The following is an 868,968-nucleotide window of genomic DNA, read 5'->3' as shown; positions in this document are numbered from 1 at the left end:
TGTCAGCGCCCACTGCTATTATATGGTTATACTGTCAGCAATTTCTGCAGTCAAACAGAAAAGGAGATTTTTTTTTTAAGCATTGCCAACACCTTGCCAGGCAACCATTTGTGATATGCACCATTTCATTTTGGAACCCCTGCCTGCATGAGACAGATCTACATTTGACACCATAACATTGTGATACTAGGAGACAGTATAGCTAGAGGGATTAATTTTGTTCTCTGCAGCAAACAGCATGAGTCCAGACCACTGTTTTCTGCCCAGGATTAGGGACATCTGCTGAGGGTTGGAGAGGAAATTGCAGTAAGAGGAGGATGATCCAGTTGTCATGTTCCATGTAGGTACCAACGATCGCAGGACAATGGAGGAGATTCTATAAAGTCAGTATGAAGAGCTCAGCATTAAATTGAGAAGCAGAACCTCCAAAATCATGATCTCTGGATTATTACCTAAATTGTGTGCATATTAGCATAGGGCAAATCAGATTAGAGAGATGAATGTGTACCTGAAAGTCTGGTCTGGGAGAAGTGGGCTCTGGTTCATGGAGCATTGGTACCAGTATTGCAAAGTGGGATCTGTACCTTTAGGATGGTCTCTACTGAACTGCACTGGGGCTGGAAGTCTTGTGAGCTGCATAGCTAGGGAAGTAGAGAGAATTTTAAACTAAATAGAGAAAGCAAGGGTTCAAATTTGGGAAGCTATGGTAAATCGAGGAGTAGAGACAAGGCAAAACAGAAAGGTATTAATATGGAAAATGATAAATAGACTGTGACAAAAAAGGATAGTGAGTACAAATCTAAGAGTAAGTCAATTGATAAAGCTACAGTTTACAAAAAAGAACAGAAGGATAAAAATAAAGGTTCTGTGTATCTGAATGCACATAGCATTTAAAACAAAATAAATGAACTGTAGGTTGACATGGATTAGTAACTGAATATTGAAGGATGCAGAACATTTATAAGGAACAGGAAGCTAGGAAAGGTGGAGGGATTTTCTGTTAGGTCAAAATGACATTAGTACAATGTAGAGGAATTAACTACATTCAGGAAACCAGGACATGGAAAAGGTTTGGGTAGAGATGAAAAATGATAAAAACAAGAAGTCACTTATGGGAGTCATGTCTAGGCCTCGTAACAGCAACCACATAGCTGGGTGGAGCTTAAAGAAATAAATAATGGGAATTTATTGCAAAATATAAATTCTTTATTCAAAGAGGAAGGGAGTCAGAAATCAGGAAACCACAAGCTAGATTGCTTAACATCTGTCATAGGGAAAGTACTTGAAAGCAATGTTTAAAAAGTTATAGCAAGGCACTTTAAGAAGTTCAAAGTAATCAGACAGTCAACATAATTTTGTGAAAGGAAATTCACATTTATCCAATTTACTGGAGTTCTTTGAGGATGTAACATGTGCAGTGATGAACTGAACCAATGGATGTACTGTGCTAAGAGTTCCAGAAGGCATTTGATTAGGTGCCACTTCAAAAGTTATGCAGAAATTAAAAGCACATGGAGTTGGGGCTGAGTAATATATTGGCATGGATTTAAGATTGGCTGGCTAATGGGAAGCAAAAAGTAAGCCTAAATGCCATTCCATGTTGATAAGAAGTAACAGTACTGTGCCACAGAGATTGTTGCTGGGACCTCAATTTATAATTTAGGTAAATCACTTTAATGAAGGGACTGAAGAGATAGTTGCCAAATTTGCTGATGATACTAGGGAAGTAAGTTTTGAACATGACTTAGAAAGCTACAAAAAGCTATAGATAGGCTGAGTGAGTGAGCAAAGATTTTCAAATAGAGCATAATGTGGAAATGTGTGAAATAGTCCATTTTGATAGAAAAGAAGCAGATTGTCCAGATGGTAAGAATTTGCAGTGTTCAGAGATACAGAAGGAAATGAATGTGTTAGTACATAAATCATAAAGGATGGGTGCACAGGCAGAGAGAATAATTTGAAAACTAACAGAATGTTATCATTTATTGCAAGAGGAATTGAGTACAAAAGTAGAGAGATTATACTTCAGTCATACAGGGAACTGGTCAGATCACATCTGGAAAAAGTCAACTAGGAGAAAGTGAGGACTGCAGATGCTGGGGATCAGAGCTTAAAAATGTGTTGCTGGAAAGTCTTCAGGAAGTTTCCTGAAGAAGGGCTTATGCCCGTAACGTCGATTCTCCTTCTCCTTTGATGCTGCCTGACCAGATCACATCTGGAGTCCGATGTAGACAATAGACAACAGACAATAGACAATAGACAATAGGTGCAGGAGTAGGCCATTCTGCCCTTCGAGCCTGCACCGCCATTCAATATGATCATGGCTGATCATTCCTAATCAGTATCCTGTTCCAGCCTTATCTCCATACCCCTTGACTCCACTATCTTTAAGAGCTCTATCCAATTCTTTCTTAAATGAATCCAGAGACTGGGCCTCCACTGCCCTCTGGGGCAGAGCATTCCACACAGCCACCACTCTCTGGGTGAAGTAGTTTCTCCTCATCTCTGTCCTAAATGGTCTACCCCGTATTTTTAAGTTGTGTCCTCTGGTTCGGCACTCCCCCATCAACGGAAATATGTTCCCTCCTGCCAGAGTGTCCAGTCCTTTCATAATCCTATACGTTTCAATCAGATCCCCTCTCAGTCTTCTAAACTCAAGGGTATACAAGCCCATTCGCTTCAGTCTTTCCGTGTAAGGCAATCCTGCCATTCCAGGAATTGACCTCGTGAACCTACGCTGCACTCCCTCAATAGCCAGAATGTCTTTCCTCAAATTTGGAGACCAGAACTGTACACAGTACTCCAGGTGTGGTCTCACCAGGGCCCTGTACAGCTGCAGAAGCACCTCTTTGCTTCTATACTCAATCCCTCTTGTTATGAAGGCCAGCATGCTATTAGCCTTCTTCACGACCTGCTGTACCTGCATGCTTGCCTTCATTGACTGGTGGACAAGAACACCCAGATCTCTCTGAACAGCCCCTTTACCTAATTTGATACCATTGAGGTAGTAATCTGCCTTCCTGTTCTTGCCACCAAAGTGGATAACCATACATTTATCCACATTAAACTGCATCTGCCATGCATCTGCCCACTCACCTAACTTGTCCAGGTCACCCTGTAATCCCCTAACATCCTCATCACATTTCACCCTACCACCTAGCTTTGTGTCATCAGCAAATTTGCTAATGTTATTGCTGATACCATCTTCTATATCATTTACATATATTGTAAAAAGCTGCGGTCCCAGCACGGATCCCTGCGGTACCCCACTGGTCACTGCCTGCCATTTCGAAATGGAGCCGTTAATCACTACCCTTTGTTTCCTATTAGCCAACCAATTCTCTATCCAATCTAGTACTTTGCCCCCAATCCCGTGCGCCCTAATTTTACTCACTAACCTCTTGTGTGGGACTTTATCAAAAGCTTTCTGAAAGTCCAGGTACACTACATCCACTGGATCTCCCTCGTCCATCTTCCGAGTTACATCCTCAAAAAATTCAAGAAGATTAGTCAAGCATGATTTCCCCTTCATAAATCCATGCTGACTCTGTCCTATCCTGTTACTATTATCCAGATGTGCCGTAATTTCATCCTTTATAATAGACTCCAGCATCTTTCCCACCACTGAGGTCAGACTAAGTGGTCTATAATTTCCTGCTTTCTCCCGCCCACCCTTCTTAAAAAGTGGCACAACATTAGCCGCCCTCCAATCCTCAGGAACCGACCCCGATTCTATTGAACTCTGGAAAATAATCACCAGCGCATCCACGATTTCCCGAGCCACCTCCTTCAGTACCCTGGGATGCAGGCCATCAGGTCCCGGAGACTTATCAACCTTCAGACCTAACAGTCTCTCCAACACCAAATCCTGGCAAATAGAAATTCCCTTAAGTTCAGGTCCTTCAGTCACTGTTACCTCAGGAAGATTGCTTGTGTCTTCCCCAGTGAACACAGATCTGAAGTACCCATTTAATTCCTCTGCCATTTCTTCGTTCCCAGTAATATATTCCCCTGCTTCTGTCTTCAAGGGCCCAATTTTTGTCCTAACCATTTTTTTGCCTTGGACATACCTAAAAAAGCTTTTACTATCCTCCTTTATATTCTTGGCCAGTTTACCTTCGTACCTCATTTTTTCTCTGCGTATTTCCTTCTTACTAATCCTCTGTTGTTCTTTAAAAGCTTCCCAGTCCTCCGTTTTCCCGCTTATCTTCGCTAAGTTATACTAAGTTATGTACAAAAAGCATTTGCAGTTATTCAGAAAAGGTTTACCAGGCTAATACTGGAATGGGTAGGCTGACGTATGAGGAATGGTTGAACAGGCAAAGGCTTGTATCCACTGGAGTTTAGAAAGTAAAGGGTGTTTTTAGTGAAACACAAAAGAATTTGAGAGGTCTTGACATTATAAATGTGGGTGCAATGGTGTCTCTGATGACAAAATCTATATTGAAGGATTATGGGTCAGCTACTCAAATCACAGATAAGGTGGATTTTTTTTTCTTTCTCATTGATATTAGTAAGTCTTTAGAACTCTGTTCCTGAAGAGGTAGAAGCAGAGGCATGAATCCTACCATATTTTAACAAAATATTATTTTTGGCAAGTTTCATGAAAGATTTCTTTCTGCAAAGTCAAGCAGGATTTCTTATGTTATCATTCCAAACTCACCTCATTAAATACCTACCCTGACGAAATGGCACCCCTCTTGTCCAATGCTAGTGTGGTTCTCCCATGCCATAATTGGAAACATTTGCAGTTATCCTGAGATACTATTATGAAGATGTGGGTGTACTGTACCTTTAAGAGAATTAGAATCAACAGAACTACCTGACAGCACCAAGTGTTCTGAAAAGAAATATAATGTAACATTTGGTCGAACAACTTGATTAGCTGGTTGCCTGGAAACAACAAAACAGATTTAAGTTAGGCCTATCGGTTTAAATTATGCCTCGAAAAATACCAAACTCCAATCCAGTTTGAATTTAATATATTGACAATCTTAAAAGCCAATGACACAATCTGATGCTTGAGGGTATAAGACTGGGGAAAAGTGAACAGTTGAGAGGAGAACTGCCAAGCCAATGACATTTGCCCACTGCCCAGAAAATAGCTCCCTTAAAAGGTACCTTTATCGATCAGTAACATGGAAGCAGGATCTCCAAGAAGAAGAAACAGAGACTGAAATACCAAGAAGAATGAAAGCTATCTGGTTTTGAGAAAAGACGTTTTGTTTTGTAAATCATAATCGGGAGTTTTATCGGACTAGTATTATGGAAGGAAAAGTAAAAGATAGCTTAGCGTAAGGACTTGTGAATAGTTGTTAGTTAGGTATTCTCTGTTATACTTTAAGAAATAAAGTTGTTAGTTTTTACCTTAAATAGTTCTTGGCCACTCAAATTCTTACAGATTACTGCACAGGATAAATCTTTTCTGTGTTTCTGGTTTTAAATTAAGCCGGAGGGTTTATCCTATGTTGTAACAATACCCTGGTATCCCTGGTGCAATCTTTGAAAGGCCATCCTGTTAACTGCTATCAGTCTGGAGCTGCCCTGGATGGTACGTGACATTTGCCCCAAACATGGCAGATAAGGGGAAATTGGGTTATGGAGATTCCAATGGTACAGGAGAGGGATCTCCTTTTCCTCCAGTACTGGCAGAAAAGGTACTACCAGCTCCTGACAGCCAGGTCTGAGGTTGTCTCTTGGGCCTTTGACGTTGTAATTGGTTGGAAGAATGTCCAACACTGTACGAAGAAGATCAATGACTTTCTGCACTCTGTTAGGGTAAATGCCATCATTTTCTCTCTGCTACCTTACAATCACTCCACCTCTCCTACTGTACCTAGTTTCCAACAAGGCTCAAGCTCCACCATTCTTGCCATTCCATGCAACATGTTCCTTCACTCAGTTTTACCCACCGAATCTCCCCTCCTACTAACCCTGCATACCTCTGAGCTCAGTCACTTGGGACACCTTGCTGCTTTGCCCCCACCTACACCAGCACTAACAGCCATGGCAGAGACTTGCATCTCACTTAGTCCTTCCCTTTCTCTCTTTCCAAGAGGAATCTGCCCACAATAAAGCAAAGAGAACTAAGATGGGTGGAAGGATATCCAACATATAATACCTCATCCCCAAAGGGAGATCATCCTGAATGTGACCATGCTGAATGTGACTGTCTGTGTCTGTGACTGTCTGACTGTGTCTTACACCCTGGATTGATGTCACATGATACAGTTAACTTACTGACCCTTTAACACAGAGTAGGCTCCCTGGACTTCAATGAGGGCCAATTTACTTAAACCCTGGAGACATGACCAATTACTTGCAGCACATGCAATGTTTTTGCCATGTAAGCTGCTGACATATGGTCCAGGCATGAGATAATTGTAGAAGAGTGCCATACAGCAATATGACCATCATTTTGACTGATGAATGAATGACAAGCTTCCTGTCATTGTGACTGTGAAAACGCAAAGCAAGACAGCAGTACTACTAATGTTTAAAATCTGGCTAATGGGCAAAGTGCAAAAAGGAAAGTTCAGGCAAAGCAGGGAACATTTGGGTAAGTGCTAAGTCAGAAACCCTGCTATGCAGCTTTGTCCAGTCAATGTGATACTGTGGTGCCCTTACAACAGCATTGCAATGAGAGATGCTGTGCACTCCACAGTGCAGCACTAAAGTACAGAAGCATACTGTAAATGGATCAGACATGTGTATGAGGAGGAAAAGAAGCTGGCATATGTTGGATGTCAATGTCCATGGAAGTATAATGCATGCACCTGCTGCTGTTGAAGTGCATCCTGATGATACCCAGTATCCAAAATGGAGGTTCAGACAAGCAAGCAACAACCTGGAATTGCCAAGCGCCTGCTCTGACTTTCACATTGGGAATTTTTTATTCACTAGTGGGACGTGTAAGTCACTGGCCGGGCTAGCATTTATTGCCCATCTCTAGTTGTCCTTGAGAAGGTGGTGGCCTTCTTGAACCACTGTATTCCACCTGCTATGGGTAGAGCCACGATGCTGTCAGAAAGGAAATTCCAGGACTTTGACTCAACAACAGTGAAGGAACAGCTATATATTTCAAAGTCAGGATGGTGAGTGGCTTGGAGGGGAAGTTGCAGATGGTGATGCATCTATCTATCTATATGTTGACCTTGACATTCTAGACACAAGTGGTTGAGTTTGAAAGGTGCTGTCGAAGGATCTTTGATGAATTTTTGCAGTTCATCCTGTAGATGGTACACACTGCTGAACATTGGTTGTGGAGGAAATGGTGTTTATGGATGCAGTGTCAATCAAATGGGCTGCTTTATCCTGAATGCCATGATGTGCAGGTGCCAGTGTTAGGCTGAGGTGAACAAAGTTAAAAATCACATTCCAGGTTTTCGTCCAACAGGTTTATTTGGAAGTGCAAGCTTTTGGAGCAGGTAGCTAGTGGGGCAGGCAGGATCATAGGACACAGAATTTATAGTAAAAGATTTTGGGTCCTATTATCCTGCCCCACTAGCTACCTGATTAGATTAGATTAGATTACTTACAGTGTGGAAACAGGCCCTTCGGCCCAACAAGTCCACACCGCCCCGCCGAAGCGTAACCCACCCTTACCCCTACATCTACATCTACCCCTTACCTAACACTACGGGCAATTTAGCATGTCCAATTCACCTGACCTGCACATCTTTGGAGTGTGGGAGGAAACCGGAGCACCCGGAGGAAACCCACGCAGACACGGGGAGAACGTGCAAACTCCACACACTGATGAAGGAACAGCGCTCTGAAAGCTTGTACTTCCACATAAACCCGTTGAACCTGCCATTGTGTGATTTTCAACTTTGCCCTGGATGAAATTAAGTTTCTTGAGCATTGCCCTGGATGGAATTAAGTTTCTTGAGTGTTGTAAAAGTTGCACACATCTAGGCAAGTGGGAGGTATTCCATCACACTCCTGACTTGTGCCTTGTAGATGGTGGACAGGCTTTGGGAAGTCAGGAGGTGAGTTGCTTGCTACAGGATTCCTAGCCTCTGATCTGCTTTTGTAGCCATTGCATTAATATAGCAAATCTATTGCAGTTTCTGGTCAATGTTAACCCTCAGGATGTTGTTAGTGGGGAGTTTAGTGATGGTAATGTGATTGACTGTCAAGGGACAATGGTTACGTTGTCTTATATTGAAGATTGTCATTGCCAAGCATTTGTGCAGCTGCATTATGACGTGGAATATGAACCTGCAAGTTAAAGAGGTGAAATACAGCATTAATGACAGTCATAATGAGCAATAATCCTCATTAATAGGCCTCTCGCTGTTCACTGGCAAGTATCTTGTCTCGAACTTTGTCCAGAATTTAGCATCAAAATGCAACTGTGGTCCTTACCATCAAGAAAGGCTTTGATCGACTTTGCACATGATTCTCCCAAATTTCTTACCATGGCCCAAATCATTTGGACCTAGTAAAATTCTGCCCAGAATCTTTAGATACTCTTAAGGTAGAGGTGGATAGATTCTTGGTAAGCAAGGAGTGAAAGATTATCAAGGGTATGCAAAAATGTGGATTTGAGATTACAATCAGATCAGGGCATGGTCTGATTATGGATGAACAGGCTCAAGGGCTGAAATCTCTAATCCTGCACCTTATTTCTGTGTTCATAAGGAACATATATTAGAAAGGAATTTTAATATATTCCTCTTGAAGAAAAGAGCAGATTTATACATGTATAGCACCTTTCACTGTTTCATGGTATCCTAAGCATTTCACTGCCACTGAAGTGCAGCCATTGTTATACTAGAGACAAACACAGCGATTTTGTGCACAACAAGATCACACAAACTACAGAAATAATGAATAGAAAGTCAATTTTTAGTTGAAAGAAAATTTTTCACTAATGCAAAACCTTTCATGATCTGAGGACACTCCAAGTGTGTTATAGCCAAGAAAGTATTTTTGAAGAGTTCAATAGCCCCTCATATATTACCTCCGATACCAGGGAAAAATTTTCTAGTCATTTTCAAATAGTGTCAAGATATTTTAAATCCACCTGAGAAGGAAATTATCCCATCCAAAAAAATAGCACCTTTAACAGTGCAGCACTCGCTCAACAATCAGCTTGGAGTTTGTGCTCAAGCACCAGGCATGCAAATTAATGTTCTGATTAACGTAAACGAGAGTTCTATGCACTGAACCAAAGCTAATTCTGTTCAAGAGATCCTCAGCTTGGGGAGCAGAGCGAATTCACCTGCTTCTCTTTCTTGGACTGAACAAAACCAGTTTACTTTTTATTCTCAAACTAATCTAGATTTTTTGGCTTATGTAGCTGATATTAATGTAACTAATCATGCAAGAATAAATGTATCAGACTTTGGACTGATTTTACTCGAGCTGCAATGGTTATTTCAATAGAGACAAAATATTGAGGCAGCAGGTAGCACTGCACAAATGCACTGCATAATAGCCCACTGAATTTTTCAGAACAAGGCCCAAAGTATTGATTAAACAAATGTGCTGAGCTAACTAAATATCATAGGCAATGTTCTGCAAAGCGGTCACCCAGTCTGCACTTCGTCTCCTCAATGTAGAGGAGATCCCCTCAGCACTTTCCCATGCAATTGCAGAAAGTGTAACACCTACCCGTTTACTTCCTCCTTCCTCACTATCCAAGGCCCCAGATACACCCCCCAGGTGAAGCAGTGATTTAACTTGACTTCACTCAATCGAGTTCACTCTATTTTCTGCTCCCAACCGGAGGGTATAACCTCAGTTGCATATTTTCAGGAGAGATGAGGAGCAATTTCTTCTCTCAGAAGTTAGTAAAACTGTATAACTTTTTATCAAATAGATGTTGGGTCATTAAGTATTTTCAAGGATGGAGTAGATAGATTATTTATTAGTAAGAAACTCAATTGTTTTAGGGAAAAGGAGAAAGTGAGGACTGCAGATGCTGGAGATCAGAGCTAAAATTGTGCTGCTGGAAAAGCGCAGCAGGTCAGGGAACATCCAAGGAGCAGGAGAATCGACGTTTCAGGCATGAGCCCTTCTTCAGGAATCCTGAAGAAGGGCTCATGCCCGAAACGGTGATTCTCCTGCTCCTTGGATGCTGCCTGACCTGCTGCACTTTTCCAGCAACGCATTTTCAGCTCTGTTTTAGGGAAAAGGCAAGAAAGTAGAATTGAGCATTATCAGATCAGACATGCTCTCATTGAGTCATAGAGCAGAATGGATGGGCTGAATAGCCTTCTTCTGTTCCCAATTGTAACATTTAAGAGGCATTTGGATGGGTATATGAATAGGAAGGGTTTGGAGGGATATGGGTCGGGTGCTGGCAGGTGGGACTAGATTGGGCTGGGATAGCTTGTCGGCATGGACAGGTTGGACCGAAGGGTCTGTTTCCATGCTGCATATCTCTATCACTCTAAGTCTAATTTATGTGTTTCAAAGCAATACTTTGGAATACAAACTGAAAGTTTTATTTCTGACCAGAAGAGGGCATTCTAGTACCATCATCAATGCAAGTGTGTTTGTAGTACTTAGGTTGGGTGGGGATGTTTTACACAAAGTTTGGATTTGTCCCAAGCTCCTTGTGAACAGTTTTACAGGCTGGAAATACAGAAAGTTGTACTATGACATAATCATGACAGTTGTAAATTTAACAGTCACTGTGACGTACAGCTGAAACAAGACTTCTCTACTTTTGTACTTGCAATAAAAGCCACCAATCTGTTTGCTTGCCTAATTAATTACAGTAACTGTAGATATTTTCTAATCAACATCTTCAGAGATGTTAATACCCCCTCCTGGAGCAGGGGAACTTGAAGACAGACCTTCTGGCCTAGAGGTAGGAACAGTACCACTGTGCCACAAATGCCTGTCTCTTTTGTGACTCATGCACAAGGACACCAAAGATCATCTGAACATTGCATTCTGTCTCCTTTGAAACAATATTCCTCTTTTCTATACTTGCAGCTAAAATGGACAGTTTCATATTGGCCCAGTTTACACTCCATGTGTCAAGTTTTTGTCCATGTAGTTAACTATATCCATTTGCAGATTCGTTTTATGCTCCACATAACTATTGCAAAATCCTACCGACAGCAAATTTGGCTACAATAAGTTTCCACTCTGCTCTATGCTACTACAGCTGTATCCTTGCCAGTACAAGATTGTTGATTTCAGTCTCCATGCTTGTTTCCTGTTCTTCAGCTTCAGTTGAAAAACAAGTGGCCATAAGTTTAAAGTTTTTGAATTTCCTAATTTTTTTTGTCAGATATTCACTTCAACTTTTCTGGCTACAAGTAGTAACTCTCCAAAGGACAAGGCTTTTAAGGTGGCCCAATTATTTTGCTCTGGTCCATGGACGTTCCAGCCCTCAGCAGGCAGCAGGTTAAGTATTTTAGTACTATAGACCACAAGAAGGTTTGACTTAATCTAGTGATCAATTTCTTTTCACGGTTAGAATTCTTAAATGCCTAAGGGTCCTATGCGAGAGCTGAGCCTTCAAATTGCTGTTACAGCAATTATTAATTGGTCACAAAATGGTGCTTCAAATTATTTGCCAAGTTTAGTGAGCACTTAACTGTTTGAGTTGCTGCATTTTAAAACAAACATAAGCTGATTCTATTGTAGACTCAGACTCCTAGACATTTACAGAACAAAAGGTCCATCATGCAACAAAGTTATGTATTTTCAAAGAAAGTAGATGGATTGAAATGGGTGACAGCAAGTGAGGGAATGTATTGCAGGAATAGTGAGAGTTGCAGAACATGAGCCTTATTGGGTGGCGGGTACAATAGCAGAGATGGAGAGTGTGAGGTGTCAGGGAAAGGGTGATGGCAATTGTGCTGGTACCACCCACTGTCAGCGCACACAGTCCCTCCCATTCTCAGTCTAAGGGATAAAAGCCAAAATAGGGCCCAAGGATTATGGTGGGCAGAGAGCACCTTACATTAAATTCCTTCTCTCCTAGCGGGGAGAGAATCCTTACCCTATCAACTTAGAAAGTATCATTTTACACACCGCTGCAACTCTCACAGTAATCCTGCTGTCAGTGTCATTGATTGCACACCATTTCCGACTACTAGCTGCAACCTCTGAAGGTATCAGTAGGTTGAACACTACCTCTGTGGATTAGTGCCCTGACCTGTCAGAATCCACCCTCTGTCTGTGAGCTCTGCAGCTGGCTGAGACTGAAACGCTGCTGAAAATGTGTTGCTGGAAAAGCGCAGCAGGTCAGGCAGCATCCAAGGAGCAGGAGAATCGACGTTTGGGCATGAGCCCTTCTTCAGGAATGAGGTAGGGAGGAGGGACTTGGGGGAGGGGAGTTGGAAATGCGATAGGTGGAAGGAGGTTAAGGTGAGGGTGATAGGACAGAATGGGGGTGGGGCTGGCGAGGTTAGGAAGAAGATTGCAGGTTAGGAAGGTGGTGCTGAGTTCGAGGGTTGGGACTGAGACAAGGTGGGGGAGGGGAAATGAGGAAACTGAAGAAATCTGAGTTCATCCCTTGTGGTTGGAGGGTTCCTAGGCGGAAGATGAGGTGCTCTTCCTCCAGCTGTCGTGTTGCTATGGTCTGGCGATGGAGGACTCCTTTCTCTTAAACCTATCTTTTACCTCCCACTCTACAATACTGATCCAGTAGATTCCCCTCTTAAATGTACAGCAAAATCAATTTCAAACCCAGTTATCATCTCCGGATGTCAAACTTTCTCTGTAGATTTCTCTAGGTCAATTTTGGTGTTCTGCTGCGCAAATTTCTTATAGACAGGTACCTTTCAGAGACCTATTCTGCCAGCAGGCTATTTCTTGTTGGCAGCCCTTTGTGGTTCTCCAGCTAACTGTTCATAATGGCCAGTTTTATACCCGAAAATATTGGATCATTTCATTGGTTTGATGTGATCCCAAACAGTAAAATTCAAATTCGATTGGATTTTGGTATCTGGGGCATAATTTAAATTGATTGGCCGAATTTGAATTTGTTTTTGTACCATGGCAACACAACTCCAGCTATTTGTTTCAACTATTTGTTACATTTTTAAATTGTTCAGCACATTCTGTGCTTCTCTAAGTCCTTGCTAATCTCATCCCTCTCTCTCTTAAATGTACAGTACACCACTACACCTTCATAACAGGGAACTCGAATTCTATGAGGTTCACCTGGCTCACCTCATTACAATCGCCGTAGTAATAACTGCTTTCTTTGCTGCAGACCTTATTGGGGCTGTTTTTAAACAATGACTGTCTTAAAGAGATGTTGAAACACCTTGGTAGTTAGAAAAGTAATTTTATGTTTTATGTCTGTAAAACAAGTATGTTATGCTAAAATGCAGGGTTATGGGAATAGAGTGAGGGGCTGGGTCAGGCTGGCTCTTCAGATGGTCAGTGCAGACTCGATGGGCTGAAAGGCTTCTTCCCGTGCTATGGGGATTTTATGAATCAATGTTGTGATTGATGGAGTAGTTGCACTACAGCACTCCTCCAGCCTCAGTTACAACAACACTGCCACTCAACCACAGACTCATTGCTTTATTTGGGTCAGTTGGACAATAGGAAATGTTTGGAGGGATATGGGCCAGAAGCAGGCGGGTGGGACTAACTTAGTTTGGGATTATGTTCGGTATGGACTGGTTGGAACAAAGGCTCTGCTTCTGTGCTGCATGACTCCATGGCACCAAATTTGGAGGTGTAGTGGATAGCGAAGGAAGTCACCTTGGACTATAGCGTGATCTTGATCAGATGGGCCAATGGGTTGCAGAGTGGCTGACTGAGTTTAATTTAGATAAATGTGAGGTGCTCCATTTTGGAAAGGCAAATCAGGGAAGGACTTATACACTTCATGGTAAGGTCCTGGGGAGAACTGATGAACAAACAGACATTGGGAGTGCAGGTTCATAGTTATTTGAAAGTGGAATTGCATGTAAACAGGATAGTGAAGAAGGCTAAAGTGATGACTGCAGATTCTGGAGATTAGAGTCATGAGTGTGGTGCTGGAAAAGCAGAACACATCAGGCAGCATCCGAGGAGCTGGAAAATCAATGTTTTGGGCAAAGGTGCTTCATCAGTGAAGATGGCGTGTGGTATGCTTGGTGCATTGAGTATAGGAATGGGAGGTCATATTGTGGCTGTATAGGACATTGGTTTGTGCCACTATTGGAATACTGCATGCAATTCTGGCCTCCCTGCTATAGGAAAGATGTTGTGAAACTAGAAAGGGTTCAGAAAGGATTTACAAGGATGTTGCCAGGGTTGGAGGGTTTGAGCTTTGGGGAGAGGCTGAATAGAGTGGGGCTATTTTTCCTGGAATGTAGGGGACTAAGAAGTGACATTATAGAGGTTTATAAAATCATGAGGGGCATGGATAGGGTAAGTAGACAAGGTCCTTTCCTTGGGGTGCGGAGTCCAAAATAAGAGATTATAGGTTTAAGGTGGGAGGGAAAAAATTTAAAAAGGACCTAAAGGGTTAATTTTTCATGCAAAGGGTGATGCATATATGGAATGAACTGCCAGAGGAAATGGTGGAGGTGGGTATAATTATAACATTTAAAAGGCATTTGGATGGATTTATGAACAGGAAGGATTGAGAGGGATATGGGCCAAATGCTGGCGAATGCAACTAGATTTATTTAGGATATCTGTTCAGCATGGATGAGTTGAACCAAAGGGTCTGTTTCCATGCTGTATATCTCTATGACTCGATAAAAGTCTGCTCAGGACAAGCTGAGATGAATAAGCTGCCCAGCTGATATCTCCAATTTCTGTAAAGGAAACACGCTCCACCACTTCAGAATGAAACTTAATTGCTCTTTTGAAAGAGTGATTGAAATACTGTCTCAAGATTGTACTTCCTGAGAAAGCTGTGACTGCAAGTGAGACTTGCAAGAATTTAGTGATTTGACCAGACATACAAGAACATCAAAGCAACAGACACCAGACCATTCTACATTTTACCTCTTTGCCTTCCAGAATGTTTTTTCAGCCAAAATATATTTTTTTTCAAAAAGCCAATCACTGCAGGTATGTCTATTTTTTTCTTCTCATTTCCTAAAGAATATGTGTGTGATCTGTGTGTTTTGGGAACATTTAGAGGAATATTTCTATATTATTAACTGTACACGTCAACCAATTATTGAACCTTTATTGAACAAGTTTTGTTTTGATAACAGATTTTATCAGCAAGTGTGTGGAGAACAGACACCTGGCAACTAAGGCAAGGACTGAATGACATTACAGGTTCTAAAAAGAGACAGTGCAAGATCGCAAACGATGACACATCCCTCCCTGATCATCTCAATGCCTTCTATGCCCGCTTTGAGTGGAATTTTGGCAGAGGGGTAACACCTATTCCGACAAGTCCTGACGAACATATCCCAATAGTCAATGCATCAAAAGTTAGATCAATTTTCCTTCGTGTGAATCCAAGAAAAGCGATGGGACCAGACGGAGTACCAGACCGTGCAGTCAGGGCATGCGCAGATCAACTGGCAGAGGTCTTCTCAGACATCTTCAACCTCTCCCTGCAGCAGGTCACTGTCCCTGCCTGTTTCAAGAGGGCCAACATCATCCCTGTGCCTAAGAAGGCTCATGCAGCATGTCTCAATGACTACCGTCCTTGCCATAGTCGCCGGGTGTCTGTCTGGGTCTCTAGTTTGGATTGGTATTGGACCTTAGCTGTCTTAATGGCTTTGTGAAGGTCATATTTGGATTCCTATATTTGCGTTGGTCTCCTGATCTGAAGGAGAAAGTGAGGACTGCAGCTGCTGGAGACCAGAGTTGAACAATGTGGTGCTGGAAAAACACAGCAGGCCAGGCAGAAACATCAATTCTCCTGCTCCTCGGATGCTGCCTGGCCTGCTGTGTTTTTCCAGCACCACTTTTTTCAACTCCTGATCTGAAGGCCTAATGCCTGGTTTTTGCAGGTTCTGTATGTCCTATTTCATCCAGAGTTTCCTGTTAGGGAACACCTGGATTGACTTCCTCAGTGTGCAGTCCTCCACACAGTTGCTGATAAAGTCTGTAAAAGTGGTGCATGTCCAAGGTAACTGTGGACTGTTTGAACATGGCGCAATCAGCCGATTCCAGACAGCACTGGCGTTGATCCTCTGCCTCCTCCAACCAGCACTGGACCTGTATCCGCAAGAAGGTCTCCTGCTTGAGCTTTTGCCTGTAAGCTGGGAGAAGAAACACGGCATTGTGGTCGAAGTTCCTGAAACGAAGGCGGGGGATGGCGCGGTAGGCATTTTTCACAGTGGTGTAGCAGTGGTTTAAAATGTTATTCTCTCTAGTGGGGCAAGTAATGTTCTATGGTATTTGGGCAACACCCTTAGATTGGCTTGTTTGAAGTTGCCAGTTACAATTAACAGGGCCTTGGGGTGTTCTGTCTCCAGGGTGTTAGTGGTGGCGTAAAGCACATCCAGAGCTTCCTCAATCCTTGCTTGTGGTGGTATGTACACAGCAGTTAGCATAGCAGCGGTAAATTCCCATGGTAGATAGAAAGGTTTACAAGTTGCCACTTAAGGCGCCATCTTAATACAAGCTTTTGATAAAGTCCCACACAAGAGGTTAGTGAGTAAAATTAGGGCGCACGGGATTGGGGGCAAAGTACTAGATTGGATAGAGAATTGGTTGGCTAATAGGAAACAAAGGGTAGTGATTAACGGCTCCATTTCGAAATGGCAGGCAGTGACCAGTGGGGTACCGCAGGGATCCGTGCTGGGACCGCAGCTTTTTACAATATATGTAAATGATATAGAAGATGGTATCAGCAATAACATTAGCAAATTTGCTGATGACACAAAGCTAGGTGGTAGGGTGAAATGTGATGAGGATGTTAGGGGATTACAGGGTGACCTGGACAAGTTAGGTGAGTGGGCAGATGCATGGCAGATGCAGTTTAATGTGGATAAATGTCTGGTTATCCACTTTGGTGGCAAGAACAGGAAGGCAGATTACTACCTCAATGGTATCAAATTAGGTAAAGGGGCTGTTCAGAGAGATCTGGGTGTTCTTGTACACCAGTCAATGAAGGCAAGCATGCAGGTACAGCAGGTCGTGAAGAAGGCTAATAGCATGCTGGCCTTCGTAACAAGAGGGATTGAGTATAGAAGCAAAGAGGTGCTTCTGCAGCTGTACAGGGCCCTGGTGAGACCACACCTGGAGTACTGTGTACAGTTCTGGTCTCCAAATTTGAGGAAAGACATTCTGGCTATTGAGGGAGTGCAGCGTAGGTTCACGAGGTCAATTCCTGGAATGGCAGGATTGCCTTACACGGAAAGACTGAAGCGACTGGGCTTGTATACCCTTGAGTTTAGAAGACTGAGAGGGGATCTGATTGAAACGTATAGGCTTATGAAAGGATTGGACACTCTGGCAGGAGGGAACATATTTCCGTTGATGGGGGAGTGCCGAACCAGAGGACACAACTTAAAAATACGGGGTAGACCATTTAGGACAGAGATGAGGAGAAACTACTTCACACAGAGAGTGGTGGCTGTGTGGAATGCTCTGCCCCAGAGGGCAGTGGAGGCCCAGTCTCTGGATTCTTTTAAGAAAGAATTGGATAGAGCTCTTAAAGATAGTGGAGTCAAGGGGTATGGAGATAAGGCTGGAACAGGATACTAATTAGGAATGATCAGCCATGATCATATTGAATGGCGGTGCAGGCTCGAAGGGCAGAATGGCCTACTCCTGCATCTATTGTCTATTGTCTAAGATACCGAGGTACAGATTCGTAAGTACAGATTCTTGAGAATAAATTAGAAAAATATAATATCATAGGAATAATATAAAAAATTAAAGGAAAAAAGTTTCTGAATTACTTCCACCCCAATCTGTGCTGCCATCTAGCCTCCAGACTAGCAAAGTAATAAACAGTAATTGGCATATATAGTTCACTTTCTGAACAAGGGGTCTACGAACAAAAATACATTACTTTTCCAGGGTCCTGTAGCCAATGTCCTTGATCCAGGCACTGCCTCTGCCGCAAAGGAGAAAGTGAGGATTGCAGATGCTGGAGATCAGAGCTGAAAAATGTGTTGCTGGAAAAGCGCAGCAGGTCAGGCAGCATCAAAGGAGCAGGAGAATCGGCGTTTCGAGCATAACTCTTCTTCAGGAATGAGGAGGGTGTGCCAAACAGGCTAAGATAAAACGTAGGGAGGAGGGACTTGGGGGGGGGGGGGTGGTGTTGGGAATGCGATAGATGGAAGGAGGTTAAGGTGAGGGTGATAGGCCGGAGAGGGGTTGGGGGGCGGAGAGGTCGGGAAGAAGATTGCAGGTCAAGAAGGCGGTGCTGAGTCCGAGGGTTGGGACAGAGAAAAGGTGGGGGGAGGAGAAATGAGGAAGCTGGAGAAATCTGCATTCATCCCTTGTGGTTGGAGGGTTCCTAGGGGAAAGATGAGGTGCTCTTCCTCCAGGCGTCGTGTTGCCATAGTCTGGTGATGGAGGAGGCCAAGGACCTGCATGTCCTTGGTGGAGTGGGAGGAAGAGTTAAAGTGTCCAGTCACGGGGAGGTTGGGTTGGTTGGTGCGGGTGTCCCAGAGGTGTTCGCATTCCCAATGCCCCTCCCCCAAGTCCCTCCTTCCTATCTTTTATCTTAGCCTGCTTGGCACACCCTCCTCATTCCTGAAGAAGGGCTTATGCCTGAAATGTTGATTCTCCTGCTCCTTTGATGCTGCCTGACCTGCTGCGCTTTTCCAGCAACACATTTTTCAGCACTGCCTCTGCCGCAGCCAAAGACCTCCAAGTCCCCAGGTCCATGCTGTGGGCTTACCACAGCCAGGAGTCCTCTTCTGGGCACTGTAGCCAACAGCCCGCTGGGTTCCTGAGTTCCAGACTCAGAGCCTTGTGCTGCAGCCAATGACCCACTGAGTCCAGACTCTGAGCCTACTGCTGCAGCTGATGACCCACTGAGTCCAGACTCTGAGCCTACCACAGTCAGGAATCTTTGCTCTGAGGACCACTGCAGCCAGCTGATTCTGCTCTGGCTTCCCCACGATGTCACAAACTGAAAAAAAAAGAAAAAAGAAGAAAAAAAACAAGTAAAAGCAGACAGAGTAGGTGAGCTCCAGGCTCCTGAGCTTAGGAGCCAGGTCACCATTTTGAAGAGACTGCTGTGAGAAGACCTGGTTGAAACTTTCAAAATTAGAGTAGAGTAAATACGGAGAAAATACTCCCAATTGTTAAAGAGTTTATAATGAGAGGGCACAGGTTTAAAATAATTAGTAAAAATAAGCAAACATGATAAACGGAAAACTATTTTCATGTGTGATTGAGATCTAGAATGCATTGTGTGAGCAACGTGGTATCAAGATCAATTGCAACATTGAAAAATGAATTAGATAATTGTTGAAAAGAACAAAGTACAGAGAGAAGGACCCACAAGAATGGTGCTAAGTGAGATAATTATTTGGGGAGCTGACACAGGCATGACAGTCTGATTCTGTGAACCCTTCAAGATACATGCACTTCACTGATTCTGGCATATTGGTCATCCCCGTATGTAATCACCATTATGTAGACCCAAAACTCCAGAATTACTTCCCTCTCCACCTCTCCATGTTGTTTGCTCCTTTAAGATATTCTTTGACCATTGTTCTTTGACTATGTGGTCAAGTATCTTCTTATGCGGCCTATATAATGCTCCAGTGCTGAATCTTGGTATATATTTTACTGTGTACATTATAGTTATTGTCTAAAAGATGAAAAGGATAAAATCCTTTATAAACATCAGGAATTGAACATTAAAATCAGAATGTTCTACTTCTGTTATACCAGAGTTTTGGTGAGACCTTGGTCTCCTTACTTAACGAAGGATTAAATGTTTTGGGAGTCAGTTTAAAGGAGCTGTGCATATTGATTCCTGGAATGAGCAGGTTTTCTCATGTGAAATGGTTGTATTGACTTGGCTTATTTCTTGACAGTTTAGGCATGATTTGTTTTAAGATCCTGAATGATCTTCAAATGGATTTGAAAATGATGGTTTCCCTTGTGGCTGATTCCAAAACAAAGGATTATCCTCTTGGGACAGTGATGAGGAGCAATGCTTTGAGGATTGTGTAACTTTGTCTCAGGTGGTAGTGGCAGGATCTTTGAATATTTTTAAGACAGCAGTCGGTAGGTTCTTGTTAGGCAGAAGATGTGGAGATTTTTGGGGGTAGGTGGAAATATGGAATTTAAAACACGATAAGATCAACCATATATATACTGAATGCTGGAGCAAGCCCGAGGGGGCAAATGGCCCATTCTGCTCCTATCTCGCACATTCATATGCAACTCTCTCCGATACCTGCAGTTTCTTGGGACATCAAAGGACATAAATATATTTCTGGGTTGAATAATTTAGACCAATTAAAGATGGTGCTTTGATTTAAGTGTTTTTTCGAGTTTCTCTTGAGATCGCAGAGAGAGCCAGTTGTGACGACCCGTCCTACAGCACTTGCCGTCACTGTTTATTGCAGACTGGTGGCACTGTCACTTTCACGTTTTTTTAATGTAGATATAGCAGACTGGTCTCCCATCGGAAAAAGGCCAACTTTGACCCGGCATCAGAGTACTGGAGCACACTGCAGCATCCAGCCAGGGTTCAACATCCTTTAACATGAGCACTCACAGAACACAGAGGGAATCCTCGGCACGGTCCACTGTACGTCACTCGTTTCCCAGATACGTCTCGTGCGCAGCCTGTCACGTGCCCCATGAAACAAAGCTATCCCGATGACGTCGTTCCGATGACATCACTGGGAGGCCAGCGGACCGTCGCGGGCTGCCGTCAATGTTCACGGCGGGCCGCACAATGTGGCGGCAGGATGTAAATCAGAGCGACGATGTGTTCGACGAGGAGGCGGATGAATTGCGGCCGTCCCGGAACGAGTGGAATATCTGTATGGGGCAACGGCTCAAGGTACACCGGGGCTCAGCGCCAAGTGTGTAGAACTTGCCAGTAGAAAGTGGGGTTTGGGCCTCGACATCGTCACTTTGTCACTGTGAAGGCAGGCCGGGACTGTACGCGTGCATCCCATATCGGTTTGTGCACGCGCCGTCCCAGAATACGCGTGCAGGTGATCGCGCGCGCGCACTTAGCTGGGCTGCAGCTGGTCGCGAGCTGCTGCGAGTTATACAGTACATCATGGAAACAGACCCGCCGGTCCAACTATTCTATTCCGACCAGATATTCCAAATTAATTTAATCACATCGCCAGCATTTGGCCACTATCCTTCTAAACCCCTCCTATTCATATACGCAGGGGAAAGTGAGTACTGCAGATGCTGGACATCAGAGACCAGAGTGTGGTGCTGGAAAAGCACAGCAGGTCAGGCAGCATCCGCGGAGCAGGAGGGTCGACGTTTTGGGCTATTGAGGAATGAGGGCTTATGCCTGAAACGTCGATTCTCCTACTCCTCTGGTGCTGCCTGACCTGCTGTGCTTTATTCATATACCCTCCAGGTGCCTTTTAAATGTCATAATTGTACCTGTCTCCTCCACCTCTGGCAGGTTGTTGCATACATGCACCACCTTCTGTGTGAAAAAGTTGCCCCTTTGGTCCCTTTTAAATCTTTGCCCCTCACCTTAAAGTTATGCCCTCGAGTTCTGGACTCCCCTACCTTGAGGAAAAGACCTTGGATAATCACTATATCTATGTCCCTCGTGATTTTATAAACTTTTTATAAGGTCACCCCTCAATTTCCAACATTCTATGCCCAATGTAGATGTTTAAAATGTTGGAAAATTATTAAATTATTAACTCAATTCCAGACAAATATATGCCCAGAATTTCAGTTTTAAATACTTGGTCTAACTTTTAAGTAATTATTTAACAAACTCCATATTTACCTTTCACACCTCAAGTCTACTTAAATCCCCAGATCCTGACCTGACATTTCACCAGAAACCAACACACTGAATGCATCATGGCAGCATTGAAACAATGTTGGCTGCTCAAATGAGACTTTGACTTTATCTACCCTTTCAAGTAGACTTGAAATATCCCTGTGGCATTATTTGAACAAGCCCAGGAATGTTCTGGCCAATGTTTATCCTTCGGTAAACACTTCCAAATACCATTTGAGTCATTCGACTTATTAGGTGCCTTGAGGGTGTGCGAGATCTTCAGTAAGATTATGTTTTTTTTCTAATTATTATTGTATCTGAAGATATCCAGACTTGCTTCATTCTGTAAAAGTGTCCTTTTTTTTCCCCATGTTACTTTACTGTATCCCCTTTCCCCTCCTTATTTCACTTTGTTCTGACTTTCTCAACAAGATAAACCTTTCAAATTACTTATAACTGCACTTTCGAATTCTCAATTGTCCAGCCTTTGGCATTTGATTCATCATGAAAGTTTGACAGCTCACTAGCCTGCCCATCCAGAGTCACTTCTCCCATTTGCCCCTCTTCCTGCTAAAATGATCAATTATTAAACTTGAACATTTTACCAGTTTAGATATTTATCATTAGGATCATTATGAAACACAAAAGATAATCCATGCCCCCCCCCCCCACCGCCGTGTCTCACTTCTTTTCTTTTCTCCATTTTAAACTATCGTCATAAACCATGAGCCCTGCCTCCTCCACCCTCTCCTTCGAGTGCAAGACGCTCACTAGTAAAATTAACACCAACTGTTCAGTTGCATCTGCTTCTTTCCCTGTCCCTGACCACCAAAACATGCTTCCTCTAAAGTTCCCTGTTCTAGCTCTAAACTTATATCTTCATTTCATTTCTTTCTGCCCTCCTATTCTGTGGCCCATCTCCCGCTCTCTGAATCTTGTTCTGACCGAGTGAGGAGACAGTGGTTGAGCAGTTGTATCACTGGATTAGATCACAAGATACCAAGGCTAATGCGTAGTGGACACCTCTTCAAATCCTACCTTGACGGCTGATGGAATTTAAACTCAGTTAATAAATCTAGAATCGAAAGTCACTCTTGTTAACAGTGACTGTGAAACTGTAATTGGTTATTGTAAAAACACATCTGGTTCACTAGTGACCTTTAGGAAAGGAAATATGCCATCCTTACCTAGTCTGGCATATGTTATTCCTGATCCACAGCAATGTACCATATATGCTTTCTTACGATTACATGGATACTATTTTTGAGAGGCTATAATTCATGCCTGTCAAAAGTCATACCGTATCATTAGCAGAAGCCCAACTGATTTCTAAACAAATACAGCAGACAAAAAAAAAACAAATTGTGGTACTTCTGAAAATTCAGAGCGGAACACAACAGCCAATGGACTGGCAGACTGGAAAGCTGGAGCAGGATGTGACAGCCAGCACACTGACTCATAAACATTAACCTTTACATCAAATATATGGAAAATTCCAGATTATTTGGTTAAAAATAGGTCGATTTTACATGAGATTGACTGTTACTCGAATGTATACAATAGTTGGCTTCTAATTTCTCTCTGAAATGGCTGAGCACGCTGCAAGTGGGGTAGACTACAGGTTTTAGCAATTGTGATGCCCACATCCCTTAAAAGAAAAGAAAACCACTAACGACCAACTTCTATTTCTAGCCCCTGTGTTAGCTAATGTTGTTAGCTGTTCCGTCTCCTCTTCAAATCTGCTGTCATCAACCCCTTCTCAAAATAAACTCTTGCTCCATTCTGTTCCCTTAATCACAAAAATTTTGTTGATTTCAAAGTCTTAAACATTATCTCAAAGCCCATGTCAATCTTTTCCAAGTCTCCAATGTTTAACCTGTACAGACTATTTTCCATCCCAGAACAATGTAATGGCCATCAGTGTCACAACTGACAGTGTGTTATAATGACCATGGTAAGCTTCAGGCCAAAAATGCATAAAAGAATATCTGCAGCTTTCGACAGTGTTTACCACATCATATTGATTGCTTGTGGGACTGCCCTTGCCTGGTTCCATTGTTATTTATTCAATCATAGCCAGAGAATTAATTACTTCTGTTCTCCTCATGTTTACCTCCTGAAATTCCATCATTAAACCATTCATAAATCTCATCTACATGCTGCCCGTAACCGGCATCACCTGAAAATTGTTCATATTCCACACAAGTTGAGAATACCCAGCTTTGCCTCACTATAACCCACACAATTCCTTTACTCTTTCAGATTTACCTTATTAGATGAACAGAAATTTCCTCCAGTTACATTGATCATAGAATTTAGGACTGTTTTTGGAAAAGAGATAGTTGAGAGGAGAATTGTTTGAGGTGTTCAAAATCATGAAGGATCTGGCAGAGTAGATTAAAATAAACTACATTAGTGGAAAAATCACAGATCAGAAGACACATGTATAAGGTAACTAGCAAACAAGCAATTGTGACAGTGCATGGTTAGGATTTGGAATGTATTGCTTAAGAAAGTGATCAAGGCAGACTGAATACCACATCCCAAAGCAAACTGGATTGTCTTCTGAAAAATGTATAGAGCTGCAGCGAAAGACAGGTGTGGCATGAGTGTTCTCTTTGCAGAGAGATAGCATGGATGTGATAGGCTGAATGGCGTCCTCTGCTGTAATGATTCTATGAACTAAGTGTTGATAACATTAAAACTGTTGTCTTTGGTGTTTACCACAAAATCTGTTCCCTCTCCCTGATCACCTTCTGAGGCTAACTAGATTGTTTACAACCTTGGCATCCTATTAAATCTTGAAGTGAGCTTCTAATTACATCCACTGCTGTAATATTCTATCTCTGCCCTGCCTTCGTTCTTTTTCTGAAACCATTATCCACGGCTTTTTTGTCTTTAGACTTGAGAATTCCGATGTCCTGGTCTGGCCTCCATCTTCCACCCTCCGGAAACCTGTACTTATTCAAATTTCTGTCTACATTGCAACACATGTTTATTTCTGTTTATCTTTATTCCCTGTACATACTGATTATGTCATCTTCTAGATCAGCACACCTCAAGTTCAATATTCAGATGCTTGTTCCCAAATTCTTCCATACCTTTTCCTCTATCTAGCTTTTGTAAAGTCTTCTAAGGGTATATGGTAAACTATTTAGGATTGGGATGATGAGAAATTTCTTTACCCAGAGAATGGTGAGCCTGTGGAATTTACTATCAAGAAAGCAGCCAAAGCGTTGTTTGTGTCAGATATGGCACTTAGGATATCAAAGGATATGCGGGAGAAAGAGGAATAGGCTTTTTGAGTTGATCATCAGCCACAATTATAATGAATAGCGGAGCAGGTTTTAAGAGTCAAAAGGCCTACTCCTATTACTTTCAATGTTTCTATACCTTCAACCCTATGAGATCTCTGCACTATTCCCATTCTGCCTAGTTGTACATCCCAATTTAACTGCTCTAACAATATGGAACCTCTGCTCTCGAATGCTAAGGCCTAAAGCACCATACCTCTATTTCTAACGTATTTCTTAAAATCTATCCTTGATCAAGCTTTTGCACATTGTCTAAATGTCTCCTTAGATGGCTTTGTAACTCTCCTGTGTGACTTAAAATGCAAGTTGCCTTAGAATGCTTTACTAGCTTAAAGGCACTACATAAATTAATTTGTTATTGAGTAGGCCATCCAGCCTAGAAAACTAATAAAATTATCAGAGTTCTTGATGGGAAAGTTGTGTCCTCTGATTCACTCTTCAGGTAGCATAGCCGTTACATTTCTGCACTCTGCTATAGCTGAGATGAACTTCATAGCTATTATTCATGCATTTGATGTAGCCTTTTGGGTATATGATGCATTGAATATCATGTTTCGTGTTATTAGTCAGCTGTTGTTACTGATTAGGTCACTAGTTTCCAAATATTATTTCTAGGAAGGCTATAGGGATGGGGTAAATGCTGGCCGAGAATCCACCTTACAGCGTGGCTTCAATCAAGGTTACCAAGAGGGTGTGAAGAAGATGTTGGTTCTGAGCCAAATAAAAGGGCTTCTCAGGTGAGAATATAACAAAAGAAACTGCAGTACGTGCTCATTTGTAGTTTTGCCTAATTATTTACAACAGATACCATATTTTGTTTTGAAAAGCATGCACACAAAATTTATAGCACAACTGGACTGTAGTCCACACATGCTGATTCTCACACAACCTTTTATTGGATTTATTAGTGACTATCTTATATTTATGATCCCTATTTTTGAATTTGCCACAAATGGAAGTGTCTTCCATTGGTCTATCCTAACAAATCCTTTCATAATTTTAAAGAATCATGGGAGTAGACTGATTGGAGTAGTAATTGGCTGGGTTGGTTTTGTTCTTTTTTTTGCGTACAGGAAATACATGGGCAATTTTCCACACTGTTGGATAGATTTCAGTGTTGTAACACTGCACAAGCTTGGCTAGGGGAGTGTCAAGTTCTGGAGCAATACTTCAGTCCTATTGCCAGAATGTTGTCAGGGGCTCAAGCCTTTGCAGTATCCAGTGCCTGTAACTGTTTCTTGATATAACATGGAATGAGTTGAATTGGCTGAAAACTGGCATGTGATGTTGGGGACCACTGGAGGGGGCTGAGATAGATCATTCACTCAACACTTTTGGTTGAAGATCGTGGTGAATATTTCAGTGTTTTGCACTGATGTATTGGGCTTTGCATCATTGAAGATGAGGATATTTGTGAAGCTGTCTCCTCCAGTGAGTTGTTTAATTGTCTACCTCTATTTATGACTTGATATGGCAGGACTGCAGAGCTTGGATCTAATTCTTTGTTTGTGGGATCACTTAGCTCTGTGTCTATCACTTGTTGCTTATGGTGTTTGGCACACACATAGACCTGTTTGGTAGGTTCACCAGGTTAACATCACATTTTTAGGTATGCCTAATGCTGCTTTTTGCATGCCCTCCTTCATTCTCCAGTGAATCAGTATTGATACCCTGGCTTGATGGTAACTACTGAATGAGTGATATATGGGCCATGATAATGCAGATTCTGCTCAGTATAATTCTACTGATGTTGATGGCCCACAGTCCAGTCTTCTGTTGCCAGATCTGATTGAAGTCTGTCCCATTTAGCACAGTGGTAGTGCCACACAACACAACGGAGGGTATTCTCAATGTGAAGGTGGGACTTTGCCTCCATAATACTGTGCAGTGGTCGTTTTTACCCAGTCTGTCATAAACCGATGTATGTGCAGTATTTTTTCCCTCTAGTTCCCTTGCCACCAGTCTATCAGCTATGTCCCTTAGGGCCTGACCAGCTCAATCAGTAGTGCTACTGCTGAGCCACTCTTGGCGGTAGACTTTGAAATCCCCAGAGTACATTTTGTATCCTTGCCACAGTCACTTCCTCCAAGTTTTGTTTAAAATGGAGGAGTATTGATTTATCATGCAAGGGAGGATAGTACATAATAATCAGCGAGAGGTTTCCTTGCTTGTGTTTAACCTGAAGCCATGAGACGTCTTAGTGTCCAGAGTCAATGTTGAGAACTCCCAAGGCAATCCCTTCCAGACAGTAGAGCATTGTGCTGCCACTTCTGCTGGGTCCGCTCATCCAGAGATCCTCAGCTTCATAAATACCAGAATCATGGAAACAGACCCTTTCGTCCACCTGGTCCACACTGATCACATTCCCAAACTGGTCCTATCAGTCTGCATTTGGCCAATATCCCTCCAAACCTTTGCTATTCACATACAGGTACTTATCCAAATGTCTCATAAACATTGTAACTGTAACAGCATCCACCACTTCCTCTGGCAGTCATTCTGCACACAAAACAAAAAAGTTGCCCCTTGTTGTCCTTTTTAAATCTTTCTCCTCTTACCTTAAAAAATGTCCACTACTTTTGAACTCCACCACCTTAGGGAAAAGACCTTTGCTATTCACCTTATCTGTGCCCCTCTTGATTTTATAAACCTTCATAGGATTGCCCCTCAACCTCCTATGCTCCAGTAAAAAACGTCCCAGCCAATCCAGCCTGTCCTTATAACTCAAACGGTCCATTCCTGGCAACACCCTGGTAATTTTTTTCCTGAACCCTCTCTAGCGTAATAATATCCTTCCTATGACAAAACAACTAGAACTGGACACAGTACTCCAGAAGAAGACTCACCAATGTCCTTTTGAACTTCAACATCATGTCCCAATTCCTACACTCAGGTCTGAGCAATGAAGGCAAGTGTGCTAAATGTCGTCTTAACAACCCAATTTACCTATGGTGCAAATTTTAAAGAATTATGAACCCAAGGTCTCACTACTCAAGGTCCAACCATTAATTATATTAGTCCTGCCCTTTATTGTTTCACCAGTCTTCAACCAATTCCTTTCAGTCCACATGATATCAAGACACTAAATACTGCCAAAGCTATAGGCCTAGGCAACATTCCACTGAAGACCTGTGTTCCATTGCTGCACTCGCAGCCAAGCTGTTCCAGTACACTTACAACCCTGGCATCCATCTGACAATGTGGTAATTGCCCACTCAGGTCCTGTGCACAACAAGCAAGACAAATCCAACTTGCCCAATGACGACATTGTTGTACTACTCTTATCATCAGCAAAGTGAATGAAGGGGTCATTGATGGTGCTGACAAGTAGCATTTGTAAAGGGAATAACCTGCTCGGTCACTCACTTTGGTTTCTGCCAGGGCTGCTCAGCTCCTGACTTTATTACAGCTTCAGTCCCATAACGGTCAAAAGAGCTGATGTGAAAGTGACTGCCATTGACATTGGAAGCAATATTTGACAGAGTATGACATTAAGGATCCCAAGTAAAACTAGAGACAGTTAGAATTGGTGAATGCTATCCAGGTTGGATCCATGCATAGCACAAAGAAAGGTCAATACTTTTCCTACAAAAGGTTAGAAGTTGTGATGTTTTCTGATGACTGTCAATTAACATTCATGCTAGAAAATGCCAGGCAATGACTGTATCCAACAAGAAAGAATCTAACGGTTTCCCCTAGATATTCAATGGCATTACCATTGCCGAATCCTGGACTATCCACAACATGGGAGTCTACCATTGGTCAGAAACTGAGGTGGATCAACTGTATAAATACTGTGACTACAAGAGCAGGTCAGAGTCTAGGAATTCTTCTGTGTCCGCAACGTCTGCAAGGCACAAATCACAAGTGATGGCATATTTTCCATTAACTGGATGGGTGCAAGTTCTAATAATACTGGACAGATGTACCTTCACCCTAGACCTGAAGTTTACCTGCTCCAGAGCAACTAGGGATGGGCAATAACTGTTAGATCATGAACAAATATAAATAAACTCGATGTTATCTAATACTTTGCCAAATGAACTTTAGATGACCTGAAAGGAGCAGCGATAATGAGCAACTTAATAATTCTGGCCTAGTTCAGAGCAGAGGTTTTCGGCAGGGGGAAATCACTGACAGCACCAAGAACTTCCCCGCAGTCTGGCACTCAGCAGCTACCCAACTCAGGTGAAATGCACTATTGTTTATGCTTGGAAGGATGCTGCATCCACTACTTTGAGATAATAGATCTAGATATTGTTTGCAGTCTGTCAGAGGAGAGAGTGGAACTACTATACTAGCTAGCTGCAGCTTGCAACTAAAATGTTACCTGTGTGGGTTTCATATCTGTTGATCTAAAAGTCTGCCTCAAAATTTAAATTTGTGGATGTGCCTAATGCCAGATTTTTCATATGAAAATATTTTTGAGACTTATTTATAATTTGGCACCTGAAGCTTGCCTTGTTTTGCTTCATAATGCCTATTTTTAATGCTCTTATTATGAAATATCTTGATCAAAACTCAGTATATTTTCTGTATCTACAGTGCCTTGCTATCATGGTTTCAACTGAATGGAAGTGATCCTAATCTCTTAACCAAAGTAAACCAACTGCTTGGTGTTGCTACCCAGCAAGAGGAACTTATTTTTAGAAATCTGTGTGTATCACCCAAAGAAGCCAGTGTTACTGATGTAATGGAATGCATTGAAGACATGAGTTTGGACACTCTGCCAGAGAAGCAGCCAGATGTGAACAGCTATACTGATGCTGCAAGTGAAATCTGGGACTCTGGCAGTGAGACTGGAAATCCTGACTCTGGAATCAACAGTACCACTTTGTCAGATCTGAGAAGCTGTAGGACTGCACCAGGAATTGAATCAGAAATGGTTAAGCAGCTCTGTCAAGACTGTGCCCTCTTGTTGAAAGACTGTGAGCTACCATCAGAAATAGCACTACATTTCCAGCTGCAGCCTTGACCCTTTTCAAAAAAGAATGTGTATTCAATATTTTCCAGCAACTTTTTGGGGCACTTATAACATGGTTTGATATAACCTGGTCAATGTTTGCTATCTCTAGAGAAAATTTTAAATAAAACCTAATAAATTATACAAATAATTGTACCCAATATCTGGTTGCTATGTGCCTCGGACTAGAGGAGGATATTAGGTCCTGTCTTTCTGATCCCTTCTCTGTGTTACACACATCTCTTTCTAAAATTCTTAGCTGCTAAGCACTTCTTGCTTTAAAGTGGTTTATGATCAGTTAAATACTTTCCAAATATACTATAACATAGGAACTGCAGTGATGAATTAACACATCTAAAGATCCCACAACAAATTGAAGAATAACTGTTGGTAGAAAAACCACAGACAACTCCCTGCTTTTTAAACAGTATTGTCCTATCCTTTACATCCACCAGAGGTAAATGTGATTCACAGTTTAACATCACATCTGATAGATCTGACAGTGCAGCACTCACTCAGTACTACACTTAAATGTCAACCTATAGTATAAACTTGTCTCTATATTATAGTTTAAACTGCTCAAAGTTTGGGAGAAGATTTGTAGCTCGGGTGCTCGTTGTTGTGGTTCTGTTCGCCGAGCTGGGAATTTGTCTTGCAAACGTTTCGTCCCCTGTCTAGGTGACATCCTCAGTGCTTGGGAGCCTCCTGTGAAGCGCTTCTGTGCTGTTTGCTCCGGCATTTATAGTGGCCTGTCTCTGCCGCTTCCGGTTGTCAGTTCCAGCTGTCCGCTGTAGTGGCCGGTATATTGGGTCCAGGTCGATGTGTTTGTTGATAGAGTCTGTGGATGAGTGCCATGCCTCTATCAACAAACACATTGACCTGGACCCAATATACCGGCCACTACAGCGGACAGCTGGAACTGACAACCGGAAGCGGCAGAGACAGGCCACTATAAATGCCGGAGGAAACAGCACAGAAGCGCTTCACAGGAGGCTCCCAAACACTGAGGATGTCACCTAGACAGGGGACGAAACGTTTGCAAGACAAATTCCCAGCTCGGCGAACAGAACCACAACAACAGTTTAAACTGCTTTGTACCTAAGCTTGCGTCTTGCCAAAAATTACTGATGTAGAACAATTTGAGTTGCAGAATATGTAATTTTCAGCCAGAAATAGGGTCAGTTCAGTAAGTTTTCAATAGCAAGTTTGCATTTATCAATAATATGTGGTAACCTATGTCAATTTTTTTAAAAAAGTCATATCATAGTCAGTGTCAATTTAAGCTGTGCTTAAAAGTTTTGCTGAAGGTACAAAGACAAGTAGGAAAGTAAGTTGTGAGGAGGATTCAAAGAGATTGGAAAGTGATACTACTTTATGTATCTAGTTTATGATTCATATGTTTTGGATTCTAACTTTAAGTTGTCGGAATAAAACTTTTAGGTTGGAGTTTAAAATGTTAAACGTGAAGAGAATGGAAAGCCTGTTCAATAAATTGGTAATAAACAAGAAGGAAATGTATTTCAAACATCTGGGAATTAGTGACTGTTAAACACTACCCTATGGTTATTTTACAAGGTCAGCAGAAAAACATTGGAAAGTAAGTGCTCCATTTCTGGTCCTCTCCGTAGAACTAGGGAGTCTATTCTTACCCAACAAAAGAATCTAACTCATAGCAATCCTGAGAGAGCCGTAAAACACAATTAGGGATAAAAATTATTCATGTGTGTTGCAGAATCAAAGATTGATTTTCAAGTTAAATAAATTGTTTGCACTTCTGTTTGAGTCATGCCAAAATCATCTATTTCTTATCCAGTTCCTTCATAATTGTATATGTTTCTATAAGATCCCCCTCATTCTTATAATTTCCAATAAGTATAGTCCCAGTCTACTCGATCTCAAGCCAACCCTCTCAGCTCCAGAATCAAACTAGTCAACCTCCTCTGTACCCCCATCCAATATTACTACCTCCTTTCTCAAGTAAGGAGACCCAAACTGTACACAGTACTCCAGGTGTGGCCTCACCAGCACCATATACAGCTGCAGCATAACCTCCCTGGTTCTAAACTCCGTCTTTTCAGCAGTGAAGGACAATATTCCCATTTGCTGCCTTAATTACCTGTTGCACCTGCAAACCAACTTTTTGTGATTCACATATAAGGACACCCAAGTCCCTGCACAGCACCATGCTGCAATTTTGCACTATTTAAATAATAGTCCATTTTGCTGTTATTCCTACCGAAATGGATGACCTCACACTAACCAACATTGTACTCTATCTGTCAGGCCCTTGTCCATCTACTTAACCTGTCTATATCCCTTTGCAGACTTTATGTCCTCTGCACACTTTGCTCTATCACTCATCTTAGTGTCAGCTATGAACTTTGACACACTACGCTTGGTCCCCAACTCGAACTCATCTATGTAGATTGTAAACAAATGCAGTCCCAACACTGATCCTTGAGGCACACCACTAGCCACTAATCACTGACCAGAAAAACACCCATTTATTTCCACTCTTTGATTTCTGTTCGTTAAGCAATCTTCTATCCATGCTAATCATTACCTGTAATACTTAGTACACTGATCTTATTCAGTAACCTTTTGTATCGCACCTTGTTTAATGCCTTCTAGAAATCCAGATACACCTCATCCATCGGTTCCCTGTTGTCCACCGCACTTGTAACATCCTCAGAATTCTAGTAAATTAATTAAACATGACCTGCCTTTCATGAACCCATGCAGTGTCTGCCTGATGGGATAATTTCTATCTAGATGTTTTGCTTTTTCTTCCTTGATTATAGATACAAGCATTTTCCCCAGTACAGAAATTAAGCTAACAGACCTACAGTTACCTGCTTTTTGTCTACCTCCTTTTTTCAACAGTGGCATCACATTTGCTGTTTTCCAATCTGCTGGAACCATGCTAGAGTCCAGCGAATTTTGGTAAATTACCACTAGCGCATTTGCTATTTCCCCTGCCATCTCTTTAGTACTCTGAGATGCATTCCATCAGGAACAGGAGACTTGTCCACCTTTAGCCCCATTAGGTTGCCCAAAACTACCTCTTTTGTGATAATGATTGTTTCTAGGTTCTCATCTGCCGTAGTCTCCTTGTCATCAATTATTAGCATGTTATTTGTGTTTTCCATTGTGAAGGCTGACACAAAATACTGCTCAACACCTCAGCCATTTTCTCATTTCCCATGATTAAATCCCCTTTCTCATCCTCGAAAGGATCAATGTTTACCTCAGCCATTCTTTTTAATTTTATATATTTGTCGAATCTTTTGCTGTTTGTTTTTAAATTCTGAGCTAGTTAACCCTCATAATCAGTTTTGCCATTTTTTTTTCATGGCTTTCTGTTGATGGTTAAAGATTTCCCAATCCTCTAGTTTCCCACTAATCTCTGCCACTTTAGCTTCTAATTTGAAACCCTTATTCATTTCCTTAGTTATCCATGACTGATTATCCTTTTTCCTACAGTCCTTCCTTTTTACTGGTATATACTTCTACTGAGCACTGAAAAGTTGCTTTGAAAGTCTTTGACGTTCCTTAACTGTCTCACCATATTGTCTTTGCTCCTAGTCTACATTAGCCAATCCTCCCTCATTCCCTTGTAGTCTTTTTTAAACACAAAATGCAAATATTGGATTTTACCTTCTCTCCCTCCATGTGTATTTTAAGTTCAACCATACTGGAATCGCTGCTTCTAAGAAGACCTTTAACTATGATCATAAGTTATTCCTGTTTCATTACACAGGACCAGATCCAGGATAGCTTTCTCCCTCGTGGGTTTCATCACATACTGTTTGAGGAAACTATTGCAGATACATTCCACAAACTCCTCCAGGAGGCTGCTTTAATCGACTTAATTTGACCAATTAATATGTAGAGTAAAATCCCCCATGATAATTGTTGCATCATTTTTACATGCATCAGTTATTTCTTTGTTATGTGCCCCTACAGACTACACCAATCAGTGACCTTTCCTCTGTTTTGAATTTCCACCCATATTGATTCATCCATATTTTCACCTATATCACCTCTTGGATGTCACCTTTAAATATCAGTGTCATAGAGCTGTGAAAACATGGAAACAGATCCTTTGGTCCAACTCATCCATGCTGACCAGATACCCTAAATTAATCTAGTTCCATTGGCCAGCATTTGGTAATATCCCTCTAAACCCTTCCTTTTCATATACCCATTAAAACACCTTATTGTAGTTGTCCCAGTCTCCACTTCCTCTGGCAGCTCATTCCAAACATGCACCACCCTTTGCATGAAAAAGTTGCCCCTTAGGTTCCTTTTATAACTTTCCCCTCTCACCTTAAACCTATGCCCTCTAGTTTTGGACTCTGCTACCCTGGGGAATAGACCTTGGCTAATCACCCTATCCATGCCTCTCATGACTTTATAAATCTCTATAAGGTCACCCATCAGTCTCCAATACTCCAGGGAAAATAGCCCTAGCCTATCTAGCCTCTCCCTTTAGCTCAAATCCTCCAATTCTGGCAATATCCTTGCAAATCTTTTCTGAACCCTTTCAGGTTTCACAATATCCTTCCTATAGCAGGGAGACCAGAAGTGAACATAGTATTCCAAAAGTGTCTTAACCAATGTGCTGCATAGTCTCAATATGTCCTTCCAATTCCTTTCAGAGAAATTGAGGACTGCAGATGCTGAAGATCAACGTCGAGAGTGTGATGCTGGAAAAGCAGAGCAGGTCAGGCAGCATCCGAGGAGCAGGAGAATCGATGTTTCGGGCATAAGCCCTTCATTCTGCTCCTCGAATGTTGCCTGACCTGCTGTGCATTTCCAGCACCACACTCTTGACTTCCAATTCCTCTACTCAATGCACTGACCAATAATGGAAAGCATACTAAATGCCTTCTACAATGTCCTATCTACCGATCTATCTGAGACTCCACTTTCAAGGAACTATGAACCTGCACTCCGAGGTCTCTCTGTTCAGCCACACTCCCCTGTTCCTTACCATTAAGTGTAGAAGTCCTGCTCTGATTTTCCTTTCCAAAATGCAGTACCTCTCAATCATCTAAATTAAACTCCATCTGGCACACCTCGGCCCATTGGCCCATCTGATCAAGATCCTGCTGTACTCCGAGGTAACTTTTGCTGCCCAAGATATCACCAATTTTGGTGTCATCTGCAAACTTACTAACCATACCTGCTATATTCACATCCACATCATTTACATAAATGACGAAAATTAGTGGACCCAGCACTGATCCTTGTGACACTCCAATGGACATAGACCTCCGATCTGAAAAGCAACCCTTTACCACCAGCTTTCAGTCTTCTAATTTCGAGTCAGTTCTGTATCCAAATGGCTAGTTCTCCCTGCATTACATGTGATCTAACTTTGCTAACCAGTCAACCATGTAGAACCTTGTCAAAAGTCTACTGAAGTCCATATAGATCACGTCCACTGCTCTTCCCTCATCAATCCTAATGGTTACTTCTTCAAAAAGCTCAATTGAGTTAGTGTGACATGATTTCCCACACACAAAGCCATGCTGACTTTCCCTAATCAGTCCTTGCCTATCCAAATACATGTAAATCCTATCCCTCAGGATTCCCTCCAACAACTTGCCCACCACCAATGTCAGGCTCACTCGTCTGTCGTTCCCTGCCTTTTCCTTGCCGCCTTTCTTAAATAATGGCGTGCACATTGGCCTGTAGTTTCAATTGGACATGTATCCTAGGATATTTAGTTCCCAGACCTGATCCCCTTGCAGCTGTGTCTCTCTGATACTGACGACGTTATGCATGCTAATTTCAATCCATCCTAAAAGATCATTTACCTTGTCTCAGTTCTGCATTTATTGCGCCCTTTTTTAGAGTTATCCCCTTATCTGTTGTGTGTGAAATGAGATTCCTCAGCCTTTCGGTATTCTCTGTCTTATTACTTATTTCTGGAAACTTCAATAACTTCTGCTGAGCCCTTCCTTTCCCCTTAAACATTTTTATAATTTTCAACGCAACTGATCCTACCCTCCCCACAATTTAGTTTAAAGCCCTATCCACAGCCTTAGTAATGTGATTCATCAGGATTCTGTGGAGCCTATCTCATCAGAACAGCTCTACCCTTCCTCACTACTTTCCCAGCACCAATGTCCCATGAATTTGAACCTGTTTCTCCCACACCAACATTTGAGGCATGCTTTCACCGCTTTAATCATGTTGACCCTGTGCCAATTAACTCTTGGCTTAGCGAGTAGTCTACAGATTATTCTTTTTGATTCTGTTTTGTAAATTAGCGCCTCACTGCTCATATTCCCCATGGCCTTTAGTCCCTTCAGCCTTAAGAATTATATGTAACTACATGAAAACATTCATTATGTTTCCCTCAATCACTTTCTGTGGTAGAGAACTCCACAGACTCACTACTCTCTCGTGAAGACATTTCTCATCTCCTTAGCCATATCCTTCGACTGTGACCCCTGGTTCTGGACACAATCATTTGGAACATCCTTCCTGCATTTATCTTATCTTGTGCTGTTAGAATATTATAGGCTTCTATGTAACATGCCCACCCCATCCTTTTAAACTCCAGTGAATTTAGTCCAAAGTAATCCCATCTCTCCTAAACAGATGCAAAAGAAAATTAAAGACTAAGTCAAAGCACATAAATAGAAAGGTAGCCATAAAAAGGGGCTGCATTTAAATGTTGGCTTGTTCTTTTTCTCCCTCAAGGCCAGTATTTTATCAGAATGTTCTGCTTTAATTTTGGTCCATACTGAATCCTCACTGTGCAGTGTACCCAACCATTTATAGCTACTGGCAAATCTGCAGTGTTTCTGCTGCCAGCAGTGAGAGGGAAGCAGTCCTATCATCTGAAGAAGCTGTTAACAAATACTTGTTAATAACTTCAATTACCCTTTAACACGGCTGGATAAGTTGCCTTTTCTGCCTTGTCATGTTGCAAAATCAACGGGCTGTTCAAACATTAGGAAACCTCAGAGGTTTGGGTTTCAGTGACCATTTGCCCCCAATCCAGCAACTTCAATCCTGCTGTGTTTAGTTCTATTGGACTTAAGAGTTATAGGGTCCATATGAGTAAAATCTCTGCTTGTTAATGCCATATATTACAGCCAAAGCCACTGGAAACAAAAATATGTGGAATAAAATGCATAGAGGTTGGTTTTGAAATTAGACATTAAATTTGGAGTCAAAGAAAAAAACATGAAGTAATCCAGTTTATACAAGGAATGTTTATAGAAAGGAAATGAATTCTAACTAAGTAGTTTAAGTAGTGACGGCAAATAAAGCTTCCTGTGCCAATAACGGACCTGGTTATAAGGATAATTTAGAGGCTTCCTGTAAAATCAAAGAGCTTTGCTTACCAGAGTTTTGTGTTCAGTTTCAAATTGCATTGTACTGGCATATTCAATGAATGGATTTGATGGTTACTGTGTTGTTACCCAGTTCCCTTTTGTTCCATTCAGTGAGAGATAAGAACAATGCTGAACATACAGCTCATTTCCTCTAGAAGTTTTCAGCCAATTGTCATGACTATCCATCCTCGTGCAGATTACTCACATCAGCTGTAGAGGTTAAAGCAGAGCTTGCTCAAATTCTCATTAGTTTATCTTGCATTTTCAATTATATGTCTTGTACACTATAAAAATGAAGATGATTGTTATTGGGGAATCAATATCTCAGTTGCACAATATCATTGCAGGACTTCCATGGGGAATAAAATGTCTAGGTCTAAACATCTCCAGCTGCTTCATCATAAGGTCAGAAATGGCAAAAAACTCTGTTATCTCACTTTTTAGATTAGAATCAATCTAAACATCAGGTCATAGACAGAGAACACAGGGGGCTAACACCTTCAACGTATTGTCTAGCTATCACCATTGTTAACAGCTAACCCAAGAATGCAACTTTTAAAAAAAAGGGTTTTGTGATTTACATATGAAAGAAGTGAAATTATCACTGTATTCTAACAGATGAAAGGCTTAACAGACAATCAATTCTTCAATGTATAATTTCAGTTACATCACACTGCAAATTTTTGCTATAAATTCTGTGTTACGATCGAGCCCTCCACAATCACCTGATGAAGGAGCGTCGCTCCGAAAGCTAGTGTGCTTCCAATTAAACCTGTTGGACTATAACCTGGTGTTGTGTGATTTTTAACTACATGGACTTCAGTAGACTTTTGACAAGGTTCTACATGGTTGAGTGGTTAGCAAAGTTAGATCACATGGAATGCAGGGAGAACTAGCCATTTGGATACAGAACTGGCTCGAAATTAGAAGACTGAAAGCTGGTGGTAAAGGGTTGCTTTTCAGATCGGAGGTCTATGTCCATTGGAGTGTCACAAGGATCAGTGCTGGGTCCACTAATTTTCATCATTTATGTAAATGACGTGGATGTGATATCTTGGATAGCAAAGGTTACCTCGGAGTACAAAAGGATCTTGATCAGATGGGCCAATGGGCTGAGGTGTGGCAGATGGAGTTTAATTTAGATAAATGAGAGATACTGCATTTTGGAAAGGCAAATCAGAGCAGGACTTCTACACTTAATGGTAAAGAACAGGGGAGTGTGGCTGAACAAAGAGACCTCGGAGTGCAGGTTCATAGTTCCTTGAAAGTGGAGTCTCAGGTAGATAGGACAGTGAATAAGGCATTTAGGATGCTTTCCTTTATTGATCAGAGTGTTGAGTAGGAATTGGGAGGTCATGTTGCGGCTGTACAGGACATTAGTTAGGACACTTATGGAATTTTGTGTTCAGTGCTGGTCTCCCCTCTATAGGAGGATGTTGTGACACTTGAGAAGGTTCAGAAAAGATTTACAAGGATGTTGCCAGAGTTGGAGGATTCGAGCTATAGGGAGAGGCTGAAAGCACGGGACTGTTTTCCCTGGAGCGTTGGAAGCTGAGGGGGTGATCTTTCGAGGTTTTTAAAATCATGAGGTGCATGGTTATAGTAAATAGATAAGGTCCTTTCTCTGGGCTGGGGGAGTCCAGAATGAGAAGCATAGGTTTAAGGTGAGAGGGGAAAGATCTTAAAAGAGACCTAAGGGGCAACTTTTTCATGCAAAGAGTGGTGCATGTATGGAATGAGTTGCCAGAGGAAGTAGTGGAGTCTGGTACAATTACAACATTGAAAAGACATCTGGATGGGTATATGAACAGGAAGAGTTTAAAGGGATATGGCAAATTCTGACAAACCGGACTACATTCATTTCAGATATCTGGTCGGCATTGATGAGTTGTACTGAAGGGTCTGTTTCTGTGCTGTACATCTCTATGACTGTATGTCAGGCAGATGAGCAGAGAGGGTGGAGTTGCCTTGCAAGGAAGAAATGAAATGAAATCGATAGCAAAAGTAATACAGAGTCAGAAGGTGTAGAATCTGTGTGGGTATAGTTGAAGAATGCAAAAGAATAAAGACCCTGATGGGAATTGCATAAAGACCTCCTAGTAGTAGTCGTGATGTGGGGCAGAAAATAAAACAGGAGATAGGAAAGCCTTGTAAGAAAGGCACTATTACAATAATCCTGGGGGACTTCAATATGCGGGTGCACTGGGGAATCAGGTTGGTAGCAGATCCCAAGAAAAGGAATTAATCGAATGTCTACGAGATAATTTTTTGGAGCAACGCGTGTCAGAGCTAACTAGGGAACAGACAATTCCAGATTTGGTGATGCACAATGAGGCAGACTTGATTAGGGAGCTTAAGCTGAAGCAACCCATAGGGAGCAATGACCATAATATGAGGAAGAGGGTGGAATCAGATGGAACAGTTGAGTAATGGTAACTACAAAGATGAGGAAGGAGCTGGACAGAGTTGATTGCAAGGAGAACCTCGCAGGGAAGATGGTAGAGTTGCAATGGCAGATATTTAGTGTCACAGAAATGTACAGTACGGAAACAAACCATTTTGTCCAACTCATCCATGCCGACCAGATATCCCAACCCAATCTAGTCCCACCTGCCAGATGCCTTTTAAATGTTGCAATTATACTAGCCTCCATCAGTTCCTCTGGCAGCTCATTCCATACACGTACCACCCTCTGCATGAAAAAGTTGCCCCTTAGGTCTCTTTTATATCTTTCCCCTCTCACCATAATCCTATGCCCTCGAGTTTTGGCTCCCCCACCCCAGGGAAAAGACTTAGTCTATTTATCCTGTCCATGCCCTTCATGATTTTATAAATCTTGAGAAGGTCACCCCTCAGCCTCTGACATCTAGTCTATTCAGCCTATTCCTATAGCTCAAATCCTCCAACGCTGGCAACATCCTTGTGAATCTTTTCTGAACCCTTTCAAGTTTCAAAACATCCTTCCAATAGGAAGATCAGAATTGGACACAATATTCTTGTGGGACGCACAGCAGAAATTCATCCCAAGGAAGAAGTAACATACTAAGGGTCCGATGAGGGCTGACAATGAAAGTTAGGGAAAGCATAAAAGCAAAAGAAAAAGCATATAATGTCCTGAAGATTGGTGGGAAACCAGGGGATTGGAAAACCTTTTTTAAAAGCTCTACTACAAAAGTAATAAGGACAGGACAGATGAAACATGAGTGTAAGGTAGTTAATAATATTAGAAAATACTGCAAGAACTTTTTCCCACATATATATATAGGCTAAGACAGAATCAAGTCTGGACATTGAACTGTTGAAAAACATTACTGAAGAAATAGTAATTGGAAACAAAGAAAAAGGCAGCTGGTTGGGTACATGAATAAAAAGGGTTTGGAGGAATATGGGCCGGGTGCTGGCAGTTGGGACTAGATTGGGTTGGGATATCTAGTCGGCATGGACAGGTTGGACTGAAGGATCTGTTTCTATGCTGGACATCTCTATGACTCTAAATGGCGGAGGAACTGAATAGTACTTTGCATCAGTATTCACAGTGGAAGAGACTAGCATCACAGAATTTCAAGATCATCAGGAGATAGAAATTGACATCACGAAGGAGGTGTTGGGTCAGCTGAAAGATCTGAAAGTGGATAAATCACATGTTCCAAATGGACTATACCTCAGAGTTCTGAAGGAGATTGCTGTGAAGATTGTGGAGACATTGGTGGTGATCTTTCAGGAATCATAGGAGTCAGGGAAGGTCCCAGAGGATTGGAAAATGGCTTATGCAACACCCTGTTTACAAAAGGAAGCAGAGGTTAGGGTGGCACGGTGGCTCAGTGGCTAGCACTGCTGCCTCACAGCACCAGGGACCCGGGTTCAATTCCCACCTCGGGCAACTGTCTGTGTGGAGTTTGCACATTCTCCCCGTGTTTGTGCAGGTTTCCTCCGGGTACTCCGATTTCCTCCCACAGTCCAAATGATGTGCAGGTTAGGTGAATTGGCTGAGCTAAATTGCTCGTAGTGTTAGATGCAGGGGTAAATGTAGAGGAATGGGTCTGGGTGGGTTGCGCTTCAAAGGGTTGGTATGGACTTGTTGGGCCGAAGGGCCTGATTCCACACTGTAGGTAATCTAATCTAAGATAAAGACAGGAAATTATAAAAAATGAAAGAACTGCAGAAGAACAGAAATTGCTGGAAAAGCTCAGCAGGTCTAGCAGGAAATGTGGAGAGGAATCAGAGTTAACGTTTTGGGTTAATGAACTGAGTAAGGGCCACTAGACTACCGAGAAATAGCAGATGGAATACAGTGTGGGAAAGTGTGAGGTTATGCAGTTTGTTAGGAATATTTGAGGCACTATTTTCTAAATGGGGAAAGGCTTTGGAAATATGAAGCGTAAAGGGACTAGTCCTAGTTCTGGATTCTCTTAAGGTTAATAAGGCAGTTTGAAAGGCATTTATTTCACGAGGGCTCGAATACAAGAGTAGAGATGTACTGCTGAGACTATATAAGGCTCTGGTCAGACAGCATTTGAAATACTGTGGGCTGTTTGGGCCCCATATCAAAGGAATGATGTGCCAGCAATGAAGGGGACCCAGAGGATGTTAACAAGAATAAGCCCAGGGGTGAAGGGCTTGTCATATGAGGAATAGTTGAGGACTCTAGGTCTGTACCCAATGGAGTTTAAAAAGATTAGAGGAATCTGACTGAAACGTAGAATATTGAGAGGCCTGCATCAAATGGATGTGGAGAAAATGATTCTGCTTGTAGGAGAGATTAGAACTCGAGGGCCCAGCCTTAGAATGAAGGGACATCCTTTTAGAACTGAGATGGAGAGGACTTTCTTCAGCCAGAGGGTGATGAATCTCTGGAACTAATTGCCATAGAAGGCTGTAGCGGGTGCATTTAAGACTGAAATAACTAGTGTTTCGATTAGTAAGGGGATCAAGCATTACGGGAGAAGGCAGGAGAATGGGATTGAGAAACAAAACAGCCATAATTGAATGGTAGAACAGATTTGATGTGCTGAATGCCCTATTTCTACACCTTTGTCTTATTTTATGGTGTTCTTGTAGCTGCCTATTCTGTGAAACTTCTGTACTTCCATCAAATGCTTTATCATCACTAAAGCTAAATGATATCATTTTCTCCTCTTCCATTTAATGCCAGATTCTGTCATGAAATGCTTCATTTATAATCTGCATTGTCAGACTGATCTTCCAATTAAACATTGTCCTGACTTTCTGTAACTATACGCTGGCTTGCTTTTTGTTTCACATACAGATTTCTTACAAACTGTCTATCTCTACAGTCTATTTAAGTATCACTCAGCACTGTCAAGAGCCTAATTCAGTTAACCCAATTGAATACTTCTTCACAATATATAAAACAATCATATACTTCCTGTCCAAATTACTAAACTGCATCACCTTAATAATATGCTGACTGCTTCTCTTGACCATTTCTTTCTGCCATTCTTTGCCTTTTTACCTTTGTGTGGACAATCAAGTTATATCACATGAAAGTTAGAACATTGGAATGCTTTTGATTTCTTTTTTATGTGATTATGTCTGCATTAAATCCTTCATTCTTTCTCCTCTTCAGTAATATCTTGTTTAGTAAATATAGTATTGATGTCTCTTGTTTTCAGTCAACTTAAAAAGGAATTCCATCATCTCCAAGTGGCTTTTCAGTTTTTAACCTAATTTGTGGAGGCTTTGATTTCACTCTCGAGTATTTCTGGCCCAACAAAATCAGTGTTACTTTCCTCTAGCTCAATCTTGCGAGGTTTTTAATTTTTGCACATTTTTTTCATGCTTTCTTATTTCATTATGCGTTGTTAATACCACTTTATCCTCAACTGTTGTTTTCAGTCATTTATACTGAGTGCCACTTATCTCCTTTGCTTTTGCTTGCATAAGATCCATTCTTTCCGATCAATCCAATCCTCCGAGTATACCACATGACTTATTAATAACTGTTTTCAGATCTTTTCTGCTTCACCTCCTGATTCAATTTGTATTTCCGCTCATTAACTTCTGTATTAATATTCTTCCTTTTCAAGAGCGACCAGATAGTCCAGTAACAGCAGGCATTATTTTGGAATGAATGTAAACATTGGTATAACCACAGGCAGGGTACATCTTAATAGTAAACAGATTAGTGAGAGGGGCTATGGATGGAAGACCTTATGGCAGAATAGAATATCAACTTTGGACGGTTATAAATTGAAAATGAAAAGACTGGCGCGGAGCACACATGGCGATGACCACCCCACCCCCGGAACCAATCTGTTTTCATCAGCGTTAAGTGAGGTGAATCTGATCCAAAAGGAACGACGCTGCTTTCCGAAAAAAGACTGGACACTCCACAAAACGCGCGACTTGACAACCCTCCTTGTGTAAAACATACACGTGACGCCAGTTAGGCGTCAGCATGGTTCCGGAAGTGTTCATCCGTGATGACGTTACACACGACACGCCAGTTCCGCTCACTGCACTAATCCCGCCCCGCCCTGCCCTTCTGACGAGCGTTGTTCCATCTTCCGCCATATTAACAGTGATCGGACGGGCGGGGCGGGGGCAGAGTCAGAGTGGCTGGTGAGCGATCTGCATTTAGTGGCAGTGGCTGATCTCTCATTTCTTCGGTGCCGTGACCGGTGAGCATTTCAATGTCCTGACGCCGTCTGAGGTCACGAAATGTCCCCGAGTTGACGGTTGGTCCCACTGCGCGCGACCCCTTCCTTCGGGTGGGGCGGGGGCAGAAGAGAGACCCCCTCCCTCCTCAACTTGTCTTTCCTCCAATTTGGTTGGGATGAGATGGTCGATGTGTTTTTCTCTCCCTCTTGGAGGGGTATTATTGTATGGTTCCCCCTCCTTTTTCCCCCCATTGTTTTGGGGTGGAGGTGATGATGCGGTTGCCTTTCCCGTTTCGTCTTTGGGATATCGTATTGTGTGATTTCCCCCTTTCCCACTGGGGATGGGGTATTTCCATGCACTTCCAAGCCCTTATCCTGTCAAAGGGGTTTGCTCCTGCATTAACTGGCTCTTGTCGGATTTTGAATTGCAAGTTTGTTGTTTGAATACGTTCTGTTTCGAATGGATGCTAGCAAGTAGGCTTAAGCATATCTCAGCTGCAGATTTCCCATTTAAATTCCATTGTGTGGAATTCGCATTTAACATTAATCTGTACTAATTTTCAGCATTCTTTATGCAGTTGAAGGCAGTTTGGCCTGAAGTGCAATTGCCTACAAGGAGGTATTCTATTTAACCATCTGAAGCAATGATAATATTTCAAGAGTACTCTATTGTAATAGTGTTAGGATGCCAGGGGGTCAAAAAAGTTTTGTTTTTTAATCAGTTTAGAGACCCATATGGCTGAAGTGATGTGCTCTTTAAAGAAAGTCTAGTTTGGTTAGATTAATTCTATAGTGTGGAAACTGGCCCTTCGGACCAACCAGTCCATACCTACCCTCTGAAGAGTAACACACCCAGACCCATTTCCACTCTAATGCACCTAACACTATGGGCACTTTAGCACAGCCAATTCACCTGACTTGCACATCTTTGGTCTGTGGGAGGAAACTGGAGCACCCGGAGGAAACCCGTGCAGACACGGGGAGAATGTGCAACTCCACACAGACAGTTGTCCAAGGCTGGAATTGAACCTGAGACCCTGGTGCTATGAGGCAGCAGTGCTAATCACTGAGCCACCTTTGGGTGTTTAAATCCAGTAGAATTAAACTAAGTCAACTGGATTGAAAATTGCTTTTGGTTTGGAATGAATCTTGGCCAAGACAAGTAGAACTGTGTTTGGTGTCTATGAATCTTTCCTGGCCACTAGAAGGCATAGGCTGTGGTTCTCTTTGTAATATACTTCTACAGCTTGCACTGACTGAACCTCATATCCAAGTCCTGACTTCACAACACTTCTGACTGAGGGGAGATATATTAGCAATGATACCAATATTATATGGTTTGGCATTTTGCTTGGCACTTGCTTTCTTTTGACAAGCTGTGATTAACTGAGCAGCTGCTTGTGATATACTCTTAATCTGAATAACTCTGGGTGAGAATTTATTTCTCTATCCTCTGCACTAATTCTGGTTTCTCCCTGAAAGGTATATAAAATGCAAGGTTGTGTAAATCCTGTTTGCTCCAGTTACCAAAATACAAAAAAGCTTTTAAAATTAAGTCATTGGCTAGATTTCATTGACTTTACCTGAAGAAGGGTTACACCTGAAATATTAACTTCCCTACCTCCTGATGCCGCCTGGTTTGTTGTGTTCTTCCAGTCTCCTCCTCGTTTACCTTGGATTCTAGCATCTACAGATTTTTTTTTCTCTCAAACCTAGATTTCACCTTTGGCATTGGCTTTCAGACTTAGACATAATTTGAAGAATGTCAAGGCCTTGTTTGGGAGATTTAACAGCATAGGTACAAGATGACTTTTGTCTGTCTTTAAAAAATAAGTAGCTAGTTCTCCTCCTTGGGTCTGGAACAGTTATGGACGTGTTTTCAAAGGTGTTCCCAAAATAATGAGATTAATTTCTAGCAATCTATTGACAATCCCTGGTTGGCCTTGAGAAGGAGGGCTCATGCCCGAAACGTTGGTTCTCCTCCTTAGATGCTGCCTGACCTGCGCTTTTCCAGCAACACATTTTCAGAAGGAGGTGGTGATCTGTCAAGTTGGGAAGCAGCTTCTAGTTTTTGACCTAATGATAGTGAAGAAACAGCAATGTAGTTTGAAATCAAATGCTGTTTTAATTTGGAGGATCATTTGCAGTTTGTTTTGCCATGCATTTGCTGCCCTTCTCTCTTTGGTAGTTTTGGAAGGTGCTGTGAGGGTGGCCTTAGTGAATTACTGCAATGTATTATGTATCCAGGTCTTTCTGTAAGTGGACACCGTTTCACTATCAAATGCCTTGTTATATATGTATTTTATAAGCATCAAACATCCCTGTTACTGACCTTGTAATGGAGGGATAGCTATTGCAGTAAACTGAATATTAAGTTTAGAATTCTGTTCTGACAAGCCCCCTCAGTAATGAGCTGGGCTGAAATAATTTACTTGTAATCACTTTTTCCCATTTTGCCTATCCGGATATAAACAGATTAATTCTGCATTAGATCCACTTGGTACCCCTACGGACAGGTGGCACTGCCTGTCACTGAAATTGGCCAAATGATATGATATGATGTGCAGAAATGTTTTCACTGATATATGCAATGCAGCGAAGTGTGGAAACCACCAGGTTCTCATCTGGCCATACTCTGAAGTGCTAATGAGATTCCTGACTGCAGTAGTGAAGTATGGCTGATTCAAATGTTTGGGATTATTGATCTCTCAGGTGGGAAAATGGTGGTCAGTTTCACAGATTGATTTAGTGTGGTGTCATTTGTCCCAGTTTCAATGTTCAAATAAGGGAATTTGAAAGGTGGCAAAATGCTTTCCTGTTGGTTTGAATATCCAGTTCTAATGGCGTCCACTGGGAGTCTAGACCACTGATGCCAAATGCAAGCATACAGCAGGAAAGATCTTTCTGAAGTGTAAAAATGTCTAATTATTGAAACCAAAAAATGATTCACTTAAATGCAGGATAGGTTGTTTGGAGGTATTTTATTAAATTCCTATGTATGTTAGACACGGCATGCCTATATTTCTCTCTTCAATGCCAGTGTAGCTGTATTGGAATACTTCTAGTTGCAAACACTTTAATCTTGTTTTTTACCTTCATGTTATATGACCATTGAGGATGGGAATACTTATGGAACTTCTTCCTGTTTAATTGTCCACTCTTGAGATATGGTCATGGGATGTAGGATTAGGGGAAAAACCTTAAGTCAGGTCTGCCAGTCATTCAAGATCCTAGTGGATCTGATTGTAGTCTCACTCCACTTTTCTGTCTGCTCTGCGTAACTTTGGACTCCTTTTTCCATCAAAATTTCTGTCTTGACCGTGAATAAATTGTGACGTAGTCAGCACTTTTTTCAGATGAGACTGCCACAACTGATTCACAGAATTCTTTATTCTCCTCTGGTTTAAAAGACTTCTTATTCTTACCGATCTTTTAATTATCTTTTTTACAAGATTGGCATCCATTTATCTATTCCCCTCAAGATTTGATTTCCAATTAGATCACCTCCCAAGTTGAACTCTAATGGCTCTGAGCCCAAACTGTTTCTCATTTTTCAATGATTCAGCCTTTCATCTCAGGAATGACTCAAAATCTACCTTCTCTAAACTACCAGCTCAATGTAATCTCTTCAGACAAGGAGACAAAAGCAATGTACTCCAGATGTGCTTTCACCTTTGACCTGAAGAGCAACAATAAAATTTTGCTAGTTTTGTTCTTGCAATGCAATACCAATGTTCCATTTACTTCCTAACCTTTTTTCTGTATCTGCATACTAATGATGATTTGTCTGACACCTCTGTCTGAACCACCAGGTTCTTAAATCTTGTGCATTTAGGAATACATTGCTCTTTGTTTACCAAAATGGACAAGTTCAAATTTTCTAACATTATGCTCTTATTTCTTCCTATTCTCTTAACTGCTCTTTGCAGTATTGAATGTCCTTCTGAAACTTGTTTTCCTGTCTCTTGGTGTGTTGAGAAAATTTGGCAATCATGCCATGTACCCTTTATCCAAGCTATTGCAATAGATTGCAAATAGTGGAGGCCCTAGCTGATCCCTGTGGCACTCCACTATTTGTAAGCTGAAAATATTCCCTTATTCCTTCTGTTTTATTCATGAAGTAATCATGTATCTATGTTAAGTCACCATGTGCTCTTAACGTACCTTTTGTGCTATCTACATTTTGGAAATCAAGCTAAAACATAATGTTTCACTTTATCCATCTTGCTCGTTACTTAATCAATAACAAGAATGAGGACTGCAGATGCTAGAGAGTCAAAGTCAAAAAGTGAGGCGCTGGAAAGGTACAGCAGGTCAGGCATCACTTGAATGGGAAAGGCAACATTTTGGGCATTAGCCAGAGGGTGCTGAGAGAGATGAGGGAAGTGAGGCTAGGCAAAGGTGGGTGGGATGGCGATTGGATGCAGCTGGTGATTTGTGATAAGTTGGTGGGAAGGGTGGACTGGATAGGTGGGAAGGAGGTTAGACAGTAGGTCAGGTCAAGAGGGTGATGCTGGGTTGGATCTGGGATGGGGAGAGGTGGTTTGGAAACTGATTACATCATTGATGCCGTGTAGTTGTAGAGTCCTGACATGGAAGATGAGGTGTTATTCCTTCAGTTGAGTGGCTTTGATTTGGTGGTGGAGACCCCCCAAAGTTTGCATCTCCTTGAGAGTGGAAGGGAGAGTTAGTGGTTGGCCACAAGGCGGTGGGGTTGGTTGCTAATCTTGATTTCATTTTCATAACTGTTGACTCTGCTTTCACCGATTATGACTTTATTGGTGACTGTGGAGTTTACACATTCTCCCTGCATCTGAGTTTTTGCTGGCTGCTCAGGTTTCCAGCCACAGTCCAGAAATATGCCGGTTAGGTGGATTGACCATGCTAATGTGCTCCAGTGTTCAGGGATGTGTGGGCTAGCGAGGTGGGTTACCCCATGGTAAATGTGAAGTTACTGTGATATGGTGCAAATCTGGGTGGGATGCTCTTCAGAGGATAAGTGCGGGCCCAATAGGCTCTTCCTTTCTGCACTAAGGAATTCATTTGATCTGTGATAACCTTCAATAACGAATTCTTCTAGCAGTAGGCTAACTGCTCTATGGTTGTCCATTGGTGGAGCTAAGCACCCAGTGGACTATGGAGTGTTGGTGCCTGATGGTTCTTCACAGATGCCCAATTTTGAACTTCCAAATTTGTTTTGAATTAGTGCTATCTATGAATATGGGTGAAAACATGTTGCCATGTCCAAGCCCAGTCCAGCAGATATTATCCTCTACCCTCCCAGCTGCACTATTGAACTAAGCTTGGTGATGGCCTTTGTCATAGTCATAGAGATGTACAGCATGGAAACAGACCCTTCGACCCAACTCGTCCATGCCGACCAGATATCCCATCCCAACCCAATCCAGTCCCACCTGCCAGCACTCAGCCCATATCCCTCCAAACCCTTCCTATTCACGTACCCATCCAGATGCCTTTTAAATGTTGCGATTGTAGTAGACTCTATCACTTCCTCTGGCAGCTTATTCCATACACTACCGTCCACGTGAAAAAATTGCCCCTTAAGTCTCTTTTTATGTCTTCCCCTCTCCCTAAACCTATGCCCTCTAGTTCTGGACTACCCCACCCCAGGGAAAAGACTTTGACTATTTACCCTATCCATCCCCTCATAATTTTGTGAACCTCAGGTCACCCCTCAGCCTATGATGCTCCAGGGAAAACAGCCCCAGACTGTTCAGCCTCTCCCTATAGCTCAAATCCTCCAACCCTGGTAAAATCCTTAAATCTTTTCTGAACCACATCTTTCCGACAGGAAGGAGACCAGCATTGCACGTAGTATTCCAACAATGGCCTAACCAATGTCCTGTATAGCCGAAACGTGTGTTGTATGACATTTCCTGGTGTATGGAGTCCATGTTGAGGATTCCCAGGGCTGTTTCCGGTTACTGCATAGTAACGTGGCGGGTCTGGCCTGATATAACAGCCAAGATGATGGAAGATCGTGGGTGGTGGTTACCTGCATTTCTGTATGAATGCCAGGTTTTACTTCTCCAGTGAAATTCACGCTCCCAAATTTGGCATAAGTTCGCCGTTTTGACGGGATGGGGAGGCTTTTAGCAGACCATGTCTTGGGCACAAGGATTTGCGTGATGTTTATTCCACTTGTTTTTCAAATTTGGCTCGTTACACATGACAAATTTGTCTGTCGCTGACCCACTTTAGATTGTGTAGAAACCCTTGGCGTCCTGCGCCCTTGACAGTTTCGATAGTCTATTTCTAAAACGAGCAATTTTTCCCCTTTTAATAATGCCGAGCTATTGCAGCTTGAAGATGTGTTGGTTGGGCGTGTTTAGCTTGCTGTGTAACAAGTTTACAATAGCTGTCGAGGGATGCTAATTGGAGATTTGAAGCTGAAACGATCAGGTTCCCGAGGATTAAAGCGACTGTAATTTGAATTTTGACAGTACACTGAAATTTTCAGTACAAGCTGATTTAATTGTTAAAATATTTTCATATGCATCTAGTTTGGAGGTCTTCAGCTTTAAGCTGCAAATATTTTTGTTATTGTCTCAAGAGATTTGCAGACGTCGGGTTTTATTGTCTACTCACTCGTTGCAATAGGAACCACACCCCAGTTTAAAGCATGCGTCAAGTAACAAACGCGTGCCCTCTGGTCACTCGAATCTTCGATTTGTGTTTTTAAAGTTTTAATTATGAACAGAAATGGTCTCACTGCAATTTGGCGGCATTTCTTGATTGTGTGTGTTTCGAGTCGACTGTCCCGATGCGGTGTGTAATGCAGCACGAATGTCCTGTTCTGAAATCTTAGGAATTGAACTCGAGCCACAATATTGGTCTTGGGGACAGGAAGTAATGTTTTATGACCAAGAAAATTGGAGAAGAATAAACTTGTATTTACAGAAATTTGGGCACTTTGTTTTAATGTCCCGTTGAGAGGCTTCATTTCAAGTGATTGCCAATCTTGCTTTTTACTTGTCTAGGGCTTTTGGGGTGACTTGACTACAGATTTTCCTCGGCAGAAGATTTAGTAGTGCGTTTGTAAATATGATCAAGTCTAAAATTCACTACCTTGCTGATTTTTGATTTGACCAAACGTCAAAACTTAAAAGAAACATTTAAAAACAAAGCCCTGGCCATCAGAACGAGTCTGACAGCATTAGTGGCGATTTCTGTTTCCCTGTGCGTTTCAAAGGTGTCAGACCCGCGTTTTGCAGACTTTTTCCAGCGTTTTGTTTCAGATTTGCATCAGCATGGTTTTGTTTTGCTTTTTAAAAAAAATTTTCAAAAGAAATCAGGCACCTGAGAACTTTCGAATCCTACTTCAGCTGCTTGTTATCGCAATCGCTAATGTTTCTGCTTCTATTACTCCACCTACTTAAATTATTTTTCAGTGAAAAGGCTCATCATTGTATTGTGGCAACTGTGATTCAATTCCAAGCACTCTGATAAAAATACACTTCGCTAAGGTAAACTTGTTCTGTGAATTAAAATTAGTATATGCATAGCTTGGTCTTCACAGAAGGTACACCATGACCGATCTCTTCATCACAATTAACATAATTGATCATTTCATTCTTTCTCTCTCTCCCTTGTGATCTCCAAATTCACTTTTTTTTTCAATGATCTTACATCCTTTTTAGGCCTTTCATCTGTTTTTCTCAATGCTGTTTTGAGTGCTCTGTATTGAGAACTTTCCTATTCATCAGTATGGTGGTCCTCCGTCTCCTCATCTTTGTGTATAATGGCAGATAACAGTTTTTAAAAAAACTAACTGCACAGAAGGAACCCATTTGGCTCATTGTCTGTGCTGGGTGCACTGAAGGAGCAATTCAGCTAGTGTCACTCCCCTGACCTTTCCCTGTAGCCTGCAAACATTTCCTTTTTCAGATAATTGAAATCCTTTTAAAAATCCTCTAATTGACACTGCCTCCACCATGCACTCAGACAATATATTTTAGATCCTCACCACTTGCTGCATATCACTACTGCTTTTGCCAAATATCAGCTTCCATGTGCACACTGGTGATGCCACCTCTGCCTCTGTCCTCACCCTCACTCCATGACCAAAACCATGCTGTTCAGACAATGTAGAAGAAACTCCATGTTAGCTATTCGCATGCTTGGCTGCTTGTTCACTTTAATGTATAATGAGTTTGAAACTCTGTTCTACTCTTTTATCTCCAAGCCAAATACATGTACTTCAGACTGTGAAAATATGAATTGAAAATAGTGGACATGGAAGTTTTGAGGAGCCAGAGTTGAGGCTTCAGGTTTCTTTTGTTAACTAAAAGAAGAGAGGCAAAGTGTAAAACAGTGATTTTGGTGCATACCATATTTCATTTGGTCAGTGATTTGCTTTTTAAAATCTATTTCCACTAAATCTGAATGAAATCTGGATCAATTGATAGTGATTGCATGAACTAGTGCTGCAATAGACTATGTTGTCACAAAGTGGTGCATACTTAAGTTTTTCATCGTTTTATCATTTACTAAGTTGGTTCGCCAAGAGAGAAGTAGTTGAGACTTTGCTAGAAGTTGTGGCGGTGTGACATTTAAAGAGTGGACAGATCAGGAGCAACTTGGATAGTTTTTGGAGATGCTTTTGGCTCTGCTTTCTCTTCTCATCTATAGAGTTTAACTTTGATCATAAATTCTCTCAAATACTGATGAAAAAATTAAACTAAATCAGTTTTCCTGTAAATGCTGTCAAAGATGCATTGCAATATCAATATAACTTGAGAACTATGAGCTTTTAGTCTATTCCTAGTTGGGTAATTCTTAGACATATCTTGTCCTTGATATAGCTATGGTTTAACAAACTTTTATCCTGATCATTATTTGCACATAACTTTTACCTAATTTGAGTTAAGTAACAGGAAGCATTATACACTATAAAGTTTGCAATTTAGGCAACATGAAAGGTTAATATCTAAATTCAAATCCAATCCAGACTGTTGGCAGGAAATTTCCAAACTGTACAGTTTTTTTTTGCCTAGTTCTTGACTGAGAATTCACTGCAATTATGCCCATTTGTATTTTTTTTATTGTTTGAGGCAGGTCACGAGATTCCAGCCGTTAACTGTTGTTTCTCTCTACAGATGCTTCCAGATCTTGAGTTTCTTCACATTTTTGTTTGTAAAATGACTGGTCTGTTCATCAGGAGTATGTATAACCTCAGCCTTTTTTGGTTTATGGAAAAGCAATCTGGAAGTCATCTGTTTTGTCGTTTCATTGGAATTTTTGTGAATGTGTCTTAAATATGATATCATCTTTCTGAATGCCGCTGTGGCATCCCTTTTTAGTGTTTGGTCTAGCTACAGCAAAGTGGTGTTCAGTCTATTCAAGGGTAGGTTGCCTCAGAGTTTATCACCGCAACTGAATGACTAGAGTCCCAGTGCAGATCCTGTTGAATTTCCAGACTTGGTGTTTGGCAATAGGATGGCATTTAAATTTTTACTTTGTATAAAGATACTCATTGTAAAGCTGCTTGTTACAGATATTGACGGTATAATCTGTAATGTGATGAAAGAGCCTCTTAAGATGTAGATTTCATAGTATTTGAATTAGGAAGTTTGCTTTGAAGAAAGTCAATCTCTGGAAGCAGTTTTAAGCAATGAGCATGTGGAAGGTTGGAGTTCAGAACAAATAGTGGGGCTAAGGGGAATTGTAGGTGGGAGCTGCTAAGAGTTTTAAGGAGGAGATTTACCACATTACAGCTGTAACCACTAATGCTAATAGTTTGTTCCTAAACACAGGTATAGGAAGACAATCACTGCTACCTCCCAAGCTGCAGAGCGTTCAGATGTCCTTCATAGAGTCATAGTCTTAGAGGTCTACAGCACAGAAGAAAAGATTTTCTTCTATCACGTCTGTGTTGGTCAAAAACAAACACCTAACAATCTTGTCGCATTTTCCAATTCTTGGATCGTAGCCTTTTCTGCCTTTTGAATCTTTTGCAGTTCAAGATATTTCACATCTTGTTTCCATATTCATCTTCAAACAAAAATCTAGACAAATGGTAACATTTAATTTTGATCTATGGAGATAAAGTAACCATTGTCAGAGAAAAATCCAAGTAAATTCACAATTTTCATTTATTCAAGTCCTCCAGGTTGTCAGCTTTATCAGCTCTCAATTTGGAGAACATTTGCAGTAGGAGTAGTGATTTTTGTTGTGAAACTAGCTTGCATGGTGAATTCTAACTTTTTTTGAAGTGAATTGATAAGATCTTGATTGCAATTCTTCAGAAGTGAGCCTTTTTTTTTTGGAAAAAAGCAAATAATGGTGGTAGTTGTCAGCATTCTCATTTCTTGTGCATCGTCTATTTTTCTGGCCTGTTTTGCCACTCATGTTTAGTTTCGAGTCACTACTATCTCATTTCACAGTACATTCAAACAAAATGCTTTTTTTAAAAAAAAAAATAGGTAGTACTTGGATGAAAAATATCTTTGGAAAGTTGCATTTATTATTTGTAGCTCTGAGAAGATGGTGCACTGCAGCCCTTGAAATGGTGTTCTTGATAAAACCTGGATTTAATCCAGTGATAAAGCGACAGCAGTATATTTCCAAGTCAGATAATCGTATTCCCATGACATGCAGTTCTACTCTAGAGTGGTGCTGGAAAAGCGCAGCAGGTCAGGCAGTATCTGCGGAGCAGGAAAGTCGACGTTTCGGGCAAAAGTCCTTCAGGGAGCCACAGGGTGGAAGATAAATGGGAGGGTGGGGTGGGGTGGGGTGGGGCTGGTGAGAAGGTAACAAAGAGTACAATAGGTGGATGGGGGTGAGGATGAAGGTGATAGGTCAGAGGAGGGTTAAGTGGATAGGTGGGAAGGAAGATTGGCAGGTAGGGCAGGTCATGGGATTGGTGTTGAGCTAGAAAGTTGGAACTGGGGAGAGGGGAAATGAACCTGGAAAGTCCACAATGCCCTGGTGTTGAAGTGTTCCGAGGCAGAAGATGAGACATTCTTCCTCCAGGTGTTGGATGGTGAGGGAGTGGCTGTGGAGGAGGCCCAGGACCTCGGCAGAGTGGAAGGGGGAGTTGAAATGTTGGGCCACGGGGCGGTGGTGTTGATTGGTGTGGGTGTCCCAGAGATGTTCCTTAAAGCGCTCTGTGGGATGGCATCCGGTCTCCCCAACGTAGAGGAGACCACATCAGGAGCAACGAATACAGTAAATGCTGTTGGTAGATGGTAGGTGAAACTTTTGGATGTGGAAGGCCTTGGATGGAGGTGTGGGCACAGGTTTTGCAATTCTGACGGTGGCAGGGGAAGGTGCCAGGAGGGGAGGGTGGTATGGACCTGACCAGGGAGTCAGAGGGAACAGTCTTTGCGGAAAGCGGTGGGAGGGAAATATATCCCTGGTGGTGGGGTGCAGTTGAATGTGGTGGAAATGTCAGCGGATGATACGGTTTATGCAAAGGTTGGTAGGGTAGAAGGTGAGGACTGGGGGCCTCTGTCCTTGTTACAGTTGGAGAGGTGGAGTTTGAGGGCGGAGGTGTGGGATGTGGATGAGATGCATTGGAGGTCATCTTCAACCATGTGGGAAGGGGACATTGTGGCTTTTAAAGGAGGAGGCAATCTGGCATGTTCTGTGGTGGAATTGGTCCTCCTGGGAGCAGATATGGCAAAGGAATTGGGAATATGGAATAGCATTTTCGCAGGAGGTAGGGTAGAAGAGGTAGCTTGGGAGTTGGTGGGTTTGTAAAAAATGTCAGTGTCCAGTCGGTCGTCATTCCTGGAGATGGAAAGGTCCAGGAAAGGGAGGGATATGTCAGAGATGGTCCAGGTGAATTTAAGGTCGGGGTGGAATGTGTTGAAGTTGATGAACTGTTCAACCTCCTCGCGGGAGCGCGAGTTGATGCCAATACAGTTATCAATGTAGCGGAGGAAGAGGTGGGGAGTGCTAACGACAGAAGATGGACTGTTCTACGTAGCCGACAAAGAGACCGGCATAGCTGGGGCCCATGCGGGTGCCCGTGGCTACCCCTTGGGTCTGGAGGAAGTGGAAGGATCCGAAGGAGAAATTAAGGGTGAGGACGAATTCAGCCAAATGAATGTCTCAGTGGAAGCGTACTGTTGGTGATGTTGGGAGAGGAAGAAACTGAGGGCTTGGAGGCCCTTGGCCATAGGAGATGGAGGTGTAGAGGTGCAGTTCTACTGTCATAATGTTGGCTGAAAGCAACTGTTAAGCTAAGTTTTTGGTTGAGTTGCAGCTGTCAATTGTTCATATGTTAAACACAGCTGATAGTTCAGTTTAGGGACACTAATCAAATTTGGTTTGGATGGTGTTGGTGTTTAACATTGCAGGTGTACCCGTTCAAAATCTTGTCCAACTTCAGGTTTGAGCCTTGTATATTGTGACCTCAAGTCAGTTGAGCCAACCTCTGCTCTACTTTAATCAGCATGATGCTGTGACTAGTTGAGATCAGTTCCTGTTGATATTAATCCTGTAGAATGTAGATGGCACAGTGTTCTGCAATGATGCTTTTGAATGTTAGTGATTACAACTGTCACTAACATATTTGGTTATTAATTTTTTCTTTTAAGGCAGTGGCAGCTTGAGCAATGAAAATCTGTGATTCAGTCTTGGCCAGAATACTATTTTGTATCAGCTGAAGTGGTGTCTGATAGCACATTTGTGATTCTGCTTATAATGTGCTTATGTACAGACAGGAACTTGTATGTTACTTTAAAAAATTTGACTATTTGTTTCCATAGGTTTGTCAGGCTGAACTGCAGGGTTGGCTGTTTCTACACAGTCGTACAGGCACTTTTATTTAATGCAAGATTTGATGACAAAGGTTGAATTTTCAGCAACATTTTAAAAGGGGAAAAGATACAGCATTCTGCTGTTGACAACTGTTTATTGTGATAGGTTATAAAACATTCACAGCTGTCAGACTACTAGATTGCAAGCATTGGTGATTAATATTAGTGTTTAATTTTGTGAAAAAGAATGCAGTTAAGGTGAATACCAATAAAACCTGTTGATGTAGTGTCTTTTAATTTAGTAAAGCTTTCCCTGGTGCTATAATAGGAAAAGATTTGACACCACAACAAAAGACTTTGGGGCAGTTACCAAAAGCTTGACCAAAAGTTGGCTTTAAGAATGCTTTTAAATTTTTATTTCCAAGGACAAAAGTTGTTGGAGACTATCAGGGAGACGGTTAGACCTTTTGTGGTGTAAAGGAAGTAGGGAAGGGCTCAAGGTGGATTTCTGTTGATCGAGTTTGGATATTGAAAACTCCGTTCTGAAGTAATGTCGAATCAACTCAACATTAGATCTGGCAGCACACTTGCAGAGAGTTAAATTTCTTTGGCTCTTTCTATTTTTATTTAACTTTTCCAGTATTTTGCTCTTACATAAGGTTGGGCATGTTTCTTGATGGAGAGCTGTCGGCTGAGGGAGGGTTTGAATGCTGAGCATTTCTTAAATGGGTGTGACTTGAAATGGCAGCCAGAATACACATGGGTGAATATAGTGGTGTTAGGGTTGGAATAGCAAAGATTTTTGGTTGGGACAAAAGATATAAAGGGTGACAGATTTGCCACACAACATTGTAATAGTCACTGTAACAAAGACACAAATGATAGACTGGGACAGGTAATTTGAGGTGGGAGGTAGACCATCTTATGATAAATGTCAGGTTAGCAGGTCAGCGTTGGATGCTGAGGTTCCAATTGCACTGGTTCAGCTTGAGATGGCTATTGGGTGGGATTTGAGCCTCAAAGATTGATTGTCTTCACAATGCTTATTTGGAGGCAACATTTTTTGAGATTGATGTTGAAACAAATTAAATAAATTTTACATGGCTTTGCAGTTTCAATGATGCTCCAATCTCCACACCAGAGATCCAGGCAATCCACTTGGTTGACAAACCTCCCACCACTGATCTGAAGGAACTTCTGTGCATAGGGCTTCTTTATCAAACCAATTGTTTTTTTTCCTGGCTTGAAGAACAGAATTAGACATGTGGAATTGCGCCACTTCCATGTTGCGCACCACCTTGACTTAGAAACCTCTGTTCCTTCATTGTCAGTGGATCAAGATCCTGCATCTTCCTTCCAAGCAGCACTGAGAATGCCTTAGCAATATGGACTGCAACAAGTCAAGAAGATCGCTCCCCATCACTGTCTTAAGGATATTGAGAACGGATAACAAATTCTGGCCTTGCTAGTGATTCCCACATCCTGTGGAGGGAGACTACAGAATGCTTCAGTACAGAGGTATTATGGTCTTCAGCATGCAAGAAGTGAAATTAAATGGTGGCCTTTATAGCCATGGAGATGAGCAGAAAAGGAAAATAATGTTGCAGCAACATATTGGTGCAGTTTGCATTGGAAGTAGTTAACAAGTTTACTGGGCTGAAGACTTTGCCTTAAGGATGCAGCTTGCTCAATTTTTCTTATTTACTATAAGTTTAGAAGATTTGCGAGGTGATCTGAGGTGGCTTGATGGATTAAATGCTGGGATGATGTTGCCTCATGGGGAATCCAGACTAAGCTTCAAAAATAAACTGTTTTCCTTTAGATAGGAGGCACCCTTTTAAGATGGACATGAAAAATTTCAGTTATCATTGTTTGGATTTCTCTTCCTTGCTTGCATTTGAGGCTTGGTCAAACTCTATTTTGAATATATTTAAATAGATCCTTGATTGACATTAGTTTATAGTAATGGTGATAGACAAGGCAGTCAAGATCAGCCTGTTCAGCTATGATCTTACTGTGTGATGTAGGCTTGAGGAATTGAAGAGCCTACTCCTACTTTGTTTGCTAATTTATAATGGATATGGATTTGTCTGAGTATAACTGGATTAGAGGTCTTTACAGTTCGAAGTAAATGCTACCATTCTGAAACTTTTGGTTTGACTCTTTTTTTTTTTTGAATTATGAAGTGTAGCTGAAGTTGCTTTGAATGACTTTCATTTCTGTTGTCTTTCATCTTCATGATGGCTTGTAAAGAAATGCAAAAGCATTAAGGAAAAGAGTATGAGTGATTTTAAAGGTGTGGTTAACGTAACTTGAAGTTGAGGGCTGTGGCCACGTGTAGGAGTCAAAAAAAGCTGTCTGAGGAGTTGCCTTGATAAAATAGGTGGTGTGACATGGGCGTATTCACATACAGGATTACAGGAAATTGCATAGTTTAAAGCAGAGCTGTATGGGGATATATAAATGAGAACTTGTCTTTGTGTTAAAGGCTTAAAAACTGGTATATCAAGTTACTCTTGAGTAAAACTAAGCACTAATCTTCCTTTATCTCAAAGATAGTAGGGGCCTTCTTGTAAGCCATGTATTGTGGAGGGAGATATGCATAGGAGCAATGATCACCAACTCAGTGCTGAGAGCATTGAGAGATTTGGCATTTGAAAGTCGTACAGCAATGCAGGGAAAAGAGGGTATGATTGGAATGTTAAACAGCGAATTGGAAGTGAGGTTGAGATGCAAAGGACAATTCAAAATATACATAGTGGACAAGGAGAACTAAGCTGTGCAAGTCTAAATTGAGAGAGCTCTGTTTTGGAGTAGAGGGGAAAGAACATTGGCTGGAAGGTGGAAACTAAGTCACTGGTCCAAAAGCCAATTTAAGTGAAATGGTGAACTGATATCAAAGTGGCAAAACAGCTGTAAGGTTAAGGTCAATGGGCAGTTTTGATATTTGTTCAAATTTCCAACAAACGAAATATTTCCTCTTTTACATTGGAAGCGCTGTTGCTTAGACTTCCACATGCAGACAAGACAGCTGATGACTCTTAAGATCATCATAAAAACTCTACTTCTCAAGTATCACGTTTTTATCGTTGAAAAATTTGTAAGTTTGAGTTAATTTGTGTAAACAGTTCCAGTAGATTAAAGCCCAAGATGTCACTATTCCAAATTCCTGTATGGTAAAGTCTGAAGTTATTCACAGCCAGGCAACTTGAGACCCTGGAGTACATCCTTCATAAACTGTACTGTTGGTCCTTTGAAAGAAAGTTGAGATTGACTGACTGGAACTGTAAAGTGAATCAATGTTGATATCATAATTGCTACTTAGTCACTGCACATTGAAGGTCATGTCATTACTTGCTGATAAAGATTTGTGTTAGACCAAATCAATCAAATCCACTTTTTCTGCGGTGTTAAGATTAAGGCTCCCCTTTAGAACAAACCGCAGTCTCTTCTTTTTTTAAAAAAAAGGTTTGTCATGATAGCTGAGGAGGTCTGTTTATAAAATGATCCAGCTGGCTGAAATGTTCAAATTACCAATTATTCTGCATCTTAACTAGAAATGAGCATTTCTCCATTCAACTTGATCTCTTGTATAATATGTAAAGTTCCTGTGATAGGGTTAACTCTAATTGCCATTTACTGAAAAAAAAATGAACACCATCCCAACTGAATCAATAGCATGCAGATCAAACCATTTGTCTTGCTGGCCAGTTTTTATTGTTTGTTAGTTACAAACACCACTTTAATTATCTATCCTATGGATTTGGAACTTGACAGTTGAACACAGCAAGTAAACTGAAGTGTCTTCCTGAAGTCCAGATAGATGATAAGATCTTGTTCTTTCCAATCATCTCTGTACCACCCAAAATCTCTGTCCCATTTATTAGGTCATGAGAATGGTGATGTAAGATGAACTTTACAGATCTGCAAATTGAGGGTTTAGTCTCATTATTCATTCTATAGTTGTATGTGCTCCCTTTTTTTTCAAAATATTAGGGTGTTAACAATTCCTGTGAAGTTTGTAAGAGTTGACAGATGGGAAATTTGAACACAACTCGTCCTTTTCCATATTCTGGAATGGAAAATCAATTTGGAGCCTTCATTGTCTTCTAGTAATTTACAATATTAGAGCTTTAAATCAAGTTTTCATTGAAATTAATCAGAAAACCACTTCCTAATTCAATAGGATGCTACTGGTGGGGCAAACTATCTGCATACACTAGACAGATTTTCCTAAATCATATTACAATCATGTCACATGTAGGTCTGCTGACTGACTGTTATCAAACAGCACATTTCTCTGGTTGTTTTGCAATGGGCAAAGTATTGTCTCTTCAACCAGCCTGTGTTTGGAAAATTTAGAACAGCATCCAACATATGACTGCAGCTGGCAATATTTAAGGTTAAGTTGTGGATGCCACAGTAATTTAAGTACAAATCTGAAATTCAAAGCTGGCCCATTGGCAATAATTGTAAAAGCTCATGTGGATCACTAACAGATTTCATTTTCTGAAGTATATCATTCTTACCTGGTCTGGTTTGCATGTGGTTCCTGACCCACTTGATGCAGTGGGTAGTTACAAGGCAATTAATTAGAGATGGGCAATAAATGCTGCCCTTGCTAGTGAAGCCCACATTCCATGAACAAATTTATTTTAAAAAACTTACTGAACAATCCAAACTGTTAAGAATTGCACTCACAATTCAAGATTCAGTTTGGTGTGTAATATGGTTCTCATTAACTAGAAGCTGCATTTAAAAGGCCCTGTCCTCTACAAGCAAGCAAACACATTCCAGCGTTGCACGTATTTAATTAAACAAAATTTTGGATGGCAGCTGTTCTTTGATTATTCTGTGACAAGGCTCAGTCCACTTGCACCCTCTCTTTTTTTGTTCCTTCCCTTTTTAAAGTTTGGTATTCTTGCATCTGACCTGCTGAGTTTGAAATGAAAGCTTTCTGATTAATCTTTAATTTTCGATTATTCAAGTTCCATGTTAACACATTCACTTGTTATGTTACGCAAAATTATTGTCTGCTGGGAACGTGTGCATAGGCAGCAGTATAATAGAAATCCCTTATCCACTGGAAGGGACTGTCCAATTTGTCAATTAAGAAACACAATATCAGGTCTGAGGCTGACAGTGTGTCCACATCCACTGGTAGTGTATTTACATGTAACAAGAAGTGAATGTACTTCAAAGCAATTTGAACAAATCAGTGCCAGCTTAAAATCATTATAGCCTCAGTCAAGCAATTCTTTCCCTAAGGGCATTGTGTCAGCCTACAGCAGGTGGACAGCAGCAGTTCTGGAAAGCAGCTCACTACCACCTTCACAAGAGCATCCAGGGACATGCAGTAAATACTGGCCAGCCAGTGATGCCCACATCCCACAAATGAATATTATGAAAATGTAATGTAATCTAATCTGACCTGAGTGTGCGCTGCATTGAGAAGATGTCGTTCATTTGAATATTAATGTGACCCTGCTGATCCCCTTGGCTCAATGTAAATGTAGTTTTCTAAGGAAGAGGCTGGAATTTCTCCTAGTGTTCTGGCCAAAATTTATACTTGAATCAATATTTATGATTACCAAATCTCATAAGTAGTTGCATTGCTGATAAACTGTATTATCTTGAGTTGTGAAAGATTTTATGGGGTCATAGGCTCATAGAATCATATAGCACAGAAATAGACAGTTTGATCCAACTTGTCCATGCTGACCAGTCATCCCAATCTGACCAAATCTTATTTGCTAGCATTTGACCCATATACCTCTTAAACCCTTGCTATTCAAATACCTGTCCAAATTAACATTAAAATATGTAATTGGACCCACCTCTGGCAGTTTGTTCCATACACTCGCCACCTTCTGTGGAAAATGTTATCCCTCAGGTCCTTTTTTAAATCTTCCCCTCCTCACCTTTAAACCTGTGCCCTCTCTAGTTTTGGACTCTCCCACCCTACGAAAAAAAGATTTTGGCTATTCATCCTATCTATGCCCCTCATTTTTATGAACCTCCAGAAGGTTGCCCCTCAGCCTCTGCTCCAAGGAAACCAGCCTCCCCATAAGTAAAACCTTCCAGTCCTAGTAACACCCTTGTTCAATCTTTTCTGCATCCACTCTCGCTGAACATTGCTATAGAAGGGAGACTAGAATTGTACACCGTATTCTGAAAGTGGCCTTCCCAATGACCTGTAGCTGCAACATGACCTCCCAACTCCTGAACTCTGACCTTTTTTTATTGGTCAGAGCATAGTGTACCAAACAGTTTCCCTCTAGCCTGACTACCTGCGACTCCACTTTCAAGCATGAACCTGCACTCCCAAGGTCTTTGCTCAGCAACACTCCCCAGTGCCCTACGACTGAGTATATATGTCCTGCCCTGGTTTGCATTACCAAAATGCAACACCTAACATTCATATAAATTAAATTCCATCTGACACACTTCAGTGCATTTGGCCCATCTCAGCTGTGGTCTTCAATAATCATCTTTACGATCTGCCTATTTTTGGTGTTACCTGCAAATCTACCTGTATATTCACATCCAAATCTATATAAATTATGAAAAGTAGTGAACTAGCACCAATACTTTACTTTCCTCTAATCCAAATAGCAACCCTCTACCACCACACTCTGTCCAACCTTCAAGGCAATTTTGTAGCCAGTTGGCTGGCTGGCTCCCCTGGATCCATGTGATCTAACTTCACTAACCAGTCTACAATGCAGGGTCTTGTCTACATTGATTTCAGCAAAGCATTTGACAATGTCTACTGCCGTGTCTCCATCAGTCTTCATGGTTTTTTTTCCCCTCCAAGAGGTGACGATCAAGTTAGTGAGACACTTTCCTCGCAACAACTTGTTCACTGATGTAAGGCTCATGGTCTATAGTTCCCTGGCTTTTCCTTGTAGCTTTTCTTAATTACTGGCACCGCCTTAGCCAACCTCCATAATATGAACACTCCTTTTTATTCCCCCCCCCCAGGAGGTCACTCTTTTTATTTCTCCAAGTTCCCGAGCTTCCATGTCTTTCACAGTAAATATTTGATATGAAATGTTCGTTTTAGTATCACCCATCTCCTGTTGTCCACACATAGATGGCCATGTTGATCTTTTAAGGGGCCCTGTACTCTCCCTAGTTACTCACTTGTCCTTAATGTATTTATACAGTCATAGAGCATGGAAACAGACCCTTTTGGTCCAATTCGTCCATGCTGACCAGATGTCCCAACCCAATCTAGTCCCACCTGCCAGCACCTGGCCCATATCCCTCCAAACCCTTCCTATTCATATACCCATCCAGATGCCTTTTAAATGTTACAATTGTACCAGCCTCCACCACTTCAGCTGGCAGCTCATTCCATACACGCACCACTCTGAGAAAAAATTGCCTGTTAAGTCTCTCATGTCTTTCCCCTCTCTCTCACCCTAAACCTATGCCCTCTAGTTCTGGACCCTCCCCCCAAGGGAAAAGACTTTGTCTACTTATCCTATCCATGCCCCTCATGACCTTATAAACCTCCTGTAAGGTCATTCCTCAGCCTCTGATGCTCCAGGGAAAACAGCCCTGGCCTATCCAGCCTCTCCCTATAGCTCAAATCCTCCAATCCTGGCAACATCCTTGTAATCTTTTCCAAACCCTTTCAAGCTTCTCCACATCTTTCCAATAGCAAGGTGACCAGAATCGCAATATTCCAAAAGTGACCTAACCAATGTCCTGTACAGCCGCAACATGACCTCCCAACTCCTGTACTCAATACTCTGACCAATAAAAGAAAGCATACCAAACACATTCTTCACTATCCTATCTACCTGCGACTCCACTTTCAAGGAGCTATGAACCTGCACTCCAAGGTCTTTGTTCAGCAATACTCCCTAGGACCTTACCATTAAGTGTATAAGTCCTGCTAAGATTTGCTTTCCCAAAATGCAGCACCTCACATTTAAATGAATTAAATTCCATCTGCCACTTTTCAACCCATTGGCCCATCTGATCAAGATCCTGTTGTAATGAGGTAACCTTTGCTGTCCACTACACCACCAATTTTGGTATCATCAGCAAACTTAGTAACTACATCTCTGCTCACATCCAAATCATTTATATAAATTACAAAAAGTAGTGGACTCAGCACCGATCACTTATAAAACCTCTTTGGCTTCTCCTTAACCCTATTGGCCAAAGCTATCACATCTCTTTTTTTTTTGCCCTCCTGATTTCCTTCATAAATATGCTCCTCCTGTCCTTTGTATTCTTCTCGGGATTCACTCAATCCTAGCTGTCTGTACCTGATGCATGCCACCTCCTTTTTCTTGACCAGAGTCTCCATTTCTCTAGTCAGCCAACATTCCCTGCACCTACTGTACTTGCCCTTCCCACTAAACCGAATATACTGTCTCTGAACCCTTGTTAGATCATTAATTAAGATCTCGCATTTCCTGACTGTCCCCCAATCAACTTTGAAAGTTCTGCTTAATACTAGCAAAATTGGCCTTTATTTTAAGTTAGAATTTTAACTTTGATCATATCTAGCAATCGTTTTAGAATTCTGAGCTTTAAAAGAATTATCACTTTCTCCAAAGTGTCCCCAACTAACACTTCAGTCACTTGCCCTGCCTTATTTCCCATCATAAAATCAAGTATTGCTCCTTTTGAGTACGTCCACATTAATTGAATGAGTTTTCCTGAATGTACTTAAATTCCTCTCGTCCAGGCCCTCAACACAGTTTTTAAATGTGCAGTTTTATTCTTTTTAATTTTCTGCTTGTGGTTACCACCCCTGCAATTACATCCTTGTCTGCTACTTGTTTTAAACCTTTAACATTTTTCTCTGCTTCTGCATACTATATTGAATGCAGGGTTATCCAATCATATTCCTGTGCTGCATTGTCTCTCCAATTACTACCTTATCAAACAATTCTTCCATGTATTTCCTTGTGGGAAGAGCTGTTTTTTGGTCCTCTAATCTGTTTAATTTTGTTAAAATTTCATTGGTGTTGTCCACCCTTTTTCTCTCTCCTCCTCCCCACCCCAGCCACTGTCTCCCCTTCTCAAAATGTGTAGCTCAACATCATCCTCTTGAGCAAGGAGCAATGAATGTTGACCGAGCCAGTGGCCTTTTGAAGGCAGTACATTATTTCTTCCGCCTTTTTTCTCAACTGAGGATTCCCCAGCACAGTTTCTTCTGGGACTCTACAGTCCACTCCTTCATTCCCAACAAATCCCCCATAGCCTCATGGCACCTTGCCTGAAACCACAGAAGGTGTAACACCTGCCTGTTTATTTCCATTGTCCTCTGTCCTTTATCCAAGGACCCAAACACAGGCTTTACCTGCACTTAATAGCCATCTGCAGTTGCTGGTCAGTGTGGTCTCCGCTGCATTTGAGAAACAAAGTGTAGACTGGGTGACTGCTTAATGGATACCTATGTTCTGCCTGCAAAAAAGACCAAGTTTCCAGTTGTCTGCCACTTCTTCACCCCTTGTTCCCTGGCCACCATCTCTATCTCAGGCTTGCTAAAGTGCTCCAATGAAGCTCTGTGCAAGTAGGAAGAACAGCACCTCATTTTCCACTTGGGAACTCTACAACCTTCTGGACTCCAAGATAGAGTTCAACAGTTTTAGGGCTTTGAGATATCTTCACCAATGTCCTTACCCCAACCCCCACATACCAGCTTAAAAATACGGGGTAGACCATTTAGGACAGAGATGAGGAGAAACTTCTTCACCCAGAGAGTGGTGGCTGTGTGGAATGCTCTGCCCCAGAGGGCAGTGGAGGCCCAGTCTCTGGATTCACTTAAGAAAGAGTTGGATAGAGCTCTCGAGGATAGTGGAATCAAGGGTTATGGAGATAAAGCAGGAAGAGAATACTGATTAGGAATGATCAGCCATGATCATATTGAATGGTGGCGCAGGCTCGAAGGCTGAATGCCTACTCCTGCACCTATTGTCTAAAAAAAAAACAGGCCTTGTTATTCTGTGGTCTGCTAATACACACTACGGCACAGTGGTTAGGACTGCTGCCTCACAGCGCCAGAGACCCGGGTTCAATTCCCACCTCAGGCGACTTTGTGGAGTTTGCACATTCTCCCCGTGTCTGCGTGGGTTTCCTCCCACAGTTTTAAAAAACCGTGCAGGTTAGGTGAATTGGCCATTCTAAATTGTCTGTAGCATTAGGGGAATGGGTCTGGGTGGATTGCACTTAGGCAGGGCGGTGTGGACTTGTTGGGCCGAAGGCCCTGTTTCCAAACTAAGTAATTAATCTAATTACTACCCATTAGCCACGAGTAAGTTTCTTCTCTCCACCCCACCCCCACCAAAAAGCTTGGACTGTTTCAATCAGAGTAACCATTTCAGCATTGTTTTTAGTAAGGTTCTAAATGACATTTTGGATGCTTATGGTTTTTGTTTACTTGGGAATTTTATGCATCTTAAACTGAGTAAGAATGACTGAAATGTCTGTTCTTTTGTTCTCCCCAGGACATTTTACTTCCATTTATTGTAATCAGATATATAGTGCTTATTAACTATTTAGTCATATTTTTCTAAAATGGGGTATTATTTCCACATTGCATGATTGGTTTTGAAATTTGGAGACACTTCATGCAAAGGCTAGTAAAAGTTTGGAAGCTAACTTTGAAATTATATTTTTACTATTTGAAGATAAGTGATCAGGGACAAAGGGTAAATGGAATTGTCATTAGATGGTGGAACAGGCTTCAGGATCGTCACTAATTCGTGCTTCATGCATCCATTTTCTGCCTTGTGCAGCATCTTTCTTTGTCCAACCATTCTCTCCCACTGCACCCCACCCCCACCCCACCCCTCTTTTTCCATTCTGGAGTTGAACTAGGGGCCGCAAGGGAGCTGGAAGGAAGGTATTAAGATGTCTTTATGGTCTTCACTTTTATTGTGAACATGCATCACTGATGTGACTAACACTAAAGGATTTGCCCCCAGTGTTAGACCTATATGCATCCAACTTGCATACTTTTGTTTCTAACAAGACATTCCCAGCTGTTCTGCACTCCAATAAATATTTGTGCAGTCACTAATGTTGCAATTTGTATGAAACTGCTTGCAACCTGTTGTGTCACAACTTAATATGCATTTCCCATGTTAATTTAAGCAAATGTTGAACTTGTTTTGTCATGTACTCTCGTACAGTGAGAAGTTTAAAAGATGCCACATTAAAGCACCAGCACCATCTTGGGTGCACAGGTGCCTAGGTACAGATTCATAATAAATTCTTGAGGGGAAAAGTAAAGAAATAAAATTCAGCATTACAGATCGTAGGAATAAGTTTTAAAAATAGTGTAAAGCATTTTAAAAGTTCAGAATTTTGTATTAAGTTCTTTTCAACCGATGCACACTGGCATTTACTCTCCAGTAACTGAAACCGACCACCTCCACGTGTTCTGGACCTGTCACACTTGAGGTGCCATCCTATCACCTCAGGGCTCAGCTCACTGATGCCACTGTACCCACATTTGCTCTGCAACTGGGAGTCCCTGCTCCGGGCCTACCGTGACTGCAACCAGGAATCCCACTTAGGCTGCAGATGTCCCTTTGCCACCATCTTGAGTCTGCTGCTGCCCTCCATTGCCAGAGGACATCTTCGCTGCCATTACCTCCAATTACAGGAGAAGCCGCATTACCGCTCCATGCACAGCCCCCTCCCAGCTGCTGCACCAATGCTGCTGACAGCAAAAAAGAAAACAAATGAGCTGGCAGACGAAGTGGTGGAGCCTGATACAGTTAAAACATTTAAATGACATCTGGATAGGTTTATGAATAAGAGTTGAGGGATATCAGTCAAATGCTGGTGATTGGGACTAGACTAATTGAGGATATCTGGTTGGCATGAATGAGTTGGGCTGCTATGACTGACCCTAAAGGGAAAAAACATGAAAGAGCAGAAGCAAAAAAAACTTCAACTTGCCATAATGCTGTTATAGCACAACCAAAAATTAAACTGTTCAAATGTAGTTAGCTGAATAGTCTGTTTTGGGTTTGAGCTTTCAATTTTCACCATGGTTAATTTATAAAGGTTTTGGTTTTGTCCAGCTGCAGTTTCACCCCTAGTTTGCTTTTTTATTGTTTTCTTAATTTCAGTTTAAGCCTTCCCTTTTTAAAAATGACAGGTTTCAGAAACAATACCTGATACTTGAATTGTTCTTGCATAGTTCTTGGCTGTTTAGAACTGCAAGTGCTGCCACAAACCAGGCAGGTGGTAGGTACCTGTATTAAATTATCTTGTTTTCTATTCTGGTTATTTTGCCCCCCGCCAGTGGTTACTGACATTTGATTCAGATAACTAAAGCAGTAATTTACTTTCCACTTTCAAAGCTTGAGGTTTTATTTATATTGAATCATATTAAACACCATTATGGTAGTTAATGTAAAATAGGAGACCTGTCAAAAGCGTGAACAGAATATATTGCATATGATTGAAGGCATGAGTTTTGCAGCAAACTGAAATAAGATTTGATTGCTTAATGAGAAGCTAGTTTGTTTATGGAAACGATGATGAGTTAGAATTCTATGTGGATAATTGGGTTGAAAGTTTTATTTGGTTTCAAGATTGAATAGACAAATGCAAATTGTAATTTTTAGTCTGACTAAAATCAAATTAGGCCATCTTTGTAAGTCTGAATAGAATATTGGGCAACAATTATAATGCTAATGCAGTTCATGGATGTTGCTGGTGTTGAGCTGTTTTACTGTAGTTTCCAGATGTCCTTATTAACTTCTGCATTAAGCAGAGGCCATGTTAAATCTAAATTGTGCCATATTTAACTTTATGGTTGCACAACCTTTTTTTTAGGAAGCTGTGCACTCTATGAACTGATGAACAATATTTCAAATAGACATAAAGGGTTTGTTCAGATGAATGCTAATCCAAATTGTGTTCTTTATATAAAGGGTTTCTCAATCTGTTGTGTAACAACTCACTGAAGCAGCATTTAATAACTTGTCCCTGTCTGTAATGTTGTCTTGGTTATGGAGGTTAGGAGGCTATTACATTGCTAATTTTCCTGCCCATACAAGTCCTCTGGCTTTGTTTTGCATATTTACTTTGTTCTACTCCCTCATATTTTAGGTGTTTTTTATGTGCAGAATCAAATACTACTGCACTTGTCCATCAAAGACTAAAAGAATTAGTGGAAGTTTGAGGCGAAATAGGAATCATGAAGCAGTCACAACAGAACTAATAGGTAAAGTGTATGACGTAATTATTTGTTTTCTATTCTGTCGAATGTCAGCTGAATTTCTAAACTGCAATTTCATTCACTGCTAATGACTGGGTGTTGTCAGACATCTGTGGTTGTCTTTGTATGATCCTGTAGACTTACAAGAATTTTGAAATGCAAATAAGATCTTTTCTTTGGCAGGAAATGGTTTCTCAGGGATTTGTTATTTGTGCTTGGCCTTGATTCTTCACCCAAGGTGGCTTTGAATAAATGTGCAGTCACAAGAGTTTAAAAAGTCTGTTGTCTGGGTCACCTGTTCAGAGAACATAATTCTCCTCTTCCCCCTCCCCAGTTTCCAATTCAATAATTTCATAGTTTTATCAATTGCTTTACCATTTCACCATTACCTTGATTACAGATTATTTTAATATTGACCTCATTAATCCCCCTTTCTCTTACAGAAGGCACTCTATTTAATAAAAGTATTTTATATTTCTAGCTGCTTCCTTTTTTTTTCTAGGTAACTAACAAGTAAAATAACAAGTTTATCAAGACTCTTGGTTAATCTTGTGCTTCGTCTCTACACCTTTCGGTATTTGTACAGTTGCTGTTACTCATCTACAAAATTTACTTTTAGTTCAGCCACTTTAAGTTTGCTCCTGATTTTGTTTGTTTCTTTAGGTGGAAAATTGCTATCTGTCAAGTTTCACATTTTGGTGATACACCTCTAGTCATAAAATGGCAGCAAACAAGACCAAAGGCCAGAATTCCTTGGCTCTCCATAAAGTGATTATGGTTGGGAGTGGTGGTGTGGGAAAATCTGCCTTGACGCTACAATTCATGTATGATGAGGTAAGAGTACTTGTCACATTTTTCTCAAACTGTGTTGAATTCTTTACCAGACAAATATTTTTGCATGTTTCTCATGGTCATAGAAATGTTCGGCATGGACACAGTCCCTTCGGTCCAACTTCATGCTGGCCAGATATCCTAAATAAATCTAGTCCCATTTTTATCTCAACCTATCCTATGCATATTTCCATCCAGATACCTTTTTAAAATGGTATAATTATAATCAGTCTTCTGGCAGCTCATTCCATGTACTCCTCACCCTCTGTGTGAAAAAGTTGCCCCTTTAGGTCCCTTTTTATATCTTTTCCCATGTCTCCTTTTAACCTATGCCCTCTAACTGACTTCCCCCACCCTGGGGACGATGCTCCTCATTATTTTATAAATCTCACCCCTCAGCCTCTGCCACATGGAAAATAGCCCCAATCTATTCTTTACCCCCAATAGCTCAACCCCTTCAACCCTGGCAGCATCTTTTGTAAATCATCTGTTCTGAACGCTCTGAGGATCTGTACCCTGCAGTAAATGTTTGGTTTTATTTCAAGCTACAGTTTGTAGTAACTCATCTGTCAGTTGATTTGTCTTTCTCAATTTCTTTTTGGTTATTGAGACTTTCGTAAGCTGGCTGCACCATCAGTTGGCAGAAATTAAAATATCTTTGAAAACCTATTATGGAATAATTGCATTAGTATAATTAAAATAACTTGTCATTTTCTACATGGTAAACATTTTCAACACAAAGATGAATCTTTTCATCTTGGTTATCAGGACAGGCTTGCAGGAAAATGAGCCCCCTAAGGGACACCCGTTTGTGTGAAAGAGGATTGGACCATGGTTAGTGTGGAGATGCAGCAAGAACTGTTAACTGTCAATCTTGGCTCATACTCCCTCAAACCTTGAAAATTCAATCTGAGTAGATAGGGTTGGTGAATGCAGTATAATTGACAGTCTCCAATCTTTTTATTTTGTTAATGGAAAAGGTGCAATATGTGGACAAATTCATTACACCTACAAATCAATCCTCACTCACTGCATATCATCAAAACCAGTGAAAAGATGTATGGCTGTCACTTTTGATGGTACCCAATTTACTTCTACTTAACCTGGAAGGGGAAATTGTCTCAAAATTAAGTGAAGCTAGCAATTGCTTTTTAATTTGCAGAAATTCATGAGTGATATTTTCCATGATCAGAATGCTGATGTTAAATCAAAAAGCTATTTTCTCTATTGCATAACTGAGTGCTATATGAGTTTTATTGCTGTGATGTGTTGCTGGAAAAGCGCAGCAGGTCAGGCAGCATCCTCTGAGCAGGAGAATCGACGTTTCCTGAATTCCTGAAGAAGGGCTTATGCCCGAAACGTTGATTCTCCTGCTCCTTGGATGCTGCCTGACCTGCTGTGCTTTTCCAGCAGCACATTTTTCAGCTCTGATCTCCAGCATCTGCAGTCCTCACTTTTTCCTTTATTGCTGTGATGCCAGGTATGTAGTTATATAACCAGCGGATTGTATCAAACACAGTCATCACACTGTACTAGCAAACCTTAATGCTTTATCCAACATCAGATGTGACTCTGCTATTAGATTCCTCCACCGTGCTAAAAATTGAACTGGAAGCTAATTTTAAGATCCGTTAGTGGGATTTATTCACTTGTTGAAAGCTACATTTTCACACAAGTGACTCTGTTCTTTGTAGGCAAATTAATTTTGTCCATATATGGCACCTGTTTCATTGCAAGAAAGATTGTACTTGTGTGTTGGTCCTGATGAATGCAAGATTAAAGGCTTCAACTTTGTCTTAATAACAACGTTTAAGTTCTGTACTACCAAACAATTTATCTAAATATTCCTTATTTTCATGTTTAAATCAACTATGTTGGGATATCCTTATTCTTGGCTTAGGGCTGATACTTAGTGGGCTGAATTTATTGCAAATTGACTGACAGGATTTTGGTGACGCATCTTAAGTGTAGCAAACCAAGCACAACAGGAATTAAAGTGGATGAAGTGCTTGCCTAAGACCAGGAGAAGTCGGAGTAGGCTGTTCAGTCCATTTGCTGTGGCATTAGGTCAGTTATTTTTGTTCTGTGATTTGATACAGCAGAGTGAATTGCCAGGGCAATTAAAAATCAGCCACATGGATGTGGGACTGAAGGAAAGCACAAGGATGGCTGATTTTTTTTCCCTTCTGAAGATGAGTGAGCCACTTTGGTTTTGTCACATGACAGCAACTTGGTTTTTCTTTGAAAAGAAAACTGAATTCTAATTTTCAAATTACTGTGATTAGATTTGAACTTCCTATACTAGCTATGTCCTTTCTCATGCTTACCAAATTATAAGGTACTGTCAAATGAGGCTCAAATTTTCACGATTCACTTAATGTTTTGATCCAACATATGTAGCATCTCTCATTTTATTGGCCCATATCTGGAAATACTACTTGCTTCATTCCCCTTCACCTGGTGCAACTGCTGTAAAAGTGTAAACAAGACCTTTAAACTTCAGTCTTTACTACACTTGTCTCCTTTCTGCCAACCATACCCTTTCCAATGAGATACAATAACTGGACAATTGTGATTATTTACAAAAGTGAACATTTTGTAATGTTAACCGATCCATATGATTTAATCCAAGGTGTATCTTTGTGATTTTGAAGCTCATTAACTGCCAAAGTGGAGTCTCATCCATGTTGTCATTTGACTTGCCCTGTCCCACCCCCCTCCCATTTTTTTTTGTGTGAAGCATACTCCACTCTGTTGTCCCAGCACTTGAGTTACATGAGATGTATGATGACATTTTTTAAAATCTGTTTTCTTTGTGCATCTTTTATCTCCAAGTTGTCACTGAGGTTGTCATTATATCACTTGCTGATTTTCATTTTCTTTTCCTTCTCCTTCTCTGCCCAACCACACCCCATTTTCCCCCTTCTTTCTGAGCCCTGTTCTCTTTCTAGTCGCAAGTGCTTAATCAAAACCCTCTATCCTGGTTAAAAAATGACGTTTGCTCTTGTTCAGACACCCCTGTTACACACACCTTCATATTTTAAATTATTTTGTCTTAAGCCTAGTCTGCACTTCTGTACTGGTAAACTGTCTCTTTAATTTATCTCTCAATCTTCCTACCACCCCCCCCCCCCCCCCCCCCCCTTTCCGCAAATATGCAGTGATCATTTTAACCATTTCTCTTCAAGTCCATGTTTTTGTGCTCCCCAGTCTTTTTAAATTTCAATTGGGTGAAAGCCACTTCCTAATCTTTTAAGGCACACATGCTAACTGCCTCTTGTCAGCATACTATTTGTCAAGTCACTGCCATAATTGACTTGCTCAACTCCATTACCTCTAGTAATCTTGTCTATGTCTTCTAATCCTTCTCCATTAGTAAAAATTTCACTATCCTGAGTTTAGATTAGATTACATTACAGTGTGGAAACAGGCCCTTCGGCCCAGCAAGTCCACACCGACCCGCTGAAGTGCAACCCACCCATACCCCTACATTTACCCCTTACCTAACACTGCGGGCAATTTAGCATGGCCAATTCACCTGACCTGCACATCTTTGGACTGTGGGAGGAAACCGGAGCACCCGGAGGAAACCCACGCAGACACGGGGAGAACGTGCAAACTCCACACAATCAGTCGCCTGAGGCGGGAATTGAACCCGGGTCTCAGGCGCTGTGAGGCAGCAGTGTTAACCACTGCCACCGTGCCGCCCAGTTCTGGGCCATGGGGCAAGTGACCTTTTCTATTTCTTTCGAGTTATCTTAAATCGGTCATTCCTGTCAACCTGACCTTGCAATAAAATGGTATTTTCCCCTTGTATAAATGGTTGATTTTTTTTTAATGCCATAGAGTTGAAACTGCATATGGTATCCTACTGGTTTCAAACATTGCCCTACTTTTTTTGTATGCAAGTCCATCAGCCTCTAGCTGTGTCTCAGCCAAATCTAGACCAAGTAGTGGTTCTGTCAGTGAAACCTATCCAATACATGGTCAAATCTTTCTGGAAGAAGTGCAGGGTTTTCAACCACTTGTCGGAAGCCAAATAATCTACTTCCAGCTGTTTGCCAACTTGCACTGGTTATTGAGAAATACAGTGGGCTGGGTTACTGACCTTTCACTTTAACATTGACTGTTTCCCTTGTGCAAACCGAACTCCCTAAATTTAAAAATCATTGTCAAGCTCTTTGAAATTTGGCCTCATGATGCAGTCCTACAGTCTGTTTTTTAAAGAATTTTTTTCTTATGAAGACTAAATGTGTTTACTTGCCTTGATCATGGAGGTGTTTTTCCATTTTTATTACTTCTGCAAAGATCCATTCATTTGAAACTAATGAGTCTTCACACAAGAGTGAACATAAGAACTGAAGTGTAAGGGAAAAACAAGCTTATTTATGTATTTTTGAGCAGGAATCAAATTTTGAAATGTATGACTGCACTTAATTCTAAAATGCTGGGGGGTTGGAAAAATAAATATCCATTCCAATTCCATCCTTAAAAACTTGTGTTCAGATGAGAAAGCCTATTATTGAAATGGTGGTTGTTCTTGTGGTTTACTTTTTTAGTTTGTTGAGGATTATGAACCTACAAAAGCTGACAGCTACCGGAAGAAAGTGGTGCTGGATGGTGAGGAAGTCCAGATAGACATCCTTGATACTGCAGGCCAAGAAGATTATGCTGCTATCAGGGATAACTATTTTCGTAGTGGAGAAGGCTTCCTCTGTGTCTTCTCTATCACTGAACAAGAATCCTTTGCAGCCACAGCTGATTTCAGGTGAATTTTATACAATGTTCAGTTTTTTTAAACTTTAAGGTGATGGCAACTTGTAAAGGAATAAATTGATGCAAGGAAAGTCCAGCTTTGGACTGTATCAGTTGGTTTTTCCAGTACGGGCAAATTATTCCGACTTCTAGTTATAACTGTGATTTTAAGATTTTGTTTGTTTTGTGAAATTTGAGGTCATGTGTCCTGTTCTGGATTCTGAAACTTGGATGGCATAGTTACAAAAGACTCAGGTTGCTTTATTCGGAAGAATGTGAGATATAGGCACCTGCAAACAATGACCTGAAAAGTTATATTTACAATGGTTAGAATTGGTTTCCAAGTCCCAGCAAAGTATTAGGAATATCACATTTGTTTTGTTAATGGTAACACCAAAGTGATCTTTTTTCCTTCCAAGACACAATGGAGTTTGACAGCAAGAATAGCTGAACAACATCCTATTTAGATGCAAAGTGTTTGTTTTTTTTTGAGAGGAAAATAATCCATGGAAAGCCATTGTAGCCCCAGGTTATTTCCGAAAACAAATTCACCAAACTTCAAGTAGAGGCAGCAAGACCCTTTGCACACAATGTTGAGATTGAAGATAAAATGATTTAAGATAATCATACAGCACAGAAACAAACCCTCTGTCTGACCATAATCCCAAATGAAATAGTCCCATCTGTATATGGTTGCCCCACATCAGGAATTGACTGGAAGAGGATCCCAGCAGGAAAGACTGTGAAACAGCAATAGCAGGAGTTTCTGGGAGTAATACAAAAGAAGCAGCAAAAATCCATCCCCAAGAAATAGAAACCTTTTTGGTACAGGAAGGATGAGTCAACCATGGCTGACAAGCATAAAAGTAAAAGAGAAAGCATATAATGGGGTGAAGGGCAGTGGGAAACTGGAGGATTGGGAAGACAAATAGAGCACCAAAAAAGAAATAAGGAGTGAGATTAAATGAGGGTAAGCTAGTCAGTAATACAAAAGAAAATGGTAAGTGTTTCTTTGGACATAAATGGCAAAAGTGGACATTGGGCCTCTGGAAAATGACAACAGTGGAGAGATAGTAGGGAGCAAGGAAATGGCTGAGGAGCTGAATAATTACTACGGTCTTTATTGTGGAAGACACAGTAATGTCCCAAAAATTTAGGAGTCAGTGCAGAGCTGAGTATAGTAGTGATCACCAAGGAGAAGGTGTTAAAAAACTGAATGGCCTGAAGGTGGATAAATCGCCTGGACCAGTGTTCTGAAGGAAATAGATTATCACTAACACCTTCTATATCTCTTTAGCTATCAGGTATCACTAGAATCAGGGAGGGTTCCAGAGGACTGGAAAATTGCTTATATGACACCCCTGTTTAAAAAGGGAATAAGGCAAAAGATGGAAAATTACAGACCAATTAGCCTAAACTTGACCGTGAGATCCTGGAATCCATTGTGAAGGATGAAATTTCTGAACATTTGGTAATCCATAAGGTAAAATGGGGCAAAGTCAGCATGGTTTCATCAAGGAAAGGTCATGCCTGACAAATCTGCTAGAATTTTTTGAGAAAGCAATGAACAGGTTAGACCAAGGACAGCTAATGAGTGTTATCCACCTGGACTTCCAGAAGGCCTTTGACCAGGTGCTGCATAGAGGCTGCTGAGTAAGATAAGGGCAAGGAGCTAGCATGGAAAGACGCTTGGCTGTCTGGCAAAAAGCAGATGGCAACCGGTGACACGTGGTGTTCTGCAAGGCTGTGTTGGGACCACAACCTTTGTAACTGTAAATTAATAATCTAGATGAAGGAACTGAGGGCATTCTGGCTAAGTTTGCAAATGATGCAAGATATGCAGAGGGGCAGGTGGTACTGGGGAGGCTGTAGTAGGATTTGGATAGGTTAGGGTAGGCAAAGAAGTGGTAGATGAAGTACAATGTATGAGGTCATGCACTTTTCCACGAAGAATAGAAGCATGGACTATTCATTAAATGGGGAGGAAAATTCAGAAGTCTGAAGCGCAAAGAGACTTGGAAGTTCTAGTCCAGGAATCTCAAAGGAAACTTGCAGGTTGAGTCAGTTGTTAGGAAGACAAATGCAATGTTGGCATTTATTTTGAGGGGACTTGAGTATAAAAGCAGAGATGTCCGTCTGAGGCTCTGGTCAGGCCACACTGAAGTTCTAAATTGGAGAAAGGCCAATTTTGACTATATTAGGCAAGAACTTTCAAAAGCTGGTTGGGGCAAATGTTCGCAGGTGAAGGGACTATTGGAAAATGAGAAGCCTTCAGAAATTAAATTACGAGTCCAGAAAACGTACATTCTTGTTAGGGTGAAAGGAAAGGCTGGTAGGTATAGGGAATCCTGTGATGACTCAAGAAATTGAGGGTTTGGTTAAGAAAAAGGAAGCATATGTAAGGTATAGACAGGATAGATCGAGTGAATCCTTAGAGTTTAAAGGCAGTAGGAGTATACTTAAGGGGGAAATCAGATGGACAAAAGGGACATGAGATAGCTTTGGCAAATAGAATTTAGGAGAATCCAAAGGGTTTTTACAAATATATATTAAGGACTAAAGGATAACTAGGGAGAGATTAGGGCCCCTCAAATATCAGTAAGGCGGCCTTTGTGTGGAGCCACAGAACATGGGGGAGATACTAAATGAGTATTTTGCATCAGTATTTACTGTGGAAAAGGATATGGAAGATATAGACTGTAGGGAAATAGATGGTGACATCTTGCAAAATGTCCATATTAGAGGAGGAAGTGTTGGATGTCTTGAAATGCATAAAGGTAGATAAATCCCCAGGACCTGATCAGGTGTACCCGAGAACTCTGTGGGAAGCCAGAGAAGTGATTGCTGGGCCTCTCGCTGAGATATTTATATTGTCGATAGTCACAGGTGAGGTGCCGGAAGGCTGGAGGTTGGAAAACGTGTCACTCATTAAGAATGGTGGTAAGGACAAACCAGGGAACTATAGACCAGTGAGCCTGACGTCGGTGGTGGGCAGGTTGTTGGAGGGAATCCTGAGGGACAAGATGTACATGTATTTGGAAAGGTAAGGACTGAGTAGGGATAGTCAACATGGCTTTGTGCGTGGGAAGTGATGTGTCTCGAACTTAATTGAAGAAGTAACGAAGAGGATTGAGGGCAGAGCAGTAGATGTGATCTATATGGACTTCAGTAAGGCGTTCGCCAAGGTTCCCCATGGGAGACTGGTTAGCAAAGTTGATCTCACGGAATACAGGGAGAACTAGTCATTTGGATACAGAATTGGCTCAAAGTTGGAAGACAGGGTGGTGGTGGCGGGTTGTTTTTCAGACTGGAGGCGTATGACTGGTGGAGTGCCACAAGGATCGGTGTTGGGTCCTCTACTTTTTGTCATTTACATAAATGATTTGGATGTGAGCATAAGAGATATAGTTAAGTTTGCAGATGGCCCCAAAATTGGAGGTGTAGTGGACAGCGAAGGAGGTTACCTCAGATTACAACAGGATTTTGATCGGATGGGCCGCGGTGTGGCAGATGGAGTTTAATTCAGATAAATACAAGGTGCTGCATTTTGGGAAAGCAAATTTTAGCAGGACTTCTACACTTAATGGTAAGGTCCAAGGAAGTGTTGCTGAACAAAGAGACCTTGGAGTGCAGGTTCATAGTTCCTTGAAAGTGGAGTCGCAGGTAGAGAGGATAGTGAAGGAGGTGTTTGGTATGCTTTCCTTTATTGGTCACAGTATTGAGTACAGGAGTTGGGAGGCCATGTTGCGGCTGTACAGGACATTGGTTAGGCCACTGTTGGAATATTGCATGCAATTCTGGTCTCCTTCCTATTGGAAAGATGTTGTGAAACTTGAAAGGGTTCAGAAAAGATTTACAAGGATGTTGCCAGGATTGGATGATTTGAGGGAGAGGCTGAACAGCTTGGGGCTGTTTTCCCTGGAGCATCGGATGCTGAGTGGCAACCTTTTAGAGGTTTATAAAATTGAGGGACATGGATAAGATAAATCAGCAAAGTCTTTTCCCTGGGGTGGGGGAGTCCAGAACTAGACGGCATAGGTTTAGGGTGAGAGGGAAAAGATATATAAAAGAGACCTATGGGGTAACGTTTTCAGAGTGGTACATGTATGGAATGAGCTGCCAGAGGAAGTGGTGGAGGCTGGTACAATTGCAGCATTTAAAAGGCGTCTGGATTCCTATATGAATAGGAAGGGTTTGGAGGAATAAGGGCTGGGTACTGGCAGGTGGGACTAGATTGGGTTGGGATATCTGGTTGGCATGGACAGGTTGGACCGAAAGGTCTGTTTCAGTGCTGTACATCTGACTGTGACATATTTGGAGTATTCTGTGCCCATATTTCAGGAAGGATGAACTGGTCTTGGAGCATGTTCAGAGAAGGTTCACAACAATGATCCCAGGAATGAGAAGCCTGTCCAGCTTCTCCTTGTAACTGAAACCTTTCATTCCCAGCAACATTCTGAAATCTCTTCTGAACCCTTTCCAGATTATGATGCTTCCTATACACAGGGCAACTAGAACTAGACAAAGGCCTCTCAAAAAGACATCACCAATGTCGTGTACCAGCTCAACGTAATGTCCCAACTCCTATACTCAAAGATCTGAGCAATGAAGCATTGCTCCACTCCTTAACCCTGTTGACATGGACATAAACTTCAAAGTGTTATGTACCTAAACCCCGAGGTCTCTGTTCTGCAACGTTACCCAAGGTCTGCCCTTGTATTACATTTTGGTAAAACAAGTCTCATTTATCCAAATTAAAGTTCATCTGCCACTCCTGAGCCCATTGACTCTATTGATCAAGATCTCGCTGTAATCTTAGATACTCCACTATACCACCAATTTTAGTGTCATCTGTAAACTTACTAATCTACTCCTTCTATATTCTCATCCAAATCACTTCTACAAATGACCAAAAGTGGAGCCAGCACTGATCCTTGTGGAACCCTTCTCGTAAGAGCCCTCCCAACTGAAAAACAGCCCTCCTCCACCACCCATCTTCTGTTAAGCCAGTTGGCAAGCTCCCCTGAATCCCATGTGATCTAACTTTACTAATTCGTCTACATGCAGGGCCTTGTCAAAGGCTTATTACTAAAGTCCAAGTAAACAACATTACTGTCCTCATCACAAGTTACTTCCTCAAAAAACTGAATTTGCCTTGCACACAGCCATGTTTTCTATCCCTAATTGGTCCTTGCCCCTCCAAATACGTATAAATTTTCTTTCAGAATCCCTGCCAACTTACTGTCCTCCAAAATCAGACACTCAGGTCTTATAGTTCCCAGATGTCACCTTTATATCTGTTAAGTAAAGGCACAACATTAGCCACTGTCCAGTTATTTGGGACCTCACCTGTAATTAGATGATTTGCATAATTGAAAAGAGACTAAGATCAATCTGCCTTTTGGAGGGGTGACTCTTCAATTTGTACCTTAGCTGTGCAAGTCAGTTCTGTGATTCGGAGTCACTTAGGTTGTGACAGCAAAATAAAGTCCTTGAGAGCTAAGAGTCAAATTGGTTCTGATAATGTCTAATAGATTTTTAGCTGTTATAACATTAACAATACTTCTGTTTAGAATAAAATTGTCTAAGCATTCTCTTCAGTTTACAAATTTGCTTTTTAGGTTTTTATGGTTTGCATTTCATCTTTAAAGTCCTGTAAGATCCTTTCAGTGCTTCACTAGAAGTTTGAATTTTTATTATTTGCTTCTAGGAGGATTTTTAAAATCCAGGATGGGAACTCTTAACCGTTTGACTTTTGGAAATTAATGTTTCCATTTGTTCAATATGTCAATATTGAATAACTTGCTAACAAATTATTGTACATGTAACTGTGTAATCTTGCTCTTTTGTATGGATTTTTGCTGTAGCCTTAACACCATGTGGATTCTTTTGAAATGTGCCACTTTTTTCACTAAACAGCTGTTATGATTAAATACTATTTAATGCTGTTGATTACTGGGAGTAAGCAGTTAAAATTGGCAGTTGGGCATAGCTGGACACATTTTTATATATCCATTCTATCTGGGATGGAACTTCTAATGGATGGTTCTGCAGCAGTGTGCTATGGCATTAAAGCTAAGGTGTTGGGCTTCTAGCTGTTGCTGTCCACTGTGAAACTTGGCTTTTTGTTTTGTAATCTCTCAAAGTAAATATAATTAGCTGAAGACCGTAGCATCTACTTGGCACATCTAATTGAAATTAGATGCGAACACTTTCTGCGCATGTATGTTGGGCCCTACCGTTGTTGAGGATGAGAATTTTGTCTTCTGTGTCTGCTCAATTGTCCACAATTTAAGAAGGGTTTCAAAGCTTTGTGATCTCACTTGTAGAAACTTTTCACCGTCTGTGCCTTGTTGCTGTTGCTTCTGTTTAGCATGTATGTGAAGGCGCTTCACCAGATTAGCGTCTCATTTTCAGGTATGTCAGGTACTCTGGATTTATAAAGTTTGTAAAAGAACATGCTCAGTGTTTGCCTTCTCACTTGATTTGAGGTTTAAGAAATATGCAGCTTCACTTAGTTACAGATTAAGTTTCCAATTCTGATGCACTCCCACTCAGTCATACAGCATGGAAACGGACCCTTTGGTTCAATCAGTCCATGCCGAACATAATCCCAAACTAATCTTATTCTGCCTGCTCATGGCCGATATCCTTCCAAACCTTTTCTATTCCTGTCCTTGTTGAAATGTCATGTTGTAACTCTGCCTGCATCCACAACTTCATTGGAAACTTCATTGCACATGCAAACCATCATTTTTTGGTTCTTAAAAATTACCCCTCATGTCTTTTTTTTAAAAATCTCTCTCCTCTATCTTAATGTCTCCCCTCGTCTTGAAATCTCCATCCTAGGGGAAAGGCACCTACCATTAACTCTGCCTATACCCTTCAGATTTTATAAATCTCTAAGGTCACCTCAATGTCCTATGCTCCAGTGAAAATGTCACAGCCTCTCCAACCTTTTTCTATAATTCAAAATTTCCATCCCAACAATGTCCTGGTAAATCTCTTCTGAGCTGGCTGTAGCGCAATATCCTTCCTTTTAACAGGGTGACCAGAAGTGGGTTCTCCTTTTTGACCAGTTTTGAACTACTAAAATTTTTATAAATTTTGCTCAGTTCAAGTACTACCGCAAATGAGAAATGGTGTCCTCCGTGTGAATTTTGGCCCTGGACTTGGCAAGAATTCTGTCATCACTGTTGCCATATCTATGTAGATTGGAAAGGGTGAAGTCATGTAGGTTGTTCCCTTGTGTTGGTTCTGTCACTTCTCTTGATCCTACTAGTATAAACCATAGTTTTGTGAAATGGTGTGGTTTTCTTCAGTTTGTTACATTTTGTCTTAACTTTGTCCAGCAGCTTGCTTTTTCCACTAGTAATAACACGAGACTATCCATATCTGCAGCATCTGATAATCCTGTTTTCTGGAGTTCTTCCATTCATGTACTGAAACTGAACTGTAAACTAAGTTGTAGGTGAATTTTGAAGATTATTTCTGTTCTAATGGATAAGTAATAGCCCTGATCATTATGACTTCAATTCTCTGTTGTATCCTCTGACTCTGCAAGGAACAAAGCTAGTAGTATTGTGTGTATTTCTAATTTTTTTCTGACTTGTGTCGAATTACTTGTATTCATGTTATCCTTTTGCAGGAGTTAAGACAGTCCAGTTTATAGATCTCTAAACTAACGTCAGTACAGCTTTTTTGACATAATACATGGGGGGGTTTTTAATGTAAGTTAGAATTTTACATCACTGATCCAATTTTCAAGGAAAGGAAACAATTCATTCCGCCGCCTTCGCCTCCGTGCCTACTACTTCAACTAAGACTCTCGCCCACCCTCTGACGACCCTTTCTCCTGCCTGCAACACACCCCATCCACCTGGACACCCCATGCTGGCCTCTTACCCGCCCTCGATCTCTTCATAGCCAACTGCCACCACGACATTAACCACCTCAACTTCTCCACTCCAACACCTCTCCCTCGGAACGTGCAGCCCTCCACTCCCTCCGTTCCAACCCCAACCTCACTATCAAACCAGCAGACAAGGGAGGCGTCGTTTGGCACACCGACCTTTACACCGCTGAGGCTAAACGCCAGCTCGCAGACACCACCTCCTACTGCCCCCTTGACCATGACCCCACCTCCCACCACCAAACCATCATCTCCCAGACCATCCAGAACCTTATCACCTCAGGGGATCTCCCATCCACCATCTCCAACCTCATAGTCCCACAACCCCACACCGCCCGTTTCTACCTCCTGCCCAAAATCCACAAACCTGACTGCCCAGGCCGACCCAATGTCTCAGCCTGCTCCTGCCCCAGCCCCACCGAACTCCTCTCTGCATACCTCGACATGGTCCTGTCCCCCTTAGTCTAAGAACTCCCCACCTATGTTCGGGACACCACCCACGCCCTCCACCTCCTCCATGATTTTCGCTTCCCCGGTCCCCAACGCTTTATCTTCACCATGGACATTCAGTCCCTGTACACCTCCATCCCCCATACGAAGGACTCAAAGCCCTCCGCTTCTTCTTTTCCCGCCGTACCAACCAATACCCTTCCACCGACACCCTCCTTCGACTGACTGAACTGGTCTTCACCCTGAACAACTTCTCTTTCCAATCCTCCCACTTCCTCCAAACCAAAGGAGTAGCCATGGGCACCCGCATGGGGCCCAGCTATGCTTGCCTCTTCTTAGGATATGTGGAACAGTCCATCTTCCGCAGCTACACTGATACCACCCCCCACCTTTTTCCTCCGCTAAATCGATGACTGTATCGGCACTGCCTCGTGCTCCCACGAAGAGGTTGAACAGTTCATCCATTTTACCAACACTTTCCACCTGGACCGTCTGACTCCTCCCTCCCCTTCCTAGACCTTTCCATTTCTATCTCGGGTGACCGAATTGACATGGACATTTACTATAAACCAACCGACTCCCACAGCTACCTAGACTACACCACCTCCCACCCTGCCCCCTATAAAAACGCCATCCCATATTCCCAATTCCTTCGTCTCCGCCGCATCTCCTCCCAGGAGGACCAGTTCCAAAACCGTACCACCCAGATGACCTCCTTCAATGTCCCCCCAGACGTAGTCGACGATGCCCTCCACCGCATCTCTTCCACTTCACGCTCTTCGGCCCTTGAGCCCTGCCCCTCCAACCGCCACCAGGACAGAACCCCACTGGTCCTCACCTACCACCACACCAACCTCCATGTCCAGTGTATCATCCGCTGTCATTTCTGCCACCTCCAAACAGACCCCACCACCAGGGATATATTTCCCTCCCCTCCCCTATCAACGTTCCAAAAAATCACTCCCTCCGTGACTCCCTTGTCAGGTCCACACCCCCCACCAACCCAACCTCCACTCCCGGCACCTTCCCCTGCAACCGCAAGAAATGCAAAACTTGCGCCCACACCTTCTTTTTCCCACCCCCCCTTCCTTCCCACCAAGGCCCCAAGGGACACTTCCATATCCGCCACAAATTCACCTGCACCTCCCCACACATCATCTATTGCATCCGCTGCACCCGATGTGGCCTCCTCTATATTGGGGAGACAGGCCGCCTACTTGCAGAACGTTTCAGAGAACACCTCTGGGACACCCGGACCAACCAACCCAACCACCCCGTAGCCCAACACTTCAACTCCCCCTCCCACTCCACCAAAGACATGCAGGTCCTTGGACTCCTCCATCGCCCGACCATGGCAACACAACGGTTGGAGGAAGAGCGCCTCATCTTCCGCCTGGGAACCCTCCAACCACAAGGGATGAACTCAGATTTCTCCAGTTTCCTCATTTCCCCTCGCCCCACCTTGTCTCAGTCAAATCCCTCGAACTCAGCACCGCCTTCCTAACCTGCAATCTTCTTCCTGACCTCTCCGCCCCTACCCTACTCTGGCCTATCACCCTCACCTTGACCTCCCTCCACCTATTTCATTCCCAACGCCCCTCCAAGTCCCTCCTCCCTACCTTTATCTTAGCCTGCTGGACACACTTTCCTCATTCCTGAAGAAGGGCTTATGCCCGAAACGTTGATTCTCCTGTTCCTTGGATGCTGCCTGACCTGCTGTGCTTTTCCAGCGGCACATTTTCAGCTCACTACTCAATATTGTCATAGCTGATTTGCTAATTGTAGTTGTACTTGAATGCTAGCTGTCTATTCCTCATATGAATGCATTTGTGTCTCAACATTAAATGGGCATGAAACCTCTGTGCTTTGTTGTTCTTACTACTAATACATGTGTTGTCTATTCACTGAACATGTGTTCTTGCCACGTAATTGTCCTCCTCTTCTCTCACATTCCCACTTTGTATTCTATACAAATTTGGATACAATACTGTCTATGTAAGCCTATACGGTAACATGGATAGGAAATAACTAAGCTACCATCATGAGTCCTTGTACCATTCCACTAGTTACATAATATCTTTAATTACAGTAGCAATGCCTGTGCTAGATTCTTGGCTGGATTTATCAAATCACATGCACTTTCAGTCCACTAGCCAGATGTTGGAGCTTTGAGGTGGTCCAGATTGACATAATAGACTGAGTTCATGTCACCTTTTTGCTTAGTTTTCTGCTTCTCAGCTGTTTATTTTTTAAATTTAATTTCCTACATGAAACTGTGTCTCTTCATTCAGAATGTATTGTGATCATCCTGTTAAGAGGATGGCATTGCAAGCCTCGAGTTGAAACATTGTCATAAAAAAAAAATCTGATAAATACTATATTCTCCAGAAGGCAGACATGCCATAATTCATTTAACCAACATTTTCCAATGACATTTTGTCAAACTACAAGAGGAACAGACTTAAGATTCCATTAGAATGATTTTAAAATATAGTAATTTGGACTTGTTCCAGGGAACAGATTCTTCGGGTAAAAGAGGATGAGAATGTTCCCTTTCTGCTTGTTGGCAATAAATCCGATTTGGAAGACAAACGACAAGTATCGGTGGATGAAGCAAAGAACAGAGCCGACCTATGGAGTGTGAATTATGTAGAAACATCTGCAAAAACAAGAGCCAATGTTGATAAGGTATCCCAATTTTAATTGAATGTAATACCTCAGTGGTGGTGTATACGGGTTCATTCATACTCTTTCAAATGTATCCCTTAAAATTTAAGTTTTTTTTGTTTCCTCTTGGAAAAATTTTCTTTCTCTGAATCATTAGTTGCGGCTTTGATTAATAGCACATGAATATGATAGGTCGGTTAATTTGTGCTAAACTTTTGAAATTCATAGGATGTGAGTGTCACTGGCTCGGTTAGCATTTATTGCCTGTCCCTAGTTGTACAGAAGGCAGAATGCTGTGGGTGTGGAATCATGTGGGCTAGACCAAGTAAGGATGCCAGGTTCCTTCCCTATTGGACATTGGTGAGCCAGTGAGGTTTTGTTTTACAATGATTCATGGTCATCAGTCTCTAATTTCCAGAACACTACCTGTGTCTCTGGATTAACAGTCCAGTGATAATACCATAGGCCAGTGCCTTCCCACTGAATTGCACAGAATGGGCCCTTTCTGAATTGGATTTAACTAGTGTGCAGTTTGCCATTGTCCAAGTATATTCATTAGTTTTTGCTTTTGAAGACTGACGTTACCAGTTTTATTTTCCAAAAACAATTGTTGTCAAGAGTTGTTTGACTTGAAGGAAGAAAATGAATGTACTGCAGCCAAATTTGCTGGTTTAAAAATAGGTGGAAACGCCAGCTGAGATGGATCCAAACATGATTGATAGTATGGTAACACAGATTTAAGTGAACAAAGTCTGGCAAATGGAGTATGATGTGAGAAATTGAGTATTCTCAATTTAAAAATCAACAAAGTAACAGTATATTACTCAAATGGAGAAAAAAACTGCAGAAAGCTGAAACACAAAGGAATGTGGGAGACTTGCGCATGAAGCACAGGATGAGTGCCCAGGTGCACCAGATAATTGAGAAAGCTAATACAATGTTGGCCCACATTTCATGAAGGTTGTAGTCCAAGACTAGAAAAGTCTTATTGTGACTGTACATAAGAATGCTGAGAGACTACATCTGGAGTATAAAGTCAAAAATCACAACACCAGGTTATAGTCCAATAGGTTTAATTGGAAGCGCACTAGCTTTCGGAACGCCACTCCTTCAGGTGGTTGTGGAGGACACCATTGTAAGGCACAGAATTTATAGCAAAAGTTTACAGTGTGATGTAACTGAAATTATACATTGAAAAATACCTTGATTGAGTTTTTCATCTGTTCAAATATCATGATAGTTTCACTTCTTTCATGAGCAAAGGCTAAACAGTTCAGTCCTCTACTCACTGGAACTTAGAATGAGAGGTGATACTTAAGGGGCTTGACACTAAATGCTGAAATGGTTTACATGAAGTCTAGGGCCAGAATGCATAGTCTAAAAGGTGCCAGTGTAAAACTGAGTAAGAACCAGGGTTGTTTTTGTCTCCCCCAAACTCTCTGGCAAGAAATTGCAGAGTCCTCATTATGTAACATTGATATACTTGATCAGTATATCAAGAGTTACAGGGAAAGGGCAGGAAAGTGGATGTGCTCAATGTTAGATTAACCACGATCTTCAAATGGCAAAGCAGCTTCAAGTGGCTGAGTGACATATTCCTCTCCCTTTATGGTGGTTTGGTCTTCAACTGTTGAACTCTTTTTTTCATTGAGAAGTCTTGGACACTTGTAAAAAGTATACCGGATCTAATCAAATGACTAAGGAATGTCACAGTACAAATATAACAATGGGTCCAAACAAGTTTTCCATAAGGAAATATTTACAAACTAGCCCATAACATTGTAGGCAATGGCCAACCTTGCATTGACACACATCAATTGAAATAAAATCAAAAGCATTCATCTTTAGATGATGGATCATTGTTAACATAAAAGGAAATATAGGTAGAGAACAATGTAGATGGATTTGCTTAAACAGCATGGCTTGAATGGAATGTTAATACCTCTTATCTTCAGTTCCTGATCATAATGAGCAATTTCTTGTCCACAAGCATTTTCCCTGCTCCTGTTCTCACTCCCCAGCAAAAAGTCCTATATCTAAATATACTATAAAGAAAATATTTGTTTTTAAATATTTCTGTACCTATATTTCCTTATGTTAAAAATGATCAGTCATCGAAAAAATAATGCTTTTGGTTTTATTTCAATTGATGTGGGTGTCAATGCAAGGTTGGCCATTGTAGGCACGGGCAATGTTATGGGCTAGTTTTTAATATTTCATTGTGGAAAACTTGCTTGGACCCATTGTAGTATTTGTACTGTGATATTCTTTAGTCACTTGATTAGATATGTAATAGGTTGAAGTTTCTAGACCCATTTTTCCTGTCGGCCTGCACTTTATCTCCTTGATTGTCCGATTTCCCTTTTGAAAGTCATATTTGATCCTACATCCTTCGTACTGAGGCTGTGCATTCCTGGAGTTCCTCATTTCAATCCATTGCTATGGATTGTGCACTCCAAAGTAACAATCCTCACTAAGGGGAGATAGTGGCAGAATAGTATTGTCATTGGACTCATGATCTAGGACAATGCTCTGTGAATTAAATAAAAAATCAACTGACATTACTAGAGCAGTGTATACAAGGTGTAGAATTGTTAGGGATACTAAAGGCAAATGTTGAGGTGCCAGATATTTTTTCATTGAAACTAGCATTATATGTGTTTAGGTTTGGATATTTTTCAATAGATAAAAACACAACAAATGGCCTTGACATTTCTCTTAGCCCAGAGATATCTGTAAATGAGCCGTTCAAGGCTCTTGTCTCGTAATTCCTGCAGTGTAGAATTTAAAATTACCTGAGATGAAGTCTCTTGGAGAAATTACCATGCTTAAGGTAGAAACAACATAATATAAACACTCTGGAGTATGTAAATACTGTATATTCTGTGACTCTCAATCCATCAAATTGTCTGCACTACTAATGGTTCACAGCTAGCAGATCAGGTCTATGCTGTGCAGTAGTAACTGGTGGGAAATTAAACATCTAACATGAGATGGAGGGTCTATATCCCTATCACTAGTGGACAGCCTAGCACGTAGTGTTAAAACAGAGCTGAAGTACTTGCATCATCTTCGGCCAGAGTGCCAAGTGAATGATCCATCTCTCTCTCTTCTGGAGATCCTCAGCATTACACAGAGGGCATAGTGGATTAGCACTGTTGCCTCACAGCGCCAGGACATGGTTTCAATTCTAGCCTTTGGCGACTGTTTGTCTGTGTGGAGTTTGTACATTCTCCTCATGTCTGCATGGGTTTTGTCCCACAATCCAAAGATGTGCATGTCAGGTGAATTGGTCATGCTAAATTGCATTTAGTTTGGTGGGTTAGTCAGGGGAATGGGTCTGGGTGGGTTACTCTTTGGAGGGCTGGTGCGGACTTGGACAAAATAGGCTGTTTCCATACTGTAGGGAATCTAATTTAATCTACATATGTTGGTCTTTTTGACCAGTTTGACTCATTTAATATGCTCAGCCCTGCCAATATTCCAGCAAGAGTTCTGAAGATCTGTGTCCCACTGCTGCACTCCCAGCCAAGCTATTTTTCCCCATTTTAATATTTGTCACCTCTTGAGTATGTGGGACTTGAACCTGGGCTTCCTGGTCTACAGTTGGGGACATTGTGCTACAAGACCCCTACCCTAAGTTTTCTTTTTTTTAAAAGATTTTTTAAAAGTTTGACTATTTTCTAACTATTCTGAACAGGTTGATTATTATACACCCCTGCTGCAGGTGAGACTTATACGTGGGCCAGAAGGCCCAGATTTAGGGACATTACTATTCTGCCACGAGGGCACGTAGCCAAGCTTTATTTTTTTCAGTCACACCTAGCAGAGAAGATTGGTCATGTGGATCAATCATTTCAGACCCAGGAGCATCATTGCTGCAGTTCCTCACTAGTAGCAACTGAGGCCATACTGCTGCTTGGCAATGTGCTTTAATCAGCGAACAATGTTCAGATTATTTATGATTCAGTTGCTGGAACAGTCCATCTCTGGAACAAATTCCAGGCTCTGAATTAAAGGCAAGTAAATTTTTGCAATGCAAATTTTAGACTATGATCATATACATTAGTGAATCAAGCTACCCTTGATGTTCAATGACCTTACCATTGCTGAACCCCCAGGATGTTGATAGTGGGGGATTCTATTGACTAGAAATGGAACTGGACAGCCATACCAATAAGTAGCAACAGCAGCAGGCCAGAGGCTAGGAATTCTGCCGTGAGTAACTTGCGAGTGCCCGTCCCTAATGCCTGCCCAACAACTACAAGGCACAAGTTAGGAATACTGTCCATTTTCTTGGTTTCTGGTCTGAATACGTAGAGCCCAACACTATCCAGGACAGAACTTGATTGGCATACCCATCAACATTGACATTTTTTTTTATCACAATGTGTTCTCTGCAAAATACCCTGCAGTAATTCACCACGAATTCTTAGCACCTTTTCAAACTTGTGACCTGTACTATATGAATGGACTAGGGCAGTAGATGCATGTGAAGACCAAACTTCCAATTCCCCTTTAAGTGAGACACCATCCTGTCATGACAGTGTGAATAGATGAAATTCTGGGACTCCCTAACAACTCTAGTTGTCCCTACACTGCAGACTGCAGTGGTTCAAAATGGCAGCTCAGCGAAACCATAAGGCAATTAGGTTTGGGTGATACATTGGGCTCGCCAGCAACACCACCCCATGTACAAAGAAAAAAGATGCTCTCTCAAACCTTTTTCTGTCATTAACTGCAATCATGCTTGATCTGTGACCAAACTTCATTCACTCACCTTTTGATACCTTGGTCAACAAATATTTTTTTTAAAAAGTCCTTTAAAGATGATCTACTGTTTGTGGAGGTATTTTAAAATGTCTGCTACTTCCTTTGCATGTAGAAGTGTTTATGACACTCAGCTTTTGCATCATTCCTGTACACTCCCCTTTGGCAGCCTGGTTGCCCAGGCCAGTGGAAATACCTTGTTACATTACTACCTTAAAGCTTGGTCAAATCATCCTGTGCCTTTTCATGTTACAGGAAATAAAACTAATTTGTTTGATCTTGACTTGTGTCCAGTTATTATTCTGTGCTACATTTCTTTCAAGATTTTTATACCCCCAAAAGGATGGGGCCCAAAGCTGTTCAGTATTCCAGGTGTGATCTAATCAGTGCATTGTCAAGATGAATCATGATTGCTACCCTGTTCCTGTAGATATAAAGGCTGGGTACTGTTCTTTTATGCATTTTCTGTGCTTGTAGCATTTAATGATCTCTCTGTACCTGTACTTCTAAGTTTCTTTGCAACTCCACTGATTTCAGCTTGTATCACTAAACCAGTATCCTACCCATTTTGCAACCAACCAATATAGATAACTTCACATTTGTCTGCACTGAAATTCATGTGTTACGATCATCCCCTAGTATCGAAGAAATAGTAGATTTGTTTCAGTTTGGCTGTTGGAAAATTTTGGATATGGGGCTTGCTAACCTTAAGCTATTAACTAATATTGTCAATAGTTGAGGGCCCAATACAAATCCTTGTGGGACACCACTCATAATCTGCCAAGTGGAGTAACTGTTCACTATCCTTTGTCAGTGAGGCAATTAACAGGTCAATAATTTACTTTCAGTTTCCAACTTGCATTTGTATAACATCTTGAACGTAGACACAATACCAAGATGTTTTTGTTGTCAACATTGGAGCTGATATTGGTGCTCCTGAAATCTGGACTTGCCACCTCACAAATCATGGGTGCAACTTTCCTTATTTTGTACAAATATTTTAAATCGTAAACAAGCTAACATGGAAAATTCCTTGTTTGTTTTAAACTGTGCAAATGTGTGACATGCATTCAATTTCTTTTTCTGCTATGCATAACTTTCAAGTATTACCCTGTTTAGTTCAGTGTCTTTCCTTTCAAATGTCAAACTTTTTCCAGTCACATTGTCCTTCTATATACAATTTATAGACCTTTTTCTTTCCTTATAGGTTTTCTTTGACTTGATGAGGGAAATACGTGCAAGAAAAATGGAAGATAGTAAAGAGAAGAATGGAAAGAAGAAACGGAAAAGCATAGCAAAAAGGATCCGGGAAAGATGTTGCATTTTATAAACTCTGCAGACCAAACAATTTTAGAAGTTTAAGCATACTAAGTATCTTACTTCATTCACTGTCCTTCAAAGTGATTGAAGGTACACTATTGTTTTACACATTCTGGTTTCAGAGCATGAATTGAAGCCAACTTGAGGACACAATTGATCAGGAAGTTTTAATGTGAATCCGAAGCATTGCTTTTCTTTTGCGATGTCAAGTGGTATCTGGGCTTCAGATTTCAATTTTTTAATGTAAAATACCATTGGGCGTTTCTTTGGGTTAATCATTTCAGTCGTCAAATAGTTAAACTGGTAACTCACTTCTCTCGCAAGGCAAAGCACTTTGTTAAATCACGTTTTGAATCTGGACTATCAGCATTTGTAGATTCCTATAAAAGAGCCTTTCATTTTTCTCTGGTAAAGACCAGAGCTGAAGTGTACTGCTATTTGGAAGATAACTAGTTTGCATCTCACAGAACTTTATCTTGCTGGATTTGCTCTTTCCTTTAGAGAAAAAGCACTGTCTACTTGTAAGCTAAGTAGGTTGCACTGGTTTTTCACCTCTGAATTTTCTAAGATACTTGTTAATAACAGCACTCATTTTTAACCCATTGCAAGCTGAGATATAACTTACTGCATTGATGGTTTAAAAATCTTAAGTATTAAGAGCAACCTGTAAAATTTAAGTGTTTTCCTTCTAAATGAGCTTACTTGGGGTTTTGGCAGCTTCAACTGGCCGCTTAGCATTTGTTTTGCCTTTTTTATGAATGCTAGTTATTGTAGCATTGCCAGTAAACTTAGACTATTGGTGCCATGAATTTCTAATGTTACCTGTTAGTCAAACTATACTTCCAACAGTAGAGTGTACAGCAGCTTGTTTACGTCCCAGTGTCACTCTCTGATATTTGCTACATTGAAATTAAATAGGGAAAATTCCATGTGCCTGTGGTGTCATTACTTTCCTCCCTACAATGTTCTAAACCAGTTTTTAGTATGAGTAAAAAGGTGTGGGATGTTTAAATAATTAAGCCTAATTCCTCAACAATAAATTACTCCTGTTGTTGCTGTACTAAATAACAGGAATGCATGCTGTTTTAAGCTTGCAGTTTTGTTAATTGGAGTAAAACTGGAATTCTCATGAAGTTTCATTTTTGAATTAATGTTGAGTTACTCGAGCAGTAGTCAGTAGTTTTGCTTTGCTGTTGGCAGATTTAGCACTTGACATCTCTTTCAGCCCCCTGGAATTTAATAAACTTGTTTTGGTCTTGAGAGAGAAGTTTGGGAAGCTTGACCATGAAACTACCTGGGTTAAATTATGATCTCCAATTATTAGATTGCAAATAGCTGTGTATTATATCTACACAAGTGAATGGGTTAGTTTTTTCCTTTTAGTCACAGATAGGATTTGATCATATTAGTCTTTGATTTCAATGAGCCGCCTCCTACCTATGGCCTCTTGAGAAGCTTGCACCTGCTGTGACAGCCCATATAAGGTAGACACCTTGGAGCAATTTTAACACAACACGCTCACTGGAAACTGATCAAACTTAATATTGGTTTTACTCCCCTCCCAATGGAAGGAAATGTCAGTGGTGCATAGCAATTGTGTGGTGCAAAACTAGTGTTACATCTGATTCTGTGGGTTTCCTGTAAAGCAGGTTAGGTTAAATTATCTTCCCAAACTGAGAAACAGAAGGTGAACTCTGTCAGCATGGGATTCCTGAAATTTATGATCAGTTGGGATGAACATAAGTTACTCAGATGTAACAAATTTTGATTATGTCTGTAATAGGATGGGGAAAAATTGGGATTCTGTTTGCTAATGTGCTAGACCTGCATGTAGATGGATTTCGCTGTATTTGTCATATAAAGTAATTGTAAGTGGCATTTTGAGGCAGATTCTGGCTTTTCAAATGAGGCACTAATGCACAGTAAATACACATGCATATCAAGCCAGGCTGTACTGTAGAAAAGCAGTGTAAAACTTGTAAATAGAAACTTGTCTGAAAATGCCTTAATTTAAAAGCTTTACAGGTTACATCCATCAGGAGTGTGGCAAATGAATTATGCAGACAAAACTGCAAAGAACTTCTTACTGTAATCCTGTAAAATGTGCCATATTTTGGGTCTAATAGCCCAGAACACAATTCAGTTGACTTGATATTTGGGGCTACCATCTTCAGAATTATGCATTTTGGTTCAAATAGTTAAACTTTTTTTTGTAACATATATGTTGTCCTTCAAATTATAGTACCCAGCCTACAGGGAGATTAGTGGGAAAATGAAAGAATGAAGATTTGAACTGTTGGGTTTAGAAATCCCCACCAACCAGCCAATGTATTCCCTTTCTATTGGCTGAAGTTTACTGACACAAGGAATTGAGACATGTTCAAAAAAAGCTGTTTGGATTCTTTAGTTTCAAAGGAATGCCAGGATGACACCACTAAATCTGAAGTGCTGGGAACCTAGAATGTATCATATATACAGTAATTTGTTCTGTTGTTTTTTTATTTAGGTGCATTGTTTGAATTTTGTCATGTTTTAAACTTTTTATTGTTGTGTATTTGAAAGTAGGAGCTATTTCCACTGTATAGAATTGAGGGATGCCATGGAGAATTGCTGCAAGGTATATGAATCTTGTTTTGAGCATAAGCAATTTGGACACTTTTTTTTAAAAAAAAATATTTTGTGTGAACAGTGCATAGCAGTGAAATTTGTATAGCAGTGTGAATTATAAGAATGAAAATAATTCTAACCACTAACATTTAGACTTGCAGTATATGTGAAGCCTGGGTATTATGGTGTTATGAAGCTGAAAAACACAAGTGTTAAAAGCTGATGCCCTTGCCCATAAAACATTTTAATTGTATGTTGAACCATTACAAAATAAAATAACACTTTTTTTACAGCATTGTGTTGTAGGCTAAACTTCTCTTTAGCATGGAGTAACACACTCTCTTTTTCAATCAGTGATATACCTAAATGATCAAACTTAACTACCACAAAATATCCTCCATTGAAGACTGACTCGAAGAATTTTAGCTTCGAGATAAGTGTTCTGATCCCGGCAGTGTAAAAATCAAGGTGTGCTTATTTCAGTAAGGTGGATAGAGGATAATGCAGTCACATCCTAGAATCTAGAGTACAAAATGTTTATTATAGCAAATTTTGTGAACAAGGTTTGATCACAAATGAAGAAGGTCCCTAATGAAGGGAAGGAATTTACATCTTTATATGAAATTTGAATTTTATTTATGATGATTATGTTTTTAAGAATACAAGTCTTTGGTGACCAAAGTGACAATTGAGTATCATCTGGGGGTGTAATTGGCATCAAAATTGTTAATAGAATGAACCACATGGAAAACCAAAATGGACGTCAGTCGGAACAGTGAAGTTGAACGACTTCCATAATTGTCTTGTTAGAAGGGTAGAACCATTTTTTTTTTTTGGTTATAAACAAGTAAGTAACCAAGAAAGAACCTATGAATTGGAAAATAAATAAAATGTAAAATGGTCAGGTTTTGGAGAGGATATTCAAAATTGAGAGGAATCAACAAATGCAGAAATAATCTGCAATATAGAGAATGGAAGAACAGACTGGATCCAGAGTTCTGGATCATTGAGATTACAGTTCAGGAAAACTGAGACAAGGAATCATTAGCACAAAACTTTTCATTACATAATAAAGGATTTCTATCCCCCACAGAAAACCCAGAGCTTGCTTGAGCAAGACAGTATTAAATATAACTTAAATCTAACAGGGTCCAAAACTTGTCAGTTATTTTACTTTCATTTTATAAGACACAACTTTAATGTAGTTCGAAGTGACATGTTAAGGCTTTTTGTCTTCCAGTCATCAGAACAAACACAATTTTCAGATAATATATACCACAGGAGAAAAGGGTGCCGAGTGACACAATCTTGGATAATTCAAAAACTTGCAAGGCTAGAATATATATTCCTCTTTATTCACTGAAGGTTGCAGTTTCCACATCTGAAAAATGGTCTGTTCTACACCATTCTCCCGGAAAAGTAAATATTTCAATTCTCGAGTTAAATAAGCCATTTCGTATTGCTGCCCATGCTGTGGGTATGGGACGGTATCTAAAGGTCTTTTGAATTTTTGCAGTGCATCTTGTGAAAGCAGCAGTGTGTACTACAGAATGTAGGTCGTGGAGGTAGTGGATGCTTGTGGATGTGGCACTGATCAAGTGGGCTGCTTTACCTTAGTGTCGAGCTTTCAAGTGTTGCTGGAGTTGCATCCATCCAGACAAGTGGAGTATTCCATCACATTCCTGACTTGTCTTGTCGATGCTGGACATGCTTTGGGGAATTGGGTGAATTTCTTGCTGTCATTTTCCTTGCTTCTAGCCTACTCTAGTAACCACTGATTTGTGGTGAGTCTAGTTGACTTTGTGGCCAATGGTAACCTTGAAGGAGGTTGATTGATGGTAACACAATGTCCAGGGTGGCAGTTAGATTGTCTCTCATTAAAGATGGTCATAGCCTGGCATTTGTGTGGCATCAAATTACTTGCTACTTGTCATCCCAAGCCTTGTCATTGTTTGGGTCTTGTTGCAATTGATCGTGGATTGCTTCCGTGTCTGACGAGTCTCAAAAGTTGTTGAACGTTCTCCAATGTTGAATGTTCATTTCTGACCTTATGATGGAGGGAAGATCTTGAAGCAGCTGAAGAAAGTTGGGTCGGATCTCTGATACTATTGTGTGGATCTTCTGCAGAGACGTCCTACAGCTGAGATGACTGACCTCCAACAATCCATGATCATCTTGCTGTGTCTGGTATAACTCCAATCAAAAGAGACTTTGCTCTCGATACCCTCTGATTTCAATTTTGTTAGGGTTGCTTGATGGTGATTATGTCCTTTAAGTCAAAAGCTGTTATATTCACCTCATCTCCGGTATTAATTATTTTTTGTCCATGTTCGAACAAAGGCTGTAATGAGGTCAGGAACTAAGTGGATCTGGCAGAACCTAAATTGGGAGTTACTGTGCAGTTATTGACCAGATTTAGCTTGATGGAGTTTTTGATAATATATTCCATCATTTTGAGTAGATTGATTTGGAACAGTAATTGGCTGGGTTAGATTTGTCCTGATTTCAGTTTACAGAACATAACTGAGCAAGTTTTCACATTGCTGGGTAGATGCAGTTATAACTGCACTAGAAGAACTTGGCTAGGAGAGCAACAAGTGCTGGAGCACAAGTCTTCAGTACTATTGCTGGAATGTTGTAGAGCCCATAGCCATGGCAGGAACCAGTGCCCCCAACAATTTATTGATATCACATGTGAATTGAACTGGCTGAAGGCTGTATCTGTTCTGAGGAACCACTGGAGGCAGAGATGGATCACTCTCACTTCTGGCTGAAGATTGCTGTGAATGTTTCAGCCTTTTCCTCATTAATTGTTATGGGCTGTATCATCATTTGAGAAGAGGATATTTATAAAGATTTCTCCTTCCAGTGAATTGCTTAATTGTTTTCCACCATTCACAACTAGCTGTGGCAGGACTGCAGAACATAAATGATCAGTTGGTTGTGAGATGCTGAGGTCCTGCTTGCTGTTTGGCACCCAAGTAGTCCTATTTGGTAGCTTGGTCATTTTGCCACCTCATTTTCAGGTATTTCTGGTGCTGCTCCTGGCATGCCATCTTGCACACTGTTGATTCCTGACTTGATGGTAATGGTTGATTTGGGGGATATGCTGAGCCAAGAGGTTGCAGATTGAGCCATCAACAGCAGAACTCCAGCACACAGTGCCTCATGGATGACCAGGCTTGAATTGCTGGATCTGTTCAGTCTGTCACATTTTAGTACAGCGATAGTACGCTGTGTGAAGGCAGGTCTCTTATCATTTAAGACTGTGTCTATTGGTCACTGTTAATACTTTCATGGGCTGATGCATCTGCAGCCAGCAGATTAGTGAGGATGAGGGCATGTACTGGATTGTTCTTTCCTCCTCACCTGCCGCAGAACTAGTGTAGCAGCTTTGTTCTTTGGGACCCTATCAGTAGTGCTCCTATCGAGCCACATTTTTGGTTGAGGGATTTCAAAATCTTCTACCAGAGTTCACTTTGCACCCTTGCCACCCTTTGCTTTCTCCAAGTGTTGTTTCACATGAAGTACCGATTCTTCATCTGAGGGATGATGGTACATGCTAATCAGGAGGTTTCTTCGTCCGTGTTTAACCTGAAGCTGAGACTTCATTGGGTATAGCATCGATCCTCTGGAAACCAGGGCATTTCCCTCCAGATTGCATACCACTGTGCCTCTACCACTGTGCCTCCACCTCTGCTCAGTTTGACCTGGTTGGACAGAATGTATCCAGGGATGATGATTGAATGGATATTGTAAGGTATTAGAATTGGGTTTTATGGTCCGTATACTTGAGTACAGAGATAAAGGAGTACAGTGAATAGTTTACATTCACAGATACGCCTTGGTAGAGAGTGCAAAACCTTAAGTCAAAATTAGAAAAATAAATTTAAAATGTCAACATGACCATTTGTTTTCAGTATAAAATAAAATTTAAGTTACAAATTAAAGACCTCTTAGCCATGGGCCTGCCATCGGTTTCACAGAGCTTTCACCACAAGGATATGCACTCTCTCCTGCTCTGGGCTCAATCTCTGTGCTGTTGTCTTGCCACTGACCACCAGCCATCTCACCACAGGCTGCCAGAGTACTGCTCTTAGCATCCAGTCGCTTCCACAATGCCACTGACTGCCAGAGTTCTGCCTGGGCACACTAGCCAACCACTCTGGACCCGCATACATTGCTGTTGCTGCCTCCACAATTCAGCTCCCTCCAGAATGCAAGGGGGGGGGGGGGGGGGGAAAGAGTTTTTTTTTTAAAAAAAAATTAAAAACAAGTACAGAAGAAAAGGGGATAAGCTCTGGCCCAGGAGCCCTACTCCTCCACTTGATATAATTCTGAGTATGACTGTTAGGCTGTTCCTTGACTAGTCTGAGACAACTGTCCAATTTTGGTACTAGCACCTAGATGTTAGTAAGGAGTACTTTGCAGAGTCGACAAGGCAGTTTCTGCTGTAGTATTTTCTGATGCCTAGGTCAATGCCAGATGCTCCATCTGGTTTCATTTCTTTATTGCGTTGAAGTGATTGATAAAACTCTGCTTGCTGGACCTTTGCAGATTGCATTAGAGTCAAACACGTTGCTGTATATTCGGAGTCATATATTGGCCAGACCAGGTAAGATGGCAGATTTTCTTACTCGGAGGGCACGGGTGAACCAGTTGGGTTTTCCCCCACCTATCATTTCATGATTTGTGTTATCAGTAGATCCTTTTTAACACACCGTTCCACCATCTGTCACGGCAAGATTCGAACTCTGGTCCCCAGAACACGAGCTGAGTTTCTGGATTAATAGTCTAGTTATAAACCACTACACCATCATCTCCCCTGTAAGTTCTACATCCCAAAGACTGGTTGATAGCAAACCGCATAGTTCTTTGTTTTGTTACCAATGGAATACAAACTCTTACTATCCAGCTCATGCTTGCAAAATGCCAAACATCCACAGTTCCAGTACTATATCCTAGCACTTGCTGAACAATTTTGAACACTAACAACAGATCTAAGATAATTGCTTGAACTTGTACATTCATATGGAGGGATTTCTAAGCTTCAAAGAAAAGGAATGCTTAGAGAAAGCAATCGGAGCTGATTTTGTGAACTATTCGACACCTTTTTTTCCTCTAGTATAAATTGTTGTGATCATTTGAAATTTGATCCTCTTTTTCCCCCCCCCCCCCCCCCTCCTGATGAGAACAAGATTAAACATTTGACAGCATATCTCTTTACAGCTTTGCTGAATGGAATTCTAAAGATCTTATCCTGTGGCTGAGATTTTGCTATCATAATAGTGAAAACAATTTTCCAAATTATTCTGTAAAACTGACAGCTTCACATTAATGCCAAAGATTGCTAATACAGAAATGGAGAATCCAACATTGGTCAGTGATTTCTAACTTCTACACAGCATGTTATGCTAAAGTCCCCATAGATGGTAATCTTTAGAAACCATTCCAATGATTGAGTTTTCTCCTTAAAGCAGCAATATCTTGCTTTTAAACTACCCTGAACAAAGTTATCTTGCCTTTCTGGATGATGCTGAAAACCCTACAGGTAAGAAACACTGGCCCTGGATAAACGTTATTTAAATTGATTCCTTTTTTAATATTCCAGGCTTTGCCAGCATCTAATGTGTCCATTCTGAAATGCATTTTGCTCTGTGACTTTTGTAAAAGTTGAATGTTGCGTGCAGTTTGTGAACGGAGAATTCTTATGGTGAAACACTTTTAATGGTTAACAGAACTGAACATCAGATTTGGAGCAAGAGATTGTCTAACAAAGCTATATGGGTGAAACTGAAATAAGATGATCATCTTAATGGGATTGCACTATAGGCCCTCCAGTAGTCAGAGGAAAATTGAAGAATGAATGTGTAGAGAGATGTGATAGAATAAAGAATGCTAGGGGATTTTAAGAGACTGGGACTGCCATAGTGTTAAGGGCTTGAATGGTGATGAATTTGTTAAATGTGTTCAGAAAAGTTTTCTTCAATATGTAGGTGTACCTTCCAAAGAAGGACCAAAAGGTGACCACCTCTTGGGGAAATAAGGCAGGGCAAGTGGCTGAAGTGTCAGAGGGGAGCACTTTGGGACCAGTGATCATAATTCCAATAGTTTTTAAATGGTTATAGAAAAGGATAGGCTTTGTATGAAAGTTAAAGTTCTTAAATTAAGTAGGGCAAATATAGATGATATAAGACAGGAAATTTTGAAAGTTGATTGGAGTAGACTGCTTGCAAGTAAAGGGATGACTGGCAAGTTGGGAGACATGAGTTCAGAGGCATTACCTTTTTTGAGTGAAGAATAGGGCTGGTAAGAGGGAACGATGGAACAATAAAGATATTGAGGCTCTGGTCAAGAATAAAGAGGGGTCTTATCAGATCTAGACAACTGGGGTTGTGAATATCCTGAACAGTGAGAGAGGTGTTGGGGCACTCTTAAGAGGGAGATCAAGACTGGAAAAGGGAGATATCAGAACACTGTCGCAGAAGAGATTAAGGGAGAATTGCTTTGGATCATCAATACATTAAGAGTGAAATAGCAGCTTGGGAGCAAATAGGACTCAAAAGATCGGCAGTGTGGAAACATGAGATTGGAGCAATAGTAGATATTTTGTTACTGTGGAGAAGGAAATGGAAGCTGGAGAATTCTGAGGAAATAAATATTGGTATCTTGAAAGTAATCCATATTACAGAAGAGGAAATGCTGGAGGCCTTAACCAGAACATAAATATGGATAAATCTTTATGACCTGATCTAGTTTATCCCAGGATATTGTGGGAAGTTAGGGAAGAAATTATGGGGCCCAGAGTAGAGATTTGCATCATCTACAGCCACAGCTGAGCTGCCAGATGACAGGAGAGTATCTGCTGCTGTGCTTTTATTTAAGAAGGGATATATGAAGAAGGCTGAGAACTATAGACCGAGAGTTTGAACATCAGAGTGGATTCTGAGAGATAGGATTTATGTGCATTTGGAGAGGCAAGGACGGATTAGGGATAGACAGCATGATGTTGGGAAATCATGTCTGTCAAATTTGATTTGAGCTTAAGAGGGTAGAGCGGTGAACATTGTCTACATGGACTTCAGTAAAGGCTTTGACAGGGTTCTGCATGGTAGACTAACTATAAAAGTTAGATCATGTGGGATTCAGGATGAGCTTGCCAATTTGATACAAAATTGGTTCAATGATAGGGGGCAGTAATAAAGGGTAGTTTTTCAGACTGGAGAAATTTGACCAGTGATCTTCCGCAGGCAATGGTGCTGGGTCCATTTTTGTAATTTACATAAATGATTTGGATGAGAATTTAGGAGGCATGGTTAGTAGGTTTGCAGAAGGCATTGACGAGGTTCCCCGCGAGAGACCAGTTAGCAGGTTAAGATCTCATGGAATACAGGGAGAACTAGCTATTTGGATACAGAACTGGCTCAAAGGTAGACAGAGGGTGGTGATGGAGGGTTATTTTCAGACTGGAGGCCTGTGACCAGTGGAGTGCCACAAGGATCAGTGCTGGGTCCACTTTGCATCATGCTCACATCCAAATCATTTATATAAATAAGAGGTATAGTTAGTAAGTTTTTGCAGATGACACCAAAATTGGAGGTGTAGTGGACAGCGAAGAAGGTGACATCAGATTTCAACAGGATCTTGACCAGATGAGCCAATGGGCTGAGAAGTGGTCGGTGGGGTTTAATTTAGATAAATGCTGCATTTTGGGAAAGCAAATCTTAGCAGGACTTATACACTTAATGGTAAGGTCCTAGGGAGTGTTGCTGAACAAAGCAACCTTGGGGTGCAGGTTCATAGCTCCTTGAAAGTGGAGTCGCAGGTAGCTAGGATAGTGAAGAAGGCTTTTGGTATGCTTTTCTTCAATGGTCAGAGTATTGAGTACAGGAGTTGGGAGGTCATGTTGCAGCTGTACAGGACATTGGTTAGGCTACTGTTGGAATATTGCATGCAATTCTGGTCTCCTTCCTATTGGAAAGATGTGAAACTTGAAAGGGTTCAGAAAAGATTTACAAGGAAGTTGCCAGGGTTGGAGGATCTGAGCTATAGGGAGAGAGGTTGAATCGGCTGGGACTGTTTTCCCTGGAGCGCAGAGGCTGAGGGTTGACCTTAGAGGTTTATAAAATCACGAGGGGCCTGGACAGGGTAGACAGAAGTCTTTTCCATGGGATTGGGGTGCAGAGCTAGAGGGCATAGATTCCGGGGGAGAGGGGAAAGATATAAGAGACCTCAGGGGCAATGTTTTCATGCAGTAAGTGATGTATATATGGAATGAGCTGCCAGAGGAAGTGGTGGAGGCTGGTACAATTGCAACATTTAAGAGGCATCTGGATGGATAAATGAATAGGAAGGGTTTGGAGGGATATGGGCTGGGTGATGGCAGCTGGGATGAGATTGGGTTGGGATATCTGGTCAGCATGGATGAGTTGGACCGAAGGGTCTATTTCCATGTTGTACATAGTCATAGTTATAGAGATGTACAGAATGGAAACAGACCCTTCGGTCCAACCTGTCCATGCCAACCAGATATCCCAACCCAATCTAGTCCTGCCTGCCACACCCAGTCTATATCCCTTCAAACCCTTCCTATTCTTATACCCTTCCTATTCATATACCCGTCCAAATGCCTTTTAAATGTTGCAATTGTACCGGTCGCCTCCACTTCCTGTGGCAGCTCATTCCATACATGTTCTACCCTCTGTGTGAAACAGTTGCCCTTTAGGACTCTTTTTATATCTTTCTCCTCTCACCCTAAACCACATCTCTGACTCTATGGTGGTACAGCTGATAATGAAGAAGGTTATCTAAAATTACAGAGGAATCTTGATCAATTGAGCCAATGGGCTGGGGAGTAGCAAATGGAGTTTAACTTGAATAAATTAAGGTATTGTATTTCCCTAAAACAAGGGCAGGACTTCTATATTTAAAGGTAGAGCCTTGGGTAATGTTGTAGAACAGAGCTAGGGGTTTTGGTACATAGTTCTTTGACAGTTGCATCACAAGTAAACAAGGTAGTTAAGGTGTTTAGTGCACTTATCTCAATTTGTCAGAACATTGAGCATAGGAGTTGGGATGTCATTGAGGTTGTACAGCACGTTGGTGAGGCCACGTTTGGAGTACTGTGTATAGTTCTAGTTGCCCTGCTATTGGAAGTTTATGATTAAATTGGAGAGGGTTCAGAAAGGATTTATCAGGATGTTGCTGAGAGGGTTTGAATTATAAGGACAGGCTGGGACATTTTTCACTGGAGCAGAGATGGTTGAGAGGTGTCCTTACAGAGATTTATAAAATTTATAGATAAGGTGCATAGCAAAACCCCTTTTCCTAGGGTGGAGGAACTGGAGGGCAGATTTTTAAGGTGAGATTTTTTTTGAGGGACAACTTTTCATACAGTGGTTTGTGTGTGGAAGTGGTAGATGCCAGTGCAGTTACAACATTTAAAAGACTTTAGATATATGAATAGGGAAGATCTGGAGGAATATCGGTCAAACGCTGGCAAGTGGAATTAGTTTAGTTTGAGAAACTTCAGCATGCGTGAGTTGGACTAAAGGGTCTTGTTTCTGTGCAGTATGACTCTATATCTCTAACTGTGGTCTCTAATGTCTTGACTAATACCCTATCTGTCCTCTTGGGTTGGGTTGTCAAACATTATACAGCATTGGATTGTATGGATTTCGACATCATTTTGAATGTTATGTCAATATACATTAATTGAAGACATCGTCTATTTGAACTGTTCATCTGAAAATATTTACTTTTTTAAAATCATTGCATTTAACATCAGCTGAACATAAGTACATTTAGATGCCATGCAGGCTATAATTTATTTCAGGATGTATTTGGAAAGCAATTTTAAGAGCACTAATTGGACACTAAAATGCCTGAGATACGTTAGTCTGTAGTCTCTTTAAATTGTTCAGGATGTGCAAAAATGCTAGGATTTCAGTTTCTTATTATTCAAAACTCTGATTCAGCCTCTTTCAAAATTAAGCTTTTACTTAAAAATAAATGGTATACGTGTAAACATTGGAAGGCTGCTAATGTTTTTAAAAAACCACCTGGTACAAAGTTGAATGTGAGAATTCATGGCTTCTATAGGGAAAATGTAGTTGGGAGCGAAAATGTAATTTAATTCATGCTCTTCAACTAAAGATGAATCTTAACTTTGTTTACAGATAATAATTGAATATATTTCCAAAAATAAGATATGGAATATTTACCCACATTGTAAATATGCAAAAATGTTGTAACTCCTGATGGCCACAAGTTGATTCTGTACCATAAGTGCCCTTCACAATTCTCACCTGTCTTGAAAAAAAATTTGCCGTTGAAAGATGGAAAATTAAAATAGGCTAAGCATCCACCAAAACACTTGGTGCCTGGATACAGGAGCCCAAAATGGAAATTAAGGTAGGTTCAACTTCTATCACTTTTGTGGAATGTCTTGCAAGCAATTACAAGAACTAATGACCTAAGTTTGATAATACAAGATATCTCTCCAAAAATTCTTCAGTCTGTATATTATGATAAGTTAATCTCATCAGTTGCATAAATTGCTGAGCAGTTAGAGATGCACAAGGTAAATAACAACCAGTGTGTAGCAAGTTCACAGACAGGAAACCAAGTTTAGAGCTACTAGATGTTTTAATTAGGGAAAATTTGAAAGCTGTGGATTGCAGATCATTGGATCTGTAGTGATTGTAAAGAGGTCAGCCAGGTGGAACACACAATGAGTTCCGTGATTGGACCAGGTTAACAGCCCCAATCAGGGAGCCCTGGCTGATGGATTAACAGATGGTCAGATGTTCTGTTCACTCTGAGGGAGCTGGATCAAGGACGCTCCATGTGTCAATAAAGGTGACTTGCTGATGGGATACCGTCTTATGTGGACTTATTCAGGACCATTTATTATCTAATTTATGCTCATCTGTAAGTATATGATTTGGACTTGATGGGAGTTTTTTAAAAAATTTGATCTTAGAAGTAGTAAACAGGTGGATTGAACAACTAGTCTTGGAATTCAATGCAAAGACTTATCCAAAGGGCAATTTGGGGCTAAATCGGATCAATAAGGATGGGGGATTGGGAATTCTGTGAGGTTCCAATGTTCAGGATTTGGATCACTGAGTTCAAGTAGGGTCAACAGAAATTGAGAAGGAAGTTGTAGGAAAAAAATTAACGGTGCAAAGGACAGGGCTAAAACTTTGATTGTGAGGGTAATGTGAAAATAAACATTTGACTATATAAATACTGAATTGAAGACCGAAGTTTTGTGATTTGATTTTGGAGGTAAGGGTTTGTACTTGAAAGAGAAGGTAATGTTAGTGAACATTATTCCTCACACCTTGCTCCCAATCATAACTCCGTTCCATTCCTTCCAGTTTCTCCATCTGCCACATCAGTTCCAATGTTGCCACATTTTCACAGTTGTCTTTGCATTTCTTTCTTTTTTTTCTCAAGGTAGGAATCCACCACACGTGCATGTGCGTGCACGTGTTGGCAAAGCTCTTAGCTATTTCTTGTGCTTCTACCCTCATTCACACTACTTACAGAACAAAAGAGTGTTCCCTGATTTTCAATTGCCACCCCACCAATCTCTGAATGCAAAAGATCATCCTGTGTCATTTCCACCACTTTCACTGACACAATACATCTTCCCTTCCCTCCCTTTGTCATCAGAAAAATATGAAATATTAAATGGAGTTACCACAGAATTCTACAACACACAAGGATCTCCATATAAGAAGTCACTCATATTGAGTGGTGCAGACTCCCCAGTATTAACAACAATGTGAGACTGAGCAAAAATAAATATTGGATTCGTCTGAGAAAGGAATGGTACTAATGAGTTTTTAAAATTCAAATGGGGCGTGGCCATCACTGGCTGGCCAGCATTTATTGCCTATCCCTAGTTGCCCTTGAGAAGGTGGTGGTGAACTGCCGCCTTGAACCATGTGGTGTGGAAAGATCAACAGTGTCCTTAGGGAGAGTATTCCAGGATTTTGACCCACTGATAATGAAAGAACGGTGATTATATTTCCAATTCAGGATGGTGAGCTGAAGGGGAATTTGCAGATGGTGGTGTTGCTATGTATCTGCTATCCTCGTCCTTCTAGAAGAAGTGTTAGTGGGATTGGAAGGTGCTATCTAAGAATCTTGGGTAAATTTCTGCAATCACTCCAATAGGTAGAGCACACTGCTGCTACTGAGTGTCGATGGTGGAAGGCGTGGCTGCTTGTGGGTGTATTGCAAATCAAGCAGGCTGCTTTGTCTTGGAGCTTGTTGAGCTTTTTGAATGTTGGAGCTGAAGCCATACAGGCAAGTGAGAAGTATTTCATCACAGTTGTGGCTTGTGTAGTTGGTGGAAAGACACTGGGGAGTCAAGAGGTGATTTACTTACTGTAGTATTCTGAGCCTCTGATCTACTCTTGTAGTCACTGTTTCTGGTGAGTCCAGTTCATGTTCTGGTCAATGGTAACTTATTCTTTTAAGAAAGAATTGGATAGAGCTCTTAAAGATAGTGGAGTCAAGGGGTATGGAGATAAGGCTGGAACAGGATACTGATTAGGAATGATCAGCCATGATCATATTGAATGGCGGTGCAGGCTCGAAGGGCAGAATGGCCTACTCCTGCATCTATTGTCTATTGTCTAAAATGCTGATTAGTGGAGGATTCGGTGATTGTAACATCATTGAATATCATGGGACAGTGGTCAGATTGTCGCAGCATGGTTTGGCAACTGCTCTTTTCAAGGCTGCAAGAAACCACAGAGTCGTGAATACAGTCCAGTCCATCACACAAACTAGCCCTCCATCCTTTGACTCCATCTATACTTTCTGCTGCCTTGGGAAAGCAACCAATATAATCAAACACCCTGGTTTTGGTCTCTTCCACCCTCTTCTGTTGGTCAGAAGACATAAACGTTCATATACATGTGCAAATAGACTCAAACAGCTTCTTTCCCTGCTGTTATCTGACTTTTGAATTGACCTCTCAAATGTTAATTCTTGTCTCTCCGTCTCCTATTCCTCTGTGGCTGTAACACTGTATTCTGCTACCCATACGCACTTTTTATGGTGCGTTTTGCCTGTATAGCATGCAAAACAACACACTTCACTATCTCAGCAAACGTGACAACAATAAATTTACCAATCTTATTGGGGATCATCATTGCTTGGCATTTCTATGGTTCAAATATTAAATTTAATCTGAATGAAAACTGGAAAACATTAGCCTGGTGGTGGGACCCTGGATGAGGAGCTCAAAGAATGATTTTTGAGAATTTCTTGAAGCAACACATTCTGGAACCAACCAGAGAGCACATTAGATTAGACTTGGTATTATGCAATATGGACAGGATTAATAAATTGTTTCTGAATAAAGGCTTCCCTCGGTAGTAGTGACAACAATCTGTTTAAATTTCCCTTTCAAATTGAAAGGAAAAAGATTGAGGCCAAGACGAATATGTTAAACATGACAAAAGGGTGACTATAACAGCATGAAAGCTGTACTGGCATTCCAGGCTAGGGGATAGATATAATAGAGATAGTGGCGATTGTTAAGAGGGTAGTTGAGAATTCTTGGAAGTATATTCCTACTATAAAGATGTTCAAAGGAAGGACCACCATCTATGGTTAATTAAAGAAGTTGGAGAAAGCATCACACTTAAGATAAAAGCATACAGCTGTATGAAAATGAGGGACAAGTCAGGTGATTGGTCAGAATGGCTCAGAATCACAAAGTGATTAATCTCAAAGAATCAGAGAAAGCTAGCTAGTAATGTAAAACTGGATAACAAGTGTCTAGTGGTATTAAAGAAATAAAGTCCTCTAGAGACTGATAATGAAGTGTTAATATAGATAAGGAAATGGTAGATGAAGACATTTTGCTTCAGTCTTCACCTATAGAGGGTACAAAAATATTCCAGTAATGCTATACATCAGGAAGGAGAGAGAAACTCTGCAAAATACAATTACAAGTGGTACTAAGCAAATCGAGGAATTTGCAGGTTGACACATCCTGGACCCTGTTGGACTTCCTCCTTTCAAAGAGGGTGTTCATGAGGTAGTAGATGTATTGGGGTTAAATTTTACAAAATTCTCTAGATTCAGAAAAAGTGGCATTGAATTGGAAAGTAAAAAATATTAATGTTCCTTTTGAAGATTGAGAGGTGACTTGATTGAAGTATTTAAGATACTGAATGGTCTTGACATGGTGAATATGGAAAGGATGTTTTTCCCTTTATTGGTCAGTCTGGAACTAGGGGGACTGTTTAACATTAGTGGTCATCCTTTCCAGGACACACAAGAATCTCTCTCTCTGAGGATTGTGTGACCTTAGAATGCTCTGCCTGAAAAGGCAGAGTTATTGAATATTTTTTGAGTTTGTTGAATTGAGCCTTAACTGGCAAGGGAATCGAGGCTTTTCAGGTGTAGTCCTGTGGAATTCTCTATCACAGGCTGTGGAAGTGAAGTTACTAAATATTTTCAGGAAAGAAAATGACTTTTTAGAAGCTGAAGATGTCAAGGTATGTGGAAAGACCAGGATCATGACATTGTAGCACAGGATCAGCCACAATCGGGTGGAGTAAACCTGATGGGGTGTATGGCCGATTTGTGCTTTGAGTTTCTAGATGGGAGTGTGGAATCTGAAACAAACCGGTCAACATGACTGATTTGAATAGGCTCAAAGACCGAATGGTCTACTTCTCCAATTTTTGTTTGTCGTCATACACGATCTCAAAAGGTAAAGCAAGTAATTATGGAATCCAAAATAATTGGCATCTGCTAAGGGAGCTAAAGAAGAATGTAGGGGCTATGTCTTGTTAAATCCCACCTTGAATACAGCAGAGTTTTGATCTCCTTTATTAATGAGGTAATAGTATTGTTGGAAGGTCAAATGAAGTCAATTAGGTTGATTCTTGGGATGAAGGAGTTACCAAATGAGTGAAGTCTATGCAAGTTGGCCTTAACTCATTGGAGTTTAGAAGGATGAGAAGTAATCTTACTGTAACATATAAGGTTCTGAGGGGGCCTGACAGGATTAATACTGAGGATGCTTCATATCATGAGGAAATACCATTTAAGGCTCATTGCAGAATTTCTTCTGAGGGATCTTAATCTTATAATTCTCTACCCTTGGTAGCATTGAAAGCCAAGTTGGATGAAATTGTGATCCACAATAGGTTGAGGGTTATAGGAAACAGGCAAAGTAGAATTGAGGGCACAATCAGTTCAGCCATGATCTGACTGAATAGTAAAGTGGGTTCAAAGCAACTGAACGGCCTACTCCTCTCTCCTTCTTCATCTGTTCTTATTCTAGAAGAGCCAGAAATTAAGATTGTTACCAGATTTTCTGCACAAGTCTAAATCCAAATGGAAAAGTTGCACAATAGAGTTATTGTGTTCACCTGCCTTTATAGCCAAATCAAAAATCTAGCAGCATGAATTTCTGAAGCCAAATAAGCATTACACTGCTGAATGTATTTGGATCAAAACGTCAAACACACCGGCACAACTCCGCAATCAAGAATTATACCTAAAGCCCCTGGTGGGAATTGAAGGCTAGTCCTTATTTTGAAAGCATTGTTCTAGGAGGGGATCACCAGTATTGAGATGAGGGAAGTTGAAGGCAATTGTCAACTGCATGATAGTATCGACATTACTGTATTGCTAGATTAGAGTGGTGCTGGAAATTCTCATGTTATATCCCATTCTACTTCCCAAAATTAAACCATGAAACTGTTCCATGAACGCAAGGATAAGATCGTGATTTTTCAACTAATTCTAATACCTTTCTCTCAACTAGGTTGGTCAAAGATGAATTATGCATGTAGACAACAGTGCACATTAGTATAGTCCATTCAGTGTAGACAAATGCCCCAAAACAGCTGAGGCATAAAGAATTTGAAATGGAGCTGTTGGAAGTGGTGACCAAAAGGTTAGTCCGGTGGGTTTTGAGTAGATCAAAATGAAGGAGAAATGGAAAGCAATTTTAGGAAGATAACTTGATCGTGGGCTGAAGTAGTATTTGGTAATTTTGGAATGAACAATGGAGGATGCACAAGACAATATGAAAATTAAGGGAAGAGTTGTAGGCCCACATAAATATAAGAAATGGCGTAACAAATTTTCAACTGGGAATACCAGAGCAAGAATGAGTGAATGGAACTTTTGGTTTTGGATAGGCAGCAGAGAATGTTTTAAAAAACAATGAAGTTTATGGAGGATAGAGAATAGGAGTTCATCAAGGAGAGCATTAAATTTGTTGAGCTGTGAGTTGACAAAGACGTGAATTAGTGGAGTGAAAGGTAATTTTATAGCAGGACAGTTAGGTAACCTTCAGAGAATATGTGATTGTTAAGAATTCAAAGCATTTGATTCAATTTGACTGTGCCCTGGGATGGAATCAGCACAGTAAGAATACAAAGTTTTCAGCAGGACTGAAGATAATGGCTTCAACTGAACCAAACTTTTTACTTTGGAGGAAACATTGACTTATCCAAGATTGGATGTCAGTCTTGCAATCTGAAAACCAACTGTTTGAGAGATGGTGAACAGTGTACTAGGCTTAATCAATGTACACAGGAAAACTGATGTTTTGTCAACTAAATGATGCCACGAAGGGTAGTATGCAGATGGAAAAAAGGAAAGGGTAAGAATAAGTCTTTGGGGAATTCTGAAGATAGTGTTATAAGGTTGAAAGTAGGGTTATTGTAACAGATCCATAGAATACAATCCATTGGAAGCTGGAACCAAGAAATGGTATAATTGAGCTCTGTGATGTAAGATGGTGATATTGAGGTAGGGTGTAAATGATCACATCAAATGCTGCCAAAAGGTTGTGGAAGGCAAGGTGAGATGATGCACCACAGTCACTGAGAATCTCATTTGAGACTTTATGAACACATTTCATTGCTGTGGCAGGCCCAGAAATCTGATCAGGGAAACTCAAGTGTGAAGTTGTGGGGAAAGTTGCAGATTTTGGAAATAAAATACATTTAGAGTCTGAATTAGTCCGAAAGGGTAGACATTTCAGGGGTGCCTCTTTTGAAGGATAAGTGGATGACCACAGCTATGAAAGGTACCTGAGAGCAGAAAGCACCTACCAGAAGGGGACTAGGTGGTCTATTGTCCAGTGAAAAATAGTTCATTGGAACATGTCACAGTACAAAATCAGCAAGAACAGGACATGAAGGGAGATGTGGGAAAGCAGGTTGGCACTATTGTAAGGGAAGGGATATTGTTGGATAATTGTGGAAATTCCAGAGAGTAGGAATAATGCAGAGTGGATACCCATCTCATTTAACAGTTCTTGGATGTAGAAAATGAGGTTAGATTAGATTCCCTATACTATGGAAAAAGGCCCTTCGGCCCAACAAGTCTACACCCACGACCTCTGAAGAATGACCCTCCGAAAAATAACCCACTCCGACCCATTCCCCAACCCTACACTATAATTACCCCAGACCAATGCACCTAACACTATAGGCAATTTAGCATGGCCAATTCACCTGACCTGCATGTCTTTGGATTGTAGGAGGAAACCAGAGCACCCAGAGGAAGCCCAAGTAGACATGGAAAATGTGCAAACTCCACAAAGTCACTCGAGATGGGAATCGAACCCAGGTCCCTGGCGCTGAGAGGCAGCAATGCGAAACACTGAGCCACTGTGCTGCCCCCTGTCAAAATTCTGAATTAATCTCTTGCCCTCTTTCAGTACATGCGAGAAAGACCTGCTGTCGGTTAAACATTGCAACAGTTTGCAGCAAATTTTCACTTTCATTTGTCGGCGTTCCTGTTTTCCATTTGTAACTGAAAAATTTGAGAGATTTAATTGCTTTCTGGATGCTCCATACTTCTGAGAGCTGGTGTTTTCTATTTGTCTAGTGAATGGAAGTGATACTTAAATCTACAATTTTATTGAAGCAACTTTGTGTAGGAATTAGAGCTTGATCGTGATCACGTAGCTAGCTCTGTTGGCCCAGCCAGAATTGAGCTATAACAAGGTTTTGACCTGAGGGCAATCGAGGGATAGCATTATATTTACAAGTGTCAGGATGCTGTATGACTTGAATATTCACATGGCATTATTCAGGGTAAGTTTAAGTGCTATGCATATAGTCTCTAACTGTACAATAAAATTGAATGTCTTTGAAGTTTCAAGTGAAAATTCATATGTAACTCTTTATTTTGATCATTTGTAAATATTTTAAGGTACTTAATACTCTTATGTTTGTAGAACAGGCAGTGGTATAGAGTCATAGAAATGTACAGCATGGAAACAGACCCTTCGGTCCAACCCATCCATGCCGACCAGATATCCCAACCCAATCTAGTCCCATCCTATATCCCTCCAAACCCTTCCTATTCATATACCCGTCCAAATGCCTCTTAAATGCTGCAATTGTACTAGCCTCCACCACTTCCTGTGGCAGCTCATTCCATACATGTACTACCCTCTGTGTGAAACAGTTGCCCCTTAGGTCTCTTTTATATCTTTCCCCTCTCACCCTAAACCTATGCCCTCTAGTTCTGGACTCCCCGACCCCAGGGAAAAGACTTTGTCTATTTATCCTATCCATGCCCCTCATAATTTTGTAAACCTCTATAAGGTCATCCCTCAGCCTCTGACACTCCAGGGAAAACAGCCCCAGCCTGTTAAGCCTCTCCCTATAGCTCAGATCCTCCAACCCGAGCAGCATCCTTGTAAATCTTTTCTGAACCCTTTCAAGTTTCACAACACCTTTCCGATAGGAAGGAGACCAGAATTGCACGCAATATTCCAACAGTGGCCTAACCAATGTCCTGTACAGCTGCAACATGACCTCCCAACTCGTGTACTCAATACTCTGACCAATAAAGGAAAGCATACCAAACACTGTCTTCACTATCCTATCTACCTGCGACTCCACTTTCAAGGAGCTATGAACCTGTACTCCAACACTCCCTAGGATCTTACCATTCAGTGTATAAGTCCTGCTAAGATTTGCTTTCCCAAAATGCAGTACCTCACATTTATCTGAATTAAACTCCATCTGCCACTTCTCAGCCCATTGACCCATCTGGTCCAGATCCTTTTGTAATCTGAGTTAACCCTCTTTGCTGTCCACTACACCTCCAATTTTGGTGTCAACTGCAAACTTGCTAACTGCACCTCTTATGCTCACACCCAAATCATCTATGTAAATGACAAAAAGTAGTGGACCCAGCACCGATCCTTGTGGCACTCCACTGGTCACAGGCCTCCAATCTGAAAAACAACCCTCCACCACCACCCTCTGTCTTCAACCTTTTGAGCCAGTTCTCCCTGTATTCCATGAGATCTAACCTTGCTAATCAGTCTCCCTTGGGGAACCTTGTCAAACATCTTACTGAAGTCCATATAGATCACATCTACTGCTCTGCCCTCATCAATCCTCTTTGTTACTACTTCAAAAAACTCAATCAAGTTTGTGAGACATGATTTCCCACGCACAAAGCCATGTTGACTATCCCTAATCAGTCCTTGCCTTTCCAAATACATGTACATCCTGTCCCTCAGGATTCTCTCCAACAACTTGCCCACCACCGAGGTCAGGCTCACCGGCCTATAGTTCCCTGGCTTGTCTTTACCGCCCTTCTTAAACAGTGGCACTACGTTTGCCAGCCTCCAGTCTTCCGGCACCTCACCTGTGATGATCGATGATACAAGTATCTCAGCAAGAGGCTCAGCAATCACTTCTCTAGCTTCCCATAGACCAGGTCCTGGGGATTATCCACTTTTAACCGTTTCAAGACATCCAGCACTTCCTCCTCTGTAATCTGGACATTTTGCAAGATGTTACTATCTATTTCCCTACAGTCTATATCTTCTATATTCTTTTCCACAGTAAATACTGATGCAAAATATTCATTTAGTATCTCCCCCATTTTCTGTGGCTCCACACAAAGGCTGCCTTACTGATCTTTGAGGGGCTCTATTCTTTCCCTAGTCACCCTTTTGTCCCTAATATATTTGTAAATACCCTTTGGATTCTCCTTAATTTTATTTACCAAAGCTATTTAATGTCCCCATTTTGCCCTCCTGATTTCCCTCTTAAGTATACTCCTACTTTCTTCATAGGCTTCTAAGGATTCACTCGATCTATCCCGTCTGTACCTGACATATGCTTTCTTTTTTTAAACCAAACCCTCAATTTCTTTAGTCACCCAGCATTCCCTATACCTACCAGCTTTCCCTTTCACCCTGACAGGAATATACTTTCTCTGGATTCTTGTTATCTCATTTCTGAAGGCTTCCCATTTTCCAGCTATCCCTTTACCTGCGAACATCTGCCTCTAATCAACTTTTGAAAGTTCTTGCCTAATACCGTCAAAATTGGCCTTTCTCCCATTTAGAACTTAGATTTAGAATTTAGAATTCAACTTTTAGATCTGGTCTATCCTTTTCCGTCACTATTTTAAAATGAATAGAATTATGGTCGCTGGCCCCAAAGTGCTCCCCCACTGACACCTCTGTCACCTGCCCTGCCTTATTTCCCAAGAGTAGGTCAAGTTTTGCACCTTCTCTAGTCGGTACATCCACATACTGAATCTGAAAATTGTCTTGTACACACTTAACAAATTCCTCTCCATCTAAACCTTTAGCACTATGGCAGTCTCCGTCGATGTTTAGAAAGTTAAAATCCCCTACCATAACTACCCTATTATTTTTACAGATAGCTGAGATCTCCTGTCAAGTTTGTTTCTCAATTTCCCTCTGACTAATGGGGGATCTATAATACAATCCCAATAAGGTGATCATCCCTTTCTTATTTCTCACTTCCAGCCAAATAACTTCCCTGGATGTATTTCAGGGAATATCCTGCCTCAGCACAGCTGTAATGCTATCCCTTATCAAAAATGCCACTCCCTCTCCTCTCCTCTTGCCTCCCTTTGTATCCTTCCTGTCGCATTTGTATCCTAGAACATTTAAGCTGCCAGTCCTGCCCATCCCTGAGCCATGTTTCCGTAATTGCTATGATATCCAAGTCCCATGTTCCTAACCATGCCCTGAGTTCATCTGCCTTCACCGTTAGGCCCCTTGCATTGAAATAAATGCAGTTTAATTTATTAGTCCTACCTTGTCCCTGCCTGCCCTGACTGTTTGAATCACTGCTGTTCTCAGCTGTACCTGTCTCAGATCGATCTCTTTCCTCACTATCTCCCTGGGTTCCCCCCCCCACCCCCCTTACTAGCTTAAATCCTCCCAAGCAGTTCTACCAAATTTCCCTGCCAGTATATTAGTGCCCTTCCAATTTAGGTGCAAATCGTCCTTCTTGTACAGGTCACTTCTACCCCAAAAGAGATTCCAATGATCCAAAAATGTGAATCCTTCTCCCATATACCAGCTCCTCAGCCATGCATTCATCTACTCTATCCTCCAATTCCTGCCCTCACTAGCTCGTAGCACTGGGAGTAATCCAGATATTAGTACCCTTGAGGACCTCCTTTTTAAATTTCTGCCTAACTCTCTGTGATCTCCCTTCAGAGTCTCCACCTTTTCCCTTCCAATGTCGTTGGTTCCAATGTGGACAATGACCTCCTGTTGGCCCCTCTCTTTCCCCCCCCCCCCCCCCCCCGTGAGAACATTCTGCACCCTCTCTGAGACATCCTTGATCCTGCCACCAGGGAAACAACACACCATTCTGCTTTTTCTCTGCTGGCCACAGAAATGTCTGTCTGTACCTCTCACTACAGGATGCCCCACACAATTGATGTCTTGGAAGCTGACGTATCCCTCATTGCATTAGAGCCAGTCTCAATACCAGAAAGTTGGCTGTTTGTGCTACGTTCTCCTGAGAATCCATTACCCCCTACATTTTCCAAAACAGCATACCTGTTTGAAATGGGTATATCCACAAAAGACTCCTGCCCTAGGTGCTGACCCCTCTCACCCTTCCTGGAGTTAACCCATCTATGTGACTGTATCTGAGACTTCTCCACCCGCCCCCCCCGCCCCACCACCCTTCCTATAACTGCCATCCATCACGTACTGTTGCTGTTGCAAATTCCTCTTGCTTCCCTCTGTCTCTCCAACAGATCCATTTGATCTGATAAGATTCTCATCCAACAGCAATTATGGCAGATATAATCCACAGTAATCCTTAAAGTCTCTTTAAACTCTGACATCTGACAAGAAGTACATATCACTGCAAAGGCCATTTTTGCTCCTTCACAATCTACAGACCCAGAAAATAACACTATCTTATTCCTCTACAAACACTGCCCGAGGTTAAATTAATAGCTCTGGCTTATATTTTAAGTTTAATCAAGAGACTTATCTCCGAAAACACATAATCAAGAAAGAATCCACTATACTCACTGCTGCAGCCTTTCTCTTGGACAGACTTAAAACAACAATTAACTTATCTGATTCTGTGCGGTGAACTTTGCCCAACAGTTCCTCCAAGATTAGTTATGAATTTCACTGTTTGTTACTTTTCCCAGATGCACTCCGATGTCCGGCGATACACTAATTCAAACAGCAAAGGCGGTAACTGTGCAGGTTCTCTCTCTCTCGTGCACTGTCTTCACCATGTGCTTTCTTTGTCTGCTCTTCTCCCTTTTAAACTGCTGCTGTTTTGACTTTTTCTTTCCAAAGTTCCAAATGAATGTAACATATAAAACAGTAATTGCTGCTCCTGGAATTTGATTAAATCACCTCCAACACCTAAAATACCTCAAAAAAAGGAGCAGCTTTTACAGCCAGAAATTTTTCCTGTCCTCCATCTTGGATTACCCACAATCTATAGTGTGTTCCTTTTGAAAAGTGGAAGTGATTTTTAAAACTTCTCCATTCTTGTTTTTAATAAGCAAATGAATATCTGATATTCATATTAGCATGAAATGATTCTTTCTCCATTTAACTAACATATTTTAATTCTATGTTTACATTTGAGTGCCCTCGTCTCTCCCTAAAACTATATCTTGGCTCAGTTTTGAGCAAAATTAACAAGTCTGAATTTGTATTATCTAAACTGGACATGTGGCCTTGTGAGAAATCCCAGTTTATGTTAAAGATCTGTATGGAATAAAAGATGCCTTTTTTATGAGCTGTATGACTGGGTTATAGCAGTAAAGAATGAGGTGATTACTTGGTTGTCAAGAGAATTTGCTGTAATGGAGACCTCTGTAGAAGTTCTTTTATACCCTATTCGGCAGGCCCTATTGGAAATCTTTACATTCTACTCTTTTTCCTTCCTATTTGTTAAAATTCTCACACTTGCCACTTTTTATGACTTGCTCGCTACTTGCTTATTATCCCTTCTTACTTTTCATGATGATTATTGTGACCCAGAATCAAAACAGTAACCATTCTTTGGAGGCTTGTGTTCATCTCTTTTCTGGATCATCAATGTATAGACACATTATTATGTACTTAGATCAAAGGCACAAATACAGATCTGTAGTAGAATGCACTGAACTTGCAAGAATTATTGTAAAGCAAGCAACAATACTGATCGTTACTGACCAAACTTGCCCCAGATTGCCGAAAAAACCCTACAATTTTCAACAGACAACTGAGCTATTAGCTGGGTTGGCTGCTAGTGCCAGGATCTTTGTTGTCAAATGGCTGCAACTGATTGAAAGGTGGGACCTACTTAGGTGCCTTAAGAAGGACCCTGATGAAGATTTTGGTCTACATTTTATCATTTGATGCTATTGTCAAGATTCCACACCTTGAGGTTCAAATTGATATGAGCTACAGATGAGATGTAAATGTAATCCATATGCTTCATGACATTTTCCATAATCTGAATGGTACACATTGAAAGGGTGTGACTGTGGTCACTGATCTTTGAACCTTGAATTTCACCTTGATTGAGGAGTTCCTCTCCAATTCTATAGATATGTGAAGAGAAGATGATGAATGGGGAAGTCATATGTAGATCCCTTGTAGTTCGAATCAGGTGAATTCATAATGGACAACAAAGTGATGGCAGACCAGTTAACAAATATTTTGATCTGTTTTCACTAAGAAGGACACAAATAACCTTCAGGAAATGTGAGGGTAAAGCATGAAGAAGGAACTGAAGGAAATCCTTATTAGTCAGGAAATAGTATTGGGGAAATTGAGATTAAAACTAAGTCCTCAGAGTCTGATGCTTTGCATCTGAGAGCACTTAAGTGGCTCTAGAAATAGCGGGATGTGTTGGTGATCATTTTCCAGCATTCAGTAGACTCTGGAAGAGTTCTCATGGACTGGAGGGTAGTTAATGTAACTCCATTCTGTATGAAAGGAGGGAGAGAGAAAATGAAGGAATTATAGGCTGGTTAGTCTGGTAGTGGGGAAAATGCTGGAGTTGATCATTAGATTCCCTACAGTGTGGAAACAGGCCCTTCAGCCCAACCAGTCCACACCGACCCTCCAAGTAACCCACCCAGACCCACTACTCTCCAACTAATGCACCTATCGCTTTGGGCAATTTAGCATGGCCAATTCACCTGACCTACACATCTTTGGACTGTGGGAGGAAACCAGAACACCGGAGGAAACCTACGCAGAAACCGTTAGGGAAGCAATAACTGAGCATTTGGAAAGCGGGGTCAGAATTGGTCTTAGTCAGCATGAATTCATGAAAGGGAAATCATGCTTGACGAATCTTTTGAGGATGTGACCAGTAGAATAGACATTGGTGAATCAGATGTTGTGTATCTGAATTTCCAAAGGCTTTTGACAAGATTCCACGTGAGATTAGTAAGGAAAATTAAAGTTCGTGGTATCTGAGGTAATGTATTGACAGGGATAGAGAACTTGTTGGCAGACAGGAAGCAGGGAATTGGAATAAGTAGGTCTTTTTCAGAGTGGCCAACTATGACGAGTGGGGTGCCATAGGGTTCAGTGCTGAGACTTCAGCTGTTCACGATATACATTAAAAATTTGGATGAAGGAATTGAATGCAAAATCTCCAAATTTGCAGATGACACTAAGCTGGGTGGCAGTGTGTGCTGAGAGGAGGATGGTAAGAGGCTGCAGGGTGACTTGGACAGACTGGCTGAGTAGGCAAATACTTGGCAAATGCAATTTGATTTGGATAAATGTGAGGTTATCTACTTTGGTCACAAAAAAAAGTAGGAAGGTTATTATTTAAATTGTGGCAGTTTAGGAAAAGGTAATGTGCAAAGAGACCTGGGTGTCATAGTGGAACAGTTGTTGAAGGGTGGCATGTAGGTGTGGCAGGCAGTGGGAAAGCTCATGGTATGCTGGCCTTCATAGAGCAAGAATTTGAATATCTGAGTAAAGATGTCTTACAGCAGTTATACAAGGTCTTGGTGAGGCCACACCTTGAGTATTGTGTGTGTATTGTTTTGGTCTCCTTGTCTGAGGAAGGGCATGATTGCTATTGAGGGAGTCCAGCAAAGGTTCACCAGACTGATTCGTGAGAGGCAAAAGTGAGGACTGGAGATCAGAGTCTAAATTAGAGTGGTGCTGGCAAAGCCACAGCAGGTCAGGCAGCATCTGAGGAGCAGGAAAATCAATGTTTCGGACAAAAACCCTTCATCAGGAATCTTTTGTTCGAAATGTCGATCTTCCTGCTCCTCTGATGCTGCCTGACCTGTGCTTTTCCAGCACCACTCCCCTCTAATTTAGACTCTGATTCCTGAGATGGCAGGACTGACAAATGAGGAAAGACTGGATCGACTGGGCTTGCATTCGCTGGAATTTAGAAGAATGAGGAGAGATCTCATAGAAACCTATAAAATCCTGATGAGACTGCACAAGTAAGATGTGGAAAGAACCTTCCTGACATTGGGAAAGTCCAGGACAGGGATCACAGTCTAAGAATAAGGTGTAAGCCATTCAGAACTTAGATGAGGAAGAATTTCATCACTCATAGAACATAGAAAAATACAGAGCAGTACAGGCCCTTTGGCCCTCGATGTTGCGCTGACCGAAGCCTACATAACCTACACTAGCCCAATAACCTCCATATGCTTATCCAATGCCCACTTGAATGACCATAAAGAGGGAGAGTCCACCACTGATACTGGCAGGGCATTCCATGAACACTCAACCCGCTGAGTAAAGAATCTACCCCTAACATCTGTCCTATACCAACCTCCCCTTAATTTAAAGCTGTGTCCCTTAGTAACAGCTGACTCCATACACGGAAAAAGGTTCTCACCGTCAACCCTATCTAAACCCCTAATCATCTTGTACTCCGTTGTGAACCTGTGGATTTCTCTCCACAGGAAGCTGTTGGAGCCAGTGCTTTAGAAATATTTGAGAGGGAGCTAGACAAGGCCCCTCTGGCTAAAGGGATGAAAGGGTATGGTGAGAGGGCAAGAATGGGATACTGAGATTGCATGATCATTCTTAATCATCTTGAATGGTGGTGCAGGCTCGAAGGGCTGAATAGCCTACTTGTGCACTTAGGTTTCTGTTTCTATTTTAAATTCAACAGCCAGAATGCTAGTTCCTTCAGATGGTCTTGTTTGTGCAAAGATTTTTTTAAGGTTTGAGAGTTTAGCTTCTGGGATCTGCATATATAGTCCTAGAGATGTACAGCATGGAAACAGATCCTTTTGGTCCAACTCGTCCATGCTGACCAGATATCCTAACCTAATCTTGGCCTATACCCCTCTAAGGCCTTCCTATTCATATATACATTTCAGATGCCTTTTAAATGCTGCAAGTGTACCAGCCTCCACTTCTTCGTCAGGCAGCTCATTCCATACACATACCACCCTCTGTGAAAAAGTTGCCCCTTAGGTCCCTTTTATATTTTCCCCTCTCACCCTAAACCTATGACCTCTAGTTCTGGACACTCCACCCCAGAGAAAAGGCCTTGTCTATTTACCCTATCCATGCCCCTCATAATTTTATAAACCTCAATAAGGTCACCCCTCAGCCTCTGATGCTCCAGGGGAAACAGCCCCCCAGCCTATTCAGCCTCTCCCGATAGCTTAAATCCTCCAACACTGGCAACATCCTTGTAAATCTTTTCTGAACCCTTTCAAGCTACTCAACATTTTTTCGGTAGGCAGGAGACAGAATGGCACACAATATTCCAACAGTGGCCTAACCAATGTCCTGAATAGACAGGCAGGAGTCTGGAAGAACACAGCAAGCCAGACAGCATCAGGAGGTGGAGAAGCTGAAGCTTTGAGTGTAACCCTTCAGGATTGGGGGTGGCGGAGAAAGGGTGGTGAAGTGGGGATAGGTGAAGACAGGTAGAGGGTACGACCTGGTTGGTCATACTTTGAAATAATGTTTGCTAAGCACCAGAGGATTTCAAACAGCAGTGCTTTAGAATTGTAGGAGGCGGCCATTTGGCCCATCGTGTCTGTACCAGCTCCTCGAGCTACCTGGCTAGTCTCATTCATTCACCTATCTCTGGCACCCTCTAAATTCATTGCTTTCAAATATATATCTTGCTCTCTTTTGAAACGTGCAATGGAATGTGCCTCCATCTCTCTCCGAGGCAGCATATTCCAAATCCTAACAATTGAGTAAAGACATTTTTTGTTATCTCACCACTAGCTGTCTTGCCAACAATCTTGCAATTGTAATCCTTAGTTACTGACATGCCAACTCGTGGAAACAGAATATTCTTCTCTACCCTGCCAAAATTGTTCATAATTTTGAACACCTTGATAAGGTCATCTCTTAATCATCTTCTCCTCTTCAGGAAGAATACGTACAGTTTCTCTTATCGTTCCTTGTATCTAAAATTCCTGATGAAAGATTTACGCCCGAAATGTCGATTCTCCTGCTCTCGGAAGCTGCCTGACCTGCTGTGCTTTTCCAGAACCACACTCTCAAATCTGATTTCCTGCATCTGCAGTCCTCACTTTCTCCTCCTCGTATCTAAAATCCCTGATTCCTGGTATCATTCTAGTAAATCTTTCCAGGGCTTTAACACCCTTCTTTAAATAACATGCTCAGAACTGAACATAAATATTCCAAATGTAGTCTGATCAATGATTTGTAGATGTGTAGCATCACTTCCCTTTTTTTTTCCTCTCTGCTTCTGTTTATAATGCAAGGATCCTCTAAGTCTTGATAACTTTTTCAACTTGCCTGGCCTGCCTTCAAAGAGTTATGTTTTCAAACCACAAAGTCCCTCTGTACACTCAAAGTTGTACCTTTCAGCTTGTATTGTTCCTCCATGTTCTTCTGCCAAAATGCATTGTCTCATCTTTCTCTGCATTGAACTTCATCTGTCAGACAGCAGCCCATTTGGCCAATTTGTCAATGTCTCTCTGAAGTCACTCAGCATCATCCTCACAATCTGCTATTCTCTTTAGCTTAGTATCATTTGCGAATTTAAGAGATTTTTTTCCCTCAGCACCAATCTGAAAAATGTTTATATAAATCAGAAAAAGTTAGGGTTGCAACATCATTCCCTGGGGTCCACCACTTTCTATTTGAGTCGTCTATACCTTCTCTGTTTCCGACCTTTTAGCCAACTTACAATCCACATTGTCACGTCCATTTGAAATATTTTGAATTTTCTGACTCGCCTGCCATGTGGTATCCTATCAACCGTTTTCTGAAAGCCCAAATATGTAACATCCACAGCACTACCCTTGTCTACTGCCTGCATCACCTCGTCAAAGAACTTTCAGTAAAATGATGGAGTAGGGCTTCTGAGCCTTCGGCTCACCACTTTGTCTGCTTTTCTTTTTGTTCCTTTGTTTTTCTTTTTTTCTTCTTTTTTAATTTATGTTACATACCTTTTAGTGAAGAGCTTGGGTCATGGTGACGATAGTGGAGAGAGGGCCCAGCAGCGTGGACTCATGGCTGTGGCAGACAGTTTGGATTCTTGGCAGATTCTCCACTGACGAGGCGTTCCTAGCACCGACTCATGGCTGTTACTGCAGAAGCAAGTTTGGTTTCACAGCAGTATCTGCTTCCACCATAGATTCATGGAGGCAAGCTTGGCCCTGTACAAGATCTCAGCAGCAGCATTGGTGTGGTAGGCCTGGAGCAGACCCATGGTGATGGCAGAGTCGAGTTTGGGCTCGTGCAGTATCCTGTTGCATTGGCAAGGTCCAGTGAGGACTCTGAGGTGAGGGCATCATCGGAGGCAAGATGGCACCGAAGATTGGTGACTTTCATTCCAGCAGCGGTGACGTGATGAAGGGGACTTGTGTCTGACCACCAGGCCAGTGGCAGAGCACTTATTAAGAATGACTGTAAAGTTAGACAATTTCTTTATTTCTTCATTTTACTACCTTTATAGTCTAAGTTTTGGTTTATTTTTCTGTTTTAAGATTGCACTGGAGAATGGCAGCACTATACTTTTTGTAAAACGTTACATGTGACAATAGATAAGTCGTCAATTAAATTTCAGACATGGCCTGTCCTTGATAAAGCCATGTTGACTGTCTAGTATTGACTTATTTTTCTCAAATATAGATTAGATTTAGGTTCCATTCAGATTTATTGAGCATGTACAGTATATAAAAATATAATGAAGTGTTTTCTTTTTGTGTTATATGCTCCAGCGCCACCTTTTAAAATACTGAATATAATGCAAGATTTTACTGCAATAGATTTCATCTTTCACTCCTCTTCTTGTTCCTCTTGCACTGCTCCTCAGGTTGCTGCTTTCCATAATCAGGAGTCTCTAACTGGCTCCATGATCTTGGTTACCTGCCTGCCATTGCCACAACTGAGACTGCTGTATCTGAGCTGTAGCCATAAGGGATGTGTGGGTTCCAAACCACCTGTTCCCCATCCGATGCTCCCCCAGGCTCTGCTGCCGGTCATCAATAGTCAGAATCCTCTGCCATCCTGTTCACCAATGCTTTTGCTCCTTCGGGCACCTGGGCCTAGCGCGCATTGGGAGTCTTTGCTCAGCCTACGACACTGGACCGAGGAAGTCAGCCCAGGACCTGCCCCTCGGTGCCTGGGAGCTGTGTCTGGTTTGTTTTGGTGTTGCTGCCATTGAAATAGTTTTCCTATCATTGATATCAAACTGACAATTCTATAACTGCCTGGGTTATCCTTTTGGCCCTTGCTTAAAAGACAGCGTCACATTTGTAATCATCAGTCTCTCAGGACTAGTCCTGTTCAGAGGGGCCAGGAAAATTTCTGTTAGTGGCTCCGCAATTTGCTCCCTTACCAACACCTTACCAATCTAGAATGCATATCAGGCCTGGTGACTTGTCTACTTGGAATGTTGCCAGTCTTTTTACCATCTCTTTATCTATCGCTATACTACTCAGTTGCTTAACATCCAACTTTTCATTTATGTCTTGTCACCATCTCCTAATTTGATAAAGACAGGCAAAGTATTCAATTAGTAACTCTGCTATATTCTTTGCTTCAGTGAGGAGTTTATGCGTCCCCCTCCCCAACAGCACCTTCCCCTGCAACCGCTGAATGTGTAACACCTGCCCATTTATCTACTCCCTCTTCAGTATCCAAGGGTGCAAACATACCTTCCAGATGAAGCAGCACTTTACCTGCATATATCACAACCTAGTCTACGGCATTCGCTGCTCACAATGTGGTCTCCTCTACAGTAGGGAATCAAAGCATAGACTTGGTGACTGCTTTGCAGAACATCTACATCCTGCCTACAAAATAGACCCTGAGCTTCCAGTTGCCATAGAGTCAGAGATGTACAGCATGGAAATAGACCCTTCAGTCCAACCCGTCCACGCCGACCAGATATCCCAACCCAATCTAGTCCCACCTTCCAGCACCCGGCCCATATCCCTCCAAACCCTTCTTATTCATATATCCGTCCAAATGTCTCTTAAATGTTGCAATTGTACCAGCTTCCACCACTTCCTCTGGCAGCTCATTCCATACATGTACCACTCCCGGTGTGAAAACGTTGCCCCTTCGGTCTCTTTTGTATCTATCCCCCCTCACCCCAAACCTATGCCCTCTAGTTCTGGACTCCCCCACCCCAGGGAAAATATTTTGTCTATTTACCCTATCCATGCCTCTCATAATTTTGTCAACATCTATAAGGTCACCCCTCTGACACTCCAGGGAAAACAGCCCCAGCCTGTTCAGCCTCTCCCTATAGCTCAAATCCTCCAACCCTGGCAACATCCTTGTAAGTCTTTTCTGAACCCTTTCAAGTTTCACAACATCTTTCCAATAGGCAGGAGAGCAGAACTGCATGCAATATTCCAACAGTGGCCTAACCAATGTCCTGTACAGTCGCAACATGCCCTCCCAACTCCTGTACTCAATACGCTGACTGATAAAGGAAAGCATACCAAACACACTCTTCACTATCCTATGAACCTGCACTCCAAGGTCTTTTTGTTCAGCAATACTCCCTCGGAACTTACCATTAAGTGTATCAGTCCTGCTAAGATTTGCTTTGCCAAAGTGCAGCACCTTGCATTTATCTGAATTAAACTCCATCTGCCACTTCTCAGCCCATTAGCCCATATGGCCAAGATCCTGTTGTAATCTGAGGTAACCCTCTTCGCTGTCCACTACACCTCCAATTTTGGTGTCATCTGCAAACTTACTAACTGTACCTCCTTATGCTCACATCCAAATCATTTATGTAAATGACTAAAAATAGAGGACCCAGCACCGATCCTTGTGGCACGCCACTGGTTTCAGGCCTCCAGTCTGAAAAGCAACCCTCTACAACCATCCTCTAACTTCCACCTTTTGAGCCAGTTCTATATCCACTTTAACAAACCAAAGTAGACAAGCTGGAAGACCACAGCAAGCCAGGCAGCGTCAGGACGTAGAGAAGTCAACATTTCGGGTGTAACCCCCCTTCAGGAATTTAACACACCACCCTGTTCCCTGGCCAATAGCTGTCTTGGGTTTGCTGCAGTGTTACAGCAAAGTTCAGTGCAAGCTGGAGGTACAACACCTCATTTTCCACTTGGGGACTTTGCAGCCTTCTGGACTCAATATTGAGCTCAATAATTTTAGGGTCTGAACTCCCCCGTGTCCTAACCCCCAACCACACACCAGGCCTTGTTATCACTAAGTCTGCAATTACACATTACCTGTTGTTAGGTAATGCTGTGTGGGCGGCATGGTGGCACAGTGGTTAGCACTGCTGCCTCTCAATGCCAGAGACCTGGGTTCAATTCCTGCCTCAGGTGACCCTGTGTGAAGTTTGCACATTCTCCCTGTGTCTGCGTGAGTTTCCTCCCACAATCCAAAAATGTGCAGTTTAGGTGAATTGGCCATGCTAAATTGCTCGTAGTGTTAGGTGAAGGGGTAAATGTAGGGGAATGGGTCTGGGTGGGTTGCGCTTCGATGGGTTGGTGTGGACTTGTTGGGCCGAAGGGCCTGTTTCCACACTAAGTAATCTAATCTCTATTACCAACTTGGCCAGATTTTTATCAACTTCTGTCCCACTGTTCTTCTCTCTCGTTGGGCTCTATCTCCACCTATCATTTACTCCTTACCCCCTCTTCCACCCTATCTGCTGCATATAAACAGACATTTTCCTAGCTACCATGAATTCTAAGGGTCACTGGACCTGAAACATTAACTTTGAGTTCTTTTCACAGATGCTGCCAAACCTGCTGAGTTTTTGAGCCCTGAGGACTCAACATGGAGTTCTCCGATTTCAAATAACCACCCTCCCCCTCCCTCTGACTGACCCTTCCTTCTGGCTACCAACAGATTCATTCCCCACCAGACCATACCCTCTACCTGTGTTCACCTATTACTACCTCACCATTTTGCCCCTCTCCCTATCCAAAGCCCTCCCTTACGGTCCCTTGATCTGCAGCTCCCCTTACACCCACTCGTAGCCCTGAAGAAAGGTTACACTTGAAATGTTGACTTAACCACCTCTTGATGCTGCCAGGCTTGCTGCTGCTGCTCCTCCTGCTTGTCTATCTTGGATTCCAGCATCTGTCAGTTTTTTTTTGTCTCTGAGCTTTTCCAGCACCTTCTGTTTCTGATTTACAGCATCCACAGTTCTTTCAGTTCTTATTTAGTTTACCCTGCTTGTTCCTTGTGTCCTACTCCATCCTTGGTTAACTTTTATTAATATGTTTGAAGAACATTTTGCTATTTGTTTTGGTGCAGCCTGCCATCTTTTTCTGATGCTTCCTCTTCGCTGCCTTTTTTCTATCCTTAGCCTCTCTCCTGCATTTGAAATTTCTGTTCTTGAATTCTATTGCTATTATTAGCTGCAGATAATCTTGCAGAATGATTGCATTACTATCTGTTCTGATCACAATGTGTCAGGCCTGCAGATTCAATGCACTAATAATTTTTTTCAATAGATTTGTGCCCCAATTCCTTCAATCAACAATTATGTGGATTTGGCAGAAGATTCACAGCTCCCAACAGCTAGTTGTCATTGTGAAAAGTTAAGCATGTCCTTGGCTTTCCAACTTTTTTAACTTGATGCAGTAAATTCTCACTCATATACTTTTATTTTCTTGGCAGAGTTTCTCTCTTTACTTTGTGGCAAAATGTAACTGTCAAATAAAAGGTGCTAAGGCTCAGCAACAAGTAGGATATTTTCAATTGTGAAGTATGAACCTTGATTTATGTGACTACAAGGGGCATGAACTCAACAGCAACTATTTTATGTAATGAATTTCAACTGCAGCCCAAGTCAAAATTCAACATGTGCCTGTGGCTACTGTTCCATTTTAATAAGGTGCTGTTTACAGTAGTTGCAAAAGAAATGTTATTTTTGGATGAAAATGGTACTTGATAACTTGAGCAATTTCAATGGTATATGACTATGTACTGTATTGTAAACTGGAGGGTTAATATGAAAATGAAATTGGATTGAGGCTTGTATTTATCTCTAAAGTGTACAATCACACTAAAGTGTACCTAGTAAATTTTAGCCTGGAAGAAAAGTTCTGTAACAGTTGAAGACATTTCACTGGAGTATATACTAATGACTAATCAACTTTGGTGCACTTCGGTAGAGTGGTGAGGGCATCGTGAGGATTTGGAGAAAGATCTGTGGTCAGTTGTGATTATTTCTATCCGCATTGGGATTAGAAAACACTTAAGGAATGTTTGCATATACAGGTAGCATAGCCTTAGAGTTGTATCGGACAAAAGTTCAGGTAATAACTGTCTCCCCACGACATATAATGGTGTTACCATCACAGAATCTCATTGACCAGAAACTGGAATGGAACAGCTGTTAAAATTTTGCAGCTACAATAGCAGGTCAGAAGCTGGGAGTTAACTCGCTTTGTGACTCCCAAAGCCTGACTACCATCTAGAAGTTGCAAGTCAGGAATATGATACAATAATCTCCCCTTGGCTGGGTGAATGTGACTTAACACTTGGCTCAATGCTATTCAGGACAATAGAGGCTATTTGATCACACTCAGTTACCTTCAACATTCACTCTTCTGACCACTTGTGAACAGTGGCAGCAATAGATGCTGGATGAAAGAGGGAAATCTGATGGATGCTTAGGGCTTAATGTGTCTGAAAACCTAAGATCCATGTATTCTTAATTTGCTACCACTACTTCCTTAAGCAACCTGAGAGACAAGCCACCTGACCAGATAATTTATCCACCCCAGCCAACCTTTCCAGTATTTTCTGTATTTCATTTTCATTGCATTATCTCTACCATTCACACTTTTATTGATTACTTTAATTGGATTAAATTTCTGTTCATCTAGTACTGGATTTCAGACAAGCTGGAGCAGTCAAGAAAGAAGTTACGATTAAATGGAGCTTTTTGTCATCAGCGTGCATGCTGAATGTACTTCTACATATTTCCCTAGCGCCATTATTCAAGATTAGAAATAAGAGGGAGCCCGGAATGCATTTTTGGGATTCAGCTGGTAGGAGAACCATTCGAATTTGTTGGGTGTGATCAACTGTGTTGAAGGATGGGGTATTATAGGCTGTTAAGATATCATTTATGACTGAGCATCAGGAGAAATTAGTTCCTTTCGCCTTGCAGTTGTTTAACGTGCTTAATCTCATGAACTGGAGCCTCCAGAGCAAGATAATGAAAAAGGACATTGCTAACTGGAGAGTGCAAAGTCTCATGCTAAAATACTTTGCAACTACTTTCAATGAACATATTTGACTAAACTGTGACAAAGTAGTGTCACACTAGATTCAACATTGGGTCTTTTAAGCAGCTTTAGAAAGATAGTTAATTTGTATTTTTCATCTCCTGCATTTGCAGTACTTTGCCTTTTATTTAACTAGTTCAACAAATTTTATGGTTTAACAAGTGGTTTCAAATAGGGAAATGTGGGAACTTGTAGGTACTATTGTTAGCTACCTAGCATAGCTTTTTAGGGGAAGATAAATACATAAGAAATATAGGGTTGTCTGAAACTTAAAGGGTTCAGAAAAGATCAACAAGGATGTTGCTAGGTTCAGGGGATTTGAGCTATGGGGAGAGGCTGAATAGGCTGGGCCTATTTTCCTTGGAATAGAGGCAGAGGCTTAGTGACTTTGAGGTTTATAGAATCATGAAGGGCGTGGATATGGGGGGGGGGGGGGGGGGGAGGTAGGCGAGTCAAAAAGTAGATGGCGTAGGATTGGTTTATGTATAGGAAGGATGCTGAGAGATACGGGCCCAATGGTGGTAAATGGGACTAGGTAAATTTTAGGATATTTGGTCTGCGTGGACGATTCGAACAGGAGGGTCTGTCCGGCTTGATCGATGCTGGGTGGATAGAAGGCTCGGATCTGTAATGTAAATGACTGGATGGTACAAAGAGCTGTAGCAGAGAAACACCATAAATCTTTGTTTTCATCATCCACTGTCGTGCTGTTAATCTACTTATATCCAATAAAAGTGGTCTCATTTTTCAGCTCTGTGTGTGTGTGTGTGTCATCTAAGTTTTACACGTGCATCTGGAATCAATAAAAAGGTTCATTCTCCCCCGCCTTCGCCGCTGGGTCACAGGGAGAGGACGCCTCCGCCGCACGCCCCGGAAGTGAACCCGAAGGAAGGTCACTCACTTGCTGGCAGGCTCCGGGAGGTGGCCATTTTGTGAGTCGGCGCAGAAGCGGCGTGTGTTGCGTGCGCGCACGCGCTGCGGGGTCGGGGACGAGCCGACGCTGTTAGAAAGAAAAAGCGGCGGAGAGAGAGAGAGAGAGGAGAGCCCGCGGCACTAACTCCGAGAGGCGGCAGGCCCGAAGCGTAGGCCCAGCTTCCCTACTCTCTTTTTCACCCCGAGGTTATTAATCCCCACTCCGCTCGCCTCCGGATCTGAAGAGTGGAATGTGCGGCTGCTCCGAGCGGATGGAGTGAGCGGCCCCCGGACCAGGAGGGGTAGGGGGGAGTCGCGGAAGTCAATGCCGAGTTCGGATACGCACGGCGGGAGCCGGGGTCGCAGCCCCAGCGGGAGGAGACACCAGAGCCAGAGTGGCCCGGCTCCGGCCCAAACCCAGGCCCGGGAGAAAGGCCGTTGCGCAACGGCCGCCGCTGTGGTCGCCGCCGCCGCCGCCGCCTCCTCCGCTCCCTCTCGCCCTTCCTCGAATTCGCGGCGTAGGAAACGCCGCAGGAAGCGCTCGGCTGAGAGCCGGGCCCAGCGGAGGGACGGCAAGTACCCGGTCTCCGCCGCGGCCGCCTGCTCGGCTTCGGGATCCTCGGCTCTGCCGCTCTCACTCCGCGGCCTGGTCGAGTACGAGGACGTGAGCTCTCACTCGGAGAATTTCGGATTCAGCCCCGCGTCTTCGGCTGGGCGCCGGGCCGAGCGCTCCCGTGACAAGGAGAGGCGGAGACGGGACAAGGGCAAAGAGAGCTCCCGCTCCAGGGCGGACGGCAGGGCCAAGGCTAAGAGCCGGAGCCGGAACAAAGCCGGGGCGGCAGCCGAGCAGCCGGCCCAAGGCGACAAGGAGGCCCGGGGAGGCCGTGGCTCGCACCGCACTGACAAAGAGACCCCCGCGGCTTACAGAGAGCCTCCGCCGCGGGCCTACCGGGAGGCCGACTGGGAGGCTCCGCGGGCCTACCGCACCTCGGCCTCGCCTGGGCCCCGCAGTCCGCCTTACCGGGAGCAGAGTCCGTATAGTACGTCTGTCCCGTGTTACCCGCAAGCTTACGGAGCCGCCTCCGGCCATAGCCCCAGCAGGCCCCCTACCTTCGAGCTGTACAGCCCGCCGCCGCCGCTCTTCGCTTTCAAGCCACTGTACAGCTCGCGGGAGTCGGCTTTACACGCCGGCTACACTGGACGTTCTCCCAGCCCTTACCCGACTTCACGCCGCCGCTCTCCCAGCTTCTCCCGGCATCTTAGCCCCTACGATTATGGCGGTCTTTCCCCCGCTCCCTACTCCACTAGCAGTCGGCGACGCTCGTCCAGTCCCTACAGCCGGAGCCCGGAGCTCAGGTAAGACCACTGTCAGTCTGTCTGTACATCTTCCATTATTATCATGTCATTTATATTTCTGAAAATATATCTTTAAAATCGATCTGAACTATATCCTGCGTGTATATGTTTCTTATGTATAAGTCTGAAGTATGTAAATGAAACATAACGTATGAAACATCGAACACTAAAGAAAAAATGTGTATCAAATGTCTTAAAATCTGAAAGATACTGTACATACGTTACGCTAAATTCATAATGTTTCTGCCAAATATTACAGTAAATGTTGAATAGACAATGTTATGTGTAAAGTAATATTACTCATAGTTGCTTTGTATAAAATGTTTGGAGTATTGCATAGTGGCTGCATGTCTTAATTTTCAAAAGTCTTGAAAAAGTCATGTTTTGTGACAAGCAAATTTGCAAATGATTTGAACACTGGGCTTTCTACCAGTAACAATTTTGCATTTGTGTTTTTATGTAACAATATTTGAGAGAGTGCGATATTCAGTACTGTAGTGAAATTGTTCTCATTAAGCTCGTTTGACTATTTAGTTCTTAATTCTCTATCAGCTCTTGACTGTTGGTAAAAAGAAGTCATCTTTCCATTTGGTATAACACTTGGAAGTATTTTGAAACTTCAACTCTAGCTTTTTGGTAGCCTGTGTATAATCAAGTACTTGATACATTTTTATGGAATGAAATTGGTTTGGTTATGGTATTGAATATTGTTTGTTAGGCTACCTGTCGCTGATGATTTGTTTTTATAATCTATTTCACAATGTATGATTAAAGATCAAATGGAAGCTTAAGCAACTGCCAGTCTATATAGTGATGAGCATGTAAGAAGGAGTGAGGCTCCACATGAATGTTCTGTCATTTTTGGGTACTGCTGTATTTCTGATTTGTACATGGTTCCTGATAGTAATTCCTAAGCTCTATTGGATAAGTGTAACTTTTGAGAACCATCTATCATTAACATTAATTTGTAAAAAATCTCATGCTGCTGATAGAAATGTATCTTGTTGTTCTGAATTTGGAGTTACATGTCAGTGTTTAAGAATGAAGAAATATGTTCAAAACAATTCAACCCATGAAATTTGTACATGACTAAATAGCAAGTAAAGAATATAAGAACTGAATAAGGCTTTTGTACTTCAAGAGCTTTGGGTTTGGAAGTAATTTGCTGCCTATTGTTTTGATAACCTGTAAAATCAGTTCAGAACAATATAGCAGAGGAACAGGCCCATCAGCTACCATGTCTGCACCAACCCGTGATGCCATTTCTAAACTAATCCCATGTGCATTTGTTCTGTTTGTATTGAAAAGTGGTTTCTCACATTAGCTGATTGGGCTAAATTCTCTGAAAAGTTTATATTCTTCTATATCTGAACAAATAATTAATTCAGTACATCATTATGAGGTGTGCAATCATTTTTCTACTTAGATGCCAGAAAAGGAATGTCAGAGGACAAAACAATAAACAAGTCTGCAATATCTTCCCCCAAACCACAGACCATCCTGACTGACATCACTGTTTCTGGGTCAAAATCCAGGAACTTCCCTTCTTACTATCATTGTGGGTGTACCTGCACTCCTAGGACTTGAGTGATTCAAGAAGTTAGCTCATCACCACCACCTCTCTACCTCTTGGCTATTAATATTGGCCTAACCAGCAATGCCCACATCCCATCAAATGATTTAAATGTTTGGATGTCTCAGCTAAAGGCAAATATTGTAAGTTTTAATTACTTGTGAAAGTTGTGCTTCAAATTCACATTTAATATTTTAAACTTACCATCTTGCCATATGTGTGTGAGGCTGCATTTCAATATTTAATAATTCACACTTATTACTGCAAGGAAATGACCTTATTCAGTTCTTATTAATGATGGATACACTTAAAATGATTCAGATTTTTTTTACGTTCAAATTACATGCTTTTTTTTTCCTTGAGTTATAATTATTGATTGTATTTGTTAAACCTATATTGATGATATGATTTATACTTTTAGGAGGCCTAAGTCACGGAGCAGAAGTCCCTATCATTCTAGACGATCGAGATCCCGCAGCAAGCACCGTGTATCAAGATCTCGTAGCCGGCAATCAAGCATTTCACCAAACAGTTTAACTTATAAAACCAGTCTTGCAGCTGAGCTGAGTAAGCACAAAAAAGCTAGAGCTGTTGAGGCTGCTAAAAATAATGCAAAAACTTCAAATGCACTTACTGTGACTACTGCCAAGGCAAGTAGCAATGCTAGTTCAACGACGACAGCCCATACATCTCAAACAAAAGATACAAGAGAGGCAAATAAGCTCAAGTCTGAGCGAGTGACAGTTTCCCCATTAGATACTGGGATCCAGGTTTCAGTTAAAAGTGAGAAACCTAAAGTCAAGGTGACTACTCAGGAGGTGAAAATAGATCTTGACTCAAACACAGAAAAAAAAGAAGCAACACCAATGAACATGGGGTCAAAAATCCCCAAAGCCCAACCGTTGAAAGTAGAATTAATCACGCCAAAAGAAAAGCTCAAACAAACTGTGCCAAATGAAGCTGCAAAGGAGAGAGAGAAGAACCCGAGTCTACAAACATCAGCTCTGCCATCACTACCTCTGCTCCCAGTGCTGACTAAAGAGGGACATGAAGAAGTGAGCAGGTGAGTGTTGCAAAACCTGATGGAGCATTCACTTATGAGATTTTGGAGAAGTTGGGACATGAAGTGATGAAGAATTGATGTAACTTTTGAGGCTTCATTGTTCTAATAAGAGAGCAGCCCTTTGTGAACGCTGTTTTTTGAAGTTAAATTTTTTCAAATTCTAAGAAGGAACATTTATGTAACCGTTTTATTTCTTTAGAACTTTCAGAAGTGGTCCAAGCAAATTATGTCAAAAGTGAAACACTAAACAAGTGTACTTAATTTATTCACAGCTGAGTCACTCAATAAAACAATTAAATGACTATTTGATCAGTTTTGGTGATGTTGGTTCAAGGATGAATTTTAAATAGTTTCTGAAAAGAATTTCCTATTTCTATGTTGGCATTATGCTTTGCCAACATTGGATATTAATTCAATGCAGAGGCCATCTATTTGCACATCAATAGAAACGCTGACACTTGATCCAGGTGACAGAAATAGGCATACCTGACTTGCACTGAATCAGTTTGTGCATATGTGATTTCCTGACCTCTAGTGTCGCTGGTGTGTGCTCATCAGCTGGTATCAGACCTTGTTTGTGCCTGTCTGTTGAAAATTCTGCTTGTTTAGCAGCTGTCTCTGGTGCATACCATCTACCTGCAGCTCTAAGCCCTTGCTGTGTCTTGCTCTGGACTCTGGCCTTTGTTAGCCCCATCTTTTATGCTTTCTGTCGTTCCCACAGCTATTGATGTACAAACAGCTCTTGTACACCTCCGTGCAGGAAGTTATATTGCATAAGGATGTGAATGTAGAGATGTGAACTCTTCTTGAAAATATTAAACAAGTAGTATGTAATCTTTCGAAGCAATTTTCTGGCTGACGTTTGTATGTAATGTCCATTATAAGATTTTGTTTTGGTAACTTTAACCGACTATGCTGCTTAACATTAAGTAGTCGTTGTCAAAACCAGTCATTGCCAAACTTTGATTTGGTTCCCTTTTTCAAGTCGTGTGCTATTCTGAATTGAAGCTCTGTCATGCATTCTGGGAACCCCCAATGGACAAATCCTATTTTTGCAATGCTTTGGCCTCCAGATATTGGACAAAAAGCCTTTTGGAATGGCTTAAGCATAATCTGATAACTGTATTCAGTGTTGTTGCAGAGAGGCATCAAGAAGTTGCTTTGACAAAGGGTCAGTTAGACTCAAAACGTCAGCTCTTCTCTCTCCTTACAGATGCTGCCAGACCTGCTGAGATTTTCCAGCATTTTCTCCAGCATCCGCAGTAATTTGCTTTTGCCAAGAAGTTGCTGGTACTTTTTGAGAAGATTTGTATGTTTTCCAAAGTGGAGAGTACTAGGTTAAGTTTCGTGGCACTGGGGTGGAGGTGGGTTTAGTGAAAACGTTGAGTAAAGATTTTAATTAAATCATAGTTTACTTAAGAGAGAAATCAGGAGAGCAAAAAGGGGACATAGTTTTGCAAATAGGGTTAAGGAGAATCCAAACCGTTTTTACAATACATTAAGGGAGAGAATAGGGCCCCTCAAGGATCAGCAAGGCAGCTTATGTGTGGTGTCGAGGGGATGGGGGAGATACTAAACTGTTTTGCATCAGTGTTTACTGTGGAGGAGGAGACAGGAAAATAGATGCTGACGTCTTGAAAAATATCCATATGACGGAGGAGGAGGTGGTGCAGGATGTCTTGAAACGCATAAAAGTGGATAAATTCTCAGGACCTGATCAGATATACCCTAGAAGTCTGGGGGAAGCTAGGGAGGTGATTGCTGGGCCACTTGCTGAAATGTTTGTATCATCCCTAGACACAGGTGAGGTGCTGGGAGACTGGAGATTGGCTAACTATTTTTGAAAAAAAGCCAGGGAATTATAGACTGGTGAGCCTGACATCAGTGGTGGGCAAATCGTTGGAGGAAATCCTGAGGGACAGGATTTACAGGTATTTGGAAAGGCAAGGACTGGTTATGGATAGCATGGCTCTGTGCATGGAAAATCATAGTTGAGGGTGTGATACTGGAAAAGCGGAGCAGGAGAATCGACATTTTGGGCACAAGTCCTTCACCAGGAATCCTGATGAAGGACTTATGCCCGAAATGTCGATTCTCCTGCACCTTGGATGCTGTCTGACCTGCTGTGCTTTTCCAGCACAACACTCTGTTAACTCTGATCTCCAGCATCTGCAGTCCTCACTTTCTACCAGCATGAGAACTCATGTCTCACGAACTTGATTGAGTTTTTTGAAGTAGTAACAAAGAGGATTGATGAGGGCGGAGCACTGGGCGTGATCTATATGGACTTCAGTAAGGCGTTCGACATGGTTCCCCATGGGAGACTGATTAGCAAAGCTATGTCTCATGGAATACTGGAAGAACTAGCCATTTGGATGCAGGACTGGCTCGAATGTAGAAGACAGGCTGGTGATGGATAGTTGCTTTTCAGATTGGAGGCCTGTGACCATAAGGATTGGTGCTGTGTCCACTACTTTTCATCATTTATATAAATGATTTGGATAGGAGTATAAGAGGTATAGTTAGTAAGTTTGCAGATGACACCAAAATTGGAGGTGTAGTGAACAACGAAGAAGATGACCTCCGATTACAATGGGATCTTGATCAGATGGGCCAATGGGCTGAGAAGTGGCAGATGGCGTTTAATTTAGATAAATGCAAGGTGCTGCATTTTGGAAAGGGGAATCCGGTCAGGACTTATACATTTAATGATAAGGTCCTAGGAAGTATTGCTGAACAAAGAGACCTAGGGGTGCAGGTTCATAGCTCCTTGAAAGTGGAGTCGCAGGTAGATAGGATAGTGAAGAAGGTGTTTGGTATGCTTTCCTTTATCGGTCAGAGTATTGAGTACAGGAGTTGGGAGGTCATGTTGTGATTGTACAAGATATTGGTTAGGCCACTTTTGGAATATTGTGTGCTGTTCTGTTCTCCTCTCCTCCCCCCACCCCAATAGGTAGGATGTTGTGACATGTGAAAAGGTGCAGCAAAGATTTACAAGGATGTAGCCAGGTATTGAGCTATAGGGAGAGGCTGAATAGGCTGGACTGTTTTCCCTGGAGGCTAAGGGATGACCTTATAGAAGTTTATAGGGGCATGGAAATGGTATTTTCTCTAGCGTGGGGGGGAGTCCAGAACTAGAGGGTATAGATTTAGGGTGAGAAGGGGAAGATTTAAAAGGGGCAAGTTTTTCATGCAGAGGGTGGTGTGTGTATGGGATGAGGTACCAGAGGAAGTGGTGAAGGCTGGTACAATTGCAGCATTTAAAAGGCACCTAGATAGGGCCAAGTGCTGGCAAATGGGATTAGATCAGATTAGGATATCTGGTTGGCTTGGACGAGTTGGACCAAAGGGTCTGTTTCCGTGCTGTGTATCTCTGATTCTATGGATTTTGATTTGGGAAGTTTATATTCCCCAATCATTCGTTCACCTGCCAAAACATTCTAATTTTTTAAAATGTTCAACGCGCCTGGTTGTTTTGACTTGGACAATATGGTATTCTAATCCTGAGAGAATTTCGCAATGCTGTTTCAACTTGTTTACAATCTGTTGTATTTGATCATCAAAGCTGTTCTGTTGCAGACTTTAATGTAACAAACAATGCAGTTAGATATGTTGGACATGCCCTTCGTAAACCCAGTCAAAGAAACATCAGGATTGAAATGATGTGTATTTTATTCTGTAGTTCTCAATTTTCGAGATTTAGGAATTATTCCTACTTGTATAATTAAGCTATTTTTGGGTTAAATTCTGTAGTGATATGGACCAGATTTGGTTTAGATAATGTGGTTAAAAATTGATTTCAGCTGCTATAATGTATTTGTAATGTAACATGGAAGCATAGATGATGAGAGAAAGAGTAGACCATTTGACCCCTTGAGCCTGCTCTATCATTTAGTTTGAATATTGCTGATCATTATAGTTCAGTACCCTAATTCCACTCATTCAGCCTGTCCAAATCTCACTGCTACATGTTTGTATCTTCAGTGCTGCTTAGCATGAAGTGCTATCATGCTTGTTGGACATTGTTGAGACAGATTTTGATTGGCTGGTAGCCTGAATATGAACATTCTGGATAGAATCCCAGAACCCTTGAGCGTTCATGCTAGGACTCCTTACTTTCAAAGATTATGCCTCTAAACATCTGACAGAAGCTTGTGCATAGACTCATGGCTTTAAGCACATTGCTGCAGTGAAGAGCCCAGTAGATCTTTGCAAATTTTTTTGAGCAATTCTTTGTATCCTCTTCAAAGTGGGGCAGTGTCAGGCTTGGTCAAGTGGGGGGGAATGTAAATGTTGAATAAAGATTTTCACAATCTGATTTTATTTGGGTATCTTATTTTTCCAAAACAGTGATCCTCCAAAGTTGAATGTTTATTGGATATTTGGGTACAGTGGTTTGTCCACGTTAATATCAAAAAAACTCAATCTTTTTGTCAGTTGTCTAGTTTTTCAATGTACATAACGTAAAGCTGTTTTTTTTTTGCTTACAGCCAGGACAGATATCATTAATTTATCTATAAATAGGATATTAAATCGCTCCTAGCAGCTTAAGGAATAAATACACCATCTGGTGTGCCAGTGAGGCATATGTGAGCAGGTACGACGAGATCTCTGCCAATTACTTATTTAGTGGTCTAGATTATGAAGAGAGAATTTTCACCAAGACCAAGACTTCTGTTCTGAACAGGTTTGATTCTTTCCGACGCCCACTGGCTGAGAGTGTCTTGCCAATGATTGTTTTTTGAACCTAAATATGAATAATGGCTGTATGGAGATCTTGACTGAAGAACCTCAAGTACTTGGAAGTATACTCCAAAATAACTCTTCGGAGAAAGCTAGAATGGAGGAAAATCCAAATTGAGGCTCTGGCCAAGTTGTGTCTTTGTGGATATCCTCTATCCTCTGGTGTTGTGTCTGATCTTGGAATGCTTGATTCTAACACTGGAAATAGTTGAGCTCAACACTGAACTCTTTGAATATTAACACATTGTGAAGTGCTAAAAGTAATTTTTTTTTTGTTGAATTTTACAACAATTTATGCCAGACCATTGGCTTACGCCAGTAACCCCAAGTTCTGGCATAATTACCATCAACCTAAGGATCAAACAGGTTCAATGGAGAGTGCAGTTGAGCATACTTAAAAATGGAGCAACCTGGTGAACCTGCTAAATCAGGCTACTTGCATGCCAAACAGCATGAGCAGCAAGTGATAAATAGAGCTAAGCAATCCCACCACCAACAGTTCAGATCTAATCTCTATTTCTGCCGTGTTTGGTAGTGATGAGTGGTGGGCAGTTAAACAGCTCACTGGAGGAGTAGGCTCCACAAATATCCTCATCCTCAATGAAGGAAGAACCCAACACAGTGCAGAAGATAAGGTGCAAACATTCACAGCAATCTTCAGCCAGAAGTGCCGGGTAGATGATCCATCTCGGCCTCCTCTGGTAATCCCTAGCATCACAGGTGCCAGTCTTTGGCCAGCTTGATTTTCTCTGTCAAAAAAAAATTGGAGGGATTGGATAGTGTCAAGGTTATACCCCGGCAATAGTCCTGAAGACTTGTGCTCCATAACTTGCCTAGCCAATTTCTTCTAGTACAATTACAACCTGATAATGTGGAAAATTAGTCCGCCATGTCTTGTAAACAAAAAGCCAGATAAATCCAACCCCTCTGATACTGTCCCATCAGTCTACTCTCAATTATCAGTAAAGCGATGGAAGATGTTATTAAGTGCTGTCAAGCAGTACCTGCTCGGTTCCACTCAATTTGTGTTCTGCAGGGGGCACTCAACCTCATTTGCAGCCTTGGTTCAAACATGGACAAAATACTTCCATAGGTGAGGTGAAAGTGACAGCCCTTGACATCAAGGTTGGATTCAACTGGATATGCCATTAAGAAACCCTAGCAAAACTGGAATCAGTGGGGATCAGGGGCCAACCTTCCGCGGGTTGGAGTCATACCTGGCACATAAGATGTTTGTGATTGTTGGAGCCAGTCATCTCAATTCCTGGACATCTGTGCAGCAGTTCCTCAGAATAGTGTCCTAAGTCCAACCAGATGCTTCAGATCACCTTAGATGGATCCGTGCATCTCTTTTGACATGTCGGAGAAGGAAAGTAACTTTGTGGACAAACTAACTTGATTTGAACAATTGTAATACGTATAAATAGTGTTGTTTGGGTATGTGTTTATCATTCTGTAAAAGAAATGGAGGCAGTCTGGTTGGAGCTTTCTTTTTTTTCCTCCTATTAATTATTTGCTCCATCGATGACCTTCCTCCATCATGAGGTTAGAAGTGGGTGTTCACAGATGATTGCACAATATTCACCATTTATGAGAGCTCTGAGGTCACCACATAAACATAATGGCTACAACAGCAGGTCAGGCTAGGGTACTGCAGCAAGTAACTCACCTTCACAAGTCAGGGATGTGATGAAATGTCTCCCACTCGCATGGATGGATGCAGCTCCAATAGCACTCAAGAAGCTTGCTACCATCCAGGACAAAGCAGCCCACTTGATTGGTACCACTTCCACAGGCAGCCATTCCCTCCACCACCAATGCTCAGTAGCAGCAGTGTGTGCTATCTACATGACACACTGCAGAAATTCTCCACAGGTCTGAGAAAGCATCTTCCAAACCCATGACCACATCCATCTAGAAGGCCAAGTGGAGCAGCTACATGGGAACAGTGCATCCTGCAAACTGGAGAAGAGGATGGCTGAGGTGGAGCACAGGGTCACAGTGGTGGAAGCTGATGCCGGTTCATCCAACGATAGGATCCAAGCCCTGGAGATGCAGGTCTGTAATTTGTGTTACCAAGTGGATGATTTTGAGAATAGGGGCAGGAGAAAAAACATTCAGATCATCAGTCTGCCTGAGGGTGAGGAAGGTGAGTGGCCCGTGGACTCTGTTGAGGACTGGCTTCCGAAATTCCTTGACTTGGAGGCTGGCACGAGAGGGTTGAAGATAGAGGTCACCGAGTCGCAGCGAGGAGATCGGGTCTGGGTCAACGTCCTCGACCTTGTCCTCTCCTGGTGCGGTTCCATCATTACCGGGATAAGGAGGGAGTTGAGAGAAGACTGATTCGGTAGTCTACTCTGACATATCCGGCGGTGCTTCAGATCACCTTGGATGGATCCATGCATCTCTTTGACACGTCGGAGAAGGAAAGTGACTTTGTGGGCAAACTAACTTAATTTGAGCAATTGTAGTAAGTATAAATAGTGTTGTTTGGGTATGTGTTTATCATTCTGTAAAAGAAATGGAGGAAGTCCGGTTGGAGCTTTCTTTTTTTTTCCTCTTTTAATTATAATTTGGTTTAAGTTATGTCTGGCAGTGATTGAGATGTACATTTTCAATTTATAAGTTAGGATATACCAAAGGATGGGTGGAGTATTTATTCCCCTTTTTAAAAAAAAATACATTGAGTAAGTATTTTGATCCCGTAGACACTGAGAATGAGGAAACGTTGGATAAAATAAATAAATAATTTGCTTTTGTCACCACTGTAGTGGACAAAAAAAATTCCAATGATAACTATACGTCAAGTGGAATGAGAAGAGGAACTTAGTGAAGTTCTAGTTACTCGGGCAATGATACTAAACAAAGCAAAACCAAAGAAACTCTGAGCTCCTCTCAGATCTTGATGACTTCTTCATAAGATCTTAAAAGAGGTGACTGTTGAGATTATAGATATATTGGTGTTAATTTTCCAAAAGTTCTCAGATTCAGCAAAAGTCCGTCAGACTGGAAAATAGTAAATGTAATTGTTGTTTGTCTCGGAGGGTAGTGTGACTTTGGAATACTGCATCAGACTCTAGTGAAACCAGAATCATAAAAATATTTTTAAGACTGAAGTAGCTCGATTGTTTTGCCTGATAAGAATCTAATGTTACTGGGGTTTGGTGAGAATGTGAAACAAGCAGATCAGTTATGATCTTATTGAATAGGAAAGTAAGCCTAGACCTATTATCAATTAATGCATATCCATGTTGATGCTGGGTGAATTGGTAAAACCATGTGACAAACGTTTTTTCCTGTTTCTATATGCCCTGTATGAATATGTTCAAGCCTATCTTAATGTAGACCTCATGGCATAATCACTTGTTTGTCTTTGAAAATTACATTCCTAGACTAGTTCACCTCTGACCAGAATGTATCCACTTGATCAGGCATTTCTTGAGCATGTTTGGGCTATCTGCCAATAACCTCCTTGAGCTGTTGCTGCTGGGCATTATCAGATGTAGCTTGCTGTATCAGCTCTGTTTGGCTATAACCAAAATAAATGAGATTGAAGATGACTTCATAAATCAAACTCTTGAGTTGGCAGTATCAACTTGGAGGTCTCGAGGAATATCTTTGTTCTTAGCTAGACTTGGAAGGCTGCACAACTGTAACGTCAACTGCAACTATGGTTTATGTTGGATCTTTACAAGTAGTTGATTTATTCTTGGGGTGCACTTGAGTGCGTTTAGTCATGTTGTTTATAGAAACAGTGTAACTTGAGGATTTAGCGCACAGGTGGATTAACTCGATATCTTCCATGTCTTGGTTGTTGATTTGGGGTTGGGTGGCTGTGCAATCAGATTTTGATGTGTCACATCCCACAAAAAGTTACAGCTTGTTCACGAGGATTTTTAACAGCAGTTTAATGACTGTTTTGGGTAAACATATGTCTTGAAAAATATTGTGTGGAAGTGTTAAATGACTCCATAATGATTAAGTACTGACATTTTAAAAGACTTTAGATCCATACATTAGATTTTTATTATATTCCAGCTTCTACCATTGTCCCTTGCGTCTGTTGCAAGTGATTTTATCTTGCTCTGCAAAATGTTTTGAAGTGATTTTCGTGTTAATGCTTGGCCGTCTGTGTGAATTCTCAAATGTAATTGGCTTGGTGGCATTCGTGCAGCTCCATGCTGGGTTATTCCCATTAAATGATGTTGCACTTGGTTGAGGATTGAATGAGTTAAAGTGTTTGTCATGGAGATGGCTTGATCTTTCGCTGACACATCCTTTCAACTCAACAGTAGTCATCGTCATTTTGCTACTGATTCCACCTCTCGGTCAGTGTATCTTGCAGAAGGTGTTGGGAATATTTCTTGTAAAATTACATATAACAAAAGGATGATTTCTCTAGCCGTGATATTGTTTTGGAAATCCCTCCACATATTTGACCCATAATGTTGTTTGTTTTCAACTTAGTCTATTGTCATTTAGAACATTGTCAATCAAATTGCCAGTTTAGAAATTAGAAGCTGCTGATGGCTAAAACTGGTATGTATGAGTGTACCGTACTCTGCAAATGTGAACTGATGTAAAGAACAGATTACATGAGCCTGCTCATGTTTTTAATATAATAGCATACTTGTGGTGCCAAGGCATACAAGGGCTATGAGCTTAAGTGGTGGGAAATGGGATTGAGTAGTTAAGTGCTTGTTTTTGTCAGAAACTTGCTAGGGCAAAGGGTTGAGTTCTGCACTGTAGACATCCATGATAATGTCTTGTTGTGAATGGTGAGCTGTGGTGAAAGAAATCATAGCCAAATTCCTTTTTTATATTTCTGCATTCGTGGGTTTGTTTTAAATCTCAACAAATCAAGAAACCTGGATGAAAACCAGAAATTAAATAGATTGGTCTAAATTTTGAGATAATCAAGTGTTTAGTCATATGACTGACTTGAAATGCAGATTTCATCTCCATGAGTATGAAATTTAGTGTCATGTAAATATGAGTGAAGAGTTATTTGAAGCATAAAATTGAGACTGTTGATCTTGGGGAAATAGATCCAACCAAAAGCAAAGTAGGAAATACAAATCTTCCTGAATGAATTCAGGATTCATATTTTCTTGTTTTGATGAAAACTTGATCGTGTTATGTTTCTAGATTAGATTAGATTACTTACAGTGTGGAAACAGGCCCTTCGGCCCAACAAGTCCACACCGCCCCGCTGAAGCGCAACCCACCCATACCCCTACATCTACCCCTTACCTAACACTACGGACAATTTAGCATGGCCAATTCACCTGACCTGCACATCTTTGGACTATGGGAGGAAACCCACGTAGACACGGGGAGAACGTGCAAACTCCACACAGTCAGTCACCTGAGGTGGGAATTGAACCCAGGTCTCTGGCGCTGTGAGGCAGCAGTGCTAACCACTGTGCCACCGTGCCGCTTCTACTGGAGTTCTTGCTCAGGATAGCATGAAAGAAAGCAAACAAGCAAGCTACTTTTTTTGAGAACAAACATCCTGTTTTCTAAGTTTTACTGTGAGATTTCTTTCATACAAAAGATAAATGATGGGTAAGCAAGAATGCAACAGCACTCTGTGTCTTATGTTGTCACTAGCAAGATGTGTAGCATCTCATAAGATTAATTAAAGACTTACACTGTCTGCTGTGAGTGGAACGACACCGAATATGGAAGGCAATTTGCTTCCATTTCAGTTTTCCTGTCTGACTATGCTTAGCCCTGGAATTGCTAATAGGGCAGGGGTCATTGGGGGACATCTAGTCAAAGCAATAAGTGATAGAGTCATAGAGATATGCAGCATGAAAACAGACCCTTTGGTCCAACTTGTCCATGATGACCAGATATCCTAAATGAATTTGAGAGTATTTGGCCCATATCCTCCAAACTCTTCCTATTCCTATACCTATCCAGATGCCTTTTAAACATTATAATTGTACCAACCGTCACCACTTCATCTGGCAGCCCCTTCAAATACCACCTTCTGTATGAACGTTTTAAATCTTTCCCCACTCACCTTAAATCTATGCCCTCTAGTTTTTGGACTCACCACCTTTGGGAAAAGACCTTGTCTGTCCACCCTTTTCATGCCCCTCGTGATTTTATAAACCTCTGTAAAGTCCCCCCTCAGCCTCTGATGCTCCAGGGAAAATAGCCCCAGCCTATTCAGTCTCTCCGTATAGCTCAAACCTTCCAACTCTGGCGACATCTTTGTAAATCTTTTCTGCATCCGTTCAAGTTTCATGGTATTCTTCCTCTAGTAGGTAGACCAGAATTGCATGCAGTATTCCAAAAGTGGCTTAACCAGTGTCCTGTAAAGCCGTAACATGATCTCCCAACCCAAATGCTCAATGCACTATATAAAGAGACTGCTGCTATGGCCCATAAACAGGAATCACTCTTCCTTTGATTCACTGAACAGACTGTCTATCGAGCAGCTAAAGGTAGGGCTGGATCTTCCTATGTGGTCGTCTGCCCAATCAGAAGCTAGGATGGCCGATTGAAGATAGAAGTTCATATCATGATGCCTCCTGGAAAATATTCAGCCAGAGTTGGCAAACTTTGAGCTGGATGCACCACCTTTCTCTGATTTCTCAGTGTATCCCAAATGAGCATAGGAATTGGGAACAGGAGTAGACCATTTGCCTGCTCTACCATTCATTAACATCACAGCTGATCTAATTACTCCACATTCCTGCCTATCCTGATATATTCACCCCTAGCTTAGAAAGTCTTGGACATGTGAAAATTTGGACACCCTAATAATTTAGGAATTTACTGACTGCTGTGCCGGGATTAAGGTTAGGGGCTATTTGGATCAGGTTTGGCTTTTTATTTGATCGGTTAAGTTAGGGTTTATTTGATGGGCTTGACATCCTCCCTTACCTAATTCTAAATGCTCTGAATAAATCCAGGCTATTGGAGAACAAAGTGAAAGCATCAGGATAGGCCTTTTTTGAACTACCAGTTGATGGATATACTGAAGACCAGTGCAGGACAAATTGCAAAACATTGACTCATTTGAGACCAAAGAGAATTTTTAATTTTGCTGTGCTGTCTCGTGATTGCTGACCAGTTAGCTGGTCAGAATTTTTGACCATTATTGTAATAAATTTTAAAAAAAATTCTTGCTTAAATCGTTATGTCAAAATTTGGGTGGAAGGCTTAAAAGGTTCTTCTGTGTGCAATGGTATATTTGCTGCTTTTAGCAAGCCCTCTCCACAATATTATCCATGGGGGCACTATGGTATACATAGCGCCATTAATTGCAAACAGAATACAAAAATAATTGATGCAAACTAACTAGCTTTCAAATTTTCGAATCTTAAAAAGTTTAACTACTGAATGCATTGGTCTTCTCATGCCATATTAAGAAACGGAATTGTTGCACCAGCAATTTCTACTTCAATTGAAGTAGACATCTCGCTTAGTGGCATAGGTTTTCTGCAAGCAGGCTGCAATGTGTTTTTAATCATCTTCAACTTAACAGTTTCTAATTTCCTGATTATTATCCCGGGTTGGCTAGGCTATTTGCATGGATTTTGATAGACTAACAGCCCTCAAAAGAAAACAAACAAAAACATGCTTTTACATTGCTACTTCCTAAAAGGTCCACAATGCTGTAGAATATAATCTGAAAATGAGTGCCCAACCAAAGGAGATTTTGGCAGGGTGAGCAACCTTTGTTCAATAATATTAGGTTTATATTGGATCTAAACAGAGGAAATTAAGAGGATTTCAGAACCTGGAGCCTTAGTGAATTGAGGCGTATTGACCTATCCCTTCAGTTTGACATGGCTGACCTTCTACCTCAGCTGCATTTTCTCTATGTCCATAATTATCTTATCCAAAATTCTGTCGATCTAGAAATGATGATGCTGTTGGAACTTGGGAAATATGGCAGTCAGTTGCGTGTGGAAAGATTGCTCTCTAGTGTGACAAACATAACCCAAATCGTCTTGAAATGGCATCTTGAGTATTGTATGGTATTGGCTTCTTTACTTAAGGAAGCAAGTGAATGTGTTGAAAGCAGTTCTGAGAAGAGACACAAGACTAGTATATCAAATGGCAGTTTGCCCACATTAGCCATTCAGTCACAGTTGTGATTTGCCCTCGGCTTGGCATGCCCTATAGGAAATATGGTCCCTTCGAGCTGAGAGGGGAATAGATTTTGAGAAAGTGACGTGTTTTAGTGAATTTGCCCTTTGTACAGGGGTACTCTTCCTCTTCGCTTGAAAGGAGAAACTGGGAACATTCTCCCAGGAGTGTTTTCAGATTGGGGCCGGTGGTTTTTTTTGATTTAATGAAGAAGGAAAATTTCCCATTGGCAGGACGGTGGGTGCTCAGTGTGGGACGTGGAATTGAGGGCAACAGGATAAAGAACCAAAGGGGGAGATGGATTGAAGAAAGTGGTATAAAGGACATTTAAAAGGCATCTGGATGGATACCTGGATAGGAAAGGTTTAAAGGGATATGGGGCCAAATGGTGACAAGTGGGACTAGATCAGTTTAGGATATCTGGTCCGCATGAATGCCTTGGCCCGAAGGGTCTGTTTCCATACAGTATGACTGTATTAAATACCCTTGATGACCGAGCATGCATTTTATTTGTGATAGAGAATTCTAAACTTTATTGTCCTTTGTATTGAAAATTTTTCACAGCAGCAGATCCTTTACTCTGCAGTTGTGACTCTCTATTTTGGACTTTTCCAAACAACAGCTTGCGTTCCACCCTTGTTTTACCAGCAAACTTGGATGCAGGCTACTCAACTTCATCAAATTAACTGATTTCTACTTAAGGAATATGAACTCAAAAATGATCTGTTTATTCCTTCTCTACTTTGTCTGTTAATCTACCGTCCATCCAAATCCAGTCTAAAGTGGGTTAGATTTTGAACTGTTGCACTTCTGGATTGCCAGTTATAGAGCTACTTAAGCAATTCACTTTCTCTAGACTACATTTGTATGTATTGTGCTATCATCTGCCCTATCACTAACGTTTGTCAATTTGTGTATCTTTGACTCAGGTAAATTGTGGAAAAAAAAAGCAAAATTCATGTTTAATAAATGGCTGACAAGACTTGAATTTATGACTGCAACAGTGCTAAACAGGCACTTTAAGTAATACACTGAAGTCAAAGGGAAAGATCTTTTTGAATGATCCTATCTCATTCTGAAGAGCTTGTTGACCTTGATTTTCCCAAGTTTTATTTGAATGGGGAAACATTATAGTAACATTTGATTCTCTCCTCTTGAGTCTGTGTTTTCTAATTACAGTCCAAAGGATGGCTTTATAACAAAGAACACAAAGAAGGATCCTGAACGGAAGACCCGGCACTTACTAACAGACCTTCCATTGCCACCTGAACTTCCAGGGTCTGATTTGCCATCTCCTAAAACTCCTGAAGAAAAGAAAGCACCTGTTGTGTCACAGATTAAAAAACGACCCAAGTGAGTAAAAATATTTGTGAGATGCTAAAGATCAGCCTTTTCCACATTATGGTAGATGATTCCAGGTATTTGTAGCATGGCATCTGTATGCGCATGAAAATGAATATTTGCAAGTGCCCTAGAAATTTAGATAAGATGGTTTTCTTGTGTGCTGCTTTTGAGATCTACATTTTTCCATGCACCAGGGATAATGGTCTATTTATTTTTATATCATGTATTCTCTCTCCAATTCTCAGGAATCAAACTTAAGAATTGTGTTTGGGAAAACTGATTTAATTTTTCTGACATTCCTTTCATCTCGTCCACTAGTAGATCTTCTGCATTGCCTGTAGTGACTTGTTTGATAGCATTTAGAGTTGTTATTAATTAAATGTAATGGGTAATATGTGTCAGTGCAATACTTGTATGATATGTACAGTGTGCATAGGTCTTATGCTATATAAATGTTTACCTTTCTGTTTATAAATGTATAATGATTTTGTAGATAATTCATTTGTTTGTGAAATAAGTTGAGCAAAGGATGGAATCGTTTGCAACGGAATGGATATAGTTGCACTGCTGTTACAGGGGTCTGAGTAAAAGAATGAAAATAGATTTTGAACTAGAAGGTTAGGAAAATGTTGGAAACTGACAATTACTTAAAAAAAAAGTAAAGCAGCAAGAAATACAAAAACACAGTAAGAACCTCCAAGAAGGAAGACAGTGGCTAAAATGAACATCGATTCCTCAGTCTCCGCCTCTAAAGAATCAATAATGGGAAACACTGAAATGACAAAACCTTAGACAAAATATTTGCTCAATCTCTATGTTAAACATTTTTTAAAAAACCCAATAATTACACGAGAAATTGAGGTGTCAAAGAAAACCTTAAATAATCGCTATTGTAGGAGGGGAAAAAAAGGCAAGAAAAACTAACCTGACCAACAGATGACAGCTCTCCTGGGTTTGATAGTTGCATCCTCCGCCTTTTAAAAATAAATGGCTGCAGAAATAGTAGATACATTGTTTTTCATGTTTGAGACTATCCTAGATTCTGGAAAGGTTCCAGTGACATGGAAAACCAAACTCTAACACCTCTTTTCAACATAGGAGACGACAAAGAGCAGGGCACTGGGCCAATTATCCTAATATCTGTAATTGGGGAAATTGCTGCCATACATAGGAATTAGTAGCAGTACCTTAGAAAACTGTAATACAATAAAGGAGAGTCCGCGTGGTTTCGTGAAAGAGAAATTATCTTTGATAAAAATGTTTGAGTTGATCTAACGAGGGTAGAAACAGCAGCGGAGGAAGTGAGGCATGCAGATGCTGGAGACCAGAGTTGAAAAATGTGGTGCTGGAAAAGCGCAGCAGGCCAGGCAGCATCCGAGGAGCAGGGCTTATGCCTGAAACGTCGATTCTCCTGCTCCTCGGATGCTGCCTGGTCTGCTGCACTTTTCCAACACCACACTTTTCAATTGTAGAAACAGCAGCACCAATACGCAGATTATTTGAATTTCCGAAAGGCATTTGATAAGGTGGCACATGATGTTGGGGTTAATACATTAGTATGGATTAGAGGTTTGTTAAACTTAGAGTTGGGTTAACTTGGTCATTTTCTGGTTGGTCAAGTATAACTAGCAGAGTGTTTCAGAGAAATGGGTGCTGGGATCTTCTTTAAATTTATATTGACTCTATTGCTGTAATGAGGAAAAAGTGAGGACTGCAGATGCTGGGGATCAGAGCTTAAAAATGTGTTGATGGAAAAGCGCAGCAGGTCAGGCAGCATCAAAGGGGAAGGAGAATCGATGTTTCGGGCATAAGCCCTTCTTCAGGAATCCTGAAGAAGGGCTTATGCCCGAAACGTCGATTCTCCTTCTCCTTTGATGCTGCCTGACCTGCTGCGCTTTTCCACCAACACATTTTTAAGCTCTGTTGCTGTAATGACTTGTATGAAGAACTTGGGCATTGAAACTAAATTTGCTGGTGATCCAAAGATAACAGTAGATAGATTGAGTGGACAGAAGTTTGACAAATGGAGTATAATGTGGGAACTGCAAAGTTCTTCAGTTTAGTAGGAAGAAGAGAAAAGATGAGTATTAATTAAGTAGGGAAAGATTGATCTTGGTGTTCTCATATGTGAATTAGCAAAGATTGCCATACAAGAACAGCAAGAAATTTAAAAAGGCAAATGGAACATTGGCTGGTATTGCAAGGGGAAATGGATTAGAGAAATATGTGAAATCATTAGTGCAGTTGTATGATGCATTACTGAGACTGTACCCAGTGGATATTGTACAGGTTTGGTTGCCTTACCAATTCAGTTGCAATGGATGTGCTTGCAATTGAAGTGATTGTGAAATGGTTCACTAGGCTGAGTTTTAGAATGAAGGACTTGTCTAATGAAGAAAACTTGAGTAACTGACTCTGTTGTGAAAATGAAGGGTGATATCTTTGAAATGTATAAACCTCTGAGGGGGTTTGATAGGTTGGGTGCAGAACTAGGGACCACAGTTTCGAAAGGGTGCCTCTTATTTAAGATGGAGATGAGGAGGAATTTATTCCATCGGGTTCATTGTTGAGTGGGGATGGGAGAATTACAAAGATTAGGCCAGGTTTTTTAATATGTTTGAGGTTGAGTTAGATTAATTTTAATCTGTGGAGGTTATGGGGTAAGACAGAAAACGCCACATCTGTATCAGCAATGATTTGATTAAATGATAGAGTAGGCTTTATAGGCCAAATGGCCTTCTCTTGTTCCTGTTTCTTTTGAAGGTGGTTGTGTATACATATTTGAGTTTCAAATAAATGTTTGTGGAACTTTCTTGCTTTACTTGTAGAGCTGATGTCAAAAATGTATAACAATAGTAGTCAAAGTCTGCTTAAATTGATTTTTTTCCTCAAACGAGTATTTTTAATGTTTATGAAGGATTATCCTGTTGTCATTTGTTTAGATGTGGGGCTGTTTGTCTCCATTAATAACCCTGTTGTGATGCCGCAACCTGTGCTAGCTTACTGCATTCACGCTTGTGCTGGTAAGTAGCAAGTACATTTCACTTGAACTGCAGCATCACCACCAAGACTCCCCTTATATCTTGACCAAACTGCTGGATTTCTGAGGATTGATGAGAAGATGATCTTCACCAACTAAGTTTGATTGGAGGAATGCTGTCAAGGCGAGAGATTTTGGAGTACAGGTGATGAAGAATCCTACTTGCACATCATGTTTGCCTAATAGTACCTTCTCACTAGTGCTGGCATTTAGGGGAGGAAAAGTTCTACATTCCAACTTCTGTGCAATTATCTCAGAAAGCTGATAAATCAATTTGTGGAAGCTACAGTAGCATTTCTTTTCGGTCAGTATGAGGAAGATTCTCTCATATTCTTCTGCACTGCCTCCTACTGATCAGTGAAGGCATGCTTCCAGAAACCCAATCTGTCTTTTGACCGTGTAGGAGAACTACAAACATTGTCTTCGAAACTAAAGAAATCCAAGGGAAAGGATATATTTTGCATAGACCTCAAACATTGCTGCATAGTTGCAACAATCCTTTGCAGTGGTTTGGAGACAGTCCTTCAGCTAGGTAAAAATAATGACTGCAGATGCTGGAAACCAGATTCTGGATTAGAACTGCTGGAAAAGCACAGCAGTTCAGGCAGCATCCAAGGGGCAGTACCTCGATGCTGCCTGAACTGCTGTGCTTTTTCAGCACCTCGAATCCAGAAGACAGTCCCTTCAATCTGGATTGCCATGAAGCAAGGCTGTGTGATTACACCAGCTTTCTTCACATACTGCAGCCTGTTTGTGAAGTCCTTTCCAGTAGGTTGTGAGTATGCTTGAAGCTTTTCAATCTCAATAGGCTAAGAGCTAAGGTGACCCTTCAACCTATCCACCACTTATATATGAACTGCATTTGTGGCCCCCTTGCAAGTGAGATTCTGACCATTCACAATATCAGCAAGAGCTGAACTCTCTACTAGCAAGTCCAGAAATCCTCAAGCACCTACCAGTTATTGTTAGTGATGGAGAGACTTGGATATTACTTTCTATATCTTGGCACCTACCTTTCTCATTTAGTCACCCTCAAAAATGAGATTCACAGAATCATTTGGGCCAGCACAGCTGTGTACAATTGTGCTGCTGAATTCTTGACGACCGAGAACTCCAAAACAGGGCAAAGCCTTTCAGCCTGTTCTTAACCATCATTTTTTGATAATGGGAGTGAGACTTGAGTCACCTGGCAAGCACCTGTGAGCATTGGAGCGTTTCCACCTGAAGTTTTTGCTTCATCTGTAAGGCAAGTGAATTCCACAATCCTCGCCAGTGCCAATTTCTCCACAACCATTATCACGCACCATAAGTTCAGCTGATATGCATATTACATGCGCACGCTATGTAATTTGGTTGAGATCCTGTTCTTGACCACAGCTCAAGGATGGTATTGAATTTCTCGGAAGTAAATGTTTGAAGGGGTCTCGGAAGATATTATTGAAAAGGGACTCATTGGTATTTGAGGAAAATGCAGTAAATAGTACCATGTAGCTTGTCTCATCCATCTAGCTGAACATATTTGGAGACTGACCCAAAAAAGACAAAAGTAGAAGGAGAGGGATCAGAAAGCTTTTCCTGAAGGAAATTCCTGTCCTGACTGTCCAAACACTTGTGGCTGCAGTCAACTGAGGGAACACAAATCATGATGCCTTACAAACAACACTTTTTTTTCAGTTCAAGGGATTGTCAAATAAACTTTTGATGTCAGATTGAACAAGCAACCATGATTGTCAAGGTTTGAGGCATTGGACTACTTGGGTACTGCAGCACGGCCTGGATAACATTCAGGCTTTGGATGAATGCAGTGTTCGTGCCAGCCTATAATCATTGAAGGGAGAATCTGACCATTTCCCTATTACATTCAATGGTTGCGAACATATCAGGTTTATCGTTAACCAGACACTTAACTGGGTTTGTCCATAATGCAAGAATTGGTCAGAACCTGGGAATTCTGTGGTGAATAACTCACCTGACAAGAGCAAGTAGAGGCTAACAATACTGTGATGAGTGTCTCACTTCTTGACCCTCCCTAATGGCATTATGGGCCAACCCACAGCCAGTGGACAGCAAGAGATCAAGAAGGTAGCTCACCGCCACCACCTCAAGGACAATTAGGAATGGTCAATAAATGTTGCCATGCCAGCAATGCCTAGATCCCACAAATGATTAAAAAAATGCCTGTCCATCCACCAGGAAACACAGTGGGAGTGTATTGGAGTACTTGCTGATCTTTTACAACGATTGGGTCAAAGTTCTGGAATTGCCCTGCGAACAGCACTGTAAGTGAACTTGCATCAGATTCACCACAGCAATTCAAGAAGGTAACTCATCATCACATCAATTACAAATATAAATGAGCTAGAGATGTTGACCTTGCTAATAAAACATCTCGCAAAAGGAGAAAAAAGGAAAATGAAACAAAAGGGGAAAAGTTTGTCAACGTGAATTCTACAGTCATTTAGCCACTGCCACATTGGTTAGCATCCAACTTCTGTATTAACAAAACCTGTTGTGAATGATGACTGTATGTAGCCTGTAGGTACTGTGTGATATTTCATATCTCATCATGCCCTTTTTCTTCCTCTTTATAATGGAATCCTGAATGACCTACTTGGAGTTTTGAATAATGCAATTTATGCAATCTAATTTGTAGCAGCTCAGCTTTCTAAAGACCAAATTCAGCCAAAATAGTGCACAGAATGCTTGTGATCTTGTGGTATGTTCACAGCGAAATAAATTGATAAGGTGTGCAAGTGTAAAGTTTGTTCATGAACAAAATGCAAGTTTTTGAATTGTGTTCTCAATAACACATTTACATCAGGCCGTATAGGGCTTGCTGTCTACCTAGGTCTGCCTCTGCTCTAGTGAGAATGTTCCCAAGAAACAAGCTACTGTTCAAAAGTAATTAGTCTATTAACTTACTTGGCATCCTTGATTGATTTCATACTTGTGTCCATGTATACCACTGTTTTATTTCATTCTTGGAATCTGGGCATTTTTGCATTTGTTACTCAACACTCCATGTTTCCCAGACTTATTTGGTGCTTTTCACTTTCTGAAGTGTGAAAGTTCTGTTTTTAGGAAGCTACTAATGATTCTTCTGAATTCCTTCATAATTAGATGTTAAATTACCAAAAAGGTATAATCATGAACCAAAAATAAGAATATAATATGGTACCGTCTCAGTTCTGATGCACATTTGTATTTTCAGACTTAATGCCCTTTCTGATTCACTGTCATTCAAATTCTATCAAATAAATTGAGTAAACAGCTTCTGTGGTGAGATTTCTTTCTTCACTTCCAAGTTGTTTTTCTTTAAGTCATCTCTTCTGTCTGCTTCCTCATATCTACCTTTAATTATCTGGGAATTTGTTTATTGCTCAGAATTCCATGAGCGCTCCATAGTGTCTTTCCACTTTTGGATGTGCAATATGCTCTCTAGTTCCTCATTTGTCCAATATATTTCAGTTGTCTGCTTCAGTATCAATTCTTAGTGAGCACATTCATCTACTGTTGCAGAGCCATGTCTCTCCCTTTTAAATTAATTTGTTTGCAATGTTTTCTTTGGTATAAAGGTTTAGGATTTCTTGAAATTATATTTTTACTTGCCCATTTAGGCTGTAATTTTAACATAAGTAGACTACAGATCTTTTGAGCTAATAATTTAGCATTTCAGCGTTCAAGCCATTTAAGCTTAGAGGTTGCATCTAAGAAATGAGCAGTCATTCATCTAGTGTGGCAGGCAATTCAACATAAACATGAGCAGGTATTTATTCAGATTAAATAAGGTATGAAAGATTATATTGGTGCATATCATAGAAATCATTCAAAGCATTTCAAAAATCAGTAATTAGAATGACCTTCGTGTTAAAAGTACTGAGTGCTTCACTGATCCCTTTGGCTAGATAATGTATTGTTTAGAGCTGAGCATTCCAATTACATGCCTAAATGTTACTGACTTTCTCATCTCAACTGGTCAGTGGAACACTCCCTTTTGATTATGGCTGCTGTTTGGAACAGCTGATCCACTGATAGGTAAGAAAGAAAATGAGCACTCCCCGTCACTGTTCTCAAGGATATACTAGATTGATGTGTTGCCATTTCCAGTCAAGTTAGATGAAAAATCCACAATACTGAGGGCAGAGAGCAGAGCTGTATCAAACTATTTCACTGCACTTCTGACAAAAATGGTGCTGTTGTCCACAAGGTTGTGAGAACTTGTATGAAAAACCAAGTTTATGGAAGATCAGCTGGTTCTCCTGGCTTTTTAGTTTGAAACAAGCAAATGCATTTGATCTGTGTGTTGGGTATGGGAGATTAACCATGCTGGATAAAGCCAGGCTCACTGAGCTTGAAGACTGCCTCTTTTTCTAAAACTGAAGAAACCCTTAGATCTACCCCAGATATCATTATCTGCATCCCTTCTCATTATGTCCTAGAATTGGTGGTCCTCTCTAGTCTGTTTAACCACGTACCTTCACACAGATAAATCTGTTTCTTCCATCTGTCATGAGTTATCACCTTATTTTGCTGCCTATCATTCTCAGCCAGTTGCGGGGAAGACCCAAGAAAGGCAAATATGAAAAGAGCAACTTTCTTTCAACTTTTTTCAAATGACAACAGTTTGAAAGAGCTTCCCTTGGACAGGGAAATGCCCTCTGAAGAAAATATTGACAATGTGTGAGATGTGACCCAGGGGGTGTTGAGTTTGTTGCTAAGTTTCTTGGAAGGCACAAGACCCTTCAGAGATCTGCTGAATGGTGTCACATAACTAGTTGTTGTTTAAATGCTGTTCTGTGTCAATCAGCTAATTGTATTGAACTGAATTGTATCATTATTGTTCACTCCAATTCTTTTGCTTATGCTTTTTGAAGTTTGTAATTGAAATGTTTTATTTCTAGAATCTGTGGACCTCGGCATGGTGAGACTGTAATAGCAGAAATTGATTGGGGTAAACGCTGTGTCGACAAGTTCGACATTATTGGAATAATTGGTGAAGGAACTTATGGACAAGTCTACAAAGCTAAGGATAAAGATGCTGGTAAAATTATATTCTTTGTGTGTTTCATTCAGTGAAATGCAAAATTAATTTTTATAAATGAGTGTTAATTTGAAGTAAAGATAATTTTGTTATTCTCTCAGTAAATTCCTACAGTTCTCTCCTTCCTTGATCATTCTTATACTTGAGTCACCCCTTCCATGGTCAGAAGGGTAACTTGTAACATTGTTCTGAGGCCTTTACCAATTCCATCTTGCAGCAGGCAAATTTCGTCAAAATGTCACATTAAAAGCCAGGTCCTGTTCACAACCTAGAAATTTGCTACGATATTAAGTTACACTGTTTTACAATTTAAAGAACTATGAAGAAAGAATCCAGTGGGTGTGAATATTACATTAGTTATGCATTTTCACTGTACAAGTGTTTTGTATTTTTGCTCAGACCTGAATGAGCTAAGGTTGCAAGTATTTTCCAATGAGAGGCAGACAAGAGTGCCTCTATTTCACATCCTCCAATATCTGGTATTTTAGATTTTTGTATTTCTCCTATTGTATAACCTTTTAAAAAATAACTTTTTTATTTTTACAGAATTTTATTCCCATTCAATGTTGGATGCACTTGCAAAACCAATATTTGTTACGCATCATGAATTGCCCTTGAACTAAGCGCCTTGCTGGAGCATTTCAGAGGGCAGTTAAGAGTCAACCTCATTGCTGTGTCTCACTTGCATGTAGTGAGTCGAGAGTACGGTGCTGGAAAAGCACAGCAGGCCAGACGGCATCCGAGGAGCAGGATGAAGGGCTTATGCCCGAAACGTCCATTCGCCTGCTCCTTGGATGCTGCCTGACCTGCTGTGCTTTTCCAGCAACACACACTCAACTCTGATCTCCAGCATCTGCAGTCCTCACTTTCTTCCTCTAAATTACATGTAGTTCAGGTCAAATGAGGACAACAGATTTCCTTCCCTAAAGGACGTTAATAAATCAGATGGAAATTGATAGTTTCTGTGTGACCATTACTGGTCACTTCAATATCAGATTTTTTAATTGTTTTGTTTAATTGAATTCGGGTTCCATTTCCTGCATGGTGGAATTTGAGCTTATCCTCCGATATTAGCCCCGACCTCTAGATTACTAGCTCAGTGATATTATTTGAACAATTTCCTCATCTCCTCTTGATTCTTTGTGTCTGCTGAATAGGAATAGTATAACACCTGACAGTTAAAGGGATGTGGAAGGAAATAATTGTAGGATACCTTGAACTTTACATTGCATGTGGTCACCTTTGATTTATTTCTCTCCTTGCTAAGTACACGTTATATGGAAGTATTATTCAGTCTACAATCATACCTATAGTCAATTTTTCATATTGTCTGCTTTACTGTCTTCTCTGGATAAACATTTATTTTTTATACATAGGTTCTAGCACTGAACACAACCAAGTAGTTCTATAATGACAATGTGTATGTTAACTTAAATTAAGCTCTTTTTAACATGATGGTTTTTTTTATCCCTCTTTACTTGTTTTGAGGCTTGAGCTAGCTTCAGTCCCAGGGCAAAACACAAATGGATAGATGGATTCAAAACTGACAGTTTTTAATAATTTGTTTAATTTGCAAGAAACAATTGGATTCCTTGGTGTCACCCATTCACCTGCCTCAGTGCTTTGACCCTGAGTTTAAGATCTGTGACCAAAGACAGGATTCAATTTGTCAATTTTTGCTGACAGGAGGGATTTTGATTTTCTTTAAGAGGTAATATTACTGCAATTTTATGCATGTAACTTCTGTTGGAAGAAAATATGTTGATATGCTTTATGTAACTGGAACAAAATATGTTTGCTGGCTGAGCCAGTTTTTTTGCCTTCTCTGGCTCAGGTGGAACTTGTATCACCAAGTCTCCGTTCACTCCATGCAAAGGTGCATATAACCCAGTATTTAGACAGAGTTACAGCCTCTGATAACCAGGGCTCTGTCTGGAATGGACTCCATTCCTGCACCTGACTCTCTAGTTTGAATGTTACTGTTAAGACAAAAGCTAATTCATTTGATCTTGGTAGGGTGAATCAATTAACAGTGTGCAATTTTAATCTTTGGTATCTTGACATGCAGGGTACACCAAACTGAGAGAATTAATAGATCGTTTAAAATGTTTGTTTTTAGAATGTTGAAATTATTAGTAGTAACATAATTTACTATTTACCCTTTGTAGGACGGAGGTAATTGAACATCAGTGATATATCACAAGACTGCAGAGACCGTAAAACTATAAGAAACTGGAACAGCTCAAGACCACTTGGTCCCTTGAGCCCTCTCAGCCATTCAATATGATCATGGCTGATCCAACATTCCTTATGTCCACTTTGGCCTCTTCTTCATAACCTTAGATTCTTGATCAGTAGGGGAATCAATCTTAACCTTAAATACACACAAGGACTTTGCCACAGAGAGCTGTGGAAACAAGGAATTCCAAAGACTCGCCCCTCAGAAGAAATTCTTCTGCATTTCAGTCTAAATTGGTACCCCTTTTTCTGAGATTATACAGTCTACTCCTAGATTTTTCTATGAGGTGAACAGCATCTCAGCATTTACCCTGTTCAGCCCCTGAAGAATCTGTGATTTTTTTTCAATGAGATCACCTTCCAGTGAGTAGGGTCCCAACTCTTAAGGCCATCCCACTTATGCAGGCATAATTCTACTGAACAAAAACAAAAATTGCTGGAAAAGCTTAGCAGGCCTGGCAGCATCTGTGGAGAAAAGTAGAATTAGCACTTCAGATCTAGTGATGTGAAGAAGGGTTACTGGACCCGAAACTTTAACTCTGATTTCTCTCCACAGATGCTGCCAGAGCAGCTGAATCTTTCCAGCAATTTCTGTTTTCTTCTGATTTCCAGCATCCGTAATTCTTTTGGTTGTTATCATTCTCGTGAATCTTCTCTAAACTGCCTCCAATGAAATAATGTCTCCCCTTAAATAAGGGGACCAAAAGTACCGTACTTTGTCTTCAAATGTAACCTCACCAGTATCTTGTCCAGTTGCAGTAAGTCTTTCCTATTCTTGTATTCCAAACCCCATCAAAGAAAACCCAACATTCCATTAGCCTTCCTGATGCATAAAGGTTTTGATGATCATAGCAGAGCACTTCTCGAAAACTGATGGACCAGTTGGATTTTTACAGCAATTGGGCAGCTTGTATTGTAATTCTATCTTGGTCCAGCCCATAAATTAGCAAAATGCTAGATTTAGCATGACGACGCCACATCATTGAATTAAAATTTACAGGTTTCAGGTTTAAGTCTAGGACAATAACTCTAGATACATTGCATTTTTCTTTTCACATGCACTGTTATTTCCCCCATTAAAGTAACAAAAAATGAAATAAATCTTTCAGAGCAATAGTATTGTTGTATGGGGCAATATTGCATTAAAAGTTAGAGTTTTTGCACATGTTGGATATTTGCTCACCAATTCTCAATTTGTCAGAAAATAACTTGATTCTTTGCGGATGTGCTGAACAATTGTAGATTATTTTCTAAATGTACATTTGTTTTTAGGTGACATGGTTGCTTTAAAAAAAGTTCGCTTGGATAATGAAAAAGAGGGCTTCCCTATAACTGCTATCCGAGAGATTAAGATACTAAGGCAGTTGCAGCATTCGAGCATTATAAACATGAAGGAGATTGTAACGGACAAGGAAGATGCACTGGATTTTAAAAAAGATAAAGGTATCTGGGGTGATTGGCATTTAGGATTTGGAAATATTTGGGAAAACTGTTTTGTACAGACAGTTCAAACACCATCTTAACACTGAATCCAGCACCATCACTCACCCGTACACAACATAAGGAGGACGTTCGTGCTCATATGGAAAAATCAAGTCAGTCCCATTCCTTCAGTTGATCCACGTGGCCCTGGGCGATTATCTTCTCTGAATTCTGTCTAATGTCCTTTGAAATCGTTAAAAGTTGCTACTTTTGTGAACTGAGTGTTCTAGAGCACACACTTGTTGCATAAAAATACTTCTTCATATTCCCCCTGCAATCCTTTCCCAAAATCCTAAATCTGTGCCAGTATCCTAAATGAATCATCTATGGGGGAACCATCTATCATGACTGTTTGCTTTCTGTCCCTAAATCCATTTTTTTTAATCCACTAAGATATTGACCCTACTTCATTAGCCTGCATTCATTCGTAAGTTCCAATTGTTCTGAATGAATGCACTGAAAGTCTTTGGTGTGTATACATTGGACCAATTTACTATGAGGCTTTGCATTCTATTTTACGTTATTCAGTAACCTGTTCTTGTGACGCTTGTTGTCTCTTTTCCAGTTGCTTGAACTTATTGTTTTCAGCTTGGGCATTTAACTAAGATAATAAATCTTTCATTTAACCTGAACCACCTTTTTCTGTATCACTTTTTCTACATCTTTAATCATCCATTGTGTTTACCGCCCTATGTTTCCACTTGTGTGAATATGTTTAGGCTGTATCTGAACTTTATGCCCCTTGGTGATATCCTAAAAAGTTGACATTTTAGCTGGTAGTTTATCTGATTTTGTTAGTTTATGATTTTTTTTATCTGTCTCTCATAGGTGCATTTTATTTGGTGTTTGAATATATGGACCATGACTTAATGGGACTCTTGGAATCGGGATTAGTGCATTTCACTGAAAACCATATCAAATCCTTCATGAGGCAACTAATGGAAGGTCTGGACTACTGCCACAAGAAGAACTTTTTGCATCGAGACATCAAATGTTCCAATATTTTACTTAATAACAGGTACTACCACAATCAAAAAGGCAACTTGGTTAATGTGCTCTTTGAATGAGAAATGCATATAAATTGAAATTACTTAGAAGTTGGAGATATTGGTTCTTTGGTTCAGTTTTGAAACCTTGTGTACATGTTTTGATTTTGAAGCCAAGTGCTTCTTGACAGTTTGTCATAACCAACAAGATGACACTTTTGGAGTGTAAGAAGAAAAATGCAATGTTGGACCTGGTGGAGCCTAGACTCACTTCATTAAGTTACAGAAATCTGCTTTGCTTTCTCATTTTACCTTGAAGGCATCTGTATTTCAAACCACAGTTTAGTGTTGCCATGGTGTATTACTTTCTTATTTAAATGCAGTCGCCCATTTCACTGTCCAAATTGAGACCCTGCTTCTAAAATACTGCTCTTAGTGTATCAGTTTCTGATGTAGCTGATTTTGCTGCATATGGGGTGGGGACGGGGCATCAGGTGCCTCATTGAGCTTGATTGATTTCTCTGGGCTTTGGTTTGCAAATCTGACCAATTTGTCTTTGAATTTTTAAATTTCTGTAAATTAGAAACGAGAAGAATATAGAATTGCACAGCACAGGAACAAGCCCTTCAACCTAGGGCGTTGTGCTGAACATGACCCCAAATTAAACTGATTTCTTCTGCCTGTCCTTGGTCGATATCCCTCCATTCCTTGAATATTTATGTGCTTACCTAACAGTCCCTTAAGCACCCCATCATATCTGCCTCAACCACCACCCCGGCAGCGCATTCCAGACTCGTACCATTCTGTATTTTAAAAAAATACTTGCCCCTCAGGTTTCTCCAATATTGTTTCACTCTACTAACAAATATCAGCTGCTTACTTTGTGACAGCCAATTTCTTATCCGTTTTTAGGCTTTTATCTTGAGTCCCGCCATTTGGAGTTTGCTTAGCAGTCTTTCCTGTAGAACTTTATGAAAACATAGAAATTCCTATATACCACATTGAGGCTTTCCACAGTCCATTTAGCCTGTGACTTAAGGGAGGCTGATGGGCAGGATTTAGTCCTTCTTAAACCATGAAGGTTCCAATTGTATCAGGTTATATAGGTGAGCCTTGTGTTTGTGTCTGGTCGTTTTTATTGTTTAACATAAAGGTTTAACATAAACGTTTCTTGTTTGCTTTGTGACAATGACCCTCACTTGCTTACTCCAGTTTACTGAAGTTGTTTCAGCATTTATCAACCATCAGGATTATATCCTCCATTTCAATGATTTCATCCTACTTGTTTGATGGTCGTTAAACCTCTCTGGACTGATTTGGAGATGTCGGTGTTGGACTGGGGTGTATAAAGTGAAAAATCACACAATACCAAGTTATAATCCAACAGGTTTAATTGGAAGCACACTAGCTTTCGGAGAGCTGCTCCTTCATCAGGTGGTGGAGCGGTGCTCCAAAAACTAGTGTGCTTCCAGTTAAACCTGTTGGACTATAACGTGGTGTTGTGTGATTTTTAGCTCCCTGGACTGAATCCAGCAATGAAAGATATCAGTCCAGTGAATATTTATCAGTAATAGTTGATTATAGTAAATATTTTGTGTTCATTTTCCATATATTTTATTACTAGTAATGAAAACATTGTCTCTTTTGGAAAAACTCCAACTTTTTGATTCTGAAGTACTGCTCTTTGAAATGTTTTTCTGACCTCTGCCTGTTCCTCCTGGTAGTTATGGCAGAGGCTTACAGTAGGTTCCTGCTTAACATTGACTTGGTTGACGTTCTTTCCCTTTAATGCTGCTAATAAAGTAGTCAACATATCCATTTAAAATTGCCAGTTTCATTACAGCATAGCTTGCCACGCACTTTCTTCTCTGTGGCCTATTCTGAGTGTGAATATCACCTTTTGCAGCAGCACTCAAACCTCAGATGCAGTACTTCTTCCCCTGCTATAGGCATTGCTCCCTGGCCTCGCCTCGCCTCGCTGAGGCTTTCTGTCCCATTTTTGCCTCTTATCCTTCATTCTAACCTTAGACCCTGGGGTTGTTTGTTCAGCATGTTTCTTCTCCTGGCCGCCATTCTGAACTTCTAATCAATTTAGTAGTAGGAATTGTTTGGTCTGTGTAGTCCTTGGATTTGGTGTTACCTGTACCAGTCACCTTCTGCCACTGGATGGAACTTGGTCAATCTAAATGTACTGTGGTGAGTAATTATGTAAAAATATCATGTATTCTGTCTCTTGTATATTTAGTAAGTCTTTTATTTTATAAGTTATTACCTCGAGGGAAGCATAATGTTGAACATGTATGATGCACTATTTCAACTTGTACATTGTTCTCTCTTGGCAGAAAATGTCCAAGATCACTGAGCATGGCTTGCTGACTGGGAGAAAATTAAATAACTGACTAATTTGACAATCCATTTCATAAGCACTGTGCAAAGCCACAGCACTGCAGCTTTTATTTCCTCTTCCCTTTGATATGGTGGGCATTCTTAGCAAAGCTGGTACTTAATGCATGACCCTAATTATCCATGAGGATTGCTTTGCTGAATTAACTAGATGACCAGAGCGTGGTATAGAATGGGCTGTACCAACTGTGGTAATTCAGGAGGTCTGCCTCCTCAGCTTACCACACTTGTGTGGAATGGTTGCCCTTAAGCTGCATGTAACTCTGTCTTTCTGATGGAGGGCAGATATGTTTCATTGCAGACTGTGTTGTTTCATACGCAACTTCTAGAAATAGGCAAGTCTTGTTACATCTGTACAGGTTTTGGTGAGTCCACACCTGGAACACTGTGTACAGTTTTGGCACCTAAATTCAAGACATCCACTAGCTAGTTTCTGGGAAGATGATGCTGACTTATCAACAGTGGTGAAATAGCTTAGGCCTTTATTCACTAGAATTTGGAGTGTGAGGTGTGATCTTATTGAAGCATGAACAATTCTGCAAGACACAATAAATGTTGAGAAGAAATTTCCACTAGCAGGGGATACTTAAGTTAGGGAACATAGTTGCAGAATAAGGGAACACTTGTTTAAAACAGTGATCTAAAGGAATTTATTTTCCTGGAGAATAGTTAATATCAGGAATTCATTATCTCAGAGTTGTGGAGAAGAGATCCCACTGAAAGTATTTAAAGAGAAGGTAGATTTTTGAAATGTCAAGGAGTTGAAGGCTCTGATTAGCTGACATAAGAGGTCAGATCAGCTGTCATCTTGTTGAATGGCATGCAGGCTTGAGGGCCTGCTCCTGCTCCTATTCCATATGCTGTTATCCTTGAACTCCAGAAGAAACCTCATTACCCAAAGTGCGACAAGCTTGTTTGTACTACACAAATTAACTGTGAAGTGAATAGTGCAGCTCAAAAGTACACAAAACCGCCCCATAATGCCTGGGAAAATTCACTCTGAAGAGCAACAGATTGGAGAGGAACCCCCCCCCCCCCCCCCCAACCTGCCCATTAAGTAGCATAAAGTAAATGAAAAGGAGCTCTTGTCCAATCACCAGTGAAAATCTCAGGAGGAGCCCCCTTAGAAAATATTCTCTGGTGCCCTATTGTAGTTACATTTAAGGAAAAAGACAAGCATTTGAAAGAGAACTGAGCAGGAAGGTATGGTTTAAATGCAAATGAGGAAAGAGGTTCAAATGAGCATAAAACATTGGCATGAATCGATTTGGCACATTTAGCTGAATTAAACTCCGTCTGCCATTCCTCAGATCCCATGACACTAAGCCTTTGCTGTCCACTGCATCTCCAATTTTGCTGTCATCTGCAAACTGACTAATTATACGTCTTATTTTCACATCCAAATCATTTATATCAATGACGAAAAATACCAATCCTTGTAACAAGCCACTGGTCACAGTCTTCCAGTCTGAAAAGCAGACCCTCTGTTTCCTACTTTTCAGTCAGTTCTGTACCTGAATGGCTAGTTCTCCCTGTATTCCATGTGATCTAACTAACCAGTCCACCAAGAGGAACCTTGGTGAGTGTCTCACTGACGTCCATGTAGATCACGTCCACTGCTGTTCCCTCATCAATCCTCCTTGTTACTTCTTCAAAAAACTCGAATCAAGTTAGTTAAAACAGAAGCAGTTTTTGACAGTTCTAGGTTAGAATGGGACTACGCCAGATTTACTTTGGGTGTTACTTAAATTTGCATGTTCAAGCCATTAATATGCTTTGCAAACCAGATGTTATGTGAGCATCCATATGTGTAGCTTCTTTTCATTAATTTGCACCATTATCCTTTAATTGTATGATTGACAGCTGTGACTTTAGAAGCATTAAACCTGGGTCACTCTCTGGCTTTTGTTCTATCTGAATATCTGTGCCCTGAGATGAATTAAGATATGTGATGTCCATTTTATAAGCTTTTGAAAATTTCTTTCATCAAGAATTTTCCTGTTTATCAAGTATGTTAAGAAATATATTCTAAAAAGGATATATTCAGCACTTTGTGAAAGCCAAAAATTTTGTTTACATATCTAGTGCGGTTTGTATGTTTGACTGTCGTTTTAGCCTGTGTACTGGTCTATGTGATTCTTTTTCCCCCTCTTCCTTTCATCAAGCTAAGAAATGGTTACCTCCTTCATCTCTACCTTCTCCCCCCCCCCCCCCCCCCACCTTTTTCTCTTGAACTTATTGCTCCTGCATTATTTCTTTGCTTTTTTTTTCTTTTTCCCCAGCACCCACATTGTCTGTGTGCAGGTGTGAGACACCATGAAAGACACGAGGTGTACGAATCTTTATTCAATTCCCACCACCAGGAAGAAACACCCAAGTGGCCAGTGACAAGCAGTGCCCTTTGCACAGGACAATGCTGCTGCATGATCACACAGTGAAGGGGAGGGCAGGGATTAAATCAAAATAGAGTTGGATGGGGAATTACTTCTCTGCTTGCTTGCCTCAATTTGAAAGATCAGGATCTCCCTGTGGTTATAGTTCATTAAGTGCATCAGTTGTTAAAATGCAATCAAACGTCCTTGATTTCTCCAAATCTGTTAAATTTGGCTTTTAATTGTGCATTCATCATTCTGATTTCGAGAGATGCTGATCACGCTAAACTCTCTACAGTATCTAGGACTGTAATTTTTATTGTCTTTCCTTAATGTATTTCTGTGTAATATAAAACTTCAAAGTTTGGGAGAAAAACTTATAAAACTTATACAGTTAGATTATAAAATGTTAAATAATTTGCCTAATGATGGAGTTGCCTGTTTGATGTATTGAAGATATTGTACTCATACCATATTCCAGAGATATTGTTAAACTGACCAAAGGTTGATTTAAAAGTATCATGAATTACATGTAATTTTCTCTACCACCAGGGGACAGATAAAACTTGCTGACTTTGGACTGGCTCGACTGTACAATTCTGAGGAAAGGTTTGTATATTATTAAGTTGAGCGTTTCATACTGGCTTTAAAATGCTTGAACCTTTTCAAGGATGTGACCCTCCAACATGTTTCATCTGTCAACGTGATTGATATGTGCAGTAATTCCCTCTTAACTTTTTGATTGGATGTCAACAAGTTAATGGGTTATGTCTGTTCAGTATTGCAAGATTAGCTTTAAAATCATTTCCTGCCAGGTCTGATGAAGGGATGCATGACCTGTTCGTCATTTTGGAGCACTCTTTCCTGCTTAACCTATCTAGTATTGCTGACCTTCCAACCTCTGTGGTTGGGCCTCTGCACCATACTCACTCTCTTGCTGGTGATCCTTCAACTTATGACTCCTGACTCACCCACTTGTTGGTTATTGTTCAACTCTCTTGCTTATTATTTCCCTTCCAGAGCTTTTGTTTCTGTTCTAGATACAGATCTCACCTGAAGCTGAAACTTCGGGGGTTATGAAAATTCATGTCCTAAAGATGCAGAGGTTGGGTTGGTTATAATTACTTTTTATTTGAATGAACTTCTGTGAATCAAACTGAAGTTGTACCATCTTCCTCTTGCTGCTGCTGAATCCTTGCCCGCAACAGTGATTCAGGCAAGGGAAGAGTTGATTGAGAGAGGTGGGGCATGGGAAATCTGGCATGTAGTGCTCAGTGACAGAGTGAATTGCGAGCAGAAGAGGTGGCAAGTCAATCAGGTGGTAGGAACATGAGTTTGAGACAGCCAAGGCTCTCAATTGGAGTGACAGCAGGAGGAATAGTTCACAATATCCAGGATGGTCAGAGTGAGAGAGATGATTAATTGGAGGTTTGGGAAGCAGGATTGCCAACACGTGGAAGCTATTTTTAACTAGAAAGTTAACATATTTCTTTTAACTTAACATCAGACTTCAGTGTTTCGTTTACCCTATAAGAATATAGCAATATAAAATATTTCATCTTACAGTTTGTGGAAAGTGATGAAATCAGGTTCATAATAAAGTAGAGAACTGAGCTGAAGGTAGAAAGTACAGGGGAAATCTGAAGAAGGCAATACATGAGGAAAAAAATATGAGACTGGATTAGGTCTCTGATCTGTCTAGAAAAGAGTTCTATGCAAGACTGGCTCTACCATGTGCCTAGTTCTCTTTAGTAGTCTGAGTATTTATAAGACAGGGAGAAAAGCATCATCTGCTCCAGACAAGATTTTTTTAAAAAAGTGTTAACAAGGTTGATTGGCCCCTATTAAACTGTGTATAGATCATGGTTCGTGCACACAGAATTTGTACTCCACGTCACATCCACGTCACATCACAGCACTCTTTGGGGAATCCTATTTCATATTGTTCCAGAACCATTTTGATTTGGATTCTGGATTAAAGTTGCAAGCATAGTGTCCACTCAAAACAGATTTCAATAAATCTGTAATTTATTGCAAAAACCTGCTGGCACACCAACCCCCCCCCCCCCCCCTAATCCAGGGCCCCAGTCAATCCTTCGAGGTGAGACAAAGGTTCACCTGCCTCTCCTCCAACCTAGTTTACTGTATCTGATGTTCTGTATCGAGGAGACCAAATGTAAACTCTGGACACGTTTCATCGAGCTTGTAGGAACTGAGCTGACCTGCCAGTCACTGCCTATTTTAATTCCCCTTCCCATTCCCTCTCCGACATGACCATCCTTGGACTCCTCTATTGTTACAGCAAATCAGACGGTAAATTGGAGGAACAATACCTCATCTTCTATAGCGACAGCCCAGAAGACTCAGCATTGAGTTCTCCGATTTCAAATAACCTTCCTTATCAACCCCTCCCCTCCCTTCCATTCCTCTGATTGATGCTTCCTTCTATCTACCAACCAGATTCATTCCTCCCATTGACTAACCAGGTCACACCCTATACCTGTGTTCACCTATCCCTTACCCGTCCCTATGTTCAGCTTCCCTTACATCACCCCCAGCCCTGAAGGAGGGTTATACCCAAAATGTTGACTTCTCTACCTCTTGGCAGTCCTTCCACAGCAGCTTGCTGTATTCTTCCAGCTTCCTGCTGTCTATCAGATAGTTACCAAGTTGCTCATCATATTTGGAGCAATATTGGCGATAATATACTTGTCTATACTTTTCCTTCTGCAATTGTAGATTTTCACCATATCTAAATCATTTATCAGTATTATGTTGAGCAAAGCGGATATGTTGTGCTTTCTTTCGATTGCCCATTGTTTTTGGTATTCTTTTCATTCAGAGTGGAATTTTCATTGGTTACATATATCCTAAATTGTATTTGCAAGAAAAGAAAATAATACTGCAAACTTTGTTTTAACTGGAACCTTATGAACCACCACTCCATTAACCGGCAAAAGTTACATCCTCCAAGTGTTGAAAGTTTGCTGTATTACCATGATCTCTCAGATGTCTGAGCAGTTAGTTGAGGGTGTAGTTGAATAGATTCTCTGTCGTTAAGTGTCATTTAAAACAAAGTTGCATGATTATTTAAGTGGCTTATGCGGTAAATAAAGTATAACATTGATGTGCATACACTCAAGATTCGAGTGGTGCCGGAAATGCACAGCAGGTCAGGTGGCAACCGAGGGACAGGAGAATTGATGTTTCGGGCAGGAGCCCTTCAGTAGGAACGAGGCGTGTATACCCCCAACATTCAGTTTCTGTTACTCCGTCTGTGTTTTTACATTGATTATGTGGACCTCTCGATCAACCGGAATATTTGATCAAATGTTACACTCCTGTCCTCGTAGGTTCCGGTTAATAAAAGGTTTGCTGTACATGTTTTCCAATTGAGAAACCAAGGCAAAATGTTAAGGTTCTTAATGCAGGATGCAACCAAGTTTAAAGGAAGGAGGAAGCATATTGAGCAGTTATGATTGCATAATGTCACTGTTGAGTTTTAAAAATCTAAGATCTCCATGAGAAAATGGTTTTCGAGTAGGAGACAGTATACTATACACTATAAGTGCCTCTGCACTTAAACATTTGAAGGTAATGCAAGAATGAGGATTATGTTGAAAACTACATTTGATGGAACTAAAATTGGAAATTAAGTACAGTTCAAAGTAATAATGGAAATAAAGCAGACACTGAAACAAGTGAGATTAGTGGAACTGCTATGTATGCACAAAAGAGGAAATGTTTACTGGATATGAGGAGCCCTCTTCTGAGCCCAATTAAAGTGCACGGTAGAAAGTCCTGTCTCGATGTTGGGCCAATATTAATGTGAGTGAATTTGGAATTTTTATGGAGTTTAAAATTGTGGGAACTGGAAAGTGTTAACTCATCTTTGTAAGAAATAGTCTTAATAGTTTTAACCTTGGGTTCTGGTGAGATGTCAGATGAAAGTTGAAACAACCACTGTTCGTAAAGACTCAACAGACGTTACAGAAATACGGGCTGAAGAGGAAGAAGCAAATGTGGGTGTATTTTATTGTGGTTGAGAGGTCCCGGTAACAGATAATTTTACTTTTTGGCCACTAATTGGATGTGTTTCTCTCTGTCATTATAACCGTTTATCTGTTTTGCTTAATTCACAATTTATTAAAATTTTGAAGCATTAATTCTTCTTTTATATTTTCTGATTACTATTTTAGTCGACCATACACCAATAAGGTTATTACTCTCTGGTATCGGCCACCTGAACTCTTGCTTGGAGAGGAGCGATATACGCCAGCTATAGATGTGTGGAGCTGTGGGTAAGTGATTTGTACATGTTGGCTGAAATAGCTGCACAAAAGCCTTTATGCCATCAACAAGTCATCTTTTATTTACATGATGCTGACCCAGCTAGCACAGAGCCAGCTCCTACGATGATAGAACACCTGATACCCAGGTTTATTTTTTAAATTTGTTTTGAATCTCCTGTTTATTCTTTTTTCTTGTTTTTTAACCACCACACTACTGCCTAACTGCGGTAATGCTTATTTTTCCCCAGCACCCATGGTGTGTGTGCGTAGGTGTGAGACACAGTGAGAAACACAAGGTGCACAAATCTTTATTCAATTTCCACCACCAGGAAGATGGGAAAACACCCGAGTGGCCAGTGACAAGCAGCGCCCTTCACATCAAAAGGCAATGCTGTGTGATCAAAACAGTGAAGGGGAGGGCAGGGATACCCAGGTTTATACCTGTCAACTCGGACTCCCTGATTGGACCAGATTAACAGCCCAATAAGGGAATTTATTCGGAGAGATTCAATTGGCTGACAATGTTCCAATCACGACATCTTCACCACTCGAAGAGCCCATTCTTCTTCTTGTAGCTTCTCCTGGGTATTTTTGCACTCTGCCTAGTTCCACCAACTGTGCCTTGGATACTGGCGACGTGTACCAGATTGTATCCCGCTCGTAGCACCTGGAGCATCTCAACTAAAACTCAATTTAAGGCAGTAATAGTGTTGAGGTTGCAACATTTGCTGTGTTTATTGTGTTCTGAGAGGTCTCTTCAATGCCAGACAGAGTGGGAGAGACCACAGGTTCTGACAGCCCTGCTGGATGTTCTGAGTATGTTTAGTTCCTGCCCCTTTCATGTAATCCACGTGCTTGTTCAGGAGTGCCTCACCAATCCGAACATTGTATGTCACAGGACCTGACCTCACGTCAACCATGCCTTTTATTCGTGTCAGGCCATTCCCATGGTCTTGACACCAGACTTTGTCCTGTGAAGTAAACTGTCTCTCTTGATTGGAGGAATCTTGTCTCCAGCATTTGTATTCCTGATGCCGTTCCCCTGATAGGTCTGGGATGATCAGATTTAACCTGGTACAGAGTCTTCTCCCCATCAGTAACTCTGCTGGAGTTAACCATGTAATTGCGTGAAGCATCCTACAATCAAACAGAAGCAAGGACAGTTTGTATCAAGTGAAGCTGTTGATGTTTTCTTTAAGCTGGTCTTCAGAGTTTGGAATGCTCTTTCTTCCAGATCATTGGATGATGGATGGTATGGAGCTGTCCTTAAATACTGAATGAGGTACTCAAATTCCCTGCTGGTAAATGATGGACCGATGTCTGTGACCAATACCTCCAGGAGCCTGTGTATTGCAAAAGATGCTATTAACCTTTCAGTCATTGTGTCCCTCTGTTTGACAAATAAACTTGAATGCACATCCAATTACTTTGAATGGGTTAAATGACTGAGGACAAAACCCGTGAAAGGACCAGCAAAGTCACCGTCTACATGATTGAGTCTCTGTCCGTCTCTGTCTGTCTCTGTCTCCTCCCCCCTCCCCTCCCCTCCCCCCCCCCCTCCCCTCCCCTCCCCTCCCCCCCCCCCCCCCCCTCCCCTCCCCCCCCCCCCCCTCCCCCCCCCCCCCTCCCCCCCCCCCCCTCCCCCCCTCCCCTCCCCCCCTCCCCCCCTCCCCCCCCTCCCCTCCCCTCCCCTCCCCTCCCCCCCCCCCCTCCCCCCCCTCCCCTCCCCTCCCCTCCCCTCCCCCCCCCCCCCCCCCCCTCCCCTCCCCCCCCCCCCCTCCCCCCCTCCCCTCCCCCCCCCCCCCTCCCCCCCTCCCCCCCCTCCCCTCCCCTCCCCCCCCCCCCCCTCCCCTCCCCCCCTCCCCCCCCTCCCCTCCCCTCCCCCCCCCCCCCCTCCCCTCCCCCCCCCCCCCCTCCCCTCCCCTCCCCCCCCCCCCCCCCTCCCCTCCCCCCCTCCCCCCCCTCCCCTCCCCTCCCCCCCCCCCCCCTCCCCTCCCCCCTCCCCCCCCCCCTCCCCCCCCCCCTCCCCCCCCCCCTCCCCTCCCCCCCCCCCCCTCCCCCCCCTCCCCCCCCTCCCCCCCCCCCTCCCCTCCCCCCCCCCCCTCCCCCCCCTCCCCTCCCCTCCCCTCCCCTCCCTCCCCCCCCCCCCCCCCCCCCTCCCCTCCCCCCCCCCCCCTCCCCCCCTCCCCTCCCCCCCCCCCTCCCCCCCTCCCCCCCCTCCCCTCCCCTCCCCCCCCCCCCCCTCCCCTCCCCCCCTCCCCCCCCTCCCCTCCCCTCCCCCCCCCCCCCCCTCCCCTCCCCTCCCCCCCCCCCCCTCCCCTCCCCCCCTCCCCCCCCTCCCCTCCCCTCCCCCCCCCCCCCCCTCCCCTCCCCCCTCCCCCCCCCCTCCCCCCCCCCCTCCCCCCCCCCCTCCCCTCCCCCCCCCCCCCCCCTCCCCCCCTCCCCTCCCCCCCCCCTCCCCTCCCCCCCCCCCCCCCTCCCCCCTCCCCCCCCCCCCCCCCCTCCCCCCTCCCTCCCCCCTCCCCCCTCCCTCCCCCCTCCCCCCCCCCTCCCCTCCCCCCTCCCCCCACCCCCCTCCCCCCCCCCCTCCCCTCCCCCCCCTCCCCCCCCCCCCCCTCCCCCCCCCCCTCCCCTCCCCCCCCCCCCCCTCCCCTCCCCCCCCCTCCCCTCCCCCCCCCCCCCCCCCCCCTCCCCCCCTCCCCCCCCCCCCCGTGGGTATTCATTGTAGCATACCTCTGGGAATCCTCATCTAATTGCAATTGTAGGTACGCATGACTCACGTCTAGCTTCATGAATGACAGCCCCCCTTCCTGTTTTACTTATGTCTTCCTTGCGAGGGATTGGATATTTATCCAACTGTGAAAACCAGTTCAAAAGTTGAAAGTCCCACAACGTTGAACCCACCTGTTGAGCTTCACAATTGGTGCAACTAGTGCTGCTCATACCACAAACTGTATTAGTTTAATGATTCTTTCACCTTCCAATTTTCTGTTTTCTGCTTCTACCTTTGTTTGGAAGGCAAATGGAACTGGACGGACCTTGCAGAATTGGTATTTAATTAGGTCTTCACTCAGACAGCCAGTTTCTAATTGTAAATTGTTGAGCCAATTAAGTTGGACCTCCCTCAACCAATTTTGCTCCATCTGGCTGGGGCCCAGCCTTTTACTGCAATCAGTGGTAACTGAATCAGTTGCTTCTCATCAGAGATTGGAACCTTTTAATCTATAAGGGTTTCCTGCTCTAGATTCTCAGCCTGGCTGAGGTCGTATGCAAGCATGAGGGTTGGAGTGAATTTTGGTCAAGACTAGTTCCACTATGAACTGGGTAACCACTTAACCAGACATTTAATTTAATTGGCTTTGGTTTAGATGTTGCTAAGCAATTTATCTGTTCCAAACCAACGATAAATAGACTTTAGACTCTCCTGGATACAAACCTATGAGTTCTCTTACTCAATTCAGGCCTAATACTCCCTTGCTATCTAGAACCCACATTCCAACAGTGGCCTGCGTTTTTGGATCCTCAAGAAAATTTTTAACCAAGCCTTGGCCAAACAGTTTTGTTTTGGGTTCTTGCTGTGGGCTGAACTAGGATATGTCCCAATTGAGGCTATGCAATTGTCTTCCTTCAAGTGATGTTTCTGACACTCGGTTTGGCGACGGTGTTCACTTCCATTGGTATACCCTGTAACTCATAAACTGCACTCGCCACATTTTCTCATGAGAATGTCACTTGCAGTGTCTGTTTAAAATCCAGTTGGGCTTCAGCTAGTAGGCAATTTTGCATGGTAACACCATTAGTTCTACTCTTGCCACTGAAATAATTCCCCAAAGGCCAGTATCTGTCACCAAGTCACCCTTTACATGTGCATAATGTGCACCCCTGTTTATATGTCACTCGGAGAACTCCCTTACTGGGCCTGTTAACCTCATCCAATCAGGGAAACTCATTGAGAGTCACCTGGTTGACCTCATTATAATCACTACATTGGCTGTCAGAAAAAAAATCAGAAGGAAGTGTTCTGTCATCTCGTAAACAACTCGGCATGTCGATACTCAAAGCTGGTATGCATGTAGGTTCTTAAAGCTAATATTTTATTTCATGCAGATGTATTTTGGGCGAGCTTTTTACTAAAAAGCCTATCTTCCAAGCAAATCAAGAACTTGCTCAATTGGAGTTGATCAGGTAGGTGCTCTTGTTACTAAAATGTCCTTTAATATTCAGAATTTGTGTTCAGATTTGCAATCAGTATTAATACTCTAAATTAATATCTGCCATTTTAAAAGAAATTTGCTTGCTCTGCATTATGCACCATTCTATATGGTAACCTTTGAGCTCCAGTTCACTTCTATTTCTTGATTCCTGATTTCTTCTATTTGTACTTGTTAGTGAATAAATACCAGAATGAGAATACAGCTAAATCTGTTACAATTAACAGCTTGAGCATCCTTCTACAGCTGCCTCACAGCGCCTGAGACCCGGGTTCAATTCCCGCCTCAGGCGACTGACTGTGTGGAGTTTGCACGTTCTCCCCGTGTCTGCGTGGGTTTCCTCCGGGTGCTCCGGTTTCCTCCCACACTCCAAAGATGTGCAGGTCAGGTGAATTGGCCATGCTAAATTGCCCGTAGTGTTAGGTAAGGGGTAGATGTAGATGTACATGTAGGGGTATGGGTGGGTTACGCTTCGGCGGGGCGGTGTGGACTTGTTGGGCCGAAGGGCCTGTTTCCACACTGTAAGTAATCTAATCTAAGTAATCTAATCTAATCTAATGTAAGCTGAGCCACAACCTTTATGATGGTATATGTATGCATGGATAACCATGTCCTGGATGAGTCAGCATTACCCCATGTAGTACATTAAAATACAGTTGCAAAAGCCAAATTGTCAGTTCTTTGTTGGAGTTGTCTAGCCATTTCGCCTAAATATCTATCTTAAAATTTCAGTTAACATTAGTTTAAATATTCAGTTTCAATATGAGTGCTTCCAAATTTGCTGAAACCACACTAGCACTTCTCATCTGCAGTACACACCTACTATATGTAAACTTTGTAACACACAATTTCGTGAGAATCTAAAAGTGCCTGTGAAAATATCCTGCTCAGTGCCTTGTATGTTCTTTTATATATGAGTCTGTATGCTTTCAAACATTTCCAAAAGCTGCAATTCATACAATTGCACATGCTTCCAGCTAAAATGTACCAAAGCATGATAGTTTATCAAATTACCATCCTGTTAATAAATGAATTTGTCAGATATGGGCAGGACATATTTTCAACATTATTCAGAGCAAGGGAACACAACACACTAAATTTTACAATTCCCCATACACACAGTTGAGCAATAATCACGTCCCAACACCAATCAGAGTTTTTAGTGACAATTGCCTAACTCCCTATCACCAGTTGCATTGAGAATGTGGTGGTAGGCTGCATATTGTCCGACTTTATCAACCACACCACTTGGTAATGTTCAAAACAAATAGTGAGTATCCACCTGTGGGAAATGTGGCTGACTATTAAATTATTGGCCAAGAAAATCGCTCTAAATGAGCCATATTCATTGCTGAGGTAGTATGTAAATCACCTCTTATTGGTCTCTAATACCCATCTGTTGGTTTCTTTGGTTTGAGCTGTTGATCTGCTCCTTCTGGTGAGGAGAATTAAGTGGAAATGTCATTTAGTAACAATATAGCTGGGGCACAACAAATTACATCACAACCAATTATTTGCCATGCAGCCATTCAAAAGCAACACAATGAGACCACAGTCTAGTTTCTGCTCAAAGGGACCTCTTTTTCACTGTTAAGCTACATAATGCACCTGACATTTGTAGGCATTGTGGTTCACAGTCTAGTTCTTCAATGGCCACAACTTTTAAGTTAGGGTCTTGTCCACTAGATCACAGGCACTTTAATTTGAACCTCCTGGGCATGCAATACTTTTATCTTACCAAGACAAAGTAGAAAAGTTTTTGCCAGCCATGTTCTACTTGTTGGTTTCTTAATGTGGGTGAAGTGGTACTTGGGATTTAAATACAAATGCTAGCTTTAGATAAGCTAAGGTTGGGAAACCTAATATGAAAGCAATACCACCTACAGAAAAACAGTTGTTAGCATTCAACTTGTTTCATATTTTTCCAATAGCCGAATCTGTGGTAGCCCGTGTCCAGCGGTGTGGCCTGACGTGATTAAACTACCTTATTTCCACACCATGAAACCAAAGAAACAGTATCGCAGAAGATTAAGAGAAGAATATTCTTTGTAAGTGTACTGCTGAAGACACACTTCGGAATCTGGGAGATTATTGGTGCAGTCTTTGTTAATCCTGTTCATACCACTGTGCACCTAAGAGAACCACCTTGAATTAGGCATCAGAAGTAAAAAGTTATTGCTTTTTAGGAAAGTTTTAAGTGGCTAAAAGAAAGATCTTCGAGAAAGTTTCAAAATCATAGAAGGATTTAAAGGATAGATAGTAATAGTTTCGATGAGATGGTGAATCTGTGATGAAGGTGGTTAGATTGAGGGATATTAGAAGACTGAAGAGGCAAGCTAGATAATCCTTAAAATTTACTGAAATATGGATTGGTTTACCACAGGTAGCTGTTAAAATGTGACTGATATTGTTTATAAGGGGTGAGTTAAGTATTTTTAAAGGCAGAAATATAAAAATATGGAATAGTCTAGAGAAATGTGATTACAGCAGATTGAAGAGGTAGTACTGATGAATTAACAGATGCCAATTTCCTGTTGTGTTTTAGAGACTAACTCTAGTGATATAAGGAAGGACTTAATATTGCTCACCTAATTAGGAAGCTTGGTTAGGTTTTTCGTGAATCTGAGAGAAAATCCAGTCTGCTAGGTAAAATGAGGCCAGAACTTTGGAAACAGAAACGTTTTCCATTCCATTTTTTCCACTTCCCCTTAGGAGTCTGATTCTAATCCAGATTAGATTTGTTTTAGAAAATAAATTCTGATTTATTTCCAGTTTAGAAGATGGTTAAATACCCTCAAACCTATAATCAATTCAGTTCATACATGTTCTTGACTAATCTAAAAGCCAATGATTGTTCTACCTTGCAGAAACTGAGCGCTAAATTTCAGTCACTTCCTCCTGTTTTCACTGGGTTTATGACCCTATCACTGAATTATAAGATGTTGTTTCCAGGATTGTCACTGATCTCGTCTCCTCTGAATATTTTCCCACCTCATTGGCTCCTAATCCAAATCTATCTGCTTTTACCTCCTTCCCAAAATCCACAAGTCGGTCAGGTCTGGCAGACTAATCATTTCAGCCTGTTCCTACTTTGAACATCTTTCTTACTATCTTAATTCTAGTTGTGGTTCTTTTGAAAGCTTTACATGAGTTTGGACCCTAGCTGTCACCTCTTCACCGTGGTGGGGGGGAAATGTGCCCACAAATCTTTGTCTATTATATTGATAATGTCAGCAAAACTACTTCCTGTTGTTGCCTAGAATTGAAAAAGTTAATCAGTTTTCTTCCAATTTCCATCCTCCTTCCACTTGGTCCATCTCTGACACTTCTTTCGACTGTTTTTTGGAATATGCTTTTCATGAATAATTCATTGCAAAATCTCACCCTTCACAGTTATCTTGTATTTGCCAGGATCCCATTCTCTTTTGCCCCTTTCCATTACATTGTTCCAATGATGCCACCTTCTACTGTGGTGTCTCTGACATGTTCTCTTTTATCCTCAACTGAGGATTTTTCACTGTTTTCCCACCACCATGGGTAACGGGGTCCTCTACAGTGCCTGACCTATCTCATGCACTTTTGCCTTACCCCTATCCTTTCTGCACTAGTCTCTGTATTCAAAGGATCGGTTTCTGCCATTTCAGCCAACTCCAGCAGCATACCACTACTAAACATATCTTACATTCCCCTCCATTTATCTGCATTTTGCAGTATCACCCTCTGTGACACTGTGGTTCACTCTCCCCTTGCTTTCAAGACTTCCTCACTCACCCATGCCACTTGCCTTGCAATCAGAAGAGGTATCACACTTGACCATTCACCTTCACCCTCCTGCCTGACCAGGCCCCCAAACATGTGATCCAGTGTAGTAGCATTTTACATCTACTTTCAATTTAGTAGAAACTGGTGACTGCATTATGAAACATATCCGCTCTAACATAAGAATAACCCAGACCTTCTATGTGCTTGTCATTTGAATGATTCCCCCTTGCTGTCATTGAGATTTCTGTCTTGGGGATGACTATATTATTCCAATGAAATCAGCACAAGTTAGAAGAATAGAGCCATATTTTCAGCTTAGTCACTTTACACCCTGTAGCCATCAGTATTGAATTCCACAACTTCAGAATATGAGCTCTGTATACCACTTTTTCTTACGTGCCCCAACCTCTCCTGGCCATGCCTTGATTGTGAATTGCTGGTTATGCCTTGAGCAGAGTGGACGCTTTTTCATAGGTAGTATTTTCACCCGTTTTCCATATCTCACTCCTTTACTATCATTGTTTTTGTCTTTGCGATGGGCGTGACCATCATCTGTTTCACTTCTCCTCCTCTCTGTCACTAACGTAAAACAATTATTTTCCAACTCCTTTCAGTTCCATAGAAGAGTCATACTGAAATTAAGCATTAGCTCGGCTTCTGTCTCAATACAGGCTGCCAGCCATGCAACCTTCTCATCCCTTTCTCTTTTTATATCAGACAAAGATTACCTGCACAAATACCTGCTCATTGCACTGAATGCCATAAGTTGTCACCTTTTAAGCTCCCTTAACATTTTTGTTCTTTTGTGTGAAATCCTCTGGTTGTTAGCTTTAATTAGTGTGGATGCATTCCTGTTGTTAAGATTCATCCTTTCAAAGGAGAGTTTGATTCCTATTTAATTACCCACGAGCATAGTGTATCCACATGTTTTTATTTTTTTTTGGTGCTTTCATAAGTTGGGAGGTGGCACCCTTTGTGCTTTTGTTTCCAGTAGAATCAGTAATATACATTTAAGCTGTGTGTTTGTGTCTGAGATTTCTGAAGATTGAGGTTTGGGTTACTTTTCCACTTGCAATTGTGTTTTTTCCAGTATTCCAGCAACTGCTCTGGATCTCTTTGATCACATGTTAGCTCTGGATCCCAGTAAACGCTGCACTGCTGAACATGCCCTTCAGTCTGATTTCCTGAGAGAAGTGGATCCTACAAAAATGCCACCACCCGAGTAAGTTGCTCTCAAAATGCTAAGCACGTTAATAGAAATTCTCAAATAATACCAAGATGAGAAAAAGGCCTATCTGGTTTGTATCAATTTTTACCACTCTAGTGCAGTAAATGCCAGTTGAGAAGTGCTCTGATCCATTCAACCTACTCTACAACTACAACTTAGTTGGCTTCTAAAGGAAGCCAGGGAGGAACTAACAGCTGCTCTGGGGATCATTTTCCAATCCTTATGAGATACCAATGGACTGAAGTTCTGCCAGCATTATTTAAAGAAGGTGCAAGGAATAGGCTAAATAACGAAAGACTGGTCAGTCTGACCTCAATGGTGGAGAAAATTATTGGAGTCAATATTGAAAGAAAGGATTAACTGTTAAATGAACAGACATAGATCAATCAGGAATACTCAGCATGGTTTCATTTAAGAGAAGATCATGTCTTCGTAACAGTTGAACTTTTTGAACAAGTAACAGTGAATGCTTGACGTTAGTGTAGTGCAATTGGTCGACATGGATTTTAATTAGGCATTTGACATGGTAGACTAGTCAGAAAAATTAAAGTCATGGGATGCAGTGAATATGGCGAGTTGAATCCAAAATTGGTTCAGTAACAGGACTGATTTATACTTAAATGTAGGAGGCATAATTGGGAAATTTGCAGGGAACACAAAAACTGGCCTGATAGATGATCAGGAAGAGGGTGATTGTTGATTGCAGAAAGATTTTGTTTGGTCAGAAAAGTGGCAAATAGAATTTAATCTGAAGAAGTCGGAGTTTTTGCATTTGTGGGAGGCAAACTAAGCAAGGGATTACACAGTGAATGAGAGGCTATTGACAGGGGTAAAAGGAAATGAGAGACCATAAAAGTGTCCTGTCCAAAGATTCTTGAAGATGGTAGGATAAATGGATAAGTTGTTAAAATAGGCATTTGGGATGTTTTCTTTATTGGGCAAAATTAGGAATGTAATCCTTGAACTATAAGACACTGGTTAGCCCACAACTGGAGTTTTGAGTGTAGTTTTAGTCACCATATTACAGGAAGAACCATAATCGCTCTAGGGAAAGTATGGGAGATTTAGAAGATTGTTGTTGGATCTTGAAAATCACAATTATGCAGAAAGATAGGATACCAACCCTAGCCTATCCATAGAGCAGAGGAGACTGAGGTGTACAAAGTAATGAAGAACTTTGATGCAGTTCAGAGAGAAGGCATGTTTTCCCTAGCAGCAAGATCAGTTAGCAGACGGTGCAGATTTAAGATGGTTAGTGAAAGGATTAATGCAGAAATGATACAAATGTTTTCACTTAACGGGTAATGGCTGTCAAGAATTCACTGCCCAGTTTGGTGGTGGAGTCTGAATGTGTCAACTCCTCTAAAAGGAATATCGATCTGCACCTGAAAGGCTATAATCTGCCAGGCCCCAGACCAAATGCTGCTAAATGGGATTAGCATTGGTGATTGGTTTATTGAGTCATTGCAGGCATGGACTAAATGGCTACATTCTGTTTTGTGACCTTTCTATGGTTTTATTTTTGACACTTTTTTTTATTAAGTGTTGAATTGTAGTGAGTTAAGCAGGCAAATAGTTGGTATAGACAGAAGTTTGGTCAGGGGTTGTCTACTGCTGCTTCCTGTTCTGATCTAAATTTTCTTCCCAACCTGCTACCGACAGTTTGTTGACATCTCTGATTTCTTTCCCTTCTGTTGTGAATATGCGGATTGTAGAGTGGTAGAGAAATGGTCATAGTTCCTGGAAAAACAGTGAAAGGACAATTCAATTTGTTGCACCTGTTTTCTTTGACAGGCATCAAATCCATTTTTAAAAATGTATTTTTATTATCGATCTCTGTCTGCAATTGACTTGCTTTGTTGCAACTTTGAATATATTAGTACAGATCCGAATCAGTATCTGTCTCTCCACTGTCATGAATTGATCACCTTAAACCTGTTCCTGTTGCCTCATCGATGAAACAAAATATGCCTTATAGATATAGTAAGCATTTTTTTTTTGGGAAGAGTTATTTTGTATCTCCATTATAAGCAAGAAGTTTGTAGTGGGGCTAAGTGCCTGAAGCAGTATTAGTTAGGATCAGCAATCTCAGATGACAGAAATTTGAACAAGGTTGATGAAGGACATATGTAACTGCCAGTGTTTATTGTGCTAACTGTAAGAATGTTGTCTCTTTGCAGCCTACCACACTGGCAAGATTGCCATGAATTATGGAGCAAAAAGCGGCGAAGACAGAAACAGTCTGGAATTAGTGATGATGCAGCACCTAAAGTTCCTCGTAAGGATTCTGCTTTAGGCATGGATGACAGCAGGAGCAACACACCTCAAGGCTTGCAGCTTTCTCAACATAAAACTCAGGGCAATTCCAGTATAGGAATAGGTCAGTGATAACTCTGCTTTCTGTTGGCTTCTCCCATTTTCTGTTGTGTCTCATGTCCAATAATAAAAGGGCCTGGAGTGTAAATGTATCTTCAGTGTGTCTCCACATTCTGTACTCCAAACTCAACTTAGTCTGTAGAATTTTTCAAATAAAGCATACTGTGGTCTAAACAACACTGGTGGTAGACAGTGAAAAAAAATCACTGGCACATACAAATCGTATCCAAGTCAAACGGTTTCTCAAGTCAAATGTTGAACAAATTCAGTGCCACATGACTGGATGAATTTTCTCTTAAGCAAGGTATTCCTCTTCCTCCTCTTCCTCTTCCTCTTCCTCTTCTTCCTCTTCCTCTTCCTCTTCCTCCTCTTCCTCTTCCTCCTCTTCCTCTTCCTCTTCCTCTTCCTCTTCCTCTTCCTCTTCCTCTTCCTCTTCCTCTTCCTCTTCCTCTTCCTCTTCCTCTTCCTCTTCCTCTTCCTCTTCCTCCTCCTCCTCCTCCCCCTCCTCCACTACCACCACCTCCTCCACTACCACCACCTCCTCCACTTCCACCCCCTCTCACCCCCCCAAACTCACTCTCTGGCCTTGTCTGTCTCTGTTGCTCTCTCTTGCATTCGTGCGTATGCTCTCTCGTGTTCTTGCTCTGTGCCTCCCGCCCTGCCGCTGTCCCTGTCTCTCTTTCCTGGATATTTATGTAAGTGTCTTCCACTTATTTCATTTGCACCTTTTTTGTTTAGCCCTTTCATAATTCCTGCCTTGTTTCATTGCAAGTGATTCAATTCTCTCCTTGGGGTTGGGCCTTCCTTCATGAGTCATGTTAATCCTCAGCTTTTTGGATATATAAACTAACCTCTCTTTGTGACTCCATGTGTCTTTGTAATTTATTTTGCTTGATTTAACTTGGTAATGCTGTCATCTCTTAAGTCAAAAAGTTGTAAGTAGAAACTGTGCCCCACTACAGGACTTGAACACACATCTGGGCCAACATGAGGGAATGCTACATTGTTAGAAGTCCTATCCTTTGAATCAGACATTCGATAAAGGTCTCTTCTGTGTTCATGTGTGCATTAAAAATCCCTTGCAGTATTAAGAGAAGAACTGTAATGTTCACTTGATATTCTCTGTCATCTAATAACACATTTACTCAGTTATACCTAAAAATGTTAGTTTTTGGGGGGATTTAGGCATACAGTTTGTTTTATACAGAGTAACACAGTATGCGTGGAGGATGCATTCAATTGCTTTCTTTATTATTTGACTTTGCAGTGATATTTCACAAAACCAGTATTCTTGCGCGGTCAAGAGACTCTTTAGCCATGTTTTGCAATCACTGTCAGTAAAGATTTTGACCTGCTAATTTGACCACTCAATAATACAGGAAGCTGTACGCTTATTTGGATTCCAGTTTGCATTTTCAACTCCTCTCTGGATGTCTGGTGGGTAAACAGGAACATTATTTTAATTTGAGCCAGAATTATAAAGCACTTGCTGCATTGTTCTTGAGATGTCAGGACACAACATGCAACTGATGCACTTGTACTGCAAGTACTGACATAAAGGATATCATTTTCATAAATTCCACGAAAGATTATTGTATGGATCTGTTTTTCAGTGCGCATCCAGCAAAATCTAGTTAAAATGTAACAGGACATCGTTTTGCTTGTTGCATTTGAGCTAGACTGCAAGTCATTCCAATTATGCTGCTTTTCCTGTTTGTGGTGTGCTGACTACATTACACAATGCATGGGCCAGAATTCCAATAAACTGCTTAGTTTTTTTTATTAAGGTGACATAAGGCATATGTCCTGTAGATTCAAGTTTAGATCTTAGTTTTGATTTCATATTGTAAGGGTCAGTCATAAAATGTGGTCCACTGCATTCACTTTTGCTAACAGTTTTGGTTTTTTGTTGATATCCGTAGTTGTGCTGGTTCTGTGTTATATTCAAATAAATGGTAAAACTAAAGTCTGTTTTTTTTTGTGAATTTGAAGTGTACAAAACTTTTAGATTCTGGCGTAAATTTACCATTATATTTTTATCATCGTATTGACCATGTTAACAGATAAAATTTGAGTTGTTTTCCCATAATTAGTGTGTTCGAAGCAGTGTAAAATGTTGAGCACAAACTTCAGGAAGAAGTATGCACACCTAATCTCCTACCTTGGAATAAAACTTTTTTCCCCAATATGAAACTCATGTTGAAAATTTGTAGCAATGAACAGGCTGATGGAGGCCATAGTTTGTATGTAGCTTTTAAACTTGGGTTTATGCCAGCTTTTAAAATGGGTCCCTGTAGAAACAGCATTTCTGACTGAAATTTCTATTCACCACAGCAATTTTATAGATGCTTTAAAGTTTGGACACACTTTCTGTATTTTACCCCATACTTGCATTATGCTGAGAGTGTTAGTTGCACATTTAAGTGTAAGAATTATAAAAATGTAAAAAAGTAGTAATATATCAGGATTTTATAATTCCCTAAGATTACTGGTGTGAAATGCTCACATTTTTTCTAATGTCGTCATTTGCCATGCAATGAGGCATTATTAAGCTCATGGGAAAAACTGGGTCTGGAACAACATTCTTTGGCATCGCTACTATTATCCATAGAATAAGTCTAAGAAATTATAGACCAGTTCTGTAAGAAAAGGAAGGAAAAGTAGTGGATCTTTATTCAAAGATGTAGTAGAAAACATCAAGAAACTGATATAATGGGTAGTCAGCACAGGTTTCAAAAATGGAAGATCGTGCTTTAACTGTTTCATATTCTTTCAAAAATGTAAACAATCATAATATACTTGCAGGCTGGCTACTTAATTTCAAAGGAGATTCAGTGTAACACTTCACAAAGAGGGAAGGGGGGGTGGAAATGATTAAGGAGGTCATTTAATACTTGGAAAATGTGTATCTAAGAGAGAAGGATTTAGGGTTCCAGAGACTTCAATCAGTAACAGCAGCAATGTAGGTTAATAATGCCACTTTAAAATAAAATGGCTCTCTAAAGGGATAAAATTGAGAAGCAGCAAGATTAAAATTTGTTTGGAGCACATTATTATAAACAGCTGTGGTCTCCATATTGTAAAGTTATTATCTCTGTACTGGAGAGGGTCAAAAGATATTTTCCAAGAATGTCCCAGAGCTGAGACTTTATACCTGTGATGAAATATTGAACAAGCTGACTTCTTTTCTCTTTTCTAGAGAAGATTTGAGCAATGACCTTGAGGGATCATTAAGATAATGAAAGGTATTTTCATTTGCAGAGTGGTGATCATAACAAGGACTTAAAAAAAAAAAGGTAGTTGCCAATAAATTCAGCAGGACATTCAAGAACAGCTTATTTTCTCCGAGTCCAATTGCAATGTGGAATTCTACCACGTGATATAATTTGTCCTTTGCCTTGGATGAGTCTTTGAAGTGTTTTATGTCATCTTGACATGGATATCTGGGGCAGTGACTATGATCAAATTCACCATATTCAGTCTATACAAATAATTTTCATTCAGTGACTTAAAAATAATGAAAACATTATACTGCCCTCTTCAGTAACTTGTCTTGTTAAATTAACTGCTCTGAATTCTGATCAAGAGCTGCTTTTTCTGGCCTTTCCAAACATAGCATCTTTTCTAGCAGATGCAACATTATTTCCTTCTATCTTATTACTCAAGTAGGGATTAGAGTTTTTGTGACAATCCACACTAACAAACCATGTTTTGTTTCGTGCCTGAAGAAAATTACTTCCTATTCATCAGATTAAGAATCCTTCATTGTGATCTCTTAAAACCTGAAATATACATTGCATTCTAAGGAAAAAAAATAGCTTTTTTGTAATCCTTTCTGAGAAGCATAATCAAAAAAATCTTGAAATGTAACAAATGAGATTTGAGATGAGTTTTAATTGAGGACAAAAGTAGAGTTAGGGATTTAGATTAAAAGAGGTAAGATCCACTTCGACGATGATATGCTATCATTCGTGAAGCACTGGGTAGGAGGAGGTATTATGTGACATGAAAGGCCAGAGTCAGCAGATAGTGAACAGGAAAAATGACGAATATGTATGTGATATTAGTAGCAGGACAGAGTGAAGTCTGTGAGGACTTAGAACACATTTTCTCCATGGTTTTATGTTTTCAATAAATTATTCAACTTCTGTGATGGTAAAAGTCATTCCTGAACAGAACTTAGTGCAGAACAGGTAATGAACATTGCATTTTGATGTGCTAGAATTATGCAGGCTGTTAATTGAAGCATTGAAAATATTGGATTAGGAAGTGGCAAAAGCTTCACTGGCAATGGACTACAGTAGAATGGAGGCAGGCTTTGATGTGAAAATATGCTATCTTGATGTTTGAATGAATTTGCACAGTTCTGGGTCAAACAAAGTACCAGTGGTAACAAAAAACCAGTATTATGGTGGGGCCAAGAATATTACCTTTAGTTAATACTGAAGAAGTTATGTTTCATATATGACTCAATTCAGTTAATATGGTAATGATTATATGTTTGAGAAATGAAGGTACAACAGCACTGATTTGCCCCACCAGATGTGGAAGGCAAGGTAAAAACAATGACTGCAGATGCTGGAAACCAAATACTGGATTAGTGGTGCTGGAAGAGCACAGCAGTTCAGGCAGCATCCAACGAGCAGTGAAATCAACGTTTCGGGCAAAAGCTAAGGGCTTTTGCCCGAAACGTTGATTTCGCTGCTCGTTGGATGCTGCCTGAACTGCTGTGCTCTTCCAGCACCACTAATCCAGATGTGGAAGGCAGTTCACCACCACCTTGAGCAACTCCGGGTGGGGAACAAGTGTTAGTCTTGCTCATGACGGTTGCTTCCCATGAAAGCCTTGATCAAATCTGGAATGTAGCCATGTACCTGTGGGTGATGTCATTAACGGACAGTTATACAATGAGGAACAATTAGGATACCTAGAATAATTCCATGGGCAACTTTGGTGTTTGCTAAGAGAGAGAGAAATTCTTTTCAGAAGTGCTGTGTTAGATCCTTTGAAGCAGTAGCTACCAAATCCATGCCTCATATGTTGATCATGTGGAAGATATTGGAGAGTCATTCATGTCAAACTCTGGGAAGTGGAGGAGAGATCATTCTTTACCTTGATTGATTTTAGTGTACAGAATAGGAAATTCAGAAGTAAAATTGTTTTCTTTTTAAGATTGAAAAATGATTTAGGATACAGTGTAGGAGCATTAAGAAGGGACTTGGATTCATACAATATTTTTCCTGACATTGGGATGTCCAAAAATGCTGGTATTTATTGCATAACTTACTGCCTGAAATGTGGTGACAACCAAATGTTTAGCCATGTTGATTGAGGGATAATTATTGGTCAGGGCATAGAGAATAATTCCTCTGCTTCTCTTTGATATTGTGCAATGGAATCTTTTTTGACCACTTGAGGGAGCAGGCAAGCCTTGGTTTGAAATTTTATCTGACCTTCCACCAGACCTCTTTCAGTATTGCACTAAAGTACTCATCTAATTTTTTTAAATGTTGAGATGTCTTAAATGGAACTTGAGACCACAACCCCTTTACTCCAGTGAGAGTGCTACAGATTGAGCCACAGCTGGCAATTGGGGGAAGGGAAAAGAAAGGATAAAGAAGAAAAAGGAAGCTTAAATGGTTGCAAACATGACTGCCCTTGCTAGGATGCAGTGTGTGTAGGACCAGATTTGGAGGAAAGCATCCTTAGAGATATGAAAGGAACAAAGTCATGAATGCAATGATAATTTTAGAATTTTTGATTATTTGAATTTAAAGGCTATGTATGCTGTTAAGTTAAGCTTAAGGGTGATGAAAAAACAGGATTTGTAAAGGTTTTGCAAAAATTTATAGCTTTGGTTATGGATGCGTTTGTTAGTTTGCTTGCCAAGACAACCTGCCAGCTCATGAGCAAACCAACAACCAAACAGGATTTGGTACGGGGAGAACGCTGGCAAGTGGAGCTGAAATGCGCATCAGCCATGATTGAATGGCGGAGTGGACTCGATGGGCCGAATGGCCTTACTTCCACTCCTATGTCTTATGGTCTTATGTGGTAAAAAGCATATGACAAGTTCAATGACTGTAGCAAAGAAAGAGATTAAAAATGTGATTATTAAGGAATTATTGAGAAGCAATGTGATTCGTGTCACTGAGGAAAAGGCCTTATAAATGGATCTAAAGGATCTTATGAATGCATATTCACAAATCTTGAAGATTAAAGGACAGATTGAAAAGGCTGTATGTGGTATCCTTCACTTTACAAATAGAGGTATAGTATTAGAACTAAGGGAGCTAATACTAATTAATATATTTATAAAATTCTGGTTGAGTCTGGCTGAAGTATTGTGGGATGATTCCTGGAACCATGTTTGTCGAACGATGTTCAGTCTACCTGAGAGTGAGGTATAAAATAAGTTGTCATATTGTTTGCTTTTGTAATGCAGTCACTGTTATTAATTTGTGCACAGCAAGATCTTCAAAAAAAAACTAAATGATCAGATAATTATTGTTTGATGATGTTGATTGAAGAAAGAATATTAGAGTAGAATCTAGAAAACTTTCCTGCTCATCCTTTGAAAATTCCTAAATTTATTTGTGCTCAAGCAGTGACTGAATCCTTAACTGGTTTTTAAGAAACAGGAAAGTAACATTAAAGGACATAATACACTGCAGTGGATTATCATAGGTCACTAACCAGTGGGGGGAGAGAAGACTAGTGATCACAATATGAAAAAAAATCTTTTCATCTTGCACTCATCAGGGCAATGTGCGAGAATGCCACTTTAAGGGGAAAAAAACAACATTTATGCTATATATGCAAACAATGCTGATTAGTTGGCAAATTAACTGTAATAGATCGAGGCATTGCCATTTGAGAATGCACAGGTTCGTTATGTCTGATGGTAAAGTATGAGGCTTTGCTTAAACTTTAAGCCTGTGCACAAAGAAGTGAGTATAAGCTTGAAAACTGCAGATCAGGCAATCTAATATGAATGGAGAGGTCAGGAAAAGGAAATATCACCTGGAAAGATATGGGTTATAAAGTGAAAGCAGCACAGACTTATTAAAACAAATTGTACTTAACTGTATTAATTAACCTGTTTGAAATGATGGAATGCAGTGGTCGAAGGCAATGTAGCTGACATTTCAAAAAATGGACTTCCAAAAAGCATTCGATAAAGTACCACATGGGCAAATCTGAGGTCCGTGTGATTCAAGGGCATTGGCGAAATGATTGGCCACTGGGCCATTGCACACTTTATTAAAATAATAATAATGACTTGGATGTAGATAGTGCATAACTTCAGAGTTGTAGATGGTATGAAACTTGTAAATATAATAAATTGTAAGAATACAGTAGCAATAGGTTTTAAGGGCACAGATGAAATCTTGTGTGAAGCTATTAATTTTGGTCGTAGGATTGAGAACCAACTTAGACTAATTTGAGTTTCTTGTAGATAAGAGACTTGAGAATATATATTCACACATATTTTGAAGATTAAACAACAAATTGAGAAGGCTGCTATAGATGCACATAATAAGCTTCACTTTAGAGATAACGATACAGTGTATAAAAATGAGGCAATTAATTATTTTTAAAACAGTGCTTGAGTCCAGCTAAAGTATTTTATGATGGAATCCTGCAGTCATGCTTTTGGAAGCATGTTGAAACTAAATGAGACTGTGTGCAGACCAGGATTGTTAGACTGTACCAGAAGTGACAGACTTTGGTTACATTGAGAGACTGGGGAAACTCTGTTTGCGCTCGACAGAGCAGAGGCAGTTATGGGATGACTTGATAGCGTTGTTCAAGGTTTGGATCCAATAAATAACACTGATTTACAATAATTGACAAAAGAATCAGAGCAACATGAAAAAATTAAACTGAAAGGTATGATCCAAATATATTATGAAACATCAGTTGAAATATATTTAATACTCTTGGGTTCTAAAGTGGGTATTATCACCTGAAGCTACAAGTTTGCTTTGTATTTCTATATTGCTATACTCAATAAGACCATTTTAGTTTCATTTTGACTTCTGTGCATGGTGCCGCGTTTTCCAAAAATTGTTTTACACGCTTTTAAGTGAAGCATTTAAAAATCCCGAGGTGAATAGTTCAGTGCTTTAGAAAACAAATGTACAAGTGAGGAAAAATATTGGACCATTGCCTAACTGCAGTGTCTTCTGTAACACCGGAAGGCAGAAACAAAACAAGTTTCATTTTAAGGAGAAAAAGAACTATCCAGAAAGTTAATGCATATGCAGATTTCTTTCAGAGTGAATGGTCGTTCTGAGAGAGAAGAACCTGAAACATCAGTGGTACAGTTTAGCTGGCTCCAAACTTTACACGACGCAAAGCTGTGTGGGAGCATGTACCGAGAGGAAAATGCAGAGACGCTTCTGTGTGATTTGGACAAGTTGAGTGGGCGAATGAATGACTGACAGATTATGTATAATGAGGATAAATGTGAGGTTATCCACTTTGATAGCAAAAACAAATAAATTGGGAAAAAGGAGATGCAATGCGACTTGGGTGCCCTTGAATTGAGTCGCTCAAAGTGAGAATGCAGCTGAAGAAGGCTAATCTTGGCCTTTGCATTGAAAGGATTCAAATACAGGAGCAGGGATGTCTTGGTACAGGGCCTTGGTGAGACCCCACCTGGAACATTGTGTGCAGTTTTGACCTTCTCAGAAGAATGTTCTGGCTACAGAGGGAGTGCAGCAAAGATTTACCAGACTGATGTTTGGCATGGTAGGATTGACATATGAAGAAAGATTGGATTGTTTAGGACTATATTCACCGGAATTTAGAAGAATGAAGGGAAATCACACCGAAACCCATAAATTCTAATGGAGCTAGACAGGTTAAATGCAGGGGGCATGTTCTCTGTCACCAGGGTGTCCAGAACTTGGGTCACCTTCTAAGGAGAAGGGGTAGGCCGTTTGGGACTGAGATGTGGAGAAATTTCTTCACCCAGAGAGTGATGAGCCTGTGGAATTTTCTGCCACAGAAAGTGTTTGAGGTTAAAACATTAAATGTTTTCAACTAAGAATGAGATATAGCAGTTGGGGCTAAAGGGATCAAAAGCTATGGAGAGGAACCAGGATCAGGGTACTGAGTGGATGATCAACCATTGATCATATTGAACAGCAGAGCCGGCTCAAATGGCCTACTTCTAACCCTATTTTCCATGCTTCATGACAGTCATGCAGGTGAAAATAAGTCTTGAGTGGCTTAGAAGTTAGTAGGAGAAAAGCTCCAGAATGGTTAATTGATGGAAGAAAAGTTTGAGCTCATGTTAAGAAATGAGAGCTGTGTTAGCAATTTTTTTTATTCACTAAGCTTTTTCTTAGAGACATTAACTAAAGAAGTTCTTATCAATTGAATGCAGAAGTTTATTCACACAACAATAAGCTTTTCAGTAGAATTAAGCTGACCCTTTGGAAGTTTGTGTGTTTGTAAGGTTATTGTTGAGGGTAAAAGAATTGAATCGTTATTTCTGATATTTGTAAGACTGTTTTATACTGACTTTTTTTTTTGTCTTTTACATTCAATGAACCTTTTTCTTAAAAGTTCAATGGCAATCTATTGTGAATATATTCAGTGACCCACATTAAACAATTAACAAAAAACACTTTTGGGCATTGAGCTGGGATTATAACAGGACTAACCTTTAAAAAGGTAGTTGAATAAGTATTTGAAGGAGGAAATCTACAGTGTGACTGTTAGCTCTCGAAAGCTATCAAAGAGAAGGTTAAGATGATTTAAGTCTTGTTTCTAGGCTATTTTCTGCGATATGTACATTCTGATGTAGTTTATTTGCAGATAGTTGGGAGGCTGTTACCTGTTTGTGTGCCTTGTTAGAAATTGGTGCTGTGGTGACGAAATTGCAACTTGCATCGCTAAAACATGTGAACCGCATTGTGTGATTATTTTCTCGTCTACAAGCGGTTTTCAAACTACAGTTGTGGTCTGTGGATCTCTAACTGATTTGCTCATTACAGGTTGTTCTGCTATAATGTGGCAGTTGTGTTCCTTTGCAACCTCACACTATAGAAAGCAATGCTATGGAAAACTGCTGTAGAGGATTACTATCAAAAGTCACTATACCCATTCTGTAGAAAGTTCACATTATCCAAGCAGTGTCCACAGTTCATCAATCACATTTTATCCAATTTGCGCTGATGAAATGTGCGTTATAGTGGAACAATCTATTTTTCTTGCTGTTAATCCTGTTGTAGTCATGTTGGCATGAAGAATTCCAGGGTCTACTGTTAATGCTCCATAGGGAGATGCTTCCTATATCAGAGCTCCTCGGAGGACTTGAATCAACCTGTTGATTCTGTTTCACTCTTAATAGCATATTGGACTTTTTAAATTTCATTTACCTGTTGTTGATTTTTATGAATTGATGCAATTACCCATTAAAAATCTTTCTTTTTAATACTTTTGGAGGAGTGTTCCAGACTAACTCTTTTCTTTGAGGAAAGCTGTTTCCTGATTTAATTTGAGTAGCCTGGTTCTAATTTGAAGTTGCATCCCTTGTTCTCGATCACTCCACAAAAGTTGTTGTACCACTTTTATCATTTTATCATAGGCTTTTTCATTTTACAATTTTGTTAGTATTAATAGCTTGATATTTATATAATAAATAGAAGCTAGACTTGAACTCTAGTGGCCTGTGAAGACAAATGGCTTAAGCCGTCAGTTCATATGTTCTTTAAATGCAGTCATTAAAGAATTATGTGTGTATTGCAAAAGTAAATTGTATCACTTAAATGGCTTCTGTGTGGTGGGTTGCAAGAGGCACAGGTTTAGTTTTATGCTAATTTATTTCTTTGGATTTGTAATGAACACAGACTAATGCTTTCATGGTACTCTGTGTGATTAACTGGTTTGTGTCTACTTTAAAAATGAATTCATTATGCAGTTAAAATTCTGTAAATTACTTGAACCTGTAGTCGAACTCATGACGAGACGAAAGGTTGACAGTGTAACAAATTAAGAGGATTTATTAAGTAATAAAGTAGTATTTCACAACCAAACGATAATTTACAAGGGTATTGAGGCTCTTTGCACTCCGGAGCAGCTTGGACACAGATCGCTACAACTTTTGGTCTGGTATAGCCTGACTGTTTTTCTTCTCACGCATAACTTCCTCCTCCTCCCCATCCTCCTCCCTCCACCTCCTCCTCCCTCATCATCCTCCTCCCTCATCATCCTCATCCTCATCCTCATCCTCCTCATCTGCGTGTGGAACCTTTTTTGGAGAACCTTTTCTCCCCCCCCCGAACTTTCGTGTCCATGATTTCCTCGTCTATATTTGGTAAAAGTAGTCAACATGCACCGTTGATAGCAATTGATGTGATCAATGTGCCATTCACAGTTATGTCAAAGACTATCAATGTGCAATCAATAGCTACGTCTTGAACTACAAAATTTAAGGCATGCAATCAATTTGGAATATAAACTATTTGTTAACTTCATTGCAATCAGCATTTAAGGGACGTGATTAATAATATGCGGAAAAGTCTCATTGTTAAACTACATTCCACAGAATCAATTTAAACTGTTCTATATTCAATTTAATAATGTTGGATAGTTCTAACTTTCCACCTTTTGCCTCTAAATGTCTCGTTTCATAAACATATTATCTCTCCCTAGCACGTTACATTTTCATTTATACCCAACTTGTTCCATTAATGTAATCATCTCTATGAAAACACAATCCAGCAGTTAACTATTTATTTACTTAACCCACAAGCCAAATACCTAAAATTTGTAGTACAAGGAAAACTATGCATAAATCTGTAACTATTACGTACATTCCTGTAGTGAGAAACTACCATCCGTCATTGGCAGATGACCGTAAACTGTAACATGCACAATTGACTGGATTTTTTGAATATTCATTGGTTTAGAAATACATTCTTACAGGCTGTGCAGCATGTCTATTATTTTCTTCCAAGAAAATTAAAATTGCATGGAAGAACAGAAGTAATCCAATTAGATCCTAAACTCTGCCATTTCTGGTGCTACTCCTTCCCCGCTCCATTTTTATGGGGCCTATTAAATCCCCTCATAAATTGTGTAAAAAAACCCAAAAAAAACTACCCTACATCTCTGGTATTAGGCTATAGTCTTGGTTCCTTGATTACGTTACTAATCAAAAATAAATATAACTAGAATGTTTTCAATAATTCAATATCTGCTGTCTTCTGGACTGGAGACATCCAAAGATTTAAATTGCAGTCTTTCAGACAATGAATCAGCAAATACTGATTCAAGATATGAAAAATGATAACTGAACTATTGACAGCCTTGATAGAGACGCTACCATTGTGTCATAAGAGCCTCAGCCCTTTATATGTTCTTGCTGCTATTCCTTTTTCCCATGGGCTTCGATTTTACACTTACCCTATTTATCCAACACATTTTGAAAGTCCACATAAAACAGCACTGCCTTCATTTGTCCTTTTGTCTCATTTTTAAAAAAAAGTGCATTTAGTCAGTTATTTTGCTCTACTTTTTTGATCAAGTATGTAACATTCATCCCAGTTTAAGAATTGGAAGATTTCAACAGGTGTGCAATTTCTTACTGTGAATATCTGGGTTCCACAATTCTTGTGTCCTGGAGATACAATTTTTAGTTTTCAGAATGTAATTTTTAGGTTTGAGATTAAAAATTAAATATAAATCAGAAGAAAACACTTGATTGAGGCAACTGGTAAACTGGCTCAATGTAATTGCAGTTTCTAAGTATATTTAATGATGCAAGAAGCGAGAAAAGATTTTAAACAATGGATAACCCATCCCTCAGTCTGGAATGGAACCAGAAGATGTGTGTTTTTTAAGCCACAAAATGGCCTGAAACGTTAACTAGAGATCTTTGAAATAGTCCTGCCTGATAATTTTAAATGACTTTCTGGGAGGTGTTAGTCAGTTTTACTTTGGTTGTTAGTTAATTGTACAGTTTAGATCCACGTGATATACCTAGTTTTCACTCCATTATGTGCTTTGTTTTCTGAAGACATGTTGTGGTTAATCCTTCACTTAATAAGCCCCCATACATCTCTGTTGGATGAAGGGTTGGTAACACCAAATCTACTCAAAGTAGTTCCTATCATAACTAGCTGCAAATTGTGGGAGTACAGTGTATATTTCACTCGATAAAAGAAATAGCTGCTTTCCATCTGGGAACTGCATAAATAATCTAATAGCAGTTGGTACATGAGGAGCTTTCATGGTGGGGCTGGCAAGTCTGGAGCAAGGGTCATAAACTCCATTGAAGAAAGAACTTATTCGTATGGGCTTAATCAAGAAGGATTTTTTTAAGGTAAGATAGTTCTTATTTCTGTTTGGAGTGTCCTGAAGTATACCATGTTGCCTCGAAAACAGGCTCTTTTGGGTTGAATTTAAATATGTCCATGGGTGCTTACAAAAGTAAATGGTCAGTAGTTTATGCAGAATGTGGCCTCAAGCTTGTGCTTGGTTTAGTGGCAGAGCACGAGGGGTAAAGAGGCCAGAAGGTTTGTGTCACTTGGAGATTGAGAAAAAGATGTAGGAGAAATCTTGCAGAAAAAGATCACTAGTCAGTTGCATTCTGTGCATAGTCAGCTTGTCGAAGGAAGAAAAGAATTTGCACAGAATACCTATGATCTGGGAAAACAGAGCTATTAGAAACCAACGATGTTCCTAATCTTCCATTTAATTTGCTGTACAGCAATTGAGAATGAAGTTCAAATTTGAGCTGAAAAATTTCAGACCATAGAAGATAACTTAGAATTCATAATTGGTCAAAAGAAAATGGATAGCTTTCAAGAACCTGATTAGTTAAAAGACTTGATCCTGGAAATTCATGGAACAAATTCCAGTTTCATTGTGGACAATTTGAAGTTGAACTCTGGGAAGAGGCGGGGAGGGAAGATGGTAGACTCTGTAGAGCTTCCGCCTTGGGCTTCAGGTACTTGGAAATTATATAGCTTTTTAAATTCTGATTTCTACTATTTCATATGTAGAAAGCACTTTTTTTTGTTTTATAGAACCATGATCCATCTTTCACTGAAATATTATCCGAACCCGAATTGTGGACAACAGTGTTTTGCATTTAATTGCTAAAATAGAAATGATTAGCTAGCATACGTCTTTGAAATTTATAAAAAAAAACAAAATTTCTGAGTTTCTCCTTCCATCCGATTTGATAACTTTAGAAGGGGAGGATTTTGTAACTTGCTCCCAATGTTTTACATGTTTCATGTATTTCACAGATTATATTCTATTTGGATTCAATTCTTCCACCATTCTCTAGACCCTTGCCATTCTGTTTTATTCAAAATAATTATCTGTCATAAGTGAGATGGACAAGGCTGCATTTATTATAATTGAGTTGTCCCGGAAAGATGGTGTAGTTCTTCTCCTTGATTTGTAGCAGTGCTTTGAGTCATGATGCTGAGGTCAGGTCCCACCTGCTCCAGAATTGTGTTATAACATGTCTGTACAAATTAAATTAAAATATGTACACCTGGATTGAACAGGAATAAGCAAAAAGTAACACATATCAGAGTTAGAGTTATGAAGTGGCATTGCAGGGAAATTGCTGGTAAAGGTGTTTCCATGCTGCTTTTGTCTTATCTTTTGTTTTTGATGATGGAACATTCAGAGAAGGTTCTGCTGCAGCAACTCTTGAGTATTTTTCCAAGATAAATATTTATGAATCTACATATTGTAGCCACCTTATGTCATTGTGTGAATGTGGTGTCCATTGGCAGTAGAACTGGTGAGCAAAGCTGCTTTGTCACAGAGTCATAGAGATGTACAGCATGGAAATAGACCCTTCAGTCCAACCCGTCCATGCCGACCAGATATCCCAACCCAATCTAGTCCCACCTGCCAGCACCCGGCCCAAATCCCTCCAAAACCTTCCTATTCATTTACCCATCCAACTGCCTCTTAAATGTTGCAATTGTACCAGCTTCACCACAACCTCTGGCAGCTCATTCCATGCATGTACCATCCTCTGGGTGAAAAAGTTGCCCCTGAGGTCTCTCTTATATCTTTCCCCTCTCACCCTAAACCTATGCCCTCTAGTTCTGGACTCCCTGACCCCAGGGAAAGGACTTTGCCTATTTATCCTATCTATGATTTTGTAAACCTCTATAAGGTCACCCCTCAGCCTCCAACGCTGCAGGGAAAACAGCCCCAGCCTGTTCAGCCTCTCCCTGTAGCTCAGATCCTCCATCCCTGGCAACATCCTTGTAAATCCTTTCTGAACCCTTTCAAGTTTCACAACATCTTTCCGATAGGAAGGAGACCAGAATTGCACACAATATTCCCACACTGGCCCAACCAATGTCCTGTACAGCCACAACATGACCTCCCAACTCCTGTACTCAATACTGTGATCAATAAAGGAAAGCATACTAAACGCCGCCTTCACTATCCTATCTACTTGCGACTCCACTTTCAAGGAGCTATGAACCTGCCCCCCCAAGGTCTCTTTGTTCAGTAACACTCCCTAGGACCTTACCATTAAGTACATAATTCCTGCTAAGATTTGCTTTCCCAAAATGCAGCAACTCACATTTATCTGAATTTAACTCCATCTGCCACTTCTCAGCCCATTGGCCCATCTGGTCCAGATCCTGTTGTATTTTAAGGTAACCCTCTTCGCTGTCACGGAATGGTGTGTAATTGATGTGGTTGTGAGTATATCTATTCCTGGCAATATGACCTGATCCATAATTGAAGCTAAGGAAATAGGGGAAATTGGCAAGGTAATATGGCAAGGTAATCAACTGTGCATTTTGTGGGAGAGGTTGAGAGAGAACCTGGGGTAATGAGCTAAGAGGAGAGATGGTGGGTTACGTTGCATTGGATGTTGAAGTCAAGAATTATTTGTCACTCACTACAGAAGGTGGTAGAGGAAAACTCTAAAGATTTTTGGGAGAATTGTCAGTAGGTATTTCAGTTCTTTCTTTGGAAGGGAAATTTACATTTTCTGTTTGTGGACAGGTCTTTATCTTAAAATCTTTAAATTTTGTCTACAGAGATTGTGGTTGCCCCTGAGCTTAACAGGTACCAATGATAGCTGGCTTTTCATGTAGTCTACAAATGCATCTCAACATTATTAGCAGTGAATTAGCACTCGCATTGACCTAGAAATTGAAACACATCAAAGCTAGGTGCACAAGAATGATCCCCATTCCTGAATGGATAAACTTGAACTGCCCATTATATTGGACCTCAGGTCTAACTATCACCACGTGCAGGCACCTAATGGGCATCCCCTGCTACAGCTGGAATCTGGTGATTAGTTGAGATGCTGATGGGTGAGGAGAGAGCTTAACAGGGTTGACAGGTTTGTGATGATCAGAAGAGAGGCTGATAATGCAGAAGAGCTAGAATATTGGATAACGAGTGGAGGTTGGGATGGGGCAAAGATGGTGCTGATGGTTGCGGAACGTTAGGAACCAGAATTTGGGATGGGTGGAAGATCAAAGTTTGTAAAGGTTGCCAATGGCAAGGGAGCATACAGTGGGTGGTTAGTATAATTTGAATGTAATTTTGGGAGGAGCGATTCTGCTCACTTCCCAAAAATGGTGTTTGAATTGAATAAAGTAGCCATGTTTAATAACTGGAAGTTAATTTTTAATTGAATAATTATTTATTCCAGGATTATTGCATTCGCCAATGTTAATAATGAACTGAAGACTTAGCAATCAATATAGACATACATTAATAGATTTTAAAATATTTCTCTGTCTCCTTTTAATATACGGAGGAACCTTGATTATTCGAACATAGATTATCTGAACAAGATCACATGGTCAAGATACTTGGCGACATTCGATTATCTGAACAAAAGAGAAATTCAAGAGTGTCGTTCGGATAATTGAGGTTCCTCTGTATTTATGCAATCAATGGTATCCCACCTAATCCTGAATTGAGTTCTCAGATGCATTTGGAGTACTGCTTACAATTCTGGTTGCCTTGCTATACAAAGGATTTTATTAAACTGGAAAGGATGCAAAAATGATTTACAGCAATGTTGACCAGACTGGAAGGTTTGAGTTATAAGGAGAGGCTGGATAGGCTGGGACCTTTTCCCCTGGGGCGTTGGAGACTGAGACGTGACCTTATAGAAGTATATAAAATTATGAGGGGCTTAGATAAGGTGAATAGCCAAGTTCTTACTCCAGGGTCGGGGAGTCCAAAAGTGGAAGGCATAGGCTTAAGGTGAGAGGAGAAAGATTTAAAAGGAGCCTGAGGGCCAACGTCTTCATGCAGAGGGTGGTATGTGTACAGAATGAGCTGCCAGAGGAAGTGATAGAAGTGGGTGCAATTACAACATTTTAAGTTACATTTGGACAGGTACATGGATAGGAAAGGTTTGGACAGATGTAGACCAAATGCAGGCAAATGGTACTAGTTCAGTTTAGAAAACTTGGTCAGCATGAACAAGTTGGACAGAGGGCCTATTCATGCTGTATGACTTTGTGGGGGAGAAATCAAATTGAATGAGGATTTCAGTTTTAACATTTTTAAAATTGTAAATAACTTAAGCCGTTGAAAGATTAGATAGCAAAGATTAGAAGTAGTGTTTACTGTGTTTGGCTTTTATTTGTTTAAGCATTGGAATCTTGTGGCTTAATTCCTTTTGTGAATAACAGGGATTTTGAATTTCTCTTTTGTGTTAACGGTCCTTTCGGGGATCATAACACTAACTTCCTCTTGGCAACCTAGGACATACCCTCATCCTAACAGTGTGACTCTTCACTGGCAGCCTGTCTAACAGATCCTCTATTTAGTACTCAATCCAGTATCCTGGCAAAGTTCCTTACAAAAACTTTGACAAAGACCATTTTGGCTAAACCTCAGTCATAGAGTCATAGAGATGTACAGCATGGAAACGGACCTTTCGGTCCAACCCGTCCATGCCGACCAGATATCCCAACCCAATCTAGTCCTACCTGCCAGTACCCAGCCCATATCCCTCCAAACCCTTCCTATTCATGTACCCTTCCAAATGCCTCTTAAATGTTGCAAGTGTACCAGCCTCCACCACTTCCTCTGGCATTCATACATATTTTAGGTCATAATTGACTGCACAGTCCTATGAAAGCCCTTACACGCTTTTTGTGTTTATAGAAGACCTTTTGTACTCTTTATATTTTCTATTCTTCCTTATAATTACTTAATTATTTTTTCTACTTCTCTCTGTTTGTACTATGAAGTCTGCATCTCCCTTGTGATATCAAGCTGAACACTTTTTCTCCTCTATACACAATTCCTCACCCCACAAGATCAAATTATCCAGAGAGCTCTAATTTTGGTTGATTACCCTTTTCCCCCCTGCGAATATATCCAGGCTGTGCCCATACTATCTCTTAAAAGGCCACTCGTTGTTCTATTGCTTTTTGTCCTCCATTACTACTCTGTATACAATAGTATTATATCACTTCCTGAGCTCCTTTCCTGAAATATTCTCCACATGATTCACTTCAGTCAATAGAACTGGGTATCCTTCCTCATTGAGCAAAGACGTTTGTCTGAGGTACTTAAGGACTTCCTCTCTCTCTGCCCTTGATACAATGACTTCTCCATTTAATATTGGTGTAGTTTGAGTCTCCAATTAACTCTCTTCCTCAATGAATTTCCTATATATCTCTTCTATTGCCTTACCACTGTTTGACCTCTAATGCATGCCAAATTACATTTTACCTACTTGAATGTTTCGCTGTTCCATTTGAATAGATTCTATTTTTTAATTCTTCAAGATATAACATTTCTAAGTTAAGTTTCTGCCTGACTCTGTCTTTCCCTATTTTCCTGTATGTTTTCTTCTGAGGAATATTAAATGTACAAGACTGTTTTAATGCACGTTCTCCATTATCGGTACAGCATGGAAACAGATCCTGTGGTCTGATCAGGCCATGCTAACCATGATCGCCAACTAAACTAGTCCCACCTGCCTGCGCTTGGACCATATGCCTCCAAGCATTTCTTATTCATGTATTTATCTAAGTATCTTTTAAATGTTATAACTGTACCCATGTTTGGAAGTTCATCCCACACACACCACTCTTTTTTTAAATCCTTCCCTTCTCACTTTAAAAATATGTCCTTAAAAATATGTCAATTCTGGAAATCTCCCACCCTAAGCAAAAGACACCTGTGATTCACCCTTTTTACTTTACAAACACTTACAAGGTCACCTCTCAGCCTTTTGCATTCCAGCGGAAAATGTCCTAGTTTATCCAGCCTCTCATCATAACTCAAACTTTCCATTCATGCTAAAATCCTGGTAAATCTCTCTGAACCCTCCCCAGCTTAATAAAATCCTCCCTTTTACAGGGAAACCAGAACTGGGCACAGTACATCAACAGTGGTTGCACCTCCAGTGCACCACCAGCATGATCAAATTTGCATTCCCAAACTAATTTAAACCATCCAATATTTTATTTGATTTCATGTAATTCTGTAACTTCTAAGTCAGTCATGTCTCCAGTATTCTGAGAGCCTTATTACAGAATTAGAACTTGGCTATGTGTCCCCAATTCTGTGTTTGTCCACCCTGCTGTTCAAACTGTCACCACTGCCCCCCTCCGCCCCACCCCAAAAGTCATGTAATCCTGTACATCATGATACCAGGCTAAAGGTTACCCTCTTTCAATGTGTTCCCACTAGTAAGTTACTGCTGAATACCTATTTCTGAGTGCCAGTGTTTGCTATTGTCCATGATTGTGGTTTCCATATTTACATATTGCACTTAACATTGTTATCCATTGTGCTTATCATAATTACCTGACATGCTTTGCATTATTACCCGATATGGTTGTCATGTATACCTATATTTACAATATTTAACTTTTGCCATAATTATCTGTTTGCCATATTTACTAAAGTGCTTGACGTATTTGTAGACGTCTAATCTTTTGTGAGGGTTTAATTCATTGCTGTTAGAGCTTTTTCATTTGGGGAGTTAATGAGCTTTTATCTTATTGTTCTGCAGGGAGTAAATGCACTGGACAGCCACTAAACCAGAATGACCTGGCAATTCTGCTGAATTTGTTGAGATCCAAAAACAGTCTCAGCCTAGCACACCTTGCTCAAATACTGAATATTAAAGTGAATCCTGAGACCCAGCAGCAACTCAGTACAGTTAACCTTCCAGCTGGAGTCCTGGCAGCAGCTGCTAAGCAGCAGCAAGAAGTAGAGAAGCCACAAGTATCAACATCTCTGACAGTTCAGCCCCCACCACCTGTGACTCAGCCAGCGCTGAAAGGTGAGCCTGATGCTACTCAGGCTGCCATCCAGAGCACACTTGCTGTTTTACTAGCTCAGCTGATTAAGACACCACAGCCAAAAGAAAAAGAAGTTGTTGCAGAGGCAGAGAGCACTGCTACTGAAATTGAGCTACCCGCTCAACCACCAGAACCTCTTGATCCTCCTGAGCCTGTTGCTGCTATACTTGGTATGTCTGCATGTCACCACTTTTCAATCTTGATTTATTCATTTTAGATAATTTACTAATGATTGTGGTAGTTCTCTTCCATATTTTACACAACCTGTCCTCCTGCAGATTTATTCTTTCCTCCTTTCCCTGATCCTTATCCCATGTTCCCATTCTTAATGTGCAAGATTAATCAGTAAAATTCACGTGATCTTGTGAAGTACCATGGCTGAACTCCGTCCAATCCTTGCATAAGTATTTTTTAATGAGGTTGCTAATAATAGCTTCAAGAATTTTGTCAGTTTTTACACTTTTGAGTGGAGACCAAATGGTAGGATTCCTATTGTCAGAATGAGAACGTGTAATGTGAGGCACCTTACTGGTCCACATAGATCAGTACATTGCTGTACCCGCCAGGCAATAGTGTCCCAATTGAATAATAGCAAAGCTTGAATGTTCCTGCCCCTGACATTGAGGCATTTGACCTCGTGTTATATCAAGAACCCCAGGCAAAATTGAAATCAAAAAGATCAGAGATAGCAAGAGAGATTCCCCACATATTGCAGTCATATCTGGCACAAAGGAGAATGATTGTTGAAGCCAAATATTCATTCCCAAGACATTGCTACAGAAGTGTTGTCCTAGGCCCCACCATCCTCGGCTGTTTCATCACTTCCTTTCCATGTTAAGGTCAGAAGTGCAGATGCTCACTGATATTTGCAGAATGTCTCATACCACTCTCACGCCATCAGATTCTGAAGCAGTCAAAGTACAATAAGACCTGGACAGCCTTTAGGTTAGAGCTGATGAGTGGCAACTAATGTTTATACCATTCAAGTGCCAGACAGTGATTATTTCCAATAAATGAGAGTCATGATCACTCTTTGTCATCCAGTGGGATTGCTAATGCTGATTTTCCAGTGTCAATGCCCTGGAGTTTATCAGTGACCAGATACATTTTGAACCAGCCACATAAATACTGTGGCTACAAGAGCATGTCAAGGGCTGGCAATTTTCAGGGATTTAACTCTTATCACCTGACTGCCCAAAGCTAGATCATCATCTATAAAGCACAAGTCCTGAGGTCTATATGGCAGCACCTTTCAAAACCAGTTGAAATCAATGCTAGGAATGGCATTGGTGTGCATGGCTGCAAGGCTCAGAGGGAACATTACTCACGTCAGGAATGATGGAGTACTCCTCACTTGCCTGGACGAGTGGGATTCCTGCAACATTCAAGCAGTTCAGTGCTATCCAGTTGCTGAAAATCAATGCAACTTTTGCTTGTTTGACTCTGCACCACCAACATGCAGTGGCAAATGTGTGCACCATCTCCAAGATGCATTGCAGCAATATACTGAAGTCTTTGACAGTACTTACCAAATCCAAAACCTCTACCACCCAGAAGGACCAAGGCAGCAGACATGTGGGAATACCACTATGCAGTTTATAGGAGACTGAGACCACAGATTTGAGTCCAGCTGTGGTGCTTTGCCCTGCTATCTTCTAAACCATGCACCATCGTGACTTGGAGTTATGGCATTCTTTTCTCACTATTGTGGTGAATCCTGGAACACCCTTCCTAGTAGTATTAAGAGTATAAGCACCCCAGATGGATTGCATTAATTCTAGAAGCTGTCTTACCACCATCTTTTCAAAGGTAATTAGATGAACAGAAAAAAAATACTAGCATTGCATGTAATTCCAACTTCCAATGAAAGAATAAAAAAGAAAAATGCTTAAGATTTCTGACAAAAACTTTTTCAAACTGTTTCTTTGGTTAACTGCATTTTATTGCAGTCTGTTTAGCTCTGTGATGAGGATCACACAAACTGATTAGATCCATCAATATATGTAATTTGCAATTGGACCTAATGATTTTGATTGTATTTGGAAGTGCACCAGATCAAATTGCTGCTTGCTGACTTAGTCACGCTTGAGAGTTATAAGAATATTTGACTCTATGGCTCCTGGAGGTGTTGACTAGTGTCTGAATCTTTAGTGAGATGTTCAAAAGGAATATAGTTTATTCTGTTCAGTAACCAAAAAGCTTTCTGACAAAAATCAAAGGTTGAGTATAAGTTCAATAGTGAACATTTTGAAAGCACATTTTATTCAAAAAATCAGTCACGCAGTCATAAAGTACAGGAGACTATTTGACCCATTATGCTTGTGCTTGCTCTTTGAAACAGCTATTCAGTTAGTCCCAGTTATATACACGTCATATGATGTTAAAAATTCTAATGTATGTGATTTCAGATTTCAATGATGACTCTACTAGACAGTCGGATCTTAGCATCCCAGACCAGTCGCCTGTACATGAACAACCTCGAATCCTGCCCCCAGACCAGAGACCACCAGAGCCGCCAGAGCCACCACCTGCTTCAACAGATGGAAACTTTCAGACAGAGGAGCAACACAGTGCCATTCCTTGCTCAACAAGTGATCCAACTGCAGGAGTGAAGGCAGCCCTTTTAGAGCTTTTAGCTCATCATCAAGCCCAGGAACTGGGACAGACGTCTCTTGACTATCGAGCAAGTAACCTTAGAACCGCTACAGAGTATGGGGATGGATTTGGGACATCCTGCTCATCTAATAACTTCAATAATGATGGGTATTCCAGCAGACTTGGCAGCAGTGGGGGAAGGGGCACCTTCCTGGGTAGTGCGGATGCTCCCAGTCACTCAATTCTGGATAATGTGTCGTCTACATTCACTGCTCCGTCATCTCTTGCTAGTAGTGCACATTTGCATTCTGGTTACTCGGATGCCTTTTCTAGCTCAGTGACAGGTTATGGAGAAGGGATTAGTTATCTCAGCAGCAGTGCTATGCAGTTTACAGGAGACAAAGACCACAGATTTGAGTACAGCCGTGGTGCTTTGCCCCTGCTGGGCAGCAGTGGAAGTAATCCAGCAGCACTATCTGAAAGTACTAACAGTGCAAATGTGCCTCTTGCCACAAAACTGCAGAATTATGGGTATGTTGCCAACAGACAAGAGAACCTAGCCACCAGTGGCCATCTTCACGGACAGAATTGGGGATCCCCTGGGCGTGGAGCAGGTTATTCTCATGCCTACAGTGGGCGTATTAGCACATCAACCATAGGAGGAAGAGGCAGAGGTTTACCATATTGATATACAAACCAGACTTTATAAAATATACATGAATGATACACTGATAAACAGCTGGGAAGTCTTCTATGTAGTTGTGGTTTGTACCAGGGATTTTTTTTAATGTAAAATGTACATTTGAATACAAATACAAAAGTTATTAGATTTGACAAATTTGAAGTATTCCATTACAAAACCGATTTGTACATGTGGGGAAGTAATGAAGAAAACACTAGGCTTCTCTCATGAACTGCAATATTTTTCTTCCTCCTCTGTTCTACAGTTCTGTTTTTTAAAAGATTATTTTTATGATTGTACATCACTTTTTCCCTTTTGACCGGTTAGACCCATTTGTATAATAGTTTTTAAGGGAATGGTTTTTCTAGGCTGGCTGACTGTTGAGGTACTTTGTGGCTAAAACCTAGCAAGACCATGATCATAAGGTTGGCAAGAATTCTGTACATTAAGTGCTTTTATGAGTTTGGACCAACTGTCTACTATCTGTGAGCTGCTCGACTCTGCAAGGCTCTTAAGTAGTGTGCTTTTTTTTAAAAAAAATCTTATTGGCAGGTAACTGTCAGTTCTTAAGCTTGGTGTTATTGAGGAATATGTGATTAATTCACATTGTATCTGAGCTAAAAACATCAATTTGATTTACCCTCTTTATACAAGGACAGCAGGTATGTGGTCCTTTTTTAAGAAAAAAGGTCATCAGAAGTTTTGAGTAAAGTCCATGCTAACTGAATTGTTGCCTTGTTTTGTAGTTCTACTTTTATCGGACAATTCTTACTAAAATGAGAAATGGAAAAATAAAAAGCAGCAACGCCTGGTTACTTCAGTATTTTTCATGGGTCTTTCAATTCATTCATTTCGGCAGTTTATTTTTGCCTATTATCATAAATAACTTGCATTACATAATGGTGTCTGGAAAAGAGGGCATCTTTAATCTATGTGCATTGGTGAACTTATCCCCACAATTGTGGAACAAGGTACTTCCTTCATCACAAAATATGGCAATGTAATTTGTATTGGTAGTTCTAATATGAAGCAAAGTTTTACACATGAGATGCCTAATACCTCGAAGGAATAAGGGCTTTGTAATTCAATCTTAAACCAAGACCATAAACCCACTTCAGTTGCACTGAGGCTGTTTTTAAAGGAGTTGTGAGAATTTGCTGATTTTAAAGGTATTCATTATCCATTATAATCTAAAGTAGTCTGAAGCAATGGGAAAATTGATTTGTACAGTTCATACCTATTCTCGGCATTTTTTTTAAACCATCCTTCAGCCAGTAAAAGATGGAACTAATTCTATTCTAATAATCCAATAAGAAATGGGCTTTTCATCTCAGAACTTTTGTTTTGCTCTTGGGTTATAAGAGAGTTTAATGCTTAGTGTTGAAGTTTTCCACATATTTGAATTGTCAAGAACTTCTAGTTAATTTACATGCAAATACACAATTGTTTGTGGAGGTTAGTACATTTTTCATGGGCAGGATGGTTGTGGGACAAAATGCCCCAGCCCTCATTCAGTGATCTGTCAAATATAGTCTATTTGGTCAGTCAAGCTTTGCCAGTCAGCTCTAACCATTAATACAGTGAACTGTCTGCTGTGTTTTACTGCTATGCTTGACTTTACAAATTTACATACTTTGTATTGGTTCAATAGCAGAAAAAGCATGCCCATGACTATACAGCAGTGAAAATTAATGCCAAATATAACACTTTACGCATGCCAAGTGGCATATTTGGCAAATATGTCAACTAAGTCAATTTTTATGTACCTAATTTCCAGCCATGCACTCACCTGGCATAAATTTATAAAATTATAACCCTATTGATCTCAGTGCTGTTTCACGTACACGAGGATGTTGCCTTTCAGTGGGAGTGAATTGTTAGCCGAATTGCAGATTTTCCAGAAATGTATGCAAGTTCTTGAAGCATTATTTTCCCTACTGACACACACAATCCTGTTATGATCCAGTTGTAGCCTGAAATAATAAATGTCCATTTCAAATTTATTTTGTACTCCATTTTCTGCTTACAGTAAGATAAAAGATCTCAGGTGCCCAACCATTACAGGACATTCACATTGACTTATGAAATAATGCTGTCTTGTATAGGAAACCTTGTTACACTTGTATAAATTGAGACCTGTATTTTTTTTAAATTTTTCACTGTTGTGCATAGAAGGTACAGGTTAGAAATCATTCCAGAATTGTAATATACTCGGGGATAAATTGACACATTCATATTTTAATTCATACCCAGGTGTAAAATGTTTGCTTTCCCAACCCAAATCAATTGTTTAATTTTCAAATTTTCAGGATGTTTTTCTGTTGACCTTCTTCATCTCCACTTGAGAAGAATTCAAAAAAAATCTATTTATACTGTAATATGTTTTATGAATACTATGGCCTTTTCAAAGAGTTTCACATAATTTGTTAAAAGATTGAATTCTGGCATTGTAATTTTGTATGGATCTGTAAATAAAGATGGAGATTAATTTCTGCAGAGCCTTGTTTGTCTGTAATCCCTATTTACGTTGGAATGGATTCTCCCTGAGCATGTCTGCCTGCAGAATATTGAGCTAAATAATAGCCAGCAGTTTAAATCCAGTTTTCCTGAACACATTTTTATGTACTCGGGAAAGATTTTATTGATGTTTATTTTATGTTTTACATACACCAGGATAAATGTTAACAATGCCACATTTCAAACCATCTCAACAATCTATGCTGCAGGAAGAAGAGGTGCTGATTAGTTGGTGTGTCAGCTATAATTGGCTGAGACAGTGCCATGTGGAAAGCACTGGGGAACTAAAAGCTCTGCAGCCACACGGATGTTCAGTAAGTGTTGTCCAGTCACTGGATCACAAAGCTTTTTTTTTAAGTTCAGGCTTTTTAAGGATTGACGATGGACTTATGAATGGAGTGTTAATGTGGAATGTTTTAGTGATAGCGAATCAGAAGTTTTAGCATTTATTTATTGTTGAAGAAAAGGATAAAAATATGCCAGGAGAAAGTTTTAGAATAAGGCCGAAAAGAGGAGCTTGTATCAGATGCCAAGAAATAGATATTGAAGGAAGTCTGGAGTATAGGAAGTGCAGGGGTAAAGTTAAAGAAAGGAAATTAAAAGAGCAGTGAAAGGGCTTGAAAAATTATTGGCAAGTAAATCTAGAAAAACCTAGTGACGTTTTTAAAGTGAGCAAGACGATCACTCTTGACAGGGACAATTATAAACCAAGAGGTAATTTGGATATAGAGGCAATTTTGGGCATGGTTTTAGATTTTTTTTGTCAGTTTTCATGTGAGATAATTGAGGAATATGAAATAACCCTAGGAAGGAAGCACTATGGGGTTTAGTAATATCTATGAAAGTGAATATGCATCAAGCCTAGAGGAAATGGATCAAAACTGCAAAGATATTTAAGGAAAGAGCGAGAGGGTCTGATCACCATGTTCTAATCCTCTCTTTACAGGTGTGCTAGAAGACTAATGAACTGCTAATGGTGTAGTGATAGTTAAAATGGGAGGGATACACTCAGTAATTACACCAATCAGCTTAGCCTTAGCAGTTGGCAAATTGGAAAATTATCTGGAAAGGCACAATTTGTTAACGGTTGGTCTTGTCTGATTGACTTGGATTTTATTTTTGAGGAGGTAACTCGTTCACGTTGTATGGATTCTAGCAAGGCTTTTGATGTGGCCGACATAGCAAGCTAATTAGGTCCCATGTGTTTTTAATTTTCCCAGGGAAAGTCGCAAATATCCTTAAATAGTTGTGTTAGATAGCAAGTTCACATCCTTTTGTTTTGTCACTAAAGTTGTTTCCAGTGGTTTTCCAAAGGGTTCATTGCTAAGTCCTCTGCTGATCATGATGTATATCAATGATTTAGATAGAGGATGCAATTAAGCAATTTGCAGTTCACAGGTCATATGAAAACAGGCTGTGTAGTTGATTAAAACAAAAATTATGGACTGCAAAAAGATTTTGACAGACTTGGTAAATGGAATTCAGAGCGGTAATGCAGAAAAGTGTGACCAGCAAGTGCATGTCCAGAGATCCCTGAAGGTAGGAACATCAAATAGGTAGAGTGGTATTTAAAAGCTTAGTGTATAAAAGGAGGTGAATTATACTGTAATTGTGCTCATGTAATTCAAACCATAAAAATGTAATTACTCCTCGGGTAAGAAGGAGATTTATGGTTTTTACAGAACTCAGAAGTAAAGCTGTGAGCAAAGATTGATTTGGCTGTTTTATTCTTTCTTTGGAACTGAGGTAGCTGAAGGATCTAAAATTGATTGACTTAGAAATTTTAGATACATTTTCCCTTACCAGAGCAATCCATAACCAGTACAGGATTACGGACTGAGAAAGTAAGAAGTGCAGTATTACACTTCAGTTTGGATGGTAAGACAAGATGAGCTAAATGGCAACTTATCTATGTATGATTTACGCATGAGCCAGGAAAGCATTGTGCTCAAAGTGGTTAATAATATGAAAGTGAAGCATTTCACCAACAAAGAACTGTAATGACCTTGGGAAAGAAGACAACTTGTGGTTTATTTAACCTCTGAAGGTCACTACACCTTGGGTGAGTTTGAGAAGGCAGTTTCTTCTTATCTTTAGCCAGTACAAGAATCGAACCTGCACTGTTGGAGTCACTACGTTGTAAATTAGCTTTCTAGCCCATTGAGCTCGCTAACGCCCAATTGGGGAAATAAGTCAACAAACTGGTGGCAGATGAAACGTTATGTCAAATATTGTATTGAAGGTAAACAAGGAATAGGTTAATCTTGATTCTTGTACTGTAAAATGGAACACACAGACAGTGAAATGGAACTGTTCTGAAGAAGTCATACTAGACTTGAATTGTTAACTCTCTCCACAGTTGCTGTGAGAACTGCTGAGTTTCTCTAATATTACCTCTGTTTGTTGCAGCAGACCATACTTTTGTTTTAATGCCTGCTGAGCTATAGTTTTAAGGAGAGATTTGAGACACTGCAACTGCTTCCACTAGAACAGACAAGGCTGAAAGGAAATTTAAAATAATTCTGCAAGTCTTTAAAGGAGAGAATGATAAGTTTGGCTATACTGTTTGTGATCAGAAGCTATCAATTTAAAATAAGAATGAAGAGAGATGTTACAAAGGCGTTTGATTACACAGTGCTGTCATGAAATATTTGAGGCAGAGATTCCAGAATTATTTAAGGGAAGAGTAGATCAATATTTGAAGTAGAAGATAAAGGAATATAGCAGATAAGTGGGATTAATTTAATCATAGAATTGTACAATACAGAAGACACCATTCCTCCCATTGCATCTGGTCTGACAAAAACTACTCTAAATCTGCACTGGTCTCACTTCCCAGCATTTGGCCCATCTCCTTGCATGTTATGACATTTCAAGTGCTCATCCAAGTACTTTTTAAAGGTTGCGTGGTTTCCTGCCTCAACTACCCTCCCAGGCAGTATATTCCAAATTCCCATATCCAACTTGGCCAGGTCCCTCATGACCTTATTCATCTCAATCTGGTCCCCTCTCAGCTGCCTTCTGCTTTAAAGAAAGCGTCCTGACCTTATCAAGTCTCTTTTTACCACTAAACTGTTCCATCCATCTGCACCCCCTCCAGTGCAATCACAAACTTCCTATAGTATGGTGCCCAGAGCAGCACATTGTACTCCAGCTGTGGCCTAAAGTCCTGTACGCTTCCAACATTTATGCCACATCCGATAAAGCCAAATGTCTTGTATATTGCCTTAACTACCCTATTTACCTGTCTTGCTACCTTCAAGGTTGACTTTAACAAATCGCTGACGCAAACATAATAGGTTGAGAGATCCAGTTCTGCACAGTACTGTACATTTCTATGGTTCTCCAGAGATAGTACCTCAGTCTAACTATTTTTTTCTATGCTAGGGCTTCCTTTAATCAGATACTTTCACTTCAGCCACCAACCTCTTGACATGATGTATCTGGATTTCACACTCCTATTGCAATGTGATTGAAAATTCAGAAATTTCTACATTTTGGCAAGACCCATAGAATTCAAGGGAAAGTAATCACACTGCTGGACAAATGTCTAATACAAAGTGGTGAGTAGGAGTTAAAGACCTTTTTTTACATAGCTTTTCTGAATATACTTTTCAGTGAGCTCCAATGATTTAACGTCTTATTTTCTCCATCTATGATAAATGATTTAGTCATATGTGTGATATAACAAAGAAAGGAAAAGGCTAATAGTTGGGAGTAACTGAGGAATGGATCACAGTGGTAAGTTATTTTGGAATGTTGAAAGGGAAGGAGAAACAGGAATGTGGTGGTGATATCCACCTGGAAGTGGCAGAAATATAAATACAGAGGTTAATTGGATGGACGATGAGGACAAGAGGAAGCTTATCATAGACTCATAGAGATGTACAGCAAGGAAACAGACCCTTCACTTCAACGACTTCATGCCGACCAGATATCCTAAATTAATCTAGTCCCATTTACTATCACTTGGCCCATATCTCTTGAAGCCCTTCCTATTTATATACCCAACCAGATGTCTTTTGAATGTTGTAATCGTAGCAGTCTCCAGCACTGTTTATGGCGGCTCATTCTATACACTCACCACCCTCTGTGTGAAAAAGTTGCCCTTAAATGTTTTCCCTTTCACCTTAAACCTATGCCCTCCCACATCCCAGGGAGAAGACATCATTTATTTACCCTATCTATGCCCCTCATGATTTTATAAACCTCTGTAAAGTCACCCCTCAGCCTCCGACACTCCAGGGAAAGCAGCCCCAGTCTATTCAGCCTCTCACTATAGCTCAAACTCTCCAACCCTGGCTACATCCTTGTAAATCTTTTCTGAACCTTTTCAAGTTTTGCAACAGCCTTCCCATAGGAAGGAGAGCAGAATTGCACCTCATTTCCCCTTCCCCCACCTCATCCTAGTTTAAAACTTCCAGCTCAGCACTGTCCCCTTGACTTGTCCGACCTGCCTAGCTCCTTTTCCACCTATCTACTCCACCCTCTCCTCCCTGACCTATCACTTTCATCTCCTCCCCCACTCACCCATTGTACTCTATGCTACTCTCTCCCCACCCCTCACCCTCCTCTAGCTTATCTCTCCACGCTTCAGGCTCACTGCCTTTATTCCTGATGAAGGGCTTTTGCCCGAAACGTCGATTTTGGTGGTCCTTGGATGCTGCCTGAACTGCTGTGCTCTTCCAGCACCACTAATCCAGAATCAGGGTGAGTCGTTCCTACTTAAATTAATTGATTCGTTATTTCATTATGAATGTTCATATGAATTTCATTGTCCTCAGACCTGTATACATGGGAATCTGTATACATGGGAATCTGTATCACTGATAACTTCAATAAACTGTCTATTGTGTTACTGTGGAATTTGCAAATTGGCAGTATGGTTGAACCTATACAAATATATTAGGCTTGGAACATTTGAAAGAGCTTGAGAATCACTTATTTTGTACATAAATAAAATAGATATGTTTTTCAGAGCTAATAATATTTTGAAACTTAAAAGTGAAATTGAACAGGTCAAAACCGAGAATAAAGAAAGTTCTGAGTTCAAGAAAGCATTTTTCTATTGGACATTGACCCAGAAGTGTATGGTATGCTAACAAACTGTTTTTCTCTCTGAAAAGATGGTGGTGTCATTTTTTTATACAAAACAAACTTCTCTAAGTTAGAGGAACATGTCATTCCTAAGCTGCTGGGAGGAGAGCAAAGAACTACAAATTTGGAATCATAAATTAGAAAGGTGAAGCAGTACCATGTGAGTACCATGGTACTGAACAATTTATTGCGATATTGCAACTTCAACATGTTCTTTCATCCATAGATTACAAGATTGATCTCTGTATATCAAAAAGTGTCATGTTAGAAAAGCACAGTTAGTCAGACAGCATCTGAGGAGCGGGGGAGTTGATGTTTCGAGCATAAGCTCTTAATCAGGAATGCTCTTCATCAGCTTATGTTAGAAACGTCGACTCTCCTGCTCCTCGAATACTGCCTGACCGACTGTGCTTTTCCAGCACCACACTTTTTGATTCTGATCTCCAGCATCGCAGTCTTCATTTTCTCCTGATCTTTGTATGTGTTGGTGGACATAAGGACCAATTTGAAATTACTGAACATTTAAGCTAATATATAAGGTTCCTCTTTCCATGTAAAAAACATCAAATACAAAATGCTTAGGAATTTTGTCCTGCGCAAGTAACTAGTACAGCTTCTGTTTAGTTGGAAGGCCTTCATCAAGTCTAAAATGCAGAGACCAGTTCAAAGGAGAGTGAATAAAAACAGTTTAGTGCTTGAATGGCAATGACATGCTACAGGTGTTTTAGTACAGAAATGTCAAATACTTTAATTGCAAAAGAAATGCATATTAAAACTGTTTGCAGAGTGACAGCCAAAGTTGTACAGTGAACTCTTACTAGTGATAATAGAAAACAGTAAAATGTTATGGCTTTGGATTCACGACTCCATGGGTTGTAACGTAAAAGTACATTTTCCAGTTACTAAGATGATCAATTAAATCTTTTTATCATTAAGGTATTTATGCACAGAAATCTGTTGATCAGGTTTCTTAATAAACACAATTATGGATTTATTATGAAAACAAAACTTATTCAAAAGATGTAATAAGTGGTTAATATACACAGCCAGTAATATAGAAGTATAAATTCTTAACCCTCTAAATATTGCCAAAACACACAAATAGTTGAAGAAATGAGAAAGAAATAAATGGATTCCTCGACAGAGATAGGCCTTCTGAAAAATAAAACAATCAAATGAATGGATTATTTTTGAGGGCATAGGCATAAGATGTTTTAGTGCCTGTTTCTGTCACGTAATGGTACATGATCGTCTTTAATCATGTATGGTTGACTCTGAAGCTTTGCAGTTACAGCTTGCTCAGGAAATAGTCATGGGATGTTTGTTCAATTGCTGTTTCAAGAAAACATATTGGTTTCGCCCTGAACCAATGCAGAGGGTTTTTATAACAAGCTTTCCTCCAAATCAGCCTGAGCCTCAAACTCCGTTTTCTTAGCAGACTTTTCTCCAACATATCTGAATGGAACAAGAATCCCAAATCAAAGCAAAATATAACAGATGCTGGAAATTTGAAATAGAAAGGGAGGCTCTGCAGACATTCTGCAGGTCTAACGTCATCTGTGAAGGAAGAAATTGAGTTAACATTTCAAGTCCAGTATGACTTGTCTTCATAAGTTTTCCAATTCCAAAGAAAAGCCATACTGGCTTCAAAATGTTAACTCTGTTTTCCCCCTCCACAGATGATGCCAGACCTGCTGACTTTTTTTGGCTCTGTTTTCATTTAAAACTCTCCTAAAAACATTCACTATTCAAAACCTGTTCCCAGCAGCATCTACAGCAAAGTAAGTAAATTATCGTGAATCATGCAATTTCTCTGAAGTCTTGTTTTTTCAAAAGAAAATCTCCTCCATGAACTTTATTTGCCTCTTTTAAAGAAACCATTTTGTCCACAAAACTTGAAATCAATTCCTTTCTCAACAATCCATCAACACTTAAGTCTTCCAAGCAATATTAAATAAAAGCAACTTTGTAACACCTTCACTCTTGGAAAAATGGAACAATTTTAAAAATACATTTCATTGTAGCATGTGGACTATATATATATATATATATAAAGATACATTCATACAGTCATTTTTCTTTACTGTTTATGTATAACCTACACAATTATCTGATACCTTTCTTAGTTACTTAGGGCTTTCAAACAAAGTTACATTCTTCATAAAGCTTTGGTGATTATATTGTAAAGATATTTCACACGGTAGTGAAAACAATGATAAGGCTGTAATAGCAAACTCCATCAAAATAGTCTGGTATTCTGATTTTTTTGTTTTTTTTATATAAAGACTCATGATCAGTATACATCAACATCTCTCTGTAGCCACGATAGATATATACTTTAAAATGATTAAGAGTCAGGAGCAACCTTTAGGATTTCTTTTTTCACCATAGAGTGTGTCTTCCAGTGTAAATTTAGTTTTCAAGAAAATTATCCTACTGGCTTCGCTATGGCTGATACTCCTATTGTAACGGAATCATGAGCATCAATAGCCACCATAAGGGGCTGAGTGAAATTTAATTTGGTCAGCATTGGTTCATTTATAAACATAGCTTTTAACTTCTGTCTGGCACTGCCTTGACCACACTAATTTGCCTTTTTAGTCTTTCAGTAGAGCAGCTACAGTGCTTAAATCTGGTACAAAAGAGATAAAACCCATGTATTCTCAAAAAAACTAATAGTTTCCTGTTTACATTTAGGAGTTTGAATTCCATGAATGCTTGTATGTTTGCTATGCTTGGCAGCACTTGTCTTTACCATACTGTATACCCTAAGTAGGCTGCTTATGCCTTTACAAATGCACTGTTTGCAATGCTTATAACCAAATTAGCTGACTGTAATTTCCTAAACAGACCTGGTTGTTCTAAGTGCTTGACGTCATTGAGGGCATATGAGATACAGATTTAGATGCCTAATAGATTTAGAGAAGTGATTACATAGAAGGATCAGTCAGATAAATGGAAAGCTAGATGAGGATGGTTCTTAATGCGAAAAATAAACATTTGATTGGAAAAGACAAATAAGAGCAAGTCAGAGAATGAGGTAACTCCTGAAGAATTAGATTACTTACAGTGTGGAAACAGGCCGTTCGGCCCAACAAGTCCACACCGCCCCGCCGAAGCGTAACCCACCCATACCCCTACATCTACATTTACCCCTTACCTAACACTATGGGCAATTTAGCATGGCCAATTCACCTGGCCTGCACATCTTTGGACTGTGGGAGGAAACCGGAGCACCCGGAGGAAACCCACGCAGACACTGGGAGAACGTGCAAACTCCACACAGTCAGTCGCCTGAGGCGGGAATTGAACCCGGGTCTCAGGCGCTGTGAGGCAGCAGTGCTAACCACTGTGCCACCGTGCCGCCCACACTCCACACAGTCAGTCGCCTGAGGCGGGAATTGAACCCGGGTCTCAGGCGCTGTGAGGCAGCAGTGCTAACCACTGCATTTATTTGAATGCAAGGGGTCTTACGGGTAAGGCTGCTGGCATGTTTGGGAACATGGGATTGGGACTTCTTAACTATTGCAGAAACATGGCTGAGGGATGGACAGGCCTAGTAGCTCAATGTTCTGGGGGTTTTAGATGTTATAGGAAGGATAGAAAGGGTGGAAAAGGACAAGGGGAATGGTGTTTTCAATGAAGGAAAACAGTACAGCTATAACTAGAGAAGATATTTCTAAAAACAATCATCCAGTGAAAAAGAGTTGAAATTAGAAATAAGAAAAATGATTACCTTGATGAGATTGTACTGTAGGCCCTCCAATACTCGGAAGGAAATTGAGGAACAAATATGTAGAGAGACCTCAGATATATGTAAGAATAATAATGTTATAATAGGTGATTTTAATTTTCCAAAGATTAATAGGGGCTATCATAGTGTAAAAGGTTTACATGGTGAAGAATTCATTAAATTCATTCAAGAAAATGTTCTATATCAATATATAATGTTCCTACTAGAGAAGGAGCAAAACTTAACCTTTTCTTGGGTATTAAGGCAGGGCAAGTGACTGAAGTGATAGGGGAACACTTTGAGGCTAAGGATCATAATTCTATTAATTTTAAAATAGTTATGGAAAAGGAGAAGCCTTCCATAAACTTTAAAAGGTTTTAATAGGAGTAAGGCAAATTTTAATGGTATAAGAAAATCTTTCAAATGTTGATCGGAGTAGACCGTTCACAGGTAAAAGGACTTTGGATAAGTGGGAGGCTTTCAAAAGTGTGATAATGAGAGTTCAGTGTAATTATGTTCTTGTTGGAATGAAAGATAAAACTGGTAGGATTAGAGAACAGTGGATGAATAAAGATATTGAGACTCTAGTCGAGAATGAAAAAGAATTATATATTGACAATTGGGTTCAATTGAATCTGTTGAACAGTATAGGTGTTGGTTAAAAACAATGACTGCAGATGCTGGAAACCAGATTCTGGATTAGTGGTGCTGGAAGAGCACAGCAGTTCAGGCAGCATCCAAGGAGTATAAGTGTTGGGACAGCCTGAAGAGGGAGAACAGGAAGGCTAAGAGGTGATGTGTAATAGCCTTGGCAGATAAGGTTAAGGATAATATAAAGAGATTCCACAAAAATATTAAAAGGAAGAGACCAACTCGACAAGGTTTTGAGCCCCTTAATGATCAAAGAACCTGAGGAGATGGGAGAGATATAAATATTTCATGTCAGTTTTTACTGTAGAGAAAGAAGTAAAGGCTAGAGAACTCAAAATAAATGATGTTTTGAAAACATTTCACATTACAGAAGAGGACGTCCTGGAGGTCTTCAAAAATATAAAAGTAGATATATCTGCAGGACCTGATCTAGAGTATCTCAGGACATTGTGAGAGGTTAGGGAGGAAATTGTGGGGGCCCTTGCAGAAATATTTGGGTTATCTATAACAATGGGTAAGGTGCTGAATGACTGGAGAGTGGCTAATGTGTCTTTATGTAAGAAGGGATATAAGGAGACGCTGGGAACTATAGACATGAGTCTGACTTTGGTGATGGGTAAGTTGTTAGAGATAATTCTGAAAGACAGAATTTATATGCACTTGGAGAGGCAAGGAATGATTAGGAATAGCATGGTTTTCTGTGAAGGAAATTGTGTCTCACAAATTTGATTGAATCATTTGAGGAAGTAACCAAGAAAATTGATGCGGACAGAGCAGTGGAAGTTGTTTACTTGGACTTTAGTAAACCCTTTGACAACATTTGTGCAGGATAGATGATTAGTAAGGTTAGATCACATGGGATTCAGGGTGAGCTTGCCAATTGGATATAAAATTAGCTTAATGGCAGGAGATTGAACGTGGTGGTGGAGAGTTGTTTATGGGACTGGTGGCCTGGACTGGTGGTGTTCCACAGGGATTGTTGCTAGTCTACTTTTGTTTGTTATTTATGTAAATGATTTAGATGACAATTTAGAAGGCATGGGTCAGTAAGGTTGTGGATCACACCAAAATTTGTGGTATAGTGGATAGTGTAAAAGAGCATCTAAGATTACAAAGAGATCTTGATCAATTGAGTCAATGGGCTGAGGAGTGGCGGATGAAGTTTAATTTGGGTAAATGTGAGGTCTTGCATTTTGGTAAAACAAACAAGGGCAGGGCTTACCCAATTAAAGTTAGGGCCTCGGTTAGTGCTATAGAACAAAGACAGTGGGGGTTCGTATTCATAATTCTTTGAAGTTTGTGTCTCATGTAGACAGGGTGGTTAAGAAGGCATTTAGCATGCTTGCCTTTATTGCTCAGACATTTGAGTATTGAAATGCAAAGTCATTTGAGGTTTGTACAGGATGTTGGCGAGGCCTCTTCTGGAGTACTGAGTTCTGGTCACCCCGTTATATGAAGGATATTATTAAACTATAGAGGGTTCAGAAAAGATTTACCAGGATGTTATCAGGAATGGAGGGTTTGAGTTAGAAGGAGAGGCTGGGACTTTTTCCACTGGAGTGTCGGACGTTATAGAGGTTTATAAAATCATGAGGAGAATAAATAAGGTGAATGGCAAGTGTTTTTTTGGTCTGGTTGGGGATTTCAAGACCGGGGACATACTTTTAAGGTGAGAGGAGAATGATTAAAAAAGACATAAGGGGCAATTTTTTTTACTGAATGGTTTGAATGTGGAATGAACTGCCAGAGAAGATGGCGGATGAACGTTAGAGATATTTGGATAAGTACGTGAATAAGAAGTATTTGGAAGAATATATACCAAATGCTGGCAAATGGGATTAGATTAATTTCGGAACTCTTGTTGGCATGGACAAATTGGACAGAAGGGTCTATTGCTGTGCCGTAGAACTCTATGACCCCAACAATGATAAAGCTTCAACGTATCGATGTGACGTATCGTTTTTTTTCAGTGATCTGGGATGTTTGTTTGATCATTTACTTTACCTATTCTTTTGACTACCCTATAAGCAACCCCCAAACTCTGCTTTCAATGATTCACTTTGTAAAATCAGTTATTCAAAAAACCTCAGCCCCTTGTTAAAATTTTGGGGATTTGGCATGCATGTCGATCTATTGTTTCCTGACTGTTTTAAATACTCTGTTGTTTGAGATCCGCTGCAGGCTTCTGTGAGCTGTTAAGAGAACACAGAAACATAGTCTAACACAGATGAGGAGGCAGTGGCATGAAGTTACTGGATTAGCAGCCCAGATGGACAAAGAGTTTTAATTTGTCGTCATCAGCAGCATTTCTGTGGCCTATCTTGCAGTTACAACTTTGTCATTTCTACATGAGTTCTTGCTCATGGAAGGAATGTATTTTTAAATCCTTTAAGAAAAATTACTTCCCTAAGAATCTTGTCTTTGGACAGGTTTTTTTTTTCAATTTGAAAGCACCTGGTGCAGCTAATCTCACTTAAGTGTCAAATTCAGCTTCTCCAAAAATTGGAACCAATAAACAAGCACCACACAGTTCTTATTTTGCTTGAAATTTTAAAAAGTTCAATCTTTGCAATCTTCCATTTTACAGTCGATATTTCAAATCGTATATATAGTCCTTACACGATTATTAAGTTGGATTTGTTTAACACTTCTGTGGGTTGAGAGATTCAGTGGTATCTCAGATACACAACGCTGCCACATGGCATGAAATCTTCTCCAAAAACAAATGTAAGAATTGTGGTGTACTCTACTGATTCTGAATGATTCAATCTTGAAATTGAGCTCCAACTAAAGTAATGACTGTATATGCAGTCTTTAGGTTGTGAATCAGTCAGTTTAGCATGAAGTCTTGATAAAGACAGATCTGTCATCTCTGGCCCCTAATCATTGTACTAATAACTAAATAGTTGTTATTGTTTGTACCTACAGCTATCTCACAATAAACTGCACCTAAATATGTAAGACAAGTGCTGCTTCTTCTTCTTAAGACTGATCGATACTCTACCCTCTGTCACTTAACACTGGACAGAACCTTAGACTCAGCATTGAACCTGGACCTTCTGGCCCAGCAACAGGGACATTACATCTGTGCCAAAAGACCCTTACCACCAAGGTGGTATGCTTGTTATTAAATGTATGCAGTAAAAGGTATGTATTACACTTGGAACGAAGCACCAAAGGAGGCAGTCTTCTTCCTTGGGTCGACGTTCCTGATGAACGGCTTACGCTCAAAGTCAATTCTCCTCCTCGGATGCTGCCTGACTGGCTGTGCTTTTCCAGCACCACATGCTTCGACTTTGATTTCCAGCATCCGCAGTCCTCACTTTCTCCCTGGACATAAAATAAACCACTTGTCTACTCCAAAGAAAGTCAGGCAAGTACCCAGTGTCCAGGTCAATATTGATCAATCTGTGAACATCAATCCTTACTGCACTGTTGTCTGTTGTAATTTGCTATGTGAAAATTGGCTGTCATGTTTTCTACAATAAAATACAAAAACTATGTGAAACAAATGAAAGTTGACTGTAAAATGCTTTGGAACATCCTGATGTTATGTAGATGTGGATATCGTCTCTTCGCATTTATTTTTACTGTTCATGCATTAATTTGAGCAGCATTGTGTAGCTGGTAAATGGAGGACGAACCACTAGGTGGAACCAGAACCTAAATTGTCACATTTGAAAGTGATGATGATAATATAAAAGATTCCCCAGCATGACAATAATAAAAGGCTATTACATGTGACACATGCAATTAGTGTGTGGAACTGCAAGGTGATACACTTTAGTAAGAACAACATTGAGAAGACAGTATACAATAAAGGACACAGATCTGGAGAGCGTGCTGGAACTGAGTCCTTGGTTTAAATGTGCAGAAATCATCCCGCCATCACCTCCCTCCCCTCATCCTCTCACCCACCCCAACCTCATAAGAAATAGGAACAGGAGTAGGCCATTCAGCCCTACAAGCTGTTCTATCATTCAATAGGATCATGGTTGATCCATGAAGAAGAGTTTATGCTCAAAGTGCAACTCTCTTGCTCTTCAGATGCTGCCTAACCTGCTGTGCTTTTCTAGCACCGCACTCTTTGACCGAAATCTCCAGCAACTGCAGTGCCCACTTTCACCCAACATTCCTCATGTCCATTTTCCTGCATTTTCCCAAAAATTCATGCTTCCCCTACTGATAAGAATCTATCTCAAGCTTAAATATACGCAAGGATTCTGCCTCCACGGCTCTCTGCAGCCAGAAGAATTTCCTCCTCATCAGTCTTAAATTGGTGCTCCTTTATTCAGAGACTATGCCCTGCTGTACTAGACTCTCCCACAAGGGGAAACATCCTCTCCGCATTTACCTTGGCAAGCCCCTTAAAAATCTGATACGTTTCAATGAGATCACCTTTCATTCTTCTAAACTCCAATGAATAGAGTTCCAACCTGTTTAGCTTTCAGGCGTAAGACAAACTCCTCACCCAGGAACCATTCTAGTGAACCCTCTTTTATCTACCTCCAATGAAATATCTTCCCCTAATTAAAGACCCAAAACTGCTCCTAGAACTCCAGATGTGGTCTCACCAGCACCTTGTACAATTGCAGTAAGACTTCCCTACTCTTATACTTCAACCTCCTTGAAATACATGCCAACTTTCCTTTAGCCTTTCTGATTATTTGCTGCTTCTGTGTGTGAGCTTTCTGCGTTTTGTGCACAAGTACACCAAGTCCATTTTTGTTGTTGCTTTCTGGAGTTTATTTGACATTTAAATAACGCTGTATTCTCCCTTCCAACACGAACCACTAAATATTTTGCCACATTATATTTAACTTGTCAGTGTATCTTTGCAAACTAAAACTTTTGCTATAAATTCTGTGTCTTACAATTGTGTACTCCACAGTCACAGGATGAAGGAGCAGCGCTCCAAAAGCTAGTGCCTCCAGTTAAACCTGTGGGATTATAACCTGATGTTGTGTAATTTTTAACATTTGTACACCCCAGTCCAACACTGGCATCTCCAAATCATCTTTGCAAACTGTTAGTGACTTGGAGGAAGGATGGAGCCATGTTGTGTAGGTGCTGGTGTTGGACTGGGGTGGACAAAGTTAAATATCTCTCAACATCAGGTTATGGTCCAACAGGTCTATTTGGAAGTACAAGCTTTCTGAACAGTGCTCCTTCGTCAGGTAGCTCCTTTGCCCTCCTCATTTTGACACTGTCCTCCTCCCTACCCCGCCCTCCTTCCTACCCCGCCCTCCTTCCTACCCCGCCCTCCTTCCTCTCCTCAAATCCCCTACCCCATCCTCATTCTCCTCTCCCTGTTCTCCTCCTTGCTCCCCCCAACCCCACTCTCCTCAGCCCATCCATCCCGCTCTTGTTCTCTATCCCCCCCCACCCATTCCGCTCTCGTCCTCAGTCCCCCCCCCCAATTCCGCTCTCGTCCTCAGCCCCCCCCCCCAATTCCGCTCTCGTCGTCAGTCCCCCCCCCAATTCCGCTCTCGTCCTCAGTCTCCTCCCCCCCCCCATTCCCGCTCGCCTCGTTTCCCCCACATACCAACCCGCTACTCTCACTCCCCCCTCCCCCTTCTTCCCCCTCCCCCTTCTCCCCCCCACCCCCCTCACCCCCCCACCCCCCACCCCCACTCCCCTCACCCCCCACTCCCCTCACCCCCCACCCCCCCCACCCCTCACCCCCCACCCCCCCACCCCTCACCCCCCACCCCTCACCCCCCACCCCTCACCCCCCACCCCCACTCTCCTCACCCCCCACTCCCCTCACCCCCACTCCCACCACCCCCCACTTGCCCCCTCCCCCCACCCACCCAGTCCCCCCTCCACCCACTCCCTTCCCCCCCCTCCCCCACTTCCCCTCCCCTCCTCCCCCTTCCCCTCCCCTCCTCCCCCTTCCCCTCCCCCCCCTTCCCCTCCCCTCCCCTCCTCTCCCCTCCTCCCCCTTCCCTCCTCCCCCTTCCCCCTCCCCTCCTCCCCCTTCCCCCTCTACCCACTCCCCCTTCCCCCCTCCACCCACTCCCCCTTCCCCCCTCCACCCCCCACCCACTCCCCCTTCCCCCCCCACTCCCCCTTCCCCCCCCACTCCCCCTTCCCCCCCCCACTCCCCCTTCCCCCCCCCACTCCCCCTTCCCCCCCCCACTCCCCCTCCCCCCCCCCACCCACTCCCCCTTCCCCCCCCACCCACTCCCCCTTCCCCCCCCACCCACTCCCCCTTCCCCCCCCACCCACTCCCCCTTCCCCCCCCACCCACTCCCCCTTCCCCCCCCACCCACTCCCCCTTCCCCCCCCACCCACTCCCCCTTCCCCCCCCACCCACTCCCCCTTCCCCCCCCACCCACTCCCCCTTCCCCCCCCACCCACTCCCCCTTCCCCCCCCACCCACTCCCCCTTCCCCCCCCACCCACTCCCCCTTCCCCCCCCACCCACTCCCCCTTCCCCCCCCACCCACTCCCCCTTCCCCCCTCCACCCACTCCCCCTTCCCCCCTCCACCCACTCCCCCTTCCCCCCTCCACCCACTCCCCCTTCCCCCCCCACCCACTCCCCCTTCCCCCCCCACTCCCCCTTCCCCCCCCACCCACTCCCCCTTCCCCCCTCCACCCACTCCCCCTTCCCCCCTCCACCCACTCCCCCTTCCCCCCTCCACCCCCCCCACTCCCCCTCCTCCCCCCCCCCCCCCCTCCACCCCCCACCCACTCCCCCTCCACCCCCCACCCACTCCCCCTCCCACCCCCCACCCACTCCCCCTCCACCCCCCCACCCACTCCCCCTCCACCCCCCACCCACTCCCCCCCTCCACCCCCCCCACCCCCCCTCCCCCCCCCCTCCCCCCCCCCCCCCCCCCCCCCCCCCCCCTCCACCCCCCACCCACTCCCCCTCCACCCCCCACCCACTCCCCCTCCACCCCCCACCCACTCCCCCTTCCCCCCCCACCCACTCCCCCTTCCCCCCCCACCCACTCCCCCTTCCCCCCCCACCCACTCCCCCTTCCCCCCCCACCCACTCCCCCTTCCCCCCCCACCCACTCCCCCTTCCCCCCCCACCCACTCCCCCTTCCCCCCCACGCACTCCCCCTTCCCCCCCCACGCACTCCCCCTTCCCCCCCCACGCACTCCCCCTTCCCCCCCATGCACTCCCCTCTCCCTCCGCCCCCATGCACTCCCCTCCCCTCCCACTCCCCCTCCCACCCATTCCCCCTCCCACCCATTCTCCTCCCCTCCCACTCCCCCTCCCACCCATTCTCCTCCCCCCACCCATTCTCCTCCCCTCCCACTCCCCCTCCCACCCATTCTCCTCCCCTCCCACTCCCCCTCCCACCCATTCTCCTCCCCTCCCACTCCCCCTCCCACCCATTTCCCCTTACACCCCCTCCTCCCCCCCCCCTTCCCCTACCTCCCCCCCCCCCCTCCCCTATGTGATCCCGGCCCACTTTGACCGTTGCACCTTTCCGGTTGTTCTGGGATACGGACCGTTGGCGCTCATTTCCGGACAGAAAATGTTGCGTTGGGCGACAGCTCGAGCGAGACGGTTCGGAACCGCGACAGGTGAAAGGGGGGGGGGGGGGCGGGGGAGGAGGGCGGTGGTGATAGTGGGGAGAGGGGGGGGGGGGGAGGAGGGTGGTGGTGATGGGGGGGGGGGAAGGGTGAGGTGGTGATAGTGGGGAGAGAGGGGGGGAGGGGTAAGGAGAGGGTAACGGTGGGAGAGGAGGTGGGGAGAATACGGGAGAATGTCAGAGAAGGGGAGTCTCGGTGGTAAGTGAGGGCAGAGGGGGGATCACACACGTCTCTCCTTAATCCTCTCCCAAAGTGTCAAGAGACGGGAGAGGAGAATGTTGGGGAAGGGAGTCTTAGAGGAGGGCTAGAGGTCCGAGAGGGGAGTGTTTGGAGGGGATAAAGGGTCGTGTTGAGCCACCACTGCAGACCTCATCCCTGGTGACATTGGCTGGAAGACAGTGGGAGAATATCTGTTTACTGCAGAAGGTGTATGGTGCGCTCCCCAATTAGTGAGAGCTCATTGAATTGAAGCATTAATGTAAACTTGGATATGATGTGTCCGGTATATGTGTTGGACTGGAGTGGACAAGGTCAGAAGTCATACCACACCAGATTGTAGTCCAACAGGTTTATTTGAAATCACAAGCTTTTGGAGTGCTGTTGCTTCATCAGGATATGAAATTGACAAGAATGACAGGAATCCAAGATTAGTGATGAACAGTTATTTCTCTGGATGGGGGTATAGATTTCCTCAGTGATCTGATATACGTTAATATCTAGCTCTTAATATACCGGACACAGTTTTACAATTTTCAGTGGATATGAAAGTTTATATGAAAACTTAAATTGGATGGAGAGTAGTGCATAACTAAAAGGACTTGAGAAGTCAATGGGATGGTTGGACAGGTGGCGGATGAAGTTGAATACAGAGTATTTTGAAGTGATTCAGTTTAGTACAGTGATCATGGACATTACAAAGGATTAAATTCTAATGGGTGCAGGAGTAGAGAAAGCTCGATGTATATAAATAATTGAAGGTGGCAGGAGGGGTTGAGACCACAGTTAATGATGTGTATGGCGTCTTAGTATTTATCAATAAAAGTATAAAATTGTGGAAGTCTCATTAAACCTGTCTATAAAACAGGTTCAACTAGAGCCCCAAACTACAGCAGGAAGTGAAGGATTTTGGGAAAAATTCAGAAGCATGTTAGAGTGGAACAGTAATTTATTGTCTTTTTAATTTATGAAAAATATATAGATTACCATAATGGTATGAGGAGTTTCAATTACAGCAAACCTTTTATTAGCCAGCACCTATGGGACCAGGAATGTGCTGGTTGATCAAATATTCTGGATGATCAAGAAGTCCCCATAATCAATATAAAAATACATACTAAGTAATAGAAACAATTACAGTCATCAGGCAGAGTCCTGATCCATATTTTATAGCGGTTGGACAGGCTTTAGGAAGTCAGGAGGTGAGTTGCTCACTGCAGAAATCTTTGGAGAAAGAAGTCACTTGTGAGCATGGTCTACAGGCCCCCTAATAATAACCACAACGTAGGACAAAGTATAGAAGAAGAAATCCCGACTGTCGACCTGCTTTCAGATAACTAGTCCAGTTCAATTTTTGGCCAATGGTAACCCTCAGGGTGTTGATAGTAAGAGATATAGCAACTGTAATGGCATTGAATGTCAAGGAGAGATGGATAGATTCTCCCATTTGAGATGATCATTGCTTGGCACTTCTGTCGCATGAATTTTACTTGCTATTTATAAGCTCAAGCCTGAATGTTGTCCAGATCCTGCATCAGTTTGGTGAGGACAACTCCAGTATTGAGCCATTGCAATTGGTTCTGAACATTGTGTAATCAGCCTTGAACATCCTCATTTCAGATCTTATGATGGAGGAAGGATTGTTGAAGAAGCAGCTGAAGATGGTTGAACCAAGAATAATACCCTGAAAACCTCCTGCAGTAATATCTTAGGGAGAGATAATTGATCTCCAAAAAATCACAACCAGATTCCTATTGACTTAGTTTAGCTTTGGTTCTTTGCTGTATTTGGTCAAATGTTACTGTGGTGTTAAAGGTGGTCATGCTCTGTTTTGATAAAAGCAAACTGTTTGACTAGCTTTGTTGAGTTATTTGATGTGTATGTGGACTTTTAATGCTGTATGATTATCGTACAGGTGGTTCTGCTATAATGTACTTTTCATTAACATGAATGCACTGTAATGTAATTGATGAATTGGGGACACTTTCTGAAGCGCAGACTTTTAAAATATGTGTTGGCTTTAAACACTAAGCACTGTTTAAACTGCGGGGTTGTACAAGAGCATAATCATTGCATCATAGAAGACCTACCCGTATTTAGATTAGTTAGCACAACCGAATTCTAACGCACTGTGGGTATAAAATTGGCTAAGAAAAGAAAGCAGGGGAATAATGATGAATGGTTATTCTTGAACCAGAGGAAAATGTATGGTGGTTTCCCCTATGATTGACATAAGGTAAATATTAATGAGCTGAACTTGGGCATATACAAACTAAAGAAAAAATAAGTAGTAATATAATCCAAATGGTATAATTTTTAAAAGGCTGCAAGAACGAAAAAAAGCTCAGGATGTACATACGCAAGCCTTTGATGCTAGCAGGGCAGACTGTTGAAAAAGCTTTCCTCATTCTTTGGCTTCATGAGGTGAGGTGTGATATACAGACTGTAAAACGACTTTGGCACTATGGTACAGGAAGCCATTCATCTGTGGCAGCAACAACTAATGTAGTAGTAGTAGAAGAAGACAAACAGTATAGTGAGGAAGATCAACATATATCTTTTCAACAAAGAACAGGAAGGAGTCCAGAACACTGCCTGAATAATCTGCTTAGAGCTGGTCAGGAACTTGCAGCGGAAATGGGAATATCCATATAGGTAGCAATACCATAGTTAGGACTAGGAAAGAAGTTCTCCACAGAGTATGGGGAGCTAATCATTGAGTTTCTGCTTTTCAATTTAAAGGTTATAATCTCTCATTATTACCTGAGCAATGTGAAAATTGGCTAAGGGTATATGAAATTAGAAAGATGAATAGATGGCTGTCACGCTGGTGTGAAAGAAGTGTGTTCTAGTTCTGATGTCTCTGGCACCATTAATAGGGAAAATTGGGATTGTAGCTTTGGGACGGTTGACATCCAAAGTATGTTGAAGCCAGTGTTCTTGTGAACTGTATAACTAGGGAAGTGGAAAACATTTTAAACTAAATGGTGAGGCAAGAATTTAAATGAAGGAAGATGTGTATGAAGGAATAGCAATGATGTAAGAGAGGAAAACATTAGATGGGAGATGAGCGTAAAAGGATGATAGGTAAGAACAGAGAGAAAAAAAAGTCAGAAATACGCTAAAGTAGATGTTTCTGTATCTGAATATGCATGACAAAGCAAATAGGGATGTGATTATAGGAGGTATGATTGATAGGTTTGCAGATGACACCAAAATTGATGGTGAAGACGAGTTATCTCAGAGTATAATGATCAGATGGGCCAATGGGCTGAGTGGCAGATGGAGTATATTTTAGGTAATTATGAAGTGTTGCATTTTGGTAAGGCAAACCAGAGCAAGATTTATACAGTTAATGGTAGGGCCCTGGAGAGTGTTGCCAACAAAGAGACCTAAGGGTGCAGGTGCATAATTCCTTGAAAGTGGAGTTGTAGGTCGATGAGGTGGTGAAGGCAGCATTTGGCAAGCTTGCCTTCATTGGTCAGGTCATTGTGTACAGGAGCTGGGACATAATGTTGAGGCTGTGTAGGATATTGGTGAGGCTACTTTTGGAATACCACGTTCAATTCTGGTCTCTTTGGAAAGAGGTTGTTAAACTTGAAAGAGTTCGGAAAAAATTCACAAGGATGTTGCCAGGATTGGAGGGTTTTAGGGAGAGGCTGAATAGGCTGAGGCTATTTTCCCTGGAGCTTTTGAACCTGAGGGGTGACCTTATAGACGTTTATAAAATCATGAGGATCATGGATAGGGTACATAAACAATTTTTTTTAACCCAGGTTAGAAGAATTCAAAACTAGAGGGCATAGATTTAAGGTGAGAGGAAAAACACTTAAAAGATACCTGAGGGGCAACACTTGAATCACACTGCACCTTGGAATTCTGTACCATTCTCCATTTACATAGTACTCTTGCTTTTTTTATTCTTCTTATCAACTTCACATTTTTCCATGTTATACTCCTTCCGGCACAATTGCCACCCTTGATTGACAGTGCTAATTCTCAATCTTTACCGAGCTTCCTATTGTCCTTGGAAACAGACCCTTCAGTCTACCTCATCCATGCCAACCAGATATCCTAAATAAGCTAGTCCCATTTGCAGCATTTTGCCCATATTTTCCTCAACCCTTTCATGTACCCATCCAGCTGCCTTTTAAATGCCGTGATTGTATCCACCACCACCACCACTTCCTCTGGCAATTCATTGCTCTGGCAATTGATCAAATTAAAGATGTAGAGAGATTCAAGTGTTCTGATGCGTGAGTCTCAAAACCTGAGTATGCAGGTACAGTATGTGGTCAGAAAGAATAATAGGATGATATTGTTTGTTACAAGAGAAATTAAATGAAAAAGTAAGGATGCTATAAATCAATTGTATAGGGAATTGATGAGACCACATCTCAAAAACTGTGCTTTGATTAAGGAAGGATGTCAATGTATTGAAGGAAGTTTACTTGATTAATTCCTGAAATAAGCAGATTGTTTTGAGGATATGTTGGACAAGCTGAGCTTGTTTCCACTGGAGCTTAGAAGGGTGAGGGGGTGACTGGACTGAAGTGCATAACATCCTGAATAGTCTTGACAGGTGTATATGGAAAGGATTTCCTTTTATAGGTTGGTCCAAAACTAGAGGGCTCTATTTAAAATTAGGGAACTGACATGAGAATTTTTTTTTCACTGAGTATTCAGCTTCACAAAGAAGTGGAGTATTGAAAACACTGAATCCTTTCAAAACCAATTAGATAGATTTTTTTTGGGGCAGGGGAATTCAGGGTTATTGGGATAGATGGAAATGAGAACTTAACACAAACAAATCAGCCTTGATCTTATTGAATGGTGAAATGAGCTTGGGCTGAATGACAGAATTTATTTAGCTCAGGGACGATCTCTGGAGAAAAACAGATAAATGAGACCTACAGTAATCCTCCTGAAATGTTAAATCTGTTTTTCTTTCCATTAACATTACATGGTCTACTGTATATTTTCAGCATTTTCTGTTTCTGTTTCAGATTTCTAGTGTTTGCAGTATTTTGTTTTGGTTGTACTGAAATGGCACCAAGTTGAAGGACTTCAGAAAGACTAGAGAAACCTGGGTTGTTCTTCCTGGAAGAAAGACAGTTAAGGGGAGATGGGATGCAAATCTTTGAAACTATGAAGAGTTTTGATCGAGTAAGTAAGGAAAAATGGTTTCTAATACCTGAAGAGTCAGTAATTCGAGGGCACAGGTTTAAAGTAATTGGTGTGAGAACCAGAGAGGAGATGAGAAATTTCTTTATGGAGCAAGTTATTGTAATTTAGAATGTGATGCTTGGAAAGGTGTTGGAGCAGATTGAATAGTACCTTTCTAAAGGGAGTTCGATAAATATTTGAAAAGGGAAATGATTTAGGCTTATGACAAGAAAGCAGGCTAGTAGAACATATCCTCTCACTTTCAGTAGGTTTGACCTTATCCCAGACATTTCTGGTAGAGACCAGGGCTTCAACTTTCAATTCATCCAGTGGATGACACCCATGAATTTGATTTCCACTCTACTGCCTGTATTGAAAGACCTTAAAACCCTCATTAAAAACAGTCACATGGCACTGCTATTGGTCTGCAAATCCTTCCACGCTTCCATTTCCATCTCCAAGAATGAGGGAAAAGTTACAAAAGACAACAGAGACTGACTGAACATCCTAGCATGAATTCCAATCAAGCAAGATGATTCTGAACCTTGTATTTGAAGTAAAAAGATTGTGAATGTTTGACTAGAAAGTGCATGAATTAATTATTGTGTGGGTAAAGCTGCATAGAGATGTGGTGAGGTAACCACTCAGAAGGGAAGGCTCCCAACCTTGCTCAGCATCCCATGCCTGACCTAGCGATTTCTGCACAAACATAGTTTGCATTTCACTTTCATTTTCAACCAACTACCATATCCTGTTGGTGTGGCCTCTGACCGTCTGAACATGTAATCAAATGATGAATAATTGTTAATGATGTTTGTCGTGAATGAGTACCTCTGTCAAGTTAAGACCTTTCCGTTGAATTACAGGTAGTAATGGAATTGGCTGTATATTAAGGTTAGAAACTGAATGTCTTTGTGGAGCAGTATCGTTCAAGGAGAAGAGGTGCTACTTGATTACAATTTATTGATCATCAAATGGTGCCAATTTCTGACCTTTCAGGTACTGTCAACAGATGCACCTGGATCCATTGCTTGGATCCTTTGATTAAGGAAAATACAAACTATAAGGTGCTGATATTTTCTTAAACCTGGGGTCGAACAGAAGGGTTATGGGAGCAGGATAGGTATATGTGGTTAGAATGATCTACTGATGAGGAAAGTAAATGCCAATATAGCTTAGTAGGACCAAATAGATTATTTCTGGGCTGTAACTACGACATATCCATTATTTCTTGTGTCTGACCACCCACATCAGGGTTTGAACCAATACTGGGGTTTAGCAAGATTGAAAAGAATATGCTTTGTTTGAGCTTGGTCATTTCCTAAGTTGGAACTGTTTGGATTGATGTCATATGTGGACCTAACCAAATTCCCAAATTCAGGACTGTACTTTAACCCAACATTTGGTTTAGCCCACAGCACCAGTTCTGCCTACCAAAAGTGGCCCACTTGGCACTCACATTCCATGCCCGGCTTCAAGCCAGCAAGTTGGGCTTATTACCAATTTAAAGTTTGAGATCGTTTTGGCCCCCAAGACCTCTAATCACTTGCTTCACTAGGTAAAAGTGCGTGGCAGATAAGAGTTAGCTATCCTGAGGGAAATTTCAGAGGGAACCAGCAACTGGGTGGTTCGATTAGTATTTCGCTCCTACGTGAAGGTCAGATGACTGATTTGTACATCAGGACTGTTATGGATCTCCACCAGAGTTTGGTTTTGCCTTGCCCAGGTATAGTTCACCATCATATCTGTTAAGACCCTGATGTTCATATAGTATCTGGATTTGCAAACAAACTTGTGTCAGCATTGTCTTAGTGATAGCACTCCTACTTAGTCAGAAGGCTATCAGGCTACATCTCATTCCAGACACTTGACTATGTGATATTAGGTAACATTCGTTTTGCTGATACTGACAGAGTGCTGTTTTTGGAATGATAGATTAAGTTGAAGCTCTGTTTGGCCCCTCAGGTGTGTGTAAAAGGTTCATGGCACTATTTATGGAAAGAAAATTGTGTTCTGTTCAGTGCCCCAGCCAATATTTACCCTTCAATCAAAATAATTGGAAACCAGTTTATATGGTCTATATTTCAATGATGTTGGAGAGACTGTTATACGCAGCTGCGTTTTTCTATATAACAGCAGTGACTCTACTTCAGTCATAGCTGTGACTGAGACTTATATGGGCAGGATTGGCAGCTCAACATTCTTGGTTACATGGTATTTAGATAAGATAGAGGGATAAAAGAAAGGGGGTCACAACATTGATGAACGAACCAAATATTACAGTAAGGAGGGATAATTTCTTGGAAAAATAGTCAATGAGCTCATATGGAGAAAAACAAAATAACAGAATAGATTAGAACTCATTAAAGCAGATTTAGAAATACAAATTCCATGAAACAGTTTTCTACATGTGCAATCTGAAGATGCATCAGTTTCTGCCATTTCCCTTGGCCCTCATCAGATTCAGTTCTTTCAAGTCTTTCTTCATTTTTCAGAGTGAGTGTTCTAAACAGAACTGCATGGAAACAGTTAGTATAAGCATCAAATAAGTCTTTAGCATTCTCTGGGACTCAGGATGTAGTTTGACTGATATCCTTGGGGAATTTTATTTCTTGAGGTTTTCTAATGATCCAGAGGAATCCCTCCCACCAGGAGCCAGTAAAACATGGTCTACCTGACTGGACCTTAATCACCTTGGGCTTGGTGTTGGCCACTGCAAAGCCCTTATGCAGAAGTGGAGAGGCACCCTAAATATTGGAACCTCTAGACTATTCTCTACTATGACAGATCGTCCTGCCTTCAACTCTTAGGGAAGAACCCCTGTGGCACAATGGCAAGAAAAAGGTGTAGGACTTGACAAGAAGATAATTTATGCAATAGCTAAGTAGTTTTAATACATTTTCTAACAATTTTTGAAACCCTTTAAATGGATGGGATCACCCATCTTATATTAATGCACATTATCAATGAGAAATGTCCTGTTTACATCCATTGTGTGTGCAGTTCACACAGTCGGATCAATGTGATTGTGCTTTGTGATTTTAAAGCAAATGTTCAACAGGATATTTTTGACATAAGTTTTGAGAGGGTCCAAAGAAATGGCATGTGTTTATTCAAGTCTTTATGTTCTAAATGCTTGTGTTTGTAAAAAGAATTGTGCAAAGATTAACCATAATACCTAATCTTGTGCTTACCAAATCATCCTCTGTGTGCCTTCGGCACCATTCTATAAAGTGCTACCACAGCCTCAATAAACCAGACTTATGATGAACGAAGATTGCAAAAGAGAGTCCATTGGTAAATTGCTAATCGGTAGGACCAAACCTACCACAAGTGCTTAAAAAAAGTGAATTGTCAGTAGGAAAGCTGTTAAGAACTTGGGTGTTTGAATATGGATTTTCTTACTAAAAAAGATGATGGAAGCCAAATCCATGAAGTAACAGAATGGCTTAAATGCAAAAGGGTATGGGGAACGGAGAGTTAATAGAATTTACGTGGATGACTCCATCTTTCAGAGAGCCAGTGCGAGTAAAGTGAGCTGAACGAACCTTTTCTTTGTTCTCAATCTCCATCAGGAAATTCTGCACCTTTACCAACAGGCAGTAGGGGATCATTTACCTGATTTACATTCTATCTAATTATTCTTACCCAATGGTGAAAGTCTGTATTTGACTTTTGCCTTCCGAATAGGATGTCTGCTTTCCAACTCTGATAATGCTACCCAATACTGTTGCTCGTAGGAATCATGAAACAAACCAAGTTTCACTCTGTCGTTACTGTTTCTCAAGGTATTGCTTGAACTCTTGTATCACCTGAGATTTACACTTGGCTGCTGATGCAGTTTGCGCAAACGTGTGGGGCACTTAAGCAGGCTATTCATATCCATGATATTAAGTGTGGCAGTGAGGCAAAATGAGCTTCAAGAGAAAGGCTGTAACCATTTTTTACTTTCTGTCTATCCTCTTTATCTGGCTGTCTGGCATCTAGTTCACCTGACTCAGATGTGACCTCTTGTTCTAACTGTGGCTCCTTGCTTTTATTTTGGTGGTCTGAGAAACCACTTCCTGAAGGATTCAGACATTACTGAAATGCTCAGACGTTTTACTGATTACAGCAGACTAAAGTCGTACTGTATGTAAACATTTTTATAAAATATAAACTACTGAGGGTTAGAACCAGTTCAGTCTCTATTGAACAAAGGAACACGCTAAATTAAATTGACAGCTCTTGTGGGATGTAATAAATGGATTTTGCCTCTGTTTTTGTTTATCAGCATTTTAGTGTACTTATTTTTTCCCTAGCATGGAACAGTGATAGTGTCAGGCTTGGCTCGTGGTCAGCGGTCTTCTCTGAGTCAGACAATCCTAGGTTCAAGATTCACTCTCAGACTGATCTTCACTGATTCCAATGTAGTATTGAAGCCGTTCAATTTTTTGGATGAGGTGTTAAAACCTGCCTTCTCGGGTTTATGTAAAAGATCCCATCTCACCGTTCGAAGAAGAATAGCGATACTACCTTAGTGTTCTTTATTGGATACAAAGTGCTTTGTCAGTATTACAATTGTGAAAAGTACATTATAATTTCATTTCTGTTCCTTTACACCTTTGAATAAGAGAGTTGTGACTACATTGTGACATGTACCTATTACCCACCTAGTTCTTCGCTGAGGTAGTGCTTCATCAATGTTGATGCAGGCTTTTGAATTATTCTAAAGTGAAGCAACCTGCAGTAATGACCTGTGCCAAATTAGTTCAATGGAGAAAATGTTGGGTGAAACAGACATTGTGAGTTGGGATGGGGTGGCAGAGGGCTGGATCAGCTCCAATGAGGGAGGGGATTGGAGGAATTCCAGGAAAATCTAGTGGTTAGAAATAACATAGAAGAGGATTTCAGCAGCAATTGAACTGTGGGAGGGCGCAGATCATAGAATCCCTACATTGTAGAAGTAGTTCATTTGGCCCATCGAATCCACATTGCCCTCCCAAAGAACAACCCACCCCCTACCTTGTCCCAGTAACCTTGCATTTCCCATGGTTAATCCACCTAGCCTGCATGTCCATGGACACTATGGACAATTTAGCATGACCAGTCCACCAAGCCTGCACAAATTGAACTGTGGGAGGAAACCCATACAGAGAGTCGCCTGAGGGCGGAATCGAATCTGGGTCCCTATTGCTGTGAGGAATCAGTGCTAACCACTGAGCCACCGTTCTGCAATGGGCAGTGAAGTATGGATGGGCAAGCAAGTGGAAGTAGGCGCTCTTAATAGCGAGGATATGCGGTTTTAACATGCAGTTAAATTGGGTTGAGGTGCAAGAACTTATGATCATCCAAAATAATTTTCTTTCAGTCCTTGATAATTCAGGTTCAGTGAGCACACTGATTCCCATATTTGGAGTGCCTTGCCTCAAAACCTTTATTATCTTGAGAGAAGATGATTATTTTGTTTCTAGTCAGTGATCCATATTACTTGAGCTGTTAGAGTAGGATTTGAACTCACTATTTCCAACTCTAGTGGAAGTACTGCCAACTGAACCATAGCTGGCACTTGCAGAACAATTTGATTCTTAAATTTCTGGCTCTTGTGTAGCGTTCTGACCTTGAGGCTTGGGGTTTTTTTGGAGGTTGGGAGAGATGCTTTTAAAAAAGTGCTCTTCAATTTTTATTTATCAGTCTTGTGCCAGCATGTTATTTATTTATTTCCTCCATAGATAAATGATGGCAATCACAATCCTATAACTGCTACATTTTTTATTTGATCATGGCATTTGAGCACCACTGTCAAGGCCACCTTTTATTTCCAAACCCTAACTGCTGTAAGAAAAGTGTTGGTAAACTGCCTTGAACTTTTATAGTCCATGTGGTGTGGGTACATCCATGATGCTCTTAAGAAAAGAGTTCCAGTGACAGTATATTTCTAAGGTTGTTTGATGTATAATTTGAAGAGGAGCTTGCAGGTATGCCTTATTACCCTTGTTCATTTTTGTTGTGTCTGTCTATTAAAATCATGGCTGAGCTTCTATCTCCACTGACCTTCCTGCTCTATCCTCATATTCTATGTTTTCCCGTCATGAAGACTTGACCAAAGGAGTAAACCTTCTTTTGTTGGAAGGAGGGAAAGAGGCCCTTCGGCCCATCATATCTGCAGGCTATCAAGCGCCTATATATTCTAATCCCATTTCCCAGCAAGTGACACATAGTCTTGTATGCTATGGTGTTTCAAGTGTTTATCTAAATAACGTTTAAATGTTGCAATGGTTCCCTTCTTTACCACCATTACAAGCCATGAATTCCTGGTACCCGGCATGCTCTGCATGAAAAAAAGTCTCCAGCCCCTTACCTTAAATCTATGCCCCCTGTTAATTTATCTTTCACTAAGGGAAATACTTATTCCAATCCACCCTATATATGCCCCTTGTAATCTTGTAGACCTCAATCATTAAACTTCTCTGCTCTAAGGAAAATAACCCCGGCCTATCTAATCTCTCTTCATAGCTGGAATGCTCCAGCCTAGGCAACATCCTTGTGAATCACCTCAGCACTTTCTCCAATGCAATCATATAGTTTGGTGACCAGCACTGCATACAGCATTAACTATGTCCTATACAGCTCCATCATAACCTCTCAGCTCTTGTATTCTATGTTTTGACTAATAAAGGCAAGAATCTGCTATGTTGTCTTAACAACCCTTTCCATCTGCCTTGTTGCCTTCAAGAATCTATGTACATTCAGACTAGGTCACTATCGTATAGTTCCTTGATTTATCCCTACTGCCCTTCTTGAATAATGGTACCACATGAACTGTCTTCTGGTACCTCTCCTGTGTTAGCTAGAATTTGAAAATTAACACCCAGGTTTCAGCATTCTCTTCTCTTGTCTACCGCAATAGCCTAGGATGCATCTTATTTGGGCCTGGGCATATATCCAACTTTGAGCCTGCTAAAACCCTAATATCCTCCTCCCCTTCTCCATGATAATTTGTTCAAATTTATCACAGTGTCCCTCCCTGATTTTCATACCTACATTGTATCTGCATTCATTATCAAGAAGAACAAAGTACTCACTTGAAACCTCACCAATATTTCCTGACCCCCACACACATTGTCACTTTGGTCCCTAATGTGGTGTATTTTACCCTGGTTTTCCTTTTATCTGTAATATACTTTTAAAATGCCTTTGGGTTATCCTTTATTTTATGATTTAGCCACTACATTAGAAGAAAGGAAGAGTCACATTAAAGAGGCAACAGCCGCTGGTGTGTTTTTGGTAACTGAGCTGTAACATCTGGAATGATTGAATGATGTGCGTTTCAAAATCTGCTATTTAGGAAAACATAAAATTACAAAACTTACCTGTGTGTATAAATACCAAGAGAGTGTTAGCTCCGCTACCAAGTACACCTATTTTAATTTGTCAATTGATTTCTTTGATCTCATGATTAAGGGAAGGTGATGTCCGGGTGATATAATTATTGGACTATTAATCCAGACACCCAGATAACATTCTGGGGGCCTGGGTTTGAATCCCACCAAAGGTGGAATTTGAATTCAGTAAATATTTGGAATTAAGAATCTAATGATGACAATCTATTGTCGATTGCCAGTAAAAACCCATCTGGTTCATTAATGTCCTTTAGGGAAGGAAATGAAATCCTTACCTGGTGACTCCAAACCAACAGCAATGTGGTTGACTCTTAACTGCCCTCTGGGCAATTAGGGACGGGCAATAAATTTTTTTTAGATTAGATTCCCTATAGTCTGGAAACAAGCCCTTCGGCCCAACAAGTTCATGCTGACTTTCTGAAGAGTAACCCACCCAGACCCATTCCCTTTGACTAATGCACCTAACACTATGGGCAATTTAGCATGGCCAATTCACCTAACCTGCACATCATTGGACTGTGGGAGGAAACCCATGCAGACACAGGGAGAATGTGCAAACTCCACATAGACAGTCGCTTGAGTCTGGAATCGAACCTGGGTCCCTGGTGCTGTGAGGCAGCAGTGCTAACCACTGAGCCACCGTGCTGCCCCCATGATGCCTCGTTAGCGATGCCATCATTCTGTGAATGAATAAAGAAAAAAAAATGAGATGGTAACATGTGGCACGACTCCAGAAATGTCATCTGGACCATCTTGTAAATCTTGAGACAAACCCAAAAGAGTTTTAGTACAAAAAGCCTTGATTTTTGTTTTTATTTGAAAAATAAACTCATATAATCAACAATTGGTTTAAAAATTTCAATCGAATCTTAGAATTATTACAACACAGAAAGATGTCATTAGGTCTGTCAGGTCCATCCTTGTTCTCTGCAAGACCAGTTCACCAAGTTGCAGTTTGCTGTCTTTCTCCTTGGTCTTCAATTTGTTAATCTAATTCCCTTTTGAAGGCCATGATTGAATTTCTTTCCACCAGCTTTTCAGAAATTGTGTTTGAGATCATAATCCCTATGACAGGCATGACTTTTCATTAAAATGTCTCTGGTGATCAGTTTGCTATGTTGACTGTGCTTGACTATTTGATGCAGATACAAGGAGCATTAGAATGTAAATAACAAGGGGCCAGCAATGTTACCAGTCCAGAATGATTTGGAGATGCCGGTGTTGGACTGGGGTGTACAAAGTTAAATATCTCACAACACCAGGTTGATTACTTTACATGATCATGTGAAAAGATCTTGAATAAATGAAAAGCACACGACACAAGGTTATAGTCGAACAGGTTTAATTGAAAGCACATGAAATTTGGTTAGATGAGCAGAGGGGATTGTAATTGAGAAAATCAATCTGGTGTCGGCCTTTCTGTGGGTATCGATTAGTCCATGTTTGACAAACCTCAAAACAACTGCCTTCACACAAAGAAGTCAATTGGAAGCTGCTGATAAGTATTCCTTTGAGCATTAAGCCCTTAGTCAACATTGAGCACATCGTTTATGAGCTTATTTGAGACCAATTGATGATAAAAGTTAATCAATTAGATAAATTTATCATAGCCAACTTTAGTCACTTAGCATTCTTTTAAATATCGCGCGCAAGCTGACCATCCATACAAAGCTACATTGTCTGCATTGGGGGTTCTTGCATTGCAGTGGCAGCATCCAAATTCAATTCGCACCCACCCCGGAGATGCGTCATGGTATGCCTGAACAGGTTGATGAAAAATATTGACATCCTTTACATTGTATATAAGCAATAATTCAAGTATAGTATCATCAAATTATATGATGAGGAAACTCAGATGCTGAGTTGATTGTAGGATCCTGAGGTATCTCATAAAGGATCTCCATTGTTGGGAATAATTGTTCCACATAGTTTTGTATTGTTTAGTTTGGATTGAAATTCAGTTACTCAATGACTTCCCTCACCATACTGTAGAAAGATCACCCAATACTCTGAGAAAATCACCAGTAGATGCAGAAAACCCTTCATGAAGTTCAACTTTTATTTGCAAACAAAAACTGTGGCAATCAGAAAATACCTTCCTGTCGTCTTCCACCCCTCTCCTGGAGCCTCTCCAGTTTATACCTTTCTAGTTCCGCACTTATCTGATTGCATTAGCATAATCAATTGTACTAGTTTGCTTTGTCTTTCTAACTACCATCTTCTGCTACAATGGTCTACTGCTTACACTTAACCTATCACATTACACTCAGGATTAGTGGTGCTGGAAGAGCACAGCAGTTCAGGCAGCATCCGGGGAGCAGTAAAATTGACATTTCGGGCAAAAGCTCTTCATCAGGAATAAAGGCAGAAAGCCTGAAACGTGGAGAGATAAGCTAGAGGAGGGTGGGGATAGGGAGAAAGTAGCATAGAGTACAATAGGTGAGTGGGGGAGGGGATGAAGGTGACAGGTCAGGAAGGAGAGGGTGGAGTGGATAGGTGGAAAAGAAGATAGGCAGGTAGGACAAGTCATGGGGACAATGCTGAGCTTGAAGTTTGGAACTAGGGTGAGGTGGGGGAAGGGGAAATGAGGAAACTGTTGAAGTCCACATTGATGCCCTGGGGTTGAAGTGTTCTGAGGCGGAAAATGAGGCGTTCTTCCTCCAGGTGTCTGGTGGTGAGGGAGCGGCAGTGAAGGAGGCCCAGGACCTCCATGTCCTCGGCAGAGTGGGAGGGAGAGTTGAAATGTTGGGCCACAGGGCGGTGTGGTTGATTGGTGCGGGTGTTCCAGAGATGTTCCCTAAAGCGCTCTGCTAGAAGGTGTCCAGTCTTCCCAATGTGCAGGAGACCGGGAGCAATGGATACAATAAATGATATTAGTGGATGTGCAGGTAAAACTTTGATGGATGTGGAAGGCTCCTTTAGGGCCTTGGATGGAGGTGAGGGAGGAGGTGTGGGCGCAGGTTTTGCAATTCCTGCGGTGGCAGGGGAAGGTGCCAGGATGGGAGGGTGGGTTGTAGGGGGGCGTGGACCTGACCAGGTAGTCATGGAGGGAATGGTCTTTGCGGAAGACGGAAAGGGGTGAGGAGGGAAATATATCCCTGGTGGTGGGGTCTTTTTGGAGAATGCGGAAATGTCACCGGATGATTTGGTTTGTGCGAAGGTTGGTAGGGTGGAAGGTGAGCACCAGGGGCGTTCTGTCCTTGTTACGGTTGGAGGGGTGGGGTCTGAGGATGGAGGTGCGGGATGTGGACGAAATGCGTTGGAGGGCATCTTTAACCACGTGGGAAGGGAACTTGAGGTCTCTAAAGAAGGAGGCCATCTGGTGTGTTCTGTCACGGAACTGGTCCTTCTGGGAGCAGATACGGCGGAGGAATTGGGAATATGGGATGGCATTTTTGCAAGAGGTAGGGTAGGAAGAGGTGTAATCCAGGTAGCTGTGGGAATCAGTGGGCTTGTAAAAACACCACCATCTTTAGCATTAGCTCATCTGTCACATGATTTAACCAGCCTATCATAATTAAAAATCACACAATGCCAGGTTATAGTCGAACAGGTTTATTTGGAAGCACGAGCTTTTGGAGTGCTGATCCTTCATCATGTGGTTGTGGAGTACTCCACAATTGTCATGTTCAAATTGATAATATCTATTAAAGTGTTTATACCATTTGGAAAATATCTACCCTCCCCATTTTTCTCATTATTGAACCTCTTTCTCTTCATACTTGCAGTTCTTTGTCATGCAGGCATTACTCTGACAGCTATTCTTCTTTTTCAAGTGGAATAATAGTTCCTTTTTTTGACATGTTTGCTAAATTGGCTCAGCCAAACATTACTGGTTTCTCTCACTGATCTATGAACTTGCTCAGGGATAGCATGAAGGGAACAATCCCCTAGAGGTTCTTTGTTTTTTATATCCTCCATCAGCCCTTTCAGTTTTCTTTCTCCCCTCCAATTTGTCCTATACTGTATGGCTGTTCACATGCTGTAATTTAAAATATATCTGTACAGATTATTGGTGAATGGGATTTTTGGCATCATGGCTGCAATGAATCAAGGTGATACATTAGTATTTGGATCAACAAGCTAAAAATATAAAATTGCAGACTGCTTGGAGATCGAAAGCTGTGCTCCCTGCTTCAGTTTATGTACAGTGATAGTAGTGGGTTAGCCAATCTGCCAAGAGTGCACAATTATCAAAAAATGATTTCACTTTTCAGAGTCCACTTGAGTATTATATAAATTAACATACCACAGTTTCCTGTACAGCTGGTTTCTGGTCAGGAATGAATGAATTTTGTACTCTTTGATCTTTAGATGATAGAGTCAGTACTTAACTGCTTCATGATGGAGCAAAACAAAACCTTGAAATTTTTGTGAAGAGCAGAGTCTTAATCATCTATTTTTTAAGAAAATAATTTAATTAGAATTAGCTTTGTCTCTTTCCCTTAATTTGCTGTATATTTGTTCAAATAAGCAATCACCTATTGTAGGAGCTAGTTTGAATGAATTATTGAACACATGGGAGAAACATCTCCAATGAAAGGTTGAGATCTTTTAAACTTGGCTATGCAAGTGTCTAATAATTGATATTTAGAAGTCAGTGACCTTTCAACAGTTTATAGATCCAAAGTGCAACTCATCTGAGATTATCAAATCTAGTTGTCTTAACATCCTTCGCATAAAATCCTTTTAATGTTGCTGTAACTTTACAGCGAGGCATTAATCATGTGACTTTTCTCACTGGACATGGTATTTATTTGAGATGGCTTTATTTCTTACTTGCTGTTACTGCACTAGGTGCTAACATATGCAGTAAAACAATTATTTACACGATTGCATGGTTATATATTCAATCTAAAAAGACAATTATAACTCAAAGTCTAAGAAATATTGTATGCAATTCTGTTGCTTATACCTCTCAATAGCCTGAATCTTCAACCCCGTCAACACCCTTCCTCATCAGGCTCTGGAAAACAAATCTAAATGTGATTTTTCCTTTTCGCAGCTTGGCTTAATGTCTTGTTGCAATTTGTCACTATGCCAAATTCAGTTTGTCATAAAACTTTAAATAACTTTAATAACATCTTCTCTCAGCATTTTTCTAAAGCATAAATATGCTTGTCTTTTCAAATTCTTAACAGTGCTTTACAAACATCTCTGCAGTTAAGGTAAATCTAACACCATTTACTGATTCATTCCTTCACCAGGTCATGGTCTTAACATTGTAATGCCATATGCCTAGAATGCATGTGGCATTACATGGCAAATAGTAAGATTAGAACTCGCACAGTAAATCATCTGGTGATGATTGCAGGATGTTTTTATTAGCACTTTTAAACTCTTGAGTAGCATTGCCATAAAACTGATAGGATGCTTTATCCTCAAACTAGTAATGAACTTACCACTGGGACAGAGTTAATACTAGTTACAATCAACACAGATTTCAACGTTAACATGTCTTTGGTAGGATTAATGAAGTGGGTTCTAGTATTGTGGAGTAAAGGTGTAGGTCTGTGAGCTGGGAGTCCAAAATTTGAATTTGAAGAGAAGTAGTCAACATTTCCAAGTACTCTTTTATTGTGTTTTATTTCAAGGAGTAATGAGGACTGAGGTTGAATGCTTCTCTATTAGCACACTGATCCCATTTCCGTCAAAGACAGTGGTGAACTTTGCTACAATCAGTATTTTTGTTGAAGAACTGGAAAGTGTCTTTCCTGTCTTATGTTCCACGCCTGTTGTTTGCTGCTTTTGCAACTCTTTTCCATCATGAAAAATGAATCTGAAGGAACCTGTATATACAGAAATCCCATAAGTTATTTTGAACAACTATTTTACCTAATGCTTTTCAAAATTAGTTGTTGATATTAGTAGCTTGGGGAGGGTTTGGTGTTTGTGGCATTACCATCAAGGTTAGCATTTATTGATTATCCCAAGTTGCCTTTGATAAGGTGGTGAGCCATCTTGAACAGTTGAAGGCGAAGATACTCTCCAGCGCAGTTCAGTAGGGTGTGTCAGGATTCTTAGGGGGCAAACATGATGAAACAAGGATTCATGTGCCAGGGATTATGTGCGATTTCGAGGGAATCCTGGAGGTGATGGTGTACACGTAAACTGTCAGTTCTTATCATTATAGATAATAGTTGTCACAGACCTGAAGGTTTTGTTAGAAAACTTGGTGAATTTTTGCACTATTCACATGGACACTAGCTAATTTGTGATGTGCAACTGAGAGATCATAGGGCTCAAAGTCAGTGTTGAAGATTTGCAGAGCAACTCCCAATTGTATACTTTTGTTTAATCACTACATCTGATGGGTTAGCGAAACAAGACATACCGTGGGATGTTTGTCATGGTGTCTCGGACATAAGTTATGATTCCTTGAGTATGATCATGCCTGCTCTTGCTTAATTGCTGTGGGACAGTCTCCCAATTTTGGCATCCCCCCCCCCTCCCCCCTTACCCCGCCCAGATGAAAGTAAGGTGGACTTTGCAGGGTAGACAAGGCTGAGTTTGCCATTATCATTTCTGATGCCTTGGTTGATTTGTAGTTGGCTGTCTGGTTTCACTTCAGAGGGTTTAGGCTGCAGAAGATCCCATTATAGTGAAGAACCAACAGCCATTTAGATGGGCATGGTATTAAAATCAGTCATAAGACTAAAGAGTTATGTATTAAAATGGGTGGTTTGTAAGCTTGTGTTCTGCAAGCCAAGTCATGTAGCCATTTTTACACTGTGATATGGATCACATTAGTTGGACCAGTCCTATCAGGTAACAATGAGACATAGTAAACAGAGACATTCCTGTACAAGTGTGGTGTGGGGACTCCCGCCCACCTTCCGAGGATCTCTTCGCCCACCTCCAACACACTGCATCCACCTGGACGCCCCGCGCTGGCCTATTACCTGCCCTCGACCTCTTCATTTCCAACTGCCGCCAGGACATTAACCGCCTCAACCTGTCTACCCCCTTCTCCCACTCCAACCTCTCACCCATCACAACGCGCAGCCCCCCAATCCCTCTGCTCCAATCCCGACCTCACCATCAAGCCAGCAGATAAAGGGGGCGCAGTGGTAGTCTGGCGCACTGGCCTCTACACTGCTGAAGCCAAACGCCAACTCGAGGACACCTCTTCCTACCCCCCCCCCCCCCCCCCCCCCCCATTACCAAACCATCATCTCCCAGACCATATAGAACCTCATCACCTCAGGAGATCCCCCACCCACAGCTTCCAACTTCATAGTCCGGGAACCCCGCACTGCCCGGTTCTACCTCCTTCCCAAGATCCACAAGCCTGACCACCCTGGCTGACCCATTGTCTCAGCAAGCTCCTGCCCCACTGAACTCCTTTCTACCTACCTCAACACTGTCCTATCCCCCCTAGTCCAGGAACTCCCCACATACGTTCGAGACACCGCCCACGCCCTCCAACCCCTCCAAGACTTCAGTTTCCCTGGCCCCCAACGCCTCATCTTCACCATGGATATCCAATCCCTCTACATCTCCATCTGCTATGACCAGGGCGTCCGAGCCCTCCGTTTTTTCCTCTCCCGACGTCCCCAATTGTACCCTTTCACCGACGCTCTCATTCGTTTGGCCGAACTGGTCCTCACCCTTAACAATTTCTTCTTCGAATCCTCCCACTTCCTCCAGACCAAACGGGGTAGCCATGGGCACACGTATGGGCCCCAGCTATGCCTGTCTCTTTGTTGGCAACATAGAGCAGTTGGTCTTCCATAGTTACACCGGCACCACTCACCACCTCTTCCTCCGTTGATGACTGCATTGGCGCCACTTCGTGCTCCCGTGAGGAGGTTGAGCAATTCATCAATTTCACCAACATATTCCACCCTGACCTTAAATTTACCTGGACCATCTCTGACACCTCCCTCCCCTTCTTAGACCTCTCCATCTCCATTAATGACTACCAACTTGACTCTGACATTTTTAACAAACCCACCGACTCCCACAGCTACCTGGATTACACCACTTCCCACCCTACCTCTTGCAAAAATGCCATCCCGTATTCCCAATTCCTCTACCTCCACCGTATCTGCTCCCAGGAGGACCAGTTCCACCACAGAACACACCAGATGGCCTCCTCCTTTAGAGACCGCAATTTCCCTTCCCACGTGGTTAAAGATGCCCTCCAACGCATACTCTTCCACATCCCGCACCTCCGCCCTTAGACCCCACCCCTCCAACCGTAACAAGGACAGAACGCCCCTGGTGCTCACCTTCCACCCTACCAACCTTCGCATAAACCAAATTATCCGCTGACATTTCCGCCACCTCCAAAAAAAACCCCACCACCAGGGATATATTTCCCTCCCCACCCCTTTCCGCCTTCCGCAAAGACCGTTCCCTCCATGACCACCTGGTCAGGTCCACGCCCCCCTACAACCCACCCTCCCATCCTGGCACCTTCCCCTGCCACTGCAGGAATTGCAAAACCTGCGCCCTCACCTCCATCCAAGGCCCTAAAGGAGCCTTCCACATCCATCAAAGTTTTACCTGCACATCCACCATTATCATTTATTGTATCCGTTGATCCCGATGCGGTCTCCTCTACGTTGGGGAGACTGGATACCTCCTAGCAGAGCGCTTTAGGGAACATCTCTGGAACACCCGCACCAATCAACCACACCGCCCTGTGGCCCAACATTTCAACTCTCCCTCCCACTCTGCTGAGGACATGGAGGTCCTGGGCCTCCTTCACCGCCGCTCCCTCACCACCAGACACCTGGAGGAAGAACGCCTCATCTTCCGCCTCGGAACACTTCAACCCCAGGGCATCAATGTGGACTTCAACAGTTTCCTCATTTCCCCTTCCCCCACCTCACCCTAGTTCCAAACTTCAAGCTCAGCATTGTCCCCATGACTTGTCCTACCTGCCTATCTTCTTTTCCACCTATCCACTCCACCCTCTCCTCCCTGACCTGTCACCTTCATCCCGTCCCCCACTCACCTATTGTACTCTATGCTACTTTCTCCCCGCCCCCACCCTCCTCTAGCTTATCTCTCCACGCTTCAGGGTCTCTGCCTTTATTCCTGATGAAAGGCTTTTGCCCGAAACATCAATTTTACTGCTCCTCGGATCCTGCCTGAACTGCTGTGTTCTTCCAGCACCACTAATCCAGAATCCGGTTTCCAGCATATGCAGTCATTCTTTTTACCTAGTTGAGTTAAGAGGTGTATGTTTGTGATGTTTCACTCAAAATAAGACTAAGTAAAGATTTGCTTCAGTGTCATCCTCCAACTAGCTTTCCAGTTTAGAGCAAAGTTTATGTTCCTGTATACCTTCTCCCATTTGACTAGAAGTTGAATTTGTGATGTTTTGGCGATGAATTCTAACATTTGTGCATTTATTTTCAGGAAATGTAAAACCATTGGATGGAGTTAAAATCCTCGACCTGACAAGGTAAATTTGATTTCAATAATATCAAAGAACTTCAAATTGGAATTTAATGTGGTAAGTGTTTGTTTCCAATTCTCCATTTACAGGGTGTTAGCAGGACCCTTTGCCACAATGATCTTGGGAGACCTGGGTGCCGAAATCATCAAAGTAGAAAGACCAGGTAATTGGTTTTGATTGAAGAATGTTTGCTTTTAGCAGGAAATATGTATGAAACAGGATTGATAATGTCCTTACGAATAATAGATTTTCGGAACATAAGACATAGCAGCAGAAGTTTGCCATTCACGTCTTTCAGTTTGGCCAGCCATTCAATTAAATCGTGGTTGATCTGATAAACCTCAACTCTACTTTCCTGTCTTCACCCTATCACCCTTGATTCCCTTACTGATTAAAACTTTGTCTTGAGCAGATATCAATAATTTAGCTTTATCTCTGTTTTGTTTTATGTTTTCTTTTGAATGTTTGTTTTTACCTTGTTACTTTCTTCGCTCCTTTACTGTGGGTTTGGATGGCTGTCATCTTGTCATTCACAATTTACCTAAATACATCTTTATTTCTTTACCTATTACCCACCCCTTTGGTTTTTGTGCCATGAAACCTTTTGCCATTTAGTCTCTATGACATCTTCACAGATATACGGTCTCTATTGTTCTTCCAATTCTCACTTATTCAAAAACTATCACACATTTATCAACCTTCAATGTTAACTCCTTTTCATTCTCTATAGAAGCTGCCTGACCTGCTGAATGTATTCAGCATTTTTGTTTTTATTTCTGGAAACGGTTCTTCTGCTCATTGCTGTTTGTGGACCTTGCTGTCTGTACATTTGCTGCCACGATTCAGCTGTGGCTACACTTCAAAAATGTTTAATTGATTGTAAATTTGGAACCTTCTCTTTGTTACACTTTTTAACATTGTTTTCTACCATTATTTGCATTATTTTTATGTCATTTCACACTTGTGTTGTTAATCACTTTTAGTTCTTTACTTCTCCTTTCCTGTTCTCCTTTCCACCCTTCTTCAGCTCTGTGTAAATTCACTTTCTTCCCCACTTTTTTGTATATCTTTTATTGCCTTTTCTGCATGTCCCTTCATTCTTCTGATTTTTAGCCTATTTTTATCTATTTTTCATTTTTCCTACCCCTTTCTTCTTCCCCTGTTACTGTAGTTCATCCCCAACTTACCTGTGTGTGCACTTCTCTTGATCTCTCGCCTTCAAATCTGACCGTGCATGACTTTCCTCTTTGCTGGAGTCCAGAGTACTTTTTCTCTCATTTGCTTAAGTCCTTGACTCCTGCGTGTGTCTGTTTTCTGTACCCAACTACTGTGGGTGTGCTTGTATTTTCCTTCTCCTGTATGTGTGTCTGTTACCTCCATTCCTGTGCGCATCTTTTCTTTACTCCTCCACATTTTTTGTGTGCACATGAGTGGGTGCATCTTTCTTTAATGATAGTTGCCAATAAAATTGACCATTCCTGTAATTTCAAATGTAGCTCCCTCTACTCAGGGCTGTAATTTGATTGTTTAAGGGATCATGTACAACTTCTACAAGTGATGTGAATGCAAAGGCTTTCCTGCCACTTTTCACTGTTGGACATGCCTTTCAAGCTGCTCTCATCTACCAACAAATTGGAAATCACTTTTAATGATCACCAACAAAGTAAAACAAAAAAGACCACAAAAATTCAGACATTTCCTTGGAAGAATTATCAATATAATTAAAAGGCCTAAACCTAGTTTGAATTCATTGTGCCATACCTCAAGAGTTAATGATTGACTTGAATGAGGACTTTATGCTAGTGTGAGATATTAAAAGCAATTATGATTGATGAGTACAATGGAAAAGTAAAACCATGGCAACAGCTGATTAGAAAACTACTGGCTGAAGTGGATGGCAGACACTTGTCATGAGGTGGAGAGAGAAAAGGCTACATATGATATGGTGGAGTTGTCAGAATGAATGAGGAAAGACTTTGTGCCAGAGAGTTTCAGGGATAATTCTGGTTGCGTTCAGAAGGACTGAGGATGAGGAAATTAGAATGAGCTAAAGGAATAGGTTAGGGCAATTTATGTATTGCTGAAGAGCAAATCCATGATTTTGCCACTTCTGTACTGTACTGTTCCAATACTTTCCTGCCTGGACTTATCCCCTTCAATTATTTATAAAGTCAAATTTATTCAAAACTGTGCTGCCTGTATCTTAATTAATACATCTATTAACCTTCTGCTTGCTATCAACAGTGTCTCCTATTCTACTGAAGTCACCTTATAATAAGAAAAACTCTGTTTGAAACTCTACCTCTATCCTTCCCTAGCCCCCTAAGAACTACATTTCTCCAACTCTGGTCTCTTGTACATCTGTATTTTCTTCACTTCATTAATGATGGCTGTACCTTCAACGATCTAGGCCCAAAGATCTTGAACTCCCTCCCCAAAACCTCTCCATTACTCAGTTCTTTATTTTTGATACTCATTAAAACCTACATCTTGCCTGGTGTTTTAGTTGCCTTTTCTAATTTGTTCTCCTTTAACTTGGTGTGTTGTTGTGCTGTGAAACAATTATAATATTAAAGGTGCTTTATTAATACAGATTGTTTGATTAGCTGCAGAGTTTTCTTGCATTCTCACCTGCCTTGTTTAACTGTTTCTTTCTCCAATTCGTTTTCATACAGCTTGTTTAAAAAATCTGGCGAGATACTTAATGTCTTGTTTGACCTTCTGGCCATTTTAAATGGATTGTTAAGAATTCCTTAATTATAGATTTTGGCATTTGGCTGAAAAATGGTCAGGCTTACTGACCTGAAGAAAGGGGGAAGCTATTTGCTGTAAGAGTGAGGTCATCAAGAGTGATGAATGACCTTGCTTCAGATTTGTATTTAATTTTCTCTGTAATTGTGACAAAGGGAAAGGGCACTCCAACTTTTAATAAAATAATCAATTAATCATTTTAATTCATTTCTCTGGTTTCAGGTGCTGGTGATGACACGCGAGCCTGGGGTCCACCATTTGTGGGAACAGAGAGTGCTTACTTCCTTAGTGTAAATCGAAATAAAAAGGTGAGTCTGAAATAATGTATGTAAAGTAGTTGTGTCCTTTCCTCTGTGGGATAGGTAGCTCAGTTGACTGGGTGATTGGTTTGTGATGCAGTGTGATGCCAACAGTGTGAATTCGATTCCTGCACTGGTGAGGTTAGCATGAAGTTTAGATCAGAGTGGTGCTGGAAAAGCACAGCAGGTCAGGCAGCATCCGAGGAGCAGGAAAATCGACTTTTCAGGCAAAAGCCCTTAATCAGGAATAGGATGCTGCCTGACCTGCTGTGCTTTTCCAGCACCACTCTGATCTAAACTCTGGTTTCCAGCATCTGTAGTCCTCACTTTTGCCGAGGTTAATATGAATGACTCTTCTTCTCAACATCCGTCTCATCTGAGATGTAGTGACCCAGTTGCTATCAATCATCTCTCTTTGTGATGAGAAAACAGCCATATGGTCCTCTGGGGATATGGTGACTTTACCATTATTTTTACCTTCCTTTAACACTAGATTTTAAAAAACTGTAAACAAAGGGTTGCTAAGTATTGGCAGTTACTGCAGAAACTGTGGTCACTAACCTGATCTATATTGCACTGCAAAGTAACAACCATTTGTATTTATTTGGAGCATTTAACATTGTTAAACTGTCCCAGCGTTTTTGCAATGGCTTTATAAACTAAAATTTGATACTGAGCCACATCACAGAACATTAGACAAATGACTAAAGACTTGACCATAAAGACAGGTTTAAGGAGCATCTTTGAGACTATGAGATGTAAGAGCAGACATGGTCCTTTTGACCCATCACATTTGCTCTGTCATTCAGTGTGACCGTAGCTGATCTCATGATCTTTATTTTTTTTTTGCCTTTTTAAATTACTTAATTTTAAATTACAGTTATCCCCTGTCTGGATTTCTAGCAGAGTAACGTTACTACCATGTCACCTTAAGTTCAGGGGAGGATAGAGAAGTAAAGAGAAGTTTAGAGAGAGAGAGAATGCCAGAGCTTAGGAACTTGGCAGCTGGACACATGACAAGTGGTGGTGATGATTAACATAAGGGTCATACAAGAGTCTGGAATTGGAGGGACATTGAGATAGAAGAAATTATGGAGGCATTGTTTAAAGGGATGAGAACATGGAGGGATTTCAAAATCAGAATGAGAATCTTAAAATTGAGGCATTTGTGACAATGGACCAGCACAGAACTGTGAGCAAATGGGTGATGGGTGAGCAGGAGTCAGTGTGAGTTAGGATGTATGAGGTTTATGATATTGTGGCTGTAAGGGATCATTCCTACAGTGCCAAAAAAAATCATTATACATTGGCAGCATGTAACTTATTGTTCACCATTTTACATTTTAAGATAGACTTAGTCAATTCAATTTTAGCATTGCTAACCTGCAGTGATTTCTGAATGCAGTGACCACAGGGACTTTCTGAAATATTTATTGCAGAAGAGAGACCAAATAAAAAGTGTGGTAACAAAATAATTTTGTCTACACTTGGGTTGACTACCTTTTAACAGTGTTATTGCAGAACTTTAAGAAGCTAAGTAGTGGATATAATGCAGTGAGATTATTACATCAATGTCCATGTGTTATTTATTTAAAGAAGCAATGCATTTTGGATGCTAGAAATCTGAAATGGATTCAGAAAATGCTGTAAATACTCTGCAGGTATGACTCCGTCTGTGGAGAGAAATGCATTTAACATTTTAGGTCACTGACTTGTGGTTATTTCAACCATTAAACATGAATTAGTTTTATTGATGAAGAAAAATGAATTTTTGAGTAAATTTTAAATCTGTAAAGTTTTTTTTGCATTATGAGGTAGTGCAGGTTGTGGATGAGGGTTGTGCTTGTGGATGTTGCATATTTGGACTCTCAGAACGGATTTGATATAGTGCCATGTGGCAGGTTGGTCAGCAAATTCGAAATATTTGGTATGTTGGGTCCTTTGCAGCATGAATTAAAAGTTGCCTAAAAAAATAGGAAACAGAAAGATGTAGATGTGCATTTTTCAGATTGGAGTCAAGTTGAAAGTGGAGTTCACCAGGAATTGGGGTTCATACCCTTGTATCTTCTGACTTATATAAATAATTTTGAAATGAGCGTTGAGGGTAAAGTCTCTAAAACTGTCGACGATCCTAAGCTAGGGAGAATAGTGGACTGTGAAGATGATGCTGAGTGACTTCAGAGACACAATTCGGCCAAATGGGGGCACACCTGGCAGATGAATTTAAATGTGGAGAAATGTGCGATAATGCATTTTGGTAGAAGAAGCATGAAGGGACAATATAGGGTCAATGGTACAACTTTGAGCAGAGGGACCTCGGTGTTCAGGTGTATAATAATTTGAAGGGGGCCAGGCAAGTTGAAAGGGATGTTAAAAAAGCTGATAGGATCTTTGAGTTTATAAATGGACGTGTAGAATGTAACAGCAAGGAAGTGATTCCCCATCTCCACAAATCATTGATCAGACCACATTTGGAATATTGTGTTCAGTTCTGGGCAACTTACTTAAGGAAGCCCTGGAGAGCATGCAAAGGAGATGTACTAGAACAAACCAAGGAATGAGGGATTTTAAATACAAGGAAAGATCAGAGAGATTGGGTTTATTCTCCTTATAGCAGAGAAGATTAAGAAGTGACCTTGTTGAGGTGTTCAAAATTATGAACAGTTTTGACAGGGTAAAGAAGGATATTCTGTTTTCACAAGTAATGAGGGGTCACAATTTCAAGATTGTCTGCAAGAGGACTAGGAGTGAGATGAGGAGAAACTTCTTTACACAGAGTTGTTAAGATTTGGGAGAGTGGTGGAGGTGGATTCCATAGCATGTTTCAAAAGAGAGCTGGATATATATTTGAAAGTGCTGAATTTAGAAGGCTATTGAAATTAGGCTGAAGAATGGGATTAACTGGGTAGCTGTTTTAGTAACTGGTATAGACATGATGGACCTCCCTCTGTACTGTACAATTCCATGATTCTGTTTGGTCTCAGTTTTCCCACATTAGGGCAATTGTATTTGAAATTGTTTAATTTTGGTATTTGCACTCCAAGGAACTGCAGTTAGACTAAAGTAGTGAACTTTGTAACAATGGCATGTATACTTCTGTAGCATTGCTAGAAACCCGTTGTAACAGCAGACTTATAGAATGATAGTGTCTAACCTCATGCTGTACCTGTCCTGGGAATGTTGATGGAGACATTGTTGAGAAAAGCTTGCCTTCAGTTTAAAACAGTAGAGGGAACTGTACTCTGTACCTAACCCTTTGCAGTACCTGTCCTGGAAGTGGTTCATGGGGACAGTGTAAAAAGAGCATGGCTTTCAGCTTAGGAGAGTAGAGTAAACTTTACTTCGGTTCAAAAGAATAAAGGAAGCTTTACTGTATAGTTAACCCTGGGCTGTACCTGTCCTAGGAATGTTTGATGGGGCCAGTTTAGTACTCTGTATCTAAGCCTGTGATGTTCCTTCTTATCCATGAAAGTGCTTGATGGTGACAGTGCAGAGTCAGTTTTCCTTTCAGTTTAAAAGAGTAGGAGACCTTTTCAGGTTATTACGCCAGTACTAGGACTATATTTGCAGTTAAACCTCTGTAATATTTGTAGCCAATAACTGCAAACAAGCTTTCGTAAATGTTGGCAGCTAAATGATTGTAACATCAATGTCTAATCCCTTGCTAATCAATTAAGTTGCATTTGAAAAACTTGGAGTTCAATTAGAACTACTGTAGCTCTATCTGATCTAAACTCAGCTCTGAAGGTCAGATGGAGCTGTAATTTCAATTTTATTTTTTAATGTCCTTTTTTGTGCATGGAAGAGGAAATGAAAGACTATTTTTTATTTAAGGAATGTTGTCATTTGATGTGAGCTTTATTGTTTGATCAACAAAGATTAGTAATGTGGTAGGGCAACTGTAAGGCCCATTAACAGCCATGTTTACCTCATTTAGTCCTTCTGACTAACATATGGGGGTTAGTGCCAAAATTGGGAAAGCTGTCTCATACTCCAGACAAGCAACAGTGGGTGGCATGGTGGCACAGTGGTTAGCACTGCTGCCTCACAGCGCCAGAGACCCGGGTTCAATTCCCACCTCAGGCGACTCTCTGCGTGGAGTTTGCACATTCTCCCCGTGTCTGCGTGGGTTTCCTCCGGGTGCTCCGGTTTCCTCCCACACTCCAAAGATGTGCAGGTCAGGTGAATTGGCCATGCTAAATGGCCCGTAGTGTTAGGTAAGGGGTAGATGTAGGGGTATGGGTGGGTTGCGCTTCGGCGGGGCGGTGTGGACTTGTTGGGCTGAAGGGCCTGTTTCCACACTGTAAGTAATCTAATCTAATCTAATCTAAACAGCCTGAGATAGTCGTACTTATGGAATCATAGCTTGCAGGCAATGTCCCAAACACTACATCACTGGATATGTCCTAGCCCACCAGCAGCACATTGATATACAATTGAGAGGCAGTTGCATTGGGAGTCCTCAACATTGACTTTGCATCCCGTGAAGTCTCATGGCTTCAGATTAAACATGTACAAGGAAGCCTCCTGCTGATTACCACGGACCGTTCTCCCTTGGCTGATGAGTCAGTAGTATTCCATGTTGAAAAACACTTGGAGGATGCACAGAGGGTGACAAAGGTGCAAAATGGACCCTGGGTGGTGGATTTCAATGCCCACCATCAAGAGTAGGTTGGCAGATCAAGTCCTAAAGGATATAACTGCTAGACCGGATCTGCAGTAGGTGGTGAGGGAAAAATCATACTTGACCTTATCCTTGTCAACCTGCTAGCTGCATATGCATCTCTCCATAACAGTATTGGTAAGAGTGCCCACCGCACAATCCTTATGAAGACGAAGTCCTAATTTCATATTGAGAATACTGTCATGTTTTGTGGCATTAATGGTACAGATTTGGAATAGATCTAACAATTCAAGACTGGGATCAATGAGCCGCTGTGGACCATGAAAGGAGCAGAATTGTACTGCAGGGCATTCTGCAATGTCATGGCCTGGCATATCCCTCACTCAACCATTACCATCAAGCCAGGGGATCAACCCTGATTCATTGGAGAATGCGGAAGGACGTTCCAGGGGAAGCATCAGGCATATTTAAAAACGAGGTGTCAACCTGGTGAAGCTCCTAAACAGGACTACTTGCATGCCAAACAGCATTAGCAGCAAGTAATGGACAGAGCGAAGCGATCCCACAACTAATGGATTAGATGTAAGCTCTACAGTCCTGTGACATTTGGTCATGAATCGTGGTGGATGATTAAACAATTCACTGGAGGTGGAGGCTTTACAAATATCCCCACCCTCACTGGTAGAAAATCCCAGCACATCAGTGCGAAAGCAAAGGCTGAAGCATTTGCAGCAATCTTCAGCCAGGCATAAGGGGTGGATGATCCATCTCATCGTCCTCCAGTCGTCCCTAGCATTACAGGTACCAGTCTTCAGTCAATTCGATTCACTCCCCAAGACATCAAAAACTGGTTGGAGGCACTGCCCAGTGCAAAGGCTATGAGCCCTGACAACATCCTGACAAATAGTACTGAAGACTTGTACTCCAGAACTTGCCACTCCCCAAACCTATCACTTCCAGTACAGTTACAACACTGGCGTTTACCCAACAATGTGGAAAATTTCCTGGGTGTGTCTTGTACACAAAAAGCAGGACAAAGCCAACCTGGCCATCAAATTACTGTCCATCATCACTAAAGTAATGGAAGATAACATCAACAGTGCTATAATGCAGCATCTGCTCAGTGATGCCCAGTTTGGGTTTCACTCGAGCCACTCAGCTCCTGACCTCATTACAGTCTTTGTTCAAATATGGACAAAAGTGTTGAGTTTCACAGGTGAGGTCAGAGTGACAGTCCTTGGCATCATGGCTACATTCAACTGGGTGTGGCATCATCAAAGAGCCCTGGTAAATCTGGAATCAGGGGGCAAAGTATTAGGAGAAAATAAGCCACTGGTTGGGAATCGTATCTGGCCCATAAGAAGATAGTTGTGGTTGTTGGAGGTCCATCATCCCAGCTTCAGATAATCTCTGCAGGAGTTCCTCAGCATAGTGTCCTATGCGCAACCATCTTTAGCTGCTTCATCAATGACCTCTGATTCATAAGGTCAAATGTGGGGATGGTTGCACAATTTTCAGCACCATTCATGGCTCCTCAGATACTGAAGTCCCATGTTCAAATGCAACAAGAGCTGGACAATATCCAAGCTTGAGCTGACAGTGGCAATTAACATTCACTCCACACAAATGCCAGCCTGTGATAATCTCCACTAAGAGACAATCTAACTATTGCCCCTTGACATTCAATGGTGTTACCATCACTGAATTCCCCAGGACCAACATTGTCAGAGTTACCATTGACGAGAAACCCATCTGGCTTTGCCAGAGAAACGCAATGGTGACAAGAGCAAGTCAGAGGCTAGTAATACTGTGGCGAGTAACTTAACTCCTGACTTTCCAAAGCCTCTCCATCATTTACAAGGCGCAGGTCAGGAGCGTGATGGAATGTTCCCCTATAGCCTGGATGGGTGCAACTCCAGCAAAACTCAAACCTTGACAAAGCAACCCACCTGATTGGCATCACATCCACAAGCATCCACTCCCTCCACCACCAACATTCAGTAGCAGCAGTGTATTATACAGTGTACTGTCTACAAGATGCATTGCAGAAATTCATCAATGATCAGCAGCTTCCAAATCTACAATCACCTCCAACTAAAAGACAAAGGCAGCAGATGCATGAGAGTATCGACACCTGCAAATTGCCTTCCAAACCACTCACCACCCTGACTTTGAAATGTATCACTGTTACTTCATTTTCACTGGGTCAAAATCATTAATTTTCCTCCTTAAGGGCATTGTGGGTCAATCTGCAGCATATGAATGCAGTGATTCAAGAAGGCAGTTCACCACCACATCCTAAGGGCAAGTAGGGATAGACAATATATGCTGACCAGCCATCAGTGCCCATGTCCCACAAATGAATTTTAAAAAAATAATTTGTGGGACATGGGCATTGATTCATTTACCAGTACAGTGGCTATGTTTCACATAATCTGTTTTGAATAACGTGCTCTTTATATTTTTCAGAGTATAGCAGTGAATCTGAAGAACCCTTGTGGTGCCCGTGTAATAAAGGATGTAAGTCCATTCAAAAATAATTTTTCTCACAATAATTTCTTAGATTTAGAGAAAAGAATGCAATTGTTTTCATGAATTTTGCTGGATGAGCATGTCAAGCTGAAGAAGATGGTAATTGAATCATGTAGCAATTTTCTCAGTCCTGACTTTCACACTACATATTGACATTCTGATAATGGTGGAGAAACATTGAGAATAGAGGAGGGAGGAAGCAGAAGATAGAAAGGATGACAGAGAAGTAGAAAAGTGAGATGGAGCAAAAATGAACTGGGGTGGGAGCTTGAGCAACAGAGGCACAGGGAAATAGGGAGAGAAGAGGAGGAGGAGGAGGAGGAGGGCAGGCTGAGAGAGAAGCAAAAGTAGTGTCATTCCTTAACACATTGTGTAGTGCAAATGTTATTTGCCTCTAATGAGCCCAAATCTGGATGGTGCCTAGATGAATATTGATTGGATAGTAAAATGCACATGGTTGGCGGAAGTTGAGGACTTTCATTTTACTACTTTATCTTACTTCACTATCTGGAGATTACCGTTCTTTCTCTGACACTGTGGATGACCAGGTCCAAAAATGTACATTCCAAAAAGCTCTTAGCTTTGCAGATGCATCATACTGACACTAACAGCTGCTCAAGTATTGAACCAAGTTCTTCCAAGAATCAGTTTGTTGCAGCAAAGCTGTATATTACAGCACAGTGACCATGAAGAGGTATGGTAAATATATGCTTTGTATTGTAGAGGTAGAACAGAGTTGTTAAAAGTACTGACCAATATAACTAGGAGATTTAGAATCTCCTCAGTTTAGGGAACTGACTCTGTGCTGGTTGGGCCACAGTCAGTGTGTTCCTGCTGCTGTTGGTTTCTGCCTTTTTGGGGGAAATCTGATTCCTGAACTGGCTGAATTATACAGCCAGTTTGTTGCCTGGTATTTCTTTTTATTGAGGACTGATTTTTAAACTGCCCGATCCACACATTCAATGTGTTTCAGGTGTAATTCAGTTCTTGTTGGGGAACTGTTGTTTCACAGACTGGTTACAGCCTGTGTTATTCTTAATTTGGGAAAAGGACAATGCTGATTTTGTGACAGGGCTTAGCCCTTGTACTCTGGTATTCTTTCTTTTTTTTTGTATGTGTTTTCACTTTTTTTTGGTGATTGGGTTGAGCCCCTGTGAGAAAATGCACCTTTCCAGATGAGCTGTTCCTGTGGGTAGGCCTGGCCCTTTGTTGGTAGACTAGGCCTCTGTAAAGACTGAGCATCTGTACTTGTGCTGGGAGGTGAGCATTTGCTGCACCCTGGAGTTCGGGAGTGGACTAAATCCCTGTGAGTTCACAGTACTTTACAATGTACTGTGTTCCTGTGAGTGGGCCTTGTTCTCTATGGATGAACCAGGCCTCTATGGAGACTGAACACCTGTGTGCTAGGGGGTGTGTGTGCATTTGCTGCCTTCAGGAGTGGACTCTGCCCTCTGTTGTGGACTGTTTTTGGCAATGGACTCTGCAGATTGGAGTGGACTCTATTTCTGACAATGCACTATGTATACCAGAGTGGACGCTGTTCCTGGGAATGGACTTTACATTTTGAAGAGAACAGTTTGTTCATGGATTCTGTACTCGAAGGGACTCTGTTTGTTGATGACTGACTGCCTTGTTGCTTGTTGGGTTTATCACCTACACTGAGGTAAAAACAATGACTGCAGATGCTGGAAAGCAAATACTGGATTAGTGGTGCTGGAAGAGCACAGCAGTTCAGGCAGCATCTAACGAGCAGCGAAATCGACGTTTCGGGCAAAAGCCCTTCATCAGGAAATGATGAAGGGCTTTTGCCCGAAACGTCGATTTTGCTGCTCGTTGGATGCTGCCTGAACTGCTGTGCTCTTCCAGCGCCACTAATCCAGTAGTTATCACCTACACTGTCTTGTGTATCCCTGCGTCTGGCAGGCCTTACTGTTAGCTGGGAGGCTCATAGGTCGTCCTGAAAGCTGTCACCCCGAGAGCCAGAGGGTGGGTAGGCAGTTCTGTGAACCCGAAGGTCGGTAGGTTGCTCCGAAAGCCGGTCACCTCAAGAGCCGGAAGGTGGGTCGGCCGTTCTGAGTACTGTTGTCCCAAAAAGGGGTAATCAGGATGGGCTGTCCTATCGGTGTTCGGAATTCTCTGCTTTCTGTTAGTTAACCGATGCTGTATCCATGCAAATATATTACCCCTAGCCTCATGTGATCTTTTCTTGTGTTAACCTTTGGAGCAGCACTTACAAAGTCCAGGTTTAAAATGCCTACGGGATTCCTATTATCTGCTTAACTGGTTGCACCTTCAAAGAACTCTAGCAACTTAGTCAGACAATATTTACTGTTTGTAAAACCAAGCTGACTTTGATGGGCTTTGTTGGACTTTTCTGAATGCCCTGGTGTTACTTCTTTAATTCTGGATTCTAACAATGTCCCAATGACAGATGTGAAACTAACTGATCTATACTTTCCTATTCTTTGCCTCATTCCCTTTTTGAATAAGGATGTTTGCATCAGCATTTTTATAATCCACTGAAACCTTTCCAGTATCCAGATAATTTTGGAACATTGTTACAAATAGATCCACTGTTTCTGCTGCCACTTTCTTTAAGATCCTAGAATATCGACCATAAAGGATTTGGGTTGATCCAGTTTGTTTAAATTTAACAAAAGGATTCCTAAAAAGTCCACATGCCACAACAGACTGAATCCAGAAATTAAAAAAAAAGGAATATTTTTGTCCACTCCATCTCAAGAAAGAATCACCACAACCACAAGTTCCAATACGCTTGAATAAAAAGTAGGAATGCAGACGCATGTAGGACTTGTCTGTCTTCAATCCCAGTAGTTTGCTCAGAACATTTTCCCTAGTGATGACATTTATTTTCGCTGCCCCCTTTTCTAAACCTTTGCATTGCCTATTACTGTTGGGATTGAACTAGTGTCCTCCATCATGTAGGGAAGTATAGCAGTCATTTATAGACAGCAAGGCTCTAAAAACAGCGATGCGATAAATGACCCAATTATCTATTTTGATGGTACCGCTCAAGGGCTGAATATTTTTCTGGATTCTTGAACACCAAAATCAGTCAGATTTAACAACTTTAAGATGCTTAAAATTATTTTGAGCATGCATTTGAGTTTCCATTGTGGCCCTGGAGGCTCCACGGCATTGTCAAGATGCTGGATGTGCAAATGCTAGGGCATTGTGTGCTCAAGACCCCCCTCTAGTGGTTGCAACTACACTGTGACATTTTGATTTAGAGGTTAGAATAACTTTGTACTGCATTGTATATTGCAGGAAAACAAAGTTTTCACATTATGGATCTGTGGAATTTTTTAGAAAGTCCATACAACCTGTGTATGCTTTGAAGATGAGGGTGGTTTTTCTTAAAACTGTGGCTAAAATGTCAAAAGAAAGAAAATACATTCAAGTGTGTATTTAATTTGAATGTTACTTATTTGGCTAATACAAAATCTAACTAGTGACTGCATTCCTACTTTTTTTTAATGCATATTGGGGCTTGTGGTTGTGGTGATTCTTTCTTGAGATGGAATGGAAGGAAACATTAATCTTATTTTTTTAAAAGTCTAGATTCAGTCTGTTGTGGCATGTGGTCTTTTTCATGAATTCTTGTGTTAAATTTATACAAATTTGCTCAAGATGTGAATCATTAAATCACTAATTTATTGAATTGAAATAGTGTAAAAGGAATAGAAACATTATTACTAGCTGCAAAGGAAACAAAGTGTGGCATAATTTTTGGGATCTTTATTTAGAGATGCTACAAAGAAACTGGTAAGCCATAGAAGACAATGTGTATAATTCGCATTAGTTACATTTTGGGGAAATTAGATGCTGTGCCAGTTATCTCCAGACCTGAATGTATCACTGTGAAAACCTGACACTTTTTACTATTATGTCCTTCCAATTCCACAGCTGGCATTCGTAATGTGTTAAAGGTCATTCTTCTCTGCCATGTTAGCCACTCGCCATCTGTGAGGACTTATGAATCCAGATGTCGTTGATTGCATTGATGATCACTAAATAGAAGAATTAGCAAGATCATTGGGCAGATTGCTTTGATGCTCATTCACATGGCATATTAATGCACACTAACATTTCAGTGGATTTGTTGGTAAAGTAAAAACAAAAACCAGTGTGCAGATGTTCTTTGCTCATGCTTTTGTTTCTTGATTTTTGGTTCTACTAAAAGAGGTGTGATAACATTGTGTGGGTTTTAACATTATGCTAACACCAACAATGTTCTGTGAAGTGGGGAGTTATGAGCATGTATAATTTAAACATTCTGAATCAATAGTTGCATGGCAGTGTAGAATGTCTGTATTGCTGAATATAGAGATATGTTGAAGCTTTTCATCTGCCACTCATCAGGATTACAGCAAGAATGCCAAATTTCAAGTGACTATGTATAGGAGGCAAAAAAATTACAGACCAGTTAGGAAGTTGATTCTGATCAGCTGAAGAGTTGCTACAAAGAAAGCAATGAGCAGCCATAGGTTTCTCAGATCAGGGTAATTAAAAAATGGTGCAAAGCTCAAACATATTCCTTTAGTTTGCAGGGAACAAATCCCTACGTATGAATGTTTATCACTTCTAGCAGGTATAAATGAACCAGTTTACAAATTGAATGATTATCCAATATTGTTTGTTAGTTGAGTTATTAATGCATTTAGGACTGTTCAACCCTTGGTATTGTTCAGCAAGTGCTGCCCAATCCAGAACCACATCTGACAGTAGAGGTTTTGTATTTGAATTTTGCAAGCATGGCCTGTTTGACTTCAGACTGCCCATTATGAACTCCTGAAGGAATATAATGTTTGATTCTATTAGCCAATGGTTTAGACACATGGCCTACATGCCTATCATTGTATCAGCACTGATATTGATGCACAATGTTGCTTAGTGATGTGGTAGGTAGAATACCCTTCGTGAAATATTCCACACACACAGCAACTGCATAACAGCTGGAAATTGATTACTTAATCTGCTGTTCAAATTTTTGGGGTACTTTACCTTTTTAAAGTAATTTGAAGTAGATTGGGCACTTCACAGACTCAAAAGTGGCAGCCTTTGACGTTGAAATAGAGTGAATCAAAGACTGTTATGAGAATGTGGATATCCAACTCAGATCATTATTTACGTTATTGTGAAAAGCTGCAAATGTGCCACATGTTGCCACTGTTAAATGCAAAAATTGCATGGAGTCAGGTGGTATATTATTCTCCATATAATTTCCAGTCTTTGACCTGTTTTTGTAACTACACTTTTTTTCCTCATCAATGGTAACCTTCAAGGTATTGATAGTGGGGTTTCAGGAATGGTGATGCTGTAGTATTTCAAGGAGAATGGTTAGATTTCTTCTTGTTGGAGATGTGCTTTGTAACTTGCTACTTGTCAGCCTAAGCCTGAATTTGTCCTGGACATGCTGTGTGTGGCTATGATTCAATAACTGAGAAGTCACAAAAATACTGAACATCCCTGTTTCTGACCTGGTGATACAGGGAAGGCCATTGGTGAAGGAGGAGAAGGCAGCTGGCAACAGGAGCCTTCTCCTCCAGTTGTTTAATTTTCCACCATCAATCATTACTGGTTGTTTGGAATCATTAATTTGATCAGTTTGCTGCGGGATCATTTAGTTCTGCCTATTGTATGCTGTTTCTACTATTTAGCATGTGTGTAGCCTGTTTAGCAGTCTTCATCTAATTTTTAGATGTCCCTGGCTTGCTTTAATGGGAAAGAGAAGAAATTGCTAGGCCATGATATACCAGATCATGGTCAAATACAATTCTGCTACTGCTGATGATCCACAGTGCCTCATGGCTGTGTGACCTTTTGCAGATAGATCTGTCCTGTTTAGCATAATGTCGTGCCAAACAGCACATGAGACTGGAACTTCATCTGTACAAGAACTGTGAAGTTTTAAGTGTTTTCATGAAACAATGGATCTGTGACAGGTAGATTGGTGAGGGTGACACAAGCAGGTTTTCACTGTTTCTCTAGTTTCATCACTACTTTCCACAGCCCTTACCTGTTAGATATGTCCATCAGTTGGGCTGTTGTCATACCAATGCATTGCTTGATGCTAGGTGGGCCGACTGGTCTCAGAGATTTTACCCGTTTTTAATTTATTAATAGGATGCAGGTATTACTGGCTGGGCCAGCATTTATTGCCCATGCCTGGTTGCAGTTGAGGTGATGATGGTGAGCTGCTGTCTTGAACCGCTGTAAGTAGCTCCACATTTCTGTTAGGGAGATCTACCAGGATTTTGACCCAGTGATGCTGAAGGAGCAGTGGTATGTTTCTAAGTCAGGATGGCAAATGGCTTGGAAGAGTACTTGCAGATAGTGGTTTTCCCATGTCTAACTGTCCTGGTCCTCCTCCACTGCAGAGAGTTTAGAAGTTGTTGTCTGAGGAGTCTTGGTGAATTTCTGCAATGCAGAAAGGTATGCAGTGTCGACACTGAGCATTACTGTGGATATGATGCCATCAAAAGGGTTGGTGTGTCCTGGAGTGTCGAACTTGTTGAGTATTGTTGAAGCTTCAGTCATCCATTTAGTTTAAAGTGGGATTTGAACCCCATGTTCCCAGAGCATTTGGAATACTAATCCAGTGACATCATCACTACACCACCATTTTTCCCAATATGAGTTTTACCCAGATGTGCTGTGTTTGGTATACTTCTCTCAGAATTCCAAAATGGATGAATGAGAATAACAGTAGTGCTTTGTAGTGAATGGTAGTAGGTGTTTATTACATAAACCTGGGAAGAGCATATTTTAAAGGTGTTTATTCCTAATATTGATATGGCTTAAACATTATCACTGTAGTCGAATCTGTGGCTAATCAGCAATATCTGATGGACACCAGTGCTTTGAATCTGTACAAATTGTGATAGCATTTTGCTGATGAAAAGATCTGTGGACTTATTCTGTTTCCAAATTGTGATTTTTTTTTGTGTAATTTATTAATGCTAGTTTAACTGCAGATGTTTCAGCCTCTTCCAGCACATTCTAAAACTGCCTCATCATTGTTTTCACCATCTATTATCGGAATAGTTACAATGAGGAAAGATTTTGGAGATAAATTTACCCAGGTATGGGATGAATTTAATGTACAGTAAAAGTCTACTCATGATGCTCAATTTTTCTTTGTGCAGAAAGGTTTTGAGTTCTTCACTAATTTGAGCTAACCTTGTTTAAAAAAGTTGTTATTTCAGTGCATTTGATGATCCAATAATTCAAAGTAAGCAGCAGGAAACAAAGCTGGGTAACTTGTAACATTTGGTATTAAATCAGAGTTTACCCCGATAATTCAAAGTTGAGAGTTCTAAATTACCCAGCTTTGTTCTCTATCTGACATTCTGTATCCACTATTATTTATAAAACTGACTAACTACTCGTAGCGGTTTTATTTTATTAAACAGCGGAAGTGCAACCCCTAAAAGAAAGGAAAGGAACTATGAAGATTGTTGGAGCTCAGATCCAGCTTTTTACTATTAACACAGATCAGTGGTTTTGAGGTTAAAGGCTCACCGATGACATGCAGTTCATTTAGTATTTGTTCCAAATGTGTTTTTCTCCATCATTGTTCCAATCTAATGTGTGTGGTTTCTAATAGATAAAATCTGTAACAAATTACAAAACATGCCTTTGATTTGTCCCCAACAGTTGGCATCGGTTTGTGATGTGCTGATTGAAAATTATGTTCCTGGAAAACTGGCAGAAATGGGACTGGGATATAGGCACATTCAGGACGTTGCTCCACACATAGTTTACTGTTCAATTACGGGTAAGATATTATTTGTGCTTGTAGGTCACTTATTTGTGAGTTTATTAAGCAATAATGCTTTAAATTCTGTAATTACTCTTTCAGAAATATTCAACTTGCATTTATATAGTACCTTTCATGACCTCACCATACTCCAAAACGCTTTGTAGCCAATGAAGTACTTTTTGATTATAATCACTGTCAGTAAATATATATCGTGCAAACTGTATTGTGTGTGAAATGAAACCGTTGTGAAAATGAAGTCTTACATATTGATCGGCATCAGTTACATAGCTTTCAGTTTTAAGGTATAGATTTTCTTAAAATGTAAATTTATGCTTCGTGAGTCTATTTAATAAACGTCTCCCCTCCATTTTCTTCCCCACCCCCCTTCAATCTTTTCTTCATTTTTCTTTGTCAGATTCAAATCAACAGAAGATAACACAGTGTTGCCCATAGTGTTTGGTGCATTTGCTGGGGTAAACATAAAGGGAATGGATCGAGTTGGGTTACTCTTCAGAGGGTCAGTGTGGACTTGTTGGGCTAAATGGCCTGTCTCCACACTGTAGGCAGTATAATAAAATGGAGGGCACTGGCCCTCCATCAGGAATGTTCTTGATGAAGGGATTATGCCCAAAACATCGATTCTCCTGCACCTCGGATGCTGCCTGATTTGCTGTGCTTTTCCAGCGCCACCATTCTTGAATCTGATCTCCAACATCTGCAGTCCTCACTTTCTCCCAGCATCTGTGAAGAGAAAGCAGAGTTAATGTTTCAGGTCCAGTGACCCTTCTTCAGGACTGATCATAGCGAGGAAAAGATGGGTTTATATGCTGAAAACAGTGTGGGGGACAGGTTTTATGGACTAGGCCAGGCCCCCTCAGAATATTTTAAGAAGTTAGCCTAGACCATAACTTTTTCTTATTTTAAAGGCAGATGTGAAGTGGGTTTTCCAGGTGTGATGCAACTGGTCAAGCCATTTGATTTTAAGCAAAACAGAATTTATTTAAACTCTGCAGTTGAAACATGAACAAACATAAGTGGAATTTAGAATAACTTATCTGTAGGAAAACTTAACCAATCAGTTACAACTTAACTAATTATCTGTTCCAATATGGTAAAATTCCATAAACACATTCTTTGGCAAAAAGGTAAATTTAAACACACATTATTACAGATAAGAGGGAGCAGCATCCAGAGAGATTTTAGAGGAAGTCAGAGGTTTCCTCTACTGAAACTTGCAACACTTCTGGACTGTAACATCTTGTGACTGTTACAGCTGAAAAAAACCTGAACTGGTTGTTAAACTCCCTAGACTCCTGGGCACCTCTGCTTTTGCTACCTCTACTCAAAAATACCCAAGGACAAAATAACCTTTTTAAAGTGATAGCATTGTCACAGAGGGGAGGGAATTAAATGATAGATGATAGGGCGGCACGGTAGCACAGTGGTTAGCATTGCTGCCTCAGCGCCAGAGACTCGGGTTCAATTCCCGCCTCAGGCGACTGACTGTGTGGAGTTTGCATATTCTCCCCGTGTCTGCGTGGATTTCCTCCGGGTGCTCCGGTTTCCTCCCACAGTCCAAAGATGTGCAGGTCAGGTGAATTGGCCATGTTAAATTGCCCCATAGTGTTAGGTAAGGAGTAAATGTAGGGGTATGGGTGGGTTGCGCTTCGGCGGGTCAGTGTGGACTTGTTGGGCCGAAGGGCCTGTTTCCACACTGTAAGTAATCTAATCTAATGAAACCCAGAGAGCAAGAAAAAGAACTGGTCATACAAAGGAATGGGTAAAGGTCAGCCTGGGAGAATGAATAGCTGTTAATGGGGACTATTAGTCGCTGGCAATGTGTTATTTGTAGGCAAAAGTGAGGACTACAGATGCTGGAAACCAGAGTCTAGATTACAGTGGTGCTGGAAAAGCACAGCAGGTCTGGCAGCATCCAAGCAGCAGGAAAATTGACATTTCGGGCAAAAGCCCTTCAGGAATTCTTGATGAAGGGCTTTTGCCTGAAACGTCAATTTTCCTGCTCCTGGGATGCTGCCTGACCTGCTGTGCTTTTCCAGCACCACTCTAATCTAGACAATGGGTTATTTGTGATAACAACCCATGTGATGACAAGGTCTAGAGTGTGGGTGTTAGGGTAAAGACATGAGAGAAGGTTCTGCAGCCCTAAAATTGTTGAACTTGTCCAGCAGTCCATTAAATTGCACAGTTCCCAAATGGTAAAAATGGTGCTGTTCTTCCAGTTTGCGCTGAAATTCGCTGGGCTACTGCAACAAGCCTGAGACAGATTTATTAGCCAGAGAACACAGTGGTGTGTTGAAGTGACAGGCAGAAGTTTGGTCATCTTTGCGGACAGAATGTAGGTGTTCTGCAAAGTAGTCTGCTCTTCATTTCCCCAATGTAGGGAAGACCACATTGTGAGCAGCAAATACATTGGACTATATTGAGTGAAGTGCAGGTAAATCACTCCTTCATCTGGAAGGCGTGTCTGGGGCTTTGGGTTGTGAGGTGGGAGGAAGTAAATGGGCAGGTACTACGCCTTCTGTGATTGCAAGGGACTGTACTGTGGGAGTGTGGGGAGATGTTGGGAGTAAATGAGGAGTGGACCAAGGCGTTCCAGAGAGAACGGTCCCTACGAAAGGAGGGTATGGAAAATGGGTCTAGTGCTGGCATCCTGCTGGAAGTGGCAGAAGTAGCGTTTAATGATTCTCTGGATGTGGATGCTGGTGGGCTGGTACGTGAGGATGAAGGAGACCTTATCACTGTTATGGGAGGGAAGGGAGGGGGTGAGGGCCGAAGTGTGGGAGATGGGTTGGTTGCAGCCTGTCAAGCACTGTGGTGGGGAATCCTTGATTGAGGAAGAATTTGGACATTTTAGAAGTTTCCTTGTCGAAATTGGTATCATCGGAACAGATACAAAGGAGTGAGAGGAATTAGGAGAATGGAATAGAGTCTGTACAGGAAACAGCATATGAGGATGTGTAGTCAAGGCAACTGGGTTTGTAGTGAATATTGATGGCCAGCCTATCCCGAGATTTGGAAACAGAGATTTTGAGTAAGGGAAGGGAGGAGTCAGAGATGGGCCAGGTGAAGGTGAGAGCAGGGTAGAAATTGGAAACAAAATAGAGAGGAAACTTTTCCAATTCTGGAAAGGAGAGGCAAGCAACACTGATGTCATTGATGTGCTGGAAAAAGACTTGTGGGTGGGAGCCAGAGTAGGCTTGGAACAATTAATGTTCCAGGTATCTCACAAGGAGACCCATGCAGGGACCAATTGCCAGACGTTTGACATGAAAAAGGTGGGATGAGCTAAAGGAGAAATTGTTTGGAGTGAGGACAAGCTTGGCTAGGTGGAGGAGGTTGGTGGTGGATGGGAACAGTTCAGGTGTTTTTTTCCAGAAAGCGTTGGACAGCCCTGAGATCATCCTGCTGGGGGATAGGCGTGTAAAGGGATTTCATGTCCGTGGACTAAAGGAATGGCTGGAACCCATTAACTGGAAATTCTGAAACAGATGTAAAGCTTCTAAGGAATCGTAGATGTGACAGAGAGACTGAACAAAGGGAGAAGAAAAATGAGTCGAGGTAGGAAGAGATGAGTTCTTTGGGGTAGGAGCAGGCAGAAACAATGAATCTGTCTGAGCAGTACTGTTTGTGGATTTTTTAAAGAGGGTCGAAGTGAGCTATGCAGGGTAGGGGAACTATGAGCTTGGAGGCAGAAACAATTGGGAGTGCTGCATTGGAGTATCAAAGGTATGTAAGCAAATGTGCCATTGTCTTTGCCTTTCTCAACTTGCATATGTTATTAAATCACTTCTAACTTGGAATTCATGAGATTGGCATCTGCCTCCTGGTGTTAAGCTCATGGCAAGTTCCAGCTGCACCTTCTTAATTTCACCAACGTATTTCTTCCTCCTATCAGTATGAAAGAGCATGTCCTTGTGGTCCTTCATAGTCCAATAGTAATCCACAGGAACGTGTCAATACAATGAAGTTTTTGAATATCTGGATGCTACCAATTCCTTCGCTTGTATTGCCAATTTTAAAATCCATCAAATTGCATGTTTAGTGTGTTGTTAATAATTGACTTGAAATAACTCATGTTGATTGTGACAAATGCACTCATGCTAGCTGGTCAGGAAACCCAGAAATTATTTGGCAAAAATTCAGTTAAATACTTTCTGACAACCCACTTATTTCTGGGTTTCCCAACACACAACTGGAACCCCATGCCGCTCAACCTAGACGACTGTATTCTGAAATTAATTAGCCAAAGATCCCTGATTGTAATCTTCCATGGTTGTTTATTCATTGTTGGTCTCTAGTGAAACCTCTTAGCAGGCTTCAGAATTGCTGCCCTGAAACAATATATACATCTATATGTACAAACAGAAGCCTTTTTAAGATTGACAAAGGAAACTAAAAATCTCTCAGGCTCAATTGGCACTACCAATCGTTTTTATTTTAAAGAAGTACACCCTGCATTCAATTAAATGGTTTAGCTCTGTCCTGGCACATTCTTTGCTCCAAGTTCTTTCAATTACCTGCAAATGAACACCTTAACTGGATAGAATGCAGGTTGAAAACAGAATCTTAATAATGTTTTTCACAACCAAAGAATATCAAGCTTCGCAGCCAATGAAGCCTTTTGAAATATAGTCACTTTTGTAATCTAACTAAAATGGCTGTCAAGCTTTAAACACAAAGGGCAGATAAGCATCAAAGAAATAAAGGAACAGGTCATCTATTTTAGGCACTGATTGAGGTATGAATTTTGGTTAGGGCATCAGGAGGCAATTCTTACTGTTTTTCTTTTCATAATGGTATGGGATGTTTCATACCCATTTGAGATAGCAGACAGGGCCTTGCTTTAATGTCTCATTTAAATACTGTTAGTGCAGCACTCCCATAGTTTGTAAAATATGTGGAGTAAATGATTGTAAAAAGCACAGCTTCCTTTTTACTAAGGTCATTCATTTAGCATACTGACATTCAGTTCTTTAACTGAGCAGTGCTGTAGGTTTAACGCACACCAGTGTTTGTTTCAGTCTTAATTCTGTTCAGTGTTTTGGAATTATAAAGTTCATCAGCAAAGTTTATGAAGAGTTTTGAATCTTAATGAATTAGAACAAGCTTGTTTGAATGGTTTCAGTTTATGCTGATCAAGTTGTATTTTAACTTGACGAATCGAATAGCTTTACCAAAATTCTCTGCCTCCTTTTGACTGAAGATAACCGTGGATATCCAGTAAGTATTTCACAGGGTCACCCACTATCCTGGAAGGTTCTTTCTGGAGCCATCTGAAAGTAGCATTGCCTGTGTGGTGTGTGCAAAATGCCCACTATTTTGCCTGCATCTGAATCACTACATGTGAAAATACTGTAGTTTGTTAGGGATTTCTGTAGTGATACCTTCTATTTCTTGCTCTAGCCTTTTGAGGCACAGCCTGTGGAACTCAGAAAAATAATAGTAATAATTACCTTTTACTGAGGTTTCTGAAGCTCATGTGCTCAAGGTATGAGTCAGAGTAGGAAAGTCAGGTTGTAAGTTTGCTCGCTGAGCTGATAGATTTGTTCTCAGATGTTTTGACACCATGCTAGGTAACATGAGTGGTGCAGTGGCTTTATGGGCGGCATGGTGGCTAGTGGTTAGCACTGCTGCAGGGACCCGAGTTTGATTCCCACCTTGGGCAACTGTGCAAACTCCCCACAGACATCCTCCCAGTGTCTGCGTGGGTTTCCTCCAGGTGCTCCGGTTTCCCCTCACAATCCAAAACTCTGCAGGTTAGGTGAATTTGCCATGCTAGATTGCCCATAATGTTAGGTGCATTAGTCAGGGGTAAATATAGGGTCAGGGGAATGGGTTTGGGTGGGTTACACTTCGGAGGGTTGGTGTGGACTTGTTGTGCCGAAGGGCCTTTTTCCATACTGTAGGGAATCTAATCTAATTTAATCTAATCAGCGAGCCTCCGGTGAACTTTTGGTGTTCTGTCCCACTTGATATTTATCTGTCTCGGTTTGTTGTGGTAGGCAATATTATTTCCGGTTTTGTTTCTGAGAGATTGTAAACGTTTGTTAATGGAGTTCCAGTTTGAATGCCAGGCCTCTAGGAATTTCCATGCGTGTCATTGTTTAGCTTGTCCCAGAGTGGATGTATTGTCCCAATCAAACTGGTGTCCCTCTTCGTCTGTAGGAAAGATTTCCTCAAGTTAAATACCACCACCGTTTGCTCAGTAATGAGTGGTACATTTGAGAGTGAACTGGACTGGTCCATGGCTTTGAGTAAGAATCATGTTCTATAAAAGGAAAGTAGATCATCAGTAAAACTGCATGATCATTGTGATCACCTGGCCAGTTCTCAATGATCCGAGGTTATCAGAGGGGCATTTTCCAAATTATTTTTCTTTAATGGCCTTGTGTATTTTTTCCCTGTTTTATTTCCCATGAAGCTACATATTTGGGGTTTTAAGGCTTAGGATGTATTTTACTCATCCTAAAAGATGCTATATAAAGCCATATGAATCTATGAAAAGATGCTATATAAAGCCATGTCTTTTTATTCCATGTTAAGTTGAGTACTGATTTTAATGGAGGACAATTTACAATAGTTTGATAATGTTTATTAATGCATGTACTACAAAGTCTTTTTCCAGTCTTTAATAGAAATTAAAAATTCACGCGAGTCATTTTAAAAGCTTGCTTTTAGAGAATTTGGGAAACCAGAAATGATTTGAAATTACAATAAATGTTATTTTGACCAGTGCTCAGTCTCCAGATAAAATTAAAACTGCAAGAATTGTAGTTGCTGGAAATCAGAAACAAAAATAGAAATTGCTGGAAAAACTCAGCAGGTCTGGCAGCATCTGTGGAGAGAAATTAAAGTTGACATTTTGGGTCAAGTGACCATTCTCAGAAAAAAATAGTCGGAAGCACAGTGGGCGGCACGGTGGCACAGTGGTTAGCATTGCTGCCTCACAGCGCCGGAGACCCGGGTTCAATTCCCGCCTCTCTGTGTGGAGTTTGCACGTTCTCCCCGTGTCTGCGTGGGTTTCCTCCCACAGTCCAAAAATGTGCAGGTCAGGTGAATTGGCTATGCTAAATTGCCCGTAGTGTTAGGTAAGGGGTAGATGTAGATGTAGGGGTATGGGTGGGTTACGCTTTGGCGGGGCGGTGTGGACTTGTTGGGCCGAAGGGCCTGTTTCCACACTGTAAGTAATCTAATCACAGTTCTTGATATGTTTATTGTGAAACTTGTTGAAAGTTCCATCTCCCTTTCAAGAATAGTGAGTTAAATGATAATTTGCTGCATCAGTTTGAAGTTTTTGAAGACTTGGAACTTGTGGTTTGACATAAAGAAAGGATTTAGTTATTTCAGCACAAAGTTAACTGTTGATGTTTTTCCTTTGTCCTTAAGGGAATATTGTGGGCTCTTGTAAAACGCATAACGTGCATTGTGAAGGACTTTAAGATGAGTAATCTGTATAGTCTGTATATTTTATTGTAGGTCTGGTAAAATTGTTATAGCTCAGATTTAAAATCATTAAACAGTCTAATCTATTTCACCAAAAAAATCATGCAAGTCAACTGATTGTTAGGAGTTAGATAACTGCAAGTTGTTTATGAAAAATAGGAACAACTTAGCAGATGCTACATTTGCTAAATGTCAAAATGTTCTAAAAGTTCAAAAATTCACAATTGACAAACATTCAACAGCATTTTTTCTTACTGTGACATGTAAAATAATGAAAGAATATTAACATAACAAAACTCACATTACTATAGTATGTTTAATATACCTCAAACTGTTTCACAAATGTGTAATCAGACAAAAAGTTGCAACTCAGCCAAAGGATGTGATATTAAATGAGGTGATCAAAGGCTTGCCCAAAATGGTAGGTTTTAAAGAGCATCCTAATGGAAAAAAGAGCTTGTTTATTTGTAAACATTTTATGTGGTAAATATTATGTAATTTATAAAGCATCAGAAAGAGATAGTGGGCCTTGTGTTACTGGGATCCTCTGCTCCATGTGAAACTGCAAAATCCATCTATAACCAAAAATAGACTTTGACCTCATTTAAATCTTATAGATTATGTTATAGAGATACCTATCCTGATACAACCTGGAAGCTGACCCCATTCTGTCCAATGGATGACCCAGAAACCCTTAAATTGACAGTCTGAAACCATCCTAATTCCTGTACTCCACCTCTATTCCAGGTTATGAATTTGGATTCAATATGTTATTCCTTAAGTGTAGGTGTGCATTCCTTTAAGGTTACAATTTCTGGCTATTAAAGATTAATTATAATAACAAAGGGTAACTTATGAGAGTTTGTCTATGATAGGATATCATACCTGAAGTGACAATGCTTACATTTTCTCCAATAACATAATAAACTGGGCATGGTTATCATGGCATTAAAGAATACAACAGGTATTTATTACAGCTGGTTGTTTAGAAAATATATGGAAATGTAAGATTCATGGTCATATATGTGAGCTAAACTATAAAATTACACAGCAGTCAATCATTTTCATCAGAATGTTCTTCCTCACTCATACGTGAATAGTTTGTCATTCATTAATTGAGTTTCACAATGAGCATCTTGATTGGTAGTGACATCATATGATCTGGGTTGCCAGCATATTCAATTAACCTTTGCTGACATTCAAGTATTTATATTCAGATTTCTAACTCTCACTCTTCCCAGTCTGTAGTTTTGATAATTCCCTACCTGTTCTCTTGTTCTTGTTTTCCATTCTCCTTAGTCTTTGGTGAAGAATGTCCTGTCATGTGATAGTTCAACAATTGGCTGCTGGTTCACATACCCTTCCAAGCATATGTTGTCCTTGGGATGGAATTCCTTTTTCTATTGGTGTTGCAGCAGTGTAATGCACAAATCTTGCTTTGTTGTTTGACACTTAATGAACATTGATTTGATGGTGAATGTCATATGTTCTGCTAGAGCCTTTACATGTGGATACGTCTGCTAGTGCATGACTAAAAATGTTTTGCCAGTGAACATTGACCTCTCTTTGTCTTGCAGAGGAGTTCCATGACACAAAGTTGGATTAAAGAGGGACTGTGTAAAATGAGACATTGTAGTCAGGGTAGTGAAACAAATTCTAGTAGATGTAATTGATTTTTTTTGGGAAATACCTAGCAAGTTTAAGAATATTGCCTTCACCAAGGGTCGTGGGGGTAACCATTGGAGGTAGAAAGTTTAAATATTACGAGGAATATCCTGGATTGTTTCCTAATTCTGTTGTGACACGACTTCAGGCCAATGAGATTAGACAGTAAGGAAAGGAGTCTATGAAAATGTTTTACAATTTAGAAATTCAGTTTTCAGAAGTAAGTTTTTAAGATGTAATTAAAAATAACGAAAGTAAAGAGAATGTGACTGTATTTTAGTCCATTTTCTTTAATGAAAATATAAGTGGATTTGTTATGTCAAATAGCCTACTCAGGATTGAACCTGAAACAATACATGTGTCTTACTATATGAAAGCAAAAGTATATATATGGAAATGGAGTCCACCTCTAGTACAGTTAATTTCGAACAGACCGTGGTCCTTCAGTGATAATTCATCTGAATATTTTGAGACAATTTTATAAGTGGTTCAAATTCCAATGGCAGATAATTTAAGTATTAGGAATATGTGGACTAAAATATTAAAGTTTTTTTATTGGCCAGGATTACACAAAGATGTGATCACGTTTTGCCAGACATGCCTTATATATCAGATAGCGAGGAAACACAAACCTGCAGTTAAACCTGCTTTAATTCAGATACCAGCTCTTGGAAATCCATTTAGAAAGCTTTGTGTAGGATCCCTGCCCTGAATTGGAACAGGAACCAGTATTTGTAAATGATTACGGATACTTCCTCGAGTTTTCCCTAAGTGGAGCCTTTACGAAAAATTACTGCGCAAGTGATGGTGGAAAAGTTAGTTCAGTTTTTCATTTTCAAGATGTGGATTACCCAAAGATACACAATCAGATCATGGTTCAAATTTTAGGTCACAAGCATTCTAAGAAATGATGACTAATTTGGGAATAAAAGTTATAACTTGGAAGTGCTGGTGTTTGACTGGGGTGTACAAAGTTAAAAATCACACAATACCAGGTTATAGTCCAGCAGGTTTATTTGAAAGAACTAGCTTTCAGAGCGCTGCTCCTTCATCAGGTCATTGTGAAGTATAAGATCGTAAGACACAGAATTTATAACAAAAGTTTACGGTGTGATGCAACTGAAATGAAAATGACCAGGATTGTTTGTTACGTCTCTCATCTTTTAGAATGACCATGTTGGTTTCAGTTCTTTCTTATGTAAATCCCAGAACCTTCCTTAAAGTTACGTTCTCAAATGAACTTTAACAATAGGTGCCATGTCATTGAAGGTGTGAGGTTAAAACTTGTCTCGATTAGAGTGGTGCTGGAAAAGCACAGCAGGTCAGGCAGCATCTGAGGAGCAGGAAAATAGACGTTTCGGGCAAAAGCCCTTCATCAGGAATAGAGGCAGGGTGCCTGCAGAGTGGAGAGATAAATGAGAGAGGGGTGGGGGTGGAGAGAAAGTAGCATAGAGAACAATAGGTGAACGGGGGTGGGGATGGAGTTTGAAAGGTCAGAGAGGAGGGTGGGGGAAGGTAGCAAAGAGTACAATGGGTGAATGGGGGTGAGGATGAAGGTGATAGGTCAGAGAGGAGGGTGGAGTGGATAGGTGGAAAGGAAGATAGGCAGGTAGGACAGGTCATGAGGGCAGTGCTGAGCTGGAAGGTTGGAGCTGGGGTGAGTTGGGGGAAGGGGAAATGAGGAAACTGGTGAAATCCACATTGATGCCCTGGGGTTGAAGTATTCCGAGGCGGAAGATGAGGCGTTCTTCCTCCAGGCGTCAGGTGGTGAGGGAGCGGCGGTGAAGGAGGCCTAGGACCTCCATGTCCTCAGCAGAGTGGGAGGGGGTCTTGAAATGTTGGGCCACAGGGAGGTGGGGTTGATTGGTGCGGGTGTCCCGGAGATGTTCTCTAAAGCACTTTGCTAGGAGGCGTCCAGTCTCCCCAGTGTAGAGGAGACCGCATCGGGAGCAACAGATACAATAAATGATATTGGTGGATGTGCAGGTAAAACTTTGATGGGTGTGGAAGGCTCCTTTGGGGCCTTGGATGGAGGTGAGGGAGGAGATGTGGGCACAGGTTTTGCAATTCCTGCGGTGGCAGGGGAGGATGCCAGGAGGGGAGGTTGGGTTGTTGCGGGGGGCGTGGACCTGCCCAGGTAGTCACAGATTAAAATTTGTCTGTCTGTGCCTCAATGTTCAGACTATTTCTATTTCTAAAAAAGGGATTTACAGAATCTTACATGGATTCATGCAGTTTTTGAGCAAAATAAAATTAATTCTGCAAGTACAAATTCATCCCACAATTTGTGGGGGGGGGGGGGGGGGGGGGGAGGAGGAGGAGGAGGAAGTGTGAATGTCTGAGTGTGTGTGTATGTGTGCGAGTGTAAAAGGGTGTAAGCCTGTGAGAGGTTGTGTGTTGGGGGTGTGAATGTGTGAGTGTACGAGAGAGAGATTGTGTCTGAGAGAGGGTCTGCATGAGTGAAAGGGTCTGTAGGGTGCGCGTGTGTGTGTGAGAGAGTGTGTAGTGTGTCATGAACCCAAAGTCATGGGTATGTAGGAGACTGTGTGTGGGGTAATGTGAGGTGTGTGTGTACAAATTTGTGCGCAGATGTGAGAGAGTGTGTGTCGTGCAGTAAGGCCACCTGTAGTGTGACATGAACCCAAGGTCCCGGTTGAGGCTGTCCCCATGGGTACCGAACTTGGCTATCAGCTCTGCTCAGCCACTTCGCATTGTTGCGTGTCCTGAAGTCCGCCTTGGAGGATGGTCTTCCGAAGATCAGAGGCCGAATGTCCCACACCGCTGAAGTGTCCCCCAACTGGCAGAGAGCACTCCTGGCTGTGATTGTTGTGCGGTATCCATTCATACAGCTTCCACCCAAAACATATTAAACAACCATCCCCTTCAGACAAGCCCTACGCTTACGCAGGATCTGTTCAGATGAAGAGGAGGAACATACCGGGCACTTGGTAGTACTCAAGGATGCTCAACTCATCAACTGCCAGTTCCAATGTGCCACAGCAAGAAACTTTAATGACCTCCTCAGGAGACAGACACAGGCTGCAACAGGCAGGGTACCCTTTGTTGTCCAGTACTTCCCGGGAGCCGACCGACTACACCATGTTCTTCACAGCCTGCAATACATTATCGATGAGGGTGAGCACCTTGCCAAGACCTTCCCTGCACCTCCACTTATCGCCTTTAAACAACCACCAAACCACAAACAGATCATTGTTCGCAGCAAACTGCCCAGCCTTCAGGACAGCAGCATATAACCGTGTCATAGCAGACGCTGCAAGATGTGTCAGAGTGTTGACACTGATACCACCATTACACGTGGGGACACCACCCAACATGTACATGGAAAGTACTCGTGACTGGGCCAAACATACCTCATAGACTGTAGGCAAGGAAGCCCTGAGGCACGGTTCATTGGTGAGGCCGAGCAGACACAGCCACACCGCACAGCAATTGCCAGCAATCTGGGACATTCAGCCTATGACCTTCGGGTAACCATCCCCCAAAATTGACTTTTGGGCAGGCGACAACACAAAGCAGCCGAGCAGAAGCTGATAGCCAAGTTCAGTGCCCATGGGGACGGCCTCATCCGGGTCCTTGGGTTCATGTCACATTACAGGTGGCCCTACTGCACAATACACTATCTCTCTCATGTGCGCACACATGCGTTCACGCACCACACATTACCCCACACACACTCTCCTACATACCCATGCAGTCATGCAGACCCTCTCTCATACACAAGCTCGCTTTCATATGCTCACACATAGACCACCCACATTCACTCCCACACATGCACCTTCTTACAGACTTATACCCCTTTAGACTCTCACACATAACATACATGCACTCTCAGGCACTCATATTGCCCCACACACACAACTCCACATGCACGCACACACAAGTTAGTGAGGTGAATTTGTACTTGCAGAATTAATTTTTATTTTGCTCAAAAACTGCATGAATCCATGTAAGATTCTGTTAATCCCTTTTTTAGAAATAGAAACAGTCTGAACATTGGGGCACAGGCAGACAGACTTTAACCTTACACCTTCAATGTATTATCTGGGCTGACATGGTACCTATTGTTAAAGTTCACTTGAGAATGTAACATTAAAAAAGGTTCTGAGATTTACATAAGAAGGAACTGAAACCAGCATGGTCATTCTCAAAGATGAGAGACATAACAAACAATCCAGTTGCGTCACACTGTAAACTTTTGCTGTAACTTCTGTCTTATGATCTTATATGCCACAACCACCTGATGATGGAGCAGCGCTCCAAAAGCTAGTGCTTCCAATTAAACTTGTTGGATTATAACCTGATGTTGTAGTAATTAAAGTGTTTATTTCATTTACTTATCACCCACAATCTTAAGGTGCATTGGAAAGATGATATCAAATTTGAGGACCTTAATTACAGCTTATTGCCAAGAGTGTCCTAATAATTGGAATGAAGGAATGCCTTTCTTGCTGTTTGCTATTGGGGGCCCTTCAAGGGGATCCACAGGAGCTAATCATTTTGAAGTAATTTACTGACTTGAGGTGAGAGGGCCATTTAAATTTATTGAAGTGAAATTAATAAAGTTCAGAGATTGTGCTTTCATTCTGTGTTTTGAGGTTGAGAGAAGCTGATCAAAGCACGTGAAATGGCTGAAAGGTATTTTGAAGGGTGCACAACAACGAATTAAAAAAAAAGAACAGATAAGATGGCCAAAGTTTGAAATTTTGTTGCAGGAGACAAGGTGTTAATGTTGTTACCTGTCTGGAGAATCATTAAAGATAATGTTCACTGGACCTTATCAAATTAAGAGCAGAGCAGAAAAAGCAATTCCATCCCAAGGACAACATATGCTTGGACGGGATATGTGAACTTGCAGCCAGTTGTTGAATGATGTGAATCATGTAATGATTATTCCAAACAAGAGGGAGAATCAGTGAGTGTTTCATGTTAACATGTTGAAATGATATTATGACTGTGACGATAGTCCGGAGACAAAATATACTTGTGGCAGCAAAGAAATAGTGATTGAAACAGAAGCATTAGAACAATTGGAGAATGAATTTGAAACTAAAAGTTTGAAAGTTGACTATCCAAAAATCAGACTGGAAAACCAGGAGGTGCTTAAAAAGAGAGTGTTATCTTCCAGAAAACTATTGAAGTGACTTATGCAGAATTACAAATCAATTTGAGGGAAAATAGCCAGGAAAAATGTTTGGTTGTTTATGATAATGTGGGGGATATGTTATCTTTCAGCATCATGCTTGCAAACTCAGTCCTGAGAGATTAGCTAATGTGAAGAAAGTGATGAAGTTCATAATAGACAATGATATTATTGAACCGAGTCACAGTATCTGGAGATCATTTAACATCATGGTGCTGAAACCTGACAGGTTATAAAGATTCTATCTTGATTATTACATATTTAATGTGATAACAAAAGCAGACTTTTATCCTATTCTGAGATCAGCGGATTGCATCGAGTGAATTGGACATGCATGAATCTATCACAAAGACTTATTTGCTATAAACAGTATTGTCGAGTTCTATTAACTGATAGAGCCAAAGAAGTATCGCCTTTTGAAGTACCAGATTGGACCACTTTGAGGAAAAGTCATGCTGCTTGGAAGGAATAGCACTCCAGCATTGTTCCAATGGTTAACTGATAAAGTCATTAAATGACTATGCAACTATATTGTTTACATTGACCTTTTGATTGTTTTCAGCAACCTGGAAGAACATTAACACCAATTGACTGAACTATTTGATCAGCTACTAAAGACCAATTTGGTTATAGATTTGGCGAAGAGAGTTTGCAAAGACAAAGTTGACATATTTATGCTACTATGTCGGACATAGCCACAAACAGATCATTGTTCGCAGCAAACTGCCCGGCCTTCAGGATAGCACCATACAACCGTGTCATGGCAGACGCTGCAAGCTGTGTCAGAGTGTTGACACTGATACCACCATTACACGTGGGGACACCACCCACCATGAGAAATCAAAGTTAGGCCAATTTTGGATTTTTCCACATATTGGACAAAATGTGAAATTTTACATTATATTAGCATGAGTGGTTTTTATTACAAGTCTTTTAGAACTACAGCACTGTCATTGCACATTTTATAAATTTGTTGAAGAAAGCCAGAATATTTGAATGAATGGAATGGTGTCCAAGACCCTTTGAAAACCAAAAAGCTGCACTGACAACTGCATTGATTTTAGATATGACTAATGATGAAAGGCCATTCAGAGTGGCTGCTGATGCTAGCGACATCAATGTGGGGTGTTTGTCTTACTGCAAAATGCTGAAGTGGGAACTGAACAATGTGTTATTTTTCAAGTAAACTAGCTGCATATCAGCAAAAATATTCTACAGTAAAAAAGGAGACATTGAGTCTGCAACTATTTTTGTAAATAAATCTGAGAGATGATTTCTGAATGCTAAGGAGTGTTTATCTGCATTTGGACAGTTTCTGCAAGTGACCAAGAAATTGGAGTTGGGCGGCACGGTGGCACAGTGGTTAGCACTGCTGCCTCACAGCACCAGAGACCCGGGTTCAATTCCCGCCTCAGGCGACTGACTGTGTGGAGTTTGCACGTTCTCCCCGTGTCTGCGTGGGTTTCCTCCGGGTGCTCCGGTTTCCTCCCACAGTCCAAAGATGTGCAGGTCAGGTGAATTGGCCATGCTAAATTGCCCGTAGTGTTAGGGTAGATGTAGGGGTATGGGTGGATTACGCTTCGGCGGGGCGGTGTGGACTTGTTGGGCCGAAGGGCCTGTTTCCACACTGTAAGTAATCTAATCTAATCTAATCTAATATGTTCAGAGGTTTTTTTAATTTTGATTAGAGGCAGCACCCATAGCCTGAAAAATGTTTTTGGGTTTCAGTTTGGCTACTTTAAGAAGTTTAGGTTGAAAGTTTGATTTGTAAAATAACTGCTCCTGACAAAGAGAGAGTTTCAGACTAGAAATAAGTTACTTTAGTGTAATGATTTGGACATGCCGGTGTTGGACTGCGGTGTACAAAGTTAATATTAACACACCACCAGGTTATAGTCCAGCAGGTTAATTTGGAAGCACTAGCTTTCGGAATGCTGCTCCCACCACCTGATGAAGGAGCAGCGGCCTGAAAGCTAGTGCTTCCAGATAAACCTGTTGGACTATAACCTGGTGTTGTGTGATTTTTAACCTTAGTGTAAGGTTTTTAGTTTTATAGTTCCAGACTAGAAATATTTGGTTAACAGCCTGAACATGTTATTTTAATCTGAGAACGTCCATCCTTCGTTGTTTGTAAAGAAAAAAAGTTGCATGAAAACTCAGTGAAGGCACTATCAGAGTCTCCAGTCTGGGACCTGAAGTCATAGTTAAACTAAGCCCTGTAGATGAAAGAAAGAAGTTAATCTGGTGTTGTAAAGTACTTTAAAGGGCTACTGTTGGAATTAATGGGATTGCATTATACCATGTGATTCAGAATATTAAATTTGTATTATGCACAAATAGTTTATTATATTCAGTTTTGATTTTCGATTCTTTTTGTGTAATAAAGTTACGCCCTATTGTTAAAACCACATCTGTTAGCGTTTCAGTGAAAGATCATCTTGCTAAAATATGACCTATCAAACCAGATTTCAGTTTGGCATCTGACTTGTTCTCCCATAACATCAACCGTAGAGAAATTTTCAGTATAAAATAGCTAGTGACGTCCTAAGTGTTAAGATCTTGTATATTCATGACACTTAACACTTGTTGCCTGAAGGTGCTCTGTTGACGTGGAAGGTGTTGGTTTCCAATTATGCCTGAACAAAACTGATAATGGAACTTGGTGCAGTGATCCTGGACCAAAATAAGTTCTCCATCCCTACCCATTAAACATTCTCAACTTTTAAAAAATGTATTAAGGATAATGTGTGCTTCCTTGCAAATTTCAAAATTTATCTTGGTCTCAACAAAACTTCCTGAAGTTTATTTCTAAAAAAAAATATATTTGACAACAATCCAGTGAATCTGATCTGCAATGTTTTGGCTGTTTAACGAGCTTGTGTCATGGTTTCATCTTATCAAGAAGCATTTTTGTTTGGAACAGTCGTGCTAGGAATAATTAGTCATTTAACATTGCACTGTCAAAACAGAGTCCTGGTTGCTCAATATAAATAACTTGAATTGCTTCTGTTATGCAATTCTTTTCTTCCAATGGAATTTAGAACAGGGTTGATCTTCCAATGATTATTGTTTGAGAAATCAGGAGTCTCCCACTGGATTTGGACCCTCGGCCTTTAGAGTTGGTATTATCTTTTCCAGCACAACTTAAGCTCATCTCTGGAAGCACCAGTTCAAATATTGGCAGTGTGTCTTTAAATGAAGCTGTAATGGTGTGTTAACATTTGCCAGAGTCCTTTTCTCAAGTAAACAAAATACGAAGTTCTCTTTATGTACTTAAGCCTTACCCTGTGTTTCTGAACTATGTCATTTTCTTTGTCCCTAATAGACCATATCCCATGTCTTACTACCCATTTACTAGTTAAATGGTGGTAGCAGATTTTCGTGTTACCGTTAAAGGTGTATATGTATTTTATACTGGATTAGTGGTGCTGGAAGAGCACAGCAGTTCAGGCAGCATCCAACGAGCAGCGAAATCAACGTTTCGGGCAAAAGCCCTTCATCAGGAATAACCGTATATGTATTTTAGTCAACCTGGAGAGAAATGTTCATATGGACTTCAGCAAATGGGACATGAATCCGCACCTTTTGGCCTAGAGTTAGGGGCACTACCAATGTGTCTCTTTTGTATTAATTCAGCAAATTTGGCAGCATCTGTGGAGAGAAAACAGAGTTAACATTCAGAACTGAGGAAGGGTAACTGGACTCAATGTTAATGCTGCTTGATGTCCACATGCTACCAGACCTGCTGAGTTTCTCCAGCAATTTCTGATTTTCCACAGTTCTTGGTTTATTACCTTTTTCTATTACTTTTCATGTTTACTGCCACCCTGTCATAATATTCATGATTTGCAAGTATTGTTTTTCTGTTTACTTCCCCTCTTGCTTTGGTATTTGGCTTGCATATAACTTGGAGAATTTACTTGATGTACAACATATACCCTCTTTTTTTTTTGTTTTGTCATCTTGTCTGTTTTGTCTTCCAAGGAATCTTGCTTTTGATTCCCCTGTCTTACCTCTTGTTGAAATATACTTAGCTATACCTGAAGTATCTATTCCTTCAATATCACCCATTGTTTCATTGCAGTTTTTCTGCTGAACTTTGGCTCACCTAATTTCTCAGCATTATATCCAGTAATGTTTCCTTCCTATTTGAGCGAACATATTTGTTAAGGATGAGGAGTGACAGATGGAGTTTAATTTTGATTAATGCGAGGTGCTGCATTTTGGAAAGGCAAATCAGGGCAGGTCTTATACACTTAACAATAAGGTCTGTTGAGTGTTACTGAAAAACGAAATCTTGGAATGCGGGTTCATAATTCCTTGAAAGTGGAGTCACAGGTAAATAGGATAGTGAAGGAAGCATTGGTATGCTTGCCTTTATTGGTCAGTGCATTGAGTATAAGAGCTGGCAAGCATGTTGCAGCTGTACAGAACATTGGTTAAGCTACTATTGGAATACTATGTGCAATTCTGGTCTCCTTGCTGGAGGAAGAATGTTGTGAAACTTGAAAGGGTTCAGAACAGATTTACAAGGATGTTGCCAGGGTTGGAGGGTTTAAGCTAAAGCGATAGGCTGTATTGACAGGCTGTTTTCCCTGGAGCGTCGGAGGCTTAAGGGTGACCTTATAGAGGTTTATAAAATGATAGGGTAAATAGACAAGATCTTTTTCTCGGGGTAGGAGGATCCAAAACTAGGGGGCATAAGTTTAGGGTGAAGGGGGAAAGATTTAAAAGTGACCTAAGGGGCAATTTTTTCACATAGAGGGTGCTGTGTGTATGGCATGAGCTGCCAGAGGAAGTAGTGGATGAAGGGCTTTTGCCCGAAACGTCGATTTCAAAGCGACTTGGATGCTGCCTGAACTGCTGTGCTCTTCCAGCACCACTAATCCAGAATTTGGTTTCCAGCATCTGCAGCCATTGTTTTTACCTCAATGCCAGAGGAAGGAGTGGAGGCTGGTATAATGACAACTTTTAAAAGGCATCTGGATGGGTATATGAATAGGAAGGATTTAGAGGGATCTGGGCCAAATGTTGGCAAATGGGCGAGATTTATATAGAATATCTGGTCAGCATGGACCGAAGGATCTGTTTCTGTGCTGTATAGCTCTTTGACTCCATGACGCTAAGTTCTTCTGAACACATTTCAGAAACTCTTCCTCTGCTTTCCCTTAAACATTATCACAATCAATTAAAATAATTAGAACCTACCAATATTATTAATTTATAATTATTACACATCTTATGTTTCCTTGCAGATTTATTCCCTATCTCCCTCTTATTGTTTGGAGATCTAGAGAATAAGTCCAGGTGATTAATTATGTCCTTTTGTTTCTCAACTCTTACTCAATGGATTCTGTTCTCTTTCCCCACCCTCAAGGATAGCGTATCTTTCAGCATTACAGTGTCTCCCCTATTTACATTCAATGTTCCTAGCTGAAATAACTTGCAAACTAAAACACATCGTTGGGTGTATTTAAAAAAAAGCTATAATATTTGAAAATAACTTCTTACCTGTACCTTTGGACTGACCAGTCACCATCTACAGAGGAACCTCTATTATCCAAATGAGATGGGCGCGCACTATTTCGTTCGAATAATTGATTATTCGGTTAATTGATTCAATGCCTCTCCTCTGGGGCTCGGAGTTTTCTGAAATTTCCTTTTCCGTTGCTCTGCTTGCTTTGTTCTGTCTCAGGGTTTGTTTCTGAGCAGACACACCCTTGTGTGTAAGGGACCTGCAGCATTGCTGAAGCCCTCGCCCCCCCCCCCCCCCCAACAGCAGTTCAAAGGGATTGACACAGCAAGCACTTGCTAAGTCCACTCCCTGTTCAGGCGACTACACAGCAGCACACTGCGCACCTCCCGCCCATTGTCCATCCTCCTGCCAGAAGAACTTTTCCAAGTTCTGTTTTCACCCTGTAAAATTAGCTTGGATTTGATGAATTATTTTGTCCATACCTTTCTTCGGTTTTGTTCAATCTTTATCTTAAATTTTATTATGTCATGATCAGTTTTGCTTAAATATTTCCCTGTGCATTTGTTCTCCATCATATTTTTTCAGAAAAATTAAAGCTTGTAGTTAAGAAGTTGCGACATTAGTCATATGGTAACGGTTTTGTGGAATGTTGCTGTGTGAAATTTTACTGCTGCATTTCTCTATAACAAGGATGACAAAATTGTTTCATTAACTTTGGAAAACTTAGAGATGTCTTGTCCTAAAAGACATTCTTATGAAGGCAGTGTCTGTCTTTCTGGTTTAGTATTTTGTATTTCCATTTTCTCTCAGTTTTTAACCTGATTTTGTGAATATTTACACAAATCCCAGTCTTATTGCTGACTTGGCTGTGCCTTGCTTTGAACTTAGTGATACCTGAGCTTGTTGCTTGGATTCATTCTCAAAGTTCAAATTGTTATGGACCAGGCCAGACCCCCTCAAAACACTTGAAGAAAGTAGCCCAGACCTGACTTTGTTAGTTGTGTTAAGCAGGTGTTACATGGATAGTCCAGGAGGGATGCAGCTGGTCAAACCACTTAGTTTTAAGCAAAACAATTTATTTACAAGATTACCAAATGAAGCACAAATAAAAGGGAACAGAATACAGAACTTAACTATGTGAAAACTGAACAGATTATCCCAACTTAATGATGTTGTTCCAAATACTTTTAACAATCCCCATAAACACCCCTTTGCACAAAAGGTAAAATCAAACATTGGGTCTTACAGGAGAGATGTCAGAGAGAGAACCAGCCTGGACCTGCTTCTTTGGGTTCAGCAGCTTCAAAATGGCCTGACTGCTTTCAGTGAATAGCCAGACTATCAAAATCAAATCAAACCAGCGAAAAGCTGAGGTGGTACAACTGGCCACTCCTCTTTGATTGTACGAGTGTTTTTTTTCCCAAAACGTTGAAAGCCTTTTTTCCCGAGGCAATATCTGTTAACTATAATCAAACTGGCCCTAAAACCCTTCAAACTTAGACTTTTTGGAATCTGTGTCATAGCCAAGGACAACATAACCTTATTAAAAGAGCAGCATTATCACACTATCAAAGGGATAGATAACACATCGGGCATTGGTTTTGTGTGTGATGTCATCATGCAGTGAGGCTAATGCAGCAAAATGAAATTTCACCTTTGTCTTGGAGTGTTCAAAAAATGGGAATGCAACTTGATCAATATACAGCTGATAACTGTTGTGGAAGTGAGTGCAATTTAATATATGGTCAGTTAGTCAGTAATGAGTAAGTCAGTAAGCAATTAAGCTGAAAACTTAAACCCTGATATATAAATAGAATAATGGTAGAGGCATCATAGTGACCTGAACATTTAAGGATTAAAGAAGGAAAAATCTAAGATATTCTGCTCTTCACCGATCAGCCAGCCTGTTGACTCTTTCTGGGAGTACACATGTGCAAGCCCCAGGTGAAAATGGGAACTGCCCTTTTTTGACTGATAAAGCTGAAATTCTTTGGTTTACAGAAAGATGGACCCTTGGCCTAGCAATTGTGCTTGATTGGCAGCAGTGGAGCAGTGTTCAACCTGACATGACCCAATTTCCCTGTATATCCAGGCTGCACCAGTTTGTCCCCTGTATAGTCCTTTCCACTGCATCTTCCCAGTACTAACCCCGAAACTCCATGACAGGAGCCTATACCCAGAAATATGTCGATAAATTCAAAACCACAGTATTAATGACACCTAGCTGTGGTACATTCTCACTGTTGTCCAGAAACAGCAGCCAGGAAATCTCTAAACTGACGATGGTGTGCAGTATCTGTAAAGGAACAGTTCTAATCTTTCTCCTGGTTCCAACTTCTTACAGCCTGTCTATCCTGGAAACTCTGGTCTGAAAGGGGGCATCAGGCCCACTTCTTTAAGGGTCCCATCTAAGTAAATATGCAAACTAGCTATTCTGTCGAGAGATGTAGTGAAAAGTCCAGTAATGTTCTCCCAAACCTCTTACCTTGCCTCATTTAAGAAGAATGTAAATAGAGCTCCAGTAGTCTTTCGGGGCCACAATCTCCATTAAGAAATATAAAGGGGTTGAGCAGTGAGCCTGTGTCATTTTTCATCTTTGAGCCTGGCAACTAAGCACAGAAGCAAGAAAAATCTCTTTGATATGTGGATGACGGGAGGAGTGAAAATGTGAAGAATTATAGAGCTGATTTTAGATGTACATATATGCACAAGTATTATGCCATTTTCAAGTTCAAAGAAAGTATAACTTAGTACAGATGGATTCTAAAGATGCTTACTTCTCAGTTTTCTGAAGAGAGATTCATGAATGAGTACTCAAATTTTCAGAATAAGGGGTCCAATCTTCTCATGAATGGCAAAAGCAGACATTGCTTTTTCTCTCCTTTCCTGTAAAACAAAAGAGCTGACAGGAGATTCTGGCCAGTGCTTTGGAAATCCGGAGCTGTGCTACCCTTCTGATGAGTCCCTCTGCATGGAACAACTGTGGAAGTAAGCCATATCCCCTTTCTCACAACAGTTTGTATCCTGTAATTTAAAACATCATACACAGCTTTGATAGCTTCTGTGCAAGGGTATGTGAGAGGTTATGGTGCTTGGAAGGTGGGTGATAGGAAACCGTGTGCCTGCTAGGTAAAGTGGCTATGATGCCAAATGGATAGGGGATAGGGTTCCAAGTGGGTATGGTGCTAGGTCACAAGGTGACAAGGTAAGTGATGGATTGTTCAGGGCTAGGTTAGCCTTGACATGTGATATTGAGTGTTAGAGTCATTCTCAAGGTTCCTCTTCTGGCTAGTTTATCCTTTACTACCATTGAATCATTTCAATTCATTGTTCACTGTTAATCACTAGCATGTGGTAATTAATTAACCAAATCTCTTCAAGTCCCCTATTGGGGATTGGTGAAATCGTTTGGTCATGTTACGTAAAGAAACCATAAATGTGTTTTTAAAATTGGGCCATGCAACCTGAAATCAAGAGGTAGTGTTGGTTAAATAATAAGGTCTGCAGGAGATGAATGACAACTAATAAGAATGAAAAACAGCAGTATTTATTTTTAGACATCGGCTGATATGAAAATGAGATTTTGGTAATTGAAATTTATTTCTCTTTGGCGTTGAAATTTATTGCTGGGCTAATGGGTACTTACCTGATCAATGGGCTAATGTTTGCTGTTAAAAACATATTGTTTAAATTAGGTTATGGACAAATGGGCCCAATGTCCCAACGCGGCGGTTACGATTCTGTAGTGTGTGCTGTGTCTGGCCTTATGCACATTACTGGCCCACAGGTAAGTTTTATGTCTTTGTTTGTGTGGTGTTTATATCTATCTCTGTTCATACTGGTAATTTGATTCTGGAGCCATGTGTTTTGATTGCTGTATTGCGCAGTAGGGGGTGCTGTCATGCTTGTAGCATTTAATGAATTGAAATAATGTTTAATTAAGATATATTAGTTTTATCAGCTGACTGGAATGTGAAATTCATTACCTTTTAATTATAGTGCTTGCATGGATGTAATGAAGGGCTAATTAACGTGTTTGTTTTGCAATGTACTAAAATATGAGTAGGCCATACACCCATACTTTGCTCCTACAGATGATGCTGCATACCATGAGTCTTTGTTTATAAAAGAAGAGGAGAATTATTTAACTATCTCAGAGAACTGCATAACCAGTGAATTCCTTTTTGCAGTGTAGTTGCTATTGTGCAAGATGCTAATTGGTGTACAATAAAGCTGTACAAATAGAAATTAATGATGAGTTAATCTCTTTCGATGGTACTGGTTAATGTGTGTGTGTTGGGAGTTTCTCTGTGTTTCTTTGTGTTTCCCTTTTTGTTCTGTGTTCTCAGTGTCCCATTGTTTCTCATGCCGTGGGATCTTTTCCATCCACATTAGCCAGCTGTTGGGGTCTCAGTTGTACATTTCATTTAAGATAAAATCTTTGATGCTGCAAAACTCCCTATGTGTTGAAGTATCACCTGGGTTATGGGCCTGGGTGCCATCTGTTGTTATTTTGTGATGGACTGGGTCTTGAGCTCATAACCTTCAGAGGTGACACTATCAACTAACACTTAGTGAATACACTCTGGGTGGATGGAAATTCAGCATGCTAAGAAATTAACAGATGAATGTAGATCCTAATTGAGTCCGAATAATGAGGTGTCCACCAGTCCCCTTGTTACAAATTCATTACCTGCTCTTCCAACATTTTTTATTTGTAAGTAAGCAATTGTTGTATTATGGAGCTTAACTCGTTTTGCTGTTGCATTAAATTAAGGGACTAAATTAAGTTAATAATTTGGCCTGTACTGACTGTAAACTACTTGCCCAGTTTAAGAGGGAAATGACTTTACCAGCATGTGTACTTAATGCCTCCAGGCCTCAGTTGGATATCAGTGTCTCTGGCTCCCTCTTTTGGAGCAGACTGCATATTTTGCCAGTTACTATGCAATACTTTAAAACACTGTACATTGGTCCTGCCACTTCTGCCAATGGAAACAGTTTTTCTTTATTTACTCTATTAAAATGAAATACAGATCCCAGAAGGAAAGGAAACAAAGTAGTGATCCTAATATTGACCCCTCTATTCTATATACTTCCCTCCATCTCAAAAACAATCAATTATCAGCATTATTAGGTTCACCTCTTCAACTAAAAGTAAGTACAGATTTCCAAGAAGTTCCATAAAGTTTTATATTTTCATATTATTTCTTAGGACTGTCTCCTTTGGAACTATCCCTAAAGTTTTAAATCTGGGAGCAGTCATTAAAAATGGAAAAATTAGCATAGTTTTATTGCCTTCTGTTTGTTTTTGTTCTTCATTGGACAACTTACGTAGTCATACAAACATAGAGATGTACAGCACGGAAACAGACCCTTCGGTCCAATTCGTCCATGCCAACCAGACATCCCAACCTATTGTAGTCCCATTTGCCAGCAGTTTGCCCCTGTCCCTCTAAATGAGAAAGTAAGGTCTGCAGATGCTGGAGGTTAGAGTCAAGAGTGTGTTGCTGGAAAAGCAGAGCAGGTCAAGCAGCATCCAAGGAACAGGGAGATCGACATTTCGAGCCGGAGCTCTTCAACATAAATGAGGCTGGGAGCCTCGGGGGGGGGGGGGGGGGGGGGGTGGAGAAATAAATGGGAGGGGGGTGGGGCTGGGGAGAAGGTAGCTAAGAGTGCAGTAGATGGATGGAGGTGGGGATAAAGGTGATGGGTTGGAGAGGAGGGTGGAGCGGATAAGTTGGAAGGAAGATTGATGGTGGGACAGGTCATGAAGACGGTGCTGAGCTGGAAGGTTGGAACTGGGGTAAGGTGGGTGGAGGGGAAACGAGGAAACTGGTGAAGTCCACATTAAAGCTCTGGGGTCGAAGGGTCCTGAAGCGGAAGACCAGGCAGTCTTTCTCCAGGCGTCTGGTGTGGTGATGGAGGAGGCCCAGGATCTCCATGTCCTCGGCCGAGTCGGAGGGGGGAGTTGAAATGTTCGGCCACGGGGTGGTGGGGTTGATTGGTGCAGGTATCCCGGAGATGTTCTCTAAAGCGCTCTGTGAGAAGGAGTCTAGTTTCCCCAATGTAGAGGGGAGACCCTACTCATACCCCTCATTATTTTATAAACCTCTATGAGGTCACCCCTCAGCATTCGACGCTCAGGGATAGCCCCAGGCTATTCGGCCTCTCCCTATAGCTCAAATCCTCCAAACTTGGCAACGTCCTTGTAAATCTTTTCTGAACCCCTTCAGAAAAAGAATGTTCAGCAACACTCCCTCGGACCTTACCATTAAATGTACAAGTCCTGCAAAGATTTGCTTTCTCAAAATGTAGCACCTCGCATTTAACTGAATTAAATTCCATCTGCCACTTCTCAGCCCATTGGCCCATCTGATCAAGATCCCATTGTAATGTGAGGTAACTTCTTTGCTGTCCACTACACCTCCAATTTTGGTGTCATCTGCAAACTTACTAACTATACCTCCTATGTTCATATCCAAATAATTTCTTTAAATAACGAAAAGTAGTGGACCCAGCACCAATCCTCGTGGCACTCCATTGGTCGCACACCTCCAGTGTGAAAAACAACCCTTCACAACCACCCTCTTTCTTCTACCTTTGAGCCTGTTCTGTATCCAATTGTATAGTTCTTCCTGTATTCTTTGAGATCTAATCTTCCTAACTAGTCTCTCACAGGGAACCCTGTCGAACACCTTACTGAAGTCCATATAGATCACGTCCATCCCTCTGCCCTCCTCAATCCTCTTTGTTACTTTTTCAAAAATACTTAATCAAGTTTGTGAGACATGATTTCCCATGCACAAAGCCATGCTGACTATCCCTAATTAGTCCTTGCCTTTCCAAATACGTGTAAATCCTGTCCCCCAACAACTTGTCCGCCATCGATGTCAGGCTCACCGGTGTACAGTTCCCTGGCTTGTCCTTAGTTGTTTAAATCTGTTCCTTTGACACTTATTGTTCTAGTTTATTGGCAGTGGGTTTTTTTTTGTTTGTTCCACTTCTTTCCCTTCGTGTCAACAAACCAAGACTAAACCTTAAGTTAACCTCGTGCCCTATTTGCACCTAAACAGCTTTACTTGTGTGATATTGGCCAACATGTTCCCTAACTTTTACAAATGCAACTACACTCTGACTTCAAACCATTTTGTAAAGATTCCATATAATCTTTCAATTGAACTTCTGATCCATCGTTATTGCTTTGTCAGCTACTAGAGATAGTACTTAGTATGTGGTCTCAGTATTTTACTTCTTACATTTCTAACATTATTTCAGAAGCACTATAATGGATCCTGTACATGCTACCTTAATCCTTGTTATGGTTGTCATTGATTGTTGCTACTGCCACTGACACTCCTCTATCTATACACTGTACTATGCAATCCTCATTTAGAGCTGACTGAAGTTAGTTCTATCCTTTCTGAAAACATTGCCTTTCCCTGGAAATTTCCTCCCTTTATCTATAAGTGTAAGCCTTTTATCATTACTCCATTTAATTCTTCCCTTGATGATGGGCTTAAAGGTGGCGTGAGGGGTACTCATTTAATCCAGCAGGTGGCATCCCTGCTCCCCTCCCTGCCTGCCTGCCACTGTGCCCCATAGGAATAATACCAACGCAGGGAATGGAATCAAATGGTCAAATTACCTTCTTATGTGGACATGCCTTTTAAAATACTGGATTAGTGGTGCTGGAAGAGCACAGCAGTTCAGGCAGCATCCAACGAGCAGCGAAATCAACGTTTCGGGCAAAAGCCCTTCATCAGGAATAAAGCCCTCGAGTTGGTGTTTGGCTTCAGCGGTGTAGAGGTCACTGCACCCCCTTTATCCGCTGCAGGCATCCTTGCAAGAGGATTCGCAGTAGGGTTAAAATCAACAAGGTAAAAACAATGACTGCAGATGCTGAAAACCAAATACTGGATTAGTGGTACTGGAAGAGCACAGCAGTTCAGGCAGCATCCAACGAGCAGCGAAATCAACGTTTCGGGCAAAAGCCCTTCATCAGGAATAAAGCTTTATTCCTGATGAAGGGCTTTTGCCCAAAACGTTGATTTCGCTGCTCGTTGGATGCTGCCTGAACTGCTGTGCTCTTCCAGCACCACTAATCCAGTATTTGGTTTTCAGCATCTGCAGTCATTGTTTTTACCTATGCCTTTTAAAATGCCTCATCACCCTGCCACTAGGATTTAACCAGTGGCAGGAGAAACCCTTCCCATGACATTTTTTTTCTGCATGGGTTGGTGATGTGTGAGGGCAGGCAATGCTCTTCAAGGTTCATTGAGCTTTAAGGCTCTGCTGTCTCCAAGCCCATCATCACCTTGTTGTGACCTGCCAGCTTGATGACCAGTGCGACTCGCAATCACTTCCTCAGATATTGATCCAGTGCCACACACCTCTACCTCAAAGTTGGTTAGCAGCTGTTTGAGGCAGGCCTGCCTTCTATCTGCATTAGGCTGTACCGTCTGCAGTTATTAACAATCAAATGCATGTCAAACGCCTGTGAAGCAGATGGTGTTTCCATTACTGGATTCCTTCTTCACCACCTGAAGTTTTAGGCAAGTGGAGAAATCGAGCACTTTGTGGAATTCATCTCCATGTCTTCAATCAGTGAATACCAGGTTATAGGAGAAAATGAGGACTCCAGATGCTGGAGATCAGAGTCAAAAAGTGTGGTGCTGGAAAAGCACAGCAGGTCAGGCAGCATCTGAGGAGCAGGGGGATTAACATTTCGGGAATAAGCCCTTCATTGCGTCTTTGATCCCTAATGAAGAGCTGATGCCCGAAACATCAACTCTCCTGCTCCTCAGATGCTGCCTGACCTGCTGTGCTTTTCCAGCACTGCACTGTCAACACCAGATTATAGTCCAACAGGTTTATTTGGAAGTACTAGCTTTCAGAGCGCTGCTCCTTCATCAGGTAACTAGTGGGGCAGGATCAAAGAACACAGAATTTGTAGCAAAGGTCACAGTGTCATGCAATTAAAACAATATATTGAATAAACCTAGACTGCTGTTCAGTCTTTCATCATTTAGAATGGGTTGCAGGTTTTGGCTCATTATTACGTAAATCCCAGAACTACTTTTAAGTCACGTTCTCGAGATAACTTAAGATTTTCTATTTAAAAAAAGTGACATCTCAACTTAATCAATGTATTGAAGGTATAAGGTTAGAGGCTGTCTGTATCCCAATCTTGAGTCAGACTGGTTCTGTTTCCAAAGTAAGAATTTATATAACATTGTATGGATTGACTGCCTGCAGGTTGTATGCTTTTTGAGCAAAAATAGAATGTTAACTGCAAATACCAATACTGCTTATGCAAGCGCACACACTCATGCACACTGTCACTCAAGCACATACTCACATGTACGCACACTCACACTCTCTCCCCCGCACGCGCACAACCCTATGGACTGTATTTGCAGGTACATTCCACTTTTGCTCAAAAAGTGCACAACCTGCAGGCAATGAATCCACATAACATTCTCTCAATTCCTACTTTGCAAACAGAACCAGTCTGACTCAAGATTGGGATACAGACAGAGTCTAACCTCACACCTTTAATACATTGTCTGAGCTGAGATGTCACCTTTTTTTTATAAAACCTTAAGTTAGCTCGAGAACGTGATTGGAAAAAAGTTGTGAGATTTACATATAAATGGGCCGAAACCTGCAACTCATTCTAAAATTTAAAAGGTTTTACAGCAATCAAGGTTTATTCAATATATTGTTTTAATTGCATGACACTGTGGTCTTTTGCTATAAATTTTGTATCTTATGATCCTGCCCCACTAGTTAACTGATGAAGAAGCAGCACTCCGAGAGCTCATACTTACAAATAAACCTAATTAAAAATCTCTCAACCCCAAGTTATAGTCCAACAGGTTTAATTGGAAGCATTAATTTACAAGGATGTTGCCAGGGTTGGAGGATTTGAGCTGCAGGGAGAGGCTGAAGAGGCTGGGGCTGTTTTCTCTGGAGCGTCGGAGGCTGAGGGGTGACCTTATAGAGGTTTACAAAATTGAGGGGCATGGATAGGATAAATAGACAAAGTCTTTTCCCTGGGGTCAGGGAGTCCAGAACTAGAGGACATAGGTTTAGGGTGAGAGGGGAAAGATATAAAAGAGACGTAAGAGGCAACTTTTTCACACAGAGGGTGGTACATGTATGGGATGAGCTGCCAGAGGAAGTGGTGGAGGCTGGAACAATTGCAACATTTAAAAGGCATTTGGATGGGTATATGAATAGGAAGGGTTTTGAGGGATATGGGCCAGATGCTGGCAGGTGGGATTAGATTGGGTTGGGATATCTGATTGGCATGGACAGGTTGGACTGAAGGGTCTGTTTCCATGCTGTACATCTCTATGACTAGCTTTCAGAACGCTGCCCCTTCATCAGGTGGCCCACAACCACCTGATGAAGGAGTGTCACTCCGAAAGCTAGTGTGCTTCCAATTAAACCTATTGGACTATGACCTGGTGTTGTGTGATTTTTAACTTTGTACACCTCAGTCCAACACTGGCATCTCCAAACCAAATAAACCTGTTGGATTATAATCTGGTGTTGTGATTTTTAACTTTGTCCACTCCAGACCAACACTGGCACCTCCATATCATTTCAATCAGTGACAACTTGCTCTTCCTTCCTGAGGAGCTTCCAATATCTGGGAAAAATTTTAACCCTAAATTTGTTGATTATTTTGCAACAAATTTCCTTTGAAAATTGGCTGCTTATCCATTTTATAATTTGTACCAACATGTGTCAAGCATTTGCAGTTCCCTTGGTTTCTTCCATAACCAAGCCTTCTTTTGCCATTGTTCAACACAAGTCTCCAGTTGCAATAAAAGCTTGAATTTATATTGCATCTTAAATATAATGAAAAGCTCCATTATTTTTGCATGAACATTATAAAGACAAATGTGACACTGAACCACAATGAAGATATTAGGTCAGACATGGCTAATGAAGTAAAGCTTAAGAAGTATCTTAAAGGAGTAAAACAAAGGAGGGAGGTTTGTGTCTTTAATACTAGTTAGATGCGAATGGAATAATGTAAGAGCAGTCCAAGCCAACGGGATAGGTACTGGGGAGGACAATCAGGTCAACCATGATTAATGTTGTGATTCTGTTCGCCGAGCTGGGAATTTGTCTTGCAAACGTTTTGTCCCCTGTCTAGGTGACATCCTCAGTGCTTGGGAGCCTCCTGTGAAGCGCTTCTGTGCTGTTTTCTCCGGTATTTATAGTGGCCTGTCTCTGCCACTTCCGGTTGTCAGTTCGAGCTGTCCACTGCAGTGGCCGGTATATTGGGTCCAGGTCGATGTGTTTGTTGATAGAGTCTGTGGATGAGTGCCATGCCTCTAGGAATTCCCTGGCTGTTCTCTGTTTGGCTTGCCCTATAATGGTAGTGTTGTCCCAGTCGAATTCATGTTGCTTGTCGTCTGTGTGTGTGGCTACTAAGGATGGCTGGTCGTGTCGTTTCGTGGCTAGTTGGTGTTCGTGTATACGGATTGTTAACTGTCTTCCTGTTTGTCCGATGTAGTGTTTTGTGCAGTCCTTGCATGGGATTTTGTACACTACATTAGTTTTGCTCATGCTGGGTATCGGGTCCTTTGTTCTGGTGAGTTGTTGTCTGAGCGTGGCTGTTGGTTTGTGTGCTGTTATGAGTCCTAGTGGTCGCAGTAGTCTGGCTGTCAGTTCAGAAATGCTCCTGATGTATGGTAGTGTGGCTGGTCCTTTGGGTTGCGGCATGTCCTCGTTCCGTTGTCTCTCCCTTAGGCATCTGTTGATGAAATTGCGAGGGTATCCGTTTTTGGCGAATACTTTGTATAGGTGTTCCTCTTCCTCTTTTTGTAGTTCTGGTGTGCTGCAGTGTGTTGTGGCCCTTTTGAATAGTGTCCTGATGCAACTTTGTTTGTGTGTGTTGTCCCAGTCGAATTCATGTTGCTTGTCATCTGCATCCATGAACACCAACTAGCCACGAAACGACACGACCAGCTATCCTTGGTAGCCACACACACAGATGACAAGCAACATGAATTCGAACACTACCATTGATTTTCCTTTTAGTCTGACCCAACCTAACGTGTTACTATTTCTTGCCTCTAGTGCTATCTGTCTGGACCTTGTTTCTCATTTTTAATGTTGTGTCTTTGTTCCCAGCCCGGTTATTTCAAATCCATTCTGACAGCATGAGCAAACTGCTGCACAAGGACGTTGATCCCAGCTTTGTTGAGATGCAGCACAAGCAGTTTGAATAAATTCTTCCTCTCCCAGAACCAGGAAGTCCCAATAGCCTACAGTCAGCAGGTCTCTTCAGCATGCACTCATCTGCTCTGTCATCTTATTTCAATACTCTGTAACATGAGCACCCAGGAAAAATCTAGAGATTGCCACATTTGAGGTATTTATTGCTTGTTTCCTTGATATCCCCCTATAATCTGCCTGCAAAGCCTCATTCCTCTTTCTACCTATATTCTTGGTTTTGATATAGACCTTGACCTCTGATTGTTCATCCACCTCCCTCCAAGTGCTGTGCAGCTGCTCGTTTATATCCTTGATGAAAGATGTTCTTGTGATCAAGCATGTCAGCGGCTACAGACAAATGAGAAGAATAATAGAGAATATGGCCACAGTCACATCGTATGTTATTTGAGACTTTGATAAGAGCTATGTTTCTGTGTACCGTGACAAGGGAAGAAACTTGATTGAAGAAACATGAAGTTTTGAGAAATACTGACTTGAATTTGGAAGGCAACAACACATTCAAGGAATAAATACAGTAAATATTGGGAATTCTCAGCAAGTTAGGCAGTGTCTGTGGAGAGAAAGAGTTAATTTCCCATCATTATAACATAGAAACAGAAGGTAACAGCAGAAGTAGGCAATTTGACTTGTCAAGCCTGCTGTGTCATTCAATATGATCGTGACTGATCATTGAGCTCAATATCTTAATTCCACCCTCATCTTGATCCATTTTGCCACAATAGCTATACCTACCTCCTCCTTGAACGCACACAATGTTTTGGCCCCAACCACTTTCTGTGGCATTGAATTCCACAGGCTCACCACTCTCTGGGTGAAGAAATATCTCCTCATTTAAGTCATAGACTCATAGAGTAATACAGCATGGAAACTCTTTGGTCCAACTAGTCCATGCCGAACATAATCCCAAACTAAGCTAGTCCCACCTGCCTGCTCCTGGCCTGTATCCCTTCAAACCTTTTCTATTTATGTACTTATCCAAATATGTTTTCCGTGTTGTAATTGTACCCACATCCACCATTTCCTCAGAAAGTTCATTCTATATGCGAGCTGCCCTCTTTGTAAAACATTTGTACCTCATATCTTTTTTAAAACCTCTCTCCTCTCAGCTTAAAAATGCCCCCGATCATCACGACCATCCTTCCTGCATCTAACCTGTCTCGTCCTGTTAGTATTTTGTAGGCTTCTATGAGATCCCCCTCATTATTCTGAACTCCAGTGAGTGCAATCCTGATGGACTCAGTGTCTTCTTAGATGCCATCCTAGGAATCAATTTGATTTAATTTGAATTGACTGAAGGGTTGTTGACCGCAAGCATCAAATCTGTTTCTCTCTATCTCTATATATACTGTCTGATGTACTGAGGATTTCCAGTATGTTTCTGGTTTTATTTCAGATTTACAGCATCTACAATATTTTGCTTTTGTGGCAACTTCAGGGACTTCATGTAAGGACAGGGATGAAGGAGTGATAGTAAGCAAGGAGAGAGGTGTGAATGATGTGTTCTTTGAGGAGAGGTTTGAGCTCAGCAAGTAAGTACAAGAGGAATATAGTCAGTACCTGAGAGATAGGGCCATTAATACCACCCAGTATGAGAGCCAGGAGGGAGGTTGTGAAATCAGCTGCTTAGTGGGAATAGAATGAGTGAACAGGAGGTGGATCTCACGGACAAGATGACTGAGAAAGAAACCGAAAGTGAAACAAGAAAAAAGCCAAAAAAGAGAAAATGCTGGAAAATCTCAGCAAGTCTGGCAGCATCTGTAAGGAGAGAAAAGAGCTGATGTTTCAAGTCTAACTGACCCTTTGTCAGTTAGACTTGAAACGTCAGCTCTTTTCTCTCCTTACAGATGCTGCCAGACTTGCTGAGATTTTCTAGCATTTTCTCTTTTTTGGTTTCAGATTCCAGCATCCGCAGTAATTTGTTTTTATCCAAGAAACAAAAGCCATATCTTTGATTAATATAATGTCTTCTTAAGCAGAAGGGGACCTGGTTAGTTCAGTTGGCTCAATAGCTGGTTTGGAATACAGAGTATTGGGTTAAATTCCCACCCTGGCTCAGGTTAGCATGAAGAACTGTCTTTCGCAAAATCTCCCCTCGTCTGAGGTGTGATAACCCTGAGGTGAAACATCTCTCAAATGATCGAGCAGCCTTGTGCTATCTTTATATGAAGCAGTCCCTTGGGATTGAAGGTGACTAGCTTCTATCTGATTTGATAAGTGCTAAAATGACTGGTAAGTCCAGAAGGTAAAAACAATGACTGCAGTCATTGTTTTTACCTCGTTGATTCTGCAGTCATTGTTTTTACCTCGTTGATTTTAACCCTACTGCGAATCCTCTTGCAAGGATGCCTGCCTTGAAAAAGTTTTCCTCCGCTAGCTTATCTCTCCATGCTTCAGGCTCACTGCCTTTATTCCTGATGAAGGGCTTTTGCCCGAAACGTTGATTTCAAAGCTATTTGGATGCTGCCTGAACTGCTGTGCTCTTCCAGCACCACTAATCCAGAATCTGGTAAGTCCAGAACATGATTACAAGACTCTGCCACATATGTGGAGATGGTGCTTGAAGGGTTGAGGTGTTTGGAAGTTTGTTCACTCTTTCTATCATCCCAACGTAATCTCTGTATGTTTCTGACAAAATCCATCAATGTGTTCAGTGCCATTCCCACTGCCTATTGGCAGGAACATTCCAATTTGCATGTAAGCACTGAGCATTAACTAACAACATGGCATTTAAAAGAAATTTATTTAATTAGAATCATTAAAATATGCAAATCGTTGGATTGAACCTCAGTGAAAAATTTAGTCAGTTACATTTCTATTTGTAAAGTCGCTAATGTCACACTAATGAATGAACTATATTTGCATTTCAGATGGAGACCTAGTTTAAAAAAAACACACTAGATGGTGCATTGCATAGCATAAATTTATGTCTGACTGTAGACAAACTCTATAGGCAATTCCTGAATTAATTGATACAGAGGATCCTAGAATGACTAGCATGAAAAGCACAACCTGATTTTACCTGTATGTGACCATTGCATTTATTTAAGGCACCTTAAAGGTAGAAAAATAGGAATATAAATTTGTGATGATGAAAGACATAATTGAAGAGATAATTTTGAAGGAGAGAAGAGATGATGAGAGAGTGCATTCCATTGTAGCCACCTCTTCTAGCTGAAGGCCTTCCATTTCAAGTAAAATTAGAGTAGTAGCAAATTGTGAAGGGATATGTTTTTAAAATTGGAGAAATTTGATGATTCACAACTTTTGTAAGTTAAGAAATTTCTCAACATTTCAGTCTGAAATGGCTATTTCTTTATCTTGAGACTCTGCTCCCTAGTTCTAGACTGACCAGCCAGGGATAGAACTCTCTTCGCATCTACTTTGTTGTGATGTCTCAGAATCTTGGATGCATCAGTGTGATCATTTCACATTCTTCTAAACTTGACCAAATGTAGGCCCATCTTATTCCAATTCTCTTCAAAGGCAGCCCTCTCTCCCATAGATCAGTCAAGTGAAACTTTGTTACGTCTACTGTAAGGTTGGTATATCCTTCTTTTGATGCAGAGACTGAACTTGATTGCAGAAAGATTTTCTAACATTTATGCTCCATACTTCTTGCAATAAGGCCAATATACCATTGACTTTCCTCCCCCTTTGCTATACTCCCCTGTCAGCTTCATTTTTTGTTATGTTACAAATTAGATTAGATTAGATTACATTACAAGTCCCAACAAGTCCACACCGACCCACCGAAGCGCAACCCACCCATACCCCTACATTTACCCCTTACCTAACACTATGGGCAATTTAGCATAGCCAATTCACCTGACCTGCACATCTTTGGACTGTGGGAGGAAACCGGAGCACCCGGAGGAAACCCACGCAGACATGGGGAGACCGTGCAAAATGTGAGACTTTATAAGTTGGCTATGTTTTAAACTCTCTCTTCAGTTTATTTCTCCTTGGATATAGGATTAATACTAGATCTTTACATGTTACAGCCTTGTTCAAAAACAAGGAAGAAATGCTTAATTATAATCCAGACCAAAATAAATTGACATTTGGAAAGGTAATAAATTATGGGAAGTGCTAATTCATTAAAGGGAAGTTGTTTAACTAATTTGGGCAAGTCATTTGCAACCGAAAGCATTAATAATTGTCTGTAATAATAGTGTGCTTGATATTATTTAAGTGGATTTTAAAAACGGCACTTGAATGATCAGAGAGAGGGTAGGGCTGATCATACATAGTGAAGGGAACTTGTGCTTGGAGTCTGAAGAGATAGGGGAGGCCCTAAATGAGTTTTTTTTTAAACTTCAGTATTCACAAGAGAGGTATGCTGTTGATAGTGAGAACACAGTGGACCAGGTTAATAGGCTTGAAAAGATTGATTTTAAGAAAGTGGATGTGCTGGAAATTCTTGGGAGGATCACCAGGGCCAGAACAAATATATCCAAGGTTACTCTGGGAAGCGAGGAATGAGATTGCTGTGCCTCTAGCGATGATCTTTGTATCCTCCCTCTCCACAGGAGTAGTACCGGATGATTGGTGCGAGGTGAATGTTGTTCCTCTTTTCAAGAAAGGGAGTAGGGAAATCCCTGGGAATTACAGACCAGTCAGTCTTTCTTCTGCAGTAAGCAAGGTACTGGAAAGGATTCTGTGAGATAGGGCATATGACTATTTGGAAAAATATAGTTTGATTAAAGATAGTCAGCATAGATTTTTGAGGAGCAAGCCTCACAAGCCTTAGAGTTCTTTGAGGATATGACGACGCAAGTTGACGAAAATTGAGCAACGGATATGGTGCATTTGGATTTCAGTAAAGCATTTGATAAGGTTCCCCATGGTAGGCTCATTCAGAAAGTTAGGAGGCATGGGCTACAGGGAAACTTGGCCGTCTGGATACCGAATTGGCTGGCCGAAAGAAGACAGCGAGTGGTGGTAGATGGAAAGTATTCTGCCTCGAGGTTGGTGACCAGTGGTGTCCCGCAGGGATCTGTTCTTGGGCCTCTGCCCTTTGAAGTTCTCATAAATGGCTTGGATGAAAAAGTGGAGGGGTAGGTTAGTAAGTTTGCTGATGACACAAAGGTCGGCAGTGTTGTAGATAGTATTGAAGGCTGTTGTACACAAGACAGGATGCAGAGTTGAGCTGAGAAGTGACAGATGGAGTTCAACCTGGATAAATGCAAAGTGATTCATTTTGGAAGGTTGATTATGAATACTGAATACAGGTTAAGGACAGGATTCTTGGCAATGTGGAGGAAAAGTGGGATCTTGAGGTCCATGTACATATATCCCTCAGAGTCGCAACCCAAGTTGATAGGGTTTCTAAGAAAGTGTATGATGTTTTGGCTTTCATTAACAGGGGGATTGAGTTTAAGAACTGTTGAGGTTTTGCTGCAGCTCTATAAAACCCTGTTTAGACCACACTTGGAATATTGTGTCCAGTTCTGGTTGCCTCGTTATAGGAAGGATGTGAGTGCAGAGGAGATTTACCAGGATGCTGCCTAGGTTGGACAGCATATCCTATGAAGAGAGGTTGAGTGAGCTGTGGCTTTTCACACTGGAGGGAAGAAGGAAGAGAGGTGACTTGATAGAGGTGTACAAGGTAATGAGAGGCACAGATAGAATAGATAGCCAGAGACTTTCACCCAGGGCCGAAATAGCTGTCATGAGGCATCATAATTTTAAGGTATTTGGAGGAAGGTACAGGGGAGATTTCAGAGGTAGGTTCTTTACGCAGAGAGTGGGGGTGCATGGAATACACTGCCAGCGTTGGTAGTCAGAGACATTAGGGACATTTAAGTAACTGCTGGACAAGCACATGGGCAGCAGTAAATTGAGGGGTGTGTAGGTTAGGTTGATCTTAGATTAAGATAAATGCTCGGCACAACATCATGAGCCGAAGGGCCTGTACTGTGCCGTACTGTTCTACGTGCTATTTGATAGACAACTGCACTTGTTGGAAAGTGAAAGTTCATGACTTCAATAAAGTGTTGTGACAACATGAAAAATAAAATTGACTAGTGAACTGAAAGCTGAGAGTAATGATGAAATGTTATTTGTAGAATGTGATGTTTCTTAGAGTTTTCTTCAGATTACTATTGTGAATAAAATAATGATCTGAACTTCGGTATGCAGGGCATAATTTCCAAGTTTACAGATGACATGAAACTCGGCAATGTAATAAACAACAAGAACAACATTGGAAAGCTTTAGAATGTAATGAAATGGACAGATACATGGCAGTTGAAATGTAACATTAGTGTGAAATAAAACATTTGATAAGAAAAATGAAGATAAGCAATAAAAATTCCTTAGTACTGTTTCAAAAGTAGGACGGGAGTAGGGAGATGTTGAGGTTCATATCCCTAAATCTTTAAACATAGCAGGACTATGAGAAGCCCTCTCAAAAAATTGGGATTTTTTTGTGAAATAAAGGCATGGAGTTCAGAAGGAAAACAAAACTACTAAGCATTTATGAATTTGGAAAGATTTGTAACTCCGGTTGTGGATGAGGTTGTAGATGTATTCGCCGAGCTGGTGTGTTTTTGTGCAGACGTTTTGTTGCGTCACTAGGTGACATTGTCAGTGTGTCTTTGATAAAGTGTTGGTAGTATCTATGTATCTCTGTTTTTTGGTACTTCTGGCTCTGTATCTGAGTGGTTTGTGTATGGGGTCCATTTCAATGTATTTCGTGATTGAATTCTGCTTGGAGTGCCAGGCTTCAAGGAATTCTCTGGTGTGTCTCTATTTTGCCTCTGCTCAGATGGTTACATTGACTTAGTTGAATTTATATCCCTCTTTTGTCTGTACAGTTGGAAATGAGAGTGTACTAGTCATATCAGGCAGTGGCGAGTTGATGTTTGTGCCCTCGTATGGTTAGTTTTCTTCCTGTTTGTCATAGGTAATGTTTTTCACAGTCCTTGCAGGGTATCTTGTACATAACGTTTGTACTGTTGGATGTGGATGTTAGGTCTTAAATTTTTGTGAAGGCCAATGTAACCATTCTAGCACAGGCAAAGCAGAGACTCGCCAGAGAATTCCTTGAAGCCTGGCACTCCAACTGGAGCTCAATCAATAAGTACATTGAATTGGACCCCATATGCAAACCATACAGATACAGAACTGGAAGTACCAAAAAACAGAGACACAGAAATACCAGGCGAAGACAGACTGCCAACACTTTATCGGAGATGCGCTGACAATGTCACCTAGCGAGGCGATGAAACATCGGCAGAAAACACACCAGCTCGGTGAACGAATCTACGACCTTATCCACAATCTGAGTTACAAATCTTTTCAAAGGCTACTGGCACAACACCCTCAAACGAGCCCGACGATGGGAGACAAACGCTATCTGTCTGAATGTAACCTGTGAACCACTGTACTTCCTGCGTGAGTGCTTCAGGAAATAGATACTGCCACCAAGTTTAAAATACAAACCACCCATCAGCAACCAACAAGCAAGAAGAACAGAACGGCCACAAAGTGCTAAGGGTTATGATCACAATTGCCCACAATCATCTTCACAAATATGAACAGGAAATTGGTGCCAAAAAATACTGTGCTCCAACACCGTCGACCTGGAATGGACAACTGCATTAAAACAAGCAATCACCATACAACAGCACAGTACCAGAACTAAGAAAGGACAAGCATGACAGGAAAAACTATCAAAGCTCTCCCACAACAATGATGCAAACAATGCAGAGATATGGATAAAGTTACAGACTCAGAGAAATTTGTTCTCTTAAGTGGACTAAGCTTTAACTACAAAGATGCACGAAAAAAACCGCTTCCTAGCAGCACGAGAAGCCATACAGAATCGCAACAGTCTGGAAGATGCTTCTGACTCTTTTTGATACTTCTGGTTCTGTACCTGAATGGTTTGTATATGGGGTCCAGTTCAATGTGTTTATTGATTGAGTTGCAGTTAGAGGGCCAGGCTTGAAGGAAAATACTTAAGTCTATTATCAAGGAACAAATAGCAAGGCATCTCGTTAGAAATTGTCTTGTTTGGCAGATGCAACATGGGTTCATGAAGGGCAGGTCATGCTTAACTAATCTACTGGAATTCTACAGAGACATTATGAGCACAGTGAACAATGGGGACCTAATAGATATTCAAAAGGCATTTGACAAGTTGCTGCACAAAAGATAAGATAAAGATGCAGCGTTTCGGGCAATGTATTAGCATGGACGGAGGATTGATTAACATGGAGCAAGAGTGGGGATAAATGAGTATTTTTCTAGTTTGCAATCATTGACTAATGGTGTGCCTCAGGGATTGCAATTATTCACAATTTATATAGATGATTTGGAGTGGGGGACCACGTATAGTGTGTCAAAGTTTAGAATAGAATAGAATCCCTACAGAGTGGAAACAGGCCCTTTGGCCCAACAAGTCCACACCCTCTGAAGAGTATCCCACCCAGACCCATTTTCCACACTTCACTATCCTATATTTACCCTGACTAAGGCATCTAATCTACACATCCCTGAATACTGTGGGCAATTTGGCATGGTCATTTCATCTAACCTGCACATCTTTGGATTGTGGGAGGAAACTGGTGCACCCAGAAGAAACCCACACAGACACGGGGAGAATGTGCAAGCTCCATACAGGCAGTCGCCTGAGGTGGGAATCAAACCCCAGATCCTTGGCACTGTGAAGCATTAGTGCTAATCACTGAGCCACTGTGCCACCTATTTGCAAATGACACTAAGATGAGTGGTAGAGCAAAATGTGCAGAGGACTGTCAAACTTTGTAAAGGGACATAGATAGTTTAAGTGAGTGGGCAACAATCAGGCAGATGAAGTACAATCTGAATTAATGTGATAGGAATAACAGTAAAAAAGACTAATGGTAAAAAAATGCAGAATGCTATTGTGCAGAAAAACCTGGGTATCCTTGCACATACATCACAGAAGGTTGGTTTGCAGATGCAGATTAAAAGCAAGGAGGTAATGTTGCTGCTGTGTAGGGTGCTGGTGAGGCCACACCTGGAGTACTGTGTACAGTTTTGGTCTCCTGACTTGAGAAAGGATATACTGGCACTACAGTGGATGCAGAGGAGATTCATTAGGTTGATTCTGGAGTTGAGAGAGTTGGCTTATGAGGTGACACTGAGGAGACTGCGATTATGTTCATTGGAATTTAGAAGAATGAGGGGAGATTTTATCGAGACACATAAGATTATGAAGGGAATAGATAGGATAGAAATAGAGACGATGCTTTCACTGGCAGGTGGAACTAGGACAAGAGGGCATAGCTTCAAAATTAGGGGGAGCAGATTTAGGACTGAATTGAGAAGGAACTTCTTCACCCAGTGGGTTGTGAATCTGGAATTCCCTGCCCAGTGAAGTAATTCATGTTCCCTCAGTAAATGTTTTTCAAGCTAAGTTAGATCATTTTTTGCACTGTAAAGGAATGAAGGGTTATGGTGAGACGATGGGTTAGTGAAGCTGAGGCCATGAAAAGATTAGCCATGATCTTCTTGAATGGTGGAGCAGGCTCGAAGGGCTGGATGGCCAACTCCTGCTCAGAGTTCTTGTGGTCTTGTTATGTATATTCTAAGAAACACAACAGACTATCAGACAGTCAACAGCCCTGACTAAGCAGAAAAGGGAACTGGACCACACTAACCACAGAAGAAAGGAAAACACTGGAGAAACTCAAAAGGGACAAGAACATAGTTATACTACCAGTAGACAAAAGAAGGATGACGGTAATACTGAACAGAAACCCGTACATTGAGAAAGCAAACAAACTACTCAGTGATACCACTACTTGCCAATAGGCGGTAATAGACCTGACCCCACAACTCAAGAATAGGATTGCCATGACATCAAAGCAACTACACAGCACAGGAGACATCAACAAAACAGATCTGCAAAAGGTGAAACCCGATGGATACAACACACCCTGATTCTACGGACTACCTAAGCTTCACAAAGCAGTAGCCCTCCTCAGACCTATTATATCATTCCCAGGGATGCCTACCGACAGGTTAGCCAAGGAGCTGTAAACAAGACTAAAACGCCTGACAGAATATTCCAACCACTCCTTTCACTTCTTCCAAGAGTTCCTTAACGTCATCAGAAATACCACAATAGAGGAGGACGAAATAATGAATTCATTTGATGTAACAGCATTCTTTACATCTATAGACATTGACCACTGCCACGTTATTGAACAAAGTGGTTACAAGGACACCTGACGACATCAACAAGAACAGCATACTTAAATTATTAGACCTATGCCTCACTACTCACTTTACATTCAATGGGCAAGTATACAGACAAATCAATGGCACACCAATGGGGTTCCTGATATCAGAACTGACAGCAGAAACAGAAATGCAACACTTAGAATGGACAGCCTCCCCACAATCCAACCCAAACTCTGGATCCGGTATGTAAATGATACCTTTGTCATCATTAATGTACACACCTTGAAGAAGCCCACAACCACATCAGTAATGTCCTCACCGGAATAAAGTGCACTGAAGAAGAGGAAACCAACAGCAGACTCCCCTTCGCAAACATGTTAGTGGAATGCACACCTACTGGTGAACTCCAGACCAGTGTGTACAGGAAGAACACCCATACAGACTAGATACTAATGATAACAGCAACCACCCCAACACCCACAAATGGAGTTGCATTAGGACACTACTTAAACGGGCAAGGATACACTGCAGCTGCCCAGAACTCCTGAAGGCAGAATAGGAAAACCTATTCAAGGGATTTAAACAAAATTGGTACCCGAAGAGCACGATCCTCCGGTAGTTGTGCAACAAACGTAAAGAAGAAAATGCTACATGACGAGACAAAGACATACCAAAAATGACAAACTGACGACTCAGACCCCTAGGAATGTTACTGGCCCACAAACCAGTAAACACCTTTCACCAGCTTGTCAACAAGGTTAAAGACACGACACTCACATCCAACAAGACAAACATTATGTACAAGATACCCTGCAAGGACCGTGAAAAACACTACATAGGACAAACAGGAAGAGAACTGACTATATGAATGCACGAGCATCAACTTGCCACTGCCTGACATGACTAGTACACTCTCATTTCCAACCACACAGACAAAAAAGGGGCATAAGTTCAATTAAGTCAATGTAACTATCCCAGCAGAGGCAAAATAAAGACACGCCAGAGAATTCCTTGAAGCCTGGCACTCCAAGCAGAACTCAATCATGAAATACATTGAAATGCACACAAACCACTCAGATACAGAGCCAGAAGTACCAAAAAAGCAGAGATACATAATACTACCAACACTTTATCAAAGACACACTAGGCAATGTCACCTAGCGAGGCAACAAAACGTCTGCACAAAAACACACCAGCTCGGCGAATACATCTACAACCTCATCCACAACTGGAGTTACAAATCTTTTCAAAAACTCCAAATTCAACTGCGACAATATAACTATCTTAGCACAGGCAAAACATAGACATTCCAGAGAATTGCTTGAAGCTTGGCACTCCAACCAGAACTTAATCAATAAATACATTGAATCGGACCCCATATACAAACCATACAGATACAGAACTGGAAGTACAAAAAACAGGTACATCGATACCAGGTGGGACAGACTACCAACACTTTATCGAAGATGCACTGACTATTTCACCTAGTGAGGCAACGAAACATCTGCAGAGAAACACAGTAGCTCGAATCCGTGACCTCATTTATAAATTGCTTTATAATTCTCAGTTGAAGTATTGTGTTAAACCCTCAGGAGCAGACTTCAGGAAATATGATGTGGCCTTATAGCGAGTTTAGAGAGGATTTGCTCGATTGTTACCAGGGATGAATAACTTCAGTTATGCGGTGAGAATGGTGATGCAGTGGTTGTTATCCTTATTACTGCTCCTGCTACCCCTGCAATAACAATAAGCATTTATATACCTCTTTTAATCTGAGAAAACATCTCTAAACCCTTCTCAGGAGTGTAAAATGAACAGTTCCACAGCACTGCTTATTTTGTTTGAGTTATAATCTCTCAGCATCCAATGAGTGGATGATGCAAGCCAATAGCCAGAGCCCCAAAACCTCTCAATAGAGTAAAATTGGATACCACGTTAGTTGAGGAGAAATTTGAACAGCTGACCAAAAGCTTGCTTAAGGAGATGAGTTTTAAGCAGTGACTTTAGAGAGAGAGGTAGAGATGGTGAGATATTTCGGGAGGTAATTTCAGAGGCCAGAATTTAGGGCTTAGAGAATTGAAGGCATAGTCTTCCAGCTTGAAATGTTTAAAACTGGAAGGAACAAAGAAGAGTAAGAGGAAATTTAGTATAGGCTCAGTGAAGAAACAAATTTTCTTGAGAGAATTGTTTTGATTTGGAATGCACTGCCTGAAAACTTAAGGGAGCAGATTCAGTAACTATTTTCAAAAGGAAATTTGATAAATGCTTAAAGCAAAATATTTGTTAAAGCTATGGGTAAGAAAAGAGGAAAGAGGTCTACCTGGATAGTTCTTTGGCATGGATGACCTCCTGTGGTGCACCATTCTATGATTCCATCAAGGGCTATAAAATGGAGTCATAGGATCACAGAGTCATACACCACAGAAACAGACCCTTCGGTTAAACTTATCCATGCTGTCTTAGTCTCCCAAGCTAGATTAGTCATACTTGCCTGTGTTTGGCCTGTATCTCTCAGACCTTTCCTATTCACGTACCTGTCCAAATGTCTTTTAAAAATTGTAACTGCATATGCATGTATCACTTCCTCTGGTGGTTCATTCCACACATGAACTACCCTCTGTGTGAAAAGGTTGCCACTCAGGTCTGTTATAAATCTTTCCGCTCTGACCTTAAAAATATCCCCCCTAGTTTTGAACTACTTACACTAGGGAAAAGACCTTTGCCATTCACCTTGTGTGCCTTTCATGAGGTTATATACCTCTAAAGTCACCCCTCAATCTCCTACGCTCCATTGAAAAAAGTCCCTGCCTATCCTTATAACTCAAACTTTCCAGTCCCAACAACATCCTGGTAAATCCTTTTTGAAACCTCTCCAATTTAGTAATATCCTCCCTATAATAAGGTGAACAGAACTGTATGCAATACTCCAAAGTATGTTTTTAAAAACTCAGTCACAGGTTCACATTTCTGCTGGGGTTTCAGAACTGTTTTCACTATGGAGCTGCTCTGAAGTGAGAGAATAAAAGACGTTTAAACAAGGATGCAAACTTTAAATTGCAAGAATTGGAAGAACAAGAGTCTTTGGAAATTATTAAATAAAAGTTGAGTACTGCAGATGCTGGATATCTGAAATAAAAACAGAAAGTGCTTGAAAAACTCAGTTCTGGAAGCATCTATGAAGAGAGAAAGTTCTTTCTTGAATCCAGCAATACTCTTCAAAGCATCTGGTTTTAATCAGATGTAGTTAATGTTAGGTTATTCCTGATATCTTCCCAACCTGCACATAAGCTGTTTCCATTTACAAACTTCCAGCAGTTCCACTCTTCCCACTGAGGCTGGCATGTCTAGTACAAGTATGCTGTACGATTGGTCAATGAACATATACCATTTCTGTGGAGGTATTCCTGTCCTGTTTTGGTAATGCAGTATTTGGTCATTGAAAGGGCCTGATGTTCAGTCACTCATGTGTGATGATATGCTTTGTGGTTACATTGCTATGGTTGGATGTTTAACATCTCAAAGCCATGTTCACTGGCAGGGAAACATTCAATGCAACTTTGCAAGTTCCTATCAAAGCCACGATCTTCTGGCATATCTCCTGTCCAACTTTATGTCACACTCAGCTGCTTCCTTCAGAGTCTCAGCTGCAAGAGATCTTGGCTCACCCCCAATGCTAGACTAAAGTGAGTGGAAAGAACCAACCTGTCTTGCAGATGTTCATTAACATGGTCACCTCACATGAATATTATATGCACAGACCTGCATATTCTTAGGAGTTGGCCATTTATATCCAGAAGTACAAAAGAAAGGACAGATGAAGTCCAACTGGTCCATCAAGCATGTCTTATGCTGGTATAGTGTAACTTATTTTTAATATCACCATTGTCTCATTAACTCCCACTCATCGTGTCACAGTTATAGCCGAGTAACCTGTTGGGAGAGTGGAAGAGTTGGAGGTAAATTCTCAGGGAATTGTGGCGACAGTGACTTGGCCCAGCACAGATCTCGTGGCAGTGGCAGGTGAGCCCCGATTTACTTTTCTGGGGCGAGCATGGGACCTGGTATTGGAATCCGCAGCTGCTACGTCTGAGGCAACATTGATAAGATAGATTAGATTCTCTACAGCATGGAAACAGGCCCTTCGGCCCAACCAGTCCACACTGACCCTCCGAAGAGTAACCCACCCAAACCCATTTCACTCTGACTAATGCACCTAACATTATGGGCAATTTAGCATGGCCAATTCACCTGTCCTGCTCATCTCTTTGGACTGTGGGACGAAACTGGAGCACCCAGAGGAAACCCATGCACCCGGAGGAAACTGGGAGAATGTGCAAACTCCACACACACTGTCACCCAAGGCTGCAATTGAATGTGGGACCCTGGTGCTGTGAGGCAACAGTGCTAGCCACTGAGCCACCATGCCACCCTAGGCCGAGTGATAAAAGATGCTTTATCATTGGTTGGGTCCGGCACTGGCGGGGGCGATGCGGTGCTGGAAGGGCATCATGTGACATCGATGAGCTGGATCCAGCAGTGAGGGATGTGACTCTGATGTTGTTGGGACCAGTGCAGGTGGCTACAAGGTGTTGCGGAGGAGAATCAGCAAAGTGCTGAAAGATAGCGCTTGAAGAGTGGTGACTTCAATGTTGTTTGGGTCCAGTATCGATGGATGTAAGACGGTGGAAGAGGAATGGCGGCACAGGGCTTCATTGACGATAAACTGGCTTAAGACTGATGCGCTCTCTTTAAGCATTTTTTTTAAATTTTGAAATTATTCAAAATGGCACTACATTGTGGCGACAGTGGAATAGCTTTTCACTATATTTTAGTGTTTTTCTCACTGTAAAATACACCTGACAAATCATAAATCATAAAATAAAATCCTGGGAAATGCTTCAGTTTCCTCAGTTAATTCCCAGTGACTCATCCACCTTCCATATGTAATGGTGTTAGCTTTACTGTCACTTGCCCAACTTCCCTTTGCATATCCAAGATCACATCTGCACGTGAGCTCCTTGATATGTCTGAGTAAAGAATGTTTGCATTGATAAGAAGTATTGAGATGGACTGTATAATCTGGGTTTTAGAAGCTGTGAAAGGAATCGTAGAAGTGAAACTGGTGAATAATAGAGCAAAACTATAACTTCAGGCTAAAGAAATAATTAGTAGACTGATATCTTGTAGCAAAATTCAAAGTGAGTATCACTTTAAAAGTTTCTACTCTCCATAGCATTAAGTGATGAAATGACCTCTTAGTTTAATGTAGTAGATGTAATTATCTTTGATACAGTCAAAGAAAAAGGTGCATATTGATTCATATGTTGAGGGTGCTATACCAGTGAGGATGTCCCACAATTGGATTTAAAGAATAGAGCAAGCTAAATGAACTGAATGGTCTACTTTTCCTTGCAATCTTAGGTGTGGCTCTGATATAGTCATAGAGATGTACAGCACGGAAATAGAGCCTTTGGTCTGACTTGTCCATGCCGACCAGAAAGCCTAAATTAATCTTGTCCCATTTACCGGCACTTGGCCCATATTTCTCTAAACCCTTCCTTTTCATGTAGTTACCCAGATGCCTTTTAAATGTTAAAATTGTACCAGCCTCCACCACTTTCTCTGGCAGCTCATTCCATGCACACACCATGCATGGAAACATTGCCCCTTAGGTCCCTTTTAAATTTTGCCCTTCTCACCCTAAACCTATGTCCTATAGCTCTGGATTCCCCCATCCCAGGTAAAAGACCTTGTTTGTTTGCCCTATCTATGTCCCCCATGATTTTACAGATTTCTATAACGTCACCTCTCAACCTCTGATGCTCCAAGGAAAACAGCATCTCTCTATAACTCAAACCCTCCAAACCTGCGACATCCTTGTAAATATTTTCTGAACCATCTCAAGTTTCACAACATCTTTCGTATAGAAGGGAGAACAGAATTGCACACAATATTCCAGAAGTGGCCAAATGAATGTCCTGTACAGTCACAACATGACCTCCTAACTCTCTTACTCATTGCTCTGACCAATAAAGGAAAGCATACCAAATTGTCCTATCTACCTGCGATTGCACTTTGATATTCCTCCTCATAACACTGTCTTTGTGTTCTTTAGGTTACATCAGCACACATGCTTCCACAGTGCAGTAAGCAGCTGGTGCTACTCAAGCGTGTTGTATGAAGCTCTTAAGCATTGTTGTTACGAACAGGAAAGGTTTTCTGTGATCCATCCAAGAGTGGCTTGATTATGAATCTGATTTAATTTGCCCTTCCTGTTGGATAGTATTTCTGACATGACCTGTAGATATAAGAATTATATTACTTTTGACCCATTATTTCTTAAAGAAGTACTGGAGATTCTTTTCTTTTGTCTGGGATCTTTCTGGTCTGAAGTGGGGACTGCAGATGCTGGAGACCAGAGTTTAGATTAGAATGGTGCTGGAAAAGCACCGCAGGTCAGGCAGCATCCAGGGAGCGGGAAAATCAACGTTTCGGACAAAAACCCTTCATCAGGAATGGAGGCAGGGAGCCTCCAGGGTGGAAGTAAGTGGGGGTGGGGGTGGCAGCAGGGGGTTGCTGGGGAGAAGGTAGCGAAGAGTACAATGGTGAATGATAGGACAGAGAGGAGGGTGGGGGAAGGTAGCAAAGAGTACAATGGGTGGATGGGGGTGGGGATGAAGGTGAGAGGTCAGAGGGGAGAGTGGAGCGGATGGGGGGCAAGGAAGATTTGTAGGTAGGACAGGTTATGAGGACATTGCCGAGCTGGAAGGTTGGAACTGGGGTAAGGTGGGGGGAGGGGAAATGAGGAAACCGGTGGAGTCCATATTGATGCCCTGGGGTTGAAGAGTTCTAAGGCGGAAGATGAGGCGTTCTTCCTCCAGGCGTCGGGTGGTGAGGGAGCAGTGGTGGAGGAAGCCAGGATCTGCATCACACATGACATCACTTCCGCCACCCACGTCATCACTGATGTCACACGCTCAGCATCCTCCGCCCCCCCCCTGCTGTGTTCGCCACCACTTCTGCCCCCCCAACAATGCCACTCACCTGCATTCTGCTGACATGCCCTCCCCACAGATCTCATTGTCACTATCCCTGTCCCCCAGAACTCTGAGGGGAACTCATGCCTCCACCCCCACACCCCCTACCATCAGGTTCACTCCAGTTACAGCCTCCGTCCCTACTCCCAGCTCCACACCTTCTCCAAGTCCTAGCTCCCAGCCCTGCCGAGTTTACACCCTCCCTCCAGACCTCCCCCTCACTGAGGACGAACGAGCAGTCCTCAGCAAAGGCCTTACCTTTGTCCATCTCCGCCCACGCATCAATGAATTTAATACACACCGTGACGTCGAACACTTCTTCTGCCGCCTCTGAGCTTACTTTTACAATCAGGACTCATGCCCACTTTCCAAGGACCCCTTCACTCATCTCCAACACACTCCATCCACCTAGACACCCCGTGCTGGCCGATTACCCGCCCTCGATCTCTTCATTTCCAACAACCGCCAAGAAGACATTAACCGCCTCAAACTGTCTACCCCCCCCCCCCCCTCGCAATACAACCTCTTACCCTCACAATGCGCAGCTCTCCACTCTGCTCCAATCCCAACCTTACCATCAAGCCAGTGGATAAAGGGGGTGCAGTGTTAGATTGGCGCACTGACTTCTACACCGCTGAAGCCAGACGCCAACACGAAGACACTTCCTCCTACCGCCCCCTCGATCATGACCCCACCCCCCCATCACCAAACCATCATTTCCCAGAATATACAGGATCTCAGGAGATCTCCCACCCATAGCTTCCAACCTCGTAGTCCAGGAACCCCACACCGCCCGATTCTACCTCCTTCCAAAGATCCACAAGCCTGACCACCCCAGCCGACCCATTGTCTCAGCATGCTTCTGCCCCACCGACCTCATCTCCACCTACCTCAATACTGTTCTATTCCCCCCTAGTCCAGGAACTCCCCACATATGTTCGAGACACCACCCATGCCCTCCACCTCCTCCAAGACTTCAGTTTCCCTGTATTCCTAATTCCCCTGCCTCTGCCGTATCTGCTCCCAGGAGGACCAGATCTACCACAGAACACACCAGATGGCCTCCTTCTTGAGAGACTGCAATTTCCCTTCCCACATGGTTGAAGATGCCCTCCAACATATCTCATCAACATCCCGCACCTCCGCCCTCAAACCCCACCCCTTCAACTGTAACAAGGACAGAACCCACCTGGTCCTCACCTTCTACCCTACCAACCTTTGCATAAACCACATCATCTGCTGACATTTCCATCACCTCCAAATGGACCCCACCACCAGAGATATATTTCCCTCGCCACCCCTTTCCGCAAAGACCATTCCCACCGTGACTACCTGGTCAGGTCCACACTTCCAACAACCCACCCTCCCATCCTGGCACCTTCCCCTGCCACCGCAGGAATCGCAAGACCTGCGCCCACACCTCCTCCCTCACCTCCATCCAAGGCCCCAAAGGAGTTTTCCACATCCATCAAAGTCATTCATTGTATCCGTTGTTCCCGATGCGGTCCCCTCTACATTGGGGAGACTGGATGCCTCCTCACAGAGTTCTTTAGGGAACATCTCCGGGACAGTCGCACCAATCAACCCCACCGCCCCGTGACCCCCCCCCCCCCCACCGCTGAGAATATGCAGGTCCTGGGCTTCCTCCACAGCCATTCCCTCACCACCCGACACCTCATCTTCCGCCTCAGAACACTTCAACCCTAGGGCATCAATGTGGACTTCACCAGTTTCCTCATTTTCCCCTCCCCCCACCTTACCCTAGTTCCAACCTTCCAGCTCAGCACTGTCCTCATGACCTGTCCTATCTGCCTATCTTCCTTCCCACCTATCTGCTCCACCCTCCCCTCTGGCCTATCACCTCCATCCCCAGCCCCATTCACCCATTGTACTCTTTGCTACCTTCTCCCCAGCCCCCCACTACCACCACTTATCTCTCTACCCTGGAGGCACTCTGCCTCTATTCCTGATGAAGGGCTTTTGCCCGAAACATCGATTTTCCTGCTCCTTGGATGCTGCCTGACCTGCTGTGCTTTTCCAGCATCACTCTAATCTAAACATCTTTCTCGTCTGGTCATGGTTGTTCAGAATCTTTCCTCTGAAAGTGTGAAAACATGAAGATGAGGTATGGGGACATCTCTGCAGATGATTATCTTAAAGGATATTTCCCAATGTCTTCCTCTTCTGCCTTACTCTCTACCTTCTTGCATTGCCTCAACATCTTTGTCTCCTATAGACTTAATATTGTGTCCTCCTTCCAACCGCCCTCTTCTATAGTCAACTGTATTGTGCAGGTAGTACGGCAGTGAGTGGGGCACCTGGATGTAGGTTATGTGTAGCCTCATGAATGCACCAGACTCTGCCTCCAAATCCCAAGAGGCCAGCAAGATGATGTGAAACTGCAACAAGGACTGGCAAAACACGAAGAATGGAAAGGAGAGAGTAGGTTAAAAAACACGGAGATGAAATCAAGAAACAAAAGATTTGTCAGAATTGTCCAAAGGTTTTTTTTTATTCATTGAGATAATATTTTAGTTACAATATACTGACAATCAACGTTGATCCAAAGAATTTACTTTGAATTAATTATGTTAAAGAAAATTTTCAAGATCTTTTGCATGATGCCTAAATCCACGACATTCTAATGAAATGCAGAACCGGTTTCCTTCTAACAAGTGCAAGGAGACCGATTGATTATGATAGTTGACACTTGCAGACCATTTTTATGGCAGCATTTTTATATTTTAGCTAACGATTCTCCCTTAACTATGTCAACCATATAAAGAAACAAGCAGCAACTGATAGATTTCACCTCATCATAAGTATAAGTATTTGGTTTAATTTATTTACATCTTTTCCATTAGGATGGTGACCCTGTAAGACCTGGAGTGGCTATGACTGATCTAGCCACAGGCTTGTATAGCCATGGAGCTATAATGGCAGGATTGCTGCAGAGAGAGAAGACTGGAAAAGGCCTACATATCGATTGCAATCTGCTTTCATCCCAGGTATGAAGAGAAGTTGCTTTGTTCCTTAACAATGAAATAAAATTTTCTGAGCAAAAGTGTTGTTTTGCAGAGTGTGGATTATCCATACAGTTAGGATTATAGTCAGCACCTAGTAACACCACATTGATCCATGTCGATGTGGGAGATCGTGTGTATGAATGTTGAACTGTGTGAAGGCGTTTTGATTTTGCTGTAGTGGGCTTCAACGTTCTGAATTCTTATTGTTGCTGGTCTGTATTTTAGATGTTCTCCTTTAGGTTTTTTTGCTCCATTTCTGGTTTAGCGCAAAATAGATATTGGCAAAACCTGTGAAGTTGGCTGCAAGTCAGCCAGCAGACTTTGTCCATCACGTGAGTGGAGCTCAGGGAAATTGTTGTAATTTACGGCATTTGTCTTCAAGGATCAAAAACAGCAACCCTTAAAACATTTCCACCAGAGGAAATATTTATTTACATTGGTGTGGCACGGTGGCTCAGTGGTAAGCACTGCTACCTCACAATGCCAGGGACCCAAGTTCAATTCCAGCCTCGGACAACTGTCTGTGTGGAGTTTGCACATTCTCCCCGTGTCTATGTGCGTTTCCTCCAGGTACTCTGGTTTCCTCCCATAGTCCAAAGATGTGCAGGTTAGGTGAAATGGCCATGCTAAATTGCCCTTAGTGTTCAGCAATGCATAGATTAGGTGCATTAGTTAAGCAAAATGTAGAGTAATAGGGGTAGGAGAATAGTTCGGGGTGGGATACTGTTTGGAGGGTCACTGTGGACTTTGTTGGGCCAAATGGACTGTTTCCACACTGTAGTGATTCAGTGTCTTTGTCTTCCATATCCCTTGTCTCAAATGTGTTGTTCTTTTAAATGTAGTGATGTGTTGATCAGGTGAGAGAATGGAGGGAACTTGATTAAATGGAAATACGTTAAAATAAGTCACAGTGGTTGCTTACACGTTCCCAATGATTTATACATTTTTCAAAGCTTATGACTTTGTAGTACTTACATATAACAGTTTTGAAATGATGTGGTCAGAAGGCTGTGGTTTCAGGTCTTCTCCAGAGACATGGCAACTTAATCAGCAATGACAGTTCAGTACTGTGCAGAGGCAAATGCTGCACCAATGAAGGTATTGTCTTTCACATGAGATGCTAAACAAAGGCCTAATCTGTCGTCTCAGGTGGATGCAAAAGGTTCCATGGGACCTTTGGTTCACCTGGAGTTCTGCCAATCTCCTGACCAATATTTGTTCCTTAATGAATACCACTGAAATAGTTGGTTACATTACTAGTTAATTACATTATTATTACATTATCACATCATTAGTTGATTGCTGATCCAGAACGTTGCACTACAATAATTACATTTCAGAAGATATCTAAGTGATCAAGCTCATGGAAGGGATATAAATGCAAGTATTTAAGGAACATCTATAATGCATTATACTTATTTATTTTTGTATTGAAATTGAACAAATTTGCACTTAAATAGTCATGGTATTTAATTTATTTTTAATCTAATTTCTCAATTATTCTATCTGGTTCATGCTCTCAATCTGTACTTGAATATAACAAAATTTTTTTTTCCAAGGAAGCTGGTTAACTAGAATTAGAAACCATTGCAAAGGTTGACGTAGTCGCTGATATTGTTGGTCATAAAGTGCTTGATGTGACCAGATTTACTGCATGAATTTGTGTTGAACTATTGTCCTTGTGTCAGACGGATTTGTGGGTTATTAAATGAAGATATGTTTTGCATATGCAAAAATCCACAACAAGATAGATGATGCGAGGTAGGATGTACAGTCTACGAGTGGTTCTGTTTATAAAGAGGTGATGTGGAGATGCTGGTTTTGGACTAGGTTGGACCAGGTTAGAAGTCGGACGACACCAGGTTATAGTCACACAGATTTGTTTGAAATCACAAGCTTGTGGAACATTGCTGCTTTGTCGGGTGAAGTGACAAAAGAGCAATGTTCCGAAAGCTACAAAGGGATGAACTATGTTGAAGGATAAAGTTCAGTGGTTTTGCTGAAATGAGATTTCAAGCAAGGAGGTTATGTTTATCCTTTCAATTTCATTGGTCTCAGCTGGAGTATTGCATCGGGAAGGATGTTAAACTCTTAGAGGAGGGTCAATACTGAGGGGAATTTTCAGTATAAGAACAGAAATGAGGGATTTCAAGCGTGCAAAGAAATAGAAAAGATAGGAATATTCTGCTTGGAGCAGGGAAGGTTAAGTGAAATTTAAGAATGGTATTTAAAATCATGAGGATTTATAAATCAATAGAAGTTATTTTTCATGGATATCGGACTATAAACCAGGGGCACTGATTTGAGGTAATTAGTACAAGACCTCGAGGTGAGGTGAGAAATGTTTTTAAGTAGTTGCGTGGAGGTGCATGTTAAAGATTTTTGGAAGTGGTAAAGCAATTGTTAACTTGGCTATGAAAGTGTGTGAGATGTTTGGTTGTGCGAAGAAAATGTTGAATATAAAAACAAGGCACTCATGCTAAACCTTCCAAATCACCTGCAATACAGCAGACTGTATTTGTAATTGGTTCTGAGGTCATAAGAGCTGCTATATGAATGCAAAACATTTTGTCAGTTCCAAAAAAGAAAATAGGTTTTTTTACGGTTTCATGCACATGGAGTTGAGTAACTGGCCTGTTTGAGTTTCTGTACCAAAAGCTGCTTTAGTGTATAGCACACTGTAAACTTTTAACCTTAGACAGATGTTATCGTCTTTCATGTTTTGGAGCTGGATGATTTCAAGTTATAAAAAGTCAGGACCCTTGAGCTTTTTGCATCTCAACAATGTCCTTTGGATGCTACTGGTAAATAATAAGGATGTGGGTTTTGGATGTGGTTTCAATTATGATTTTTCGTTTACTTCTTCTGTTGTGGTTTTCATGCTTCTAGGAAGTTTTCAATATCCTTCCTGTGTTTAATTACAACCAGGACTTCGATCACAAGCTTAGACTCTGAGAATATTACCATTTAGTTTTAAAACCTGTAACATTTAAAAGATAGTTATAAATACTTTTATAACTATAAAAAATAGTTATAAAAATAAGTACCATTCTACTACAGAAAGTAATTAAAAAATATAATTCAACAACACCCTCCATCTCTAATCCCAATACAGGCATTTTATTTTGCACTCTTCTTGTTTCTGAGCTATGTTTGGAGCTGAAAATATGTTGCTGGAAAAACGCAGCAGGTCAGGCAGCATCCAAGGAACAGGAGACTTGATGTTTCGGGCATAAGCCCGAAGAAGGGCTTATGCCCGAAACGTCGAGTCTCCTGTTCCTCGGATGCTGCCTGACCTGCTGCGTTTTTCCAGCAACACATTTTCAGCTCTGATCTCCAGCATCTGCAGTCCTCACTTTCTCCTCTGAGCTATGTTTCCCCAGATTCAAAAGTGTAGCCTCTGGTTTCAAGAAAAGATGAAATGAGACCAAATAAAAGAGCTAAATGGACAAGAAACTTACCTAGTCTTCCGATTCTACTTGAAGTGCTTAAATTTATAGACTTTTTTTATTTGCAGAGGGCAAAGAAACTTGGAGATATATGTAAATTTTTGGCAGCATTGATTGTATTGCTACCAGAAAATTGTGGTTTATATTACTTGTACCAGTTTATGCATGCTTAGATTTTATCTTTTCTACTTTTGACAAGGACTTAAGGAAGTGCAGCTGGATAATATATGCAGTAGGAACACAAATCTTTAAAATGGTATAAATAATTACAATAACATATATGTTTACATCTTGCAATGACCTTTAACTGCTGTCTGCAATCTTCAATTTTAATTTAGTCTTTGAATTTTGGAATACTGTGCTGTATTGTACAGCTAGGAATCCCCTCAATAAATTCCACTACCTAATGTTAGCCTATTGTTATTTTGTTTTCTGAGACTTTTCTTCCCTTTCCAGTAATGTGCTTATGTTTATCTATGTCATATTGTCCCTGTAAATCTAACAGTAAATACACAGAGATTAACAATGGGCTTATGCTGTTCATGCTTACAGCTATATATTATAGACAATGACAGGCTGATATTTTGATTTGTTGTGAAAAATAAAATTTGTGCTAACCACAAACTTCTTGCATAGTGAGTAATTCAGGCACATTGTGCCCTCTACTGCCAAGTGCTGCGATTCAGATAATGTTCAAATTCACAGTTCATCAATCATTTTTGTTTTGTTACAGTTTCCTTGGTGAGAAACCTTTGTTGCAATGTTACTTTCTTTACCCTAGCTGAGCAGCAGTTTGGCCTATTATTACCTTCCTTAAACTTGCTCCTCCTGTTCTGCTGGCCTAATAATTCAGCTGCAAATAAGCTGGAAGTGCATTCATATGGTGCAGGAGGAGGATGAGCAATTCTGAGTCAATTCCTGGCCACAAAATTAGAACATATGATTCCTGAATGTTATTCTACTGAAATGAGTACAAGAAAATGTTATTGTAGAGTTCATTCTGATAATTGTGTGCCTTTTGCCACATTCCTTTTTGTGACAGGTACAACATGCAGTTTAACATTATCTTATGTGTGCCTGTTCTGTGCTTTCTGTTCTGCTGAAATGTTCACTGTCACTGTGAAGTTGAAGAGTCATTCTTTGCGGTCCTATAATGGATCATGCTCAAAGGCACCACGACAAATTAAAGGCTGCAATTCTGTAATACAGATGCTTTGACAGAATGCACCCTGCATATTCTAACCTCTTTTATGTGTAATTTTTCAAAACTTGGAAATACATAGCCTTTTTTGTCTTTCCATTTTGGAGATGGGAGCAACATTTAAAATTTGTCTGTTTATTTGGATGCTTGATATTGCCTTGATTGAGGAGACAAAAGAAAAATAAAGAGAGTGTTATTCAGTTGGCAGGGTGAGACAAATGGTGTTCGCCAGGACTCTATAATTGGGCCTTAGTTTTTTTTTGTCAGTGATTTGTTGAAGAAATTGAAATATGTATCCAAGTTTAGAGTTGAAACTAAAGCTTGGGAGTTACTGCATAATTTTGTTTAGATATCCGTATAACCAGAAATTTAATAAAATGCTGTTAAAATATTGCAGAATTCTAAAAGTATGTTGTGCCTATAACTATGTTATGACTGCTTTATTTACGATCTTTTGTGCTGTTTTAGTTTGCTGCAAATGACTTCTCCTTACAAAACTTCCTTTGACAAACCAAGTTTTCAGCAATTGTACCTATTAAGAAAGTTCATCACAGATTCCAAGATGGCGGCGACCCAGCAAGTCTGAGTCTGTAAGTGGTCTGCCCAGGACTCAGGCTGCCCGCCTCCACCACACCTGCCAAATCATTTAAAATAACTTATTTAATACAGCTAGTCATTTTGCATCAAACTTGAGTAGTTTGGTGCTCTGTTAAAATGACTAAAGGAAAGAATGCTCGCAGCACACAGGAACTCCTCCCCCACCCTCCCCAGCTACATCAGAGGCATCCGCAGCCATGCCAGGGGACTTACCTACGGTGGCGAGCCTTGTTGCAATGATTTCCGAGCTCAAAGAGAAGATCAGTGCCTTCATTGAAGAGTCCAGGAGCAGGTGGGAATCGTTGTCAGTCGCGCTGCAAAAACACGACCGAGACATAGAAAAAATCGAACATCGAGTCGGAGATGCGGAGCTAAAGGCCGTGACCTCAGAGGCTGCTGCAGAATCAGCCGTGGGTCGGGTCCGGACTCTTGAACAGCGAGTCCGGGCCTTAGAAGATCACATCGATGACCCGTCGAAAAATGTTCGTTTATTGGGTCTCCCCGAATGGGAAGAGGAAGGCCATCTTGCAGTGTTTTTGGAGCAGTGGCTCGCTCAGATGCTGAAGCTGGAGGCTGGATCAGGCCAGGTAAGGGTAGAATGGGCCCACCAGGTTGCAATATGCAGACCTGGGTTGGACCAGTGCCCCCTGACTGGTCCTGTTCCAGCTTCAGTGCTACAGAGAGAAGCAAATGCTCCTGGAAGTCTCCAGAAATCTCGGGAATGATCCCCAAGCTATGACTTAGAAAGGATCTAAGATTATGCTGTTTCAGGATTTTTTCCCAGCTTTGGTCCGCAAGAGGAGGGCGTTTGATGACGTGAAGAAGCGTCTAAGGGATTTAAACATGCGATACTTCCTGCGCTACCCAGCGAGCTACGTTTGAGCCACGAAGGGTCTGTCTATAACTTCGGATCACCGGTGAAGGCCAAAGAAATTTTGGACTCTCTTAAATAGACTGTAAGAGTTAATTCATATGGTGAATGATGCTGTTCTGCCCCCCCCCCCCCCCCCCGGGTTAACTTTTATTTTCTCTTATTACCTTTATTGCTTAATATTATCTCCGGGTTGTGGGGGGGGGGGGTTCTACTTACAGGGGGTCTCGGACTTGCCTGGACAATTATGGTTAGTCATTCGATTAAATGGTGCACCTGGAATGTCAAGGAGAGTAATTTACCAGTCAAAAGGAAGAAAATACTATCAAGCCTCAAAACAGAAAAGGTTGATATAGCTCTTCGACAGGAGACACATTTACTGGATAAAGAACACTTAAAATTACAATAGGGTGGATTTGATCAGGCCTTCTTTTCTTCTTTCAGCTCAAAAAGTGGGGGAGTAGTCATTCTTATTCGGAAGGATCTCCCTTTCAAAATCCTAAGTCAGATAAAAGATAAATTTGGATGATATATACTGATTAAAACCCTTATAAATGGAGAGGAATATGAGATTTTGAATCTGTATTGTCCCCTGGCGCATCCTTTCAAATTTATAATGGAGGCTTTCTCCAAACTGATGGCTCTCTGGGCTTGTCATACAATTATGGGGGGAGACTTTAATTGCATTATGGACCCAGAGATAGACAAGATACCCAAGAGTACTGCGGATGTATCCCCCAGGTCCAAGCAATTGGCGAATTTGAATAAAGACTTAGGATTAGTAGATGTGTGGAAGTGCCTCCACCCGCAAGGCAGAGATTTCTCTTTTTACTCTAATCCACATAAATGTCACACTAGAATTGATATGTTTTTTGCCCCCTCAACCTTTTTGAATTCCATATCATCCTGCAAAATAGGTAATATAATAATTTATGATCACGCTGCTGTGTATATGGAAATCAAGGCTAGGAACAATGAGGCATCCCCCCGACATTGGCAAATGGATTCCTTCTTAATGAAGGATAGTAAATTTGTAAAATATTTTTCCCAAGAATTTAAAACTTTTTTGAAAATTAATTCAGGTACGGCTACTAACCCATCAATGATGTGGGAGACCATTAAGGCTTATGCGCGAGGTCTGATCATTTCATACTCGGCAACCCAGAAAAAACTAAAGGGAGAACAACAGCATCTACTTGAGGCTTGCTTAAAGGCAACTGAAATAGCGTATGTTGATAGACCTTCTATTGCTAAATTACAAAGGATTACAACCCTTAGGACAGCCTTGAATACCGCGCTAACCCAAACGGCAAAGAGGGAAATAGTATTTGCAAAGCCAAGATTATATGAATTTGGTGATAAACCTGGTAGATACTTAGCATTTCTCACAAGGAAAAAAAAGGCCCTCAAGCTATCACACCCATCAGGGAAAGTGCTGGTACTCTGACTCACGATCATAAAAGGATCAACGCAATCTTCAGAAAGTTTTATTTTGATTTGTATAAATCTCAGGATTGTGAAGATAGAGCCAGGAGGATGCAGTCCTTTTTTAAAAGCCTGGCCTTTCCGGACTTAACCCCGGAACAGGTATCAGTCCTGAATGCACCCCTAACAACCCAGGAAATACTTGATGCAATCGGGCAGCTTCAGAGCAGTAAAGCACCTGGCCCAGATGGATTTCAGGTTGAACTCTACAAAGAGTTTATAGGAGTATTAGCTGGTCCACTTATGGACATATACAACTACTCATATAATCAGGGCTGCCTCCCGCCTTCGCTGAAAGAGGCGAATATCTCCCTCATTCTCAAAAAAGGAAAGGACCTAGAAGATTGCGCATCATACAGACCAATATCCTTGTTAAATGTAGATTTTAAAATTCTTTCTTAAACATTAGCATTGAGGCTGGAGAGGGTATTGCCATATATCATAAAAGAGGATCAGACACTGTTTATCAAGGGCCATAGATCATCTAATACTATTAGAAGGGTTTTGAATGTGATTCAAGTCTGTCATCAGGAAAAAATACCAGGAATAGTACTTTCATTGGACGCAGAGAAGGCATTCGACAGGGTTGAATGGTCATACCTGTTCTATACATTGGAAAGGTATTTGTGAAATGGGTCTCAACATTGTATAATGATCCCAAAGCAGTTGTGATCACCAATGGATTAGGCTCGGATAGCTTCAGTGTGGGTAGGGTCTGCCGTCAGGGATGTCCTCTCTCATCGTTGCTATTCACACTAATAATTGAGCCACTAGCGGAAGCTATATAGGCTGACTCTAATATAATGGCCCCGAGGGTTGGTACAGGTAAACATAAAATTACCCTTTATGCAGATGTTCTCCTTTTTCTTACTAATCCTCTGATGTCCGTGCCTTGCTTAATCCAAATCACTAATATATTTAGTGCATTCTCAGGCTACAAAATTAATTTCTCAAAATCGGAGGCCATGCCGATGGTTGGCCTCGCTAGTATGTTCCACTTATTGGACGGATCTCACTTCCCCTTTCGGTGGTCTCTGGAGGGTTTCTTATATTTAGGTATTTTTAACATCCCAGTATTTGGCTAGCTATACAAGGTCAATTTTGTGCATCTGCTGGAAAGGATAAGGCAGGACCTTCAATGTTGGGGGGATCTTTCAATTTCCTGGCTAGGTAGAATAGCTCGAATTAAAATAAAAGTCTTGCCCCATCTCTTATACCCTATGAGAATTCTCCCGGTGATGCTGCTGAGGCCGACACTGCGCAAATTGTATGGTTGGCTGGGTTCTTCCATCTGGAATTGTAGATGGCCCCTAATTAAGTTAAAGAAGCTACAGCTTCCACTGGCAAGGGGAGGGCTGGATTTTCCAGACTTTAGGAATTATCAGCTGAGTTCCCTGTTAAGCTAGGTAAAGACAATGACTCTTGCTGGAAACCAGAGTCTAGATTAGAATGGTGCTGGAAAAGCACAGCAGTTCAGGCAGCATCTTTTTTGTTAAGCTACATAGCTGATTGGGTCTCATCTGACCCACAGTCAATCTGGCTGGACATTGAGGCTTCTCAAGTCTAGTGCCCTCTTATTAACCTCTTATTTTTAGATAAGATGAAAATCATTATGGATCACTGTAAAAACCCTATAGTATTAAACACAATTAAAGCCTGGAATATAATGTGGCAAAACGAGGGTAACTCACATAAACCATCCCCCTATACTCCTATAGTGGGGGCATGGCGTTTTCAACCGGGGCTCTCAGACGCCACATTCAATTCATGGAGGTCCAGGGGTATCTCCTGTTTAGGAGGTTTGTTTGAGGAGGGCGTTCTGATGTCTTTTGAACAGCTGCATCAGAAATTTGGACTACCTAATGGAGACCTCTTTCGATACTTCCAAATTCGAGATTACATACAGAGAAGACTATGCTATAAGATAGCCTTTATACATCAGATAGAGAACGTAGAATGTTGTGGCCAATGGGTGTACCCTTGGTCAGCACTCTTTATCATTTATTACATAATTAAATGTCGGAAGATATGGATTGTCTGCTTAGAACATAGGATCAGGAATTGGGGCTGCAAATTTCCACAGAAATGTGGGATGACATCTGGGAAAATGCCTGAAAAATCTCCATTTGTAACAGAACACAGGCCATTCAGTTACAGATACTCCATAGGACTCAAATAGCACCGGAATGATTGGCAAAATTTAGGGCAGGAGCATCTCCAATGTGTCCCAAATGTAAAATAGAGGTGGGCACTCTCACACACTGCTTATGGACATGCTATAAGATCCGCAAATACTTGACTAAAGTATCAAATACCTTGACAGAAATCTTGGGAATGAAAATTAGAGTACATCCAGTATCTCTCCTCCTGAGCTTCTCGAGCTTACCTTTTCTGGATGTGCACAGGAGGAAATTATTTTCCATTCTCTCCTTTTGTGCAAGGAAAAATATCTTAGTAAACTGGGTGGCTGAGGGCCCTCCAGGACTTCCGAATTGGCACAGATTAATCATGGAATGTATTGCCCTTGACTTCTTTACAAATATGGTGCTCCAAAAAACTGAATTATTCTATAAAATATGGCAGCCCTTCTTGAATTACATAGATACAGATATTTCGGCCATTTTGTCAAAGGCTTTCATCTCGTTGAGGCAATGGTTCTGGCTGGTCTGGGGCCCCTTGGGGGAGGAATCCTGCATGAATACGGGTTTTATTAAGATTTGATGTTAATTCATTCCGAGCATGTACTTCATTATTTAATTACTACGTTATCCTTTTTTTTCTCTTGAGTAATTTAAGATATTTGATCATACGCTCTGGTTAGTTATTGGTTAGATTAGTAGTTAGTTGAGTTTTGTCTTTTTCCTTTTTTTTTCCTCTGTGTTTTTAGTGTTATTTAGTGTTATTCCTGTATTTTCAGTAACCAGCAGTTAATTGAAGTCTGGTCCTGTTATAGGTCTCCTGCTGCTGCTGTAGTTACTCTGAACATAGTTTAAATTAGTTAAATTCAATCAATTACATCAGGACAAGATGAACTTCTATGGCTTCAATTGCTTATTGGTCACAGGTCTTCCATATCAAGGAAAGATCAAATCATTTTGTTGGAACGAATGAAAAATAAAATCATTAAATCAGCCAGATGAAGAATGGCTCATTTCCTGCCAATGGCACTGTGTTGCCAGCTCCAGTCACAAATTGCTGCTTCATTGCTCTAATTTAACAGATTTTACCTTGTGTTTGTGCAGAATCTGGAGCCAGGTTTTAGTAAAACGAGTATTGTGTTTGGCAAATTCTGAGCACATTATATTGCTGAAAAGAAAGACATGTTGTACTATTTTGTTTTGCACTCATCATGACAAATGCAAGGAATCCCAAATTCAAGCAATCACTGAAATTTAAGCTACAGGAGAACAGGGTGCTGATTAGTTAACAAGTTAACTCTGACCAAGGCATTGCCATGTCTTAGACCTCATGTTTTCTAATGATAATTCAAGTCAAGGGTGGTTTCAGTTAATCTTTATTGCAGCTTTATCTTTGGTACAGTTTCATTTCTCCAGAGCAATAAGGCGCCCAAAAAGTTTTGGAATGTCTTAACGTATGCAGTTTTAACTTAGAGCGCACATGCCTCCCCCCGGCCCCCACCCGCGTGTTTGCTATTGGCTAGCAATGTTGAGTTATCCCTTGATCTCTGGTACAATATCTTATACAGTTCAAATTTGCCTCAGTAATTTACTTGACACAGTTTAACAATTGATAGTCCTTAACCTGAAGGAAGTACGGCTACAGCCAGCAGTTTCAATGCATTTCCAATTAAGTTAAGGAATAGAGATGCTTGTCCCCCGCCTGATCCTCCAGGGTTTTCATTATGTTACCAGAATCTGTTATCTCCCTACAATGATATGGGGCTGCTTTCATTGAGACTTGTTTGAGTCTTTTCCTCTCATGTTTTTAGTGATTTTTTTTGTCTATAAGTGAATTTATAACTACTTCGGAATCTATGTCTATGATTATCTGAAGAATCTTAACTAAAACCTACTGATTGGCGGTAATTACCTGGGTTGGATTTGTCCTGCTTTTTATGTACAGGATATACTTTGGCAATTTTCCATATCGTCGGGTAGATATCAGTGTTGTGACTGTACTGTAAAAGCTTGGCTAGGGGATCGGCACATTCTGGAGCACAATTCAGTACTGTTGTCAAAATGTTAGGGCCCAGACCCTTTTCAGAATCCAGTGTCACCAACCATTTCTTAATATTGAATCGAATTAGCTGAAGCCTGGTATCTGTAATGCTAGGGACCACTGGAGGAGGCTGAGATATACCATTCACTCACTTCTGGTGAAGATTGCTGTGAATACTTCAGCCATATCTTTTTGCACTGTTGTGTTGTGCTCTTCCACTGTTGAGAATGAGAATAATTGTGGAGCCACCTCTTCTAGTGATTTGTTTAATGTCCACCACAGACTGTGCAGTCCTGCCATACACAGGACCGCATGTGGCAGGATTGTGGGGATTAGATCTGATCTGTCGGTTGTAGACTGGCTTGGCTCCGTCTATCATTTTCTGCTTATGTTGTTTGGAATGCAAGTAGTCCTGTTTGGTAGCTTCACTGGGTTGACACTTCATTTTCAAATATGCCTGGTGCCACTCCTCCATTGAACACTGGCTTTCTGGTAATTGTTGAGTGGGGGATATACTGGGCTGTGAGGTTGCAAACTGTGCTGGAATATACTTCTGCTGTTGATGGCCCACAACACTGGATGCTCAGTCTTAAGTTGATAGATCTTTTCGCGGTCTGTCCCATTTAGCATGGTGACAGTGCAACACAACACAATGGAAGATATTCTCAATGTGAAGGTGGGACTTTATCTCCACAAGGACTGTGGTTGATACTCTTACCAATACTGTCATGAACAGATGCATCTGCAGCTGGCCGTTTAGTAAGGATGAGGCCAAGTATGTTTTTTCCTCTTACTGGTTCCCTTATCATCTGCTGCAGACCCAGTCTAGCAGCTCTGTCCTTTAGGGCCAGAACCAGCTTGATAAGGAATGGTGCTGCCGAGCCACTGTTAGTTGTGAACATTGAAATCCCCTACCAGAGTATATTTTGCGCTCTTACCGCACTCAGTGCTTCCTCCAAGTTTTTTTCAACATAGCGGAGTAGTGATTCATCAGCTGGGGGAGGCTGCCATGTGGTAATGAACAGGAGGTTTCCTCGCCATGATATTTCATGGGGGTCTGAAGTCAATGTTCAGGACTCCCAGGGTAACTCCTCCTGATTGTGTACCACTATACTCCCATCTCTGCTGGGTCTGTCCTGCTGATGGACAGAATATATCCAGTGATGGTCTCTGGGGCATTGTATGTAAAATATGTTTTGGTGAGAATGACTGTGTCAGGCTGTTGCTTGACTAGTCTGTGAGCCAGCTCTCCCAATTTTAGCACTAGTCCCCAGATGTTAGTGAGGAGGACTTTGCAGGGTTGACAGTGTTGTTTCTGCTGTTGTCTTTTCCAGTACCTAGGTTGCCAGGTGGACTGTCCAGTTTCATTTCTTTGAGACTTTGTAGCATTTGATACGACTGAGTGGTTTGCTGGGATATTTCAGAGGGCAATTGAGAATCAACCACAACCACATCCTGTAGAATAAGAAACATTTGGCTCATCAAATCTTTTCTTCCACATGTGACCACTTGGCGTCCTTCTGTTTTTCTGTTTTCCTTCACCACTTACTATTGTCTTTCACAAGCAATTGCCTAATTTCCTATTTGTACTTATACTGTATTTCACTAACTGATTCAGATGTGTTATGACACTCATCGAGCAGGAGAGATTTGAATCCATGCCTTCTGGCCTAGAGCTAGGGATATTACCACTGCACCACTTGGCTTCAACAATAGTTTGAAGAAGAGAACCGTACAAAGTCTGTTTGTTACCCCTCTTCTTTAATTTGTTCTGATTACCTGAGCCCTGTCATTAATTCCTTGGTAACAAGATTAAGTAATCAACTCAGAAATAATTTTTTTTAACATTTAATTTCAAGTCAAGGCAATTTAAAACAGAAATTGCTGAAAAATCAACGGGTCTGTCTGCATCTGTGGAGAGAAATCAGAGCTAATGTTTCGAGTCCAGTGACCCTTCCTCGACTGAGCCAATCCTGCTATGGTCTGAACTCTGAGCTCCAATTTTGCTCAGTTGCATAAAGTGATTTGAGAGTAATTTTCAATAATGAATATAGGAGTTTTATACAAGTATTTTTGTTGATGGTTGTTGTTTTCATTGTTCCAATCAGGTTGCTTGTCTTACCCACATAGCTGCCAATTACCTTAATGGCAGAAAGGAAGCAAAACGATGGGGAACTGCACACGAGAGCATTGTTCCATACCAGGCAAGTCATTTATTTTTTACCTCTTAGCAGAACAAAATCTCTTCAAGTAACCATTTATAAAAGCAAGAATTTTAAACTTCTTTCATGAATGCTTTCATGCTGGATGTTCCTTGATGGTAACATGAGAGATTGATAAAAGTGAAAAATGGCAATGTTAGATATTGAGGCTTTTCCAGCAGTGCTTTAAGGGCAAAATCTTAAGAAACAACTTTTTCAAATAGTCAATTGACTAAAAATGCTGGAAGCACTTAGCTGTTCAGTCAACATCCATGTTGTAATGTGTTCATGTCTCCATATCTGTTTTATTAATCATTTTGTGCATTTACCACTAGTGGAAAAAACTACTGTATATACTCAAGTAAAGTCAATCTCATGTAAAAGTCAACTCTCTATTTTTGGCAAATGCCCTGGAATTTTCCATATATCTTGTGTGAAATTTGATCCTAGTTCTTGATAGATAATGGATCAACGTTTATGAATCAGTGTGCTGGTTGTCATGTCCCACTCCACATTTCCAGTCTGCCGGTTGTTCCACTCTGCACTCGGTCTTCCAGTCCGTTGGCTGTTTTGTTCCAGTCCGTTGGCTGTTTTGTTCCACTCCGGGTTTTCAGAATCACCATAATTTGTTTGTTTTTCTTTATTCATTTAGAGATTAGTTGGGCTTCTGCGATCATTCGGTATGAATTTTGACAGGCATGAATTTCAGCCCTTCAAAAGTACTATCCATGTTATAGTCAACTCCATAAAATTAACTTTAAAAGTTAGTAAAAAAAAATTGATTATTAATCAAGTATATATGATAGAATATTTAATCTGGGCTGCTCTTTTTGTTCTAATTGTCCTTCAAACTTATTCCACAGATCTTTTCCTTTTTGTCATTATTCAGAATGCTTGTTGCCTCTACAGCATATCTTGACATGGCTAACTTGAACTGTCTGTCCCTATGTTAACTTTATTCTTGTCACTTAACAACATTCACCATTTGGGCTTGCGATAATGAGATCATAAAGGGGATCAGGCTGAAAGCATCATCCAACCATTATAGAATCAACCCAATTTTCATTCTATTCCTTTTGTCAATAAGATGTGACTAGGTTCTACAATAGTGGCTTACCTTAAATGTATATATTGTTCTGCTTTTCAACTTTTTTTCTACTACCTTATTGAATGCCTTTTGGAAATGCAAATGATCTACAGTGGCTGGTTTCCCATTATCCACTCTGCTTGTTCAATCCTTATGGTTTGTCAAACATGACTTTTTTTTCCACAAAACCATGTTGATTTTGCCTGATTGTACCATGATATTCTAAATGTCCTGCAACTACCTCTTTAATAGTAGATTCAAACTTGTTTCCAATAAGAGATGTTAAACTATCTGGCCTTAGATCTTTTGTTTCTTCTTCCTACTTTCTTGAATAGTGATGTAACAGATGCAGATTGCTAATCTGCTGGGACCTGTCAAAAATACAGAAAAATTTGATTGGTTGCAGTCAATGCATTCAATATCTTTAGGAGCTAATTATATGACCATCAGATCCAGGGAACTTGTCATCTGCTAGAACTTGTGTCGAAGTTTTAGGAATTAGCAATTAAGTGTTAGATTCAGGATTCAGAAGTAGTTTCGGAAATCTGAGAAAACTGGCTTTGTATTGGAAGAAGATGTGAAGGCCTTGAATGAAGCCTAAGAGTGTTAATGTTCAGTGCAGATGAGAGAGGGGAAACTAAAGGCTCTCAAGCAGTTTTCACTTCATGCAACTAAGCAAAGTTGGAGCGCAGAGTTCAGATCATAGCAGGACTAGCTCAGTAGAGGAAGGGTCACTGGACTCAAAACATGAGCTCTGATTTCTCTCCATAGATGTGGACAGACTTGTTGAGTTTTTCCAGCAATTTCTGTTTTTGTTTCTGGCTCAGTAGAGATGGTTGTTGGTGAAAAGCTTGAGTTATGTTTGTGAATGAGTACTGGAGTGTAGTTTTGAAGTCCAAGGTGCTTAACACCAGGAAACGAGTGATGGACTGGAATGGAAGCACTCTTGAAGCACTCCATATCAGATTGGATCTTGAGAGGGAGGTTCAAGAGCAAATTAGCAGAAGTGAAGAATCGTGATTTCTTATGAAGTTTAATGAGATTTGATGACCTACTTTGTCATTCATATTTGGGAGAATTGCTGAGAAATCTGAGAGATCTATCTTGATTGTGTTTGCTAATTGGCTTGTGCTGTGGGGTGTTCTCACTCTATCGCCCAAATTAACCACATGTTAATTCTGGGTGTTGGAATAAGTTGTTTGTGTATTGTAGATTGTGTTACTGTTCTCACATTGTATAATAAAGTTTATTGTTGTTTGATCAAGCCAGAGAATCTTGTGGCTTTATTCGCTGAGTATGTCCCCTGAATCATACACTATTTTTTCAAAAGAAGGTCTTGGCCCCAAGCCAGACTGCAATATGTAATTGGCAGTCTGGTCTGCGATCACAAGGCTATAAAACATTTACACTAGTGACTTCTTTTCTGTGTCTTTTTCTTATATCCACTTAAACTGATTCTACTTGTTGACCTTTTCTCCTTCTGATACTGATATCATTGTTTATTAACAGCCACCTCCACACTTTTTTTCTTTTTCCTGTCCTTCTGAAATGCCAAATGGGCAGCATGGTGACTCAGTGGTTAGCACTACAGCCTCACAGCACCAGGGACCTGGGTTTGATTCCAGCCTTGTGCAACTGTGTGCAGTTTGACAATATTTCCTGTGTCTGTGTGGTTTTCCTTTGGGTGGTTCCGTTTTCCTCCCACAGTCCAACGATGTGCAGGTTAGGTGAATTGACCATGCTAAATTGCCAGTAGTGTCCAGGGATGTGCAGACTAGGTGGGTTAGCCATCGCATTTCCAGGGGACAGGGTGTTTGGTAGGGGTGGCGGGGGGGTGGGGTGGTTTGTTAGGTTTGGGTGGAATGCTCTTTGGCAGGTCAGTGTGGATTCAGTGGTCGAAGTGGCTTGCTTCCATACTGTAGGGATTCTAGGATTCTATGAAGTAACCTTGAATATTCATGTTCCTGCTATAACTCTTATCGCTATAACAGCTATTCTATCCACCATTCTAAATCGATTTATATTATCAAGCCATCTTGTTATGACAGTTTACTTAGATGTAGAGTCTGTAATTCTGCCCTTTTACCTTTTTTCTGACTCTGATCTTATTTCTTGTGCACCCTTAGTTCTTTCACCTGCTCTCAGTTTTCGATTATAATTTGAATTGCTATACAGCTTTGTTCTTACTTTCTAACTTTTCAGATTTATTCTTAGTGAGTCCACTATTCCAAAGCCCTCTATATAGCCCTTGTTATATGAAATAAGGATATTGATTTCAGAAGGGTTCAAGTGAATAGCGTTCCAATGGTCTATCTCCTATTTTCCCTGCAAGTGTTGCCAGTGTTTCATGAATTAAAGCTCCTTTCTCCCATAACAGTCTTTGTGCAACTCACTGAACACTCTTACATTGTTTGCCCTGCTAATGTTTTTATGGCTTAAGTAGCAATCAGAGATAATGTTATTCTCATATCAGCCATCATATGCTGGTACAAATGATCCAAATGTTTTTCACAAAGCTGAGCATTTAATACAGAGAGATGGACGATGTCATCAACAGTGCTATAAATAGCACTTGCATAGCAATAAACTGCTCACTCACAGCCAACTTGGGTTTTACCATGGCCACTCAGCTCCTGACCTCATTATAGCCTTGGTTAAAACATGGATAAAAGAGTTCAGAGGTAAGAATTCCCAAGGTGAGGTGAGAGTGACCACAAGGCTGCATTAGACCAGTATGTTATCAAGGAGCCTCTGCACTGGTTTGTGTCATATCTGGCACATAAGATGGTCATAGTTGTTTGCAGTCTGTCATCATCTCAGTTCCAGGTACCTCTGCAGAAGTTACTGAGGTAGTGACCTAGGCCCAACCATCTTCAGCTGCTTCATAAATGACCTTCCCTCCATCATCAGGTCAGAAGTGGGGATGTTTACCGATGACTGCACAATGTTCATGACACCTCAGATAATGAAGTAGCCCATTGAGTCCACATCGACCCTCTGAAGAGCATTTCGCCCAAACTCAATCCCCACCCTATCCCTGTAACCCTGGCTTTCCCATGGCTAATCCAACTAGCCTGCACATCTCTGGACACTGTGGGTTTAAAGGAGGGTCACTCGACATGAATGTTAACTCTGATTTCTCTCCACATTTGCTGCCAGACCTGTTGAGCTCCTTCAGCAATTTGTATTTTTTTCCCATGACATTAAATGGTGCGACTGTCACCGAAACTCCCACTATCAATGTCCTGGTGGTTACCATTGACCGGAAACTCAACTAGAATTGCCATATAAATACAGCAACTACAAGAAAAGGTTAGAAGCTAGGAATACTGTAGCAATAATTCACCACCTGACTCCCCAAAGCGTGTCCACAATCGACAAGTCACAAGTTAAGAGTGTGGTGGAATACTCCTCACTTCTGATTTGGTGCAGCTCCAAGAATACTCAAGAAACTTGACACCATCCAGACCAAAGCAACCCCCTTTGGCATCACATCCACAAACATTCAGTCCTTCTCCTACCAACACACAATTGCAGCAGTGTATACTATCTACAAGTTGGTATCTTGTATCTATCTACTGCAGAAATTCGCCAAAGATCCTCAGACAGCACTTTCAAAGCACACAACTTCCATCTAGAAGGCCAAGGGCAACAGATACCTGGAAATATATCACCATTAATTCAGTGTTGCTGGTTCAAAATCCTAGAATTTCCTCCCAAACAGCATTGTGGATCTACCTGCAGTACATGGACTGCAGCGGTTCCAGAAGGCAGTTCACCGCCACCTTCTCATGGGCAACTAGGGATGGTCAATAAGTGCTGGCCCAGCCAGTGATGGCTACATTGCATTCGTGAATAAAACAAAATAATGCTAACAAAGTCAAAGAACTGGTGCTTGTATAAATATGCATATGTAGCAAATATATTTTTTAAGTTAAGAATTTAACTTATGGGAAGGCTGATCAGAAGAATTTAGAAGAGCAGATTGGGACATACCTTCTAGGAATCCTCTGTGGTGTTCACTAAGACCTGATCTGATCTTGCTTTTTAACCTCACTTACTGCCCTTGTTCCCATAACCCAAACTCTGCTATCGTTCAAAAATCTGTTTATTTCATATTTGTATACATTCCATGGTTCAGACTCCACAGCCTTCATGGGAGGGAATTCCAAAGATTCATGACCCTTTTAGTGAACAAATTCCTTTTTACCATCTTTAAAAGTGGCACCCTTATTCTGAGACTCTGTTCCCTCTGTCTAATGAATGATATGCTGGCGAGTTAAATAACATTCTAAAGTGAATGTGTCCGTTATCATATTCAAAGCTTTTTGCTACAAATTATTTCAATTGCAACACTTATGATGACAGTTTAGATGTTGAATTGACACAAGGAAAGGCTGAGTACCAAATAATGCCAATATAAGATGAATAGCAAAATAACCAAAGATAGTATTAAATAGAGGAAAATATGCAACAATTATTAGGGACTTGGAATGAACTGTCTGAGTATGTGGTAGAGGCAGATACAATTGCGTCTTTCAAAAGGGAATTGAGACAAAGATGCAGAGCTACAGAAAACGGATGGCCTATTGGGACTAGCTTAGTTGCTCTTACAGAGACCCGGTAGAGTCACGTCAGGCTGGATGGCCACTTTCTGTGTTGTACCTATTCTGTACTACTATGTTAGAATATCAATAGCTTTCCCTTGATAAGTGATTCAACTTAAACTGCAGTCGCATCAAGGCTTTTATAAAGTTGTGTTTCCATTATACATAATAGTTAACTAAACATGGAGAAAATTGAATTATTCTGTATGAATTGTATGGCAAAATAGAGCCTTATTACCTGTTGATGATGCCTGAAATATAACTTTAACTTATCTCATTCTTCATGAAATGAAAATCTTTTCATTTATATCCTCCATTCGGACAAGGCAAATAAAATGTACAACTGGGAAATAAAGGAATGACTGTCTCAAGAGAGAATTTGTTTGGCTGCTATTGTACAACTTTCCTTTTAACACCATAATGGTGTTCTTCCATTCTTCCACACTTGCATCAGTTGTTTAACCTTGCTCTTTTTTAATGGTGAAGAACTCTCCATGGAGCCACACCACAAACATTTTTAGTCTGTGAGATCCTATTGCATCAGAAAACATTTTTAATCACAGCCTAAAACAAAGACCCAGAGCTTCTGACTGACTTTAGAACTGTTTTGACTGATGACAATCACAGGAAAAAGTACCCACGTTATTTGCATGTGCTTTCTTCGTTAGTCTTCTCCTGCTGGCCACCTATTTGAGTCTCCATTACGGAAAGCTGGAAAGAATTTGATGCAGTGCAAGGGGAGTGAAGACATGCTCCCATGATGCTGGTGTAGCTGGGAATATTTCTTAAGGGCAGTAGTGGACATCAAACTACAAGGTTAATTGAATGAAATTTTGGTAGCACTTTTCAGATACCTATTTTACATAGGTTTCTCATTATTTTTTCTGTTATTTTTAAATATTTAATGATATTCTTATATAAAAAGTCTTAGTATAATTACTTGACTGATTTTATATTCAGTGTTATTTATATTATGTGGGTGAGGTAAGTGGGTTGAAGATAGGGTGGCATATGGGAGAGCATGTATCTCGATAGGGTAACAAAGGCCATGGGGGTAGGTAGGCCAGTAGGCAAGTGGATAGGGTGGCATGTGTATGCTAGATAGGGTGGCTAGTTGGCGGGGAGTGGGTGGGGGAGGGGGGGATGTGGAGAAATTGCTTGTTGCGGGTGGGTACTGGGTTGGGTCAGATTCGGGCAGGGGAGAGTGTAGTTTGTATGGTGAAATTAAATTCTGGCTGGAGAGAGTGCTGTGCAGGATTCGGGATGAACCTAGAAGAGTGGGGTTTGTGGCCCAAGTTGGCATGGTTCAGAGTGGCAAGTCAGGGAGTTAGCAGTGAGGGAGCCAACAGGCTGAGTGTGGAGTAATCATTAGAGTTACATCAAAGATAGAGAAGTTTTTGTGGGTAACTAACAAGTTAAGTCAGTGGATCCTTCTGAATTTTCTGACTGTAATTTAGATTTAGAAAGTTTCTCATGGTTTCCCAATGCTGGATCATTGTCCATGGGAAGTTTAAAACTCCCAGTCAATTCCCAGGTCATCAAGTGTTTGAGGACCTCCACGTAATTCTGCTGTATGTTTCCAACCTATACCACTGCAGTGACCATCCTCTTGTCAGCAGATCTTAGCCAAAACTTCAATTGATGAAGCTTTCTTTGTTTTGGTTATGAATCAGTTGCAAAGGGGCCTCACTTTTTAAGTTAAGAAATTAACTTATGGGAAGGCTCGTTGGAAGTATTTAGATGAGCAGAATTGGGCCATACATTCTAGGAACTCTGTTGGGTTCACGAAGACCTGATCTGATCTTGCCTTTAACTCCACTTATTGCCCTTGTTCCCATTATCCAAACTTTGCTATCATTCTAGACTCTGTCATTTCATTTTTGAATACATGTTGAGGAAATCACATTAATGTTATTTTGAGTCAGCAAAACACAAGACTCATGACTCTTTAGAATTGATAGCACAGAAAGAGGCCAATAACCCAAGCAGCTTATGCTGGTGTTTATGCTCCATTTGCCCCTCCTCCCTCACCAAACTATATGAGCAGAACACTTTATGCCCTTTCATGGTTATTTATGATGTATAAATATATCTTAAGATATTCACCTTAACGAGTTTTCGTGACACTGAGTTCCACATTCTCACCACTCTCTGGTAAAGTTGTTTCTTCTGAGTTCCCTGTTTGATTTCTTGGTGATTATTCTTTATTGATATCTTTTCCTCCTCAAGTAGAAATGTTCTTTCTGTAATAACTCGTTCAGAAAGTTTACACTTTCAAACATACTTTGGATTTGGTAGGTCATCTTCTTTTCAAGAGAGAGGAGACCCAGGCTATTTGTCCTTTCCTGTTCGATGCCATCTTGGATTTATGGTATGATCCTTGTAAATCATTTTTGCATGTTGACTATTGCTTCTATTGACCTTTCTTAATCTAATGATCAGAACATTATACAATTCTTCCAAGTATGATCTAACCAACAACGCTTGATACATTGTTTAGTATTATCACACTATTGGGTGAGTGCACTGAAAATCAAGCCCCCCTATTCCTAGCATTGTCATAAAAGTTAAAATTTTATTTAAAAATACAAGATTCTTCAATTTATCTGTCTCCTTAGACCCAGATTGACAGAAAGCACGGACAAGGTTTCTGTACTTAACAAGAATGGCTATTTATTACAATCAATAGATTCTAGCAGCAAGGAAACAATTGTGAACTGTTGACATATGACTCGTCCTTTAAACATGAACACCTTTATAAAACTCCCAATACACAAATATGTAGACATACATGAAAAGCAATGGTGTTATGGGTGGAATGAAGACTGGAAAGGCTAGAAATGGTCCTTGTTCACAGGGTTCACTGAGGTGATCCTTTTGGCTTCTTGACTTTTGATTTTTTGCTCCTCAGTCCCCCTCTCTCCACTTTCTTGCAGGAGGCTTAGAGCGACTGGTTTACAAATTATAAAGTCCCTGATTTATTGGTTAAAAACAACAGTTTACGGCAATTCATCGCAGAAAAAGTTTTTTTTCTGCAGGCATTAAATATTTTTTACTGCAGAGGAAAGGACACCACCACCCCTTCCATCAGACCAAAGGCTTCCGGCAATAGTATTTATATCCCAAGTTGTTCAGCCACCCTGGAGCCAATCACATAGTTGTTTGCAGACAGAAAACTTCTGCCATCGACAACTACTCACAACTCCTCTGACCAATCAGCTATCTGTTTCTGGTCAAATCTCATTTTTTACACATCCTCTGGTGCCAGTTCATTTGCATCTAAACCTCCCCAACTGGTTGAACAAATAACTCTAAACAATGCTTATAAGAAATGCTGGTAGCTTGCTTTTTAAAAAATACCTCAATTCAATTCTTGATTTAAAACAGTCTTTTCCCATCTCAGTCTACAACCACAAATACAGGAAGATGAAAACATACAGCTTTAACAGCATAATTTAACAATCCTATCCCTGCTGGTTTACAGTTCATTTTTGGCCTTATTAAACTGCACCTTTGATTCAAACTGATGCAGTAGCGTAACCCCAGCCCCAGAACACTCAATTTGTCAAACCTCCTTTGCCTCCATTAATACAAATGTCTTGTGCAAACACTGATACAAAACAGTTACAGATAATTGAAACAACATCAATAACAGCTCCCTTCAATAAATGGAATTTAGACTTCTGAGTATAAAATTGTTGCAATGATCAAGTGCTTTATAGCATGCGATGGTTCCTGAGCTTGCTGTTCCATGAAAATGGCATATTAAATGAAGCAAATTGATCATTGATAAACAATGTAGCAATTAGTTTTGAATGAAACTTCACAATTTAACTAAATATCAAAAAGCTTTTATTTCTAGACCTTAAGTTGAAGTAAATTCAAAGGGTTCAAAAGATTAGCTTACATGTAGTTGATGGAGGAAACAGACTTGAGATCACATATCTATTTCCCTTTCTACTTATGCAGCTATGTATTACTGTATGTGGTACATTTCTCTTGGAAACCCAAAATAAATGTCTTTTTCCAGAAGAATTACCATTTCCTAGACTTCCTCCCTTGGGCTAAGTGTGAAGAGGGATCAAGTACTCATGTCAACTTGACGTACTATTTTCAGTATTCACTTACACGCCTGTTTCATATATCTCTTAATTAAATAGAAGACCTCATTATGACAAGATGCTGACAGCTCAGCATAAGTCCAATGAAATACATGTTGTTCAGCAAGCTCGCCACCATTTGGATCAATTTAGGATTTTATACTCGAAGTGATGGTGGTGATTCACAATGGGTGGATGCATTGTAATTGTGATTGACAAAGTTATGTCGTATGGACTTATTTTCTTTGTCTTGTTTCAGAGTAGACCTGTTTTAAACTATATCTGGCATACAATATTGCTGCGTGAAAGGAGGGTCTGCATTTCATAGTTCCCAAGAGAGATGAATTGTCTGCGTGCTTTTGGTTGCAGTTCTGATGTTCCAAGTTGTTTAAAAAAGTATCAGCTGTGCTAGAAACCACTGGATATATCTCTGAAGCACTACAAGACTGATTTCCAATGTTGGGTGCTTCTCTCTGCAAGTCCAGACAGAAGTCCACTCAAAATGTTTTAAGTTGCTTTGACCCCACAAAATAGATTGGAGTCAATGCAGTCAAAGGCCAGACAGGACTGCCATCATTACTTGAGACCAGAAGGTACATCAGTCCTTGACTTATGTGGTTGTTGTCATATGTTTATATATAAACTACTAGCATATTGTGTTAACTGTGAATTAATGATGATCATTTGGCACTTACTGTAGTTGTTGGAGCAACCAGTTAATGGTTGAGAAAAAAGAATTGGCAAATTATACTTTGGAAGGAAAAATGGCCACATCAGACAAGCTATATTTTGTTTAAAAAAAGACAAAAAATCATGTTTCAATTATGATGGAGAATAACAAATAAGTTGTGGGGAGAAACATATTTTGTTGCAGAGAACAAAATGCTTTTAAGTTGTCTTATTGGAAAAAAACTGTTAACCATTAGCTCCGATTTGCATGCTGAGAAACAACATAGAGCCAAGAAAGAAGTTATATTTTGTAGCATTTTATCAGAAACGTCTCCAGCTTCTTGTCCAGTTACATGTCTGCTGAAATTTTGCCTGCTTAGATACTGCCCAGCTTATAAATGTCAGTTAGCTACCACAACCTGAAAATTGTCCTCAACATATATGGAAATATAATTTGAAGAACGACTGCTTCACTTTTGATTAACTGATGTCCGTCGGGACAACATGCAACCTTACGTGCAAAGCCTGAACAATGCTTAAATCCTTGAGACTGGATAGGGAAAATGTGACCACTTGCCCCACAAGTGACACGTGAACAAAAGCTCAAATTGTGATGTAAACTTGACCAGCATCTTTGATCTGAGCTTCTGCCTGAGACTGGTGGCTTCATTACCATTCACACGGCTTCAGTGGAAGCAGTTGAACGGATTGTTAACTTCAATCTTGAACTACTTTTCCAGCTGTACGACTAGAATGGTTTTGATGAACAGCCTTTCAATTCGAAGTCTTATGTTTCCTTCTCTTCCAAAAACCTTTCAGGTGAATGTCCTCGTCATATGGCACTCTTCTATGTTACAGTGGTTGCAGACTAATTTCCCACCATAATTAGCAGTTTTGTATTGAAAGACAAGTCAAAGAGAGGAAGGGATATATCAAAATGTATCAAAACTGGTAAAGGCCAGGTGTCATGTAAGAGGCTATTATTTCACCTGAAATTCCTGTGGGGAGTGGAAGGAACTAAGTTAAATCTTGGGGATTGATGAGATGAATAGAAAACATTTAAATATAAGGAATGCTGGATAGGAGAGTGATGTCAGGATGAGGTGTCACAGGCATTGGGGATTGATTGTTCATGTTACCACTTCATATCATAGGGCTGGAGATTACGTGGCCTTGCTAGGTGTGTTTTCAGTGTGTGTAAAACAGATTAGGTGGCTAGCTCACCACTTTAACACCCAGCCCCAAAATCAACAGTCAACGCGCCACTTGTAAATTATTAATTACAGGGTAATTGAGCTTGTTAAAATTATGATTAGTTTCATAATTGCCCTGCCCACAGTGTAAAATAGTTGGTGTGGAGGAGGACGGTAGTGGGCACCCCACTTTTAAAATTCCTTTTAAAAGAAGGAAAGTATGGGCAGTACTATGTTTGGAGAGTGCTCTTTAGCCACTGGGGATAGCTCTGAGATTATAGTCCTGCCCCATCCCCACCCCACCCTGCCTATCTTTTTACATGCCTGTGATTGAAAACTTAACCCTTTACTCTCGTTGCATCCCTTCCCTAAGGTGGACATATGCTTTTGACCTAATAACTATGACTTGCCCCTCTTCACGGTTCCAAAGGATCTCCTTTGTGAGTCTGCTGCAGTCCCAGCAGAGCCTAAAAAAAGAGCTCTGGCATTGTTGGATCCAATGGGCATTTAAATTAAGCAGCAGCTGTAGGACTTCATCCCAATGGGCAGGCAGAAATCTCACTCTCCAGTACTTCAGTCTACCTACAGCATGTTATGACTGTGAGATAGGCTTCTTCCGAGTTCATCAGCTCACCACCAACTTTTCTTCTGTGTGGGGAGTGAGAAGTCCATTCCTCTTGTAATTTCCTGCCATTTGTTCATTCAAGAACTCAACACACGCATGAAATTTGTAGATGATACCAAACCTGTGGAGGCAATGGAGTTGGAAGAAGCATGGACACTTTACTGAATGACTTTACGGAATCCCTACAGTGTGGCATTCGCTCAATTGAGTCCACACCAAACCTTCAAAGACCAGTCCACCCAGATCTATCTCCCTGCCCTATCCCTGTAATCCTGCATATCCCACAGCTAATCCACCTAACCTACATACCCTTGGACACTGTGAGCAGTTTGGTATGGCCAATCTACCTAACCTGCATATTTTCGGACTGTGGCAGGAAACCAATGCAGACGCTGGGAGAATGTGCAAACTCCAAACAGAGGGCGGAGTTGAACCTGAGACCCTGGCAATGTGAGACAATAGTGCTAGCCACTGTGCCACCCTTTGGATGGAGTATCTAAGTGAGATAGTATTGCTAGATTTAATGCAAATTTGTGCCGAGCAAGTGGTGTTGAAATAACTGAAGATAAAGTTGATGGAGAAGCAATAGTGCAATTAATACTCAATATATTCAACCGCTCTAGACCACCATTAAACAAAGCTAACAAAATGTGAACTCTGCAGTCAAGATAGTAGGATACAAGTCAGAGAAGGTACTTCTGTTGCATCAATCTCCCTATTTTTGTAAAACTCACCAGGAGAAAAGCCATGAGATTTTATTGAAACAATACAATTTTACGCCACTTTCTTTTAAACTATAAACAGCAACATAAGAGAGCTGCTAATAATGTTATAAAAATCATCTCTCTGCAAACATTCTGTATCCGACCATAATCCTCCCAATGCCATACCTTTGTATTGGATCTCGATTGTCATGTATATGATTCCTTAGATCCTTTTTCAACAGCACTCTTCTATTGACTAACATCTAACCCATGGGGGGGTCTATTTTCTAAGTGTTTGTGTTTTTTTGTTAGTCTGTAGTTACCAATCTCAAGTTGTTAAATTTTGATACATATGCAGAACAATCTTTTTAAAAAGGTGCAATCGTGACAGTACAGGATATTGAAGAACAGGTTTTCACTTTAAAAGCCCAAAAGCTGTTTTGGCATAGTGCAGTATCTTGAAGCCTGGGAGAATGCCTGAGGATCAGGGAAGCCAGGAGTTAGGTAAACACATGGCAACTCTCAATTTGAAGAGCACTATCCGGAGTGCTTCTGGCCAGTGTTTCTTTTTAATAATTTCTTTATCAAAAACCTTTTGCCAATGTAAGAACAGCATGATTTAGTCACCACCATTATCAAATAAAGCATTTTAAGCAATCAATGTGGTAGGGTCGGATAAAGGCATCGTATTAATTAATGAACAGCTTGTGTCAGGCAGTGAAACAGTGAAAAAACCCTATTTCTACAAAGTCCACCCCCCCCCCCCCCCCACCCCCCCCCCCACCAAACTTTTCAAGGAAAACAGGACAGCTGTAATGCAAAGGATCAAAAGCAAAAACTGTTGGAAAGGCTCAGCAGCATCTGTGGATGAAATAGAGCTTCCATTGCAGGTTAATGTATCTGTCTTCAGAACTGAAGAAAAAAGGTAACCATTCTTCAGAACGTTCTGAGTTTCTCCAGTTAGTTCTGTTTCTTTTGTGAAGAAAGAAATGATTGCAAGAATTTTTAATCCAATAGAAGGGGGAAGACATAGAACAAACAAAAGGGAAGGTGTGTGATTGACGGGGAGGTAATTGATTAAATAATAAAATATTTCATGATTCAGAGCCTAAGAGTAGTAATGACTACAGTAAAGAAGGAAAAGTTGTGTTCAAATGAGGTGTAAATAGCTATGTTGTAACCTATCTGAATACAATATGAATGGATAAATAAATGAGATGACTGAATTTATCCTTCAAATACTCTCAATTTCTGAAAACAAGAGGTGATGGGCATGAGTCCTAGCTGTGCCTGCTATTTTTGGGATATGTGGAACACTCATTCTACTCCTGCTCTGGGACCCTCCCTCTTTTATTTTTCAGTACATTGTTGTGAAATGGAGGTAGTGCAACAGTATCAACAACTTATTCCATATCTTGACTGATGTTTGAGAATTGACAGAGCACTAATTGGCTGGTTTAGTTTTAGATTTTATTGTTACTTGCACTCAAGTATAGGAATACATGAGTACAGTGAAAACTGTGCAATGTTGCGAATCTCCGGTGCCATCTTGGTCACAAAAGTAGAATATAAATCAAAAGCAGAACTAAAAGAAAACCAAAAGATAAGAAAAATGTCCAAATATTAAAGTCTAAGTTTTATCTCCGTACAAGTGTTTGGAACCACTGATGCAGGCACACAGGCCGAGCCATAGCCTGAAGTCTCGGTGAGTCTACAAGTCTCTCAGCAATTGCAGGGCGGATTTACATTCTTGCTGCCGCAAGGCTGATATCTCCGATCGCTGGAGGAGCTTTGCCACTGATGCCGCCGCCATCAGTCACAAATGCCAGGAGAACGTCCTTCCTGCCACTGACGCCTCCAGTCACTGGGAGGAGCCATGTCCACTGCCACTGGTTCAGGCTGCCGGGTGGCTACCGCTGTTCCATATGTAGCCCACTGTCGCTGCCTCTGGTCATCAAGAGGAGCCTGGGTGGAACTGCATCCACCACCGCTGCTGCCTCAGACCGCCTTGAAGCTGCCACCATTCTACGAAATGGTCTGCCCTCAATGTTGTGCTGCTTCCACTGATTAAACCACTGCAAAGGGCTTTAAAGAAAAGAAAAATGAGGGGGGAAAAAAAAGCAGAAATAAAAACAAAAGCAGGGAGTGGACACGCTCCAGGCTGCGGAGCCTGCGCATGGACCTGCTAATCCACTGCCAACTTGGAAAAATTTGTCCTGCTTTTTATGATCAAGCAAAACCAGAGTTTTTGCAACATTGGGTAAATACCAGTATTAAAGCTGTACTAGAGCAGCTGGCTAAGGGTATGACTAGTTTTGAAGAAGTTTTCAGTACTATTGCCAGAATGTTGTCAGGGCCTGTTGTCTGTAGTACCCATTGCTTTCAGCTGTTTCTTGCTATTGCATGGAGAGAATCAAATTGGCTAAAGACTGACACCTGTCAGCTTGGGATTTCAGAAGGGTACCAAGGTGGATCCTCCACTCACCATATCTGCCTGACAAATGCTTCAACCTTATCTTTTATACTGATGCATTGAGTTCGTCCATTATTGGTTATAGGGATATTGATGAAGTCTCCCCCTCTGCTGAGTTATCCAACTGTCCACCACCGTTCATGATTGGATTTGGCAGGACCACACAGATCTAGATCAATAGGTTGTTGGATCACCAAGCTTTATCTTTCATTTGTTGCTTCTTTTGTTTGTCCTGTGATGTAGCTTCACCAGATTGACACTACCTGTTAGGTATGCCTGATGTTGCTCCAGGCATGCCCTCGTGTACTCTGCTTTAAACCAGGGAAGATTACATTGGCTTGGTCATAATGATAAAGTAAGGAATATACCAGGCTACAAGGTTGCAGATTGCTGCTGATGCCCACATTTCCTCTTCCATCGATGGATATTGATGTCTCTTACCCAGAGTATATTCTGTGCCCTTGCTGCCATGAGTGGTTCCGGTAATTAATGGAAGGTTCACTTGATGCTGTGAGATTTTTACCTCTCATTATAGAGAGCTCCTTCTTGATTCTGAACCACACTGCTCCATCTCTCGTGAGATGGTTTTGGTGGTGTCTGGTACATTGTATGATGTGATTCCACGAGTATATCAGGCTGTTGCTTGCCCGGTCTGTGGGACAGCCATCCCAATTTTGGCATGACCCCCCCCCCCCCCACTAGTAGAAAGGAGAACCTTGCAAGGTCGACAAGGCTGGGTGTACTTCCTGGCCAGGTGGTCTGTCTGCTTGAATTCTTTATGAGACTTATAATAGTTTTATGCAGCGGAGTGGCTTGTAAAAGTCAAAGCACATTGTTGTGGGTCTGGTGTCATATGTAGGTCAGATTATGTAAAGATGATGGATTTCCTTTTCAAAGGACATTTGTAAATCAGATGGAGTTTTATGACAATTGACAATGGTTTAATGGTCCATGTTCAACTGACTTTAATTCCAGATTCATTGATTGAATTTCAATGTAATGAGCTGCTGTGATGGGAATTCAAGCCATGTCCCCAGAGCATCTTTAAAATCCATTCTTTGTTTGTGGGGCATCATGGCTAGGCCAGTATTTATTGGTCATCTCTAGTTTCCCTTGAGAAGGTGGTAGTGAGCTGTCTGTTTGAACATCTGCAGTTCATTTTGTGAAGGTGCACCCACAATGGAGGGAACAGGGTGGGTGACTTCTGGGATTTCCTCCTATTGAAAGGACAGCAACATATATTTTCAAATCAGGATGGTAACTGACTGAGAGGAAAACATGCAAACAGTGGTGTTTTGTTGCCTTTTTCTTTTAGATAGTAGTGGTTGTGGGGAAGGATTAACCCAGGCCTCTGGATCGCTGGTCCAGTGACATTACTACCAGCTTGCCAACATCCTTATACTACATTCCCACCTTGTTTACTGACTCTTCAGTTAATACAGCTGGTGTAAAATCAATTTTCTGTGGTCATAAAATCTATAATGTAATGAAAATCGTGTGTATAGTTATTTCGTTTGGTTCTATTTTTACCTATTTTGCAACAATAATTTGCACACATGTAGTGCCTTTAGTTTAGAAAGTCACTTTAACATGGTTCACAATCCACAGAAGAAATGGACCCAAGATAGCAGAGAAACAAAGATTTTGCAGGAGTGTTCTTGGCATAGGTAACCAAACTTTTGCTTGAAGAGGTGGGGCTTAAAGGAGCCATGAGTTCCAAGATGGATGGGAAGTCAGAATTTCGAAAGAGGTGTTTTAGGGATGACAAAGTTACAGAGATAAGGATGGGGGAGAACATGGACAGTTTTGCTTGCTGGTAGAGCAGGTTGTGAAATTGGACATGTGCATCTGGCCTTGCACCCTACAGACCCTCCACACCGACATCAGCTTTTCATCTGCAATAAAGTAGCAGGCACGTGTGCCAGTTGCCAAATTACAGACTCAGTTGGACCGGCTACAATGATGTGAGCTCATAAAATTAATTCCATAATGTTGGTAACAGGGCTGGCATTGATATCAAAGATTATTTGCTTCTAATGGCCAGACGTGAAACAAAAGGAATGTGAAATGCAAACTCTGAATGTTGTTTTGCTAATGTGCCAGTTCTCCACAGTTTGTACCCCCCAATAAAACTATTAAGAGCATGTTTATGGTTAAATGTTGACTCATTGACATTATTTATTATGTGTTTTAAACAGTTTACAGGCAGATGAGTGAAGAATACATTTAATCTTCTTGTGGTAGTCATTTCTTCAAATATGGCATGATCACAAGTGCACTGTGGGAATCTGCATTCGTATCAGGCATGTCTTTTTGCTTAATTACTGACATCTGTTTGTTTGTAATATTTTTAACCCACGCAGAGTCCCCTGAAATTTCCAAGTATACATTCAAACACTTGTTTCATTCATAAAAGAGTGTTTAGCTGTTGCAACCAGATATTCAATTTGAAGTTACATACATCTGGTAACCTCCTTGAGAAATACAAATACCTTGGCAAACTGAAGCCGTAATTATCACTCATACTTATTTGACGTTGATTAATGAAGAGATTATAGTATAATTAAACCTTTACATTTTGAAAATATCAGAATTATTATGGTATGCTCTGTGTGTTTGTGACTTTTTGTTTCAGTTGTAAGATATTGATACATAATCAAATAAGATGGAAAACTCTCCTATGAGATCATTTACCTAATTCCTCTCATAAGTTCTAAGCTAGCATTTGAATCACAGGTTAAGCTGGTGTCACAAATAGTAAAAGCAGTAGGAGTACCTTACCACTTTTCCATGTATTCCAAGGTTTGTTTTTATTTAGTTTTTTGATTCTATCTCAGAGTGTCCTAGCTTGGGGCTAATCTTCCTAATTTCCTCCATATTAAACTGTCAAACTTTTGGCTCTGTTTTCACTATGACATTTCCCTATCAACCATACCTACATTGCCCATGCCCGTTAAAAGCATTATTCTCTCCCCAGCCAAGGCATTCATCTTCATTCCCTTAGTTCCAAGGCACATTGATTTGAATTAAAATGGTTTAAAAAAAATAGTCTAAGGATTCACTGTACAAGATATGATTGGACTGTTGTTGGACCCTGTTGTCTTAAGATAGTCTGCTCACTATTCCAGGATGATGTAGGTACACAAAATAAGCCCAACTTTTCTCTTCTACAAAGCTACATTCCGAGATTCCCTTTCACTATCTTCTGTCTCCTGAGGCAATAGTGACTGAGCTTGATATTAAGCCTGTATTTGAATGAGTATATCACCAAAGAACCCCAGCAAAACTGAACCTGGGGGAAAATCTCTCAACTGATTAGAGCCATACCCAACACAAGGGAAGATGATTGTGGTCTTTGGAAGTCAGTCATCTTTGCCCAAGACATGTCAGCAGTAATTCGTCAGGGTAGTGCCTTAGACCCAAGTATCTTCAACTGTTTCATCACTGACCTTCGCTCCATCAGAAGTCAGAAGACATGTTGGCTGATAATTGCACAATGTTCAGCACCAGTTGTGACTCCTTACAAACTGAAGCAGTTTATTCTAACGTGCAACAAGACCTGGACACCACCATCGCTCAAGCTTGTCCTGGATGTTGGTGAGTTTTCTGACCTCCTACCAGTCACTAATGTAGTTAGAGCAGAATGCCAACCCTCCATATGTTTTTCTTCACTATATCTGCCTTCCACGATGGTAATCCATACACTGCGTGGATGGGAAGCTGCTGAATCTGATTAATTCCACCAAGATATTCAAGGACATATTTCAGGATTTTCAGAATGCCTGAAATCTATCACATGTTTACCAAAGTTGATTTCCTATGGAAAGCTTAAGTCTAGGTGAAACTGTCAAGATGGTTAAAGAAAGCACGACAAGGACTCTCTGAGGGCTTTAATTGGGAGTTTTGATTTTGAATTTGAGTCCTGGGAGCAGCATACTCAGGATTATTGCATCAATTTTTTTTTAAAATGTGTGGAACAAGAACAGAAATGACTGGAAAAACTCAGCATATCTGGCAGCATCTGTGTAAAGAAAGCAAAGTTATTGTTTCGTGTCCAGTAACCCTTCAGAACTGATTGTAACTGGGAAACGGTTAGTGTATATGTTGAAGTTGGGGTGGAGAGTATGTGGTAAAGAGTAAACAATAGATGGTGGTGGTATCCAGGGAGAGAGTGTAAGCAGTTGGGTAGGTAAAGAAATGGGTAAACATAGCCTGGCAGAATGAATAGCTGCCAGTGGGGATTGTTAGAGCTGTTTGTGGCAGTAGCCCATGTGATAACAAGGCCTGGTGTATGAGATTAGGATAGGGACATCAGAGAAGGTGCTCAAGCTCTAAAATTATTGAATTCGATATTAAGACTACAGAGTTCCCAGGTAGAAAATGAGGCGTTGTTCTTCCAGCTTGTGCTGAGCTGGCCAGGGAACATTGTAGTATGTTTAAATGTTCGGCAACCAGAAGATCAGGGTCAATTTTGTGGACGGAATCATAGCTGTTTTGCTTCATCTCCCTAGCGTAGAGGAGACCACATTGTGAGCAGCGAATACAATAGACTCGTTTGAGTGAAGTGCAGGTAAATTGCTGCTTCACCTGGAAGGTGTATCTGGAGCCTTAGATTATGAGGAGGGAAGATGAAAATGGGCAGATGTTACACCTTCTGTGATTGCAGGGAAACATTGTGAGAGAATGGAGCAATGTTGGGAGATTAGGAAGAGTGAACCAATGTGATCTGGTAGCAATGATCCTTGCGGAGGGCTGATGAGGGGAAGGTTTTTGGTGATGGCATCCTGCAGGAGCTGGTGGAAATGGTGGCTAATGATTCTTTGGATGTAAATGCTGGTGTGATGGGAGGTGAGGACAAAGGGGGCTCTATTTTATTTGTGGGGGCAGAGAGAGGGGGTGAAGGCAGAAGTGGCAAGGTTGATAGGTCACAGGTGAAGGCTCTATCGACCATGGTGGTGAGGAATTCTTGGTCAAGGAAGATGGTAGACATTTTGGACGCCCCCTTATCGAAATTGGCATAATTTGCAACAGATGCAACAAAGCAGATAAACTGGAGAACAGCATGAAGTCTTTAAAGGAAGCAGGATATGTGAATGCATAGTCAAGCTAACTGTTGGAGTCAATGGGTTTGCCTATCCTCTGAAATGGAAACAGATGGTAAGGAAGGAGTTACAGATAGGTGAGAGCGGGATGAAATTAGAAATGAAACCTAAGTATTTCCAATTCCGGACAAGAGAGGGAATCAGCACTGATAATGTTGTTGAGGACTGGAGAAAGAGTTGTTGGTGGGGACTGGAGTAGGGATGGAACAAGGAATGTTCCACATACCCTAGAAGGAGACAGATACCATGCGGTTACTCATGGCCAGAACTTTAACCTGAAGGAAGTGGGGTGAGTTGAAGGAGAAGTTGTTCCAAGTGACGATGAGATCAATCAGACAAAGGAGGGTGGTGATGAATGGGGATGGTTCAGACCTTTTTCCAGGAGGAAAAGAAGAGCCCTGAGACCAAGCTGATTGGCAAAGGACTTGTAACTGGATTGCTCATCCATGTAAAGAAGAGGTAGCTGGAGTGGTGGCTGGAAAAAAAAAGTCAACTCATTCAACAACAAGTGTGGATCTAAAGTAGAGAGAAAATACCAGAAGGAGATATCTTGAGCCAGCAAAACATTCAAAACTCAGTCAACTGTGATATCATCATCTGTTTACAAAGAGCCTTCTGGGTGCAGATTAGCTTTAACAATCACTTGTGTACTACCAGAGCCCTACCAAGCACCTCAGGTAATCAACACAGTCGCCTCCATGTCAAGATGAAGTAAGAGAGAACCATTTATGCCATGCAATGGGAATCTAACATCTACATTAATGGTTAGACTGCCGAATCTCACTGAATTCTCCCACTATCAACATCGTGGTGCTCACTATTGACCAAAAACATAACTGGATCAGTCATATAAATACTTTGGTTACAAGGACAGGTCAAAGGCTGGGAATTCTGTGGTGAATAACTCACCTTCTGAATCAGTCTGTTCACCATTTACAAGGCACAAATCAGGAATGTAATGGGATTGTCCTTACTTGCCTGAGCTAATGCAGCTCCAACAGCTTTCAAAACTCGTTGTACAAAACTCATCGATCCAGTACAAAACAGCTTCATTGGCACCCCATCTATGATCTTGAACATATGCAACATAGTAGGAGACAGTCACATAATGGTGATGTCACTGGATTTGTAATCCAGAGATTTGGGTTAATAATCTGGGGATATGGATTCAAACCCTATCATGATAGCTGGTAGAATTTGAATTCAGTTAATAAATCAGGAATATAAATTGACACTACTGATGTCATTTTAAAAAAAATAATGATTCAGAGATGCCGGTGTACAAAGTTAAAAATCACACAACACCAGGTTATAAGCACACTAGCTTTCGGAGTGATTCTCCTTCATCAGACAATCACCTGATGAAGGAGCGTTGCTCCTAAAGCTAGTGTGCTTCCAATTAAACCTGTTGGACCAAAACCCGGTGTTGTGTGATTTTAAAAAAAAATCAGGTTCTCAAATGTCCTTCAGACATCTCATATCTGTCGTATTTGACAGATTGTCATAGGAACAACCTTGTAAAATGACCTACCAATCATGCAGTTTAGGAGCGATAGGGATGGGCAACAAATGCTGATCTTGGCAGTGACATTCAGGTCACATGAAAGAATAGAAACAACTCCCTGTACCAACAGACAGTGGGAGCAATGTGTGTATATACAAGATAAGCTGCAGGAACTCACCAAGCGACCTTGATAGTTCTTTGCAATCCCATGACCTCTAACACCAAGATGGTCAAGGGTAGCAGACGCGTGAAACTCCCGACACCTACAAGTCCCTCTCCAAGCCCCATACCATCCTATATCTAAGTCGAAAGTTCAGTTACAGCTCCCCCTCCTGCTGCTGAGTCAAAATGGTAAAACATCCTTCCTACCAGCACTGTGGGTACACCTACTCCAGAGAGACTGCAATACCCCAAGTAGGCAGCTCACCACCTCTTTTGCAAGGACGATTAGGAACAAATGCTGGCCTTGCCAGTAGTGCTCGCATTTGATCAAATAATAAAAAAAAACAGCAGCAAGAAGTAAATCAGTTATGGAGTGTCTTTTTGTGTCCAGAATGTCTGGAATTATTCAAGAGGCTGTTGGATTCAGTAAGTCTGGAAATGTAAGTTGCAGTGAAAAGATGATTGTGATCATCTAAATGGACACTTTCCTCAGTGTGAATCAGTTTGTCAGAAGCTGAGGTCTTGGCTTTCAGTTCAAATAGATTCTTAAAAAGTACCTTTTCACTATATGAAGAAAAACAGTGAGTACCCTCTGGAGTAAATAGCCAATGTTTATCAGTCAACCAACAGACTAACTGGGATCAAATTGCAATCAACCTTGAGGATGCTAGTTTTGTATTTTCATTGGATATGAGTGTCATTGCGAGACCATCTCGGATTATCCACAGGAAGTTGCAAGTAAATTGTCACATTAAAATGCTACAATCCACATGTTATAAGCATACCCATTGTTGTTAGAAAGGGAGAATCAGGACCTCAATCCAGTGATGAAGTGTGATGCAGCCCTAAGTCAGAGTGACCTGGAGAGGAACCTACAGGTGGTGGTGCTCCCAAGGTATGCTTCAACATGACTGTTTGCAATTGTGTTCCACATGTGAATATTCCTCATCACAGTACATAACAGAAAAATGGCAACAAGGTTAATTTGGAATTCTTTGATATTTTATTTGAGAAATTAGAGTTTTATTTTTGAAATTTTGGCACGAGGTACGTTTGGGCACAATGAGGGAATTTAAGACCAAGACAGATAACTGGTACAATTTTAAGCAAGCATTTCATAGTTGGCTTCAAATAAGAAATTAGGAGGTGGGTGTAAAGTAAATGTCTTCTTCATCAAGGTGTAACCAGATACTTCTGATGAAGTGTCTAATGATCATTATGAAAGAGACCCAGTCCAATGAAATACGCAGAAATTTGAGATTCTGGCCACCTATTACTGCATACTTACGAAACGAATTACACTGAGAGTTATGTTTGTTACATCCTATTGAAAAGCTGATACTCTAGCTTGGAGTTGCTTTAAAACTTAATGATTTAAACAAAGTACTCAAAGTCCCTAGTGTGCCAGTCTGATGGACTCAGCTTAACAGAAAACACTAAAGTAGATCTATTATTTATTAAAAATAAATAAATAGAAATTACAGACAAAAATCCCCTGTGAACCATCAATACATAACTGCCAGCTAAAAGTCTAATCCCTTTTAAAACTGTTATGTGTATACAGACAAACACTGGTGTTGTGGGTGGAGAAGAAAATACTAGGGAAAAACCATTCAATAGCACCAGTTCACAGAATTTGATGAGATGTTCATTTTGCTTTCCAAGGCCTTTTTCCCCCTCTGATTTCTTTTCTGGATTCTTCCACTTGTTGGTGTCAGCATAGAATCCCTCCAGTGTGGAAGCAGGCCATCTGGCCCATCGATACCAAACCAGTCCTCCGAAGAGCATCGCACCCAGACACAGCTCTCTACCCTACCCCTGTAATCCCACACCAACCATGGTGAATCCACCTAACTTGTACAGCTTGGATTGTGGGAAGAAACCGAAGCACCTGGAGGAAAGCTATGCAGACACGGGAGAATATGCAAACTCCACACAGTCAGTCGCTCAAGGTTGGAATCGAACCCTGGACCTGGCACTGAGAGGCAGCAGGGTTAACCACTGTGCCACTGTCAGATATTTGTCCTCAGTTTACATTAGAAGACTTTGGATAATTTCTGAGTAAGACTGGAATAAAAGACACTGCTACAGTGATATTGCCATATTATCTAGGATTATGTGGTGCTGAAGGAAGAAAGAAGTGTACAAGTTATGAAAAGGTCTTTGCAGAAGTATTTGCTAGATGACCAGGTTTGCAAGAATTCTCATGTTTCTTTTTGACACAAGCTTGATCATTTCTATTCTTTTCCAGAATAGCCCCACAATCTACAATCGATTGCTCATTTTACAAGTTTGTGTTTAAACACTCCTATGACAAGATTTAGTTTGCTGAAGCCTGATGTCAGTAGTATTGGATGTGAAAGTTAAGAGTTCAATGCCGGTCATGGTCATGGTGAAAACCACCAAGATGGTAACAGTTAAATAGTATGTGAGCAGAGGTATAAAGAGATACATTCTAAAAGGTGCATTCTTGTATCTAGGGGAGACTGTAGAGAAATTCCATTAAGATGATTTGCTTGAACAGGAAAACCAGGCAAGCGAAAGATATAACCCTGATACTCCACAGTGAGAGTCATAGTAGCAGCTACAAAGAAATGAAAATTCCCTAGTTTCAGAATCTGGAGTAAAGTAATTAGGATCTTTGAAACTAATCTGTCAAATCTCTGTCCCACCAATTAATTGGAGCTGGGAGAAAGTGAGGGCTGCATATGCTGGAGATCAGAGTCAAGAGTGCTGGAAAAGCACAGCAGATTAGGCAGCATCTGAGGAGCAGGAGAATTGACGTTTCAGGTATAAGCCCTTCAGGAATTCCTGATGAAGGGCTTATGCTTGAAACGTCGATTCTCCTGTTCTTCGATGTTGCCTAACCTGCTGCGCTTTTCCAGCACTACATTCTCGAATTAATCGGAGCTGTCTGTCAAAGTTCAAGGTACTCAGGTATGTTGAGAAAAGAGAGTCAAGCTTAAGGAAACGAAAGAAGGTACCTGCACTGAAAGAAAGAAGTTAGGTAGATTAATTAAAGATATGTAGGGTAGAAACAGAAAGACATTTTTGCTCATAATTTCCTGGGAAACATTACTTTTGTTAAATGCTCATTGGTGTTAAGAACAAGCAAATATCCCTTTGGATATAGATAATAAGTCATATGGGGAAATGATTATGTAAAAGCAAATATGTCAACAAGTCTATTAAATTTTAGATATTGATTATATTAGTTTAGTTATACACTGGGAAATTAAGTATGTGTGCTTTTATGTTTTATTTATGTGAGGAAGGAGTGTAATATATCCTAAGAGTTGAATAGTTTGTTACATTTTCTTATCTGCTACTCTCTCTGTTAGGAGGTATAAATAAAGTATGCTTCAACATAATTGCTTAAAGTAGAGTCCAATAGTCTTTTCTCAGTCACCAAATTCTCCTCATCCATGGAGTTAGGTCAAGAACTCCTGCGGATAACTAAAAAAATGTAGATTCCGCTACAATGTAGATCTCGTATCTGTCACTAAGAACTCTGTGATCAGATTGGATGAGTCAGTGGGAATAAAAATACGGTCTAGGGTTGACCTTGTGTTACGACACGGGTAATCCTCCCCCACCCCCCAATTTTAACCTCTAACACGGAAAAGATTTATCCTGTGTGGTAATCTGTGAAAATTCGAGAGGCCAAGAACTATCCCAAAGGTCACAATGTAAAGTAAAAATGAACAACTTTTTAACAGAGAATAATGAACTAACACCCATCTTTTACCTTCCCTTTCTACAATACTAGTCCGATAACCCCCACCCGATTAAGATTTACCAAACATTCAAATTTCAAAACAAGCTAACTGTCAAGTCTTCGCTTTGTGTCTTCCTCTGTCTACTTTTCTTTTTAGGGATTATGTTTCACAGGTCACTGATTGATAGATAAAGGTACCTTTAAGAGAGCTATTCTCCAGGCAGTCTGCATGTGTTGGTGGCTTGGCATCTCTCTCTCAACTAGAACATAGAACATAGAACAATACAGCACAGAACAGGCCCTTCGGCCCACGATGTTGTGCCGAACTTCTATCCTAGATTAAGCACCCATCCATGTACCTATCTAAATGCCGCTTAAAGGTCGCCAATGAATCTGACTCTACCACTCCCACGGGCAGCGCATTCCATGCCCCCACCACTCTCTGGGTGAAGAACCCACCCCTGACATCTCCCCTATACCTTCCACCCTTCACCTTAAATTTATGTCCCCTTGTAACACTCTGTTGTACCCGGGGAAAAAGTTTCTGACTGTCTACTCTATCTATTCCTCTGATCATCTTATAAACCTCTATCAAGTCACCCCTCATCCTTCGCCGTTCCAACGAGAAAAGGCCGAGAACTCTCAACCTATCCTCGTACGACCTACTCTCCATTCCAGGCAACATCCTGGTAAATCTTCTCTGCACCCTCTCCAAAGCTTCCACATCTTTCCTAAAGTGAGGCGACCAGAACTGCACACAGTACTCCAAATGTGGCCTAACCAAAGTCCTGTACAGCTGCAACATCACCTCACGACTCTTGAATTCTGGTTTCCCACCCTTCTACTCCCAAAGCATTGGATTGTGTCATTAGCTTTTAAGATTGTCAATATACTAAATTCAAACTTGATTGGAGTTTGGTATTTTTGGGTATAATTTAAACTGATTGGCCTAATTTGAATTTGTTTTGTTGTCTCCAGGCAGCCCAGCTAATCTAGCTGTTCAACCAAATGTTACATTGTTACCTTAATCAGAACACTTGGTGCTGTGTCAGGTAGTTCTGCTAGCTTTTATCTCTCTTAAAGGAACAGTACCCCTTACCTCCTTTATAATACTTGTAGAACAAGGATCTACGGATACCAAATCTGTGTATAGTGAGGAATGAGTGTACACAATAGTTTCCAAGGGTCAAGGTGTTGATGAAGGGGTGCTTGGCTAGTTTTCATTATGCCCTTGCTGCTTGGGAAATAAGTCTTCAAATTTTGAAATGGAATTTGTGTTATGATTATAGAGATATGGCCTATAATTATTGAATTACCCAGTGGGAAGTCTTGTGGCTGTGACTGAATTTCAGACAATCATCTGATGTTTACCCATTAAAAAGCTCTATGTATTTTTATTCCATGGACATGTTCCAGATGCTTGACTGCGGTGGTATTGAGCTGACACTTTGGAACCAAAATGATATTAAATACTCAGCATAAGACCACTCCTACCTGTAATCTTCAGAATGCTAATAAATCTGGATCAGTCTTTGCTTTGATGTATCTGCAACATTTGTTTTATGTTGAAGATTCAATTTAATTTATAAACACATTAAAATATGTTTGAAATATTAGATGAAAAATATATTCCATTCATGCTATAAAAGACACATGCTTCTGAGAATTTAATGTCAGTTTATAAGCTCCTTAATTTTAACATTTGAACCTAATACAACCATTTGAATCCCAACATTAAGCAAGACCTTTTAATCTGATGAATGAAATAAGCTTTCTGAATGCCATTACATGTGTAGTGGTAAGCATAATTGAAAGGCTGCGAATTAAGCATCCATGGCAGTGAATAATTTTATCATGAAAGAAAAACACATTTGGAAGCAGTGAAATTACTAATTGTTTAAGATGAGAAAGATATAAATGCTGAAAGTCTGAAATAAACAGGTAAATACAGCCCTGTTAGTTGTAACCTGCAAATCAAAGATGGCTAGTTTATTCTGAATCCTTTTCTGTTTGTCATCTGAACTTCAATCAATTCTTCCAATTAACCTCAAAAATCACCAACAGATTTGGCCCTGCCTAATTATATTATGGTTTTCTAAGTGGTCCAATATCATGACCCTAATAATTTATTATAATATTCTCCCTACTTAGATGTAAGGTTAACAGATCTGTACTTTCCTGTCTTGTCACTTCCTGATTTCCCAATTAACTGTGTCACATTTGCTAATTTCAAAGTGCAGGACTATTCTATAATCTAAAATTGATGTTCCTCTTGCTGTCTTTGTAGCAACTTTTAAAATATATTCTGCAAGTAAGGTGATTGGATCCAGGACATTGTTGGCCTTAATCTCGTTAATTTCTCAATACATTTTGCTAATTTTTTAAAAAAATCCTCATTCTCACCAGACCCTTGGTTTCCACTACTTCTCGATTTTATTTTACAACTTCTTGTATGAGGAAAGAATGCTTATTTAATGTCTTGGTCACTTTTTTTCCACTCTAAAATGAAGCCTTGCAGTGCTTCTTTTGAGCACCATTAAAGTGTATTGAAGAATTTCTCCAGAAGGTTTACGTTGGTAGGTGAATATCAACCATTCTGACCATCCCAGCAGTTCTGGTATTCTCAATATTATGTGGATGCTTGAAATGCTAACGTGGGTGACCACTTCAGTTATCTGGCATTGGAAACCTGGAATCTTGGGAGATTGTTTTCATTCCACAGCTTCCAATGGTAGGTGGGTGAGTAATCAGAGATTATGGACTTGAGATACCTGACAAAAGAACCAAAGAAATGGAGAGTGAAAATAAATGCAGTGAATTGTTTTGACCTGTAATAGATCTGAAAGTCTTGTGAACGCAAGTCTAATAATAAACTTCAATGAAATTGAAATATCATGAAAAGTAAAAAATGCAGGGCCAAGGATAAAGCATGGGCAAATAAACTCATTAGAAAGTTATTTCATAGAGATGGCATGAACTCAAAAGCCAATTGGCCACCTCCTGTTAATTTCATTGGTGTCTAGGAATTTTTTTTAATGGGATACAGGCATCAGTAGTTAAGACAGCGTTTATTGCTGATCTCTGATTGCCAGAATGAAAGTGATGGTGAACTGCCTTCTTGAACCACTGCAGTCCACGTGGGGTTGGCCCTTCCACCGTGCAGTTAGGAAGGGAACACAAGAGTTTGATCCACTGACAGTAAAGGAACAGTGATATAGGTCAGATTGAGGAGTGGTTTTTAAGCAAATGTGCAAATAGTTATGTTCCCAAGCAGTTGTTACCCATGTATTTCACAGTTAAAGAGTTTTAAAAGATGTTATCTGAAGACTCTTGGTGTGTTGTGCATCAGTGGGGAAAATTAAAAGTTGTGGTTGGCGGGGTGAAGGGTTGCAATCAGGTGAGCTGCCGTGTTCTCTGGACTGCACTAATTTAGGCAAGTGGATAGTATTCCATCACACTCCTGACTTGTGCTTCATATATGGTGGATGGGTTTTGGGAGTCAGACGGTGAGGTATTTTACTCCCAGCTTTCAACCCTGCATTTTTTAGCCACAGTAGTAAAATTGGTGGTCCAGTTCAATTTCTGGTCAACAGTAACCCCCAGGGCACTGATAGTGGTGATTTGACAATGATAATGTTGAGTTATTCATGTCGTTGTTTGTCAAGGGGAGATGGTTATGTTCTCCCTTGATTGCGATGGTCATTGCCTGATCCTTGAATGTCACAATTGTTACTTGTCACATCTCCTCAAGCTTGGGTGTTATCCTACTCTTCTCCATAGTTTCAGTACTCCTGTTCTCTGAATACTTTGTATATCCTTTAGTATTAATTTTCTTCAAATAATTATGTAATTTCCTTAAATTTATGGCTTTTATTCTTCATTGACAGTTGGTGACATATCTTTCAATATTCTAAGAAACTTTGCTAATTTTCTTTGGAAGTTTATTAGTCTGTTCTTTAATCATAAATTTAAGTCCTATCATCTTAGTCACATCTGGAAAATTGCTATCACTACACTCTTTATTTAATCTTCAAAATGTAAAGAAATTCATCTGGTTACATCTTAACCTTTTGTTGTATTGAACTTACTTTCACAAATCTCTTTATTGGTTTTATATTATGTCCTACCTGTAATACAGTAACTAAAACTATTACCAATGCTCCACCTGGAACATAATTAAGGTATTGTGCAAATTCACCATTAGCTCTTTGAACCTTGGTGTCTGTTAGAAAAAAAATACTTTCTGTGGTTTTGCTTGCAGCTATAACCAAAATTTTATTCCATTCAAGCTTTTAAAGCTATTACAGTGTTTGAGGAGATGTTTTTGGAACCTCTCACACTGCAGGATCAGAGCAAAATCTAGTTGTCTGGTTACGAGTCCTTTTATTGTTGGCCTTTTATTGTTTTCTAACCTTCCTTGTCTCTTTTTACATTTTGTGCCTGATCTATTTTATAAACGTAACTTCTCTTGGAGGTTTGCTTTCTTAGCCGCTCTCCCTCCCTTCTTCAGTTCCCTGCCACCAACTGGATCCATTCCTCCCATTGACCAACCAGGTCGTACCCTCTACTAGTCTTCACCCATCCCTACTTCACCACCCTGCTCCTTTATCTGCAGCTCCCTCCATACCCACCCTAGTACTGAAGAAGGGTTACACCCAAAATATCAACTTCTGCACCTCCTGATGCTGCCTGGCTTGCTGTGTTCTTCCAGCCTCCTACCTGTCTACTTTTGGATTACAGCATCTGCAGTTTTTTTGCCTCTTTCACAACAGTGGGACATCTCTAAGCCCTCTACAGCCATTGAAATGTAATTACCCTTGCACCAGCCAATTCTGATTTGGCAAGATACCAGCAGCAAAAAGACTGATCGTCATATAATCCGTTTCAATGATAGATTGATATTGTATGAGACATTGGGGGAGCTCTGTTGGAATTCTTCAAAATTGTTCTGTGAGGTATTTTGTATGATTGACTCATTAAGCCAAGCATCATCCACCCTAACTCTTGAATTTTCAAGTAACTGAGTAATATAATGATTATTCCTGATGATAATACTGAAGATATCTGAATTGATAGATCATAAGTTTAATTTTTGCAGTTAATAATTCTATAGGTTATTCATGAAACATTGTTGTGTAAGGCAAAATGTGTTTTTTTTAACAAAATTGTATGAGTTTATTGCACAATGAGAAACATTAGGCATATATATGTTAGTTTTGAAAAAGCTTAACATGAACAGCAAAACAAAGTTTCAGTATTTTTACCAGCAATACCCTTTATAGATTTACTCCGTTCCAATGTAGTTAGTATTAGTCCTATCTTAACTCCTTATATTTATTTTTTAACTGTTGGCCTAGATACTTCTGTCCACTTCAGATGGTCCCATCAGTCTGACACCTGGACCATGTCCATACAATATTTCTCAGCTTGGTGTCTTTGTAACATTATCTGTCCTTCTGCCCGCATGAAACGTTTCTTCTGAACCAAAATTTGATTCTTCTGTGACCAGTGTCTATTTTCTCAGTATATCATTAGAGTTAAACTTTTGATGTGCAGTGCCCACGTTGTATAAAAGAACAAAGAGTTATTGTTTGGAATTCTCATCCCCAGTGAGCATTGGAGGCTGCAAATTATTGAGTATGTTCAAAGCAGAGTTGCATAGATTTTTAATCAAGAAGGGAACGGAGGGTTAGGGTTAAGGTAAAACCTATCTTATTCAGAATAACAGAACAGTAAGTTAGAGGCCACATTCAGATCAGCTGTGATTTTATTGAATAGTGGAGCAAGCAGAAAGATCTTATGGTCAACTCATCTTACTACTTACGTTCTTTAATCACTGCTACAATGTACATGATTCATATGGATGAACAAATAGGGTGAGGATTACAACTGATTTATACTGGTGAATGGCGTGGTTAAAACTCAGTGGTTACATATGATAATACAATAGCCAGCTTTGACTGGTTGAACGCAAATTTTCTACACTGGAAAAGGTATGGTTCATATCTAACAGAAGGTGAATATAAAATTAAAAATACCTGCATGTTGTTGAGTCAATTTGTTACCAGTTTGGATTGGAGGCTCTGGGATATGATGAACTCAGACAGTAGACCATTTGTAAAGGAATCTGAAGTCCTATCTGCGAAGCAGAGCAGATGAAACATGAGCAGAATCTGAAGGATGTTTTGTTTCTTGCATTTTATGGAAGCAGCTAAATAGTGCTTCGTTTTAGCAAACCTAGATTGATAAGTCCCCGGGGCCTGATGGTCTATATCCCAGGGTACTGAAGGAGGTGGCTCGAGAAATCGTGGATGCGTTGGTGATTATTTTCCAGAGTTCGATAGATTCAGGATCTGTTCCTGCGGATTGGAGGGTGGCTAATGTTGTGCCGCTTTTTAAGAAAGGTGGGAGAGAGAAAGCAAGAAATTATAGGCCAGTTAGTCTGACCTCAGTGGTGGGAAGGATGCTGGAGTCTATTATAAAGGATGAAATTATGACACATCTGGATAGTAGTAACAGGATAGGTCAGAGTCAGCATGGATTTATGAAGGGGAAATCATGCTTGACTAATCTTCTGGAATTTTTTGAGGATGTAACTCTGAAGATGGACGAGGGAGATCCAGTAGATGTAGTGTACCTAGACTTTCAGAAAGCTTTTGATAAAGTCCCACATAGGAGGTTAGTGAGCAAAATTAGGGCACATGGTAGTGGGGCAAAGTACTGACTTGGATTGAAAGTTGGTTGGCTGATAGGAAACAAAGAGTAGTTATAAACGGCTCCATTTCGGAATGGCAGGCAGTGACCAGTGGGGTACCGCAGGATCAGTGCTGGGACCGCAGCTTTTTACAATATATATTAATGATATAGAAGATGGTATTCGTAATAACATTAGCAAATTTGCTGATGATACTAACCTGGGTGGCAGGGTGAAATGTGAGGAGGATGTTAGGAGATTACAGGGTGACCTGGACAGGTTAGATGAGTGGTCAGATGCATGGCAGGTGCAGTTTAATGTGGATAAATGTATGGTTATCCACTCTGGTGGCAAGAACAGGGAGGCAGGTTACCACCTAAATGGAATCAATTTAGGTAAAGGGGCAGTACAAAGAGATCTGGGTGTTCTTGTACACTAGTCAATGAAGGTAAGCATGCAGGTACAGCAGGTGGTGAAGAAGGATAATAGCATGCTGGCCTTCATAGCAAGAGGGATTGAGAAGAGAATCAAAGAGGTTCTTCTGCAGCTGTACAGGGCCCTGGTGAGACTACACCTGGAGTACTGTGTGCAATTCTGGTCTCCAAATTTGAGGAAAGACATTCTAGCTATTGAGGGAGTGCAGCGTAGGTTCACGAGGTCAATTCCTGGAATGGCGGCACTACCTTATACTGAAAGACTGGAGCGACTGGGCTTGTATACCCTTGAGTTTAGAAGACTGAGAGGGGATCTGATTGAGACATATAAGATTATTAAAGGATTGGACATTCTGGAGGCAGGAAACATGTTTCCGATGATGGGTGAGTGCCAAACCAGAGGACATAGCTTAAAAATACAGGGTAGACCATTTAAGACAGAGATGAGGGGAAACTTCTTCACCCAGAGAGTGGTGGCTGTGTGCAATGTTCTGCTCCAGAGGGCAGTGGAGGCCCAGTCTCTGGCTTCATTTTAGAAAGAGTTGGATAGAGCTCTCAAGGATAGTGGAATCAAGAGTTATGGAGATAAGGCAGGAACAGGATACTGATTAAGGATGATCAGCCAAGATCATATTGAATGGTGGTGCAGGCTCGAAGGGCAGAATGGCCTACTCCTGCACTTATTGTCTAGATGGGTCAGTTTTAAAAAGGGGTCCTTATGCATTAATTATGTGTTATGCCATGTTCTAGAATATTATGAACTTTGAGTGAATGGTTTTATTTTTAAAAGATTGATACAAATAGATGACTAAAATAGATGCTGGAAATTGTGGTTTTTGGCATTTGAGCTTCAGACAGTCTTAAATACAGACATTCACAACCATGCTGGAATTTGTAAATCTACTAATTTTAAGATGGATTTATAAATTCATTTAAGGCGCAAAAGAATGATAGAATTTTCGCTGGCCTGTCTCTCTCTCTAATGTCACCCTGGATAAAAGGGAACATCAAAACTCAATGCCTGTAAGACAGATGTGAATGGATCCTATCAACATTCCTTTGTATTATGATGGCTTCCTTCATCTAAACCATACTGGGTGAATTGCAAATTATTAAACAAAAACAGTACGTGAAATCACAAACCTCTTTGGAAAAAGAACTTGGAGATGTCATGTGATAAGGAAGCCATTTTGATGTTTGCTTTTAAACTCAGAAATAACTGACAGAGTTCCACTTTAAGGTATGTTGTTAATTATTTTGGCTGCTTAATGTCTTTAAGCTTATTCACAACCTTTAACTGGGATATCCTTTCATAGGGAAGGATTTTTATAACCTGTTTTAACTTTGGCTAACTGAGAACCAATCTCTAGAAATTCAACTACAAGAAACGTCACAGTTTTCAGCATGTTACTTGCTTTCAAAGATCTTCAGATTAATTAAGAAACTGCCAACTTGTCACAAAAGGGACTGAAATAATTGTCTGGAGCCGACATATTTGCTGCCTTAAATCAGATAAAAGATTCTTTAAATTTGGCCTCAGAGAATAGCACTGATGTGTATCTGATCTGAAGGTAATTTTCAATATTGTTGTAGCTACGAAGTATGGTTGAATGTGCGAGGTGAAATGGGAACTCTACTCAAAGCACAGCAACTGCTCAACTATTGCAACCCCCTCAATTAGTACCCAGCATAATGCCTTGTGTACCAATGGTCTATTCTTGATAAAGGGCTTTTGCCTGAAACGTCGATTTTCCTGCTTCTCGGATGCTGCCTGAACTGCTGTGCTTTTCCAGCACCACTCTAATCTAGAATTTGGTTTCAAGCATCTGCATCTGTATTTACCGTACCAATGGTTAAGCCTGTCCCTAATATGTGTAGGGAGATTCCATCTGTAGTGAGCCATTATTGGCTCCAAAACTCAGATGTCATTGGCAAAGAACATCTCAGTATTTAGAATGAGATGAGAAGTCTGCTTCTACCTGTGCTGAAGCCACAAGAGTTGTAATACTGAGGGGTGGTAGGCATGGAAATACTTATAATTGCACAGAAGAATGCATGTGGCTGTCATGTTGAAATGTTACTGATAGACTTTTTTTGTCTGGTGGTTCTTGGTTACTTCGTGACAACCTACCTTTTAGTTTATTTGCAGATGAATGGATGCGATACCATGCTAGTTAAATGGGGACACAATGATTACAATTCTTTCCCTGCTACAGCTGGTGTTGCCTTTGAGTCTAGGGTGCAATCTAAGAGTATGTTGCATTAATAAGCACATTCCTGTCATCACCATTTACCTCTTCATCTTTGTCGTTCTCCTTGAAATACTGAGTAGGATATGCATTGTGCCTTGTTTCTCTGACAAGGCCAAACTCTTGGGAAATGTGCAAATTTCATCACATCATGGCTATTTGGGATGCTTTCTTCCTGGTATGTACTGAAGAATGACTCCAGATCTAACTAAGCATATCTTCAGTATGTCACTGGTTTATTCAATCAGATATTCGTTGTGCTTCATAACCAGGCTTCTGGTCATCAGCCAAGTTTGTAGTGGCTATCCCTCATATTCTTTCAGATCCAAACATTAGTTATGGCAGAATGCAGTGTCATTGCAGCTGTCTGGGAATATTGCACATACCTGAAGATATATCTGTCTGTTATACTACAGTAATTGCATATTAGAGTCATAGCGATACACAGCACAGAAACAAATTCTTTGGTCCAACTTGTCCATGCCGACCAGATATTCTGTATAAATCTAGCCCCATTTTCCAGCTTTTGGCCCATATCCCTCCAAACCTTTTTTATTCACCTACTCATCCAGATGCCTTTAAATGTTGTAATTGTACCAACCTCCTCCAATTCCTCTAACAGCTGATTCCTTACATGCATCAATCTCTGCATGAAAAAATTGATGACCTTGCATTTGACAAATATTTTCCTGGTTTATCTGTGTGTTTGCATTGCTATTTGTCTGAAATCAATGGTATGCTGCACTATGGGACATCAGCCTGAGATACAAACCCCAGCTCTTGCTTATTTTGACAGACGATGTTGACATAATTGCCTACCCTGGAAAACCCATCAACTACCTGACTTAGGCATTTATGGGGCACTAACGGGGGTCATGGATACATCTTTAGTAACACACTAGAAGAATCTAGCTGCAAAAAAGTTTAGAATATTTATGAATTTAACAGTCACTAATAGTGTACTGCCACTACAGAACAGGAGGTATTTGCCATCATCTGACCTGACAATTTGAGCACAGGTGTTTCTAGATTACGAGGAAATTCAGCAAGTGCTTAGAGACCCTGTAGTGATACTATGAGCTGCAGCATCCTGCCATCTGTGCTATCCAACCTCAGGCCTTTCAAAACAGGCTTCTGGTTCTGCCAAGATGGCTGGACATCCAAGGTTTTATGTAAAGTAGGCAAGTTGCCACCTATTCTTGTATTTGAAAATCTTTCCAAATGTAAGTTCAAATTCAAATTATGAATTTAAAAAAAAAGTTTTTAGTCAGTGTTCTGTTTCAAAAATGTTTCAGTAACATTAAAAAAAACCCAACTTTTGGCAAACTTAGCTTAGGTACACTTGGTGATATTTTTGGGCAAGTGTTTGGAGTTTTGGTGTGAAGCGATGTCAGGGAGCACAGCACAGAGCTGTTTAAAGATCCGACTCAGTTGGAATTTAGACACAAGCCCTGGATAAGGGTGAAAGACTACCTCAGAGAGCTAGGTTGCAGCTCTGTAGCCCCAGCAGCGCTGGTGGCATTAGTGGCCAGAACTGAGACAGAAAGCACTTTCTAGATTTGACATCCTAAAATCCAAGCCAAGAGTAGAGATCTCATGGTTATGAGGTCTGTGGAGGGAAGAGTGTTTGTCCATGTGGAGAGCAACTAGATGTTGCTGTTGAGAAGTTGTTGAGAAGCATGGGGAAAGAGAAGATGGAGATAGGTAGGGCACACCCATGAGCGAAGACCTTTGGCTGGGGCTGCCCAATGTGGAAGATAGGCCTATAATACTGACACCCCTGCATCCTACGCAAGGCCCCCTGCCTAGTGAACTCCTCCCACCAGCCTCAAAATTGAGTCCATTTAAGGACCTCAATTGGGGTGAGAATTACGGTCACCCTAGTCCTTGTTCCAGGGGTATATAAGAGGGTGGCAGGAAGATCACCTTGGGAACTTTGCATGTCCCCTCTGCCTGCAAAATCACTGGCAGGAGATCCATAAAATTCTATCCATTTATTAACAATGGATGATTAACTTCGACCTAATTGCTATTTCACAGTCCAGGGCCAGAGGAGATAGAAGTTGACCATGTTTACTATTTTGTTGGTCTCTTCCAGTCTCTCTCAGCTCCTGTAAATATGAAGCTTGTTTCACAGAATTCACACAATAATTGTTCAAAGGGATATATGACACTCTTACTAGGGCACAGATAAAGCTGTCTCAGTCCAGATGCTTCTCTTTTACTCACATTGTAGTGACTCCACCATATCTAGTTTGTTTCTTGGTCCTTATCCAGAGATTAGTGCTGATGCCCATTACACTGAGAGCAAAACACATCACTGAATGTAGCAAGAACTATGTATGGTATAGCATTTTTGCAACTTTGAATCTCTGCCAGTGTTGTTTCAGTTTGGTAATTTGAATGAGGCTTTTTGGGCAGAGGCTGATGCCAGTGTGCTGTGGAAGGGTTGGTTTTGGCCTTTTGAGTCAACGTACATAAAAGTCAAGTCAGAAAGAATTTCAGCTGGTTTTTACTTCTGGGGTGCTTAGCAACAATGACTTTAATTTCCTTAGAGCAGAAGCTTCTTGAAATTAAAACCTTGAGCATTGAGTTGCTCACCCTTAACATTATAACTCAGTATTTCAGTCATTCACTTTCCATTTGCTCCAATACTTGATATTTCTAGTGTTGACTTATTTGGATTTAAATTGTCAGTCTTTCCTATAGAGTCTGATATATTTTGCTTTGAAACCAAGGAGAGCAAAGTTTTAACAGCAGCATCCACTGTTTGGGGGAAAAATGTATCAGCACTTTTACATGGGTGCTGTCATGCATATAGCAGTGCTCTGCTAAGGCAAGGATGAATGCTGCAGAATGAAAAGAGCAGTAAAACTGTCATAAATATTTGATTCTGCAGCTGATTCAGTATCTGACTTGAATCTTCCACATTTGTCTAAACTCGTGTTTGCTCGAATTTTCATTTTTTAAAATTTGATACAAGTTTAGGATAACCCCAGATCACTCACTATGTTTTACTGGAGAAATCGCCCTGCTTTTATTGGTAGAAATCATTATTTTATTGAAATAGGCTTTGTTAATAAACTTTAGCTGCATCTTGCTTTTAAGTCTCAGCTTCAACTACAAACAAACCTTGCTACTTTCTACTTTGTAGGCTTTTAAGACAAAGGATGGCTATCTTGTGGTTGGGACTGGAAATGATCGACAATTTTCAGTTGTTTGTAAGGTAAGTTCCATTTTCTTTTAACTTGTACATGCATGATGGGAATAAGTTATAATAAGACCATTTCTGTTTGTGTTCTCTGTGTAAGGTTGCAGTTGTCAGAAATTGTTCACTATGCCATTGTTAACCAGAGTAGTCTTTGCTCATGTGAAAGTTTGTTGTTTCAAGTTGCAGAATCCCATCCAAAGCTGCATGAATATTGCAACTGTGTCAGCAAGAGCTAATTTCTCTTAATGCTGACAGCTCACTGAACCACAAAGAACCCCTATAGAACTTGGTCTATCCAAACTAGACTTAATTACGCTGTTCCGAATATACACAATGGTCCTAATAAGCAAACCCCTTAAACACAGTAAAAATGAAACAAAGGCTTACAGGTTGAAGTTAGAAGGGCAGAAGGAGACAAAGTTTAGCAGCCTGTTTCCACACAGCCCACTGCTGCACTCCCTAACTAGTTCTGGACTGAACTGCTTAACTTAACTTCAGTTTCCAGGACTGGCCACTCCCCTTTCATTATACAGGTCACTTCTAAACATAAAAGCTTTGGTCTAAAGTCTCATCTGTTTACCTATAAGCAAAAAGACCTCTCAATACCCTTTTAAGAAACCCAACCATTTCAGAGCCCGGAGTGTTTTATGCCCCCTCTGAAAAAAATTAAGGACACCGTATCCTTGAGAAAAGGAGCAGCTTTTAGCAAAAAAGGACCAGCTTTGTGACAACAGCCTCAGAAGTACATCCCTGCTTTTATTTTCAAGTCCTCTCGAATTAAATGCCATCATTGCATTTGCCTTCCTAACTACTGACTCAACCTGCAAGTTTATCTTGGGAGAATCCTGGACTAGAACTCCCAAATCTCTTTGCACTTCTGATTTCTGAATTTTCTCCCCATTTAGTGAATAGTCCATGCCTCTATTCTTCCTACCAAGGTGCATGACCTCACACTTTCCCATGTTGTACTCCATCTGCCACTTCTTTGCCCAGTCTCCTAACCTGTCCAAGTCCTTCTGCAGCCTCCTCGCCTCCTCAATGCTACCTGTCTGGCTATCTACCTTGTATTATTTGCAAACTTAGCCAGAATGCCCTCAGTTCCTTCATATTGATCATTAATTTATAAAGTGAAAAGTTCTGATCCCAACACTGAGCTTTGCAGAACACCACTTGTTACCAGCTGTCACCTTGAGAAGGACCTTTTTATCCCCACTCTCTGCTTTCTGCCTGACAGCCAATCTTCTATCCATGCTAGCACCTTGCCTCTAACACCATGGACCCTTATCTTATTCAGCATCCTCCTGCACGGCACCTTGTCAGAGGGCCTTCTTGAAGTTCAGGTAGATAACATCCATTGGTTCTCCTTGGTCTAATCTGCTCATTACTTCCTCAAAGAATTCTAGCAGATTAGTCAGGCATGACCTCCCCTTGATGAAACCATGCCCTATTTTACCATGCACTTCCAAGTATTCAGAAATCTCATCTGTGACTGTGGATTCCAGGATCTTACCCATAACTGAGGTTAGGCTGATTGGTCTGTAATTTTCCTCCTTCTGCCTTACTCGTTTTTTAAGCAGGGGTGCTCTATTAGCGATTTTCCAATCCTCTGGGACCATCCCTGATTCTAGTGATTCCTGAAATATCACCACTAATGCCTCCACTATCTCTTCAGCTATCTCCCTTAGAACTCTAGGTGTATTTCTTCTGGTCCAGGTGATTTATCCACCTTCAGACCATTCAGTTTTTCTAGTCCCTTCTCCTTGGTGATGGCCACCATACCCAGCTCTGCTCCCTCACTCTCTTGAATTTCTGGGTACTTACTCATATCTTCCACTGTGAAGACTGACGCGAAGTAATTATTCAACTCCTCAGCCATTTCTTTGTTCCCCACTAGTATCTCTCCTGTGCCATTTTCCAGTGGCCCAATGTTCACTTTTGCCTCTCTTCTGCCTTTTACGTATCTAAAGAAACTTTACAGTCTTCCTTTATGTTGCTGGCTAATTCACCCACCTATTTAATCTTCTCCCTCCTTATTTCTTTTTTGTTGCCCTCTTTTGGTTTTTGTAAGCTTCCCAATCCTCTGGCTTCCCACAGTTTTTGGCTACTTTGCATGCTTCCTCTTTGCTCTTATGCTATCCCCGACTTCCCTAGTCAGCTATGTTTGCCTCATCCTCCCTGTACTGTGCTGCTTTTTCTTTGGGGTGAGTCTCTGCTGAGTCTACTGAATTACTCCCAGAAATTCCTTCCATTGCTGTTCCACTGTCTTACCTGCTAGGTTCCTCTCCCAGTCAATTCTACCCAGTTCCTCTCTCATGCCTCTGATTATATCTTCTCTTGCTCAAATTGCAGAGTAAATTTGATCATGTTATGATCACTGCCTAAGAGTTCCTTCACCTTAATCTCCCGTATCAAGTCTGCCTCATTGCACAACACTAAATCCAGTATTGCTTGTTCCTGAGTGGGGTCCATCTCAAGATGCTCCAAAAAGCCATCCTGTAAACATTCCACAAGTTCCTTTTCTTGCAAACCACTGCAAACGTGATTTTCCCAGTCCACCTGTATATTGAAATTTCCCCATGATCACTGTAACTTTGCTTTTCTTCCGCATCTTTTCTATCTTCTGGCGTTTCTTGCTCCCCAGCTCCCAACTACTGTTTGTGGGCCTATACATGACTCCAACTATGATTTTTTAAAATCTTTGCGGTTCCTCAATTCTACCCACACAGATTCTGCGACATCTGATCCTACTTTGTTTCTTAGTAATGATTTAATTTCATTTCTTACTAATAGGACAACCCCACTAGCCTATCTTTTCAATAGGGTGTATATCCTTGAATATTCAGTTCCCAGTCCTGATCCCCTAACAGCTATGTCTCCATGATGCCCACCACGTCATACCTGCCAATTGCAATCTGCGGCACAGGTTCTTTTACCTTATTCCTTATATTACATCCATTCACATATAACACTTGTATTAACTGTCCCTCTTTTCTTTGTCATTTGTTTGTCCAGTGTACTTCAAGCGTGATTGCTAACCCTTTCCAGATATTCTGTCCTATTTGTGTCTGTGCAGGAGATTTTAATAGGCTGTCCTGAGTTCTGCACTCTTACTACCTCTTTTTATTTGGGCCTTCTAATTTCTTCTATGACTGATGACACCTCCCTCTCCCCCCCCACCCCTCCCTACCGGCGCCTTTTATTTTAAAGCCCTGTCTACAGCCTTAGTTATGTGACTCACTAAGACTCTGGTCCCAACAGGGTTCAGATGAAGATCGTCCCATTGGAACAGGTCCCTTCTTCCCCAGTACTGGTGCCAATGACCCATGAATTCGAACCCATTTCTCCCACACCAATCTTTGAGCCACAGATTTACCTGCTTAATCTTTTTGACCCTGTGCCAGTTAGCTCATGGCTCAGGTACCTTTTTGGTTCTGCTTTTTAATTTTGCTCCTAACTGTTCATATTCCCTTAGCAGAACCTCTGCCCTAGTTTTATCTATGTCGCTGGTACTCATGTGGACCATGACCACCGGATCTTTACCGTCCCACTCCAAGTTCCTCTGCAGCCCAGATGAGATATCAAGAGGCATAAGTCAACCAACCCCAATTTATGGGAGCTGCTCACAGCTTGGTGACACTAAGGTAGATAAGTTAAAAACAGCACAAGCAAGGTTAGCATCAACCAAGCACAAATTCACTTTGAACCATAATTTCCATACTTGACCATAATGAAAAATAGGAGAAAGTGAGGACTGCAGATGCTGGAGATCAGAGCTGAAAAATATGTTGCTGGAAAAGCGCAGCAGGTCAGGCAGCATCAAAGGAGCAGGAGAATCAACGTTTCGGGCATAAACCCTTCTTCAGGAATCCGCTACTAAAGTACTACAGGTGAATCAGTATGTTATATTGGAAAAAATGTATCATTTAGGTAAATTTTAGGTCATCTGCACTTTATTGAATGAACCACCTTTTTGTCCATTGGGATTGGTGAAAGTACCCAGACAGCTAAGACAGCACTTTCTGTTACTCAAAGCAGTCTCTCTGCTACCCTATATTATAGTCCTGTCGGTTGGTAGAACTCCTCATATTTCCTTTCACCTTTTCATGAGCAAAGTGGTGAAAGGAGTCCCTGAGAAATGAATCTGGCACATGAATAATGTTATTGACATCACTGCTTCTGTCTTGAAAATATCTGGCTATTTAGAAACTTAAGTATATTATCACCATCATTGAACCAGTTCTTAGATTGATGCTGGAACTTCTCTGTCTCTTCGATGAGAAATCTTGATCAAAAAGCCACGTCTTCTGTCTAGCAAGTAGAAAGTTCTTCTTAGGTTTATAGCACCAGTTTCTAGACTAAGACCAATTAAAGTTCGATAGCCTCTTGTTTAATCAAATCCACCACAATCACTCTTTAGACACTTTGTTTCCTTTGCCAAATCTGTCCATGAATAAAGAATTTGGAAGGGAATTATCTTTCTCAGATACTTGGCTGCTGCAATTTGCAAATGGTTCATTGCCAGCAATGCTGTGATTGGAAACCAAGGATGGAAAGAATACAGAAAAGCTAAAGTGAATCCACAAGTGATGTGAGGGTAAAACGTAGGGTGCATGCAACTTGGTGTAATACAGGGTGTGTTAAGGAGTGAAGCTTTGAATGGGTTGGAGTTGTCGAGAACCACAGAGATGTGTTTCAGTAAAAACAAGGTTATTCCAAAGACACTGAAAACATTTGATTGTGTTTTATTGAAGCAGCTTCATGAAAAGAGGGAGAATGTGGGGTTCCCACTGGCTCTTCAGCCCACGCTTTAAATCTCTGTCACCTCCATTAAATACCTCTCTGGCTTTCTGTTCTATGTGATGCAAAATTGTGCATAAGTACTCTTTGGTTTGTAGTCTAATCACAAGATATAGCTGTTGCATTTAGTTGAGATTGCACAGAATTTCATCCACATTTATCAATTAACTATTTTCATTGTTCATTAGATCTTGTCCTTACCTGTACTCAGTCAAGATCCCAGATTCAAGACAAACAAGCTCCGTGTTCAGAACAGAAAAGAGCTTATTGATATCCTATGTGCAAGGTTAGTGGTTAATAATGGACATTGACTATGAGTTATGATACATATTTTGGTGAAGTAACTGCCCTATTATTATGGAAGACTCTGCACTGTTAAAAGCTTAATGCAGGAACATTTGAGTACAAGACATTATTCATATTTTTTTAAAAATCCCTTGGGACATTTTATGAAATGGTACACAAATAGAGGCTATGATGTGTAAATATTTTTCTTTGCTCTGACTACTTAGTTAATTGCTGCAGGCCTTGCCCCATGCACTATTAAAACAGTTGTGCTCTTGATAGTCAGTGAGGCTTTGTACCAAACAGAAGAGCAACAACCTCATTGAACTTCAAATTTCTTTCCCATTTAGAGTCATAGAGATGTACAGCATGGAAACAGATCCTTCGGTCCAACCTGTCCATGCCGACCAGATATCCCAACCCAATCTAGTCTCACCTGCCAGCACTCTCCAAACCTCTCCTATTCATATACCCATCCAAATGTCTCTTAAATGTTGCAATTGTCCCAGCCTCCACCACATCCGCTGGCAGCTCATTCGATATAAGTACCACCCTCTGCATGAAAAAGTTGCCCCTTAGGTCTCTTTTATATCTTTCCCCTCTCACCCTAAACCTATGCTGTCTAGTTCTGGACTCCCCGACCCCAGGGAAAAGACTTTGCCTATTTATCCTATCCATGCCCCTCATAATTTTGTAAACCTCTATAAGGTCACCCCTCAGCCTACGATGTTCCAGGGAAAACAGCCCCAGCCTATTCAGCCTCTCCCTGTATCTCAAATCCCCAAACCCTGGCAACATCCTTGCAAATCTTTTCTGAACCTTTTCAAGTTTCACAACATCTTTCCGATAGGAAGGAGACCAGAATTGCACGCAATATTCCAACAGTGGCCTAACCAATGTCCTGTACAGCCGCAACATGACCTCCCAACTCCTGTACTCAATACTCTGACCAATAAAGGAAAGCATACCAAACGCCGCCTTCACTATGTTGTGGCTCTGTTCGCCGAGCTGGGAATTTGTCTTGCAAACGTTTCGTCCCCTGTCTAGGTGACATCCTCAGTGCTTGGGAGCCTCCTGTGAAGCGATTCTGTGCTGTTTTCTCCGGTATTTATCGTGGCCTGTCTCTGCCGCTTCCGGTTGTCAGTTCGAGCTGTCCACTGCAGTGGCCGGTATATTGGGTCCAGGTCGATGTGTTTATTGATTGAATCTGTGGATGAGTGCCATGCCTCTAGGAATTCCCTGGCTGTTCTCTGTTTGGCTTGCCCTATAATGGTAGTGTTGTCCCAGTCGAATTCATGTTGCTTGTCGTCTGTGTGTGTGGCTACTAAGGATATCCTTAGTAGCCACACACACAGATGACACGCAACATGAATTCGACTGGGACAACACTACCATTATAGGGCAAGCCAAACAGAGAACAGCCAGGGAATTCCTAGAGGCATGGCACTCATCCACAGACTCTATCAACAAACACATCGACCTGGACCCAATATACCGGCCACTGCAGTGGACAGCTCGAACTGACAACCGGAAGCGGCAGAGACAGGCCACTATAAATACCGGAGAAAACAGCACAGAAGCGCTTCACAGGAGGCTCCCAAGCACTGAGGATGTCACCTAGACAGGGGACGAAACGTTTGCAAGACAAATTCCCAGCTCAGCGAACAGAGCCACAACAACGAGCACCCGAGCTACAAATCTTCTACCAAACTTTGAGCCTTCTTCACTATCCTCTTTTCCTGCGACTCCACTTTCAAGGAGCTATGAACCTGCACTCCAAGGTCTCTTTGTTCAGCAACACTCCCTTATACCATTAAGTGTATAAGTCCTGCTAAGATTTGCTTTCCCAAAATGCAGCACCTCGTATTTATCTGAATTAAACTCCATCTGCCACTTCTCAGCCCATTGGTCCATCTGGTCCAGATCCTGTTGTAATCTGGGGTAACCCTCTTCACTGTCCACTACACCTCTAATTTTGGTGTCATCTGCAAACTTACTAACTGTACCTCTTATGCTCGCATCCAAATCATTTATGTAAATGACAAAAAGTAGAGGGCCTAGCACCGATCCTTGTGGCACTCCACTGGTCACAGGCCTCCAGTCTGAAGAACAACCCTCTACCACCACCCTCTGTCTTCTACCTTTGAGCCAGTTCTGTATCCAAATGGCTAGTCCTCCCTGTATTCTATGAGATCTAATCTTGCTAATCAGTCTCCCATGGGGAACCTTGTCAAATGCCTTACTGAAGTCCATATAGATCACATCTACTGCTCTGCCCTCATCAATCATCTTTGTTACTTCTTCAAAAAACTGAATCAAGTTTGTGAGACATGATTTCCCATGCACAAAGCCATATTGAATATCCCTCATCAGTCCTTACCTTTCCAAATACATGTACATCCTGTCGCTCAGGATTCCCTCCAACAACTTGCCCACCACTGAGGTCAGGCTCACTGGTCTATAGTTCCCTGGCTTGTTTTTACTGCCCTTCTTAAACAATGGCACCACGTATACCAACCTCTCGTCTGCCGGCACCTCACATGAAACTATCGATGATACAAATATGTCAGCAAGAGGCCCAGCAATCACTTCTCTAGCTTCCCACTGAGTTCTCGGGTACGCCTGATCAGGTCCTGGGGATTTATCCACCTTTAACCGTGTTAAGATATCCAGCACTTCGTCCTCTGTAATCTGGACATTTTGCAAGATGTCACCATCTATTTCCCTACAGTCTATATCTTCCATATCCTTTTCCACAATAAATACTGATGCAAAATATTCATTTAGTATCTCCCCACTTTCTGTGGCTCCACACAAAGGCCGCCTTGCTGATCTTTGAACGGCCCTAATCTCTCCCTAGTTATCCTTTTGTCCTTAATATATTTGTAAAACCCCTTTCGATTCTCCTTAATTCTCTTTGCCAAAGCTATCTCATGACCCCGTTTTGCCCTCCTGATTTCCCTCTTAAGTATACTCCTATTTCCTTTATACTCTTCTAAGGATTCACTCGATCTATCTTGTCTATACCTGACATATGCTTTCTTCTTTTTCTTAACCAAACCCTCAATTTCTTTAGTCATCCAGCATTCCCTATACCTACCAGCCTTCCCTTTCACCCTAACAGGAATATACTTTCTCTGAATTCTTATCTCATTTCTGAAGGCTTCCCATTTTCCAGCTGTCCCTTTACCTGCGAACATCTGCTTCCAATCAGATTTTGAAAGTTCTTGCCTAATACCGTCAAAATTGGTCTTTCTCCAATTTAGAACTTCAACTTTTCGGTCTGGTCTATCCTTTTCCATCACTATTTTAGAACAAATAGAATTATGGTCGCTGGCCCCAAAGTGCTCCCCCACTGACACCTCAGTCACCTGCCCTGCCTTATTTCCCAAGAGTAGGTCAACTTCCTGGATGTATTTCCAGGAATATCCTCCCTCAGCACAGCTGTAATGCTATTCCTTATGAAACAAAATGGCGGGACATTTAGGCACCGTGTGACCACACAATGAAAGTATGGAGAGGTGGAACCTCCACCCAGAGCCATTCCATTATTTTGTTGATGTTACTGATATAATTGAACTCTCAGCAGTCTGCTTTGGTGCCCCAGTGCTGGTTTTACCTTGACCTTGAGGAAAAAGGAACAGCAAACATGTAAGTGGACTGGAAAGATAAGTAGATTGTTGATTTTAATATTTTTTTTACGGGCCTGATGGAGAGCAATTACGTCTCTAGGTTCCACAAGGAAACCTTGGAGCCCTAGGCTTCCTTCTATGACAGTGATCACCTATCCTGCTTCACCATTTACTTATGGGGTACTGGTCATTGGCCCTTTCTCCTTTTGCCCAGCTTGCAATGATTGTAGTTCAGGTCGAAGATGGGGCCTGTTCTGTTTAAATGCGTTGTGTATTTGTGGAAATATGGTGGTCTGGCACTTTGAGTCTGATCACATGATGTGATGATGAGGTCCTCGGCGAGTTTGGGCAGGAAATAGCTAAGTGCAACCTTACTGCCTGTAGAGTGAAAACCTCCATAATAAAGATCCTGCAGTTTAATACTTTGTCTTTCTGGAACATCTTAGAACTTAACACAAAATGAAAACTAACAATGGTGATAAAACTGTTTCAAGATCCACCTGGTCAGTTCAATAAAGTGAATTCACCTGTGGGGGAGGTAAACATTGCAGAAGAACCCTGCAGAGATGAATGGTGCAGAAAAAGCCCACCACATGCTCCACCCTGAAGGATCACTGAGTAAGGAGAAGTATGAACTCAAATAAAACAGGAATTCCTTGTTTTTAAAACGAGAAGAAGTAAGGTGGTGCTAAAATTTGCTATACGTTGTGCTATGCAGTCCCTTTCCATTTTAATGACAGCAAATGTTGGCACTGCGTAATCATTTGATTAAAATACCGAGAGCTGGAACTCCAACCCAGACAGATTCTGTTACTTTGTTCAACTTACAGAATTGAAGCAGACATAGTTGGCCTCCATTCCTATGTGTTATGGGGTAATCCTTTTAACCTATGCAGAGTTTGGTAAAGCCAGAGAAGTAGGGCTCCAAAACATATGAAAAAAAATTAAAAATAGATTCCCTACTGTATGGAAACAGGCCCTTTGGCCCAACAAGTCCACACCGACCCTCAGAGTAACCCACCCAGACCCATTCCCCGATCCTATATTTGCCCCTGACCAATGCACCTAACATACGTCTCCCTCTGGGCAATTTAGCATGGCCGATTGACCTAATCTGCACATCTTTGGACTGTGGAAAGAAACCAGAGCACCTGGAGGAAACCCATGCAGACATGGGAACATTGTGTAAACTCCACGCAGACAGCCATGCCACCCATACTGCTAAAACATTTTTTTAACCAAAACTACTGCCAATTGCTGAAATGTTCAGATTACACAAATACATTCAACATGATAGTAAATCTATCTCCCAGCTTGTATCAATTTTAAAGAAATATAGAAACATAGAAAATAGATGCAAGGGCAGGCCATTCAGCCCTTTGAGCCTGCACCACCATTCAATATGATCATGGCTGATCATGCCATCTCAGTATCCCATACCTCTCCCCATACCCTTTGACCCTTTAGCCGCAAGGGCCACATCTAGCTCTTTCTTGAGTATATCACAAGCATTGGCCCCAATAACTTCCAGTGGGAGAGAATTCTACAGATTCGCAATTCTGATTGAAGGAATTCTTCCTCATCTCAGTCCTGAATGGCTTACCCTTTATTCTTAGGCTGCGACCCCTTGTTCTGGACTACCCCAGTGTTGGGAACATTCTTCCTGTCTAGTCCCATCAGGAGTTTAAATGTTTCTATCAGATCCCTCTCAGTCTTCTTAATTCCAGCGAATACAAGCCTAGTCGAGCCAGTCTTTCCTCAAATGTCAGTCCTGCCATCCCAGGAATCAGTCTGATGAACTTTCGCTAGATTCCCTGAATATCAAGAATGTTCTTCCTCAGCCTAGGAGACCAAAACTGCAAGGTATGGCCTCACCAAGACCCTGTATAACTGCAGCAAGACATCCTTACTGTAATGCTCTCCTTCATAGTGAGAAGATTTGAGGATGCCATTGGCTTTCCTCACCGCCTGCTGCACTGGCATGCCAACTTACAGTGACTGTGCCACTATGACACCCAGGTCTCTTTGCACCTCGCCTTTTCCTAAACTGCCACTATTCAATAATAATCTGCCTTCCTGTTTTTGTGACCAAAGTGGACAACCTCACAGTTATTCACATTATAGTGCATTTGCCAAATATTTGCCTACTCAGCCAGTCTGTCTAAGTCACCCTGCAGCCTCTTAGCATCCTCCTCACAGCACACACTGACACCAAGCTTAGAGTCATCTGAAAATTTGGAGATTTTGCATTCAACTCCTTTGTTGTCCAAACTGTTAATATATGTTATGTACATCTGGGGTCCCAGCACTGATACCCTGCGGTACCCCACTTGTCAATGTTCGCCACTCTGAAAAGGGCCCATTGATTCCAAATCTCTGCTTCTTGTCTGCCAAACACTTCTCTATCCATGTCAATGGATACCATGCGCTTTAATAATTCCTTCCTGATCTCTTATGTGGAATCTTGTTAAAAGCCTGTGGGAGTTCAGATACACAACATCTACTGATTCACCATTGTCTACTCTATTGATCACATCCTTAAAAAATTGTAGAAGATTTGTCAAGCATGATTTCCCTTCAGTTATTAAATCCTTAATGATTTGACACCAACATTTTCCCCACCACTGATGTCTGACTAACCGTCCTATAATTCTCCTTTTTTAAAGAGTGGAGTTAGCTATCCTCCAATCCATTGGAACTCTTCCAGAGTCTACAGAATGCTGAAAAATGATCACCAAGACATTGTTTTCTCTAGGGCCACTTCCTTGAGTAATCTGGGATGCAGAGCATCAGGCCCTGGAGACTCAACGGGTTTTAATCCCATCAATTTCCCCAATATCATTTTCTGACTAATAAGTTAAAAAGCACACAACACCAGGTTATAGTCTAACAGGTTTAATTGGAAACACTAACTTCCACAAGTACTCCACAACCACCCGATGAAGGAGCAGCGCTCCGAAAGCTAGTGCTTCCAATTAAACCTGTTGGACTATAACCTGGTGTTGTGTGATTTTTAACTTTGTACACCCCAGTCCAACACCGGCATTTCCAAATCCTGACTAAAAAGGATTTCTTTCAGTTCCTCCTTCATTCTTGACCCTCTGTCCACTAGCATTTCCTGAAGATAACTTGGGTCCCTCTTTAGTAAAGACAGATCCAAAGTATTTGTCAACTGGTATACCATCTCTTTGTTGTCCATTATGAATTCACCTGATTCTAACTGCAAGGGGACCTACATTTGTCATCTTCAGTCTTTTTCTCTTCACATATCTATAGACACTTTTGCAGTCAGTTTTTATGTTTTGTACAAGTTTGCTTGCATATTCTATTTTCCCTTTGTCCTCCTCTGAAGAATTTTAAATTTCACCCAGTTTTTGGATTTATTGCTTTTACTGGCCAATTTATATGCCTCATTTTTGGCTTTAACACTGCTCTGATTTCCCTTTTTGGCCCTAGTTGAGCACGTTCCCTGTTTTACTCTTACGGCAGACAGGGATGTACAGTTGTTGAAGTTTATTTACATGTTCTTTGTCTGCCACTGTCAACCCCTCCAGTATCCTTGGTCAGTTTATCCTAGCCAATGCACGCCTCAAACCATTAAAGTTAGTTTCCTTTTAAGTTCAGGACCCTAGTTTCAGATTTAATGGTGTCACTCTCCACCTGAATGAAGAATTCTACCATATTATGGTCACTTTTCCCCAAAGAACCTACCCAGTCTGGGATGGCTTACTTTCTAGTTGGTTCCTCAACATATTGGTCAAGGAAACTATCCCTCATGCATTTCAAGAAATGCACCTCCATTGCATTGATACCAGTTTGGTTAGTCCAATCAATATATAGATTGAAGTCACCCATAATAGCTGCTGTACCCTTACTGCATGCATCTCTAATTTCCTGTTTGATACAGTCCCCGACATCACAACTACTGTTTGGTGGTCTGTACACAACTCTCACTAATGTGTTTTTCCCTTTGTTATTCCGCAGCACCACCCATGCTGATTCCACATCATCCATGCTAATGTCCTCCCTTACTATTGTGTTAATTTCTTCCTTAACCAGCAACTCCACCCCACCTCCCTTTTCTGAAAATTGAATAACCCCAGATGTTGAATTCGCATCCTTGGTCACCCTGAAGCTAGGTCTCTGTGATTCCAATTACATCATGTCCATTAATAACTGTTTGTGCAGTTAATTCATAATAAATGCTCCTTGCATTGAGACACAGAGCCTTCAGGGTCTTTTTTGTTTGACATTTAGAACATAGAACAATACAGTGCAGAACAGGCCCTTCGGACCTCGATGTTGCGCCGACCTGTGAACTATTCTCAGCTCGTCCCCCGACACTATCCCAAAATCATCCAGGTGTTTATCTAAGGATTGTTTAAATCTCCCGAATGTGCTGAATTGACTATATTAGCAGGTAGGGCATTCCACACCCTGACCATTCTTTGTGTAAAGAACCTGCCTCTGACATCTGTCTTAAATCTATCACCCCTCAATTTGTAGTTATGCCCCCTCGTACACGCTGACGTCATCATCCTCAGAAAAAGATTTTCACTGTCTACCCTATCTAATCCTCTGATCATCTTGTATGTCTCTATCAAATCCCCTCTTAGCCGCCTTCTTGCCAATGAGAGCAGGTTCAAGTCTCTCAGTCTTTCCTCCAGACCAGGCAACATCCTGATAAATCTCCTCTGCACCTTTTCCAATGCTTCCATATCCTTCCCAAGATATGGGGACCAGAACTGTACACAGTATTCCAAGTATGGCCGCACCAGCATTTTGTATAGTTGCAGCACGATATTATTCATGATATTATGAACTCAATCCCTCTGTGAATGAAACCTAACACACTGTATGCCTTCTTAACAGCACTACCTACCTGGGTGGCAACTTTCAGGAATCTATGTACATGGACTCCAAGTTCCCCCTGCACATCCACACTACCAAGAATCTTTCCATTGACCCAGTACTCTGCCTTCCTGTTATTCTTCCCAAAGTGCATCATCTTATTGCCCTTTTACAGTCATTATGAAATGGGCCCCTTTTTGATTTTTGTCTTTGATTCCTCTACTTTCCACCTTAATTTTTCCCTTTACTGTCCTATGTTTTTGTCCCCACTTTACCTCCCTCCAACTTCCTGTATTGGTGCTCATACCCCTGCACTAACAAACATTCCCCCAGGGCATTGGTTGCCAGGTTGTAGTGCTGCCCAGGTGCAGACCGTCTGGTTCATACTGGTCCCACCTCCCCCAGAACCAGTTCCAATGTCCCAGGAATTTGAATCCCTCCCTCTTGCACCATCCTTCAAGCCAGGTATTCATCTTAACTGTCCTATTCCTACTCTGGCTAGCATGTAGTACTGGTAGCAATCCCGTGTTTACTATCTTTGAGGTCCTACTTTTTAGTTTAACTCCTTACTCCCTAAATTCAGCTTGTAGGACCTCATCCCTTTTTTTTAACATGTATTGTTGGTGCAACTGGCTGCTCCTTTCCCTCTGCCGATACACCCAAAAATGTCCGCTCCGAGACATCCTTGACAAGGAAGGCAACGTACCATCCTGGACTCTCATTTGTGGCCACAGAAACGCCCATCAATTCCCCCTACAATTGAATATCCTATCACTATAGCTCAACCACACTTTTTCTTTGGCAGACATGGGTACAGCCGATGCTGGAGGTTAGAGTCAAGATTAGAGTGCTGCTGGAAAAGCACAGCAGGTCAGGCAGCATCTGAGGAGCAGGAAAATCAATGTTTCAGGCAAAAGCCTTCATCAGGAAACTTTTGCACGAAACGTCGATTTTCCTGCTCCTCGGACACACTTTTTCCTGCCCTCCTGTGCAGCAGAGCCAGCCACTGTGCCATGAACCTAGCTGCTGCCGTCTTCCTCTGGTGAGCCATCTCCCCCAAAATTATCCAAAACGGTATATCTATTTTGGAGGGAGATGACTGCAGGGACCCCTGCACTAACTTCCTACTCTTCCTCTGTCTGTTAGTCACCCATTTCCTTTCTTCCTCAGTAATTTTTATCTGTGGTGTGAGACCAACTTACTGAATGTGCTGTCCACGATTCCCTCAGCCTCACGGATGCTCCAAAGTGAATCCAGCTGCAGTTCCAGAGCTTTCAAGCAGTCAGAGAGCTGGACACACTTCTTGCACATGAAGGAGTCAGGGACATCGGAACGGTCCCTGAATTCCCACATCGCATAGGAGGAGCACGACATGGGTCTGGGATCTCCTACCATGACTTAACCCTTAAGTTTAACAACAGTAGCAAAGCGGAAGAGAAAATAGAGAAGAAAACTATTCACCAGTCACTCACTCACCTGCTGCCTGTGACTCCACAGTTAAACTTCCTTCAACTTCTCCTTTACCCTTGTGTCTTCAGCAGCTGCAGTAGTTTGCTCCTGCTCCAACTGTCTTATCTCTATGCTGATTGCCCTCCTCACCCAAGCCTAATATTCACTTAAGTCTACACTTAAACCTCCAGCAGCATTTCAAGTGTCCTTCTCAAAATGGCCACTCCACCGTACCTTGCCGCCTTTATATTCGCTCCTGGTCAGTGACTGAGATGACTCTTCCCTAAATCCTCCTCAGCAGCGCCCTCTGTTAGCAGTTAACAAAATTCAGGGAATTTGGAGACTTCTTAAATAATCCTATCAGAGACAGGCTGATAAATGGTTTAAAATATGAAAGAATCTAGAAGAGATTACTGACAAAATTTATCTAGGTTTAAAAAAAAGACAGAAAATAGCATTGTCAATGGAACTAGCTGCCAAGGAAGCTCAACAGGTAAGCTTGAGTATGAGAGTTCACAAATGGCAACTGAGTGGCAAGCACCAACACATACTCAAAATTATCATTGCTGGCATAAAGAAGCTGTCTGCAGAATTTGGAGTTAAAAGCATTCACATTGAACAGATGTGTTTAAGGAAGAAACATGAACAAAAAAGAGCAAAAGTACAGAAATTGATGGATAGGAAGAAAATCTGCACAATACAAAAGAGGCTGAAGAGCTGTTATTAAACATACTGATCATTGCTGCCAACACCAACCAATACTGGGTCACTTTCTTACTGCATAGCAAACCATTCAGATTGCAAGTGGACAACAGAAAAACCCATCCATTGATAAAGTGTGTAGCACTGCAGCTCTCAAAGTTGTTCTAAAACCATACACAGGTAAAGTGATGCTTTTAAGGGGTTGTATGAATGTTAATGTGTACTTATATGAAAAATTGCTTGAAAATTGTTCTTTACATTATTGACAAAGGAATTTTACAGCTTTATTGGGAAGAGCGTGGATGGAGAAAACCAAACATAACTGGGCTGAAGTAAATGGTGTGTCAGATTCTGAGACTGATCCATCACAAATTCTAAAGAAACATGTTTTCAGCCGATGTTTTCAGTGGAGATTTAGGAATCCTTGCAAACATCTGTCAAATTGAAAATCAAGGATGAGAATCGAGTAAAATATTGCAAGGCTGATTGAGTTTCTTGTGCAATGAAACGAAAGGTGAAGGCAGAATTAAAGAGGCGAGTCAAAATGGTGGCCCTTGAACCTGAAAATGTGTGTGTTTGGGCCACACCTGTAGTACCAGTGATGAAAAAAAGATTGATTGGTATGCAAATGTGATGATTTTAAAGTCACAATAATCTGGTACCATGTGCTGCGCAATAACCTTTGGCTTTAAATCGATGACCTATTTGCTGGACTAGCTCGGGGTCAGCTTTTCAGTACACATTTTCAGTAAAATTGAACGTAGTCAAGCCTATCTCCAGAAGATTGTAGATTCCAAGTCTCAAATATTTCACCATTGTAACATGTAGAAGACTATTAAAATACAAGAAACTTCCATTGGAATCATATCTGCATCTATGGTATTTGAACATGCCAGTGCATCAGATTTTGAGTGTATTCGAAGGAGTCCAGTGTTATCTGGATGATATTTTAGTCGTAGGAAAAACAACAAAGGGAATCTCCACAATTTCAATGCTGCTATACAGAGTCTTGAAGATTATGACCCAAGGGTGAGTAAAGACAAATATGAATTTTTAAATCTTCCATCAAATATTTAGGGTATGTCATTGATGCTAAGGGGACATTTCAAAATAAAAGCTAGGGACTCGGCAAGATGGCGGCGATTCTGTAGAACTGCTGTGGACAGCTCTGCCTAACAGCCAAGGCATACTGGTGTTTTTTGCCATCCCTGGCCAACTTATGTGGAACAATTATTAGTTTAAAACCTTACAGAACGCATATTTGTTAATATTTAGGAGTGGGAAGGATGCCAAAGGGAAAAAGAGCAAGCAAACAGCAGCAGGGAGCACACTCCCTACAGCACCTAGCATGCCAGAGACCACAGCAGCAGCAGCCTCTCCTGAACCTCCTGAGGACCTGGCAGACTCCGAGGAATTGGCTGCGACAATGGAGAGACTTACCTTGAAGGTTGGGGCTGCAATTGAGGAGATTCTTGGGGGGGGATTCATGCCCAGTCCAACCCATCGCATCCAGGAACTCTGGGAGCAGCTGGAGGGTCGAACCAAGGCCTCTGAAGCGGCGATGGAGTCCTCATGCAGTCAGATCCAGGTGCTGGAGCAAGAGTTGCAGGCTCTGTGAGGTCATAGCAACCCCGAAAATCGAGGTCAGAGGATAAACGTTCGAATTGTTGGGCTCGAGGAAGGTGAGCAACCAGTCAGCTTCTTTGAAAGTTCTTTGGGCCTTCAGATCAAGTCCAGCAGGCTGCAGATTGAAATGGCTTATCAGGTTACAGTGCACAGGTCATGGCCAGTGCAGTGCCCCTACCCGGTCCTAGTGCACTTCTACTCATATAGGGGCAAGCAAAAAGTAATAGAAGCCTCCAGATTGCTGGGAAAAGATCAGCAGGCGCTGCTATGCAAGAGGTCAAAAATCATGTTTTTCCAGGATTTCTCTGCAGCTGTAATTTAAAAGAGGAAGTCCTTCAATGAAATTAAAGAGGCTGACGAACCTGGGAACCAGAACTCTATGAGGTACCCCACAGTGCTCCGTTTCAGCCATGAGGACTCGGTTTATACATTTGATTCGGCGGATAAAGCTAAAAACTTTGTAGACATTTTAAAATAGATGGACTGGCCGGAAGAATGCGGTTAATGTCCGTCCTCTTTTCCTTGTTTCCCCATGTTTTCCCTTCATTTTATTCCTTTCTTTCTCCCTAATAATTTATTTTTTTGGGAAAAAAAACTTGGAGTATGTTGTTCCTTTTTTTATAACTGGATTTTATAATGGGAAATTTTGTGGATATTCTTTGTTGTCTCCCCTTTTTTCTGTTTGCTCTCTTTCTCTTTTAGTCACAAGTAGGGGTGACATGAAGCCAGGGGTGGGTGGAGGTGTTAATCCTTACTTTGTCTTTTTTCTGTTGGTTTAAGGATCATCTCCTTGTTTTTTTCTCGCCTAAGGTTGGTGCACAGTCTGGGTTTGAAGGAGCTGTGAAGGAGGGAAGGAGTAGGGTGAGTGTTCCTATGGACAGGAGGAAGATTCTTCCGTTCAGGGTTTTATAGTTGGTTTTCTTTGTAGTTTTTTGGTAGTAATATTGTTTGGAGTTATGATAGAGTAGTTTTTGTGTACATAATTCTTTGACTCTGAGTCTTTATTTACTTGTGCTTGGCGCTTTGTAAGCAGGGATTTCCCCTCCCAGGGGTTCAAGGATCTCTGAAAGAAGATATGGCTAAGTGTCTTATTAAATTGTGTGTCTGGAACATCAAGGGAAGTCATACGCCTGTTATAAGGAAAATGTGCTTTCTAGCCTTAAGAGGGAAAGGGTTGATATGGCTTTGTTGCAGGAAACCGATCTTGATGATGGGGAACACCTGAAGCTCCAACAGGGGGGTGATGTCTGGGTATTCTTTTCATCCTTTACGACTAAAATTAGGAGAGCGGTGATACTTATCCAGAAAAATCTTCCGTTCACATTATTAGAGCAGGTGAAAGATGAGCAGGGGCGGTTTGTGATACTTAAAGCCCTGATACATTGGGAGGAATATGGCATTTTAAATGTCTACTATCCGCTGGCACATCCCCTCAAATTTTTGATTTGTGCTTTCTCTAAGCTGAATGCCCTTGGAACATGGCACATTATATTATGGGGGGATTTTAATTGTCTTTTGGATCCGACAGTGGACAGGATGCCTTGTGGGTCCCCAATTATTTCTTCGCAGGCCAAGCAGGTGGCTGACTTATGTGAGGAGTTGGGGCTGGTGGGCGTTTGGAGATGTCTTCACCCTACTGGCAGAGACATCACCTTTTTTTCAAATCCATGTAAATGTCACACGAGGATGTGGCTCCCTCAGCCCTTTTGGATTCAATTATGGGTTGTAAAATTGGGAATTGATCATGAGGCGGTATATTTGGAGGTTAAGGCCAAGACTGAGGGGCTAGGTTTGTGACACTGGTGTTTGGACCCTTTTCTCCTTAAGGATTACAAATTTGTGGGATACGTTTTGAAGGAGTTTCAGGAATTCTTGACTATCAACTCAGGTACGACTAGTGGTCCGTCTATGCTATGGGAGACCTCTAAGGCCTTTGCTAGGGGATTAGCTATTTCCTAGTCGGCTAGCCAGAAACAACAGAAGGGGGACCAGCAGCGTCTACTTGAGACATGGTTGAAAGCCGCCAAGGCAGCGCATTTTGTGTGGCCTTCGGTGACTAAGCTACAGCGGATCACAGTCCTCTGGGCTGCCTTGAATTCAATACTGACACAAACCGCAAAGAAAGAACTTGCTTTTGCAAGGCAAAGGCTGTTTGAGTATGGGGATAGGCCAGGAATGTATTTAGCATATCAGGCTAGGATAAAGCACGCTCCCCAATCTGTTACTGCAATCCGAGACAGCGTCGGGGTCCTTACATACGATGCCAAAATGATTAATGAGGCTTTTCAAAGTTTTTAGGAGAAAGTGAGGACTGCAGGTGCTGGAGATCAGAGCTGAAAATGTGTTGCTGGAAAAGCGCAGCAGGTCAGGCAGCATCCAAGGAGCAGGAGACTCGACGTTTCGGGCATGAGCCCTTCTTCAGGAAGTCTTCTGAAGAAGGGCTCATGCCTGAAACGTCGATTCTCCTGCTCCTTGGATGCTGCCTGACCTGCGCTTTTCCAGCAACACATTTTCAGCTTTTCAAAGTTTTTACTCTGAATTGTATCGGCCTGAAGGTTGTGAAGACAGGAGTGCTAAAATGGAGGCCTTTTTTAAGACCCTGGAACTCCCAGGGGTAACCTTGGGCCAGGTCTCTCTTCTTAATGCCCCCCTTGACCGTTCAGAAAATACAGGAGGCAGCTAGGCAACTTCAGAGTGGGAAAGCGCCTGACCCTGATGGTCTCCCAGGTGAGTTTTATAAGGAGTTTATAGGGACTCTGTTAGGGCCGATATTGGAGATGTACAATCACTCCTATGTGCATGAATGCATACCACCATCTTTGAGAGAAGCTAATATTTCCTTAATTCTTAAGAAGGAGAAGATTCCTGAGGATTGTGCCTCATTCAGGCCCATCTCTCTATTAAATTCAGATTTCAAGATTCTGTTTAAGATCCTGGCGCTGAGATTGGAAAAGATGTTGCTCCATATTGTTAAAGTGGACCAGACAGGCTTTATAAAGGTGGTAAAAACAATGACTGCAGATGCTGGAAACCAGATTCTGGATTAGTGGTGCTGGAAGAGCACAGCAGTTCAGGCAGCATCCAAGTAGCTTCGAAATCGACGTTTCGGGCAAAAGCCCTTCATCAGGAGTAGCGTCGATTTCGAAGCTACTTGGCTGCTGCCTGAACTGCTCTGCTCTTCCAGCACCACTAATCCAGGCTTTATAAAGGGCTGTTGGTCCTCCAATAATATTAGAAGATTGCTGAATATAGTCCAAGTTTGTCAGCAATGATCGATTCAGGGGTTGGTGATTTCTTTAGATGCAGAGAAAGCATTTGACCGGGTTCAAATTGCTGTATCCATTTTATGTCTTAGAATGGTTTGGGGTGGGTGGAGGTTTTATATTGCCACCCTCTGGCTGCAGGGGTGAAGTTTGGGAATTTTAGGATTGATGGGGTAGTCATCAAGGCTGCCCCCTTTCACCGTTGTTGTTTACATTAGTGATAGCCGCTGGCAGAGGGCATTCGTCAGAATGTCCACATAACTGCTCTGGAAGTGGGATTGAGGGCACACAAGATTGCACTGCATGCGGATGATGTCCTTCTGTTTTTAGCGAAGCTGATGCTCTCTGTACCCCATTTGATACAATGCATCAATTCATTTGGGGCCATTTCAGGATATAAGATAACTATGCAAAATCAAAGGCAATGCCTTTGGGGAACCTCAAGAATGTGCCAGAAGTTGTAGATGGCCCTAAGTTCCCTTTTAAGTGGTCACAGCCAGGGTTCTGATACCTAGGCATTTTTATTACCCCCAAGTTTGCTCGGTTATTTCGGACTAACTTTGCTCACTTGCTCGGCAATATTAGGCAGGATCTCCAGAGATGGGAGGCTCTTCCAATTTCATGGTTGGGCTGAAGATCTCTCATTAAGATGAATTAAGACCTCTGAAATTCAGCTCTTTTATCCATGTTTGAACCAAGGCTATAATGAGGTCAATGGCCCTGGCTGAACCCAAAATGAGCGTCAGTGAACAGTTTATTGCTGAACATGTACTGCATGATAGCACTGATGATACTACCTGGGCAATTTTCCACATTGCCAGTGTTGTAATTGTATTAGAAGAGCTTGGCTAGTGGAACAGCAAGTTCTGGAGTATAGGTCTTCAGTACTATTGCCAAAGTGTTGTCAGGACCTTTGGGCTTGGCTCTATCCAGTGCTTCGAACTGTTTCATATCGTGTAAAGTGAATTGAATCGCCTGGATACTAGTATTTGTAATGCTGGGGACCATTGGAGGTGGCACTTCTGGCTGAGCATTGCTGCAAATGTTTCACCCTTATCTTTTGCACTGATATGTTGGGCTGTTCCATCATTGAGAATGTAGGTACTTGTGGAGTCACCTCTAGTGCTTTGTTTAATTTTCTAACGCCATTCACAACTGATGTGGCAAGACATCAGAGCATGGATCTGATCCATTTGCTGTGGTATCACTTAGCTCTGTCTGTCACTTGTTGCTGATGCTGCTTGGCACATAATTAGTCATGTTTGGGAAATTTCAGGTTGACATGTCATTTGCCTGTTGCTGTTTCTAGCAACGTATGCCTGTTGCTGCTCCTAGCATAGCCCTCTGCATTTCCCATTGAATCAGTATTGATCCCCTGGCTCGATGGACATGGCTGAATGGGGGATATGCCAGGCCATGAGGTTCAAATTGTGCTGGAGTATAATTCTGTTGTTGATGGCCCACAGTGCTTCATGAATGCCCAGTTGCTGGATTTGTCCAAAGGCTCTGTATTTGGCATGGTGATAGCGCCACAAAACACAATGGAATTTACTCTGAGTGTGAAGGCAGGACTTCATCTCCACACTTTACTTTTACCGATACTGTCATGGACAGATGCATCTGCAGCTGGCAGATTGGTAAGGATGAGGTCAAGTATGTTTTTCTCTCTTGTTAGTTCCCTCACCACCTACTACAGACCCAGCTGTGACCTTTAGAGCCTGACCAACCCAATACATCATGCTGCTGCTGAGCCTCTTGGTGATGGACATTGAAATCTCTCACAGAGAGTACATTTAGCACCCTTTTCACGGTCAGTGCTTCCTTAAAGTGTTGTTCAATTTGGAGGTGTACTGATTCATAAGCCAAGGGAGGTCAGTCTGTGGTAATCAGGAGATTTCCTTGCCGATGTCTAACCTGAAGCCATAAAACTTCATGGGATCCAAAGTCAGTATTGAGGACTCTCAGGGCAACTCCTTCCTGACTATATACCTTTGTGTCACCACCTCTGTTGAGTCTGTCCTGATGGTGTGACAGGACATATCTAGGGATGGTGCTAGTGGAGTCAGGTATGATTCTGAGAGCATGACTATATCAGGCTGTTGCTTGACTAGTCTGTGAGACAGCACTCACAGTTTTGGCGCTAGCATCCAGATGTTAGTAAGGAGGGTTTGCAGGGTCAACAGGACTGTTTCTACCCTTGTCTTTTCCAGTGCACAGGTTGATGCCAGGTAGTCCATCAAGTTTCATTTATTTGTTGAGACTTTGTAGCGATTGGATTCTGGCAGTACATGTAGGCCCGACTAGAAGAAGATGGCAAATTTCATTGAGTCATTAGTGAGCCAAATGGGTTTTTCTGAGAATTGAAAATGATCATCAGTTGATTGTTAATCCAGATTTTTTTTTATTGAATTCAAATTCCACCTTCTACCATGGTGGGATTTGAATCTGGTTTGCCAGAACATTAGCTGAGTTTCTGGACTAATAGTCTAGCGATGATACCACTGGGCCATCGCTACTCTGTCAGATGTATACATGCATTCCTTTCTTCAACTGCAAGGGCACGTAGTAATGCTTGCGTTACGGCTGCTGTGTATTCAAAATTTGCAGTGCTGGCCTTTAGACTGAGAAAATTAATAGATTAGGATGAGTGCAGTAGCCGCAATGTTGTAGTATGAAAGGTTGGTGTTCATAGGTTCTCCATTGATGCAAGAAAATTAATTTTAAGGGTGCGCACCAGAAAACTGAGCAGCAAAGGTGCCAGCTTGTCGTATCAAAGCTGTTCACTAACTGGCATAAATACCTACAGTGGTGCTACATACAATTCCAATCCCACACTTTGGTTGACTGTTTGGATGTGATTGACTTTTGATATCTTTAGGCAATAAATACCACTTTACAATGTCACACAAGAACAAATATAACAAAATTTTATCATAAAATAAATTCATAAATGTTCTATATCACAAAATCTTTTATTCTAGGGGGCAACAAAAAACTTCAGTCCTTTTCTTCTTCACCAACAGATTATAACCCGGACCACTATATCTTCAAAAATTAAGTGATCACATAATACACATCATTAGGGTCACCCTATTTAAACTCAGATATGCTGCTTTCAATCAGGTACTGTAGAAACTGGAGACAAAACTTATCCTGCTGTTACGAGTCTGAGAATGTTTCATGACCTGTGGTTGTGTCTAAACTGGAGCCAGGCTGAAATGGTAACCATCTTATTTCGGAGGATGTTCCATGCAAGTGTTTTCACTCCGCTGTCTACATAGACCGTGAGTGAAGAAGAGAGAGAAAATACTAATTTGACATTTAAGTCATTCATGTTTTCCTGCAAAAACTTTTGCAGACCATGTTGACATTACATTGGATTTATATTCCATAGGTTCTCAAATTGAGCCCACAAAGGAAATGTTTGTTTTGAAGGGGCTCCCTTGTGCTTTGGTGCTACCATCCCTACCCCTGGCCCCAGAGGCCTGAGTTCAATTCCCACCTGCTCTAGTGGAGTGTAACAACATCTGTGAAAAGGTTAATTAGAAAAATAAGTTAAATAAAAGCAACTTATTTTGATACAGCACCTTTGGCATCATAAAATTAGCAGAATCTTGAGTGTAATCAGACAGAAAATGACACTAATACTTGGAGGGGTGACTAAAAGCTTGTCTAAAGAATTACATTTTAAGGAGTGTAGAAAAAGGAGGAGAGCATGATAATGAATTTTAGCAATGAAATCACAGAGTTTTGACAACTGAAGTCACAGCCACCAGTGGTATGAGGCCAACCATAGAGCTATGCAGAGTTTTCTATGTTGCAGGTTGAGAAGAAGTTTGTGGGATATGGAGTGGAAATGCAATGGAGGGTCCTTTACATAAGGATGAAAATTTTAAATTTGAGGTAATGGGATCCATGAACGAATGGTGGTATCTTGGGAGTAACAGAATGGGATGAGTCACGATAGGGATAGGAGAACAAGGTGAAGGTTTATGGAAGTTGGGGGATGCAAGGCTGATCAGAAGAGAATTGGAATAGCTGAATCTGGAATTAATGATAAGGATTCGGATCGGAGATGACCCGCAGTCTGTTCTACGCAGAGTAGGTGCTTTTTGAGCTAGAGGGATTATGAGTTGAAAAAAAAAGTACAAATCAAACAGCTAGGACACTGAGGCTGTAAGTAGTCTGGATCAGTGGGAGACAGGGACTGAGAGTTGTTTGAATTCATGACAATTGCAATATGTTTATGCCAGAATGTTGGCATCACTCCAGCAATGCTTAACTGAATGAAATTGAGGAATCATTCAGGATTGGTCAAACAAGCTGATTACACAAGCACAATTTAATCAGCATCCAGGAACATAAAGTTTAAATCTCTGCCCTTGTGTCCTTATCCCACACCCTTGCATTTGTTTTCCAAATATCTATCCATGTCTCTTGAAAGTCTTCCACCATTTTCCACCATGTGCTCTCAGAACAAGTCCTAAAGAATTTCCTTCTCATGGCCCTCCTAGTTTCTTGCTGGTGCTGTTAAATTTATATCTGATAAATGTGGAGTCCTTGAGCAGCAGAAATAGCTTTATCTAATTTATCAAATATTTTTCCAGAATTGTGAACATCTCTTTAAAATTCTTGTAACTTGTTTTGGTTTACAGAAAAGAGGTCAGTATCTCCTTGTATTTAAATGCATCTCCCCTGGTGTGACCTTAGTGAATATTTTTCTCATCTTTTGCATTCTTTCTGTTCAGTTTGCCACCAGTGCACTCTCTTATGGACATAAGGTCTTGAATTCAAGCTCAACTTAAGATACTAAAATGTGCAATGTAGGCTGATGCTAAAAGAGCAGTGCTGCACTGTCAAAGTGCTTCCTTTCTAGTACAACAGAAACTAAAGTTTCATCTGCCTACTCAATAGTAACTGCACCTCATTAATATTTCACTGGATGCAGTTGATAAGGTTGTGAAAGGAGTTGAATAATTGAAATTAGTTTTTCCTTCTTTCTATTTCCTTCATACAATACATGTTGTCATCTAGGATGATAAATTTTTTCTGACTTTGCACTGAGTGCTGATTGGGATAGTTTAGGTTTACAGACCCTGATTTTAAGTCCATTTGGGTTAACTTACCAGAAAATCAGAGATTGTTGGCTTATAGATTCCTCACCATTATCCACTGCAAGCACCACTACTTGAAGTACTTCATGGACTCTTGAATCTTGTCAAATCGAATTTACCACTTCCCTTTTTCAATATTCCATCATTGATGCCCAACATTTGTATCCATCAACACACTGCTATGGCTCACCACCTCCATCACAACATTTCCTATCCATTGGCTGTTCATTTATCCTTTTTAAAACATCACAGTTTTCTGAAGTTGACTATTAAGAGAAATAAAGGGACTACTACAGGCTTTTAAACTGTTGAAGTTTCTTAGCAAATGATAAGGCAATCTGGAAATCCATTCAGCATTTGCAAAATAAAATCGTGAATGGAGGATTTGAGGACCCCAGTTTGTCTAATGTTCAAGTCATCACCATGGTACATACATGAATTGGCACAGCTGATCAGACAGATCTTCAAAGAAAAAAAAAGCACTGCAAATGTTGCTGCAAAATTTGCCGGAACAGGTTAGCAGGTTTTGCAGCATCTATGGAAAGAAATCAGAGTTAATGTTTCAGGTCAGAGCTGAGGAAGATTCACATGACTCGAAACATTAACTCTGATTTCTCTCCAGAGATGCTGCCAGACTTGCTGAGATCTTCAAAGCAATTAGACTGCTCGAGTCACTTCAGCTAGTTGGTATTCAAAGTATAAGGTTTGTAAATTTTCAAAGCTGCTAGCCTGGTTTAGTGGGCGGCACGGTGGCACAGTGGTTAGCACTGCTGCCTCACAGCGCCAGAGATCCGGGTTCAATTCCCGCCTCAGGCGACTGACTGTGTGGAGTTTGCACGTTCTCCTCGTGTCTGCGTGGGTTTCCTCCGGGTGCTCCGGTTTCCTCCCACAGTCCAAAGATGTGCAGGTCAGGTGAATTGGCCATGCTAAATTGCCCCTAGTGTTAGGTAAGGGGTCAATGTAGGGGTAGGGGTATGGGTGGGTTGCGCTTCGGCGGGTCGGTGTCGGCCTGTTTCCACACTGTAAGTAATCTAATCTAATCAAATCTAATCTACTCGGTTTAGGTGAAAGGGACTGCAGATACTGGAGATCAGAGTTGAGAGTGTGGTGCTGGAAAAGCACAGCAGGTCAGGCAGTGTCCAAGGACCAAGAGAATCGACGTTTTAGGCATAAGCTCTTCATACGTGAAACATCAATTCTCCTGCTTCTCGGAGCCTGCCTGATCTGCTGTGCTTTTCCAGCACCCCACACTTGAGCCTGATTTAGGTGCCTGCATAAAAGTTAACTTTTACACGGTTAATAGCCAAGGAAGAACACAGCATACATCTACTTAAGCATTTTAGCCAATAAGAAAATAGTTACAAATCTAAAAAAAATTATAGCTTAGAAAATCGACCCTTAAGTGTCAATTTAACAGCAGCTTTGAAAATTCCTGATGATCACTTAGTTCAAAATTGCAGTTTGAAAATATGTGTTTGAAATCTCTAACAGCCTGTTTCTCAGCTGCCGTTCGATACAGATTTAGACGTGCCCTTAGTTCCATCTACTATCCTGAAAAGTGCAGTTGGCTGAAATCTCAGAACTTACATAATATTTGCAGCATTCAGTGAATAATGCCCAATCAAAACTAGAAGCTTAAACTTTTGCCTCTCATCAAATAAAAAGTACATTGAGACTGTAAAACATAGTGTATCATGTTTCTCTCAATATTGCAGAGGGTCATCAGATGTTAAAACTATTAATGTCTTTGGGAAAGGGGGACGTATTTGTCAGTTCACTTTAGAAATAGTTGAGGATGTTAGCTTTTTACTGGTAGCAAATTAAATTGTTGGCAAAATATAAACTGCACCTGAACACTTTTTGCATTGTTAAACTGAATATTAATTAATTGACCACAAATTCAGTTTACTGTTTGAGGAAGGGTTGTTTTGCAAGTCAAATTTTAAAAAAAATGAATATTTGTTCTATTGTTATCCATTACATTTAAGTTACACAAAAAATGTAGCTAGCTCGTGTTTAAAAACAAATTACTGATGACAACTATCTTGATAGATGCTCCATTATGAAGTGAAGCCAGTTCAAGGTTTATTTTTTTTCTTTCTGATAATATTAATACTTGGAAGGTAATTTAAATATATTTTCTTCAGTTCTTTTGACCGTTGATATTCCTGATAACTTACTGCATATAAAAATCACATATCCTGCCTGATCTAACCCAACAATTCCACCATTAGCCAAACAAAAAACACAAATTACAGTTCTTGGAAGGCAGGTACAGTTTTTTTAATGTAAGAATATCTTCAAAATTAAGGTAAGTAGACTAGGATCTGATGAATAATTCACTGACCTACAAATTATATGGTTGTGGATATAAACAAAGAAGAAAGATACCTATTAAATGTTAACTAATCCAGTTATACTAATGGTTTTGCCTTTCACAATGATTTCTGGATTATAGCAGATGGCTGGTTGTTTTAAACTAAAATGTCAGTAGATGGAACTGCAGACCTTGGGATTTAGTAGGCTTTTCCTCCCCTTGTTGGCAGAGACACAGTTCTGGCAGCTAATGAGCCATTTTATAGCAAGTATAAAATTGTTAATTTTAAGCCGTGTGTTAACAATGTTTTATATTAAATTTGACCTGACCGTTACAATCTGACAGGAAGAATGTATTATCCTACTACTCCATGAGCTGTACTAAATTATGAATATTTTGCTTAATCAAGAATATGGTCAATTTGTTTCTCTTTGTTGCTATTAGCCAGAACAAAGGTGATTTTCACCAGTTTTCTTCAATAAATCCAAATAACTGGATAATTAAGAAAAAAACATTCTTTAAACTAGTGGCAAAATGAGTTATTAATTAAGATACAATGCAGATTTAAGCTGTAGGTCATCCTTCATCCTGAAATACACAGACACACACATACAGAATCAGTTTAAAGAACAGCCCTGCAGAGATACTCTGGCAGGAAAAGACAGTCAGCAACAAAACGTTCCTGTGGGTGAAGAGTTTGAATGCAGAAGATGGCATAAGCTAAATTTTCAGTCCTTTGATTTCCTGTGAATGAGATCCAGTTGCTGTAGGTAGCAAAGTATGGAAGTTAGGTTTGACCTCGGTTGTTGAATCGAGTTAACAATCTAGCCTTTAGTGCTTATGAGGAGATCAGAAATGGAAATTTCTGGAATGTTCTCAGGTCGCCAGAAAATACTTAACTGGGTTCTTAACTGCCTTCAGGGAGAAGGAGGTGTTTCTTAAAACTCCCATTTTTCAGGAGAGAAAGAATTTGTTAATTCCATCTTGGAGGTCCTTTTCCAACACATCTATCAGCTTCCAAACCTGTGGCAAAGTAGTGGAGAAAAGTCAGAGGCTGTTCCTCGGCAACAAACCATACAGACCTTAGTGTTTTCATTTCCCCAAGCCTGTTGTCCAACATATAAACAGACTGTCAAATCTACCTGAAAAGATTTGCTGGGTACTTACTTTTCAAATTTACTCACCTTTTCTCTAAGCAACAGGTCACTCTCAGTTGTCATGATCGTTAAAATTTGGAATTCCAAGAAGTCATGTGGTAACCCTTTGCAATCCAGTAATTATCTAAATGTTTTATCTTCCACTTTCTCACAGTTCACAAAAATGTGTTTTTAACACTAACACATTGGCTCACTGGTTGTTATGTTTCTTGGAAAAGTTGAATAATGGACACTGAAAAGTATAAAGGTTTTGAAAATATTCCTCTCTTTTGTTTCTGTGTTCACGATGAAGCATTTGTTTTATCCATGTTTAAACTTAACTTGATATAAATAGCAATATGACTAGGAAGAAAAGTTACCGTCATAAAAATGATAACTTGGAAGTTGCTGACAGCCTAACAGTGACTTTATTTTTTGACTCATCTAACCAGATTTTGAAGCACTAGCCTGCTGTGATGCTTATTGCCTTGTCACCTCTGTGGAACGATCAACCACAGCTTCAGCACGGGAGACAATAGATGGAATAAAGAATTGTGACATTTATTTCATTGCAGAGTCAGACAGAAACCGTTTCTATTTCAAATTTTATCTCCCTCTTTTTTTTCACCCTTTCATTGTTACTAGTTTCTCTTTCCTTCCCTGTCAGCTGGTTGCCATTCTCAACATTACTTCTTTTCATGCTCTTTGTCTCTTTCTATTTTACTTCATAGTTTAACTTTTCTATTTTGCTGAATGTTTCTTCCCACTCTCTTTGGTTTTTACTTTTTGTTTTCATCTTACTTCTAATTGCGTGATATTCTACTTCACACTTTGCTTCATCGTTCCCTTTTCACTTTCTGTTTCTCTATTTTCTCATTTTCCGTAGCTTCCTTTTCCTTCACTCTAACTCAATGTTTCACTCTCTTTCAGTCCTCTGTTTTCTCAATACTTTTTCCTCACTTGTTTTGCTTTTTATAGTTTTTCTTCCACTGGCTCAAAAATGTTATCTGTCTGGTGACATGATTTTGAGAGTAACATTGTTCACTCTCTAGTCAAGGGATGACATGTGCTATACGAAGTCCAGTAACTGTGGAAAAAAAATTACTTCTACTCCTATGCAAAATAGTTAAATGATAAAACAGAGATGCAACTGCTTTTTCTAAAAAAAAACTTCAGCTTTTGCTTAGCTCTGTTGAGGCAATTTTGGCAAAGTGGGTGGCCAGAAAAGTGCATAAAAAAGACTAGCTTTGTTACTGCCTTATAGCAGCATTCCTTCCATACAATGAGAAGAGTGCAATCATGTTAATTAAGAATCCACAATGATTACTGCAGCAGCATAGTCACTTTTTCGGTGTCATGTTGGCCACCAGTTCTATCAACACTGCAGAAAGTGAGACAGCTGCGAAGTGAGAGGATTACAGCTGAAACAGATTTAAATGTTTCCAGCAGAAAACAGCTCTTCCTGTATAGCAGCTTTACCTTTAAATTGTGAAATTTCTGGAATGGGATGTCTTTGAGATGTCGTCCTTCCCCCTGATACTAATGATGGTTTCAGGTGCTTTCTTGTCATACCTGTTGCTTGGCAGCAGTATGACATTGCTGCAGGAGTTCCTTAGAATTGGGCTCAAACATCCTTGGCTGCTTTTTCAATGACCTTCCTTCTAATAGAAAATGTCAGAATGGGGAATGTTTGCTGATGTTTTCCAGTGTTCAGTACCCATTACTAACTCCTCAGGTACTGAAGAAGGCCATTCCATATGCAGCAACATTTACCTATATGCCAAATTTCAAGTTTGGACTGGTATGGTGACAACTAACATTTGTGCCCAGGCAATGACCATCTCATACTAGAGAGAACCTTCCAATGACATTCATCAGCATTACCATAGCTGAATCTTCCATCCATGTCCTGGGGCTTACCATTGATAAGAAGCTTAACTGAACCTATCACATAAATACTGTGGCTAGAAGACCTGGTCACCAGCTCAGAATTATTTAGCAAGTAATTCACCTCACAGTAATGCAGCACAGAAACAGAACCTTCAGCCCAACGTGTCCTTGTCTAGCAGGTTTACTAAACTGAACTAGTCCCATTTGCCTACATTTGGCCCACATCTCTTTAAACATTTCCTGTCTTCATATTTGTCCAAATGTCTTTTAAATGTCATAACAGTACTTGCATCTACCACTTCCTCTGGCAGCTCATTCCATATATAAGCACCATTCTCCATGTGAAATATCTGCCTCTAAATGTCCCTTCTAAATGTTTCCCCTCTCATTTTAAGCTTGTGCTCACTAGTTTTGGACTCCTCCAACTTAGGAGAAAAGATCTTGGCGATTCACCTTATCTATGCCCCTCATGATTTTATAAACTTCCATAACGCCAACAACCCTCAGCCTTCTAAACACCAAGGAAAAATGTCCCAGCCTATCCAGCCTCCTGTTATAACTCAAACCATTCAGTCTCCGTAACATTCTAGTAAATCTTTTCTGCACTCTTTCCGATTTAATAACATCATTCCTATAGCAAGGAGAGCAGACTTGTATGCAGTACTCCAAATGTGGCCTCACCAATGCCTTGTACAGCCTTAACATGACGTCCCAGCTCCTGTACTCAGTGCTCTGACAATGAAGGCAAGCCGCCTTCTTCACTCTGTCTACCCATGATACCACTTTCAAGGAAGTATGTACCTGCACCCCTAGATCTCTCTGTTCAATAACACTCCTCAGAGCCCTACCATTAACTGTGTAAGCCCTGCCCTGGTTTGTCAACACATTGCATTTATCTAAATTAAACTCTATCTTCCATTCCTCGGCCCACTAGCCCAGTTGATCAGGATCCTGTTCTACTTTTAAATAAGCTTCTTCACTGTCCACTATACCATCAATTTTGTGTCATCGGCAAACATACCACCATACCACCTATTTTCTCATTTAAATGGTTTGTATAAGTGATGAACAATAGTGGGCCCAGCACTGATCCTTGTGGCACACCGCTGGTTACAGGCTTCCAGTCTGAACCTTCTGATCCCCAGAGCAATCTACCAATCATAAAGGTGCAAATAAAGATTGCGATGGAATACTGTGCAACTGGTTGCACAAGTGCAACTTTAACAACAACATACAAGTTGAAGCAGTTTGGCTGATCAGCACCTAATTCATCATAAAACATTCACTCCCTTTACCATCTGTATAGTTACATCAGTGTGTACTTTATTTGAGATGCACTGCAGTAACTTGTCAAGGCTATTCCAACAGCACCTTCTGAACCTGTGATGTCGAACAGACATATGAACACCACTTATCATATGTTTTTCTCCAAGTCCATAGCTCCCTATCTTAGATCTACATGGCTATTCCATTACTGTCCTATATCAAAAACCAGTAACTTCCATCATGACGGTATACTTACCTCATGTAAAATGTAGCAATTGAAGATGACAGTTCACAATCAGCTTTTGAAGCGTGGTTTGAGAGACGCAATAAATTGCAAGAATGTTCACATCATAAAAATAAATGTAAAATACAAGGAGGGCTGCTTGCTGTTCCTCATTGGACAGCAAATGTGCAGATGATCTAGAATTGGTTGCCTCTGTAAAACTAGAAATTATACTTCTGTCTTCAGCAGGTTCAGAATGTGTTCAATTTTTTTTGTGTTCTTGTATTTTGACTCTTTTGGTATAATAGAATGTTAATGAAAAGTCAAGAAGTCTTTACATTATGAAAGAAGGATATTGTTATAATGTAAAAAAGAGGCAATTCAGCCCATTGTGTCTACAGTGGTTCCCAGAATGAGCATTCTGCTTCATGCCATTCTTCAGCCTTCTCCCTGCAATCCTGCAAATTGTTCCTCTTCAAATAATCCAGCTGCCTTTGAGTACATACTCAAATAGAGCATTCCAGATCCTAATTACTTGCCTCGTGAAAAAGCTTCATCTCATATTGCTTTGTCGTCTTTTCCCAATTATATTAAAACTGTGGCCTGGTTTTCAATCTTTTTAACAGTGGAAACATTTCTCCAGGACTCGAGTTTTTTTTTCTTGAGGGCTACTGTTTGATTTTCAAGTGCCACTCTGGTTTTGAGGAGCTCCTTTCTCAATCTCATATATCTGCATTGCTATATGGGGGTTTTGGACTTGTGCAGAAGTGAATTAGGATACTTAATCAATATCCCAATTGAACATTTTGTTTAAGGATTAGCATGATGTGAACTCTATAGTGATTGGAACACGGTCATTCAGGTGGATAGCATAGAATATGAGTTCCTTGATTGAGATTGTTAATCTGGTCCAATCAAGGAGTCCTAAATGACAGACATAAACAGGAATATTTTGTCACTGGCCACTGGGGTGTTTTCCTATCTTCCTGGTGGTGGAAATTGATTAACGATTCGTGCACCTTGTGACTTTCACTGTGTCTCACACCTGTACACACACACCATGGGTGCTGGGAAAAATATAAGCACTACCGCAGTTAGGCGGTAGTGTGGGGGTAAGAAAAAAAAATGGAATATTAGGGGTTTTGCTCACTTTAAGAGCCAGCTAGGTCAGTATCACGTACAATGCATGTGTAAATAAAGGATGACTGGTGATGGGATACTGGACTTTGTGGAGTTATTTCAAGCTGCTTTAATTCAGTAATGATGCAAAAGAGGTTAAAATCCAGTTTCCAGAAAAAACATTCCAGTACATTTTTGAAATGCTTTTTCACCAATCAGTATTGTCTTTCAGCTATTTATGGAAGAAACCAGCAATTTGAGTCAAGTATAAATACTTTGTTTAATTTTATTCATTTTTTTTTATCAGTAGCCTATGTTTCGTTTTAACATGATGGTATTAAATTCAGTGGTTCAAAGTGATTTTTTTTTCCCTTCACTCAGTTATGGCAACAGAGTAGGAGCATCTTTGAGGAAATTCCTATCCTTACTCAGGCTCAATAACTTCCATATGAGTGAAACCAATGAAAGAACTTCTTCACAGGAAAAATTTGCATTGTGGTTGTGTTTATTACACATCTTTTAATATAACCAAGTCAGCAAAACATAGAGTCCATTAGACCAATCCAGTTAGTTCTGCACATAAACTATCTGTCATCCTTCCTCATTTAACCCTTTTACCCAAGTGTGTCCTTTTATTCTTTCTCCTTCACCAGCTTCTCAAATGAATGCTTTTTGCATCAAGTATTGTGTTCTACATTCATGCTACTCTTTTAGTAAAGACATAGAACGTAGAACATTACAGCACAGTACAGGCCCTTCGGCCCTCAATGTTGCGCCGACCTGTCATACCAATTTGAAGCCCATCTAACCTACACTATTCCATGTACATACATTTAGATGATCATTCTGAATACTTTATTAGATTTATCAGTGATTTTAGTATTTATGCCTACTGTAATTACAAACATCTTCTCCATGCCTACCTTTTCAACCTGTCCTCAGTCCAGAGATTGATGTAATCACATCTGAGCATTTTATTTTCTAAAGATTTCCTACCTGTATAGAGATTGGTGATCATTATAACCACTCATATTTGGTATTGATATTTCCTGTAGGTTAGGAAAGCTAAATTAAGGTGTAGTGATAACTGTTTTACTAACGTTATTCATAGATTATGTTGTTTGACAGCTAATAAACCTATGTCAAAGTTTATTTTAGTGCTAATCAACCACCTTTTGAAAATGAGATAAAATATGTGAACACGTGTGTGATTAAATCAGCAATTGATTTAAGATGGAAAGTGTCATCTATCAGTTTCCTGAAGGCAATAATATTTGGATGAAAAAAGAATTGAAACTCTAAAAACACGACCCTTTTGTTATCAGTAACAATCGATCAACTGCCAAGTAGAAGTGGAAATAATGAGTTTTGCCTTCTTTGAGCAATAGGCATGAGAATGAAGGCAAAGTACAAGTAATAAATGTAAGACAAATAAAAAGAACTAACTGCGGATGCTGGAAACTCAAACAAAAACAGAAATAGCTGGAAAATGTCAGCAGGTCTGGCAGCCTCTGTGGAGAGAAATCAGTGTCATCTGTTCTGAAGAAGGATGACTGGACCTGAAACGTTGCCTTTGATTTCTCTCCAGAGATGCTGCTGGACCTGCTGATATTTTCCACCAATTTCTGTTTTTGTTTCAAATATTGAATGTTGATTTTTATGGATTGTGAATTATGTTGGAGTGGGATCAGTCACAGCAGCTTACTATGCAGTAAGATAGAATTTTATGCAATGCTTTGTTGCTAATAGGTTCATGGTAAGTCAATGAGCAGCAAGATGGGAGAACACCAGTCATTGGACAAGAAGCTCTTCAGTTCCTTCACTGTATAATGTTCTGTCAGATGATTGGACCATGGACATGGACAGCACAGATTGAAAACCTTTTTTATAGAATAGAATCCCTACAGTGTGGAAGTAGGCCCTTCGGCCCAACAAGTCCACACTGACCCTCCGAAGCGTATCCCACCATTCCCCTCCCCTAATACTGTACATTTCCCCCAACTTGTGCACCTAACCTACACATCTCTGAACGCTATGGGCAATTTAGCTTGACCAATTCACTTAACCTGGACATCTTTGGACTGTGGGAGGAAACCCACGCAGACACGGGGAGAATGTACAAATTCCACACAGACAGTCGCCTGAGGCTGGAATTGAACCTGGATCACTGGCACTGTGAGGCAACAGTGCTAACCACTGAGCCACCATGCTACCCAAGCCAAGCTTTTAGGCTAGGCACTGTTCTTCGAAAGAGGTAGTAAATTCATTCCACACTTGCTTTTTTAGCATAGTTTACTAATTTTTCCTTTTCATGTACATATATCCAATCCATTTTTGAAAATTACTATTGAAACTGATTCCATCATGCTTTCATCCAATGCTTTCATAACTCACTGTGTAACTCTCCCTTTTTTATTTGCCAATTTTCTTCAATCCTCTGGTATCCTCTCGTTAGTAACTCCCTTGTCAGGACAATCGATGCTGTATTGCAAAAGGCTTATTTCCCTTACTGTCTGAGAGTTAGAACTCTCCAACCTTTTTTTAAACATGTATTTTTAATATCAAACTAATGTTATTATCATTTATACAGCCTCCATTCAGAAAGAACTAAAGACAGCTCCAGAATATTTCTTAAAATCAATATGAATTTGAGTTTCTTGCGTCCAATTTAGAAAAGCTGTTGAGTTTCACTTTAAATTGGAATATTTATGAAAGGAATGACATTTGTGAAGGATAAAATTAAGCAGTTTCATAAAAACAAATATTCTTGTAGGCAGTATATTTTTGCTTGCATTGTAAAATTTTGGTTCCATTCAAATCAAAGAAACATCTGATCTGGAAAATATCATCTCTCTCAGCCTCAGGGTTGAGTTTAGTTTTGTACAGAAATGTGTATCTTTATTTTATTGCTGGCTACTGCAAATTAAGTGATATACTGCTGTACAGTTTCAAAATCAGTACATCATGTCTAAACCACAGAATTCTTTTTTTATTTAGATTTCTAGACAAGACAACACAAAACTGGTTGGAACTGTTTGAAGGTAGTGGTGTACCATATGGTCCAATAAACAGCATTCAACAAGCTTTCTCTGAACCCCAGGTCAGTTCTTTGCTTTATCTTTACATAAAAAACTCGAAAATGGAATTGGAAGGAACATCAGCGAGATGGAAGATCTCCTTTGATGTAGGCTCTTTCAGTTTATTATTTAGAAAGAAACAAATAACAATGCCTAAATCAGCCAGAAAAAAAACTCTTTAAAAAAATGTTCAAGATGGCTGTTGTGCAATTGTCAGTTTTTTTAGTGAGTGCATTAAACAAGTCAGAAAAGTAAACCAGAAGGCTGAAAACCAAAAACTAGCTACAAACTAAATATCGCAAGCTTGCGGCAAGAAACTTCAGTAAGGCACAGTTACTTATGTTCTATGTTAAGTCTATAATAGTCTAATGAAAGTGTAACATGTTGATTGGTCTATGTTGCCCATGCAGATCTTGATGAAAGACATGATTGTTATGTTGGATTATGTGGCACGTTTGAGGTTATTAATGAAAATATGAAGTCAAGACCGAAGGAAAGTTGTCCCTGAACGAAAATGGTGCAATTAAGTCAAATCAAAATACGAGAAAATGATGAAATCTGAAACCAAAGCAAGATTTATTCAGCAAGTTAAAAGCCTCTGTGGAGAGATGTAGGCTCATTTTTGTGCAAAATTATGGAAAAAGTTAAAGGATTCAGCAAAGGTTACAAAAGTTTCCAGAACAAGTAATAGGACGGAGAGAATGGAAAGGGTCTTGAGTCTAACTTTAGGCATAGCAGATAGGGGGACAGCTGTGAGAAGAGAAAAGTCAATGCAGGACTGGGGGTGTTGTACTCAAATGCACATAGTATATAAAGCAAGGTAAATGAGCTTGTAGCACGGGTTGAAATTGGCAGATGATATTATGGAGATATCACAGAGACATGGCTTCAAAAGGATCATGGCTAGGACTAAATATTCAAAGATACACATCCTATTGAGCTGACATGCAAATCGACACGAAGGGCCAGGTTTGCCTTTTAGTAACAAATGAATTTAAATTGCTAGCAAGAAGTGATGTAGAGTTAGAAGGCTTAGACTCTGTGTTAGTAGAGTTAAGGAACCACAAAGGGAAAAGTAACCCTATGGGAGTTGTGTACAGGCCACTAAGCAGTATCAGGATGTGGGGAAGAAAATAAATCAGGAGATAGAAAGGGCATGTTAGAAAGGCGTTATTATAACAAACATGGAGAATCTTAATGTGCAGGTAGACTGGGAAAATCCGGTTCAGAACAGATCTCAAGGAAAGGAATTTGTGGAATGTGAATGAGATTGTTTTTGGAGCAGATTGTGGTAGACCCCACCAAGGAACTGGCAATTCTGAATCTGGTGATGTGTAATGAGGCAGTCTTGGATTGGGAGCTTAGGATGAAGGAACCACTAGGGAATAGTGACCATAATATGAGAGAATTCACCTTGAAATTTGGGAGGGACATGCTTGATTCAGATGGAACCATATTACAGTTGAGGAAAGGTAACTACAAACACATGAGGGAGGAACTGGCCAGAGATAATTGGAAGGGGAGCTTAGCATGGAGGATGGTAGAACAGCAATAGCAGGAGGTTCAGGGGCTAGTTCAGAAGGCAGAGCAGAAATTCATCTCAAGTAAGAAGAAATATGCAAAAAGGAGGACAAGGCAACTGTGGCTGACAAGGGAAGTGAAGGACAGCGTAAAGCGAAGAAAAAGCATCCAATGTGGTGAAGGTTAGTGGGAAATCGGAGAATTGAGAAACCTTTAAAAACCTGCAGGGGATAACTTTAAAAAGCAATAAGGAAGGAGAAGATGAAATGTGAGAGTAAGCTAGCTCGTAATGTAAAACAAATTGCAAGTTTTTGTAAAGATATCTAAGAGGTAAGAGAGAAGCAAGAGTGTGCACTGGATAGCTGAAAAATGAGGATGGAGAAGTAGTAATGGGTAATTAAGCAAATACATAAAGAGCTGAATCAGTACTTTGAATCAGTTTTCATATTGGATGACACCAGCAGCATAATAGAACTTCAAGAGTCAGGGGGCAGCGGGAGTTTAGTGGCCATCACTAAGGAGAAGGTGATGGGAAAGCTGCAAGGTCTGAAGGTGGATGAATCATCTGAACCAAATAGACTAAACCTCACAAGTCTGAAGGAGATAGCTGAAAAGATTGTGAAGGAAAGACCTTTCAGGAATCACTGAAGTCAGGGCAAGTCCCAGAGGCTTCAAATTGGCAAATGTAACATCCGTATTTAAGAAGGAAGGGAGGCAGAAGACTGGAAGCTCTAGGCCAGTTAGCCTGACCTCAGCTGTTGGTAAGATTGTAAAGTCAATTATTAAAGATGAAATTGCAAAGTATTAGGAAATGCATTGTAAAATAGGGCTTAATCAGCACAGCTTTGTCAAGGGGAGATGATGTATGACAAATCTGTTAGAATTCTTTAAGGAGGTAATGACTAAGTTAGATAAAGGAGAGCCAATGGACACCATCTGTTTGGGTTTCCAGAAGGCCTTTGGCAAGGTGCTGCACTGGAGGCTGCTAACTAAGGTAAGAGCCATTGGTGTTTGGGGTAAAGTACTGAAATGGATAGAGATTGGCTGACTGGCAGAAGGCAGACAGTATAGATAAAGCCAGTCACTAGTGGAATCCACGGGGTTTTGTTTTGGGAACACAACTATTTATGTTGTATATTAATGATCTTGATGAAAGAACTGAGGGCATTGTTGCTGCCTTTTATATGACACAAAGATAGGTGGAGGGCTGCGGTATTGTTGAGGAAGCAGGGAGCCTGCAGAAAGTCTTATACAGAGTAGGCAAAGAAGTGGCAGATGGTATACAGTGTTGGAAAGTGTGAGGTTATTCACTTAGATTGGACGAATAGAGACACACATTATTTTCTAAATGGAGAAAAGATTTGGAAATCTGAAGCACAAAAAGACTTCAGAGCCTTAGTTTAGTATTTTCTTAATGTAAACATGCAGGTTCATTTGTTAGTTAGGAACAGAAATGCAACATTAGCATTCATTTCAAGATATTTAGAATTTGAGAGCAGAAAATGCTGAGGCTGTATAAACCCTTGTCAGACTGCATTTGGAATATTGCAGGCAGTTTTGGGTCCTATATTTAAGGAAGGAAGTGCTGGCATCGGAGGGTTCTAGAGGAGGTTTACATGAATGATCCTGGGGATGAAGGGTTTGTTGTATGATGAATGGTTGAGGACTCTGGGTCTGTACTTGATGGGGTTGAGGTGAGGGTGGGTACGGTTGTTGGGGGGGTGGGGGGGGTGGGGGGGGAGGTGGTGGTGGTGGTGGTGGTGGTGGTGGTGGTGGTGGTGGTGGTGGTGGTGGTGGTGGTGGAGGAGTCTCATTGAAACTTACAGAATATTGAGATGCCTGGATAGACTGGACAAAGAGAAAATGTTTACACTACTAAGAGGACACAGCCTCATAGTGAAGGGACAATTTTGTGGAACAGAGTTGGAGAGGAATTTCTTCAGCCAGAAGGTGGTTAATCTGTGGAACTCGTTGTCACAGAGGGGTCTGGAGACCAAGATATTGATTATATTTCAGACAAGGCTAAATAGGCTCTTAATTAGTAAGGGAATTAGGGTTACTGAGGGAAGGCAGGAGAATGGGGTTGAGAATCATATGGACCATAATTGAATGGTGGAGCAGAGTTGTTGGGCTGAATGGCCTAATTCTCCTCCAATGCCTTGACATCTCACGGAATCCATTTCAGATATAGTACAACTTAAGTGTGCCTAAAAGGTCCACAACGCCACACCTGCAGTCTTTCTACTTTGCACAATGGGAATCTTGCAATCCATGCAGAACCACGATCCATGATCGTATGGTGGAGCAGTCAATCAGCCGAATGGCCTAATTCTAATCTTAGGACTTAACGGTCACATGGTCTTAAGTTTTGACACCTGAAATGTTAACTATGCTTTTATCCACAACGTCTGTCTAATCTGCTAAGTATTTCCAGCATCTTCAAATTTAATTTTACTTGAAGAACATGATGCACCCATTACAGTGCTGAATTTCCTACATTATTTCTGTACTTATTTATCTCTAATAACATTGATCACAGTAATGTTGTGTCTAATTATCATACTTAATGTTTTATTATTCTGACTGTGGTATTGCAGCATCAGTATTGCAATAGTTTTGTTTGGCAATGAGAAAAAGATCTGGAACATGGTGGATTTCTAGCTAACAATACTTAGGAGGGATATTTTGTGTGTGGACAAGCACTTACAAGGTTTCATAAGACATAGGAGCAGAAGTAGACCATTCGGCCCATCGAGTCTGCTCAGGCATGGCTGATATGTTCCTCACTGCCTTTTTCCTGCCTCCTCTCCATATCCCTTCAACCTATTACCAATTGAAAATCAGTCTAACTCCTCCTTAAATTTACTCATTGTCCCAGCATCCACCGCACTTTGGGGTAGCAAATTGTGTAGATTCACAATCCTTTCAGAGAAGTAGTTTCTTCTCAACTCTGTTTGACATTTGCTACCCCTTATCCTAAGACTATGACGTGTCATCTTAGAATGCTACACAAGAGGAAGCATCTGCTCCTTATCTATTTTATCCACACCTTTTATCATCTTGAGTTCCTCAATTTGATCCTCTCTCATTCTTCTGAATTCCAGAGAGTATAGACCTAAACTGTTCAGACTCTCTTCGTACAACAAACTCCTCATCTCTGGAATTAATCTAGTGAACCTCCTCTGAACGGCCTCCAATGTCACTGCGTCTTTCCTCAAATACGGGGACCAAACTGTACGCAGTACTCTAGGTGCGGTCTCACCAATACCTTGTACAGTTGCACCAACACTTCCATACCTTCATATACTATTCCTTTAGCTATAAAAGCCAACAATTCGCTTTCTTTGTTATCTGCTGTATCTGTGTGCTAGTTTTCTGTAGCTCGTGAACAAGTAAACCTAGATCCCTCTGCTCTGGAGCACCCCGAAGATAAAAGGTCGCCTTCCCTTTTTTTGACCCAAATTATCACCTTGCACTTATCCACGTTAAACTCCATCTGTCACAATTTGGCCCACTCTCCTAACCTGTCTCTATCCATTTATAAGGTTCTTATTTCCTCCCTGTAATTTACTGTCCCGTCTATTTTTGTGTCATCTGCAAATTTGGCTAGAGTGTCTTCTGTCCCTGTATCCATGTTGTTAATGTAGATTGGAAATAGCTGGGGCCCAAGGACCGAACTCTGTGACACCCCACCAGTTACATCTTGCCACCCAGAATAAAGCCATTTTTCCCGACTCTCTGTCTTCTATACATCAGCCAATCATCTGTCCAGGCTAAAACATTACCCCATATCCCATATGACCCCACTTAAGCAAGCAGTAAAGATTGCTGACAATGCAAAGAAAGATCAAGAAACTTGAGCAAGTTTTCTTTAAAAAAAAATAGATTAACTACTCAAGATTTTAGAATTATGAAAGGAACTGACACAACAGTTCATTCTGATAACGCCTTGAAAAAGTAGAGTATAGACTTTTAGGCATAAGTAGTAAAGTCTTGGAAACTAAAGTTGTGGAAGAAGTATAACACCAAAGATCGCTGAAACCAATCTGGTGAATGGGGTTGGGTGATGCTTGGATGTATTGCCGAGTAGAGAAGGAATTCATTGGTGTCATGAAAAGTATATTAGGTGAGGTTGATCTGAGAAAAAGGATCAGGTTTGTTTCAGTGGGCCCAATTTTAACTCTAAACTGAATTCACTTACAAAGTTAAGTTGGGCCCTTCGTTTTTAAAGGTGTTATCCTTGTTCCAAATGTTCTCCGCTTTCCAGTAACTGCTTGAGGAAGCTCACCATTGGCATCATCGTATAAAAATATTGAGGAAGATGTTAAGCATTTATTTCCAATTTCTATCTTTGAATATTGTTGTTTAAAAGTTGCACTGAATATTTCAGTGCATCTATACAGGGAGTTTGATTTTAAAATAAATCGGTTACCGATATCCATGATCATGATCCTCTCCTGATTCATAATCTGGTCATTCTGATGCATTATTAGACCAGAGTGAATGAATATCTGAAACAAATCTACAAATAGAAAAAAAAAAAAATTAAAATAAACCAACTTCTATTTTAAACATTGAAATTTTAAAGATAGCACGAAAAGAGATACTACATGTTTAACACGCCGGCCACTCTGTTTCTTTTTAGGAATCCACTGATAAAAATCTATGAAGTTTTTCTGTTCCATTTTGTCATTCAGACTTTTACTTGGCAGGCATGTGGTATGACAGATGTTGTCAAATTTCAGAGTCTTATATCTTCCATAGTCTGTTGAACCAGCATTTTTGTTGTTTTTGATTTAATCAGATGCTTTAGTTCCATTTCAGCCTTATGAACTCCTTCATGTACCCATTATAGTAAAAATAGTCAGAAAGTTTATAGTTGCTGTCACCAAGGATCTCAACTCAGTGCTCTTTGTTTCAATTTATTGTAACTCTAGTAAACCAATTGCTTGTACACTCACTGCCTACCAAATTGAAATCATGGAAGTGCATATTTCTATGAAATTGAAGGACAGATATTGTCTTCTTGACAACTTAGAAGAATCTAACTAACAGTAGAAATCTGCAACTCATATTCCCAGCAATTTTCTGGCACTATAATGAATGTAATTAAATGAAACGTAAGTATCATTTCTCATTGATAATTCCTCACCCATCAAATTAAAAACAAATTAGTTAATACAGTACAAACATCATATGATTGTAGTTTTCCTCCAGCTATCACCGTTTTCTTCACACAGGTGCATGTCCCTTTACAGTGCCACCAAAACCCTCAGAGTTACCACCTAACCCCTCTGTTCAAAATGTTCCTCTTTGTAGTGCCATTTGCTTTTGTAAGACTGTATTTTGCCCAATTATTTTTATATTTAGTTACTTTTTCAATGGAATTATCACGCCCCTGCTAAGGGCTAATAATATTTGATTATCTGCAGCATTTTCTCATGAGTTAAACTTTACAATAATGCACCATACCATTTAGCAGTACAATGAACTCTGTATTGGTGACCTTTAGGAGTGCAGTCAGAGCTAGGCTATGCGCAGACATGCTATCCACATGAATCGGACAAGTTTCGAGGGACTGATATAAAAAGACTGCATCCTATTATTAAGCATGAATAACAAAAAGTATTTGGGGACAAAAGGTTCCACCAAGTGGTAAAAAACAAAGTACTGAAACTCAGAAAGGCTTGTTCACCACACTAAGTCGAAGTGAGGCTCCAAGCACAGGTTTATCGTAGTCATCACAGACAGCATACAGCAATATGTGAAAGCTGGGCCAGAATACACACACAAATCTGCATCCGAATGTGGATGGAGTAGTGGAGTGGATAGACAAGTGCATCTTGTAAAGACTGTATCTTTTTATTTTACTTTGTTTTTGCTTGTGGACTGAATTGGGAAAAGCACTGTCTTAGAAAAAAAAGATTGTGGAAGAAATTGCTGTACTTTTAAGAAGCGGGTTAATGAAAATAATTGGAAGTTTACACTGTTGATTTGCAAGCTGTGGGGAAAGTGTGGAAGGAGTCTGCATGGCACCAGGTTGTGTGAGATTTAGCCAGCAACAAGTAGCTGATTGGTTTGGGCATTTGTCATCAGTTGTGAATGCCAAAGATCATTAGCCTGACCATAGCTGCCTGATTAGCTCCTCAGCAGGCGAACAGCTTATGGGTGTGAACCGTGCTCTGCAAATAATCTTGAGTAGTCATGCTTTATAATGGGATGTAGAGCATATGGACTGTTGGGAAGACAGCCGGTGTGTCTCCCTTTCCAATAAAATGCCTAAAGCCTGAAGAAAATAAGTTTATTTTCTCCCTCCATTTATTGTACCCTGTTGCTTTTAACCAATACAGTAAATCAAATAATTGTGTCTCCTGTGAAGAAGTGAGAGAGCCCGTAAGAAAATGTTAGAGAACTGGAGGACTTGGGAAACAAAAGCAGCATTCCATAGAATCCTGAAGTACTGAACTGTTTCCCCAATGTCTTTTTAACGTTACAACCATAACACCAAAATAATTTTCTTTGTATGCACGTGTGATTGTGCGTGCATATTTTAGACAGGGGGATGGAGTTATATTTCAACAGTTCATAGTTGTCCACTTGAGATTTGAATCTATTTATTTGTAATAAATAGTGGTTCTTTTTATGTACACAAACGTGATCTGTGTTTTCTATTGACCTGGATTTATCTGACAGATAAATTGTGGACTTTACATAGTTTAGTAAAGGTTTTCACTTTTGTGATAACACTGGGAAGGGTTTTAGATTAGATTAGATTACTTTAGATTACTTAGATTACTTACAGTGTGGAAACAGGCCCTTCGGCCCAACAAGTCCACACCGCCCCGCCGAAGCGTACCCACCCATACCCCTACATCTACATCTACATCTACATCGACATCGACCCCATACCTAACACTACGGGCAATTTAGCATGGCCAATTCACCTGACCTGCACATCTTTGTGACTGTGGGAGGAAACCGGAGCACCCGGAGGAAACCCACGCAGACACGGGGAGAACGTGCAAACTCCACACAGTCAGTCGCCTGAGGCGGGAATTGAACCCGGGTCTCCGGCGCTGTGAGGCAGCAGTGCTAACCACTGTGCCACCGTGCCGCCCTTGTGTGGCATGATTTCTAGTATGTTACTCCAGTGAGATGTGATAGTCTAGAAACATGCGTCACCCTGTGACCCTCATTCTGTCAGTCATGCTTTTAGAGTTATAGAGATGTACCGTATGGAAACAGACCCTTCGGTCCAACTCGTCTGTGCCGACCAGATATCCCAACCCAATCTAGTCCCACCTGCCAGCACCCGGCCCATATCCCTCCAAACCCTTCCTATTCACATACCCATCCAACTGCCTCTTAAATGTTGCAATTGTACCAGTCTCCACCACTTTTGCTCGCAGCTCATTCCATACACGTACCACCCTCTGCGTGAAAATGTTGCCCCTTAGGTCTCTTTTATATCTTTCCCCTCTCACCCTAAACTTATGCCCTCTAGTTCTGGACTCCCTGACCCCAGGGAAAAGACTTTGCCTATTTATCTGATCCACACCCCTCATAATTTTGTAAACCTTTATAAGGTCACTCCCCAGCCTCTGACGCTTCAGGGAAAACAGCCCCAGCCTGTTCAACCCCTCCCTATAGCTCAAATCCTCCAACCCTGGCAACATCTTTGTAAATCTTTTCTGAACCTTTTCAAGTTTCACAACATCTTTCCGATAGGAAGGAGACCAGAATTGCACGCAATATTCCAACAGTGGCCTAACCAATGTCCTGTACAGCCGCAACATGACCTCCCAACTCCTGTACTCAATACTCTGACCAATAAAGGAAAGCATACCAAACGCCTCCTTCACTATCCTATCTACATGCGACTCCACTTTCAAGGAGCTATGAACCTGCACTCCAAGGTTTCTTTGTTCAGCAACACTCCTTGGACCTTACCATTCAGTGTATAAGTCCTGCTAAGATTTGCTTTCCCAAAATGCAGCACCTCTCATTTGTCTGAATTAAACTCCATCTGCCACTTCTTAGCCCATTGGCCCATCTGGTCCAGATCCTGTTGTAATCTGAGGTAACCCTCTTCACTGTCCACCAAACCTCCAATTTTGGTGTCATCAGCAAGCTTACTAACTGTACCTCTTATGCTCGCATCCAAATCATTTATGTAAATGACAAAAAGTAGAGGGCCCAGCACCAATCCTTGTGGAACTCCACTGGTCACAGGCCTCCAGTCTGAAAAACAACTCTCCACCACCACCCTCTGTCTTCTACCTTTTGATCCAGTTCTGTATCCAAATGGCTAGTTCTCCCTGTATTCCGTGAGATCTAAACTTGCTAACCAGTCTCCCATGGGGAACCTTGTCGAACGTCTCACTGAAGTCCATATAGATCACACATGTACTGCTCTGCCCTCATCAATCCTCTTTGTTACTTCTTCAAAAAAACTCAATCAAGTTTGTGAGACATGATTTCCCACGCACAAAGCCATGCTGACTATCCCGAGTCAGTCCTTGCCTTTCCAAATACATGTACATCCTGTCCCTCAGGATTCTCTCCAACAACTTGCCCACCACCGATGTCAGGCTCACTGGTCTATCGTTCCCTGGCTTGTCCTTACCACCCTTCTTAAACAGTTTGTTTTGTGCGAATGACGTGTGTATTGAATTTTGTGTTGCACAAATGCCAGCTACATTTTTTTGTCTTAAGCGCTGCATTTTAAAATCACACCGTGTGTAGCTTTTCCATCTACCAAATGAAATGCCAGTATTGTACTGAGATGAATTAATGTTTTAAAATTTGAGCTTTGAGCAATATAAATTATGGTAATGATTCACCTGTAAAAGCATCTGTAATATAAAAGGAATCTTTGGATGCTCCATTGTATTTGGAATATTTACTTCAATGTTATCCGTAGCTCAGCAGTAACACTCCAGAGATTGAGTAGTTCTGAAGGAATGATGCACTGTTGGATGTGCTATCATTTGGATCAGATGTTAAAATGAGGCCCTGAATTTGCATTTTCAAGTGAACATAATACATTCATGGCATTTCCTGCAGGAGAGTTGCTTGGCAGGTATTTATCATTGATGCTTTATAATCTGTTTGTTTAACTCATTTGTTAGAATCTTGCTGTGTGCATTTTGGCTGCTTTTTTCATAAGTGACTTTATTTCAAACGTTTTTATTTGGCTGTGAATTGTTTGGGGTATCCTGACGGTGTGAAAGATACTATTAAACTGTGTGTTATTTCTTTGAAAATAAGATAATTTCTGCCTTTTAAAATTATTTTTGAATGGTATGAACTTATCAAATACAGAGGATGAGAGGGACTATATGTGTATGTCCATTGATCCTTGAAGACAGGTCGACGAGGTGGTTAACATACGGGCTCATTGCCTTTATTCGTCAAGGCATTGAATACAAAAGGAAATAGGTCATGTTGGAACTGTTCATAATGTTAGTTCGGCCACAGCTGGTGTAACATGTGCTGTTCTGGTCACCATATTATATGAAGGTTACCATGAAGGTCCCACCATTTCAACCTCACCTCTTATCAGAGATGTGGTGACTCTCATTTTAAACCAACACCAGTTGTCTCTCTTTAGTAAGGGAGCAGCCTTGTGGTTCTCTGGGACTATGGAAACTTTACCTTACTATATGAAGGATTGTGCTTGCACTAGAGAGAGTATAGAAGAGATTCACCAGGATGTTGATTTAGCTATGAAGAGATCAACAAGTTTCAGACTTACCATCGACTACTTTTTAATATCTGTCTCATTCTGAGACACGTGGATCTCCAACAAGGATGGGCACCTCAGCACCTCACCTGTACTGCAAACCCACGGTTAACCTCACAATGCTACACTTCTCTAGCTTCCACCCAAAACATTTAAAACGGCCATCTCCTACAAATAAACCCTCTCCATACACAGGATCTGTTCGGATGAAGAGAAATGTGACGGACACTTGGAAATGCTCAAGGATGCCCTCATAAGAATAGGGTACGATGCTCAACTCATTGACCGCCAGTTCTGATGTGCCACAGTGAGAAACCGTAATGACCTCCACAGGAAACAGACAGGGTGCCCTTCGTTCTAGGGTGCTGAACAACTATGGCATGTTCTTCACAGCCTGCAATACATAATCAATGAGGATGAGCACCTCGCCAAGACCTTCCCCACACCCCCACTTCTCATCTTTAAACAACCACCAAATCTTAAACAGATCATGATTCATAGCAAACTGCCCAACCTTCAGGACAACAACACAGCAATCACTGCAAGATGTGTTAGAATATCGACACGGGTAACACCATTACACGTGGGGACACCTCCCACCATGTATGCAGCGAGTACTCATGTGACTTGGCCAGCGTAGTCTATCTCCTACGCTTCAGGCAAGGATGCCCTGCGGCATAGTACATTGGCGAGACCGAGCAGACACGATGACAATGGATGAATGGATACTGCACAACAATCATCAAGCAGGAGTGTTCCCTCCCAGTTGGGGAACACTTCAGCAGTCTGGGACTTTCAGCCTCGGACCTTGGGGTGATCATCCTCCAAGGCGGACTTCGGGATAAGCAACAATGCAGAATGGCTGAGCAGAAGCTGATAGCAAAGTTCGGTACCCATGGGAATGGCCTCAACCGGGCCTTTGGGTTCATGTCACACTACAGGTGACCCCATGCACGATATTTTCTCTTGCTCGCTCTCTCTCACACACATTCACTCTCTCACACACTCACTCTCTCTCTCTCACTCTCACTCACTCTCACACACACACGCACACACCCCACGTAGATCCTCCCTCATATATAAGGTGTCTCTCATATGCACACACACACACCCCCTGCACTCACACCAACAGACACACCCTCTCTCACACACACACACACACACACACACACACACACACACACACACACACACACACACACACTTAACCAAGCACACACTTTATCACATGCACACTCCTACATGCGCACACATATGAGCTTAGGGAGAGAATTTGTTTTTGCAAAATTAGTTTTATTTTACTCAAAACTGCATGAATCCATGTAAAACTCCAAAACTGTACAGAGGGGTTGTCAGTCTGACATAGCATTTGGACACAGAATTCACACCTATTGTTTAAAAAGCTGAGCTATCTTGAGAATTTAATTTAAAAGAACAGAAACCAGCATATCCCATTATAAAAGTTTTAATCTAAGATTGTTTACTGTATCACATCTACATGACACTGGACTCCTTTGGCTATAAGTTCTGTGAGCATGATCTTCACCTCCACACCCACCTAATGAAGGCGTGGCGCTCCAAAAGCTAGTGCTTCCAAATAAACCTGTTGGACTATAACCTGGTGTTGTGTGATTATTAACTTTGTCCACCCCAGACCCACACCGGTACCTCCATAGATTGTGGTTGTTTTCCTTAGAACAGCGAAGTTTGAGGAAGCTCCTAACTGAGTGCATGAAGTTCTGAGGCATACAGACAAGGTACATAAATAAGGTAGCTGCCCTGAGTAGAGGGGTAAGTAACAAGGTAGCACAGTTTTAAAGTAAGGAGCAGGAGATTTAGCGGGTATTTGAGGAAATGTTTTGACCCAGAGCATGGTGAGTATCGGGAACTCACTGCCCAAAAGGGTGGCAGAAACAGGAGACCTCGTGACATTTTAAGAAGTATTTAGATGAACACAAGAAATGCCAATACATACTCAGGTAAGGGCTAAGTTCTGGAAAATTGGATTAGAATAGATGGATGCTTGATGACAAGCAATGGGCCAAAGTGTTCCTGTGCTGCAAAAAACCTGATGACACCTTGACTCTCAGATATCCCAATCAATGGGAAAATGTTTGATATGATTATGAAATATTTGATATGAATCACTATAAAAAGGGGGTGAAATTGAAGTAATTATACTGCAATCAGAAGGGTCAGGATTGGTCAGTCAAATCCAAATGATATGGGTACTGAGAGGTTAAGGGATACCCTAAATAGAACAACCAAATCAAAAGGGTTTGGTCTAAGTTGAATTGAATTGAGCAAAGCATGAGATTTTGCCTGTGATTTTACAAAACTATTCTTTTTCTTAATAAGTCTTGGTAATTTTGTCTTAGGTCAGGTTAAATTGTGGAGATATTTAAATCATTAAAACCAAAAAGGTGTTGTGTAATATAGACTAATTGAGAATTTTGTATCAGGGCACTCGGAGATTTGTTTTAATAAGCGGGTTTGTGATTCAGCCAAGTGCTGAGAGATTTTGGTATTTTTCATAAAATTCTAAAGTCTAAAAACTGTTGTAAGAGGGAGTGGGAATGGGAGCGATCTATAACTGTAAGCAATTTAACATGGGTACAAAATTGACATTGTGTGATAAAATATGGGCAGTCATGAATCAGCAGTCAGTTTTACATCTCTCCTGATCTTTGTTTCTATTGATCTTTTTCAGACTGTACATTGGAGTACTGTGCTCAGTTCTAGTTACTGTAAGACAGAGGGAAGTCTTCAAGCCATCAAAGCAGTCAAATGAACAGACATTAGTCTATTCCTTAGTTTGAAGGATGTGAGATTTGGAAAGGCAAGATGGGCTTGGGACGTTTTAACTTATTAAGACAGTTTCTAAAACGTGATGACATAGAGACACTTAACTTTGTCCTTGTTTGTTATGATCTGCTTGCACTGTTTGCAAAACCAGGCATTTCACTGTACTTAGGTACATGTGACTACAATGAATTAAACTGAAACTAGGACAAGGGCAAATGAGTTAAACTAATAAAAAACAATATTTGAAATGGCCTGTTGAACAGAGCGATGAAGTGAAAATCTGGAATGATTTAGGAATTAGCTGGAAGCAGCACTGGGAAATGGAGGGTTGTTCTAGGTGGATGAATCAAGATGGTAGAAACTGATTTTTCTGATTTTAATGATCATGTGACAAAAGATTCAGATTAATTTCTGGTTTGAAAATTTTAGCAGCCTCCTTCTGTAAATAATCACTAATATTAATATTTCTTTTAATTGATGAGAAACTGCTTTTCAACTAAGTTTGGATCCAGCATATCTAGTCTAGATCACTCTCATATACACAATAAAAATATCAGGGGTTTATGCCTTTCGTGTGAGATGTTTAACCTGTCAATACAGAACAGTCATTCTTCTATGAATTCACATATTCCAGTTATTTAGCCAGCCAATAAGTGATATGGTTTTCTGCATTCCTCGGGTTTTAGGATTTAAAACACTTACATTACCTTGTAAGATAGGGTTTATTTGCTGAGCCACAGTCAAGTGAAATTTTAGCATCTCATCTACGGCTGATGGCTAGTTTGGTTGAGATTTTGATGTTGTCCCATTGGGACATCATAGGTATGAAAGTTTTCTTTTTAAGAAACTTATATTTAGCATTTTGCAAATTTATGTAGATTCACTTGGCACAGGTGTCCCTCAGGCCAGTACTTGCATGTCTTTCTTCTTTAAGTAATTGAAGGCACTACACAAGATTTTGCAAATAGTCACCTACGGTGCTATCTGCTCTAGTAGGTTGATATAAGTCTGTGTAGTGCTGCAATAAAAGTAGCACTTCTTAGACTTCAGCCAGCACAGAGTAATAAAATCGTTAATTACTTGTTGGATTTGCTTAATAAGCAGCAATTGTGTTTACTATGCAAACTGTGTCTTCCATCTAACAGTACATGTGAATGTAGGATTTCTGGATGAACCCCTTAAATTTGTGCTTGTAAAGTGTTACAGCTGAGGGGTTGGAGAGTGCACTGTGTCTCTCCAGTTCCACCACTCCATTGGTCATGACCTAACTTTAAATACCTTGTGCAGTTACTGACATGACCAGTTATATTTTGATATATATTAAATTTAGAATAAAAATGTCTATCAATCAGTTTTCCTTAGCAAACAACAGAATTATTGATTTATTCTACAACAAGACTTGTTCGATAAAGATACAAATCAAATTAACACACTGTTTCAGATATGAAAGTATAAATATTTACCCTTCTATAACCATCCTATTAAACTTGTTCATAATTTTGACCATGTCTACACCTGATCTTTTCTGAAGATATTATTCTTTTCTGGACAAAAAAATAAATCCCAATCTGCTTTTACTTTCTCAATAGCTGTAATCTTTCAGTTCTGTATAAAGAAAGTATTGCGATTATATAGCACCTTTTAAGACTTCAGGACATTCCAAAGCACTTCATTTCAAAATTACTCTATTGACTGTATAAGTCATTGTTGCAATGTCAACAATGCACCAAAGTCAGTTTGCATGTGGCAAGGTCCCAGTGTGATCATGACCAGATGATATGCTTTTTGTAACATTGTTTGAGGGACAACTGTTAGAAAGGACATCTGGGGTAGCTCTGCTCTTCTTTGAAATAATGCCATGGAATCATTTACATTCATCTTAGAGGCAAATGGTCCCTTAGCTTAAGCATCTAAACCCAAAGATCATCCTTCTGATACTATAGGAGTTCCTTAGGACTGATTTGGAGCATCAGCCTCTGCTCTGGGTTTTGGAATCCATCTTGAATTCACAACCTTCTGACTCAAGAGCTGAGATTATGGCTAACTGAGCCACAGTTTCATCCTTGTATATCTTGTATCCACCTCTTCAGGGTTTCTGTTTTCTAATACGATGACAACCAAAATTGTACACAGTATTCTAATTATGACCTGTCCAGGATCCTATGCAATTTATACATTATCTATACTGTATATTATTTAATATAACTTTGCAATAAGTTCATGGTCCAGTTCAAACTGCTGATGCACAAATTATAGTATCTAGCCTTAGACAATAAGTTTTCCAATGGTGCAAGTTAGTAGTTACTGGTTTTGCAGATCTAAATGCTTGTGGCTTAAGAAATGTTCTTCACTAGCTCACTCTAGTTTGCTCTGGTATTTAGTAAAATAAATGAACTTCTCAAGTTCTTATTTAAGATGGAAGTTTACTCACAACTTAGAAAGCTGTCTCATCAACTTTTTACTTGGTGCAAATAGCCTGTCCAGGTAAGGGAAGATTAGAATATTAAAGAGAAAGGACAGGGTAATAGAGCAGATTAGTGATATAGGTAATGATCATCGGAGTGCTGGGAAGGGAATGCACATTTAAACATAAGAATGCACTAACAAATGAAGTTGAACAGGTAAAAATGGTTAAGACAACAATAGTATTGGTCTTTTATCTGAATGTGTGCAATGTTTGCGATAATATAGACTATTGACGGCATAAATAGAAATAAATAGGCCTAATGTGACAGCCATTGAAGAAACTAACTGCATATTCAAGAGTATTTAACATTTCAAAACAGTAGGAAGAAATGAAAATGAAGCAGCAAAGCTCTGTTAATTATGGATGAAATTAGTACAGATATGATCCCACCTGATGGTAATGTTGGACACGTCAAATCTGAGGGTAATATCTGTCTTGATATATTGGAAGTTTTAGTTTTGCAGTTAGGTTAAGTAGGGTGCAGTTACATCCACATGAGGCTGCCATTGAATTTTAACAAAAGAATATAAGTGTATTACACAGAATAAAAAAGTTATATAAATATGATAGTGTAGAAAGATCTTAGCATACCAGCAAAAAGAGAAGTTCAACTTTTTTGACAGCATTATCCTTTACAAACACTCAACCTCAGTGAAGTATCTTTCTAATCTTAATTCTTGAACTGTTTATGTAACTAAGATGGTTGCAAGCATTTATTTTCAATGGCTTTCTAGATGTGATCCTCTCTCTTTCTGTCTCTCCCTCAGATACTCAGATGTCCACTATTTCACTGACTTCTTGCTGAATTTTAGGAAATCCCCAGTCCACTTAAACTGCTAAAACTAGTCATTTCCAGCTGTGCAAACGTATACTACCATAAACCAAACTACTTACTTCTGGTATGAAGCTTTCTTCTCAACTGAAACCTGATTTTGGCCATGAGTCTGACTTTCCATGTGTCCTAACTGTCCAACTTTATAAACATTTCATCAATTAATTCCCCAGGTAGCTATCTCTTATGAGCTTCAGTCATATGGTTTCTTGGAAATGATGTTTGAAACAGTGTATTCAAAAATTGACTCCTATCTCTCTTTAAAAAAAGGCATCTTCACAGAACTAAATCAAAACCTCATTAACCACTACTTTAAGATTTAAATTCCCAAATTATAGTCCTGTGCTATAAACTTTTATCACAATACCTTAGAGCAAAATTGATTTTGACTTGGAAGATCAAGGTGTTGAATCAGTTTGGGTGAAAATAAAAAATAGCAGAAGAAACATGTCATTGATAGGAGTAGTTTATAACTACGCCATAACGCAAAATATATATCAAGGAATGGTGGCAGTTAGTAAGGAAGGTACTATAATTATGATGTGATTTTAACCTTCATTTCATAGGACAAATCAAATTGACAAAGATAACTTTGGGGTTGACTTCAGGACATTTTCTGGTGAAACCATATGTTGTGAAACCAATCAGGGAACAGGATTAAGTTAAAAATCACACAACACCGCAATCACACAACACAACAGGTTTAATTGGAAGCACTAGCTTTTGGAGCGCTGCTCCTTCATCAGGATATTTTGGATCTTGTGATATATAACAGAACAACAATAGTTAATGACCTAATTGTAAATGATCATCTGGAGAAAAGTTATTGAAGCGAGATAGAATTCCACATTCAGTTTCAGAATGAGAAAATTTGATCTGAGATTACAGTTTTCATTTTAACTAAAGGAATTGCTATAGTATGATAACAGTGTTGGCTACCATAAACTGGGAAAATGGGTTAAGAGGTAAAGTAAAAGAGAAACAGTGGCAGATATTGAAGGAAAAATTTCATAACACTCTAAAGATATCTTCGACTGAGAAGTAATGTTCATGAGAAAGTGATTCATCGTGCTAAAGTAATTAAGAATAGCATTGAATTAAAAGAAAAAGTCTACAATGTTGCAAAGATTTGTTGTAGGCCAGAAGATCACAAACATTTTGAAAGCCAACAAAAAATGAAAAAATAAAGGGAGAAGTTAGAATATCAGAGGAGTTAGAATAATTAGCAAGAAATATAAAAACAGATGATAAAAGGTTTCTCAATTATGTAAAATGAAGTGAAATAGCTTAAATAACATTAGGGCATGAGACAGGGGAAGTAATAGTGGGAGCAAAGGCAGAAACTTTAAACAAGTATTTTATATCTGTATTCATGATCATAGACATCAAAAGCATACCAAGACAAGTAGAAAGGCATGGGAGAAAATTGAAACAATTACTATCACTAGAGAAAGAGTACTAGGCAAACAAATGGATTAAAGGCTGACAGGTCCCCTTAGCTTTTATGGTCTACAAGGGTCTTAAAGGAAGTGATTACAGAGATAGTGAACCAGTTGGTTGTAATCTTTAAAAATTCTGTGCTTTATGTAAAGATCACTGCAGATTGGAAAATTACCAATGTAACACCCCTTTTCTGGAAAGGAGGAAGACCAAAAATAGATACCTGTGGGTACTTGGTTAATCTAACATTTGTCATTGGGAAAATGCTGAAATCAATTATTAAGGACATTTTAAAAAGTACAATGTAATCAAGCACACTAACTCTGATTTTGTAAAGGCAATCATGCTTGATATATTTTTTAGTCTTTTTCAGAATGTAAGAAGTAGGGTGGATAAAGGGGAATGATTATATATATTTCATTTGGATTTTCATAAGACATTTGATAGATGCTAAATTTAAGATTAAGAGTTCACGATATTGGGTTTAATAACCGGAAACAAAAAATTGGAATAAATCAACATCACCTGTTTAATCGATATCAATGACTTGGATGAAGAGAGAGAATTGTGACTAAATCTGCTGGTGATATGGAAATGGATGGGAAAGCATGTTGTGAGGACGACACAAAATCTGGCAAGAAGTATAAATAGGCATGCAAAAAAATTGAGTACAATTCAGGATAACATGAGGTTATTCATTTTGGTACAAAGAATAGAAAAAGCAGATTATTATTTAAATGGAAATATATGACAGCTGTGCTACAGAGGGTTCTGAGTGTAATCAGAATTTATTTTATTCTTTCATGGGATCTGGCCATCTCTGGCAAGGCCAACATTTCTTGCAATTCCTAATAAAAAAGGAGGTGGTGAGTTGTCTGTTTGAACCGCTGAAGTCCACGTGGTGCATGGATATCCAGGATGCTGTTAGGAGATGAGTTCCAAGATTTTGTAATATTGAAGAATTAGTAGTATAGTTCCAAGTCAAAATGCTGTGAGGTGGTGTATGTAATGCACATTATTTGCACTGTGTTGTTAGTAAATGGCATCAAGATGATAGGTCAGAACACCAAAATCCTTTGTGTGTATTTTAGTGCCGAATTCCAAACTGCCTTTTTTTTTAAAGGGAACTGCTACAGAGACAAAATAACTGAAGTTATTAGCTCAGTGTCTTGCTGGCAAAAATTCTATGGGACCAATGAGACCAAATGACTCCTAAAGGTGTCATAGAGTTGTGGAACATGGAAACAGTCCTTTTGGTCCAACCCATCCATGCCGATCAGCTATCCTTTCAGTAAAGGATGATCAAAATAACACAACACTACTTTTGTATAATAAAAAAAATGTTCTAATACCCTGTGACCATCAGTGGAACCAATGGGCTAGTCTCAACTAATAACAATGCTGCATGTATCAGTAAAATTAATGTAATATCAATATATAAAAATGTAATTTAATTTTGAAATAAGACCTGTACCATTCTTAGTGCTTTCACGGCTAATGTTAATGGCAGTGAAGTTTGACGGGTAAGTGTTGCCCTAGATGCAGACCTCCCTGTTTGCCACAGAGGCTGCTTTTTTAATCCACCCATTGCTGCAGCATTGCCAGTTGACAATCGGTTTCACTGCTGAGAGGTTTCTCTGCTCAATGTGTCCCATGCACATCACTGGAATTTTAAATTTTGATTGTGATTTTCTGGAATATGGAAAAAGCAAGAGATTGGACATAGCACACACTTCATTTTATGCTATTGAGAATGGCATGCTGTTGACAAAGTATCCCTCATGATTTGCCTCATGGAGGAAGTCCAGAACCAGGAATGCAATAACTCTATTCAGGCCGGTATCCTGTCACCAAGTCACTCTTTACTTACACTTGGAAAGTCCTTGATGCAGTCATCTCTGAGTGAACAGAATGACTGACATTCCTGTTCTTTTTTTTTGTTTTTTTTCTTTTTTGTGGGGCAGCTGGTCCCAAAATCAGTTCCCCCTTCCTCTCAGACACCTTCAAGGAGGAGAGTTCTTGTGCGTGTGCACACACACTGGTCCAGCTCCCTCAACAGCCAGCCCTCAGAGTGAATAGAACCCCTAACACTAATTTCCTGCTTTTATTTTTTTTTATTTAACCCCCACACTACCGCCTAACTGCGGTAGTGTTTATTTTTTCCCCAGCACCAATGTTGTGTGTGCAGGTGAGAGACACAAGGTGTACGAATCTTTATTCAATTTCCACCACCAGGAAGAAGGGAAACACCCGAGTGGCCAGTGACAAGCAGTGCCCTTCACATCAAAGGGCAATACTGTATGATCAAACAGTGAAGGGGGAGGGCAGGGACTAAATCAAAATAGAGTTGGAGGGGGAAATAATGCACTCCACTCCCTGCGGCACCCACCTCTCCCTGAACAACGCCAGGGTGTTGGTGGAGACCACGTGTTCCTTCTCCAAGGACACCCAGGCTCTAACGTAACCACGGAAGAAGGGAAGGCAGTCGGCCCTAACGACCCCCTCCACAACCCGCTGCCTGGACCTGTTGATGGCCAGCTTGGCCAGGCCCAGGAGTAGACCCACGAGGAGGTCTTCAGAACTGCTCTCCCTCCTCCGTACCGGGTGCCCGAAGATCAGGAGCGTGGGACTGAAGTGCAACCAAAAGCAGAGGAGGAGGTTTTTAATAAAATCAAAAAGGGAGTGCAAACGCCCACACCCAATATACACGTGGTCCACGGACTCCACTGCGTCGCAGAACAAGCAGTTGGGCTGGGAGTCCGCGAACCACCGCAATCTGCGGTTGCAGGGGACCGCTGCCTGCAGCACTCTCCACCCCAGATCCCCGAGAGAAAGGGGGAATGACTCCCGCGTAGAGAGCCCTCCACTGGGGATCCCCACTGCCCGGTGGCAAATGGGCATGCCAAGGCGTGTCCGGATGGTGGATGAGGGAGAAGAGGTGGACGGTGTGCAGCAGCAGTCTATACAGGGCCCGCCTTTTTACCCCCTGAAAGGGAACAAAATTAAAATTCTGGAGGCGGCTCAGGTTGTGGGGCATGGGCTCCCGCGGGAAGTATGGGACCTTGGGGCCAATGTGAAATTCCGTCCGGGCTGGGGTGAGCACGGACAGGATCCCACCGTACACCTGAGCGTCCTCCAACTGGTGCACCACATCGGGTCCGAGCACCGCTGTTTTAAGGGTGGCGGTAGCCACATACCGGACGTCTACCGCTGCTCTGCTAGCTATGTCCTGCGGCAGCAATCCAGCCCAGGCCCCCGGTACCCAGCCCGTCCCCGACCCTGGTCACCCTCGCCGCCACGGCCCTCCCCTCTGACAGCCCCTCGAACCCGCGAGTACGGAGGTGTGGATTCCTAAGCAACGGCTCCCTGACGACAGCCACTACTCCAGCCGGAGGGTAGGCGCGGCGCGATTCGACCATGTTCCAGACAGTGATCAGGTCCTGGTAAAAGACAGGCAGCGTCTTGAGGACAACCTCCAAACCGTCACGGTCGACGAACAGGAGCTGCATGTCGTAGTTGAGGTTACGCATCTGGCGGAAAAAATACGTCGCCAGGGCGCACCACCTAGGAGGAGGCTCGACATAAAGGTATCGCCGCAAGGTCTGAAGGCGGAACGTCGCGACCTGGGTGCGGATGCCCTCCTCAATAGGGAGACTCAGAACCTGCACAGCGACCCAGTGCATCTTTTTATCCCAGAAGAAGTCGACCAACGTTCTCTGGATGTCAGTGACAAAGCCAGGAGGAGGGACCAAAGTGACCAGCCGGTACCACAGCATGGCGGCCACCAGCTGGTTTATGACCAGCACTCGACTCCTGTAAGATAGCACTGGAGGTGAGCCGAGACTTTGGCCTCTAGCTCCTGCCAGTTGGCCGGCCAGGATTTCTCAGCCGGGCTGAGGTAGACCCCCAGATAGAGGAGATGGGTGGTACTCCAGCTGAACCCCCGTAACTCCTCCAGCAGAGAGTCCACCTGTCACGGACCAACCAGTCGTCCGGACCATTTGGCGGAAGACGCTGCTGAGTACACGGCCTGGCACTCGCGCATCCTCCCCAGGTCAGCCGGGTCGGTGGACATTCCTGTTCTTTTTTTTCTAACACCCATGGTGTGTGTGTGTGTAGGTTTGAGACACAGTTGAGAGAAACAAGGTGTACGAATCTTTCCACCACCAGGAAGTTAGGAAAACACCCGAGTGGCCAGTGACAAGCAGTGCCCTTCACATCAAAGGGCAATGCTGTGTGATCAAACAGTGAAGGGGAGGGTAGGGGTTAAATCAAAATAGAGTTGGAGGGGGAAATAATACACTCCACTCCCTGCGGCGTCCACTCTCCCTGAACAACTCCAGGGTGTTGGTGGACACCGCGTGCTCCTTCTCTAAGGACACCCGGGCCCTACATTCCTGTTCTTTTTTTTTCTTACTTTTTTTTTCTTTTTTTTCTTTTTTAAAAAATTTTTTTTCCCTTTACCCCCACACTACCGCCTAACTGCGGTAGTGCTTATTTTTTCCCCCAGCACCCATGGTGTGTGTGTGTAGGTGTGAGACACAGTGAAAGACACAAAGTGCACGAATCTTTATTCAATTTCCACCACCAGGAAGATATGAAAAACACCCGAGTGGCCAGTGACAAGCACTGCCCTTCACATCAAAAGGGCAATGCTGCGTGATCAAAACAGTGAAGGGGAGGGTAGGGGTTAAATCAAAATAGAGTTGGACAGGGAAATAATGCACTCCACTCCCTGCGGCGCCCACCTCTCCCTGAACAACTCCAGAGTGTTGGTGGACACCGCGTGCTCCTTCTCTAAGGACACCCGGGCCCTACATTCCTGTTCTTCTTATTTTTTCTTTTTTTTTCTTTTTTTTTTTCCTACCACATCAGTGCAGTAGTGCTTATTTTTATCCCCTGCACCCATGGTGTGTGTGTGTGTGCAGATGTGAGACACAGTGAAAGACACAAAGTGCACAAATCTTTATTCAATTTCCACCACCAGGAAGATATGAAAAATACCCGAGTGGCCAGTGACAAGCACTGCCCTTCAAACCAAAGGGCAATGCTTACATTCCTGTTCTTAACTGTCAGCCTGGTCTCCCTGATTGGTCAGATCAACAGTCCCAATCAGGGTGACTTTGTGAGAATCACTATATCCCTCCCCTTCTGAGTCTGAGGACATAGGCCTCTTTTTTTTCGTAGCTCCTCCTGGAGTGTTTTAGTATTGGGTCAGGTTTCTCTAACTCTGCCTCTGCTATGGGCAATATGTAATGCACAGTTGCTCACCTTTTGCATCTAGAGCATCTCAGAAGAAATTTATCCTGTTCTTCAGGCAGCAAAGGCATTGAGGTAGCGACATTTGCCTTGTCCATCTCCGGTTCCAAGATATGTTCAGCACTAGAGGGAGAACCTATGGGTTTCAGAATAATCGGAAAGGCTGTTGAGGAATTGGCGCACGTTTTGCGCACACACCATTTGCAAGTTTGTAGCTTTCACATAGCCCACATGCTTGTTCAGAACTGTTGCACTTTCCCAAACTTTTTATGTATCACTGAATCTGAACTTGGGTCAACTATGCCTCTCACCCATGCAGGGCCATTCCCCGTGGTTCCTGCACAAAACTTTGTTCCCTGAAGTAAACTGTCTCTCTCACTTAGCAGAGTCTTGCATCTAGCATTGGCGTTTCTGATATCATTTCACCCTGTCCAGCAGATCTGGGAAGATCAGATTTAACCTGGTGGTGAATCACTTCCCCGTTTGATTTTAGGAAATACTCAAATTCCCTGCTGGTAAACGATGGCCCGTTATCTGTAACCAACACTTCCAGGAGTCCATGTATTGCAGAAGATATGGTGCAGTATTTCTATTGTTGACCCCGAAGAATGAACTCTTTTCATGTCCAGCCACTTTCAATGGGCATCCACAGTGACTAAGAACGTTGTACCCATGAAAGGACCTGCATAGTCAATGCGTAGTTTACGCAGCCATTCCTACGAATGTGGGGGAGCTGCTGGTGGTAATTTTTGTCCTTGTTGGCACACTGTGCACTGCATCCAACCTCAGCCACCAGGCGTAACTTTTCACCTATATCTTCAATTCAGAAACCCCTGGATGACCCTGGTAGTGTTTAGCCAGCAACTTGCTCGGGTCCATCACTCTTACTCCCTATCTTAATATGCCATTCTATAGTGTGATCTAGTCTCTCTAAGTCTAAAAAGCTTTCAGGTCTGCTTGTGACCATCCTTTTGTTTCCCCCATAACCACCAGCTATTTCGGTTTTGCCAGGATCAGATCTTTCTGTGCCCAAAATCTGATATTGTCAGCTGTGACTGGAAGTATGTCCAGAAAATTTTAAACCATTATGATTTCTTCCAATAGCAGTACCACTGATAGAGTAACTACCATGTAAAATGTGCTCCATCGTCTGCTGAAAAATTGCACATGGCTGGCAATACCCCAGCTAGTCTCATATACTGCTGCAAACCCTTTTGGGTATTAATTGTAGCATATTTCTGGGAATCTTCATCCAACTGCAATTGCCAGTAAGCATGGCTTATGTCCAGCTTTGTGTAGGATAGCCCTCCTGTCTGCTTTGCATATCAATCCTCAATGGGAGGGATTGGGTATTTGTACAGCAGTGAAAAGCAGTTTACCGTTTGTTTAAAAGCCCCACAAAGGCAAACCCACCTGTCAGGATTCGTAATCGGTATGACTGGAGCTGCCCACTCGTAAACTGGACTGGTTTGATGACTCCTTCACTTTGTAGCCTCCTGATTTCTGCCACCACTTTTACCCGTAAGACAAATGTCACCAGGCAGGCCTCATAAAATCATGGAATTGCTTCCTGGTCAGCATGTAAGATAGTCTTGGCTCCTTCGATAGTCCCTAGAGCTTCCGAGAAAACTTCTGAATATTTAACTAGGACTTCACCCAGGCAGCCATTTTCTAATCGAAAAATGTTGAGCTAATCTAAGTTAATCTTATTCTACCAATTTCACCCCATTAAACTTGGGTGCAAGCCTTTTGCTAACATTAGTGGTAACTGAACCAGCTGCTGGAAGAGACTGGAACCAAGGTTGTACCCTTAATCTGCAAAGGTACTCAGTCTAGCTGAGTCCAGAGCAAATTTTTTTAATGAATGTTTTTGCAATCACTGATACAACCATATCAACCTCTATTAGAACCGGGTGTCTACTTAACCAGATGTTTATTTAGCTTGGTTCTGATTTGGACGTTACTAATCAATTTAATTGTTCCAGGCCAGATGGAGTTAGGTTTTCCAGGGTGTGCACTCTCTTGACCTATGAGTTGTCTTATTCAGTTTAGGTCTAGTGGGACTCCTTTGCTATCTCGAGTCCACATGCTGGCAGCAACTACAATGGATTACCAGATTGACCCAAAGAAAGGTTTAACTTTTTGGCCGAGGCTTGGCTTTGTTTTGGGATTTTGCTGTGGCCTGACTTGGAGTCCCTCCGTTCAGGATATGTCCTGAGTATGGTGGTGTACAGTAGTTGTGTCTGTGGAATTCAACGATGGAGGCATCTCTTTGGTTTAACAAGAATAAAACTCAGGGTTCATCCCCACCAGGATTTGTAACTCCTGAACTGATCAAGTGTTAAAGAGTAACATGAACACACAGAAACACCTGGAAATGACTCAGTGGCATTGAATATGATCCCTTTCTACAGACATGGAAAAGAGTCTGTACATGAATATACCTGAGAATAAGGTCAGTGACCACTCATTATTCTCATCATGGTAAGCTCATGAACTTACTGTCTGCCTCACTCAAGTGGTCCCCAGGCTCAGTCGGACTGGTGAGGGTGTCCCCTTCCAGCAAAACACCTTGCAACGCATATGCTTCACTTGCAACATTTCCCAATGATAAAGCCAGTGATAGTCCCTATTTGAAGTTGAGTTGTAGGTGGTTTTGCATGGTTACATGGTTAATCCCACATATCAAACAGTTTCTCAGCATCTCATTAAGGGTTAAACCAAAGTCATATACCTCTACCAGTCATCTTAACTTACAGATTCTCCTCGTTCTTGAATTACTGAGCAAAAGTGATAGCACCTCAGAGTAGGCTTGGGGCTGTAATATTCCTTAACTCTTGAATGGTTTTAGTATCTGGTGCCTGAGGGAAAGTTAGGCTCCTAATAACCGTAAATGCTGCAGGTCCACAAGCTGTCAGGAGAATTACTCATTCCTTTTCATTTGCCCAGAAAAATAATGCATTCTTTCCACATACTGGGCCCAATCTTCAACAGCAGGATCAAATGAGTTAAGCTTTCCAAATAAAGACATGATGGCAGAAATGCTTACTCCAACTCAAAGATGATATTTTTGAGCGAACTTCTTCAGTAACGTGCTTTTCTCTCATCACCAGAAGTAATTCCACAGAGGATGGTATCCCGACACCAAGTCACCCTTTATTTATATGTGAAAGTCCTTGACAAGGGGCTACAGTTCAAAATAAGCCTTCTGCAATTTAAGATGGAGATGAAAAAGAATTTCTTGTTTCAGAGGGTTATTAATTATTGGAATTCACTACATGTTGTCTATCTCAAGCGTGAAAATGTTCAGATTTTTGATTCACAAGAGAGCCAAGGGTTAGGCACAAAAGGAGTTGAGTTCACAATCACAGTCAGATCCACCATGATCCAGTTCAATGACTTGAGGGGCCAAATGGCTTACAGCTGTTTTTGTTTCTTATGTTCTCATGTTTACAGGTTTTTTTAGGTGAAGAATGTAGTTTAGATCCAGCAAACTTATTTATTGCGAAAGTAGAAAGATTTAGACTATCTTGAAATAACAAATTCCTTTACTGTTGACAGTCTCAGCAGAAACCTAAGTAAAGAATACTAAATAAAGAATAACTGATGCTCAAAGTTAAAACTTTATATTTAAATGAATAAAATTATATAAACAGGTTAACCCGCGACAACTCCCTAAAACTTAACTTTTTGATCAAGCTTTTGATTATCTAACCCCAGATCATCTTATGTGTATTTGTTGGTATTTGTTCCATAATGTTCCTGTGAAGCGCCTTACGATATTTTGTTACATTAAAGACAAGATATAACAGAATGTTGTTCTTCCTAACCCATAAAACCAATAAAAAGAAATGTATGACTAATTAGTCTGCAAGGTGAAAAAAGCTATGCTGTTAACAGGATACTGGAGCTAATGTAAAAGTTAAAGAATTAAATTAACCACCCATCCCTGATGTTAATGGTACTGTCCCTTAAGATGGGGTGAGTAATTTGTATTTTGAATTGTCCACCAGTGCCGAGCAGTGGCCTCCTTATATAATGGAAATTAGGGACCTATGATTTACGTAGAACCCTGTTTACTTTTGTCAGTAGGATGTGGTTGAAACCTGCATGAGTAGATTCTGATTGCACCATGAGCAATGGAAGAGATTCAGGACTCTAACAGTGTATTTTGAATGATTGTTGTATGTTGCCGCTGCAGTGGGTCTGGAATCACTTGTAGGTCAGGCCAAGCAAAGATAGCCAATTCCCTTCGCTAAAGAGTTGTAATGAGCCAGATGAGGTTTTGCGACAATCGACAATGGTTACATGGTCACCATTAGGTTAGCATTTTAAAAAATTCCCTATATTTATTGAATTCAAATTTCACCAACTCCCAGGTTGGCATTCAAACCCATGTTCCCAGTATGTTAGACTGCATTTCTGGACTACTAATTCAGTAACATTCATATTATGCCACCACCTCTTCAACTTCTACAGTGCAGTTGAGGGATGGGGTGGGAATGGGACAATTAAATGACAGATACTTTTGGGATCACACTTCTCTCACATTTTATGTCCTAAAAACAGCTTGTAGTTTGCTAGCTATATTTATTTACAGATCTCCCACCATTTATCTTTCACACCACATCATCCCATGTAGCAACCCAAGAGGAAAGTAAAATCAGGTTGTAAGTTTGCTGACTGAGCTGGTAGATTTGTTCTCAGATGTTTCATCACCATGCTAGGTAACATCATCAGTGAGCCTCTGATGAAGCGCTGGTGTTCTGTCCAGCTTTCGATTTATCTGCCTTAGTCTGTTGTGTTGGATGGTATGACATCCAGTTCTTTTTCTGAGAGATAGGTAAATGGCTTCTCAGAAAAAGAACCGGAAGTGATGTCACCCACCAAAACAGATCAAGACAGATAAATAGAAAGTGGAACAGGGCACCATAGCTTCATCGGAGGCTCACTGATATTGTTACCTAGCATGGTGACGAAACACCTAAGAATAAATCTACCAGCTCAGCGAGCAAACTTACAACCCTGATCCACAACCTGAGCTACAAATCTTCTCCAAAATTGCAGGAAAGTAAATTCCTGAGAATCCGAAGAGGATAGAGATATGAAAGATGTATGCTACAGAGTCAGAAGGTTAAGTACCCAGAAAGAATTAAAACACAAATATCATGAGCAGAAATGAGAAAGTGATCACATCTTTTACTTTACGATGTGCCATTGATTAATTGCCTCAAGATTTTCCTAACTTGCATTATGCATCCTCAGTCAGTGTATGTAAACAACTGAACACTCAACAATGAAAACTCAATATCATGCCTTTGAAATAGAAGGATGCATTAGATCATTAAGCTTAATATCAAGCTTATTTAAACTGATGTAACATTTGGATAATTCCAAGCCAGGGTAAAATATGTGAATTGTTCTTGATACATTGGTGTTTGGCTTGTGCTGTCTGATTTGTTTGTTTGGAAAATTGGCAACATATTGGACATTTAGCATCAAGCCTAAACAAGTGCTTTTGCACCTTTTGCTCTTCTGAGATGTACAAAGTGGAATGTCAGGGTCAGTTGGAAATAAATTATTTGTAATTTAAACCTTACATTCACTCAACTGTTGGCAAATGTTAGTGGCAATATAATAGTTTAACAGCAACATTTTTAAAGAAAACCTGGAAAAGTAAACTCAAGACACAACGATGCATATTTTCATCCAATGTAATAAACAATCTGAGGCTTGCTTTTGCTGAGTTTTATGGCTGTCATCCAGGATCAGCAAGCTAAGATTGAATGGCAATCCCTTGTTTACATTGTGAGCTTTCAGCCACAGCTGAAGTTTATTTTATTGTGCACATGTGCATGTCGGAAGACCTTGTATAAGCTTATGCCAGGTGGTCCTAATGCTGCATTAACTAATTGCATTTCCGTATTGAATAAAAGCTGGGCTCTTTAGCTCAGATTATGAACTTTGACTACTGCCCCCTCCTCTTGCTTGCTCTGAAATGGCATAGGTATGAAAACTACCTCAGACAAGTGTTTCTTATACTATACAAGGACCAAACTGGTAGTACAGCTACAAAGGAAGTTTTCAGGGATTGTCTTTGGATTTCTTTTTTCTAGACCTTCTAGAGGGCACAGAACATAAACCTACCCAATGGTAATTTAACCAAAGATGGATATTGATGCACTGATACCTCATAAATACTTGATGAGCTCAGTTACTTGATGAGAATACATTAGTTCAAAGGAAAGTGAGAGTTAACCAAAACCAAATGTGGGAAAAGAAAGTCATAAGTAACCATGTTTGAACTATGTAGTTTCTGAGTCCTCAGATATTAAAGTCTTATAATTTCTTCTTTTTCTTTATGTTGCTTTTTCCATCAGTAAGGCCTGTTTACCAATGATTTTTTTCTGGCAAATGTTTACGACAATTATTCCCAGTTCAGATTTGACCAAAAAAGTATGTTTTTTCCTTTACATTTTTTTCCTGTTTGCAGCTGTTCCCTGTCTGTGTATAAATATTTAGTTTAAAGTTTCTTAAATTACAACTGAAATATTGCGGGAATTGGTACCAATAACTTGAAGCAATTCCCTGGCACATATGAAGCCGACTTTGAACCCAATCCAGGCAGTTTGAATGAAAATCTTTCTTTTGAAGGCCCTTTAACGGTCCTTAGTTATGTGAGTTGTCCTAATTCAGCTTATAGAAAGCACTGGTTTTAAATTGGTTTTGAAGGTAGTGCAGAAAGCACAATGCCCAATTTGCAGCTTCATCTACACCTCATATTATTGCGACTGAATTAACCAAAATTAGACTAAATTGGTCAAATCAATTAAGGAAAACCACGATATATGTGTCACGGGCTTATCGTGTTTAGCTAACCTTATGTTATTTGTTGATTTAACAGAGTTGATGAAGATAGTGTGGTTGATATGGATTACATAAATATCTAAAAAACATTTGATGAGGTGAATATTATAGACTTGCCAGCCAAGATTGAGAATCAGAATCCTTACTGTGTGGAAACAGGCCCTTCGACCCAACAAGTCCACATCAACCCTCTGAAGAGTAACCCAGCTAGACCCATTCCCCTTCCCTATTACTGCACTTTCACTCCAGACTAATGCACCCAACCTACACATCCCTGAACACTACGGGCAATTTAGCATGGCCAGTTCACCTAACCTGCACATCTTGTGGATTGTGGGAGGAAACCCACGCAGACATGGGGAAAATGTGAATCAAACTGCATCCCTGACACTGTGAGGCAGCAGTGCTAACCACTGAGCCACCGTGCCCCCCCCCCCCCCCCCCCCCCCCCCCCCCCACACTTATGGAGCTTATAGAATAGACACTAAATTATTCCATGGCAGAAAATTATTTTTCAGAATGTAGGATTTTAGGACTCAAGATTTAGAGTTGCTGTAAAGCAGATATTGGTACTAAATTTGTGAACCCTGAAATTCTGAGGGGGGTTCTACTGATCTTCTATCTTAACCTCAGAGAGATGTTGGCAATTAAACAAAGTCCGGGTTATGTAGCAAATTGGATCCAAAAAGAAATGTGAATGCTGGAAATCTGAAATAAAAGCAGAAATGTCTGGAGAAATTCAGCCCGTTTGGCAACATCAGTGATGCTGGAAAAGTACAGCAGGTCAGGCTACATCCAAGGAGCAGGTTCCTGATGAAGGGCTTTGCCTGAAATATTGATTTTTCTGCTCCCCAGATGCTGCCTGACCTGCTGTGCTTTTCCAGCACCACTCTAATCTTGACCCTAATCACCAGTATCTGCAGTACCAATGTCCGCCTTGGCAACATCAGCGGAGAGCAAATAGAGTTAATGTTCGAATCCTGTGACTCTCCTTCAGACAGCCTGAAGAACTCCAGTTCTGAAAAAGAGTCACTGATTTGAAATATTAACTCTACTTTCTTGCCATAGATGCTGCCAGACCTGTTGAGTTTCTCCGGCAATTTCTGGGTTTTTTTCCTGGTTACATTGAGTCAGCATGTTTTTGTTAAGGGAAAATTTTGTCTAAGTAACTTGCTGGAGACTTTTGAAGAGGTAACGTAAAGGGTTGATGAGGGGAATGCTATTAATGTGGCATACATGGACTTCCAAATGGCAGTTAATACAATGCCAAACAACAAACTTATGAGGAATGTTGTAGGCCATGGAAGAAAAGGGACATTAGTAACATAGATACAAAGTTGACCCAGGGATAAGAGTAATTTTTGATAAGTATTTTTCAGTCTGGAAGAAAATCTGTAGTGGAATTCCTCAGGGGTTGTTCCTGGAGGCCTTGCTTTTCCTGATTTTAGAAATTATTGACATTTTGCTATGCGGGGAGTAATTTAAAAGTTTGCAGATGACTCAAAAATGAGAGAATTGTAAACTGTTAGGTGGACAGTACAGAACTTCAAAAGTACATTGACACATTGGTGGAGTAGGTGAATAGGTAGCAGATGAAGTTCAGTATAAAGAACTGTGAGGTGATGAACTTTGGTACAAAGAACATGGGGAGACAGTGTAAAATAAAACACTTTTAGATTAGATTCCCTCCAGTATGGAAACAGGTCCTTCAGCACAACAAGTCCACAGTGACCCTCTGAAGAATAACCCACCCAGACCCATTCCCCTACTCCATATTTAGCCCTGACTAATGTAGCTAACACTATGAGCAATTTAGCATGGCCAGTTCACCTGACCTGCACGTCTTTAGATTGTGGGAGGAAACCGGAGTAGCCGGAGGAAAACCATGCAGACACAGGGAGAATGTGCAAACTCCACACAGGCAGTCGCCTAAGGCGGGAATTGAACCCAGGTCCCTGGCGTTGTGAGGCAGTAATGCTAACTACTGAGCTGCCATGCCACCCAAAGGGTTTGCAGGAGCAAAGTGACCCGGTGTGCACATGAATCATTGAATTGAATCTTTAATCCATGAATCAGGACAGAGAGAGAAAGCTGTAAATAAAACATAGTGTTCTGAGCCCCCTTGATAGGGTTATAGAATACAAGAGAGGGACATTACGATGAATCTGTACATGACAGTGGTGAGATCTTAGCTGGAGTATTGTGTACAATTCTCAGCACCACCCTTTAGGAAGGGTGTGAATGCATTTGGATGGAATGCAGAAGAGCTTAATGAGAATAGTTTCTCATTTTGCGAAAGATTCTACAAGTTGGGACTGTTTTGTTTAGAGTAGAAAGCTGAAGAGGAAATTTGATAGAAGTTCTCAAAGTCTTGAGCGGTCTGGAGAGATAGATTGGGAGAAACCGTTTCTGGATTCGTGGTGCTGGAAGAGCACAGCAGTTCAGGCAGCATCCGAGGAGCAGTAAAATCGACGTTTCGGGCAAAAGCCCTTCATCAGGCATAAAGGCAGAGAGCCTGAAGGGTGGAGAGATAAGTGAGAGGAGGGTGGGGGTGAACTGCTGTGCTCTTCCAGCATCACTAATCCAGAATCTGGTTTCCAGCATCTGCAGTCATTATTTTTACCTGGGAGAAACCGTTCCCATTTACTAATGGATTGAGAACTGTTTGGTACAGTTTTAAAGTATTTTGCAAAAGGAGTAAATGTGAGGGAGGAAAAGCTTTTTTCACACAGCAAGTTGTAAGGGTACTAAGGGATTTCTACATTTCTTGGAGGTGTTGTGGGAGCAGGTTCTGTTGTGGCATTCAAGAGGGTACTGGATGATTATTTAAACAGAAACAATGTGTAGGGTTAGTGGGAAATGGCACTAAGTTAAAATGTTCAGAGAACTATTGTAGACAAGGTGGGCTGAAAAGCCACCTTCTGCAACATTATAATTCTGTGATTATGCAAAAGGATCCTAGATAACAGCAAGAACCAATTATCTATTCTATAAAATGCCCACATTTACCATTTTAGGTGACCAAGTATATTTTGTAAGAATTGTTTTTGCTTTTTCTTCCATTGCAATTGTAAATATTTAATGAAGAACAATGGCAGGACGTAAATCTGGAAAACTTATGAGATTTTTTTCCAATTTTCTTTTTGAACTGGTCTTGAGGATTTTCTTAAAACTAGCCCTGAGGTTTGATGACACATTGGGTTTGAATCCTGCTCAACTCCTGGTTTCTGTCATGTTACTACAAGAGTGCACTCATTACAGCTCCCAGCAACTCATCGGTGGGTGTATTTCCAGGTCATCTTGGTGCCTCACAGCAATATTGTGGTTATTTTGTGGTGAGGTGTTAGTGGCAACCCTTCACATTAAGGCCATATTCAACTCAGTGTGACATCAAGGAACCCTAGCAAAACTTGAATCAATGAAAATCGAAGAAAACTCTCCATTGGTTGGAGTCAAACTTGGCCCATCGGAAGATGGTTGTGATTTTTGGAGGTCTGTCATCTCAGCTCCAGGATATCTCTCAGGAGTTCCTGAGGGTAGTGAACTATGACCAACTATCTTCAGCTGTTTCATCAGTGACCTTCCCTCCATAGTCAGGTCAGAAGCAGGGATGTTTGTTAATGATTGCTCAGTGTTCAGTATAATTTGCAGTACCTCAGATACTCAAGCAGTCCATACTTAAATACAGTAAGATCCAGTTTTAGGCTAGCAAGTGGCAAGTAACATTCATGCCAGGCAATAGCCATCTCCAATAGGATACAATCTAACTAACACCCCTTGACATTCAGTGGTATTAACCTCACTGAATCCCCCACTGTTAACATCATGAGAGGTTACCATTGATAACTCAACTGGATTGCCATATAAATACAGTGGCTCCAAGAGAGGGTCAGAGGTTAGGAATACTGTGACAAATGACTCACCGCTTGACTTCCCAAAGACTATCCACCATTTACAAGGCACAAGTCATGAGTATGATGGAATACTTCCCACTTGCTCTAATGACACTGAAGTAACTTGATATGAGCCAGGACAAAGCAGCCCTCTTGACTGGCAATACACCTATAAGTATCCTGATGAAGGGCTTTTGCCCGAAACGTCAATTTTACTGCTCCTCTGATGCTGCCTGAACTGCTGTGCTCTTCCAGCACCACCAGAATCCACTCCCTTCACCACTGGTGCTAACGTCAGTATGTACTATAGCCAAGATCTTTTGCAAAAATTCACCAAACATCCTCAGACAGCACCTTCCAAGCACATGAGCACTCCCATCTCGAAGGCCAACAGCATCACCTACAAGTTTCCCTCTCAGCCGTTCACCATCCTGACTTGGAATTATATCACTGTTCCTTCACTGTCTCTGGGTCAAACTCTTGGAATTCCTTCCCTGTGAGCATTGTGGGTTAACCTACAGCACATGGCCTGCAGCAGTTCAAGAAGGCAGCTCACCACCACCTCTCAAAGGCCAACAAGTGCAAAAAGTGCTGGCCAGCCATCCGACAAGTGAATGGGGAAAAAAAGATGTGGCTGAGGAAATGTAGGAAGGCAGATTGATGAAATGTATCGAACTTGTTCAGTGGCTATTGACTGTATGAATTTTCAGTTGCTTGCTAACCTGTCATTTGTTTTTTTCTGATCTTGGATTCATTCTGAATACAGGGCATCCTTTAGTTGACATAAATCCTGTGGAATACAAGTTATGTTATGACCAGGAAGGGGATAATTCTATGTTTGGTCTAAGAAAATTTCAAAATGAGTTGAAAAACAAGTCTTTAGCAAGCAATTGCCATCTTTGTCGAGTGCAGGTGTTTATTTAGCAACTGTTCGGGAGGGAGAGAGAAACATTCTTTGGAAAAAATATTCAGCAGTGAGGGTAGCAGAAGGAATATTGCGTTCCCAATTAAATAATGTGAAACAGCTGCCCCCATTTTGGGGGCTTTGCCTTCCAGATTTTTTTTAAGGAAATAACAATTTGCAAATGTAATAACAATATCTCATTGACAAGAAGGCTTGACTCAGATACACAGGTGGACATTTCAATGAAGGTCTGCCAAAGTAAATAGTGAGAGACCATTCAGACAAGGCGCATGGTTCAAATTTCCTAATTTGTACAGGAAATGAAAGCAAGAGAAAGAGATGTGGGAAATTCAACAGAAAAATGACATATAATAGTTTCCATTAAATCCAAGATGATGAAAGCCTGTTGCTTATAATTAAGGAAGCTCCATATGGGAATGCCATCAATATTCAACACTCTGATTGAGCCTTGCTTTCCTCATCATGATTATTTTTATTCGCCCTCATCTGCCATTCTCACATTTTCAACAGTATATTCATTGTTAGTGTGCAAGATTCTGTCAACAACAATTTTTATTTATGTAGCTTCTGAACATAATGAAACATTCCAAGGCTGTTCATGGAAGAACTATAAAACAAAGTATGACACCAACCTCTATAATGATATTAAGTCTGTTGTAAATCACCACAAGTTACCTTTAATTCAGATACTTATTAAGAAATCTCACAAATACTGAAACAATGATTTAAACTTGATTGCGTGTAGCAACCAGAATGCGACCGTCAAGTAAACAAGTTAAGCCTCACAAATCATTAGTGATTAATGGTGGAACTTAGCCACATTTCCAACCAACAGTGCTTGTCCTTGTTGGTGTCCCGGGTACAATTCTTGTGAAGTGTTGTTCTTCGAAGTTCTGCTAAGGAAGAGTTGTGGTATTGAATTAGAGTCATACAGCACCAGAAGCAGATCCTTTGGTCCAAACAGTCCATGTCGACTATAATCCCAAATAAAACTCTTCCTACCTCCCTGCGCTTGTTCCATTTCCATCCAAACATTTCTTATTCATGTACTTACCTAAATGTCTTTTATATGTTGTAATTGTACATGCAGCCTCGACTTCTTTTAGAAGTTCATTCCATATAAAAACTGCTCTCTTTGCAAAAAAAATACCCCATGCCTTTTTTAATTCTTTCTCCTCTCACCTTAAAAAATGCCTCCAAACTTGAGATTCCCCCACCATAGAAAAAACACAACTGCCATTCACAAAATCTATACCCATCATGATTTTATAAATCTCATAAAAGGTCATCCCTCAGCCTCCTCTGATCTAGCGCAAAAGTCCCAGCTTATCACAATGTCTCCTTATAACTCAAACCATCCATTCCAAGCAAATTTCTGGTTAATCTCTTTTGAACCCTCGCTAGCTTAATAATATCCTTCATATAACAGAGTGACCAAACTGGACACAGTACTCCAGAAGATGCCTTGTCAACGTTCTGTACAAACTCAACATAACTTCCCAACTCCTATACTCAAAGGTCTGATTCTTGTAAGATTTTCATCCTTCAGGTCTTTGATATGATATTATTGATGATTCCTAAGAGTCCTTTCATCACAAACATTGATTACATTTCTGGAGACTTCAAGTCTATAGCTTGTCTTCTTATCAGAAGTAGCTTCCCTGCTTCTTGGTACATTTGGTGTTAGCTATCTGTTTAAAACAGCCTGTTCCACAGTTCACCCCTTCACTTCAGGACATTCCTACTGCAGGCAGTCTTAATGGCCCATTTGTCATGAAGCAGAAGGTTATCAACCAACATTACCTTCTCTTACCCAGGAAACATCTTGTTTATGTTGCTTTGACTCCTTCTTCCCAGGAATGGATAATTAGCATGTTGCTTTTAATAGCTTTTTAACCAGTTTCTCCTTGACCCTTTAGGGGAAACAATTTATTCCAGAAAGAGTTACTATTGAATCTTTAATCCATGAAGTTGTTAAACTTCTGAAATTTACATTGTCGCAGGCCAGGTGATTAACTTCAGCAATGAGATTGATTTTACTTTGTGCCTTAAAGGAGAAAAGTGAGAAAGAGAGACAGATATAGAGAGAGGCAAGGAAATCGTGGGATTTGTAAATAATGATGAGAAATTTAAAGACAAGACATAGATTGATTTGGAGCTAGTATAACTCAGTGATCACAGGCATGATAAGGGACTAGGACATGTTACAAAAAAAAACAGGCAGCTAAGTTTTGGATGGCCTCAAGTTTATCAATGCATATAAGAGACCTGTTGAATTTAGAAGTGAAATGAGCATGGATGGGGATTCCAACCATTGATGAGTTGAAATAGGAGAAAGTTTCACTGACGTGAAAATAGTCTTAATACTGGCATGAGTATGAAGTCAGAATCTCATCTTGAATTGACGTTGCAAATTGGCTAGCTTAATTTCAGCCTGATCCAGGAAAGAGAGATCGAATCGGTAGCCGGAGAACAAAGTTTGTTGTGGGAACTGAAAATATTGTCTTCCAAAATGTAATTGAAAGAAATTTCTGCTCAAGCAGTACTGGATGCCAGATAAATAGTTTTATCATTGAGCAACAATGGAGGAGTTGCAGGAGATGATGGGGAGATAGAGCTTGTTAGACTCATCAATGTTTACAGCACAGAAGGAAACCATTGAATACATCTCTTCTGCACCAGTCAACATCAGTCTCACTACACTAATGCCATTTTTCAGCTTTTGGCACATAGCCTGGCAGCTATGGCAAAGCAAGTGAATATTCTAACTGTTGTTTAATGTTGCAAGAGTTCCCGGATCCCCAGCTAGTTAATGTTATTAAGCTAATTAAGTAAACTAGTTAAATCTGGCTCTTGTAGCAGGGCAGGCCTTATTCTATAAAAGCAAAGCCTAAAGTGCTCCCAGTACATCGAGGAACTGGCAAGAAAGTCCAAATGCTGGGAGTTGAGCTGAGAGTGGAAGCCAGTCGAGGAGGGATGCATTGCTGAGTCTTGTTTCAGCCATTTTTGCAAGAGGATGCTTTGTGGTCGAGGTGGTGCTGGTTAGATCTAAGAGAGGCCTAGGCGAATGCCAGGCCTTGTTGAGGAGGGAAAAATGATAAGGGCAAGGTAAGTCTTTTTCCCTGAATTCTCAGCAAATTTTCAAAGGGGTGTGTGAGCAGCTGACGTTGTTACTCACATTGTACTGACATCATAGGTAGAAAGAGGACTAAGATCTTGCAGAGTGAATATAAGGAGTTAAGCAGGAGGTTAAAAAGCAGGATCCCTAGATTACTCCTGGTGCCACATGCTAGTGAGAGTAGGAGGACAGGGCAGATGGTGCAGGGGACTATTTTTGGATCATTGGGATATCTTCTGGGGTAGAAGTAACCTGTTCAAAAGGACCTGTATCTGCACCTGAACTGCAGAGGGACAATTATCCAAATGGGGGGATTCACTCGAGTTTTCTGGCAGGGGGTGGGATCCTAAGCAGTAGTATGATGAGAGAAGGTTGAAGCTGGTACAGAAATTAAAGAGAGCTAGTGTAATAGACAAGGCAGGCATGAACACGGCAGAGAACAAGGGAAGACTGATTAATTAAACATCATTTGTTTCAATGCAAGAGGCCTGACAGGTAAGGGAGATGAACTCTGGGTGTGCATAGAAACACTGGACTGGGATATCATAGCTATTACAGAGACATGGCTAAGGGAGGGACAGGATTAGTAGCTCCATGTTCCTGGGTACATATGAAGTATAGAAGGGGAGGCAAGAGAGGAAGGGAGTAACGTTTTTGATTCGGGAAAATATTGCAACAGTACTTAGCAAAGATATTCCGGGGGGGATGGTGTCCATTAATGCTTTATTCGTGAAACTGAAAGATAAGGAAGGGCTGATTACTTTGATGGGATTGTACTATAGGCCCCCCCCCCCCAACAGTCAGCAGGAAATTGAGCAGCAAATATGTCTCGAGATCATGGATAGCTGCAGAAAATAATTGTGTTATATTGATTGGGGATTTTACTTTCAAAACATAAACTGGGACTACCATAGTGTTAAGGGCTTGGAATGGGAGGAATTTGTTAAGTGTGTCCAAGAAAACTTTCTCAATCAATATATTGATGGCCCTACCAGAGAAGGGGCAAAATTCAACCTCCTTTTGGGAAATAAGGCAGGGCAAGTGCTGGAGGTGTTAGTGAGGGAGCACTTTAAAACCATTTTCATAATTCTATTAGTTTTAAAATAATTGTCAGAAAGAATAGGCCTGGTCCATAGGTTCAAGTTCTAAATTAGGGCAAGGCTAATCTTGATGGTAACAGGAACTTTCAAAAGTTAATTATGGGTTGGGCGTGTTCACAGGTAAAGAGATGTTTGCCAAGTGGGAGGCTTTTAAGTGTGAAATAACAAGAGTTCAGAGCCAGCATTTTCCTGTTAGTGTGAAGGGCAAGGCTGGCAGAAGTATGGAACACTGGATGACTAAAAATATTGAGCCTCTGGTCAAGAAAAAGAAGTAGGCATTTGTCAGGTATCAAGCTGAGATTGAGAAAAATGGATTGATGACTGCGTCCTTGTTTTGTAAAATCACATTTCAAATCATACATTGGCAAGTTCCCACTGATAAAATCTGGGAAGTCATTTAATATTTAGCAACACGTATTGTTTTAATAATTGGTTTTGTTGTTAAAAAAAGTCAGCATAACACTTTGAATAATGATGTTATAAAAATACCAGCAATTAGTTAATATAATACCACAGCATGTTGTACTTTCTTACGAGCTGTGAAATGTCATTTATTGATACACACATCTGCTCATTGTGTTGTGGTTAACGAGCTGTTTAAACTTTCAAGTGCAGTGTTAACTGTTGCACAGTTACAGTTGTGTATCATGACAAACAAGGATTGCTTCAGCCAATTTATGTGTTAGCTTGGCTCAGTCAGTAATCTTCTCGCCTCTGGGTCAGATAGCATGGGTCCACTGAAGGACCTGAACATCCTAGCTTGGCTGACATTTCACTGCAGCACTGATAGATATAGTGTAGAGCCAAAGTGGTTGGATGGCGTTAGGCTGAAGATCAACCATGATCTCGTTGAATGGTGGAATAGGCTTAAGGGGCTGAATAGCTTACTCCTGTTCCTTTGTGCAAATGCTGCATAAGCTATTCAACTTCTGCTTATTCAGGTCGAATCGAGAGCATTGCATCCTGTTGACCTGTTCAATATCCTTACCTAAGCCAATCACAAAGGAAAGCTTGAGTAGTTTACAGTTCATTTCTGTTTGAGCTCAGTAAATATAAAGTAACTGCTTTGTTTGCTCTCTTAAGGACCATTACATTGCTTCATTTTCACTGTACAGTGTTCTTTAAAACTTTTGAGGACAAAGTGCCTCACAAATGCAAAGCTGAGTTGAATCATAAAATGATACCACACACAAGGAATTAATTATTAATCCATCAGACCAGTGTCAACTCTTTGAAACATCTAGCAGTAAATCTCACTGCCCTCTTCTTTCCCTGTAGCTCTGCATTTGTTTCCTTTTCAATTAGATGTACTGTTCACATTTGTAAATTACTACTGAATCTGCTCTCACCATCCTTTCATATATATATAAACTCTCAAATTGATAGACTGATTTTATAAAACACAAAATACAACAGTGAAAGATAAGACAAACAAACACGAAGATCTCTGGGTGAAGAACAAGATAGAGAATAAGATGAAGCAAAAAAAGAGTGGAAATAATAGATATTAGATGGATAATGCAATTGGGAATATTGAATCTCAACATAAAAAGTTCAGAGGGGAACTCAGAAACAAGAGAAGCATAAGAAGAGCACGAGAAAACACTGACTTCTTAAAAAAGGAATCCAAACATATTTGATTGGCATATTTCATTGGTATATTAACAATGCAAAGGTGGTAAAAGGAAGAGTAGGGATGATCATGAACCTAAAAAGAGACTTTATAATTGGAAACTGTAACTAAGATACTAAATACGTTCTTTTTATCTATCTCTTCAAAAGAAGAATATGCTTCCAAGTTTCAATTGAAGAGGAGGTAGTTAAGACATATAATGGTTTTAAAATTGACAGGAAAAAGATGTTACATAGGATATCTGTATTTAAAAGATGTTAAGACACCAAGACTAGATGGAATGCATCCAGGCTACTGAGGGAAGTGAGAGTTGAAACTGCTGAGGCACTGTCCATACTTTTCCAATCTTCCTTAGATACAGGGCTGGTGCCAGAGGCTAAGAGAATTCAAAATGTTACAACCAAATTCCAATAAAGGGCATAAAGGTTAGCCCAGCAATTAAACTCCATGTAGTTTAATCTCAGTATTAGGAAAATGTTTAGAATTGGCAATCTGAACAAATTTCTGGTCTGTTGGGCAAATGTGAGTTAATTAAGGAAAACTAGTGCACATTTGTTAAGGGCAAATCATGTCTAACTAACGTGCTTGATTTTTTAGTGAGGAAATGGAGATGATATATTTGAGTACTTCCAAAAGCATGTGATAAAGTGCCATGTAACAAACTTGAGTAAAATTATAGCTCATAGAATAAAAGGGGCAGTAGCAATGTGGAAATGAAATTGGCTGAGTGACAGGAAAGACACAGTAATGGTGCACGATTACTTATCAGGCTGGAAAGAAGTTTATAATGGGGCTCCCCACGGGTCAGCATCAGAATACTTTCTGGTAGTATAATTAATTAATATAACTAAACCTTGCAGTACAAGACAGAACGTCAAAATTTGCAGCTGATACAAAATCTGAAAGTAATATTAATTGTGAAGGGACGAATATTAAACTGCAAGAGGACAAAGACTGGTGGAATGGGCAGACAGGTGATAGATGGAATTTAACACAGAGAAAAGTAAAATGATTCATTTTTGTAGGAGGTATGTGGAGAGGCAATATAGATTCAGGTTCAGTTTCCAGTTGCTTATGAGATGTGTCATAACATGTCTGAACAGGTTGTCTAAATTTTTTTAATAATGGATACGGTTCTAAAAAGAATGTAGAGAGGCCAGAATGTATATGGTAGATCAAGTTGAGAGAACTTTTTAAAATAAAAAAGGATCTTGCGCGTTACAAACATGAGCACACAGTACTTAATTAATTTTGATATTCCTGTGTGTCCATGTTTGTAACACGCAAGATCCTTTTTTATTTTCCTTGTTCAAGGATACTCTGTCCTTGATTTTTCTTCAGAGGGGTAATAAACCAGGCTGGGCTCCGATCAGACTAGTTTGGTACAGAGATGAAAAGGATTTTGAGACGCCTTTCATTTATATGTAAACAAATGGACTTTAGGCCAAAGTGGTCATGTTTTACCTGTGTAATGAAAGGAAGTGGTCAGCTCTCTAGCTGAACAGTTTAGTTCAGTCCAGAACTGGTTTGGAGTTCAACGTGAGCTGTGTGGAAACTCTTCTGCCCTTCTAACCTCAACCTGAAAGCATCTGATCCTTTTTGGTATTGTGTTTTAAAGGTCATTCTCTTATTTGGACTGTTGTGTATACTTGAAACAGCATACTTAAGTCTAGTTTGGACAGACTGAGTTCTGTAGGGGCTCTTTATCCCATACTGCATGTTTCATCATGTAATTTTGTGAATAAAGTTTTTTTGTCTGTTTTAAACCTGGTAGTCAACCTCACTAACTTAATCCGGGTAATTTTCACTGTATACTGTTGTGGTCTGGGCTGCCTGCTAAAGAGTGTTTTGAGTGGTCTGGCCTAGTCCATAATACTTCTCTGTCGATTCTTCGGTCAGAAATGCCTTCTCCGTTGTTGGTACCATTGTTATTACATGATTCTTTCTCTAAGACATATAGGAGGCTGTCAGAGACCGCAATTCTCTCTTGAGAGAGCTCTGGCAGATGGCAGCTTGCTCTGGGATCTTTGTCCAACTGCTCCCTTTTATATCCTTGATGACATATCAATATTTCGTACAATAGGATTGGTCCTATGTTGTCAAAGCCATCACTTTTAAATTTACTAAGTTTAAATTAGATTCCCTTTAGTATGTAAACAGGCTATTTGGCCCAACAAATCCACATCAATCGTCTGAAGTGCAAGCCATCCAGACCCACTCCCCCACCCCATATTTACCCCTGCTAATGCACCTAACACTGTGGACAATTTAGGATGGCAAATTCACCTGACCTGCACACCTTTGGATTCTGGGAGGAAACCAGAGCACTCCCAGAGGAAACCCACACAGGCACAGGGAGGATGTGCAAACTCCACACAGACAGTTGCCTGAGGCGGAATGAACCCGGGTCCCTGGCGCTGTGAGGCAGCAGTGTTAACCACCGTGCCGCCCACGAGTTCTTGGTATCTAAGTACCTGGTTCAAATTGATTGGCTAAATTCAAAAGCCTGTTGTCTTGGTAAAAATTGTTGCTTGGCCTGCTAACTCCACAGCCTTTCAATACAGATGTTTCAATTTGGTGCTCGATGTGTACTTGCAAACTTTCAAGCTGCTGCACTCAGACATCCATTTTAAATCACGAAGCACTGACGAAACATCATATTTTAAAGGGGCCACACAATGCTTTCTCTATTTTACAATTTTACAAACACCAAATTCTAACTTCCTGCCTCCTAATTTGCAATTACTGTACCAAATTTTGCAACAGCATCGACTTTTGAAAACTTAATTTCTAACTTTACATTTATGATCAATTTGATGTTCATGGTGTGAGGTGAGAGAGAAATCATTTTCCTACATTTAGCATCCAGTATCAAGTCATCACAGGCAGCATCCTCAGGTGGTAGTTTAACCTGAGGATCACCATGCCACAGGTGAAGGATGGGCTCAGGAAGTTGGGACCTTCGTGGCAATCTCAGCCGGTGAGGAAATTGAACACAGGCGGTTCTGGCATCACTCTTCATCGCAAACCAGCTGTCAGCCAAATGAGGTAACTGACTAATGTCAAGTATGACTGCGTAGATCTAGAATTAAGCTTCCTCTCTTCTTTGCTCCCCACTGCCCTGGATAGCTGCCAGCACATACACAATGGAAATATGACTAGCTCAGTCATTTTGGTGCATTGCTAAGAATAGGAAACAATTGCAAGTTTGTGCTGAACTTTATCTGTTATTTTTGGTTTTGGAGTGAGTCCACATGCTTGAAGAAATTAGTTGTGAAAACTTAAATTTCATGATGGCAAATGGTGAATGTTGACTGGGCATTGATAAGTGGTAATAAAAAGCACTTGCCCTTGGTAATGCTGCAGGCATGTTGCAAAACCCCAGAAACTAAAACATTGCAAGGTTAATAAGTCAAAACAGCATGACCATTGAAAGCTAAGGCTGTCTTAAAAATGTGTAAACAATCCCTTTGCGACAAAACACATGGTATAAACATCCTGAATTGATCATGATAAAAATTAGAATTTAATATTAAAGAAGCAATATGATTGTACTAGTGATGGATGACACTGTAGAATGTCAATGTTCAATATCATTCAAAAATATTTAAAAATCTCACTAACCTAACTTTTCCAGCGTGGATGAAGTTTACATCCAAATGATTAGAAACTGGTTTTGAATTGATAAGAATGCTATTTGCACCCAGTTGCTCATGGTTATCCCACTGAGAATAGCAATTTAATATTTCAAAGGCATTGCATTCATTTAAGTGTGGTGTCAGAACAGAGGACAAAGTTACTGAATGGCACTTCAAGTCATCAGCTCAATAGTGGCATTCTCACCTTTTAAAGCAGATTGTTCTGTGTTCAAGACCCAAGCCATGCAATCTTGGGTTGACATTTCAATTCAATACAGAGGGGGTATGGCATTGTCAGATGTGCCATTTTTTGGATAAGACATTCTGAAGTCCTGTCTGCCATCAGATGTGTAGGACATCTCATGATGCTAATCAAGTTAGAGGAGATGAATTTTCCTGGTGTCCTGACCAAACTTTATCTTTCAACCCATATCACTAACTCTGTGGCCATCATCTCACTGCTATTTGTGCGATTTTGATATGTGCAGTTGGCTGTCTCATGTGCTAACATTTACAGCGGTAACTGCACTTTAAAATTCATTGGCTCAAAAGCACTTTGAAAAATGTTGAAATTATGAAAGACAGCACGTAAACGCAGAATTCTAATTTTGTTTGGATCCTTGCCACATCTAATTGGAAAGGTGACTAAATTTAATGGACAAAAATGAAAAAGATATAAAGAAAAGACTTGGATTAACATACTGCATTTTACAGCTACTGGAGGACTAAAAGCGTTTTATCGGCAATGAAATATATTTGAAGTATAATCACTGTAGGAAAGAAGGCAGCTAATTTGTGCTCAGCATATTCCCACAGACCGCAACGTGATTATAACCAGATACTCTGATATTTTGTGATGTTGATTGAGGAATAAATATTGGCCAGAAGACTAGGGTTATTAACGCCCCTGTTTTTCTTCAAAATATGTCACTGGACGTTTTTGAGTCCACCCAAGCAGATAGACGGAGCCTTAGTTTAATGCCTCATCCATAGAGCAGTATCTCTGAATTTATCATGACAGATCATCTACATCAATACCGCTTGCCCATGCTATCTCCATATCCCTTGATGGCATTAATATGCTTTTGCTTAATTCTAATATTTATATAAATTAGGGGTCCTCTTGAGTCTGCTGGTCCAAAATTGGGAATAGGAGCCTGTAACTACACTAATAAACTGCAAATGCAAGATCTGTTCTTTATGCCTTGTAGATAAGGTTTTATGGATACTGGTAAATGAGCACAGGATTTGTTCTGCTGTTTTTCCAACTGTCTAAAATAGGAACATTTTCATTGCGGCACCCACTGCGAGCAGCAAATGCATATAGACCCAAACAGCTGACACAGATTCATAAGAACCAGCAAGAAAAATGCAAAGAAATAGTCATACAAGTAGAAATAATTTGGAGACGTCGGTGTTGATTTGGGGTGTACAAAGTTAAAAATCACACAACACCAGGCTATAGTTCAACAGGTTTATTTGGAAGCACTAGCTTTCGGAGTGCTGGTCCTTCATTAGGTGGTTGTGTAGAGTAAGTTTGTAAGTCTCAGAATTTAGAGCAGAAGTTTACAGTGCGATGTAACTGAAATTATATATTGAAAAAGACCCAGATCGTTTCTTTCATATGTAAATCACAAAACGTTTTTTAAAAGTTACAATCTCAAGTGCACTTTAACAACTGGTGTCATGTCGGCCCAGATAAGGTATTGAAGGTGTTAACTCCCTGTGAGGCTGCCTGTGCCACAATGCTCAGACTGATTCTAATCTAAAAAACGGATTTACAGAATCTTACATGAATTCATGTAGTTTTTGAGCAAAGTAAAATTAAATTCTGCAAGTATAAATTCACCCCACAAACTTGTATGTGGATATGTGCATGTGGGTGTGTGTGTGTGTGTGTATGTGTGAGTGTGTGGGTTGGGGGGTGTGGGGTTATGAGTGGGTGTGTGTATGTGTGTGAGTGTAAAGGGGTTTAAATCTGTGACATTGTGTGTGGGAATGTATGAGAGTGGGTCTGCTGACCTGTGCTTTTCCAGTGCCACACCTTTTGACTCTCTCTTCAGAATCTGCAGTCCTCACTTTCTCCTCGCGAAGAATGTTACCTCAAAGTAAAATGGGATCTTGATCAGATGGGCTGAGGAGTGGCAGTTGGAGTTTAATTGAGATAAATGTGAGGTGCTGCATTTTGGAAAGGCGAATCAGAGCAGGACTTAGAAACTTAATGGTAATGTCCTGGGAAGTGCAGCTGAACGAGGACACCTTGGAGTGCATGTTCATAGTTCCTTAAAAGTGGAGTCTCAGGTAGGTAGATAGTGAAGAAGTTGTATGGTATGCTTTCCTTTATTGAGGAAAAGGAGTTGGGAGGTCATGTTGCGGCTGTACAAGATATTGGTTAGGCCACTTTTGGAATATTGCATGCAATTCTGGTCTCCCTATTGGAAGGATGTTGTGAAACTTGAAAGGGTTCAGAAAAGATTGACAAGGATATTGCCAGGGTTGGAGGATTTGAGCTATAGGGAGAGGCTGAACAGGTTGGGGCTGTTTTCCATGGAGCATCAGAGGCTAAGTGGTGACCTTGTAGAGGTTTATAAGATCATGAGGGGCATGGAAAGAGTAAATAGACAATGTCTTTTCTTTAGGATGGGGGAGTCCAGAACTAGAGGGCGTAGGTTTAGGGTGAGAGGGAAAAGATTTAAAAGGGACCGAAGTAGCAACTTTTCCATGCAGACCATGCATATATGGAATGAGCTGCCAGAGGAAGTTGTGGAGGCTGGTACAATTACAACATTTAAAAGGCATCTGGATGGGTATATGAATAGGAAGGGTTGAGAGGGATATGGACTAAGTGCTGGCAAGTGGGACTAGATTAAATTAGGATATCTGGTCGGCATGGACAAGTTGACCAAATGATTGTTTCCATGCAGTACACCCCTATGACTGTACTCATGATGAGTGGTGAGAAAACAGCTTCACTATAATTTATATGTTTCAAATGCAGAATTTTCTGAGAGTCTTGCTCACTTGGAGGGTGCATTTCCCACAGTTTACTGCTTGGGATTTTCAAATGGACTTGTTTTAGATCTTTTGTAGCGGGATCAGTGTTTATCCTTCAGCCAACATTACTAAAGTAGGTTGTCTGGTGAAGCTCAGATTGCTGTTTGTAAAATCTTGCTGTTCCTTATTTGTTAGCAATCAAATTTGAAACCTGAAATGAAACCAGAAAATGCTAGAAATACTCAGATGGTCAGATTCTGTCAAAGGGTCACAAGATGTAAGCTTACCCTTTTCCTCTCTCAACAGATGCTGCCTGACCTGTTGTTACAGTGTTTTACCTTTTGTTTGGATTGAAATTAGTTTGGCAATAAAAGGGAGCTGCATTTATATGTAATTAGTTCTGTCTGTCAAAGGGAAAGTGTGTGTTCTAAGTTTCTAAGCAAATGGTAATGAGAACTTATAATAAAAACATTGCCAATGCTAGGATGCTGCAATTTACCAAAGTTTTTTGATTGTTCATGCGTTTCTTGTGAAGTTCGAGTTGATAATTGCTTTTCAAATATGAGCATTAAAAAAATCCTTAAAACAATTGCACGTGAAGAAACTTAATTTTTCCATATTCGTTCATGTGTCCATAGACACTTACAATCCCATTCATGGTAATTTCCAGTTGTTTCTTCAATGAGTTTTGTGTGTTTTTATCTATTCTATCAGGTATGATATTTGAAAACCCTCGAATTGAAAGGGGTGGGAGTGAGTGGTTCCCTACAGTTGATATTAATGTCCGTCACATATAAGTATTAAAACTCTGAATGGCAATCTTTAATTTGAAGGAAAGAGACTTGAGTACAAAATCAGGACTGGCAGTGTCAGAGACCCCATCTTTCTGATGGATGTTAATTTGAGATCCCAGCTACTCTCTCAGGCTTACCTGAAGATCACGTAAGTTCTTACCAGTATTGTGACCAGTGTTTATCCCTCAGCCAACATTACTAAAGCAGATTGTCTGGTGAAGCTCAGATTGCTGTTTTTAAAATCTTGCTGTGTGCAGATTGGCTGCCACAATCCCTATGACAGTGGCTTCAAATGTGCCTCACTGGTTGCAAAGTGCTCTAAAACATAGTTTCACCCAGTCCAGTTATCTATGGTAGATGGAGGTCAAGACATGGGAATATTTTCTTATTCATAACAAACTAGGAACTGTGGAGAAGCAAAATAATTTGGACATCTGTGTACAAAATTCACTAAAAGCTAGTGCCTAAATATAAAAAAAAGTAATCAAAAAAGCTAATGGAATGTTGGCCTTTTCCCCAAGGGAGTTGGAATTCATCAGGCAAAACATTATGGATAAGGAATGCGCAGATCAGGTTGAAACAGAAAGCACTCTATATATTCTTGAAGGATGTAACTCACAGTAGGGTAGCAGTTGATAATATTTGTCATTGAGGGATTAAAAACAACCGAGAAAATAGTCAAATAGCTTGAAAAGAAGATAATGTGCATTTTTGGCAGCCATCGTAAGGTCAGGGGTGGGGATATTTTCTGATGGTCAGTCTGTTTAAAGTTGTTGTGCCACACCCCTGGAGTAGGCAGGATGTAAACTCAGGCCTCCTGGCTTGGAGCTATGGCTGCTGCCACAATGCACATGATGTTCAACACTATTCACAACTCAGACACTAAAGGAGTTTGTGTCCATATTCAACCTGGCCTGGACAAGTGCGTTTTTATTTGTTCATGTGATGTGCGTGTGATTGGCTAGGCCAGCATTTATTGCCTATCCCTAATTGCCCAGCGTCACCTCATTTTTGTTGGTCTGAGGTGGTATAAGGTTGGACAGATTTGCTTCCCAGAAGGCAATTCACAAAATTGACAATTGATACATGGTTACTATTAATTCAGCATTTAGATTTTAATTAAATTAGCCATCTGCCACGATGCATTAAACATGAGTCCAGTGACATGATCACTACAGTGTCGTCTCCTCAACGCAAATGCAAGGCAATAACTATCTTAGATAGAACATAGAGAACATAGAACAATATAGCGCAGAACAGACCCTTCGGCCCTTGATGTTGCGCCGACCTGTGAACTATTCTCAGCTCGTTCCCCCTACACTATCCCAAAATCATTCATGTGCTTATCTAAGGATTGTTTAAATCTCCCTCATGTGGCTGAGTTGACTATATTAGCAGGTAGGGCATTCCACACCCTTATCACTCTCTGTGTAAAGAACCTGCCTCTGACATCTGTCTTAAATCTATCACCCCTCAATTTGTAGTTATGCCCCCTCGTACACGCTGACGTCATCATCCTCGGAAAAAGACTTTCACTATCTACCCTATCTAATCCTCTGATCATCTTGTATGTCTCTATCAAATCCCCTCTTAGCCTTCTTCTTGCCAATGAGAACAGGTTCAAGTCTCTTAGTCTTTCCTCATAAGACCTTCAAAGAGATTTTATCAAGAAACGGTTGGAGGCACTGGATACCCCAAAGGCTACAGGCCCTGACAAAATTCTGGCAGCAGTACTGAAGACTTGTGCTCCAGTACTTGTAACTTCCCTAGCCCAGCTGTTCCAATACAGTTACAACATGGAATCTACCTGACAATGTGGAAAATTGCACATAAGTAGGACAAATCCATCCTGGCCAATTACTGCCCCATCAGTCTACTCTCAATCATTAGTAAAGTGATGGAAAGTGTCATCAACAGTGCTATCAAGCAGTACCTGCTCAGTGACGCCCAGTTTGGGTTCTGCCAGGGCCACTCAGCTCCTGACCTCATTACAGCCTTGGTTTAAACATGGACAAAAGGGCTGAATTCTAGAGGTGAGGTGAGAGTGACAGCCCTTGACATTAAGGCTGCATCAAGAAGCCCTAGCAAAACTGGAATCAGTTGGAAGACAGTCATCTCAGCTCCAGGACATCTCTGTGGGACTTCCTCAGGGTAGTATCCTTGGCCCAACCATGTTCAGCTTCTTTATCAATGACACTCCCTCCATCATAAAGTCAGAAGGTGGGAATATCTCTGATAATTGTGCAATGTTCAGCACCATTCGTGACTCCTCAGATATTGAAGCAGTCCATATCCAAATGCGACAAGATCTGGACAATATCTAGGCTTGGGCTGACAGGTGGCAAGTAACACTCATTCGACACAAATGCCAGGCTATGACCATCACCAATAAAAGACAATCTAATCACTGCTTCTTGATATTCAATACTGTTACCATCACGGAATCACCCACTATTAACATAAGGGGGTTATCACTGATCAGAAACTGGACTGACCACATAAACGTGGTGGTTACAGGAGCAGGTCAGAGGCTGGGAATACTGAGGTGAGTAACTCCCCTCTTGACACTCCAAACCCTGTCCATCATCTACAAGGCACAAATCAGGAGTGTGATGGAATACTCCCCACTTGCCTGGATGAATGAAGCCTCAACAACACTCAAGAAACTTGACAACATCCAGGCAAAGCAGACCACTTGCTTGGCACTACATCCACAAGCATCCAATCCCTCCATCACTGATGCCCAGCAGTGTGTACTATCTACAGAATGCACTGCAGAAATTCACCAAAGATCTTCAGACAGCACCTTCCAAACCCACAACCGCATCCATCTATAAGGACAAGGCAGCAGATATATAGGAACACCACAACCTTCCAATTCCCCACCAAACCACTCACCATCCTGACTTAGAAATATACCACTGTTCTATCACTGTTATTGGGTCAAAATCCTGGAATTTCCTCCGTAATGACATTGTGGGTCAACCCACAGCAGGTGGACTGCAGCAGTTCAAGAAGGCAGCTCATCACTACCTTCTCAAGGGCACCTAGCAACGGGCAATACATGTTGGCCAGCCAGCAATGCCCATATCCCACAAAATGAATAAATAAAATGGAGAGAATCCAACCATTGTCACCATTGCTGAATTCTTCACTATTCAAATTTGTAATGTAGATATTTTTAGTTAAACTGTTCAGGCATAGAGTCAGAGAGATGTACAGCACGGAAACAGACCTTTTGGTACAACTTATCCACGCTGACCAGATATCCCAACCCAATCTAGTCCCACCTGCCAGCACCCAGTCCATATCCCTTCAAACCCTTCCTATTCGTATACCCATCCAGATGCCTTTTAAATGTTGCAATTGTACCAGCCTCCACCACATCCTTTGGCAGCTCATTCCATACACGTACCACCCTCTTGTGTGCAAAAGTTGCCCCTTAGATCCCTTTTATATCTTTCCCCTCTCACCCTAAACCTATGCCCTCTAGTTCTGGACTCCTCCACCCCAGGGAAAAGACTTTGTCTATTTATCCTATCCATGGCCCTCATGATTGTATAAACCTCTATAAAGTCACCTCTCAGCCTCCGATGCTCCAGGGAAAATAGTCCTAACCTATTCAACCTCTCCCTATAGCTCAAATCCTCCTACCCTGGCAACATCCTTGTGAATCCTTTCTGAACCCTTTCAAGTTTCACAACATTTTTCCGATAGGAAGGTGACCAGGATTGCGCACAATATTCCAACAGTGGCCTAAGCAATGTCCTATACAGCCGCAACATGACCTCCCAACTCCAGTACTCAATACTCTGACCAATAAAGGAAAGCATACCAAAAGCCTTCTTCACTCTCCTATCTACCTGCGACTCCACTTTCAAGGAGCTATGAACCTGCACTCCAAGGTCTCTTTGTTCAGCAGCACTCCCTAGGACCTTAAGTGTATAAATCCCGCTAAGATTTGCTTTTCCAAAATGCTCACATTTATCTAAATTAAATTCCATCTGTGACTTCTCCGTCCATTAGCCCATCTGATTAAGATCCTGTTGTAATCTGAGGTAACCTTTTTCGCTGTCCACTACACTTCCAATTTTGGTGTCATCTGCAAACTTACTAAGGCATGTTATCACACACCACTGGGATTTGAACCCTCTGGTTCAAAAGATAGAGATACTAGCACTTTCCACAAGGGTGCCCAGCACCCCCCCCAAAAAATCCTGGGCTGCCATTGAAAGAAGAGTAAGTGCAGCTGCTCTATTAATATTGAGAGTGCAAGACCTGATCAGAGGCTGGGCATTCAGTTGTGGAGTTTTACTGACTTCCCAAAGCCTGTCATCCTTTTACAAAACAAAAGTCAGGGGTGTGATGGAGTACTCTTCACTTGCTTGGATTAGTGCAGCTTCAACAACATTCAAGAAGCTCATCACCATCAAGCACAAAGCAACCTACTTGTTTAACACCTAAACCAACAGCTTAAATATTCACTCCATCTAGTGACTGGTGTCCAGTGACTGTAGTGTGTACAATAAACAAGATGCATCTAGCAACATACCAAGAATTCTTCAATAGTGCCTTCTATTTCTATAGCCTTTACCATTTAGAAGGACAAGAGTAACATACAACGTATGAACAATACCACCTGCAAGTCCTGTCCAAATCACACACCACTCTGACATGAGGCCTAGTGCTGGTCCTCCATCACTCAGTCAAGATCCTTGACTTATTTTGTAATAGCACTGTATGTTTATCTATGCCACATAGACAGCAGCAATTTAAGAAGACAGCTTATCACAACCTACTTATAGGCATCTAGCGTGGGCAATAAATGCTAGCCCGTCAATGATATTGAAATTACATGTCAAAAATGAAAAAAAAACTATGTTCTCTGGCTGTTAATCCTTCTGCCACTGAAAATGGTTTCTTTTCAGTTGCTTTATTATAACCATTATAATGTGAACACTTCAGTGAAATCACCTCTTAAACTTATTTACATTAAGGAGAGTAACCTCAGTTTTTTCACTTTGTACATGCTGTTATGAAGAAAGGTTATAATTATTATTAACAAAATGGTTCTCCACCATGTCATAACAATACACGTGTAATCCTTCACGCCTGGTACCGTTCTAGTCAATCTCTCTGTACTCTAAAGCCTTCTTCCAAAATGTGGTGTTTAACATTGTAAGCTATTCTCCATCTATTTAACCTCCTCTTTAAATATTTTCAGTGATCTAGCCTCCACAACTCTCTGGGGTAGAGAATTCCAGGCATTCACTATCCTCTGGGAGAATAAATTCCTTCGCATCTCAGTTTTAAAAGTGTCCACTTATTCTGTAACTATCTTTCCTATTGCAAGATTCCCCACAAGTGAAAACTTCTGTTCAATATCTACCCTACCGAGTTCTCATAGAATCTATCAATAAAATTACCCCTCATTTTTCTAAACTCTAATGAATAAAGGCCTATCCTGACACCTGGTTCTGGACTCCCCAGTTGTCAAGACCATCCATCGTATGTTTATCCTGTCTAGTCCTGTTAGAATTTCATCGGTTCCTATAAGATTCACTGTTCATTCTTCAGGTACTGCAGGTACCCTGGAGGTTCATATAAAGTTGGGATCTGTATGTGTCAAGTCATCCGGACACGAGTGGGCTACGGTGAAGGAAGTATGTTCTTTGTCCAGCTCCCTCGGAGGTGAGCTTATTGTTGAGTTCTGTTATAGAGAAATTCAGTGAGGAGCTTGATGGGATGGCATGCAGGAAGGTTTTGATAGGTGTCCACACACAATGAGTCCAGAGAGCATTGGGAAGGTGCCATCTCTATGAAGATGCAACGACCCACTAGCAAATCCATGAATTCACTGCAACATTTCCAAAAGCCTTCCAGAATATTTCCAGATGCTTTGTAGTTGCAAAATTTAACAAAAAGGTTATCTGCAATTCCTTTAAGGAATGGGAGTTTAAAGCCCAATTTGTGTCTTTATGCTTGTCAGCAGAATTATACTTGGTTCCCTGCCTGGAGCTGCATGCTGTTAATTAATGTTGACACTCTATCAGCTAGTTGGATTGTATGACATCAGGATAGCACTCCTTCTCAGTCTTCCAGTGCATGCCAAGGAGGCTGGCATAAGCACCTGTACAGTGCACACTAAGAAAGTGGTACTAGGCCTCTATGCCTCCACCACCAATGAATTTCACACCTCTGTCCCTATTACTAGAACCAAGAATTCCATACCTTTTTAAACAGCCTTCCCAACTTCTCTTATCATCTTCAAGGATTTTTGTATATGCAGTCCCAGATCTGTCTATTCCTTGTTTTCAAATCACAATATTTAGTTTATGTTGTCACAATTTTTCCCAATAACATACTTCTCTGTTAAATCTGATCTGATGTAAGTCTTTCTTGTCAGCAATCGGTTTGGGTCCTCCTGTATTCTATTGTTATCTCCTTCCTTATTTACGACAATTCTAAGTTTCATAAGATTTGCAAATTGAAATTATGTCCTATGGTGCCAATTAACTATATATTGAAAAGAGCAGTGATCTTATTCAGATTTCTGTACATCACAGCTGTGTGAACTGTATTACAATAATTCACCACATCTCTCTGCCTTTTATCCCTGAGACAATTTTATGTCCATGCTTCCACTGTCTCTTTAATGCCAGTAGGTTTTAATTTTGCTAATGTCTGTTCTGTAATACTTCGTCAAATGCTTTTTGAAGATCAGTACTGTATATATTAATAGCACTACCCTCATTGACCTTTTTTGTTATTTTATCAAAGAGCTTCATCAGATTAGTAAAATGTGAATTTAAGAATTTAGTCTGGTTTTCATTTATTAATAGTTCTTTTCCAAATGCCAGTTAATTTTATCCCTGATTATTTTGTCTGTTTCTTGCTACTGACATTAGCCTGGTCAAGCTGTAGTTGCTATGTTTATTCTTTTTATAATAGAGGTGCAACATTTGCATTCTCCCAGTCCTTTGCTACCGTCCCTACATCAAAGGAAGATTCATTGATCACAGAATCCCAAAAGTTGGCGATTAGGCACATGGTCTCCACACTGACCCTCCAAAGAGCATCTCACCAGAGCCATCCTCCTATCCTACCCCTGCATTTATTATGGCTAATCCACTTAGCCTGCCTAACTTTGGACTGTGAGAAGAAACTGGAGCACCCAGAGGAAATCCACACATACATGGGGTGAATGTGCAAACTCCACACAGACAGTCGCCTGAGGATGGAATCAAACCCGGGTCCCTGGTGCTGTGAGGCAGCAGTGCTATCCATCGATCCACCGTGCTGCCCATTGGAAAATCAGATGATTGTGGAGGCTGCACACTCAATTTCCACCCTTATTAGCATCCCATCCAGACTGGGATATTTCAAGTTTGAAAACTGACAACGTTTAAGTGCTTCTTTTCTTACCTTTATCTTATTCAATAGCCCTGCTGTCTCCCATTTTACTGCTATGCTGACAGCATCCTCTTTTTGAGTGAAGGCAGATGCATGGCGTTTATTTTGTACCTTGACTGTGCCCTCTGCTCAAGAATGCATACTTTTTGGTTCTTAATAAACCACATCCTGTCTTTGATTACCCTTTTACAATTTTTATGTTCAGAACAGATTGTTGAGTTCCCTTTATGTTAGTTGCTAATCTATTCTCAGTTTCTCTTTGCCACTCATTTACTTTGTTAGATCTCTTCTTCACTTCAGCTTAGTTCTCTTCTGCATTAGGAGTTTTACAATTGTCATAATGTTTCTCATCATGCTTCATTTTAACCTCAATAGCCATCTAGAGAGCTTCAACTTTTGTAGTTATTCCTTCATATGGGAACTTGCTGTGTCAATGCTGTACCCTAATTATCTCTTCGAAGGGTTCTGAAGATGGGTCACTGGATCTGAATTGTTAACTCTGCTCTCTCTCCACAGATGCTGCCAGATCTGCTGCGTTTTTCTAGCAATTTCTGTTTTTGTTGTCGTTGAAGAGTTCCTTCATTTACTGTTTTACCTTGAGATCCATCATTCCAATGCACCTGCGCTAATGGCAATGTGGTCCTCATCATTAAAGTAAACCCTGGATTATCCTGTGCTCCTCTGATTCCTCCTCCAACTTTGAACATCATACCTTGTTCCCTCTCCATGTCTCATTGAAAATAATTGTTATCCACTGCTCACTGTAGCTAAGTGTTTCACTGAGATAATTAGATTGCTTTCTTCCGTCAACCTCTGCATCTGATTTCAATCTCCATCTCAACTCAGTGTCCGGGTGTATCAGCATGGCTTAGTTTATATCTTTGAGTAAGAAGGTTATGGATTCGAGTTCCACTTGAGTGTGAAAGTGGCACTCCAGTATAATAATGGGTGAGTGCTGTACTGTCAGAAAAGTTGATGTTCAGATGAGCGGTTAAACCAAGGCTTCAGCAGCCCTCAGTTCGGTAAAAAGGAAGGGGACTTATCTTTGGTCTCCTGGCCAATATTTATACTTCATTTAACATCACAAAAACAGATCACAATTGTCATTACCACTTTGTTGTATATGTGGGCTTATTTGCATATTAGCTGTTTCATTTCCTACCTTACAAAATGCACATCAGAGTACTTAATTGGTCATAAAATGCTTTGAGATGCACTGAGGTCATGAAAAGTGCTATCTAGATGTAAGCCTTTCTTTGAAATAACAATCAAAAATAACAAACTAAATTATCGAATAGCCAGCAGCTCGATGACTATGAGAAAGATGTCAATCTTGATGTAAGCAACAAGCAGAAAGAAATGTCACTAATTAGATGTTTCCCTTCTCTACTGATTTAGTGACAAGTTTCACTCATCAGTAACTATTTAAAGTGTGTTTACCATGGGTTTCGATTTAAGATTATAGCTGTAGTTGTAGTGAAATCATGATGCAAGCCAGTTTTTTATATTGGAAAATTCAACATGAAAAATTGTAACAAGACCAGCAAATACTGCAAATTCATCCCCAGACCAGTCAGTGAAAAATCCAGAGTGTTGACATTTTGCCCTCTACCCTTCTTCAGTACCAGAAAGGAAGAGATGAGAAAGCACTATTGAAAATGGGGAAGAAAAAACAATAAACAAATGTTTGGAGGATGTGTTGGTATAACGATAAATCTTCTTACCTCAGAGAATTAATGAACAAGAATCATTAGAGAAACGAGCAAGTGAATAGGCAAAGATGTGGGAGGTCGAAATAAACGATGAATCAGTAGAAGGTGGAGAACATAGTACATCTGGAAATCAGCTTTGAGAGTAAAAGAAGTTTAAATTTAAAGCAAAGGACTGGCAAAGGAACCACTGACTACTTCTGCAACACTGATTTGTGTAAACCATTTTGCCTTCCTGATGGATGCAGCTGCAGTCTTCCCCTGGGTAAAGCCTGATTCCATCCTTGTGTTTGTGTGTCATGGTAGAGAGTTACTCAAAAATGTCTTTCACTGACTCCTCCTTTTCATTTGTGTTGCATTTCTCACCCTCTCTTCACATACCTGCCAGCTGGACTTTTACACTAAAATTAGAAGCAGAGAAATATAGAATGATTTTAGTATCTTTGGCTACTGATTCTTAGCAGCCATGAATCAAGCAAAAAAATGGACATACACAATTCATCTTCAGTGAGAAGTCATTAGTGCCTACTGAAAGCCAAATTGAGCCAATAGACATTCAATAAATTACTATGGAATTCTTTTCACCAATATTTTCAACTAACATTAACTATAAATTTTGTAATGAAATGTGTAGGTAAAGTTCAGAGCCTTTGTTATCTGCAGTTTGTATGCATTGGTGTTTTGTAAAAGTTAGACTAGCTAGAACTAGAGATGCATTTAGAGAAGTATGTGAGTTATTTAAGCATTATAAAATAATTACTTCATGGATTATAACAGTAGATTTAAGCCATGGTGATATGTAGTCTTCAAAAAATGCCTGGAATTTAAATAAATCATTTTAGTTAAATGGCATCAATCGTGTTCCAAGGTTGCTTAGTTACTGAGAACTAAAGCAGGACAAAAATACTTATGTTTTGGATTCCTCAGGAGTAGTGAGAAGCCTGTATTGTCAAGAAACATTACAAATCTGCAAGTGTCTCTGTAACAACCTTAATCACAACATATTAGTACAATGATTGTCAGGTGTGACTTTAAGCAACTATTCTTTCCTCTACTTAGTGACAAAGCTTCATGAACAATACACAATAAAAGATAACATTCTTTAAATGACTGAGGATAAATACTTAATTTTAAAACTTTAAAGTAAATATCACTCTCATTGTAATAGTGTTTGACATTCAAGAAAAAAACTTTCTAATCATATTGAATTGCAGTTGGTTATATCTATGAATGTGATTTGAAAAATCCACAATGTTTGCATAGTAAATTAAGAAATTCCTAATGGTTTGATCAGTACAATTTCCACTTGGTCACGAATATGCATAGCAATCTATCAGCTATGTTGTCTGAGTATTCCGATATTAGGCTATACTAATAAAGCCAGGCAAAGATGATGTACCAATGCAGGAGTTGAATAGATTTGCAAAGTTTAGAGATAAATCTGCTGTGAACTGTTCATTTTGATTTTGCAAAATAGCATTTGATTTTGGTTAAGTTGAAGAATTGGGAATGAACAAAATACATACACATTCCTTAATTATACCTTTTGTACTGTATTTCTAAATTTTGTTCATAGAAGAATGGATAATGGGGAACTATTACAAAATGGATGATTAGAGTATGCTGGACAGATTATGTTTATATGAATAGCTATTTTTAAAATAGTTTTTTTTAAACGAATAGCCGAATTTCTGAATCAGTTCAAGGAAAGAAGGTCTGTTGGAAGTAAACTCACTTAGAGTTTGACAAAGAGGGTAGGATGTTTAAAGGTGGAACTTAATTTCTTTAGCAGTTTTATATGGTAGTCATAAACATCTGCTGAAACACCCCGTATCTGTAGTAAAGGCATGCTTTCTTCCTCATTGTTAGTAAGAACTTTAGAGTAGCTTTTCCACTGTGATCCATTATCTGTGACACCATGCTTCCTCAGAAAATATTAATCCAAAGTCATTTGCAGAATGTATGGCATCTTATCAGAGTAGGAGAAAGTGAGGACTGCAGATGCTGGAGATCAGAGCTGAAAATGTGTTGCTGGAAAAGCGCAGCAGGTCAGGCAGCATCCAAGGAGCAGGAGAATCGACGTTTTGGGCATCAGCCCTTCTTTCCTGAAGAAGGGCTGATGCCTGAAATGTCGATTCTCCTGTTCCTTGGATGCTGCCTGACCTGCTGCACTTTTCCAGCAACACATTTTCAGATCTTATCAGAGTAGCCAGTTTCATTATGTGCATCCATTTAGACAATAGGTTGCTACTCTTTAGCATTCCACTACCCCCTCTGCTCTACTTCATATTTTTTTCTAACCCTTATCTACACATGTATGCTCATAAACTTAATTCTCCTACATATATGCAACTGTACAAGAGCTGCAGTTTCGTAAACTGCATTTATTTGTGTCGTGTCAGAGGATCGCTGCTCCCAGTCACCTGGAGCTGTGGGGCGGTGGGTACGTCCTGGTTCTCACCAGTTGGGGAGTGGTCTTTACCAGTCCCCTCAGAGGGTTCGTCATATCCTGCTTGGGGGGTGCTGCCCTCTTTTCTCCCCACGGCACTCTGTCTCTTCCTCTGGTGACGACCCTCCTTACGCCTGTCCTCACCAACCGAAGAGCTGCCTGTATCCTCCTCGTGCAGCTGTTGTATCCCCCTTTGCTGGGTTGCTTTGGGGGCCTGATGAGGCTTCCTCTTCCTGTTTGTTTTTACAGGAATCCATTCCTCTGCCTCCTTGGTTCGGTCCTCCTGCATCTGTCTTGTAGGATGGAGCTTGGATTGGCTGCTGCACCTCCCCACTGGCTGCCCTCTGTTTCATTCCATCCTTCTGGGTGCCCCAGACACAGTTCCCCTGCTGGTTTGTGGTACCTTGCTGGCCTTTTGCGGTCCATGGCTCGCATTGCCACCTCTGGCCATCTGTGCGCAGGTGGCGGCCCCTGGTCTTGGGCAGGCCTTGTACACGTGGCCCGCCTCTCCGCACAGATTACGGTTCTTGGTCTCTTTGCATTCCTCAGTCGGGTGGCCCTCCTTCTTGCAGTTCCGACAGATAGTGACCTTACAGTCGGCTGCCATGTGGCCTGACTTCCCGCAGGTTTGGCACACTTTCGGCTGCCCTGTGTACGTCAGGTACCCTCTGCTCCATCCGATTGCAAATCTGGAAGGCGGGTGGAGGATGTTCCCAATGGCATCGACCCTCAGGGTTACCCTGACCAACCGCTCGCTGCAGATCCCAAAAGGTCAACCACATTGGTGCTTTCTCCCTCGACCTGGACGTATCTTCTCAGGAAGGTCAGGAAGTCAGCTGCTGGGACGTGTGGGTTGTACATATGAATCGGAACAACCCAACTCCTCTGTGCAGGCGAAGACCTTCAGGAACTGCTCACACTGCTTCACATTCCTGAAGGTCACATCGAAATAGCCCACACCAGGGAAATCCTGCAGGTAGTACATGTCTTTTTTTTATTTCAAAAATATACTTTAATCATAAAATACTTTGATCTGTACAACTGGGCATGCCATACATATGTAAACATTCCATTTGTTTGCATACCGAAAACAGAGTAATCATTCCTATTTACACGTCTGTACGATTACATTTTTAGCTGAGGCGTCAGCAGAGCCCAAATGACTGCGCGGGCCCCCTGTTCTTCTTTAGGCAGACAGACGTTACACGGTGGTCTTTCCCCACCGTGCCTTGGCGCCAGCTGCCCCAAGCATCCCTCAACACGTAGTCCTGGACCTTGGTATGTGCCAGTCTGCAACACTCAGTCGGGGTCAACTCCTTCAGCTGGAAGATCACAGGTTTTGGACCGCCCAGAGAGCGTCCTTCACCGAGTTGATGATCCTCCAGGCACAGTTGATGTTTGTCTCAGTGTGCATCCCTGAGAACAGGCCGTAGAGCACGGAGTCCCGCGTCACGGCGCTGCTCGGGACGAACCTCGACAAGCACCACTGCATTCCTCTCCAGACTTCTTCTACGTAGGCACATTCCAGAAGGAGGTGTGTGACAGTCTCGTTCCCCCCTCCCCCCCGCGCAGCCGCTTTGAGGGCAGCGTGCGGTGCAGCTGAGAGTCCGAGCATGCATAAAGGATCTCACAGGCAGAGCCATTCTCACCACCAGCTGATGCGCTCCTCCCAAGACTTGGCGCCGCCCAAGCCCCCCCTGAACCAAATACCCAGCACCTTCACCCTGATGGCCACCTTTGTGTGTGGCTGCATCAAGCTGTGCGTGGATCCCCAGTACGCAAACACCAAGTGTCACTACGTACTGAGGTTCTACCTGTCCCTGGTGTTGCGAAGGATGGGCCTGGCCTCACTGCCACGGAACACTCTAAGTAGTTGGACCATTCTGTATCACCTGTCGTTTGTAGAGAAATGTATGAAGAAAAACACCTTTGACCACAATTCCATCAGGAAGGAATCAGCATGTAATGTCCTTGAGACCTTTCAGGAAAAGGAGAGGGCGGAACCTATCAAGTGGTTCCCTGAGCAGACTGTCAAAGTCATTTGGCAGAATGCCTCATCGCCAGAACTTTCCAACAAGCACCAAGACATGGCTTGGCTGGTGGTGAGAAGGGCTCTGCCTGTGAGATCCTTTATGCATGCCCAGACTCTCGGCCGCACTGTACGTTGCTCTCGAGGTGGCTGTGGAGGGGACGAGACTGTAACACACCTCCTTCTGGAATGTGCCTACGCAAAGGAAGTCTGGAGAGGAATGCAGTGGTGTTTGTCGAGGTTCGTCCCGAGCAGCTCTGTGATGTGGGACTCCGTGCTGTACGGTCTGTTCCCCTGGACGCACACCGAGACGAACATCAACTGTGCCTGGAGGATCATCAACTTGGTCAAAGACGCTATTTGGTCTGTCCGAAACCTGTTGATCTTCCAGCTGAAGGAGCTGACCCCAACTGAGTGTTGCGGACTGGCACATTCCAAGGTCCAGGACTATGTGTTGAGGGACGTGCTGAAGCTTGGGGCAGCTGCCGCCAAGGCACGGTGGGGAAAGACCACCGTTTAACGTCTGCCTGCCTAAGAAGAACAGGGGGCCCACTCAGTAAGTGGGCTTTGCTGATGCCTCAGCTAAATATATGGAAGGTAAACTTTTCTGACCTGTATACACGAATGATTAATTCCGATCTCTATATGTAAAGAAATAGAATGTATACATATGTATGGCACCACCAATTGTACAGATCATCAAAATATTTTATGAATAAAGTATATTTTTTGAAATAAAAAAAATGCCTTTAAGTGCAACTCTGCTTTCGATCACTGGATTATATTATTTTTGCAAGTTGGTCTCCCAGAACTTGTGATGATGATGGCAGAGTGATAATATCGCTGTAATCCAAAGTCAAAGGCTAATCGTTTGGGACATGGATTCAAATCCCACCATGGCAGCTGGTGGAATTTAAATTCAATTAATAAATGTGGCTTTAAAAGCTAAAGAAGATGCTTGTAAAACACAACTGATTCACTAATGTTCTTTAGAGAAGTAATCTGTCTTTTACTGATCTGGCCTGTATGTGACTCGAGAGTTTTAGCAATGTAGTTGACTTGTAAATGCTTTCTGAAATGGCCTAACAAACCACTCAGTTGTATTAAATCATTGTGAGGTCTAAAGGACTTGAAACTATACAGACAACACAGCATTAAACTAGGCACCAATGTAATAATGGCAAATGTGGTTATATCAAACACCGCAAAGTTAAAACTTGCTCATGTTTGGGGACTGCTGTCAGGTAGACTAGTCAATCAGCAGTCTGACATAGAATTATATTTTGACAGATAATATCCAGGACACTACCATCACAATCCCTGTTTATGTCCTATCCCAATTACAGGACAGACTCCCAGAGGTGGCGGCACAGTAGTGTACAGTCAGGAAGTCTTTAACAGTGACTGTGGACTCTATGAAGTCTCCTGGCATCAGGTTAAATATGGGCAAGGAATGCCCCTGCTGACTACCACCTGTCCATTGCTTTGCGTCCTCAGCTGATGAATCACCTCCGTTGCCAGATCAACTGAGGGTGGCAAGAGCATAGAATATATCCTGGAGAGAAAACCTCAATGACTGTCACCTAGAGTAGTTCAGCAATACCACTACGGACTTTACTGCCTGAATCCTAAAGATTATTGCTCCTAGTTTGGATCTGTGTTATGTGGTGAAGCAGCTGACAAGGGGGAAATGCTTACTTAACCTTTTCCCTACTAATCTAACTGTCACTGATGAATCTCTGCTTAACAGTGTTGGTAGTAAAGATGACCACCTGTTCATTGTAGAGGTGAAGCCCAATGTTCACAATGAGGAAACTTTTCATTGTGTTACGTAACCCTATCACAGTGCTAAATGAGATAAATTTTAACAAATTCATGAGCTCAAACTCGGCATCCATGGGGGATGGATATCAGCAGCAGCAGAATTATATTCAAGCGTAATCTGTAACCGACTGGCCTACCATATCTTCCACTCTCCTACTTTCAATAAGCTGGTAGATCAACCCTGGTTCAATGATGCACATGCAGTGTCTGACTCCCAGTGGGTTTGCTTGTTAGCAATGCCATTGCCTGTGCAGGACGAAGTTTGAAATTGCAGATTTGGTACTGATGACATGATCAAACCAAATTTACATATTTAACGTAGGACCCTGCTTCTTTCTAGTGATGTCCTGCTTGTCTACTGAATAGAGCAGGTTAATATCAGGACATGGCGAGATGGCAATGGATTTAGGAGAGATATGTAAGTACAGGTAGACAACTCTTTATCCGAAATCCTGAAATCTGAAAAGCTCCGAAGTCCGAAGGTTTTATGTGAGGTTTTTATCTCAATAACAAGGTTGTTTGGTGTGCAAACAGTTAACCCAACTCCACACCCACTCAATGCATGGCACTCAGATGCGATGTGTGGGGGGCGTGACCCAGCACTGGCAGGCCTCATTTCTGTCTTAGGGCCTGTTACTCTCACTAAGCCTGCTGTTCGGTAAGTTTTTTTTTAAACTTCACCGTTGAGCTGTCATTTATTCCAAAACTGGAAAAATTCCGAATTCCAAAAGCCAGCTGGTCCCGAGCGCTTCGGATGAAGGAAAGTGTACCTGTATTTTTTGCCCTCTTCCACTTTCCACCAGGTAAGAGCAGTTAAAATTGATTGCAGATTTCTCCATGAAGGATGTGAGGACTACAGGTGCTGGAGTATCAGAGTCGAGAGTGTGGTGCTGGAAAAGCACAGCCGGTCAGGCAGCATCCGAGGAGCAGGAGATTCGACGTTTCGGGCATAAGCCCTTCATCAGGAATGGGGCTTTTGGGACAGGGGGATCAAAAGAAGTGCAAAACCTGCATCCAAACCCACCCTTCACCTCCATCCAAGGCCCCAAAGGATCCTTCCACGTAGAGTCATAGAGATGTACAGCATGGCAACAGACCCTTCGGTCCAACGCGTCCATGCCGACCAGATATCCCAACCCAATCTAGTCCCACCTGCCAGCGCCCGGCCCATATCCCTCCAAACCCTTCCTATTCATATACCCATCCAAATGCCTCTTAAATGTTGCAATTGTACCAGCTTCCACCACTTCCTCTGGCAGCTCATTCCATACACGTACCACCCTCTGCATGAAAAAGTTGCCCCTTAGGTCTCTTTTATATCTTTCCCCTCTCACCCTAAACCTATGCCGTCTAGTTCTGGACTCCCTGACCCCAGGGAAAAGACTTTGTCTATTTATCCTATCCATGCCCCTCATAATTTTGTAAACCTCTATAAGGTCACCTCTTAGCCTCGGATGCTCCAGGGAAAACAGCCCCAGCCTGTTCAGCCTCTCCCAGTAGCTCAGATCCTCCAACCCTGGCAACATCCTTGTAAATCTTTTCTGAACCCTTTCAAGTTTCACAACATCTATCTGATAGGAAGGAGACCAGAATTGCATGCAATATTCCAACAGTGGCCTAAGCAATGTCCTGTACAGCCTCAACATGACCTCCCAACTCCTGTACTCAATACTCTGACCAATAAAGGAAAGCATACCAAACACCTTATTCATTATCCTATCCACCTGCGACTCCACTTTCAAGGAGCTATGAGCCTGCACTCCAAGGTTCAGCAGCAGTCCCTAAGATCTTACCATTAAGTGTATAAACCCTGCTAAGATTTGCTTTCCCAAAATGCAGCACCTCGCATTTATCTGAATTAAACTCCATCTGCCACTTCTCAGCCCATTGGCCCATCTGGTTCAGATCCTGTTGTAATCTGAGGTAACCCTCTTTGCTGTTCACTACACCTCCAATTTTGGTGTCATCTGCAAACCTATTAACTGTACCTCTTATGCTTACATCCAAATCATTTATGTAAATGACAAAATGTAGAGGGCCCAACACTGATCCTTGTGGCACTCCACTGATCACAGGCCTCCAGTCTGAAAAACAACCCTCCACCACCACCCTCTGTCTTCTACCTTTGAGCCAGTTCTGTATCCAAATGGCTAGTTCTGCCTGTATTCCATGAGATCTAACCTTGCTAATCAGTCTCCCATGGGGAACCTTGTCGAACGCCTTACTGAAGTCCATATAGATCACTTCTACTGCTCTGCCCTCATCAACCTTCTTTGTTACTTCTTAAAAAACTCAATCAAGTTTGTGAGACATGATTTCCCACGCACAAAGCCCTGTTGACTATCCCTAATCAGTCCTTACCTTTCCAAATACATGTACATCCTGTCCCTCAAGATTCCCTGCAATAACTTGCCCACCACCAAGGTTAGGCTCACCGGTCTATAGTTCCCTGGCTTGTCTTTACCGCCCTTCTTAAACAGTGGCACCACGTTTACCAATCTCCAGTCTTCTGGCACCTCACCTGTGACTATCGATGATACAAATATCTTAGCAATAGGCCCAGTAATCACTTCTCTAGCTTCCCGCAGAGTTCTCGGGTACACCTGATCAGGTCCTGGGGATTTATCCACCGTTAACCGTTTCAAGACATCCAGCACTTCCTCCTCTGTAATCTGGACATTTTGCAAGATGTCACCATCTATTTCCCTACAGTCTATATCTTCCATATTCTTTTCCACAGGAAATACTGATGCAAAATATTCATTTAGTATCTCCCCCATTTTCTGTGGCTCACACAAAGCCCGCCTTGCTGATCTTTGAGGGACCTTATTCTCTCCCTAGATACTCTTTTGTCCTTAATATATTTGTGAAACCCCCTTGGATTCTCCTTAATTTGATTTGCCAAAGCTATCTCATGTCCCCATTTTGCCCTCCTGATTTCCCTCTTAAGTATACTCCTATTTCCTTTTGTACTCTTCTAAGGTTCACTCGATCTATCCTGTCTGTATCTGACATATGCTTCCTTCTTTTTCTTAACCAAACCCTCAATTTCTTTAGTCATCCAGCATTCCCTATACCTACCACCCTGTCTTTTAACCCTGACAGGAATATACTTTCTCTGGATTCTTGTTATCTCATTTCTGAAGGCTTCCCATTTTCCAGCCGTCCCTTTACCTGCGAAGATCTGCCTCCAATCAGCTTTTGAAAGTTCTTGCCTAATACCATCAAAATTGGCCTTTCTCCAATTTAGAACTTCAACTTTTTGAACTGGTCTATCCTTTTCCATCACTATTTTAAAACAAATAGAATTATGGTCGCTCGCCCCAAAGTGCTCCCTCACTGACACCTCAGTCACCTGCCCTGCCTTATTTCCCAAGAGTAGGTCAAGTTTTGCACCTTCTCTAGTAGGTACATCCACATACTGAATTAGACCAATGTCCATCTCTGTATCTCTTGCACCCAATGTGGTCTCCTCTACATCAGGGAGACAGGACACCAACTTGTGGATCATTTCAGAGAACATCTCTGGGATAACCACGCTGACCAATCATACCACCCCATGGCTGAACACTTTACCTCCCTCTCCCAGTCCACCAAGGACATGCAGGTCCTGGACATCCTCCATCGCCACACCCTAACCATCCAACACCTGGAGGAAGAACGCCTCATCCTTCGCCTTGGGACCCTGCAACCACACAGGATTAATGTGGATTTCACCAGTTTCCTCATTTTCCTCCCCCCACCTTATCCCAGTCCCAAGCCTCCAACTCGGCACCGTCCTCTTGATCTGTTCCATCATCTTTCCCATCTATCCACTCCATCCTATCACCTTCTTCTAGACCTTCATCTACCTATTGCATTCTCAGCTACCTTCCCTACCACCTCCCTCCCATTTATTTCTCAGTCCCCCAACCCACAAGCCTCATTCCTGATGAAGGGCTTATTCCTAAAATGTCGATTCTCCTGCTGCTCAGATGCTGCCTGACCTACTGTGTTTCTCCAGCACCACACCCTGGACTGTGATTTCTCCATGGGAATAGTATGAAAATGTATTTACTTCAGTTATAAGGTAGTTAATATTCTTGTAGTTCAGCCCATACCGCTTTCTATTTACACTCAATTCTTGTGGAAATCACTGAATAGTCATGTCAACCAGGTTTCCACTGATAAGGTGAGTTAGTAACCAATAATACAGCTTACAGAAACTGACAATGGAATCGGAGAAGATGAAACTTGGCATGCATAATAGATCAAATGTAGGATCTTCATTGTCTTCTAACTCACATGTCATCACATCACATGTTTCCCATTTTCCAGTGTGGACATGCTGTGGTAATGGGTTTTGTACTTTGTATGCTCATTGTATACTGATGTTTTGTGTCTTGAACCTAAGTGATAGCAAAGTAAATGAGTATCCAATAGTATTTTTTTGTTAAAATAATTTTGATAAATTGGGTACCATTTTTTTGCCCCTGGATTTCCTGAAAAAACCTGGTGTGCGACTGCTTGATTGAAATGTGCATAACATGAAATATGTAGGCATAACATATCGAAAGCAATACAAAAGAGAGTTCGTATGGCTCAAGAAAGAAATTCTTTGAAAACCTGTGTAGTGACCCTTTGATTTTTGTTAACCTCACATACTTATATCTTTGTATATTATACAGGATTGTAGTAACATGATGTACAGACTGATTTGGGTCAATGAATGAGAAATACTACAGTTTAAAACAAATTATTTTTAAAAGATGGCCGAATGAGATCAGAAAGCAAATTAAGAGGTGGAAAATATGACGTTAATGGATTATTAAAGGACATAATTGTAAAATGACAGTGGTATGTAAACTTTAAGTGTGTTGAATTTTCTGGTAGAATCATATGATTCGTTTGATGATTTGGCCCATTTCCATTCAGACAGATCCTAAAATGCCTTGCCCACCTCTATTAGTGATATCCAATTGAATTTGAAATTGCATAATCTTTTGCTCACCTTTCCATTGAGAAGTCCATTCCATGTATTGATTTCTCTTTGTGTGAAATAGAATTTCTTAACATTGGTCCCAAACCTGCTTTTTACTACTTTGAACTTGTTGCCCGTTATTCAACTTTTATAATTTAATATAAAAACTTTTTAAAAGTTTCCATAATTTGGTGAATGCATGCATAAAGTCATCTCTCACATGCCTATTTTCTAGGCAAAGAAGCCCAACTTCATCACATTTTCCAATCTCAGACCTTGACCTTAAAGTAGGAGTTTTGTGGCTTTTTCTTCAGTGCTCCTTGAGGGGTTGAGGGGTTCCCTTATGTTGTAAGGGAACACCATTACTAGACACAGTGAGCACGGTGTCTAGATTCTAGAATGCATTGCAATCTAACAAGCCTTCCTCTGACGTTTGTTGTTTTGGCCATGCAGTACAACAAACCGCTTTTTATTGTTTCTGTTTTGAAAAACATGACATTTTACTTGGAAGTTGCCCAAGCAAAATATTACATGTGCAAAAATTACAATTCAGTTTTTGGCTACAAACTAACTGGTTCGAAAGCTACATTCAGTTCTAGTATTGAAACAAATCATATTATATTAATTGGCCGCTCCACCAGAGCCTACATTTGATTGCCAGTTCCACAATGGTAAATTGTGATTTGTGATTATGCAGGAAACCGTTGTTTCATCGTTGGAAATATTGTGGGCATTTCTGGTCTCCAGTTGGAAGCCAAACTTGCAGGGAATAAGAGTTGGCAATAGAATTACAGTAAATAGCCCTGATTCTCCAACTCATCTCATCGCCAGAATAGTTTCCCAATGGAACTGCATGCTTATGGAATTACTCCTATTGATTGTATTTCACATGGTTGCGCAATCCATCTGAAGGGGTGGGCACAGCACAGGACAGTACCTGATAAAGACAAGTCACGTATGTTCATTGAAGAAACTTCATAGTCTCTGTGTTACGAATATTGGAGTTAACAGCAGTTTCTCATCTTCAAGGTATTCTGTATTTATTTAAAAGTGTTATTCTTAACATAAAGTCTGACAATATTTGCACTGTAGCCAAGCATATCTGTGGTGCATATGATTTTCTATGCATATGCTTGCCAGTTGTATACTATATTAAGCACAGCAACTACCAAGAGTTTCAGAAGATGTTATTTGACTATATTATATATTGGTCATGGGAAATTTGTGCATGGCTATCAGAATTTCTAACTAAAAGCTTTCTGTGTCTTTATAATGAAATTAACTTTCCTGAAAGATATGCCACATACAACAATAGTGTACTGAAAACTGAAAGGCTCTTAGACAGGCTGATTTCCCAATTGGTTCAACTGACAGGCGATGTGTTTATCCAACAGCAGCGTATGCTTGGAACATTGGCATGGTGATCCCTCATGTTATATCTCAAACTTCGTGTGGAAACATTTTTTTTCACCGACATCCAATTACAACACTTGCCATGCAGTGTGGTGAGAAAGATGCATTTTCAAATTTCAGAGTAATTACTGTTTATTCCAGGTGGTGAGCCCATTTCTTCAGCTAGGCAGGTCATATGGTGTCAGTACACCTACGGTGTTATTAAGGAGCATTAAAGTCTACGCACACCAGACAAGATAGGATGCAAACATACCAAAACAGAAATTGCTGGAGAAACCCGATAGGTCTGGCACCAACTGTGGAGAGAAAAAAAAGTTAACAGTTCAAATCTTGTGACCCTTCTTCAGTTCTGAAGCCAACATAAATTCAAATTGATCTGTACCCCATAAACGGGAAGTATATTTTGACTGAACATGCTGTGGAAGTCATTGTTAAAGTGAACTTACCTGCACAATGAAATAGAAAGCAGGCTCCAGGTTTTATCATTGTTCTGACAAAGTTCTGAGTTGAAGAAGTGCAGGGGAGAGGAGACCAGGAAATGAAAGAAATTAGTAAGGAGACCATGCAACTAGATAGGTGTGGCCAATGAAGACTCAAGAATCTGGATCCAGTGTTACAAGAAGTTGAATAACCTTTTTTGAACAGTGAAAGTCAGTAAATGTATTTCCAAATGCCATATCCCACTAACTGACCCCCATGGAAATAGTGATAGTTGCCACCTTTGGAGTGGATCATAACTGAAGTCGTGACCAGCAGTGGAGCTGAAATGAAAGATACTGATGATATGTTGTTATCTAATCTAACTCCTCACATCTCAGCCACAATTCATACCACGATCTGTTCTGACTTACAATTTGCAGATGGTATTAGCTGGCAACTTTTATTCTTTCTCCTCCCCTCATCATAGCCCTAGTCTTATATCCTTTTCCTTCCTTTCACAAAGCGAAGAACTGCAACCCAGATGGGCACTTGAGGAAGATAAAATGCACAGAGCAGAAAGAAGATCCTAACTTGCTGTAATACTGTCAGCCACCAGTTTAGATACATTGAGCACACTTTAGAGAATAACTTAGAGGCAAGATTTACGTATGTCAAGATACTGGGCACATTGTGCAGCAACAAAGGCAGTTCTGTTGTTGAGGTATCAGATGAGACAGTGAGAGAAGGAGGCTGGTGAGTGTACAGCATGAAACGTAGTGAAAGCTCAGACTTAAAGTTACTCTCATGCAAACTCAACTTGCTGCCATGAATATTCCCCCTTCTGTCATCATAGTTGCAGAAACCATTGTTCAAAGGGAATGATAGAGTATCACAACAGTTTTGTAATTTGCCGCGAGCTCTTTGCTAGGAATATATGGGGGCTTCCTGGGAGTCTGGAAGTGGCACAGTGGAGCACATGCCTACTTTCCTTTTTCAGGATGGTGTGTCCACCAGAACCCTTACAGTTATCACTCACCAACCAACCCTGACTGCTGCTGTTAATGTGGCACAATCCAAAGCCAAACTTCTGAGATCACGGTACTAGAGGTTGTCCTGCAAGTCGAATAGTAGTCTCCACCACTGAAAATCATTAGTCTTTCACCAGACATGCTCCAACTACTGCATAGCGTGCATGCTAGCATTAGGGCAGACAATGACATATAAGAGAATGCATCAGTGCAAACAACTGACTTTTGTATGCAATTATTTAGAAATTTTGTGTGCAATGATTTTTTTCAAATGTTTATATTTTCTCCAAGAGAAAACAATATGGTTATTATTAGATGGATGTTTCAGGTATGGGACTGTCAGTGAATGGAAAATTGCTGCAGTTTTTTTTTCATGGGATATGGGCATTGCTGGCTAAGTCAGCATTTATTTACCCTATTTGTCCATAGGACTGTTAAGAGTCAACCACGTTGCTTTAGGTCTGGAGTCACAGGTAGGACAGATCAGGTAAGGATGGCAGATTTTGTTCCTTAACGGACATTAGTGAACCAGATAGATCTTTACAAAAGTTGACAAAGGTTACATGGTTGAAATTAGGCTAGTTTTAATTCAAGATGTTTTTAAAAAGATCAAAGTTCACCATCTGTCATGATGGGATTTGAACCTATGTCCCCAAAATGTTAGCCTGGAAGTTTGAATTACCAATGCATTGACATTACCACTACACAGCTACTGGAGAATTAATGTGGAGACAAGGGTTAAGGCATAATAGATGGACCTTGGACTTTTGAGTTGAATTGGATTTATTGGCACGTGTACTGAGGCACAGTGAGCAATACAGGCAGAAGCATGGTAACCTGAAATGGAAATTGAACTCACGGAGGATGAAAAGTCGCTCAATACAGAACGTGAGGATGGAAAATATTGAAGCTGTCTTGGTGAGAAAACATTTATAGTAATTGATGGGCCGATGTAGACAAACGTTTTAAATGAGAGGCAAGACTCATCAATTAAAATGAGATGCTGGAAAGAGGAGAAAGCAACAAAGCAGCCATGAGTAAATCCAGATTTGGTGAGGTGCAGCATCACAATGACACTTTGGATGAATGGTGGAAGACCTAGCCAGGCTTTATCAAGGTGGATGGTGACATCCTCCCTTGATTAGATTTCCGTCAATGCCATTATGTTGATTAAATCTTCCATAATATTTTACAGGATGTTACAGGAAGTGCTAGAAGGTATAGAAAAAATTCTGGCGAGGGAAACAGAGGGGTAGTAATAACTGATCCACTGGCAAAGACCAGAGAGTCATCATTTGAAAGGAATGTATGAAATAGGAGTCAGCTATTGGAGGTGTAGTGGACAGTAAAGAAGGTTGTCTCAGTTTACAATGGATCTTGATCAGATGGGCCAATGGGCTAGAAGGCAGATGGAGTTTAATGGTGCTGCATTTTGAGAAAGTAAATCTTAGGAAGACTTATACACTTAATGGTAAGGTCCTAGGGAGTGTTGCTGATTAAAAAGAGATCTTGGAAGTGGAGTTGCAGGTAGATAGGATAGTGAAGAAAGCACTTAGTATGCTTTCCTTTATTGGTCAGAGTATTGAGTACAGGAGTTGGGGTCATGTTGCGATTGAACAGGACGTTGGTTAGGCCACTGTTGGAATATTGTGTGTAATTCTGTTCTCCTTCCTATTTGAAAGATGTTGTGAAACTTGAAAGGGTTCAGAAAGGATTTACAAGGATGTTGCCAGGGTTGGAGGATTTGAGCTACTGGGAGAGGCTGAACAGGCTGGAGTTGTTTTCCCTGGAGTGTTGAAGGCTGAGGGGTGACCTTATAGAAGTTTATAAAATCCTGAGGGGCATGGATAGGGTAAATAGACAAAATCTTTTCCTTGAGGTGGGGGAATCCAGAACTAGGGTGCATAGATTTAGGGTGAGAGGGCAATGTTTTAAAAGAGCCCTAAGGGGCAACGTTTTCACGCAGAGAGTGGTACGTGAATGGAATAAGCTGCCAGAGGAAGTGGTGGAGGCTAGTACAATTGTAACATTTAAAAGGCATCTGGATGGGTATATGAATAGGAAGGGTTTGGAGGTATATGGGCCGGGTGCTGGCAGGTGGGACTAGAATGAGTTGGGATATCTGGTCAGCATGGATGAGTTGGATCGAAGGGTCTGTTTCTGTGCTGTGCACCTCTATGTCTCTATTTGGTCATTGTGCCTGCTTTATAATCCACTCAAATCAAGTTTCAACTTCTGTCCCATTCATTGGGCTGGTGAGCAAATTTTAGAAAGGGAAGGTTTGCCGCAGCAGTAAAAATACACTTTAGAAAAAATCAATTCCAAAGTAATGAGTTGATCATTTAATGAGTAATTAACGAAAATGGCCATTAGAAAGTGCCAACCAGCGGGATTGGAGAGAAGCAAACTCGCTCCCGAGTCCTGATACCAAGGAGGAGGATGAGAATTGGGTCTGACCTAAGGAGTTGGGTTTAAATACACACTGAACTTGATTTGCTTCGGATGGGACACATGAGTTGGCCTTGGTGAATTTCACATGAAAATGGGGTCACCTCCTCTCCCAACCTCTTTGTGGATAGATTTTTAGGGAATGTGTGTGTCCACCTCAGTCAGTCAGTGAGACATGCGCTCAGTCACTCATTTGGAGAAAAAGTTATTGATGAAAATGTTCCACTGAGACTTCGTATTGTCTCAGTACAGCTATGTAGAGCTTGCAATAGATTCACATTATCCAGCAGGCACTGGAATTGCATGATGCTGGTAAATGAAAAAATGCCAATTAACCCATTGCAGTTAAATCTAACAAAAAAAATGCCTTTACATATGTTGCAAGTTGCAGAGGTGCAGAATCTCTGATTCTTTGAATTTTCGCTATAAACCCTAAGAGAGAAATGCTTCAACTGTCAGCTGGTTCTTTTGCAATCATTGCAGATTGGCAAATTTGTATTTTAGATCGTAACAGTTAAGTCACCAGAGGTTAGGGTAGGGACCAGGGGAGGGTTAATATCATAGATTTGGGTTCATGAGTGCTAGATAATTTGAATTTTTGTGTACATAGTTCTGCAGAATGCACCTGCTGAGTGCCACTTGTTTTACAGATAGGCTTCACTAAAAGCAAAATGTACATGATATTTTGTTATATTGAGCTAAAGAAAATCAGTGTTGTAAAAATATTTACACAAAAATTATCTGCAGGAGTAATTTTGTTTCATTCATTTTTAACAATCTTCTTAGCACGATTTCACATGAAACCAATGACCCCAGAGAGCACCAAATGCTCATTGTTTCAATTGCTAAGAATGGAAGTGGGCAAGTTTCATCACCATGGCGATGTGAATAGGGTTAATAAGTTTTGACGTTCAGTTTGTGGTTAGACCAATTCCGGGTGAAACTTCCTAACCAAAACCAGTTCAGGATGTTTTCCTGAGAAACTTATTAGTTTTGTTAATTTAAAACATAGTTTTGTTCATTTGGTGCAGAAATTATCTTAATTGGCTTCATACAAGCCACTTCAAAAGCCCACCAGAATCAAAACTTTGTGAGAAAAGATGAAAGATATATTTGTATGCTTATATATTCAAACATATAAATAAGAATTTATGAAAAAACTTTATAACAGTGATAGAAAGTTGTACACACATTACCTGAGTATGCCCAATGCAGAGTTTTTGTCATCAAGTGGACACTAATGGGATGGTGTAAAGGAACCTTCCATGTGTGTCTTCACGGGAGATATTTTCAGGTATATAAGCCAAAGAAATAACAGCATGAAGGGAGGCCATTTGAACCAGGCTGAAGTACTTTTGTGGACTACTGTTTTTCCTCTTGATCTCATAAAAACCTTTGACCTTAATATTCTGCACTCTTCCCTGAGACGCCTCAGTAGTTTGTTTAAAATCTACCAGTCAGGCTGTATTTATCTGTCACAATGGGCAATGTGTGAAAGTTTTGCAAACCTTTATTATATCCCAAAAGGGGCTCTGATGATTGAGTGATCTTCTTCTCAAAACAGGTGCTTACATTTCTTGATCACTTACAGGTCCACCTGACAATCTGGCAGGCCTCAGGCATTGAAAGAAAAGGCTCATTTTGAAAAGTTTTTGCTTTATGGTGCAAAGAATGCAATAACCTTTTTGCTAACAGCCAGAAGCTATTAATGCTTTGCCCTTTTTGAACATAAAATGCATGGTGTTTTTCATCTTCTTACTCAGCAAATTGCCATGTGACAGGGTTTGCTTCATCAAATTGGAAATTTCCTGCTCTGGAGCATCTTCATTTACATATCTACCTGTCAAGTCTATCAAAGAAGAACTAATTTCTGCATCAGTCATCTTTGTAGTGATGTCAGGGTCATCATTTACAGCTAATAGATTTGAGTCTCCTTCATTCAAATCACCAGGAATCCCTTCAACAATTTCCTTAACTTCAACTGCAGCATGTTTTCTTCAGTAGAAGCAGATCTGCGGTTTCTAAAGCAGCACTGATGCAGAGTGAGAGACCCTGCATTCCTAACTTTGTTGGGTAAGCACAGCTCGCTGTGGTTTTTCAAGACATGTGAATTGCCTGTCTCTTTGCTGGGATTGTAAATATAAACCATGTTACACAGGAAGAACTCTGTTGTTCCTTGGCTGAGTCAGAAGCAATGGTGGGAACTGAGCTCGTAATGTCTTTAGAGGAAGAATCAAAATGACAACAGCCACAAAGAAGGCTTTTTGGCTATTATGTTAGTGCACACTCTCTGCAAGAGCAGGTCACCAGCTCCCATTTTGCTGTCCTTTTCTTGTAACCCCTTGAAAGAGGTTGAATCTACCTTCACTAAATTCTCAAGCATTGTAATCTGGATTGTAACCACTCATTGTGTGTAGAAAAGTTTTTCCTAATGTTCCCATTGCTTCTTTTGCCAATCACTTTAGATCAGTTTGTTCTGTTTCTCCACCCTTTTGTCTGAGGAATAGTTTATCTACTCTGTCCAGTTCCTTTGAATATCTTTACCAACTACTCTCTCAGTCTTCCCTTCTCAAAACAATACTTTCATCTTCTCCAGTCTATCCATAAAGCTGAAGGCTCTCATCCCAGAATCATCCGTATATATCTTTTTGAATCCCCTATAAAACTTTCACATCCTTCCTAAAGTGTGGTGCTTGGAATTGAATGCACTGCTCCAGTTAGTCTAGAGCAGTGCTTCATAACATTTCATTACACCTTACTTATTTTTAGTCACTGTGAAACTCATCTTGACAGTGTCCAGCTTTTAAGATTGTTCTTGGATGAAAAGTAATGAGATATTCAACTCCTGTAATGTGAGTCATATTGACATCTTTCAGGCAGATAACCAAATTAATTTCTTCTTGTGGTTCTGGATGAAGTGAACATTGATGGAGTTGAAATTTGTGGTTCACAAAAAGCTTGTGGCTGGCAAATGGATGTTAGATTAGATTAGATTACAGTATGGAAACAGGCCCTTCGGCCCAACAAGTCCACACCGACCCGCCACCCACCCATACCCCTACATTTATCCCTCACCTAACACTACGGGCAATTTAGCATGGCCAATTCACCTGACCTGCTCATCTTTGTGACTGTGGGAGGAAACTGGAGCACCCGGAGGAAACCCACGCAGACACGGGGAGAACGTGCAAACTCCACACAGTCAGTCGCCTGAGGCAGGAATTGAACCCGGGTCTCCGGCAATGTGAGGCAGCAGTGCTAGCCACTGTGCCACCATGCTGCCCATGTTCTGATGGCTGTGTGTGCAGAGTAATGCATCTTGCTCTTGTGAAAAGTGTCAGACTTTTAATCAAGGGGTCTTACTACCCTAAGGTCCTTACCTCATTTTGTAGGTATCAATTGAAGAAATATTTGTACAATTACTATTTTATATGGTAAATGCTTATTAACTATTTGAACAATAGTGTATACTGTCAATATCCTCCAAGCAAGATCTCATTACCAACTGGTCACTCCACAAGAGAATTTTCCACTTGATATCCTGTGATTGATTATGTCACATTTCCTCACTGCAGTTGCAATGTTCTTGATAGCTCAAGGTGTTGAGCCTGTGTAAACCTGTTTCATGACCCCAGGATTTCTGAATGCATATTACTGCATTCTCTATTGTCTACCTGGAATACCTACTTTAGCATGCCCTTCAACAATACATTATACTTATGTAATACCTTAAATATAATAAAATGCAAAGCATGAGACCAATGTGAAACAAAATATGACACTGTGTCACAAAAGGGGATAGTAGGTCAAACGAACAAACACAAAGTAAAAGCTGGATGTAGGTTTGCTCGCTGAGCTGGGAGGTTCATTTCCAGACATTTCATCACCCTACTAGGTAACATCTTAAGTGGGCCTCAGGTGAAGCAGTGTACATGATTCCTGGTTTCTATTTATACGTTTGGGCTTCTTTGGGTTGGTGACGTCATTTCCTGTGGTGATGTCATTTTCCGGTTCTTTTTCTCAGGGGGTGGTATTTGGGGTCTAACTCGATGTGTTTGTTGATAGAGTTCCGGTTGGAATGCCATGCTTCTAGGAATTCTCATGCGTGTTTCTGTTTGGCTTGTCCTAGTCGAAGTGGTGCCCTTCCTTATCTGTATGTAAGGATACTAGTGAGAGAGGGTCATGTCACTACATTGAACAAGCAGACAGAAAACTAGCCACCAGGATACATGAACACCAACTAGCTACAAAACGACATGACCCTCTCTCACTTGTATCCTTACATACAGATAAGGAAGGACACCACTTTGACTGGGACAATACATCCATCTTAGGACAAGCCAAACAGAGACACGCACAAGAATTCCTAGAAGCATGGCATTTCAACCGGAACTCTATCAACAAACACATAGAATTAGACCCCATCTATCGCCCCCTGTGAAACAGAACAGGAAATGACACCACCAAACCAAAGAAGCCCAAACATATAAATAGAAACCAGGAATCATGTACACTGTCTGGAAATGAATCTCCCAGCTCAGCGAGCAAACCTACATCCAGAACCTCAACCTGAGCTACAAATCTTCTCAAAACTCACTTAGTAAAAGTGGTAGCTTTTATGGAGTGTCTTAACAAAAAAAAAGAGGTGAAACGTGTAGGGACAGTATTGAGGCCCAGCTAAATGAAGGAATGATTAAAATCAGGAATGTGCAAACGACCAGAATAAGATGGATACTTTGGCTGGTTCTGGGGTTGGAAGAGGTTACAGAGATAGAGATGGATGAGACAGCGGAGAGATTTAAAAATGAGCATTGGAATTTTAAAAGTTTTCTTGACTAAGAACCAATGAAGGTTAGCAAGCACAGGAGTGATAGGTGAACAAGACTTGGTATAATTTAAGATTAGCAGAGTTTTAATGATCTCATACTTATGATGGGTAGAATTTAGGAGAGCAGCCAATTGTGTGCTGGAGTGGTCAAATTGAGAAGTAATAAAGATATGGGTGAATGTTTCAGCAGCAGATAAACTAAAGTGGGGAAAATAAGTGAAGTTGGACAATGTTACAGTGATGGAAATGCATAGCATGAATATATGATCAGAAGCTCATCTTAGGATCACAGATAAAGCCTAACCTGCCAAAAAAACTGATTAAATCTTAGACACTTTCGAGGAATGGGGATAGTAGCTAGAAAACAAAGTTTGGAATGAAAGTAATTGTTTCAGTCTTTCCAATTAGGTGGAATTTCTGCTCACCAAGTTCAGATTGTTGAGAAAGCGATCTAATTATTTAACAGCAATAAAGATGAGGAAGGGAGAGCTAGGTGCATGTCAAGATTAATGATGTGTTTTTGATCATGTTGAAGGGTAGCAGTTGGATAAGAATTAGAAGGGGGAGAGGATGGATCCTTGTGAGACACCAGTGATAGGAGAAAGTGAGGACTGCAGATGATGGAGATCAGAGCTGAAAATGCGTTGCTGGAAAAGTGCAGCAGGTCAGGCAGCATCCAAGGAGCAGAAGAATCGACGTTTCGGGCATGAGCCCTTCTTCATTTTTCACTAGACAATCACAATCCCTTATCATAAAATCACAACCCTATTTGCACTGAGATAACACCCGTAAATACATCTTTCTTGAGATCAGTCCTTCATTGCTTTCAACATAATCAATTTTCACAAATCTTGCATGGTTTCCTGTTGCCTACCCATTCTGTATGTTGTACCAATTAAAAATCTGTGCCATTCACAGCACTGATTCCCACTGTTGGTATTATCTGAGTAATATACAGTACTCAGTATCAATGTTATTAGCATCTGCAGCATTCACAGCACTGACCCCTAGTGTTATTCATTCTGCAGCATAACTGCAGTGTAAGTTTTTAAAACACAATAATTCTGTATAAGTAAGCACTTATAAATTACTTGACATGGCTGTGGACTGCAAATCCTGTCAGATGGATGAGGAAGACCTGTAGTTGCTAATCTTAAAAATTCCCTTTCCCTTTTCCCTTTTCAAAGTAAGTGACCTCAGCTCCTTGTCTGCAACCATTTTCCTGCTATCACCAAGATCGGGCTGTAATAAGCATCCAAACTGTAAATAGGTGCCTAATTTCTTAGTTGTCCTACAAGTTTGAAAAATCATCTCCAATTACAAACTACTCCAACCAACAAAGTGCACTTACTAATTTATGAGCACACAGCCTTACCAACTCCGACTGTGTTCCTGCAGATTTCGTTACATGACTACCTGCCTGCAAACAGCCTATTGCTATGTTCCAGCCATCGATAACCGAAACAACTATCCCTGCAAATGACACCTTCTCTGTATTAAGGGAGCATTGTTCAATGATTGGTTTTTTTTTACTGTCAGCAAGACGTCTTCCTATCTTTCATAAGTAGATTAGGTGGATTGGCAATGCTAAATTTCCCTGTAGTGTCCAGGGTTGTGCAGACTAATTGGCTTCACTATGGTAAATGCGGAGGTACGGGGGTAGGGTGGGGATGCCCTTCAGAAGGTTGGTGCAGACTTAAATGGCCTTTATATACACTGTCGGGATTCTATGATTCTAAGAAGTACACAAAGAAAAGGAAAAGAAGCACAGTTTTCTTGAATTGCTTCTATTATTTTACACTTGGTTTTCTTGCAGCATTGTACAGGAGTTTAAGTTTTAATTGCTAGAAGCTCTGTAATAACCATGGAATTCTGTCAACTCCTGCTGGAGCAGCATATACCTTTTAAAGTGTGGACAGCAATAAAGCCTAAACTTCAGTTCCAAAATCAAAGCTTGATGTGTATAATCCTGTAGTACATTTAATTTTTTTAAAGGACTTTAAGGTTGGCTTTTTGGTAAGGAATGAGTACATCGAAGAAGAAAACATTTGCTATGCCTGAGGTTACTCTAATTAATTTCTTTCTTAATTGACCTAGAGCTGCATTAACATAGATGCCATGAAAACTTGCCTAGCATGATTCTGTGAACTGTGTTATTGCCTCCAGGGAGCTAGCATTCACTTATTGTCTTTTGACATGATGTCACTCTTCAACCAACCGTTTTACATACTAAGTTATGTTAATGAGAGTTCCTGTTGTGACTGTAAAATTGAATCATTGAACTAGTTTTCAGATACCTAGAGAGCTATTTTTAGTGGAACCGTGTGTAGTTATAACTAATTCCTTAATCTAATACAGAAGCAAAGTTGGTTCGACCAATACATGAGTTAACCATTTTTGTGCAAAATATGCAGTACAACTTAGTTAATAAAGAATGAAATTATGGCTGTATAGAGTCTGGATTTAAGCTTAATAAATACCACTAAATTATCTGACTTTCCTGCAAATTACAGGTGTACAAATATTGAATGCAATAGACATGTAACTGGATGTGCAGATATTAAATGGTATTAGATTTGTCTATTGACAGATACCTTTTCAAATTTGTTTTAATTAATTTTATCTGGATCTATATTTTATACAGTAGATTCTTGACCATGTCCACATGGATTTCTTTGCCTTAGTTTGTAAGCCGCTCTGGACCAAAAGCAATAGACAAACTATGTCATAAAAATCGTGAGTGGTATTTTATGCCCTCACCCCACTGCATGGCAACTTTGTAGATGGGGTAGCTTTGAATAGCTTTCCTGTCCCATTACTAAATCAACCTTATTTAAGGGCCTCATCCTGCGATCCACTGGTGTTAAGTCAGTGGCAGGCATGTCTATTGCTACATGGGTTGCTTCGAGGGAACCACTGTACACTCATTCATTTATGTAGCTTGCCACATACAAATCTCCTTGTACATAAAACCTCACACCTATTTGTTTCTGCACCCACTTTAAAATTGTACTATTTAACTTACGCTGTTTCTCCTCATTCTTTCTTTTTGAATGCTTCAGTTCCCGTTTATCTGTGTTAGGTTTCATCAGTCCTGTTTCTGTGACTGTCAGACAAAATGTCAACCTTTCCTTATACTCACTAGCTTCTTCCTGTTCTATCACTGACTAAGAATGTTCCTGTTCTAGCAATTCTGAAATATAAAATGAGCAAGGGATAGTTTGTAGCCAGGGGAGAGAAGAAAATAAGTATGTACCTGTACCTTCTATATCTTGTGAATTAGAAGTGGGGTGATGAAAGAATGATTAGATAATTTGGAAATATCATAGGCTCAGGAATAGGCCATTTAGCCCGTCAAGCCTGTTCCACCTTTCAGTGAGGTCATGGCTGATCTGTGACCCAACACTATATACTTGCCTTTGGCCCATATCCCTTTATGTCTTTGTTTAAGAAAAACATATTTATCTCCGATTTAAAGTGAGCAACTTGAAGTAACTGCACGCAGGCCAGTATTCCATCACCAAGTCTTCCTTTTATTTGTATGTGCACAGTACACTGGCACATACAAATACACTGTATGTGCACATACACTGACAGATTGGAATCAGTCCCTGGTGTGAGGAGACCCTGAATCCTCTGTTTATATCTGTCAGCCAAGGCTCCCTGATTGACCCAGGTTAAAACCCTGATCAAGGTCTCATAGTCAATAAGGCCAATTTGATTCCAGTCACTATGCAACTGCTGTAGCCATTTATGAAACAGAGTTTCAAACCTCTGCCACCCTTTGTGTATGGAAGTGCTTCCTAACATCTCTCCTGAGTAGTCTGGCCCTAATTTAGTCTATGTCCCCTAGTTCTAGGATCCCCAACTGGTGGAAATAGGTTCTTTTTATCTACCCTGTCTTTTCCTGTTATTATTTTGAATATGTGGATCAGATCGTCCGTTTACCTTCTGAATTCCTCAAAACTTAACCAGTGAAGTTAGGTATCATTCTTGTAAGTCTACACTGTACTCCTTCTAAGGCCAGTATATCCTTCCTAAGGTGTGGTGCCCAGATCTGCTCACGCTACTCCATGTGGGGTCTAACCAGAATTTTATATAGCTGCAGCATAACTTCTGCATCCTTTATTCCAGTCCTCTAGATTTAAAGGCCAGTATTTCATTAGTCATCTTGATTATTTTCTGTGTTTGTTCATCCCATTTTGAAAATCTATGCTCATGAATCCCCAAATCTCTTTGAACATCCACTATATTTAACTTATATTTAACTATATTTAAAGCAACCGGATCTATTCTTTCACTGTCGAAAATGGGTAATCTCAAATTTGGTTACATTGAAATCTCAGCCACAGTTTTGCCCATTCATCTTGTCTATCAATATATCTTTGTGGTTTGATGCTTTCATCTATGCTGCCTACATTGCCACCTAACTTTGTATCATCAGCAAATTTGGATAAGTGACTGACTGTGCCATTATCCAAATTGTTAATAAGCAATGTGAATAATTGAGACCCTAACATAGTTCCCCTGGGACACCACTAGTCACATCCGGCCAATTTGAGTACCTACTCATTATTCTTACTTTCTGTTGCTTGCTGCTCAACCACTTTCCCAGCCATGTCACAGAAATTCCCCATAATACCATGGTCTTCTGCTTTAGATAACAATCTACTTTTGGGAAATCTATGTAAACAACATCCATAGACATTTCCCTGTCTACTACCTTAGTCCTCAACCAGTATCCTCAATGTCAATTCTTCTGATGTCACCAGTTGCCATGGTCTCAGAGATGCCCCTTCTCATGATGGCCATCACTGTCGTATAATCAAGCATACTTGTCCCAATCCAAATCTTTGCCATTGTTATTTATTATTCACATCTTTCTCTTGCAAGAAAGAGAAAGTATATCAGTGAAATATCTTGTGCCCCTGAAAAAGAGAGCAGAAAGAGGGTTGAGGCACAATATTAGTGCAAACATACAATCAAGGAATGAGAGTTGGCCACTTGACCTTTCCAGCCTGCCTCACCATTTAATAAGATCATGGCTTAAAATAATTTTATCCTCGACTCTACGTTCCTCACACCCCAGATAATCTTCCATCCCCCGGTAATCAAGCATCTATGTAAATCTGTCTTAGAAATACTTAAAGAGTCTGCATTTACTGCCTTTTGAGGAAAGGAATTCGAAAGAGGCTGAATCCTCTGAGAGTAAACTTTTTTCCTCGTTTCTGTCTTAAATGGGTGACACCTTATTTTTAACCTATGACCCCAGTTCTGGATTCTCCCACAAGAGGAAACATCCTTTCCACATCCACCCAGTCAAGTCTCCACAGGATCTTATTTGTTTCACTTAAGTCACTTCTGGCTCTTCTAAATTCTAGATGATGTAGGCCGAACCCTTCCAGTCTTCCCACATCAGACAATCTATTCATTGAGGTATTAGTCGAATAAACCTTCTCTGAATGTCTTCCAACACATTACTACCTTTTTATGACCAGCACTGTACAGTACTCCAAATGCAGTCTCACCAACACCCTATATTATGGAAGTATAACATCACTCCTCTTGGATTAAATGACCCTTGCAGCAGAAGACAACATTCTATTAGCTTTCCTGATTACATTCTGTACCTGCCTACTAATCGTTAGCAATTCATGCACTGGGACTCCTAGATCTCTCCGCATCTCCAATTCTGCAGCCTCTCACTATTTAGATGGTATGTTCCTTTTATATTTTGTAAGCCAAAATTTCACACCTACCTACATTATATTCCAGCTGCCAGATCTTTGCTCACTCACTTAACTTATAGATATCTCTTTGTCGACTCTTTATGTCCTCTTCACAACTCACTTTCCCATCTATCTATGTGTGATCAACAAATTTAGCTGCCATACCTTTAGTCCTTTCATCAAAACCATTTATATAAAATATAAAGAATTGAGGCCCAACACTGACCCGTGTGGCACATCCTGCCAACCTGAACAAATCCATTTATGCCTACTCTCTGCTTTCTGTTAGCTTGTCAATCTTTTGTCCATACCAGTATGTTGTCCCCCACACAATGAACTCTTATTTTCCTCAATAAAGTTTGACATGATACCTCATCAAATGCATTCTGGAAATCTAATTTTAATACATTTGCCTGTTCCCTCTCTTACTACTTCAAAGACCTCCAATAAAGTTGTTAAATGTGATTTCTCTTTGACAAAACTGTGTTGGCTCTGCTTGATTACCTTGAACTTATCCAAGTATTTTGTTATAACATCTTTAATAATACCTTCTAACATGTAAGCTAACTGGCCTGTTGGTTCCTGGTTTCTGCCTTCCTCTCTTTAGGCAGTGATGAGTGGGGTACTACAGGGTTCAGTGCTGGGACCCCAGCTCTTCACATTATACATTAATGATTTGTATGAAGGAATTGAATGCAATATCTCCAGATTTGCAGACGACACTAAGCTGGATGGCAGTGTGTGGTGTAAGGAGGATGCTAAGGGGCTGCAGGGCAAATTGGAAAGGCTGGCTGAGTGGGCAAATACTTGGCAAATGCAATATAAAGTGGATAAACATGAGGTTATCCACTTTGGTGGCAAAAATAGGAAGGCAGATTATTATCCGAATGATGGTAGTTTAGGCAAAGGTGAGGTGCAATAAAACCTGGGTGTTATGTTGGAACAGTTGTTGAAGTTGGCAAGCAGGGTCTTAAAGAAGGGTTACACCTAAAATGTCGACTTTTCCACCTCATGATGCTGCCTGGTGTGCTGTGTTCTCCTAGCCTCCTGCTTGTCTGCCATGGATTCCAGCATTTGCAGGGTTTTTTTGTCTCTAAGCAGGTGCAACAGGCAGTGAGGAAAGCTAATTGCATGCTGACCTTCATAGTGAGAAGGTTTGAGTGTAGGAGTAGAGATGTCTGGCTGCAGCCAAACAGGGTCTTGGTGAGGCCACACCTTGAGTATTGTGTGTAGTTTTGGTCTCCTAATCTGAGGAAGGACATTCTTGCTATTGAGGGATTCCAGTGAAGGCTCACCAGATTGATTCTTGGGATGTATTATGAAGTTGAAGGTGTGTACTGTACCTCTAAGAGAGAGTGAATGCTGTTCTGAACTGAGCTGACAAGGACTTATGATATGGCTAGATGGCAGTCTCATAGTGTGCTGTAAAATTGAAAATATGTAACCTTTAGCTGTGAAATGAATACCTGAGTTGGTTGCTGTTTTGACAACAATTCAAATTTCACCAAACAGTTTAAATTATGCCCCAGGCAACTAAAATCCAATCGAGTTTGAACTTCTTTTTGCCAACATCAAACCAATGAGACGATCCGATGGTGGGGATATAAAAATGCAGGCATTTTGAAAATTGCAGACAGAGCAACTGCCATCAACATAGATCCAAGAAATTAGGAAACACTTTCTGTCAAAGGTACCTTTTCAAATGAAGCATATTCACAAGAAAAAGAAAGATGACAACCCAGAGTGATCTGCAGCCGGAAGAAGATAGACACAGAAGACGATGGCTGCTGTGTGGTTTTGAAATTAAGTTGATGTAATTTTAATAAGTGTTTTAATGGAACAGCACAGAGTTACAGAGTTGGAGGCAGTAATAAGCAATTAAGAGAAAGGGGGGCTAAGTCTTGTTAATAGTCATTGTTTAATATTCACTTTTCACGTTAAAGCATTATATATTATATATTAAGAATTAATATTATTTTCTTTAAGTAGTGGAATTTTGGAGTTCTCTGTCACTCATATTTTAAGATTATGAGGCAAGGTTAGCTTTATTGGGTGTTTGGTTTAGTTAACTGAAGGGTTTACCACAGTATCGTAACAGATGGCAGGACTGACATATAAAGAAAGACATGATCAACCGGCCTTGTACTCTCTGGAATTTAGAAGAATGAGGAGGGGATCTCATAGAAACATATAAAATCCTGATGGGACTGGACAGGCTAGATGCAGGAAGAATGTTCCTGATGTTAGGGAAATCCAGAACTGCGTCACAGTCTAAGAATAAGGGATAAGCCATTCAGGATTGAGATGAGGAAGAATTTCTTCACTCAAATAGTTGTGAACCTGTGATTTCTCTCCCACTGAATGTTTGTTAAGTATATTCAAGAGGGAACTGGATGTGGCGCTTGTGACTCAAGGGATCAAGGGGTATGGAGAGAAAGCAGGAATGGGATATTGAAACAGCATGATCAGCTATGATCACACTGCCTGGTGGTGCAGGCTCAAAGAGCCAAATGGCCTATGTCTGCACCTGTTTTCTGTGTTTCTACGTTTATTTATAAATAAGTTATATTAGCTATTTTCCAAACTTAAAAGAACTTTCTCCAAATCTTGGAGAATTTTGGCATATTAAAACCAGTACATCAACTATTTCACCAGATACAGTACAACCATTGAGACCCTAGGATGAAATTATCAGGATCTGAGAACTTGTCAGTTCATGTTCTGATAATTTCCTCTGTATTACTTGCCTGATAATTGTAATTTTCCTGTGTTTCTCTCTTTCTTCCAATACATTGATTTACAGCTATTTTGAGGATGTTAGTGGTATCCTCTCTCGTGAAGAAAATATCTGTTCAATTCTTTTCCGTTACTAATTTCCCTCACACTCATTTTCTGTAGGGCCAGCACTTTCTTTGTTAACTCTTTTTTTTTAAGTCTGAAGAAAATTTTCCTGTCTGTTTTTATATTTTTGGCAAACTTTCTCATGTACTCTAATTTTTTCCCTCCTTTACTATTTTAATCCTTTACTAATTAATACTCAACCAATCAGTTGACTTGAAAATGTGTTGCTGGAAAAGCGCAGCAGGTCAGGCAGCATCCAAGGAACAGGAGAATCGACGTTTCGGGCATCAGCCCTTCTTCAGGAAGAAGAAGGGCTGATGCCTGAAACGTCAATTCTCCTGTTCCTTGGATGCTGCCTGACCTGCTGCGCTTTTCCAGCAACACATTTTCAGCTCTGATCTCCAGCATCTGCAGTCCTCACTTTCTCCTCCAATCAGTTGACTTGCCAGTCAGCACCCTTTTCTCTTGTAATATATATTATTGTGATCTTTTAGCAAGAGGAAAAGCTCCAGCAACATGTCTTTTTTTTCCTGCAATATTCAAGAATATAATCAGAGTTTTAGCATGTTGTATAAAATGTTGAGAAAAGGGGCGGCATGGTGACTCAGTGGTTAGCACTGCTGTCTCACAGCACCAGGATCCCACGTTCAATTCCAGCCTCAGGCAATTGTCTATGTGGAGTTTGCACATTCTCCCCGTGTCTGCGTGGGTTTCCTCCAGGTGCTCCAGTTTCCTCCCATACTCCAAAGATGTGCAGGTCAGGTGAATTGGCCATGCTAAATTGCCCGTAGTCTTAGGTGCATTAGTCAGAGGGAAATGGGTCTGGGTGTGTTACTCTTTGGAGGGTCAGTGTGGACTGGTTGGGCCAAAGGGCCTGTTTCCACACTGTAGGGAATCTAAAAAAATTCAATTTGTGGATCCCAGGTTTGGCAGTAGCATAAAAATTCTTCGATTATGTAATGGTGTCTCATATGGATCGGCACATGAATGGTGTTTGGTTCTTGGGGAAGGAGACCTTGGTGGATCTGCTGCCTCAAAAAAGAAGTTATATGATAAAAATCATTGTCTTAAACCTTCGTAGATCAATGAGAAACTCTGAAGTGATGCAAGGAACAGAAGACTCAATAGTTGTCAAGTACAGGGTCATTGCAGTTAAAAAAAAAGACAAGTTGAATGAGGAGGATGAGAGCAATTTTACCATATATAACTCTTATAGTAGAAGACAAAATCAGAATAACAATATTAAGCAAATGAATCATGATCATTTTCACAAAACACACACTTCAGCTGTAATCGCATCATATAGAGAATTGCCCAGCAGAGGAGAGGTGACCTCCTTGAAATAACACATCACAAAAAGGAGTAGAAAGATTGGCATGTAAGTGCCAGCGGCTTTCCCTCAGTTGAAAGAGATCATCTGTTTAGCATTGTGGTTTTCATTGTCTTTGCTGACATTGTGAGTCAAAGCATAATCAAATTTGATGGGTATATTGTTGCCATTTTGAACAATTAATAACAGGGAGGCAATTGCTGTTATTGTCAGTGCTTTCATGCTTCAAGCAGAGCATTGGATTGTCTTTTTTGTCTTCTCTTTGCGAGCCTTTAGAACATTAGAGTTCAGATGGGGAGATTATTTACGACTGTTCAGACACCCTGATAAATCCATTGTATTTTGTAGAAGGTTGAGCTGGTACAGCTGATCAGATGTTGGATCTCCTCACTGATGGTAGCCTTTTGAGAAAGGTAGCTGCCTGGCTTTGGGAAATGGTCAGTAAATAAGACAGCTTGTACATGAAAGGCTTAACTTACAGCGCAAGATTAGCTCCGACCATCAGGATTTAAAGGACCGTTCCTGGGAGGAGCTAACCAGTGTCCCATGAGATCTCCACTCCTCAGTGTCTATATTGATTCGGTGATTAATCTTAATGTCAGCAACATCCTAAGTTGAGCCTGATGTCTTACAAGAGACAACCATACATTTTGATATAATGTATTAGCTGCTAAGTAATATGTAATTATCCATTACTGCTTAATCAAGACTGAACCTAAGTTCTGCTGAGTATGTTACATGGGAATCTTTCCGCATTTAATATCAATAGCTTGAATAGTGGCAGTAAATCTATTCATATTATGTTAGCAGTGCAAGCAACTGAAGAATCTATCATTCAATGCAAATGGGAAGTGGGATATTTAGCTCACCAGGTGAGGTGTGATACTTGACTTTTGCTTTGGCATCATACATGTATAAGTGAGATTTCTTAAAAGTAGAATAAAAATCATGGAAAGTGACGTGCAAATCTAGTGTAAATTGGGTGGCAATGCTGCAGTCTGCCAACTGTTAATTATACATATCTATGGTGACCAGTTTAGTTTAGGGCATGGACACATCTGGGTTAAAGAAATTTCTATCCATGATCCCCATATTGTATAGTTTTTTTTAAACGGATGTTTAATCAGTAAGAGAATGGAGAAAAGGAAGGAAGATCAACTATGGTCTCATTGAATGGCAGGGCAGACTTGAAGGGCTGAAGGGCTGAATGGCCTACGTCTGCTCCTATGTTCTATGGTGTAAGAGTCATAACCAGGTTGGGGCTTGAACCTGGAGTATTCTTAAGTTGGGGCTTGAACCTGGAGTATTTCACAAATGCTCATTAGCACCAGGGGATCTTGCCTGCCTGGAGATGTCGATGGGTATATCACTCTTCATTACATCAGTCCATCTGCTTGAACTGTCCAGAGGATAAAGACTAATACATCTTGACAACTGTTATTTAATGTAAACATGTATTGTTTCCCCAAGGCAATTACATCACTGTGCTTCCAGAGGGAAGCAATGCACCAAGAATGCCTGAAACTGTGTACAAACTAAATTAATGAATGGTTGATCAATGCGAAGATCTGATATCATACATTAATACCTAATTTTGGTTATTACCTCACAGAAAGAAAAACACATTCTGTCCATTCAATGATAGCCCATAATTCCTGGAACATTATCATAAATCTTTACTGCACCCTCTTTAAATTCTTCAAACCATTCCGAAAGTGTGGTGCTCAGAATTGGATCCAGCATCCTAGTTGTGGCTAAATCAGTTTTTTTATAAATATTCATCATAACTGTTAGGCATAGAGTAGAAAAGCAACACTTTATAAAGCTCAGGATCCTTGTGTCTTTTGAACCACTTTCTTATCCTACCCTGTCACCTTCAACAATTTGAGTACGTATAGCCAATCAATCCCTCTTTTTCCAGCATCCCAGTTTAGAAATATATTTTTAGTTTATATTGTCTTTATTCATTCTTCTGACCAAATGTATCACTTAAATTTCTGTTTTAAATTGCTTCTGCTACATGTCTGCGCTTCCATCAGTCTGTTTATGCCCTCCTGACATACATTAATATGCCCTTTGAGTTCACCTTATTTTCAATTTTTCTGCCATTTGCAATTTTTAAAATTATGGCCTGCATACCACCAATATTGATCATAAAAAGTAGTATAGCCCTCTGAGGAACCCTGCTGTGAAATCTTTTCACTCTGAAAGGCAACTATTTTTGCTCTCTTTTCTATTACTCATGAAACCTTATGTCCACACTACCACTTTCTCTTTTATTCCATGAGTTTGAATTTTCTGGTTCTTTATCAAATGCCTTAGGTAGATCATAGACAAGTCATCACTATTTTCTTTATTGTTTCGAAAAACCTTCCCACCTCTAAATTGACTGGACTGTAACTATTAGGTTTATTCTTGCACCTTTTTTGAAAAAGGGTGCAGCGTTTGGAGAAGTTTGTAAGATTATATGGCCAATACTTGTATGATTTTTACCTTCATTTCACTCATCCAGTTTTGGTGATTTATCAATATTAAAGACGGCTAAGCTTTCCAGCAACACTATCAATTTTAGCCCATTTAGATGACAACTCTCTTCTTGACGATTACTTCAATAACATTTTTTCCCTATATAAGGCCTACCCCTAAAAATGTCTTTGGCCTTGCAGGATCTGCAAGATTGAATGGCCAGCCAATATGCTTGACTGCAGCATGGTGGCTCAGTGGTTAGCATTACTGTCTCACAGCACCAGGGACCCAGGTTCAATTCCAACCTCGGGTGATTGTGTGGAGTTTGCACATTCTCCCTGTGTCTGCTTGGGTTTCCTCTTGGTGCTCTGGTTTCCTCCCACAGTCTAAAGATGTGCAGGTTATTTGGTAAATTGCCCGTAGTGTCCAGGGATGTGTAGGCTAGGTGCATTAGTCAGGGAAAATGGAGAGTAATAGAGTAGGGGATTGGGTCTGGGTGGGTACTTTCAGAGGGTGGGTATGGACTCGGGCCAAATGGCCTGTTTCCACAGTGGAGGGATTCTGTGATATCTTTGGCTGCAGCCTCGCAGGTTAAATTTATACCATTCTGAAAAACTGTTCCTAGACTTTAAACATTGAATGTGTTTTTCTCTGTACAAATGCCACCAAACCTGCTGCGTTTCTCTAGTACTTGCTGCTTTTGTTTCAGATTTCCAGCATCTACAGTTTTTTGTTTTGAATTTATTGGACTAGTCAACATTTGTGGTGTCATTCTATCTTGTAGATTTATACAGTACCTTACACATCCTCAGGATGTCACAAAGTATTTCACACCCAGTGAATTACTTTCAAAATGTAGCTACATTAATATAGACACACTCAGATGTGAATCAATTTGCATCAATTATTTTGTAAACAAAAATAAGCAGTTAACCGTTTTTTGATGGAGTGTTGATCTGAATAATGACAGGAGGGACCTTTATCATCTAATTAATATTATGGACCAGACCAAACCCCCTCAAATATATCAAGAAGAAAGTGCAGATCCAAATTTTTTTCTTATTTTAAAGGCCAGTACCAGGCGTTGCATTCCGAATGGAATTCAGTTGTGCAAACTGCCAGTCATAGAGTCATAGAGATGTACAGTATGGAAACAGACAATTCGGTCCAACTTGTCCATGCTGACCAGATATCTGAAATTAATCTAGTCCCATTTGTCAGCACTTGGTCCATAACACTCTAAACCCTTCCTATTCATTTACCTAGATGCCTTTTAAATGTAATTGTTGTAGCCTCCACCACGTCCTCTAGCAGCTCATTCTATAAACACACCACACTTTGCATGAAAAAGTTGCCCCTGAGGTTCCTTTTAAATCTTACCCGTCTCACCCTAAACTTATGCCCTCTAGTCTGGACTCCCCCAAACCAGGGAAAAGACTTTGTCTATTTATCCTATCCATGCCACTCACGATTTTATAAACCTCTATAAAGTCACCCCTCAGCCTCTGACACTCAAGGGAAAACAGCCCCAGCCTATTCATCTTCTCCCTATAGCTCAAACCCTCCACCCTGGCAACATTCTTGTAAATCTTTTCTGAGCCCTTTAAGTTTCATAAACTCCTTCCTATAGGAGGGAGACTAAAATTGCATGCAATATTCCAAAAGTGGCCTAACCAATGTCCTGTACAGCCACAACATGACCTCCCAACTCTTATACTCAATGCTCTGACCAATAAAGAAAAGCATACTAAACACCTTCTTCACTATCTTATCTACCTGCGACTCCACTTTCCAAGAACTATGAACTGCACTCCAAGATCTCTTTGTTCAGCAACACTCCCCAAGACCTTACCATTAAGTGTATAAGTCCTGCCTTGATTTGCCTTTCCTATATAAATTAAACTCCAATCTTGAAGCAAAATATCCTTTCTTCTACACTATAATTAAAATACAACAAAAGAAAGAAGAAATTGAAATAACTTTATTGCAAAAATTAACAGAATAATAGATTACCTAACTACTAAGCAGTAACCATTCCAATGCAGTAACATCCCATAAAAACATTTTTGGCGAAGGCAAATTCAGGAAAATATATTGTCTCACATGCAAGTCTCCGGTCCGGGAGGAAAAAAGTCAAGAGAAATCTCTGAGAGAGAGAGAGAGAGAGAGAGAGAGAGAGAGATCATAGCAGGAAGACATGTATTGCAGCTTCCAAAGCCAACTTCAAGACCTCAGCCACTGCTACTGAAAAGCTAAAAATAAAAAGCCTGGTTTTGTGGGGGATTGACAGCATCCACTCAGGCTGCTTCTCTATTGTTTCAAATTTAGAAAGAAAATCTTGAAGGCCTCACAAGCTGTTCACTTTATGGGCTTTGAGTAGTCTGCTGTTCACCTCTCTCTCAACCTTTCTTCATAAAAAAAGGACAAAATACACCTCTTAAAACCATAGTATCATCATGCAAAGCAACCATGCAGTGCTTCAGAACAGGTAGCCCATGTCTCTGTTTCCTCTCCCTAACAGACTTAGGGAGGCAGATGGTGAGAAAACCTTCAATTAGGGAATAGAAATAGTGTCAAGAAATATGCATTAAGTAGACCAGCACTCTGACAGGGCCAACACAGGAGGAAGTTTGGAAAATGAGGATAACAGCATTCGACTTCTGTTTCTTTCATATGCTGTAATCATCCCTTAGGCAAGATTTTCACAGTTATTATGCTTTGACATACAGTACTCCAAATATTTCAACTGCTCAGTGAGAAGGGATGAACTGGCACCTCTTCTTCATTCACCCACTCCATAAGTTGGCAAAATAGTAAAAGTTTATTAGTTACCAAACATAGAAAGAAATATTATTGTAGCATTTGTACACACAGATTAGGAATAAGAAGTGAGTCCCAAACAAATATAGAAATTAAAAGGTAAGTGGATCAGTCTCTCTAAGTAATTTATGAAGTGTAGTAGTGGAGTGTTGATAACTCAGTAGTCGATTTTGAGATTTTTAACTTTGCAATCAGTTGAAATCCTTTTCCCCGTGTCCTTTTACGGGTGGTTGGCTGATAGTGCTCAGAGTGAGAGTGTCCTTCTATCCTGTTTCCTTCTAACTTGCTTGTTTGATGGTTGGTGTCTTGCCAGTGAAATTGAGATAGTCTTTTTACCATCAACAGTGGGGAAACAAGTAGGTGTCTCTTCGACAGTACGTTCACAGCACACTCGTACAGTACCAGAAACCCAGGTTCAATTCCACCCACAGGTGATTGTGTAGAGTGTATGCAGTCTCTCTGTGTCTGTGTCGGTTTCCTCTGGGTGCTCCAGTTTCCTCCCACAGTCCAAAGTTGAGCAGGCTTGGTTAATTAGCCATGACAACTGCAGGGTTACAGGGATAGGAAAGAAGGGTAGGTCTGGGTGGGATGCTCTTCCAGAAGTCAGTGTGGACTTGATGGGCTGAATGCCTTGCTTCCACACTGTAGGGATTCTATGATTTCAATTTGAAGTTTCCCTGACTCAATGGGTGTGGCATTCCTCGAGGTCTTCAAGACTAAAGAACACAAGAATTGAATTTATACGTGTAGTTTTCTTTTTGACTGCAGCAACCCTCTTTTATAAAACAAATTTCAGAATTGAAATTTTAAAATGTCCATAGTTCTTCAGGGTTCTGATCCATTGTCATTTATGCAGAGCATTTTTGATTTGACTCAAGTCCAAATATTTGGGTAGAGATTGGGTCTCATTAGACATGAGTATTGGTCACAGAATCAATGAACAGTCTTCTCCCTGATGGAGCGTCACCACCTCTGTCCTACATATTTCTGAATGCTGCAGAGAAAAGAAAGATTAGTTGACCTGAGAGGACCGTATATAGCCATGCATTTCCATGCTTTGGCTGTTGTACTAATCTTGCAATAAAGACACATCAGGAAAGCTGTCACACAAATTCAGGGTCTGAATTTGAGGGTTTTTTTTATGATCCACAAGGAAATTTTATCACCCATTCTACAATTTGCCAATTTCAATGGGTGATGGTACGAAGGAAATTGGCAGTCTCAGCTGTCGGCCACTAAATTTCCATCCATAATTGCCACTATTTCCCAATTTGTTCCTTCCAACTGCTACTTCACTCTGGCAGTGCTTAATCTTAGAATGACCCCTATTGTGAAGCCACATGAAAATATTTTATTTGCCTTTGTTTTGCAGGAAAATAAATCATTTGCTCAGTACATGGCAATACATGAAAGTCTTTTGCTCTTCAAAAAATGGTCCAAAAAGTGTTTGGACTTGCACAACATTCAAAGTTCTGCCTCTAAATGAGTATACTTTTTTGTTACCTTGTAGCATAACATTATTTGAAGCGAACTTTCCTCTAAACATCCTTACAAAATTTCCCATTGTGCTTTGATTTTTTTTCCCCAAGTCATCCTATACTTAACACATGATTGCATATGGAACATATTGTAATTTGACTATTGAATGCTGTGGTAGGAACAAAAGGTCTTTATGTCAGCAGACTGTGAGATACATTTGAATTTCTGGTTGTATCATCTAGTGTTTTCTCCAGGCAGAATTCTATCATTACACAAAGGAGGCAAACTGTAGCAATTGAATTCACTTGATCATTTGTGGAAATGAAGTTCACAGAAATTAAGTTCTAAATACAATAGGGTGTGCATAGGTTCTGAAAAACACAAAAAAATATGAAATTCTATTGGCCAGACTACCAAGTTACTCTCATGCCTTTCTCAATTTACTTGTCTAAAACAGGTATTAGGTGTTACTTAAAAGCCAAATTCATCCAGCAAGATTATATATTTGCAAATTCCCTTTCAAGGGATGGTGCTCTGAGTGGTGTCTCCCAATGAAAGCCATGCAACCCTGCAATATAGGATGCTTATTAAACCAACTTGTTTTGTCAGTGCAAGGGCAGTAAGTTGAGCTTTGATACAGAACTACTTTCAATTCTGTGAACAGATACTCAGCAGATGGCATGGGATGTATCATACTGCCTTGATTACAGTAGAATAGTGGCTTGATTGAATCAATAGCTGCATTAACAATATAACATTTGAGCTTGTTACATATTGAGTATGTTAGAAAGTTGAAGGAGGGAAAGCCTGTGGAAAAGCCTGTAAGTAGCAACTTAACATGGTAGGCATTACTGGCATTATTTGGAGTGGTTTAGCAGCTGATATTGAGGCACTATCTACCAGACAGAAGAGGTGAAAGTTCTTATTGCAAAAGAATACCTGCCTGTAACTGCTGTATTTAATTTGTGGTTAAATAAGCTGGAATTAATTTGGAGTCTAAAACAGGAACCCAGTATTTTCTTGGCATTGATCCAAGACTGTGTACAGATTTTCTGATTTTCGTGGCAGTACTGATTTTTATGGGAAGCAAAATAGCATTTTGTTTTGTTCCAGTTGCATATTTTGTAGGAATACGTAAAGATTCCAGAATTTTAGTACTGAACTTTGGGAACTCAAATAACAGAATTTTCAAGAATATAGTTTCATATTATGTCTACAGCATATAGATTATTGTTATACTTATTTTTAAAGTTAGGATTTATTTATGCCATCCATATCTTTATAACAATTTCAAATTATTGGGGTAATCTAAAATTCTGCACTGCTGGCAAGAATCCATCCCATGGTGTTGCAGCATTGAATTACCCTATCTCTGAGTTTAGCGATGGAATTTGCTTAGATTGCCATATGGGGCTTGCATAACATTGTAGTTTCAGTACACATATCAATATGGAAAATTAAAAATGAGATGAATCTTGAGGCAGCATGGTGGTTCATTGGTTAGCGCTACTGCCTCACAGTGCCACAGACTTGATTTTGATTCCAGTTTTGGATGACTGTGAGTGTGGAGTTCTCCATGTTCTCCCCCTGTCTGCATGGGTTTCCACCAGGTGCTCCAGTTTCATGTCACGATCCAAAGGTGTGCAGATTAAGTGGATTGGCCATGGTAATTCACACTATAAGTCCAGGGATGTGCGTGCTAGGCAGGTTAACCATGAGAAATGCAGGGTGGTAGGATTAGGGTAGGAGGGTAGGTCAGGGTTACAGGAATTAAGTAAGAGAGTAAATTGGGTACAGTGCTCTTCAGAAGATTGGTACAGACTCGAAGGGCCAAATGACCTCTTGTTGTAGGAATTCTATTACTTTTTCAAATTGTGAAATAATTATTAAATAGGATTATGAACTTTTTTTGTTGTATTTGTGTTTGCATTAGTGGTCATAAAACTTTGACAAGCAGTTTCATGTGAAATTTCCATTTCATTGCAAATAAATACATTCTATTTCTGTAACCATGAAAGAATCCAATTTATGTTGCCTTTTTTGCTCTTTTCTGTGAATTACCACTTTGCTGTGGTGGAGAGGCTGGAATGTTCTCTGGGTCCCATGAGTGTTGCTATCAGGTGTTCCCAACACTTAGTCAGGTCACCCATGACAGGAACGTTAGAGGGAAAGAACCAACAAGGTGTAATTCAAAACTTAACAGTGGAAGATATTTGTAGCAATTGGGAGATCACTGGTCATTGAGCTTTCCTTGCCACTGGAACTAGATCTATCTGTCATGATTGTAATGAGATCAGCCGGGTGGCACTCAGAGAATGAGTTCCCTGATTGGGGCTGTTAACCTGGTCCAATTAGGGAGCACTAGCTGAGAGATATAAACAGGAGAGTCACACCTACACACACACAACATGGGTAAAAAAAAAAGCAAAAAAGAAAAGAAAAAAAATAAACAGGAGAGTCCCCCTCCAACTCTATTTTGATTTAATCCCTGCCCTCCCCTTCACTGTTTGATCACGCAGCATTGCCCTTTGATGTGAAGGGCACTGCTTGTCACTGGCCACACGAGTGTTTCTTTGCTTTCTGGTGGTGGAAATTTGAATAAAGATTCGTGCACCTTGTGTCTTTCACTGTGTCTCACACCTGCAAACCCGCAACATGGGTGCTGGGGAAAAATAAGCACTAGAAAAAAAAGAAAAAAAACCAAGAATGTCAGAGGTTTTGTTCACTCTAAAGAAAAAGAATGATAAAAAATAAACAGGAGAGTCCCCCTCCAACTCTATTTTGATTTAATCCCTGCCCTCTCCTTCACTGTTTGATCACGCAGCATTGCCCTTTGATGTGAAGGGCACTGCTTGTCACTGGCCACTCGGGTGTTCCTTTGCTTCCTGGTGGTGGAAATTTGAATAAAGATTCGTGCACCTTGTATCTTTCACTGTGTCTCACATCTGCACACACACAACATGGGTGCTGCGGAAAAAATAAGCACTACCGCAGTTGGGCAATATTGTGAGGGTAAAAACAAAAAAGAAACTATGAACAGGAGTGTCAGAGGTTCTACTCACTCTGAGAGCTGGCTCTGAGGGAGCTGGGTCTGTGTCAGACACTCTCCACAGTCAATAAAGGGGAACTTGGTGACAGGATACTGGCCTCTGTGGAGTTATTTCAGACATGAATGGGACTAAATGCCGATTGGTCCTCTGGAGCTGAGGGGATGCATGCTAGGATATTAAAGGAAATAGCTACCAGGATGGTGGGTGGACTGGGAGTAATCTTCCAGGAATCTTTGCATTCTTGAGAAGTCCCAAAAAAAGGAAAAAAAGGAAAATCCTCCTCCAACTCTCTTTTGATTTAATCCCTGCCCTCTCCTTCACTGTTTGATCACGCAGCATTGCCCTTTGATGTGAAGGGCACTGCTTGTCACTGGCCACTCGGGTGTTTCTTTGCTTTCTGGTGGTGGAAATTGAATAAAGATTCGTGCACCTTGTGTCTTTCACTGTGTCTCACACCTACACACACACACACAACATGGGTGCTGGGGGGAAACAAAAACAACACTGCAATTAGGCAGTAGTGAGAGGGTAAAGAAAGAAAAAAAATAAACAGGAGAGTCCCCCTCCAACTCTATTTTTATTTAATCCCTGCCCTCCCCTTCACTTTGATCACACAGCATTGCCCTTTGATGTGAAGGGCACTGCTTGTCACTGGCCACTCGGGTGCTTCTTTTCTTCCTGGTGGCGGAAATTGAATAAAGATTCGTGCACCTTGTGTCTTTCACTGTGTCTCACACCTGCACACACACAACCCATGGGTAAGGAAAAAATAAACAGGAGAGTAAGAGGTTCTGTTCACTCTTAAGAGTTTTTAAAAATTCATTTGTGGGACTTGGGCATCACTGGCTGGCCAGCATTGATAGCCCATCCCTATTTGCCCTGGAGAAGGTGGTGGTGAGCTGCCTTCTTCTATTGCTACAGTTCACTTGCTGTGGGTTGACCCACAATACCAGTCGGGAGGGAATTTCAGGATTTTGACCAAGAGGGGAGCTTGCAGGTAGTGGTGTTCCCAAGTACCTGCTGCACTTATCATTCGAGATGGAAGTGGCTATGGGTTTGGAAGGTGCTGCTGATGGACTTTTGGTGAATTTCTGCAGTGCATCTTGTAGATAGTACACACTGCTGCTAATGAGCGCTGGTGGTGAAGGGATTGAATGTTTGTAGATGTGGTGCCAATCAGACGGGTTGTTTTGTCCTGGATGGTGTCAAGCTTCTTGAGTGTTGTTCGAGCTGCATTCATCCAGGCAAATGGGGAGTATTCCATCACACTCCTGACTTGTGCCTTGGTGGATAGATTTTGGGGTGTCAGGAGATGAGTTACTCGCGGCAGTATCACTAGTCTATGACTTGGTCTTATAGCCACTATGTTTATGTGGTGAGTCCAGTTGAGTTTCTGGTCAATGGTAACCCCAAGGATGTTGTCAGTGGGGGATTCAGTGATGGTAATACTGTTGAATGTCAAGGCGTGGTGGTTAGAGTGTCTTTTATTGTCTGGCATTTGTGTAGCACGAATGTTACTTTCCACTTCTCAGTCCAAGCCTAGATATTGTCCAGATCTTGTTGCATTTGAGCACGGACTCTGCTTCAGTATCTGAGGAGTCAGGAATGGTGCTGAACACTGTGGAATCATTGGCAAATATCCCCTGTTTTGATCTTAAGACAGAGGGAAAGTGGTTGTTGAAGCAGCTGAAAATGTTTGGGCCTGGGACACTATCCTGAGGGACTCCTGCAGAGATGTCCTGGAACTGAGATGTTTGATCCTCCATAATCACAACCTTTGTGCCAGGTATGACTCTAACCAGCAGAGATTGAATCCAGTTTTGACAGGGCTCCTTGATGCTATACACAGTCAAATGCGGCCTTGATATCAAGGGCTGTCACTCTCACCTCACCTCTGGAATGGCTCTTTTGTCCATATCTGAACCAAGGCTGAAATGAGATCAGGAGCTGAGTGACCCTGGTGAAACCCAAACTGGGCAGCGCTGAGCAGAGGCTGCTTGATAGCAACGTTGATGATTCCTTCCATCACTTTACTGATGACAGAGAGTAGATTGATTGGGTGGTAATTGGCTGGGTTGGATTTGTCCTGCTTCTTGTGTACAGGACATACCTGGACAATATCCACGTTGTTGGCTAGATGCCAGTCTTGTAACTGTACGGGAAGAGCTTGGTTCAGAGAGTGGCAAGTTCTGGACCAAATGTCTTCAGTACTATTGCTGGAATGTTATCAGGGCTAATTGCCTTTGCAGTATCTAGTGCCTCCAGCTGGTTTATTTATATCACGTGGACTGAATCGAATTGGTTGGAGACTGGTATCTGTGATGCTGGGGACGACTGGAGGAGCCGGCAATAGATCATCCACTTGACACTTCTGACTGACGATTGTTGCGAATACATCAGCCTTATCTTTCACACTGATGTGCTGGGCTCCTCTATCATTGAGGATGGGGATATTTGTGGAGCCTCCTCCTCCAGTGAGTGGTTTAATTGTCCAACACCATTCACGAGTTCGTCTCCACAAGGACAGTGCAGTGGTGGCTTTTATCTGTACTGTCATGGACAGATGCTTCTGCAGCCGGCAGATTAGTAAGGATGAGGTCAAGAATTTTTTTTCTCCTCTTGTTGGTTCCTTCACCACTTGCCACAGACTCAGTTCAGCAGTTATATCCTTTAGGACCCGACCCGCTCAATTAGTAATGCTGCTGCCAAGCCACTCTTGGTGGTGGACTTTGAAATCCCCCACCCAGAGTACGTTTTGCACTCTTGCCACCCTCAATGCTTCCTCCAAGTGTTGTTCAGCATGGAGGAGTACTGATTCATTAGCCGAAGGAGGACAGAATGTGGTAACCAGTAAGAAGTTTCCTTGCCCATATTTAACTTGAAGCCACGAGATTTCATGGGGTCCGGAGTCGATGTCAAGGACTCCCAGGGCAACTCTCTCCCTCCTGTATACCACTTCTATATATGTGTCGCCACTTCTGCTGGGTCTGTCCTGCCCATGGGTATAGGACATATCCAGGGATGGTAATGGTGGTGTCTGGGGTGTTATCTGTAAGGTATGATTCCGTAAGAATAACTATGTCAGGTTGTTGCTTGACTAGTCTGTGAGACAGTTCTCCCAATTTTGGCACTAGCCCCCAGATGTTGGTAAGGAGGACCTGGCATGGTTGACAGGGCTGTGTATGTTTTTGCCGTTGTCTTTTCCCAGTTCCAGGGTCGATGTCAGGTGGTCCATTCGGTTTCATTGCTTTATTGTGACTTTCTAGCGATTGATACAACTAAGTGGCTTGCTCAGCCATTTCAGAGGGCAGTTGAGAGTCAACCACATTGCTGTAGCTCTGGAGTCACATGTAGGCCAGACCAGGTAAGGATGGCAGATATTAGTGAACATGATGAGTTTTTTCTGACAATTGACAATGGTTTAATGGTCACCAGTAAACTCTTAATTCCATTTTTTCTTACTGAATTCAAATTCCACCATCTGCCCTAGCGGGATTCAAACCCAGGTCCCCAGAACGTTATTCTGGGATTCTGGATTAATAGTCAAGCAATAATACCACTCGGCCGTTGCCTCCCCACTGGCTCTGAGGAAGCCAGACTAGTGTTTAAGTACTATGCACATGTAAATAAAGGGTGACTTGGTGACAGGATACCGGCCTCTGTGGTGTTATTTCACTAACTTCTGTCAATGACTGTGTGTCAACTGATTTGCAACAGAGGTCCCATATTAAAACATATCCATCCGTAAGTGGGTAGTTGAAGGAAATCAACACCATCACCCATTCCCCACCCCCAACAACACAATCCCCGTGGTGATTGTTAAGAGGTAAATGGGATAGAATTGTGAAATCTGAAGTCCCTAGTTTTGGAATGGCACATGGACATTGGAGTTTGACCATCATTTCACTCTTGGAATAGGAAGATTAGATTAGATTAGATTCCCTACAGTGTGGAAACAGGCCCTTTGACCTAACAAGTCCACACCTACCCTCCGAAGAGTAACTCACCGAGACCCATTTCCCTCTGACTAATGCACCTAACACTACGGGCAATTTAGAATGGCCAATTCACCTGACCTACACATCTTTGGACTGTGGGAGGAAACCGGAGCACCCAGAGAAAACCCACACAGACATGGGGAGAATGTACAAAATCCACATAGACAGTCGCCCAAGGCTGGGATTGAACATGGGTCCCTGGTGCTGTGAGGCAACAGTGCTAACCACTGAGCCATCATGCCGCCGAACAAGACAGCATTTCAGCAGTTTGCTTTACGATTGAGCAGTCCTCTTCAAGATCTGCTCTGCTCACTGACCTGACTAGAAAATCAGATTCTGGATTAGTGGTGCTGAAAGAGCACAGCCGTTCAGGCAGCATCCGAGGAGCAGTAAAATCGACGTTTTGGGCAAAAGCCCTTCATCACGAATACAGGCTGAGTGCCTGAAGGGTGGAGAGATAAATGAGAGGAGGGTGGGGGTGGGGAGAAAGTAGCATAGAGTACAATAGGTGAGTGGGGGAGGGGATCAGATCCAATGGGTTAGTCTACTAGTGGTCTGAAAACCAAAGTCAAACTCATTTGCCGAAATCTCTTGGATAACAAGTAAGCAATTGTCAGGAAAGGAGAACTGTCCTTATTGCCAATGAACTCAGGCACTTCAACATTGATATTTGTGCCTGCAGGAAGCTCAAATAGTAGTAGAAGGGCAACAGATGGAGGAAGTTGCCAGTTGCACTTTTTTCTCGACAAAATACCCAAGGACCAACCCGGGATGCATGGAATTGGATTTGCTATCAGAATGAACTCGTCAACCAACTCTTCTCCCTGTTGACAACATCAATCACCTCAAGACTTTCCATCCACAACTTGTGAAGAATCAGCAGTCATGAGTGCCAATGTCCCAAACCATGATGCTATCGATGATTTAGTGAAGAGTTCTACTCCATACTTGATGTGATACTCACCAACATCCCTAAGGAAGGTAAATCATCCTTGTTGGGATCATTAGCATCAGAGTTGGAAAGGAACCATTGGAAAATAAATTGGAACTCCAACAGGATTCTCCTGCTCACAAAATGTACAGAACACTGGCTGGTCATCACCAGCACAATGTTCAGTAAAAAAGACAAGATTTCTTGGAGGCATCCACGATTAAAATCTGATACATGATCAGTGCCAAAACCATGCAATCTTAATACCAAGAGGATGTCCTCATTATCAAAACAATGACCAATTCAGACAACTGCTGGACAGACCACCAGTTCGTCTACTTCTCAATGTCCATAAAATACCACCAGAAGCTGCTGAAGATGAACAAACTGTTCATGAAAAGGTTCAACATTTAGTGACTTTAACAGCTAAGCAGGCTAGTGAGCTTCCAACAGTGTCTTCACCAAAATTTCCAAAGGATTAATTTTCATGAGTAGAGGAAATATGAAAAGAACTGAAGACAGCTATCACTTCATGCTGTGAAGAAACCATCAGCTACAGGACTAGTTTGATGAGAATAACCACATCATCCAAGAGCTCATCGACAAGAAGAGGAAAGGTCTCCGTGCCTGGCAAAATGACATTACCAACAAGGCAAATAGGAGAACTCATCAAACAGCAAAGGCAGAGTTACAAAGAAGAAATAATGTCAAGAACCAACAGTGGACTGAGAAAGTGAAGGAGTTGCAACTCCTTGCACACAATCATGGCAGTCGGGGCTTCTTCAGTGCCACCTAGGCAATGCACAGACCCAACATCCTTGTCCTCAAACTGGTGGGAGTAAGGTTGGAACCCTTGAGAGACAGAGTAGACAGTAGCCTTCGATGGAGAGGACACTTTAAATGACTCTTAAATTCTAGTACAATCATAGATGAGAATGTGTTTGAGGAAATCTCCCAACTCCCCATCAGAGGTGATCTTGGATTTGTAGCTAGTGTAGCAGAAGTTGAAGCTGCCATAAAACATGTGAAGAATGGAAAAGCCATAGGAATGGATGGAACTCCTGGAGATTTTCAAACTTGGAGGGCAGAGCTTACCTGTCATCTCCATCAATTGTTCCTCAAAAGGTGGGACAAAGAAGAATCCCTGATTGATCTTGCCTTGCCCTCATCTTCAAGAAAGGAGACAAGGTGGACCATGGAAATTACCAAGGAATCTACCTGATCTCTGTTGCTGGGAAGATCATCACTCAAATACACACCAGATGCCTATCTCTGAGGGAATCCTTCCAGAAAGCCAGAATAGTTTCCGACCAAACCATGGATAAATGGACATGATTTCACTGCTTGCCAACTCCAAGAGAAATGCTAAAAACAACACAAACCACTCTACATGACTTTCACTGATCTGACCAAAGCTTTTAAATCAAGTCAGTCAGGAAGTGCTATGGAAGACCTTATCCAAGGCTAGCTGTCCTGTGAAATTCATCAACGTCCTCCATTTCCTCCACGGCAAGGTCTCAGTGATGGTTCTCACTGACAGTACTCTGACAGAATCCTTTGAGGTTAAGGCAGAGGTCAAACATATTTAATTTCCCCCTTCCCACCCTTTACTCCATCTTTATTGCCAGTCTACTTCGCCTTGTCAAGAACAAGCTACCCGGTGGTGTGGATATTATCTGCAGGATGGGCAGAAAACTTATCAACCTCAAACTGCTTTAAATCCAAGAAGAGAATGTTACAGTGACCTCGCTCGTAGAACATCAGAATGTGGATGACAATTCCATCTCCATTCTTTTAGAAAAAAATCTCCAAGGCTTGCTTAAGGCCTTTGTACCAAAGTATTCACCTAAGTTTCAACCTCAAGAAGACTCGAGTCCTTTACCAGCCTGTCTCAGTGCAAGTTCCAGTCCATTCCTCCATTAAGATCAATGGAAAAATCCTCCCAAATGTGGAACATTTCCCCTATCTGGAGCACCATATCATATCTAAGGCTAACATCGATGCAGAGATCCAACATCACATTCAATCTGTGAGCTCTGACTTTGGATGCGAATTTTCAATGACAGTGGCATCCATGTTAATACCAGGATCCTTGTGTATAAGGCAGTCATTCTCTGACTCTTCTGTATCACTCTGAAACTTGGACTACCTTTGACCTCACCTCAAAGCCCTGGTGGAGTACTGTCACTGCTGTTTGAAGCACTTTCTTTGTATCAGCTGGGAGAACAGGTGTACCAATATCAGCGTCCTTGAAACAGCTAATAGCATCAGCATCAAGACTATGATCATCCAAAACCAACTCCAACTAAGTGCTTAGGATGCCTGAGTTCTGACTGCCAACGAAAATCACCTTTCTCAGCTGAAGGAAGGCACTTGAAAGAGAAGAGGACAACGGAAATGTTTCAAGATACCCTGAAGGCTTCCATCAAGAAATGTATCATAGATGTCAATGTGTCGGAGATCGTCGTTCAGAAGAATCTGATTTGGCAAAACCTCCTTGATGAAGGGGCACATTGCTTCTGGAACACCCTTTGGAAGAGGAAGTATGGAAGAAGAAGTAGAGAAAGGAATGCTAGTGATCTCAAAGTTAAGCACCACTTCCACCTCCTGGAATATCGCGGATCTAGGATCAGGCTCATCAGCCCTGCTAGGACACAGAATGTCCTAAGTGAACAGTCATACTCCTTGGCAAGTATACTGTTTTCAGCTGAAGTTATGTTTGTTCCATACGCTGTGTCTCGGACATTTATTCGTATTTAATGTCAACTTTGTAAGAACAAATTATACAATAGATCATTGACAGTAGGTGACAATTTATAGAAATTGCTGTAAAATCATTAAGAGAAATAATTCCATAATGTTAATGTAAAAGAAAATCTCACAGTGTTGATTAATGTACACTGCTCCTTGATAAATACCTAAATTAATTTATAATTGAAAACTCAACTATAGAAATGCTCCATGTCAGAATATCTTCTGATCAAGAAGGACAAAATATTCACCATGAAGCAATTTGCTGTATATAATTCACAATTTCAATTTCATTCTGAAGCTGGTTTTGGTGGGCTAGTGGGGAATCGAAAAGGGTGGGGGAGAGATGCTGTCTTGTCCCATACTTCAAAGAGAAACTGTGCATATTTTTCTATGTTTTTTTTGTAAGAAGCAACTTATTCACTTCCTGTTTGCTACACCCCATGCTGTTCCTTGAGCAATAGAACCACTTTGATTGGCATAACAAAATGGATGCCTGGGCAGCAACATTGTAGTTTCTCTTGCACTATGAACCTTTGATTGTTGGCTACCACTGTGCCCAGTCCATTCCCTACTGACATCGTTTTTGATCATTTCAGATAATACTTCATTCCAGTTATTTTTACTCACAGTGAGAGTATGATAAACAGGGCAACCGTGTGATCCATTTCCAACACCTCCAATCAAGGATTTGACATTGCTAGACCATTATTATCTCAAGTTTGTGAAGTTGTGCATTAAACAATTTTTGCTCCTTGAAGACGTGAATATTAAGAGGAAATATGATAGAGGTACTTGCAATTTGAAGGATCTTGCCACAGTAGACAGACAGAAACTGTTCAAGTTAGAGGAAAGCCAAAACCTCAGGACACTGATTTAAGGTGATTGGCATAAGAATGAAAGGTGTTATGAGGACTTTCTTTGTATGCGTCATGTTGTTAACATTTGAAAAACACTGCTTGAGAATGTGGTGGAGTCAGATTCAGTTGTGGCTTTGAAAAGGGAATTGGATAATTCTGAATAAAATCTGAAGAGAAAGAAATAGCATAACAATGTGGAAAAGATAGGGGTGGGACGAGCTGAATTACTCTTGTAGACCAGCACTGACATGAAGGGCTGTTGTGTTTGACAATGCTGTCACTTTAAAAAGATTTTTTTTGAAGAGAAGCTATAAAGGCAGAGGTAATGATGAATCTTGGGAGCTAGAAAGCTAATACATTTTAACAATGGAAGGGGAGTGGCCAGTTCTCCCAGTTCAGGTTTATCTTTTTTTTACATGTAGCAGTCACAAGATATGTGAGTACCAGAAAGGTTGCAAGCTTCAGTAAATGGTTCCTAACTGACGTTCTCTGAAGTTTCTATGGATGTTGTTCCCTCCTGCCTGTAAGAATCTGTATTTGAATTTACCTTTTTGCCAAGTGGTGTGTTTATGGGATATTACTATATTGGAACACTTAATTAGTTAAGTTACTGTATCGGGTTGGTAAAATTTTCCAATAGTTAAGTTATTCTAACTTCCACTTTCTTTTGTTCATGTTTCAAATGTAGTGTTTAAATAAATTCTGTTTTGCTTAAAGCTGAGCGGTTTGACCAGTTGCATCACCCCGGAACACCCACTTCACATCTACCTTTAAAATAAGGAAAAGTTAGGGCCTAGGCTACCTTCTTTAAAATATTTTGAGTGAGTCTGGCCTGGTCCATAACAGCTGTAACCACTCTATCAGATTAAAAGTCAAATTTGGTATTTATATATGTGTGATATACAGATCAACAAAGCACCATATTAGATCTTAGTACATCACAGCTTACTTTGTTTGTTCTTTTCACCTTTCATTCACTGAAACCTGGAAAAAGAAATCTCTACAGGGATTTTTGCTGTAACCAATTCAATACGTGATTTGTTTGGAGGTTAAACATACCTTTACATTGGTTAATACTTAAGGTTAGAAAAAATAGCTCTCATGAAAATGAATTTGTGTATTTATAAAATCCACGCATTCATTCACTCTTTTAAGTGACGTTACAGTTTCTTTGCGTATTTAAATAATCAGTGGAGCTTTTTAATGTGTTTGTAAGGAAGAAACAGATCCATTCTCTTTGGCTTGATGATGCGGTTCAGTGAGATGGAGGATGTCGTTTCAAAGATTAAAATGATCATCAGCCATTTCACAAATCTTTGGCATTCAAAACCATAGATAAAGTCTCACCTAAGTCTAAATAAAGCTTTTTTTTTCACAAGAGGAGGCACCCTTCAGAACAGAACGCCTCTTTTATGAGGAACAAAGGACAACATATCTGCCCCTCCTTGTAATACAATGCCATGTCCCACAGCCTATCCCAGTGGGCTGATTTTGCCTGGGATTTTTTTCCTGTCACTGTTCCAGGATTACATAAGACTTGTGGTTGTAAAGATCATTCACTAACTGCGATTCAAAAGTGTTCCTCCCATTCCCTCAGGCTCAGTATTTCAGCTGCAAACTGGGCTCCACCAAAGGTACTGAATGATTAAATAACGGCAAAAAGTTCATTGAAATCAAGATTGACAAACAAAAAGAATTTACTCCAGCTGTTGTATACTCGACAGAAGTTTAGTGAAGCTGTAAGTGCCTGAGAAATAATCTTTTGTTGCTGAGCTCTGTTTGGTCAGCTGTGTGCAGCATCAAACAAATCACCATAATAGTTTTGACAGTCCGAACATCTCAGCCATAACCATACATAGGATTTAGAAATCCTAGGACAAAATGCATTAAGTTGCCTCTTGGGTCTTGGTCAACCATATGTAGAAAGTATCATCAGTTGAAGAAGCTTGAGCTCCAGTTTTAGGACCTTGAGCAGCAGCTGGAGTCACTGCATTTGGGAGGCTAATGGGTGTGTGGACAGTAGGTGGTTACTCCGTAGTTTAATTTTGTGTAGGGAGAGAGGGAATAGTGATTGTTAGACTGTCAAGGAATAACAAGTAATGTAGGATTTTCCTGAGTGCATTTTGTACTCCAATTCATATTCAGTCTGGCTGAGGGCGATGGTTCTTCTGGGAAGTGTAGCCAGAGCCAAATCCCCAGCAGGTAGGATGGAATTGTAGAATGAAGGAAGAAGATCAGGAAAGCAATAATGACAGGAATATCCATATTTGGGCGAAAAGACCATACTTCTACAGTCAGAAACATTAATCCTTGATGGTATGCCATGCGGTTGTTCTCACAAGTATTTAGGTAATGGCAATGCCAGTTCATTGATTTCTATGTTATGGATGAATTTATCTAACATAATATTGCTAGATCAGTTGTTACACCCAAGTGTTAGTTTTTAATCCAGCTGGGTTAATCATAAATCCTTCATTGAGTAATTAGACTTGCTATATTTAGCAACGCTAAGAATTGCTTAATATTACATAATATTACATGTTGTTTACCAGCCTGCTAAGTCTCTTTAGCTGTCTTTGTATTGCATCCATTCACTGCATCCCCACCAGGCTTATCACCTCTAGACTTTGCAATTCCATACACATGAGATCATCAAAGGAGACATTAAGTATACGGGAAATGGAAGAAATTACCCAACTAATATTAATAAATAGATCTTAGTTTATCTATAGATCACAGCATTACTTATATTTAAAAGGCAATGATTCACAGACCTGTTTAAGGACTGATCAGGCAGGTATTTTCTGTTCTCTACCCAAGTATTTGAATTGACCTTTTGGACAACTTTGGACATCAAGGTGAAACATTCAGTTTTGGAAAATAAAATCACTTTTAACTTTGACATTCATTGTCAGGCTTGGTCACTTACAGTTCCAGGAGAGCACCGACAGCACTGACTTTACACTTTTGATTCTGTGCAGAAGATATATTGAAAGTTTTTCTTGTCAAGATTTCCAAAATCTTGCGAAAAATGAAAGGTGGGTATTCACTTTTGAGAGTATATTATTGAACATGATCAAACGAAGTATTGTGGCACAGAGATAGTATGGATGGGAATATGAATAGGAAAGGTTTGGAGGGATATGGGCCAGGTGCTGGCAGGTGGAACTAAATTGGGTTGAGATGTCTGGTCGGCATGGACCGGTTGGACCGAAGGGTCTGTTTCTATGTTGTGGTTCTGTTCGCCGAGCTGGGAATTTGTGTTGCAGACGTTTCGTCCCCTGTCTAGGTGACATCCTCAGTGCTTGGGAGCCTCCTGTGAAGGGCTTCTGTGATGTTTCCTCTGGCATTTATAGTGATTTGTATCTGCCACTTCCGGTTATCAGTTCCAGCTATCCGCTGCAGTGGCTGGTATATTGGTCTGTTTCTATGCTGTACATCTCTATGACTATGACTCTGAACCAGAAGCTCCAGGTACATGTCCTACTTCTGGTCCAAATGGTCAAGGAAGATGCTTTCCTAATGCAGTTGAACAGTTTGAGCATCAACCTGGAATTCTTTCCAAAGCATGGCAGTGGCAGTCAGTAAGAGCAGGAGTGATTTCTGCTCAGCAGTAATAGGCAGAAAATTGGAATCAACATTATCCATCACTCTGGACTACAACATGCATGTAAAAGTGTATGTTGCCTTAGCAACTTGGACTGCTTATTTGGGGTGGGGAAAAAGGGTCTAGTTCACACAGTTGCCTTGATGGTGTTATGATATGTAATAAGATACAGGCCTACAGTATTGGAGGTAGTAAATTAGCGTGGATAAAGAATTGGTTCCTGGGCAGCAAACAGTGAATGGGGTTAAGGGGTTCTTTTTCAGTTTGGTGACCTGTAACCAGTGACGTTCCAAAGAAACTGCAACTGTTTACAATATATATTAGTGATTTGAAGGAAGGAGGTGAATATACTGTAGCCAAGTTTACAGACAACATTAAAATAGGTAGAAAGCCAGGTTGTGAGAGGAATCAAAACATTTTACAGAGAGGTTAAGTAAGCAGGGAAAAAATTGGCAAGTGGAGTATAATGTGGGAAAATATAAAGTTGTTCATTTTGGAGGGGAGAACAAAAGAACAGAATATTATTTAAATGGGGAAAATTTCAGAAAGCTGCAACACAAAGAGACTTGTGGTACTTGTGCATGAAACACACATCGCTAACACACAGGTGCAGCAGGTAATCAGGAAGGCTCATGGAATATTGGCCCTTATTTCAAGAGGAATGGAGTAGAAGAGTAGGGAAGTCTTACTGCAATTGTACCACTGGTGAGAACACATCTGGAGTACTGTGAGCAGTTTTAGTTCCCTTACTTAAGGGAAGATATAATTTTATTGGAGGCAGGTCAGAGAAGATCAGAGAAGGGTCACCAAGATGATCTCTGGTATGGAGGGATTGTCTTATGAGTAAACAGGTTGGGACTGTATTCATTGGCGTTTAGAAAAATGAGAGGTGATCTCATTGAGAAATTGATTCTTAAGAGGCTTGGCAGGGTAAATCTGAGAGGGTTTTCCCTCATGGGAGAGCCTCAGAATAACGAAACTCCAATTTAAGACTGCAATGAGGAGGAATTTCTTCTCTCAGAGGATTGTGAATCTTTGGAACTCCTTGCCATGGAGAGCTGTGCGGCAGAATCATTGTGTATATTTAACGCTAAGACAGATGGATTGTTGATTAGTAGGGGAATCATGTCATTTGGAGAACGGGCAGGAAAGTGGACATAAGAAATGTCAGATCAGCCATAATCCTATTGAATGCTGAAGCAGCTTGTGGGCCAAACGGCCTACTCCTCTTCCTATTTCTTATGGTCTTGTGATGAATCAAAATGCTAGAGCTTTTATTGACACTTTTTTTAGGTCCAAAATGTGATTCTTTTAAAAGACAGATGGCTACAAAAGAACTGCAGATTTAAATTCACTGACTGGCTGGCAAGGTCCTGTGTGAAATTAATGGAATATTGCACATGCAACTTGTCAGGGAAATTTAAAATAGTGAGGGACTTAACAAGAAGTAGATATTGAGGATAATAATAAATCAAACACTGCAGATGCTGGAGATCTAAAACAAACAAAAGGGTCTGTGAAGAGAAAACAGTTAATGTTTTGAGTCAAGTAATGTGGATATTGAGAAAGCTGGCTACCTTTCCTCTCTTGGCAGAAAGCTATCTCTTGCCCTTAGTGTGTATCTACCTGAAATGTGAGTATTAATATACTGTAAAGGTCACACTCAAAGAAGTTTCCCCTTGTTAACCCTGTGTTTCAAGGTACTATCACTCAGAGTGCTCCAAGCCAGTTAACAAAAGGAATCGGGACAAAGGAGTCTCAGTCAGCCCACAAAACCCAGAATTTCAAAAATTGGCTATCTAACTCTGTGCTAACATTACTGGTAACCTCCACTCCAATCATTGCAAAGTTTAACAAAGTGCATTTTGCAAACATATCTTTTTATTAGCTTTGATCTTTCTGCGCTTACCTCTTAATTTCTAATCTGTGCCTATGTGTGATTCATTACTCATTTTTCTCAAGTTTAATAATGAATAAACTCACTCTTTTTGTTAATTCAAGAAGGCCTAATTAAATTGGCACCTTTTAAAACTTAAGTTTGTTTAGGTCTGGGAGAAAGGTATTCACAAGCGAATATATCATTTTAAAATGAATTTTGTTGCAGCTGACTGATTGGATGGGTGAATGAAGAAAGGGAGCAATCATCCTGCCTCATCCTGAGTGTAATAGTATGTAGTATCCCACCTGAAACCATAAAAATTGGGAGACCTTCCCTGGGGTTTGGTCATAACAAATGCTCAAAGCAAGGGATCCAACCCCTACTTTTGCCTTCTTGCCATACTTGTGCTGGAGGTTGTGGTGCTGTGAGTCAGGCCTGCCTTTGGACAGGAAGAAGTGAGTAAAACACTTCAGACAGGAAAAAATGAAAGAACTTTGCTACATAAAGACCATTAAAATGCTACCCATACTGTTGGAATTTCTTAATCATTTGGGAATTAATTGCTTACCTTTAGAGTTAAATAAAGGTCAGACTCATAGAAGGAGAGAATTCACGAAACAGGTCAGAGGCATTTTTATTCATTTTATTTGAGCAAATACAACAGTAACTAAAGTAGAGACTTTATTAATGATTGGCTCCTGTCTCTGTGGTTCAATATGGAATTTATTTTCAAGAATATTGTTTGGATTACAATCCTTTCTTTCCAATACTTGTTGGGTAACACATTGACTTCGCCGCAACCCTTTCTTCTTCTGTGCCTCTCTGTCATCTTTTCTTTAAACTGAGATTGTTCAAATTCTAGATTTTCTGTTACTCATTCTCTACTCTTGCCTTATTCTGTTCCTCCTGACGTTACAACCCTCCTCTCCAGACATCTACTCACATGTTCCTAGGAGAAAATCCTCTCCCACTCATTTCTCACGTTTCAGGCTCACTGAAGTCCCTTTGTTCTCTGACTGCTCCACACTGATTCATGTTGCCTCCCTTTTTTATACCATTTGTCATCCTTTAATGCTTTTGTTTAAAATAAAATGTCTTGTTTTTTGCTTCCATTTTTTTCACAATCATGAACCTTACATACTCATGACCACTACCGTTTAGAAGATTAAGGCCAGTAGACAGAGAGTAAGCCATGCGCCATCATGATATAAAAGTACATTAGTGTTCCTCATTATTGTCTAGTCAGAATCCTGGAACTCTTTTCCCATTGTGCGTCTACCTACACCAAATGGACTGTAGTGATTCAAGGAGACAGCTCATTACCACCTTCACAAGGGCACATCAGGATGGACGATAAATGTTGGCCCAGCCAGCAATGCCCACGTCCCAATTATGAATTAAAAAATGAAGTACAAGTGTCACGTTCAAGTTACAAGTGCAGCATCCCTCAAAATTATATTGGTCTAATGATAGCATTAAGCTCCTTGTATCCTGTCCCAACAATGACCAGGAATTTCCTTTGAACAGCTTCTCTATTACTGTGACTCACCTATACGATAGTGATGTCATACGTCAGAATAATAAAGCTCCAAGCCCTCATGTTTTAAACAAAACTCTGGTCGAGCGATTCCTACTGCACCAGTGTATTGCTGTTTCCCACATTGGATGTGGGTATCACCAGCTAGATCAGTGTTAATAGGCCTGAGGGCTGTTAAGAGTCAATCACATTGCAGTGGATCTGAAGTCACATGTAGGCCAGACCAGTTGAGGATGGTAGTTTCCTTCTCTAAAGGATATTAATGAACATAGAACATAGGACCTCGATGTTGCACCAACCTGTCATACCAATCTGAAGCCAATCTAACCTACACTATTCCATGTACATGCATATGCTTGTCCAATGACGACTTAAATGTACTTAAAGTTGGCGAATCTACTACCGTTGCAGGCAAAGCATTCCATAACCTTACTACTGTCTGAGTAAAGAAACTACCTCTGATATCTGTCCTATATCTATCACCCCTCAATTTAAAGCTATGCCCCCTCATGCTCGCCGTCACCATATTTGGAAAAAGGCTCTCCCTGTCCTCCCTATCTAATCCTCTGATTATCTTATATGTCTCGATAATTACCTCTCAACCTTCTTCTCTCCAATGAAAACAGCCTCAAGTCCCTCAGCCTTTCCTCATAAGACCTTCTCTCCATACCAGGCAACATCCTAGTAAATCTCCTCTGCACCCCTTCCAAAGCTTCCACATCCTTCTCATAATGCGGTGACCAGAACTGTACACAATACTACAAGTGCGGCCGCACCAGAGTCTTGTACAGCTGTAGCATAACCTCATGGTTCCAGAACTCAATCCCTCTATTAATAAAAGCTAAAACACTGTATGCGTCTTAACGACCCTGTCAACCTGGGTGGCAACTTTCAAGGATCTGTGTACCGGGACACCCAAGATCTCTCTGCTCATCTACACTACCAAGAATCTTACCATTAGTCCAGTACTTTGCATTCCAGTTACTCCGATCAAAGTGAATCACCTCACACTTGTCCGCATTAAACTCCATTTGCCACCTCTCAGACCAGCTCTGCAGCTTATCTATGTCTCTCTGTAACCTACAACATCCTTCGTCACTATCCACAACTCCACCGACCTTAGTGTCGTCTGCAAATTTACTAACCCACCCTTTTATAGACAATAGACAATAGGTGCAGGAGTCGGCCATTCTGCCCTTCGAGCCTGCACCACCATTCATTATGATCATGGCTGATCATCCTCAATCAGTATCCTGTTCCTGCCTTATCTCCATAACCCTTGGTTCCACTATCCTTGAGAGCTTTATCCAACTCTTTCCTAAACGAATCCAGAGACTGGGCCTCCACTGCCTTCTGGGGCAGAGCATTCCACACACCCACCACTCTCTGGGTGAAGAAGTTTCTCCTCATCTCTGTCCTAAATGGCCTACCCCTTATCCAGGCCTAAACCCTCATCCAGGTCTAGATGGATGGATTTTTCCAACATTTGTTTCATGGTTATCATTAAACTCTTAATTCTAGATTTTTGTTGAATTCAAACTTCATCACCTGCCGTGGTGAAATTCGAGCATTGCCTGTATCGCTGGATTAATAGTCTACCAATAATACCCAGAAGCGTTCGCTTTCATTAATTTGTTTATTATTGCAAAATTGTAGGCCATTTTTGTGCTGTAGAAACATAAATATGAAGAACTTAGTTGCAATTGATCAAACCCTCTTTATACAGGACTTTTGCAAGTAATTTATAGACAATAGACAATAGGTGCAGGAGTAGGCCATTCTGCCCTTCGAGCCTGCACCACCATTCAATATGATCATGGCTGATCATCCTTAATCAGTATCCTGTTCCTGCCTTATCTCCATAACCCTTGGTTCCACTATCCTTGAGAGCTCTATCCAACTCTTTCTTAAATTAACCCAGAGACTGGGCCTCCACTGCCCTCTGGGGCAGAGCATTCCATACAGCCACCACTCTCTGGGTGAAGAAGTTTCCCCTCATCTCTGTCTTAACTGGTCTACCCCGTATTTTTAAGCTATGTCCTCTGGTTCGGCACTCACCCATCAGCAGAAACATGTTTCCTGCCTCCAGAGTGTCCAATCCTTTAATAATCTTGTATGTCTCAATCAGATCCCCTCTCAGTCTTCTAAACTCAAGTGTATACAAGCCCACTCCAGTCTTTCAGCATAATGTAGTCCCGCCATTCCAGGAATTGACCTCGTGAACCTACGCTGCACTCCCTCAAGAGCCAAATTTGGAGACCAAAACTGCAAACAGTACTCCAGGTGTGGTCTCACCAGGCCCCTGTACAGCTACAGAAGAACCTCTTTGCTTCTCTTCTCAATCCCTCTTGTTATGAAGGCCAGCATGTTATTAGCCTTCTTCACTGCCTGCTGTACCTGCATGCTTACCTTCATTGACTGATGTACAAGAACACCAGATCTCTTTGTATTGCCCCTTTACATAAATTGATTCCATTTAGGTAGTAATCTGCCTTCCTGTTCTTGCCACCAAAGTGGATAACCATACATTTATCCACATTAAACTGCATCTGCCATGCATCTGACCACTCATCTAACCTGTCCAGGTCACCCTGTAATCTCCTAACATCCTGCTCACATTTCACCCTGCCACCCAGCTTTGTATCATCAGCAAATTTGCTAATGTTATTACTAATGCCATCTTCTATATCATTAATATATATTGTAAAAAGCTGCGGTCCCAGCACTGATCCCTGCGGTACCCCACTGGTCACTGCCTGCCATTCCAAAATGGAGCCATTTATCACTACTCTTTGTTTCCTGTCAGCCAACCAACTTTCAATCCAAGTTAGTACTTTGCCCCCAATACCATGTGCCCTAATTTTGCTCACTAACCTCCTATGTGGGACTTTATCAAAGGCTTTCTGAAAGTCCAGGTACACTACATCTACTGGATCTCTCTCATCCATCTTCAGAGTTACATCCTCAAAAAATTCCAGAAGATTAGTCAAGCATGATTTCCCCTTCATAAATCCATGCTGACTCTGACCTATCCTGTTCCTACTATCCAGATGTGTCGTAATTTCATCCTTTATAATAGACTCCAGCATCTTTCCCACCACTGAGGTCAGACTAACTGGTCTATAATTTCCTGCTTTCTCTCTCCCACCTTTCTTAAAAAGTGGTACAACATTAGCCATTCTCCAATCTGCAGGAATTGATCCCGAATCTATCGAACTTTGGAAAATAATCACCAACGCATCCACGATTTCTCGAGCCACCTCCTTCAGTACCCTGGGATGTAGACCATCAGGCCCCGGGGACTTATCAACCTTCAGACCTAACAGTCTCTCCAACACCAATTCCTGGCAAATATAAATTCCCTTAGCATTATATCAATTAATATTACATAATGGAAACAGGCCATTGAATCAAACTGGTGGGTAGAATACTATAGTGTTCATGCTCGTAGATTGGTAATCTCCAGCTTGGCACTTTGTGAGTTTTAACTTTTTTTTAGAAAGAGGGCCTAGTCTACAAAACTGGTTCCAATTAAACTGATTTAACTATTCACTAATGTCCTATAGGGGAAGAAAGCATTGTATTAATTACCTAATCTAGCCGTTTTGTAACCCTAGTCTCACACCAGTGTAGTTGAATCATAGTTGACCTCTGAAGAGGTCTAACAAATTATATTAACTTCTTCAAGTAAAAGGCCAACTACTACTAGGAGAACTAAAAAGGGCATATAAATACTGATGCCTTATTGATGCCCAGATTTTGGGTCTGCAGAAGATTAGTATTTCTAATCACTTGTTCGCATATCTCTCCAAATCCATTTCCTTCATCCATCTAATTAAATCTTACATTTGACAAACTTCGCTTGTCCTTTGATCAAAATATTTGCCTGCAATTTTGTACCTATGATCCCTCATTCTTAGTCCATCAATTGCTAAAACAGTCTTTCTTTTTTAAACATCCTTTCATGAGAAGAGACTGCCATTCTACCAGCCTGGAATGGATTTAAACCTAGTTTGTGGAGATGAAGGAACAGAGTTGCTGATTCACTCTAGTTTAAGAAATCATATTGGCTTCTAAAGTCATTCTAGGACACACTTTGTAACCTCAGCAGGATAGCAAAATTAACAACCCACAAATGTTCAGAGTTTATTAGAAGGACTTTACGTAGTTTTATGTTAATTTTTAGGTCAACTTATTGCATTAAAATGTTTCTTAGATGACAAAATACTTCACTAACTGTAAAGCACTTATACATGTTCTGAAATTGTGACAGATGTTGTATAACAGTACTCTATATGATCTTTATCAAGCCAACTGCAAAAATAACTTGTTTAGATTTCCTGTTAATTTCTGCAGTTATTTCTTGAAGTGTATTTGATCCATTCCCTCTGGATGTGTTGAACATATGTATATGTATCGCTCTTTTTAGTTATTCAGCAAGCCACTTGTAACAGAGATGGGCAATAAATAGACAACTGCCAGCCTGGCCCAAAAATAAAAAAAAGCTTCAAAAGTATTTAATAGACTGTCAAACATTCTGAGCATGTAAAAAAGTCTAGATTCTTTTGCATTCTCAAGATAGAATTTTGATTAAGTGTCGCCTTGAGAAGATGTCTGCTTTGTTCTTAATTCTGATTGTCTTCACTCTGTCATGCCCTGAGTGATGTGCTGTGGTAAGATGGGTGACAGGGAGAATCAGGTGAGATGTTCAACCAATCTTGTCCCAACACTGAGATCATTTCACAGCATCTTGAACACTTTTCTCAAGTGGCATGGCTAGGTTCTTCCCAGGCAGTAGTGAGTTCCCAGTTGACACTCGTTATTACTTCCTTATAGCCTTGTTTACAGCTATACACTATACACAGGGGCATATCTACACTATGTAAGTGTACCAAGCAGTTGTCAGCTCCAACAAGCAAGCATTTAACTATTTATTTTTGCTGTTCAATAATATTACAGTTGCTGAATACTAATACCCAGAAACTGACCTGGGCCAACTATGTAAATAATGTGGTCACAAGAGGAAGATAGAGATTAGGAATTTCTGTAGCTGTGCCCTGTGACTGAGATGATTGACCTATAACAATCACAACCATTTTCATTTGTTCTAGGTGTGACTCCTATTAGGGGAGAATTATCCCCCTGATTCTCATTGATACCAGCATTTCTAGGGGTCTTGATTCTACATTCAGTCAAAGGCTGCCTTGATGTCAAGGACAGCCAGTATCACCTCAACTCTGGAATTCAGCTCTTTTAACCATGCTTGAACCAAAGCTGTACTGAGGTCAGGAGTTAATTAGCCATAACAGCACCCAAACTCTGCACCCTTGAGTAGGTTATTGCTATTTTGGTTCTCCGGTATGAAGGAAATACCTAGTCAGGAACAGAGAAATTTGGGAGTTTATACACATATGTTTAAATAGTCTATGAATTCTTAGGCTTCCTAAATAAAGACATTGGTCTAGGTTTTAGACTGGATATCTGTTCTGTGCTGAATGTTATTTTGAGGATTTGAAACATGGAAGATTGGATTTCCTGAATATTCTGCTACCTTTAACTGCAGGACTCTTTCAATTATTTTTCAGCATGCAGCACAGGCTGATAGCTTGAGGAGTTCAGGTACATATGATGGAGGAGAATAAGAGTGATATCAAGGTCTGATATTGGTCAAGGTGAGGTGATTAAGAATGGTAGAGAGTACAATAGTGATTGGAAGGTATAGTGGTGACCATGAAGGGATAGTGAGCAGATGGAGAGGACAGATCACAATCTGGGAACATTTTACTGGTTTGCTTGTTGAGCTTGGAGGGAACACTCCTATTCGTTCTGGTCCACAAGCATTGCTGTACAGGCTGCAAAGAGTTTCCTCCAGGTGCTCCAGTTTCGTCCCACAGCCCAAAGGGTCCGCAAGTTAGGTGGATTAGCCATGCTGAAAGCTCGCCCCATAGTGTCCAGGGATGTGCAGATTAGGTGGGTTAGTCACTGTAAAACACCATGCAGTTTGGGTCTGGGTGGTTTGCTCTTCAAAGGGTCAGTGCAGATTCAGTGGGGCTGAATGGCCTCTTTCTGAATTGTAGGGATTCTATGAATGACGAATTCACTACCAGTGAGAGTATTAACTATCCATTCTTTCTCCATTAATTCTGTAAATGGGCTTGTTCAAGGAAGGTTGAGTTCATGTTTCAGATGTTTTGCATTTTAACCTCTGGTCTGACACCAACCCATCTTTTTGTTTTGGGAGTTGACATTCAGCCTGTGGAGTACAAAAGCAACGAAATCATGCTAACCCTTTATAAATCACGGCTTCACCCTCAACTGGCCAAGGCTGGATATCACTCATGGTACAGGATATCAAGTCTTTGGAAAGGGTGCAGAGAACATTTACTAGAATCTTACCATGACTGAAGGACTCCAGTTATGTGACAAAATCAGCAACAGTGGAATTGTTTTTTTAAGAAAAGAAAGGGTTATGGGATATAACAGAGGAGTGAAAAATTGAGAGATTTTGATAGAATTTTTAAGGTAAAAGTTTTTCCACTGACAGCAGCATTAATAAATAGCCGACATGGTTGAAGATAATTGACAAAAGAACCAAAGGACCTGAGAGCATTTTTTTTAACATAGTAAGGGGCAAGACTTGCACTGCAGTGCGTGAAAGCGTGATGGATGTAGATTCAGTCTTAAATGTTTCAACAGGGTATTGAATATATATCTGGAAAAAAAGTTGCAGTGTCTGTGGTGAAAGCAGGGGAGACTACTCAGATCATTCTTGCAAATAACTGGCATATGTATAATGGGCTGAATGGTCTCCTTTTATACTCCATGATTTACTATTAATCCATCAGCAAAAAAATAATTGCAGTACCTGTAAAGGTTGATACACCTTACAATAATGTGATCCTTTAGCAATTCATATCTACTAAAATAATAGCTCAACTTAGCTTGAGGAAATAAAGGATACAAATACCATGAAAATCATATTCATTTGCCGGAATGTGGTCTGCATTACAGAAGCTTCTGTAATGCCATTTGTTCAATGCACTGTGGAGCCATTTAATTTCTTGCACACTTAGTATTGCAATCTAGATCACTAAAGCGAATCCTTGAATGGCTCAAATGGTTTCAATAAATATTTTTCTTTGATCTGTGAAATGCAGCTCTGAGAAAAGATCATCTTCCCTCAAAGCTGTCTACATTGGTTGCATAAAAGGATTCATTTTCAATGCCTGTGTTTTCATGTCTGTTAAGAGCTGAGAAGTTCTGAATAGTCAGTCAGACAGGAATAGGTCTGCACTATCATACAGGATTAAATCATTGAGTGGATTTTGTGAAGTACAGGTCATAGTTTTCCAGCTCCATTGGTTACATTCTTGGATTACTTTGAACTTCTTATCATGCTGATAGTTCCTTGATTGTGGTAGGAAGGGGGATGGTTCTAGTTTTAAAGAAGTAAAATTTATTGTTCAAGTAATGTTAGAGCAGAATAATCCAATCATGGTTTCATTCCCTGCCAAAAGAAGCAAAAGCAATTAAACTCTAAGATCTATTAAATCATCCATAAAACAGCTTGTTGTTAAATTTCAATGCAGTTGATTCAAGTCAACATTTATCTGCTGAAATGTTATACAGCATACCATGCAGTGTTTTGTGCCCGCAGGATGGACCTCTCTGTCTTTAAAGGTCTTAGTCCCCTGGACGGAATTGGTTTGCTTTTGATAAATAGAGTTGAAGCAGTCATGATTTTAGGCATGCCACTTGGCCGACATTTGTTCAGTGCAGTTTGTTAGTATTCTCTTATGTTCTGCTGGAAGTACAGGCTGAACAGAATTTATAAATTAATCCTCTATTGTGAGGTTGCAAAAGCTGCCAAGGGGATCTGTGGCCTTATTTGCAAGGAATGCAGCAACTGTACTGATTTTGTGAAATACTAACATTCTTGGCTTCCTTTCCAAATCTTTCAGTAATAAGGCATTTAATTCCCTGAATAAATTCTTCTCCATCTATTGTTTCTGCCTGATGTCTGTTTCTCAGGTTGATGGCTGACCTAATGATGGAAGTTTTCCCATATGCAAAGTGAGAAAGTAGTGATAGGTTTGTGTGCTGTTTGCTTGTTTTGTGATTCAGAATGTCCCCTGGTGTAACATTTCTAGGTTGCATTGACATTTAGACAAATAGAAGGAAATGCCACTTTTATTAGAGCTCAGGCACAAATCCTGAGCATTTGCTCAAAATTAAACAACTTTCTGTAGAAGCTAAATTGAAAAGAACTCTTCCATTTCTATGTCACTGAGCCAAGACAGATAACCAAGGGTCTAATCTCTCCAATAGATTTTACTTAAAAAAAAGATTTCTATTGCAAACATGGGTTGTTTCAGACCAACTGAATTTCAGGTCAGAAATATCATCAGTTTCATAGCTGACATCCCATAAATTTGATTTTCTTAGTTTGCAGGATCACATTGGTGTGAATAGCAGAGGCTTCGTTCTGCATTGTAGCTGGGCTGTATTCCGAACCTGCCTCCTTGCCCAACCTGTGGGAGTTTAGGTTGGACCTGCCTTCATTCAGGGAGTTAAAAAAAGAATTGAGTGTGACCTAATCCTTAGAGGCAGCTGTCAGTGATGAGGGCCACATATGAAAAGTGATACAAGCCCAAGAGGTGATTTTGTATATATTGTCTCATTATTGCAATTTTACTGTTTGTCTGATCTCATTATACACATATTATATAAGACATTTCCTTCATTAAAAAAAGTGACTACATTTCAAAAAAATACTTCACTGGCTTTACAGTGTTTAGGGGATAACCTGAGGTTGTGGAACACCCTGTATATGTATAGGTTATTTATTTCACTCTTCTTAAGGGTATTTCTCTGAATGGTAATGCACATAAGTGCACATAAATGCAATTTCATAACCCTACATCTGTTAATGCAGTTAATTGTGAGTGACACTTAGATTCATCAATGGCAGAGGTCACAACCTGCATCTTTGCCATGATTCCTGAACATCTAAGTTTCAGAATACCATGAAGAGCATTACAACACTATGTTTTCTACCTTGGCTGAATTTTAAACTTCGGGTCAGGTTTCAACATTACTGTCCTCCCAAAGTTTCATAAGCTCTAGACTCCAATCTACAGCAATCTATGCTATCTAGATTCTTTTATTAAGGGACTAATGTTAAGACACCGTAGTTTGAGGTAGGCACAATGACTCAGTGGTTAGCACTGCTGTCTCACAGCACCAGGGACCTGGATTCAATTCCTGCCTCAGGCGACTGTCTGTGTGGAGTTTGCACATTCTCCCCATATCTGTGTGGGTTTCCTCTGGGTGCTCTGGTTTCCTCTCTCAATCCAAAAATGTGCAGGTTAGATGAACTGGCCATGCTAAATTACCCATAGTTTTGGCTATTAGTTAGGGATAAAAATAGGGTAGGGAAACTGCTCTGGATGGGTTAGTTTTCAGAGGGTTGGTGTGGACTTGTTGGGCCCACTATAGGGATTCTAATTCTGAACTGCCTCATTATAGATGAGTAACTTGCTATGTCACACATATACAGATGGAGCACGTAACTAGGTGATTATGGTAGGGTCTTTCTGCGCAATGCTAAGTTAGATCATCCATCCTTTCTACAACTTCTCTCATTTATTTTTCCGTGCGATATGGATATCACTTGTAATGGCTAGCATTCATTACTAATTGGCCTTGAACTGACTGGCTTGCTAAGCCATAGCTGTGAATGGTATAGTGATTGAAATGAGGTCAGCCAGGTGGCTCTGATAGCATATGAGTTCTCTATTGAGGGCTGTGAACCTAGTCCAACTAGGGTGTCTTGGCTGACAGATATAAACAGAGGTTTTGTGGGATCTGCTCAATCTCTGAGCTGGCTCTGAGCTAGCTGGGTCAGTGTCATGTATTATGCATGTGTAAATAAAGGATGAGTTGGTGATTGGATACCGGCCTTCGTGAGGTTATTTCAGACTGTTAAGTTTCAATGACATTGCTGTGGATCCAGATTCACATGTGAGTCAAACCAGGTAAGATATTGACCTGGCAGATATTGTATCTGGAAATTGTGGAATCAACTTCTGACTCAACTTCATAATATATTGGAGTACCTCCATCTCTGAAGACAGGCACTATTATCAAAAAGGAAATGGATAGGAACTAGATGACATATACTGTGTAAAATAGAGATGGAACATTGAAAGTGTACCTGCACTATCCAATATTGAGTGAAATAAAATTTGACATAACTAGAACTATAATAGTTTGTCAGAATTTACTTGACATGTTATGGAATGAAATAGTGTTGGAAAGTATTATTGTATTCATGAGGTGGGCAATGTCAAGCAGTTTATTTGGCCAACATATAAATATGATGAACAGATGGTCTTTGAGCATTAAATTTGTCAGGCAGTTGAGCAAATGTGATGCCAATTAGAATCTGCCTGAAAAGGTTTGTAAAATGGCCAGTTGGTTATACAGTTCTGGATCTTGTTCAGAGTTATCTCTTGTTTCGGTTGCCAATCTTATCCTGCTTTCTATAATAATCCATTTGAAGAGTGAAGTTTGCTGCTGTAGATTATTCATGGACAAATAGAAAAATTAACTTCCTAGACAACTGAAATTCCTGTGATGTAGATGACACAACACTGTACCTCAAATTTGGATACTGGACAGTTTTCTGAATTTGTTGCTTAGAAGTGACGTAAGTGTCAAAATGGTTAGCTTGACAACTGCTCACAAATGCTCACAAAATGGATTTGAGGTCTTTCCATACCAGTTTCACTTCCTGCTTTAAATATGCACTTTGGGATAGTTCCCATATGTTAAGTAACATTTGGGCCTATAAAGAGTCCTTGTTCGATACCTGCATAAACTCTGGTTGTAGCATGGCATTGAAATGCAACATATGTATTAAGTGCTCAGTGGCACTAGTACACCATCTGTCTTTGGCATAATTGAGCTTGGAGCCTGCCATTAGTCCACAGAAGCCAGTTTTAATATATTTGATGCCAGGAGCCAGCTTCTGGACACCAGGATACCACAATCAGAACTAAATAGCAGTTAGGGACTTAAAAGAATAGCGGTTAGCTACAAATTTTTGAGTGCTTTGTGCCAACGATAATTTAATTAGGAGAAATAAGTGTCCTTAGTCTGATATGATAATGGACTTGCAGCATAACAAAAAATTTTTAAATGTCCTCGGAAAGAATCTGCCCTGTTGTATATAATAGATGAGATACTGCATGTGCATCATACCATTGGTGATATAACTTGTCTATGAATGCAGCCAAAAATCATGTTGTCATCTTAAAGCAACTGTCTCCTCAGTGGTGCCAATAATCATTTAGATAGTAGTGTTTTTGAAAAGAATTTGACAAGACCGCAATGCTATGTCAGTCAGACAACTGATAGTTACATTACTTTCAAGGATCAGGAGTATATGGATGAAAGTTTGTAATATCAGTTCCCATTAGTTTTAAACGGAATGCTGTATTTTTAAATAAATACAAAATTCTGAATTTCTGCTACACACAGTACTTATCTTTGTAGTCAAAGGACACAGTTTAGATTAATTTATTATTGTGGAGAATTGTCCTTCAGTTTTGTTATGCATAATTTCACAGTGAAAGCAATGAACCAATTGTCATTTTATTTTCTAGTCTCCACACGTACTGTAGTTCTTAACCTCAATGTAGTGGTGGCCCTGTTGTTAAAATCAGGTATATTTACACACGAGAAAAAAAATGCTTTCAAGCAAAGCACCTTATCATTTTACCAAGGAACAATGAAAAAATGTTCTAGTTGACTTTGAAAAGTTTAGAGAATTACCTTAAATAAAAGAAATTATTTGAACTTGTTCCTATATTTGCCCCAAGAATATCAGCTAATTAGTATTCATATAGATTCATTGTATTGCATTTCATAAATTACTCAGATTCAGTAACTGTCATGGATGGTAAAACTCAGATTGTGGATTTTAAAGTTGGATCCTTTGTTGCGTTATATAGTTGGGGGATCAAAACCCTTTTTTGGGCTGAAGTAAGAGGGAAGAGAACGTCTGTTAAACTAAAAGTCTCCCTTTTGTTTGAATAATCAGATTCCACTGTCATACACATACATGCACATACACATGATTACACTCTCATACCACATTTGTTTAACTTATGCTTCTCACCATAAATGTAGAAAATAGGTAACAAACTTCAATTGACATTTTATTGTATCTATAAACATAATGACATCATTCATCATGTTGCATGTTTAAAAGCTATAAGCATGATCTTTGCCTGCCAATTAGCAAGATCAGCATTATCCATTTAACTTGTATTATCTCTGCACTTCCTGTGAGTACATGGTTTTCAGTTTAAAATTATTTCTTTGAAAATGCAGTGTAATTGGCTTTTTTAAATGAATTTAGTTGGGCAGATCAAGTGTTGTAAATATTGTTATTTCCTGTATGAGTCCACTTTTCCTTTCCTGCAAGAGCTTTTAGCCATTTGTGAATACCATATTATTCACTAAAATTACATGTGAAATTTTATTAAGAAGAAACTGATCTGATGCTGGGATCCTTCTGTACACTGCCAGTGAACAGAATCAGCTGGAGACAATCTGGAATTAAGTCTCTCCTGTTGTGTTGTATGAAAATTATTTCTGACACTACTTTCTTTCATTGGTCTAGAGACAGATTTAAATATGTAAGTGCTCTATTTAGGCCGGATATGTGTTAGACAGTCTTAACTGTTAAGAACAGGGCTATTGCCAATAAAAGCAACTCTGGATATCTGATCTACATTCGGTCTCAGTCAATGGGGATAAGTAGATGTGTTAAAATGATCACAGCTCTCCAGCTGTGATATTATGTGACATGTATCTTGCCATTTATAATCCACTGTAGTGTTTTTCTTTTTGGAAAGATTAATAGATGTATATTTTGTTTCCTGGAGGGTGGGGGAGAGAGAGGTAAGCCCTTCTATATCAATTTTAAAACACTCACTTAAAGCAGGCAATGAGATTTCAACAATCTCAGCTCGCACACATACTACTGGAACACTCATGATGGTCAAATATTTGCTACAAATCCCAACTTGTAATAATATTGAAACCGAAGCAGCAGAACCATATCATCATTCAACTTATAGTTATGCACTCAAACCAATTAGAATGAATTAAACTGTCATGTTCAGCCACCATCTTCTATATGGCGGAAGTAGGTACTGCAGATGCTGGAGATTAGAGTCAAGATTAGAGCGGTGCTGGAAAAGCGCAGTAGGTCGGGCAGCATCCAAGGAGCAGGAAAATTGATGTTTTGGGCAAAAGCCCGATCCTGATAAAGAGCTTTTGCCCAAAACATCGATTTTCCTGATTCTCGGATGCTGCCTGACTTGCTGTGCTTTTTCAGCACCACTCTAATCTTGACAACCATCTTCTGTATATCTAACCATGCCGTTGAATCTGGTACATTGCACAGCAAAGTTCATTGTCCCCTTCTGAATATTTAACCTCTCAGATAAATCTAGTAACTTGTAAACTAAAGTTCAACATGTTACTGTCCGGACACTTATTTGCCCCACTTGAATCTGGTGACTTCTACGTTATTAATAACTTCATTGCAATAGTCATTCCTGTTCACTTAAGTATAGAAATAAATGGTAAGGGAAGCAAGTCCCTATGGATCCAGAAGATTCTTACCAATCCTATTCTTCTGCTAAACAATTATTTTATCTTTTGCAAAGTTCATGTTCAAAGGAACTAACCAATTATTCTATTCTTTTCTACACACATATCTCTAAACTTCGGTGTGCTCGTGCTCAGTTAAAATCAAGTATAATTACACAAGGAAAAATAGAGTTTTACTATAAATATCTTTTAAATTGAACAGTGAAAAAGTGATCTCTGAGCTGACTTGGAAACATTAGGTCAGAAGTCACATGGCACCAGGTTATAGTTCAACAAGTTTATTTGAAATCACCAGCTTTTGAAGCACTGCTCTTTCATTAGGTGAAGTGTCGTAGGAGCAGCGCTCCAAAAGCTTGTGATTTCAAATAAACCTGTTGAACCATAACCTGGTGTTGTCTGACTTCTGACCTTGTCCACCCCAGTTCAACACCTGCACCTCCACATCGTGGAAAAGTTAAACAGTAAATTGGTATTATTTGTCCTTATTTCTAACCTAATTCAATGAAAATATAGCTAGATATATCTGGACATCTATAGATTTAGCTCCTGAATTATTGTCAGTCAGTGATAAAATGGGTTGAAACAATCTGAAAAGATGGATTTTTTTTTCTTTAAATTGTTGATCCACGTTCCTGATTGATACTGAATGCTTCAGAGGCAGATCCACACCACTTCAATGTAAATTATGTCAACTGGATAGCACTCAGCCAATAACTTAGTGTGGTTACAACCTCAAAGCAATAAAGTTGAATGTGTGAAACATGACCTATAACTTTTAAACCCATGCTAACTATCTCTTGAAGATAGTTTTTTTTAAAAATGGGCATTAGTAGAATCCTGTAAGTGAAAAAGAAAATAAAATGTTATAAGGAAAAGGCAGAAAATTGAAGATGTAGCACACGTAGAGAACAGATGAGTCATTGGCCACTTTCAGTGCTACAGTTTCTAAATTTCCATCCAGTATGATTTTGAGTTAATTTGCTTCCCTATTGATAATACATCTGTTCAGTAATGTCCCATTTATTCACACTCGTTTTTTCAAATACTGAGATGCCTTTCACTATCCTCACCTGCTGAAGAAAAACCCAAATATGATTAGACCTCTTAAAAATATTGTTTGCAAAAGTCTTCAGGTCAATTATGTACAGGCCAGGAGAATTCTTACCCCAATTGTTTATTTGACATCTGAAACAATATTGGAATATCTGAATCACCTACCAAGAAAACAGGCATTGAATTGTGTTGATTTAGATAGCTAGATGGGAAGTTTTCTCGTAATGTAGTTCTACATCTGACTGGGGGAAGCACCAGGGTTTCCAACACAGGGAAGAGCTTATTCACCAACCTTACCTCCTAATGACCATTCTTGGAACCCACCAGAGTTCCATTTATCCCAGGCCAAATTGATTCTTTCTTTTAGGCAGATACTTAGCACATGGAGGTTCCAACATATTTTCTGCCACGACTAGCTACCTACATCTAATTTAATCTTCCTCACCAGTACATTACTGAAGCAGACTACAGAAATTAAGGGCCATGCATTAGAATCTCACCTGCTTCCCTTACTCATGTCCTTAGGAATTCTAGGGTGGATCATTTCTGGCCCAGGTGTCCTGTATTCATTTATTGCTTTCCATTTCTTATGAACACATGTTTTCCTAACTTCTAAATTACTAATTCTCAAGCTAGTTTGAATCTGGAACTCATCCACAGTCTTCATTTGTGAAAACGATATGAGGAATGTATTTAACACATCTGCTATTTCCTGTACAATATTTCTCCTCAACTTGTCCTTTGAAGCATCTTTTGTTTATATTTGAATACACAAACAAAATTGACAGGCAGTCAGTTTGCCATCCATCAACCCTTTGGGTCATCAAGCTAGAGGACTATGTTGCCTGAAGTGTTATGTAGGTACTCATGCCCACCAGCACCGATATTGACTTGCCGAGTCCCGGGAGAGACAACAAGAAGAAATAGGTCAGGCATTGGTAAAACAAAAACTAAGCAATTCCTTTGCTCCTTAGGTGATTGAAACTAATCCAGAAGACTGCTCAGACCATGTATATAATACTTAATAATTTACCAACCTTTTATAAGACATGGCCTTCTCAAGTTAGGAACTCTTTGAAGGCATAAAGAGAGTCTGAACGTAGGCTCATTTTTTTGCCCTCATACTATTGCCTGCCTTCTTATCTGCTTCATGGCAACAATTCCTTTCAGTGTTTGGATTATGTGACTTCCTGATTCAGACTCTGAAACCTTAGCTGTGTTACTTACTTCCTCTCAGTGGGAATGTATGCTTCCTTTTCACAATATTTAAAACCAGTCTTTAAAATGCTTTACTTCTTTTTCCTTGGCTTTACAACTCTGGTCACTCACCTCCCAGATGACGTGCTCCTATCCCCTCAAAAGAGGTTTTTCCGATCCAGAAAAAAGTTGTCTCCTTCTTAGAGTCCATTTAGATCACACAATGTCACAATGCAGCATCACTGAAGTAAGGATCTCTGTACATTGTTTACTGAAACAGCTTTTTAATTTTGCAAACTGATTGTACATCTGCATAATGCCTGTCAAACATTCTCTCTTTTGTAGGCACTGAATGAACCTTTGAAGGATGTGTAGATCCATTTGATTGACATACAATAAGGCTTGGGCTTCCTATTAATCCTAGAGGCTACAGTCAACATAGCGAGCACAGGGTCAGCATAAGAGCCATCTAGATCAATGCAGAAATCATCCAGATGAGTTCAAAAAATTGGCAATCAGGACAGAACATGAATCATGATGCCCCTGTGCTCAAAAATCAGCAGAAACAAATTTCAAACCCATAAAGTTTAACTCTATGCTATCTATGGATAGAATCTTCTCAAGCCCTGGATAATTAAGTTGAAAAATTTGGGTGAATTGTGTTAAAGATTGAGCAAGGCCTTCTCAACATCAGGAACAACAAATTGTATTTTTCAATTCCAGATTTCAAGACAAGATTCTCACTACCGAGTGGCAATTATTATTAAAGGGGTTATTGCTCATCATCACCCCCATTATTCCTTAATGTTGCCGTCTAATAAGAGTTCTATATTCTGCCATCCACTGGATAGGAACTTGGCACTGAACAATCCTGACATGAAAGTCATAACAGTACCTGGCAACTCCAGCTCACCCCTTGTTCCTCCGTACCTCACATCCCCAGATGCCGCATCCATCATATGCCAACCTCTCCGCATCATCATGACACATCTCTGATCTATTGATTGTACTTTTTGCACATCAGTGGAGTACATTAGCACCTTATGTTGTGTTTTGCTGCAGTCACCCAACTTATGGATTGGACCACATTGTTTGTATCTCAGGACTGCTCACTCAGATCTTTAGTATTAATTCACTTAGTCTCTGCCTGGGTGCTCAGAGTCTTGACTTTTTACATTTTGGCCTTTCAGCTCGACCGTAAAGGATCCCAGTACTTCTGTCTGGCCTTGCTGTTTATTGCAGACATAAAGCCTTGTAGTCTGTCACGCTTTCCAGCAATTGTCAGCGAAGGGGGTGAACATTTTGCTATAGGGCTCTACTAGAACTGGTCACAGAGCTACTTCAGTCTTGAAATCTGCCAGTTGCAGATGTGCCATAGATCTTTCATGGGCTGCAAGCAAACGACCATGTTTCAGGATGTAAGGCCTTAAGTCATAATGAGCCATCTTGTCTTTTCCTGCTCATTTCCCTATGTTTGAATGTCTCCAATTCAAACAGATAAATCCTCGGACAGCACAAAGAGCTTTGTGAATTGAGAAGTAAACAGATCCGACTTCAAGGAATAGTCCAGCAAAACTACATATTTTATCAATTGGTCACATTCTGCATTTGAGGATTAGTGTAATATTTTTCTCATGTTAAAGATCTTATTAAAACTCAAAATCTATCTCACTCTCTTAACAGCTATAAGCTTCTAAGAATTGTGTTGAAATGCTTGAGATTGTCCTGCTAAATTATGGGCATAGGCTAGCAATTTATACACTCAGCAAACATTTTTAACTGTCTTCAGAAAGAAAATCCCACATTAGTGTGTAGTTATTTATATTTATACATGGCTTATGACTCTGCATTATAGTTTGCTAATCATAGCTGGTACTTTCAGAAAAACATTTTCAAAACTCATGAAAATCTGATTTGTACTCCTAAAATAGAACTGAATATGACTAGTCTCAAGGCAGTGTGCTAATTTCAAGTACAAAGTGTGACTGAGCGAAACATGGGGGCAAATCTTAAGGACCTTAAGGAATGGGACTGAAATAGAATGTGAAATTTTGATTTCCTGATGGTGGGTTGAGATGCAGTGACAAAGTCTGTGGCATGTTGGCAGTGTGTTGAACATGACAGAGTGCAGTGATTGGTTTATATTTTAATATATTTACATATAATAAATACGCATTAATATGAAAGCATTTTTAAAAAGTCCAACCCTTCGAATAAGGTCAATGGTGCATGGAAATCTTGTGTCATTTGGCTCACAATCAATTAGTAGTAGTGAGCAATTGTTGACTTTCTGCAATTGTGTGCAAGTTCAGTGGTTTTCCTTCTTAATTCTACAGCATAAAGTAGGGGAATGTTTAATTGTGTGGATGCCCAGGAGTGACAAAGAGAGTCAGTAGTGTGGGTGATTATGGAATGGGGTCGTGGACATGGAGCATTGGAAGAAGGAAAGGCCTGGTGACCTGAGTGTAGAGGGTTGGCTGCTGAGCGTGGACTTGGGCAATGTGTTTTAAAGTGCATTGTAGTTAGCCCTGTAGGAACCTGTAAATACAGCTATGACCTACAGCATGGATTGTAAACACAATGAACATTCAACATAGGGCAAACAAAAATATTCAACATTGTTTCGCCCATAATAAGTTAAATGGTCTTAACTTCCTGTAACCATCATAGTGTGCAAACTACAAAACATATCAGCATGTTTAGAGCTCTGGCTAGGCTAATCGTACCAAATGATAATGATGCTCATGAATAAAGTGGAATCAATGTAATGTAAAATATTTTTAAGTGTAACTTAATCTTGAGAAATATAGCCTTAGTGCTTTCAAAGTCTCATATTAATAGAAGTGGAGTTGGGCAGGATAGTAGGACCAGGTGATCCTCATTATTTGACAAGAAAATAAGCCACTCGTGGATGTAGCATTGTTAGCTGACGGTGGTTCAACCAATTAAAATATTTTCCCAACTGCTAAATTTAGTGTGTTTTGAATGCACATCGCTGGCACTTCAAATCACATGGACAAAAGCAAAAAGAGAGAAAGCAAAAGTTATGCACAGTTTCACTTACAACATCAGCAATGGCCCTGTGTTATCAGGATCTCAGCCATGAAGCCAATTTTCAGAAGGATTTAATGACTGTACATTCAAAATCACTGAGCATTTTCTCTTGGTGTATTTGCCATGTATTGGTACTGAAACATTGTATTGATGTCTGGCAATTGGAGTAGAACCTTGATTTAAATATAAGCAGAAAACTGTTGCTTCTTGAGGGCAGTATTGCTGACTTTGCAATGTGAGGAAACCTGGTCAGATGGGACTTAGGTCGTCAGTCAGCATTTGTTTTTTTATACTCATAGAGTTTTTACAGCATGGAAAGAGGCCCTTCAGCTCATGGTGTGTGCACCAGTTATCAGACATGCACCTAATCTAATCCTGTTTTCCATTTGTATGCCTTGGTATTTCATGTGTTCATCTAAAATGTTCTTAAACATCTTGTACCACATTTCAGGCAGTGAGTTCTAGATACCCGTTAACTTCGGGGTGAAAAATGTTTTCCTCAGATCCTATCGAAATTTCCTGCTCTTTACCCTCTGGTTATTGATCACTCTACTAGGGGAAAATCGTTCTCTCCATCTACAGCAGGATCTTGTCTATTCTCCTCAGAACTTAAGACTCAATCAAGTTCTTCCCTCAGCTTCTCTGCTCTAAGGAAAACAACCTATCTAGTCTCTCTTCATAGCCGAATTGCAGCCCGTGCAACATCCTGGTGAATCTCTCTTGCACCCTTTCTAGTGCAATCATATGCTTCGAAGAGTGTGGTTCTCTAGCTGTGGCCTAACTAATATTTTATACAGCTCCATCATAACCACATTGCTCCTGTATTTGATGCCATTACTATTAAATGCAAGTATCTCATATCCCTTCTTAACCATCTTATCCACTTGTTCTGCTACCTTTAAAGACCTAAAGCTACGTACACTGTCAGCCACTCTGATATTCCGCACATGGTGATTGGTGTCAGCACATCATTTGTGGCATTGTTTTCTTGTTCCAGAAGTTGCTGCTGTGCACAGGCGCCGGAAACTCACACTGCCGGTAAGAAAATTAGAGTGAATGTTTCCCAACATCAAATCCTGTGGTCCATTACTCTTCACAGGCTTCCAGTCATAAAAACACCTTTGAGACAGAACCCTAGAGAATCATAGAATCCCTACAGTGTAATAGCAGGCCATTTAGCCTATCAAGTCTATACCACCCCTCTGAACAGAATCCTACCCAGAGCCATGCTCCTACCCTATCCATGAAACCCCACATTTCCCATGGCTAATCCAACTAGCCTGCACCTACCTGGACACTATGGGCAATTAGGCAAGGCTAATCCACCTCTGGATTGTGGGAGGAAACCCACACAAATATAGGGACTGCACAGTGGTTCAGTGGTTAGCACTGCTGCCTCACAGCGCCAGGAACCTGTGTTCAATTCTACCTTCAGGTGACTGTCCTTGTGGAGTTTGCACATTCTCCCTAAGGTAGAATCGAACACAGGTTCCTGGCGCTGTGAGGCAGCAGTGCTAACCACTGAACCACTGTGCAGTCCCTATATTTGAAAGTCATTCAGTGTCATATCTTCCACCTTGAAACACGTCTTCCCTTTACTTTTCAGCATTCCAAAGACACCATTGCTTCCATGACACTCTGGTTCATTCCTCAGGTTCTGATTCTTCTCTTTTTTCCTCCAGAGCCACAGGAGGTGGGGGAGATACTAAATGAGTATTTTTCATCAGTGTTTAATGTGGAGAAGGACGTCAAAGATATAGAATGTGGAGAAATAGATGGTAACAGCTTTAAAAATGTCCATATTACAGAGAAGGTGGTGTCGGATGTCTTGAAAGTAGATAATTCCCCAGAACCTGATCAGGTGTACCCTAGAACTCTATGGGAAGCTATGGAAGTGATTGCTGGGCCCCTTGCTGAGATGCCTGTATCATCAATAGTCACAGATGAGGTGCTGAAGATTGGCCATTGGCTAACGTAGTACCACTATTTAAGAACGGTGGTAAGGAAAAGCCAGGGAACTATAGACTGGTGAGTGTGATGTCAATGGTGGGCAAGTTGTTGGAAGGAATCCTGAGGGACAGGATTTTCCCGTATTTGGAAAGGCAAGGACTGATTAGAGATAGTCAAAGTGGCTTTGTGCATAGGAAATCATGTCTCACAAACTTAATTGAGTTTTTTGAAGAAATAACAAAGGGGATTGATGAGAGCAGAGTGGTAGATGTGATCAATGTTGACTTCAGTAAGGCGTTCGACAAGGTTCTCCATGGGAGCCTGGTTAGCAAGATTAGATCTCATGGAATACAGGGAGAACTAGCCATTTGGATACAGAACTGGCTCGAAGGTAGAAGACAGAGGGTGGTGGTGGAGGGTTACTTTTCAGACTGGATCCCTGTGACCAGTGGGAATGCCACAAGGATCGGTGCTGGGTCCACGACTTTTCAACATTGATATAAATGATTTGGATGTGAACATAGGAGGTATAGTTAATACATTTGCAGATGACACCAAAGGTGGAAGTGTAGTGGACAGCGAAGAGGGTTGCCACAGAGTACAACGGAATCTTGATCAGATGGGCCAATGGGCTGAGGAATGGCAGATGAAGTTTAATTTAGATAAATGTGAGGTGCTGCAGTTTAGAAAAGCAAATCAGAGCAGGACTTATACACTTAATGGTAAGGTCCTGGGGAGTATTGCTGAACAGAGAGACCTTGGAGTGCAGGTTCATAGCTCCTTGAAAGTAGAGTCGCAGCTAGATAGGATAGTAAAGAAGGCATTTAGTATGTTTTTCTTTATTGGTCAGAGTATTGAGTACTGGAGTTGGGAGGTAATGTTGTACCTGTATAGGACATTGGTTAGGCCACTTTTGGAATATTGCGTGCAATTGTGGTCTCCTTCCCATCAGGAGGATGTAGTGAAACTTGAAAGAGTTCAGAAACTCTGGTGGGCGGCACGGTGGCACAGTGGTTAGCACTGTTGCCTCACAGCGCCAGAGACCCGGGTTCAATTCCCGCCTCAGGCGACTGACTGTGTGGAGTTTGCACATTCTCCCCGTGTCTGCGTGGGTTTCCTCCTGGTGCTCCGGTTTCCTCCCACAGTCCAAAGATGTGCAGGTCAGGTGAATTGGCCATGCTAAATTGCCCCTAGTGTTAGGTAAGGGGTAAATGTAGAGGTATGGGTGGGTTGCGCTTCGGCGGGTCGGTGTGGACTTGTTGGGCCGAAGAGCCTGTTTCCACGCTGTAAGTAATCTAATCTAAAAAAAAGATTTAGAAAGATGTTGCCAGGATTGGAGGATTTGAGCTATAGGGAAAGGCTGAATGGTCTGGGGCAGTTTTCCCTGGAGCGTCAGAGGCTAAGGGGTGACCTTATCAAGGTTTATAAAATCATGAGGGGCATGGATAGAATAAATTGACAAAGTCTTCTCTCCGGGGTGCAGAACTTGAGGGCATAGGTTTAGGGTGAGACGGAAAAAGATATGAAAGGGACCTAAGGGGCAACTTTTTCACCAGAGGGTGGTACATGTATGAAATGAGTTGCCAAAGGAAGTGGGTGGAAGCTATACAATTGCAGCATTTAAAAGGCATCTGGATGGGTAGATGAATGGGAAGGGTTTAGAGGAATGTGGGCCAAATGCTGGCAAATGGAACTAGATTAAGTTCGGATATCTGTGGCATGGATGAACTGGATTGGAGGGTCTGTTTTCATGCTGTACTTCTCTGTGACTCTATGCTTCCGACTACTGAGCCAACTTTGGATCCAAGTTGCTAACTTGCCCTGGATCAATGAGCTCTAAGATTCTTAATCAGTCTGCCATGTAAGACCTTGTCCAAAACCTTTATAAAATCCATGCAGACTATATCAACTGCACTGCCTTCATCCACACATGGTCTCTTCCTTGAAAAATTCAAATTTATTAGACACAATCTCCCTCTGGCAAAGTCATGCTGATAATTCCTGATTAATCCTTGTTTCTTCAAGTGGAGTTTATTCTGTCCCTCATAATTCTTTTCAACAATATTCTACCACTGATGTTAGACATACTGGCCTGTAGTTTCTTGGTTTACTCCTGCCTCCCTTCTTGAATAATGATACCACATTAGCCTTCTGTAGTCCTTTTGGCACCTCTCAAGTCTGCCTTTGGTATGAACAAACAAACATTGCTGCAGACTGTTGCTAAATGCTTCAAATTTCCTCAAAGATTATAATTTGTTTGGCAGAATGTCTTAATACGTTATGCTGATTGATTCATTTTTCTAAGTCATTAGATCAAAAGTGCTAATTTTTATTAGGTCTTGGTAGTACATTTAAAGTTTAATGAGTCCACTCATTAAAAATTAAAATTACAACGTGTCAAAAATGTTGCTTGCGGCTTATCTCCATTGCCCTAACTTGCACTGGTCCCTTTCCCTCACATTTCAAACTTCATGCCCCATGTACAAGTTCTCACCTCTGTACAGCCACCTTCAGTCTTTTATATCAGACAGATCTTCTTCACCACTCCAAATTTGGACTTTTTCACATCTCCACACTTGGCAATTCATTCTAAATGGGAGGGTCTTCAGCCAATTCAGCATCTTCTTTCACACTTTAATCCTCCACATGGCTTCTTTTCTGTTGCCTCCTCAAAATGGACCCTTTTGTACTTACTTTAGTTAACTTTGCTAGAGTTTGAGCACATAGCTTCCCAATGTGTTGTGTTTTTTGTGTCTCTGTAGGAATTTGACCACATTATTACAGCAGTAGGATGACTATAGTCCAGGTCTGCTCACAGGGAGCACAGCCTGGGAAATTGTGGGCCTCCAAGCCCTGCTTTTGCATCCAATTATTTCAAAGTCCATGCCACAATCTGTTAAAATTACTATAAAAGTAATGGTCATTTGCTACAAGTAGAAATGCTAATTACTTGAAGGTGAACCATATTTGCATGAAGTTGGAGTTATCAGCATACAAAACAAATATAGCTGATGATATTTTTCCAGAGGTTTCTGATACTGGCAGCTAAGTAGGAATAGTGGAAATGGCCATTAGGTCACTTCTTTCAAATTCTGTTGGCCGGGCTGCTGGTTTGTGATACAAAGTGACACCAACAGCGTGGGTTCAGTTCCTGCAGCAGCTGAAGGATTCTCCTTCTCACCCTCTCCACTTACCTGTGAAATGATAACCCTCATGTTTAACCACCACCAATCACCTCTGTCTAATGAGAGAACAGCCCTATAGCCTGGTAAAACTTTATCTTTACCTTATCTGATTGCAATGTTGGGGAAATCCCAAACCTTTATTTTGTGAATTAATGCAGTACTAATGCTTCCAATTTTAATCTCTGATATTGGTCACCACCACAACCAACAGCCCCCCTCTCCAACCTGTTCAGCAAATTCATGAGCACTTCTGGGCCTTTCTCTGTTTCAACATGGACTATTTTCAACTTGACTACAGACAGTGACATGACAGAATGGATCACCGAACCATTGCAGGACCTGAATGAGCTCTAAATAGCATTGGTACTAGAATTGTTAGGTGACCTTTTCTGCTAGATCAGTGTCCACGAAAAACTATTTTCTGGAAAGGATGAACTCACAGAACAACAGAGTGAGGCTTAGCTGGGTAACAATTTAAAACTCTTGTGTACAAATTGTAAGCAAAGAAATGAGTTTCTTTTCCACTGTCCAATATTTAAATGACTGGGGTAAGATGGTGGTCCACATGCTGTATAAGTTCTGTATAGTTTCTAAACCCTTCAGAGGTTACTCCCCACAGGTACTTTGAGAATATCAGCCACACTGGAGCAAGGCTTGACACAGCTAACTATAACGTCACCAAGACAAAGAGCAAATTGTGAAAGTTCAGAGCTGGCAACTCAGTTAGCAGAGTTAAAAAGACTGAAAAAGCTGGTGTTTAATGCATAAGGAAGCAAATACAGGGGAGAATGGAGACAAGAAATCATGGGATATAGTAAGCCACGAGAAGATAGATGGGACAATATCTACAGGTTATAGTCAGAGAGTCATACAGCAAGGAATCAGACCCTTTGTGCAACTCATCCCAATCTGACAAAGTTCCATTGGCCAGCATTTGGTTCTAAACCCTTCCTGTTCATATAGGAATCCAGACTTGTTTAAATGTTGTAATGGTACCCACCTACACCACTTACTCTGACAGCTTGTTCCATACACGCACCATTCTCTGTGAAAAACGTTACCCCTCAGGCCCTTTCTAAATATTCCCCCACTCACCTTAAACTTATGCCCCCTAGTTTTGGATGCCCCATGCTAGGAGAAAGGCCTTGTCTATTAAACAAATAAAGCAAACTTTAACACAGCCCATGGTGGTGGTGCATTGGGTTGAAATAATGCAGAGGGACTAAAAGATTTACAGAGAAATCTTTGATTATCCGGCATTCAGTTATCCGAATATTGGATTATCCGGCAAGATTGCAAGGTCCAGATGCTTGGCTAAACTATGTTATCTGGCATTTGATTATCTCGAATTCAGTTAACCAAACGAAATACTTCCCGCCTGTGTCCTTTGGATAATTGAGGTTCTTCTGTACTGTGAGGATCATGAAGAAGAAATGACAGAGAACATAGAGGAATATTCCTCGGTATACATGTCCTATATTTTACAAAGGTAAAATCACGAGTAAAATCCAGAATGGAAATACATACATGTCCAAGGTTTGATGCTATGACAGTCTGCATCTAAAAAAGTCAGGAACCGCCAAACTTATGACATTATATGCACAGGACAGGAAAACAATATTTCCATCAATTCATTTTGTCCTGGAATCTCTCTCTCTCTCATTTTGGACATTAGAGAATCCCAGTGATAAACATTAGATTACAGTGTGGAAACAGGCCCTTCGGCCCAACAAGTCCACACCGATCCGCCGAAGCGCAACCTACCCATAACCCTACATTTACCCCTTACCTAACACTACGGGCAATTTAGCATGGCCAATTCGCCTAACCTGCACATCTTTGGACTGTGGGAGGAAACCGAAGCACCCGGAGGAAACCCACGCAGACACGGGAAGAACGTGCAAACTCCACACAGTTAGTCGCCTGAGGCGGGAATTGAACCCGGATCTCTGGCGCTGTGAGGCAGCAGTGCTAACCACTGTGCCACCGTGCCGCCCATAAAGTAGATGTAAAGTAGATTGCATGATTTAATAAAGGACAAACAAAAAGTCATAACATATATTTGAAAAGTAAATTGTAAAGTTTTGCTATGTAAACTTTGAGATCTTCTTTTGTAAGTAAGTGTTTATTTTGTTTATATCTCTTGGAAATCCCAAATTGACCCACTCAGATTTGGACACCTTCAGCTGCTTAAATGCCCTTTAAAACAGTTTCAGGGCTAATTTCAGGACTTCCTGGATTTGAATAATAGTGGACCACATCTGAAGGTAACTTACTGTCTTATGTAGCACATGTCTCACTTTTTTCTTATTTGTTCAAAGATAGTTTGGTTCCTCCCTCGAGCTTTGCAGACAACCAAGGAAACTTGCAGCATTTGTGTTGAGTTAAGCTTAAGCTTCGTGACTAAGTTAAAGGAAGCTCTACAAAACTAAAACAAGACAGATCTGTTTCATTTTTGTCTCAAGCATTTTGTTGAGAATGCACAGGGCAAAGCCTTTCAATGACAACAGCAGCAAATGTTGAGATATTCTTTGCTGTTGTGCCTCAGGACTCTGCAGAACTACCGATCCACGCATATGGAATTTTTATACACCTAGTGTGTCAAATTGTGCTACCAGAGCCCCTCTGAGAATGTTTTCATTGACCTTGGTGTTGGACTTGATGCCTGTACATACAAAGAAATGTATCAATTCCTTCTTTTGTTGATTTCAGGCACAGGACAGTGAATAACAGCAAGAGAAATAATGGAACAGCCTACAAAAACACCCACTCCTGCACCCCGACAATACTAACCCCCCTTCCCTTTCACCTCCAACAATGCTCATTGCCTTCCTGCACCCCCTGGCAAAGCTCACCCTCACTCCCTCAGCCCCAACCCTTAAATGCTCACCACCCCCAGCCCATCCTGCACAGCCTACCTTGTGGAATCCCTGGCTTCTGTCCAGCCAATGCCTCAAAAGTCAACATTCCAAGTTAGATTCACAGAACATAAAACCATAGCAATAAGGTGGAAATATCAAATATAAGGGGACATAGGTTTAAGGTGAGAGAGGAAACATTTAAGGTAGATGTACGAGGAAAATATTTTACATGAGGGTGGTAGATACCTGGAATGCAGTGCCAGGAAAGTAATAGAAATAGTTAGCAACGTTTAAAAGAACTTAGACAGACATATGAACAGGCAAAGTTTAGAGGGATATGCACCTTGTTCAGACAAATGGTATTAGTTTAGAATGGCATCATCCGAAATGTTTTTCAGTTTGTTGTTATGGACCATGATTGAAATTGATACACTTGCAGTTTATGAGATGAAGAAATGGGTTTGGAACTCAGCTAGACTTTCTGGTCATGCATGATAACATGATCTGGTACCGCACAGCTGACTTCCCAGAGTAGGCTGTTCAGTGCACATAGATCATGCCACCAGATGACTAATTTGCTGAATGATCATAAGATGCTTTGTAGATGCCGGAAAAGTTTCATTAAAAAAAATTGATAAAACCATTTTATGTTGTTGGGTGGAAATAAACAGATAATGTAAATATTAATATGGAATTTGGAATTCAGGATGTGATCCGCAGAACTTACCAAGAATAAAGCAGACCTACTATAACCCTTACATTTCATCAGCTTCTAATCTCTTGTTTTTGTGTTAATGAGTTATGCGTGTTTGTTCCGACAAGGATGAACATTTTAAATGGAACTGGAAAACAAACCGTTACTCAGGTTTTTTGTATATCTGTAAACATGGTTCTGTGGAATTTGAATTGAGCTTTAGAACTTTTATGTTAATCAAATGCACAACAGACCAATCAGCATCTGAAGGGGAACAGGCAAGTTAACATTTTAGGTGGAGCTTCATTAAAACATTACAACTTTGGCATTTGCTTTTCATGTTTTCTTTGTGGTTTATGTGCAGAATGTCATTACCGTAGCTTCCTAATGCTTTGGAGCTGTGCTCATAGATACAATGTAGAATACGCTGAAAAGGAGGAGTTCTTGTGGCACAGTGGTACTGTCCCTACTTCTGGGCCAGAAGGCCTGGGTTCAAGCTCCATCTGCTCCAGAGATGTGTTATATCACATTTCAACGGCTTGTTTTAAAATATCCATACTACAGTGAGAGGAATAACTATGCCTCCTGCTGGTAAGATAGATAGAATCCAATCCAGGAAGCAAGTCATCACATCACACTTTTTAAAAATCAAATCAGGTGTTTTTTTTTCATAAAATCTCCTTAAGTTTATTTTTAATTTCAGAAGGTAATAGACATTTCAAATCTGCTAACCTAAAGTTAATCTTAAGACAGGACAACATATGTTCTATAATCAATATACAAGAAAATATGTGAAAATGGCTGAATTACACAAATTGTGCACTTTCAATTGAAAACTTCGGGGAATGATTGAGGGAATTCGAGCATACAGTTTACAATGAAGCCATATTTCTTGAATTATCAAAAGAACTTCTTTTGTTTCTCTATGAATTACCTAAATCCATCAATGGCACAGCAAAAAAACACACTTGCACACAAAATGACTAACAGACTCATGAATTCTGATTGAAGCATTATTCAAGCCCCTTTCTGAAGCATGTTGTATCTCAATAAGAGCACATAGTACCGGTTAAAGTTGGACTCTTTTGCTTATTAATTTATTATAGTTGGGCTAAATGTTCATGCAAAACAATCAATGAGTCCTCATTATAATTTGAACTAAAAATAAATTTTAGATATAAATCAGGACAAATTTGTGCTAAACTCATGCTTGCTACCACATGCTGTTCCAGCAGTCTCTAAAGCATGTAATAGTACATTCAAATCTCATCAATTGACTTGAGTCAGTACAGTCAAAAAAAAGTTTGGTGCGCCTGCTTGACTAACTGTCCTGTGTAACTTAAAATCTTAGCATCTGTAATTTATATATTTAGCTCTGAGTTAAATGTATCAAATAGAATTCTTTTAGTATCAGAGAGCTGGTTGATTACAGCCAGTGGGAACTAAAATAAGGATATTGCCATGTAAATGGTTAATATTGTTTAATTGAAGGTTTATTCAAAACACTGATCAAAGTATCCTTTCATCTAGTTTGTTTTCTTTAAATATTCTATCTAAAGATATGCACAGAACTACAGTTTGCCTTACTAACAGGGCTATTTTAACTAGAATGCCATGCAAATATAAATTACACATTTGGAGTTATTTGTACTCCTGATACTGTGCAGTGGTGTAAAACAAGGAAATATAAAATGGACAGTAAACCTAATGCCATTTTAAAGTAAATGATAATGATTAACAGTCTGTTTTACATTATTGCATAAAGTCAATTTTTCGCCCTTTGCCTGATGGATATTCAGTAAAAAACTTATTATTTGATATTATTGATAAAATTTGCTACCTTTAAGCACAATATCGATTACAGGGAACAAAGCACAGATAATCATCTAAACTATTGAGTATAATTAGCTAAATAGTCACAAGAACTAGTTATAGTCGTTGTCCTGCACACTCTGAAAGGAAAACATTTTGGGTTCTATTAGGGCTACTCAGATTGTGACCTCATTACAGTATTAGTTTAAGCATAGACAAAAGAGCTGAATTCCAGAGATGAGGTGAGAGTCTCAGTCCTTGATCTCAATGCAGCATTTGACCATGTGTGACATCAAGGAACCCTATCAAAATTGGGAATCAGGGCGAAACCTCTCCACTGTTGAGAGTCATACCTGGCACAAAAGAAGATGGTTGTGGCTATTGGAGGTCAGTCATCTCAGCTCCAGGACTTTTCTGCAGGAATTCCTTAGGTGTCCTAGGCCCAACCATCTTCAGCAGTTTGTCAATGACCTTTCCTCCATCATAAGATCAGAAATGGGGATGCTCATTGATGATTACACAATATTCAGACTATTCATGACTCCTCAGGTACTGGAGTCCATATCCAAACTGAGCAAGGCCTGGACAATCCAAGCTTGAGTTGACAAGTAACAAATGACATTTGCAGTGGTAAGTGCCAGGCAATGACCATCTTCAACAACAGAGGATCTACAATTATCCTTGACATCCAATGGAGTTACTATCACTGAATCCTCCACTTTCAACATTCTGGGGGTTACCATGGGTCAGAGGACTGACTATAGAAATGTTGTGACAACAAGAGCAGTTCAGAGGCGAAGAATCCTGAAACATGTAATAAATTTCCCAAAGCCTATTCATCATCTACAAAGCACAAGTCAGGACTACGATGGAAAATTCCAAACTTGTCTGAATGATTAGAGCTCCAACAACACCCAGGAAGCTTGACCACCATCCATGACATAGTAGTCTGCTTGATTGACACCACATCCATTCTCAGTCTATATTTCTGATGTTCAGTAGCAGCACTGTGTATCATCTGCAATCAAAGATGCAGAAATTCATCAAGGCTTCTTAGATAGCATCTTTCAAACCCGTGACAAATATTATCTAGGAGGACAAGGACAGCATATACATATGAACACCACTACCTGCAAGGCCCCCTCTAAGTCTCTCTTACCATTCTGTCTTGGAAATATGTCAGCATTTCTTCACTGTTACATACCAGAATCCTGGAACTCCCTGCCCAAAAGCATTGTGGTGTGCCTACACCAGTGAACTGCAGCAGTACAAGAAAGCAGCTCAGCACCACTTTCTCAAGGATAATTAGGGTGGACAATAAATGCTGGCCCAACTAATAAAATCCACATACAAGGAATGAATAAAAGAACTTTGGCTGAAAGCTAACAGTTGTGATGTTAGGGCCCTCATAATGAGGTTGGATTGGATTATTCGGTTACCATTTCTGGCTGAAGATGGTTGCAAATACTTCAGCTTTCTCTTTAGTAGTGATATGCATCTTTGAGGATGGGAACTTTTGGGGAGCTTCCCCCTTCATTTGATTTTTTAATTGTCCATAATCTTTCACAACAGGACGTAAATGTAATGCAGAACCTTGGCACGATGCATTTGTTGTAAGATTACTTTGGTCTATCACACCTCTCGTCCACTAAGGCAGGACTAGTCCTGTGTTGTAATTTTGACAAGTTGGGGCACCTCATATTTTGGTAAGCCTAGTACTGTTTCTGGTATGTTTTCCTGCAATTCAAATTTAACTTTGAGCATAGTCACATATGCACTGAATGATGATGGAATTGGAGCTACGAATGCAATTGCAAAACCTTCCTCCGTTACTGTGAAGAACCACATGCTCATTCACTTGTCTTTTTGGTTAAAAAACCAAAAAAATAATACATTTCTTTAACCTTTCAAACTCTGTTCCCTTAAGAAAGACATTTCCTCATAGTCACTACTCCCTGAATCAAGAAAAATGGAATACTGCACATGCTGGAAATCCAAAATAAAGATAGAAAATGCCAGAGACATTCAGCAAGTCAGTCATAATCTGTGGAGAGTGAAACAGACCGGATGTGCAAGTTGATGGTTCAATCCCAAGGCAGCGGCTGTTCCTCGAGTCCCAGTGCAGTGGTGAGATCATGGAGGGGTTTTTGGAATTTGGAGACTTGAATGAGGCAGTGACCAGGAGACATCGGAAGGTGATTAGGTGTCCTAGGTAATGTTTTTATATTGCCCCAGGTGGGACATGGCTTTGCCTCAGAGGCTTGGAAGGCTTTGGGAAGGATCAGGTCAATCGGGGCTTCCTCAAGCAAGCCCTGCAACTAGAAAATAGGTATAAAGATCCTCATCTCATGGATGAGGAAAGCCATCACCTAGATGTAGCTGCCAGGCTTTCTGAGACTTAGGAAACCCAGCCAACCAGAGATTCATTATTATACTTAAAATGCCAACTTACTTTGAAGCAGTTGGATAACTGCCTACCTCCCCACCTTAGTTAAAACCAGAAGTGGGAGTTTAGGAGGCTGATTTGGGTTAAGAATCCTTTTTTCAGGTTTTAATGTCCAAATCTTCTATAGTAACAGCGATGGGAAAAATGTATATGAAAGATGGTCAGAACAGGAGAGCGTGAGGGAGAACTGCAAAGTAAAATAACTCTTTTTTTGGTTATTAAGATCTTTTGTCGACTCTATTGATACTGTTTTATAAGATACTGTTCTTTTAAGAGAAACACTGATTTCCTGTAATGTAAGATTTAGGATTCATAGCAATCTCTTTATTCCAGTTCACATGGCTTTTTTTCAGCTTCTGGAAAGCATTTATGTAGTTTAGCAAATACTCTGGAGACAAGTCTGTTGACAATAATGTAGGATAGTGTTCACAGAGCGCAACCACATACCCTTCATTAGTTTAAAATGTGCACTGCCATAAAACAACTGAGTACTGCCATTCATTGAGGAGCCTGTAAATGAGTTAATGTGGTAATAAATTGGCCTAGAAAGCAAGTGTTAGGGTTCACGGAGGAGTGCAGTACGCTAATGCTTTCTAAGTCTGAGCATTTAGTTAATAAATGTTGTTGGTACGTGTTTGATCCTCGAACTTCTGGCAAAATGTCCACTTGAAGATTCTGCTGCCAATACAATATTTATGAATAAATATATTTTATTTTCAAGCGTGACTGCTATCGTTTAATTACATTGATTATCAAGTGCTTAGCTACTTAATTGATGTTTCTGATGCCTTTACTTAAATGATATGATTGCCTTAGATTTGTGGCATGTCAGCTAATTTTTCAGTCTCTGTGGAGGTTTTTGCAGAATCCATGTTCTCAGGGGGAAGCTGTGCATAAAATAGAAAATTAAGGCAATGGTGCTATATCCCTGTCCGCTGGCACAACACAATTTCATAGAGGGTGGTATTTATTAACCAAGTATTTCTTTATGCGAATAACCATGAATTCATAATTTAATTTAAAAGTTTGACATATAGAGATAACTGTATCTAACTTTATTATTTCTTTATTTTTAGGTAATACACAATGACCTCATTTTAGAAATGAACCATCCAACTGCAGGAAACATAACTGTTCCAGGTAGGCTGAAGGTCCCTCCTGTTTGTCAAAACACAACCAAGCTTCCATAACTGCTGTTCTTGTTAGTTAATTTCAGGCAATCTAACTGGCAAGGGAAAGAAGACCAGGAAAACGTTACAATGTTTATTGTATAGTGTTATGGACTAGACCAGATCCCCTCAAAATATATTAAGAAGATAATCTAGACCCTAACTTTTTCTTATTTTAAAGGTAAGTGTAAGGCATTGCATTTCAGATGTAATTTGATTGGTCAAACTACCATGCTTGAAACAAAACACACTTTATTCATACACGATAATTAAAATACGGACAAAGAGAAAAGAAATAAATGCATTGAAATGCTTAACAAAATAATATATATATTAATTACTACTAATTAACTGTTCCAAAATAGTAACATCCCATAAACACACCCTTGGCTAAGGCAAATTCAGTAAAATAGATAGTAAAGTCTCTCACGCAATTCTAGCAGCAGGAAGAGAACCCCAGCTTTTAGCTGTGACAGAAAGAGGAATCAAGACTTCCACATTCAGCTTCAAGACCCCAGCAACTACCACTGAAAGCTAAAAGTAAAACAGAAATCCCTGGTTCCATGGGAGCTTGACCCCATCCATTCAGGCTGCTTCGATTGTTCCAACTTTTAAAAAAACCTGAAGACCCCATTAGCTGTTTACTTTATTAGCTTTGGAGCAGACTGCTCAGCATCTCTGTTTCAACCTTTCTTCACAAATAAAAAGACAAAATATACCTCTTAAAGCCATGGATCATCATATTTAGTTACAGATCTTTTGAACAATGACAGAAACACCGCCATTTCTGAACTTAGTATTACTTTCTTCTCTGAGAGTTTGTGTGCCTGAATCTCTCAAAACTATTTGAAGAAAGTCATAGAATGTTAGATGGATTTATCTCTCATCTGACACTCCCAAACGTAGGATAATTGATTGTTTATCTCATTGGTGATGTAGGGCCTTTGCTGTCATAAAATCAATTGCTTCTTTTGCCTTCACAGAAGGGACTACACTTCAAAAATTGTTGATTGGCTGCAACATGCCCTTTATGTGAACCATATATTTATGTTGTTTTTGTTGCTCCTTATTGAATGACAGCATTATTTCTACATTGTGTTGAAATTTCCATCATGAAAGTTTGTTTCCTCTGATCACCTATTCAAAGATTAAAATGATTTATGTGCATCTCTGATTTTATTTTATTTTTTAAGATTAATATAATTCATCCAGTATTTTATTCTAGAATTAATATCCAGAATTTCCAACATCGTGATCTTTACACAGAACCACCCCATGGTACCAGCAGTGTTAAAAGTCGACTATACTTCCTTTTATCTAATACAGCCTCATTAACTAATACCTCAATCCAGTGATGGTTCTCAATCTTACTAATCTACTTTGGTGCCAATAGTAGTTATTTAAACCATATTAAGAGAAGTTACGCTGATATCTAATACTGCTTTTAAGTTAATAATGTTACTAAGTAGTTTTAACTGTGATGTTTAACCAGCAATGTTAATGCAGGCATTTAATCCACTAATAGTTAGTGCCACTAAACCAGGTATGTTAGTAATTAAATTAATGCATTTAATGAAACAGTTTTCATTCTGCAACAATTTGTTAATTATCCAACAATATTCAATTGTGCTGATATGCAAAATCCAGTGCTGATAGGTAATATTAGATGTCACTTGTAAACTAACAATATGTAATGTTATAAATTCAGCAATAGTTACTAGCTCTGTTAATGCAGCTACATTAATTAATGCTGTTAATCTAGTGTTTTCTAACTAATATAATCAGTTGTATTAAACATCCACTGGATAATCCAGCGACATTGTTTAATACAGGTTTTAATCCAACGATATCAAGCAGCTCTGTTACTACACCAATAATCCAAAAATATTAAATATGCTGACATTCAAGCAGTTAATCCAGTCATATTGCTTAGCGCTGTTAATTCAACAATATTAATTAGTGCTGATAATCCAGTGATATTATTTAATGTTGTTCATCCAATAATATCATGTAGAGCTGTTAATTCAGTGTGATTAAGTAGTGCTGTTAACCTGGTGTTGTTAAACAGCACAGTTAATTCAGTGGTATTTAATAATGCTGATATTCTGCCAATATTAAATATTAATGTAATCTAGCTTTTTTTTATTATGCGTCGGTGGACATCACTGGCTAGATCAGCATTTATTATCTATCCCTAATTGCCCAGAAGGCACTTAGTCAACCACATTGCTGTGGATCTGGAGTTACAGGTAGACCAAACCAGGTAAGGATGGCACATTTCCATCCCAAAAGGATTTGATGAACCAGGTAGGTTTATACAATGATGATCATTGGGCTATCTTTTTTACTGCAAATTTTTGTTAAGCTAAAATTTCACCAACTGTACTGGTGGGATTTGAATCCATGTTCCTAGAACATTAACCTGGGATTCTGGATTAGAAATCCAGTGAAATTACCACTTTGCCAGGACCTCATAGTTAATCTAGCAATATTACATAGTGATGTTGATCCAATGATATTAATTAGTGCTATTAATCTGGTGATATTAAGTAGCACTGCTAATTCTGCGATATTTAATAGTGCTGCTAATCTTGTAATAAATAACAATCTAAACTAGCAATGTTAAAACTGCAGTTAATTCTGTGATATTAAATAGAGCTGTTAAGACAGCAATATCAAAAAGTGATGTTTTTGTAATTTGATTATAGGATGTAGGTATTGCTGGCCAGCCATCATTTATTGCCAATCCCTAATTTGCCATGAAAAGGTGTTATGAGTTGCTACCTTGATATGCTGTAGTCCTTGAGTTGCATGTGCACCAACAGTACTGTTACAAAAGAAAATCTTATGTTTGACCTAGCAACACTGATGGAAGGCAAATTAATCCCAACATAGAATAGTGTGTGGCTTTCTGGAGCTCTTGCAGACAATGGCATTTTTTTTGCACCTCCTACCCTTATTCTTCTAGGTGGTAGAGATTGCAGGATTTTTAAAGGAGCTATCGAAGGAGTCTGAGTGATTTGCTGTAGTGCATCTTGTAGGTGATGCATGCTGCTGCCACTGTACGTTAGTGGTGAAGGTAGTGGATGGGCACCAATCAAGCATGTTGCTTTGTCTTCAATGGTGTTGAGCTTTTTGATTTTAGTTGGACTTATACAGGTCCAGGCATGGAAGGAGTATTCCATCATCCTCCTGACTTGTGCCTTTTTGATGATGGATGGATACAGGGGAGACGGGAGGCGAGTTATTTGTTGCAGAGTTCTTGTCACCACAGTACATATATCCCGAAATGTTGCTGAAATTTGAGTAATCATCAGTGAACATCTACACTTCTGACATTATGTTGGAGGGAAAGTCATTGATGAAGCAGATGTAATCGAGGACACTATGCTGAGGAACTCTCGCAGAGATGCCCTGGGACTGAGATAGTTGACCTCCAACAACCGCAACTATCTTCCTTTGTACCAGGTATGATTCCACCCAGCAAAGAGTTATCCCCTAATTATCATTGATGCCAATTTTCCAGGGCTTCTTAATATCACACTTAGTCAAATGTTGTTCTCTTTTCAAGGCTGGTCAATATTCACACGTCACCTCTGGAGTTAACGTTTTTTTGTATTTTTGAACCGACATTGTTGTGAAGTGAGCAAATGAGTGACCCTGACAGAACACAAATGAAGGTCTGTGAGCCGGTTTTTGCTGAGCAAGTGGCAATTAATGCCGCTCTCATTGATTTCTTTCATCACTTCACAAGATCATCACTGATCAAGAGTAGACTGATCAGCCAAAAATTATCTGAGTTAGATTTGTCCTTCCCTTTTGTGGACAAAACATACTTGGGTACATTTCCACATTGCTGGGTAGATCCAGTGTTGGAAAAGTTGGAACAGCTTGACTAGGAGCATGGTAGTTTAGAAGCACAAGTTTTTCATAGTATTGCCAGAATGTTGTCGTGGCATAACTTTCAGTGTCTTCAAATATTTTGTGATATCACCTGAAATGAATGGAATTAGCTGAAGCCTGGCGGCAGTGATGCTGAAAACCTCTGCAGGAGGCCGTGATGGTTCATTCCTTGGGCGCTTCTGTCTGAAGAGGATGCAAATGTTTCGGCCTTACCTTTTACATTAGTGTGCTGGGCTCTGCCATCATTAAGGATGGGGATTTTTGTGGATTTCATCCTTTTATTAATTGTTTAATTGTCCACCATCATTTAAGACTGGATGTAGCATGATGGCAGAGCTTAAATTTGATTCATAGTGGGATTGCTCAGTCCTGTCTATCGCATGCTGCTTCCACTGATTAATGCAAATAGTCCTGAGTTTCAGTTTCACTAAGTTGACACCTCATTTTTACACATGCCTCGTACTGTCACTGGCATGTCCTTCTGCATATTTTGTTGAAATAGGGTTGGTTCCCTGGCTTCATGGCAATGATAGCATGGGGTAAAATGCTGGGCCATGAAGTTACGGAAGTGGACGAATGCAATTCTGATGTTGAGTAGTTCTAAGCACAGTACTGTAGTCACTCCTACCACTACTGCATTTCAAATCATAACTCAGTACATAAAATAATTGACTTTTTTCATTTTTGGTTATTTGAACAACTGCCTCAAAACTGGGATCCTGTGGCAGTGAGAATTTCATGGGCACTTATCATCCTGGTTGACCAATCTTACCAGATTCAAGTGACGCCGGATGCGTCATGCTTTGTAGATAATTAAACAGTCAAGTTTGCACCCCTTTTCAGATTTCACCAGTGGAGTACTGTATGCATAGAGGTTTGGAATCTCAGAGTTTCATCTTGTCAAAGGAAGCAAGATGTGAGTGGCAATTGAACTATGAAGTCAACTGCTTCAGCCCTCTCTGAAGCAGTCTGCAGCCAATGTAGAGGCACTATCAAGCAGAGGATGGGCCAAGGTGAAATGCTGTTACTGGAAAAATATCTTCGGTCCCTAATAGCCATTGGAATTTAATGCCTTCCCACACTAACATCTCAACACAGGAAAATTCAACCCAGTGTTTCTCAGTAGAGATGATGACGGAGCTGTGTGGTATGCTGGAGAAGGAGCTGATGTCAAAGGCAAGTGGTAGAGACCCAGTGCTTGTAGACTTAGAAATTAGGTTGATACTCAACTTCTTAGGGTGTGATTTATTCAACATATCATTGGAAAATCTATGTGCCATCTCCAAGATATGGCCCATTGCTGCATAAAGGAAGTCCTGGACTCCCATGTATTGTTGGGCTAGCTACTAAAACAAGTTTGCAACCAATTTGGACCAGCTACGTTAATAAGGCAGTTCATTTTGGTGCCACAGCTGGATTTGACAGCAGCAGGGTCTGATTGACTGACTATATTTTTATGGTCATCAAAACTTCCTGAGAGCAGCTTTGGCCTTTGAACAGGAAGAATTTCTGTTCAGAATAATTTGCAGTTGATTGTTCAAGGCTTCTGCTAAAGTGAATCATGCACGTTTACACAAGGTTTCTGGAAGGTGCCATGCCTCCAACATCCTTAAACATTCCCAATTGCCTCAGCCCCAAACACCCTTGTGTCTAGGACCTGTGTAAGATTAAAGTCATAGTTTCATCCTAACATCATGCAGAGGATATACGCAATTGCTGCCAAATGACTTAACTATATTCAAGCAGGCATTAGCTTTCTGAAATACAACAGAATCTCATGGGAACTCTCTTCACACTTCAAGGGGAATTGCCTGTAAATGCCACTGTCTCTGTTACTTCCGACTTTCCTGCACAGAACTAGCCAGATTGTGTCATCCGTTCTACGTGTGCAAAAAAGCATCTGCATTAGGGAACGATGTGTTGGAACAATGTGACAGAGTGCTTTGAGATGCCATTGCAACCTGAATAAGACATATTAAGTCTGTGATAGAAGTCATGGTGTTTGTGAATTGTTTGTGAATCCTCAACTTATAATTTTTGTGTTTGGAAAAGTTGGAGTTGCATAAATGTATCGACCAACAATTTGCTGTTTTAGAACACTGACAAATGCTGGAAAGAGTAAAACGTATTGAACTCCCTGGCAAGGAGAGCAAAATAGTAGAGCTTTACTCAGCAACAAAATGTATATTGCTCCCAGTTTAAATGTATTTTTACTCTTATGCCACTGCTAGTGTGAGACTTTCTGTTCATTAGCAATAAATGAAGAATACATAACGTAACATGTTACAACCAGATTCATCACGAGAATTGTAATTGAACTGACATTTTCCCACTTGTGTTAGATTTACCTCAGATTATTAACTACAAATGTTTCCCCACTACTTGACGTTAGACTGACTGGCATGTAGTTGCTGGGTTGTCTGTATTTTTCATTGTTTGTTGACTCACTAGCATGCTGTTTTTGTCACTATAGCTGTTATAACTATCTGATTAAAATGCATAATACTGGCATCACAGTGTGGTTCTGAGTCAGTGTTATATATTTTGCTGAGGTGCACCACACCTTTAGCAACAGTCAGCTTTGCTTCTTCAGGATTCAGGAATGTGTGGGAGGTAACAAGTTTTGGGTGTCTTCCAGTAAATGTCATACTACGTTCCCCCTGTTCTCCTCCACATACATAAGCAATGAAAACTGTACCCAAAGGTGTGGCCTCACTGACTAAGAGCCACGTATTAATAGCTGGATGTGACAGCTCTATTAAACAACGAAAGAGGTGCAGAAACCAATATAAAGAATCACAAGACGTAACTAAGGCACCGTAAATAGATGATATCATTTAGACTGACATATATCTGACTGTCAGATTGTCTACAACCTGTTTCTAAAAACACAACTGGTACCAGGATAGAGTTCCAAAGATTAAAAAGTAAAGTCAAAACCTCAGGTTCTCTGATATCAGCATGATTGAAACAAGCCTCCAAAATGTACAGTGATGATGTGCACCGATGTACAGGGTAATGTGATCTCAACTATTGTATCTGAAGCAGCAAGATATAGATGAAATTTGAAGCAACCAGAAGCTGGTGTGAATGTATGCATAAAGCGCAAGTGAAACAACCAAATCTAGTGATGCCCCACTGGAATTACTTTAAAGTGCAGTCAGGAATATTTACCCCAGAATGAATGAATAAAACCTGCTGCACTCAACAAGAAGACATGTTTGAAGTTAGCTGTAGAGATGAAAAGTAGGAGCATTGTGTCCCTCTCTTGGATACATAGGAAAATGTAGAAAATGACCTGATCAGGACAGGAAAAGGCCATAAGAAATAGAACAGGACTAGGTAGTTCAGCCCCTCCATCCTGCTTCACCACTTAGTAAGATCATGGCTGATCCAACATTCGTCACGTCTACTTTCCTGTTTTTTCCCCATAATCCTTGATTCCCCAGCTAATCAAGTAAGTACATTTGCAGATCCACCTCGTGTGGTGACTTAAACCCATTTATTCTGTGTCTCCAAATTTTCTGTATCCCATCGCTCTGAGGGCCTTCAGAGATAAGAGGTCTGAAAGGGTTTAAGGAATAAGACAACCCCTCCAGCCAATTAGGAGTGGAGGAAAATGGCCAAGGAAGTCTGACCCCTTTAACTTTGAGACCAAGAGGATTGAGGACCTCTGGAGAGCTAGAATGGTGAATGGGATAACATTTCAGGTGCCACACCTCTCACTCTCCTGCCCAGTATTCTCCTGCATAGCACGTCTCTGAACAATACATCTTGCAGCTCCACTCGTTCCTCTGAAGGTAGCTCAGAATCCTTTGGAATAACCAGCAGTCACACCCTCACCCTCATCCTATTGCCCTCTTGCAGTCAGGCCTTGCTGTCAACCTCTACAAATGCTCTCCTTTCTTCATCTGCACACAAAAGCCATTTCTAGCACTCATAATACCCTGCTTTCACTCCTCACAGAAGAGAATGTTGACACCAAGGTTGAGTGAAGTGGTTCGCCAATGACAGGTACATTGTCAGCCATTTGCAGAGTGTGTCCAGCTACTCCATTGGGAAATAGGCTTTAAGAAAGCTGCAGCTGTCATCAGTGACATGCTGTGAGAGTTCAAGACACCTGAGGCAGTGGAGTTCAGACATGTTGAGAGGGCGAATTTGCTCTCTGTAGACCCAGAATCTGGGACCTAACTTCTTGGTGTCCATCCCTCTGCATGTTGGAGGGACATGCAACCGAGGAGAAGTCAGATGGCACTGAAGTTGTTCCTGCTCCAACTTCCACTGTTGTTCCGGCTGTTACCTTTCATCATAGGTGCAAGGTAGAGCTGAATGAGCTGCTCCCTTGCCAGGATAAAGGCTGGCAGCACAGAAGTGCAGCTGGATGTGATTAAATTGCAGGATAGGGAAAGTGGCTTCCAAGTGATTAACAATCACCTGTCAAATAGTGTCAGTCCTGTCTGAGAGAAATGCTGAAAGCAGCATCCTCTTACCTGGTCATCATTTGCACAGATCAGTGTCCTCTGAGCTGTCAGTATCACTGGAGAAGCTCTTCTGGTTTGTAGTCATATTAGTGACCCTGACAAGTCGCTGACAGGTTAAAAAGCAATAATTCAGAGCTAAAAAATTGCCGATTTAATTTCCTGATTTGTTTCCCATCAGATCCAAGGGACTTTTCCATTGGTTTTGGAACTGCTGCAGGGAAACCCAGAAGAGTGTTTTAAAGAATCACTCTTAATTCTAACACTGAATCTGTCTCTCCTTGACTAGGAAGTATTTCCGTGGCTAGGAAGAATCTCCCCTATAGAATTTTTCTGCAAATAGTTATAAGAATAACAAGTAGTTTCTGAACTCTCTAATTATTATAGAAGATGATCATAATTGAACTAATATTTGCCTCCTAACATAGATAGCTACGTCCATATTAAACAAACACCATTCCTGCACCCTCAGCTATTTCCAAACCACGTGAACAGAAAACTCTGGGGAACAGAGCAGATTAGACATTTTCTGAAGTAATCCTGGTGATTTTAAATTAACAAACTTGTAGATATATTTTGATTTGACATCCACCAGGGGCTTTTAATTGAGTTCAGGCTTCTAAATAGAAATAATGCCCTTTCATGTTTATCCCTTTCATGTTTATACCATAGCTACTTCCAAAAATTATAGGTCTCCTCTATTTCTGTTTACTTTGCTTTGGGTCAACAAATAAAAGTTGTGAAAAGAAATGGCTGATTTTACTAATGTATTACATACTCTGTAGGTATCTTTTTAACATATTACTCTTTTCCACATGAAATAATTAATCTTACTGTGATTATATTGCAATATATTGTCTTCAGGATGCACAATTTAAATTCTCCCAACAGATAAAACAATAGCTTGAACTTAGTGCCAGGTTTGCGTGAAAGCTAAAATTTGACTAATTACATATGAAAACCAAAGATTTTGAATATATCTCAAGAGAAACCTGGTTCAAAACTTGCCATATAACTACTGTGATACATTTAGCTCTCTTTTGCTTTGTTTCCATCTCGGTCTCTTGATTTTTTGACTCATTCTATACCTTTCACTATGTGTTCTTCTCATTATCAGTATCTGTCATTAGCCTATAGCTCAGTCGATTTTGATATCTGTTGCTTCCTTGCAGATCTTCCTTTTTAGGCCCTTTTCATTAAGTCTTCAATATTGTCTTACTTTTTGTTTGCTTTGTTTCCAATGAATGCTGCAAATTGTTTTTATAATGCAAGCATCTACAGCTGGGTAATGTAATATGACTGTTAATATAATTCTGGTAATATTTTCAATTTGAAAGACATTAAACTGAAGAAGAATGGTTGTTTAATTCTGTATACTGCAAATATGATTTCCTGGTACTGTAATCAATTGCAAGCTGTTGCTCAGTAAAACTGGAATAATAATAATCTTGCTGAATTAACATCATTATGGATATCCTGATGGAAAAGGCGTGACTAGCATTAAATGCATCTAAAATTAAAAGAACACATATCATTAAAACAAAAAATACTCGTGATTTCAGTGTTGCCAACTCAAGGTTCAAAGGACACACAAATCCTTTGAGCTCCTCTATTGTGGCTTATGTCAACATCAAAACGTCTTGACTTTTGATTTGCAATAGCTACCATGTCCTTAGTATTCCCAATTTGTTGACCAGTTTGAAAAAGCTTACTAGTGAAGTACTTCCCAATATAAATACATGTATTATTAGTAAAGGAAATGTTTTATCCATTTGGATTTTAACCCATCTGAAATGTTAAAACAATTCTTACCTCTCTACGGTAAGATTTATTTTAACATTAAATCTGAGCAGAACGAACCTGACCAGTTTTTTTTGTCTAAGTACTGTAGTACCACCTTCACTCCAAAGGGGTCACTGACTACTGTTAACTATCAATGGGTTTGAATTTTTTAACTTTGTATCTCCATTCATATTGAAAGGGTCACACTGACAGAACTTTTATATTAATTCAAGTGACATTATATGATGCTTATATGTAGTTAGTTAATACATATTCAATATTATTGGTGTTTGGCTACGTAATCTTCATTCAAGGAAAGCATATTGTCATTGAAAGACATGTCAGAAACACCTAACACGTCTACAATATTGCCTTAAAGCAACTGAAATAGTCAGAAGGATATATTTCGCTAGGCCCTACTTTTGGGGCACATGTTGCCAAAAATCAAACATAGTAGTCAGAAAGATTGATGAATATTCCCAATTTTTTTCAGTGATTAATTTTAATAGCCAGAAAAGAGGGAATGCAGTGAATAAAACGCACACATCTCTACACTTGATTCTCCGTTCAAGAGCCTTGCAAAATCTTCACTGTAATATTTATATTAATCTGATTAAAAGATCCTTATGGTCATGGAAAATGGGTCAAACATTTTTTTTGTGAAGAGAACACAATCTATTTTTAATGCAATTATATCACACCCAAGTAATACAGCAAAACCCTGGGATCCACTTTGGTTAGTCAGTTAACATGGTCTGTTTTATCCAGAGCATTATTGCAGGTCTCTGGATGACTAGTCCAGTATCATTGCTATCATTCTACTATTCTCTCTTTCTGTTTCAGTTGATCCAAATGAGAATGCTGAAGTAAACTGGGTAATTTTGCAGATTTGTGAAATAAAGCTACACTCGCCATGCTTATCAGCTTAAAGACTTTTAAAGTGGCAGTATGGATCACATTTAAAGTCTTCACATGATCTCAAAGTACTTCTCAAATTATTGATTACTCGCAACAGTTGTGACTGCTATATGTAATAAATACAGCAGCCAATCAATAAACAGCAATGAAATAAGTGACCAGATAATCTACCGGTTGAGGGATACATGTTCACTAACACTCCTGCTTTCTTTTTCAGTTAATGGTTTTATGGAAGTATGTGGTGAGGTTATGTGTATCGTTAGCTTAACATCTTGTCAACAAGATGGTAACTCTGACAGTATATTTTTCTCTCAAAACTGCAGTGAGGTGTTACCCAAGCTTAATGCTCCAAAACCTGAACTGGGGCTTAGGAACATTGGAACAAAAGTGGGTCATTTGGCACCTTGAGCTTGTTCTGACATTCAATAAGATCATTCATGATCTGTGTGTTATCTCAGTTTGCTCACCTTGGCTGCATATCCATTAATGCCCTTAGCTGGAAAGTATCTGTCAGATTAGAATGTATTAATTGATCTGGCATCTACTGCATTTTTGGAGAGACAATTGCATCTTTCTAAAACCCTTTGCATAAAGAATGGACTAGCTCTGATTTTAAGCTTACGTGTCTCTGTCATAGACTCCCTCACCATCAGGAAACCTTTGTCTCCGTAGATTTTGAATTTCTGTTGTGGTTCTGTTCGCCGAGCTGAGAATTTGTCTTGCAAACGTTTCATCCCCTGTCTAGGTGTCATCCTCAGTGCTTGGGAGCCTCTTGTGAAGCCTTTTTTGTGTGCTGTTATGAGTCCTAGTGGTCGCAGTAGTCTGGATGTCAGTTCAGAAATGCTCCTGATGTATGGTAGTGTGGCTAGTCCTTTGGGTTGCGGCATGTCCTCGTTCCGTTGTCTCTCCCTTAAGCATCTGTTGATGAAATTGCGAGGGTATCCGTTTTTGGTGAATACTTTGTATAGGTGTTCCTCTTCCTCTTTTTGTAGTTCTGGAGTGCTGCAGTGTGTTGTGGCCCTTTTGAATAGTGTCCTGATGCAACTTCGTTTGTGTGTGTTGGGGTGGTTGCTTTCATAGTTTAGGACTTGGTCTCTGTGTGTGGCTTTCCTGTAAACCTTTGTGGTGAATTCTCCGTTCGGTGTTTTCTGTACCATCACGTCTAGGAATGGGAGTTGGTTGTCCTTTTCTTCCTCTCTAGTGAATCGGATTCCTGTGAGTGTGGCGTTGATGATCTGGTGTGTGTTCTCTATTTCTGTGTTTTTAATTATTACAAAGGTGTCATCCACGTATCTGACCCAGAGTTTGGGTTGAATTTGTGGTAAGACTGTTTGTTCTAACCTTTGCATTACTGCTTCTGCTATGAGTCCAGAGATCGGTGAGCCCATGGGTGTTCCGTTGATTTGTTCGTATATTTGGTTGTTGAATGTGAAGTGTGTTGTGAGGCACAAGTCCAGTAGTTTAAGTATGTCGTCTTTGTTGATAGGTTCAACGTCCTGTTGTCTGTTATGTCTATCCAGCAGGTTGGCTATTGTTTCTTTGGCTAGTGTTTTGTCGATGGAGGTGAACAGTGCCTTTACATCGAATGAGACCATAGTTTCTTCCTTGTCTATGTGTATATTTCTGATGATGTCCAAGAATTCCTGTGTTGAATGTATAGATTGTCTGGATCCGCTGATCAGGTGTTTCAGTTTCTGCTGTAGTTCTTTGGCCAGTTTGTGTGATGGTGTCCCTGGTAGTGATACTATGGGTCTGAGTGGTATGTCTGGTTTGTGCGCTTTGGGTAGTCCATAGAATCTGGGAGTGTGGTTGCTTTCAGGTTTCATTCTTTGTAGGTCAGACCTGGTTATCTGTCCGTTTTTTTGTAGATTCCTCAGTGTGTTGTTTATCCTATTGGTGAGCTGTGGGGTGGGGTCAAACTCCCTCTTTTGGTAGGTGTTGGTATCTGCAATGGGCTTCACAGGAGGCTCCCAAGCACTGAGGATGTCACCTAGACAGGGGACGAAACGTTTGCAAGACAAATTCCCAGCTCGGCGAACAGAACCACAACAACGAGCACCCGAGCTACAAATCTTCTCCTAAACTTTGAACACCTACGGGCGAGAGACGCTAAGACAAGATTATGAATTTCTTTCAATATCCTAAAAATCTTAATAAAATAATCCCTTATCTTCCAAATTCTGATGAATTCAGTTCTAGCTTATATAAACTCTCCTTATAGTTTACTCCTTGAATCTTTGCTAACATTCTGTTGAATCTGCATTCATTCCTTCAATGTCACTGTATTTCATGGAATAGCACTCAGAACTGTACCAAAACTACAGATTTGGCCCCATCACAATTTGTGTAACTGTCTGCCATTTTTATTCTAATCTTCAAGATACCGGGGCCGACATTCCATTATTCATATGTCAAGTCAGTTTATTTTAGTTATCTGTTTACATGGTCCCCTTAAATGTCATTCAAGCTCCACTGTTCTTGGCTTTTCACATTTATGAATGTGCCAATATTTAATGTTTTTCAGCTGAAATTTGATGACCTGCAGATGGAGTTTAATTTGTATAAATGTGAGGAAACAAACAGGGTAGGACTTGTACAATTAAAAGTAGGGCCTTGGGTAGTGTCCATAGTACAGAGAGACCTAGGAATTCCGGTACATAATTCTTTTAAATTTTGTATCACATGTAGGAAGAGTGGTTAAGAAGATGTTTAGCCTGCTTGCCTTCATTGCTCAGATCTTTGAGAATAGAAGTTGGGACAGCTCGTGGAGTTGTGCAGGATATTGGTGAGGCTTCTTCTGGAGTACTGTGTTCAGTTTTGTTTACCCTGATGTAGGGTTTAGATTAGAGTGGTGCTGGAAAAGCACAGCAGTTCAGGCAGCATCTGAGGAGCAGTAAAATCGACGTTTCGGTCAAAAGCCCTTCACTCTGATATAGGAAGAATGTTATTAAGCTGGAGAGGGTTCAGAAAAAAATTACCAGGACGTTGCTGGGAAAGATTCAAAAACGACATGAGAGACAACTTTTTTACACAGAGAGTGGTTCATGTGTGGTGTGCAGGTGGAAGTGGTGGATGCAGGTATAGTTACATTTAAAAGACCGTTGGTAAGTATATGAATAAGAAATGTTTGGAGGGATATAGGCTAACCGCAAACAGGTAGGACGAGTTTAGTTTGGGATTATGGTTGGAAAGGATCTGATTCCATGCTATATGACTCTATGACCTGTCAGTCACCTGCCCTGAAATTCAGGCTCGTTGGGGGTTGGCAAATGCCAGATGCCAAAGTCCATGAATGAGAGTTGCATGTGGTCGGTGCTCATGGATCATGTCATGAGATACAGTTTGGTTCTAAACAACATGGAAATCATTCAGATCAAGTGGCACCTCAATGGCCATGGGCTCCAAGGGGTAAAGCGGATATTAATGGTCAATTAAAGGAGAGCAACTGAAATGGGAGAGTGAAGGATCGTCAGACATATAGGGAATGCCTGGAACATGAAGAATGGTGGCTATTTTTTAGGTTATAGGCAGAGCCTGAAAGTCTTTGCAGCAAATTAAAAGCCTAAATTTCACCATATTGATCTGAAAGTCAACTCTGCAACAACATTTTGATATTGACAAAGCAATGCCCAAATTGGTGGAGTTCATTACTGCTTTTCTGAAAGGAGTTGAGTTCATAGCTGGTATATAAGGCCTAGTAAAGGCCTAGTCCAATAATTGTCAGCTGACTGATTATGTAATGCTGCATTCTGCCTTCAAGTCATAGTTCAGCAGACTGTTAGTGTAATGATTGTAACGAGGTCAGCCAGGTGGACCTCACAGAATATCAGTTCCCAGACTGGGGCTATTAACCTGGTCCATTCAGGAAGCCCTGTCTAACAGGAGTGTCAGAGGTTCTGTTCACTCTGAGAACCGACTCTGAGGAAGTTGGAACAATATCAAGTACTCTTCTTGTATGAATAAAGGGTGACTGGTTGACAGGGTACCAGCCTCTGTGGAGTTATTTAAGTTAGCATTCTTCATGCCATCCAATTCTGACTTGATCTGATGAAGGACTCATTGTGAGGATTTTGTGCCCTGATGGGCATCTTGTGATATCTGAGATAACAAGAGTTAATGGAACAAGGTACATTCACTCAAAACATCATCATACTTTGGTGACCAAGGCACATAGTCTCTCGTACTACAAGCCATACACACTCACACATGACTAAGGCTGCTAGGACTCCACTCCTGTTAGGTTTGTTGGTGGAGGATATGGGCTTCTCCTGACAGCTCCTATGTTCCAAGATCACATGCAAAATTTCTTGGCCTACCCTTTATGAGGTCAAGATACCTAAGTGCATGCTTGTACATGTGTGGTTGTACATATGTGGTCCTCTCAACAAAACAAGCAAGGCAAGATCAAATGGAGCATGTATTGCTTAGGGCCTTGGCCAAGCATGTCACTACCTCTGTGAGAGCACATTTGGACTATCATGAGGAATGTAGTCAGGGGTGGCGCATGTCTTCAGTAAGAATGTGTGCTTTCTCTTGCTGTTCTCACAATTCTGCTTCAAGTTCAAGATGCATGGCATTGATCACCTCAGCAATTCTCCTTGCAATATTATTACTACAAAAGAACCAAAGGACGGCAGGGACAATTCCATCTGGTACAACAAACAATAGCAACCACCATCGGCAGCTGTACAATCCAAAGATGGAGAAAGAACAGGACAAGAGCCTCCACTGAGGAGGAGAGCTCTTGCTCATAACAGGATCTGCAAGTTTAGGTACAACTCTCTGCAGATGATTAAGAACCAATGCAGAAGATGAAGCAAGCAATTACCAACTACTGAATGAGGATATGTGGTCAGCAAACTGGGTGGCAATCCCATCTTGGAGGCATAAACGTAACAGCTGCCTGTAATCTCTCGGCCAGCAGATTATTTCAGGAACCTATTGGGGATTTCTATGGCATTTTGCAGATTTCAATTCATAACTACATTCTGGGCTGTCATTGATGATGTCTTTGCAACAGGTCACAGATTCTTCTAATTTCCTCCTTGACAAAGCAAATCAGGCAGTGAAGGCATTAGGATTCTTGACCACTACTGGTTTCTCACAAGTTTCCCACAGGACGCAATCGATTGCACCAACATAGCAGTCAGAACATTTTATCATCAACCAGTAGCCCTCATACACAGAAAAGGATTCCAGTCTCTTAATGTTCAAATCATTTGTGGGCACAACAGCCAGATATTCAGATGTATGGCAGATATCCAGGGAGCTACCATGACCCATACGTTCTGGACCACTGACAGATGACAGTCTCTTACAAAAGCTTCAGTTCGCACAAGGATGGTTCCCGGGCAAGAAGGGATATCCCATTCATACTTGACTGATGGCATTTCTAAGAAATCCTCAGACTGGTGCTGAGGACAGATACAAAGCTACCCTCTATTCAACCATGGCCATTGTGGAACAGACCTCCTGAAGAGGAGGTTTTAGTCTCATAATGGTTGGCTGTGCCCTCCACAATCTCAGATGCCAATGAGGGGATGTGTTGGCTAAGGAGGAGACATAAGAGCCAAGAAAACCTCTGAGGAGGAGAATGAGGGCAAGAATCCCGAGATGGACCAGGAGGAACATTAAGGCGAGAAATACAAGGTGGTCTATTAAGCCTGTAAGGCTAGAGATGACCTTATAGCCTCTTGGTTCCATGCTGTCAGAGCTGGGTTGAGACCCCTTCTGTTATTATTTCGTACACACAGTCGGCTACATATGCTCCTTGTATGCCATACAATTACTCAACAAATAACATTTTTCTCTTTGATTTGCATGCAATAAAATATTGGTTTTCTCTTTCAAATGGCTCTGATAATTTCACCTCTGTAAAAGCTAAAGTGTATGCTCAGACTTTGCCCAGGACCATTGTTAACACTAAAGCAGTTGTGATAATAGCGAGTACTTCCACTGTGTTGCATTTCGGTATGTTTGCACTAAAATGGTTCTGTATCAAAGATACATCCGTCACATCAGTGAGACAACCCCTTGGTAAATACCATTGAGTTGTCCCACATCCTAAGTCTTCTCCCTATGTGCTTTACATCCCCAACATCCCTGCAGTGCTTCAGAATGGAATAAGCAGTCTCTATTCCTTTGCAATACCCAAGAATCCTCACTACTACTTCCAATACTATGGACCACAGACTGTGGGACTATTTTCTCCACTTGGCTCTGCAATGATGGTAAATTGATATGAGTTGAACATGTCCCGCCTCATACCTTTAAAATTTGTACCCTTACTTTGAGAACCCCAGGCATGGAACAGACCTTTTTTCCCTGGAGCCTATGGTAAGATAACAGCTTCTGCCATTGCTCTCATATGGTATCTGCTTGAAGTCTACCTCTTGGACATTCTAGCCCTGGCTCCTCCCCAGACTTTGTAGTTAACCTCAGTGTCCCTGAGATTCATCTGTAGCACGTTGAATGTAGTCTCCATCTGACAGGCATGTAGTTCCATGACAGATGAGGTTGTCTTCAATCACCCACCTTCGTGACTTTGAAAGACAAACTAAATTCAAGTGTAGTGAATGACATGCATCACATCATTTTGCTGATTGAAGAGTCTTTATATCTTTAAAATTGGAACACCTTCTCTGGAATACAGTACCAGACATTAAAAAATTGCAAGTGATATATATTTATAACAGAGCTTATTCTAAACAATGATTGAACACCTGTGCCACTGAGGTGTCTCACAAGGTTTTTTTTTCCCTTCTTCACCATGTCTAGATGCAAGCCTGACCTTCACAGAGGGAGCATCCTGGTGATTTTGAATACATTGGAAGGCCTTCCTTGGGGAAATTTGGCCTATTGGGCCTACAGGGCCTCATTCAGCAGAAGGATGCCGACACAGGTTCCTTCACTTGAACTGCTGGTGGCAATAGGGTCACCAGCACAAAGGAGATGGAGAAAGCAAGACAGGTCTGGTGTGTCCTGGAGATGAAGCTGCCTGTGTTCTGTCTGTCATTCCTCTTCCCTATTTGTACCTGCTGATACTACACTCTTCTTTAATTGGCCTTTTAAGGGCATCAATTGGTTGTCGGCACAAAGGCCATCCTCAACCTCTGAGGCTTGTCTTTATCAATGAAAGCCTGGATGGTGATAAGCTTTGTTAAAAGTATCATATTTTATACATATAATATATGTTACAATCTTTTCTTTCCATTCTAATCCATTCAAAATGAGCTTTTTCCAATCTGTTACTTTGGTTATTATATTACTTAAATAATTTTCGATCTTTATCTCAGACTTTATTTTGATGTGAATACTATTTCTTCAGTGTTTTCATATATATATTTCTGTCATTGGCTAGTTGCATTTCTCATTACATCTATCAGTGATTTTTTTTTCTCCTTACATAATGGCAGACTCAGGAATCCCAAGTACAGTATAAATAGTCCATTTGTTTGTGTTATCTCTAATTAGTATAGCTGTACCCAACTTCTTCCTTCCATGTCCTCTCTAAATATGGTATAACCTGTGCTGTTTCATTCCCTGTTCTGGTCTTTATATAGCTATGTTTCAGCTATATCCACTACAGGAGAAGTGAGGAGATTAACACTTTTATAACTTTCTGTTTCAATGCCTGTACTTGTTTCTGACCATTCAAGTTATATGGTCATTCTATTATTTTAACATACTTCTGTCTGCCCTCCCACGTTTCTTGATGAAGGGCTTATGCCCGAAATGTCGATTTTCCTGCTCCTCAGATACTGCCTGACCTGCTGTGCTTTTCCAGCACCGTACTCTCAACCTTTGGTTTGATCTGTACTCTCACCTCCTGATTCTTTTATCCTTTAGACTTAGTTGCAAGCTATTTCCTTAAGATCAACTCACTTATTTTACTAATTGAAAGCTTTACCCACAGACCGTCCTTTCTGTGAGGACTGATTATGTGCAAGTTCAGGTGAGACTGTTCCAGCGGTGCAGCCTACTTCTCACACCAGTCCTCCTGCCATCGTTCACTTTCCTGATCTATCAGTCTCAATGACAATTAACATGTGCCTCATGTTGTAATCCTAAGACCACTTATGAGATGAGGGTTCCTATGACACAGTTGCAGTGACCCCACCTCAGTGCCAAGAGATTCAGGTTCAAGACTCACTTGTTCCAGAGGTCTGTAATACCATCTCTGAACAGATCGATTAAATGTATCTACAACCCATGAGCTCCTTTTTAAATTTGGTTCCCAACTTTTAAGTGTGCTTTTCAGCACTTCCTCCATATTAATCATGATGGCACTGTCCCACATGAAATTACAAATATTTAACTTCCTTTTCCTTTTCTAAGTTTTTTTGCAATTTCTTTAAAATGTCCTTTGTTCTTCCACCATTCTCTTACAACAGAAGGGTGATTACAGATATGTTGCAAATCCCCCGAAATCTAAAAACTGCTATTAATGCAAGTTTCTGTTCCGTTACTGCGCTCACTTTCAACATCACCCTCTCTGCCTGGTCCAACAGACTCTCTTATTGATGTTCCACCTGTCTGCAGCCTTATCCTCACATGTATCAAATGTGTTATACCTATTTAACATAATTATATCTCCTCTTCTCCTTCTTGGTTCCCCTACCCTGATAATTAACAGTCACACTTTCCTACTCCCATAGTTGTATTTTGCCAGAACATTCCTCATTTTAAGATTGCTAATTATTCTCCCTTTGCACACAATAAGAACTAAGATAGTCTGTTCAGTGGTTAGTTCCATAACATTTTGATTCTGGAAACTGTCTGTGGTCATTCTATTATTTTAATGTACTTCTGTCTGGCCTCCCATGTTTTACCCACCATTAGTTTGAGGTCAACCAAAACCCCTAAACAACTTCCATCTTTCTCCCTGACCTCACCCCTTCCCTTCTCTGTCCTAAGTCATTCCAAGATATTGGTGCCACTCTAATTCTGATGTCTTGAGCATCCCAAATTTTAAATAACTTGTTTGATGACCAAGCCTTGGCCCTAAGGCCTGCAATTCACTCCATAAGCCTTTCTGTCTCTCTATCTTGCACTCTAAAATACTCCATAAAATTTGTTAGATCAAGCTTTTGGTCATTTCCCCAACATCTTGTCATGTTTTGGAATCATATTGGAATTTATATTGCCCTGCCTAGTATCTTGGGACATTTTATTTTGTTAAAGTGTTATAAAAAATACAACTTGCTGTAGTTGTGCCTTGTAAGTAAAGCACACAATGTTAGACTCTTACCTTTTGAAGTCATCAGGTCTGAAACTATAACCGCAAAGGCATGTTGTATCAAAGTGTCGCATTTAAAGAAAATGTGATTGGTTTAAATAATTCTTATCAAAGTTACTAATCAATATCTGATTAAATAAAGGTTCCTGAGTCATAATGCTGTGAGAGATAACCAGCTGAAACTAAGTAATCAACAAAAAACTGAGCAGATAACATCCCCTTTTTTCTTAAATCTTCTGTTCACAAACCAAATTTACCACAAAACCAACCTCTTTCTTTCAGTGAAATTGCTCAAATAATTTCTTTATTGCTACTTCCTCTTTCTTCAAATCACTATTCAGCTGAGCAATAATGTTTTCAACATGCAGACAAAAAAACAGACTTGGAAAACTGATTCATCCATAAAGTATATATTTTTAGTTGCACATAGTTTCCATCACAGGCCCACCTGTCTGAGATGTGGGATGTGAGTTTGAAATTTGAACTGTGCCTGCACAGTAGAAAGAAGGAGGTGTATCCTGTGAGTTCAAATTTTCAATCCGCTCCTGTAAAATTACAATATCCAGATGAGGTAGGTCATATGAAAATTAGGTAGAAAAGAATTATAAAGTTCACTATCATAAAAAATTATGGTCTCAATAAGAGAGTTCCCCTACACTGACAGTGGAAAATGGTTGATTGCAATGTCAAAACATCAAGATCAGGCCAACCAAAATCCAACCTTTTTAAAAGATTTTAAAAACCTAATTCAGGACATGGACAAGGCTCCCGCAAAATCCAAACTGGGCCTAGTTAGCATTCTAAAGCCACAACGTGATGACATCACCGATGGTGCAACTTAATTGAATTGAAAATAAGGTGGAGGCCGAAATCATGAGATTTCTGCAGCAGAACCAAGTGGGGTGTTACTGGCAAGTCAAAGTAAGAGGTGTTTACACCACTCCTGAATGAAAAGGAACAAGAACATTACCTCTATCCGATTAGCAAGATCCGCTGCAACAACTCACCAAGACTCCTGCAAAACCACAAGCTGTACCATACAAAAGAACAAGTTGTAAGTTTTACCTTGCTGTTGGGAAATTCTAGAACACTCTGTGAAAACCAGGTAGAAAGATGAAAAAGACTTATACTTTTCAGGATTATAAGTGTCTTAAACTATTCAATTAAAAATTATACACTCCTAGTGCTATTCAAGCTAGATGGGATTGTGATGTTAAAAATGTTTCATGGAATTATGACATTAAAAATGTGGAGTGTGTTACAACAGGTGTATGGATTTGGCACAAGGGTGGATGCAAGGCCTATAAATTGGGCCATGGCTGTATGTAGCAGCTGAGTCTCTTCTGAAGATGGCAGGGTTTGGTTGCTCATAGACTTTACTTGTTCACTCAGTGGTTTGTTAATTGAATTTTTAAAATGAGCATCTGGGCAGTCTTAATTTTAGCAGCTGTTTGCCTTCCATTTTATTAGAGACTGGTGGGATGACATTAGATTGCCAACCTGCCATCACAGAATCATAGAGATGTACAGCATGGAAACAGACCCTTCGGTCCAACCTGTCCATGCTGATCAGATATCCCAACCCAATCTAGTCCCACCTACCAGCACCCTGCCCATATCTCTCCAAACCCTTCCTATTCATATACCCATCCAAATGCCTTTTAAATGTTGCAATTGTACCAGCCTCCACCACTTCCTCTGGCAGCTCATTCCATACATGTACCACCCTCTGTGTGAAAAAGTTGCCCCGTAGGTCTCTTTTATATCTTTCCCCTCTCACTCAAAACCTATGCCCTCTAGTTCCGGACTTCCTGATCCCAGGGAAAAGACTTTGCCTATTTACCCTATCCATGTCCCTCATAATTTAGTAAACCTCTATAAGGTCACCCCTCAGCCTCCGTAACTCCAGGGAAAACAGCCCCAGCCTGTTCAGCCTCTCCCTGCAGCTCAGATCCTCCAACCCTGGCAGCATCCTTGTAAATCTTTTCTGAACCCTTTCAAGTTTCACAACATCCTTCCAATAGGAAGGAGACCAGAATTGCATGCAATATTCCAACAGTGGCCTAAACAATGTCCTGTACAGCCGCAACATGACCTCCCAACTCCTGTACTCAATACTCTGACCAATAAAGGAAAGCATACCAAACGCTTTCTTCACTATTCTATCCACCTGCGACTCCACTTTCGAGGAGCTGTGAATCTGCACTGCAAGGTTTCTTTGTTCAGCAACACTCCCTAGGACCTGACCATTAAGTGTATAAGTCCTGCTAAGATTTGCTTTCCCAAAATGCAGCACCTTGCATTTATCCGAATTAAACTCCATCAGCCACTTCTCAGCCCACTGGCCCATCTGGTCCAGATCCTGTTGTAATCTGAGGTAACCCCCTTCGCTGTCCACTACACCTCCAATTTTGGTGTCATCTGCAAACTTACTAACTGTATCTCTTATACATTATACCATATCTCACATAAATCACACTGAAGGAGGTAAGGTGTGGGTAGATTTACCACATTAATGGCTGTAAACTCCAGCCCATAAAGAATGGAAGGCAAGAGAATATACAGCCTGAGACTATTAGATAAAATATTACAGGAAGATGGAGATATTTGTCTCATTTTTGTCTGAAAAACAGCACAGGGGTTGTATTAGATTAGATTACCTGCAGTACGGAAACAGGCCCTTCGGCCCAACAAGTTCACACCGACCCTCCGAAGAGCAACCCACCCAGACTCATTCCCATACATTTACCCCTGGCTAATGTACCCAACACTATGGGCAATTTAGCATGGCCAGTTCACCTAACCTGCACATCTTTGGACTGTGGGAGGAAACCAGAGCACCTGAAGGAAACCCACGCAGACACGGGGAGAATGTGCAAACTCCGCACAGACAGTTGCCTGCGGTGGGAATTGAACCCAGGTCCCTGTGAGGCTGCAGTGCTAACCACTGAGCCACCGTGCCTCCCCCATATCTTAGCATATCTTAATTTTAAGTAAATGCAGATGAAACATCATTTATCCAATAAATATATCGTGCTGTAATGTACAATAGTTCCTAGATGGTGACTATCTCAGAGCTTAAAATATGGCCATTTCCACACATGTATTATCTTCTGATTTTGTTCTCTGTAAAGACAGTCTCAATGTTTCACTCAGCTGGAAGTAGAGATGTTTCCAAATGCACATACATTTGAATGAAATTAATATAAATCTGTCTTGGATGATGGTACAAAACAGAAAAACAGCATCCTTCCTGCATTCCATTAAAAAAGAAAATTGGTCAAAATGCATACATGCTGCCAAGTTACTATTAACCTATGTTGCACTATAATTGAAATTCAGTTTTAAAAAATCAAGAATGCATTTTAATTTAGAAGCACAACAATTCCTGACTCCTGCCTGGTATTTCAGGGGTACGCTATCATTCATATAATAAGGCTGTTTGGTCCAGCATGTCTTGCCAACTCCTTGGTGGAGCAATCTAATTAATCCTGCTCATCTGCTGTCTCCCCTTTGCCCAACAAGTTTTTTTTTGAATGTATATCCAAATTCTTTTTGAAAGCTTCCTTCATCTTTTTAGGCAGTGTAATCAATATCATAACAATTCACAGCATGAAACAAAGGATGAATCATCTCCCCTCTGGCTCTTTTGCCAATTATCTTAAATCTCCGTCCCTGAAATTATTGATCTGGTCACCAATGGAAGGAGTTCCTTCTGTGCATTCTACCAAAGCCCTCTACTATTGTTTATCATTTATACAAACAATTTGGATGAGAATATAGGAGCCATATTTAGTAAGTTCGCAGATGACACCAAAAATTGTGGACATTAATAAAGGTTATCAAGATTATAAAGGGATATTGGTCAGTTAGTCCAATGGACTGAGGAGTGGCAGATGGAGTTTAATTTGGATAAATATGAGGCATTGCATTTTGGTAAGACGAACAAGGGCAAGACTTATACAGTCAATGGTAGGGTCCTGGGTAGTGTGGTTGAACAGAGAGACCTAGGGGTTCAGGTACATAGTTCCTTGAAGTTTGCGTTACAGTAGACAGGGTGGTTAAGAAGGTATTTAGCATGCTTGCCTTCATTGGTCAGACCACTGAGTATGGGAGTTAGGACATCATGTTGAAGTACAGGACATTGGGAGGCCATTTTTTGGAACATTGTGTACAGTTCTGGTCATCCTGCTATCGGAAGGATATTATTAAATTGAGGTTCAGAAAATATTTACCAAGATGTTGCTGGGACTGGAAGTTTTGAGTTATAGGGAGAGGCTGAGTAGGCTGGGACATTCTTAATTGAAGCATAGGAGATTGAGGAACGACCCAATAGGAGGTTTATAAAATCAAGAAGGCACAGATAAGTTTTATCCCTAGGATGGGGGAATTCAAAACTAGTAGGCACATTTTTAAAGTGAGAGGAAAAAGATTTAAAAGGGACCTAAAGGGCCACTTTTTCATACAGAGGATGGTTCATATGTGAATTAACTACCTGAGGAAATGTTAGATGCAGATATGGTGACAAAGTTTCAAAGACTTTTAGATGAGTTCATAAGTTAGAAGGTTTAGAGGAACATGGGTCAAGTGCAGGCAAGTGGGATTGGTTTAGGTTGGGAAAAGTGGTCAACATAGATGAGTTGGACCAAAGGGTCTGTTCCCATGCTGTATGACTCTGACCATGCCAGTTTGAAAGTCTGGATTTAGCATAAAACATTGGTCCTAATTTGACTGCCAGAACTTCAACCTGCCTGGAAGTACTACAATAAAATACAGATTCAGCATTCAAGTACTTATTATAGACAGTTTTTGGATGCAGTTAAATGTGGGCTTCATGCGTCCACTTGCACTGTGGATGTGGAGTGTGCTAGCAGCATTATAGCAATACACTTCAGAATGTCTTAGGACTAAGTGGGAGAACCTATAGGTTTCTTGAGCAGTGCACTGGAGATCTTTGTGGAGAGGATCCAGAGGAGAAGGAATGTCATGAATAGGTTCATCTCACCCTCCTGACCTTCTCTCTTAGAGCAACTGGTAATACTTGCCTGGTTTCACAGGTGTTGCAGTGACATGTTGCTACCAGTTCTTTAAGTACAGAGATCATCATAGTGGGGGTGGTGCTTATGGCATTCCTCAGTATTATCCCTTTCAGACCCATGTGTAATATCTCCCTGACATTTCTTCTCATAGTTAATATTGTTCTTTTTGAGACATAATCACATTTAACACTCCCTACTTGCCGCCAGTCTCTGACCTTTACAAATTCAGGTGGTATGGAGGTTTTTAAACAATATTTAACAATATGTTCTCTTCAGACTTAGAAGATGATAGTTTGTTGTCTCGAACATAAAATGTTAACAAATGGTTTAGTTTGTGGAATTAATTGCAACACAAATGAAGCTACTGACTGAACCAGCTCTAAACTTCAGGAAAGCCATAGAACTGGTCCTTTCCTCTGAAAATTCAGAAAAAAAGCTCAGAAGCTTCAGGGATCCATAGACAGTACTGTCTTCATCCTTGCTCTAGCCCCCATACATAATGTAGCTCCCATTGGTTGCCAAGGAAGAGCGATTGGAGTTGGAAGCTGTAGGGTTCCAGAACTGGAAGGGAAGTATCTCCACAATACACCGAGGAGTAGGATTATCCATGCTGCCCTTGTAGTCATAGACCCAAACAATGCTACTGAAATAAGCAAAACGTATACTGCCCAGGCTGAAAGGCAAAGCTACCTTAAGTCAGAGCTTTGCAAATAAATCAGCTGAGGATAAGGAATTGATACAGCTACATTGCATCAGAGCTCCCAAAATGGCTCCAATTAAGACAAAACTTTGTTAAAAGGCCACCCTCTCGTCATGGAAGTAGACATAGGTGCCGCTGTATCTATTGTATGGGAGCAAAGAAAGTCTGATATGGCATCTTGCTTTTAAGCCTGCGAGACACCAAAGCTAGATTGGCCACATGCAATGGGGAGCCCTTATGTATTATTGGGACCACTGTAATTCACTCATGATGAACGGCTTATGCCTGAAATGTCGATTTTCCTGCTCCTCAGATGCTGCCTGACCTGCTATGTTTTTCCAGCACCATACTCTCAACCACTGTAATCCCAGTTATGCATGGGCAACAGGTAGTCCCACATCCCTTACTGTGATATAAAAGCCAGATCCCAACTATTTGGGAAATGATTGGCTACAGAAAATCTGCCTGGATTGGCAACAGTTCTGTAAGATGGGTGCCGGCTATCTATATGAAGTTGTTGGGAAGTATCCCGAAATGTTCCAAGAGGGTCTTGGAACGATAATAAGTGCCAGGGTAAAGATCAAACCGGTCAGCTATGCCCTATATGCTAAACTAGACGCCAGATTGAAACATCTAGAGGAAGTTGGTATTATACATCCAGTACAATTTGCTAAATGGGACAGGCTAGTAGTCCCAGTCATAAAACCTAACAGCTTGGTCTGTCTGTGTGGGGATTATGAATTGACAGTCTAGAGTTTCCCACTGAGACCGATACCCTGTGCTACGCATAGAAGACTTGTATGAAAGCCAGCTGGGGATCACATATTTTCTAAATTGAGTACAAGCCACATGTACCTCCAGCTAGCGCTGAGGGCTCATCCAGCAATTATATTTCTATAAGTACTTTCAAATGACTGTATGAGTACTCTCTCCTGCCTTCTGTGGTATCTTTTGCTTGTGCCACCTTTCAAAGAATAATGAGAACATCCTCCAAGGAATGCCCTGAGTGGCAGTATATCTGGATGATACATTAATCTCAGCAGCTAATGCAAAGGAACATGTGGAGAGCTTGATGGAGATCTTATGGCATTTTTCTGAGTTTGGCATCCAACTATAAAGGGAAGAAAGCATGTATTCCAGGTAAACAAGGCAATGTACCTTGTATACAAAGTCAACAAGGACTCATATACTCTGTTGAAGAGAAGGTGAAAGCTATAAAACATCTCTCTCTGACTCAAAGAACACAACAGAGTCAAAGTATTTTTTATGTCTCAAAAATTATTAGGAGGACGTACAGTCCACATAATTAAGTTATGGAGTTACCCTTAAATAAAACAGGATCAATATCATATATGGTCAAAACTGGGGCAGAAGACTAGAAAAAAATCATTGAACACCTCTGATGGGAACTCCCCCCCACAGAGGTGATTGTTTTGGTGCATATGCCACTGAGGACAAGCCCCTGTCTGCAATGACTCCGTTCTTTGTGGAAAAGACATTCATGTACTTAATATACACCCCTGACCAGATCCAGAAAGCAACAGAAATGGGACAGTGGGCAAAATGATGCAAGAGGCCCCATCGTCACAGGAGTGAGGGAAAACCTTGGACTCATAGAGAGGGGGATGCAATGATCTCCACAAGGAATCACTAACTAATCTTCCCTGTGAAGGTCATTGAGTATAAATTTAATACCTGCTTCGCTGGAACTCATCACCTGAGCCTTATATAAAGCAGACCCAGCAATGGATCTGGAGAACCCTCTGTTCTGGTCTGGAACTAGACTATGTATACTTTGAGTAGTGACTCTGTTTTGGTGTTCAAAAATAAATTATGTTCCTTTCCATTCAGGCTTCCTGAGTTATTACAGTGGGTATGTATTTTGCTTGCTTAAAAAATCATCAGCAGTACCAGTTCTGATACTCTTTGCTACCATTTTGGAGGGTTTTTCCACCTCCTCTCGCGAAAGTGGAGGCTTTCCACCTTTCTTGCAGCTTCAGTATATGAATTCAGCTGTTCAGAGCTTAAAGAAAATGACTCCTGCCTTTATTGTAGTTCTTATGAAGGATCTCCCACCTTTCTTGCAACTTGAATAAATTTTACCAAACTTGCTTGCTCTGTTATACCAGTTCTGCTTCAATCTGCTGAACTTTATCACTTCAGTTAATGGTTTTACTATGTCCCCATGTCTGCAATCTTGGATTAATGTTGCTGTCGTGCCCCTTTACTTCCACGACATGGTGGCTCAGTGGTTCGCACTGCTGCCTCACAGCACTAGTATCCCAGGTTCGATTCCAGCTTTGGGCAACTGTCTGTGTGGAGTTTGCACATTCTCCCCATGTCTGTGTGAGTTTCCTCCCACAGTCCAAAGATGTGCAGGTCAGGTGAATTGGCCATGCTAAATTGCCCATAGTGTTAGGTGCATTAGTCAGAGGGAAATGGGTCTGGGTGGATAACTCTTCGGAGAGTCGGTGTGGATTTGTTGGGCCAAAGGGCCTGTTTCCACACTGTAGGGAATCTTAAAAAAAACTTCTGTATCTATGTTTCAAGGTATTTTCACATTTAGGCAGTAACGCTTGATCTGAGCTGTAAATAATTATTTTAACTTCTTGTTTCTCCAGCCTAGACCAGTACACAATAAATTTAGTCTCAGGGCCTCTGATATCTGTTCACTCCATACTGAACTCTGACTGGGGACCACTTCCACAGACCACAAACTTGTGATGCAGCCTGCAATTCATAGAGTTATGAATTATTCTGCAGGAAATTGCTAACTTGGTTTAACTTGCTGAGTCTCTCATAGTTAATAAGATATGCAAGTTCATTGTATTTTAGCAGCTGGTCATAGGTTACACATGATGGACATTGGGTGGAATAGTGGGGAAGCAACATGTGCTGAGATTTGTGGCAGAATGAGATAATTCTGACAAGGCCTATTTTGACATCATCTCACTCCATCTTTTATGCTTTTTGTAAATGGTTTGGCAAGTTTATTGCTAGATAGTGGCAAATAGCCAATTAAGGGGGAATATTGTTTGTTAAATACCTTGCTTAAATACCTAACTCACCACATTAAAACTCAGCTTTTAATTTTGCCAAACTTGCCAAACAAGCCAGAAGAAAAGATTTAGGGGCGGCACGGTGGCACAGTGGTTAGCATTGCTGCCTCACAGCGCCACAGACCTGGGTTCAATTCCCGACTCAGGCGACTGACTGCGTGGAGTTTACACATTCTCCCTGTGTCTGCGTGGGTTTCCTCCGGGTGCTCCGGTTTCCTCCCACAGTCACAAAGATGTGCAGGTTAGGTGAATTGGTCATGCTAAATTGCCCATAGTGTTAGGTAAAGGGGTAAATGTTGGGGAATAGGTGGGTAACGCTTCGGCGGGTCGGTGTGGACTTGTTGGGCTGAAGGGCCTGTTTCCACACTGTAAGTAATCTAATCTAATCTAAAAAAAAAATTTACATGGATGTTGCCAGGATTGGTGGAATTGAGCTATAGGGAGAAGCTGAATAGGATGGAGTTGTTTTCCCTGGAGTTTTGAGGTTGTGGGGTAATCTTATAGAGGTTTATAAAACCTTGAGGGCATGGATAGGATAAATAGACACGATCTTTTTCCTGGGGTAGAGGAGTCTAGAACTAGATAGCATAGGTTTAGGGTGAGAGGGGAAAATTTTAAAGGGACCTAAGGGGCAACATTTTCACGCAGAGGGTGGTATGTGTATGGAATGAGCAGCCAGAGGAAGTGGTGGAAGCTGGTACATTACAACATTTAAAAGGCATCTGGATGTCTATGAATAGGAAGGGTTTAGAGGGATATGGGCCAAGCGCTGGCAAATGGGACTAGATTAAGTTAGGACAACTGGTCAGAATGGACATGTTGAACCGAAGGGGCTGTTTCCATGCTGTAAATCTCTGATTCTATGACTCTATAACGAGAAAACTCAACACGGAAACCAGGAATTGGCATGGTCTAGTGTTGTGGACTGCTAGTCATGGACAAGAGGAGGTCCTGTTTCTGCATCACCTTGTCTAGCCATACCTTGAGGTCCCTGACTACATAATGATGCATCAACTTCACCCTGTCTTCCAGAGGCATATTTTGGAATTACAGAAGGCTGATGAGCACTCAGTGCTAGACTGGGTGCACAAAAAGCTTTTAAAGATAGCGTAGATGTGATGGCTGCCATGAATTTCAGATATCCGCTAAGTGGTGAATTATTGTGGAAATGGCACATGGTAAACTGGGTTTGGAATCTGAAGCGGCAGGGATATGGGTGGGGCAAGTAGTTAATGAGGCAAGTTTGGTAAGATAAGGGTTAGAAAACTTGCTACATTTTGTGGCAGAAAGCTCTGCAAAAGCTCTACACAACTTGGCCGTAACCAAAAATGATATAAGATTTACTCCACTGTTAGGGAAGACTTTGAGAAGGACATCATATTGGGTCTCACTCGTACAAGATCCTAAACTGTTGGAGCACAAGTCCATGTGGCGTCACCGTAGTGGGTGGTGCTTATGGCAGTTCTTAGCATTAACCATTTCAGACCATAGACAACAATGACCTCGTCTAAATTCTGTTCAAGACCAAGGGTTCCACTGGCAAAATGCCAGTGACCAAGAGTGTACCAAACAAAATGCCAGTGAGCAAACTCTCTTATTTTCCTGGTGAATCCTGTGAAGTGTCAATAGCATAGAGTAGCATGGAGTTTACTGCTTTTAGATAAAGTCATTAAAGATTTTCCAGAATAAATATTAATGGGGCGTTAGTGATTTTATTCTAACCAGTGTCACAGAAATTGTCTTTGTGTGGTTCAAAAGTCCTATTCCAAATCCACCAACAGCAAGTGAGGAATAAATCCACGTTTATTTTCATTAAACCACGTTTGACATTTTCTACAACAACTTACTTACTTCCATTCAGTATGTTGCTATTAGAATAAGGAATTAGATCAAACATTATCCACCAAAATACCATGCTGCCTCCTTAATGACTGTTTGCAGACAATTAAAGTGGCAGTCATTCCCTTAATTATCCTCTGGGCAGCTGCTCCTAGCACAAGCCTCAGGCATCAAAATGCAGGCAGTGTTTCAGCTTAAGATCCATCTTGGCCAGCTCTGAGACTCTTTAGCACCCAACCTATAAAGGGAAAATCACCCCTACTATATTCCCATGCTATGTGAAAAGAAAGCTTCATTAGTGCACTAAAGATGAGAAGTCTGTCCTTTAGCTGAAATGATAGTGAGGGATAACCAGAACTGTGATCTTGGAGCCAAATGGCACAAATCTTCTCCCTGAGAAGAAATAATAATCTGTATGACCTAAAGTTTTAATCACAGAAATATTGGACTGACTATTGACTAAATAGGCCATCTGCTTTAGGCTAGATGACATTAAGGTCTCTGTTTTTGGAACAAATGTTTTGTCTTATCCACTAAGAAAAATAGGGATAATTTTACAATTTTAATATGACTTCTCTGACCTGAAGCCAAGATTCAAGAGTCTAGAATAAAATTGAGTATATTTATAATTTAACTTATTTTAGATACACTTACTTTCAACAGTATATGAAGTCATAGAATGGTGCAGCCAAAAGGAAAGCATTTGATCCATTCCGCTTTTATTAGCTCTACGAAAGACCATCCAGTTTGTTGCATCAACTGAACATTCCCTTAAAAGCATTACAGTTTTTATTACTCAATGTTTAAGTCCAGTTCTTATTAGTTACTTCCAGCAGCACCCCTGTGCCCACCTGTGGCATTCCACATTGCAGATACTTGATCTCCTTGTTAATGAAGAACCTCTCCATCTCTGTCTTAAATACAGTCAATGACTTGGCTTCCAAAACATACAGTGGCAATGAGTTCACCACCTTCTGCCTGAGGAAATTCTTCATCATCTCAGTTCTAAAGTGTTGTCTCGTCTCTTCACTCTGAAGTTGTACTCTCATGGCCAACTCAGATGAACTACGTATGATGGATTTAATGGTAGTGTCACCAACCTGTGATGGTGTGTAGTTTATTTAGTACTAAATAATACACCAGCATATCTGACATTTTTAAAAAAAAACAATGTTATAGAGGATAACAACAAAAAATGTTGTTACTCAGCAATTCAGGCAACATTTATAGAGTAAGAGTTAATGTCTCAGGTTGTTGACTTATTGATAGAACTGGAAAAGGTTGGAGATGTAGCAGGTTTTTAATGAGTAAAAATGCAGGAAAAATTTGGGTGGCAAGAACAGAGCATAGATCTACAATAGGGTGATGGTAGAATGATTAAATAACAAAACAGATGATGACACAAGGCACACAGAGATGGTAATGGAACAATGAATAAATAAGTGATGGGCAGAATAAAAGGAAAAGAGAACATAAGAGAACAAAAAATCAACAACTGGAACCATGCAGAAAAAAAGGCATGATTATGAAATATTGGACAGAAGTGTCAAATCCACAACAGTATGCAGTGTTTAACTGAAAGATCAAGTACTGATTTTCAAGCTTACACTATGCTTCATGAGTGGTCGGAGGAATACGTGTTGGAGAATTAAAATAATCAGCAATTAAAAGTTCAGGACTGACCAGAACCAGTCACCCAGTCTTCATCTAATTTCCCTATTGTACAAGACATTGCATCCTGAGAGACCATACTGATGGAAGCTTTGCAGAGAGTTTGAATCTTTCGTTTTCAGCAGGAACTGGTGACCAACTCCATAATCACACTTGTAAAGCCAGTGGTCATGCAACACCTAATGTGTCTCAGCTTTCACTGGAGCACAAGCAATCTTCACCAAATGGGAAACCCAGACTGAAGTCATTCAAGATCACCATGCTGCTATGCATACTCATGGGTGAGATACAAATGTTCAACAGAGCTTGCAATATCTGTTAAAAGTCCAGCAATGTGATCTATGTGGTCACTGATGTGCCCTGTGGTGGCGTGGCAATGACGTCCTGGAGCATGAATTTACTAAGTTCTCTCAGGATTGCAGCATATGTGCTCCAAGAACTGCCACTTCACCACTGCCCAAGCTGTTGCTTTTCAACCAAAGATCCCAGGCTAGTTTCACCCCATGCTGCGATGTTGCAGTCTGAAGCATCATGAGCGTCAGCGATTGTCATCCAAGATCATTGAACGTAGCGGCCTTTCACTAACCATGCTGCAGTGATTGACATAGAACTGCAGTCGAGCACCAGGCCAGCCAAAAACACATGGAAGACAACGACTAAAACAATAACATAAAAGGTGCTGCAATTTATAAATATATGTCAAAATTGAATTTATAAGTTTATATTTGTAGCTTTTATGATTATATTGGAGGCAAGTGGACAATGTGATGGCCAGTGATAAAGGGAGATCAGGATTGTAAGACTATCTTTGAATGGGAGTTGAAGTTGATGTTATTGGTATTGCAAATGAATTAGTTGGTCAAGTACGGTTCATGTAGAAAGCGGTTGTCTAGGTTTTCCTCTTGATACTTTTGCATATCCTCCTCCCCTTTGTGCATCAGCTTTTCATCTAATGGGTAATGACAAGGGGTGTTGCCTCATGATGACAAGATTGTGTAGAATGCAACAGGCCTCCACATATCCTAGCCCCCCCCCCCCCCAAGTTCTGGAAGTGTCACTAGCTTTGATCTATCACATTTTATGTGGCAGCGTAGCTCTCTCACTGTACACATGCTGTGCATGTTTATTGGATGGCAAACCAGAACAATGAGCATGTCTTCAGTAGGTAGCCCATGTCGTCAGTAGCCTCCATTTCATTTACCATTTGGTTGAAATAAAACTGACACAGCACATCACTGCAAAGGGAAAGCATGATGACTGCTGTCAGGATACCAGACATTTATTTCATAATGCACTACCTATGGTCAGATCTCACACATGCTGAGGAAATGGAATACTTTTCAGTTCCTGTAAATGCCACCTACCCAGAAAACAAATAGCACCCAGCAACATGGAGAAGCCTGCAAATCATTGAACTCACTCCATCTACTTAACTCTAACAAGAGGGAACACTGACGAAGTTATCTCTTGCCTCCATGATCTTCCTTATGGAACAGTGGACTACAAGCTGTTTATGTTGATAATGTCTCTGGCATAAGCCTGAGAGGAGCTAGATGCACAAATATTCATAGCCATGATAATCTTCACAGCTCTGACACTTTATCGTGACGCTGCCATAAAATTGGTGTGGCTGCAGCAATTGGCAAGTTTCAGTGACAACCTGCTAATTGAAGTGCTGACATCTCAAATGTGGTTCAAGTAAGAGAATTGCTTCCTGAATAACCTAGATGAATATGAACTCCAACTGAGAGTTCTTTTGTCCTCCACCTGCTCTCCCTCCCAGAAAATAGTGTTGTTCTGCACCATCTCTTTGTTTTGCCAGCTATGGTCAATTCCAAGAGGAACACTTATTAGTGCACCATGATCTGAAAGCAACGAGTTTATGCAGAAGATTTGAATTCAAAAAAAATTGTTTCAACACCTGCCACATTGCTCCCTGTATACTTTTGAAACTTTAAACATCCATGAGAAGTAATATAATACACAGAACTGTGGGATTAGCGAGAAAAGAAAATCCACAAGCACTAACCTCTAATGATTAACCCTTTCAAACAAGCTTTGGGGGATGCCTTACCCTGCTTAAGATATGTTCAGTTGTATGAGGTTAAGAGACAGTGGAGGGTTGAGATGTCAATGTTCCAGTTTTTCCAAGAAGCTGTCCAGTAAGCTTTGCCTCAGAAGTGTGTACATGGCACGGATTCATTTTGGAACCTGAATGGCACTCATGCCCAAGAAACAGGCGGCACCTCATCCATTAGCTTTTGCTAATATCTTGATCTATTATTCGTACATTTTTATACTGTGAACCTGTGATGTAATGCCAATTCAATTATTGATATTCATCAACAATGGCTTTGAAGACCGACCACTGGTGCAGCCAATCATTATACCCACTTTTTCCAAAGTACTCATTTAAAAATAATCTGTTCCACCATTAAATTCGCAACAGTGGAAAAGAGATAAAAATAACCAAAGGAACTGCGGATGTTGGAAATCCGCAACAAAAACAGAAATCGCTGGAAATATCGGCAGATCTGGCAGCGTCTGAAGAGAGAAATCAGGGTTAATGTGTTGAGCCCAGTGACCTTCTTCAGTAAGAGCTGTTCTTCTTACTTTTCTTATATATCAGAAAAGAATAGATCTAGTAGTTCTCGGTGATATTAATAGCTTCAGATTATAATTCCAATTTTTTAACAAATTGTTTTACAGAAGTCATTGCTTTTTAGTGAGGTACTTGAGTACAGATCACTGATATGAAATCTTATTTTGATTGAATCTCACAGAAATCTACTTTTGTATACTGCAAAAGTATGAGTTTTTTTCCTTTTATCTTTGCAAACGGAGGGAAGGGCCTTAATGTTTTGCATCTGGGCCATATGAGTTTTTCTATGAAGTTGCACCAAGAAGTAAATTGTTCATCACTTTGTCCAACAGTCAGCAACATGATTTTTGTACATTTATGTTGGACTCAGAATCTTCATTGCAATGTTAGATTAAAATGTCAACAATTAAGCAAAATTTTAAATTGACACAGCTAACATTCTCGCAGTTCAAATGATTACTTGCAAGAAAACAAATTGAACCTCTGAGTTTTTCTGGAAAACACTGACTGCACAAACATAATTTGGTTCTTGATTTTCTGTAGTAGGTAACTGTGTGGAAAAGAGTCACAGTGCTTCACAAGTGTTTAATGGGATTTAAAGCATTTGGGACAGGATAATATGGGACATTATGGTTACAAGTTCTTATTAGCAGTAGTTAAACAGCAGCAGCTGTTTTTGTGATGTCACAAGAGTGGCTTGCCTATCTGTGTTGGTGATCAACATGCGTAAGACAAGCAGTTGGAAGAAACAGAATGCCCGGGATTCATATTTGAAGCTAAATGTAAGAAAATGTGAATAAAAACTTGCAGCCTTGTGTTACTGAGAGAAAATATAGATTGTCACAGAGAAAAAGAAAGTATGTACATGAAAATAGAGAGAAACCGACCACACGCGGATTGGCAGTAGTCCTGCTTGTTGATGCTGTGTTTTCTTCCTGAATTCATTCATTGGTGTTGTTAGAGAGTAAAATACTAAAACTAAAGATGCAGCAATAACAGGATATTCATCGGAAAAATTCTTGAAATGTTTTATCTCCCACTGTGTTCGACAGCTGACAAAATGCCTCAGTTAGTTTCATCTTTTTATACTGCAAACAGGAAGATAGATCAGCATCAAGTGAAGCCAAAGTAGGATTATAAATGTAATACCTAACAGCCCAGCTGCACTGGCTAAGTCCCTGCCACCTGGGACAATAATCACAAGTACATTAATAGATAAACTACATGTATTGTTTAGTGGCCTTTGATAAACCAGGATTACAAGATAATTATGAAAATGTTATTAAAATGTCAGTATCTGAGATGATTGTTGAAAATTATCCAAATTATTACTTGTGGCTTAATTGGGATACTTTTAAAATTAAGGAAATCAAAAGTCTTTTCCATGCCTTCAAAGAATTGTCAACATTTCAGCATAGAAGCAGGGCATTTGGCATTGTACCAGTGCTAGCTGTTCTAATGGAACTGTTTGCTCTAATCTCACTTTCCTGCCCTTGCACCGTATTGTTTACTTCTTTGTGAGAATTTATTTCTGTGAACGCTTTTCTAAGTTCCTTTTGTTCTGAAAAAGAAATCGTGAACACATGTCCCTTGCTACCAATTCAGTAACCAATGGAAGTAATCTTTCCCTTTCTACTCTGAAAAACCTTTCCCAATTTTGCGAATTTGCATTAAATTCCCTTCAAAGTTTTTCTGTTTTAGTGTAAAAAGCTCCAATTTACCTATTGCTGAAGTTGTAAAATAGCATTTTATTATCCATAAGCACTTAGTGCAAAACAACATTGTACATTTTTGTATAAAAAGATTGACATTAGTTAGCAATAATAATTTCCTTATGTGGCACTGTCATTTTCTGTAAATTTGCTAGCAAGTCCCAAAAGTTGTGGATTCTTTCCAGTAATGTAATACCAGAATCCGAAAATGAATGTTATTGCTTACATTGACAGATTTGGATAGTGGTGTACTTATCTAAGGATATTACAGTCTGGTCTAAACTAGGAACAGCTGTTGTCTTGCACTTAAGTGCAAGAGTAGGTCTAAGTTTTCCAATTGTTGCTTTACTTTTTTCATGAGCATACTTATAGAATGAGGTCATAGTAATACTTCAGATAAGAAATGCAATTAGTGAGCTACAGCATTAGTGACACTAAAATGCAGTGTAATGCAGTTATTTGGATACCTATTATGAAGTTCTGCTCTGACAGGTAGCAGCCATTCATTGCATTTTTAGTCCAGACTTCCCAGAACAGACTGAAGTGGAAGGTAAATGTGTTGGTGCTCTGAGGGAATGTTCTGAGGAACTATTTTTTCATCGGTCCCTCCAGGAATCTTTGTTGACAATTTATATTAAAGGTTTAAACTTTGGAATCAAAAACACAACTTGTAGATTTGCAGATAACACCAAATTGGAAGAGATCGTCAATTCCAAGGAGAGCTTCAAGAAATTAGAAGAAAATATTAATAGACTTGAACAGGGTAGATAATGGCAAATAATTTTCAACAAAAAATAGGAAGCTAGCATATTATTCAGAAAATTAGAATCTAAATTGAGTAAGGGAGTAAAGGAACTGGCAGTACATATATATGAATCACTAAAAGTAGTGACTTAGGCATTCAAGACCATAGAGGGACTAAACTAGGCACCAGGAAGGGCTGATGCCCGAAACGTCGATTCTCCTGTTCCTTGGATGCTGCCTGACCTGCTGCGCTTTTCCAGCAACACATTTTCAGCTCTGACCTCCAGCATCTGCAGTCCTCACTTTATCCACCAGGGTTTATTTGTAGAGGAAAGAATTGAAAAGTGAATTTATGCCATACTCGTATCTAGACATGCATGGATCGCGTCGAGAATACCGCATGCAGTCCAGTTGTCAGATTACACAAAAACATGAATACTGAAGAGGCACAACAAAGGCAAATAAGGAAGATACCCACAATGCAATGACACGTTTATCGGGAGAAGATGAAAAGGATGAGTTTCTTTTCTTTTAAAAAACGTAGGCCAACAGTGACCTGAAAATCATTAAAATTATGAAAGGTTTGATGGCATAAACGCAGAGAGACTGTTTCTGTTGTGGGGAAGAACAAAATTAGAGATTATCAATCTAAGATTGTCACTGTGAAATCACACAGGGAATTTAGAAGACACTTTCTTTACTCAGAGAGTAATGAGAGTGATTGAAGCAAATAGGATAGATCCATTTAATGAAACGCTATAGAAGGAAATGAGGGAACATGAGTAGAACGTTACCCTGATGAAGTTAGATGAGGAAAGATTGAAGAAGGCTTGAATACTTAAGAAGTATCTCTCAACACCTTGATAATATTTCTGTGCTGATTGCAAAAAGAACTTACAGAAGCAAAATACTGCAGGCCCAGCACCATCTGAAATAAAAACAGAAAGTGCTTTTGGTCAGGACTTCTGATGAACGACCATTGAACTGAAATGATGGATGGAACCTTATAAGGGTCTGAGCAACATGGACAATGGTAAGATTTGTAGCAGAATCAGCCAGGTCTAAGTCCAGCCAATCTGGACATTGGGAGCATTGCAGTTATGGATTTACCAAGCAGCAATCTGAGTTTCTTGCTGGGCAGAGGTGAATTGCGAATTGAAACTCATTTGTGCTTGTCAAACGCCTTTCTAGTGATCACTTTGCCTAATTTATCATTCGGCTTCCCTTACTAAGGACACAAAATAAGCTAGATGTTGAGAAAACCCGACATGGAAATCAGAACAGCTAGCTGGCGAATTTACTTGGTTGCTTTCTCCAAATGATCTCTATGTTGGACTCCGGGCACCATCATCATAGGGCACACTTCATGGGCATATCCTCCTCATATCACTGGACATTGGCATCCAATATGTTACAGTCTCTAGGAATCCTTGAGGGACCTCCAATCCATTTATAGGAAGCTTCTCCACTTCAGTGCTGCACCAACAACTATCATTGTAATGCTGCAGCAAGGATAAATTAAAATCAGGTACATGCTTCCAACTCATTGGACTGGACCAAGCTGTAACTCTGGACTCTTTGTTTGTGGTCATAGCATTCACTCATTCTGAGCCTACCTGAATGTCACAACATCCTTGCCCTGCCTTGCCTTGACTTTGTACACTTTGCTCCCTCAGCCTGAGACACCAGTCTCACAGTACTACTGTCTTGCCTTACCATTTAGTGCAGATGTCACAAAGCTAGTCATTTTTTTTCTCTAAAAGCTGTTCTTTGGCTCAAGGAGACTCTGTCCTTGATTTATTTTTCAGAGGGGCAATAAACTGGGCCGGGCTACAATCAGTCTGGTTTGGTACAGAGGTGAAAAGGATTTTGAGAGGCCTTTTGTTTATCTGTAAACAGATGAGACTTCAGGCCAAAGTGGTCATGTTTTAGAAGAGACCTGTATAATGAAAGAGGAGTAGTCAGCTCTCGAGCTGAGCTGAGCAGTTTAATTCAGTCTTGAACTGGTTGGAAGTTCAACAGGGAGCTGTGTGGAAACTTTCTCTCTTTTTACCGACCTTCAACTTCAACCTGTAAGCATGTGTTCCACTTATACTGGGTTTTAAAGGAAGTTTGCTTATTGGGACTGTTGTGTATATTCAGAGCAGCATAATTAAGTCTAGTTGGATAGGCTGAGTTCTGCAGGGGTTCTTTATTCTAATCTTTGTGTTTCTTTGTGTAATTTTGTGAATAAATTTTTGTTTGTTTTAAAATCTAGTAGTCAACCTAGCTATCTTACTCTGGGTAATTTTCATTGTACACTTGTCAAAACAAATTGCAAAGTTATGGTTTGGATCTGCCTCTTTAAGAATGTTTTGAGTAGTCTGGCCTAGTCCATAACACAGACATGAAGAAAGGAAGATTCCTGATGAAGGTCTTTTGCCCAAAACGTCGATTTTTCCTGCTCGTCATATGCCACCTGACCTGCTGTACTTTTCCAGCATCACTCTAATCTTGACTCTGATCTCTAGTATTTGCAGTACCCACTTCCGCCATGAAGAAAGGAAGCTTGTCATGGTTGTCGGCAGACCTCCATCAAGTCAAGAGGACTTTGCTCAGGGGGTCCTGGCACAGTAAGTCAAGTGCAGCTTCTGGTACCAATCCAGGGTCTTGGACATGGTCAGTCAGCCACTTGGGTGGTCAAAGTGAGGATCCTCTCCAGACAAAGGATGAGGAGCCAAATACCTGTCTTGACTCTTACCTCCCCCCCCCCACCCCCCATTGAGTTTGTTTTCTTCCTGGAATGAGGAAAAGACAGGTATTATGAGCGATGGACATGGGTGATACAGATGTTACATTTGGAGCAGGGTATTGAGGTGTCTCAAGCAAATAAGTGGACAGTGCAGACGGCATGCAATGTTAGTGGTCTCAGGCATTACTATGAGAAAGAATATGGTTGGAGGTGCCCCAGAAAGTCAGCAGAAGGAATGTAGTGCCACATTCCTGCATTTAATGCAGGGACTGTTGTAATTTCCTGAGAGGTAAAGAAGGAGAATGCAATTGCACATTCAATTTCATCCTAACCATACTGCTATCTCAAGTGACACCATTACCGTACAAGTGCATGCATCTTTCTTCTATCTCAATCCCCATCACTTGCACTCACCGTAATTCTAATGCAAATCTGAGCCTCTCCCTGACTGTCACTCTTACCAAATGCATTCATCAGTGCAAGCCATTGCAATCACTGCTCTTTCTACCATTGCAGAAAATATTGAACACAAGGCAAAAACAGAGAGCCTGAGCAGGACTTTATAAATCTGACAGTTAACTGCAGTGGAGGAGATGCTGGATATCAGTAGCATTTTGGTGTCCCTGGCTGTCAGAGATATAGAGTCAAGAATCTCCAACCTATCTCACAATTAGATACCATTAACGTCTGTTTTATTCAATCCCCAATCATGTTACTTGAACTTGGGCAGATGGTGCCCTGAACAGCAGATGCATCTTTCAAGTACTCTGTCCCGAATTGCAGGAAGATTAAAGGAATCTACCTAAAATGTCTTGATGTCACGGGACACTGTGATGATCTTTTCTTACATGGATAGACTGGCCAGCTTACTGGCTGACACAGTTAGCATATAAATCCTTGAACACCATGATAATGGATATCAACAAGCTTAACTATGTTGAGATCTGATTTTGGATCTGATTTCTCACAACCCACCACCCTCAGACAGTACCGATATTCTACCCCATTTTTCAGTGGCCACAGCTGTGTTTGCACAGGTCCAGATGGAATATTCTTGTACAGGATCTTTAGAAGCTCCAAAATCCAAAGGATTCCATCCAAATGCACATTAGCAGTGAAACCAGATATCTGCAGCCAGAGAAGTTGTATCATGTAAGAGTGGTTGGAAACAAGAAGAGTAAAGCTTTGTAGTTGCATGAAAACATACACAAGATAAATGTCAATGCAACATGAAATAATGTTTCAATTTAAAATTCAATACAACTGATTTCTGGGATGAAGGGGTATCATAAGGAAAGGTCAAGCAGTTTGGGGCTACATCACCATGTTTAGAAGAATGAGAGGTGATTTTATTGAAATATAGAAGATTCTGAGGTTACTTGACAGGCCGAATGCTGAGAGAATGGTTGTCAAGTTTAAAATTAGGAATCTCCCTTTAAGACCAAGATAAGGATTGCAGGCCTGTGGAATTTGCTTTCCCAGGGAGCATTGGAGGTAGGTTCATTGAATGCCTTCAAGGCTGTGTTGGATTTTTTTTAATTCACAAGAGTTTTGAGAGTTATGGGGATTACATAGAAAAAGGGAGTTTAGGCTATAATTAGAACATTTAGCATGTCTGGTGTGGTACATATTTATAGGTACCATCAGGACTGTCGAAGCACCTGAAATGCATCTTCAGCATGCCATTTGGCTTAATCAATCACAAATGCGTGATATCTCTAACAAAAAGCGAAATTGCTAGAAAAACTCTGGCAACATCTATAATGAGCAATAAGAGTTAACACTTTGGGTTCAGTGACCCTTCTTCTAGAAAAAGGTTGGTATTTATGCAGAAGTTGGGGTGGGGGTTAAGGAAGAGTGGCGTAAGAGTAAATGTTAGGTGGAGTTAGAGCCCAGTGAGAAAAACTGTTGGACAGACAAAGGAATGAGTAAAGGGCAGTCTGTGGGAATGATTAGCTGTTAATGCGGACTATTAGTAGCTGACAATGGGTTGTGTGTTGTAGCAGCCCTTGTGATGACAAGGCATGGTGTGTGCGGATTGGGGTAACGACAAGGGAAAAGGTGCCTCAAATCCTAAAATTATTGAACTCAATATTAAATCCAGCAGGCTGCAGAGTTCCCACGCATAAAATGAGGTGTTCTTCTTCCAACTTGCGCTGAGCTTCACTGGAGCACTGCAGTAAGTCTGAGTCAGAAATGTTAGCCAGGGAACATGGTGGTGTGTTGAAATGGTAGAAAACTGGAAGTCAGAATCTTTTTTGCAGACAATATATGCTTCTCGGCCTTTTGGCTCGGAATATGTGTCGTCCTTGAGGACCAGAGGAAGAGATTCTGCTCGAGTGTTGGAGGTTCGACGCAGCAGAAGCGTGCTGGCGGGGGAAGTACTGCGGGGGTCGTGTTGCGAGGCGTCGTAGCTGCTGGAGACCATCGCTGGATCGTGATTGGCCGTTGGAGGATCGTTTGGTTGTGCTGACCTGCTCTTGGTGGATCTTCATGCTGGCTTCGGCCTAACGCCAATTCAGGGACCAGCCAACCTCAGAGCTATGGCCTCAGCAGCCACTCGCCGCCCAGGCCAGGGCATTCGGAACACAGTCAGGGTGACTGTGAAGAAGGTGGAGGAGCACACACCGGTGGATCGGACGGTGTTTGTGAAGAAAGTTCTGCTGGAGTGTTGCGGCCTTGCAGCTGCGGACGTGTACTGCCTGCAGGATTTCCCTGGGGCAGGCTACATCGATGTGACCTTCAGAAGCGTGAAGCAGTGCGAACAGCTCCTGAAGGTCTTCAAGGAGAAGGAAGGGGAGCCGCTGTTTTCCATCTTGTCGGCGACCCCATTGTGTGTGCTTCCTGCACAGAGGAATCGGGTTGTTACAATCCATATGTACAACCCCTACGTTCCAGCGGCTGATGTCCTGACCTTCCTGGGAAGGTACGTCCAAGTTGAGGGAGAAGCCACTGATGTGATCGACCCCTTTGGGATCTGGACCAGTAAGAGGCAGGTCAAGGTAACTCTGAGGGCCGATGACAGTGGGAACATCCTCCACCCACCCTCGAGCTTCGCAATCGGAGGGAGCAGAGGCTACCTGACATATGCAGGGCAGCCCAAAGTGTGCCGAACCTGCGGGAAGTCGGGACACGTGGCGGTGGATTGCAAAGTGACCATCTGCAGGAACTGCAAACAGGAGGGTCACTTGACAAAGGACTGTCGGGAGGAAAAGAGCTGCAACCTGTGCGGGGAGGCGGGCCACATGTACAAGGCCTGCCCAAGACGAGGAGCCGCCACCTACGCACAGATGGCCGGAGGTGGCAACACGAGCCGCGGACCGACAAAGTCCAACGAGGTACCGCGAATCAGCAAAGGAACGGTGCCTGGAGGCACCCAGAAGGAAGGGAAGGTTGTAGAGGAGCAGGCGGCAGACAGCGGGGAGATGCAGCAGCCGACCCAAGCTCCTGCAAGACAGACGGAGGAAATGGAAGAGGAGGGATCAAAGGAGGCAGAGCAGTGGATTATCGTTAAAAACAGGAAAAGGAAACCTCTCGAGGGCCCCAAAGCCACCAAGCGAAGGGGGAAGAGACACCTCCAAGAGGAGGATACAGGCAGCTCCTCCGAGGGTGAGGACGGGCGCAAGAAGGGTCGCCTCCGGAGGAAGAGGCAGAGCGCCGTGGGGAGAAAGGAGGGCAACACCGCCCAAGAAGGAAAAGACGATCCCTCTGAGGGGATGGGTGAAGGCCTCCCCCTACCCGGTGAGAACCAAGGGGTACCCACCGGCCCACAGCTCCAGGGAACTGGGAGCAGTGTCCCAGTGACAGCCCTGCTGTCAGATGGAGAACGGGGCGATGCGGACCCTGGGTCTGACACGATGACACCAGAGCGGGGAAATGACTCCAGCGTGGAGCCGGACAACTACCTCAGCCCTGGGAAGGTCCAGCAGTTTGCTGTCACCACGGGGATGCACGCAGCTACCCCACTGGAGCAAGACCAGAAGAAAATGGACACTGGTAACCCCGTAAACTGTTAAAATGGGGTTTAAAATTGCCAGCATAAATGTGCGTAGCATTAAAGCGGCTACACGATGTGTTTCAACGCTGGCCTTCCTGGCCAACGTCAAAGCCGATATCCTGTTTCTGCAGGAGTGTGGGATACCGCACCTCAGCAGTTACAGGAGATGGTCGAGCTTGTGGGCCCACGGGCCGTCAGTGTGGTCGGGGGGCAACGATAGCCGCGCCTCCGGCCTGGGTATCCTGTTGCGGGGAGGCAACTTCACCATCTCCGAGGTTAAGGAGGTGGTGGGCGGGCGCCTCCTCGTCGTGGACGTCAAATACAGAAACGCTCCCGTGAGACTAATCAACGTGTACGCCCCAGTGGGTAAGAGTGAACAGTTGGCCGTCCTGCAACAGCTTCCACTGCTGCTGGCTACGTCCAGGCCGGTCATTCTGGCCGGAGACTTCAACTGCATCATTGATGCTGATGGACGATCCGGCGGGGGGGACAGTAAACCGGACGCTACGTCCAGGGCCCTGATGGAAACGGTCAAAGACGCCAAGCTGCACGACGTCTTCAGCGCCCCTGCAGACGGAGCGCAGCGTAGATACACCTGGTCACGGGCAGACGGGTCTATCCGCTCAAGGATAGATTACCTGTTTGTGTCCCGAACGCTCTCGGTCAGATCCACCGACGTCAAGCCGGTGTTCTTCTCTGACCACTGCCTCCTGCTGGCCGACTGTCACCTACAGGACGAACAGCGGGCGGGCAAGGGAACGTGGAAACTGAACACTAAGCTGTTGACCCCGGGAAACATCGAAGAGCTCAAGAGGGATTACGCAGGTTGGAGAACCGTGAAGCCCCTCTTTGAGTCTCCAGCGGACTGGTGGGAAACGGTAAAAGGGAACATCAAGAGGTTCTTTATCCTCAAAGGTGTCCAGGAGGCGAGAGAGAGGCGGGGAAAACTGTCCCAGCTCCAGGAAAGTATGCAGAACCTGCTCCTGCTGCAGACGATGGGGGTCGATGTCACGGAGGACCTCAAGGAGGTGAAGGGCCAGCAAGCCTCGCTCTTTGCCTCGGAGGCCTCCAGGATAATCTTCCGGTCCAGGGTCCGCTCGGTGGAGCAGGACGAGACGTGCTCACGTTTCTTCTTCCAGAAGGTGCACAAAGAGAGCTCCGTGCTCAGCAGCCTGAAGAAAGAAGATGGCTCGGTAACGTCATCTCAGGCTGACGTCATGAGGATCAGCAAATCCTTTTACGCCAGCCTGTATGACTCGAAGCCGACCGACAGCGCGGCCTCCCAGTCGTTCCTGTCCTCTATCACGGAGGTCCTAGATGACGGAACACGAGAGAGGCTGGACCAGCCGCTATCTCTGGATGAACTGACCAAGGCCCTGGAGTCCTTCGAAAAGAATAAAACTCCCGGAAGCGACGGCTTACCGGTCGAGGTTTATTCCGCTCTTTGGGACTTGATCGGCCAGGACCTGCTGGAGGTGTATGTCAGTATGCTTCGGGCAGGTACCATGAGTGAATCCATGAGGAAAGGCATCATCACCCTCGTCTACAAGCGGAAGGGGGAGAGGGAGGAAATTAGAAATTGGAGACCGATCTCACTGTTAAATGCAGACTACAAAATCTTGTCAAAGGTCATCGCCAACCGGGTCAGGTCTGCTCTGGGATCGGTGATCCACCCGGACCAAACCTGTGCTGTACCGGGCAGGAAGATCTCTGAGAGTCTCGCACTCCTCAGGGATACGATCGCCTACGTGCAGGACAGGGGGGTGGACACCTGCCTCATCAGCCTGGACCAGGAGAAAGCCTTTGACAGGATATCGCATACATATATGAGGGATGTCCTCTCCAAAATGGGCTTTGGGGAGGGAATCGGAAATTGGATCAGACTGCTCTACACCAACATTGTCAGTGCAGTCTCAATCAATGGGTGGGAATCAGATAGCTTCCCTGTAAGATCTGGAGTCAGGCAGGGATGCCCCCTCTCACCCGCCTTGTTTGTGTGTTGCATAGAGCCATTTGCCGAATCCATCAGGAAGGATGCGAGCCTGAGAGGGGTGACTATTCCTGACAGCGGGGGCCTGCAGGTTAAGGCCTCCCTGTACATGGATGACGTCGCTGTTTTCTGCTCGGATCCGCTGTCCGTGCACAGACTCGTGTGCATCTGCGACCAGTTCGAACGGGCCTCGGGGGCCAAGGTAAACCGAGGCAAGAGCGAGGCCATGCTCTTCGGGAACTGGGCCGACCAATCCTCTATCCCCTTCACCGTCAGGACTGACCACCTGAAGGTGCTGGGTATTTGGTTCGGGGGGGCTGGGGCGTGCGCCAAGACCTGGGAGGAGCGGATCAGGAAGATGAGACAGAAACTAGGCAGATGGGGGCAACGGTCGCTCTCCATCGCGGGAAAAAACCTGGTCATCAGGTGTGAGGTACTCTCAGTATTGCTATATGTGGCACAGGTCTGGCCTATCCCCAGGACCTGTGCCGCCGCAGTCACCCGGGCCATCTTCCAATTCATTTGGAGATCAAAGATGGACCGGGTCCGAAGAGACTCTATGTACAAAGACCGGTGCAATGGGGGAAAAAACACGCCCAATACCACCCTCACCCTGATGGCCACCTTTGTGTGCGGCTGCATCAAGCTGTGCGTGGATCCCCGGTACGCAAACACCAAGTGTCACTACGTACTGAGGTTCTACCTGTCCCCGGTGTTGCGAAGGATGGGCCTGGCCTCGCTGCCGCGGAACGCTCCGAGTAGTTGGACCGTTCCGTATCACCTGTCCTTCGTGGAGAAATTTATAAGGAAAAACACCTTTGACCACAAGTCCATCAGGAAGTGGTCAGCACGTAGCGTCCTTGAGACCCTTCGGGAAAAGAAGAGGGCGGATCCTGTCGAGCGGTTCCCTGAGCAGACTGTCAAAGCCATTTGGCAGAATGCCTCATCGCCAGAACTTTCCAACAAGCACCAAGACGTGGCTTGGCTGGTGGTGAGAAGGGCTCTGCCTGTGAGATCCTTTATGCACGCCCGGACTCTCTGCCGCACCGCACGCTGCCCTCGAAGTGGCTGCGGGGGGGACGAGACTGTCACACACCTCCTTCTGGAATGTGCCTATGCAGAGGAAGTCTGGAGAGGAATGCAGTGGTGCTTGTCGAGGTTCGTCCCGAGCAGCGCCGTGACGCGGGACTCCGTGCTCTACGGCCTGTTCCCCGGGACTCACACCGAGACGAACATTAACTGCGCCTGGAGGATCATCAACTCGGTGAAGGACGCTCTCTGGGCGGTCCGAAACCTGTTGATCTTCCAGCTGAAGGAGTTGACCCCGACCGAGTGTTGCAGACTGGCACATTCCAAGGTCCAAGACTACGTGTTGAGGGACGCGCTGAAGCTTGGGGCAGCTGCCACCAAGGCGCGGTGGGGAAAGACCACCGTGTAAGATCGGCCTGCCTAAAGAAGAACAGGGGGCCCATGCGGACGTTTTTTTGGGCTCTGCTGATGCCTCAGCCAAATATATGTATATGTACAAGATTGAAAAATGCACAGGATTGTAAATGCGAATGACAAGGATAAAGTGAATCTGTGTTTGTAAATATGGACATATGTAAGGCATGATCAAATGTACAGACCATAAAATCATTCTATGAATAAAGTATATTTTTGAAATAAAAAAAAATGTGTTCTGCAAAGCAGTTACCCAGTCTGTGCTTTGTTTTCCCAGTGTAGAGGAGATCACATTGTGAGCAGCAAAGCATGCTGCCTGACCTGCTGTACTTTTCCAGCACCACACTCTCAACTCTGATCTCAAGCATCTGCAGTCCTCATTTTCTCTATTAGGCTGGATTGAGTAAAGTGCAGGTAAATCATTGCTTCATCTGGAAGGTCTATCTGGGGCCTTGGATACTGAGGAGGGAGCAAGTAAACAGACAGGTGTTACACCTTCTGCAGTTTCAGGGGAATGTGCCATGGGGCTTTGGTTTTGTGTTGGGAGTGAAAGAGGAAAGGACAAAGGTGTCCTAGAGGGAATGGTTCCTGCAAAAGGCTGACAAGGGGAGGGGAGGGGAACGTGTGTTTGGTGGTAGCATCCGCCGGCGGTGCCAGAAATGACAGCTATGAATCGTATGGATGTGGATACTCATGAGATGGTAGGTGAGGACAAGGGGGACCCTATCACTGTTGTGGGAGGGAAGAGAAGGGGTGAGGGCCAAAGTGCGGGAGAGGTGTCAGACCATGCTGAAGGCCCTATCAGTTATGGTTCTGGGGAATCCTCAGTTGAGGAAGAGGCCCTGTTGTGGAAGTTGGCATGGATGGAGTAGAGTTTTTACAGGAAGCCAGGTGTGAGGATGTCAAGATAACTGTGGTAGTGGTGGGTTTGTAGTAGATATTGGTGGCCAGTATATTCCCAGAAATGGAAACAGAAATGTCAAAGAAGGGAAATGAGGAGTCAGAGATGCACCAAATGGAGGCGAGAGCTCTGTGAAAATTGGAAGCAAAATGGATAAACTTCTCCAATTCTGGAAAATTCTTTGTTCAATGTTCAGCTTCATGCATTGAATTTCTGATGGATCTCATCTTATGTCTGCAAATTTGGCAGCTTTCTGGATTAAATTCTTGAGATCAAGAATTTCCAGTGCAAACCTCTGACCCCGTTATACTTTGTGTTTCTTTGTTGTTTGCTTTTATCTCTCTTTTCTCCCTTAAGAAGTCTTTGAACAGCAGCTTTCCAGACTTCCTCATGACACATCTTTTGTTTCTCAACGTGTCCACCTTTCCATTCCCTTGGGCCTTGCACTATAAAGAATTTAGTAATTTGAAATTTCTTCTGCCCTTCAGCCCAGCACAGATATACCTTTTGTACATCTTCCCATTCTCCATTTTTCTCCCAATACCTATCACAGTCCTAACTTCATAGGAGCAAATTACTGCAGATGCTGGAATCGGTATTGAAAACAAAAAATGCTGGAGATCACAGCATCTCTGACTCTTCATCAGAGCTGACGTGAAGTGTGGAGGAGACAGTGTTTTAATTTCTAACTTTTCCTTATGTATGGTCACAGATTTGAAACATGAAAATTGTTTCTGTCTCCTTAGATGCTGTTAGAACTACTGAGCATTCCAACATTTTCTGCTTTTATTCTTCATATTGGACCTTTTTACTTTACCCACAGATCACTTATGGTGATGTGCACAGTGAGTCAGAGGATATACTGTTTGTAACAGCAGGGGTGTTATCAATAAAGTATGACAGGAACTGAGTGTGTTATTTTACTCTGTAAAGTTCCCACCATCTTTCCTTGATGCTAAGAGCACAGCATCTGTTCCAAATAAACTTTCACATTTTGTGTCAGTCCAGAAACAATTCATAGGACAATAGGATTGAAGCCATTATGATTATAAATGTATCAGTAATCAGTACTTGAGTGTCTGTAGCATACATTACGCTGTGACAAATCTCTTGGTTTATCCACTGGCATTTCAGAACATTTTTTGGGGTGTTTTTCTGGTTACAGCTTCAGAGTCAAACTAATAAAACATCTGTTCAGGTTACATATGCTTTTGTCTACATCGCGCCTTACCATCTCTTATACTTGAGTAAAATAAAATATGAACAAAATGCATCATTCTGCTGCCTTTGTTATTTTACTTTGAAAGGTGTATTTATGCTGCCCAAGACTTTTCAGAAGTTTGCTCAGGATCTTGTTTATACGTTAACTGAGGTGGGACAATTTTACTTTTGTATGGCTGTAGTCACAGTGGCTATGTAAAACAGTTATAAATTATTTTTTAAATTAAGCTTTTGGACAAATGCCATTTTTACTTCAGGTTCATCAGTTCTGAGCAGATTATGAACTGGGTGTATGAATACAGAAGTGCAATGAGTTCACATGGCGGATTTGAAAGTCCATTGAGGTAAGGGGTGGAAATGGATTGACATGGATGATGTGAAGGCACCTTAGTGTTGGGTAGCAAAAATTAACATATTAGCACTCATATTACCATAACCTATGTCACATAGATCCTTATAAGATTTCTCCCAGAGAGTTTTGGTGAGTAGCTGTTTTTCACACCGGAGGTAGGAACTTACTGGTGTTTCTTAGGGTTAATTACTTGAACTATTGACGTTTTTAATATGCTTAAGTGACTTGGTCTTTGGAGTACATGACATGATTTCAACATTTGCAGAAGTCGTGCAGTTTGGAGTAATAGACTGCAGTAAGGTGTGAACAGTCTAAATGTATAGGTGATCATAATGGCAGGTAAAATTTATTGAAGAAATAAAGTGTGTGGAAGACAGATAATATAAGGTAAACAATGCAGTTGTAAAAGAGGTGCAAGAATTGATAGACAAGTTATTTTTTATTCATTCACAAGATATGTGCATCACTGGCAAAGCCAGCACTTTTTAGCCATCACCAACTGACCAGAGGGCAGTCAACCACATTGCTGTGGATCTGGAGTTACATATAGACCAGACAAGGTAAGAATGGCAGATTTCTTACCTTAAAAGACATAAGTAAACAAGTTAGGACTTCACAGCAATCTACCATAGTTGTGCTCTTTATTCCAGATTTTATTGAATTCAAATTTCACTATCTGCCATGGTGTGATTCAAATTCATGTTCCTCGAACATTAGCCTGGGGAGCTGGCTTTCTGGCCTCGTAACATTATCACTAACCCACAACCTTCCAATGTGTACCAATCTTTGAAGGTGACACAAAAGTTAACAGAATAGGCAATAAGACATGGGGCCCTGGGCTTTCTAAATAGAGACAAAGAATTGGAAGTGATGATACATCTATATGGCAATTCAATCTCAGCTGGAATATTACGCCCACTTCTAGACACTACACTTTAAGATAGATGTGAAAGATTTTGAAAACATATGGAAGCACTGACCATAATTCTACAATTTTCTGAAATTTTCAATTACTGAAACAGCAACATGTAAATAAGCCTACTAGAGGGGAGGCCATGTTGGATTTGGTGCTTGGCAACAAACCATTCCAGGTGTCAGATGTCTCAGTGTGAGAGCATTTCAGTGATAGTGATCACAACTCCCTGACCTTTACTATACTTATGAAGATGAATAGGAGCAGATGGTATGGGAAAGTATTTAATTGTGGGAGGGGGAATTACAATTCTATTAGGTAGGAACTGGGATGTCTACATTGGGAACAGGTGTTCTCAAGGAAATATACAACAGAAATGTGGAGGTTGTTTAGGAAGCACCTGTTGATATTGCTGGACAGGTTTGTCCCACTGAGGCAAGATAAGGATGGTAGGGTGAAAGAGCCTTGTGTGACAAGGGATGTGGAACATCTGGTCAAGAGGAAGAAGGAATCTTACTTAACGTTGAGGAGGCAAGATTCAGACAGGGCTTTAGAGGGTTACATGGGAGCCAGGAACGAACTGAAGAATGGACTTAGGATGGCTAGAGGGGGCATGAAAATTCTTTAACGGGTAGGATTAAGGAAAATCCTAAGGCTTTCTGCAGTTAGGTAAGGAACAAGAGAATGACCAGAGTGAGGGTAGGGACAGTCAGGAATAGTGGAGGGAACTTGCACCTGGAGTTGAGGAGATAGGAGAGGTCCTTATGAATACATTGCTTCAGTATTCACTATTGAGAGGGACTTTGACGTTTCTGAGGACAGCATGAAACAGGCCTCTATGCGCAAACAGGTTGATGTTAAGAAGGAGGATTTACTGAAAATTCTGAAAAACATAAGGATAGACAAATCCCCGGGTCAGATGGGATATACCGTAGGTTACTACTGTAAACAAGGAAAGAGATTGCTGCGCCTTGGCGATGATCTTTACATCCTCACTGCCCACTGGAGTAGTGCCAGATGGTTGGATGGTGCCAAATGTCATTCCCTTGTTCAAGAAAGGGAATAGGGATAAGCCTGGGAGTTATAGACCAGTCAGTCTTATTTCTGTGGTGGGCAAAGCATTGAAGAGGATTTTGAGAATCAGGATTTATGGTTACTTGGAAAACCACAGTTTGATTAGAGACAGTCAGTATGGCTTTGTGAGGGGCAGGTCATGCTTCACAAACCTTTTTGAATTCTTTGAGGATGTGACAAAACATTTGATGAAGGTACAGCAGTGGATGTGGTGTACATGAATTTTAGCAAGGCATTTAATAAGGGTTCCCATGGTAGGCTAATTCAGAAAGTAAGGACGCAGGGGATAAAGGGACATCTGGCTGTCTGGATACAGAATTGGCTGGCCCATAGAAGACGGAGCGTGATGGGAGGTGGAAAGTATTCAGCCTGGAGCTTGGTGACCAGTGGTGTTCTGCAGGGATCAGTTCTGGGATCTCTGCTCTTTATGATTTTTATAAATGACTTAGATGAGAAAGTGGAAGGGTGGGTTAGTAAGTTTGCTGATGATATGAAGGTTGATGGGTTGTGGATAGTGTGGAGGGCTGTTGCAGGTTGCAGTAGGTTATTGACAGGATGCAGAACTGGGCTCATAAGTGGCAGATGGAGTTCAACCTGGAAAAGTGTGAAGTGATTCACTTTGGAAGGTTGAATTTGAATGTAGAATGCAGAGTTAAAGGCAGGATTCTTTGGCAGTGTGGAGGAACAGAGGATCTTGGGGCCCATGTCCATAGATCCCTCAAAGTTGCCACACAAGTTGATAGGATTGTTAAGAAGGCATATGGTGTGTTGACTTTCATTAGCAGGGGGATTGAGTTTAAGAGCCGCAAGGTAATGCTGCAGCTCTACAGAGCCCTGGTTGAACCACACTTGGAATATTGTGTTCAGTTCTGGTCGCCTCATTGTAGAACAAATGTGACAGCTTTAGAGAGGGTGCAGAGGAGACTTACCAGAATGCTGCCTGGACTGGAGAGTATGTCTTATGAAGAAAGGTTGAGGGAGCTAGTGCTTCTCACTGGAGCGAAGAACAATGAGAGGTGACTTGATATAGGTGTCCAATATGATAAGAGGCACAGATAGAGTGGATAGCCAGAGACTTGTTCCCATGTCCATGACAAGGGGGCATAATTTTAAGGTGATTGGAGGAAGGTTTAAGGGAGATATCAGAGGTAGGTTCTTTACACAGAGAGTGGTGGGTGCATGGTAGTAGACCCAGACGTTTAAGCGACTCTTGGATAGACACATGGAAAATAGTACAATGAAGGGTATGAAGGTTAGTCTGATCTTAGAGTAGGATAAAACATCGGGACAACATCAAGGGATAAAAGACCTGTACTGTCCTGATAAAAAAAAATAAGCAGGAACTAAAACTTATGGTAAGATGGCAGTGGAGTAGGGCTTCTGAGCCCATGGCTTGACCACTCCGTCCAGTTTTTTTTTCATTTCTTTCATCTTTCTTTGTCTTTTGTCTTTTATTTCCTCTTTTATTTAATTTACCTGTTGTTGAAGTGCTCAGTCACGGAGGTAGCATCAGCGGCAGCTAGTGAGCCCACGTGTCTCGAGTCTCAACACAGACTTGGGGTAACAGCGTCAGAGGTAAGTTTGGGTTTCCGACATGTCAGGATTAACTATCTATAGACACAGTCCCCTCAATTATTAACAATTACTAACAATTAAATTCTCTAAAAAAAAATTTATCGGAAGTTAGAAGTTACCAGAATTTATTCTTTTTAATATGAAACAACAAATATAAGATGAAGCACAGTCTTCCACTGTTCCTCAGTTAATCTTAAATAAAAATACTTAACGTTACTATATTTAATTGATTGTTTACACCACCTTACATGTGTCACAAATAAAATTTATACTCTGCCAAATTTTAAAATAGAATCTTTGAATTTTGTAATGTATCCTCAATGGTTATAACAACCATCTTTGAATTATTAATTTATAGTTGGAACTCAACAATGTTAACCATAAATGGTTAACATTGTATCCTTACTTAATGTAGTAGAGGATTCAGAATAAAAATCCACCATTTAAAATATTTTGCCGAAAGGTTCTGCTTAGCTATATTAAATCCCACTGTTGAGATATTTGGCAAAGACGTTGAAGTTTTTTCATGTTGCAAGATCTTAATTATAAAAAGCAACTATCAAAGGAGGTGAAGAATCCAAAATTGCTTGCAGAGATTTATTTGTGTAGCTTTGACAGTTATATATTTATCTACCTGAAGTGGGTAAGAAAACACTACTGGCATTTACTTTCTAGGAAATATTCTCTTAAAAGCTGCTTTCCAAATTGTCTCACTGCATCTTACACCTTCTGCCACACGCTAGCACCTCCTCTTCTATCAGTGTCAACTCAGATTCACTGTGAACAATGCCGTGGGAGAGCTGTTCAGATATATATTTATTTATGTCTACTTTTCAGATGCAGCTGTCACACTGAAGGTGTGGCACATATCGTACTTGTAGAAGTTATATAAAAAGACACAAGAAAGCTAATCATTTCTAATGTAAAGGAAGGAATAACTTGCCTACCAAGAAACAAAATACATTCTAATTAATTTCAGGAGTCCTTCTTTAGAGACAAATTATAAAGAAGTCAGTAGTCTCAAAACAGCCAGAAGGTCACTTTAAGCACAATAGATTCCTGATCTAAGTGAACCACAACAATTGTGGCTTTTGTTTTAATAAGGCTTAACAAATTATATACTTTTGGCAACAGACAAATACATCGTGTGTTTTGTGATATAATGCTCCCTTCCGTAAAACAGCATTTCCTTTCAATTATGTATACATTTGTTTGTGTTTGCACAAAGATAAGTCTGTTTCTATCTATCACAATTAATGGATGGTGGGGAGAGTGTGGGTGAAAAATTGGATAAGGTCTCAAACAGGCACAGGTTTCATGATGCATATTATATCTGAGCGCATTACTGAATTTTTTTTCATGTTGCAAGATCTTAATTATAAAAAGCAACTACCAAAGGAGGTGAAAAATCCAAAATTGCTTGCAGAGATTTATTTATGTATCCAAATCTTGTTCTGCTTACTTATTTAAATGACTGTAGCATGCATCCCAGCACTCAACATACTGTTTATTATCACTCAATCTCACACACTCAGTCAGAAACTCAGAAATAGACTGTGTAGTTTAGAGATTAGCAGAGGGCAGAATCAGCACATTGTCACTGGACACAGTAGCCAGCGGCTAGACTATGATTAGGGGCATAAAGCTTAAGGACAATTTCATTCACCAAGGTCTGCTGCAGAGGACTCAGGTGATGTCTTCAATGTGGCAGCTTAAAGCAAAAGGCCTTTTTGCATATGTACGAAAATGCAAGGTGCAAAGGCAGGCCAGTTACAAAGACCAAGAATTTGGAGGCATCTAGCATCGTACAATTTCTATTGTTGCCAGCTTGATGCAGTACAGACTTGGACTACTGCTATCATGGTGGCAGATTCCAGTACTCACAATGTCTTCCAGGGTAACACAGTAGTGCAATGTTCTGTCTTTTGACAGATTGCTTGAATTGCTGAGGTTTGAAATAATGGAGAATAACCTTGCCACCTGGGATGACAGTATTCATCTATCCATCACTGTCACTCTCTCAGTGCCGTTGCTATTATCTGTCAGCAATCCCAAATTGCTACCACCTATGCACACCAAATCGGGTCTGCTGGGACCACACTTCTTCAAGCACAAAGATGAAGACTCTCACTGAAAATCAATAATTTACCTCCGACATTTGTTGGAGGAGCAATGTTTAGAAGCCCAATGTAGAAGCAGTGAATAAAAGGACAAACAATGAAGTGCAGCAAGGGAATCCATAAGGGTGGTTTGTGAAGATTTGTATGGAATATTGTTTGATCTGTTTGATAAAGTTTATTTGGAAATGTGTTTTTTGATGGTTTATTTTTCAACATTGTTTGCAAGAAAATGCTGCGAGTCAGTAACAAATCAATGATAATCTGTGGGGATTATTACAGGATGGGAAAAGTGGCTTTATGCTCACTGGAATAGTGATTTGATGAGCGAATTCATGAACCTGAATGGAAAAGGGATGCGTTGTTTGCTTCCACATATGAACATGGTCGTTTATCAACTTCATATTCAGGGAGTGGGATCTGTAGCGTTCAGTGGGTTCTGTCTTTGATTTTGAGAGTCTCTTTACTATTGATGTTTTCCTTACTTAATTGGTTAAGCCTGGAGTAATGACTCAGAGAAAGTCATCTTTCAACAAAGAAATACGGAGAAATATAGGGCAGACATTTTAAAGCACTGTGAATAAAACCAGTTGCAATCATAGAAAATAGTACGCACATTGACCCATTATAGTTGCTATATAGCTGTGAAATTAGATGCTGTGCAAGAAAAGCCCTGATTTCACCTGATGAAGGAGCAGTACTCTTGTGATTTTAAATAAACCTGTTGGTCTATAACCTGGTGGTTTATGACTTCTGATTTTATCCACCACAGTTCATCACCAGCATCTCCACATCATGAGAATTCAGTGACATCCTACATTATGGACAGCTCTCTTACTCATTACAATGAAACATATCCAATTGCCACACATCCACAGTGAACGACGGAGATATCTGACTTTATATTGCTGTGGTGACTACACCAATGAATATGGCTGTCCTTGGCAATTGCACCTGAGACTGCAGACTGCATTTAAATCTATATGTAGCACAGGTTTGAGTTGATGCTGTTAATTTTTTTTTCCAAAAAGAAAGCAATCAGCAGATATCTTAAAAACCATTGGATGTTTAGTCACTCAACCCTCCTTTATGGCATTACTACCAATGCCACTTATATTAATTTTAATAACAAATAAATGTAACATGTATAAGCACTGTTTCTCTGCCAAAACATAAATTACTGCTTTTGATGCCATTGTTTTGAAATTACTGGTTTCAGAATTAACTTAAAGTGTGATACAAATGTCACAGTCTAGAACTACAAAGAACTGACTTGATACTGCACCAACTTGGAATGTGGCGGGCAGAAGGTAATTTAACAAATCCATATTCAGAACAGAACCTTTCCTGGATAGAGGAAATCAGATGTTTGAGACAATGCCTGCTGAAATTTCTAACTTGCATTGCCTGCATTTGAAGCTAAGCATTTGATTATTGATGCATGATGGGGATCAGGCCCTGTTGAATCCAAAAGTTAGAGCTGAAGGATGACAGATTTCGAAATGTGATCTCAGCCCTAAAACCTATTCCTTAAGTTTAACTAGCTGCCAAAGTGGCAGCCGATAGCTTCCAAATGTCCAGGAACACTGTCTGAAATGGATTTTGTGTTTCTTGAATATGTGAATCAGGTGCTAATCACTTGTTTTCAGACCCAAGTATGGATTTAATAAAAAAAAAAGACTGGGCAAAAGGTTCATGGAATATGTGCTGGCCAGTTTCTCAGGGTTTACAGTAACCTAACCAGCTCCATCCCAAAACCTAGTTGTGGTCAGTGCTGGCTGAACTTCCTGCAGGCCAGGTTGTTTACTGTTCTCAGCTGGACAAGTTAAGGCCTGAGTCCTTCTTTAATGCTTACATCAAACTTATATTTTTTTTATTCTGCAGTACTAAGAGTCTGTAAGAAAGCAGTCAGTTTATTTAAGTGCTAGCAGTCTATAGATGTGAACTGGTTAAAAGGAATGAGGAACTTAGTGTGGTGAATTAAGACTGCAGTCTAAGGATTAAATAAAATATACAGATTAGGAAAGGATGAAAATGTGTAACATATACAGCAGAGCAAAAAATCAAAAGGTGCACATGTGAAAGTCATCATCAGTCAAATGTAAAACACATGGTATGGAACATTAGACCTACAATGGTCTATAGAGAATTAAGTCAAGGGATGAAATGATACATAATAAAATGGGAAGACACATGCTTAGTAGTAACAGCAAGTCAGAATAAAAACAAGTCTGAAACTTTAAAAATCCCAAAGTACTTTTTTTTTCCTAAAGGTAAAGGAAATACTTACTTGGACTTATTAAAATGATACAATATTTTTCCAAAGAACAAAATTGGCCAGTTCTATTAGATATTGTCCAATATAGTTCTACAGTTCTATTAGAAAATCGTAGCTCGGATCTTCTTGACCTTATTTTCAAAGCTGGTGGTAAGTCTTCTGCTGTGTGTCGTCCGTGTGTGAAGCAGAAATGTCAAACCCAACAACCTCCATCTTAACCCATGGTCTTAGTTTGTAACATCCAACCCAACCTGGCAGTCTCCTAAACCTAGTTTTTCTACAATTAGAGATATTTATAATAAATCATCATATGGTGAAGCAGGCACCAAGGGTCAAATGGCCAAATCGTGCTCTGAACTCTAATATTCCTATGTCCCCATGTCATATATATATGCATACTTGCAGAGTTGTAAATTTATGATTAATAATTTCTTATAGCTTTGACGTAAAAGAGAGGAATATTTACATTTTTAATTTTTTTTGTGACCTCAGAACATCCCAAACACTTTATAGCTGATTGAGTACTTTTGAAGGGTAGTCACTACTGTATACTGAAAAAGCAAATTGCTGCGCACAAAGTATCAAAAAATAGCAACGATATAAATTACCAACTAATCTGTTTTAGAAGTTGGTGAAAGGTCAAATAATGGCCGGGTCGCAGGGAGTATTTCTCTTTACTACCACAAAATGGGATCTATATTATCTACTTTGAGAATAGATAGGGCTGCATTTTAATAATATCTCATCAAAATATGCCGGTTGTGACAGTGCATCACTCTACCAGTACTGAAATGTTTAAATGGTTGAAGCGAAGATTGATGAGCTATATTTACGACTAGAGACTATTACATGGTCAGTCTGATTAGTGACACACCAATCAGGCAAGCTTAGAAAATATTCTGAGAGCCATTTTTACTTCTGCTTCATGTGCATTTCACGGAAAATACCTTTCTGCTGTTAGGGCTATTTTTTGCATAGAAACTGATTGCAGTTGGCATTAAATTGTGAATAGATGCTTTGTTGTTTGTGCCACTGAATTTTCTTCTCATAATTGCTTTCAGAGCCATTGCATATATTGAGGAGCAGTAATCCTTTGAGTTCAACTAAAAAAGCTCTAGATATCTGATAAAGAGTGAATATTTGTGAAAGAACTGATTGATGTAAAGCATTACAGTATGTCAAGTGAGGAACTGGCATTAATAAAAAGAGAATGAAAGAACTTATTATTTTAAAGGCGAACTGGTTAAGTAAAAGAAAAAAGGTGCAGGTTTATTATCATCATTAAAGTAAGAGCTGAATTTCCAATCAGATCCCGTGCACAACTAACTACAGATTATTTGCTACACCATCATTATCAAGATGAGCAGTGTTGAATGCAATAGCTCTTTCACGGAGTTCCCAATTTAGGGATTATTGTGCAATATTGTCCACTCTACCAACCTTACTCTATATCATCATTCCTTCACTGTTGCTGGGTCAAATCATAGAACTCTTGTCACTTACAGAATTGTGGATGTATCTAGAAGAATGTAGCAAAAAGAATCCAGTAGTTCAGGAAGGCAGCTCACTGCCACCAATGGCAGCTAGGAGTGTGCAATAAATGCTGATATAGCCAGCAAATCTCATATCCCCTTAATGAATAATCAAAATAAAATTGTGAAAGCAGTGATTAGAGTACGCTGTAATTCAGTCGAAAGTGAGGACTGCAGATGCTGGAGATCAGAGTCAAGGTTACAGTGGTGCTGGAAAAGCACAGCAGGTCAGGCAGCATCCGAGGAGCTGGAAAATCAACGTTTCGAGCGCTCCTGCCCGAAACGTCAATTTTCCTGCTCCTCAGATGCGGCAATACCTGCTGTGCTTTTCCAGCACCACTCTAATCAACACTGTAATTCAGCTTTCTCAAGAGTGGCGAGCATAACGCGTGCGTACTGATCAGTTCCTGCAGTTATACAGCAGACAAGATCTCATGTTTATGGATTAATATGTATGAAAGGAACTCATTCACAAAACTAGGGTCCTTGTTAAAGGTAAGATGTTGGTGATGCAATGGAACCTTACGGATTAATAAAATTTAGATGTGTAAAGTATCAAACAAAATGCACAACTAGTTTCAGTGATCAATTCAAGCAATGTAAAAGACAGCTTCGTTTTAAGGTTTTAAGCTCAATTCCTCTTGTAATAAAGAATAGCATCCCATTAGCCTTCTTGATTATGCATACTAATGTTTTGTGACTAAAACACCAGATCCATCTCTAGTTGTACTCCATTTAAATAATACCATGCCTTTTTAAAGTTTTCCTGCCAAAATGAATAACTTCATATTTTCCTATATTATACCCACCTATATTGGTCTGCATCCTTGTTATGTCACCTTCACAACATACTTTCCTACCTAGCTTTGTGGCTTATGCTAATGTAGCCACATTGCCTTTCTTCGCCTCCTCTAAGTCATTGATATAAATTGTAAAACTTTGGGAGCCAAGCACCGGGTCCCTGAGGGATCCTATTTGTCACATCTTACCAGTCTGGAAAAGACCACTTTGTGCCTATGTTTACCGCCAGCATGCTGGCCAAATGTCTATCCATGTTACCCCTCATGTCGTGAATTCGAGTTTGTACAATAATATTTTATGTGGGCCCTTGTAAAATGTTGTAAGTACTTATTCAGCATTAATTACAACCTTTAAGCAGCAGAGAATTGTAAAATTTTAATAAGTGGGTTTTATTTTAATTTGATGAGCAAGGTGGCAGCCCTTAGCATGGGAAGACACATCTGTAATGGAACATGTGTTGAGGTGAGAGATCTGGCAGTCCTTCCTTCGAGTTGGGCTGAAAATATGCTTTACAGGTGAAAAAGTTATTCCCAAGGATTCACGGGTTTAACAAGTGAACGACATGCACTCTACTTCTATGAACAGAAAATTTTAAACATTTCACCAGGTAAACATCACTCCAAAATGGAGTTGTAAAAGCACGACTGACACCAGTCAATGAGTGGGAGTTTTAGAAAGAGATATCTTCTACTTGCTGCTCTTGACCATAGTTGTACCCCACACCCCAGATTTTCTCAGCCTCCATTTGCTCTTGCTCTCCAACCAGTGAAGGTAAAAAGAAAGTATGAAGGTAGGATTTTCCAGCACCAGAGTAGACCAACAATTATTATTTGCTATTTGGATATTTTTGGGCACAGGGATTGATGGAGGAAAGCACCAGCATCACTGAAGATGATGCTATATATTTCTGCCTTTATGATTGCTCCTCTCAATTCCCAGCATATCTTCATCCTGCTATCTGGCTTGATAAATGAGTTGCAGGTGGTCCAACCATGGAGTTTTTGCTTTCTACTCTTTCCCTCACCTTAAAACAAGCTATTTCTTCTGAATTTCTGCTGTGTTCCCCAAGAACCACTGCGTACCACAACACAACAATTCCAGGAGAAAGAAAGTGAGCAATAGCATAATACTGATGGTTAGGTTTTATTACTTGATCTGATCCCTCCCTACTTTCCCAGGTTCTCAATGCTTTCAAGCCTACCATCACAAGCCAAGAACATTCTGCCCTTTACCTGACCTGAGGGCATTTGGAATAGTAATGGTCATCTACATGGAGGAATTAAAAAATTGGATCCCTATTATGATGTGATACAGATAACATTTTCGTGCATAGGGATAGGAAAAGGAATTACTATAAGAGATGCAAAATGTGTCCACATGTGAAGAGATCATTAGTACACATCAGTAAGAAATGGGCTTCCTGTAAAAATGAATTAAGAAATCATGACAGTAAACCCAAATCCCAGGTGGGCATGGAGTCACACATTACACTATCTAATGTAAACCCAGTGAAATGGATCCACAGAGGCTGGTATCCTGTCACCAAGTCACCTTTTATTTACACATGTGTAGTATGTAACACTGGTCCAGCTCCCTCAGAGCCAGCACTCAGGTGTGAACATAACCTCTGTTTATGTCTGTCAGCCAGGGCTTCCTGAATGGACCAGCTTAATAGCACCAATGCAGGAACTCATATTCTATGAGGTCCACCTGGTTGACCAGGTGGAATGTTAGGGAAAGTTTGGTTGAACACATGTATAGCACCTGAAAATTTAGCATGAGTAAAAGTAACAAGCTGTTTTATTCAGATGAAATTGAGCTGCCAAAGTTATTTTATGCATTCAAGTAAGTTGGTGTACCTGACAGGGAGATTATTTGTGGGAGGCATCAATGTGAAAGAAAGAATGCTATTTTAACTTACAACAGCACTGAGGAGGCACGACTTGGCTTGAGTCTTAAAACAGACAAGTACTGTACTGTAATAACTGACAATAACATAGTGAGCTGAGACATCCCAGCAGGCCAACTGATGGAGAAGAGGTATGCAGATGGGAGAAGAAAAGCAGAGTTCTGTTTTAATTTAGCACCAAGTCGTTGGATTGAAAATAACTTGGTAAGGAAATAATAAAAGAGAAGGTTGTTAAAAAAAAGTTCAGTCATATTGTGTTAATATGTCAAGGATATGCATGAAGATTTAAAGACCGAAGTGGTATCGTGGGTGACAATACAGAGGAAAATGCCAGAATGCTTCAGAATAGTGATAAGACTGGATAATATTCAAACATAAGAATGTTGTACTGTTAATAACTATTTTTGTAGCCTCTTGGTGGTGTTTTGCAATACTGCAATCACTCTTAAAGTTCTTCCTTATGACCAACTGTTGTTCCTCCCCTTTATAATTGCCACACTAGTCTATTTTCTCCCTATGTACATTAGATTTCCTCTTTGTTACATCTCCTTTTAATTTTAATCATGTAACTTTTCCAAGTGCCTACATTTTCTGTTTCATTACTAATAGTGTACTTCTTGTGGGAAATATTTTGTGTGTTTAGCTGTAAGGAGAGATTTTGGAGAAACAAATCTTAGCAGGACTTATACACTTAATGGTAAAGTCCTAGGGAGTGTTGCTGAACAAAGAGACTTTGAAGTGCAGGTTCATAGCTCCTTGAAAGTGGAGTCGCAGTTAGATAGGATAGTGAAGCAGGCGTTTGTATGCTTTCCTTTATTGGTCAGAGCATTGAATACAGGAGTTGGGAGGTCATGTTGTGGCTGTACAGGACATTGGTTAGGCCACTGTTGGAATATTGCGTGCAATTCTGGTCTCCTTCCTTTCGGAAAGATGTTGTGAAACTTGAAAGGGTTCAGAGAAGATTTACAAGGATGTTGCCAGGGTTGGAGGATGTGAGCTATAGGGAGAGGCTGAACAGGCTGGGGCTGTTTTCCCTGGAGCGTCGGAGGCTGAGAGGTGACCTTATAGAGGTTTACAAAATTATGAGGGGCATGGATAGGATAAATAGACAAAGTCTTTTCCCTGGGATCAGGGAGTCCAGAACTAGAGGGCATAGGTTTAGAGTGAGAGGGGAAAGATATATAAGAGACCTAAAGGGCAACTTTTTCACGCAGAGGGTGATACGTGTATGGAATGAGCTGCCAGAGGAAGTGGTGGAGGCTGGTACAATTGCAACATTTAAGAGGCATTTGGATGGATATATGAATAGGAAGGGTTTGGAGGGATATGGGCCGGGTGCTGGCAGGTGGGACTAGACTGGGTTGGGATCTCTGGTTGGCGTGGACAGTTTGGACCGAAGGGTCTGTTTCCATGCTGTACGTCTCTATGACTCTAAATGTACACAATGTTTGTAATGGTGAGGCTGGCCATCACATGTTTTAACTGAAAATGCTGGTAAATATTTTAAGTGAGAGAAAAAGCAGTTCATGGAGGGAGCAGGACGGGCGGAGGATTTCAAGCAAAGACCCTACAGAAACAATGGACTGAACGGCCTCCTCTTTTGCTGTAAAACTGTTGAATTGAAATATCTGTTTCCACCAGCCTATGCACCTGAGGAGGTCTGAAGCTGAATGCTAAAGTAATCAGAAACTGCTCCTATCTGAAAAAAATGAAAATGACATTATCATCTGCAATTGGTCAGCTGAATATTGATTCACGAAGGTTATAACGTCTGTGTAATTTAAAGATGAAGTGTTGTTCTTTGAGCTTACTCTCAGCTTCATTACAACAATGTAGGAGGACTGCACAGAAAGGTCAGAGTGGGAGTGGGGCAGATAATTAAAATGTTAGAATGACAGGTAACTGGAAATTTGGTTTCTCAATGATGTATATGTGCCAACTAGAGCATTAATTTATTCATTTTAATAAGTAAGCATTTTAATCTCAAAAGTAACTTTGTACAGTTTTACTCCAGTTTATATAATCTTGACATTTTTGCCTGTGTGAGACAGAATGGCACTCTGCCATGCTTCATTAAAGCACAAAGATAAATTTGTTAGGGATACAACTATGACAAAGGTTGTTTACTTCACCTATCGTATTATAATTCTTGGACTCAGCAGGATAAAGAGATACTTCAAAATACATTATTTCCAGCTTTTGATGCTGTGCTGTCTCGGCCCTGCAAGCAAGATCAAGGCTTTCAGTTCAGTATGAGCTCCAAACAAGGTGTTCATTTGGATTTTTGCAAGCTACCTTTATTGCTCATAGAACATTTAGGAGTGTCTTGCACTGCGTAGTGTTTACAGTCTTAGGACTTTGGTGAGAGTATTGAGTACATCTGGAGGTTTCTGAATTGATATTACTGGTATAGAACCTCCTTCAATGGGAGCACATCAGGAATTTGGGTGGGTGCCTGAAATCCTGATTTACATTCCAGGCAGGCATTTCTTGGCATAGAGTGAAAAATCATAAAGTTTTACCATACATTCCTCAGAGATTTAGTTAGGAATTATAGCTGTGAATAAAGGTTTGCAACATGGATCTTTTTATGGGAGAGAACCAATGGGATCTTGGAACAGTCTTTCAGTTGAGTGAACAAGTTAAGGTTACACTGGTAGCCACCACCAGCTGCTACATGCTTTGCATAGAAGCACCACAAGAAATTGAACCTAAATCTATACAAGGATGGAAGGGTCATTGCAGTCCACGAAGTAGCCATTGAGAATACTAGTGCAGCCTGAAACACTGGTGCACCAGCCACTAAAAGATGCTGTACTTTTATTGTATTTGACCAGTCTTACCTTTGAAACCCATTCCATACATCTACAAATAAATATTCCCCTAAACAATCTCTGCTAGTTTAAACAGAAAGTGCTGGAGAAACTCAGCAGATACTTCACAGCATCCTAAAGAAAGAAACAAAGTTATGTTTTAAATGAATAGTGGCTTCTTTGGAACTGCATCTGATTTCTGTGCTTCCCTTGTGGCATAAAAGCTAAAAGCCAATGGTGATCTTCATTGTCACTAGTATGTCTGACCTATTCATTACCCAGAGAAAACATTATCAACCCTTAGCTTGGGCCACTGGTTTCACATCCAAAATGCCTTAGTGTGAAAATTGTCTAACTCATTTTCAGGAGAGAGTTTCTTTTAACTTATTCAGGGATGTGTGTATTCCTGACTGGGACAGCATTATTGCCCACCCCTGGTTGCCCTTGAGAAGCTGACGGTGAGCTGCCTTCATGAACTGCTGCAGTCCACTAATTGTAAATAGACTGTCAATGCCATTGGCAAGGAAGTTCCAGAGTTTTGACCCAGCGATACTGATGAACAGCAATATATTTCGAAGTCATGATGGTGAGTGGCTTGGAGGGGAAGCTTGCATGTGTTGGTGTTCCCATGTATGTTTCCCTTATCCTTCTAGTTAGTAGTGGTCATGGGTTTGGAAGCTGCTTTCAATAAGGAGCAGTGAATTTCTGCAGTAATCTTGTAAATGGTATACACTGCTACTACTGTGTGTCATTGGTGGAGGGAGTGAATGTTTGTGGATGTGGTGCCAGTCAAGCGGGCTGCTTTGTCCTGGATGGTGTTAAATTTCTCCAGTGTTGATGGAGCTGCACCAATCCAGACAAGTGGGGAGTATTCCATCACACTCCTGAGTTATGCCTACTATATGGTGTACAGACTTTGGGGAGTTATTCACTGCACAATTCTTAGCTTTTGTAATCACAGTATTTATGTGGCCAGTCCAGTTCAGTTTCTGGTCAAGTACCCCCCCATGAAGTTGACAAATGGAAGAAAAATGCAAAAAGAAAGGAGGACATTGCAATCTTTATGTTGACTGTGATAGTGTCTCAGAATGGGAAAGTGTTTGCTCATGGCAAAAAACTCACACATGGAGGCTATCAATGTAAGAAGGCTGTTACATTGCAGACAACACACATGTCTGGCTAACCTAGAACCTCTGCTATTCTCACCACCTACTGTAGCAATATCGGAAGGATTTATAGATTGATCATCAACCTGTTTGACTGTGTTATGACTTACCTTCTGTGATCATGAAGTCCTGATATGTGGCTTGAACCCAGAGCTTCTGTCCATTGTGCCACAAAATCCTCTTAATTTTTAAGTGAAATAACTATATTAAATTTTAGTTCGTCAACCTCTTGCTTCTGTACAATTTGAATGAACCTTTTATTTTCAAGCTCAATGTAACAGAATTGAACCTTGCTGAACTGATTCTAGGTGTGCTGCATAACTCCTTTATTGACCATGTCTTGAATGTAGATATTCACTAGTGAAAGTTAGCTTTTGAGGGGCTCATCATGCAACCTCCCTCCCTGAATAAGTGTTTTTAGGCCAGCCATGTGAGCAACCAGGAAGAAATGAAGGGGACCAATTTTAGAACTTAACATTTTTTATTTATTCAGGGGAAGTGGGTTTAACTGGCTGGGCCAGTATTCATTGCACATCCCTAATTGCCCTTGAGAATGTGGTGATAAGCTGCCTTCTTGAACTGCTGCAATTCTTGGATTGCAGTGACTGTTACAGTGTCCGTACGCTGGGAGTTCCAGGAATTTTGCCCAGAAACAGTGAAGAAATACTGATATAAATTCAAGTTAGGATGATGAGTGGTTTGGAGAGGAAATTGCAAAATTCACATATTCACAAAATGTAAAGTATCACTTCTTTTCATCAAATATGGGGACTCCTGGAACCTTGTGATTTTTTTTTGCATTAAGCAAGTCAAGTAAAACCGTGTTGACTACAGTATAAAAAAAAGTTAATTGAAAGACAGAAACTCTTTGTTAAGGTAATATAATGTATGACCGTTAGCTGGTGTAGACTGCAATGAAACCAGATGTTGCAAGGATAATGGAATCAGTGTATCAATAGCCAGACTGATTGCATCCTAGGGATGTGGCTAAGCCATGATTGCTAAGCAGTGATGAAAGAATGGTCTACTCCAAAAACCCTGGGAATATTTATATTACTAACAACTAAAATGTCAACCAGTGGTCAGCTTATACATTTCTTAGTAATGGTTGCCATGACAACCAAAGCAATTAGGTGACTGCCGTCTCAGTGGACCATTCATCTCATCTTAGATTTCCCAGTATGCTTCATCATGACTGAGCATGGAAAACCATATTGCTGAGCAGCTGACTTATTTTAAATGCTGGCATTCATGAGTCACTTTAAGTAAAACCAATTCCCTTCCTCCTTTGCAATTTCTCAATTCATGCTCCAACGTCACGATTTATAATGTAATTTCTTGGCCATCTTGATAGTTATTTCCTGTTAGTGAGTGTGAAATGCTCAAGAGAATTGGACACGGTTTAGGATCTCCCTCACCAGGTGTCCTTTTTGCACCATTCTTGGGCTAGAAGAGCAAATGACATCTTTATTCCCCAGGCTTTGGCCAGTGTCATTTTTCCAACCAGCTATGAGAAGTTAAGTAAGACAGATTGTCTTTGAGCTACTCCCAAGAAGCCTCTTGGGGTCCACAGTATTTCAATCGGTGAGGCCATCTCCCTAATGTAGAATCTGAGATACAAACCCTGCACTCTCAACAGCCTTAGTTCTTGTAACCTGTCCTGAATACCAGGTAGATTTTGTGATCATTGAAAATGTGCATGTGGCTTGGGAAATGGGTCAAGGACCAACTTGACTAAAGTTTCACTCAACTCTTGCTATCTTTTTGTAGTTTTCTGTTCACTATATGCAAGCATACCAACATATGGTTTAAAGAAATAATTGCACATTTTCTCAATGCTTATGATGTCCAGTCTATAAAGGAGCTTTTCTGAAGATAGAGATATTTTTATTATTTTGTTTTACTTGCTTTTTGGGGAATTTTTCATTGTTTTTTAATCACTATCACTTTTTTAGGGGTAATTAGGGATGGGCAATAGATGCTGGCTGAGCCAGCAAACCCTTCATCCTCTGAATGAATAGAAAAAAAATAAAGTTCTAAAATTGCTAGTCTTCATTTATTCTCTGGTTGCTATTTGGTTAAATCTGATGGAGTGCATAGAAAATGTTTGTGTTGAAATAAAGAAAAACAACAAAATGATGTCTGTGAAGTTGTCATAAATCAACTGCAATTGGAAAATTCATAAGAGTATAGAAGGAGATCAGTGATGAACATTTTTGGGGGAATAATTCAATTACTCCTGTTTTTGGGCATGGGTTCATGATTTACATGACTCCACCACATCTTGCTGAAACAGGCTATATGAAAACTTCCTCATGTCTCCTAATGTGAATGATTTCAGCCAACATGCAAAATAGTTTTGGCTGACTGCATGCTCAACAGGGGCACCAAGCAGAATGTATGTGTTTCAGCTAGATTGCACATCTTAAAGGGCAGCTGTCTTTCTTAAAGAAGAGCAGCACTACACATTTGAAAGCTGCTATTTACTCTCTGTAGAATAAATAGCTACGAGGAGAAGGACAGAAAGTAGAATAGTCGACTGCAATAGTGGTAGGCAAGAAGGGGTCTCTCAGATCTTTTAGCGCAACGTTGTTAGTACAGAAGATGGAAAGGAGCAAGGAAGCAATATTTCCACAGTGGACCAGCAGGATCTTAAGGCAAAACCTGAAAAGGCAGGTACCTCACTACTTCCTGAAGGCCAGTTCCTAGAGTCTGGCCATGAGGATCTGGCAGCAATGTTGCAAAAGGTATAATAATTGCATAGATGTCCAAGGCTAGTCAATGCATTTGCATGTCACATCTTTTACCTATTACACCACTTTCTCATATTATTCAATATATTGCAAGCCCATTGCTCAGCTATCAGTAGTGTTTACTACACACATCTCAGACTCCAACTCACCCTTACATGTCTTTCAATTCTGCCTCTAGATACCTCCGGTTATTACCCATGGAAGATACCACCTAAATGCATTGCAACAACTCTCTGTTATACTTCCCTCTCCAGTAGAGGATAAGGTTGACCTTAACAGGAAGAAATAGAAAAGAACTACAGAAGATAGACTGCCAGATTCACTTGAGCCTGCTGGAGAAGGTGGCCCAGGCTACAAAACACTGACGGTTTACTCAAGGATGTTACTTGCGGCTCCATTGTTGGTGTCATAATCTGGTTTCATGGCAGAAGGGTACCATGAATCTGGTGTATGTCTTGTACCTCAGTAAACAGCCTGTTGTTTGTCATGGTGGTCCAAAGAGGACAGGTACAGTTGACTGCCTCAGGATGAAGGTGTTGTGGTTGCTGCCAGGATAGTGGTGTTCACCAATATAACGTTCGTGTGTGATTAGACACCAATCATACATTGATCAAGCAGTAACCCTTATTGTTTCAGTGCAGCTATTTATGAGAGACCCATAAAGAAATGTGCAGAACTGGTGGTCATTTCTAGTACTTTGCACTATGAGAAACAGCATAGATGCTGTCTAGGTGCTAAGTGGTATGGTTTCACCAGAGGCAATCAGGCAGACCCTGGCAAGGGGAATTCAGAGTCTCAATTGTGAGGTCAAGAATGGGGAATCGAAGTGTGGTGGTGATCACCCTTGGACCTTCCTCTTGTGCCAATAAGTGACAAATTCCAATCCCCCCCCCCCCCCAACACACACACACACACACACACACACACACACACACACAAGGCAGTTTGGCTAGATCTACGGATCAAAATGATGCAATTGCACTCCTCTGTGTAATCTATAGACAGTCAACAGCACCATTCAACTCCCACACCCACACCTACCACTGTATCAACTGCTGTAGGGTTAGTGCAACCAATCTGAAAATTAAAAATAACACTGTAAAGTGAAAGTCACTTACTTCAAACTCTACTGTCAGTGTTTTCCAAGTTTGTCATATTCTGCTAACAGATCCATTAAACAGGTAATTGATGCACTGGATAGCTTAATTCAAATTTTCAATTATTTTCCTACTGAATACTGTTAACAGTTGAATAGTGCATCCGGTTGGAGTGTACATTTCAGCTTTTGGGTTTCATTTTAAGATGTAGTTTGAATGTATGTTCTGCTGGTGAATGTGCATGTGCAGTGAGCAGCAAAACAATTGAAATTTTGTCTAAGGATATTTTTTCCCTGTTGCAGACTTACAGATAATATTCTTAACGTACAGTTCTTAGACTATTTAACTTGTAGATACCCTTACTATGTCAAACTCAGATTTTCTACATTAGTTTCTACCTGGCCTCATATTGCGTGTTTGGATGAGAGCCCAGACGAATGAAAGTGTGAGCTCAGTCGGGATTCTGTGGTGTTAAGAGAACTGAATTGCTGATATTTGCTCCATTGATAGCCATTGATGGTAAATTGACATGGAAGGACATGGTTTTGCATTGAGTTGGCATAGAAGGTATGAGGGGCTGTGGAGAATGGCTTGAGGTACTTGAGTTGACATGAAGATCATGAGCAGCCATGGGTAAGGGATAAGGGAAAGAGGACTTAACTATTTTCTTTGCAATTGAGACAAATTCCCAGAGAATTTAGATGGCATGCTAACCAGGTCACCTCAACACCTACCTGCCTCTTGATTCCCCCCAAGATCTGCTTCCAGGGTTGGCTGGCCTGAGCCAATCCTGCACTGATGTCCACAGAACAAAGTAGTGCGATTTGAGGCTCATCAAATGAAAGCGGGTCTGGCGAGTCTACAAATTGCCAGGATCTGTCCACCTCCTCAGTAGTAAAAGTCCATAAACTGAAAATTGAGGAGCGATTACAAAGGGAAGTTATTAGAATACAAAGTATGTTATCACAGATAGCTCATCAACATTTAAAGAGGTGGTAGATAAATACTCGGAGAGTGGAATACACTCTCAACAATTCCATTGCCTCGGACCATCTTCTTCATACATGCCAAAATTTATTGTCATACAGTTGATGGCTGTGCCACCAACCAACACAGGATGCTCTAGAATGTTTTCCCTTGTCCACTCTGCCTCTTTACATTAATCCATTCTGTTAAAGTCCTCCTTATAATCTACTTATTTGACAAAGATTTTGGGAGTTGTACTAATATCTCTGTTTGATTTGTGTATTTATAAAATACTTTTGGCACTCTTCTCCATAATACAGGTACCGCGTAAATGCAAATCACTATTGTATTTATGGGAAACAAAAACCTATGAGTTATGGGAAATAGAAGCCATCTGTTTTAGACAGTCGAACAGCTCTATAAGTAAAATGGGTTAAGTAGCCCATTTTCTACCAAAGGTTTTATGATCCTATAATTGGCAAGTAGTTTACTCACAGATGAGATTGCCTACAGCATTTTTTGATGGAGATCATTGCCTTTTCACCACGCTCAATGGCTTAATGTCACAAAATGTGCTAATGATTTGTGACTTACGGGATGGAGCAGTTGAGTGGAATGTATAGCAGGAAAATGTGAGTACATTTGAGTCTTTCCATCTATTAAGTATGGATTGGGGAGAAATGGCAGGAAAACCAAGACTGCAAGATTTCCCTGGGATCGGACACTGTGTTCCGGAAGTTCCAAATCAAAGATTAAAACAGGCACACACCACATTTCCTGTGCTACTTTTCACTACCATACCATGTATAAAAGTTGCTGCAGTATGGTATAAATTTTGCCTCAATATTTTAGATGAGCTGAGATATAATCGACAAGACCTTGGTGCATCCAGGTGAATGCAGAAAGAGTAAAGAAGAATTCCTATTAAATTGATTCTACTTCTTACTCTTTATTCTAACGGAATTTAACTTTCTCCAAGTCTTAGTATACTGGCTAGTGCATTCCTTCCTTCTGCAATTCATTAAATGCAGAAGTTAACTCATTCAAAGTTTACATGTTAAGTAATATATTAAAGTGAATGAAACATCTTATGGGAACTATAATCCAGTTAATGGGTCAAAAGCTAAAACCATCTATTTTTGTTGGATATTAAAAGCAAAGCCTTTCCATATTACTTGGGTTAAGTTTGCTTATTGTATAGATATGTTTTAAGATTAGATTACTTACAGCGTGGACACAGGCCCTTCGGCCCAACAAGTCCACACCGACTCGCCGAAGTGCAACCCACCCATGCCCCTACATTTACCCCTTACCAACCACTACAGGCAATGTAACATGGCCAATTCACCTGACCTGCACATTTTTGGACTGTGGGAGGAAACCGGAGCACCCGGAAGAAACCCACGCAGACACAGGGAGAACGTGCAAACTCCACACAGTCAGTCGCCTGAGGTGGGAATTGAACCCGGGTCTCAGGCGCTGTGAGGCAGCAGTGCTAACCACCGTGCCGCCCACTTTTAAGTAGTGAGTAAAAACATTGGTGGGTTATTGTTTGTGATGGTGTTTTACAACTAAAATTTAGAAATTATTGGCGGATATGTGGTTACACACTATACTTTCATCCCTAGTTCCTGGCTTTGTATACAGTCCAAAATTATTTGAAAGTTCTCTTTACTATTGTATTCAGTTAAAAGCCCTTACGTGAGTGTCTCAGTCTAGTTCCTGACAGATCTGGGACAGAACTGTACATAGTACAGCCCTAATTTGGCTGTGATTTCATATGTAATCACATAGCTTACATTTCCTATCTAAACTTAAAAGCAAAGAGCAGCTATGTGAGTGATGCAGCACTGTGTTCCAGCATGAGTCAGTACCTTTAAGAGGGAAGGAAAAAACCATTACACAATAGTTTTTACTTTAATTCAAAGCATAGTCATTCAGAGATCATAAAATTTCTATTACGTACATTATTCAGAAAAATCATCTGATCATTCAAAATTGATTCAGAACTTGGTCATAAAGAAACAGCACTTAAGCTCGACATTTAAGATTTCTATTTTGCCGAGAATGGTTGGATCCTGACTCAAGTCTGGGTCTCATTTACTTCCTCTTTGGCTTTTTTCTTACTCAGTTCAGAACTAAGATTTGGTGTAAGCCAGTGAAACAGAAAGAAAAACAAAAATAGGCAACATGGAAAGGAAAATGAAGAATGGGTCGAGGGCAGGGAGAGAGGAATTCAATTGAATGGAAATTAATGGCAAAAATGGGAAAATTAAAGGAAAGCTTATGGGATTAAATTTCACATGGAAGATGCTACAAAAAAACCTTAAACAAATCTGGTTTAAGGAATATAACAAAGAATTACAAATTAGATTATTTACAGTGTGGAAACAGGCCCTTCGGACCACACCACACCCAGACCCATACCCATTACCACTTCACCTAACACTATGGGCAACTTAGCATCGCCAATTCACCTGGCCTGCACATTTTTGGACTGTGGGAGGAAACCAGACCACATCCACGCAGACACGGGGAGAATGTGCAAACTCCACACAGTCAGTCGCCTCAGGCGGGAATTGAACCCAGGTCTCTGGCGCTGTGAGCAGCAGTGTCACATGACTGTGCCACGTGCCTGCTGGCAATCAAAATCAAAAAACTCAAATTGCTGGAGAAACACAGCAGGTCTGGCAATATCTGTGGGGAGAACACAGAGTTAACCTCTTCATCAGAGTCACCGGACTCAAAGCATTGAGTCCGGTGACTCTGATGAAGAGGTTAACTCTGCGTTCTCCCCACAGATGATGTCAAACCTACCAAGTTTCACAAGCAATTTCTGTTTTAAGTGAAGTTGGTTTAAACTGCAGTGTTACCTTGGACACCAGAGGAATTCTGCTGGCCTCCCTGAAATATTTTAGATTTACCTGAACAGGAAGAAAGGACAACAGTGGTACCTTAAACATGATAGCATTTCCTCATTTAGTTTAATTCCTGAAGTGGAGATTAAACTCACAGTTTTCTTACATAAATAAAAGTCAAGCTGGCACTGTCGGAGCTAAACTGGCACTAGTAACTCATAAATTGCCATTAGTGACTGGGTAAACTGTTAGTACCGACAGAGAAAAACTTGACCTCTAGACTGAGCCAAACTGGCACTATTAACTGAGCCAAATTTAACAGCATAAATACGAAGGGATAATTCCTGGTCACTGGAACCCTGAGACCAACTTTTAAATAAAACTGCAACAGAGGACCTGCTATGCAATAGGGTTTGACTATTATTGAAACCAGCGATTAAACAAAAGGTAATTTTGAAGCATGTGCATATTTACAAAGCATTACATTGATTGACCATTTAAAAATCAAGTATCAGCATTTGCATGTGAACTGTGGATATTCTAAACAAAACCAAAAGATATGCTTTAATTAAAAATAATCAACTCTGAAAACTTCAGCAAAACACAGCTAAACAAGCAGGATATTGTAAGGCAGATGAAACCAATTGTTAAAAGAATTGTGAAAGCATTATTGAGCTTTTTTTTGCAGAGATTTAATTTATTTCTCCACTTTTGTACATCATTTTCTATGTCGTTCTCAATCCTCATAAACACCCACCCACTCAGGTTCTATCATTATCCCAATTCCAATTTGTACCCATTATTCTCCCATTCCCCATTCATTGATTAAAGCTCCATTCATTCCAGTCCCCCCTCATCATTGCTCAAATCACTCTTCGATCTGTTTCTGTGCTGAATGACTCCATGACCTAAAGGACATAGTTGCTAGACTGGGTCTGCAGTAGGTGATGAAGGAACCCACAAGAAGTTTGTTATTGACTGGTACTTGACTTCATCCTTACTGCTGACTGTGAATTCATCTGTCCATGACAGTATTTGTAAAAGGGACCACTGCATAGTCCTTGTGGAGATGAAGTCCTGTCTTCTCATTGAAAACACGTTGTGTGACACTATCACTGTGCTGAATGAGACAGACCATGACTGCTGAGGGCATCAACAGCAGAACTGTACTCTACAATCTGCAACTTCATGGCCTGGCATATCCTCCATTCGAACATTACTGTCAAGCCAAGGGGCTCACCCTTGGTTCAATGGTGAGTACAGGATGGCATGCCAGGGCCACCAAGCATCACTGAAAATGAGGTGTTAATCTCCTGAAGCTACTGAACAGGTCTACTTGTGCAGCATAAGCTGTATGATAGACAGAGCTAAGCGATTCCATAACCAACAGATCAGATCTAAACTCTGCAATCCCACCACACCCAGTCATGAACATTTGGACAACTCACTGGAGAAGGAGGCTGCACAAATATCCACATTCTCAATGATGGAAGAGCCCAGTATGTAAGTCAAAAGATAAATCTGGAATATTCTCAGCAATCTTCAACCAGAAGTGCCAAGTGGCCATTTTGGTCTCCTCCAGTGATCCCCAACATCACAGATACCAGTCTTCAGCCAATTCTATTCACTCCATGTGATATCAAGAAACAGTTGGAGGCACTGAGTCTGTAAAGGCTATGGGTTCTGACAATATTTCAGCAATAGTACTGAAGACTTGTGCTCTGGAACTTGTAGCTTGACTATATGGAAGGTCATTGGAATAGGTGAGCAGTTATACAAAGCTGAGCTGGTTGCAAAGTGGGCCCAGGCAAAGCGGTGGATGTTGCACTTTCTCAGCTGACTGCTTTCATTTTGGCAAATACAGCCACTCTGTGCAAACCTATCAGATGGAAGGTTTCCTGTATGGAAATACATATATATATATTTAAATGATCCTTAGATTTCTTCACTGCCACTGCCTTTGAATATGTTCTCCCATCGCCTACCCATGTACTGCACTTGGAGAACTGTTATGCTGCTGAGAGGTTTAAGAATAATAGCAATTTTCTTCTTGGTTTGATTTGGATGACACATCTTTTCATAACACCACCAATACAGGGGTAGCACGAAGACAATAAGACAAGTCCCATTTTTAAAATTGTTATTCTGTGATTCATACTGATTTTATACTTTTAAAAATGTCTGCTCTTTCTCCCCAACATAGTCTTTTACTGCCAGTTTTAAAATTTAGAATGTGTAGCAAAACATAGTAAGATGAATTAGTTGCGCCGAATGAAATCATCAATTAACCCCATGGTCAGCTGTTCATGACACCTCTCCAATCTGAGCAACACCCATTAACCCTACTCTTTCTCATTTGTCAACCAACTTTCCAACTCTGCTGTTACATTTAATATTACATATATAGCAAACTTCCTAAAATGCACTGAATTGAAAATATTGGAAATACAGAAACAGGACTTCCATATCATTCCCTTTATCTCTATTATCAGACACTTCTGAAAGACTAGTCAGTTTACCATTGAGCAGATCATGCTGACTGCCCTTGATTGTTCCCCCTCCCTGACACATACACAAAAGTAACACAACTGATCATGAATTTTGCTTACTATGTATCTAAGTATCTTGTAATTAATTTTTAAAAATTCAGACTATAGTTTGATGTGGCATTTGTTTTACGTTTTAATATATTAATGTTGGTATAGTATTACGTTTTTTAACATGATTCTACATTAAACTTTTTCATTTGCATTGCTATAAATCAAATTGTAAAGCTGAGTACTAAACCACCACATCTCTCTAATACCTACCTCCCTTCCTCTTAACAACTCTGAAGTCAAGTACAAATTGTTTTGTAAAATTGGTTATTTATAAGTAGTCTTCTCATCCATTCACACATGCGTGCACACTCTACAGCTTTCCTCCTTTTCAAATAAATATGCTTAATGTTGATCCTTTACAGTTGTAATGAATATTATAGTGATGTCTAAAATATCTGCTATTAATCTGGTGATTCCACAGTCTGCCTTATCTTTGCTATGTCAGCTTTACCTTATCACTTCTGACAAGATGGCAATGGAATAGCCCTTCTAAGCATGGGCCTCGTCTGATTTGTTCACTTTTCTTTATATTTGTTTTCTTTTTTGCTCCCTTCAATTTGTATAAAATTTCTTCTATGTTATTGTACTTACCTTTTGGTGAAGAACTCGGTTTCAGCAATGGTATCAGCAGCAGCGAGTGAACCCAGTGTGGACTCGTATTAATAGCATTGGAGGCGAGTTTCAGTTCCCAACAGCCTTTGTATCAGCCAGGTGATCCTCATTCCAACTCGTGGCTGCTGTGGCAGAGCTGAGTTTGGATTCCCAGTGGCGTCTGCTTCCAGCGAAGATTCATGGAAGTGGTGCAAAGATGAGTTTGGGTTCAGTATGAGGCTGGGTGGCATCAGCAGTGGCTGAATTGGCGAGGTGGGTTCAAATCACAATCATGGTGGTGGCAGAGGAAAATTTGAGCCAGTGTTGGCAGTATTGGTTGCATCTGCATTGGTGAGATCCATCAGGGATTCATAGTGGCAAAGGTGTCAATGGAGGCGAGATGGTGCCAAGGAATAGCAACTTTCATTCCAGCAGTGGTATTTCAGCGAAGGGTCTCATACCTGGCCATTAGGTCCAGGGCTGAAAATGTGTTGCTGGAAAAGCGCAGCAGGTCAGGCAGCATCCAAGAAGCAGGAGAGTCAACTTTTCGGGCATGAGCCCTTCTTCAGGAATGAGGAAAGTGTGTCAAGCTGGCTAAGATAAAAGGTAGGGAGGAGGGACTTGGGGGGGGGGGGGGAGTGGGGGCATTGGAAATGCGATAGGTGGAAGGAGGTTAAGGTGAGGGTGATAGGCCGGAGTGGGGGTGGGGGCGGAGAGGTCAGGAAGAAGATTGCAGGTTAGGAAGGTGGTGCTGAGTTCCAGGGTTGGGACTGAGACAAGGTGGGGGGAGGGGAAATGAGGAAACTGGAGAAATCTGAGTTCATCCTTTGTGGTTGGAGGGTTCCTTGTGCTTAGAAGATGAGGCGCTCTTCCTCCAGCCATCGTGTTGCTATGGTCTGGCGATGGAGGAGTCCAAGGACTTGCATGTCCTTGGAGAAATGGGAGGGGGAGTTGAAGTGTTGAACCACAGGGCGATTGGGTTGGTTGGTCCGGGTGTCCTAGAGGTGTTCTCTGAAACGTTCCACAAGTAGGCGGCCTGTCTCCCCAATATAGAGGAGGCCGCATCGGGTGCAGCGGATGCTGTAAATGTTGTGTGTGGAGGTGCAGGTGAACTTGTGGCGGATATGGAAGGATCCCTTGGGGCCTTGGAGGGAAGTAAGGGGGGAGGTGTGGACGCAAGTTTTGCATTTCTTGCGGTTGCAGGGGAAGGTGCCGGGAGTGGAGGTTGGGTTGGTGGGGGGGTGTGGACCTGACAAGGGAGTCACGGAGGGAGTGGTCTTTTCAGAACGCTGATAGGGGAGGGGAGGGAAATATATCCCTGGTGGTGGGGTCCATTTGGAGGTGGCAGAAATGACGACGGATGATATGATATATATGAAAGTTGGTGGGGTGGTAGGTGAGGACCAGTGGGGTTCTGTCCTGGTGGCGATTGGTGGGGCGGGGCTCAAGGGCGGAGGAGCGGGAAGTGGAGGAGATGCGGTGGAGAGCATCGTCGATCACGTGTGGGAGGAAATTGCGGTCTTTGAAGAAGGAGGCCATCTGGGTTGTTCAGTATTGGAACTGGTCCTCCTGGGAGCGGATGCGGCAGAGACGAAGGAATTGGGAATATGGGATGGCGTTTTTACAGGGGGCAGGGTGGGAGGAGGTGTAGTCTAGGTAGCTGTGGGAGTCGGTCAGTTTATAGTAAAAGGGATGAACTCAGATTTCTCCAGTTTCCTCATTTCCCCTCCCCCCACCTTGTCTCAGTCCCAACCCTCGAACTCAGCACCACCTTCCTAACCTGCAATCTTCATCCTGATCTCTTCGCCTCCACCCCCACTCCGGCCTAGCACCCTCACCTTAACCTCCTTCCACCTATCGCATTTCCAACGCTCCTCCCCCAAGTCCCTCCTCCCTCCCTTTTATCTTAGCCTGCTTGGCAAACTCTCCTCATTCCTGAAGAAGGGCTCATGCCCGAAACGTCGACACTCCTGCTCCTTAGATGCTGCTTGACCTGCTGCGCTTTTCTAGCAACGCATTTTCAGCTCTGATCTCCAGCATCTGCAGTCCTCACTTTCTCCATTAGGTCCATGGCCCCAGGTGGAGCACTTAATAAAAAAGACTATAAAGTTGGACACTCTTTTTCTTTCTTCATTTTTCTGCCTTTGTATTCTATGTTTTGGTTTACTTTTCTTATGTTTTAAAATGGTGCCGAAGAGTAGTGACACTATACAAAACTGTTCACTCTATTTTGTAAAAGGATATTACGTGACAATAAATAAATCAAATCACATGCTTGAGATAGATTGGTGATTAAAGTCTTGGAACCACTCAGAATTCTTTTCCTACAGTGTTACCAAATTATAGAGCCAAATGTAAACCTGATTATAAAGACAAGCCTGGACTTTATGCCAGGTTATAGGGATAAACTGCAGTTGTAAAGAAAAGGTTTGCTTTTTGATGAAGAAAAGTGGTGGTGAATAATCAAGAAGTGGCCAAATGGGCCATGGGACAACAAGGAGTTCAACAAGTCATAGAGTCATAGAGATGTACAGCATGGAAACAGACCCTTCGGTCCAACTTGTCCACACCAACCAGATATCCCAACCCAATCTAGTCCCACCTGCCAGCACCCAGCCCATATCCCTTCAAACCCTTCCTATTCATATACCCATCCAGATACCTTTTAAATGTTGCAATTGTACTAGCCTCCACCACTTCCTCTGACAGCTCATTCCATACACGTACCACCCTCTGCGTGAAAGCGTTGCCCGTTAGGTCTCTTTTATATCTTTCCCCTCTCACCCTAAACCTATGGTCTCTAGTCCTAGACTCCCCCACCCCAGGGAAAAGACTTTGTCTATTTATCCTATCCATGCCCATCATGATTTTATAAACCTCTATAATGTCACCCCTCAACCTCCGACGCTCCAGGGAAAACAGCCCTAGTCTATTCAACCTCTCCCTATAGCTCAAATCCTCCAACCCTGGCAACATCCTTGTAAATCTTTTCTGAATCCTTTCAAGTTTCACAACATCCTTCCAATAGGAAGGAGACCAGAATTGCACATGATATTCCAAAAGTGGCCTAACCAATGTCCTGTACAGCTGCACATGACTTCCCAACTCTTATACTCAATACTCTGACCAGTAAAAGAAAGCATACCAAATGCTTTCTTCACTATCCTACCTACCTTTGACTCCACTTTCAAGGAACTATGAACTTGCATTCCAAGTCTCTTTGTTTAGCAACACTCACTCAGACCTTAACATTCCGTGTATAAGTCCTGCTGAGATTTGCTTTCCCAAAATGCAGCACCTCGCATTTATCTAAATTAAACTCCATCTGCCACTCCTCAGCCCATTGGCCCATCTGGTCCAGATCCCGTTGTGCTCTGAGGCAACCCTCTTTGCTGTTCACTACATCAGTTTTGCTGTCCAATTCTGGTGTCATCTGCAAACTTACTAACTGTACCTCTTATGCTCACATCCAAATCATTCATATAAATGATGAAAAGTAGTGGACCCAGCACCGATCCTTGTGGCACTCCACTGGTCACAGGCCTCCAGTCTGAAAAACAACCCTCCACCACCATCCTCTTTCTTCTACCTTTGAGCCAGTTCTGTACCCAAATGGCTAGTTCTCCCTGTATTCCATGAGATCTAACCTTGCTAACCATTCTCCCATGGGGAACCTTGTCGAACTGAAGTTCATATAGATCACGTCCACCACTCTGCCCTCATCAATCCTCTCGGTTACTTTTTCAAAAACCTCAACCAAGTTTGTGAGACACTATTTCCCACATGCAATCCTTGCCTTTCCAAATATGTGTAAATCCTGTCCCTCAGGATTTCCTCCACAACTTGCCCACTATCAACATCAAGCTCACTGGTCTATAGTTCCCTGGCTTGTCCTTACCCACTTTCTTAAATAGTGGCACCACGTTGGCCAACCTCCAGTCTTCCAGCACCTCACATAAGTCTCATAGCTTTTGCAGGATTTCTAGAATGCACAGGATGGAGGTGGATTGGTGACTGAAGCAAGTTGTGGAACTCATAAAATAACTCAATAACCGGCAGATGATTTAAATTAGTTGCATTTCAATAAGGTGCGACAGCTGCTTGAACTTCCTGAAATAGTCTCCATGCTTAATACAGTTTAAGTGGCACCTTTGTAAATGGCTTTAATGTGTCACGACTACATCAGGTCTGTCCTCTGAGTGGTCCATGAACTTCAAATTTGAATAATTTGTGTTTTTGAGTGTTCTGAATTAAAAATAGCTAGCTTTAGTCCTAACTGAGATAAACACAAGCTGATTACACAATTATTTCTGGATGTTATTAATTGAAAGTGATGCTGTAATTAGATATAATACAAATGCAAAGAAAAATAGTTATGGATAAAAAGATAGGAATAAAGCTTAAAATAAAACCAGTTCGTTTTCATGACAAACATAATGGTGTTTGAAGATTTCTCCTTCTGAAGTGAAGGGGTTGCAAACTCAAAGTCAGAGCATCAGTTGCTGCAATGGTTTCTGGACTTATATAGTTAGATCTTGCTTCAACAGCTGGATTGAGCAGAAGAGGTTCTGCTCAGTCCAGCTGTTTTTCTTTTATGTCAGAACAGGCTGTGACCTTTGGTACCCTGATTCAGGACTGCAGTGCTTTAGTTGGTTTGCTTCTTTTTGTCTCCAAGGTCAGGATTGTCTTTCTTTCTAATGCTGCCTGTCAGAGTCTCCTTGGTCCTTTGCCTCAATTTCTGGCTCACGATCTCTCTTAACACAATAAAAGCAAGATTATTGAAATGTTAAAATTAAAATGAGCTATTATTACACAATGCAACATCAATGATGCTGGAATTTCCTATCATATCCTCCTGATCTCTTGTTCTCTCAAAGGCATTGAATTGCCACATCTATGGACAGACCCATTGTGTTGTCCAAGGGTTATTTGAACTCTGAATGTATATTTTTGTGATTTATGCTAAGATTTATTCTGTCTGCTTTGTAAGGCTGTCGTCAATCACCAAAAAGCAGTCATGGGACTTTTGGGAACCATCTTGTAAGTTTGTATGTGCATTTTAACAAGTATGGTTGACCTCCTTTACAAAATATGTAATACACTTAGATACTCATACCAAACAGCAATGGCAAATAGTTAGCACCATTTGTCTGATGTAGGTGACAGTCCAGGGTAAAATGGAAATATTCGGAGTTGTACTTCCAAAATGCCATCATTATTTGAGGAAATGCAGCACTGTGAACTCTCAAACAGAAATGGAGTGACTGACCAGTTAATCTGCTCTCAGTAACTTTGGCTGAGGAAAGAATCTTGACCAGCAAAGTGGGGAGGACCCTCTTCAAATACCTGAGAGTGCAAACTAGGCCTCAGTTTAACATTTCAACTGAAAGACAACCAAGGACTTTTGAAATTAGTCCTGGTACAAAGTTGAATGAAAAACTGTATTGTGCAATCTTTGCTAAACATTAGGTGTATTCATTTAAATATGAACATGAAGAATTTTAAATGTGCGGTTTCTGTTTATTTTGCCTTTTCTTTCAGCTTTGGAGACTGTGAACCAGGAATTGTTCCTCTGTTAGATTTTCACTTTGAAAAGGGTTTAGAACAGTCATGTTTTGTTCTATGAAGAGAATCTGCACCCAGACAACGTGGTGTTATTTCCAGAAGGTTCCCCCACCTCCACAAGATGTAGTCACAAAATCTTGACGATGGGTGACACTTTCAGAACTTGATTTGGGCAATGATTTTCCACAGAGTTCTGAAGTCATTTCCTCCCACACAGTATCAAACTGTGACAATTTTCAAAATGTCAACTTTGCAAGATTAAAAAAGCTTGCGTTAGTTTTACTTCGGCACAATAAAAAAAGCAGAGTAAATAACATGCCCGGGGAATTTTAACCTGTTACATTGGGTGGGAGTGTAAGGTTCATACAGAAAAATTGTCAGGGAAATCTTCAATTTCCTCATGCTTTTGATTTTAACTGGAGTGAACTTGTGATTGTGGGGGAGTCCATTTCCACCACCCCATCTGCACCGCTGGGATAAGTGATTCTGTTATTAACATTTCTTAAAAATCTATTTACTGCAACTTTAAGCATGGACTCAGGCTTTAACCGCCAATACACGTTTCCAAAGCTTCCTAGAACTGGTCCAACTGAACAAGGGAAGAGATTAATAGGGCTGATCAATTGGCAGCTATGCTGTTTTTTTGCCTCACCTGAGCCTCGTATGACTACAGTAAGACAAACTTACTTCTGAACTCAAATCCTCTTGCAATGAGAGCCAATATAGCAGTTGACTTCTTAATTGTTTGCTGCATCCGCTTGTCTACTCTCACTGACGGATGGACGTGGACACCCAGATCCCCTTGTATAATCACACTTCCCAATGTAACTCCGTTTCAATAATACACTTGCTTTCTGTTTTTCATACCAAAGTGTACAACTTCACATTTAGCAACTGTATCCATTATATGTTTGCCCACTCATTAGATGAAAAGCTTTACCTCACAGGATGTGTTCTAAAACCTCGCTTTCATTGTTATAAAGTGATTTTCTAAGGTTTTGAAGATCAGACCATGGAGTTTTGTGTTGCCTTTTATGAGGAGCAAGACAGCCAGCACCAACAGTCAGAGCAGGACTAGCATCCATCTGCCACTGTAGAGACAGGACTCGAGCTCACAGGAGGCAATATCTGAAGCACAAGGTACACAGGCAAAATATTTATTTTCTGCTCTTTATTGAGCACAACTTCTTCAGGAGACTCAATCTCATATTTCTGTCGAGATCAGTGATTGCATCTTGACATGACATCTTGCGAACACACACTGCCAGCCTTTCAAGCTGCTCAATGCAACACTATCCATATCTCTTCTTTCACTACTCAGGATTCACAGCTAACACTGACCACACCCTCATCCATTTACCATATTTTCAGACTCTCACCCAGCTCTACTGTCTACACATTTGCCCAATTGTCAGCTATGACAAGAACATCACACACAGTGCTATGCATTGATTCCTCCCTCTTGTGGGTCAAGGTGACAGACAATAGAAAGGAGCAGAACAGAATCAGCAGAGGTAAAGGATGCCTGTATCCCACAAAGGAGGTGTTTGCCCATAATGTTGGGCTCATAGTATCTGGCATTGCTGGGAACATTATGGATGATGGTGTGTTCCTGCCTTGAGATCTCTTACATCCACCATGGAAGCAGATGAGATTTCAGTTGAGCATGTAATCAGAAAGACAGCATTCAGACAGTGTAGCTCTCATTTAGAACTGTAGTGAACAGTGCAGAACTTTGTGCTCAGGTCCTACTGTGGGACTTGAACCAAAACCTTCTGATTCCTGGGCAACCTATTTAGAGACATTATCACATGCATCTGGAAGAGGTGGGACTTGAACCCGAACCACCAGACTCAGAGACAGGGACACTTTTACTGCACCACAAGAGTCATGTTTCTGCCTCTTGTCTTTTATCATCTCACTTCTTATCATTATCTCATAAATATTGCATCCTATGTATTTATGAGGAGCAGATGGATGAAGGACAGCAGTAAGTGATGTGATGCACAATTCACACCCCATAATCAACTTTCTATTGCATTTCTAATTATCACTTTGCCAGAAGTACTAAATGGACCAGATGTTTCCTTTCCCATGAGAAATCCTCATCCCTCGTGGTAGCAACGACTGGTTTCATGAGCAGGACCCACTCTATTGCCTGTGGACCTTCCATGATTTCTTTGAAAGAAAGAAATTGTCTTAAAACCATATCGTCTTTAGGAATACTGTGTGCTATTATGGGTTTTTTTCTTATGTTCACCATTTCTCTTTACCTGATGTTATGTATAAATCAATATAAATTCATTCCACTGTCACCTGCAACCCTTCTTTCATTGCTCAAATGGTGAATCTGGAACTTATTTATTATGAGTGTTTCAGGAAGTAGATGTCCTTGAAGATTGATGGGAATCTGCAATTGCCTCATGTCCATTACATTCATCCTTGACTTACTCCTCACTCCACTTGTCATTCCTGCAGAGCATTCTGGGTATACCTAACATTTTTAAAACTATCTTTTAAAATTTTTATAGAAGTAATTTCATTGTAGAATTCCATGTATTATCAAATTTTATGCATTGAGGAATTCCATATATTGTCAGCTTTAATACATTTTAGAATTCCATGTAGCACATGATATTAACTCCTTGCTATGCTATAATTTCTCACACACCATCTTGTATGAATGTTGTAATTGGTTATAATTTGTGAGCATTGGGTGTGAGGATAAAACCATGTTGTGACATCACTGTCAAGTCCATTTCTCCAGCTCTAGGTTCCAAAACAGCTAAGCTTCTCACATGACACCTGCATACTCTTCCAGTAAGTATCACTGGGGAGTGATCGGAAGTGAGAAGCTTTGCTGCTTTTCTCTCCCTAATTTATTTGTGTTGCTCTCTGAGACCAGATAACTTTTGTAAAAAAAGAATTCTCAGGATTTGTAACAGTGGCAGAACCAAGATTTATTGTACACTCCTGGTCTGCCTAAGAGGATAATGGTGTTCTTCCTCATGAATTCCACAGTGCGTGTGGTGATTGTAAAGTCTTGGTGATAGGATCTTGATCTGGCAACATTAGCAAGTCAGATCGTGCCTGAATGGGTGGAGAAATTTTAGATGTGGTCATTGAAAGGATTGAACTTGGGATCACATTGAGTCAAATGAAGTAGCTCCACTGTAGGTAATATTTTCACCAACTGAGCTACTGTGCATCCTTTTGTGATTTAAAAAAAATTACTACGCTTCCTGTTTTCACTGCCAATTTTAGATTAATTCTAAGGAAAGAAGTGGACCCATTGGAAAGAAATGAAGGCCCATGATTTTTGTCATTCATTTTTGGATCCAAGCAACTTTCCAATCCTCATAGGTGTTAAAGGAGGAAGAAGAGAATTAGTGTCCATTGATCACATTTCCACATTCAACTTTTAACGGGTAAAAATTAGCCTCAGCCTCAGAAAGCTCGGAGGCCGAGGCTAATATGAAATACAAGTTCAAACCTCATTGACAGTTTTGCTGAAACTACTTGGCCCCTGTCAGGCTTCCACAGTCATCTCAATCATTTAAAGAGGAAAACTGATGGTTACTGGGATGGTGTTTACACTAGAGTTGGCAGGGGCAGGGGAGCGGGGAGAAAGGTCAGTTGCATAAACTAGATTCAGTGTGCAACATTCTTACTTTCCTCTCTGGTCTACAAAAGGTTTTCCTAAAACTTTTTAAAATTTTAATCATGTTTTATAAATCAATTTACAGCAATCATGGAATAATCCTGAGCAGATAAACTCCAATGTTGCCTCTATTCATTGGAGACATTTAAATATGTGTGAAACTGCTAGTATTAATACATAGGAGGGGCCTAACATTTGGTGAAGTTCCAGACTAAAAGGCCTAGTGAATTTAGTAGTATCCTGAACATGCACTCAACTTGAGTCTCAGCTGACCATTTGCAATGTTTCTCAGCATTGGGCGCATTTTATGCACGAGCAACAGTATACCATTTTGTTCTTTAAGCCTGCTCCACCATTTGGTATCATTTGGCTAGTCATATATTTCAATGCCAAAGTCCTCTTTTTCCTCTATACCTCTTAATGCCTTTAAAATCGTTACCACTTATCCATCTCTTTGTTGTATAGATTTGGAGATTTGACCTCCATGTCCTTCTACGGTAGAGAGTTCCACAGGTTCACTCCCTTTTTAGTGAAGAATTTTTTCTTTATCTCAGTCCTAAATGCTCCACCTTCTAGACTCCTCAACTGGTTATTCATCCTCCCTGCATCTAGTTTGTCTGGCCCCATTAGAATTTTATATGTTTCAATTTGATCCCCTCTCACCCTTTAAACTCTAGAGAATCCAGGCCCAGTCTGTTGATACAACAGTGCTGCCATTCTTGATATCAGCCCTGTGAACTTACTCTGCACTCCCTCAATGACAGGTATATCCTGTCTTAGAAAGGAAAACCAAAACTGCTCACAGTAGGTCTCACCAAGGCCTTTGGTAATTGCAGTAAGGCATCCCTTCTTTTGAACTCAAATCCTCTTGCAATGAAAGCCACCTGCCTTCCCAATTGCTTGATGCACCTGCCTATCTACTTTTATTGAACTGTGAATAAGAACGTCCAGATCTCTCTGTACATCCAATTTCTCAATATATTATTAGTTAAATAATACCCTTTCTTTCTGTTTTTCACACCAAAGTGTATAACTTTGCATTTAGCCACATCATACTGCATCTGCCCTGTGTTCGTCCACTCACTCAACTTGTCTAAATCACCTGGAAGCCTCATTACATCCTCCTTAGAACTCTCAATCCTGTTCAGTCATCTGTCATCGTCAAACTTGGAAATTTTGCATTTGTTTCCCTCATCCAAGTCATTTATATTTCGTGAATAGCTGGGCCTAAATACTAATCCTAATGGTACCCCACTAATTACTGCCTCACACTTGATAAATGACTAATTTCTCCCATTTTCTGTTCCCTGTCTGTCAATCAATTCTCAATTTGTGCCAATAGTTTACACCTATCCCATGTTCTCCAACTTTGTCCTCTAACCTCTTATGATAGATTTTATTAAAAGCCTTCTGAAAATCTAAATGCACCACATCTAATGGTTCTCCCTTATCTACTGTACTAGTTACATTCTCAAAATACTCCTGTGGATATGTTAATAATGATTTGCCTTTCATAAACTCATGCTGGCTTTTTCTAACCTTCTTAGTAGTTGCCAAATGTTCAGTTCTTACATCTGTTATAATAGATCCTAGCATTTGCACAATACTGATGTTAGGCTAATTGGTCTATAATTCTCTGTGTTTGCACTCCCTCCCTTTCTAAGTAGTAGGGTTTCATTTGCCACCTTCCAATCTGTAGCTCCAAGATCCATAAGAACAGGACTAATTGTTATGCTACACAAACAGCCACATCGACCTGATGGACTGACTGTCCTTCCTTTGTGCCATTCATACATGAAATACATGTCAATTTCAATTCAAAATATTTTGGTGTTGATAATCTGGACATCAGTCACGACATGATAGTTTTGAGGGTAATAATTAAAAATAATAATTTCAAAAAATTGCAATCCCAATCTATTTTTCAATTCAGTACTTGAGGATAAAGCTTGGATCTCAGCCTATTTTGGAATCATTTTTTTCCCTAAAACATTTGTTTCTTGGGTTGTTGCATTTCTCTGTAGCTCCCCAGAGAAAGAGAAACCTTGCAAATGTAAAGCACCTTTCACTGTTGCAATGTAGACAAAAAGATGTCACATTGGCAGTTTCTATCCTCTGGTACTTCTTCAGAATCCAAGGATCTTTGGAAAATTAGAACCAGTTTATCTCTGTAGCTACCTGTTTTAGAATTCTAGGATGCAAACTATCAAGACCAGGGGGATTTAGTTTGTCTGATACTCCTACTGTAGTGATGATGGTAGTTTTTAAAATTGAATCAGAAATACAGCATCTCTTGGAGTGAAATGCTCCATCAATACTGCATTGAAGTGTAAGCTTGAATTATGCATGAGAGTCTCTGCAGTGAGACTTAAACCCACAACCCTCTGATTCACCAGTGAGTGTGCTACCACTGAGTCACGGCTGAAGCCATGGTGAAGTGATACACTGAACCTCCATAGCTTTTGTACTGATGGTAGTCCTACAATAGTGCTTGTTAGTGATGTTGAGCAAGTGACAACAAAGAAATGTCAATTTATGTCCAGCTCAGAGTAGTGTGTGGCTTACAGGGGACAATGTTTTCATTGTTACAGCGATAGCAAATGTCTAAGAAGCTGTATGATTCTATCAAGTTTATAAAAATATCTTTGTGATTTGATACTTTAGCTTTGCTTCAAGTGGCTGATCTCATCTGTCTCGGGGTCCGTTCAGCAGTAATCTGAAGACAGATGTGGTAACAACACATCCAATATGCCTCTGTTTATGTGAATACAACACAGGGGGTTTGGCAGCTGGTGGCTAGAAATGGACAGCTGGAACTCTCTGTCCTAGTGGATTGTTTAATCAATTCCAGGGCATTTTACCCTTGTTTATAAATTCTTCTAGTACTTTGAAAAGTTTACAATTTTTAATAAAAGTTGATGTTATTTTTTATCTTTCTGTTGGTAAGGTCAGCATGTTACCAATTCTGCAATTAAACACTCAGAGTTGGCAGAACAGCTACTTTAAGAAAGTGAAGATGTTTAATTGAAGCCACTTTTCTTTAAAGGATGCCATTGTCAAAAGAAAAACTTTGGCAAATGTTTATCCATTTGTTCACAACATACCAAATTACATTGTCATATCACTTGTCTATGATGCCATTTGCAGTGAAGTACCACTCCGCCTCTCCTCAAACAACAAATAAGTTTGTCACACACTATTTCAGGAGGATAGTGTCCATTTAATTACAATATTACACACTACACAATAGTCTGCTTACTGAAAAAAAAACCATGCTTCAGTGTTGTAACTCAGTCATGCAGGAGAATTGACTGATAGTGAATTAACTGGAATTTTAATTAAACTAAGCTCTGCTTTTGCTTGTTTCCCATCACAATTCCTGTACTGTGTTTACTAATTGGTTTACGGACTATTTCAAGCTCCACAGCTTCCTATTTGTGTCTAAGTAAACACCACAATCATCAGTCTCATTTTTAGTGAGCTTTGAAAATTCTGCTCTTTCTGCATGATTGGGTCCACAGTAAAGATTGAATAACTTGCATCTTAATAGAGATCCTTTCAATGTATCACAGACCTCAAATAGTTTCACTGGATTAGCATAGGTCTAGCTTGTTCACTAAATGTATTCACTTTTAGAGTTGAATGAAGAAGTGAAGAAGTAATACAACTTCAACTCTTCTGTCAATAATAAAACTTGTAAATATTCTTAGTGCTTTATAATCCAGAAATTGTATCTTTCTAATGTTCTGTTCCTGCAAAAATGCAGTCATTTTAATCCTTCAACTCTGCTCAAAAATGGAAACCATCATTTTCAGCTGCTCCCAACCCCCGACCCCCCAGAGTCAATATTGTCAGCTTTCCTCATTGCTCTGAAGCCATGTTTACTGGTATTATCTTTGACACTTTAACCGAGCTACTCCCAATACCTGGTCTGTTTCTAAGGCATTCTATTTTAACATGCATAATAATGCCTCTACTTCACTTGGTTCACTTCTGACACTTCTTCCCTCCTCATCTTCACAACCATGGACATTTAAGAGCTGTGATTGGCCAACACTCCCCACAAGCCCCACTGTGATCTTTTTTACCCTGCAATCTTTCTCCTTATCTCTGTCCCTTATCTCCTGTTCACAGCTATGTGCAAGGCTGTTTTTCCAGGTGGCTGAAGGCTACTCTCATCCATCCTTTGTGTAATTTGAAATGCAGCTGGGAAGGCATCAGGCAACTCTTTCACCCAACTGAAGCTCTTATATAACCAACTAGTGGGTAGCGCAACAACTTCGACTGTGTAGACTGCCATCAATAAAAAGGTTTACTGCCTTTGTGGACAAGGTCAGAAGTTACTCAACACCAGCTTATAGTCCAAAAGGTTTATTTGAAATCACAAGCTTTCATAGCACTACTCCTTTATCAAGTGAAGAAAACATACAGGCATAGAACTTCCAGGTTGATTGATCAATGGGCAGAGGGATTAAAAGATCATACAAATGATGTGAGTGGAGTGTCAAATTATAAGTCTCTGCTGGTGATGAAAAGTGTCAAATGGTGTGAATAAAATGTCAACAGTTGAGTAGTAAGTGAAGGGGATGACCTATAATCCAATTGATTACAAAAAATTTAAAATAAGATGGTATTTGAGACAAACCAAACAGCTGGAATAGTACATTAGGTGGAAGAGTCACATGCTGAGGATCTACCCAAAATAACAAGTAATCCAAAACTGTATAAACTAATTAAGGTAGGAAGATGATAACAAGCTATCAAGGTGATGGTGTTAAAACATGACAGCAAGGAAGATTTTACTAATACAGAACACTTTTGATCACCTACAAGAGACTTATCTTTTGACATTCCACTCACACCATTTGTAATAGCTTTTGATGTCTCTGCCTATAAATTCTGTGCCTGCACGCTTTCTTCACTTCACCTGATGAAGGGGCAGTGTTCCGAAAGCTTGTGATTTCAAATTAACCTGTTAGACTATAACACGGTGTCATGTGACTTCTGACCTTGTCCACCCCAGTCCAACTCCGGCACCTTCACATCATTCCTTTATGGACACCCAGGTCCAAATGGAATTCCTCAACTTCTCCATCAACCTTTTTTATCCTGCATTTCCCTTCTACCACTGGCCTGTTTGTCCAACCTCATGGTTTGGCTCTACCAAAAGTCACTCCTCCCAACATGCTTCCCTATCCAGCTCCAGCAAAGATTACAGTTGAGAACAGAATGTAATCTTAGTCGTGACCACCATCCGTGGTGGCTCCATTGGAACCAGGAACTGGCTCCCTACATAGGAGCAGAAGTGTTCTGCTGAGCCAACCATTGAGCCCTGCCAAGCATTAAATGACTATGGATTGACCGTCCTGAGTGGCACATTGTCCCTGTCATTTGTGATGAAGGACTGGGAGGCATCAGTGCAACATAAACTCCTGTCTTCAGTATCAGAAACTACAACAATCAGTACAAAAGAAGACACAAGTAATACTCATGATCAGTCATGAAAAACTGCATGTGAAGCAGACATTCTTTTGATACTTGTAGACTGCTAATAAAAAAATTGAGGCCTAATGCTTGGTGTCTCTTGCTTGCTGCTTTGGGTAGGAGCCAAGGTCATATTGCTGGTATCATGACAATTCAGCGCCCATTCCAAAAATCCCTCCGTTATTTTGTCTGAAAAACTTTATGAAATTTGAGTAGAACTATTCTCAAAGAGTTACAGTTTTTTTGTCAGTGCCTTCAGTCTATTCATACTCACACACCTTTCCATTACAAATATTCTTGTTAATTTTACATAGAGTCTAGTTACTTATCATAGTTTTTTTCTTCAATTGAATCAGCAGAGTAATGCATAAGAACAAGTGTAGGCAATTATGCTGCTTTGTCATGCACATAGATCTTGGTTGAACTATATTTCAATTCTAACTTTATTTTGTATCCCTTGATACACTTACCTAACAAAAATCTGTTGATTTCAGTGGTGAAATTTTAAATTAACTTAGCATCCACAGCCTTTTGGAGGAAAGCGATATTTCCAAATTCACCATTAAATAGTCTAAGTCTAATAATAAGATTATATTGTTTTATCCTTGGTTCTCTTGCTAGAGGAAATAGCTTCACTGTGTTTAGGCAATTGAATTATTGTTTTAAATACTTAGGTTAAATCACCTTTCAACCATCTGAAGTAAAGGAACTATAAACTAAAACTATGCAACCTATCCTCAAAATCTGGCCTCCTGGAATCAAGGATCTGGCATGTGTACACTTTAGTGCAAGTGACAATTCTTTGTTCTTTTGAAATGATTTGCAGAAGGACATGTGTTTAGCACACAATCCTGTTCGAATCCTTGACTGGATATTCCCAGCAAAGAGCAGTATCCTTAAAAATTGAACAGTATGAAAGTACAGTCATACAACAATTTTCTGTCTGTTAACTTTTCGATCTGTGCTCCTGGGAGAACTGTTTCTGGGATCAATCTTGTATTATTATTTTCGCATTATTGTTATATACTAATAAGCACACCCTTCTTCTGCTTATGGCCAATGTTAACTGAAGAATCAAGTGGGAAAGCAGATTAACAACAGCTTTGAAGAACAAAGAATGCTTTAAATATATAGCATCCTCTGATTAAATATGTTTACTTTTAAATGGATGTTGAAGTTTCCTGTTCTCCTTCAAAATTTGACATGGAACCAAAGTAAGTTATGTTTCTTGTATGTAATATTGAACTCTCTTGGTTATTTCACAGGTCCTGCTGTCAGGTTCAGTGACTTCAAGGTATCAAATCCAAAGCCACCACCACTGATTGGACAGCACACTGTTGCGATACTGAAGAACTTGCTGGGTTATAGTGAGAGCTATATCAATGAATTGCTTGCAGCAGGAATAGTTGACCAGCATGCACATCATTAAAGGCTAATCTCTCTTAGACAATTTATTGACCTTTCTGAGATGAACCACCTTCACAATTCAGAGAGGATCATTTACAATTGTACAAGCACAAAACAACAAAGTAAATTTCGCTCCAAGTTGTTGCAAAGCTAATCAGCAGTGTTAGATTTATATAGCAAAATGCAGAATTCTTAATGAAAATAATGATGGATCTAATCCATCGCAAAATATTTCATTCACAAATCTTGTCTCAATTGAGTTCAAAATGGTTTATCTGAAGTCTTAAGCAAAGTAGTCTTTTAACTATTGAGTACTGTTTAACCTTGTGGAAATTCATCCACTTTTAATGAATGGAAAGTTAACTTTGACAGCCAGCACATTGTCTGATTTGAAGCTGAAAATAAATACAATGCCTCGATGGAACTGTTAGAAACTGCTTTTAAAATTGCACAAGTCCATACATTTCAGCAAGATCAACTTCGTAAAAAAATTTTTAGTGACAGATTTGTGCATTGTTATAATAAAAACAAAAATGATTGGTGAACAATGTTTCAGAATTTGATCTTTGTACCATTGCACATATTGTAATTTACTTATAAAATTGTCATTGTATCTCGCATTTCTTACTTGCATCAATTATCACCACTACACTCTGTAAATTGTTTACATATTAGTTTGTAAAACCTAACAGATATTGTCAGAATAAACATTTCTATCTATTTCATTTGTTTTTCTTAATATAAATATTTTGGAGGCTGATGAAGAACCTTGAAGGAATGCATCTTGACTTTCAAGATGGATATGGAGTTCAAGTTAGTACCATAGTCATCTCTGACGCTGGCTATTCAAGAAATTTTAAGTAGATAGGCACTGGTTTGAGGAAATATGTTGTCCTTCAAAACAAAAATAGACTTGGCTTGGAAATAATCCAAATATTAAACACTAGATTACAATGTCAACCACATAAATCCTCGAGTCAGTTTAATGGTAGGGGTGTGAAAAGTGCTGTGTGCTGTCTAGAAAACTGCATGCAGGAGACCCATTCTGTACTCCATAATATTATTTCAGCACTAACTTTATCCCCGATCAAGAGCAGTAATAATACATAATATTGGGGTAGCATAAAATGCTGAATGCAATGTTTTAAAACTGCATTTGTCCCTGGGTTTTTTTTTCAGTTGTTTTCTCATTCTCCTTGAGGCAGCTCTCATTATCTCTGTTTGGCTGCATTGAGTTTTTGAATAGCGGATGCTTGTCTGGAGTGGCATGTTCATCATTCATGCTGCCACAAAAATATTACTGAAACATCTCTTCATGACGTAAAATTAACACAACAAAGTTAAGATTGTCTAGTTCCGATATGAAAGAACATATTATACATTCCACTTCTTAGCTATCAAGCCAAATACCTTTGAAATTGTTTTAAAATTAAAGCATTTAGGAAGTTCAGATTATTGTTTCTAAAAAAAAGCTCTGATCTCTGTATTTTCATCATTTATTTGTTTAACGTTAATATTTTATGACAGTTTTGAATTTATCTAGATAAACAAAGGAAAAAACTTTTAACTTTTACTAAATTCACTGTACATTATTTTTTTATCAAGACAACTTGCCTATACGTATGTATATGTATATAACCACCTTTCATATCCTCAGGATGTCCCAAAGCATTTGGAGTAAATTAATTACTTTTGAAGTACTGTCACTGTTACTTTATAAACAAACACAATAACAATAAAATTCAGCAATAACAGAAAAGCCAGTGAGCCTGGTTTTGATGGTATTGTTCAATAGGTGGATGTCAGCAACATACTGGAAGAAACACTTTACACTATAGGTGTTTAAATAGTATCCTCATGACCAGACAAGTAGGCTTTGGTTTAGAATGTAATCATTAAGAAAACCTTTCAGACAATCCAGTATTCTTCAGTATTTTGGACCTAAGTGCTAATTGAATTTGTGCTCTGCTGAGTGAGCAGAGAAAATGCTAGTATTAAATAAATTGCATTCAGTGACGATTTCAGTTGCTACTGCACAAACCAAAGTACTAATGGAAGGAGTGAAGCACATGAAGACATCTTGGAGACCTTTCCTTATGTTGGCAGGGAAAAAAATACTTGCACTGGTTAAAAGGAGTTCCCACTGCTGAGCAACATTCAACAAAGCTGGTAGATTAACTGTCATGATTGGAGGAATTGTCAGAAGAACGTGGCCAACGTAGGCATTAAGGACATGGTCAGTTAAGTGAAATATGACATGACTATCAATTGCTTCATTATGCCTATACCCAGAGGACTAGAAGGAAAGTCTGTAGGAGTTATGCTTAAACTAATCAAAGCTTTGATTACATGATAGTCCTGGAGTACAGTGAACAGCTCTGGAGATTACATTTTAGGAAGTATATGTTCTTAGAAGGAGGGCAAGAAAGGTTTATCAGAATGATTTCTGGACTCCGAAGGTTAAATTTAGAATGTTAAAAAGTGATTTGATTAATGGTTTCAAGGTATTAAAGGAAACATAAAGGGTATGTAAACAAGAGTATGGAACAAAGATGGGCAGGACAGAGTGGAAAGTTTAATTAGGTTACTCCTTTTCTGATATGCACAGGGAGGGGATGAGATGACGACACATTATCCCATATTGGTAATTTTTTTTTAAAAATGCAGATGCAGTCAGCAATCTCTTGCCAAAATAGTTTCACACAAGAGCATTGTTGATCTGAATTTGATCAGAACATTGCTAGAATAATTCAAGTAGATCATAGCAGTCTAGAAAAGATAAACTTACCAGCAGCTCAGAATGACCAGAATGATTGTTTACCAATTACCTTTCTGCAGTCAATCTGACTATGAAATTACCCTTATTTTTCCATCAATATATAATACCCTTTACTGGTTCTAGCACCAGATACATGACTTTTCTTTGTAAAGCTTCCACTGTAGGAAATGTTTTAAAAACCCTGCATTTATATAGCTTCGTTCATAACCTGAGAACCTCCCAAAATACTATCCAGTCAATTAAGTTATTTTGAAGTGTTTTTGCGAGTATAATGTAGGAAACGCAGTAAATTATTTTTTAATGATGTTGCTTGATGGTAAAAGGCCAGGTCATTGAGGAGACCTCTCTAACTCTTCACCAAAACAGTGGTGCGCTGGAATCTTTTATTCCCATCTGAAAGACACTCAAACAATACAACACTGGAATATTAGCCTTGGTTTTGTGCACAGGCCTTTGGAATGGGAATCTACATCCTTTTGATTTGTAGGCGAGAGTACTCCCACTGAGCCACAATTGACATTGCTTTTCTTTATTCTTTCATGGGATGTGCATGTCATCAACAAGCCTGGCATTTGTTGCTTATCCACAATTATCCATACATTGAAATTAATGGCTTGGTTGGCAATTTTCAGAGAGCAGTTGAAAGTCAATCACATTGTTGCATGTCTGGAGCCACATGTCAGCAAAGGTGGCAGGTCTTTCCTAAAGGATGTTAAAGAACCAGATTTTTTCTTAAAATGGTAAGTTCAAATCACTATTGCTGTGATGAGCTTTCAGTACCAGATTAATTCATTGAATTTAAATTCCACTAGCTGTTGTGGTGGAATTTGAGTCCATGTCTCTAGAGCAAACATATATGGACATTTACTTCAAAGGGAATATCTTGAAGGGTTTAATGGGAAGAATGAGGGAAGTAAAACCAAATGGTTAGTTCTTTCACAGAGTAGGCACAGTCACAGGCACGAAGGACCTGAATGGCTACTTTCTATATTGTTATATTTTGACTTTATGAAATGTGGCACTGTCTTTCAAATTACTCAGAAGCTAAGATTCTATTTCATCCTCCTGAGAAGCTCAGTTTTGCAGGAAAATAAATTGGTAAATAATGTGTTCATGATTTTCTTTATTGATTAGATTACTTACAGTGTGGAAACAGGCCCTTCGGCCCAACAAGTCCACACCGCCCCGCCGAAGCGCAACCCACCCATACCCCTACATCTACCCCTTACCTAACACTACGGGCAATTTAGCATGGCCAATCCACCTGACCTGCACATCTTTGGACTGTGGGAGGAAACCGGAGCACCCGGAGGAAACCCACGCAGACACGGGGAGAATGTGCAAACTCCACACAGTCAGTCGCCTGAGGTGGGAATTGAACCCGGGTCTCTGGTGCTGTGAGGCAGCAGTGCTAACCACTGTGCCACCGTGCCGCCCATTGAATGAATCAATTAACTCTTTCAACAATATCTCTCAGTCATTCTAAATGTTATATTGTCAAGTTGTGAGAGGCCTAATTGTATGCCCTTAAAAGGACTGGTAGAGCCTTCTCTGAAAAGGGAAATGTGAGGCCAGGAGGAGCAACAATGGATTCAAAATCCCCTGACTTGCCGTTGGAGATTTATCATCTGCATGTTCCATGTTTTCAGTAATGAAGCATTGTGTTTACATTAATTAAAATCCACCTGTCAGTCTTTCATCATTCTGATTAATTGGTTCATATTCTGTCAATGCCAACAGAATGAAAGAAGACTAGTCTCAAGAACAAAAGCTAAAACAACTTATGCTTAGATTAAACTCCTGATGGTAGCTTCCAAGGAGTTCAGGGCAGAGAGGGTGCCATGACATTGTAGCCCGGTTCTCTGACATGCACTTCTTTCAAGCACAGACCCACTAAGTGTCAGAAAATACAGAATTAACTATTTAATGTCAAGAAACATCCCAAATTGCTTCAAAAAAGGGAGGAAATTTGGATACTGAGCAGATTTCAGTGAAGTGTTACTTGAAGTGGCTCTAGGAGGTGTTTAAAGAAATCAATTTAAAGGACAGATATGGATGGTGCTTGATGTTCATGATTTATTTACTTTTTTTGATACTATTTTAAGACTTTGTGTTCTATGAATTCTTACACATGAGTTTTAATTTCCAGAGTGCAGGTATATAGGTGCATTTTTATCATGTCCAGGGAAATGAGCAAAGAACTTTCTTGAATTTATTGCAGATATTGGTTCTATTGCATGCTCTCACATCGTAATTAGTAGTAAATAAAGCCTTGTGAATGGGACTGGTAACACCAAACATATTCTTGCAGTTGTTGTTAAGTCTAATTTGCCCCTTACGAAGGGACAAAAGTATATTTCATAATCTTAATGCTAACTATGATATAAGTTAGATGTCATGGGACACCAGGTTATAGTTGAACAGGTTTAATTTAAATCATAAGATAAAAGGTAGGGAGGAGGGACTTGGGGGAGGGGCGTTGGAAATGCGATAGGTGGAAGGAGGTCAAGTTGAGGGTGATAGGCCGGAGTGGGGGTGGGGGCAGAGAGGTCAGGAAGAAGATTGCAGGTTAGGAAGGCGGTGCTGAGTTCGAGAGATTTGACTGAGACAAGGTGGGGGGAGGGGAAATGAGGAAACTGGAGAAATCCGAGTTCATCTCTTGTGGTTGGAGGGTTCCTAGCGGAAGATGAGGCACTCTTCCTCCAACCTTCATGTTGCTATGGTCTGGCGATGGATTTCTTTGAATCGTTTTGGAGTTTTCTAAAATAAACTACATTATTACATGTGTGCCAAATATGGTATTGCATGGTTTGCATGAGTAAAAATGATTTTTAAATTTTTGCATAATACAAAAGCATTTTCATTACCAAGATACATTCGAGAGAAAAACCCTTCAGTCTTCTCCCAGATTACAGTCAGCAGGTCAATGGCGTGTGAAGGTTTTGCCAGTAATAGTGAAGAAGTGGATCTCCCTCGTACATATTCTAATAAATAGATGGCCTATCCTAAAAGGCCATACTGAACAAAGTGACTTGAAAGGCTAAATTGGAACAAATATGAGATTTGTGGACAAGGACAATGCTTTTCAAATTAATGTTTGGGGTAATAGGAAGTTGAATGGAGATCTGAAAGAACATGGCGCCCAAGGTTGATGGATGATTATTGTGGACGGGTTGTCTACAAATTTTGGATGTGGTCAATCCCCTTGTGAGTGCACATTCATAAAATCAATTTGAGAGGCTACAAAGTAGGAAATCTTCCAGCCCTTAACTTAATGTTGGTAAGTATAGACTGATGTAGTTAATAAACTAGCACAGTCATGATGAACCAGTCCCTCATGCTCATTATGTTCTATAATGTTCTATTTTATAAAAATAAAAGATCACCAACTTGTGGTCATTCTCTATGAAGAATGCCATATATTGTCTAAACCACTGACCATTTTCATATTGTATCTTATTACTTAAAATTCAAAGGTCATCTCATCTGGCTGATGTGCTGTTGCCACATTTATTTCTTTACATTTCTTTATAATATACCCCTTACTACCTAAACAACAGGTATTTGGTCCCACACTAATTTGGTAGGTTTGGAATGTGAGTACAGTTCATCTTCTTGAAGGTTGACAGAAGACCTAAGGCAACGTATCTACCATTTCAAGGTTTTCTAAAAATAATTCTGTCCAATATGATACCTTAAAAACATGCCTGTTTTTTAATATCATCTACTTTATGCTTGAAAAAATTTTTTTTGGTTTCTACTGACTGTTATCTATCATCTGCTATTATATTGCCTTCTTACCTCTCCTAAAACCCAATATGGTTATCCTCAATTTGGCTTTATTTGACTTCTAGTCTCCCTACAGCTGCTAAAATGATTTTCCTTAGCCACTAGGCTTTTGAACTCCCTATTCATTTACTAAGTCTTGATCTAACCTTTCATTGAAGGGAAATGTCTTTACCACATTACATAAATGAATTCAGTTTTTCTTATTATTTTTACAGCATTGTTTCCCACTCAGTCCTCTGTAGCACTCCCTCCATATCCTGTCTTTAGTCTGGTGCATTTACATTGCTGTTCTTGACAGTTTTTGTTATTGTGAGATTGAATCTTACTGTGCAGTTTTTGCGCCACCCATGGGTATGTTAGACTGCTTGTGTGCAACCCTGTCAGGTGGGTTGTTAATTCCAATATGTTAGTAGCTCATTCAGAGCAATTTTAATATTGGTTTTGGGATTTAAACGTGGGTGGATGGGTTTCCCTGTTTCACTCAAACACACTAGTAAAAACAAGGTGAGAATACAACAGTAACTGAAGACAGTGAAAAAATGACACTCAAAAATTCCCATAAGTTCTGAAACCTCACAGCATAAATGTGTGAAAGATATTTACAAATGCAGGAGCACAAGAACAGAAGAAATAGGAGCAATAGTAAACAATATGACTCAGTGAGCCTTTTTCACTATTATATATCATGATGGCTTTGCCTCCATTTTTGTGCTTCCTTCCCATATTCCTTATTTCCTGAGAAGATTTCCTGTCTATCTATCTTATGTAGACAGGCAGGAGGTTGCAAGAACACAGCAAGCCAGGCAGCATCAGGAAATGCAGAAGTCGGTATTTCGGACGTAACCCTTCTTCAGGACTTGGGGGTGGTTGCTGGGGGAGCTGCAGATAAAGGGGGAGGTGGGGGCAGTGTGATGAAGTAGGGATAGGTGAAGACAGGTAGAGGGTACATCCTGGTTGGTTAGTGGGAGGAATAAATCCGGTTGGTGGCAGGGAGCAGTTGAAGTCAGGGGGAGGGGCTGGGAAAGGAGTCAGGAGATGGGGAGGAATGTTATTTGAAATTGGAGAACTCAATGTTGAGCCTTCAGCTGTAGGCTGCCCAGGCAGAAGATAGGGTTTGTTCCTCCAATAGAAGCTGTGGTTTGTTTTGGCAATGGAGCAAGTCCAAGGATAGTCATGTCAGAAAGGGAGTGATTGGGGGAATTGAAATAGGTGGTGACTGGGAGATCTGGTCAGCCCCTGCAGACCCAGCTGAGATGTTCGGTGAGCCGTTCCCTGAGCTTACATTCAATCTTTCCGATGTAGAGAAGGCCACGTCGGGAGCACCTGATACAGTAAACTGGGTTGGAGGAGAGGCAGGTGAACCTCTGTCTCACCTGGAAGGACTGTTTGGGGCTCTGGGTGGAGGTGAGGGGAGTGGTGTACTGGCAGGTTTTGCATCTTTTCTGGTTGCAGGGGAAGGTACCTGGGGGTCTGGTGGTGGGGGTAGCATGAACCAAGGACTGTTGGAGGAAACGGCCCTTGTGGAAGGCAGAGAGGAGTGGAAGGAGTGTTCTTGGTGATGGGGTCTATTTGGAGTTGGTGGAAGTGTTTGAGGATGATGAGTTGGATGTGGAGACCGGTGGGGTGGTAGGTGAGGACAAAGGGGTGTTTGTCTTTATTGTGTTGTAGGAGGAGTTTAGAGTGGTGGAGTGGGGAATGGAGGTGGTGTGGTGGAGGGCTAATACATTAGCATGAATAGAAGTTTGCTTAATGGACAGGAAAAGTGGGCTTAATTGGTAAACTTTCAAGTTGGCAGGCACTGAATAGTGGCATGCTGTATGGATCAATGCAGGGGCCTAACAATTTACAGTTATATTAACAACTTCAGTGAACAGACAGGGAATTGGGCATCTAAGTTTGCTGATTAAAAGAAGCTTGGTGCAAAGGTAAGCCATGAGGCATCTTTCTTCATTTAAATAATATTCAATTCCTCGATTCTTCCTGCCAAAGTGCATGATCTCACATTTTCCCACATTATATTCTACCTGCCAAGTTTTTGCCCACTCACTTAATCTGTCTATATCCCTCTGTAGACTCTTTGTGGCATCCTCACCATTTGCCTTCCCACCTATTTTTGTGTCATTAGCAAACATGGTGATAGTACATTTACTTTCCTCATCCAAAACATTAATATACACTATAAATAATTGTGACCCCAACACTGATCACGATCACACCCACTGGTTACAGAAAATGTCCTCCTTACCTAAACTCTCTTTTATTAGTTTGTCAATCCTCTGTCAATGCTAATGTACTGCTTCCAAAACCATTGGCTCTCATTTTATTGAGAGCCCAACATGTGGCACCTTATCAAATGCCTTCAGAAAATTCAAACATATGACATTCACTGCCTGCCCTTTATCTCTCCTGCTTGTTACTTCATCAAATAATTCTAATAAATGTGTCAGGCATTACTTCCCCATCCTGAAGCCATGCTGATTCTATTTCAACGTATTATGTATCTTCAAATGCTCTCCAATACTTCCCTTAAACAGTAAATTCCCCATTATCCAAACCAGGCATTTGGAATTCTTACCCAGTTTTTTCAACCTTTCTTCAAAATATATTTATTTGAACTTGGCATACCAAGTTCTGATGCATGTATATTCACCTACCGTTCTGTAGTTCTCTCAGCTGCTACAGCAGTGCTGGCCCTCATCCTTCCTCACAAAAGTGCCATTATAATAGCGGCTAGTTGAATTTGTAATTGTGTTGTATCTGAAATCTTTCACGCAGCTATCTGCTATGTTGCCTAAGAAGACTCCCAAGGACTAAAGTGAAAACCTATTATTTTGACTTTGAGACACAAAATGGAAATATGTGAAATATTGGAAAAAAGGTGAAATATCCCACTGTACTTATTCAGGAATTCAATGTTGGTTTGTCAATTATCTACAACATCAAAGCGCTAAGTGGAAAATGTAAAGAGTTCTTTCTGAAATCTGAGACTGATAAAAGTTTTGAGTGGCATTATACACTGTATTGGGTTTAAATAAGAGTATATACCATGCATTCTAGTAGTTAGCAAACTCCATTTCCCAACCATACCAGATAACAAGAAGTAGACTCAAATGGACTGGAACAGTGGTTCAACAAGGCAGCTCACTACCACCTCCTCAAGGGCAACTAGGGAAGGACAATAAATGCTGGCTGGCCAGCAATGTCTATGTCCCATAGTGAATACAATAAATACCAAATAACAGATGTTAAACTGACTGTTTCTTGTCTCCCCCTCCCCCCAACCCCATCAACGTTTACCATATTTTCTTCCTTTGACTGTAGTTACTGCTGTTTTTTTTATATGCTGATAGAATCTGTACCTTCCAGCCCTATTCTTGGTATTATCAAAGTAGTTGCCTTGTAATGCTATATCCTCTTGCTTTGTGAGGTTACATTTCCCCTCTCCCAAACCCTTCAGCGCCTGATTGGTTTAAACCTCTCTCCACCGGCCTAGTGATGAGATTTGCTAGAGCAGTGTACCAGTGCAGTTCACATGGAGTCCATCCCAGCCAAATAGCTCCATTCTACCTTAGTACTGAAACCAGTGGCCCACAACATGAGATTGATTCCACTCACACTAATCTTTGAGCTAGACATTTAACTCTTAAGTCTTTTATTTACCCTCTGCCAGTTTGCTTATGCTATGGATAGTAATTCAGAGATTACATCGGAGGTTCTGCTTTCTAATTTAGCTCCTAATAGTTCAAAGTCTTTCAGCAGAAACTCCTTTTCAATCCTATCAATGTCATTGGGTGAAGTTTATTGCAAGGGAATTGGAGTATAGGAATAAAGACGTCTTGCCAGATTTGACAGGGATTTGGTGAGACCATGTCTAGAATGCTGCATGTAGTTTTGGTAGCTATTTATAGGGAAGGATGTACTTGCATTAGAGGTAAGTAACACAGACATTACTTAAATTGCTTCATGGGTCAAGTGGGTTGGCCTATGATGATAGGCTAAATAAATCTGGCCAATATTTCCTGAGTTTAGACAAAGAACAGCTGACCTAATAGAAACATATAAAATTCTGAGGTAGCTTGACATAAGGAATGCTAAGAGATTCTTCCCACCTGTTGGCATACCTGAAACATAGTCACAGTGTCAGGATTAGGGGCCCAAAACCCCTGATAGCTGTAAACCCATTCATTTAAATGGGAAATTTACCTTCCTGACAGTCCCCGGTCCCTGGTTCTGCAATGTTCCCTGTGATATTTTCAGCCTGCAGTAAACCACGGTTAACTGAAACCATGGAAACCAACTCCGCAGATACAGCAGTCACCCTATTGTTAACTATATTAACTAAATTGTTAAAAACTCCTTAATAATAGATTCCTGAATTTTCCCAATGCTAAGGTAACTGGCCTATAATTCCCTGTTTTCTTTCCCTCTCTTCTCAAAGAGCAATGTTAGATTTCCAATTTCTAATCGGATGGAACCATTCTTGGATCTGAGAGATTATGGAAAATCAGCGCTAACACATCCACTATCTCTTCAGTTACCTGTTTAAGAACCCTGGCATTGAGGTCATCATGTCCTAGAGATTTGTCATATTTAGGTTATTTGCAACATTATCGGTCTCTTCTTTCAATCTAATACTAAACTTCCTCAGTGAGCCACAAATTATTTTTCTTGATGAATTTTTAGATGGAATGTAATTTTTGTGAAATGTTTTGAATTATTTCATGAAATGTTTCCACTCTTCATCCAGACCTCTGCCTTTTAGTCTACTTATCCAATCAACTGTAGCCAGGTCTGTCTCTCAGACCTATATAGTTATTTTTAAGTGTAAGATACTAGTTTGCCACTTGCAAACTTGCACATGAAATTCATAACATTTTGATTACTATTTCTCAATAGATTTTTTTCTTTGACATTAATAATTAACTCTGCTACGATGCACAATATTATTTCTAAGCTTTATTACTAGTCAGTTTCACAATGCATTGCTTCAGAAAAATGCATGATAAACATTCTACAAACCATATTCTTCACCATTCTTGCTAATTTGTTTGTTGCAATATATGTGAAGATTAAAGTCCCCCACAATTATTACAGCGCCTTTATTCAAGTACTCATTCTGAAAAATTACTTTGACTTTTTTTATTTACTCATGGGACAAGCGTTGCTGGGTGGCCAGCTTTTATTGCCTGACCCATGTTGTATTTTACAGATTAATATCATTACTTTCGTGGTGACTTTGGAGGTTTGTGCATCATATTTCCATTTCAGCTAAGATATGCCAGATCAGTATGTGTGTTGCCAAGCATGAGGACAAGATGACCAACAGGAGCTGGAAAAGCACCACTGGTAGCAGAAGCAGCAGCCTCCTCCTCACAGGCCAACCGCTTCACAAGAAGAAGAATGTACAGAAGGCTGCCGTTCACAATTGGCCATACCTCCAACTCAAAGCACACAGAGAGGGAAACAGTTAGTTTACTTGACGGGATGGTTGATTTGTGATGCCAACAGCACTGACTGAGCTTACTGTGAAGGTCCTGCCTTCCTAACTTTGCTCTTCACCTGAGGTGTGGTGACCCTCAGGTTAAGTTCACCATCAGTCATCTCTCGAAAGAGACAGCAGTGCTATGGTCCTCTGGAACTTGGGTGATAACTAATGCCACTATTACTATAGGCAGAGGATCAGCTCCCAGGATATGTTTTCATTAATAGATTCAAGGAGTTAACTGGTCAACTCCTTTTCTCGTGTCCCTCACCCCTATCTCACATCCCACACTATTAATTACAGCAGCATACTCAGCTATTATACTGAACCCTAACAACTGTTCACCTCTGCTTCCTTCCTTCTGTGCTACTGCCAATGCCACTCCCATCTCATCTCCTATAAACATACTGATAAACTGTGGCTGTTCAAAATCGGAAATAAAAAGTGAAGTAGCTGGAAATACTCAGTCAGTAGCAACTATGGATAAAGAAAATAACTTTTCAGGTTGCTTACCTTTTGTTGACTCCTAAGCTGCTTGAACTGCACCTCAATTCACCTCATGGACACTTACTGAAACAAATGATATTTCCATTTCCAAATCCATAAGCCTGACTTTCAGCTTAAATGCATCCAAAGGAACCATTCACTTTTGTTATGTATTATAAGGGTGTCCTATCCTTTGTGTACAAGAGAGTGCAGGATAATAGGAAGAAAGCCCAGCTTGGGAATGTACGTGTAAGTGACTTAAATCAGTGTGCAGCACTGGAGGAAGACAGCTGTGTAATGCCAATGGCTTTAGAGATTGAATGTTTAGTGGCATGATAGGGTGATTGCTTTAAACTTAAACATCTAACTAACTAAGATGCTGCACTGACAGAGGTGCAGTCTTTCAGAGGAACTATTGTATTACTTGTGAATTCTCACAGTGTGACTTCTCACATTTCTTGTGATCATATAGCATTATTTAAAGAGGTTCAGAGTTTTCCTGGTCTCTGTTCAACAAATCTCAATGAGCACCATTTATCTCACATCATGTGAAAAAATAAGCTGTTTCCCAATGTTACAATGTTGAGTGCACTTCAGAAGTACTTCACTTCCTGTAAAGTGATGTAGGATGTCATGAGGTCATGTAAGACTCCTTAGAAAAGCACATTGTTTCTTTTTAATAAACTCAAGGTTATTTACTTCATTGTGAACCCTTTCTGCAAAACCTAGCCAACTTTCTCATGCGATTGTCTCAAACCTGCCCCATTAACTACCTACTAAACCACTGTGGTGCCTCTCTCTATTGATGCTAGTTCAGTTCTCCACTCACTGTAGCAGGAAGTACTCACCAGTGCCAGACACCCCAGGATTCTTAATACCAGTGTCATTATTGATGTTATTCACCTGGGACTTCCAGCTTCTCGTAGATTGGTGGTGATAGGAGGGACATCCACTTCCTAGAGGTCTGCCAATTCCTGCCAGCTGGATCCAAGATCTGGAGGAATGTCAGCAACTCAGGAACCAGTTCAGTGATCTTCTCTACTCTGCCATCATAAATGCCACCATCTTGTCTCTACTACACTCACTCTATCTCTGAAACTGTGCACACCTTCTATTAAGTCTCATGCTCCTATCATTCCCACTAACAGCTGCAACATCTTCCCTCACTCACTCTCACCCACCCAATTCCATCTCCCCTGCCCTGCCCCAATATATCTATCCCTGCATGCCTTTTGAGCTGCTTACTTGGATTATTTACCACTTTCCCTCAATCTGTACGAGCATGAATGGCCATGCCACCCACCTTTTTGTCCCAGGAGAAAACATCCCATTACAGAGCCAAAAGGGCCAGGTTTGGTGGTACTCTACCTGTCTTTCAAATCTACATCTCATCCGGAAAAGATTGTAGTCCTATGTTGTTGCTGAAACTTCCTGCTCAGCAACTGAGTGAGATGCATTCTTCACCTCTGCACTGCTCTCTCATTGCCTGTTCTGAGCATATGTTGTTAAAATACCACAACTTCTACACCTTGGTCATGACACTCTCTCTTCTGCAGGTACTAGCAGGATGTACATTGTGGCCACGGTCAAGAGGAAAATCCCAGAGGACATGCTTTTCTCCATCTCTGAGCATGTGTGCCTCAGAGAATGCCCTAACAAAGCTGCCTCCTGCACTCCCTGCCAGCTCAGATATTGACATCTTGGTGGCTATTTTCTTTCGATTAGAATTGGGGGCATCTGTTGGTGAGCACTTCACTACCACTCCTCAGCGGTTGGCTGAGAAAGAAATGCTAGGAGAAAGTGAGGACTGCAGACACTGGAGATGAGAGTTGAAAAGTGTGGTGCTGGAAAAGCGCAACAGGTCAGGCAGCATCCGAGGAGCAGGAGAATCGATGTTTTGGGCATAAGCCCTTCTTCATTCCTGAAGAAGAGCTTATGCCCACAATGTCAATTCTCTTGCTCCTCGGATGCTGCCTGACCTGCTGCGCTTTCCCAGCACCACACTTTTCAACTGAGAAAGAAATGCTCCAGGTCACTGGCATTGGACGTCTACTGGAGAAGACTTCTTCTGAACCCCAAGCAGGAGATGACCATGAGGTGTTGGCAATCAGTGACTTCATACAAATGCACAAACAGACACAGGAGCAGAAGGCAGATATGTAGGGGGCACTGAGCAACCAGACACAAAGGCTGCAGGACTACCCCAATGTTGATGGCACAATGCTGCCTCAGGCATCTGACTGTCTGGCTGCCCTAGTGGAAAATCTAGTAGTGACCAGGAACAGTCAGATCTAGCAGTCATCAAGTCTGCTGGGTGTACACACAGACCTGCACTCTATTGCTCTAGCCATTGGTCCCCATCACCAAAGGCATGGCAGCAGGTTGATTAGGAATGGTACCCTTTTCTCCAAGATGATAGGAGGTCACTCAGTTGGATGTGGAATGATGTAGAAGCACCATCAGAATTCTCCTCTCAGGACACTCCAGAGCTGGTCAGGCCTTCCATATCCACCCTGCCAGCCACCATCAGCCTATGGAAGTTCAAGATAAGGAGGGTGCACTTGGCTTTTTCAAAGACCAGTTAGTTTTTGAATTGGATGGCTATCTTTATCACCTCCTGCTTGACAAAAACAATGTGGTGGGGATAGAAAGGAGGACAATGCAGGGAATTAGAACATTACTGATGTTTCAGGCATAAAAAGCACCTTTGAGTCAGTGTGAAGCCTCTCACATGCATGAATATTAAAATCCAACTATTTTAATGGAGTCTGGATCCAATGTTAAACTGGAAATCTGCAGTCACCTTAAAAGAAAAAAAATATTTTTTCAAATGTGAATGTGTGCCAGTATTAGCGTTACAACTAATGAATACTCTCTCCACTCCAATACGTACACCAATATGTGTCCATCTTAAACTATCAACAAACGGATTTCTCTTAAACTAACTTTGACGTCCAACCTTATTGAGTTACTGTACAGCTTGTAATGTGATTCTGTAACTTGGAGCCTTTCAAAATCTTTTGAACCAGATCAAACATTGCATTCAAACTTCACACTGGTGTAGATAAAAAGAGCTCAGCAAAGGCAAGCAATAGCATTCTAAGATGGAATTAACCTCATACCTTGAGTATATCCTGGTGTATATATAAATGTGGATGAGAAACTGGTTAACTAAAACTTTGCGATACCTCTACTCATTTATTTTGAACACATAACAGGTTCATTAACCCTCTATTACCTCATTACCAGTTTAATTCCTCATACATTAGGATGAAGCTTATGTTTTCTTGGGTGAGTCCTACTTATAATAAAGATTTTGGAGGGTTTTCACACCAAGGATATTTGCTCAAAGACTGGCATCCTTTGTACCCACACCATCTTTGAAAGGCCACTGATCCCCTTGCAGTGTCACTCTAAAATAACACGACTGTGTCCCCATTGCACACCATTGACCTGCAGCTTGTCATTGACAAGTAGAATAACATCACACATGTTGACCTTTGAAATGAGCCATCCAACCTCCGATTACTACTGGAAATTCCCTGTACCTGGATCACAGTACTGAACATTCCAACTACCTCACAGAAGTGTTACAGAAGGAGAAGAAGGAGGCTATTCAGCTCATTGTGTCTATACTAGCTCTCCAAATCAGCATTATGACTTAGTCACCAAACGTCTACTAGGGCGTTCATTGTGAGAAAAAGATCGTTCTCAAATCGCATTTGTTTCTTTTGCAAATTACTTTACATCTGTGATCTCATTCATAATCCTTTCATGAGTGGTAACAGTTTGTCCCTTTCTACTTTATCTATCTTCCTCATGGAAGTTTGAAAATTTCTATCCAAAATCCTCTTGGCCTTCATCTCTCCAAGGAGAACAGTCCCAACCTCCCCAATGTATCCTCATAACTCAAGTGTCTCACACTGGAAACATAACTGTAAATCTGAAATTGTTAGAAAAACTCAGTAGGTCTGGTAGCTTCTGTGGAGAGAAAGCACAGCTAACATTTTGGGTCCAGTGAGCCTTCTTGTAAATCTCTTCAGCACTGTCTCCAACACATTCCCATTGTTCCTATATTGTGGTACCCAGAACTGGATATAATACTAAAGCTGAGGTCCAATAAGTGTCCCATCCAAATTCAGCATTACCTCCTTACTCTTGTACTGTATGCCCATATTAATAAAGTTGAGAACACTGTGTGCTTTAATAATTGCTATCTTAGCTTGCCACCTTCAATGATCTATGTACATTTATGCCCAGATCCCTCTACTCCTACACCCCCTTTAGAATTATACCCCTTTTTTATTGTCTATGATTTTCCTCACACTTCTCTGCATTAAACTGCATCTTCTCACCCATCTGCCCAGTCCACCAGCTTGTCTTTGCCCTTTCATACCTTCAACATTTTCCACCCCTACCACATCTTCATAGCTCTAAGCTTTAGAGAACCAGAAACCCTTCTTCCAAAATGGCTCGAAGCTTTGGAACACCACCCCTTCTTACTTCAAAACTTTGAAACACTACTCCCATGCTAATCATTGTCCTAAGTGAACCACAGATAAAGCCTTAATATTCAACCCAAGCCACAAATCTGATCTTTAAAAAGGTAAAGATCCCCTAACCTAAATTCACTAAGATTTTACTTAGAGTGGGTATTACAAATGTTGGCAAACAACATATTACAAAAGACGCTTCGGCCTCTTGTTGCTTGTTTGAGTTCCTGACCAGGCCATCAATGAAGATGGCTACCAGTCAGGAGATTTCAGTGTCTTATTTACTGAGCTCCTAGTGTTTGGATCGACAGGGTTTCCACATCCAGGGCCCTGCCAAGTTCTTGATAGATGACACCCCAACTTCCCCACAAATATCAGAACCATGTACTTCCATAGTTAAAAATCACCCAACACCAGGTTATAGTCCAACAGGTTTAATTGGAAGCACACTGGTTTCCGAAAGCTAGTGTGCTTCCAATTAAACCTGTTGGATTATAACCTGGTGTTGTGTGATTTTTAACTTTGTACACCCCAGTCCAACACTGGCATCTCCAAATCATGTACTTCCAAAGTTGTGTTAGCTGCCCCAGACAATTTGCCTTCATGTTTTCCCAAGATATAATATAGTTTCATTTTGAATTGATCTAGCAAGAATATAAACAATTAATGTGTTAGGTAGCTGTGCAAATTCTGCAACCCCTCCCTAGCTACATTTTAATAATATATATCAAGGCGAACAGAAATATGTCACAGTTGTGAGTTTATGGAATGGGTTACCCTCCAGGTTTAGACATCTGGTGAACATTTAAACTCATTCTGACAGAATGTAGCAGGGCAATTGGTTTATGTTGAATTGGTTAAAAAGTGGGGCCTCATCTACCTCCCAGCTCCCAACCCCTCACCACCTCAGGCACGTAAACAAAAGCAAAATACTGCAGATGTTGGAAATCTGAAATAAAACTTGGCAGATCTGGTAGCATCTGTGGAGATAGAAGCAGGCAGAGCCGCTTGTATCATTTTAGATGCATCTTTATAATTTTTGATCCTTTCTTCTAATACTTTTGACAGGCAAAGGGCCAGTGGTTAATGAGAGCAAGAACATGGTGCTTACAGACAATAAGCTCAAGTGACAAATAATCTTTATGCCAATGAACCCTTCCAGTGTTGTAATAACCACAACCTGTCAAGGAAATTAAGCCACTCCCAGAAATACATTCTCTTTAATCGTAAATCCTAAACTATAGCCCCTTGCCAAAACCCTGAACCTTAGCTCAAGTCCTAACTACAATTAAGAACTAACTCTCAGCCCAAACTCCAACACACTGCCAACATTCTAACCCAAGTCATAAACCACATGTTTAAAAAAAATGCAAAATTGACGGATCTAATTCACAATTTTAAAACTGCAGATGCTGTAAATGTTACTTAAGAACAATTATGCTGGAAATGATCAACAAGTCAGACAGCAGTGGAGAAGAGAAGTATTCAGCTCATAATGACCTCTACATAGAGCTTAAAGAAAGATTTTCCAGTCGTTTTTGTTTTTAATTTGGAAAGATTTCATTCGGAGTATGTATTACAAAGGTTGGCAGGATCATCAGATACATCGGAGTAACAGATTTGTGATAAGCTAGGATCAGTTAAAGTTAAGAGGGTTGGCAAATCTTGTTTAACCACTACATTTGAATAGGTAAATCTAAGTAATACCTTTTTGGATTGAAGTATGATTAAAGAATGAATTTTTAACTAAAGCTATGACCTCATCAAGTTGGATATGCTTATACTTTAGCTTTATGGTAGTGTCAAACAATTAAAGTAAATGGAATAATTTCTGTGTAAAAGGGCAGACAAAAATGTAGTACAATGAATCCTATGAGGTGCAATTAGACAGCGTAATATGATAACAAAATCCTCAGCCAATGTTTATTACAAAACGCCAAAGGAATTTAATGGGGAGAGGGTAAATGTTATGTATTTATCTGTTTCAATACTCTGTCTGAAGGCAGGTATTTAGCAATTGTTTATCAAACCACAGTGAGTAAAGGAAGTGGATACGTGTTGAGCTTACCTCAGCTGGATCAGCAATTTGCTGCCATTCACCTGGTATTTATCGGATCTGCACTCTAATGCTCTCGACAAAACTGTATCCAATACTATTAGCAGCCATTTTGAAGCCCATAGCCATTGCTGGCTGCCTGCCCATAAGGTGCAGCTGACTGAGAGATGGGAATGGATGGCAGATAAACCAGCGGGCATCAAGGGGACGCTCACCTGCACAAAGGCAAGTCAGAGGAGGTGGTATTGTTTGGGACAATGTTGTTGGATGGAAGAGGGAGAAGCCTTGCCTTGGGACAAGTCCTAAAATTTTCCTTGTGATACCATGAGGGGCACTCTGCTCCCACAGGGAAAGTAAAAGAAGTACTTCTTCCCATTCCAGGGACTCTCCCATGACAGCAGCATCCAAAATTAAAACTGTATTCATGTTCCTTTGACATTATTGGTCACTGATCTGCACATTTGAAGAACAATCTCAATAACCTCACTTTTAACATCGGTTCATAAAAGCAGCTTCAAATCAGGATCAACATGAAATCAGCACAGCAAATTGTTAAAGAAAATCTGGGATATTTTAACCATCCATCTCCCTTCAACCAGGCAGGAAAATTGGAATTATCCCCACAATAGTAACAGTTTGACTTCTGGAACCTAGTGATAGCAAGACCTGTTCTAGAGTTTTAAATCCCTGTTAAATATTAAATCCTCTTAACATTGTTAACTCAATCCTCTTAACTCAAGCATGAAGAATGAAAACAAGTAAAAACAAAAATCATTCTCCCAAAAGTGAGGTCCAAGTACAGTTATGAAGAAACAGGTCACACTTTGCTTCAACACATTGTGTCTAGCATCCTGAGACAACGCAAGAACTGGTGACTCTCAAACTAGCTATGATGTGCAATCACAAGGATGGCAGTCAAAGTAAGAGACACCGGTGATAGAGTAGGAATGAAAGATGACGTGGCAGAAGAGATGACAAGGCAAGTGGCAGTAGTGACAGCGTTAGATGATTCAGTAACAAGGTCAAGTATAATGTAAAAGCACATGTAAAGAAATAGAGCAGAAAGCTGTGGCAGAACGTCTGCAGAATCAAGTGCAGAAATATCCTTTTATCAGCTAAAAAAGAACCCAACAATCAATGTAAAGATCAACTTTGGAAATCTCACAAGAATTATTCTAAAAATAACTGACTTCAATTTCAATCTCAAATATAATTTTGTCTAAGTTTCCGGTTGGATGTGGGTTTCTGTTATTCTGTCAATGAAGTTACAATCACCCAAGTCAATTAACTGATTACATTTGCTGCAACTTTCTTTCATTTTGAGGTTTTTGATAGAAAGTTGCCTCAGGAAGAATCCAAACGTTTCAGTTTAAATCCTGTTTGTGTGATTTGTTCAAAGAAAATGGTTTAGTTGGCAGTTTTTAAAAATCTCAATACGATTATTTCACTGGGTCACCGTCACCATTTTGAAACCATTTATCGGTCTATCCAATCAGTGAGTGCATCTGGACGCTTCAAAGAGATAGCTTTCATGGACGATGATCAAAAAAGTAACAAAAATGTGACTACAAAAGGAATGTTACTTACATGGTAGTTTAGTTATACTTGCGAAGTACTGTTTACAAGCTCAGCAATGACTGTCTTACTGCAGTTATTCACTCTTCTGTCGCTGTTTAATACATTTATTTGGCAGCTGAAGTATCGTTTAATGCTATTCTGCCACCTTCTGAAGACAGGGAGGGCAGGGGAAAGTGAGTCAGCAACAGGCTTGATCTGAAAAGGGCTCTCTATTCATTCTCAGGGCCCACTACATCTTACCCTTTAAATGGGAGCCATGTGAAAACATTATCCAGGGCACCGTCTCCTGTGAAAACATCGGAAACACAAGACAATGTACAGTTTCATACGCGCGTACTCTGGTATACAAAGAACTTGAGTTGTAGAGGTTTTGTTTTAAATACACACACACATGAAAGTTTGAATTTGGTATCGATAGTGTTTAGTGCACATTGTCCATCTCCCTCAACTATCACCTGTAGCTTTTTCATAAAAATTTAATCGAGAGTAGAGTCCGAAAGCCATCGCTGTGATAATAAGTGCGAAAGGAAATAAAGGCATCGTAAATCAGGTCATTCAGCCTGTGCCAGAACCATAAATAACAGAAGTGTTTTTGACAGGTCCTTTTCTTTGAAAGCCGAGTTAAATGGAACTGAGCGCGTTCCTTAGCACGCTGGTGATCTCTGTCCTCAAACGACCGCGGTGCCTGGAAGTGCGTCTCAATGATGCATTTGCTGCTGGCCTACTAAATGAAGTGCTGCCTATCATTGCAGCAAAATTGTGCTGCCTCCATTCTGAATCAGTTCATGTTTGATCAAACCTGTTAGGAGTTGAGTAATTCTGATTACTTATGGCTCATAAACTAAAACGAGTGGCTCCGTACAGTAGGAGGCATCCCGGAGAGCGGAGCGTTTTCTATCTGGGTCTGCTTTCAATTTTATGACAAACATTGCCCATGAAGGGAAAAAAAACCAGAAGTCACTTTAGCAAATGACACAGAGAGCACGCTGGATTCCATTCCATATAAACTCATGTTAACTTTAAATGCTAAGGTAGATCTGCTCATCATGTGCCAGTAAATATTCTTTATCTGATGCTCTTAGTGACATTTCGTGGAGATCAATAGACGTAATTCTGGGGGATTTTATTTTTAAAAATGACGGGGCTAAAAATAAAGAGCTATTGAAATCAGATGTGAGTTTGAACTAGCTGGTAGGACTTCACTGCAGACATCCCTCTGTTGCTAATACCAAACTGTGCCGTAAATTGAAACTCCCAATTTCCCATTTTGCGCACGGCATGAACCAAGTTAAATTGTTAAACAGTCTCGGCCTTTACTACAAGACTGACAGTTTGATATTAAGATTGAATTTTAGAATTGTTTACTGGACTCTCACTCCGCTGTTGTCACATTATTTGTAGAATCTTTTTTTATTGGTTTTACGGTGCTGAAATCATAACATTAACCCAATTGTCAGATACCGAAAAACGAGCAGCTTGTATTATGATGCTATAGCTATCTTGTTTTTGTTTTTTTTTCTGCTTTATCTAAATCGGAAAATGTAGCAAATCTGCACTGAACTGATTAATGGAGCATAGACCATCTGTAACTTTGGTCTCCTGTTAACTTCCTTGTAAATCCACTTAAGAAGGTTCGGTTTTCCAATCTGTTCTCTCACCAATTCATTTCTTTGTTGAAACTTGGGTGAGCCTATTTTCATTGAATCATATGGTACAGAAGGAGGCCATTCAGTCTGTGTCTGTGCCAGCTCTTTGAAAAAGCTATCCAATTCATCCCTCTCCTCTGTTCTTTTCCCAAAGCTTTCAAGTTTTATTACTTTTCAAGTACAAATTCTATCTACTTTTGAACTTAACATTGAATCTTTCAAGCAACATACCCTTGATTATGATGATTTGCTGCAAGAAAACATTTATCAAATTGCCTTTAATGTTTTTACCAATTATCTTAAATCCATTCTTCTGCTTCGTGGCTTTTCTGTAGTTATCATTCTGTAAACTCCTCATGATTTTGGGACTATCCTGTTAAATTTCTCTTTAAATCTATTTTTTCTCTAGATTCTCTACTCTTGCTGAAATTCTTCATTCTTCTTACCTTTTAGTCAATCCATTCTTTACTTTCACCAATTCCTGTAAGACTTCAAGAATTATGAGACCATTGTGACTTTGAACTAAGTGAAAGTACTCTTTTCAGAACTAACAGTGTATTCATCAACAAAAATTAACCTAAGAAAAAGATTAATTGCCCAAACGTACAAAACTGGTACAATTTCGACAAAGTAAAGATAGCAGTAGAAAAACAGTGTTTTCAATTTTCTGGTGATGGGCACTTAGTTTAATTTAATTATTTCCACACTTCATTTTTGAAATCAATATTACAAATTGAAACAAACACAAGTTTAGTGAAGCCAGAATTACTAAATTACTATCCATTCAAGGGATGTGAGCATTGCTAGCAAAGTCAGCTTTTGTTGTCCATCCCCAATTGCTCTTGAAAAGATGTGTTACCATGTTCTTGATTTGCTGCAGTTCATGTGGTGAAGGTGCTAAAGTTAGGGAGATAATTTCATTTTGAGTCAGTGCCAATAAAGGTACAGTGTTATATTTCCCAATCAGTGTGGTCTTGACTTGGAAGTGGTGATGTTCCTATGCTTTTGCTCTTCTTGTTCTTCTAGGTGGCAGGTTTCGAAGGCTGTTAAAGAAGCCTATGTGTTACTGCCATGCATCTTGTATGATGAGACTAGAAAAAGTGGATATTTGAAGTGATATATGGGTGTCAATCAAGTGGCTGCATTAATTTGAATACTGTCAACCTACTTGGGTGTTATTGAATCTGTTGAACATCAGGCAAGTATAGAGTATTTCATTCTGATCTGTGCCATAAAATTAATGTAAAGTCTTTGAGGAGTCCAGAGATACGTTCACAGAAGTCTCAGCCTCTGACCTGCACTTGCAGCTACCATGTTTGAATGGCCAGTCTAGTTACATTTCTGGTCAGTACTGACTGTAGGATGCCGGTGGCAATGGATATGGCAAAGGTAATGCCTTTGAATTGAATATCAAGAGGAGATAGTTAGAATCCCACTTCTGGAGATGGATATTGGTTGGCAGTTTTAAGTGTGAATGTTATATGCTACCTATTGGTTGCTCACAACTTACTGGACATGGGCACAGCTTGCTTGATTACATGAGGAGCAAATGGAACTGATTACAGTATTATCATTGGCAAACATCCCAACTTTTGACCTGATATAAAAGATTCTTTTTATGTGGATGATGTTTAAAGGTATCACCTGTTTAACTGAATTACAATTACCTGTAGAATATCAAAAAACTGTGTAAGAGATCAAGAGCATATGTGTTGAGGAGGAGCTGTAGGCTATGATTTATACCCGTGTGTGGGATGGTCTGATAGTTCATGAGTCACAGTGGGACTGAGTGATGAATATTGTAAACACAGCTTCCTCATCATTCATTCTGTTTATACTACATAATGGGGTATATAATTAAAGTATTAAAAGTTTGTTGTAAGCACTAATCCTATGTGCTAACAGTGAATTTTTTTCCACTTTCATGCGTATTAATTTTGTTGGATGGAAAGTGAAGGCTTGGAAGGTTCAATTTCATCACACACGCACTACTCTGGGGAGGTGGAACATTTCCCCCTGAAAAACCAATGTCAGCATTTATTCTAGATATGAATGATAATGACGTGCAGGTGGGAAAGTGATGCCTGTGATGTCAGTGTAAGACAGTTTTAACATTGTACGGTATGGGCTATTGGCTTAGCCAGCGACTGCCTTGACAAAATCATGTTGCATTTGAGATATCAGCAAATCCCTGATTTACCCATTTACAACATGATACAGTACAGCACAGGAACAGGCCCTTCAGCCCAATGAGCCTACACCAATTCCCAATGCATATTGGGACTTGCTACTTATTGCCCATTGCCCTGTGTGCCTCCTGTGCATGTATCAATGAAGAAATGCCTTCAAACGTTGCTAATGTTCCTGCTTCCACCACCTCCACTGGCAGTGCATTTCAAGCACCCTCCATCCTCCGTGTGAAACATTTTCCCTGCACTTCCCCCTCTCACCTTGAATCTGTTCCCGCTTGTAGTTGACCATTCCAACCTGAGGAGATAAGCCTCTGACTATCCACCCTATCCATCCTCACATAACGTTTTAGACCTCTATCAGGTTGCCCATTATCTCTGCCTTTTCAGTGAAAACAACTAGAGTTTATCCAACCTCTCCTCATAATGAAAATCCTCTAGACCAGAAAATATGTTGGTGAACCTTCTTTTCATCCTTTCCAAAGCGTTGATGTTCTTGTAGTTTGGTGACCAAAACTGCACACAATATTCTAAATGTGACCTAACTATAGTTTTATACAATTGTAACATACCTTGCCAACATTTTTATTCAATGCCCCAGCCTTCTTGACCACCTTATCCACCCATGTTGCTGCATTCAGAGGTCTGTGGACCTCTGTGTGTCAATGCTCCTAAAGGTTCTGCCATTTATTGTATAATTTGTGCCTGAATTTGATTTTCCAAAATGCACCATCTCACATTTGCCTGGATTAAACTCCATCTGTCATTTCTCTGCCCAAATCTGCAATCTATCAATATCCCACTATATCCTCTGACAGTTCTTCTCACTATCTGCAACTTTGCCAACTTTGGTGTCTTTCACAAATTTACTAATCAGATCACTTACATTTTTCTCCAGATCACAGACAACAAGGCTCCTGGCATTGATCCCTACAAAACACCACTAGGTTCTGATCTCCAATCTAAAAAGCCCCCTTCCACCGCTACTCTCGGTCTTCTATCACCAAGCCAGTTTCGTATCCCTCTTGCTCACTCACCCCGGATCCCATGACTCTAACTTTTGTACTAGTCTGCCATGAGGTACCTTATCAAATGCCTTACTGAAGTTCATGTCGATATTTCATGTCTTTTTTGATGCAGTTTCTTAACAAGAAGTAAATAGAAATAGCTGTGGTTCAAATTATTGCTATTTGTTAATTCAAAGATGCAATTTGTCAGGATTAGAATTGTCTAAAACTCAGAAAGGGACTTTTTTTCCTGTTGATAGCTACAAACAGTTTCAACTAAATAATTTTGCTTTGGAATCCTGTAATTTTGCCTACAAGGTTTTGAGAAGGAAACTGAACCATCTTCCAGCTGACTGACATTAATCTGAAGCATGTCACACAGGGTGATGTTTCCAAATAGTAAGAACATTCACGGTGTTCTGGGCCTTATCACACCAATCACTAGTTTAAATCCTCAATCAACATATCACTTTGTACAACAGAGGAAAACAAGAAGAGGATTTACAAAGAAAGTTAAGATGTAATTTGACTTGTGCAGAGTAGCCTAATTTGAGCAATTGGATATTATTGCTTCCCACACACTCTTACACTATTTGAGGACCATCACAGGGTTGTAGTAATCATAGAGTAAGAATGTGCCTAAGTTACTTATCTCTGCCCTTCACTGGAGCAAGGATATTATCAATTTCTTCCAAGGGATCGTGGGTATAATTAGGGTTGGAGTTATATTTGACATTTGACATACTGATCACAATATTATTACATTATTATATGAAAATAGCCTTTAAACCCCAACCCTCTCAATGCAGCCCTTGAACCCCACCCTCCCCAACGTGTCCACTTCCCGCACCACCGCCCTTGAAGCCCACCACTCCCAATGCAACAAGGATAGAATTCCACTGGTCCTCAACTTCCACCCCACCAACCTCTGCATGCATCATATCATCCTCCGCCACTCTACCACTTCCAAACAGACGCCAACACCAAAGATATATTTCCCTCCCTACCCCTATCAGTGTTGGGGAGAGACCATTCCCTCCATGACTCCCTCGTCAGTTCCACCCCTTTCCCCCCTCCCCCCCCCCCCCCCCCCACCCCCCACTAGCCCACGCCCCACTCCTGGCACCTTTCCCTCCCACCGCAGGAATTGCAAAACCTGCACCCACATTGAAACTGAAGCCTTGAAATATGAGTTAGAAAAAGCTGGATCAATGTTTGTTGAGAAGGTGAAGAGAAATAGTCATCACAATTACTTGCTCTTATTCAAAGGAGTTTTGGAATCAACAAATGGAAGAATTAGAAATGAACTCTGCATTCAATGGAATAATTTGGCTGAAATTTACATGCTCTGACCTTCTTACTGTCAGATGACTAATCTATATCATTAACATTTTCTGCTTATCCTTTTATATAATTAATAAAATTGAGTTTTTCTTACACTATCTTCGTTGTCTCGGTGGTTGAGGTCTCACCTCTGCATCAGAAGGGGTAAATACCCTCTCCACAGCCTCAGGATGAAATCTGAGTTGGCATCTCAGTGAAGTTTTGCAAGGTGTTACACCAATGCAGTTGCCACTTGGATAATAAGTTAAACTGAGTCCTGTCCACTTTCTCAGGTGGGAGATTATTGATTCATATGTTGCTGTTTGAAAGGACTTTGCTAATTGCAAATTGCCCATTACATTTCCACATCACAGTGGTGACTACAATTCAATGACAATAACATAAAGCATTTAGAATTTACAGAGATTGTGAAACACACAGTGGTCTGGATTTTCCACTGACCAGACAATCATTTTGCCAGGGTGGATAGGAGTAGAGCAAGGGTACCCTGCAGAATCCCAATGATCACACACTCCAAAGGAACTGTCCAGGAACTTGACTTTTCTGTGGGTCCATCCCAGTGCGTCTGCATCCTTCTGAAAGTCTACATTTAAATTGGAGACATTGTATGGTTCAGATAAAATAGGGTATAATTACTCAGAAAAAGTTATTTTATTAAATACATAGTCTAACTCCTGAGTATCTGTTAAACAGACCATATGCTTACCTCACCAAGACTCCCAGAGCCTGACCTAATAGTGGCCTGTGGACCCAACTCCCCCTTCCACCCTACTGGACCAGATCTGACACCCCTACCACCACCCCTGCAATCCTCCCCCCCCTCCCCCCCCCCCCCCCCATAACCACACGCCCATCGTCTACTGGAACTAACACAATCAAACATATGGTGGAGACTAGTACAATTGCAACATTTAAAAGGCATTTGGATGGGTATATGAATAGGAAAGGTTTGGAGGGATATGGGTCGGGTGCTGGCAGGTGGGACTAGATTGGCTTGGGATATCTGGTCGGCATGGACGGGTTGGACTGAAGGGTTTGTTTCCGTGCTGTACATCTCTATGACTCTCTGACTCTATGACTTGCCTCCCTCTAACTAGACATAACCTGAACCAACACCACCCCCACTAGATCTAACCCACCTCCTATTGTCAGACCCAATCTGCCTCAGGCCCTGTTGAATCCGATTTCTCCCACCCACCTTGACATAGTCTTGTCTTGATTCCTTGCACTCTGGCATTACTCAACACCCTACTTCCTACCTAGTGGTCATACTAATCACTGGCACCCTAGCCATCCCTAATCTGGCATCCTCCCCAGCTAATACCCTACTAACCTGGCATCCTAACCCATATTCATCTGGCATGCTACCCTGGCACACACCTCTTCCCAGCTTGCACCTGTCCCAGCTGGCAACCCACTATTCAAGTTAGCGTCATACCAACCTTGCACACTATCCTTCCTACCCATCTGGCACCCTGCCTCCCTACACCCTAACATTACACCAATCTAGGTACTTAACAGTTAAAAGCCGATGTCAAAGTGGATGTCAAGTCCTTTAAATTTCAGAATGCCGTAACTAACTGGTGTGAAAAGGGGAAGTGGTTTGCCTTCCTCTGACAGCTCTGTGCTACGATAGATCTGTCAGAATAGAAGCATTTCTGAGGGTGCCCTGAGTGGAATCTCTTCTCTGATATGTGGAACTCTCTTTTTCTGTATAAAAAAAGGCTGGAGATGCAATCTACATGAAATTGCCACTCCTTGGAAAATCCAGCTCAATATGAATTTATGGCTTGCTTTTGATAGGCTAATATTAGATTTAATGTTTAAACCATTAGATGGAATTGAAGTTCCTGTTGTATTTTTCGAGGATGCAATACTGTTGAGCCCACAGTTTACAAATAATTTGAATTCACTTGTACAGCACAGGTATAAATGTGTTCCAGTAATTGAATTTTGCCTTCAACTTGCTGCATTTACCAAGCTGGTTGTGTTTTTGTTTGCTTTAAAATGACATAAGGCCTATTGTAAAGCCAGGAATCGTAAGGTACAAGTTTCCAGGTATATGCAACTTCTCTCAGCTGGATATATTCCATTACAATTAACAGATGTCTGGGATATTATCAGAATAGGAAACTTGTATGTTATAATCTCTCAATTCTAGTGTTCTTGACCACAAAAATGTAGATATTAGAGTTGATATGCCTAGATTCTCAGACAGCCATGATATCTCATTTATAAGAAAAATAAAAGGCTTATATTGCAGTTGCTGGGAATCTGAAATATATTTAGAAAATGCTTTGAATACTCAGCGTGTTTGGCAGCAACTTTGAAGAGAGTTAACATTTCAAGTTGAATAATAGTCTTCTTCAGAAGTTAAAGCTATCTTTGAAATGTGATGGGTTATATGCTGTTGAAGCTAAGGAGAAAGGGATTGTCCAGATTGAAAACACCTTGACAAAATTTCTTGTGCGAAAATAATGAATAGCTCAGTCCAAAAGCAAAAACATGGAAAACAAGATTCAAACTAGCATATGGCAAAAAAGAAATCAAAATCGATGATAAACAGAGTTCATGTTCTGAAGCTTTTGCATCAATGTTGAGTGCAACGCTGTAAAGTGCCTAATTGAAAGATGAGTTGCTTTTCCTCTCCTAACTAAGTATACAAGAAGAAATGTTGAGTGCCTGTGATAAAGGGACAACAATCATCACAGATAATTTTAATCTACTTATAAATATCAGGTTGGCAGTAGTAGCTGGCATGAGGAGCTCGGAGAATGCTTTTGAGATGATTTCTTGCAGCAGCATGTTGTGAAACCCATCAGACAGCAGGATAGATATAGGTCTGTATAATATGACAGGATTAATTAATGGCCTCAGAGTTAAAGCATCCCTCAGTAACAGTAACTATTATATGATTGAATTTTGAGTTGAAAGGGGGATGATTGGAAAAAAAGACTAGTATTTTAAACCTATATAAAAGCAACTATGTAGGCATGAAAGGTGAGCTGGCTGAAGCAAACTGATGTATTAGGCTAGGGCACAGATCAATAGAGAGAAAGACATTTAAAGGAATATTTTAGAATTCTCTGAATAAATATATTCCCACTACAAAGGAAAAGTCTAGGACCCACCATTATTCTCTAAAGATGTTAGGAAAAACTTAAGAGAGAAACAGAACTGCACAAAGGTCATATGATTGGTCAGAATATAAGGAACAACAGAGAATGATTACAAAGGTTAATCAGGAGGAAGAAATTAATGTGTGAGAGGGAACTAGCTAAGAATTTTAAAAAGGACAGCAAGAGTTCATACATGTATTTTAAAATAGTAAGTAAAATGAAATTTGGTCCTTTAGAAAGTGAATAGCAGTTAATTAAAAAAAGTAGAATGAAATTATCAAAAAGTCTCCTTCTGTCGTCACTATAGATGATATTTTTAAAATTCCAGTGCCAGATGTAAACAGCACATGGAAAGGAGGGAGGAACCAGCAATGTGCAGAACTGGATACATTTTAAACAGATCTAATGACTCAAGACTTGGTTTCCATGAGCATTTATGGGCCACTAGTAGCAGCAGCATTGTATTAAAAACTATCTGCAACCTCACAGCCTGGCATGTCTCTCACCTTACTATTAATACCAAACCAGAGGCTCAACATGGTTCAATGAAGAGTTCAAGAGGGCATGTAGGAGCAGGAACAGCACCAGGCATACCTAAAAATGAGGAAGCAGCCTGATAAAGTTACAATGCAGGACTACCTGCCTGCCAGGCAATAGAAGAATCATGCAATAGATTGAGCCGAATGATCCCATAACCAATGGACCATATTTAAGCTCTGCAGTCCTACCACATCCAATCATGAATGGTACTGGGCATTAAGTGGGAGAAGGATGGTCCACAACTATCCCCATCCTCAATGATGGGAGATTCCAGCACATCACTGCAAACGACCATAGCGTCATAGAGATGCACAGCATGGAAACAGACCCTTCAGTCCAACTCATCCTTACCGACCGGATATCCTAAATTAATCAAGTCCTATTTGAATCCCCACAGTGTGGAAATAGGCCCTTTGGCCCAATAAACCCATACCGACTCTCCAAAGAGTAACTCACCCAGATCTATTCCTCTCCCCTATATTTTACCCCTGACTAAACCTACATATTCCTGAACACTATGCTCAAATTAGCATAGCCAATTCGCCTAAACTGCACATCTTTGGATTGAGGGCGGAAACCAGAGCACCTGGAAGGAACCCATGCAGATACTGGGCAAATGTGCAGACTCCACATAGACAACTGCCTGAGGCTGGAATCAAACCTGGGTCCTTGGCATTGTGAGACAGCGGTGATAATCACTGAGCCACCATTCCAGCACTTGGCCCATGTCCCTCTAAACCTTTCCTATTCATACATCCATCCAGATTCTTTTAAATGCTGTAATTGTATCAGCCTCCACCACTTCCTCTGTCACTCATTCCATATACTCATCACCCTCTGCGTGAAAAGATTGCCCCTTAGGTCTCTTTTAAATCTTTCCCCTCTCTCCTTAAACCTAAGCCCTCAAATTGTGGACTCCCCTACCCCAGGGAAAAGACTGTGTCTAGTCTCACTATCCATACCCCTCATGATTTTATAAACCTCTATAAGGTCACAACTCAGCCTTTGACATTCCAGGGAAAACAGCCCCAGCCAAGCTGAAGCATTTGCAAGTATCTTCATTCAGAAGTACCTGTTGGACAATCCATCTCTGCTTCCTCCTGTGGTCCCAGCATCACAGATGCCAGCCGTCAGAAATTCCAATTTTCCTGTTTGATATCATGAAAAGGCTGAAAACGCCAGATACTGCAAAGGCTATGGGCCCTGAGCAGATTCTAATAACATTACTGAAGACTTGTGCTCCAGAACTAGCTGTACCCCTCATCAAGTTATTTCAGTACAGTTACAACACTTGCATCTTCCCAAAAATGAGGAAAATTCTCCTGATCTGTCCTGTCCACAAAAAGCAATACATATCCAACTCAGCCAATTACTGTTCCAACAATCTACTCCTGATCATTAATAAAGTGATGGTAGGTGTCATCAACAATATTATCTGTTGACAGTTAGTTAACAACAACCTACTCACTGATGCTCAGTTTGGGTTTTGCCAGATCCCTCAGCTCCTGACCTCATTACAACATTGATCCAAAAGCAAAGGAGCTGAACTGAAGACTGGAAGTGAGGGTAATTGTCCTTGACATCAGGGCAGTACTTGACCAGATGTGGCATCAAGGAGCACGAGCAAAGCTGATGTCAATGATATTTTTACTGTTTCAGGTGAGCATCCCCAAATTGTTGATCCCCAGTGAGGACGGATGAACTGGCTCCCCTTCTTCATTTAAGCGCCTTCCTCAGTTGGTCCCTACAAGCTCAATTTAAGGAAGGATTCATTCAGTTAACCAGTCTCTCTTAAGGTTAAAGTAAGGTTGAGTTGGTTAACGATTAAAGTGCATTAAAAAAATCAAACTGGGCACATGTACATACGGATTAGAAATAGTAGGCAAATTCAAAATGTTTCAAAGGAATATACAAATTAGTCCATCACTTCTAAGTAATGAATCAATTGTGAAACATTGTGGGGTGATTCCAGTAGCGCTAACTTTGTCATTTAGGTGATTGCTTGGTGATTCTTGTAGTGAGCTGAAAGGAGTTTGTCTAGTTTCCATCGACAAAGGATCTGCTGACTTGCTTTCAACAATCAGAATGAGTCTCTTTTTATCGGCACATGTAGGGGTGTCAAGTGGAATTTCTCAGCTATGCTCCTTCACAGCAGATTTTAGCAATGTGGAACTCGAACTGTAAGCTAGCATACTAGCCAAAACAAAAAAATATAGATTCATAGAAAATAAGAGCAGGAGTAAGATATTCGGCCATTCTGTGACAAGAGACTTCTTTAAAATTATGTTGCGATTGGAGAGGACAGATGTGGAGAAAATGTTACAACACTTTGATGATTCACTAACTAATGAGTCATCAATGTAAAATAAATACAGTAGGGAATTCAGGAGAAAGCTTGTTGTGTAAAATGTGGTTAGAAAATGGAACTCTCTACCACATAGAACAGTTAAGCCAAACTTCATAGATGGATTTGAGACAATAACCACAGACACAGAAATAGGAGCTGGAGTAGGCCATTCAGCCCATCAAGGCTGCTCATCCAACTCAGTATCCTGTTCCTGCTGTCTTCCCAATTCGTTTAATCCCTTTAGCTATAAGAACCATATCTAACTCCTTCCTGAAAGCATTCAATGTTTTGGTTTCAACCACTTTCTGCGGCAGATAATTCCACAGGCTCACCACTCGCTGGGTAAAGACATTGCTCTTCATTCTGGATTAGTGGTGCTGGAAGAGCACAGCAGTTCAGGCAGCATCCAAGTAGCTTCAAAATCGACGTTTCGGGCAAAAGCCCTTCATCAGGAATATCTCAGTCCTCAATGGCCTACCCAATAGTTTTAAACTTTGACCCTGGTTCTGGATGCCCTGGACATTGGGGACATCCTTGCTGTGTTTACTATATCCAGTACTGTTAGAATTTTATAGATATTTATGAGATGTCCCCATCATTTTTCTAAACTTCAGTCAACATAGTCCTAACTGATCAAGTCTCTCTTCATTTGTTAGTTCAAATATCCTCCAAATCAGTCTGGTAAACCTTTGTGGTAATCCCTCCATAGCCAGAACATCCTTGCTCAGGTAAGGAGACCAAAACTGCACAATATTCCAGTTGTGATCTCACCCAAGACCCTGTACAATTGCAGAAAAACATCCTTGATTCTCTTGCCATGAAAACTAACATGCCATTTGCCTTCTTCACCTTCAGTGACTGGTGTACAAGGACCCCCAGGCTTCATTGCACCTCACCCTTTCCTACTCTATCACCATTCACCCTTCCTGTTTTTGCTACTAAACTGGATAACTTCACATTTATCCACATTATGCTTCATCTGCCATGCACTTGCCCATTTATTCAAACTGTCCGAATCACCTGAAGCACCTCTGCACCCTTCCAATCAGCATTGTGTTGTCTGCAAACTTGGAGATTCATACTTAGTTCCTATATATATAAAATATAGTGACTAGCTGGGGTCCAAGCACTAATCGCTGCAGTGACCTTGAGTCACTAGGAGGAAATAGATACATGTATTCCTAGTCTTTTTTTCTTGCCTGGCAATCCATTCACTATCAATGTCAGTATATTGCCATAAATCCCATGTACTTTAATTTAAATGCTAATGTCTTATGTTGGTCCTTATCGAAAATATTCTGAAAACTACATCCACTGGCTCCCCCTTATCAAGTCTACTAGTTACATCCTCAAAACATTCCAATTGATTTGTCAAGCATGATTTCCCTTTCATAAATCCATTCCTAACTGTGTCTGATTCTATCACTGTTATCCAAGTTTTTTTTGTTGCATCTTTTATAATGGGATCAAGCGTTTTCCACTATACCAATGTCAGGTTATTCTGTTATTCGCTGTTTTTTTCTCTACTTCCTTTTTTAGATAGTAGGGTTTCATTAGCTACCTTCCAATCCATAGAAACTGTTCTGGAGTCTAAAACTGCCCTTCTTTCAACTGACATCATGCCTGTAGTCTGAGATACAACCCAATTTTTTTGAATGTCATTTCTGCCTTTGAACTCTTGCTGTCTAAGGGTCCCTCAATATTTTTCAGGTGTAACATTCCATGATTCCCCTTGAGAGTCAATATAATCCACATACTGATTTAAGACTGATTGATTTTGTGTCTTGAACCATCTTGTGGTTTTTATGCCTTTGTTTAAAATCATATTTTACTTAATAGTTCAATTTATTTGTAAGTAATTTGGGTATATGTTCTATTTTCATGATAATAGGAATCATGGAGACAAATTTACTCTATCAGCACCAAAGGAAGGTGTTTGTTATTGGTGGAGGTCAGTTATTTCAGGTCTAGGATATCTATGCAAGAGTTCCTCATGTTAATGTTCTAGGCTCAATCATCTTCATAGACTTCATGAATGACCTTTTCTCCATTGTAAGGTCAGAGATGGAAATGTTCACTGATAACTGCACAATGTTCAGCACTATTCATGACTCCTCAGATACTGAGGCAGGCCATATTCAAATGTGGGAAGACCTGAACAATCTTAAGGTGTGGGCAGAATAGTGGCTTGGAACGTTTACACCACGTGAATGCCAGGTAACGATCATCTCCAACAAGAGAGAATCAAACCATTCCCCTTAATATTGAGTGGTGTTACAATCACCAAGACCCCATTATCAATATCCTGGGCATGAACATTGACTGGTAACTGAGCTGGATTCCCTATAAATAATGTGACTACAAGAGCAGATCAGAAGTTGGCAACTCTGTTGTAAGTAATTCAGCTCTGGACTCCTCAACACATATCCATCATTCCTGATGAAGGGCTTTTGCCCGAAATGTTGATTTTCCTGCTCCTCAGATGCTGCCTGACCTGCTGTGCTTTTTCAGCACCACTCTGATCTCCAGCATCTGCAGTACCCACTTCTACCTATCCAAAATGCACAAAGGGTAAGTCAGGAGTTTAGTGGAAAACTCTACACAAATTGATGTTTTGCACCTCCAACAATACTTAAGAAGTTCAACACCATCCAGGATATAACACTTGTTTGATCAGCCCTCTATACACCACCTTCTACGTTCACTTCCTACACTGCTGATTCACAGTAGCAGCATTGTATGCCATCTAAAAGACACATTCAATAACTCACCAAGGTTCCATACACAGCACTTTCCAAACTTATAACCTCAACCACCAAGAAGGACAAGAACAGCAATCTCCGCTAAGCCACACAATAGCCTGACATGGAACAATATCACTATTCCTCACTGTTGCTGGTCTTTCATAGAGCACTAACCATATGTTGAATAAGGCAAAAAAAGACTTTCAGAGATTTACAAGGGATTTTATTGTAAATCCACAGTTTAGCACAAACACCAGCTTTTGTTTCTGCATTCTTTCTTTATCCAGAAATCAAATCCCCAAATGGGGAAGAACTTGGCTTGTTTTATTTTAATGATAAATCTGTGCTCTAGGGGCATTGTAATATTAACCAATAAAAGCAGAAAAACTTAGGGAGCTAAAACAAAATGGTATTGAATGAGCTCATAATGCACATCATCCCTGACATTGTCCACCTATCACAAAAAGTTGAAGGGCACTGATGGACACCGTGTGCTCCTTCTCCAACAACACCCAACCATGAACTTAGTCATGAAAATGAGACAGGCAGTCAGGGATTACAGAGGTCCCCTCCACAGCTCACTGCCTGGACCTATTAATAAGTACCTTGGCTATACAGTGGAGCAGACTCATGAGCAGGGTGCGCAAAAATCAGAAGTGTGGGGCTGAGGTGTGACCAAAAATCCAACAAAAGACATCTCTTTAAAAAACTAAAAATGGGCATAGCCTCCAATATCCTGTAAATTCATGTTCATGGACTCCACAGCACCAGAGAAAATGCAATGTCGACAATTGACGTCAGTCCCAATGGTACCAACAAACAATGGAGCGCTAACGATGTCTGCTTGTCTGGTAGTTCTCAATGAATGGGAATTCCACTGTCAGGGTCCAGATCCTGAGAAAAGTCTAATGTTAGTCACAAATGTCTAATGGGTACTTAATACCATTGGACCTTTTCATAGGGAAGACAGAGTTGGTGGAGGGGGGGGGAGGAAGTATGCCCACCAGGTTCGCTGACTGTTTGGTGAGACCATCATCGGGATGAAGAAATCCAGCCCATAGTTTCCAGCCTCTTATCTCTTTCTGCTCTTGACTTGAGTTGTTACATTTGTGGTTTCCTCTTCCTCTGAAATGTTCTATTCCCTGAATATATGCCATTTTAAACTTACTGCTTCCACTATTACTCCAGATCCAAAGATGCAGTCCACTGAGTCCAGGGAATTTGTCAGCATCACAGTCCCTATGCTTAGTTGTCAGCATTATCTAGCTTTCTCCACAACGTTCTTCAGATAAACAGGGGTATGAACTGAATCCTTTTAATTTACTGTGAAGAGATTTAAAATAAGTGATACAATTTTAAACTTTAATCTTTTGCTTAACATGGAATGTTGGGTGTTAATGGGAAAGAAGTTTAGGTAGATTTCCTCCCTAATTGGCCCTCAGGTTGCTAGCCTATGTGACTTCCCACCACTTCTGGCAGGTCATCTGATCCTCTTTTAGGACCAGACCACCAGCATTCAGCCAATAGGCTACAGGCAAAGACTGAGCACCTCAGGTGGTGCAAACCAGGCCCAGGCTGGAAGATGGTCGGCTGATAGAGAACTCACAGTGGCTCAGTTTGCTTCTGTGGAGCTCCGAGGATCTGTTCTGTCTTCCTCAGATTCACAAATCGGCACCTGTTTGGTTGTACTGCCAGCTCAGACATACCCAGCGCTGTTCAAAGATTGAAGACAAGTCATGGCTACATCATAGAACTGTGATTTGTATTGAAAATGGGCCGATGCCACCTGAATCAAAAAGGCACCCAGCAGGGGACCCGGGGGAAGGTTGTAGCGGCCAGCATGACGGCAGGAACAGTTTGCTGAGGGACGTGTTGCTCACCTCCAGCAACTGCTGCTGCCTACACAATGAATCAGCTGTACTTTAAAAATGTGCCAGCAGCCTCAAGTTTCTGAAAATCTGTTCTTTGGCAATTTCTTTTGTGTATAGTAAGGTTAAAGAACATCAGAAGAAATGAACTGAAAGGGAAATGTTTTGAAATATGCATAAAGCACAAATAGATGGTAATGACGCATACAGAAATACTTTCAGTGCTTTTCACATATCATTCGGGAATTCAGCTTTCTTAATGATTTATGATTAATTTTTCTGTTTAGATAGTTAAGTTACTGAGCAAATGTATCTCAGCAAAATTCAACTGTTTGACAATGTAGAGTTCCAAACTTTTCTCATCCAAATGCTTATTGAAAATTTGGGCATGCATTAACTGGAAATTAGAAAGGAAACTCTTATATTGTTGTTCCATTTTAAATTGAATTAGCTTTATTGTCACATATACTCAAATGGGTACAGTGTAAAGTTTACAAGTTGCCCCTTATGGTGCCATCTTAGGTCCAGGGTACCTCGGTACAGATTCTTCAGTACAAGTTCTTAGGACAAAAATAATTAGAAAAGTAAAGAAATAAAATGTCCAGCATTACAGATCATAGGAATAAGTTAGGAAAATAGAGAAGTAAAATATTCAAAATAATAGCCCTTCCAACACAGTCCACGCCTGCAGTTTGTCTCCAGTTTGCACAAGGCACTGAATCACCTCCAGGCCAGAAGTCCACGCCGAGGCCACCCCAGGCTTGAAGACCACCACAGCTTGTGAGAGATCATCATAAAAGGGCAGGAGATCTCCAGACTGGGCAAGGAGACCACTACACTGGATTGGGGGACCTCCTTGCTGGGCCAGGACACTGCCATGCCAAGTGGAGAGGATACCTCAACTAGGTCAGTGCTGTGGTTGAGACTCCAAGTCCACACTGAGGCCAGAGTTCAGGATATCACTGAGGAGAAAGAAGAGAGAAAAAACACACAAAAGAGAACAAAATGGCAAAACAGAAAAAGAAACAGATGGAGCAGATGAGCTTCAGCTGAAGCATTCTACTCTGTCGCCATCTTACCATTCATTTTGACTGGCAAAATGAGCTAATTATAAAACACTACAGTAAGGTGAATGGGTGAGCACGAAAGACAGACAGCCAATCAAGTCTCATTGATTTGGAATTGAGTTGTACTGTGAACAAGATCACATTTAACATCAAATGTTTGGGAAATATTCTACACAGAAAGCGTAGTGGAAATCTGGAATTCTTTTGACTGAATAGCTGCTGAGTCCATTAGAATTTCAAAACTGAGATCAATAGGTTTTAGTTGGGTACGGGTATTAAAGGTTATGGATTCAAAGGTGCTATTTGGAGTTATAGATCGACCGTTACTATCTAATTGAATAGAGATGCTGAATGGCTACACTTTTTCCTAAATGTCAGAAGGGTAGAAGTTAAAGAAAAATCAGCAGGTGTCAGATGTAGATGTTAAAAACAATGTGGCAATACATGGCATCACTGCAATAATGACAATTCCAAATAGTCTGTTGGAGAATAACAAATTTCTGTCACTGTCTTTTATGCTAACTCTGCACTTTCAGCTTCTGTTTAATTGTGTAGGCTGGTGTGAGATTGAGTTTTTTTTAACAAATTCGTTTCTATACATGGTGTCAGTATATTTGTGTGACTTCCATATTTACACATTATTGGTGTAGGTGTGGTACTGAATTTAATACAGTCTGTGATGAGGTTTGTTTCTCACACCCCTTCACTGAATGATGTGGCTATGGAACCTTTTATCGCTACATGTGTGTGGGTGGGATGGGCTGCTTTTGCATCCTTACCCCAATGTGTCCAGATGCTTTGAGTGAGTTGACTTTGTACAACAGCCTTGATCTGGAAGTCACAGAAGTGGACCTGACGTCAAAATGGTAACAGATCAAAGACACTCAGTGACCACATTGATTACAAACAGTCTCTCTGATGCTTTTGAGCTTTCATCAACTATTGGATCTTTCAGGGGTAACATGCTGACACATGGCAATGTTTAAAGAGTGGACGTATCACAATCCATCAACCTGCAGAGAATGGTAAACAAATTTTGACATATCCTCACTATCCCGAGCAGGAAAGTATACTTGAATGACTTTTAAAAAGTTTCCACATTTTACTTCTTTGACTGACAGAACATAATTTATTTATTCTGCCTTTTAAAACCAAATAAATCTTAAATACTATTAGAAAGTATTCAACATCAGCATATTCTGCTTTCCTTATGCTTTATTTCATGAACATATGTACCATTCAATAAATACATAAAATCACTTATAATTTTACATATATCTGTCATTTAATTAATATCCCTATAATTTGAATATGGATCCTTATTTTTAAATGGATAATTTTAATAGATACAATTCTGTAATGTTGGTATATATAAATCCATCATTTTCAAATAGATATATTATATATCTTTAAATTAACATATTAGGATATAACTGAATCATAAAATGTATTATAAGAATTTAGTGAGCTCAGGGCAGGCAAATGGCAACACCATCACCTGTAAGTTCCCATTCAACTCCCTTGGAACGACATTCCTGTTCCTTTACTGTCACTGCGTCAAAACCCTAGAGTTCCTCATTAATAGCATTGTGTTCTTCAATGAATCAGCTCATAAACATCTTCTCACATTGGGAGATAAATGCTGCAATGATCAACATGTATGTCCTATCTATATTACTATTTATACATCTACATAAGTGCTTACCTGTAGCTAAAACCTTTAGTTGATAATAAATCTTTAACAAGCCTAAAGATTTTTATTAAGTTATACAAAATTCCTCAATTTGCTTGTTTTCTTTGTCCATGGTTGACAGAGAGCCTGAACTAGATTTCTGAAGGCATTGGATATTGCAAAGGCTGTGGGCCCTGACAATATTCCAGCTATAGTACTGATGATATGCTCTCCGGATTTTGGAGCAACCGTTGCCAATCTTTTTCACTACAGTTGCAATACTGGCACCTACCTGACAATGTGGAAAACTGCTGTGGTATGTCCAGTACATAAGAAGCAGGACAAATCCAACCAAGCCAATTACTACCCCACCAGTCCACTCTCAGTCATCAGTAAACTGATGGAAGGGGTCCTCAACAGTGTTATCAAGCAGTATTTGCTCAGCAATAGCTTTCACAGTGGTGCCCAGTTTAAGTTTCGCCAGGGCCACTCACCTCATTACAGCCTTGGTTCAAACATGGACAAAAGAGCTGAATTCCAGAGGTGAGGTGAAAGTGATAGGCCCCCTTGACATCAAGGCTGTACTTGACTAACTGTGGAATGAAGGAGCTCTAGCAAAGCTGGAATCAATGGGAATCAGGGGAAAGCTCTCCACTGTTTGAAGTCATAAAAAGAAAAAAGATGGTTGTGGTTGTTGGAGGTTAGTCATCTCAATTCCAGGGCATCTCTGCAGGAGTTACTCAGGGCAATGTCCTAGGCCCAATCATCTTGAGCTGCTTTATCGATGGTCTTTCCACCATCATAAGGTCAGAAGTGGGGGTCTTCACTGATGATTGTATAATGTTCAACAGCATTCCTGACTCCTCACATACTGGAGCAATCCATGTTCAAACACAGCAGCAGCTAAATAACAGAGGTACAAGCACAACAATATTCAGGGTTGGGCTGACAAATGGCAAGAAGCATTTACACCAATCATATACTAGACAATAATCATCTCCAACAAGAGAGAATCTAACTAACCATTGTCCCTTAACAGTCAATGGTGTTACCATAACTGAATCCCCCACTAATAATATCCTAGATTTTACCATTGAACAAAAGCTGAACTTGACTAGCAGTATAAATACAATGGTTATAAGAGCAAATCAGATGCTTGGAATCCTCAGCAAGTAACTCACGCTCTGATTCCCCGAAACCTGTTCTCCATCCACAAGGGACACATTGGGAGGGTTATGGAATGGTCCACATTTCTCTGGATGAGCACAACTCCAACAACACTCCAGAAGCTTTCCATGGTGGAGGACAAAGGAGTCCACTTGATTCATATCACCTTCACAAATGTCCACCCCATCCATCACCAACACTCAGTAGCAGTAGTGTGTAATGTCAATAACATTTACTGCAAAAATTCACGAAGGCTCCTTAGACAGTACCTTCCAAATGCACAAACATTTCCATATAGAAGGGCAGGGGCAGCAGATACATGGGAACACCACTATCTGAAGGTTCCCTCCAAACCACTCACCATTTTGAATTGGAAATATATTACCATTCCTTTAGAATCACTGGATCAAAATCCTGCAGCTCCCTCCTTGACAACATTGTGGGTGTACCACAATGGTCTGCAAAGGTTCAAGAAGATAGTTCATTACCACCACCTTCTCAAGGCCAACTAGGAATGCACAATGAATGCTAGCTCAACCAGTGATGCCTATATCCCATTGAATAAATAATAAAAAAAAGCCCACACCAACTCCAGAGATAAGTGAATCGAACCAATGCTTATACCAAGAATAATAAGGATCTGTGCAGACCCAAAATCAATTTTGTCTTTAAATGGTTATAAAGAATTTAAGTTCTCTATTCAATTTCCCTCTTCAAATATAGATCCAGCAGATCTTCAGAAAGTTTTGGGTTCCTGTCTCTCTCTCTCTCCATGGACATGAAAATATAATTCAGGTCAACAATTCAGTACAGTACTGAGGGAGTACTGCAGAAGATATATTCTTCGGTTCAGACTTTAAGCTGAGGTCATGTCTGCCTCATTAATAGAATGCAACAAACTCTGATTACATGATTCAAACAGGAGCATGTGTTGTGGCAGGGGGTAAGCAGTTTCACCCGCTTTATACTGCATCCCTCTTGCAAGAAAATTCAACATCCTATTTGCATTCCTAACTACATGCTAACTTGTGATATCTGTACCAAGACACTCAGATCCCTCTGTATTGCAGATCACTCTCCAATTAAATAATATTCACCACTTTTGTCCTTTCTGCTAAAATGGAAATTCTCACATTTTCCCGTATTATACTTCATCTACTGATCTTTTGCTCACTAACAACCTATCTAAGCACACCCGTCCTGTTTTGGTTCCTCTCCCTCAACTCAACCCTACCTTTGCTCCTTTCAGGCACCCAAGCATTGCCATCTGGTCAGTCAGTGTTGCAGGAGCATGAAGCTGAAGAGAATAGGAAATGAATGATGATTCCATTACCGGTTTTACAAATTTACCTATTTATTTCTATATCAGAAAGTCTGGCTATGACACAGTCAGTTCCTTCATCCAAATCATCAACAGAGATTAGAATTGAGACTCCAACATTGGTCACAATTATAGTTCGTCAACCTGAACATGAGCCATTTATCCCAACTCTCTGTTTCCATTTTCGTTGATGGCATCAGCAAGCTTTCTGGCAGGCAGTTGATTGCACTAAGCGATTCTGTGTGCACATGCATCAGCCTTTTCCTAAAGGCTGTTCTATTGAATCCTCAGTTCAATCTAATGCAAGAGAACACATGAAGAACCTTAACCCCTGGCATCTGGCACTTGAGCTATGCTTACCCTCTGCCCTGGCTGTAGGTCACTCAGAGCTGAAAATGTGTTGCTGGAAAAGCGCAGCAGGTCAGGCAGCATCCAAGGAGCAGGAGAATCAACGTTTCGGGCATGAGCCCTTCTTCAGGAATGAGGAAAGTGTGTCCAGCAGGCTCAGAGAAAAGGTAGGGAGGAGGGACTTGGGGGAGGGGTGTCTGCAGTCCTCACTTTCTCCTTGTAGGTCACGCAGACCATGTGACTCATCATTTGTACAGCCTACCCCTTGTCAACCTCTGAAAAACATGCCATGTTAGCATGTGGGCTGGTGACAGCAGGTTTGAGATTGGGTGAAAGCTGAGGTGCGGGAAGAAGCGCAAAGCAAGAAGTGCATGCTTGTGCCATGTCCAGCTTAGGATTGAAAAGTTTATAGGATAAGGAAGAAGATTAATGTGAGAAGGAGGATTAAGTATGAGGATGTTGTCATCTCAATTCATTCAACCTACTGCTGGTCATTGTCTTAGTCATGCTGCTCCTACAGCATCTTCTGCTTTTGTTATGAAGACAGATAGTTGGGCCTGTACCTCTGCTATTTAGCTGCTGCTGCAATCAATTGTGCAGCACATTCTCCTACAAAAGAGTCCAAATGTCTCACCAAGTTTTGTGCAAGGTATTGGAGTAATGTCATCATAATTACATCGCTGGCAAAGTGTGCAAACTGTGACATGTGGATGTCAGATTTGCTGCTGTGTTAAAATAGAACATAGAATATAGAACATTACAGTGCAGTACAGGCCCTTCGGCCCTCGATGTTGCGCCGCCCTAATCTGATGCCCATCCCACCTACACTATTCCATGTATGTTCATATGCCTGTCCAATGACGACTTAAATGCACTTAAACTTGGCGAATCTACTACCGTTGCAGGCAAAGCATTCCATACCCTTACTACTCTCTGAGTAAAGAAACTACCTCTGACATCTGTCTTATACCTATCTCCCCTCACTTTAAAGTTGTGTCCCCTCGTGTTTGCCGTCCCCATACTTGGAAAAAGGCTCTTCCTGTCCACCCTATCTAACCCTCTGATTATCTTGTATGTTTCTATTAAGTCACCTCTCAACCTTCTTCTCTCTAACAAGAACAGCCACAAGGCCCTCAGCTTTTTCTCATAAGACATTCCTTCCATACCAGGCAACATCCTAGTAAATCTCCTCTGCACCCTTTCCAAAGCTTCCACATCCTTCTTATAATGCAGTGACCAGAACTGTCCACAATACTCCGTGTGGCCATACCAGAGCTTTGTACAGCTGCAGCATAACCTCCTGGTTCTGGAACTCAATAAAGGCCAAAACACTGTATGCCTTCTTAACAACCCTGTCAATCTGGGTGGCAACTTTCAGGGATCTATGTACATGGACACCGAGTTCTCTCTGCTCATCTGCACTCCCAAGGCTCTTACCATTAGCCCAGTACTTTGCATTCTGATTACTCCATCCAAAGTGTATCACCTCACACTTGTCCACATTAAACTCCATTTGCCCCCTCTCAGCCCAGCTCTGCATCCTATCTATGTCTCTCTGCAACCTACTACATCCTTCGTTACTATCCACAACTCCACCGACCTTAGTGTCGTCTGCAAATTTACTAACCCACCCTTCTAAGCCCTCATCCAGGTCATTTATAAAAATGACGAACAGCAGTGGACCCAACACCGACCCTTGCGGTATGCCGCTAGTAACTGGACACCAAGATGAACATGTTCCATCAATTACAACCCTCTGTTTTCTTTCAGCAAGCCAATTACTGATCCAAACTGTATGTCTCCCACAATCCCATTCCTTAGCATTTTGTATAATAGTCTACTGTGAGGAACCTTATCAAACACCTTGCTGAAATCCATATACACGACATCAACCAGTTTACTCTCATCTACCTGTTTGGTCACTTTGTCAAAAAACTCAATAAGATTCGTTAGGCATGACCTACCCTTCACAAAACCGTGCTGACAGTCCCTGATCAGATTATTCTTTTCTAGATGGTTATAAATCCTATCTCTTGTAACTTTTTCCAACACTTTACCAACAACTGAAGTGAGACTCACTGGTCTGTAATTACCAGGGTTGCCTCTACTACCCTTTTTGAACAAGGGAACCACATTTGCTACCCTCCAGTCCTCAGACACTATTCCTGTAGACAATGATGATTTGAAGATCAATGCCAAAGGCTCGGCAATCTCTTCCCTTGCTTCCCAGGGGATCCTAGGATAGATCCCATCTGGCCCAGGGGACTTGTCTATTTTCACACTTGGCAGTATTTCTAATACCTCTTCCTTGTGAACCTCAATCTCTTCTAGTCTAGATGCAAGTATCTTTGTATCTTCCTCGCCAACATTTTCATTTTCTATAGTGAACACTGTTGAAAAATATTTATTTAGTGCTTCCCCTATCTCCTCTGACTCCACACACAACTTCCCACTATTATCCTTGATTAAATGTGAGAATGAGGTGAAATATACATGTGACTTGTAAGTCATGATTGAGAGATAAATTTTATGAGGATTGAGCAGTATGTGAGTCAAGTTGTGCAGTTGGTGCAATTTGGCATATAAAAATACAGTCATTAGCTTGACTTCTCCTGTAACGTCATAGAATGCATTGTGACACTCCATCATTTAATAGGGCAATACTGCTGTCAAGGACATCCATAACTATCTGACCGCATTGCCTTCTGAGGGTTGGTTTGGAGGACCTTCTGAAATCCTATGAGTTCTATTGTAGTCCTCCAATTTAAAATTCCCAGTGGCACATCAGTTCTTTAAAGCTCATTCTCTACTGCTTTGAGCCATTCCTTCGTCTTCTCCAGGTGCAATTCCTTTGTACAATTATTTCCAACATTTGCTCCTATCAAAATTCATTTAAACTTTAATAGATATAGTCTGATTTTAAGTAGTGCAGGCTGGCTTGAACTCACACTGACCTTGCACTATTTTGCCTCCAATACATACAGCACATTAAAACATATAAATATGTAGGCAGCATGAAGCTTATCCAATGCCTCCATTGGAATGAGTGGATGTTAGTTAATAGAGAATTCGAAATCCCAAACCTGTCTTGCCAAATTTTCTCATGTCGATCCTTTGGTTGTTGATTTCCCAACAGAAAAAAACAGTTGTCAAATCCTTTAAATACTCAGCCTTCTATCTTCCAAATTCAATCTTCTATATTCAAGGGAATACAAGCCAAACTGATGCAACTTGTCCTTATATTCTAACCCTCTACACCACTATATCTTTCAAATCTTATATGAATGTCATGCTATAATGCCTATTACCATAGTCAAGACCATCAAATTGAGCTCTTAATGAAAGATCAATGATTCACCTCAACAAGCACTCCTGCAACTAGCTGTTCAGGTGGTACAGTCTGCCTTAGACAAGATTTGGAGGTGCCATTGTTGGACAGGTTATAGTCCAACAGGTTTATTTGGAAGAACTGAAATTATATATTGAAAAAGACCTGGAATGTTTGTGAAGCCTCTCATCTTTCAGAATGACCATGTCGGTGTCAATTATTTCATATGTAAATCCTAGAACTTTTTCTTAAAGTTACATTCTCAAGTGAACTTTAACAATAGATGTCATGTCAGCCCAGATAATTACTCTAGGTGTAAGGCGCCCTCTGTGCCCCAATGTGCAGACTGATTCTAATCTAAAAAAGGGATTTACAGAATCTTACATGGATTCATGCAGTTTTATCAACTTCTGCTCGCCCACTTTAGTTGTTGCCTGTCCTGAAGTCTGCCTTGGAGGATGGTCTCCCGAAGGTATGAGGTTGAATGTCCTGACCCATGGGGATGGCCTCGACCGGGACCTTGGGTTAATGTCACACTGCAGGTGATGCCACTACACACACACACACACACACACACACACACACACACACACCACATAGACCCTCTCTCATACACAAGCTCTCTCTCATATGCTAACACATAGAAACCCACACTCACCCCCACAGTCGCACCCTCTCACAGACGTGTACCCCTTTACACTCACACTCATACACATACAAATATGAACATTCTCTTACAGACACTCATACCCACCCCCCACCACACACACATCCACATGCGCGCACACCCACACACACCCACACACGCATACACACACACACGCATATATGTTTGTGGGGTGAATTTGTACTTGCAGAATTACATTTTATTTTGCTCAAAAACTGCATGAATCCATGTAAGATTCTGTAAATCCCTTTTTTAGATTAGAATCAGTCTGAACATTGGGACACAGACAGCCTCACAGAGGGCACCTTACACCTAGAATACATTATCTGGGCTGACATGACACCTATTGTTAGAGTTCACTTGAGAATGTAACTTTAAGAAAAAGTTCTGGGATTTACATATGAAAGAATTGAAACCAACATGGTCATTCTAAGAGAGACTTAACAAACAATCCAGGTCTTTTTCAATACATAATTTCAGTTGCAACACACTGTAAACTTTTAATATAAAGTCTGTGTCTTATGATCTTATACTCCACAACCACCTGATGAAGAAGCAGCACTCCTAAGGCTAGTGCTTCCAAATAAACCTGTTTGACTATAACCTGGTGTTGTGTGTCTTGACAGATTTTCTGGTATAACCTTGGAGCAATTGATGAAATATCCCTGATGTCCTCTTTCATTAAAAGCAGTGAGAATAGAGACAGGAAATGAAGCTGCATGTGTATCATCCGGAATTTCTGTGTATGTGTGGCAGGGCTTTTTCTCGTATTCAATTATAGAGTGATGAGCTGTACAATCTGCATTCTTTCAACCAGGGATGGTATGGAATGCACTGAAGTAGAATGTTGAGAAAGAAAGGAAATGAAGCAGTAAGAGTCCTCACTATGTTAAGTGTTTGTGGCATGTTTACATAGCACATGAATGACTACATCAAGCATAGACATATGTAAGTCTGATGACATACCAGAATATAAATGAATAAGGAAATTTATCATGTCTGTGTCTTCACTTAGTCATGTCTTGAACTCTAATCCCAAAGTTTGTGCAGAACACTTTATTTCCATTCTTACCTCAAAGCTTGTGATGGTACCTTATATGGTAAATTTTCAAGTTTAGTTAATGAGCATAAGAATGAATGGGCCTTTTGACAGGCATACAATCCTCCACACTCAATATTCTCCCCTACCCAAGAGCAGAAGGCTGCCTGTCATAGCTCTGAGTTAGGATGCTTAATGAGTGCTAGCTTACAGCAAAGGGGCAGGCAAGTCAGAGGACTTCATTGTGAGAATGCTTCTATACTTGAAAAAGTGCCATTTACATCTATACAGGCATCTAAACATTATTGCTCTGCTGTACTAGTTCTTTTACATTGCTAGTCTGTGCCAGCTAGATTTGGAGAAGTAACTTAAGACAGATACACATACTCACACTTTCTCACAGACACTCATAACTATGGCCCACAGGATTGGGACAGTCTTAACAGCACCAGAAATTGGATAATGATGATTTAAGACTGTGAACCTATGTTGATTTGAATAGGATTCAGATTTAAAGACATAGTATATTTGAGTAGCTATCTTTCTGATAGTGGCTTAACTAGAACTAGCACGGTGGCTCAGTGGTTAGCATTGCTGCCCTACAGCACCAGAGACTCAGGTTCAATTCCACCCTTGGGTGACTGTGTGGAGTTCTTCCTGTGTCTGTGTGGGTTTTGTCCGGGTGCTCCGGTCTCCTCCCACCTTCTAAAGATACACAAGTTAGGTGGATTGGCATGCCAACTTTACCATAATGTCTCGGTCGATTGGTCATGGGAAATGCAGGTTTATACAGATGGGGTAGATCTGGTTGAGATGCTCTTCGGAGGATCAGTGTGGAGTGAATGGGCAGAATAGCCTGCCCCCACACTGCAGGACAAAATCTATTGCTTTATCTAATATAGACAAAGGTAATAAGTGTATAGCTAAAATTCAAAGCACCAACTGCCAAATGATACATAAGCAGAGATGGCTGAAAATAAACAGTAGGTCTAGCAACATCTGTGAAGATAGAACCAGAGTTAAAGATAGAGTCTTGCCACAGTTCCTGCCATTGGGAACCTGAATTTGGTCAATTTGCCATTGCTTTTTTTCAGAATAAACTAGATATTATCCTGCCTCTGGGTTCTCCCAATTAGGGAAAAAAAGCTTCCACCAGCACAGCACACCTCAGGGCAACAGACCTTGCAAGTTCATTTATTCTGCTCCTTCCAGAAGCCTCACATCCCCATCCAAACAGCTAACACTCTCACTTTAACTGACAGTATTTCCCTCTCACAATCCTTCCTCATTTTACCAGAGAAGAGGGCTTTGTCTTAAGAAGAGAGATGGAGTGGTTTAGCCTTATAATTTCTGGAGTTTAGATGAATGAGAGGAGATCTAATTGAGGTAAGTAAGATGCTAAAGGAAACTGACAAAGTAGGTGTGAAAAGGATATTCTCTCATGTGCGCAATCGAGAATGAGGTGTCATTTTTAGGATAAGGGGTAGCAGGTCTGTAAGAAAGATGAAGAGAAACAATATCTCTCAAAGGGTCATGAATCTGTCGAATTCACTACCTCAAAGTGTGGTGAATTTTGGAACATTGAGTAAATTTAAGGAGGAGATAGACAGATAGTTAATTGGTAATGAATTGAAGGGTAATGGAGAATGGGCAATGGAATGGAATTGAGGCCTGACATGAGATCAGTCACAATCATACCAAATGATAGAGCAGACACAACGGGATTATTACCTTTTCCTGCTCCTAGTTCTCATGTCCTTGGGAGTTTGAGACCCCTAAGGTACTAAAGTGCTCAAAAATGTTGAGAGATTCTCTGCTTCTCTGCCTATAAATACTGTGTTGGGTGTTTCATCTGCTTCCAGCTGGGTCTTTGGGTCTCTATGGAACGGCTTGCTGCTGGAGTATTTGGTAATGGTGTTGACCCTGCCCTTGACACAAAGCAGATATGGAAGATGGAATCTGCACAAGCTGCTGCCATGCTGTGGTGAATGTCGGAAGTGGGCAAGTTAGCTGCAAGTGGGTGTATTGCAAACAGTTGACGATCCTTTCAAGAGATTACCAATTGTCTTTCAAGTAATGAAAGCCCTCTCTGAGTGAAGAAATTACTTGAACAACAGTCTCTTAGTGATTATGACTGGAACTCTTCAGTATAACTGATCAAAGACTTCCCCGCTTGACAGTTTCACTGCTGAACCTCTTCCCCTTGTGAGGTTCTGCTTTGATGACCCTGGTGAGCTGCAGACAGTGTGTGGAACCTCTGAGTTGTTGCAAAAGAAAGAATTCATGATTAAACAGACTACTAACTGCCTTTTGAATTACCTGAATTACTGTATATCGTTTGGAAAATTATTCATGTGGACATTGCTAGTGAAGCCAGCTTTTATTGCCCAGCCCTAATTGCTCTTGAAAATGTTAAAATGGTCAGATCCACTGATAATGGAGATGGTTATTGTGTGGCTGAATATTACCTGCCACCAAAGCTTAGATATTATGCTATACTTGGTTGTGGACTGCATCTGTACCTGAGGAGATGGAAATTGTGCTGAACATTAGGCAATCATTAGCAAACATACCAGCCTGATCTTATGATGGAGGGAATGTAATAGATGAAGCAGCTGAATATTGTTGGGTCTTGGACACTACTCTGAGGAACTGCTGCTGAGATGTCTTGTGACTAAGATACCTTAACAACCACAGCCATCTTCCTTAGTGCTAGGTATGGCTCCAACCAGTGGAGTGTTTTCCTCCCTGCTTTCCATTGACTCCAGTTTTTGTTTGGCCTTTTTGATGGCACATTCAGTTAAGTGCTGCTTTGATATCTAGGATGGTCACTGTTGACTTTAGCTCTTTTGTTCATGTTTGACCTAAGCCTGTAATGAGATCAAGAGCTAAGTTGCCTTATAGAACCCAAACTGAGCATCAATGAGCAGGTTAGTATTGCCTGAATGGTGCTTGATAGTATTGTTCAACACCCTTTATCATTTTGGTAATGATTGAGCAGAGACTGATTGGGCAGTTAACTTGTCCTGTTTTTTGTGGACAGGACAGACCTGTGCAATTTTCCACATTGCTGGGTAGCTGCCAGTGTTGTAAATGTAAGGAACACCTTGGCTAGCTTCATAGCTAGTTCTGGAGCACACAGCTTTGTACAATTGTCCCAACGCTGTCAGGGCCCATAGCTTTGCACTGAGTTGTTTAACTGTCCTCCATTATTTACGACTAGATGTGGCAGGACTGCAGAGCATAGATCTGATCCATTGGTTCTGTAGTTGCATAGCCCTGTCTATCTCTTATTCCTTATGTCGATTGGCGCATAAGCAATCCTGTTTTGTAGCTTCACCAGGTTGACTTCACATTTTCGGTAAGCCTGGTGCTGCTCGTGTTATGCCCTCCTGCACTCTTCATTAAACCAGGATTGATCCCCAGATTGATGGTGATGACAGAGTGGAGGCTATAGCAGCTATGAGGTTACAAATTGTGGTTGATTATATTTTACAATTACTGATGGCCCATAGGGTTAGGCATTCTTGAATTGCTAGATCTGTTCAAAGTCTAACCCATGCAGCATGGTGGTAGAGATGCACAGAACAATATGGTGGGGGTATACTCAATGTGAAAAGTAGACTTCATCTTCATCTTCACAACATGTGTTGTGGTCATGGAATGATGCATATGTGGCAGCTAGATTGGTGAGGATCAGAGCAAATTAGACATTCCCCCCCCCCCGCCCCCGCCTTGTTGGTTCACCAGCTATCACCGTGTCAGTCTAGCAGCAACGTCCAAGGTGGTGGTGCCAAGCCAATCATGATGATTAACATTAAATTCCGCAACCAAGTACATCCTATGCCCATTCTACTCTCTATTTCCTCCATCTGACGGTAAAAATGAGAGAGGAACGATTCATCGTCTTAGAGATGGAATTGGGGCTGTGATATATTGTGGTCAGCAGCATGTTTCTTTTTCAATGTTCAACCTGATACCATGAGGCTTTGTGGGGTCCACAGTCAATATTGATGGCTCCCAGGCAATGCCAGAAACACAGCACTGCAAAAGCTTGAGATTTCAAACAAGCCTGTTGGACTATAACCTGGTGTTGTGTGACTTCTAATCGAAGTCAATGCCAGCAGCTACATGGGAATGACACCACCTGCATGTTTCCCTTCAAGCCACTCACCATCCTGACTTGGAAATATATTACTGTTTCTCCACTGTTGCTGGCTCAAAACCATTTCTATCTACTTGACAGCCTGTAATATAGGAATGATACATTAGTTTATTATTTGAATTCAACATTAACTTCCCCTTGATATCTTCTTTTTTCTTGTCTATTTATCTTGCTACATAACTTTTTAACTTGACTACTGAATCTATTTTTTTTATTATGTCGGCTACAGTACAATTCAACATTCAGACCACAAATGTGTCCCTTGAATAAAATACCATCATCAATGATTGATTGCCAGTGACGTCAAAAGACAAATGTTTTCCCACATGGAGATTACCCACTGTACTGGTTTTCTTTCGACACATTTTAATTTAATTAACATTTCACAGGAATGGGAATTTGAAATCTAGAAATTCAATTGCTCTTGAAAACAGACATGATGTGCAGAATGTTATACTGGTCATTCTGCTGTTACGTGTGTTTTGTAATCGCAAATTTGCTGTCATGTGACTGATGAATTGGGAACATGGTTTCTAAAGTGCGAACTTTCAAAACCTGTGTTGGCTGTAACATGATTACATCACCGGGGACACAGCCTTAGAATTAGAGGGGGTCATTTCAGAACAGAAATGCGGAGACATTTCTTCAGCCAGAGAGTGGTGGGCCTGTGGAATTCATTGCCACGGAGTGCAGTGGAAGCCGGGACGCTAAATGTCTTCAAGGCTGAGATTGATAGATTCTTGTTGTCTAGAGGAATTAAGGGCTACGGGGAGAACGCTGGTAAGTGGAGCTGAAATGCGCATCAGCCATGATTGAATGGCGGAGTGGACTCGATGGGCCGAATGGCCTTACTTCCACTCCTATGTCTTATGGTCTTATGGTCTACTTTAAGCACTGTTTCTAAAGCATGATTCTTCTATAATGCGGAGTTGCACAGGAACACAACCATTGCATTATGGAAGAACTACATGCAGGGCTTGAAACAAATTCAGCTTTGGCAAGATTGTGGCAGAATCAAACACAAGTCCAATGAGGCCTATCTCGATATTGGAAGCATCCTTAATGCATCTACAAGGCAGAAAGGTGAGTTTCAAGATAGGCAATGGCAAATTGCCAATTAAGGGGGATTACAGCTTGTTAAATACCTTTTTAGCAGTAAAACTCACTGCATTAATATTCAGCTTCCTAACCTATCAAATACATCAAACCAGGTACACTTTGAGAATTCTTGATACAGAAGTCAGAGCAGGTAGCTGACTTCTTCAAATCACTGCTGGATATGAACAGCCTCCATGTTACTCAACACATAATAGCATCTCAGGGCATGATCTTTGGGCACAAGCTACACACACCCCTCATCCACAGACATTGGAATCCAATGTTTGCTAATGCCTCATGGTCTTCATGGCACTTACAGGGCATTCAGGAAACACAGACTTGCAATACTGGGTGCATCCGCGACTTGCATTGAAATGCTGCAGCAAAGACACTTTGCATGCAGGGAAAGGCATCTAGCTCAGGACTGAACTAGGCTGCTCACTTTCTTCTTTAGAGCTGGCTCACCTAGCACCTACCTAAATGCTAGCTGCATCCCTGCCTTGCTTATCATGCTGTGTCATGCTTATTTACATGTTGGTGCTTCAGAGCTTAAAGGCTGTCAGTATTTCCACAGTCACACAGACAGGATGTTTGTCATGCTTATCAGTGGGGATCATGGTGGGGGTGGGGGGGGAGAACATCTTGCTGCACAGCGCACAGAGACGTCAATCTAACACCTACAAAGTGTTCCAGCTGCCTCAGCATTTTTTCAACCAAATGGTCATGTTGGAATTGATGAGGGCTGCTCTTAATACAGTCAAGGCATGACTACTGTCAATCTGAGGACCTTGAGCCATTAGTCACAGGTACAAAGTCCAGGATCTTGGCCATAGTCAGTCATTCACCCAGTCCCCAGGCATGGTCAGGCATGACTACAGTGCAGGGAGTTGGTCTGTTCTGTAGGACCATCATAAGCAATCAGAGACATTATGCATTGTATATTGTCCATCGGGAAGCTGCAAACACAACATTCATGACTTAGTCAGTCATGTCATGAGGTAGCTTGCTGAAGTTCTGGATTAGTGGTGCTGGAAGAGCACAGCAGTTCAGGCAGCATCTGAGGAGCAGTAAAATCGATGTTTCGGGCAAAAGCCCTTCATCAGGAATAAATAATATAATGAGAGGCAGGAGAAAAGGCCACCAGATAGTTTTCAGTCTCAGATATCTCCACAGTGTCTTGTGGCAGTAGAACATTATATACACAGAAGTCCTGGAGCATACCAATTTCTTCAGCATTCATTCACTACTAACCCAATATTATCTGTGCTGCCTTGACTGCATTCATCAGATGGATAATAGCTATATGCTCCAAGTCCTCCTCTGTGGAGAACTGGCTATTGGATTATAATCTACAGGATATCTTCCCTCTGCTACAAGGACACTTGCGAGCTGGAAACAGTGAGACTGGCTGTTGGATGGAGGTGCAGGGTGTGAGAAGAAGCAGAAAGTCCAGCTGATCAAGACAAGGGCCCATAGAAAACAAAGTCTAGCAAATCTTGTATCTTTTCAATCCATTGTCTTTCTCTTCAATGTATGGCAGAGAGTCCCTTGCCAGTGTGGGGCTCAAGAGAAATGCCAGCTTAGGAGCAACTAGCTTCTTAAAAACGTGAGACCATCAAGGCATAAACCATCATTACAGAGTACTGCCTAACATAATGTGTTGAATCTGCAAGGTGCAAACAGTTAAGGTGTACCCTTTGGGATTAAATGAAATGAAAACAAAGAAAATGAGAACAACCACAAAGTGAAAGGAGGCACGCAAGAAGCAGTGGTATATAATTAGGAGGCAGCGTTGAGTAATTGATAGGCAGAGACATTAAGGTGTTCACGTAATGATAGGGCTAAAAAGCAAGTCACACCTATATCAGCGATGAAAAGATTTCCATGTTCAATGAAGGTAAGCTGTAATTGGCTGAGATACATTACCAAGAGCAATATTTTAAATAAAATAGATTCTGTTATGGAAGGATAAATAAAGCAAAAATTTAAAAATAGAATATATTTGGTCTTTTGAAATGCTATCAGGAGCAGATTATGCTATGCAAGGACATTGTTGCCATTTGAAATAGCTTTGTTGACAGGGAATTTTATTGGTGTTTGCTGTAAATTAAGACCCTTAAGATGCCTGTCTTGTCTGTAATGGGAAGGAGGAGGGGAATGTCTTACAGGCATGGAGATTGCAAAAGGCAGTGATGATTCTGATAGCTTTTTCAAAATTATGTAAGGTTTGGAGAGGATGATGAACAAGTGACTGTCTCCATTGGTAAATTTGTAACAAGGAGGCAACAGACAGATCAATAAAGGAGAAGTTCAAAGCAGATGAACTGCTTTGCCAAATGTGCCCATATTTAACAATATTTGACAGAGAATTAGACAGGTATTTGACAAGGAAGAATATAAAAATATGTGGGTAAATGATACTGACAATTGCACTTGATGACTGAGCCTTAGTGTGGATGTGTTACAATACTTATCTCTTTATAAGTAGAGTCATAGAGTCATAGAGATGTACAGCATGGAAACAGACCCTTCAGTCCAACCCATCCATACCGACCAGATATCCCAACCCAATCTAGTCCCACCTGCCAGCAGCCGGCCCATATCCCTCCAAACCCTTCCTTTTCATATACCCATCCAAGTGCCTCTTAAATGTTGCAATTGTACCAGCCTCCACCACTTCCTCTGGCAGCTCATTCTATACTCGTACCATCCTCTGTGTGAAAAAGTTGCCCCTACGGTCTCTTTTATATCTTTCCCCTCTCACTCTAAACCTATGCCCTCTAGTTCTGGACTCCCTGACCCCAGGGAAAAGACTTTGCCTATTTACCCTATCCATGCCCTTCATAATTTTGTAAACCTCTATAAGGTCACGCCTCAGCCTCTGACACTCCAGGGAAAACAGCCCCAGCCTGTTCAGCCTCTCCTTCTAGCTCAAATCCTCCAACCCTGGCAACATTCTTGTAAATCTTTTCTGAACCCTTTCAAGTTTCACAACATCTTTCCGATAGGAAGGAGACCAGAATTGCTCACAATATTCCAACTGTGGCCTAACCAATGTCCTGTACAACCGCAACATGACCTCCCAACTCCTGTACTCAATACTCTGACCAATAAATGAAAGCATACCAAATGCCTTCTTCACGATCCTATCTACCTGCGACTCCACTTTCAAGGAGCTATGAACCTGCACTCCAAGGTGTCTTTGTTCAGCAACACTCCCTAAGACCTTACCATTAAGTGTATAAGTCCTGCTAAGATTTGCTTTCCCAAAATGCAGCACCTTGCATTTATCTGAATTAAACTCCATCTTCCACTTCTCAGCCCATTGGCCCATCTGGTCAAGATCCTGTTGTAATCTGAGGTAACCCTCTTCGCTGTCCACTACACCTCCAATTTTGTTCATGTCCATTGTATAAATAGCATTTATTTCTTTATAAATGGTGATCAATTGTTATATTGCAGTCTTATGCTTCAGGATTTGCCACAATTTGTACAAGAGACACACTACTTACAAAGTGATATGCAGTGCAAGATACCTATGCTGGCACTCTTGTCAATTGCTACTGTCTAATCCAATACCATTTCCAACTATTGGGTGCAAACTCTCAGCTATCTGAAGTCATTGATTGCATGAAGAAAAAGGTTGTTATTCCTGGAAGTCAGTCATCTCACCTTCAGGATATCTCTGCAGGAGTTTCTCAGGGTAATGTCACGGACCAATCATCTTCAACTGGGTTATCAATGACCCTTGCTCCATCATATAGTCAGAAGTGTGACATTTGTTGATGATTGCACCTTTCTCAACTCCTCAGACCCAGATGCGACAAGACTGGGACAATATCCAGGTTTGGGCTGACATGTGGCAAATAACATTGTTGCCACACAAATGCCATGCGATAACCATCTCCACAACAGAATCTGACCATTGTCCATGACATATCAGTGGCATTACCATCAATGAATGCGCTACTACCATTAACCTGAAATATGAATGTGTTAAGCCATATAAGTAATGTGGGTACAAGAACATGTCAAAGCTACACATCCTGCAGTGTGTTACTCCTGATTCCACAAGGCCTGTCCACCATCTACAAGGCACAAGTCTATATAGTGTGATGAAATATTCCCCATTTACCTGGATGCTTGATGCGCCAGCTACAGTAATGAAGCTTGACACTATCCAGGACAAAGCAGCCTTCTTGACTGGCACAACATCCACAAATATTCATTCCCACCAACACTCAGTAGCAGTAGTGTGTACAAGATGTACTAAAGAAATTTACCAAGACTTCTTTGATAGCACATGACCATTACCGTATAGAAAGTCAAGGACAGATATAGGCTTCAAGTTCCCCTCCAAGCCACTCACCTTTCTGACTTACAAATATAATCGCTGTTTCTTCAATGTTGTTGAATCAAAATCCTGAAGTCCTACACTGATGATACTGTCTATGTTTCTGAACCAAATATAGTATAGCAGTTCAAGAAGGCACTTCACCACTTTCTCAAGGGCACGTATGGATGGGTAATGAATATTGGCCCAGCCAGCAAAGTCAACACAGTGAAGCCTATCAACGAGTTTTAAAAACCTGGAGGATTATATTTACAACTGAGACAGATGGATTTTTGGTCTAAGGCAATAAATGGATATGAGAAGTGGGCAGAAAACTAGATTTGAAGCCAAGATCAACTGTGATTGTACTGGATGTCAGAAAAAACTCAATAAGCTGAATTAACTCTTATTCCCTATATTCTTATGTTCAGTACACATTGTGTGAAGAAATACTTTGTGATGTTACTCATTATGGCTTCATTTCAACTTTAAGAAAATTTCCCTCTTTCTGGGCTCTCGGTCACTAGAGGAACTAACTTCTCCCCCTCTACCCTATCAAATTTTTTGATCATTTTAAGCATCTCAATTAAATCATCCCTTAATGTTCCATATAATGCACCCTCTCCAATGCTATTATATCATCTTAGGGTGAAATTGTAGTGTGAAATGTCCAGGACTGCCAGCAATACTCTGATCTGTCTTCTTTAAGTCTGACTTTATAATTGTTAGCTTAAAAATGTGTTGCTGGAAAAGCGCAGCAGATCAGGCAGCATCAAAGGAGCAGGACAGTCAACGTTTCGGGCATAAGCCCTTCTTCAGGATTCCTGAAGAAGGGCTTATGCCCGAAACGTCGATTCTCCTGCTCATTTGATGCTGCCTGACCTGCTGCGCTTTTCCAGCAACACATTTTTAAGCTCTGATCTCCAGCATCTGCAGTCCTCACTTTTTCCTTTATAATTGTTACAATGGTTGACTTTATAATTATTGAACTTCAAGTGCCAGTTTTGTCTACTCACTTAATCTTTGAATGGCCTTTTACAACTTTCTATTCTCATCGACATTACTTACTGTAGCAATGTTGCTGCTAGTTGCAAGTCATTGGTATTATTGCACTGCACTATAAGTGAACTCATTATGATATTGTAATAGTAGTGACCTGAATTATACTTTGTTAGCATCACCCAAGTATTTGCCCTGATCTGTTTTATTTTCCATTCAGTGCGTCCCATCCATTACCTCACATCCTTTTCATGTCTCATTTCTCAGCCCAGTCATCTTACCACAGTTTTGATACTTGTGACCCATCTGTGTTTTTCCAGGTCTGCCGCACTTCCCCCTTCTTTCAGTTCTGCCCACATGTCTGCTCACTGACATCCACAATTCATGATTCAATCAGTTCTCTACCTGAAAAACCACAGACAAAATACAGGAAAACAAAGTGAACAACTTATTTTATATTACTGAAAAATTATTTTCTCAGACTTGAACCACTTTATCAATAGATGATTGATAAATAATTGAAATTCTGGCTGCCTGTGTGAGATTCACATTCAAGAGTTTCTTAATATATCCTATCAGGCCATTATGAGCAGTTTGAGAATAGAATCAAAGAATCTTATAGGTGGGAGGTGATTACAAACATTTCATTTGCAATTTTATATCCAATTCCCTTGTGGATGTTTATGCTTGGGAATCTGTTCATGACAATCTGGAAATGCAGGAATTGTTGTTGCCCTGAAAGCTGTCATGTTCAGAAAAGATGATAAGGTCTTGGCTATGTTTGCCAACAATTACTGAAGCTGCTTATTGTATGATAATTCTCACGCTAGCAGTCATAGATCTAAAACTACACATATTCTAAAAAAAAGACAAAGAAATGGTATGTAAAATATTTCTGCGAGTTAATGCAAGATGGTCAGGCAACATCTTTTAATGAAACAGAAAATCAGTAAGAAGAATTATTTAGCAGTTTGAAATATGTTATTGCACATGGTAAAAGAGTAAACTTTAGTTTGTCAGGATACATCATAGTTTCTTGCAAAACCTTTCCATTCACAAGCCTGCATAGCTACAAGACATGCAAATAGCCTTCCAGCCCTTCACTACACGAAGCAGTTCAACAGTCAGCAGCTGGTAACTCATCGCATATTTGACATATTTGCCAACTTTAATAGCTCCCAAATATGGATTCAAACTCCTCAGACATTCCCATAGTATTTAAACAGTGGCTTGACCACAGCAGACAGTTTGATTCAGTAAATACTCTATAGCATTGCTTCGGCAGACAGCACAGGTAGAAACATGTGAGGAATCACCTTCGTAGACCTGCAATGGATGACTCATTATTTTGGTTACAGCCTGTCAACAACCCAAACCATTAATGACCTTGTAGTATTAAATGGTGTAGAAAAAAAGAGTTGAGTCAATTGGCATGCCCACTCAGTACATAGATCAAATTAATAAGGATGAGCAAGGTGACTCACACAGAAACATGTTAAACTGTTTTGTTTCAATATCAATTCAATGTGAGTCCCTTTTTTTAACTATACGTGGGAAGCTGGAGAAGTGGAGAATGCTTTGAAGAAATTGATATTGTCAGTATCTCTTCTCATCAATGTAACTGCCATTAAACAGGTGATTCTGACATTCAATGCATGTTTCTGTAGTAAGTATAAATCTTGGCAGGTTGACATAAAGACCATTGTTAGTAATAGATGTGAACTGACCTTGAGACCCTGGCCTGCCAATTGCTTGGCTCATGAATGGTAGCAAAATATTTATAGGAAGAAAAAGTGTGTGGAATGTTCAGTTAAGTGTAACAGAGAAATAATACAAAGAACTTAGTGTATTGCATATTATCTAATGCATTGGTTCAAATGTATTCCATGGAGGAAAGCACAAAGAATAATACAAAGGCAACAGTGTATCACACAGAGACTAATACATGACCCAGCATTTGTTACACTTGTTATGCTGAATAGATGATAACATGCTTCTGAGTACCTGGTAATAAATTTGGTGTAAAGTACAGTCGGTTCTGCTATAACACGTGTTTCTTCAACGCGAATTGGCTTTAAGGCGATTGAAGAATTTATACCGTTATTTGTAGAATGCGAATTTTCCTCACCTGTATTGGCTTCCAGTCCCAGTAGTTCAAACGCCGCTACTGTTGTGCGATTTTCTTATAATGGGAGATGGCACAAGAACAGAAGTATTGTATTAAATCAGAATGGACTGTATAAAAAGCTAGTCACGTTGAAGAAAATGTTGGAAATCGTAAGATGATTTATGATCACCTATTGAAACCCACAATGCATCAACAATTTCAACAAGTAATTTTCAATTTCATAGACGTAAGTAAAGAGGATATGGTGCAATCATTTCCCTTTTTCTTTTGTAGATAGTGGGATAGATATGATACAATAATGGATGACTTCCACAATATTGTCACATAATATGAGCTAATATAATTACAGAATTAAAGGACTGAAGCGTTTGGTTTTATGGCAATGTGGAAGATATGTTGAATTGTGTCAATTGAACCTTGCTGTGACGTCAGGTGAATTTTCTTAGTGCACCTTATCTAACTTGCTAACTGATGTTAGGACTCTCATGGAGACGATCATACCCAATGTCTGCCACTTGTTACCACATGCATTTCTCAGAGCAACTCGCCTCTCAGCAGAGGTCCAGTTAAGATGAACATCCCTTGTGGTTGGCCATCTTCCAAAGCCCACTGCACATTGTAGGTGTACCATCATGAAGAATGCTGTTCAGTTGTGGAAGGAGTGGGGAGAGATGATAGATAAATGGAGGCTGACACTATCCTTTGCTGAGAGAATCCTGGAGTCCCATGTGGAGAGGTGATGGAGTAAAGAAGGGTCTTTTTCTCAAAGGACCAGCAGAGGAGACCATGCATCATGAACATGCCAGCATGGTCGGAATCCTTCGCCTGGGTCAGTGACATATCCAGGTTGAGGAGGTCTGTTAGCAGTGCAGGAAGGAGATCAGTGATCTCTGCTGACCACACTTACCTCCCACCTTCGCTTCTGACATTTCTTCTGTTGCATGGAACACCTTCTGTCAGTCATTGTCATTACTCTGCATGCTCCTACACAACTAACACTGTATGCATTCCACACTGACCCCTCACCCGCCTTGGAAAACTTCAACCTGTTATCCCATACAAACCAGCCCTAACAGCCATGGTGCCAATTTGCATCTTACTCATTTGGCCCTTTATGTTATTACAGGAAAAAGACATCCCATAACAGGGTGGAGTGATGTTGGACAGGTGGTGGGCTATCCTCACCCCATTCAAGGAAAGGGTACTCATCCTGGCAGGGGAAGACAGGAATTAATCCAACATGGATGTGGACATCCAAGGTAGAAGCATGGCACTCCATTGTAACAGTTACATTAAACAAGCATCAAACATCAAGATTAAGCTGTAGCTGCAATTCATTTTGCTTCAAGGGTTGCCCAACTAAACTTCAAGGCATAACAGGTTCTGTGACGCAAAGCTCCCTCCATGCCATCTGCAGAGCAGGAGAGTTCAGCTCAGCACAGTGGGAGGAAGAGAAGAACGAAGGTCAATGTGTGAGTGATAACTGTGAAACTCATGTGAGTAGAATGAGCAGCATTTAATGTGATATAAATTAATTTTCATTGAGCATACAATGTGATATACAAACAACGTTGTATTGAGAGTTTGGTTTTCATACAATGTTAGCTCAATAGTTAATACATTTCATAAACTATGGTGTATCAATATGTTATTATCCCCGTCTCACACTCTGTGGCATCACTCCTTGGCCAATAATGAGGCACAATGGTTGGGGTGGACGATGAGTGCAGAATGCATGATGTGGGAGCAGGGGTAGCAGTGCATGTGCTTGGCATCAGCTCACTCTGATATAAGACCACCCACCCCCTCATCATTGCCTATGTTTTGCTGGCTGGGTACACAGGAGAGTGTACTCAGGAACTGTGTACACTCCCCACTCTGACTGTGACAAAGAGGTGCAACCAGATGGCCAATGCTGTAGGGTGGCCCAGGGAGTAAGCACCATTTTTGCCTGTGTTGCCACGGTAATGCGTTGGTATCAATGTTGTTTGACTGAGAATGTTCGGTGACCAGTTGCAGATGCAGTGTACTCCCTCATAAATTGGCTCAGTTGTCCCACAAACTACAGGTGCCTTCACAGCTTCTCAACATTGCACACGTATGCTTTAAGTTTGGAATGATAGCTAATGGTCCTCTACTAGTCGGTCCCAGTGTCAATGTTAACAAGCCACTGATGCCCCCAACATCACCCTCTTCTTTCTACGTGCCAATTATACCAACCCCACAGATTTCACCTGTCCCCAGGCCACCATCCAAACCAAACACATATGCCTACACATGTTTACTTGTCCTCTCCTTCCCAAGCCCAACTTCCCCTTGCCCTGGCCCTGGCACCCTTCCCTCCCTCAACCTTTGCCCTTAATGGAGGCAATGGGATGTCTGTAGCCCAATATCTCAAGAAACCTGACCTGCCAGTATGGCTGTCACCTGTTCAGACCTTCAGCTAGTGGACACACTGGCTCCTCATTGTGCCATTCCTCCCCATACTGCCTGGTCCCTATTCAGACAGAGAACTGATCCTGAAGCAGGGAGGCCTGACCCACCATGCCCTGAATGGATGTCTGACTGCGGCAGAAGTCCACAATTGGTATGGGAGGCAGCCCTTGGCTGATCGTGCTGGACTCCCATATTGAGGATGCCCTCATGGATTTCATTATGGATGACTCCACTAAAACTTGCAGACATGTTGCTGTGTTTGCTGCAAATGCCGTATGTTTTAGTACAAACACAGAGGCCCAATGATGCAGGTGCTAGACTGATGTGCCAAACAATGTAAGGCAAGAGACTCATGCCGTTGACTTCAATCTGCTGCATAACAGGGCCAGGTGCCTGGTTGTGTGACTGCATCAATTGCCAAAGCAAGGTGCAGCAGGGCAAGGCAAGTCATGTGTGACATGCCATTAGTCACCAGGTGAATGCATGCTGCACAAGCAAGTGAGCAGCCCGAAAAGGCAACCTAGTCCACCATGTGTAATGGGTTCCTGTTTCTGTGTGACACCTGTACCTGATGCAGCTGTACATTGCTGGTTGCCAGTGTGGTGTGCTAGTCCTGCCTGCCCTTGTAGGTTACAATGCAGATTTTTCTAATATGTCTGCATATTGAAATTTCTGTGTTTATTGTATTCATGCTTTTCTTCCATGCCTTTTCTAACTCCTGATTTATTTATGCCCCACATCCTGACTACTGCTACGAGGCCTGTACATGACTCGTGTCAGGGCCTTTTATTCTTTTGCGATGCCTCAACTCTACCCATACAGATTCTATACCTTCTGACTTGATGTCAGTTCTTGCTTCATTTTAATTTAATTTATTACCAATGATGCAACCCTGCCTGTCCTCTGTGCATCTGCCTGTCCTTTCAATAGCATATCTATCCTTAGATATTTAGGTCCTAGTCACCTTGCAGCCACATCTATGTGATTCTGACAATATCATACCTGCCAAGTTCGCTCTGAACTCCAAGCTCATTTACCTTGTTTCGTATACTGTATGTATGTAAGTACAACAACCTTAGTCCTGCATTGACTGTCCCCCCACTTCTCATCGCTGCCCCATTATCTGCTGTGCCTGAAGTTAGATTCATAACCCATCCAAACTCTTTATCCTATTAATTATTTAAGCACTTTAACCTCTGCTGAGCCTGACCCCCCAACCCATTAACTATTTCCATAATTTTCCATGGAAACTGAACCCACCCCATTACTATTTAGGTTAAATCCCTATTCATGCGATTTGCCAGGACTCTAGTCCCAGCATTATTCAGGTGGAGCCCATTCCATCAGAATAGCCCCCTCCTTCCCCAGCACTGTTTCTCCTACACTAATCTTTGAATTTACCTCTTTAGTCTTGTTGACTCTGTGCCAATTTGCCCATGGCTCAGATAGTAATCCAGAAGTTTACTGCTTTATAATTTAGCCCACAGCTGCTCATATTCACTCAGCAGAACCCTTTTCCTCTTTTTACCAATATTGTTGGTCCCTATGTGGATGATGACAACTGGATATTCCCCCTCTAACTCCAAGTTCCTTTGAAACCCAGATAAGGTATCCTGAACCTGGGCAACAGTCAGGCAACACAGCCTTTGTGACACTCAATCCTGGCCACAGAGGACAGTTTTTGTTCCCCTTACCATACAATTCACAATTACAAGTACATTTCTCTTTTCTCCCCCCCGCCCCCCTCCCCCCCGCTCTTGAATGGCTCTCTGTCCCACAGTGCCATGGTCAGTTTGCTTGTCCTTCCTATAGCCCCCATTCTCATCCAAACATGGGGCAAGAAACTCAAGCCTGTTGGACAAGTTCAAGGGCTGAGGCTCCTTCAGCACTACCTCCTGGAGTCCTCTACCTACCTCAATCATAGTCACACCCTCCTATTTCTGATCACTGAATGAATTCAAGATAGTTAATCTAAGGGGTAGTTAATTTAAGAAGCAATCCTGAGATTACTACCCTTGAGGTCCTTTCTCATAACATTTTCCAAAATTGTGGGGAGGCAGGAAGAGCTTGCAAACTAGCATGATGACTTGTGGCAGACGATCACAGGCCTGTCCACTTCCTATTCCAACTCCATAGCCACTTAAAGCTTGGCCCTTACTCACTCTTCTCCTCTCCATAGAGGCTGCCATATACGCTGAATGCTTCCAACATTTTCATTTTCATTTTAAATGTTACAAATATCTGGATTGTGTTCATGCCAGTTCAAAACAAAGTTTAGCGAGTGATTTTTTTGTTCCAAAATCAGTTGAGTTAATCATCAATATTTTCTAATCCAACAAATATATTACTCGAGTAATTACAGTCTGGGATTTTATGGCTGTGCAAGGTTATTATGAAAGAGCATCCAATTTCTTAGAGAGCTTCTGTGTAACATTTGGGAGAGAAAATAATGTTTTAAAGTTCTCCAAGTGTAATAATAACATTTTATCATATGAATACGCCATATAATATGAAGAATTCAACAATTGACACACTGTTCCTTAGCATAGCATCCACTAAATTTTCCCCATATAGTCCCTACTTAATACTTGCAGCCTAAAGCTAGAGGCTCCATATTCATTTGCAATAAATTTATTACCTCAGCAATTTCAAATTTTCATGGCTTCAAGTTAGTTGAATATTCTTTTACTGAAAAATATAAAATATGTTGTCTCTCATTTGCTATCTCCTTTGCTTTCACCTTGTAGCCTCCATTCTGCCCCTCCCTTTCACCTTGCAACACCCTCCCTTTCTGCCCCTAGTTGCAACTGCCTCTCCTTCTGTCCCATTTGGAGCCTCTTTCCTCTCTTCCCTTGCAGTTGCCTTATGTACACGTTCACATCCCTCACAGACTGCTCCTTTCCTTGCCTCCTTGCATCCTCTTCTCTGTTCCAACCCCAGACCAGACCAGACCAATAGCAACCTCCGAGCCTGTCACACTACAATCCTAATGCCTAGTTCTGGCAGTTCCTCATCCTGTGCTCAGGAGTCCACTTATGACCTGGACCCATCAGCAATAATCCAGGGTTGGTTTCCATCAGCAATGCCCTCTTAGATCCCACAACTGGCAGCAACCCCTCTATTCCCAGCTGCCAGTGGCAATCCACAATCCCTGAGACAAGCTCCCAGTGGTAAACCCCAAAATCAGGTCCAAAAGTCATCCTTAAGGTCAGTTCTCAGCAACAATCTCTGAGTGTTGAGTCCAGCCAGCAGTGCTCAAACAACTCAATCAGCCCAGCCACTTCCCTTCCCAGCTTTTCCACCAATCACTGGTTGATTTTCTCTCAGATCTGCTGTTAATAGGCTTATTGGTACAGGAAATAAACAAGCAGTGATTGGAGAAACATGAGAGGGACAGAATTTTGATTGGTGGAAAAACTCCTCATGGACTCTGTCTTTCTTAGGTTTGGGTCATATGGAGTGGTCAGGGTACCCCCACTGAAGGCATACATCACAGAGATGATCACTGTATTTACTCTTCCAGGCCCTGTTTATACCTATACATAAGTTTTATTCAACTACTTCAGTAGGTTTTTCGTTAACTTACCTCTGAATCCATTGGTTTCCTCAATTTAGCCACACTGCACATTTGGAAAATTTGCTTCAGGATTCTGAATCAAAACTCTTCCATATAGATTAGGAATTCTCACATCAAATCCTGGGGCAATCCCTCAAGTGCTAGTCTATGGATCAGATTTGGAACTGTCCACACTCCTTCCCACAATCCTAAACTAACGATCAAAATCGTGCGGTGGGGCGGTTTAGCTTTGACCAAAGATTACACTTGACCAGACCTGCAAATACTGTGGCTACAACGGCAGGTCAGAGGCTGGGAATTTTGCAGCAATAATGCTTACTTCCTGATGCCTAAAAGTCTGTTCACCATCGGTAAGGCACAGGTTTGATGGAATACTACCCACTTACTTTGGGTGAAAGCAACACCAAAAATAGTCAAGAAGCTTGGCACCATTCAGGACAAAGTAGGCCACTTGACTGGCACTCCATCACTTTCCATCACTAAAATACAATGGAAGCAGTGTGTACTACAAGGTGTACTGCAACAAGTCACCAAATCTGCTTCAACAGCATCTTCCAAATCTACAACATTTATCACCTGGAAAAGGCAGTAAATGAATTGGAACTCCAACATCTTCAAAGCCACATACCCTTCTGACTTGAAACCAAAACACCGCCCTTTGCTATCAATGGGTCAAAATCCTCGAAGCTTCAGCACTGTGGGGTGTCCGTACACCTAAAAGACTTCAGCAGTTCAACAAAGTAGCTCACTACCGCCTTCTCCAGGATATTAGAGATGGGCTGGCCTAGCTCATGATGCCCACAACCTGTGAAGCAATTATAATAAAAAGTTAAACTCATAATTTGTCCCATAATAAGTGTCCATTGTGAAGGCCTCTCGATAATTGCAGTGTTTCTATTGTGATTTAATTCAGTGTAGACCAGGGATAATCCAGATCCTATGTCTTTGCTGTTTATTTTATATTTAAGGTGTGGAGATAATATCCAGAATAGATAGAAAAATGTCCAACTTATGGGGCCTAGCACCTCAAACTAAAATCACTTCAATTTCTGTCATAACTGCCCTTTATCTTAATCTTTGAGAGAAAGTGTTGTGCTATGGTATCTGATTGGAATGGGGTCTTAATTTTTGGAGTTTTTAGTAAAAGGCATATTTTTTCATGTGCTTCAGAGCATTCAGCTGTATTTAAGGAGTAGGATCTGAAAATTAAGACGACAATCATGGTTTGCCCATGCTTCTGAGACTTGAACAACCTTCAACAACTACCTCAAAGTATTGGACAAGTACCATCAATGGTACCTTTGCACAATCTTAAAAATTTGGTGGCAAGTAAAGGTATACCCAAAACAACTTGCTCTGCTAAGCCAAAATGCCCATCATCAAGATACTAATTATTCAAAGCCAGATTCACTAGACAGGACTGGTTTGTATGCCAGGCCCCAGACTCCCACAGCAACTCTATTCAGAACTCAGTCACACCAGGACACTGCCAGAAGTGTAGCTGAAATTCTTAGGGATATCCTTAAAGCATCCCTAAAGGCGGAAACATCCTGCCACTAATGGGAGTCCCTGACCAATCGAGGATGTTCGTTCAGAAAGGCAACAAACAGATTAGGACACTTATGGGGTTAGGATTATGGGTGAATTAAAGTACAGCTTGTGGAGTGAGTGCACTAATCTCCAAACAACATTCTGCCTTCCAAGCAGCACCTCCCTGTATTGACAGAGTCTATGTTTCACACTTTGGACTTATCTGTCATTTGATAACCCTTCAACTAGAAGTCACATGACGCCAGGTTATATTCCAACAGGTTTATTTGAAATCACTGGTGAAGTCACTCCAAAAGCTTATGATTTCAAATAAACCTGTTGAACTATAACCTGGAGTCATGTGACTTCTGAGATTGTCCACCCCAGTCCAACATCAGCACCTCCACATCATGACCTTCAAATGAGAGAAGAAGCAAGTCATCCCCAGTCCCAAGATGCCTGAGTAAAAGAGGATCCTTTTGGGAATTATCAAATTCAGCAGAGCCACATCCTTATACTGTGATTTATGTAGAGTGGGAATGAACATCCAGAGCAAAGCAGCCCACTTGATTGGCTACACATCCTCAAATGTTCAGTCACTGCACAGTTGACACTCAGTAGCAACAGTGTGTAAAATTTACAAGATAGAATGTAGAATGTTTGCCAATGATTCTTAGACAGCACTTTCCAAACTCATTGCTATTTCCATCTGGATGGGCAAGGGCAACAGACACATTGGAACACCGCTACCTGTAAGTTTCCATCCAAGCCACTCACTGTCCTGACTTGGAAATACATTGCCATTCCTTCATTGTTGCTGGGTCAAAATCCAGCAATTACCTCCGTAATGGCATTGTGTATTTTGTACAACACATGGACTGCAGCTGTTCAAGAAAGCAGCTCATGACTGCCTTCTCAAGGGCAATTGGGGATGGGCAAGAAATGCTGGTGCAGCCAGTAATACCTACCTTCCAGGAGTGAATAAGAAGGAAAAAGAAAGATTCTGGAAAAGTGCCAGAGCATTTGAAAACTGCCAATGTTACACATTTACAATGCTACACAATGTTACACAAGAATGCAGGGAGATAAAAACCATGAAATTATAGGCCAGTTAGCTTAACATCTGTCATCAAGAAAATGTTAGAGTCTACTATAAAGGATGTAATAGCAGAGCATTTAGAAATACATAATATGAGTAAGCAGAGTCAGCATGGCTTTACGAAGGAGAAAGTATGTCTGACAAAATTATTAGATCAGAATTTACAGGTTATAGTCCAGCAGCTTATTTGAAATCACAAGCTTTCGGAGCACTGCTCCTTTGTGAAGGAGCATGAAGGAGCAGTGCTCCAAAAGCTTGTGATTTCAAATAAACCTGTTGGACTATAACCTGCAGTTGTGTGAATTCTGACCTTGTCCATTCCAGTCCAACACCAGCACATCCGCATCAAATTTATTACCTTCTTTGTGGAGGTAATAAGTAGGTAGAACAAATGATGGGGAAACAGTGGATGCAGTGTGTTTGGATTTACAGAGGCATTTGAAAAGTTACCACACGTTAGGCAACGTCATAAATGCAGGATGTGGCATGGACAGACGATTTGGAAAACTAATAGAAGACAAAGTCGGGGTAAGGGGATACACTTTTCAAGATGACAACTTTTAACTAGTTGAGTGCCACAGGGATTAGTGCTGGGCCAACAATTATTTACAATGTATATTAATGACTTGGATAGGGAAAGTGAATATTCTATAGCCAAGATTGCGAATGACACAAAAAGTAGGTGGGAAGGCATGGTGAGGGTGACAGTAAGAGGAAGATGGAATATGTATATATAAAAGGAATGAAATATAAATATAGGCAAATCTTGCTAAAGCATTAGTTGGACCACAGTTAGAATATTGTGAACAGTTTTGGTCCCCTAGTCTAAGGAAAGATATATTGGCATTGGAAGCAGTCAGAATTTGATTACTAATTTGATTCTGGGTGTGGAGAGATTGTCTTATTAGGAAATGTTGAGTAGTTTGGGCCTGTATTCATTGACTGGAATTCAGAGGAATGAAGACTTATTGAAAGATGCAAGATTTTTAGGGAAGTTGACAGTGTAGATACAGAAAGGCTGTTTCGTCTTGTGGGAAAGTCTAGGACCTTCAAAGGACATAACCTCAGATTGAGAAGTTGCCAGTTTGGACACAGATAAGAAGGAATTTCTTCTCTCAGAGAGTGAATCTGCGGAATTCTTTACCATGAAGGGCTGTAGAACCTGAGTCTATAAGTGTATTCAAGACTGAGATGGACATATTTTAATCAGTTAGGGAATCAAGGTTATGTGCAAAGGCATGAAAGTGGAGTTGAAGATTATCAGATCAACCATGATCTCATTGAAGAGCAGAACTGCCTCAATGGGCTAAATAACCGTTTTTTGTTCCTACTTCTTATGGTCTTACGGTTTTATAATGTCTTAAAAGAAGCATAAAGATTAAGGGATAATATATTAGCGAGCACTGAAGACTGGGTTAACAGAAACGACAAAGAATGTAGATAGGAATAAATAGATCATTCTCAATCTGGTGTGCTGTGACCGGTTGGGGGATCCAAGGTCAGTGCTTGAGATCCAGCTCCTGATGAAGGGTCCTGCCCGAAATATTGTCTCTCCTGCTCTTCTGATGCTGCTTGACCTGCTGTGCTTTCTCCAGCTCCACATTTTATCAACTCCACAACATGTATCTACATCTTCCTCATTTTTGTCTCCCTCCTTTCTTGAACAGAGGTGTTACATTGTCCACTGAACCTAGAGAATTTTGGAAGATTAGAACTAATGTTTTAATCTTTTATAATAGAACAATCCTTTCATTCCAGCAATAAGTTTGGTGAACTTTCATTGCACTCCTTCTACATCGAGTATATCTTTGCATAGACAAGGAGACAAAATCTGCGTGCAATAATCGTACTGTAGTCTCACCAAGGCTCCATTTAATTGCAGTGAGAAATTTTTAATTCTATACTCAAATTATCTTGTAATAAGGGCCAACATACCATTTACCTTCTTATATGCTTAAACCTACATGTTAATTTTCGTGACTCATGACCAAGGACACACCAGTCCCTTTGAAGTTTTACACTTCCTAGCTCTCAGCATTTGCTAAATACTCTGTATTTCTGTATAACCTCATATTTTTCCATATTGTAATCTATCTGCCAAAGTTTGGCCTTTTCAGTTAAACTCACCAAATCCCCTGAAAGCATTCTGAATTCTCCTGACAACTCGCATTTTCACTTAGTTTTGTGTCATCTGCAAATTTGGAAATATTCCATAAGAATATAAGGACCAGGAGCAGGAGTAGGGCATCTGGCCCTTCTAGCCTGCTCCTCCACTCAATAAGATCATGGTTGATCTTTTCGTGGACTCAGCTCCACTTACCCACCCTCTCACCATAACCTTTTATTCCTTTACTTTTCAAAAAAATTATTTATCTTAGCTTTAAAGCCATTCAATTAGGGAACCTCAACTACTTCACTGGGCAGGGAATTCCTCAGACTTACAACTTGGTGAAGAAGTTCTTTCTTAATTCGGTTCTAAATCTGCTCCCCTTAATTTTGAGGCTATGCCCTCTTGTCCTAGTTTCACCCGCCAGTAGAAACATCTTCTCTACTTCTGTCTTATTTATTCCTTTCATAATTTTCTATGTTTCTATAAGGTTCTCCCTCATTCTTCTAAATTCTAATGAATATAACCCCAGTCTACTCAGTCTCTCCTCAACACCGAAATCAACCTAGTGATCCTCCCCACTTATAAAATGACACCTCAAGTACTGCTTACTTAAGGAGGGGTATATTTCTATTGGATGCAGTTAGGACAATAGCAGGTTGCCATATCTTGTCGTATGCAGAAACGCTGAGCAGATTTGGCCTGTAATCATTTGAATTCAGAAAAATGAAAGGTACGCAGAATGTTATTGAGACTAGCTGATGATTTTATTATGGACCAGATCAAACACCCTTCAAATATACCAAGGAGTTAGCTAAGATCTTAACGTTTATCTTATTTAAAGGCAAGTGTAAGGTGCTGTGTTCCAGATGTAATTCGTTGATCACACTACTCTGCTTTAAGCAAAACACAATTATTATTACGCTGAGTTAATTACAAGTAAAAGGAAAAAGAATTGGTATAATTTTAACTCTATTGGAAAAATTAATAGAATAAGAGATTATTTCATGACTAAACAGCAACTGTTCCAATATAGTAACTTCTCATAAAAACACCTTTGGCAAAGGCATATTCAGTAAAATAGATTGTCTCTCATGTGATGTTTCTCCAGTCCAGGAGAAAATAACACCAAGAGAAAATTCTGGCAGAGAGAGAGGACTCAAGCTTTTTGATGCAGCCGAAGGAGATGGAAGACAACTTTCACGAGCAACTTCATAATCCAAACAACTGAAAACAAAACTAAAACCCTGGTTCTGAAGAAGCCTGTCTCCAGCCATTCTAACTTTTTTAAAAAGCCAGGACATCACAAGCTGTTGACTTCATTGGATTTGAAGAGATAATTCAGCGCATCTGGCTCAAGACCTCTTTTTAAAAAAAACCAGGACAAAATACACTTCTTAAAGCCTTAGTATCATCATAGTTTTCAGACATATAGAAAGGGCCCATAATATTTCCTGGGTGATCTTTCAACCATTGTCTGACCGCCCCAATCATTCTCTATATTATGTGAAGGGGGATGAGTAAGTTCTAAAGCAATCCATCAGGCCTTGACCCAGCTAAGGCATTTAAGTGATCCTCGGGGGCCTGGTCTACCTGCTTGCTCCTCATAGCCTTCAAAGAATGAGCCCATGCATTCCTCTCTCTTTCCCCTGCTGACTATAGGAATCTACATTTACCTTCAGCCTGAGGGTCTGGCACTTTGATTCGGCCAATTACTAAACCAGAGAGGGGCAGAAAGCCCACCCCCAATAAATTAATGTTCCTCAAAGTGTTAAATGGTTATAGACCATCCCTATTCTTCCTTACTATCCTCTCCTATGGTGGGTCAGGAAACTCCACCTTAGCTCCTACACAGAATGTTTCTGCCTACAACCTTCTGCAAAATACAAGAAGGCTTGAATGATCGGCGCTCGGAGAATATTTCCTGGGGCCATCTAAAACTAGAAACAACAACTTCAAAGTAAGGAGTCGTGCATTTAAGATGGATGTCAGGAGAAACATCTTCTTTCTGCGGGTTATTACTGTTTGGAATTTTCTATTGCATTAAGCTGTGGGGGTTGGGTCATTGAACATATCTAAGGCTGAGTTAGACATACATTTGATTTACAAGGGTGTGAAGGGTTAAGGGTGACAGGTAGAAAAGTGGAGTTAAGGCCACAATCAGATCAGCCATGATTTAATTCACTGGCAGAGCACATTCGACAAGTCAAATGACCAAGTCTATTTGAGTATGTCTATTTATATGTCTATTTGAGTACAGACTGATGGGTAAGCAGATTCTTTGCAGTGTAGGATAGAGTCATAGTCATAGAGATGTACAGCACGGAAACAGACCCTTTGGTCCAATTTGTCCAAGCCAACCAGACGTCCCAACCCAAGCAGTCCCACCTGCCAGCACCTGGCCCATATCCTTCCAAATTCCTTTTAAATGTTACAATTGTACCAGCCTCCACCACTTCCTCTGGCAACTCATTCCATATATGTACCACCCTTTGTGTGAAAATGTTGCCCCTTAGGTTTCTTTTATATCTTTCTCCTCTCACCCTAAACTTATGCCCTCTAGTTATGGACTCCACCACCCCAGAGAAGAGACTTTGTCTATTTATTCTATCCACGCCTCTCATGATTTTATAAACCTCTATAAGGTCACCCTCAGTCTCCGACACTCCAGGAAAAACAGTCCCAGCCTATTCAATCTCTCCCTCCAATCCTGATAACATTCTTCAACCCTGATTCAAATCCTCCAACCCTGGCAACATCCTTGTAAATATTTTCTGAACCCTTTCAAGTTTCACAACATCCTTCCGATAGGAAGGAGATCAGAATTGCATGCAACATTCCAAAAGTGGCCTAACCAATGCCCTGTATAGCAATAACATGACCTCCCAAGTCCTATACTCAATATTTTGACCTATAAAGGAAAGCATACCAAATGCTTTCTTCAACTATCCTATCTACCTGTGACTCCACTTTCAAGAAACTATAAACTTGGCAGCAGAGTTCTGAATGAATTGACGTTTATTGTGGTTGGAGGACAGTTGACCAGCCAAATGTACACTGCTTTTATTTTTAACTGAATAAAATATCTGCTGGTGTAATTTTTTTCTGAGCATGTGAGAGAGAGGTCATCCTATGAATGGCTTCTGTGTCGCCTAATTGTATTCAGATTTATAACATGTCTCAAGGTACATTGACATCCATATCCTAAATCTTTCTGATGATGGACACATGAATTGTATCTCAAATTTAAAGTCATTTTTGGTTACTGATTTTCATTGATGTACTTACATCAGGAGCATTCACTTGGTGTGCTCATTGCAAGCAGCTTTGTCTCAGTGGACAGTGCAGGTCATACAAACACATACAGGGCAAATGAGCTGGAAACCAGAATGAAATGAGATCCAACATAAAAAGTTGCATTTGCTCAACATTTCTTACAACTTGCAGAAAGAGACTAGTTGGTTTACATTTACAGAATCCGGTTGCAGAAGCCAATCCAAATACAGAAAGTCCATTGTGGTCCTAGCTGTTCAACTAACATGGTGTTCCCTCCCACAGGGTCATTCACGTTTGCTCTGTTTGATGTTCCACTGATTCAATGTGAATAGTGATTAATACCAATATTATCATCATAAACCAGAATTTGTTGATGGTGTTCTGATTGGGAAATAAAGTTTTTGAATGGAGTTTTTGGCAAAGGACAGTGAATAAAACGCAGCCAGTTCGGACAAGTCAGTTCAGTCAACACAAAAACAAAATGATTAATAATTAAATCATCAAAATTATTTATCAATCAACCTTTTTTTTCCTGCCTCAGGTTCTAGCTCTCCCAACAGCTCAGTTCTTGAACCAGATGTTATAAAAATTCAATATCTTTTCATCATAGAATTGTTGTTGTGAATGAAAGGGCTTGAAGGTTTGACTCTGTGAGGTAAATGCTTTTGCAGCACTTTTTGTGGGTCAGTAGGAACAAGAGTGATTCATACACATTAAAAATATACCAAGTACACCACCTCCACCTTAAACCCTGACAACCTTCTGCTTCATCCTGACCACTGTTCCTATACCTCACATCACCATAAGTTCCTATGATTCCAACAAGACTCATCTTTCCCCAGTCCACCATCTGCAATCTGGATCCTGGAACCACTACTGGAAGTTAGTTCTGCAGCCTAAACCAATTCTCGCAACACAGAGCCCCTTTTCCCTCAGCTCTTGTGTTCTTCCAATGTGCCTACCCATTCTCATAGCTTTCCACACTATGAAATAGGTTCTGAAAGGAATTAGGCTGCTTATTGGCAGAAAGTCAACTGTCACACTTTAAAACAATCCAACAGTTAAATTATTCAAGATACTTGGGAAATGCATTTCTTTTGGTTTCTTAAGTGATTGAAACCAGGCGAATATCATTAACTACAGGGTCATTGATTGGGATTGTTAATCTGGGCCAATCAGGAAAGCCTTGGTTGACCAATATAACCAAGAGATTTACTTCCAGGGATTGATTATATTTTAAATGAAACATTGGATTTTAGAAGTGACAAAATTGACGATGGATGTCTATCATGATGTGCTAATGCTACATTATCAATGACACATTCTTATTGTTGTCCACAGCCATAGACTGTTGCCTGTATTAAATACTGTCAACCTTGAATAATATGTTCAAGAAAACACTGAGTAGCTCTATTTATTTCAGCTTAAATGGTGTGAGTGCAGTGTATGACTTAATCTTTGATTTGGATTGATATCTGATTTGATGTTGAAAGTTCAATGTTATTAAATGGAATTCTATTATCTTAAAAAAAATTAAAAAAATATAACCAGGAGATTAGAATCTCCTCAGTTGATGACTAACTCTGAGCAGGCTGGCCACAGCCGGTGTACTGTGCTCTAGTAAATAAAGGGTGATTTGCTGATGGAACCCAGCCAATGTGCTGTTATTTCAGTGACAATGGGAGAAAATAGAATGTGCCTGAAGAATATTCACTTGTAATTGTCATCTTGGAGTTGGGATAAGCATTTCTGGCATCATACCTGGATTTGGGAACCTTGACTCCTTTGAATCTGAGTCGAAGGCTGGGCCAAGTATGTGGAAAGAATGCCACTCTTGTTTCCAGGCAAATGGCACTGGGGGAGATGAAAAGCAATGAGTAATCCTTCTGACTGCATGTGGACCCACAGCATTTTCAGTTATAAGGAGCTTAACTTTCCCAGAGGCACCAGACAGTAAAACCTTCCAAGAGTTGATAGAGTTGGTCAAGGAATATTATGACCTCAAATCTCCTCTAATCTTAAAATGCTATTGGTTTTATTCGACTATTAGACAACGGGGGCATCCATATTGGGATTTTTGATGAGGCTACATTGACTAGCAGAGGCATGCAATTTTGGGTTAAGCCTGAATAAGACACTGAGAGACCATTTGCTGTGTGGGATGAATGACATAACAATGCAGAAGCACCTACTAGCTGAAGCCCAACCAGACTTCAAATAGGCATTACAACTGGACTTGTCACTAAAACATGTGGCAGTGGTGCATGGGAACTGCAGGGCATCCCAATGGAAGTAGACACCCTCACCCATCCAACTGAGCTTGGCGAATACCACTTGATTGTACATAAGCGCAGAGCTTTACACAGGGTACGTTCTGAGCAGAACCATAGCAAAACCCCACAAGCCTCAGCCAAGTGGCTAAACAGCTCCTCAGGATCCAGGCCGGCAAGCTATAGTAGTTGCTGCTGATATGCAGACTCAACACAGCAAAGGAGTCCTATAAGGCCTGACTTGAGCAGGAAATATCATAGGCCAGTACTCAAGAGAGTACACACCCTGGAAAGTTCCCTTACATGTGGGTTGGAATAATTAAATTGTTAAGTGACACCCAAATCAGAGCCAATTAAAATTAATGTTTGGTTAAATTGTCACCAGTTCCCATGGAGGTCGATACCAGTGCAGCTGTATCTGTGGTTACAGAATCTGTCTTTAACAAGATTCGCTCAGCACTCCAACCTGTAAGTTTGCGCAAGACCTCAGCCCCACTGAGAACATACACTGGGGAACCGTTGTAAATTATGGATATAACTTCAGCTCCAGTCTTCTAGGAGAGGCAGTTATTGCAATTGTCACTGATGGTAGTAAAAGGCTCGGGCCCAAGCCTATTGTGGCAGAATTGATTGAGAAAGATTCACCTACATTGGCTCGACATTTTTCAAATGGAAAATGGCTGCCTTAGTGAGGTCCTAGTGAAATACCCAAGAGATTTTCATGAAGGGCTTTGGACTATCAAAGGGGCCAAAGCCACTTTATATGTTGAGCAGGACACAATTCCAAGATTTTGCAAGGCCTGCCTGGTGCCATTTGCCTTGCAGACTAAAGTAGAGATGGAAATCAGGAAGCTGGAGAGCATAGGAATCATCAAACCAGGGCAGATTGCAGAATGGGCAGCACCGGTCATACTGATTGTGAACCCACAAGGCTCAGTTTGCCTTTGTGGGGATTTTAAGCAAACGGTAAGCTACTTCTCGCAGCTGGATCAGTACCTGATCCCTCACATAGAGGACTTTTATGCAAAGTTGGTGGGAGCTATCCTTTACAAAGCTGAGCCACACCTATTTGCAACTGCGACTGGATGAGGATCCCCAGAAGCAAGCTACAATTAATACCCATTAGGGTTTAAATCAATATACAAGACTCCCGAAATAATGGTCACAGGCAATGGGACATCATTTACTAGCAGGGGATTTTGAGTATTTCCTAAAGTCCAATGGCATTCAGCTCAAGGACAGCTCCATACTATCCATCATCCAATGATCTAGTGGAAAGAGTGGCCCAAATGTTGAAGGCAGGCTTAAAGAAACAGTCTACAGCGTCAATTGATACCAAACTGTCCCGGTTCCTGTTCAATTATAGCTCAACCCCATACGCAACAATAGGGATAGCTCCAGTAGAATTGCTGATGGGTAGACGACTGTGTACCACTCTAAACCTGATATTTCCCGACCTGGGGAGTTGTGTGAAATGGCAGCAGGAATGCTAATGTCGGCCAAATGCCTTGTTTAAGCAAGCGAGGCAATTTAGTTCAGGGGATGAAGTTTGGTGCCAGAAGCATTGAAATGGCCCTGAATGGGTTCAAGACGAGTTGACGCAAGGTCAGGTCCTGTGACTTACAAAGTTTAGGTAGTTGATATAGTCCTGAACAAACACACGGATCACTTGAAAGTTGTTACCTCACAAACAGGGCAGGAATAAAACTGACCTGAGCCCGCAGAACAGCTAGAAATGGCAGATGCTCCACCTCCATCTAGTGTCTAGGAAACCTTTGAGTCCAAAATGGATGCAGCCCCGATATTGTTGCCACCAGAAGAAGCGGAGGAGAATCTTCCGAGATGTTCCAGACGGAAGAGATAGGCCACAATCCAATACATGCATCCTGTTTCTGAGTCCAAGTCGGAGAAATTGGACCAGGAGCAAAAGTGTCACAAGAGAAGCTATAAGCGAAAGACTAGGCCACGTCCCTGGATTTAGGCAGTAAGGGATTTAGTAATTGGGCCTCATTAATTACAAGGTTCTTGATTGGAGTTGTTAACCTCAGCCAATCAGGAAAGCCTTGGTTGACCGATATAACCAGGAGATTTAGAGTCTCTTCAGTTTAGGGAACTGACTCTGTGTTGGCTAGGCCACAGTCAGTGTGTTACTGCTGTTGTTGGTTTCTGCTTTTGAGGAGAAGAGTTTCTTTTCCTTTTCCCCTGTCTAAGGTATACATTTAAGTTTTGGTTATCTTTATTGTTTTTCTGTGTTGTTTTTCTGTGTTTCTTTTTTCGTAAAAACAAAAAAAAAGGAGATTAGAATCTCCTCAATTGAGGACTGACTCTGAGCTGGCATGCCCCAGCCAGTGCACTGTGCACTAGTAACTAAACGGTGACTTGATGATGGGAAACCAGTCTCTGTGCAGTTATTTCACCTACCTTCAAAACAATATCCCCACATGAATCTTCAAGCAAAAATCCAGTTATCACATGGGATTGGACTCACAAGTAGGCAGACAGATTGGAAAAGGAATAAGATTAAGTTATATTCCCTGAAGAATGCTAGAGAACCAATTGAGTTTCTAAAACAATCAGTCAGTTTTCCTGCTGCCAGGACACAAAATAACACCACTATTACATTCAATTAAAAAAACACATAAGTTAACTATGATGTTACCAACTCCCCAATAGTGATTCTCCCTCAATAATCATGTTAGCACAGTGCCCTTGCCCTGTTTATTACCCAGCTTTGTGGTGTCCTGTGCTTTGGTTCTCAACAAATATGTTGGCTTTAGCTTGGGCATATTTGTCATCATGACATCATGAGTATTCCTGATGAAGGGCTTTTGCCGAATCATCGATTTTACTGCTCCTCGGATGCTGCCTGAACTGCTGTGCTCTTCCAACACCACTAATCCAGAACCGTCCCACAATATCCAGTCATGAATGGTGGAAGACAATTAAAGAAGTAACAGGAAAAAGTGACTTCATGAACATTTATATTGTCAGTAATACTGGGGCCCCAAAATGTGAATTCAAAGAAAAGACAAAAGTGATTGCAATTATCTTCAACCAGAAATGATAAGCAAATTATTCATTTCAACTTTCTACTAAGGTCCCAGCATCACAGTTGCTAACCTTAAACCAATTTGATTCACTACTTAAGATATCAATAAATTAAATATAGTAAAGGACATGTGTCTTGACAACATCCTGGCTATAGTATTGAAGACCTGTGCCTCCGAGATAGCCATGCCCCAGCCAAGCTTTTTCAGTATAATTACAACACTAGCATCCATTCAAAAAAATGGGAAAATGGCCCAGCTCCCTTCCATTCACAAAAAGTAGGACAAATCCAATCTGGCCCCAATTGCTAACACATCAGTCTTTTCTCAATCACCAGTAAAATGATAGAATTCACAGTACCATCAAGCGACACCCTAATTAATCATTGACCTCCTTACCAAATGCTCAGTTTGTGTTTTGTGAAGGCCACTCTGCGTTAGATCTCATGGTCCACACATGGATTAAAGATCTGAATTCCAGAGATGAGATGACAGTGACTGCTTTTGACTACAAGGCAGTCTTTGACCAAATGTGACATCAAGGACCCCTAGTAAAATGTAAGTCATTAGAAATCAGGGTAAAATATTTCACAGCGGTTATGATCCTGGCTGATGTTGCTACTAGATAAATCAGATCTAAGAACTAAATCTGGTTTAACAGATCATTTTTCTATTATATAAAGTCATTCACTAAAACAAAAGCAAATTTATTTAAACATAAAACAGAATTTTATTACTTAAAAGACCTATCTAAATATAGAACACATTTTGGAAAAATCTCAAAAGAGTACCATTGATCAAAAATCTATCTATACCCATGACATAAATACAATGGTCAAGATTAGAGTGGTGCTGGAAAAGCATAGAAGGTCAGGCAGCATCCAAGGAGCAGGAAAATCAACGTTTTGGGCAAAAACCCTTCATCAGTAAATACAATGGTACCAATAGCAGGTCTGATGCTGGGAATTCTTCAATGAGTAACTCATGACCTGAATCCCCAATTGACAAGGCACACAAGTCTGGAGTGTAATGAAATGCTTTCCATTTGTCTGCATCAGCTTCATCAACATTCAAGGAACTTTACACAATCCAGAACAACTTGATTGATACCCCATTCATCATCACTTTAAACATTTACTTTCACCACCACTTACACACCTTGGTAACTGTGTGTTCATCTACAATATTCAATATAGCAACTTGGCTAGTCTTCGTTGACAGCAACTTCGAAACCTATGAACTCTATCACCCTCACAGGAATTCCCAAAGATGAGCATTGCAAAGTTTTAGAGTTCCAAACTCAATGATAGAAGTGACCCTATTATATGCCAGCAGCCCTCAACCCTGGCCTGACAGGTCTGCAGCCCTCTCACCTCCTGATGCCAAACTTTCATCCACTGTCATCCCTCAAAACCCCTTCTTACATTTCACACCAAGCAGTCACAGCAACTTTCCAGCCTTTAAATCGGCTCTGGGTGGAATTAAATTTGGAAATCCCTGACCTAGAAGAACAATGGTAGCTGGCACATGGTAACACTGACAAGTCACACACAATACTGTCTTAGCAATATACTCTTACTCCATTATTGTTGCTGGATTGCAAATGTAGAACTACAGTGTGTTGGCTGCATGTACTCCTCGTGGACCTGCTGTGGTTCTAGAAGGTAATTCATCATCACATTCTGAAAGGCAATGTGAGGAAGAAGTTTAGTGGTTCATTGCTGCAACACTCTTGACAGACAATGCTAAAGGATGTTAATAATTATCAATGCCCACTTGTTGGTAAGAGTTCATTGATACAACCATCTGATCCAAATAAGTTTGTCCCTTCTCCTCATAAAAGCAAAAAAACTGCAGATGCTGGCAAATAAAAATTAAAACAAAATGTGCTGGAGAAACTCAGCAAAATCTGTTTATAGAGAAACATAGTTAATGTGTTTTTAGAACTGGAACTGAGTCATACTGGACTTGAAGCATTAGCTCTGTTTCTGTCTCCTAATGCTGCTTGACCTCCTGAGTTTCTCCAGGATGTTTCATTTTTAATCCCCTTTCCTTTATGCTTGGAGGCAACTGAAGTCAAAATACTTCATCAAAGCACTTTACATCCGTTGAAGAAGCAATTTCGAAGTGTAGGCACTGCCGAATATCACAGCAGGCAACTATACTGCAAAATTCTACAAATTGCAACGAGATAGGGGCCTGTAAGGCCAACACCAAGCTTGGGGACCACTGGCATGAAAGACAGCCATTTCTATCACAAAGTTCACATTATTATTTTATACAATTGAAGCATAAATATTTGCCTGTAAACTTTTCCTCCCTTTCTTCCAATAAAACAGTTAGATATAGTTTCTGACAGAAACAAAAACAGAAATTGCTGGAAAAGCTCAGCAGGTCTGGCAGCATCCATTGAGAAAAATCAGAGTTAACATTTCGGATGCAGTGACCCTTCCTCAGAACTGACAGTAGCTAGGAAAATGTCAGTTTATATGCAGAAGATAGGGTGGTGGTAGTGGGAAGGAGTAAACAATAGGTGGGGATAGAGCCCAAAGATAGAGAAGAGCATTTGGACAGACAATGGAGTGGGTAATAACCTGGTTAGGAGGGTGAACAGCTATTAATGAGGACTGCTAGTGGCTATTAATGGATTGTGTGTAATAGCAGATCATGTGACAAGTCCTGATGTGTTGGGGTTGGGATTGGGGTAAGGACATGGGAGAGCTCAAGCCCTAAAGTTATTGAACTCAATACTGAGTTCATAAGGCTGAAGGTCCCAAAGTGGAAAATGAGATGCTGTTCTTCCAGATTGTGCTGAGCTTCGCTGGATCACTGCTGCAAGCCTGAGACAGAGATGTTGGCCAGAGAACAGGGTGGTATGTTGAAGTGACAGGCACCTGGAAGCTCAACATCTTTCTTGTGGGCAGAATGTAGATGTTCTGCGAAGTGGTCACCCAGTCTACGCTTCGTTTCCCCAATGTAGAGGAGACCACATTGTGAGCAGCGAAGTAAATTGTGTGAATTACTCAGTTTTGCACTATCTTGTTCGATATGGACTATAGTTTCTGGAATGAGATTTGAAGCCACAGATCAGTGATACAGAGCTGAGCCAAATTTGACACCAAAATCAAATGTATCAATCTTTTTATCTACACCCGCCTTTAACCATGTATATTCTACCCATATGTACTACTGATTGAGATAACCCAGTTGCTGTCTGTGCAATCTGTAAAGCAATCTGTTGTACTTGTTTTTTTTAGTTGTGTTTTTGTTCCCTTCAGCTGCACAGAGAGACAATGGTGTTGATAATTCAGAAATTCAAAAAATGTAAATACACAATCTCACACCAATGTCAAGTGTAATCAATCCATACCTTCAACAGGCATTCTTGACTTCTGAAGGCCTTCGCTATGACGAAATTGGATCTTCAATGAACTTGTAAACACTTTTTTTCTTATCTTAACTCTCAGACCGCTAGCATTTCCTTAATATTTCTGACCTTAAAAAAGATCTGAGCACAATTACTTAATAAAATTACTTATTTCATGTAATCCTCAGGATGGGTTTTCATAATCTAGAAAATGTTTAGAAAGGAGTGTACTCAGACTTTGTTTATTAGAGGAGATTTAGCAACAGTTATCACCAAACTAAGTAAAAGGGGTCAGAGTGTTTCAATCATCCTTTATTCAGTTGGCATCCAATTAGGGATAAAGGAATGTGCAACTTTATGGTTTGTATCTGTATGGTTTAATGTTGTACATACCCAAACATAAAACCTTTGTATTTTACAGTAGAAATCTGTATATATAGATTGTGGCCATCTAAGCAGATCAGGTGTCAGGAGAGAAACATTTAGGGATTAGTGTTTGTATGATAAGATGTAATTTTCTATGGAAAAGGCTTTGACCAATTACAATTGAAAATAATTAGCCAAGGAAAAAGCTAATTTCAACAGGATAAGAATGGATCTTGTTGAGATAAATTGGAATCAAAGATTGGTCAGCCACATTGTCGTTGAATAAGGGGCTACCTTCAGAGAAGAGTCAAAATATGTTCCTGTGATGGTGGAAAGTAGGATAAAGAAATCCAGAGATCCCTGGAAGTTAAAAGATTTAGAGATTAAGACAAAGCATCAAAAGTCTGCCTAAGATAGCTGTCAGGTTGATAATACAATTGAGACCCAGGCTGAATATTGAAAGTTCAGAGAGAAATGGAAACCACAAATAAGAGAAACAAGGCGACTTTCAGAAAAGACTGGCAGCAAAAATAAGTAGTGAATGTGGGGTAAAAGAAGGTTTGGTATTGATTATGGGAGAAAATGTATTTTCGTGCATGAAGGCAGATGGCAAGGCTGAGGTATTAAATGAATAACTTGCATCTACCTTCCCAATGAAGAAAGTGCTGTCCAGGCAATGGAGCAAAAAGAGGTAGTTTAGACACTCAAAGGGTTGACACTTGATAAGGAGATGGTATTGCACAGGTTCTCTATAGCTAACATTGTTAAAGCATGAGGATAACATCCAAGGAATACTAGATAAAGGTACTGAAGAAAATGAGAGTGGATATTACAAAGACACAGATCTTAATTTTTCTATCTTTAGACTTAAGGGTAGTGCCAGAGGACTGGAGAATTTCAAAAGTTACCATCTTATTTGAAATGCATGCAGCTATAAGCCAAAAAGCTATAAGTCAATCAGTTTAACCTCAATAGTGGGACAGCTTTTCAAAGCAATAACTTGTGATAAAATTAATAATTCCTTGCTAAATGTAATTTAATTGAGGAAAGCCAGCAAGGATTTGTTAAGGATTGCTAATGCTAACTAACTTGCTTGAATTTTCAGATCAGGTTACAGAAAAGGTTGATGAGGGTAATGTGTGTGTACTTGGACTTCCAAAAGGTAATGTGCCACACAGGAATCTTGTGAGAAATATTAGAGTTGGTAGAGCAAAAGGGACAGTCATACCATGGGTATGAAACCGAGTGCATGACAGAAAACAAAAAGGAATGGCAAACATTTGGTTTCTGGACTGGAGGAAGGTTTATAGTGTGGTTCCTCAGGAAGCAGTGTTAAGACATTGTGTGAGTATCACTAGTTAGACCAGCATTTAATGCCCATCTCACAGTCAACCACATTGTTTGGGCCCGGAGTCACATGTAGGCCAGTCTGGGTACTTACTTTTCTGATTGAACCAATTAGGTTTCTCTTCCAACAATCACTTCATAGTCATCATTCGACTCTTAATTCCAGATTTTTTATGATGAGAGTCAAACTCATTCCTCTGGAACATTAGCCTGAGGTCCTGGTTTAATATGTCTGTTACCCGAAATGTTGAGGAAGCTGTAGCTGTTCTCTTTGAAGAAGAGAAGATTGAGAGGAAATTTGATCAAGGTATTTAGAATCATGAGGGGTCTAGAGAGAGTTGACAGGGAGAAACTGTTACCATTGGTTGAAGAATTACGAACCAAAGGGCATAGGTTTAAAATAATTGATTAAAAAAAAGCAATAACGACATGAGGAAAACCTTCTTCATGTGGTGAGAGATTATGATATTGTATGTACTGCCTGAGGGAGTTCTGCAGTCAATTGAGGCTTTCAAAATGGAATTAGATCATTATCTAAATGGACATATTTGCCAAGGTACAGGGAAAAGACAGGGTTATGGCACTGGATGAATTGCTCCTGTAGACGGCCAGCACATACACAATGGACCAAATGCCTCCTTCTGTACTATAGTGATTTTATGATGTTAGGATTAAACTGAACGTGCATGTTCTGAGGAAGGGTCACTGGTGCTGCCAGATCTGCCAATCTATTCCAGCAACTTCTGTTTTTGCTTCTGTATTTCCCAATGTTTATATATCAGAGTACTATTTCAAGGAAATAGTAAGTCAAGGAAGGTTGTGCTGGCAAACATTTATCGTCAAAAAATATCACAAAACGCCAGATTAAATTGACATTCATTTCATCTGTTGCCTGAAAGTTTGGGAGAAGATTTGTAGTTTGGGTGCTCGTTGTTGTGGTTCTGTTTGCCGAGCTGGAAATTTGTGTTGCAGACGTTTCGTCCCCTGTCTAGATGACAACCTCAGTGCTTGGGAGCCTCCTGTGAAGCGCTTCTGTGATCTTTCTTCCAGCATTTATAGTGATTTGTGTCTGCCGCTTCCGGTTGTCAGTTCCAGCTGTCCGCTGCAGTGGCCGGTATATTGGGTCCAGGTCCATGAAACGGCATGACCAGCTATCCTTAGTAGCCACACACTCAGATGACAAGCAACATGAATTTGACTGGGACAACACTACTATTATAGGACAAGCCAAACAGAGAACAGCCAGGGAATTCCTAGAGGCATGGCACTCATCCACAGATTTAATCAATAAGCACATCGACCTGGACCCAATATACCAACCACTGCAGCGGACAGCTGGAACTGACAACTGGAAGCGGCAGGTACAAATCACTATAAATGCCGGAGGAAACATCACAGAAGCGCTTCACAGGAGGCTCCCAAGCACTGAGGATGTCACCTAGACAGGGGACAAAACGTCTGCAACACAAATTCCCAGCTCGGCGAACAGAACCACAACATCTGTTGCTTGTCTGACCTCACTGGAAACTAGTTGGCTATCCTGTTCCTCTTGGTCACCATACTTTAGAAGTAATTTATTGACTGTAAAATAACTTAAGGCAAGCAAAGCACTGTGAAAATGCAAATTTGATTGAATTTAAAAATAGATTTATAGTTTTGTTTATTGATTGACTTTGTTTTTGCAATTATGCTGCAGTCAATTAAATAAATGACCATTTAAACCTTTGTTATTTTAGTATTGCTTTAGGGGTAATTACTGTCTTCTACAGCTCCCTCTGCTCTTCTTTAAATGTTGTTGGGGTGTCTTTCACACACACCTGACTAGGTTGCAAATATGGATCTAAAAACTGGAAGGCTGTTATGGTCAATTTTTGCAACAACTATGTGGCTCTGTGCCCCATCTGGATATTATGTTTCAGTTTTTAGTTATAACAGGTTGGTAAACTACAGACACCTGCTGGTCATTACTTGGCAGCATGTAGAGTTGTATTCATGAATTCAGCCTTCCTCATCACAGCTACATTCAGGATAAACCAATTTGTAAGGTGGACTTCAAGCAGGCATTTGGCCCTTATTTGCATTTGCAAAGGGAATGATACCTGCTTCAGATAAAAGCCCTGGAATATCTCTCTTGAGGTGAATATTTATAAAGTGCATCGCACAATTTAATTCAACAGGAGATCCAGGAGAAACTGTTTCACCAAAAAGGTAGCATAGATGGAGAGATAGGAAACCAATGAGCGGCAGTTAGCTTAGTTGCCTAACTGGTTAGTGTTGTGGAAAAGATTCAGGTCAACAGCATAGGGTTCAATCTCTGTTCAAGCTGAGGAAGACGTGGGGCTGGTTTCCTCATCCTAATCACAATAAAAGATCCAGACTGTTTACCATATTTTGGTACATACTCACCAAGCACGTGCCTTTGGGCAGAGGACTCGAGAAGATGATAACCATATTAGAGAGAAAACAATTAGAAGGATAGAAAGATATGTTGGATGAAAAAGGATGGGAGGAGGCTTGAATGGAGCTCAAATAGCCCATCTGGCCAAATGCTTTGTTCCAAGGTATAGACTCTGTGTAATGGTCAGCTGTCTAAAACATTCCATAGTCTCCCCCTTTGTTTCTCCACCATCTCCTCCAGACCTAAAACAACTCAGCATTTCTCAAATATTAGTGTACTTCCCGTTTAATTTGCCTCTCTGGCCCAAAGGTGTGTAATCTCAATCAATGGCTTTCCTCTCCCTAAGGAACTCTTTAAAAAATATCTCTGTGCCTGAATTTTTTGTCACCTGTCCTAATGTTTCCTTCTTTGCAATGACGTCAATTTCCTTTTCTGATTATGGTCCTATGATGTGCCTTGGAATGGTTTATTATGCTGAAGGCACAACATAAATGCAGGTTGTTGTTGGTGATACCTTCAGTAATACTTGAGTGGCAGTATTGCAACATACTGAACAATCCATCCCAACCTGTTTTATAAGATCTGTTTAGGAGCTTTAATTTTTGCTGTTAAAGTTTATTTCTTCCTATGAACATGAGCTTAAAGAATGGGTACTATCACAAAGAATGCAGACTTTGGCCTCATGTGAAGGCCCACATTGAGTTTGATAAAGTGTGTCACCTTGATTCAAAGCTAATTCTTCTATGTTTGAAAATCTGTTAAGGTCATTGATGATCAAAAGCTAGGACCAATTAACTTCACTTTCTGGGGATTAAGTGCACCAAATGTCCCCTCAGTATATCTCTCCCTACCATTCATGTCAAGTTTGTTTGTGTGTTGCTATATATAACACAGAACGATAGATGAAAAGAATTCTTCTTGGATCCATACCCCAGTTTCTTTTGCCCAACCTTTGATAATGTAAAAACAGTGTTTTAAGTGAAGTCCTTGTGTGGAACTATAAACGACATGTTTATAATAGAGCTAAAATATCAAAGTGTCAGCCTTTTCTCAGTAGCAGAACTTTACCTTTTGAGTTCATGTGGACTCCATTGAACACATGATCTAGGTCGACATGACAGCGCAGTACTGAGGGAGTGGTGCACTACTGGAAGTGTCATCTTTCAGATGAGGCATTATCAAACCAAGACTCTGTCTACCTTTGTTTCATGAATATTAAAGATTCCACAGCAGCATTTGAAGAAGAGCAGTTCCTCCAACATTATATATTTCTGAACAATTCCACAAAAGAAATTTATCTCGTTGGTTGTCAGGTTGCTGATTGTGCAACATTGTTATGCACAAATTAGCTGTTTTTCTTATAGCAGCTCTGGTTCTTATATTACAACAGTGGCTGGACTTCAATGACTGTGCCGTAGTTTGAGATGGGTCCAAATCGTGAGCAGTAGTGTACAAATACAAACTCTTTCTCTCTCTTTGCAAAGAAGATTCATTGTCCAGGCATTGTATAATTTCCCCTGAATTAATTTAGGAAGGCAACTGACTGACATTGTCCAATGAACAGCACAGTGGCTAGCACTGCTGCCTCACAGTGTCAGGGACCAGGTTCGATTCCAGCCTCGGGAAACTGTCTGTGTTGAGTTTGCACATTTTCCCCATGTCTGTGTGGGCCCTCTCTGGGTGCTCCGGTTTCCTCCCACAGTCCAAAGATGTGCAGGTCAGATGAATTGGCCATGCTAAATTGCCCATAGTGTTAGGTGCATTAGTCAGAGGGAAATGGTTCTGGGTGGATTACTCTTCGGAGGGTCAATGTGGACTTGTTGGGCCGAAGGGCCTGTTTGCACACTGTAGGGAATCTAATCTAAAAACACCAACAATTGAATGATCTTAAATTACCAAATATCATTAGGGTGAGGTAGTGGTGAAATGGCGGAGTAAGAATGTCACGGTTTAAGAACCCAGTGGAAAAACTAATGGACTGGGGACAGGGGTTCAAATACCACCATAGGCGAAAGTGAGTCCTGGAGATTAGAGTCAAGAGTGTGGTGCTGGAAAAGCACAGCAGGTCAGGCAGCATCAGAGGAACAAGGAATGATCCTGATGGAGGGTTTTTGCCCGAAACGTCGATTTTCCGGCTCCACGGATGCTGCCTGACCTGCCATGCTTTTCCAGCACCACACTCTTGATTCAAATACCACCATGACAAGTGGTGAAATTAAAAGTAAATGTCAGTAGCCAACTATAGTTAATTGTTATAAAAACCTGGGAAAAGTTATCTCCTGTCCTTACGTATTTTAGCCTATATGTGACCTCAGACACACAACGAAGTGGCTCTTAAGTGCCTTTTGAAATAGCTTAGAAGCCATTTGTTATCAAAAACCATGAAAGATAATGTAAAAGAAGTGAAACTGGTCAGCCCACCCAGCATTTGGAAAAAAACACACAGTCCTTTCAGTACTGCAAAGTCCTCCTAACTAACATCTGCGGGCTTGTTCCAAAAAGGTGTCTCACAGATTAGTCAAGCAACAGCCTGACATAGTCATATTCCCTGAATCTTAGCTTTCAGACAATATCCCAGACAACACCTGGGGTCAGCCATCACAATCTCTGGGTATGTCCTGTATGGTAAAGGGAGCCCAGCGCAGCAGAAATAAAAGACAAGGCTGAAGCATTTGCAGCCATCTTCAGCTGGACTGCAGAGTGCAAAACCTCATCTTCAGGTCTCAGCAGCAAAGGTTCCAAACTTCAACTGATGCAATTAGCAACACATGATATCAAGAAATGGCTGAAAGCACTGAATATTACACAGGCAATATGCCCTGACAACATTCCCGCAATAGTACTGAAGACTTGCTGCAGAACTAGCCATGCCCCATAGTAAAATTGTTCCAATCACAATTACAATTATTCCAGCATCTATCCCACAAGGTGGAAGATTGCCCAAGTTTGATCCATATTCAAAAATCAGGACAAATCTAACCTGGCTAATTACTTCCCTATCAATCTACTCTTGATCATCAGTATAGTTTTATGAACATTGCTACAAAATAACGTTTACTCAACTCAACAATAATCTGTTCAATTTCACTTGTATCACTCAATTCCTGACCTCATTAAAGCCTTGGTTCAAACATGGACAGAAGACCTGAACTCCAAAAGTGAGATGAGAGTAACTGCCTTTGATTGAATGTTGTGTCAAGAAGACTAAGCAAAACTAAAATCAATGGGTCAGCTCTCTGCTGGTTTGAGTTATACATAGCATAGGAAAATGGTTGTGGTTCTTGGAGGTTAGTTATCTCAGCTCCACTGCATCTCTGCATGAATTCCTCAGGATAGCATCCTGCATCCAATCATCTTCAGCTGCTTCATCAATGATCTTCCCTCCATCATTCCAGGTTTTCACAGAATAAGCATGTGCCCTTCTATTTCAGTATTCCTGGACAGCTTGGTAGCACTGTGGTTAGCTCTGTTGCCTCACAATGTCTGGTGCCACTAGGTTCATTTCCACCCTTGAGTGACTGTCTGTGTGGAGTTTGCATGTTCTTCCCGTGTCTGCGTAAGTTCCTGCCAGGTGCTCCAGTTTCCTCCCACAGTCCAAAGGTGTGCAAAGGTTAGGTGGATTGGCCATGTTAGTTTGTCCATAGTGACCAGGGATATATAGGCTAATTGGATTAGGCATGGTAAATTAGGGTTTTTTTTAGATTAGATTAGATTACTTACAGTGTGGAAACAGGCCCTTCAGCCCAACAGGTCCACACCGACCCGCCAAAGCGCAACCCACCCATACCCCTACATTTACCCCTTGCCTAACACTACGGGCAATTTAGCATGGCCAATTCACCTGACCCGCACATCTTTGGACTGTGGGAGGAAACCGGAGCACCCGGAGGAAACCCACACAGACACGGGGAGAACGTGCAAACTCCACACAGTCAGTCGCCTGAGGTGGGAATTGAACCCGGGTCTCTGGCGCTGTGAGGCAGCAGTGCTAACCACTGTGCCACCGTGCTGCCCACAGGTTTGTGGACACAGTAGGGGTTTGGTGGGTCAGTGCAGATTTGATTGGCCAAAAGGCCTCTTGCTGCACTGTAGGCATGCTTTGTTCATATGGTCAGAAATGGGGATGTTGGCATAATATTCTGCACCATTCATGATTCTTCAGGTTCTGAAGCAGACCTGGACAGTATCCAGGCTTAGGCTGATAAAGTAACATTCGTGCCATACAAGTGGCAGGCAATACCCATTTCCAGCAACTGAGAGTCTCGCCACTTTCCTTAACATTCTATGGCCATTCTAATACTGAATTCCCCTTTATTAACATTATAGAACATAGAACATAGAACAATACAGCACAGAACAGGCCCTTCGGCCCACGATGTTGTGCCGAACTTCTAACCTAGATTAAGCACCCATCCATGTACCTATCCAAATGCCGCTTAAAGGTCGCCAATGATTCTGACTCTACCACTCCCACGGGCAGCGCATTCCATGCCCCCAACACTCTCTGGGTAAAGAACCCATCCCTGACATCTCCCCTATACCTTCCACCCTTCACCTTAAATTTACGTCCCCTTGTAACACTCTGTTGTACCCGGGGAAAAAGTTTCTGACTGTCTACTCTATCTATTCCTCTGATCATCTTATAAACGTCTATCAAGTCACCCCTCATCCTTCGCCGTTCCAACGAGAAAAGGCCGAGAACTCTCAACCTATCCTCGTACGACCTACTCTCCATTCCAGGCAACATCCTGGTAAATCTTCTCTGCACCCTCTCCAAAGCTTCCACATCTTTCCTAAAGTGAGGCGACCAGAACTGCACACAGTATTCCAACTGTGGCCTAACCAAATTATGGGAGGTACCATTGAGCAGAAACTGACCTGGACCAGGTTACATAATACTATCAATCATCTCTACAAGGCACAAGGCAAGAGTATGCTGGCATACTCTCCACTTTGCTGAATTAGTGCAGCTCCAACAACACACAAGAAGTTCAATATTATACAGGACAAAGCAGCTAATTTGATTGATGTCCCAGGCACCAGCTTCAACTTTCAGTCCCTCTACCACTGATGCACAGTGGTAGCAGCATGTGCCACCTGAAAGATGCCCTGCAACCACTCACTTTCACTTTGCTCAACAATACCTTCCAAATCCATGAGCTATACCACCTGAAAGCAAATGCACAACATACAAACATTACCATCTACTTGTTCCTCTTCAAGCCACATACTATCCTGACTTGGAACTATATCACCATTCCTTCACTGTCATTGAGTCCAAAACCTGGAACTGCCTACCCAACAGAACTGTGGTATTCCCACACAATGCAGACTACAGTAGTTCCAGAAAGTGGGTCACAACCATCTTCTCAAGGACAACTTAGGATAAGTGAGGTAAAAACAATAACTGCAGATGCTGAAAACCAAATACTGGAAGAGCACAGCAGTTCAGGCAGCATCCAAGGAGCAGCGAAATCGACGTTTCGGGCAAAAGCCCTCAACACCACTGCCTCACAGCACCAGGGATCTAGGTTCGATTCCAGCCTTGGGCGACCGTCTGTGTGACGTTTGCATGTTCTCCCCAAATCTGCGTGGGTTTTCTCTGGGTGCTCCGGTTTCCTCCCACAATCCAAAGATGTGCAGGTCAGGTGAACTGGCCATGCTAATTTGCCCATACTGTTAGGTGCATTAGTCAGGGGTAAATATAGGGTAGGGGAATGGGTCTGGCTGGATTACCCTTTGAAGGGTCAGTGTGGACTTGTTGGGCTGAAAGGCCTGTTTCCATACTACGGGGAATCTGATCTAATCAAAATTTCAGGCCTAGTCAGCCACGCCTATATCCTGGGCATGTTCAAAAAAGTCATATTGGACTTTTAATCATTAACTATGTTTCTTTTTCCATTTACATTGCCAGACTTTCTGATATTTCTTTCCAGTACTTTCTGTTTTTAATTCAGATCTTTAGTATCCCCAGTATTTTGCTTTCATACCAGAATAAAGTAAAAAATCAGTCAAATGAAACAACATCGCTTTGTAACAAAGTCTATTATTATCAACCTCTAGTTACATATTGATGAAAGTTACCATTGAGCAGAAACTTAGCAGAAATCCAAACAGCAGTGTATACACTTAGAATACATTTAATTTACTTAAACAAGCTTTGAAGTGGCTGTAGATGTAAAAGATGTGCGTGAATTCATTTATTTTATCATTTTCAGCGCCTATTTCATGTTTAACATTTCACAGTCTACTTGTGTTCCAGCTGATGTGGTTAACTGTGTGAAATTAGAGATATCCGTGCATCAATATCACAAGGAGCAAATCCAATTAAAACATAGATTCTGCATGAAGTTTAATCACAAGTGTTATGTACGCCGGGAATATCTGAAAACTATGGCCTCACTTTCCAGTGCGATAGAGGTAGAGAAGCAATATCAACACAGCTCATATAGGGAGTAATATCACAAATCTGAGACAGGACAGTGGAAGGATGTGATTTAATGTTTCAAAGATTTGGCTGGTTACTCTTCTATATCTAAGGCTGGTCAGTCTGATATCACTGCGAAACATAATAACAAAGATGTCTTGTAGAGACTGAAATGAAACTCTTATGTCATGCTGTCTATGAATGATCAGTACAGACATTGAGTTTCTATGATGTTAAGTTAAGGAAGCTGGACATTGAATTTAATTCCAAGGTTCAAAACATGTTGGCAAGCTCATTGAGAGATCTGCATAGGAGTCCAAGACTGACGTTCATTTTCAAGATGACTCCTAATACCCAGTGATAGGATTGGCCTGTTCACATAATATGTTCTTTCGGAAAATGCAGAAATAAATGTTGCAAGCTGGTGGTGCAACTAAGTGTAACATTTATCAGTGTAAGTGAATTACTATTAAATACAAGGATATAAACCATTTCCTTGATGCACACCCTCCCATCCATTGTCTGCCTCTTTAGAGTTTGGGGTTGATGCTGATTAAGTATAATCAGATGAATACAGGCAACAGTGAAAGGCTTACACTTCTGAGGAGCAAAGGCCAAGTCTTAATTTTGTTCAGTGAGAGCCCATAGAATTCCTGATCCAGCAATGATATAATGCCGGTGTTTAAAGTGGTTAGGTATTGTGAGGTGAACAGACTCCAGGATGTATAAATTATGCCATACAAAATAGTCTCTGATAATTAAAAGCTGTGTTTCCTTATTCATTTTTGTATTTAAAAATCCCAAGTTCAGACAGTAAACTGTGCTCCTCATTACAACACCAGAATTCTGAAAAGAAATGTAACTTCACTGAAAGAGTGGTTGAAAAATTGAAAGGAAGAATAGTAAGGGATAAAGTTGGAAGTCAGGAAACAGATTTAGAGTGGTTAAATCCAAATAAATAGACAGAATGAATAAACCATGTTTGTTGAATAGAAGTGCAAATAATGTGTGAAGTTTTATCTAGTAACCATGAAATATGAATGATACATGTAAAATTCTAAATGATGAATGTGCAAGACTATATGATTTAGCTGATATGTTAACAATGTACATGAAATTCTAATGATACTCTTTCGCTTCAGGAATATCCTTAAAACTCATCTCTTTCTTCAAACCTTTGGTGACACATTCTAATATTACCACTGGATCAGAATAGCAGAATGATTTTTAATCTATGAGATACTTAAGTCTACCTTTATGGAATGACAATAAAATGAATCCATTTAGTGAAGATTTGTATTGGGCAATTACAGAGGAAAACATCCAGAGTCGAATAGTAGGATTTTCTAATGTTTTACTTAGACTTGTCTAAAGCTTCACTGATTTATCTAGTGGAAGTGAGGTGCCTGAATGATTACAGGAAATAAAAATTCAGTGCACAAAGGGGAGTGCCTTGTCATTCTCAAAGTATTTTGACAATCTTCCATAGAGAGCCCAAGGAAGAGAAGACTCTTGAGCCTTGGGGCACTATAGCAACTTCAAACAAATCCTACATTAACATTCAGTGTATTTTGAAGCTGAACAGCAAGTAGATACCTTTTTTTTTCTTTCGGGGGATGTTCATATCACCGACAAGACCAGCATTTTCTCTTCAACCCTAAGTAACCTTGAAAAGGTAATGGTGAACTGCCTTCTTGAACTATTGCAATCCATTTTGTGAAGGTACACCATGTTCATTTAGGATAGGAGTTCCAGGGCTTTGACATAGTACCAGTGAAGGAATAGCAATATAATTGTAAGTTCAGGATAGTGAGTGGCCTAGAGGGGAAATTGCAGGCGATGGCATTCCTACACCTCTGTTGCCTTTGTCTTTCTACATGTAAGTGGTTGCTGGTATGGTCTAAGAAGCCTGGGTGAGTTACTGCAGTGCAACTCGTAGACAGTACAAAATGTTGCATTGTGGTGAAGAAAGTGAATGTTTGAGGTGAAGCATGGGGTAGCAATTGAGTTGGCTACTTTGTCCTGGATGGTATCAAACATCTGCAGTGTTGTTGGAGCTGCATCATCCAGGCATGTGTTCAATTACACACTTGACTTGTGCTTTGTAGCTTTAGGGAGTCAGGAGGTTACTTGCTCACTGTAGGATTCTCAGCCTCTGTATTGCTCTACCAGGCCCAGCATTTTTTTATTTTTTGGTGTTTTTATGGTCTAGGGTTCAGTAATTGCAATGTTTTTGAATATCAAGGAGAGATGGTTGGATTTTCTCTTGTTGGAGATGGTAATTGCCTGGTGCAAAAAGTATTTGCTATTAATCAACACAAAATTGAATTTCATGTAAATCTTGATAGATATGTACACAAATTGTTTCAGTAGCTGCAAAATCAGGGGTTGGAAAATGTACCTATTCAGTCATGTTACAACACAACTTTGGAGAAGGTGGAACTTGATCCAGAGGTAGAGACACTATCATTGTGCCTCAAGAGTTCTTAAGTTATAAGTCTATTAAATAAGAATTAATTCAGGAGACTTCTGGTGTAAGATGTTTGCTGAAGGAGTTTTGTTTGCTGATTGGACATGCTAATATGATGCTGAAATATGTGAATGAGTCCGTGGGTACTGAGCTAGCAGATGATTAAGGCCACAGTTGTTGAATAAACACTTTGCTGAATACAGCTGGAGTAACTACAGTCTACTTTAAATGGGCTTCAGTCATCCTGATTTTAGGTTAACCAAACTAGATAAGATTCTTGATGATTATTTCAATGTCATAAGAAAACATGTTTCTTTAAATGTTCTTGGTATGCAGTGTTAAGACAATGTTTGCTACTTATGTGTGGTTCCCCTGAAAACATTAAGAGTCAGTCATATCAGGTGACTCTGGAGTCACTTATTGACCAAATAAGATGGCAGCAAATTGGAATTCCTGAAGGACATTAATAAACCAATGAATATTTTCAACAGCTCAGCAGTTTATTTTGGCCCTTGTCATGTATCAATTTGCAAATCACCAGAATAATTACATTAAATTTCACAGTTTGCTATGATGGAATTGAATTCAAGACCTCTAGATTTCCAATCCAGTATTAGCTTGAGGACAGATGAGATTGTGAAATTCTCTGTAATTAAATTAAACATTTGCCAATATTCATTGTCTAGGCTTGTTCTTGCCAGTTGGTCACAGTTAACATGGCGAAAGAAGTAGTGCAGATGGGAGCTGAATGTTGGATGAAAAGATGCAGATAATGTTTTATGTGGCAATGCATCTATTCAATTTGCACTAGGAAAGATAAATCAAGATATTTTCTGACTATGAGAAACTGGAATTGCAAAGAAGAAAGTGAATTTGGATCCAAGTATAAAATAAAAATAGAGTGCATATACAAAAACAGTTCAGAAGTTTACTGGAATATTGGTCTTTTTCTGAGAAATTTAATAGAAGGAAGTTACATTTCAGTTATATAGAGCCTTGGGCATATTTCATCTGAATTACAGCATTTAGCTTTGGCAACAGCACCTCAGTAAGGGATATGCTGAGCTTGGAGAGCACTCTGCACAGATTCAGAGTTAAATTATGGCAGGCTGTATACATTTGGCATGTATTCCCTTCAGTATAGGAAATTGTGGGGTGAACTGATTGAGATATTTCAAATTAAAAGGATTTTGTTTGGATCGATACAGAGAAGTTGTTTCCTCTGGTAGAGCCGAGCACATTTTCATAGAAAAACTGTCTCTCCAAAGCAATGTGTAGAGATTCTAAATTGGACATTAATAGATAATCGTTTGGTAAGTGCTTTACAAGATGTGAAGCTGAGGTGGGTAAATGAATCGAAATTCACATCGCCCATGCTGTTACTGAATGGTACAGCAGATTTGAAGGGATTGAATGGCCTTCTCTGGTGCTTTATGTTCCTGTAATAACAAAGGCTGTTGCAATCACATTTGCAGGCTCACCGTTGCAGTTATGGACCCTTTGATATCACTGCCAGTGATGACATAGAACTTATGTAATGTCTTCATACTTTATTTCATGTAGCCACCTGGGGCTCTGAAATGAATTAGGAAACCATTGGCCACAAGGAGTGCACAGAAAAGAGTTCTCAGTGCCTCACTCACTGTTCCATACCCTCATCTTCCCTCATATCCCAGCCTCCACCTGCATTCCACCTTTGCTGGTGGACTTGGCACTGGCAAAACACATTCCAAATGCTAAGATACTGACTATCTTCAGGACAACAAAAGACAAATTTGCTTGGGTGAGCAATAAAGGAACTGAACAAAAAGAAAACAATATATATTATCAGGTAAAATCTGAAATTTTGTTAGAAATCCTCTGCAGCACAAACAGGATATAAAATATTTTATGTGGGGTTAAATAACACAATCAGTATTTTCCCTCCAGCAGTATCCACTAACTTTAATTATACTAAAGTGTCCTGGTGCAGCAGATATTCTCCTGCTTTTGATTTTGTGTGACTGGATTTGGCTCTTAGACACGTGATCAGCCAGATGGCAAGATTTTAATTATAGTTTAAATTTTGTTTTGACAAATGAAAATACAGGTCTGACAGGGCCTGTGGGTTTAGATATGTAATATACCATTGTTTCCTGATCATCTTCTGAGACGGAAAATGTTATTAAAATCATGCATGGTGCTCTGCCTGTGGACAAAACCTCCTGGCACTAAATTCATCTTTTGCCAGGCAAAGTCAAACTGCACACGATTTAGTTTCACACTAAATTCAGGAGTGCAATTAAATGGATGTCTGATTTGTTATGACCCCATTTCGGGTTCCTTGAAAAAGGCTCATTTCACTCCCCACCTCCTTGTTTCTTCCCTGAAGGGGGAAATCAGAAACTAATACAAGTAGAGCTGATCAACTCCACTAGCAGCTAACCTTGCTCATTTAAACTGCCTTGAATAATATATGCCCTCAAACCACATGGACTCAGTAACAACAGATTATGAATGTCATGTGCGTGGGGCTGAAGGCAAAGACAGCATTAAAAGCGTGCACCGCATGCACATTGGCTCTGAGATCTCAGATGAAGTGTGGTAAACTATAAGAACCTCAAACTGAACATTTTTACAGAGCAAACACTAACTCTGGCTGAAGAACAGTATTTATTTTCTGTTGTGCTGAGCAACATAGCTTTGTACTAGAGCAAAGTAGGTGTACCTGAGCAAAATGTTTTTGGAATAAAGTCTTGAGCTGGCTGTTGTGTTAAATGACATTCTATAGCAGTCAGTAAAAAACAATTGGTTCTTTTATGTGGCAGCATTACTCAGTCATCTCACAACAAGAATTTGTCCTGTGTCACTACAGCAAGTTGGAAGGATTTGCGTGCTTCGAACTGATTGTTTACTTCACTTGCAAAAAATAAGCAACCAGTGCAGCTCCATCAAATGGATCAGTGCTATGACAGCTCTATTAGCAAAGGAGTCTTTATGTCTGCTTGGTGTCACCATAATTTTCTTCAACAAACAAAGAAAGAGGTATTGAATTTCAAAAAGTTATTATTGCATTTTCAGGCTCTGCCAACTGCAAAGAAGAAAGGTGACATTTTTTTCTTAAACAACACAATCTTTGCTTATTCCAATGTATATTTTTCTTCCCCAAGGATATTAAGAAGTCTTAACAGTTTCTTTTGCTTTAAGTAGAAAAGGATTTGCATCATAAGCTGAGGAGAGATTAACTTTTTGGTGGCCTTGAAATAAATCTTTCTCAATGTCCATTCCCATGAGGTCATTCATATCAAGTCAGTGGGTCACTGTGATCAGAGTCGGTTGTTTAAGTCTTATTAGTACTACCGCCGCTGCCAATAATGTGACCAACCGAGAGCTGGGTTATTTTAGCAATGCCAACTCACTCCAACAAACACACTCTTCTCAAACACAGTCATATATGAAACAATATTTACTACTAGAAGTGACAGTTCTACAAATAGTAGGACTGTGAAAGTCCACTCGACTCATGAGCACTGTGATATTTCAATATTGAGAGGCTTTCTGCTATTTTCTCCTGTTGAATTTGTTTCATCATTGTCAGGGGACATTCGATTTCTCACTCCCCAGTAATTATGATGGCCATTCAAGACAAAAATCCTAGTATGCATGAGCAAGAGAAAACATGCTAAAGGTTGTCAAAACCTGGAATTATTTACAACATCTAACTATATCAGCAGATGTTATTTAAAAACAAACTAATTTAAGATTTTTTTTACAAGATTTCAATAGATACAGGTAAGAAGTGGAATGAAAATGCTCTAGTAGAATAATCAGTTAGGACAGGTGCAATGGGCTGAAAGGTCAGCTTTTGATTCAGGAAGAAATTATAAATGAGAATTTCCTCTTCCAGCCATAACAGATATATAGTCATTTACTCAATTTAGAAAAGTAAAAACTGGTATTGTAATTGTCATTGTAGTCACAAGATCACAAATTATTTAAGAATAAGAAATTTAATTCAACCCATTTTAGTTAGTCCATCTAAAATCGTAAAGTCCTTGCCCATTACAAGATCGGATGGTTTATCGCAGAACTACAGAATGTAGAAAAAGACTGTATAGTCCATTGTGAATCACAGTTCAGCGGGTTACAGGAAACGCAATGGAATGTTTTGCATCTGTTTCAAAGGCAATACAAGGCACTGGTCAGACCACAGCTGGAATACAGTGAAAAGTTTTGGTCCCGTTATCTAAGGAAAGATACATTGGCATTAGAGTCAGACTAGAGCTGGTTCATTGGGTTCTTTCCAAGTATCACAGCATCATCGAATCATACAGTATATAACAGACAATGAGTTTGCATGTTGTGTTGGAATACAATTCTGTTGCTGCTGATGATCCATAGTATCTCATGGTGTCCAGTCTTGAGTTGTTATGTCTGTTTGAAATCTATCTCATTTATTATGATGATAGAGCCACGCAACACAAGCTTGCTATGTCTTTTCTGACATCCAGTTAATTCAGTTAGATCATGGCTGATTGGCACTGTAATTCCAGTTAATCACTTTTGCTCCATATCCTATAATACCTCCATCCAAAACAGCCTGTCAGTCTCTGTTTTAAAAAATTGAATGGATCAAGTATCCAAAACCTATGGAACCTTTACCTCAACTCGATTAACACAATTCATCCCTTTCTTTGGTACCCTTACCCAATAAAAAAAAGCTGTCCGCCAGCATTGACACTTGCAGTTGACTCAGAATCCATACATTTTATTGAAGAGAATTCCAAATTCACAAATTCTCTGTGGAAAAAGTACTTCTTCATTTTACTTCTAACTGGACTCATTAATTTCACAGCATGTTCCCCATTGTTCTGGAAACCCTAGAAAATGAAGTAGATTCTCTGAATCTAACTAATCAATGTTAATGTATATGATACCCATTTAAGCACGTCAATTAAATCATGTTTTAACTCTCAAAACTCAAGGTAGTACCAGCAAAATTCATGTAATTTGTCCTTATAATTTAATCCTTTAAATCTCAGCATCATTTTGCCAGATTGAACCTAGATTTCTATGGCCTATTTCACAAATCAGCTTGAAGTAATTTTCTGCATTTCAAGTTTTCACATCCATAAGGTGAAATGGGAAAAATTTAAAAGGAACCTGAAGGGCAGCTTTTTCCACATAGTGGATGGTGTCTGTATGGATTGAGCTGCCAGAGGAAGGCAAATACAATTCAAACATGTAAAATCCATCTGGTACATGAATAGGAAAGGTTTAGAAGGACATTAACCAAAATCTGGCAAATGGGACTAGATCAGTTTAACATATCTGGTTGGTACGGATGAGTTGGACCAAAGAGTCTGTTTCTGTGCTGTATAATTCTGTGACATCATTGCCAGGCTAAAATGTAAAAGCCTAGCTATTGTCATAAATCAGACCAACAACCCTCAAAGCCATCTCTGTTCTGTCCTCAACATTTTTCAACAAGTGTCTCCAGTTTTCCTAAACGGAATAATGATACCTGACACAAAACTCTGCTCAATAGTGCCATTGGAACCAACACCACTGAAGCTGGACACTTCTAGTGTGGTTTGTACTATACTCCAGAGATAGACATTTGTGGGGACATACATTGTACCCTCTAAAAACTTTGATGTTGGGCTCTTTGAATGCATGGTCTGCAAATTTCAACTGTGCAGGTGTAGTTAACATTCTTGACTAATCCTGAACATTCGTTCAGCTGCATGAGGGAACAGCTTCTAACCAAGCTATTTGAAAGGCCAGCCATTCGAGTTGCAATGAGGTGCTTTAGATTTATTTCTGCTGTTGCAACATTTCTGACAGTGCTGTGGTCTACTCTTGGGAGAGTTCTGATGACCTGCTAGTTTTGTTCAGAAGTTTTTTTGTACAGACAGAGAGGCCAAAGGAGACCATCCCACAAAAGGGCTGTTGCATTTATGACAATACTACTTAGTCTCTTTTTGGCTGCAGCATGGCAGCGAGGATGAAGCTGAGGCTACAGAGGGAGGAAAATGTGGAGGGCTGTCCATGTGCGCTACAGTCAGGGAACACTTTCTCTACCTCTACCAGAAACAATGCCTGATGACTCTGTGATTCATGAAGATAGTGACTGAATGATGTCACTTCCTTCAGCAGTGCCTATAGCCTCACAGCCAAGTGAGAATGATGCTGCCATTGTCTCAACTCACAAGCTGTTGGAGTCTTTGAGGGAGGAGCAAGCGACATTCTCAACAGTTCCTGTGCATTGCTTCATTAATATTGTGTTGGAAGCTCTGCACCAGGAGAAGGAATTTTAAAATGTCTCTAGCTAGAGAGGAGCAGAATAAGTGGCTATGTGTCTTTGTCATAATAGCAGAACGTCCAGTGCTGCAAAGATGCATCAGTTGAGATCAAAGACATCAAAAGAAGTCTTATACATACATCTTATGACTTCTCTCTATTATGACTTCTATTACCCAATCACGTGAGGATAATGGGTCAACACTGAGAGCTGAGCAGATACAATAAACATATGAGATCAGAGTTTCAGCATCTTAAAGCAATTACTCTAGTACATGTACCATACTGGATTCCAACAATATCTACTGAAGTGCAACTTCAAATCCATGGAGGATTGCTGCTTCGTCCACTGGTATAGGGGTGTAGTTCTTGACACGAGTCATATAGGAGAAAGTGAAGACTGCAGATGCTGGAGATCAGAGTCAAAATGTGTGGTGCTGGAAAAGTACAGCCAGTCAGACAGCATCCGAGGAACAGGAGAATCGATGTTTCGAGTATAGACTCTTCATCAGGAAAGCTCGAAACATGACTTTCCTGCTCCTCAGATGCTACCTGAGAGGCTGTACTTTTCGAGCACCACATTTTTTGACACCAGTCATATGTGGATTACTTCAAGCAGATGGGGAGAAAGTGGCAGGAAGGAGGTATCTAGGACCCCATGCTTGGAACATCATGACCATTGCTCTACAAATCCCCTCTTTTCAATCCATCTGTTCAATACCTGTCCGGTGTCCTCAACCAAAGTCCTGTGTGACAGTTATTAACAAAACACCTTTCCTTAAAAACTTTATGTAATGACATATTCAATAATACATGCAAAACTAATATTATGCGAGGGAATACTAATGTTTTGACTAGGCTAAGAAGCATGAATTAGCTCCATTCTTTTTCATCCCCTCAGTTGCTTGCAACCAATATTTCAATTTTTTTTAACACACGGATATCATAGTTAAGTTATGAAAATAAAGTTTACTAGATCAAAATGAAGGAGGCAATTACAAAATTTCCTTAAGTGAAAGAAGAATTCAGAGCTTTTAGAGTGCTGCTCCTTCGTCATGAAAGAGCAGCACCCCAGAACCTTTTACTTTCAAATAAACCAGCTGGACTAGAACAGTGTTGTATGATTTCTGACTTTAGAAATAATGAATGTAACTCTTCTTTCCAAAGAATGAGGGGAACAGAAAACAAGAAACTACAAGTCATTTACCCTAATATCTGTCAGAGGGAAAATGAGAGGAGCTAAAATGACTGAATCGATTAGGACTTTATTCACTGGAATTTAGAAGAATGAAGGAATTGTCATAAAAACCTGTAAAATTCTAACAATACTAGAAAGGGTAAAAACACAAACGATATTTTCAATGTCCAGGGAGTCCACAGCCAGGGGTCACTATCTAAAGAGCTGAAAATGTGTTGCTGGAAAAGCACAGCAGGTCAGGCAGCATCCAAGGAGCAGGAGAATCGACGTTTCGGGCATGAGCCTTTCTTCAGGAATACCCGAATGCTCATGCCCGAAATGTTGATTCTCCTGCTCCTTGGATGCTGCCTGACCCGCTGCGCTTTTCCAGCAACACATTTTTAGCTCTGATCTCCAGCATCTGCAGTCCTCACTTTCTCCACACTATCTAAAGAGACAGGGTAGGCTACTCAAGTCTGCAAGGTGGGAAATTTCTTCACCCAGAGAATAGTGAGCCATGGAATTCTCTGCCACAGAAAGTGGTTGAGGCCAAAACTTTGAATGTTTTCAAGAAGGGGTTGAATATAGTTCTTTGGGCGAAAAGGATCAAAGGGTATGGGGAGAAAGTGGGAACACGGTACTGAGTTGGATAACTAGCTATGTGGATAAATGGGGAGATGATAGCCTACTGGTATTATTACTGTATTGTCAACCCAGAGACCCAGACAATGTCTGGAGACTTGGGTTCGCATCCCGTCATGGCAGATGGTGGAATTTGAATTCAATAAAAATATCAGGAGTTAGGAATTTAATGATGACCATTGTTAATTGCCAGAGAAAAAAACCATCTCAGTTCACTAATGTCCTTTAGGGAAGGAAACTGCCATCCTTACCTGGTCTGGCCTATGTGTGACTCCAGACCCATAGCAATGTGGTCCTTAACTGCCCTCTGAGCAATTGGGGATGGGCAATAAATACTGCCTAGCCAGCAACAACCTCATCCTGTGAATGAATAAAGAAAAAAAATGGTGTGAAGAGAACATATGTGAGTCTTTTAGTGATCATGGACAGATTAAAATGAGTGGGCAAAAATTTAGTTGATGCAATCTAATGTGAGAAAAAATGGCACGAAGAAAGAAAAGCAGCACATTATTCAAACAGAGAGAGATTGCAGAAATCTTCAGCAGTGTACATGAATCACAATTTGTTAGTATGCAGGCACAGAGAGTGATTAGGAAGACAATTGGAATGTTGTTGTTTATTGCAATAAGAATTAAGTATAAAAGCAGGTTCTTCTACAATTGTGCAGGTGTTGGTGAGATCACATCTGGTGCACTGTGTATAATTTTGGTCTCCTTATTTATGAAACAACTTAATTGCATTTAATGAAGCTCAAAGAAGGTACACTCAGCTGATTCCTGGAATGAAGGGGTTATCTGATAATAGAGCATTATTTATATATATATATATATATATTGGTTGGGCCTATATCCAGTGGATTTTGACAGAATAAGAAGTGTTTATATTGAAACATATACAATCCTGAAGGGATTTAATAGAGTGGATGCTGAAATGATGTTTTGCTTTAAGGGAGAGACTGGAAGCAGGGGACACACTGTAAAAATAAAGAGTCTCCCATTTAAGATAGAGATGATGATTTCTCTCAGATGATGTCTCTTTTCCTCAGACAGCAATGGAGGAAGGGGATTTTTTTAGGGTGAATTAGATAAATTCTTGATTGACAAGGGAATCAAGTGTTATTGGGGTACAGAACGGTAGAGTTGACGCCATTGTCAGAGCAGCCATGATTTTATCAATTGGCAAGCATACTGGAAGAGCTGACTGCCTACCTCATAAGTTTATATGCATCATTTTAGTGCCTGGCCTTGTACCACTCTATAGATCTACCTAATAACTGTAGCATAGCTGGTGAAAGGCTACAGAGTTTCATTCAAGGAGACTACCGATAGCCTTGAAGGATACTCATTAGACACTCTGGGCCTTGAGAACCTGTCTTCAGACTGTACCATCTCAGCATAAGTTGCAGCAGTCTGGGATGTCTCATTGAGAGGCAATAGACTGGAATATCAGTGAAATGGCAGTGGTGAGAGCACAAACACTGTCATCCTTTCGGGTTCCCTATTGAGCATGCAGCCAATCAAAGGCACATGACCCACAGCAATCATTGAAAGGAGAAGGGAGCAGAAAGCTTGTTTTCTGGGTGTAGATTGATCTTGAATCCCAATTCCTTACTTCAGCCCCTCCCATTCACCTAAAGGCTGGAGAAATCTCACTGGCATTTCTTACAATAAATATTTTGAATACAAAATTTAAAAAATAAAGAACTTGCATTTATCAAACCTTTGGAGCAGAACTGGAATGCATAATCTTCTGACATAGATGAGAATGCTACCAACTGAGCTCTAGTTGACAGTCTTACAGAATAAATAATAACTAAAGATCCTTTTATTGGCATGACGATGTGGTATAAATTATTTAATTTAATAACTTTGATTTACAATCCAGGTTGGATGGATTTGATCTTGGACCAAAATTGTGTGATTTCCTGTGACTTGGAGACTGTAGATCACTTACACATGAGTTGCAGGTTGTCATGTCAATGTGTTTTGATTTACAGTTCCAAGTTAAATGATGAATATTCCCCTGGTATTGTCTACATGTTCTGCAACCGAGATTCAATGCTGAGGAGGATTTAATAATATAATTATCCTTTGCTGTAATAATATTTTATTGAACGAAGCCTCAAGTGACTCCCATTGACGCTTCAGGCACTTTCATTCCTGTGGTTTCTGATCTTTCATAACTCCTTCTGCCTGTCATATGCCCAGAAATGTGCTCTTGGACATTATCTTGATGCTGAGAATAGATAGTATGTTAAAATAATTTCTGCACTACAAACTTGGACTATTTACAGACAATCTAGCAAGTCTCCATACCTGAATACTTCACATCATTATAGAGTGAAATGCTATGGAACTCATATATTGTTGAGTAGATTTGGTTAATATCTGGTGAAAAAGTTTGCAACTTAGCAGCCCACTTTGGGGATTAATGGATGGAAATGCTGCAGTAGTGTCTGTCCTTAAATGACCAAACATTTACTCACAAGAAACATGGCAGACTTGTAACATTACAATGCATTCTGCTACCAGTTTGAAACTAAAAAGAATTATAGACTTGAAAGATTGTTATTTCCACATCACTTACTAAATAAATATATTTTAATGTTCTAATTAACCAATTAAGTACTTTTCAAGTGTAGCAATTGGTACAATGTCAGTAAACAGGAACTAAGTCACACACACAAGATCCTAAAATCAACAATGTGATCAATGGCAGCTGATCAGTTTTATTGATGTTAGTTTCAGCATGCATATTGTCAATGACACTGACAAGAGCTCAAATTCTCTTCAAAATAAATTTATGGCAAATAGATTGAAATACTGTGAAGATATTTGCCTGATCAACCTATTTAGAGATGTTATTACACACCTCTAGAGCAAGTGGGTCTTAATCTGGACTCCTGGACCAGAGCTAAGGGTACTTCAATTGTACCACAAGAGCCTTAACAAGACCACACATGTTGAGGGTAAGTGGGACTTGGATCGGACCTTCCGGCCTAGAGAGGTACACTATCACTGTGTCACAGGCCCACTGTTGCTCTATATGTGACCATGAAAGAGATCAACACACTCTTGACTTTGATTTGTTTAGTATTTTGGTTAAAAGAGATAAGCATAAAAAACCTCATCTTGAGCTTGTTGTAAAGGAAGTTTCCAAAACTACTCATGCTTATACTACAAGCAGTAATACAAGTCAGAGCTTGTTCTGAATATAGAGTTGTACTGTTGCACTTGCATTACTCCCAAGTTGAATTGCCTATTTAACAGTGCAGACATGGCAGTATGAGTGAATGAATCTTCAGCCTTTAGGCTGCCCATTTTCAGGAATCCATAAACCCCCATTATAGACAAGAATGGGGGGCACTGCAGCGGAATATAATTTCCATAAACATGTATTCAAATACCCATTAAGAATTTTAGTGAACAATTTTGACAATAGCAAACTAGAATACCGTTATCATAAATAACTTCTTCACTTCTTTAATCTCTGAGCCAAAAATCAGGTTGAAAACCAAATAAAAGCTATTTAGCTGGCAACAGCACATTATAAGAACACAATAAATGTTTTAACATCATTCTCCAATATAAGCCAGTCAGAAGCTTTACTCAATCCACTAGAGGGTGGATTGGTCTTTAGCTGGTTTGCTGTAACTTTACATTACCTTTAGGAATATTTGAAACTTGTCTTAAACTCTAAAGAAAATAAGAGATAGGGGGCAGATGTGATCAAATATGCTTTAGAAAGCTGCTGACCTCTTAAAATGACTTCTCATGGAATAAATAACTTGTAGGTAATCAAATGTAGGGTTAAGTGTCATCACTCAGACATTCAATGACCTTGGAATGCCTGGGAATGCAGAAATGTTTCACTTGTAAATGGAAGATCCATTGATGTCATGCATTATAGACAAGATAAAGAAATCAGGAGATTTTGGAGGAGGAGGCAAAATCTTTTACAAGAAATATTCTATCAAGGGCTAATGACTTGATTTTGAATGAGTTCAAGTGTGTGCAATGATGTTGTGCGTGACAGACCAGTCGGTTAGTTGCTATGCTGTGTAACTGATGAACTAAATCGCAAGTTGACTAACTAGTTAATTGGCTGGAAGACTGTTATGGTACAGTAGTAACGTCCCTACCTCTCACCCAAACAAACCTGGGTTTGAATCTCATCTGCTCCTGAGATATATAATACAATCTGTGAACGCGTTTATTTGAAAATATTAACTAGCTGCGTGGCAGGCTAGCTTGCTGATAGTCTTATATAGCACTGAGGGGTTTACAGGGAGCAACTTTGGCAGATTCAGTTCATTTGACAATTAACATTAGCATTCAGTTCCACTTTCTCACTTATATAAATGATTTTGATGAGAATATAGAAGGTATGGATAATAAGTTTGTGGATGACACCAAAATTGGTGTTATATGGAGAGTGAAAAAGGTTATCTAAGATTACAAAGAGATCTTGATCAATTAAGTCAATGGCTGAAGAGTGGCAGATGTGGTTTAATTTGGATAAATATGAGGTATTGTAGTTTGGTAAAACAAACAAGGGCATGACTTATACAAGTAATTGTATCTCCTTGGGTAGTGTTGTAGAGCAGAGAGACATAGGAGTTCAAGCCCATAATTCTTTGAAACTTGCATCACAGATAGACAGGCTGGTTAAGAAGGAGGTTAGCATGCTTGCTTTCATTGCTCAGACCTTTGCCTTCTGGAGCTGGGACATTATGTTAAGGTTGTACAGGATGTTGGTGAAGCATCTTGTGGAGTATTGTGTGCAGTTGTAGTCGCCCTGTTATAGAAAGGATATTATGCAAGATGTTACTGGGAATGGAAGCTGTGTATTATAAAAGTAGCCTGGAAAGGCTGAGCCTTCTTTCACAGGAGCGTAGGAGGTTGAAGGGTGACCTTATTGAGGTTTATAAAATCATGAGGAACATAGACCAGATGAAGTGCAAAGGTATTTTTCCTTAGGTGGGGAAGTTCAAAACTAGGGGACATATCTTTAAGATGAGAGGAGAAAGATTTAAAAAGGACAATGAGAGGCAACCTTTTTAGACAGAGAGTGGTTATTGTGTGGAATTAACTGCCAGAGGAAGTGATGGATGCAGGTACAGTTACAACATTTAAAAGATATTTGAAGAAGTATATGAATAGGAAAGGTTTGGAGGGAAATGGGCAGTTGGGACTAGTTTAGTTTGGGAACATGGTCAGTGTGGATGGGTTGCACTAAAGAGTCTGTTTCCATGCTGTACGACCTTGTGACTCTATTTACTCTACACAATAATCAAGCTTTGCCCAGCACTTATGACCTACATTTATAAAATTGGTGTCTGATTGACATGTACTGAGCTTTACATGTTCTTTAAATAGGTTACATTGGAAGATGGGTAACCATCTTTTGTATTATAAAGAAACATTGATGTTGGGTTGCATTGTGGAGGATATCATTTACCTTTTTGTTTAAGAGTGATCTTCCCCAGTATTGGTGCTTCATGTAACAGTTCAAGTAGTGCATGGGTTAGCAGGGAAGTTACAGATTTTATGAAGAGCAGAATGCAGCAAGTTTGGTATGCAAGGTCATGAAGTAGTTGGGAAGCGAAATTTTGATTTTCCACAGGCAGGTTGAGATGCAGAGACTAAGTTAGCAGTATCCTTGTGATGGGTTGACCTGCACCACTTTCCCGCTTGTAATATATTTGCATTTTATGAACAACTATTTGTGCAAAACTTAAATACATTCCACCTTCAAGAACTATTCAGCAGCACACAGGAATCTTGTGGCACCCAGTTCACATTTCTTTAAAAGTGGTATGCAACAGTTGTCTTTGTGCAGACTTGACTGAGGTCAGTGGTTTTCCTTGTTGAACTCTGAGGTATAAAGGAGGGAAACAGGAGAATGCACTTTGCCTGGAGGCTTGGGCCAAGCAAGTGCGAGAAGTTGCCAAGGACAGAGTGTGGAGTGTTATCAGAGGGCATGGAGGAATGGGAAAGGGATCCGTAGAAGGACAGAGTGTGAAGATTTAACCTATATCAGTCACAATCTTTGTACTAGTGGATTGCCAATGGACTGTCTTGCCCACAGTTTCTAGTGACTTGAATTGTTTTTGGTATTTCTTGATTCTACACTGTCAAATAAAGCATTGATGTCAAGGGAAATCACACCCAGACATCTCATGTCTAAGACTTAGTTCTCGTTATTGTTTGAACCAAAGTTGTAATGAGCTATGAAGTCAAATTGCCCTAATGGAATATTGATAAATACATTATTATTATTACATGCTACCTGTTCACCAACAAACTAGAGTTCTGAGAGAGGTGGCTGAGGAAATAGCGGAGGCATTGGTTGAGATCTTTCAAGAGTCACTGGAGTCACGGAAAGTCCCGGATGATTGGAAGATCGCGGTTGTAACCCCATTGTTCAAGGAAGGATCAAGACAAAAGATGGAAAATTATAGGCCAATTAGCCTAACCTCGGTTGTTGGTAAAATTCTAGAATCCATCATTAAGGATGAGGTTTCTAAATTCTTAGAAGAGCAGAGTCTGATTAGAACAAGTCAACATGGATTTACTAAGGGGAGGTCATGCCTGACAAACCTGTTGGTATTCTTTGAAGAGGTGACAAGTAGGTTAGACCAGGGAAACCCAGTGGATGTGGTCTATCTAGACTTCCAAAAGGCCTTTGATAAGGTGCCACACGGGAGGCTGCTGAGCAAGGTGAGGGCCCATGGTGTTCGAGGTGAGCTACTGGGATGGATTGAGGATTGGCTGTCTGACAGAAGGCAGAGAGTTGGGATAAAAGGTTATTTTTCAGAATGGCAGCCGGTGACGAGCGGTGTCCCGCAGGGTTCAGTGTTGGGGCCACAGCCGTTCGCATTATATATTAATGATCTGGATGAAGGGACTGGGGACATTCTAGCGAAGTTTGCCGATGATACGAAGATAGGTGGACAGGCAGGTAGTACTGAGGAAGTGGGGAGGCTGCAGAAGGATCTAGACAGTTTGGGAGAGTGGTTCAGGAAATGGCTGATGGAATTCAACATGAACAAATGCGAGGTCTTGCACTTTGGCAAAAAGAATAAAAGCACAGACTACTTTCTAAACGGTGAGAAAATTCGTAAAGCCAAAGTACAAAGGGATCTGGGAGCGCTAGTCGAGGATTCTCTAAAGGTCAACATGCAGGTTGAGTCTGTCATTAAGAAAGCGAATGCAATGTTGTCACTTATCTCAAGAGGGTTGGAATATAAAAACACCGTTGTGCTACTGAGACTTTATAAAGCTCTGGTTAGGCCCCATTTGGAGTACTGTGTCCAGTTTTGGTCCCCACACCTCAGGAAGGACATACTGGCACTGGAACGTGTCCAGCGGAGATTCACACGGATGATCCCTGGAATGGTAGGTCTAACATATGAGGAACGGCTGAGGATCCTGGGATTGTATTCATTGGAGTTTAGAAGATTAAGGGGAGACTTAATAGAGACGTACAAGATAATACATGGCTTGGAAAGGGTGGATGCTAGGAAATTGTTTCCGTTAGGTGAGGAGACTAGGACCCGTGAACACAGCCTTAGAATTAGAGGGGGTAAATTCAGAACAGAAATGCGGAGACATTTCTTCAGCCAGAGAGTGGTGGGCCTGTGGAATTCATTGCCGCAGAGTGCAGTGGAGGCCGGGACGCTAAATGTCTTCAAGGCAGAGATTGATAGATTCTTGTTGTCTCGGGGAATTAAGGGCTACGGGGAGAATGCGGGTAAGTGGAGTTGAAGTGCCCAGCAGCCATGATTGAATGGCGGAGTGGACTCGATGGGCCGAATGGCCTTACTTCCACTCCTATGTCTTATGGTCTTATGGTCTAAACTCTTAAACTGATGGGGCAGTAAATGGCTAGATTAATTGCATCCTGGTTTTTGTGGTTAGGACAGACCCAAGCATTTTTTGACATTGGCAGGTAAATGGCACATTGTTTGCAGAAGCATAGCAAATATCAAAACACAAGTTTTAATCCTTGCAGCTAGGATTGTGTTGAAACTCACGGTCCTTGCTGTATCCAGTGCCTTCAGCTATTTCTTGATCTCATGTGGTGTGAATCAAACTGTCTGAAGACTGACATCTGTGATGCTGAGGATCCCAGGCGTAGGGTGAGATATATTATCAACTCAACAATTCTAGCTGAAGATGGTTGCAAACACTTCAACACTTCCTATCTTTTGCACTCATATGCTGGGTTTCACCATGATTTGTATTAGCATTTTAATTATTCACCACCATTCACAACTCAACTTGACAGGTCTGCAGAGTTTTAGTTTAATATGTTGCATGTGAAATTTTTTCATTGAATTGTCCATAGCATGTTGCTTCTGCTCTTTACATGTGCATGTGTTGTAACTTCCCAAGATTAACTCCTCTTTCATAGATGCACCTATTTCTACTTGATACACTTCTAAACTCCTCACTAGATTAAGTTTCACACATGATTGATAGTAATGGTTGAATGAAGAATATGTTAGGCCGATAATAATTGCAGATTGTAATGAAATATCGTTCTGCTGCTGCTGATGGCCTCCAGTGCTTCATGGATATCCAATTTTGATCTGCTACTTTTGAATTTATCCTAATTCGTCAGATGGTTTTGCCACACAACATTTTGAAGGACATTCTCAGTGAGAAGACAGGGTGTTGTCTTCATAAGTGATCACTTCTATACATTCTAACATTGACAGATGCATCTGAGTCAAGCAAAGAATCACATTAGCTTTCAGCTATATTGGTTCACTCATCAACTACCTGGGCCAAGGCTATTTATATCCTGGACTCAGCCAGCTCAGACAGTAATAGAGCTACATAGCTATATCAAACCACTCTTAGTAATAAACATTGAAGTCCCCACCCAGAGTTCAATGGCTGAGTTTTGATGTTGCGGATAACATTAGAATCATGACTTTTCCTGCTGTTAATACAATATATGCTCCATTCCATTAACACTTTTCAATATTGCTTGTATTTAGTTTTTGGCAGGAGTGTTAAAACATAAGAACATAAAAAATAGTGAGCAGAGTAGGCCATTTGGCCCTTCAAACTTGTTCTGCCACTCGACAAGATCATGGCTGACCTGCCCCAGGCCTCAATTCCTCTTTCACGGCAACTCATCATAACCTTCAACACCCTAATTTCAGAATTCAATATTTCTCCTCTTTAAATACTTCCAGTGATCTAACCTCCACAGATCTTCATTACCCACTGGGAGAAGAAATTCCATCACATCTCGGTTTTAAGTGAGTATCCCCTTATTATGTTGCTAAGGGCAGAACCATACAAAGGTCTGAGTGACATGGGATATGGAAAGATGTGTGACAGAATCAGATGAGAAGTCTGCAATCTTGACATTGACTGCAACTTGTTCCAGCTTTTGAACTTTTCACAAGCAGCGTGGTGAGTTTCATGCTAGGCAGTGGCATGTTGCCAATTAAGGCGGATTATTGTTTGCTTAGCACCTCATTAATGGTCCATCTTACATCATTAATATTCAGCTTTCTACCTGACCAAACTTACCAAACAAGCTAAAGGTTGAGAAACACAATGTGGAAACCCAGAATAGGTACTTAGCAGATTTAGCTCATCACTTGTTCAGAATGACCTTCATATTGGACACAAGCCATCAATATCTCAGGACACATTCCATGGGCAGTAGCTACATCCATCCAATGTCCATGGACATTGGCATACACTATACACCAGTTCCGAGGAACTATCATAGCACATCTCCTATCCACTTACAGCATGCTTCTATACTTCAATGCTGTACCTCGGGCTGTACCTTGACATTGATCATTGTAATACTGCTACAAGGACACTGTGTGTTCAAGGAAAGAACACACCTGATGGACTGGACCATTCTGCATCTCTGGCCTTTTGCTCACTATCATCATGTTCACTCGCTCACAGCATCCCTGCCTTGCATCAATTTGCCTTTTTATGCTTTGCACCCTTATCTAAAGTTACCAGGCTCATATTACATCTGTTCTGCCTTGCTATTTAGTGCAGACACAAGGTAAGGAAGCTTGTCATGGTTGTCAAGAAGCCTCTGTCAAGTCAAGGGGATAGCATTAGCCCAGGAGATCCCAGCACACCAAGTCAAGGGCAAACTCCAATACCAGTCAGAAAAGGATACTTGCCATGTAAGAGAGGAGCCAAACATTGGGCAGCTCTGACTCTTTCTGTCCAACTCTGTGCTGTTTTTCTCTTGGAATAAGTGAGAGCCAGCTATTACAAGAGATGAGAGTGTATGGCCCAGATTATACTTTTGGTGCAGGTGGTGAAGAGTCCCAACAGAGTGAGTAGGCAGCACAGAGGATTGGTACTCTTGGTTTTTGGAGTGGTCACAGTGAGTGAGGGAAGATGTTGTTGACAATTCTAAACATGGTAGAATGTGAACCTTGGTGAAAGGTGGGGCAGTAGCAAAGTCAGAGTGAGTGTGAGATAGCAGAGGGATGATGACAGCAACTACACCGGCACAGTGGAGAATATGACCTTCCTTGTACTTTGCTGAGCATTCCTCCAGACGGTTGAGACTTCCTTACCTCAAGATGGTAACTTTGGAACAGGATGGCGTGGTCTAGTGCCCTGGCCTCTACTGCTGGTCCTGGGGTAGGTGGATGACCCACCTGTGCAGCAGCCTATTCAGCAGGACATTTAGGTCCCAGTTTAAAAAGTGGGATTTTGATTTTCCCCCTGTGTGCCATATCTGGGGCAGTTGTCAGCAACCATGCAGGGTGATTCCAAACTGATAATACTTGTCTGGAAGAACAATAGCCTTTAAAGTTAAAGTGTGTGCAAATGATGCCGATAAATTCCAATACAACTAGCAAATGGCGCTTCATGAGATAGGGATGAAATTAAATGTGAGGGATTTCATGGGGCAGGCAAGTAGTTACTGAGGCAAGTTTGGCAAGACCTAACTTGTTTAGCCATTTTTGACATCAACCCCTTCAACCCAGGAATCAGACTAGAGAATATCTTTTAAATTGCCTCCAATGTCTTTATATCTTCCATAAAAACGGAGCAAAATTGTACACAGTACTCCAGTGTGGCTTCACCAACACCCTGTACAGTCGTAACAAGACATTTCTTTTTTTAGACTTCATCACCCTTGCAATTAAAAAAAACATTCCATTTGCTGTCCTAATTATTTGCTGTACTGCCACACTAACTTTATGTGACTCACGTATAAGGTTAACCAAATCTCTCTGCACTGTGGCTTTCTACAGCTTGACTTAATACAGATAATATTTGAGCTTTCTACTCTTTCTACCAAAGTGGGCAACTTTAAATTTTCCACATTATACTCCATCTGCCAAAATGTTTACCTATTCATTTCACCTTTTTAAATCCTTTTGCAGACTCTTTGTATCCTTTTCACAACTTCTGTTTCACTTGTAAGAACCCCATAAATACCAAGAGCAGGAGTAAGCCATCTGGTCCTTTGAGCCCGCCCTGCCATTCAATAAGACCTTTTCGTGGCCTCAGTTTCACTTACCCACCCTCTTACCATTACCCTTAATTCCTTTACTATTCAAAAAATTTTCAATCTTAGCTTTAAAAACACTCAGTAAGGAGTCTCAACTACCTCACCGAGCATGAATTCCAAAGATTCAAAGTTTTCTGGGTGAAGAAGCTCCTTCTCAATTCGGTCCTAAATCTGCTTCCCTAATTTTGAGGCTATGTCCTGTTGTCCTCATTTCACCCGCCAGTGGAAACATCCTTTCTACTTCTCTCCTATCTATTCCCTTCATAATTTTACATATTTTTATAAGATCCCTCCCAGCCGATCTTCTAAATTCCAATGAAGAGACCCCCAGTCTACTCAGTCTGTCCTCATAAGCTAACTCCCTTAACTTTGGAATCAACATTGTGAACCTTCTCTGCACCCCCTCTCATGTCAATATATCCTTCCTTATATATTTGCACAGTTGGCAAATCTGGCTACAATATATTCAGCCCCTTAACCCAAGTCATTGATACAGATTATAAATAGTTGGCAGACCAAAACTGATCTTCTGGCACTCCACTCATTACGCATTGTCATTCTTAAAGCTATCCATTTGTCCTAAGTCCCTGTTTCCTGTTAGTTGACCAGTCCTCTATCCATGCTAATATATTATCAGTACTACCATAAGTTTTTATCTTGAGTATTAACATTTTAATTGGCAGCTTATCCAATATTTGAAATTGAAATATTGTACATTACATTTCCTAGTTCCCCTTTATCCATTCTAGTTGTTGCATTCTTAAAGAACATCAAAATTAATTAAAAACAACATTACTTGCACAAAGCCATGTTGACTAAGTCTGATTGTTATATGATTTTCTAACTATCCTGGCGTTACGTCTAATAATAGATGGTACCATCCATCAGTGACAGATGTTAAACTAACTGGCCTATACCTTCCTGCTTCCTGTCTCTATGCTTTCTTCAACAATTTGTGTTCTTTTCAATCCACTGGAGCATAATCTACAAAGTTCTCATTATTTCTCACTAGATTTGAAAAGGGACTCTGAGTAAAACACTTACTGAGAAAGACTGACTGGAACAAAAAGGAGTTCCCAATTAATGAAGAGAAGTTCTTCTGTCATGGGCTCAGAGAGTCTCATCATTCAAGTGCAAATTGCAGTATGTCAGCCAGCTGACAAGTGGAAATCAATTTAATGATTAGGCTTGCTCACTCATACAGGTAAAAACAATGACTGCAGATGCTGGAAACCAGATTCTGGATTAGTGGTGCTGGAAGAGCACAGCAGTTCAGGCAGCATCCAAGGTGCAGTAAAATCGACGTTTCGGGCAAAAGCCCTTCATCAGGAATACAGGCAGAGAGCATGAAGCATGGAGAGATAAATGAGAGGAGGGTGGGGGTGGGGAGAAAGTAGCATAGAGTACAATAGGTGAGTGGGGGAGGGGATGAAGGTGATAGGTCAGGGGGGGAGGGTGGAGTGGATAGGTGGAAAAGAAGATAGGCAGGTAGGACAAGTCATGGGGACACTGCTGAGCTGGAAGTTGGGAACTGCGGTGAGGTGGGGGAAGGGGAAATGAGGAAACTGTTGAAGTCCACATTGACGCCCTGGGGTTGAAGTGTTCCAAGGCGGAACATGAGGCGTTCTTCCTCCAGGCGTCTGGTGGTGAGGAAGCGGCGGTGAAGGAGGCCCAGGACCTCCACGTCCTCGGCAGAGTGGGAGGGAGAGTTGAAATGTTGGGCCACAGGGCGGTGTGGTTGATTGGTGTGGGTGTCCCAGAGATGTTCCCTAAAGCACTCTGCTAAGAGGCGTCCAGTCTCCCCAATGTAGACGAGACCGCATCGGCAGCAACAGATACAATAAATGCTATTGGTGGATGTGCAGGTAAAACTTTGATAGATGTGGAAGGCTCCTTTAGGCCCTTGGATGGAGTTGAGGGAGGAGGGGTGGGCACAGGTTTTGCAATCCCTGCGGTGGCAGTGGAAGGTGCCAGGATGGGAGGGTGGGTTGAAGGGGGGGCGTGGACCTGACCAGGTAGTCATGGAGGGAATGGTCATTGTGGAAGGCGGAAAGGGGTGGGGAGGGAAATATATCCCTGGTGGCGTCTGTTTGGAGGTGGTGGAAAAGTGGTCGGATGATTTGGTTTATGCGAAGGTTAGTAGGGTGGAAGGTGAGCACCAGGGGCATTCTTTCCTTGTTACGGTTGGAGGGGTGGGGTCTGAGGGCGGAGGTGTGGGATGTGGACGAGATGCATTGGAGGGCATCTTTAACCACATGGGAAGGGAAATTGCAGTCTCTAAAGAAGGAGGCCATCTGGTGTGTTCTGTGGTGGAACTGGTCCTCCTGGGAGCAAATACGGTGGAGGCGGAGGAATTGGGAATACGAGAAGGCATTTTTGCAGGAGGTGGGGTGGGAAGAGGTGTAATCCAGGTAGCTGTGGGAGTTGGTGGGTTTGTAAAAAATGTCGGTATCAAGTCGATCGTCATTAATGGAGATGGAGAGGTCTAAGAAGGGGAGGGAGGTGTCAGAGATGGTCCCGGTAAATTTAAGGTCAGGGTGGAATGGTTGGTGAAGTTGATGAATTGCACAACCTCCTCACGAGAGCACGAGGTGGCGCCAATGCAGTCATCAATGTAGCAGAGGAAGAGGTGGTGAGTGGTGCCGGTGTAACTACGGAAGATCAACTGTTCTACGTAGCCAACAAAGAAACAGGCACAGCTGGGGCCCATACGGGTGCCCATGGCTACCCCTTTGGTCTGGAGGAAGTGGGAGGATTCAAAGGAGAAATTGTTAAGGGTGAGGACCAGTTCGGCCAAACGAATGAGAATGCCGGTGGAAGGGTACTGTTGGGGACGTTGGGAGAGGAAGAAACGGTGGGCTTGGAGGCCCTGGTCATGGTGGATGGAGGTGTAGAGGGATTGGATATGCATGGTGAAGATGAGGCGTTGGGGGCCAGGGAAACGGAAGTCTTGGAGGAGGTGGAGGGCATGGGTGGTGTCTCGAACGTATGTAGGGAGTTCCTGGACTAGGGGGGATAGGACAGTGTCGAGGTAGGTAGAAATGAGTTCAGTGGGGCAGGAGCATGCTGAGACAATGGGTCGGCCAGGGTGGTCAGGCTTGTGGATCTTGGGAAGGAGGTAGAACTGGGCAGTGCGGGGTTCCCGGACTATGAGGTTGGAAGCTGTGGGTGGGAGATCTCCTGAGATGATGAGGTTCTGTATGGTCTGGGAGATGATGGTTTGGTGATGGGGGGGGTGGGGCCATGGTCGAGGGGGCGGTAGGAAGAGGTGTCCTCAAGTTGGCGTTTGGCTTCAGCGGTGTAGAGGTCAGTGCGCCAGACTACCACTGCGCCCCCTTTATCTGCTGGCTTGCTGGTGAGGTCGGGATTGGAGCAGAGGGATTGGAGGGCTACGCGTTGTGAGGGTGAGAGGTTGGAGTGGGGGAGGGGAGCAGACAGATTGAGGCGGTTAATGTCCCGGCGGCAGTTGGAAATGAAGAGGTCGAGGGCGAGTAATAGGACAGCGTGGGGTGTCCAGGTGGATGCAGTGTGTTGGAGGTGGGTGAAGGGGTCCTCGGAAGGTGGGCGGGAGTCCTGATTGTGAAAGTAAGCTCAGAGGCAGAGGCGGCGGAAGAATTGTTCGATGTTACAGCGTGTATTAAATTCATTGATGCGTGGACGGAGGGGGATGAAGGTGAGTCCTTTGCTGAGGACTGAGCATTCGTCCTCAGTGAGGGGGAGGTCTGGAGGGATGGTGAAAACTCATACTTCAGGTAAAACATTTGATTATGATGTGGAACACGATGAAAGAAACCACACATATTTCAAACAGGTAACTGAGTAGTCAACGTTTATGTCGCAACTGAACTAAAACCAAGTATCAAATTTCACAACATTGTTTCCGGAAAAATAAAGAAAGAAAATGCATTTATGTAGAATTTTAATGACTATGGGACTCTCTGAAATACATTAACAACTAATGCAGCACTTTTGAAGTATGTACAAATGTGCCTTCCATCAGAGTTTGACTTGCAATGAAAGCTAACTACTGCAGATGCTGGAGGCCTAAAATATGGAGAGACTCAGGAAATCTGGCAGTGTCTGTGGGAAGAGCATCATAGTTAATATTTGGAGATCAATATGACTCTTATTTGGAATCCTAAAGGCTGCTTTGTGGTGCCTATGCAGTAGGAGAGCAGGATTCTACCTGCTCTAGCTTTGGTTTTACATTGCTCAGTTCTCTCATGTTCTTGTGTGAAAGAATGTTTAAAGTATTAACCTACATGGGAGCCAAGGGTTTATGATTTCTGAGATCTCTGTTTGTATTATGAAGCAATCTGCAGTCTGAATTTGTATCTCCCAGTGCCTCGGTATTTATCAATTTCTGTAGCTAAATTGTGTGCTTGACAGCTTTAACAGACAGGAGAAAGTGAGGACTGCAGATGCTGGAGATCAGAGTCACAAAGTGTGGCACTGGAAAAGCATAGCCAGTCAGGCAGCATCCAAGGAGCAGGAGAGTCAACGTTTCAAGCAGAAGTTCATTCCTAATGAAGAGCTGACGCTCGAAACATTCCATCTCCTGCTCCTCAAACGCTGCCTGACTGGCTGCGCTTTTCCAGCACCACACCTTTTGAGCTTGAACAGACAGCCAGTATATTGGCACAGATTGATAGGCATTAGCTTTTGGTGTGATGGCTTAGGCCATCCAAATGATGCTTTACCATGCCAAGTTCCTTATGATTTCCAGAGTGTTGGAGGTGCTATTCCAAAGCATTGACCCTGTCAATAACCTGCACAGTCACCAGATGTGGAGGGTGCCTGGTGCACCTTACAGGTCTTCCTCTCATACCACCACCCTCATAATCCACCTCGTGTTGCAGCATTTCTACTTCTCTAACTATCAGGCAGATGTTTGAGTATGGCATACAAACATAACTTATTTATTTAATGTTATCACATTTACATTACTAGCCACCTTTCTCTCCATTTGTAAAGGCTGAAATAGTATTTTAAAATATTCACAATCTTTATAAAGGATCCAGCAAGTTTTGATGCCAGAGATTGTCACTTACCTTTAGAAGGATGTATCATTTTAAAATTCAATGTAGCTCTTTAAGACTGTTCTTTATCTCTCCTTCCTTGCCACATTTGGCAAGTTGCCAGGACTGGGCTGACTATAGGCTAGGTGCTCACCGAGAATATACTCATCATATTTTGGGATAACCCTGGAAACTTCTGACAACTCATTCCAGTGGGAGTTTTGTGAACTTCACTTGGCTGTACTTTGATCCTAGAGTGCTGGCCTCATTTTACAGGACTGCATGACTTATGCTATTGCTAATAATGATTTGCAGTTTGGATTTGACATGATCACAGTTGTGTCACTGACCAGAGTAACCTCTTTGTACGCAGCTGACAGAACAGCGGAATGCTAAAAGCAATATTGCACAATGAACTTGTTTCCAGTCAAATTCATGGAACTATTAAAAAGCTTTTCTCTTTTTTCCCTCTTACACAATAATATCATAGAATTCCTACTTTGGAAGCAGGCCACTCAGCCCATTGAGTCCACACCAATCCCTGAAGAGCATCCTAACCAGACCCATCCCCTACCCTATCCGTGTAATTCTACATATTTCCATGGCTAAGCCACCTAACCTACATATATCTGGATACTATGGGCAATTTAACACTGCCAATCCACCTAGCCTGCAACTCTTTGGACTGTGGGAGGAAACCAGAAGAGCTGGAGGAAACCCACACAGACATGGGGAGAATGTGTAAACTCCATACAGACGAGGGTGGAATCAAATCCAGGTCTCTGGCACTGTAAGGCAGCAGTGCTAACCACTGAGCCAAATGCTTGCATTTATAAGGTGGCTGCTATGATTTCAGGACATCCAAAATGCTTTACCTGTCTTTAATTAATGCTATGGTCTCCTTTCTCAGAAGCTACTGTCAGCACGCGCACAGTAAAACCAGTCAGTACAGAAACTGATTAGATTTTAAACTTACCTTCGCAGACATGTCCTCCAGGTCCAACAATTGACGTTTGGGCCTCTGCTGCCCTTAACAGCAATCCTTTGTCAACCCACAGGGAACTATTGAATTAGGGCACAGGTCTACTTCGAGACACCACTAGAAATTATGTACGTACTAATACTGTCATCCAGACATTCATCTACAGACATTCACATTTAGGTGCTTTCAACTATTCACAGGAATATCACATAATGACAAACATTCTTCATTTTCTCTTGCAGGACAATGTAGGCATCAGAGCAGAAGGGGACAGGCGTTCCAGCAACAACTAAGCCTGCTGGAGGATACATTATATAGGAGCATTAGGCCAGGAAAAAGGAATCACAGAAGAGGCACTGTGGGCATACATAAGTTTCTTTTTATTATTGTAAATGTTATTGGATAAAGTTGTTACCAAATGTTTTTCTGGTGTTTTTCTTTCAGGATTTTGGGGAAGATTGTGCTGTGATGGGCAACCATGGAGGAATGGAAATGTCTCCACCTGCTGAGAAGGCCTCTGAATCTCTAACGGCAAGAGCTGCATCCTCATAACAAGATTGTGAAAGGCACAGCAGGCTACTTTGAACTTGGATACCAACTCTGGTGAGTACTGGAAGGCTACCCATCAAGTGATCTATGCTATAGGATCATTGTTTAAATTGCCAGTGGTTTACTTCACAGTATTACTTGTGCCTGTATGGCTATTATTATAAATGGTGAAGAAGTAACAAAGAAGATTGATGAGGGCAGAACAGTAGATGTGATCTACATGGACTTCAGTAAGGCGTTCAACAAGATTCCCCATGGGAGACTGATTAGCAAGGTTAGATCTCATGGAATACAGGGAGAACTAGCCATTTGGATACAGAACAGGCTCAAAGGTAGAAGACAGAGGGTGATGGTGGAAGGTTGTTTTTCAGACCAGAGGCCTATGACCAGTGGAGTGCCACAAGGATCGGTGCTGGGCCCTCTACTTTTTGTCATTTACATAAATGATTTGGATGTGAGCATAAGAGGTACAGTTAGTAAGTTTGCAGATGACACCAAAATTGGAGGTGTAGTGGACAGCGAAGAGAGTTACCTCAGATTACAACAGGATCTGGACCAGATGGGCCAATGGGCTGAGAAGTTCTAGATGGAGTTTAATTCAGATAAATGTGAGGTGCTGCATTTTGGGAAAGCAAATCTTAGCAGGACTTCTACACTTAATGGTAAAGTCCTAGGGAGTGTTTCCGAACAAAGACACCTTGGAGTGCAGGTTCATAGCTCCTTGAAAGTGGAGTCGCAGGTAGATAGGATAGTGAAGAAAGCGTTTGGTATGCTTTCCTTTATTGGTCAGAGTATTGAGTATAGGAGTTGGGAGGTCATGTTGCGGCTGTACAGGATATTGGTCAGGCCATTGTTGGAATATTGCGTGCAATTCTGGTCTCCTTCCTATCAGAAAGATGTTGTGAAACTTGAAAGGGTTCAGAAAAGATTTACAAGGATGTTGCCAGGGTTGGAATATCTGAGCTACAGGGAGAGGCTGAACAGGCTGGGGCTGTTTTCCCAGGAGCGCCGGAGGCTGAGGGGTGACCTTATAGAGGTTTACAAAATTATGAGGGGCGTGGATAGGATAATTAGACAAAGTCTTTTCCCTGAGATCGGGGAGTCCAGAACTAGAGGGCATAGGTTTAGGGTGAGAGGGGAAAGATATAAAAGAGACCTAAGGGGCAACGTTTTCATGCAGAGGGTGGTAAGTGTATGGAATGAGCTGCCAGAGGATGTGGTGGAGGCTGGTACAATTGCAACATTTAAGAGGCATGTGGATGGGTATATGAAGAGGATGGGTTTGGAGGGATATGGACCAGGTGCTGGCAGGTGGGACTAGATTGGGTTGGGATATCTGTTTGGCGTGGACGGGTTGGACCGAAGGGACTGTTTCCATGCTGTACATCTCTATGATTCTATGTCTCTATGGCAGTCAGGTGGAGGTGGTGTCTTGAATCAAATGTATATTGGATACACCTTATCACTGACAGGCAGCCGATGGTTCTTCACACTGATCCAAAGATGCTGGGACAGTAAACTGTCTAGGATGAAGGCATTGTGGTTTCTGCTATGCTGGCAGGAAGGGGGAAAGGGAGAGTTGAAGGGAGGGATAAGAAAGAAGCAGAGAGTAGAATTTCCTTGCTTTGAACTGCATCATGTTCTGGCTACAATGTTAAAACACATTTATTGAGCCTTGAGGGGAATCAACCTATTGGTCTTTTTCACAAATCAACATGCCAGTGCAATTTACCAGACGGGCCCTGACTGTACTGTACTGCTGGTTAAAGACTTCAACATACTGGGAGTTAATCAATTAACTCAAGATAATGGGCCCTGTCTCCAACAAGCAGCTCCAACTCACCAGACCAAGTATTCATCACATGCCAAACCCATAAGAAAAGAACATAGAAGATTGGAGCACTGTAATGATATCAGTAAAGTAACCTTGTGTAACACTGTGTGACTATGTTTAATGAGGAGATTATTGGCCCACAAAATATCATGAACAAAATTCAATTAAGAGTATTATCAACAGATTTGGGTGTTAGATGTAATTTCATGAAGTTCAATGCTAATCACATGCTCATTGACAACTGGCTTTTTTCTTCAGAAGAGAGGTGGACATTGATTCAACAGATTTGTTTCTGCTTGTAGCATTTGGAGAACCATTAGAAAAAATGGATATAATTCCCATCAGACATTTGCACATTTTTTTCCTTCTTCTTCAGGAAAAGATTCAGAGAACATAATTTCCTGAGGGCCAGTGCAGAGTGCAATTTGTAAGTGAACATTTCAAAATTCAGCTGGAGTTAAGGTCAAGTAGTCAGGTGGTTGGTTGTGCCCTGGGTGAGACTGTCTGTTGGTAAACCCAGTTTGGGGAAGGGAAATGAAATCACAAAGATGTCAGGACTCTGATCTATCAGAGAATGTCATGTTCCTGGACGTTAGGAAATATCGCCAGCTGGCCCGTTAGCTGATGGCATCCTTCATATTGGCCTAACTAAACTTAAAACTTCACTTGATTCAGGTCCAAGAAAGGGTTGCTGGCAAGAAAGAAATATGGGATGTGTTACACATTGCTGCGAAAGCATCATTAAGACATCTTGAAAATGAAAGTGAAGTTCAAAAAGCTTTTTCTTCAAGCCATGCATGTTGCCCCAATACAAAAAAGGTCACAATTTCTAGACCTTTTAACCTGAAAGTCTAATGCACAACTGTTTATTTTATTCACTCATAAAAACTCTCCTAATGAAAACAAATTCTATTAGCCTCCAAGAAGTATCTCTGTCAGACTGTTTGTTTTTTGGAAGTCATTGTGGTTGCAGAAATGTTTACAAGTCAACCATCAAGTCCCTTCAGAGTCAAAAATTGTGGCACTGGAAAAGCACAGCATGTCAGGCAGCATCTGAGGAGCAGGAGAGTCAACATTTCGGGTATAAGCCCTTCATCAACAATTTCAAGAACCTTTTGAGCTTATTGTGCTTTTCCAGTGCCACACTTTTCACACTGATATCCAGCATTTGCAGTCTCACTTTCTCCTATCAAGCCCCTTCAGTCATGCAGACCAAAACCCATATGCTATTAGTTCAAATCCAAAATCAAAAATAGATTGTCTTAATATTTACATAAATTCCACACAGTGTTCTGAGGCTTGCAAGCATGGGACTAAGTATGATCAGCATGCTGGCCACTGTAAATAGTCAATGGGGCATGTTGTTTGATACAGTTCTCTAGTATTAGGATGTGTTGGCATCACACGAGCATTGAAACTCATATATCCCTAACAGTATGTGATGATTTGATAAGATTCCCATTATCATGCGAGATAACTTTGATTCCCTGTATCTCAGAATCAAGCTTATATGGTGAGCAGATGATGAGGGCACTATTTGCAAGGCCGATAAGATAGATCTTGCAGCATATGACCCAGGAATCCTAACTGCTCATCATTCACTCTTTATTGTGCAAAGTCAGAAAGGCTCCATGTTTATCTCTTTTGACCATAAACAGTGCCCTCTCAACCTTACTTTATCTTGGATGACACTCAACATTGAAAAGCAAGTGAATTCTGGTACCTTGCAATAAACTCCACAAACAAAATACTGCCTAACTTAACCCCTCAAAAAAAACTACCTACAGAGGGTGATCAAATTAGATAAATCCATCCTCTTCTTTATTTTCCTTTCTGAATGATCAACTTCCAATTAGTCAAAGTTGAGTCTAATTTCAAACATTCCTTCCTTTATATTACAACTTGCTGTCATTCCAAAACATACCTGCCCCTCATTCACTGATATATGGCATAGGAGAAAGTGAGGACAGCAGATGCTGGAGATCAGAGTTGAAAAGTATGGCACTGGAAAAGCACAACAGGTCAGGCAGCATCCAAGGAGCAAGAGAGTCGACATTTCGGGCATAAGCCTTTCATCATTCCTGACTTATGGCACAACTGACCATGGTGTGCATTAAGAAAGTTAATTTCTTTGACATCTGGGGTAAATTTTATGAATTAACAGTCCGAGTGGAATTGTTTTCTGACTGGAATGTAAGTTGAGAGTTTGGTGATATGGTACATGCTGCCCTTATACTGGCTACAGTTTGGGCTCGTTTGAAATAATAAATCTTATCCTATTACACGAATTGGGTAAAATGAAATTTATTCTTGCAAAGTAATGGAAGATCATGGCCATGCACAATAGGAGGAAATCTAGTTGGCTGGACTTCTACCCCATGGTTTTAATTGCATTTCGCATGATCTGACCCAGTGACAGCACCCATGCTGACAATTAAGTTACCCTGCTGTTCCTCATTTCACTGTTAACATTTACAACACTGAAATGTATAAAACATTATTTTACCTGGAATATAACTTGCATTGTCAAGTTACCTGATACAGTCAAGTTTATAAACTAGTCAATCCTGATAAATAATATATTGCACAATAGGCCAATAATGGAAATCAGTGCCCAGAGCATGTTGGGCCCAGTGTCCTCATCATGTCCAGCTGAGAACTGAAACTTATGGAGCGTCTGCTGTGTATAATAATTGAGTGCTTGGAGTTTAAATACCAGTAGAGCCTGTAATACATGCATATGAAAGGAAATTCAATTGGTGTGCATTCTTCAGAGGCCATTCAGCGATATTAAATGGACACTGCAAGGGAGGCCTCCTTAGTTAGATCTTTGCTCAATTGATGCTTGGCCATGTATGTTTGCTTTGCACTGTTCCTTGTTTTATTGCTCTTGTTATTGAATGAAAAGTAGGGATAATTCTTGGAATCACTCTTGTTTCTGATAGGCCATTCCATGTCACAATTCAGTATAAATTAGACTGGGCAAAATTGCACAAAGTGATGATAGTGAGTCAAGAACCCATCTTACACTCTTTTGGCTTTAATGGAAAAGAGAATCCTCTGCGGGTTGCTGATTCACCAACATCTGTTTTGTGCTACTGTCCAAGACAAATTTATAGCCCAACCAAACCAAAATACTGCAGATACTGGAAATTAGAAACTTTATAGTGAAGCATACTGACAATGGTCTAACAATTGAATATGTAAAAAGGAGTACAGGGAAAGTCCATCAAGGTCTATCAAGCTGTTTGTAACCAGACATGCACATTGTCGACCTTTTCCCATTTTGCATCAAAAAATCTTCTGGAAAGAGCAAATAAAAGTAGAGAAATTTGAGGCTAATTTAACTCCGAAAAATTCCTCTCTGATCCCCTAAGGCAATGAAACAATGCTTCAGGAAACCACAGTAATCCATAAATCAGTCTGATTTCAGCTAACCTGCAGTTTACCCTCTATAATGAGATATTTCAGGACATGTGCAGCTCCCTTTTGAAGAATGGCAGGAAACCCTAGCTTACTTTAAGCTTACAGTAATCTGTTCCAGAGGGTGACAGCTCTCCAGGAAAAGATTGCTTTCCTACGCAAAATCTAGTTCTTTTTCTAATAGTTTTAGACTCATGCTGCCCAGTTCTCCCATCCCTGTGTATCTTAAATAGTCGTGATTTGAACTGGAAATGTTTCATGAGCATCTGTCATTTATATTAATAATCCTATTGTATTAGTTCTCCTACTCTCTTGAGTCGTCTCCATAAACTTAAGATGATCCAAAGCTCTCTGATTTGAATTCTATCTTGCAAGAAGTCCAGTAGCTTCAATGAAGCTCCAACTTCATTGACCTACTTTGATCAATGCCTCTGTATGACCTCATTCCTCCCTAATTCTGTAATCTCCTCAAGCTTCACAACTCTGAGCGACACTGTGGCCAGAATTTTCCCAGGTTCGAAATGATGTGGCCAGTGGTGAGTCAGCTGGCGCAGTATAGTAAGAAGAGTAAAATAAGATTCTCAATGTCAAGAAAACAAAACTCAGATCATGCACAAAAGGTTTTAATGGCTAAATGGGAATCTCACTAGTGAGCTGCAATGAATTAACATGCTACTCATACATCACCTCACCTCAATTATTTGCAGGTGATTATTTTCCCAGACAACGGAGAGAGACTAGATGGTGATAATTCCTCTCATGAACATTTGAGTAGGTCTTCTCCAAGTCTCCATCTTCGGTACTATTCCCCAATACCTTAGAGCAATGACCACCTTCATTCACTGAGGTTGACATTATTCAAGCACCAGACTCACCACATCATTCAGGCACATTTTCAATAATATAATTCACCAATTCAATACTGCATTTTTGAGCTCACTGATATGTTTAATTTCAATGCCACTGGTGGGCTGTTATGTCAGTATCACAAATGTTGCATAATCCAGTAGCTTACGAACAACACCCTGCATGAGATACAACCAAATGAGCATGTCTCAAAGTTTAGGGGGAGTAATCCTCAGTCATGTCAAGGGACTGTCAATTATCAGGGGTACTGGTACATTCAGTCAAGGGTATATCAGTCCAGTGGCTTGGATTTGGTCACCTGGTCACTTGGGCATTCAGGTCAGGAGCTCCATATCATTCCAGTCTGGGGAATGGGCCACAGTAAATCTTGAAATTCCAGTGCAACCAGTCATGGGAGTAATGGTAGGTGAGTCATGGAGCTGAGATATCAGTAAGTGGTCTGGTCAGTCATGCTGCCTTTCTTGAGTAATGTACAGCAAGAGACAGTGGAGAAGGGGCTGATAACATTCCATTCTTCCTACTACACTTACAATCTCATTCTATAAGTGTGTTAAATGATTTGGGCAGCATGTATCTGAATCAGGTCAACAATGTAAAAAGTCCATGTTGAGGCATCTCATTGCCCTCCTTGTTGGATACTTCCATGTCCCAGTGTTTGGAGAATGTTGTTTAAATGCTATCTCTGTGTGTGTTGTGACTGCTGACTGATCACGTTACTGAGGAACTGCTTTATTTTGGATATTGCCCACATATGCTCATTAGGACTGTCAGCAATGGATTCAGTTAGAAGTTATTGCCCAACTTTGAGTCTGCTGCACTACAAGTGTCCACAGGAATGAATAGGAAACACATGCATCTGTGGCCAAATGTGCAAGAAAAATGAGCTGCCTTCCGTGGAAAGCTGTGTAGATGAGAGAGGAGCAGTGGCACTAAACTCTGTACAGATGGTTCTTCTTCAAGCTGGGTGTCTGCTATCAGAATCCTATGTCCTTGTGAGAAATGGCCACCTAGAGTGAGATCAAGGTCATTGCTATTTTAATATTCAACTCCTCTACTATTCCTGTCAAAGAGCATAACCTCACATTTTCCCATATTATATTCCATCTGCCAAGTTGTTGACCTCTCTTTTAACTTATCTATATCCCTCTGTAGTCTTTCTGTGTCATCCTCATCACTTCCTTTCCCACGTATTTTTGTACCATCTGCAAATTTAGCAATAGTACATTAATTTGCCGCATTCAAGTAATTTATCTATTGTAAATAACTACAGCCCCAATACTGATCCCTATGGCACTCCACGAGTTACAGTTTGCCATTCTGAACATGACCCTTTATCCCAACTCTGTCTTCTGTTTATTAGCCAATCCTTCATTAATGCTAAAATACTATTACTATTTACATCCTATCATATTAAGTCGCATAACATGTAGTACCTATCAGTGCTGCTTAGAAACCTGGTATATTACATCTACTGTTCTTACTTGTTACCTCCTCAATGAACTATAATAAATTTGTCAGGCATGATTTCCCTTTTATGAAGCCATTATGATTCTGCTTGATTATATTATTTAGCTCTAAATGTGTTTCTATTACATCCTTTATAACCGACTCCAACATTTTCCCAATGACAGATGTTAGGATACCATGCCTGTCGTTAACTGATTTGGTTTCTACCCCTTTTTGAATAAGAGTGTTACATTGGCTGTTTACCAATCCTTTGGGACATTTCTAAAATCTAACGATTCTTGGAAGGTTACTATCAGTGCATCCACTATCTCTGTAGCTACTTCTTTTAATATCTGATCATACAATCCATCAAGTCAAGAGAACATACCAATCTTTAAGCCTATTAGTTTCACTAATTGTTTTTTCTAGTGATAGTTATCCCATTTATTTCCTCTCCTTTGTTTGCCCTTGATTATTCAGTATTTTCTTAATGTTATTAGTGTCTTATACTGTGAAGACTAATGCAAGTTTTAAACTCTGTCTTTAACCTCCTGGGTCACCATGATTGGTTTAGCCCCTTCCTGGAATCCTTTTGCTCACTGGGATGCATTTTGTTGTGAGTCATGAATATTTTCTTAAAGATCTGCCATTGTTCTTCAACGACCTTTGCTGCTAAAATCCTTTCTCAGTACACTCCAGTCAACTCTGTCCTCATTCCTTTGTAACTATCCTCATCGATATTTATCGCAGCTGTTTCAGAGCCACATTTCTCACTCTCAAACTGAATGCTGAATTCTGCCATGTTATGTTCTATGTTTCCGAGAGGATATTTTATTCTGAAATAATTTATTAAATTTGCCTTATTACATATTACCAGATCCAAACTAGCCTGATACCTGGTTAGAATCACAACACGTTGTTCTAGGAAACTGTCCTGAAATCACTCTATGAATTCTTCCTTGTGGCTAACCCTTTTTTCAATCTACTTGAAGATTAAAGTCACTTATGATAAGTGTACTGCCTTTTTTGCATCTTAATTGTCTAATTTTCTACTCTGTCTTACAGTATTGCACTGTTAAAGGGGGACAGTTAGCTCAGTTGGCTGCACAGCTGGCTAAGAATACCAAGTGATGCCAATCACATGGGTTCAGTTCCTGCAATGATAGAGGATACAGTAAAAGACTCTCCTCCTTAATCTTGCCCTCCACTTGAGGTATGGTGACTCTTAGAGTAAACCACCACTAGTCATTGTTCTCTGTAACGAGAAAGCAGCAGCCCTATGGTCCAGTAGCACTATGGCACCTTTAGTACTGTTAGGGGGCCTATTGACTACTCCTACCATTGATTCCTCCCCTTGTTATTACATGCTTCCATCCAAATGGATTCCACATTTCAAGATTATTTGGAGGTGCCGGTGTTGGACTAGGGTGTCCAAAGTTAAAAATTACACAACACCAGGTTATAGTCCTACAGGTTTAAAAGCACTAGCTTTTGGAGCACTGCTCCTTTATCAGGTGATTGTCTGTTGTTGTACTTATTGCACTGCGTACTATCAAAGCTACCACTCCACTCTTTTCTCCCTGCCTGCTCTTTTGATCAGGAGAAAGTGAAGACTGCAGATGCTCAAGATCGGAGTCAAGAATATGGTGCTGGAAAAGCACAGCCAGTCAGGCAGCATCAGAAGAGCAGGCAAATTGACATTTCGAGCATAAGTCCTTCAAGATCGATTCTCCTGCTCATCGGATGCTGCCTGACCAGCTGTACTTCCCCGGCACCACACTCTTCGAATCTGTTCCTATGATCAGTCACACACACCTGATATTTAGCTCCTGGCTTTGGTTACCTTTTAAGCATGCCTCTGCAATGTCTATAAGATCATACACATTAACCAGCACATAATCACTGGACAGAACTTGACCCACCCCATAAGCAATATTCACTTTTTCAGTCTCACCATTTAAATTCGATTGCAGAATGGAAGATTCTGCTCACTATGCCATTATAACTGCTGTTTTACGGCAAGTGTGTATTATTCTGAGATTGTGCAGTCAATACATTTGTCAAATGTTTTCAGAAACTATCTAATAACATTTTTTTCATTCTGTGATTTCTAATATTCAAAATAAGTGGGTTAGGAAAATCAGAAATATAATGTATATATAAAGAATACCTTGATATTCTTTATCCATTAGATGATATTTTAGTCCTTTAATTAATGCTTCTTCTAGAGGGTCTCAGTCTCTTCTAAGGCTTGGCTTTGGCCTTGGCCTTGATACTTTTGCACTGATGTCTGCTGCTGTGAGCTTAATTCATGTAGTCTGAGAATAGTGTACCTAATTACCCAAGATATATATTTCAAAAGTACATTAACTGGAAGGCAGACAGAAAAGCGAAAGAAGGATAATTTCATTATTCTGTTTTGAACAAGTTGAAAATTAAGGTACAAAGTCTCTGAAGTAAATAGATGGGAATGAGAGAGGGGGAACTGCAACAGTTCAGAGGAGTTTTGGCGAAGAATCACTGAACTCAAAATGTTAACTCTGCTTTTTTTTCCTACAGATACTGTCTGACCTGCTGAAATTTGTCAGTAATTTCTCTTTTTGCGGGAGAAAGATTGAGAGAGCATGTAGCCTCTTAGTTCATATCCCCTAAATGAAATAAAGGAAAGGATTAAATGACAGTGTAGCAATTATGAGAGTGTTTGATGCAGTTGTTGAGTTTGTAGATTGAATGAGACAAATTAAAATAATGGTAGTAATAGTGATGGTCAGAAGGGTTAAGTGGAGTGGAAGTGGAAGTGTAGAAATGGCAAATGCAAGTGATTGATATACAGGATTGGAAAGGGAACTAATGAAGGATAAGTTTTTATTTTGCAAATTGCACTTAAAGTGTGAAGGTGCAACAGGGGAACCTGTGATCTTTATCACCAAGACATATTGACAGCAACAGGAACATTAGCAGCTCAATGACTCACTGGTAGCCAATTGAGCCACTTAAGAAACTAGTTATTTGGCCACTTTCTGCCCTCAGTTGTCTTTTGACTGCATCAGGAGGTCCCACTGTTGTGTGGAAAGAATGTGAGGAAGTGGGTTGTTAGGTAATAGAATGCTTGCTAAGGAACCATAAAGCTAAAAACTGTTGCACCCTTTAAAGAAAACTGTGGTCAGTGAAATGTGCTTGGCTGCAGCTAGAACAGAGAGTTGATCCAAAACATAATGTTTTAAATCTTCAGGAAAAGAGATCGAGCAAAATGTGCAATTATGGTTGAATCAGAAAGTCATCAAAGCGGATGTAGTGATTGTTAGGGAGGATCAATTAAATAGCTTCGCAGTGAGCAGTCTAGTTCAGAGGGAGTTAAGTATGAATAGATTTCGATACCATCAAAAATTATTTTCTCATTCAACATATTGTGGAGAAAATCTGCCAATCATTTCTATCCTGTTTATATAAGTAAGTTCCCTTTCAATTGAAACTGATTATTGTTCCAGTAAAGTATTTTTGCTTTTCAAATACATGCACCTCTGATTTATGGTCCATGCAGTTACTTTACTCTGATCTTCAATGAGTGCCATTATATCTATAAACTCTACTATGATTTAAACTGAATGTAATCTTCAAAATACTTATTTAGGCATGAAATCTAGAATTCTGTCCTGCGGAATTTTCATCAAACAACTTCTCCTCCTTTAAGGCTTTCTCTAAAACCTACCGCTTTGACCAAACGTTTTGTCATTCATCCTAATATCACTTCTATAGCACTATTTTGTTTTTTGTTATGTGAAGTGCCTAGGGATATTTTCCCATATTATATAAATATGAGTTGTTGGCATACTTACCTTATATTGATCAAAGGAAAGTATTATGCAAAATTCTAGATATCTAAATAATGAAGGATAGAACTACAACCATTCTTTACACACATTTGAAAGCATTTATTTATTTGCAGAGGTGCACATGACAAATATGTATCTCCTCACCCAAAAACACAGGGCTGAATTTTTTCAAAGAAATCTAACTTTGGGGGAGTTTCACAGAGACACTTTTTCATGAAACTCTAGAGAATTGCATCACATAATTCTTTGCTGTTCACCTGGAATATTCACCGTGGCTCTGTGACACTATCATGTACTCACTGTTGCCAGGAACTTCCAGTATTCATGCCACCAGTGCCATATTTAAAGACTAGTTGTGCACCAGGCCAAAACTCTGCCAACCAGGGATAGCCCTTCACAGTAGATACAGTGGGAAGAAAATGAAAAAAGCTTCTGAGGGCACATAGGGAGCATGAGTGACACCTCATTCAAAATTGGTTATTACATTTTCAATATGTTTTCACTTTAGAGCATCACCTGCCTGACTGACTGTCATTGTTACAGCAACTACAAACATGAAGCCATAGAGGGAACCCATTCTTCACACCACCCTATGTTCGAACCCTATCCAAAGGAGTGCCACAGTCTTCCTAATGTCCAGCACTGCTAAAAGATCGTATAATTGTTGGATGTGGGACCATCACATATCGTGAAGCCTTCAAACTGTTGTTAACATTAGCTCTCATTAAACAAGAAGAAAAGTGAATAAACAAGAAACAAGAAAGCTGCGTTTTCTCCTGGGACCAAACAGGGGTTACTTGCCTTCCTAACAGCAACAAATTTACAGCCAATGAATGATCACTGCACCCAATTAGGATAGGTGGTGGCTTAGTGGTATTATCTTTAGACTATTAATCCAGAGACTATTAATCCAGGTAGTGTCTGGGGACCTGGGTTTGAATCCTGCAATGGAAGATGATGGAATTTGAATGCAAATATTATCTAGAAAGAAGAGTTTAATGATGATCATGAAACCATTGCCAAATGGCAGGAAAACCCATCTGGTTCACTAATATCCTTTTGTGGAGAATATTTCATCCTTAACTTGTCTGGTCATCATGTAACTCCAGACTCACCAAATTATCATTCACTCAACTCCCCCCAGGAAAATTAGGGACGGGTAATAAAAGGCAGTGATATCCACATCCCATGAATAAATAAACTCAGATCAGTTGGAAATGGGTGTCATATGGTCTGTTTGCCTTGTTGTGGCCAATACTGCAATGCTGTATCATGCTGAAGACAGTGTTCCTCCTGTTCAGTGTCCTCATCTTTCCCCCCCCGCCTCAGAAGATTGTTGTTTCTCACCTAGCTCTTCAGTATCCATCACATACCCTCGTTGCTCCATCTGTATTGAGTGCAGCTGCAGGGATTATGTGGCACCTTCTGTCCGGAGTGTACTGCAAGGCCTTCCTTGTATCAATACAGGAGATTGGAGTTCCAGTAGGACTGCTGAAACCTTGTACCTATCCCAGTGCCTAAAAAAGGCAACATTGCACCTCAGAGCATACCACAAATACTTCCAGTTCAAGGTGAGAGGAATTCAGCTTTGCATCTTTATGCAGTCAATGAGACCTTCGGTTGTCATTGTGTATTGTATCCTGTGGGTAACACTTTCAAGGTTAAAAATCACACAACACCAGGTTATAGTTCAACAAGTTTAATTGGAAGCACCCTAGCTTTCAGAGCGCCATTCCTTCATCAGGTGGTTATGGAGGACACAATTGTAAGGCACAGAATTTATAGCAAAAGTTTACAGTGTGATGTAACTGAAATTATACATTGAAAAATACCTTGATTGTCTGTTGTGCCTTGCATCTGTTTGAATACCATAGTTTCACTTCTTTCATGTGTACATCACAAAACTTTTTTTTAAAAGTTGCATTCTCAGGTTAACTGTAACAATTGGTGCCACCTGATGAAGGAGTGGTGCTCTGAAAGCTGGTGTGCTTCCAATTAAACCTGTTGGACTATAACCTGGTGTTGTGTGATTTAAACTCTGGACACCCCAGTCCAACACTGGCATCTCCAAATCATGACTTTTAAGGTTGCCTGTGATTGCTTCTGCTTCACAAATAACACTACGGTCAATATAATGACCAATGACATGGCCAGGATTGCTTGTGGCCAGAATTCGTATTCAGTTGTCAGTCACTGTGTCTATTCATGTGCAGAATTCTGTGATTACAGATTTTTTTTACCTGTAAGCTGTAAGTACCTGCTAAATGCAGTAAGGGACTCACATCATTCACAAGTATCGCTTGCTTCCTCAGGCAGAAAAAGCATTTAGACCACCCATTCCAGTAGTGTTGGCAGCTATTGTTCACTGACTTTATGTATTTGCAGTTCAGATGAGAATGGATTAGCCACACAATGAGTAACAAAGGGAATCACAGGTTCCACTGGTTAATCTAGATGAAATCCTAAACAATTATATTGCTTTCTTCCATACATTCCTTCACCCCATCAATTCTGAGCTTCCACATGTTCCCATCTAACTTTTACAACTAGTTATTCATTTCCCCACTTTACCCCCCCAAGACTCAGGCCTACAGCTAAATTATTGTCAACTGTCATCCAGGATGGCGGTGACCATTGACGAGTCCTCCTCCTGCAGTAAACCTGCCCTTCAGTGCTTTATTGTCTCCTACACTTATATGTTGAATCACACCCCTTCACAATTATTGTCAGCTGTGTGATCCAGCACAATCCATGGGCACCGGCTGCATGCACCCTTTGTCCACAGAGATTGGCATCTGAGATTTGCCAACTCCTCACAATCCATATGGTACCTCTCTGATTTGCTCGCAAGATGCTTATGAAATTGAAACATAAGCTGCAAGGAGTACTTGCTTTTTGCTGGACACACACTGAGACCCAACAGCATGAGGCAGCTGCCTGCACTGCAAACACACTGTGTGTTTATTCAGACAAATGGCCATGTCAGAGAGTGGATGGGGGCCAGTCCTCACACCTGTCAAGGGGACCCACTGTCAGACAGTCATCCCAGTACCCAGCCTTGAGTGCAGTTCGCAAAAAATCCAGGGGATTGGCCATGATTGGTTGTCATCTTGAGCTGGTCAGGGTCAGAGGATATGCCCAACTACAGTCCAGGGAATGGGAAGACATCAGTCATTTGAGACTGTCACAAGCTGTCAGGGGAATCGCGCACCATCATTAGTTGGGGAACTGCAAGCACAGCAGTCGGGGTCTGGTCAGTTAGATTGAGGGCCCACTCATCGAGGTGTTAGAGGTGTGAGACAAATACAGTGCTGAGGTGTGTATGTTGATCATTGATGAAGATGCAGGTGAGCACTATAAGGGAAGCAGGGGGATTATGGCCAAAATGGGAGTGGAAATCAAGGCTTTCTTTTTACTTCTGCATTTTTCTTTCATTTTTACTTTTGCTTTTCTTTTGGCAGCTAGAGCAGGCCATGCATGGAATGGTGACTCCTCCCGGTGGTTGGAGGTGTCGGCAGAAACAGCTCCTCTCAGCAATCGAAGACAATGGCATTGGCAACGGGGACATCTTCCTCGCAATTGGGTCCAACCATAGCAACAGCAATGGGGGCAAAGCTCCTCCAGCTATCAGAGGCAGCAGTGGACCTTTCAAGGTGGAGACACCTTGGAGGAGGGCAGCTGGAACGGGTGAATCAGTGACAACAGCAATAGCATGGTATGACTGGAACCTGGTGTCATTAAGGCAGCAGCAGAGCTGGAACTCCTGGCTGTGGGGTTAGTGTGGGTTCAGCATGGGACCCGGCACTGACATTAGCTTCAATTTGGTGGGCCCAGTGGTGAAGAAATGGTGCCTAAAGCGTGCCCTCTCCAATATCAGGGGTCTGGTGCAGGCAGTGGAAAGGCAGTGGGAAAGGGATGAAAGTGCAGGTGTCATTGGTGAGGCATCTTAGGGCCCAGAACTCTCTTTCAGTTATATCTTTTATTATTTTTATTCTTAAACTATTCAAAATAGTTTGTAATGAATGTTAACGTTTTCACTGTGTTTTACTGTATTATTCACTGTAAAGTGCAAGTGACAATAAATCATAAATCACATCATTCGAGAAGAGTAAAGCAGAGACATTGGGGTATTGGGGGGTGAGACATGACAATAAAAAGGAGTCTCAAGGTCTCTACGTGGTAAATGGAACAGTATCAGACGCCATGGTAGGCCATGGGAGGAACGTATAATAGGGAGAATTTATAGGATCAGTATCATTAAGGTGTAAAACTGGGACTCAGTAGGCAGGGAAGGCAATTGGAGGAGAAGGTGATGAGTGGAAATAGAGTGGTGGGATAGTGCGTGGTTTCAGGGGACATGGAGCCTCTGGATGGGTACTAGCCAGAGTCCGATGCTGAAGGTATCAATGGTCAGCTGCATTCCCTGCTGTCATGTGCTGTTCTTTAGATGAGAATGCAATTGGAAAATGGCTGGGAAAGCGCCCAGAGTAAGTGGAGCCAATGTCAGTTTGATGGGTGAACGCATGAGATCCATATCAGCTGAATGCTAGGAAGCAAAAATGGCAAAAACTTGAAACACGCGCTTCCAAACTCCAGCTACATTTAATTTGCAAACAGTTCTACACCCGTTTTCAAAACATGCAGAGTGATCCTGTTTTCAATTCAAATGCTGGTCAAAGGCAGTTTGCACCATGCTATTGGTGCTTGCAATCTAATCTTGGTACTCAGTGATGCAGAAGTTAGCAGTGATGATTTAAAATGATACATGTGCTGGCCAATAGTGTTCCCAAAGCTTGTGAAATTTGCAAAGATACTTTCGAGGAAAGGAAACATCACGTCATCATATGTAATGTCATTTGACAAGGGACTCTACTAAATGCATTGATGAGGGTCTGGAATGGGAAGGTGGAGTCAGAGAGCAGAATGCACTCCCTTTGAGTTGGCACTCAGCCAGTGCAGTCCCTTCACCAAGTTGGTAAGCATGCTGCATCCAGGGCAGACAATGCACCTCCTAAAGATGTGGTTCCACTACTTGGACCCATCTGGAGGGCCACATCTAGGAGAGTCTGGACAGAGTTCACCACATCACCCTGGTGTCCTGTGCTCTGCACAATTGCAGCAGCAAATGTGGCAATATGCTGAATGCTGAGGAATTGTTGGAATTGCGAGCAATTTTCTGAGGCAGAGGAGGATGAGGACATTGGGAAGTAGGAAGCTCTTGCTTGTGCGTGATAGAAATTCAAATAGCTTTTTAAAAATGATCAGGCTTCATGGTACTGTCCAACGTTTTTTATTACTTTTCTATACTCATCATTGGCAAATTCCCTTCCACTATTAGTTAGAAACTTTGCTGGTCTCACAGATCCAGTCCCTTTTGATTCCTTCATGATTTTACCTGCATTAATTTTTTTATCCTTATTATGCATTGTTGAAGAGAAATTAAAATTGGTCACTAGGTCTATTAAGCCTGGAATGAAAGTATTTCTGCCTTTGTCCCATACCTTAAGATTCATAAAGTCACATGCCAAGAAAAAGCTTACAATAAGATGTGGTTATGCCTTTCAAGATTTTTTTCAGTTTTTTGTAATGATTATGAATTTCTTCTTTGTCAACCATGCCTGCATCTTTTAGCAAGATCTATAACTTTTGACCTGTAATTTGTCTATGCAGCTTTTAGACAATTGTTTTTTTTCCTTAATAACCTGATGCCATTAATGCTAGTCTAACACGAGGTGGGAAATGTCAGGTTATGTTAAGAACTATAATAATAGCTTTACTGATAAACTGCACATTAACCAATGCTCCAAAAATAATTGCTTTATCATGCTTTGATTGGGAGGTGCCGGTGTTGGACTGAGGTGTACAAAGTTAAAAATCAAACAACACCAAGTTATAGTCCAACAAGTTTTAATTGGAAGCACTAGCTTTTGAGACAGCACTCCGAAAGCTAGTGCTTCCAAATAAACCTGTTGGACTATAACCTGGTATTGTGTGATTTTTAACTTTATCATGCTTTGTCAAGATTCACTTTTATTTTCTCAGTAGTATGGTGTGTCATGAGAGAATACTTTAGTATCTATAAAGTATTTACTACAGTAATTTTACATGAATTGAAACTCTCTTTAGAGGCTACATTGTAAGTGTCATCAACAACCATAAAGCAAGTAACACTTTCATATACCTAAAACTCACATCACCTCATTATTAATTAATGAATCAAGTTAATATTTAACAACTTTCTCAATATAGTTGAAGTATCATCTAGCATTCTACAGTTCTTCACAGGGCTAAACCTCCTTACGACCAGTATAATATTTGGATTCATTGCTACCTTCATCCTTTTCCTGAGAATTCTCATCATCATATGTCATTTAGAAGATGTGCGCCTTTGTTGCAAAATTATATTTAAAGTCAGACTTGAAGCACAACCAACTGTTCCTTGAGAATTCTTGGAATTCATTCAGATATTCTTGCTGCTTCATATTGTCTTATGCTGTGATAGTGAGATTTGATAATGCTATTTTCAGCCTCATTCTGCCTATTTTAAATCTTTCTATTGTATTGAATCCTGGGTCTTGTATCTGGAGTCTTCTGAGATCCAGCAATCTCCAAGTTTTCTGTTCTTTATCTCACTGCAGAATTTCTCATTTGTTCTTTTAAAGTGGAAGGAAATAATGTTTTCTCAGGATAGATTTGAAGGCAGCAGACAGTTGGAGGTTACCTTCGCCATGAACCAAACACCAGTTTGAAACAATGGTTTGACTATGTTAAACACCTCTGCATAATCCACTAATTTAAGTGCTCACACCAATCCAGGAATCACCAAATTGAAACTTGTCAATCTTAGACATGTGATACTAAAGACCATGACTTTTTTCATGAAATGACCATTTGTTTTCTGAAATCAATTGAATTCTGACAATGTCTCTAAGTTTTTTAACAGAAAAATTTATTGATGGTTTTTACTCATGTATGCTAATACCTTAATTGTTATCCAAGAGTTGGACATTCATTTCACAAAATTAATTACTTCGCAGTTTCCTTCTTGTGGGAAGCTGTGTATTGTTTTCTCTTTGGAAACAACGTAAACCCATTTCCAAGTATCCACCTCATATTTCTGTTCATCATGTGGCTCAGAGACTGGAACATCAGATAGCAATCATAAGCTGACATTTCATAGGTTATGATAAATACAAGAGATATTGGATCTTATATTTCTGGAGGTTGCAAGATGAGAGGCTAACCTACTGAATTCAGTTCTGTACATCTGCTACTGCATTCATGAGAGTGTGAAGTGCAGCTTTGTCTTACCAGAAGATGAAACATTCACTGTGATATGGTATTTACGTTGCTTGTGCAATTGAATTTCTGCCTTGAGAAACCTGTAAGATTACAATCTAACAAATCTCCAGTAACTGAAGGCCTACATCCCAGGTCTTAAAAAAGTAATCTAAAGTATAGAACTTGCTGAAAACATGTGCTGTCTATGCTTCTCTTACATTCTTCAGAACATTTGCAAGAATGATTAGATTAGATTAGATCCCCACAGTGCAGATACAGGCCCTTCAGCCCAACAAGTCCACACCAACCCTCTGAAGGACAACCCACCCAGACCCATTCCCCTACATTCACCCCTGACTAATGCACCTAACACTACGGGCAATTTAGCATGGCCAATTCACCTAACCTGCTCATCTTTGGACTGTGGGAGGAAACCAGAGCACCCGGAGGAAACCCACGCAGACACAGGGAGAATGTACAAACTCCACACAGACAGTTGCCCGAGGTGGGAATTGAACCTGGGTCCCTGGCACTGTGAGGCAGCAGTGCTAAACACTGAGCCACCGCAAGAATATCAATGTAAAGAGGGAATTACATTTTATTCTGTGTGGGAAATGACAATTGGACTCTGATAGGCAGGTTACCATAGAGAATGCACCAGTTAGGAAATGATTGACTCTTCATGTTAACATTTCAGTCAAGTAGGTTGACTGTTATGATTAGATTAGATTCCCTACAGTGTGGGAACAGGCCCTTCGGCCCAACAAGTCCACACCGACCCTCCAAAGAGCAACTTACCCTCTACATTTACTGCTGACTAATGCACCTAACACTACGGGCAATTTAACATGGCCAATTCACCTAACCTGCACATCTTTGGACTGTGGGAAGAAACTGGAGCACCCGGCGGAAACCCATGCAGATACAGGGAGGATGTGCAAACTCCATACTAACAGTCACCTGAGGTGGGAATTGAACCCACGTCTCTGGCGTTGTGAAGCAGCAGTGCTAACCACTGAGCCACCGTGTGTCAATGTATTGCCTTGAGACATGAACCAGTGAATGACTGTGGCCTATTTTGTTAAATTGAAGTAGATACAATATGTATATATTTTTTTCTGTCTGGAATGATCAGGGCACTATAAATTCATATATTGTAGCTTCCAGTACACGTAACTGCACACACTGTGAGCCAGACTGACAATTTTAAATTGTTTGCCAATGCAATTTTAAGCACACTGTCATTTATTTAGCAAACACAGAATCTCATGTGATGTTGAACACTGTGTTTTGAATTTTACAAGTACAGCTGGCTGCATCTAATAATTTCCTCACACATTTTAATGAGCTCCATCCTGCACTTAAATTCACTTTTAAAATGGAGGAGTCAAATGAGCTCCTTTCCTGGAAGGGTTAGTTGAGAAATCTGCCAGGTTCTCTATTATTATTTACTGCAAGCTTACCTTCAATGGTCAATAAATATGTTGTGATTGCTATATTTCTGAGTGTTGTAAGATTAGGCTGATAAGGAAGATCATAATAAGATCATAATTTGCGTCCTATGCAAGCTTAATGTTGAAACTGGTAACATCCAACCCAACCTGTGAGATAATGGCTCCCCGGTCAGTTCATTTCTCATTTTGTATCACAAATGCTCAAGGAACGAGACGAAGGACACCACTTTGCATTTTGAAAACTGGCCAAACTATCTCAGGCTATTAAATAGCTCAAACGTTTGAGCAACAGGTGAAGCTGGCTGTTTCATGTTGCTATATGCAGTAGCATCATCAGTGGTGGTTCATCACTAACAGGATGCTATTATCAAGCCAAAGCGATGTTCCACATAGCACACAAATGCGTAATGTGGTGTTTGAATTTCAGAGCCATTATAATTCTGGGTGTGTAGGCTGAATGTCCCAAAGACTGATGAATTATACCAAACATCATGTCCCTTTGGCTATTCAGCCTAGTTACTGATTAAATCCAGTAAGCCTGTGTTTACAAAACTCATCAAGCATGTCCAATATTAAATGTGATTCCACATGTGGACAGCATTTGCTAAATAATCTGTGAGTATGGCTAAGAATAACACTGATAACCAATTTCAGATTTTCAGTCGACTCACAGGGTAGCACAGTTGCATGTATTGGAAGTTACATGAATTACAATGCAGAGACATGTTCTTTGAAGACAAAAATACACATATGCACATTACACTTACTTCAATGTAAGGAAATAAGAAGCAGTCTTTCTCTGGTACATTTTTCAGCACCTGATGAAATTCAAACTATGCTCACAGTTTAAACAAATTTCACTCAGCACCTAACTTGTGCCTTCTCTGTGGAAATCATCTCTATCAAAGTCCACTTGCCAACTAATCAGCACTCTCTTATAATACAAAATAGTTGTCCCCCTTTATATTGGTATTCTTGCATATTGTCCTGATGAGTGCAAGCAGAAAAACATTGACAAATATGTTTTTTTTGCTTAAGAGTACACTTTTTAAAAGAGATAGCTACAGAAATAATGGAAGTGTTTCCTATAATTTTCCAAAAGACTCTGAGACAGTCTGAGCAAAATATAAGTTAGCAAATGCTGCACTGATATCCAAGAAATAGAGAGAGAGAAAAGAAGGAACTACAGGCCAACTAGTTTGACATCTATTATTGGGAAACTACTTTCAACTACTTTGAAGGAACTTTTAACAAGGCACTGAGGAAAGGATAATATTATTATAACAAATCAATATAGTTTTATGAAAGGAACAACTATTTGACAAATTTGTTAGCAATCTTTGAGCGCATAACATATATAAAATAGAATCTGGAGGTGTAGAATGCTTTGATTTCCAAAAGATACTCAAAAGGGGTGCCATCAAAAAGTTTAATTCACAAAGGAAGGCACATAAGACTATAAGATCATGAGACATAGTAGCAAAATTAAGCCAAACAGCCCATCCAATCTGGTCTGTTATTCAATCACAGCTGATATGGTTTTCAACTATATCCTCCTGCCTTCTTCCCTTAACCCTTGATCCCCTTACCACTCAAGAACCCATCCATTTCTGTCTTAAATACACTCAATGCCTTGACCTCCACAACCCTCTGCAGCAATGAACGCCACAGATTAATCACCCACTGGCTGAAAAAAACTTCATCTCAGTTTTAAAGGGTCATCCTTCACTCTGAGGCTGTACACTTGGGTCCTGGTGTATCTTACCAGTGGAAACAATTTATCTACATCCACTGTATCCAGGTTTCTCAGTATTCTGTAAGTTTCGATCAGATCCCCCTCATCCTTCTAAACTTCATCAAAAGTAGACCTAGAGTCTTCAACCACTCCTCATGTGACAAGCTCTTCATCCCCAGCATCATTCCTGTAAACCTCCTCTGGACTCCTTCCAATGCCAGCACATCCTTCTTTAGATAAAGGACCCAAAAATGCTCACAATATTCTAAATGCAGTCCAACCAGAGTCTTATACAGTCTCAGTGGCATATTTCTGCTCTTCTCTCCTAGTCCTCTCAAAATGAATGCTAACATTGCATTTGCTTTCTTAACTCCAACTGAACCTGCATGTTAACCTGATCAGAATCTTGAACTAGAACTCCCAAGTACCTTTGTGCTTCAGATTTCTGAAGCCTTTCCCTGTTTTGAAAATAATCTGTCTCTTTTCTTCCTACCAAAGTGCATAATCTCATAATTTTCTACATTATATTCCAACTGCCACTTCTTTGCCCATTCTCCTGGCCTGTCCAAGTCCTTCTGCAGCCTTCCTGCTTCCTCAACACTACTTGCACCTCCACCTATCTTTGTGTCATCTGCAAACATAGCAACAATGCCCTCTGTTCCTTCATCCAGATCATTTATATATAAGGTGAACAGTTGTGCTCCTGACATGGATTCCTGTGGAAGTCCACTAGTCACTGACTGCCATGCCTTTATCTCTACAACCCGCGTTCTTCCTGTCAGCCAATCCTTTATCCATGCCAACACTGTGCCTCTAACACAATGAGCTCTTATCTTATTTAGCAGAAAAAATCAGAAGGGGACTAATATACGGGCAGGGAGATTTGATAGAGCTGCTCGGGAGGATTTAAACTAGTAAGGTGGGGGGTTGGGACCCAGGGAGATAGTGAAGAAAGACATCAGTCTGAGACAGGTACAGCTGAGAACAGAAGTGAGTCAAACAGTCAGGGCAGGCAGGGACAAGGTAGGACTAATAAATTAAATTGTATTTACTTCAATACAAGGGGCCTAACAGGGAAGGCAGATGAACTCAGGGCATGGTTAGGAACATGGGACTGGAATATCATAGCAATTACGGAAACATGGCTCAGGGATGGGTAGGACTGGCAGCTTAATGTTCCAAGATATAAATGCTATAGGAAGGATAGAAAGGGAGGCAAGAGAGGAGGGGGAGTGGCATTTTTGATAAGGGATAGCATTACAGCTGTGCTGAGGGAGGATATTCCCGGAAATACATCCAGGGAAGTTTTTTGGGTGGAACTGAGAAATAAAAAAGGGAAGATCACCTTATTGGGATTGTATTATAGACCCCCATATAGTCAGAGGGAAATTGAGAAACAAACTTGTAAGGAGATCTCCCTGTAAAAATCTGTAAGAATAATAGGGTGGTTATGGTAGGAGATTTTAACTTTCCAAACATAGACTGGGACTGCCACAGTGTTAAGGGTTTAGATGGAAGAATTTGTTAAGTGTGTACAAGAAAATTTTTCGATTGAGTATGTGTATGTACCTACTACAGAAGGTGCAAAACTTGACCTACTCTTGGGAAATAAGGCAGGGCAGGTGACTGAGGTGTCAGTGGGGGAGCACTTTGGGGCCAGTGACCAGAATTCTATTAGATTTAAAATAATGATGGAAAAGGATAGACCAGATCTAAAAATTGAAGTTCTAAATTGGAGAAAGGCCAATTTTGACGGTATTAGGCAAGAACTTTCAAAAGCTGATTGGGGCAGATGTTCGCAGGTAAAGGGACGGCTAGAAAATGGGAAGCCTTCAAAAATGAGATAACAAGAATCCAGAGAAAGTATATTCCTGTCAGCGTGAAAGGGAAGGATGGTAGGTATAGGGAATGCTGGATGACTAAAGAAGTTGAGGATTTGGTTAAGAAAAAGAAGGAAGTATATGTCAGGTATAGACAGGATAGATCGAGTGAATCCTTAGAAGAGTATAAAGGCAGTAGGAGTATACTTAAGAGGGAAATCAGGAGGGCAAAAAGGGGATATGAGATAGCTTTGGCAAATAGAGTTAAGGAGAATCCAAAGGGTTTTTAAAATACATTAAGGACAAAAGGAAAACCAGGGAGAGGATAGGGCCCTTCAAAGATCAGCAAGGGGGCCTCTGTGTGGAGTTGAAGAAAATGGGGGAGATACTAAACGAGTATTTTACATCAGTATATACTGTGGAAAAGGATATGGAAGATATAGAATGTAGGGAAATACATGGTGACACCTTGAAAAATGTCCATATTACAGAGGAGGAAGTGCTGGTTGTCCTGAAATGCATAAAGGTGGATAAATCCCAAGGACCTGATCAGGTGTACCCTAGAACTCTGTGGGAAGCTAGAGAAGTGATTGCTGGGTGCCTCGCTGACATATTTATATCTTCGATAATCACAGGTGAGGTGCCGGAAGGCTGGAGGTTGGCTAACGTGGTAAGGGTGGTAAGAACAAGCCAGGGAACTATAGACCAGTGAGCCTGACGTCCGTGGTGGGCAAGTTGTTGGAGAGAACCCTGAGGGACAAGATATGCATGTATTTAGAAGGGCAAGGACTGATTAGGGATAGTAAACATGGCTTTGTGCGTGGGAAATCATGTCTCACAAACTTGACTGAGTTTTTTTGAAGAAGTAACAAAGAAGATTGATGAGGGCAGAGCAGTAGATGTGATCTAGATGGACTTCAGTAAGGCATTCAACAAGGTTCCCCATGGGAGATTGATTAGCAAGGTTAGATCTCATGGAATACAGGGAGAACTAGCCATTTGGATACAGAACTGGCTCAAAGGTAGAAGACAGAGGGTGGTGGTGGAGGGTTGTTTTTCAGACTGGAGGCATGTGACCAGTGGTGTGCCACAAGTATCGGTGCTGGTCTTCTACTTTTTGTCATTTATATAAATGAGTTGGATGAAAGTATAAGAGGTACAGTTAGTAAGTTTGCAGATGACACCAAAATTGGAGGTGTAGTGGACAGTGAAGAAGGTTACCTCAGATTACAACAGGATCTTGATCAAATGGGCCGATGGGCGAAGAAGTGGCAGATGGAGTTTAATTTAGATAAATGTGAGGTGCTGCATTTTGGGAAATCAAATCTTAGCAGGACTTCTGCATTTAATGGTAAGGTCCTAGGGAGTGTTGCTGAACAAAGAGACCTTGGAATGCAGGTTCATAGCTCCTTGAAAGTGGAGTCGCAGGTAGATAGGATAGTGAAGAAGGTGTTTGGTATGCTTTCCTTTATTGATCAGAGTATTGAGTACAGGAGTTGGGAAGATGTGCAAGACATTGGTTAGGCTACTTTTGGAATATTGCGTGCAGTTCTGGTCTCCTTCCTATAGGAAAGATGTTGTGAAACTTGAAAGGGTTCAGAAAAGATTTCCAAGGATGTTGCCAGGATAGGAGGATTTGAGCTATAGGGAGATGCTGAACAGGCTGGGGCTGTTTTCCCTGGAGCGTCAGAGGGGCATGGATATGATAAATAGACAAAGTCTTTTCCCTGGGGTTGGGGAGTCCAGAACTAGAGAGCATAGTTTCAGGGTGAGAGGGGAAAGATAGAAAAGAGACCTAAGGGGGCAACTTTTTCACACCAAGGGGGGTACGTGTATGGAATGAGCTGCCAGAGGAAGTGGTGGAGGCTGGTACAATTGCAACATTTAAAAGGCATTTGGATACTTATATGATAGGAAGGGTTTGGAGGAATATGGGCCGGGTGCTGACAGGTGGGACTAGATTGGGTTAGGATATATGGTCGGCATGGATGGGTTGGACCGAAGGGTCTGTTTCCATGCTGTTCATCTCTATGACTTGATGACTCTAGCAGCCTCCTGCCACTTTGTCAAAAACCTTCTGGAAATCCAAATAGACCACATCCACTGGTTTTCCTTTGTCTAATTTGCTCATTACCTCTTCAAAGAATTCTAACAGGTTTGTTAGGCATGACTTCCCCTTGATGAAGATGTGCAAACTCTGTCCTTTTTTTACAACTCGCTTCCAGGTACTCAGCAATCTCATCCTTAATAATTGACTCTAAAACTTTACCAACACCTGAGGTCATGCTAACATATCTATAATTTCCTGACTTCTGCCTCCCTCCCTTCTTAAACAGGGGTGTTAGATTAACCATTTTCCAGTCCTCTGGCACCCTCCCTGACTGCAGTCATTCCTGCATGAGCACCACCAATGCCTCTACATCTCCATTTATAAATTTGCTAAAGACACCACTGTAGTGAGTCGGATTTCAAACAATGATGAAACAGAGTACAGGAATGAGATCGACAGCTTAGTGGTATGGTGTAAAAACAACAATTTCTTCCTCAATGTCAGCAAAATGAAGGAGCTGGTCATCGTCTTCAGGAAGCAGAGTGGAGGCCATGCCTCTGTCTGTATCAATCGTGCTGAGATGGAGGTGGCCAAGAGTTTGAAGTTCTTAGGAATAAATATCACCAAACATTTATTCTGGTCCATCCACAGTGGCGCTACAGTTAAGAAAACACACCAAATCCTGTATGTCCTCAGAAGGCTAAAGAAATTTGACATGTCCACAATGACTCTGAACAATTTTTATAGATGCACCACAGAAAACATCCTATCCAAATTTTGTAGTTGCTAATAGAAAGCATCCTATCTGGATACATCACAGCTTGATTTGGCAACTGCTCTGCCCAAGTCCATAAGAAATTACAGAGAATTGTGAACACAGTCCAGTCCATCACGAAAACCAGTCTTCATTCCATTGACTCCATCTACACTTCCTCCTACCTTGGGAAAGCAGCCAATATAATCAAAGACCCCTCCCACCCCAGTTATACTCTCTCCCAACCTCTTCCATTGAGCAGAATATACAAGAGGTTGAAAACACAAACCAACAGATTAAAGTATAGCTTCTTCCCTGCTGTTATCAGATATATGAACAGTCCTCCCATATATTATAATTGACTGTTCTATGCAACTTCTCTGTAGCTGTGACACAATATTCTGCATTCTCTCCTATTACCCTGATGTACTTCTGTAAGGTTTGATTTGTCTGATTAGCACACAAAATAAAACTTTCACTATATCTCAGTACATGTGACAATAATAAATTAAATCAAATCAAATCCTCACCTTTCTCCTTCAGAACTCTTCAGTCCATCTGGCCTGGGTGATTTATCTGCTTTCAGACTTTTCACTTTCCCCTACATCTTCTCCTTTAATGATGGCTATTACACTCACCTCTGTCCCTGACTCTCCTGAAGTTCTGGTACGCTGTTGATATCTTCCACTGTGAAAACTGATGCAAAGTACCTAATCAGTTCCTTCACTAATTATTTGTTTCCCATTACTACTTCTCAAGCCTAATTTTCCAGTTATGTCTACTCCTGCCTCTCTCTTATCTTTTAGATATCTAAAAATACTCCTGCAATCTTCTTTTATAGTACTAGCTTGCTAACTCACATCATTTATCTTCTCACCATTTATTGCTTTTTCAGTTCTTCAAAGCATTTAATGCCCTTTCCTAATTCCCCTGGAAAGATAGTAGCAAGCTGCCTTCTTCAACTGTTATGGTTTTTTGGGGCGTGGGTTTTTCATGAGCTACATGATTTTGACCTATAACATTGAAAGAATAGCAACGTATTCCAAGCCAGGATGGCCAGTGGCTTTGAGGAAAACTTGCAGGTGGTGTGTCAATGCATCAGCTGCTCTGGTCATTCTAGTAACAGAGGTCCTTGGTGTAGAAAGTGCTGGTCTGAAATGCTGGCCCTAGTGGTACACTACAGTGCTTTTATATGAGGTACTGCTGCGACACAGGGTCAGTGGTGATAAAAGTGATTTTTTTTCAGGTGGGTGATGGGTTAAAAATCAAGTGAGCTGCCCTTTACTGAGTGCTGTCAAGTTTCTTAAGTGATGTTGCAGCTGCACTCATCCAGGCAAGTGAAGATTATTCCATCACCCTCCTGACTCATGCCTTATAGATGATGGACAGGCACTAAGGAGACAGGAGATCACCCTAATAGTTCTTAGCATCTGATCTGCTCTTGTAGCCACATATGCCTGGTCCAGTTGAGTTTCTAGTTAACGGTAGCCCCCACCTGCACATCTTTGGACTGCGGGGAAAACCATTGCACCCACAAGAAGCCCTTGCAGACGTGGGGAGAATGTGCAAACTCTGCATGGACAATTGCCTGAGGGTGAAATTGAACCCGGGATCCCTGGCACTGTGAGGCAGCTGTGCTAACCACTGTGCTACCATACCGCCTCCCCACCCCTACTTCCCCTGAAGGGTTTGAAGCAAGAAGCGAGGGTGGGATGGTTGTAATGTCATTGGACCCTCAAGTTCCTGTTAATGCTGTAGAGACATGGTTTCAACCCCAACTCAGCAGATACTGGTGGCTTTAAATTAAATTACTATCTTCTGGAATTGAAGGCTATTCATGGTAACAACCACCATGGAGAAGTCATGATTGTTATCAAACCCCTCTGGATCACTTAAATCCTTTTAGAGAGGAAAATCTGTCAGCTTCGCCTGGTCTGTCCTCCATTTGACTCCAGATCCGTGGAAATGTGATTAACCCTTAACTGCCCTCTGACATAACTGAGCAGGTCACTCATTTCAGGACAGTCAGGGATGGCCAACCAATGGTGGTCTTGCCAGCAATGCCCACACCGCATAGTTTTCACTATCTAATTCACATTTTAAAATTATTATTGAATCTGTTTTTACCACCTTTCCAAGTTATGCCTTCTAGATCAAAACAGCTCACTAGATAAACACGTGTTGCCTCATAGCAGGGCTGATTCTTTCATATATGTCCTTTGGTGAGTAATCCTTCTGCCATGAAAAGACATTCTTCCTTCTTTGCTCTGTTAAAACTATCCATGAATTTGAACAGCTTTTAAAATCTCCTTTTAACCTTCCGTGCTCGGAGAACTCTAATTTCTCCAATCTGAAATCCTTCACCACTGGTAAATCTAACAAATCTTTTCTGTTTCATCACTAGGGCCTTGATACCCCTCCTAAAGTGTGGCTCCCACAGTTGAACACAGTACTCCGCCTAAGACCAAACCAGTAAAGTCACTTCAGCATAACTTCCTAATTTTTGTACCCTATGCACCTATTAATAAACCCAATGACCTCATATGCTACAGTCTTCTCAACTTAAGTTGTCAACTTTAAATGTCCACACTTCTCTGCATTAAATTCCATCTCCCATGTATCTACCTATTTCACCAGTCTAATAAAATACTCTTGAAACCTGTTCCCACTCTTCTCATTGTTTTATACATTTCTGACTTTTATGTTATCTGGAAACCTTGGAGATTTGTATTAAATACTCATCCAAGTCATTCATGTACATCAAAATGGGCAGTAGTCTATACTAATCTTTGGAGAACACTTGTATACTCTCCTCCATACAAAGCCACTCCTCTCTCTTTAACTGTTCCGAAGCCCATTTCATATCCACATTCCAACACCTGGGATCTAAAGTAAATGTAATCTCGTGATTAGTAAATTGCGATGTAAAGTAGGTGTAATCCAGCTGGAGATCTCATGTGGGGGTAGCTTTGATCGAATGGGAAATTGAGCAGTTGTGTCTGTGAGATTGTGGTGGAGTTCATGTGGTTTTTGTGGTGTGTGGCAATTATATTTTTCCCTCGAATAAACCTTAATTGTCACTAATGTCTCAATTAATATAGAATGTAGAACATTACAGCCCAGTACAGCCCTTCGGCCCTCAATGTTGCGCCAACCTGTGGAACCAATCTGAAGCCCATCTAACCTACACTATTCAACTCTTGTCCTCATGCCAATCCAATGACCATTTAAATGCCCTTAAAGTTGGTGTGTCTACTACTGTTGCAGGCAATGCGTTCCATGCCCCTACTACTCTCTGAGTAAAGAAACTACCTCTGACATTTGTCTTATATCTATCACCCCTCAATTTAAAGCTATGTCACTTCGTGATATCTATTGTCATCCGAGGAAAAAGGCTCTCATTGTCCAACCTATCTAACCCTCTGATTATCTTCTATGTCTCAATTAAGTCACCTTTCAACATTCTCTTTAACAAAAACAGCCTCAAGTCCCTCAGCCTTTTCTTGTAAGACCTTCTTTCCATACCAGGCAACATCCTAGTAAATCTCCTCTGAATCCTTTCCAAGGCTTCCACATCTTTCCTATAATGCAGTGACAAGAACTGTACGCAATATTCCAAATGTGACCGCACCAGGATTTTGTACAGCTGTAGCATGATCATGTAATTCCAAAACTCAATCCCTCTACCAATAAAAGCTAACACACCAAATGGACACTGAGATCTCTCTGCTCCTCTACACTGCCAAGAATCTTACCATTAGCTCAATACTCTGCTTTCCTATTACTTCTTCCACAGTGAATCACCTCACATTTTTCCGCATTAAACTCCATTTGCCACCACTCAGCGCAACTCTGCAGCTTATTTATGTCTCTCTGTAATCTACAACATCCTTTATCACTGTCCACAACTCTCCCAACCTTAGTGTCATCCATAAATTTACTAACCCATCCTTCTAAGCCCTCATTCGGGTTATTTATGTAAATGACAAACATCAGTGGACCCAAAACAGATCCTTGGGGTACCCCACTAATAACTGAACTCCAGGAAGTATAGTTCACATCAACCACTACCCTCTATTTTCTTTCAGGTAGCCAGTTTCTGATCCAAACCACTAAATTACTCTCAATCCCATGCCTTCATATTTTGTGCAATAGCCTACCATGAGGAACCTTATCAAATGCCTTACTGAAACCATATACACCAAACCAACCACTTTACCCTCATCCACCTGTTTGATCACCTTCTCAAAGAACTCAATAAGATTTGTGAGGCATGACCTACCCTTCACAAAACCGTGTTGACTATCCTTAATCAACTCATTCCTCTCTGAAGAGCAACCCACCCAAACCCATTCCCCTACCCTATTACTCGGCATTTACCCCTGACTAATGCACCTAACCCACACATCTTTAAACACTATGGACAATTTAGCACAGCCAATCCACCTAGCCTGCACATCTTTGGACTGTGGGAGGAAACCAGGGCACCTGGAGGAAACCCACACAGATGCAGGGCGAATGTGCAAGCTCCACACAGATAGTCACCTGAGGCTGGAGTTGAACCTGGGTACCTGGCGCTGTGAGGTAGCAGTGCTAACCACTGAGCCACCATGCCGTCCAAAAGCATGCGAAAGCCCCAGTGAGAAATGAAATCACAAAGATTCACTTTGGAAGGAGTAACAGGAATGCAGACTACTGGGCTAATGGTAAGATTCTTGGCAGTATAGATGAGCAGAGAGATCTCGGTGTCCAGGTACATTGATCCTTGCAAGTTGCCATCCAGGTTGATAGGGTTGTTAAGAAGGCATACAGTGTGTTAGGTTTTGTTGGTAGAGGGATTGAGTTTTGGAACCATGAGATCATGCTGCAGCTGTACAAAACTCAGGTGCAGCCACATTTGGAATATTGTGAACAGTTCTGGTCTTTCAGAACTTGGAAAGGTTTCAGAGGAGATTTACTGGGATGTTACTGGTATGGAGGGAAGGTGTTACAAAGAAAGGCTGAGGGACTTGGGGCTGTTTTTGTTAGAGAGAAGAAGGTTGAGAGATGATTATTTGAGACATCTAAGATAATCAGAGGGTTAGATAGGTTGGATAGTGAGAGCCTTTTTCCTCGGATGGTGAAGGCTAGTACAAGGGGACATAGCTTTAAATTGAGGGGTGATAGATATAGGTCAGATGTCAGAGGTAGTTTATTTACTCAGAGGGTAGTAGTGGTGTGGAATGCACTGCCTACAACAGTAGTAGATGTGCCAAATTTAAGGGCATTTAAATGGTTATTGGTTTGGCATATTGACGCGAATGGAACAGTGTTGGTTAGATGGGCTTCAGATTGGCGAAACATCGAGGGCCGAAGGGCCTGTACTACACTGTCATGTTCTATGTTCTAAAGTGTTCCGTTTGATGTTGGATGCGGCAGGTGTACAAACATTTGTACAAGTGCCAGTGAGACCCGAACTCACGACCGCTGGTTTACAACACCAGTGCATTCCATTGTTACTCTGTACTGTGGCCATTCAAAGGATACTGATCACATCATTTTGTTTCAGTAGGAATGAACTAGTATCATATGTGAGTGGGGAAACTCAGGCCATGGAAGAAAGCAGGCATTAATATATTAAAATGCAAAACCAAAGAAAAAATGGTGCAAAACAACTGGAATTTGGGGACTTCATTTGCTTCATGGATAGACTGCCTGAGAAACATTTACCCATCTGCTAAAACACTTCCTTTCCACAAGATTAAAAGAAATTGATGATTATACTCTTCGTTTGAGAGCCTATTTACTAATGCTTGAGTAAAGGACTTCAGTAAAAATAAATTATAATTAAATGAAATATGCAGCAATAGCAATAAGAATGAAAAGCCATGATGGTTAACATAACAAGCCATTTCTTTACAATTTAATTTCTATGCCCCTACATAAATGGCAAGCAAAAACCATCAACTCAATTGTCTTAAGCAATGGTCCAAAGTGAATCTCAAAGTCACTACCTATTTTGTCCTTCTAAATTCAAAAAGCTTTTTATGTACAATTAGCTCTTGGTGATTTTCGTGAAGTGCTCTGGTTGACAAGAATAGCTTTGCACAACTGTCTGAAGTTAACAGCTATCACACAATCAACAATATTACAAAACACAATTTCCTTGTTCCTAGTTCCTCTGGCACACTTTTAGAAACACATGATAGCTTTCTTAGTGCAGTATTTGGCAAAGTAACCCAAAAATGCAGCTGAATGAAATTTCATTCAATAAAGGGGTAGTCTTGTACCAGATAATTCTGTTCCTACTTAAAGTGTTGGAGATATCTTTTTTTTAAAAAAAGACAAATGTGTTACAAACTCAGAACTCAGCTCAAGTTCACAACTTATGTAGTCATGGGTGACAGTGCCGTGGATACGGCATTGGGATAGCACACAGATAACTGTTATTGCACAAATCAACAACTAGACCTTTACTTCACTTAGATTTTTGGAGTGTGTGCTTAGGAAGTAAACAGCCATTATAGGTTATATCAATTTTAAATCTACTTTAGGTAAACAACTTTGCTCTTGAAAATAAATGATGATCGGTTATCCCATGGAAATGAGGAACTCTCCTTGCTTTTTGACAGTTTTTAAAATGTTATATTTTCTTCTTTGAATATAGTAACCCCATAAAAAGAGTGAAGACCTTTCAGATGAAACATTAATTCATTTACTCTCTCAGGTGAATATAAAAGATCCCAAGCCACTATGAAGAAGAGCAGGGTTCCTCTCACTGGTGTCTGGGCTGACATTTATTCATTAATCAAGATTAGAGTGGTGCAGGAAAAGCACAGCAGATCAGGGAGCATCCGAGGAGCAGAAAAATCGATGTTTCGGGCAAAAGCCCTTCATCAGGAATGCTGATTCCTGATGAAGGGCATTTGCCCGAAACATTGCTTTTTCTGCTCCTCGGATGCTGCCTGACCTGCTGTGCTTTTCCAGCACCACTCTAATCTTGACTCTGATCTCCAGCATCTGCAATACCCACTTCTGCCTATTTATTCATTAATCAATGTCACTGAATTATGTAATCTGGTCATCATCTCACTGTTGCTTTTATTGACTGTCACATTTCCTGCATTACAAGTACCCTTCAAAAATACTTCAATGGGTGGAAAAATATTTGGGACATCTTGAAGTCCGAGATTAATGCAATTACTTTTCTTTCTCGTTTCTTAATAATCTTCAAATGAATATTTGATTAAATGCAACAGATGTGTTCACATTTATATATCCTTCCTTAAATTACCCATATTCAGTGACATTAATTTTCTTAATGATCATTGTTTTGTTGTATGATCTCGGCTGAACTCAAAAATGAAGGTCAATGGGGTAAGGAAGATTGGTGCTTGATATGGGACCCATTTAATTTGGAGATTTTGAGAATGCTGGACAGTCAGAATGGATAAAGAGTGGAGCTGAAAAAAGCGCAGCAGGTCAAGCAGCATCCGAGCAGAAGGGGAATCAACATTTCAGGCTGGAACCCTTAATCAGGAATGGGAAAGGGGAAGGGGGCCGAGAAATAAATAGAAGGAAGAGGTGGAGCTGGGGGAAAGGTGGATGGCATGGCAAAAGGTGGGTGCAGGTAGGAAGTAGCTGTGATTGGTCAGTGGAGCGGATAGGTAGGAAAGAAGTTGAGTTGAGAGTGTGTTGCTGGAAAAGCACAGCAGGTCAGGCTGCATCCAAGGAGCAGGAAAATCAACATTTCGGGTAGGAACCCTTCATCCTGTCTCCAGCCCGAAACTTCGATTTTCCTGCTCCTTGGATGCTGCCTGACCTGCTGTGCTTTTCCAGCACACACTCTCAACATTGATCTCCAGCATCTGCAGACCTCACTGTCTCTTAGGAAAGAAGATAGACAGGTAAGGTCAGGTTAAGGGAGTGGGGAGAGGGAGGTCTGGGCCTGGATGAGGTGGAGGGGTGGGGAGATTTGGAAGCTGGTAAATTCTATGTTAAGGCTGTATGTTGGTAAGCTCCTGAGGTGGAATTTGAGGTGTTCTTCCTTCAGTTTGCGTGTGGCCTGATTTTCACAGTGGGAGGAGGCCCAGGATGGACACGTCATCAGGGGAGTGCGGGGGGGGGCATATTGAAATGGCAGACAATTGGAAGGTGAGGTTGGTTGGAGCATGTGGACCATAAAATTTTCATTCATTCATTCATTGGTGGTCCCTCACAGATGGGGACAACTCTCTTCCGCTCTTAGGGTGAGTCTGCAGGTGGCTGTACAGATCAGTGCAGCTACTGCAGGCTCTGTTACACTTGGGCGGTTGCGGGAAGTGGTAGATGGGGCCTTGGTATGGCAGCATACTCCTTTCACTGTATTCATCTGGCTTCTGATTTTCCCAACATCAAGTCTCAAGGTGCTCGACACCTTCCTGATGCTTCGCCTCCACTTTGGCCAGTGTTGGGTGAGTGATTCCCAGGTGTCTGTGGGAATGCTGCACTTCACCAGTGAGACATTGAGGGTATCACTGAAGTGCTTCCTCTGTCCTGCTCGGGCTCACCTGCCATTTCAAAGCTGGATGTAGAGGACCTGCTAGAGGAGTCTCATGTTGGTCAGCAGATAACATGCCCAACCCATCATAACCAATCAAGTGTGGTCAGTGCCTCAATGCTGGGGATGTTGACCTGGTCGAGGATGCTGAGTGTGGGTGCATCTTACTTCCCAGTGGATTTGTAGGATCTTGCACAGGCAGCATTGGTTGTACTGCTTCAATGCCTTGAGGTGTCTGCTGTAGAGAGTCCACATCTGAGTACTGGATTAGTGGTGCTGGAAGAGCACAGCAGTTCAGGCAGCATCCAACGAACAGCGAAATCGACGTTTCGGGCAAAAGCCCTTCATCAGGATGCTGCCTGAACTGCTGTGCTCTTCCAGCACCACTAATCCAGTATTTGCTTTCCAGCATCTGCAATCATTGTTTTTACCTCCTAGTCCACATCTGAGAGCCATGTAGGAGGGCAGGAACAAGCACAGTGTACAAACCATGATCTTGGTGTCAGATCTGATGCTTTTCCCTCAAACAACCTTTTCCTCAGGCAGCTGAAGGCTGCACCAACATGCTAGAGGTGATGCTGGATCTCCTCATCAATATATTGGAAGTGGTCAACATTCTCTAAGACCTCCTCATGGACTTTAATGATTGGGAGCTTTGCTTTGCAATGCTAGGTCAGATTGATGAAGGACCTTCCTCTTGTGAATGTTCAGGATGAGACTCATGCTCTTATATGCCTCCGTAATTGTGCTGATGATGGTCTGGAATACATCCTCTGAGATTGCACAAATGCAATTTTCATCTGCATACTGTAACTTGATGACACTGGTTGGGGTGTCTTTGGGTTTGGCTTGAAGGTGATGGAAGTTGAATAATTTCCTTCAGATTCTGTAAGTTAGCTCCACTCCAGCGGGGATCTTGTCAGTGGGAGGTGAAGCGCTGCTGTGAGGTAGATCGAGAACAATGTTGGGGTGATGACACAGCCCTGCTTGACATGGTGGTGGAGGCATTTGTCATTACCACAACTTCCATATCGTCATGGAGTAGGTGAAGGATGGTAACAACCTTCATGGTGCAAACAAAGCAGAGAAGGATGCTCCAGAATGCTTCACGATTGATGGCATCAAAGGCCTTTATAAAGTTGAAACAGATCATGTTCTTTTCTCTGAATTTCTCCAGCATCTGCTGCACAGTGAAAATCATGCCTGTTGTGCCCCTCCATCGTCAAAAGCCATGCTGTGACTGCTGGAGGAGTTCCTCAGCCATAGGGAGGAGACAGTTGAAGAGGACTATTGGGCCAAAGGGACAAATGCAGAAAAAAGCGTGGTCGCACCCGTGCTCCAAACACTGCACCTTCTTGACCACACCAACACCAGATCAAGGGATCGGCAAGACATTAAAAAGTCACAAACGTCATTACAGGAGCCAGTGGCTGCTGGATGGATCCAAGCCGGGATCAACATAAATATAATCCCGCCACAGGCCAGATAACAGAAGCAGCGCTACAAAACATTCAACACTGAGGTAGTTAAAGGCCCAGAAAAAAAACTCAATTTACCATCTACTCTGTTACTCATATAAAAATTCTACCCACATAATTTTTATATGTCACCTTTCTCTGATGTGTACTTCTGAGTAATTCAATTCATTCAGATGCAGGAATAGGTCAACCTACTCAAGACATGAGGTTCAAATATCAGAAATGGAAACTGAAACTCAAGTGATGCATCTGTAGAAAGCAAAGCAATGATTTATTACAATTATTCTGAGCATTTTAAGGTTCTGAGCTCAGCGACATGAGGTAAGGATATGCATTGTTAGTCATGAGCACCTTCCCATGGAGAGAGAGAGAGCAATTCAGGGAGAGAAAGCAAAAAAAAACAGAAATAGCCAGAGAAGGAGAAAAAGAGAAAGATAAGACAAATATGAAGAGAAACAGGAAAGATAGAGATTGGGTGTTATAATTGCTGTAGAAATTGATAACCTTTTAAAAAAGAAATTCAAACCTCCAATTAAGAACTGAAAGAAATGACATATCAATGTTCACGTCCTAAGATGTTTATTAGAATGAGCCATGAGAATAATTATTTAAAAAATACAATCTTTCTCAGTAACTTATACTCTAAACCATAGTCCAACTGGAGGACAATACCAAAGGTATGTTTTACACTTCCTTCATACAGACAATCGATTTTCCCAGAATCAATCCAAAATGGTTGTTAGTTGCTAAGGGCTCATTGCTGCTCATTTCTTTTCTCTGCCTAGTAATTTATTACCTTAGGACTGCCTTCCACAGTGAACTTTTCTTTGTCTCTGAGGCTTTTCCAGAAGTCCAAGGTCAGCAACTCTTCCAACATTGTTTTAGCTCACCACAAGTTTTGTCTTTCCAATCTGAACAAAAGTTTCCACCTGCATTCCTGCACCTCTTTCCACCTCTTGCTATTCCCACTCTTGGATGCAGGCAGATCTTTGATAGTCAGCTACAGTTTAGAAATGTGTGGGTTCTGCTAAAAGTTCATTCCAAACTTCATCAACCAGCTGCACCCTGACAGACCCTGACAGACCTACCACAGAAAAAAATCAAAAGGAATTTCAACAAAGAAATGCCAAACTGCTTTGAAAAAGCTGAAGATAATTATAATGATCAGGACTGTGCTTGTGGTTCCCAAATTTTAGCAATCATTTAAAGTAGTCCTCAATGTGAGAGACATCAGGTTAGAGTGCCCTCCTTCAGGAAGATGATCTGGAATACAGAGACTAATTGGGTACTTCTCCAAAATCTGAACAGACATCAGAGATAATATTCCACAGGAGAGAAGAAACCCCTGGAGTTATTACTGACTCTCAAACGTCTTGAGATTTATGACACAAATGGGTACAGAGAGACTGCAACCTGTACTGACCGCATCCCATTAACTTTTGTGGAAATGTTTGAGACCTAGAAGGCCAGATTATTCCATTGCAGCTTGTTTCTTTGACCATACCACTTTAAAAATGACTCACATTGTCAGGAAATTGAACATATTTGCAGGTCCCCTGTCCAGAAGGTAAACAGACCTGCTTAAATGCAAAGGTAATTGATCAAGGCTTGAGAAATGACTCTGCAAGTCTGCTTTTTTATTTTTTTTTCCTCATCTGTAATGACATAAGAATACATCACATTCCAGTTACCCTACAGGGGAAGTAAATTGATGATGGATCAGAACTTCAAAATATATGTAGCCTTTTTTCATTTTTAATTCAAAAACGTGCTTTATTTTAAAAGAGAAAGAACTGCGGATGTAAATCCAACATAAATACCCTTTGCTTGTCAAAATCATCCCAAATCTACTTTACATCTTCTTCATAACAAATATTCCCACTGAGTTTTGCATCATTTGTAAATTTTGAAATATTACATTTGGTCCCCATCTCCAAATCATAGATATATTCTTAGAAAAGTTAAGCTCTAAATACTGATCCTTGTGGCAACCCCTTGTCACAGACTGCCAATGTGATAATGACTCATTTATTCCAACTCTCCATTTCCTCTCTGTCAGCCAATCATTAATCCTTGCCTGAACATTATCTCTTATATCATTTGCTACACTTTTGTAATCAGATTCCCGCGGAGAGATGTGGTCAAAAGCTATCTGAAAAATCTAGGTATAATATGCCATCAGTTCTCCCTTATCAATTTTGTAGGAACATCTTCAAAAGATTCCACCAAGTTTTTCAAACATGATTAACCAGTCTCAAATCCATGATGACTGTCTAAAATCAAATTATTATCAACCAGCTGAGTATTTATGACATATTTTGTCATAAATTTTAGAGCTTATCCTACAACACCTGATGTCAAGTTAGCAGGTGTATAGTTCTTAGTTTTCTCTGTTATTCTCTTCTCACTGAAATGACATTTGCTACCTTCTAATATGGAATTATTCCAGAATTTTGGAAGGTAATCATGAATAGCTCTACTAGCTCAACTAGTTCTATAATCACTTCCTTCAACATTCTAGGATCTGGACTATCAAATCCTGGAGTCCTATCAAGTTTCAGCCCCATTGATTCTTCAATAAATTCTTCTGATTAATGCTAATTTCCTTCAACCCTTCAATCTCCTTAACCAGTTGAATCTCTAGTTCTGGGAGATATCTTGTCTCTTCCTCAGTGAAAAAAGACATAAGGTGATCACTTAGCTTTTTTACCATTTCTCTATTCTCCACAATAAATTCTCCTGATTCTGCCTGTCATAGATCTACATGCTTTTTAGCCAACAGTTCCTTTTTATGTACTTATAGAAGGTATTATGGTCTGTTTTAATAATTTTTGCTAGATTGCATTCATATTCTATTCTCCTTTAGTTGGCTCCTCAATATACTGCTCTAGAAAGCCATTCAGAAACTTGTCCTCCACAAGCTTTGACACTCAGATAGTTTGCCCAGTTTATTTGCAGAATGAAATCAGTCATGGTTACTGTGTTGTTCATACTACAGTCTTCTCTCATCTCCAAATCAATACACTGTCTGACTCTACCCTTACTCTTTAGTGGCCTATAAATAACACCAACCAATGCCTGCTGCCCCGTTTGGTCCTTTAGTTCCATCAGCAGATTCCACGTATTGTTCTTCTGATCTGAGGTCCTCCCCTTACCAATGTACTGATCCTATCCGTTATATTCAGTGCATACCTTTTTCATGGAGTCATGGATTCATAGAGATATACAGCACAGAAATAGACCCTTTGGTCCAACTCATCCATGCCAACCAGATATCCTAAATTGATCCAGTCCCATTTGCCAGCATTTGGCCCATATCCCTCCAAACCCTTCCTATTCATACATCCATCCAAATGTCTTTTAAATGTTGTAATTGTACCAGCCTCCACCACTTCCTTTGACAGCTTATTCCATATATGCACCACCCGCTGCATGAAAACATTGCCTCCTCACCTTAAATCTATGCCATCTAGTTTTGGACTCCCTCATCCCAGGATAAAAAACCTGTCTATTTACTTTATCAATGCCCATCATAATTTTATAAACCTCTATATGGTCACCCCTCAGCCTCCAACACTTGAAGGAAAATAGCCCCACTCCATTCTGCCTCTCCCTATAGCTCAAACCCTCCAACCCTGGCAATATTCTTATGAATCTTTTTTGACCCCTTTCATGTTTCACATCCTTCCTATAGCAGGGAGACCAGAAGTGCATGCAATATGCCAATAGTGGCCTAACCAATGTCCTTTTCCTTTTTGGTCTTTCTTACTAAAATTTGAACTTCCTTGAATGTTGAGTTCCCAATCCTGGTCACCATGTAACAATGTTTCTGTAATGTTCACACACAGGTATATCTGTTTGTGCTTTTAAATCTTATGTCTTGTTGTGGGGTGCTGTGCCTGTTCAGATAGAGAGCCCTTAAGTTTGTCTTAGAGTCATAGAGATGTACAGTATGAAAACAGACCCTTCAGACCAACTCATCCATGCCGACCAGATATCCCAATCCAATCTAGTCCCACCTGCCAGCACCCAGCCCATATCTATTCAAACCCTTCCTATTCATATACCCATCCAAATGCCTCTTAAATGTTGCACTTGTACCAGCCTCCACCACTTCCTCTGGCAGCTCATTCCAAACACGTACCACCCTCTGCGTGAAAAGGTTGCCCCTTAGGTCTCTTTTATATCTTTCCCCTCTCACCCTAAACCTATGGTCTCTAGTCCTAGACTCCCCCACCCCAGGGAAAAGACTTTGTCTATTTATCCTATCCATGCCCATCATGATTTTATAAACCTCTATAATGTCACCCCTCAACCTCCGACGCTCCAGGGAAAACAGCCCCAGCCTGTTCAGCCTCTCCCTGTAGCTCAAATCCTCCAACCCTGGCAACATCCTTGTAAATCTTTTCTGAATCCTTTCAAGTTTGACAACATCTTTCCGATAGGAAGGAGACCAGAATTGCATGCAATATTCCAACAGTGGCCTAACCAATGTCCTGTACAGCTGCAACATGACCTCCCAACTCCTGTACTCAATACTCTGACCAATAAACGAAAGCATACCAAACACCTTCTTCACTATCCCATCTACCTGCGACTTCACTTCCAAGGAGCTATGAACCTGCACTCCAAGGTCTTTTTGTTCAGCAACACTCCCTAGGACCTTACCATTAAGTGAATTAATTATCTGAATTAAATTCCACTGCCACTTCTCAGCCCAGTGGCCCATCTGATCAAGATCCTGTTGTAATCTGAGGTAACCCTCTTCGCTGTCCACTACACCTCCAACTTTGGTGTCATCTGCAAACTTACTAACTGTACCTCTTATACTTTCATCCAACTCATTTATATAAATGTCAAAAAGTAGAGGACCCAGCACTGATACTTGTGGTATTCCACTGGTCACAGGCCTCCAGCCTGAAAAACAACCCTCCACCCTCTGTCTTTGAGCTAGTTCTGTATCCAAATGGCTAGTTCTCCCTGTATTCCGCGAGATCTAACCTTGCTAATCAGTCTCCCATGGGGAACCTTGTTGAACACCTCACTGAAGTCCATCTAGATCACATCTACTGCTCTGCCCTCATCAATCTTCTTTGTTACTTCTTCAAAAAACTCAATCAAGTTTGTGAGACATGATTTCCCACGCACAAAGCCATGTTGACTATCCCTAATCAGTCCTTGCCTTTCCAAATACATGTACATCCTGTCCCTCAGGATTCCCTCCAACAACTTGTCCACCAACGACGTCAGGCTCACTGCCTATAGTTCCCTGACTTGTCCTTACCACCTTTCTTAAACAGTGGCACCACATTAACCAACCTCCAGTCTGCTGACACTAGGACGCGAGGAAATTGTTCCATTAGGCGAGGAGACTAGGACCTGTGGGCACAGCCTTAGAATTAGAGGGGGTCAATTCAGAACAGAAATGTGGAGACATTTCTTCAGCCAGAGAGTGGTGGGCCTGTGGAATTCATTGTCGCAGAGTGCAGTGGAGGCCGGGACACTAAATGTCTTCAAGGCAGAGATTGATAAATTCTTGATGTCACAAGGAACTAAGGGCTACGGGGAGAATGTGGATAAGTGGAGTTGAAATGCCCATCAACCATGATTGAATGGCGGAGTGGACTCGATGGGCCAAATGACCTTACTTCCACTCCTATGTCTTATGGTCTTATGGTCTTATGGACACCTCACCTGTGACTATCGATGATACAAATATCTCAGCAAGAGGCCCAGCAATCACAACTCTAGCTTCCCACAGAGTTCTAGGGTACACCTGATCAGGTCCTGGGGAATTATCCACCTTTATATGTTTCAAGACATCCAGCACTTCCTCCTCTGTAAGATGGACATTTTTTAAGGTGTCACCATCTATTTCCCTATCTTTCCACTTTCAAAGCACACATGATACATTACTTTGCTTCTCTCATCTTCTCATCTCCCTAGGACCTTTTCAATTTCTTTTTATCAACTTTATTCCCTTCGAATTTGGGTTAGCCCTTAGGTTCCCATCCACTTGGCGATTGAGTTTAAACCCGTCCAATCAACATTAGCAAATCTCCCTGTGAGGGTCTCAGTGACAGTCCTATTAAGGTGCAATCTGTCCAGATTGTATTGGTCTCACCTGTTCTAAATTTGGTCCCAATCTCTCTGAAATCTGATGCCCTTCCTCTTACACGGGATCTCCAGTCACATATTCAATTAATCAATCCTCCTGGTCTGATATTCACTTGCATGAGGTGCAGGGATGAATTCTGAGATTACTGCTCTTGAGATCTTGCTTTTTTAATTTCCTTCCAAATTCCCTAAGATCTGCCTTGAAGATAGCATTCCTCTTCCTACCTATGTTTTTCATGCCAATGTCAGAGCTTAATGCTTCAGGGCATTCCATCTTGAACCATAGCATACAGGAGAACCTCACCTGAGATCTGGACATCACAAAGGGAATGTTAGGAAGTTCCCGTATTTTGACCCAGTCAAAGTGAAGGAAGTGCAATACTGTTTTGAATGATACAGAGGTCATTGGAAAGGAACTTGCAGGTGGTAGAGTTCCCATGTATTTGCTGTCCTTAACCTTCTAGGTGAGAAAGGTTGCAGGTTTGGAAGGTCCTGTCCAAGGAGGCTTGATGAGTAACTGGAGTATAGCTTATATGTGGTATCCCCTGCCATCATTGTGCATCAGTGGTAAAAGATGTGAATGTTGAAAATGATGGATGAAGTGCCAATCAAGCAGGCTGCTTTGTCTTGGATGCTGCCAAGTTTCTTGAGTCTTATTTAGGAAAGTGGGGAATATTCCACTTGTGCCTTGTAGGTGATTGATGGGCATTTGAGAAACAGAATGTGGGCTACTTGCTGCAGATTCTCTCTCTATTTGGAGGGCCAGTTTTCTTGACCAAATGTAAAATGTTGGTTTGAAATGGTGAAATTGGGAACCCAGAAAGTGCTAGGATTGAACTTGTAAAAATGCCCATCTTTTTAATATGAGCCACAGTTAACCTTGTTGCTAGCCTATATTACTCCTTTGTGGCCAATAGGACACTGACTTGAAGAAAGTCCTTGAGATAAATGAGAAGAATTTCAAACGTTTTCAGCAAGTTTCCTAAGTGAAGCAGTCAGGATGATGAATCATCCGTGGAGTAATGTGAACCTTGTTGGTTCAGCTAGCCGTTGATGAAGTCTTCTAATAGTTGGCTTAATTCTGAAATTGTATTAGAACAAGCAACAGGTTGAACCCACTTTGGCCCCAAATGTATTTAATTTATTTTGCCTCAAATTAAAAACTGATTGAATATTTTGTTCAAGATGAAGCTGAATTGTACTTTCAAATTGTTCTCACTGTCTTCTGGAGAAGCATAAACTTGTGCATTTTAAGGACAATGGAAGGGATAGGTCAGCATTGGCCTGTGTACAGATGTAACAGTTGATTTTATCATTCTGGCATACTGTCTAACACAAAGACATCAGCCTAACATGGTAGTTACCCATGGAATAAGTATCAGCTTCACACCAATGCAAATGAAAGATGGGTATTATGTATGGTGATAGTGCACCTTTTGCATGATTCAATATTATGCATAACAGCATTTAAACAGCAAAAAATGCACAAAATTCTTCACCTCAGAATCATCTGGAAAAGGATAACTTTGGTCAGTAAATGGCCTACACAGCTTTTACATTTATAACTTAGGTTTTAAATGTTATGAATTAATGGAATGTATCAGTGTGTGACTTTACATGTAGGGTGGACTGAGTGTTTTAACTAACTGAGAAGTAAAATTCCACAGTGTGATGAAAACCTAAAATAAGTTCAGATTTTGTTTTAATTTTAGTCAACTGTTGGGACCAGTGACATCTCTGCACAATGGAACAAACATAAGTTTTTAAAACAGTATTGTTTTCTTTCATTTATTGTGGATGACACTGATGTTTACATAAAGATAGAATAATGTACTCAGAAAGCTAATTCTTTCCAAAGACATCAAATTCAAGTCACATTTTTATAAACTTACTCCTTTCAAAATAATTTAGACACAAGATGTGAATTGGACAGTAATGAACCTGACACTTTTGTTCATGTCACGTTTAAATAACATGGGTGTAGGAGGAGATTATTGTTTTATGTAGTCTTATACAGTATAAGGAAGAACGACCTATCTTCATAAAGTGCCTTTCACATCCCAGGGTGTCCCAAAAATCTCTACAGCCAAAAAGGTTCCTCTTGAATAAAGGCATTATTGCAATGTTGGAATTGTGGACGCTATTTTTTTTCACACAGTAAGATTCCACATAGAGCAATAAATTACTAGATAATCTAATAATGTTCACTAAGGACTGAATGCAACACATCATGAAACCCCTCTGCTCTTCTTTGAAAAGTGCCATGGAATAATTTACACCCATCAGAGATGGTAGACAGAAGCTTGGTGTACGACTTCATTTAAGTAACAATTGCTTTGTTGGTATTTTACTGAATTGTGAGGCTCTTGAGTGACACTTGAGCCCATGATTTTGTGACTGGGAGGGATATGTGCTGCCACTGAGATGTGAAACAGGCCAAATGAAGTTACTTCATTTCCTGCCAGAAACAAATAGCAGAGGTCTAACTGAATTTTGGCAAATAGTATTAGGCTGTTTGAACTGCCTATTTGTTGTTCGGTGCGGGAAATACACTGACTTCGAGGCTGTGCTTAAGTCAATGTTTTGTGCTGGTAACAGCTTTATTCCACAAACTTCATCTATTATTTTGCAACATATGTTAATATCCCTTTATGCAACTGAAAAATAAACATTTATTTACTGTTTATACAATAAATATTAAATGATCAAATTATACGGTTTACACAATTAAGTGCATAAATTAATTTTACATTTGAAATCGTATTAGCCTAACAAACATTGCTTTGAAGCATTATATTTCAAATGCACAGGAAACAAAAGACAATTTTGGATTGTTGGTCTAGATAAGGTGCACTTTAAGTCAAAATAAAACAACAACCATTAGGGCAGTTTTTTAAAATCTGTTTACCAATTTTTCTGTAATGATAGAAAGTAGCAGCAGAATGCTAAGAGGTAAACAGAGATTGTCATTTCATTTACTGATAGATGATATAAAAATATCTTTGTAACATTTATGCTATATTTTTGAGAGAAGAATAACATTTCAAATATTCTGGTATAATCAAATACATCCTGTGAAAACCTGTTGATAAATTTTCTGGTGGCATGAGAACAGTTGTATTTTCAATTATTTCCCATCCACTACAACATAATCTATAAAAATGGGTCTGACAACACAGTTTATATAGTTTTCCATAAACTGCATTGGTATATTTCTCAGTCAATCATGTGTCAGAAATAAATGGAGAAACTGAAAAATGTGCCTGCAAATACTTTAGTGCGGCAACATTGGAATGAAATTTAGAAATGCCAGCAGATTCTCATCATGAACGAAGCTACACCTTGTTGTTAAAATTCTCTTCTTTTTTTTTAACAAATCCATCCATGGCCTCACCCAACAGACCAACTGTGGAAGCTGCTCAGCTTTGCCAAGTATTATTACTGAATAAGTGCTGAAATTTACATTTCACTCCTCCACATCTCAGTGCCTAGATTTAAAAAGGACCCAAAAGTGTGATTGAAGATGGCAGACAGAGAACAGTGCAAGATACAGCTGTAATATGAGTACTGTATCTTTACAGTGTTCTGAAATCCTTGCTCCTTACATTTGTTTATAGAATGTGGGCATCATTGGCTAGGCCAGTTCTTTATTAACTTCTTCATTTCTCAGAGGACATTTAATAGTCAACCACACTGTTGTATATCTGGAGTCACAAGTCGGCCACACTAGTTAGTTGCCTCGGGGACATTTAATGAAGCAATTAGGCTTTTTCAACAATAAATAGTGGCTACTTGATCAACATTAGGCTAGCATTTTTATTGAAGTCAAATCCACCGCCTGCCATAGTGGGAATAGAAGCTGCACCCCTGGAACATTAGCCTGAGCTTCTGAATTACTAATGCCGTGACCATCACTGCTTGAAGAGGACAGTAGTAGCAGGTCCAGAGCAACTTTCAAAAGGGAGTTCTTGATATGGTAAGAAGGGAAGGGGAGAGATAATGACTATTGGGAAAGAGTGAGGGTGAGACAGAGTTAACTCCAATAAGATGAATAGCGATTTGGTTCAATTATTTAACTAATCGGGTCAGATTTACATAATTGCCTAAACTGTTTGTTGAAAAAAAATACACGCTTGACCAGACCAACAAATATAAACTGTGTCTTTTAAGGCGATAGAAGTTTTTAGATTGAAGAAATATATATACATTATCTCACCGTTCTGCACAGTGACGTGTAAAAATACATCTACCCCAAAGAAGCACATAAAACGACTCCTTTTTGGTGCTTAACGCTGAAGGCTTGTTTTTCATGGACTAAGGAACAACCAGCAGCGTCTCAGGTATGTTACATGGAATGTCTTAGAAAGATTTCCAATTTCACAGCTCAATGCATGATTTTTAAAAAAAATGCTGTGTTAAACGCCCTCCGAGTAAATGGTTATTCCGGAATGCGTTTAGGTCGTTGCAGTGCAGTCTGGAAGTTGCAGTTCTGTTTGGTCCCAAGTTGCTCAAAGCGATCTCTCCCCTCCCTCACCCAGCCTCCCTTCAACCGGCTCAGCCTCTCACCCAGTCAGATGACAAAGCACTCTCCACTGGCTGCCTCCCGCAGAGAGTCTTAACATCCGCGTTAGGCGCTGAGGGCTAGAGGCTTTAGCACTGAATCATTACAGTTCGGGATTCAGTTCAGAAGCTTGCCAGGATCACCACAATAAAACGCCACGCCACGTCAAATGAACAGTGAAAAACTGCTGAGCAACGATCACTACTGAATCATGTCGTCAGGAGGAACTGGGGATAGACTGTGATGACTTCTTTAAAACACGACTTTCTGGCATCATTTCTTTAAAAAACACACACATACATCAACTCGAAAAGGCAATCATCAAAGTCAGTAAGACTAATTTGGTGCCGGGAAATATGATAGGTATCCCATGTTCTTTGCCTCATTAAATTGACAGCTAACCTATTATGGTGAATGAAGCGTTTATAATATCTCACATGAAATACTAGAACAATATTTGATTCTTTAATAACACTTTTAATCGCCCTCGGCGACGTCGTTACAAAAATAGGCCAACTATTTTTAAGCAAAAGTTCGAATTTTGTTTTTTTTCTAAGATTTTTTTTAAATAAGAAATAAGCAGACCGCTAGAAGTGCTTTTGCCAAATTGCTTTCAGACAGTGTGCAAACTACACCTAGGGTCTGGGATTTAACTCAGGTCAGATCGTTGGTGCTTTCCAGACATCCAGATATATCTGTAATGATGTGTCAAGCAGTTGAGTATTAAATCCAAACCCTGATACTGCAGCCATATTCATCTACAGGTGTTTTTTTTATAAACATTTTAAAAGTTTTTCTTTTAAAAATAGTATCCTTGTAGAAATCACACAATTAACATTTACACAAATCTCTTTGGTGTTTTCGTCCGTTGATACAAAATTTCATAGAAACTCGTTTTGTTCTGTTCTGAGTGCAGTTCCCTGTCCTTTCAAACACTTCTGTTTAAGATACGGTTAGAAAGGCAAACATCGTTCTAGTGCAAATCGTGAAGGTCACAAAGTTTTAAAAAAGACGTTTAGCCCATCAGCAGGGCGAACGTGTTCCTTTCAAGTATCTCTCGTCAGCTGAATATTTACTTCCAATAGAAGCGTCTCCTTTTAGGTAAACCAAAGAAAGTCCTTTTTTCAAAAAAAAAATTGCATAGTTCTGTTCTTAGGCATCTTTCACACGTGGAAGTAGTTTTGCAAAGAAGGAAACAGTGCAGCTACTTGGTAAAGCTCTGCCCCGCGTTCAAACAACCAGAAAGTTAGATCTTGTGCATTTCATCTGGAAAAGTGCCGTTCAGTGTCACAATGTGAACAAAAAACCAATGCACCGGAAGGAGCCAGCTGTCTGTGTGTTAGAGGGGAAGGTGTGTCAAGTCACAGGTACGGAAAGGTGGGTGGCTGTGAGGGCCACATGGAGTTTGGTACAAGTCGATCCATGCTCTGCCTGACCCTCGAGTGAAATTGTCTAAAGTCTAGAGTTAGTTTGATAGCTCTGGAGAGACCCAGTCGGGGTATTGTCCTAAATCTGTGATCTGTGTACTATGTGTCCGTTTTGACTCTCTCTCTCTCTCTTTCTCTCGGTCTTTCTGTGACTCTCTGTCCGAGTCTGTGTGCATGTGTATCTCACACGGTTTATGAGCAGCCACACTCCTCGACGATCATATTTTGAATGTCTTTTTTCACAATGTTGTGCCCGTCATCGTAATACAGCATAGACATTGCCCTGAGTTTGGTGGGGACACAACATGATTTGATGTTGTTGAAAGGGCTGTAACCTCGGATCCTATAGTGGTTGATGACGGCCGAGTGGAAGGAGAGGGACGAGCCCGAGGTACCGGCGATGTGACTGGGACACTCGCCCTCGCAGTAGTTACCATAGTAGCCAGGCGGCGCTATGATCCAGTCACTCCAGCCGATATCTCGGAAATTCACATAGAACTGTTTCCTGCAGCAGATGTTGACCTTACCGTCGCACTCCAGACCCCGCTTGCGGATCCGGTGAGTGTGCGCGGCTGATTCCCGGACCAGCAGCATCAGGAAGGGCCGGTGAGACTCCTCCTTGTCCGCCGGCTCCATCAGCACCGGGGAGACGCCAGCTTCCGGACACAGGTCACAGGAGACCTTCAGCATCAGGGACCGGTCCTGGCTGGCCAGCACCGTCTGCACAGTTCTCGACACGGGCAGCGTGTGCCAGCCACTCCTCTTGATGTCCACCTGCTTCTCGCTGACGGCCTTGCCGCCCTTTCCTTCCTGGGATAGTCTCAGAGTCACTTTACTTCTGCTTCGGTTGGACTTGTTGGAGAGCTTCAGGTACAGCCAGATATTGGCCTGCTCCACCAGGGAAAGGTCCCCTTCTTCCTCCTTGGCGATCTGAAAGTGCAGGACATCCTGGGACGGACCTGAGAGCCACAAAGGACAAGGACAAAGACATGCACATTGTGAATTTGTTAGAGCGGGACGTACCGAGAAGAGACAAAAATAACCAATACCAAATAATAAAAGCGATTGCTGGCTGATCTACTGCTTTCCTGCACTATTGGTTCCGGGGCTTAAGTCCTACAATCGTACAGCACGGGGAGAAAGCCATTCGGCCCATCCAATCTATCTTTGAACTAGCTGCCAATTAGTCTTTCATCATAACCCTGCAAAGTGCTCTTTGAGCTGCTGTCAATTTTCATTCTGAAATCTGCCTGTTTGACGCTTTGAGACGGAGCATTATAAATCTGTTTTAGTTTTCAATCTCCCCCTTTCTGATTTTTTTCGCCAATCTGTTTCTCCTGATCTCAGACCGTCTTGCCACAGAAAGCCATTTCGATTTTATTTAGTCATCAAAACTCTTCATAATTTGAACACATCTAGTGAATCTATCATTAATCTCCCATCCAGACTTGTCCAAATCTTTGGGAAGCCCCAAACCTCTTTCCTCTGTGATCGTACTGCACAGTGGATATTGCATAAAGGGAATAATCCACTAGGTATAAAACCACATTTGCCTTACAATGCGCTTATTAGTCTGAATCGGAGACGCAATGCGAGGCTGGAGGGAAGTTCCTTGCTGTGACTGACCTGCCTCAGCGAAGCTGATGATCTCCGATGCTTGTTCGGGTTCGTTCAGGACTGACTTGCTGGACCAGTCCTCCTCGATTTCCACTCTCCCGTCTTCCCGCACTCGTCCGACGTGCAGCTTCTTCAAGGCGTTCAAAAGTGCGGCTTTGGGCACCGGGTGGGTGATGTTGGGCCTGCTCTTCAAGTGCAGCATGTTCAGGATGTGCCTTTTCACGGCTTCCACGAGCTGAGTGTCAGCGGCGGCCGGGTCCCCCTGCAGCGTCGGGAGCGAGCAGCTCGGGCACTCCGAGCGTGCCCCGTCCTGGGCAGCGACCGTGGGGGATGCCCTCACCCAACTCGCAGCCAGCAGCAGTACCACCCCAGTCAGCAGGTCAAAGCCAGGCATCTTCCTCAGAGGTACTGGAGAGCAGCGAGAAGGCAGTGGCTGCGAGAGCAATGGTTTGCAAAAAAAAACAAAATAAGTTTGACTGAACTTTTTGTCAAATGGGCAGGAACTGGTTCTGACTCCCGCTGGAGGTGGCAGAGATTGTTGCTGCTTGCTGTGTGGGAATCGGCGGAGAGGAGAGATGAGATAGGTGTCCTCTCGCTCCGGCTCCTGTTAAAACTGTTCTCTCTCACACTCTCTCTGGGACAGCCTGTATCTGTGTCTGCTCCTGCAAACTTTACACTTGAGAAGTTGTGAAGTTTTCTCTCTGTCTCTGTTCCTCCTGGTGCTGAAGGCAGGAGACACTCGGCGCTCTGGAGCTGCTGCGGTTCCTCACTCCCTCTTTGAACTGCTGCAATACGAGGGCTGCCTCACTTTTGAGGGACCACTGTGCTCGGTTGGAGCTAACTGGCAGGAGTGTCAGACCGGAACAGATGACAGTGTGTGTGTGTGTGTGTGTGTGGGGCGAGGTGGGGGGGTGGGGGGAAGGAGGCGTATTCTCCTCCTGCCGTTAGGAGGAGGGCAAGGGGAATTTTGGTCGTTTACAATTCGAAAAATAAACGTGTGAAAAAAATAATAAGCCGGCAAAAGGGGAGGGGAGCGGGGGAGGGAGGGGAGATTGGAAATCGACGTATGCGTGCCTCTGCGTCTTTGCAGCTACTTAACCCATTGGAGAGGGAATTCCTGAAATACTTGAACATAGAATCTAAAATAAAGCCCTGCCGACTTGGCATCTCAGCCTTGAGTTCGGGACCGGCTCCTTCTATCTTTTCTCTTATGCAAGGACAAGTCTGATACCAGACTGGACTAGAGGCGGGGAGGGGGTGGGAGGGGATTGGTGGGGCAGAAATTCTGTGCAGATCGGACCTTCCAACAGTTAAAATGTCGAATAATTCAAGTCGTTATTTATAGACCTGCCTGACTCTCGCTTCTCGTCATAAAGCAGAGTGCAAATGAGCACGGTTCACTGAACCCACCCCTGTCCTAAATCTCTAGGCTGCAGACCTTCTGGTGAATTCTGTGCCAGTTGGAAGGCTTGGTCCGTCAGAGATGCCAAGCCGGTAGAAGCTGCTGCTCTCCTTTGTTCCATTTTAAACGACGCACCAGAACAGACCCGCGTCAAAGGGACGAGAGGCGAGGGGAAGACTTGGTTCTGAAGGTTGGACGAACCGTGTTCATTCCACCGGAATCACTGGCAATGAGTTTTCCACAATATCCCCAGCAATGGGGTTTAAACAGGACTAAAACAAGAGGTCAGATTGTCAGCGGCTGGTGTAAAACTGCATTGCTAATACATTTCGCGCAAGGTATTCCCGACACTGATTTGGGGTTCTAACCACATCGATGGGTCACGTACTAAAGCCAGTCTCTTGGCTATGTCGAACGACAGAATAGGGCATATTTGTGGTTTATAATCGGCCGCTACTGCTGTTTGGGGGGAGGGGGGTGAAAAGTTTATTTTGTCTCCATTGCTTTCAAATTTTGAAATCAAGAACACGAAACAAACACATAAATGTCCCAGGAAACACTTCCATTTCTGGCGGTAGCGCCCAGGATTACAATCGGCGCCGAGAGCGGTCACGTAAAGGATGCTACACGGTCAAATATTCCGTGTTAAAGTTTCCAGTCCAGAATCGAGAGAATAGGTTCTGACAGGCTTCCGTGGCGGGCGACATGTCTGTGTGATAAACACGGGGGTTGTCTCTAAGTCATCGTGATGAAAAGGACCGTGAGTCAGGCTCACGTAAAGAGCTCAGCTGAACTGACTTATTACGAGTCACGCTGGGAAAGCACCCCTTCTTCCTCAGTTTCGTCGCCTCTCTTTCGCTGTGCCCTTCTTCTCCTTTCTGCGTTTGTCTTCCGCCTACAGTGTCTCTCCCAGACTCTCTTTCCCCCTCAACCCAACCCCACGCCCCTCCGTTCTCTATGAGTTAACGATATTTAAAATCGCCACCTCATCGAGAATAAATGCAAGTAAACGGCGCGACTAATTCAGAACCAAAGACAGAAATTGCTGTCGGCACGTCTGACTTGATTGGTTAACTCTTGGTTTCTCCCTACCGGTGCTGCCAGACCTGATGAGTTCCACCAGCAATTTCTGTTTTTGATTCCCATCTCCAGCGTCCGTAGTTCTTTGTTATATTTTAGCGTCTAAATCAGAGCTTTTCAGACGAATATGCTAGTAGTCCTATTGTTATAAACCGCTCACTTCTGTTCCGCCTCACTGGCTGTAGTGAAAAGACCTAATTTTACTGAGTACAGTTGAAACACTTGTACACTCTAGATGGATTTTATTCAGCCTCTGGCTATTTTTGCGGAAGAAAGTGAAGCTTTTAACCCAATACTTCATGGGTCAACTGATCTTAGCTATGCTGAATATTTCATGGAAATTCAATCCAATATGCCAGCGACTTTTCTGGATACAGATTGACTAATCTTCAAAAAGAAAGGAACTGGCCTCATCTAAAACATGAATGTATCATTCCAACTGCTGGCTGTATTGTGTTTTGTTTCCTCGTGAACTCACATGTTTGTAACAAGTGGCTGTGTGTACATGTGTTTATATATACAGTTATAATATGTAAATGTACATGAGTGTGTTTCCCAATAGTTTTTAGACTGTTGGCTGATTCGTTTTGGGAGTGGTGAATTAAATAATAATGAAGGCCAGCATTGTGCCAGTTTCCATTCAACAGCCCAGTATGTGATGGATTGTGAGAACATTTTACCATTCTGGATGTGTGGAAGCTTCTGTGCCATTATTGGGCATGTTGCTGTGCACTAATTGTGTCAGTGTTCATGAACACTTGGCATTACGGAACAGTGACAGCATGCCTTTGGGTTGGACTGGCCAATCTGCATGTGCATGAATTAATTCCCCGTAAATAAAATTCTTAATGCATTCATTTGTAGCTATCACTATATGGTTTGTATGTTCACATATTTTCAAAGCTACAATGAAAATGTCAATGTAGCATCTATGTGTTTTCAGCTTCAAATTCAACTATATTTATCAAAAAGTTTTATTCAGATGGATCTTATTGTGGACATTTTGTGGTGCAAGGACAGAAACTTTGGCATTTGTACACAAACCTTAGATGATAGCATGGCAGGGTAGGTTAACAAAGTAGTTAATATATGGTTATATACTTTTACTTGACATATTAATGATCTAGATCTTGATGTGCTGAGGACAATTTCAAAGGTTCAGATGGTATGTGTAAATGGAGCTGAGTCCACAAAAAGATCAGCCATGATCTTACTGAGTGGCAGAACAGGCTCAAAGGGCCAGATGGCCCAATCCTGCTCCTAGTTCTTATGTTCCAATGCTCTTATGCTACAACTCTTAGACTTGTAAACTGTGAGGACAGTGTAGATTTCCAAAAGGGCATAAACAGGCATGGGCATGGACAGACGGGTGGCAGATGAAATTCAATGTGAAGAATTGCTGCATTTTGATAGAAAGAATGTGGACAGACAATATAAAATAGGGAGTACAGGAGCAGAGGGCCTCGGTGTATCGTAAGGTGTCATAAACCCAAATGACTGGTCTCCCATTAAAAAGAGACTGTTGTTGGTAGATTCATCTTAGGAGTTACCATACCTCAGGCAAGAGGAGAAGCTGAGAAGAAACATCCTTCATGGTTACTTCAGCCAGTGGCATCCCACTGCATTGCAAATTAGCTGTTCAGTCAACTGAGCTAACTGACTGGCCCAGTTTTGGTGCATCTATGGATCGATCACTGAAGGTGGCAAGACAGGTGTAAAGAGCAGTTAATAATACATATAGTATCCTAGGATTTATTAATAGGGACACAGAGTATACAGCAAGGAGGTCATGCTGAACTTACACAAGACACTTGTTAGTCCTCAGTTGAGTATTGTGTACAGGTCTGGGCACCAACACTGCAAGAAGGGTGTAAGTGCATTAGAAAGAATGCAGAACAGATTAATGAAAACTATTTCGGTGATGAGAAACTTCAGTTATGAGGAAAGATTGGAGATGTTGAGACCATCCTCCTTAGAGAAAAGAAGTTTAAGAGGAGATTTGAAATTCAAAACCATGAGAGATCTGGTTAGAGTAAACAGTGAGAAATTGTTCCTGCTCATAAAGGTTCGAGAATGAGTTGGGAAAAGATGTAAAGTGATTTATCAATGTAGCAAAAGAGATGTGAGAAAAAGCTATTCCACACAACGAGTGGCTTGGGTCTGGACCACACTACCTGAATGTGTGGTCGAGGAAGGTGCCATTGAGACTTACAAGAAGACATTGGATGATTACTTTAGTAAAAACAATGTGCAAAAATGTGGGGAAAAAGCAGGAGATTGACTAAGTCATGAAGCTCATGAGAGAGCCAGCACAGACTTGATGAGCTGAATGGCCTCTTTCAGTGCAGTTTCCATTCTCTGATTCTGTGCTGTGGATTTCTGGGGTTGACAAATATAGACATTAAGTATAAAAGAATGGATGGTAATCTAAATGGATTACTTTGTCAACCATACCTGGAATATAATATTCTATTCTTGGTGTCATTCTTTAGGAAGGACATTCAAGTCATGGAAAGGCACATAAGAAATGTACTTGCATGGATGAGAGGTGAAGGATTCCAGCTATGTGGATGGATTAGAGAAGCTGAAGTTATTCTTCATTCATATGTGTTCCAACCAAAAGGCAGGCGCACCACCAATTGAAGTTTCAACCTGAGTCTTTTTTTTTTGTTATTTTCTCCTGGTAGCTTTTTTTTACCATTTGATTATGAAATGAGAAAGTCACTGGTTAGGCCAACAGCTATGGCCTGTCACCAACTGCCATTGTTTTCCATTCTCACAGGCAGAGTAAAGATAAAGGTCCCATGCTTACTTTGACCAGTGTGTAAATTGAACCTGTACTTTTGGAATTATTCTGACTGAGTCGTGAGCCATGAAGGTTCCTAAGCTTTATTGAGGATTTAGTAGAGATATTCAAAACGCATGAAGTATTTAGATAGACTAGAAAAAACATAACTCCACTAATTAAAGTGTTGATAACCAAAATTCATGGACTTAAAGTAATTGACCAAAAAAATGAGGAGACATAGGAAAACCTTTTTTTAAACAATGTGTGGTTGAAACACATATCCTGATAGGGCAGTGGATACAGATTGAATTTTAGAACAGAAAAAAATAAATATTTTAAAGTGAAAAAAATGCTGGTATATGAGGAATAGAACTAAATAGATAGATGTACTACAAAAAGAGTGAAGACATGGTAGACTGAATAGCGTTAGTCTGAGCTATTTTGCTCTTGATTTTCTCAAGAGAGTTACCATCAGGGCCAAACCAGGTACAACTCTGAAAGCAAGAACCAGAGCTATGTTTAGCCAGCAGCAGTCAATTAAGAGGCTTCAATCATGGCTACCATTCGATAATGTCAATGGTTGAGGCCTAGAGCTCTAGCCAGCCAGCAAGTTTGTAGTTCAGCTGTCTCAACAGCACCACGACTGGCAGTAGTCATTGCTAGAAGCCTGAACCAGAGAGAGAGCCTTGCTGGAGGCTAGGTTGGGAAATAGGGCTGGGGAATTATGGTGCATTGCTAATGCTGTTGCTGCAGATGCATCCATTGCTGCTGGGGAGGGGTGGGGGGAATGGTGGAGTGGTTCGGAGAGGTAGTTAGGGGAGGTCTCTTCTGTAGGCTGTGAAATGCCATAATGAATAGCCCTCACTGGAGCCCATATTTGTGGACAGAGCCAGGTTCAATTGTCAGTCTTCACAAACAACGAAAGACCACCCTGATGTAGGTAAAATAACTATGAGGTGGAAAGTGACTCTTAATCAGCCACCCAAGTAAGTTAACTGACCACGTGGTAGCTAACCATTCAAAAAATCTCACTGCAGTTTGCAATATAGCATGGTGTGGGAAGACATTAGTTTATCTCTGTACACCTTTCCCTGGTATTTTTCCAAAACTTCAACTTGCAGTTTAAACTCCCACAGATGGAATGTAAAAATTAATTTTTGTGTTTGTGTTGAATGTCCATGCACAAATATGTATGTGTGTGTGTGTGTGTGTGCATTATTGTGCATAAAATTGTATGTTTCTGTAAAAGGTACAGAGGTGCCATCCCACCAATTTCATTCTCTCCTGAAAGCAAGGCCTTAAGCTTCAGTTCATACTTCAAATTCCATTGCCATCCTATGGAGAGATACCAGGCCTAAGCTCTGCTCTGTTTTTATTCCATCACTGTGGAGTAACTAGTTCTCATCCCTTGTTATTTATTGTTTTCTTCTCCAGAATCTTGAGGATTCAACTTGCCACCCTATCAGAGACCGGGAGCTTGTCGTGTCAAGGATTGCAGCTTCAAAATCACACCATCCCATTCCGTGACACAATGCATTGAGTTTCCATGCACCATGTCACCGTACTGCCTTGAGGTTTGGGTGTGGACATTTGCCTTTGTGATGTTTGGGTACATTTGATGTGTTTATATCTCTTTGTAAAGCTCAAATGTGTTAGATGTTTGTAGAACTCCCTCTGGAATTTCCATGTAGTTAGATGTGGGTATATGTCTCTCTGGAGGTTTGACTGTGCTTTGATCTCTTCATTTATTGCTGTAGAGTTTTAGGCTGTTGGATGTTTGTATGATTCTATGCAGGGCTTGGGTGTATTTAGATGTGGCTATCTCTGCTGAGGGGTTTAACTGTGTTCAGATTTTTTTTAGGCATGCTTCAACATTTTGAATGCGTTTTCTTTTCGGTATTTTCCACTGAGGTCCGAGTGACTTAAGAGTTGATGTATGTGTGTTCATCTCTCTATGGTTTGACTCTGTTGTAAACTGATCTTATTAATATATTCATGTAGGTCCTAGATTTTTTGAAGTTAAATTTTATGCCAAGTTCTGTTCTGAGTTTGCTGTTCAGCATTTTCCTATCATGTTAAAATGCTCTGCATGCCTCTACAGTTTATTCAAATAGCATTGAACTTATTTAAATTGTTTACATCTTTGTCTGTGTTTAAGAATTTGAATGTTCCCGCATTTCCTGTAAAATATTATGCTACTGTTATACTTGATTAATATCTTTTATATGCATCCTCCTGAAGATTGAGAAAATGTATATTTTATCTTATCTGTAAACTTAAATGTATCTACATGTGTATGGAGATCCCTTAAAAATAAACTGTTCTAATATATGAGATGTTATGGTGAGCACACATTTGAATGCCTCGACTGTCTAACTCTTTTATGTTAACCAATGACAGTTCATTTTTTAAAAATTACTGACAGGATGTGGGCATCTCTGGCTAGGCCAGCATTTATTGCTCATCCCTAATTTCCCAGAAGGCAGTTGTGAGTCAACCACACATTGCTGTGGGTTTGGAGTCACATGAAGGGCAGACCAGGTAAGGATGGCAGTTTTATTCCCTAAAGGACATTAACGAACCTGATAGGCTTTTCTGACAATTATTTCATGGTTGTCATTTGACTCTGAACTCCAGAATTTTACTGAATTCCAATTCCACCATTGTCTTGGCAGGATTTGAACACAAATCCTCAGAACATTAGCTGAGTTTCTGGATTGATAGGCTAATGCTAATACCATTAGGCTATTGCCTCACCTGTGTAGGTAATAACATGAAGGCACTTTTGAAGGGATGCATGGTAAATAACAGTATCAAAAAAGGAAAATTAACAAATCAAATTAAAATTACATTCCTGCTCCTCTACCCACCAGTTATGGAAGACTTCAAATGTAACAGTGGACACAATGTGCTCCCTTGCCAGAGACATCTGGCTGTGGATATTTCCAGAAGAAAGAAAAGATGTCAGGCCATATGCCCCACCAATTCTTTGTATTTTTAAGTCTATTGAAACCTTTACAGTGAAAGTATCTACATAATTTGATTTGCATTCTTTAATATTCAAATCCTAATAGAGAGTCATTAAAAATTTCAGCCAAGTTAATATGCTTATCCAATTCCATCATCACATCCACACCTCTCAGCCCCATCTTTATTGTTCATCCCTACATCTCATGTAATGCCCATCCCATGCTATTCCTCACTTCCCATACTATACCTCTATTGTCATTCAATCCCTCTTAGCTTACCTGTGCCATTTCATCCTGTCATTCCATTCTTCCTATGTTATCCCTCTCACACTATAATCATTCTATTCTATCATCCTTACATCATTCCTATTCCTTCCTTCTCCCATCATTTTTTCTATACCATCCACATTTACAGATCTACGCTCCAATGCCTGTCCATCTCAATCTCATAACTCCCATGCATTCCCTGCCATTGTGGTTCCTATCCCTTCTTCTATAGCCACTTATATGCCATTATCTCCCACTCCCACTCCCAGTCCCTCTAGCCAAGGGTAATGTTGTTGTCAGGTTCCCCATATTCCACACTGTTCTTTTACTCCACCAACAATCCACTATTGCTGCTGCCCTCCTCTGTGATCAAGCAATGGCAGGTATGTATATGCCATGCATGCCTATCCTCCATGTACTTCTGCATACACCAAATAATCAAAGAAGTGTAGAAAGACTAGAACTGCATATATTACTATAGATTAGTGTGCATATCTCTGCAGTCTAAAATATGTGTCAGTGTGCGTACAGAATAGTTTAACTTTGTCTAATTGAATGTTTACATATAATAATTATACTTTGAATCTGTATCATGTTGTTATGACCTGGTGAGGAGAAATCAATCACTTCCCCTCTTTTTAACCCCGTTTCGTTGACTGCAACAAATATTTTAAATGCTTTTTAGCACACAGCTGCATCACAATTTAATTAAAACATAATAATTAGATCATCATTACAGAGCCAGTTGCAAGTGTTCTTGAGTGAAAGAAAGACGAACTTTATTCCTTAGTAGTCCTGTGAAAAATAATACAATTCACAATCATATGCACATATAAATACATGTATAAAAGTTAAAAAGGGGAGACAGTGTGCAGTACAATAGAATATATCATTTAAAAATGATCAGGGTTCTTGGGTTGATATAGTTGAATCTGAGACTTTGACTGTTTAGTTGATGTCTTGCATCCTCAGCAGTAGTAACATTTATAGAAAGCTTGCAGTCTCAGTGAATGGGTATTGCCTTGATTTGTTGTGCTGGCTTTTGAGATGATGGGAAGGCAACAGAGAAAGAGAAACAAAGTTTTCCAGTCCTTGTATTCCAAAGTCTGACATCATTGTCTTTCCAGCTGGATAGTTGCAGGCAATCCTTTATGTCCAAAAAGTTCAACTTAAGATATAAGTGAAAATTAAAATGGAAGATGCAAGTTACTTGAAACCTGATTCAGTACACTGATTTCAATACCATTAGATAAAATGGTTATTACACTTTAGTCTATTTCATTTCTTCCACATTGGTTTCCTGAACTTGCCTCAATTTGTTGTCGGGTGATCACAACATACATTCTAGCTTCTTGTTTGATCATTTTAAACTATTTTAGTCCATGCAAGTCTCACGTATTAATATTATGTGATGAAATTTGAAAACTGCAAGTCTATATTTTACCATTATTATAGCAGTGTATTCTTCCCATCATGAGAATAGATCCGGAGATGTTTGTTGATTATAGATTCAGGATCAGTTCCTGCAGATTGGAGGGTGGCTAATGTTGTACCACTTTTTAAGAAAGGAGCGAAAGAGAAAGCAGGAAATTATAGACCAGTTAGTCTGACCTCAGTGGTGGGAAAGATGCTGGAGTCTATTATAAAGGATGAAATTATGACACATCTGGATAGCAGTAACAGGATAGGTCAGAGTCAGCATGGATTTATGAAGGGGAAATCATACTTGACTAATCTTCTGGAATCTTTTGAGGATGTAACTCTGAAGATGGACAAGGGCGATCCAGTGGATGTAGTGTACCTGGACTTTCAGAAAGCCTTTGATAAAGTCCCACATAGGAGGTTAGTGAGCAAAATTAGGGCACATGGTATTGGGGGCAAAGTACTGACTTGGATTGAAAATTGGTTGGCTGACAGGAAACAAAGAGTAATGATAAACAGTTCCCTTTTGTAATGGCAGGCAGTGACCAGTGGGGTACTGCAGGGATCAGTGCTGGGACTGCAGCTTTTTTACAATATATATTAATGATATAGAAGATGGGATTAATAGTAACATTAGCAAATTTGCTGATGATACAAAGCTGGGTGGCAGGGTGAAATGTGAGGAGGATGTTAGGAGATTACAGGAGTGTCTTTCTACACTTCTTTGATTATTTGGTGTATGCAGAAGTACATGGAGGATAGGCATGAATGGCAGATGCAGTTTAATGTGGATAAATGTATGGTTATCCACTTTGGTGGCAAGAACAGGAAGGCAGACTACTACCTAAATGGAGTCAAGTTAGGTAAAGGGGCAGTACAAAGAGATCTGGGTATTCTTGTACACCAGTCAATGAAAGCAAGCCTGCAGGTACAGCAGGTAGTAAAGAAAGCTAATAGCATGCTGGCCTTCATAACAAGAGGGATTGAGTATAGAAGCAAAGAGATTCTTCTGCAGCTGTACAGGGCCCTGGCGAGACCGCACCTGGAATATTATGTGCAGTCCTGGTCTCCAAATTTGAGGAAAGACATTCTGGCTATTGAGGGAGTGCAGCGTAGGTTCACGAGGTCAATTCCTGGAATGGCGGGACTATCTTATGTTGAAAGATTGAATGACTGGGCTTGTATACCCTTGAGTTTAGAAGACTGAGAGTGGATCAGATTGAGATGTATAAGATTATTAAAGGATTGGACACTCTGGAGGCAGGAAACATGTTTATGCTGATGGTTGAGTCCCAAACCAGAGGACACAGCTTAAAAATAAGGGGTAGGCCATTTAGGACAGAGATGAGGAGAAACTTCTTCACCCAGAGAGTAGTGGCTGTGTGGAATGCTCTGCCCCAGAAGGCAGTGGAGGCCCAGTCTCTGGACTCGTTTAAGAAAGAGTTGGATAGAGCTCTCAAGGATAGTGGAATCAAGGGTTATGGAAATAAGGCAGAACCAGGATACTGATTGAGGATGATCAGCCATGATCATAATGAATGGTGGTGCAGGCTCAAAGGGCTGAATGGCCTACTCCTGCACCTATTGTCTATTGTCTATTATTGTGCAATACACAACTCCTCAGATACTGAAGCACTATCCTGTATGTTACTCGTTCATCTATTGAATGATTGTGCTCAAGGCATTATTGTTGTAATCATACACTCTGGATTTGTATCTGTCTAAGCTTTGTGATAGCATTCCCATCTCTTGAGTCCAAAATCTGTGTAAATCCCACTCCAGGGACTTGCACATAATTTAGACTGACACCACAAAAATAAAGGATACTACAGCATGGCACTGTACTGACAGAGGTGTATTCCTTTGGATGAGATATTGAAACAAACTCTCTCTGTGTTCCCAGATGGACGTAAAGTTTCCCAATTTCCATTTTGAGGAAGTGGAGAGAAATTCTTCTCACCAATAACTATTCTACAAAGAGAATCACTGACACAAATTATCGAGTAATTTATCACATTGCTGTTTATGGCACCTTCCTGTTTGCAAATTAACTGCTCTTTTTCATTATGTTACTGCAGTCACTACAATCGTTGAAGTCATACATAGGATAAAGGAAAATTATTGTGGATCTTGGAAGCCAATCATTTTAGTCTCAGGACATCGCTGCAAGAGATTCTCAGGGTGATTCCCTGCCATAACCATTTTTAGTTCTTCATCAATGACCTTTCTTTCATTATAAGATCAGTACTGAGGATTTTCACTGCACAATGTTCAATACCATTCACAACTCCTCAGATTCTGAGGATGTCAATGGCAATATGGATCAAATCCTTCAGCAACATTCAGATTCGGGCTGATAAGTTGCAAGTAACATTTCTGCCTCATAGGCCAGGCAATGACAATCTGCAACAAACAGAATCGAATTTTAACACTCAATGGTATTGTCATCACTGAATCCTACACATTCAACATTTGAACTGGATCAGCCATATAAATACAGTGGCTACAAAAGCATGTTGAATGCTGGGAATTCTGTGTTGAATAATTTGCCTTCTGATTCCCTAGCTGCTGTACATTATATACAATGCCTAAGTCAGGGTTATGATTAAATACTCTGCATTTGCCTGGATGAGTTGTGGTTCTGACATGCGAGAATTTTAACACAATTCAGAACAAAGCAACCTATTCAATCAGAACTCCATCCACCAATTTAAACATTCATAGTTTCCACTAACAGCATGTAACTATGTGTACTGAATGCAAGGTGCATCACAGCAGTTCACCAAGGATCCTTCAACAACAATAACTTTCAAAAGCACAATAATTTTGAAGGGCAAGGGCAGCAGATGCACGGGAACACCAACACCTGCAAGTAGCCACACACCATCCTGACCTGGAACTATAATTACTGTTCCTTCACTAATATGGAATCAAAATCCTGGAATTCCCATTGCAGCAGCATTATGGGTGTATCTACACCAGGTTGGATGTAACATTTCAAGTAGTCAGCTCACTATTAGCTTCTTAGAGACAATTCTGGATGAATAATGCAGGCTGGCTTTGCCACATCTCATAAAAGAATAAATGAAGAAGGGCCTCAGTGGTTATCAATTGCTTTGGGACATCATGTATTTGTGAAAGTTTCTTTCTTTAATTTAATTATTCCTGTTTCCACCCCCATTTCTGGAGTTTCTGAGAATGCATATATTCCTTGTATAGTTGTCTCTACATTTTAACAGTATGAAGTTGTATTTATTTGTGATGCATGTTGAACCATTGAGTTGTGGACTAAACAAGGAGTTCTCTGGTTTACATTAATGAGATAGAATTGCAATAATGCATCCCTGACCAGTGACACAGTATCTTTAGGCACTTATCCAACTCTACTGAGCCAAATACACAGAGAATAACTTTGAAATATTTGAAATAAGTGCTCCGCAGTGTGCATATTTGCCAGACTTCTCTCCCATGAATAGAATACCATATGTTAATCCATTTGATGTGGAAAATATCCTACTCATGACCTGACTAGCAGAATCTACTCAAAACTTTATTGCTTATGGGTTATAAAGCTGGGTCACTGATGGAATATTTTCCACATCCTACAAGTGAACATGTGGTTTCCATACATATAAGATATTGTAGTAATGCAAAAAAGATTATTATTTATCTTTCAGGATGTTAAAAGCTGCAACTTAGAAGTGCAATATCCACCAATGGATCTGCCAGCTCTTTCATAAAAGTGAAGAAATTTAGTAAAAATGGTTTGTTATTTACTTTTTGGTCTGGTCTCACAAATACTTCTGCAATTTACCTACAATGTAACCCAGGCACATATGCTGTTAATGTTTGAATTATATTCAATAGTAAAGGAACCATTCCCGCAAAAGGGCAATTTTATAACTTCATATAATGCTTTTCTTTGGGATCGTTCAATATCTAATACTGACAGAGCCCTACCATCATCATAGACTGCTTATTTCCACCTCCAGATCATTCCCATCTCAATCCAAACCTTAATCATGCCTTTGCTCCCTCCAGACTTGACGATGCATTTCTGGCCAGCTGGACCCTCCATTAATTTGAAGTCAACCTATACTCTGCTGCCCCTGTACTAACTTTCATCAAATCCCATTCTTCCATCACCATGTATTTGCGGACCTATATTGACTCCTGGTTAAATTTAATTAATTTTCAAAAGCAATTCTTGCTTTCATAACCTTACATGGCTATGCCATAGCCCACCTTTGTAGCCTTCTTCAGACTTACACCTTAGAGGTATCTTTGTTCTTCTAATTTTGTTCCCTAATTCACTCAGAGTTGAAGAGAAGTGGTGTGTGAGACAGCAAGGGTTTTTCTGACAGCTCCTCTGGATCAACTATTTTGTAATTCATTTCAGAGATGCTGGGATACTACACTAAATAGTCTCAAAGTATAAATCAGTATAACATGAAATTGATTGTGTTTGACAGTCCCTTGCATTTAAATATTGTAACTCATTGTAACAAGCATCATAGAATGATGTTGCGTAAGCCATTACACAAGTTCTACAGTGACACTGCTAGTAATGTCATAGGCAATATGACTGAATTGGCAGTGAGTATGCCTCCTGCAGTTGCAGTGGTAGCAGTGCAACCTTGAGTGAATTATTAACCAGTGTATGCAGAGTAATTTTTAATTCATTTTTGAAACACATAATGTTAATGATTGAAAAGCTAATAGCTGTCTTTATGGTTCTGACTTCTGATTTGTAACCTACAACAAGCATAAGTGAATTAAAAGTGACATTTACAAATCATATTTTCATTCACTGAAATTCTTTTTATTGGAACTTATTCAGTCCCATTTTATAGAAATACAATCCTTCCAGTATAAACAATAATTATAGGATTACATCCGCAATTATATTAAAGAAACAAATCAATCATTCATAGAAACATATCTAATTGCATCCATTATAGGAGCATATTCAATCTAGAAGACAGAGGAACAGGGTAGGCTATTTAGCTCACCAAGTCTGCTTCGATGAGATCGTGGTTGTTTTGAAGATCCTCAACTCCACTTACCCACCAAAGCCCAAAATCCTTGATTCATTTAAAGAATAAAAAACTGCTTATCTCAGCCTTGAACACACCCAATGACCCAACATCGATAGCCCTTGGCGGTAAAGAATTCTATAGAATTCACAACTCTCTGAGGGAAGAAATTTGGTATAAAGGCCAAACATTCTTTTCTTGTCCCTATTATGAGCTGAATTTGGATGCTAGCATTTTATGATTCATGCACTAGGACTCCCAAATTCCTATGTGCTGCATCTTTTTGCAGTCCCCATTTAAGTAATATTCAGCTCTTCTACTCTTCACTGCAAAATGCGCAGTCTCATATTTTCCTACATTATATTCTTTCAGTTTGATACTATTCTTAACTTCAGTGATTAATTATCCTCAGTTTATCCTTCTTCCTCACTGTGGTGCATTGTTGCTGTGAGTCATGAACTATTTCTTAAACCTTTCACCATTGTTCGCCAACAGGCTTTGCTGTGCCTTTCCAAGTCAACCCTGCCCTCATTCACTTGTCATTCACTCGTAAAAACCTTTATTTAAGATTGGCAGAGTTACATAGGAACAGGAGGTGGCCATTCAGCCCCTTAAGCCTTTTCTGCCATTCAATGATATTATGGTTGATCTCCATATACCTAACTTTGGACCGTGTCCCTTAATACTTCAACAAACACAAATCTGTCCAGGATTTAAAATAAACAATTGATCTAGAATCAACTGCCATTTATGGAAGAGATTTCCAAACCCCTACCATCCTTTGTGTGTATAAGTGCTTCCTAACCTCTCTCCTGAATGGTCTGATGCTAATATTTTAGACTATGCCCTTTCATTCTAGAATCTCCATGGAAAAAGTTTCTTTCTTTCATTATAGAAATACATCCAAAATCTTTGATGACAGCAGCCTATCCAGTCATATTGTGACATAAACACATAATGTCCTTCAATGTTGGAGTGCATCTCCTGTCATCAATATTGAAACACATGCAATTCAAACATTTGAGAGGCACATTCAAATCTCAGTTAGAACAGCAAAAACCTTCCCTTGATAATGGGAATACATTCAATTCATCCATTACAGAATCACGCCCAAAACAATTTTTGTCAACGTACGTGCAAACCATCTATTATAGGAACATATCTTATACTTTATTATAGGATCATATTCAAGCTCTCTACCATAGGAGAACATCAAATCCCTTCATTAGTGTGGCAACATCAAACCCTTGATTATAGGATCACATCGAATCACACCCTTAGAGGAGCACTTCCAAATCCTTCCACTGTTGGAATACATCCAAGCCATCAATTATAGGAGCACATCCATTCACGTTATTATAGAAGCACATTTAACATGCAGTGTGGGGATCACATCCAAATTCTCCATTATTGTAGTAAATCTACCAACACTTCCATGCTTCCACCCCAAAAAAGATTACAGTAGAACATCTAATCTTTCTATTGTGGATAATGCAATCATGTTAATAGTAGTATATACAATTCCTCCATTAGAGCAGCTGTCACCTCTAATGCTTTTTCACAGGAGTAAAGCCAATTCTTATAATATAGATTCATGCCCAACCTCTCCTTTACTGAAATAAATTTAATTGCACTGTTGTAGAAGCACAAGTACATGTCTCAATTATAGGAAATAAGAAAATCTCTTGGACATTTGAATTCATCCATTCCCTGCATTATTCTGCTATATTGAAATACTTTCAATGGTCAAATTAAGGACCAAATTTAAAGCCTTGATGAAAGAAGAACATCCAACACAGAAACATGCCAAAATGCCCCATCACCAACACAAAATCAATCCATTACAACAGAAGAATATCTGAAGTTTCCATTATAGGATCACATCCAATACTTTTTTTTAAAAACAGGCAGCCATTCAGTTCTTTAATAGGAGAATTTCTAAGATGACCAGTAAGGATGAATATACAGTCCTTAATGAAAAGAGCACAGTTTTAATAAAGCATATCCAAACCTCCCATTCTAGTACCAGTCCCTTGACTTTGCATATGTAATCACACACTTTAAAAGAACATTTCCAACTTATCAGTCATAGCCGTACATCTCATCCATTTATCATCAGAGTATATTGGAGACATATCCATTTCCTTGGTTATAGCAGTACATCCAAGTCCTTAAAGGTAAGAGGACTGGACAACCCATCTCAATTACAAGAGCACATCTGATCCCTTGACTGTAGAAGAACAAAAAATTCCTTGATCACAGGAGCACATCTAACCATTCTATTACAACCTCTTGATCATGTCTACACTTGCAATCATACAATTATAGAAATATATTCAATCTGTAGATTATAGGAATACATCCACTCATACCATTACAGGAGTACATCTAATTGCACAATTAGAGGAGCACATTAAGGCCTTGATTATAGGACTATACTCAAATTGTCCATTATATAAGCACATGCAATCCCATGATCATAGGAACACATCTTGTGGTCAGTTTGTGCATAAAGATTAGTTAGAATTGGCTGAATCTGCCAAATATAAAAGCTTGCCAAACAGAGTGATGATAGGATTTTGTTAAGAGTGGCAGAGGATTAAGGAAGTGCTGAGAAACTTAACCTAAAGGTCAATAAGTGTTTGCATAAATAATCAGAGAAATATAAGGGGATAGAAATAAAATGAACTAAGTACGGCATACCAAAATTAAAATAATCTGAATTTAACAGAAGAAAGCAAGAGGACACAAAATTAAAAACTTATACATATATACATAAAACATAAAGAGATGTTTAAGGTAATTACAGATGGGAAATAAATGCTGACCTAGCCTATGACTCCCACATTCCGTGAACAAATTTACAATCGGTGGGAAACTGAGACCTACTGACTATAATTCGTCTGTCATTGGAACTTCTGATGCTTCCTGTGAACTAGATAATTGTATGCAGGTAAAGTATCTACCTGCTTAAACTCAGACTTGGAGTGGTTGAAGTCAATGCCGGGTCTACTGGTCACTAAGACTTCCCAGAGAATCACCCCACAGATTCAGGGAATTCAGGAGCAAAGTTAGTGACTCAGACTAAAACAGGAATGGGCTCATAATATTCATTCCTACCATGTGCTCAAGAAAGGCATGGAAAGTGAAAGAGGACAGGTAGGGGTGGCACCAGAAAGAGACAAAGTAATTGAAAATTTCAAAACCCAATTGGATTGGATATGAGTATATAATATAGATCTCCCAACAATGGAAGGAGATAAAGATGCAAATCTGAAGGGAAACTTAGAAAAATAAAAGACCTACAGGCTGTCAATAATGACGGACTTCAGCTATCCCAGCATAAATTGGCGAATAGCTGTATGAAGAGGAGGGAAAATTCCTGAAATGTGCACATGAGACCTGTATGATCAGTGACTCAAATCTTCCAACCTGAGTCTGGATCTCTCTTTTTGACACAGATCAGACAAAACATTACAGACCTCCTTCCAGTTTTTTAGGCCTGATTACCAGGGTGGCAGGTAGGTATGGTGACTGTGTTGTGGAGGAAGGGTGGCAGGTGAATGAGGGGGTAGAGTGACAGCTATCTATTAGAGTTGCAGGGTGCCAGATATTGGATGAGAAGGTAGGATAGCCAGTTGGCCAGTGGTTGAGTGGGTAAGGTTTGTCAAGGGAATGGAGACCAGAGGGGTCAGTCATCCAGACAGGGGCAGAAGCTGGTGTTGGAGGGGAAAAGGAATCAGGTGTCAGAATGGCAGTGAGCCGATGTCCAGGGAAAGGAAGGATTGTTGGGTGTCCGGGTGGGTCACGTGCCCAAGGATGGGGCAACACATTATCTGACACCTTGTAGAAATTAAAATAAACCTTAAGATAAGGCTTCTGCTAAACCATTGGGTCATAATTCCAATAGCAATCAAATGAAAACTACAGGGAAGAACTGAAGAAAGAAGTAAAAGTCTCAGAGAGTGGAGTGTTTGCCAAAGTTTTTCCGTAAATGTAAAATAGTGAAAGGATACTGAAAGGAAGGGTGGTATAAATTACAGACCAAAAGGAAGATCTCCTTATGGAAGCAGAGGGCATGGTTGAGGTCAACAAAGAAAATACTGTATAGGACCATATTGGTGAGACCATTTTTAGAATACTGTGTTCAGTTCTGGTCTCCCTGTCAAAGGAAAGATGTTGTCAAACATGAAGCCCCTAGGCTGGGGAAATTTTCTCTGGAGCATCAGGGATTGAGGGATGACCTTAAAGAGGTTTATAAAATCATGAGGGGCATGGATAAGATGAACATCCAAGGTCTTTTTCTCAGGGTAAGAGGGGAAAGATTTAAAAAGGATCAGGAGGGCAACCTTTTCAAGCACAGGGTGGTGCGTGTATAGAACGAGCTGCAAGAGGAAGTGGTATTTAAAAGGCATCTGGATGGGTACATGAGTAGTAAATGTTTAGAGGAATATGGGCCAAATGTTGGCCAATGGGACTGGATTAGTTTCAGATTTTTGGTTGGCATGGAAAAGTTGGACTGAAGTGTTTGTTTCCATGATATGTAACTGTATGATGCTATGCTGTAAATGCCATGGTAAAAGAGGTTATAGTTGATAAATTGAATTGGATAACAATAGACTGAGTGGAGTTAAGTAATAGGTAGGTACTCTAAGCAGAAGTGTTACCTAGTATAAATGGAATGCATCCTTGTTTGCTGAAGGAAGCAATTGTGGAAATCTCCAGCTTCTCAGCTTCAATCTTTCATTATTTTCTCAGATATGGAGTTGATGCCAGAAGATGGGAGGATTGAATGTTAGATCCACTTTCAAGAAAATGGGGAGGTATAAACAGCCACAGACCATTCAGCCTAACATTAGTGTTGGACAAACTGCTACAAGCATTAATCTGTAACAAAATTAATTATACAGTTACATAGGAAAACATGGGTTAAAAAATGAAAACTAGCATACTTTAGTTAAAGGCAAATCATGTTGGACCAATTTGATTGAGTTTATTGATGAAGTAATGAACAAGGCTAATAGTGCTGATACAGTTGAAATTGTATTCATGGACTGCAAATATATTTGTGGAAGTATCACCAAGGAAAGTATGGAATACTTTATGGAAAGTATTCTGCCTGGATGTCAGTGTTGAGTGGGGTCCCGCAGGGCTCTGTTCTTGGGCCTCTGCTCTTTGTAGTTTTTATAAATAACTTGAATGAGGAGGTTGAGGGGTGGGTTATAAAATTTGCAGATGACACAAAGGTTGGAGGTGCCGTTGATAGTATCGAGGGCTATTGCAGGCTGCAGCACGACATAGACAGGATGCAGAGCTGGGCTGAGAAATGGCAGATGGAGTTCAACCTGGATAAATGTGAAGTGATGCATTTTGGAAGGTCGAACTCGAATGCTGAATATAGGATTAAAGACAGGATTCTTGGCAGTGTGGAAGAAAGAGGGATCTTGGTGCACAAGTACATAGATCCCTCAAAGTTGTTAAGAAAGCATATGTTGTTTTGGCTTTCATTAACAGGGGGATCGAGTTTAAGAGCCACGAGGTTTGGCTACAGCTCTACATGTCCCTGGTGAGACCATACTTGGAATATTGTGTCCAGTTCTGGTCGCCTACTGTAGGAAAGATACAGAGGCTTTGGAGAGGGTGCAAAGAAGGTTTACCAGGAAGCTGCCTGGACTGGAGGGTTTGCCTTGTGAATAAGCTTGGACTTTTCTCTCTGGAGAGAAGGAGGAAGAGAGGTGACCTGATCGAGGTACACAAGATAATGTGAAGAATGCACAGAGTCAATAGCCAGAGACTTGTCCCCAGGGCAGGATTGACAGGCACGAGGGGTCATAGTTTGAAGATATTAGGAGAAAGGTATATTGGGGACGTCAGAGGAATATTCTTAACACAGAGAGTTGTGTATGCATGGAATGCATTGCCAGCGGTGGTGGTGGAAGCAGAGTCATTAGGGACATTTAAGCGACTACTGGACATGCACATGGATAGCAGTGAATTGAGGGGTGTGTAAGTTAAGTTATTTTATTTCACATTAGGATTAATCCACGGCACAACATCGTGGGCCAAAGAACCTGTTCTGCGCTGTACTTTTCTATGTTCTAATGAGACTTGAAAGCAAAATTAAAACAATGAGGTCTGCATGGATACAAAATTAACTAGGAACAGAAATTAGAGGAGTAGCGATTTTTTTGTTCTGACTGGAGGAATGTGTGCTTTGATGCCCTCTAGAGTTCAACTACTGGAACTCTAGTTGTTCTACATGTGTTACTGAGAATGATTTCAAAATTTGCAGCTGATACAAATTTGGAAATGTTTTAACAGTAAGAAAGATAGTGTCAGATTTCAGGAGGACATAAACTGGCTGAACAGGCAGACATATGGCAAATTAAATTTAAAACAGAGAACTAGGAGATGATACATTTATTGTAGGAAGAATAATGGAAAGCAACTTTAAATGAAATCATTTTAAAGGAGATGCAGGAATAAAGAATGTTGGGCTATATATATGCACATCTGTGCAGATGGCAGTACAAATAGGAAAGTTTATTAAATAGATGCAAAATCCTTGACATTATAAATAGAGGTTCTCAATGTCTTTGCTTCGAAATTGTCATAAGAATTCCATAGATCCTTTAATAAGCATTTGTCATGGTCAATGATCACCTTGGCTTGGTGCTTTGCTTTCATTGATGGTATGACTGAATTGTCCCAAGAATCTAAAATTTCCTTCAACAAATCTCCATCCATACCTTAATGTCTTCTTTCTTCCTACACATATATTCTCTAGCATGTGACCCCATGGGGAATCCAGAGATTGCTACCATGAAAACACTGTTGTCACAAAGCCGGTTTCCTTTTCCTAAAAACTGTTCCTTTTCTTGAGGATAGTATGTCCTTGGTTTTTTTTCAGAGGGGTAATAAACTGCTCTTGGTGCCAATTAATCTGGTTTGGTACAGGGATTAAAGGGTATTGAGAGGCCTTATTGTTTATATGTAAACAGATGAGACTTTAGGCCAAAGTGATCATGTTTTAGAAGTGACCTGTATAATGAAAGGGGAGTGATCAGCTCTCGAGCTGAGCAGTTTATTTCAGTCCAGAACTGGTTATGAGTTCAACAGTGAGCTGTGTGGAAACAAACTCTCTCTCTCTCTGCTCTTCTAACTCTAATCTGTAAGCATCTGTTCCATTTATTTATTCTGGTATCTAAGGGGGTTTGCTTATTGGGGCTGTTGAGTATATTCGGAACAGCATAATTAAGTCTAATTTGGATAGACAGAGTTCTGTAGGGTTCTGTGTTTCATTGTGTAATTTTGTGAAGAAAGTTTTGTCTGTTATTAACCTGGTGGTCAACCTTGCTAACTTACTTTGGGTAATTTTCATTGGACACTTATTGAAACAAATTGCAAAGTTATGGTCTGGGCTGCCTGCTTAAGAACGTTGAGTGATCTGGCCTCGTCCATAACATTGCTTAATAAGGTTATTCCTGCAGAATCAGGATTTAAATCAATAAGACAAGATAATCACAGGAAATGATATACTGTCACATAACAGGTGGCATGGTAGCTCAGTGATTAGCAGTGAAATCTCAAAGCACCAGGATCCTTGGTTCAATCCCACCTTGAGTGACTGTGTTGAGGGGTTTGCACATTCTCCCTACTTCTGCATGGGTTTCTGCTAGGTGCTCTAGTTTCCTCCCACAGTACAAAGATGTGTAGGCTACGTAGATTAGCTTTGCCAAATTACCCATAGTGCTCAGGGATGTGTAGGTTAGGTGTGCTGGCCCTGAGAAATATAGGGGCATGGGTCCGAGTGGGATGCTGTTGGGAGGGTTGGCGTGGACTGGTTTGGCAGAATTTCTACACTGCAGGATTCTATGGATAATCTTGCTCTCTCTTGTGGCTTCACCTTGACCATGAAACTACAGTAATATGTTTCTTAAATAAAGTTAATGTTTTCTTCATGTCAGCTATTAAATTATCTTTAGCAGCACAATGACAAAAATATTATCTATTGAAAATGAGCCTCTGACATTAATGAAAAGCTTTAAGCATGTCACAGATCGCAAATCAAGTAAAAATGTAGCTGAAACCAGCACCAATCATTTACAAGGTATTGCACTACATCCAACCTTGCTGTGAAGCCAAGCAATGTGCGGGTCAGTATACTGTTGTAGTCAATGGTGGTTGTGTAGGTGGCACCTAGATAAATGGACAGTATTTCTGCTGATTTCCATTGACTTCAACTTTACTGTAACTACTTAATGCCAACTCAGTGGAGTGTTGCCTGATGCCAAGGACAGTCACTCCCAGTTCCCTTCTGGAATTTCACTCTTTTGTCTGTCTTTGGAACAAGGTTGTAATGAGATGTGAAGTTAAGTGGCTCTGCCAGAACTCAAATCGAGCAGGCTATTGGTGAGTAAGTGTTGTTGGATAGCACTGTTAGTGGCACTTCGATCACTTGGCTGATGATTGAGACCTGACTGAAGACCTATCCCCAATTCTTCCATGATAAAATCATATCTAAAACTTTGATTATGGAGCACATCCAAAATCTAGATTGGAAGAACACGTCAAAACACATTATTTTAAGAGCACATCAAATCTCTTGATTGTGGGAGTGCAATTAATTCCCCTGTTACAGCAAAGGAACCAACTACATGATCAAAATACCAACACTTTATAGGAACATGTACAATAACTTTATTTTAACATATTTAACCCCATATACTGTACAGCCAATCCCTCAATTATAGGGGCATACATAGCATGGGTTCATGAAAGGCAAGTCATGATTAAGTAATTTATGGAATTCTTTAAGGACATTATGAGTGTGATGGACAACAAGGTACTGATTGATGTGGTGTACATAAATTTCCCGAAGACATTCGATGAAGCGTTGCACGAAAGATTGCTGCAAAGGATAAAGGTGCACAACATTACAGGTAATGCATGAGTGTGGACAGAAAACAAAAAGTGGGGATAAATGCATGTTTTTCTGGTTGGTAATCTGTGGCAACTGGTGTGCCTCAGGGATCAGTGTTGGGACCACAATTGTTTACAATTTACATAGATCATTTAGAGTTGGGAACCAAGTGTAGCCACAGTTCACAGATGACACAAAGATGAATGGTAGAGCAAAGTGTGCAGAGCACACTGGAAGTCTATGAGGGATATAGATGGGTTAAGTCATTGGGCAAGGGTCTAGCAGATGGAGTTCAATGTTGGTAAATGTAAGGTCATCCATCTTGGTAGGAATAACAGCAAACTGGACTATTATTTACATTGTGAAAAATTGCAGTTGCTGTACAGAGAGACCTGGGTATACTTATGAATGAATCACAAAAATTTGGTTTGCAGCTGCAGTAAGTAATTAAGAAGGCATGGAGGTTAATAATAGGGAAGTTATCCCACAGCCATATAGGGTGCTGGTGAGGCCATATTTGGAGTACTGTGTAGAGTTTTGGTTTCTTTATTTGAGAAAGGATGTACTGGCACTGGAAGGGGTGTAGAGGAGGTTCACTAGATTGATTCCGGAGTTGAGAGGATTGGCTTATGAGGAGAGATTGAGTAGTCTAGGACTATACTCATTGGGATTTAGAAGAATGAGAGGGGGAACTTATAGGAACATATAAAATTATGAATGGAATAGATCAAATAGAAGCAGGAAGGTTGTTTCCACTGTTGGGTGAAACTAGAACTAAGGAGCATAGCCTCAAAATAAAGGGGAGAAGATTTAGAACTGAATTGTGGAGGAACTTCTTCACATAAACGGTTGTGAACCTGTGGAATTTCCTCCCAGTGAAGCAGTTGAGGGTACAACATTGAATGTTTTTTAAGACAAAGATACATAGGTTTTTGAATAGTAAAGAAATGAAGGATTATGGTGAGCAAGTAGGTAAGTGGGGCTGAGTCCACAAAAAGATCAGCCATGATCCTATTGAATGGCAGAGTGGGCTCAATGGGCCAAATGGCCTACTCTCGCTCCTATTTCTTATGTTCTTATATTCAATCCTGTAATTATAGGGTAACACCTAAACCCCATGATATTGGAACATATCTAATTACACAATTATCGAAACACCTCAATTTCCTTGATTATAGGAACACATCCAACAATTTTTTTATTAGACCACATCCAATCTTTATGTTATATCACCACCTCCATTCTGTCCATTGTGGGAAGTCTTCCAGTGCCCTGATTAGTGAAACACAATATATCTGTTGTTTATATGAGAAGAGCTAGTCCCTCCATTACAGATCCATATTCAATCCCTTGATGATCAAACATCGGACCTCAAATGTCTTATTCAGATGTATAATTCCAAGTCCTTGATTATAAGAGCAGAACCAACCTTTACATTTTTGAGTACATCCAAACTTTTGATTGTCATTCCACTTGCAATCCCTTGATTATGGGAACTCACCCATTCAACCATTTCAATCAAGCATGACATCCAATCCTTTCAGCATTGGCACATCTCAAATCCCTTGATTTCAGGAGCACATCTAACTCTCCAATCTCGGAGTCCAGCCCATGCCATCATTAGAACAGCATATTCAATCTATTGGTTATAGGAACACATTAACTGCTTTTATTCCAGGAGTCCAGCTAATTACTCAGTGGTAGGAGTACAATCAATCCAATAATTATTGGAACATATCCAATCCCTTGAAGAAAGTATGAAAATTAATCTTCCAACTCCTCAATTATTGAAGATCATCCAATGGCAACTTTATAGTAAACAAAGCTATGTGTGTTTAGAAATGACAGTATTTAATAAATGGAGTATTTTGCTGAATGAACTGGTGACAAGAATTTGGTAAGCATGGGAAGGTGTTTTAAACAAAGAATCATAGAGAAATCTCTATGCCACAGGTTGGTCAGGTTTTAAGCAAAACTATTGGAAAGTTGAGACTAATTGCTTGCAACTCTTGTGCTTAATGGCTTCTGCAAGGTATTTCATCTGACCTGGAAAATAACTGGGGTGAAAGTACCTCAGACACCAACTGTATGAGCTTGAGGATCAGCTGCCATCACTGCAGGGCATATAGGCAACTAAGAATTCCTTGGAGCATGCATTCTAAAAAGTGATCAAACCACAGTACTGCCAATAGTAGGTAGTGATAAGTATGTAGTGTATGAGTATTGTCGAATCCTTTGGGAGTGTTGAAGCATCTTTGAATATAAGTAAGGGTAAGAATACCTTGTAAGTTTGTTGTCTAAAGCCAGCTATAGAATTTTGGGCAAATTGCTATGTAGGAGTGCATAAAAAGCATAGAAATGCAGTTGTCATGGGGAACTTGATAGCCAAGAGATAGACAGACAATTCTTTAACAGCCAACAAGAGTGTCCACAAAAACCAACACATGGTGTATTGCTTTCTTGGCACCAGTGTGAAGGACATCACTGAGTGAATGAGTTATATTTTGTGAGTAGGCTAAGGAACAGCCAGGACTCCTGGTCCACATGGAAACCAATGGCATAGGAAGAAGAAAGGTTGTGGCCTACTGTTAGAGTTACAGGAGCAAGGCATCAACGGTATAAACCTTGGACTGGTGAGGATAGGAAAACAATTGGGAAAAGTTCAAATAATGCTAACAAGTAATGGGAAACTATCACAGGAGAGAGGACTTAAAATTCCTAGACATTGGATTTAGCAGGATGAACCTATTCAAGGTGAACAAGTTGCAACTCAAATGGAGCTGGTACCAATGCCGTTACTGGTCTAATCTAATATGTAAAGGGTGGGTTGCTTTCTCAAGAAGAGAAAGTACATAAAAGACTGGGAGAGACAGAGGTCAAATGTCAAGTAGCTGAGGATGGGGCTGGAATACAAGTACATAAACATGGTAAATAAGGTTAAATGATGTGGAGGCACAAGCTGCATTGGGACTATGATACGTATGTTGTGTTTTTTGCATCTAACACTGTACTTTATCTGATGCAGCAACTTTTATGTTATTTCCTGCAATGAAAGAAACTAGACTGATATCATGGTATTGAAGAATCCAACAGACATTTATTACAATATACAACTATTGTATATATATGTATATATGTATATAGATTTACAGACACGTCAGTGTCTGGGCTAACACTAAGCTATTAGTTTGCAACTGTAGGGTATCGTTCTAGTGGCATGTCACACTTCAGTGATTCGAAGTAAAATGGAGCATATGATCTTTATATCACCAAATCACATACTGTGCTGCTGAGATTATGTCATGAGCATGTCTCTTTGAAGTAGACTGACATATTGTGTCTCTGAAAGATATGCCCAAAACATTGATTCTCCTGCTCCTTGGATGCTGCCTGACCTGCTGCGCTTTTCCAGCAACACATTTTCAGCTCTGATCTCCAGCATCTGCAGTCCTCACTTTCTCCTAGAAGATTTTAACCTACTGCGAATCCTCTTACAAGGATGCCTTCCTTGAAGAAGCTCTCTTCCTCCCTCTCACAGTTTCCTCATTCCTGAAGAAGGGCTCATGCCCGAAGCATTGATTCTCCTGCTCCTTGGATGCTGCCTGACCTGCTGCGCTTTTCTAGCAACACATTTTCATCTCTTAAAGATATGCTGACATACTGACCATGAGATATAAGATAGCATCCCCCTTTTCCAAAGATAAAAATTATCCCAAATAGATACACATGGTTGTAGGTGTTGTCACTCCAGTAATTATACAAACAAGTAAAGAATTTGCAAGGCTGACAATTCAAATTTCAATATAATGTTTTGGAGTTTTGACAACTTGTTACGATCTGTTAATTGTATACCTATCAGGAAAGGTACGCATTGTTCTCTATTGCACTTGTCTGACAACTTGACTGTCTTGTTACTGGTTGATGTTACTGAAATTCACCACCCGATCATCGTTATCGAGTGTTCCTACTCACTCACTTCATGCATGGTTAATGTTTCATACATTGATCTTGGCTGGTTTCATAATGTAGCACCCTGCTTTGTACGATCTAGTCTTTTTTTGCGTAGTAACGTTTGTTGGTATCCATGTATTTGTATTCCTATCTCACACTCACTGCCCACTGTACAGTTTGTTACCTGCTTGCTCATCGTGTATCCCTTTCAGTCTCCTATGTAGTAGAAGAAAAATGTCTGGTGTCTTTAAATGATTAGACAATTGGTTGCTGGGCAAGATTGTTTGCATCTGCCTTCCAAGCATTAATTGTGTTGAGGATTGTAATCCCTTCTCTATTGGTGTTGCATGAAATTGTAGCAAGGTGATGCAAATATTTTTTTTTAGATTAGATTACTTACAGTGTGGAAACAGGCCCTTCGGCCCAACAAGTCCACACCGACCCGCCGAAGCGCAACCCACCCATACCCCTACATCTACCCCTTACCTAACACTACGGGCAATTTAGCATGGCCAATTCACCTGACCTGCACATCTTTGGAGTGTGGGAGGAAACCGGAGCACCTGGAGGAAACCCACGCAGACACAGGGAGAATGTGCAAACTCCACACAGAGAGTCGCCTGAGGCGGGAAATGAACCCGGGTCTCTGGCGCTGTGAGGCAGCAGTGCTAACCACTGTGCCACCGTGTCGCCCATTTTGCTTTGCAGCTCAACATTTCACAGAATTACAAAATGGTTAATTGCTAAAGAAGGCCATTTGGTCCATCATTTCTGCACCAGCTCTCTGAGCATTTTCTCTTTTTTCTTTGTAAACCTGTACATTGCTTCTATTTAAAGAATCATCTAATGCTCCATTGAATAGCTCAATGAAATTTATCTTCACTCCATTTCCAGTCAGTGCATTTCAGATCCTAACCACTCATTATGTGGAAACGTTATTTCTCACCTTGCATTCTTGTTTGTAAACTACTTTGAAACTCTGCCCTCGTGTGTTCAATCCTTTTACAAGCGGGAACAGCTTCTCCTTATGAACCCTGTCCAGAACACTCATGATTTTGAACACTTCCATCAAATGTTTTCTCAGCCTTCATTTTTCTAAGCAAAACAGCTCCAACCTCTCTATTATAACCTCATTAATGACTATTTATTTTGTAGTACCATATGTTTTGCTAGAAAGCGGATAGTGGAGTGATGTGGTGATACAGGTCACTCAATATTTAGTACACATGTCTTGAGATAATTTGCTTGTCTACTGCGGTCTGTTGTCAGATTTATTTTCTCCCCCACACCTGACCATTGCTAGGACTCTGTACATAACTCCCATTATCGTCTTTCCTTTTTGTAATTCCTCAACTCTACAAACACAGATTCTCTCTTCTGACTTTATATCATTGCTTGGTATTGATTTAATTTCAATTATTACTAATGAGACAACCCCACTCCCTCTGCCTATCTACCTTTTAATCTCCTTTTAATAGGACAAATAACCTTGGATATTTAATTCCCAGCCCTGATCGCTTTGCAGTCACGTTTCTGTGATTCCTGCATCATATCTGTCAATTTCAATCTCATTCAAGCTTCTTTCCCTGTTTCATATACTGTATGCATTTAAGGACGACACTCTCTGTTCTGCATTTACTACCCTCATCTGCTCTGCCTGAAGTTAGATTCCTGAACCTTCCCATACTCTCTGTCCAATTACTTGTTCCAGAAACTTTAATAACCTTTGCTGAGCCCTCCTCCTACTTTAATTTTTTTGCATAATTTTCCATGGAAACTGAATGCACTTCACTATTTAAATTATAGCCCTATCTACAGCCTTAGTTATGTGATTCACCAGGAGTCTGGTCCCAGTAAGAGTCGGGTGGAACAGCTCCCTCTTCTTCAGTACTACTGCCAATGATCCATGAATTTGAACTCATTTCTCCTTCATCAATTTTTGAGCCACATGTTTACCTTCTAAATCTTGTTGACCCTGGGCCAATTTGCTCATGACTCAGGTAGTAATCTGGAGATTATTACCTTTTTGGTTCTACTTTTTCATTGAGCCTCTAGCTGCTCATATTACCTCAGCAGAACCCCTTTCTTTTTTCTACCTATATCTTTGATCCCTATGGTCTTGTAAACCATGACAACTAGATCTTTCCCTTCCCACTCCAAGTTCCTCTGCAGCTCAGATGAGATATCCTGAACTTGGGCCCCAGGGAGGTAACACAGTCTTCGGGACTCTTGAACCTGCTACAGTGTCTAATGCCCTGACTTTATTATCTCCGATTACAACTACATTTTTCTTTTCTCCTCCCGTTTTCTTGAGTGACTCCCTGTACTATTGTGCTATGGTCAGTTTTTTTGTCCTCCCTACTGCCCTTGCCCTCAGCCACACAAGGAGCAAGAATCTTTAACTTGTTAGATAAGCTCAGATAGATAAGGTCCTTCAGCACTCCTTCCTGGATGGAACATTATGTGGATGTAGAGTTTCCCTTTACTGCTGTGGTTGATGCATTTTAAATGCTCCATGTATATTCATGCAGCATTGAAAATCCTGATTTATCCCTGCCAGGATTCATATTAGCCTTCCTGTGCAGAAAATGACCATGCATTCCTGGTATACTGTAGACTTATCTTGGCATAACAATCTTCATGCCGAGACTTGTTCGCCCTTGTGATATATATCAAATTTTTGTTATTTGTGGGAGAAAGGGCCAAGGACCTCCAGCGGATAACACAGACACAGAAAGCACTCTAAAATAAATTCTCTATCTACCGCTAAGGACTGAAAAATCTGTTAGACCTATCATTTTTCACTCATTGAAAGGTCCTAAGGCCAAACTTGCTATCCATGGATGCATGGATAGTATATCTGTCTATAATGAGGAGTCAGTGTACCGTTTGTCTCTGTATTAGCTAAAATGAATGAATCTTCTTATTTAAGAATTAAGTTATCAAAACAAAGATGCTAGGCCAGGCAAAGTCTTGTAACTGCATGATTTGGGAGCTGGTGGACCCCATTGTGGTTCAACGTTCAGGGTTGAAGAGCTGGAGTCTAGAGGTTCGAACACTGCCACATTGGGGAGAGGGAGAGTTACCTGGGCATTATGTTTCAGGATGCAGTTATATCCCTTAGATTAAATACCTCAAATTCAATCAGTGGTCAGGGACAGGAGGATGTGACTGTGAACGAGGCAGTTGGAGGGATCCAGGAGGTAATACTGAAGGAGCCGCAGCCTTGAGCTTATCTAACTCCAGGTGTGAAACAAGCTCGGCTTATTTTCACTGGAGTGAGGTGACCTCACTTGAGTGCAGGGAGTACAATAGTACAGCAAGTCACTCAAGTACAGGGAGTCACCTGATTGAAGTGTATTAAATCCTGAACAGTCTTAGTAATGTGCATGTGGAAAGGATGTTTCCTTTTATGTGTCAGTCAGCGCTAGGGAACACTGTTTCAAAATTAGTAATCCCCCTTTGAGGGCAAAGACAAGGAGACTCTCTCAGAACGCTATGCAACTTTGGAACTTTCTGACTGAGAAGACAGTGGAGACAGGATCATTAAATATTTTTAACTTAGATATGGATAGATTTTTGTTTGACAGGAGAGTCAAGAATTTTCAGGGATAGATGGGAATGTAGAATTCAAAAGACAAACACATCAATCATGATCTTATTGAATGGTGGAAGTCTTGAGTGGCCAAATAAGCCATGTCTGTACCTCATTCATACGTTCATACCCGGCTGGGCTACACAAAGCACCATTGAGGAATAAAGAGGAAACACTTCTGTGTTAAAACTGCTCATTATTTGAGAATCACCCTGGAATCCAAGGAGTCCTTTGTTCCTTCTCCCTACTGAAAACGACCTTCTGTGACTCTCACCTCCACCTTATTGTGAGGAGCTCAATGACTTCTTTCACACTAAGATTGAGACTATTGCTCCTTTGGAATTCTCTTTGGAATTCTCTTCCTCAAAAGGCCATGGATATAGGATCTTTAAAGATCTTTTCACCAGAGGTCGATAGATTATTGATTGCCAAACGGATGGAAGATTATAAGAGGTACACAGGAACATGAAGGTAAAGTTAAATCAGATCAATGATAACCTTATTGAAAGGCAGAGCAGGCTTGAAGGGCAGAGTGACCTACACTTATTCTTTGTTCACACATTGTTACATTTACTTCAGTTGCCATAGTTTCTTCATTCTCTTCTACTTGCCAACTTCACTCCACATTCTCAACCTGTCTGCAGTCTTCCTTCAAAGATGTTATCTTCCTTTAAAGCTTCTCCTGTTTTCTAGCCAGATAGAACTGGACTGACACAGGAACTAAAGGAGAAACTCAACAAGTTTGGCAGCACTTGTGCAGAGGGAGCTGAGATAATGCTTTGAGTCCAGTGACCCTTCTTCAGAATTTTCACTTCACAGATGCTGCCAGACCTGCTGAGTATCTCCAGTATTTTCTGTTTCTGTCTCAGATCTTCCAATCCACAGTCCTTTGTTTTATTTATTATCAAACTGCACTCTGTGGTGTTCCTTGTAGAGTCATAGAGTTATACAGCATGGAAACAGATCCTTTGGTCTAACTAGTCCATGCTGACCATGTTCCTAAACTAAATTAATCCCACTTACCTGCATTTGGCCCTTATCCCTCGAAACCTTTCCCATACATGTACTTATCCAAATGTCTTTTAAATGTCATATCTGTACCTGCATCTACCACTTCCTCTGGCATTTCACTGGGGCAGCATGGTGGTTCAGTGGTTAGAACTGCTGCCTCACACTACCAGGGACCTAGGTTCAATTCCACCCTCTGGTGACTGCCTGTGTGGAGATTGCTCATTCTCCCTGTGTCAGCATGAGTTTTCTCTGGCTGCTCCGGTTTCCTCCCACAGTCTAAAGATGTGCAGGTCAGGTGGATTGGCCATGCTAAATTGTCCATAGTGTACAGGCTAGGTGGATTAGCTGTTGGAAATGCAGTGCTACAGGAGTAGGGCAGGGAGACGGGGTTTGGGTGGGATGCTTTTTGGAGGATCAGTGTGGGCTGAATGGCCTGTTTCCACATACTAACCACTCTGTGTAAAAAACGTTGCCCCTCAGGTCCTTTTTTGAAATGTTTCCTCTCACCTTAAAATTGTGCCTCTTAGTTTTGAATTTCCCACCCTAAGGAAAAACCCTTGCTATTCACCTTATCTATGCCCCTCATGATTTTATAAACCTCTATAAGGTCACCCCCAACCTCCTACACTCCAGCGAAAATAGCTCCAGCCTATTTTTATCCTATTTCTAATCCTTTACTTTTCCAACACACTCTCTTCATCTACCTTCTATCTCTAATTTGTTAGATTGTTTATTGAACACTTAGTTCTGCAAAATAACAAACCTCTTCCAACTAAATTTCACAACTTAGTCCCTGCTATAGACTTCACTCCCTTCTGATCAACTCCATCCCTCTCCATGGCAATTGCCTGAGATTGAATTATAATGTTTGTTACCTTGCTGTTATAGTTGACCCAGAGATGAGTTTCTGACCAGATATCCATGCTATTCATGTAACTGCCATAACATTGCCTTACTCCATCACAATGACAGTTCATCTGCTGCAGAAATCCTCACCTGTGCCCTTATTACATTTGGACTTGACTATTACAAACAATCCTGGCTTATCTTCCATCTTTTATCCTCCATAAGTTGAAGCGCTTCCAGAACGCTGCCACTCTTGACTTGCACCAAGTCTGATTCACCCATCATTGATAAGGCTTGGATCAAGAGCACTTAAAATCTCTTCATCACGGGAAATTGTTAATAGGCTGTTGTGTCAAACATGGTTGAATTCTATTGGCCAATGACAACCATTGAATCTCCCATCATCAATGTCCTTCAGATCACTATTGACCAGAAACCTAATGGAATCACTTGCATCAATATTGTGGCCATGGGAGCAGGATAGAAATTGGGTAATCTGTGGCAAGTCACTCAACTTTTGACCTCTAGAAAACTTTGCACCATTCCTAAAGGGCAGCTCAAGAAATCTGACAAAATACTCCCCATTTTCTTCAGTGAGCATACATCCAAGCCCTTGCTTACAATTACACATTCAATTCCTCCCTTTAAAGCAGTCATCCAACCCTTCAATTATCAAAGCATTTTTAATCTCTCAATTGCAAGATGATATTCAATCTGTTGATGATAGGAGAATGTATATTCACTTGGTTGCCAGAGTACATCCAACCTACCCATCAATTACAGAATCAAATCCAATCCCATGATCACAGAAAAATATCCAAGCCCTCAATTAAAGTATCATCTCTAACCACATGACTACAGGAAAAGATCCAGGTCCTCAGTTACAAAAGGAACTCCAAAATCTCAATGAAAATTCCACATGGAATCATACCATTACAGAAGATAACAAATCCATTGTTCATAGAAGTTTATACAACCTTCTATTACTGATATACATTCACTGCTTCCATACAATCTATTAATTATGAGAGCAAAACCAATTCCTAAATTATATTTAGCAAAATTAATGCCTTGATTGATATATGAATTGGATCTGCTCATACACAGTACCAAATCGCACTCCTCCATTATAGGATCATATCCAATCATATTTCTGGAGAAAAACATCTATTTCCTTGATTATCATCGAAGCACATCCGATCTCTCACTTGCAGGAGCACATCCACACCATTAATTAGAGGATAACATAAAATCATACCACAACAAGAATATCTCCAATTCTTCAAATTGAGCCATACATTCATTGCCCTGATTATAGGAACACCTCATTCTTTTGTTATAAAAGCCTTACAAACTTCTTGATTACAGGAGCTCATTCCACCACTTAATTGTCTGATTACACCAATGCTTTGATATCAGGATCAGAGCAACCTGTAAAGCAGAGGAGTACATCAAGTTCACATGCAATCCCTTAATCCTAAGGAAACACATTCAATCATTTGGTTACAGGAAAACATCCAATCAAGCACAAAGGAACATTTCCAATTCCCTCTACTGTAGGGGCATATTCACTTACAGGATAATGGAAGCATACCCTATTGCATACACTACATGCAAGTCCTCCATCATGCCTCTGCATCCAGTCCTGTGTTCACAGGAATACATGCAATCCCTCCACTGGAGGAACAAATCAAATCTCGGGAATTTAGGATTATATCAGATCGCATTATTATTAACTCACATCCGCAAATGTGCAATTGCAAATGTAGACAAAGACCGCATCCCTTAGGAAGTGAAGCATATCCATTTTCTGCATTACACTAACCACAACTAACTTCAACATTACAGGATCACATCTAGTCTCTTGCAACCTCTCAATTCAAAGAACATCGAAATGCAATATATCTTGCAGCAGTACTTACTGGAAAAATCGTGAGGGTCAACAGAGACATTGGAAATTTTTAACTGGTTCTCAAATACCATCAAACAGTAGAAGGTTTTCAAAAAGGTAGAGGCCATTCAGCCTGTCATGTCTGTGCCGGCTGAATAAACCAGCTCCCCTACTCACTCCAATTTCTGTCACCTGGCCTGTCACTTTGCATACTACGATGGTTCAGGTAATAATTCAGGTTCCTTTTAAATGAGTTGACAAAGTCTGCTGCAACTACAAAAGTTGAATTTCAGACACTCACTATCTCTGGGTGTAAATATTTACCTTCATATCCCTTCTACCAATGAGACCTTATCGAGGTTTATAAAATCATGAGGGATACAGATAAGGTGAGCAGCCAAGGTCTATTTCCCAGGGTAGGGGAGCCCAAAAGTAAAGGGCATAGGTTTAAGGTGAGCAGGGAAAAATCTAAAAGGGACATGTGGGGCAACTTCTTCACAGAGTGTAATATGTCAATGGAATGAGCTGTCAGAGGATGTGGTTGAGGAGGGTACAATCGCAACATTTAAAAGATATTTGGACAGATACATGATGGAAATGGTTTAAAGGAATATGAGCGAAACGCAGGAAAATGGGATGAGTTGTGTTTAGGAAACCTGGTTGGCATGGGTGGGTTGGGCTGAATGGCCTGTTTCCATGTTTAATGACTCTAATCATCTTAAATCTGAGCACCTGGTAATTGTCCTCTCCACTCAGAGAAACATGGCTTCCCTGTCCATTCTGTCAAAGCCCCTCATTATATCATACACCTCAGTTAAATTATCCCTCTGTCTCTTCTGTTCCAGGGAAAACAATCCTAATCTATCCAATCTTGCCTCATATTTGCAAGCCCTAGCAACATTTTTGTCACGCTTAGCTGTACTCTCTCCTGAGAAATGTTGTCTTTCTTTGAATATGGTGACCAGAACTGCACACAAAGAGAGAAGTAGCAGTTTGAAAATATTTATTAAGTCATTCCAACCTCCAGCGGCTTCTTAGCCAGCAACCACTTCCCCGTGACCCTATCTGTCTTTACTCACTCGTGGCCTGTATCACTTGCTTATCCTGGGCCTGGGGTGAGTACAATTCCAGTTGCTATCGCCACTCCACTGTGAAGATTGTCTGGCATCCTGTGCTTATTTTTTATGCTCTTATGTTCTGCTGCTTGTTTTTGCAATTGCAAACAGGTTAAGAATATTTGGCAATTACAAAAAAAATCATTTTCTTTCAAACTTCTTTTTTTTATATATTTTATATGTTGTTCTTTGACATACTGTGATGTGATTTGTTTGGTTGCTTGGATTAGAAGTGGTGTTGGGATAGACTTTGGTTTTTTTAAAAAGATTAGATTAGATTTCCTACAGTGTGGAAACAGGGCCTTTGGTCCAACAAGTCCACACTGACTCTCCGAAGAGCAACCTACCCAAACCCATTCCCCTACATTACCCCTGACTAATGCATGTAACACTATGGACAATTTAGCATGGCCAATTCACCGAACTTGCCCATCTTTCGACTGTGCACGCAGACATGGGGAGAATGTACAAACTCCACAGAGATGGTCGCCCGAGGCTGGAATCAAACCCGGGTTCCTGACACTGTGCAGCAGCAGTGTTAACCACTGAACCATCATGCTGCCCCTCCTCTGTGAAAGTGGCTTTTTTTTTTGACAGGGGTTGGAAGGCAATATTAGAGTGAGTTCAAACATCATTTCCAAGAAGGCATGTGATTCAAGTGACTTGAACAGCTAACTGGGAAATTAACAGCTGAATGTTTACAATGCTGAGTTTTGACATACAGAAAAGCAAATGATCAGAGGCCAGAGGAGGTTGGGTTTATAAGGGAAGGTTATCCTCAAAGAAGGGGAGTGTGGAAATCTCCAGACAGTGAAAGTTTAGTCCTGGACGCACTTGGTAAGACAGGATTCATTTAATTTAAGAGAGATTTGTGAAACTGTTTAACACAGCAAGCACATGGGTGTACCAGACATAAAAACAGTTTAGTCAGACTTTCAAAATGGCTTTGTACATTACTAAGTATTTTCTTGGAGGAGAAAACAAAACTGGATTATTTGAAATCATTGACTAAAGCTAGTCCGAGAGAATTCGCAGATAAGTTGAAGATAGAGATAAAAGTCACATTTCATTATTCATCTCATCTTTAAGTGACTACTCAACGTTTAGAATTTAAAAAAAGGAAACCCTGAACTTATGGCGACCCCGTTAGACTACGCTATGACTCATTTAGAAAAGAACAGAAAATTAAAGAAAAATATACATTGGAAACAATGAAAAGAAAAGAACAGTGGAAAAGAATACAGAATTTAGAAAGTTTGATCGTCAAAGGGATCAAAAACTCAGGTGAAAATGGATTGGAGTGTCAAAAGCTTATAGTAAAGGAGGATGGAAGGCATAGACAATATACCATAAGAATAGGAATAGTCTATTTGTTTCCTCAAGTCTGCTCCACCATTCAATGGGATCAATGCTGACTTGACTTTCCTCACATTCACTTTCCTGCCCTTGCCCCATAACCCTTGATTGCCCTATTGATCAAGAATCAATCTCTCTCAGCCTTAAGTATACACACGGCTTTGGTCCTCACAGCTCTCTGTGGAAAGGAGTTCGAAAAACTCACAACCCTCTGACAGAAGAAATTCTTCCTCATTCTCAGTCATACGTTTGTACCCCCTTATTGTAAGACTATGCCTTCTGGTTGTAGACGCTCCCATGATGGAAAACATTCTCTCAGCACTTAACCGCTCAGGTGGCTTAAGAATCCTATATATTTCAATGAGATCACCCCTCAATCTTCCAAACTCCAAAGAGTAGATTTCCAACTTTTGCTAAATCTGGCAGGTAGACACACCATTAATCTGCCATTTTAACATTCTGATCGCTTGATCTGAACTAGCAACACCTTTTCTTGACCAGCACCCTACACCCATCAAACCCATATTCTACTCCCTCAACTCTAGAAAAAAATGCTATCTCCTCCACACTTCACTTCAGCTATGATGAATAGTCATCGAGACTTGAAACGCTAGCTTGCTCTCTCTCTCCATGGATACCGTCTGGTCTGCTGTGATCTCCAGCATTTATTATTTTCAGACAACAGCTCCATCCTGAGGATCATCCTAGTGAACCTTCTCTGAATGGGCTCATATGAAGTAGTATCTTTCCTTAACTAAGGGAACCAAAACTGCTCACAGTACTTCAGATGTGGTCTCACCACATCTTGTACAGTTGCAGTAAGACTTCCCTACTCTTATACTCCAACCCCTTGAAATAAGGGCCAACATTCCAAGAGCCTTCCTGATTACCTGCTGCACCTGTGTGCTAGCTTTCAGTGTTTCATGCACAAGTACCTTCAAACCTTATCGTTTTACAGCTTTCTGCAGCTTTTTTATCCACTTAAATATTATTCTGTTCTTTAGTTATCCCTTCCAAAATAAACAACTTCACATTTTCCCACATTACCTTCTACTTGCCAGGTTGTAGCTCAGCTGATGATGATTCTAAATTCAATGAGAGATTTCTTTAAATAGAAATCTTAATTTAATGCCTAAATTTACAGAGGATGTAGTAGAAAAGTGTCAAATTTCATTTGGAAAGGTAGGTGAGATGAGAAAGTGGCCACAAGATGTTTAGAACTTAATGTTATAGCGAATTTTGACAGGTACAGTTATGAATAAGTGCACCAGTTTGTCAGAATAACAATCTGTAGACTCCTCGTCATTGGCAGTCACTCGTTAACGAATATGATTGTCCTCCTAGGAAATTCTGTGTCACTGGTCATGGGTTTTTGGGTCCTGAGCATGATCCTAGATCCTAAACCAACACACTTATGGAATCAACACAAATGGGTTAGCTCATGTTGTCAAACAGAAAAAGTTCATTATGAACAGGGGCATTAGTGAATTGAGCCATTGTCACTGCTGCTCGCCCATTGTGATGGTGCCAAAACCAAATGGATCACAAAGACTGGCCTGAACTTTCTCTTTTATTTGACAATGTGTTCTTTTGGGTGAGATTCATGGTGGTCAATCTGGTATAGCTCATGTCAACTTTTCTGAAACAATCTTATATTCTACAGCTAACAAATCATGTGACTGACCTCTCTGCTATTTGCGGCAGGAGTGGTGGAAACTTGCTGCTGCTGGGATTTTGTAGACTCTGAACAATGCTACCAAGGCTTCTAATGTAGTATCTAAAAAGTGAAGACATGAGTTTGAAATTCAACCACAAATAATGTCCCATTATCAAATTCCAACACTAAACAAGACTGTCATAACTTTAATCCCTGACCACAAAGTGACAGCAATAATGATCTGGAGAAATGTTCCATATAATGCTCATGGTGCAATCGGAAGAAATAAGTCCCTATAAGAACATTATTTTGAGATTAAGGCATGTGGTAAAGTTAATTAAAGCCTTTATGGTGCATGGTGAGTATCAACTTTCAAATCATGAATAGAAGTGACACTTTGATTTATACTCTGTAAAATGGCAGCTCCATTAAATCTCAATTGCATTCTCAGCATTTCAGATTCACCAAATGAATTTTTAATTAACTCATCCTTCAAAGAAAGCAACAAAATGCTAAGTTATACGATGGACAAAGATACTATTTTCTCAGATAATTATTTTCCTGAAATGGTAACTTTCTGTCTCTCCACAGATGCTGTCAGAGACTTGCTAAAAGTTTTTTCATTTTCTGCTTTTGTTTCAGATTTCTTGCATCCATAGTATTTTGATTTTGAATGGAGTAAATAATGAACTCATTTAGTCTAGAAACTGTCTCATGGATCTCAAGTATTGGTAATTTGATATTACAGAAAAAGCCAATTTTATATAGAGTTGGTGCATTGAGATTCAATCCGTTGTCAATATCTAAAGTATATTCTTAACTAACTAAAAGTGTCAATTTGATGGTTCCTGGTGCAAACTCCCTGAATGTTCATTTCACGTTTTTATATTTCCTGAACTAGTGTCAAAAGTCATAAATAGCATCTGAAACCTATGCTATGCACTTGGTTGGGAGACTTGCCCCAGGACTGAAGAGCAATGCCCCTTTGGTGCTCTGTTTCCGAAAACCCTCAGCTACAAAAACAATATTTCCACAGGATTAATTCAGTTTAGCAAACTGGTTCTGGAAAAGGTGCCATGATGTGCTTGCAATATATTCAGCAGCCTGTTTTGTAAACTGCTAGTTTGCAATCTATGTGAGTGCACCTCTATATTTGCATTTTCATATGATGTGCTCTGGCTCTTGCAGCTCCTCACTTTTCAACTCAGTTTCAATATTGAGCTGACATAGTACAACACTGCCCTCTAATGGACAAAGCAAAGCAAGCACGTCCAGTCACCGAAGTAAACTGCAAAATACTCCCAGGCAAGCAACTATCAAACTAGGTGTATTCAGATGGCTTCTCACCAATGTTTTTATTATATATAACTCACTGAATGTAACAATAAGGCAAGTTACAAATGCAGTTAACAAATCATCATCAGCTGGTAGTTAGGAAGTAGAATTCGTAACTATTATTTAAAGAGAGTGAAAATTAAATACGTTCTTGAAAGAGATGAGCAAGACAGTGGGAATATTCCCAGTGACTCGTACTTGCTGCCTAGAATCATGAATAAAGAATAATGAATTAAACCAATAGTGATCATAAAATCTACAGACAGAACTTCTATTTCCTTTCTACGTTTCATAGTCTCAGTGTATCTTGAAATAATTCACAGCCATGTATTACACCTCAGGTATTTCACTATTGTAAAATTGAAAAATATTCAAAATACCTTTATGTGTGTGTATATCACTCCCTAAGGCATGTGTCTTGATAAACTGTGACAGGAAGTTTGCTATAATGCAGCTTTAAAGTTAGCAATGAAACAAAACAGCTCAGCAGAATAGTCTAATTAAATGACAGTCTTCCACTGGAAGTTGATTACAGTTGAAAATAGGTACCTGATGACATTGAGTAAAAGTTAAGAGCACAAAGTGATCTTGGAACAAGGTGAAAATGCTAAGAGAACACAAAGTGGTCTGTGAATAAGGAATACCAATGAAAAAAAAGACCCTAGTCAAGATTGGGTACATCCATGTATTTCTTATTCAGCATTCCTCATGCTTTCTAGAGAAATGCTCAGTGAAATATGGTTAATGAGAACCACTCTCACATAAGAAAGTATTGAGTAAGGATAGGCTGACATGATAGCTGATGATAGCTGATGGGCGGCACGGTGGCACAGTGGTTAGCACTGCTGCCTCACAGCGCTGGAGACCCGGGTTCAATTCCCGCCTCAGGCGACTCACTGTGTGGAGTTTGCACGTTCTCCCTGTGTCTGCGTGGGTTTTCTCCGGGTGCTCCGGTTTCCTCCCACAGTTTAAAAAGATGTGCAGGTCAGGTGAATTGGCCATGCTGAATTGCCCGTAGTGTTAGGTAAGGGGTAGATGTACATGTAGGGGTATTGGTGGGTTACGCTTCGGCGGGGCGGTGTGGACTTGTTGGGCCGAAGGGCCTGTTTCCACACTGTAAGTAATCTAATCTAATCTAAGTAATCTAATCTAATCTAATGATCTTCAACTACCATGATTTGTTTCTTATGTTAGCTCCCAGAACATGCAAATGAGATGTGGGCCATGTAGTACTGAAGAATTCAATGTACTTTTACTACAGACCTGGTACCTACATATGTACACTCCAATCACAGGGACTTGCATGCCTGGGCTCAAATCAAGCAATTCAGATATATTGTAGCACATTTCCCTCAGCAGGAATCACTCAAGAAGTAGGAGACTGAGACTTTTGCACATTTGCACACATGCCACGCTGTATTCAGTCAGCCATTTGCAGTGCCTTGAAGAGGAGGATAACTTTTATCCACTCTCAGGTGAGTCAGCAGATTGCTGTACAGACCGATGCGGCTACTGCAGACACTGTTATACTTGGACAGAAGGTGGTCACGGGAAGAGGTGGGTGGGGCCTTGGTGTAGCAGTGCGCTCCATTCATTGTTTTCGCCTGGCTTCCAATTTTTCCCAACGGCATATCTTGAGCTGCTTGACACTTCCCTGGATGCTTTGCCTCCACTGTGGATGGTTTTGGGCCAGTGATCCCGAGGTGTCTGTGGGAATGGTGCAATTAGCCAGTGAGGCCTTGAGGGTATCACTGATGTGCCTCCTCTGTCCATCTGGGGCTCACCTGCATTTCAAAACAGGGAGTAGAACAACTGCTTGGGGAGTCTCGTGTTGGTCATGCAGATGATATGTCCAGCCCATTGTATCCAATCAAGGGTCATCAGTGCCAGATCAGTGTTGATCTGGTCGAAGACATTGCTGTTGGTGCATCTGTCTTCCCAGCAGATTTGCAGGATCCTGTGCAGGTACCATTGGTTGTACTACTCCAGTGCTGAGGGGTCTGCTATAGACAGTCCATGTTTCAGAGCCATATAGGTGGGCAGGAACCACCACTGACTGTAAACCATGATCTTGGTGTCAGATCTCATGTTGCTGTCCTCGAACACCTTTTTCTTTAGGTGGCTGAAGGCTGTGCTAGCACACTGGAGGCAATGCTGAATCTCTTCATCAATAGCTGCTTTGGCCAAGGTATTGGAAGTGGTCAATGTTCTCTAAAGCGTCCCCATGGACCTTGATGACTGGGAGCTTGCTCCACAATGCCAGGCCAGGTTGGTGGAGGACCTTCATCTTGTGGATGTTCAGGGTGAGGCCCATGCTCTCACACGCCTCCATAAAGGTGCTGGCAATGGTCTGGGGTATGTCCTCGGAGATTGCTCGTGGCAATGACATCATGAACACGTCCCTTAAAGGTATATCTCAAATCTGTGTGTCATGTAACACAATATTGATTTAATTCCAAGCAGTAAATCTTTAGATTAAAAATCTATTTCTATGTATCAATTTTATGTATTTTGAACATAGCAGTACATGCTTGTTATTTGATCCCTGAATAAAACTGCCTAGTATGTATGGTCAAGTGGATTGTTCAACAGGAGGGATAGAAAGGACACTGAAATTATACAGCTTTAATCCTAGCTTTCTACTTACACTCTCTTTCGACTTGTATTGTTACTTGAAGCAGTTTTATAACTGCTGGTCAACAAATTTCTCCTCCTATTGAATGCTTCATTACTCATCCTGGCTGTTCATATTTTAACAGGTTTTTAAAAATTTATATAAACCTGCATACATCATGCGTATCCAACCTTCAAAAGCCCTTCATCAGGATTTTCCTGCTCCTCAGATGCTGCCTGACCTGCTGTGCTTTTCCAGCACCACTCTAATCTTGTCCTTGCTTCTAAAATCACTCCAGTTTGAGCTCTGGCTTCAGTTTTGACCATGACTGTAACTCAGTTTTAGTCAACTGTATCTCCTTATACCAATTCCTTCCACCATTAATATTTTGCTCCTTCCAATTTCTACCAAAGGCAAGTAATAGGATGCATCATTGTATTACACCCTAACACTAACTTCATTTAATTTTAGATTATTTTAATGGAATAATTAGACATTTTCATATCAGTTTTGAGGAAAGGAACATGCCTCAGTGACCTCGTGTACTCTCCTTCCCAGACAACTGATATTGCTGAAGCTGTACTATTGAAGAAAGTATCTTGTAAATCTCACAACTTTCGTATCTACTCAGGATGCTTGAATGATACCTGCAGCCGCATTACTCTTGCTTCCAATCTGTTGCTTTCCTTTTTCTCTGACTGAGTCAAACTCTTGATCTTTTATGTCATCTTCTGTATCCATATTTACTGAATGCACATTTGAGGATTTCAACACTCCTAACTAGTTTTAGATCACCATGACTTTGATCTGGTGCGTTGCTTCTTTCCTTCCTCCTGCATACAATCTGGATCTGATTGACTTTCCCACAAACGTAGGACTTTGACTGGAAATGAGACACATAGATGGTATCATTTGATTTTCTGGCTCTGAGATTGTGGATTTGGCTGCCGTTGCCTGGATCCCACTGAGATTTACTGGACCTCCTCTGCCAGCTCAGGCAAAAATTTTCAATAATTACTTTTGGCCATTTCCATGGCCTCATTGCAGGCCTCCTTCCATGACAATGAATTTACTTAAAAGCTTGGACTGGATTTTATTTTCCTTTAAGCCTCCTATGAAAATAGCCAGAAGGTTGATTTCTGAGTTTGTACCATATAAACAATGGCAGGAAAGTTTCTTTAACTCAAGAATATAATCTGCAACAATCTCACTTGGCAACTGCTTTCCATGATGGACCACAATTCTCAATGTACTTCTACTCCTAGTCAAACTGCAAGAAGAGTTCAGATTCTCATTAATTACCATAGTATTGGGCCTCTCAGACAATGCTGATTAGACACAACACCAAAAACATCTGGATACATCTTGGTGAAGAAAACATTTACTTTATCCTATTTAATTCACTTCTTGCCAAATGTGAAATTATTGTTTGTAATTTCATCAGTCCTCTTTGTTCAAGTTGAATTCCCGATTGTCCGCAAATATGATTGCAATATTATTTCTGTTCATTTGAATATTTGCCATGCTGACTCATTAAGTTGCTCATCAACTTCACAGGTACAGACAGTAACAGCTCAAACTTCCTCAAAATCAATGTTAAGACTTTGTAAAAGTGTGTCACAATGTTCTTTGATCTATAATTTTTAAAATGAAATACTAAAAAATTCCATCCTAGCCTCATTACCTCAGTATTGCACTGAGAAAAAAAATTACATCCAGACTCATTGTAAGTCATTTTGAACACTTTGTTCACAATTGTCCAACAGTGAGGGGAATATAGGCAAGTGTAGCAAAATGCGCAGTCCTTTCAATATATCTCTCCACACCACCATCATTCCAACAATGCGCCTCAGTCCCAGACTTACTAGAGTATCCTGGACTCCACTAATATTTCTCCATGACACACATTTATCATCCTTCTCAACGAAAAACAGAAATTGCCGGAGAAACAGTCTGGCAGCATCTGTACAAAGAAAGTAGAGTTCATGTTTCAAGTCTAGTCACTTTTCTTCAGAAATTTCTCTCAATGTATACTGCCAGACCTGCTGAGTTGCTCCTGTAATTTCTGTTTTTCTTTTTGATCTTCAGTAGGTCCTGCGATGTGGGGGTGGGTAAAGGACATGAAAAATAGTGTTTGAGCTCTCAAATTATTGAATTTGAGATTGAGTCCTGAAAGCTGCGGGGTTCCCAACTTTCTGCCAGTCTCAAGGTCTTTGCCAAACTCATGCTGAATATGTGCAGGTTCGAGTGAAGTTTTAAAAGTATAATTCTCAAAATGTGACCATTTATCTATTTGATGATTATTCTAACTTGTAAGCTTAGGCTGTTTGATGATCTACAAATAAGTCCTTAGAAAATGCCAAAACAAAAATGTGCCTGAACCGCAAGTGTCCCAAGTACATGATTCACCATATGAAACAGTGGTCCTAAGAAAGTTGAAATATTTTCCAACCACAAAATCTTTGTTTTCTTAGGAAGCATTTCTTTAATGTTGTTCTCTTAGCAGACCTCTTTTGCATGCTACTTAGACTTGAACCCACCCACACTTCTGTTATCCATATCCTAATCGCTCCAAGCTTCATTCACCCATCATCCTACACTGACCTACATCAGTTCGCAAAGCCTTGATTTAAAAACTCTCAATGGCCTTGCTCATTCCTATCTCTGTAATCTCTTCCAGGGCTTCCTCTAATACTGACAACTGACTGGTATGTCTGATTTTAATCACTTCACTGTTTGCAACTGGGCTAGCAGCTGCCTGGATGCTATGCTGCAGATTTCTGCCCGTAAGCCTCTCCAACTTTCCCTTCTCTTTAATGAAGCCCTTTGAAACCTGTGTCTTTATCCCAAGTTTCTGCCAGACAGTCTCTTTATTGATTCACTGTAAAATTTTCTTTGATACAACTTGTCTGAAGTGCCTTGGGATATTTTACTATTGTTGTACCTTGTGGTTTCCAGAAATTCAAAATAATCAGATTATTTCACACTGCTAAATGAGCTGATCTCAACATTTTTGAATAATATGGCATAAAAGTTTCATTACTGAAAATGTGTTGCTGGAAAAGTGCAGCAGGTCAGGCAGCATCCAAGGAGCAGGAAAATCAACGTTTCGGGCGTGAGCCCTTCTTCAGGAATGAGGAGAGTGTGCCAAGCAGGCTAAAATAAAAGGTAGGGAGGAGGGACTTGGGGGAGGGGCGTTGGGAATGCGATAGGTGGAAGGAGGTTAAGGTGAGGGTGATAGGCCGGAGTGGGGGTGGGGGTGGAGAGGTCGGGAAGAAGATTGCAGGTTAGGAAGGTGGTGCTGAGTTTGAGGGTTGGGACTGAGACAAGGTGGGGGGAGGGGAAATGAGGAAACTGGAGAAATCTGACTTTATCCCTTGTGGTTGGAGGGTTCCTAGGTGGAAGATGAGGCGCTCTTCCTCCAGCCAACGTGTTGCTATGGTCTGGCGATGGAGGAGTCCAAGGACCTGCATGTCCTTGGTGGAGTGGGAGGGGGAGTTGAAGTGTTGAGCCACAGGGTGGTTGGGTTGGTTGGTCCAGGTGTCCCAGAGGTGTTCTCTGAAACGTTCTGCAAGTAGGCGGCCTGTCTCCCCAATATAGAGGAGGCCACATCGGGTGCAGCGGATGCAGTAAATGATGTGTGTGGAGGTGCATGTGAATTTGTGGCGGATATGGAAGGATCCCTTGGGGCCTTGGAGGGAAGTAAGGGG

At 40.9% G+C, this 868,968-nt stretch overlaps 5 protein-coding genes across 11 annotated transcripts; 4 read left to right on the top strand and 1 right to left on the bottom strand.

Annotated features, from left to right (window-relative positions):
- The first annotated feature begins 20,725 nt into the window (after nt 1-20,725).
- On the top strand, nt 20,726-30,230 carry otulina (OTU deubiquitinase with linear linkage specificity a). The gene is made up of 3 exons (XM_072571170.1): nt 20,726-20,875; nt 25,732-25,853; nt 29,662-30,230. Exons 1-3 carry the CDS (start codon nt 20,747-20,749, stop codon nt 30,089-30,091), a joined length of 681 nt encoding a protein of 226 aa, XP_072427271.1. The 5' UTR covers nt 20,726-20,746; the 3' UTR covers nt 30,092-30,230.
- A 13,680-nt stretch (nt 30,231-43,910) lies between these two features.
- On the top strand, nt 43,911-95,599 carry LOC140477373 (ras-related protein Ral-A). Of its 3 annotated transcripts, XM_072571166.1 has the most exons (6): nt 43,911-44,078; nt 69,884-69,998; nt 70,656-70,826; nt 75,383-75,591; nt 86,454-86,628; nt 92,585-95,599. In XM_072571166.1, the coding sequence occupies exons 3-6, from the start codon at nt 70,713-70,715 to the stop codon at nt 92,705-92,707; spliced, it is 621 nt and encodes a 206-aa protein (XP_072427267.1). In that variant the 5' UTR covers nt 43,911-44,078; nt 69,884-69,998; nt 70,656-70,712; the 3' UTR covers nt 92,708-95,599. The 3 variants fall into 3 exon arrangements, with proteins under 3 accessions (XP_072427267.1, XP_072427266.1, XP_072427268.1); XM_072571165.1 differs by lacking the exon at nt 69,884-69,998 and having other exon boundaries at nt 43,914-44,078; XM_072571167.1 differs by lacking the exon at nt 69,884-69,998 and having other exon boundaries at nt 43,919-44,019.
- A 35,686-nt stretch (nt 95,600-131,285) lies between these two features.
- On the top strand, nt 131,286-208,918 carry cdk13 (cyclin dependent kinase 13). The gene is made up of 14 exons (XM_072571164.1): nt 131,286-132,570; nt 134,565-135,206; nt 149,241-149,414; nt 157,347-157,486; nt 160,997-161,167; nt 162,035-162,224; nt 167,520-167,576; nt 171,167-171,268; nt 175,367-175,444; nt 177,402-177,518; nt 180,323-180,454; nt 182,641-182,840; nt 202,854-203,315; nt 205,554-208,918. Exons 1-14 carry the CDS (start codon nt 131,540-131,542, stop codon nt 206,426-206,428), a joined length of 4,371 nt encoding a protein of 1,456 aa, XP_072427265.1. The 5' UTR covers nt 131,286-131,539; the 3' UTR covers nt 206,429-208,918.
- A 16,912-nt stretch (nt 208,919-225,830) lies between these two features.
- On the top strand, nt 225,831-649,810 carry sugct (succinyl-CoA:glutarate-CoA transferase). Of its 5 annotated transcripts, XM_072571163.1 has the most exons (16): nt 225,836-225,965; nt 227,811-231,356; nt 248,111-248,156; nt 248,240-248,313; nt 251,124-251,209; nt 258,294-258,344; nt 266,037-266,157; nt 289,604-289,695; nt 318,247-318,390; nt 332,299-332,394; nt 370,867-370,938; nt 375,909-376,006; nt 407,591-407,693; nt 555,518-555,581; nt 595,806-595,907; nt 648,949-649,810. In XM_072571163.1, exons 4-16 carry the CDS (start codon nt 248,265-248,267, stop codon nt 649,110-649,112), a joined length of 1,242 nt encoding a protein of 413 aa, XP_072427264.1. In that variant the 5' UTR covers nt 225,836-225,965; nt 227,811-231,356; nt 248,111-248,156; nt 248,240-248,264; the 3' UTR covers nt 649,113-649,810. The 5 variants fall into 5 exon arrangements, 3 of the variants coding, with proteins under 3 accessions (XP_072427262.1, XP_072427263.1, XP_072427264.1); XR_011960715.1 differs by lacking the exons at nt 227,811-231,356; nt 595,806-595,907 and adding an exon at nt 573,469-573,665 and having other exon boundaries at nt 225,831-225,965; nt 648,949-649,094; XR_011960714.1 differs by lacking the exons at nt 227,811-231,356; nt 595,806-595,907 and adding an exon at nt 573,469-573,660 and having other exon boundaries at nt 225,831-225,965; nt 648,949-649,056.
- Nucleotides 649,811-817,167: 167,357 nt separating this feature from the next.
- inhbab (inhibin subunit beta Ab) lies at nt 817,168-823,181 on the bottom strand. Its single transcript, XM_072571160.1, has 2 exons — nt 822,010-823,181; nt 817,168-821,342 (listed from the first exon to the last, which is right to left on the bottom strand). Exons 1-2 carry the CDS (start codon nt 822,392-822,394, stop codon nt 820,576-820,578), a joined length of 1,152 nt encoding a protein of 383 aa, XP_072427261.1. The 5' UTR covers nt 822,395-823,181; the 3' UTR covers nt 817,168-820,575.
- Between the last annotated feature and the right edge of the window lie 45,787 nt (nt 823,182-868,968).

The sequence above is a fragment of the Chiloscyllium punctatum genome, chromosome 5 (assembly GCF_047496795.1).
Source record: "Chiloscyllium punctatum isolate Juve2018m chromosome 5, sChiPun1.3, whole genome shotgun sequence".
Lineage (NCBI taxonomy): Eukaryota > Metazoa > Chordata > Chondrichthyes > Orectolobiformes > Hemiscylliidae > Chiloscyllium > Chiloscyllium punctatum.
Note: the sequence above shows the minus strand (reverse complement) of the source record. Positions and strands in the feature narration are given on the sequence as shown.

Coding starts and splice junctions, on each gene's coding strand:
- cdk13 (XM_072571164.1), top strand. CDS start 131,540: ATGCCGAGTTCGGATACGCACGGCGGGAGCCGGGGTCGCAGCCCCAGC. Junction 132,571..134,564: donor AGCCGGAGCCCGGAGCTCAG/GTAAGACCACTG, acceptor TTATACTTTTAG/GAGGCCTAAGTCACGGAGCA. Junction 177,519..180,322: donor TTAAGAGAAGAATATTCTTT/GTAAGTGTACTG, acceptor TGTTTTTTCCAG/TATTCCAGCAACTGCTCTGG.
- sugct (XM_072571161.1), top strand. CDS start 225,917: ATGTTGCGTTGGGCGACAGCTCGAGCGAGACGGTTCGGAACCGCGACA. Junction 258,345..266,036: donor GTGCCCGTGTAATAAAGGAT/GTAAGTCCATTC, acceptor TGTCCCCAACAG/TTGGCATCGGTTTGTGATGT. Junction 370,939..375,908: donor AATTTTCAGTTGTTTGTAAG/GTAAGTTCCATT, acceptor ATTGTTCATTAG/ATCTTGTCCTTACCTGTACT.
- otulina (XM_072571170.1), top strand. CDS start 20,747: ATGTTCACGGCGGGCCGCACAATGTGGCGGCAGGATGTAAATCAGAGC. Junction 20,876..25,731: donor GTATGGGGCAACGGCTCAAG/GTACACCGGGGC, acceptor TATTATTTCTAG/GAAGGCTATAGGGATGGGGT. Junction 25,854..29,661: donor CAAATAAAAGGGCTTCTCAG/GTGAGAATATAA, acceptor CTGTATCTACAG/TGCCTTGCTATCATGGTTTC.
- LOC140477373 (XM_072571166.1), top strand. CDS start 70,713: ATGGCAGCAAACAAGACCAAAGGCCAGAATTCCTTGGCTCTCCATAAA. Junction 70,827..75,382: donor TACAATTCATGTATGATGAG/GTAAGAGTACTT, acceptor TTACTTTTTTAG/TTTGTTGAGGATTATGAACC. Junction 86,629..92,584: donor CAAGAGCCAATGTTGATAAG/GTATCCCAATTT, acceptor CTTTCCTTATAG/GTTTTCTTTGACTTGATGAG.
- inhbab (XM_072571160.1), bottom strand. CDS start 822,394: ATGCCTGGCTTTGACCTGCTGACTGGGGTGGTACTGCTGCTGGCTGCG. Junction 821,343..822,009: donor CATCAGCTTCGCTGAGGCAG/GTCAGTCACAGC, acceptor TGTGGCTCTCAG/GTCCGTCCCAGGATGTCCTG.